At 42.2% G+C, this 1,046,713-nt stretch overlaps 3 protein-coding genes and 1 pseudogene across 7 annotated transcripts; 3 read left to right on the forward strand and 1 right to left on the reverse strand.

The window, feature by feature from the left end:
• Nucleotides 1-26,444: 26,444 nt before the first annotated feature.
• Nucleotides 26,445-77,237, reverse strand: LOC124553306. The gene is made up of 5 exons (XM_047127185.1): nucleotides 77,024-77,237; nucleotides 53,157-53,308; nucleotides 50,354-50,529; nucleotides 41,975-42,180; nucleotides 26,445-27,988 (listed from the first exon to the last, which is right to left on the reverse strand). The coding sequence occupies exons 1-5, from the start codon at nucleotides 77,235-77,237 to the stop codon at nucleotides 26,511-26,513; spliced, it is 2,226 nt and encodes a 741-aa protein (XP_046983141.1). The 3' UTR covers nucleotides 26,445-26,510.
• A 123,580-nt stretch (nucleotides 77,238-200,817) lies between these two features.
• Nucleotides 200,818-719,070, forward strand: LOC124553634. 3 transcript variants are annotated; one of them, XM_047127501.1, is made up of 26 exons: nucleotides 200,818-200,936; nucleotides 248,153-248,322; nucleotides 248,444-248,491; nucleotides 270,792-270,866; nucleotides 279,114-279,191; nucleotides 312,790-313,028; nucleotides 323,949-324,171; nucleotides 353,765-353,934; nucleotides 377,317-377,443; nucleotides 406,602-406,634; nucleotides 472,825-472,920; nucleotides 497,777-497,914; nucleotides 514,180-514,317; nucleotides 532,779-532,903; nucleotides 546,109-546,307; nucleotides 568,890-568,960; nucleotides 571,202-571,424; nucleotides 590,046-590,167; nucleotides 604,245-604,434; nucleotides 610,776-611,087; nucleotides 642,881-643,119; nucleotides 644,819-644,891; nucleotides 682,974-683,188; nucleotides 700,004-700,221; nucleotides 700,476-700,602; nucleotides 718,739-719,070. In XM_047127501.1, the coding sequence occupies exons 2-26, from the start codon at nucleotides 248,235-248,237 to the stop codon at nucleotides 718,895-718,897; spliced, it is 3,726 nt and encodes a 1,241-aa protein (XP_046983457.1). In that variant the 5' UTR covers nucleotides 200,818-200,936; nucleotides 248,153-248,234; the 3' UTR covers nucleotides 718,898-719,070. The 3 variants fall into 3 exon arrangements, with proteins under 3 accessions (XP_046983457.1, XP_046983459.1, XP_046983460.1); XM_047127503.1 differs by lacking the exon at nucleotides 406,602-406,634; XM_047127504.1 differs by lacking the exons at nucleotides 642,881-643,119; nucleotides 644,819-644,891.
• LOC124554308 lies at nucleotides 419,508-419,625 on the forward strand (annotated as a pseudogene).
• Nucleotides 719,071-810,804: 91,734 nt separating the features above from the next.
• On the forward strand, nucleotides 810,805-918,603 carry LOC124553873 (ankyrin-3-like). 3 transcript variants are annotated; one of them, XM_047127874.1, is made up of 8 exons: nucleotides 810,805-810,867; nucleotides 824,799-824,987; nucleotides 827,633-827,802; nucleotides 827,920-827,967; nucleotides 868,085-868,160; nucleotides 888,336-888,485; nucleotides 895,842-895,991; nucleotides 918,027-918,603. In XM_047127874.1, exons 3-8 carry the CDS (start codon nucleotides 827,712-827,714, stop codon nucleotides 918,460-918,462), a joined length of 951 nt encoding a protein of 316 aa, XP_046983830.1. In that variant the 5' UTR covers nucleotides 810,805-810,867; nucleotides 824,799-824,987; nucleotides 827,633-827,711; the 3' UTR covers nucleotides 918,463-918,603. The 3 variants fall into 3 exon arrangements, with proteins under 3 accessions (XP_046983830.1, XP_046983832.1, XP_046983831.1); XM_047127876.1 differs by lacking the exon at nucleotides 888,336-888,485; XM_047127875.1 differs by lacking the exon at nucleotides 824,799-824,987 and having other exon boundaries at nucleotides 810,807-810,867.
• Nucleotides 918,604-1,046,713: the final 128,110 nt, after the last annotated feature.

Consider the following 1,046,713-nt stretch of genomic DNA (forward strand, 5'->3'; position numbering starts at 1 on the left):
GATAGCAGAGTAGTCCGCTCATAATGTCGGTCATAGGTTCGATTTGTGTTCTGCGAAAAGCTAAAGACATCTTCTACATCTACATCTACATTTATACTCCGCAAGCCACCCAGCGGTGCCTGGTGGAGGGCACTTTACGTGCCACTGTCATTACCTCCCTTTCCTGTTCCAGTCGCGTATGGTTCGCGGGAAGAACGACTGCCGTAAAGCCTCTGTTCGCGCTCGAATCTCTCTAATTTTACATTCGTGATCTCCTCGGGAGGTATAAGTAGGGGGAAGCAATATCTTCGATACCTCATCCAGAAACGCACCCTCTCGAAACCTGGACAGCAAGCTACACCGCGATGCAGAGCGCCTCTCTTGCAGAGTCTGCCACTTGAGTTTGCTAAACATCTCCGTAACGCTATCACGCTTACCAAATAACCCTGTGACGCAACGCGCCGCTCTTCTTTGGACCTTCTCTATCTCCTCTGTCAACCCGACCTGGTACGGATCCCACACTGATGAGCAATACTCAAGTATACGTCGAACGAGTGTTTTGTAAGCCACCTCCTTTGTTGACGGACTACATTTTCTAAGGACTCCCCCAATGAATCTTAGCCTGGAACCCGCTTTACCAACAATTAATTTTATATGTTCATTGCACTTCAAATTGTTCTGCACACATAGTCCCAGATATTTTACAGAAGTAACTGCTATCAGTATTTGTTCTGCTATCATATAATAATTCAATAACTATGTATTCGCAATACATTACATTTGTCTATGCTATGAGTCAGTTGCCACTCCCTGCACCAAGTGCCTATCCGCTGCAAATCTTCCTCCATTTCGCTGCAGTTTTCTAATGCTGCAACTTCTCTGTATACTACAGCATCATCCGCGAAAAGCCGCATGGAAATTCCAACAGTATCTACTAGGTCATTTATGTATATTGTGAGAAGCAATGGTCCCATAACACTCCCCTGTGGCACGCCAGAGGTTACTTTAACGTCTGTAGACGTCTCTCCATTGAGAACAACATGCTGTGCTCTGTTTGCTATACAGGGTGATTCAAAAAGAATACCACAACTTTAAAAATGTGTATTTAATGAAAGAAACATAATATAACCTTCTGTTATACATCATTACAAAGAGTATTTAAAAAGGTTTTTTTTCACTCAAAAACAAGTTCAGAGATGTTCAATATGGCCCCCTCCAGACACATGAGCAATATCAACCCGATACTCCAACTCGTTCCACACTCTCTGTAGCATATCAGGTGTAACAGTTTGGATAGCTGCTGTTATTTCTCATTTCAAATCATCAATGGTGGCTGGGAGAGGTGGCCGAAACACCATATCCTTAACATACCCCCATAAGAAAAAATCGCAGGGGGTAAGATCAGGTCTTCTTGGAGGCCAGTGATGAAGTGCTCCGTCACGGGCTGCCTGGCGGCCGATCCATCGCCTCGGGTAGTTGACGTTCAGGTTTCATAACTAACCTTTATCGTAGGACTCTCCATACAGTTGATTGTGGAATTTGCAGCTCTCTGCTAGCTCTGAGAGTCGATTTTCCTGGGCTGCGAACAAATGCTTGCTGGATGCGTGCTGCATTTTCATCACTCGTTCTCGGCCGTCCAGAACTTTTCCCTTTGCACAAACACCCATTCTCTGTAAACTGTTTATACCAACGTTTAATACACCACCTACCAGGAGGTTTAACACCATACTTCGTTCTAAATGCACGCTGAACAACTGTCGTCGATTCACTTCTGCCGTACTCAATAACACAAAAAGCTTTCTGTTGAGCGGTCGCCATCTTAGCATCAACTGACGCTGACGCCTAGTCAACAGCGCCTCAAGCGAACAAATGTAGAACTAAATGAAACTTCCTTAATTCGTCGACAGATAGTGCTTAGCTCTGCCTTTTGTCGTTGCAGAGTTTTAAATTCCTAAAGTTGTGGTATTCTTTTTGAATCACCCTGTATACTCTTCAATCCAGCCACACAGCTGGTCTGATATTTCGTAGGCTCTTACTTTGTTTATCAGGCGACAGTGCGGAACTGTATCGAACGCCTTCCGGAGGTCAAGGAAAATGGCATCTACCTGGGTGCCTGCATCTAATATTTTCTGGGCCTCATGAACAGATAAGGAAACAATCAAGGAAAATGGCATCTACCTGGGAGCCTGCATCTAATATTTTCTGGGCCTCATGAACAAATAAAGCGAGTTGGGTCTCACACGATCGCTGTTTCCGGAATCCATGTTGATTCCTACAGAGGAGATTCTGGATTTTCAGAAACGACATACGTGAGCAAAAACATCTTCTAAAATTCTGCAACATATCGATGTCAGAGATATAGGCCTATAGGTTAGTGTATCTGCTCGACGACCCTTCCTGAATAATGGAACTACCTGTGCTCTTTTCCAATCATTTTGAATCTTACGTTCATCTAGAGACTTGCGGTACACAGCTGTTAGTAGGGGGCAAGTTGTTTCGCGTACTCTGTGTAGAATCGAATTGGTATCCCGTCAGGTGCAGTTTCCTCTGGTGAGTGATTTCAGTTGCTTTTCTATTCCTTGGACACTTATTTCGATGTCAGCCATTTTTTCGTTCGTGCGAGGATTTAGAGAAGGAACTGTAGTGCGGCCTTCCTCTGTGAAACAGCTTTGGAAAAAGGTGTTTAGTATTTCAGCTTTAAGCGTGTCATCCTGTGTTTCAATGCCATCATCATCACAGTCTGGATATGCCGTTTCGATCCAGTTACTGATTTAACGTCAAGTTTCGACAAATCCACTGATTCATTGCAACTCAGCATTTTGGAGTTTTACGATTGGCTCGTTGATACTATTCATGAAGCCTGAGATTTATACTATCTATTTTGATTCTGATAACTGTGTCGTTTTCGTTAAGTTTTTTGATCCACTACAGGTAGAAAGGTTGCTTGAACTTCATGGTTCTCAGGTTCCGTCTAAGCACTGAGATAGTTCCATAAGTATGGGGCTTCTTGCTAACGACGAACTGAATTATATGAATGTGTGAGTGTTAAATCTCCCGCCAGAAGCTGACAACAGATTACTTTTATCTCTTATAGCGATGCGAGGGGTATACGCTGCGAACGCTAGTCCACTCAATACAGATCGTAATGCTGTAGCAGGATCCGTTCAGCGGAGATGGTAGTCAAACAAAAACATTACTTTCGATTTACAGATCTGTGGCTACCTAACTCATGCAACGCATAAAGCGCAAGTAGGGACATGCTTCCACTGCAACGAAACTGAGATCTAGTTTTCAGAAGCAGGTATTTGTGTTGAAGGTCTCCTCCGAACAGCGTCGGAATCTGGTCTCGTTTCTACTGCTCGCAAGGTTGGTGCCACGCGTTCTCCGTGCGTAATTGAACAACACTAGGCCGCCTCACCAATACAGCACCGCCCTGAATTTGTTGTTAGCAAACTTTCAGTGTCCACAGTGCAAGATGAGACATGTCGTGTGCAGGACAGTGAGGAGTCGGACACATCTACCCCTCACACACCGCCCCCTCAAGTGAGTCTGATGGTTGCTGTACCCTATAGTGCTGACTCCTGCACTACTAACAGAGACGATGGTGCGGAAGTGGAAGCAGAGGTGGCTAGTGTCTCTCCTAGTATCCCTCCCACAGCGGCAGTAACTCCTGCAGAAATATGTAAATGTGGTGAGTTGCAATGATTAAACAGCAGAAAAGTGAAGTGCTCCTAAATTTTACTGTTCCGTTGACTTCACCTAATCAGGCGACGTCGGAATGGCCTTCGGTTGTTACTCCCACAGAGGGTATTGGTTTCCAGGAAGTCCTACCTGTCGACCAAGATGTAGTGCTGCATGTACCCTCTCTTGTGCGCTGATCATAATTTCAAGTCTCTAATTCTAATTGTTTTTCAGCTTCTTTGGTTAACGTTCAACAACGAAAAACGAATGGAACGCCGTTTCAGAAAACATCGTTCTTGTGCAACGCAGCTAGCTCTTTATTCGCACGATGTAATGTCCGCTATCGGCAGGGGTTCTCAAGTTGATTCCGTATTTCTAGATTTCCGGAAAGCTTTTGACACCGTTCCTCACAAGCGACTTCTAATCAAGCCGCGGGCCTATGGGGTATCGTCTCAGTTGTGCGACTGGATTCGTGATTTCCTGTCAGGAGGGTCGCAGTTCGTACTAATAGACGGCAAATCATCGAGTAAAACTGATATCAGGTGTTCCCCAGGGAAGCGTCCTGGGACCTCTGCTGTTCCTGATCTATATAAATGACCTGGGTGACAATCTGAGCAGTTCTCTTAGGGTGTTCGCAGATGATGCTGTAATTTACCGTCTAGTAGGGTCATCCGAAGACCTGTATCAGTTGCAAAGCGATTTAGAAAAGATTGCTGTATGGTGTGGCAGGTGGCAGTTGACGCTAAATAACGAAAAGTGTGAGGTGATCCACATGAGTTCCAAAAGAAATCCGTTGGAATTCGATTACTCGATAAATAGTACAATTCTCAAGGCTGTCAATTCAACTAAGTACCTGGGTGTTAATATTACAAACAACTTCAGTTGGAAAGACCACACAGGTAATATTGTGGGGAAGGCGAGCCAAAGGTTGCGTTTCATTGGCAGGACACTTAGAAGATGCAACAGGTCTACTAAAGAGACAGCTTACACTACACTCGTTCGTCCTTTGTTAGAATATTGCTGCGCGGTGTGGGATCCCTACCAGGTGTGATTGACGCAGGATATCGAAAGGGTGCAAAAAAGGGCAGCCGTTTCGTATTATGACGTAATAGGGGAGAGAGTGTGGCAGATATGATACGCGAGCTGGGATGGAAGTCATTAAAGCAAAGACGTCTTTCGTCACGGCGAGATCTATTTACGAAGTTTCAGTCACCAACTTTCTCTTCCGAATGCGAAAATATTTTGTTGAGCCCAACCTACATAGGTAGGAATGATCATCAAAATAAAATAAGAGAAATCAGAACTCGAACAGAAAGGTTTAGATGTTCGTTTTCCCCGCGCGCTGTTCGGGAGTGGAATGGTAGAGAGATAGTATGATTGTGGTTCGATGAACCCTCTTCCAAGCACTTAAATGTGAATTGCAGAGTAGACATGTAGATGTATATCGTGATACCAAGCGTTTCCCTCTTTGTCGTCTCAATACATACCTATGACACAAGAGTAACATAATGAGTCAGATGTTGTGGTCTATGTTGAAGAACGATAATTACAATGTGTCTGGAGAAACAGGGGCTATCAGTTTCTTATTGCGAAGAGGCAAAGTAGCTTCGACTATGACCAATCTTAACTGAACGGAAAGCTGCTAAGAACTGCCTCCAGAATGATATGTGGATAGCTGCAAAACTTTAATAGTAGCCGGTAGTTCCGACGTTTACACAGGTCCGAATGTCTCGTTCACCGAAATATTGATACTACCAGACCCGCTCTCCTACATGAAGTCCGTGTATTACACAGAAATTATAGTTTTTAATAGTACACGTTAGTTTTAGAGTAGTAATTGTCTTTGCCCTAATTGGGGCATGGTTTCCAAAGATTGGGTTCGCTCCAGTTTTATATTATTGAGAATTCAAGCACGAGCGACTGTGGACATCATATTCCGCATGAGCCGCTACTAATGATAGATTTTTCTTCTGTCGTCATCAAGTCTACTCCGATACTGCTTAAGTGCGTGGCCGGAAAGCATACGATGTCGCAGCACTCCTTCGTGGCGGAAGAAACAAATGGAACGAAAACGCTTTGGGAACAAATTTTGCGCGATTCGAATGCCGAGCAGAAAATAAAGTGAAGTACATCGCTACATTTGACGCTTCTAAACTACCATGTTCCTAACGATCGATTGAATGTACACCATTTAAACGTTTTAACCGCGTATTAGAGCCTGTCTCAGTGAGAAGGATGTAAGGAAACGTTCTGCCTACTGTAGGGATCGCGTATGTGGCGTTGCAGAGTCGGTCGTACTAAACACGACGCCAGCGTCCATGTTAAGACAATTCAATTGTGTATCACAAAAATGGTTCAAATGGCTCCTAGCACTATGGGACTTAACATCTGAGGTCATCAGTCCCATAGACTTAGAACTAGGTAAAACTAACTAACCTAAGTACATCACACACATCCATGTCCGAGGCAGGATTCGAACCTGCGACCGTAGCAGCAGCGCTCTTGCGGACTGAAGCGCCTGGAACCGCTCGGATGTATATCAGAGAAAAAGGTCTACCACGAAGTGTGTAGAATTGTATGCGTAAATTTCCGAAGGTACGTAACTTCATCTTCATACGTGTTTCCAGTCCTGGGTTCACAGCGGTGACTTGTCGGCACTGCTTAAGATACAAGTGCTTGCCGACCATCACAAACACCCGTCTAACAAACTCTTTACAGGCTGCCCAGTGACGAAGCATTGAGGAAAAGTTGACACTCTCTTTCAAAGGGAGAATTTCAAGCGAAATGACTGCTAAAACCCCGTGGCAAACGTCTTTCAAAATCCTAGCATTGGGCGACAGTGGCGTAGTCACATCTAAGACTCTACGAACGGCGACGATATTTGACAAGACATAATTTTAATTTTTAGACCACTATACGAGTGTCCTCTACAAGTTACGTTTCTTCACATCTTGCAAAAAATGGTTCAAATGGCTATGAGCACTATGGGACTTAACATCTGAGGTCATCAGTCCCCTAGAACTTAGAACTACTTAAACGTAACTAACCTAAGGATGACACACACATCCATGCCCGAGGCAGGATTCGAACCTGCGACCGTAGTGGTTGCGCGTTTGCAGATTGAAGCGCCGATAACCGCTCGGCCACCCCGGCCGGCGACATGTTACACTTCTTATCATGATACTGTGTCGGTATGTGTATTGGAATAAGCAGAAGTAATAGCATCTTATTCTTTGTGAACATCGTACATAATAAAGCGTTCCACACGTGTTGCAGAACAGATCACCAGAAAAGTATATGCTTCCTCCTAAACCGATATTTCGTCTTCTCCTCTTGTGGAAACGTACAGCTGAGTGAGTCACCGTCCACCATGAACGGGAGTTCATCGAATAACTAAAGGTTTGCTGTCGTTCCACCTAGCCAGCGAAAGAAGGATAGCCATCGCATTGGCACTGCGAGTTTTGGGGAACTTATGTTAACTCAGTTACTACATGGGTAACATTAAAACAACAAGGAGACCAGTTGTTGAAATCAGTACTTGATACCAGCTATAGATGAGATACGACTGTGTCGTAAAGAATTTGTTTAAACGTGAACACGGCAGGAAGAGTGAAATGCATCGCCTATATCCGTATGGTCCAAGGTATGAAACGTAGTGCGTGTATAGAGTTTTACACAGACCAATGAGCAGCATATAACGCATTCAATGGAGTGTAAACAAAAGCTTTGGTAGCCTTCGTTCCCGCGACCGGCGCTGCCCAGGAACACGAGGAAAGAATGTGGATGACGCAAGTTTGTTTATCTTATTTTCTACCGCCTTTTCAGTCAAATAATGTTTGACTCGAATGTCGTCTATCTCCTCACATCTGCAGTGTGTGAAGGTCCTCGACAGATAATTTTTTTTTATGTTGCCAGATAAGAATTGAATCTGTCGAAACAGGGAAACAACAGCTGGACACATTGTCACGAAATGAAAGTGTCCCACGCTGGGTTTAAATTACGCGTCGATACAAAGCGGATGACGTCATCAACATCTTGATTGCAGCGTCACACTCGATGGCTGGTGACAAAGTGTGTGTTATTCGTACAAATGTAATTAAGATTTCGCCTTGACTCGACAGGAATCTAAGTCTTTCTGTTATGAGTCTTCATAACCTGGGAATGTGAAAGCGCTACACCTCTTACCGCACAACTCGTGTGATCCAGGTGAGCATAACAATAATATCATACTCTTTAATCGGCGCGGATATAAATGTTTTGATGGTATCCATTGGCGATTTGTAATGGTTCAAATGGCTCTGAGCACTATGGGACTTAACAGCTATGGTCATCAGTCCCCTAGAACTTAGAACTACTTAAACCTAACTAACCTAAGGACAGCACACAACACCCAGCCATCACGAGGCAGAGAAAATCCCTGACCCCGCCGGGAATCGAACCCGGGAACCCGGGCGTGGGAAGCGAGAACGCTACCGCACGACCACGAGATGCGGGCTGGCGATTTGTACACATGCATTTTGGAATGTTTTCTCACACAATCTCCTCCTCCTCAGGAGTTTAGGTAAACATCAGCTGGAGATATGTGTAACAGAAGGCCAAGGCCATCCATGAATGTGTGGAGTGCGAAACGAAAGAGCACCGTCCGGACGCATTAAAATGGTGCAACTGGCCAGGAACTAGGAATATGATCCACACGTAGGAATGGGCAACCATCTTGTTAATGGCGGCTGTGGGCACATTTTAAAAAAAGTGTTCTCTCTTCATTTACCCATTGCCGCAGTGGTAACACCGGTTCCCGTGAGATCACCGAAGTTAAGCGCTGTCTACATCTACATCTACATCTACATTCATACTCCGCAAGCCACCTGACGGTGTGTGACGGAGGGTACCTTGAGTACCTCTATCGGTTCTCCCTTCCAGTCTCGTATTGTTCGTGGAAAGAGTCTCTGTGTGGGCTTTAATCTCTCTGATTTTATCCAACATGGTCTCTTCGCGAGATATACGTAGGAGGGAGCAATATACCGCTTGACTCCACGGTGAAGGTATGTTCTCGAAACTTCAACAAAAGTCTGTTCCGAGCCACTGAGCGTCTCTCCTGCAGAGTCTTCCACTGGAGTTTATCTATTATCTCCGTAACGCTTTCGCGATTACTAAATGATCCTGTAACGAAGCGCGCTGCTCTCCGTTGGATCTTCTCTATCTCTTCTGTCAACCCTATCTGGTACGGATCCCACACTGCTGAGCAGTATTCGAGCAGTGGGCGAACAAGCGTACTGTAACCTACTTCCTTTGTTTTCGGATTGCATTTCCTTAGGATTCTTCCAAAGAATCTCAGTCTGGCATCTGCTTTACCGACGATCAACTTTATATCATCATCCAATTTTAAATCATTCCTAATGCTTACTCCCAGATAATTTATGGAATTAACTGCTTCCAGTTGCTGACCTGCTAAATGATAAGGAGTCTTTCTTTCTATGTATTCGCAGCACATTACATTTGTCTACATTGAGATTCAATTGCCATTCCCTGCACCGTGCGTCAATTCGCTGCAGATCCCCCTGCATTTCAGTACAATTTTCCAATGTTACAACCTCTTGATATACCACAGAATCATCAGTAAAAAGCCTCAGTGAATTTCCTATGTCATCCACAAGGTCATTTATGTATATTGTGAATAGCAACGGTCCTACGACACTCCCCTGCGGCACACCTGAAATCACTCTTACTTCGGAAGACTTCTCTCCATTGAGAATGACATGCAGCGTTCTGTTATCTAGGAACTCTTCAATCCAATCACACAATTGGTCTGATGGTCCATATGCTCTTACTATGTTCATTAAACGACTGTGGGGAACTGTATTGAACGCCTTGTGGAAGTCAAGAAGCACCGCATCTACCTGGGAACCTGTGTCTATGGTCATCTGAGTCTCGTGGACGAATAGCGCGAGCTAGGTTTCACACGATCGTCTTTTTCGAAACCCATGCTGATTCCTACAGAGTAGATTTCTAGTCTCCAGAAAAGTCATTATACTCGAAAATAATACGTGTTCCAAAATTCTACAACTGATCGACGGTTATAGGTCTATAGTTCTGCACATCTGTTCGACGTCCCTTCTTGAAAACGGGGATGACCTATGCCCTTTTCCAATCCTTTGGAACGCTACGCTCTTCTAGAGACCTACGGTACACCGCTGCAAGACGGGGGGCAAGTTCCTTCGCGTACTCTGTGTAAAATCGAACTGGTATCCCATCAGGTCCAGCGGCCTTTCCTCTTTTGAGCGATTTTAATTGTTTCTTTACCCCTCTGTCGGGTGTGGCCGGCACTCGGATGGGTGACCATCCAGGCTGCCCTGCGCTGTTGCCATTTTTCTGGGTGCACTCAGCCTCGTGATGCCAATTGAGGAGGTACCCGACCGAATGGTAGCGGCTTCGGCCAAGAATACCATCATAACGACTGGGAGAGCGATGTGCTGACCCCACGCTCCTCCTATGCGCATCCTTCACTCAGGATGACACGGCGGTCGGATAGTACCGGTAGGCCCCTCGTGGCCTGAAGACAGTGTGCTTCATTTACCGCCTTCATTCGTGAGAGAGTTAAACTGTTAACATTTTGGGGCGCTTGCCGCAACAATCAGTCTGTAAGGCAGTGACAAAAGTGTGTGTCGCGTTATTATAGGCACCTTACGTGACCCTAAAGAGTCGGTAGTAATGAAAAGAAGGACTATGCATCGTTAGTCAATTGCCAAAGTAGTGAAAATGAAACAAAACGTTTAACTGCGTTGGTCAAATTTTTCCCATCATAGTAACGACGAAATACTTTTACAGCGTCTGTGATTTGAAAGCGACGTCTTATAGACTGTTAAAAACGGTGAAATTAACTCCTGTTTGTGTCTCGATATGTGTCTAAAATACATGGACAATAATCTATGTTTCCAAGTAATTCGTTTTTTCTCCCGAACAGAGGCAAACACTGTTCTACTTGTTAACAGTTTCGACTGTACTGAAAGGTGGTAAATTTCACCTCATGGCCTTCATCGAGGTGGGCTAGTAGACTTTAATACTTGCTGCGAGTTTCCGTGTATTAACTGAGCAGGCGAGGTGCCGGTACGACAGGCACGATGTGTACACGGGACACAACATTCATATGATGAAAATTTCGGAAACCGTTCTTCTCTAGTCATATTTGCATGTTAAACCTTAACCGGTTTTGCTGGTCCTAACAAACGCCCACGCTGCGAGATTCATAATTTTCAAACCCATGGTCTCTGCAGTGCCACCGTCATCACTACTGCGAATTTTTATCGGTGTTTTCCTAATGTGAAGAGTAGACATTAACAAATATTGGAGAGTATGGTTTTTCTACGGACACCAGCGAAATAGTAATGATGATGATGATGATGATGATGATGAGGTTCCAGATAAGGGGATGTTCAAAAGTATTATCCACGTCCGTTAAAGCGTTCGAAGGTGCTTTATTGCGCGACCGAAATTACGCTCGTTGTGGAAAAACGCCATGGCTGGTGTAAGAATGTTCCACCCAAACGTTTAGGTGTTTAGGGATGGCCAGAAAACTCCTGATCAGGTAAAGACACATTTCATACCGCTGTGCACAGTTAGGGGATGCTTTTGCCTCTGGCCACTGGTAGTGTGCGGGGGCCTTAGCCCGAAAGTGAGTTGGTGGCTGTGGTTATAGCTCTCAGTTCAAAAAAAAGAAGTGTCCAAATGTGCGTGAAATCTTATGGGACTTAAAACTGCTAAGGTCATCAGTCCCTAAGCTTACACACTACTTAACCTAAATTATCCTAAGGACAAACACACACACTCATGCCCGAGGGAGGACTCGGACCTCCGCCGGGACCAGCCGCACAGTCCTTGACTGTATCGCCCTAGACTGCTCTGCTAATCCCGGGCAGTTTTCAGTTCTCACAACTGTTTTTCTCACACACCGACATAGCTACATTAGACATTTGCCTGTCACACGTTACAATTCGCAGCCCCGAAGCGGAAGAGGGCTGCAAGTATGTGGACTTGAAGAGCAAAGACGTAGAATGTTAATAACGCTTGTTTAATTTACAGCTCTTCAACAACTTCCACTCAAGAAATCGGAATCATTACTTTTCAGCTGGTAGATGAATCTGAGTCACACTGGGAAACACGGAGATATGAAGTCTTCTTGGTGTCTTCTTATATACCTACGGCACAAGAACAGTAAAACGTGGAATCAAATAGCCATAATGTATTTCTCCTGGCCAGAATCTAAGTTTATCAAATATATTTACAATTTCAACTACACTGTCTCACATCCTCCAAGTATGTCAACAACTAGAATTTGATAGGCTACCAGCTGCAAGTTTCCAGGTTCATACTGAGGCACCGGTATGGACAATACAACAAACTCGGCGTTTACATGAGGCACAAAACTGGCAACATTAAAATACTGAGAAGCCTTTTTCCGTTGTACTGGTTACATGTCAGACCCGTATCGATTTTGTTATAAGGATGTTTCGAGCGCCTGTTAGTGTTACACGCTTGGAAAACAGTTGCTCCTGTCTACATGAACTTAGCAGTACTTCCGTAATATTTTTTTTTAGAGCGGCAGAGTATAATTTCCTGTTTGACTACAGTGGAAGCTTATGGTGGTGGAGCAGACTCCACAAGAAGAGGTGTCTAAAAATGAAAAACACATCAGTCGATGCTTTCGAAGCTGATTTATTAACGCCCTATCACTAACGCACACTGATTCCTGCGTTTCTGAAGAAATGAATTTTTTTATTTGTTTATTTATTTTTAAATTTCCGTAAGTCTCATCTTTGTTCTGATATATTCCTAGCACACTTTGAAAATGTAAAAGGCGCACATCTTTCCGAACAGTTTTAACTCTGCCGGTTATAGCTGCCAACTAAATAATTGAAAATCACCTTATATTGTGATTCAGCAAAAGGATCACGCGACTGTTGCAGACGACCTTTTGTCAAGTAGACTGTCCATTCTCCATTCTATTTGAATAATCTACAGCACAAACCGGTAACAGAGAGATGTGCGCAACCTACATCTACACATATTTCAAAACCGTGCCTCAGTAAAGCTCAGACGCGCATATTATGCTAGAATTATTGTTTACCATCTGAATCGTGAACGTCACACTAATAGACTAACGTACACAAACGTATCTAGTCCAGAAATGGTGTCTGTGAATGACGCATAGTACTACTTGTTGAGTGTGTCCTACGTGGGGTTACCAAAAGCGGATTCCATCCCACAAAACAGCCTCTGGCTGCTCATATAAAGACTTTATATCGACTCTAGAAATGAAGTTACCGATGAAAGACTTCCACCTCCACAATCGATATTCGCTCCCACGTAGCCGCCCAAACATTTTGAAAAATGCTTACGTTGTCACGTTCCTTCTTGCTTCCAAATACGTTGGTTAATGTGTACAATGTTATTTCATGCGGTGTGAAGCTATGCAATGGGCAGAAAGTTACTTATTGCTCGGCTTTTAACTGAAGAAACAGCACTTAATTTTTTATTACATCGAAAGATACAGAAACTGTTATAGTTTTGCCACATTACAGAAATTGATGTGATACGTAGCAGCCCTGCATCGCGTATCACTGGCTAATTTCTAAACTGCCGCAACCACAAGCAGCGTCTCACTTGGTGGCAAAGACTCTCGTTCATAGCCGGTGGCTGGAGACAGAGAAAATGGCAATTGAGTGGACAGGAATATGAACGTGCCCATACGAAGTCGCACGTTTTGCAACCATTCTGGCGTCGAATAATCCTTCACCAGCGACCAGTACACTTATTTGTAGAACGCTCGTAACCAGGTTAAAAAAAAATGGTTCAAATGGCTCTGAGCACTATGGGACTTAACATCTGAGGTCATCAGTCCCCTTGAACTTAGAACTACTTAAACCTAGCTAACCTAAGGACATCACACACATCCATGCCCGAGGCAGGGTTCGAACCTGCGACCGTAGCGGTCGCGCGGTTTCAGACTGAAGCGCTTAAAACCGCTCGGCCACACCGGCCGGCTCGTCATCAGTCTGTGTTGGTTGTGGGGCGTTAACAAATCGGCTTCGAACGTATTTTTCAGTTTTGGACACCCCTTCTTGTGCAGCGTGCTCCAATCCCGTAAGTTTCCACTGTCGTCTAACAGAGAATAACACTCTCCCGCCCTACAGGACTGTCAGTCACGCTACTATGGGATTACAAACGCCACCCCATAGAATCGGTATTAATGAAAGCAAAGGATGTGCACTGTTGGTCAATTGCCATAGCATTGAAAACGAGACAAAATTTTAGCTACATTACTCACATTGTTCTTATCATCGTCAGTAATGACGAAATATTTTTATATATAATTATAGCGGACAAAATTCAATCAAAAAATTAAAAAAAAAATTAAATTAGAGTGGAGTGGGGCACTATTTACAAGGGAACCTCCCCATCGCACCCCCCTCAGATTTAGTTATAAAAATTGAACACAGATCAATCGAGAAAACAGGAAGAAGTTGTGTGGAACTATGAAAAAAATAAGCAAAATATACAAACTGAGTAGTCCATGCGAAAGATAGGCAACATCAAGGACAGCGAGCGTGTACTTAGGAGCGCTGTGGTCCAGTGATTAGCGTGAGCAGCTGGGGATCGAGAAGTCGTTGGTTCATGTCTTCCCTCGAGTGAAAAGTTTGTTTATTTTCAGATAATGAACAAAGCTCAGGCACTCACACATAATCAACTTTGCTCTCCAGAATTCCAGGACATGTTCAGATTTGCTTGGACATATGCAATATTTTATGGTCTACACACGGAAAAATTTGAAAACGTTAAAAACATATGTTTTGACAGAGTACAGGGAAAACTGTGCGACTGTGAAACTGTTGCATTCGTTATGTTTTCATCACTTTTTTGGGAGTGATTATCACATCCACAAGAAAACATAAATCGGGCAAGGTAGAAGAATCTTTTTACCCATTCGCCAAGTGTACAAGTTAGGTGGGTTGACAACATACTCCTGTCATGTGACGCACATGCCGTCACCAGTGTCGTATAGAATATATCAGACGTGTTTTCCTGTGGAGGAATCGGATGACCTATGACCTTGCGATCAAATGTTTTCGGTTCCCATTGGAGAGGCACGCCCTTTCGTCTCGTAATCGCACCGTTTTGCGGTGCAGTCGCAAAACACAGACACTAAACTAATTACACAGAACAGAGACGTCAGTGAACGAACGGACAGATCATAACTTTGAGAAAATAAAGAAAGTAAATTTGTCACCCGAGGAAAGGGTTGAACCAAGGACCTCTCGTCTCGCAGCTGCTCACGTTAATGACGGGACCACGGCGCTCATGCGCGCACACTCTCCTTGGTGTTGCCTATCTTGCGCATGGACTACTCAGTTTGTATATTTTGCATATTTTTTCCATAGTTCCACACAACTTCTTCCTGTTTTCTCGATTGATCTGTGTTCAGTTTTTCAAGGCCTATCCACTGTGCCGACTTATAACTAACTCTGAGGGAGGTGCGATGGGGAGGTTCCCTTGTTAGTGTGCAAAATAGATGTGGACCTCAATCTGCCTCAGCTACTCCAGCAACCCTGTCACCATCAGTGAACAGGACTCTAGCAACGCTGTCGCTGCGACTGAACAAGATGCAAGCAACGCTGTCGATGTGACTCAAGGAGATCCAAGCAAGACCCTCATCATGAGTGGGCGATACTCTGGCAACGCTTGCGCTGCGATCGAAGAAGGAGCGAGAACCTTGAGTGATGAAACTTGTGGACCACCTCTCTCCATCTTTGAATTCATCAGAGAACTTCGGAAAATCGTTCGCTGACACCTGGCTTCCTCTCTACGAAGAGATGTACATCCTCATCGAGAAACATGTTCGCGTTTTTGTATGGCGTTCCAAGCCGAGAATCTTCTCCTTCGAGACTGACTGGAAGCAACTCGCTTGAAGAGAGCAACGCAAGTTGACTGTCTTGGTCAACAACATTCACGTCAAATATATCCAACGTTTGAAAGGTTACAGGAAATTATATAACATACGATGGAGCCTTTAATATTTTGTATCCAGCACGTACAGCAGGGTGCAATATTGCATTAAGCATGAATTGTCAGGTTATATCTACAGGCATGTCAGATTTGTAAACCTTTTCAGTATCCAGTGCTAGACGTTCTCCTGTCAGAAAGAATAAAATTAGTACTACTGAACCGTCAATTGCGAAGTCAGTACCCTCTTCAGTTGCTCATACCTCTGCTTTAAGTCTCTTGGTATTTGCAAGTAACTTGAACCATTTTTATGCTCTTTTAAATGTGTGTTTATTTCGTTGAAACTTATTGACACTCTGCCATACTCACAATATTCACTCAGTGAGTGTGTATGTATGCTTGAGTGTTTGCAGTATAGTATGATCTAGTTATCATATATGCAAATATCTGCCCGCATCTCGTGATCGTGCGGTAGCGTTCTCGCTTCCCACGCCTGGGTTCCCGGGTTCGATTTCCGGCGGGGTCAGGGATTTTCTCTGCCTCATGATGGCTGGGTGTTGTGTGCCGTCCTTAGGTTAGTTAGGTTTAAGTAGTTCTAAGTTCTAGGGGACTGATGACCGTAGCAGTTAAGTCCCATAGTGCTCAGAGCCATTTTTTTTTTTTTTGCAAATATCTGCATCATATTTATTTCCTGCTTCTGATGTTGCAATAAAAGACAAACACACATTGTAAAAAATTTTGTTTATTAACGTTTCTTATGTACTAAAAATAAAAAAAGTTGTTGACACATATCTTATTATTCATTCTGCCTTGCATCCCTGCAGTATTGTACAAACAGTTTTCTTATACCCTATAAATTCTGCTTGTATTTCATTGTGTTCAAACTAACATGACCAACGATATATTTTGGTTCTCCATATGTAAACAAAGTTCTGCAGACTTAATGTTTATAGGAGTTATGGTACCAGACTTCGGTACTTCAAGCATACATACATTTATGCGTTGTTCTAAATTATCTTGTATGTACATGTCATGTACATTTTTTACAACATCGTTAAATAACGCTTTCACATATAGTTGCCACCGACATTGTCTATTGCAATCCATATTGCACTTTATAGCGGATACAACTTCATAACATTTCAAAGTTTTAATTAAACACAGTGTGAAGAGACCTGTGATGATGATGATGACAACTTTAATACAGGAGTTGCCATATTGCTACAGATGTTCATGTCAGGAGGTAGTTGAGATGGATCGTAGTGTGTTTTCATTGACCTCTCAGTGTGCTTCATTGGCCTACATTGCTCTCTCTGCTCATCTCTGTAAATTGTCTTTTAGCATTACGACGAATATTCTCAGTTTCTACTATAACTTCACATTCACAAAGATATACTAATCTTACATTTGCATGCTGTTAACATGTATGTACTGGTAAAGTGTAGCATTCTGAAATGAACTGACAATATGAGATGACTGTATGTATCTCTCCGCAGTATAGATGACCTTGGAATCCTAAGACTTAAGGCAGTGGCATGTAAAAATTATACAGCACAACTGAAGGGCAGTTACAAATATTTTGAGCAGTGAAGACATAATGAGAATTACACTGTACAACGATTCTCATCAGTAAGTACTATTTCAATATTCATGGCCCAGTGCACCTCAGGATAAGAGACCAAGACCATGGGAGCAGCATAGTTGTTAAAATCATGCCTAATTATCTCTTGAAATTATGACATTCATCTCAGGATCCGGGAAACAGACCCAGGGTAATTGCATATCGTGATGATTAAACACGTAGATAATCGAATCAGCTCGTTTGAGGATAAAGAGATCTCTGAATTTGCGCAACTGGATCATCATCATGTGACGCCATGACAGGGTGGTGGGGCATGCACCCACCTCAGAGAGTGTTGCAACATGTGACCTTGTTGTTGTTACAACATAGAGGCTAGGGCAAATGGAATACTTATAAAGTGACACTGAATTGTCTGTTAAAAGGCACTGACCCACTGACCCCCTGCTTTAGATAAGCACATCTGCCTAGTCCAGTACTAATCCAGTTCATGATCCTCTCCTGACATCCAGGGAAATCGAATCCTTCTCTCTGCATGAAAGGGTCCCAGACTAGATGTTTGTTCACTACTGATGACTGCGCTTACTGAATTTTCCATGAATGATTGACAATGAAAGAGCATACAACAAGGTTTTTGCTGTGCACCGTCAGGTTTTCTTCGATTTCAAGCGTTGGCATTCTGGCTTTGCAATATCTCGATGAATGGGTAGGTGAGAATTCTTCTGAATGTTTTTCCAGACCTTTAGGAGAGCTGATCTTCTCACAGCTGGAGGTGGGATGACACTGAGAACAGGAAGTCATTGCATCTCGTAATGTCTGATTGAATTGCACACCTGTCTTCTTAGTGTGAGCACTATTGATCCTTGTCGTACGTAATCATCAGTAACGGATCACCTATGATAGGGTTAAAGCTATGGATATTAAAACACGAGCATTATCTCCCCATAAAGTACCACCAAACTTTTAAAGACTGTTGCCTCTCGTTTTGACTTTAGCTGCTACAATTGAAAGATGCTGCTTTTAAATTAAGAGTTCTATCTAGAGCTGGGTATTACGATGTAATGCAATACAGAAAGACTTGGCCTCTGAATCTGAGATCTGGAATGTAATATGACTGTCTTGTGCATAGATATAATGCAAATAAAACTGAGGATCTAGGTGGAGCCATCATTTCTTGAAGTATACATCCAAGACTTCCCTATCAGTGGATGAAGAGGTTTCAGCACCAGAAACGTTGTGCCTCTGGACCACCAAGCAAATGTCATCAGCATAAATCAGTATTCTTGAAGACGTTCTGGTAAGCTGTGGGCGTACCGACCAAAAAGTTGTAACCCCAGTGCAGACACTTGAAGTAAACCATCATCCAGTTTAAGTACCCTGCATCAGTCTTAGTCATAAAAGATGTGAAATTATCTATTGCTTAGAATGTTGTAAAGTAAGTCCTTCATTTTGGGGCATGAGATAACACTCGTGAAATCTTAAAGAAATCCTTCTCACCAAGCAGTGTCGCTAGCAGCTGATGGGCCCAAAAAGGCAGCTGCACTTACTAATTTCTGCTCATACACATTTTCGATATAAGTAACGAGAGAGAGTATCTCTTCATTATATTAATTTCTATTTTGAAGCTGGCCTATTGCCTTTATTTTTAAAGCAAGAGTGTGTTTTGTTCTCCCTATACGACCAGAGTTGCACTCTGTAACTTTGTTGGTGTAACCAACAGTCTATTGAAAATATGGCTCATTAGTGTACATGGTACATTTTCATTATTTCAGTTTGCTTATTTCTATGATATCTTAAAACAGTTTACTGTTCAGATTGACCTGCCAGGTACTTTCCATTTACTTATACAGGGTGGTCCGTTGATAGTGACTGGGCCAAATATCTCACGAAATAAGCATCAAACGAAAAAACTACAAAGGACGAAACTCGTCTAGCTTGAAGGGGGAAACCCGATCGCGCTATGGTTGGCCCGCTAGATAGCGCTGCCGTAGGTCAAACGGATATCAACTGGGTGTTTTTAAATACGAACCCCCATTTTTTATTACATATTCGGGTAGTAGGTAAAGAAATATGAATGTTTTAGTTGGACCACTTTCAGTCACGATCAATGGACCACCCTATATAGTTCCAAAATATGCTGTCAGGTGATGTCGTTCAAGCCTGCGTAATTCATAACCAAACAGTATTTGCCATGAGTGGCCAATTATCACTTCATACTACATGACTTTCATTGCGTAGAACTAACGTACGTAACTGTAGATATTTAAAGTCAGTTAAACCTAAGGAAATTTTCTGTTTCTTTTTCCTGTTACAGCCCCGATGTTGGTTGTTTCATAAGCAAAACTTGGAATGAAAAGTAAATCATTGCGGCTTTGCGATCAAGAATATTAAGAGATTGTAATTTTAATGTTTCATAAATACGTACGATTCCTAATTTCCAACATCTGATAAGACAGATCTTAGTAATATGTGATTATGATTACGATCATTCGTCGACTATTTCAAATTGGCTTTGTTAAAACATATCAGTTTATAAGTTGCTGACCCCAATTACAGTCACTGCATGCAGGCAAGAGGTAAAACTCAAAATCTTTAAGTTTAGTACAAGCAGCCTGAAACGTCCCCTTTGAACAATTATACATGACTGTGCTTAAACTGACACACAATATTTTGTTAGCGCAACGCAATCTGACTTTCAAAATTCCCTACAAAAGAATGGCCCTGACTAACATTAAATTATACCTTTCACAAATCACTTACCTCACAAAAATCTTCGCTGCTCAAGCTACTGCAATACAGCGAGCGCCACTACTGCCAGCTAAATAAAAGATTCATACTATGGAAGGCACTAACTACTAATAGGGATAGTTAGCAAATGAAAGATATTAATAGAGAACAAACAATGTATTTACCTTGATATCATCATATATAAATATAGCAGTTCATGACAAATTTCAAAACTCCGCCATCTCTCTCCCCACATCCACCACTGCTGGCGGCTCACCTCCAACTGCACAACGCTACGCGCTGTTCACATCCAGCTGCCTAACACTACAATGGCGAGTATTACAACAATGCAAAGCAGCCACAGACTGCACACAGCACAGCCAGTGATTTTCATACAGAGGTGGCGTTACCAATAAAAAAACCTAAACAGCCTACTTACAAGCCATCTGCCTTGCCAAACGTGTTACTCTTTGAACTGCAATGCGCTTAATGGTGTTGCCACGTTTATTTTTAAGCTTGGGCTCTTATTTCGTTTGGACACAGAGCATAATCCGGGTGGATTATGTAATTCTGTGAGATACAGTAAAGAACTTGAAAGAGCAGCTGGATCGAATGGACAGTGTCTTGCAAGGAGAATATAATGTGAGCATCAACAAAAGCTAAACGAGGATGATGAAGTATAATCAAATTAAATCAGGTGATGTTAAGAGAATTAGATTAGGCAATGAAGCACTGAAAGTAGTAGATACGCTTTGCTGTTTGGGCAGCGAAATAGCTGATGATTTCCAAAGTAGAGAGGATATAAAATGTAGACTAGCAATGGCAAGAAAGGTATTTCTGAGGAAGAAAAATTTATTAACTTCAAATATAGACTTAAGTTTTGGAAAGTCCCTACTGAAGCTATTTTTATGGAGTGTAACCATGTATATAAGCGAAACATGCGTGATAAACGGATTAGACATAAAGAGATTAAAGAGAATACCAGTTTTCGATAAAAGGTGATACAGAAGAATATTGTGGTTGGGTAGATCACGTAACTAATGAGGATATACTGAGTAGAATTCGAGGGACAAGAAATAAGTGGCATCAAATGACCAAATGGAGGGATCAGTCCTGAAAAGTCAAGAGATAACCAGTTTACACTACTGGCCATTAAAATTGCTTCACCACGAAGATGTCGTGCTACAGACGCGAAATTTAGCCGACAGGAAGAAGATACTGTGATATGCAAATGATTAGCTCTTCAGAGCATTCACACAAGGTTGGCGCCGGTGGCGACACCTACAGCGTGCTGACATGAGGAAAGTTTCCAACCGATTTCTCATACACAAACAGCAGTTGACCGACGTTGCCTGGTGAAACGTTGTTGTGATGCCTCGTGTAAGGAGGAGAAATGCGTACCATCACGTTTCCGACTTTGATAAAGGTCGGATCGTAGCCTATCGGGATTGCGGTTTATCGTATCGGGACACTGCTGTTCACGTTGGTCGAGATCCAATGACTGTTAGCAGAATATGGAATCGGTGTGTTCAGGAGGGTAATACGGAAAGCGGTATCACTAGCAGTCGAGATGACAGCCATGTTATCCGCATGGCTGTAACGGATCGTGCAGCCACGTCTCGATCCCAGAATCAACAGAGGAGGACGTTTGCAAGACAATAACCATCTGCACGAACATTTCGACGACGTTTCCAGCAGCATGGACTATCAGCTCGGAGCCCAAGGCTGCGGTTACCCTTCACGCTGCATCACAGACAGGAGCGCCTACGATGGTGTACTCAACGACGAACCTGGGTGCACGAATGGCAAAACGTCATTTTTTCGGATGAATCCAGGTTATGTTTACAGCATCATGACGATCTCATTCGTGTTTGGCGACATCGCGTGAACGCACATTGGAAGCGTGTTTTCGTCATGGCCATTCTGGCGTATGACCCGGCGTGATGGCATGGGGTGCCATTGGTTACACGTCTCGGTCACCTCTTGTTCGCATTGACAGGACTTTGAACAGTGGGCATTACATTTCAGATGTGTTACGACCCGTGGCTCTACGCTTCATTCGATCCCTGCGAAACACTACATGTAAGCATGATAATGCACGACCACATGTTGCAGGTCCTGTACGGGCCTTTCTGGGTACAGAAAATGTCCGACTGCTGCCCTGGCCAGCACATTCTCCAGATTTCACATGAATTGAAAACGTCTGGTCAATGGTGGCCGAGCAACTGGCTCGTCACAATACGCCAGTCACTACTCCTGATGAACTGTGGTATCGTGTTGAAGCTGCATGGGCAGCTGCACCTATACACGCCATCCAAGCTCTGTTTGACTCAATGCCCAGGCGTATCAAGGCCGTTATTACGGCCAGAGGTGATTGTTCTGGGTACTGATTTCTGAGGATCTATGCACCCAAATTGCGTCAAAATGTAATCACACGTCAGTTCTAGTATAATATATTCGTCCAATGTATACCCGGTTATCATCTGCATTTCTTCTTGGTGTATGAATTTTAATTGCCAGTAGTGTAGCCTTGAAGAGAAGTGTGGGGGGTGGAACTCGTAGAGGAGGAGCAAGTGCTGAATACTGTAAGCTCATTCAGAGGGATGTAGGGTGCAGTAGTTATTTGGTGATGAAGCAGCTTGCACGTGATATAGTAGAATGGAGAGCTGTCTTTAAAACTGGTCTTCAGACTTTCTGTTTTAAAACGCCTTATTTTTCACTTGGTGCATTTCTTCATTGTTTATAACCGACTGGCAGAATATGTCAGTTGTAGCTTCAAGGATGATGTGTGGGGAACACATATATATTTAAAGTATGGGTAGCTGAAGGTCCTAGGTTGTTGCTGAAAGATAGATGTCGTGCATCCAGTGTATTTCAATCTACTGAGCCTACGTCTAGCGTCTTTCCCTTTTTTTTTTTTTTTTGTTAGCTGTTTAGAGGGGCACTAGGAAAGTCATATGCTACGTAATGAGTTATACATAGCATCCTGTAGTTAGCCGATGTGATCTGTTTAGAGTGATTGCTTGTCAGTAGCCATGACTGCATGGCATGTTCAAGTTCCAGATGAAGGAATATGTCATGTGTAAACAATGACATTGCTTGATCATTGTGTGTATTCCTTGATTTTTTGGTCTATTTCGTTTCTTACACTGTTCAATCGTTCATGTAAGTGAATTGCAAGGGTTTTACATGGGCTTGTAGGGTGATCTTGGAAAGAGAGTAGAATATATATAGCTTGTTTCGTTTCTGTGCTTGCAAAATAATATGGTTTAGGTGCTAGAACAATGTTAAATGACTTTTTGTGGGGTTGGCTCTTAAAATCGAATTGCTTAGCGAAGATTCCTGCTTATTTGTGAAGGGGCTGACCTGTTCGTTAATTCTGCCGCATGTTGGGCCGTGACATCAGTATGCTGTGTCATCTGTGTGCAGGGCTGTTCTTTCATTCCTCGACCGACGTCGGGTGTGTTCCTTGTGTGTAGCAGTGGAGACGTGGCTCTTCGACTTGGCGTCTCTGCGGCTGGCGTAAAACTTGTCGAATGGTGATCACCGAGTAGGGCTTTTACTTACCTGTTCCCCATGACGTTTGTAATTGACTGCACAGTTTGGCGTGGGAAGTTGAAACGGAACGTTTCAAAGAGCAGTCCAGCATGGCATAACCTAAGCAACGTGTGTTCACTGTCCACCAGACAGCGTGCTGCCGTTGCATATGCTGTGTTTCTTTGAGTCTGTGTCGGTTTGCTGCCAAGTCCTAGGACCGGGTTACCTGTCTATGGTTGCTGCTGAATGCGGCTGGTTCTTCTGGGATTATGTTGCTCTATTCATTGATTTTTGTTTAGTCTGTCTCGATATGTTCCTCTATCATTGAGAGTATGGTAAACTATGACTTGGGTTTGTCTTTTGGCCTATCACGTTTGGAAATCACCTTCATTTTAGCTTGATTCTTTTTTAGAGCGATTGTTTTCAGTTTCACAGCCGGGATGAAGGAACGTTGCAATGTGTTTGAAGTAGGTGTCCTGTGAAAGGAGTAATTTATGTTTTTATCTTCTGGTGCCTCCAGTCCCTCGGCTACTTTTCTTCCATTTCAGATTCCTTAATCTTACGTAGAAATGGATGTTAAGCGATTGCATTCAGTTTTGGTGGTCTCGTTTCTTCGAGAGTTTTGTCGAATTTTGGATACTACCGATGATCGTGAATCTTTTTCTAGCACTTTGCTTAACTATCTTGAGGTTGTCACGAATGGATGACGTTCTCATCTGCTATTTAAGGCTGGCTGTTCACCGATGGTAATGCTACGGCTCGTTTGAATTTTCTTCCGAAAACGACTGGGATTGTGGGGAATAATTCTTGTGATTCCCTCGCCCATCACTTGGTGTTTTTTTTTCTTTGTTTTTTTTTTTTAACAAGATAGCGTGGTGAATGTTTACATTTTACTGCAGGTTGAATCCTATTGCAGCTAGGTGTTTTATATCAAAGATTGCAATGCACGTATTTCAGCTTCTACTATGGCCTCGTTTGGTTTGATCAAGTCGGTGACAGATATAGTTGTGTAGATTGATTTCTCTGTATGGGCATCAGGTGTCTGCTATGACAATAGTGCTAACTTCTTCTTCTCTTGCTATGTGTTCAAGGAGTTTGTTTTTCGCGCAGAAACCCAATGTGTTGACAAAGTAGAGAGTGGCAGCACCTTTCTAAGGCTTGTTCCTGGTGCCTCGTGCTGGGTTAGGTTTAGGCCTCCTTGTCCGTCTACTTGGCGATATAGATGTGGATCCGTGTTCGCCAAAGAACGTCGTAGGAACTTTTTACAAACTGTTGTTATTCTTCCACAGTTCTGTTTTTATAAATGCCTCTTTAAGTAATGTACTTCCCTGTTTAACAGTAGTACACGGAACACTGATTTTTAGCATCTGCTACAGTGCCCTTACAAACCTCTAGCTTAACAAATCACAATATTGTCTCACAAACGCAATAAGTATAATCTCATACAATTCTGTCGTTCCACACTTTGTTTTTACTTCAAGACCCATTTCACACTCACAGTTATTTATTAATTTTTTTACTACACCTGTTTAAGTCACTCTAAGCAATCGAACCACTAATAAGCTCAAAAAAACCATTTTCACATTCATCCACATACTACTTCAGCCATTGGCCTCCTCTTTTGATTATATAGAGATATGAATGTCTTTCGTCATGGTACTTACATTATAAATCATATAGAAGTACAAGTTTCACACATATAGAAAATTTCCTTGTCTCAGACAACATATGTTAATTAACACTATACATATATGACATTATATTCAAATATGCATCATTGCCACAGTAGATGGCACTGCTGAATGAGAATTCCTCTGACCACATGCTGTGTGCTTCTCGTATATAACAGGCTGTGTGCTTCACACAGTGTATCGAAACCAGCTATTTCTATTGCGAGCAAGCTGAGATGGTGTTTGTGTACGGCCAAGCAGATGGAAACGGTCGAGAGGCAGCACAGCTTTACCAAAACAAGTACCCTCACACAAGGCAAGCACATTACTCAACATTTCAAGCCATTTTTGAAAGTTTGTGCGAACATGTATCGTTTCAGGTAGACGAACGTGGAGTGTGGTTAGGGACTGTGCATACACCAGATCTGGAGGGCCATGTTCTACAGGATACTGAGACAAACCATAGCACAAGCTCCAGTCAAGCAGCCCGTCATTCAGATAGAGGCTGGCATGTGAGAATAGTGGGCCATTTTCCTCGATATTTGGCACGGATTCGTCTCAATATTCGGTGGAACCCATCCAGTCCTCCAGATCTGGTGTACCCACAGTCCGCCGCCTCATAGCATGTACATCTGTCTGAAAGGAGTCACGATCACACAAATGCCCAAAAATGACTTGAAATGTTGTGTGACGTGGTTCTTGTCTGTGACAGCACTTGCTTAGGTATAGCTGTGGTGCCTCTCGACCGTTTCAATCTTTTTGACCGTGCATCTCTGCTTGTTCCCGACATGACTACCGGACCATATGCTGCCACAGCACGTTGCGTCAATCACACATCCTGCTATATACAAAGCACCCAGGGCATGTGGTTAGAGAACTTTAATTTCCCAGCTCCAGCTACCGTGCTAACGGTTCATTTCTGGGCACATGTTCATAGGAACCTTTTTCCTACATTTCCCATTAGGAAACCGTCCCTGCAGTTTGTTGGTTTTATTAATGTCCAAAACCAACAAACTGCAGCGACAGATTCCTGATGCCGAATGGGGAACAAAAGGTCCTATGAACATGTGTGTAGTGGAATTACTTGTTTGGCAAAGCTGTGTGAATATATATATATTCCAAACAAGTAATCTCAGTGCATTAAAGCACATAGGCAGAGGCTGCCATTTACATGTAAGCATACAGTTATAAATGAAACAGACATTAGGAAATAGAAGTACTGCCTGTACAATATCACATGTAATTACATTTAATGTTGTCATATCAGGTAGATTACATTTTTCTTCCAGGCTTTAATGCAGTATACTGTCAAGACAGTTACTGCAGAAAAATACTGAAGGAGGCTACAGAGAGGATTCTACAACCAGAGACTGTTCATTGTTTCTCCTGGCCAGATTCCTCTCAGCTGCTGAACACAGCTCTACACCTGCAGGGATGCCAGTTGGGTTAAACCACGCCAGTACTCTGCTTTTCAGGACGGGGAGTGTCGTTTCGTTACAGACGAAACAGATGAACAGCACTGGTCCTTGCACCATTGTAGCTAGATGTACGTAATAGACAAACTGCGCTATCCCTTGAGCCTGGTGGAATCCAATTCTAATTACAATACCTATTCCACTTAAGATCACGGCCTTAACTGACATAAAAAGACATTCCTTCTTTGAGGCAAATTTATTGTTACTAACAATTTTGAGTTGCCGCATGGAATACCGAGCACATAGATACATGTATCCAACCACTCCAAGGCAAACCAAATTGAAAGCCACTGACAGTGAAATACCGACAAGGACTACTATACGACTGTGGATCAGGTAATATTTACTAATCTTTTCCAAAGCAACAGCTGCTGCACATACTATACTCCACGGTATTAACACATACAGCACTTGACGACGGAATAATTTGCTTACTTCAGCAGGTAGTAGGTGGCTAGGAAGCCTCAGATGGCGAACACAAGCATACATCTGGTAGCAGAATGAGTTCAGCCAGATACAGCTGAGAAGTGTGAGGGCGCTGTCTATCAGCACTGCTGTAGGTAAGTCAGGGACCCCTGCCATACGATACACGACCTCAGAACACAGGATCTGGATTATGCACGTGATCTGAAAGGACAAGAATATCTTTCCAGGCAAGTTACGTAACTGAGGAAGGTACATGTATACTAGAGCAGTCGAAAAGCGGAAAATAATATTTACTAGTATAAATGAGATTTCTAAAGGCTTTAAGCTCTCGATTTTGAAATCCTTGTATTTCAAGGTGGCGTTGTTTAAACTGTTTTTGTAGTTCAGTGTTTTTTCTGTTAGCTTTTGATACAGTATGGTGCCAGAACCAACGCTCGGTAGAAGTGGGTAATAAAAGGTCGTACAATCGTCGTAAGGCTTAACGGAGGAGAAATTGCGACACTTCAACAACAGAATAGCTCTGGAAACAGAGCAGATGGCATCTGTAGCGTTCGATTCCACACATGATTGATCGTCAGGACTATCGAAATAGCAGCGAGCATCATGCATGGACCGCATCATACTGAAGGGGACATCCTGACAAATGCCGAGCGAGTTGACTGCCATCCAGGCCAGAAGGCAGAGGTTGACATTCACCCTCTGTGTGTAGGCCAGGTAGCTGGTCACGGGCATGTGGGGCGACCTCTGCACCATGTCATCCCACAGCTGCACGCGGCACTGCTGGCGCTGCTTAAGGGCATCCACTGGCAGGTCTTCCAGCGGACACGTGGGGTGGTCCAGGGCGTTTGCCAACAGCTGCACGCAGTCAGTGTCCACGGAGAGTGTAACGTTGCTTCTGTCCTCTAGCTGCCACTCCTCATCTGCAAAAAAAAAAAAAAGTGACAGCAAGTAGGCGAGTCTAGAACCGCGCGACCGCTACAGTCGCAGGTTCGAATCCTGCCTCGGTCATGAATGTGTGTGATGTCTTTAGGTTAGTTAGGCTTACGCAGTTCTAGGGGACTGATGACCACAGAAGTTATGTCCCATTGTGATCAGAGCCATTGAGCAGTTGTAAAATTTGCTGATTTGAAGAGCGCAGTCGCCCTCCATTCCTGGCGGTGGCGCCACTGTGGCAGTCACAGCTTTGGTGTTCCCCTCTGGTGGGAAAGGGGAAAGGTTGCCTGTTCACGTGCATTTAAGGGGCGCTATGAGCTCTGTAGCGGACAGGCGATCATCATAGGCTGCACCACTCGCTCCTTCTGCCTCCATGATTTCTACCTCACCATTTATGGCCATCCTATCCACCTTACCCTCAAATACCTTGGCCTCACACTCAACCACCACCTAACCTGGACTCCCCATCTCCTTAGCATCCAAAACAAAGCTCACAATGGCATCCACCTCCTGAAACTCCTGTCCGGCCGGATGAGGGGTCTGCATCCTTCCACCATCCTTCACACTTCCAAATCCTTGATCCGCCCCATCCTCTGTTATGCCAGCGTAGCTTGGATTTCCACCCCTCCCCGGTTCTATAAAGCCCTCCAAATCTCTGAACGTCATGCGCTCCGCCTCGCCTTCCGCATCCGCCTTCAGTCCCCCACACGCATCCTCTACGACGTCGTCCCCTTCCCCCACCTTCTCCTTTTCCTTGAACACATCCGCGCACTATATATTGTCCACCACCTTGATCCCCCTCATCCCCTGGTGTCTCCCTTACTCTCCACCCCCAACCAGTTGCCACGCCTTTACCATTGCATCCCACCCTCTCTCCATCTCCACATCCTCCACTCCTTTCCCAACTTCCACTGTCTACCCCTCCTGGATGATGAGCTTCGCCCTGACATCTACCCTTCCTACCAACTCTAGCCCCATCTTCCTGCCTCCTCCTCAGGGCTCCCTCTCCTCCCCCTCCCTCCTCCTGAGCGGCTTCCCCTTCCTACTCCCCCTCCATCTCTTGTGCCTCCTTTCAATGTCTCTGTGCTGCCCTGTCTTCCCTCTTTATCTCCTGCCCCACATGTCTCCTGCCTCTTTGTGTACCCACTGATGCCCCTCCTGTCTTCATCCCGCCACTTCCCCTGCTGCCCCGTGCTCTCCCCTCATTCTCCATCCTTTCTGCCCTTTCCCTTGGCAGGTCCCGCCTGGCAGTTTTATTCTTCATCGTGTGCTTCAAGTGGGTTTCAAGTGTGTTGTTCCAGAGTGTTTTTACTACTGTGGCCGACTTATCGTGTGCATGTCCATTCAGTGTTTTCTCTGAGTTTTGAAGACTCGCCAACTGCGTTTTTTAACTTTCTGGTGCCTTTTAACTGTCCTCCATGAACGCCTCCATGTTAGTCTATTTTTTACCTCCATTTTCTCCCATTATTCTGTTTTAAGTTCCCCTTTCTCGCCTTATATATGTAACATTTTATTCTTATTTTAAGTTGTTATGTCATTTGGCTGAAGAGCGGCGGATTGTGCCGCAGACTGCCCTCCCCTGCCCATATGGGGCAAGGGAATGAAATCACAATAAAGAAAAAAAACTCAGTACCGCAGAGTTGGTCAGTCGAGGCGAGTCTAGTCAGTTGGTCAGCCGGCTCAGTGTGGGGCAGTCAGTGCCTGTCTGTCGCCCGGAGTGCTAGTATATGTTAGGCTGCCAGTCTGCTCAAGTTGGCTCAGGCAATGGGCATTGGCGGTTGGATCGATCGGTTGGTCAGTCGCGCACTGAGACACAAGATGACTTGTCCGTCTTGAGCGTCGGCGCATGTGAGGTCGCCTCGTGTGTCCAGTGGCCGCGCCGTATAGCGAGGCATAGCGGCTTCGCGGTCGACACGAGAGCAACAGGAGTCAACCCACGACATCGGTCTGGCTGGGGCGAGCTGCGACGCCGTGAGACGGGAGATCGGCGCGCCTTCCTGCATCTGTTGAAGCGGCTGGCAGCGGACGGTTAGGAAGAGCGATTTTGGGGTGCTGCACCAGGTCTTCACCAGAAATCGCAGTTATTAGAAGCTGAATGATTAGTGATATGTTGTTTCACTTACTTGTTAAATTCTATTTGTTTTGTTGGTCAGTCTCTCAACCCCAGCTTGCTCGTTTGTTTCTCGTCTGCATTTGTTAGGCAGTTAGTGTCGGTCTGTCTGTCTGTCGGTTTGCCATACGTTATTAGCTGCCTCTGTCATGTTTGTCGGATTCCGAATTCCTGAAATATGTTTTTATCTTGCCTATCATCTTGCGAGGCAGTATACGTGTAATCTAGAGCATGTTGCACACTTTATGTAAGTCTGAATTTCATGGGTTTTATTTAAATAGTCTTTTTTATAAAGTTGCCACCCTTCCACCGTAAGAGCCCTTTTAAAAACAAATTGCACTTTTGCTGGAAAATAATTTTTTAGTGTGAATGTTTGTACCATTTCCATCCCTCTTACGGGGTGCATACTTAATGTGTTTGTGTGAGTTTTTAAAATTTTTAGTTTAAAGTAATCTGGGGTGTTGCAGATGTGCACCACTGTAGTTTTTCAGAGGTCAAATTATTTGTCAGCTGACGACCTCAAGCAAAAGGAATAATTTGAACAAAATATTATTTTTAAACAATTGAGACAATCAGACCAAATAAAAGAAGGGAGTCATCAAAACACAGTGCTCCAAGTATCGACCTGAGAAAAGTCCCTACAGCTGCATAAGTGGTGAGACAGGCAGCCAAGAGTTATGCTCACATAACAGGATGGCAACTCAAACTACGGACAGTATAAACGCCGATCAATCCTCTTACCAAATCCACCTAATGTGTGACAATCAGTACAATGATGGAATAATTTAAGCAAGAGTGAACTGACAGACAGCACCACGTCTTCAGAATCCGGTGTTTAAAACACAGAAAGGCAGGAGGAAGCACTATAACCAAGGTAGCCAAAAGAAGCCACAGTCCACACCGCAATTAAGGAGGCTGTCGAACAGCACATCATGCCGTACAGCGTCGGAAAGACGAGGAAAAGTACACTGCCGCAAAAATATGCCAACATCCAGGGCAGGTAACTGGGGCGTTAGCGGCCACTAGGCAGTAAATTACCGCTGCTTGCACTTCACCAAATAATAACACAAAATTGAAAAACTAATAACAGGCAGTGGAAGATGGCTAATAGATTCTGCCAACTCGACACGCCCCACTTATTGCTGTCCGTCTCAGGGGATCCCTTCAAGCAGCAAAGGACAAACAAACGGCATGATCACAACATATTGGAGGTTTAACTACTGGATTAATGTTCATTCAACTCATTGTACTGGGTCCGGTGGACAACGAGGTTGTGGCCCTCGCGACTACAGCCCTTCAATCCGGCAATGCCTGCGTGCCACCAGTGGTACTGGCATGTTCTCGCGCTGCCAGGCCCCTCTGCAGCTTCCAACCCAGCTGAACTCCGACACACGATACCCAGAAATACTTGAGATCGCTCCAAAGATTGTAGCACAATACTCGCTATCGATAAACGCCGCTGCTGTCACTCATGGACAGACAAAGCGAGAGCAAACGTAGTATCGTCAGTGAATGCACTAAAAAAATGTGAAGTCACATTCCGAATACACAACGACAACCAGTGAATGGCACAAACGCGAGCCAGAGCACAGCTCTACACACTATTAAATATATAAACAAGTCAAATAAACATATATCAAAGGAATAGAAACCAAAGGTAGGCCAGTAACCTAATGTCTCTGTGCTTTCTAAAGCACAGTAAATATTTAACCAAATTCTCCATGAATAATGTATATCGAATATAAACAAAGACATAGACGAATAAATATATTTATAAGCATGGTGCTACCGTTTTTTCGTCTAACTGTGGAGTACTTATGGCCTGACACAGTTAATAGTAATTGGCCTCTTTGACTTATAACTCATGTACTATTCAAGTTACATGTCTACAATTCATACCAATTTAGGTTTGCACTCAAATACCGATCCGCTGGATACGTATTTTTACATCTAGGTACGTCAATATAGAACATACTGTTTTGACACAACAAGAAAGAGGATGCAGGCTGAATTCTCGTCTTTCTGATATTTCACTTTTGTCCCTGAACCTAGTGATCCCATCACGCAGATTTCAGAGTGATGGATGAGATTTGTCACCAGTTTGTTTCGCTAGCGCGAGAATGTCGAGGAAGGTGGTTTGCACTCATAGCTTTCTAAAGATACATCGATCGACAAAAGTGGATAAACCGTTTAGATTTTGGAAATTCGTTGTTGATTGTGACTTGTATAATTTCCAGTCAGATACTAAATTTTAAACTAACAAAGATATTGAAAATCTGATTACACCATCAGAATCGTCGTGCAAATAATGGTAATATACATGTTTCTTTTCAAGATATCATGATTCATCTGGGTATTATTAATTTCTACAACAGCTGTGAAATGTCTGCGGTTATGGTTTCGCAAAGTCCACCATCTTTGGCACTGCGGGCATACACATCTCCTTCATCGACACAAAGTACAGTCCTCACCACAGTGTCAACATGGAATTCCCAGCCACGCTGTCGGCCTGGACCACCTGCTGGGGCTACCCCTCTTGCCCCGGCTAACGTAGGGCACTACGCGGCCGCCGATGAGCCGTGGCAAACCAAGAGGCGCCCTCACAGCCACGCCAACTACGAACTTACACAATTTTCAGGTCGCCACAGCTCGCCTGTTACCTCACAGAGTAATATAATAAGATGCACGTACAGTCCAGAAAGGGTGTATGTATTACAAGGTGTTGGAGTGGGCTGGGAAGTAGGATTGACAAGTTGATGTGGGAAGAGGGAAGTGTTTGGAAAGTATTATGGTGGTCAGGACGCTGGAAGTGGGAACGTCTGTATACTGAAGAGATATAGACGCTAAGATTATAGCTGATTGGATGATAAGTGACACCATACTAGAATGGAACCAGAAGAAACAGCCAGCTGAAGTTTCATTGAAATACGATAAGCAAGGAAAGACGGTGGGTGTGATATGATGGTATAGGCCCAGCAGAAGCCCAGGTGTGCAGAGAATGGGGGAGAAAGTTTAAGGAACTTCAGAAGAGAGGGCAATCTAATCAGCTGGTAGAGATTGCATGTGAGAGGGGGAAGATGATACACAGTGCAAGGTGTAAGGAATGGTAAAATTTTGGGAGTTCTGACATCCGAGCTATATTGGTGGAAGTAAGGCTGAGACAGTCAATGGTTTTGGAAAAACGAAGGAAGAAACAAGATTAGGGGTTAACATCCTGTTGCTGACAGAACCATTAGAGACAGAGCATAAGCTATAACTGGGAAGAATGGGGAAGCAGGAAGGCGGCGTCCATCCAAAACGACCATCGTATCATTGACCTTAATCTTTTTAGGGACAACACAAACTAAATTTTGATCGAAAATCGAGTTTGGAACCAACAGCTTACCACAACATTGCCTCGTTCAGTGGGTCTTTCCAAGTGCGGAGGATGGTTGAATGATGGAATCCTCGCATATGTCCAGTGTGCTGTTTTCTTGAGTCTGTTGCAGGCTGGGGATGCGTGATTAGTCCAAGATATGAGAAAGAATGTGAGAGTCCTCTGCCTATGTACCAGAGAGAACTGGAGGAGCAGGTCTGCAGCCTAAGTGCAAACCCTTATCTTCCTCCATGTAATTGGGCACTGTACTTGCATTGTGAGAGAACTGTGACTCTAGTTTACCCGTTGAGTGGACGTGTCTGTAATGGACGCGTTAATAGCTTAAGGTCCACATCGGACAGACATGTTGTTGTGTCATGCTTTGAATACATCTGCATGAAACAGTCAATGAACAGAATGCATTATTGTTCTAAAGGCAGTACACTTATCTTGAGCTCCTTGTGGTTGTGACTATGTGAGCATATGTGGTATTAATTGGGGTTCAAACAAATTGAGCTGCTGAAAACACTTAGCAGCTCTGCAGATAATGAACACTGAACGTTTACTGCAGCTGTGACAAGTACGTGTCTATTGGTGGCCCTCGACAGTCTGTACCCACATTCCCAGTCCTGGCTTGACTGAGTGACGTTACACCGACACTGCCTTCTGAAAGCAGAAGTGCAACTTCGTCGCTTGTCTTCACTCGTCATGGAACTGTTGATACCCTCGTAGACAGAACAGAACTCAGGCTGTGGTGGTCGACTGACGATGACGTAGGCGATTATCGTCGAGACTACATGTGTCACCTTCAACAGTGTCATAGGCCCACATGCCATGATACACCAAGGAGAGGTAAATTAATGAAGAACACTGACGCAAGGCCTGGTGATGAGAAACTTTATACTTCCATCCCCAGTCTCATTACTGGGTAAATAATACTTTACTTTACTATACATGTTGCAAGGGTCTTATCGACCATACGCCTGCTCTATGAGCCTCTTCCACTTCTGACTGTCCAATGTGCTGTTTGTCCAGTTGCTGTTGGTGTTCACCCTAGTTGTGTCCTCCTGAATGTTATCCTGCCATATGATTCTGGGTCTCCCTCTTCCTCTCGTTCCATCTATTGTTCTGCTGAATGCCATTCTAGGTAGTCTATTCTCTGTCATTCTTGCTGTATGGCCTGCCCAATTCAACCCTCCTGAGCACTTCAACGATGTTACAATGTTTGTACAGCCCTGGTAAATAATGGCAATGGATATTTCTTCCGCCACCTGGACTCGAACCAGCTTACCTTCGAAACGAGTACCACCACATAGGCGTGTTTATGTGTGGTATGGTGGAAGTTAAGGTTCTTAACTCAACTGATTTTGAGGTATCAGAGGCTACTGCAACAGGTGATGTCATTAAGGTAGGTCCAGAGGGAACATAAGGATGCTTGGAAGGCTGGCTGGGGATAAAGAGGATGACATCGTCTGCATCATGGGTCTGACAGAGCAGCTGGAAGGTGCAGTTAAGCCTTGCAGAGGTTAAAGGGACGCATTACTTTAGGCAGATGAAGATACGCTGTTGAGTAAGATTTATAGTGGTGTGTCACACAAGGAGCTATACACTAAACACAATTCATTGGGACAATTGCCTCTGGCAGTTTCCTCCCACAGATCCGAATGGGGAATTGGTCTGGAATATTTCGCCAGTTGAGGTGCCATCATAGCACTTTTCAGTTAAAGGGCACAGGTCCTGTGTATACACATCAGTGGCTCCCATTACCTTCTGCATTCTCATGCCTTTGAGCATTGCTGACTTCAGGCCTTTAGGAGCAGGAGAAAAGAGTGCCCCGAAACATTGTCCACTCCTCCACCATCTCTGATGATTTTTATTCCAAATTTAAGCAGTAGCGAGGTTCTAACTCGGGTCCCAGAACGTTTTGATTAGTAATTCAAAGATGTTACCTCTAAATCATAGGTGAACCCTTGACTTGACTAGAGCTAGTAGAAAATAAGAGTTTTTTCTAAGATGTTGAATGTAATTAAGTCATGAGCAGCGTCTATTCTGAATTTCCTGGAATGTGTTGTTTCAGTGTCTTGTGTTGTAAATGCTATATTTAATTCGTTTTGTGGCGTTATGGACAGGTATTTTAAACTGGGGGCAAGAGATGTGGTAGTCTTATTTGTGTGATATCGTATGTACCGAATTGTCGAGCAGTCATTAGTTACATTGTTGTGGAGAACAGTGGTTCTAAACAGGATGTCTTTCATGTTAGAGATGCGACACAAGAAACTGTTGGGATGATGATGGTGAGGTGTACTGGATGGTGTGGAAAATTGTTATTCTGAATTCGATATCTTTGATGATAGGGATGCAATGTGTGGAGTTGTTGGGATGGGGATGATACGTTTGGTGTAGTGCCTGTACTTTGCATTTATTAGATCATGCAACCTGAGGCTGTGTGGATGATGCAGTTGTGTAAGGATTGTAGACTGTAATATCAGAAACTGTATCCGCCTTGATGCAAAACTACTTGTTATTCGTTTATTTCTTTATTATCCCAAACTAGTTCCAGCGGCAAATATCATCATCATCAGTGGGGTTTTCAAATCTAAAACATATAGAAAATAGGATGGTTATACAAACACAGTAAAACATTATTATGTTTTTACTATTCGTCTTTTGAAATATAGCTTTCTATGGATATTTTCATACTACCTTATTTATTGTATGTTACAGGATGTTTTAAGCAATTATTGGAGTTGTTTGTGACATGTTTTCTGTGCTCTTTTATTCTTTTTTTTCTGTTAAACGCACAACAAGATGTTTTCATCATGGCGGACTCAATTTCTGATATTACTGTTTTCCTATGCAAACACGGACCAAAGTGGCAGAGTTCCAAGATAAAATCAAGGATTGTACGTTTGGGCACAATTAGCATGGGTGGTTTTACGAAATTCCAGCATGCTGCAGTAACTTGGGTCACCAATTTCTGTTAATCAGTGATCGAAAAACCAGACCAATTTGCAAATTTTTACTTTTTCCTTTCTATGAGTCATCTGTATGTGCTGGAAATCTTTATTGCACATTTTTGACATCTTTTGGAAATGACATTTTCGCCTATGCTGTGACGATGTGAAAATGTGTCTTGCCCCGAAACTACTCATTGAAAGAACAAAAAGTAAGAATTTTCAACTTGGATTGGTTTTTTGTTCTACTTATGGGTGTCTTTTTTGTTTTTGTAATTGGGATAGGTTAGATGGTTCTTCTATACTGGACCAGATAGTTGTCACACTGGAAGTATTTTTGACATCTGTAGGCTTCTGTTTGTGATTTAATTGATTCTACACAATAGCAGTGATAGCACATCAAGGCTCTGTTATTGATGTGACGGTATATTGTGGGCGAGGATTCGGTGCAATTATGAGAATTGTTGTGCATAAGGATGGTTTTGGGTATTTGGATGCTGTGATGAGAATTTAATTCCTGCCTACATCTTCCACTGTCTGTCATGTTCACCAACCTGGTTGACAGCAGTGAAAATGAATGGAGTCGAAGAGAATGGGGTTGAGTGTTACTGAAGGGGACTGAAACAAGCATTGGCTCTAACGTGACACATAAGGATGTTTTGCGGGAGAATCCTTTGGATATCAGGGTTTGTGCAAATTGTAAAGAACAAATCATTCCTAAGAAATAGCTATTAGGTGTTACGACTTGCTATTACGTTTTCAGACTAGGCCCCCATGACTTAGGCCTAATGAGTATAGTGGGCCGGCGTGTGTGGCCGAGCGGTTCTAGGCGCTTCAGTCTGGAACCCCACGACCGCTACGGTCGCAGGTTCGAATCCTGCCTCGGACATGGGTGTGTGTGATGTCCTTAGGTTAGTTAGGTTTAAGTAGTTCTAAGTTCTAGGGGACTGATGACCTCAGACCCATACTGCTCAGAACCATTTGAACCACTTGAATTTAGGGGATGGGTGGGAATAAACAAAATAGCAAGTCATTGGAGAGGGATTTCGAGAAGAAGTGGGTGTGGAATGTGTGTACTTGAAATTACGAGACATTTCTCTTTTTTTGTAGTGTGGGAGGTTTATGAAGGATGAGGCTTTTGCTAGTTTTTGTGGCTGGGCTGTGATGTGAGGTAGTTCATGGGAGAATTTGTGGGAGAGAATGACGATCAGATGTGTTGCCAGAAGTAAGCATTTTTGTCAGTATCCAAAGGTTTAGTCCCCTCATAATTCCACAGTATTCAAAATATCTTTGTATCTGTGTATTAACTAAACTAACAATTAGTAAACAAAAATGATGGGTGATGAAAGTGAATATACTTATACTTTACCGAGCGAGGTGGCGCAGTGGTTAGCACACTGGACTAGGATTCGGGAGGACGACGGTGTTCCGTGATTTCCCTAAATCGTTCCAGGCTAATGCTGTCATGGTTCCTTTTAAAGGGCACGGCCGACTATCTTCCCCGTCCTTTCTTAATCCGATGAGACCGATGAGTTCGCTCTTTGGTCTCTTACTCCGGACAACTCATCCCAACCCCTAGACAAACTTGAGGCATGACATAACCGTGTAACGATCGCATCATCATGTTTCATGTGTAAGCTGAAGTAAATAACGCAGCTAAGGACTCAACCAGCACACCCTGAAGGGAGTGGACTCACCTAGTGAGTTCATGGAACAGTAATTAAGATAAATGTTGATGATGTTAGGACAGCAACCAGCCACAAATTTACTTTCAGGTCCTTTATTCAAAGGCTACCGTTACCGGTTTCGAATCGTTGTGATTCATCCTCAGACGGTTTACATGCTTTCTTTATGACATGTGGTGTGTTTTTTACGGATTAATTGTCGTGAAACGTCGGTTTCGAGTGTTTGTTTTCATAAAATTCGTCCAGCACATGTAAATGCATTCCCACTGCGTTCTTGTTGTTGCACACGTAAATTGTTCTCACTGAACACTTAAGATTTTTCACCTAGATGATTTCTACCACGCACCACATGTTTTGATACATACAAAGAAACACTTAAGATTTTTCACTGAGATGATTTCTACCACGCACCACATGTTTTGATACATACAAAGAGCTTTTACATCTGCTGGACGAATTTTATGAAAACAAACACTCGAAACCGACATTTCACGACAATTAATCTGTAAAAAACACACCACATGTCATAAAGAAAGCATGTAAACCGTCTGAGGATGAATCACAACGAGTCGAAACCGGTAACGGTAGCCTTTGAATAAAGGAACTGAAAGTAAATTTGTGGCTGGTTGCTGTCCAAACACCATCAACATTTGTCTTCAAACAACATCCACGGTCTCCATCATGTCATCATATAACAAAATTGCAGTAATTAAGATGGTTAGTAACTATGTATGCAGCAAGCATCATTCCTGGGACGGCTGTCTTCTGCACTTTGTGAGTGGTGAGTGCTTACAACACAGAAATGCAAATGTCGGCTATGACTTTGCTCTTTCAGAACTGCTGGAATCAGTAACGAATGTCCAAAGGAGTTACTACGCAAGCAAAAGGAAGCATGACAGGCAGTGAGACAGTATAATAATTAATCTTTCTGCACCGAAGGAAAAAAATGGAAAAAAGAAGACCACGATCGCCATGCAGTCACGCCGTAGTATTGAGCATTGAGACCCGGTCTGTTGAACAAAGAGTCAGGCCAGAATGTTTACGAAGTGGAGGTGTTGTCGCCAGTCGCTCTTAAGACTCCAATTGCATTTTCGTTCGATTGTCGCTCTCATCAGTCGTTTAAACCCTATTCGAGGGAAACTTCCTGCAGCATCGCAAGACGACGACGATGACCGACTGAGGGCTGGACCAAGTGTTCCTGAATTCAGGAACCTAGCAGTGCGAATTCGCAGTCCACACTTCGAGGCTGAGGTGTCGCGGTTCAGTGAGTGCTCCAGTTTTGGACAGCCGTACAATCTTCATAGACATGTGTAGTGTGAGCGTTAAGCCACCTGCCTAGGTGAATGTGGTATGCAGATATAGATTGCAGCTATTACGTAATGTGCACAAGTGTAACTAAAGCTTACTCCTCAGGCTACAACAAGATATGAATTCGTATTAGGTTCACTGTTTAACTATAGTGTTCAGAACTAATTATGGCCACGCGGGATTAGCCGAGCGGTCTGGGGCGCTGTAGCCATGGACTGTGCGGATGGTCCCGGGGGAGGTTCGAGTCCTCCCTCGGGCATGGGTGTGTGTGTTTGTCCTTAGGATAATTTAGTGTATAAGCTTAGGGACTGGAGAAAGCAGCTACGTCCCATATGATTTCACACACATTTGAACATTTTTTGAACAACTAATTATGCATGTTTATAACATTTGCTATGACAGAGTGTTCCATTAATGCTGTAGTAATAATACCACAGATATGACAGTTTCGGCATGTAATGCTAAATACGTACTTAAACACAGTTAGAGTCAGATTCAGCAACAACTGGAATCAGTTGTAACCCCTGTCGACCATCTGAGTTTCTTAAATAGTCGGTTTACTACCAATTAAACCCCCGCAAGTTCGATTGCCTGAATCGGCCGAGAGTCACACTGGGGGACACAATTAATTTTCCCATGGAGAGAGCAAAAGTTCGCTGTCTTCCCGTCCTCTCATTTAAATGGAGTTACTCCCTACCGAGAAAGAGGCTATCACGCAGCTACAAAGAGAGAAATGAACGGTTACAACTCCTTTCAAATGTGATTCACGATAGATAGATGGAACGATAGTAAGAGATAAAGTCCAGCAACGAGAATAAAATAGTAAATCAAAAGAATTGTTTAGCAGAAAAGTGCTATTGTTGAAAATAAAGAGTTTCCTCAGTCCTACTACAGCTCACAGTGTTAACATTCGTAGAATTAACATTAACAATCTATCTCGTCCAGTTAACTATTCAGTTACAAATCTAAGTATCATTCGTGACAGAAAATAAGTAAATAAGAACTGTATCATACCAGGCATAAATTTAGGACACTACACCAGTTACAGTATTGACAATAAATTAATTTATGTGTTGCCATTTTGTAACAGAAACCAATCGCCGTTTTTAAAACAAGCCTTATACTGGATCTGAAAAAAATTCCATGTACAGAAGTTTAGAGTGTGTAGGGAAGGTAAAAATGCAACGCCAGTGTCGCAGCCCCACTAATGTTCAGAGACGGTGTTCAACCTGCTGTGCAATGAATACCACTGGCAGACACTCCAGGCGTGCTGGTTGCCTGTTAGGCTGAGGCTGCAACCACTGTTGTTGTTGTTGTGGTCTTCACTCCTGAGACTGTTTTGATGCAACTCTCCATGCTACTCTATCCTGTGCAACCTTCTTCGTCTCCCAGTACCTAGTGCAGCCTACATCCTTCTGAATCTCCTTAGTGTGTTCATCTCTTGGTCTTCCTCTACGATTTCTACCCTTCACGCTGCCCTTCAGTACTAAATTGGTGATCCCTTGATGCCTCAGAACATCTCCTACCAACCGATCCCTTCTTCTAGTCCAGTTGTGCCACAAACTCCTCTTCTCCCCAATTCTATTCAAAACCTCCTCATCCGTTATGTGATCTACCCATCTAATCTTCAGCATTCTTCTGTAGCACCACATTTCGAAAGCTTCTATTCTCTTTTTGTCCAAGCTATTTATCGCCCACGTTTCACTTCCATACATGGCTACACTCCATACAAATACTTTCACAAACGGCTTCTTAACTCTTAAATCTATACTCGATGTTAACAAATTTCTCTTCTTCAGAAACGATTTCCTTGCCATTGCCAGTCTACATTTTATATCCTCTCTACCTTGACCATCATCAGTTATTTTGCTCCCCAAATAGCTTAACTCCTTTACTACTTTAAGTGTCTCATTTCCTAATCTAATTCCGTGAGCACCACCCGACTTAATTCGACTACATTCCATTATCCTCGTTTTGCTTTTGTTGATGTTCATTATATCCTCCTTTCAAGACTCAGTCCATTCCGTTCAACTGCTCTTCCAAGTCCTTTACTGCGTCTGACAGAATTAGAAAAGCACTATTTGTCAAAAATCCACTTGTTTCGAGTGTGTTATACAATCATTTGCATCCACCTAAGACTTTAGTAATATCTCTAAAACATCACATAGTTTCTGAACATCACTAGCGTCGGAACTTTCACGGACCACGAGCATGAAGAGGGTGCACCTGTGACATATGTGACACATAAAATTTGTTTTGTTTTAATCTTCTCTAAACACTCCAAAATTTTGTGTACGTAGTCTTTTTTACTCCTAGTATTATGTGAGACAATAAGACATCGAAATGAAGTTGTTAGCTTGTAGCAGGTCCACATGGAGAGTTGCCAACCAGTCCAAAAACTAAATTTGGAAAGAGCACCAGTGATTACCTTGCGTGGCATGCAAAACCGCGTAAGATGCAAAACTAAATATTCAGAATGGTATTTGAACCTCATTCCTCAAATAATTGGGCAGTGGGCAGCGCATAACCATGAAGTGGCCGGGTCCCGCCATCAGACTTACCTACAGTCTTGAAATCATCTTTGTACAGTGTATCGCTGTACGCAGCTGCAGCGTACCAGTAGCCACGATAGAAGGCGTACAGTGTGTCAGCGAGACTCAGCATGTTTGACGCCTCTGGCTGCCGATCCCTGCACACCGCACTGAAGTCGTGAAAGGAGAGGTTCCACGGCTGATAGCCCAGTAGACGTTCACTCAACAGCGGCCGCCTGTAACACACAAGCCGCGAGGTTAAAAGTTAAAAACCACACGTGTACAGGGTTTGCGAGAATGTAAAAGTGTCCAGAATGGATTTCCACTCACCAGTGGATCGGAAACTGCCTGGCAGATCAAAACTGTGTGCCTGATTGGGAGTCATACCTCGAAAGTTTACATTCTTTAAGGGGATACGGAATCGGATTTCGGGTTAAAAAATCGATTTTCGTTCTATTGACGTATTATATTCCATCAAATTTTCTCTTTAAAATGTCTTATCATACAAAGCTCTACTGGTATTATAACTATTTTATTTTGATAGATTTATGAATCGGGTATTGCGCTTTAGTTATACACGTCTCTCATGGCTGACCATAAACTTGTTGGCAGTACATTTATGTGACATGAATTCAAATATCCCGCTTTCCAGCGACTCCCTGTACTCTATTTGTGCGAAAATGTTTCCCTCTGGTTTCCTCAAGTTACTCTTTGTTTGTATACAGTGTGCTACGGTATATGAAAGTAGTTGTTGTCGAATTATTTTATATTTAGTGCTTCATTTTTCGCAGTGAAAATGTCTAGTGCTAGAGCAAAAGTGTTTAAAAAGCTTGTGAACTGGCAAAATAAATGAAATGATGATTCATTACCAAAGCGAAGCAGTTGTTCATCATCACTGTTGGAAAATGTCAGTCCACATACTACTGATTTGCCGAACGAACTTACTCCAAATGAAAACAGCACTTCCCGTAAAAAACTAAGAGATCTGGAAGAGAAATATACTTTACTTGATATAGGAAAAGAAGTTTTTGAACTCATTGACACGAGTATATTGTACGAAGCTCTTGAAAACAGTGTGTGCTGCAAAAAATGAGCCGACCGGAGTAGCCGTGCGGTTCTAGGCGCTTCAGTCTGGAACCGCGTGACCGCTACGGTCGCAGGTTCGAATCCTGCCTCGGGCATGGATGTTTGTGATGTCCTTAGGTTAGTTAGGTTTAATTAGTTCTAAGTTCTAGACAACTGATGACCTCTGAAGTAAAATCGCATAGTGCTCAGAGCCATTTGAACCATTTGCAAAAAATGTCAAGGAAACCTTTCTTTGAATGTAGAATCCAATGTTGGCCTCGTTGCCGAGTTTAATATGCAGTGTTTGTAAGTACAGCTGTAGGTTTCCAAGTTCTGTTTCAGTAACTGTAAATAATGGACACAAGAAAACTGAACTTTATAATGTAAATATTAAGTTAGTTTATGGACTACGAGTAATTGGTAATGGCAAAGCAGTTTGATGCTTTCAACTATGTACTATGATCTGCAATTGAAGATGTAGCACAGAAGTCAATGCAGGTAGCTGTGGAAGAAGCAGTGAAAGAAAATGATGGCAGTCGTGACCTCACAGTAGCTTTAGATGGCACATGGCAAAAAATTGGTCACATCTCCAACAATGGTGTTGTAACAGCAACTAGTGTTGACACAGGCAAGGTTATTGATGTTGCAATAATGTCTAAATACTGTAGATGCATAGACAGGCTGAAAAATGAACATAGTAATGACTGTGTTGCCAATTATTATGGTAGTAGTAGTGGCATGGAGGTTGCTGAGGTGAGAAAAAATTTTTGTCGGTCTTCAGAGTGGTATAATGTTCGCTACGTCAAGCATCTGGGAGGTGGTGATTGCAAAACATTCAAAGAAGTTTTGGAAAGCAAACCATATGGGAACAGTGTAAATACAAGCAAACTTGAGTGTATAGGACATGTGCAGAAGAGAATGGGTGCCAGGCTGACAATGTTAGAATCAGTTACAAAAGGGAAAAAACTAGATGATGGGAAAACCTTGCATGGCAAAGGAAGATTGACTGATTCCATAATAGATCACATTCAGATTTTCTATGGCTTTATAGTCAGGCAAAATACAGGCAGTCTTGAAGAAATGAGGAAATCTATATAGGCTTTGTATTTCCACACTGCATCCACAGAAGAGCATCCAGAACATGGTTTGTGTTGCAAGGGTGAAAAGAGTTGGTGTAAATACAATAGGGGACTAACAACTGGAGAGAAATACGTTCACCACCACGGTCTACCATTATCCACCATGGAAGAAATAAAGCCCTTTTTCAGAGATCTGGTTGACAAAAGTTTTCTGATGAAATGTCTTCATGGTAAAACGCAGAATTCCAGCGAGTGCTTGAATAATGTGATATGGCATCGTCTCCCCAAAACAGTTTTTGTCGGAATTAATACACTACATTTTGGTGTGTATGATGCTGTGGGAACCCTCAGTCTTGGTAATATAACTAAATACCAGCCCCTCAAAAATTGGGTTTGCATGTTGGTTCCTGCACAATACGGGCTATGTTGACTTTAGATCAGCACAAAGGCATGCTGACAATATAATCAAGACGTTAGTGAAAAAAACAAGTGAGGTGCAGAGGGGTGTCAAAAGAAGACTTGAAGATGATTATGAAGACTATGTATGGGTATTGACTATGGATCAGGAATTTTTTAATCTTCTTTCTCCATTTCACGTAATTTTGCTTTTTACTTCGTCTAGAAACATTATCTGAGGTACTGGTGAATCCAGAAGTGTGGAATTTTTATGACTTGGTCACATTGGTTTCTTTTACACACTTAAACAACGATTTTTTTAATTTGTTCATTTACAAAAGCCTTAGGGGCGATAGTCTAATAAAAAGTGATGGAAATAATTTATTTCAAAATAAATGTAAAATATTTCTGTAAGAAAATAATTTGACAATAAACTGTTGTTTCTGTATTATTATAACATATCAATGGACATACAGTAAAAATTTTATCTCTCTGTCTCCAGTAGTGTGTGAGAAAATGTTCCCTATAGTAGGCATATTTTAACATAGCGGGGAAGGCGATTCCGTATCCCCTTGTTAAAAGTTAGAAACCAGCCATGTACAGTGTGTGGCGAGAATGTAAAAGTATCCAGAATGGATTTCCACTCAGCAGTGGATCGGAAACTGCCTGGCAGACCAAAACTGTTTGCCTGACTATGAGTCAAACCTCAAACGTTTACATTCTTTAAAGGAAGCACAGAGACACTGCATACAAACCCAAAGCCATTGATATTTCAGTATTTTAGCACATCGAGGTTTCATCTCCAGATTTCAGAGCACTTGTGTGAGATACTGATTTTAACTATTTCTTGCAGATCATTCCGTCCGTTCTGAGCTGCTTTTAACTGGTTTCAGATGTAAATCAGACACATGAAACAGCAGAACTGTAGCGCCTGCCGCGGAATACGTCTTTTCTTTAAATAATAATTTCTAATGCATTGCAAGAGATTTAACATGTGATATTAGTGTTAAGGATATGAATCACTTGTTCTACATCTACATATACATCGACATGGATACTCTGCAAATCACATTTAAGTGCCTGGCAGAGGGTTCGTCGAACCACCTTCACAATTCTCTATTATTTCAATCTCGTATAGCGCGCGGAAAGAACGAGCACCTATATCTTTCCTAACGATCTCTGATATCCCTTATTTTATCGTGGTGGTCGCTCCTCCCTATATAGGTCGGTGTCAACAAAATATTTTCGCATTCGGAGGAGAAAGCTGGTGATTGGAATTTAGTGAGAAGATTCCGTCGCCTCAAAAAACGCCTTTCTTTTAATGATTTCGAGCCCAAAACCTGTATCATTTCTGTGACACACTCTGCCAAATTTCGCGATAATACAAAACGTGCTGCCTTTCTTTGAACTTTTTCGATGTACTCCGTCAGTTCTATCTGGTAAGTATCCCACACTGCGCAGCAGTATTCTAAAAGAGGACGGACAAGCGTATTGTAGGCAGTCTCCTTAGTACGTATGTCACATTTCCTATGTGTCCTGCCAATAAAATGCAGCCTTTGGTTAGCCTTCCCCACAACATTTTCTGTGTGTTCTTTCCAATTTAAGTTGTTCGTAATTGTAATACCTAGGTATTTAGTTGAATTTACGGCTTTTAGATTACACTGATTTATCGTGTAACTGAAGTTTAACGAGTTCCTTTTAGCACTCCTGTGGATGACCTCACACTTTTCATTATTTAGGGTCAACTGCCACTTTTCGGACCATTCGGATATCTTTTCTAAATCGTTTTGCAGTTTGTTTTGATGTTCTGCTGACTTAATTAGTAGATAAATTCGTCATAGCTGAAGGTAAGTTCTCCGGAGTTTTGTTGACTAAACTGTACACATAATAAAACTGAGACGTGAAATACAATACGCACTTATTAACTTCTCATCGTTGCGGTTCACAGTGATGCAGAGTATTTCGAAACGATCATGTCACCCAGTACAGAGCTTAGCACTTGTTTGATGTTACTGTATTTCCACAGTGAAAACTCGTATTTTAGAGACTGACTTGTTCACATATGGGAGGATTCTGAAGTCTTTCATGAGCTGAAGCAAAATCTTCCTCAATACCACTTGGAAATGCCCCAAAAGCCGAAACTGCAATGGGAAATTTTTACAGTTAATGGCGAATATGATGCCCTTAAAAAAATAGACATCGAGACAGCCAGTCACGAACCGAAAACCGCCTTCACAGCTTTACCTCCGCCAGTACCTCGTCTCCTGCATTCCAGCCGACACAGAAGATCCCCCGCACGCCTGTCGGGACCAGAACTGCCGGGAGAAAGGATACTGGAGTGACGAGTGGCCTCGGGAATTGCTTCCTGGATGAATTCTCACTCTGCAGTGCAGAACGCACTCACCTGAAACGTCGGGGATCCGATACACAGTTCTGCCAGGGAGTTTCGTGTCTGCATGAACTGGTATGACATCTGCGATAATTCTGCGTATTCTAATATTACGAAATTACCTGCATTGTAAACTACCTATAAATATGAACTGTAAATGTTAAAGAATAAATTGCACTGTAAAATTAGTTAAAAGAACAAACTGTATTGCAAAATTAGTTAAAAATATCATTGTTAAATGTTGAAGAACCAAAGAAAACTTGCACTATATAGCAATAAAAATGAAAAAAAATGCTTAAAAATACTATTCTTAAAACCTATGGCTGCAAAGGGCAAATAGCAAGCCCTCAAACAGCCCGCTCTGCCTCCTCAGAGCACAGAATGAAAAAAAAAAGTTTTCTCTGGCACATCTTTAGTCAAGGTACGACGGTAGTACCTGCTGTATACTTCGCGCATGGATCTTTTCACAGACGCACGAATCTCCACTAATCTTTGCACGTCGTCATTAGCGCGTCCTCTCTTTAACCGAGAACGCAACAGCCTTGGCTTCTTCAGTATATCCGAATTTCGTTATTAAACCACGGTCAGTCTTTCCCACCATTAATCCACTTGGTAGGCACATAATTTTCCGGAGCACGATTTCAAGTCTGTTTAAACTTTGCCCGTAATTCTGGAACTAAATGACTTAAGTTTATTGTCTAAGTGAGATGCTAGCAAGTGTTTATCCCCTCCTTCTAGGAGAAACACTCTCCTAGACTTCTTGAGTGATATATTGACCTTAGTAAAGAGTGTCGCTATGATAACATCACGATCACTAATCCCCAGCCGGCCGCTGTGGACGAGAGGTTCTAGGCACTTCAGTCTGGATCTACGCGACCGCTACGGTCGCAGGTTCGAATCTTGCCTCAGGCATGGATGTGTGTGATGTCCTTAGGTTAGTTAGGTTTAAGTAGTAAGGGACTGATGACCTCAGATGTTAAGTCCCATAGTGCTCTGAGCCATTTGAACCATTTGAACTAATCCCCATCTCTATACTGACGCCATCGATAAGGACCTGCTTGTTTGTAGCTACAAGGCCTAAGATACTTCCACTACATGCTCACTGCAGACGTATGTGCTCACCACAGTTTTCGGAAAACGTGTTCAAAAATACTTCGCAAGACTATCTGTACCACCTGCAATGAATCCATACCGTTCCGTTCTATACCTGGTAAGTTTAAGTCGCCACCAACTAGTGTCGCATGATCTGGGTATTTATGCACAGCTAACTATGAACCTTCTTTGAATGACTCTATATATGTCTCAGCGAGTCAGGTGGTCGGCAAAAACATCCAGCAACTAACATGGTTCCAGCCAGACCTGTTATGCGCGACCAGATAACGTCACTACCATCCACAAATTCAACCTCAGTAGAGACAATACTTTTTTGTCAGCTGCAATGAATCTTCCCCTCCTACGGCTTCTAATCTGTATTTCCGATAAAGATTGCAAGACTCGCTAAAAATCTCAGAGTTTTTTACTTCGGGTTTTAGACAGCTCTCAGTTCCAAGAATAATTTTAGGCTGAGAACTTCTCTGGAGGTCGGTAAATTCGGGAACGTTGTTACCAATACTTCGACAATTTACTGATAAAATTTTTCCAGCCCATGTGTCTTTACTTTGGAAGCGGTCTGATTTCCCTATAGGTGTACCAACTGTCGAGTGTTCATGAGAGGTACCTCAGACTACTGCATAGCCTAAAGTCCCCCATGTGCACTCCACAAGTACTCTGCTACCTGCGTCGCAGCTTCCTTTGTGTAGTGCACGCCTGTCTTACAACCTACTCATCTCCACTTTTTAATTCACCTTCCCCACAACTCCTACCTTCATGCCTACTGCCTGACATATTATAGACAGTTTTGTCCCTTCGCGCCATGTGCATGTGTCCATATACAGTGAACCAGCAACCCACGCACAGCGCTGATGACAGATGTGGAGGAGCGAACCAAAAATCGCCGCACAATAACCTATGTGGAGTAACAATACTGTTCCTCAAAAACAGCACCAGTCGGCTACAAATCATGTTCAGTCGTCCTGCTGACTATGTATTTTACCACTCTAACAGTTACCTGCACTACTGCCTGTCTCTGTTCAAATGGCTCTGAGCGCTATGGGACTCAACATCTGAGGTCATCAGTCCCCTAGAACTTACAACTACTTAAACCTAACTAACCTAAGGACATCACACACATCCATGCCCGAGGCAGCATTCGAACCTGCGACCGTAGCAGTCTCATGGTTCCAGACTGAAGAGCCTAGAACCGCACGGCCACACCGGTCGGCGCCTGTCTCTTTCTGACCCATCCCACAGCACATAATTTCCATGCTCACACTGGCCATTGCCTCTCCATACCTGTACATCCACATCAGTTCCCATGATGAACTTAACTACGGATGTCGGTTGAACACCTTCGTTTCAGACGACCTAGTCCACTTCCCAAACACACCCATCCCAAACTGACTCATCTGCCAGCCTCTTCAGATATAGCTGCAGAAGTCTTTCATCCAGTTGATAGCAATCACGACTCAGTTTAATTGTACATCGTAATCCATGTTTTGCTATCCCGCAATAAGCCACCAAAAATAATGCAAGAACACAGCCACAAGACCTGTGACGCCCACTGGCAGCTTACCTGTACCTACATTAGAAGCCACTTGTCACCTTCCGTACTACCAACATACCTCCTACACTACTCCCTTCTACAGCCCCATATGTCAACCACTTGAGAGACAATTCCGCTTCCCTTTCACTCGCAACTGACATTATTTACGCTCTATACCATGTACTGATTTAAACACGTCAACCACAGGGCAAAATATAAGAACCACGTATAAGAACCATGGCTGTCCGCTTCGTCCCCTCTGCTGACATCTCTCCACCTTCCCTCATCGCTGCTTAGATTTTTCCTCCGACTATTGAGATGAACATGACTTGTGGCCTCTTTTCCTCGCCGACTGGACGCCAATACATGGTCTACAGTAGCTTCTACACGGTATTAGCGTAATTTCTCTTGGCGACGACTTGTTTTTTGTCCCACATAATGTTAAGACACGCTCTGTTTCCATGTCAGGTTTCACATCACAAATTATGAAAACTTCGGAAGTACCTGCAACCATCAATACTTTCTCTAGTCAAAGCAGTAAAACCGTTCATTGTGCTGGTGTTCTCCGCTCGCCTGCTGCGTATTACGTGGCACATTTTGTGACAAAATACGAACCGAAGGACCGAAGGCTAAATGGAATCAAAAATCTTTGTAATTGACGAGTTTCTGTAACCAACTCCTTCACTTCTGTCTATAAGTCCTAGTTCTTTATTCCACCCAGAATTAAATGATCCCAGCAGTTTCTATAACAGTAATGAATACTTCCATGCACAAAAAAAATTAAGTAAACAGTAACAGGTCATGGTGAGATCGACAAACATTTGAGTGTACACTGGTACCTCAATATCAAGTGCCCGGGCCTGTCCTTATCTTCTTCCATCTTGTAGTGCTCTATCTGTTTGCTGGCGTATTGCGTGTCGTGTAGCAATCCGGTTAATTTCATGTGCAGCATGTCTTTCATACGCTCCACGCCCTTAATCCAACCGTGGAGTTGCTGATCACTCGTGTGGTTATCCTAAGACACAAAGAAAATCGATCAAATTACTTACATAATATTGACAAGAACAGCCTGTCTTAATTTACAGTTACATGTATCAATATTACATAACACTAAAGTTACTGCCAGCGCATGAGTGAAGTGGATTCAGTTGTGTACAGGCATTAAAACACTAATGCACAGCAGATGCACGGTGGGCTTTTATTAAATACACACATTTCTCAAACTATGGCATCAGATAAGAGACTTACAGATATTTCTTGATGGTTGACATTAGAAACGCCTGAATCAATGAATGTATACTCTCGTGACGACGTGTCCGGCTGAAATGTTCTGCGGCTGCCACCAGCGTCGAGTTACAACGTGTGGAGCCACATGGCCTGTATGGCACTATGAGGAAATTCTATTAAAACTTTTGAACGATTTTCGAAAATAGAATGGTCAGATCGTTGACTACTCCGTCAAAATCTCACTCGTTAGCAATGCTGTGAGGAACCTGAACACATGTTGCGACCGTTTACAAACACATTGATAGACATCAGCCACTCCATATCAGAAAAATTATTTGAATCAGTTGTGAACACATGAAATGTCAGTTTGACTCAAAATTTTGTAGCGTTGCTCCATTGCCTGGCTGCTCGCTTTTGTCGAAAATTTCCGTTTGTTGCTCGTCATCTAACACTATGTGGTCTATATCTGAACAAGTCTCGAATATTGCAGATTTAAAGGAATGTAGCACACGGTTTATTGCCCTTACGAGTTTCAGAGTGGAAAAATGAGCCTGTCCAAGTTGGTTGGTTTGTGGGATTAAAGGGACCAGACTGCTACGATCATCGGTCCCCCTGTCCCAGTTGTTCTAGCTGATGTTAACAGAGAAACCAACTTACAGAAGATGTCTCGAAATAACTGCGGTTGATGAAAGAGAATACTGTTGAATGATTAGGGTTCCATGTCTCAATCAGTAAAAATGGAACCCCCATAAAATAACTTAGTTGTCCGTCTGTCGATCTGACTCTTCAGTATCCTTCTTGCTAGAGCGGGTATACGTATCAAGTACTGATTCATGTCATGTATTAATGTCTATGGTCCCTTTGAGCTATCAAAATTTTAAGCTTATATGTCACTCCAATCAAAAGATACGGCCATTTATGTCACACACATTGATACTCGAAAACTGACTCGTCAAACCCTAAAAGGTAATTTCCGTTGGTCTAGAATCAGGAAATTTGGTAGGAAGCAATGTTTTACAGTACAAGTGAAGTCTGAGCAGTTGTATCGAAGTGTATAAATTATCCGACGTGTGTACAGGTTATGGTTCAAATGACTCTGAGCACTATGGGATTTAACATCTGTGGTCATCAGTCCCTTAGAACTGAGAACTACTTAAACCTAACTAACCTAAGGACATCACACACATCAATGCCCGAGGGAGCATTCGAACCTGAGACCGTAGCGGTCACGCGGTTCCAGACTGAAGCGCCTAGAACCGCACGGCCACACCGGCCGGCGTATACAGGTCAATTAGGAAATTCGAAGTCGACGATTCTCCATGTTGAGGAGAAGTAATTTTATACGGTCGATTTACGCAATTCCTATGGATGCCGATTGTTACTATGGCATAAATTATAGCATACCGTAGAATACTTACAGATTAGTACTGAACCAACATTAACGAACTTTGACTTGTCTGAAAATAATGCGCTTTGAATTATGACTGTTATCAATGTGGATGAGAAAGACTAATAACCTAATCTTCTTCAACTTCTGCTCATGGTCTTCCTATAAAACCACATCGTTTGCTTATTCTATGATTTTCGTGTCTCCTGCTGTTGACTCTTGGCGACGTATCCTTATGGTATTTTCGATGAAAGAATCCATATCTGTCCGGCTCCGGTAGCTGAGTGGTCAGCGTGACAGAATGTCAATCCTAAGGTCCTGGGTTCGATTCCCGGCTGGGTCGGAGATTGTCTCCGCTCAGGGAGTGGGTGTTGTATTGTCCTAATCATTATCATTTCATCCCCATCGACGCGCAAGTCGCCGAAGTGGCGTCAAACCGAAAGACTTGCACCAGGCGACCGGTCTACCCGACGGGAGGCCCTAGCCACACGACATCTCATTTTTTTTCAGTGCGTAAAACTGTATTTATCTACTACCTTATTAAACACTGCTATTTGCTGGCTATGTCATCTCCAACCCCTACCTTCCTGCTTCCATTAGGAGTAAAATTCCGAAGAAGCGAAGATGCTGGTGAAATAAAATGCCAGACAATAGATTCTAGACCAGTCTCTACTAAATATGAAGCTAACAAGCTTATGCTTTTAAACCAGGATCTGGTGCAAAATTTCCTAGATCTGAAGCAGCGAATAAATACCGAAAAAGGAAGATATAGACGATTTTCGTCGCTGTCCTCAACCATTCCGAGCTTAGCCTGCCTGTGTCATAGCCCCACAAAGCTCACAGAAGTAGAGGTCGGTTCAGAATTCTGGCAGAGGGTTATCTTTAGAACTGGAGAACCAAAGACTGTTTGAGTGTGAACCTGATAAATTGGGAAGCAGACTACGAGAACTGACCGGGCTGTATGTGTCACTTTGTCACCTATCGTACATATAACACAGTTTATAAGAGGAGGAAAAAACTCCACTTACCATACGTTCGAATGCGAGGGGAACCAACAGCTGCGAGGAGTGCGTCGCACCGAGTGAGAGCAGCTGCGCCACGTCTCGCCAGTAGTTGGAGAGGCGTTCCCGGAAAACAGCCGCCTGGACCTGCAGTTCTGCACAAGACGGTGGACGACACACTAGTGAACAAGCCAGTGGATTAGATTTCTGCAGACGCACAACTTTCACCTTCTGCCCTCACAGAGTGTATGCAAGTAGCGTTTACATTTTGAAACTAGATCAATATACAAAATCAGTAATCGTAAGAGTTACAGCATGGACACCTAGGCCAGATGTTACAGAGTTCCAGGGCAGCAGGAGCACCATCACCTAACGTACACTACTGGCCATTAAAATTGCTACACGAAGAAGAAATGCTGATGATAAACGGGTATTCATTGGACAAATATATTATACTAGAACTGACATGTGATTACATGTTCACACAATTTCGATGTATGGATCCTGAGAAATCTGTACCAAGAACAACCACCTCTGGCCATAATAACGTCCTTGATACGCCTGGGCATTGAGTCAAACAGAGTTCGGATGGCGTGTACGGGTACAGCTACCCATGCAGCTTCAACACTATACCACAGTTCGTCAAGAGTAGTGACTGGCGTATTGTGACAAGCCGGTTCTTCGGCCACCACTGACCAGACGTTTTCAATTGGTGAGAGATCTGGAGAATGTGCTGGCCAGGGCAGCAGTCGAACATTTTCTGTATCCAGAAAGGTCCGTGCAGGACTTGCATCATGCGGTCGTGCATTATCCTGCTGAAATGTAGGGTTTCGCAGGGATCGACTGAAGGGTAGAGCCGCGGGTTGTAACACATATGAAATGTAATGTCCACTGTACAAAGTGCCGTCAATGCGAACAAGAGGTGACCGAGACGAGTAACCAGTGGCACCCCATACCATCACGCCAGGTGATACGCCAGGATGGCGATGACGAACACACGCTTCCAACGTGCGTTCACCGCGATGTCGTCTAACACGGATACGACCATCATGATGATGTAAACACAACCTGGATTCATCCGAAAAAATGACGTTTTGCCGTTCGGGCACCCAGGTTCGCCGTCGAATACACCAACGCAGGCGCTCCTGTCTGTGATGCAGCGTCAAGGATAACCGCAGCCACGGTCTCCGAGCTGATAGTCCATGCTGCTGCTAACGTCGTCGAACTGATCGTGCAGATGGTTGTTGTCTTGAAAACGTCCCCATCTGTTGACTCATGGATCGAGACGTGGCTGCACGGTCCGTTACAGCCATGCAGATAAGATGCCTGTCATCTCGACTGCTAGTGATACGAGGCCGTTGGGATCCAGCACGGCGTTCCGTATTACCCTCCTGAACCCACCGATTCCATATTCTGCTAACAGTCATTTGATCTGGACCAACGCGAGCAGCAATGTCGCGATACGATAAACCGCTAACGCGATAGGCTACAACCCCACCTTTATCAAAGTCGGAAACGTGATGGTACGCATTTCTCCTACTTACACGAGGCATCACAACAACGTTTCACCAGGCAACGCCGGTCAACTGCTGTTTGTTTATGAGAAATCAGTTGGAAAGTTTCCTCATGTCAGCACGTTGTCGGTGTCGCCACCGGCGCCAACCTTCTGTGAGTGCTCTGAAAAGCTAATCATTTGCATATCACGGCATCTTCTTCCTGTCGGTTAAATTTCGCGTCTGTAACACTTCATGTTCGTGGTGTAGCAATTTTAATGGCCAGTGGTGTACATTCAGTGGTAAAGATTCTTGATACATTGCCTAAGGGTAGAAGTACCAACCTACTCGAAGAAATGGAAATATACAACTACTTCAAAAATCACCCACATGACTTGCTCAGCAATGAGATAGATTTAAGAAATAAAAGCTATTGAGATAATTTCCAGTCAGTTTTATGTGTTTATAACAGTAGGTAACCTAAATGTGGATGTGTGTTTAGCCTATTTGACGTTGACTTACTCACAAGCATAGGAAGTAAAGATTTGTACAGAACCATATTTACGCTGGTTTTACAATATGAGTAGTCCTTATGACTTTTCGTATGAGTTGAATGATTTGTATGAAAACAAGGAAGAATCATGTCCTCTCATACATGTTTTATATTTATGATGCCTTTATTTTAACATAAGCAATATAGTTTAGTAATTCAGCAAAAACTGTATGAGGTTTTTTGCAAGTGCAGTTGAGAAAGCCCTTCTCCCCCTAAACATTCTAAGGACCATGGAGATCTATGACTACAATTGTACTGGCATGGTACCTTACATATTAATAGTACATTTTACAGTTAGATGGTGGTACACGTAATGTTCTGTATTTTGTGGGAGGTATCCCATCACACACTTTTATCTCACTGTATTGTACTTCTTTTTTTTATTTGTCTGTGGATCAGTTCATGTACAAAACTTGTTGTGAATCTGATTTATGCCTTTGTGGTGTTAATCTGCTACAATGACTACACATACAAATGTGATTGTTACTGCCATGTTATTATGAGCATCCAAGTTACTGTAAGTCTTTGTGGGTACATACCATATGTGCTATTACACCCTATCATAATAAACAATTTTTTTATCTTATTCCCTTATGTCATCTGACTGTATTATAATACAGAATTCCAAACTCTGTTAACGAATGTAAACATGATATTGAAATACTCTGATATAAACGTTTACTGTGGGATGTACAATCACTAATGAGAGCAAAGAAAAAACTACCTGTGAATATATTCCTCCACCAACTGCCTCAGTTGCCTTGTAAACAGTGTACATGAACAGTGATTTGATGAGATTCATCTTAATGATGTTAACGTCGGTAACAATAAATCTACCTGATGCCATTTCTGTGATCCTTATGCTCATTTAATGCTGATGTACTCTCAGAGTTAAAATACTCAACGTACAGACACAACGATGAGGCATATACACGTCAGAAGGTTCTTAAATTTTGACATCTACTGAGACACAATGTAACATGTATTGTTCCTAGCATTTCTTGATGTAACTGCAGTATGGATGGCATGATAGTGCCATTCTATACACGCCCTATGTCCCTTATTTTCAGCTTTTGCTGTAAAGCACTATATAATGGGCACAAGATCAAAATTGCAGTTGTGGAAATAAATAATTTTTACAGTTAATTTCAGCTATGTTGTCTTTTAAAAAAATCATACTGCACTACTTTTATGCCTGTGTGATGATTTCGAATTTAGTTTATTGTCAGTACAGAAGAGATATACCTACAGATGGAAAATGATGTGAGTACACGATCGTAACTATGTGTGTTTAAAGCTACTGGAGTTATTCAGGTGCACATCACAAAATAAAATGTCCAAAGAACACGCACTTTGAGTTTATGGGCATCCTTAATACTTTGTAAAAGATCGAATCTTCGCCATGAGGGACTTGATAGCATCGTACCGACACAGTGCACTGACATTTCGCAGCAGAGCAACAACTGCAGGACATGTAGCGACGGGTTGGAGTCGAGTGGTGAGAAGTTGGGGTCGAGACAACAGAGTGGTGAGAAGTTCACCAACCATCACAGACAGACTGATGGAATTTGGGTTGAGATCTGTGGTTAGCACTGACACCATACCACAGGCAGTATAGTGCAGAGCCAGAGTCAGCTGGGACACTGAGTGGCGTTCTGTGGTGTTCGGCGGCGGGTGTCGCTTTTGTCAGGTAGACGCTGCTTTGTCCTCAGTTGTCGGAGATCGCGGCAAACACCGGTCGTCGACGTGCCTGCCACTCCAGCCCATAAAAACAAACATAGCTTAGGAAGACTTGCGACCAAATCATGTGGAATTTCGAAATTTGTTGAGAGATTTGAAGCGAAGCTATTATCGCAGTTGGTTTGTAGACTGTATGGTTCTGGAGATATACAATCAGAATCTCAAGTAAAAGCCACTCTCACTATTTTGAATGTTGTAAAGACAGATAAATGTGAGGGCAATCGCACAATTACCTTAAGAGTTCTCACACTCAAATTGCTGACGAGAGTATATATATAAGAAGAAAAAGAAAATTAAGGAAGTGCTGGATGACGATCAATTTGGTTTTAGGAAAGGTAAAGGCATCAGAGAAGGGACTCTGTGTTGGCGATTGATGATTAAAATCTAGACACTGTCGTAGGATTTGTAAATATATAGAAATCGTACGATAATATAAAATGGTGCAAGATATCCGAAACTCTCCGGAAAATGGATGCAGCCTAGAGGGAAAGAAGGGTTATTGTTGTTGTGGTCTTCAGTCATGTGACTGCTTTGATGCAGCTCTCTGTGCTACTCTATCCTGTGCACGCTTCTTCATCTCTGAGTAACTTCTGCAACCTCGATCCTTCTGAATCTGCTTAGTGTATTCATCTCTTGGTCTCCGCTCTCTGTGCTACTCTATCCTGTGCACGCTTCTTCATCTCTGAGTAACTTCTGCAACCTCCATCCTTCTGAATCTGCTTAGTGTATTCATCTCTTGGTCTCCCTCTACGATTTCTACCCTCCACGGTGCCCTCCAGTACTAAATTGGTGATCCCTCGATGCCTCAGAACATGTCCTACCAACCGATCCCTTCTTCTAGTCAAGTTGTGCCACAAACTCCTCCCCAGTTCTATTCAATACGTCCTCATTAGTTATGTGATCTACCCATCTAATCTTCAGCATTCTTCTGTAGCACCACATTTCGAAAGCCTCTATTCTCTTCTTGTCCAAACTATTTATCGTCCACATTTCACTTCCATACATGGCTACACTCCATACAAATACTTACAGACGACTTCCTGACATTTAAATCTGTACTCGATGTTAACAAATTTTTCTTCTTCCGAAACGCTTTCCTTGCCATTGCCAGTCTACATTTTATATCCTCTCTACTTCGACCATCACCAGTTATTTTGCTCCCCAAATAGCAAAATTCCTTTACTACTTTCTCATTTCCTAATCTAATTCCCTCAGCATCACCCGAATTAACTCGACTACATTCCACTATCCTCGTTTTGCTTTTGTTGATGTTCATCTTATATCCTCCTTTCAAGACACTGTCCATTCCGTTCAACTGCTCTTCCAAGTCCTTTGCTGTCTCTGACAGAATTACAATGTCATCGACGAACCTCAAAGTTTTTATTTCTTCTCCATGGATTTTAGTACCTACTCCGAATCTTTCTTTTGTTTCCTTTACTGCTTGCTCTGTATACATATTGAATAACACGGAGAGAGGCTACAACCCTGTCTCACTCCCTTCCCAACCACTGCTTCCCTTTCGTGCCCCTCGACTCTTATAACTGCCACCTGGTTTCTGTACAAATTCTAAATAGCCTTTCGCTCCATGTATTTTACCCCTGCCAACTTTAGAATTTGAAAGAGAGTATTCCAGTCAACATTGTCAAAAGCTTTCTCTAAGTTTACAGATACTAGAAACGTAGGTTTGCCTTTCCTTAATCTTACTTCTAAGATAAGTCGTAAGGCCGGTATTGCCTCACGTGTTCCAATATTTCTACGGAATCCAAACTGATCATCCCTGAGGTCGGCTTCTATCAGTTTTTCCATTCGTCTGAAGGATAACGTGCATTATTTACATCAAACAAGGGAATAAAATAGGAAGACCAAGAACAAACAGCTCAAATTAGAAAATGTGAAATAGGTACATGTAATAATTCCTTCGATTCATTCTGTACATCGAAGAAGCAATGACGGAATTAAAAGAGGGGTCCAGAAGTGTAATTCAAATTCATGTTGAAAGTTTACCAGTGATAAGAATAGCTGATGACATTGCTGCTCTCAGTGACATTGCTGCTCTCAGTGGAAATAAGAGGTAATTGTAGGACCTGTTGAAGAGGCTAAAAGCTTTAATGAGCACACTCTATGAACTGAGACTAAACCAGAGAAAGACTAAATTAATGAAGTGTAGCAGAAATGATATTAATGTTAAACTTAGCTTTGAAATTGTAGACGAAGGTCTAGACGAACTGAAAGAATTATGCTACCTTGAGAACAAAGTAACTCATAACATACAAATTAAGGAGGGCATAAAAAGCAGACAAGAACATTCAGAGAGGACGTTCCTGGGTAAAAGAAGTCAACTAATACAAAATGTCGGTCTTATTTTGAGGACGAGTAACTGAGGAAGTATGGAGCGCAGGATTGTATGAAAGTTAATCAAGGACAGTAGGTAAAGCGGAACAGAAGAAAATCGAAGCGTTTGAAGTGTGGTGCTACAGAAGAATGTTGAAAATTAGATTGATGAGGCAAGAAACGATGAGATTCTCAGCAGAACCGTGAAGGATGGAACATACAGAGCACGTTCGTAGGAAGATGGGACAGCATTTTGTTCTTATCGTTCTCTCTTGGTTCTTGTATGTATCATATATTACCTGTCTTTCACTGAACAGTACTCTTACTTTTCACAGTATTTCGAACATCTTGCTCAATTTTACGTCACTGGATGCGTTTTCTAGGTCTACAGGTCTTATGAATGTGTCCATTTGATTTTAAAGTTTTGCTTCCCTCATCAATTACGTCAGACGCGCTGCTCTCTTGTGCTATTAGGCTTCTGACAGCCAAAATGATCGTCATCTATCGTATCGTCTATTTCCTTTTCCATTCCTCTGCATATATCATTCCTGTTGACAATTTCCGTAGATGAGGTTCTATGCTAATTGTGCGATGGGCCTCGCAAGTATCTGCTCATGCCTTCAGCATTGTGTCTAACGGTATATCGCCATTCTCGTATATTCTAAACGCCAACTTGAATAATTCTTGGTTGACACTTCCACCATTGATTTCGGAAGCTGCGAAGGTATGTTAGCTATCGATTCTACGTTCGAATGCTGTGTTAAGCTATGATTCTTATATGAGATCTCCAGTGTCTTCCATTGCCACTGTCATTTCTTCTTCACATTCTTTTTTTCTGTTTCCCAAGGTTTCTTTTCCGTTAGCGCCTTATATCTGTGTTTGTTTGTCCAACTTCTGTGATGCCCTTTTCATGGATGTCTATCCCTATTGGAGTGCCTATGTGGTATTCGTAAGAGTTGTATCTAGAGCCTAAGAGATATTAAGATGCATTTCATGATTGCTCTGCAGGTCAGTGCCCACCTCTTTCCGCATTTATTCTTCCAGAATTAAATTGACATCTCAGCTTATGTCTGCCCCTGGGTATGCCTCACAGTCGAATTTCTGTCTGACCTGTACGTAACCTAAAGCTGGAACTTTCCTGTTCCTCGATCCTTTTCTAAGGATACCTCCTGAGGGGAAGCAAGAGTTTTCAATAGCCGGTGACTGTTGCGAGTTAAAACAAAGAGCGACTGAGAGAGAGAAAGGGATTCCCCTCTCTTCCAGTCAGCTCTAAGGCCAAACCTGGTGTGCAGTCACAACTGTTTGTACTGTAGCTATAACGTTATGAAATTGCAGGACGTAATATTTTGGTATTTTTGTTATTATGTAATTTGTTAATAGAAAGGGCGTACAAATATGTAAAAGTAATGCATCCACAGTTGCAACAGCTGCTGCAAAAATCGATATTTTACACTGTTTTACATCTATGTCAGTTTAGAGATGCCGAGCTACAATTTTTGTTGTATGTGTATTCTGATATAAAGCATAACATATGGAATTTCTGTGATCAACGATAAAAACTTCTACAGTTGCAAAACATTACAACTGTAGTTGGTTTTATCACAAGGTGATGAATATCAACAGTTGTGCATGTCCCATCAAGGGAAACGTGTGTTCATATCTGTCTCCATTGTTATTGTTGTTGTTATTAGCAGTAGTAGTATAATTATCATTACTGCATGTTGCTCGTGTACTACACATGTTGTAATACTGACTCACTGAGATGTCAGGTTATATGTAAGAGAGTGCACGAATGTCTTAACCCTTAACTACTCTAGTGAAATGCTCATACACTAATACTCTAGTGGGGTCTCGGAGTACCCCAATAAGAAAAACGGAACTGTACTTTAAGGAAATTTTATTTTAAATTGCACTTTTATCACTGAATATTATAAAGATTTTTACATATTTTAGATATGATTACAAACCATTCTGGCACACTGAAAATCTGTGGTTGGGGCAAACATGTTTTGAGCATTTTTCACACACTATTTTTGTTTTCTTGTCCACATTTCTTGCGCACATGTAGCATCTTGCTTTCCTCAAGGGTTCTAGCTCTGAAGATGTTGAGGTAAGAGGAGTACCACCAAGTTTAACAACAACGTCTCTCAGTTCACGAGAAAGGGGTCGGACATCTCGGCGTTGTATATGGGGCTTTACTAAATCCATTCCAAGCTTCTGTAACAATTCTCTTCTTTTTAAATCATTTGTTTCATCAGGTTGTTTGGTGCACTGAAGCAAGACAGCAGCATTGACTCCTACTATGTTTGGAATGGCATAAAATACAGACATTGGCCATCTGCGTGTTCGACGTAATAGCGAATAGTTGGCGCACATTTGGTCCAGTGCGTCCACTCCTCCATTTGTCGCATTGTAATCAATGATCATTTCAGATTTTTTCTGTTAAGTACTAATTTTCTGATCGCAATGCATAGATGAAAGCAACACAACAGCTCGACCTTTCCAAGGAACATAAGAACAAATTGTCTTTCCTTCGTTATGCCCAAATAATGCAGATTCTACTGAGCGCTTTCTGTTTGGTTTGAATTCTTCTGGGATCTGCGGTTTATTTTGCTTTAGAGTGCCTAAGACAGTCAACTTTTTGGCTTCTAGTTGATCACAGAGATCAAGTGACATGAACCAATTGTCTACTGTCACATGTCTATTGCTTCCCTCAATTGGTGTTATTAATTCCAAAACATCCTGCGTTGGGATTGATAATGTACTTTTATTTGTCCCTTTTCCTGTGTAAACAAATGCATTGCTTAAATAGAATGTTCGTGAGTCACAAAGGCACATAATTTTGAGGCCGTATTTGGCTGGCTTCTTGGGCATATACATGTGAAATTTGCACCTACGACGAAAGGGTACTAACATTTCATCGATTGTCACGTACGCTCCTGGAGTATAATACTTTTGACATTTGTCTATAAACAGTTCCCACACATCTCTAATAGCTGCAAGTCTGTCATCAGCCATCCTAGCGTCTCTTCTAGCACAATCTAATCGGAAACAAGACAAAATGAATAAAAATCTCTGAACGCTCATAGTGGCTCGAAACACATCACGACCATTTCCATCATTAGCAAAACGTCCAACAACATTTTCGTGATTGGATTTCATCACTCCAGATAAATAAACCAGACCCAGAAATGCTCTCAGTTCTATCATATCTAGCGGCTTTATCAACGCTGGCTTAGGAGCTCTGTATTTTTTGTTTGACATGTTTGACATGTCATGTATCTTGACTTTTGTATTGGTGAGTATTAGTTGCTATGAATCTTCACTAATGAACAGTTCCCAAGCAGATAGGATGTCAGTTGAATCAATCGTTTTTCCTTCACGTTTACCACCTGGAAGATGACTAACTATATTGTGAGCACAAGTACGAGTTGTAGGAGGAGATTCTTTTGACCACAAGTAACACTGCTTTTTTCCAAAAAAATATTTGTCAGCTGAAGGTCTAATACACGCCTCTTCATCTTATTCTGGGGTTGGGATCGTGTAGTGGATCCCTGTACCCTCTGGAGCGCATGTGTATCAGCGGGCCACTCGCAGCACAGATGGCCTAAAAATCCAAAAAAATTAGGAAGAAAATGACAGCAACTTTCTGAATTGTCGCTTTTAGCAGATCAACTATGAACGGGAGTTTTAAAACTTTACGCGAAGTTTTGTGTACGTGCATTCTGGATCGCATCAGACCTCATAGTGATCTTTTAATTCAGGACCTCTGTCCCAGATTCATGCTGAGTATCCTGTGGACGCTCCCAAGACAACAGCCGTGTTCAGAGGGCTGCGTGGACACGCTCCTGGCTTGACGACCACTCAGGATCCCGACACGCCCACCAAACCATCCGATCACAGCCTCATAGGATATGTCTGGCACGAGCGTGTGGACAGCGGCGGTCTCAACGTCGCTGCGGTCTGGCGGCTCTACGGGACCTGTTGAGTGACGTCAGCTGAACACGACACAACTGGAGAGACTCGTGGACTCTCTTTGTCGGCCAACAGCCCCATATCGAGGCTAGAGGCGGTGTGGTGTAATGCTGTGTTAGTATGATCTCTGCTTATCTGACATCGACCGAAAGGTGTCCTCAACGTTCATGTTTGCTATTTGTGACCTTCCAAGTAAACATAACCAACTTGACCCTCTGTTTTAAGGAGGAAAGCGTACACTTCCAAGATCTCGACCCTAACAACTGAACCCCGACCCCTCTTAAAAAATGGCCATACTTCTGATAATATTCATTTTAGACTCCTTGAATGCACTGCTTTTAAACTTTTTGCACGTGCATGTTGCCTGTCACTGGCTCCGCCCCAATGCAACTGCCTAATGCACGAGTGCAGAGTACCATACAGTGGAGTGACATCCGGAGCCGTTATACTCGCTTGATATTCAAAGAGTAGGAGGAGGTGTGTGGAACTGGTCACGTCTGCCCCATGTGTTTCGAAACTTCGTTCTACAAGTGGAACACACGTTATTTAACATGAAAACAGGTAAGCAATATGAGCAGATAGTATGTCAATGCCATGCAGATATATGGACAACGCATTTTAAAAATCTTCTAGTACTGACACTCTGTAGCAGCTATACCAGGTGATCAAAAACACAGTATAAATTTGAAAACTTAATAAACCACTGAATAATGTATGTAGGGAGGTAAAAATTGACACACATGCTTGGAATGACATGGAGTTTTACGAGAACCAAAAAAAAAGTATGCTAGACGCGTGAAAGATCTCTTGCCCGCGCCGTTTGGTGATGATAGTGTTCACAGCCGCCACTTTCATCATGCTTGGCCTCCCAGGTCCCCAGACCTCAGTCCGTGCGATTATTGGTTATGGGGTTACCTGAAGTCGCAAGTGTATCGTGATCGACCGACATCTCTAGGGATGCTGATAGACAACATCCGACGCCAATGCCTCACCATAACTCCGCACATGCTTTACAGTGCTGTTCACAACATTATTCCTCAGCTACAGCTATTGTTGAGGAATGATGGTGGACATATTGAGCATTTCCTGTAAATAACATCATCTTTACCTTGTCTTACTTTGTTATGCTAATTATTGTTATTCTGATTAGATGAAGCGCCATCTGTCGGACATTCTTTGAACGGTTGTATTTTTTTTATTCTAATAAAACCCCATGTCATTCGAAGCATCTGTGTCAATTTGTACCTCTCTATCTACATTACTCCGTGATTTATTCGGTTTTCAAATTTATACTGACTTTTTGATCACCCAGTATATGAAACACACACACACACATTCATATACACATCTCTGTTATGGACAAAGTGGTATTTGACAATATTACATCTTCAAAGCAAGATTCTTAATCAGTGACTTCATGATTTTACATCTCTTTCCCATTGTACCAATGAAGTTGTTTGACGAAAGAGAATGTGGTGAAAGGGTAGCATGATTCTCATCCTTTCATTAACAAGTATGTAACGTCAGCCAACTATTCCTCTCTCCGTTTACCAGGTCTTCTCTATGATTGCTCCAACTAAATCTCAAGGTACAAATAATAGCAGAAAGAAACACTCGTACCGTTTCGTTTGACTCGTGTAAGAGTTAGTCGAAAAGCCACATGTTAACTATGCCAACCAGTCACAACTGTCTCTAGCTTTGATGTTTAAACATTGAAATTTGACCGTCACTATATACTGCTGCTGGAGGTGACACACTATCGCTTGCTGGTTTACCGAGTTAATAAACAGGAACCTGTTACTCACTGTACCGTACAGTAGTTCACGCTCCGACATTGGGCTGCCGTAGCGGACCAGAGCGTGAGACAATCAAGTGGTACACGGGCGTTAAAAAGCTATGTGTTCAGAAGGTCATAACTGCGTACTGTCGTTCTCATGGCCCAAATGTCCGCACGATATCGACAGATAGGGCTGATATCTTGCAAGTGTCAATAAATAACTGTTTCTTTAGTCCAGCGTGGTTATTATTTTATCGTAATGTTTTTATTTCTATGTACTTTAATTAGGACCCAGTTTTCAGCTGTGGCGCAACTCCGTCATCGTGTGTTGAGTAACTTAGACGAGATTTTTTTATAGAATTGCTTAATGAGCCAGTCGCGCTTTATTTAACAATAACGTAATTCCAAATAAAATACTCACAAAATTTGTACCAGTTCCTCCCCTTAAAATTAGGTCGATAGTAGTCCTCACATCTCACTCTGCCGACCATGGCCCTCGTGATGCTCGAAACAGCATGCAGTGACTGGGACACGACATGATGCCTTATACCAACCGTTTGCAGCGTTATCATGTTCCATTCCATTTTCTTCAACCTTTCAAAATAAAACCGAGTTAGCTGATGTAACATATGATGTTCTGAAACTTGACTGTATTTTGTAGAACACAAAAGTTAATACTAAACTCAACTTGCCCTTTCTCCAGCTTTTATGTTTCTCATTGATAGAGGTCGCCAGCCCATTAGAGAAGACTCAAGGTGTCACACGGGTACTCTGGCGTAAATTATGACCGGTATGCGAGTCTGGTGACATATTCTGGTGAACTGATCGTCTCTCATGAAATATGAGAATTTACATACAAGTATGCATCCAAAACTATGACAGGACAAGACCACTTTTAAAAACATGGATTTGGCGCTCCCCCACATCATGTCCCTCCATCTGTTCCTAGGCACCGTAGTCACAGGCAGCACTTCCAGTACAAGCCCAAGTTTTCGCCGGCTGCTGCGACCGAGCGGTTGTAGGGGCTTCAGTCTGGAACCGCGCGACCGCCACGGTCGCAGGTTCGAATACTGCCTCGGGCACAGATGTGTGTGATGTCCTTAGGTTAGTTAGTTAGGTTTAAGTAGTTGTACGGTCTAGGGGACTGATGACCTCAGATGTTAAATCCCATAGTGCTCAGAGCCGTTTGAATTTGAACCCACGTTTCCAATATGTAGCCATGTCTCCCTTGTGCCATTTGGATGAGGCTGAATCTTGAGTTTTCGTGACAGGGAAGGCCATACTGCAACAGTAGTCAGTTGGTCGACTCTGGAACACGCTATTTAGGACTGAATGCTTATTGGACTCTGTCTTAAGAATTACCATCTTGACATCTTTGATTGTGAGATTATGTAAGACGTCGTGGTCTCCTGACCTTCATTGCTTACATAATCCGCCCTCACAATCATATTCCGCACATCAAGACGCCTCATTCGAACCGAAACTGGATAACATAAAGTCAATGTTGTATGAATTCATGTAAACGACATGCAAATAACTAATAAATCGCAAGTGATCACTGTGCTTGAAATACTCGAGGCTGGCGTACACACACACACATTCCAGACACAATGGTGACAGGAGGTTTTAGTTCGGGAGAGGCAGACCACTCACCGGGACGCCAGTCCCTTCAGAAGACGAGCCAGCCTATCTACGTAGAACGGTAACCGCCCATAGAGTAGACAGCGTTTGTCCGAGTGAAAGGCAGAACGACCCCGTGTTTGGCTTAAAAGCAAATTCCGCTACATTGTGTGGGAGCGCCCAGCCTATGCATTCTTTACAAACATAGCATGCAGTTTAAGAGGTTTTCACAGGGAGACAGCGAACGCCAAACGCCGATGCTACAGATTTCGGGATTGGTCGCCTTAAACGAAACGTCATCCTCCCGTTTAAGAAGAGCAGTGCTGATTGGCAGACGATATTTCTGACGCCTTGAGCTGAAGGAGTAATGGAAGAGACCGAAAGATATACCCCTTCACGTCTGGCGTGGAGAGGGGCCGTTCCATTATCGCTCTTAGAGCGAGAACACGTAACGAGAGCGTGCGCGCTCGTACGTGTACTCAAAGAGCGAGGAACAAGTCTCGCCTCAGTACTTCACTGGGAGATCACCTCTGTCGAGCGCTACTCCATATTGAGTCCTTGCGATTAAGCGTTGTTCACTGTGTTGGCCGCCACACTTATTGTGTGGTGTGAACGGACTGAGTAATAGTTAAACGCCTGCGAGCGAATTTTGCACGACATCGTGGTGGACTGGTTATCAGGCCAGTGTACCACGCCAATAGACTAGGGGCGAATAGGAGTCCTTGACTTCATCAAGGTGTAGAGAGAGTCTAATTGGCGAAGGTCAATCCAGATAGAGCGAGAGTTATCTTATTTGTCAGCAGCGAGAGGCGCAGACAGCAGTCATCGCAGCTTACGGTATTGTGCGCTACAGCTCTTGCGAGCCCCATATTTCCTCCACAACAGTATACTTCACTGCATTTCACACGCGACAGCCTCGACCATACCTAGCAACATTCTAATGGATATTTACTCAAGTTGAGTAGGTGTGGCTCTCAGCCATTCCGCCAAATCAATACAATCTTAAACTTTGTATAGAAATCTCATTAGCGAATCCTATCCTTAAGAGGTAACTTCACATTCCGAAAAGAACCCGGAAATAAATTCAACTTATTTTGTTCATAACTAAAGGTCCCATTGTGATTTCTCAGAATTTTAGCAAAATATATAATAATTTTCGTTAGTTTCATGTTCTTCTTACACTAACTACCACTACTGCAGCACCCAAGTATTCCACTAGTTACGTAAGAAATTTTGTGAAATTTTGTGTCATTTCCTTACAGCGGACGACTCCAAAACATATTTATTGCTGAAAGTTGTCCAGGCATTTCTCTTGAGAACGTTAGGAGCGTCTGTCGGACTTCTTTAGTAGTGTGGGGGTGGAAATTGCATCTTGCAGGAACTACAGAGTATAGGGTACATCTCAGATTAATCCGTTGTGCAGAATGACAGAATAGCACCCACACGCTCACAATTAGCACGGACAAAACTGGACAGAACAGGCAGCCACTGATTGGGAGGTGTTGTAGCAATGCCATTAATAGTCAACATGGGCCCTTTGTGAGGCTTATAATATTTATGTATAATCATTACGTGTTATTTATGATTGTGTATAATGTTTATGTGTTATTTATGGTTATTCAAAGCAGAGATCCGGCAGAATAATACGAAAAAACTTATTACAGGTTAAGTGAACATTTTAGAGACTTTGACACGTTAAGCTATAATAATCGGAAGCGGCAGCAGTCGAACAAAGAGGCCGATGACCAGTGGAGTTTGCGCAGCAGCAGTCAGCGCTTTGACAGATCAACGATGGGAAATGCTTCCAAGGAGGCCGATGACCAGTGGAGTTTGCGCAGCAGCAGTCAGCGCTTTGACAGATCAACGATGGGAAATGCTTCCAAGGAGGGCGATGACCAGTGGCGTTTGCGCAGCACCAGTCAGCACTTTGACAGATCAACGATGGGAAATGCTTCCAAGGAGGGCGATGACCAGCGCTGTTTGCACATGAGCAGTCAATGCTCCAGGAACTGCCAGCATACTGAACTGACACACGTGACGTATCTGGCGTCCTCAGGGCAATGGCCGACCACGCCAGCATAGAGGCAAAACAACGATAGGCCGCTCATGTGCCGACATTGGTCACATGTCTGCCCAACATGGGAAGCATAAATTAACGACCGAAGGGTCAGTTGTCACCCTAGAAATTTCGCGACATTGGCGAAGACACCGAAGAAGTACCTCTGACAAACAGGCGTGATGGGGTCCTTCGAGGGGAGAAACAAGAGGCATATAAACGTTGCCTGGACGGATGGACTGGTGGTTAGTCAGCGGACAGACTTCGCTGCAACGTCGGAACCACTACGTTTCTCGATAGAACGAGATGTTAGCACCACGCCAATGGTTCAATGCAGAAGATGCCAACCTAAATTTTACTAGAAAGAGGTTCGTGCGGTACTTACGCAGGTGTCTGGTGAGGATGAAGGGACTGCGGCTTCACCAAATGTGAACCTAGAGGTTGAAGAACTCAGCCAAAAGACGCCCAAACTAGGGGGTTTCTGGTTCCTGTATTGCATACACCTACGTATTTCTATGAAATGACTGATTCCAAATGAGACTCAGTGGTATGGTAGTTGTAGGACAACTATTATCTGCTTCTACAGTCCTGGAAATGGAAAAAAGAACACATTGACACCGGTGTGTCAGACCCACTATACTTGCTCCGGACACTGTGAGAGGGCTGTACAAGCAATGATCACACGCACGGCACAGCGGACACACCAGGAACCGCGGTGTTGGCCGTCGAATGGCGCTAGCTGCGCAGCATTTGTGCACCGCCGCCGTCAGTGTCAGCCAGTTTGCCGTGGCATACGGAGCTCCATCGCAGTCTTTAACACTGGTAGCATGCCGCGACAGCGTGGACGTGAACCGTATGTGCAGTTGACGGACTTTGAGCGAGGGCGTACAGTGGGCATGCGGGAGGCCGGGTTGACGTACCGCCGAATTGCTCAACACGTGGGGCGTGAGGTCTCCACAGTACATCGATGTTGTCGCCAGTGGTCGGCGGAAGGTGCACGTGCCCGTCGACCTGGGACCGGACCGCAGCGACCCACGGATGCACGCCAAGACCGTAGGATCCTACGCAGTGCCGTAGGGGACCGCACCACCACTTCCCAGCAAATTAGGGACACTGTTGCTCCTGGGGTATCGGCGAGGACCATTCGCAACCGTCTCCATGAAGCTGGGCTACGGTCCCGCACACCGTTAGGCCGTCTTCCGCTCACGCCCCAACATCGTGCAGCCCGCCTCCAGTGGTGTCGCGACAGGCGTGAATGGAGGGACGAATGGAGACGTGTCGTCTTCAGCGATGAGAGTCGCTTCTGCCTTGGTGCCAATGATGGTCGTATGCGTGTTTGGCGCCGTGCAGGTGAGCGCCACAATCAGGACTGCATATGACCGAGGCACACAGGGCCAACACCCAGCATCATGGTGTGGGGAGCGATCTCCTACACTGGCCGTACACCACTGGTGATCGTCGAGGGGACACTGAATAGTGCACGGTACATCCAAACCGTCATCGAACCCATCGTTCTACCATTCCTAGACCGGCAAGGGAACTTGCTGTTTCAACAGGACAATGCACGTCCGCGTGTATCCCGTGCCACCCAACGTGCTCTAGAAGGTGTAAGTCAACTACCCTGGCCAGCAAGATCTCCGGATCTGTCCCCCATTGAGCATGTTTGGGACTGGATGAAGCGTCGTCTCACGCGGTCTGCACGTCCAGCACGAACGCTGGTCCAACTGAGGCGCCAGGTGGAAATGGCATGGCAAGCCGTTCCACAGGACTACATCCAGCATCTCTACGATCGTCTCCATGGGAGAATAGCAGCCTGTATTGCTGCGAAAGGTGGATATACACTGTACTAGTGCCGACATTGTGCATGCTCTGTTGCCTGTGTCTATGTGCCTGTGGTTCTGTCAGTGCGATCATGTGATGTATCTGACCCCAGGAATGTGTCAATAAAGTTTCCCCTTCCTGGGACAATGAATTCACGGTGTTCTTATTTCAATTTCCAGGAGTGTATTTGAACTACACAATTTTACATTTGCAAACAATTAAAGGAAGTTGCCAATCTGTACGGCAGTTTCACTCGCGAGTGGCTGCGCCAATGTATAAAGTCAGCCAACCCCAGATAACTCTGTATTGTACAATCCTCTGCAGAATAAATAAAAAAATTGCATTATTATTATAAAATTCAGAGTCGTATGTACACTACTGGCCATTAAAATTGCTACACCAAGAAGAATTGCATTGGACAGTATATTATACTAAATCTGACATGTGATTACATTTTCACGCAATTTGGGTGCATAGATCCTGAGAAATCAGTACCCAGAACAACAACCTCTGGCCGTAATAACGGCCTTGATACGCCTGGGCATTGAGTCAATAAGAGCTTGGTTGGCGTGTACAGGTACAGCTGCCAATGCAGCTTCGACACGATACCACAGTTCATCAAGGGTAGTGACTGGCGTATTGTGACGAGCCAGTTGCTCGGCCACCATTGATCACACGTTTTCAATTGGTGAGAAATCTGGAGAATGTGCTCGCCACGGCAGCAGCCAAACATTTTGTGTATCCAAAAAGGCCCATACAGGACCTGCAACATGCGGTCGTGCATTATCCTGCTGAAATATAGGGTTTCGCAGGGATCGAATGAAGGGTAGAGCCACGCGTCGTAACACATCTGAACTGTAACGTCCACTGTTCAAAGTGCCGTCAATGCGAACGAGAGGTGACCGAGACGTGTAACCAGTGGCACCCCATACCATCACACCGGGTGATACGCCAGTATGCCAGTGACGAACACACGCTTCCAATGTGCGTTCACTGCGATGTCGCCAATCGCCGATGCGACCATCGTGATGCTGTAAACAGAACCTGGATTCATCCGAAAAAATGACATTTTGCCATTCGTGCACCAAGGTTCGTCGTCGAGTACACCATCGCAGGCGCTCCTGTCTATGATGCAGCATCAAGGGTAACCGCAGCCACGGTCTCCGAGCTGATAGTCGATGCTGCTGCAAACGTCGTCGAACTGTTCGTGCAGATGGTTGCTGTCTTGATAACGTCCTCATCTGTTAACTCAGGGATCGACACGTGGCTGCACCATCCGTTACAGCCGTGCGGGTAAGATGCCTGTCATCTCGACTGTTAGTGATACGAGGCCGTTGGGATCCAGCACGGCCTTCCGTATTACCCTCCTGAACCCACCGATTCCATATTCTGCTAACAGTCATTGGATCTCGACCAACGCGAGCAGCAATGTCGCGATACGATAAATCGATTTCGCGTTAGGCTACAGTCCGACCTTTATTAAAGTCAGAAACGTGATGGTACGCATTTCTCTTCCCCAACACACACACACACGCATTTCTCCTCCTTATATGAGGCATCACAAGAACATTTCACCAGGCAACGCCGGTCGACTGCTGTTTGTGTGTGAGAAATCGGTTGGAAACTTTCCTCATATGTCAACACGTTGTAGGCGCCAGCCTTGTGTGAATGCTCTGAAAAGCTAATCATTTGCATATCACGGCATCTTCTTCCTGTGGGTTAAATTTCGCGTCTGTAGCACTTCATCTTCGTGGTGTAGCAATTTTAATGCCCAGTAGTGTAGCAGGTAATGTGGAGCTTTACTATTATCTGGTGATGCAGGGTATTGACTCTATAATTGCTTCTTTCGAAAGAGTAATTAATTTAGCCACTGACGGCGTTTACTGCTCACTTTTGAACTTATTTACAACTAACAACGACATCAAGCTACAGCTGGTGTCATCTCAAATGACACTGTACTTTTATTGATTCTTGATAGTACAGATGGGAAATAGGGATATGAATTCAATTTTAGTAAGGCAATCAGTCTCGATTGCAAAATGTTTTATTGGTGGTTACCGCTTTCAATGTTTGACTGTCAGCGTCAGACCATTCACTGACTCCTGTAGCGATATGCAGAGACAGCGACCGAGAGAGACATCCGCCACAAGGCACATTCATTTACTGCTCGGTGGAAAGAGTCAACAGAAGAGGTGGCGGCAGAAGGCATTAGCGTGCTGCCTCCTTGGGTCTCACTAATGTCTGCATATTGGCAGATATGGTTCAAAAGGCTCTGAGCACTATGCGACTTAACTTCTGAGGTCATCAGTCGCCTAGAACTGAGAACTAATTAAACCTATCAAACCTAAGGATATCACACACATCCATGCCCGAGGCACGATTCGAACCTGCGACCGTAGCGGTCACTCGGCTCCAGACTGTAGCGCCTAGAACCGCACGGCCACATCGGCTGGCTATTGGCAGATAGTCAGTCTCGGAAAACAGGAATAGTGGGTGACAGCACTGGGAAAAAATTTAAGGACACGAGGGGAGGAGTAGGTGTACAGTTCGTAGATATGACATCGAGTCGTGTACATACCTCGGTACAGAGCAGGAGTCGGTACAGTCGGCAGCGATCCGGCAGTGGAGCTTGTTGCGGAGTTTCCAGCATTGGTCCGACGTGAGGTTGCGGAGCTGCGCCAGGGCACCGGCGCACCCCTCCCCCTCCTCCCCCCCACCTGCTGGCGGCGACATTCCGGAGTCCCAGATGCGGTCTGCTAGGCGGACCACAGCTGACCACGCGCAGGGCGGCTGGTGCCGGTTCCCGCACCTCACGGCCACCCGGAACCGACCTGGAAAACTCTCTCCAGTCACCTCTAGGTCGGCACTCTGACTACTCACACGAGCTTCTGTTGAGTTGTCCGACCCCATGAGGCACGATACCTGGGAGTAGTCGTCGATGAGAGGTGGAATTATACATCACACATTGACACCGTTACACAAAGATCATTAGGAACGCTCAACAATCTAATAACGATTGGACACAAACGATTCCACCTGCCACCAGAACTAATAAAATTATACCATAATAGCATTTTGACATCAATCGTAGGCCATGGGTCAGAAGTCTGGGCCCACACGCTCACGAGGGTCATGCCTGCCATGGCTGTAAGAAGAGTGCAGCGAAATCTACATCTACATCTACATGATTACTCTGCAACGCACATTTATGTGCTTGGCAGAGAGTTCATCGAACCAGAATCATGCTATCTCTCTACCATTCCACTCCCGAACACCGCGCGGGTAAAACGAACACCTAAACCTTTCTGTTCGAGCTCTGATTTCTCTTATTTTATTTTGATGATCATTCCTACCTATGTAGGTTGGGCTCAACAAAATATTTTCACATTCGGAAGAGAAAGTTGGCGACTCGCCGCAACGAAAAACGTCTCTGCTTTTATGACTTCCATCCCAACTCGCGTATCATATCTGCCACACTCTCTCCCCTATTACGTGATAATACAAAACGAGCTGCCCTTTTTTGCATCCTTTCGATGTCCTCCGTCAATCCCACCTGGTAAGGATCTCACACTGCGCAGCAATATTCTAACACAGGACGAACGAGTGTAGTGTAAGCTGTCTCTTTAGTGGACTTGATGCGTCTTCTAAGTGTCCTACCAATGAAACGCAACCTTTGGCTCACCTTCCCCACAGTATTATCTATGTGGTCTTTCCAATTGAAGCTGTTGGTAATTTTAACACCCAGGTACTTAGTTGAATTGACAGCCTTGTGAATTGTACTATTTATCGAGTAATCGAATTCCAACGGATTTCTTTTGGAACTCGTGTGGATCACCTCACACTTTTCGTTATTTAGCGTCAACTGCCACCTGCCACACCATACAGTAATCTTTTCTAAATCGCTTTGCAACTGATACTGGTCTTCGGATGACCTTACTAGACAGTAAATTACAGCATCATCTGCGAACAACCTAAGAGAACTGCTCAGATTGTCATCCACGTAATTTATATAGATCCGGAACAGCAGAGGTCCCAGGACGCTTCCCTGGGGAACACCTGATATCACTTCAGTTTTACTCGATGATTTGCCGTCTAGTACTACGAATTGCGACCATCCTGACAGGAAATCACGAATCCAGTCGCACAACTGAGACGATACCCCATAGACCCGCAGCTTGATTAGAAGTCGCTTGAGGGGAACGGTGTCAAAAGCTTTCCGGAAATCTAGAAATACGGAATCAAGCTTGAGATCCCCTGCCGATAGCGGCCACTACTTCGTGCGAATAAAGAGCTAGGTTCGTTGCACAAGAACGATGTTTTCTGAAACCATGCTGATTACCTATCAATAGATCGTTCCCTTCGAGGTGATTCATAATGTTTGAATACAGTATATGCTCCAAAACCCTACTGCAAACCGACGTCAATGATATGAGTCTGTAGTTCGATGGATTACTCCTACTACCCTTGTTAAACATTGGTGCGACCTGCGCATTTTTCCAATCTGTAGGTACAGATCTATCGGTGAGCGAGCGGTTGTATATGATTGCTAAGTAGGCAGCGTAATCTGAAAGGAACCTAATCGGTATACAATCTGGACCTGAAGACTTGCCCATATCAAGCGATTTGATTTGCTTCGCAACCCCTAAGGTATCTACTCCTGAGATCAGTAGGGGCATAGAGAACAACTCCGGGGCGAGCGCTAACGGTACTAATGAGGCTCTGTCCGCTCGATATAAATATCAGAGAACAAGCGACGTGGTACTGGGTCAAAAAGGGAAACAGGGATAAGATAATCTAACAAATTGGGATTCACGTGGGAAACAAAATGGAAATCAAACGCAGGGGGGAAGAGCTCTGGCAAGAACAGTGGGACAAGGAATAAACCGGTCGCAGAACAGATGAACTACTGCCCAATATCAGGGAGCGGCTGCAATTGAAATATTTCAAACCTTCAAGAGGACTGCTGCACTTTTAACGGGTCATTGACCATACCCGGCATACCTATGCCAGTTCGGGAAGCGGGCTACACCAGCGTGTGACTGTGGGGTCGCATCAGGCACCCCAGAACATGTGGTGTATGAGTGCCACCTCTTCGACGACGTAGCGCGACAATTACATCAGTTTCCCAACCATGACACGTACCACCTCCTCAGGCATGAGGACCACCACTCAATCTTGAACAAATTGGCAAACGAGACCTCACACAGGAGACCTCATACAGGAATTCCTAAGGAGCAACAATTAAGACTTCACATTACTACCGACTTGACTCCGTGCAGTTGTCCCGTTCCGCCGAGGCGTGGACATGGCCAGCCGCTTCACGGCTGGAATCCGCCATGTCTGGGTTAGGGGGAGGGTGCGCCTTTCTTACCGATTCAGACACTCACCAAATTCGACACTAGGTTAAATATTAGGTTAGATGTAGGATAAGCTAGGATAGCAACACTAGTACAGTACTACAGCGATCAACAACTCTGGGCCAGCCCGGAGCCAGGGGCATCTTCACCGGGATTTGCTCGGTGAACAGGGCCAACAATGCGGGTTTATACAACGCTGGCACACCTGTAACGCTGCAGGTGGAAGTAGATTAGCATAAGTAGGAATAATGTAACATAATCTAAACATAACAGTAGTGCCCATAGTGTGAGCAGAAGAGCTAACCATAGAATAAGCTGTAGTAATAACACTTGAATTGTATCAATTAGGACCGACTAACTGTTTAAGGTGGTGGGTTGTTTATGTATCATATATATTGAAGAATAAAGATTTTAAAAAATCCACACCATTACTAGGTGCCAGTGAAAGTGACACGCAAAGAGAGCAGCAGCAACGCTAGCGTGACATACTGTGAGGTGTGCTGCACACTCTTACAAGCAAATGGTCAGCAAGTCAGCTGACTGTCAGCACGGCGGCCACAACTGCGGCTCCCCCTGATGAGGAAGCGAGCAGAGCTGCGCCGACAGTACAGCACTTGATATTGGACAGTGTGCCGCCATCCTATATGAGCCCTCGTTCTGACTGCTAAGGACGACCCGTGCAGCGAAACACCGAGCAGCGTGGAGGGTGCAGCATTCTAGGTTCTCATTCTCGCCCATTTAATGGGCAGCCACTTGATGTACAATACGTAATCGGCTACACGGATCGCAGCTGTAACATTTTTGAGTCATCGTGACGGTTCGCTAGCGCTCTTTCAGACATCGTTTCCACAAAATAATTCGAGGTCAAATGTCACCAATGCTGTTTTGCCCCAGCGTGATGGTGTGCCCGAAAGAGGTGCTACCACAGGAAGCTGGAATGTACCTGGCTAGTTGCAGAGTCTAAAAATAATAGTTAAGTGTAACTCTTCAGGCTTTCCCGGCGAGATCGTGATATGTGTAATAACTGGGTCTACTGCCGGATGTTTGTGTCGCTCTGGCACAATATTTCGGCCTCGTAACTCGTTGCCTTCTTCAGGTGCTACCTGACACTGCCGTATTGGAGGATCTTGTCCAGTATTTATGCCCAGAGGGCGCTGGGCGCTCTGTTTGCCGTCCGCGCCCGCATGGCGCTGCTTGTAAGGTGCTGTCTCTTCCCCGGTGCTCCCTCGGACGTCCGCGCCCGGCTTGGTCGCCATCTGTGGTAGCTCTCTGAGGCCCGTCCTGTGTCGAGCGTTCCGTTCGCGGTCCACGCCCGCCTGGCGCTGCTCCTGAGGTGTTGGCACTTCCCTGGTGCTCCGACGCTCGTCCGCGCCCCACTCGTCCATCTGTGGTCGTGGCGGCTGTCAGAGGCTCTTCCCACGACAGGAGCTGCGTTCGCGGTCCGCGCCGGTTGGCGCTGCTCCTACGGTGTCACAACTTCTTGAGGAGTTTCTTGGTTCCTTTCGCTGGGCCCTGAGATGCTCCAGATCCGGACTACACGCCGAGCTGAGCTGGTAACCGCCGTCTCGGTTTATCAGATTGTCTGTGACCTTGATCTCGATCGCCTCCTTTATGACACCCTCCCAAAATCAGAGCGACACCAGTATCTGGCAGTAGACCCGATTATTCCACATGTGAATAGTTAAGTGATTTGATTGGCGAGATGGAGAATGAGACTTATGCACCACTGCACATAAATCTTTGCAGAACGCTAGGGGAGCGATGGTCTTACGTTGGTGTCGGAGCTGACAGTGCGGGTATGGACAGGAAACTCCAGGCTGGACGATACTCAGCTGGACTGTAGGCGGCAGGGCGCTCCAGACGCCACCCCTCGCTGCAGCGGCAGCTGGTGGGAGCCTCTCCTGGTGACTCCAGAGCTCCAGTCCAGCCTGTGCCGCGAACGACGACTCCACATATACCGTGCTCTCATCTCCTGGAGCGCCACACAGCCTGTCTCATCATAGTCTGCCTGCCAAAGATCGCGTCAGAGTCACAACAACTGCAGCCAGAAAACCTGGAATTCTCATTTATATAACCGGCATACCACTCTTTCGCTGGGATGCGCCTCTGAGCTGTATTTTCCCCTTAGTTGTCGCCGTGCTTACCTAGGCTATCTCGTCAGGTAAGTAGCAGACGCGCTGCCATTCGTTGTTGTGTACAAGTCTGAGGTAATAGTTGTATTTTTGTTCCTTTGTACTTGTGTGAGAACGTTCAACGCCCAAGGAGCAGGGAGGAAATAAATGTAATAGCGAAGTATTCCTTAAACATTGAGATCATTTCAGAAATAATCGACTTAAATTGTAGATCGATATGGTAGTGCGGTTTAGAAACGGTTCCTCGCCCCAAGTGAAGCAGCAATGAAAGCACTGAGTGGCAGAGAGTGGCTCTGCACTAAAAAGTGCCGATCTGTTCTCACCTGCCAGTAGGTTTCAAAAAATGGATCTGAGCACTATGGGACTTAACTTCTAAGGTCATCAGTCCCCTAGAACTTACAACTACTTAAACGTAACCAACCTAAGGACATCACACACATCCATGCCCGAGGCAGGATTCGAACCTGCGACGTAGCGGTCGCGCAGTTCCAGACTGTAGCGCCTAGAACCGCTCGGCCACCCCGGCCGGCCCAGTAGGTTTACGGGAGAGCTTCTGGACACCACGAAGGATGAAACCATAACTGGCGAGGGTGATTCAAGTCTTCTTGAGTAAATGCGTGAAAAACCTTCAGTGAGACTGCAGAAATAAGAAAAACAGAAGAAAGAGTAATGTCCCTGTAAAGAAACAGGTCCGCTTCGCAGAGGGGAGTCAAGATTATTTTACTTCGGCGATCAACTAATCTCGAAAGCAAGCACTCTGAAAGTTTCGTACCTGCCCCATAAGACTGGTTAATACTGATGACGCGTCTTGCACTCGGTGCTGCAAACGTAGAAACAGTGGCTTCTGATGAGACTGCGGTCAGCTAATACGACAAGGTTCACTCCTAATGAAATGCACACTATTTTTCTAAAAATACAGTTTTCATTCAGAATGTGTGAAAGTTTTACAGTGTGTAGATACATCCTTCCCGCTTGTTTTCAAATTAAGTTCAACCTGCTCCTCTGAGAGGCGCCGTCACAGCATGTCTTCAACATCGCTGCTACACTTGGCATTCGTCAGAAGCAACGTCCTGTCATAAAATTCCTGTGCTGTGAAAAGGAGACAGCGGCAAAGATCCACAAGAGGTAGAAAATGGAGATTCTGCTGTCGATTGCAGTATAGTTAGTCGGTGGGCAAGCGGGTTACGTGACGAAAGCGGGCACGGCAATATTGAGGACTGTCAAAAAAAATGGTTCAAATGGCTCTGAGCACTATGGGACTTAACTTCTGTGGTCATCAGTCCCCTAGAACCTAGAACTACTTAAACCTAACTAACCTAAGGACATCACACACATCCATGCCCGAGGCAGGATTCGAACTTGCGACCGTAGCAGTTGCCGGTTCCGGACTGAGCGCCTTAACCGCGAGACCACCGCGGCCGGCTGAGGACTGTCCTCGCAGCGGCAGGCCTCATGCTGCACACACTCCAGACAATGTGCAGAGAGTTAACGAATTGGTGAATGCTGACAGACGCATCACAGTGAACCCAATTGTCACGCTACGCTGGGATAGTGGAAGGAAGTGTTTGCAGAAAAGTGTTGGCGTTAAAAAAGGTTTTAGCCAGGTGGGTTCCTAGGATGTTGACAGTGGCTCACAAAGAGACGAGAAAAACTGTATGTAGCGAACTTTTGGAACAGTACGAGAATGGTGGAGATGAATTTCTTGGGAGAATTGTGGCAGGTGATGAAACATGGCTCCATCATTTTTCACCAGAGACGAAGAGGCAATCAGTGGAGTGGCATCATGCAAATTCAGCCAAGAAAAAAAATTCAAAACCGCACCTTCTGCTGGAAAAGTTAAGGCTACAGTGTTTTTCGATTCCGAAGGACTCTTACTTGTGGACATCATGGCAAGTGGAACCACCATAAATTCTGATGCAGATGTGACGACACTGAAGAAACTTCAAGCTCGACTGAGTCGTGTTCGACCACATCGGCAAAAGCAGGATGTTTTGCTGCTGCACGACAATGCACGCCCACATGTCAGTCAAGAAACCATGGAAGCGATCACAAAACTCGGATGGACAACACTGAAACACCCGCCTTATAGTCCTGACCTGGCTCCATGTAGCTATCATCTCTTTGGGAAACTGAAAGACTCTCTTCGTCGAACAAGGTTTGAAGATGATGACTCCTTTGTGCACGCTGCGAAACAGTGGCTCCAACAGGTTGGTCCAGAATTTTACCGTGCGGGTATACAGGCGCTGGTTCCAAGATGGTGTAAGGCAGTTGAGAGGGATGGAAATTACGTGGAGAAATGAAAATATTAAATTTCCTGGCAGATTAAAACTGTGTGCCCGTCCGAGACTCGAACTCGGAACCTTTGCCTTTCGCGGGCAAGGGCTCTACCAACTGAGCTAGCAAAGCACGACTCACGCCCCCTCCTCACAGCTTTACTTCTGCCAGTATCTCGTCTCCTACCTTCCACACTTTACAGAAGCTCTCCTGCGAACTAGCACTCCGGAAAGAAAGGATACTGCGGAGACATGGCTTAGCCGCAGCCTGGGGGATGTTTCCAGAATGCGATTTTCACTCTGCGGCGGAGTGTGCGCTGATATGAAACTTCCTGGCAGATTAAAATAGTGTGTCGGACCGCGACTCGAACTCGGGACCTTTGCCTTTCACGGGCAGGTGCTCTACCAACTGAGCTACCCAAGCACGACTCTCGTCCTGTAAACTTTGGAAGGTAGGAGACGAGATACTGGCAGAAGTAAAGCTGTGAGGACGGGGCGTGAGTCGTGGTTGGGAAGCTCAGTTGCTAGAGCACTTGCCCGCAAAAGGCAAAAGTCCCGAGTTCGAGTCTCGGTGCGGCACACAGTTTTAATCTGCCAGGAATTTCCATATCAGCGTACGCTCCGCTGCAGAGTGAAAATCTCATTATGAAAGTATTGTTCCTAAAGGATGTATCTGCACACTGTAAAACTTTCAAACATGTAGAATAGGATTTAGAAAAAAATAGTGTGCATTTCTTTTGGAGTAACCCTTGTATCAACTGAAAAATCGGGATGCCATTCCGGTATGCCTATTGTAATTAACCACTGTGAACGTTCGATTAATACACACATGATGCCAAAAACGTAATTAACTCGTACGGAGATAAGTCCACGCTCCTGATCCAACACAGAGACCTCGGCCTAGTCGTGTCTGAGGACCGAGTGACTCACTTTGGGCGCTCCGTAACCTGCGATGTACTTTTGTATGATGGGTGTTTCACGTCCATTCTAGCGAGAGCTTATCCCTGTCAACTGCGTAGCGATACTTGAAGTTTCCCGTACTCAAATAATGCCACAGTTATGGCCAATGACTGAGGGAGTTTCCCTGACAATTTCTGTAACGAAGAAAAACTACTGCAAGTATCTTTAAGCGAAAGTGCATTTATGACCGACTGGCGCGCCTCCTCCAGGTACTCCCCGACATGTGTGGCTGGCTGGAGGCAGGGCGGCTGGCTCCCCACGCACTGCACGACTCTCGCCGAGATCCGCTCGCGTTCTCCGACTGTGCGAACACACTCCCACCACAGCCCGAAACCTGTGCAGGTTAGGAAACTCTTGAGGCCCTAGAAAAGAGCTGGTTGTGCAAATCACAAATGCACGTAACTAACAACCGCCCTTCGATTCTGCCTCGTGTGGAATTACTTTATCAACACTATTGGTCATTAAAATTCCTACGGCACGAAAATGATGTGCTACAGACGCAAAATTTAACCGACAGGAAGGAGACGCTGTGATATGCAACCGATTAGTTTTTCAGAGCATTCACACAAGGTTGGCGCCGGTGGCGACGCCTACAACCAGCTGACATGAGGAAAGTTTCCAACCGACTTCTCATACACAAACAGCAGTTGACCAGCGTTGCCTGGTGGAACGCTGTTTTGATGCCTCGTGTCAGGAGGAGAAATGCTTGCCATCACGTTTCCGACTTTGATAAGGGTCGAATTGTAGCCTATCGCGATTGCAGTATACCGTATCGCGACATTGCTGCTTGCGTGGGTCCAAATCCAATGACTGTTAGCAGAGTATGTAATAGGTGGGTTCAGGAGGGTAAGACGGAACGCCGTGCTGGGTCCCAACGGCCTCGTATCACTAACAGTCGAGATAACAGGCATCTTATTCGCAAGGCTGTAACGAATCGTGCAGCCACGTCTAGATTCCTGAGTCAACAGATGGGGACGTTTGCAAGACAACAACCATCTGCACGAACAGTTCGACGACGTTTGCAGCAGAACGGACTATCAGCTCGGAGACCGTGGCTGCGGTTACCCTTCACGCTGCATCACAGACAGGAGCGCCTGCGATGGTGTACTCGACGACGATCCTGGGTGTACGAATGGCAAAACGTCATTTTTTCGGATGAATCCAGGTTCTGTTTATAGCATCATGATGGTCGCATCCGTGTTTGGCGACATCGCGGTGAACGCACATTGGAAGCGCGTATTCGTTGTCGCCATACTGGCGTATCACTTGGCGTGATGGTATGGGGTGCCATTGGTTACACGTCTCGGTCACCTCTCGTTCGCATTGACGGCACTTTGAACAGTGGACGTTACATTTGAGATGTGTTCTGACCCGTGGCTCTACCCTTCATTCAACCCCTGCGAATCCCTACTTTTCAGCAGGATAACGCACGACTGCTGGTTGCAGGTCCTGTACGGGCCTTTCTGGATACAGAAAATCTTCGACTGCTGCCCTGACCAGGACAATCTCCAGATCTCTCATCAATTGAAAACGTCTGGTGAATGGTGGCGGTGCAACTGGCTCGTCAGAATACGCCAGTCACTACTCTTGATGAACTGCGGTATCGTATTGAAGCTGCATGGGCATCTGTACCTGTACACGCCATCCAAGCTCTGTTTGACTCAATGCCCAGGCGTATCATGGCCGTTATTACGGCCAGAGGTGGTTGTTCTGAGTACTGATTTCTCAGGATCTGCGCATGCGAAATGCGTGAAAATGTAATCACTTGTCAGTTCTAGTATAATATATTTGTCCAATGAATACCCGTTTATCATCTGCAATTCTTCTTGGTGCAGCAATTTTAATGACCAGTCGTGTAATAAAACCTGCACGAAGGCGGCCGGACCTGCTCTGCAAGGGGCCTCCCGGCCAATGACGCAAAACCCTCATTTCCATTTCCATTTCAGTCCTTGGAAAAAATAGAAATTAAACAGCACCTTAGCTCAGCTTTGAAGCAAAATGCAGAAAGACAGAACAGCAACGTAAGGGAAAATCGCTAAGTTCTTTCCAGGGTAACTGGCTCTATTAACTTCTGCAGTGAGTCTCAACTTGCATTAGGTGTACGTAATGAAACAGTAGAATCTAACAATCCTAGAATACTGAGAGAGCGTGTGAATTACTCTTCCGCTATAGGGCGGTTGTGAAAGAGCACATGAGAAATACTGCCAATGGTGTAGAAAAGAATGTACTGGACGTTACGTTACATGTGTATCAGGACGAAAACAATTCAGAAGTAGCTAAGACAGATTTTGTGTCTGTGACAGCAGATGAAACTTCTAAATTTCTGTCGTTAGTAGTATTTTGCTTTCTGTTATTTACTGAAGAGCCGGTCGAAAGATTTTGGACATTTTTAAGGCAAGCGCATAACAATGCTTCCTCTTTGGCTGATTGAATTAAAGATGTACTAGCCGAAGTTGTGCAAGAAACGAATAGTAAACGTAAAATCTCAAATTTATAATGGCGCCTGCGACATGCGTGGCCATCGTACTGAATTCCAACCAACTGTAAGAGAAGAGCATAATTTCGTGTATTATGTGCATTGTTATGAGCACCTGCTGAACATTCTTGTCCAAGCGAGAACTCGAAACAAACAAATAAAACTCTTTTTCAGGACTACTGAAGAGGTAACAACAGCTGTCTGTCATCACCTCGAAAGTGGCTGTTCCATGTGCAACAGTGAAACGAAGAATCCCTCGTTTATCTACCACAAGACGGAACAAGAAGTGGAGATAACTCTTCACAGTTCACGAACATAAAGAGGACATTCTAGAAACGATAAACACACTGAAGATAACATCAACCAGACGAAAATTATGAATCAAACATATGGTCTGAAGTTAAAACTCCAACACCCAAAATTTTCCTTTCGGTTAGAGGTATTTTCTACAATACAGTAACTAGATGACAATCCCAGCAATGTACAGGTACTCATTTGGCAATTTTCTGATAGAAATGAAAACAAAAATGAACTCTCTTTTTCTGTAATGTCGAAAATATTGCATTTACATGTATTCGTGAAAACACTTTTGAAATTATGAAATGGTCGTACGAAATAATATGCATAATTTCCTGATGTGTAAGCACAGCTTATTCTCATGTCTAGACCGCGATATTGTAAGCGTCTCTATGGACGGATAATGTTTTCGCCTACAGCCATTTGCACTTCGCAGCTGAAAGCTCTAAGTGGACTCGACTGAATAAGTGTCTTAGTACTAAAGAATAAATATATTAGAACGTCATACATGATGATTTTACAATGATATGACTTCGTAGGTACATTCAGTGGCGTATGTCGGTAGTGAGTACAGAATGTGCTGCGAACAGAGGTAGTGGGGAAGAAGCAATAAATTTAAACGTCATGCACGATGAGGCAGTTCGTCGTGCATCTAATTGTTTATGACGTCATATGACCTGAACTATGGTATGAATAACTATGGTAGTTATTACCTCCACAGAAATTGAATGCTGACAGTAAGGGATATTTGTAGCAAGTTTGGTTGAAATCGTTACAGGACTGCGAGTAGAACATCCACACAGACACACACACATACATATATCCATTTTCGTAATATGTACGGTTGCCCTATGTGGATATCTAGTACAGCCAATTTCAAAAACCTACCACTGATTGCGTGTCAATAAAGCAAGCAGCAGCACAATTTGAAAACGAAATTTTGAAAATTAGAGACGATGTTGATGATACTACAGAGTAATCAGAGGTTTGAATTCTGCAGCCGCTTGCTGGCGTCTAATTTACTTAATCGGTATTTTTTTGTTTCAGTGAAAAATGAATGGCCTGAAAAAATCCTTTCTGCTGTCGCGTAGTCCTATCCATTTTTAAAGTAAAGCTAAGTTACAAACGTAACTACAAATCATTTATTCTCAAAATAATTTTCAAGAAATGAAAAGCGCAGTGGCCCCTATAAAGTTTTTCATCGAAAATAACCTGCAAGAACCTTTTGGCGACGTCATGAATGTGCCGAAATTAGCGGCTGGTAGCCCATGAGAACGTGTGAAGCTGAGAGGTGTAGCGGATCAAACAGTTTGTGAGAAGTACCACAGATGAAGATAGCCTGTCTGCTCTTGCCATGCTTGCGTCTCAAAACAAAAAAAAAACAAAAAACAAAAAAAAAGAAAAAAAAGTTGTTCAGAGGTTGCGAAATTTCGACAACAGAGACATGGATCAATCACGAAAAGCGAAACGGGGATTGACCTTTCCTATATGTCTACAGGCGATTAAACACCACGAACGTCGTCAGGCCTATTGTAAGGTAATTTTACAGGTACAGAAATATTTTAAATAATTTAGAAAATTAAATTATTCAAAAAGGTAAGCTGTACAGTGCAGAAAAGGGAGTCAACTTCACTGTGCTTGCGCAACGATCGAAGTTTGTGCCCACTTCGTATTTCATTCTCTTTCTCATCGATGTATCGCTGTACGTTAAATAGTTAAGAGCCGTTCGATATCGCTATATTCATTCTGAATTGTTTAGTATTGTAATGTCAGTCTGCATAATTATGTAAAAGACGTAACCACAGAAAATACGTAAAGCCTGCGATTATGACGAGGTGCGACAAAATTCTGCCTCGATGTGCTTTGGTTTCACAGAATCTACTCATTGTATTTGGCAACATGTTACTTCCATCAATTCTCACACATATGGAAAACGTTTTTGGCTTAATTAAGAAGTATAAACCACTCCGTCTACCGGCCACAAGTGGCCCATCGGGACCATCCGACCGCCGTGTCATCCTCAGAGGAGGATGCGGATAGGAGGGGCGTGGGCTCAGCACACCGCTCTCCCGCTCGTCACGATGGTTTTCTTGGATTGGAACCGCTACTATTCGGTCAAGTAGCTCCTCAATTGGCATCACGAGGCTGAGTGCACCCCGAAAAATGGAAGAATTATGAGCAAATTTTAAACACATTGTAAATCACGCATTGGACAAGTATGTGCAGAAAAAGTGGGTTGCGCACGGAAAAGACCCCCCGTGGTTTAACAGAATGCTCAGGAAACAAAGGTAGTTGCACTCACGGTACAAGAAAGATCGGGAGAATGAGGACAGACAAAATTTAGTAGAGATTCGTGCTGCTGTAAGAAGAGCGATGCATTAAGCATTCAACCACTACCACCCTCATACCTTAGCAAAAGATCTTGCTGAAAACCCAAGAAAATTCTGGTCACGTAAAATCGGTAAGCGGGTCAAAGGCTTCCATCCAGTCACTCACTGATCAGGCTGGCCTGGCAACGGAAGACAGCAGTACGAAAGCTGAAATTTTAAATTTAGCATTTGACAAATCTTTCACGCAGGAGGATCGTACAAACATACCGCCGTTTGAGTCTCGTACAGACTCCCGTATGGAGGACATAGTAATAGACATCACTCGGGTTGTGAAGCAGCTGAATGGGTTGAAAATAAATAAATCGCCAGGTCCTGATGGGACTCCAATTCGGTTTTACAGAGAGTACTCTACTGCATTGGCTCCTTACTTAGCTTGCATTTATCGCGAATCTCTCGCCCAACGTAAAGTCACAAGCGACTGGTAAAAAGCGCAGGTAACGCCTGTATATAAGAAGGGTAGAAGGACAGATCCTCAAAATTACAGACCAATATCCTTAACATCGGTTTGTTGCAGGATTCTCGAACATATTCTCCGAATATGATGAATTTCCTTGAGACAGAGAAGTTGCTGTCCATGCATCAGCACGGCTTTAGAAAGCATCGTTCCTGCGAAACGCAACTCGCCCTTTTTTCACATGATATCTTGCGAACCATGGATGAAGGGCATCACACGGATGCCATATTCCTTGACTTCCGGAAAGCGTTTGACTCGGTGCCCCACTGCAGACTCCTAACTAAGGTACGAGCATATGGGATTGGTTCCGAACTATGTGAGTGGCTCGAAGACTTCTTAAGTAATAGAACCCAGTACGTTGTCCTCGATGGTGAGTGTTCATCGGAGGTGAGGGTATCATCAGGAGTGCCCCATGGAAGTGTGGTAGGTCCGCTGTTGTTTTCTATCTACATATATGATATTTTGGGTAGGGTGGATAGCAATGTGCGGCTGTTTGCTGATGATGCTGTGGTGTACGGGAAGGTGTCGTCGTTAAGTGACTGTAGGAGGATACAAGATGACTTGGACAGGATTTGTGATTGGTGTAAAGAATGGCAGCTAACTCTAGATAGGTGTAAATTAATACAGATGAATAGGAAAGACAATCCTGTAATGTTTGAATACTCCATTTGTAGTGTAGCGCTTGACACAGTCACGTCGATCAAATATTTGGGTGTAACATTGCAGAGCGATATGAAGTGGGATAAGCATGTAATGGCAGTTGTGGGGAAGGCGGATAGTCGCCTTCGGTTCATTGGTAGAATTTTGGGAAGATGTGGTTCATCTGTAAAGGAGACCGCTTATAAAACACTAATACGACCTATTCTTGAGTACTGCTCGAGCGTTTGGGATCCCTATCAGGTCGGATTGAGGGAAGACATAGAAGCAATTCAGAGGCGGGCTGCTAGATTTGTTTACTGGTAGGTTTGAGCATCACGCGAGTGTTACGGAAATGCTTCAGGATCTCGGGTGGGAGTCTCTAGAGGAAAGGAGGCGTTCTTTTCGTGAATCGCTACTGAGCAAATTTATAGAACCAGCATTTGAGGCTGACTGCAGTACAATTTTACTGCCGCCAACTTACATTTCGCGGAAAGACAACAAAGATAAGAGAGATTAGGGCTCGTACAGAGGCATATAGGCAGTCATTTTTCCCTCGTTCTGTTTGGGAGTGGAACAGGGAGAGAAGATGCTAGTTGCGGTACGAAGTACCCTCCGCCACGCACCGTATGGTGGATTGCGGAATATGTATGTAGATGTAGAACAGCGCATGGCGTCCTGGAGTGTCACCCATCCAAGTGCCGACCACGCCCGACAGCGCTTTCGGGTATCTCACGGGAACCGGTGTATCCACTGCGGCAAGGCCGTTGCCTTCAATTAAGAAATATAGATGGTTAATTTACCGTGGTTCCAAATCGTACATTGTGAGATCTTCTCTCTCACGAAAGTACATTGCCCGAAAATGTTGAGAACGTAATGCAATTAGCCCCTGATAAACTGCCAGGGAGCAAACGTATCGTCTTAGATAACAGCATCCGTAAGCCAAGCCGCCTGTGAGTGTGTGAAAACTGCACTGTGCACAACGTCTCGTCAATCCGTGCTGCACGAAGAAGAACTTACCGGAATAGTCGCAGAAGCTCCACCACATCACAAGTTGACTGGCACTGAGTTCCGAGACTCTGCCGGAGTCATGAACGTTCTTGATGTGCCTGCAGACGCAGTCCATCACAGAGGTCCCGTTTGCTGCAAGCAGAGCCGCCAGCGTGGCAACTGCGCCCGCCGGATGCATTGTCTGCTGTCGACACTGGGGAGCAAACGGAGGCAGTGCGCTTCGCAGGGAGCGCGGGCTCAATATAACGACGAGCGAAGCGGAAGTCCGCCACAGGACGGCTGAACCACCGGAAGCGTGGCGACGCTCCTCTAGACCGCAGCCGTATTCCTGTCTGCCTAGTAGCAACAAACAAAACTCATCCAGTAAAGTAAAAGTGATATCTGGCCTTCCCCAAGGAAATGTTGTAGGCGTTCTGGTGTTTCTAATCCGTATAAATGATTTAGGAGGCAATCTGAGCAGCCATTGTTTGCAGATCGTGCTGTCTTCTACCATCTAGCAAAGTCATCAGAAGATCAAAACCCATTGGAAAATGATTTAGGGAAGGTATCGAAGCAGTACGTAAAGTGGCAGTTGCTTCTAAACAACGAAAAGAAGGAATCCATTTAATTTCTTTTACTCGATTTGTCACACAAATCCAAAGTGTGCCATTTCAGCTAAATGCCAGGAGCTTACAATTAGGGCCAACTTAAATAGGATCGATCAAACGGAAAATCTTGTACGGAAAACTGTGTTTTGCTTATAGGACACCTATAAAATGCAGCAAGTCCACTAAAGGGACTGTCACTTAGTGGTGATAGAAGCATCCACCGCCGCACACCGCCTGGTGGCATGCTGATTATTTGTGTGGATGTAGATATACATCTACATCTACATACATCTGGCGTAACTCACAATTGGAGCACGGTGGAAGTTGCCTTGCACCACTGCTAGTCATTTCCTTTCCTCTTATGCTCGTAAATACGAGGGAAAAACGGCTATCTATATACCTCCACAGACACCCTAACTTCTCTATTTCGCGCTCCTTACGTTGACGACAGTGAAATCTTTCTGCAGTCAGGTTCGAATGTCGGTTCTCTAAATTTCCGCCGACCGCGGTGGTCTCGCGGTTCTAGGCGCGCAGTCCGGAACCGTGCGACTGCTACGGTCGCAGGTTCGAATCCTGCCTGGGGCATGGATGTGTGTGATGTCCTTAGGTTAATTAGGTTTAAGTAGTTCTAAGTTCTAGGGGACTGATGACCACAGCTGTTAAGTCCCATAGTGCTCAGAGCCATTTGAACCATTTTTTCTAAATTTCCTCAATAGTGTTCCCTACAAATATCATCGCCTTCCCTATAGGGGGAACAACACCATTGGCCATTAAAATTGCTACACCACGAAGATGACGTGCTACAGACGTGAAACGTAACTGACAGGAAGAAGACGCTGTGATATGCAAATCATTAGCTTTTCACAGCATTCACACAAGGTTGTCGCCGGTGGCGACACCTACAACGTGCTGACATGAGGAAAGATTCCAGCCGATTTCTCGTACACAAACAGCAGTTGACCGGCGTTGCCTGGTGCAACATTGTTGTGATGCCTCGTGTAAGGAGGAGAAATGCGTACCATCACGTCTCCGACTTTGATAAAGGTCGGATTATAGCCTCTCGCGGTTGCAGTTTATCGTATCGCGACATTGCTGCTCGCGTTGGTCGAGATCCAATGACTGTTAGCAGAATATGGCATCAGAGGGTTCAAGAGGGTAATACGGAAGGCCGTGCTGGATCCCAACGGCCTCGTATCACTAGCAGTCGAGATGACAGGCATCTTATCTGCATGGCTGTAACGGACCGTGCAGCCACGTCTCGATCCATGAGTCAACAGATGGGGACGTTTTCAAGACAACAACCATCTGCACGATCAGTTCGACGACGTTAGCAGCACCATGGACTATCAGCTCGGAGACCGTGGCTGCGGTTACCCTTGGTGCTGCATCACAGACAGGAGCGCCTGCGATGGTGTTCTCAACGACGAACCTGGGTGCACGAATGGCAAAACGTCATTTTTTCGCATGAATCCAGGTTCTCTTTATAGCATCATGATGGTCGCATCCGTGTCTGGCGACATCGCGGTGAACGCACATTTGAAGCGTGTAATCGTCATCGCCATACTGGCGTATCACCCGGCGTGATGGTATGAGGTGCCATTGGTTACACGTCACGGTCACCTCTTGTTCACATTGACGGCACTTTTAACGGTGGACGTTACATTTTAGATGTTTGACGACACGTGGCTCTACCCTTCATTCGATACCTGTGAAACCATACATTTCAGCAGGATAATGCACGTCGGCATGTGGCAGGTCTTGTACGGGCCTTTCTGGATACACAAAATGTTCGACTGCTGCCGTGGCCAGCACATTATCCAGATCTCTCACCAATTGAAAACGTCTGGCCAATGGTGGCCGAGCATCTGTCTCGTCACAAAACGTCAGTCACTACTCTTGATGAACTGTGGTATCGTGTTGAAGCTGCATGGGCAGCTAGCTATACCTGTACACGCCATCCGAGCTCTGTTTGAGTCAATGCCCAGGCGTACCAAGGCCGTTATTACGGCAGAGGTGGTTGTTCTGGGTACTGATTTCTCAGGATCTATGCATCCAAATTGTGTGAAAATGGAATCACATTTCAGTTCTAGTATAATAAATTTGTCCAATGAATACCCGTTTATCATCTGCATGTTTCTTTGTGTAGTGATTTTAATGGCCAGTTGTGCATTTGGCTTCACAAACCATCTTCATAGCACTTGCGTGTTGTTCGAACCTACAGCTAACAAATGTGGCTGCACACCTCACAATTGTTTCGCTGTCTTCCTTTAATATAACCTGGTGCAGATCCAACACACTCGAGCAGCACTCAAGAATGGTTTGCACGACTGTCCTATATTCTGTCTTATACAGATGAACCGCACTTTTCTAAAATTGTCCCAAACGAAGTCGATTATTCACCTTCTTTGCTGCACCATTACACTCTGATTGCATTTCATATTGCTTTGCAACGTCACACCTTGTTATTTCATCGACGTGACTCTGTCAATCAGCACATTCCTAATGTTGTATACGAATATTTCTACATTTAGATCTAACTACCATTCATCTTGCCAACTAGACATTTTGTTTAAGTCTTCTTGTACCATTCTACAGTCACTCAACACTTACACCTCCCCATACACCACACAGGATCATCAGCTCGTCCTGTCTGTCAGATTATGTTTTGGGCAACTCCTGGCAATACCTTTGTGTCTCATGAACTCTGCTGTCGAGTACAACGTAAGGGGTTCTGTTATTAAGAAATTAGCCACGGCAAAGTAGGGTCCTGTCGAGTAGGTGTGCGGGAATGGTAAACACAGAGGGCGGCCTTAAGATTGCGGTTGACCCGTTCTGCAAAGGAAGCCTTTGGGTAATAGGGAGTGGTCGTTGTATGCTTAACGTCGTTAGTAAAACAGAAACCCTTGAAGATCTTAGACAAAAATGCGGGAGCAACATCGCTGACCAAACTCTTCGGAGGACCGAACTAGGAAATGATGCAGGACAGCTGCTGCACCGTAATTTCGGCCGTTATACCCCGAGTGGGTAGAAGCCAAGTAAAGCGGGAAAAGGCGTCGGCAGCTACAAGTATGTACCTATTTGGTCAATCGGTGCCGGGTAATGGTCCAATATAATCGATAAAAATGCGGTCGAGAGGATACCGCTCCCTAATCGACTGTACGAGGTGCATTCAAGTTCTAAGGCCTCCGATTTTTTTTTCTAATGAACTATTCACCCGCAATCGATGAAACTGGCGTTACTTCTCGACGTAATCGCTCTGCAGACGTACACATTTTTCACAACACTGACGCCATGATTCCGTGGCAGCGGCGAAGCCTTCTTTAGGAGTCTGTTTTGACCAGTGGAAAATAGCTAAGGCAATAGCAGCACGGCTGGTGAATGTGCGGCCACAGAGAGTGTCTTTCATTGTTGGAAAAAGCCAAAAGTCACTACGAGCCAGGTCAGGTGAGTAGGGAGCATGAGGAATCACTTCAAAGTTGTTATCACGAAGAAACTGTTACGTAATGTTAGGTCGATGTGCGAGTGCGTTGTCTTGGTGAAACAGCACACGCGCAGCCCTTCCCGGACGTTTTTGTTGCAGCGCAGAAAGGAATTTGTTCTTCAAAACATTTTCGTAGGATGCACCTGTTACCGTAGTGCCCTTAGAACGCAATGGGTAAGGATTACGCCCTCGCTGTCCCAGAACATGGACACCATCATTTTTTCAGCACTGGCGGTTACCCGAAATTTTTTTGGTGGCGGTGAATCTGTGTGCTTCCATTGAGCTGACTGGCGCTTTGTTTCTGGATTGAAAAATTGCATCCACGTCTCATCCATTGTCACAACCGACGAAAAGAAAGTCCCATTCGTGCTGTCGTTGCGCGTCAACATTGCTCGGCAACATGCCACACAGGCAGCCGTGTGGTCGTCCGTCAGCATTCGTGGCATCCACCTGGATGACACTTTTCGCATTTTCAGGTCGTCATGCAGGATTGTGTGCACAGAACCCACAGAAATGCCAACTCTGGAGGCGATGTGTTCAACAGTCATTCGGCGATCCCCCAAAACAATTCTCTCCACTTTCTCGATCGTGTCGTCAGACCGGCTTGTGCGAGCCCGAGGTTGTTTCGGTTTGTTGTCACACGATGTTCTGCCTTCATTAAACTGTCGCACCCACGAACGCACTTTCGACACATCCATAACTCCATCGCCACATGTCTGCTTCAACTGTCGATGAATTTCAATTGGTTTCACACCACGCAAATTCAGAAAACGACTGACTGCACGCTGTTCAAGTAAGGAAAACGTCGCCATTTTAAGTATTTAAAACAGTTTTCATTCTCGCCGCTAGCAGTAAAATTCCATCTGCCGTACGGTGCTGCCATCTCTGGGACGTATTGACAATGAACGCGGCCTCATTTTAAAACAATGCGCATGTTTCTATCTCTTTCCAATCCGGAGAAAAAAAATCGGAGGCCTTAGAGCTTGAATGCACCTCATAGTAGTCCCTTGCGCGGCCCCATAACGGGCTTAGTGCGCTTACACTGGATACAGTTACCCACAAATCGCCTGACATCGCGATACAGATTGGGCCAAAACATGTGTTCACGAATTCGGTTCAATGTCTTGTAGAACCACGAATATTCCCCGACTGCGGTATCATGAAAGTATCTGAGCACTATGCTAAGTAGTTTGACTTCACCATGGTTGTCTCCTCCTTTACACAAGAGGCCCCTACGAAGGCAATAACCAGGAAAGACATCGCTACCTGCCAACTGCTGCCGAATCGGTCCCCACCTAGGGTCCTGAGCCTGTTTGTCAGCTAAGTCGCAGAAGAGACCCGGTGTCTCAGAGAGAAGGAAATTGACCCCAACATCCAGTTCTACATGGCCCTCGCCTTCCCCACATTCTCCCGCGAACATGTGACTGAGACCGTCCGCCACTTCATTCTCACTGCCCTAATATTCCGCGCGTGCAAACAGAATGCGGAAATGCGGATCGCCCAGCGTGCGATAGAACCCGTCTTGCGGAGGCGGACCAACACCCAGCTGAGGGCTTGGTTGTCCGTTTCCAAAATGAATTCGTGATGTTCAAGATAAAATACGAATTTCTCCCATGCGAACACAACAGCCAGCGCCTCGCACTCATACACAGAGCAGTTGCGCTTAGCGCCGTTAAGGCGCCGAGACGCATAGGCGACTGGCTGCCTTTCCTGTAATAAAACCGCCGCAAAGCAGCATGGGAGACATCCGTTTGAACGATGAAGATGTGATTACAGTCAGGCATGGCCAGGACCGGTGGATTAGCAATCGCAGTTTTGAGAAGAATAAAGCTTCCTGCAGACGTAACCCCAAACGAACATGCTGTTCTTCTTGCGCAGTTCATTCAAGGCTGCCGCAACCTGAGAAAAATTGGGAATAAATTTTCTAAAGTAATTGGTCATTCCAATGAAAGGAGCCATTCCCTGCTTATCGCGGGGAGGAGGAAATTCCCTAATAGCTTTGGTACGCTGCTTGTCAATGTGCACCCCATCAGCCAGTACCATATGACCTAAAAAGGATACACGCAGGCGACATAAGGTAACCTTGGAGAGTTTCACTGTTAAGCCAGTCGAACGTAACCTATCAAAAACTAAACGCAGGTGCTGCAGGTGGTCCGCAAATGAACTACTGAAGATTACTAGGTCCCCTAGAACATTATCCAAGAGTCTGGACAAGACTGCCGTACCCGTAGCCAAACTGAAATGAACGCGGTTAAACTCGAGTAAATTCCAGTCTGTACAGAACGCAGTGGTTGGTTTGGAACCTTCCGTAAGAGGAATCAGATAGTAAGCCTGGTTCAAGTCCAGAACAGTAAAGGTGGTGGCACCTTGAAACCAAGTTAAACAATTATGGAGATCCGGCAACGGAACGGATTCTAACGTGACCTCTTGATTCAAGTTCCGATAATCGATCAACGCTCGATAGTCCCCAGTTTGACCCTTCGGGACAAGGAAAACGGGAAAAGCATAAGGAGAGTTGGAATACCTGATAACTCCGTCCTGCAACATGCGATCGATCTTAGCACGTAACAGCTTCATTTTAGGGGGTGAAAGGTGGTAATGCGCATGACGCACTGGGATATTATCAGTAAGCTGTATATGATAATTAATTACATGTGTCATCCCCAATTTCGTCGTGAGAACCTCAGGATAATCATCAAGTAAACGCCTTACTTGATAAGCCTGATTAGGATCCAAGTGCGATACATCAACCTGCTCCGTGTCCTCCGTAAGTGCCTGTACAGCAGCCCCACGGTTACAACCGCAAAAGGGGATTTTCCTATCGGACCGATACTTGAAATAAACATACCCCCTGAATAGTCTAACAGCAACTGGGTCACCCGGATAAAGTCACACCAGAGAATAGGCGGGGTACCCAGCCTCTCGGCTACAAGTAACGAAATCGGCCAAGAAAAGCCCTGAACAGATGACTTGACTCTCACCTCCGCCAAGACAGGCAACTTCCGCCCATTGGCAACCCAATATCTGTACTTGGCCGGGTGCAAATCAGAAAATCTCGAGATACCACTGCTTATCAAGTCGGGATCGCGAACTTCCGGAATCGAGCAGGGCGCAGACTGGTTCCTCACCCAGGCGCACCAGTACGTAAGGGAGGTGGGACATATGCGGGGGGGGGGGGGGGGGGGTACTTACAATGCGGCAATTAATCGGCCAATTCGTGCTCCGCCGTTGCTTCGCCTCTCCCTGATGCTGGCGTCATTTAGACACGCGTTCGCGGCGACACTGTCACACAAGATGGTCAGGAGCGCCACACCGGAAACAGCGTCGAGAAGAAGGCATGTCCCCCTGATAGGCAGCATCTGTGTTTCGACTCCAAGCGACGACCCTAAAGACATTTTGGAAACTAAGTTCTGACGCCACCCACCTACGAACGCTGAAGCATCCGTAGTATTAATAAGATCTTGTAACTGCTTGAAACTGCGCGGCTTTTCGGCAAAGACAAAGCGTACGCGATGCTGTGGGCGCATTCCCTCCACTATGTGCGCAAAGCAAGCCTGCTCTGAGACAGGTATCCCCAGGGCGACCACTGATATACGTATGCGCTCAAAATATCCATACAAACTCCTATCACTAGCCTCAACGCGCCAGTTACGTTCTAACGCCACCCTCACACGTTCCGACAGGCTCCTATCCACCACACGTTGTCTGAGTTCAACGAACCCTGATCCTGCAATACTTCTGCCATCAGGTAACTAGGCACACCTTTCGTTAACGGGTGCAAGGCGGCCGACAAAACAGAATGCGAGACCCGCAACGCGTCAGCATGAATTTGCAATTTAGCTGTCAGCCATAAAAAATGATTGGAACTGATCTCAATTTTCTACTGTTAATTCAGCAATCCCTTGCAACAAATCGTGGAGAGGACGAGGTAACTTAGAAAACTGGTTAGACAATACCATCCCCGGCTGTATCCTGTCCATACCACTGTCTGGCCCTGAACACTGACTACCCAGTCCCGGACCATCAACTCCACCTTCCAAGGACAACTCTAGAAGGCGTGAATGTAAGGCCTGTACTTCATCCTTTAAGTGATTAAGCAATCGGATGACAGAGGCGGATACCCCTACAGCTGTCAAATCTACCAGGCAATAGTTGTAATGGGCCAGATGGGCCTGTATTCTATACAACTGTTTAGGAGTAGAAGGATCGGTTTCAAAAAATCAAACAGTAGATGCCAACTCAGTAAGGGAAGTCGATAGACGAGGGAGAAACTAACTTTGATCAGAGAAGGCTTCCGTCGACAGCAACAAAGGAGAGTTGGACGCTGCGCGAAGTCGGGCGGATAGGTCAGACATGCTGCGCTCAATCGACAGATTCCGTACATGTGATTCGTGCAACAGGCATGCCCGGTCCAAATAAGCAATTCCTGGGCGGATCCGACTCGCCATGTGTGGCGTCAGGGTCTCCTTAGAGTTGACACGACTCCGCGGTGGTGGTTGTCCCACTCGGTATGACGTGGAACGGCGTCCGTCGCTCACGACAGCGCCACCCTGTAAAAATGGTTCAAATGGCTCTGAGCACTATGGGACTCAACTTCTGAGGTCATTAGTCCCCTATAACTTAGAACTACTTAACACTTTCAACACTGCCCTCTTTACACCCGGCACTTGGCTGTGAACTGGCATATTTAATGAATGTTTGAAATTAGATCCCAAAGAACAGGAAAATGAAAAGAATATGGTTCTTGCATCATTTAAAAGAAAAAAGTAAGAGCTTTACATGATAGTGAGTTTATTTTACAATATAAAATACAAATGGGTGTTATGATGAAAAAAGGAAACACAAAAATATCTTGGATAAAAACGTTTTACATGATCTCTCTCTTGAGTAATGGCATTATTACTGTATCTAAATTTAAAACAAAATATCACTTGACTGTCTAACTGCCGGTACCTGTAAACTACAGTATCTTAATAGTTCAGATGTAGTTAGCCTTCGTGTGAAAATCCCGGAAACACTGTGCGACGCAAAGGCCAATGCCACAGTCCTTGCACCACCATCTACTTCCCTCCTGATGCGTTTACCCGTCTCCTTCTTCCCCCTATCTGAACATACTTTGCAATACCTAGTAGTATTCACCTTGTTTGCAGTGGGTGGGACCTTCTCTGGAAAGTGTCTTGCAAATGTTCTCTCAATTTGTGAGGATGAAGCGGCTTGTTGCTCAAAAATATTTCCGCCCTTTTCAGCCAATTTCTTCCCCACTCTGTCAATAAAGCCTACTAGGAATACATTCTACCTAGTGTTCTCTTTATATAAAATAAAACTGTTGACAGTTGACACTATAAACAAGTGGAAAATTAGCTTTTACCACCACTCACAGTTTTTCGGGCAAATGGGCTCTTCACTTTATGAACAATTGAGACATATACATACCTGAATCGTCACTTGTACTTTCGTCTGAAGAGTACGAATCCTCTTTGTCAGAATCATCAATTTCAGATCCTTCATCTCCATAAAGAATATCTAAGATCTCTGCCTCCGTCAACTCGCTGCGCGATATTTTCACGATCGTAAACACCTGTGAATGAACTGCAGGTAACTTCGACTTTGCAGTGCTCACAGCCGCTCCCAGGATGAGATAGCCGATAAGTGCTTGCCTCTTGCGGAAGAAGAACGAAATACGTACACATTAGTTGACGAAAATGCTTCGGAGACGCGCTAAACGCACCGTGCTGTAAGTGTTAAACCTAAGGACATCACAAACATCCATGCCCGAGGCAGGATTCGAAGCTGCGTCCGCAGCGGTCTCGCGGTTCCAGACTGCAGCGCCTAGAACCGCTCGGCCACTACGGCCGGCCGCCACCCTGTAACTAGCAGAAAAACACAAACTCCTCGCGTGGTTTTCTTTTGTTGTGAGTCCGCGACCGACTTTTCAGCTCGTGCGAACCGGCTAACTGTAGTTCTTCTTTTTATTATGCCCGTTTAGCTACTGGTTGTTGAATATTAACAATATAAAGTCTTGAATACTCAATGCATCACCCAAGCCGTGGCCACATTATGGACTTGCTAGGATGATAAATTGCTATTCCGTCGTCAAAATGTCGCTACGTCGCGTGTTCAATAACTACATGACGTAATTCCAGAGATAACTTAGACGTAAGCAATGTCCAGAATGCGTCGTAATCTTGGGACAAATCGATGACTGTTCACTGTTAAATAACCATAAATGCACTTTTCACTTCATAATATTCTAATAATCAATTAATTTTCACTAACACACATGGTAATGTCTATTCAATTACGTAGGCTACACGAAGAATTAGAGTTTGAATTCAGTTTTCTTGTTCGTGGTACTTAATTGTCCCTACCCTCAGCACGCACACCGATTTGTCACTCGGGGAATTGCTTCCGTTTGCATCAGTAATCCTGTCGTTGACGACAACTCGGCGCAATTGTATGTTCTTCGTGTTTGCGTTTCTATGTTACCTACTGGAGACTAATAATTGTTTTTCTGTCGGCAATCTTTCTTTTGAATGTCCTTGAATGTTCGTGCTTATTCAGCATCACGAAGGCTAAGTCCCATCACATATCTCACACAATTTAATTTCGTCGCTGATCTCCATATCACGTTATCTTGCTAACGGCAAAGAAGACTTCGCTTTAGTATGACTTTTAAATAATGCTTCAGTCTATACCGCTGAACATTCAAACTTGCGATTAGCTTAAAACAATGTAGCAGCTCTTACATGCATGCTACTATCGCAATAGTACTAGAGAGCGACTCGATAGCAACTGAAGCGAACATTTCCATTTCCGAGTTACATTGTAGGCACATCCAACTTCCTTTTCGATGCGGCTACAACTCTCTTGTATGGTAAATGTTATCTTTGGCCAATTTACCGTCTGGGCTTTAACCTTAGTTATTAATTATTTTGCAATTCTTTCTTTGATGTTTTCGTTGCGTATCTTAGCAGGTTCTTTCATTCACTCGCTATTTCATGATAAATATTATTATTCACATGACATTCCTGTTGATCAAATTATCGTAAGTGTAAACTTTGTCGTCAGTAGCTGCCGTCACTGTCAGGATGTCTAATTTTCCTACTTCTTTTACAACAAAGGACCGTTTATTAGGGTTTCTGTAATGGGGGTGTTCTGGTCCCAGCTGGTCCCGGCGGAGGTTCGAGTCCTCCCTCGGACATGGGTGTGTGTGTTTGTGCTTAGGATAATTTAGGTTAAGCAGTGTGTAAGCTTAGGGACTGGTGACCTTCGCAGTTAAGTTACATAAGATTAAAAAAATTGGGGTGTTACACATGGTGACAAGGAAATCCTTAAAACACCAATCAAGCAGTAATACGGACCCAGAAAACTATTCAGAGAAGAAATAGGCAGAAGCGTAGCAACTATAATGTGATCAACCTAAACGCGTTCCAGCTGACCCCACGGAATGGTTGCTTGGTTACCATTGTGGTGTGGTCCCTAAGGACACAGAGAAATCACAATCTAAATCAGTTGTAGTAGCCACACACTTCCTTATTACACACGCGCATTGCTCATAATACATTCACAGTATCCATAATTACAACAAAGCTTGTCTTATAGAACAAAAAATCATTATATTAACAGAATGTTCCGTCGGTTCTTGGTAGAACAACATTGTTCTACAGTATTGCTTTTATTGCTAACCAGTTTTCGGCTTACAAGGCCATCTTCAGACATTTAAATGTCTGAAGATGACCTTGTAAGCCGAAAACCGGTTAGCAATAAAATCAATATTGTAGAAAAAATCTTTAAGATATCTTGCACACATCGTTTTCTTTCAACCACTTACATTAATTTAAACCATGTCCATGAACCAATAATCAATTCAATATGACTGACAAATAAGTCACACCTACTTTATCACTTACATGGAAATTCTTTTATCTATCATCCAAGTTCGGAGTTCAACAGACAGTAATGTTTTAAGACTTCTTTGGGCAACTTTTCATAACTTAAAGACAATTTTCATAAAAGCATCCTTCGTAGAACATAACTGACTTAACTAGCTCAGATAAAATTTCTGAGTTCAACAAACACCAATATATTTAAGGTTTACTAGTGAAACTTTTCATTAAATGAAACACTTTTCACAAAACCGTTATTAAGATAAATATGGCTGACATAACCAACCCAGAGTTGAACAGACAGTTCAACAAACACCAAAACTTTAAGGTTAACTGGACCACCTTTTCATTAACTAATACAGTGTTCATAAAATCCTGATTCATTAAATAGGACTAACATGACTAACTCACGTCAATGTTCTGAGTTCAATAAGCCCTCAAATCTTTTAAAGTTTACTTAGTCAACTCCTGATTAATTAGAACAATACTACTTGTATATACCAGGTTCGTATGATTTCATTACCTGACTGCAAGAAGATATTCGCAAGAAAACTTATCACTGGCCGATTCCATTCTACATGAGAATTAGTGATGGATGCGAGCACACCAAAGAATTTTAATCAATACAAGAAATCCACAGGACAGGAAATGAAACACAAAGGTACTTAATTTTGCACTGCGATTGACCTTCAGAAACCATAACTATCGACCGAAAGGGTGGAATTACAGGACAGTAACAACATAACCTGTGACGTGGGAGGAGTGGGGGGGGGGGGGGGGAGGGGGTGGCGGACATAGTCCACAAATGAAGCCAACATAATTAACCTCCGTGACTTACTTGGGCAATCACGGCTCTTAAAATTTGGTTACCCAATTCGTTAAAACCATCGCTAAAATAATGGCATAAAATTTAGAACAGAAAGAATAATCTCGGCGCACATTTAAAGGCCAGACTAAACTAATGACATAACAGGCAGAATGGGAAAAGTATTTCATCGAAACTGGGAACGCCAAACACAGGCATACGCACTACTTAGTTCTAGCTACGTGTTTAGCCATGACTCGAGTCTGTTTGGTCCGCGTCGTACACTTCCTTACCTGCCGTCAAAGCAACAAGTGACGACACCAAATTCAGTGATAAGCAACTGAAACTATTCCAAATAGTTTTCAGTTCACTGGAATATTTAGTTAAGATGAACACCACCCACCGAAGCAACTCGACGACTCCAATTCATACGGCCTGTGTAACCAACTCGACAGAACTTGTCCTTTCAACCTCGGGGAAATCTCAGTCACCACGGGCAGACGATTCGCACTGTAAAGGTTAAACTCGCAATAGCTGCTGGCCACGCTCCATCGTCGCGCCGACTCGGCTTCTCGCCTTGCAGCATACTAACAGAGTGCCACGTCACTCCACCTCACACCACGAAAAAGATAAAAGATTTTTGGTTAGTTAATGTTACGAAACGACCGGTTTTCGTAAGAAAGAAAGATTCTGTGGAGAGTCAATCAGGCAAAAAGGTAGATAGCTGAAGTGTAGTTACATTCATCGCTGACCCTAGAAGAAACATTTGGACTCAGTAACAAAATTATATGACTTTCATTTCTATATTTTAATTGAAGGTGAGTGGAGGAGAAAGGAAACTGTAGGGAAGGGAGCTTTGATGTCAGTTGCATGGAGATTTTATGCGGAGCCAGCGGCGACGAGCGAAAATGTGAAAATAGTTGTCTTTCTTACGTGAGGGGCAATACTTTGACGGTCCTGGCTTTCGTATGTATTCAATATGGTCTTCAGTAAGTTTCATGAATGAACAGCATCGATAAAATCCAGTGATATTCAAAAGTACGCGGCGTACAGCCACTTAAGTCTGACTCATACTACGTTCCAAAACGTAATAGATGACAGCTGTTCAGATACACTACTGGCCATTACAATTGCTACACCAGGAATATGACATGATGCAGACGCGAAATTTAAACGACAGGAAGAAGATGCTGTGATATGCAAACGATTAGCTTTTCAGAGCATTCACACAAGCTTGGTGCCCGTGGCGACACCTAAAACATGCTGACATCAAGAAAGTTTCCAACGGATTTCTCATACACAAAGAGCAGTTGACCGGCGTTGCCTGATGAAACGTTGTTGTGATGCCTCGTGTAAGGAGGAGAAATGCGTACCACCACGTTTCCGACTTTGATAAAGGTCGGATTGTAGCCCATCGCGATTGCGGTTTATCGTATCGCGACATTGGTGCTCGCGTCGGTCGAGATCCAATGACTGTTAGCAGAATATGGAATCGGTGGGTTCAGGGGGGAGGGGGGGGGGGGGGGTAATACGGAACGCCGTGCTGGATCCCAACGGCCTCGTATCACTAGCAGTCGAGATGACAGGCATCCTCTTCACATGGCTGTAACGGATCGCGCAGCCACGTCTCGATCCCTGAGATAACAGATGCGGACGTTTGCAAGACAACAACCGTCTGCACGAGCAGTTCGACGACGTTTGCAGCAGCACGGACTATCAGCTCGGAGACCGTGTCTGCGTTTACCCTTGACGCTGCGTCACAGATAGGAGCGCCTGCGATGGTGTACTCGACGACGAACATGGGTGCACGAATGGCAAAACGTCATTTTTTCGGATGAATCCAGGTTCTGTTTACAGCATAACGATGGTCGCATCCGTGTGTGGCGACATCGGGGTGAACGCCCATTGGAAGCGTGTATTCGTCGTCGCCATACTGGCGTATCACCCGGCGTGAGGGTATGGGGTGCCATCGGTTACACGTCTCGGTGACCTCCTGTTCACACTGACGATACTTTGAACCCAACATTTCAGCAGGATAATGTACGACCGCATGTTGCAGGTCTTGTACTGGCCTTTCTGGATACAGAAAATGTTCGACTGCTGCCCTGGCCAGCACATTCATTCTCCAGATCTCTCACAAACTGAAAACGTCTGGTCAATGGTGGCCGAACAACTGGCTCGTCACAATACGCGAGTCACTGCTCTTGGTGAACTGTGGTATCGTGTTGAAGCTGCACGGGCAGCTGTACCTGTACACGCCATCCGAGCTCTGTTTGACTCAATGCCCAGGCGTATCAAGGCCGTTATTACGGCCAGACGTGGTTGTTCTGGGTACTGATTTCTCAGGAACTATGCACCCAAATTGCGTGAATATGTAATCATATGTCAGTTCTAGTAAAATATAGTCGTCTAATTAATACCCATTCATCATCTGCATTTCTTCTTGGTGTTGCAACTGTAGTGGGCAGTAGTGTATTTAGTCCTAAGACGGACTTTATGCGTAAATCCAGTATTACTTTCGGGTCATAGTTTTACTGTGTAAGTGAAGGAATTGAGCTATTGTTGTGGATTATTGCTACCGAGTTATCAGACGAGTTGTGTGTATGCGTGCGCTAGAATGGCAGAAGCTGGAATCAAAGCAGCCACGGCTGCCGGAGCAGTTGACCGGCAGGCGTGACCGCCCTGCGAGCTGCTGCGGTCTCCCAGTGGCAGAGCGGTGAGCGCCGGGGCGCCGCTCCGCCCCCACACGGCGGCAGCAGAAGCCTGGTGTGGGTGCGGCCGGCACCTGGGTACTGCGCTGTGGCACTGCGGCTGCCCGCCCGCCCCAGCTAACGCAGTCTCGCAGGCGGAACAGTTTCACATCGAATTAACGTTGGTTTACTCGCATGAGTGACGTGAATAACACAGGGTTAAAACAAGCTACCAATGGTGGTGTACGCCGGAACGCTACATTCGGTGTAGACGATTTTGTGAAGTACAGACGTTAGCAGAGCCAGGATGGGCAAGGTGTAGGCACACTTTTTGGTCCAAGCCTTGTTGACACAAATTTATTGTTTAACAATAATTGGTTATACATGCACGTTAATACAATTAACAGTTTAAAAGGAAATTTAGGCAACGATTTTTTTTTTAAACGTTCTCTAGGAGAACATGCAGCCCCGCTCTGAAACATTACATAAAGGTACTCTTAGTACAAGGTATATTATATCCTACAATAGTGCAACATGTACAAATATTAACAATTACACCAGAAAAATATTGAACTGGTGATTTGTACTACATGTATATCAAACCTTGAAAAAATCCAATTTGGCAAGAGTGCAACAAATTCCCCACTACACTGAAATAAACACCCTTAGATGCTTACAGGTGTTCATATACGTCAACGGGGACAGATAAAAATGTGTGCCCAACCGGGACTCGAACCCGGGATCTCCTGTTACATGGCATACGCTCTATCCATCTCCTTTTTTCTTTTTTTTTTTTTGTCGTTGCGGACGCCGCAAGACATCCTCTTCAAGTTCGGTGGTTGATCTTTCCACTCAGTTTTTTTATGACAGAGCCCAACCGGCTCTCTGACCGAACACGCTGAGCTACCGTGCCGGCGCCCATCTGTGCCACCGAGGACACAGAGGAGAGCGCGACTGCACGGATTTATCTCTGGCACGCCTCCCGCGAAAGAACAGATACCATCTTAGTAAATATATAGTTAAGGCTCACCGGCCACTTGACAGTCTTCTTCTTCTGTGCGGATGCACAAACAGTGCCAGAACTCTTACGGGAATCGGCAACGCGCCGCGAGTAATGAGTATAATGGGCGGGGGCACTACGAATGTACTGCGGGGCAATACGTTGAGAACGTGGGTTTCGCGGGAGGCGTGCCACAGATAAATCCGTGCAGTCGCGCTTTCTTCTGTGCCCTCGGTGGCTCAGATGGATACAGCGTCTGCCATGTAAGCAGGAGAGCCCGAGTTCGAGTCGCGGTCGGGACACGCATTTTCATCTCTCCCCGTTGACGTATGTGAACACGTGTAAGCAGCTTTATTGTATTTTCATTCTACCGAGCTGCTTGGTCACCGATGGTATACCATCTTAGTAAATATAAATTGCCTACTGCCTGCTAAACAAATAAGAAAATAAATGTGGCAATGATTTTTTTTTTACCTCCTAATTTCACTTAAGCCTACGTAAACTCTACACAAATGTCAATGTCATGTGACATCAGTTCACATTTCGTGACAGTTATACAAAATTTCTAAATTATTTTATATCGGTTACGTACGCCACAAGACAGAAATAATATTAATGACTGGTGACATGAGTAAACACTGTCAAGTTTTCAATTTCACGACACTTGTGTTATCTAGCAAATTTTCATTTACATCCCCTCCCCCCGCGAAGTGTTCCAAAATCAATTCAGTCAGTCTCGAGAAGAAACACAATACACAAATATGGCAATATCAAGAAATAGATGGGTTTATCCCAAGCAATACTACAATACTATTACAAATAGGAAATTTGCAATTTAAACGCCGCACCAATTTTAACAAAGTCTAATGTAATAATAATTTGGACAGAACTTACATAAAATGATCGATGATATTGGATACCGTGCCATACACTATGAAACAAATTAAGAATTATGCACAGTAGGCACGTCACACATCATGATATTCTCTGAAGTATTTCAAATCACAAAATGTTGGCTACAAGTACCAACCCCATAATAAGGTAATGATCATGAAACATAATAAAAGTATATGAAAATTTCGGCCTGAGCCAGGTGACGAGAGCCGGCCGGAGTGGCCGTGCGGTTGTAGGCACTGCAGTCTGTAGCCGAGCGACCACTGCGGTCGCAGGTACGAACCCTGCCTCGGGCATGGATGTGTGTGATGTCCTTAGGTTACTTAGGTTTGAATAGGCGACTGATGACCTCAGAAGTTAAGTAGCATAGTGGTCAGAGCCATCTTTTGAACCAGGTGACGAGAACGTCACCAATGCAGTTTCCTGTGACACTCGAGTGCTAGGCCCAACAAAACAGCTGGTCATGGAGAACCACGCTGAACAAGCGGGCATTCCGTCCTCCCCACATGACCGCAAACAGCCGCACTCGTCGCAGTCCTTACTCGGCGGGCACCACTTGACTCCCCGCCGCTTCCGTCCTGTCGCCCCTATACCGACCACGCCGTCCCCACAAAACTGTTGCTTCGCGCACCAGCGCCTACAGCGCTCAGCGATCACGCTGCGGTGAAAACAAGTGAAATAATCTCGCGGGTAAGTCTAAAATGCTGAGCCGTGTCACGGTTCAGTTTTGTTCACTAGACTGTTTCGTAAACTTTGTGGCTCTAGGAACGTAATACAGTACCACGTTCGCTAGAAGTGTTGTTTGATGAGAACTAATACCTACCACAGCACGACACACGGAATATTCTGGAGTATAGTGAACACGGCTGCTTGTTAAATCACTGATCCTGTTTCAGCTGAAACAAAGAACAGCAGGTGCCCACTGTGATTTCTTAACAACACCAGTGGTTGTAAGCTACTCAGTTACTAATACCTTTACTGGACGTACGAGCACGGTGTGGGAGACTGATTTGCTCATTTTCCAATTAAATAAACTGCACCAACAGCCGTAAACTTTTTTTTTTTTGTCATCAGTCTACTGACTGGTTTGATGCGGCCCGCCACAAATTCCTTTCCTGTGCTAATCTCTTCATCTCAGAGTAACACTTGCAACCTACGTCCTCAATTATTTGCTTGACATATTCCAATCTCTTGACATATTCCAATCTCTGTCTTCCTCTACAGTTTTTGCCCTCTACAGCTCCCTCTAGCACCATGGAAGTCATTCCCTCATGTCTTAGCAGATGTCCTATCATCCTGTCCCTTCTCCTTATCAGTGTTTTTCACATATTCCTTTCCTCTCCGATTCTGCGTCGAACCCCCTCATTCCTTACCTTATCAGTCCACCTAATTTTCAAAATTAGTCTATAGCACCACATCTCAAATGCTTCGATTCTCTTCTGTTCCGGTTTTCCCACAGTCCATGTTTCACTACCATACAATGCTGTACTCCAGACGTACATCCTCAGAAATATCTTCTTCAAATTAAGGCCGGTATTTGACATTAGTAGACTTTTCTTGGCCAGAAATGCCTTTTTTGCCATAGCGAGTCTGCTTTTGATGTCCTCCTTGCTCCGTCCGTCATTGGTTATTTTACTGCCTAGGTAGCAGAATTCCTTAACTTCATTGACTTCGTGACCATCAATCCTGATGTTAAGTTAATCGCTGTTCTCATTTCTACTATTTCTCATTACCTTCGTCTTTCTCCGATGTACTCTCAAACCATACTGTGTACTCATTAGACTGTTCATTCCGTTCAGCAGATCATTTAATTCTTCTTCACTTTCACTCAGGATAGCAATGTCATCAGCGAATCGTATCATTGATATCCTTTCACCTTGTATTTTAATTCCACTCCTGAACCTTTCTTTTATTTACATCATTGCTTCCTCGATGTACAGATTGAAGATTAGGGGTGAAAGGCTACAGCCTTGCCTTACACCCTTCTCAATACGAGCACTTCGTTCTTGATCGTCCACTCTTATTATTCCCTCTTGGTTGTTGTTCATATTGTATATGACCCGTCTCTCCCTATAGCTTACCCCTACTTTTTTCAGAATCTCGAACAGCTTGCACCATTTTATATTGTCGAACGCTTTTTCCAGGTCGACAAATCCTATGAAAGTGTCTTGATTTTTCTTTAGCCTTGCTTCCATTATTAGCCGTAACGTCAGAATTGCCTCTCTCGTCCCTTTACTTTTCCTAAAGCCAAACTGATCGTCACCTAGCGCATTCTCAATTTTCTTTTCCATTCTTCTGTATATTATTCTTGTAAGCAGCTTCGATGCATGAGCTGTTAAGCTGATTGTGCGATAATTCTCGCACTTGTCAGCTCTTGCCGTCTTCGGAATTGTGTGGATGATGATTTTCCGAAAGTCAGATGGTATATCGCCAGACTCATGTATTCTACACACCAACGTGAATAGTCGTTTCGTTGCCACTTCCCCCAATGATTTTAGAAATTCTGATGGAATGTTATCTATCCCTTCTGCCTTATTTGACCGTAGGTCCTCCAAAGCTCATTTAAATTCCGATTCTAATACTGGATCCCCTATCTCTTCTAAATCGACTCCTGTTTCTTCTATCACATCAGACATTTTATGATATTCTATTTTACTCCGGAAGCAACCAGTTTCGGCAATTCATTTCGCCTCGTTCAGGCAAAGTGCGTACCAGACGATGTCTTCTGGCTATAATGGGCCAACAGAGATTAGCTCATTTATGACACAATTCAACTTCCACTGCTCCAAATTATTCTTTCTTTTAAGCAGAAAAGCTGTTTTAGAATGTGACGAGGATTACTTTGGTACAAGATAGATTCAGTACACTTTTAAATTGCGGACGTCTGTTACATCGTTTTTAATCCTTATGGTTGCAAGCGCAAACACTATAATGTCTTATTGCGGCATTTTCTGCATCGACAATTCGATCGCTCGACCTGTGTTGGCGACAAGTTTACACAGGTGTGGTGGCTTCCTACGCAGATAGTGTCTGATCTCATACATATTCCGGGTATTTAGTAAAATAATCATCAGTCTTCTTGTTATTGATAGAGAACATAAAAACGTATGTGAGTACGTAGTGTGCGTTCTTTCGGACATGTCCGAAACGAGGCACTATGTGGAATCCGCTTTTTTTTCCTTTATTGTATTTCGATCCCCCGAAGGGGGCGCGCTGGCAACAGTTTAGTACGCCACTGCTCAGCTTACAGAATTTTTAAAACATAAGAAGATAAGAAACAATAAAAACAGCCGAAAAAACGGTGACGTAAAATGTAAAACGGCGGAAAACTGTGATAGGTTAAAACACAAAATAAATGGTGGGCGATGATAATAAAATACACAGGAAGCAGACAGGGAAAATAGTAGATAGACAATTAAAAAACACGGCGATAGTCGGGATTCTGTTCGCAATCGATATAAAAATGACACCCTACAATAACATCATGTTCGTTCGCAACACTTCAGAAAAGATGTCCAACACTTAACAACCACTGGGGGAGGGGCGGGGACCTGGACAGATGACGGGAAAAAAATGCGGGAGGAGTGTAAAAATGAAAGGCGGGGGGGGGGGGGGGTGACAAAAGGAGAGGACAGAAGGGGGGAGCAGGGCAGATGCGAGAGGGAATGGGGAAAGGCAGAGGAAGGAAATGCAAAAGGACTCGGGGTAGAGAAGAGAGGCAGAGAGAGGGTATGTGGGGAAAAAACAGGATGGAGGGGGGGCGGCAGGGGAAGAGGGAGCCCAGGAAAAGGACAAAGGGAATGAGGTGGGGTGAGGATCAGAGCTGATAGGAGGGATAAATGGAGGAAGAGAGGGCATCGTCCAGGAGGGGGAGTTGATGGAAGCCACCCCCACCCACAGCAGAGGGTGGGAGTTGGAGAGGAGCAACCAGGGTATGAGAGCGATCAAGATGGTGGGAGATTTAGAGTATGCAGATATGTTCGAGGAATAGGAGCAGAGGGGGCAAAGGAATCAGGTCATAGAGGATCCATGTGGGGTACAGGTATACAGAAGGTGAGGCAGAGTGCATGGCGCTCGAGGATCTGGAAGGGACTTATAGAATTTGGGGGGGGGGGGACAGATACCCAGGCGGGACTGGCATAACAGAGGATGGGACGGATTAAGGATTTGTAGGTGTGAAGGATGGTAGAGGGGTTCAATCCCTATGTCCGGCCAGAGAGGAGTTTGAGGAGTCGGAGGCAGTTATGGTGGAATCCGCAGCTGTAATACAATGTATGTAAATTGAAGGTAGAAGGGGGAAAGAGAAAAGGTAAGGGAAGGGAACTTTCAGCATTGCAGAACGTCAGCAATCGTAAGTATCGAAATAATTATGAAAAATCTGCCTCGAATGTACAAACTACCTGGGTAACCACGCCTTCAGAACAAATATAAAACAGCTTACCTAAATAGGCATAGTCAAAGGCTAAAATCAATACCTACAGCGGCAAGACCCCATGAAGAATTTTTACATATGTACCAAGTTAATAATATTACTTACGTCAACACTGTGTGTGCTGCCTCGCCCCAGCCCACGTACGATGGTCACGGGCTCTCCACCGAACTGGGGCACCGCAGGCTTCTCACATGCGCGGCTGTCGAAATCACTGCGCATGCGCGCGGCCAGGAAACGCTCCTCTTATGCATGGGAGCGGGATTACAAAGTTAACACGGATCGGGACCTAACTGATTGCCAAAAGTTGTCGCAAAAATAGCAAATTGAGCAAATGATAAAAGCGATGATGCGGGAATTCAGACATATTTAATAGAAACGCACGACAAACTTTGTGCACGTATGGTAAATCAGCCACAAGCTAATATGGAGGCCCTAAAATTGGGTAGAGATTACAACTAAACTAAAAAGATAGCTATGCTAAGGACGTTATTATTAATGGATAAAGCCGCACTAATAATATCTGCAGCAGAAACAACCATAGGCGCTACGTCGCCATAATACTAAGCGGCTGACCAGGCCGTAATAAGAAGAAGTTAAAGATTTATATCTTAGCTCCATGATCTTATAATTACATAGAAGCCAACGAAGATACAAAAAACACCTTCTAAAAGCGCGCAGCAATAAGAAAATACAAATGGTGTTCTTCTTGGCTACCCAAACCCTCAACACAGTAGAAAGGAAAACGTACCAAAATGGGGGGGGGGGGGGCGTCGTTACCATACGTGAACAATAAACATCGTGCGCGTGCATCAACCAACTTCCACTTAATGCAACGTAATGTGAAAAATTAAGTAAGGGACCGAAACCTTCAAAGAAATTTCTGTTTTTTAATTGGAGCTGATCATTAAGGACATCGTCTTTGGCATACTGCAGGTGTTTAAGAGGGGAAGGGGCTATCTATATCAGCTACATCGGTCTTTAAGCGGAATCAGTGGCGACGAGTGAAAATGTGTGCCGGACTGCAATTCTAACCCATGATCTCCTGCTTACCAGCCATTTGTGTTGATCACTTTACAAAGCGGACCCTGTGTTTATCGCAACTGCACGGAGTATCTCTGCTGACCCAGCTCGCACCTAGCGCCATCTGTCCGCAGTCCCTGTCCATGTGCTCCATGCTCACTACTGTGAAGTTCCTGTAGCAGGTGAGAAGTGACTGTGTATCTGCACCCAAGAAGGCGGATTCGCTGCCCATCGACGCGAATCAGTTAGATGAATGTGTGATGTCCTCTTCAGCGACGATGTAGAACTAATCCAGACCCCCTGCGGAAATCTCCTTGCAGGAAGTGGACAGGAACTGAAAATACGTGGCTCTAGATGGGAGTGTGGTGAGCTGAGACACTCCGTGCAGGTTGTAACGGCGCTTCCTTTGGACGCAAAATTGAAAATATAAAGTAGTACCCAAAATTCAATAAAAGTCCCAAAATCCAAGATCCAAATTTCAAGTCCCACTGGAAAAGCATCACTTGAATAGCTGCAAGTATATAGAAAGGAAATCCAGTATAAGGTGACTTTACGTTTTAAAAAGGGAATCAAAACAAATAGAATCCATTAGTTTCAAATTACAATATTAGTAGATCGCAAAGTAGTGTACTTATAGATCACGGAATAGAACGAGTCAACTCAACGAATACTCCTTGTGAGTACTTTTTGAGGACACTGCGTAATACAGATGAAAAAACTCATACATTGTTAATGTGCTTCCAGCGCTTGCTGCATCAGGTCGTATCTCAACGAATGCTCTTGTACGTAGGCGCGACGAGATTGCTTTTGTGCACTTTTGGAAATTTTGCGATCGGCTAGGAATCATTAAACTTAAAATAGGCACATCAGCAACCTTGAGTATATCAGTACGTAAAGCCAACAGAGGAAAAGATCCGGACTTGCCTTAAATTGAATATCATACGGGGAAGGCTGAACTTTACCCCATAGTAATACACTGTTAGCAATTTACCGACATATGAAGTAATCATTGGTGTCGAATTGTGAGAAAGTTCCGTTAAAGTAGCAAAAGAAATCTGGATCTTGTTACAACTCTTTTACTGAAATTTACTTAACTAATTGGTTGGTTCAAATGGCTCTGAGCACTATGGGACTTAACATCTTAGGTCATCAGTGCCCTAGAACTTAGAACTACTTTAACCTAACTAACCTAAGTACATCACACACATCCATGCCTTAGGCAGGATTCGAACCTGCGACCGCAGCGGTCCCGCAGTTCCGGACTGCAGCGCCTAGAACCACATGGCTACGCGGCCGGCCGTAACTAATTCCCCCAGCTTAGGGAAAAGTTACTTCCTTAATACAATGACAGGACATGAACAGTATAGAATAAACCAGCAGAAAGTGGATTTACCGTGTGACATTTCTTGCAACCCATTACTCAATGTGTGTTTATGAAATACCTATTTGTGCGACGACATAGATTAATAACAGAGCGCAGCATGCATAAATATTCTTTGCGCGTTACACAGTTATTGTTCCGTTTCGAACTATTAAACTTACGTGAACTGATAACTTCAGGGGACAAACTACTGCCGCACATGGGCTGTAGCCATAATTAGTTCAAGGATAGCCATTGGTGTACAACTACGTGTAGCTGTGCTCGTACGCGTCGGGGAGCATATAATTACTTGAACTGGTCAGTATCATTGATACGCACCCGGCGTGAATACAGTGCAGCAGGACAAAATGGTTCAAATGGCTCTGATCACTATCAGACTTAACATCCAAGGTCATCAGCCCCCTAGACTTAGAACTACTTAAACTTAACTAACCTAAGGACATCACACACATCTATGCCCGAGGCAGGATTCGAACCTGCGACCGTAGCAGTCACGCAGTTCCGGACTGTAGCGCCTAGAATAGCTCGGCCACCGCGGCCGGAGCAGCAGGACAGATTTTTTTTTTATGTAATGTTCCACATAAGACAGGATTACTGCTAGTCGGTGGGAGAACGAATTTCATCAACGAACATTTCCAATATATCTTAAGAGGAGCAGTTACAAAGTGCGATGAACACTTGTGGCTAGGTGGCGCACTGGTCAACGTAACTGCACAGTGAACAGGAAGTAACACAGAATGAGATTTTCACTCTGCAGCGGAGTGTGCGCTGATATGAAACTTCCTGGCAGATTAAAACTGTGTGCCCGACCGAGACTCGAACTCGGGACCTTTGCCTTTCGCGGGCAAGTGCTCTACCATCTGAGCTACCGAAGCACGACTCACGCCCGGTACTCACAGCTTTACTTCTGCCAGTATCTCGTCTCCTACCTTCCAAACTTTACAGAAGCTCTCCTGCGAACCTTGCAGAACTAGCACTCCTGAAAGTTTGGAAGGCAGGAGACGAGATACTGGCAGAAGTAAAGCTGTGAGGAGCGGGCGTGAGTCGTGCTTTGGTAGCTCAGATGGTAGAGCACTTGCCCGCGAAAGGCAAAGGTCCCGAGTTCGAGTCTCGGTCGGGCACACAGTTTTAATCTGGCAGGAAGTTTCAGGAAGTAACAGGTGCACGTCCAAGTCGGGCAAACATTTTTCGCTCGTCGCCGCTGATTCCGCATAAGGTGTCGATGCAACTGACAACAACGCTCTCTTCCCTATCGTTTCCTTTCTCCTCCACCCACCTTCAGTTAATATATAGAAATATGTATTCCCACCATACTGTCAATGGAACCACGACCAATACAATACTGAAAATATTTAGCCTACTTTAGTCTTTAGTAGCAGTTTATTTATATAGCTACAGTTTCCCTTCTATTCCCAAGTTGGTGTTATGTGTCAAATACAAAAGTCCGACCCACTTACGAGGCTGAGTCAAATGAAAACCTTAAATATTTTTTCAAACATTATTTATTGTGCAGAAGTGGTACAGAGCTGTATCACTTTTCAACATAACCTCCCGCACGCTCAATGCAAGTCCTCCAGCGCTTACGAAGTGCATAAATTCCTGTAGAAAAAAATTCTTTTGGTAGTCCGCGTAACCACTCACGCACTGCGTGGCGTACCTCTTCATCTGAACGGAACTTGCTTTCCTCCCATTGCGTCTTTCAGTGGTCCAAACATATGGAAATCACTTGAGGCAAGTTCTGGGTTGCTCGGTCTCTTCGTTTCCGCTTGTTGGAAGTGAACCCAGGTTTCGGCCGCAGTAACGATTCTTGCAAGGAAGCCATCACCTTCAAAGCGCCGAAGAAGTTCTTCACAAGCATCAACACGTCGTTCTCTCATTTCAGGAGTCAGCTGCCGTGGCACCCATCTTGCACACACTTTGTGAAACTGGAGCGCATCATGCACAATGTGATGTGCTGACCTATGGCTAATCTGTAAACACGCTGCAATGTCATTCAGTGTCACTCGGCGGTTTTCCTTCACTATGGCTTCAACTGCTGCAATGTTCTGAGGAGTCACAACTCGTTGTGCCTGACCTGGACGAGGAGCATCTTCCACTGAAGTCACATCGTTTGCGAACTTCCTACTCCATTCGTAGACTTGCTGCTGTGACAAACATGCATCACCCTAATGAACCGTCATTCGTAGATAAATTTCAATAGGTTTCACACCTTCACCATGCAAAAACCGAATACCAGAACGCTGTTCTTTCCCGGTGCAAGTCACAAGTGGGGCGGCCATCTTTATACTGATACTGCGACGGTACGTATGCATCTGCACTATGCTGCCACCTACAGGCCATTCTGCACGTTGTTTCTAGCACACTTACCAACTTACAGGATAATGGCGCGAAATTTCGATTTGTTATTACAAATTTAAGGTTTTCATTTAACTCACCATCATACTTGGGCAGCGAGTGTCACGACTGCATGCCAGAGGAGGGCCTGAGGATGGTAACTGTGTACCGCAACTGGTAGCAGGGAGGCAAAATAAATAAACTGCGGCTACAGACTAAAACAAACATTTTCAGAACAAAAATAAGTATTCATTTTCAGCTTCTCGTACCAGTCCACCATAATATTATTTCAGCTAGGTGTGAGGACGGTTTCGTGGGCTTGTTGTTAGTAGGTGCATAATCGGGTTAATAGTTTACGTGCAACCGATCTGAAAGCATCGACAGTGCAATGGGTTTTCCTTAGCCACCACTGTACTTGTTTACTGTAACGTCACTGCACGTTTGCGATTAAAGCCAAGTGCAGTAATATCGTGGATGAGTAATATAAAGTTTGTCGTCCACCCTCTGTCGTGTTGAAGTGTTAGGCAACACAAAACTGTACCATAAATCGGCATGAATGGCATATCTGCCTGTTCTTTCTAGACAACAGGCCAGTAAGGGACAAACACACCAGCTATGGAAATTTTTTATGTATTGTTTCTACAGCGAGTGGAATCAGACACGACCAAGAGACACTGGCAGACTAGCTGCGGACGTCGATGGTGACTCGCTGAAAACCACAGAAAGAGAATAACATTGATGGACAACACGGCAGAATTACAAGTCCAAGGAGCGAATCAAGTCGAGAGCCAAGACGTAGCAATACCAGGAATCAAGCAACTCTGAGTACACGGAACCATACGAGAGTCATAGATGAGGTCAGGGCCTTTTCTTATGGTTATGACAAAGTGCTACCCACTTGGTGGCTGCACCAACTTTGTGCATCGTTAAAGAGTAAGTTTATCCGTATTGCAACCCTCATAAGGGTCTTTATAGTAAGTAGGTGAAATGTGAGTTGGTAGTTACTGTTAGACCTCAACAATCGCCTAAGGCACCCACACCCAGTGCCTACGCTCAGGTGCTACTGATACAACATATTCTAAATGACGTGATGTGAGTCATAGGGCTTCTGTTTTGTGAATGAGCTTGCGTGTGTGTTGGACGATGTTTTCATGGATGGCTGGTCTGTTACGCTGTTCATGTAGTGACACCCCAAGAATTGTTCAAAGACATGAATTTTGCAAAATCAAGTTGGTTTTTAAATTATGTGTTTGTCCTCCACCTGGAACTACTATAGAAAACAGCTGGGAGGATTGTTTCCCTGTAAAGGCCAAGTATCCTATTGACACTCATATTTTATCTGGGAAGTAGGGGGTGTAGTTGGCAGGTGAGTTGTGAAATCTTGATCCTTTTATCCTATACATGTTTCAAAAGTGACTTATTGTTGGATGTGAACCCAAGGTACTCAAATGGTTGCTCCATGGGATTTCCTGATGGTGAAGAATGAGACTGTCTCTCAAATACTGACGGCATTGGGCAAAATTCACCGCTGTCGTTTTGTATGCAGTGATAGTAATTGTATTTTTCTTCGCCCAGTCTTGTACAATCATGAGTTGACGTTGTAGGTGAAGGATGACCAAACTGACTCTCCAGTAACTAGTCACAAGGTGTTGTCTTCCATGAATTGGGTTAGCACCAGCAGAGGTAACAGCGGAATGTCGTTGACATGGATGACAAAGAGTAGTAAAGACAACACAGAACCTTCAGAGATGCTGTCTCAACAGTGGCTCTGAGCACTATGGGTCTTAACTGCTGAGGTCACAAGTCTCCTAGAACTTAGAACTACTTAAACCTAACTAACATAAGAACATGACACACACCCATGCCCGAGGCAGGATTCGAACCTGCGACCAGAGCGGTCACGCGGTTCCAGACTGTAGCGCCTAGAACCGCTCCGCCACACCGGCCAGTAGGGATGCTGTCTGTTGCGATTCAGAGGCTACAATGCTGTCCTCGATTTTCACTAGTATACGTCTATTTTTGCCTATGCACAAAAAGCTGTCAATAAATTTGAAGCTGTAGTCTGGGAGTAGCCACAAGTTCACCAGTTTGGATAATGATTTGCCTTGCCAGGTTTGATGGTACGTCTTTTCGACATAAAAAAACTGCTGGCGTATAATTGGAAAAATTAAGGTTGTACGCAGCGAATTCTGACACCTAGATGAGTTGCATTTTTGCTGACAGTGGAGGCTGAAATGTTATGTGGTCTGGACATACAACATCGTTGTCGAGGATTCGTTGCCGAATTCTCTTCAATAGTAGCCATTCGAGCCTTTTGGAGAGGGTCGAGAGTAACTTATTGCACTGTAACTTTCCAGGTGTGTGGAGTCCTTCCCCGGATTTGGGATTGGGACGGCGCAGGCAATCTTCCATGGAGTCGAGAAATATCCCTGCAGCATAAAGATACTGTAGATACGCGTTAAGAGTACAGCTGGCTTTCCCTGACAGTATTGTGACCGACAACTCCATCTGGATCTGGGGATCAGTGATTCCCAGGGTGAGTGATGATTTGTCATTCTTCTCCTGGGGTAGTAACGTCTGGTTCTAGCTGTTGAACTTCCTCTCGAACTGTATGAGCTTGAGCCACAAAGTCGTCACCATCATCCTGGTCTGAAGTGTTTCGAGCCTCATATGTTGCTGGAAAAACTTCTGCCTTAGCCAGAGGACCCTAGCATTGATCGTTTGGGTCACAGATGGCTAGTTTCAGTGGTTGACATCGATTTAACGATCAGACAAGGCGCCACTCATTGCAAGAATGAAGTATGAAGGTCTCTATTTTGTCTTCGCACACTACCTGCCTATGTTCAATAGCTCAAAAGTGGAATTCACGTGCCAATCTCTTCATTTCTCTGTGAACTTCAGGGTTGCAATATCTTTTCCACCCCCTGCGAGCTCTGTTTTTGTGAGACTTGAGATCCTGCACCAGTGGGGAAAAGTTTTCATACCGGCTTAACGTATGAGTCATTCTGACTGATGCCTGTCAAAGAGCTCTCTTGTTCTTGCCAGTCAGGGTTGAGATGGTATCATCGATGGGTGACAGGGTTGATACATCTTCAGTTGGTCGAACATTGTTGTTCAGCCAAGAACTGAACTAATGCCAGTTGCTGTGTGGCAGAAGTGGTCTGGTGCCCCGCTAATGCAGCCACGGACAGGATTCTGGTCGGATGCTGAGCTGGAGACGAGTATTTATATCCTTGAGCATGCCTATGTCAAGGACATCCGGACTGTTGTTATGACTTGCTGATATGTGTGTTGGATCTTCAGGTCCAAGAGCGTTTGTCTCCTAGCTTTCCTCTAAGTCATACAGCCCCTCGGCTTAAGGGTTGTTATTTCAGGAATTCTAGGCTTAGTGTTTAGCACTAAGGTCCCCACACGGATATTTAACGCCATTCCCTCAAGGAGAATAAGCAGTGGGAGAATGAGTGGATGTGTCTTATCTTCTTTTTTGCTGATGAAGATGACCTTCCCCACCCCCCACCCCCCCACCCCTCGCCGCACACTTGGCCATTGGTCATATGACTGGGTAGAACGCAGGTGTTTGTGCATCAGAAAGGCGATTCCACTTTGTATCTGTCAATGAGATCCTCCAATTCTGGTTTCTTGTCGCTGACTCCATTGACACTGAGTATGCAAAGTGTAAGATTTTTCTTCTGTGTCGATCTATGGCCATTCGTGAGAGGCAAATATTTTCATGGTTCCTTCCACCAGGGTGATAAGTTTGCATGTCATGTCTAGGGTACTTTTAAATTTTTGGAATGTTTCCTTGAGGATGGCGAAAATGCTCCTTTGTCAGAGAGCAGTAACGATATGGAAATGTTGGAAAACATCTGTGCTAGTTTCATAAAGCCCGAAGTCTCTTGTCAGGCAGGTGTTGTGAAGTTCGTTGCATTGGTGGCCGCTCTAGCAGGCTCTGCAGCAACTGTCCTCTTCTGTAGTGGAGGGTAGTGAAAGTAATGAGTGTGTGAAAGTAATGCTGACAGTGTTTGAATTCAAAAAATCCACGGGTGTACTGGCGGTCTACAGTGTCCAACAGGCACAATATTTCGGTGATCATACATGTCGCCATCATCAGGTGAACTGACGGACTGAGCTCCTGTGAACGTGCCGGCAAGGAGATCCGTACGCTATGGCTGCTCAGAGGAACTGGGTTCGGTTGTGGCAGCGGCCGATTTAAATACCCTCCGCCCACGGTGCGCTCCATCCGCCGTCCACGCCCCGCGCCCCGCGCCCCGCGCCCCGCGCCGCGGTCGCGCGGTGGAACAGATTGCAACGGCGTCTGAGATGACGTCGGAGTGATGTCTCTGTCCGCCGTGGTCGTCACAAGTATACGTTTGCTCGATTTACTCTCGATTAACCCAATCGCGGGTTCCCAAGCCTTGCTAAGATTATAGCCACAGTCACGGTTTATCAGGTCGTCATTGGTGCGAATTTCGATGGCCTCTCTAACAACGCTGTCCCAGTATCTCGACGTTTGTACCAGAATCCTCGCGCGTTCATACTCCATAGCGTGATTTTCTGACAAACAATGTTCAGCGACCGCCGACTTGCTCGGATACATCAGTCGAGTGTGTCTCTGATGTTCACGGCATCGATCCTCGACGGTACGCATCGTCTGACCAATATACGACTTGCCACATTGACACGGAATCTGGTACACGCCGGCCTTCTTCCAACCGAGGTCATCTTTGGCGCTCCCCACCAGTGCACGAGTTTTATTCGGAGGACAAAACACAGTTCCGACCCGGTGTTTCTACAAAATGCGGGCGATTTTCCCTGAGAGTGCGCCTGTGTATGGAGTAAACGCAGTGCCTACCTCCTCCCTCGCGATTTCATCCATCTCCACAGGTTGTGCTGTAGTGGTTGGGCGGAGAGCACGTTGAATCTGCCACTCTGAGTACCCATTTTTTTCTAAATACAGTTCTCAGATGTTCCAATTCCTGAGGTAGACTCTCTGCGTCAGATATAGTGCGCGCCCTATGTACTAGAGTTTTAAGTACCCCATTCCTCTGTGAAGGGTGGTGGCAGCTGTCTGCGTGCAAATACAGATCAGTGTGCGTTGTCTTCCGATACACTCCATGATCTAGGGTGCCGTCAGCCCTTCTCTTGACCAAGACGTCAAGGAAAGGTAATTTACTCTCCGTTTCAGTCTCCATAGTGAATTTGATGTTGGGGTGTATGGAGTTTAGATGTGTAAGGAAGTCAAGGAGTTTATCCATAACATGTGGCCAGATGACGAACGTGTCGTCCACGCAACGGAAAAAGCAAGTAGGGTTACATTCGGATGACGACAGGGTTTCCTCCTCGAAGTTCTCCATGTACAAATTCGCTACCACCGGTGAGAGTGGGCTACCCATGGCGACTCCCTCCGTTTGTTCGTAGTATTCTCCATTAAAAAGAAAATACGTGGAGGTCAAGACATGCCTAAAGAGTTCAGTGGTCTTCTCGTCAAACTTGTCACTAATCAATTCTAGTGACTCTCTCAGGGGTACCCTCGTAAACAAGGAAACGACGTCAAAACTCACCATGATATCTGACTCATCCAACCTGAAGCTATCAAGGCGTTTAACAAAAATCCGTAATTCCGTCATCTCAGACGCCGTCTCAATCTGTTCCACTGCGCGATCGTGGCGCGGGGCGCGGACGGCGGATGGAGCGCGCCGCGGGCGGAGGGTATTTAAATCGGCCGCCGCCGCGACCGAACCCAGTTCCCCCTGAGCAGCCATAGCGTACGGATCTGCGCGCCGGCACATTCACAGGAGCTCAGTCCATCAGTTCACTTGATGATGGCGACATGTATGACTGCCGAAATATTGTGCCCATTGGACACTGTAGACTGGCAGTACACCCGTGGATATTTTGATTATCAAATACGCCAGGAGAAACTAAAGAATCACAGTGTTTGAACTGTTGCGATCCTTATTTTTTCCAGAGAGTTTGTTTGCACTTCAGCGTCTAACAAATGAAGAACATTGCAGATTGAGTCACTGGTTGGTCCTGCAGGAAGAGTGACACAATACATTGGTTTGGCCATTAGTTTGTCAGTGGTTTCATCCCTCGACTTGAATTGTTGAAATCCTAGTCCTCAGAGGTCCAGTTCGACCTCTTTTGCTGATATCTCAGCTCGCAGATATTTGATTACCTGCAAGACATCTGGCAGTAGCCTATGTGTGAAAAAGCTATTTTTGCTCCCGGAAGAACCAGAGACCGCTATCCTAGTTAAAAGGCGACAGTGACTGATACTTTATGTTATCACCTTTATTTATCGTTTTGATCGTTCCTGTGACATGCTTCCTCAGTTCAGCATTTAAAGTCATGTAACGTTCAGTGTACTGGATCCTTATATACGTTGAAACTATTCGCAATATGAACAACTATCAACTGTAGAGAGGAATGACAACAATGAAAATTTGTGCCGGACCAGGACTCCAGATGTCCTGCATATCGCGAACGGTCGCCTTACCATTTGGTTGGCTCATCGCCAGACACAAACTTTCATGTGTCGTCATCCACGTGTCTACATTCTGTACTTGTACATCCGTTACGTATATTCTCGTTCAGGCAGGGCACTTTATTTGAACATCGCTTGTCCAGTGTTGGAGAATAAATACAATATTCCAGTGCCTGTGTTATCCTGAATATGACGCAAAGCTCCTTTGGACTTGCATGCAGGCATATTGATGATGTATTGAAGTCTGAATCTGATAATGAGTCGTGGACCGATAGCCAAATGATAAGGTGACCCTTCGCGACAAGCGGGAAATTCGTGTTCGAGTCCCAGTCTGGCACAATTTTTCATTGTTGTCATTCCACTCTACAGTTGATGGTTGTCCGTATTCGAACTGCGAATACATTTAATGTATTTCATAATGGCTGTAGGCACCACAGTGCCTGTACAACGCACTGCAACATCGTATGATATGGATTGTGACAGGCAGTTGAAAGGTATGAATCTTTCGAAGGTCCTGGGGCAGATGTTTGAGTGTTCGCATTGGAGTCAGGTGGAGTAGTAACTTCCATTTGTTCAGCCTCATTGTGTAGCAGCTCATATGCGTTCGACACTGGGGGAGGAGTCTGTCGCTTGTCGATGTCTTCTCCTGAGTGTGAATTCTTTCGTTTACGGTATCTGCGCTTCTGGTGCACCATTTGAAACAATTGCTTATCATCATCCCTTCCACTAGGATCGATGTCGATTTCCAGGTGGCGGGACGTGTCCGAGGCTGATGTAAATCCAGCACAGCGTCCTTCCCAGAAGAGGCGTCGTAGTCATGATCAGAAGCCAGTTTGTCTGGCAGCTCTGACGAGTTGGTCTCGTCGACGTCGGTTTTCATTGATGATATGGTTGTCGTTGGCGTGGGCGACCTGTGGTTGGCGCTTATCGACGGCCAGCGCGATGTTAATGGGGGTGGGGTGAATCGTGTTCTTGCAGAATAATGGTTGTACACGTTGAGCTCTGTCAGTTCCAAATATTGATCATTGTCTAGGAGGACACGGGCATGTCATCCACGACCAGGGCGCAGGCCCTCTGCCATTTTCTCTTCTTGTCTTCCTATAATGTACAGTGTCCAAAGCCTGTGTCATCAACATCTGTGGTCCTCGAGTCAAAGTCTGATCCATCATAAGTGAAGTGTCCAATGGCACAGCTGATGGAACAAGCACCACCAAACAGTGATCACCCCTCTCCTGAAACAGTTGCTTATCATAGTTGTTTCCATCAGTGTCGATGTCGATTTCCAGGCAGTCAGACATGTCGAAGTCGGCTACATTGGCCACGTGCACACTTCAGTTTAATTTCATTCCCCGTGCCCATACGGGCAGAGGAGGGCTGTCAATGACGCAGTTGGCCACTCTTCAAATGAGAGAGAAATATCGATAAAAAAGATGAAATAAAACATATACAAAGACGAAAAAAGGAAAACATGAGAACATAAGGAGGGGGATACAATGGCAGGTAAAACATGCATTTACACAGAAACTAATTGGGAGAGACAGTTAAAAATATCCACATAAAGATAAAAGCACTCATGACAAAAACTAAAAACTGCTGAGAGGGACATGCCAAGGGAGGGGAGTCTGGAGAGAAGGGAAGAGAGGCGAAAGGAGGGGACAGAAGGGTAGGGGGGGCTGGTGAGGATGGGATGAAAAGAAATGGAGTTGGGAGATGCACAAAGTGGTAGGTGACATGTGTGCTGGGAGAGGGTGGGGGAGAGCACGCCAGGAGGGAGCTCAGAAATGCAGAAGAGGTGCACTAGAAAGGGTATTGGATGGAGGAGAGGAAGGTGGGTTTAGAGTTGATAGGAGGGGTTGATAACAATGCAGAGCTTATCATCTGGAAGGTTTAGGCCCTGGAAAGTACATTGGCATAAGAGGTGGAGGGTGTGGAGATGGAAAGAGGGTGTGATGCAATGGTAAAAGCACAGCAATGGGCACGGGATAGTGAGGATTGAGGACGCTAAGAGGTGGGAAGGTTTGTGGATGATGTACAGGATGGGGATATGTTTGAGGAAAAGGAGAAGATGTGAGAAGGAGATGATGGCACATAGGATTTGAGTGGTGGACAGGAGGTGGACACAGAATGTGAGGAGGAGTGCATGGCATTTGAGTATTTGGAGGGATTTACAGAATCTGGGTGCGGTGTATATCCAGATGACGCTGGCATAGCAAAGGATGGGATGGATCAAGGATTTGTAGGTGCGAGGGATGGTGGAACGATGCAGTCCCCATGTTAGACCAGACAGGAGTTTCAAGAGGTGGAGTCTGTTGTAGGATTTATGTTGCATCATAAAGAGATGACGGTCGAGGGTGATGGCAAAGTGTTTCAGGGTAGGATTTAGGTGGATATGATGAGCATAAATGGTAGGGTAAAAATCGTCCGGCCAGAAGGAGGGGATTATACGACCTATGAGGATTTCCTGGGTCCTGGAAGGGTTGATATGAAGGAGCCACTGGTTTCAGCAAGTTGTGAAGTGATTGAGGTTGGTTTGAATCGTACGTTGGGACCTTTGAAGGGTAGGAGGGACAGGAAGGAGGTAATATCAGCAAATTGGAGGAGATGAGCAGGCAGGGGAGTTTGGGGCATATCTGCGGTATACAAGAGATAGAGGAGAGGGGAAACCATCGATTATAGGGGCATGCCTGGACAAAATTTATGGGATTTGGTACTGTGGATAGTGACATAGGAGAGTCGACAGGAGAGGAGGGAAGCAACAAGACGAACGGAATTGATAGGAAGAGTGTAGGTCCTGAGTTTAAAGAGGATCTGGGGATGCCAGGCATGGTCATAGGCGTTCTGGAGGTCGAGGGAAACGAACATAGTAGAACGATGGGAGTTAAGTTGGAGGGAAAGAAAGTTGGCAAGGTTAAGGAGCTGCTCGTCGGTGGAGAAGGAAGGCCAGAAGGCACAGTGGGTAAGGGGAAGGATGTGTTGATGAATATGGATGGACTTTAAAACCTCACTAAACATGGAGGTGAGGCAGATGGGATGATAGGAAGAGGTGTCAGAGGTTGTTCGTTGGGCTTAGGGAACAGCAGGATGTGGGAAGTCTTCCACAAGTTGGGGCAAAGGCCAGTGGATAGGGTGTTATACAAGGTAGGAAGGACAAAGGACGAAGGGGATTCTTTGAGTTGGGAGAGGTGACACAGTCGTGGCCAGGGGTGGTGCTGTGTATGTAGCAGAATATGAGTTTGAAGTCGTGTGATGTAGTGGGAGTGTTTAAATCTGAGGTGGTAACTCGTCCAAATACTGGAAACTGGGGGCGAGTGGCAGGACAGATGTATTGGTGCGTTCAAGGACTGCTGGAAAGAGGGAGTAATCAAAGTGGGGATTGTCTTCAGAATGGATAAGATGTTGGAGAGGGTGGAAGCAAAATGGTTTGCCCTACTGAGGTTGTCAGGTAAGGAGTAGTCGTCATGGAGAAGGGGGTGATATGGGGTGGGGTGACTACCAGTAAGGTGGTTGAAGGCAGACCAGTACTTAGAGGAGTTGACGGGAGGGGTGACTAGAGTTATTCACGTGTCTGGCACCAGTCCTGGGGTTTTATTGCTGTTAAGATGTTACATATGTGTCATTGTAATTGCCAGTGGCAGAGTGTATCCTGGTCATGGGTTCAGAGGAAGAAGTGATAGAGCCTGTGGGATTTGAGATAGCATGTGTAGGAAGAGTAGGGCGGTGAGTATGAATAAGTTTAGTAGGAATGTGGGCCTCCATGGAGCTAGTGATGGTCTTATGGAGAAAGGAAAAAGTGTGGTTGATGTCAGAGGAATGTTGAAAGATAAGTGGGTGGCTTTCGACTGAGGAGACAATGGATTCCCATAGGTATCCCAGTCTGTTTGGCGGTAGCCCTGGATGGACTTCAGAGGGGCAGCAGGGTGCAAGGCTGGAGGTGGGCAATGGATTGGGGAGATGGGGAGACGGACTGGGAGGTGGTCGCTACAAATGGGGCTGAGTATATCAGCGGTGATATGACCAAGGAGATTAGGGGAAGTAAGGATGACATCAGAGGTGGAGTTACTTTCAGGACGAGTGTGCTGTTAAAGGGGAACAAGCTTACCTAGGATGGGGGCAAGGAACTGATGCCGCCACCAAAAGTGGCAGGGTCACGGATGTGGATGTTGAGGTCTGTGGCAATCACATAGGTGGAAAAGGTATGGTCGACATCCGAGATTAATACATAGGGGAGAGGGGCTCCTGTACGGACATAGACAGTGCCACAGGTGATGGTGAAGGAGGGAAAAACGACGTGAGTGTGATGTGTTTGGTTGGGTCATCGAGCAGGGGTTGTGGTTGGACAGGGATATACTGGAGGAGGCCAGTAGCTACCCTACCTCGCGCTAGCGGAAGAGGATTGTCTGGGCAGTGGAAATAGGATGAGGTGCTTTTGACAATATTGACTCTAACAAGGGAATTTCAATTATCTACAACTCGCACATAAATCAGAAACAAGACTGAAGTTACAACAGTCGAATGAGATGAAGGGCGTGAGGCAGAATTGTAGCCCCCCGCCGTGCTATTGAGTCTGTACATTAAGCAAAATGTAAAGGAGTAGGAAGAGAAGAACAGTGAGGAAATGAAAGTTCAGCGATAAGAAGTAAAATCTTGAAGGTTTGCATATGACGCTGTAATTCCGCCAGGGGCACCAAAACTCATTGGACATCAGTTGAACGGAATAGATACTGTAATATCTTGAAAAAAATTTATAAATGATTTTCAACCGAACAAAAAAAAGGATAATAGAATGGAACCGAATTAAATCAGGTGTTGCTGAGGCACAGCAGAATAACTGGCGATGGACAAATTGGAGAGGTTGTGAAATTAAGTCAGTAGCAAGAAATGAGTTTCTGAAAAAGAGAAAAGCGGTTCTGGAAAGATGTTTAACAGCGAATGTATACAGAAATATTACGAACATTTCCGGAAGGCAATTTTGTTGAACGGTGGTTCAGGCAAGAAGAGAAGCTTTTTAGAGCTGGCGCTGCAGAATGCTGCTGAATATTAGATGAGTAGATCGAGTTATTAATGAGGAGGTACTGAATCTCAGTGAGCAAAACAGAAACTTAAGAGTTGAGTTGTCTGAAACAAGGGTTGGGTTTAGAGGTCATACAGAGACATCGACGAATCTTAGAGTTTCTAAAGGAGGGAATTACTGAAGGTTAAAATTGTAGGAGGTACCAACGCTCGATTGCCGTAAGAAGGCTGAAATGCCTGTCATGGCAGGGCTCTACACAGACGAAGTAGATGTGCCTGGAGGAGATTTCCATCAGACCAGTCTCCCTGTCACTACTGCGCTGTTGGCCACTAGAAAGTGTGTCGGGGGACAGCTCATCTACAAATCTACATCTGCATCAACATGACTCCTCTCTAGTTCACTGTTAAGTGGCTGGCAGAGGGATCGTTGAACCACCTCCAGCCTATTTCTGTACAGTTTCACTCTCGAAAATTGTGCAGGAGAAATGACACTTACATCTTCCCTTGCTAGCTCCGATTTCCTTTGCTTTATTACACTCATCATTTCTACCGATGTAGGTAGACACCCACAAAATATATCGCAACCGGAGGACAAAGTTGATGGCTGAAATTTCGTGAGAAGTTATCACTATGCCGGCTGTAGTGGTCGAGTGGTTCATGGCGCTTCAGTCTGGAACCACGCGACTGCTACAGTTGCTGGTTCGAATCCTGCCTTGGGCATGGATGTGTGTGATGTCCTTAGGTTGGTTACGTTTAAGTAGTTCTAAGTTCTAGGGGACTGATGACCTCAGATGTTAAGTCGCATAGAGTTCAGAGCCATTTGAACCATTTGTTCTCACCATAACTGATACCATCTTTGTTTAAATTATTATCAACCCAACTCGCTGATCATATCCTTGACACTCTCTCTCCTATTTCGCGACTGAACAAAATGAACTGCCCTTCATTGAACTTTTTCGATGTCTTCCAGCAACTCAGTCGGGTAAGGGTCCCATACCTCACAATAAAACTTACGAACACGACGGACAACATTTGTGAATGCATTGTCTTCAGTGGCTTTTTTGCACCTTCTAAGCATTCTGTCTATAAAACGCAGTCTTGGGTTCGCCTTCCCCACAACATTTTCTGTAAGATCCTTCATATTCTAATAGCTCATAACTGTAATTCCTATGTATTTAGTTGAATTGGCAGTCTTTAGATTTGTGTGATCCATCGTGAATCCGGTTTGTAAAGGATTCCTTTTACTATTAATGTCGATTGTTTGAGTCATTTGCCACTTTTTGGCTAAATAATTTGGCATTTGGCAATTGGTTTTGCTGTTATCTTGTGGAGACACTCTAAGAGGGCTGCTCAAATTGTCTCCTAAATCGTTTATACAGATTAGGAACAGCACATGAACAATTCCCCTTCGTACGCCAAAAGTCATTTCTGTTTTACTCTACGACTTTCCATTAGTACGTCCTGTGACCTTTCGGACAGGAAATGACGAATCCAGTCGTACAAGTGGTACTAAACTCCATACGTACGCCATATAATTAGAAGCCGATTCTGTGGAATGGTATAAAAAACCTCCTGAAAATCTAGAAAGAAAACAGTTTAAGATCCATTGTCGATAGCACTCATTACTTTGAATGACTAAAGAGCTAGTTCTGTTTCAAAAGAACGATATTTTCTGAATCGGTCTGAATATGTCGTAATAGATTCGAGATAATTCATAATATTCGAAACCAGCGTATGTCTCCAATCTTACTGCAAATCTAAGTTACTGGTATGGGACAGCATCTGAGTGAATTCCTCTTATTTCCTTTCAAAATCAAATGGGTCTATGAACTATGGGACTTAACTCCTGAGGTCATCAGTCCCCTAGAACTTAGAACAACTTAAACCTAACTAACCTAAGAATGAAACTTCCTGGCAGATAAAACTATGTGCCCGACCGAGACTCCAACTCGGGACCTTTGCCTTTCGCGGGCAAGTGCTCTACTATCTGAGCTACCGAAGCACGACTCAAGCCCGCTCCTCACAGCTTTACTTCTGCCAGTATCTCGTCTCCTACCGTACAAACTTTACAGAAGCTCTCCTGCGAACCTTGCTGAACTAGCACTCCTGAAAGTTTGGAAGGCAGGAGACGAGATACTGGCAGAAGTAAAGCTGTGAGGAGCGGGCGTGAGTCGTGCTTTGGTAGCTCAGATGGTAGAGACCTTGCCCGCGAAAGGCAAAGGTCCCGAGTTCGAGTCTCGATCGGGCACACAGTTTTAATCTGCCAGGAAGTTTCATATCAGCGCACACTCCGCTGCAGAGTGAAAGTCTCATTCTGGAAACATCCCCCAGGCTGTGGCCAAGGCATGTCTCCGCAGTATCCTTTCTTTCAGGAGTTCTGGTTCTGCAAGGTTCGCAGGAGAGCTTCTGTAAAGTTTGGAAGGTAGGAGACGAGATACTGGCAGAAGTAAAGCTGTGAGGAGCGGGCGTGAGTCGTGCTTCGGTAGCTCAGATGGTAGAGCACTGGCCCGCGAAAGGCAAAGGTCCCAAGTTCGAGTCTCGGTCGGGCACACAGTTTTAATCTGCTAGGAAGTTTCATATCAGCGCACACTCCGCTGCAGAGTGAAAATCTCATTTTGGTAACCTAAGAGTATCAGACACATCCATGCCCGAGACAGGATTCGAACCTGCGACCGTAGTAGCAGCGTGGTTCCGGACTGAAGTGCCTAGAACCGCTCGGCCACAAGGGCCAGCCCTATTTCCATTCTTGACTGTAGGTGTGATATGTGGAACTTTCCACTCCTTAGGTGCGGACATTCGGTTAGCGGTTGTAGATGATTTCTAAATATGGAGATATTATATCACGATACTCGTTAGGGGTCCTCATTGGTAAACAATTTGGCCGAAAATTTGCCTGTATTAAGTGGTCTAATTTGCTCCTCCACATAGAGGGTATCTGTTATTAGTTCGAAATCTGTAACATTTAGCGTGTTTAGTAACTTCATTTTAGCGGTGCTTTGGCGAGTAACATTACGACTGCCATGGTACAGAGAAGGTACTAATGGCGTCTTGTCGCTGGTGTACTTTACATTTGACCAAATCTGTTTGGGTTTTCTGCCAGATGTGGAGCATCTCGCATTGAAGTCCCCGCCAAATTTTGATTTTCTATAAAACATCGATAATCTTGGTGATACTGCGTCGTTTCAAGTTAGAACGTCCCCTTAGAAAAATTAATGAATTATTGTGCTGGTAAACCCCTTGCGTTATTTGATTTTCAAACAGGTGAGCAAAACTGAACATACTCAGACATTTCTCTCTTTACTTGTTCTGATCATCACTAAACTGACACACAATATTTGTAGCGCAACGCGATCTGACTTTCAACAATCCCTACAAAAGAATGGCCCTGACTAACAATAACCTATACCTTTCATGAATCACTTATCTCACAAAAATATTCCTTACTCGTACTACTTCAATACAGTGAGGGCCAATACCGCCAGCTAAATAAGAGATTCTAACTACTGAAGGCACTAACTACTAATAGGCATAGTTAGCAAATGAAAGATTTTGATAGAGAACATACAATGTATTTACCTTTTTTTCATGACATCCAGTCTTACAAACTTACTCTCTCTGATGGACACACGTCCAGATCATCTGCTCTCAAAACTCCGCCATCTCTCTCCCCACATCCACCACTGCTGGCGGCTCACCTCCAACTGCGCAACGCTACGCGCTGTTAACAGCCAACTGCCCAACGCTACAATAGCGAATATTCCAACAATGAGTCCAGCCAGCCACAGACAGCACACAGCACAGCCAGTGATTTTCATACAGAGCGCTACGTGGCGTTACCAATATAAAAACCTAAACAGCCTACTTACAAAGTTTGCAATGCTTGTTTTCGTTTGTTCTTCAACAGTGACCTGTTTTGTGCGCCATAGGAGAATAGTGCCGTGTTTTATTAATACGTTTGATATAAATCTCTCGATTAGAGGGAAACTACGATCGCAGGGACGCGATTTATCGCCTCCAAGCGGTATTTGCGTAAGTAGACTACTGCGGATGCTCGTCAGGAATACTCCACGCGTCTACTTGTGTATATGAAAAGTGCGTCATATCCTCGCTGTAAAAGGATACGGTTAGCGGTCAGTTAACATCCCGTTTGCGGTCTGAGCCGCTTCCCGCTTCTGACAGTCCGGCTGTGGAATTACAATGACTTAAGGTGTGAGAGGCCAGCGAGCGACACACACCGAGTCCATACGGGCCAACCCAAAATTACTGTAGCGATGATATACGTGACTGTAGCTGAAGCTTACTGGTACGTCGATAACCATTACAGAGAATGTAAGACAAACTTCAGAATTTACATCGTTCTGCAAGAGCAGCGAATCGGATGTCGCTGCACAGTTTTGAATCGGCACCTGCCAAACCGATGAATTCGTCGTCCTTGCCATGGCGGCATTGCGTTCTCTGCCACCTAGACAATCAGGCCACACACCCATGCCTTTCTTTTCGTGGGGTGTTGCCAAATACCTTGCGTATGCGCCTCGTTAGCCGAAAACCATTACAGAACACAAATTACACATTTCTGATGCGTCGGTTACTCCACATACGCTTCTGAATTTATGACATGAAATGGCTTGTCGCTTACATGTTCTGCATGTCACCCAGGGATTCATGTAAAATACCTACAAAGAATCTAAAATAAATTTGCTCTGTTTCGAATAGCTACACCCACTGGTAATCGCTTCATTCAGTTTTAACTGTATATCTACAAATAACTAATTTATAAATAGTATATAAGAATATGCAGAAAGACTAAGGAGATGATTAATAGGATTCAGTAGATGTGTAGACATCTGAGTAGGTAATCTTACCTCGTGATTATAAGTGCACGGGAGAGCCAGAGGAACTGTTATACACTCATGTCGTTTGTGGACTAAGGAAAATATTCGGAAGTGTAGACTAAAGTACTCCAATGCCACCTCCACCTCCGCTGTTTAGCAATAAGACCTTTCCCACAGCGGCGTGATGTGCTCACCTCAGTCATGCAAACAGACATACTGTACATGCAACAACATGGAAGGGGCATCTATGCATCAGACAGACCAACATGTGGTTCCCGAAGAGGGTCAGCAGACTTTTCTTTAGTTAGATGACTGTCGGAAGGTCTGGCCTTGCAACATTAGCCCACATTCCCTCCCTGTGTTGGTGTTATGGGTGGATGGTGACAAGTGCAACATCTGAAATGTGATACAGAATAATGCTGAAGATAAGATGGGTGTACCGTATAGTTAATGGAGATGCACGCAATCGAACTGATGAAGAAAAATAGTGGTACAATCTCAGCAACAGAAAGAATCAATTGGCAAGATTCATCCTCAGTTATCAGGGAATCGTCAATTGAGTAATTGAAGGAATTGTATGGTCGTAGAGAAAAATTGGAAATTGGTTGGAGGTATAAGAAATTCTTTACGTCATTAGCCACACCTGAAAGCATTACCTACAGATATTAGCACCCATAGGTTTAATCCTGTGCACAAGTTAATTTGCGACAAATTGTTAATGATTTTCAGGCCTGTTCATTACAAAGAACAACTCAAACGTCTCCTAACAAGAGCTAAACAAACCAAGGAGCGTGACTAAAGTTATTGTTAAAAGTTTTTGCGTTGGACGAGAGCTTTTCTTCGGTCAATACGATATTGCAGTGCCTCTGTTCTTCAGAAGTATAATACACTCTTCTTTCAAATATGCATTGTGTGTCTCAAGGAACATTGCATCGTATTTCTAAACAGCACAGGCTTTGCAATATCGTGTTTATCCGCCGACAGCGGACAAACCACATTCAATTAACATATCTCCCCAGTACAGGAATATACATAATGTATGTACTAGTCAAGGGGTTGTAGAGATGTGAGTAGTAGGGCAACCTGTGTGTCACCCCAAGTACCGTTATCCAAGATGGCGGCATCACCCCACGCTGGGCGTCAACCCAGGGGTGTCGTCACCCCAAGTACTGTTGCTCAAGATGGCGGCCGTGACGTCAGCTGATGGCGCGATTGATGCCAGATGATGACGCGAGTAATGTTATTCAAGAAGGTGGGGAAGCGTCACACCCCCTCGGGGCAAGGTTGAATTTTTTTTTGGGGGGGGGGCGGAAATATAGGTCAATTGGGCTACCTCTACTAACCTAAGAAAATGGAGGGAAAGAAAGAGCACTTGGGCTATCTCTACTGGCAGGTAAGAAAGGGCACTTGAGCTACCTCCAGTAAAGTAAGTCACCCGATGGCCGCCACTTCCTAGGAACTGATGGGAAGTTTGAATTTCAGCAGGTAAACAAAGGGCACTTGTGCTAACTCTACCAATCCAAGAAAATAGCAGGAAAGGAAGGGCACTTGAGCTACCTCCAGTAACGTAAGTCACCTGATCGCCACCTCTTCCTAGGAATTGGTGGCAGGTTTGAATTTTGGCAGCGAAGGAAAGGGCACTTGGGCTACCTCTAATAACCTATGAAAATGGCGGGAAAGAAAGGGCAACTGAGCTACCTCCACTAACCTAAGTGACCTCTTATTTATTTTATTTATTTATTTATTTATTGTTCCGTGGGACCACATTTAGGAGAAGTCTCCATGGTCATGGAACGAGTCAATACATGAAATTATAACACGATTGTAGAAACACATAAAATGAAACAAGTCGTTAGTTTAAATAAAGAAAATCAAGAATGTAACACTGGAATTTGCTTAATTTTTTATCTCTTCCAGGAGCTCCTCGACAGAATAGAAGGAGTGAGCCATGAGGAAACTCTTCAGTTTAGACTTAAAAGTGTTTGGGCTACTGCTAAGATTTTTGAGTTCTTGTGGTAGCTTATTGAAAATGGATGCAGCAGAATACTGCACTCCTTTCTGCACAAGAGTCAAGGAAGTGCATTCCACATGCAGATTTGATTTCTGCCTAGTATTAACTGAGTGAAAGCTGCTAACTCTTGGGAATAAGCTAATATTGCTAACAACAAACGACATTAAAGAAAATACATACTGTGAGGGCAATGTCAAAATTCCCAGACTATTGAATAGGGGTCGACAAGAGGTTTTCGAACTTACACCATACATAGCTCGAACAGCCCGTTTTTGAGCCAAAAATACCCTTTTTGAATCAGAAGAATTACCCCAAAAAATAATACCATATGACATAAGCGTATGAAAATATGCGAAGTATACTACTTTTCGTGCTGAAATGTCACTTATTTCAGATACTGTTCTAATGGTAAATAAAGTGGCATTTAGTTTCTGAACAAGATCCTGAACATGGGCTTTCCACAACAGCTTACTATCTATCCGTACGCCTAGGAACTTGAACTGTTCCGTCTCGCTTATAACATGCCCATTCTGTCTGATTAAAACGTCAGTTCTTGTTGAATTGTGGGTTAGAAACTGTAAAAACTGAGTCTTACTGTGATTTAGCATCAAATTATTTTCCACAAGCCACGAACTTACTTCATGAACTACATTATTTGATAATGTTTCAATATTACACACAAGATCCTTCACTACCAAGGTGGTGTCATCAGCAAACAGAAATATTTTTGAATCACCTGTAATACTAGAAGGCATATCATTTACATAAATAAGGAACAGCAGTGGCCCCAGCACCGACCCTTGGGGAACGCCCCATTTAACAGTGCCCCATTGGGACTGAACATCATTACCACTCTCAATATTGCGGAGGATTACCTTCTGCTTTCTGTTCTTAAAGTAGGAGGCGAACCAATTGTAAGCTACTCCCCTTACTCCATAATGTTCCAACTTCTGCAGTAATATTTTGTGGTCAACACAGTCAAAAGCCTTCGTTAAATCAAAGAAAACACCTAACGTTCTCAACCTTTTATTTAATCCGTCCAAAACCTCACAGAGAAAAGAGAATATAGCATTTTCAGTTGTTAAGCCATTTCTAAAACCAAACTGTACATTTGACAGCAAATTATGTGAATTTAAATGCTGCAGTAACCTTGTATATACAAGCCTCTCGATAACTTTAGCAAACACCGATGGCATAGAAATAGGTCTATAATTGTCAACATTATCCCTGTCTCCCTTTTTATAAAGTGGCTTCACTACCGAGTACTTTAATCGGTCAGGAAACCGACCACTGCTAAAGGAAAAGTTACAGATATGGCTAAGTACTGAGCTAATATACGTGGAACAATACTTCAGTATTCTGCTAGATACCCCGTCATATCCATGAGAGTTCTTGGTCTTTAGTGATTTAATTATTAACTCAATCTCCCTCTTGTCAGTATCATGGAGGAGCATTTCAGGTAACAGTCTCGGAACACTTTTTTCTAAGAGCGCTATATGATTCCCTGTTGGGACTAGGTTTCTATTTAGTTCACCTGCTATATTCAGAAAGTGATTATTAAGTACTGTACATATATGCGACTTATCAGCAACACGGACATCCCCACTACGCACTGATTCTATATCCTCGACCTGTCTCTGCAGACCAGCCACTTCCTTTACGACTGACCATATGGTTTTAATTTTATCCTGAGACTTAGCTATTCTATCTGCATACCACATACTTTTTGCCTTCCTAATAACTTTTTTAAGCACCTTACAATACTGTTTGTAATGGGCTGCTGCATTTAGATTTTGACTGTTTCTAACGTTTTGATATAATTGCCACTTTGTTCTACAAGATATTCTTATCCCTTTAGTCAGCCACCCAGGCTGCCTGTTTGTGCTAGTACCCTGTTTTAAACGTTCTAACGGAAAGCAACTTTCAAAGAGCACGAGAAAAGTCTTGAGGAAAGCATTATATTTATCGTCTACTGTATCAGCACTATAAACATCTTGCCAATCTTGTTCCTTGATAAGGTTTACAAAAGTCTTTACAGCAACTGGATCAGCTTTCCTAAAAAGTTGGTAACTATATTTAACATGTGTTGAAGCACAAAAATCTTTTAGACTTAAAATTTGTGCATCATGATCTGAAAGGCCATTCACCTTTTTGCTAACAGAATGCCCTTCTAATAATGACGAATGAACAAAAATATTGTCTATGGTTGTTCTACTGTTCCCTTGCACTCTCGTTGGAAAGAATACGGTTTGCATAAGATTATATGAATTAAGGAGGTCTACCAGCATCCTTTTCCTTGCACAATCACTTATACAATTAATATTGAAGTCACCACATATAACTAACTTTTTGTATTTCCTATAAAGTGAACCAAGAACCTCCTCTAGCTTTAGCAAAAATGTTGTGAAATTGGAGTCTGGGGATCTATAAATAACAACAGTAAGAAGTTTAGCTCCACTAAATTTAACCACACCTGCACAACATTCAAACACCTTTTCAGTGCAGTACTTTGAAACATCAATTGACTCAAATGGGATACCGTTTTTCACATACATGGCTACTCCCCCACACCGCAAAGAGCTCCTAGAAAAGCTGCCAGCCAACCTGTATCCTGGTAAAGGAAGCCTCTGAATTATCTCCTTATTTAAGAAGTGTTCAGATATACCAATAATTTCAGAGTCAACATCTATAAGCAGTTCACTAACTTTATCTCGAATACCTTGTATATTTTGATGAAATATACTAATTCCCTCATTAATCGGATACCCAAGCTTTGTAGAAAGTGGTTTCTTTGTTAGAGAGACTTCCCTTAAGCAGGAATACCTATCAGCTGACTTCAATCTAAAAAAGGTACAGCTCTAACACCCACAACTACCGGAATTTTCCCATGAGTGATCCCACCACCCCCACCTATGCTGTCACCTATAAGTTTTGCCAACCTCCCCTTCCCATACCTGTTGAGGTGCAGGCCATGTCTAGTGAAACCCGTCCTACTGATAGACTCCACCGACACCACTGAAATGTGACTCATGCCTTCGCGGCCGGCCGAAGTGGCCGTGCGGTTAAAGGCGCTGCAGTCTGGAACCGCAAGACCGCTACGGTCGCAGGTTCGAATCCTGCCTCGGGCATGGATGTTAATTGGGGTGTAAGGTACAGTGAAGCGACTCTAACAGCCTCTCCTGTACAAATGTCAACCTCACCTACCCGAGTTGCAGCTAAGGATTGCTGCACGGTACACCCTGTTATTGCTAACGAGGCTCTGACGACCGAGTGTTTCCCGGGATAAGGAAACGCCCCCTATCAAGTGCCAACGGTCTCAAAGAGAGCGGATGAGCGGATAGAGGCAGGGCACTCTCTTGTCCTTGGAGTGAGAAATTGCTCCTAAAGGCGGAAGAACTTCACAGTCAACGGCATAGGATGGAGAAGGCAACGGGAAACCACTCCATTAAAGATCACTCAAGATATCCCAAGAATCAGTAGCGCACCATGCCAGAATCTTCTGTTAAACATAAATCCGGAGTAATAGTCCCCCAATCGGATCTCCGGGTGGGGACAATGGAAGGTCAGGCAAAGTTGAAGAATACACTAAAAATAGCAACATGGAATGTAAGAACACTCCTCCAATGCGGGAAATTAGAGAACCTCAAACTAGAGATGGACAGAATGGGAACAGACATAATAGGAATATCTGAGATGCGATGGCCTGAACCAGGAGACTTCAGATCAGGAAATTATCGTATCATTCATACAGGTACTAACCAAGGAACAACTGGAATCGGTGGAGTTGGAATAATTCTAAAAGGAAAACTCGGGAATCTAGTCACAGGATATGTGCAATTTAACTCTAGGATAATACTAGTCAAAATTGGAACCAAACCAAAGAACACGGTAATAGTACAAGTCTATATGCCGACATCGGCAGAAGAAGACGATGTAATAGAAACAGTGTATGAAGACATCAACAAAGTTATAAATTATGTTAAAGGTGAAGAGAACTTAATTATAATGGGAGATTGGAATGCTAGTGTTGGAGAAGAGAAAGTTGACGGAATTGTAGGGAAATATGGTCTAGGAGATAGAAACGAAAGAGGAAGCCGGCTAATTGAATTTTGTGCCAAAAACAAGTTGGTCATAGCGAACTCCCTTTTCAACCACCATAAAAGAAGAAGGTACACGTGGAAAGCCCCAGGAGATACTAGAAGACACCAAATCGACTATATATTAGTAAAATCGCGTTTTAAAAACCAAATCAAGGATTGCAGAAGCTACCCGTCTGCGGATATTAATAGTGATCACAACCTTGTAATGATGAAATGCTTACTCAAACTCAAGCGATTAGAGAGAAAAACGAACAAAGTATGGAACAGAGATAACCTAAAGTCTGAAGAACTAGTGATCCCTTATGCACGGAAAACTGATGAGATGGCATCAAACATTATTCCCGGGAGTACTAACGAGGAGTGGAAACAAATCAAAGAAGGCATACATAAAGCAGCAGAAGAATTTATTGGGAAAGCCAAACCTGTAAACAGGAAAGAGTGGATAACACCTGAAATAATTTGTCTAATGGAAGAAAGAAGACTATACAAAAATGCCTCTGACGAGCAAAGCGAAAACAAATATAGAAAGCTTAGAAACCAAATAAACAGAGAATCTAGGAAAGCAAAAGAAAATTACCTCAACAGCATTTGTAAAGAGGTGGAGGAAAACATGGTTAAAGGAAAAACTGACTTGGCCTACAGAACAATAAAACAAAACTTTGCTAAACGGAAAGTAAAATCTTCAGGAACTATAAAGAACAAAGAGGGCAAGGTACTATTTGGATATGACACGCTGAAGAGATGGCAAGAATACATTGAAGAGCTATATCAAGGAGACCCTCTAACAGATAATATGATAGAATTAAGCGAAGAAGTAGAGAAAGAAGAACTAGGGGACACAATTCTGAAAGATGAATTTGAAAAAGCACTAAAAGAACTACCAGATAAGAAAGCGGCAGGTGTTGATGATATACCTTCTGAACTAATTAAGAAATCAGGAGACAAAATGAAAGCTACATTACTGCAACTCATACAGAAAATATACAAAACAGGTGAAGTTCCTGAAGACTATCAGAAATGCATCATATTCCCCATACCTAAGAAAGCATCTACTATGGACTGTGAAAACCATCGAACACTCAGTCTTCTTTCACACGCATCAAAAATTCTAATAAGAATAATTTTGAAAAGAGTTGAAAACCAATTGAATAGCACTCTAAGTGAAGACCAATTCGGTTTTAGAAGCGGTGTAGGGACGAGGGAAGCAATCTTATCTTTAAGACTAATAATTGAGAAACAAATTTCCAAAAACAAACAAGTATTTATAGCCTTCGTAGACCTCGAAAAGGCATTTGACAATGTTGTATGGCCAGAAATGTTTAGAATTCTGAAGAAGGCTGGTCTGAAATATAATGATAGAAGGATAATCTTTAAAATATACCAAAATGAAACAGCCTTAGTTAAGAAGGAAAACAAAGAAGAAACAGCAAGAATAAGGAAAGGAGTGAGACAGGGATGCCCACTATCTCCAGTAATTTTCAACGCATATATCCAAGAAGCAATAGACAAAATAAGAGAGAATATTGAAGTAGGAATAAAACTTAACGGAATGAAAATAGATATGTTGCGATATGCAGATGATATCGCCATAATTACAGAAAGGAAAGAAGATTTAGAAGCCGCACTCAATGAAATGGAAAACACCTTAAAAGAACAGTATGGAATGAAAATAAATAAGAAAAAGACTAAAGTGATGGTGAGTGGCGCCCTGAACTACAATGAACCCATACGAATAACAATAAAGGGAGAGAAACTAGGGCAGGTTACAGAATTTAACTACTTAGGTAGCAAAATAACAGCAGATGGAAGGAGCAAAAGTGACATTAAAAACAGAATACAACTTGCCAAAATAGCATTCAATGGAAAAAGAAACTTACTGACGAGTAGAAATGTTAGTTTAGACGTAAGAAAGAGAGTCATGAAAACCTATGTGTGGAGTACAGCCCTTTACGGATGTGAAACTTGGACTAGTGGAAAAGAAGAAAAGAGAAGATTAGAGGCATTCGAAATGTGGTGCTACCGGAGAATGGAAAAAATCAGCTGGCGAGACAAGGCTACAAACGAAGATGTCCTCAGAAGAGTGAAAGAAAACAGATCTCTTTGGCGAAATATACAGAAAAGAAGAATAACCTTCATAGGTCACATTTTACGGCATAACAATTTCATTAAGAGAATATTAGAAGGAATCATTGAAGGAAGAACTCGCCGAGGACGACCTAGATTAAGCTACATTCAACAAGTAATAAATGACATCGGGTGCCAGACCTATGCAGATATGAAGAAGAAAGTTGACAAAAGAACGGAATGGCGTGCTGCTGCCAACCAACCTGTGGGTTGATAACCGAAGAAGAAGAGAAGCCTTCTGTCATCAGCGCACCCCCAAGTCTCATGTTATTACGCCTGACGGCTATATTAAGATGAGGCCGATCGTGACGCTGAAACAGTTCCACGAAATGCACATTCGTGTTGCCAGTCTGAGTGGCTATCTTTTCCAGGTCACCATCTATGTCATACTTCCCATCCCTATCAATACTATTACCAGCCCCACCCACAATCACTACCTGATCCTCTTTAGTAAAATCCCTACATAACCCCCCTATGTTAAAAGTCACCTGAGCCAATCCTGCATTAGGCTTCACAATGCTGGTGACCTGGTACTCACTCCCCAAAACTTCCTGCAACTGCTGGCCTACACCTCTACCATGAGAACTACCTAACAGCAGAACCTTCTTCTTTCTCTTAGACTTTGCAACTGTCCTAGCCACCGTAACTGCTGAGGTCTGCTGCATACTTCCTACATCTACAGCTACTAGAGATTCCTCTCCACTAGACTCTGACAGTTGGTCATATCTATTACAAACACCAATAGTAAAGCTGTCTGAAAATCTCCTTCTCCTAGCAGATCTCTTGCCAACAGCCAGCTCCCATTCCCCAACCCCCTTCTCCCTCCTCATCCTATCTAGCTCCTCCTGTGCGTTTTTCAACTGCACCTGAAGGGCACAGATCTTACGCTCCTGCTCCTCTATCAACTTACTCTTGCTACATAACCTGCAGTTCCAGGAGAGGATCTCACCAGAAAGCCCACTGGCTTCCCCACTGCATTCCCCCCAGTGAAAATACTTCGAACAAGTCTCACACCGCAATCCACTACTCACGAACCTACGGCAAAGCCCACACTTCTCACTCATGGTAAAATTTTACAATTATTGAAACAAGAAAACAACTTTATCTAAGTTCCGCTACTACAATAAGAAGATGTTAAAAACTGACTACAATTATCACAAACTTGCTCTACAAGGGAAGTAACTACTATTATTGAAAGTATTAATCAACAACAAATGAGAATATAACAAAATACTAACACAGAAAGAAAATCAAACGTCTAATGACAGTAACGAAACTGAAAGCAGTTCGCAAAAATTTCTTCTGAAGTTATTTCACCGGAAAACACCAAGAACACCGGTTGAAGACCACTAAAGTTCCTAAATAAAATACTATACACAAACAATTAATTAGTACTTAGCTTTCGATGCGCCGCTACAGCTGCAACTGGTCAGCGCGGAATGTAAACACGGGTAAGAGGTTTAGTTGCTCGATACGAAACACTCACAAATATCAGGCCACAACACACGAAATGCAGAGGTGAATGAAGAAACCACTAATAAGTCACTTATATAGTAAATATTATCACAAAAACAGTTAAAATATATATCTGAAAACTAAAAATAGATGAAAACTTAGAGAGCGATCTCACACGCAGTCACGCGCTTATGACGTCCTAGGAACTAGACATAAGTCTTTATTTAAACAATTAGAACCAGTACAAAAATAAGTGTGTTCACCATCAAATTGGAAAATGGGCTCGAATTTAGCTCTAACAGCTTACTCCATCAGCTGAGGGGAGTTAGTATCGTGTTTCCCCCACTACAGGCTGCTCATGTTGTCATTCAATTCTAATGTAATTTGTTTCAATTTCTTCAAATTTGCTACAATTTATATAAATTTGTTTAAATTTATTATCTACCAACAGCAACAGCAGCTTAGGTCGATGTTACCACCACCACAAGAGGCTTAGATATCAGTTGGCAGTGTTCAATTAGCGAGATGCTGGTATCAGACAAGGTGGGTTTTAATAGCTGTATTACATGTGCCCATTCAGCTGAGGAATGGAAGGGACCATTAATGCTTGAACATATGATGACGAAGAATACGGTACTGCAAATAAATGCTTTCCATTAAAGATGCATTACTCAATGCACTGAAACATTTGTCTCTGCTTGAATTGTCTGTCATTTCTAAAACCTACGTATGAGCTTTCACCACACAAGAGACAACTGCCTCCCGAATGAGATTTTCAGCCAGCCGGAATGGCCATGCGGTTCTAGGCGCTACAGTCTGGAACTGCGAGAACGCTACGGTCACAGGTTCGAATCCTGCCTCGGGCATGGATGTGTGTGATGTCCTTAGGTTAGTTAGGTTTAAGTAGTTCTAAGTTCTAGGTGGTGGCTTTTTTTTTTTTTTTTTATTTTTTTTAGATTTTCACTGTGCAGCAGAGTGTGCGCTGATATGAAACTTCCTAGCAGATTAAAACTGTGTGCCCGACCGAGACTCGAACTCAGGACCTTTGCCTATCACGGGCAACTGCTCTACCATCTGAGCTACCGAAGCACGACTCACGCCCAGTCCTCACAGCTTGTTTGGAAGGTAGGAGACGAGAAACTGGCAGAAGTAGAGCTGTGAGGACCAGGCGCGAGTCTTGCGGCGGTAGCTCAGATGGTAGAGAACTTGCCCACGAAAGGCCAAGGTCCCGAGTTCGAGTCTCAGTTGGGCACACAGTTTTAATCTGCCAGGAAGTTTCAACTGCCTCCCATCCACCAGACCAAAGAACTGACCTGGTTCACCAGTAGAGGGCACCTCGATAGGTCACGTGATCGTGCAGTTCAATCCATAGGAGAATGATGACGTCACGTATTTTTCTCAGCTGCAAGCCTGCCCCTGCGGTCTGAAGGGGGAATACACGTCGGAAATGGAAGCAGCCTGCTCTGGGCTGCTGGAGAGAGGAGTGAGTGTACTTCATTTATTTCTTTAAGAATTTTTTAAGTACGGATATCACCTAGTTTATTTATCACCCTCAAAGCCGTCTGAAGTGGGAAAATTTATGTCAAAAAGGAATCTGCCAGTTATTGGCTGCTAGAGAGAGGAACGAGTTTACTTTACTTGTTTGTTCCACAATTTCTTTAGCCACGGATTTCAGCTAATTTATTTATTATGTTGATGGAAAACACACTCCCTTGTGTGCTCTGAGTCATAATATACAGTTTACAGGCTTGGAAACTACTCCTAAATAACGCATTATCTGATGTGCAGACACGCAAACAATTCCTAAATTACCCAAACAATCCACTACACATCATACAAAGGCCAAACTACTCCTAGATCACCGAAATAAATCACGCAAATACCCAAAAACAATTCAGTGCGCACAGAAAAACGCAACTATTGAATGGAAAGCCTAAATGCACCCCCCCCCCCTTTCAACACATGGAAACTGTCCAAATGACAGAGGAACGTTAGGTTAGTCTACTTTATTTACTTTGCTCGGCACAATGGCTCAATTATCCATCCTAATTACTTAATTAATCACACAGATCGGTCCCAATTTCACAACTATATGGATAGCGCTACACAAGAACGGCTTCAAATCGCAAAAACTGACAACTAGTATTATCCTGTTGGGAAAACAAATTATACCACTCGAAACGAGCGACTGAAACACTCAAACTCTACCCTGCACCTACAACCTAGGGTGAAAACCGTTCAACTGACTAGATCCAGGTGTGAGACAAGAGATGAGTTTAAAAAAACTGTATTACCTGCTAGCATATGAGTTCACTACACATGTCTACTAAAAATCGCCCAACCGAAAGATATACATGCTATCACAGTTGAAGGAAAAAATGCATCACAATACTGGGGCCAGTCCTTGTCCTAAAAGACTGCCTTCTCATCGCTGTACAATCACAAAGTATGTCATTCGAGCTACTACGAGGACCGTCTCGTGGTCCTATATGTCCCCATGCTGGCCAGCGTGTGAAAGCCACGTGGACCGTCCCAGCCAACCGCAGTCTGAATCGATACACCAATGCAATAACAGTATGTCGTCCCTCTCCCCCCTCCGAATGCATTTTTCTCACCTGAAAGCATACTCGCGCTTCTGCCCCTAATAGCTACGTGGCACCAAACGCCTATCGTTCTGAGACTTTCTTTGACGTCACGTAGGACGCCTCAGCAGGGGACTCGTTCGCCGTTCTGCGGCCGATAATTTACTTAACATCATTTCGACCCTATAATAAAGCCACTACTAAAAGCATTTTCCACCATAATAAATGTCCTCTCTCCACGAGAATAGACAAAGTGAATTTCGCTTAGTTTTATGAGCAAAATCGCTAAAGATTTTCCATGTCTGTGAAGACATTTAGGTGTAAACCTATATTTCCACTCGCGAATACAGATATCGGTGATTCAGCAGATTCAAAATCACCCCTATAAGTACAATGTCAAGTAAGGTCTTTCTCATATCAAGATTCGTGCACCACAATGGATCTTCTCTCAACTAGATAAATAAGTCAAATGCGAAGAAGCAGTCAACATAATAACCAAGTATAATACTTGGTCAATAACTGATTGCCTGCGATACGAAGTAATACTGACCGAATATCATCCACGGGTGGACGTGTCTAATGAGTGAGTGCAGGCTTTCTCGACGAATTTCATATATGAAGTCTTCACAGGTTGTGAGCCAAGTAGCAACTTTTCGATGGAATTCGTCTCCATCATCTTCGCCTGAAGATGATTGAGACACATTCCATCGAAACGTTGCTACGAGACGACGAAGCTACTCGGCTGACTTCACGTGAAGACTTGATATACACTCCTGGAAATGGAAAAAAGAACACATTGACACCGGTGTGTCAGACCCACCATACTTGCTCCAGACACTGCGAGAGGGCTGTACAAGCAATGATCACACGCACGGCACAGCGGACACACCAGGAACCGCGGTGTTGGCCGTCGAATGGCGCTAGCTGCGCAGCATTTGTGCACCGCCGCCGTCAGTGTCGGCCAGTTTGCCGTGGCATACGGAGCTCCATCGCAGTCTTTAACACTGGTAGCATGCCGCGACAGCGTGGACGTGAACCGTATGTGCAGTTGACGGACTTTGAGCGAGGGCGTATAGTGGGCATGCGGGAGGCCGGGTGGACGTACCGCCGAATTGCTCAACACGTGGGGCGTGAGGTCTCCACAGTACATCGATGTTGTCGCCAGTGGTCGGCGGAAGGTGCACGTGCCCGTCGACCTGGGACCGGACCGCAGCGACGCACAGATGCACGCCAAGACCGTAGGATCCTACGCAGTGCCGTAGGGGACCGCACCGCCACTTCCCAGCAAATTACGGACACTGTTGCTCCTGGGGTATCGGCGAGGACCATTCGCAACCGTCTCCATGAAGCTGGGCTACGGTCCCGCACACCGTTAGGCCGTATCCGCTCACGCCCCAACATCGTGCAGCCCGCCTTCAGTGGTGTCGCGACAGGCGTGAATGGAGGGACGAATGGAGACGTGTCGTCTTCAGCGATGAGAGTAGCTTCTGCCATGGTGCCAATGATGGTCGTATGCGTGTTTGGCGCCGTGCAGGTGAGCGCCACAATCAGGACTGCATACGACCGAGGCACACAGGGCCAACACCCGGCATCATGGTGTGGGGAGCGATCTCCTACACTGGCCGTACACCACTGGTGATCGTCGAGGGGACACTGAATAATGCACGGTACATCCAAACCGTCATCGAACCCATCGTTCTACCATTCTAGACCGGCAAGGGAACTTGCTGTTCCAACAGGACAATGCACGTCCGCATGTATCCCGTGCCACCCAACGTGCTCTAGAAGGTGTAAGTCAACTACCCTGGCCAGCAAGATCTCCGGATCTGTCCCCCATTGAGCATGTTTGGGACTGGATGAAGCGTCGTCTCACGCGGTCTGCACGTCCAGCACGAACGCTGGTCCAACTGAGGCGCCAGGTGGAAATGGCATGGCAAGCCGTTCCACAGGACTACATCCAGCATCTCTACGATCGTTTCCATGGGAGAATAGCAGCCTGCATTGCTGCGAAAGGTGGATATACACTGTACTAGTGCCGACATTGTGCATGCTCTGTTGCCTGTGTCTATGTGCCTGTGGTTCTGTCAGTGTGATCATGTGATGTATCTGACCCCAGGAATGTGTCAATTAAGTTTCCCCTTCCTGGGACAATGAATTCACGGTGTTCTTATTTCAATTTCCAGGAGTGTATGTCTAGTAAGATTTCTTGCGATTCGTAACACTGTGTCCTAGAAAGAGAGGCGTAATCGTCTTACAGACAGCGAGATGTTGAAAAAACAACCATCACAAGCGGTCTTTGTTCGACACGTGCATACAAGTATGCACGTGAAAAGCTATACCCACTTAAAAGTTCGAGGTATGGCATTACCTCTGAAACAGGTGTGTTTCTGTCCAAACAAATACCGTATCATTGCGTGGCGGATCCACATTCGAACGCTAACTCGGGTGTAATGTAGGTCCTGGGAGCCATCCGCGATACATGCATACACACAGACATACAGAAAACAGAGCAAGCGCTTTCCAAATGTCGAGGTGACTGGATACAATCGAGTACGGTTTAACACTAAGCAACCCAATCAGTGCATTTGGGCTTGGTGTTGGCAGCTGTGCTACATTTAAAAGCAATTTTAGAACCAAGAACGAGAGGTTATGTCATGATTCAATGGGTAGAACTGACATAAATTAGATATAATTGCGAGAAATCATGATGGAACAGGTATAAATTGACAATATACATCGAAATGCGGGGAAATTGAGCAAGTACTTGCGTAACTTCTGGTTGGCGCTGAACAGTTTGTACTTTGGAAGAAGCGTGCGGTAGCAAGAGGAATCCGAGAAAACGTCCACATGGAAGCAAAGGGAATAAGGGAAGCAGTCATTTTTTTCCGTTGAGGCAGCATTATACTGCATGTCTATTATGGTATCAGTGATACACGCGAATTGACTACTGCATTCGACGCTTTTCAGGAAGATAGGGAAACATTACATGCATCTGCAGTCGCGTGACATAGCCTGCGTTCGCCTTGTATACAGCCACTTCTTCTGTACATGATTTAAAGCACTGTCTACTTGAGATCGTTAACGGAAAACCTATCGTTTATCCGAGGACTTCCATATCATATGTGATGAAACATGACACATTCCTCTAAACAAACTATGATTTATGTAATGTACTCCATCCCCTGTCGCATCTTGGGTGTAAAATCGAGACTTCAGTTTCATAACTAAGTTAGCGATATGTGCTTGTGAGGCACTGCAATCCTCATGTATACATCTGCTTGACAGATGTGCTGTTTACAGAGTTAGTGAGGGAATGGCTTGTAATTTTCACATCTCGGACACTACTGCTATGTGTTTATCTATTTCCTTGTAAGAGGTATTCCGCGTTACTAGAGGTCATATTATACAGGGTGTCCGAAAACACTTTCCCTGATTACATAAATTGATAACTCACTCTAGAAGTAAGATACAAATATGAAAATTGTGTCGAACAGTTTACAACTATCAAAGTTTTTTTCCGTTTTAGGTTCGTAGTACGTAAGTAGTGGATGAGATGCAGTGCCCAAGAAGCCATGTTAACCAATCAGGAGAGGGCACAGGTGTGTCCTATGGTACCATGAGACACGATCGCCAACCACAGTGCAGAGACACTATCAGACAACATTTGGAAGGAATCCAACTGACGTCAAGAGCATTAAAGCCTTGTATGAGAAGTTCAAGAACACAGGATCGGTTGCTGACCTTCCGAGGTCTGGTCGACCAAGAACCTCAGCAGACAGGGCGGAAGCTGTAAGGCAGTCTTTTCCGCAAAGTCCGAAGAAATCGGTGCGCAGGACCTCATGTGAGTTACAGATGCCAAAAAGCTCTCTCCATGAATTTTAGACAAACGTTTATTGTTTAGTGCATACACTTCTCTTGTATTGTTTGTATGTGCAGCTTTCATGTTAGTTTACAGTCGAAGGTTAATCCTGTCTAGTTTAGTGAGTTAGTAATTTGGACAGTATGGTTTCATCAGGCACTAGCGACGGGAGTGAAAAGTGCTGGTTTGTCTTCTACAATTGCCTGTGTCTTGGAATGAGTGTATTCAAGTTGTCTCCAGATGCATGTGGTTATAAAAAAGGCTCTGAGCACTATGGGACTTAACATCTGAGGTCATCAGTCCCCTAGACTTAGAACTACTTAAACCTAACTAACCTAACGTCATCACACACATCAATGCCCGAGGCAGGACTCGAACTTGCGACCGTAGCAGTCGCGCGGTTCCGGACTGAAGCGCCTAGAACCGCTCGGCCACCGCGGCCGGCCATGTGGTTTAGTTGGGATCGCCAACACATAGGAGGAAATGGACAGGGTGTTTGAACACACCTGCCCCTAACGTTTCCATAAAGAGTACATCTCGTTGTCAATGAAGGTTGCTTCAATTATAACTTCTCTTCCATCGGCTATGTTCTGCAACTTTCCCAATAACTCAATAACAGTAAAGTGGTCTCTGCATCTCTTTCCCTTCTCTCTCTCTCTCTCTGTGTGTGTGTGTGTGTGTGTGTGTGTGTGTGTGTGTGTGTGTGCACAGGATGAGCAACTAGTGCCTGTACACCTAGTACCCAATGCCAATTGATTTTACTTGTTTTTACACAAATGACTTAGTTGTGATGGCAGAATCGATTGAAAGTTTGCAAAGTAATATTTCAGAGTTGGGTCATAAATGTAATGACTATGATATGAAGATTAGCATCTCCAAAACGAAAGTAATGTCAATGGGAAAGAGGTATAAACGGATTGAGTGCTAAATAGGAGGAACAAAGTTAGAACAGGTGTACGGTTTCAAGCACTTAGGATGCATATTCTCACAGGATGGCAACATAGTGAAAGAACTGGAAGCGAGGTGTAGCAAAGCTAATGCTGTGAGCACTCAGCTACGATATACTCTCTTCTGCAAGAAGGAAGTCAGTACCAACACTAAGTTCTCTGCGCACCTTTCAATCTTTCGACCAACTTTGTTGTATGGGAGCGAAAGCTGGGTGGATTCAGGTTACCATATCAATAAGGTTGAGGTTACGGATATGAAAGTAGCTAGCATGATTGCAGGTACTAGTAGATGGGAACAATGGCAGGAGGGTGTCCACAATGAGGAAATCAAAGAAAAACTGGGAATGAACTCTATAGATGTAGCAGTCAGGGCGAAGAGGCTAACATTGGTGCCTCTCCTGACGCTAAGCCTATTACTTCAAAATCATTCTTAACCGAATCCAGGTACCTTCTCCTTGGTCTACCCCGACTCCTCCTACCCTCTACTGCTGAACCCATGAGTCTCTTCGGTAACCTTGCTTCTCCCATGTGTGTAACATGATCCCACCATCTAAGCCTGTTCGCCCTGACTGCTGCATGTATAGAGTTCATTCCCAATGTTAGCACTGAATAGAGGATCATGGAGGAATTTTATAAGGGTGACTATGCTCCACACTGAACGCTGAAAGGCATAATCAGTCTTAAATGATGATGATGATGATAGCACAAATACTTACTTATGTATTTAATCTCCAGTATATCGGCATGTTCCCCATGATGATGTAACCACGCTTACATACACCTCCAGGTGCTTCGCAACACATTTTAGAGCATAACCACTGTTACAGTACAAAATGCATCCTCACACGTATTGTGTATTTCTTCGTTTGTAGCATAACGAAATCAAGATACATGCGCCTTAATGACACTTCACACAGTGCTGTCACGACTTCTTGGTGGCTACTTTCAAGGAAGATGGTGTTGCTGGCGAACGACAACCTGTCCAACCAACTGAGCAAATGTTGCATTTTCGCTTGTATTCGGAACACTTGCACGTGGTTAGCAACACTACCCTGCAATAGCTCTGTACTCGCCTACACCATTTGCAGGAGGCTATTATAGCAGCCACGGGGGTTACACACCTGGCCCACTGTTTTCGCAGCCGCTACGATTATGTAGGCACGCTGCTGTCAACTTTTTCTTGACAAATTGCTAGTTCATGTTCCAACTAAAATTTGATTACTCAAGATATCTCCAGCACATTCCTCGCTCCATAATACCCCATCTGGGGTAACCTTCAACACAACAAGTTATATATTGAGGGTGTTCACATATTGGGCAACAAAGTCCTACCATTCAACAGGCTCAGATCCCCAGCACCCTATCACTGCGCTCTGCTACCATTGGTGTGGTAATACGTAGTTCATAAATCCAATGAATGTGCTCTAAGTTATAATAAAAATCATATTTTAGCTTTAAATTTGTAAAACTAGTATGAATAACTAAACAAACTCACCAGTCAGCAAAGTTTGCGCCTGGCTTTGACGGTACAATACTCGTTGATCATATCTTCATAGTTCAGACGGTTATCAGTAAGGACGTCGGCTTCCATATGAAAAATGGACAAGGCGTTCAATCTCTCCTCAGACAACGTAGAACGTAGGTACGTTTTCACTTTTTTAAGAGCAGAAAACGAGCGTTCTGCTGAAAAATTTGTAAGTGCCATACACAGAAATATTCTAAAAGCAATGTCAACATTCGAAAACACAGACTGTAACCTCTCTTTTCTTAGAAATTTATTCATTTCAACTGGTGTACCACTAATCTCAAAAGATTTCAAAAGTTCCCCTGAAATGTACACATTCGCTAGGTAAGGAAGGCTCTAAGCCTATGTCATATGACGCTTTTGCTGCACGTTCAGCATTATCGTCAGGTGAACTGTGTGGTATCACCGCCAAACACCACACTTGTTAGGTGGTAGCTTTAAATCGGCCGCTGTCCATTAGTACATGTCGGACCCGCGTGTCGCCACTGTCAGTGATCGCAGACCGAGCGCCACCACACGGCAGGTCTCGAGAGACTTACTAGCACTCGCCCCAGTTGTACGGACGACTTAGCTAGCGATGCAGCACTGACGAAGCCTCGTTTATTTGCAGAGAAGATAGTTAGACTAGCCTTCAGCTAAGTCAATGGCTACGACCTAGCAAGGCGCCATAGCAATTGATAGTTATCGTATGAAGCATGTCTCATCAAGAACGATGTATAGAAATGATGGATTAAAGTTAAGTATTCCAGAAGCTACGTACTTTTCTTTATAGCATTCATTACGTATCCTGTTTCAGACCTCACGCAATCCTGCGTGAGCTTATAGCGTGTATTTCGGCCTTCTCTAGCAATATAACAAACTGTCCTTAAGGTTATTGAAAACTGTGGAGTCCTCACTAATTCGGCACACAAGCTGTCGAGTACTGGGAGAAATGTTTAAACTCTAAATGTTTCCCTTCCAGTCAGAAAAACTTCTTCAGAGTCCGCTTCTTCGTCATCATAAAGTTTGCGTTTCCATGATCTTTTATATATCGGTCACAATTTCCATAGATTTATTTTCTTAATAGTCGAACATGCCACGAATAGATGCAACAAATCCTACAAGTGATTCATATAATTTATGCACTATTTTAGTATCAATATTTACACTTCGCAATTTCAGATTTACAGTATCAAAACCTCTGGAGTATGTCCTTCCAAACTGTCATCATGAATACTGTTCCTAGTATGCTGAGCTGATTCAATGAAGCTGAAGCCTCATTTCGCACAAACCGTTTTTCAAACATATTATTGGCAATATGTGTGAGGGCATCGATAACGCCCTCCCAGTTTTCATATAGTCTTACACACGCTTCCTCTCTTGCTGCCCAACGTGTTTCTGATAAACTTTTTATCGTTTTGCTTCCTGGTTTCATGAAAGAAAGAAATTTATCCTAGCGCTGTGTTGAAGCAGAGAAAAAAATTATAAAGATTTTGCACGACATTGAAAAATGAACATGCTTCCCGAAAACAGCTTGCAGCACTAGTGTCGACTACATTCAAAGAATGTGCTGAACAAGGCACATAATGCGCATTCGGATTTCGTTCATTAATGCGTGCCTGCAAACCAGTGTAGGTTCCTGATATATTGCTTGCTTTGTCATATGACTGGCGTCTACAGTCAGTAATATCAGTGGAATTTGTAGACAGGAATACAGTACGGTCTCAGCTAAGTTTTCGAACTTGTTTCCCAGGTTTGGTAAAAATAAAAAGCAGCTTTCGAAAGGTTCACATATCTTAATATGAAAGATGTCTCAGTAGAATCTACTATTATACAGAAATATTTGTCCTGTTTTATTTCACTTATGATAATTCTTTTTATTCGTTCAGAGAGAAGATCTATTATTTCATCGAGGTTGTCGAAGAAAGAAAACTGGTATGTCATTGTCCTGGATTTCCATATCATTCAATGTGCTCTGCGAGAAAACGATCAAACTCGGTTATAAGTTAAAGAGACATCATAATTGACCATTATGTAATCAATGTAATCTTTCAACGTGTCCACATAGGGGAAGTTCGAAAATGGTTCAAATGGCTCTGAGCACTATGGGACTTAACTTCTGAGGTCATCAGTCCCCTAGAACCTAGAACTACTTAAACCTAACTAATCTAAGGACATCACACACATCCAATGTCTGAGGCAGGATTCGAACCTGCGAGAGCAGCGGTTGCGCGGTTCCAGACTGTAGCCATAGGGGAAGTCCACGACATGTTAGCTTCTTCACTACTGCAAACACCCTTTTCAACACACCGAGCCAGGTCATTTTTTCTGTCTCAACATATGACTGGAAATGGTTGTCTATTGTTCCAAGTGACTTTTTTCTTGTCAAGAGTGACAACTCAGAATTTTTGTGTTTAAGTAAATTCTCATGATGAGATAAAATATTAAAATTGTTTTTTCCTATCTGCAATACCATTAGTAGCAATCACGGCCTTACCTCTGAACAGTTTACACGGTGCACAGAAAACAGCACTGGTGCTGCAGGAGTATACTAGAAAACCGTGCAAAGTTGATTCACCATTTAAAAGTCTATGGTAAAATACATTATCGCCTATTGATATTCTTGAATTAAAATAATTACTGTTACAATTTCGATTGTCGCCACGTTGTAAAGAAATGTCTATTGTTGATTCATTGACACAGCATTCTGCAGGATTATCACTAACAAGGATACTCTATTTCTTTTTGTAATGTTTGACTCGACACTTACTTTTTAGTGAAACTCTAAATCTGGAACAATTTGCTTTTCTTCATTTTCAACTTTTGTTTCGTCAGTATTTACTTCTTTTACAACAGCTGGAGTGCCAGAAATATCATCTGTACTACTTGAAGTCGAACCAGAAAAATGTTTTGCGAAAAATTTATCTACTGTGCCAAGCGTTTTTAGAATATTGGTTTCTCGTTCTCGCCTTTCCTTCGATAATTTCCGAAATGCCGCCACACTTAATTTTGCACATTTGCTTTTTTCGCTGCTATTCATGTTAAGGCACTTACAAAACTATTAACCAACAGTCAAATAAAAGAAAACATTCTGTAAAAGGAGAGAAAGACAGTATCCAGTTCCAATCCTACTACACGGCACAGGAGCACAAAACGTTTTAGTTCAAACACGTTACACGAGCACAAAGATTTTCCCTTTAAACAAGGAGTGATGAACTGACCAATTCGGATTACTCGACGTAACTGTGCTATGAAAGAACGACAATGCAGAATAATTTAATTTCATTGTCGCCTGTTTCTCTGTTGTCAGTGAACAGTAGAAGTACAACTGCTGGCAGGAATTCGTCTCGTAAAGGAAACTGGGGAGCCCCTTTTTTTGGCTTCTGTTGCCCGCGTCGTCGGAATTTTAGCTTTGACACAAATATGTTCTGAATATTCTTGACACTGTCTTTCAAATTTAAACAGCAGAAAATTTTTGCAATTTCTTGCAGTGAGGAGTTCTGGATCGACTCTTATCCCACTTATTCTTGTAACATTTTAGCAGTTTTTGTGGGCAGAGAAGACAGACTAATAAGTTTAAGCAGTCTTGTTGGTAGTTGATGTGGAGTGTTGTTATTTGTGTGAACACTGCTGTTGTGTCTACACGTAAATGCGCCTTTTGTTTCAACATGAAATAAAAATCTCCTTTCTTCGAAGAAATAAACCTTAGTTAAGAAGTTTAATATAAAATTTGCAATGCGATTAACTATTCTACATCTACATCTGCATGGATACTCTGCAAATCACATTTAAGTGCCTGGCATAGGGTTCATCGAACCACCTTCACAATTCTCTATTATTCTAATCTCGAATCTCGTATAGCGCACGGAAAGAACGGTCACTTATATCTTTCCGTACGAGCTCTGATCTCCCTTATTTTATCGTGGTGATCGTTTCCCCCTATGTAGGTCGGTGTCAAAAAAATATTTTCGCATTTGGAGGAGAAAGATGGTGATTGGAATTTCGTCAGAAGATTCCGTCGCAAAGAAAAACGCCGTTCTTTTAATGATGTCCAGCCAAAATTCTGTATCATTTCTGTGACACTCTCTCCCATATTTCGCGAAAATAAAAAATGTGCTACCCTTCCTTGAACTTTTTCGATGTACGCCACCAGTCCTATCTGGTAAGGACCCCACGTCGCCCAGCAGTATTCTAAAAGAGGATGGACAAGCATAGTGTAGGCAGTCTCCTTAGTAGATCTGTTACATTTTCTAAGTGTCCTGTCAATAAAACACAGTCTTTGGCTAGCCTTCCGCACAACATTTTCAGTGTGTTCCTTCCAATTTAAGTTGTTCATAATTGTAATCCCTAGGTATTTAGTCGAATTTACGGCTGATTTATCGTGTAACCGAAGTTTAACGAATTCCTTTTAGCACTCATGTGGATGACCTCACACTTTCCGTTATTTAGGGTCAACTGCCAATTTTCGCACAGTGTGGTACCTTTGATATCTTGCAGGCTGCAGCAGAATAAATGAGACAAACGAAGGTTGGTTTCTTCTTCTTTTTCGCGAGAATAAGTAACTAAGTAAATGAACAAACAAAATTTTTAAACTGTTGTGAAGTGTATTTCACACATTATTAGATATTCTGCTCCAGGTTGTTTCGTATAAACATGTGCTTTAAAATGTAAAACATACCCTGTATCAACATCTTTTGTTAAACAGGTGTCATTAAATCAGAGATCAGATATGAAGACCACAGAGCTTTCACATTAATTACAGTAATGGAGGGTTGACTTGATACTTCCCCGTAATTTCTACAAGAAATTTAAGTAGAGTCTGGTTTCACATACTGAGGCCAACAAATGTTGCAGTATTTAAGAAACCGTTGATTAGTTTATCACAGCTTTTTAGAGGTCCAGGTATTTTCACGGGGAAAATATGGTAGGGTTAAGTAGAAGCCGACAACATTATCGGAAAAACAACGTTTCAAACATTGTTTTGTAGATAGCCAACCTGACACATTACTTCAGAATATTTTGGACAATCATGAATATCATACCAGACAGAAACCCAATGTTGAATTTCCATTCAGTCACCTAGTAAGCTATGTATTCTTCCAAGCTTGTATTGTCGAATTTCGTTCTTAAGGCTAACGCCACACTAGGCGATTTTCTCCGCTGAAGGTCAACGTTTTTTGTCGCGCCGGAAATGGAACTCCATGCTGCAAACGGTAGGTACCACACTGGACTGCATTTGTTGCTCTGTTAAGTTCCATTGGGCGACTGTCGCTGTCGAATGGGCTCGGGCATATTTTCGGCACGGCAAAAATCGTCGGCATTCCTGCCACACTAGACTGTTACCGCCAGTCGCCACAGCAGCCACAAGGATACTGCACTCAGTTCTGTTTCCTCTGTGTGTGGCAATGTCCGAAACTTCTGTAAATGTCGTTCCAATCGATCTTTTGGACAATGGCCTGAAAATAATTGAGGTGGAGAAATATACCTGTCTCTACAACATATAATCGCAAGATTATAAAGATCGTCTGCTGAAGACAGAAGCATGGAAGAAAGGTGTGTGCAGATGTTGTTGGAGTTCAGAAGTGGAAGTCGCTATCACTGGATGTACAAAATGCAATAGGTAAGGTGATATACCTACATTCTTGTATATAGATGCATGCATAGTTTCATGACAATCGGCGTAACTTTCGCCTAGACAACTACTGAAAAAGTAATTTAATTTTAATTTTCCTTTCTCCCTCTAATAGTTTGACATACATACAAACCTGATGCACGAAAACGATATAATTAATTGTGTTCAAACTTTGCATGATTTACTATAATCTTTTAGAGGTATTTTCAGACTATTTCCAGTATTTTAGAAAAGAAAAATGAATACTCTGAATTTTTACAAATTTTTCTTACTGATACCTTGATCCAGTATTACTTAAGGGAAAAAAACAGTTATGAGGATACAATTGAAAAAAAATCTAAAACTTTAGGTTTTATGGAATAACTTATTTCAAAAGTTACAAGGGAAACTACAAAGGGTTGTTTGAAAGAACGGTGTTCTTGTGACCACATTCGTAGTATTATGTATTTAATGCATAAGCCAAATTGTGTAACATGACAATGTGAACATGAAATGTATCAGCTATTAATGCAACGACATCCTCATCTGCAGTCGTCTTGTTATCTTTGCTGACAATATATGCATTTTTTCCAAGGAACCGATCCTTCCACAGAGCAGAAGTAATTGCTAAACGTATCTCTAATGTCACAACCACAGTTGTTACCTCTTAGTCATACGTTCTCCACAGGTTCCAGAGAACAGGTTAAGGTACTTCAGACCGATAGCCATCATGCTCCAGCACAAAGTTATGTAGCACACGACAAGTTTTTATAATACTTTTAGCCAAGTTAATATTAACATATATGGCCCTGTGGGAAATTCGCCACTTGTTAGCAAGGATGCCAAACGAGAATTCTACTACACGCCTTGCTCTACTCAGTCTATAATTAAACACTATCCTGGAGAATGTGAGTGATTTTCTTGCAAAAGGCCGCATCAAGTGTTTATCAAGAGCACATTTTCATTGTTTGGTTCATTAGTCAAAGGTTTGGCATCTGGAAAGGGTAACCTTTCATTATAAAGTGCTCTTCTGAAGTTAGTTCCTTTAAAAATATTTGATCACCATCGTGTCCATATCCTCCTATACCAATATATCGGAAGCAGTAGTACTATCCGCAAGTGCCATAAGCACAACGCAATGAATCTGTTTATGACAAAAAATTCACTTCCACTATTCCAAGGCTTCACCAACAGCATGTGCTTACCGTCAGTGGCACCAATGGAGTGAGGAAAAATTGTAGTTTTGTCAAAATTCAGAGCTATTTCTTGTAAATCCATTTTCGTAGGCATTGAAATGTACTTTGGTTGTAAGCAGTTCCAAATTTCTCTGCATGTATCTTCAATTGTAGATGCAGTAGTTGAGCGTCCTAGTAAAAACTTAAAGTGCAGAGACCCCATGGAGCATCCCGTTCCAAGATACCTGCCATAAATAAGTAGAGTATAAAACACAATATCAGGTTGGTGGAAATTAATTAATTTCAATGAACAGGTGAAAGAATAACCATTTTTAACGTCCCTAGAGGAAAAGAAGTACAAAAACGGTGGAAAAACATGTGTGATGCATACAGTCGCAGTCTGAAAGAATTAAAAAATGGAAAGAGTGGTAGCACAATGACTACAAAAAAAACATATGTCTACTACAGACAAATGTTTTTCCTGCAAGAAGCCATGGAATTGAGGCAGTAAGTAAAAACGTTCTCCTGCAATTTTGTAACAATTAAAGGTATTTCCAATGGATATGGTAGTTAATTACCTACTCAATACCGACTTAATATGTGCTTATCACACACATTTGCACAGTACAAAGTGGCACGTGGGTTTTTCCAAAAAAGTTTCTTTTAATTTCAGGACGTACGGAAATATGATTGATGCCTCTATTCTTGAGGATGATGAAGTGGAACAGCATCATGAAGACAGCTCACCGCCACCTAACACTGCTGCTAAGCCTTCCACTGCCAAAGCCACTAAAAGAAAACTTCAGGACCCATTTGAAAGATAGCCGATAAAAGTTTTGACAGATAGTTCAACTTGTGCTGTGCCACAAAAGAATCCTGATGAGTTGTTTTTCACATCTCTTTTCCCTTACTTGAAAGAAATGACTACCGACGATACTTTTAAATAAAAAACATTACTATTAATAAAATCTTACAGCCAAAAGACTGTAGAGAGCAGCACTACAGCTGACTCCTTCATAAATACTGAACTGTCAGTACGTTGACACTGACTATCACACAAAGCCCTACTCCTGAGAGTCCAGTCACTTACTTTTCACCAGTTACTGGACTCCCGTATGAAGACTCGATCTTGTCATTTGAAGAACATTACAAGTGATCAGGCAGCTGACATGGACTTGTAATATAAGCTCTTTCAATGAAAATGAGCGTTTGGGGTCATTGGCTGGGAGGCCCCTCGCGGGGCCGGTCTGGCCGCATTGGTGCAGCTCTTATTACATTCGACGCCACATTGGGCGAACTGCGCGCCGGATGGGAATGAAATGATGATGAAGACAACACAACACCCAGTCCCTGAGCAGAGGAAACCCTCAACCCAGCCGGGAATCGAACTCGGGCCCCTAGGACGGTAATCCGTCATGCTGACCACTCAGCTATTGGGGCAGACACGCTTTCATTGTAACCTAGTTTATGTTAATGTTATGTTAAGTGTATGTTCTTGTCCATAAATAACTTACTCCATTTAATTAAAAAAAGGTACCTCAGTGTTACTGCAAGTTTTTCTTCCGCACCAACATAGTCATGTAACTTGGTATCCTGTTTTTCTAAGTTAGTTTCTATATTCGAGAGCGGTAAGTCGAAGTATGCTACAGACATGCGGTAATAATCAAAGAATTTCTCCGCATAACTCCTAAGTTTCTTGTGTAACAACACAAACTTTCCTTTACTTGGACGATTGATAATAATTGTATTAATCCCCCATTTTAGTTGGCAGTTACGCCTTCTGCGACATCAGAACTACATATCTACATCTACATCTACATCCATACTCCGCGAGCCACCCAACACATATATGCCTATCAATTTATTTCATATAACGTTGAGAGTGAAAATTAAAACAAATTAGGAAGGAATATAGCCTTATTTCTGGATTTCTGAATGCTGAACTATTGTATTTCACTTTGCGAATGAAATTTAAAACAAAAAATTAGTAAGAAATATGAGGTTTTTCTTCTTCACCTCGCTAAAAATTTTCAGAAGTATTCGGACCCCCTCTAAAATTACTTGTCAACCCCTACACTACAGCTTCAATCCTACACGTGTCCCTTTTTCAACACAGAGAGAAGTGGACACCCTGAGCTAAATGTTACTCCACTATTGGTCCATGGTGAGTCATCACGATCTAACTACCATAGAGTGCAGGCACAGGGTGTGTACAAGTTGCTCTAAACGTTTTGTCAGCTTGGACGGGGGTGGTGGGGGGTGGGGGGTGGGGGGATGGAACAGAAGATTGCCGATGTCTGCCCCTTACCAATCCCACAATACTGATGCCGTCACTCGTCCGCAAAATATCAGACTGGTGAGGGACCACTCCCATCTTGCATCTGCTGCAAGTGAGTATAGGAAGTGTCAGCGAATTAGCAGCGTTCAGACATGCACCTCGCAGATTAATCAGCGATTAATGGTACCGAAACTCATCATGAAAATCAAGCACAGCGAGCCATTGTCATTACTGAATATAGAAGTCTAGCTATGCGTTAATATTTTTACTACATACAACCTTTTGTAACAGACTGTTGGGGAATAGATATAAATTTTGTAGTTTCTGCAATATGTTCAAAAGTAAAATGGCACTGTTTATGAACATTATTGACTTCATAAATATGAAAATTTGTTTTATCCTCCTCAACTTAATTAATAAACTAATTAAAGATTGCTTACCGAACTATCAGTTTAATAAGTCATGCTTGCAAAATACTAGCACACATATCTTACAGATGAATAGAACAACTGCCAGAAGCCGATCTTGGGGAAGATCCGTTTAGGTTCCGGAGAAATGTGGGAATATGTGAGGCAAAACTGGCTTAACGACTTACCTTAGAAGATGGGTTAAACGTTCATTTAAAGTATTTGTGGATTTAGCGAAATCTTTTGACAATGTTGACCAGAATGCTCTTTTTGAAATACTGAAGGTAGCAGTGGTAAAATACAGCTTGTACAGAAACCATGCAGCAGTTATAAAGAGCCGAAGGGCATGCAAGGGAAGTAGTGGTTGAGAGAGAAGTAGACGGGATTGTAGCCTATCCCCAGTGTTGTTCAACGTGAACATTGAACAAGAAGTAAACAAAACCAAAGAAAAATTCGGAGTCAGAATTAATGCCCAGAGAGAAGAAAAACAAACCTTGAGATTTTCCAATGACATTATAATACTGTGAGAGATAGCAAAGGACTTGGAAGAGCAGTTGCACGGCAAGAGCAGCCTCAGGAAAGGAGGATATAAGACGAACATCAACAATAATTAAAAGAGGACAACGGAATGTATTCGAATTAAATCAGCAGATGCTGAGAGAATTAGATTAGGAAATGAGGCACTTAATGTAGTAGATGCGTTTTGCTATTTGGTCGGCAAACTAACTTATGATGGTTGAAGTAGAGAGGATATAAAATGTAGAGTGGCAAGAAAAGCGTTTGTGAAGAAGAAAAATTTGTTAATATCTAGTGTAGATATAAGTGTCGGGGTGCTGCCAAGTACAGAAGTGAAACAGTTTAGGCAGGAAGAGAATGGAAGCTTTTGAAAGGTAGAGAAGAATCCTGAAGAATCGATAGGTAGATCACATAACTAATGAGGAGGTACCAAAGAGAACTGGGGATAAAACAAACTTGTGGCACAAAAAGACTAGAAGACTGGATCAGTTGGTAGGACCAATTTGGAGACATTAAGGGATCACGAATTTAGGACTGGAGCGAAGTGTGGGGGGTAAAAATCGAAGAGGCAGACCAAGAGATAAATTCAGTAAGCAGACTGAGAGGTATGTAGGTTGCGGTAATTACTAGGAAACGAAAAGGCTCGAATGGGATAGACTAGCACTGAGAGCTCCGTCAAACCACTCTTCAGACTGAAGATCTCAACAACGAGAGGTATATAGGTTGCAGTAGTTACTAGGAAGCGAAAAGGCTCGAATGGGACAGACTAGCATGGAGAGCTGCGTCAAACCACTCATCAGACTGAAGATCTCAACAACGAGTGGTTACTAATTTATCACTGATTCGTATAAAACAATGATTTATGGCGTAAAGTTCGTTAAACAGTGTTTGTAAAATGTATATCCATTGTTACATTCGTAGTTGCAGTAGAGAGACTCTCATAATTGCATTATACTGCATCAAGGAGGGTTCCAGCTATGAAAGGAAACGGTACCCGAGACTAACACTGCTGGTTGTCAGGCTGTATGGCGGGCGAGCATCAGGTTGGTATCGCACCGCTGGTCCAGGTCTTCTCTAGTCTCGTCTTCGCTGGTCGTTGGGGCTCAGTTCGTAGTGGGACTCACCACTGAAGACAATTCTGCTCTGGTCAATGACATTCCAGGCCGAAGGCGTGTCTTGAGACGCCACGGACAGTGCTGGGATACCAACCTGTCTGTCACCCACCATACAACATGACAGCAAGGATTGATTGTCTGGGGTGCCATCTCTTTTCATAGATTTGTCATCATGGACAACCTTACAACACTGCAGTACGTCGACTGTATACTATGCCCCAGTTTGTTGCTATTCATGGCAAGCCATCCTGGGCCTACATTTCAGTAAGACAGTGCCCACCCACATCTGGCGACAATTTCTACTGCTTGTCTTCGTGCTTAACAAACCCAGCGTCGGCCAGCGAGGTCACCATGGCTCTCCCCAATTGAGCAGTACATGGACAGCGTCCACCAACCAGCTCAGAATATTGACTATCCATCGAGTCACTTGAACAGAATCAATCAGGGGGACATCCAACAACAATATTAATCGATGTCAAGCCGAATAACTGCTTGAATAAGGGCCAGAAGTGGACCAACGCATCATGTACGTCATATCTACCGATCTCTGTCCCATTTGGCTAATTCCTTGCGATGCATCGTTTTTCTGTTTTAATGGTATACATTTGTTTCGTGTTATCTGCCAAACTCCTTGCTTCTGACAGTTTCCATAGAAAATGTGCAGGAAACACTTACCACAGCATGTTTTTGTGTGATTGTGTATGCTTTTGATGAGTAGATACTGAAGTGCACGTAATACACTTTGCAACTTTAAAATATTATTTATTGTGCAGAAGTGGTACAAAGCTGTATCACTTTTCAACTTATTCTCCCCCACGCTCAATGCAAGTCCTCCAGTGCTTACAAAGTGCATAAATTCCTTTACAAAAAAATTATTTTAGTACTCCACACAACCACTCACGCACCGCGTGGCGTACCTCTTCATCAGAACAGAACTTCTTTCCTCCCATTGCGTCTCTGAGTGGTCCAAACATATGGAAATCATTTGGGGCAAGGTCTGGTGAGTATGGTGGATGAGGAAGACACTCAAAATGCAGGTCTGTGATTGTTGCAAGTGTTGTACGGGCAGTGTGGATCCTTGCATTGTCATGTGCAAAAGGACACCTCCTGACAGCAATCCACGTCGCTTGATTGCTGGTAGCAGATGATTTTTTAGGAGATCTGTGTATGATGCACTGGTGACAGTGGTCCCTCTAGGCATGTAATGCTCCAAAATGACGCCTTTTTCGTCCCAAAAGAGAGTCAGCATAACCTTCCCTGCTGATGGTCCTGTTCGAATCTTTTCTGGTTTTGGTGATAAGGAATGGCGCCATTCCTTGCTCACTCTCTTCGTTTCCGGTTGATGGAAGTGAACCCAGGTTTTGTCCCCAATAACGATTCTTGCAAGGAAGCCATCACCTTCTCTTTCAAAGCGCCGAAGAAGTTCTCCACAACCATCAACACGTCGTTCTCTCATTTCAGGAGTCAGCTGCTATGGCACCCATCTTGCAGACACTTTGTGAAACTGGAGCACATCATGCACAGTGCAGTGTGCTGACCCGTGACTAATCTGTAAACATGCTGCAATGTCATTCAGTGTCACTCGGTCGGTTTCCTTGACTATGGCTTTCAACTGCTGCAATGTTCTGTGGAGTCACAACTCGTTGTGCCTTCCACTGAAGTCACACCATTTACAAACTTCCTAGTCCATTCGTATACTTGCTGCTGTGACAAACACGCATCACCGTACAGAACCTTCATTCGTCGATGAATTTCAATAGGTTTCACACCTTCACTACGCAAAAACCGAATAACAGACCGCTGTTCTACCCTGGTGCAAGTCGCAAGGGAGGCGGCCATCTTTATACTGATACTGCGACAGTATGTATGCATCTGCACTATGCCATCACCTACAGGCCATTCTGCACGCTGTTTGTAGCACGCTTACCAACTTACAGGATAACGGCGAGAAATTTCGATTTGTTATTACAAATTTAAGGTTTTGATTTGACTCACCCTCATTAATATATAATGGAATCAAGTCTTCAAAATACGAGACCGTTTGCTATAGAGTGCGTCAGATATGAGGGGGTGGAAAGAACTAAGAGAGGTGCGTCAAAGCTTTGTTGTTGTCTAGATACTCGTCTGCTGTGCTCTCTGTTCTTGGCAGCTCTACAAGACAGATTGTGTCAGAGTGTCTAGGCACTTTTTCGATGCCCACCAGTCACAGTGTAGCACTTGTGCCCACAGACCAGCACGGCCAGTGGCCGGCTCCTCTGGCCTGCCGCCACACCGCACCCTGCAGCTGCTCTGTCCTCAGCTCACAGCACCGCCCTCATCCGCATCCGGCGCCAGTGACTCGCTTCGGAGAACTGGCCCACTCTACAGCAGAAGTGACTCTGGCTCGTGGCTGTCGAGGCGATTGTTTTACTCACCGCGTACTGGCCACGCTGATCCTTCTGTGAGGCCCAGCATCCTCTCACTGCCAGCAACTCCGTACCTATCCTGCGTACCACCACAGCTGCTACACAATATCACTGGTCGTCTACTGCGATCCAACTTCTGTGCCTCTTTATCCATCCAAGTGTCTTCTGCCAAATGTATTTCCCACTCGACCTCTATAATTCATGTGACCTTTTGCTTCCTGACTCCTTCTCACCTTCATGGAGCTCTGTGTGTCCCTCACTGCTAGATATTCCATGTTTGTCACAGAGACATTAATTAATTGCTAAGAGGCTGCCCCCCTTTGCACATGCGACATATTCGGAGATGAGGAAGCATTAACCTCTCAAGTTATTCCAGCATAGTGTTGTCCACATAACATCGCTATATCGAGCACCAGATGTTGATCAATTTTGTGCACTGAAGTTCACCAATTGTAATAAATCCTCACCCAACACTTGGGAATAACAACAGTGGGTTGCAGCTTTACCGTCCTTAGCATCTACAGTTTATCTCAGATGAGACAAACCAAATGCAACGCTGCTTATACTGTGCAGATGTCATTAATCCCAGTCAACATTAGTCAATTGTTGCAACATAACTAAGTGTGGGCAAGTGTATAACCTTAAATATAACAGTGGCTCACTTAAGGGGATTGCGCATGCATTGGTGCTTTTAAACCCTAATGCAAATATAGATCAATCATTATCCAAGATGTTAGCGAATATAAACATAAATACGTAAACAATAAATATACAGCGGCGATGGAAGAGCATACAATATGAAATAATAGCGTGGGATTATAATGTGGGCTTCAGGTGATGGCTTAAGCTATTGACCATACGTTTATTGCAATGTACACACAAACTTAAACGATGGTCTCACATTAATTGATAATTTATACCATCAGTGGTTCAGGATAGCAAAGAAAATGTAGATGCCTAGAAGAAGCATAGCTTTCACAGACAATAGCGAGTGCAGAATAAGTACTTAGAGTTGCGCAATAAAATCATGAAAACCTACAGCCAAAATCTAAAAGCTGAACTTGGTACAGCCTAATGAATAAGCACAGCAAAATGTAGTGTATATTAACACTGTTATCCCGACTAAAATCGTTCACGTTCATTCCACCGATGAAATTACTCAATGTAACAAATCTGCTACAGTTCACATCTGTCTAACAAGTGTTTAAACACTAACAAATTGATTGCAGTTCTAAAATATACAATCACTGAAACTAGGATTGAGATTCTACATTCAACAGCATTCACTAATCCGAAATATTCAGAATTCTGAACTCACAGACAGTGAAATATTCCTCATCCGAAATATCACACTTAAGCTCATTAGACCTCTGTGCACGAAAATTAGACAATTTCAGATTTATACAGTTCATGACATATATTAAATACTATTTGTTAATTTTCAGTCTCATCTGAAAATAATTACTGTAAAATTAGAAGTAACAATTAGTCAATTAACTTCATTCATTACATCCAGATCTGCAGTGAAACAAGTCAAAACAATTTCTTTGCATACCTTGATACTGCAGTCCTACACTAGTCAAAATAAATGTAGATCTCACTAAATAGACACAGAAATGAACGTGATCAATTGCTGAGATTCTCATGCTGACGTTAATATTTTGTGTTCATATCCAGAAATATTGCTTTAGGTATCTCTCTGCATGTTATACTCAACAAATTGTTTGTAATACTTTACTTACTTTTTTCATTAATATAGTGACATGATCTGCTCATTTCTGGTATCAGGAGCTTTAAAATAACGTATCAAATATACATATTGCATACTTGCATAAGTAGTTATATATTTTATAAACGACTAGCAAACTGGAAACGCTTCACAATCGCTAAATGTGTATCGGAATGGGACATTTTCTCCCCCTCTCTGTCCATTCCCTTCTCGATGTACATACTCCACGTACTGTCTATCCATTCACCCGTACCCTCCACTCTGACCTTGAGCCTTATGTATGTTTATTCCCATCGAAACCTTGATTGGAACTGAATCACTTAAAATGAATGCGTCCATCGCTTGGAATACTTGTTGTAGAGAGTATGAGAGACCCATGCAGCTGTTGGATCTGTGGAGATTGTAGCTTCAGTAACATTGTTTTGCACAGTTTTCATCAGCAGATGGTTAGGATTTCGAAGTTTTGGACGATTCAGATATGGTAGTAGTATTCTAATCATAAGCCATAACTACAGCTTTCCCACTTTCTGTTAAAACCAACTGCAAGGAGGAAACAAAACAACACATAGTTACATATAAAATTTTTGTTTAAAACTGTACATAAGGAACAAGACTATATCAGACAAATAATTTTCTAATGTATTAAGTACCCAGCTATCATACTTAAACCTGACTGTGAGAAACAAAGTTTACCATACGGCACAGCACTGTCTTTCTTGCCGTTGGTTGTAATAGAAGCCCTGCACATTGTTGTTTAATGAAATATGTAGCCTACGTCTGTATGAATGTTTATTAGGGTATTGTGTAAGAATTGGAAGAAAACAAGTCAAGAACCTTTCGAGACAGTTTTTAACAACTTTTTCCCTGTATATAGTACATACAATTTATATAACATACACATTGAAAAACTATGTCGTCTGTGTCTGTCCAAACGTTAATTATAGTATCATGTAAAACTTAGAACTTAACTGGTCAAGAACTTTTTGAGGTTTCTGGTAGCAAGATCAAATTACATCTGGTCATTATGTAGTAGTACTAGCTTAGTGCCCACTGCTTTGCTACTGTTCACCATATTGTCTCCATAGATTTTATTTTGTTTTATTTCATTTTTTGTTTTTCTTTAATCGAATATTTATGTTCTTCAAAAACTGCAAAAACCTTCTAAACTCTAATTAAGGCCACACAAGCTTGGTCTTTACCAAATGAACATCTGACATAAAAGCGAATCTGCTAGATAGATAAGGCTTTTGTTAATCATGCCCTCTGCATTCTTGTTGTGATTTTTCCATAGAAATTTTCATCCCCTAACACAAATTACGTTTTATATAGCTGAGAAATAAAATACCAGTTTTCATAGATTTAATTTCAAAAATTTTTGTATTAAGAATTATTTTCTTAAAACTTTTCATCCCCTATTTCAACCTATTATGGGTTGAATTTCCAAAAACAGTTAAACATGCATTATTTTATTTCCAATAGAGAAGTCACATACCAGTTTCTATTGATTTAGCTTTGACAATGAGATATTTTCATTAAACATTTCACCCTATTTCACCCATCGGGGGGCAGGATTTCCAAAAACAGTTAAATGTGTATTTTTGTTTCTAACAGAGTCCGAATGCAAATTTCCACACTTGTAGCTGTAAAAATGGCTTAAAAATTTCCTAAAGGATTTCATCCCTTATCCTCCCTTAGAGGACGAATTTCTAAAAGCAATGCCATGTTTGTTTTTTATTTGTAACTCAAATGCAATTTTTCGTAAATGTAGTTCTAAAAATGCTGTGGAAGTTCTCAAATAATGATTTCTTTTTGAAAAAAAGTTTCACCCACTATTTCGTCCCTGTAAGAGTTAAATTTCCAAAATTTCTGGGACACATATTTCTATTTCACCCCATTAGGGGAAGCATTACGGAAAATCCCTCTTAAACGACCTCTACGGTATATGACCAAGACCCTCTCCAAATTTCAAGTTTTTATCCATAGCGGTTTGGACTGGGTGATGATGTAGGACATTGACTTTTGTGTATATACACAAACACACATATGAATATATATGTTAATAACTTGGTTAACGATATTTTTATAAGTGTGGTATAATCGCGAGCGAGTTCACCTGAGCATCACAAATAGAAGCTGCCTCCAGCATCCCCATTGTATGTCTGTAAGCATCTCTGGTGTTTTCGGAGGATATATCAGTCGTTTTTTCTTATTTCATAGCCTCAGTCACCCGGCTGCCGTAACTCGCTCAGCGGGCATCTCACCCACGTCGCAGCATTCCCGCACCACACCTTCACATGCGGCCAGCCACGAACTACTCAACCAAATACTCATCATTCATATATCTATTAGCCAACCAGTTGCTTGCAGTGGCATGAGGTGAACATGAATTCACAAATCGACAATATCCATGGTTCAAACTTACCAGTAGTATAAACTGTATGTCTCACTGGGAGTGGAATCGAGAACCGTTGACTAACATGGACAACTGTTCTGCTCATGGAGCTATCCGAGCATGAAACACAACCTGCCCTCACACCTTCACTTCCGCGTTTCTCCCTCCTACCGGCACCTTCCAAAAGTTCTCTGCAGGTCCCCTAAATACTTTTTACACAATAATTCCAGGAGTGAAGGCTGGTGTGAGTTGCACCTGGAACGATCACTCAGTAGCCTACAATAGGCAATGCTTCTGGGTTTGAGTCCCAGTACCATACACGGTTTCAGTCTTCCAGGAAGTTTCAGATCAGCTCACATTCTGCTGCAATGAGGAGTTACAAATTTAATCAAAACTCTTATTTTCCGTCTTTCCTTCGTGGGGAAACGCAGCCGTATGGAATTTTTTGTAAGAACTGTCCGCCATTTGACTTTTAATTGTTCATTTATTTACAAGACCGTCGTTTCGGTTTTGCTGCCATTCTCTAGTGTATGCTGAAATGTCAAAATGTGTCTGACCTGTCTGTGATGATGACATATCACAGACAGGTCAGAACACATTTTAACATTTCAACATGCATTTATGAACAGCAACAAAGCCGGAACTCTGATTGCGTAAATAAATGAACAATTAACAGTCAAATGGCCGAAGTTTCTTACAAAAAATTCTGATTCCTCTGTCTTTTGCCAAGAATAAGTACCTGGGGCACATACATAACTTTGAACACTTACTGGAGACGTGATCTAGCAAAACTCTTAATTGTCAGATGATGAAAAGAACAGTCACTAAATACGGAACTATACTGTATGGGGCTGAAAAATGTAGTTCGAATAGTCACATTCGTCTGAATTTTTTAGTCAATGGTATACGTTGTTTACAGTGCCTTACTTTACTTTACTTTTTCGTGTCCGGAGATTTGTTTCAAAGCCTTTCAGCCCAATGTCGGGCCAAGTCCAATGTTTCACTCTTCTCAAGCCATAGTTCGTCAAGGGTGCACCTTGTGGGGCAGATGGAACACTGTAGAAGGTGTTCCATATCCTGAACTTCACCACAGTCGCATTTGTGGTCTCCTTCGTCCTTGGAGCCCCATTTGACTAGGTTTGCTTTAACTGGTGCTACGCCTGTTCTGATGTGGTTCAGTGTTCTCCAAATCTTCCAGCTTGATGTACTGCCGCTGGGTATTTCTCGTGAGGCAGGGTAGTCCTTCGGAGGCTCGTCCAATTCACTAGTGAGAAATCTCTTGCGGGATTTAAGTCTGCTATGTCCACATGAAGAACCATGCAGCGGGAGGCGCTCGTCGAAAATCTGTTTAAATTTTTTCTGTATGTTCGTGCACAATTCTTCGGGATTCAGGAGATGAGAATCCACCTCCTTTGTATATTTTCCCAAGTGGAGCGAGTTTCATGCATCCTGTTGTTAGCCTGCATGTTTCATTACGGACTGTTGTGACTTTTCTGGCATGTGTGGATCGAGACAATACAGGACATGCATATTCTACCGTGGAGAAGCAAAGTGCTTGAGCAGTTGTTCGTAATAGAGTCGGACTAGCTCCCCATTTACTATTCGTCAGTTTTCTTAAAATATTGTTCCTGGCAGCAACTTTTTGGCAGGTTTTTTCACAGTGATATCTGTACGTCACTGATCTACCCAGCACGACACCAATGTATGTTGGTTTGTCCTTATGGTCCAGTTTGTTGCCATTCCAGGTGACGTTCAGCTTCCTGTTTGCCTGTTTTGTGCGGAGGTGGAAAGCGTTAACCTGTGTCTTAGATGGATTTGGTTTGACGGAGTTCTCTTTATAGTATTCAGACATTACGTGTAGCGAGCTTTCCAATTTCCCTTCTACTTCCTCGAAGCTATTTCCTCGCGCTGTAATGGCCAGATCATCGGCATACAAGAAATGGGTAGTAGGTTCCGGTGTTGGTTGATCATTGGTGTATAGGTTAAATAGTAGGGGGGCCAGCATACTGCACTGGGCGAGACCGTTCTTTTGTCGACGCCATCGGCTATTTTTTCCATCCAGCGTTACATAGAACTGTCTGTTTTGCAGCAGAGATTCAATGAGTTTTGTGAACTGATGATCCTTAAATGTACAGTACAGTTTTTCCATGAGCTTTCTGTGGTTGACGGTGTCGTATTCAGAACTTAAGTCCACCAATACTACACCGGTTATTTGTTTGTTTTCAAACACTTCCGCTATGTGTTCTGTGAGTGCTAGGATTTGACTGGTGCATGATTTCCCGGGTCTGAATCCAGCCTGTTGGGGAATGAGCTTCTGGTCTGCAATATTTGCTATGCGGTTTAGGATTATTCGTTCGTACAGTTTGTACAGATGGCACACGAGTGCTATTGGGCGGTAGTTCTTCGGTTGACCTGCGTCTTTCCCAGGTTTTAGTAGCGCCACTAACTTTGATTTCCTCCACATCTTTGGGATCTTACACGTTTTTAATCAATGATTAAAGAGCTGCAGGATCCATTGCTTGACACTAGGTCCGAGCTGTTTGATCTGTTGCACGCATATATAGTCGACTCCCGCTGCTTTCCCGTTTCTCATTGAGTTCCTTCCATGACTAAGACTTTTCATGGTAAACGGTATTTCGAACATGCTTGACACTTGACTCTGAATTCTGCTGATTTTTATTTTCTGACATTTCTTGTTGGGTTTTCAATTTAATAGGAGCTGATGGGCAATTTGATTGGGTGTTACTGAAGAGCATTGTTTAGCTGTCCCATAGTCACAATTAAGTTTTTTTATTAAGTTCCAAGCGACTTTGCTACTGTGGGTCATATCCATTCTTTCCAGAGTTTCGACCGATTTCCTTTGTCTTGATTCACTAATCATTTCCAACAGTGTTTCTCCACATTGGACTACTTCTCCACTAAAGGGGTCCTGTGCGTAAAGCATTTTGTACTCCCTCAGGATGTTCTTTGATTCGTCAGAGAGACCTGGAATGAAATGCTCTCTGCAGCCTCGAGGTATGTGTCTTCGAGAAATCTTTTGGAGGGTCTCTACGAAAGTTTGATAATTTTCTTGAATTGGGTGTAGATTTATTTATTTCTGCATCCAGTTCCGCAGCATATTCTGTCCATTTAGCTTTTTTAAAGTTGAGGCGTCTGCGGAATAGTATTTTCGTTGTTCTCAAAGCAGTGTATATTTGGATTCCAATAGGTCGGTGTTGTGTTTTAGAAGGAGGTGCGTATGCAGATTTTAAGCAACGGTCTTCCACGTTTGCGCTTACAAAACAAATATCAGGGTTGTAATCGCGCTTCCTGATTTTGCTGCTTATCGAGCATGGTAGCTTGGGATCATGGATAAGGGATAAGTTATTCATTTCCGCCCACTTCTCTAATTTATGTCCGTTGTCGTCTGTATGTTTGTAGCCCCATGATGTGCTGTGGCAGTTGAAGTCTCCTACGATGAACTGTGTTGTCTGGTTGTTGAGGTTTGGCGGCAAAGTCAAGTTGAACTTCTCTCCGGGCGCCTTGTATACTAACGTTGTCCCAAAGACACAATTAAGTTTTTTTATTAAGTTCCAAGTGACTTTGCTACTGTGGGTCATATCCATTCTTTCCAGAGTTTCGACCGATTTCCTTTGTCTTGATTCACTAATCATTTCCATTAGTGTTTCTCCACATTGGAATACTTCTTCACTAAAGGGGTCCTGTTCGTAAAGCATTTTGTACTCCCCCAGGATGTTCTTTGATTCGTCAGAGAGACCTGGGATGAGATGCTCTGTGCAGCCTCGAGGTATGAGTCTTCGAGCAACCTTTTGGAGGGTCTCTACGAAAGTTTGATATTATTCTTGAATTAGGTGTAGATTTTTTATTTCTGCATCCAGTTCCACAGCATACTCTGTCCATTTAGCTTTTTTAAAGTTGAGGCGTCTGCGGAATGGTATTTTCGTTGTTCTCAAAGCAGTGTATTTTTGGATTCCAATAGGTCGGTGTTGTGTTTTAGGAAGAGTTGCGTATGCATTTTTTAAGCATCGGTTTCCCAGTTTTGCGCTTACAAAACAAACATGAGGGTTCTATTCGCGCTTCCTGATTTTGCTGCTTATTGAGCATGGTAGCTTGGGATCATGGATAAGGGATAAGTTATTCATTTCCGCCCACTGCCCTAATTTATGTCCGTTGTCGTCTGTATAATTGTAGCCCCATGATGTGCTGTGGCAGTTGAAGTCTCCTAAGATGAACTGTGTTTTCTGGCTATTGAAGTTTGGCGGCAAAGTGAAGTTGAACATCTCTCCGGGCGGCTTGTAAACTAACGTTGACCCAAAGTCACAATTAAGTTTTTTTTATTAAGTTCCAAGCGACTTTGCTACTGTGGGTCATATCCATTCTTTCCTTTGTCTTGATTCACTAATCATTTCCGTTGGTGTTTCTCCACATTGGAATACTTCTTCACTAAAGGGGTCCTGTTCGTAAAGCATTTCGTACTCCCTCAGTATGTTCTTTGATTCGTCAGAGATACCTTGGATGAAATGCTCTCTGCAGCCTCGAGGTATGTGTCTTCGAGAAATCTTTTGGAGGGTCTCTACGAAAGTTTGATATTTTTCTTGAATTTGGTGTAGATTTTTTATTTCTGCATCCAGTTCCGCAGCATATTCTGTCCATTTAGCTTTTTTAAAGTTGAGGCGTCTGCGGAATGGTATTTTCGTTGTTCTCAAAGCAGTGTATATTTGGATTCCAATAGGTCGGTGTTGTGTTTTAGGAAGAGGTGCGTATGCAGTTTTTAAGCAACGGTCTTCCACGTTTGCGCTTACAAAACAAATATCAAGGATGTAATCGCGCTTCCTGATTTTGCTGCTTATCGAGCATGGTAGCTTGGGATCATGGATAAGGGGTAAGTTATTCATTTCCGCCCACTGCTCTAATTTATGTCCGTTGTCGTCTGTATGTTTGTAGTCCCATGATGTGCTGTGGCAGTTGAAGTCTCCTAAGATGAACTGTATTTTTTGGTTGCTGAAGTTTGGCGGCAAAGTCAAGTTGAACTTCTCTGCAGGCGTCTTGTATACTAACGTTGTCCCAAAGTCACAATTTAGTTTTTTTTATTAAGTTCCAAGCGACTTTACTACTGTGGGTCATATCCATTCTTTCCTTTGTCTTGATTCACTAATCATTTCCATTAGTGTTTTTCCACATTGGAATACTTCTTCACTAAAGGGGTCCTGTTCGTAAAGCATTTCGTACTCCCTCAGAATGTTCTTTGACTCGTCAGAGAGACCTGGGATGAAATGCTCTCTGCAGCCTCGAGGTATGTGTCTTCGAGAAATCTTTTGGAGGGTCTCTACGAAAGTTTGATAATTTTCTTGAATTTGGTGTAGATTTTTTATTTCTGCATCCAGTTCCACAGCATATTCTGTCCAATTAGCTTTTTTAAAGTTGAGGCGTCTGCGGAATGGTATTTTCGTTGTTCTCAAAGCAGTGTATTTTTGGTTTCCAATAGGTCATTGTTGTGTTTTAGGAAGAGTTGCGTATGCAGTTTCTATGCATCGGTTTCCCACGTTTGCGCTTACAAAACAAACATGAGGGTTGAATTCGTGCTTCCTGATTTTGCTGCTTATTGAGCGTGGTAGCTTGGGATCATGGATAAGGGGTAAGTTATTCATTTCCGCCCACTGCTCTAATTTATGTCCGTTGTCATCTGTATGTTTGTAGCCCCATGACGTGCTGTGGCAGTTGAAGTCTCCTAAGATGAACTGTGTTTTCTGGTTGTTGAAGTTTGGCGGCAAAGTCAAGTTGAGCTTCTCTCCGGGCGGCTAGTATACTAACGTTGTCCCAAAGTAACAATTAAGTTTTTTTATTAAGTTCCACGTGACTTTGCGACTGTGGGTCATATCCATTCTTTCCAGAGTTTCGACCGATTTCCTTTGTCTTGATTCATTAATCATTTCCATTAGTGTTTCTCCACATTGGAATACTTCTTCACTAAAGGGGTCCTGTTCGTAAAGCATTTTGTACTCCCTCAGGACGTTCTTTGATTCGTCAGGGAGACCTGGGATGAAATGCTCTCTGCAGTCTCGAGGTATGTGTCTTCGAGAAATCTTTTGGAGGGTCTTTACGAAGGTTTGATAATTTTTTTGAATTTGGTGTAGATTTTTTATTTCTGCATCCAGTTCCACAGCATATTCTGTCCATTTAGCTTTTTTAAAGTTGAGGCGTCTGCGGAATGGTATTTTCGTTGTTCTCAAAGCAGTGTATATTTGGATTCCAATAGGTCGGTGTTGTGTTTTACGAAGAGGTGCGTATGCAGTTTTTAAGCATCGGTCTCCCACGTTTGCGCATACAAAACAAAAATGAGGGTTGTATTCGCGCTTCCTGATTTTGCTGCTTATTGAGCATGGTAGCTTAGGATCACGAATAAGGGATAAGTTATTCATTTCCGCCCACTGCTCTAATTTATGTCCGTTGTCGTCTGTATGTTTGTAGGCCCATGATGTGCTGTGGCAGTTGAAGTCTCCTAAGATGAACTGTGTTTTCTGGTTGTTGAAGTTTGGTGGCAAAGTCAAGTTGAACTTCTTTCCGGGCGTCTTGTATACCGACGTTGTGGTGAAGGTGCTACACTCGACAGTCAGTAATTCTATGTTATTGTATGTAGTTAGTTGATATTATGGCCATCTCAGGCTTTGTGAAGACAGCGCTGCCATATTTAGGATGTTGATTTTCTATGGCTAATTTCATTCTTTCTATTTCTGCTCTTATTTCCCCTTCTTTCTTGTGTGTTTCTTGTATACACTGTATGTCCCATTTGTGTGTGCGGCAAAGTTGAGATATGATTTGTTGTTCGTTTTTGGTGATACCCTCTACGTTTAGGCTCTGAGAAGGTCCCATTCTTTTTGCTTTTCCGGTGTTGGAAGGATTGGCCGTTGTCGTTTATTGCAACGTTTCCGGGGGACGCCGCCATTATCTGACAGATGATTCTCGGACTCTTATCTCAGATAGTGCACGCGTGGTGCCTCCTTTATTGTCCCAAATGTGTGGTGCCAAAATGTGTGTTGTAGTGACTGGGAGTGTACATGAATAATTAACCTTAAAACTCTACATATTTAAGTATGCATCAGCACATACACAATCTGCGGCTGAATCCTGAATCACTTTTACTCTAAACACTATGTCGCAGTTTCTAACCTATAGCTCACTGACTATATACATACGCTTGTTCTTTAGTGGAATGTACAGTCTGAGTGTATTAAATAACCACTCCCATTCGATAACTATGGGTTGGAGATGTATACCTATTGCATATAACAGACTTGGAGGTAGCATCTGAGATTTTTTTTTTTTTTTTGTTCTACTGCAGTACAGCTATTTTACAAATAGTTTACTTCAATTTGCAAACCGGGACCTGATTAACAGAAGAAATTTACAGCCAACCAATAGTGAATATCATGCAGTTTCTGGAGACGAATACTTCAATCAGTTATTGCTACAGCTTCCCTTGACTGTGTTACCTTGTTCCTCCTCCTGCTAGGGAGTCGGTATGTCAAACATGCACATATTAGCAGTATAATGTCTCACATGGCTGTACTACTTCAATAGTTTCCTTTCTGCCCTCTGCACAAATTTGGAGTCTATTTACACTATTCTTTTCATCTCTTCATTTCTTGCTCTGTCCATAATTGTCATTTTGCAATGTACTGTACATAACTTCTATTCCATGGAACCTTAATTTTTCTTTTTGTCAATGTCCACACTTCAGTCCGAAAACACTTGTATACTCGCTTCTGTGTAACTTTACGGAAATTGCCAGTTTCTACTTTCATGTTTTTAACAATTCTCGAGATTATAACAGTAATTTAATTATGCGACCTGATTTTAGGCCATTTAATACCTATTTCATCACTATCTAGACAGCATGAGACACTTAGACTTTTGGGAAGATTCTTTGAAGCTGCAGTGTATCTGTCTACTATTTCTTATACAACAGCCCACTGCTTCAAATTTTAGTGCACTGCCTTGGTGGCTAGTGTTTGCAATCATTATTATGCAGGCAAGATGCCAGACAGTAAACAAGGCATGTTGCAACGCTTTTAGCAGGCCAGTGTGCTGCAAGGAAAGTGTAACTGGATCCAACAGGGAACTAACATGGGCTTGTTTCAAAGGAAGGCAAGCTTTCCACAAAATTCTCTCAGGTAAATCCAGAAAACAAATATTCGAGACAAAATTTGCAATCCTTTAGCTCTGTGTTTCTCTTAGCCGAACAGTGACTGTGATTCTAATGAGAGGGACATTATGCCACATATGGAAGCATTACAGACAGCAGTTTACTATGGCCCAGTTGTGGAAGGCATTAATCATTACTGATAAGGGTTACAATCAGCTACTGTTCAGGTGGGTTTCTGAACATTTCTGTATCTACATCTATACGCTGAAGATCACTGAAGTACATGGCAATGGATGCTTTCCACACTACTGTACAGTAAACTCTATTCCTGTGCCATTTGTGAATGAAGTGAGAGAAGAGAACGTAATTGCTTCTGTGTGCATTGTAATTAGTCAAAATTTGTCCGCTCAACCCTTCACTTAGAGGGTTTTGGTATACTCTTGCATTCCTCAACTAATACTATTTTCCAGTGCTTTGAAGTGTTATTTACAGAACAGTTGGCGTCTGTCTGCAGGTGTCTGACATTTCAGGTTGTACGGTATTTCTAATATGCTCTCTCGTGGATCAAAGGAACCATTAATCCTTTCCTTATTTCTCTACGTTTACGATGTCTTGTTAGCTGTTATTTGGCATTGATGTGAGGCATTAGAACACTATTCAAAAAAATAAAAAAAGACAAGTATATCTGAGTAACTGTCCAGCGTCTTATCATATACCATTTCATGACAGATAAGAATCTCATCTATTATTATTGATACTTTCAGCCAAGTCATTAATATCCATCAACTCACGTCCAGTGAATAGGAGTGAAGTTAGTTCTACTTCTACTGATGACATTCCATCCAAGACAATATGCTACTTTCTCCCTACCAAGAAAACCTCATCCAGTCACAAATTTTATTTGATATTGCACTTTCGTTAGTAGATGTTGCTGTGGCAATAAGTCACAGACTTCATACAATAAGTCACAATACTTCATGCACCTCACTCCCTTGATCAACGACTTTCAGGTGTCATATGAAAAAAGTGCAAGTTGAATTTCACATGCCTGACCTTTTCAAAATCCACGTTGGCTAGCTTTGGATGTGGCCATTCTTTTTGAGGTATTCAGTGATTATATGGAAGCATATTAAAATATTTGCTGTTCTGGTTTGTTTCCGTATTGCGGGTAAAGGACAAAAAAACAACTCAAGTTGGAAGCATTAAATGCTGTGCTAGGGACATACAAACTGTGTTTCACGCACAGAAAATCTGAACCATCTGCATCAAAATAATTTTGTAGTATCTTTTAAACCCAAACTTCTACCAAGGTTCGATGATGAAATAGTATGTGAAAGACATTAGTTGTACAGCTATTGAGGTATGAAAGTCCCGCTATCTGCAGCTGTGGTTGCTTGCTTCGATGTGGAATAGCTTATCTTGCACAAAAATTTAGGGAAATTATTCTGTTGCGATATTGAATGAAAATGAGAAGATAAGATATATATACACTCCTGGAAATGGAAAAAAGAACACATTGACACCGGTGTGTGAGACCCACCATACTTGCTCCGGACACTGCGAGAGGGCTGTACAAGCAATGATCACACGCACGGCACAGCGGACACACCAGGAACCGCGGTGTTGGCCGTCGAATGGCGCTAGCTGCGCAGCATTTGTGCACCGCCGCCGTCAGTGTCAGCCAGTTTGCCGTGGCATACGGAGCTCCATCGCAGTCTTTAACACTGGTAGCATGCCGCGACAGCGTGGACGTGAACCGTATGTGCAGTTGACGGACTTTGAGCGAGGATGTATAGTGGGCATGCGGGAGGCCGGGTGGACGTACCGCTGAATTGCTCAACACGTGGGGCGTGAGGTCTCCACAGTACATCGATGTTGTCGCCAGTGGTCGGCGGAAGGTGCACGTGCCCGTCGACCTGGGACCGGACCGCAGCGACGCACGGATGCACGCCAAGACCGCAAGATCCTACGCAGTGCCGTAGGGGACCGCACCGCCACTTCCCAGCAAATTAGGGACATTGTTGCTCCTGGGGTATCGGCGAGGACCATTCGCAACCGTCTCCACGAAGCTGGGCTACGGTCCCGCACACCGTTAGGCCGTCTTCCGCTCACGCCCCAACATCGTGCAGCCCGCCTCCAGTGGTGTCGCGACAGGCGTGAATGGAGGGACGAATGGAGACGTGTCGTCTTCAGCGATGAGAGTCGCTTCTCGCCGTGCAGGTGAGCGCCACAATCAGAACTGCATACGACCGAGGCACACAGGGCCAACACCCGGCATCATGGTGTGGGGAGCGATCTCCTACACTGGCCGTACACCACTGGTGATCGTCAAGGGGACACTGAATAGTACACGGTACATCCAAACCGTCATCGAACCCATCGTTCTACCATTCCTAGACCGGCAAGGGAACTTGCTGTTCCAACAGGACAATGCACGTCCGCATGTATCCCGTGCCACCCAACGTGCTCTAGAAGGTGTAAGTCAACTACCCTGGCCAGCAAGATCTCCGGATCTGTCCCCCATTGAGCATGTTTGGGACTGGATGAAGCGTCGTCTCACGCGGTCTGCACGTCCACCACGAACGCTGGTCCAACTGAGGCGCCAGGTGGAAATGGCATGGCAAGCCGTTCCACAGGACTACATCCAGCACATCTACGATCGTCTCCATGGGAGAATAGCAGCCTGCATTACTGCGAAAGGTGGATATACACTGTACTAGTGCCGACATTGTGCATGCTCTGTTGCCTTTGTCTATGTGCCTGTGGTTCTGTCAGTGTGATCATGTGATGTATCTGACCCCAGAAATGTGTCAATAAAGTTTCCCCTTCCTGGGACAATGAATTCACGGTGTTCTTATTTCAATTTCCAGGAGTGTATTATCATAAGAGGAACTAATTTTATTGAATTATTTTATTTGCGACACTAAAGACTACTGAAGGTATGTTTGCGCAATGCTAGTTGTAAGATTATTGTAAAAAGTCAGTCCCATTTGAACGTTTGTAAAATCACATCATTACCAACAATAAATATTTGAAGCGTTTTCAGAATATAATTAATTTTTGCCAGCAATGTTGCATTACTGATTATAATCCATCCCAAAAACCATCAACTTAAAACTTTGCAAAAATTTTATGGTTGTCAAGAAAAAGTGTAACTATTACTTACGTAACTTCAGTCTAATTAATTAAAGAATAACGTCAGCTTTGGTAATAAATACAGCCACTTATTATGACAGCCCACCAGCAGCTAATAGAGTATAGTAAAACAGTAAATATATTCATGTCGCAGTTCGGTATAGCAGTCAGATGGCGATACAGTAACAGTAAAAAAAAAAAAAAAAGGTGAGGAACAGTTTCGGGTTATTGCAGATAACGACTGAGGGCCACGACGACGACACATTCTATGTTTCGTCGAAATAATCAGAAAATCACTTTTAATAAGCAGCAATTAAATTTGTATGCAAAGACTCAGAAAGAGAATAAATTTCAAAGGAAAGATTTCATCTGTTATTATTAAGCAAGAGATAGAAAACCTAAGGATATGTTTCATAGTTTATTGTAAAAGGGTAGGTTGCGTAACAAAAGAGACATAGAGGAGATGGTTATTGCGTAACAACAAAAGAGGTATAGAGGAGACGGGAATGTTTAACCAGTCAGGAGGATATTTTGTAAATTGTTCATTGTGTTTTATTCAGCATTGATCTGAAGGTTATAATAAAATTACTGTGATTCAGTAGAGCCTTTACTTTCAGTAGTTGATCCTGAATTTACCCTTTTGCGTTATTTTATTTGTGTGTATGTGTTTGATGTCATTAAACACTCATTCAGGACCATTCATGTTCGGAAGTAAAAACAGGTGTGATTCATCATCAACGCTACCACCGCAGATTAATTAGGGGTGACAGGGCCACATTTAAATCTAGCGTTATCCATTTTTGCGTATGGTTCCACTCCCAATTTCTCTGTAAGCTGTTTGTCAGGGGCGAACACACGCAAAACGCCGAAAAGCAACGGGTGGGGTGTTACAACACAGTTCAATCCAAGTAGAGAAACCTCTACCATTGTGATATCTGGCGATCCACCAGTGACTTGGGTTCGTGTCGCTGCTCGTAGTGTCGACAAGGCGAAGGGCAGCGAGTGGAGTGCTTGGGGAGAGCGGATCTGATTACTTTCCTCGACTTCTTAACACTATTTACTGCGTTCAACTTGTTACAGTTTATTGAGTTCAACCAGCGGTAATTTTTCTTGGCTGGTGGCCGCTAACGCTCCAGTTAGCTGCCCTGGGCGTTAGTGTACGTAACGGCAGTGTACGTTTCCTCGCCTTTCCACTGCTGTCCGGCGAGGCGTGTAGTTTTGACAGCTTTCTTGATTGTAGCTCGGTGGGTGATTCTTCTACTCTGGTGGTAGTGCTCCCTTCCTTGTTCCGGGTGCTCTAAACACAGTATTCGGGGGACGTAGTGCGGACCGCCGATTCCGGCTTTGGTGTATTGTTCAAATGTTTCAAATGGCTCTGAGCACTATGTGACTTAACTTCTGAGGTCATCAGTGCCCTGGAACTTAGAACTACTTAAACCTAACTAACCTAACGACATCATAAGCATCCATGCCCGAAGCAGGAACCGAACCTGCGACCGTAGCGGTCGCGCTGTTCCAGACTGTAGCGCCTAGAAACGCTCGGTCACTCCGGCGACTTAACGTTTTTGGACAGCAGATAATGGCCGCGGTAGGGCAGACGTGAAATATAGCCTGTGAATAGCGAGAAAAGCATTTCTTAAAAACAGAAAATTGTTAACGTCTACGTAAACTTAAGTGCTAGGAAGACCTTTTTGAAAGTGTTTATTCAGAGTGTAGCCTTTCATGGAATCGGAGCATAGATGATAAGCAGTTCAGACGAGGAGAGAATAGAAGCTTTTGATATGAGGTTCTGCATAAGAATGGTAAAAGTTAGGTAGATTGACTAAAACATTAGGGCGTACTAAATGAAAGAGGGGAAAAACGAAATTCGTAGCACAGTTTAACTAAAAGAAGAGCTGCGTTAATAGAACACATTCCGGTGCATCAACAACTGGCCAGTTTTGTAATTGAAGGAAGATTAGGGGTAAAAATTATAGAGGGAAAGGAAGGCCTGAGTGCAGTGGGTCGAGGTTGCAGTGGTTATAGGGAGATGAAGAGGCTTGCACAGGACACACTACACTATGTGATCAAAAGTATCCGGATACCTGGCTGAAAATGACTTACAGGTTTGTGGCTCCCTCTATCGGTAATGCTCCGATATTATGTTTGCCCTTAGCCCCCCCCCCTCCCCCCACCTCCCCCCCCATCAACCATGGACCTTGCCGTTGGTGGGGAGGCTTGCGTGCCTCAGTGATACAGATAGTTGTACCGTAGGTGCAACCACAACGGAGGGGTATCTGTTGAGAGGCCAGACAAACGTGTGGTTCCTGAAGAGGGGCAGCAGCCTTTTCAGTAGTTGCAAGGGCGACAGTCTGGATGATTGACTGATCTGGCCTTGTAACAATAACCAAAACGGCCTTGCTGTGCCGGTGCTGCGAACGGCTGAAAGCAAGGGGAAACTACTACCGTAATTTTTCCCGAGAGCATGCAGCTTTACTGTATGATTACATGATGATGGCATCCTCTTGGGTAAAATATTCCGGAGGTAAAATAGTCCCCCATTCGGATCTCCGGGCGGGGACTACACAAGAGGATGTCGTTATCAGGAGAAAGAAAACTGGCGTTCTACGGATCGGAGCGTGGAATGTCAGATCCCTTAATCGGGCAGGTAGGTTAGAAAATTTAAAAAGGGAAATGGATAGGTTGAAGTTAGATATAGTGGGAATTAGTGAAGTTCGGTGGCAGGAGGAACAAGACTTCTGGTCAGGTGACTACAGGGTTATAAACACAAATTCAAATAGGGGGAATGCAGGAGTAGGTTTAATAATGAATAGGAAAATAGGAATGCGGGTAAGTTACTACAAACAGCATAGTGAACGCATTATTGTGGCCAAGATAGATACGAAGCCCACACCTACTACAGTAGTACAAGTTTATATGCCAACTAGCTCTGCAGATGACGAAGAAATGTATGATGAAATAAAAGAAATTATTCAGATTGTGAAGGGAGACGAAAATTTAATAGTCATGGGTGACTGGAATTCGAGTGTAGGAAAACGGAGAGAAGGAAACATAGTAGGTGAATATGGATTGGGGGACAGAAATGAAAGAGGAAGCCGCCTGGTTGAATTTTGCACAGAGCACAACATAATCATAACTAACACTTGGTTTAAGAATCATGAAAGAAGGTTGTATACATGGAAGAACCCTGGAGATACTAAAAGGTATCAGATAGATTATATAATGGTAAGACAGAGATTTAGGAACCAGGTTTTAAATTGTAAGACATTTCCAGGGGCCGATGTGGACTCTGACCACAATCTATTGGTTATGACCTGTAGATTAAAACTGAAGAAACTGCAAAAAGGTGGGAATTTAAGGAGATGGGACCTGGATAAACTGAAAGAACCAGAGGTTGTACAGAGATTCAGGGAGAGCATAAGGGAGCAATTGACAGGAATGGGGGAAATAAATACAGTAGAAGAAGAATGGGTAGCTTTGAGGGATGAAGTAGTGAAGGCAGCAGAGGATCAAGTAGGTAAAAAGACGAGGGCTAGTAGAAACCCTTGGGTAACAGAAGAGATATTGAATTTAATTGATGAAAGGAGAAAATATAAAAATGCAGTAAGTGAAACAGGCAAAAAGGAATACAAACGTCTCAAAAATGAGATCGACAGGAAGTGCAAAATGGCTAAGCAGGGATGGCTAGAGGACAAATGTAAGGATGTAGAGGCCTATCTCACTAGGGGTAAGATAGATACCGCCTACAGGAAAATTAAAGAGACCTTTGGAGATAAGAGAACAACTGGTATGAATATCAAGAGCTCAGATGGAAATCCAGTTCTAAGCAAAGAAGGGAAAGCGGAAAGGTGGAAGGAGTATATAGAGGGTCTATACAAGGGCGATGTACTTGAGGACAATATTATGGAAATGGAAGAGGATGTAGATGAAGATGAAATGGGAGATACGATACTGCGTGAAGAGTTTGACAGAGCACTGAAAGACCTGAGTCGAAATAAGGCCCCCGGAGTAGACAATATTCCATTGGAACTACTGACGGCCGTGGGAGAGCCAGTCATGACAAAACTCTACCATCAGCTGAGCAGGATGTATGAAACAGGCGAAATACCCTCAGACTTCAAGAAGAATATAATAATTCCAATCCCAAGGAAAGCAGGTGTTGACAGATGTGAAAATTACCGAACTATCAGCTTAATAAGTCACAGCTGCAAAATACTAACACGAATTCTTTACAGACGAATGGAAAAACTAGTAGAAGCCAACCTCGGGGAAGATCAGTTTGGATTCCGTAGAAACACTGGAAGACGTGAGGCAATACTGACCTTACGACTTATTTTAGAAGAAAGATTAAGGAAAGGAAAACCTACGTTTCTAGCATTTGTAGACTTAGAGAAAGCTTTTGACAATGTTGACTGGAATACTCTCTTTCAAATTCTGAAGGTGGCAGGGGTAAAATACAGGGAGCGAAAGGCTATTTAGAATTTGTACAGAAACCAGATGGCACTTATAAGAGTCGAGGGACATGAAAGGGAAGCAGTGGTTGGGAAGGGAGTCAGACAGGGTTGTAGCCTCTCCCCGATGTTGTTCAATCTGTATATTGAGCAAGCAGTAAAGGAAACAAAAGAAAAATTCGGGGTAGGTATTAAAATTCATGGAGAAGAAATAAAAACTTTGAGGTTCGCCGATGACATTGTAATTCTGTCAGAGACAGCAAAGGACTTGGAGGAGCAGTTGAATGGAATGGACAGTGTCTTGAAAGGAGGATATAAGATGAACATCAACAAAAGCAAAACAAGGATAATGGAATGTAGTCTAATTAAGTCGGGTGATGCTGAGGGAATTAGATTAGGAAATGAGGCACTTAAAGAAGTACAGGAGTTTTGCTATTTGGGAAGCAAAATAACTGATGATGGTCGAAGTAGAGAGGATATAAAATGTAGGCTGGCAATGGCAAGGAAAGCGTTTCTGAAGAAGAGAAATTTGTTAACATCCAGTATTGATTTAAGTGTCAGGAAGTCATTTCTGAAAGTATTCGTATGGAGTGTAGCCATGTATGGAAGTGAAACATGGACGATAAATAGTTTGGACAAGAAGAGAATAGAAGCCTTCGAAATGTGGTGCTACAGAAGAATGCTGAAGATTAGATGGGTAGATCACATAACTAATGAGGAAGTATTGAATAGGATTGGGGAGAAGAGAAGTTTGTGGCACAACTTGACCAGAAGAAGGGATCGATTGGTAGGACATGTTCTGAGGCATCAAGGGATCACGAATTTAGTATTGGAGGGCAGCGTGGAGGGTAAAAATCGTAGAGGGAGACCAAGAGATGAATATACTAAGCAGATTCAGAAGGATGTAGGTTGCAGTAGGTACTGGGAGATGAAAAAGCTTGCACAGGATAGAGTTTCGTGGAGAGCTGCATCAAACCAGTCTCAGGACTGAAGACCACAACAACAACAACAACAGCCTTGATGACAGCTTCCACTCTTGTAGGCATACGTTCAATTAAGTGCTGGAAGGTTTCTAGGAGAATGACAGCCCATTCTTCACGGAGTGCAGCACTGAGGAGAGGTATCGATGTCGGTCGGTGAGACCTGGCACGAAGTCGGAGTTCGAAAACATTCCAAAGGTGTTCTATAGGATTGAGGTAAGGACTCTGTGCTGGCCAGCCCATTACAGGGATGTTATTGTCATGCAACCACTGCACCGCAGGCAGCGAACAGGTGCTCGATCGTGTTGAAAGATGCAATGTAATATTTCTTGCATGGATCCTGATGCATTTTGGAATTCCTGTATGATGATCTGGATAGATGTCTGCCTATTACACATCACCGCTCTCTTCAATTGTCGGCGGTCTCTGTAAGTCAACGGACGAGGTCGGCTTCTACGCTTTTGTACTGAACGTGTCCACGTTTACACTTCACTATCACATCGGAAAGAGTGGACTTAGGGATGTTTGGAAGTGTGGAAACCTCCCGTACATTCATATGACACAAGTGACGGCCAACAATCACCTGACCACCTTCGAAGTCTGTGTCTTCCGCGGTGCGCCCCATTCTGCTCTCTCACGATGACTACTGAGGTCGCTGACGTAGAGTACCTGGCAGTAGGTGGCAGCACAATGCACCTAATATGAAAAACGTATGTTTTTGGGGGTGTCCTGCTACTTTTTATAACATAGTGCATATTTTAAGGAGCTTACTCTAGAATATTTTCAGGAACAACATGAACAAAGGAAAACTTTGTGCGGGTGAATTTATGGAATATAACAGGATGGGCTTTCCAAGGTTTAAAGAACAGAACAAAATGGATATTTCGCAACTACTGTAGTAGCTGTTGTTGTTGTTGTGGTCTTCAGTCCTGAGACTGGTATGATGCGGCTCTCCATGGCACTCTATCCTGTGCAAGCTTCTTCATCTCCCAGTACCTACTGCAGCCTACATCCTTCTGAATCTGCTCAATGTATTCATCTCTTGGTCTCCCTCCACGATTTTTACCCTCTGCGCTGCCTTCCAATACTAAACTGGTGATCCCTCGATGTCTCAGAACATGCCCTACCAACCGATCCCTTCTTCTAGTCAAGTTGTGCCACAAACTCTTCTTCTCCCCAATTCTATTCAATACCTCCTCATTAGTTATGTGATCTAATCTTCAGCATTCTTCTGTAGCACCACATTTCGAAAGCTTCTACTCTCTTCTTGCCTAAACTATTTATCGTCCATGTTTCACTTCCATACATGGCTACACTCCACACAAATACTTTCAGAAACGACTTACTGACATTTAAATCTATACTCGATGTTAACAAATTTTTCTTCTTCAGAAACACTTTCCTTGCCATTGCCATTCTACATTTTATATCCTCTCTACTTCAGCAATCATCAGTTATTTTGCTCCACAAATAACAAAATTCCTATACTACTTTAAGTGTCTCATTTCCTAATCTAATTCCCTGAGCATCACCCGATTTAATTCGACTACATTCCATTATCCTCGTTTTGCTTTTGTTGATGTTCATCTTATACCCTCCTTTCAAGACACTGTCCATTCCGTTCAACTGCTCTTCCAAGTCCTTTGCTGTCTCTGACAGAATTACAATGTCATCGGCGAGCCTCAAAGTTTTTATTTCTTCTCCATGTGTTTTAATACCTACTCCGAACTCTTCTTTTGTTTCCTTTATTGCTCGCTCAATATATAGATTGAATAACATCGGGGTTAGGCTACAACCCTGTCTGACTCCCTTCCCAACCACTGCTTCCCTTTAATACCCATCGACTCTTATAACTGCCATCTGCTTTTTGTACAAATTGTAAATAACCTTTCGCTCCCTTTAGTAGCTAGTTATTGCAATATTTTTGGGAAAAATATGTCCAAAATGTTGATTAAAGTTCGTTTTCTTGAGGAAGTAATTTATATGCATTATCAAGTCATCTTCTTAGTAGTTTCTTTCTCTTACTCGTACATTTTCTCAGTACTGCAACTCTAACCAATGTTCATACAAAATGGTTTGATTGGTCATCATCTGTGGCAGTAGCAGCAGCACTGTTACATACAGGCCATTCCACCAAACCTTGACAGAAATACCTGTATTCACACTTAGTATCATCAGGTAGACGTTGAATGTCTTACAGTTTGTTCCTGCTACTAGCCACTCGTCCTGTGTAAGCCTTTTGAAAGTTAAAAGCAACACACACTTCCAGATGTAAAAGATCGGATTATGTCACAACACCTATTTGTAACTTAATGCGTTCAAAATGCATACAAAATCATGGTTGAACCCTGACTTCCTGGCATTGTGGAACATGCCTGTGTTTTGATTTGTACGAGAACAAATATCGTATGTTGGCCACCACATGAAGGCGTTGCACATGTCTTAAGTTTCTGTTAGCTTGATGGTGTGTGAAATCAAAGAACCCCTTGTTTTACTTTCCTTTTTCGATACCCTGATAAAATACTCTTTGAAGAGGAAATTTAGTGTGAGTTTCGTAATTCTGATTGTACCAAGTATACCTCCACAAAATAAGTGGTTTCGTGTAATATATTAAATTTCATAAAATTTATTATTTCATTTGTTTACTTGTATGTTATGTTCGTCCATTATATGCTAGCATTACTTTGCATGCACTAATTAAGCCATAATTAAGAAAAATATGGTTGGCATTGTTGTTTTGTACTATTTTGTATAATGTGATGTATATCTTACGTAAAAATCTTCTATATTGTATCCGCCAGTCTGGGCGTAAAATACGAAAGGCTTTGTATATAGTCATTCATAAGAACTTTGAGCTATGAATTGTTAATATTATAAATTTGCGCTATAGTTTTGTTAACTTCATTGTTAAGACCACATAAACAAGGGGAGCAGAAAGCTCAGTTGGAGACGGTTCACAGACGCGACCACTGTGCTGCATGTCAGTGTAATAATATGATTGTTGTACTACAGTGGTTTTGGTGACTGTGTAGTCTGTTGTGTGGAGAGGGTTCACACAGAGAAGAATTTGTTCGCCTTTTCATTAAGAAACCACTATAAAACGATTTGGAAACTGTTCTAGCAGTAAACATATGTATCTGTCTCAAAGGTTTGATTCAGTCGAAGAGGCCAGAGTGATCAGTAACAAAGACACCCCCATGATCACACGTTATTGATGTCAATGGAACGTAAGTATAAAAACAAACTTTTCAGATTCTCTGTTTAATTAAACAACCTTTCAATGATTATTTTTTTCTTGTATTTACGACACAATTCCAGTCGCCCCCTGTCAAATTCGTTACATGAGCCTACGATTTTTGGAAGCATTGATTTCACACTACTGTTTCGCCATCCACTCTCTCTGAGCTCTTCTGGTACTTGTTTCACCCTGGAACGTTTCCTGTCACACACATATTACGAATGTTGACGAATAGGAAAACACTGCTCCACTCTATCAAAATGTTTTGTGTTGACCAAATATTGGCCTGCTGGAATCTTTCAGTGATTCATATTTTGCCCAACCGAAACCACTGGAAACAAACAAAGATCTTTGACATTTTCTGATACATATAAAACCGGAATGAGCACACTTCATCTGCCTCTTTCGTCGCAATGCCTTCATGGTATACATGCATTACAGCCTCATAATTTATCATGTTATGCGTACAATTTAGCACTATCATTCAACAAATGACCTCAACTGAGAAAAGCGAAGCGTAACACATAGTGGATTAGGTATTCTATTAGTCGGTACGCGAAGATGATCACCAATGAAAGGGGATTATTCCAAGAGTAAAGCTCGTTGAAAAATGACGTTGCAATCACGAGGTTGCAAGAAAAACATTTACGATACCCTACCGGGAAGAAAGCTCTTTTCACGCAGAAAGGTGTATCTACAGTTAAGGGCCAAAGAAACTGGTACACAGGACTAATATCGCGTAGGGCGCCCACGAACACGCAGAAATGCCACATCAAGTAGTATCAATGTCTGAAGTAGTGCTGGAGGGAACTGACTCCATGAACCCTACAGGGCTGTCCATAAATCCGTAAGAGTACGGGGGGCCGAAGATCTCTCCTGAACAGCATGTAGCAACGCATTCCAGATACGCCCAATAATGTTCATTTCTGGGGATTCTGGTGACCAGTAGAAGCGTTTAAACACAGAAGAGTGTTCCTGGAGCCACTCTGTGGCAATTCTGGACGTGTAGGGTGTCGCATTGTCCTGCTGGAATTGTCCAAGTCCGTCGGAATGCACAATGGACATGAATGGATGCAGGTGATCAAACAGGATTGTTATATACGTGTCACCCGTCAGATTCGTATCTAGACGTATCAGGGGTCCTATATCACTCCAACTGCACACAACCCGGCACAGCCTCACTATTCCAGAATGAAGTAAGTGCAAAATGAGTAGCGCAATCGTGACGTAAACGACAATGGGTTAGTTATAAATTGCTGTCAACCTTTATATCAGAGATGAGAGGGAGAGAATCTCCTTGGTTTGAAGCAAATAAGCTTCCTGAAAATAGGTAACAGAACTGCGATAGGCAGAAAAGATTGGTTAGTTTCTATCAAATTTATTCTCAAATGTACTTATGTGAGCTGTTGGACCATAAACCGCTTAGTAAGATTCAGTCTATTTATTCAGACCTGCTACGTCAAAGCTAATTGCCAGTACATATAAGAAACATTTACAAAACAATCACTTGTTCTTGATTAGCACTGAAATCTCTCTAAGTAACTGAGACAAAGACTGAGAGGCTCTGTTCAACACTATTTCAATGAAACCTGAAAGTCCTACTTGACCTGCAGCTCCTGATTGTCCTCCAAAGTCTATCACCATCTTCTCGTAGTTGAAGTCTTTATCAGCTGTATCAGCTGCTGTGGGACTACTCGGTCCCGCTTGCGTCACGCTGTGGAATCTCCAAACTGCTGGCACTGGCTCTGAATCTGTATCTGAATCTCTGCTGGCCGGAGTGGCCCAGCGGTTCTAGGCGCTACAGTCTGGAACCGCGCGACCGCTACTATCGCAGGTTCGAATCCTGCCTCTGGCATTGATGTGTGTGATGTCCTTAGGTTAGTTAGGTTTAGGTAGTTCTAAGTTCTAGGGGACTGATGACCTCAGGAGTTAAGTCCCATAGTGCTCAGAGCCATTTGAATCATTTCGAAACACCTGAATCTCTGCTTCTAGCTATTCCGCTGCCTGGCCTTTTATTTCGTTTCTCATGTACTTGGGTGCACATGAGTTAATTTGTTTCACACGACCCTTTCATTTCTAAGTTATCGGATTGCACAAGAATGCCTATGGTTCCACACGACAATCTCGTTTCTAATTGGTCGGCTTGTGCAAGAATGCCTTCGGTTCCACGCGACACTTTGTTTCTAGCTGCACACAGCTTAATTTGGTTCCACATGCGACTTTTCTGCACATGACTGACACTCGCTCTTGCTGTATTATCGCCCTGGTGTTTGCGTCCTCAATTGTGAAAGTTTGATTCATGTTGCTTCTTCTGGCAGGAAGTCAAACACTAAGTTATTTGATCAAGAAACCATACATGGCAGCCCCCGCCACTTATCTTGACCATATGTCCTTGTGGACTATTTCTTAATGTCGGCTGGCTGTTTGCCTATGGAGCCTGGACTCTTACTATGGTCACAAAAGCAAGAATAGAAATTAAAATATTCTATGGTCCCAACACCCCACACCATTGCAGGGCCTCCACCTGCCTAAAGATTCCCCTGCTGACATGCAGGGTCCATGGATTCATGAGGTTGTCTCCATAGCCGACAAGTGCATCCGCTTGACACAACTGGATATGAGACTCGTCCGACCAGGCAACTGGTTTCCAGTCATCAAAAGTCCAATGTCTGTGTTGACTGGCCCTGGATAGGCGTAGAGCTTTGTGTCGTGCAGTCATCAAGGGTACACGAGTGGGCTTTCGGCTCCGAAAGCCCATATCGATGATGTTTTGTTTAATGGTTCGCAGGCTGACACTTGTTGATGGTTCACCACTGAAATCTGCGAAAGGATTGCAGTTGTGTCACGTCGAGTAATTCTCTTCCGCCGTCGTTGGTCCCGTTCTTGCTGCATATTTCTCAGACGGCAGCGACATCGGAGATATGATGTTTTAACGGATTCCTGATATTGACAGTAGACTCGTTAAATGGTCGTACGGGAAAATCCCCATTTAACGCTACCTCGAAAATGCTGTGTGGCGTCTGTCGTGCGCCGACTATGACACCACGTTCAAGCTCACTGAAACCTTGATAAACTGCCATTGTAGCAGCAGTAAGCGATCTAGCAACTGCGCCAAACACTTGTGTTATGTATAAGTTGAAACGTCCCCTTAGAAAAATTATTGAATTACTGAGCTCATAAACCTCTTACATTATTTGATTTTCAAACAGCTGAGTAAAACTGAACGTACTCAGACATTTCGCTCTTTACCTATTCTGATCAACACTAAACTGACACACAATATTTTTAGCGCAACGCAATGTGACTTTCAAAATCCCTACAAAAGAATGGCCCTGACTAACATTAACCTATACCTTTCACAAATCACTTACCTCACAAAAATCTTTTGTTACTCGAACTACTGCAATACAGCGAGCGCCACTACTGCCCGCTAAATAAAAGATTCAAACTACTGAAGGCACTAGCTACTGATAGGCATAGTTAGCAAATGAAAGATTTTGATAGAGAACAATGTATTTACCTTAATAGTGTTCAAAAGTCATAATATATATAGCAGTTAATGACATCCATTCTTACAAATGTACTGTATCTGATGGACACACGTCCAGATCATCCGCTCTCAATAATCCGCCATCTCACTTCCCCACATTCACCACTGCTGGCGGCTCACCTCCAACTTCGCAACGCTACGCGCTGTTAACAGCCAACAGCCCAACACTACAAAATTACAACAATGCCACTGAGCCACAGACTATGCACAGCACAGCCAGTGATTTTCATACAGAGCGTTACGTGGCGTTACCAATATAAAAACCTAAACAGCCTAATTACAATGTTTCCGACTGCAGCGACGTATTCTGCCTGTTTACATATCCATGTATTTGAATAGCATGCCTGTACCAGTTCTTTGGCGTTACAGTGTATGTGTATGGAACTTGGTACCGTTCTTAAATAATGTTGTCAAAACTTCGGGTAAGACCCTTCCAAAAATGACTATATCAATTCGAGCCTGATGCTTCGTAAAGGACCATTCTCGCAGCAGGAAATAGGACTGCGGCTCTTGAACAGGCCAGAATAGAGAGATACAGGCCACAAGTCGCAGTTTCGCCTCTTGACTGCCAAGTATGCAGTGGACACTCGCGTCTTCCAAGTAGTCGCCAGGGCCGTCAGTAGACGTTGCTTGTTTGACGAACGATTAGTCAGCCCCTGACTGCGCCTCTACTTGCTAGCAAAATCGATCGATTACACAACCATAAAAATATCTGACGTTATCTGAACACAGCAGGTGAAACGAAGCAACCAAAATCCCTCTCCTTGGAGCCGGCCAGAGTGACAGAGAGGTTCTAGGCGCTTCAGTCTGGAACCGTGCGACCAGTACGGTCGCAGGTTCGAATTCTGCCTCGGGCATGGATGTGTGTGATGTCCTTAGGTTAGTTAGGTTTAAGTAATTCTAAGTTCTAGGGGACTGATGACCTCAGAAGTTAAGTGCCATAGTGCTCAGAGCCATTTGAACCATTTCAGCCTCTCTTTGGATCTGATAATCAGTTGCGTGGCATACCTGAATAAACCTGTGGACGCTGTTCTTCGTCCATTCAGGACTATCGTCAGTTCTAGAGCGGCGTTGATGGTGTGAGTATCCTGTCTCCTGAGTACGGCTAATTTTTTTTCCGTGCGCGTGTCTCAGAGCAGGGGAGAGAAAGGGCTCCTAAATGAACGCTGCGCAGTTGGTATGCAACTGGCCACTGTGGAGTCGGGTCGGTAGCAGCGATGGCGTTTATCGCTTTTTTGGTTATATCGGCTTCTTTAGACGCAGGTTTAACGTGAGCGTTAAAACCGCTCAAAACAAGCGGTTTCGGAAACAATTGATTTTCAGTTTTTTATTGCTAGTATTTCTTGTAATAATCGTCGAAATAGGAAAATGACTGAAACGTCTCTGTATGTCCATTATTTTAGCGATGGTCGCGGGACTCGGCTGTTCGATTGAGGATGTCGAATTAAATACCTTTCAGGCATTAACTTTCAACCTTATTTTATTAAGCAACCAGTTTCGGCGCTTTATTACGCCATCTTCAGGCTGCTGACCGACGTGTAGGAATAATCTACTTCGCTTGTGGTCGAAGCAGGGGCGGAAATACTGGTATTAGTAGATATCTACTTGCTACAGTGACCACTTCAAACATCACCTGCCGACTGTTATGTAAACCAATCTATCTAACCAATTTATCTAACAGTCGGTGGGCGATGTTTGAAGTGGTCACCGCAGCAAGTAGATATCTACTAAAACCAGTATTGCTGGCCGCTGGTTCGATCACAAGCGAGATAGATTACTCCTACACGTCGGTCAGGGGCCTGAAGATGGCGCGACCGCTACGGTCACAGGTTGGAATCCTGCCTCAGGCATGGATGTGTGTGATGTTCTCAGGTTAGTTAGATTTAAATAGTTCTAAGTTCTTGGGGACTGATCACCTCAGAAGTTATGTCCCATAGTGCTCAGAACCTTTTGAACCATTTGAAACTGAAGATGGCGTAATAAAGCGCCGAAACTGGTTGCCTAATAAAATAAGGTTGAAACTTGACGGCTGAAAGGTGTTCACTTTGACATCCTCAAAGATTTACACGTTTTGACACTCTCAGTTTCAAGGTATATAGAATCAAAACGTTAAATTAAATAGACAAATGGAAGAGAACTTAGTCTGAGCGCTGTTTGCTGGTTTTCTCGATAAGTAGTAAGTCGTTGAATACTGCAAAAAGTCACTGCTGCTCACCTACCGATTGTAATTTTTTCAAACTCTGCTCAAAAATCGTGTTGTAATCGAGGATCACAGTAGTATCTGGCCATTACGAATAGTCGGTGCAAAAGGGTGGATACTGTGGTTGGATGACCCTATTTTTCTTGTTAATTTCTCCAGTTCGAAGGGTACAAGTACATAAAGGCATATTATGAAGGTACAGAGCTACTTCCTATTTTTATTGTAAATTATGAATAACTCATTATTTACTTTTGAATACATTGAGGGAGTGAACAGTGATGAAAGTGTTACAAATATTTACTATCAAAAACAATCGTGATCACAATTTATTTATTTATTTATTATTCAGTGAGTAAGAATATTCTTCTGCTGGAGAACCACTAGTAGTGATTCTCCGGCAGAAGGAGGTCCTTACTCATTGGTCTGAAGATGGCGACAGTAGTGGTCGAAACCAGTCACCATAATAAATAAATTGTGATTAAGACTGTTTTTGATAGTAAATAAATCATTAAGTTTCAAGTTTTCTCCTCATGTGATGACTCAAAATTGTTTTGCTTTGTTTTAGGGCGCAACTAGCGTCATACGCGCCCATGTCAGAAGTGTAGAACACGAAGACGAAGAGAGGACTTAAAAACGACGGAAGAGAAGACAGCTAAAAACAGGGGCGTGGAGAGAGATCAATAAAACGCGCTATAGAGCAACGCTGGTATTGAACCAAAGATTAAATGGCCGTCGCCATATTGGTACGACGGATAAAATGTAAAACAGCCCACGCGTCGTTCGCCAAAACAGCCGATAACTCAGACGGTAAACAAACTGGAAGGTAAGTCGTAAAAAATGGGCATCCCTTCATAGTTTCCCCCACTCTTAATCTTATAAAGAGGGGGATGGGTGGTGGGGATGGGAGATTTCCCGACAAACGGGCCGACTTGGAGCAGGAAAGGCACCACATGACATTTTGGTTCTCAGTGTCTATACTTCTAGAAATAAATTTATGAAACTTTGTCAGCATGAACAGGAAGGATTTCGAGTCACACTCATAGCAGTGGAAGTTCCAAAAAATTTTTTTGCATGTGAAACTTCATTATTTTTTCACTTACTATTGGCTGCATTTGTTGCTGTAGGTACACTTTTCTTCATAAGTAAGAGAGATTCTTCGATGGTTTTTGAACTGCATACAAACCATACTTACAGGTATATGGAAGACTAGGATATCCCAAAACTGTGGTAAAAACTGAGATAAACTACTGGCCATCAAAATTTCTACACCAAGAAAAAATGCACATGATTAACGGCTATTCATTGGACAAATATATTATACTAGAACTGACATGTGATTACATTTTCACACAATTTGGGTGTATAGATCCTGAGAAATCAGTACCCAAAACAACCACCTCTGGTCGTAATAACGGCCTTGATACGTCTGGGCAGTGGGTCGAACAGAGCTTGGATGGCGTGTACAGGTACAGCTGCCCATGCAGCTTCAACACGATACCACAGTTCATCAAGAGTAGTGACTGGCGTATTGGGACAAGCCAGTTGTTCGGCCACCATTGACCAGATGTTTACAATTGGTAACAGATCTGGAGAAAATGGTGGTCAGGGCAGCAGTCGAACATTTTCTGTATCCAGAAAGACCCGTACTGGACCTACAACACGCGGTCGTGCATTATCCTGCTGAAATGTAAGGTTTCGCAGGGATCGAATGAAGGGTAAGGCCACGGGTCATAATACATCTGACAACTAACGTCCACTGGTCAAAGTGCCGTCAATGCGAACAAGAGGTGACTGAGACGTGTAACCAATGGCGCCCCATGCCATCACGCCGGGCGATACGCCAGTATGGCGATGAGGAATACCCACTTCCAATGCGTGTTCCCCGCGATGTCACCAAACACGGATGCGACCATGACGATGCTCTAAACAGGTTCGTCGTCGAGTATACCATCGCAGGCGCTCCTGTTTGTGGTGCTGCTTGAAGGGTAACCACAGCCACGGTCTCCAAGCTGATAGTCCATGCTGCTGCAAACGTCGTCGAACTATTCGTGCAGATGGCTGTTGTCTTGCAAACGTCCCCATCTGTTGACTCAGGAATCGAGACGTGGCTGCACGATCCGTTACAGCCATGCGGATAAGATGGCTGTTATCTCGACTGCTAGTGGTACGAGGCCGATCGGCTACAATCCGATCTTTATCAAAGTTGGAAACGTGATGGTATGCATTTCTCCTCCTTACACGAGGCATCACAACAACGTTTCACCAGGTGACGCCGGTCAACTGCTGTTTGTGTATGAGAAATCGGGTGGAAACTTTCCGAACGTCAGCTCGTTGTAGGTGTCGCCATCGGCGCCAACCTTGTGTCAATGCTCTGAGAAGGTGATCATTTGCATATCACAGCATCTTCTTCCTGTCAGTTAAATTTCGCGTCTGTCTCACGTCATCCCCGTGGTGTAGCAATTTTAATGGACAGTAGTGTTATTGACAGTAAAATTTTAATTTCTTGTAAATGAAGTTTAAATTCTAACACGTCATTCATCTTTTCATAAATTAAGGACATTGTACAGCGTTGTACTCGACTGATACCGCGCTCCGTGAAAAACTTCCAGACTATGGATGGAGCCATTCTCTAATGCAATTAATATCCCACGGCGACAGCGTGAAACCAGCCGAGGCCCACGAGGTAGACAGGCCGTGGCGGGTACGTCACGGCCCGCGACACTGCACGTCTTACGAATGCTGGGAGCCGTCTCCAGCGGCGAGCGAATTATGAAACACATCAATGAAATTCTGCATCAGCTCGGTTCCGAGGAACCTGTACAGAAAGTAGGAATAGAGATCAACATAAATATCATTTCCACCATTTATGTTGCTCATGGAAAGCACACGTTGCATGTTGTGCCACCATGCAGCGAGACCTTCAGAGGTAGTGGTCCAGATACCTCTAATACCCAGTAGCACTTCCTCTTGCATTGATGCATGCCTGGATTCGTCGTGGCACGCTGCCCACAAGTTCATCAAGGCACTGTTGGTCCAGCTTGTCCCACTCCTCAACGGCGATTCGCCGTAGGTCCCTCAGAGTAGTTGGCGGGTCACGACGTCCATTAACAGCCCTTTTCCATCTATCCCAGATATGTTCGATAGGGTTCATGACTGGAAAACGTGCTGGCCACTCTAGTAGAGCGATGTCGCTATTCTCAAAGAAGATGTGCACGATGGGGACGCGAATTGTCGTCCATGCTGCCGATACGGTTATACTGCCGGTCGGAGGATGACATTCACGTACCATACAGCCGTTACGGCGCCTTCCATGATCGCCCGTGGCGTACGTCGGTCCCGCATAATGCCATCCCAAAACAGTACTGAACCTCCACCTCGCTGCACACGCGTTCTACCTGACCGAGTTGCCTCCAAACACGTCTCCGACGATTGTCTGGTTGAAGACGTATGCGACACTCATCGGTGAAGAGAACGTGATGCCAATCCTGAGCGGTCCACTGGTCATGTTTTGGGCCCATCTGTACCGCACTGCGTGGCGTCGTGGTCGCAAAGACGGACCTCGCCATGGAAACCAGGAGTGAAGTTGCGCATCATGCAGACTATTCGGGACAGTTTAAGTCGGAACACGACGTCATTCTGCTGCACGAAAACCATTATTCAACATGGTGGCGTTGCTGTCATTGTTCCTCCGAGCCATAATCCGTAGGCAGGTGTAATCCACTGCAGTAGTAGCCCTTGTGTGACCTGAGCGAGGCGTGGTATCGACAGTTCCTGTCTCTCTGTATCTCCAAACAACATCTCTTTCAGGATGTCATTTTCACTCTGCAGCGACTGCGCGCTGATATGAAACTTCATGGCAGATTAAAACTGTGTGCCGGACCGAGACACGAACTCGGGACCTTTGCCTTTCGCGGGCAAGTGCTCTGCGAAGTTTGGAAGGTAGGAAACGAGGTATTGGCGGAATTAAAGCTGTGAGGACAGGTCGGGAGTCGTTCTTGGGTAGCTCAGTTGGTAGAGCACTTGCCCGCAAAAGGCAAAGGTCCCCATTTCGAGTCTCGGTCCGGCACACAGTTTTAATCTGCCAGGAAGTTTAATATCGCTTTGGTTCACTCCGACACGCCAAGACACTTCCCTTCTGCTTGGAACTGATCGACTGTCGGACTCCCTCTAGTAGGCGCTGCTCACGCATGGTTTTTTTACATCTTTGGGCGGCTTTAGAGACATCTCTGAACAGTCAAACGAATTGAGTCTCTGATACAACATCCACAGTCAACGTCTATCTTGAGGAGTTCTGGGAACCGGTGTGATGCAAAACTTTTTCTGATGAGTGTATTTCTGACGAGTTTAAGAGTTCTTGACTGTTGAAATGCACGCAAGTCCTCGATGGCACTCGACAAAATTAGGACCTTTAGAGGGTGCCGAGCGTTTGCGAAGAATGGCGAACAACCCCACTAGTGTGACGTGACAAGTTTGTGGCAGGGCCTGCATTTCTCGTTCACCCCGCAAACTACCATACTGACCAGGTATGAAGAACATGTGTCTCGCCTAACAGACCGTGCCACGCGGTAACAGGTACATTAACGTCTTAGTAATGCCGTACCGCTTCTTATGCCATGTGTTCTTTGCTCGTTTCTCTCTGCAATAGCACTAACCGCTTTTCCCATTGTCTACAACAACGCAATATTTCGAAGCAATAAATATTTTACGAAAGCAAATGACTCGTACTTTTTTTAAAAAAAGTTCATTTCAAAACTAAACACTTTAGCAGTGCTGCTGCGGCTAATTCATATTTTGTTTTTTACCAAATTATTAGTGTTATTGTTCTGGTCTTCAGCCCAAAGACTGGTTTGATGCAGCTCTGCATGCTACCCTATCCTGTACAAGCCTCTTAATCTCCGAGTAACTACTGCAAAAACACCATCTCTCTCAATCTGCTTACTGTATTCATCTCTTGGTCTCGCTCTACGTTTTTATCCTCCACGCTGCCCTCCGCTACTAAACTGGTGAATCCTTGATGCCTCAGAACGTGTCCTATCAACCAATCCCTTCTTCTACTCACGTTTTTGCCACAAATTCCTCTTCTCCCCAATTGTATTAAATATTTCTGCAGTAGTTGCATAGTCTACACATGTAATCTGTAGCATCCTTTTGTAGCACCACATTACATATGCTTCCATTCTCTTCTCGCCTGAACTCTTTATCGTCCTTAATTCACTTCCATATATCGTTACTCTCCATACAAATACTTTCAGAAAAGGTATCCATACACTTAAATCTATACTCCATGTTAACAAATTTCTCTTCTTCAGAAACACTTTCCTTACCATTGCCAGTCTACATTTTATATCCTCTCTACTTCGACCATCCTCAGCTATTTTGCTCCCCAAATAGCAAAACTCATCTACTACTGTAAGTGTCTCATTTCCTAATCTAGTTCCCTCAGCATCACCTGATTTAATTCGACTACATTCCATTACCCTCCTTTCGCTTTTGTCAATGTTCATCTCATATCCTCCTTTCAAGACACTGTCCATTTCGTTCAACTGTTCTTCCGAGTCCTTTGCTGTCTCTGATAGAATGACCATGTCATCGGTAACGCTCAAGGTTTTTTTACTTCTTCTCTCTAGATTTTAATTTCTACTCAAAATTTTTCTTTTTTTCCCTGTACTATTTGTTCAATGTAAATACTGAATAACATCAGGCATGGGTTACAACCCTGTCTGTCTCCCTTTCCATCCATTGCTTCCCTTTCGAGTCCCCCGACTGTTCTAGTTTCTGTACAAATTGTAAACAGCCTTTCGCTCCCTGAATTTCACACCTACCGCCTTCAGGATTTGAAAGAGAGTATTCCAGTCAGCATTGTCAAAAGCTTTCTCTAAGTCCACAACATAGGTTTTCTTTTCCTGAGCCTCGCTTTTAAGATAAGTCGAAGAGTCAGCATTGCCTCCAGTGTTCCTACATTTCTCCAGAATCCAAACTAATCTTCCCAAAGTTAAAATTTTAGCAGTTTTTCCATTCTTCTGTAAAGGATTTGTGGTAGTATTTTGCAAGCACGATTGTTGTTGATGTTGTGGTCTTCAGTCCTGAGACAGGTTTGTTGCAGCTCTCCATGCTACTTTATCCTGTGCAAGCTTCTTCATTTTACCCTCCACGCTGCCCTCCAATACTAAATTTGCGATCCCTTGATGCCTCAGAACATGTCCTACCAACCGGTTCCTTCTTCTGGTCAAGTTGTACCACAAACTTCTCTTCTCCTCAATCCTATTCAATACTTCCTCATTAGTCATGTGATCTACCCATCTAATCTTCAGCATTCTTCTGTAGCACCACATTTCGAAAGCTTCTATTCTCTTCTTGTCTAAACTATTTATCGTCCATGTTTCACTTCCATACATGGCTACACTCCATACAAATACTTTCAGAAATGAATTCCTGGCACTTCAATCTATACTCGATGTTAACAAATTTCTCTTCTTCAGAAACGCTTTCCTTGCCATTGCCAGTCTACATTTTATATCCTCTCTACTTCGACCATCATCAGTTATTTTGCTCCCCAAATAGCAAAACTCCTTTACTACTTTAAGTGTCTCATTTCCTAATCTAATTCCCTCAGCATCACCCGACTTAATTAGACTACATTCCATTATCCTCGTTTTGCTTTTGTTGATGTTCATCTTATATCCTCCTTTCAAGACACTGTCCATTCCATTCAACTGCTCTTCCAAGTCCTTTGCTGTCTCTGACAGAATTACAATGTCATCGGCGAACCTCAAAGTTTTTTATTTCTTCTCCATGGATTTTAATACCTACTCCGAATTTTTCTTTTGTTTCCTTTACTGCTTGCTGAATATACAGATCGAATAACATCGGGGAGAGGCTACAACCCTTTCTCACTCCCTTCCCAACCACTGCTTCCCTTTCATGTCCCTCAACTCTTATAACTGCCATCTGGTTTCTGTACAAATTCTAAATAGCCTTTCACTCCCTGTATTTTACCCCTGCCACCTTTAGAATTTGAAAGAGAGTATTCCAGTCAACAATGTCAAAAGCTTTCTCTAAGTCTACAAATGCTAGAAACGTAGGTTTGACTTTTCTTAATCTTTCTTCTAAGATAAGTCGTAAGGTCAGTATTGCCTCACGTGTTCCAGTGTTCCTACGGAATCCAAACTGATCTTGCCCGAGGTCGGCTTCTACTAGTTTTTCCATTCGTCTGTAAAGAATTCGTGTTAGTATTTTGCAGCTGAAGCTTAGTAAAAAATTTTAAAAAAATGCTCCTGTTATAACCGAGACTAAAGAAATACCGAAATTACCGGTTATTCGGAACTGAAATCCTGCTATCAGTTTAAACCGGGCGGTGTTTCCCATCCCTAGTCGGTTGACGAGGCAAGCTGAGAATATGCAGTATGGAAATCGCCTTAGTTATGACGTACCGTCTGGCCTCTGTGGGTTTCGGTGTTGGGCAAGGATACTACGAACGTGCGTGTGTGTGCGCGTGCGTGTGTGTGTGTGTGTGTGTGTGTGTGACTGTGTGTGTGTGCCGGGGGAGTGGGGAGGGGGTGGGCGAGGGGTCTGCAGGAGAGGACAGAGAGAGGACAGAGTGGGTGGAAGGTCGGCAGCTCAGCGGCTGATAGCCTGAGGATAAGAGGCCAAGCCGGCGGGCGCCCACTGTGCACGGTGTTTGCGGCGAGCAACGGAGCAGGACCCATGTCGTAAGTCTCTACGTGTTCAAAATTTTTGGGAACATTGTTGCACGAAACACAGGTCTAAATTTATAATCTGTTTAGCAAACACAGCTGTGGTCGCATGCGGTAACTTCTTATTAGTAGATGATTAGTTTCGATCTGCTACATAGAACATCATCAGATCTACGAGGCAGCTCAAAAAGTAAGGTGATTTTTCAAATTGAGCGGGCAGCGTACATTCGTTTTTTGTTGTTTTAATATTGGTACACATGTCCTGAACATATATATTCACAGACTCAAGTGTACAGCATTCATCGTTTGTTTTTGACAGACAGAAAAGTCAGATGTGTTGTAGTAAGCTCGGCGATTTTGGATTAATATACAAAATGGAGCAACGAATTTGCATTAAATTTTGTGTGAAAAATAGTATCAAGTGCTCTGAAACACTTGAAATGTTTCTCTAAGAAAAAAAAATTTTTGCGAACGGTTCATGCTCTTCCAGCGTGGCGGAAAAGGTGCCAATGTCGAACGCCGCTCTGGACGCCCCAGCGCATGAAAAACAGATCGACGCAGTGAAGAAAATCGCTTTGGAAAATCGTCGAATTACCGTAAGAGAAGTGGGTGAGGATGTTGGCGTATCTGTCGGCTCGTGTCGGGCAATTTTTTCAGATGGTTTGTTTGGGCACGAGACGTGTGTTGCGAAGTTTGTTCCAAAACTTCTCAATTTTGATCAAGAGAATTGTCAAATGAGCATCGCTCAGGAGTTTTTGAATGACCTCAGTGATGATCCCGATTTGCTCAAAATGGTCGTAAGTGGTGACGAAACATGGGTTTATGGTTATGACGTCGAACCAAAGCAGAATCACCCCAATGGAGAGTCAAGACTGAAAAAACTCTACCAAGGTCGATCAAATGTCAAAGTTTTTCTCACAGTTCTTTTTTAATTACGGTGGCGTAGTGCATCATTAATTTTTCCCTGAAGGTCGTACGGTCAATAAGGGGTATTACCTTGACGTTACGTGCTGTTTGCGAGAGGCAAGAAGCAAAAAACTTCGGAATTGTGGAAACACAATTCATGGTTTTTGCATCACAAGAATGCATCTGCTCGTTCATAGTTGCTTGCGAGAGATTTTTTGGCCAGAAACAACACGACAATCGTGCCTCGGCCACCATATTCAAGGAGTTTTGCCCCCTGCGACGTTTTCCTCTCCCCATAGCTGAAGAGACCTAGGAAAGGACGAAGATTTTCAACGACTAATGAAATAAATACTACAAGGCTAATGACGAATATTTTTTCTCTTCCTTTGGCATGGTAGGGATTACCAAATTTCTGCTTCACGTTAGACTGCAGCGTGTTGAAGTGTAGAACGCCGTTCTGAATCCAGTACCAGAGGCACAGTCCAGATAGTCAGTATTTCTAAGTCTTCCCTATTAACCGTGCAACTCATGAGTCACCTTACAGCGATTTTTAGTGTCAGAGGCCAAAGCCACTAAAGAGTAAATGTGTTGGTAGGTGAGTGTAAGAATTCCAAGGTCCTAGAAAGACTTCTACAATTTTGCTTTGCTTCGCTGAATAACCACATTATCTATGTTTTTAATGTGCTTCCGCAGGACGTAATGAGGATGGAAACATTCAAAATAATCTAACATTCTTGTCTTTACATCAACAGACTTGGAGATGTTTCTGAGGGCAATACGTGCAAAACTGGACGTCTTGATATGTATAGATCTTATAATTACATTTACTCCGAGGCATTTAAGTCTCATCTTGATCTACGATAATGTTGGAAACAGAAGAAATGAATCTAGATTAGTGCCGTGATCGGGATTCGATCCCGAGTCTTCTTGCTTACTAGACACAGGTGTTGCCCACTGCGCCACCACAGCACTGTAGAGCTATGGTCATCATTTCTGCGTAGTAAGCAGAAGATCCAGGTTCGAAAGACGGCCGCGGCACAAATTTTAAATCATTACTTCAGCTTTCAAAATATTCCTGATTTGTGTATCTACCTATTGATTCTGTTTTAACCTGGTGTCCATTTGAACCATAAGGAATTTTACAAACTGTCTTTCAGTTAGCTAGTGCGTATGGAAACTGAAGAACTGAATCAATATTAGTGCCGCGATCGGGATTCGACCCCGAGTTTTCTTGCTTGCCGGCCTGAGTGGCGAGGCGGTTCTAGGCGCTACAGTCCGGAACCGCGCGACCGCTATGGTCGCTGATTCGAATCGTGCCTCGGGCATGGATGTTTGTGATGTCCTTAGGTTAGTTAGGTTTAAGTAGTTCTAGGTTCTAGGGGACTGATGACCACAGCAGTTGAGTCCCATGGTGCTCAGAGACATTTGAACTAGTTTTTTTTCTTCTTGCTTACTGGACAGAGATGTTGACCACTGCGCCACCACAGTACTGTTGAGCTATCGTCATCATTTCTGCGTAGTAAGCAGAAGATCTGGGTTCGAAACACGGCCGGGGCACAAATTTTAATTCATTTCTTCAGCTTCCAAAATATTCTTCATTTGTGTATCTACGTCCCGATTCTGTTTTAACCGGGTGTCCATTTGAACCATAAGGAATTTTACAAACTGTCTTTCACTTAGTTAGTGCGTATGGAAACTGAAGAACTGAATCAACATTAGTGCCGCGATCGGGATTCGACCCCGAGTTTTCTTGCTTGCTGGCCTGAGTGGCGAGGCGGTTCTAGGCGCTACAGTCCGGAACCGCGCGACCGCTATGGTTGCTGGTTCGAATCGTGCCTCGGGCATGAATGTTTGTGATGTCCTTAGGTTAGTTAGGTTTAAGTAGTTCTAAGTTCTAGGGGACTGATGACCGCAGCAGTTGAGTCCCATAGTGCTCAGAGACATCTGAACCAGTTTTTTTTTCTTCTTGCTTACTAGACAGAGATGTTGACCACTGCGCCACCACAGTACTGTAGAGCTATCGTCATCATTTCTGTGTAGTAAGCGGATGATCTGGGTTCGAAACACGGCCGGGGCACAAATTTTAATTCATTTCTTCAGCTTCCAAAATATTCTTGATTTGTGTATCTACGTCCTGATTCTGTTTTATCCTGGTGTCCATTTGAACCATAAGGAATTTTACAAACTGTCTTTCAGTTATCTAGTGCGTATGGAAACTGAAGAACTTAATCAACATTAGTGCCGCGATCGGGATTCGACCCCGAGTTTTCTTGCTTGCCGGCCTGAGTGGCGAGGCGGTTCTAGGCGCTACATTCTGGAACCGCGCGACCGCTATGGTCGCTGGTTCGAATCGTGCCTCGGGCATGGATGTTTGTGATGTCCTTAGTTATGTTTAAGTAGTTCTAAGTTCTAGGGGACTGATGACCACAGCAGTTGTGTCCCATAGTGCTCAGAGACATTTGAACCAGTTTTTTTTTCTTCTTGCTTACTAGACAGAGATGTTGACCACTGTGTCACCACAGTACAGTAGACCTATGGTCATCATTTCTGCCTAGTAAGTAGAAGATCAAGGTTCGAAACACGGCCGCGGCACAGATTTTAATTCATTTCTTCAGCTTAAAAATATTCTTGATTTGTGTATCTACATATTGATTCCGTGTTAACCTGGTGTCCATTTGAACCATAAGGAATTTAGCAAACTGTCCTTCACGTAGCTAGTGCGTATGGAAACTGAAGAAATAAATCTAGATTCGTGCCCTGATCGGTTCGATCTCGAGTCTTCTTGCTTGCCGGCCGGAGTGGCGAAGCGGTTCTAGGCGCTACAGCCTGGAACCGCGCGACCGCTATGGTCGCAGGTTCGGATCCTGCCTCGGGCATGGATGTTTGTGATGTCCTTAGGTTAGTTAGGTTTAATTAGTTCTAAGTTCTAGGGGACCGATGATCTCAGATGGTAAGTCCGAGATGTAAGTGCTCAGAGCCATTTGAACCATTTTTGAACCCTTTTTGATATCACGTAGTACGTATCAAGACTTAAACAGTCAAGCGTGAACCGCGTGTAGAGCTGTTCAGTTGTGATTAGAGCTTGTCTCGCAAGGCTGAGTGCAGTGCTCGTGCCACCTGCAAACACTTAAGTTCTTTGATCAGCACTTTAAAGTCAATGCAAGACGATTCACGTAGTCAAACAACAAGAGTGCTACCGATCGTTGTTGGAGCTCATACGAAGTGTTCCCCACCTTTATGAGGTGAGTCTCATGCTTGCACCACACTAAGATTTGTGTTGCGAAGGCCAGATTCCATCTATGGTAGACGGATGCCGTTAATGACACCATCACTCATTAGACTGACAAGTAGGATTCTGTGGTGTGCGCAAACGGATTTGTGCAAGGTCACCAAATATGTCAATAGGATAATTTTTCCTGCTTAGCTGAGAAAATACTAAATTTTTGATGTATTGTTTCCTTCGTGAGCCACCGGCATTTCCGCAGTTGTAACATCGGTTCCCTCGGATCACAGAAGAGCTGTCGGGCTGGGCTAGCACTTGGATGGGTGACCATCCGTCTGCCGAACGCTGTTGGTAAGCGGGGTGCACTCGGCCCTTGTGAGACGAAGTGGGGAGCTACTTGACTGAGAAGTTGCGGCTCTGGTCTCGGAAAGTGACATACGGATGGGAGAGCGGTGTGCTGACTACATGCCCCTCCATATCCGCATCCGGTGACGCCTGTGCGTTGAGGATGTCACGGCGGCCGGTCGGTACCGTTGGGTCTGCGTTGCCTGTCGACTGATCTTACGTTTACGCTTTCTTTGTGAAGAAGTCTTTACGAAAGCTAATCTATAGGTCTCAGTACCCATTGACAGCAACTTTCTCAGGGATTTTGAAAAGACAGGATCGAGTGAAACACGTCTGCAATTAAACATACTCTGAAACTTCCTGGCAGATTGAAACTGTGTGCCGGGCCCAGACTCGAACTTGGGACCTCTTCCTTCCGCGGGCAAGTGCTCTGCAAGCTGAGCCACCCAAGCACAACTCACGCCCCGTCCTCACAGCTTTGCTTCTGCCAGTATCTCGTCTCGTACCTTCGAAACTTTACAGAAGCTCTCCTCATTCTGGAAACATATTCTGCTTATCCTCAGTTTCATAGATCACTGTTCATTGATTACGTAATTTTCTTAAGAGTAATCCTGTAAAGTCGGGACAAGACTTAAATGTTCTTCTGTAAGCCACACCATAAGCAACGTGATTTCCACTTTTCAGTCATCTGATAATTTTTTATTTTAAATGAATGTCTGTCAGTGATTCGTGTATACCTGCTGAAATAAATCTATTGCGTGTGTGTTGGGTTTGTTGCCACTGTGAGGAAATTATCAGTGTCGTCATACGGCAGAAGACGACACGGTAGCGGGCGGGTATCGCATGGTAATCAAGTCTTTGTCGTAGGCTTGTTTATTTTGGTAAGTGTCCATTATAAATAGGTGTCACTAGCATGTTCTGTAATTACTAAAGAGCTTCTCCTAATATTCGAGTCCAACGCATTGCGGAACTGCGCTTCGCGTTCTCCATACATTCCACCCGCCACCCGCAGAGTTATTAGCATCAGCCGTCCATACCTGTGCCCTTCCAGCCCCCCGCCCCATCCTCCTCAACTAGTGGCGCCGTTGGTAGCAGCAGCTACAGCTGTGAGCCACGGCACACAGCGGCGACGAAAAGTGACTCACTATCAGTAGGAGACAAGAAAGGACTCAAAATAGAATGGCTGCACGTCGATAAACTGAAGGACCGCAACAGCTCCGCACGATTATTTAACGCTATAGCCGGAACGTGTAGGCGCACTGCCAAGCATGTGTTGCGCAAAGACTGGAGAGTAATTCAGTACTTGGGTGTTGTTAATGTTGTTGTTGTTGTTGGCTCAGTCCACAGCTGGGTTCAAATGGTTCAAATGGCTCTGAGCACTATGAGACTTGACGTCTGAGGTCAGCAGTCCCCTAGAACTTAGAACTACTTAAACCTAACTAACCTAAGGACATCACGCACATCCATGCCCGAGGCAGGATTCAAACCTGCAACCGTAGCGGTCGCGATGTTCCAGACTGAAGCGCCTAGAACCGCTTGGCCACACTGGCCGGCAAATACCGGTATCCTAGTTCTAAATTACCGGTATTTCTTTGCTCTCTGTTGTCACAGATGTTGTTTATTTTTCTACTAATAACCGAGAAATAAAACCGAAATATTAATTAACCATAGCAGTCGTGATAAAAATGTTCCATTCGAATAAGCTTTTTTTTCCTTTTAAGGTGAAATTTTTAGACGTAAAATTTCCTTTCGTGTGAGTCAAGTAAGACGTAGCACCCCTACACATAGCGACATGCGGTTTTCGAGATATGTTAGAGCATAGAGTGGCAAGTATGTTTTTATTTGGTTCATATTTTTAGCGCTGGTGTCAACTGAGATATAGAAGAAAGAACTTTTTTTAAAAAAATAACGTCTACTTTAAATTGTTCATGTTGAACAGCAACAAGCCACAAACTGGAATGAGATTTTCACTGTGCAGCGGACTGTGCGCTGATATGAAACGTTGTTGTCAGTTCAGAACAAAAAGTGAGCTGTTAGGTCCTGAGTGACCCTTGCAAACTCATAGATTCACTGCAGGAAAAATGATTCGGACAAAGATTGTGACAAAAAAGTTCTATGACAGACCATGTCTCGATCACACTATCCTCCACACCACCCTTTGTCTCTGTCTGTCTGTCTCTCTCCCTCCCTCTCTCTCGCCACCCTCCCCCTCTCTCTGTATCTCTCTCACTCCCTCCCTCTCCCCACCCTCCCCCCTCTCACTCTCTCTCTGTCTCTCTACCTCCCTCTCTCTTACGCCCTCCCCCCTCTCTGTCTGCCTCTCTCTGTCTCTCTCCCTCCCTCTCTCTCCCCCCTTCCCACCTTTCTGTCTGCCTCTCTCTCTGTCCCTCCTCCCTCTTCCCGCCCTCCCCCTTCTCTCTCTCTCTCTCTCTCTCTCTCTCTCTCTCTCTCTCTCTCTCTCTCCCTGCTCTCCCCCCTCTCTCCCTCTGTCTGTCGGTCTCTCTCCCTCCCTTTCTCTCTCCACCCTCACCCACCCTCTCTCTCTCTCTATCTGTGTCCCTCTGTGTCTCTCCCTCCCTCTCTCTCCCTGCCCCTCCCCCCTCTCTCTCTACCTTCTCATTCTGTTAGTATAAAAGGAAGACGGCCATAACAGTAACGCATTGAGAATTCCGAATACTGTAAGGCCCTGGAAACTCATGGATGACATAGATATGACCATAAATACATACCTCTTACAGTAGCACTGCGGCGAATGTGCCATATAGGAGGGAGCCCTGTGTCACGTTTCAATCCTAATTCCCTTTCCAAATTTCGCTTTCCTTTCCTTTCGTCTTTGCTCAATGTACAGTCTGAGTAACACTGGCGATAGACTGCAATATGGTCCCACCCTGTTCTCAACAACTGACTCCATATTCTGTACTTCGACTCTTATAGCTGCAGTATCGTTTCTGTAAAACTTCTAACTAAACTTTCGCTCCATGTACTTTATCTTGGTTACCTCAAGAATTACAAAGCCCATTTTCCAGTCAACATTCTCAATAGCTACCTCTAAATTTACTAATACTGCAGAACTATTTCGTCAATTTTGTACAATGATGTGCAGGGAAGTACACTACTGGCCTTTAAAATTGCTACACCAAGAAGAAATGGAGGTGATAAACGGGTATTAATTGGACAAATATATTATACTAGAACTGAGCTGTGATTACATATTCACACAATTTGGGTGCATAGATCATGAGAAATCAGTACCCAGAACAGCGACCTCTGGCAGTAATAACGACCTTGATAAGCCTAGGCATTGAGTCAAACAGAGCTTGGATGGTGTGTACAGGTACAGCTGCCCATGCAGCTTCAACGTGATACCACAGTTCATCAAGAGTAGTGACAGCCGTATTGTGACGAGCCACCACTGACCAGACGTTTTCAGTTGGTTAGAGATCTGGAGAATGAGCTGGTCAGGGCAGCAGTCGAACATTTTCTGTATCCTAAAACGCCCGTACAGGACCGGGAACATGCGGTCGTGCATTATCCTGATGAAATGTACCGTTTCGCAGGGATCGAATGAAGGGTAGAGCAACGGGTCGTAACACATCTGAATGTAACGTCCACTGTTCAAAGTGCCGTCAGTGCGAACATGAGGTGACCGAGACGTGTAGCCAATAGCGCCCCATACCATCGAGCAAGGTGATACGCCAGAATAGCGCTGACGAATACACGTTTCCAATGTGCGTTCACCGCGATGTCGCCAAACACGGATGCGACCATCACGATGTTGTAAACAGCATCTGGATTCATCCGAAAAGACGTTTTGCTATTCGTGCACGCAGGTTCGTCGTCGAGTACACCATCGCTTGCGCTCCTGACTGTGATACAGCTTCAAGGGTAACCGGAGCCATGGTCTCCGAGCTGATAGTCCGTGCTGCTGCAAACGTCGTCGATCTATTCGTGCAGATGGTTGTTGTCTTGCAAACGTCCCCGTCTGTTGATTCAGGGATCGAGACGTGGCTGCACGATCCGTTACAGCCATGCGAATAAGATGCCTGTCATCTCGACTGCTAGCTATACGAGACCGTTGGGTTCCATTACGGCGTTCCGTATTATCCTCCTGAACCCACCGAATCCATGTTCTGCTAACAGTCATTGGATCTCGACCAACGCGATACGATAAACCGCAATCGCGATAGGCGGAAACGTGATGGTACGCGTTTCTCCTCCTTACACCAGCATCACAACAACGTTTCACCGGGCAACTCCTGAGGTCATCAGTCCCCTAGAACTTGGAACTAATTAAACCTAACCAACCTAAGGACATCACACACATCCATGCCCGAGGCAGGATTCGAACGTGCGACCGTAGTGGTCGCGCGGTTCCAGACTGTATAGAACCGCTCGGCCACTCCGGCCGGCTCCAGGCATCATAAGTCAAATGTCGGTGTTGATATGCCCAGGCGTGCCGTAAAGCTTTGTGTTGTGCAGTCATCAAGAGTAAACGAGTGGGCCTTAAGTTTCGAATGCCCGTATCGATGATGTTTCGTTGAATGGTTCGCACCATGGCACTCGTTGATGGCCATGCATTCAAATCTGCAGCAATTTGCGGAAGAGTTACACTTGTGTCACGTTGAACGATTCTCTCCAGTCGCCATTGGTGCCGTTCTTGCAGGATCTATTTCCGGCCGCAGTGATATCGGATAACTGATATCCACTGTATACTCGTAAAATGGTCGACGGGAAAATCGCTACCTCGGAGATGCTGTGTCCCATCGCTCGTGCGCCGACTGTAACATCACTTTCAAACTCAGTTAAATCTTGATAGCCATTGTAGCAGCAGTAACCGCTGTAACACTTGCGCCAGACACTTTTTGTCTTATACAGGCGTTGCCGACCGCATCGACGTATTCTGCCTGTTTACGTATCTGTGTATTCGAATACGCATGCCTATACCAGTTTCCTTGGCGTTTCAGTGTCGATACTTGAAGTTCCACTTTCAAAACCCTGTACAAGGAGAACCACTGCTCAGATTGATGTCTAATCTGAACATTATATTACTGATGCAGCGGGAAACATAATGCAACAACAGTGATAACGAAAACTGTACCAATAAACGGCACTGTATGTCTCTTAAGAGGGATCGGACGATTTGGAGCAGGAGAGGCACCACATTACATTTTAATTTCCAGTGTCTATATTTTAGAAATTAATTCATAAAACTTTGTCGGCATGACCAGGAGGGACTCACTCTCATAGCAGTGGAAGTTCAAAAACATAATAGAATACATTATTTTTTACATGTGCAATTCATTTTTTCACTTAGTATTGGCTGCATTTGTTGCTATCGGCACATTTTTCATCATAAGTAAGAGAGATTCTTCGATGAAAATTGCACAGCGTACAAACCATACTTACAGGTGTATGAAACTCTAGAATTTATTTGATTTATGAAAAAGTGAATGAGCTGTTACATTTTAAACTTCATCTTTAGAAAAAACTCAAACTTTATAGTTAATTGTCTCAGTGTTTACCACAGTTTTTAATAGGTTGGAAAAAATCTAGAATTTCATACACCTGTAAGTATAGTTTGTATCACGTGCAAACTTCATCGAAGAATCTCTCTTACTTATTTACAAAAGCGTACGTATTGCAACAAATGCAGCCAATAGTAAGTGAAAAAAGTGAAGAAATTGCATATGTAAAAAATAATTTATTCTGTTACGTTTTTGAACTTCCACTGCTATGAGTGTGAATCCTGAATCTTTCCTGGTGACAAAGTTTTATGAATTTATTTCTAAAAGTATATCCAGTGGAAATTAAACTGCCCTGCGTGGCGTCTCCATGTCCGACCGTTTCATGTCCTACCCCCTTAACGGAAATTGGGTCGGCGACAACTTATAGATTGTGATTCTTCAGTTTCTCCCGACGTATTTGTTGCTCGAGCAGTCCACGGGTATACTGCCGGTTCATAGTGTCCAACGGGCACAATATTTCGCGACCGCCGCCGCGCGCCCTCAGGAGCTCAGTTCGTCAGCGCACCTGACGATGGCGGCGTGTCTGATTGCCGAAATATTGAGCCCGTTGGACATTATGAACCGGCAGTAACCGGTGGACTGCTCGAACCTATAGATTAATCACAGCAAGACGGCACAGTTGAAGTTGCATACTGCACCATCTACGCCAATCAATGTGCATGACAGACAACTGCTGTTTCACTGTTAGTTCGGTAGCGTCATCCACCAAGGCGAGGTCGTACCGCATCGGATGGGAAATATGCATTTGTAATTCTCCCGACAACTACACATAAAGCCAAATGGGATCGGTTTCTAACTGTCGTGAGACTGGCGCAAGATGTCATCAGTACGGTGTCCACCGCCTTCTACCACAAATAGGATTCGAGAAGCAACACGTTACACAACAGTTCGCAGTGTCTCAGGGGGGGTCACGTTCAGAAAGCATTGCGCAATGGCTGCCTCATTTCAGCTACAATCGTAATTGGAGCACTGAGCACAACATCTTCCAGATAACCCCACAGCCAGAAGTCACACGCATAAGGAGTTGGTGATCTTGACGGCCAGTGTGCATGGAAAGTGACGACTGATAATTCTAGCATTTCAGAAATTCGTCTGCAGCAGACGCTTCACTGGCTGCACAGTGCGCAGAGGAGCGCCATCTTGCGTAAAACTGACACTCCTCATTCCCATATTATACGCTTGTTAATTTAAACTGAAGAGGCAAAGAAACTGGTACGACTGGCTAATATCGTGTAGGACCCCGGCAAGCACGGAGAAGTGCCGCAACACGACGTGGCACGGACTCGACTAATGTCTGAAGTTGTGCTAGAGACAACTGACACCAGTACATAAATCTGTAAAAGGGGGGGGGGGGAATCCCTTATGAAAACAGTACGTTGGAAGGCTTGCCAGATATGCTCAATAATGTCAATGTCTGGGGAGTTTGTTGGCCTGCGGTAATGTTTAGACTCAGAAGAATGTTCCTGCTACAATTCTGGACGTGCGGGGTGTCGCATTGTCCTGCTGGAAATTCCCAAGTCCGTAGTAATGACAGTAGACATGAACAGATGCACGTGATCAGACAGGATGCTTACGTACGTGTCACTTGTCAGAGTCGTACCTAGACGTAACAGGGGTTCCATATCACTCCAACTGCACACGCCCCACACCATTACAGAGCCTCCACCATCTTCAAGAGTCCCCTGCTGACATGCAGGGTCCATGGATTCGTGGGGTTGTCTCCGTTCTCGTACGCGACCATCCACTAGATATAATTTGAAACGAGCAACATGTTTCCAGTCAGCAACAGTCCAGTGTCGGTGTTGAGGGGCACAGGCGGGGCAGAAAGCTTTGTGTCCGGAAGGACATATCGATGATGTCCTAGTAATTGGAAATGGGTTTCGTCTGGCCACAGAATGTTGCATGCAATGCATTATCCATCTCTATGCGAGCAAGAGATTTCAGAACGAAAGTTTGTCTTGAAACATGGCGCGGCTTAATAACCCAGAAGATTTTAACTTCAGTGACAACAGCCACGAAAGCCTGCATACTTACATGAAAGTTTGTCTTGCTGGCAGTTCAAATGGTGAGAATACTGAACATAAAGAATTGCAACATGTGTAACGGTAGACAAAAATGTTCTTCCTTTTTTTCCAAATTAACCGATTTGCACACACATTCCGATAACCTGATTAATGTTCTCAGTATGTGGTGTGACCACCTCTGGCAGCAATACAGGCCTGACAACGACTGGGGATGCAGTGAATGACGTTGTCGGTCTCATGTTGAGGCAGTAACGCCCATTCTTCCTGCAGAGCCACTCGGAAGTCTTGGAGAGTGGTTGGTGGATGACAACGTGGTGCGATCCGCCTCTCTAGCGCATCGCAGGCATGCTCTGTGGGATTCAAATCAGGAGAGTAAGGAGGCCCGCGTCATGTGTGCGATATCTGGGATTTCCAAAGAAACATCAACCACCTGTGCTCTCAGAGGTCGAACATTATCGCCCTTCAATACGAAGTGTGGGCCCACAGCACCTCGCAAGAGCCTCACGATACCTGGTAGCAGTTAAAACTTGCTGATTCACCTGTACAATTTCATGAAGAGGCGGTCGAGCGTCCCACACCATTGGGGATCCTATCTTTCCATGAGGTCCCAAGATGACCTCACAGTTAAAACTTCCTGATTCTCCAGTACAATTTCGAGTAGAGCTGATCCCGTGGTCAACATAATCCTTGTCCGCACCATTAGGAATCCTCTCTGATATCGGTATTTTCCCACAATGTTTCGGTTCCAAATTCGTCTTCCACGTTCCCTCCAGATGCCAATCCGTTGAGAACCACTCTCCACACTAAATCGGGACACATCTGAGAAAAGGACATTGGCCCACTGTTTGACCATGCAGGTGGCATTTTGACGGTTCCACTCTAGACGTTCCCTCCTGTGAAGACACGCCGGAGGTACACACACAGCAGGTCTCTGACAGTAAAGGCCACTCTGCCGAAGCCTCCGGTACACCGTTTGGCTCGCTGCAACACGTCCAGTGGATGCTGCGAGGTCAGACGCCAGTTGCCGTGCAGTACTGAGGATACCACCGTGCCCTTACAGTCAAATAACGGTCCTCTCTTTTTGATATCTCACGTGGACTGCCCTGCGTGGTCTTCAGGATACAGTCTCGGTCTCTATTACCTGTCGCCACATCCGAGAAACAACAGAACTACTGACTTGAACCCATCGGGCCAAATCAGTTTGCGGCTGTCCCGCTTCCACTCTTCCTACGTCCCTCCACCGCCGAGAGTCTGGTAGGCGCCTTCTCTGTGCCATTCTGCGCCGGCTGTGCCTGTGTACACAGTGAGTGTGGGTGGAGGGGGGGGGGGGGCTACCCGGCAAGCACTACCTTGTTTGGTAGGTGCCCTGATGCCATCCTTGACGTGGTTTTCCGAAGACCGAAATGCCGTCTTCCTGGCAGAACACGATCGTATGGAGATCTGTTGACAATTTGTATGGTTATCGAATTTGGTACATGACTGGGAAATAGCGGTTTGTTGCATTAATTCTGGACACCAGTGTACTTGAAACCTAAAGGTTGGCTACAGGCGACGCTACTGTGAATATGAATCGAAATGAAAAAATACCAGGCGCCTCCAAACGGAACCACATCGCCTGAAAGGGTTAACGCTCTGGTCTAATAATTAATAGCCAGGTTAGCGGGCTGTAAAATAAAGGATTTAACAAATAATTAGCTTAAGGTTAAATATGTTGACTAAGACAATAGAACTACATTATATCTTATAAAAGTTTGATGAAGTTACCCAGGTATCACCGAACGGTGGCCTCACATGTCTCTGCGTGGTGGGAGCTGTTAACAAATAATTATAAATACTGACAAACTTTAGTAGCGGAGCTTAAATTCCGTGTTGGTTTCCCGAAGCATCAACTACGAAAAGGCATGTGCAAACGTTTAAAGTCCAGATACAGTGTTCCTTCGCTGAACACTATGCGAAACACTCCCCATTACTCATTATCTAGCGCCACAGCGAACATCATCGTCAGCAAAATAATCTGAGTTCACTGCTGTCTTGATGCTTACAACCGCGACGTTCCAACAAGTGCTTAAGAATCGTCATATTCCAAGTCCCGCACGCAGTTGTAGCACACTTAGTACAAAGTCCTGCGTCCAGAAAAATTTTGAGTAATGGCACATTTACACAATCATACTATTATAATATAGTCTGGAACATTCAGAACCAGTGAAATCTTTAGTGGTGCTGTGACATTTCATCTACATCATACTAATGGTGTGTGGCGGAGGGTACCTTCGGTACCACTGTCTCGTCGCTCCAACCCTGTACCACTTGCGAATAGTGCGTGGCAAGAATGATTGTCGCTAAGCCTCTGTATTCCCTCCAATTTCTCGTATTTTCTCCTCGTACTCAATACGCGAGGTATATGGGAGGTGAAGTAATACGTTGCCTGACTCTTCCTGAAAAGTGCTGTCCCAAAATTTCAATAGTAAGTCTCTCCGTGATGCACAACGTCTCTCTTGTAACGTCTGCCAGTGGAGTTTGCTTCGCATATCCGTAACGCTCTCTCGCTAGCTAAACGAATCCGTGACGAAACGCGCCGCTCTTCGTTGGATCTTCTCTATCTTCTCTACTATCTGATAGGGATCCCATGTAGAAGAACAGTGCTCAAGAATCGGGTGAATAAGCAACTTATAAGCCACTTCTATCGAGGATGAGTTACATTTCCTTAAGATTCTACCGACGAATCTGAGTACGATGTCTGCTCTTCCCACTATCTGTTTTACATGGTCATTCCACTTAAGGTCGCTCTGGATAGTTACGCCTAGATATTTTACGGCAGACGCTGTCTCCAGCTGTTTGTCATCAATTGAGTGGCAGTACAGTAGTGGATTTCTTTTCCTATGTATGCGCAATATGTTACACTTATTTATGTTCAGGATCAACTGCCAGAACCTGCACCATTCATCAGTTCTCTGCAGGTCGTTCTACAATTTCCTAGTACCTTGTGGCGGTGCTACTTTGGTACAGACAACTGCATCATCAGTGAATAGCCTCATAGAGCAGCCGACGCCTTCTACTAGAGCATTTATACACATTGTAAACAGCAACGGTCCTGTGGTACTCCTAGAGCCTAGCACGTAGAACGGCTCGGCCACAGCTGCCGGCCACCTCTTACTGTACCACTTATCTGCATTTACCATTACATCTGTCGCTTTCGTTCCGTTAAGAGCGACGTTTTGAGTTCTATCTGCACGAAAGTCTTGAGCCCAATCGCAAGTCTGCTCCTATACTCCGTAAGCTCGTATTTCTTTCATTAAACGCCAATGCGGGACGGTGTCAAATGCCTCACTGAAATCAAGGAACACGGCATCAACCTGAGTGCCGTTGTCCACTGTGCTGTGGATCTCGTGGAGGAACAGACCGAGCTGAGTTTCGCCGGATCTCTGATTGCGAAATCCATGTTGATTTTTATAGAGGAGAGATTCATTTTCCAAAAGATCATAATTCTTGAGCATAAAACATGTTCTATAGTTCAACAGATTGATGTCAACCATATAGGTCTATAATTGAGTGGATCTGTCTTACGGTCTTTCTTACAAACGGGAATGATCTGCCCTTTTTTCCAGTCGTTAGGTACCTTTCGTTGCTCAAGCGATCTACGATAAATTACTGCTGGATGGGGACCAACTTCTTTCGCATAATCTTTACAAAACCTAGTAAGTATCGTCTGGTACTCAATCCATTCCCCTACTAACCGATCGTAGCTGCTTTTCAGTACTAGGATCGGTTATCTCAATATCTGCCATTTAGACGTTGATACGACGATTAAAACGGAGGACAGTGTTACGATCCTCCGGGGTGAAATGACTTCGGATGACCGAATTCAGTATTTCCTGCTTTTCTCTGTTATCTTCCGTTTCGATGCCGGTGTAGTCGCTGAGACAATGAACAGACGATGTTGACCCACTTTCTGATTTTACATACGACCAAAATCTCTTAGGGTTTTTACTCACATCGTTTGATAATAGCATACTTTCAAAATCATTGAACGCTTCCCTAATTGCTCTCTTAACACTCAGTTTCGCTTCGTTCAGCTTTTGTTTGTAAGCTAGATTTTTACTTCTCCTGAATCTGAGATGAAGTGGTCTTTGTTTACGGAGCGCAAAATACTTACATTCGTCGTATTAGATATTTATAGGGATAATAGGCGAAGATACAATGGTTATCAGATTTGCATCTCGAGCTGTCATCCATTCGGAATGTGGAGATATGCGAAAGAACAGACACCATTGGTGATCTTTCAGCTGTGGAAGAATGAAGGTCCGCAGCTCGTGGTCGTGCGGTAGCGTTCTCGCTTCCCACGCCCGGGTTCCCGGCGTGGTCAGGGATTTTCTCAGGCTCGTGATGACTGGGTGTTGTGTAATGTCCTTAGGCTAGTTAGGTTTAAGTAGTTCTAAGTTCTAGGGGACTGATGACCATAGAAGTTAAGTCCCATAGTGCTCAGAGCCATTTGAACCATTTTGAAGGATGAAATTACAATGAAATCCAGACCAGTGATAAAAATCAACGGGGACAGCTGAAAATGTGTGTCTCCACTGAGACTCGAACTCGGAATCTTCTGCTTACATGGAAAACGCTGTATCCGACTTAGCCATCGAGGACACAAAGTGTACTGTTTAATATTGTACTGCCTATTTATGTCCACAAACGTTCGTAATAGTCACCATAAAATTATGATCTGTGTCACAATGAGCTCGTCTCACCACCACGAGGTATCACTGTAGCGTGTTTAGGAAACTGGAAGACGCAAATTCGAGTCAGCGATCAGCAACCGCGTAACCATATTGCTTTGGATTCGCCCGACCGTATTTCCCCCTCCCAGTGTGTTGCCAATACCTGCTGGCCCGACCTTACCTCCCTAAACAGCATTAACTGAAACTTATCAGCGAACATGCTTTCTACACCTCAGTGATCCGTGAGAAATGAAAAAAAAATAACTCACAACAAATAGCATCCCACATTTTGTCCTGCAATGGTTCAAAAATGGCTCTGAGCACTATGGGACTTCACTGCTGTTGTCATCAGTCCCCTACAACTTAGAACCTAACGTAGGGACACCACACACATCCATTCCCGAGGCAGGATTCGAACCTGCGACCGTATCGGTCAAGCGGTTCCAGACTGTAGCGCCTAGAACCGCTCGGCCACCCGGCCTGCTCACGCAATGGAGCACTGAACATTTTCACTTCGTATATCTCATCCTTCTTTCTAGCCAGTTGATATTTTAAAAATATTAGGGGTCCGATAATTGGATATTTAAAACACTGTCGTCATCGTCTCACGACATGTCGACGAAAGTATCGATATATCGAAGGGCGGCCGGAGTGGCCGAGTGGTTCTAGGCGCTACAGTCTGGAACCGCGCGACCGCTACGGTCGCAGGTTCGAATCCTGCCTCGGGCATGGATGTGTGTGATGTTCTTAGGTTAGTTAGGTTTAAGTAGTTCTAAGTTCTAGGGGACTGATGACCACAGAAGTTAAGTCCCATAGTGCTCAGAGCCATTTGATATATCGAAGGATAAAATATATACGCACTGGCCTGTAAAAATATCGGCTGCACATTGCTAAGGCCGGTATTATACTATCAAATTTCTTTGACAAAGATTTGATCAAAGATTTGATCCAATATTCCGTCCAATATATTTGACAAAGATCTTTGACGTAGCGCTAGAAGGGGTATTACACTGTCATCAAATTTTTCGTCAAAGTTCAAGATGGCTAACAACAACTTGTTATTAACCGCAGAAGTGGGAGGAGCACACCACAGAACTGCAGAAAAGCCTTAACAAATCTGTATTTCCAATTCGAGTGTTAGCAGACATAGGCAACATAAAAATGCAAAAGCTTGCATACTTTGCCTACTTTCATTCCATAATGTCTATGGGATAATATTTTGAGGTAAATCTTGAAGTCAAACAAAAGTTTTCAGAGTCCAAAAGCGTGTAATACGTATTATTTGTGGAGTAAATTGACGGACGTCCTACAGAAACCTCTTCAAAGAACTGGATATAATAACTATTGCCACTCAGTATATATACTTCTTAATGAAATTCGTCGTAAATAATATATCTCCTATCCCAACAAACAACTCAGTTCATACATAAAATACCAGGAACAAAAACGATCTGCAAAAGGACTTACAAGCACTTACTTTAGTTCAAAAAGGGGTCCACTACTCAGGAACACTCATCTTCAATAATTTGCCAGGAAACATTAAAAATTTAGTTAGAAATAAAGATCAGTTTAAAGGAGCGTGAAAGACTTACTACTGGCCAACTCCTTCTACTCCATTCGCGAAATTTTTAATAGAAACAAATGATGTATTGTATTTATTCATACTATTAGTATTGTTATTTCAGCTTAAAAAAAATCGACATGTCCCACATCCACGAGGATCTCCTCAGCACGGATCTATGGAACGAAAAACTAATCTAATCTGGGTGAAGCCGTGGGTTTTACGACGACACGATAAAAGCATTCCACAAAACTTGTTACGTGAGTTTACAGTGGAAGACGTCAAGTCGTACATCAATTACTTAAGAATGGATGAGCATACATTTCTGTATGTGCTCAATGAAGTGTATCCTCATATCGCAAAGCACAATATTCACTTAAGAACTGCTACATCTTCAGAAGAAAAGCTCACTGTAACACTCCGATTCCTTGCTACAGGAGAGGGGTATTTTAGGTTACGTTAGGTTAGGTTAGGTCAGGTCAGGTCAGGGCTCAAATCTTCTTAATCTGTTTTTGTATTCAGGTTGCCTCACGTTGTAAAGCGCCTCATCAGCTTCAGACATCTCTATTAATTTTGGAGTTGTCGGCACACACCGATTGTATTTACCGGCAATGGTTGCAAAAACACTACAGACGACAGAACGCTGCAGCGATGCTAGCGCTCCATGTGGTAACATGTCACATTGCAGTGAACAGAAGACAAGCGGTTTCTTTGATCAAATATACAGCGAGGCCCTAGATTTGATCAAATATTGGACGACATTTGACAAAGTCCCTATTACACTATCAAATATCTTTGACAAAGATATTGGACAAAGATATTGGACAAAGAAATTTGATAGTGTAATACCGGCCTAAGATACTGCGGGTTTAATGATTTGTTATTATTTATTCTGTACATCAAGAAGCTAGCAGCTCGTTTATCCTCCTTAGAGCAGAAATTGAAAGGGAAACGATACACGTACACGCTTGGCGATCACCACTTTCCTAACAATGGTAAGTGCAGATAAGAGGTACAGTAAGAGGGGGCCGGCGGCTGTGGCCGAGCCGTTCTAGGTGCTTCAGTCCGAAACCGCGCGACCGCTACGGACGCCTCGGGCATGGATGTGTATGATGTCCTTAGGTTAGTTAGGTTTAAGTAGTTCTATGTTGTAGGGGACTGATGACCTCAGGAGTTAAGTCCCACAGTGCTCAGATCCGTTTGAACCATTTTTTGAATAAGAGGTGTCCGATGGGTACGTTGTTCGGTTTCGTCACATATCGGATTTGTCCGGAGCGCTCCATGTCGACTTCACCGTATTCTCATTTCTGTAGTGTCAAAACTGCAATTTATGTTGGTAGCGCCGAGCGCCGATTAAGTCAGCATTTTCGCTTCGCAGGCCTCTGCCCACAGCAAAGACCAGTCTCGTCATTCAGATGTTTGTTCGTCATTTTCAGCAACTGTTTCAGAATAATGCCGATGTGAAGAAACAGCACACTAGTTGCATTAAAAAAAATTTTAATTAATGGAACTGGTGTGCAATTTCTTCACATTGGGGAGCTTGTTGTTTCGTTCAATCTGTAACTCCACAGTACAATCGGACTTCTTCTTTTGTGCCGTATATACTTGCTTCACACACTCAAAGACAAATACTGGACGTGATGGAAGTGCAAAAAATAGAAAGATTCCTTTACACACTGAAAGTAAAATTAGGTTCTACTATAATTTCAAAAGAACTACTTCAAATATTTACCGAAAATTGTGAAAATTACGATATAAAATGAAAATTTCGGACTCTACATTACAGTTGCGATATGGATATATCGGAAGAAAGAATATCGCCGATATGTAACGATATTTTCTGGAACGTGTCGATATATCGATATTTTATCATCAGACCTGCTTGCTATTAATAATGTATTTTCACCTTGAGAAGTAGCAGCGCAGTTCTAGCTGAAAGATAGTGTAACTTGTATCCCTGTCGATCATAAAATTGTGAAAACGTGCTGCTCATTATTATGACAACATGCTGCTCATTATTTTTTGAGTCACATTGCGATAGTTTATCTCAAGGACGGACCCACACACACACACACACAAACACACACAGGTGTAAACAACAACTGTTTTGCAACGTACCACCGTACTACAGCTGAAGCCGAAACGAACAAATTGGTACAGAACACTTGCCGTCTATGAAGCCAGAAAATAACGTCGAGTCATAATTATTCTCGGTCATAATGGCTATATTTGAGAACCGTGTCTGTGTGAGATGATTGTTTATTTCTAATTTATGCTACCGGTCACTTTTTTATTTTTTGTTTTATGTTTAATCCAACATAATACAACGCGATTCGAACATGTTCTGTTCATCTTCAGGCATTTATACATACATACAGAGAAATGTTACTTAAAAATAAACAGTCGTAAATTACCAGAATGAGATTTTCACTCTGCAGCTGAGTGTGCGCTGATATGAAACTTGCTGGCAGATTAAAACTGTGTGCCCGACCGAGACTCGAGCTCGGGACCGTTGCCTTTCGCGGGCAAGTGCTCTACCATCTGAGCTACCGAAGCACGACTCACGCCCGCTACTCACAGCTTTTCTTCTGCCAGTATCTCGTCTCCTACCTTACAAACTTTACAGAAGCTCTCCTGCGAAACTTGCAGAACTAGCACTCCTGAAAGAAAGGATATTGCGGAGACATGGCTTAGCCACAGCCTAGGGGATGTTTTCAGAATGAGATTTTCACTCTGCAGCGGAGTGTGCGCTAATATATGAAACTTCCCGGCAGATTAAAACTGTGTGCCCGACCGAGACTCGAACTCGGGACCTTTGCCTTTCGCGGGCAAGTGCTCTACCAACTGAGCTACCGAAGCACGACTCACACCTGTTACTCACAGCTTTACTTCTGCCAGAATCTCGTCTCTTACCTTCCAAACTTTACTGGCAGAAGTAAAGCTGTGAGTACCGGACGTGAGTTGTGCTTCGGTAGCTCAGATGGTAGAGCACTTGCCCGCGAAAGGTAAAGGTCCCGAGTTCGAGTCTCGGTGGGGCACACAGTTTTAATCTGCCAGGAAGTTTCAGTCTTAAATTAGATTAATCTAGAACTCTTTGTCCATTGTTTGTTTGTTGCTGTAGCGGCTGGTGCGGCATTTTTGGGGGGGGGGGGGCAGTGGATGTTTTCTGCTGGTTTTCTTCGTTGTGGTTGACTATGTCCACGTAAAACTACAGCAGTTCACCATCCATATGTCACCATGTCTGCATGGAGAGGCCCTGCAAAGTCACGACTGCTCCGCTCCACGAGCTTCGAGAAGCCACAGCGGCTGCCGCAAGTACCCAGACTGCGCCCATCAGCCTTCGTGATGGGGGATATCCGCGGAGTAATGAAGCGACTTAAATCACTTAATAAAAGCAAGTCTTCTGGCCCAGACTGTATACCAATTAGGTTCCTTTGGGAGCATTAGCTCCATACTTAACAATGATATGCAACCGTTCGCTCGGCGGAAGATCCGTGCCCAAAGACTGGAAAGATGCACAGGACACACCAGTGATCGAGAAAGGTAGTAGGAGGAACCAACTAAATTACAGGCCTATATCGTTAACGTCGATATGCAGCAGGATTGTAGAACATATATTGTGTTCGAACATTATGAATTACCTCGACGAAAACGGTCTATTGACACACAGTCAACATGTGTTTAGTAAACATCGTTGTTGTGAAACACAACAAGCTCTTTAATTAAAAGGAAGGTCAGCGTTGGCCGTAATATTGATGTTTTATCGATAGCAGAATGTTACGGCCAACGCTGACCTTCCTTTTAATTTAACATATATGGTCGTTGTGCACACAGCACTCCATGGAGTCGCCAATCAACGACTAGCTCTCTATTCACATGAAGTGCTGAGGGCTATTGACAAGGTATTTCAGATCGATTACGTACTTCTGGATTTCCGGAAGGCTTTTGACGCTGTACCACACAAGCGGCCTCAAGTGAAATTGCGTGCTTATAGAATATCGTCTCAGCTATGTGACTGGATCTGTGATTTCCTGTCAGAGAAGTCACAGTTCGTTGTAATTGACGGAAAGTCATCGAGTAAAAGAGATTTCTGGCGTTCCCCGAGGTAGTGTTATAGGCCCCTATCTATGTAAATGATTTGCGAGACAATCTGAACAGCCGTCTTCGGTTGTTTGCATATGACGCTCTCGTTTATCCACTAATAAAGTCATCAGAAGATCAAAACAAACTGCAAAACGATTTATAAGAAATATCGGAATGGTGCGAAAAGTGGCAGTTGACCTTAAATAACGAAAAATGTGAGGTCATCCACATGAGTGCTAAAAAGAACTCATTAAACATCGGTTACACGGTAAATGAGTCTAACCTAAAAGCCGTAAATTCAACTAAATACCTAGGTATTACAATTACGAACAATTTAAATTGGAAGGAACACATAGAAAATGTTGTGGGGAAGGCTAATCAAAGACTGTGTTTTATTGGCAGGACACATAGAAAATGTAACAGACCTACTAAGAAGACTGCCTACACTACGCTTGTCCGCCCTCTTTTAGAATACTGCTGCGCGGTGTGGGATCCTTACCAGGTAGGACTGACTAACTACATCGAAAAAGTTCAAAGAAAGGCAGCACGTTTTGTATTATCGCGAAATATGGAAGATAGTGTCACTGAAATGATACAGGATTTGGGATGGACATCATTAAAAGAAAAGCGTTTTTCGTTGCGACAGAACCTTCTCACGAAATTCCAATCACCAACTTACTCCACCGAATGCGAAAATATTTTCTTGACATCGAATTACATAGGGAGGAACGATCATCAAGATAAAATAAGGGAAATCAGAGCTCCTACGCAAAGATATACGTGTTCATTCTTCCCGTGCGCTGTACGAGATTGGAATAATAGAGAATTGTGAAGCTGGTTCGATGAACCCTCTGCCAGGCACTTAAACGCAGAGTATCCACGTAAATGTAGATGCAAATTGTACAGCCAAAGACTTCTCGAGGCTCCACCACCCCGTCCACATCACAGGCGTGCTCGTGTATGATTGGGTGGAGCACACGAACGTTGGACACGAAACCGCCGGAGCAAAAACGCTGATCATAGACGAAATGCGAATACGCTTGCAGCCTGACGACATATGGAGACGAACGGGGTTACGCAACGATCCCTCAGTGGCTATGGGACGTCACCAACAGCTCAGTGGCTGAGTCGTATTCTGGGCATGTATCTTGAACGGCTGCCGCACACCACTCCTTCCTATTGAAGGCCACGTGACTGCTGCAGTGTGTGAAAACAACATACTGCGACCCGCAGTCAGTGGACCTACAGAGACTGCAGGGGGGGGGGGGGGGGTTCTATCTACAGGATTACAACGCTCGACCTCATCGGGGTCGCAGTGTGTGTCGGAAGCTGACAGGAAGTGGGATTGGCCAGCATGCTCACCGGATCTGAGTTGCATAGACCAAGGATGGAGCTTGCTCTAAAGAGCCATTTCTAGTCCTCAACGACTGAAGCTCTCATGAATGCTGAAACAATATGTGTCAAAACGCCCGCAATGAGTTGGTACTGAGCATGCTTCTTCGCTATCAAGAGAGCCCGAGGGTTCGTGGAGGAACTAAATGTTACTCAACAGCGCGCTAAACATATTTTTGGTTTCTTGGTGTTGTGGGACATTCCTACTCTTTTGTATGAGGGTGAGTGAAATAAATATTATTTATTGTCCAGAAGTGGTACAAAGCTGTATCACTATTCAACATAATATCGCCCCACGCTCAATGCAAGTCCTCCAGCGCTTACAAAGTGCATAAATTTCTTTAGAAAAAAATTCTTTTGGTAGTCTGTCCAACCACTCGTGCACCGCGAGGCGTACCTCTTCATCAGAACGGAACCTCTTTCGTCCCATTGCGTCTTTGAGTGGTCAAAACATATGGGAATCACTTGGGTAAAGGACTTTTCGGACCGTGATCTAGCGTCTTTGATTCATAATCAAAACGTTTTCGGTCCCGGGTTCGATCACCGCCACTGCCTAAATTTTCATAAATAATCAGCATTGGAGGCCGAATACTTCCGGCATAAGAGGTCAGCCTCATTCTGCCAACGGCCTTGTCAAAGAGGGCGGAGGAGCGGATAGAGGTTCAGGGCACTATCTTGTAATAGCGGTGGGAAATTGCCCCTAAAGGCGGAAGAATCAGCAATGATCAACGACATGAGGATGCAGAAGGCAATGGAAACCACTGCATTAAAGACACGTAACGTGTATCCACAGGACATGTGGCCTGTAATATAAGAAGTGTCATGATGATCTCTCCATTGGCAAAAGATTCCCGAATAGTCCCTCATTCGGATCTCCGGGGAGGGACTGCCAAGGGGGAGGTTACCATGAGAAAAAGATTGAATAATCAACGAAAGGATAACGTTCTACGAGTCGGGGCGTGGAATTTCAGAAGCTTGAACGTGGTAGGGAAACTAGAAAATCTAAAAAGGGAAATGCAAAGGTTCAATCTAGATATAGTAGGGGTCAGTGAAGAGAAGTGGAAGGAAGACAAGGATTTCTGGTCAAATGAGTATCGGGTAATATCAACAGCAGCAGAAAATGGTATAACAGGTGTAGGATTCGTTATGAATAGGAAGGTAGGACAGAGGGTGTGTTACTGTGAACAGTTCAATGACCGGGTTGTTCTCATCAGAATCGACAGCAGACCAACACCGACAACGATAGTTCAGGTATACATGCCGACGTCGCAAGCTGAAGATAAACAGATAGAGAAAGTGTATGAGGATATTGAAAGGGTAATGCAGTATGTAAAGGGGGACGAAAATCTAATAGTCATGGGCGACTGGAATGCAGTTGTAGGGGAACGAGTAGAAGATAAGGTTACAGGAGAATATGAGCTTGGGAATAGGAATGAAAGAGGAGAAAGACTAATTGAGTTCTGTAACAAGTTTCAGCTAGTAATAGCGAATACCCTGTTCAAGAATCACAAGAGGAGGAGGTATACTTGGAAAAGGTCGGGAGATACAGCAAGATTTCAATTAGATTACATCATGGTCAGACAGAGATTCAGAAATCAGATACTGCATTGTAAGGCGTACCCAGGAGCAGATATAGACTCAGATCACAATATAGTAGTGATGAAGAGTACGCGGAGGTTCAAGACATTAGTCAGGAAGAATCAATACGCAAAGAAGTGGGATACAGAAGTACTAAGGAATGACGAGATACGTTTGAAGTTCTCTAACGCTATAGATACGGCAATAAGGAATAGCGCAGTAAGCAGTACAGTTGACAAGGAATGGACATCTCTAAAACGGGCCATCACAGAAGTTGAGAAGGAAAACATAGGTACAAAGAAGGTAACTGCGAAGAAACCATGGGTAACAGAAGAAATACTTCAGTCGATTGATGAAAGGAGGAAGTACAAACACGTTCCGGGAAAATCTGGAATACAGAAATACAAGTCGCTGAGGAATGAAATAAATAGGAAGTGCAGGGAAGCTGAGACGAAATGGCTGCAGGAAAAATGTGAAGACATCGAAAAAGATATGATTGTCGGAAGGACAGACTCAGCATACAGGAAAGTCAAAACAACCTTTGGTGACATTAAAAGCAACGGTGGAAACATTAAGAGTGCAACGGGAATTCCACTGTTAAATGCAGAGGAGAGAGCAGATAGGTGGAAAGAAAACAATGAAAGCCTCTATGAGGGTGAAGATTTGTCTGATAGAAGAAGAAACAGGAGTCGATTTAGAAGAGATAGGGGATCCAGTATTAGAATCGGACTTTAAAGGGAGCTTTGGAGGACTTACGGTCAAATAAGGCAGAGGGGATAGATACAATTCCATCAGAATTCCTAAAATCATTGGGGGAAGTGGAACAAAACGACTATTCACGTTGGTGTGTAGAATATATGAGTCTGGCGATTTACCATCTGACTTTCGGAAAAGCATCATCCACACAATTCCGAAGACGGCAAGAGCTGACAAGTGCGAGAATTATCGCACAATCAGCTACACAGCTCATGTATCGAAGCTGCTTACAAGAATAATATACAGAAGAATGGAAAAAGAAAATTGAGAATGCGCTAGGTGACGATCAGTTTGGCTTTAGGAAAAGTAAAGGGACGAGAGAGGCAATTCTGACGTTACGGCTAATTATGGCAGCAAGGCTAAAGAAAAATCAAGACACTCCCATAGGATTTGTCGACCTGGAAAAAGCGTTCGACAATATAAAATGGTGCAAGCTGTTCGAGACTCTGAAAAAAGGAAGGGTAAACTATAGCGAGTGACGGGTCATATACAATATGTACAACAACCAAGAGGGAATAATAAGAGTGGACGATCAAGAACGAAGTGCTCGTATTAAGAAGGGTGTAAGACAAGGCTATAACCTTTCGCCCCTACTCTTCAATCTGTACATCGAGGAAGCAATGATGGAAATAAAAGAAAGGTTCTGGAGTGGAATTAAAATACAAGGTGAAAGGATACATCGAGGAAGCAATGATGGAAATAAAAGAAAAGTTCAGGAGTGGAATTAAAATACAAGGTGAAAGGATATCAACGAAACGATTCGCTGATGACATTGCTATCCTGAGTGAAAGTGAAGAAGAATTAAATGATCTGCTGAACGGAATGAACAGTCTAATGAGTACACAGCATGGTTTGAGAGTAAATCGGAGAAAGACGAAGATAATGAGAAGTAGTAGAAATGAGAACAGTGAGAAACTTAACAACAGGATTGATGGTAACGAAGTCAATGAAGTTATGGAATTCTGCTACCTAGGCAGTAAAATAACCAATGACGGACGGAGCAAGGAGGACATCAAAAACAGACTCGCTATGGCAAAAAAGGCATTTCTGGCCAAGAGAAGTCTACTAATATCAAATACCGGCCTTAATTTGAGGAAGATATTTCTGAGGATGTACGTCTGGAGTACAGCATTCTATGGTGGTGAAACATGGACTGTGGAAAAACCGGAAGAGAAGAGAATCGAAGCGTTTGAGATGTGGTGCTATAGACGAATGTTGAAAATTAGGTGGACTGATAAGGTAAGGAATGAGGAGGTTCTCCCCAGAATCGGAGAGGAAAGGAATATGAGGAAAACACTGATAAGGAGCAGGGAGAAGATGATAGGACATCTGCTAAGACTTGAGGAAATGACTTCCATGGTACTAGAAGATGTAGAGGGCAAAAACTGTAGAGGAAGACAGAGATTGGAATACGTCAAGCAAATAATTGAGGACGTAGGTTGCTACTCTGAGATGAGATGAAGAGGTTAGCACAGGAAAGGAATTTGTCGCGCATCAAACCAGTCTTGTGAGTACGGTGGACGAGGAAGACACTCAAAATTCAGGTCTGTGATTGTTGCAACTGTTGACTGGTTTGATGCGGGCCGCTACGAATTCCTTTCCTGTGCTAACCTCTTCATCTCAGAGTAGCACTTGCAACCTACGTCCTCAATTGTTTGCTTCACGTATTCCAATCTCTGTCTTCCTCTACAGTTTTTGCCCTCTACAGCTCCCTCTAGTACCATGGAAGTCATTCCTTCATGTCTTAGCAGATGTCCTATTATTCTGTCCCTTCTCCTTATCAGTATTTTCCTCTCCGATTCTGCGTAGAACCTCCTAATTCCTTACCTTATCAGTCCACCTAATTTCCAACATTCGTCTATAGCACCACATCTCAAATACTTCGATTCTCTTGTGTTCCGGTTTTCCCACAGTCCACAGTCCATCATAACGACCGGGAGAGCGGTGTGCTACTCCAGACGTACATCCTCAGAAATTTCTTCCTAAAATTATGGCCGGCATTTGATATTAGTAGACTTCTCTTGGCCAGAAATGCCTTTTTTGCCATAGCGAGTCTGCTTTTGATGTCCTCCTTGCTCCGTCCGTCATTGGTTATTTTACTGCCTAGGTAGCAAATTCCTTAACTTCATTGACTTCGTGACCATCAATCCTGATGTTAAATTTCTCGCTGTTCTTAATGCTACTACTTCTCATTATCTTAGTCTTTCACCGATTTACTCTCAAACCATACTGTGTACTGATTAGACTGTTCATTCCGTTCAGCACGTCATTTAATTCTTCTTCACTTTCACTCAGGATAGCGATGTCATCAGCGAATCGTATCGTTGATATCCTTTCACCTTGTATTTTAATTCCACTCCTGAACCTTTCTTTTATTTCCATCATTGCTTCCTCGATGTACAGTTTGAAGAGTAGGGGTGAAAGGCTATAGCCTTGTTTTACACCCTTCTTAATACGAGCACTTCGTTCTTGATCGTCCACTCTTATTATTCCCTCTTGGTTGTTGTACATATTATATATGACCTGTCTCTTCCTATAGCTTACCCCTACTTTTTTCAGAGTCTCGGACAGCTTGCACCATTTTATATTGTCGAACGCTTTTTCCAGATCGACAAATCCTATGAGAATGTCTTGATTTTTCTTTAGCCTTGCTTCCATAATAACCCGTAACGTCAGAATTGCCTCCCTCGTCCCTTTACTTTTTCCAAAGCCAAACTGATCGTCACCTAGCGCATTCGCAATTTTGTTTTCCATTCTTCTGTATATTATTCTTGTAAGCAGCTTCGATGTATGAGCTGTTAAGCTGATTGTGCGATAATTCTCGCACTTGTCAGCTCTTGCCGTCTTCGGAAATGTGTGGATGATGCTTTTCCGAATGATGGTATATCGCCAGACTCATATATTCTACACACCAACGTGAATAGTCGTTTTGTTGCTACTTCCCCCAATGATTTTAGAAATTCTGATGGAATGTTATCTATCCCCTCTGCCTTATTTGACCGTAAGTCCTCCAAAGCTCTCTTTAAAGTCCGATTCTAATACTGGATCCCCTATCTCTTCTAAATCGACTCCTGTTTCTTCTTCTATCAGACAAATATACACCCTCATAGAGGCTTTCAATGTTTTCTTTCCACCTATCTGCTCTCTCCTCTGCATTTAACAGTGGAATTCCCGTTGCACTCTTAATGTTACCACCATTGCTTTTAATGTCACCAAAGGTTGTTTTGGCTTTCCTGTATGCTGAGTCTGTCCTTCCGACAATCATATCTTTTTCGATGTCTTCACATTTTTCCTGCAGCCATTTCGTCTCAGCTTCCCTGCACTTCCTATTTATTTCATTCCTCATCGACTTGTATTTCTGTATTCCAGATTTTCCCGGAACGTGTTTGTACTGCCTCCTTTCATCAATCGACTGAAGTATTTCTTCTGTTACCCATGGTTTCTTCGCAGTTACCTTCTTTGTACCTATGTTTTTCTTCTCAACTTCTGTGATGGCCCTTTTTAGAGGTGTCCATTCCTTTTCAACTGTACTGCCTACTGCGCTATTCCTCGCCTTGCATTATCATGTTGCAAAAAGACATCTGCTGACAGCAGTCCACGTCGCATTGATTTAATTGCAAGCCGTAGATGATTTTTTAGGAGATCTGTATATGGTGCACTGGTGACATTGGTCCCTCTAGGCACGTAATGCTCCAAAATGACGCCTTTTTCTTCCCCTAAAGAGAGTCAGCATTACCTTCCCTGCCGATGGTTCTGTTCGAAAACTTTGGTTTTGGTGATGGGGAATGGCGCCATTCCTTGCTCGCTCTCTTCGTTTCCGGTTGCTGGAAGTGGAAGCAGGTTTCGTCCCCAGTAACGATTCTTGCGAGGAAGCCATCACTTCCTCGTTCAAAGCGCCGAAAAAGTTCTTCACAAGCATCCCCACGTCGTTCTCTCATTTCAGGAGTCAGCTGCCGTGGCACCCATCTTGCAGACACTTTGTGAAACTGGAGCACATCATACACAGTGTGGTGTGCTGACCCATGACGAATCTGTAAATCTGCTGCAATGCCATTCAGTGTCACTCAGAGGTTTACCTTCACTATGGCTTCAACTGGTGCAATGTTCCGTGGAGTCACAACTCTCTGTGCCTGGACGAGGAGCATCTTCCATTGAAGTCACACCACTTGCGAACTTCCTACTCCAGTCGTAGACTTGCTGCTGTGACAAATTGCATCACCGTACTGAACCTTCATTCGTCGATGAATTTCAATAGGTTTCACACCTTTACTATGCAAAAACAGAATAACAGAACGCTGTTCCTCCCTTGTGCAAGGCGCAAGTGGGGCGGCCATCTTTATACTGATACTGCGACGGTATGTGCGAATCTACACTATGCTGCCACTTACAGGCCATTCTGCACGCTGTTTGTAGCACAATTACCAACTTACAGGATAAGGGCGTCAAACTTCGATTTGTTATTACAAATTTAAGGTTTTCATTTGACTCAACCGTCGTATTTTAAAATGCTGTTCCTATTTGATTTCACGATCACACAATATAGTTTTCGTTTCCGAAATATTCTGAGTTACCGAACAATACATGTAAGACATCTACCTCATTTCTAGATAACGAGAACCAATAACATATTTAGCTTTTTTTGGTGGGTGTACTACGATTAAAAAACGGTCGATTTATACCAATTGTAATTGAAAGAACTACAATAAATTTATTAGCAAGTGATTATCTAAGATAATCTAAGGAGTTAGTTAAAATGTGTGATATTAGAGTGTCAATCTAAAATAACTAAACAGACTTAACTCACACAAGCACTCGCAAATGTACGGTTAGTTTATGGCAACGGCCTTGCCCCAGTAGATACACCGGTTCCCGTGATATCAACGAAGTTAAGCGCTGTTGGGCGTGGTCGGCTCTTGGATGGGTGACCATCGGCCGCCATGCGCTGTTGCCATTTTTCGGGGTGCACTCAGCCTCGTGATGCCAATTGAGGAGGTACTCGACCGAATAGCAGCGGCTTCGGTCAAAGAATACCATCATAACGACCGGGAGAACGGTGTGCTGACCCCACGCCCCTCCTATCCGCATCCTCCTCCGAGGATGACACGACGGTCGGATGGTCCCGGTAGGCCACTAGTGGCCTGAAGACGGAGTGCTAACTACGATTACAAAACGATCTCAACGTAACTCACACAAGCACGCTCAAATATCAACAGGAAAGCGTCGGTAGGAAATCGTGCGTCGGTAAGACGATCAACGCGCCAAGCGTACAGCAACTTCCTCACTCATATCTTAGCGAAAGGTCGTGCCGAGAAGCAGAGAAAATTCTGGTCGTGAGTGAAGTCACCAGCCAGATCGAAGGCTAATGACGACCAGTTCGCGCTAGCGACGGAAGACAGCAGAAGGAAAGCTGAAGTTTTGAATTCCTCGTTTTAGAAATCATTCACGCAGCACGATGGCAAAAACTCAACCGATGTCTGACTGTCACACTGATTGGAGCCTGGATGATATATGATCAGGCATTCGTGGCGTAGAGAAGCAACTGAAAGAGTTGAGCACAAATAAGTCGCCAAGTCCAGACGGAATCCCGTTTCGTTTTCAACAAGCGTATTCTGCGCCATTGGCCTCTGACTTAGCTTGCGTTTATCGTGAACCATTCCGCTAGCTCAAAGTCAGAAGCGAATAGAAAAAAGCACAACTAACTCCTCTACACGGGTCGGTCCACGTAAACGTTTCAGTGCAAACATCTCAGGAACAATAGTAGATACTCAAAAACGACATCCGCGGCTATGAATGTAACACAAGGGCTCTACACTACTGGCCATTAAAATTGCTACACCAAGAAGAAATGCAGATGATAAACGGGTTATCATTAGGACAAATATATTATACTAGAACTGATATGTGATTACATTTTCACGCAATTTGGGTGCATAGATCCTGAGAAATCAGTACCCAGAACAACCACCTCTGGCCGTCATAACGGCCTTGATACGCCTGGGCATTGAGTCAAACAGAGCTTGGATGGCGTGTACAGGTAAAGCTGCCCATGCAGCTTCAACACGATACCACAGTTCATCAAGAGTAGTGACTGACGTATTGTGACGAGCCAGGTGCTCGGCCACCATTGACCAGACGTTTTCACTTTGTGAGAGATCTGGAGAATGTGCTGGCCAGGGCAGCTGTCGAACATTTTCCGTATCCAGAAAGGCCCGTACTGGACCTGTAACATGCAGTCGTGCATTATCCTGCTGGAATGTAGGGTTTCGCAGGGATCGAATGAAGGGTAGGGCCACGGGTCGTAACACATCTGAAATGTAACGTCCACTGTTCAAAGTGCCGTCAGTGCGAACAAGAGGTGACCGAGACGTGTAACCAATGGCACCCCGTACCATCACGCCGGGTGATACGCCAATATGGCCATGACGAATATACGCTTGCAAAGGGGCGTTCACCGCGATGTAGCCAAACACGGATGCGACCATCATGATGCTGTACACAGAACCTGGATTCATCCGAAAAAATTACGTTTTTCCATTCGTGCACCCAGGTTCGTCGTCGAGTACACCATCGCAGACGCTCCTGCCTGTGATGAAGGTTCAAGGGTAACTGCAGCCACGGTCTCCGAGCTGATAGTCCATGCTGCTGCAAACGTCGTCGAACTGATCGTGCAGTTCTTTGTTGTCTTGCAAACGTCCCCATTTGTTGACTCAGGGATCGAGATGTGGCTACACGATCCGTGTGGATAAGATGCCTGTCATCTCGACTGCTAGTGATACGAGGGCGTTGGGATCCAGCACGGCGTTCCTTATTACCCTCTTGAACCCGGTGATTCCATATTCTGCTAACAGTCATTGGATCTCGACCAACGCGAGCGGCAATGTCACGATACGATAAACAGTAATCGCGATAGGCTACAATCCGACCTTTATCAAAGTCGGAAACATGATGGTACGCATTTCTCCTCCTTACACGAGGCATCACAACAACGTTTCACCAGGCAACAACGGGCAAATGCTGTTTGTGTATGAGAAATCGGTCGGGAACTTACCTCATGTCAGCACGTTGTAGGTGTCGCCACCGGCGCCAACCTTGTGTGAATGCTCTGAAAAGCTAATCATTTGCATATCACAGCATCTGATTCGTGTCGGTTAAATTTCGCGTCTGTCTCACGTCATCTTCGTGGTGTAGCAATCTTAATGGCCAGTGGTGTAAATACTATGAGACATCCTAAAACGTAAGCAAATATTATTTTCGACACACACTTGTGCTTTTTACACTGAAGCGCCAAAGAAACTGATATAGGCATGCGTATTCAAATACAGAGATATGTAAACAGGCAGAATCTGGTGCTGCGGTCGGTAATGCCTATATGAGACAAGTGTCTGTCGCAGTTGTTATATAGGTTACTGCCGCTACAGTGGCAGGTTAACCAGATTCAAGAGAATTTAAACGTGGTGTTATAGTCGGCGCACGAGCGATGAGACACAGCAATGGCTGGTTCAGATGGTTCTGAGCACTATGGGACTTAACAGCTGAGGTCATCAGTCCCCTAGAACTTAGAACTACTTAAACCTAACTAACCTAAGGACAGCACACACATCCATGCCCGAGGCAGGATTCGAACCTGCGACCGTAGCAGTCGCGCCGCTCCGGACTCCACGCCTAGAACCGCTCGGCCACCGCGGCCAGCTGAGACACAGCATCTCCGAGGCCGTGGTGGAGTTGGCAATTTCCTGTACGACCATTCATGAGTGTACCGTGAATATCAGGAATCCGGTAAAACATCAAATCTCCGACATCGGTGAGCCCGGAAAAAGATCCTGCAAGAACGGCACCAACGACGACTGAGGGGCAGCGTGACAGAAGTGCAACTGTTCCGCAAATCGCTGCAGATTTCAATGCTGGGCCACCGGCATGTGTCAACGTGCGAACCATTCAACGAAGCATCATCGATACGGGGTTTCAGAGCCGAAGGCCCACTCGTGTGTCCTTGATGGCTGCATGGGGGGGGGGGGGGGGGGGAGTGAGGGGGCGTACACGATATTAGGTTGGTTGGTTGGTTTGGGGGAAGAGACCAAACAGCGAGGTCATCGGTCTCATCGGGTTAGGGAAGGACGGAGAAGGAAGTCGACCGTGCCCTTTCAAAGGAACCATCCCGGCATTTGCCTGGAGTGATTTAGGGAAATCACGGAAAACCTAAATCAGGATGGCCGGACGCGGGATTGAACCGTCGTCCTCCCGAATGCGAGTCCAGTGTGCTAGCCACTGCGCCACCTAGCTCGGTACACGATATTAGGCAGCTGTACCAGTCTTCTTTTTTTTTTTTTTTTTGCTGTTCAGTGTAAATAGAAACCCCGTTTTATTTCTTAGGCAATCAACAACAGGAGAAATGACAAATACGATGGCGTCGATTGCATAGCAGTATGTCAATTACACCACGAGAAAGTGCTGTCTGAAATTTGTGCTTGAAATGAACGAAACTCGCCGATGTTCCACTTCCCGAGAGGCAAGCGTGAACCGTATGTTGTTCGCAATCACTGTTTGATTGACGTACTACCATGGAACAGACCCTGTACTTATTGCTATTTACACCGTTATTAAGTGGACTGGAAACTATACGATGTCGAGTCACACACAATGAAAAATAAGGGAACGGTTTACTCGTTCGTGGTTCGTTAATGTTTGCTATGGTACTATGACATAAGGTTAACGAACTACCGAATTTCACCGGTCAGAGTTAACATAATCATTGGCTGACCGAGGATGTAACAGAGAGGTTGAATGTAGTTGGACATCAGTTACACACTGGTACGTGACACGTGCAGCACATGTTACTGAATGTTTTTAATGATTACGCTACAGCTGGGCTTCTGCACATGGTGAAACGGTTAAATAAATGTGGAGTATTTCTCACAAAACACACGTCTTCTCGGAAACACAAAAAAAGTACGCGGGTATGCTGTCACATTTCTCACAGCAGACACGTTACGACGTATGTTAGAAGAGATCGCCATTTTCATGCCAACACCGCTATGCACGCCCTAACACTGATCGACTCACTGGTTTCTGTGTTTGAGGCGTTCTTGCAGCACATGCAGCGGTAATACGACCTTTCATGTCGTCCATTGTTGTTTGAACCCTCCGATACAACACATTTTTCACACGTTCCCAGATAAAATGGTTCATGGGGATGAGATTGTGTGTCGGCGCTGGAAATCTCTCAACACGATTGCTCCACACTAGCCGTCGAATTGGGAATTTTTAGTTTAGTGTACTGTCGGGTACTGTTTCGCAGTATGCACGTTCATAAATAACACACTGAAGTGGAAACCGTTATGTACGTCAATCACATCGCAATTACTAGCAACGTTGCGTTCGCGCTTGCATCTCGGGACGTCTAACATCGGCGGGGTCAGTTTATTTCAAGCGTCAACTTTGCTTTACAGTTTCTGAGCACGTAATTGACGTATTACGTTGCAACCAGTGCCATTCTTTTCGACTGACTAACAAATCATATTCGGTATACATTTCAAAATCAGAACTTTGTGATGAAAATAATATTTGCTTACCTTTTAGAACGTCTCATTGTATTTACTTTCATGACTCCCTGCCTTACATTCATAGCAGCGAAAGCCGATTTCCATTATGTACGGTAGTTCTAGAGATACCTGCGTAGATACGTTAAAGTGGGCCACCCTGTGTAAGAAGGGTAAAAGAACGGACCCGCATAGCTATAGACCAATACAGTTAACATCGGTTTTCAGTAGAATTCTTGAACACATTCTGAGTTCGAATATAATACATCTCCTTGACTTAAAAAAGCTTCTGCCAACACATCACCATGGATTTTTAGGAAACACTGCTCATGTGAAATCATACTTGCCCTTTTCTCACGTGATATCCTACAAGCCATGCATGGAGGGCAGCAACATGTAGCTTCCATACTCCCAGATTTCCGAAAAGCATTTGACACGGTGCCACACTGCAGACTGTCGAAGGCCCGACCACACGGGTTAGCTTCGCAGATGGGCGAGTGGCTCGAAGACTTCCTGTGTAACAGAAGCCAGTATGTCGTCCTCGACGGCAGGTGTTGACCAGAGGCAAGGGTATCGTCAAGAGCGCTCCAGCAAAGTGTGAAAGGACTGATCTTATTCTGTAAATAGAAGATCCAAAGAAACTGGTACAGTTGACTAATATCGTAGAGGACCATGCGAGGATGCAGAAGTGACGCAACACGATGTGGCGTAGACTCGACCAATGTCTGAAGTAGTGCTGGAGCGAACTGACACTATGAAACCTACAGTGCTGTCCATAAGTCCGTAACAGTACGAGGGGGGTGAAGAATTCCTCTGAACGGCACGTCGCAATGCATGCCAGATGTACTCAATAATTATCGTGTCATGGGAGTTTGGTGGCCAGCGCAAGTGTTTAAACTCAGAAGAGAGTTCCTGCAGCCACACTGCAGCATTTCTGAACGTGTAGGGTGTCCTGCTGGAGTTTCCCAAGTTCTTCGGAATGCACAATGGACATGAATGTGTAAGTAGGCTGTTTAGACTTTTATGTTGGTAACGCCACGTAGCGCTCTGTATGAAAATCACTGGTTGTGCTGTGTGAAGTCTGTGGCTGGTTTGCATTGTTGTAGTATTTGCTATTGCAATGTTGGGCAGCTGGATGTGAACAGCGCGTAGCGTTGTGCAGTTGTAGGTGAGCCGCCAGCAGTGGTGGATGTGGGGAGAGAGACGGCAGAGTTTTGAGAGCGGACGATCTGGACGTGTGTCCGCCAGAAAAAGGAAATTCGTAAGACTGGATGTCACGAACTGATATATATATATATATATATATATATATATATATATATATATATATATATATATATATATTGTTGTTGTGGTCTTCAGTCCCCAGACTGGTTTGATGCAGCTCTCCATGCTACTCTATCCTGTGCAAGCTTCTTCATCTCCCAGTACCTACTGCAACCTACATCCTTCTGAATCTGCTTAGTGTATTCATCTCTTGGCCTCCCTCTACGATTTTTACCCTCCACGCTGCCCTCCAATGCTAAATTTGTGATCCCTTGATGCCTCAAAACATGTCCTACCAACCGATCCCTTCTTCTAGTCAAGTTGTGGCACAAACTTCTCTTCTCCCCAATCTTATTCAATACCTCCTCATTAGTTACGTGATCTACCCGCCTTATCTTCAGCATTCTTCTGTAGCACCACATTTAGAAAACTTCTATTCTCTTCTTGTCCAAACTGGTTATCGTCCATGTTTCACTTCCATACATGGCTACACTCCATACAAATACTACCAGAAACGCCTTCATGACACTTAAATCTATACTCGATATTAACAAATTTCTCTTCTTCAGAAACGATTTCCTTGCCATTGCCAGTCTACATTTTATATCCTCTCTACTTCGACCATCATCAGTTATTTTACTCCCTAAATAGCAAAACTCCTTTACTACTTTAAGTGTCTCATTTCCTAATCTAATTCCCTCAGCATCACCCGATTTAATTTCACTACATTGCATCATCCTCGTTTTGCTTTTGTTGATGTTCATCTTATATCCTCCTTTCAAGACACTGTCCATTCCGTTCAATTGCTCTTCCAAGTCATTTGCTGTCTCTGACAGAATTACAATGTCATCGGTGAACCTCAAAGTTTTTACTTCTTCTCCATGAATTTTAATACCTACTCCGAATTTTTCTTTTGTTTCCTTTTCTGCTTGCTCAATATTGATTAACATCGGGGAGAGACTACAACCCTGTCTCACTCCTTTCCCAACCACTGCTTCCCTTTCATGCCCCTCGACTCGTATAACTGCCATCTGGTTTCTGTACAAATTGTAAACAGCCTTTCGCTCCCTGTATTTTACCCCTGCCACCTTTAGAATTTGAAAGAGTATTCCAGTCAACATTGTCAAAAGCTTTCTCTAAGTCTAAAAATGCTAGGAACATAGGTTTGCCTTTTGTTAGTCTCTCTTCTAAGATAAGTCGTAAGGTTAGTATTGCCTCACGCGTTCCAACATTTCTACGGAATCCAAACTGATCTTCCCCGAGGTCCGCTTCTACCAGTTTTTCCATTCGTCTGTAAAGAATTCGCGTTAGTATTTTGCAGCTGTGACTTATTAAACTGATAGTTCGGTAATTTTCACATCTGTCAACACCTGCTTTCTTTGGGATTGGAATTATTATATTCTTGTTGAAGTCTGAGGGTATTTCGCCTGTCTCATACATCTTGCTCACCAGATGGTAGAGTTTTGTCATGACTGGCTCTCCCAAGGCCATCAGTAGTTCTAATGGAATGTTGTCTACTCCCGGGGCCTCGTTTCGACTCAGGTCTTTCAGTGCTCAGCAAACTCTTCACGCAGCATCTTATCTCCCATTTGATCTTCATCTACATCCTCTTCCATATCCATAATATTGTCTTCAAGTACATCGCCCTTGTATAAACCCTCTGTATACTCCTTCCACCTTTCTGCATTCCCTTCCTTGCTTAGAACTGGGTTGCCATCTGAGCTCTTGATATTCATACAAGTGGTTCTCTTCTCTCCAAAGGTCTCTTTAATTTTCCTGTAGGCACTATCTATCTTACCCCTAGTGAGACAAGCCTCTACATCCTTACATTTGTCCTCTAGCCATCCCTGCTTAGCCATTTTGCACTTCCTGTCGATCTCATTTTTGAGACGTTTGTATTCCTTTTCGCCTGCTTCATTTACTGCATTTTTATATTTTGTCCTTTCATCAATGAAATTCAATATTTCTTCTGTTACCCAAGGATTTCTATTAGCCCTCGTCTTTTTACCTACTTGATCCTCTGCTGCCTTCACTACTTCATCCCTCAGAGCTACCCATTCTTCTTCTACTGTATTTCTTTCCCCCATTCCTGTCAATTGTTCCCTTATGCTCTCCCTGAAACTCTCTACAACCTCTGGTTCTTTCAGTTCATCCAGGTCCCATCTCCTTAAATTCCCACCTTTTTGCAGTTTCTTCAGTTTTAATCTGCAGTTCATAACCAATAGATTGTGGTCAGAATCCACATCTGCCCCTGGAAATGTCTTACAATTTAAAACCTGGTTCCTAAATCTCTGTCTTACCATTATATAATCTATCTGATACCTGTTAGTAGCTCCAGGATTCTTCCAGGTATACCACCTTCTTTTATGATTCTTGAACCAAGTGTTAGCTATGATTAAGTTATGCTCTGTGCAAAATTCTACAATGCGGCTTCCTCTTTCATTTCTTCCTCCCAATCCATATTCACCTACTATGTTTCCTTCTCTCCCTTTTCCAACTGACGAATTCCAGTCACCCATGACTATTAAATTTTCGTCTCCCTTCGCTACCTGAATAATTTCTTTTATCTCGTCATACATTTCATCAATTTCTTCATCATCTGCAGAGCTAGTTGGCATACAAACTTGTACTACTGTAGTGGGCATGGGCTTTGTATCTATCTTAGTCACAATAATGCGTTCACTATGCTTTTTGTAGTAGCTAACGCGCTAACCTACTCCTATATATATATATATATATATATATATATATATATATATCCCCTGCATGAACCATGGACCTTGCCGTTGGTGGGGAGGCTTGCGTGCCTCAGCGATACAGATGGCCGTACCGTAGGTGCAACCACAATGGAGGGGTATCTGTTGAGAGGCCAGACAAACATGTGGTTCCTGAAGAGGGGCAGCAGCCTTTTCAGTAGTTGCAGGGGCAACAGTCTGGATGATTGACTGATCTGGCCTTGTAACATTAACCAAAACGGCCTTGCTGTGCAGGTACTGCGAATGGCTGAAAGCAAGGGGAAACTACAGCCGTAATTTTTCCTGAGGACATGCAGCTTTACTGTATGATTAAATGATGATGGCGTCCTCTTGGGTAAAATATTCTGGAGGTAAAATAGTCCCCCATTTGAGCTCTTTATATATATATATATATATATATATATATATATATATATATATATATATATATATTACGACTTTTGAACATTATTAAGGTAAATACATTCTTTGTTCTCCGTTAAAATCTTTCATTTGCTAACTATGCCTATCAGTAGTTAGTCCCTTCAGTAGTTAGAATCGTTTATTTAGCAGGCAGTAGTGGCGCTCGCTGTACTTCAGTAGTTCGGTAACGAAGATTTTTGTGAGGTAAGTGAATCATGACAGGTATAGGTTATTGTTAGTCAGGGCCATTCTTTTGTAGGGATTATTGGAAGTCAGATTGCGTTGCGTTGAAAATATTGTGTGTCAGTTTAGTGATGATCAGAATAAGTAAAGAGAGAAATGTCTGAGTACGTTCGGTTTCGCTCAACTGTTTGAAAATCAAATAACGTAAGAGGTTTACCAGCATCAGCATTAATTTCTCTAAGGGGACGTTTCAAATGGATGTAGGTGATCAGACAGAATGCTTACGTACGTGTCACCTGTCTAGACGTATCAGGGGTAGCATATCACTCCAACTGCAGACGTATCACACCATTATAGAGCCTCCACCACATCTTTAACAGTCGCCTGCTGACAAGCAACGTCCACTCATGAGGTCACCCCCATTCCCGTACACGGCCATCCACTCGCTATAATTTGAAACGAGACTCGTCCGACCAGGCAACACGTTTCCAATCATCGACAGTCCAATGACGGCGTTAACGCACCCAGGCGAGGCGTGAAGCTTTGTGTCGTGCAGTCATCAACGGTACGTGAGTGGGCCTTCAGCTCCGAAAGCCAGTATCGATGATGTTTCGTTAAATGGTTCGCTCGCTGACACATGTTGATGGCCCAGCATTGAAATTAGAGCGATTTAGTGAAGAGTTGCACTTCTGTCACGTTTAACGATTCTCTTCCGTCGTCGTTCTTGCAGGATCTTTTTCCGGCTGCAGCGATGTCGGAGATTTGATGTTTTACCGGATTCCTGACATTCACGGTACACTCTTGAAATGGTCGCCGGGGAAAACCCACACTTCATCGCTGCCTCAGAGATGCTGTCTCCCATAGCTCGTGCGCAGACTATAACACCACGTTCAAACTCACCTAAAGTCTTGAAAACCTGCCATTGTAGCAGTTGGAACCGATCTAACAACTGCGCCAGACACTTGTCTTATATACGCGTTGCCGACCGCAGCGCCGTATTCTACCTGTTATCTCTGTATTTGAATACGCATTCGTAAAATACTTTATTTGGCGCTTCAGTGTACAATATGGCAATAGAGATTAACAATAGAGAAATACTACATAGACTTGAAACAATAAATGTACGTACATTTTAGGCCCAGTAACCAGAAGGTGTGTGTGTGAAATCTTATGGGTCTGCTAAGGTCATCAGTCCCTAAGCTTACACACTACTTAACCTAAATTATCCTAAGGACAAACACACCCACCCATACGCGAGGGAGGACTCGAACCTCCGCCGGGACAAGCAGCACAGTCCACGACTGCAGCGCCTAGACCGCTCGGCTAATCCCAGTAACCAGAATAATTACTTTCATTTGGATTTCCAGTTTCTTCAGTAAAATGTATTCATAATTTTGACTTGGCCACTTATTTTAATCTGCGACTCGTCTTACAGAATAACACTGTATCTTGAGCCAATTGTAACACTTTGAAAATTATCTCTATGAAAAAGCCTTCAATACAATATGTGCATTGTCACTCATTTGATGGGAAATAAGATAAGTAAAGAAGTTGTTAATTAAGCACATCGAAAGGCCAATTATTGTATCTGATGTGATGGTCAAAAATGAAACATGCTCAAAGTATAAGCCCTTCCCCCTATATATGAGTATATACATAGCGTTCAGCACTTCACTGAGATTGAGGATGTGAACAAGGAGTTGATGCATAATTTGGTTTAAATGTTTCATGTTTCTCAGATCATTGAATTCTTGGGAGAAAATATTTTGCTAATTTTCCTTCGGAGCTGTTCTTTATTAATAACGAGCTAATTCACAGAATTCCAGCGAACTGCAAAAGAAGTGATGATTTATTTTCGTCCAACTTCTTAACCTGATTTTCTGACTTTTTAGTAGCACTTAGATTTGTCTTGCTAACATGTTAAATATTTGCTTCTTTTACCATAGCATGGTAAATTGTAAATAACTCAGCTTCACCAATGTGCTGATGAAGTTCAAATTGTGATAGTGTCTTGATCATAGTCCGTTATTAATCAAACAACTAAGAACAAGATAGATCAATGGCTTGTAAGAAGCTCATTGTCAGTATACAAAATGAAATTTCTTCGTTTTTTGCAAACCCACACAATTTCTCGTTTAATCAGCTAGAAATAGTCCCTGAAAATTACATTAAAGCTCTGAGGAGGTCTGTATTTACTTATGTCTACATATATGAAAGTTTCCTATTTCCATGATACTTATATTGATATCTTGAACTGTTTATGAAGTGTAAGTTTTATGAGTAACCGAATAATTTTACGATTAGTTCACTTGTGCTGTATTGTGCCGCATGTGGGTAATATTGAGTGTGCTACATAAAATCCATTTTCTACATCTACATCCATACTCCGCAAGCCACCTGACGGTGTGTGGTGGAGGGTACCTTGAGTACCCCTATCGGTTCTCCCTTCTATTCCAGTCTCGTATTGTTCGTGGAAAGAAGGATTGTCGGTATGCTTCTGTGTGGGCTCTAATCTCTCGGATTTTATGCTCATGGTCTCTTCGCGAGATATACGTAGGAGGGAGCAATATACTGTTTGACTCTTCGGTGAAGATATGTTCTCGAAACTTCAGCAAAAGCCCGTACCGAGCTACTGAGCGTCTCTCCTGCAGAGTCTTCCACTGGAGTTTATCTATCATCTCCGTAACGCTTTCGCGATCACTAAATGATCCTGTAACGAAGCGCGCTGTTCTCTGTTGCATCTTCTCGATCTCTTCTATCAACCCTATCTGGTACGGATCCCACACTGCTGAGCAGCATTCAAGCAGTGAGCGAACAAGCGTACTGTAACCTACTTCCTTTGTTTTCTCGAGATCAGCAATAGATGTAGACCGGCTCCAAAGTCTAAAGAAAAATTTAGTATACATAGCATTTTATGACCTAATGTGCACCAATGTAAACTCATACCATGCCCTATCTCTCATTACAGACTATTCGAATTTCATACCAACGACTACTTAACTAAGAAGTATCACAATAATTATGGCCACTAACAAAAGGATAGGCAGTTCACCGCGAAGCTGACATATGAGGCTACAAGTAAAGAAAATATCAACAATTTCTTTCCACACAATTTCGGTAAAAGTGTTTGAGGAAAAATGCAGAGCAACTGGCGCGCGTGCTACACATTGCTGGTGGTATAGTACTGCGGCACTGACTGCCTGGTTAACCACCGACCTATGTGGGCACCTGTCGGGGCATATAGCTATGCTGGACAGCATAGCTAGTCCGCACCCGAGTTACGTACTGTCTTTGCGCTCCCACACTAAGACTCGATTAGCTACAGTTGGCGTCTTTGCTGCCGGCAAATGCCGCTGCTGAAGACAAGACAAGACCACCATCCCTCTCTCCCTTTGCGCGAAGGACCTGCTCATGATGTCATACAGAGCAGTTTCATTCGAGAAAGTTGATATTTACAGCAGTGTAAAATAATATGTGGATGACACCCAGTTATAAATTCTTTTCTTGAGTCATCAATTTTCTGACTGGTTTGACTTGGCCCGCCACGAATTCCTCTCCTGTGCCAACCTCTTTATCTCCGAGTAGCACTTGCAACCTACTCCCTCAGTTATTTGCTATATGTACTCCAATCTCTGTCTTCCTGTACAGTTTTTGCCCTCTACAGCTCCGTCTAGTACCATGGAAGTCAATCCCTCATGTCTTAACAGACGTCCTATCATCCTGTCCCTTCTCCCTGTCACTTTTCCACATATTCCTTTCCTCTCCGATTCTGTGCAGATCCTCCTCATTTCTTAACTTATCAGTCTACCTAATTTTGAACATTCGTCTGTAGCACCACATCTCAAATGCTTCTATTCTATTCCGTTCCGTTGTATCTACAGTCCATGTTTCACTACCATACAATGCTGTACCCCAACGTACATTCTCAGAAATATCTTCCTCAAATTAAGGCCTATGTTTGATGCCAGTAGATTTCTCTTGGCCAGGAATGCCATTTTCGCCATTACCAGTCTTCTTTCTATGTCCTCCTTGCTCCATCCGTCATTGGTTTTTTCGCCGCCGAGGTAGTAGAATTCCTTAACTTCATCTACTTTGTGACCATCAAACCTGATGTTAAGTTTCTCCCTGTCCTCATTTCTGCTATTTATCATTACATTCGCCTTTCTATAATTTCATTCCATATTCTGTACCCATTAGACTGTTTATCCCATTCTGCAGGGCATGTAATCCTCCTTCACTTTCACTGAGGATAGCAATGTCACAAGCCAGTCGTGTCATTGATATCCTTTCACTTTGATTTCAATTCCTCTCCTGAACCTTTCTTTTATTTCCATCATTGCTTTTTCGATGCACAGATTGAACATTAGGGGCGAAAGACCACACACTTTTTAATCCATGCATTTCGTTCTTGGTCGTCCACTCTTATTGTTCTCTCTTGGCTCTTGTACATACTGTATATTACCCGTTCTCTTGCTACAGCTTGCCCCTATTTTTATCAGAATTTCTATCATTTTTCACTATTTACATTGTCGAACGCTTTTTCCAGGTCTACAACTCCTATGAACTTGTCTTGATTTTTCTTCAAGATTGCTTCCATTAACAACACCAATGTCAGAATCGCCTCTCTCGTGCCGTTACCTTTCCTAAAGTCAAAGTGATTGTCATCTAATGCATCGTCACGTTTCTTCTCCATTCTTCTGTATATTATTCTTGTCAGTAACTTGGATGCATGTGTTGTTAAGCTGGTTATGCGATAATTCTCGTACTTGCCAGCTCTTGCGGTCTTCGGAATTGTGTGGAAGATATTTTTCCGAAAGTCAGATGGTATATCGCTAGACTCATACATTCTACACACCAACGTGAATACTCGGTTTCTTCCCACATCCCCCAATGATTTTAGAAATTTTAACGGAATGTTATCGGTCCCTTCCGCCTTATTTGATCTTAAGTCTCCCAAAGCTCTCTTAAATTCTGATTCTAATACTGCATCCCATACCTCTTCTAAATCGACTCCTATTTCTTCTTCAAACACATCAGTCAAATCTTCCCTGTCATAGAGTCCTTCATGTTCCCTTTCCATCTATCCGTTCGCTCCTCTGCAATTGACAGTAGAATTCCCATTACACTCTTAATGTTAGCACCCTTGGTTTTAATTTCAGTGAAGGTTGTTTCAAATTTCTTACATGCTGAGTCAGTCCTTCCGACAATCATTTCTTTTTCGATTTCTTCACATTTTTCATTCACCTATTTCGTTGTAGCTCCCCTGCACTTCCTATTTATTTCATTCCTCGGCGACTTGTATTTCTGTATTTCTGACTTTCCCTGATCATCATTCATAGATAAACTGATGTACTTTTTCTGTTACCATGGTTTCTTTACAGTTACCTTCTTAGTACCTGTATTTTTCTTTCCAACTTCTGTGATTGCCCCTTTTAGATATCCCATTCCTTTTCAACTGTATTGCCAATTGAGCCATTCCTTATTGCTGCATCAACAGCCTTAGAGAACTTCAAGTGTATCTCGTTATTTCTCAGTAGTTCCGTATGCCACTTCTTTGCGTATTGATTCGTCCTGACTAATCTCTTAAATTTCAGCCTACTTTTCATCACTGCTACTGTGTGATCTGAGTCTATATCAGCTCTTGGGTACACCGTACAATTCAGTATCTGATTTCGGAATTTATATCTTACTATGATGTAGTGTAACTGAAATATTTCCGTATCACACAGCCTTTCCCAAGTATACCTTCTCCTCTTGCGATTCTTGACAAGAGTATTCGCTATTACTAGCTGAAATTTATTACAGAACGCAAGTAGTCTTTCTCTGACTCCTGTTCCCAAGCCTAGAGTCTCCTGTAACCTTTTTCTCTACTCCTTCCCCGGCAGCTGCATTCCAGTCCCCCATGCCTATTACAGTTATATCTCCCTTTGTGTACTGTATTACCCTTTCAATAACCTCGTATACTTTCTCTGTCTCTTCATCTTGAGCTTGCGACATCGGCATGTTTACTGTCGATTTTGATAATAAGAATCCTGTCACTGAACTGTTCACAATAACACACTGTCTGCCCTACATTCCTAGTCATAACGAATTCTACTCCCGTTACACCACTTTCTACTGCTATTGATAACACCATTTACTCATCTGACCAGAAATCTTTGTCTTCTTTCCATTTCACTTCACTGACTCCTACTACATCTAGAATGAGGCTTTCCATTTCCCTTTTCAAATTTTCTAGCTTCCCTGCTACGTTCAAGCTTCTGACATTCCACGCCCCGACTCGTAGAACACTGTCCTTTCGTTGACTATTCAATCTTTTTCTCCTGGTCACCTCCACCGTGGCAGTCCCCTCCCAGAGATCCGAACGGTGGACTCTTCCGGAATCTTTTACCAACGGAAAGATCATCATGACACTTTTTCAATTGCAGTCCACATGTCCTGTAGATTAAATTTATGTCTCTCTGATGGATTAGTTTCCATTGCTTTCTGCACCCTCACGCCGTTGATCCTTGCCGATTCTTCCGCGTTAGGGGCAGTTTCGCACCCCAAAGAGTAAGTGAATGCCCTGAATCTCTGTCCGCTCCTCTGCTCTCTTTGACATGGCCGTTGGCAGAATGAGGGTGACTACTTATAACGGAAGTCAGGGCCGCCAATGTTAATTATTAACCAAGGTTTAAGCGGTGGCGGGCTTTGAACCTGGGACTGCATACTGTTTGGTTACTAGTCAAAGACTGCAGCCCTAGATCACAGGTGCACAGGGATTTTCTAGAGAGCCCTTCCTCACATTTGATCAGAAGGAAATAGAATTATGATATCTTAAATGGTTCCAGAGGTAAACCGCTTGGGTAGGACTGTGCGCTATCAATCTTATACAATGATGCAACCCAAGTTGGACGAAAACACTTATTTTCCCTAGCTAATTTGCTACACACCTAGCTAAAAGAAAACTAATGTTAGAACTTTATTTATTCATAAAATTACAGGTTGTTCAGCAGTGTGCAGATGTGGTGAAGATATTTTGAAGGAAAAGTTCTTTACTTGGGTCGACATCCTTGTGCCTGCATAATGTTCTGCAGAAGCGCTAATTTTGTCATCTGCGTTTTCTTAGCAGTAGGCACAGCTACTGAATTCAGCGCCGCTGATCCCGTTACAGGTAAATACATTAGTTTTTTATGTTATGTATGTCTTGGAATGATAGTGAATAACAATTTTATACCAAGTAATGAAATACATGTGCAGTTTTTCTTAGAGATAAGCACGATTTTCTTTTTCAGGATCCGATGGCGATGTCACTGTCTACCGTTTAAGAACTGACAGCCCGGGTAAGTATTTTTAGAGACATTTCATGGTTCCACTAATTCATTTGGCGTGAGCTAATTTACCTCATTGTGGTAGTCCCATTTCTTGATTTGATACCTGCTTTGAGTAACGGTGTCATCACGTGGTTATTATGAATGAACTCTATAACATGATTGAGTCTTAATGAAGAATTGTGCTTGGTGTTAGAGTGTATTAGTTGGAATGCCATTTATTTATCTCTAGCACACATGTTCTACAGTGCCTTACAGGTATCACTGTAGCATTTTTTCGAAACCTGGCAATACTTTTACGTCACCGATTTACGAATGTATAGCTAGCCGCAATGTTGTGCTCCACATTTTTCGTCATTTTTGTGAGGTTCTCGTATACTGCCGATGCAGTGGCACTAGTCCAAAAGGTGCCACGAAACCAGCTACGCACAAAATTTGTGCCCTTTGTCCTTGTGTTTACTTACACCTGCACTGAGCAGCCAAAATATTACGGCCACTGCTCTCCGCGTCGCAGGATGCCGGCTGGTGGCGTTGCGAACGCGTGGCGCGGTGACCATCCTGTGCAGGTGGAGCAGATGGGGACGGGGGGGGGGGGGGGGGTGGGGGGGGGGTGCCATAGCGAAGTCGTGTACTGCAAATGGGGAAATACACTGAGGTGGGCGAATCTGACGAAGGGCAGATTACTGTTACTCACAGCCTGAGAACGAGTATCCCGAAAATGGCGAAGCTGGTCGAATGTTCACGTGCTACTGTCGTTTGTGAGATCCCCTGCTGCCCCCACAGGACAGGACAGATAGTTTACTTTGCGGAAAGGGGCCAAAATGAGTGGCTGTCAGCTACACTGGAACGTACTACTTTATTTATTTGACAAACGTTACAAGAGTAAAGAAAACATTAAAATCAGAGCAAGCCAAACATTAATTTAAGAATCTAATTCCCAGCTAAATGCGCCATTCAATCTCACTTTCAACTTTAATTTAAAACCAGCTGAAGGCCAATCAGTTAAGACTCAAAAACAAAAATTTGAATTTTAATAGGGAGAAAGCCTCATCTTAAAACATTTCTCTAAATTAGGATGAAGTGCCAAACACTCTAACACCTTAAGCACAACTTCAATTTAAAATCGGCTAAAAGCCATACATAAACAACAACGAAGACAAATAAGAAAAGTCAGCACATCGAACGGCGCTCGCTTAGGTGAGACAGGCAGTCGGCCCAACAATACTCAATCCGGCGGCAACCCAAGCGACAGATAGTCAACGGACCAAGCGACAGGATAACTTCTGCTCCACCCGACCAGCACACAACAGGGCGTTCAATGGAACAACGCAGAAGGTATCGGCGCCCACAACGAATTACACATTCAGCTGTGAAACTACACTCCGTGCTGGACAGCCACAACACAACGAGGAAAATACACTGCCTGAATTTACGTCAACGGCTGAGGGCAGGTAACCAGAACGTTATCGGCCATGAATTTCGCCTCACACTCCGAGCGCGTTTGGACGCCGCCAGTGGCCCCGGCCAGACACGCGCCACGGAGACTTCCTCGCTGCTCCACCCCAACCGACCATCTGTCTGCACATGGCACAGCTGGAAACTATCAGCGCGAGGCCAAAGATAGTACAAGGGTGCGAATATCGATACACATTGCTGCTGCCACTCGTGGAGAGAGAGATTAACAGCATAATCGCGATAACCGTAGGAGACTAATCACAGAATAGCAACCAAGGTTCAATGCAAGCATAACACGAGCCAGCCACATCTCAGTCAGCATCTATGGAAAGACACAGAAAGACAGTAATACTACCACTACACGCTAGAGACAGTAATACTACCACTACACGCTAAATGGTCGGACGTCAACGACTCTTCACAGTATGTGCGGTTAGGAGGCTTGTGTGCTCTGCGAAGTAGGATAGATGGTGATCTGTTGCATCTCTGCCGAAAGAGCACAATGCTGGTGCACGTACAAGTATTTCGGAGTACACAGTTCATCGTAGAATGTTGAACATGGAATTCTTTGGCAGACCACCCCTAAGTGTTAACATGTTGACCCAATGACATCGTCAGTTTCAGTGACTGTGGGCACGGGACCAATCGGATTCGACTGTCAATCATTGGGATTTTGTGGGCTCTTTGGTCGAATCACAATTTTGCTGCAGTAGATCGATCGTCGTCTCCACAAAACGCCGTCATCGAGGTGAACGATGGCTCGAAAAGTGCAGTGCGGCACGGACATAGGCTGGTGGGGGCAGCAGTATGCTGTGAGTGAGATTCTACTGCGCTCGCTTGGGACCTGTGTTAATAAAGGAAGACACTCTGATGGCTGTGAACCATCTGCATCCCTTCACGTTTGCTGTCCTCCCTGATGGCGCTATCATCTATCAGCAGCATAGCTCTTCGTGTCTCAGAGTTTATTTGAGGAGCATTATAGTGAACAGACGTTGATGTCTCTGCGACCACAACTGGCCTGATGTAAACCTTATCAAAGCCATCTGGCCGGCCTTTTGTGGCCGAGTGGTTCTAGGCGCTACGGTTGCAGGTTCGAATTCTGCCTCGGGCATGGACATGTGTGATGTCCTTAGGTTAGTTAGGTTTAAGTAGTTCTAGACGACTGATGACCTCAGAAAAGTCCCATAGTGCTCAGAGCCATTTGAACCAAGCCCATCTGGGATCCTATCCGGCTCCATCACTGGTTACCCGAATCACCCGCCCATTATGTACCCATATTACATGACCTGTGCATAGACATCTAATGTCACATACCTCCACAAACCTACCAACTAACTTTCGGATCACTGACCTCAGAATCAGTGACATATTTCGTTCCAAAGACGGGCAAGCTAAGCAATCTCTGTTGGTCCGTCATGGCCACGCAACATTGGCTGATAAGTACTTTTCAATGTCAATAATCATCATCAACAACCGTATACATTGAGATATTTTATCTATTATGAAAGCAATCAGTTTCGGCAATTCATTTTTCCATCTTCAGGCCCCATAGGCTTTTATTCAAATAAACGAACTGATCTTATAGCGCCATAAAACACTGCATATCGTGAATTCCAATCGTTATACAAGTATTTCATATTGAGACATCACAGCAACTGAGATGGGCTCAGTTGCTGTCACGTGTTCGTACGAAGTATTTGTATAACGCTTTGGCAGCCCTGGGGGAACAGGATGAAGCATAGTACAGATCGTGGCACATGTTCCAACAAAGGATGGCTGTCGACTGGCTTCCGAAGTCGTACTTAGATGATTCGAGCGTCTGGTACAGGAAGTTGGGAAGACCAACCTCGCTCATGGAGATCTCCCCTCGTTCAGTGTCCACAAGCGGAAACCAGCTTTGGTGCTCAAAACCTCGACCACTCTTGAGCTACACCACTGCACGGAGCTGTGACTCGGTGTCTTCCACCAGAGGGAGGGATGAACTTGGTAAAAGGACACCTGCGGCTCACCTGGAAACACTTGTCAGGAATATTAGCAGCGCATTGTGATAGGCAATCGTTGCCAATTCTGGCTCGCGCTTTATAAAGAAATGAAGCTTCTTTTCTCCACGATTAAGCATTCACAAAGACCCCGTGTCTGAAATGGGGCTTAAGCCACACGTAACTTCTCAGTCTGTTCATTTCCCAGGATATCCATTTCTTAGGACTCACAAACCAAATAGACCAATATGAATGTTTTAGTTGGACCACTTCTTTCGCTTTGCGATAGATGGCGTTGTAATAGTCACAAACGTATAAGTACGTGGTATCACGTAACATTCCGCCAATGTGGACGGTGTTTGCTTCGTGATACATTACCCGTGTTAAAATGGACTGTTTACCAATTGCAGAAAAGGTAGATATCGGGTTGATGTATGACTATTGTGATCAAAATGCCCAACGGGCGTGTGCTATGTATGCTGCTCGGTATCCTAGACGACGTCATCCAAGTGTCCGGACCGTCGGCTGGATAGTTACGTTATTTAAGGAAACAGGAAGTGTCCAGTCTCATGTGAAACGTCAACCATGACCTGCAGCAAATGATGATGCCCAAGTAGGTGTTTTAGCTGCTGTCGCGGCTAATCCGCACATCAGTAGCTAACAAATTGCGCGAGAATCGGGAATCTCAAAAACGTCGTTGTTGAGAATGCTATATCAACATCAATTGCACCCGTACCATATTTATATGTGCAAGGAATCGCATGGCGACGACTTCGCACAATTCTGCCACTGAGCACAAGAGAAATTACGGAACGATGACAGATTTTTTGCACGCCTTCTATTTAGCGACGAAGCGTCATTCACCAATAGCGGTAACGTAAATCGGCATAATATGCACTATTGGGCAACGGAAAATCCACGATGGCTGCGACAAGTGGAACATCAGCGACCTTGTCGGGTTAATGTATGGTGCGGCATTATGGGAGGAAGGATAATTGGCCCCCATTTTATCGATGTCAATCTAAATGGTGCAATGTATGCTGATTTCCTACGTAATGTTCTACTGATGTTACTACAAGATGTTTCACTGCATGACAGAATGGCGATGTACATGCAACATGATGGATGTCCGGCACATAGCTCGCGTGCGGTTGAAGCGGTACTGAATAGCATATTTCATGACAGGTGGATTGGTCGTCGTAGCACTATACCATTGCCCTCACGTTCACCGGATCTGACGCTCCTGGATTTCTTTCTCTGGGGAAAGTTGAAGGAAATTTGCTATCGTGATCCACCGACAACGCCTGACAACATGCGTCAGCGCATTGTCAATGGATGTGCGAACATTACGGAAGGCGAACTACTCGCTGTTGAGAGGAATGTCGTTACACGTATTGCCAAACGCATTGAGGTTGGCGGACATCATTTTGAGCATTTATTGCATTAATGTGGTATTTACAGATTATTACACTGTAACAGCATGCGTTCTGAGAAATGATAAGTTCACAAAGGTACATGTATCACGTTGGAGCAACCGAAATAAAATGTTCAAACGTACCTACGTCCTGCATTTTAATCCAAAAACACCTTCCTGTTACCAACCGTTAGTCTAAAATTGTGAGCCATATGTTTGTGACTATTAAAGCGCCATCAATCTCAAAGCGAAAAAAGTGGTCCACCTAAAACATTCATACTTCTTTACGTACTAGACGAATATGTAATAAAAATGGGGGTTACTATTTAGAAAAAAAACGTAGTTGATACCCGTTTGACCATCTAGTGAGCCAACCATAGCGCCGTCTGGTTTGCCCCTTCAAGCTAGACAAGTCTCGTTCTGTGTCGTTTTTTCGTTCGACGCTTATTTCGTGAGATATTTGGCCCGGCCACGATCAATGGACCACCCTGTATATAATGCGGAGTGCACTCATACCTTGTGAAGCCAAATGAGGAGCTACTTGACTGACCACATGCATCTCCCTCCCCCCCCCCCCGCCCCCCGTGTCGGCATCCGGTGACTCCTATGGGCTGAGGATGACATGGCTGTCGGTCAGTACTCTTGGACTTTCAAAACCTGTTTGGGTGATGTTTGTTGTATATGTTGATCATCTTACTGTTCTCTACAGTTGTAAAGAATTGGTGTATAGACCATTGATAATGAACAGTAACAAAACCTTAATTTACAGATACTTTCAACGTTTGGTGTATGACATAAAAAAAATGAACGAGTTTCAAGTCGAAGGGACATCATTTGTGATTTTTATGAGTAATTAAAGTCTCATTATATTTTAATATGCGCTTTATTATGAAGTGTCAGCGCTCACATATGTGTATTGTGATCTGTAACATGAAGCCTTCAGTGATGGATACCTATGCCCCAGCTTCACCTCTGCATGAAGTGAAGATGTGCCAGGAACTATACGAAGCTGTGATTCCACATAACCTGTGGGTCCCCTGTCCCCAGTAGGATTACTGACTACTGGTGCAGGTTAAGGGCGTGCAAGTCACAGAGGTGGCGTCCAGCTGAAAGAACTGGCAAACACGCTTCTTTGTCATCAGTCTACTGACTGGTTTCATGCGGCCCGCCACGAATTCCTTTCCTGTGCTTTCATCTCACAGTAGCACTTGCAACCTACGTCCTCAATTATTTGCTTGACGTATTCCAATCTCTGTCTTCCTCTACAGTTTTTGCCCTCTACAGCTCCCTCTAGTACCATGGAAGTCATTCCCTCATGTTTTAGCAGATGTCCTATCACCCTGTCCCTTCTCCTTATCAGTGATTTCCACATATTCCTTTCCTCTCCAATTCTTCGTAGAACCTCCTCATTCCTTACCTTATCAGTCCACCTAATTTTCAACATTCGTCTATAGCACCACATCTCAAATGCTTCGATTCTCTCCTGTTCCGGTTATCCCACAGTCCATGTTTCACTACCATACAATGCTGTACTCCAGACGTACATCCTCAGAAATTTCTCCCTCAAATTACGGCCGGTATTTGATATTAGTAGACTTCTCTTCGCCGGAAACGCCTTTTTTGACACAGCGAGTCTGCTTTTGATGTCCTCCTTGCTCCGTCCGTCCTTGGTTATTTTACTGCCTAGGTAGCAGAACTTAACTTCAGTGACTTCGTGACCATCAATCCTGATGTTAAGTTTCTCGCTGTTCTCATTTCTACTACTTCTCATTACCTTCGTCTTTCTCCGATTTACTCTCAGACCATACTGTGTACTCATTAGACCATTCCATTTAGCAGATCATTTAATTCTTATTCACTTTCACTCAGGATAGCAATGTCATCAGCGAATCGTATCATTGATATCCTTCCACCTTGTATTTTAATTCCACTCCTGAACCTTTCTTTTATTTCCATTATTGCTTCCTCGATGTACAGATTGAAGAGTAGGGTACGGGCGAAAGGCTACAGCCTTGTCTTACACCCTTCTTAATACGAGCACTTCGTTCTTGATCGTCCACTCTTATTATTTCCTCTTGGTTGTTGTACATATTGTATATGACCCGTCTCTCCCTATAGCTTACGCCTACTTTTTTCAGAATCTCGAACAGCTTGCACCATTTTATATTGTCGTACGCTTTTTCCAGGTCGACTAATCCTATGAGAGTGTCTTGATTTTTCTTTATGCTTGCTTCCATTATTAGCCGTAACGTCAGAATTGCCTTTCTAGTCCCTTTACTTTTCCTATAGCCAAACTGATCGTCACCTAGCGCATTCTCAATTTCCTTTTCTATTCTTCTGTATATTATTCTTGTAAGCAGCTTCGATGCATGAGCTGTTAAGCTGATTGTGCTATAATTCTCGCATTTGTCAGCTCTTGCCGTCTTCGTAATTGTGTGGATGATTCTTTTATGAAAGCATATGGTATATCACCAGACTCATATATTCTACACACCAACGTGAATAGTCGTTTTGTTGCCACTTCCCCCAATGATTTTAGAAATTCTGATGGAATGTTATCTATCCCTTCTGCCTTATTTGACCGTAAGTCCTCCAAAGCTCTTTTAAATTCCGATTCTAATACTGGATCCCCTATCTCTTCTAAATCGACTCCTGTTTCTTCTTCTATCTCATCAGACAAATCTTCATCCTCATAGAGGCTTTCAATGTATTCTTTCCGCCTATTTGCTCTCTCCTCTGCATTTAACATCGGAATTCCCGTTGCACTCTTAATGTTACCACCGTTGCTTTTAATGTCACCAAAGGTTGTTTTGACTTTCCTGTATGCTGAGTCTGTCCTTCCGACAATCATATCTTATTCGATGTCTTCACATTTTTCCTGCAGCCATTTCGTCTTAGCTTTCCTGCACTTCCTATTTATTTCATTTCTCAGCGACTTGTATTTCTATATTCCTGATTTTCCCGGAACATGTTTGTACTTCCTCCTTTCATCAATCAACTGAAGTATTTCTTCTGTTACCCATGGTTTCTTCGCAGCTACCTTCTTTGTACCTATGTTTTCCTTCTCAACTTCTGTGGTGGCCCTTTTTAGAGATGTCCATTCCTCTTCAACTGTACTGCCTACTGCGCTATTCCTAATTGCTGTTTCTATAGCGTTAGAGAACTTCAAACGTATCTCGTCATTCCTTAGTACTTCCGTATCCCACTTCTTTGCGTATTGACTCTTCCTGACTAATGTCTTGAACTTCAGCCTACTCTTCATCACTACTATATTGTGATCTGAGTCTATATCTGCTCCTGGGTACGCCTTACAATCCAGTATCTGATTTCGGAATCTCTGTCTGACCATGGTGTAATCTAATTGAAATCTTCCAGTATCTCCCGGCCTTTTCCAAGTATACCTCCTCCTCTTGTGATTCTTGAACAGGGTATTCGCTATTACTAGCTGAAACTTGTTACAGAACTCAATTAGTCTTTCTCTTCTTTCATTCCTTATCCCAAGCCCATATTCTCCTGTAACCTTTTCTTCTACTCCTTCCACTACAACTGTATTCCAGTCACCCATGACTATTAGATTTTCGTCCCCCTTTACATACTGCATTACCCTTTCAATATCCTCATACACTTTCTCTATCTGTTCATCTTCAGCTTGCGACGTCGGCATGTATACCTGAACTATCGTTGTCGGTGTTGGTCTGCTGTCGATTCTGAGTAGAACAACCCGGTCACTGAACTGTTCACAGTAACACACCCTCTGCCCTACCTTCCTATTCATAACGAATCCTACACCTGTTATACCATTTTCTGCTGTTGTTGATATTACCCGATACTCATCTGACCAGAAATCCTTGTCTTCCTTCCAATCACTTCACTGACCCCTACTATATCTAGATTGAGCCTTTGCATTTCCCTTTTCAGATTTTCTAGTTTCCCTACAACGTTCAAGCTTCTGAAATTCCTCGCCCCGACTCGTAGAACGTTATCCTTTCGTTGATTATTCAATCTTTTTGTCAAGGTAACCTCCCGCTTGGCAGTCCCCTCCCGGAGATCCGAATGGGGGCTATTCCAGAATCTTTTGCCAATGGAGAGATCTGCACTGAAGCACCAGGGAAACTGGTATAGGTATCCGTATGGAAATACAGAGATATGTAAATAGGCAGTATACGGCGCTGCGGTCGGCAACGCCTGTATAAGACTACAAAGGTCTGGCGGAATTGCTAGTTCGGTTACGGCTGCTACAACAACAGCTTATCAAGATTTAAGTGAAATTGAACTTGGTGCTATAGTCGGTGCACGAGTGATGGGACAAGGCATCTCTGAGGGGGGTGGGGGGGGGAGGGGTTTCCCGAACTTCCATTTCACACCGCTGCTGCCGAGAAATGATCCTGCAAGAACGGGGCCAACGACGACTGCAGAGAATCTTTCAGCGTGACAGAAGTGTAATACGTCCCCAGATTGCTGCAGATTCCAACGCTGGGCCATCAACAAGTGTCAGCGTGGGACCATTCGACGAAACATCATCGATGTAAGCTTTCGCAGCAGAAACCGCACTTCGTGTGCCCTTGATTACTGCACGACATAAGGCTTTACGCCTCGTACGGGCCTGTCAACACCGACATTCGACTATTGATGATTCGAAACATGTTGCCTGATCGGACGAGTTTCGTTTAACATTGTATCGAGCGGATTGACGAGACAACCTCTTTAATCCTTGTACCCAGCATGTCACCAGGGGACTGTTCAAGCTGGTGGAGGCTCTGTAATGGTGTGGGGCGTGTGCAGTTGGAGAGATATGGGACCCGTGATACGTCTAGATGCGACTGTGACAGGTGACACGTACATAAGGATCCTGCCTAATCATCTGCATCCCTTCGTGTCCATTGTGCATTCCGACGGACTTGGGTAATTACAGCTGGACAGTGCGATATCCCACACGTCCAGAATTGCTACACAGAGGTTCCGCTGGCCACCCAACTCCCCATATATGAATAATATTGAGCATATGTTGAATGCCTTGCAACGTGATGTTCAGAAGAGATCACCACCCTTTCGTACTCTTACGGATTTGTGGGTAGCCGTGCAGTATTCATGGTGTCAATTCGCTCCAGCACTACTTCAGACATTAGTCGAGTCGATGCCGCATTGTGTTGTGGCACTTTTGTCTGCTCGTGGGCTCTACACGATATTAGGCATGTGTACCAGTTTCTTTAGCTGTTCAGTGCATTGTTGGCTTCTAATGAGATTCTAGTATTGATTGTTAACTCGAACTCCACAACTGGTACCGCCATATATAAAGGGTGAGCTCTAATTTTAAAAATTTATAACAGAATAAACGTTTGACATAATAAGTTACATTTGATGCTGTTACATAGGTTAGTGTTACTAGTTGTTGTGACCAATAGATGGCGCTGTCTATTAGGTCTGCTAGTTGCTGGCGAAATGGCGTCGAAGCAGGAGAAAGGGCAATGTGTGCTTTGGTTTCAAGAGACGAAATCGTCCATCAGTGCTCAGCATAAATTTCGAGCTTCTTATGGACGCACGCCTCCTGACGTTAAATCAAGAAAGCTTTGGAATGCAAAGTTTAGCGAAACAGGCAGCGCTGAAGATCGCTCTCGAAGTGGCAGACCTCCCCACCACCCCGCTCTCCAGACATTACACCCCTTGACTTATTTTTCTGGGGCTATATCAAGGACAGAGTCTTCGTCATACCAGTTTCTGACATCGACGAACTGAAGGCTAGGATACAAGCTGCTTTGGGTACTGTGACAGAACACATGTTACGAAACTCCTGGTGGTAACTGGAATACCGCCTCGACATTCTCCAAGCTACCAAGGGAACACACGTTTAGGTTCACTGACATATGTGACCTCAAAAAACCTAGTAGCACTAACCTATGTAACGGCATCAAATTTAAGTTATTACATCAAACGGTTATTCTGTAATAAATTGTTATAATCAGGGCAAGACTCTGTGCCGACCCTATATTTCATTGGGGCACTCATTTGCTAGTAGGTGGAGGTTGTCATGTAACTTTAATCCATGACTGGCGTAGCTTAAATTGATCGGTACACATAGATAGTAATGGTTTTCCTTCATGCCACGTGCATGCTCCATTTGCAACAGAGAATACAGTTGCATTCGGTTTCCACTCAGTCCTTTGTTGACCAGCTTGAGTGGTAATAGAAGACAGAAAAACGAAATCCGAACTTTTAAATTTCACGTACAAGAAATCGTTCACACAGGAGAATTGTACGAACATACCGTCATTTGAGTATGGATATAGACTCCTGTATAGACGGCATAGCTATAAGCATGTTTGGTACAGAGAAAGAGGTAAAAGATTTGAAAGCAAATAAATCACCACCTCCCGATGGAGTCCGAGTTAGATTATGCAATAAGTACTCTACGGTGTTGGCCCCGTACCTAGCTTGCATTTATCGTGAATCCCTCACGCAGCACAAAGTCTCAAACCACTGGAAAAGAGCGCAGGAGGGTAAAAGAAGGGAACCGCAAAATTAACGTCGATTTCCTGCAGAATCCTTTAACATATTTTCAGTTCGAGTACAATAAAGCTTCTTGAGACTGAGGAGCCCGTATCGACGAATCAGCGTGATTTCAGAAAGCCTCACTCGTGCGAAATTCAGCTTGTGCGTTTCTCACATGACATACTGCGAAATATGGACGAGGGGCAAGCCGGTTCCATATTTCTATATTTCCGGAAAACATTTGACGTGGTGCTCCGTTGCAGGCTGTTAACGAAGGTACGAGCGTATGGAAGTTCACACATACGTGGGTGGCTTGAAGACGTCTTAAGTAATAAAACCCAGTACATCATCATCGGAGGAAAAGGTTCTCCAGAGACAAGGGTATCGTCAGCAGTGACCCAGGGAAGTGTGACAGTACCGCTGTTGTTCTCTGCATACATACACTACTGGCCAATAAAATTGCTACACCAAGAAGAAATGCAGATGAAAAACGGGTATCCGTTGGACAAATGTATTATACTAGAACTAACATGTGATTACATTTTCTCGCAATTTGGGTGCATAGATCCTGAGAAATCAGTATCCAGAACAACCACTGTGCCAGTAATAACGCCCTTGATACGCCTGGGCATTGAGTCAAACAGGGCTCGGACGACGTGTGCAGGTACAGCTGCCCATGCAGCTTCAACACGATACCACAGTTCATCAAGAGTAGTGACTGCCGTATTGTGACGAGCCACCATTGACCAGACGTTTTCAGTTGGTGAGAGATCTGGAGAATGAACTGGTCAGGGCAGCAGTCGAACATTTTCTGTATCCAGAAAGGCCCGTACAGGACCTGCAACTTGCGGTCGTGCATTATCCTGATGAAATGTACCGTTTCGCAGGGATCGAATGAAGGGTAAAGCAACGGGTCGTAACACATCTGAATGTATCGTCCACTGTTCAAAGTGCCGTCAATGCGAACATGAGGTGACCGAGACGTGTAACCAATGGCACCCCATACCATCGAGCAAGGTGATACGCCAGAATGGCGATGACGACTACACGCTTCCAATGTGCGTAAGATGCCTGTCATCTCGACCGCTAGTGATATGAGTCCGTTGGGATCCAGCACTGCGTTCCGTATTACCCTCCTGAACCCACCGATTCCATATTCTGCTAACAGTCATTGGATCCCGACCAACGCGAGCAGAAATGTCGCGATACGATAAACCGTAATCGTGATAGGCTACAATCCGACTTTTATCAAAGTCGGAAACGTCATGGTACGCGTCTCTCCTCCTTACTCGAGGCATGAAGTATGAGAAATCGGTTGGAAACTTTCCTCACGTCAGGACGTTGTAGGTGTCGCCACCGGCGCCTACCTTGTGTGAATGCTCTGAAAAGCTTATCATTTGCATGTCACAGCATACTATTCGTGTCGGTTAAATTTCGCGTCTATCGCACGTCATATCCGTGGTGTAGCAATTTTAATGGCCAGTAGTGGAAATGATGGAAATGATTTAGCGGACAAGGTGGGCACCAATTTGCGGTTGTTTGCTAATGATGCCGTGGTCTACAGGAAGGTGCGAAGATGAATGACTTTAGGAAGATACAACTTAGAGAAAATTTCCAGTTGGTATGGCAGCTAGCTCTAAATGTGGAAAACTTAAGTTAATGTTGGTAAGTAGGAAGAAAATCCCGTACTGCTCAGTTACAGTATTACTAGTGTCCTGCTTGACACCGTCAAGTTGTTTAAATGTCTGGGCCTAACGTTGCAAAGTGATGTGAAATGGTGCAATCATGTGAGAAGTGTGGTAGGGAAGGTGGATGGTCGACTTCGGTTTATTGGGTGACTTTTAGGAAGGAGTGGTTCACCTGTAAAGGAGACCGCGTATGGGACGCTTGTGCGACCTATTCTTGAGTACTGCTCGAGTGTTTGGGATCCGTACCAGGTCAGACTGGAGGAACCACATCGAAGTAATTCAGAGGAGGGCTGCTAGATTCGTTGCCGGTAGATCTGAACAAAATGTAAGTGTTACGGAGATGCTTCGGAAACTCAAATGTCAATCGCTGGAGGGAAAGCGCCGTTGTTTTCGGGAAACCCTATTAATAAACTTTAGAGAGTCGGCATTTGAAGCTGGCTGCCGAACTACACTCCTGGAAATGGAAAAAAGAACACATTGACACCGGTGTGTCAGACCCACCATACTTGCTCCGGACACTGCGAGAGGGCTGTACAAGCAATGATCACACGCACGGCACAGCGGACACACCAGGAACCGCGGTGTTGGCCGTCGAATGGCGCTAGCTGCGCAGCATTTGTGCACCGCCGCCGTCAGTGTCAGCCAGTTTGCCGTGGCATACGGAGCTCCATCGCAGTCTTTAACACTGGTAGCATGCCGCGACAGCGTGGACGTGAACCGTATGTGCAGTTGACGGACTTTGAGCGAGGGCGTATTGTGCGCATGCGGGAGGCCGGGTGGACGTACCGCCGAATTGCTCAACACGTGGGGCGTGAGGTCTCCACAGTACATCGATGTTGTCGCCAGTGGTCGGCGGAAGGTGCACGTGCCCGTCGACCTGGGACCGGACCGCAGCGACGCACGGATGCACGCCAAGACCGTAGGATCCTACGCAGTGCCGTAGGGGACCGCACCGCCACTTCCCAGCAAATTAGGGACACTGTTGCTCCTGGGGTATCGGCGAGGACCATTCGGAACCGTCTCCATGAAGCTGGGCTACGGTCCCGCACACCGTTAGGCCGTCTTCCGCTCACGCCCCAACATCGTGCAGCCCGCCTCCAGTGGTGTCGCGACAGGCGTGAATGGAGGGACGAATGGAGACGTGTCGTCTTCAGCGATGAGAGTCGCTTCTGCCTTGGTGCCAATGATGGTCGTATGCGTGTTTGGCGCCGTGCAGGTGAGCGCCACAATCAGGACTGCATACGACCGAGGCACACAGGGCCAACACCCGGCATCATGGTGTGGGGAGCGATCTCCTACACTGGCCGTACACCAATGGTGATCGTCGAGGGGACACTGAATAGTGCATGGTACATCCAAACGGTCATCGAACCCATCGTTCTACCATTCCTAGACCGGCAAGGGAACTTGCTGTTCCAACAGGACAATGCACGTCCGCATGTATCCCGTGCCACCCAACGTGCTGTAGAAGGTGTAAGTCAACTACCCTGGCCAGCAAGATCTCCGGATCTGTCCCCCATTGAGCATGTTTGGGACTGGATGAAGCGTCGTCTCACGCGGTGTGCACGTCCAGCACGAACGCTGGTCCAACTGAGGCGCCAGGTGGAAATGGCATGGCAAGCCGTTCCACAGAACTACATCCAGCATCTCTACGATCGTCTCCATGGGAGAATAGCAGCCTGCATTGCTGCGAAAGGTGGATATACACTGTACTAGTGCCGACGTTGTGCATGCTTTGTTGCCTGTGTCTATGTGCCTGTGGTTCTGTCAGTGTGATCATGTGATGTATCTGACCCCAGGAATGTGTCAATAAAGTTTCCCCTTCCTGGGACAATGAATTCACGGTGTTCTTATTTCAATTTCCAGGAGTGTATTTGTGTGGCCAGGGTACCGTCGCACAGACGATAGCACATCGCTGTACAGCCACCTCCAGCGTGTAATATTATTTGGGAACCAGTACACTGAATGCACCAGTTGCTCTCTGGACTATACACTATACTGTGATTATTTAATGTAGGCAGGTAGGTAGGTAGGGAGATGTAGGTAATCCAGGATGAGAATTTTCACTCTGCAGCGGAGTGTGCGCTGATATGAAACTTCCTGGCAGATTAAAACTGTGCACACAGTTTTAATCTGTCAGGAAGTTTCAGATGTAGGTAATGCTCGTTTTGAAATGCAGTAGCCCCTTTCGCCATATGCTCTGGAATAGCCGTCCACTGCGCTGGGGAAACAAACCACCTCCTCGCCAGACTCTCTGTGCCCACACGGCGGTCACACTTGTGTGATGTCCTGTAGACAGCTGCCTGGCGTACCAGCTGGCAGCAGGCTTTCTGTTTAGGGATCTGCACCAGCTGACTTCCTGTGATCCACCACTGCCTCACCAGGACTGCAGCAACACGCGGTGCAGTGACATGCCTGTTGACCTGCCATCTCATGGCGTAAGCACAAAAAGATGCCAGGAAGGACTGTCTCACAGCAGGGAAGGCAAAGCGCGCCATTCGACATCGTACAGTCTCCCCCCTCGAAATTCCTGCCCCCCTACAGTTCGGCTTTAGAAGCCGTTTAACAACTGAAAACGCTGTATTCTCTTTTCTCTCTGAGACAGTACATGGATTAAACAAGAGGTTTCAAACGCTGGGCGTATCTTTTGATTTGACTGAGGCGTTTGTGTTGATCACAAAATATTGCTCTAGAAGTTTTATCATTACGGAATTTGGGGAGTAGTTCACAGTTGGTTCAACTCTTACTTCAACAGCAGAGAATAGTGTTGAGAATGGCTGTGCTGTAGGGTCTGAGTGGGGTAAGGTCATATGGGGAGGGCCCAGGGATCAGACTTGGGGCCGCTCCTGTTCCTTGTTTATATAAATGTTATGCCCTCCAGTATTACAGGTAACTCTAAAATATTTCTGCTTGCTGATGACACTAGCTTGGCAATAGAGGATGTTGTGTGCAACATTGGCTCGGTTTAAAATAGTACAGTTCGTGACATAAGTTCATGGTTCGTAGAAAATAAACTAACGCTATATCACTGTAAGATTCAGTTTTTACTGTTTCTAACACACAATTCAACAAAAGCCGACGTTTTAATTTCACAGAATGGGGATATGATTAACAAAACTGAACAGTTCAAATTTCTGGCTGTTCAGATATATTCTAAATTGTCACGGAAAGCCCACGTTCAGGATCTTTGTTCTGACACTCAATGCTTCCATTTTTACTATTCCAACGTTATCTGAAGTAAGTGATTGTATAAAACGAAAATTAGTCTACTTAGCTTATTTTCATTCTGTTACGTCGTATGGTATTATATTTTGGGGTAACTCTTCCCATTCTAAAAGAATATTTTTGTCTCAGAAACGGGCGGTTCGGGCAATAAGTGGTGTTAGTTCGCAACCTCTTGTCGACCCCTTTTCACTAGTCTGGGTATTTTGAATATATATATTCTGTACTGTCATTCCCTATTAACAATATCAGCCCATTCACAAGCATAAGCAGCTTTCGCTCAGTTAATACTCGGCATAAATCCAACCTGCATTTGCGTCGGACTTCCTTAACTCTTGTGTAGAAAGGTGTGCAGTATACTGCTGCATCCATTTTTAGTAAGCTACCGCAAGAATTGAAATATCTTTGCAAAAATCTTTGCAATGTGGTTTCAAATAGGTGTTATCGTGTATATATATTTTATACTTGGCTTATGTTTCAATGTACTGCGATCTTTGTAATCAATAAACTCATCTTTTTAGATTTGTTGTGGATTCACTTAAGTTAACAGACTTGTAGCTTGTATAATTCCTCTCTTTTTAGAGAAAATGTTTTCATTTCTCCTGCTTTTGGCGTAACACCTTGAAGTGAGATACACTATGTGATCAAAAGTATCCGGACACCCGCAAAAACATATGTTTTCATGTTAGGTGCATTGTACTGCCACCTACTGACAGGTACTCCTTATCAGCAACCTCAGCAGTCATTAGACATCGCGAGAGAGCGGAATGGGACGCTCCACAGAACTCACGGTCTTCGGACGTGGTCAGGTGATTGGGTCTCCCTTGTGCCCCACGTCTGTACGCGAGATTTCCACACTCCTAAGGATCCATAGATCGACTGTTTCCGATGTGATAGTGAAGTGGAAACGTGAAGGGACACGTACAGCCCAAAAGCGTACTGGTCGACCTCATCTGTTGACTGATGGAGACCACCGGCAGTTGAAGAGGGTGGTAATGCGTAATAGGCAGACATCATTCCTGACCATCACACGGAATTCCGAACTGCATCAGGATCCTCTGCAAGTACTGTGACAGTTAGGCATTCTGGCGTCCCTGCACTCGAACCGCGTGCTCATACTGTGGACGCCGTAAGGCTGCTACTGCCACAGCTCTCGCAGTCGAGTTGAGACACGGTGCACAATGACGCAGGTCCCCGTTGGCGAACGGGAGACACAAATGCGAACTCGTACGATGGACGCATCTTCTGATTTAAGCTTGAATGATTCATTGCCCGGATATGCAGTAGTTGTTAAATCTTATCTCATCCGCATCGTACACACCACCAATTGCGAGGAAACATTGTAATTATCGTTCTTCTCGTACGTTGTTGGCTCGTTCAAAAATGGTTCAAATGTCTCTGAGCACTATGGGACTCAACTGCTGTGGTCATAAGTCCCCTAGAACTTAGAACTACTTAAACCTAACTAACCTAGGGACATCACACACAACCATGCCCGAGGCAGGATTCGAACCTGCGACCGTAGCGGTCGTGCCGTTCCAGACTGTAGCGCCTTTAACCGCTCGGCCACTTCGGCCGGCTGTTGGCTCGTTGCTATGGAGTTCTTGAACCTGTATGAAGCGATATCCACAGATACTATTTGATCACGTCTGAGTGAACCTACGCCGTAGTGTTAAAAAAAATGTTCAAAAGTTCTCTTTTCAATTAATGAAGTAGGTATTTTGATATTCAGATTAAATTGTCCCTGCTGAACAGTCGTTCGTTAACCATCATCGATTACATCACTTAATAATGTAGTCCACGCTTGATATTTCACTTGGAACGAACAGTTTATTGTTCCTTGTCCACTAAATACTGTATAACTTTCGCACCACACTCACACGCAGTTGGTTGGTAAAGTCAGTTCTGTTAAAATTAAGTTTCTTGACAATTACGATCTTCGAGAAGTCGTGTAATTGTGTCCTACTCGAGACTAATCGAGTGTAGTCCTTTGATATACTATCCAGTCTTCTTTTAGTTCCAATATTCACTAGTTTCGTCAATAAAGTTCAATTAACCCGCTATGCACGGTTAAACGCGTCTATCAGTTCCTGTCTCTGCTTATAAAATCAGTTTCCGAAGTTCGTGAATCACGTCACGCAAGAAACACTTCTGAACGCAAAACAATCTCGTCGCCTTCCGTACTCTCAATAACTAAAACAAGAATTGTTCTCGCACGTCCTTACAGGACGAGAGCCAGCAAGCGACTTCTTCTGTGAAAGAGTATTGTAACCACATTGAATTTCTTCGTTTGCGCTTAAAACTCTCTTCCACATAAAAGTTATCTCTGACTAACATCACCTTGGACTTAGCTTTCAAGATATTAATTGCAATTATCACTTGCATATTTGTCCATTAATTAAATCTGAGGTTTCCTCCTCCTCTTTTCATGAGAAAAACTCTCAGTGATGTATAATGTTGTTGTTATCAAAACTTCTTGGTGTTAGCTTATCGGCAAAGATGACGTATTTGCCAATATAACTCTTCCCTACTTCATATTATTATATTCTGTCTTAATTGACCTTAAGGGAGTCGTTGGGGTGCTATAGCGGGAGGTGAGAAAACTTGGATTTCATGGTCGAGCGGCTGCTCATAAGCCACCCATCACGCTGATAAATGCCAAACGACGCCTCGTTCGGGTTCACGAGCGTAAACATTAAATATGGAACACTGGAAAAACGTTATGTGGAGTGACGAATCACGGTACACAATGTGGCGATCCGATGGCAAGGTGTCGGTATGGCGTATGGCCGGTGAACGTCATATGCCAGAGTGTGTAACGCCGACAGTAAAATTCGGCGTCGGTAGTGTTATGGTGTGGTCGTGTTTTTCATGGAGGGGGCTTGCACCCCTTGTTGGTTTGCGTGGCACTATCGCAGCACAGGACTACACTGATGTTTTAAGCACATTCTTGCCTCCTCCAACTGTTAAACAGCAATTCGGGGATGGCGATTGCATCTTTCAAAACGATCGAGCACCTGTTCATAATGCGCGGCCTGTGGCGGAGTTGTTACACGACAATAACATCCCTGTAATGGACTGGCCTGCACAGAGTCCTGATCTGAATCCTATAGAACACCTTTGGGATGTTTTGGAACGCCGACTTCGTGCCAGGTCTCGCCGACCGACATCAATACCTCTCCTCAGTGCAGCACTCCGTGAAGAATGGGCTGCCATTCCCCAAGAAACCTTCCAGCACCTGATTGGACGTATGCCTGCGAGAGTGCAAGCGTTCATCAAGGCTAAGGGTGAGCTAACACCATACTGAATTCCCGCATTACCGATGGAGGGTACCACGAACTTGTAAGTAATTTTCAGCCAGGTGCCCGGATACTTTTGATTACATAGTGTATATCTCCTATTGATCTCAAACCTCTTATTTGCATGTTTTGGTCCTCTTAGATACATAGATACATAGATACATAGATACATAGATAAGTTACCTTATGATTATATGAAATTGTACGCCAATTGTAATCATGTTCCATTAAGAAATGTAGGTCTTTGTGGTATCTGTATATAGACGTTGTGCTAGGGGCAATGTTCTTGGCCTGGATGTGATACGGTTTGTCACCAAATACGTAATATCTGGTATTTGTGTAATTATCTTTAACTTTTTTATCGTTCATCTGTGGTCACGAAACTAACACTGATATAGAGTCTTATTGTATTCTACAGTAATGATATCTATGACCAATATTTGTTGTATGTAATCTGACTGGGTTCATCTCCTTACCCTGTTATCTTTAAATAGGTAGAAGTATAATGATTAGATTGTTTTTAGACATGGATTGGTTTAATATCCACAACTTCATGGTTCTTATGCGCAATGTATGTTGGCAGCCTTAGACTAGTTTGGCAGTCAACTTGAAATACCAGTTCCCTAAATTTTCTCAATAGTGTAGATGTCAATGTTATGCCATGATCGTTACTGTTCTGTATATCCAATACAGTTAATAATGATGATGTGTAACCTGATGCCTAGGTGGTTTTTAGCACTTAATTGTACCACACTGAGTAGAAAATTAGTTTTTTTCTGCTGCTGTGTGTTAATATAGGAATTATTTGTTGTTAATCGATTACTATCATCCTATGAAGCATTTATGTTTTTTCTTACATCTCTCCTCTTCGTGATCTTTATATACTCACCTGCTGACTGTCATCTGTTGTTCAAGAATAGCACTTACAGTATGAGGTATAGGTAATTTTAGCGCTGTCACGAAAAAATTACATTTTGAAGTTTGTCATTACGTTACACAGAACTATATAACTGATCGTCTTGAAACGATATACGCAATTGCACAGCACTGTTTGTTTTGATTTAAAACGTTAGATACAGTCTCTTTTCAAAAATATCAGTTAAGTAAAAAAAAAAGGGGTGTTGTAAGTGAAGTACCATCGGAAATTAGTTGTTGCTCTTTAGACTAACATTACTGCTTTTATTACATAATTTCTTTTGCGCTCTGAACCAGGTGTACACATTTGTTGTTGTAATAATTTCTGGTTTCACTTATATGTGGTTCCGCTTCTATCTTACCACAGATTTTACTATAAATTCCAGTATTAATATTCCTCTCTTTTTTTTTACTCTCAGTCAACGATGTCGGTAAAGATGTTCTGTTCCTTCACTTTACCACTGCAGCAAAAGTATGTTATTGTGTTACCTATGCAGTACAAATGTACTTTCTCTGATATAACTTGACTCCTGACGCATTCTTCCAGTAATTGTTCGTCTTGTTTTTCCTGTGACGTCTGTCTGTTTGACATGAGATATGACTGTCAGTATTCTAACACAAATTATGTCAGGTGTTTGTACAATATCACTCGATAATTTTAATATTGTTCAGCTTCAGTGGAGTATGGGATACTTTTAAGTAATCTGTATTACGCAGTAAGTACAAAAATGAATTTTGCAACCGTATATTTGTTGAGTTTTGTAATTTGTGTAGGAATTGTACATTCCTAAATCATTAATGTTGATGTTGATAGGCATTCTGGAGGGTGGTTATTACCAAAACCGGTAGACAGCTGGTATTTAAAATGCATTTTATAAAACACTATATCGCTGTTGAACCTCACCTTATGGAAACATTATGAAACATAAATTAATTGGCACCCCAGTAAAGATCTATAAATATAATTCAAACACAATGGAGCCCACACCAACTGACTTTGTCTTGTCCATTGGTCCCAGCTGTGGCCATGATGTGCCTGCTGGCCTGCCCTCGCATGGCACCAGTGGAACAAGCTACCGACCATGACTTGCTGGCCACAGGAAAGACAGAACTTGCCACTCAACACTGCACACTACTTTCGTAAATCTGCAATTCCAGACCACGAAATATGTAAAATACATTACTTAAATGAAATTCAATAAAGTGAACAACCACAACAGAATTAGATGCACATATTATTAATGTTAGTCCAGTGATAATAACACAGGAAATCAAGCAATCTTGCGAACCTTGCAGAACTAGCACTCCTGAAAGAAAGGATATTGCGAAGACGTGGCTTAGCCACAGCCTGGGGGATGTATGCACAACGAGGTTTTCACTGTGCAGTGGACTGGACGCCGATATGGAACTTCCTGGCAGATTAAAACTGTATGCCGGATCGAGACTCGAACTCGGGACCTTTGTCTTTCGCTGGCAAGTGCTCTACCAACTGACGAAATCAGTAAAAATTTTCCATATTTTTCCAGAAATATAACGGGAGTCACAAATGTGATACATTGTTAATGAAACACACATTGACAATAAATTAAAAGAAAATAATTTTCTGTTTTTATGATGATGAAGCTGTAAGAATCACGTTTCGCACACACTGGAAGTAAAAAATTACATCAGAAGTTTCAAAATACAAAAAAGTGTTTGAGACATTACAAAAGCTAAGCTGCTGAAAACAAATATTCGTTTCATTTTCAAATGTCTGTGTACCTAGTGGCTCTGAGTACCAAAAATTTTTGGATATTTTTTAAATAAGAAAATATCTTCTATGATAAATTTCAGGGGATTTTTTTTTAATTTCAGGGGAAACGCTGCAAGATGATCATGCGGCAAGAATGGCAGCAAATATTGGAGAATTAATAATGCCACATGACCATGGTAAGTTAAACATCTCACCATCATCCACAGCTAAGCATGGCACATTGCATGGATCTTTAGCCCAGTAGCTTTTGCATTTTATGTCAATGGCTGTATACAGGTCACGTGTTGTAAGGATAAGAAGCGACAGTACATAAATTTTTTTTAATTTCAAAATCGGCCTATTTTTAGATTTAATAGCGTTCCAAACTGGAAGGAAATGTTAGTGTTTCACCTGATAAGAAGTGCAATGCAATAGAAACACAGAAGACACATAAATAGGACTGTGAAACAATAGATAGACCTAAAGCAGTCCCATATGCTGTAAAAGGTAAGAACAAACACAATGGTGGCAATGACATTAGATGGCTACTGCTGTTGGTGTTTAGCACTATACAAAACTACTAGTTACATCAAGTACCACACACACTTGTCCATTAGTTCGTAACATGTTGTGCCTCCTGTCATTGAGAAGCTATAAAGAAAATTATACTAAAGTTTTCCTCTGTAACATCAAAGTCACCTAGTTAAATAGTGTCTTTCATCATCTAGTTTTTGGTCCTTTGTATCTTAGTCTCGTCACAATCTTACATAAAAGAAGAGAAATACAGTTAGATCACTAAAATTCGCAGAGCAGCAGATGGGCAGCTCAGTTCTTAGCTTATGTGACTGCAACTCCCAGTACTGTGAACAATAAAATGAAAGTAGGTAGCACCACATGCATGTATGGTAAACACAGATTCTTCCATCAGGGAGGAAAGAGGAACTGATTGGGGTAGAGGATGGACAGGAGATACGTCAATCTGAATCTGCCTGAAGAAGGACACATTGTATGAAAACGAACAGTACGAAAGACTAAATAAAATGCATCAGATAGTTAGGATCTTAAATACAAACCTTCAGTGACCAATGTAGGACCTTCATTTCAAGTACCATGGATGGTATATTAGAATACAGACTTTTCTGGTGTATATAGTTGATGAAAAGCTGTCGTCTTTCCAGCTGAATGGTACTGTTCTCCAGAAATGTTTCCCACTGTAATGGTGCAATATATTACTGTTGGATCTCATTACTGACATGTGACAAAACGTGTGGAGATAATAGGCTATCATTCTGTTAATTAGACTGACATCCCTGAAGTAGCATACATTCATAATTGTTACTATAGTTGCATTTATTATTAAAGTAATTGTCACATAATGCTATGTACTATATGTTTGTGAATATTGCAATAGCTATTACTATTGTTATTAGTGTTATTATTGAGAATCGCTCATTTACTAATCATAATGAAATATTAACTTTCAAAGAATATCTCACAAGACACATGAGAGGACCTGAAGATCCTACCTAATCTTACCAAGAGAAAAAAATGAGTACCTAAAGAAACCTCAAGGAATGCACTCCAAACAAAATTAGTACTTTTTTAACTCAGTAGAATGAAAACTAAAAGCTTCCACATAACGTGAAATAAAGACCTTTCCGGTTTGCAATGAGTTTGAGCATATGCTTTTTCTAGATATCCATATTGAGTACTTACTAATTCACAAACATCTACACACAGTACTGAGTTTGAAGAACTTCAGTTGTACAATAAGCATATAATATTATAGCTGGGTAATAATTTACTCTATGACATTAGTCCATTACTACAGGGACTGCATCTTTGTATACCGTACCTACTTAGATATTCTGTGTTTACTGACCTTCTTGATGTCACCTACTTCATTTGTTTCACCGGATCACTTTATTTCCACGCTGTACATCGAGGAAGAGTCACTTGTTTAGCTATTTCCAAAATTAAGTAGAAAGATAACTTTGCATATGCATGAGTAAAATCGAATGTGATGATGTTTGAATTACATCTGAACAATTCACAGTTCCAAATGCTATTTATGACTGATATACGTCTTTTCATCTTTGAGATGCTATGGAGAGACAACCCTTCATCTCCTAATTTGGTCAGCAATTGTTACTAGTAAAATCTAATCTTTGCTCTATGCTTACCATGTGAAATGTAAATTTCTCTAATTAGCACCCTGTATAGTAATGTTTCTCTGCTGGACTGTCCATTCTACAGGAGACAGGGACAGAGCCATTCAGAAATGAGTCTAAAGATTGGTGGCTAGCTGCAAGTGAGAAGGAACTTTCGGTCATGTTCAGAGTGACACAGACGCTGCACTATCGTACTTACCCTCCGACACCGTGCAGGTGAATTTCGGGTACAATGTCCCATCTGTACTGGTACATACGTAATGGCTGTACGAGTATAGGCTGCAGAGGCGTGCTTAACGCCATACGGAAGTTCGGGTCTCGCTGCGAGTCGTGCACGGATGGCCGAATCGCAAGGCGGCTGCTGGTGATTAGCGAGAAACCTGGGTTTGAGTCCCGGTCCGGCACAAATTTCCATGTCATCGTTTCATTCTACTACAGCTGGTGGTTGTTTATACATTTAATATATTATTTCGAAGACAATGACGATTTTAAGGAACAGTTACAGAGAGTAATAAATGACAGCAAAGGACTTCAATTCAAAAGTGTGCCAAAAGTGAAAGAATAAATTCGAATTTTGGATAAGGGAATAGAAGTGAAGATCAGTCAGTACGGAATTTGCGAATAAGAAGAACGAGACTGTCCTCAAGGCGTTATTCCAAAAGAAAACGATTAAAAAAGTGGCTTTTTAAGGTAGCGAGGTATGCTAAAAGAAAATTGATTACATTTTGTTAAACAGTCATTCAGTGTTTGTAAAGTGAAAAGAAAATTGAAGTACAAAATTGCGAAGCAATGAAGTTTTTAGGCCAGCAACCAAACGTGTCGACAGCAGAATGATTTTCTCACTCTGCAGAGGAGTGTGCACTGCTTTGCGACTTCCCAGTAGATTAAGTTGTACGACGGACTGGGACGTAGAACCCAGATCGTTTTCTGTTATCAACTAAATAAAGTGGACACGACTGACGATGCGTACTCACAGCTCAAGGCAAGGATCCGGGTTTCACCCCCAGTGTGGCAGAAGTACATGATCTGCTAGCATGATTCATGAATGTGGAATAAGGGAGAAATTATTTAGTAAATGTATCTGTGACAACACCAAAACCTGTACAGGTAAAGAAAGCAGCAGTAAATAACACCTCATATGGAACACAGTAACTACTAAAGAGAAGAATTAAGGCACAAGCAAATGAAGGTTTATGACATGAATAAGAATTGTAGAAAGAGATATTGAAAACAATGACATTAAGAAGTAATGATAGATGTGATATATGAATCCATTCATGGTTTGAAGAATGGAAACATGTCTGGGGAATGGTATTTCAATAGAAATAAAGAAACCTGAAAGAAAAACTGAATTAACCAAGCAAGTTTATTTACAGAATGTCCACACAGCAAGAGAATTCTAAAAAAAATTTTTGCAAAACCGTAACTGTTCTTTTACACAGTTAAAGGAGGTAGAAACACCTAAGAAACCAAGTACTCAGTAGCCTCTTCCTCATAAGGTAGTAAATGTTCACAAAAATTGTAGCCAACAACAGTGAAAGCCCTCAAACATCAATCCATCACGCCATGTTACCAGCAATAGTAAGCTTAGCTTTATTTGTCAGCTTAAACATGTACCACCTCTTCAGTTAACCATTTAACTGTTCATGCAACCTGCTTTCACACTTCACTAATTACCCATTTAACTATTCATGGAAAGCCTTTACAATAAGGATATGCAATGTCTGCTGTGAATAATCAGACAGTATGTCTAGTGAACAGGTTTATTTCTTAGCAGCAAATTTCTAACAATATTTAGGAGTCCACATTATTTGAAAATTAACATGTGGTGAAGGAGGAGGAAGACTTAAGCAGCAGAGTATCATACATCGCTGGCCGGTGTGGCCGTGGGGTTCTAGGCGCTTCAGTCTGGAACCGCGTGACCGCTACGGTCGCAGGTTCGAATCCTGCCTCGGGCATGGATGTGTGTGATGTCAGGTTAGTTAGGTTAAATTAGTTCTAGGGGACTGATGACCACAAATGTTAAGTCCCATAGTGCTCAGAGCCATTTTTGACATACCTCACAAATATTGCTAAGGCTATCTTTTGTGGTTCATGGAAGCATTGTTATCGTGTTTTGTGCAGCATCTCCTTATTTGTATAGGTGTCTTGATATATTACGAATCTATTACAGTGTAACCTTATCGAAAACAGGCTACTCACTGTGCATAGAGTACATAGATACAGTACTAAAGAAGTTAAGTTGGATGGTCTGAGAGGAAAGGAGTTTTTTTTATTTTTTTATGTAGCTGCTTTCCTCTTTCGAAAAATTACTGGTGTGAGTAGGCTGGAAATACTCGTAGTTATAGTCTGTTGTTGTCATAGTTTATTTATGTTCCTGCAGTTGCTGGTACTGGTAGTTCATGAATGAATTGACTCACCCAGCAACTCTGATGGTTGCACATTATAATGCAACACACAGATCAGAATGTGAAGATCAATGTAAAGTGTGTGTGTGGGGGGGGGGGGGGGGGTGGCGGGAGGGGGAGGGCGGGTAGTAAAAGAAAACGTCAGCGAGTCATTGACTAGATTGAAATAGAGAGGAAAAAGAGAGGAAATGTCTGTCCCTGTCAAAATTATTTGTTTTACTTTCTTGAAATATGGGTCCACAGCTTCTACAATTTTTTAATGATGTTATCTTACTTTCAACTCTTGGAATTTTGTTTTCATGCTTGTAGTTACCGCATTAAGCTATCCTGAAGAAACGATTTTCGCATATAGGTTTATGTTTGATAGGGGTGTGCGTATTATGTCGTTACCTCTACGTGTCATAAGCCTACATGTCAAAATATTCTATTTGGAAATGGCTTAATGCCGAACGATTGCAATTGTTGGTGTTGTTGTTGTTGTTGACTTCAGTTCAGAGACTGGTTTGATGCAGCTTTCCATGCCACTGTTTAGTGTGCAAACTTCTTCATCTCCGAGTACCTACTGCAAGCTACGTCCTTCTGAATCTGCTTACTGTATTCATCTCTTGCTCTCCTTCTACGACTTTTTACCTCCACACTTCCCTCCAGTACTAAATTGCGGATCCCTTGATGCCTCAGAACGTGTCCTACCAACCGATCCCTTCTTCTAGTCAAGTTGTGCCACAAATTCCTCTTCTCCCCAATTCTACTCAATACCTCTTCATTAGTCACGTGATTACCCATCTAACCTTCAGCATTCTTCTATAGCACCACATTTGGGAAACTTCTGATCCCTTCTTGTCTAATCTACTTGTGGTCCATGTTTCACTTCGAAGCAGGCTACACTCCATACAAATACTTTCATAAAGAATTTCCAACACTTAAATCTGTACTCGATCTTCACAACTATCTCTTCGTCAGAAACGCTTTCCTTGCCATACTCTGTCTGTATTTTATATCATCTCTACTTCGACCATCATCAGTTATTTGGCTCCCCAAAGTAGCAAAACTCATCTACTACTTGAAGTGTCCCATTTCCTAATCTAATTCCCTCACAATCACCTGATTTAATTCGACTACATCCCATTATCCTCGTTTTCCTCTTGTTGATGTTCATCTTGTATCCCCCGTTCAAGACACAGTCCATGCCGTTCAACTGCTCCTCCAAGTCCTTTGCTGTCTCTGACAGAATTACAGTGTCATCGGAAAAACTCAAAGTTCTTATTTCTTCTCCATGGATTTTATACCTTCTCCAAATTTTTCTTTTGTTTCCTTTACTGCTTGCTCAATATACAGATTGAATAGCATCGGGGAGAGGCTACAACCCTGTCTCACTACCTTCTCAACCACTGCTTCCCTTCCATGCCCTTCGACTTTTATGAATGCCACCTGGTTTCTGTACAAAATGTAAATAGCTTTTTGCTATCTGTATTTGGATCCTGCCACCTTCAGAATTTGAAAGAATGTATACCAGTCAACATTGTCAAAATCTTTCTCTGCTAGAAATGTAGGTTGCCTTTCGTTAATCTATCTTCTAAGATAAGTCGTAGGGACAATACTGCCACCCATGGTCCAACGTTTCTACGGGATCCAAGTTGATCATTCCTGAGGTTGGCTTCTACCAGTTTTTCCAATTATCTATACAGAATTCGTGTTAGTATTACACAGCCGTGACTTATTATGCTGATATTTGGCTAATTTTCACATCTGTCAACATCTGCTTTCTTGGGGATCGGAATTATTATATTCTTTTTGAAGACTGAGGGTATTTTACTTGTCTCTAATGGATTGTTGTCTACTTCTGGTGCCTTGTTTTGACTTAGATCTTTCAGTGCTGTGTAAAATTCTTCATGTAGTTTCACCTCTTCCATTTCATCTTGATCTATGTCCTCTTCAATTTTCATAATATTGCCCTTAGGTAGAGTTCACTTCTATATACTCGTTCCACCTTTCTGCATTTCCTTCTTTGCTTAGGGCTAGTTGTCAATCTGAGTTCTTGATATTCATACAGGTGGTTAACCTTTCTCCAAAGGTCTTTTTAATTTTACTGTAGGCAGTATCTATTTACCCCTAGAGATATGTGCCTCTACATCCTTGCATTTGTCCTCTAGCCGTACCAGCTTAGCCATTTTGCACTTCCTGCTGATCTCATTTTTGGAACGTTTATATTTCTCTTCGCCTGCTTCATTTACTGCAGTTTTGTATTTTCTCCTTTCATCAATTAAATTCAGTATCTCTTCGGTTATCTGAGGATTTAATCTAGCCTTTGCCTCTTTACCTACTTGATCCTCTGCTAACTTCACTATATCATCTCTCAAAACTACCTATTCTTTTTCTACTACATTTATTTCCCCTGTTCTTGTCAATCTTTCCGTAATTCTCTCTCTGAAATTCTCTACAAGCTCCGGTACTTTCAGTTTATCCAGGGCCCATCTACTTATATATTACCTTTCTGCTGTTTTTTCAGTTTTAATCTGTAGTTCAAACCAATAAATTGTGGTCAGACTCCACATCTGCACCTGGAAATGTCTTACAATTTGAAACCTGGTTCCTAAAGCTCTGTCTAACAGTAATATAACCGATCTGAATCTTTCCAGTGTCTCCAGGCCTCTTCCACGTGTACAGCCTTCTTTCATGATTCTTCAAACAAGTGTTAGCAACGATTAGGTTATGCTTTGTGCAAAATTCTACCAGGCGGCTTCCTCTTTCATTCCTTACCGACCAGTCCATATTCACCTACTACTTTTCCTTCTCCTTTTTCTCCTATAAAATTTTCGTCTTCCTTAACTATATGAATAATTTCTTTTATCGCATATATATTTCTTGAATCTCTTCATCTGCGGAGCTACTTGGCGTCTAAACTTGTACTGCTGTGGTAGGCGTGGGCTTCATGCCTGTCTTGGCTACAATTATACGTCACTGTGCTGTTCATAGTAGCTTATCCTGTTCCTACTATTTTTATTCAGTACTAAACCTACTCTTGCACCAGCCCTATTTGATTTTCTATTTATGACTTGTACTCACTTGACCAGTAGTCTTGTTCCTCCTGCCACCAATATTCACTAATTCCACTATATATGATTTTAACCTACCCATTTCCCTTTTTAAATTGTCTAACCTAACTGCTGATTAAGGGATCTAACATTCCACGTGCCAGTTTTCTTTCTCCTGGTAACGATGTCCTGCTGAGTAGCCCCTGACCAGAGATCTGAATGGGGAACTATTTTACCTCTGAGATATTTTACCCAAGATGAGACCATCATCATTTAACCATACAGTAAAGCTGCATGCTCTTGGGAAAAATTACAGCTGTAGTTGCCTTCAGCCGTTCGCAGTACCAGCACAGCAATGCCGTTTCGGTTGCTGTTACAAGGCCAAATCAGTCAATAATCTACACTCTTGCCCCTGCAACTACTCAAAAGGCTGCTGCCCCTATTCAAGAACCCCACGTTTGTCCGGCCTCTCAACTGATACACCTCCATTGTGGTTGCACCTATGGCACGGATATCTGTATCGCTGAGGCAAGCAAGCCTCCCCACCAACAGAAAGGTCCATCGTTCACTGTAATTACAAAAACAAGATTCTAAGAGGTGAAAGTACGGTGACATTGGCTTACATATATTTTCCTGATATTTAACCGACTGTATCTGTACAATCAGACAGATCTAATACATGGAATATTTATTCTAGTTTAGTTCATCATCAATTGTTTCTTTTGCTTTTGCGTCAGTACTTCAGTAACTCTAATTTATTTCTTTTTCAAGAAAATGTGGAGAAAAGACAAGCATAACGAGAATATAATTCATTACTTTTTCCAATGTTGCAGAGCGACAATTTCTTCAGACTACAGAGCAGTACAATTTTGAGAGAAAAACTGTTGCGGTACCTTACTATGCTTACCAAGGCAAGTATCTGTCTTTTCTGTACTTGGTGGAATATGTTGTGCGTTTTACATCTGATCCACTCTATTCGTCTTCTTATCATTATTGTCAATAAAGATTGGTTCACCAACGAGTAGAAGTTTGCTAATAAAACAAGTGACAATCACAAAGTAGATAGCTGTATTATAAACGAGTAGGGTACGTTAATGAAGACATACATTTCTGCTGTTTCAAATTTGTCTTATATCGATACGAGTGATTTTATTTTATTATTTGATAAATCATTCCAGTTCCTGTTTAACAAAGAACTTGATTTGCATCAGTGGTTTTCCAATAAATGGGGGAGATAAGAAAAAAAGAAAGTATTTGAAGATAACATAGTCATAATTAAGAGTGATGTGGCGTGTAATGTGAATGATTTGCCAAATTGTAAAAGGATGAGGTTTACGAAAAACTGTCACTCTCAACATAAACATAACACACACACTTTTCCTGAGAACGTTTACAAGCAAAACTTTTTTATCACAAGACAATCAATCAATAATACCAAACGCCTTACATCTTAAGACAGAAGAAGTTGACAGGCTTCTTGCAAGTACAAATTCAAGCCTCACATATACATATAAGCGATATTTCCCTTCTCTGTCATGTAGAACCACGTTTTGAGGAGATTCTGTATGTGCACAAAGGATATTCGTATCCCAGAAAAACATGATGAGGATTATCTGTTCTGACTTGACATACTTATGTAGGTCATTCCGAGCATATCTTGAAATTGTGACTAAATCATTCCTGTACATCCATTTCTACATGTGCCTAATGAGTAACAGTTAAATGTTATTATACAGGAATTGTAAAATTTAGCGAATATGATAGAGGGAAGAGCGTTACCCTCGAACATCACTTCCTCACTCACTGCACAGAAGTCCGGGTCTTTATTCTGTACACTTTCAATGGAGCTGAGAAATGCTTTTCTAATGTCAGATGAGAGGCCAATGGCTTCTCTTCTTCATTCTGTAGAGGATATAACTGCAGGAGTATAGATACTTGCACTGTATTGTACTCCTAATAAATACACTGAAGAGCCAAAGAAATTGGTATACTTGCATAATATCGTGTAGGGCCCCCTCGAGCACAAAAGAGTGCCACTACACCATATGGCATGGACTTGACTAATGTCTGAAGTAGTGCTGGAGGGAACTGACTGCAGGGCTCTCCAAAAATCCGTAAGAGTACGAGGGGCTGGAGATCTCTTCTGAACAGCACGTTGCAAGGCGTCCCGGATATGCTCAATAATGTTCATGTCTGGGGAGTTTGGTGGCCAGAATAAAGTTCCGGGAGCCCCTCGGTAGCAATTTTGGATGTGTAGGGTGTCGCATTGTCCTGCTGAAATTGACCAAGTCCGAGGGAATGCACAATGGATATGAATGGATCCAGGTGATCACAACAGTATGCATACGCATGTGTCACCTGTTAGAGTCGTATCTAGATGTATCAGGGGTCCCATATCACCCTAACTGCAAATGTCCCACACCATTGCAGGACCTCCACCAGCTTGAACAGTCCACTGCTGATATGCAGGGTCCATGGATTCGTGAGGTTGTCTCCATACCCATACAGGTCCATCTGCTCCATAAAATTTGAAACGAGACTCGTCTGACAAGGCAACATGCTTCCAGTCATCAACAGTACAGTACAGTCATCAAGGGTACACGAGAGGGCCTTTAGCTCCGAAAGCCCATATCGATGACGTTTCGTCGAATGGTTCACACACTGACGTTTACTGATAGCACAGCACTGAAATTTGAAGCAATCTGCGGAAGGGTTGCACTTCTGTCATAAGTCCCGTTCTTGCAGGACCTTTTCCCGGAAGGCAGCCGTATAGAAATTTGATGTTTTGCCAGATTCCTGATATTCAAGGTACACACGTGAAATAGACGTACTGGAAAATCCCTCCTTCATCACTATCGCGAAGATGCTGTGTCCCACCACCTGTGCACCGACTATAACATCACACTGAAACTCAAATAAATCTTAATAACCTGCCATGGTAGCAGCAGTAACCGAACTAACAACTGCTTCAGCCGCTTGTTCTCTTATATAGGTGTTTCCGACCGTAGCGCCGTATTCGATCTGTTTACATATCTTTGTTTTTGAATACGCATGTCTATACCAGTTTCTCTGGCGCTTCAGTGTATATGGTACTGAAAACGTTTTTTATTTCGTTTTTTGAACTAAGCGAACTAGGAAAATGTCAAGAGATTACCAGCATCTCTGGTTGAGGGTCAAGTTAACACAGTGACTTCTGTATAAATGCGATGCTGTGAGAAGTGGGTTTGGTTCTGTGACAGTCGCTGGACATGATGATAGAAAATTCTGTATCTCAAACACTGCTGAATGTGGCTAATTGGCGAATATCTACACACACAACAAATATATTCTGAATCTTGTACTGAAGCTGTGTGCTGCACTCTTGAAATAAAATCTCATGTGTAACTGTCCCAGAAAAATAAAAAATCTACTTATCCCTGGAATATTTTTGTAAGCCATCGGTGAGTTTTGTCTTTGTGGTAATAGAAGTTTACCCCAATCTGTGATCCACAACTTCCCACAAATTCTTTAGTAGTTTCGTAACTGGACTACTCCGAGACCTTAACAAAGATTTTGTACAGTTGTCCACCAAAACTGACCGGTTAAGGAACAGAAGGAATTATAGTAGGTGAATATGGACTGGGGGAAAGGGATAAAAGAGGAAGCCACCGGGTAAAATTTTGTGCAGAGGTTAATTTAATCATTTCTAACACGCCGTTCGAGATTCATGAAAGAAGGCTGTATATGGGGAAGAGGCCTGGAAACATTCGAAGGTTTCAGATTTTTTACACAGGGTGTTCCATTGATACTGACTGGGCCCAATATCTCACGAACGAGTAGTTCGTCTTCCGTAATGTTCGCACATGCATTGACAATGCGCTGACGCACGTTGTCAGACGTTGTCGGTGGATCACGATATCAAATATCCTTCAACTTCCCACACAGAAAGAAATCTGGGGACGTCGGATCCGGTGAACGGGCGGGGGGTATGGTGCTTCGACGATCAATCCACCTGTCACGAATTATGGTATTCAATGCCGCTACAACCGCACGCGACCTATGTGCCGGACATCCATCATGTTTAGAAGTACATCGCCATTCTGTCATGCAGCGAAACATCTTGTAGTAACATCGGTAGAACAAAAAGGAAATCAGCATACATTGCACCATTTAGATTGCCATCGATAAAATGAGGGCCAATTGTCCTTCCTCCCATAATGCCGCACCATACATTAACCGGCCAAGGTCGCTGATGTTCCACTTGTCGCAGCCATCGTGGATTTTCCGTTGCACAATAGTGCATATTGTGCCGGTTTATGTTACTGCTGTTCCTGAAAGCCGCTTCGCAGAACGCGTGCAAAAAATCAGTCATCGTCCCGTAATTTCTCTTGTGCCCAGAGGCACAACTGTACACGATGTTCAAAGTCGTCGCCATGCAATTTCTGGTGCATAGAGATTCGGATGTAATCGATGTTGATGTAGCATTCTCAACACCGACGTTATTGAGATTCCCCGATTCCCGCACAATTTGTCTGCTACTGATGCGCGGATTAGCCGCGACAGCAGCTAAAACACCTACTTGGGCATCATCATTTGTTGCAGCTCGTGGTCGACGTTTCACATGTGGCTGAACACTTCCTGTTTCCTTAAATAACGTAACTATCCAGCGAACGGTCCGGACACGTGGATGATGTCGTCCAGGATACCGAGCAGCATACATAGCACACGCCCGTTGGGCATTTTGATCACAATAGTCATATATCAACAAGCTATCGACCTTTTCCGCAATTGGTAATCTGTCCATTTTAACACAGGTAATGTATCACCAAGCAAATACCGTCCGCACTGGCGGAATGTTACGTGATACCACGTACTTATACGTTTGTCACTATTACCGTAGCATCTATCACAAAGCGAAAAAAGTAGTCCAACTAAAACATTCATATTTCTTTACGTACAACACGAATATGAAATAAAAACGGGGGTTTCTGTTTAAAAAAACGCAGTTGATATCCGTTTGACCTATGGCAGCGCCATCTAGCGGGCCAACCATAGCGCCATCTGGTTTCCCCCTTCAAGCTAGACGAGTTTCGTTCTTTGTAGTTTTTTTGTTTGATGCTTATTTCGTGAGATATTTGGCCTGGTCACTGTCAATGGAACATCCTGTATATTGGTAAGACAGAGATTTTGGATCCAGGTTATTAATTTTAAGGCATTTCCAGGGGCAGCTGTGCACTTTGACCACAATTTACTGGTTATGAACTGTAGATTAAAACTGAAGAAACTGCAAAAAGGTGGGAATTTAAAGAGAAGGGACCTGGATAAACTGAAACAACCGAAGATTTACTGACCTTCTGAGGGAGCATTAGGGAACGATTGACAAGAACAGGGGAAAGGAATACAGTAAAAGAGAAAAGGGTATCTTTAAGAGACGAAATAGGGAAAGCAGCAGGGGATCAAGTAGATAAAAAGACGAGAGCTAGTAGAAATCCTTGCTAATGCAAGGGATATTGAATTTAATTGATGAAAGGAGAAAATATAAGAACCCAATAAATGAAGCAGGCGAAAGGGAACACAAACGTCTAAAAAATGAAACAGCAGGAACTGCAAAATGGCTAAGCGGGAGTGGATAGAGGAGAAATGTAAGAATTTATAAGCATGTGTCACTAGAGGAAAATAGATGGCGCCTACTGAAAAATTAAAGAGACCTTTGGAGAAAAGGGAACCACCTGTATGAATATCAAGAGCTCACATCGAAGTCCAGAGAAAAGCAAAGATGGGAAAACTGAAAGTTGGAAACAAAATATAGGGAGTTTATACAAGGGAAATGTATTTGAGGGCAATGCTATAGAATGAAAGAGGACGTAGATGAAGATCAGATGGGAGATATCATACTGAGAGAATATTTGATAGGGCAATGAAAGACCTAAGTCGGTAAAAGTTCTTGGGAGTAGTCGACATTCAGTCAGAAACACTGATATCCTTAGGAGAACCAACTATGACGAAACTCTTCCATCTGGCGTGCAAGATGTATAAGACAGGTGACATACACCACCCTTCAAGATAAATATAACAATTCCCGTTCCAAAGAAAGCAGGTGCTAACAGCTGTGAATACTAGCGAACAGATAGTTTAATAAGTCGTGACTGCAGAACACTAACACCTACTCTTTACAGAAGAACGGAAAAACCGTTAGATGCCGATGTGCATTTATAGCGTTTGAAGACTTCGAGAAAGCTTTTGACAGTGTTGACTGGACTACACTCTTTGAGATGCTGCAGGTAAGAGGAGCAAAATACAGGGAGAGAAATTTCCAGAATGAGATTTTCACTCTGCAGCGGAGTGTGCGCTGATATTAAACTTCCAGGCAGATTAAAACTGTGTGCCCGACCGATACTCGAACTCGGGACCTTTGCCTTTCGCGGGCAAGTGCTCTACCATCTGAGCTACCGAAGCACGACTCACGCCCGGTCTCACAGCTTTACTTCTGCCAGTATCTCGTCTCCTACCTTCCAAACTTCACAGAAGCTCTCCTGCGAACCTTGCAGAACTAGCACTCCTGAAAGAAAGGATATTGCGGAGACATGGCTTAGCCACAGCCTGGGGGATGTTTCCAGAATGAGATTTTGACTCTGCACCGGAGTGTGCGCTGATATGAAACTTCCTGGCAGGGAGAGAAAGTCTGTTTACCAACCAGTACAGAAACCAGATGGAAGTTACAAGAGTAGAGGCGCATGAAAGGAAAACAGTGATTGAGAAGGGAGTGAGATGGGGTTGCAGCCTGTACCCAATGTTATTCTATCTGTACATTGATCATACAGTAAAGAGAACCATAGAAATATTTGGAGCAGACATTAAAGTCCAGGGAGAAGAAATAGTAAACTATGAAGCTTACAAATGACATTATAATTCTCTCAGAGACAGCAAAAGACTTTGAAGAGCAGAATGGACAGTGTCTTGAAAGGAGGGTATCAGATAATATCAACAAAAGCAAACAAGGATAATGGAATGTAGTCAAACTGAAATACTTGATGCCGGAGGAATCACATTAGGAAACGAGACAATTACAGAACGATACACTTAAGGTAGCAGATGAATTCTGCTAGTTGAGCAGCAGAATGACTGATGATGGCCGAAGTAGAGAAAATGTAAAATGTAGGCTGGCAATGGTAAGAAAAGCATTTCTGAAGAAGAGAAATTTGTTAATATCGAACATAGATTTAAGTGTTTGAAGCCTTTTCTGAAAGTATTTGAATGGAGTGTAGCCATGTATGGGGTTGAAACGTGGACGACAAACAGTATACACATAAAGAGAATAGAAGCTTTTCCAATGTGGTGCTAGAGAAGAATGCTGAAGATTAAATGGTAGATCACCTAAGTAATGGAAAGGTACCGAATAGAACTGGGAAGGGAAAAAGAATACATTAAGCAGATTCAGAAGGATGTAGGTGCAGTAGTTACTTGGAGATGAAGAGGCTTGCACATGATACAGTAGCATGGAGAGCTGCCACAGACCAGTCTTTGGACTGAGGACAACAACAGCAATAACAACAACAACAACAACAACAACAATTCAGCTTTAATATGTTGGTCGCCATCATGCTTTGAAAGCAAAGTCTTCACCAGGAAACCAGTCCTTGAACTTTTTACAGAAATTGATTGCTGTTGATTTATGGAAATGTCAACAATATAAAGAGATCGTATACAAAGGGCGTACATTAGGTTCTACACTGAAACAGAAGCTGCATGTTTGATGAATTCAGCACAAAGTAACAAAGAAAATGTTTCCTGATTTCAGCGACATATGACAACGAAAATTCCTTATCTATGGGACTTGTCATATGTTGGCTGCTTTCTTGACATCTGAAAGTCAATCAAGTATTAATGTAGTATTACGGTTGGCTAAAAAGAATTGAGTTTACAACTTCTAGATGGTAGCTTCAAAGAATGCTGGAACTCAGTCCTGTTTCACGTGATGTGTCCCAAAACAAATATGTATTTTTATGAAAAACTATGTGTCAACAAATTTTAAGAAGATGGAGTATTCAGAATTTAAATGGTTCTTACCTTGATGTAGACACTCGCAAATTGATTTTGAAGATCATCAGCCTTGCTGGGTCTTTTCTCAGCCACTGCAGGAGTTAACTAGCTTTCCTCCTTGGCTGATGGTGTAGAAGATCTGCAGCAGTTTTCTGAAGGCATTGGAGATAAAAATGTGTACTCTGTAGAAGTCTTTAACATTCTTAAAGTCTTGAATCTTAGCACTCTTTCTGTTTTTGGCAACTCGGATATGTTTCCATTCAGTTCTTTGACTGAGTTTGCTTTCTGTCCACATCCTCCTTGTCGAGCAGAATGATAATTTTGACCACAATTTAATGTGTGTCTAATGTGGTTTACTCCTTTTTGTCAGATTTTGCAGCCTTTTAGCTATTTCCCTGTGTAAATTCTGTTTTACTTGTTGTAAGATCTTTTCAAGTGTAACGTTTTTAGATGGAAGGTCACTTTGTCTGCCCATAACCACAAAATGAAACAATCGAGAAATAATATGTATACACTATACTGATAAAACCGCTTTGAAGTTTCTGTGTAAAGATGCAGCAGTATTGAAACTTACCTTTTTTAATAATCGAAAATAAGCAGCTTATGCTGTGTTACCGACCCTGTTTTGCGGATAAGCGATAACTTTAGTACACCTAGACTGTGTTATGAAAATTGTTTCTACTGTAGAAAATCTGTAGACTTCAAAATTTTCTTAAAATTATAGTTACATTGCAGTTAATAATTTATAGCATTTCTTTACATGACTAAAACAGAGAATATAGAGATACAGTAAATAACTGTTTGACCGTAAACACTTACAGAAATATTGTAACCAATATATACGAAGACAAAAGCATGGAAATTCACATTATTAAGTTCCTCGTTTATAAATGGTTAACGTTATCATCTGAAGGGCGTCAGAAACTAACAAATTGCACGTTTTAAGTTCATTGACGTATCCATTGAGTCAATCTCGACTACGGCAATAAAATTTATGTATGAACAAGAAAATCTGATTTGAAGACATTACACATGATTCGGCGCCTAAATTCATACTTCGCGGAACACAATTAAGAGCATGGCCGAGGGTACTTTCATTGTACTACATATTAGGTTTCTTCCCGTTTTACACGAATTTGGAGCATTGGAAAAGTACTCTTTGGAACACCGTCCTTGGAAAACCTTTTGTTTGGAGCCCAAAAAAAGGCCCTGTCGATTCTCCGATGGTCTTTACTGCAGGTTTCTGGACCTACGATCTGCAGTGGAGGGCTTTAGGATTGCTCTTGTGCGGTCAACACACGGATAGGAAGTACTCGGGTAGCTGAGTACTTGGACAGCTCGCAGGAATTTTTATTTTTAGGACGAGCCATCAGTTCTCAAAGTGGGGACGAAAACTACAGAGAGTAATAGAGGGGGGACCGACTTACATTGAAATATTTATATTTCATATTGTCTAAGGAAAAAAAAAAGATTTCCAGTGAACATATATTGCTACTGACAGGTAGTCATTACTATGAATAAAGGCGGGAAACTCCCCCATCGTTAATCTGCTGTCTTATTTGGCAAGAACTGATCAGTAGTTCCTGTCAGCAGGAAAGCTCGTAACTTAGATCACAATAAGCAGTTCACAATGTTACAGCCACTACTTTGCTATGCCGACTACAAGAACAGATTGTTAATCACAGCCGCTGTGACTGTCCACTCGATTTCAGGCAGGCTTCCGAAATCAGTTCAAAGGTAGTAAATCAGTTACAAGTAGAATTCTAGTATTTGTGCAATGGAAATACACTGAAGAGACAAAGAAACTGGTACGCCTGCCTAATATCGTGTAGGACCCTGGCGATCACGCAGAAGTGACGCAACACCACGTGGTATGGACTCGACTAATTTCTGAAGTAGTGCTGGAGGGAACTGACACCATGAATACTGCAGGGCTGTCCATAAATCCGTACTAGGGTTGGAGGTCACTTCTGAACTGCATGTTGAAAGGCGTCCCAGATATTGTTAGTAATTTGGTGGCCAGCGAAAGCGTTTAAACTCAGAAGAGTGTTCCTGGAGCCACACTGCAGCAATTCTTGACTTTTGAGTTCTCGCACTGTCCTTCTGGATTTGCCCAAGTCCGTCGGAAGGCACAACGGACATGAATGGATGCACGTGATCAGACAGGATGCGTACGCACGTGTCACCAGTCAGAGTCGTACCTAGGCGTATCAGGGGTCCCATATCACGCCAACTGCACACGCTCCACATCATTACGGAGCCTCCACCACCTCGAAGAGTCCCCTGCTGACATGCAGGGTCCACGGATGTGTGCATACTCGTGCACGTCCATCCGCCCGATACAGTTATATACGACACTCGTCCGACCAGCCATCAACAGTCCAATGTCCCAGGTGAGGTGTAAAGTTTTGTGTCATGCAGTCATCAAGGGTACACGAGTGGGCCTTCAGCACCATATCGATGATGTTTCGTTGAATGATTCGCACGCTGACACTTGTAGATGCCCCAGCACTGAATTCTGCAACAATTTGCAGAAGGGTTCTACTTCTGTCACGTAGAACGATTCTCTTCAGTCGTCGTTTGCTACATTCTTGCACGATCTTTTTCCGGCTGCAGGGATGTCAGAGATCTGATGTTTTACCGGATTCCTTATATTGATGGTACACTCGTGAAATGGTCATAAGGGAAAATGCCCCTTTGATCTCTATCTCTGAGATTCTGTGCTCCATCGCACGTGCGCCGACTATAACACCACGTTCAAACTCACTTGTGATAACCTGCCATTGTAGAAGCGATAACTGAGATAACAAGTGCGCCTGGCACTTGTTGTCTCATACAGGCGTTGCCGACTGTAACGCCGTATTCTGGCTGTTTACATATCTCTGTATTTGAATACTGACGGCTACTCCTGTTTCTTTGGCGCTTCAGTGTAATATTAGTGGTATGCTGTCCGACACAGTCAATCGGTTAAAAGTCTAAGAGTAGCCTTCCGAGGAAATGTGAGTGAAGACATGAGGTTATAAGTAGGGAAAGTGAATGGCTTACTACTGTTTACTTGGTAAATTGTAGGGAAGTGTAGCTCACCTACATAGGAGATGACTAGTGCGAGCACCAGTGCGGCCAATTCTACAAATGAACCGAAGACGACTATCCTCCTTCCCCCAAACCTGTCATTACATGCTTGTCCCACTTCATATCGCTCTCCAATGTTACGCCCAAATATTTGTCTCTCTACCGTTCCATTCTCGAACGGCAAGCGGGAAAAAGGACCACTTAAATTTTTCCGTGCAAGCTCTGATTCCTCTTATTTTATCGTGATCATCATTTTTCCCTATGTAGGTGAGTGCCAACAGAATGTTTTCGCAATAGGAGGAGAAAACTGGTGATTGAAATTTCATGAGAAGATCCTGTCGCAACGAGAAACGCCTTTTGAATGAGATTTTCACTCTGCAGCGGAGTGTGCACTGTAAAGCTCTCCTGTAAAGTTTGAGAGGTAGGAGACGAGGTACTGGCAGAAGTAAAGCTGTGAGGACGGGGCGTGAGTCGTGCTTTGGGAGCTCAGTTGGTAGAGCACTTGCCCACGAAAGGCAAAGGTCCCGAGTTCGAGTCACGGTCCGGCACACAGTTTTAATCTGCCACGAAGTTTCAAAAACGCGTTTCTTTTAATCATTGCCACTCCAATTCACGTGTCATGTCTGTGACACTATCTCCACTATTTTGCGATAATACAAAAGGAGCTGCCCTTCGTTGTATTTTTTCGATGTTATCCGTCAGTCCCACCTTATGCGGATCCCATACCGCACAGCAGTACTCCAGAATAGGGCGGACAAGGGTGGTGTGAGCAGTCTCTTTGGTAGACCCGTTGCACCTTCCAAGTGTTCTGCCAATGAATCCCAGTCTTCGGTTTGCTCTACATACAGTATTATCTATGTGATAGTTTCAATTTAGGTTATTTGTAATTGTAATCCCTAAGTATTTAGTAGCTGGGGTGTTTGGGAACCCATCAGTTCAGATTAAAGGAAGACATCGAAGCAATTGAGAACTACGCTGCTACAAGCGTTAGCATAAGGTTCAATTATCACGTGAGTAGTTCGGGTCAGCTTCGTGAACTAAAATGGGAATCCCTGGAAAGAAGACGAGGTACATTTCGCGAACCACTATCGAGAAAATTTACAGAACGGGCACTTACGGCTGACTGCAGAACGATTCTTCTGCTGACACGGTACGTTTCGCTAAAGGACAAGATACGAGAAATTTGTGCTCATACTGTGTCATATGGACGGTTGTTTCTGCCACATTCAATTTCCGAGTTCAACAGGAAAGGAGATGACCAGTATTGGTTCAACGTACCATCGGTCACACGCTGTATGGTGGTCTCCAGATAATGTGTGTAGACGTCAAACTGTTGTGTAGCTACCTTCCTTTATTTGTACCGTTGATGTTGACCTGTAAGTTGATCGTTTGAGGATTTGTCATTCCTACCCGTGCTGAGAGGGTAAGCCTGGTCTCGTGAACTGTAAATTCTTCCCCGATGCGACCCTGCTAGTCGGCAGGCTGGCCAGCACGGTGAAGCTCCATTCGTGAAGACAGCGGCTCAAATCCCCCTGCCGCACGTTCCATGTTTAGTTTTTCCAGGATTTCCCTAAAGTCGCTCTAGGGTCATCTTTGTTGCAGAAGCAACGAAAAAAGCATGCCAAATGTAAAAGAACGCAAAATCCCCAATACTGGCAAAGTTTTACAGAAGTTCGAAACATGGCACGTACTTCAATGAGAGATGCTTTTAATAATTTTCACAACGGAAGTCTGTCTCAAAATCTGGCAGAAAACCCAAAGAGATTCTGGTCATACATAAAGCACACCAGTGGCAAGGCACAATCAATACCTTCACTGCGCGATAACAACGGTGAAGTCACTGATGACAATGGCACGATTTTCCGAAACTCCTTCACCAAAGAAGATGAAGAAAATATTCATGAATTCCAATCAATAACAACTGCCAAGATGAGAAACATAGAAGTAGATATCCTCGTTGTAAAGAAGCAGCTTAAATCACTTAAAAAAAGGCAAGGCCTCCGGTCCAGACTGTATACCAGTCAGGTTCCTCTCAGAGTATGCAGATAAAATAGCTCCGTATTTTGCAATTTTATACAACCACTCGCTCACAGAAAGATACGTACCTAAAGACTGGAAAATTGCTCAAGTCACACCAATACCCAAAAAAAGAAGGAGGAGTAATCCGCTGAATTACAGGCCTATATCACTAACGTCGATCTGCAGTAGGGGTTTAGAACATATACGGTATTCGAACATTATGAAGTTCCTCGAAGAAAGCGATTTATTGACATATAGTCAACACAGATTCACAAAATATCGTTGTTGTGAAAAGAAACTAGCTCTTTATACTCATGAAGTAATAAGTGCTATCGACAGGGGATGTCAAATTGATTCCATATTTTTAGATTTCCAGAAGGCTTTCGACATCGTTCCTCACAAGCGTCTTCTAACGAAACTGCGTGCCTATGGTGTATCGCCTCGGTTTTGGGACTGGATTCGTGATTTCCTGTCAGAAAGCACACAGTTCGTAGTAACAGACGGAAAGTCATCGAATAAAACAGAAGTAATATCCGGCGTCCTCCAAGGAAGTGTTATAGGCCCTCTATTGTTTCTGATCTATATTAACGACACAGGAGGCAATCTGAGTAGCCCTCTTAGATTGTTTGCAGATGAATCTGTCATTTACCGTCTTGTAAAGTCATCAGATGATCAAAACGACTTCCAAATGATTTAGATAAGATATCTGTATCGTGCGAAAAGTGGCAATTGACCCTGAATAAGGAAAAGTGCGAAGTCATTCACATGATGTACTAAAAGAAATCAGCTAAATTTCGATTACGCGATAACTCACACAAATCTGAAGGCTGTAAATTCTACTAAATACTTAGGGATTACAATTACAAATAACCTAAATGGGAACGATCACATAGATAATATTGTGGGTAGAGCAAACCGAAGACTGCGATACATTGGCAGAACACTTAGAAGGTGCGACAGGTCTACCAAAGAGACTGCTTACACTACGCTTGTCCGCCCTATTCTGGAGTACTGCTGTGCGATGTGGGATCCGAATAAGGTGGGACTGACGGATGACATCGGAAAAGTACAAAGAAGGGGAGCTCGTTTTGTACTATCGCGAAATAGGGGAGATAGTGTCATAGACATGATACATGAATTGCAGTGGCAATTATTAAAGCAAAGGCGTTTTGCTTTGCGACGGGATCTTCTCATGAAATTTCAATCACCAGTTTTCTCCTCCGATTGAGAAAACATTCTGTTGGCACCCACCTACATAGGGAGAAATGATCATCACGATAAAATAAGTGAAATCAGGGCTCGCACGGAAAAATGTAAGTGCTCGTTTTTCCCGCATGCCGTTCGAGAGTGGAACGGTAGACAGCACGAAGGTGGTTCATTGAACCCTCTGCCAGGCACTTTATTGTGAACAGCAGAGTAATCACGTAGATGTAGATGTAGGTGTAGGGAGCTACCGGTGTGGTTCGTTTGAAAGGGCACGGACGATTTCGTTCCTCTTCTTTTCACAATCCGAGCTTGCGCTCCATCTCTAATGAGCTCCCTGTTGACTGGACCTTAAACTATGATATTCCTTCTTTCTTAAGGTTCTGCAGCTCATTCGGTAGAAATGGAAACCTTGTAGGATCACTTTGTCCGTCTGTCTATCTTCCTGCTTGGCTCTTAAGAACCCTTTTTCTCTGGAACAGGTAGACGTATCAAGTCTCTCCATGGTATAAAAGATTTAAGCTTCTACAATGCAGCGTCAAAGCCATTCGTATAGGCACGCCTATTCAAATACAGAGGTACGTAAAGAGCCAGAACACTGCGCTGTGGTCGGGAACGTCTATCTAAGACAACAAGTGTCAGGCGCAGATCCGTTAAATAATCACCATGGTTTCAGAAAACATCGTTCCTGTGCCACGCAGCTAGCTCTTTATTCGCACGAAGTAATGGCCGCTATCGACAGAGGATCTCAGGTTGATTCTGTATTTCTAGATTTCCGGAAAGCTTTTGACACCGTTCCTCACAAGCGACTTCTAATGAAGCTGCGGGCCGATGCGGTATCGTCTCTGTTGTGCGACTGGATTCGTGATTTCCTGGCAGGAGGGTCGCAGTTCGTAGTAATAGACGGAAAATCATAGAGTAAAACTGAAGTGATATCAGGTGTTCCCCAGGGAAGCGTCCTGGGTCCTCTGCTGTTCCTGATCTATATAAATGACCTCGGTGACAATCTGAGCAGTTCTCTTAGGTTGTTCGCAGCTGTTGCTGTAATTTACCGTCTAGTAAGGTCATCCGAAGACCAATATCACTTGCAAAGCGATTTAGAAAATATTTCTGTATGGTGTGGCAGGTGGCAGTTGACGCTAAATAACGAAAAGTGTGAGGTGATCCACATGAGTTCCAAAATAAATCCGTTGGAAATCGATTACTCGATAAATAGTACAATTCTCGAGGATGTCAATTCAACTAGGTACCTGGGTGTTAAAATTACAAACAACTTCAGTTGGAAAGACCACATAGATAATATTGTGGGGAAGGCGAGCCAAAGGTTGCGTTTCATTGGCAGGACACTTAAAAGATGCAACAAGTCCACAGCTTGCACTACACTCCTTCGTCCTCTGTTGGAATGTTGCTGCGCCGTGTGGGATCCTTACCAGCTGGGATTGACGGAGGACATCGAAAGGGTGCAAAAAAGGGCAGCTCGTTTTGTATTATCACGTAATAGGGAAGAGAGTGTGGCAGATATGATACGCGAGTTGGGATGGAAGTCATTAAAGCAAAGACGTTTTTCGTCGCGGCGAGATCTATTTACGAAATTTCAGTCACCAACTTTCACTTCCGAATGCAAAAGTATTTTGTTGAGCCCAACCTACATAGGTAGGAATGATCATCAAAATAAAATAAGAGAAATTAGAGCTCGAACAGAAAGGTTTAGGTGTTCATTTTTCCCACGCGCTGTTCGGGAGTGGAATGGTAGAGAGATAGTATGATTATGGTTCGATGAACCCTCTGCCAAGCACTTAAATGTGAATTGGAGAGTAATCATGTGATGTATATGTAGATGTAGATAGTGTCATATGCGGCGCAACAGCGATGGGACTCATCTCCGACGTAACGATGGAGTGGCGATTTTCCCGTACGACCATTTCACGAGTGTACTGTCAATATCAGGTATCGGCTAAAACATCAAATCTCCGACATTGCAGCGGCTTGAGAAAGATACTACAAGTGAGGGACCAACGCCGACTGAAGAGAATTGTTCTACGTGACGAAAGTGCAAGCCATCCGCAAACTGGTGCAGATTTCAGTGCTGGTCCATCAACACGCGACAGTGTGCGAACCATTCGACGAAACATCACCGATATGGGCCTTCGGAGCCGAAGGTCCACTCGTGTATCGTCGGTGACTGCACGACACAGAGCCTGGGCCCGTCAACACCGACATTGGATTGTTGATGACTGGAAATGTGTTGTCTGGTCGGACGAATCTCGTTTCAAATTGTATCGAGCGCATGGCCGTGTATGAATTTGGAGATAATCTCACGGCTCCATAGACCCTGCATATCAGCAGGGAACTGTTCAAGCTGGCGGAGGCTGTTATTGTGTGGGGCGTTCTGGCGTTGGGAACTTGCTTATACTGTATAAGAAATAGTAGTAAATAATAACAGTGATGCTGTCACTATTTGTTGGTGATATTTACAGGCAAAATGCAGCCTAACACCAGATTGCGTACTTACGGCTATCCTGTGTGCTGGTTTTTCAGTACGACTTGAAAAGAGAGCGAGATTATTAATTGATCACCGATGCGTCTGTTCTCGATTGTGTTCAGGAGACGTACGGATTGATTACGCGAATAATTCACCTTTTGACCCGGATTGCCTTCACGCAATCAGAATCTTCGATGAAAATGCCTAAGGGACCTACTTGAATATAAAAATTGAAATGAAAGCACATTAGTGGAATTTCGTAAGAGAAAGATTAACACATTGGAAGTTGTGATGCTTAGCATCTTTACAAACTACAGCTCGTTGGCTGTCCTTTTCTTTAATGACAAATATCACACATGCTAAGTAGCTGAAATCCAATAATATTACAGCGAGTGCAGTTCGAGTGGTATGGGACTCCTGATAAGTCTAGATACGACTCCGACAGGTGACACGTACATAAATGTCCTGTCTTATCACCTGCATTCATCCATGACCATTGCGCTTTCCGACGTAGTTGGGCAACTCCAGCAGGACAATGCGACACCTCATATGCCCAGAATTCCTACAGAGTGGCTGTAGGAACACTCTGAGCGCGTGCAGCTGGAGTGACGTGGGGCGTTTGATATGTCTAGATACGACTCTGACAGGTGACACGTACGTAAGGATCCTGTGTAATCACCTGCATCCATTCATGTCCATTGTGCATTATGACTAACTTGGGCATTTCCAACAGGACGATGCGACACCCCACACGTCCAGAATTGCTACAGAGTGGCTCCAGGAACACTCCTCTGAATTTAAACACTTCCGCTGGCAACCAAACTCCTCAGACATGAACATTATTGAGCAAATTTGGGATACCTTGTGACGTGCTCTTCAGAGGAGATATCCACCCCCACATACTCTTACGGATTTGTGGACCGCCCTGCAGGAATCATGGTGCAGTTCCCTTTAGCACTACTTCAGACAGTTAAGTACATGCCACCTTGTGTAGCAGCACTTCTTTGTGCTCGCAGGGGCAGGTATACCAGTTTCTTTTGCTTTTCAGTGTAAGTCAGTTAAATCCAAAGGTGTGGCCATGTATGTCACATTTGAAAATACTCTCTCATCAAAACCTATAGGGAAGAACTTCAAATTGACCTAGAATCATAAAATTTGGCAAGAATTAAGGGTTCACAGCACAAGTAAGAGAAAAAAATTGAAAATATTAATGTGCAATTCTATCACACGAAAAAAGTATTTTTTTTTTTCATTTCTTTACCGTCTGTCTGTCAGTTAAGATTCCTTTTCCTCAGGAATAGGCAGATCTATGAAGTTGAAATGTATGTCACGTACTAAGGTCAACGGTTTCTTTGCAATGTAAAATAATTAGGCTTTAAAGTCAATGCATTCAAAACATGAGGCCATTTATCTGCCAGATGTTGATATATTGCCAGTATCGTTAACGATAAAGGGCGAAAATTGTCGAAAATCTAGGTTCGCGGGATGGATAAACTACCTATGTACATAATTAAGTTCGTACAGAATGGTCAGTTCTCGAGTCCTACTGGTCGGTTTCGACTGAGGTACTGTGACGAGACACCTGGGATTTAGGGAAAACAGTATATCGCAAAACTAAGTATGCTGAACATTACCGCTACAGAGCAAGGCAAAGTGGAATACCACCATAGCACTAACTCAGATAAAATAAAAAATACAAATAAAAAACTTTACTGATTGGCCATGTTGTTAAATACATATTTAATATTATCATAATGCAACATAACGTTTTTACTCTAATATCTAAGCTATATACTATATCTTTTATTTTATTTATTTAACTTGGTCTGATTAGAGCCATCAGGCCCTCTTTCACATCGGACCAGGATTTCACAAATACAGTGCCTTTATTACATCATAGTAACCAAGAAATAATAATTTTAATATGAGATAAGGTCTGAGTGTCTGAAGTAGCAAGGCTGAATAAATTACGCTACCTGTGAACTAATGAAAGTACTGTCAGTACTTGTAATGCTACAGCTACTGCGACCAACAGTGATGATAGTAGTAATAACAATAATGACAATGACAGTAATGATAGTGGCAGGTATAAGAAGAATTTTTAGTTGTTTGAAATAGACGTTTTCTGATACAACGAGTTATGGGTTAAGAATACTGCGAATTGGAGTACGTAAGGGGGCAGTGGTAATCCTTGTTGTTGTTTGAGTCAAAATGTCAGTAACTGTCGACTGAAGCTGGAGTTGTTGCTCAGTTCTCTAATATAATGGGGGAATTCAATCCAAAGCCGAGTTGCTGCTACTGAGAAGGACTCGAGAACGTGGGTGAACGATGGAGTGGGACGGAAGGGATTTTGCCCTGGTGGGAATGGGTGTTTCTGACGTGTTGTTCAGATGGTTAAGATCGAGGAGAAGCAGGGGAGAACAGCGTACGTTGATCAGCCAATAGAGAGGACAGAGAGTACGGAAATCTGTGCGCTTCTCTGCACGCAGCCAAGGCAACTGCGCATCTACCGTAATGGGGAAAAATGTCCAAAGAGTCGATCGTCATCAATAGAATGAACACAAGCAATCATAACCAGTTCCAGCGGCCACGAGCTTTCTTGACAAAGACCTTGCAGTTATCAATAAGTGAAGTATAGCAGTTTCTACAAGTTTCTTTTTCGCATTAAGAGGAAAGAGTTTCTTATGCTTGGAGAGATGCTGACGTCTTCTTTCACATGGTATGTCCAGTTTAGATTTTCATCTATTATTACCCATAGACTCTTGCTGAAGGAAATAAGTTGATATTTGTCACATTTAGGGTTAAAGATGCTACGTATTACCGAGATTTCAGGCTGATGAACCTAGAATGACTAACCAGCGCTGCTTGGGTTTTAGATGAGTTGAGACTTAACGCTATATCCAGCACCCATTTTGCAAGTGCGCACAGGTTGGTACTAAAATTCCTGATAGCTGTCTTCAGGTTTATTGGTTTTGCACTAATATACCACTGGAGGTAACCACAGTGGGTGTGGTATTACCTGTAGGACAAAAGTGAGGACACATCATTTATGTACAATGAAAAGAGTGAAGGACCTATTACGAAACCGTGGGGGACACCTGATAGTACCTGCCTCGGTTATGAATTTATTGTGCTGGGCGCGTCGGATTGCTGAGGAGCGTCAGATATGAGCAAAACCATGGCAATGCACTTGGCGAGGAATTTAGGCTGCTCAGCTCGACAAGTGAAATGTAATAGTGGGCAGTGTGCAAGTTTTTGCTGAAGTCTAAGAAGCACATCACAGCCGCCTCTTGTTCATCCATGGCAAGCTTCAGCTCAACTGTTGTATTAAGGCAGATGTTGTGCTGCAGTGTTTCTGGAGGCCTGATTGTCATTCGTCTTGTAGGTTGTCTGCAGTTAAGCAGTTTGTTAGCTGGTCGTAGACGATATATTCTAACACCTTGTTCAGTGCAGGAATTGTGCAAGTATGTTGTATTCAGAGGTTGCTGTAGCAGCATCTTTTTTAGGTAACGGCTTAACTAGTTCCTGTTTCCGGGCCTGAGGGAAACCACTTTCGGTTGAGGAGTGGTTGAAGATATCTGTTATGATGGGCAGCAGATGTCCAATAATAAGTTTCACCATTTGGACTGCGACGCCATCGTATCCAGTAGGTGCTGATCTGATACTCATGATGACCTTTTCTTATGGCGTTTGTTTGCTACATACACAAATTTTCGTGGCTACAGTCGTTTTCTTGGATGAAATAATCAACGACTCTTTGTTTCGTCTGTGGTTCAGCTATTACTGTAGGTAATATAAAGTGCCATTCTGTTCGCTGGGACAAACCTACACGTATTACTTTGCCCTTACCAAGACCACGCAGGTTTTTCCGTAAGACAGCTGGTCTAATGCTGTTGTCGGTTAATGTTAATGTACTGGGATGTCTTAAGTTTTGTATGTCTCACAACTTGACTGACTCTGTTCCCCTTCTGCTTGTACGTAATACGAGTTTCAGGCTTGGCTGCAGTTCATACGACCGACGTGCAGTCGTCTCTTTGTGGTAAGAGTTTACTGTGCCTTCTCCATAATGCTGTGCGTAAAATTTCACATTGTGTGTGTGCGTGAGCTATCACAGTACGATATCTTAACCCCAAAAAGACGACACATTGCGAGGGAGGCACCACACACATGCAAACAGCACGCAAAACACTTCTGTAAATATTTTCACTTGACAGTGAGAATAAATTCTCGAAACGCATTGTTCTACGCACGAAAAAATACGTACCCGATGTATTGTTTCATTATTGAAATGAAGAACATTCGAGCTAAGCGAAGACAGCAGAAGTATACACTAGCGTTACGGGTGGTCATATGACGAAACACGCCAAAAAAGCGTTCGAGTAAGACAGGAGAAACTCGTTAAACAGAACTAGAAGAATCTGTGTGTAACAGTGCTGAAAGTCAGACTAACAGGAGCCCACCCAGATAGGCGCGTGGTCTTACGCGCTGCTTCCCGAGTGGGCCAGCCTGTGGAGGGTTTCTAAACCCTAGTCGGTGTCGTGAATGTTTTATGAAATAAACTGTGTCGTCGGATACTTACATATCCCACACTCTTATCGAATTTTCTACACAAGCATTTGAACATTAATATAAAGTAATGAATACTTGCTGTTCCCATTGCTATTTAGCCTTTATTGCCATCAAAACAGCTTTGCAAAATCAAAACATAACAATGGCCTTTTTAAAAGTTGATACCTCTGTAGCTCGCCAGTTCAAATTGCGAAGTATCTGTTAGTTATGGAAGAAAATTAAAACTAACTTTTTGCAAAGTATATGTTAATAACCGAAAAAAATTTAAAGCATGACATTGGAAATTAAGAGCACTTCAGTTATGTGCATTAGTGTCCAAAATATCAAACATAACAAAGGTTAATCAGGTAAGGTTCAATTTAACGTAATTCCACTAACCCTGAACTTACGCAAATATTCATTTAGTCACACACTCAAAAGGTATTGAGTGCCTCCAGCATGCACAAATATGTCGTTTGCAGTTCATACAGAGCAGTTCAGTTTTCTTATCCGATGATCGAGGAAACAGGAAACGCATCTTCCGTTTCACTGGACCAACGTTTTGCACTTAAGAATGCTATGGCTTATTGAGAATACGTCCAATAGAAACTAGGTAGTCTTGCATTGAGTAACCTTTCATTTAGGTGCATCTGACACAGTTGCCTTGAAAGGTCCTTTCGGAAATCGAATCATGAGAGAGGTTTATTGTCCCTGAGGCCTGAATAAAGTACATGTGAATTTACATCAGCAGTGTTAACCATACCAAAAAACAACATTGCCATTGGCCAACGACAGGTGCGCCTGTTAGTTGATAAGGTCATACATCTTTTTTATCTAATCCGTCAACACCTCCTTTTGTTTGTATTATTGCAGCCTTGCTTGTCTCATCATCCGTGCTTTTAGAGTGCTGCATACATGAAATTAATTCCACTGCTTCATTTTTATCGGGCACATACCAAACCAGGGTCTTGTCTCTAGTAAACCCATATTTGGACGAGCCCTGTTTACGATTCTTTTGTGGCAAGAATCCTAATGGAAATTCCGTGTCATTTTTCTTCAGAGTGGTTACGTAAGTTAGCTTCCGTTTTCTTTTCTTTTTCTTCAACTCGTCAACTACTTCTATTGAGCTGAAGTAATTGTCAGCTGTGATATTTCTTCAAGTACCCTGGACAGGTTTACACTCCGTGATGATATCAGTAATTTCTTCTCCTCAGATGACAAACCCATTCTGTGGCTGCCTTTGCCAGTGTATTGTAGGCGTTTAGGAGGTACTGTGTTCTGGGATCACATAAGATCATGGTTTTGAGGCCATATTTTTCAGGTTCCGATGCCATATAGACTTTATTTCTGCATCTTCCATGAAATCCTAGCAACATTTCATCAATACAGGTTGTTTCTCCTATGCAGTAGCAGTCTTGACAGTTTCTGACAAGTGAATTAAATAGATATGATATTGCAGCTGCAGGTTCGGTTTTCAGTCTGTCATTCCCAGTTCAAGAGTCATCGAATCAAAGGCAGATTAGCAGAATTAACATCCGTTTCTATGACATTGTGCAGCGAAATATATCGCGACTGGTACCAACGGTAGCAAAGAGGGGTTCAAGAGTCTCTTTACTGGATCTGAAAATTGCAGTTGTGGTTGTTGTTGTGGTCTTCAGTCCTGAGATTGGTTTGATGCAGTTCTCCATGTTACTCTATCCTGTGCAAGCTTCTTCATCTCCCAATACCTACTGCAACTTACATCATTCTGAATCTGCTTAGTGTATTCATCTCTTTGTCTCCCTCTATGATTTTTACCCTTCACGCTGCCCTCCAATGCTAAATGTGTGATCCCTTGATGCCTCAAAACATGTCCTACCAACCGATCCCTTCTTCTAGTCAAGTTGTGCCACAAACTTTTCTTCTCCCCAATCCATTTCAGTACCTCCTCATTAGCTACGTGATCTACCCACCTTATGTTCAGCATTCTTCTGTAGCACCACATTTCGAAAGCTTCTATTCTCTTCTTGTCCAAACTAGTTATCGTCCATGTTTCACTTCCATACATGGCTACACTCCATACAAATACTTTCAGAAACGACTTCCCGACACTTAAATCTATACTCGATGTTAACAAATTTCTATTCTTCAGAAACGATTTCCTTGCCATTGCCAGTCTACATTTTATATCCTCTCTACTTCGACTATCATCAGTTATTTTACTCCCTAAATAGCAAAAGTTCTTTACTACTTTAAGTGTCTCATTTCCTAATCTAATTCCCTCAGCATCACCCGATTTAATTTGACTACATTCCATAATCCTCGTTTTGCTTTTGTTGATGTTCATCTTATATCCTCCTTTCAAGACATTGTCCATTCCGTTCAACTGCTCTTCCACGTCCTTTGCTGTCTCTGACAGAATTACAATGTCATCGGCGAACCTCAAAGTTTTTACTTCTTTTCCATGAATTTTAATACCTACTCCGAATTTTTCTTTACTTTCCTTTACTGCTTGCTCAATATACAGATTGAATAACATTACAGTACTGCAGTATAGTGCAGTAATACAATAAAGGCCTTCATTTCTATCAGTGAAACATCTCTGAATTCTGTTCTGGTTTCATCAACATATCGACTTCTATATTGCTTGATTTTCTCATTTGTGTGTGTTACAACTTCAGTTACCATGACCTGTGAAAAGAAAGGGCATTGCCATACCTGCAGTAGGTTACAAGAATGGCCAAAACGTTGTGCATTCCCTTTGAGTCCAGTAAGTTGTACTGTAATATTACGAGCAGGCGTTCGAATATTTTTCTTCGGTTCCACTGTTGACCACTTACAGCGGTTGCGTCCATACAAAGTGTTCTGTTTTGTTCCTTGTCTAACTCATTCACACCCACCTGCTATTTCCAGTTCTGATTCAGTGTCGTGTTCACTGTTGGATTGAGGACCACTTTCGTTGGCAGCTTCAGCAACACTGTATTCAATATCTTCCAAAAAATTTGTGTGAAATATTGTGGGACTTAACTGCTAAGGTCATCAGTCCCTAAGCTTACACACTACTTAACCTAAATTATCCTAAGGACAACACACACACCCATGCCCGAGGGGGGACTCGAACGTCCGCCAGGACCAGCTGCATAGTCCGTGACTGCTGCGCCTTAGTCGTCTCGTCTATATCTTCCAACTCATGTAACCACTGAGTGATAAAAGTCTGAAAAACGGGGATATCCCACTCTGGCCTTGTTAGCCATACTGAGTGATATTTCTGTAAGAAATGTCAGTTTATAAATTGTTTAAAATTACTGAGCTCGTAAATAAAACTGTGTCGTGGGGTCACGTCATACCCCAAGAAAGTTATTCTACTTACCAAGTCAAAATAACAGCAGCTCGCAACAAAAACTGGTCACTACAATTTCTCATAACAACCTGAACGAAAGCTACGTATGAACGGAAGTGTGCAGTACGTAAAATTCTGACGTTACAGGCATTGGAATTTTGGGGGGTGGGGTATCCTCATACCCCACAACAACGATTGAGGGATGAAGCGGTTTTCCATCTATCTTGGCGAATGCGGGCTGGTTCTATTCTGCCTCAATTACACTATGCTGGCGATTACCACGCAAACACCGTTTCCATGAACGTGTACACCCTAATTATTCTACCACGCAATCATTTGTGGTTACACTCGTCTGGTATGAGACGCTCCCGGGGGAGTCTATTGAGGGCCGAACCGCACAATAACCCTGGGTTCGATGCGGGGCGGCGGGGGTTGGGTGGGCTGCTGTGACCTGTTGTGGGGTTGTGAACCCCACGAAGCCCCTCCGAAGCCTCTCCGAAGCCTCTCCGTCGTTTCTAGGTCCCGGTTTATACTAATACAAAAAATGCAAGAAAAGATAAATGGGACAAAAACACAATGTATTATTAATGGTTCTAATTATGAGTAACGATAGTAATATGATAAATTGCTGAATAAAAATGGAAATAAGGCAGTAACTTAATCATCTGAATGAGTCCTGTCGGAATTGTGAAATAACGCACTATGTTGGCACTGGAAGTTCGAGAACTGGACAGAAAATCTATGATTAGTACTAAAGAAAATGATAATACCACCTCATTTGATGGGGTCCCTGAAATAATTGCTGGCGTGGTTGTCCATGGACTGGAATACCATCTTCCATGCAGAACACGATCGTAAAGACATCTCTTGGCAGTTTGTACAATGATATCTTGAAGCAGACAAGGGAAGGGAAAATAGCGGTTTCTAGCTTTAATTTTGGACACCAGTGTATTTACAGACTATGGTCGGTGCCATTCTGTAATACTTAAACAATGTGTGTACACCAGTGGCAGTGAGTAGCTACCGGGTGGACGAGGTGCACATTATAAAAGGTATACAGGGTGAGTCACCTAACGTTACCGCTGGATATATTTCGTAAACCACATCAAATACTGACGAACCGATTCCACAGACCGAACGTGAGGAGAGGGGCTAGTGTAACTGTTTAATACAAACCATACAAAAATGCACAGAAGTACGTTTTTTAACACAAACCTACGTTTTTTTTAATGGAACCACGTTAGTTTTGTTAGCACATCTGAACATATAAACAAATACGTAATCAGTGCCGTTTGTTGCATTGTAAAATGTTAATTACATCCGGAGATATTGTAACCTAAAGTTGACGCTTGAGTACCACTCCTCCGCTGTTCGATCGTGTGTATCGGAGAGCACCAAATCATGTAGGGATCCGAAGGGAACGGTGATGGACCTTAGGTACAGAAGAGACTGGAACAGCACATTACGTCTACATGCTAACACCTTTTTAGTGGTCTTTTTCACTGACGCACATGTACATTACCATGAGGGGTGAGGTACACGTACACACGTGGTTTCTGTTTTCAATTACCGAGTGGAATAGAGTGTGTCCCGACATGTCGGGCCAATAGATGTTCAATGTGGTGGCCATCATGTACCGTGTGTACCGTGATGTGCCTACAACCCCAGAGGATATGAAACAACGTATTGTGGCAGCCTGCGGCGACATTACACCAGATGTACTGCTGCGTGTACGACATTCTTTAAGCCAGAGATTGCAATTGTGTGCAGCAAATTTAGGTTACAATATCTCCGGATGTAATTAACATTTTACAATGCAACAAACGGCACTGATTACGTATTTGTTTATATGTTCAGATGTGCTAACCAAACTAACGGGTTTCCATTTAAAAAAACGTAGGATTGTGTTAAAAAACATACAACCGTTAATTTTTGTATGGTTTGTATTAAACAATTACACTAGCCCCTCTCCTCACGTTCGGTCTGTGGAATCGGTTCGTCCGTATTTGATGTGGTTTACGAAATATATCCAGCGGTAATGTTAGGTGACTCACCCTGTATAGTATGCCATGGTACTGGGACATTGCTGTCTCTGCAGTGCTGAACCACTTCTTGTGACATGTGTCTTTGCCTCGTTTCTGTTGGCATTGTTAATAGAATAGCACTCATCGCATTCCCCATTTCATATTTCAAACCGAAGCAAATTTTCCGAAATAAAATTACGCGTTTCCTTAAATAATTTTAGCACTGGTGCTATGGCTGGTTGATATTTCCGTTTCTTTTTACTGTGTATGTGACTAAAGCCTTAGGCCTAGAAAGGATGTACATATTTAGTTCCATTGTCATTAAACAGCTGCACTCATTTCACTTCAGGCCGGCCGAAGTGGCCGTGCGGTTAAAGGCGCTGCAGTCTGGAACCGCAAGACCGCTACGGTCGCAGGTTCGAATCCTGCCTCGGGCATGGATGTTTGTGATGTCCTTAGGTTAGTTAGGTTTAACTAGTTCTAAGTTCTAGGGGACTAATGACCTCAGCAGTTGAGTCCCATAGTGCTCAGAGCCATTTGAACCATTCATTTCACTTCCGATTTTCTTGTCTATGAATGAGCACGAGGGGTTCATAAAATAAGACAATGTGTTTTTATTACACATGTCGAATGGTATTTGAGATGAAAATCGTAGGTGTTGCTTATGATATAGTTGTGATAATCTGTGCAAAGATCGGTTCACTGTCTCATACATACATCCATCACTATCGGCTATCTATGACTAATGACTATAATCTCAGACAGTGAATTTTCTGTATATCCTGCCGACTAGTGGGTACCAGTGCGATCATGAAGCGAGTGTACAGTCTCTCTCATCTGCCTGTCAACATAACCCACCTACGGTGTACCCCGCCTAGCAGTCCACATTCTGACGACCGAGTACTGGCTGTATAATAACAACAACATTGAGTAGAAAGGAAGTACTGCACGGTACCCACCTACGCCAGCTATCGGCTGTACCTGATAAAGTTCAGAGAATGCTGCCTCATAACCAGTCTTGACTGTGATGGCTCAGTACCCCATTCAGGGACTCAACCATCACTGATAGTGTCCAATCTAGCTTCAGAAACAGAACGGATTAGCAGGATACAGCACAGGCAAGAGACAGGGACAAAACCGTTTAATGAAGCTTAGAAACTCGCCACCTGTAACGTTAGGGGACTTGCTCTTAAGGAAGCAGAATTAGCTAAACATTTGAGGGAAAAGGATTTTGTGGCGATTGAAGACACAGATAAGAAATCCGAAATTAATATGTCGATGACGATATTATCATCTATAGCGGAGTAAAACAAGAACAAAGAACAAGTAAAGGTGTTGTCATCTGTTGTTGTTCTTGTGGTCTTCAGTCCTGAGACTGGTTTGATATAGCTCTCCATGCTACTCTATCCTGTGCAAGATTCTTCATCTCCCAGTGCTTACTGCAACCTACATCCTTCTGTATCTGCTTAGTGTATCCATCCCTTGGTCTCCCTCTACGATTTTTACCCTCCACGCTGCCCTTCATTGCTAAATTTGTGATCCCTTGATGTCTCAGAACATGTCCTACCAACTGGTCCCTTCTTCTTGTCAAGTTGTGCCACAAACTCCTCCCCAATTCTATTCAATAACTCTTCATTAGTTATGTGATCTACCCATCTAATCTTCAGCATTCTTCTGCAGCACCACATCTCGAAAGCTTCTATTCTCTTCTTGTGCAGACTATTTATCGTCCATGTTTCACTTCCATACATGGTTACACTCCACACAAATACTTTCAGAAACGACTTCCTGATACTTAAATCTATACTCGATATTAGCAAATTTCTCTTCTTCAGAAACGCCTTCCCAGCCATTGCCAGTCTACATTTTATACCCTCTCTACTTCGAGCATCATCAGTGATTTTTCTCCCCAAATAGCAAAACTCCTTCACTATCTTAAGTGTCTTATTTCCTAATCTAATTCCCTCAGCATCACCCGACTTAATTTGACTACATTCCATTACCATTGTTTCCCTTTTGTTGACGTTCATCTTATATCCTCCTTTCAAAACCCTGTCCATTCCGTTCAACTGCTCTTCCAAGTCCTTTGTTTTCTCTGACAGAATTACAATGTCATCGGCGAACCTCAAGGTTTTTATTTCTTCTCCATGGATTTTAATACCTACTCCGAATTTTTCTTTTGTTTCCTTTCCTGTTTGCTCGATATACAGATTGAATAACATCAGGGAGAGGCTACAATCCTGTCTCACACCCTTCCCAACCACTGCTTCCCTTTCATGCCCCTCGACCCTTATAAATGCCATCTAGTTTCTGTACAAATTGTAAATAGCCTTTCGCTCCCTGCCACCGTAGGTTTGCCCTTCCTTAATCTTTCTTCTAACATAAGTCGTAAGGTCAGTATTGCCTCACGTGTTCCAACATTTCTACGGAATCCAAACTGATCCTCCCCGAGGTTGGCTTCTACCAATTTTTCCATTCGTCTGTAAAGAATTCGCGTCAGTATTTTGCAGCTGTGACTTATTTAATTGATAGTTCGGTAATTTTCACATCTGTCAACACCTACTTTCTTTCGGATTGCAATTATTATATTATTGCCATCTATGGTAATAGAAAATGGGATAATAGAAAACTAGACTATGAATATCTAAATGAATGTATTGCTGTAAAAAAGATTTAAAGATGCCCTGGAAGAAAGAAAATTGACGATTCCCGTTCAAAGACAATTACGAATGACATTAAACAGGTATAATAAAAATTACGTTTTACTCAAAGCGGATCTCATTGATAGAATTGGAAATATACAAGTTTAAAAATAGGTGGCACATTTGAAGAAAATGTATGTAGTGAAAACGGCAAAATGCTAAGAGATTTTCCTTCGTTTCATTGCTTCAAAATTCCAATAGCTACTTTAGGGGAAATGATGTACACAAATACACCTGTTCAGCAGGACGATGTTGGCATATTACGTATAATATAAGAACAAATAAGGGGTTACAAGTACAGAGTAGACATACGGAGGCTAGTGAAGAGTGGATACTGGATCAATCATACCACTTCTTACTTCTGTCAGTAACTGACATCTACACAAGAAGGAGAAAACTACAAAAATCAATTTAGGACCTAAAGGAAGAACAAGTTTTTAAGGAGTGCCTTGTAGAAGATAACAGCATAAGAGATGTCTAACAATAATGACATTAGCAAATTTGGTATCGGTAGAAGACTTGGAAAACGCAAAAAACTTAGAAACAGCTATATCTAGGTTTGGGAAAAAAAGGGATACAAAGGAAACGTTGACAAGTGAGGATTTGGAAAGAAGACATGGAAACAGCAGTTAAAGAAAAACTAGAAGCTTTCAATACCAACATAAATAGTCTGTCAGTAAAGGGCTGAATGGCCTTTCAGACCATGATGCACGAATTTTAACATTAAAATGCTCTGCTACTCAAATAAATGTCACATATATTTATAAGCTATGTATGAAAGTTAATACAACAGCCTTTTGAATCCTGTCAAGGAACAAGAGTGGCAGGAAATTTATAGTGCCAATAACATAGATGATAAATATAATGCATTTCTTAACACAGTTCTCATGCTCTTTGAGAGTTCCTTTCCATTAGAAAGTTCTAAACAGGGTACTAGCAGTAATGGGCAGCCTAAGTGGTTGACTATTAGGATAAGTATATCATGTAGAAAAAAGTGGGATTATATAAAAATGTTGGAAGTAGTCACAATCAAGCTACAGTTGTAAGGTGCTTAAAAACGTTATTAGAAAGGCTATGAGTATGTGGTATCAAATAGAATAACTAATTCACAGGATAACATTAAAACCATATGGTCAGCAGCGCAAGGTCGACAATATAAAATCAATTTGTAGTAACAATATTTATGTTACTGATACAACAAATGCATGTACAGTATTTAACAATCATTTTCTGAGCATTCTGGCGAATTAAATAAAAATTTAGTTTCCACAGGGAATCATATAACTTTCTTTGCAAATGCCTTTCTGAGATTGATGTCTGAAATACTCCTCTGTGCTAAAGACAAGGGTGAGATTGAGTGAATAATGAAAACACTTAAGACTCTCATGGATATGATGGAGTGCCCAGCAGAAAATTGAAGTACTGTACTGCACGTTAGCCCTGTATTTAGCCATATTTGTGATTTTTCCTTCCGTAATGGTCAGTTTCCTGAACGATTAAAGTACTCAGTAGTAAATCCGCCTTATAAAAAGGGATAAAGGGACAATGTAGACAATTTTAGACCTATTTCTATGCCATCGGCGTTTGCTAAAGCTATTTTAAATCACATAATCTACTATCAAATGTACAGTTTTAGAGGCCGTTAAACAACTCAAAATGCTATATTCTCTTTTCTCTGTGAAGTACTGGGTAGGTTAAACAAAAGATCTCGACCGCTAGGCATATTTTTTATTTAACTAAGGTTTTTGATTGTGTTGATCACAAAATATTGCTCCAGAAGTTGTACCATTAGGTAAGACAGGGAGTAGCTCAAAATTGGTTCACCTCTTGCTTTAGCAACAGACAGCCAAACGTTATTATTCATAATCCTGAGAATGGCTGTGATGTGTGGTCTGAGTAGGGTGCATTCAAGTGGGGGGTTGCCCCAGGGATCAGTGTTATGGCCACTCCTGTTACTCATTTATATAAATAATTTGCCCTCTAATATTACGGGTAACTAAACTATTTCTGTTTGCTGATGACACTAGCTTGGTAGTAAAGGATGTTATCTGCAACATAATGCAGTTCATGGCCTAAGTTAATGGTTTGTGGCAAATAAACTAACGCAATATCACAGTAAGACGCAGGCTTTACAGTTTCTATCACACAATTCAACAAAATCAGACATTTTAATGTCACAGCATGCTTATATGATTAGTGAATCTGAACAGTTCAGATAAATAGTAAATCGTCGTGGAAAGTCCACGCTCAGGATCTTATTCAAACGGTATCTGAAGTGAGTGATCGTTCGAAACTAAAATTAATCTACTTTGCTTATTTTAATTCGCTTATGTCGTATGGCATTGTATTTGGGGTAGTTCTTCCCATTCTAAAAGGATATTTTTGGCTCAGAAACGGGCGGTTCGGGCAATAAGTGGTGTAAGTTTACGAACTGTTGTCGACCCCTGATCACGAGTATGGGTATTTTGAAACTACATCATTGGACCACCCAGTATATATATATATATATAGGATGGTCCAATGATAGTGACGGCCAAATATCTCACGAAATACGCATCAAACGAAAAAACTACAAAGAACGAAATATGTAGTAAAAAATGGGTGTTCCTACTTAAAAGAAACGCAGTTGATATCCGTTTGACCTATGGCAGCGTCATCTAGCGGGCCAACCATAGCACCATCTGTTTCAAACCTGCGTTTTGATCGGTTGCATCGGACTTCCTTATCTCTTGTGTAGAAAAGTGTGCAGTATACTGATGCATCCACTTTCAGTACGCTACCAGATTCAAAATCCTTAGCAGTAATCCAAGCGCTTTCAAATCGAAACTGAAGAGTTTCCTCATGGGTCACTCCTTCTATTCTGTCGAGGAGTTCTTTGAAAAATGAAGCTGATTCTGGTTGTGTAGTTGATTGCATTTACTTAAACTTATGGATTGACGTTTTTCGGGTTCATAAACATTTTATTTTTATCTGTTATTACTATTGTGTTGTAATTCCGTATACTGAAAAGTTCCATGACCTTGGATATTTGCTCCTCAATTTGGTCCTACGGAATAATAAATAACATCACTTCAAAAGCATTCTTGGGAACGCTCTATTAGCAATATAGAGAATGATTTAGAAGGTAAACAATGCTTACAGGCCGGCCGGAGTGGCCGAGCGGTTCTAGGTGTTTCAGTGTGGAACCGTGGGACCGCTACAGTTGCAGGTTCGAATCCTGCTTTGGGCATGGTTGTGTGTGATGTCCTTAGCTTAGTTAGGTTTAAGTAGTACTAAGTTCTAGAGGACTGATGATCTCAGATGCTAAGTCCCATAGTGCTCAGACCGTTGGAACCAATGGGGGGCGCTACGAACTTGTAAGTCATTTTCAACCAGGTGTCCAGATACTTTTGATCACATGGTGTATCACCCTATTCCATCGACTTAAAGTAGGTATTTCGCTACAGTATAAGATTTTAAGTATGTATCCTTAGCGTTTGGGCTGGGGAAGATGAATCAGTGTGTCAGTTACGCAGGACTTTGCTTTTTGTATATAGAGATGACTTAGTTCTGATTGTAGAGAATTGAGACAACGTTCTGGTGGAGTTGTGTAAGTTGCACCAGATGGCTTCAGGTTACAACGTAAAAATCTATGTAGATAAAACGAAAGGTAGGTCGTTGTAGCGCATACAAGCAGTAAGATCAAAAATGCTCTTGAATAACAAAATGTTGGAGGTAATAAGAAATTTTAGATATCTGGACTGTGATATCACATATGAACAAAGGTATGAAGTGAAATAAAAATTAAATTTTATTTCATATGAGAATCGTGGTATAAAACTTTCAGAATAAAGCCAAGAAAGAATCCTAGGTGATGCTTATCGAAACATAATAGTACCAACCAGTACACGGGGAAGTGCAGCTTGGACAACAACAATACACCAAGAAACAAGAATACAGGCTCCAGAAACGAGCATTCTGAGAAGAATGGAAGGATGTTCAACGGAAGAATATAAATAGAATGAAGATATACGACAATTTTTAGGAATGTATAACCTAAAAGAAAAAATAAATCAAAGGAGGAGAAAATGGAAGGAACATTTATGCCATAGGAATTAAGAAAACATGAGGTACAGATTACCAGTTAGAAATTCACTGGCGGAAGGAATTTAGGGAAACTGTACAAGAGATGGAGTACTGTAACAAGCAATTTGCCTAATACGTTCAGTGAGGATATGCTAGGGATCCTGCCCTCTAGGTTAAAAACAGAAACATCAACTTGGCGTATTCGTGTGACAGCTACACAAACCTGAAGCTCAATTGCAATTTTCTTTGTTGTTGTATCTCTCTTTCTCTCTCTATCATTTTTTCTCTGATAGTTTATATATTGGGTTAAAGAGAAAAGGGTATTTCTGTATGCCCGTGTAGTCCATTTTGATCATCGATCCTAATATACAATTTTACCATAGAAAACAGGCTCCAATGAACAAAACGTACTAATGTTCATTACCCAAGTCGCCTGTCAGATTATACCTATCACATGTGCGTCAAGTTGGAAAGAAAAATTGTGTCTCCTTACAAATTATTTTGATGGAACTCTCGTCATTTGTGACTGTTGTTTTCATAGAATCGATTTGCTTCTCTGTGGTCGGTTTACTTTCTAAAACATCGGTTCAGAATTGTATGAAGTGCTGGAATGGTAGACGTAATAACGTAACACGTTTTATGAGTGAAGTTATTAATTCAATCACAGAAGCAATATTTGAGAGACTGTAGCAAGAAATATACGTTTCAGTCTGTTGATGGCCCAAACGTCCACTTCGAATCTGTAATATAGGCTGCAAGGTAAATTTCCGGATACTGTGCTTTCATTCATTTTGTTTTCTCTGATCTACGGCTTTACTACTTCCCATATTACGAATGAAGAACGATTTGGAAGAGAACTCATGTTCTGAGCTCTGTCAAAGTTAAAGCTGCCACTCTGATTTGTAATTGTTTAGTACAACATTCATTTTAAAAGGGAATATTGATAATATACATTTGGAAATATTTTAATATATTTCTTAGAAATTTATGCTATTATTATAAATTTTCCAGGTGACGTTACTTACCCTATTTCAGAATTTATGGTTTTTGTTTCAGCAATGCCTCACGATGATCGCTGTATAGAAAATAATGGTAACTGCTCACAGAAATGTGAAACCGTGGAATATGAAACAGTTTGCTCTTGTAATGAAGGATACACTCTCACAAGCCCCACTATCTGCACTGAGATTCCAGGATGTGACTTTGTTTTGTCAGGAACTTCAGGAGAGTTTACTATCCGTAACAGTTATTGTCGGTGGCTGATAAAAGCACCAAAGGGTCATATTGTAGAAATCGTAAGTAACAAATTATATCTTTGACTTGGAAATGTTACAGTATTGGGATACAAACTGACTTGTATTAAGTGTAAAATTTAGTTGAACTTGCTCACGCAGTGGAAAATAAACTAAATTAATGACTGAGTAAATCTCTAACAAGGGAACCTCCCCATCGCACCCCCCTCAGATTTAGTTATAAGTTGGCACAGTGGATAGGCCTTGATAAACTGAACACAGATCAATCGAGAAAACAGGAAGAAGTTGCGTGGAACTATGAAAAAATAAGCAAAATATATATATATATATATATATATATATATATATATATATATATAGTCCATGTGCAAGATAGGCAACGTCTAGGACAATCTGCGTTCAGGAGCGCAGTGGTCCCGTGGATAGCGTGAGCAACTGTGGAACGAGAGGTTCCTGGTTCAAATCTTCCCAAGAGTGAAAATTTTTCTTTCTTTATTTTCGCAAAGTTATGATTTGTCCGTTCGTTCATTGACGTCTCTGTTCACTGTAATAAGTTTAGTGTCTGTGTTTTGCGACCGCACCGCAAACCCGTGCGATTAGTAGCCGAAAGGACGTGCCTGTCCAATGGAAACCGAAAACATTTGATTGCAAGGTCATAGGTCAACCGATTTCTCCACAGGAAAACACGTCTGATATATTCTATACGACACTGGTGATGGCATGTGCGTCACATGACAGGAATATGTTGTCGACCCACCTAACTTGTACACTTGGTGAATGGGTAAAAAGATTCGTCTACCTTGCCCAATTTAGGTTTTCTTGTGGATGTGATAATCACTTCCAAAAAAGTGTGAAAACATAAGAGTTTGTCACATAAACTGCAACAAATGAATGCACCAGTTTCACAGTCGCACAGTTTTGTCTGTGCTCTGTCACAACATATGTTTTTAACGTTTTCAAATTTTTCCGTGTGTAAACCGTCAAATCCTGCATATGTCCAAGCAAATCTGAACATGTCCTGGAATTTTGAAGAGCGAAGTTGATTATATGTGAGTGCCTGAACTTTGATAATTGTCTGAAAATAAAAATAAAAATTTTCTCCCGAGGGAAGACTTGAACCAACGACCTATCGCTCCACAGCTGCACAAATTAACCACGGGACAACCTATCTTACACATGGACTACTCAGTTTGTATATTTTGCTTATTTTTTCATAGTTCCATACAACTTCTTCCTGTTTTCTCGATTGATGTGTGTTCAGTTTTTCAAGGCCTATCCACTGTGCCAACTTATAACTAATTCTGAGGGGGGTGCGATGGGGAGGTTCCCTTGTAAGTAAGTCGGTGATTTATTAGAATTTTGCCTAGGAGCAATATTAACGTTGTGCTACAACTATATTAAATTGATTGCTACAGTTTATATTTTTAAACCTGGAAAATATAAGCAATACACAGCCAGTTTTTTAAATTTTTGCTATTGTTACATTCACTTTGTAGTGGATTTGAACCTTATTGATAATTGTACCCCATTACAAAAATTCGGTTTCACCTGGATCCCTACGAATCTTGAAGGTAACTGAAAACGTATTTTGTTAAGCGTCCTGCTAAAAGTGTGGCTCGATAGCTAAGCAGGTAAGTGTCAGACTACAAAATCAGAGGCTTGCCATTTAACCATCAGTCGATTTTTCTGTTACCTATTTCATGTTTCACCCATTGTATTTTTTGTTAATGCGGAAACAGGCAAGTAGCACAAGGTTTCAGTACCCACATCGAACTGTAGGTCCCCCAGCACCAATTCTTTGGGTCTGGGGAGGCAAGGGGTGCCAGCCCTAGGAGGTCTGTCCCTAATGATACACTGCTGACGTCTAGATGGACGTTGCTTCATTTGCGTCCTTCAAATCATTCGATTATTTAGATAGAAGGATTGAAAACGTTTGTGCATGGGCTGCCTGTTCATCATGAATGTAAATAAATGCAACATTTTACACATATCCAGGAAAAAAATTTGCAGTTCTGCATAATTATTGATAAGAAGTTATTCTTCTATAAACTGTGTGGGAGTTACCATCCGAAGCGATCTTAAGCGGGGTGACCAGATAACACAAATAGCACGAAAAGGAGATAGTAGATTGAGGGCGACTCTGAGGGAAATGTAACTCTTCCACACAAGACGAACTTGTTCGACCGATTCCTGAGCGCAGTTTATCTATCTCCTATCATTACCTACTAGGACTGATAGAAGAGAGAGAGACACAGTGAGAGAGAGAGAGAGAGTGAGTGGGAGAGTGAGGGGGGAGAGGGGGGAGAAGAGAGGGAGGGAGGGGTTATTTTGTCGGTGCGAGAGCGTTGCAGACATACTCAACTAATTCCAGTGGCAGGCGCCACATGAGAGGAATTGTGCGTCACTGTGAGAACTACTGTGCGTTCCGGGAGGAGTCGGAAAACGTATTACCTCCTCCGACATACGTCTCGTGAAACTACCACAACGAGAAAATTCGAGAAATTATAGCTAATACAGAGGCTTACTGACAATCATTTTTCCAACGAGCCATTCACGAATGGAACCAGGAAGAGGGGATCAGTTAGTGGTACCAGAAGTACGCTCTGCCACTGAAAGTCATTTGGCTTACAGCCTATTTATGTGGATGTATATAATTACCTGCACGAAATTTCTATTATATTTTCAGTATCTGAGCTACAACATAGGTGTTACACTTTCTTTAATATTTCTTCAAAGTAGTATCCGATTAACATAGTACGCTCGTTTTAAGCAGATGTCTTCTTAAACTCAATTTTAGCTCTTCTTGGTCTTCCTTTGGTAAAGTGAGCTACCATAGTTTAATCTTGGAAGTCCTTAAAATTGCGAAGCTTCTTTTTCGCTCCACAAGTGCATGAAACGCCATTAACCTGCAATAGACTTCTACAAAATAAATTTCCTTTCATTTTTCATGCCATTTACTTGATAAATGTTCTATAACAGCCCTATTGAAAGTTCAGAATGTAAAATCCCTACTGCCTTACATTTCTAATTAATAAAACAATACCACACTGTACTACACGATACCATTCCTGCTGAGCTCATGCCTCCCACATATGTACCCTCCAAATCTCATTTAGCATAGTGCAGTTTATTAAGCAACTGAGTAAACTAATGCTGTCTTTTTCTACAGTTCCTCGATTTCTTTCTCTATTATCTATCCCTTTTACCCACCTAACTTCAACTCCCTCTCTAGCAGACATAGCACTTCTCCACACCCAGTTGTTTGTCTTTGCAGGTTTGACTTGATTCTTAAATGGTTTTCAGGTTCATTCTCTTCTCAGCATTCCTTTTTCTAAATAACTAGAATATTTTTGGCTCCAGCACCAAAGTTATTCACTTTTTTCTGAAATATTTAAATTTACTTTGCATTTACTCTGTCGAATTCTTAATCTATTCCTTTAATCCCTTTGTGAGTCTGTGAGTGCTATTTTGTCATTCCGCGCAACGGATTAATCAGAGATGTACCCTTTACACTTTGGCTCCTGCAAGATGCCATTTCCACCCCCACACTACTACAGAAGTCAGACAGACGCTCCTAACGTTCTAAATAGAAATGCCTGAAAAACTTTTAGCAATAAAAATCTTCTGGAGTCGTCCACTGGAAGGAAATGACACAAAAAATTCACAACATTTCTTACGTAACTAGTGGGATACTTTGGTACTGGAGTAGTGCTAGTTAGTGTAAGAAAAACATGAAACTAACGAAATTTATTATTTATTTTGAAAAAATTCTGAGAAATCACAATGGCACTTTTATTTATGAACTGAACAAGTTATTTTGGTGTTCTTTTCAGAATGTGAAGTTACCCCTTAAGGATAGGATTTACTAATGAAATTTTTATACAAAGTTTAAGATTGTTATTGACTTGGCAGAATGGCTGAGAGTCGCGCCTACTCAACTTGAATAATTATTTGGTAGAGTGTTGTTAGTTACGGTTGATGCTGTGACGTGTGAAATGCAGTGAAGTGTACTGTTGTGGAGGAAATATGGGGCTCGCAAGAGCTGTAGCACACAATACCGTAAGCTGCGATGACTGCTGTCTGCGCCGCTCGTTGCTGACAAATAAGGTAACTCTCGTTCTATCTGGATTGACCTTCGCCAATCAAACTCTCCCTACGCCTTGATGAAGTCAAGGACTCCTATTCGCCCCTAGTCTACCTATTGGCGTGGTACACTGGTCAGATAAACAGTCCACCACGATGCCACTCAAAAATTCGCTCGCAGGCATTTAACTGTAACTCTGTCTGTTGACACTGCACAATAAGTGTGGCGGCCAATACAGTAAACTACGCTTAATCGCAAGGACTCAATATAGAGTCGCACTCCGATTAGCTCTCGAGAAAGGTGCTCTCCCAGTGAAGTACTGAGGAGAGACTTGTTCCTCACTTTTTGAGTACACGTACGAGCGTATACACTCTCGTTACGTGTTCTCGTTCCACGAGCTACAACGGAACGGCCCCTCTCCACACCAGACGTGAAGGGGTATATCTTTTTGTCTCTTCCATTACTCCTTCAGCTCAAGGCGTCAGAAATATCGTCTGTCAATCAGCATTACTCTTCTAAAACGGGAGAATGACGTTTCGTTAAAGGCGACCAATCCGGAAATCTGCAGCATCGGCGTTTGGCGTTTGCTGTCTCCCTGTGAAAACCTCTGAAACTGCATGCTATGTTTGTAAAGAATGTGTAGGTTGGGCATTCCCACACAATGTAGCGGAATTTGCTTTTAAGGCGAACACGGGGTCGTTCTCCCCTTTCACTCGGGCAAATGCTGTCCGCTCCACGGGTGGTCATCGGCCGTAATAGATAAGCTGAATCGTCCTCTGAAGTGACTGGCCTCCCAGGCGCGGTCTGCCTCTCCCGAACTAAAAGCTCCAGTGACCGTCATGTCTGGAATGTGTGTGCGTACGCAAGCCTCGAGTATTTCAATCTCATTGCGCATTTGCGATTTACTAGTTATTTGCATATCGTTTACATGAATTCATACAACATTGACTTTAACTTATCGAGTTTGGGTTCGAATGAAGCATCTTGATGTGCGGAATATGATTGCGAGGGCGGAATATGTAAGCAATGAAGGTCAGGACACCACGACGTCTTACACTTTGTGCAGTGTCACTAATTACCCGAATCTCTCCTTTAATGTCGTTGATGCTATCTGCTTGTGCTTTTATCCCTTGTTCCAATAAATTTTCTGTCTGTCAAATGTACTCAGTGAAACAGAAGAATTTATAATCCTTTGCTATTAATGCAGTATTGTGCGCTCATTTCATAATTATCTTTTATTTCAGTTCTTTGCATTTCTTTCTCATAAAATTATTGTAATTACTTTGCATTTGGGTCATGTTTCTTATCAGCTACTTCGCTCTCCCCAATATTTCCAGAACATAACTATCATTGCAATGAATCTTCCACACACTCAAGGCATGAGCCAACTCATTGAGTCTGCTTTGTAACATTGCTGTTTATTCTACACTGCGTCCTGCGTTTCTGATTGTGTTAGTTATCTGACCAGTCTACTTTTATCCATTTAGATAATTGTAATAATTTCGAAAAATGTGAAATGGTATTTTCGTCCCTAAAATTGAATTTATTTCAGGGACATCTGAAGAGTTTGAACAGTTGTTTATCACAGTCTTACACACAGCAAAAAAAGTTTTGCATCACCTCGGGTCCGAGAGTTCCGGATCCTATACAGAAAATTGGAACAGAGATCTACATAAACATCATTTCCACCATTATTATTGCTCATGAAAACCACACATTGCATGTTGTACCACCATACAGCGAGACCTTCAGAGGCGGTGATCCACACTGCTGTACACACCGGTACCTCTAATACCCAGTTGCACCTCCTCTTGCATTGATGCGTGCCTGTATTCATTGTGGCATATTATCCACAAGTTCATCAAGGCACTGTTGGTCCAGATTGTCACACTCCTTAACGGTGATTCGGCGTAGGTCCCTCAGAGTGGTTGGCGGGTCACGTCGTCCATAAACATACCTTTTCAATCTATCCCAGGCATGTACAATAGGGTTCATGTCCGGAGAACATGCTAGCCACTCTGGTCGAGCGATGTCGTTATCCTGAAGGAACTCATTCACAGGCTGTGCACGATGGGGGCGCGAATTCTCGTCCATGCAGACGTATGCCTCACTAATCTGCTGCTGAAAATAGTGTACTATCAGTCGGAGGATGGTACTCACGTATCGTACATCCGTTACGGCGCCTTCCGTGACCAACAGCTGCGTACGTCGGCCCCACATAATGCCACACCAAAACGGCACAGAACCTCCACTTGCCGCATTCACTGGACAGTGTGTCTAAGGCGTTCAGCCTGACCGCGTTGCCTCAAAACACGTCTCTAACGATTGTCTGCTTGAAGGTATATGCGACACTCGCGGTGAAAGGAACGTGATGCCAATCCTGAGCGGTTCATTCGGCATGTTGTTGGGCCCATCTGTACCGCGCTGCATGGTGTCGTGGTGCAAAGATGGACTTCGCCATGGACGTCGGTGGTGAAGTTGCGCACCATGCAGCCTATTGCTCGCAGTTTGAGTCTTAACAGGACGTCCTGTGGCTGCATAAATAGCATTATTCAACATGGTGGCGATGCTGTTAGTGTTCGTGCGAGCTGTAATTCGTAGGTAGTGGTCATCCACTGCAGTGGACTAAGCGAGGCATGTCATGGACAGCTCCTGTCTCTCTGTATCTCTTCCATGTCCGAACAAGATCGCTTCGGTTCACTCCGAGACGCCTGGACCCTTTCCTTGCTGAGAGCCCTTCCTAGCACAAAGTAACAATGCAGACGCGATCGAACCGCGGTATTGACCGTCTAGGCACGGTTGAACTACAGACAACACGGGCCGTGTACCTCCTTCCTGGTGGAACGACTGTCGGACCCCCTCCGTCTAATAGGCGCTACTCATGCATGGTTGTTTACATCTCTGGGCGGGTTTAGTGAGAGCTCTGAACAGTCACAGGGGTTTCTGTCTGAGATACAATATCCACAGTCAAAGTCTGTCTTCAGGAGTTCTGGGAACCGGGGTGATGCAAAAACTTTTCTTTATGTGTGTATGTAAACGTTCGATATGTGTCTGTAGGAATTAATATCAGTCTCCAGATAGCAGGAAACAGGTTTTAAATGTGGGACGCGCATCACCCTCGTTATGTGAATAATGTGACAAGAACCGTAATACGGAAGCGTAGGGTGGTTCATCAATGTGTCTCACCTGTTTACTGTTCTTTTGGCATTGTATTCGCAGACATCTGAAAGCGGCCAAGCGTCGAGACTGGCCAGTAATGGAAACATGTACATAGTGCAATAAAGGTACTTTGCATAATAAAACTGGTAGCCTGTTGTACTTCTACATCTACATCTACATACATACTCCGCAATCCACCATACAGTGCGTGGCGGAGGGTACCTCGTACCACAACTAGCATCTTCCAGTCCCAAACACAACGAGGGAAAAATGACTGCATATATGCCTCTGTACGAGCCCTAATCTCTCTTATCTTATCTTTGTGGTCTTTCCGCGAAATGTAAGTTGGTGGTAGTAAAATTGTACTGCAGTCAGCCGGAGATGCTGGTTCTCTAAATTTCGTCAGTAGCGATTCACGAAAAGAACGCCTCCATTCCTCCAGAGACTCCCACCCGAGTTCCTGAAGCATTTCCGTAACGCGTGATGATTTAACCTACCAGTAACAAATCTAGCTGCCCGCCTCTGAATTGCTTCTATGTCCTCCCTCAGTCCGACCTGATAGGGATCCCAAATGCTGAGCAGTACTCAAGAATAGGTAGTATCAGTGTTTTATAAGCGGTCTCCTTTACAGATGAGCCACATCTTCCCAAAATTCAACCAATGAACCGAAGACGACTATCCTCCTTCCCCACAACTGCCATTACATGCTTGGCCCACTTCCTATCGCTCTGCAATGTTACGCCCAAATACTTAATCGACGTACTGTGCCAAGCGCTACACTACTAATGGAATATTCAAACATCACTGTATTCTTTTTCCTATTCATCTGCATTCATTTACATTTATCTATATTTAGAGTTAGCTGCCATTCTTTACACCAATCACAAATCCTGTCCAAGTCATCTTGTATCCTCCTACAGTCACTCAACTACGACACCTTCCCATACATCACAGCATCGTCAGCAAACAGCCGCACATTGCTATCCACCCTATCCAAAAGGTCATTTATGTAGATAGAAAACAACAGCGGACCTACCACACTTCCCTGTGTGGGAACTACCTAGAAGTAGTTCCACCATTTAGAAGTTGTATATAACACTACAGTCCATGCAAGTACTTTCAGACAATGGTCTTGTAAATTTTAGTACATTAAAAATCATATAGATAAATTTCTTGTATTTAAGAAAATGGGCAGAATAACAGTAAGTAACTGATTTTTAGTACAGTCTACGACAGATCTAGCATTCACTTCTTCTGCCTTGTTACACAATATTGGAAGTCACTGACGTTGATGCAATTTAGGGAAAACAATCATTGAATCAATAAATTAATAACTAACGATATCTGGGGCATAATATCAATAAGAGGAGCAAATTGAAAAGGTAGGAGAAATGGTATGCAAAGCTAATTGCTGTGAGTCTGTTACGTTAAATATACATCCCTCCACAAAAAAAAAAATGCGAATAAAGGTTGTACATAGCGCCAATGTTCAAATGTGTGTGAATTCTCAAAGGACAAAACTGCTGGGCTCAACAGTCCCTAAGCTTACACACTAACTTAAACTAACTTATGCCAAGAACAACAGAGACACCCATGCCCGAGGGAGGACTCGAACCTCCGGCGGGAGCGGCCGCGCTGTCCGTGACATGGCGGCTGAGACCGCGCGGCCACTCCGCGCGGCGGGCAGTTTCATTTTTGTAAATAAAAGTGAAGTGTACATGACTCTACTTCGATGGTTGAAAATTAACTATTGTCATCCACTGATATATGTCTTGACGCTATCAAAGTTAGGCACCGAATCCCCATTCACCATGCCAGAGAGAGCCATGCCAGAGAGAGCCTTCATTGTTAATTGTAGGAATTATTTTTTGTTCATCTCTTAGCATATTATAATTTGGGAAAGTAATATTTGAAAGCATTAAAGCGTAGTCCCCTCTGGAAATGAAAACATCGACAGTAAACTGTAGAGTTCTAATGAATGCAGAAGAACACTTCCGTACACTACGACACGTGTCCACACTAACACATACCTGTCTGTTGTGTAAGATAAGGAGATTAATGTTGTTAAACTTGTAACGAGGTAATGCTTACGCGCCGTACAGTTTTGTTTCACTCTCAACAGAAAGGAAACTGAACCAGGGGGTGTCGTTTCTGTTGGAGCATTTGGCAGCACTGGGGACAGGCAAGACTAAAATACATCTTACTCGACCTAAGCTGTAGCTGAAATTCTGAAAGGTGATCCCATTTTTATGACGTACGCACTTCTATATCGTTCATTGATGCAAATATAGAGTATGACGCGCAATAAAAAATATAAACAAATACAAGTAGCGACATAACGGTAGTAAGGCATGCGGCGTATGTACCCTTTGTGTTTCATTTTTGTTGGGAAGGGTATATACCTCCACCAAGTCACTGAAGCGAAAAGCGTTGAGACTTTACATTGTAAATGTTGTACAGCGACTGAAATGAGAAGTGTTATACCATGAAGCACCTGTCCAGTTCGATCAAACTTTTTGGAGATGTTCACCACGTAACAGTATTAAGTGAGCAAACCTATTGTACCACTCAGGACTGATGCCCATTATCAATATCAGTACCAGGTATAATCCCTACAGGCACGAATAAATTTTGTTTTCGATGTGGAGTGAAAGAACAGCCGTATCTATAGACCACGCTTATTCATTTCATGAACATTGCTGATGACATACAGGGATGGTAGTGTGTGTGGATTTCGCTTTCATCCCAGACATGTACCACGTGAGCCACACAGGGGACAGAGCAGGCCAGTCTAGCATCCGTAAATTCTTCAAGCTATGAGAGACGTGAACCGTATTCTGGGATCTTGCGTTATCCTGCTGGAATTTGCAATTTGGTAACCAGGTTATGAAGGGTGTGACATTACGGTTTTCTAGCCTTACTCCACTAATTACGAATTCAATTCTGCTGCCATATCCACCAGCCTCCCCCCCTCCCCCACACAGCATGTCTCAAGGGGCAGGCTGTATCAAAATTAAATACCTTACTTTGGTTCAGATATGCACACCTTCTCATGGGTGAGTCCTTCTTCAGTCCTTTAGCAAAGGTGTTTAGCTGGGAAGTTTACAAGTGATTGCCGATAATTTCTGGTACTATATAAATTATATAAAACGACCATCCCAGTATGTTCTGTCTGGACACGTCAGGTGCTTATCCTCGCGTGTTAATGAAGAATTTAAATGTTTCGATAAGTGCCTTGTGTTCTGTTACTGGTCTGTTTAATTCCTATCAAACTTGCGTACTGTCGATGGATAATTTAAGTTGTCTAGGAAAAATGGTGCAAAGGCAGTTGCGTAAGTCTGCAGGAATTTATTTAATATAAGGAGGCAGAAGACTTTTGCAGCCAGTCATATACCAAAAGCAGTTGGACTGGACTTCCAGCATTAGGTTGACATTAGCGTTATCCTTGGAAGCCGAAAAGCAAAAACGAATGCTTAGCAATATCAGAAAAGGGAAGTCTTGTGTTCTTTCATTTAAAGAGTTTTGCTGGCTTTAAGCCAAAAATGATAATGTAGATAACTCCTCTTTAACATACGTTTAGTCATTAAAATGTGAAATAATAATACACTGTTGGTATCTAAATTTTTATATTTCTCTATGAATGATTTGTTCCTTTTGCCTCTGTTTGCATCCTTTAAAGTGATATCCTAAGTAATTTTTGTGGGCATTTTCTTTTTCAGACATTGCACGAAACGAGTAATCATCATGAACGGTATCGCCTTAATTACGATACGGATTTTGGATATCTATATGACGGAGACACTACCGAAGCAAGTGTTATTAAGCGTCTCTATCCGAGTACGGAAGAAACTGTACTCAGAAGCTCTGGTCAAAACTTACTCATTACAAGTGGACAAAGTTGGAATTCATATTCCTTCAGACAACGTGTTTCATATACGACAGGTACGTAATTTACTGCATCTCAGCGACTGTAGACTGCTTAGGTACAATAATATCCTCAAACCGATACATTCTCTCGCTGAATGTGTATGCAGAGACTATTAACAACAAAATAAATCCTTACATTTTGTAGCAACGGATAGTGAGATCCTGTTCAAGAAACGAATAAAAATGGAATTACGTCTGTATAAATATGTTATCTTCCCATAAACTACACATGATGAACGTATGCTCTACTCATCAGTTTTCTTCCTCTTTACTTGAGTGCTGTAAGAAAAAGACAATAATCCCTGTTTACAAGCTAGGGTTTAGCATTCTTATAAGAACGAAAGAAACGTCGTTAATTGAAGTAAACAAATCAAACACGTCACATTCAAGACATGTAGGTGAGATCTACAAAGCTTAAAAAGTAGAAAAATACTTCCAAACATTGCTGTAGGAGGTGATGGGAGGTACATGAGATGAATGAGAGATTGAACAGCACTATAGAAAAATTTGCATTACCTCCATGTAACATCTATAACTGTGCTTTTGTGTTGAAATTTAAGCTCCCTTTATGTTTAGCAAGTATTTTATTTTTATGAACAGCCCATTCGTTTTCTCCAAAAATGGCCATTGATTCGGTTTCTAATCGTATGTTTGTCGCAAGTGAATTCAAACCATCCACCTCCCTCAAATATACTTCCACACATTGCTGTAGGAGGTGATGGGAGGTACATGAGATGAATGAGAGATTGAACAGCACTATAAAAAATTTGCATTACCTCCATGTAACATCTATAACTGTGCTTTTGTGTTGAAATTTAAGCTCCCTTTATGTTTAGCAAGTATTTTATTTTTATGAACAGCCCACTGCTTGCAAATAAATTCACTTGTTGAGTGCTACACTTCCCAGCCATAGATGTGTTCTTCTTGCAACCAAACGTAGTGCTGTCCTGAAATTTTTTGTATAAGTTTTACTGCCAACGTTACATACTTTTCCACTGGTTGGGAGGTATAGTGACCGTGATAGAGGACACTATTTACAGCACAACTGTTTATTATTCACCTACCTTCTAAACGAATGCAGTGTACTGCTTGCAAATAAATTCACTTGTTGAGTGCTACACTTCCCAGCCATAGATGTGTTCTTCTTGCAACCAAACGTAGTGCTGTCCTGAAATTTTTTGTATAAGTTTTACTGCCAACGTTACATATTTTTCCACTGGTTGGGAGGTATAGTGACCGTGATAGAGGACACTATTTACAGCACAACTGTTTATTATTCACCTACCTTCTAAACGAATGCAGTGTACTGCTTGCAAATAAATTCACTTGTTGAGTGCTACACTTCCCAGCCATAGATGTGTTCTTCTTGCAACCAAACGTAGTGCTGTCCTGAAATTTTTTGTATAAGTTTTACTGCCAACGTTACATACTTTTCCACTGGTTGGGAGGTATAGTGACCGTGATAGAGGACACTATTTACAGCACAACTGTTTATTATTCACCTACCTTCTAAACGAATGCAGTGTACTGCTTGCAAATAAATTCACTTGTTGAGTGCTACACTTCCCAGCCATAGATGTGTTCTTCTTGCAACCAAACGTAGTGCTGTCCTGAAATTTTTTGTATAAGTTTTACTGCCAACGTTACATACTTTTCCACTGGTTGGGAGGTACAGTGACCGTGATAGAGGACACTATTTACAGCACAACTGTTTATTATTCACCTACCTTCTAAACGAATGCAGTGTACTGCTTGCAAATAAATTCACTTGTTGAGTGCTACACTTCCCAGCCATAGATGTGTTCTTCTTGCAACCAAACGTAGTGCTGTCCTGAAATTTTTTGTATAAGTTTTACTGCCAACGTTACATACTTTTCCACTGGTTGGGAGGTATAGTGACCGTGATAGAGGACACTATTTACAGCACAACTGTTTATTATTCACCTACCTTCTAAACGAATGCAGTGTACTGCTTGCAAATAAATTCACTTGTTGAGTGCTACACTTCCCAGCCATAGATGTGTTCTTCTTGCAACCAAACGTAGTGCTGTCCTGAAATTTTTTGTATAAGTTTTACTGCCAACGTTACATACTTTTCCACTGGTTGGGAGGTATAGTGACCGTGATAGAGGACACTATTTACAGCACAACTGTTTATTATTCACCTACCTTCTAAACGAATGCAGTGTACTGCTTGCAAATAAATTCACTTGTTGAGTGCTACACTTCCCAGCCATAGATGTGTTCTTCTTGCAACCAAACGTAGTGGTGTCCTGAAATTTTTTGTATAAGTTTTACTGCCAACGTTACATACTTTTCCACTGGTTGGGAGGTATAGTGACCGTGATAGAGGACACTATTTACAGCACAACTGTTTATTATTCACCTACCTTCTAAACGAATGCAGTGTACTGCTTGCAAATAAATTCACTTGTTGAGTGCTACACTTCCCAGCCATAGATGTGTTCTTCTTGCAACCAAACGTAGTGCTGTCCTGAAATTTTTTGTATAAGTTTTACTGCCAACGTTACATACTTTTCCACTGGTTGGGAGGTATAGTGACCGTGATAGAGGACACTATTTACAGCACAACTGTTTATTATTCACCTACCTTCTAAACGAATGCAGTGTACTGCTTGCAAATAAATTCACTTGTTGAGTGCTACACTTCCCAGCCATAGATGTGTTCTTCTTGCAACCAAACGTAGTGCTGTCCTGAAATTTTTTGTATAAGTTTTACTGCCAACGTTACATACTTTTCCACAGGTTGGGAGGTATAGTGACCGTGATAGAGGACACTATTTACAGCACAACTGTTTATTATTCACCTACCTTCTAAACGAATGCAGTGTACTGCTTGCAAATAAATTCACTTGTTGAGTGCTACAGTTCCCAGCCATAGATGTGTTCTTCTTGCAACCAACCGTAGTGCTGTCCTGAAATTTTTTGTATAAGTTTTACTGCCAACGTTACATACTTTTCCACTGGTTGGGAGGTATAGTGACCGTGATAGAGGACACTATTTACAGCACAACTGTTTATTATTCACCTACCTTCTAAACGAATGCAGTGTACTGCTTGCAAATAAATTCACTTGTTGAGTGCTACACTTCCCAGCCATAGATGTGTTCTTCTTGCAACCAAACGTAGTGCTGTCCTGAAATTTTTTGTATAAGTTTTACTGCCAACGTTACATACTTTTCCACTGGTTGGGAGGTATAGTGACCGTGATAGAGGACACTATTTACAGCACAACTGTTTATTATTCACCTACCTTCTAAACGAATGCAGTGTACTGCTTGCAAATAAATTCACTTGCTGAGTGCTACACTTCCCAGCCATAGATGTGTTCTTCCTGCAACCAAACGTAGTGCTGTCCTGAAATTTTTTGTATAAGTTTTACTGCCAACGTTACATACTTTTCCACTGGTTGGGAGGTATAGTGACCGTGATAGAGGACACTATTTACAGCACAACTGTTTATTATTCACCTACCTTCTAAACGAATGCAGTGTACTGCTTGCAAATAAATTCACTTGTTGAGTGCTACACTTCCCAGCCATAGATGTGTTCTTCTTGCAACCAAACGTAGTGCTGTCCTGAAATTTTTTGTATAAGTTTTACTGCCAACGTTACATACTTTTCCACTGGTTGGGAGGTATAGTGACCGTGATAGAGGACACTATTTACAGCACAACTGTTTATTATTCACCTACCTTCTAAACGAATGCAGTGTACTGCTTGCAAATAAATTCACTTGTTGAGTGCTACACTTCCCAGCCATAGATGTGTTCTTCTTGCAACCAAACGTAGTGCTGTCCTGAAATTTTTTGTATAAGTTTTACTGCCAACGTTACATACTTTTCCACTGGTTGGGAGGTATAGTGACCGTGATAGAGGACACTATTTACAGCACAACTGTTTATTATTCACCTACCTTCTAAACGAATGCAGTTTACTGCTTGCAAATAAATTCACTTGTTGAGTGCTACACTTCCCAGCCATAGATGTGTTCTTCCTGCAACCAAACGTAGTGCTGTCCTGAAATTTTTTGTATAAGTTTTACTGCCAACGTTACATACTTTTCCACTGGTTGGGAGGTATAGTGACTGTGATAGAGGACACTATTTACAGCACAACTGTTTATTATTCACCTACCTTCTAAACGAATGCAGTGTACTGCTTGCAAATAAATTCACTTGTTGAGTGCTACACTTCCCAGCCATAGATGTGTTCTGCTTGCAACCAAACGTAGTGCTGTCCTGAAATTTTTTGTATAAGTTTTACTGCCAACGTTACATACTTTTCCACTGGTTGGGAGGTATAGTGACCGTGATAGAGGACACTATTTACAGCACAACTGTTTATTATTCACCTACCTTCTAAACGAATGCAGTGTACTGCTTGCAAATAAATTCACTTGTTGAGTGCTACACTTCCCAGCCATAGATGTGTTCTTCTTGCAACCAAACGTAGTGCTGTCCTGAAATTTTTTGTATAGGTTTTACTGCCAACGTTACATACTTTTCCACTGGTTGGGAGGTATAGTGACCGTGATAGAGGACACTATTTACAGCACAACTGTTTATTATTCACCTACCTTCTAAACGAATGGAGTGTACTGCTTGCAAATAAATTCACTTGTTGAGTGCTACACTTCCCAGCCATAGATGTGTTCTTCTTGCAACCAAACGTAGTGCTGTCCTGAAATTTTTTGTATAAGTTTTACTGCCAACGTTACATACTTTTCCACTGGTTGGGAGGTATAGTGACCGTGATAGAGGACACTATTTACAGCACAACTGTTTATTATTCACCTACCTTCTAAACGAATGCAGTGTACTGCTTGCAAATAAATTCACTTGTTGAGTGCTACACTTCCCAGCCATAGATGTGTTCTTCTTGCAACCAAACGTAGTGCTGTCCTTAAATTTTTTGTATAAGTTTTACTGCCAACGTTACATACTTTTCCACTGGTTGGGAGGTATAGTGACCGTGATAGAGGACACTATTTACAGCACAACTGTTTATTATTCACCTACCTTCTAAACGAATGCAGTGTACTGCTTGCAAATAAATTCACTTGTTGAGTGCTACACTTCCCAGCCATAGATGTGTTCTTCTTGCAACCAAACGTAGTGCTGTCCTGAAATTTTTTGTATAAGTTTTACTGCCAACGTTACATACTTTTCCACTGGTTGGGAGGTATAGTGACCGTGACAGAGGACACTATTTACAGCACAACTGTTTATTATTCACCTACCTTCTAAACGAATGCAGTGTACTGCTTGCAAATAAATTCACTTGTTGAGTGCTACACTTCCCAGCCATAGATGTGTTCTTCCTGCAACCAAACGTAGTGCTGTCCTGAAATTTTTTGTATAAGTTTTACTGCCAACGTTACATACTTTTCCACTGGTTGGGAGGTATAGTGACCGTGATAGAGGACACTATTTACAGCACAACTGTTTATTATTCACCTACCTTCTAAACGAATGCAGTGTACTGCTTGCAAATAAATTCACTTGTTGAGTGCTACACTTCCCAGCCATAGATGTGTTCTTCTTGCAACCAAACGTAGTGCTGTCCTGAAATTTTTTGTATAAGTTTTACTGCCAACGTTACATACTTTTCCACTGGTTGGGAGGTATAGTGACCGTGATAGAGGACACTATTTACAGCACAACTGTTTATTATTCACCTACCTTCTAAACGAATGCAGTGTACTGCTTGCAAATAAATTCACTTGTTGAGTGCTACACTTCCCAGCCATAGATGTGTTCTTCCTGCAACCAAACGTAGTGCTGTCCTTAAATTTTTTGTATAAGTTTTACTGCCAACGTTACATACTTTTCCACTGGTTGGGAGGTATAGTGACCGTGATAGAGGACACTATTTACAGCACAACTGTTTATTATTCACCTACCTTCTAAACGAATGCAGTGTACTGCTTGCTAATAAATTCACTTGTTGAGTGCTACACTTCCCAGCCATAGATGTGTTCTTCTTGCAACCAAACGTAGTGCTGTCCTGAAATTTTTTGTATAAGTTTTACTGCCAACGTTACATACTTTTCCACTGGTTGGGAGGTATAGTGACCGTGATAGAGGACACTATTTACAGCACAACTGTTTATTATTCACCTACCTTCTAAATGAATGCAGTGTACTGCTTGCAAATAAATTCACTTGTTGAGTGCTACACTTCCCAGCCATAGATGTGTTCTTCTTGCAACCAAACGTAGTGCTGTCCTGAAATTTTTTGTATAAGTTTTACTGCCAACGTTACATACTTTTCCACTGGTTGGGAGGTATAGTGACCGTGATAGAGGACACTATTTACAGCACAACTGTTTATTATTCACCTACCTTCTAAACGAATGCAGTGTACTGCTTGCAAATAAATTCACTTGTTGAGTGCTACACTTCCCAGCCATAGATGTGTTCTTCTTGCAACCAAACGTAGTGCTGTCCTGAAATTTTTTGTATAAGTTTTACTGCCAACGTTACATACTTTTCCACTGGTTGGGAGGTATAGTGACCGTGATAGAGGACACTATTTACAGCACAACTGTTTATTATTCACCTACCTTCTAAACGAATGCAGTGTACTGCTTGCAAATAAATTCACTTGTTGAGTGCTACACTTCCCAGCCATAGATGTGTTCTTCCTGCAACCAAACGTAGTGCTGTCCTTAAATTTTTTGTATAAGTTTTACTGCCAACGTTACATACTTTTCCACTGGTTGGGAGGTATAGTGACCATGATAGAGGACACTATTTACAGCACAACTGTTTATTATTCACCTACCTTCTAAACGAATGCAGTGTACTGCTTGCAAATAAATTCACTTGTTGAGTGCTACACTTCCCAGCCATAGATGTGTTCTTCTTGCAACCAAACGTAGTGCTGTCCTGAAATTTTTTGTATAAGTTTTACTGCCAACGTTACATACTTTTCCACTGGTTGGGAGGTATAGTGACCGTGATAGAGGACACTATTTACAGCACAACTGTTTATTATTCACCTACCTTCTAAACGAATGCAGTGTACTGCTTGCAAATAAATTCACTTGTTGAGTGCTACACTTCCCAGCCATAGATGTGTTCTTCCTGCAACCAAACGTAGTGCTGTCCTTAAATTTTTTGTATAAGTTTTACTGCCAACGTTACATACTTTTCCACTGGTTGGGAGGTATAGTGACCGTGATAGAGGACACTATTTACAGCACAACTGTTTATTATTCACCTACCTTCTAAACGAATGCAGTGTACTGCTTGCTAATAAATTCACTTGTTGAGTGCTACACTTCCCAGCCATAGATGTGTTCTTCTTGCAACCAAACGTAGTGCTGTCCTGAAATTTTTTGTATAAGTTTTACTGCCAACGTTACATACTTTTCCACTGGTTGGGAGGTATAGTGACCGTGATAGAGGACACTATTTACAGCACAACTGTTTATTATTCACCTACCTTCTAAATGAATGCAGTGTACTGCTTGCAAATAAATTCACTTGTTGAGTGCTACACTTCCCAGCCATAGATGTGTTCTTCTTGCAACCAAACGTAGTGCTGTCCTGAAATTTTTTGTATAAGTTTTACTGCCAACGTTACATACTTTTCCACTGGTTGGGAGGTATAGTGACCGTGATAGAGGACACTATTTACAGCACAACTGTTTATTATTCACCTACCTTCTAAACGAATGCAGTGTACTGCTTGCAAATAAATTCACTTGTTGAGTGCTACACTTCCCAGCCATAGATGTGTTCTTCTTGCAACCAAACGTAGTGCTGTCCTGAAATTTTTTGTATAAGTTTTACTGCCAACGTTACATACTTTTCCACTGGTTGGGAGGTATAGTGACCGTGATAGAGGACACTATTTACAGCACAACTGTTTATTATTCACCTACCTTCTAAACGAATGCAGTGTACGAGGGTGGTTTGAAAAGTTGTCGGAACGGAATAGAAAAAAGTACTTACATCACTGAAACTATTTTTTTTTCAATGTACTGTCCTTTTACATTAATGCACTTGGTCCAACGATGTTCCAGTGCCTTGAACCCATCTCGAAAATGAGTTTCCTCCAGGTCTGAAAAATAGTTGTCAACTCAGGCTATCAATTCTTCGTTTGAAGTGAACCTTCATCCACCAAAAAAAAATTTCAGTTTTGAGAAGAGATGGAACTCTGACGGAGCCGTATCTGGTGAATAAGCCTGGTGTGGCAACATTTCATACCTTAGTTCGTGTAATTTTGCCATGGCGACGGCACATGTGTGCGGGCACGCATTAACTTGATGGAAGATGACTTTGTTCCTCGCTAAACCTGGCCTTTTTCGCTTATTTTTTGTTGCAATTTGTCCGTTAGGTTAGCGTAGTATTCTCCAGTAATTGTTTGCCCAGTGGGAAGACAATCTACAAACAGAATCCCTTTTGCATCCAAGAACACTGAAGCCGTGACCTTTCCTGCTGAAGGAATTGTCTTTGCTTTCTTTGGTGGCAGAGAATCAGCATGTTTCCACTGCTTTGACTGTTGTTTTGTCTCTGGGGTATAGTGGTGCACCCAGGTTTCATCTGTGGTCACAGAACGGGGCAGAAATTCTTCTTCGTTCTCCTAAAGCGGGACAAACGTTGCTCCGATATGTTCATTCTTGTGCGTTTCTGATCCAGCGTTAACAGTCGTGGCATCCATCTTGTAGGTAATTTTTTTCATTTCCAATTATTCAGATAAAATGTGATATACCTGAGCCGTGTGTCGGCTCTCAACATATATCGCGCTGTAAAGATTGTTCTGAGTCCTTCCATTCCATCGTTAATTGAGTCTTTCATATTTATCGTTATGCTGCGTACGATTCTGTTGAGATTCCCCTCTGGCCGCGTGTCCGGTCTTATCGATCTTCGAGTCGTTGCTTCCTGTTAGCCTTGTGTAAGGCGATTAGATCGTTGGGGGGATGGCCGGTTGGTTGCCTAGCGGTGACGAGTCAAAAATTGTTCAAATGGCTCTGAGCACTATGGGACTTAACATCAATGGTCATCAGTCCCCTAGAACTACTTAAACCTAACTAACCTAAGGACATCACACACATCCATGCCCGAGGCAGGATTCGAACCTGCGACCGTAGCAGTCGCACGACTCTGGACTGAGCGCCTAGAACCGCTAGATCACCGCGGCCGGCTGGTGACGAGTCAGTCGGTCGGGTTTTTAAAATCGGGAATTAGAGAATGTCGTAGTTGAGACCGCGGCGTGGCGTGGCCGTTGAGAGTTGGCTGTTGTTCCGAGAAGCCGCGTGGTCTATACTGGCGGTGCGAGACGAGTGGGACGAGTTGACGGGACAAGACTGTAAGCTCTTGCTGCGAACACCCGGGGGCCACGGCTGTGGTTCCGAATCACTACTTGGTGGGAGTGGCAACGGACGTCTTTAAATTTTCCGTCTGGAGGCGGGAATGACGGACTAGTAACTCGCCTAACCTGAGGGGTGGTATTTCGCCACCGTGGGTGCAGAGAAGACGAGGGCTGCGGTGACAGAGCGCGTGGCTGCGTGACTGTGCCCGGTTGGGTTCGCTGGCGACGTGGACACGGTCGGATGTGAGGAACCTTTGCATCGGAGTTCACCCGCTGTTTCTCTGCTAAACTGCAAGTTAAGTTGGTTAAAGGTTTAAATGTTAATTGAAGAATTTTGGTTTGTGCAACCAGCGTCTCTCCTGCCTTGTGGCCTCCTGCGTTCGGGTTTCCTGTCCCTGTCGCCGGTGTAACTATAGACAGTGATCTTTTGGCTTCTTATTAGTAGTGCTTGCGAGGAAGTGTATTTTTGGGCAGGGATTGTGGTTCCTGATTTGATTCCTCCTCCTCCCCTGGCCTCCCGTGAGGTCGATGTGACTGCTGAATGTGAGGCGTTGTGGTTCTGTTAGTCCGCTTCTAGCCTGAGCATTCTTCGGGAGACAATTGTGGCCGCCCTTACACCCGGTCGGTTAATTATTTCTATCCCAGGACATTTTGGTGGCAGGACGTGGTATTAATGTTGTTAGTTATTGTAAAATGTTAAATGGTCGTGTTTTACTCTGACTGTTTTTGGCCACTGTTTAGAAAGGTTAAGTTTCTCTTTTTGGTAGGTTTTTAAAATTACGTGGCATTAAAATTGGTAGTTATTGTAAAAGGTGAATGACTGTATCTTTACTTTGATTGTTTTAATCTACTTGGCATCCATTGAAAATGCGAGTTCTGCCTCCCTGTAAGCGAGCCCTTATAATTTAATATCTTGTTGTGCCAAAGTTTAAAAGAAGTTGGTTCCCTACATGTTCGGTAGCGAAATTGTATGCAAATTGGTGTTTTTTTTTGTTTCATTACTTGGAAAGTTATTTTTGTTATTAAATGCTTTATCAAAGTCTGTTTTAAGTAAAATGGCTTGGCTATTAACGGTAAAGTAAAGTTTTTAGTTTCATTACTTGGAAAATTTTGATTTGTTGTCAAATGTTTTAACAAAGTCGGATTTAAGTAAAATGGTTTGGCCGTTAACTGTAAAGTAAATTGTTTTGAAAAGGCAGTCATGCCTACTAGCTTTTTTGGATCTGTTACTGGTCAAGTGATAAGGAAATGACTTTTAATGGTTGAAGTAATCAATAAAGAAATTGTAAATTGTAACTCTACAATAACCAACTAATTTTGGCCCCGTTTCCCAACTGGGGGTTTTCCTTCATTTATCGTAACACCCGTCTCAATACCCTTTCAGATGACATCTGGCAGGTGTGAGCAATTTCACGCACCTTCAATCGGCGATCCTCCGTGACCATTTCGTGCACTTTTGCAATGTTTTCTGGAGTAGTGACACATGTTGACCGACCACTGCGCGGATCATCGTCTAAGCTCTCCCGACCAAATTTAAATTGATTTGTCTACTTGGCGACAGTTGAATATGAGGGAGTATTCTGGAAATCGGCACGAATGTCCTTGGCTTTCATACCTTTCTTGACAAAGTACTTAATCACGCTCGAATCTCGATTTTTTCCATCTTCGCAAATCACTACGCGGGAACATCAACAGAGCCACGTCACCGCCACAGCTGTCTTCCGTGGCACATGTTTACAGGCAGCAGTCCAGTGAATGTCACGTGAGCAACTCGTTGCGCTAGCGCTGACCTCTCGTGGTGTTTCCGAGAACTTTTCAAACCATCCTCGTATTTTATACACATATTCTGGTTATCTTATACGTTACACATAGGCAGGTAGGTAATCTTGGTGGAAGCCCTGCTACACGTGCAGATGTATAAAACAATGTTGTGTTGTACTGGCTGACACAAGATCTTAGTAAATGGCATTTGGGTGAACATTCGTGTTGTTCTGTACATACTGTACTAAATAGTGTTACGTTCTTCTACTGCAAATGAACACATTTCACTCATAGTGAATTAACAATGCTTCTATGTCCTTGTTATGTTACGTTACGTTATCCGGGAACCTAGAAACGACGGAGAGGCTCCGTCCCTGCTGCAGCCACAGTGGTCCACAACCCCACGACCACTACCGCAGTCCACTTCACTCCTCCGCCGCCCCTCACCGAACCCAGGGTTATTGTATTGTTCGATCCCCAGTGGACCCCCCAGGGAATGTCTCACACCAGACTAGTATAACCCCTATGTTTGCGTGGTAGAGTAATGGTGGTATACGCGTACGTGGAGAACGTGTTTGCGTAGCGATCGCCGACATAGTGTAGCTGAGGCGGAATAAGGGGAACCAGCCTCCATTCGCCGAGGCAGGTGGAAAACCACCTATAAACCATCCACAGACTGACCGGCTCACCGGACCTCGACACAAATCCGCCGGGCGGATAAAGATTTATTAAAATTCTTAACCAAGGTTCGGTATATATAAATATACCTTCATCAGAAGTAAAAAATCCTGAACAGGAGGACACTTTCATTAGCAAAACCTTAACATCGGAATTAAGAAAGAAAAAACACTAAAGCTTAAGTAACCGTCAAATTACCAGAGTAATGCTGGAACAAAATCTTTTAGTTACTTACTAAAATTACATCCTACAATGGAGATCAATAAAACAATTGTGCGAAAGCCGGCCGGTGTGGCCGAGCGGTTCTAGGCGCTTCAGTCTGGAACCGGGCGACCGCTACGGTCGCAGGTTCGAATCCTGCCTCGGGCATGGATGTGTGTGCTGTCTTTAGGTTAGTTAGGTTTAAGTAGTTCTAAGTTCTACGGGATTGATTACCTTAGATGTTAAGTCCCATAGTGCTCAGAGACATTTGAACCATTTTGAACTTTGACACGTGACACTTACGTAAGCATCCTGTCTGATGACCTGCGTCTGTTCATGTCCATTGTGCATTCCAACGAACTTGGGCAATTCCAGCAGGACAATGCAAAAGTGTGGCTCCAGGAGCACTCTTCTGAATTTAAACACTTCCGCTGCACACCCAACTCCGCAGGATGCCTTACAATGAGCTGTTCAGAAGAGAGCTCGATCCCCTCACACTCTTACGGATTTATGGGCAGTCCTGCAGGACTCATAGGTGTGAATTCACTCCAGGCTGTGGCTAAGCCATGTCTCCGCAATATCCTTTCTTTCAGGAGTGCTAGTTCTGCAAGGTTCGCAGGAGAGCTTCTGTAAAGTTTGGAAGGTGGGAGGCGGCGTACTGGCAGAAGTAAAGCTGTGAGGCGGGAGAGTGAGTCGTGCTTGGGTAGCTCACTTGGTAGAGCACTTGCCCTCGAAAGACAAGGGTCCCGAGTTCGAGTCTGGGCCCGCAACACAGTTTTAATCTGCCAGGAAGTTTCAAAAACGCCTTTATTTTAATCATTGCCACTCCAATTCACGTATCATGTCTGTGACACTATCTCCCCTGTTTAGCGATAATACAAAAGGAGCTGCCCTTCTTTGCACTTTTTCAATGTCATCCGTCAGTCCCACATGATGCGGATCCCACACCGCACAGCAGTACTCCAGAATTGGGCGGACAACCGTAGTGTTAGCAGTCTCTTTGGTAGACCTGTTGCACCTTCTAAGTGTTCTGCCAATGAATCACAGTCTTTGGTTTGCTCTACCCACAATATTATCTATGTGACCGTTCCAATTTAGGTTATTTGTAATAGTTATCCCTAAGTATTCAGTCGAATTACAGCCCTCAGATTTGTGTGACTTACCACATAATCGAAATTTAATTGATTTCTTTTAGTATTCATGTGAATAACTTCGCAGTTTTCTTTATTCAGGGCCAATAGGCACTTTTCGCACCGTACAGATATCTAAATCATTTTGCGCGTGGTTTTGATCATCTGATGACTGTACAAAACGGTAAATGACAGCATAATATGCAAACAATCTAAGACGGCTACTCAAACATCAGCCGAGTCCATGCCACGTCGGGTTGCAGCACTTATGTGTGCTCGCGGGCGCCCTACACGATATTAGGCAGTTGTACCAGTTTGTTTGGCTCTTCAGTGTATGTCCATAGTAATGCAGTGTCTTAGGTGGCGCGCTCACCTGACTGCATTTTATTTGATGATCACCTTTTTCAAAAACATAATCCGGTACAGCCATTCTGTCGGTGTGTCCCAGGCAAATATCAACACTTCTTTTTGTTGTTCCAACATAAACCTTACCGCAACTACATGGAATCCTTATGGAGGTAACGATCGCTATGTGTACCTTTCCTACCCTCCTATATATCTTCTGACCTGAGGTCCCCTCTTCAATGTTATTACTGTAAGATCCAAAAATTAAGCAGTCCATTACTCTATGTCTCCATAGTACACTGTGTGTTCGGATAAATACTATTTAAATGCAACAAGAAACCATTCAGTTCCTCTTCACAGTGAGTCCATATCACAAAAGTATCATCCACATACCGATACCACTTCAAAGAACTTTAACTGGCTGACTGCAGCGCCTGTTGTTCAAAAAATTTCATAAAATGATTGACAACAACCGGACTTAGAGGGCTTCCCATTGCCACTCCTTCAATACCTTGGTAGAACTCACTGTTATCCTGAAAATAAGTCGAGGATAGGGAGTGTCGAAACAAGGCTACTATACCAGTAGTAAACGTGTGAGCTGTGGAAGAAGGAGCTTCGTCAATCGAAACCATGGTGAACAGGGATACCACATCGAAACTGCAATGATTATGGGCTGATAGTAATCTCCTTCAGGTTTTGCATTAAATTTTTAATGTGATGATCAGTTTTTCCGACAAATAATTCTAACAATGCCTAGGAGCCAATGGTCGGCTCACTGCAGAAAATGTTGCCTGTAGCTGTCACCGAAACGTCAGGCGGAAGATTTTCTACCGTTCGATCACGGCCTCTTGGCCCGGAAGTCTTAATTAACGACGTAATGAAGTTCTTCAGACATGTTCAGGATATGTACGTGGAAAACTGTGGAGGAGAAGAAGAAAGGGGCAGTTATTCACACGAAAACTGTTGGAAAAAATGTTAAAAATCATTCAGCAGACAAGATCGCACAAAATGTTTTTCATTCGAGACTACCGATTTCAGGAGTCTTATCTGTCATCTCCATGTCTTAAACATTATTTGTATTGAAACATATTCATTTTGTGTTGATCGTCATGCACAAGAAGGTTCAACGTAAAATCAACGTCTTTCACTACAAAAAATGTTTAAGACCTGAAGATGAGAAGTAAGACTCCTGAAACCGGTTATCTTGAATAAAAAAATTTGTGCGTTCTTGGCGTTTGAATGGTTTTTAACAATTAAAACAGATCGCCCTTCGATACTCTCATTTTTGGAAAAATGTAGGAAGCCTGAATCCGAGGTTGAGTTTGAAACATTCTGCTGCCCTTATTACTTCTTTTCCGCGATGGAGAACTAGAGTTAGGTAATATACAGTAGCTCCAGACGTATACAGATGTCACACAACCTGTCAGTTCTCCCTTAGCTCACAGGCTTGAGAGAAAACACCAAATAACTTCTCAGACATACCACTAACACCGTAATAGTTCAGGTTATTTCATACGGAAATGTTACAGCGACGTTCAGTATGTGTAAACCGATATCTGTAGAAAACAAGGAAGACGGTACGTTGAAACTTCCTAGCAGATTAAAATTGTGTGCCAGACCGAGACTCGAACTCGGGACCTTTGCCTCTCGCGGGCAAGCGCTCTACCAACTGAGCTACGCAAGCACGACTCACGCCCAGTCCTCACAGCTTTACTTCAGCCAGTACCTCGTCTCCTACCTTCCAGACTTCAAGACTTCAAGACGGTATGTTATTACACAAAATCTGTGGGGCAAAAGTTTTTCACTTATGTTCATGCAGACAGAAGGAGTAGGATAACAGAACGCTGGTCGCGTAAAAAGGACATAGAGGCAGTCAGCTCCCCTTACTTGGAAGACTTGTGAAAAAACAACCAAGAGCCTGTGGTAGATGTTAATAACGTTGTGACAGTTCAACGTCACTGAAATGAAAAAGTTGCAGCGGCGGTCACCATATATAAGTGAAATTCTCTAAGGCAGAAGAAAACTTGACATTTCACTAACCAAACGTATCTGAGTACCCAACGTGGCCCGGGTAATACTTATTTCAGTTCTATTAGTCGATCTCCTTCCCCCCAATTCCTCTGACCATCTTCCCACCCTGTCTCTATCTCCTCCTCTTTCCTTGCTATATCGATCCCTTTATGACCCTCTGTTTGTGCCGTCAATGACATATTTTTGTAGATACATTCAACAGCATATGTGCATACTGTCTGATAAATACGTTACACATAGAGGTAATATCAAAGAAATTGTAAATTCAGACGTCGGTACTTCCTCACGCATCTATGTTTTTATGAAGTCATATGTCCTAACTTTGTGCCGTACAATGTCACAATTTAGCACGTATATTCGGTGCTATACGCAAACACTATCTGGAAAATGTGTCTCAAATATAGGTAGTAGTACAGCAGTAATCAATTAAAACGTCGTGCCTGATGCCGCAGTTTTACTGTGTGAGCGGCGAAAACGTAGTGAGAGGTACACTGTTTTCCTTTCGTCATTTCGTGGGGATTTTCGTACACGTTTGAAATTGTGTGTAAAATTTGTTGAAAATCGGTAAGTGATCCCGTACTAGACATTGCGTATAGTACCATAGTATACATTGTACAGGGGATGGGCAAAGTAATGTGAACACTTCACTTAGTTGGGCGATGGTTTATTAATAAGGGTTGGAGCCCCATTTGCCCTTAATAGAGATGTGATTCTTCTTGAAGTTCTGTCATATAATAATTGCATAGTCTCTAGTGGAATGTTGTGCCACTCTTCTATCATAACCTCTTGTAACAGCTGTAGTGACGAGGGGGGCGGAAATCTGCTCCATGGTCTGCTCACCAAAACCGCTCACAAGGGTTCCATAATGTTCAGGTCCGGGGACTGTGCTTTCCAGAGAAGACGCTGCTGTTCTGTTGCATGCTCGGCGATTCTACTGTCCTGGCTGTGTGAATGGGTGTATAGTTGTCCCGAAATATGGCATCATTGTTGAGGAACAAACTTTGAATCACGGGATACGACTTATCACCTAAAATGTTCACATAATCGTTGGCTGTAACACGGAGTTTGAGAGTAATGATGGGAACAGCAGAATGGAATGATATGGCAGCTCACAATACCACACTTCCACCTCCATGCTTAGCCGTTAGAATTAAGGAATCTGGAATGTAGACTTCTTTTGGTGTTCTCCAGACGTAAACACGGCCCAATGTCGGAAGAAACGAAAACGTTGACTGGTCGGACCATATGACGAGCTTCCACTGATCAGCGGTCCAGGATTTATGCTCCTGACACCATGTTTTATTCTTCTGGTCCAGTGAGTTATTAATAATAAATGTAAAAATCATGCACGATGCATCTTAGTGTCTACGACGTCATATGTCCTGAAATGGGTCGCGAATAGAATTACAGATAAATGATTAGTAACGTAAAACGTAATGCCTGATGCGGAAATGGAAACTTTTTTACTTTCGTCATTACGTGTGAGGGATCAGCGGGAATAACTTTCGTATATCGCCAAGAACTCTTGTTCTCAAACAATGGATGAATACAATCTGTGTATCTGCGCTTTGCGACCTACACTTATTTTTCTCTCGCCTTTGATGGGTATAGGTGGCTCTTACACTCACAGCGATTCTTTCCAGACAGTTAATGATACACTATGTGATGAAAAGTATCAAGACACCTGGGTGAAAACGACTTGCAAGTTCGTGGCGCCCTCCATCGGTAATGCTGGGGTTCAATATTGTGTTGGTCCACCCTTAGCCTTGTTGACAGCTTCCTCTCTCGCAGGCATACGTTCAGTCAGGTGCTGGGAAGTTTCTTGGGGAATGGCAGCCCATTCTTCACGGGGTGCTGCAATGAGAAAAGGTATCGATGTCGGTCGGTGAGGTCTGGCACGAAGTCGGCGTTCCAAAACATCCCAAAGGTGTTCTATAGGAATCAGGGAAGGACTCTGGCAGGCCAGTCCATTACAGGGGTGTTATTGTCGTGTAACCACTCCGCTACAGGCCGTGCATTATGAACAGGTGCTCGATCGTGTTGAAAGTTGCAATCGCCATCCCCTAATTTCTCTTCAACAGTGGGAAGCCAGAAGGTGCTTAAAAAAATCAATGTAGGCCTCTGCTGTGATAGTGTCAAGCAAAACAAGAAGGGGTGCAAGCCCCCTCCATGGAAAACACGTCCACACCATCGCCTACGAATTTTACTGTTGGCACTACACACGCTGGCACATGACGTTCACTGGCCATTCGCCATACCCACACCCTGCCACATTGTGTACCGTGATTTGTTACTCCACACAACGTTTTCCACTTCTCAATCGTCGGATGTTCACGCTCTTTACACTAAGGGAGGCGTCGTATGGCATTTACCGGCGTGATGTGTGGCTTATGAGTAGCCGCTAGATCATGAGATCCAAGTTTTCTCATCTCCCGCTTAACTGTCATAGTACTTGCAGTGGATCCTGATGCAGTTCAGAATTCGTGTTGATGTCGTGGATAGATGTCTGCCTATTACGCATTACAACCCTCTTCGACTGTCGGCGGTCTCTGTCAGTCAACTGACGAGGTCGGCCTGCTTGCTTTTGTGCTGTACGTGTCTCTTCACGTTTGCACTTGACTATCACATCAGAAAAAAGTGGACGTAGGGATGTTTAGGAGTGTCGAAATCTCAGGTACAGACGTATGACACAAGTGACACCCAATCACCTGACCACGTTCAAGGTCCGTGAGTGATGCGGAGCGCCCCATTTTTGCTCTCTCACGATCTGAAACGAGTACTGAGGTCGCTGATATGGAGTACCTGGCAGTAGGCGGCAGCACAACGCACCTAATATGAAAAAAGTGTGTTTTGTGGGTTGTCCGGATACTTTTGATCATCTAATGTATGTGTACCAAGTTTGGTTGAAATTGGTCCAGTGGTTCCGGAGAAGATGGGGAAAATGCACATACATACACATGTAGATAAATTTTTATAATATGTATGAATATCTTTCTTGTGACATGATTTTGCTGGAATACGGTGTCCCTAGCTACGGTAAAGTTACGAGTGAAAATTCCATAATAAGTCGTCTGGTAGTTTTAGAGATTAGAGTTCAGGTAGATAGACGGACAGGAAGGTCTTAGTAAAACTTGAAATCGCAATTTTTTTTCGTGATCTGATGATGAACTAAAGTCTGTACGGTGCCCAAAACTTTGCTGAAACGACTTAGGAAAATCACATGGAAATTTGTCTAGTAGTTTTGTAGATTAGTATGTTCAGAAACAAACAGATAGACACTACGGTTTTATAGATTTTTTAGTGGTATACAGGGTGAGTTATGTAAAACCGTAACACCCCATTTATAGCGGCTAGACAAGTCGAAACGCGGTTTTCGGCAAATGTGAGAGCGTCGAGGAGAAAGTATTTATTTTGGTCAATGTTTATAGCTTTGGTATCAACGGAGAATTAGAAGCAAGGACTTCTCTTTAAATATAACTAGATTCGGCATTTCCTGTCAGAAAGGTCACAGCTCATAAGAACTGACTGGAATTCCTCGAGGAGAACGGAAGCGATATCTGGCGTTTCCCAAATCACGATGTTCTTGGCGTATATAAATGAGTTAGCAGACTTTCTCAGCAACCGTCTTAGGTTACTTGCAAATGATAGTGCCACTTACTGTCTAGTAAAATCATCAGAAGATCAAAACTGACTTAAAAATGATATAGGCAAGATATCTATATGGTGCTAAATGTGGCAGTTGGCTCCAAAAAATAAAAGGCGTGATGTGGCCCAAGCGAGAATGAAAAGTAATCTACTAATCACAAAAATTTAAAGGCTATCAGTTCAGCTAAATACCTAGGAGTTACGTCTACTAACAACTTAAATCGAAAGTATCATGCAGACAGTGCTGTGGGGAAATCGAACGAAAGATTGCGTTTTATTGGCAGAACACTTAGAAGATTGAAAACAATCCAATAAAGAAGCTACCTGTAGAGGAAAGATGCCTAATATGAGACACACTTTTGTAAACCCATTTGAAAGACCTAAAAGTAAGTGCAATTGTATTTTTATGATGGTAATAATATCTTGCGTTATTTAATTTTTTCATCGAATTATCGTATTTGCAATCATAAACAATCTTTCAGTAATTAAATCTTCACAAACATGGCATTTCGTAGAAATGAGATCAAGGTTTGCTAATCTGAGGCAGTAACAGGATTTTGCTTTCATTATTTTATTACAGAATAATGACATATGAATATACAATTTTTAAATGTTCAATCATTTCTGTTATCCTTCACTCATTTCACACTACTTAGGTTTATATTTACGACATCTGGGGCAAACAAAATTGTCTTCTGTGACACGGCAATCTTCATGAGCCCAGCGATAACATTTCATGCACTGTGCCCATTTCTCCCAGTGTTTGCCTTCAGAGAAGCCCCCAGTACAGAACAGACACTCCGCATCATCATCAATGCTGTCTGAATCTGCACTGACATCAAGATGGACATCGGATGCGGAGTCACTAGACGATTCTTTTGCTTTAGGTTAACGATTTGAAGATTTTCCACTCTTCTCCCCAAATAACATTCTGGCTGTTTTCTTAGTTTCAACCTCTGATTTCTTCTGTTTAGATTCTTGAAATTGCTTCACATAAGGAGTCGACGTTATATTTGACTGTCTCCAGGTGGTTTTGCGATGTGTGGGAGAGGTCTGATGTCTGCCGGGCTGACAGCTTGACCATCACCATCAGTAGTTTCATTTTCGGTTTTGGCATCTCTTTCTTGAAGAGCGGCAGCATAGCGATGAATTGAAAATTCATGTTCTGCGAAGATGTTAGTGTTGCATGGGATGAGACCTGTTTTTCTGAAGGCATTCACAGATGCTTCCATTGCTGCTGCTCGGTTGTAAGTTGCCCCAAATAACCTGGCTGTTAATAATGGCGTGATAACATGACCTGGATTACTTGCCAACCACGTTACTATCTCTTGGGCATAGTAGGTTTTCAAAGGCCCCATAAATCCGACGTCAAGTGGCTGCATTTTATGCGTTGAGTGAGATGGAAAACATACAATATGAACATTGTTTTCGCGTGCTTTGTCAAACACATCGAGATTCTTTGTGTGGGAATAATGACCATCAAGAATCAAAATGTCAGGTCCATTTGAAGATGGCTCGCCGGCCGAAGTGGCCGTGCGGTTAAAGGCGCTGCAGTCTGGAACCGCAAGACCGCTACGGTCGCAGGTTCGAATCCTGCCTCGGGCATGGATGTTTGTGATGTCCTTAGGTTAGTTAGGTTTAACTAGTTCTAAGTTCTAGGGGACTAATGACCTCAGCAGTTGAGTCCCATAGTGCTCAGAGCCATTTTTTTTTTTGAAGATGGCTCGACATGACTCACAAAATGATCAAACCACTGAGTAAAAATGAGTGTGCATGCAGCCACTTGGATGACAAGCTGATATTGATCCTGCAGGTGCACCGTCCATCAATTCCTGCTTCATATTCTTCCTTGGGAAGACTATTAGTGGTGGAACGTAAGTGCCAGCTGCGTTCATACACGTTACAACTGTGGTGAGATCTCCCCTTTCTGCTGAAGTCAAGGCAGCAACTTGTCTCTTCCCTTTCCTAGTAATAAACTTGCTGTGTTTGTGCTGCAGTTTCGTCAACATTGAAGACTCGATGCTGGTTATGGTTGACTTCAGATAGCACAGATTCGTAAATATCAAAAAATCTCCCCACACTTTCTGGAGTTAAAGCTTTCACTCTTTCTGCTGCAAGACCCTGAGGAGTCTCCATTGATAAAATGGGAGGTCTGTTAAGGAAAACTCGGAACAATTTCTTTCCTGCTGAAGCCTTTTCTGAATTGAAGGGATTCTTCAGCCTATTTCTGACAGCTAACAGGAAGGCCATGCTTCGTATGTCCTTACATTTAAGAGCATAAAATCGCTCTTCCATTGCAAGGCAGTATTTCACTTGCCAACATTTTACTACAATAAATGATAAAATATTGTTATGTCGTGATAATATTGCGTACATTACATATAACAAATCGTGAGAGAACGACTCCCCCCAATATGCGATAGATATCGTAATATGCGACACTGTGGCGTATTTGGATCCCCATACTATCGCATATTAGGAATTTCGCCGTGTTACACAAAGAATCACGCACTTGCTAACAACGTTCGTTGGAAAATGAACCTAAATGTCAATTATTGTAGGTAATAGCGTCACAAATAACATCAATAAAAGAGTGCAGTAATATCCACTCACCATTAAGCTGAAATATTGTCTTAACACAGATGTCGCAAAAACTCCAAACACAAGAAATTTTGTATCAATCTCTAGGTACTGTGTCCGGCTCAACTAAGGCATCGTACTCGCTGTGTCGCCGTCTGGCACGCAGTAGACGTGTTTAAGAAACTCTCCGCCAGAGTGCAACCCCTAACATGAGCACAGTTGGGGTGTCTCATATTAGGGAACTATCGCATAGTAGGCACCTTTCCTCTACTACGCTTGTGCGTGCCCAGGGTACTACTGTGCGATATGGAATCCTTACCAGACGGGACTGACGGGGGACATCGAAAAAGTTCAAAGAAGTGCAGCTCGTTTCGTAGTACAGGGGAGGGAGTGTCACGGGCAAGATGAGTGGGCTCGGGTGTCAGTCATGAAAGCAAAGGTATTTTCGTCACGAGAAATTTCAGTCATCGACTCTCTGCAACGAACGCGAAAATATATTTTTGACTCACACCTACATTTGAAGAGACGGCCGTCGTAATAAAATAAGAGAAATCAGGTCTTCCTCGCAAATATTTAAGTGTTTGTTTTTTCCGCGCGCCGCTAGACGGTGGAACCGTGGAGGAATAGTCTGTAGGCCGTTCGATGTACTCCCTAGCAGAGTAGTCACGTAGATCTAAATGTGGATTTAGAGGTTCTAGCAAGGAATAGAACTGTACAATAAATATCCGAAGGAAACTGACTCGATTACCAAAACGAACTGATTTTAAAAAGGCACTTAGAAAGTACCGGTTGAGTAACGTATTCCGCACAGTAAAGAATTTATTGGCTTGTGCAGAGTAGAGGTATGGTAGAAATTGTGTAAGGTCCGTTTAAAAATGTTTGCGATTACATCGAATGAATGCCTGAAGTGGGAATGCATACTTTATTCGAATCGTCGTGTAGCGTGTTATAACTGGTGTGCTTACTCTGTGTTATTGTTTGAAAAAGCTTTATACGAACTGATTGGGCAATGCAGCTCACAATACCAATAATACAGTCACTGCAAAATACATTCAGCCCCTTAGGCACTGAATCACCTGGCCCTGTTCAAAACTCAATAACTTTTGTCTCTGCGCACATAACAAATAAACTGAACTGACTTACCTCTAAAGCAGCAACGGAGTAATGCGATATATTCTGATCCCTCATAAAAAAATTATAAATATGGTAGCTACAGGTTCAGCAGTGTGCAGTACTGGCCATGAAACCTTTAAATGCACATGAAATTCTTTTGGTTGCTAAATGAAAACATTTAAGGAATATCCAACGTCTTTAAAAAAACATATGACCTACCCAGGTGGTACTGATTGTGGTGAATGAATAACACAGATTTTTTTAGCAAAATTATATTGGAAGTTAAGTTTGTCTATTCAAAAACATCTGATTACTGAAGTTACATTACTGACAACTGATTCACAAACAATGAGATTTGAACAGCAAGTATCATCTAACGTCACTAATCCTATATAAATGCAAATTACACATAGCTCTGTTAACAAATCTTAACAACATTACGAAAGTGAAATATCTAACTAGCCTTCTTATAAAATGTTTACTTATACATTCTGGGGTCATTCAACAACTATAAATTATCAGCCAACTCATCTATACTAACGTGCTGGCAAAAACAAATATCACAATTATTTAAAATCTTTACCTTGCGTGCATGAAGACTTTTGCTTCCATGTTCAACAACACTAACAGTAATCTAACACTTGGTGGCTTCACAGAGCACACCACAGAAACTGCCTGCTCCATCGTCTTTCGCTCACAGACAGCTGCCTACAACTGTGTGCCAAGCGCTCTCTTACTCCAACACCACAGTCTCAGACCAGAAGCGGTATCTTTGGCTCTGCGGTCGGGCACAGTCGGCTATCCGATTTATAAAGCCTACAAGAGACGTACATCGTTTACAGTATCAGAGTTTCAGTTTAGTTTACATCAACATGCTTGTCATATTCGGGTGTCACATACATGTTTGCCCCAGTAGACTCCTTTCAAATTTGTAAATAATAATAATAACACATTGCCATTTCACGTAACACTTCGACTTACTCTTAAACCTCCGCAATGTGTGATACTAAGATTTTACCCTCTTCCTGAGCTTAATACCTCACTCATTATACAGGTAAATTTACCAAAACATCGTTCATATGACCTTATTTATGTATAATGATGCTGGACGTAGAATTTCAGCATGAAATGACGTGTAAAAAGTGTACTGTGATAGATTGTGAGGAGTGAGTGGACAGTGTAGCAACAATCTTTTCCTATGTGAAAAAAAATCTGTGCAAAAACGTACTCTGCACTAGGTATAACCTGAATGAGGTTACTGTGTTTCCAACAGTCTGACCTTTTATTTACAATTATGGAGGCTCTAATCTTCATCTGGTCCTCCTGGTTTATATTTTCCATGGTTTCCTTACTTTACTTCAGGCAAAAGAGGCGATAGTTCCCACTTTGTCCACTTCTTGTCACACTACACCTGTAGGTATATACTGTAAATGTCTGAACTATTAATTGTGTTACTGTTATTATTGTTAAATTGTAACCTGACCAGTCTCCTCCGAAAAATGATCCACGCATTACTGAACGTGCTAGTATTACTACCAATGCCTAGCACATATCTACCAACACTTGGGAGAGGTCACCAACTGCATCTTCCTGCGTGAAAGAGTGAGTGATTTGTAATGTTTCCTTTGGCATGGCACTGGAAGTCTTCTCTTGAATAGACTGTATTTTGAAAACCATTTACTGTGATTGTATACTAGTATGGCATCAGTATCGCCGGAATTATAAAACCGCACAGTTTCATTTTTCCTCCTCTCTTACACTCTCATGCTCATGAATTAAGGATAATGCTGATAAATGGTGAAACAACACTCTGGTGGGCGTTTTCGGCTCTACATCACTTCGCGGAATGACCGTGCGGTGCATTTGACTTCCGGTCGTCGCACGGTGACGCTGGAAGCAGTCCACATACGCAGAGGGGTGTTGGTACATGTCAGAGTACGGTGCAGCGAATAAGTGTGCATACGTTTTCAGACGTGCTAGTGGTGACTGTGTGTTGAAAATGACTCAAAGAACACATATAGATGACGTTGTGATGGACAGAATACTAGGGCGACTGGAGGCTGGTCAAACACAGCAGGTCGTAACACGCGCTCCCCGTGTGCCACCAAGTGTGATCTCAAGTTTATGGCAATGATTCCAGCAGACAGGAAACGTGTCCAGGCGCTACAGTACGGGACGTCCACAGTGTACAACACCACAAGAAGATCGATATCTCACGATCAGTGCCTGCAGACGGCCACGGAATACTGCAGGTAGCCTCGCTCGGGACCTTATCACAGACACTGGAACAGTTGTCTCCAGACATACAATCTACAGACTACTGAGCAGACACGATGTATTCGCCCGGAGACCGGCAAGGTGCTGTCCACTGACCCCTGGTCACAGGAGAGCCCGTAAAGTCAGGTGTCATTGGAACAGTGGTCCTAGGTTATGTTGACCGACGAGTCCTGGTATAGTCTAAACAGCGATTCTCGGCGGCTTTTTATCTGGCGTGAACCTGGAACCAGATACCAACCCCTTAATGTCCTAGAAAGGGACCTGTATGGAGGTCGTGGTTTGATGGTGTGGGGTGGGATTATGATTGATGCACGTGCACCCCTGCATGTCTGTGGCAGAGGAACTGTAACAGGTCTGGTCTATCGAGACGTCATTTTGCACCAGTATGTCCGCCTTTTCAGGGTGCAATGGGTCCCACCTTCCTCCTGATGGGTGATAACGCACAGGCCCACAGAGCTGCTATTGAAACGGAAGATATCAGGCGAATGGAGTGGCCTGCCTGTTCTCCAGACCAAAACCCCATCGAGCACGTCTGAGATGCTCTCGGTCGACGTCCTTGCACATCTTCAAACCGCTTGAACACTCCAGGAACTCCGAGAGGCACTGCTCGACCACCTGATCCAGAGTATGCCAACTCTTTGTGAGGCCTGTGTACGTGTGCATGGTGATCATATCCCATATTGATGTCGGGGTAAATGCGCAGGAAACAGTGGTGTTCGGTAGCGCATGTGTTTCGGAACGGTTTTCTCAACATATCACCAATACCGTGGACTTACAGATCTGTGTAGTGTGTGTTCCCTGTGTGCCTATGCTATTAGCGCCAGTTTTGTGTAGTGCCACGTCGTGTGGCGCCACATTCTGTAATTGTCCTTAATTTGTGAGCATGAGTGTATTTAAAGCGATGCCAAAAGTCGTACTTAGATGTCCATTTCCCTTGGAACATCCGTTCCAGTCCGTACCATTGCTCCTGGGTGAAGTACACAAGTATATTATTTGTATGTTTTTAGTGTGAATCAAGTTTAATTTTCGTGACAGCTGCCGTTCCACAGTTAGTTACGTAGAGCAGTGCCTTGTTTGCCATGCTCCAGTCGACCCCTCGCTGTGTGGCGTAGCTCGCGCGCCGTTACTACCGCAGCGTTCAGGTCTTATTGGGTTTCACTGTTTAGCCTGCCACAATTTCCCGTGCTCCCATGGCACGCTGTGTTGGAGGCGCCTGTAATTTCCAGACGTACCAATTCTCGACGCATCTGAGATCCGTAATTCACACACTGCCGCTCTCTAGCGGAATTATCCTCAGACCTTACAATTGTTAAAACACTTGGCTTCATATTCATTTTAAGTGACCTTGAACAAGACATGTAACTGACTGGATCCCAAACTCGTAGTCCTCTTAAAGGATCACAGGAAAACATTATTTTATCCTACTTAAGATTAGAACATTGTTCTAAAGGCTAAAAGAAACAAAACATTTGTAACAGGAAATAAGAACAATACATTCTAAAAGATGGTGGTCTTATTTGTATCCACTGGCAGTGTCCTTGATCACAACATAATACAGTCGATGACGAAAAAAAGAAAGAAAAAAAACGACAATGATGAACCACGAAGGAATTATCCGAGTGGAACGGAAACGGTAGATGCGATGTGAATGTACAGGCAAATAAGTGACTACATTTCCAGAAAAATAGGATGATTTATTCAAGAGAAAGAACTTCAAAAACTGATCGAGTCAATAAGGAATTGGTGAACATGTGGGCCTTATGAAACTAGGTATTTGTCCTGGCAATGACTGACAGGGTTGTTGGACGTCATTTTGAGGATATCATACCAAATTCTGTCCAATCAGCACCTTACATGGTAAAAATCCCCATGTGCTTTGAGGGCCGTGCCCTTAATGGCCCAAACGTTGTTAGTTGGGGAGAGATCCAGCGACCTTGGTAGCCAATGTAAGGTTTGGTAAGCACAACAACGAAAGGGGTCCTGCTATGACATAAAATGATGTCCCAGACCGTCAATTCTGGTTGTCGAGTCATATGGCCACTGTCTGGAGTGTATTCCAGGCGTGCTTTCACTAGTCATTAGGGCTCAGTTTGGAGAGGGACTCATCACTGAAGACAGTTATAGTCCAGTCAATGAGATTCCAGAGTGAATGTGCCCAAAGCCACTGCAAATGGGCTTGTTTGTGTACAAAGGTCATGCTAGTAGGCATAAGTGGTGCTGTGAGCTCAGCCCTCTTTCTGTCAGCCACCTATTAGTGGTCTTTGTGGTCACTGAGGCAGCAGGTGCACATTGGATCAATGACAATGTTAAATCTGGGGCTAAGACGAGTGCTCAGTCCTCTTGCTCTGTCAGCTCTCTAGGCCGACTGCTTGCTTTTTGATGCCGTGTTCTCTCGTGGTTCACCCATTTCTGCCAACATCATCGAATAGTGATATCACTCCTATTCAAATGTCAAACGATTCACCAAGCAGGTTCTTTGAGCGCAGCCATACATCCTCTCTCAAATGCTTACATCTCACGTATATTGTCCACACATCTGTCGGCAAGGCTTAATTACTGTCCAACTGAGTACACGAAATGAAATTCGTGAAGATCTTGTACCTTGGTATTAATAACGCCCCTGTTTGTTATGCTTGCCCACAGCACAATTAATCTACACTGCAGTGTCACATATCCATCCAACAGCCGCCAAAGTTTACTGTTTTGTATTTTTCATCAATGCATGTATGAATATAAATTTGTAAGCTATTTGCATAGCTCCCTTATGGTGCGTCACCTCTTATATTTGTCTTACAGTGAACAACAGTGGACAAAAAGTACTTTGCATTTATATTTTAATCTGTACTTTCATTCAGTTTGTTATTTTTATTGTAATTGTTTTGTCTTACAATGCAATCCATTCTAATGATTATTATTATTATTATTATTATTATTATTATTATTATTACTATTATTGTTTCAGTGATAAGATCAATAGGGCATGGGTGACATAGTTTAAAATTTGCTTATATATTTTTTTCTAGAAGTTGTCCCCATAATTTTAGTTCTTTTCTATGACATCTAATGGACAAACAAAATATGCAAAATATTGCAAGAATTTACTAGAATAACTGAATATACTAGTGACTAACTTAATGTGAAGTTGTCATGAAAACAACATTCTCATTGTTACACTGTTTCCAATACTTTACCAAAACGCCCTGCCTTCCCTTATTACAGTTATTCAACCAGTTCTGACATTTATTATTGTATCTTTCATAACTTATGATTCCCACTGTATTTACTTTAACATATTTCATTACTCACTATGTTGTGAACGCTTATATTAGGGAAAATCTGTTGTTACATGTGAGAAGCAGTTCATTTTTTGATAGATGTAGAGCAACTAATTATTTTTAAACCAGTCTCTACCAGCAGTAAACATTGATACTGTTCAAATTGTTTCATATTATTCTACTGAAAAGATCAGCTAATGAAACAACAACTCAATTTGCTTGAGTGCTTTGAAGGAATTTGTTTGTATGTGATCGTTTTTCTACAAAGAGACAGGTAAATTACCCAGCTCTTCACATAGATATAAATGGAAGAACTACTGTAAGGCAACCAAGGAAATCATTTGCATTGATGAGTATGGGCTCAAGTGAATTAGATATGTACAGTGTTTACTGCACCTGCAGACAGAAAATACTGAAGTTTAATATATCTATAGATGAATTCTTTTTGCCTCTAGTTTTCAGTTTCTGATGTTATTTGGTTTCTGTCATGCAATTTTGGGAAAATAAGTTACATCTCAAATACTCTATCTCACTAATTCTTTTAATTTCTTTGCAAAATTTTAATAACCTTTATGTAATTACCAACAGTTAGTGTAATCTCAAGACTCTTAAAGGGAGATACTCGGTGTTTATTAACTGAGACACATCACACTTTCATTCACTGCCTCTCATTCTTTTTCTGGCGAGTTTGAAACTAACTTCAACAAATTGGCATTTGCTGTGCTAGTAGTTTCAGTCAGTCAGAGCTCAATATTTACATCTCTAATTTAATGTTACATATGTCCTCTATCTGTCAATTCAGTCAGCTCATTTTTGCATCTACACTGCCTTAATATTACATTTCCAGTTGTTTTAGTTATATTTTTATAGCTCAAATAATATATATTTCTACAACACCTTCAATGTTGGAAAGTGTTCCCATTATCCAGAATGAGTGCTAGTTCTGCAAGTTTCGCAGGAGAGCTTCTGTAAAGTTTGGAAGGTAGGAGACGAGGTACTGGCAGAAGTAAAGCTGTGAGTACCGGGCGTGAGTCGTGCTTCGGTAGCTCAGATGGTAGAGCACTTGCCCGCGAAAGGCAAAGGTCCCGAGTTCGAGTCTCGGTCGGGCACACAGTTTTAATCTGCCAGGAAGTTTTTTGTTCCCATTATGTTTATATTTGAGTTGTTTGATGAAAGCTTGTAGAACATATGGAAAATGTTTAATAAACAAGTGCTGTATAATGACAGGTTTCAAATATTTAGAAATTGAAGCTGGTGAGAATGATGGCCATCTAACACTTCCTGTTTCTTCATTACCTGTCGGTGAAGATTGTTTGTCTCTGACATACAGTATACAACATGGTTCCCTGATGGTGAGCCTCAGTGACCAATTAATTAATCCACAGTTTACCTTCAAGGTATGTCAATGAACTCATTTCTTGCATAATGCAGGTCTCTTTTGTACTGTATTTATTTTATTTGAGTGAATCATTTAAGTTTGTAAATTAGAGAATCATATTTTATAATACTAGAATCTGCTATAAGTCTTGTAATAGTAGAGAAATAGTGAAACATAATTAACTTGACTATTTCTTCTTGCATCCTTCATATTCATGGTTCTGATATTGGACATGAACTTTCCAATCTCCTTTCATAGCTACCAACAAAATAATGACCTCATATTTCTTAAAACAACCTGACTGGTTGGAATTACCCACTTTCTCATAACTCAATCTTATGATTAGCTTCTCTCCTTTGTGAAAATTGGAGAATGTAACTATTTGAATATAGTCATAACTTGCAATGATGTGCCCTATAGATGATCAAAGTACACTCATAAGCCGCAAGAAATAATAATCACTTTGCACAGGAATTAGTTTTGTACACTACAAGAATCATCATCATCATCACATCCAAGTTATTAAATTTCTAAACACTTAAGAAAGAGATTGTGGATGTCTTTTGTTGTTAGCTATGGAAATCTCTCTGAAGAACAATTATTATTATTTATATTAAACATTTTGGTTTCCTACATTAACCTAAATTATTAATTAAATTCTTAGATTTAAACTTCATTTTTAAATATAACCTATTTTCAGAGGAAAATTTCTTTTATAGAAGTGGTCTGTGTAGAAACTTGTTCCAGTTAATAATACACTTTGAGTAGATACCACTACCTAAGAATAAAATTTACTATGCCCTGCACTGAGTACTGAACATAAGTATGTTAGTCTCCCTTAAGCAACCAATTAATAAAAGTCCAAATGATTAAACACCTATGTGAAATGCTGTGTCAAGTGTTATTATGGGGCACCTCATACTTCATGTATTCTTATGAATATGGCAACACTTTTAAAGCATATTCCAAAGTCTAAAAACTTTAGACAAGAAATTAAATGTAATACCAAAGCAAAATAGGCTTATTTATTAAAATTATAGTTTTCTCCAATGACCTCCAGCACTGATCTCACTCTGTATTTTTTCTTTGTGTTTTGTGAATTTATTTTTCATATTTTCTGCCTTCCTTTGGCCTATTCTTACAGATTTCTCCTACGTATTCTTCCTGTGCGATTTCCATTATTCTCTAAATTCAGTGGGAATGACAATAGCAAATTACAGCTTCCTTCAATTAATAAATGAATAAAAGTGATGCAAATGGCACTGCTCTCATTAGTATGTTCACTGCACTCATTCTTGGTATTACTCTTTGTGCTAACAAAACATTTGTATAAATTAGCCTACAGCAATCACTTATAAGCCAGTAATACATGTCACACGAAACTATGACAGTTATTCCAGAATATCAGAACTGTGTACGTGACCTTCTATACTTTCTACACATTCTAAATTTATATCGTACTGTTCACAGTGAGCACTACTAGCTGTATTTTGTCACATCTGAAGTCCTACAAACTATGCATCTTACTTCAAGTTCAAGCTAATCCCCTGACTGTTTTCTTGCCCCATAGAATGCAATCCTTAGGTGGATGAAGTTTTATCCATACATTCATTCAAATGTCATCTCAACTTTATACCAATCTGGGTGACTGAAAACATAAATTTGCAGTCAAAGAACTCACTGCCTTTCCCTTCTGTTTTAATATGCCTTGTTCAAACCATTCATAGGCCTCCCATTTTAGTAGATATCCTTAAGCTCTGTAACTCTGACTAACACTTAAGCCTTCGTCATGCTACATAACTAAACCTTTTTTATGTTTCATACACTCAAGATATATAAAAAGGCAATGAACAAAAATAATCAAAGTTCAACTGTTATTAAACAGTATACAACAACTCAATCCACTATCTTAAGACATAGGATGATATCCATCATGAAGATGATTCCAGATAACCATGGTTGTTCAGAAACATGTAACATGAAAGGTTATAACTAAATACAATTCTGGGTGACTGATATCTTAAATTCACAGCCAAAGAACTCATCACATTTTCCCTTCTGTGTTACATTGTTTTCTTCACGCCTTCTGCAGGCCTCCCTCTTTTGTGCATATCCTTGAGCTCTGTAAATGTGACTAACACTTCAGCCTCCATCATAGTACGCCAGTCAACCTATTTCCATGTTCCTTATATTCAAGATATTTGAAAACCCAATGAACAAATGTAATCAACATTAAGAGGTCACTGAACAGATTATAACAACTTAATTTACTGTCTTAAGACATGGCATGCACGTATCATATGTCATATACATCCTGAAGATAAATTCAGATAACCATGGTTCTTTAGGAAGAGTTAACATGAAAGCTTTCGCCATTCCTAAAGTTAAGAGACTGGTTTAGCAATCTCTGGAATCTGTCAATTGACTCTCTGATGTTGGCAAATTTCTAAGATTTCATTGTGAATGTGGGGTAGTGAAACTAAATTCAAAACAGAATACAGTCGTGATGCCTGCACCTAAAATCGCCTACTGAATAATAAAAAAATTGAAAAAGGTATTTCATTGCTGATACATCCACATAAACAAGAGGTGCGTTCCAAATGGAACAGGCTCCAGCTGGATGCCACCTGTTTTGTGTCAGTGGCAGACTTCTAAACACTCGCGACTCACGAGACGAATAGGGTCTCCCTCTAAGTGATTCTGACGCTGCAGATATTCGTACACTTGATAAAGCCTCCATTTTCGTTCAGATACGTTAGGAAATGACGTCTAGAGTAATGAATATTTGAATACTTGGGCTAAATTACCTAGTCAACTTAACTTCAGTATCAGCTAGAGATGACAATGTAGTGCTTGCACTCCATCAATAGATAGGACAGGGCTATCTCTAATAGACTTTTTGGGCAAACAAATATTTCCTTTGAATCCAAACATTAAAATTCACCTTCACCATTTCTTCACATCCAGCTGTTTATCAAAACAAGCAAGATATTACAATTAAAAATAATTATTAATTAAATACTACAAGTAAATTTTTCCCTTTTTTCTAGTCATTGGTGTAAACTTCAAGTTTGCTAGCTGTCTGAGAGTTCTGAAATAACCTCTGACACTCTGAAGCTGATCCAAAGAAAAAATCACTACTGTAGTATTATTGCATTTTTTTACCATGGAAGAGATGAAACAAAATAAAAATTTAGCTCTTTATCTTAGCTTTCTTCATAATACGATCTCCCAAATGTTTTTCACATTCACTTCATAACACTACTTCCATGTTGCAAAAGTTTTAACTAGTTTTGCAAAACTATGAGCACTCAGTTAGGTGGTGGATTGGCTAATTCTCTAGATTCATGTCAATGACGACTTACCCTCAAATCCTCATCGAGTCAAGGTAATTAGATATTCTGTGGTTTCACTTAAACGATTAAATCAGGTTCCTTGATTGTTTATTTGAAAAGGGTCAAATCAGTTTTTTATCTCCATTATTGTCCCACCTTAGCTGGTGCATCATCTTAAATGACCTCATTGTTAAGCATTTCGTTCACAGTTAATTAAACCTTAACCTTACCCACGAAACATAGTTACCACATGCTAGGATGTGAGACCAAATAAATTGATTACAGTCTTAATGCTAAAAGCTCTGAGTGAAACAATTATTTATGTTCCTTTTCTTACCCATAGGGTTCATTAAACATGGATAATGTGTGCTATGCCTGGAAGTCATAGCTTGCACCATTTTGCTTCTAGAGTCTTTTATTAAACTTACTGTCCTTTGAGCTAAATAGAAAAGATATATGCCAAAATCTAAATTGTATTGCTGCTAACTCAGCAGTAAATTTCGGTCCTTTCCTATGTGTGTGCCATTCTATTTTTGTTCTTCCAGTCACATAAACAAAAAGCTACATGCATCCTGATAGGAATGCCAACTTCACAGCATATTTTAGCTTCACGCAACGTTCTTTTAGAAGAGGACTGACTTATGCATTCATCTCTTTCTAACAATGGTAAAGAGATAGATATTAATGTATTTTTCCAGTAGTTAGAACCATCATTTGACAAGTCAACTTGAATTTCATCTTAATGGGTTTCATTTGACACTGCAGGTAGAATGACTACTATTGAAACGTAAGTCTACTGAGGTAATGCGAAGAAGTTCAGGAAAAAACAAAAAGTCAGGATCAGTGAGATGAAATTTGTTACACAGAATAAAGTAAAATTAGTGAGATGGAATGTGAGGGACTTGGGCAGCAATAAATGTGCCGGTAACTGCGTGAACAATGGAAGACTGATTTATTACCGCAGTAATAATAACATATACAAAAATTAACTGAAAAGATTAATATGATTACGTAGCGGACCACGGGACAGGAACACAATTAAGTGTAGCAGGATTAACACATTAGAAGTGGACATAGAAACAAGAGAGTTACAGTTTCGCAACCTTTCTGCAAGCAACGTTGTTGGTAGGCAGACGATAGATAAATTTCTTACTGAGGTGTAAGGGCGATGGGCCACAACCACACATAAAGTAAAATCCCTGTAACTCCAAAAGTTGAAGGTACGTGTTTCCCCTTTTTGTTTTTAAATTAGCCATGTTACAGACATGCAGCCTTAAAGGAAATCAGAACCGAATAGCTGCTTTAAATGTCCAATAACTGCAACATCTACATTTACTCGCACACTCTACACACTACTATGAAGTGCATGGCAGACGATATTTCTCCTTGTGCGACATATGTATGTTGTTGTACATTCCATTCACGGATGCAGACTGGAAAGAGTGACTCGCTGCTTAAAGTTCTTGTGTGCAATATATATTCAAGCCTCAACTGGTCTCCATTATGCTCTTTTGCGAGCCAAACAAGTGTACCATTCGTGCTGCCTTTAGTTTTATACAGACTGTATCTCAAGTTAGTTTTATTTTGAATGGGTCCTGCACAAATGACAGATATTATTGGATACATCTAACAAGTGAACCATAAGCAATTTCCTTTGAAGACTAGCTGCATTACCCTCACAAGCAGCTTGTAGTCAAGTTGCATGCTTATGGAATATCGTCTCAGTTATGTGATTGGATTTACTGGAACTGATTTCTGGTATTCCCCAAAGTAGTGTTGTAGATCTTATTTTGTTGCTGATCTACGTAAACAATTTAGGAGACATCTGAGCAGCCATCTTGGTTTCTTTGCAGATGATGCTGTCGCTTATCGTCTAGTAAAGTCATCAGAAGTCCAAAACGAATTGCGAAACGATTAGAAAAGATATGTGTATTGGGCGAGAATTGGCCGTAGATCCTAAATAATAAGTGAGAGGTCATCCACATGAGTACTAAGAGGAATCTGTTAACTTCGGTTGCACGACAAGCCAACCAAATCTAAAGGCAGTAAATTCAATTAAATACCTAGGAATAGCAATTACGAAAAACTTAAATTGGAAAGAACACATAGAAAATGTTGTGGAGAATGTAAACCAAAGAATGCATTTCATTGGCAGAACAGTTACATAACGTAACAGATATACTAAAGAGACTGCCTATAGTACACTTGTCCGTCCTCATTTGGAGTGCTGGTGCTAGGTGTGCAGTTCTTACTGGTTAGGATTTCCGGAGCACATCGAGAAAGTTCAAAGAAGAGCAGCCCGTTTCGTATTACTGAGAAATAGGGGAAAGAATGTCACTGACATGATGCCGGATTTAGTGTGGATGTCATTAAAACAAAGGCGTATTTCGTTGCGGCAGTATCGTCTCAGGAAATTTCAATCACAAACGTTCTCCTCTGACAGCGAAAATATTTTGTTACTTTGTTGAGCCGACCTACATGATGAGAAACGATCACTATGATAAAATGAGGGAAATCAGAGCTCACACAGAGAGATACAGGTGTTCGTTTTCTGGACGCACTGTTCGATATTGGAATAACAGATAATTTTTGTGAAGGTCTTCCTACACTCTCCATATAGCACGAGTATGTCGGCTTTTTCTGTATTTGGAAAATCCCACAGTCCACTCATGACCCTCTGCCTGACCTGTCACACAGTAACAGACACAAGCACACTGCAGGCAAACATAACGCTGTACCTAGCAACTATGCAGGTTGAATACCACGAACAAGTGTCGACGAGGGATACAAAACATGACGGCTTGCACTAGAATCCTATAACAAACACCTCTGACAATGTAATTTGCCCTGCTTTTTCTTTGTTAATGGCAATAAGCATCGTTTAATTTGTTTTGAAGAATTGTATGTTAGTAGAAACAATAGACTGGATTATTACAATCTTTTTATTAGCTATCAAGAGAAGCCCCAGATTTAGAATCCATTTTGTGAAACTACACATAATAGCACTTTCCATTTCTGCGATATATGAGGTTCAAGTATTAGGTCATTAACCCTGTATACATTATTGTGTGTGTGTTTGTGTGTGTGCGTGTGCGTGTGTGTGTGTGTGTGTGTACAGGATGGGGAAAATTAAAGTGGGCAGAAGAACAGATTTCCAGGATACGAATAAACACAGCGGAGGAAAGAAAATACGGTACTAAGATGACTACAGCATATGCTAAAAGTGACCGCCATCCACGTCCAGGCACTTTTGGACTCTGGTCACCAAGTTGCTGAAGGCGGATCAAAGCTAGAGTGCTGGAGTTGCTGCTGCCTCATCCGGAATATTTTGTAGTAGTTCTTGAAAACTATGAGGATTGTTGCGATACACCTTCGAATTGAGGGCTCCCCACACAAAGTAATTGCACACTGACATATAAAGTTGCCTGGATGGCTAGCTAGAGCTGGTCTATGCTAACAACTCTGTCATACGTGAAGATTGTGTGAATGTGTTCCAAGCATTGGTCAGCTGTGTCAGCAGTTGCTCCATGCTGTTGGAAGTAACTGTAGGTCTTTTCAGCCTCCGTTAATAATGGCTCAAATGGTTTCAAAATGTTCGTAATGTAAAGCGCCGAGGTCAGCGTCTGATGAAAGAAGGTGGGACCAATAACGTCACGTGCAGACACTGCACACTAAACGTCAACCATATGATCATGCAGTGGTGGTTCACGGAAGTTAAATGGATTCTCCGCTGCGCAGAACCTGTAATTCTGTGAGTTGACATAAGCACTGAGGTGAAAGTAAGCTTTATCCACATAAAGAACAGATCTATGTCCAGGCCATACATTATTAACTCGGTGAACAGCCACTCACAAAACTGCAGGTGATGAAGAGCATGTGCTGGTTTCAATGCAGAAAATAGTCACTCGGTAGCGATAGACGTGCGGATCCAGGTGGAGTACTCGCCCGCACGATAGAAGTAATGTGCCGGCCTCTTGTGACAGGTGTCAAGTTGATTTGGAAGGACTCGGAAACATTTTCTGGTGAACTACAGCCACATTTTCTGGTGTGTGGGCACGTTTCTGAATGTTTTATTTTTCTTTTACTTCTTGGAAACAGATCCGGTGTGACCCATTTTCGGAATAAGCGCTGTAGGGCATTCTTTGCTGGCACTACTTCTCAGCAAACACCAGACCACAACGTTTGCACGAAATCGTTGTCATGTAAGTTTCGATAACGAACACCGACGCTCCCCCGTGAGTACCATTGTCTCCCTTGCACTGCTCCAGCTTCATTGTGGCAAAAGAGATTATGCTTGCGACGGTAAACATAGAAATTTCATAAAAATACTACAGAGAATCAAACCGAATGAGATGTTGCATTCATTCTTTTTAGCTCAAACTAGAATTGCGAATTCCTTCCTGACTATCGTAGAGAAGTTGACATCTACATAGGGACATCTAGTGGCGATTTGATGTAGTCATTACCAGTAATTACAGCGATATATAATTTTAGTTTTACTGGAAGTGCTTAGTACAGGGCGACTCAAGAGAATAGGAAATTTTGGAACATGTTGTGGGCGTGCTGTGAGGCTGGCGACACCGAATTATCCACTACACGCTGCTCGCACTGTCTCGCCATTTAGTGGACAGTAAACTTGGGGCAGTGGGGCGGAGTGCGGCATGCCTCTGCGGTATTACAAGTATGGAACTGTGAATGCCGCGCATTGAGAATTTTGCCGTCTTCCCCCCCCCAGTGCTATTTTAAGTGACGGACTCTACACTGAAGAAGCAGTCCGCAGGGAGTCCGTGAACAGCTCACACCCGAGATAAAATCGGGGCCGTGCGAACTGCTTTCGTAACAAGCACTTTTCACTCTGTTCCGCATCATGCAAATTCCTCACAGCTGCATCGTTCCAGCGTCCAAAGAACACTAAAAGTGAAACTTCCTGGCAGATTGAAACTGTGTACCGGACCGAGACTCGAACTCGGTACCTTTGTCTTTCGCGGGCAAGTGCTCTACCAACTGAGCTACGCCCCGTTCTCACAGCTTTACATCTGCCAGTATCTCGCCTCCTACCTTCCAAACTTTACAGAAGCTCCCCCAGGCTGTGGCTGAGCCATGTCTCCGCAATATCCTTTCTTTCAGGAGTGCTAGTTCTGCAAGGTTCGCAGGAGAGCTTCTGTAATGTTTGGAAGGTAGGAGACGAGATACTGGCAGAAGTAAAGCTGTGAGAACCGGGCGTGAGTCGTGCTTGGGTAGCTCAGTTGGTAGAGCACTTGCCCGCGAAAGGCAAAGGTCCCGAGTTCGAGTCTCGATCCGGCACACCGTTTTAATCTGCCAGGAAGTTTCATATCAGCGCACACTCCGCTGCAGAGTGAAAATCTCATTCTGGAAACACTGAAAGTATACAAGCTGCAGATCGTAAGGCAACTTCAACGCTCTGCGGATGGGTACACAATATGCTGAACGCAAGTTAGCAAAAATGCACGATAGTTTCATTAACAACCTGCCAATTTTCGATAAAGTTCACTTCCACCTCAGTGGCTTTGTCAATGGAGACAATTTTCGCTAATGGTCTGAGCAAAACGCATGTAAGTCACACTTGAGGATATTGCACAGCTGCAGGGTTACCACATTGCGCGCCATATAATCGAGTGGCGTTATATGTCCCTACTTTTTGAAGATTATGATGGGTGCGCAAAATCTTGTGTCAGAGAATGAAACACCTACAGCCGTCCTTATGATTTCATTTACTGTATGGAAACCAGTTTCAACTGTTAAGTTCATGGCTGGAGAGTCAACATCACAGTTACAGATGGTGTGTGTAAACAGCTATAGATGTTGGCCGATGACGCTTGGTGTATATGGATGGTGTTAACCCCTTCAGCATCACCTCAGTCCTGAAGATGTTGGACTGAAGCACCGAAACTGGTGGCCAGACGATAGAAGACATCTTAAGGTCTACAGTAGGTGTTTCATTTTCTTACACACACTATGTGATCAAAAGTGCCCAGACACGTGGCTGAAAAAGTCTTACAAGTTCGTGGCGCCCACCATCGGTAATGCTGGAATTGTGTTGGCCCACCCTTAGCCTTGATGACAGCTTCCTCTCTCGCAGGCATACGTTTAATCAGATGCTGCAACGTTTCTAGGGGAATGGCAGCCCATTCTTCATGGAGTGCTGCACCAAAGAGAGGTATTGATGTCAGTCGGTGAGGCCTGGCACGAAAACATCCCAAAGGTGTTGTGTAGGATTAAGGTCAGGACTCTGTGCAGGCCAGTCCATTACAGGGATGTTATTGTTGTGTAACCACTCCGCCACAGGCCGTGCATTATGAACAGGTGCTCAATCATGTTGAAAGATGCAATCGCCATCCTTGAATTGCTCTTCAACAGTGGGATGCAAGATGGTATTTAAATCATCGTAGGCTTGTGTTGTAATAGTGGCACAATTAAGGGTGCAAAACCCCTCCATGAAAAACACGACCACACCGTAACACGACCGCCACCGAATTTTAATATTGGCACTAGCACTCTGGCAGATGACGTTCGCCGGTAATTCGCCATACCCACACCCTGCCATCGGATTGCCACGTTATGTACCGTGGTTCGTCACTCAACGTTTTTCCATTGTCAATCGTCCAATGTTTACGCTCCTTACACCAATAGAGGCGTCGTTTGGCATTTTCCTTCGCGATGTGTGGTTTATGAGCAGCTGCTCGACCATCAAATCCAAGTTTTCTCGCCTCCCGACTAAATGTCGTAGTAGTTTCAATGGACCCTGGTATAGTATAGTTTCGAATTCCTGTGTGATGGTCTGGATATATGTCTGCCTATTACACATTGCGACCCTCTTCAACTGTCGGTGGTCTCTATCAGCCAACAGACGAGCTCGACCTGCACACTTTTGTGCTGTACTTGTCCCTTCTCGTTTCCACTTCACTATCACAGTGGAAAGAGTGGACCTAGAGCTGTTTAGGAGTATGACACCCAATCACCTGACCACGTTGGAAGTTCGCGAGTTCTGCAGAGCGCCCGATTCTGTTCTTTCACAATGTCCAATGACTACTGAGCTCGCTGATATGGAGTACCTGGCAGTAGTTGGCAGCACAATGCACCTAATATGAAAAACGTATATTTTGGGAGGGGGCGGGGTCTGGATACTTTTAATTACATAGTGTATGTGTAGGACAGTTCATAATGGGAGGGATGGTACATGGTAAACAGTCACAGCAAAGAAAGCTTTAAAGAAACAGAGGTTACTGCATAATAGGTATAAAACAAACCATAGACCTACAAATAGCGAAATGCTTAATGAAATGCGTTTGGCTCTTAAAAGAGCAATGAATGACACTTTCAATGACTCTGGTACCAGAATATTCTCAAATGATCTTGTTCTGTTGTTATCTGTTGTGGCTGTGCCTTCTGTAACGTTTTGTGGTTCTGGCTGGATGAGGACTGGGTGGCCAGTTTCTTCTCTGTACAACACAAGATGCAAACGCGGTTGCCATACACTTTATTACAGGAATCGATTGAATACTTAACTTCAATAGCGTGTAGTCTGAATTTCTGTGGTTAACAGCAATCAGATAACATGTACCAATTCCTGAACCCTATCCGTGTCAGCATTTGAACTACACTGCTGGCCATTAAAATTGTTACACCAAGAAGAAATAAAGATGATAAATGGGTACTCATTGGACAAATATATTATACAACAACTGACATGTGATTACATTTTCGCGCAATTTGGGTGCATAGATCCTGAGAAATCAGTACCCATAACAACCACCTCTGGCCGTAATAACGGCCTCGATATGCCTGGGCATTAAGTCAAACAGAGTTTGGATGGGGCTTTCAGGTACAGTTGCCCATGCAGCTTCAACACGATACCACAGTTCGTCAAGAGTAGTGACTGGTGTATTGTGACGAGCCAGTTGCTCGGCCACCATTGACCAGACGTTTTCAATTGGTGAGAGATCTGGAGAATGTGCTGGCCGGGGCAGGAGTCGAACATTTTATGTATCCAGAAAGGCCCGTACAGGACGTGCAACATGCGGTCGTGCATTATCCTGTTGAAATGTAGGGTTTCTGAGGGATCGAATGGAGGGTAGGGCCACGGGTCGTAACAAATCTTAAATGTAACCTCCACTGTTCAAAGTGCCGTCAATGCGAACAAGAGGTGACTTTGACGTGTAACCAATGGCACCCCATTCCATCAAGCAATGTGATACGCCAATATGACGATGACGAATGCACGCTTCCAATGTGCGTTCACCGCGATGTCGCCAAACACGGATTGACCATCGTGATGCTGTAAACAGAACCTGGATTCATCAGAAAAAATGACGTTTTGCCATTCGTGCACCCAGGTTCGTCGTCGAGTACACCATCGCAGGTGCTCCTGTCTGTAATGCAGCGTCAATGGTAACCGCAGCAATGGTCTACGAGCTCATAGTCCGTGCTACTGCAATCGTCGTCGAACTGTTAGTACAGATGGTTGTCGTCTTGCTAACGTCCCCATCTGTTGACTCTGGGATCGAGACGTGGCTGCACGATCTGTTACAATCACGCGGATATGATGCCTGGCATCTCGACTGCTACTGATACGATGGCGTTGGCATCCAGCACGGCGTTCCGTATAACCCTCCTGAACCCACCGATTCCATATTCTCCTAACAGTCATTGGATCTCGACCAACGCGAGCAGCAATGTCACGATACGATAAACCGCAATCGCCATAGACTACGATCCGACCTTTATCAAAGTCGGAAACGATGGTACGCATTTCTCCTCCTTACACGAGGCATCACAACAACGTTTCACGAGGCTACGTCGGTCAACTGCTCTTTGTGTATGAGAAATCGGTTGGAAACTTTCCTCATGTCAGCACGTTGTAGGGGTCACCACCGGCGCCAACCTTGTGTGAATGCTCTGATAAGCTAGTCATTTGCATATCACAGCATCTTGTTCTTGTCGGTTAAATTTCGCGCCTGTAGCACGTCATCTTCGTGGTGTAGCAATTTTAATGGCCAGTAGTGTATATGCGATGACCTCACAGCTAACTAAGTTGATGACTATCACTGTGGACGACTGGAGCACAATGCGACGCACTTGGGTGCTGAGATTGAGAGCTTGAGACAGGTCGGTCGGAGGCAGCGGCCGATATGCACGCTGCCCAGGGGGCGTTATCAGCGTGGAGCCTGGGGGCGTGTCTTGGTCTTCTCGACCATAGGCGCGCCTAGTTCAGCAGTGCCTTCTATACAGGGTTTCCCAGTGCCGACCGGTGAGGTGGCGAAGGTGTACGGCAGCACAATATCTAAATACTGTTGGTTTGTTAGTCAGTTAGTTATGGTCCAGCTCCTAGCAAATGAGGCAGGAAATGAAATTGAGGGTAGTAAAGCAAAGGTTGAAATGCTTAATTCCGTTTTCAAATGTTCCTTCACGAAGGAAAACCCAATAGAATTTAGTCCTCACACGAGTAAAAACAAAGTGTCAGTGGCATTGAGAAACTGTTGGAATTGTTAAAACTAAACAAAACTCTTTGGCCCGATGGAATACCTGTCAGACTCTATAGAGACTGTGTAAGCCCCTCTTCCAACTAACCCCTCCAACAAAAAACCGTGCCCATCTCTTGGAAAGAGGCACAGATGACACCTGCCTACAAGACGGGTAGCAGAAGTGATCCACGAAACTACCGTCCAATATCCTGAGTTCAAACGTAATGAGGTATGTGGAACGGAATGATCTCCTCCATGTCAACCAGCATGGCCCCTGAAAACATCGGTAATGTGAAACCCAACTCGCATTTTTCCCTCGTGACATACAGAAAGCTTCGGATCAAGCCAATCAGGTAGGTGCGGTATTTCTCGATTCCGAAAAGCATTTGACTCAGTACCAGTTACGTCTATTGTCAGAAGTACGACAATGTGGCGTACAAGCGGTGTTTGTCAGTGTATCGAGGATTTTTTGTCGGGAGGATGCAGCTTGTTATCTCGGATGGAGACTCTCCGTCAGACGTGGAAGTAACCTCGAGTGTGCCCCAGGGAAGTGCGTTGCATCCCCTTCACTGCAATAATCACAACACATCGTCTTTATGACTTTTATCAATACGATTGTTTTTAATATCGCCGCATTAGTTTCGTAGGTTTTCACACTAATGTCATGGGGATGGCACAACACTCTGAAAACGTAGTAAAAAATTCTTTCCCAACTGATACACATAAAACAGACAGATGATCAACATACGTATTTTGTCACATTTGGTCACTGTACTAAAGTGTTTGTGTCAGGCCTTTCGCCTGATCCCGATACAGACGGCATCACAAGGGACTATGTTCCTTCGTAACAGACAGGCGAAGAATAAAAGTACGCAGCGATTTGTTGTTATAAATGAAGCACGCAAGACAGAACGAAGCTATTTACGTGAACAGTTAATGGTCGGTAGCAGTTGCGTTGTCTTAATGCCTCCCACTCTGTGCTACAATTTTTATTTCTGTGTTATAGTTTGTCAATGTGGTAACTATAAATGCGAAAAGGATCCCATCAACATCGTATCACTTAAGTTGCCCATGGGGAATTCTGAGATCCGTGCAATGGAAGGCTTTGGCAGAATCGTTGAGCACGCCACATGGAGCTAGAAGGAGCGCCGTGTTATGGTAGTTAAGAGCCTGATCTCACGTTTAGGACGTTTCAAACATTTTCGGTCGTGAGGATTTACGTTTTCATGTTTTCCCTGATTTGATTACGCCGGGATGATTCCTCTCTTAACGTTTTCATTTATTCGTTCTTGTCCTAGTCCTCATCTTCGGCAGAACGTTAAGGTCTAATATTCGGTAGTGCCCTCCAGACAAATTTTCTTGTTTATTCCTTGGCAGAACCTTGTTGTGAAGTCATTTATGACTTTCTCTGAAGAAACAAGGAAGATGTAGTTGTCCAAGAGGGTCAAAGAGTTCTTATCCTAAATCTTTCCTAATATTCTTTTCTTTGCTACTTTTCGAAAATTTATTCAAGAAACTGACAAAATCGTTGTTGTTGTTGTTGTTATAGTCCTCAGTCCGAAGACTGGTTTGATGCAGCTGTACATGCTACCGTAGCCTGTGCAATCTTCTGCATTTCTGCATAGCCACTGCAACTCACATCCATCTGGACCTGATTACTGTACTCGTCCCCCTGGCAGATTAAGTTTGGAAGGTAGGAGACGAGGTACTGGCAGAAGTAAAGCTGTGAGGATGGGGCGTGAGTCGTGCTCGGGTAGCTCAGTTGGTAGAGCATTTGCCCGCGAATGCAAAGGTCCCGAGTTCGAGTCTCGATCCGGCACACAGTTTTAATCTGCCAGGAAGTTTCATATCAGCGCACACTCCGCTGTAGAGTGAAAGTTTCATTCTAGAAGGTAAAAATCGTCTTCAACAAGCCATGTTTTGTTGGTATGAGCGTACTCGACGTGTACAGTCAATGTGCGACCTGTACCACAACATGATGAAGGTTAAATACGGAGAAAAAACTGAACTTAGTTACGAAGGCACTGGCAGCATCATCTAAAACAAAGAGTCTGAAGATTTCTACGATGAGATGAACTGATGATCGAAAAAGTTGACACAAGTGACTATCGAACAGAGAGTATTTACAGTGTACCGCCAGTGAACAAGAAAGTTGTAGGAAAGATGAAGGATCAGTGCAATGGAACAATAATGAAAGAATTTTTTTGTATGAGAGCAAAAATGTATGTTAGTAAAGTTGATAGCAAGAAAGAAAGAAAATTCGAAAGGAGTCAAAACATGTGTAATGAAGGATATAATGTGGCTTCAAGAGTGCAAAGATTGTTCATCGACGTTGAAAAATAAAGAACGATGAACCTGGTACGAAGATACGTGATAGAAGTGAAGTCGTCTCAAATTAGTGAATAAACAAGCGTTGATTCCTCACAACAATAAGATATAGACCTGAAAAATATAATAGATATACTCCCGTACGAGCACTACTTACCCAATTACGTTGTTGGTAATACTCATAAACTGCACGAATTTCGTCGTCATCGGGATTAAACAAATGAAAAACGTGTTAATCACTCAACTGATTATAAAGGCAGACACTTCATCTTTATCAGGGTAACACACGGTTACAAAACAAGAAAGGGCAGGTATTCTTACCTCACGTTTACCCATTTATGTAGAAAAAGATCTTGAAGCAATTCGACTTTAAACATACCAAGGCTTTTTTCTACATAAATGGTGGTGACATAAAGACGAATTCACGGTTATAAGGAGAAGTCACTCGATGACTTTCAACCACATATGTAAATGATGGAGAAACATTATAACACAGGCAAAGAATGTCATAAAATATCTAAAAAATAAAGAATCTCACCAACAAAGAACTCTGAGTGTTATATTCCGTGGGGGATGACGAAAGAGAAGAAAGCAACAAAAAATATATAGTAAGTGCCAAGAAATTAAACTTGTGACTGCGTTTTTATAAATCTATTAGCTATGGATAAACGTGCAAACAGATGTAAAATTTGTCATCGACAACATAGGAGTAACACTGACATAAATGTAATGTGTGTGTGTGTGTGGGTGAGGGGGGCCTGCAGACATGAAAAGGCATGAACTAACGGCAAAACACATAAGACTAATGGAAATGTAAGAGCCAGAGGAAGCAGTCTTAAGACTGGACAGAGTCGAAAGATTACTTCAGAAGTCACTTCGTACAGAAAATTCTTAAAAAATTTCACTGACAATTCTGTGTCGAGCGTCGTATATCAAATGTTATCTTGCCATATATGATTATATAGACATGTGCATCATTCGGAATTTTACCGTTGAACGTTGCACACAGCTTCATTGTCATATTTTGCGTTGCCAATGCAGTTATGATTACTGACATGTCTAAGACACAGATGGAATAATTTTGGACGAAACTGAATAGATTTAAGTTAAAGTCACCCCTCTCCTGTGTCGCACATTTCAAATCACGAAAAGCACCGTAAGCTTTCAGAATGTCGCCAGGTGGGTCGGGTTTCCACATTTATTGAGGAAAAACTTCGTTTCCCCTATTCGTCAGGTAGGCGTTCTGAAGCTGGACGTGATCGAACAGGGAAGAGTCAGCCAACTGATTATTTTTGCAATTAGTTTGGATCAGAACGAAAATTCGGTGAGGCATGCCAAACTCTTAGGAAATGTAGTAATTTGTGACATCTAGCTCGAAATTTCTTTTGCTGCTCAGTCCTGTCATCTCGACTGTCTGTGCTTCAAAGAAATAAATGGGAATTTTCAGATTTGAGGCCTTTCTTGTAGTAGTTTGAGCAAATATTCTGGTGCGCATCTTACTGCGGCAGCACGGATTGCCACACTCTCGACAACAATTTTGCCTACCTTTGGAAGCATACCTACTACTTCAACAACGGCGTCATTTCGATCAGACTAACGAAGAATGGCATCGCTGGCACCTCAACTTCATGTGAAACATACTGTTAGATCGCCTTCTTACGTCACTATCACTTCTTTATATATAAGCTTTGAAGAACCCACCAAGAACATCTTTCATACTCTCTATCTTCCCGTTGTTGAGGATGTGACCTTTCATAGCTGTCTCATCGGCAAGAGACGAAGTCAAGCGTGACGAGGCTGACTAGAAGAACGGATGATCCTTGTTGGGAGTATTTAGTTTGTCTTTCATCTTCTCGTTTCCTGGGGACGGACAGAACTGATAGCTCTCGATCTTGTTCCCTCTGAAACGCTCTACAACCTATGGTTCTTTCAATTTATTCAGGTCCAATCTCTTTAAATTCCTACCTTTTGCAGTTTCTTCAATTTCAGTCTATAGTTCATAAACAATAAATTGTGGTCAGGGCCACATCTGCCCCTGTAAATTTAAAACCTGTTTCCTCAATCTCTGTCTTACCTTTATACAATCTATCTGAAACCTTCCGGGCCGGCCGGGAAAGCCGAGCGGTTCTAGGCGCTACAATCTGGAACCACGCGACCGCTACGGTCGCAGGTTCGAGTCCTGCCTCGGGCATGGATGTGTGTGATGTCCTTAGGTTAATTATGTTTAAGTCGTTCTAAGTTCTAGGGGACTGATGACCTCACAAGCTAAGTCCCGTAGTGCTCAGAGCCATTTGAACCATTTTTGAACTTTCCAGTGTCTTCAGGCCTCTTGCATGTATACAGCCTTCCTTCATGATTTTTAAAACAAGTATTAGTAATGATTAAGTTATGCTCTGTGCAAAATTCTACCAGGCGGCTTCATCTTTCATTTCTTACTCCTAATCCACATTCACCTACTACTTCTCATTCTCTATCTTCTCCTATGACATTTTCCTCTCCCTTAACTATCTGAATAATTTCTTTTATCTCACATAAATTTCTTGAATCTGTTCATTATCTGCGGAGCTAGTTGCCATATAAACGTGTACTACTGTGGTAGGCGTGGGCTTCGGGTCTATCTTGGCTACACTAATGTGTTCACTATGCTTTTCGTTGTAGCTTATCCGCGTTCCTATATTTTTTATTCATTATTAAACCTACTCGTGCATTATCCTTACTTGATTTTGTTTCTATAAGCCTGCATTCACGTGACCAGAAGTCTTGTTCCTCCTGCCTCCGTACTTCACTAATTCCCAGCATATCTAACATTAACCCATTTACTTCCCTTTTTAAATTTTCTAACCTACCTGTCCGATTAAGGAATCTTACATTCCACGCTATGCTCTGTAGAACGCCAGTTCTGTTTCTGCTGATAACGACGTCCTCTGAGTAGTCTTCGCCTGGAGATCCGAATGGGGGCTATTTTACCTCCGGTATATTTTACCCACGAGGACAAAATCATCATTTAACAATACAGTAAAGCTGCATATTCTGGGGGAAAATTAGGGCTTGTTTCCCATTGCTTTCAGCCGTTCGCAGTGCCAGCACAGATATTGTGTTTTGGTTAGTGTTACAAAGCCTGATCAGTCAATCGTCCAGACTGTTGCCCCTGCAGCTACTGAAAAGGCTACTGGCCCTTTTGAGGAGCCCCACGTGTGTCAGGCATCTCAACATATACCCCTCCATTGCACTTATGGCACAGCTATCTGTATTGCTGAAGCACGCAAGCCTTCCCACCGACAGCAAGGTCCATGGTTCATGAGTGGTGGCCAAGAACATTTATTTGGTAAGAGAAATGGTTGACCTTTTCTTCCCAAGACTGAAGTTTGATCAAAGTGTTGACCATTCGTTCAAATGCTGATGAGAAAGTGGGTGAAGTCGTCATAAATATGTACACAGACAAAGCAGTCGAGTATATCTGGATGAATGATGTACATCAGTTACGAGATAGATTAATGAGTATCCATGGTGAGGAGATGGAAGGCAACAAATATTTTAACACTGAAAATATAGGTAGTAAAACAGATGTTGCGGAATAAATACAGTAACTTATTCATCAACATTCCCAGGAGTCAGATATTTGAACAATCTTCCGCATACATTCCGCTAAAGTGAAAAGTATGGTAAAGGCTTGGTGAAAACGATGATCAACGAACTTGCGTTCGAAAGGCATCTACCAGGACACATTTATTGTGGTCCAGGAACAACACTGGATGAAAGACTGGCTCAAGGAAACAAGGAATTAATCCGTTGTATGAAATAGGCAAAAGACGTGACGTAGTCTACAGATACCACAAAGGTCTAGATAAAACACGTAGAGCTGGCAAAGAACGGCAGTCGGCCCCAAAGGGACAAATGCAAGCGGAATATGCTTCATTTGGTTAAAAATTGCCTGCAATGACAATAAGAGGAATAGTGTATGGAAAAGGAAAACTAGCCATGGCTTGGATGACAACAGATGAGGTTCATAAAAATGGTTCATCTTTTTTGTCTGCGTAAATGAACAATTTCACGATTGACTACAGTGTTCTGCCGAGTGGGAAGACTAAACTCAGCAACTATCCGCTCTACAGCAATCACGAGTTTTTGACTGACTCGCAACGGACGAGGAAAGACAAGCAAAATACTGGTGTAAACCTACTCATAACTCTAGGCATACGTCTCGTAAAAAATTATTGGATATCTTATGAGAAAGAATTAAGGGTCAGGACTACCCTAACATAAAGGAGGATTTCTACCAATTTTACTTGCCGCACCAGGAGTAATTCGTTCACTGCCTGGTGGCGTTGTTGCCATTGCAAAACGTAATCACGACAAAACAAAAGAACGATGTAGTATTGGAAGAACAGAAGGGACACAACCATGCAATAGAGAATGAGGGAGCTACAAAGCTCAACCAAATTTTAACCTAGCAAAGTTGGCAAAACAGTTGAAAATCAGCCACTTTCGTGGTATTTGCATGATCGGTGAACTAACCAGTCAACCAAAAAGTGTTGTGTGTGGAGCGGTAAATTTAGATACTTCTGTTAACGTTGACACACACTTGGCGCGTTACCACAAAGACAACGAGAAGAAGTTTGTCTTCGATTTATTTGGTGCTAACACCAAGACAATTGGTTGACGACCTAGGTCAACATGAACTATACTACTATGTCGGGAGAATATTTCACTTTGATGAAGGTCTTCCTACAGTATGTAAGAGAAAGAAAAGTAAATTTGTCAAAAAAATTGTAGCCGCTAGAGAGGTAGTGAATGTTCGTGAAGAAACCACCAACGAACTACAGAAAACTTGGGAAAATTTTTTAAAAGAAGTAATGTCATCCAACTTTTCATATACGATTGATGGCTAGCTGACGTAATAGAAATGGACTCTGGTACTCTGAAATCCATTTAAAAAATTAACAAAAGACCCAAATGTTTATTGACTGTCATCAATGTCTTCTCAAATTTTGCATCGGCCATCGCATGTAACGACAAATATGTGGAGGATGCCTTCGGAAAAAAATGTGCAGACAGAAACGGTAAAAATTTTTACAACAAACAATTTTGAAAAGTGGCGAAGAAACGAGATATCAACCGGTACTCAACATTTTGAGAGACGAATGCATCTTTTGTCGAAGGATTTAACGGAACACCAATGGAAGAAAATGTGCAAAGAGTTTGCTGTTCAGGGTAACTACAAATCAATTGAACTGGTTGAAAAGTTGGTTGATGAGTACAATAACTGGATGCTTTCAACGGTAAAGATGGAGCGAACAGATGTAACGAAAGAAGATGAGAAGGAACTACTGAAGGCAGTTCATGTTGAAGATGCCAAGCCTAAATGTAAGGTGAGCAATAAAGTGAGAATCAGCAAATTTAAAAATTTTACAAAAGGGCTACAAAGTCAACTAGTTAACAAAATTTCTTATGGTTGATCGAGCTGTTTTCTCTAAGCCAGTTTCATACAAGCTGAATACCTTGGAGGGGAAGGAGGGAAAGAAATTTTTAATGAACATCAGCTATAGAAGATGAAGTTTCCACACGTATAGCCTGTTGAGAAACTCTTGAGGAAGAAGGATGACAAAGTGTATGTGAAATTCCTGGGTTTTTTATGACTAAACAAAGGTTGGGTGTGAACAGAAAATTTATTCTATAGAAAAATTTTTCTAAGTAAATGAAAGGCCTGGTACTTACGGAAAGAAGAAGTAGAAATGTGTTGGAATGATCAAGATGGATGGTTCGAGTTAATGCATGAACTTTCAACGGTAAAGATGAAGCCAACAGATGTAAGCAAAGGAAATGAGAAGGAACTACTGAAGGCAGTTCATGTTGAAGATGCCAAGCCTAAATGTAAGGTGAGGAATAAAGTGAGAATCAGCAAATTTAAAAATTTGAAGCGTTCTAGTTTCTTCAGAGCTCAGCGATATAACGTCCAGGTTTCGCAACCATGTAGCATGGTGGAAATGACTACAGCTTTGTACACCATCAGTTTGGTGTACAGTTTTAGGTCTTTATTCAGGATGACACGCTCTGTAAGGCGTCCAAATGCTACATGGGCAGCACGTAATCTGTACAGCGAAGTGAGCACAGGTAAAAGGCCACGAGGTGCCCCTCTCAAACGTTATAAGGATCGATCCGAGTAACTGGTCCACAATAGCAGAAGACCGAAGTCGCTGGCGCTCAGTTACCTCAAATGCTCTTCAAAACTTTGAGCTGGAACGTCGAAGAATGGAGGATGACAAACGCCGGAGACGTAAACTCCTCCAGGCTCAGCCACCTGTTCCACTCTAGGATTGGATTGCTAAGCCATCAACGACACTTCCACACCTGAACCGTGACAAAGGAAATCTCAGGAAAGAAATGCAAACCCGGATACGAGTATCAGCCGACGACGACGACGATGAACTTTTCAAGATTATGATTGGTAGAGAACTGCCATTGATGTTGAAAGAGAAAAAAAAGGAGTAGAAAAAGCTCAGCAGCCAATGATGATGAAGCTCGAAGTAATAAGCAAGATACAGCTTGACTATTTTTCCTCCATTAATGTGGTTTTCCTCATTTCTGTGAAAATTTCTATTTTTGGTAAAAAAAATGGTAATTTCATGCTGTTTTCGTGCCAGTTTTGCTCTTTGGCCTCTGATATTGTTGGTTTTGATTCCTCAGAAGGACACACAACAACTGTTTTAATCAATGCCAAGACGAATAACTACTTGCGGAAAGGCCAGATATGGACCAACGCGTTATTCACTAGCCCAGTTTGTAGAGCTCTTTCTCTTTTAAAATTGTAGTCATTTGTTTGTCTGTATTTGTACATGTGTCTACTAATTTCCGTCCTATGGGATTAATTCCTTCGTAAACCTTCTTTTTTGTTTTTAGCTTTTTAGTATATATTGAACAAATTAACTTATTTTCAGTCATAGACGGGCACTGCTACGGCATGTGTAGTTCTATCACTACTGTATACTTAAACAAGGTGGGAAATGGATCTTGAACCACTGAGTTGTTACCAAACAGCTCAAGGAAATCTCTGTGCAGTCAGCACTTGCTTCTAATAGTCTGCTAGAAAGACAATTGTAGCAACGTTCGTTAAGAGCAGGAATGCGGATAGATATGCATAGGTTGCCAGAGACAACTGTACAAGTAGCTTCAGAGCTGACGCGACCTTCCAGAAAATTCATTAACTTTATTACATATGTAATGAACTGGTGTTACACTATATTATGGTGCTAGCAGCATGTGTGTTCATAATGCACAGTCGAGTAGTAGTATTCTTTCATAGTCTGTGAGCGGAGACAAATAATTATTGAACATTAAAGGACATTAGAGCTTGTTATGAAGTTAAGGTACTGCTGCATGGGGATTTCTTATGTCCAGAAAAGCATTTACTCATAACAACAAAATATGCCAAGGAATGCAGTTCCTACAAGTTAGCCATAATGCAACAAAGAGCAGAATCTAGAAGTAGTACAGCATGAGATAAGGGAATAGACCTTTATTCAGTATGACTGGAAGAACATTTGTGAATGGAGAAATAGCCATATGATTATGATCGACGATTAACATGAAATATGTAGCATAAAAGACGTGCTTTCAGTTGGATGTATCGAATAATTACGTGAAGAACAGCGAAAAATAAAATACTGTGTGGCTAGGAGGAAGATAAAAAGTAATGTACACTGTAACCTCATGTTCAGTCTGTGCAGTGTCACTGAGTTGAAAAGATAATAGTAGAACACACTAAATTAAATACATCTATAAAAGTACAAGAAAGGCGTTTAAAAGTTTGTAATTATCTAATTATTTTAATTCCATTATTCACATACAGTAATGATCAGATTCTTAGGAAGAAAAAACTTTAATTTGTATTTGGAAACATTGTTGTTGCTAGAGATTAAATTTTTGTGGGTAAATATTATAGATGTGTCCTCCAACATTTCTTTGAGAGACAGTTGTATTTCCTAGATGCATCTTATGTGTTACTTATTTAGTCTTTTCTGCATTAATTCCTTAAGTTTTGTGCTCTCCATATTTCACTACTTCACAGTTGTTCTTGATGAGTACTCTGTTTGCTAGTAATAGTTTTCCTTCTTTTTTCTCTGCTTTAGTGTAATAGTTCTCCTTATGTAGAGGATTAATTACAATGTGCAAAATTCAGTTCAGAATTCGCATTCATTGTTACAGTATTGTGATTTTACAGTATTTATGCTCATAGGAGATCCTGTTTTATGTTGATAGCACCCTGACGGGAAGTGGCAAAGAGACATTTTCCGGATTCCGTATGACCAAGGAAATCATGAAGTAAAATTCAAGTTCTTCGGAAAAGGTACTAAGGTTTACAACCTTGGAAGGTGCCTTAACCTTGGTATGTACTTTCTATCTCATTACATAATTTTCAACATTTCTTTCAAAACATGTGTTAACTGCAAGTACCTACTGGTCCTACAGTTTGGAAAATTCTTTGGAACAGCGATACGAAAATAAATTGATATCATGCGGCTGCCAGACTGGTTCAAGCCTTTCTACTTGGCACCACTTTGAAGGCTTGTTATGTAGTCTAAAAGGCATCCCAATACTGACCTTTCCAGATCAGAAGTATCTGAGGTGGTCGCTGGGAACCGAACAGTTGGCCTCCACAGTACTGGCCACCAATGCAGGGGTTCTCATAGTTTTTCCCTCTGCACTCACCTTCTGAAACCAAAATTCTTCTTTTGTTCCCCTCCCGCCCCATTTTTCTTTCCTTCTTCAACACTTCTTATACTTGGCACAAAAATATCCCATGATATCCACTTAGTTCTGTTTGATTATTGTAACTATCTGTCACAATAATAATAATAACAATAATAATAATAATGATTATTATTATTATTATTATAACAGTAATGATTAATAGAGAATGTGCTTCGATGATATTAAATTTAAATATTTTTGAAATTATCATACATTTCTATTATTCTAAGGAACTGAAAGTTAACAAACCTTTTTTAAAAAAACTTAGTTCACAAATAAGTTAGTTGTTCACAGTTTGTTTCCATTTATCCATTTATATGGACCTTAATTCATTACGAATCCTTTCGTATTTGAAAGATACCAATGTGCAAATGAGATAGAACAATAATCAAATTTTAAATACTCATTTAGAAACTGTTTTATTCAGACTGATCATCTGGAAAGAAAATAAAAAAGTGCACAAATGCACATGGTTCAAAATTTGTAAAATTTTGACATTTGGACTTTTAGTGTGATGTGGCGCTTGAATTTGCGAATAAAGCAGATCCAGTCTTCGTTGGATGTTTGAAACAGTGACTCATAAGCCCCTTTACATCTGCAGCTGAGACTGAAATTCCATCTTCACTAATACGATCGTGGAAAATGTTGAATCTCACAAGTAAGTCGACATGAAGGGCTATCACACGTCCAATATACTTCTTGATGAATTGGGATATTCATTCCGAGTCTGCACACAAAACGTTTCGAGAGACTTCTATTTAAATTCATTTCGAAGAGTTCTATCACTTCAGAATTCCATTAACATCTCCTGTTCCACTGTTCATAAGTGGTCGATCGTATCGAAAGGCTTGTGGATCAAATTATACTCAAATGAAGAATTCGGATATATATCATGGAACTGCTGAGTAAGGCCACAACCATACCCTACACTAACGGTACTAATTTTCCCTACATCCACACTATTTTCCTCCGCGAACTCATTGAGACAAGAAAACATCTTGCAGTTACTGTTCTCAATACAGGTTTTTCAAAGTACAAGTTTTCCTTAAACGCAAGCACTTTCCCCCTTCGAAAGATGTTACTAATCTTGCCTCGCTGAAGTGATACACTATGGGATCAAAAGTATCCGGACACCCCCTAAAACATACGTTTTTCACATTAGGTGCATTGTGCTGCCAGCTACCGCCAGGTACTCCATATCAGCGAGGTCAGTAGTCATTAGACATCGTGAGACAGCAGAGTTGGGCGCCACACGGAACTCACAGACTTCGAACGTGTCAGGTGATTGGGTGTCACTTGTGTCATACGTCTGTACGTGAGATTTCCACACTCCTAAATATCTCTAGGTCCACTGTTTCCGATACAATAGTGAAGTGGAATTTTGGAAGGACACATACAGCACAAAAGCGTACAGGCCCATCTCGTCTGATGACTGACAGAGACCGCCGGCAGTTGAAGAGGGTCGTAATGTCTAATAGGCAGACATCTATCCAGACCAACACACAGTAATTCCAAACTGCATCAGAATCCACTGCAAGTACTATGGCAGTTAGGCGGGAGGTGAGAAAACTTGGATTTCACCGTCGAACGGCTGCTCATAAGCCACCCATCACGCCGGTAAAAGCCTCGCTCTGTGTAAAGAGCGTTTAGCATTGTACGATTGAACAGTGGTAAAATTTTGTGTGAAGTGACGAATCACGGTACACAAAGTGGCGATCCGATGGCAGGGTGTGGGTATCGCGAATGCCCGGTGAACGTCATCTGCCAGCGTGTGTAGTGCCTATAGTAAAATTCGGAGGCGGAGGTGTTATGGTGTGGTCGTGTTTTTCATGGAGGGGGCTTGTTCCCCTTGTTGTTTTGCGTGACACTGTCACACCATGGACCTACATTAATGTTTTAAACACCTTGTGGCTTCCCAACGTTGAAGAGCAATTCGGGGATGGCGACTGCATTTTTCAACACGATCGAGCACCTGATCATAATGCACGACCTTTGGCGGATTGGTTACACGACAATAACATCCCTGTAATGGTCTGGCCTGCACAGAGTCCATGCCTGAATGCTATACAACACCTCTGGGATGGTTTGTAATGCCAACTTCGTGCCAGACCTCACCGACCGACATCGATACCTGTACTCAGTGCAGCACTCCGTGAAGAATGGGCTGCCGTTCCCCAAGAAAGCTTCCAGTATCCAGCATTATCGACGTAGGGCGCCACGAACTTGAAAGTCAGCATTTTTGATTACATAGTGTACCTAGAGAAAATTCGGCTTCTCAAGACGTCGGTCAAGTAGTGTAACATTACAATCCATTTGTCGTTCTAAAACACAGTCGTGAGTGTAGGATTGCTGTTCAGTAGGAAAAATTCACCCTTGAGCTCCAGAACGCGACGAATCATTTTACCACATGACAGCCGAGGTACCTCAGAGTGCAGTAGAAGCGAAGCATGTATACAACCCATCTCCTCGCAAAGAATGGAAAACAGCTACTGTTTAAACCTTGTACTTTTACTAAAATTTGCAACACCGACAGTGTTGTTGAGCACTTTATTGACTTCCAGTCGTATTACTTCAGAAGCCAATGCTTTCTGGTGTGAATTTTACTGAAGCTAAAACAGCACATCCCCTTGCTACGAACCGCTTTCTTCGAGGGGTTGCCCAGAAAATAATGAAGCACATTTTTTTCTTTTTCTTTATTGAACACAATGAGAATTGCTCACGCGAAAGACCGTTGTTTGATGTATACACACGGTTTTTCCTCACAATCTCCATCCCGTTCTGTGGCCTTCCTCCAGCACTAAAAAGGACGTGTATGCACAGTCGGTAGAAGTCCTTGTCCTGGTGGCGGAGTCAGTGCTTCACTGTGTGAATCACCTCCTCATCGTCCTCAAAATGTCTTCCACGAGTGGTGTCCTTAATGGTCCAAACAAGTGGAAGTCCGAGTTGGCTAGGTCAGGTGTGCCAGGTGTGACAGCCGTGGATGGTCTCCCGCTTGAAATCGTGGAACTCCGGCGAACCGCCCTCTGGTGCAGATGCTCCATAAGCTTTGTATAAGCGTTTGTGAATATTCCCCATAAGTTCTTCCTCTGCAGTGAAGAATTCAGTGACGGCAGGTTGTTTGTATCGTACATGTCCTACGGACGCCATTTTTAAACTGACCTAGAATCACGATGTCTTAGGACTTTAATGGGAACCAGTACCTGTTTTTCAGGGCAAGTGACGGAAACTCCGCCCGCTCACTCAGGAGACTTCAAATGATAGATACGTAACGTTTCGCATTCGTAGCATTGTTTTCGGCTGAGGAAATATTGCGATGCATTACTTTCTGGGCAACGATCGTAGTTCCAGTAAATGCTGCCGCCCCATTGGTACATGTACGAATACAATTTGTCCAAGACAGATTGCAGTCAACAAAAAGGAATGGACGAAAAAGAAGTCCTCCCTTCTAGAGCTTTGAGAAATTGGAAGTTCTATCCCATTTCGGCCGGCCAGAGTGGCCGAGCGGTCCTAGGCACTACAGTCTGTAACATCGCGACCGCTACGGTAGCAGTTTCGAATCCTCCCTCGGGCATGGATGTGTGTGATGCCCTTAGGTTAGTTAGGTTTAAGTAGTTCTAAGTTCTAGGGGACTGATGACCTCAGAAGTTAACTCCCATAGTGCTCAGAGCCATTTTAACCATTTTTTTCTCTCGTATTTCACTTTCGTAACAGAAGCGTACAGTAGCAAGAAGCTGGGAAAGATTTCCCGTATCAGTACTGTCATCAAGTTGCAGGGCGAAATTTAGGCTTTCATGAAGACGTTCCAGCAACTGATTTGTCATGTCAGAGGCTGCTGTATCAAGACAATCACCATGTCGTCTGACTGTGGTATCAACTTCAGACTCTCGTCTAACCTTTCTCCTTGTATTTAGATGGCTGTGGGAAGAATTAATTTCTCGCCAATAATGTGTGGTGATTTGGATTTTGCAATCAAGTAGGATACCTGGATATATCTTCATAGGACTTTAATAGGAACTGGTACCTGGTTTTTGAGGAATATGACCTTTCCTTTTAGTTGTTGCTTATGACGTTAAAAAAATTCGATCGGTTTACTTAGATGATCTGACATTTTGTCTGCGGATAACTCTTTAATCGCGTAGGTCTTAGGCTATCGTTGACTAATCTCTCCAAACGAAGAACACATTGTGGTACTGGAAATGAGCGTTTCACGTCATTGGTCGGGAGGCACCTTACGGGGCAGGTCCGTCCGCCTCGGTGCAGGTCTTATTACACTCTACGCCACATTGGGCGACTTGCGCGCCGGATGGGGACGAAATGATGGTGAAGGCAACACCCAGTCCTTTAGCGCAGAATATTCCCGACCCAGCTGGGAATCGAACCCGAGCACGTAGGACGGATCTCCTTCACGCTGACCACTCAGCTATCGGACAACACGTTGTGGTCATACCTCACTGTTCAAAAGAAGAATGGTAAAGGTTGCTGTTACATAATCAACTTAATATTTACACATTTGCTTTTGCATTTATAACTAACATTCTGATAGGAACAGATGAAGATAAAAAAGAAGAATGTACTTTTGATTAAACTGGAACTTTCTCCCTTATGAGAATTGCATACTTTCGAATCACTTGCTACCACTGCAATGGTGGAATTTGTATCGCTTTGTTAACTACTGCCTGTACTAGAATCCAATTTTTCCGGGTATTCCTGCACAGATGTTCTGCTGATCAGTTCTTGTGCAACAAGACAGCAAATTAACGATTGGTGACCTTCCTATCCTGGTTGATGAGTATCTGATATATATATATATATATATATATATATATATATATATATATACATATATGTATATATATATATACACACATATATATATATATATATATATATATATATATATATATACACACACTCCTGGAAATGGAAAAAAGAACACATTGACACCGATGTGTCAGACCCACCATACTTGCTCCGGACACTGCGAGAGGGCTGTACAAGCAATGATCACACGCACGGCACAGCGGACACACCAGGAACCGCGGTGTTGTCCGTCGAATGGCGCTAGCTGAGCAGCATTTGTGCACCGCCACCGTCAGTGTCAGCCAGTTTTCCGTGGCATACGGAGCTCCATCGCAGCCTTTAACACTGGTAGCATGCCGCGACAGCGTGGACGTGAACCGTATGTGCAGTTGACGGACGTTGAGCGAGGGTGTATAGTGGGCATGCGGGAGGCCGGGTGGACGTACCGCCGAATTGCTCAACACGTGGGGCGTGAGGTCTCCACAGTACATCGATGTTGTCGCCAGTGGTCGGCGGAAGGTGCACGTGCCCGTCGACCTGGGACCGGACCGCAGCGACTCACGGATGCACGCCAAGACCGTAGGATCCTACGCAGTGCCGTAGGGGACCGCACCGCCACTTCCCAGCAAATTAGGGACACTGTTGCTCCTGGGGTATCGGCGAGGACCATTCGCAACCGTCTCCATGAAGCTCTGCTACGGTCCCGCACACCGTTAGGCCGTCTTCCGCTCACGCCCCAACATCGTGCAGCCCGCCTCCAGTGGTGTCGCGACAGGCGTGAATGGAGGGACGAATGGAGACGTGTCGTCTTCAGCGATGAGAGTCGCTTCTGCCTTGGTGCCAATGATGGTCGTATGCGTGTTTGGCGCCGTGCAGGTGAGCGCCACAATCAGGACTGCATACGACCGAGGCACACAGGGCCAACACCCGGCATCATGGTGCGGGGAGCGATCTCCTACACTGGCCGTACACCACTGGTGATCGTCGAGGGGACACTGAATAGTGCACGGTACATCCAAACCGTCATCGAACCCATCGTTCTACCATTCCTAGACCGGCAAGGGAACTTGCTGTTCCAACAGGACAATGCACGTCCGCATGTATCCCGTGCCACCCAACGTGCTCTAGAAGGTGTAAGTCAACTACCCTGGCCAGCAAGATCTCCGGATCTGTCCCCCATTGAGCATGTTTGGGACTGGATGAAGCGTCATCTCACGCGGTCTGCACGTCCAGCACGAACGCTGGTCCAACTGAGGCGCCAGGTGGAAATGGCATGGCAAGCCGTTCCACAGGACTACATCCAGCATCTCCACGATCGTCTCCATGGGAGAATAGCAGCCGGCATTGCTGCGAAAGGTGGATATACACTGTACTAGTGCCGACATTGTGCATGCTCTGTTGCCTGTGTCTATGTGCCTGTGGTTCTGTCAGTGTGATCATGTGATGTATCTGACCCCAGGAATGTGTCAATAAAGTTTCCCCTTCCTGGGACAATGAATTTACGGTGTTCTTATTTCAGTTTCCAGGAGTGTATATGGTGAGCAACAACCTGTGGTTGTTTCGTGATGATGCTGTGGTGTACAGGAAGGTGTCGAAAGTGAGTGACGAGTTAGACAAAGTTTCTAGTTGGTGTGATGAATGGCAGCTGGTTCTAAATATAGAAAAATATAAGTTAATTCGGATGAGTAGAAAAAACAAACCTTTAATGTTCAGATACAGAATTAATAGTGCCCTTCCTGACACAGTCACTTTGTGTAAATATGTGGGTTCAACGTTACAAAGTGATACGAAATGGAACGTGCATGTGAGAATTGTGGCAGGTCACATGGGCAGAAAATGCAGTGTTCGAAGAGTACTGTGATTTGGCGAACAAATTATTTCTGAAAATGTAAAAACCGCCACTCATGACCTTCCAAAAATTATACCATTTGAGGTAATTAACGTACATTTTAATCTGCCCAATGGAATGTATGTGATAGGGACCCGTGTCATTGAGAAACTACCATTATGGCATCATTTAAGACCAATGACGGGTTTGGTTCACCAATAATTAATGAGCCACATCATCCTTTAGTTGTTCCAATCCACGAGAAAGTTAAGAACTTGGAAGTAACCATATCTATTGAAATGACAATTTGAGTGACTTCAATGGCATCAGTATAAAAGCCGTTTTAGAAATGAAGTAATAAAATTTATTTCTCTATAAATGAGCAACTTACAAAACTACTATTTTTACTCATTGCCTGTGAGCTAGAGGACTAAAAATATTCCTAACTTAAAATATTCCTGACAAAGGTGTGGAGGTCAACATTCACATTTGTAATGGTTAGGTTCGTCTCCTTCGTGTCCAGTTGTAAATGAGTTTCCGAATTTTTCAAGCTGGTGGGACAGGATATCCAACGTATTATTAACAGTTGAATGAAACTGATAACGATGTAGCAAACTTTTTGACTTCGTGTCCATAAGAAAAGGAAATAATATTTTGTCTAGTATGGAGCATGCTTTTATGTTTTCATCAGTTTTGTTATGTTTGAGTTCGTGCCATGTCGATGAATTAGGTATGGAAGATCATATACTCATGAATGATAAAGTGAAAAGTAAAAAAAAAAAAAAAAAAAAAAAGTTTTTAAAGAAATTACAGGGGTATGTAATCTAACAGTAAGCTTCCCTTGGAGTTAAAGTGCAGACGGCGCTCGTCTTCGATGGAGTGATCGAAATGATGCAATGTTAAGATAAAAGAGGCATTACCAAAAGAAGATACAATTATAGTAGAAAACACGGAAATTCGTGTGCCTGTTGTCAAACACTATCCTAAATATCAAATTTAACTAAAACAAGAAAGGCTTAAAAATTCGAAAATTACCGTGCCATTCACTGAAGAACAAAATGTGCAGAGTACAAGATTGAGTTACAAGGGATGTTTTCAGTTAATGTTCAATTCAGTTAATGTCCAATTCTACACAGTTCCACATGATCTACTTTATGTTCGTTGTGTTTCAGACAAATCGTAAAAACAATCAACTCGTTGGCTTTGCATTGTCTGATCATCTCACGCTACAAATTATCCACGTGAAAACTGAAAAAAATGAAGTTTTTCCACAAGAGATGAGAAACTTAGGTCCATCAAACAAGTATCTGAAGGCTTACGACACATTTCGTGATTTTAAACGTGTTACACATCTGTAAGGCAATGTTAACGTAAACCTGTTGTTTCATAGAAAAGTACCCCATTTATGTGATCAACATGTCAGGTAAGAATTTTTTTTTTAATCAACAGTCTTCTGGCAGGTTTGCTGCGGCCCACCACGAATTTCTCTCGTACGGAAACCCCCTTATCTCAGAGTAGCACTTGCAACCTATGTCCTCAATTATTTGCTGTTTGTATTCCAGTCTCTCTCTTTCTCTACAGTTTTTACGACCTACAGCTCTCTCTACTACTGTGGAAGGCAGTCCGTGATGTCTTAACAGATGTCCCACTCTGTCCCTTCTTCTTGTTAGTGTTTTCCGTATACTTCTTTCCTCTCCAATTCTGCAGAGAACCTTCGCATTTCTTAGCTTACCTGTACACCTAATTTTCAACTCCCTTCTGTAGTGACACATCCTAAATGCTTCGATTCTCCTCTGTTCCGGTTTTCCCACAGTCCATGTTTCACTACCATACAACGGGGTGCTCCAAACCTACTTTCTTAGAGATTTATTCCCCATATTATGGCTTATGTTTGATGCTGCTAGACTTCCCTTGGCCAGGAAAGCCCTCTTTACCAGTACTATTCTGCTTTTTATATTCTCATTGCTCGTCTGGCATGGTTTATTTTGCTGCCTAGGTAGCAGAATTACTTAACTTCATCTATTTCACGGCCAGCAATCCTGGTGTTCAATTTATTGCTGTTGTCATTTCTGATACTTCTCGTTAGTTACATCTTACTTCGATTTACTCTCAATCCATATTCGGTACTCATTAGACTGTATATTCCATTGAGCAGATCCTGTAATTCCAGTCGATATCAATGTCATCAGTGAATCTTATCGTTGGTATCCTTTCACCGAGAATTTTAATTCCACTCTTGAACCTTCCTTATATTTCCATCATTTCTTCTTGCACGTGTAAATTTAACAGTAGAAGCGAAGGACTACAGCCCTGTCTTACACCCTTTTTAATTCTAGCAATTCACTCTTGGTATTCAACGATTACTACTCCGTCTTGGCTCTTGAAGTTGTTGTACATCACTGGTCACTCCCTGTAGCTTACCCCTGTTTTCCTCAGAATTTCGAACATCTTGCACCATTTTACATTGTCGAACACATTTTCCAGGTCGACAAATCCTATAAACTTATTCTGAATTGCCTTACTCTCGTTTCCATTATCAACCACAACGTCAAAAACGACCTCCCGGGTGCTTTTACCTTTCCTATGGCCATACTGATCGTCACTAACATATCCCATTTTTTCGTTTTTCTAAATATTGTTATTGTCAGCAACTTGGATGTATGAGCTGTTATGCTGATTATCCGATAATTGCCGTACTTGTGAGCTCTTGCAGTCTTTGGAATTGTGTGGATGATATTTTCCAGAAAGTCACACGGTACATCGTCAGACTTATAGACTCTACACACGAATGTGAATAGTCGTTTGGCTGCAACTTTGCCCAATAATTTTAGAAATTCTAAGGAAATGTTATCTATCATTTGTGCCTTATTTGATCGCAAGTCTTGCAAAGCTCTTTTAAATTCTCATTTTTTAATACTGGATTTCTTATCTCTTCTATACCGGCTCCTGTTTCTTCTTCTATAACATTAGAGAAGTTTCCCCCCTCAGAGAGGTCTTCAGTGCACTCTTCCCACCTATCCGCTCTCTTCTGTGCATTTAAGAGTGGAGTTCGCGTTGCACTCTTAATGTTACCGCCCTTGCTTTAATATGACCGCAGGTTGTTTTGACTTTCCTATATGCTGATTCAGTGCTTCCAACACTCATTCCTTTTCGATTGCTTCACTTTTTCGAGTAGTCATTCCGTCTTAGCTTCCTTGCTCTTCCCTTTCATCTCATTCCTCAGTGACTCGAATTTTTGTATATCTTAATTACCCTTAACATTTTTGTACTTCCTTCTTTCATCGAACTACTGAAGTATTTCATCTGTTAGCCATGGTTTCTTAGCAGTTACCTTCATGCTGCTTGTATATTTGCTTCCAACTTCTGTGATTGCCCTTTTTAGAGATGTCCATTCCTCTTCAACTGTACTGCCTATCGAGCTACTTCGTAATGCCGTGTCTATAGCCTCAGATAACTTCAAGCGTATCTTGTAGTTCCTTAGTACCTCCATACCCTACTTCTTTGAGCATTGATTCTTCCTGACTAGTCTCTTAAACTTCAGCCTACTGTTGATCACCACTACATTGTGATCTGATTCCATATCTGCTCCTGGGTACACCTTACAATCCGGTACCTGATTTTGGAATCTCTGTCTGACCATGATATAATCAAACTGAACTTTTCCTATACCTCCCAGCATTTTTCAAGTATAGCTCCTGCTCTTGTGATTCTTCATGGGACTATTCCCTACAACTAGCTAAAATTTATTACAGAACTGGTTTTTGTCCTCTTTCATTCCTAGTACCTAGCCTATATTCTCCCGCAGCCCTTTCCTCTAAACCTTCCCCTCCAAACATATTCCAGTCTCATGACTAACAGATTTTCATGTTGCTCTACATACTGAATTATCTGTTTAGTATCACCACATACTTTCTTTATCACTTCATTTTCAGCCTGCGACTTCAGCATGTATATCTGAACTGTCGATGTCAGTGTTACTTTGCTGTAAATTCTAGTGGGAACTACCATATCACTGAACTGTTTACAGTAAGACGCTCTCTGCGCTATCTTCATGTTCTTAAAAAATTTTACTCTCATTGTATCATTATCTGCTGCTGAAACTTCCTGGCAGATTAAGACTGTGTGCCCGACCGAGACTCCAACTCGGGACCTTTGCCTTTCGCGGGCAAGTGCTCTACCATCTGAGCTACCAAAGCACGACTCACGCCCGGTACTCACAGACGAGGTACTGGCAATATCCTTTCTTTCAGGAGTGTTAGTTCTGCAAGGTTCGCAGGAGAGCTTCTGTAAAGTTTGGAAGGTAGGAGACGAGGTACTGGCAGAAGTAAAGCTGTGAGTACCGGGCGTGAGTCGTGCTTCGGTAGCTCCGATGGTAGAGCACTTGCCCGCGAAAGGCAAAGGTCCCGAGTTCGAGTCTCGGTCGGGCACACAGTTTTAATCTGCCAGGAAGTTTCGTATCAGCGCACACTCCGCTGCAGAGTGAAAATCTCATTCTCGATTATCTGCTGCTGTTGATATTACGCTACACTCATCTGACCATAAATCGTTGTCTTCTTTCCATTTCACTTCACTGACCTCTACTATATATAGATCGAAACTTTGTAATGCCGTTTTCCGATTTTCTGGTTTCCCTACCAATTTCAAACTTCCGACACTCCACGTCCTGACTCGTAGAACGTTATGCTTTCGTTGTTTATTCAATCTTTTTCTCACGGTTACCTCTCCCTTGGCAGAGCCCTCCTGGAGATCAGAATGGAGAACTGTTTCGGAATCATTTGCCAATGGAGAGATCATCATGACACTTTGTCAGTTAGAGGGCACATGTCCTGTGGATACACGTTACGTGTCGTTAATGCTGTGGTTTCCCCTGCCTTCTGCATCCTCATGCTGTTGATCATTGCCGATTCTTTCGCCTTTAGGGGCAGTTTCGCGCCCCATGGGCAAGAGAGTGCTCTGAACTTCTGTCTGCTCCTCCTCAGAACACCAAAGACTGCTATGACACTGTGTGCCCCTTTCAGTGATTAAATTCGATATAATTCCAAATAATGCCCTCACCTACAAAATTATATACGGCAAGAAATATTTGACATATGACGCACAACACAGAGTTTCAAACGATAATTTTTAAACATTTCATGAAAGTTCAATTTTCTGTATTTTTGCACCTGCAGAAGAAAGTGCAACCTGCAGCCTGTTGAATCTGGATTTTTGGCCGTTAGTAGATGTTCTGTAAGACAACATGTAACAACTTCTGTGCCACAGATACTGATCACTTTATTTTCCAATATTCTGGATAATAGATCTTACACTTGCTTGCACCTTGCCCCTAGACGCTGGATCTGGATAAAAATTTCCAGAATCTTTAATTTCTTGACAGTTCATATATTTTTGTTGTATTATCCTCCTCTTTATTTTTCATGGATTCCAAGAGTTTCTTGTGTTAATTGTTCGAAAATTGCTTGTAGAGCTTTTTATAATATTGATATATAATATATATTCCACATACACAGAGCGCTCTGGTATTGGTGAGATACAAATTTTTTGATACTTTTTTATCACATTCTTTACTCATATATGAATGTTTATTTTTCGTGCGCCCATGTGAACGATAGTTGTCGATTGATTTCCCCACTTCACAAAGTTTACACTTCTTAGTGATAATCGCATCTATCTACACAGAAAGTATTTTAAAAATTTCTTTTTCAGTATAAAACCTTCTTTCTCCTTATTTGCTTGAAATTTTAAGATTTTTAAAAAATCGGTTTTTTTCCCAGACATGATGTAAAAACAGTGAAAAATGCTTGAAAAAATGGTTGTTTCTATGTTCCTTCATGCAACACTGCAAATGGACTTTCATTAGGAAATAGGGTGCTTTGAAAAAATCGCGTTTTTATACCATTTTTGCTTGATCTTTGTTCGATCCGAAATCGGCCTTTAGCTCCTACTGGGATGGCTGCCACGTCGTATTAAAGGAGGGCATCGAAGCAGTTCAGAAGTGGTCCGCTAGATTTGTTCCCGGTTGATTCGAACAACACAGAAGTATTTCGGAGCTGAAGTGGGAATCCGTGAAGGGAAGGCGACTTACGGTTCGACAACGCTAATGAGAAAATTCAGCTGAAGCTGACTGCTGAACTACTCTACTTCCTCCAGCATACTTTTCACGTAAGGAACACGAGTATAAGATAAATTATGGCTCACAGGGAGGCATATAGGTAATCGCTTTTTCCTCGCTATATTTGCGAGTAGAACAGGAAAGGAAACAACCAGTAGCGGTACAGAGCACACTCCGCCACGCACCGTACAATGGCTTGTGGAGTAAGTATGTGGATGTAGTTCACGTAGATGCATCGAATTAACGGGAATCCATGGAAGGAAGACGACGTAATTCTCATGAATAACCTGTTGAGAGATGGTTTTCAAAATCACAATGTCACAAAACCATAATGCTGTCGGTGAAATTGAGCTTTTCCTAGCACAAAAGAGTCGTACCTAGACTTCGTCAGCATCACTGTAAATTGCCATGTTACTAGAAAAATCTTTAATGCAGTGAGTTCATAACGATGTTAAGGGGCTGTATTTGTTTCAAGCATAAGTTTCCCCAGTTAACTTGTGTGTTAGAGAAATTGAAGCAAATCTGCACTGGGTCTACAGTTACAGAAACCTGCTGCTTGTAACGTTTAGTGTGTGTCTAATAATCCCCAGAAGGAAACTCTACAGCTGTCTACCAAAAGGGAGAAAATTTTTACTACAGAGTCCCGCTGCCCACTGCAGCACAGTTGTGACAGACAATGTAAATTGATAATAAACGAAATTTTATTCTTTCTATGTTAATCTCTAACAATATATACATATATTGTGTTATAATAACCAATTTAAATCTTAGCAGCTTAAGGCAGACTTGAAGCCGGCCCAGAAACATAAATAATTAAGCTCTTAGGGCGATACAACTCGTTTCATCCGATTGATGATCTCTCAAAGAGAGTAAAGAATTCTGGCGAACAGTCATCATCAGCGTATCATTGCCTCAGTGGCACACATTTCGTGACAGATCGCTGTTCTGAAACAGCGCCAGTGGTCATAACTCGAATATCTTTCAAGATTGGCAGTGGATAATGTGACAGGTCTTTATCAGTATGCCCATTCATATCATAAATCCATGGACTCTGTTGAGCGTAATACGACTACAGTGAAATTCTTCACAAAGAGTCACTTCAAAGAGAAATATGTGACCCATCAATCATGGAGGGCTCCATAAAATGCAACTTGTTGCACTTAGTGATGTCAAAGAAACCAGCTATATGTTACAGATCTACTTGAAGTTTTCCACCGTGTACTCCTTCACTTGTATGTGCTATTCCACGGACTACAAGCACGAAACCTCTTGCAACCACAACTGTCTGATCAGTACAAGCACAGCCATAGTCATTGTACCGAATTTCTATCCGCTTCTGAAGATAACTTAGTTGCTTATTTTTTATACGTTAAAATATCTCTGGTTCATACACTGAAGAGCCAAAGAAACTGGTACAACTGCCTAATACCACGTAGAGCCCCCGCGAGCACGCAGAAGCGCCGCAAAACGACGTGACATAGACTCGACTAGTGTCTGAAGTACTGCTGGAGGGATCTGACACCATGAATCCTGCAGGGCTGTTCATCAAACATACGTAAGAGTACGAGGGGCTGGACACCTCTTCTGAAAAGCACGTTACAAGCCATCCCAGATATGCTCAATAATCTTCATGTCTGGGGAGTTTGGTGGCCAGCGGAAGTCTTTGATCTCAGAATCCTCGAGCCACTCTAGCAATTCTTGACGTGTTGGGTGTCGCACTGTTCTGTTAGAATTGCCCAAGTCCGTTGGGATTCACAATGGACATGAATGGATGCAGATGATCAGAAAGGATGCTTACGTGCGTGTCACCCGTCAGAATCGTATCTAGACGTATGAGGGGTCCCATATTACTCCAAATGCCCACGCCCTACACCATTACACAGCCTCGACGAGCTTGGGCAGTGCCCTGCTGACATTCAGGGTTCATAGTTTCATGAGGTTGTCTCCATACCTGTACACATCCAACTGCTCGATACAATTTCAAACGGGACTCATCCGACCAGGCAACATGATTTCCAATCATCAACAGACGAATGTCGGTGTTGAAGGACCCAGGTGAGAGGTGCAGCTTTGTGTCATGCAGTCATCAAGGGTGTGCGAGAGGGCTTTCGTCTCCCATAACCCATATCGATAATGTTTTGTTGAATGGGTCACACACTGACACATATTGATGTTCCAGGAATTAAATCTGCAGCAATCGGCGTAAGGGTTGCATCTAAACGATTCTCTTCAGTCGTCGTAGGTTCCGTTTTAGTAGGATCTTTTCCCTGCCGTAGCGATGACGGAGATTTGATGTTCTACCGGATTGCTGATATTCACGGTACACTTGTGAAGTGGTCACACGCGAAAGTCCCCATTTCATCGCTACCTCGGAGATGCTGTGTCCCATCGCTCGTGCGCCGACTGTAACACTACGTTCAAACTCACTGAAATCTTCATAATCTGCCATTGTAGCAGCAGTAACCGATCTAACAACTGCTCCAGACACTGGTTGTCTTATACTGGCGTTGCCGACCGCCGCGCCGTAATCTGCCTGTTTACATATCTCTGTATTTGAATATGCATATCAGTTTCTTTGATCCTTCACTGTAGTTCTGTTTTATGCTATCAGTTTCTTTCTCATAGCTGTTTTCTTGCATTCCCCAAATCATTAAGTGCTAGTTGTTATTGTGTATCAGACAATCATTACCAAACCAAGTGCATTTTGTCTTGTCAACTCTGAGTATTGAATAGTCTCTACAGGGTTAACTGTCTAGCTAAGAGTTCCCTAGATCATATTCACAATAAATGTTAAGATGTCGAACATATCAATTTAACGGAGATAAAAAGTACGCTTCCTTGAAATGGCAAAATTCACAATAAATGTTATAGTGTGGAATATGTCAAATGAACAAATATACAACACATAGTTTTTTACACAAAGAAAATGACTACATTCTGTTCATGTATATATATATATATATATATATATATATATATATACATTTTTTCTTATATATATATATATATATATATATATATATATATAAGAAAAAATCTCCATGCATATATCCAAGAATTTCACTATGATACACAAGGATCTGCTAGGGAGAATACTCATATTCGTCACCTTTGCTCTTTGCTTTCTGACAAGTATTTTATTTCATTGGATAAAGTTCCAAAGAAATTTACAGCTCCAGATATCAATCCTTTCTGTACCAAAGTTAGACCATTCTTCCTTCTATTGTTAAACTTGTGAATATCTCAGTTACTCTCAAACCCAGATGAAGTATTGATAAAAAAATTCATACATGAATAAATATCGTGTGAGGCCATGGTTAATATTCCCTATGCTTAAAGAGATGCCTGTGGCATGTGCATATGTGTATTAAACAGATAATTCTCATTACTCTCCTTTGTGAACTGAATACTATTTGTCTACGGGAGGAGTTAACCAAGAATATTTTCCTACATTAAGCAAGCAGATAAGCAACATATCTTAATTTTCTAACTTCAGTATCACGGAAGTTTACTATTACTTGTATGGCAGATGAAGAGTGTATATCAAGAAATATAAATGTGTGGGAAATTGAAGAAAAATAATTTAGAAGCAAACTGTTTGAAAATATAGACTTCTAAACATAGCAACAGAGTTTTAATGAAAGTTTATTGGTTTTTAGTGTAACTTTTCACTATTTGTAACACCTAATAGTAGTTGTTAGGGTTTCAAAAATGGGAAAATTCATAGTTTTAAAATATATTGTCTTAATGACACACAGAAACGTAATGGAGGCCTGGTGATTAACATTCTATTACACTGTAAATCATTCAGAACCACACACAAAGAATAAAACTTTAATCAAAGTGCGTAATATTGGAGAAGTTTAAAAAACATGCAATTAAATGGAAATTCACTTTTTTCAATCGCCCTCTACACCATTATTATCTGTTGGCCAGCTGAATATTTCCTCATAAAATGTCTTAAATTCACGTGTAATATACTGCTTCATCTACTTGAAGTCTTGCATTTTTTTTTCTCTGCTACTGGAACTGTTCTTCAGGAACACGCAAATTCTGATGGTGGAGGAAGATATCCTCTCTTACACGCTATGATCAATATTACTGTATCCTTTCACATATCTGTATCTGTCACAGAAGTAAACAAAGTGGAACAGAGTGCTGATTCCACAGTTATCTCTTTCAGTTCTACACTTGGTCCTTGTTTCCTCAGAAAAGTGTTTTTCTTATTGTGTTTCATCCATCAGCACATGAAGTCTTCAATTATGGATGCTTTGACTTCTGTTATCATTGAGTTTGCCTACTTTTCTGTACTGTGAATAATGTACTTTATAATCTGACAGATAATTAAAATTCTGTCATAGCAACTAACCCATTCGCAGATAATCCCAAAATCTCAGCCACAACTAGAAAGCTGTGCCTTCTCATAGGGTAATATTGTTGTAGTTTTGCAAATGACCAGAATCTGTAAGTGATAGCAAGAAAGTGCACAGAGACTGGTTCCAGTTCTGTTCAACACAGTTGTCACAAAACAACCTAACATCTGTGATGCTTTTGACTACAGACTTAAGACAGCCAAACAGAAAAGAACAGACTTCACTAGGGCCTTTTTACCTTTTCCTTCCTGGTAAAAATAATATGCACTAAATCCTCTTTTTCTATCATGAATGCAAAAAAAAACATTAACTCTAAGTGTTTTTAAATAAAAGAGTTCCTGTTCTGGTACGTCCACCAAAGTGATTTTGGTATGTAATACAATGATAAGGATAATACTTTCATCTCCTTGTTTGTCCCACCTGACACTTTCTGCTTGAGATCTGAGTAAAATTTTCTACTTGTATGTTGATGTATCATCAATTCTGCAGTGGCTATTCGGTTTGCTACAACACTGAGAAATGTAGTTCTAAGTTTTAAATGCAGCTCTTCATAGGCCTTTGGCTTCCAAATCAGTAACTTGAATTGTTCCTAAAGAAGTTCCAGTAAAAGTCATAAGCTATTTTACTGTCTTCTTCAAGAACAATTTCCACATCATTTTCACTTTTAAGTCTGCACTAGGATAGTACACCTTGTAAGTAGTGTCATGACTTTCTCATAAGAGGAATGACTGGATGTATTCCTCATGAACAGAGCATTTGAGGCTATGTGTAACTCTTCTACCTCTCCTGTCATTTGGGGTTTTTCCATAGAGCTTAACTTATCTTATTCTTCATGCTTGTTTCTCACTACTGTAATGTTAAAAACCTCTTCATATAATAACCAACCTACTCATGATATACAAAGTAGTAGAAAGTACATTGTAGAGTTTAACTTTTTTCTTGGTCATCCCTGTTTGGCCTCTTGAGGATCTATTAATCCTTAAAAAAATATGTTTTTCTCTCAAGCTACTTTGAAACAATTCTTCTTACACCTGGATCAAATAAGTCAAGTTGATTACAGAATAATGAAATGGATATTTATTACAGCTGTTTTCTTTCTTTTGCTGATGATATTGGAGGTTATGTTTGTGATAATCAAACGTAATAGCGCGTTTGTTAAGTTTTAATTTTCATGAGTGTAATTTTAGTACCCTTCAATGAAGCAGATTTTGTTTTGTTACTAATGTAACTGGAAGAAATTCTTCCCCTTTTTCCTTATTCTACTTACAATTTCAGTATAACTTGCAATATCTGCATCACACAACATTTGTTAGGTAATAAAATTTTATAAGTAACAAACAATTGCTACTCGCTGTTCAGCTGTATCCATGCCCATTTTTTTTTCTTTTTTATTTTTTTTAGGGTGGTGCACGTTAGTGACTATTGCCTATTCAAAAATAATTATCAACTTAGTTTTCCTTTACTACCCAATCAATAGCATCACTGGTCTTCTTTTAAACAGTAATGATAGACCTACCTCTGTAGGACCTAAGAAGTGGAAAAACGATTGATTCAAATGTAGGTGAACCAAAACCTTGTAGCAAGTCTGATATATAGTTTTTCCATTTAAATTTTCGTTAATATCAACATATAAGAACCTAAAACTTTCTACACTGTTTATTACTTCTTAGCAGTACACTAGATTAACAGGAAGTGGTATATTTTCAACAGTGCTAAACTGGATTAGCTGTGTTTTTCAAAGTTTAAAGGTAGTCCAGTTGTGCAGGACCAGTCACCAACTTTCACAAGACCATCACTTATTATTTTCTCTACATATAATTCTTTTCTCCGCTTCTCAGCAATGTTTGTATGATCTGCAAGCTGGACTATTTCTTCCTCCTGATCCAAATACAATAATTAAAACACACAGTAGTGTGCCAATATTCGAACCATGTGGAACTCTCATTGTCGTATCTCTCCACGTGTGGCTTCTTTCTTTGTATTAATCAAAGAGGCTAGGGTGATTTTTGTTTCCTAAATAGGAGCTCAACAAGGCGTCTGTTAACTACTCCAGTACCATAAAATGTTATGATTCACACAATCAGACCTCTTTGACAAACCACAAAATCTCCTAAATGGTGATATATTTTATCATTTTAAGATAATTATTATGGGCTCAGTAAATGTATCATGGTCACTCTCAGTAGAGTGCTCTTTCTCAAATACAGTCTGTGATTGGCCAAATCTCCCATTACCATACAGGTATGTGACAACCAGGAAGTGAGTACATAACCTTCTCAAAACTTTTAGAAAATTGTATAAGGCATGACATTAAAGAGGATTATTGATATTTGTGGGGTCATCCTTCTTATAGAATGGTCTAATAATGAGATATTTTAACCTCCATGGAAAAAACCCACAAATACTTATGCTTGCATAAGTGACTAGAAACATTGTAGTGTCACATAATGTCTCCTTCCCGATTACTTCCCAACATCTACTAAGGATGATAATGATACTGGGTTTTAAGGAAACCCAGGGACAGAAAATTCTCGTGTCCCAATAGTTAGTATTGCTTGCTACTGGGCAACAAGGTTGGGGAAGGTGAGAATAGTTCTAAGTGAGAGAGTGTCTTTACTGAAGATGTTAAAATATCCTTATTACAAAAGGTGAGAGGTTTGAATAAGTATTGAAATTACAAACAGTATGAGTGTTTTACAGGTTCTGACTGTATTCAGGAAACAGTATTGACTCCTGATATACCAGCTCTAAGAGAACTATACTCACAAAGAGGACAAGTCTTTACACACAGGCGGTGACTAAGTAGTGCCGCTGTGTCTACTTAAAATGGAACTAACAGTACTAACTGCATTTGTCGTTGCACTATGTTTTAGGCCGGCTATGGATTCTTAATTATGTACGGGTGACCCTTGCAAGGACTCGGTCCCTTCTTCTGCCTCTTACATCTCTCCTTGTATGCATTTATATCATTCTCGTTTTTACACCTTGTAATGTCACCACTATACACGACCTTCATCACCCTGGCGCCTCTGGTCAGCGTTTTCTCCTGTATGCGTTTAGGAGCCTGTGATATTTTATGAAACCTCCCTTCGAGGTCTGGCTGTTGTTGGGCCTATGTGACCAGTTCCTCCAGTCTCGTAACTTTCCGTGAGTTATGCTTCGCACTGACAGGACTTGCCCTTTTCCCGTGGATACTACAAAATGAATTGCTGAACACTACCTAGCAAACAAACTTCCCTGATCGACACTGAAGAGCCTAACAAACTGGTACACCTGCCTAATATCGTGTAGGGCCCCAGCGAGCACGCAGATGTACCGCAACACGACGTAGCATGGACTCGACTAATCTCTGATGTAGTGCTGGAGAGGACGCAATAAATCCTACATTGGTGTCCACAAATCCGTTAGAGATAGAGGTAGCGTTAATGTCTTATGAAGAGTACGTTGCAAGGCATACCAGATATGCTCAATAATCTTCATGTCTGGGGAGTTTGGCGGCCAGCGGAAGTATTTATACTCGAAAGAATGTTCCCGGAGCCAGTCTGTAGCAATGTTGGAGCTGTCCCTAGTGTTGCATTGTCCAGCTGGAATTGCCCAAATCCGTCGGAATGCACAATGGACATGAATGGATACAGGTGATCAGACAGGATGCTTACGTACGTTTCACCTGTGAGAATCGTATCTAGACGTATCAGAGCTTCCACATCACTCCAACTGCACACGCCCCACGCCATTACAGAGCCTACACAAATTTGAACGGTCCGCTGCTGATATGCAGTGTCCATGTATTCATGAGGTTGTCTCCATACCCGTACACGCCCACTTGCTCGATACAATTTAAAACGAGAACGTCCATCCAACCAGCCAACATGTTTTCAGTGATGAACAGTCCAATGTCTGTGTTGACAGGGCCAGGCGAGGTGTAACGTTCTGTGTCGTGCAGTCATCAAGGGTGAACGAGGGGACCTACGGTTCCGAAAGCCCATATCGATGATGTATCGTTGAATGTTTCTTGCAATGACACTTCTTGATGCCCCAGCATTGATATCTGCAGCAATCTGCATATGGGTTGCACTTCTGCCATGTTGAACGATTGTCGTCAGTCGTCGTTGGTCGCGTTCTTGCAGAATCTTTTACCGGCCGCAGCGATGTCGGAGATTTGATGTTTCACCGGATTCCTTATTTGCACGCTACACTCGTAAAATTGTAGTAAGGAAAAATCCGCACTTCATCGCTACCTTGGAGTAGCTATGTCCCTTCCCTTGTGTACCGACTATAACACCACGTTCAAACTCACTTAAGTCTTGGTAACCTGGAACTGTAGCAGCAGTAACCGATCCAACAACGGCGCCACATACTTGTTGTCTTACATAGGCTTTGTTCACCGCAGCGCCGTATTCTGCCTGGTTACATATGTCTGTTTTTGAATGCGCATACCTACACTAGTTTCTTTGACACTTCAGTATTCTGTCAATGGGTATTTGTCATAGGTGTTCTCTACAAAGGCTGTTCCTGTCTCTAGAAACCAAATAAATACGCTACTGCAAAATACATTTCAAACCTTTTGCTTGTACGCATTTATGTTCCACCAAACATGACCTACATAGCTGTGTGTAACCTCACATAAATCAGTGTGGCGTGCTGTTCTGTGTTTTTTTTTGTGCTACGTTTACAGCTATTGCCTGCCGGAGAAGACCTGCTTTTCCCTCTCGACCAATTTGATCAGTATCCTGCCAAGCGCAGAATGCCTGTATTTTCGTGTCAGGCAATTTGACCAGTATCCTATCTTCATAACGTCCCAAATTTTATGAGAAGGCAATAAAACAGAATGAAATAACATATCCTAGCACAGTAGTTCACAATGTTTATTAATGATCACGTAATTCGACATAAAGGAAATGTTTGGTTGCGTAGGACTATACTTGATGTTCATGGGTTTATCAGAGTGTTGCATAGAGGGGGGGGGGGGAGGGGAGGACTAGACTTCTTTCACACTAATTAGTTAGTTGCCAACGGCCTTGCCGCAGTGGTAACACCGGTTCCCGTCAGATCACCGAAGTTAAGGGCTGTCGGGCTGGGCTAGCACTTGGATGGATGACCGTCCGGTCTGCCGAGCGCTCTTGGCAAGTGGGGTGCACTCAGCCCTTGTAAGGGAAACGGAGGAGCTACTTGACAGATAAGTAGCGACTCCGGTCTCGGAAACTGACATACGGCTGGGAGAGTGGTGTGCAGACCACATGCCACTTCATATCCGCATTCTGTGACGCCTGAGGGCTGAAGATGACACGGCGGCCGGTCGGTGCCGTTGGGACTTCATGGCCTGTTTGGGGGGAGTTTCGTTATTTTAGTTACTTAGCTCATTCTCGAGGTGTTCGTTACATATATAATAGGCTTCCTCTGTGGCGCTGCACAGGTATCTTAATTTTGCAACACGTACTCAGATGCAAATAATGTAGCTGCTACGTTTTCAATTTCCAGCTTTTACAGTACAAACATGGACATGCCTTAGGTTTTGTTAATTATGAAGTGTAAATACAGCGTTTTGCTACAACTTAAGCAATAACTCGGTGAGAAAACTACGTCCTCACATAGATCGCGTTTTGTACAAATTTACTCTCCGCACATTCTATAAATTATTCTTTCACGCCACGGGTAGTCAATCGGTGGACGAATAGGTAATCTTCTCTGGTGTGTGACAACAGATACGTCGTTCCAGAGTTTCAGCTACGAGCAGTTGGAGTCTGTTTATGAAGGTAGTCGCTGGCAGGCATATGAAGAGCATGGTCACGTTAACGTGTACTGATAATTAACGGAGGATCGTATGGAAACAGTGAGAGGTAAAAGCTGATCAAGGAATGTAAAATGGAAAGAAATGTATGTATATCCTGTACCCAAAATACACACATCAAAAAATTTCTACGTCACTCCGGTACCCAGAACTCCTGAAGATAGACGTTGACTGTGGTTATTGTATCACAGACACAGCCCCTTTGACTGTTCAGAGATGTCACTAAACTCGACAGGAGATGTAAACAACCACCCATGAGGATCTCGTGTTAGACGGAGGGGGTCTGACAGCCGTTCAGTTCCAGTCATTGCTCCAGGAAGGAGGCACACGGCTCGTGTTGTCTGTAGTTCAACCGTGCATAGATGGTCAATACCGCGGATGGATCGCGTCCGCGTTCTTACTTTATGCCAGGAAGGGCTCTGAAGTGTCCAGGCGTCTCGGAGTGAACCAAAGCGATGTTGTTCGGGCATGGAGGAGATACAGAGAGACAGGAACTGTCGATGACATGCCTCGCTCAGGCCGCCCAAGAGCTACTACTGCAGTGGATGACCGCTACGTATGGATTATGCATCGGACGAACCCTGACAGTAACGCCACCATGTTGAATAATGCTTTTCGTGCAGCCACAGAACGTCGTGTTACGACTCAAACTGTGTATAACAGGTTGCATGATGCGCAACTTCACTCCAGACGTCCATGCGAGGTCCATCCTTGCAACCAAGACACAATGCAGAGCAGTGCAGATAGGCCCAGCAACATGCCGAAAGGACCGCTCAGGATTGGCATCACGTGCTCTTCACCGATGAGTGTCGCATATACCTTCAACCAGACAATCGTTGGAGACATGTTTGGAGGCAACCCGGTGAGGCTGAAGGCCTTAGACATGCTGCCCAGTGTGTACAGCAAGGTGGAGGTTCCATGCCGTTTTGTTGTGGCATTATGTGGAGCCGACGTGCGCCGCTGGTGGTGATATAACAGGCCGTAACGGCAGTACGATACTTGACTGCCATCCTCCGACCGATAGTGCAACCATATCGGCAACGTATTCGCGAGGCATTCGACTTCATGGACGACAATTCGCGCCCCCATCGTGCACATCTTGTGAATGACGTCCTTCAGGAGAACGACATCGCTCGACTGGAGTGGCCAGTATGTTCTCTAGACATGAACACTATCGAACATGCCTGCGATAGATTGAAAAGGGCTGTTTACGGACGATGTGATCCACCAACCACTCTGTGGGGTCTACGCCGAATCGCCGTTGAGGAGCCGGATAATCCGGACCAACAGTGTCTTGATGAACTTGTGGGTACTTTGGAACGACAAATACAGGCATGCACCAATGCAAGGGGGCGTGCTACTGGGTATTAGTGGTACAGCAATCTGGACGACGACCTCCGAAGGTCTCGCTGAAAGGTGGTGCGACATGCAATGTGTAGATTTCATGACCAGTAAAGAGGGCGGAAATTACGTTTATGTTGATCTCTATTCCTATTTTCTGTACAGCTTCGCTAACTCTCGGGACCGAGGTGATGGAAAACTTCTTTGGTGTGTGTATAAAGTCTGAGTATGAAAATACGGACAGTATTCACGACCCAATAGAGATCAATGATTTCAACCGTTCCTCCCAGCATTATTCTTCAGTGCGATCAGATATTTGTTGGTAGTCCTCTACCTACACTTTAGAATGAAAAAGAATTTTCGTTAAACACTTTTATTTGTAAAGAAAGATAAATCATGTTTTGTGTATGTTTTATTAATTACACGAGTCATAAACACAATTGATACTGCTTATTTCTAACAGTCTTTTATTTTGTAATGTCATGAAACAATCAACAGTTCATCGCATGCGACTCCTGTAGCTCCTCCTCACAAAAGAAAGCTGGTTTTCCACCGTGAGTCCGCAGCTCGTGGTCGTGCGGGAGCGTTCTCGCTTCCCACGCCCGGGTTTCAGGGTTCGATTCCCGGCGGGGTCAGGGATTTTCTCTGCCTCGTGATGACTGGGTGTTGTGTGCTGTCCTTAGGTTAGTTAGGTTTAAGTAGTTCTAAGTTCTAGGGGACTGATGACCATAGATGTTAAGTCCCAAAGGGCTTAGAGCCATTTCAACCATTTTTTTTTCCACCGTGAGGGTGTACACATTGTTACAAAACACGTCCCCTCCGCACCAACCCCCTCCCTTGTGACACTTGGTTCAGGGACATACCGCACCCCCATTTAAAATCAACCGATTCAAAATGTCCGCACTTCCCTTTGCAAATCACTTAAATGTTGTAATCATTACTTCTGCAGTGGCAGAAATTAGAGAACTTCAGGTTTTCTATCTGACCACTGGCATGTATAGTTATAATAATAATAGCATGTAGGCTATTTGAAATTTTAGTAGCCATTACATTGTTAATTTGTGTTCTACTACAAAATAGTTCATTTATCTGTTGCGAACTAAATAATGAAGTCATTTATGGTCAATTTTGGGAAATAACTACACCTCAGACATGGAATTTACATGAAATATTAGAGCATATACACTACTGGCCATTACAATTGCTACACCAAAAAGAAATGCAAATGATAACTGGGTATTAATTGGACCATTATATTACACCAGAACTGACATGTGATTACATTTTCACGCAATTTGGGTGCATAGATCCTGAGAAATCAGTGCCCAGAACAACCACCTCTTGACGTAATAATGGCCTTGATACGCCTGGGCATTGAGTCAAACAGAGCTTGGATGACGTGAACAGTTACAGCTGCCCATGCAGCTTCAACACGATACCACAGTTCATCAAGAGTCGTGACTGGCGTATTGTGACGAGCCAGTTGTTCGGCCACCATTGACCAGACGTTTCCAATTGGTGAGAGATCTGGAGAATGTTCTGGCCAGGGCGGCAGTCGAACAGTTTCCGTATCCGAAAAGGCCCGTACAGGGCCTGCAACATGCGGTCGTGCATTATCCTTCTGAAATGTGGGGTTTCGCCGGGATCGAATGAAGGGTAGAGCCACGGGTCGTAACACATCGGAAATGTAACGTCCACTGTTCAAACTGCCGACAATGCCAACAAGAGTAGACCGAGATTTGTAACCAATGGCACCCCATACCATCACGCCGGGTGATACGCCGGTATGCCGATGACGAATACACGTTCCAATGTGCGTTCACAGCGATTTCACCAAACACGGATGCGACCATCATGATGCTGTACACAGAACTTGGATTCAACCGAAAAAATTACGTTTTTCCATTCGCGCACCCAGGTTCGTCGTCGAGTACACCATCTCAGGCGCTCCTGTCTGTGATGCAACGTCAAGGGTAACCGCAGCCACGGTCTCCGTGCTGATACTCCATGCTGCTGCAAACGTCGTCGAACTGTTCGTGCAGATGGTTGTTGTCTTGCAAACGTTCCCGTCTGTTCACTCAGTGATCGGGACGTGGCTGCACGATCCGTTACAGCCATGCGGATAAGATGCCTGTCATCTCGACTGCAAGTGATACGAGGCCGTTGGGATCCAGCACGGCGTTCCGTATTACCCTCCTGAACCCAACGATTCCATATTCTGCTAACGGTCACTGGATCTCGACGAACGCGAGCAGCAATGTCGCGATAGGATAAATCGCAATCGCGGTAGGCTACAATCCGACCTTTATCAAAGTCGGAAACGGGATGGTACGCATTTCTCCTCCTTACACGAATCATTACAACAACGTTTCACCAGGCAACGCCGGTCAATTACTGTTCGTGTATGAGAAAAAAAATGGTTCTGAGCACTATGGGACTCAACTGCTGAGGTCATTAGTCCCCTAGAACTTAGAACTAGTTAAACCTAACTAACCTAAGGACATCACAAACATCCATGCCCGAGGCAGGATTCGAACCTGCGACCGTAGCGGTCTTGCGGTTCCAGACTGCAGCGCCTTTAACCGCACGGCCACTTCGGCCGGTGTGTATGAGAAATCGGTTGGAAACTTTCCTCATGTCAGCGCGTTGTAGGTGTCGCCACCGACGCCAACCTTGTGTGAATGTTCCGAAAAGCCAATCGTTTGCATATCACAGCATCTTCTTCCTGTCGGTTAAATTTCGCGTCTGTAGCACGTCATATTCGTGCTGTAGCATTTTTAATGGTCAATAGTGTATGATTTTATGTCTAAATTTTAGTGTCGTAGCCTCGTGGGTGAACAGTGTGAGTAAGAAGTTGTTCCTACATTCGTTTGCACAATCTTTAACTTCCACCACACCATGTCACGTGATAATGCTAGTGCTGTATTACAGTATTACGAAATAGTGATTATAGTAATGAAGTTTAAAAAGTAATTTCCTGCTTTTTGCCGAAACATAAAGGAATCATTTTGTTTTGATGCCTGAGAAAATTCCTTTTGCATCTGAGTTTTTGAACCACTGTTGTGTGTGAAGGCTTTAGCCTAATCTTCAAAAATGGCCCTAAGCACTATGGGACTTAACATCTGAGGTCATCAGTCCCCTAGAACTTAGATCTACTTAAACCTAACTAACCTAAGGACATCACATACATCCATGCCCGAGACAGGATTCGAACCTGCGACCGCAGCGGTCGCGCAGTTCCGGACTGTTGCGCCTAGAACCGCACGGCCACTGCTGCCGGCTTGCGTAATCTACCTTGAAACATTTGATAATCATTCTTTTTAGGTTGACTGTGCTTCCAACTTCCTATTAATTCACTAGGACCAAATGAATGAATCAATTGGTAGTAAAAAGTCCAAGCAGTAATCAAAGCCAGATACAAACTTCAACATTATTATAAGCATAACTTACAATGTGACATCTGATGAGGAAATGTGACAACAGGCTACAGAAGACAGCAGTACAATGAAGAGGATGGAATGTCTTCTTATAATTATTTGTTTATTTTTCCATAGAAAACTGAGGCATAATTCGTCTGTTATGACTATGGCCTCACCTAGGTTGATACCATCAAAGATATGTTATTTACGCGTGTTATGCTCGGCAATTTCGACTTTTATGATTCAATACGTAAACCCTCAACCTGCTCACTTTCAGTTTCACCCACGATGCTTTCCATGAGCTAGTTGGATCAGTGGTCTTCACTCCATTTTGTTTGTTGGATGTACCTAGCTGTTTGTTTCAAACTTCATTTCGGAGATGTTCCAGCAGAACGGACCCTCATAGTCCTCATAAATACACATCTTCATCATTTATGTGTTCTTTCGCGTGTGTGCCACTTATTGATGAAAATGTATATTTTCAACAACCCTATGCGTTCTTTATGCTGTACCATTTGCCAAATGAAGTTCAAAACAAACAGATGGCTACATTTAGTAAACAAACCTTTCCCACCTGAAGATGAAGACGTAATCCATCAAAATGCGTCATGTGAGAAAATAAAAATGACTGGTGGAGATAGTTGTTTTAATTTATAAACAACAGAAGTTTCCAAGTCACACTGCAACATGGACAACATATGATCTTGCCATGTTTGTAATCCAGTTTCGTGAATCATATTTCGCCTCATTAAGGCTTGCTTCCTTCATCTGAAAGCTATGTTACCATGTAGTATCAAGTAATTTTAATTTAAAAAGTGATCAAAGGTCTAAAAAAGATATTTGCCATGATATTTTAAGTTGACTGTTGTGTATGGAAACTGCCAGTATATGCAACTCAGGCTCACAAAGTGACGATTAATGTGATACTTAATGGGCTAGAATGTAATGAAAACACAATTAAAGTTTATTATATTATTGCAGTCAATGAAAGTAAAATGATTGTACAACATTTTTAACAAGGAGATGCGGAATTATCGATATACGCCTTAATTCCTTATGAAACACGGTCTGTATCTTGAAGTAAGTTCTTTTACACACAAGTTAATAAATTTAAGGTTTCTTTTCTTTCCAGAACGCGTTGCAGTTGGTGCCCAAGGACCTCTAGGTGAGTAGTTTCGGTTGAATACAAATAGCAAGATTATCATTCATTATATTAAAAATGAGTTCGGTATTTAATGATATTATTTAGAGTTGCAATAAACAGAAGCTACCATACATGACGGAAAGTAGTCTTAGATTCAATATATGGATTATATATCGCATATGACTTACTTTTGCTTGTTCTATGAGGTGTAAAGCAAAATGTAAGGCACATAATCCTTCACTGTCAATTACAGTGTCATAATGCCTTAGTTTTACAGTCTTTAATACTGCTTTCTGTAGGATCTGTTTGGTACGATTCAGTAGGCTACTGATATTTATTATTCACAATAGGAGCATGAGGAACAAAATAACTGAAAAATTATTTATTTTTCAGTTTTGATTTCTCTTTCCTTTGTGCTTAAATAGTCTTTGTCCCACCTCCTTGTTCTCACCGAGCGAGGTGACGCAGTGGTTAGCACACTGGACTCACGTTCGGGAGGAGGACGGTTCAATCCCACGTCCGGCCATCCTGATTTAGGTTTTCCGTGATTTCCCTAAATCACTCCAGGCAAATGCCGGGATGGTTCCTCTGAAAGGGCACGCCCGACTTCCCTCCCCTTCCTTCCCCAATCCGATGAGACCGATGACCACGCTGTCTGGTCTCCTTCCCCAAGCAACCAACCAACCAACCTAGTTCTCATACTATACTACAGAAATTATATTTTAATATTCCTTCAAGAATATTCCTTCAAGCCCCCTAATGAACCATGGACCTTGCCATTGGTGGGGAGGCTTGCGTGCCTCAGAGATACAGATAGCCTTACCGTAGGTGCAACGACAATGGAGGGGTACCTGTTGAGAGGCCAGACAAACGTGTGGTCCCTGAAGAGCGGCAGCAGCCTCTTCAATAGTTTCAGGGGCAACGATCTGGATGATTGACTGATCTGGCCTTGTAACACTAACCAAAAAGGTCATGCTGTGCTGGTATTGCGAACAGCTGAAAGCAAGGGGAAACTACAGCCATAATTTTTCCCAATAGCATGCAGCTTGACTGTATGGTTAAATGATGATGGCGTCCTCTTGGGTAAAATATTTCGGAGATGAAATAGTTCCCCATTAGGATCTCTGGGAGGGGAATGCTCAGGAGGACGTCGTTATCAAAGGAAAGAAAATTAACGTTCTACAGATCGGAGTGTGGAATGTCACTTCCCTTAATTGGGCAGGTAGGTTAGAAAATTTAAAAAGGGAAATGGATAGGTCGAAGTTTGATATAGTGGGACTTAGTGAAGTTCGGTGGCAGGAGGAACCAGATTTCTGGTCAGAAGAATACAGGGTTGTAAATACAAAATGAAATAGGGGTAACACAAGAGTACGTTTGATAATGAATAAAAAATAGGGGTGCGGGTAAGCTACTACAAACAGCATAGTGAACGAATTGTTGTGGCCCAGATTGATACGAAGCCCACGCCTACCGCAGTAGTACAAGTTTAAATGCCAACTAGCTCCGCAGATGAAAAAGAGATCGATGAAATGTATGACGAGATAAAGGAAATTATTGAGATAGTGAAGGGAGCCAAAATTTAATAGTCATGGATGACTGGAATTCGACAGTAGTAGAAGGAACACAGGGAAACGTAGTAAGTGAATATGAAATGGGGGTACGGAATGAAAGAGGAAGCAACCTCGTTAAATTTTGCACAGGGCGTAGCTTAATCATAGCTAACACTTGGTTGAAGGATCATGAAAGAAGGTTGTATACATGGAAGAGGCCTGGAGATCCTGGAAGGTTTCAGATACATTATATAATGCTAAGACAGACTTTTAGGAAACAGGTTTTAAACTGTCAGACATTTTCAGGGGCGGATGTGCACTTTGACCAAAATCTATTGATTATGAACTGTAGATTAAAACTGAATAAACTGAAAGAAGGTGGGAATTTAAGGAGATGGGACCTGAATGAACTGACAGAACCAGAGGTTGTAGAGTGTTACAGAGAGATCATTAGGGATCCATTGACAAGAATGGCGGAAAGAAATACAGCAGAATAAGATGAAATAGTGAAGGTAGCAGAGGATCAGGTAAGTAAAAAGACGAGGGCTAGTAGAAATCCATGAGTAACAGATGATATATTGAATGTAATTGATGAAATGAGAAAATATAAAAATGCTGTAAACGGTGCAGGAAAAAAGGAAAACAAAGTTGTCAAAAATGAGATCGACAGGAAGTGCAAAATGGCTAATCGAGGATGGCTAGAGGACAAATGTAAGGACGTAGAGGAAATTTCACTAGTGGTAAGATGGATACTACCTACAGGTAAATTAAAGAGACCTTTGGAGAAAAGAGAAACACTTATATGAATATTCCCCCCATGAACCATGGACCTTGGCGTTGGTGGGGAGGCTTGCGTGCCTCAGCGATACAGATAGCCGTACCCTAGGTGCAACCACAACGGAGGGGTATCTGTTGAGAGGCCAGACAAACGTGTGGTTCCTGAAGAGGGGCAGCAGCTTTTTCAGTAGTTGCAAGGGCAACAGTCTGGATGATTGACTGATCTGGCCTTGTAACAATAACCAAAACAGCCTTGCTGTGCTGGTACTGCGAACGGCTGAAAGCAAGGGGAAACTACAGCCGTAATTTTTCCCGAGGGCATGCAGCTTTACTGTATGATTACATGATGATGGCGTCCTCTTGGGTAAAATATTCCGGAGGTAAAATAGTCCCCGATTCGGATCTCCGGGCGGGGACTACTCAAGAGGATGTCGTTATCAGGAGAAATAAAACTGGCGTTCTACGGATCGAAGCGTGGAATGTCAGATCCCTTAATCGGGCAGGTAGGTTAGAAAATTTAAAAAGGGAAATGGATAGGTTGAAGTTAGATATAGTGGGAATTAGTGAAGTTCGGTGGCAGGAGGAACAAGACTTCTGGTCAGGTGACTACAGGGTTATACACACAAAATCAAATAGGGGTAATGCAGGAGTAGGTTTAATAATGAATAGGAAAATAGGAATGCAGGTAAGCTACTACAAACAGCATAGTGAACGCATTATTGTGGCCAAGATAGATACGAAACCCACACCTACTACAGTAGTACAAGTTTATATGCCAACTAGCTCTGCAGATGACGAAGAAATTGAAGAAATGTATGATGAAATAAAAGAAATTATTCAGATTGTGAAGGGAGACGAAAATTTAATAGTCATGGATGACTGAAATTCGAGTGTAGGAAAAGGGAGAGAAGGAAACATAGTAGGTGAATATGGATTGGGGGACAGAAATGAAAGAGGAAGCCGCCTGGTAGAATTTTGCACAGAGCACAACATAATCATAACAAACACTTGGTTTAAGAATCATGAAAGAAGGTTGTATACATGGAAGAACACTGGAGATACTAAAAGGTATCAGATAGATTATATAATGTTAAGACAGAGATTTAGGAACCAGGTTTTAAATTGTAAGACATTTCCAGGGGCAGATGTGGACTCTGACCACAATCTATTGGTTATGGCCTGTAGATTAAAACTGAAGAAACTGCAAAAAGGTGGGAATTTAAGGAGATGGGACCTGGATAAACTAAAAGAACCAGAGGTTGTACAGAGATTCAGGGAGAGCATAAGGGAGCAATTGACAGGAATGGGGGAAATAAATACAGTAGAAGAAGAATGGGTAGCTTTGAGGGATGAAGTAGTGAAGGCAGCAGAGGATCAAGTAGGTAAAAAGACGAGGGCTAGTAGAAATCCTTGGGTAACAGAAGAAATATTGAATTTAATTGCTGAAAGGAGAAAATATAAAAATGCAGTAAGTGAAACAGGCAAAAAGGAATACAAACGTCTCAAAAATGGGATCGACAGGAAGTGCAAAATGGCTAAGCAGGGATGGCTAGAGGACAAATGTAAGGATGTAGAGGCCTATCTCACTAGGGGTAAGATAGATACCGCCTACAGGAAAATTAAAGAGACCTTTGGAGATAAGAGAACGACTTGTATGAATATCAAGAGCTCAGATGGAAACCCAGTTCTAAGCAAAGAAGGGAAAGCAGAAAGGTGGAAGGAGTATATAGAGGGTCTATACAAGGGCGATGTACTTGAGGACAATATTATGGAAATGGAAGAGGATGTAGATGAAGATGAAATGGGAGATATGATACTGCGTGAAGAGTTTGACAGAGCACTGAAAGACCTGAGTCGAAACAAGGCCCCCGGAGTAGACAATATTCCATTGGAACTACTGACGGCCGTGGGAGAGCCAGTCCTGACAAAACTCTACCATCTGGTGAGCAAGATGTATGAAACAGGCAAAATACCCTCAGACTTCAAGAAGAATATAATAATTCCAATCCCAAAGAAAGCAGGTGTTGACACATGTGAAAATTACCGAACTATCAGCTTAATAAGTCACAGCTGCAAAATACTAACACGAATTCTTTACAGACGAATGGAAAAACTAGTAGAAGCCAACCTCGGGGAAGATCATTTTGGATTCCGTAGAAACACTGGAACACGTGAGGCAATACTGACCTTACGACTTATCTTAGAAGAAAGATTAAGGAAAGGCAAACCTACGTTTCTCGCATTTGTAGACTTAGAGAAAGCTTTTGACAATGTTGACTGGAATACTCTCTTTCAAATTCTAAAGGTGGCAGGGGTAAAATACAGGGAGCGAAAGGCTATTTACAATTTGTACAGAAACCAGATGGCAGTTATAAGAGTCAAGGGACATGAAAGGGAAGCAGTGGTTGGGAAGGGAGTAAGACAGGGTTGTAGCCTCTCCCCGATGTTGTTCAATCTGTATATTGAGCAAGCAGTAAAGGAAACAAAAGAAAAATTCGGAGTAGGTATTAAAATTCATGGAGAAGAAATAAAAATTTTGAGGTTCGCCGATGACATTGTAATTCTGTCAGAGACAGCAAAGGACTTGGAAGAGCAGTTGAATGGAATGGACAGTGTCTTGAAAGGAGGATATAAGATGAACATCAACAAAAGCAAAACAAGGATAATGGAATGTAGTCTAATTAAGTCGGGTGATGCTGAGGGAATTAGATTTATTAAATGAGGCACTTAAAGTAGTAAAGGAGTTTTGCTATTCGGGGAGCAAAATAACTGATGATGGTCGAAGTAGAGAGGATATAAAATGTAGGCTGGCAATGGCAAGGAAAGCGTTTCTGAAGAAGAGAAATTTGTTAACATCGAGTACTGATTTAAGTGTCAGGAAGTTATTTCTGAAAGTATTTGTATGGAGTGTAGCCACGTGTGGAAGTGAAACATGGACGATAAATAGTTTGCACAAGAAGAGAATAGAAGCTTTCGAAATGTGGTGCTACAGAAGAATGCTGAAGATTAGATGGGTAGATCACATAACTAATGAGGAAGTATTGAATAGGATTGGGGAGAAGAGAAGTTTATGGCACAACTTGACCAGAAGAAGGGATCGGTTGGTAGGACATGTTCTGAGGCATCAAGGGATCACCAATTTAGTATTGGAGGGCAGCGTGGATGGTAAAAATCGTAGAGGGAGGCCAAGAGATGAATACACTAAGCAGATTCAGAAGGATGTATGTTGCAGTAGGTACTGGGAGATGAAAAAGCTTGCACAGGATAGAGTAGCATGGAGAGCTGCATCAAACCAGTCTCAGGACTGAAGACCACAACACAACAACATATATGAATATCAAGAGCTCAAATGGAAACCCAGTTCTAAGCAAAGAGGGGAAAGCAGAAAGGTGGAAGGAGTATATAGAGGATCTATACAACGGCGATGTACTTGAGGACAATATTATGGAAGTGGAAGAGAGTGTAGATGAAGATGAAATGGGAGATGTGATATTGCGTGAAGAATTCGACAGAGCACTGAAAGACCTAAGTCGAAACAAGGCCCAGCGAGTACAACTACTGATAGCCCTGAGAGAGCCAGCCTTGACGAAACTCTACCATCTGGTGAGCAACATGTATGATACAGGTAAAATACCCTTGGACTTCAAGAAGAATATAATAATTCCAATCCCAAAGAAATCGGGTGTTGACAGATGTCAAAATTACCGATCTATCACTGTAATAAGTCACAACTGCAAAATACCAACACGAATTCTTTACAGACGATTGGAAAAACTGGTAGAAGCTGACATCAGGGAAGATCAGTTGGAACACGTGAGGCAATACTAATCCTAAGAGTTATGTTACAAGATAGATTAAGGAACGGCAGACCTACGTTTCTAGCATTTGTAGACTTAGAGAAAGCTTTTCACAATGTTGACTGGAATACTCTCTTTCATATTCTGAAAGTGGCAGGGGTAAAATACAGGAGGCGGAAGGCTATTTACAATTTCTACAGAAACCAGATGGCAGTTATAAGTCTGGAGGGGCATGAAAGGGAAGCAGTGGTTGGGAAGGGAGTGAGAAAGTGTTGTTGCCTATCCCCGATGTTATTCAATCTGTATAGTGAACAAGCAGTAAAGGGAACAAAAGAAAAATTTGGGGTAGGAATTAAAATCCATGGAGAAGAAACAAAATCTTTGAGGTTTGGCGATGACATTCTAGTTCTGTCAGAGACAGCAAAGGACGTGGAAGAGCAGTTCAACGGAATGGACAGTGTCTTGAAAGGATGATATAAGATGAATATCAACAAAAGCAAAACAACGATAATGGAATGTAGTCGAATAAAATCGGGTGATGCTAAGAGGATCAGATTAGGAAATGAGACACTTAAAGCAGTAAAAGAGGTTTGCTATTAGGGGAGCAAAATAACTGATAATGTTGGAAGTAAAGAAGATATAAAATGTAGACTGGCAATGGCAAGGAAAGCGTTTCTGAAGAAGAGAGATTTGTCAATATCGAGTATAGATTTAAGTGTCAGGAAATTGTTTCTGAAAGTATTTGTATGGAGTGTACGGGAGTGAAACATGGGTGATAAATAATTTAGACAAGAAGAGAATAGAAGGTTTCGAAATGTGGTGCTGCGGAAGAATGCTGAAGATCAGATGAGTAGATCACATAACTAATGAGGAGGTATTGAACAAAATTGGGGAGAAGAGGAGTTTGTGGCGCAACTTGACAAAAAGAGGGGACCGATAGCAGGACATGTTCTGAGGCATCAAGGGATCACAAATTTAGCATTGGAGGGCAGCGTGGAGGGTAAAAATCGTAGAGGGAGACCAAGAGATGAATAGACTAAACAGGTTCAGAAGGATGTAGGTTGCAGTAGGTACTGGGACATGAAGAAGCTTGGACGGGATATAGCATGGAGAGCAGTATCAAACCAGTCTCTGGTCTGAAGACAACAACAACAATATTCCTTCAGATTCCGATACGAAATTAATGTTGCAACTGCTTGTTAACATCAGTCGTCAAGTCCTGTAATCATATGGACGTACTCCGACTGTATTTTTATTACATAGTCGTGCATTTTCATTACGTTGCTACTCTATGGGAAGAATTCAACAGTGTCAGATAGTCATGAAATGCATCACATTAGATGAATATGTTAAACAAAATTAGTAAAATTTCGACTTTCTCGATTGATCAATTGATATTGGGTCTGTCAGGAAATCGGTATTGTGTAAATATATCTTCCTGGCAGTAGCTCGACTCTTTGAGGCAATTGCTTCTACGCACTACTGGTACGGGGCAACTGCCATTATCCATACGTTTGCGCACTCCTTATGGAGGCCAAGACGAAGTCGTAAATCCATGAGAGAGTAGCTTCCAGATGAATGAAGATAGGGTATTCAGAGCCCCCTACCAGAAATCAAAGTGCATGGTCGCTGGTGCTGCGATTTTGCTTTGGCCGTCTACATTGATTCTTCATCACACTGTCACTGGAATCTCTTCTGCAGCCCATGTGTTCGACGCTCAGTACTGACAAAGTAGGTGGCGACCTTATCAATAAGGACTCGGGATTCCTACCATGTATTGCTTCCTGTTGTTAGGCTCCATCGACAGAAACAAAAATCTCCACTTATAAGGCAGCACTAACGTAGCTACCAATTTGGTTGAGCTCCCGGCCATAGTGATACATGGCAGCATCACTGGCTATGCATCCCTTGTGTGGAAAGCCACTCCTCAGTTCCCAGTGAGGGGCTGTGGACACACAACACTCATCTCCATGGGAGTCACTTTCTCGTCCTTGCTGGACTTCCAGGCATGACTAATAAAGGAGCGTTATAGCGTTGACATTATCAATTACTGGTTATTAGCGGTCACATGAAGATATCGAGTAGCTGTCCCAATCAAATGTTGCTCAACTTACTCCACGTCATCATTACTGACAGATAGAGTTTTTCTGTATCATAAATGTCACAGTTACTATCTGGGACCTCATATGGCATATCTTACCCACTCCCTTCTTCTGACCGGTTTCATGCGGCTCGCCACTAATTCGTCTCCTGTGCTAACCTCTTCATCTCAGAGTAACACTTGCAACTTACATCCTCAATTATTTGCTGGATGTATTGCAATCTCTGTCTTCCTCTACAGTTTTTGCCCTCTACAGCTCCCTCTAGTACCATGGAAGTCATTCCCTCATGTCTTAACACATGTCCTATCATACTGTCCCTTCTCCTTGTTAAAGTTTTCAACATATTCCTCTCCTCTCCGATTCTGCACAGAACCTCCTCTTTCCTTACCTTATCGGTCCACCTAAGTTTCAACATTCCTCTGTAGCACTACACCTCAAATGCTTTGATTCTCCTCTTTTCCGGTTTTCCCACAGTCCATGGAAATGAAATGAGCTTTTGGCGTCATTGGCCGTGAGGCCCCTTACAGGGCAGGTTCGGCCACGTTGGTACAGGTCTTATTACATTTGACGCCACATTGGGCGACCTGCGCGCCGGATGGGGATGAAATGATGGTACAGACAACACAACACTCAGTCCCTGAGCAGAGAAAATCCCAGACCCAGCCGGAAATCAAACCCGGGCCCATAGGACGGCAATCCGTCGCGCTGACCCCACAGTCCAAGTTTCACTACCATTCAATGCTGAACTCAAGACGTACATTCTCAGAAATTTCTTTCACAAATTGAGGCCGATATTTGATATTAGTAGATATCTCTTGGCCAGGAATGTTCTTTTTGCCACTGCTTGTCCGCTTTTTATGTCCTCCTTGCTCTGTCCGTCATTGGTCCTTTTTCTGCCTAGGTAGCAGAATACCTTAACTTCATCTACGTCGTGCCCATCAATCCTAATGCTAAGTTTCTAGCTTTGCTCATTTATACTATATCTCATTGCCTTCATCTTTCTTCGATTTTCTCTCAATCCATACTCTGAACTCATTAGATTGTTCATTCCGTTCAGCAGATCATGAAATTCTTCTTCACTTACACTCAGCACAGCAATGTCATCAACGAATCGCATCATTGATATTCTTCCACCTTGAATTATAATTCCACTCCTAAACCTTTCTTTTACTTCCATCGTTGTTTCCTCGCTGTACAGATTGAACAGTTGGGGCGAAAGACTACATCCTTCTCTTACACTCTTTTTAATATGAACAATTTGTTTTTGGTCATCCACACTTATTATTCCCTCTTGGCTGTTGTACATATTGTATATGATCCTTCTCTCCCTATTGTTTCGAACATCTTGCACCATTTTACATTGTCGAAAGCTTTTTCCAGGTCGACAAATCCTATGAACGTGTCTTGATTTTTCTTTAGTCTTGCTTCCATTATTAACCGTAACGTCAGAACTGCCTCTCTCGTGCCTTTACCTTTCCTAAAGTCAAACTGATCGTCATCTAGCGCATCCTCAGTTTTCTTTTCCATTCTTCTGTATATTATTCCTGTAAGCAACTTGTATGCCTGAGCTGTTAAGCTAATTGTGCAGAAACTCTCGCACATGTCAGCTCTTGCCGTCTTCGGAATTGTGTGGATGACGCTTTTCCGAAAGTCAGATGGTATGTCGCCAGACTCATACATTCTACACACCAACGTGAATAGTAATTTTATTGCCACTTCCTCCAAAGATTTTAGAAATTCTGATGGAATGTTGTCTATCCCTTCTGCCTTATTTGATCTCCAAAGTTCTATTATATTCTCATTCTAATACTCGATCCCCTATCTCTTCTATATCGATTCCTGTTTCTTCTTCTATCACATCAGATAAATTTTCTCTCTCGTAGAATCTTTCAATGTATTCTTTCCACCTATCCGCTCTCTCCTCTGCGTTTAACAGTGGAATTCCCGTTGCACTCTTAATGTTATCACACTTGCTTTTAATGTCACCTAAGCTTGTTTTGACTTTCCTGTATGCTAAGTCTGTTCTTGCGACAATCATATCAATTGTAGTATTTATTCTGTTACTCGTGGTTTCTTTGCAGTTAACTTCTTTGTACCTATGTTTCCTTTCCCAACTTCTGTGATGGCCCTTTTTAGAGATGTCCATTCCTCTTCAACTGCACTGTCTATTCATCAATTTCTTATTGCTGAATCTATAGCATTAGAAAGCTTCAACCATATCTCGTCTTTCCATAGTACTTCCGTATTCCACTTTTTTGCGTATTGATTCTTCCTGACTAATGTCTTAAACTTCAGCCTACTGTTCATCATTACTATAATTGTGATCTCCTTGATACGCCTTACAATCCAGTATCTGATTTCTGAATCTCTATGTGGCCATGATGTAATCTAACTGAAATGTTCCTGTATCACCCAACCTTTTCCAAGTATACCTCCTCCTCTTGTGACTCTTGAACAGAGTATTCGCTGTTACTAGCTGAAACTTGTTGCAGAACTCTACTAGTCTTACTCCTCTCTCATTCCTTGTCCCGAGCCCATATTCTCCTGTAAACCTTTTCTTCTACTCCTACCAGTCCTACTGCATTCTGCTCTCCCATGACTATTAGCTTTTCATATCCCTTTACATACTGTATTGCCCTTTAGCCGAGCCGTCTGAGGCGCTGCAGTCATGGACTGTGCGGCTCGTCTCGGCGGAGGTTCGAGTCCTCCCTCGGGTATGGGTGTGTGTGTGTTTGTCCTTAGGATAATTTAGGTTACGTAGTGTGTAAGCTTAGGGACTGATGACCTTAACAGTTAAGTCCCTTAAGATTTCACACACATTTGAACATTTTTTGCCCTTTCAATATCCTCATACACTTTTTCTGTCTCTTCATCTTCAGCTTGCGACGTCTGCATGTATACCTGAACTATCGTTGGTGTTGGTTTTCTGTCGATTCTGATAAGAACAACCCTATCACTGAACTGTTCACCAGAAATCCTTGTCTTGTTTCCACTTCACCCCACTGACCGCTACTATATCTAGATTCACCCTTTACATTTCCCTTTTCAGATTTTATAGGTTCCCTACCACGTTCAAGCTCCAAACATTCCACGCCCCATCTCGCAGAACGTTATCCTTTCGTTGATTATTCAGTCTTTTCCTCACGGTAACCTCCGACTTGGCAGTCCTGTCCCGGAGATCCAATTGGAAGACTATTTCGGAATGTTTTGCCAATGGAGAGATCATTATTACACTTCTTCAATTACAGGCCACATGTCCTGTGGATACACGTTACGTTCCATTGCCTTGTGCATCCTCATGTCGTTGATCATTGCTGATTCTAACGCCTATAGGGGCAGTTTCCGACCCCTAGGACAAGAGAGTGCCCTGAACCTCTGTCCACTCCTCCGCCCTCTTTGATAGGGCCCTTGGCAGAATGAGGGGTGACTTCTTATGCCGGAAGTCCTCGGCCGCCAATGCTGATAATTAATCAAAACTTAAGCAGCGGCGGGATTCGAACCCAGGACCGAAGACATTTCAATTTTGAATTATAGTCGCTGTCGCTAGACCACAGGTACTAAGTATCCCTTACAGTGCACACTTACGAGTTTCATGTAGCTACTGTGTATCCTTGGTATGGGCTAGAAGCCAAAGGTAAACTCATTTTGTTGCTACATGCCTTATGTTGAAACACCATTGTTTTACCTTGAACAGATACTGAATACCTTATGGGGTGACAACTTCTTTCCATATAGAACAGGTTTTAATTACACAAATCTAAAGGCTGTAAATTCAACTAAATACTTAGAGATTACAATTATGAACTGGAACGATCACATTCCTAATGTTATGAGTAAAGCAGATCAAAGAGAGCGATTTATTGGTGGAACGGTTAGAAAATACGAGCTGTCGACTAAAGCGACTGCGTACGGCACGCTTGTCCACCGTCTTGTGGAGTATTGTTGTGTGATGTAGGTTCCACATCAGATGGGACTGACGGAGGACATCGAAAAAGTTCCAAGGAGAGTGTCTCGTTTTTCACTGTCGCGAAATAGGGGAGAGAGTGCAACGGACATGATGCGTGAGTTAGGGAGGCAGTCATTAAAACAAAGGCGGTTTTCATTGCGGCAGAATCTTTAAAAAAAAATGGTTCAAATGCTATGGGACTTGACTGCTCAGGTCCTCAGTCCCCTAGAACTTAGAACTACTTAAACCTAACTAACCTAAGGTCATCACACACATCCATGCCCGAGACGAGATTCGAACCAGCGACTGTAGCGGTGGCGCGGTTCCAGACTGTAGCGCCTAGAACCACTCGGCCACTTCGGCCGGCTTTGAAATTCCAATCACCAACATTCTCCCCCGAATGCGAAAATATTATGTCGGCTCCCACTTACATTGCGAGGAACGATCACCCTGATAAAATAGAAATGAGAGCTCCCACAGACAGGTTTAAGTGCTCGCTTTCGGGCGCGCTGTTAGAGAGTAGAACCGTAGAAAAATAGGTTGAAGGAGGTTCGATTACCCTCTGCCACACACTTAATTGTGAATTGCAGAGTAATCATGTAGACGTAGATGAACCTGGAACCGCAATAAAACCTTGGATAATGTTTGTTGTTTGCTGTACTGTCTTGTATACTTTGTCCTTGATCTCTGAGAACTTATTGGTGTGAAGGTATTGTTTGTACGGCAACGGCCTTGCCGCAGTGGATACGCCGGTTCCCGTCAGCTCACCGAAGTTAAGCACTGTGGGGCGTGGCCGGCACTTGGATGGGTGACCATCTCGGCCGCCATGCGCTGTTGCCATTTTTCGGAGTGCACTCAACCTCGTGATCCTAATTGAGGAGCTAATCGACCGAATAGTAGTGGCTCCAGTCAAAGAAAACCATCGTAACGACCGGGAGAGCGGTGTGCTGACCACACGCCCCTCCTATCCGCATCCTCAGCTGTGGATGACACGGCGGTCGGGTGGTACCGATGGGCCATTTGTGGTCTGATGACGGAGTGCTTTTTTTTTATTGTTTGTACGATCCTTGAAATAAATTTTTCATATTTTTCTTGACTCCTGATGGTACAACGTTTACCTAAAATGCCGTTAATTTCATACAGCTGCTGATAATGCAAACTATACAAGCACAAGTACATGTAGTGAGACAAGAGCAGCCATCAGATAAAAAAAATGAGGTGGTAATTTGTAAAGAGTTGCAGGAGTGTAGGTACCAAGAACGGAGATAGGAAGACTGATAGAGGAAAATGCCAGCAGAGAGCGTTTAATATGTTCAGTGCTTGTGAGAATAAACTGCTTATTGAAAGTTACAAGTTGGTGCTGAGCGTAGGGAAGAAATAACAAGATTTATGAGAAACTTCAAATTCTTCTTGTTCTATGATGGTACAACATTCTCATGGTACACACAGTCCTTTTTTTTTTGTATTTATGGCACGTGAAGTTCAGAACTGCAATATACATCTCCCAGAGGAGTTCGATGCAACTCCCAAAATTCTCGAGAAAACCAACTCAAATGTTTTCGAAACATGTTAAATTGCTGAAATAATGTACATGTTTTTCTACGAGCTGTTTGGCTTTGTGGTATCGTCTCGCTCGTCTTGTCGGCTGCGTGTTTGTGAGGAGGCGGCGGCAGTGAGCTCGATTCCAGGTGTAACCAGATTTTCAAACAAACGTGAATCTTCTACGAACATTTCCGTGAAGCGTAGACTACACAGCGCTCATGAGACTGGTCATCACTAAATTAAGTCAAGTTGCGGTCATTATTCTTTCCTTTTTTCCGTTCAGTTCTAATATTTAAGTAATTTAAGTATAAAATTCATCAAATATATTCTAATTAATATGTGTATACGTCACTTTTGTGAAAAAGTCCCGCTTCTCATTTCAAATATACAGACTGAATACTAATAAAAGTGACAAACTGAAAGGACCGATTCATGACTGAAAATAGAGGAAAAAGGGGCGATGTATGTTGTGGTTATTCTTGTTGTTGTTGTGGTCTTCAGTCCTGAGACGTGTTTGATGCAGCTCTCCATGGTACTCTATCCTGTGCAAGCTTCTTCATCTCCCAGTACCTGCTGAAACCTACATGCTTCTGAATCTGCTTAGTGTATTCATCTCTTGGTTCCCCTCTACGATTTTTACCCTCCACGCTGCCCTCCAATACCAAATTGGTGATCCCTTCATGCCTCAGAACATGTCCTGCCAATCGATCCCTTATTCTAGTCAAGTTGTGCCGCAAACTCCTCTTCTCCCCAATCCCATTCAATACCTCCTCATTAGTTATGTCATCTATCCATCTAATCTTCTTCACTTTCAGAAACGACTTCCTGATACTTAAATCTATACTCGTTGTTAACAAATTCCTCTTATTCAGAAACGCTTTCCCTGCCATTACCAGTCTACATTTTATATCCTCTTTACTTCGATCATCATCAGTTATTTTGCTCCCCAAATAGCAAAACTCTTTTACTACTTTAAGTTAAGTTTCCTAATCTAATTCCCTCAGCGTCAACACACTTAATTCGACTACATTCCATTATCCCCGTTTTGCTTTTGTTGATGTTCATCTTATATCCTCCTTTCAAGACACTGTCCATTCCATTCAACTGCTCTTCGAAGTCCTTTGGTGTCCTTCACAGAATTACAATGTCATCAGCGAACCTCAAAGATTTTATTTCTTCTCCATAGATTTTAATACCTACTCTGAATTTTTCTTTTGTTTCCTTTACTGCTTGCCTATGTATATGCATCCAGAAATGGCGCTGATGAATTAAGTTCCTCTAACCACGTGCCGTGTGTTGCTTGTGTGATGCGGGCTGTGTGATTGATGCACCCCATTGCAAGCACCAAAATGGTCCGGTATTCACTTTGGGAACAAGCCTAGATGGTGTTGTGTACGACCCAGCGGATGAAAACGATCAAGAGGCTGCACAGCTATACCAAAACAAGTATCCTCACAGACACCAACCACATCACACAACTTTTCAGGCCCTTTTTGGGCATTAGTTTGATAATGAGTCCTTTCAGACAGACGAACGTCTAGGGAGATGGCGGACTGTGCATATGTCAGAATTGGGGGATACAGTTCTACAGGATGCAAGCTCCAGGCAAGTGGCTGGCCAACATGGTGTCAGCCAAAGTACGATTATGTGTTCCCTGTGTTACAGCTGCTGCTATCTGTACCACTTGTTACTAGTGCCAGGATTATCTGTGGCGGATTTCTCTCTACAGGAATGACTTTTTCGATGATTTTCGCACCTGACCATCAAAGATGGCATCATTCCTCTTTCCCGGCGAAGCAACCTTTACCAGAACTGCCATCATCAAAATGGTTCAAATGGCTCTGAGCACTATGGGACGTAATTTCTGTGGTCATCAGTCCCCTAGAACTTAGAACTACTTAAACCTAACTAACCTAAGGAGATCACACACATCCATGCCCGAGGCAGGATTCGAACCTGCGACCGTAGCGGTCGCGCGGTTCTAGACTGTAACGCCTAGAACCGCATGGCTACTCCGGCCGGCTGCCATCATAAATCTGCATAGTCGTCACCTGTGGCTACAGAAAATTCTCAAGGAATAGTTGAGGCTTCCCATCAGTTTCGGTTCAGCATCAATGTGTGGGCGAGGATTCTTGACGACCACATACTTGGACCGGTTATTATTCCTCAACTCCTCGCTGGAGGAACGTACTTCCCCTTCCTGTTGAATACTCCGCCTGGACTGCTTGAGAATGTGCCTTTAGCAATACGACAGGTTAGATGCTTTCTCCACGAGGAAGCTACACTCCAGTTCCACATTACAGTTCGCTGATGCCTCAACAAAATCTTCCCGAGTCGCTGGATATGACGCACATGACCTGAAGTATGTCCTGCTAGACAACCGGACTTAAACCTCCTGAATGTTTACCTCTGAGATCATCTGAAACGCACTGTGTATGATGAACCAGTTATTGATGTGCAGACCCCTTAACAACGTGTTCACGACGCCTGTGACGCTTTTCGGAGAGCGGGTGGAATGTGTGAAAGAGTGAAAGAGTGCGTCACCCGTGATGCGACGTGTGAAGGCGTTCATCGCATCCCACGGAGGGCGCTTTGAACATTCTGCTGTGACGTGCATGTGATGCATCTCTGTACTATGTTGCCTGCCTGAGTCTGGTATGTCTCTGGTGTTCTTTACACCTGATGTCCACAGTTCAGCTGGTCTGGCCAATGTATGACATCCCACACTGGCATGGTATGTTGTAAATACCTGGCTTGCATAGCCCCAGGTCATCTTTTACATTGCCCAGCGTAGCCCCAATTTTGGTGGGTGGGCAAAATATGCTCTTGATGTCATATTTCTGGAGAATCCTGCTGATCTTGGCAGAGATAGGTCCAGCATATGGCAGGTATGCCATCTTCTTTGCCTCTTCTGATTCTTCTTCTGGATCCTTTGGCCGGTTGGCAGGTTGAAGTGCCTTCTGGATATCTCTAGAGGAGTACCCATTCCTGCTGAACACTGATCGTAAGTGTTCTATTTCTGTCTAAATCAGCCATAGCAGAGCATTGTCTCGAACTTGGTCATTCAATGGATTACAATGACACCAAGATTGTGACACAGACCTCAAGATTTTGGGACAGTGTCATTAAAGAAGCCATTTAGATTAAGGTCACAGACAATCTAATCAACCGTGACTCGGGATACTAAATCAGCACTGCCTGAAATCCAGCGCTTGAGCTTGTGAAAACTCAACGCAGGACACTCCGGGATTCTACAAGAAATAGAAGTGGAGACCGAGAGAACAGCCGTGAGACGAGGTGTTGGACATTAGAGACCAGATCTGACACACCCCAAATCATGAACTCGACTTCAGAAGACGGCCAGGCCGGGTGCGGACGGCGGAGGGAACGCCAGCGACCAGAGAGGAACAATGTAGCCGCGTCTGGCGGGCGCGGACGTCAGACGGAACACACGACGCGGCGCGAACCGATTAGGGAGCGCCCAGCTCGAAACACATGTGGAAATCATAGTAACAGTCAGGAGATAGAGTACCCAACATCTCAGATCGGGTCTGATACATCTCAGATGACAACCACATCCGTTGAGGACGGCCAGAACGGGCGCCGACGGCAGTCAGAACATCCGCCACTGGAGGGGTCCATTGAAGCCGAGTCTGGCGGGCGCGGACCACAGATGGAACAATCGACCCGGCGCGGACCGATTAAGGAACGCCCAGCTCCTCCCAGGCATAAATACTGGACTCGATCGACCCAAGGACCAGTCTCAGGGAGCACCTGAAGTAGACAGCGAGGCACGCTGTTGAAATATCGTGCGAGAACGACGCGAACATCCGGCTGGATTCCCGAATATCCAAGATGTCAACAGATCGCCGGGAAAGCATGAAGAATTACATTATTCCAAAGAGTTTACAAAGCAAAAGCGTTTACAAACTTCCTTTACCAATTACAATCTTCACTAAAATACATAATTATTTTGTAAATCAACCTAGAAATAAATTTAATAATCACTGTTGGTTTGTGCAATTAATAATATTAATTTTAAGTATACCACGAATTTTGTAATTTCAATTATTTTTAAAAGAAGACTAATTTTATCTGTTAGTACACATCGATTGTAACACATTAATTTCTTTTTTTATACGTTTCAGCCTGAAATATAATACATTGTATACAAAATCTTATGAATTCTTTTAATGAAACAGCTGAGATAATCTTAAACTATGCGAGAAACGACAGTATACATGATATCGGTTATCTCTATATAAAAAAAGATAATCTCAGAGGAAGGCCATTCATTATAATATCCAGGACATTATGAACACCTAGCAAATAGCCATCACGTCCACCTCTGACACCGGTAACAGCGGCGACGCATCGTGCCATGAGAGCAGTGAGGCCTTGATGGGGCATTGTAAGGAGTTAACACCACATCTCCACACAGAGGTCACCTAATTCCCACAATTTGCAGGGAGGGAAGTGAAGACCTCTTACTCTACACTGAATCACATCCCAGATATGTTCTGGCGAGTTTGGGGAGCCATCACGTCAATTGGGACTCACAAATTTGTTCCTCGAACCTCTCCATCATGCTGCTGGTCTAGTGACATGGCGCATTATCTTGCTCAAAAATACCGCTGCCGTCGGGAAACACGTTCATCTTGAAGGTTTGTACGTCGTCTGCAACCACTGTACGATGTTCCTTGGCCTATGTAATGCCTTGCACGAGGTCCACTGGACCCACGGGTGGTCACGTGACTGTTCTCCAGAGTATAATGGAGTCTCTGCCAGTTCTTCTTCCTCCCATATTACAGGTGTCAAGGAGGTGTTCCCCTGGGGGACGACAGCCGTGTACTACAAGTCTCTAGAGGAACGGAAGGTTCCAAGTGATTGGAAAAGGTCGTCGAGCAGATGCGCAAAACTATACGCCTATATCTCTGACATCGATCTGTTGTAGAATTTTAGAACATGTTTTTTGCTCGCGTATCATGTCATTTCTGGAAACCCAGAATCTACTCTGTAGGAAACAACATGGATTCCGGAAACAGCGATCGTGTGAGACCCAACTCGCGTTATTTGTTCATGAGACCCAGAAAATATTAGATACAGGCTCCCAGGTAGATGCTATTTTCCTTGACTTCCGGAAGGCGTTCGATACAGTTCCGCACTGTCGCCTGATAAACAAAGTAAGAGCCTATGGAATATTAGACCAGCTGCGTGGCTGGATTGAAGAGTTTTTAGCAAACAGAACACAGCATGTTGTTCTGAATGGAGAGACGTCTACAGGGGAGTGTTATGGGACCATTGCTTTTCACAATATATATAAAAGACCTAGTAGATAGTGTCGGAAGTTCCATGCTGCTTTTCATGGATGATGCTGTAGTATGCAGAGATGTTTCAGCATTAGAAAATTGCAGCGAAGTGCAGGAACATCTGCAGCGGATAGGCACTTGGTGCACGGATTGGCAACTGACCCTTAACAGAGACAAATGTAATGTATTGCGAATACATAGAAAGAAGGATCCTTTATTGTATGATTATATGATGGCTGAACAAACACTGGTAGCAGTTACTTCTGTAAAACATCTGGGAGTATGCGTACGGAACGATTTGAAGTGGAATGATCATATAAAATTAATTGTTGGTAAGACGGGTGCTAGGTTGAGATTCATTGGGAGAGTCCTTTGAAAATGTAGTCCATCAACAAAGGAGGTGGCTTACAAAGCACTCGTTCGACCTATACTTGAATATTGCTAATCAGTGTGGGATCCGTACCAGGTCGGGTTGACAGAGGAGATAGAGAAGATCCAAAGAAGAGCGGCGCGTTTCGTCACAGGGTTATTTGGTAAGCGTGATAGCGTTACGGAGATGTTTAATAAACTCAAGTGGCAGACTCTGCAAGAGAGGCGCTCTGCATCGCGGTGTAGCTTGCTCGCCAGGTTTCGAGAGGGTGCGTTTCTGGATGAGGTATCGAATATATTGCTTCCCCCTACTTATACCTCCCAAGGAGATCACGAATGTAAAATTAGAGAGATTAGAGTGCGCACGGATGCTTTCCGGCAGTCGTTCTTCCCGCGAACCGTACGCGACTGGATCAGGAAAGGGAGGTAATGACAGGGACACGTAAAGTGCCCTCCGCCACACACCGTCGGGTGGCTTGCGGAGTATAAATGTAGATGTAGATGTAGATTCGCGCTCTCCCACCTTCACGATGAAGAAGATACCGGGATTAATCGGACCGTGCAAAGCTCTGCTGCTGCACCAATGTCCAGGGCCGATGATGAAGCGCTCATTTCAGTCGCAGTCACCAATGTCACGGTGTTAACATTGCCACATGCGAGGGTCGTCGGCTGCGGAGGCACATCGTTAGGAGTGTTCGGACCACTGTGAGTTCGTACACGATTGTATTCTGCCCAGCATTAAAGTTCGATGTTAGTTCCTCCAACAGTTCGCCGCCTGCACAGCCCGCAGCGCCCTACATCTGAAATAAGGTGGGGTCACCCAACCCCATGACGTCTGGACGTGGCTTCAGCTTGGCTGCGCCGCGTGTTGAAGACGCTCGCCACGGCATTGCTAGAACACACGACAAATCGTCCAGTTTCCGATATATAGCCTACTCGTGCGCACCCTGTGGGCTGTCACAAAAAAATGGCTCTGAGCACTATGGGACTCAACTTCTGAGGTCATTGGTCCCCTAGAACTTAGAACTAGTTAAACTTAACTAACCTAAGGACATCACACACATCGATGCCAGAGGCAGGATTCGAACCGGCGACCGTAGCGGTCTCGCGGTTCCAGACTGCAGCTCCTAGAACCGCACGGCCAATTCGGCCGGCGGGCGTTCACAATCTGCTCTCGGTCAGACTTGGTGAGATCGTGCACCATCACTATTCTACACACTCTAACAACCCTACCATGATAAAGGTCAAAAATTAATTATGATTGTAGTGTTGCTCACGCTGCTAAATATTGCATTTTCGGGCAACAACAAAGTTATATTATGTGGCAGGTATCATTAGAGCACAGTTAATAAAGTCATTTCGTGAAATAATGGACAAACTAGGCACTCATCTTTTCGTGTTTCCCACGCTGGTCTCGTTGTGAACTCGTGGCTCAATCGTCGAAGATCTAGGTAGTGATGATTCCAAGCTCGGATGCAAAGAGGCCTGGGAGTTATTCTGCGATATTCAAAAGTTTTATAGATGTGTTTCATAAACCATTCTTGAAGATTGAACTTTTGCAATTCAAGACAATGGTGATGTAAAGAAAGTAATCAGCACTGCGAATTTAAGTTACACTTCTTTTTTACTACTTTTGTTGCAACATCACTTCACAATATAAAACATACTTGAAAATATCTTCCTCACTGTTAAAGCACGCATTTCATAAACTGACTACAATTTGCGTCCTTTGAACATGACGGCCAAGACTTGACTCTCTAATAACCGCTTACGCGCCCAAAAATCAGAGTTACAAGTACGTGAAAGATCATACTGACGAAAGAAGGAATGCACATAAGAATAATATCATTGCAATATAAACATATCGATGTATCAAAGTACCTCTACATTAATGAAATCAAATCTGAATGTTGTCACAGAAATATCTTAACTATTTTACAGAAACACAGTAGAATATTGCTGGTATCGAGAGGTTGAGGTGAGGTGCCGTAACGGTTACGTAATTCAAGTGGCATTACAAAACGGAGAGCCAGCTCACTGATACTACACTACGGGCCATTAAAAATGCTACACTATGAAGATGTGCTACAGACGCAAAATTAAACCGAAAGGAATAAGATGCTGTGATCTGCAAATGATTAGCTTTCCAGAGCATTCACACAAGTTTGGCGCCGGTGGCGACACCTATAACGTGCTGACATGAGGAAAGTTTCCAACCGATTTCTCATACACAAACAGTAGTTCACCGGCGTTGCCTAGTGAAACGTTGTTGTGATGCCTCGTTTAAGGAGGATAAATGCATACCATCACGTTTCCTACTTTGATAAAGGTCGGATTGTATCCTATCGCAATTGCGGTTTATCGTATCGCGACATTGCTGCTCGCGTTGGTCGAGATCCAATGACTGCTAGCTGAATATGGAATCGGTGGGTTCAGGAGGGTAATACGGAACGCTAGATGCCAACGGCCTCGTATCACTAGCAGTCGAGATGACAGTCATCTTATCTGTATGGCTGTATCGGATCGTGCAGCCACGTCTCGATCCCTGAGTCAACAGATGGGGACGTTTGCACGACAACAACCATCTGCACGAACAGTTCGACAACGTTTGCAGCAGCAAGGACTATCAGCTCGGAGACCATGGCTGCGGTTACCCTTGACGCTGCATCACAGACAGAAGCGGCTGTACTCGACGACGAACCTGGGTGCACGAATGGCAAAACGTAAGTTTTTCGGATAAATCTAGTTTCTGTTTACAGCATCACGATGGTCGCATCCGCTTTTGGCGACATCGCGGTGAACACACACTGGAAGCGTGTATTCGTCATCGCCCTGGCCAGCACATTCTCCAGATCTCTCACCAACTGAAAACGTCTGGTCAATGGCTCAACACAATACGCCAATCACTAGTCTTGATGAACTGTGGTATCGCGTTGAAGCTTCGTGAGCAGTTGTACCTGTACACGCCATCCAAGCTCTGTTTCACTCAATGCCCACGTGTATCAAGGCCGTTATTACGGCCAGAGGTGGTTGTTCTGGGTAATGATTTCTCAGGATCTATGCACCCAAATTGCGTGAAAATGTAATCACATGTCAGTTCTAGTATAACATATTTGTCCAATGAATACCCGTTTATCATCTGCATTTCTTCTTGGTGTAGCAATTTTAATGACCAGTAGTGGAGATAATATTACAGATAATAATGATAATGCAATTTATACTAGTCTGCACTCACGGGAATTTCTTAGCCGGTTTTGGTGCAGGTCGGAGCGAGAGAGCAGAGGTTTGAAATGCGTTGAGTCGGTTCACGATTGTGCTCAAGGGGAATAATGTCTGTTTACGCAAAGGCGGCTTGAGGCTGAGATTTAACCCGGATAATCTTCACGCAGTCTGATTCTTCGATACAAATACCGTACCTAAGGGACCTATTTCAACGTTACCAAAAATAAAAAATGAAACTGATAGACGAATGTGTGTTTTCGGAATGGCTATGAAATATGAGATTGAATATATTAGTAGCCTCTCGAAAACAACCCAGATCCCGCTATAATGAGCAGACCTGTAACATAGTTAGCACTCACCAAAAGGACATTGAGTTACTTAAAGAAAAGAATAGAAAGAAAAAGATTTCATTATAACTCATCAATATATTCTAAAAGAATCCGCACCACCGAACGTGAACAGATATATAAGGAACATAAAACATACATTTGATATTTCTTTCACACATTGCGTGGTACAACAATGTCTTGTTTTGTCTGTCCATTATTTTCTTGCAATTAGATGTCCTTGCTTGCGTGTGAGTATTTCATTCCGTCACACGCCTTTTCGAAACCTTTGTTCAAAGATTTACATTTTTTCGTAGGTACACAAAATATATTATAACTTGTAGCGATGCTACACTGCACTTATTCACATGTCTGCAATGAAACAGTGTCTCTAGAACTATACATAACAAATGATAGATTTTTATCATTCATATGTTTCATATGTTTCGCATCTGCGCGACTTTGTGTGGACGCACATTACAAAAATATGACATTTTACCAACTACAGCTCGATGGCTGTTCTTCTCTTTTGTGACAAATATTTTATATACCGACCATCGGAAACCCAATAATATTACAATATATCGAATAACATCAGCGAAAGGCTATAATCGTGTCTCTCTCCCTTCTAACCTACAGCTTTCCTTTCATGTTCTTCGGCTCTTGCAACTGCAGTCTGGTTTCTGTATGAGTTGTGAATAATCTTTTGCTCGCTATACTTCACCCCGATACCTTCAGAAAAATACTACTTTTGAACCATTTATCATATGATGGTAACGTCATTTGTGTGTTTTAGAAAACGAATAGACCCAAAACTGATTACGGTGTGATTCCACATGGTATCTTACACTAGTCCCCCATACCGCCCTCCCCCCCCCCCCCTCCCACACACACACACACACCCAGGACACTTTCATCAATAATGTCAATATTGCCCTCTGATCTCTGTTATGAAAGAAAATTCCAACAAAGCAATGGTCCAACAACGCGAAAGGGATTTCGTTATACCACAACGATTTATTTTGGGAATCAGAAACTAATACAATAATATTTCTTGAAGTAATCATTTGTGAAGTTTCCTCCGAAGAGGAAGAAGAACTAAACGCAGTTAATCAATCCTGTTCAGATAAACGAGCCAGTTTTTCATCGTAGGCAACTTTCTCAAAAACTTCTGATCATACAGACTGCAGTGCTTCAGTGCACGGTGTAAGCACGGTAGCCTCTCCTACATAGTCTCGCTCACTTTATCTAATACTAGTACTGATTCTTATACTAATAAATCTAGTGACCAGGTATTTACGGGATGGATGACTTCCATTTTCATGTGCCTTCCAGCTATGATTTTTTAGTTTCTCTGTTGCACTTTCCCGTGATTCGAGCGAACCTGTAACCATTTAAACTTTCATTATTTGATTACGTTCAGTATCCTTAGTTAGTCCTATTTTCTATGTGTATCACATACTTCAGCAGTATTATAGGGTACGTCACTTGAATGTTTTCTAAGCAGTCGCCTTTGCAGACATTGCATTATGATAGTATCATGCCATGTGTCACGTGCTCTAGCTAGGACTGCGCCTACGGACCATTAAATTTCATATCTCCACAAACTGTCACCACCACATATCTGTATGAGTTGACTGACTCCATTGGTGAGCCAGTGATATTATGCGCACAGGATACTACATCTTTTCGTTTTGTAAAGTACATAATGTTACATTTCTGAACATTTCATATAGGTTGCTAATCTGCCCACCACTTAGAAATCTGGTTACCTTCTAAGTGAATATTAGTACAGCTTTCTTCAGAAAGCACATCGTTGCCTATAAATGTATCTGCATCTGAAAAAGTTCTGATATTACATTGTGTGTTAGGTCATTACTGTGCAACATGAGCACCAAAGATCCCTGAGGTTACTTCTATGTCTGCTGATTATTCTCCATCCACGACAACATGGTGCACTCTTCCTTCGAAGAAGACTAAAACTCAGCCAAAACATTCTCTTCATACTACATGTGATACTATTTCCGATCATAGTCGTGGGTGTCGAACTAAGTCATGAAATATTGCATCTATTTACTTTAGCTGAGGGTAGTCTTATTAACTCAGCACACTATTGTAATTCTCTACCAAAGTGACCATCAATACCAGCTGAATTAGTACATTCCAGTGAAGTGAAAAAACTCTGGCTGAGTCAGATATGGTCTGCATTTCTGCATATTATGGTACAGTCAGCTGGGATATCGTACAAGGTAGATTCAGTTGACTGTGGGAAAGAGTTTTCGTCGTTCACACAGACAGACCTGTTTCCTTGCGGATATGTCAGAGGTGTCACATATGTGTATTTGTAGAGTGTAGGTGAATGTAAAGGCTGTGTGTACAATGGTTGGTTGGTTGGTTCGTTCGTTTGGGGCAGGGGACCAAATAGCGAGATCATCGGTCCCGTCGGATTAGGAAAGGATGCGGAGCGAGGTTGGCTGTGCTCTTTCAAAGGAAACATTCTGGCATTTGCCTGAGTCGGTTTAGGGAAACCTAAATCAGGATGATCGGACGTGTGTACAGTGTAGTGTTATATTTGTGTTGTATGATGATGAACAGAGAAGGAAGACGGAGAAAACTGGTGCTGCCATATAGCCTACTCAGATAGCATGAAGGGTTCTGTCAAGGTTAAAATCCCCATCCAAATAATGGATCATCATCAATAATGTCAGACACTCAAACTTCACGACACATTGTAGAGAGGTTCAGAATTTAATTCAGGACTGTGATCAAGAACTTTACGCCACCACTTCTCTTTCCTTTGCTGTCCAAATACTGGCATCGAAAATTTCGTCCACTACCAGGATTCTAACCCCCCTTCGTTCTAGTCGAATGGCACCACAAAAGCGTGTGTTAGGAAATTCAGCCATGGCTGTCTTTCAATTCTATAGTATTAGAGTCTAAACTGATATTTAGTTTTTTTAAATATTTCTTTGATTGTCCAGAACCAACATGGAGCTTTCTCATCACCTGAATCACAAGAGCTCCCGAAGGGCTCCTCTTCCCTTCTCTGAGAGTTTTGTAGCTTCAGTTTTGGAGCTATCACCAGCCTTCCACTCTGTTAATGGGAAATAATCACACAAATGTATTGCACTAGATTTCTCCTCTTCCATGTTGTTTCAACTCTATACAAATATTAGAGAACCCTTATACTTTGCTTCGCTACCACGGTATTGCCATTGCGTGAATTAACTGTGGGCAGGAACGTGACCGCCACTATCGGAGACCAGCCAGATGCCAGTGCTGAAGTTATGCCTCCGTCGGTTGAGAAGCAGACCACCGAGACACTGAATGATGTCGAACGTGACTGAGAGCATGTCACAGGTCACTATGCCACGCTCTGCGACGAACTTCCAAACGCTTCTCCCCGATAACTGGTAGAGGCAATATAAGTCTCCTTCCTGCTAGTTACCAGGGTCCATTGGCGATAACAGGGAAACATTTTCGTCGCTGTGTCCATACGAGCGAGCCAATGACCTCAGTGTGTGCAGACGACCAGCGAAACTCCATCTGGGCAGGCGGCATCGAGTAGCTTGCCAGAAACGTCAAGAGCGGCCGCAACTGTAGTGAGAGGTCAACAGCAGTCCACTGCCTGTTGTGTAGTTAGAACCCAAAGCGCCACTGCTAAGTTCAGAACTTCCACTGTAAACCTCCCCTCCAAACTCAAAATACTTTGGAGCCAGTAAGGTCGTGGCAGGCTTACCAGTGCGGCGGTTCTTCTACGTGCCTCACTGGGTATGTTTAAGTGAGAAAATTCTATCAGCTCCTGTACACTAACATGCAACAATGTCAGTTCTACTACTCTGATTAGGTGAAAAAAAGTTTGAGGCTCACCATAAAAATCCCTGGTTATTGAAACTGAGTTGGCACGATATGTTTACTCTAAACTAAACTCCGCCCGAACAGGCCATGAAGGCCCAACGGTACCGACCGGCCGCCGTGTCATCCTCAGCACATAAGGGCCACTGGATGCAGATATAGAGGGGCGCGTGGTCAGCACACTGCTCTCCCGGCTGTATGCTCAATTTACGAGACCGGAGCCGCTACCTCTCAGCCAAGTAGCTCCTCAGTTTGCCTCACAAGGGCTGAATACACCCCTCTTGCCAACAGCCCTAGGCAGACCGTATGGTCATCTATCCAAGTGCTGACCCAGCCCGACAGCGCTTAACTTTGGTGACCTTATGGAAATTGGTACTACCACCATGGTCAGGCCGTTGGCTTATGAAAGGCTTACAGGGACCATAAAATACGCGATTCTACTGCTCTAAAAAATAATGTTCCGCCACTCTGTCTGTGTAACAAGAGGTAAAAGAGTACTCCACATTAATTCTAAGAATAAATAGTCCTGTCAATCTCTTATAACTTCAGAAAAGAAGCCACTGGACTCAACTGAAAATGCGCTGTTCACTCACATTAGGGTGACCACCCGTCACAAGCATGAATAACCACCTCTTGTAGCGTGGACCGCTGTGAGGCGTGCAGGAAGAGTGTCAGCAACATTCCAGAAGGTACCGACAGGGATCTGGAACCAGGTCGACTCCAGTTCCGTAGCTTGCTAAGTCAATCGGTTGAGAATCCATGGCGCGAACATCTAGATCGACGTCGTCCGACAGACTCGCGGTTGGATTTAAATCCAGAGGGGTTTCTTTTTTTTTTTTAATTTGTGGTATGTTTCTATTGGACCAAGCTCTATGTCGGCGATTGCTGCGGCCAACAAGTTCTCCACGTACGCGTACACCAACATTCCTCTACCACGCAAACATAGGGGCTACACTCGTCTGGTGTGAGACGTTTCCTGCGGGATCCACCGGGGGCCGAACCGCACAATAACCCTGGGTTCGGTGTGGAGCGGCGGAGGGGTGAAGTGGACTGCGGTAGTCGTCGTGGGGTTGTGCACCACTGCGGCATGCGCGGGTACGGAGCCTCTCCGTCGTTTCTAGGTCCCCAGTTAACATACAATACAATGAGACCAAGCTGCTGAGGTCATTGGTCCCTAGGCTTGGGCACTACTTAATCTAAGTTAAACTAACTTACGCTAACGACAACACACACACACACACACACACACACACACACACACACACACACACACACGACCGAGGGAGGACTCAACTCTCCGACGGGGGGGTTCTTGTATGTCCATCCTATTAGCAAGACGTCTCTCGGACGACGGCCGTTTACTATCGTGATAAGTAAATAAAAACACCTAGAGCCGTCCTTATGATTTTCTTATGTTTTTTCGCTACAAGTTTCAACGCTTCAGTGCGTCATCTTCAGGCTGTTTTTGATGCGATACGGGTTGATATGATCTCCTGGCGTACCACATCTGTTGCCAGCATTACTGGATACGCAGATAATGTGTCAGCACTCCAACCAGTAATGCTGACAACAGATGTGGTATGCAAGGAGATCATATCAACCCGTATCGCATCAAAAACAGCCTGAAGATGACGCACTGAGGCGTTGAAATTGGTAGCGACAAAATATAAGAAAATGATAAGGACGGCTCTAGGTGTTTTCATTTACATTTCATACTGGTGGAGTTGCACGAACCGTGGCAATGCGCCTGAGACAGCGCGGCTACCCCGCGCAGCTAAATCCGGCGTCTTTGGTGGCCAGGGCCGTATGGTAAACACACCCGGCTGCTCTCCGACCATGCCTGTAGACTGTGAGCTGTGTGAGACGTTACATGGTCCTGTTGCTAGGTGCCATCGTGTAGAGGGAAAATAAATTGCATGTAGGGGAGGACATGGTACCCAAGCATATGTGCATATATGTGTTGTGTTTTGCAGCACTATGAGATCACTCAGGGGAATTCCACATAAATATTCCCCAGACCATATCTCTCCATTCCTTCAGCCTGAAGCCTTCTGATGATTGTTTCAATGTGCTTGCTTTAAGGAATTTCACACCATACACAGTGAAGGCTATAAACCTACCACTACTACTGCAATTTGGTATGCTTTTACCTAAACAATGGAAACCCCCTTTCTATGTTGCACGTAGAACCCTCTTACCAAAATTTAGTTTAATTTCCAAATAAAGTACACTATGGGAGGATGGTCCTGTTTATAGGAAAAGCTAATCAATAGATACCCTTTTCGCAGGATTTGACCGTGTGTTTTGTCTAATGGACAAGAGACTATTCACTTCTTCTCCTAAGATATTACCCAGCAGACAGAAATGCAGTTTTAATAATATTATTCTGAAGCTAGGACAATTCAGTTCCAAGTTCATTTAGTGGTTTAAAACATGTACTAATAATCCAGGCAATGAAACAGTGAAGTATTGGAAAAGCAGAAGTACGAATTTTTCCAACTTTTTTGCTACTGTTTAATTTGTTTCTTCAGATAAATAAAACTCCACTTAAACGATGTTGGACTACACCCTTATACATTACGTTTTTAAAAAAGGAAAAGCGCAGTAGATAACTTCGGAGAAGCTAAAACAATTTGGACAGGGGGGACCTTTAGGAAAGCATTTTCCGTAATCATAAAACTTAAATACTAAAATACTAAAGCACACACATTTTATACCGATTATTTCACTTCAAGAAAACCTCTTTCTTACTGGAATTTACTTTCAAAAGTTATTACGCTTTGAACTAATTCTGTATAGTCATTTAACAGATTATAGTAAATTGGCTTCACTCTGATAGAATTTTACGTAAGCAAACTTTTACTATAACACTTTTCAACGGTTAACAAATCTTTTTTATTATTTACACAAAAACAATTTAAATGGTGCCTCTTTATATTAACCTGGCACTTCATAAGTCAGGGAAACAGGATACTCCGATTAATCATACAACAGGAAGCAACCATATACAGGTGTATGATTAGGATGAAATAACAGGGTGAGTCGGCCAGGGTGGCCGAGCGGTTCTAGGCGCTCCAGTCTGGAATCGCGCGACCACTACGATCGCAGGTTCGAATCCTGCCTCGGGCATGGGTGTGTGTGATGTCCTTAGGTTAGTTAGGTATAAGTAGTTCTAAGTTCTAGGGGACTGATGACCTCAGAAGTCAAGTCCCATAGTGCTCAGAGCCATTTGAACTTACTTCCCGCGCTTCCTCTAGGCAGCGCGCCAATTCGCCCTCACCACCTTTTCCACTCCCCAGAGTCACTTTCGTTTCAGACAGAAGCCCACTGACTTCTGTATAACACCTATTTCTTACATTGCTCTTAAGCGTGACCATTTCGTTAATTGTCAAATTTACATCAACATGAACAATGTATGTACACGAATATTTTCAAATACAAAAGGTCAACAGAAAATTATTGAATGTAATAAACAATTTACAAAGCATTTTACACAAATAACTCAAAGTACTACAACTTCCGGTATAGTACGAGGCGTGTCTTTTAAGTAAGTTCCGTTTTGAAATTAAAAAATACGTGCTAAGATATCTCAATAATTTTATTTTTACATGAAAGGCTGGACCTTAATCTACGCACTGACGCCATTACAATCTGTTCCTCCTTGTTTACGTTGTGTACTGAGTGTTTAAGATGCCTCCGATAATCGTGAATCCCACTGACTGTGAAGTACAGGCTGTTATAAGATTTCTTTGTACGAAACGCCTTAAAGCGATCGATATTCATCATGAGACCTGTGTAGTTTACTGAGAAAACATTATGAGTGATGGAATGGTAAGAAAATGGGTGAGAGAATTTAATGATGGCCGCACAAATTTGCATGATGAACAACTGAGTGGGCGTCCTTCGATCTTTAATGAAAGTTTGGTGCAGGAAGTGGACAATAAGGTGAGATAAGGTAGACGTTTTACGGTTTTCTCCTTTTGGAATGACTTTCCTAACGTTTCTCATAGTGTTTTGTATGGCATGAATTGTATGGCTTGAATTACCAACAATTGTGTGCACGTTGGGTACCGAAAATGTAGAAGAAGAATGTGCACAAAACCAAACGTTAAGACAGTACATTGACTTTCCTCGAGCGGTACCACAACGACGGTGATGATTTCTTAAGCCAAATTGTTACGGCCGATAAAACATGGTTGGCCTATGTCACACCAGAATCAAAGTAACAGTCGATGGAAGTTGAGCAAGGGCATCGTTTTTCTGCAAGACAATGCCAGTCCGCACGTGGCGAATCAGACCAAAGACTTCATCACATCTTTTCGATGGGAAACTCTAGATCATCCTCTGTACAGCCCCGATCTTGCGCCCAGTGACTACCATCTGTTCCTCCACTTGAAACACCTGGGCGGTCAGTGTGTTCGAGACGATGACGAAGTCAAAACATTGGTGATGCTGTGGTATTCAAAAACTGGTACAACGTTATGACAAGTGCCTCAGTATTGACGGAAATTATGTGGAAAAGTAGATTAAGGTACAGGCTTTCATGTAATAATAAAATTATAGCGATATCTTAGTATGTCTTTTTTTAAATTTAAAAACGGTACTTACTTAAAAAAACACCTCGTACACTACATTAGCCGGCCGCGGTGGTCTAGCGGTTCTAGGCGCGTAGTCCGGAACCGCGCGACTGCTACGGTCGCAGGTTCGAATCCTGCCTCGTGCATGGATGTGTGTGATGTCCTTAGGTTAGTTAGTTCTACGTTCTAGGGGACTGATGACCTCAGATGTTAAGTCCCATAGTGCTCAGAGCCATTTTTGAACACTACATTACATATACAGAAAACATGCATAACGTGATCAAAAGTATCCGGACACCCCCAAAAACATAGGTTTTTCATATTGTGTGCATTGTGATGCCACCTACTGCCGGGTGCTCCATATCAACGACCTCAGATGTCATTAGACATCGTGAGAGAGCAGAGTGGGGCGCTCCATCGAACTCACAGACTTCGAACGTGGTCAGGTGATTGGATGTCACTTGTGTCATATGTATGTACGCGAGATTTCCACACTCCTAAACATCACTTGGTCCACTGTTTCTGATGTGACAGTGAAGTGGGACAGTGAATGGACACGTACAGCACAAAAGCGTACAGGCCGACGTCATCTGTTGACTGATGGAGACCGCCAACATTTGAAGATGGTCGTAATGTGTAATAGGCAGTCATGTATCCACACCATCACACAGGAATTCGAAAGTGCATCAGGATCCACAGCAAGTACTATGACAGTTAGGCGGGAGGTGAGAAAACTTGGATCTCATGGTCGGGCGGATGCTCATAAGCCACAAATCACGCCGGTAAATGCCGAACGACGGATCGCTTGGTGTAAAGAGCGTAAACATTGGACGATTGAACATTAGAAAAACGTTGTGTGGAGTGACGAATAACTGGGATTATTGGTAGTTGGGATCTCCAACGTTATCCACGTTATGGGGGCCCCTTAACGACGTGGCTGACTAGAAGGGTAAGAAAACTAATGTGCACTCCATGTACATACTAGGTGGAGTCACTCCAGATGTGGAAACGGTCCTCCCGGGTGCTATGAAGAGCACAGGGTGCAGCAAACTGCAGGTGGTTGCTCACGTCGGTACCAATGATGTGTGGATCAGAAGAGATTCTCTCTGGTTTCGAGCGGCTAACAGAAGTGGTAAAGGCTGCCGGTCTTGCTTGCAAGATGAAAGCAGAGCTGACCATTTGCAGCATAGTGTACAGGACCGACTGCGCACCTCTGGTACAGAGTCGAGTGGAGGGTCTGAATCAGAGGCTCAGACGATTCTGCGACCGTATGGGCTGCAGATTCCTCGACTTGGGCCAAATGGTGGTTGGGTTTTGGGTTCCGCTGAATAGGTCAGGTGTCCACTATACGCAGGAGGCGGCTACACGGGTAGCAGGGGCTGTGTGGCGTGGACTGGGCGGTTTTTTAGGTTAGAGTGTCTCGGGAAAACACAAGAAGGGCTGCAGTGACAAAGGGTGCAGGCTAAAAACACGAAAAACGCAGATACACGAACCATTGGTATAACAGTTGTAAATGGTCGTAGCTGTGTTTGGAAAGTACCAGAGCTCCAAGCGCTAGTAGAAAGCACTGATGCTCAAATCGTTACAGGCATTGAAAGCTGGCTAAAGCCGGATACAAGCTCAGTCGAAATTTTTGCGAAGAACCTAACAGTCTTCCGAAAGGATAGGCTAAACACGGTTGGCGGGCGGTGGTGTGTTTGTTGCTGTCAGAAGTAGTTAACTTGTCGCGATACTGAAGTAGATACTTCCTGTGAGTTAGTATGGGCAGAGGTCATTGTTGGCAACCGGAATAAAATAATCATTGGATCCTTTTACCGACCTCCCAATTCAGATGATACAGTTGCTGAAAGGTTCAAAGAAAACTTGAGTTCGATTTCAAACACGTACCCGACCATATGATAATAGTTGGTAGTGACATTAATTTACCCTCGATATGTTGGCGAAAATACATGTATAACTCTGGAGGCACGCATAAAATATCATCCGAAATTGTGCTAAACCCTTCTCTGAAAATTATTTCGAACAGTTAGTTCATGAGCCTATGCGATTAGTAAACGGTTGTGAAAACACACTTGAACTCTTGTCAGCAAATAACACAGGGTTGTCGTAGAGAGAGTGAATATTGCAATACCCAAATCATTGAAAAATAAGCGAAAAATATATCTATTCAAAAAAGCATATAAAAATTCACTTGTCGTCTTAATGACAAACAATCTGCACTCATTCCAAATTAATAATATAAGTTTACACCAGATGTGGCTTACATTGAAAGAAATAGTATCGCAGCAATTGAGAGATTTGTACCAAATAAATTAACGAAAGACGGAGCTGATCCTCCTTGGTACACGAAACAGGTTAGAACACTGTTGCAGAAACAACGACGCAAACATGCCAAATTTAAACAGATACAAAATCCCAAAGATTGGGGATCTTTTACAGAAGCTCGAAATTTAGCACGGACTTTAATGCGAAATGCCTACAACAGTTTCTACAACGAAAGTTTGTCTCGAAACCTGGCAGAAAATAGAAAGAGATTCTAGCGGCAAGAAACAATCAATGCCTTTTCTGCGCGATAGCAATAGAGATACTATCGAAAACAGTGCTGCCAAAGCAGAGTTACTAAACACAGCCTTCCGAAATACCTTCACAAAAGGAGACGAGGCAAATACTCCAGAATTCGAATCGAGAACAGCTGCCAACATTAGTAACATAGAAGTAAATACCCTCGGAGTAGTGAAGCAACTGAAACGTCCCCTTTTGAACAATTACAAATGACTGTGCTTAAACTGACACACAATATTTTGTTAGCGCAACGCAATCTGAATTTCAATAATGCCTACAAAAGAATGGGCCCTGACTAACATTAAACTATACCTTTCACAAATCACTTACCTCACAAAAATCTTCGCTACTCAAGCTACTGCAATACAGCGAGCGCCACTACTGCCAGCTAAATAAAAGATTCAAACTACTGAAGGCACTAACTACTGATAGGGATAGTTAGCAAATGAAAGATATGAATAGAGAACAAACAATGTATTTACCTTGATATCATTATATATAAATATAGCAGTTCATGACAAATTTCAAAACTCCGCCATCTCTCTCCCCACATCCACCTTTGCTGGCGGCTCACCTCCAACTGTGCAACGCTACGTGCTGTTCACAGCCAGCTGCCTAACACTACAATGGCGAGTATTACAACAATGCAAAGCAGCCATGGACTGCACACAGCACAGCCAGTGATTTTCATACCAATAAAAAAACCTAAACAGCCTACTTACATAGCCCCCATGCTCCCCACAAAAAAATTTTACAAATTGGTTTGGGCAGTGGCCAATACAGATTTGAAAAAATTTTTCATAATTACAATAACAAAGAAATCAAATGCACACACTTACTGATACAATGTTGGTCAAAAGCTCAAATTTTCTCACAGTCCATACAGACAGTCCTGATCGTTCATCACGGTAAAATAGTAGTGTTTTTCTCAAAGTCTGAGCAGTAGAAGAAAATGCACATGGAAGTAGTGGATTTCCATGCAATCTTGAAGAAGTAGTGTTGTCCTTCCAACGGAACGACAGTGCTGACTCTTGACATGCAGACAGGTAATGAGCCACAACAGAGCAAACCCACAGCAGAGTCAATCGAAGTTTTGAAGAGTATTGGTACGTAGGTCATCACAGAGTAGACCCACTGTAGTCCTGGTAGAGATTACAGTATTGGTGGGCCACCAGAGGTGCAGACCCACTGCAGTCCTTGTAGAAATAATGGTATTGATGGATCATCAAACATGTAGACCCACTGTAGTCCTTGTAGAGATAATGGTACTGGTGGGTCATCAAAGATGCAGACCCACTGTAGTCCTTGTAGAGACGCCAGCAGCCATCTGTTGCGACTGTGCAGGTGCACAATCACCATATAATCAGGTGTACAGACATAAAAATATTTCTCGTCATTTCATTAGGCATTTCAGTAAATCATAAATTAAGAGCTCCACAGTGTAATCATATGTTATCAAGTTCGACCGTGTCATTATTCTGATGCTTTCTACAAAGGAACGTCAATAGCGAGGATAATGGCCTCCCTTTTTTTTCTATCACCTAATGGCTTTTTCTCAAGGCGGCTGGCACATCTGGCCGCTCAGAACGAATTACGTGCAGGTGGTCACTTAACTATCTTACAGAAATATTTACGACAGCATTTTCCGCTACTGTGACAGTCTCATATACAAAATTTCACGGGTCGAGAATTTGCGTTGCAAACGTGTAGAAACAAAATCCTGTAAATCTAACAGTGTCCAAAAATTTTCGCCAGCATTGTGATACATTCACGCATTTACACACATTTCATAACTTTAAAGTACGATTCTTGGTATCCAACATCCTTTTCCACAAATCAGAGTCCCTAAACACTACTCATTATTCTTTACCTTATTACACATATACATATTCATTGACACTTCTTCAATATTTCATCATGAGAAATACGTAGCATAATAAACATTCCTCAACAACATAATACACATCGTCGTCGTAATAATAACATCATAACACCTCAGTCAAATCTCTAAAACGTCGTAGCTTTCTGCAATAATTTCAAACCCTAAAAAATATTCTCTGCTCATTTCAATAATGTCATCTACCTCAAACGTACTTTAAAAATCATGATCCCATACCAAATATCTCAAAGCTCTCATAGTATCACAATGGTTCCGAAAAAATATGAACAGTTCACAAAGTACAGACAAAATACAATTTCGTAAGTGTGAAGTTACCCAACTGTGTAATTGCGTAAACATCTGTCACTGACGTAGTAAAAAAAAGTTTATCTCTCAGTTAAATGATCAGATAGCTGTGAAATTCTGTCTTAGAGAAATATGGTACCGATGTGTAAAGTTGTATAAGCAAATACCATATTAGCTAGGGCTCCTTGTGCTTGCCAAACACATGGTACACAAAGTAGGTGTGTACCCCCCTGAGGATTAATGTAATTATACCCTAAGGTGTTACAGATTACAGCAATGAAATTAAATGTATCACTGAAAACCTTAGTATCATTGTACTTCAAATATCTTTAAAAATAAATGTTTTAAGTACAAAATTAATCACTCAAATGCGTGTCCTGTAGCGCTAAATGTGCGTCTTGCTGTAACATAATTCTGTGGAAGTGTCGTACTTATCGTCCTCCGAAAGATAAGTTCTGCAGAAGTCAATGTACTTACCTCATGATAAACAAAAGTGAAATGCTTTATGTACAGATATCTTAGTTATTACGCTTATTGCCATGATGAAGAAAGTACTGTGCTGTAACGTATTGTTGTGCTATGGAAAAGGCAGTCTCATTGTAGCTATACCACAAAAGTTACTACTAAAACATGTTTTACTTTCCAGAATAAAACAGAAAACTGGGCAGATATAAAACAGAAACACTGCAAAAGCAACATTGTAAATTTCACTCATTAGTAGCGTCGTGATAAAATCGTGTAGTTGTCACATAAACTAACCACTGTGTCGTCTGGTATCTCACAGAAAGTACTTTAAATCCAGAATGTATTTTCAAGTAAACCAAAATGTTGCATTAAAATCTCATTAGCAGTACTGGTAAATGTTCTAAGTATGTAAGCCTTATAGTCGTTCCATAATCGTGCAACTAACAAGCAAGAACGTACACACACAATAACGCTGTGACGTCTGTTCACTATAACAATGCATTCGTCATTTCTGTTTAAATAAGTTCTCTTGGTTCTTGATTGGATATTTAACTTCAAACATTGTAGTATGTTAACAGATTCTAAGTCTGACAAAGCATATTAGTAATGTGAAGCGAAAAATTTTATGACAAAGACTAAGTTAAAAAGCAGATTATCTTTCAACAAACGGTTTTACATGTGAAATGTGGTGTAAACCTTTACTCTTCCTAGAACGCAGAGTTTCAACTTCAACGCAATTATCATGTGGTATACGTCGGTAAAGAATACTGGAATTTTTCTCAAGGTTAGCGTCTATGTTATTTTTCTCTGAGCCAGCCGACGCACGCGGATGCCTGCGGTGCGAGTCATTGTCTGTTTCTTTGTTGGCGCGCGTCGTTATTGGGATTAGGAGACGTAACTTCTACAAATTCACCTTGCCGAGAGGGCCCAGCTCTGTTAGAATCCCGCCAGTTCTGATGAAATTCACTTCTGTCGTTTTGTCGGTACTTTACATAGTTTCTTGTTTGTCGGTCATGTGGTGGAGAATTTCTCCCTGAATCGTAACTCTGCGCCGAACTGTTGCGCCTGAAGTTATTCTGCCTCCCTTGATAATAATTGTTCTGGTTCCCATATTGTCTGTTTCTCTGATTGTCTCTGTGATAGTCATTACTACGGAAATGCGATCTTTCTCTGTAACTATTGTTACTCTGCCAGTGGTTGTCATATGGGTGGTGTCTGTTTTGGTCACGATTTGCGTTGTAAGAATAGGCTTGTCGTGTCCAGTTATTGCTTCTGTCGTCACGGAATTGTGACGGATGTGACCTGTAGTGATTGTTTTCCTGTTTTCGCATCCCGCGACTGTCTGTGTCAATTTCTAATTCCTGTAAGAGTCCTTGAAAAGCTTCAATGTCGTCTTTGCAACGTCCTGCTAAAATAATATGTCGTAAATGTTCAGGCAATTTCATTAAGCAAATGCGGATGAGTTCTGAAGGGCTGTATGGGTTTGAAAGATATTGATTCTTATGCAGCATGTCTTCAAAATATTTGACAAGACTGGAAAATTCAGATTGTTCAAAGTGTTTCATCATCATGATGCTATGTTTTACTCGGTCTTGTGTAGCTTGAGACCAATATGCTGAGAGGAAGGCATGATAAAAATCTCCTTCACTGTGACAATCGTGAATGACCGATCGCATTCTTATAGCTGGTTCATTCTCCAAGTAGCCACACATAAATTCTAATCTGTGTTCTAACGACGAGTTGGGAGGAAAACAATGAGAGAATTGATGGAGCCATGCTTGTGGATGAATGTCGTTGCCAGAATTCTTAAATGTTTTGAATTTACGTGTAGTAATGAACAGCTTATAGTCAAAATCATCATGTCGGCGAGTCGCATATCGGTCATTGTTAGGTCGTGTCGGTCGTTCCATCTCAAAATTCGGTGCACATTGAAAATTTCTTTCATAACTTCCGAAATGCCCTGTGTTATTATTTTGCGGCTTTTCCGTATTTCTAAGTCCCTCTTCCCGTGATGGAGCGCGAGTGTCCTCTGAAATACGTAATTCTTGTACTACTTGTGCCAACTGATCTTGCACTTCCCGGATTTCTCTTTTGTACTGTGTATTGATTTGATTTTGATTTTGTTTGAATTTTCTAATTTCTACATACTCTTCAGTGTCAGTGAAGGCTACAGGTGTTGTGTCATTCAGATCATCATCTACCTTTGTAGATAAGATAGTGAACTGATCTGAAAGTTCGACTACTTTATCCGATAGTGAAATTATTTCCTCTGTATGTTTTTCTGAAACAGGTATCAGAGTATCTACTGTGTCCTTTAAGTTTTCCTGAGTTTTTGCAAGTTGCGTAACCAAATCGGTAGATGCAACTGAGTCAATTTTAGCTTGCAAGGTGTCGTGATTTTCATGAACAATGGTTTGCAGTTCTTTTATGGCTGCTTCGTGATTCTGTAATACATTTTCATGCCGCGAAAAAATGGGTTGAAAATGCTCACAAATTTGTGTTTTTATGTCATTACAGACTTTTTGACATTTCGATTCAATGTTATGTAACTCACTAGTTAAATCTTCACGTGTTTGTTCAAGTGTGGTGTCTAACTTTTGAAGATTTTGTCCCATTGCGTCTAACTGTTGCTGTGTTTGTCTCTGGGGTTGTTCCACTGTGTCTAACTTTTCAAGCTTTTGTCCCATTTGTTGCATTAATTGTAATAACAATGCACTGGTGTCTGAAACATGTTCCTCAGTGCTTTTCGGCAACATTCACATTTTGACAAGCGGAAAATGTGTCTTGATTCATTTGAGAAAACGGTGAGGACGCAAAACCTGAATCTACAGTATTTGCAAAATTGTGTCCTGTCATTTCGGATTCCTGAGGCGAGCTGTTGCCGACCGATCGATCGATAATGCTTCCCTCTTCACTAATTGTTTCACTGTCCACGCCATTGTTTGCCGCCAGCTCAATTTCCCTATGCACAATTACCAAATTACTACTTTGAACATCAGTTAATTCATTACTCTGTGGCGCTAACACCCTGCTTTCATTTTCTGTCATTTCTCAGTTTACTTTGGAGCCTAGTATTACGTTTTTCACACGCCATTATTGTCACAGTATTTCACACGACAACACAGAAAAACACAATTTGAAGATCAAAAATAAGAGAACACATTAACATAGCACTGAAAATAATATCTAGTTAATTGCAAGCGCAGCAGCGAAATACTTGGTGCAAATCTACATGCATGCCACACCTGTCTTACTGTACAACAATGAAAGACTGCAACTACAAAGGAGATTTTCTCTACAATTACGCGCTAGCAATAAACAAAATCTACACTAATTACCCAAACTACAAAGAAAAAATCAGAAGATTCCAGTGAGGTATCCTCGGCTAAGGGTCAACATATGAAACGTCCCCATTTGAACAATTACAAATGACTGTGCTTAAACTGACACACAATATTTTGTTAGCGCAACACAATCTGACTTTCAATAATGCCTACAAAAGAATGGGCCCTGACTAACAATAAACTATACCTTTCACAAATCACTTACCTCACAAAAATCTTCGCTACTCAAGCTACTGCAATACAGCGAGCGCCACTACTGCCAGCTAAATAAAAGATTCAAACTACTGAAGGCACTAACTACTGATAGGGATAGTTATCAAATGAAAGATATTAATAGAGAACAAACAATGTATTTACCTTGATATCATTATATATAAATATAGCAGTTCATGACAAATTTCAAAACTCCGCCATCTCTCTCCCCACATCCACCACTGCTGGCGGCTCACCTCCAACTGCGCAACGCTACGCGCTGTTCACAGCCAGCTGCCTAACAGTACAATGGCGAGTATTACAACAATGCAAAGCAGCCACGGACTGCACACAGCACAGCCAGTGATTTTCATACAGAGGTGGCGTTACCAATAAAAAAATCTAAACAGCCTACTTACACAACTTAAATCACTTAATATAGCCATGTCTTCTGGTCCAGACTGTATCCCAATTAGGTTCTATTCGGAGTATGCTGATGCATTAGCTCCATACTTTACAATTATATACAACCGTTTGCTCGACGAAAGATCCGTACCCAAATACTGGAAAGTAGCACAGGTCACACCAATATTCAAGAAAGTTACTAAGAGTAATCCACTAAATTACAGGCACATATCGTTAACGTCGATATGCAGCAGGATTTTAGAACATATGTTGTGTTCGAACTTTATGAATTACGGTCTATTGACACAGAGTCAACATGGGTTTAGAAAACATCGTTCGTGTGAAACACAACTAGCTCTTTATTCACATGAAGTGTTGAGTGCTATTGACAGGGGATTTCATATCGATTACGTATTTCTGTATTTCCGGAGGGCTTTTCACACTGTACCACACAAGCGGCTTGAAGTGAAATTCCATGCCTATGGAATATGGTCTCCGTTATGTGACTGGATTTGCGGTTTCCTGTCAGAGAGGTCAAGGTTCATAGTAATTAACGGAAAGTCATCGAGTAAACTATAAGTGATTTCTGGCGTTCCCCAAGGTAGCGTCATAGGCCCTTTGCTGTTCCTTATCTATACAAACGATTTGGCAGACAATCTGAGCAGCCGTCTTCGATTGTTTGCAGATGACGCTGTTGCTTATCGACTAATAAAGTCATCAAAAGATCAGAACGATTTAGAAGAAATATCGGAATGGTGCGAAAAGTGGCAGTTGACCCCAAATAACGAAAAGTGTGAGGTCATTCATATGAGTACAAAAAGGATATCGTTAAACTTCGGTTACACGAAAAATCAGTCTAATCTAAAAGCCCTAAATTCAACTAAATGCCTAGGTATTACAATTGCGAAAAACTTAAGTTGGAAAGAGCATATAGAAAATATTGTGGGGAAGGCTAACAAGAGACTGCGTTTTAATGGCAGGACACTTAGAAAATGTAACAGACCTACTAAGGAGACTGCCTACACTACGCTTGTTCGTCCTCTTTTAGAATACTGCTGCACGCTATGGGATCCTTACCAGATAGGACCGACGGAGTACATCGAAAAAGTTCAAACAAAAGCAGCACGTTTTGTATTATCGCGGAATATGGGAGAGAGTGCCACAGATATGATACAGGATTTGGGCTGGAAATCATTAAAAGAAAGACGGTTTTCGTTGCGACGGAATCTTCTCACGAAATTCCAATCTCCAACTTTGTCCTCCGAATGCGCAAATATTTTGTTGACACTGACCTAGATAGGGAGGAACGATCACCACAATAAAATAAGGCATATCGGAGCTCGTACGGAAAGATATAGGTGTTCATTCTTTCCGCGCGCTATACGAGATTGGAATAATGGAGAATTGTGAAGGTGGTTCGATGAACCCTCTGCCAGGCACTTAAGTGTGATTTGCAGAGTATCCATGTAGATGTAGATTTAGATGTAGACAATGCAGGATGTGGGTATTGCGAATGCTCGGTGAACGTCATCTGCCAGCGTGTATTGTGCCAACAGTAAAATTCGGAGGCCTTGGCGGTATGGTGTGGTCGTGTTTTTCATGGACCCATTGTTGTTTCATGTGTCACTATCACAGGACGAGCCTATATTAATGTCTTAAGCATCCCCACTGTTGAAGAGCAATTTGGGGATGGCGATTACATCTTTCAACACGATCGAGCACCTGTTCATAATTTTCGGCCTGTGGCGGAGTGGTTACATGATAATAACATCCTGTAATGGACTGGCCTGGTTTCAGCGACCAACATCGATACCTTTCCTCAGTGCAGCACTGCGTGAAGAATGGGCCGCCATTCCCCTAAAGACCTTCCAGCACCTGACTGGAACGTATGCCCACGAGAGTGGAAGCTGCCATCAAGGTTCAGGGTGGGCCAACACCATACTGGATTCCAGCATTACCGATGGAAGGCGCCACGAACGTAGAAGCCATTTTCAGCCAGGTGGCCGGATGGTTTTGATCACATACTGTACATAAGGCCATCTGAAAGTTATTTAACTTAATAAACAATTTACATTGTATTTTACATACATAACTCAAAGAACTTCGATCTCCAGTATAGTACACTTTATTTTACATATACAGAAAACATAGTAGCAAAAAGCGAAGATTTTGAACAAAAAATATAAAGACCTAAGTGAACCATAAAGAAATAATGTTATATGGCCATGTGCCCGATGGCGTGATTTAACTGAAACGATCACCTTTCGCCACCCAGTGAACATCTGAGTTGCCATATTGGAGTGCTAAATCTATTCTTTTTATGCGACGAACAGCAGAAAGCATGGTTCCATGATCCTACAGATCAACGTTCGCTAAATGGTCATTGAGGAGACGCCATTGGTAGACCCTTGCTTCATCTGGGTGGTCAGTTGGGCAGTCGTTAACACGTCTGTCCGCCCGCGCACATCTCTGGAGCCGTCGTTCATCCCTGTCCTCGGTCTGCAGCTCCTGGTCTAGCGGCTAGCGTTGATACCTCTGGATCACAAGGTCCTGAGTTCGATTCCCTGCCGGATTGGTGATTTTCTGTACCTGTCGACTGGGTGTTTGGTCTTCACATTTCATCATCATCATCACTCGTGACTGTGACTGGATTGGACTGTGAAGAAAATTGGACTGTGAAGAAACTGGGACTTTGTACGGGCGCAGATGACTGCGCAGTTGAGTGCCCCACTAACCAAGCATCATCATCATATTCATCATCATCATCATCATCATCATCATCATCATCACCCCTGTCATCTATGGCCTGTATTGCAGCATAGTTGCCTCGTCACCTGTTTAAGATAGCACCATTCTGTCATACACATTGTGCTTGAAAACATAACGGCGCACGAGCTGTTTAAAAAGTTGACCATATCGGAAACGCTTCGACCCTTGGTCCAAAGGCCAATGGTCATGCCGTTTTGGACGTCAGATGACTCTCTCCGTTTCCGCATTGGAACAACAACAGCACTTTTTCCATGTGCTGCTGATGTGCTTCACTGGTAGTGCCGTCACTTGTCGTCTGAGAGTGGTTGTCGCATGTTGGCGTCGGTTATAGGTGGTGCTCTCAGTAATGTGATTGCACTTCGTCTTGAGGCAACGAGTGGCCTAACGGGACCATCGGACCGCCGTGTCATCCTCAGTGGAGGATGTGGATAGGAGGAGTGTGGGGTCATCACACCACTCTCCCAGTCGTTATGGTGGTATTCTTGACTGAAGCCGCTACTACTCGGCCGAGTAGCTCCGCAATTGGCATCACGAGGCTGAGTGCACCCCGAAAACTGGCAACAGCGCATGGCGGCCTGGATGGTCACACATCCAAGTGTCGACCACGCCCGACAGCGCTTAATTTCGGTGATCTCACGGGAACCGGTGTATCCACTGCGGCAAGGCCGTTGCATTAATGTGATTTGGAGAAGTAAATTCGTAACACTACCAGACAAATTTTTCATCTCGTAAAATGAAATGCGTGAATTTCTGGACTAACTTTCTCCACATATTCTTCCAATTCTGCTCCTTGTTAAGTATTTTCTGACAGTTATTGGGTATTATCCTATTTAATAGTCTATCTACTCAAAAAATGTAGTTCGAGTTGAAGCTTCCAGGCAGATTCTAACTGTGTGCCCGATCGAGACTCGAACTCGGCACTTTTGCCTTTCACAGGGAAGTTCAAATGGCTCTGAGCACTATGGGACTCAACTTCTGAGGTCAGCAGTCCCCTAGAACATAGAACTACTTAAACCTAACTAACCTAAGGCCATCACACACATCCATGCCCGAGGCAGGATTCGAACCTGCGTCCATAGCAGTCGTTCGGTTCCAGATTGTAGCGCCTAGAACCACTCGGCAGCGGGGAAGTACTCTGCCAAGTGGTAGAACCAGGGAGTTTCATATCAGCGCACACTCCGCTGCAGAGTGAAAATCTCATGCTGGTAATATCTCCCAGGCTGTGGCTAAGCCATGCCTCCACAATATCCTTTCTTCCAGTAGTTCTGCAAGGTTCGCAGAAGAGCTTCTGTGAAGTTTGGAAGGTAGGAGACGAGGTACTGGCCGAATGGAAGCTGTGAGGACGGGTTGTGAGTCGTGCTTAGGTAGCTCAGTTGGTAAAACATGTGCCCGAAAAAGGCAAAGGTCCCGAGTGCGAGTTTCCGTCCGGCACGCGTTTTTAATCTGCCAGGAAATTTCAGAGCACACTTCGCTGCAGACTGAAAAACTCATTCTGGTAACTCGAGTTGTTTTAATCCCGGTGGTGAGGGAGAGGAGTGGGAGGACAAATATAATTGTCTAATTACATTGTTTAAGATTCGCTGATCTTATTCACCTGTAATGTATTGATTTAAAGTGGAAAACTGGGATGAAGTGTTAAAGGTGCTTGCTGAGCGAGGAGATAGGAGTTGAAAGGGGGTGTGTAATCATTTAGTAGTTGTTTTTGGACATTTTGCTACGTGTTGAGTGTCTGAGTGACCACACAGCATCACAACATCGATGACTGAGTACCTGTATGGAGGATGCATGGGCGCTGGAGCCGATCGGACAATAAGCAGGACAGGACATAGTCTGCAGATACTCTCATTGTGCTAGAACAATATTTTTTCCTTTGGGAATATGTGGTAAGTTCTACGGGACCAAACAGCTGAGGTCATCGGTCCCTAAACTTACACACTATTTAATGTAACTGAAATCTGGTTTCACAGGACAGAGGGGATCAGGTTTTGGAAAGGGGACAAGATCAGTGACTTTTAGTTACACAAGAACACACAACTTTATTCCTCTAAAACACAATGCACAGTTTTCCCTTTAAAACCACAAGGATCAATTCACGGCTGAGGGCCCAAGTAATTTCTCAATAATATAGTTTGAATAATCTCTTTTAAAACACAAGGATTTGGAGAAACGACTGAAGACGTTACTTAAGTCAGATTAAAATATCCTTAAATATTTCCTTTTTAGGGACAAGAATTAAGACAAATGGCTGAAGGCATTACTTAAATAAGATTAAAATATGTTTTTGGCTAAAGGTCATAATAATATTTCAGGTCAGTAAAGGAAATTCATAAAAGGCAAGCATTTAAAAATTTCGGCTGAAAGCCACATTAAGGAAAATTTAAATTAATTCCTCGGCTGAAAGTCCAATAATATTTCAACATAATAGAAGGGAACCCTTAAGACAAGCATTTACACAGTACAACAGAAAACCAACTTAAGAAAACTGGAAATATCTTGACGGCTGAAGGCCAAAACAATTATTCAAAATAGTTAAAGACAAACCTTAACATAAGCATTTACACACTACAGCTGAAGGCCATTTTAAGCTTTCAAGACAATTAAAGAGAAACCTTACAGACAGGAATTTTCACATTTCGGACTGAAAGCCACAGATTTTAAAACGAACGCGGCTCAAGGCCTAAATACAGAGGAAACAAGAATTTTAAATGAAACACAGCTGAAGGTGTAATCTTAAAATACTTCACATGAGTTTTGGCTGAAGGCCATATACTGAACACATCACAGACAAAATTAAAACACAACTGAAGACCTGGCACAGTACTTGCGACAAAAGAAAATCACAATCACCAACAGCAGAACAGTGGTTCTCATAAGTGTTTCAAGGGTTGGCCTGAGGAGGAAACTCTAACAACAATTTAGGCGAGACAGGCAGCCAAGCGTAACCCTAAATAATCGGGTAGCAGCACGGCCTAGGGACGGCTGAAGAACCAACCGACAACCCAGTCAATTCCCTTCACTCCGTGGAGACATCTTCGCTGCAGCCGACCAACTGGCTACTCCAGTACGCAGTCAGCATTCATCTGGTCAGCGGAAATCACAGAAGCTACACACAGTTCCACATAAACACTTGCACCAAGAACTCCGACAATCCTGAAACCAGTCACCCTGGAGCTACAAGGAGCAATGACAAGTGACACACTCACAGTTTCCATAAGCGGTCGGCGAGCAAATTCACGTCGTCCGATGAGACGACCAACCGAACGACCAACCAAGGTCGTTCCCAGTCAGGTTATGAGTATGGGGACGAGTCTTGGCTATCCGAAGCTGACTGCAGCTTCAACCCGACTCAACTCGATGTCCGTTCGGAACTCGAAGACACGGCGACCCGGGTACACTGGCTCGGACCCACCCATGCAGAGGTAACCCTTGCCCATTGGCCACGACATCTCCGCAGAAGGAAAGAACCGACCCACGTCCGGCAAGATGGCCAACTGACGAGCCCCAGAAACGGTCAAAAGACCAAATACTCGTCGCCCGATGAGACGACCGACCGAACGACCAACCGACGGTCGCTCCCACTCCAGTCTCCCTCCGTCGGACAGTTCGTGTGTGTCGCCAGCGGTCGGCGAGCACTGGCTGTCCCCACCTCACTGGCGCTCCGTCCCCGACTGAACTCCAGGCACACGACGACCCGGAAATACTAGCGGTCGCTCCAGAGATAGTACGACAGAGCACTTGTCGATAAGCGCTGCTGATGCCACTGACGGGCAAGTAAGCCAGCAACCTAGTGACGCCAGTAAATCGAATAAAAATAAAACGAGGCGACAGAACCATAAAGACAAGATGACGAGCAATAAACGGCACGACCGCGAGCCGCCCACGGCTCAGTAACTTAAACTAGATTACGCTAAGGACAACACACACACCCATGTCCTATGGAGGACTCGAAGCTCTGACGGGGGTGCCACGCGAACCGTAACGAGGCGCCCAACACCGCTCGGCTACCCCGCGCAGCAAAACAAAATTCGATGAAACCCTTGCAGGCGACATTCGTGTTCTGTGCTCAGTACTGATTGATTTCATTCCTTTCGTTGCGACATTTTAGTATAAGTCCTGACTATATTGAAATTTAAAATGGAATACTTTCCAGTTAAAATTCAAGGTGTGACAAATGTGTTGTCATTGGAAGTATGTTCTGCTATGGGATTAACTGTTTTTCACTTATTTTGTGAGCGGATGTGTGTGCCATTGCTATATCCTTATTTTCATTTCAGTGCACGACAGGCTTCCTTTTCCGTTTGGTGATGCTATGTGACATTGGGAGAATTGTACACTCTTGGAATTGCCACAAAGTACTATTCGACTTCATTACACGGCCAGGGCAGCGAAGCAGTAATGTCGTAGGAAGCTGGTCGGGAAACACTGTCACACGGTATATTTTAGGGGCCCAGTACGCCTTTTCTACTGGCTCAGTGTCAATAATCAGGGGTTTTTACATTGCGTCCCTTGTACTATTGACTCTGCTGAGCTAGTTTAGCTAGCAGATATTACCTGGGCCCTTCAGCCCCAAAGCTGACTGCTGGAATTTTCGCAGTTGAAGCCAGTCAGTGAAGTAGCAGAAATGACGCAAACTTAGGTAAAACAAGATGTATCTGTAGACAGGAGATATCCTGAACCATCAAATCCTCGTCAGTTAGGTACTGGAAGGAAGAGAATTGCTAAAAACCGATGAAGGCTTGAGTGCAGGTGCACAGAAAACGCAAGCATGGAGAGCTGCTTTAAATCAGGTTCCGTAATGCGGAGCACCACAGCAAAGTCGGTTAACGTGATTAACATTTTAATGTCAAAAATTGAGTTTATTTTCCATAACGTAACTAAACCCCACCATCAAACAATGCTACGTACGTGTTTGATCAATGCAGATTGTCGTACTCTATGCTCAACCTCACTATAGGGGTATCTGTTGAGAGGCCAGACAAACGTGTGGTTCCTGAAGAGGGGCAGCAGCCTTTTCAGTAGTTGCAGGGGCAACAGTCTGGATGATTGACTGATCTGGCTTTGTAACATCAGCTGAAACGGCCTTGCTGTGCTGGTACTGCGGACGGCTGAAAGCAAGCGGAAACTACGACCGCAATTTTTCCTGAGGACATGCAGCTTTACTCTTTGGTTAAATGACGATGTTGTCCTGTTGGATAAGATATTCTGCAGGTAAATTAGTCCCCCTTCACATCTTTGGGGTGGGACTATTCAGGAGGATTTCATCATGACGGAAAACAAAACTCGCAATCTCCAGGTCAGAGCAGGGAGTGTTAGATCCCTTAGTTGTGCAAGTAAGCTAGATAATTAAGAAAGGGAAATGTTTAGGCTGAAGTTAGATGAGGTGGCAGGATTTCGGTGGCAGGATGAACAGCACTTCTTGTTGGGTGAGCGCAGTGCCATAAATACAGAATCAGATTGGGGCGATGTGGGAGAGTTAGTGCAGGACTATGTCTAATAATGCATGAGAAAATTTGAATTCGGGTAAACTAGTACGAACAGCATAGCGAACGCATTATCGTAGCCAAGATAGACATCAAGTCAACGCCCACCGCTATAGTACTAGTTTATAAGCCAACTAGCTCCGCAGACGAAGAGATACAATGAATGTATAACGAGATAAAAGAAATTATTTAGACAGTCCGGGGACAGCAAAATTTAGTTGTGATTGGGATCTGGAATTCGGTAGTAGGAAAACGAAGAAAAACAAAAGTAGTAAGAGGATATGGAGTGGGGTAAAGGAATGAAAGATGAGGCCGCCGGGTAGAATTTAACACAGAGAATAATTGGTTTAAGAGTCATGAAAGAAGGTTGTATACGTGGAAGAGATCTGGAGACATCAAAAGGTTCCAGACTGATTATAAAAGGATAAGACTGAGGCTTCAGACCCAGGAATTAAACAGTAGGCCTTTTCCAGCAGTGCATGTGGACTCTGACCACAGTTTATTGAGTTGTAGAATAAAACTGAAGAAATTGCAAAAAGGAATGAAATTACAGTTTATTGAGTTGTAGAATAAAACTGAAGAAATTGCAAAAAGGAATGAAATTAAGGAGTTAGAGCCCGAACAAGTTGAAAGAATCAGAGGTTGTTGAACATTGACCAACGATTTACTGAAACAGGGGTAAGGAATATAGTATGAGACGAATGGTTGGCTTTGAGAAATGAAATAGTGAAGGCAGCAAAGGTTCAAATTGGTTAAACGACAAGGCCTAGTAAATATCTTTGGATATCCAGGAGACTCAGTAATGAAGCAGGCGAAAGGAAATACAAACGTCAGAAAAATGAGATTGGTGGAAAATGCAAAGTCGTTTGGGGGGTCAAGGTAAGGATGTAGAAGCACAAATAACTAGGGGAAAGATGCACACACCAAAACAAGTTTTGCATCACCCCAGTTCCCAGAATTCCTGAAGATAGACGTCGACTGTGGGTAATGTATCACAGACACAGTCCCTTTCCTCTACACATTTCCCTACAACTGCATTCCAATTCCACGACTTTTAGATTTTCATGTCCCTTTACATGCTGAATTTCTCGTTCAATATCCTCATATACTTTCTCCAACTCTTCTTATTCAGCTTGGGGCGTCTGTTTGTATATCAGAACTATCATTGCCAGTGTTGGTTTGCTGCCTTTCTGATCACTGAACAGTTCGCAGTAACTCACCTTCCTATTCATAACGAATCCAAGTCCTGTTATAGATTTTCAGCTGCTGTTGAGATTATCCTGCACTATCTGACTAGAAATCTTTGTCTCTCTTCCATTTCACTTCACTGACCCTTTTTGAACCTTAGCATTTCCCTTTTCAGATTTCCTAATTCCCCTAGCATTTTCGAATTTTGACATTTCCAGTTTCGTAGAACGTTAACCTTTCGTTGGTTATTCATTCTCCCCATTGGCAGTCCCCTACCAGAGATCCGAATGCGGGAGTAGTGCGAAAACCTTTGCCAATGGAGAAATCATCATGACACTTTTTCAATTACAGGCAACATGTCTTGTGGATATACTTTATGTATCATCAATGCAGTGATTTCCATTGCCTGCTGCTCCATTATGCCGCTGGTCGCTGCTGAGTCTTCCGTCTCTAAGGGCTGTTTCACACATCAAGGGCAAGAGAGTGCCTTGAACTTCTGTCCGCTCCTCCGCGCCGTTTCACAAGGCTGTCGGCTGAATGGGAGTGACTTCTCATGCCGGAAGTCTTCAGCGGCCGTTACTGATTACTTTTATTCAACATTTAAGCAGTGGAATGGTTAGAACCGAGAAGCGACGACCCTTTGATAACTAATCAAAGATGCTATCCCTAGACAGCGGCACGAGACACCTATGTCTTACAGAATTCAAGTACAGTCGCCGTTTGAATACTGCAGTATTTACTTTCCCTCATTCCGCCAGAACGTGTTTCCAGTTAAGCTCCAATTACGGCAGATCGCTCTCCTTTCGTTTCGGCTTCAATGTCGTACCATGAGATATACACTGAATCACTCCTAGGAGTCATCGAGTGTGTCTGTTTTTCGTCTGCAGTTTTCGACACTTCTTGACCTATTTCGTCTTGTAAATACACAGAAACGGAAACGAAGTAATGTGTCTAGAATATGTTGAAGTGCAGGGGGGGAGGCAGTTTTATTTCCACATTTCTTGAAAGATACAGAAAATCCATACAAAGAAAGAATGCCACGTACCACCCTTATTCACCTCTTCTGTCGACTGTTTCAGAGTGGTACAGATTCGTTACCAGATCAGACTGACGAATGATATCTAAAATAATTTCAAAAAAGGGTGAGTCGTTCTCGCATTTCTGCGAAATGAATGAGGTAATCTCAGGCCTACACACCATTCACCGATCGATCTGCTATTAGGCAGGAGGAAACTCGGACAGTCCATTTCCATAGTTGTAAATCAGAGCTTAAAAACCATTTTCTTAGAAGCGGAGAGAGATGTAAACTATTCTGTCAGACGTTAGGTAATCGCACATATCCATTCTGTAAAAAAAAATCTCGATTTTTAACCCAATCCATAAGCTAACAGTCATTTATAAAGCACCATTTCAACATTAACCAGTTTAGCTTTAGATGGGTTTCTTACATTCCCGCTGCATGCTTACGAATTTCTCAGAGATGCCCCTATTACACTGTAATATCTCTTTATATTCGATGAATTATTCAGATACAATTCTACCCTTGAATGACGTTTACTAATTTTCTATCTTCATACTCGCAGAATCCATGCGAAAAGTAGTTCATACAATAGCTATGCCATGAGCGCATAAGTATTCTTTGTAGTACTCTCTCTGGTGGTTGTTAAAAAAAAAAGAAAGGGGGCTTCCGAGATGGTCTTCGTGCCGATTAGCCTGTGCTTGGTTTGGAAGAACTGTAATCTGATTATTGAGATTTATTACAGAAGATAACTGATATGAACTGTACGATTAAATGGAAATATATATAGATGGCTCCTTCAAGTAAATGGTGTGTATTTTAAATTTGAGAATTAATGATATTTATCGATATATTGCGTAGTTGTTAATCAGAAGGGACTTCCGAAAGACTGGATACGAACCTGCACTTAATAATCCAAGAGCTCCATTACTTCTTCGGAAGGTTAAACTTCATCAAAGCCAAATATCCGCTTGATATGAGGTTTCCCGACTGATTATACAACGCTCACAAAATTACGAGGCATTTTATTTGTACAGATTAGCAGACTGCCGCAAAGCACGAGCCTGCAGAGAAGAAGAATCATCGCCTGATTTCATTCTAACAAGTAAAATTTCAGAATCATTTTGAGTGACTGAGCTATGACTGTATTTCCTATCATGAATGATTGATTACTCGAACGAATTGAGAGCTACATAATCACGTAGATAGGAAAAAAAATTACAACACTACTGATATATGGCATCATCCTTGCATGCAACATACAGTCATACATTAAGAAACCGAGCACTTGCTACCGCCAATTCCGATTACATCTGCTGCGCATTTATTTTTCTTAAAGTAGTACGCCACATGGCCACAGACAGCAGTCAGGTATTTTTCTCCATCTGCAGTGTGATGTGACATTACATGTTGTCCTTTTATTAATGTGCTATCATACACTACTGGCCATTAAAATTTCTACACCTTGAAGATGACGTGATACAGACAGGAAATTTAACCAACAGGAAGAAGATGCTGTGATATGCAAATGATTAGCTTTTCAGAGCATTCACAAAAGTTGGCACCGGTGGCAACACCTACAACGTGCTTACACGAGGAAAGTTTCCAACCGATTACTCATACACAAACACCAGCTGACTGGCGTTGCCTGGTGAAACGTTGTTGTGATGCCTCGTGTAAGGAGGAGAAATGCGTACCATCGCACCATCGCATTTCCGAGTTTGATAAAGGTCGGATTGTGGCCTATCGCGATTGCGGTTTATCGTATCGCGACATTGCTGCTCGCGTTGGTCGAGATCCAATGACTGTTAGTAGAATATGGAATCGGTGGGTTCAGGAGGGAAATACGGAACGCCGTGCTGGATCCCAACGGCCATCTATCACTAGCAGTGGAGATGACGGGCAACTTGCCCGCACGGCTGTAACGGATCGTGCAACCACGTCTCGATCACTGAGTCAACAGATGAGGACGTTTGCGAGACAACAACCATCTGCACGAACATTTCGACGATGTTTGCAGCAGCATGGACTATCAGCTCGAAGACCGTGGCTGTGGTTACCCTTGACGCTGCATCACAGACAGGAGCGCCTGCGATGCTGTACTCGACGACGAACCTGGGTGAACGAATGACGAAAGGTCATTTTTTCGGATGAATCCGGTTTCTGTTTACAGCATCACGATGGTCGCATCCGCGTTTGGCGACATCGCGGTGAACGCATATTGGAAGCGTGTATTCGTCATCGGCATACTGGCGTATCACCCGGCGTGATGGTATGGGGTGCCATTGGTTACACGTCTCAGTCACCTCTTGTTCGCATTGACGGCGGTTTGAACAGTGGACGTTACATTTCCGATGTGTTACGACCCGTGGCTCTACCCTTCATTCGATCCCTGCGAACATTACATTTCAGCAGGATAATGCACGACCGCATGTTGCAGGTCCTGTACGGGCCATTCTGGAAACAGAAAATGTTCGACTGCTGCCCTGGCTAACACATTCTCCAGATCTCTCACTAAGTGAAAACGTCTGGTGAATGGTAGCCGAGCAACTGACTCGTCAAAATACGCCAATCACTACTCTTGATGAACTGTGGTATCGTGTTGAAGCTGCATGGGCAGCTGTACGTGTACAAGCCATCCAAGCTCTGTCTGACTCAATGCCCAGGCGTATCAAAGCCGTTATTACGGCCAGAGGTGGTTGTTCTGGGTATGATTTCTTAGGATCTATTCACCCAAATTGCGTGAAAATGTAATCACATGTCAGTTCTAGTATATTTGTCCAATGAATACCCGTTTATCATCTGCATTTCTTCTTGGTGTGGCAATTTTAAAGGACAGTAGTGTATTTTGATCTAGTCACAATTTTTTTTTATTGGCGGTCATGGTTTGTAGCGGTAACTTACGTCAAAGCACGTATGACATGTGATACATCTTTGATAATTTTTCTGCCGTTCATGACGGTTTAGAAGCGAAACCGATAGCAGAATAAATAAGATAATTACAGACAGCGTAGTGTTATGCATTCTGTAAAAGGTGACCGATTGATGTGCCGCACTGCACTGCGACATGGGAGCAGAGCCCCATACAGGGCTTGGGATGGTGCTGGACACATGCATGCGCTGGACTGGCAATTGCAAGCATACTGCTAGGAGGGAGCCGGCCGCGGTGGTCTCGCGGTTCTAGGCGCGCAGTCCGGAACCGTGCGACTGCTACGGTCGCAGGTTCGAATCCTGCCTCGGGCATGGATGTGTGTGATGTCCTTAGGTTAGTTAGGTTTAAGTAGTTCTAAGTTCTAGGGGACTAATGACCACAGCAGTTGAGTCCTATAGTGCTCAGAGCCATTTGAACCATTTTTTGCTAGGAGGGATGCGATTTCATGCGTGTGGCCCTCTACAGTACATAGGCGTACATCCGTCAGACCTTTTCCTGTAACCGAAGTATGTATGGAGGGATTTTGCTCATAAATGGGCCATCGCTTATCTCTCCCTGTGCGGCAGGTGGGTAAGATGCATGCGGGAGAGTGGGGTGGGCCACCGCAGCCGCCAGTCAGGATTATGCTAGCTCTGTAACCGCAACGTCTTGTTTATCCACATGCGGGGGTTTGAATGTAGTTTAAGGGGTTTGGGTTGGGTTGTTTGGAGACCAAACTGCGGCTTCATCGGTCTCATCGGACTAGGGAAGGACGAGGAAGGAAGTCGGTTGTGGCCTTTCAAAGGAGCCATCCCGGCATTTGCCTTGAACGATATAGGGAAATCACGAAAACTTGAATCAGGATAGGGGGGGGGGGGGGGGGCAAGCCGCCTTCGACACGTACTGCAGTGGCGACGCTCCACCCAGCACCTCCTTAGCTTGTGTGTGTATGGACCCGAGTGAGAGAGGTCCTCTCACATTTCTTTTTTTCAGTTTTATGGAGAAGTGGCATCACTCTTTCCATGGCCTCTCTGATATCAGGACTAACACTTTAGAGAATGTAGTGTTGTGTGGTAGGAAACACTGTGCGAAGTATGTAAAGTTACAATCTTTTGTACAGTGCAAAGAGCTCCTATGCTTACCCTAGTGACAGTGGCACAAGTGCGGAGCATATTAGAGAGAGATATATGGATAACTTTCTCTGGAGAAATGTTCCAGCCGTTATACACTGAAGCGACAAAGAAACTGGTGTAGGCATGCGTACTCAAAGATATGTAAACAGGCACAATATGGCGCTGCGGTCGACAACACCTATACAAGACAACAAATTTCTGGCGTAGTTGTTAGATCTGCTACTGCAGCTGCAATGGCAGTTTATCAACATTTAAATGAGTTTGAACGTGGTCTTATAGTCGGCGCAGGAGCGATGGGACACAGCATCTTCGAGGTAGCGATGAAATAGGTATTTTACCGTACGACAATTTCACGAGTGTACCGTGAATATCTGGAATCCCGTCAAACCTCAAATCTCCGACATCGCTCCGGTCGAAAAATGATCCTGCAAGAATGGGTCCAACGGCGGCAGAAGAAATCTTTCAACGTGACGGAAGTGCAACCGCCAGCCGGAGTGGCCGTGCGGTTCTGGGCGCTACAGTCTGGAGCCGAGCGACCGCTCCGGTCGCAGGTTCGAATCCTGCTTCGGGCATGGATGTGTGTGATGTCCTTAGGTTAGTTAGGTTTAATTAGTTCTAGGCGACTGATAACCTCAGAAGTTAAGTCGCATAGTGCTCAGAGCCGTTTGGAAGTTCAACTCTTCCGTAAACTGCATCAGATTTCAATGATGGGCCATCAACCAGTGACAATGTGCATACCATTCGACGAAACATCACCGATGTGGGCTATCAGAGTCGAAGGCCCACTCGTGTATACTCGTTGCTGTCTTTCCACCTATTGGTTGATATCGTCGCTATTAGCCATCGAATCTGGTGCCTCCACGCATGCGCAATTCCTGCCTAAGACTGGCATAAATAGAGAGCTCTGGTCCTGCTTTAACAGTGTGTTCGACGCACCTGAAGATGTCGGCCAGTTGCACTGATGAAATATTGTGGAGTTTTCACTATGACATACGACGTCCGAGAACCATATATACGTACCTACATTCTGTATTTTAATTTGAAAAACCTACCTCTTACCAACTGTTCGTCTAAAATTGTGAGCCATATATTTGTGACTATTACAGCGCCATCTATCACAAACCGAAAAAAGTGGTCCAACTAAAACATTCATATATCTTTACGTACTACACGAATATGTAATAAAAATGGGGTTTCCTATTTGAAAAAACGAAGTTGATATCCGTGTGGCCTATGGCAGTGCCATCTAGCGGGCCAACCATAGCGCCATCTGGTTTCCCCTTTCAAGCTAAACGAGTTGCGTTCTTTGTAGTTTTTTCGTTTGACGCTTATTTCATGAGATATTTTGCCCAGTCACGATCAGTGGACCACCTAGTAACTTAAAAATTTGAGGGACAATAGTTGCATGGGACAATGGGGGCCACAATATGACGTTGCTTTTTTGTTCCTAGGTGTGGTCGCGTCAGAGATATGCAGGTCGACTTTGTTTTTTTAAATAGGATGCTATAGTTTGATACTTACTTTCTGACAGTGGCTATCGAGACGAATCCAATGATGTGTAACAGTAAGGTCTTTGATGGTCAACGAAGGTCACAAAGGTGGCATGAACGTCTATTTACAGAAGGTGTTCGAAGTGATGACCACTGGTATCAACGCAATGCTGCAATCTTCGTATCATCGATTGAGTGGCATTCCTTATCACTTCGGCACTTATCGAAGCACATGCTCTGAGAATTCTTTCTCGTACGGCGTATCCATCTAACGTCCATTGACCTGTAAACATCATTCGACGGTTTCGCAATACAACACTAATAGCAAGATTAGTATCGTTGAATCAAGCGAATGTGAATTATGTATTCCTTCGAAGAACAAGTCGATATGCTTCTCATTTACAGCGAATGCCAAGCGAAATTCAGAGAGAGCTAGAGACTTATACGATGAGAAATATTCTCAACATACTCACCTACATGTCATACACTTAAATGTGTATGTGAAAAATTCAGAACAACTGGATCTTTAAAGCATCGGAAACAAATCCCACAAAGGAAATTTACTAACGAGGAAACGGAAATTGGTACTCTTGCCACTGTAATTCGAGATCCTTGTGTTAGATCACGTCAAATCGCAGGGAGCTTGAGCCAGAGTAGTGTTGTTCGTGTTCTGCATCGCCATAAATGTCATCCTTACCGTATCAGTCTCCACCAAGAATTAACTCGTACGGATTGTATGCGCCGCATTGAATTCTGGCGATGGGCTCTACTTCATATTCAGAGGGATGACACATTTATTAATTTGATTTTATTTTCTGACGAGGTTACATTCACGAACCGAGGGAATGTTAATTTGCATAACATTCATTATTAAGAAACTGAATATCCTCGTTGGCTGCTGCAGGTTGGTCACCAAAAACCGTGGTCGGTGAATGCATGGTACGGAATTCTGGAGGACAGAATTATAGACCCCTATTTCATCGAAGGAAATGTTAATGGTAGAAAGTACACCACTTTCCTGCAAGAAATATTAGGTCTGTTATTGAAAGAACTACCTTAAGGAACAAGGAAGAGAATTTGGTATCAACACGATGGGTGTCGGGCACATTTTTCGCTGATAGCTAAAAATGAGCTGCAGGGACAATTACCAAGTCGTAGCACTGGACGCGGAGGAGATGTGTCGTGGCCGGCTCGTTCGCCAGACCTGACGCCTCTGGATTGTTTCTTGCAGGGATTCGTAAAAGACATTGTTTATAAAGACATTCCAACTATACCTGAAGATATGCGAGAGAGAATTATCAGAGCATATTTTTCCATAAGCCCCAATGTCGTAAGGAATACCACTCAGTCCATGACAAGAAGATTGCAGCACTGCATTGATACCAATCACCATCACTTCGAACACCTTCTGTAAATGGACGTTCACACCACGTTTGTGACCTTCGTTGACCTTGAAAGATGTTACTGTTACATATCATTGGATTCGTCTCGATAGCCTCTATGCTCTTCCAGAAAATAAGTACCAAACTACAGCACCTTATTTAAAAAACAAAATTGACCTTCATATTTCTGAAGCGACCCCATCTAGCAAGAAAAAACCAACGTCATATAATGGCCCCCGTTTCCCTATGCAGCATTTGTCCCACAATTTTTTCAGCTCCTATTATACTTTCGGAGTTATACTTCGTGGCAATAGTTAGTGACTCACCCTCTATGTTTTGACCATCCAGTCTTCTACTTTTCTGCATAAATTGGCTTTCCACATGAGCTAACATTCATACAAGTCCTTCTCTTCACTCTAGAGATCTCTTTAATATTCCAGTAGGTGGCACCTATATTTTTCACAATCGCACATGCTTGTACAGGCTCGCATTTCTTGTCTAACCACGTCTGCTTTAAAATTTTGCGCTTCTTATTAGTTTCACTTCATTTACGCCTGCATAGTGCATTTTCTGCACGTTATATTGTCTCCTTTCGTCATTTACGTTCAATAACTCGCGCGTTTTTCAAAAATTTCCTCTTGCCCTTCAGTATTTATCTCGCAAAACTACCAGTTCGTCAATCGATGCATTTGTATCTCATGTTTTAGTCAATCGTTTCTTAATGCTCCCTTTGAAGATCTGAAACAACCGTGGACCATTCTGTTAGTCCAAATCCCATGTCCTTAATTTCGGAAATTTCTGCGATTTCCCGAGTTTCTGTCAGCAGTTCAAAACCAATAAATTGTGGCCAGAGTTCATACTTGCCCCTACGGATGTTTTTCGGCTTAAAGTTCGTTTCGAATTATCTGTCTGAAACATTCGTGTATCCAGATCTCTTCCATGTATACGCTTTCCTTTGTGATTCTTAAAACCAAATATTAGAAGTAATTAAATTATGTTCCGTGCAAAATCCTACCAGCTATCTACCTATTTCACTGCAGTCCCGCAATCAGTGTTCTCCTATTTGTCCTTCTCGTCCTTTTGCTGCTGTCGAATTCAAATTCACTATCACAATTTTTATTTTCGTCTCCCTTAACTATCTGCATTGCACTTATGTCTCATACCAGAATCACTCACAGCATATTCGTAAACAGCTATGATTATATTACTTCAGCGCTAAACTTGGTCATTTTCAAAGCGTTTTCTATTCCTTGCTGAAGTTCATCTTCTGTGCCAGGGCTGGACACAGTCAGTGAAATCATTGGGCTAGCAGGACAGACCGGATGAGGTCATACTTGTGGAAAGGGATAGAAATAAGTTACTGTGAGTTGCACTTAACATATAAACTTTATTTCTTAAAACATTCACACCGGCAAGAATCAAAAACTCTCAAGGTTTTAACGAAAGACCTCCTTTGATTTAATTTAGATCGGCTGAAGGCCACATCGAAAATCCAAGACACAAGGCCTAAGCAAGGAATTGAGGTACAGGAGTTCTTCTGGAGGTTTCACTTATTTAGAAAAAAAAATTATCCTCAATATTAATAGGCTCAAAATCATAGCTTAATTTTTTCCCGTAGAACTCGGTTGAAGGCCTCACATTAATCAAGAACAGTGTTACAGCTTAAGGTGAAGACAAAGATTTTCTATGTTTACTCTAAATAGGCTGAAAACTTGGCTGAAGGCCGCATATCAACAAAATAGTTCAACGGGTTCTAGTAAGAAGAGCTTGCAATTTGAAAAGGCTGAAGGCGTTCTCTTAAAATATTTCGTGTAAAACTCGGCTGAAGCCCTCATTCTAAAGAATAACAACCTTATGACTTAAGGGCAAGACAAGGATCTTGAATTTTTAATTTAAGAGAGATTATTACTCGGCTGAAGGCCACACACCATGCAGCAAACAATTTTACGGCTTAAGGCCTAAAGGGAAGAGCTTCTAAATTTCAACTAAAATAGGCTAAAGGCTTTATCCTAAAATGCTTCACATAAAACTCGGCTGAAGGCAACATACGAAACCCAAACAATCTCATGGCTTAAAGCCAAGACAAAGATATTTCCAGTTTTTAATTTAACCAGGAAAACTCGCTGGAGGCCACATACAAACTAGAAATTATTTCTTACGGCTCAAATCATAGACAAAAGTTTTCACCTTTTGATTGAAAAATGCTGAAAACTCGACTAAAGGCCACATACCAACTTGAAACAAATTTACGGCTTAATTTTCAATTTTAATTTACAATGGCTGAAACTCGGCTGAAGGCCACACAGAGTACTTAAGACTAAAAAGGAAATCATTATGTAACACATAAGGAGCGGCGCTCAGAAAGTTCCAAGGGTCGGCGTGTGATGGCGACACTATCGCACGTTTAGGTTGAGACAGGCAGCCAGACCGACAACCTCTTAATTGGAAGGCAACCCAACCGAAAGCCAGCGAACCAATCAACAAGATCAGTTCTGATCCATCCCACCAGCAAAACGACAACACGATGTCAATAGCACAACGTTCTGGATACTGGTGACCAATCCAGCCAAGTCAGAATAAACGCCCAAAACTACCAACACACCTCAGCTGTCTAACTACACGCTGTGCTGGACAGCATCAACCCGACGAGGAAAATTCACTGCCACAAACTATGTCAACGACCAGGGCAGGTCCACGTAACGTCAACGGCCACTAGGCAGAAGATACCACTGGTGCTCTTCATTAATGAAGGAATGAATTAAATTAAGTTAAACACGACACAGGAAGATGGCTGCAGTTCTATCTGACTTCAATGTACAGACGTTGTTGCTCGTAGGTTCAATGGTTCAAATGGCTCTGAGCACTATGAGACTCAACTGCTGTGGTCATCAGTCCCCTAGAACTTAGAACTACTTAAACCGAACTAACCTAAGGACATCACACACACCTATGCCCGAGGCAGGATTCGAACCTGCGACCGTAGCAGCGCGGCTCCGGACTGGAGCGCCTAGAACCGCACGGCCAACGCGGCCGGCTTTGCTCGTAGGAATCTCCCAGAATGTGACAACCAGGATCACACGAAGAGATATGATAGCAGGATTGCTTGATAGTAGGTTAAGTGAGCGCTCAGCTTTAGTGTAGTGTTGGCAGAAGAGCCAACACCGTGTTGCTAGAGGAGGCCGAAATGCATGCGTCTAAACTCACGTAGGATGGCGTGAGGAACAGTTAAAGGAGTTGAGACTAGTAAAATATGTAAGTAGCTTCTGGAGTACTTAACTTTAATCCATAATTGGTGAACATCGCTCTTGAAGGTACATGTATTACAATCAATAGTCACTGGTAATGGCGCCTTGCTAGGTCGTAGCAAATGACGTAGCTGAAGGCTATGCTAACTATCGTCTCGGCAAATGAGAGCGTAATTTGTCAGTGAACCATCGCTAGCATAGTCGGCTGTATAACTCGGGCGAGTGCTAGGAAGTCTCTCTAGACCTGCGTGTGGCGGCGATCGGTCTGCAATCACTGACAGTGGCGACACGCGGGTCCGACGTATACTAACGGACCGCGGCCGATTTAAAGGCTACCACCTAGCAAGTGTGGTGTCTGGCGGTGACACCACATTTAGTGCCCAGGATTTGTGGGCGACGAATTTCGTAACCCTCTCAAGAAGCGATGCACAACTCCAACCGCGCGTGCACGCAGCCAGCGGCTCCGGCCTGACTATCCGCCACAGAGACTTCCTCGGTGCTCTGCCCCAACTGACCGACTGCTACACTCATAAAATATTTCGGCCACACCAAAGATAGTACAGCTGTACTAGTACCGACTCACGCTGCTGCTGCCACTCACAGAGAGAAGACAGCAACGTCATGGCGGTAACCGAGGAAGAAATAAGACACTACTGGACTGCAAAGAATGATAAAAGAAAAAAGAAAACAAAGTATGAGGCGAGCCAGCCGCGGTGCAGTTAACAACGAGGCATGTGATGAGCAGTCTTCTCTACTGTCACACTGAATATGAGATCATCAGTGTAGGACCACGTTGTCTAATCAACCTTTCACTTGCAAACTTCAGATCTCAGTCTATTGAGGCACTTTCTGTAGGAGATTGGTCCTGGTGAACACACTTGACCTGCACATCGTGCAGCGCCCGCTGAAGGTAAGGAATCTATCACGTGGTACTCTCTGATACTTCGGGATCTCACAGCACTATTTGAGCCTAGTGTATGAACCAAATTAAAGTTGCCATCGCCATCATTGTCACGTATGCAATTCGGCTATGGCGAGTGCATCTTCTAACACGATCGAGCACCTGTTCATAATGCATGGCCTGTAGCGGAGTGGTTACACGAGAATAACATCCCTGCAATGGACTGACCTGCACAGAGTCCTGACCTTAATGCTATAGAACACATTTGGGATGTTTTGGAACGCCTAATTCGTGCCAGGAATCACCGACCGACGTCCATACAGCTGCTCAGTGCAGCATTCCGTGAAGAATGGGCTGCCATTCCCCAAGAAACGTTGCAACACCTGATTGAACATATTCCTGCGAGAGTGGAAGCGGTCATCAAGGCTAGGGGTGGGCTAACACAAAATTGAATTCCACCATTACCAATGGACGGCGCCACGAACTTGTAAGTCATTTTCAGCCAGGTGTCTGGATACTTTGAAATGTCCCCTTAGAGAAATTGATATTTTAGTGTGCTGAGCGAAACTGAACGTACTCAGACATTACTCTCTTTACTTATTCTGATCAACACTAAACTGACACACAATATTTATTTTATTTTATTTCATTTATTTATTTATGTTTTTTAGCGCAACGCAGTCTGCTTTTCAATAATCCCAGCAAAAGAATGGCCCTGACAAACAATAACCCATACCTTTAATGAATCAATTACCTCACAAAACTCTTGCTTACTCAAACTAGTGCAATACAGCGAGCGCCAATACTGCCAGCTAAATAAAAAATTCTAACTACTGAAGTCACTAACTACTGATAGGCATAGTTAGCAAATGAAAGATTTTGATGGACAACAAACAATGTGTTTACCTTAATAGTGCTCAAAAAGGCATTATTACTCCGCCATCTCTCTCCTCACATCCACCACTGCTGGCGGCTCACCTCCAACTGCGCAACGCTACGCACTGTTCGCATCTAACTGCCCAATACTACAATAGCAAATTCCAACAGTGCCAACCAGCCACAGACAGCACATAGCACAGTCAGTGATTTTCATACAGAGCGCTACGTGGCGTTACCAACGAAAAAACCTAAACGGCCTACTTACATAACACCCATGCTCCGCACAAATAATTTTACAAATTGTTTTAGGCAGTGGCCAGGACTGACTTGAATAATTTTTTTCACAATTACAACAACAAAGATATCAAATGTATACGAAACGTCCCCTTAGAAAAATTTATGAATAACTGTGCTAGGGTACCCCTTACGTTATTTGATTTTCAAACAGCTGAGCACAACTGAACGTACTCAGATATTTCGCTCTTTACTTATCCTAATCAACACTAAACTGACAAATATTTTTAGCGCAACGCAATCTGACTTTCAATAATCCCTACAAAAGAATGGCTCTGACTAACAATAACCTATACCTTTCATGAATCACTTACCTCACAAAAATCTTCGTTACTCGAACTATTGCAATACAGCGAGCGCCAATACTGCCAGCTAAGTGAAAAATTCTAACTACTGAAGTCACTAACTACTGATAGGCATAGTTAGCAAATGAAAGATGTTGATAGAGAACAATGTATTTACCTTAATAGTGTTCAAAAGTCATGATATATATATCAGTTCATGACATCCAGTCTTACAAAATCACTCTCTCTGATGGACACACGTCCAGATCATCCGCTCTCAAAACTCCGCCATCTCTCTCCCCACATCCACCACTGCTGGCGGCTCACCTCTAACTGCGCAACGCTACGCGCTGTTCACATGAACTTTCTTATTGTTCCATTATTGTCGACGGAAAATATATTGGGAATAGACTTTTTGAATGAATACAAAGCAATCTTAAACATTCACGATGCTGAAATAAGTTTAGAGAAACAAAGTAAGTCAATAGCTTTGAAATTTGAAGATTGGCTCTCAAACCATGACGAGGAAATTAATCGGCTTTACCTTCTGTTAGACAACAGTTCGGAATTTTCGACGGAACTTGACACTAACAATCACTCTGCAAGTATTCACAGGGATGATATCGACGGCGTGTTTGATACTAATGAGTTAATTCAGAATAAAATTCAAACAATTGAGAATTGTAATGACACTGATAGGCAGGACCTTTTTGGGATTTTACAAGCACATTCCGCAGTTTTTACTCACATAACAGGAAGAATCAGGGGATTTCAATACCAATTTCGTGTTCGTGAGCATACTAAATTTTGTGTTACACCATACGTAATTCAGGCACATTATAGGGACTGTGTTAGAACAGAAATACAATCTATGCTTGACGAGGGAATTATTGAGCCTGCAGTAAGCTCATACAACGATCAATTACATGTTTGTTGAGAAGAAAAATGGATCGATCAGGCTTGTCTTAGATTCGAGACAAATCGATACTATCATCATTCCTGAAACAGACAGGCCGCAAACTTTGGAAGAACTTCTTCAAAATTTTAATGGTGTAAAGGTATTGTCTTCCATTGATCTCAGATCCAGCTATTATCAGATCGAACTTCATCCAGAATGTAGAAAATACACAGCTTTTCTTTGTTTAGGCGTTTGTTATCAATTTCGGAAACTTCCTTTTTGTTTGAACATTTCTTTGGCAGCTTTCATTCGTGGGCTAAATTCCATATTACCTGAGTTCTTAAAACGTTACATTACCTTATATGTGGACGATATTCTGATAGCAGAAGCCTCATGGGAACAACATAATCGCATCCTCAACAGCGTGTTACATATTTTTGCAGAATCTGGAATTACAGTTTATTTGGAAAAGTCTGAATTCGGTGGAACAAAGGTAAAGTTTTTGGTACATATTATTTCTTCTGAAGGGATTCAGCTGGCCCTGGAAAGTTAGAAGCAATCAGAGCCATTCCAGTTCCATCCACAAAAAAAACAAGTCCGCAGTTTTCTAGTTATCGTAAATTTTTACCGTCGTTTACTGAACATGCAAATTCTAGTTACACCAAAACTTTGTTCTCTCACTGGAAAAAATACTATTTGGAAATGGGACGAATAGGCACAATTGGAATTCAGTTCTTTGAAAGAATCTCTACTTAACGTCCCAATATTAGCTCATCCAGATTTGTCACAAGCATGGATACTTCTAAAGTCGGTGCCCATTTATTTCAAAAAGCCATAGAAAATTACGCTACTGTTCAGAAAACCATTGCTTTTGCTAGACGAGTGCTAACAAAATCTGAAAAAAATTATTCCATTACTGAATCAGAAGCTTTAGCTATCGTTTGGGCATTGAACAAATTCCGTTTCTTTCTTTCTGGTAAGCACGTAAAAGTATACAGTGATCACCGTGCACTACAATTTATTATGTCTTCAAAATTAAATCACGACAGGCTAAAACGTTGGGCATTGTTTCTGCAAGAATTCCGCTTCACAATAGTCTACATTTCCAGCAAGGAGAACATTGCTGCGGACGCACTGTCACGCGCACCGGCTGGGCTTGACAAAAGTAACACAGAAGGCAACCTCGAGGAAAATTTCAGTATTCTTTACATTCAGAAAGTCGCCTTTGAAAACTTCATCACCATATCTTTAAAGGACATTGTTCATGAACAAGATAATAATCCGATTTTGACAGACATTAAAAGTAAATGGCATGAAAAGACACACAGATTCAGCATTATTATCTGGTTAGAAACAACATACTCTTTAAACGCTGCACTATTGATGACAAGCTATGGGTACTTAGCATTCCTGACGATTTTGTTAATAAGCTCATTTGGTACATTCATTTCAGCTACGCACATTTTGCTCCACGAAAATGTTATATTCTTCGGACGACTTGTTATTTTAACAATATGGAAAAGAGAATTCGAAGAGTCTTGTCTATTTGTAAACTTTGTCAAAAGGCTAAACCATCTACTATCTCACGTCGTGCTCCGTTGTTTCCTATAACCTACACAGCCTACTTACAAGTTTTGATCATATAGTGTAAGTCTTCCTGAGTGGGACATGTTGCCAAACTGATTGAAACCCTTTCTCGCTCCACGAGGTTTCTGTACGATATTTGCCAAGTAACACCTTAAATTTTTTGGAACCACTATCTTCGAAATCAGTTAAAAGTACCAAATGTAAGTAGTTTTGTAATCTTTCCACAGGGCCAGTGGAAAGCTGCCGCAACGGTGGTGTGTGGAGCGTTGCAACCGGGTCATGCACCTGCCCACAAGGATTTACTGGCGTCTACTGTGAGGAAGGTAGGTATTTTTTAAAATTATTCTTAGTGTATCATTTCACTGATAATCCGAGTGTGTGTTTGTGACTGTGTGTGTGTACGTATCTTATAATTACATTATTCTGTGAGTAAATGGTACGATTTTAGAGTTTTTATCAAGTGCTGACTGACTTTGTGAAGCCCATAATTAAGTACAGTATGCTTGCTGCGTGTTGGCTACTTACTTTCAGCTGTTATACTTTAATTTTCAGTTAGACATTCTGGCGACCAAGCGTGCGAGATGGTAGACTAGTATGTTGTACGTAAATCTAACATACTCAACAATGTCAGGCATACCTACTGCAAGACTACTAACAGTTTTTACACAGTTGCACCACTTTCTTTCTTTTTGCATTTCTTGTTTCATCAGTGGAAGTTTCCTGCTGTCTTAACATACGTATGAGTGCTACCTTCAAGTTCTTACCTCTACAGGGTGTTTGAAAATTCCTCTCACAAAATTCAAGGGCTTGTATAGGGCAGTGACTACATAATATTTTGAACAGGAACCCACGTCTGGGAAGGTATCGTTTCCGTTCTAAGACGGTATAAATTTAAATGTTTAAATCAGCCATTTCTGCATGAGGAACTGAATTAGGCGTGATGTGATACAGTTAATGCCTGAGAATTAGAAAGGAAACATAAGGAAACATCCATTATCACTTAAGTACATTTGTCTGTGTAACACTTACACATTACATGTTAACATTATACAAAAACAAACAAAAAAACCCAGCACACTGTAAATACACTACAGTACTGATGCATTACAACAGCAGCTCGATGTGGCGACCAGCAACGTTGTTACAGACACTGCCCACAGCACCGTCTACCCTGCTGCATACCAGCACAACCAGCTCTTCCACTTTTCTGTTCCCCTCAGCAGATGCAGACACCATACACATATGTACTGAAACTGTCGTAGAACGCAAACGGTACGTTTCCGGACATGGGCTGTCATTCAAAATGCAGCGTCATTCTAAATGATGGACCCATTTTCAGAGCTTCCCATTTATTCAAGTACAAATCCAAAATGAACAGGTCCGATACCAATGAAAAGAGGAACTTCCAAGGGATTCTTTCATTATGTTTGCTATCAGTATAATAGATTTAATAATTCTCAACAATTTTTAATTAATTAGTTTTTAATAATTATATAATAATTAGAAATGTGATAAATGCTATAAACGTTCAATGTGGCCACCATTGGCTGTAAGGTAACCAAACTCGTCCCACACACGCTTAAGCGTATCTGCTGTTGCTGAGTGCACGGCAGCTGTGGTCCGGTTCCACACATCGTTCAAAGTGGTCTGTACAGGCGGGATGTAAACAGCTTCCTTCACATAACCTCGTAAGAAATAGTCGCAGGCTGTGAGATCAGGAGATCTCGGTGGCCAGAAGTGCAGAGCCAGGTCATCGAGTACCCTGCGACCGATCCAACACTGAGAAAGAGAGTCGTTCAGAAAGCCTCGTACATCACGGTGCCAATGCGGTGGAGCTCCATTTTATTGGAAAATGAAGTCCTCGGAATCTTGCACAACTTGAGAGAACAGCAATTGTTCCAACGTGTCCCAGTATGTGCTTGCCATTACAGTTCTTTCTGCAAACAAAAATGGTCTGTAAACCTTTGTACTGGCTAAGGCACAGAACACTTCAGTCTCTTTGTTGTTGCAATGGTGAATGTGGATTTTTCCAAACCCCATATGCGAACATTGTGCCTGTTGACTTTTCCTCTAAGGTGGAACGTCGTTCTGTCTCTAGAAATTACTGCCCTACTGCCGCGCGAACTCTACCAGCCGCTTCTGAAACCATCACCACCCGCCTACCGCCGCCTGTCAGAACGTTTGAAACTTTCTCTTTCCATTGGTATAAAGCTTGTGTGGGAATTGGTACTGTCAATAGTGACCAATAATGGGCAATTACAAAGCCAGGATACGGTATGTCAGATGCAGTTAACGGTAAGAGTATAAGCCGAAGTTAGTAAAGGAGACCAGATGCCATACACAGTCCTAGTCTTTCTCCAAGTCGCAGGAGACCTACATTGCCGATTTTTTGAAGTTGAGTGGAGGAGAAATGAGTGGGGTACAGGAGTTTGTGATCAGAGGATATGGCAGGATGCAAGCCCGATTAGTTCCGGTGTTCAGGTGTTTACAGGTGGGTCAGAAGATGGATTTAGAGACACTGCTGGACAGTCAAATCAGGCTGAAAGGGGGTTTGTGCTGCTTGTAGAACAGTGAGATTTTGAGGGTTTTTTACAGTTCAAGACGGTAACCTGCAGAGACCATCATGTTGTAAATGGATGTAAGTGTGGAGAGAAAAGGGAGGGGCATTGTTTTAGGTGTCAAAAGGTCATGTGTTGAGGACCAACAATGACTTGTTTTATGTCATGCGAAATAATAGGTACATTCAGTTCTGATTGTGATATGTTGTTGAAGTAGTGGAAACAGGGAGCCAGGGGTGAGGCAATAGTATTTGTGCATTCACAGATTGCAGGAAATGGTGAGTAATCAATATGTGAGTCATCATAAATGAAGAAGATGTTGGAGATATAGGTTGCAACGTGATCAGCTTTGTTTAGGTTGTCAGGTATTGGTTGATGTTGTAGAAGAGTGGACAGTGAGTCAATGGAATGTTTTCCAAACTTGGGAGCGTTAATGGGGAGTGTACCACTGAATCTGGTAGAATTCTGGGGCCAGTGCCGATATTCTTTGAATTTAATAAGTTATGTGTCCTCGGAATCTTTCAAGACGGCATACATGAACAAAACGTCCTCGGTTTTCCAGCCGCGTCAATTCGAATAAAATCCTCGAGCTTTCGATGGCCATCTCCGCCATCGTCTTTAGGAGTTCACTGACCACCGTGGCTGCTACGGTTTCTCGCTTGTAAAGGCATTATGACATCATCAGGAGCCAATCAGATCGATCCAATGTGACGCGCGCGCTTATGTCGACCAGGGCAGCTGGGGGAGCTTTTGCCCGAAGCAGCTTCGGTGACGTCAGGTGGCGCCAGGGGCAGGCGCCACGTTTGAAAATGCCGCTCTCGCGCCGCGCATCTGTGTCTGCTTTCTTCGATGTGCAACGCCCGCCCTCATGCCCTGCTGAGTGTATATCCCTGGTCTCTGTCGAAATTGTTGTTGTTTAAACGAATATCGACCGCTTCCTTTATAACGCAGTCCCAATATGTAGACGCATGAACCAACACTTTTCTATTTTTGAAATGTATTTTATGTCCATTTCCTAGGGAATGCTCCGCTATGGCCGACTTGTCAAGCTCCCTTTGTTACTAGTGTGTTTCTGTACATGACAATGGTGTGGTATCCTAGTTACGAGTCCCTAGGAAGGAATGGTATGAGTGATGGGATTGTTGGAGGAATAGTATAGCTTATAGGGTGACAAGGATACATGATATCTGTGGGAATGTTGGCTGATATAGCATCTGAAAAGAACTGTAAGAAGGGTGGGGTGGGATCAATATAATCTGGTAGGTGGCAGGTTCTGTGTGGCTTCCAATATGCATATCTGTGAATTCCTGGTAGACGTTTCCGTTGATGTGGCAGTATTCTTCGATAACACTGCGACAGAGGTTGGGATCTGGTGCTTGGACTAGAGGCAGTGTGTAAGCGATGGTGAGCTGAACAGGTAGGTGGTCACTTTCAAATGGATTGGGGACTGCTGCAGTGAGGCGTCCAAGGAGGTTGAGAGGAGACAACTAGAGTAGTGTCCTAAGGGTAGGTGCACTGGGGAGTCGAGAGAATGTCCCCTTGGACGCGGTGTGTAACCGAATGCTGCAATCAAGCAGAGGATCTACTGCAGATGTTGAGTCAGTAGCAATCACACAGGTTTGAGACGTTTGGTCAATATGGATGAAGAAGTCACAGGAAATGGGGTGAGTAGGTGGATTTATGTAGTGTTACAGATAACTGTTAAGGTTTTGAAGAAGATAGTAAGGATAAGATATTCAGTGGGAGTATTTCATAAGGGCTGTGGTCAAACAGGGTTTTTCTTCTGGTGACCGATTGCAACTTCACCTTTTGCCACTAGAATGCGATTATCTGAACGTCCACAGTACACAGAAAGATTCGGATGGTCTGACAGGATTTGTATAAGGATTCATTAAATAGGAAGCCATGGATTTTGTATTGGGATGGAGAGTGTATGAAGGGGACTTTCCTTTTTAGAGGAGAATGTTTGTTATGGAATAGATAACTTGGATGGTGAATACAATGAGTTTAAACTAAGATGTCGAGGTGGATGGTTGTGGAGGTAAGTGAATTGGGTGCTGAGATGGAGAGATTACTGTGAGAAATGTCGTGAAGGGTATGTGGGGTAGATGTTTTGGAGCACAATCATCATGAATTTCATGACACTTCAGGCATGAGGGGTTTGGTAAGTTCGGACGTGGCTTTGCATTTCACGGAATAGGAGGGATAGGTGTTGTTTCATGTGCTGTACGAGGTGCATTCAAGTTCTAAGGCCTCCGAATTTTTTTCTAATTAACTTCTCACCCGAAATCGATGAAACTGGCGTTACTTCTCGACGTAATCGCCCTGCAGACGTACACATTTTTCACAACGCTGACGCCATGATTCCGTGGCAGCGGCGAAGGCTTCTTTAGGAGTCTGTTTTGACCACTGGAAAATCGCTGAGGCAATAGCAGCACAGCTGGTGAATGTGCGGCCACGGAGAGTGTCTTTCATTGTTGGAAAAAGCCAAAAGTCACTAGGAGCCAGGTCAGGTGAGTAGGGAGCATGAGGAATCACTTCAAAGTTGTTATCACGAAGAAACTGTTGCGTAACGTTAGCTCGATGTATGGGTGCGTTTTCTTGGTGAAACAGCACATGCGCAGCCCTTCCTGGACGTTTTTGTTGCAGTGCAGGAAGAAATTTGTTCTTCAAAACATTTTCGTAGGATGCACTTGTTACCGTAGTGCCGTTTGGAACGCAATGGGTAAGGATTACGCCCTCGCTGTCCCAGAACATGGACACCATCATTTTTTTAGCACTGGCGGTTACCTGAAATTTTTTTGCTGGCGGTGAATCTGTGTGCTTCCATTGAGCTGACTGGCGCTTTGTTTCTGGATTGAAAAATGGCATCCACGTCTCATCCATTGCCACAACCGACGAAAAGAAAGTCCCATTCGTGCTGTCGTTGCGCGTCAACATTGCTTGGCAACATGCCACACAGGCAGCCATGTGGTCGTCTGTCAGCGTTCGTGGCGCCCACCTGGATGTCACTATTCTCATTTTCAGGTCGTCATGCAGGATTGTGTGCACAGAACCCACAGAAATGCCAACTCTGGAGGCGATCTGTTCAACAGTCATTCGGCGATCCCCCAAAACAATTCTCTCCACTTTGTCGATCATGTCGTGAGACCGGCTTGTGTGAGCCCGAGGTTGTTTCGGTTTATTGTCACACGATGTTCAGCCTTCATTAAACTGTCGCACCCACGAATGCACTTTCGACACATCCATAACTCCATCACCACTTGTCTCCTTCAACTGTCGATGAATTTCAATTGGTTTCACACCACACAAATTCAGAAAACGAACGATTGCACGCTGTTCAAGTAAGGAAAACGTCGCTGTTTTAAGTATTTAAAACAGTTCTCATTCTCACCGCTGGCGGAAAATTATATCTGCCGTACGGTGCTGCCATCTCTGGGACGTATTGACAATGAACGCGGCCTCATTTTAAAACAATCCGCATGTTTGTATCTCTTTCCAGTCCGGAGAAAAAAATCGGAGACCTTAGAGCTTGAATGCACCTCGTAGTTAGAGGGGAAGCTATGTTAAGGCATAGCTGAAACAAGTTAGACGCTTTTCCGGTGGACAGGTAATGTAACAGCAACAGAGAGGGCTGCATTACGGTCTCTCGGAGATGATCCTGTCATTGTCATTTTACTTTCGGACAAAGGCAATGCCACGTTTGTCTTAAACAAACAGGATTAGGTACCAAAGATGCAATGTTTATTATCTGACAGCGTATTGCAGGATCGATGGTGACTCCACAAAAAGTGTTGAGAGCAATATGTACAGACTGCTGAAGAAAAATGGTTTGTCGTGGGACACCTTCAAGAGTCCTAACGACTATAGTGCTATTCCCCCTAGGTCATATGGTCTTCCGAAAGTACACAAGGAACGAGATCCTTTCCGTCATATAGTGAGCAATATCGGCGCTCCGACATATCGTGTAGCAAAGCATCTTGCTTCTCTGTTGAGCCCACAATTTGGTCGGTGTGAACATCATATCAGGAACCCAGCTGATTTTTTACGTCATTTGGAGGGAATGCGGTTGAATGACTGATATTTTAGTAAGTTTTGAAGTGGACTCTCTCTTTCTCTCGTGTTCCTCTGTGTGATTCGCCGTGGTTAATTGAGGTTAGGTTTGGTGTTGAATTAACTAACCTTTTTCGACAAGTGTTGACATCCACTACTGTTTTTATTCAATGACCAGTATTACGAGCAGACAGATGAAGTTTCCATGGGTAGCCCGTTGTCTCCTCTGACTGCAAATTTGTTTACAGAAGACTTCAAGGAATGTGCATTGGAGTCCGCGCCTTTGAAACACGCCCACTTCTACAGATATGTTGATAATACTTTTGTTGTTTGGCCTCATGGTAGGGAGAATTTGAATGCCCTTTTAGCCCTTCTGAACTCGATCCACCCGAACATTCACTTTACGATGGAGGTGGTAGAGGATGGTTGCCTTCCCTTTCTTGACGTTAGGAGGAATGGTTGAGGGACCAATGCGACATGCAGTCTACCGGAAACGTACTCTCACTGACTCGTATTTACAGGCTAATAGTTGTCACCATACTGCCCAGCGTGAAGGGGTACTCCGTACCTTGGTACACAGGCCACATACCATTCCCGACACTTGGAGTTTGCCAGCTGAGCTGGCCCAGCGTGAAACTACATTTCGTCCAAATGGTTATAGTGAAAGACAGATTGAAGGTGCGTTGTGCTATCGACCGGCTGTGCATCGGGTGACTGATGATAATACTCAGTCGACACCTAAGTCTACTGCCTTTCTCCCTTTCGCAGGAAGCACTTCCATCAAGATCGGTCGTATTTTGCGGAAATACGATGTGAAATGTGTTTTTCCGACTTCCATCTAAAATAAGAGTGCTTTAAGGTTCTGTTAAGGCGGGTGTGTATTGCATTCCTTGTAGCTGTTGCATGGAATACTTTGGTCGGGCTATCAGGACAGTGGAGGAACGATGTACCGAGCATAAACGGCACACACGGTTACAGCAGCCAGGTGGATCTGCTACTGCCGTACATTGTTTTGATACTGGTCATCCTCTGCTATATAACAACACCGAAATATTGTCGTACACGTCCAGCTATTGGGGCTGTGTTATTAAAGAGACTGCTGAGGTTAAATTAACGAGCAATCATGTAAACCGCGATAGATGCGTTTGTTGAAACTCTGCTTGGAATCGTGTTCTCTCCCTCGTCAAAAAACAGAAGAACAGAGTCAACGCTACCTCGCTTGCCAGTTCGTAGTCTTTCACTATCGATACCTCTGGTTATCTTTGGTGGCAATGTCTGTGTGTTATCTCTCCTGAATCACTCCAAGAACAGAGGTTTAAAATTTGTTTGTACATCGCCTGTCGGTTTCAGTTTGTGCCTTCAAAATGGCGGGGTGTAGTCTACTCCCGTCGAAATATCGGCGGTCGCTGTAAATTGTACCTGGCTGAATTCCCGTAAGTTGTTTGAAAATTTTATACGCCAGGAGAAACTCAGATCCCGAAGAGAAATTTCCATTTAGAGCACTTTGTGAAGCACACACCGGTAGCAAGCGAGTGCCTTGATGACAAGTATGATTTACGACACACGCTTTCTTCCCCTACTTTTGTCGAATGGTTCGTTAAACTATCGGTTGTGTATTCTACTGCATTCTACTAGGAGGGATTTGAAAATTTAGCTTGGCCTTAATACGATCGATGGAACTGACAATACAAGTAACAGAAAAAGATATCGTTGAGTATGTGAGGCGAAATTGGTCAAAAAGTGACATTTCCCGATTTTTATCTCTTAATAATATTTGCTCTCTCAAGAATAATTAGCCGCTTCATATAACGATTAATTCCAATAGGAAGTATAGTTTTTATTATTTCAGAGTTAATAGTGCAAGTGTAAAAGTACTCTATCTCCGGAACTACTCACTCCAAAAGATTGTGGTTTACAGGTATTTATTCCTTGAATTCATGTTCACGTTAAGAGGTTGGATGCAGTGTGTAAAATGAAACAGCGACATTACACATGCATTTTGTGGAGACTCCAACTGGCAAAAAGGAAGGCTTACAGACGAAAACATTGATGAACTCCAGCAATATTGTGGAATGGCAATAAGAAACAGAACATGTGACCTACAAGGGATGAACAGAGCAGTGTGGGCTACATTCTTCCTCAAATCATCCCCTGAAGATACACCCATACATGGTCTGTGCCCACCTCGTGCTGATTCATGGTGCAAGTACCGCAAAACTAAGGCAGCTGGTACGGAGGAACACTTCTGGCACAAAAATAGCGTACCATTTACAGTGATGAAAGCTAGACAGTTAACTCATCGTGAAGTTCTTTCCAAATATCTCTATGGTCGAACGCAAAACGCGAATGAGTCTTTCAATAACGTCATTTTGACCCGCATACAAAAAAAGTCTTTGTAGGAATGACGACTCTACGCTTGGGTGTTTGTGACGCTGTGATAACGTTTAACGGTGATAATAAGAGAAGAATTAGGGTACTACAGCAACTCGCTATCATTCCCGACCTTCCAACGGATGGACTTAGAATCATGAAAGCCCTGCCTGAGTGAAACTGTAGTAGAAAAAATTTCCGATCCCTAATTGTCGAAGGTTCTGAAAAAATGGGTCATCAATATTGCATGTTTAACGCTGTATGTATGGGAGGTACACTCTCCCATTAACACTATCAAGACATGCATGTTAAACGTCATTTAATTACACGTCGAAGTATTATGGAGAGATACAGAGACAGGCGGCTGGGGTAAAATACAGGAAGCAAAAGGCTATTTACAATTTGTACAGAAACCAGATGTCAGTTATAAGAGTCGAGGTATATGAAAGGGAAGCAGTGGTTGGGAAGGGATGAGACAGGGTTGTAGCCTATCCTCGAAGTTATTCAATCTGTATGTTGAGCAAGCAGTGAAGTAAACAAATGAAAAAATCGGAGTAGGTGTTAAATCCATGGAGAAGAAATAAAAACTATGAGTTTCGCCGATGGCATTGTACTTCAGTGAAGGACAGCAAAATACTTCGAAGAGCGGTTGAATGGAATGGATAGTGTCTTGAAAAAGGATGTAAGATGAACATCAACAAAGGCAAAACGAGGATAATGGAAAGTAGCCGAATTAAGCTGGGTGATGCTGAGGGAATTAGATTAGGAAATGAGACACTTAAAGTTTGGGGAGCAAAATAACTGATGATGGTCGAAGTAGAGAAGATATAAAATGTAGACTGGCAATGGCAAGGAAAACGTTTCTGAAGAAGAGAAATTTGTTAACATCGAGTATAGATTTAAGTGTTAGGATGTCGTTTGTATAGAGTGTAGCCATGTATGCAAGTGAAACGTGGACGATAAAAAGAGTTTAGACAAGAAGAGAACAAAAACTTCCCAAATGTGGTGCTACAGAAGAATGCAGAAGATTAGATGGGTAGATCACATAACTAATGAGGAGGTATTGAATAGAAATGGGGAGAAGAGGAGTTTGCGGCACAACTTGACAAGAAGAAGGGACCAGTTGGTAGGACATGTTCTGAGACATCAAGGGATCACAAATTTAGCAATGGAGGGCAGCGTGGAGGGTGAAATCGTAGAGGGAGACCAAGAGATGGATACACTAAGCAGATTCAGAAGGATGTAGGTTGCAGTAAGCACTGGGAGTTGAAGAATCTTGCACAGGATAGAGTGGCATGGAGGGCTGCATCAAACCAGTCTCAGGACTGAAGACCACAACAATAACTGAAAGGGTACAATACTGTCCGACATTGAAAATAGGTACAACTTACTTCATTATTTTTGTCAGAACAACATTTTTTTTTGTAAAGCTAACTCAATTTCAATTAATACAGCAAAGCCGGATACCAGTGTGGGAAAGAATGACAATTTATTTATTTAATTGATCACATGTGCACTCCCACAAAGTAAATCCCTACATCCAGTTTGGTGAGATCTGTGAAATGAATGAATGTATGGTCGTCTGCTAACCGCATGGTGATGAGTTTACCAATCGATTATCATCGACTATTTAGCCGTTCCTGGCAGATTCCTTTTAACAGACATGCATGTCAAGCTTTGTACCTCCCTATCCATCCTCTGTAAAAACATTGTCATTTGCTACTTTCGACGCGCTCACCTCGTTCGCCTGAGAAACCGTAGCTTCCCTAAGGGTAGCTGCACTTTCGCTGCATACCTGACCTAGTCCCGGCTTGCCCGCGTCATCGGGAAAAGCCCCCGATTGCGAACAAAGCCCGCCGCTCAAAGGATCACCTAGCAGCGGTCCACTGAACAATTTAGCCCCTTCTGAGTGTTTGTCGTTCTCTCTCACTAGCCCATGATCAGCAGTTACTTCCTGCAGCACTGCTACGTTCACCCCAGAATCGCTATTCTCCATGGTGACTACACTTTTCGACTGCAACCTAGTTACCACGGACATTACGCAAAAAAATTATACAATGATCTTCCAGCCCTGGGCGATATAGCAATTAACTACATAAAAAAATAAAAGATCCTCACCAATGCAGAAAGAAATTACAAACAGAAAAAAGTTTTATTTCTTAGCGCTATCACAACACATTCCATAAAAAAAATCTTAACAGCAAACCCTAACAGCAAAATATCCTGGCAAAATATATCCTGGCAAAATATATCCTGGCAGGGTCGAAATTATGAGAGGCACCTACATGCCTTGCTCATACTGTGGCATCAAGCAGTCAGGCCTGCAAGATGAGTGGTCTGCCAAGCGAGTGGATTCATTCTTATTTATCGAGTAACATGAACTCTAGTACTCACACTTAAGTTACAAGTTATCCTCCTATATGAATAATACGCAACGGAAACACGCTTCTGACTATCAGTAATTTACAGAACTCTGACTGTACACTACGCACTGGTAATACCACATTTTCTTTTTGTCTTTTATTTAACGGGTTTTATCGACACGTGGCCACCGCACTGAATATGAATGGCGCACACATTATAAATTCGGGACATTATTACAACATACAATTCGAAGGAAAAGTCACCAATATTTTTCTTTTCACTATCTTATTTATTCCGATAAATTCTCTAACCTAAACACACAAATTCTATAACCTACAACAATAACACATGAGAAATTCCGCCCAGTGGGCATGGCTTTACAATGGTGAATCTCTATATTATGGTCTCTTAATTATTTTTAACGCTACAGTGCACTTTCTGGATAGGATGGTGGATCTTTTATTATACCTCACACTTCGACTCTCACAATCATCATCACGAAACTTTCCTCCAGACCGAGCGGTACCGAAGGAACAAGCATAACCCACTAATCTTTTGAACCTACCTCGCTACTCTCCCATGCAAACCACACATACCCAAATTACATGACATACACCACACTACAACATGAAATACTACACAGAATAGTCACAACATTATCACTTTCAGCTTTCCCACTTCAATCAGTATTTATCCCAGTTTCACACGACACTGCCCCACTTCATAATTCCACTTTCCTACTACGAACTCTGGAGATATTTGCACGTCTTCCTGTGCAATGCAAGCCAAGTGGCGTTGCTGGATAGACGGCCGACTCACCTTGATTCTCTCTCAGAGTTTAAATCTAGCGTCACACGGAATCATATCATGCAAAGTAATATTAAGAACATCACACACGCGAGTCCTCAACTGATACCATGGACGAGTACTTCCCTTTATCCTTTGTCTCATACACAGATTGAGACTCACACAGTACTCACCACGTGGAAGTACTCGTCTCTAATTTCAAGTCCTGCACACGCCATTTCTTAAATATTTCAACTTATGGTACACACGCTATTTCTTAAATATTTCAACTTATTGTACACACGCTAGTAATTCAGCTTAACTTAAGCACACGGAAGTATTTCAACTTATTGCTACACGTGGTTTCATTGTGACCGTTGGCCACTTCCGAAGATTACTACAATCCCTTTAATATTACCTGCCTGACATTTAATTCTCCCCACAAAAGTTCCTGAAATAGAGAAATTATTATTTCAAACTACTCTTAAATATTCCACATGCATACCATGTCTCCACTTTTTCGTCATTACGGAGCACAACTAAAACAGGTCTTAACAGCACAAGATCCAGCGGCAGAGTGCTGAAACATGGCCGTTCTCGAGGACCTCTCCCATCTCTGTCGAGGTGGGGGAAGCACCTTGCTATCGTATTGGTCAGCCACATTTCAGGCGCTCAAAGCTCTGGTACATTTCATCTCTTTGGTCCCACCAAAGGTGGCCAAACGATCGTCTCAAAGATGATCATATATTCACATTCACTATCTGCGGTTGGCAGACGACCATACATTCATTCATTTCACAGATCTCACCAAACTGGATGTAGGGATTTACTTTGTGGGAGTGCACATGTGATCAATTAAATAAATAAATTCTCATTCTTTCCCACACTGGTATCCGGCTTCGCTGTATTAATTGAAATTGAGTTAGCTTTACAAAAAAAATATGTTGTTCTGACAAAAATAATGAAGTATGTTGTACCCATTTTCAATGTCGGGCGGTACTGTACCCTTTCACAACAACAACACAGAGACAGGAATTCGAAAGTGAAAGTAAAGTAACTTGATTTCCGTTCACTGTGGGCGGTGGAAAGTGAAGATAAAGTTGAGTTTGGCACCACTCTACCAGTCTTGTACATGAGCCTTCTACAAGCCCATAAACGCTGTACTCTGTACAACATCACTCGCAGACTTCTGCTACTAGGGTTGGCGGTTATTGCTGAGACAACTAGTTTTCGCTGAAATTGTTTTTTTTTTTTTTTCAAATGCCAGTTTAACCTGTTGAACCCCTGCAACACAACCAGTTTCTCAAATAGCCGATTTTCGATTTTTTTTGTTCTCATTATTTCGTGTAATAAATCTAGAAATCGAAGAAAGACTGAAGAATTTTGTCTCAATGACGCTCAAGGTACAAAGGCAAAATGTTAAATCAAATCGGAAAAAAGACTTACTTGATCTGCTATTCTTCTATCACAAAAAATCACCGGTATTCTGCTACTGGTTCTATTTTTTGAAAGTATTCTCTTACTGATTATAATTTTTTGAAACTCTTCTCAAGAATCATATCACTATTTGGGAATTACGAACAGTCAGTGCTGAAGGGCGGAAACTGGGGAGAAAGCCTCTATGGGAGTGTTAATTTGTCCACTGTCATGGGCTACAAGCAGGTGGAGGCATGTTGTAAAGACACAGGCAGCAGATCAGCTACTTTCTATTTCCACTGTATACTATGAGTGAATTGTTGATAACTTTTTAATTTATTAGTGTAACCGCAATTTCCTTCCTCTTTTATTATTTCATAGAAATGGCAGGCAAATCTCTAATCTCCCAAAGCAAATGAAACATTGCACTTGACTCCTACATACATTGTAAATATAAAAATACTTCCAGACTAGGGTTGGTGGCATTCTACAATACTATGGATGTACGCCGACAACTGCGAGAAACTACCGTACAGACCTGGTCAAGTACGTGGGGGAAGGGGTGGGGGAGGGGGAGCGGGGGTGGCGGCTTTGTTAAAGAGGCTCTTAAGAAGGTAACGTTTTTCATTTTACTCTGAAAATTCATTTATTTATTTAGTTTATGTAATAATTCCTTTGAGAGGTATTCATACTAATGGTACTTGGCCTCTTAAACTACGCAAGAAAAACTTTTGTTAAAAAAAATGGTTCAAATGGCTCTGACTTAACTTCTGAGGTCATCAGTCACCTAGAACTTAGAACTACTTAAACCTAACTAACCTAAGGACATCACGCACATCCATTCCCGAGGCAGGATTCGAACCTGCGACCGGAGCGGTCGCTCGGCACTAGACGGTAGCGCCTAGAACCGCACGGCCACTCCGGTCGGCTTTTGTTAAAAAAGTATTAGATTTGGCTATAGGATAACTTCAAACGAATAAAATTTTGAATCAGTGTATTGCTTCTTCGCTAACAAAGCGCAGTTCACAAGGGAAAGGCCTCAGACACGGCCCACTGATTCGGCTCAAATTTTGCAAGTCGCTTGTGTACAACCTAAAACGAGGGAAGGACTAAGATATTTTGGCAGAACAGTCCGCCCGCCTCCCATCTCTTCCAACGCCTCTGCCCCTCCCCCCTCCCATTATTGTGAAAATCACCCCTAAAGGTTGTGACGAGCAATCGACTCAAAATTGGCGGGATCGATAAGCCGGCACAGTAGCTCAGGGTGTTCGATGAGAGGCTGGCTCCTCTGTGTAATAAGAGCTGAGTGAAGGGATCAACGGATGTCATGTGACGTCCGCTACGATCAAATACAACGAACAATAATGTTTCCTGTTTATGTCGATGTAACTAGTTTTTGTTTGTTGTGCCATATCTTTCAGTTGCATAATCGACCAGAGCTGAAACATATAGTTGGGAGCCTAACACAGACGACGGCAAGCGGGAAGTTACCGACGCTGCGTTTTCGTTTGTAAAAGTGTTGCAAGACAAATGTATTATCAATGGACTTCCCGAAGCAGGCAGTTCTGTCTCGCGGCGTTCCAGGTTGATAGGAGCGGCTATCGAGCGATATTTGGATCTGACGAACGAAATGACTTTTGTTGGTACTGATGAACTATACCATGAAGGCGAAGCAGAAGGTGATTTCAGTGGAAGCTATCACAACTAGTGAATCGCAAACTGGTCATAACACTTTGGAAATGTCCACGTCGCAGGCAATCTGTGCTTCACCTGTTCCCGATAAGTATTACGAACCGGTTACTAAACGGCTGAAGTACGGCACTATAACCTCTTGAAGCAAATGTAAAGGCTCTAGCGCTAGCCAGGAATCATCCAAATTGGAACTTACAAACACTGCAAAAGAACAGACCAACAACAGCCCTGAAAAGGAAGAAGGACCTAAAATTGTGGGAAAATGATATTGTTAAATGAGGGACAAGATACGACGAATGTCAGGCGATAAATAAGTGGACATAACAACCGATTTGTCGAATATCGTCGTCGTAACGAGAATCTAACAACGGGAATAATCCAGGAGTGGGCATCAGGTTCAGCGCCTCAGTATGCGACCGACAAGGATTTTACGTTTGCTGCATCATTATCTTGGGCAAGAAAGTTCAAATCGGAATAAAAAATCGTCAACGACGCGTCTCTAAACACGTCTCCCACAAGGAGGTAGAAAATATATAAGATATACAGAAAGTGGAGGATCTTTTGATCACGGCGTCACTTATGACCGGTTTTAATCGAGATTACGTGATCAACAGCAATCAAACAGGATGCAAGTATCGGGTGAACATTCGACGCACGTTATCGTATAAGGGCGAAGAACGAATCCTTGTCGCATATGGTTGTAAAGAAAAAAGACTAACGCATTCGTACACAGCATCTGAAAAAGTATTGCCTCAGGTTTTCCAGTGTTTACAAGAAACAAAGGTCTGACAAATTTATTTGCCTACCTTTTTATCATTTCCTATTGATTCACTTAGCTTATTAACCCTCCTATCCCTGTCAATTGATATATGGAAATATACAAACGAGAAGGATAACATCCGCTACGTTTCCTTGAGATTCGAACCCGGATTCTCCGCTTCCCACACAGTTACCTTAGCCGTTGCACTATTTTTTCTAATCATCTAATTTTGTTCGTTGCCTTTGTTCGGGGTCCCATGTCCATGTCACCCGTTATAGTTCGTTGTTGATGGATTCACTCTTTTTTTTCTTTTTTTTTATGACAGAGGGCAGCTAAACCTCCGATCGAACACACTGAGCTACTGTGCCGACCAGGTTTTCTTAAAATCGGGCAGGTGCTGAGCCAAAATTTCTTAGAGTACCGTACTTCGTTTTAGGTTGTACACAAGCGACCTGAGCCGAATTGGTTGGCCGTGTCTAAGGCCTTCCCCTAGTCAGTCTTCTAATATAACTTTCACTTTCGAAGAGCAGGAGAGTCTTAATGTTAGGCTGAATAACTTATAAAGTCAAATGGGATCAAATTTCTTTTAACAATAGCTGTCTTTCGCTAGTACAATCTCATATTCAAATTTACAAGTTATCTAAAACAAAGTTAGAGTTTCTTCAGCACATCATAGTATCCAAAGTTCCTAAATTCAAACGAAAATTTTATTAATATCTTTCACTTCATTAAAATGGTCAATTTCCTTGAATGATCAAGACTTTCTTTTAAATTATTATTTCAAATGTCAACTTGAAACTATAGCAATCATATTTATTTACAAACTAAAACGTAGTACACAGATTCAGCGAGCTAAAGTTTTGGGAACTTAACGTTGAGTCATGTGTTACTTTGAACTACATTCTAATGTATGAAATGTGATAAATCAGTTTGTATTTATCCATGATAACAGTCTCGGCTACTAATAACTTACGCTATGATGTACAACATACGTTGTCGTTTGTATGACGTTTATTTACACATATGTTGAAGTTGTGACGTCTGGTCTCACTGCTGGAAGGATATTACGAATGATACATTTCACAGTAGAATGTCACCCTTGTAGTAAAACTTAGACATAATATTGGGTGCAGAAAAATTATGTCAGGAAATTTTAGCCCTGGATAGCTGATGCCCGTAGGAATCAAAATTACTTATGTTGTATAGGTCGACAACGGACAACTTTTAAACTACGGAAACTTTGCGCCAAGCGCTCCAATTGGCCCCAGGGTTGCCGTGTTGCCGGATGCTCTGGACAGCACATGACCACGAATGTGTGTGTATCACGTTGGGACAGTGATGGGGCCATGGACGTTTGTATGTGTGAACCGACAGCCACACCGTTGCCCGTCAACCGACGAATGTCAACAGGGCACTCCAACGGCCAATCAGAACACCTAGTTTCCGTAGTTTAAAAATTGTGCGTTGTCGACCTACGCAACATAAGTAATTCTTATTCTTACTGGCATCAGGTATCCAGGGTTAATATCTTGTGACACAACTTTCGTCCACACTGTATATGGGCGTCCCACAAGTGAGGCAAGTTTATGCACAGATGCATAGTAGAAAATGACGATTCATAGGCCGGCCGGAGTCGCCGAGCGGCTCTAGGAGCTACCGTCGCAGGTTTGAATCCTGCCTCGGGCATGAATGCGTGTGATGTCCTTATGTTGGTTAGGTGTAAATAGTTCTAAGTTCTAAGGGACTGATGCTCTCAGAAGTTAAGTCCGATAGTGCTCAGAGCCATTTGAACCATTTGACATTTGAAAGCCGCCTTCGAATAAACAAGAGTCATTCTATAATTAAAGAGACAAATTCTTCTGGAGAAAAATCTATTAGCAGGGAAAGCTTGGTACTTTTATGGCCTTAAATTGGCATCACTGGGTTGAGCCCTCATCAGCTGATGTATAACATTGTTTTGTTTATAACCTGGAAAAATACATTTCAACATGGCTAGTCGGCTTGATACTCCACATTAGTTGAAGAACGTTCTGTTATTCGTATTTTACTTGCTGAAGGCGAGAAACCAGTGAATATATACTGTAGAATGTCTAACGTTTATGGTGAAGGTGGTATGAATCGTCCAAAGTTTTACAAGTGGATAGGGCAGTTAAAAATGGTCACGACTCAGTGACTGACGAAGGCCGTTGTGGCCGACCAGTGGCAGTTTCAAGTCTGTCACTTGGAAGTCGAACTGATGACATTATTCGCACCGACCGCCGTGTGACCGTGGAAATGATAGTTGATAAGGTTCAAGTTAGTGCTGGTACAGTTCATAACATTATCTGTAACAATATGAAGTACCGCAAAACATGTGCAAGATGGATCCCAAAGGAGCTGACGCCGCTACACAAGGAAACAAAGCTGGGGGTGTGTGCAGAGCTAAAGGAACGTTATTAAAGAGAAGGTGAGCACTTTATCAACAAAATTTTAACTTGTGATGAAACTTGGGTTCACTATTATGAGCCGGAACCAAAAAGACAAAACACGGAATGCGAGCACACCAACTTACCTGTCAAGAAAAAATTAAAAATCCAAACATCAGCAGGAAAAGTCATGTTGACGGTGTTTTGGGATGCTGAAAGTCCTGTTTTTGTGATTATCTCGGAGAGCACCGTACAATGAGCAGCTAGTTCTACTCGGATTTGCTTTTAAACCAGCCAACTAAGAGAGAGAGGCATCGTGGATCCCAGAAGAGAGGTGTGAATCTCCAGCAAGACAAAGCGCGTCCTCATATTGCTCAACTAACCCCTGAAACCATCGAAAAAATGGGCTGGGAAGTACTGCCTCATCCCCTTTACAGTCCTGAGTTAGCCCCTAGTGATGTCCACTTGTTTGGTGCACTGAAGGTGGCCTTACGTCGGAAGAGGTTCCAGGGCAACGAGGACGTGGGAAAGTTTGTGGGAAATTGGTTGAAACATCAAGATAAAGAGTTCTTTGCAGCTCGAATAAAAGAGCTTGTAACCCGTTGGAACAAGTGCATAAATGTTCAAGGGGAGTATGTTGAAAAGCAGAAAATGTATAGCTTTGTAAAAATTAATGCTTTTTCTACAGACTAATTTGTCTCTTTAATTATTGAATGACCCTCGTAAAGAAGATTTTGAGCCTCAAAAGTCTCCGAACAGATGTTCAGCTCGCCCTCGACGCATCTCTTTTTGTTTAAGCAGAGAGGCTGCATCTTTAAGGGAACTAGAATCTATCAGTAAAGAAAGGAATTCGGAAGGAATTGACTGTGGCCTATAGTAAGGGACCACGCCGGTTCCTGTCTAAGTTGAAAATGGCAAACCACAGAAAACCATTTTCAAGATTGCTGGTGGATGCATTCGGCCCACGCCGGCTCCTGAATCTACGGACTGCTAGCTACATGCCTCAAGGTGCAGAACTACTCTGGTCGGTGGCGAATTGGGAAAAACTGGTTGCCGCACATTGTTTTCAAATAAAATAAGGTGGATCACAACAAAAGATGTAATTCAGAAATTGCATATTTCTCCTTCAGTTGTGCAAGTTCTGTCATTTGATTGGGCATAAATGCATGCATATTTGAAGATTTGATTGTGCAAGAAATTCTTGTACAGTTATTATAGTATTACAAGAGCGTAAATAGATTTGAACTAAAGTGTGCGGGATGCAGATCGCCCACTACGAAAATATTCTGGAAACGAACGAACTATAGAGTGTGCTGTCATCACACATCCCTTCCCCAAAAGCTCCGTATCGGAACCGGTTTTCATAATTTTAGTACCGCCTGGGTGATAAGACTGATCAATATTTTACCATTTGGGCTGGTAATGATAGAAATATGAGCAATATTTTTAAAGAAATGTAACAATCGCCGTTTGGGCGACGTTTTTGCTGAGCCGTGACGTTTCCGAGCAACAAAGGCAGATCCAAGTGTATTTTTACGAACTGACTTTAATATTATTTGTAGTGCTGTTTATCGCTCTACTGAATATTGAAATACTGCATACACAGACTGCCACCAGTCTCCAAATAACGTGTCGTGCGCTAACATTAAACTGCTGTAGATACTTAATTAGGCTATTACGGTAGTGCATACCAGTGGCGGGTACAGAACATCCTAAAATGGGGGCGCTAAAGATACCTTGAGGTACATTTACTATTACCCTAATAAAAATTAATCAAGTCGCATGTAAAGTTAAATCAAGTTTTTTTTTACATTGATTCTATACATATACAAGAGAATGCCATCTTATGTTATTAAAAAGTTACAACTGTGGTTCTCTTCCTTAAATGATGAATTCTATGCTCCTATTCTTGCTGGCATATTGGTTAATTACATTGTCAGTAGAACAGAAAGTCAGGCAATTTACATGTCTGGAACTTTTATTGTCGATTCCGTTCTAGTTCATTCGATAGAGTTCCTATGTAGTAACAATGGGTTTTTAAGAATTTTCTCTAAAGTCACTGTTACCGGAGGTATACGCATCTATAATTTCGCATACACGCCGCGCCGGATTAGCCGAGCGGTCTGAGGCGCTGCAGTCATGGGCTGTGCAGCTGGTCCCGGCGGAGGTTCGAGTCCTCCCTTGGGCATGGGTGTGTGTGTTTGTCCTTAGGAAAATTTAGGTTAAGTAGTCTGTATGCTTAGGGACTGATGACCTTAGCAGTTAAGTCCCATAAGGTTTCACACACATTTGAATATTTTTCCCATACCTAACTCGTGTTACGTTATTAGTAAAAATACCGTTACGAGTCTCGCAGCAATATTTTTACTGAGCAATTACTATCTGTCTATATCCGGATCGCGCTCCAGCTACTGCCGGGTCTGGGCGCTGACGAGTCCTCTCCATTAGGCTCTGTCCTCCCACCACTTTTCTTCCTCCACTTGCTACCAGGTCACACCTCTCCTTTCCAGAGATATTCTCACTCCCGCTTTCCACCGTGTTCTTGGGCGCCCTCTAGGTCTTTTCCCATCCATCTTTAGTTCTTCCATAATTTTGGGGAGTCTCTGTCCATGCATCCTCCTAACATGCCCATACTATCTTAATCTCTTTTTTTTCAGTTTCTTCTCTCATACTTTCTTCTTTAAGGTCCTTTGTAATCTCTACATTCTTTACTCTGTCCATTCTTGTTTTTCCCTTAACTGCTCTTAAAAATTTCATTTCCGCTGCTTGCAGTCTGCTCCAGCCCCTTTTTGTCATTGTCCATGTTTCTCAACCATAGGTGACAATAGGGAAGTAATAATTGTTATACATAAGGAGTTTTGCTTTTTCTGAAACTTGCTTTTCCAAATCGGGTGTTTTATTGTTTGGTAGAAATTGCTTCCGTTCTGTAATCTCCTATTCATTTCGTTAGTTATTCTTACATCCCTAGATATTTCACTCCCTAAATAAGTGATACTTTCTACCACTTTGAGGGGATCTCCATTCAAGATAATATTTCCGTTGATCCCTTTCTCTCTTCCAAAAACCATTACTTCACTCTTATCATTATTTACCTTTAATCCATACCTTTTCATTATTTCCTTCGACACATCAAGTTGTAACTATAAATCTACCTCTTTATCACCCCATATTACCATAGCATCTGTAAAAATCACCTTTCCGCCTCTTTCTTTTACTATATCTTTAACTGCCCTACTCCTTCTCTCAGTCACAACATTAAAAAGTGCAGGAGATAGAATACTTCCTTGCTTAAGTCCTTGTCTTATTTCGAAGCATTCAGAGTTCCCCAATGGTATTCTAATTCTACAATTGTGTCCCCTCTACATTCTCTTTATTACATTAATGTATCCAGCATCTATATCTATCTTTTTCATTTCTTCCCAGAGTCTTTCCCTGTTAACTGACTCATATGCCTTTTCTATGTCTATAAAAACCATTATCACCTCTTTGTAATACTCCCAAGTTTTTTTCCATCAGTTGACAGATAGAAAATATCTGGTCGATCGTGCTTCTTCCTTTCATAAACCCATGCTGTTCTTCACTCAGCTCCTTTTCTATCTTTTCATTTATTCGATTTAGCAAGCTTCTTTCAAAAATCTTGGCTGTGTGACTCATAAGGGTTATTCGTCTGTAGCTTTTTCAAAGTCTTTTATTGGCGTTTTTGAAGATGGGAACAATGTCTCCGCTTCTCCAATCGTCGGGTATTGTACTATTTCTCCACACACTTCAAATTACTATGAACTACTATAATTAATACCTCACAATCAACTGATCACTCTCACTCTTGACTAATGTTCACACTAGCACTTGCTACAACTAGGACTTTTTACTTATTCATTCTTCAGTCTTCATATTTCTGCTTCAGAATGTAAACCAGCTTCCTGTTGGGCGAATAGTCCGTATTCATAACGTAACGTATCGAACGTTCTCTGTACAAGAAAACAATAGAATATTCGCGACTTTTCTCGAAGAAGTGCCAGGTAGAATAACGTATCGAGATCACTAGAACGGCCGCGACTTTTCTCGTAGGTATGTGTTAGCTATCTATGAGCCAGACGGAAACGTATAAAATACGATGACGCGGACGCGCGTGCTACACAAGAAAGTATTACTACTCGATAAGTCGATTCAGTCGAGTCGACTGCCGAAAGAAACGAACGAATAACGTGCGGGTAGGCTGACGGGGGCAGCGAGGGTGGTAATGCTGGCGGCCCCGCAAGAAGGGGAGGGAGGGGGTGGATTCGCGCCCCGCACGCCCCCCATGTGTATCCGCCACTGGTGCATGCGTATTTTAACTTACCATAATGCGAGTGGACGAATCAGAATTGCCTTTCGTCTTCTTTCTTGTTACAAACTTATTCAGAGTTGGAAACTATCAGAACAGCACACAACACAAAAAGCAATGAACAGCACCACTTACATTAAATTCAAGTACAAGGAAGAACTGAGCTGATTAACAAATAAGCATTTGAACTCGAATAAGGCGAACAATGTATAACAGTTGGTCTTGGCTAAAGTAGGGGTAGGCGACAGCCGACAGTGGTGTCGACAAACCGTTAGTTTAAATCGGTATTGGCAAATTGTAATGTAGCGACCAAAAAGTTCCTGTTCGGACGCTCTACAGTCCAAAATTGGCATGCCACTCAAGTAAAATCGCCTGGACCCTCAGGTAATGACCCCATCGATGCTCCATGTTGAAGACACTCTCTTGGCAAAATCCCGTGTCCTTCTGCGTGAACACCTGCGTTGTTGCCCGCTCACTTCCTCGCCTGACAAAAATCATCGCCCCTTTAAGGCTTTTCTTAAGCGACTATAAGAGTGAAAACTGAAGATGATTTATATGACGATCACTTTGGCTTTAGGAAAGGCACCTGAGAGGCAATTATGACGTTGTGGTTGATAATGGAAGCAAGACTAAAGAAAAATCAAGACACGTTCATAGGATTTGTAGACCCGTAAAAAGCGTACGACAGTGAAAAATGGTGCAAGATGTTCGAAATTCTGATGATAATAGGTAAGGTATAGGGAGAGACCAGTAACATGCAATATGTACAAGAGCCAAGAGGGAATAATAAGAGTGGACGACCAAGAGTGAAGTCCTCCGATTAAAAACGATATAAGACAGGGATGTAATCTTCGCTACTGTTCTATCTGTACATCGAAGAAGCAATGGTGGAAGTAAAAGAATGGTTCAAGAGTGTAATTATAATTCAAGGTGCAAGGGTATCAGTGATACGATTCGTATAACATTGTTATGCTGAATGGAATGAACAGTCTGATGAGTACAGGGTAGGTGTTGCGAGTAAATCGAAGAAAGACGAAAGTGATGAGAAGTAGCAGAAATGAGAACAGCACAGGCTTAACATGACGATTAATGGTCACGAAGTATATGAAGTTAGGGAATTCTGCTACCTAGGGAGCAAAATTACCAACGACAGATGGAGCAAGGAGAACATCAAAAGCAGCTGCTCACAAGCCACACATCACGCCGGTAAATGCCAAACGGTGACTCACTCGGTGTAAGGAGCATAAACATTGGACAATTGAACAGTGGAAAAAGGTTGTGTGGAAAGACGCATCACGGTACGCAATGTGGAGATCCGATGTCAGAGTGTGGGTACGGCGAATGACCGGTGAACGTCATCTGCCAGCGTGTGTAGTGCCGACAGTAAAATTCGGAGAAGGTGGTGTTATGGTGTGGTCGTGCTTTTCATGGCTTGCTCCCCTTGTTGTTTTGCGTGGCACTATCACAGCACACTGATGTTTTAAGCACCTTATTGCTTCCCACTGTTGAAGACTAATTCATGGATGGCGACTGCATCTTTCAACACGATCAGGCACCTTTTAGTAATTCACGGCCTGTGGCGGAGTGGTTATACGGTAATAACATCCCTGTAATGGACTGGCCTGCACAGAGCCCTGACCTGAATCCTTTAGTATACCTTTGGGATGTTTTGGAACGCCGACTTCTTGCCATGCCTCACCGACCGACATCGATACCTCTCAGCGCAACACTCTGTGAAGAATCGGCTGCCATTCCCCACGAAACCTTCCAGCAGCTGACTGAACGTATGCCTGCGAGAGTGGAAGCTGTCATGAAGGCTAAGGGTGGCCCAACACCGTATTGAATTCCTCCATTGCCGATGCAGGGCGCCACGAACTTGTAAGTCATTTTCAGCCAGGTGTCCAGATACTTTTGATCACATAGTGTATATGTGAATATTAGCTGCAAAATTTGTCGCGAATACAGTTAGTAGTAAATAATTAAGAAATTAAGACGTCATGCCTGCTACGCCAATTTTTTTTTTTTTTTTTTTTTTTTTTTGCATGTACAGCGAAAATGCAGTAAGCGATAAAGCTTTTCCCTTTTACCATTTTGTGTGCGGGTTTCGGTGATAAATAGTTTCACGAAGGTTTTAAATAACGTGTAAAGTTCGTTAGAGGTTGCTATGTGCTTTCATTCTCAAATACTGAATCAATAAATTTTGGCTATACACACGATGTGACGTACACCTCTTTCTCACCTTCACATCAACCCCTTTGATAGGCAGGTGTCGCTTGCACCCACAGCGCTTCCTTGCAGACAGCAAGTGATATGTGTACAAAGTTCTGTTGAAATCGATGCTGGGGTTTAGGAGGAGATGTGAAAAATACTTGCTTACATACATACATTTTTGTAATACGTATGGATTACTTAGACTTGTGGATATAAATTAATTTTTGTATTTTGTCCTAGGTTGCGGACCAAACAGATATGGAGACAATTGTTCAAAACGCTGCTCATTTCTGAGTAGTGCATGTGAAGGGATGGTATTTTGCACTAAAGAATTGTGTTCATGTGCACCAGGCTTGCAAGGAGCGAAGTGTGATAGACGTAAGTACTGTGTTAAGCTTTATTTCACACGTTAATCCGTGTCTGTATTTAGGAGTCAATGAGCCAATAGGTTATCCTGACTTACGACTCTGTTTCTAACTGATTGTTTCTATTCATGCTGTTGACAGATTTTGAGATTTATGTATAATTTCACGTGAGACTTGCTTTCCACAAACAAATTTAAAGTGTAGAAGCTGCTGCAGAGTATTAATACCCTATCTGTATCAGTGTACTGCAGATAGCAAGACACAGTTGAGTTTGATCGAGCTGGTAGACAGAAAATCTGTAAAATTTGTAATGGCTTTGTTCTCATAGCTACTCCGTATCCAAGTTAAGCACTGTTTGCACGCCGTCTGGACTGATGCTGGCAAACGTGAAAGCAGGCATGTGTTCACATGTGCACACAGACACAAAGACATACACACACACACACACACACACACACATACATACACAGGTGATGCTCCTATAAAGACACATTGTCACATTCATTTACTCTAAGTAGCTGGCAGAAACTGGTTGTGCAGCTTGCTTCTACATCTACGTGATTACTCTGCTATTCACAATGAAGTGCCTGGCAGGAGGTTCAATGCACCACATTCAAGCTGTCTCTCTACCGTTCTACTCTCGAGCGGCACGCAGGAAAAACGACCACTTAACTTTTTCTGTGCGAGCCCTGATTTCTCTTATTTTATAGTGATGATCATTTCTCCCTATGTAGATGGGTGCCAGCAGAATGTTTTCGCAATCGCAGAGGAAAATTTGGTTTTGGTGATTCAGATTTGATGAGAATACCCCGTCGCAACGAAAAATGCCTTTGTTTTAATGATTGCCACTTCAGTCGATGTCATCCGTCAGTCCCACCTGATGCGGATCCCACACTGCACAGCAGTACTCCAGAATAGGGCGGACAAGCGTGGTGTAAGCAGTCTCTTTAGAAGACCTGTTCCACCTTCTAAGTGTTCTGCCAATGAATCGCAGCCTTTGGTTCGTTCAAGCCACAACAATATCTATGAGATCGTTCCAATTTAGGTTATTTGTAATTTTAATCCCTAAGTATTTAGTGGAATGTACAGCCTTCAGTTTTGTGTGACTTATAGAGTAATCGAAATTTAGAAGATTTATTATAGTACTAAATTCACACTTTTCTTGAGTCAGGGTCGATTGTCACTTTTCACACCTTACAGATATATAAATCATTTTGCAAGTCGTTTCGGTCATCTGATGACTTTACAGGACGGTAGATGACAGCATCATTTGAAATATAAGAGGGATACTCAGATTGCGTCCTATGTCGTTAGTATCGATCAGGAACAATAGAGGGCCTATAACACTTCCTGGGGAACGCCGGATATTACTTCTGCTTTACTCGATGACTTTCCGTCTATTACTACAAACTGTGACCTTTCTGACAGGAAATCACGAATCCAGTCGCACAACCAAGGCGATACTCCGTAGGCACGCAGATTGGTTAGAAGACGCTTATGAGGAACGGTGTCGAAAGCCTTCTGCAAGTCTAAAAACATGGAATCAATTTGACATCCCCTGTCGATAGACTCATAACTTCATGAATTAAAGAGCTAGTTGTGTTTCACAAGAAAGATGTTTTATGAATCCGTGCTGACAATGTCTCAAAAAATCGTTTTCTTTGAGGTAATTCACGATGTTCGAAAACAGTATATGATCCAAAACCCCTACTGGAAATCGATGTTAGTGATAAGGGCCTGTAATTCAGAGGATTATTCCCACTTCCCTTTTTGAGTATTGGTGTGGCTTGAGAAGTTTTCCAGTCTGTAGGTACGGATCTTTCTATGAGCGAGAGGTTCCATATAAATGGAGCTATCGTATCAGCACACTCTGAGAGGAACCGAACTGGCAATCAATCGGGACCTGAGGACTTGACCTTATCAAGCGATTTAAGCTGTTTTGCTACACGGAGGATATCTACTTCTATGTTTCTCGTCTCGGCAGTTGTCCTTCAGTGGAATTCAGGATAATTTACTTCGTCTCCTTTGGTGAAGGAGTTGACTACAATTGATATGATTTACCCTAACTGACATACTACGTGATCATGAACACGTGATATAGACACTTTCTCAGTAGTGACAAAATCCGCTGCTCAGGGCAAGAACTCCCCAAGTTTGCGGAACTGATTCAGGAACCATCATGGTTTGTGACCAGCCAATCGGCTGTGGCACCTGTCTGTCTCCAAGACTTGCGCATTTTGCTACAAGGTGACTTACATACCCCAAAAAAGGTTTGGGACGTATGGTCTTGGGAGAACAAACAAGGGCCATCGTATCCTCTGCCTGTTCTTTGCATCATTATGACAACATTTAGTAGCGGCAGCTCGGTCCTTCGTCTCGCCGAAGATACATGCAGGCCTTTTGAGTACTGTAGAGAAACCAGTTGTCGCATGTAACGAGATTGCAGAATCTTGTATCGTCCGTTTTTTTGAGAGACAATTACAGACTAATCAGGGACCCCAGTTGGTTCTGTGTGAACATCTGCTGCACGATAATGGCTGCATCATCAGCACGACCAGTAGTTGGTGTCACGAAATGCAATTCGTGTTACACGCTCAATTGTTCATTCAATATTGTGGCAGGCGTATTATACCTCCAGCATAATTCATTAATTCATAAGTGTAAATCAACACAATATGGCCAAGTGGGTTGCTATTTCTTCGAGTAATTTCATAATCATACAAAAAACTGTTGTTTACATCTCCCTTTACGAACTGAATTACCCTTTCAGCATCCTGTATACTTTCTCTATCTCTTCATCTTCAGCTTCTGACGCTGGCAAGTATACTTGAACTATCGTTGTCGGTGTTGGTTTGCTGTCGATTCTGATAAGAACGACCGTATCACTGAACTGTTCACAGTAACACCCTCTCTGCCGTACCTTCCTCTACATAACGAATCGCACTCCCGTTATACCACTTTCTACTCCTGTTGATATTACTCCATACTCATCAGACCAGAAATCCTTGTCTTCTTTACATTTCACTTCACGGACCACTTTGTTATTTATTATTCAGCGTATGGCTAATACAGACATAACATGAGATTAAATTACATAAACGTATGTACATATTGACACACTTAAGTTTATGTTTACAACTGAATATCCAGTCCTTCCATCCAGCGCACTGCATCTGGAGTTGCTAGCACGAAGTCCTCTTTGGCGCTGTGATAGGCTCGAATCCTACATTCACTGACAATGTGGTGAACAGTCACAGGCTGGAACAGGCAGCTTCTTCCACTTAAAGAGAGCATCCCTGCAATGGCCATGCCGGTACGGATTCTGTTAGGAGTAGTCCTGGTCTTGCGTGGTAGGTCGAATCCACTTGGAAGTTTAGTACCTGAGAAGATGTTATGCAGGGGCACCTCTGTCACTGCGTCCCACCGACCTTTCCATTCGTCAGGAGGCTTGAAATCCTTAACAACCATGTCAGCAGCATCGCACAGAGTTGGATGGCGTGATTTCAGTCTCTTACGATTTAAAAGTGGTAGGTCGCTATGCACAGGTTGGTTAGAATTCCTGGAGATCCTGTGAAATTCTCATAAGGGCAGTACATCTGCGTAAATCAGGAGGCATTATAACAGTTAACAGTGGAAGCCAATAAACTGGAGTAGATCTGACTTCACCATATATTATGTGCACTGTCATATTCAGCTAAGTATCAACAAGCCTTGTATGATGACTGTTCGTCCAAACAGGTGCACAATACCCAGCACTTGAGTACACCAAGCCCAGAGCTGAAGATCGCAGGGTGGTTGCTGAAGATCCCCAGATAGTTCTGCATAGCTTAAGGAGGATGTTGTTTTGAGTCCTCAACTTTTGAGCTAAGTTAAGAAGGTGTTGTTTGAAGCATACTGTACGATCCAGGATGACACCAAGATATTTTGGGTTCCAATTATGACGAAGAGTTCTGCCTCTTAAACTTAGTTCCAGTTTTACGCTCGCCAACCGATTATTTAGATGGAAGCAACACACTTCTGTCCTACTCATACTGGGTTGAAGTCTCCAGATTTTGAAGTAATTGTCTAATGCAGACAGGTCGTTGGTTAGAATCTCTTCTGTTGTCTTCATTTCCTCGTGTTTTACGGGTAGAGCCTGGTCATCGGCATAGAAGTATTTTCTGGACGAAGTGTCACATAGATCAGATAGGTATAGGTTGAACAGTAATGGTGAGAGAACTGATCCTTGAGGCAAACAGTTGTTCAGCTTCCTCTCCTTAATTATGTTGCTTCCAGTGATTATCTGGAACTTCCAATCGCTTAGCATGTTGTTAAGCAGTCGAGCCATTGTTCTGCAGGGTATAATACGGAGAAATTTGTAGATAAGGCCTTCCCCCCACACAGTGTCGAAGGCAGCAGTTAGATCAACAAACGCCACAGATGTTTTCTGCTTCATTTGGTATCCTGACTCTATGAAGAATGTGAGAGACAATACTTGGTGGGCAGCAGCAGGTCTGAAGCCTGCCTGATCAACTGGAACATTCTCTCTGACCACTACTATACCTAGATTGAGCCTTTGCATTTCCCTTTTCAGATTTTCTAGTTTCCCTACCACGTTCAAGCTTCTGACATTCCACACCCCGACTCATAGAAGGTTACCCTTCCGTTGCTTATTCTATCTTTTTCTAATGGTTACCCCCTTCTTGGCGATCCGATTGGGGAACGATTCCAGAATCTTTTGCTAGTGGACAGATCCTCATGACACTTTTTTGATAAGGTTATGTGTCCTTAATGCAGTGGTTTCTGTTGCCTTCTGCATCCTCATACCGTCGATAATTGTTGATCCTTCATTAGGTGTAATTTCCCAACCAACGATAAGAGACTGCCTGAACCTGTGTTCGCTACTCCTCCGTCTTTAACAAACCCTTGGAAGAATGAGGGTGTCTTCTTATGATTGAAGTCTTCGGCCCCCAATGTTGATCATTAACCTAAGTTTATGTAGTGGCTGGTTTCGAACACGGGACCGAGGATATTTTGATTACGAATCAAAGACTCTACTCCTAGACCACGGGGGTATAACGTTGGGAAAAACCGGCTCAGTGTAACCAGTAAGCGATGAGGTAGCTGATAATTTCTTTTCCCTGCTTCTGAAATGGCCACTACTGCCACATCTTGCCAGTGGAATTCACTGCTCCTAGCTTTCATAGGTCTTATGATCATTACATCACGAGACGCAGACAGCACTAGACACAGGCACTGAACTAAATGCCGAGTTCTTTGACTTCCGGAAGCCGTTCGGTACAGTTCTGCACTTCTGAGTAATGATGCAAATACAAGAGTCTGGAATATCATAACCAACTGTGTGACTGGATTGAAAAGTTTCATGCAAACATATCACAAATGTCATTCTGAATGGAGAGAAGTCTTCAGATTTGGAAGAAGGTTTGGGCTTGCACCAAGGGAGTGCTATCGGATCATTACTTTTGACAATTTCATTACTGGCCATTAAAATTGCTACACCATGAAGACGACGTGCTACAGACGTGAAATTTAACCGACAGGAAGAAGATGCTGTGATATGCAAATGATTGGCTGTTCAGAGCATTCATACAAGGTTGGCACCGGTGGCGACAGCTACAACGAGCTGACATGAGGAAAGTTTGTACCGATTTCTCTTACATAAACAGCAGTTGACCGGCGTTGCCTGGTGAAACGTTGTTGTGAAGCCTCGTGTAAGGAGGAGAAATGCGTACCATCACGTTTCCGACTTTGATAAAGGTCGGATTGTATCCTATCGCGATTGCGGTTTAACGGATCGCGACATTGCTGCTCGCGTTGGTCGAGATCCAATGACTGTTAGCAGAATAAGGAATTGGAGGGTTCAGGAGGGCAATATGGACGGCCGTGATGGATCCTAACGGCTTCGTATCACTAGCAGTCGAGATCAGGAATCTTATCCGCATGGCTGTAACGTCTCGTTCCCTGAGTCAACAGACGGGGACGTTTGCAAGACAACAACCATCTGCACGAACAGTTCGACGACGTTTGCAGCAGCACGGACTATCAGCTCGGACCCGTGGCTGCGGTTACCGTTGACGTTGCATCACAGACATGAGCGCCTGCGATGGTGTATTCAACGACGAACCTGGGTGCTCGAATGTCACCAAACGTCATTTTTTCGGATGAATCCAGGTTCTGTTTACAGCATTATGATGGTCGCATCCGCGTTTGGCGACATCGCGGTGAACGCACATTGGAAGCGTGTATTTGTCATCACCATACTGGCGTATCAAACGGCGTGCTGGTATGGGGTGCCATTGTTTACACGTCTCGGTCACCTCTTGTTGGCATTGACGGCACTTTGAACAGTAGGCGTTACATTTCAGAAGTGTTACAACACGTGTCTCTACTCTTCATTCGATTCCTGCGAAACCCTACATTTCAGCAGGATAATGCACGACCGCATGTTGCAGTTCCTGTACGGGCCTTTCTGGGTACAGAAAATGTTCGAGTGCTCTCCTGGCCAGCATATTTTCCAGATATCTCACCAATTGAAAACGTCTGGTCAATGGTGGCTTAGCAACTGGCTCGTCACAATACGCCAGTCACTACTCTTGATGGACTGTGGTATCGTATTGAAGCTGCATCTGCAGATGTACCTTTACATGCCATCCAAGCTCTGTTTGACTCAATGTCCAGGCGTATCAAGGCCGTTATTGTAGCCAGAGGTGGTTCTTGTGCGTACTGACTTCTCAGGATCTCTGCACCCAAATTGCATGAAAATGTAGTCACATGTCAGTTCTATTATAATACATTTGTCCAATGAGTAGCCGTTTATATCTGCATTTCGTCTTGGTGTAGCAATTTTAATGGCCAGTAATGTATATGCAAGGGAATGTTGGAAAGTAAGGTCTCTGGGTTTTTTATGTGAAACCTCTTAAGGCTCTTTGTTATTTAAAACATTATTAACATCTTACATCTTCATTCTTCATGTCTACATGTTTCTGAAAATGTTACCCGGTAGTTTCACACATTTCTCCCAAACAGGGACGAGTTTCACTGTAGAATGTTACACCTTGTTGACGGAACCGCTAGCCCACCTCTAAATCCGCCGCTTCATCACTATCGAAGCGAAGTCGTCGATGGTGTCCTTTATGTTTTGTAAACAGATGAGAATCATAGAGGGCCAAATCAGGACTGTACGGGGGATCGTGGACGACAGTGGAGCCGAGGCGCTTGGCTTCTACAGACGTCCCAGCTCTCTAGTGTGTTCGGGCATTGTAATGTTGAAAGGGAGAGTGCTCCCCGCGTGGACGAAATGTTCTGCGGTTGCAAACGCGATTGCAGCTCGCTGTTCCTCACGCACCGTCATGAAATGGTCGCGTGGCGTTGATGGCCGGGAGGCCCCATCAGGGGGAGTTCGGCCGTCGGGATGCAAGTCTTATTTCAGGCGAAGCCGCATTGGGCGAGTTGCGCGTCGGTGATATCAGATGATGACGAGCGCAACGCAACACCCAGTCCACAGGCTGGGAAAACCTCCAACCCAGCTGAGAATCGAATCCGGGACAGCTGCGTCGTAGGCAGACACGTTACCACTCAGCCAGGCAGTCGGTCACGCACCGATACAGTAACGTCACACACCGCCATGTCACACCCTACAATTCGGATCCCTCTAGCGGCACAGGCTTCCAACTTGCGTCAGCGGAGGAGGAATTCGACCGAGTCACACGCATTATAGGTCACAACTCAACCGATATTGAGAGCAGAATAAAGAATTCGCAAGCCCACCTTGTGTAAATTACCTAGCAGATGACTTCAGAAGTTCCATTAGGTTTTTCGCGGTGATGCTGTTCCAAGCAGAGAAATCACGACACTCGAAAAATCTGACAAAATGCAGGATGACCTGCAGACAACTGGCACTAGCTGCAGAATGTGGCAGGTGACCACCAACATAAACAAATGTAACGTATCCAGAATGAGATTTTCTCTCTGCAGCGGAGTGTGCGCTGATGAGAAACTTCCTGGCAGATTACAACTGTTTGCCGGACCGAGACTCGAACTCGGGACCTACCTTCCGGAGGCAAGTGCTCGTGCCCGCGAAAGGCAAAGGTCCCGACTTCGAGTCTCGGTCTGGCACACAGTTTTAATATGCCAGGAAGTTTCAAATGTAACGCACTGCGGATGCCTAGGAAGAACAACCATTGGAAGGTGTTACTTCCATAAAATATCTAGAGTGCGCATATGACGATACTGATCTTACAACTTATCTTAGGAGACAGGCTACGGAAAGCAAACCTACGTTCTGGCATTTGACTGCAATACTCTCTTTCAAATTTGAAGGTGGCAGAGGCAAAGTACAGGGAGCGAAAGGCTATTTACAATCTGTACAGAAACCAGATGGCAGTTATAAGGGTCAAGGGCACAAAGGGGAATGAGTGGTTGAGAAAGAAGTCAGACAGGTTTGTAGCCTATATTCCATTTAATTCAATCTGTATATTGGGCAAGCAGTGAAGAAAACAAAATAAAAATTTCGAGCAGAAATTAAAATCCATGGGAAGAAATAAAAACTTTGAGGTTTGCCGACGACATTGTAAATTTGTCAGGGATAGCAAAGGACCTGGAAGAAGAAATGAACGAAATGAAAAGTGTTTCGATAGGAGGATATAATATGAACGTCAACAAAAGCAGAGCGAGTATAATGTAATGTAGGAAATGAGATACTCAAAGTAGAAGATGAGTTTTGCTATTTGGGGAGTAAAATAACTGATGACTGTCGAAGCAGAGAGGATATAAAATGTAGACTGGCCACAGAATGAGAAGTTTCAGAAGTAGAGAAATTTGTTAACATCGAATATAGATTTAAGTGCAGGAAGTCTTTTCTGAAAGTATTTGTATGGAATGTAGCCGTATATGGAAGTGAAACATGGACGATGAATAGGACAAGAAGAGAATAGAAGCCTTCGAAATGTGATGCTACAGAGGAATGCTGAAGATTAGATGGGTAGAGGTACTGATTCGAATTGGGGAGAATAATTTGTGGCACAACTTGACTAGAAGAAGGCATCGGTTAGTACGATATGTTCTGAGGCATTAATTTAGTACTGGAGGGCAGTGTGGAGGGTAAAAATCATAGAGGGAGACCAAGAGATGAATGTATTCAGACTGAGAAATATGTAGGGAACAGCAGCTATTCGGAGATGAAGAAGGTTGCACAGGATAAGGTAGCATGGAGAGCTGCATCTGGACTGAAGACCACAATAACAACACGCGTCGAAGCGATTTGAAGCGGAACCAGTACTTAAATTTACTCAGATGTAAGACACATGTTAGACTGAGATTCATTGGAAAAATGTGGAGGATGTGTAGTGCATCAACATAGGAAGTGGTTAACAAATCCATCATTCCATCAAAACTTGAATACTGCTCATCAGTGTGGGACCCGTACAGTATAGGATGGATAGTGAAATACAGAAGATACAAAGAACAGCAGCACTTTATGTTATAGATCCATTTAGTATGGGCGGAATCTACTGTTAAAGTTCCAAGAGCATACATGCCTAGTAGATCAGTGTGGCCGTGCCCTCCGTTCAGTACTACCTGAAAAAATGCATCTTAAAACAATTATTCAGCAGTTAAGCGTCCACAACCATGTTAAACCACTCATTGTCTACTACGTAAAAGTTAACAGACTCCTACAGGTTAAATTCTGATCTGTGTCTTAATCATCCTATTCCTCCTATCGATCTACAGTCCTTCATGACAAACAAATTTGCATTTATTTTACCGTACGAAGTAATCCCTTAGATTTTATCTGACACTTTTCCTATCTTTCTGTCATCTCTGGAGTAAGTGAAAAAGTACAATTGTGCAGTTTTCGTATGCTTTGGCTCTTGACCTGTATTTGCTGCGATAGATCTCTTCACTATGATGCTCACGGTAGTTCACCTGCATCCCTGGATTTCTTGTTCATTATTGCACATGTTTAATTTTGTGTTGACGAGTTGTCCATTGCCTGATCAGAAATTCTGTTCTAAATGGTGCTCATTGTCTCTTCATTCCCATTCTGAAATTCTGTAACCTACTAACACAATTAAGGGCTAGAACACTCCATACTATAACTCATAAAATGACAAACAGACACTTAAATAATTACAAATCCAGAATACTACACTTGTGTCCAGAATGAAATCAATAAACAGAAATTTTTGCAAGGTTGCGCTTATTTTGCCACAAAACAGTATAGACAGATGATACAGTACAAACAATGTACACAATAGTTCAAATGGTTCAAATGGCTCTGAGCACTATGAGACTTAACTGCTGCGGTCATCAGTCCCCTAGAACTTAGAACTACTTAAACCTACCTAACCTAAGGACATCACACACATACATGTCCGAGGGAGGATTCGAACCTGCGACCGTAACGGTCGCGCGGTTCCAGACTGCAGCGCCTAGAACCACTCGGCCACTCCGGCCGGCAATGTACAGAATAGAAAACATAAACAACTGCAACGTGCACAACAGTAGACAAAGATGTTCTTCACTTTTTTGTAACCGAACACATTTCCACACACATTCTGATACCCGTTTAATATGCCCACTATAGGGTGTGGCCAACTCTGGCAGCAATACAGGGCTGACAATGACGTAGCGTGCTGTGGATAACGTCATCGGTGTCATGTTGAGGCAAACCGCCCATGTGGAGCAGCTCGCAAGCTTGGAGAATTGTTGGTGGGTGCTGACTCGTTGCAACCCGTCTCCTTAGCGAATCCCAGACAGATTGCGTGGGATTCAAGTTGGGAGAGCGAGCAGGCCACACAATGCTTGCAGTATCTTCTGTTTCCAAGAAAATATCAACCACTCGTGCTCTATGAAGTCGAGCATTGTCTTCCATCAGTTGATATCTGGGTCCACAGCACCTCGCTTTTGAGCTCCAAAGACCTCATCACAATAACTAACAGCAGTTAAATCTTACTGATTCACCCACACAATTTCATAAAGAGGTGTTGGAGTGATCAACATAATCCCTGACCACACAATTATAGATCTTCCTCGACATCGGTCTCTTTCCACCATGTTCAGGCGTCGAAATCGTGTTCCATATTCCCTTCAGATGCGAATCCTACGAGAACCACTCTCCAGACCAAATCTGGAGGCATCTTTCACAAGAACATTGGCCCACTGTTCGACTGTGGAGGCATTTTGATGACTCCAGATGAGTCACAGGTAGACATACAGCAAGTCTCAGACATTAAAGGCCACTCTGCCGAAGCCTTCAGTACACCGCTTGCCTTTGATACAACACCTCCAGTGGATGCTGCGAGGTCAGATGCCAGTTGCTGCACAGTACTGAGGTGGTACCGTCGCGCCCTTACAGCCAAATTACGGTCCTCTCTTTCTGATGTCACTCGTGGTCGGCCCTGCCACGGCTGTCGCGGTAATAGTTTCGGTCTCTATAAATTGTCGCCACATCCGAGAAACAACAGATCGATTCACGTTAAGCCATCGGGCCACATCGATTTGCGACTGTTCAGCTTCCATTGTTCCTACGACCCTCCACCGAAGAGGGCCTGGTAGGCGTCTTCTGCGTGCCATACTACACGGTCTGTGACTGTGTATACAGTGAGTGTGAATGTGGGGCTATCCGGCAAACACTGCTCCATTTGATAGGTCCCCTGACGTCATAGTGGGCACGTTTGTCTGTTGACCGAAATGACATCTGGTAGTAGCAGTACCTTTATTCATCTGTAGATCTCATTTTACAAGGATATACGACATGTCAAAGTATTTACAAGTTTAGATCAATTTAAATAAGCTAATTCGTATACACATATATTTAAAGACTTCTAGTTAGAGACCATCATTAGATTTACTCCTGGTATACAATCCTTTTTTATAAATAATTTATTAAATAATGTAATGCTGCACTGTTCACTCATATCTCACTATTAGTCACTGGTCACTGCACACACTATACAAACATTGTTTCATAACACTTGACTCACTACACACACACACACATACACACACACACACACACACACACACACACACACACACACACACACACACACACACACACACACACTTGTGATCTCTGGGGCATTTTCTGTACAGCAACTTCCCATTTGCTATCCTGAAAAACTGAGTCAGCATCCCTCCATAATGAGTGAGATGTTGAGCTCATTAAGAGTTAGAGGTATTAGTATTGTGCTACACATAGCTTGGGGGTCAGTATTTCTAGAAAGGAAAAAGAATGAAGAAAACATAAATTGAAGGTGTTATGTGGAATTTTGGATATTTTATAATCATTATTATCATTATTTATTTGTATAACATTTTTTACCAAACCCCTATTCTGTTTTAGCTAAATAATTCTTCAATGTATGAAATGTATTGTGTAACAGGTACTTTTTAGCTGCCTTTTTAATTAAGTGTATTTTTGCAGTTTCTTTAATCGCTTTTGGTAATTTATTGTACAGTTTTATTCCTTGGCAGAAATGCTGTTTTGAGTTTTATGTTTATTTTTTCTTTGTAAATGAAGCCTATCTCTTGTTGCATGGTCATGGACAGAGCTGTTTGTGCAGTGATTACCAATGTTATATTTGATATGTACAACTGACTGGTAAATCTATTCACATGGAGCAGTTAAAATCCCCAGTGTTTTGAACAGATCTTTACAATGAGCTCGACTAGTATTTTTAGTTATTATTCTTATGACTCTTTTCAGGACTTTGAAAATTGTGTTCATATTTTTTGCATTTGTTCCCCAAAAAAGAATTCCATAGCTAAGAACAATATGTAACTAAAAGACACTGCATGTCACACACTGACGATAGGAGTCTAAGGGCATAGCATGTTGATGACATTCTGTTTGCAAGTACCTTTGTGTGTTCACACCACTTCAACTGAGAATCAATATTCATTCCTAGAAATTTTGCATTTGTTATGCAGTCTATAGAGGGGCCATCTACATTTCATTGTAATTTTTCCTCTTCAAACTGAAATTCATGGCATTAGTTTTCTTGATGCTCAATGTTACTTTATTGCTTATTCACCTGTCATAAGCTTCCTTGAGAGTTTCATTTGCTATCTCTGCAAGGAGTTCTCTTGTTTTCTCATTGGCTGTAATATTTCTGTCATCAGCAAAGACAATTTTTCCACCAAGAGTAAGACTATTGGGAAAATCATTGATGTATATCAGGAACAGTATTGGACCTACTATGCTACCTGCAGAACTCCTATATTAATATATTTTGGTTCTGTTAAGCGTTTTACTAATTGGTTGGATCAATTAGAAGTATATGTTATCTCTACTCTTTGTACCCTATCTGTTAGGTATCAGCGAAACCAGTCAATAGCTACCCCTTTTATTCCTAATGCTTCTAATTTAATTAATATAATCTTTGGATCGACAGCATCAAACGCCTTAGAAACATTCAAAAATATTACTGTGACACAGTAATCTTTATCAAGAGCAAAAGTACAACTTTTGTGAATTATACTATGGCTGACTCCATATTTTTGCCACTTCGGAAACCAAACTGTGATTCTCTCAAACGGTTGTGTTTATTCACTTAATTAATTAATGAATCTTTCATAATTGCTTCTATTATTTTAGAGAATGATGACAGCAGCGAAATGGGCCGGTAATTTTCTATATATTCCGCATTACCTTTCTTAAGCAAAGGTACAACTCTTGCCTGTTTTAACTGCTCTGGAAATGTTCCTGATGTGAAGGATTCATTTATTATATTTGTTAAGGGGCCTTATATTATGCCTATGCATTATTTCAGTACACACTTTGGTACTTCATGTAAGCCTAGTAACTTTTTATTTTATAGTTTTTGAACAGTTTTATTGACGTCATTCTCTGTGGTTAAAGTAACGTCATTGTATTTAGTGCAACATTATTTACAGGTTTTATATTTTTTTGAGGAATTTTTGCCGTAACTTCTCTGCAATACTTAGAAAATGCTCTCTTACATAGTTCTTCTGTGGAGAACACGATAGTATGGGCATCTCTTGATAGTATGTAAACTTCCTGGCCGAATAAAACTGTGTGCCGGACCGAGACTCGAACTCGGGACCTTCGCCTTTCGCGGGCAAGTGCTCCAGCAGCTGAGCTACCCAAGCGCGACTCACGACCCGTCCTTACAGCTTCAATGCTGCCAGTACCTCGTCCCCAAGGTACCTGCAGAACAGAAGCTGTGAGGTCTCAGAAGTTTTGCCTTTTGCGGGAAGTGCTCTACCACCTGAGCTGCCCAACCACGACTCACGACCTGTCCTCACCTTGGGGACGAGGTACTGGCAGAATTGGTCGTGAGTCGTGCTTGGGTAGCTCAGTTGGTAGAGCCCTTGCCCGCAAAAGGCAAAGGTTCCGACTTCGAGTCTCAGTCGCGCACACAACTTTAAGCTGCCAGGAAGTTTCATATCGAAGCACACTCCGCTGCAGAGTGAAAACCACATTCTGGAGTTTGTATGATTATACTGTGAATTAGGCAGAGGATTGGCAAATAGGTGTTTGTTGCTTTAATTTTGGACATCAGCGTAGCTGCTTGTGCTATGGAAAAGAAACTCAATTTTCCACATTAAAACCTTATTTGCATCAACTGACGTCGTTGTCGCGGTACTCACTGCTCATACTGGTCTAAAACACCTGTTCGCGCTAGTGAGCTGTGCGCTAGCCCCTTCATCTCTGCTCAGCTACCGCAGCCTATGTCCATTTACACCTGCACTCAAGCTCTGACTTCCATCCTCAGTTTTTGTCTATTCACTTCCTTCCATTACCAAACTCACGTTTCATGGATGTATCCAGATCAATCCTACCCATCAATTCACTCTTTTACTCAAGTTTGCGCCGGTTGTGCTATTTGACTGAATGAGTGGGTTCAACTGAGAAAATTCTAACCATCAGTTGTCAGCGCTGATATTCTGTAAAAATATCGGTTTGGTCAAACTGGCTCAGGTGAGGCTACCATATTAGCACTCACTCAGTCTTCAGGCCACCGTGTCATCCTGAGCTGAGGATGCGGATAGGAGGGGCGTCTGCTCAGCACACCGCTCTCCCGATCATTGTGATGGTTTTCTTTGACCGGAGCCGCTACTATTCGGTCGAGTACCTCCTCAGTTGGCATCACGAGGCTGAGTGCACCCCGAAAAACGGCAACAGCGCGTGGCGGCCCGGATGGTCACCCCGCCCGACAGTGCTTAACTTCGGTGATCTGACGGGAACCGGTATATCCACTGCCGCAAAGCCGTTGCCCAACCACATTAGGGACGAGTCATAAAACCAGTGATTATTGAAGCAGCCACTACAAATGGCATACTGGGAACCTAAAGCATATTGTCTGGTTGCTTCCTGCAGCAATAGTACTCTGCTGCCATGGCCGCGTAATAAAATCAAGGAGTTCTCAGCTTTAATTATGAGAGTAAATAGTTCTCCCAAACTCACGTAGCATCATTAAACAGAAAAGAAAACCCGCTTTGTACTCAACTGAAATAAGTTCATCGCATTAGCATACGAATCCCCTCATCAAATAAGAGAAATACAGTGAGTTTCTGAACGCAATATTTTGTTTACATTCTGTCAAAAGCAAAACATTCGCTGCTTCTTACCTTTTAATTAGAAATCATTAACTCCGATATTGTCAGCAATTTTCGTGGCCAGGCACGATGAAAATAATTACGTCAGTCAGTGTGGACCATAGAAGGGCGACTGGCCTGTTGTTCTGGCACGACACCTGCACTTGTGACGTCTCTCCAGACCTGCTGATTGTTTTCTGATGTTCACCAACCAACCGATCAGTCCACGCAGGTATTCAGTCGCTGGCTTTGTGAAGCTCTGTGGTACCTCATAAATTCACCTTCTACAAAATTTTTGAAAACAAATTGCAAAAATTATTTGCCCCTCTAGGACCCTTATTCCCTCACTCACCTGGCACATTTAACACATAATCCTACCTTTCCACTGCAAGTTACTTCTTCAGGAGTGAATTAAATATGTCAAACTGTGGCAATAAACCACATGAATCCCCTCATCCTTAAACTATGTGCTAATCTAGATGCAATCTGATGTCATACGATGTGCCTTCTGTCATACAGGCAATAGTTTCACAACTACTGTGAAACTATTGCTGGAACTGGCTGACCATAAACAAATATCATGCTATTAATCTATAGTGCCGTAAAATATGACCGCATTTTTTTCTGTTTTTGATATTTGGTGAAGAACTGTTTTCTGGCCTACAGACGTCAATCCAAACAATAACTGTTTTTAAAATTATATATGTGTTCTAGCATGTGATTTGGGGATGTATGGAGCATCTTGCCGGCAGAAGTGTGGGAAATGCAAATATGGTGAAACCTGTGATCGGTACACTGGAATGTGTCGCTCTGGATGCTCCGCTGGATTCTATCCACCGTATTGTAAACAGAGTAAGTATAAATGTCAAAACACCGGTTTCTGCACCTGTCGAATGGACCGTTCCGTACGGCATAACTATGACTTTTTATTGTGATGTTTCACACTTCAGTCTAGCTAATGGTTTCCTTTCACCATGATAGTAGTTCTAGAAATTAGTAAAAAGCTAATGTATTTAACACGAAAAGAGATTGTATTTACTAATGACGGAATAATTAGTTATCGTCCTCACTACATTTTCCTTAGGTTGTTTCCTGTTAAAACTGCCACTAAATGTGCGATGCAGTTGTCAGTATAAGTTAGATCTTGCATCATAAATGAATAAGCATTACAGGATTTTTCTGTATGTCCATGACGTCATTACACTTTGTGCTCCTGCCTCTTAGTCTTTGTGTTATTACTCCCTCATCCTGGCTGTACTTTTTTGGCATTATGTAAGATTCATTGCGGCCACAAAGCCTTGAGCTAACCTTGATTACTGTTAAACGGTTGCAAAGTTTCACAAATGGCCCTTAGCAATTTTGTCAGTTTCACAACGGCGACAACGGAAAATTTCATGGGTGATACTCGTACATATTTCATAACTGCTTTGAAAATATGCATGAGAACTTCTACATGTTAATGCTCAGAAACATTTAGTTTGTGTCTAGAGACTACATAACACAACCCTACTACAGATGGGCTATCATATCTGAAAATATTGCATTGAGTATTCAATTTTGAGTGACCACGTCTAGATTGAACACGACAGGAAGTGCTGTACACTCCAGGTTTTAGTACTGCCCTCTTGTATATGAATATCTGTGGGCATATATTGATTATGACAGCAAATTTCCATTAGGTTTCCTGCCTGTAGGCCAGTGTTGTTCAGTTTTATTCCTACTTTCAGTCTGTGTTCATACAGTTCCTCACTACAATACCGTAGAATGTGGGACAAAAGTGGGCAACTTCTACATAAAGTCGTAACTGAGCATGGATGGTAGGATTACCTCCTCTGCAGGTGTACAAAAAAATTATATTTCAGAATTTTGACGGACACAGTACGGCGTGAAATGAAATTCGTAGTTATGTTCTCTTCCTTCTCATATTCGTAGAATAACGTTTCCCACAAAAAAAATTTTAATGATGCCTAACGCAAAAACCAGTACTGAAAATACTTCAGCGACTTGCGGGTCCATTTTTTTTTGTAGGATTATTAATTACGAACATATTTGACCTGATTAATTTCGTAGAAATACACAGATGGCAAAGTATTGTAGTAGCTGACAGTTCAATGTATTGAGTATCACAAAATAAAAAAAAGACTCCTTCAAACCCTTTACTCCTTTTTATGGGAGAAATAATTATAAATTTTAGTAACAAAACCTTGTAAATCAAAAAGCTGAACTTTATCAAATGTAAACATAGATGCATTAGGAATTTTATTAGTTGAGAAACTTGCTGGGATTAAAATATTATGTTCGTTTTTTGAGAGAGTAAATGCTGAATGCTTATTCACAAAATTGATACGTGTGCCATCAACATAATATGAAGGAATGTTGTTGAGGCTTCAATTTTGCATTGTTAATCTGCCTTCAGTTTGATCGAAAATAGCATTTGCAGAGACAGGATTGTCACTATGGTAGTCGACCAGCACATGTACACCTTTACTGGAACAGGAATACCTAATAATAACTGGGAACATTTTAGTGTGTCCATGATTAGGGGCCTCGCTTGCTGTTGTGTAAAACATATTTCTGTCCTTAATATATTGAGTTACTGAGAAGGTTGCAAGGGAATTGGTAACTACTGTTGTAGCTTTTCCTCTTTCCAAAGAAATGTTCCTAGACAGTTCTACATCTGGAAATATCGTAGGGACCAATCTTGAGCTACGAACGTAGTAACGGAAGGCACATTGTGTAGAAATTGTGATACACGTTGGTCAATTCAGAAGCTGTAACTTTATCCTAATGCATTCTGTTTTCAGAATTAGACTCAAAAAAAGAAGTTATTCTCTTGTTCTTGATTGAGATGCTCACAGTCTCTTCGTGTTCTTGACCATTTGCATGTTTACTTATGTCATTAAAGGCTGCATGACCAACACTAAATGTGTTAGTGCACATTTTACACATTGCTTTGAATCAGTTCTTGGACATGATGGCAAGAATGGTGCATTCATTTCCCACTTGAAATTGTATACACATAAATGCCTTTTAGTTCTACAAGTACTTCCCGATTTTCCCCTCCTTTTTGCCACTGTCTCCTTGTGAACCGTATTATCTTTCTGAAATTTCCATTTTCATTGACAATCAAAGATTATAACATACGAGGGCCGTTCAGAAAGTAACCTCCGGTTGATTTAAAAAAATACACCAAGTTAAATAAAAATATTTTAATACATACATCTTACAACTACATCTTTGCACAATGTTTCTACATAGTCTCCATAGCGATTGAGGCACTTATCGTATCTCTTCAGAAGCTTTGAAATTCCTTCTGCATAAAAATCATCCGCTTGTGCCTGGAGCCAGCCTGTGACCGCATCTTTGAGCCCTTCGTCGTCATCAAACTTCCCGATTTTCCCCTCCTTTTTGCCACTGTCTCCTTGTGAACCGTATTATCTTTCTGAAATTTCCATTTTCATTGTTAATCAAAGATTATAACATACGAGTATTAAATTAATGTGTGTGGCATAGACTAGAAGTACAATAACTGAATGAACAATCGAAAAGCTGAGATGACTAACATAAGACGACTAATTATCTGCAATCTGGATACATAAGTGAAAAGAATGAAAAAAAAAGTCTACAATACATTTTGCGGACATACCCCGGCCCATGCCTGCTCGGGGCAATATATCAAAATGTGGAACTGTCCCGCAAAATTCAGGACGAGTGGTCTCTGTAATTGATGGTGAATTTCATATAAGAAGTAGCTTGTTATTAATTCCCTGCCCTTTTTACCTATAACTGTGCCTTTTCATGCACTCCTATCAGTTATTTTCTCGTTAAAGTGCATGAAGACTTTCTGTTCTGTTGTTTATTGTTCTTAATATTTACCTTTGCCTAGAACTTTTTTAAAAATTTCTCTTGTAGACAAATGCAGTGTACAGCAAAAAGAAGTGCATCTCTTACATAGTGTTGGGGGCAACTTCCTCCAGCTGTTGATGGAGTGCTCAAAACGGTTCAGAATATGCAAATAGTCAAATATGCAAGTTATTTTTATACATATTGAGTGACTGTATGCGCCCAGTAAGACAACTGATATACGCATGATGCTCTGTGTACCAGTAATTTGTATAACATATCAAAAGCTTCACTCAGGTAAAATTCACTCATATCAGTTCTACATTTAATTTTTGCTTCCTTAGTGCCAGCCTCAGACTCGTTGAAGGCTATCTTAACAGTTTATTACATATACATATATCACGTGTTTACAAGCATTAAATAATAAAATAGCGCCAGCGGGTATTTTCTGCAACCTCTGTAAGAAGTGGATCGTGGTATTCTCCGAGATGAGATGATATTTTATGGGGCTGATGATGAATCCAACCAACGGCTAATGTCATATCTAACCAAAGTAATGCAATAAGTTGTGTGTAGTAATTCAAACAATATAGTCCCAGGAATCATTCCAATTGGAGAGAAATCCAGTATGGGGTACCCCAAGGTTCAATCTTACGTTCAGCACTGTTCCTCATACATTAAAACGCTCTTCCGTCTAATGCAGAACACGCAGAATAAGTTCTTTTGGCAAATGTCACTAGTATTGTAATCACTCTGAGCTTACACGCAGAAACAGGAGAAATGGTAAACGGCGTTCTTAACTAGTTTTTTGCAAATGGTCTCACCCTCAGTTTTAAAAAGACACAACACATTCAGTTATGCACATCTAGAGGTACTGCAACAATGATGAGTGTAACAGATGATGAGAACTTAAATTGAAACAAACATATTTCGGAACTGGTTAAACAACTTAGTTCAGCGACATTTGCGCTTAGTTCAGTGGAAATCTTGGGGAGACACAAATCAGTATGTAGAAATATTTTGCATATTTTCATTCAATGTCACGTGAAATGATGTTCTGGGATAAGTCATATTTGAGGAAGTAAGTCAACATTGCACAAAAACGTGTTGTAAGAATAATATGTGGTGCTCACCTACAATCATCTTGTAGATATCTGTTTAAAACGTTGGGCATTCTGACTACTGCTTGACATTATATTTATTCCCTCGTGATGTTTGTTGCAAATAAATCACTATTGTTCAAAAAGGACAAAAAGGTGCTTAATTACAATTCCGAGATGGAAAAAAGACGTTCATTATTCCACATTAAGATTGTCTTTAGCACAAAAAGCTGTGCACAATTCTGCAATAAAGTTTTTTACTCTTCCCATTCGGATCTCCGGGCGGGGACTACTCAATGTAAGGATGTAGAGGCTTATCTCACTAGGGGTAAGATAGATACTGCCTACAGAAAACTTAAAGAGACTTTTGGAGATAAGAGAACCACTTGTATGAACATCAAGAGCTCAGATGGAAACCCAGTTCTAAGCAAAGAAGGGTAAGCAGAAAGGTGGAAGGAGTATATAGAGGGTTTATACAACGGCGATGTACTTGAGGACAATATTATGGAAATGGAAGACGATGTAGATGAAGATGAAATGGGAGATACGATACTGCGTGAAGAGTTTGACAGGGCACTGAAAGACCTGAGTCGAAACAAGTCCCCCGGAGTAGACAACATTCCATTTGAACTACTGACGGCCTTGGGAGAGCCAGTCTTGACAAAACTCTACCATCAGGTGAGCAAGATGTATGAAACAGGCGAAATACTCTCAGACTTCAAGAAGAATATAATAATTCCAATCCATAAGAAAGCAGGTGTTGACAGATGTGAGAATTACAGAACAATCAGTTTAATAAGTCACAGCTGCAAAATACTAACACGAATTCTTTACAGACGAATGAAACAGGCGAAATACTCTCAGACTTCAAGAAGAATATAATAATTCCAATCCATAAGAAACCAGGTGTTGACAGATGTGAGAATTACAGAACAATCAGTTTAATAAGTCACAGCTGCAAAATACTAACACGAATTCTTTACAGAGGAATGGAAAAACTAGTAGAAGCCGACCTCGGGGAAGATCAGTTTGGATTCCGTAGAAATGCCGGAACACGTGAGGCAATACTGACCTTACGACTTATCTTAGAAGAAAGATTAAGGAAAGGCAAACCTATGTTTCTAGCATTTGTAGACTTACAGAAAGCTTTTGACAATGTTGACTGGAATACTCTCTTTCAAATTCTGAAGGTGGCAGGGGTAAAGTACAGGGAGCGAAAGGTTATTTACAATTTGTACAGAAACCAGATGGCAGTTATAAGAGTCGAGGGACATGAAAGGGAAGCAGTGGTTGGGAAGGGAGTAAGACAGGGTTGTAGCCTCTCCCCGATGTTATTCAATCTGTATATTGAGCAAGCAGTAAACGAAACAAAAGAAAAATTCGGAGTAGGTATTAAAATCCATGGAGATGAAATAAAACTTTGAGGTTCGCCGATGACATTGTAATCCTGTCAGAGACAGCAAAGGACTTGGAAGAGCAGTTGAACGGAATGGATGGTGTCTTGAAGGGAGGATATAAGATGAACATCAACAAAAGCAAAATGAGGATAATGGAATGTAGTCAAATTAAATCGGGTGATGCTGAGGGAATTAGATTAGGAAATGAGACACTTAAAGTAGTAAAGGTGTTTTGCTATTTGGGGAGCAAAATAACTGATGATGGTCGAAGTAGAGAGGATATAAAATGTAGACTGGCAATGGCACGGAAAGCGTTTCTGAAGAAGAGAAATTAGTTGACATCGAGTATAGATTTCAGTGTCAGGAAGTCATTTCTGAAAGTATTTGTATGGAGTGTAGCCATGTATGGAAGTGAAACATGGACGGTAAATAGTTTGGACAAGAAGAGAATAGAAGCTTTCGAAATGTGGTGCTGCAGAAGAATGCTGAAGATTAGATGGGTAGATCACATAACTAATGAGGAGGTATTGAATAGGATTGGGGAGAAGAGGAGTTTGTGGCACAACTTAACCAGAAGAAGGGATCGGTTGGTAGGACATGTTCTGAGGCATCAAGGGATCACCAATTTAGTGTTGGAGGGCAGCGTGGAGGGTAAAAATCGTAGGGGGAGACCAAGAGATGAATACACTAAGCAGATTCAGAAGGATGTAGGTTGCAGTAGGTACTGGGAGAAGAAGAAGCTTGCACAGGATAGAGTAGCATGGAGAGCTGCATCAAACCAGTCTCAGGACTGAAGACCACAACAACAACAACATTTCCTGCATTTTTATATTTTCTCCTTTCCTCAATTAAATTCAATAACTCTTCTGTCAGCCAAGGATTTCTATTAGCCCTCGTCTTTTTACCTACTTTATCCTTTGTTACCTTCACAATTTCGTCTCTAAAAACTACCCATTCTTTTTCTACTGTATTTCTTTCCATTATTCTTGTCAATCTTTCCCTAATACTCTATCTGAAGCTCTCTACAACCTCTGGTTCATTATCCAGGTTCCATCTCCTCAAATTCCCACCTTTTTTGCAATTTCTTCAGTTTTTATCTACAGTTCGTAACCAATAGATTATGCTCAGAGTCCACATCTGCCCCTGGAAATGTCTTACAGTTAAAAACCGGGTTCCTGATGTCTGACTCGGCTTCTACAATGGCAGCTTATAAGGATTTTAGAGGGTTTGAACGTGGTGTTATACACGGCACACGAGCGATGGAACACAATATCTCCGAGGTAGGAACGAAATGGGGCTTTTCCGTACGACCATTTCACGAGTGTACCGTGAATCTCAGGAATACGGTAAAACATCAAATCTCTGATATCGCTGCAGCTGGAAAATGATCCTACAAGATCAGAACCAACTACGACTGAAGTGATTCGCTCAAGTGCAACCCGTTCGCAAATTGCTGCAGATTTCAATGATGGACCATCAGCAAGTGTCAGTGTGCGAACCATTCAACGAAACATCACCAATACGGGCTTTCGGATCAGAAGGCCCACTCGTGTACCCTCGATGGCTGCAAGACACAGAGCTTTACGCCTCGTCTGGGGCCGTCAATACCGACATTGGACAGTTGATGACTGGAAACATGTTGCATGGTCGGACGAATCGCGTTTAAAATTGTATCGAGTGGATGGACGCGTACAGGTATGGAGACAACCTCATGAATCCATGGACAGTGCAAGTCAGCAGGGGACTGCTCAGGGTGGTGGAGCCACTGTAATGCTTGGAGATTTTGCAGTTGGAATCATACGGGAACCCTGATACGTCTAGATACGACTCTGACAAGTGACACGTGCGTACGCATCCTGTCTGATCAGCTGCGTCCGATCATGTCCGTTGTGCTCTTCGACTGCCTTGGGCAAGTCCAGCAGGACAATGCGACACCCTACACGTCGAACATTGCTACAGAGTGGCTACAGGAGCACTCTTCTGAGTTTAAACACTTCCGCTGGTCACCAAACGCCCTAGGCATTAACATTATTAAGCGCATCTGGGATGCCTTGCAACGTGCTATTCAAAAGTGATCTCCACCCCTTTGTAGTCCTACAGATTTGTGGACATCCCTGCAGAATTCTCGGTGTCACTTTCCTCCAGCACTATTCCAGACATATGTCGAGTTGTTGCTACGTCGTGTTGGGCACTTCTTCATGCTCACAGAGGCCCTGAAAAATATTGGGCAGATGTAGCAATTCGTCTGGCTCTTCAGTGTATACATGTCACCAAGTGAAGTGCATTAGGAAAGACCTCCTATCTGCAGTCGCTTGCTGTCCCTGACCGTGGTTGCTGGGATACTTGTTCCATTATACAGGAGTCATACAAAAGTATGGCATCAGCGCGAGAAATGTAGGCTTGAAAATTAATGCCGATGCTACCTGAGCCTGCTGCGCATTGTCCTCAGTTCACCACAAATGTCAGTCGCGCTCTGGTCCGGATACTGCATACTGAGTGCACTATATCGGAGGTAAGTGAATTCAGAAGTGGGCAAACTGTTTGTGCTCGTGTGGTGGGTGTTTGCATAAGTGAGGTAGCCGAAGTGCAACGTGTTTGAAGAGACACCTATCGAACGTGTATACGGCATACAGAGAAAGAGCAACTGAGTCATCCGCCAAGTCACAACGTGGACGATAGTGAAACGCGCGCTACACCTGATGGGCCGAGCAGGTGATTAGAATTGTGCAAAGGGCCAAATAAGGTGTCGGTCAGTTTCACATCAAAATTGTAATTTAATAACACCTTTCAAATAAAATGGCACATAGTCAATCGTTTACAACTACACATTTCAAAATCCAATTCTTTCATGCCTGAAGGTCTCCAGCAAGAAATCTTAGAAAGCAACAAGATAAATTTAAATTAACTGAAGACATGCAGTTAAAATTGCAAATAAAATATATATCACAGCTACTCGGACAGCCTCAAGGCAAATGTATATACGACAAACAAATACAAAGTGCAATACAAATGGCTGAAGACCACAATTAAATGTCAAAATTTTTAAATATATCACCATAACCTTTCAAGGCAGAAGGAAGCAATGTTTTCGCTTAAGGGGAAATTTTGAGATTAAGGCTTTAAGCATTTCTAACTTCTGACTGGATTTCGTCCGCCATCTCAAGGATACAACGCAGACTGCCGAGAATGACAAATGGCGGCGGGTCGCCGACGATTTGGGCAGCCGTATCGTGGTATTCCGTGTGCCCCGTGACTACCGGGTGCCAAGGGTCATATGACCATTTCGCTTGATCAGATCCGCCCCTCGGTACAATATTAGGTCCCCAGTGGGCCTCTGTCCACACAGGTCGCATCCTCCAGGACTGGTTTTGTGAGCCCGAGCATAAAATATCGCGTCTCCTCTGGTCACCTCGCCACAGTCACGAGGTCGTAATAGTACTGAGCCTCTGTGGTGTGCTTTGGGAAGAAGGAACGTGATTACTATCCACCTCAGTCACTGTTACATCTACATCTACGTGATTACTCTGCTGTTCACAAAAAAGTGCCTGGAAGAGGGTTCAATGAACTACCTTCTAGCTGCCTCTCTACTGTTTATTTATTTATTTATTTATTTATTGTTCCGTGGGACCACATTTAGGAGAAGTCTCCATGGTCATGGAACGAGTCAATACATGAAATTATAACACGATTGTAGAAACAGATAAAAATAAATATAAGAAACAAATTCAGGCGACAAGTCGTTAGTTTAAATAAAGAAAATCAAGAATGTAACACTGGAATTTGCTTAATTTTTTAGCTCTTCCAGGAGCTCCCCGACAGAATAGAAGGAGTGAGCCATGAGGAAACTCTTCAGGTTAGACTTAAAAGTGTTTGGGCTACTGCTAAGATTTTTGAGTTCTTGTGGTAGCTTATTGAAAATGGATGCAGCAGAATACTGCACTCCTTTCTGCACAAGAGTCAAGGAAGTGCATTCCACATGCAGATTTGATTTCTGCCTAGTATTAACTGAGTGAAAGCTGCTAACTCTTGGGAATAAACTAATATTGCTAACAACAAACGACATTAAAGAAAATACATACTGTGAGGGCAATGTCAAAATTCCCAGACTATTGAATAGGGGTCGACAAGAGGTTTTCGAACTTACACCATACATAGCTCGAACAGCCCGTTTTTGAGCCAAAAATACCCTTTTTGAATCAGAAGAATTACCCCAGAAAATAATACCATATGACATAAGTGTATGAAAATATGCGAAGTATACTACTTTTCGTGTTGAAATGTCACTTATTTCAGATACTGTTCTAATGGTAAATAAAGCGGCATTTAGTTTCTGAGCAAGATCCTGAACATGGGCTTTCCACAACAGCTTACTATCTATCCATACGCCTAGGAACTTGAACTGTTCCGTCTCGCTTATAACATGCCCATTCTGTCTGATTAAAATGTCAGTTCTTGTTGAATTGTGGGTTAGAAACTGCAAAAACTGAGTCTTATTGTGATTTAGCATCAAATTATTTTCCACAAGCCACGAACTTATATCATGAACTACATTATTTGATAATGTTCCACTCTAGAGCGGTGCGCGTGGAAAACGAGCTCTTTAATTTTTCTGTGCGAGCCCTGATTTCTCTTATTTTCTCGTGGTGATCATTTCTCCCTATGTAGGTGCGCGCCAACAGAATATTTACGCAATCAGAAGAGAAAACTGGTGATTGAAATTGTTTCACTGATCGCCTCTCCAATTCACTCTCCTATTTGGCGACAATAGAAAACGAGCTGGCTTTTTTGAACTTTTACGATGGCATCCGTCAGTGCCACCCAATGCGCATCTCACACCACACAGTGATACTGCAGGATAGGGTGGACAAGCGTGGTGTAAGCAGTCTCTTTAGTTGACCTGTGGCACCTTTTAAGTGTTCTACCAGTGAATTTCAGTGTTTAGTTTGCACTACCCACAACGTTATCTACACTATTGGCCATTAAAACTGCTACATCAAGAAGAAATGCAGATGATAAAAAGGTATCCATTGGATAAATATATTATACTATAACTGACATGTGATTACATTTCCATGCAATTTGGGTGCATAGATCCTGAGAAATCAGCACCCAGAACAACCACCTCTGGCCTTAATAACGGCCTTCATACGCCTCAGCATTGAGTCAAACAGAGGTTGGATGGCGTGTACAGGTACAGCTGCCCATGCAGCTCCGACACGCTACCACAGTTCATCAAGAATAGTGTCTGGCGTATTGTGAGAAGCCAGTTGCTCGGCCACCATTGACCAGACGTTTTTAGTTGATGAGAGATCTGGAGAATGTGCTTTCTGTATCCAGAAAGGCATGTACAACAAGCATTATCCTGCTGAAATATAGGGTTTCGCAGGGATCGAATGAAGGGTAGAGCCATGGGTCGTAACACATCTGAAATGTAACGTCCACTGTTCAAAGTGCCCTCAATGCGAACAAATAGTGGCAGAGACGTCTAACCAATGGCACCCCATACCATCTCGCCGGATGACGAATACACGCTACCAATGTGCGTTCACTGCGATGTCGCCAAATACGGATGCGACCATCATGATGCTGTAAACTGAACCTGGGTTCGTCCGAAAAAATGACGTTTTGCCATTCGTGCACCTAGGTTCGTCGTTGAGTACACCATCGCAGGCGCTCCTGTCTGTGACGCAGCGTCAACGGTAACCGCAGCCACGGTCTCCTAGCTGATAGTCCATGCTGCTGCAAACATCGTCGAACTGTTCGTGCAGATGACCGTTGTCTTGCAAACGTCCCCATCTGTTGACTCATGGATCGAGACGTGGCTGCACAATCCGTTACAGCCATGCGGATAAGTTGCCTGTCATCTCGACTGCTAGTGATACGAGGTCGTTGGGATTCAGCACGGCGTTCCGTATTACCCTCCTGAACCCACCGATTCCATATTCTGCTAACAGTCATTGGATCTCGACGAAAGCGAGCAGCAATGTCGCTATACGATAAACCGCCATCGCGAAAGGCTGCAATCCGACCTTTATCAAAGTTGGAAACGTGATGGTACGCATTTCGCCTCCTTACAAGAGGCATCACAACAACGTTTCACCAGGCAACGCCGGTCAACTGTTGTTTGTGTATGAGAAATCGGTTGGAAACTTTCCTCATGTCAGCACGTTGTAGATGTCGCCACCGGCGCCAATCTTGTGTGAATACTCTGAAAAGCTATTCATTTGCATATCTCAGCATCTTCTTCCAGTCGGTTAAATTTCGCATCTGTAGCCCATCATCTTCGTGTTGTAGCAATTTTAATGAGCAGTAGTGTATGTGATCGTTCAAATTTGGGTTATTTGAAATTGTAATCCCTAAGTATTTAGTTCAGTTTACACCCTTCAGATTTGTGTGTGTTATCGCGTAATCAAAATTTAGCGAATTTCTTTTAGTACTCATGTGAATACCGTCACACGTTTCTTTATTCAGGATCAATTGCCACTTTCCGCACAATTCAGATGTTGTTGTTGTTGTGGTCTTCAGTCCTGAGACTGGTTTGATGCAGCTCTCCTTGTTACTCTATCCTGTGCGCGACTCTTCATCTCCAAGTACTTACTGCAACCTACATCTTTCTGAATCTGCTTAGCGTATACATCTCTTGGTCTCCCTCTACGATTTTTACCCTCCACGCCGCCCTCCAATACTAAATTTGTGATCCCTTGATGCCACAGAACATGTCCTACCAACCGGTCCCTTATTTTTGTCAAGTTGTGCCACAAATTCCTCTTCTCCCCAATTCTATTCAGTACCTCCTCATTAGTTATGTGATCTACCCATCTAATCTTCAGCATTTTTCTGTATCATATCTAAATAATTTTCCAATTCATTTTGATGATCTGATGACTTTACAAGACGGTAAATGACAGCGTCATTTGCTATCAATCTAAGAGGGCTGCTCAGATTGTCTCCTATACTGTTCATATAGATCAGGAACAACACAGGGCCTATTGCTTGGGGAATACCAAATGTTACTTCTGTTTTACTCGATGACTTTCAGTCTGTTACTGTGAACTGTGACTCTGTTGACAGTAAATCACGAATCCAATCTCATAAATGGGGCGATATTCCATAGACACGCAATATACCAGAACTTGCCATTATTTTGCACGGAGAATGGTGTAAGATCCTCTCGAATACCGGCCGGGACATTTACTTACCCATTCCATGACGCCTGGAAGCTGTTTTGAATGACAACGGTTATTCTACAACTTACTAGGTACGGTAGTGCGCTTAAATCGGAGTATTGAGTGTGTCTACGAATATGGCCCACTCTATGTCGAATGTGCGGGTAGTCTGTTTGTAAGGAGATAATTCGCAAAAAGTTGGTAGGTGAGGATCAAGTCACGGTCGTGGCTTGTATTTTCAGCACTCATTTCAGGTGTATTTCTAACCTTTTTCATCTTCAGTGAATATTTGCGCATCTATTTCAGCGAGACACGTGTAAAGGAGAAAACAAGCAGCGTGCTTGTGGAAAAGAACTGTGTCCAGCTGTGTGAGCGGTATGGTGGTGTTACTGGCACACATCGTCAGGCGCAATAGTGGGCACACCTGTTGATTAATGTTATTCGACTCACATCAGCAACGATGTAGCGTGCCCAAACTCAGTTTGCGCATCTGTCATGCAACAGGTTCTGACTCTGTACCAAAGTGTTAGCACACGCACAACCTTTGAATTCCGTCACTAGCCTGGGAAGACGCTCGTTGTCCATAAAATAATACGCGCGAAGTGGCCTCGCGGTTAGAGACACCGTGTCACGGATTGCGAGAACCCTCCCACCGGAGGTACGAGGTTCGAGTCCTCCCTTAGGCATGGATGTGTGTGTTGTTCTTTGCATAAGTTAGGAAATTGCAAATTTGTTGTGACCTCTATGGGAACAAGTTGCTGAGATCACCGGTCCCTAGGCTTACGCATTACTTAACCTAACTTAAACCAACTTACGCTAAGAACAACACACACACCCACGACCGAGGGAGGACTCGAACCTCCGATGGGGGAAGCCGGGCGAACCGTAACAAGGTACCTAAAACCGCACGGCAATCTTGCGTCGCCATGAGTTAGTGTAAGATAGTTTCAGCACCGTGTAAGTCTAGCGACCATTGACCTCTGCAGTTTGGTCCCCTAGGAATTCATGCAGACACACTCACAAATCCATAAAATAAGTAACAAACGAGTCTGATAAAAACAGGCAAGATTAGGTGGCGGTAAGTGTAGGCACATTTTGCGGGATGTGCCTGAAGTAAGCCAAAGACACTAAATTTTGTTATACTCAAAGCATGTATTGGTCTTCTAAATTTTATATTTCTTGCTTTATCCATAAATCGGAAGTTTCCAAGGGTATACCAACGCATATACTTGCCCCATCGAGAGACGTAAGTGTACGTGTGTGAATACTCTTGACACCTTGAGGGAAAAAAGTTCTGAAATAACGTTTAATTTGCGAGAATTGACGTTAGAACATCGTTTCGAAAGACACGACGTTTTATTACATAATAGACATTCAAAAATCAACATATACGTGTAAATATGGAGTAATACATGAGCTCAGATAGAAATATCTAGTAGAAAAACGTGAATAAATGGTAGACATCGTTGAGCAATATCAACAGTATAATAATGCACTATAGCTACTCAGATCCTCTTGACATCCAACTGCATGTCTGAATCTACTTGAGCTAGACTGCGGTACTTGCGAAAGTTTCTGCATGATGTCATGCTTATGAGAAAAGACTTCTTCCGGTCTCTCGATTAAATGAAATGTTATAGGGATCCTTAACAAAAAGGAAGAAACTTCACATTGCGCTTGATTATTGACCTCTGTGATTTTGGTCACATAAAGTCTGTATGAAGGAGTCTTTCCCAAACACTTTGGAAACAAGAAAATCACCTTTTTGTATATGCGTATTCACTGTGGACGTGCCACTATCATCTATTTCAGGTTCTGTCGAAAAATGCTAGTAGAGTTGATTTCAAACCATTCCCAGATCGGTTCCTTGCTTTTTCGATCTGAGTAATAGGTATGATATCTGACGGTTTTGTGTGACTACTTGAAGAAGATGATGTTCTAAATTGAGGACTCACTGGTAGATATGAAGGAGTCTATGAAGTAGAGGCGTGTGGTGAGGACAGTAGGTGCTTGAGGGCCATGTACACTTGCCCTAGACTTTGATTTACCATATGTTTAATTTCTGAAAACTTGTAAATATTCAACCTGAGCTAATCCCCTCCCCCCCGTCCCCCCGTATTTCTACATCTACATCTACATTTATACTCCGCAAGCCACCCAACGGTGTGTGGCGGAGGGCACTTTACGTGCCACTGTCATTACCTCCCTTTCCTGTTCCAGTCGCGCATGGTTCGCGGGAAGAGCGACTGTCTGAAAGCCTCCGTGCGCGTTCGAATCTCTCTAATTTTACATTCGTGATCTCCTCGGGAGGTATAAGTAGGGGGAAGCAATATATTAGATACCTCATCCAGAAACGCACCCTCTCGAAACCTGGCGAGCAAGCTACACCGCGATGCAGAGCGCCTCTCTTGCAGAGTCTGCCACTCGAGTTTGCTAAACATCTCCGTAACGCTATCACTCTTACCAAATAACCCTGCGACGAAACGCGCCGCTATTCTTTGGATCTTCTCTATCTCCTCCGTCAACCCGATCTGGTACGGATCCCACACTGATGAGCAATACTTAAGTATAGGTCGAACGAGTGTTTTGTAAGCCACCTCCATTGTTGATGGACTACATTTTCTAAGGACTCTCCCAATGAATCTCAACCTGGTACCCGCCTTACCAACAATTAATTTTTTATGATTTAGTGAATAGTAACTTCATAAGGTCTTAGTACTAAATTAACAAGGTGAAATAAATTCAATCAGCATGCAAAAATCACAAAGTTGTGTAAAAATTACAGTGACAATGTGAAACACAGAGCATATCTTACCTTACGACAAGCATTTGTTGATTCTCGCTCAGACATTGAGCTTCTTCGCCTTACAGCACTGCGGAACTAGTAATGCTGCAACCTAGACGTTGGTAACCGAGATTTGACAGTCCGTACATTTCTCCCCACCTACTCTGTACTGTTGAAGCTCCATATCTTCTAACGAAATTGGCTTCTATCAACTTCAGTTTCAAATGAAAGCTGCAAGTAGAGCGCACTAGAATTCTTGGAGTCTTCACGGAAGCCATCAACAGAAAGTAATTTTTTCCGAATTTTTTGACGAACGAGCAACCGCCATAGGATGTCAAACAAAAAGTAATGCTGATACATGGGAGTTTATACGGAGTGGGATAAATACAAGTGTACTGGAGAACAATATTTCAGGGTACAGAGAAACACAGCAAAGGAAATGCAGAACTGACCTGACTATGGCAGATATTGAAAGTGACCACCAATCTTCTCTTGGCACTTTTTGGCGCTGATCGCCAATTTGCTGAAGGCGGAACTTGGACTGCTGGAAATGCTGCAGTCTCATCAGAAACATTGTGCTACAGTTCTTGAAAACCATGAGGGTATTTGTGATACATCTTAGGCCTGTGGCTTTCCCACACTAAGTAATCGAATACTGGCTGATCAGGTGACCAACTACAACAGCGGCCCAACTGAACTCTGCTAACAGTTATGTCAGGCGTGAAGACATAGTTTCAACGTGCTCAAAGGTTCGGCCAGATGTATGGGGAGTTGCTTGATCCGGTCGGAAGTAGCTGTAGGTCTTTTCCTCCTCCCTTAACGCTGCCACAAATGGTTTCAAAATGTTGATGAGACAAGATGGGTCCAATAAAGCGGTGTGCAGACACTGCACACTAAACCCCATATTTCTGATCATGCAATGGTGTTTTGTGGACATCATGCAGTTTCTCAGCTGCCGAGAACCAATGATTGTGTCAGCTGACATAACCACTCAGGTGACACCAGGCTTCATCAGACATAAATAACAGATCCATGTCAAGTCACTCCCTGTTATCACAGTAAAATCAATCGCAAAACTGGAGGCGCTGTGGAGCATCTGCCGGTTTTAATGCATGAACAACACACACTTGCTAGGGATACATGTGGAGGACGTACCGGTGGGTTATCTGACCACATGATCAATTTGATGTGTGGGTCTCCTGCGACAGGTGTTGCGCTGATTTGGTAGGATTCTAAAACATTTTCTGGAGGACCACAGCCACATTTTATGGTGTGTGACACGTTTCAGAATGTATTTTGATTTTTTTTTCGGAACCATTTCTGACGCCGTTTTCGGAATAAGCGTTGCATGACACTCATTGCAGGCTCTTTGACACCATTAAATTTGTCAACGAACAACTGACCACACCTTTTCCACGACTTTGCTGTCACATAACTTTTCACAATGAACACCAACTGCTCCACTGTGAGTACCATCATCCCCTTTGCACTACTCCACTCACACTGACATAGCCCACACTATGCTCTGAACTGGTGTCGATCACGTGGCAGGTGTAGACATGGTGTGCACCTCACATGGTGTTGTTATATGCGTACATTCACTTCCAACTTGTACGGGTCACTTTTGTTTGCCCCACCCTATAGTGTTGTAACGCTGATAGCACTTAGAACCACGCCTCACAGAAAGTCATGAGTGACTATCTACCACAAAACTAAGTACACACACAGTAACCTAATGTGTGTAGCCCTACTTACGAGTAACGATGTGATACATGATGTAGTAACACGACATAAGCGTTGGTGATACGATCTAAATACGTCAATATCTGTAGTTACTCTCACAGTTAATAATATAACTTTTGAGCATGAATCAGTCACTTTCCACACGACTGTGCATGGTTATACTTTGCATCATAAGCTTAGTGTACCACTGAAGTTCAGTTGCCATCAGGTACATGCCTGACCTCAGCCAACACCCATTACATTCTCTTTCCAACGAGCAGACAATACTCCATTTTGTAACTTTTTTTTAAAGTGTGACGTAAGATACAGCACCTTTCCTAGTATTTATAATAAAACTCCTTGTATGAGTCATAACAGCAACAAGCACTTATATTCACTCGGAGCCCTTCTTATGATAATTTCAGAATCAATATGTGTCAGTATGTTTCAATATGTGTCACACATCTTGTTGTATTTTATTTTAATTTTTTTTTTTTGTGGAAGGACGATATCTTTTCCCCATCCCACAGTACAGGGACCTGCTGCTGCCTAGGGCTGTCTTCCCTCCAAACTACATCTTAATTTTTAGTTTCGACAGAAGTATTCCCAGACCCAGCTTCCAGAACATTGGAGACGCCTTTCTTTCGCCCCTCTCTGTGACCTAACTTCTGCCGATTTCTTAGGCTTGCATCTGCCTCAGCCAAGCATCGCCACCTTGTACGGCATGAGTCGAACACTGCTGATGCTTCTGTCCTTGAATTCTGATGCTCTTCTCGATTAAAATCAAATAACGCAGCCGAATCTAAATTTGGATTTAGATGTGTTTCGCATCAATGAACTGCAATATTCCAGCTGTTTATTTTACAAGCTCTTCTGCGCCAATTTATGATTCCCCTCACTACATATCATTATGTTCAGAAACGTGTACAGGACAATAGTATGTCACTGGCATCTCTCACACCCCTGTTACTATTTTAGCCATTATGTAACTTTCTATTCCTCTATTATCACCAAATACCCTTTGTAGTAAATAATTAACAAAAACGAAAATGAAGGCACACGTTCAGATATTGGTGATCCTTTTAAAGATCGTAAGTTCGTAAAAGGTATTTGAAACTGAGAATATCTGATATTTCAAAATAAGTCTCTTGTCTAAAATCACCCAGAATGATATTTCTAATGAGTCATAAACTGGCCTGTAAGAGTCAGTGCCCTACTTCACTTGGATTAAAAGTAGTCATTCACTTATAAACCAATTCGAAGCCTCTGATTAATTTGTTATTGTGTTTTCTGTTTCCAGCCTACAAAGTATTAAAGTATGTGCCACATATTGTGGAAGTGACTTACAATTCATTGAAGATAAGAATACCATTGAGAGACGTACAAGGAGAAGGGGAGCCCATCTTATATCAGGTGCAATACAAGGTGAGCCTGAAAATGAATTTTTTGACATAAAAAGTTGTGTATTTATAGAATCAAATTATTTGAAGACTTGATGATGCTTGATTTAGTTTATATTGATGAACAGGCATATGAAAATCTTAAACTGCATCAAAATCATTATCACCAACAGCAGCAATTTGACGTCCATGGCTGGATATAAGCTGCCTATATGATTTTCTGTTAGTTACAGTCATCAGCTACTCACATCAACATTGACCCTATGTGTTTCCTGTAGTTGTCAGACCACCTTCCATCTGGACACCATTTCCTTCTTTTTGTACAGCTTCGTACACAGGAAAAACTTGCTGCAACTCCCATCTGTACAGCAAAATAGGGAGGATAGAAGCAATTTTCAACTTAAAAAAATGATAATTTCTAAAATAAATACGAAAATCAAAATTATATGGAATTATAGGTCTCGTGCCTCACATTAAACATATTATTAGACTTGAGACCTAGCTCATGCTTTCATAACATTAAAAAATGAAAAACTTGCTGTTCACACAACAGAGAGGGGTAGGTAGAAACAACTTATTTCATTTTTTGTGTGAACAGGTCATGACAAAATCTGTTTTAGATCTCGAACAACAAGGATCAAAACTTATCTGGTTCAGAAAAGCCTCAGTTAATCCAAGAAATAAAAATATCCAATGAATTATATTTTCCAAAGAAAAATTGTAATATCTCTGATTAATATACTGTTCAAATGTTCATATGTGTGTGAAATCATATGGGACTAAACTGCTAAGGTCACTAGTCTCTAAGCTTACACACTACTTAACCTAAATCATCCTAAGGGCAAACACACAGACCCATGTCCGAGGGAGGACTCGAACCTCCGCCGAGACCAGCCGCACAGTCCATGACTGCAGCGCCTGAGACCGCTCGGCTAATCCCGCATGGCTTACTTTACTGTGATATTAAATTTATAACAGTGATTTGTTTATTAATACACGAAGTCGCTGACATCATGTTTAAGAACTATGTGTTACCTTAACCATGGTTAACACTTGGTTCAAGAGTCATGAAAGAAGGTTGTATACATGGAAGAACCCTGGAGATACTAAAAGGTTTCAGATAGATTATATAATGGCAAGACAGAGATTTAGGAACCAGATTTCAAATTGTAAGACATTTCTAGGGGCAGCTGTGGACTCTGTCCACAATCTATTGGTTATGAACTGTAGATTAAAACTGAAGAAACTGCAAAAAGGTGGGAATTTAAGGAGATGGGACCTGGATAGACTGAAAGAACCAGTGGTTGTACACAGTTTCAGGGAGAGCATAAGGGTGTAGTTGACAGGAATGGGGGAAAGATATACAGTAAAAGAAGAATGGGTAGCTTTGAGGAATGAAATAGTGAAGGCAACAGAGGATCAAGTAGGTAAAAAGACGAGGGCTAGTAGAAATCCTTGGGTAACAAAAGAGATACTGAATTTAATTGATGAAAGAAGAAAATACAAAAATGCAGTAAGTGAAGCAGGCAAAGAGGAATGCAAACGTCTCAAAAATGCGGTCGACAGGAAGTGCAAAATGGCTATGCAAGGATGGCTAGAGGACAAATGTAAGGATGTAGAGGCTTATCTCACTAGGGGTAATATAGATACTGCCTACAGGAAAATTAGAGAGACCTTTGGAGAAAAGAGAACCATTTGCATGAATATCAAGAGCTCAGATGAAAACCCAGTTCTAAGCAAAGAAGGGAAAGCAGAAAGGTGGAAGGAGTATATAGACGGTCTATATAGGGGCGATGTTCTTGAGGACAATGTTATGGAAATGGAAGAGGAGGTAGATGAAGATGAAATGCGTGAAGAGTTTGACAGAGCACTGAAAGACCTAAGTCGAAACAAGGCCCTGGGAGCAGACAAGATTCCATTATAACTACTGACGGGCTTGGGAGAGCCAGTCCTGACAAAACTCTACCATCTGGTGAGCAAAATGTATGAGACAGGCGAAATACCCTCAGACTTCAAGAAGAATACACTAATTCCAATCCCAAAGAAAGCAGGTGTTGACAGATGTGAAAATTACCGAACTATCAGTTTAATAAGTCACAGCTGCAAAATACTAACGTGAATTCTTTACAGACGAATGGAAAAAGATCAATTTGGATTCAGTAGAAATGTTGGAACACGTGACGCAATACTGACCCTACGACTTATTTTAGAAGAAAGATTAAGGAAAGGCAAACCTACGTTTCTAGCATTTGTAGACTTAGAGAAACCTTTTGCCAATGTTGACTGGAATACTCTCTTTCAAATTCTGAAGGTGGCAGCGGTAAAATACGGGGAGCGAAAGGCTATTTACAATTTGTACAGAAATCAGATGGCAGTTATAAGAGTCGAGGGGCATGAAAGGGAAGCAGTGGTTGGGAAAGCAGCGAGACAGGGTTCTAACCTCTCCCTGATGCTATTCAATCTGTATATTGAGCAAGCAGTAAAGGAAACAAAAGAAAAGTTCGGATTAGGTATTAAAATCCATGGAGAAGAAATAAAAACTTTGAGGTTCTCCGATGACATTGTAATTCTGTCAGAGACAGAAAAGGACTTGGAAGAACAGTTGAACGGACTGGACAGTGTCTAGAAAGTAGGGTATAATATGAACATCAACAAAAGCAAAGCGAAGGTAGTGGAATGTAGTCGAATTAAGTCGGGTGATGCTGAGGGAATTAGATTAGCAAATGAGACACTTAAAGTATTAAAGGAGTTTTGCTATTTGGGGAGAAAAATAACTGATGATGGTCGAAGTAGTGAGGATATAAAATGTGGACTGGCAATGGCGAGGTAAGCGTTTCTGAAGAAGAGAAATTTGTTAACATCGAGTATAGATTTAAGTGTCATGAAGCCGTTCATGAAAGTATTTGTATGGAGTGTAGCCATGTATGGAAGTGATATATGGACGATAAATAGTTTTGACAAAAAGAGAATAGAAGCTTTCGAAATGAGGTGCTACAGAAGAATGCTGAAGATTAGATGGGTAGATCACATAACTAATGAGGAGGTATTGAATAGTATTGGGGAGAAGAGGAGTTTGTGGCACAACTTGATTAGAAAGGGGATCAGTTGGTAGGACATGTTCTGAGGCATGAAGGGATCACCAATTTAGTACTGGAGGGCAGCGTGGAGGGTAAAAATCGTAGAGGGAGACCAAGAGATGAATACACAATGCAAATTCAAAAGGATGTGGGCTGCAGTAGGTACTGGGAGATGAAGAAGTTTGCACAGGATAGTGTAGCATGGAGAGCTGCATCAGACCAGTCTCAGGACTGAAGACCACAACAACAACAAACTTGGTTTGTTTGTTAATACACTAAGCCACTGGCATTTAAGAACGATGTCTTTGAAGCTACAAGTTGTATTATAAGAAGTAACAAGCAGCTTTCAAACAATACCTCCATGACTAAAAAGTGACTCATTTGCTCTTGAAATAAACATGTTTAATCAGCCTTGTGTTTTCAGAAAGGAACAGAAACGTAACCTGTGGCCTGTAAATAACGATTTTACTTCCACATCCTTCAATCACAGCATAATCTCTTGGGCTGCAGACAGTGGCATGTGGTTTTTCGTTTCCACCCAATTCTTGGTCTTGTTATGAAGAAAGGAGAAAGGCTGACGATTACTGTTTCTATTCACCTGCACCTCCCCCCCGTCACCTAAATTCCGAAGCATTACACTCCATTTCAAATTACCAAAAATGCAACTTACGTTAACTTATACATTAATAGTAAACTTTTAGTTAGTGACATGGGGTAGCAAACTTGCTTATCATGTAGTTTAGCTAAAAACACAATTTTATTGGCAATTATAATTAAAGCTACAAGTAACCAAATTTCACACCACGTCCGTTGTTTGTCATAGAGTGAACAAAACATTTACTGTCAGTGTTGCTAACTTTGAAATCCATTTTCGTATTATATTACTACATTACCAACGTAAACACACAAAACATTCAATGATATTCCCATTTGTCTTCTGTCACTATAGCATAGAACTCTTTTGGAAGTTTCGTTTCTCTTCATCAAATTGTTTCTGTTCATCTCATTTTATGGCATGTCTTCTCCATCACTGTTTCATTTTCACTGTCATTATAATTACTTAATCAGAACTCTGTTTTTCCCAGACCTATATGTTTGTTTTCCTGTCTCTCCTTGCTGCAAATATTTGAGAGGCTTCTCCACACTGTTTCTTAAACTTCCCTCAGTTCATGAACAGTTTTGAGATGAAAAGTCCGTGTCACATTACTGTAAGTCAGGAATGGCAGCTCAGAGTGTAGCCTTACTTTTTCAGACACATTATTTGGTTAGTTTTCGATTTTGTTTCATTTATTAAAAGCATTCCCAGTCGATTAACTCCCACCATTTATTTCTTTTTCTGTGCATCATGTCATTCCTCAAAGTACAAAAGTTGATAAACTTGTTCTATGACTTTATCGCAAGTTTGTATGATTTTCTTCTGGTTGTATTGATCGCATATTATTTTGATCTGGTTGTAACTAGTATGAAGGTGTTCTTTCAAAGTTTTTTTAATTTGTTGCTGAAGTTTGTCTACAATAAAGACGAAGTGAAGTTGGTTGAGTTACGTTCCAGTAATGCAATTTCTTCCTGAATTTCCCAATGCTGAGATAGATAGCTTTCTCTTAAAGTGCTGTAAATAACTTTTATGATACGTAAGCTCCTTGTCAGACCCCTCTTTAGTCTCTGAATTTTCTACTTATTGAATGGAACATGTATACCCTGATCATGTATGTCCTTCAGTATCAACATCTTACTTCATCATCCATGTAGAATCAATATAATTTCTAAATAAGAACGTTAATTGATAATAATAGGACAAAATTATTACAAAACCTCTATATCAGACACAGGTCAACTATACGATACTGGTATGTATTTGTTCACAGTACAGTCTGGCTTCAACTGCCGAAGACAGTGGTCATGTGTGTATAAGTTCCATTTCTCTCTCTCTCTCTCTCTCTCCCTGTGTGTGTGTGTGTGTGTGTGTGTGGGCGCGCGCGCGCGCGCGTGTGTGTGTGTGTGTGTGTGTGTGTGTGTGTGTGTGTATGTTTTGTCTATTTTCGACAAAGGCCTTGTTAACTGAAAGATATCTTTGACTCAGCATCTCTGCAATATGGTGAGTAGCATCTATACTTTTCATAATATTGTTAGTTACAATGTAGGACTATTTGTTTAATTATATGGTCTCTTGTCTGCTTGGAAAGTAATGTGATGCTTTTTTATACAGTACTCTAATTTCTTGTTGAACAGGAGCCAGTTTTATCTGTATTTTATTTATACATGTGAATCATAAATTTATAACTTTGAATTTGAATTTCACATGAGAACATACAGGTCTTCTGTATTTGTTGGTTTTCAATTCCAGTAATTTTCTTAATGAAACACATAATAATTGTTCGAAATATTTTTGAATTTTTTTTATTGCTGACTGTCTTGCAGAATCTTTGAAGTAAGTGTTCATTTCCTGCGTAAGAAACAGACGACTGAGCTGTGCAACTGGTAATGCAATGTAGGATTCATCATAGGGCTTCGTATCAGATCTTGAAATATTGAAACAGATAAAACGATTTATGGGCTCCTCGGCTAGGGCTGTCATCCCCTGCATAGACCCCACAGGAAATACAAGGTCCATTTCACTTGATGGACAACTACCAGCAACTCCTATTATGCACTGCCAATTTTCTAGTAGGACTGACTCATAAGTGTACAAAGGGCTGCACCAAGTACTGCATTACATCAAGTCACTAACGGAAGAATTATTTGTCTTATAAATTGGCAAAGGAACAATAAAAATGAGTACCAGATGATGAGGCTCTTGTGGTTACTGTACCAATGGCAGTGCCTGGGCACCGAACCAAAAATCATATTTACTTGGGCGTTACTAGTACTGCCAAACCCTATTCAGATTGAAGAGTATTTTGAGAACATGGTAGCAACATCAGCATAACGTTCTATGATGCATAAAACCAAGGTATTGTATGTTGTGCCTGTATGAGATCACTCAATTTTTCAAGGACATCAACACACTCATCTACATCTACGTCATTACTCTGCAATTCATAATTATGTGCCTGGTAGAGGGTTTATCGAACCACCTTTAAGCTACTTCTCTACAGTTCCGCTCTGGAACAGCACGTCCGTAAAACGAACACAGAATATTTCCATGTGAGCTTTGATTGCTATGTTACTAGTAAGAGGATAAAACCACTAACCAGGATAGAAGCTATCAGGAACTCTCCTATTACTGAAGATAAAAATGAGCTCAAACTATTTTTCAAGTTTTGTGAGCTTTATAGGAAACTGTATAAAGTCAAACAATTAATGGTTCTCATTTGTCAAATTGTAGTGCTACTGAACCTTTTCCTTGCTCTTGCAGGTTGATTGGGGCAACAAACATACGACTGAAGTTTCACCAAATTATTTTGATCGTTATAATATAATTTAATAAACACTTATAATAAAAAAGTTCAAATGTGTGTGAAATCTGCTTAGGTCATCAGTCCCTAAGCTTACACACTACTTGATCTAAATTATCCTAAGGACAAACACACACACCTATGTCCGAGGGAGGACTCGAACCTCCGCCAGGACCAGCCGCACAGTCCATGACTGCAGCGCCTGAGACAGGTCAGTTAATCCCGCGCGCCCACATAATCATAATGAATTTAAAAACCTTCAAAGTTCAAACCCTGAAGGAAAGTCTTCTTTTAGTATAAATATCATCATCAATAAACTACAACTGCATCGTTAACTAACGCCTTCTCCTCGCTGACTTTCCAAAACAGCCGACCTTAATGTACAATGAAAGCAATCCCTCATTGACTAAAACAAAATGACTTACCATAACGAAATATTTACAATTTTTAAAACTGAATGCTCAATCAAAACTATTCTAACAGCTTCTATTAAGATGGCCAAATTAAATTTGACGGTTGTATTGCTAACTAACACCAACCACTAGCTGGCTCAGGTCAACTGACAACCGAAAACTTTCTTTTGTCTAAACAATACTTCATCACTCATACCAACATTTGGTTTAACCAGTTAATCTACTGTCAGTTAACAGTCAGTAATTCCTGTCTCAGCTAAGATAACACTCAAAACAAGTCACATTTCAAACCGAGTATTGGATTAACCCATTGGAAATAACCTTAACATAGAACAATTACGAAACGAGCAGGTAACTTAGCTGGCCCACTGCAACTTCCCTTTTTCTGTTGCCATGTATGGAGAGCCGGACAGCCTTAGTACCACTGCGATTTACATATCAGTCTGGCAGCTCACCTTCCTTACCCATACATTCACACAAGACTGCAAACTGTTCCAAGGATTCCTGGAAGGCAACGGTGGCCTGGATTCCATACGGAGCAGCACAGAATTTCATGCCACTTGCAGCAACCTTCACAAGCTGTAAACAGACACCATACGGGGCGAGTGTTCTAATCTTCACCTCACTGGTCGCGTCGCAGTTCACAGTCTTCGCCAGCCAGTGTGTGCCACGACTAACAGTACGAAAGCAATACTTTGCCCACCAGGTGTACACACAACGTCCTACATGACAACACACTCTCTCTGTTAACGCTCGGGTCAGGTAAAGACCTTGTACCATTATTGTAGTGCCAATCTTCAATGACAGTGCCATAAGAAATAAATATACAGCATACTTACAGAGGTCTGAAAGCTTTCAAAAACAGTAAGAGAGAATTTGTTGAAAGTATGCTGTTAATCTACCCAACCTAAATTTGCAACTTTATTAATTCACTGACAGTAAAGAGCATGAGAGAGACAACGAATTTTGAGAAGCTAAGTGAAAGTTGAAAAAAAAAAATCTGAAGCACATGTAACAGAAAAATCCGAACACCTCTAAACCGTTTCAGAAAACGAATCATGCATTGTTCACAGGGTGCTTAAGAAATTCGTGTTTTTGTTGTGCGTCTTAAAATAGCGGTATGTACTGACTATAAAGCTAACATTTGTAGACTCAGAGAAAGCTTTTGACAATGTTTAATGAAATACTCTCTATCAAATTCTGACTGTGGCAGGGGTCAAATACAAGGGGCGAAAGGCTATGGCAGTGATAATAGTCAAGAGACATGAACGGGAAGCAGTCGTTGAGAAAGGAGTGAGGAAGGGTTGCACCCTATCCCCGGTGTTATTCAGTCTGTATACTCAACAAGCAGAAAAGGAAACAAAAGATAAATTCGGTGTAGGAATTAAGATCCATGGAGAAGAAATCTGTATTAATCTTTATCAGGTGCCAAAGAAGCAAAGCGATTTGGAGCAACTCATCGCTATTACCACCCTCCTGGGTCATACGAAGATCTTTCTTCCTGGCTCATTGTAATTCTGTATGAGATAAATAGCCTACTTTGTCACATTTGTTTAAAATTTACCTCCACACATATTGGTTGTTTGTTGCGTTACAAACGCTCCAAGACTTTTATTAAGGAATTAAATTGCTTGTGTATCTACCTACTGGTTTTCCTCTAAATTTACAAAAAGCAGCCTCCAGCTACAATTTCATTGAGGTACTTATTACTTCTTTTATTATTTGGACTGAAATAAACGTAATTATTGAACAGTGTCACTACGCATTCCACAAGTGGTATTCATGAAAGACTGTTGGGCCAAAACAGCACTGATCATTGGACTATTACCTTCTATCCTTCTTGACATATATCATTTTAAAGAATACATTAAATTTACCTTCACAAACAACTGCTTCACACTATCAGTCACTGATGATAATTTTTTTATATTTCTTTACATCCGAGTTGTGTTGGTACTTTGTTGAATGATCTTGTTTTGAGTGCAACTTCCACAACGTTCCACACAAGCGACTTCTAATCAGATCAGTTTCCAATGGAGTATCGTCTCAGTTGGGAACTGGATTCGTGATTTCCTGACAGAAAGCTCACATTTCGTCATAACAGAAAGCTACCGAGTAAAACGGAAGTAATATCAGGCTACATCTACATCTATACTCCGCGAGCCACCTTACGGTGTGTGGCGGAGGGTACTTATTGTACCACTATCTGATCCCCCCTTCCCTGTTCCATTCACGAATTGTGCGTGGGAAGAACGACTGCTTGTAAGTCTCCGTATTTGCTCTAATTTCTCGGATCTTTTCGTTGTGATCATTACGCGAGATATATGTGGGCGGTAGTAATATGTTGCCCATCTCTTCCCGGAATGTGCTCTCTCGTAATTTCGATAATAAACCTCTCCGTATTGCGTAACGCCTTTCTTGAAGTGTCCGCCACTGGAGCTTGTTCAGCATCTCCGTAACGCTCTCGCGCTGACTAAATGTCCCCATGACGAATCGCGCTGCTTTTCGCTGGATCATGTCTATCTCTTCTATTAATCCAACCTGGTAAGGGTCCCATACTGATGAGCAATACTCAAGAATCGGACGAACAAGCGTTTTGTAAGCTACTTCTTTCGTCGATGAGTCACATTTTCTTAGAATTCTTCCTATGAATCTCAACCTGGCGCCTGCTTTTCCCACTATTTGTTTTATGTGATCATTCCACTTCAGATCGCTCCGGATAGTAACTCCTAAGTATTTTACGGTCGTTACCGCTTCCAATGATTTACCACCTATGGTATAATCGTACTGGAATGGATTTCTGCCCCTATGTATGCGCATTATATTCCATTTATCTACGTTTAGGGAAAGCTGCCAGCTGTCGCACCATGCATTAATCCTCTGCAGGTCCTCCTGGAGTACGTACGAGTCTTCTGATGTTGCTACTTTCTTGTAGACAACCGTGTCATCTGCAAATAGCCTCACGGAGCTACCGATGTTGTCAACTAAGTCATTTATGTATATTGTAAACAATAAAGGTCCTATCACGCTTCCCTGCGGTACTCCCGAAATTACCTCAACATCTGCAGATTTTGAACCGTTAAGAATGACATGTTGTGTTCTTTCTTCTAGGAAATCCTGAATCCAATCACAAACCTGGTCCGATATTCCGTAAGCTCGTATTTTTTTCACTAAACATAAGTGCGGAACCGTATCAAATGCCTTCCTGAAGTCCAGGAATACGGCATCAATCTGCTCGCCAGTGTCTACGGCACTGTGAATTTCTTGGGCAAATAGGGCGAGCTGAGTTTCACATGATCTCTGTTTGCGGAATCCATGTTGGTTATGATGAAGGAGATTTGTATTATCTAAGAACGTCATAATACGAGAACACAAAACATGTTCCATTATTCTACAACAGATTGACGTAAGCGAAATAGGCCTATAATTATTCGCATCTGATTTATGACCCTTCTTGAAAATGGGAACGATCTGCGCTTCCTTCCAGTCGCTAGGTACTTTACGTTCTTCCAGCGATCTACGATAAATTGCTGATGGAAAGGAGGCAAGTTCTTTAGCATAATCACTGTAGAATCTTAAGGGTATCTCGTCTGGTCCGGATGCTTTTCCGCTACTAAGTGATAGCAGTTGTTTTTCAATTCCGATATCGTTTATTTCAATATTTTCCATTTTGGCGTCCGTGCGACGGCTGAAGTCAGGTACCGTGTTACGATTTTCCGCAGTGAAACAGTTTCGGAACACTGAATTCAGTATTTCTGCCTTTCTTCGGTCGTCCTCTGTTTCGGTGCCATCGTGGTCAACGAGTGACTGAATAGGGGATTTAGATCCGCTTACCGATTTTACATATGACCAAAACTTTTTAGGGTTCTTGTTTAGATTGTTAGCCAATGTTTTATGTTCGAATTCGTTGAATGCTTCTCTCATTGCTCTCTTTACGCTCTTTTTCGCTTCGTTCAGCTTTTCCTTATCAGCTATGATTCGACTACTCTTAAACCTATGATGAAGCTTTCTTTGTTTCCGTAGTACCTTTCGTACATGATTGTTATACCACGGTGGATCTTTCCCCTCGCTTTGGACCTTAGTCGGTACGAACTTATCTAAGGCGTACTGGACGATGTTTCTGAATTTTTTCCATTTTTGTTCCACATCCTCTTCCTCAGAAATGAACGTTTGATGGTGGTCACTCAGATATTCTGCGATTTGTGCCCTATCACTCTTGTTAAGCAAATATATTTTCCTTCCTTTCTTGGCATTTCTTATTACACTTGTAGTCATTGATGCAACCACTGACTTATGATCACTGATACCCTCTTCTACATTCACGGAGTCGAAAAGTTCCGGTCTATTTGTTGCTATGAGGTCTAAAACGTTAGCTTCACGAGTTGGTTCTCTAACTATCTGCTCGAAGTAATTCTCGGACAAGGCAGTCAGCATAATGTCACAATAGTCTCTGTCCCTGGCTCCAGTTCTGATTGTGTGACTATCCCATTCTATACCTGGTAGATTGAAGTCTCCCCCTATTACAATAGTATGATCACGAAACTTCTTCACGACGTTCTGCAGGTTCTCTCTGAGGCGCTCAACTACTACGGTTGCTGATGCAGGTGGTCTATAGAAGCATCCGACTATCATATCTGAACCACCTTTGATACTTAACTTAACCCAGATTATTTCACATTCGCATTCGCTAATAACTTCACTGGATATTATTGAATTCTTTACTGCTATAAATACTCCTCCACCATTGGCGTTTATCCTATCCTTGCGGTATATATTCCATTCTGTGTCTAGGATTTCGTTACTGTTCACTTCCGGTTTTAACCAACTTTCCGTTCCTAATACTATACGCGCACTATTTCCTTCAATAAGAGATACTAATTCAGGAACCTTGCCCTGGATACTCCTGCAGTTTACCAATATTACGTTAACTTTTCCTGTTTTTGGTCTCTGAGGACGGACGTTCTTTATCAACGATGATAATGTCCTCTCTGGTAAGCCGTCAGGTATTTTATCGTTTCGCCCAAGGGGGGGGTCCCTCTAACCCAGGGAAGTGTTATAGGTCTCCATTAACGTTCCTTATATACATAAGCGATTTAGGCCACAATTTCAGCAGCCTCCTTAGATTGTTTGCAGACAATGCTGGCATTTACAGTCTTCTAAAGTCATCAGATGATCAAAATGGTTTAGACAAAATATCAGTATGGTGCAGAAAGTGGTATTTCGTTGGTTGGTTGGTTGGTTGATTTTTGGAAGAGGGGAGCAGACAGCGAGGTCATCGCTCCCATCGGATGAAGAAAGGATGGGGAAGGAAGTCGGCCATGCCCTGTTAGAGGTACCATCGATGCACTTGCCTGAAGCGATTAAGGGAAATCACGAAAAACCTAAATCAGGATGGCCGGACGCGGGTCTGAACTGTCGTCCTCCCGAAAGCGAGTGCAGTGTGCTGACCACTGCTCCATCTTGCCCGGTGTGGCGTTTGACTTTAAAGAATGAAAAGTGTGAAGACATCCGTATGACTAGTAAAAGGAATCCGCTAAATTTTGAATACACGATAAATAACACAAATCTAAAGGCTGTAAACTCAACTAAATACTTAGGTGTTACAATTATGAACAACTTAAATTGGAACGATCACATAGTTAATGTGTTGGGGCAGAAAAACCAAAGACTGTGATACATTGGCAGAACACTTAGAACACTTAATAGATCTATTAAAGAGATGGTTTACATTACGCTTGTCGACCATCTGGAGTATCGCTGTGTACTGTGAGATCGACATCATATAATATTGACGAAGGACATCGAGAAAGTTCAATGCAGGGCAGCACGTTTTGTGTTAACGCGAAACAGAGTGCCACGGATATGACACAGGAATTGGGGTGGCAGTCATTAAAACAAGAGGCGTTCTTCGCTCCAGTAGGACCTTCTCATGAAATTTCAATCACTATCTTTGTCTCCAGAGTCTGAGAATAGTTAGTTGTCACCCATCTACATAAGGAGGAACGATAATCATAATAAAAGGAGAGCAATCACACGGAAAGAATTATGCGTTGGTTTTCAGAGGCATTGTTAGAGAGTGAAACGGTAGAGAAGTAGCTTGAATATGGTTGGATTAACCCTCTGCCAGGCACTTCACTGTGAATTGCAGAGTAACAATGTAGATGTGGATGCAGATGTAATCATATTGCCAGCTAAGTACACATTATTCTGTCATCATGGCCAAATATACAATGATGACACAAGTAAGCGTAATAAGCATTTGAAATTCTGAATTTGAAGTGTGAACGAAATTAATTTGCACTGTATAATTCTTGACTTAGAAATTTTATATTATTCTTCTTGCAGGAAGAGGAACAAAATGTTTGGTCAAAGTTATCTCCAAGATTAATTCCTAATGAAACAGAACTTGGAATCATGACCGAATTTGAAATCATGGGGTTATTCCCTGGGAAAGTTTATGAAACCAGAGTTATTCTCATTGATAAGGATGGTGGTAGTTACCAAGATGATGTGCCAAAAAATAAAGCAAGAACTAAGTGCACAGGTAAGTTTCAAGGGAAAAACTTTCCTTTTTTCTATAAACACGTATTTTGTCTGAAGAAATCTCAACCTGAATTCACAGACATCATATTGTTCCCCGATATTAGACAGAGTAATCATTTAACGTAACAGGGCATCTGATTCTTCTTTACATGCTGAACAATAACAAATATATTTTTTCTTCATTTATTAAGAGATATTGCTTGCACTAATCTGTACTATGCGTTTTACCATAAGAAACACCAAAGGCATGAACGATACCCATGTATAGAATCCGTACAGTTTAATAACGTGTGGGGTCGATTATACTGATGTTGAAATTGAAGAAACATTTCTCCTAATTCGCAGAGCAGAGCCTTGGTCAGTGATGAATCCTCCCCTCTGGCGTGGACTATAATCCAGGGACATTACAATTTATTTACACTCATGTTCAGAAAAAACAGCAGACACGTCGAACGACTAGAGACAGAACGTTCGTATTCCCAGGACATGTACATATTATGGTCTGTAGAAATGATTAGCATTTTAGTCACTTCAGTTCAGCATGTATCCACCATGGGCACTGATAACTTGTTCCATGCGTGATGGCATCAACACGTATATGGCGCAAAATAGGGTCCTATGGTATAGCCATCCATGCTGCATTCACCTGGTTCGTCTGTGGTGGTTGGCATTGCACCATATCCCAAAAAATGGTTCAAATGGCTCTGAGCACTATGGGACCTAACATCTGAGGTCATCAGTCCCCTAGAACTTAGAACTACTTAAACCTAACTAACCTAAGGACATCACTCACATTCATGCCCGTGGCAGGATTCGAACCTGCGACCGTAGCGGTCGCGCGGTTCCAGACGGAAGTGCCTAGAACCGCTCAGCCACAGTGGCCGGTTACCATATTCCACACATTTTCGATGGGCGACTGGTAATCTTGCGAGCTAGACCAAAAGGCTGAACTCCTGTGACACCACGAAGGCACATTTCCTGTTGTAACATGTGGTCGTGCATTGTCTTGCTGAAAAATGGAGTCTGGACTGTTGTGCAGAGAGGGTATGGCTACGTAATTCACGTCAGTCACAAGGGTCACAGTGCCACGGACACACACCAATAGTGATTTGTCGCTGTACACAGTAGCCCTCCACACCGTAAGGTCTCCAGTTGGCTCTCTATGTATTGTGCGAATGCATTCACAGTGATCCTCCCCCTGTCTGTAGCGAACCAAAATGCGGCCAATCATACTCAAACAAGCAGAACCTGGATTCGTCCAAAAACGCTATCTGAGTTCATTCCAGTCTCCAGTGACGCTGTTCTATACAAAACTCGTCTCAGGGTTGTTTCTGCACATTCGTCACACACAGGCAGCGAAGTCATGATGCGCACGTAACCAATGTCGAAATAAACGGCGACGGGCTGTCACTCCCGATAGCGTACGATATGTTACACTGTTCCACCTTTGCGTCAGAGGCAAGGACGCATATCTGTCCTGCAATGCCATTTGGATGAGGTGTCGATCTTCTCAGGGCTGGTCTCGGTAGTGCGACTGACCCATCTCGTCGTGTTATACTGAAGTGCCAAAGAAACTGGTATAGGCATGCATATTCGAATAGAGAGAAATGTAAATAGACCGAATACGGCGCTGCAGTCGGCAATGCCAATACAAGGCAACAAGTGCCTGGCGCAGTTGTTAGAGCGGTTACTGCTGCTACAATGGCAGGTTACCAGGATTTAAGTGAGTTGGGACGTGATGTAGTGGTCGGCGCACGAGCAATGGGACACAGCATCTCCGAGGTGGTGATGAAGTGGGAATTTTCGTGTACGACCATCTCACAAGTGTACCGTGAATATCAGGAATCCAGTAAAACATCAGATCTCCGACATCGCTGCGGCCGGAAAAATATCCTGCTAGAACGGGACCCATGACGACTAAAGAGAATCGTTCAACGTGACAGAAGTGCAACCCATCCGCAAATTACTGCACATTTCAATGCTGGGCCAGCAACAGGTGTCAACGTGCAAACCATTCAATCGATATGGGCTTTTGGAGCCGAAGGTCTTCTCGTGTAACCATGATGACTGCATGACAGATGGTTTTACACGTCATCTGGGCCAGTCAACATCCAAATTCCACTGTTGATGACTGGAAACATGTTGTGTGGTTATACCAGTCTCGTTTCAAGGTTTCGAGTGAATGGGCGTGTACGGGTATGGAGACGCCATGAATCCAAGGCCCTGCTGGTTGACATGGGACTGTTCAAGCTGGTGAATGCTATGTAATGTGTGAGGCACGTGCAGTTGGAGTGATATGGGATCCCTGATACGTCTAGATATGACTCTGACAGGTGACACGTATGTGAGCATCCTGTCTGATTACCTGTATCCATTCATTTCCACTGTGTATTCCGAACAACTTGGGCAATTCCAGCAGGACAATGCGATACCTCACACGTCGGGAATATTGGCTCCAGGAACACTCTTCTGAATTTAAACACTTCCGGTGGCCACCAGACACCCCAGACATGAATATTATTGACCATATCTGGGATGTCTTGAAACATACTGTTCAGAAGAGATCTCTGCCCCCCTCCCCCCATACTCATATGGAATTATGGACAGTCCTACAGGATACACTGTGTCAGTTCCATCCAGCACTATTTCAGACATTAGTCATGTCCTTGCCACGTCGTATTCTGGCACTCCTGAATGCTCGTGGTGGCCCTTCACGTTGTTAGGCAGGTATACCAGGTCCTTTGGCTCTTCAGTGTAGTAGACCATGTATAGAGAGTACCTTACCGTGAAAAGCAGCAACGTATTATAAGGAAAAAGCCCAATAGAAAAATTTCTCTTAAGGATCAGTCACAATATAAAATAACAATCAGCAACTTATGGTAGTATGAAGCAACATCGTGTACTGACACTGTCCCCTATCAATGAAGCCAAAATGCAAACGATGTGATTAAATATGGAAGCTAGACTGATCAGCCAAAACATTATGACCAACTCTCTAATAGCTTGTATGTCCACCTCTGGCATGGATAACAGCTGCGACACTTGGGCGTGTAGAAGCAGTGGGGCCATGGAGGGAGTTGCTGCACACCTGTGCACACAAATCACCTAATTCACGTAATCCTGGGGAGGTGAACGCTGGGCACTATCGCCACATTCAATCGCATCCTAGATGTGTTCGATCGAGTTTAGGCAAGTTGGGGGGAAGGGGGGGGGCGAGCACATCAATTGGAACTCGCCATAGTGTTCCTCGAATGACTCCCATCATACTCCTGGCCATGATCGGCATGAAGGGGCATAAGTCTGCACGCAGTGTACGATACTCCTTAGGCGCCATGTTTCCTTGCGCAAGCTCCACTGAACCCATTGATTCCCATAACAATTCTCCCCAGAGCATAATGGAGCCATCGCCAGTTTATCTGTATCCCACAGTACAGATGTCGAGGAGCTGTTCCCCTGGAAGATGACAGAATCTGCGCTCTCCTATTGGTAAAGTGAAGAAGGTATCAGCTTTCATCGTACCGTGCAATGCTCTGACCATGCGTCAACATCCAGTGTAGGTGGTCGTGAGCCCATTTCAATCATTAACATTGGCACATGTAGGGTTCGTCAGCTGTGGACGTCCATCGTTGGAAGTGTTCGATGCACTGTGTGTTGAGACACACTTGTACTCTGCCCAGCTTTAAGGGGCTCCAGATCGCCCTATACTTCCAACGTTAAAATAACGCTTATAAATTACATCTTTCCTCACAAAGTATTTGAGGTAGGTAGTTGAACTTTTTACACATTATTTATTGGAATATGGGCTACTACTTAACACAGGGATTTTACAAAATTTTAGTTCAGTTATTAAAGACGATTTTTTTTCAATTGTAATGAAAATTCACAACATTTTTTTGCAATTTTTTATTTATATATTAAAAAATATACAGTTTTTTGGAAAAAGGCTGTGTTAAATTATGCAGAAGGTACTGTGTAACATTTACTGAGAGTTTGAAACAAATATGTTTCGAAGATCCTTAGAAAACATGTAATTACTATGAGAAAATAAAAGTTTTGGGAATCGAGCGACAAAGATTGGATTAACTTTTTAGTGCATTCCAGGTCCATATGATGGATTATCTTCATCCTCTGCAAACTCCTCCTCCAGCTTCCTCTTGTTCCTCCTCCTGTTTACTCTTGCTTGTATTTCTAGACTCTTTACAGCCCTGTCTGCAGCCCGAAGGCGTTCCTTGCCTAAAGCAAGCATCGCTCGTTGTTGTGTTCGTAGATTTCGCTACCATTTTCTTCAGTTGCAGTTACTGCAACACTGTTCCAAAAAGTGGTCATGTATGAACACTTATCACATTTCAGTTGTATTTCACTAGCAAGTCCTACGTGCTTCATTATGGAGAGTTCCAGACCAACTTCACCACAATGAATACATCTTACACAGTTTGAAAAAATTCCTTTGAGAACCGACATATCAAATATTTCATTCACATCCGATTCGCCCATGAAATATTCAGAGTTTTCACTCATTGAACCAAGCTTCTTATGTGAAGTATTTTCTTTCCCACTTTGACTGCTATGGGCAAGTGTACTTGAGAGGTTAGGTTCACTCACTTGGTTATCGTCTTTATTGTTTACAGTAATAACACATACCTTTGGCTTTCCAACATTTCTCCTTTTCTTAAAAGCCTTCAGAGGATTTCTAATACCTTTACTTTTACTCATTATCATACTTCAACAAAGCAGAGACTCAAGAAACAGAATTAATCACGAATATTTTCGAGATAACGACAGAGTAAATAATCATGAAACAATCGACAATCACACCAGCGATATATATTGAACCATCACAGGTTAGCCACAACACATACTTTATCTCACATCACTAAAATGTACCTGATGAACACGGACGTTAATAATAACACCATTTGACAGCAGTTTAACAGCGCCACAGTGGGTCACGCCCATGTAGAACACATTTCAAAAAAAATTTAAAAATAGTTGTAGTCTTCGGAATTGAATAAATTATATATCAATTAAAAGGTAATAGTCTGCAGATTCAGAAAACGCAAAAAAGTAAAAATTGGACTTTTCATGATTTTGAGCCTTTCCGGAGCCCCTTAACATCTGATGAACACCCGACAAGGTGTGAAGTTTCCAAAATGCTCGTGCCGAGTCTTTCACAGTCTGACCTAGGTCAAGCTCAGACACATTGTGTCTCTTCCTTATTCTACACACAGAAAACACACTCACTCCATACGTGTGTCTGACTAGCAATAATTCAAAAAAATGGCTCTGAGTACTATGGGACTCAACTTCTGTGGTCATTAGTCCCCTAGAACTAACCTAAGGACATCACACACATCCATGCCCGAGGCAGGATTCGAACCTGCGACCGTAGCAGTCGCACGGTTCCGGACTGCGCGCCTAGAACCGCGAGACCACCGCGGCCGGCTACTAGCAATAATTCTTCGCTAGGTGATGTTCCCGTCGCCTGGACGGGTTTATATCCATAGTGGGTCGGTGGTCGTAATGTTGCGGCTGGTCTGTGTACCTGGCACTGTGTTCGCAAGCTCCCCTGCAGCTGGTTCATAACATCAGGTTTCGGCCATCACCAGCGCAGGTCGCTCGCAGTGCACGTGGGTGCCGGCTGTGCTGGTCCGGCTGCCCCGCCGGCAACTGCTACCAGCATCGTTGGTCTGGCGCGACAGCCGCAGCTCGATACTAGCGTGATGGTTCGAGTAGATGAAAGGCGTTGACCGCAGATACCAGAAGACGCAGTAAGGGTGACGAGCTGCATGCGCAATAGTGAGCTGCGCCACTGACGTCAGAGTGAACCCAACCAGCGCTCAGTAGCTCGCAGTTGCCAGAGCGTATTCTGTCGTAATTGCGTTTACGAGCGAAAACAAAAGTGTTTCCGGCACTGTGAAGTGTCGTTACTGACTGGCGACAGAGTGTAGAGTTATGCCACAGTTGAGAATGCTCATATCTGCTCAGTGCTTTTACTGATTAGTATTATGAAAGGGATTTGAATATTTGTTCGAATCGCAAGTTGAAGATTGATGCTGTTGCAACTCTAAATCCTGCTCACTTCGGCACTGATTTAGAGAGTAGTAATGAGCCAAATAATGTTTGAAGTATTTGGGCACAAAAACGAAGCCAAGGTACAAAAGTAGAAGATATTTTTACAGGTAAGTATATTACCAATTAATGAAGAAATTATTACTAGACTAAACGTTAACCGTGAAAACAAAAACTGTTGTGAATGCAAAAACATTTCCTTATGCCAACAATTAGAAGCTATAGAAACAGAAGTAAAAAACCTTATGCAAAAGAACTGAGATTTGCAGCATCGTATCTGTCGATTTAGTGATCAGTAACTGAAATGAAAACATGTTCAAAAAGTGATTCAGGGCTCTATTTCTGACTGCCAACAATATATGATTGTGAAATTTCTGTGCACTAATTCGTCATTTGAAGATATTCCAAAGGTTGCAACTTTACATTGCCCTCCTTATAAAGATTTCTCTTTGTTTTAATGTGTTTCATATGGACACGCACTTTCATTAGAATGAGTGCTATCAGCAAGAAAAAACTTCAAACTGAAACTGAACAAAGACAGAAAACGAAGAAAGTAAAAAAAGTTGTATCATAACTTTCCAGAGAGCCTGTTAATACAGTTAAAGAGTTTAGACTGACATAGGAGGTTTCTCCATACTACAGGGCTACGGGGTCTTAGGTTTTGTGAGCGTCTTCCCACAAGTAAAAAAGCAATTCCATCCGAGACGGTGAAACAGGTTGACATCCTTTCGAAGCTTTACTCTACCATTTCATCAACCATAGAAAAAAATGCTGTAACTAATATAAAGCTTATTGATAATAAAAATTATAATAATATACCAAACTCTGGAAAATCTCGATTACATTCATACCCGAGTATGAGTTAAACATATGCGCGCTGTGTGCCTATTATCTTCAGTGCAGTGTGGTGTGGCGGGGGAGGGGGCCTGGATCCACAGTGACATCACAGCTCACAGCCCGGCTGTGCATAACCCCTACCTAAGGTTGTTGTCATCCATTCCGTTATGCGATGTATCGGGACCATCACCGATATGAACCTTCTTGTCCCGACATCCCAACGATACCCAATTTTTGTCCCAATTTTGAAAAATTCTGTAACGAACTTGGCTCAAGCACTGAAGTAACTCCATATGTTAGCGCAACATGTAAATGCAGTTTCAGTTAGTTTAATTTACGTCAACAAGTTTATGTTAACAAGGTCGTCTCACATATAGCGTTGCATGTTGCGTATCCCGTGTCGACGATGCAAACACCTTCTAGATCCAGCGCCATCATTCGAGAACTATTTAAGCAGCGTCACGCCGAGGAATCGGGCACTTCCTAATTGAACAGCGATCTGATAAGGCAATTCCTTCTAAAGGTGATACGAATAACTAGTGGAAGTTAGTAATGTCTGAAGTGTTTGCTGAGGGTATATCGGGCGTGAGCTGGCCGGTGTGGCCGAGCGGTTCTAGGCGCTTCAGTCTGCAACCGCGAAACCGCTACGGTCGCAGGTCCGAATCCTGCCTCGAGCATGGATGTGTGTGACGTCCCTAGGTTAGTTAGGTTTAAGTAGTTCTAAGTTCTAGAGGACTGATGACCTCGGATGTTAAGTCCCATAGTGCTCAGAGGCATTTGAACCATATCGGGCGTGAAGTGTAGAGTGACATGTACTTCAATGAGTAAAGCGTTACTGTCGACTTTTTATCGTGAATAAACTTATCATATCTTACGAAAAAGCTGAGATTGAATAGAGAAAGTGACTCTTTCGGGATGATTACACAAAAGAGTGGTAATTTGTCGAGAATGGACGTAAGTATCAGAAAGCGTTGTGTGATATTTGTAGCTGTTTCATCTCAGTAACTGACGGAGGTAAGGCCTCATGTGAGCCATCAGATCTGTACGAAGGATCATACAAATAGATTCGCGGTAGCATCGACATAAAAGCCTACTTCTAAATTCATGACTGAAGAAGATTTTGAGGAAGAATTACTCGTGGCTGCTGCAGAGCTAACAACAGATTATAAAGCTGTCAAGCATCATCAATCCTTCAGTTCACTTGAGTGTACCGTAAGACTGAATGCCGCAATGTATCTTGACTCCAAAGTCACCGCAAAGCAGTCTACAACCAGGACCAAAGCTACGGCGGTTGTTACAAATATTCTCGCACCATACTCCATCTCCGAATGCATAAGACAATTGCGATATATTACGGCATAGGCACCGACGCATAGAAGCACAATGCTGAAACGATGTTTCCTGTAGGTGTTGAATACTTTACTGAAACTGACGGAATCCAATAGAACCTGTTGAACTTTGATTTGCTGCATAACTTATCATCGTAGACTATTGCAAAGTTTTGCCCAGACATCTTGAGGCAACTGGAGATTCTATTACATAAATTAATCGCTTTTTGTGGAGTTAGTACCAATACCAACTTCGGAGGGTTTCATCGAATGAGTTTCACCAAATTAGAGAAGAACCAAGAAAAAATGTAGTAGGAATTGGATGCCCTGCTCATATTCTCCACAAGCGTTGCTGCAGCATTATCTATCGCCATTGCAATAATCGTCATGAAAATATTTATTTGTTTCTCAGTATAAACGATAAGGACGGAGAAGCTGAAAGAGTTCTGCTTATATGTTCATGTCAATCATCACACTCTTCTATCTCACTCAAAAACAAGTTGGCTGTCGTTAACGCCCGCAGTTGACAGCTTTGAATGCCATAAAAACAATTTTTTAGAATAAAGTCCTTACAACTGAAATAAGAAATATATTAATCGACAGTCAAAGATATCGGAATGAAAGGGAATCCGCCGATTTTCATGACATGCAAACCAAGATGACTCTGAATCAATTAAAGAACGAGAACCGTAACCAAGAAATAATTAATTTGATTTAGAAATTTGAGGAAGAGACAATGGCTTTCTACACCGTATCATTTGGTTATTTAGAGAAGTGGGCTATTGCTTCTAATAAACATCAAGTACGTGATAGGATGACGCTATCTGAAACCCCAAATTCCGTGATGATTGATAAAACTGTTATATACCTGACTAAAAGTGGTCTGAAGGTCTCAGGCGACAATTATTTTCAGAAATATATGTATCTGAAGAGCTTTTTAGAAACTAAGCGTGACTCGGAAGAATGAAATTCTGGATACTCTGAGGACGAAAGGTGGATTTACTTTCTAAAGGAAACCGAAATTCCTGAATGCAAATACCAACTGCTAAAATTATGCTAGTATTAGTTTTCCGTTCCCGCACACGGCACCAGTGTGGGAAGAGTATTCTCGCTGATGCCAGCCCACTCGACTGATGAAAGAAATCGGATGCTGCGAGGGACTGTGGAATCAGTGGCAGTCTAACTACAAGCTGACTTGTAGGGAGTTTTACAAACACGTAATACGAAAAACTATTTGCTGAAAAAGATGAGATCTTCCGAAAAATATGGTGGACCAATCACTTCTGCCGCAACACGTTCCATGTAATTGTGTTCTAAATGCCGGCCGCTGTGGCCGTGCGGTTCTAGGCGCTGCAGTCCGGAACCGCGGGACTACTACGGTCGCAGGTTCGAATCCTGCCTCGGGCATGGATGTATGTGATGTCCTTAGGTTATTTAGGTTTAAGTAGTTTTAAGTTCTAGGGGACTGATGACCAAAGATGTTAAGTGCCATAGTGCTCAGAGCCATTTGAACCATTTTTTTTGGTGTTCTAAATGGAAAGTAATTATATTAAATAAATATTTGCTCCATTTCCATACCGCCTTCTCAGATTGTCCCTCCGATATTCCAGCTAGATATGTCAGTCCTACCCCTACTGTGTATTGTAGTATCCTTGGTGTTGAGCACGCGTTACTGTCGTTGCAGCACGGACAAGCATCCACGGTAGTGGAACCCTTTCGTAACAGTGTAAGACCTTTTTTTAATATTTTTTCAGCCAATATTTGTAGTTCGTACTGTAGTGATCCCATTTATTTAGGACAATTGCGCGCTTATTTAATATAAACTGAATGTAGATGGATAATTGAGAGGAACATGATGTTCATAAGGTTTCCTTCATTCCAAATCCTTGCATCTGGCTTACGTGTGATGGAAAAACCTCTGTTGAAAAAACCCCACCTGTGATTGGTTGCCTCTTGTCCGCCTTATATATGTCATATTATTTCAGTGGTCCTGACACTGTTGCATTGTGATCTTCGACTTTTGTTGATGCAGAATATTTCCGTCTAATTGTATAGTAGATGGAAACCTTGAAATTCTTGTCGATGCAGGGAACATTGTTTTCTTCTATAGGAGTTGACTGAAGTAAATTTGCTCAGTAAATTGTTCTTTCTGTATCAGGCTGCTACATCATTCCAAATACTTGTAGGTGTTCTCGGTTTGTTGACTTTTCGGTGATTTACAAAGGATTCTGTTGGGTTGAATACGATATTGCTTCGAGAATAACGCAGGGAGAAAATGTATATTTTAATTTCGGAAAACTAAACGATGTAGCATTGTAGTGCAAGACTGATTTTCTAAATCCATTGTTAAGTAGTCTGTTTAGCCCGAATATGGTGAATTCTTCTTTTATTCCGTCCAGCATGTTCTTGGTTTTAAGTGTTCCGTGAAGGGAGTTTGTTGGGAGGTGAAAGCGTTGATCTGCAGCTATTCGAAGCGTTCTCCGGTAAGCAGATAGATTTTGTTTTTCGTCTGATTAGATGAGATAATCCATGATTGAGATACTTATTCGAGAATGAGTCGGACAAATATTTTGAAGGTCAACTGGTGCTCCAATTTCTTTAATCTTTTCAGTCATGTTTTTGTGTCAATTCAAGATTTCGCATAGATTATTCCAAGATATTTGTCTTTTGGTTGTGGAGTAATTTTTTGTTCGCCGGCCACTGTGGCCGAGCGGTTCTAGGCGCTTCAGTCTGGTACCGCGCGACCGCTACGGTCGCAGGTTCGAATCCTTCGGGCAAGGATGTGTGTGATGTCCTTAGGTTAGTTAGGTTTAAGTAGTTCTAAGTTCTAGCCGACTGCTGACCTCAGATGTTAATCCCCATAGTGCTCAGAGCCATTTGAACCATTTTGAACCATTAATTTTTTTTTCGCGAAGTCGAACAATGAGATTTTGGGAGACCTGTTGCTGGCAATTAGTAAGTTTTCTATTTCTGAATAGGATAAGTTGACTTTTTGTCGGATTCTTCATTTACCGAATCATGGATTGGGTTCGGTTGTTTGGAGAAAGAGACCAAACAGCTAAGTCATCGATCTCATTGGATTAGGGAAGGACTGGGAAGGAAGTCGGCCTTGTCCTTTCAAAGGAACCATCCTTGCACTTGCCTGGAGCGATTTAGGGAAATCACGGAAAACCTAAATCAGGATGGCCGGACGCGGGAATGAACCGTCGCCCTCTGGAATGCGAGTCAAGTGTACTAACCACTGCGCCATCTCGCTCGGTTTACCGAATCATGTTTCGAATTTGTTTCTTCACTGACTGCACTGTAGCTGGCCCCATATCACCAGTAAGCAATATCTTGATTGCATCACCTGGGTCTTGGGATGTCAGCTTCACATGTCGGTTATAACAACGGGGTGATGAGGGGACCCTGGGGGACTCCCGATTTATGAAATACGATGATTTTTGAGCCTCAACTACTACCCATCTATTTCCAATGAGGTTACCTCTTAATTGTACTATTTCAGGTATGAAGTCGTATGCTATACCTTGTCAATGGAGATTTCCATGTCTATACGGAAGGCAGCTGTCACATCTGCTAAGTTGCAGGCTTCTCCTGCTTTGTTAGTTACTCTTAACAGTGGATGAGCGGCACAGTGACTGTTTCTGAAGTGAACTTCTTCATATGGTATAGTGCTGTTCTCTCCTGTTGTTGCCTGATAGTTATTGCTTCAAAAGGTTTGTCAGTTATTGGGAGCAATAGGACGTCAGTATGAGATGGGGTTGCTTTTGGGTTTTCCAGATTTCGAAATCATTGTACATTTAAGCGCAAAAGAAACTGGTATAGACTTGGGTATTTATATACAGAGATATGTAAACAGGCAGAATATGGCGCTGCAGTCGGCAACGCCTATATAAGACAACAAGTGTCTGGCGCAGTTGTTAGATCGGTTATTGTGGCAGGTTATCAAGATTTTAGTGACTTTGCACTTGGCATTATATTCGGCGCACGAGCGTTGGGACACAGCATATCCGAAGTAGCGATGAAGTAGGGATTTTTCCGTGCAATCCTTTCACGAGTGTACCGTGAATATCAGGAATCCGGATATCGACATCGCTGCGTCCGGAAAAAGATCCTGCAAGTACGGCACCAACGACCGCTGGGTAGAATTGTTCAGCGTGACAGAAGTGCAACCCTTCCGCAGATTGCTGCAGATTTCAATGCTTTGCCATCAGCAAGCGTCACCTTGCAAACCATTTAACGAAACATCATCGATAGCTGCTTTCGGAACCGAAGGCGCACTCGTGTACCCTTGATCACGACACAAAGCTGGGCCCATGAACACCGACATTGCACTGTTGATGACTGGAAACGTGTTTCGTGGTCGGACGAGTCTCGTTTCAAATTGTATCGAGCGGATGGATGTGTGCGGGTATGGAGACAATGTCGTGAATCCATGGACACTGCATGTCAGCAGGGGACTGTTCAAGATGGTCGATGCTCTGTAATGGTGTGGGGCATGTGCAGTTGGAGTGATATGGGACCCCTGATGTCTAAATATGACTCTGACATGTGACACATACGTAAGCATCCTGTCTGATCACCTGCATCCATTCGTGTCCACTGTGCATTCCAACACACTTGGGCAGTTGCAACAGGACAATGCGACATCGCACACGTTCAGGAGTGCGGCAGAGTGGCTCCAGGAACACTCTTCTGAGTTTAAACACTTTTGCTGGTCGCCAAACAACCCAGACATGAACATTATTGAGCATATCTGGGATGCCTTGGAAACGTGCTGTTCTGGAGAGGCCTCCTCCACCCCGTCGTATTCTTATGGATTTACGGACAGCCCTGCAGGGTTCATGGTGTCAGTTCCCTCCAGCACTACTTCAGACATTAGTCGAGGCCATGCCACGTCATGTTGCGCCACTTCTGCGTGCTTGCGGGTGCCCTACACAGTATTAAGCAGGTGTACCTGTGTCTTTGGCTTTTGAGTGTAATATGCCCAAATGATGTTGTTGTCTTCTGCAAGCTATTTTATTTTGTTAGTTATGGCTTCAAAACGTTTGTCAGCTATTGGAGGTAAAACGATATCAGTATCAGCTGGGATTTCTTTAGGGCTTTTGCAGGTTTCGGCATCATTTTAATATGCCAATTTTTCCGTTAAATAAATGTGTATTTTTTATTGTTGCGTTATATACATGTTTCGATGCGCAGAGAAAAATCTTCGACTTATGCTCTGTGACCGCGGAATAGAATGCAACCATTGTATTATCATCACTCTTATCTTGACGCGAAAGACAGCGGGCGCTGTATCGTGTTAGTCTGATTGGGAATTTGAGGATATTGTTGCGGTAGCTATTACAGTCTGTCGATGTTAATGTGCCTGTTGTGCGACGTTAATTGTGTCAAACTGATGATATTTTGCAAACAAACGAATGCAATAGCTACGTCAATGCAGTAGTTTAAGCTTAAAAGTGAAGAATATTTCTTGTCACGCAAAAGTGATCTGCCTGATATTGTAGACGCCGAATATGGCTATAGGAGTTTCAGAAAATTATTTTTGGATGCTCCCTGGTGAATACGGAGACACGGCCAGTACAACGGTAAGAGCGTCAACGCGTGATGATTTCTGTGAATTTCGTACGTGATGAGTTGGACACCCACCTTTCACTTGTGCACTGCGTTGTACTGTTACAGGCTCTAAGGTTCTACAAGTGAAATTAAAGAGTCTCAGTTCTTAGGTTATCGTAAATCGTAACAGTTTTGTAGCTGCGTGCTGGAAGCTCTCGACAATCGCTGCTGCTTCAGCTATCTTCAGGTTTTATTTACAATTTCTACCGCGAGCGATAATGAATACACTTCAAAGTCGAAGCTAAACCAAGCTACCGCTAAATAAAAACGGAATATAAATAAACCAAAAACCGATAATCACAAACTTGACAGGAAAGATAAATTCAGGATTTTTATATGACTTCGCCGACGGTAATAAAGTGTGGATGACTTGTCTGTGCCTGAATGCTTGCCACTGCAGTTGGTTCATTTAACGCAAGATTATTGGTTTTCCTCTTGTATTGCTTAAGGGGACGTTTACTATCTTTGCCACGAATAAAGCATGTTCTTTGAGAATTTTATTCTTGGGATGTGCTATAGATATGAATGTCAAATATGGTCAAAGTGGTCATTGATATTTCCTCTACAAACTGAAATTTTTTCGACTGGAAATGTCGAAGAGCAACGGCGAAAGTGCCGTCGGAACTAAACAAAATTTCGATGTAGATCCCCACACGCGGTATGTCACAGGTGAGCCGGCTCATCTGAAAACAAAATTGAGTTGATGTTAGCGAAGTTCATAGGATTCTTTACGAGTTGTACCTCTCTTAAGTTATTTGGACCATAGGAAACAAAATGGCGGCCATTTGAAAAAAATAGGGTTTTTAATCGATTTTCGACTTCGTCAACCAAGTAAAAATATTTGTAGTTGATGGATCGGAATAAAACGGGTACAACCCCTAGACAATTTAGTTAGCTTCGTGGGATGTAAAGAATCATGCTAATCGGTTCAGTAGATTTGAAGTTACCATACCGCTCAATAAAAAAAAAAAGTCATTTCGAGAAAAACGCGTTTGAAGTTTGACTACATATAAATGCAATATTATGCTACGTACGTTCAATCTGTTATTCCGGGTTCATAAGCTAGTCCATCCTCTCCCTCATAGAGGGCGTTCTGCTCTATCTGGGCCATCCTGCACTGCTCCAGAGCCGCTCGTACGGCCGGTGACAAGCGGTTTTCGACCACTCGAATCCGGTGGTCGTCCGAATGCTTGGCGAACTGCGTCGAATAGAGTTCCAGGGTGACGTCCGTCGTTGTCGTGGTCTGCAGAATTGCTGAACACCCTTCGTTGAAGCTGCTCACTGCCAGGAGAGTCGCAGTCTCCACAGTCTTCGCACCAGAATGCAAATGATTGGGGGCTAACTTCCAAACACACGCGTTCAAACTTTCATTTGAATTTCGTGTGTTTCCTCCCAAGCACCAGTACAATAACTCGTCCTCTGTAAGGGCCTCGTAGATCGGGTGAATCACTATTTGAACTTCTTTGGAGAGCGGCTGGTGGTGTTGATATTCTTGCAGATATCGAGTAGCCCCTGCAATGCGCCACTTGCACCAGCTAGTTTCCCCAGCCGGACAATTTCGGTGTTGTGGGCGGTCATCCGTCGAACACTTTTATAAATACGTTGCCCAAATGGCCTTCTTCATCTGTTCCACCGAAATGGAATGCCGTCGGATTGCCACGCCTTAGCACGTCGTAAGCTCCTTGATCACTTTATAAGCTGCAATCATGGACAAGCACATAGAATAATTTTTCGGGGCTACAAAGTCGAAATTCCCGAAAAAAACTGATGCATGAAAAAGGCCGATTTCAGGCAGGTGCATTTTTTTTTTGTTCAACCACGAATAACAAACTTTTCTGTTCCGTATTCGGAAAAACCTTTTCAGAGGTGGATTCTAAACTCTTTCATGGATCCAAAAATACAATTAAAACAAAAGATTTTTTGAACCAAAAGATAATAAACCTCTCCTTAAATATGTGTCGAAAGTAGGAGGAATTAAACCAGTGTTTGTATTCGGAGTATACGCTGATGATCCCCAGCACTACCATCACCGACCTATTATCGATATAAACCCACCCAGGCAACAGCAGTGTCACCTGGCGAGGAATGACTGCTGGTCAGACTCACGCACGTCGCATGTGGTACCAGTGAGCGTGCTGCCCGTGGGTAGAATGGGGAAGGAGTGCGACGTTACTGGGTTTGAACGTGCTAAGACTGATATGGCCCGGACGCTCGGCACGAGCATTTCGGAAACTGTACGACTGGTCGGGTGTTCGAGGGGTGCTGTGGTGAGTGTCTTCAAAACGTGATGAAGTCGAGGGGAAACGACATATAGACGTCGTGGGGTTGGGCAGCCACCCCTCGTTACAGATGTCGGCTTCGTAGGCTGAACAGGATAGAGGAACAGCACACGTGGCGAACTATGGTGGAACAAACATCTCACTTTACTGCTGGGCAGCGTGCAAGTGTGTCTGAAGACACAGTGAGTGCATCGAACACGCCCAACGATGGGCCTCGGCAGCCGACGACGCGTGCATGCGCCAATATTAGCACCGCAACATCGGCAACTAAGGCTGGAATGGGCAGGTGGCCATGGGCACTTGACGCTGGCACAGTGGCTGAGTGTTCCACGGTCTGATGAATTCCGATACTTTCTTCATCGTGACGGAGGCCGCGAATTCGTAGTCTTGCAGGAGGACTGCTCTTTGACCCCTGTACTGCAGGACTGAGACAAGCTGGCGGCGGCTCCATTATGCTCCGGGGAACATTCACGTGTTCATGTGGCCGTCCGTGGGTCCAGTGGAGCTCGTGCAAGGCACTATCACGGCCAGGGAGATCGTACGCTTGTTGCAGCCCACGCAAATCCCCTCATGATGTTCATGTTTCCCGACGGCCGGGGAATTTTTCAACAAGATAATGCGCCATGTGGCAAGGCGACGAGTGTGATGGAGTGGTTCGAGGAACACAGCGGCGAGATCCGATTGAGGTGCTGGTCACCCAACTCGATCTGAACCACATCGAAAACATCTGTTACTGGAACTGATTGACTTGTGTGTGCAGATGTGGTGCCAACCGCCTCCAGCGACCTATCAAGTCCTCATTACTTCTGTTATCTGTGTCAACGGTGAACCTAGCGGCTATTAGGGAGGTGCTCATGTTCCGGCTGATCAGTCCTCCTTGCAGGATCCTTTTCCGGCCTCAGCGATGTCGAGGATTTGATGTTTTACTCATTCCTGATATTCACGGTACACTCGTGAAATGGTGGTACGGGAAGATCCCGACTTCGTCGCAATCTGTGTCCCGTCGCTCGTGCGCCGACTATTACAACACGTCCCAACCCACTTAAATCTTGATAGGCTGCCATTGTAGCAACAGTAACCGATCCCACAACTGAGCCAGACACTTGTTGCCTTATATAGACGTTGCCGACCGCAGCGCCCTATTCTGCCTTGTTACATATCTCTGTATTTGGATACACATGCCTATAGGGTAAGGTGGGGTAAATCCAACCTAGTAATTTCTTGTGGCTATAAAACGCTTTTTTCCGGGGTTCGATCTTAACTTTACATACGTTAAATTATAGGTAATATAAAGGAGCAACTGTTTGCAAAATATTTTTGTTATACCACCAACAGCTTTTGAGATACCAGTATTTTAAGAAACGTCCATTTTTCCATTTGCAAAAATGGTGAGTTAAATCCGATCCCCTATTTGTTTGGCTGATTTTGCACAGAAATAGTTCTAAATCAACGGTTTTTTTTGGGAAATAATTATAAGCAATTATGTTTTTTACATAAATGAACAAAATGTATCCAAAAAAATAACAATGTTTAGAGTACAAAATGTACTGAAAGTTAAATAAATGTAAATTTCAATTGAAAAAAGACGATTTCATCGCACGGCGGTGCAACAGCAATGTCGATCTCGGAACGTTAAAATCACGAGCAACAGCTCCTAAAGACATTCCCATTTGCATTGCAGCAACTGCTCGGCCAAAATCGTTTTGATTGCGTTTTGCCGTTTTTCGTTTGCAATTTCGTACAATTTTCCTAAAAATAAACAAAATTCACTTTGTTTCCATAAATAAACAATTCCATACAAATAAACGATAAAAAATATGCGCTCGGATTTACCCCACCATGCCATTTTTCATTTAACACACATAGAAACAATTTACACGAAATTTCCAACAAAAACGATACATACACTGAATAGGTCACTAAATACACTACAAAATCACTAACCATTTGTTTTGCGATCGTTTTATTTAATAAGGTGAATCTAGTGTTGCAATTTTCAAAAAAAATTAAATTGAAACAATCGAAAACACACTTGTTGCCTTTTAAGTGTCTAAATTTCAAATGCGACGAAGCTGTCAAGGTGACATTTTCGTTATTTCGAATGCTCTGTATGGTAACACTAATGCGAAATCGCTCCGCTTTGCCGTTTCTCACAAATAGAGGGCGGACGGATTTACCCACACAGTCGTATTTACCGCACCTTACCCTACCAGTTTATCTGACGCTTCACTGTATTTACATTAATGGTTTACAAGCCACGATACAGACTGTAGCAGAGGTTACATTATGTGGCCAGTATCACTTCTCTCGTCCCGTTTTCCTATTCTACCGATGAAAGTCTCAGGAGTAATGAAGGGTCACCAAGGAAAGTAGTAAATTACTTTCTTGTACAAGCCAGTGTTTTGTTTTGCACAAATCGCCTAAATATATGTTTTGGGAAAATGAGAAAATTGTCATTCATTTCTGTAGTGTCAGGTTTCGAAGATTTTGGTTGCACATATTGATGAAAACTTGAACTGGGGAAACGCCGAAATAGTTGAACGAACTGTTTGAATTAATTTGTAGCATGAAGTAATTACAATCATTAGGCACATAGAAGTCACGTGTTGTTCATTTTCTGTGACTGATATTAAAGTGGATAATATTTTATAATGGCTCCTCGCACAGATCAGAATTACTCCCAGAACAAATTAATGAAAGTAACTGCTGCAGAATTCGAGTGAATTTAAATTTTGCAGTCTGTGTTGTCAAAATCGTTGTTGTAAAACAATTAGTCAGTCTACCCAAGGAAATAAAATGCCTGATACACAGAAAAAGTGTATTTAAATGCTGATGAATGCCGTATCTTCTAAACAATTACTTATAACGTACACATGATATCTTGAAATATGTAGCTGTATGAATACATTCGTTTTTGTAATACGCGTGTACTACTTTTGTTCCATTGGCATGCCGAATATGTTGTTCCACATGGCCTTGATTTTTTTTGCGGTTTTCCGAATAAAGTATTTGTTTTCGTTGATAAAAGGAAGGGGACTTAAAAAAAATTTGCATAGTTGTACAAGTCTTACTGTAGATAACAATTAAAAAGTATTGTTGAGGATTTTCATTAAAATGTTTTTGTCAAAACAAAAAAGAATAACTGAATAATTCGAAATTGGTTTTTTTGGCATTTAGTATGAAGTTGGCAGCACAGCACTGGCAGTGCCAGCTCGCTGTGTGTTTGTTCATCAGAAGACATCTGTGTGCTGGTCCTCTGCAGTGGGGTACCTGGGCAAGCAAGAACTCTGGATGTTTCGCAGTGAACATTCCCCATTGCTTCTCGAGGAAGTGAAGCTGTAATGTGCTTGGTTCAAATGGCTCTGAGCACTGTGGGACTTAACAGCTGAGGTCATCAGTCCCCTAGAACTTACAACTACTTAAACCTAACTAACATAAGGACATCACACACATCCATGCCCGAGGCAGGATTCGAACCGGCGACCGTAGCGGTCGCGCGGTTCCGGACTGTAGCGCCTAGAACCGCTCGGCTGTAATGTGCTTCTCAAAGCTGAAGTAGAGGCGTTAGAGGTACTAACCGTAGGCTTCGACCAGTGACTTAGTAGTGACGGATGTCTCACAATAGTTTCTTGGTGAGCTTTTGGAACTGCATTTCCGTATAGCGCTATTTGCACTCATAATCTTCGATGGTTTCGAGCCAAATTATGTTTTCAATCCGTGCTGTGCATGGGAAACAAAATACTGTCTCCTGTATTTCGTAGGGAATTACAATACTCTGTCAATTTATCAGTCTTTTTTCTTCACGAATACCTTTTTGTTCGTACTATTTATCGTGCTCCCCACTGTATATGACGGGCTTCTTTTACAGTACTCGATTCGCATCCATTCTGAAAAATAGTTGAAGTTGTTGTTGTGATACTTTGTTCGATTTACTATTGGTACGTACATAATAATACTATGCATGTATCGCAGTCTCCACTTGAGCTATATAGCTAAGATTTGTATTCTGATGCTATTTAAGATTTAATTAAGATAAATAAATTTTTTACTTCCGGTAAACCTTTCGGAGCATACGGTCATGGTCCACGGAACTCTCCTGTTTCTAATTTTCGTAGGCCGTGGCAAACGCCACTCGTATTCTAACGGGCTCGAGATATCCTAATATGCTGCAGCGTTCGGTACAGTATCGAACAATCACTTGACAATTGACTAGTGCGGCGCAAGTGCAAGATATACGCAAGAAACTACAGACTAGCACAACAATAAGATGTGGCTCTGCTTAAAATTAGACAATTTCGTGAAACACTGGAGGAAGCTGCTTCAAATCCTACCACTGCACAAACTCCTATTCTGTGTATACAAATTTAGAATATGAGTTCCCATAAAGTATCGCTATGTAATGATGTATATACATTTAATCTGATCTTAAGCGAAGGTAACAGACATTGTCTCCCAGAAAATATTACTTGAGTGAACCCAGTATAATATTTTATTTGTTTATGAGAAGCGGTAATTATATGTTTTAAATTAGTAATTGAGTCCCTGTTCACATATTACAATAGCACATGAAAACTTTACCAGATTTTAGTCGGTTTGAACACAAGTCGGCAACATTCAGATGTAACAGTTTAGACCATTGGTCAGTAATTAAATGCCGAACACACGAATTTTGTAGTAAAAATGTGACACTAATTTTCCTCGCGAGAGTGAATTACAGCGGCGAGATCTGTCTTGGAGATGTTACACTAGATCTCACTAGATGGGGGGGTAGTGGAGGGGGATAGGCGAAAGCTCAAGAATTGGACAGTATCATAGTCGATATTTTTATTTATTTGTTGCCGTTGTCACGCATTTTCATTTTACTCGATGTTTCACAGTCATTTTTATTACTAAAATCCACAGCGCATTAAAAACGCTAAGTCATGTTGTGATAGAGACGTGTTCAAACACAGCCCTAACGTTTCGTCCAGAACTGCGCTGGAGGCTTTGTGCCTCCGGTGAGTTTTGCCGACTGGCTGGTCGGACGTCTAAGAGCGACATATGTGGTGTAGGAAAGGGGCACGATCGGAGTTACACATGATAAGCGGAGACGATCTTTGTCAAAGACAAACCGTAACTGTCGATTGTCGTTCTGCCAAAGATAAAAAATGGTTTAGTGATTCTGCAGAGCTACTGTCCATTAGTCGCTAAGTTATATGGTCTGTTTTTTCCTATTGAAATTACCCCTACGTTTATACATTTAGATGGCCGTGGATAATAGTTTATCGCCGTACATAATATTTTAGTTTCAGAAGACTTCGCTTGGTCACTTCCTGGCTGAAGAGCATGCTCTGCTACAGCCGATTTGTCTATTTCCCCTACTCGGAAAAGACTTTTGTGTTCCTTAACCCGCGTCTCTCGGTCTTTACAATTATAAACTTTCCAACATGTACGCGGCATTTCTATATGCCAATGCTAACAGAGAAGCGCGTTTATCTTCACAGAACTTTTCTTTGTTGGTCTAAAAACCGGTCTAATTTCATGTTTCTGTAAAATCTTTCCGATCTGATGTGTTAGAGTTTTAGTAAAAGTTCAGAAGATGCCCAACGCACTTCTGGACGATACGTTAGGTAAAGGAGGTTTTTGTGTACGACGACCTCATATCGCGAAAGGTTTACCGGCAGCAATATCAATTGGCCATGAAAGCCTTCATTCTATCAACGAATTTTTAGTTCATTCGGTGGGTCGCGATGCCTATTACAGCTGCTGAACTTGTCTTTACGATTTGTGATTTGCTTTATTTACAAGAAATGTTTACCTTTTTGTATGTGATCCAGCATAATAGTTGTAACTTGAACTACAATTTCCAGATGCAGTAAATTCTCGTAATCAAAACGGTATTTGTAGCTAATGTTTCAAAACATCGACAATGATATGACGCTGTACTCGTCTTGTAGTTTACGCCGTTTGTCACTTGTTTACTGCGTCACTGCGCTAGCCGGTTATTAACATTCCAAATTCTTCTTCATTCCACTTCTAACGGCAGACGTAGTTTACTCCTTGTTACATTTTTGGAGTGGATGTCACATTTAAAATTTTACAAAGGAAGCAATGTCCAGGTGTTTGTCAGTGGCATTATTTATCGCACAGCTCTCTTCAACATTCTCTTTGTACAATGCTAGCTTCTGAGCCCTACTTTCAATACTATACCGTTAGTCAATTCAGGATTCCACACTTTACTGCTGTTTGACAATAAAAGTTACTGCATTCACCACTGTCTTCGTATTCTAATAGGCATTTGACACGACTACAGTTTCAAAATTTTAATCTCTTTTTTTCTATCCCTTTAGAGTTACACATCACAATAACAATTACTGTATTCTTCGTTATAATGATGTTCTTATGAACAGTGTGTAGTCACAAACTTGTAATTTTTATTCATGCTTCTTTTTAATTTTTTTTTTTCCTTTTATAGATCCCGTACGAGGTGACTACAAATTTTCTGCAAGAGATGTAGATCAAACTAGTGTTCTCTTGGAATGGTCTGTAAGTATACAACTATCATCTGTTGAATAAACAACAACTTATATTAGTGAAGACAAACTTCTTTACCAAGACCGCTAATAATAACATTTATTCCAGACAACTGGTTTCGGTAATCAAAGTTAAGATCTTCAGCTGTCGACAAACAGGTCATTGTAAATAATGGCAGTAAAAGTACTCTTTCTCATGAACTAGTAGATACATGACAGACCAAAAACATGTATCCGCATGTCAGAATTAGGACAGCTAAATGCATAGTTATTCATCACATATATCTCTCTTGTGTCACTCAGAACAGGGTACATCATAGAAGCCAAGTGTACACGTGTGCTGCCACGCACAAAATTCTTCCTATCGTTGCCTCCTGCTTACAAAGTTTTCTCTGCTGTGCAAAATAAAATTTGTTTTAAACCTCTGAAAAACAAATGTAGTAAGTGTCATTACATTCATGTCAGAGGGTCGTTAAATTAATGTATAATGTTAATGCTCTAAACAGAATAAGAAATACAAGGCGTCATTTAAAAAAGTCATACTGCTGTTCATATCTTCGAAAAAAAAAAAAAAACAGCTACAACGAAGGCAATCTTGCTGATCGATGTCCCCTGACGGCTAAAGAAAATTTGCTTGTAGCATTTTGTAATTTGCATCTGGACAAAAAGTTATTTAGGGTGGTCAAGTTAAATGGGACACCCTGTATATATATAATTTTTGTTATATTTATGAATTATAGTCATTTTAATTGCTTTGTAGCTTTCAAAGAACACAGTTTCATCCATGATTATCACTTAATACAGATTTATGATGCTTTTCATAGTGTACCAGGTGTAGAAGTATGAAACCGGAATTTCCCTATAGAAGGTGCTAGCTGTCAGTGTAGATCCTGTGAGAACGTGTCTGCAAATCTATCTGCTTCGTGTAATGGCTGACGACGAATGTCAAAACACAGTAACTCACGTTCCACAAATCGGTGTCTGTGTCAAGCCCGTCAAGATGTCGAGTTTTGTGCCTACGAACTACGATCTGCAGACAGCATTTGAAGAAAACTGCTGCAGAATAGCATCGAATGCTTGTCAAAGCTTTCGGCGAACGTGATCTTGGAAAAGCTCAGTGTTCGGAGTGGTTCAAAAAATTCAAAAGTGGTGATCTTGATGTGAGAAGCGACGAGTATGGGAAACAACCGTGAAAGTTCAAAGAAAATGAATTGCAGGGTCTTATTGGATTAAGATGATACTCAAACAGAAACTTGCGGAATAACCGAATGTGAAGCAGAAAGCCGTTTCTCTTCGGCTGAAAGCTATGGGGAAAGTGCAGAAAGTGGGAAAATGGGTTCCGCATTAATTGAATGAAAGCAAACAATTCGAAAATAACTTGCGAAATTTCGTTCGGTACATTCAAAATAGTCGTTTCTCCATCGAATAGTGACAGGTGATGAAAAATGGATATATTTTGAGAATCCTAAGCGTCGTAAATCATGGGTTAATCCAGGCAAACCATCAACATCCACTGCAAGACCAAATCACTTTGGAAAGAAGACAATGCTCTGTGTTTGGTGCTATCAGAAGGCTGTCGTCTTTTATGAGTAGCTAAAACCTCGTGAGACCGTTAACACTGATCGCTACCAACAGCAAATGGATGTTTTAATTCGAGCATTACCTGAAAAACGACCGGAATATGGAAAAAGGCAACACAAAGCCATATTGCTCCATGATGATGCCCCATCACACAACAGCAAAACGAGTCAGGGAAACGATCGAGGCGTTCAGTTGGGAAGTACTAGGGCATGCGGCTTTCTCTCTAGACTTGGCTCCGTCCTATTATCATCTTTTTGCATCACTGAGGCTGGGAGACTCTCTCACTGAACAACTCATCAAGTCGTATGAAAATGTACGAAAAAGGTTCGCTGACTGGTTCGCTTCAAAAATGAGCTGTTTCTTTGGCATGGCATTCATAGCCTGCCGGACAGGTTGGAGAAATGTATAAATAGCAATGGAGAATCTTTTGAATAAAATATTGTTTATCAGTTTTAATTAGAAGAAATTTAATTACTGCAACCAAGTTCCAGTTTCATACTTCTGCACTTGGCAGTTAGAACATCAGTAATCAATTTTTTTATTCCCATATCTCCTGTTTACTTCTGCCTTGATGTCCTTTCCCATTTCTTGATTTTGTGCACGTTATCACTCGTTAGAGACTTTGTGAATGTTTGACTGCATCTCATATTAAGATATTTTAATTTGTGAACAGTATGAACATGAGAAGACATCATTGCTATGTGAAATAGCGGAATTTGAGCTATCAGTTCTCTCTGGAAGTGAGCATCTTAAATATCTCGTAACTGAGAAAAATGGCAGCAAGCGACTATCAAATATTATTCCCGACACGAGCTATCGCGTCCAGCTGACTGGGAAAACTGTGACTGGCAAGAAGACTCTACCTGTAGAGATTACACTTCACACCCTGCCTGCTGGTAAGGAAGACGCCTTTGTGTTTTCCCTGTGCGATTTGTACTACTCTAAGACTAGGTTATGTTGTGTGGAATGGTGTTACTTATTTAACAAGTTTTACAATAGAAAGGACAGAAGTATGGCTAAGAAATACAGATATGGTGGAGAGACTGTGAATGGCGAGGAAAGTAATCCCTATACCACAGGCCGAGTGAGCAAGAGATGCACTCATGAAAGACGCTGCTCCATGTTTAAATTCCAGTCCAGCATTCTGTGTTAATCCACAGAGGGATTTCGTAATTGTTCAGGGCACTCTATTGTGGGGTAAATGTATTTTTCTAATCTTTAAGCCATATCAATGACAGTACCACACCTTAAATGAAATTGCTAAGTGCTTATGATAGCTCAGAAAAGATGAATGTAATATAAAAAAAGGATGGCTTAAGTATGATAATTTCCTATCTCTTGACTTAATAACAAGACTTAAATGGATGAGTTCACTCAGAATGCAAATTTATGTGTATTGAATGTTGTTTACGATAGTGAAAATTACATAAAGAAAATAATACGAAATCTAACACAGCACTCGTTCTTTTCTATAGAGGAAGTATTTGCCAAACATTATTTCAACTGCAGTCTATTTGACAGTGTTTTTGATTGATGTAAATACTTATTATAGGAAAGAAGGTCTGCTTTCCAGACAAAGTTGTCACTTTATGAAGTATACCAGCATTATTAATGCGTATACTTTATTCAATCGAACTGCAAATTTGCAACTCATACATTCAAGCATTTAAGTGAAATTCATGTCATCATGAGTAATTTAGAACGATTTTTGTACTGAGGAATCACAGATTAGAAAGAAACAATAAACATCCCTATCGTGTATAAAACAGCCTCAAACGTCTGATTATGTTACAAACGAGTTAATGTGTTAAATATCACATCTAAGTGTGGAAAATGTTAGGAAAAGTTTCAAATTGAGTTTAAAGTTTATTGAGAATCACTAAGTGCTCTCATTCTTAGGTACTGGATGAAAAATCCAGGGTATTTTCACACTATCATTTACACTGCCCCAAGACAAACACACTGTAAAACTTGTCTTAATTCATTAAACTTTTAACGTGAGACTGTACCTGTTAAGTAATGGACTATGACAACATTTTAAATTTTTAAATTGGATCAACAATTATGTGAAATACTGAACATTTAATTTTTGTTGCCCCTTGAAGCCATTATGCAGGCAACTTTCAACTGGTGCTATGTTCTAGGATAGTCGCTCAGTAATGCAGACAATATACAGGGTGGTCCATTGATCGTGACCAGGCCAAATATCTCACGAAATAAGCGTTAAACGAAAAAACTACAACGAACGAAACTTGTCTAGCTTGAAGGGGGAAACCAGGAAAACAGATGGTGCTATGGTTGACCCGCTAGATGGCGCTGCCATAGGTCAAACGGGTATCAACTGCGTTTTTTTAAAGTAGGAACCCCCATTTTTTTTACATATTCGTGTAATACGTAAAGAAATATGAATGTTTTAGTTCACTTTTTTCGCTTTGTGTTAGATGGCGCTGTAATTGTCACAAACATAAGGCTCACAATTTTAGACGAACAGCTGGTAACATGTAGGTTTTTTAAATTAAAATACAGAACGTTTGAACATTTTATTTCGGTTGTTCCAATGTGATACATGTACCTTTGTGAACTTATCATTTCTGAGAAAGCATGCTGTTACAGCTTGATTACCTGTAAATACCACATTAATGCAATAAATGCTCAAAATGATGTCCGTCAACCCCAGTGCATTTGGCAATACGTGTAGCGACATTCCTCTCAACAGCGAGTAGTTCGCCTTCCGTAATGTTCACACATGCATTGACAATGCGCCCACGCATGTTGTATATGTTCTACGTATGTGAGCCTTATAGTCGTTACATAATCGTGCAACTAACAAGCAAGAATGTACAAATAACAACACTGTGTCGTCTGTTCACTATAACAATGCATTCGTAATTTCTGTTTTAACATTGTTCCCCAGGTTCTAGACTGGATAGCTAACTTCAAAACATTGTTGCACGTTAACAGTTTCTAAGTGTGACAAATTGTACCAGTAGCACAAAGTGAAAAATTTTATAGCAAAGACTAAGTTAAAAATCAGATTCTTTCAATAAATGGTTTTACATGTGAAATGTGGTGCTATCTTTTACCCTTTCTAGTGCACAGAGTTTCAACTTCAAAGCAATTATCATGTTGTATACTTCGGCAAGGAATGCTAAAATTTTTCTCGTGGTTAACATCTATGTTATTTTTCTCTGAGCCAGCCGGCGCACGTGGCTGCCTGTGGTGTGAGTCATTGTCTGTCTCTTTGTTGGCGCGCGTCGTTATTGGGATTTGGAGACCTAACTTCTACAAATTCACCTTGTCGAGAGGGCCCTGCACTGTTTGAGTCCCGCCAGTTCCGATGAAACTCAGGTCTGTCGTTATGTCGGTAGTTTCCATAGTTTCTTTTTTGTCGGTCATGTGCAGAATTTCTCCCGGAATCGTAACTGCGCGATGGGCCGTTGCGTCTGACGTTATTCTGTCTCCCTTCATAATAAATATTTTGGTTCCCATATTGCCTGTTTCTCTGATTGTCTCTGTGATAGTCATTACTATGGAAATGCGATCTTTCTCTGCAACTATTAGTACTCTGGCAGTGGTTGTCATATGGGTGGTGTCTGTTTTGGTCACGATTTGCGTTGTAAGAATAGCCTTGTCGTGTCCAGTTATTGTTTCGGTCGTCACCGAATTGTGGCGGATGTGACCTGTAATGGTTGTTTTCCTGTATTCTGGACCCGCGATTGTCAGTTTCTGTTTCCAATTCTTGAAACAGTCCCTGAAAACCTTCAATGTCGTCTTTTCAACACCCTGCCAAAAGAATATGTCGTAAATGTTCAGGCAATTTTACTAAGCAAATGCGGATGAGTTCTGAGGGGCTGTATGGGTTTGACAGGTACTGATTCTTGTGCAATATGTCTTCAAAATATTTGACAAGACTGGAAAATTCAGATTGTTCAAAGTGTCTCATCATCATGGTGCTATGTTTTACGCGATCTTGAGTAGCTTGAGACCCATATGCTGGGAGGAGGTCATGATAAAATTCTCCTTCACTGTGACAATCTTGAATGACTGATCGCATTCTTACAACCGGTTCATTCTCTAAATAGCCGCACATAAATTCTAATCTGTGCTCTAATGACCAGTTGGGAGGAAAACAATGAGAGAATTGATGAAGCCACGCTTGTGGATGAATGTCGTTGCCAGAATTCTTAAATGTTTTAAATGTACGTGTAGTAATGAACAGCTTATAGTCAAAATCATCATGTCGGCGAGTCGCATATCGGTCATTGTTACGTCGTTTCGGCGGTTCCATTTCAAAATTCGGTGCACCTTGCCAACTTCTTTCATAACTTCCGAAGTGCCCTGTGTCATTATTTTGCGGCTGTTCCGTATTTTTAAGTCCCTCTTCCCGTATTGGAGCGCGAGTGTCCTCTGAAATATGTAATTCTTGTATTACCTGTGTCAACTGATCTTGTAATTGCCGGATTTATCTTTGGTGTTGCGTATTAATTTGATTCTGATTTTGTTTGAATTTCGTAACTTGTTCGTATTCTTCTGTATCTTTAAAGACTACCGGTCTTGTGTCATTCAGATTATCATTTACCTTTGTAGGTGAATTATTTAGCTGATCCGAAAGTTCGACTACTTTCTCTGATAATGAACTAATTTCCTCTATGTGTCTTTCTGAACCAACTTTCAGAGTATCTACTGTGTCCTGAGTTTTTGCAAGTAGCGCAACCGAATCGGTAGAGGCAACTGAGTCAATTTTAGCCCGAAAAGTCTCATGATTTTCATGCAGTCTCATGATTTGTTTGCAGTTCTTTTATGGCTCCTTCGTGATTCTGTAATGCATTTTCATGCCGCGAAAAAATAGGTTTAAAATGCTCACAAATTTGTGCTTTTACGTCATTACAGACTTTTTGACATTTCGATTCTATGTTATGTAACTCAGTAGTTAAATCTTCACGTGTATGTTCAAGTGTGGTGTCTAACTTTTGAAGATTTTGTTCCATTGTGTCTAACTTTTGAAGATTTTGTTCCATTGTGTCTAACTTTCGAAGATTTTGTTCCATTGCGTCTAACTTGTGAAGCTTTTGCTGTGTTTGTCTCTGATTTTGTTCCGTCGTGTCTAACTTTTGAAGATTTTGTTCCATTGTGTCTAACTTTTGAAGCTTTTGTCCCATTTGTTGTATTAATTGTAATAACAATGCACTGGTGTCGGAAACATGTTCCTCAGTGCTTTTCGGCAGTGAATTTGCACCGGCAACATTCACATTTTGACTAGCAGAAAATGTGTCTTGACTTATTTGACAAAACGGTGAGGACCCAAAACCTGAATCTACAATATTTGCGAGATTGTGTCCTGTCATTTCGAATTCCTGAGGCGAGCTGTTGCCGACCAATCGATCGATAATGCTTCCCTGTTCACTAATTGTTTCACTGTCTACACCATTATTTGTAGCCTGCTCCATTTCCCTATGTGCAGTTACCAAATTACTATTTAGAACATTAGTTAATTCATTACACGGTGGCGCTAACACACTGCTTTCGTCTTCACTGTCATTTCTCAGTTTACTTTGGAGCCTAGTATTACGGTTTTCACACGCCATTATTGTCACAATATTTCACAAGATAACACAGAAAAGCACAATTTGAAGAGCAAAATAAGAAAACACATTAACATAGCATTGAAAATAATATCTCGTTAATTGCAAGCGCAGCTGCGAAATACTTGGTACAAATCTACAGGCATGACACAACTGTTTTACTGTACAACTATGAAAAACTACAACTACAAAGGAAATTCTCTCTATACTTACGCGCTAGCAATAAACAATAGCTACAGTAATTACAGAAACTACAAGGAAAAATCAGAAGTTCCAGTGAGGTATCCTCGGCTAATGGTCGACATATGAAACGTCCCCTTAGAAAAATTAATGAATTACTGTGCCGATAAACGTCTTACATTATTTGATTTTCAAACAGCTGAGCAGAACTGAACATACTCAGACATTTCGCTCTTTACCTATTCTGATCAACACTAAACTGGCACACAATATTTTTAGCGCAATGCAATCTGACTTTCAATAATCCCTACAAAAGAATGGCCCTGACCAATATTAACCTATACCTTTCACAAATCACTTACCTCACATAAATATTCGTTACTCGAACTACTGCAATGCAGCGAGCGCCACTATTGCCACCTAAATAAAAGATTCTAACAACTGAAGCCACTAACTACTGATAGGCATAGTTAGCAAAAGAAAGATTTTGATAGAGAACAAGCAATGTATGCACCTTAATAGTGTTCAAAAGTCATAATATATATAGCAATTCATGGCATCCAGTCTTACAAATTTACTGTCTCTGATGGACACACGTCCAGATCCTTCGCAATCAAAACTCCGTCATTTCTCTCACCACATTCACCACTGCTGGTGGCTCACCTCCAACTGCGCAACGCTATGCGCTGTTCGCATCTAACTGCCCAACACTACAATACAAAATTCCAACAATGCAAACCAGCCACAGACTCCACACAGCACAGTCAGTGATTTTCATATAGAGCGCTATGTGGCGTTACCAACATAAAAACCTAAACAGCCTACTTACAAGGGGTATTTATCACAGGTCTACCTGAAACTACTGAAATGAGACAAGGTCTTCACAAGAAATTTGTCCTGTATTGTCATTTTAAGAGTAAAAAGTCCACCTAAACACTCAATTCTTCGCCAAAAATAACTATCTGCCTATTGTTAGGATTATCGCATTCACGTATATATCACACCCATTTAATAGTAGCCACCATAAGTACAGATTTCTCTACCTGTTACGACTATTAAAGAGTCAATCAGCGGTAAGAAAGTTCAACGGTGTGTATCATTTCCAATATAGACTTTCAATAATGCACAGTTCACCAATATCTGAAGCTGAGAATTACGGTTACATACCACGCCAAGTGGAATTTTTAAGCTCATCGAAAGAAAGTCGCAAAAATCTCTTATCTTCTGTAAAAGCTTTTTTGCCACCCGATAACCATCATTTTATGAACCACTCTGCTTGTTAACGGCGATTTTCCGAAAAGTGAATAAACTGGGATAAGTCTCATGTACAGGGTGAACATTAATAAAACCGACAAACTGGAAGGACGGATTCCTGACTGGTAATGGGGGAAAAAAGGTCCTATGAACATGTGTCCGGGAACGCGTCGTTGCTACGGTAGCTGGCGCTGACGAATGACAGTTCCACTGACCACGTGCCACGTGTTGCTGGTACCCGTATGTCGCAGGCTGTGTGACTGCAGCGTGGTCTGGTATTCATGCCGGGAACAAGCACAGATTGTGATTCTATAGGGTAAAGTAGATGGGAATCGTAGAGAGGGAGCTATGCCAAAACAGTAATCCTCACAGACACCAACCATATCACATAACATTTCAAGCCCTTTTTGGGCGTTTGTTTGATCACAGGTCCAATGGGACAGATGAACGTGGAGGACTGTGCGTACAACGGATTTGGAGGACCGGCTTCTACAGGCTATTGACACGAACCCTACTACAATCTCCTGGCTAGTGTCCCACCAACACAGTGTAAGTCGAAGTACAGTTATGTGTACCCTGCATGACAACGGCTACTGTCCCTGTCACCTGCAACGAGTGCTAGGATTATCAGAGGCTGATTTCCCTCTACTGGCAATTATTTTATGGATATTTCTCGCGCAAGACCATCTGAGTTATGGGATTTCTGGCATCGGTCGTCTTTCCCGATGAAGCAACCTTTACCAGAACTGCCATCATCAGTCTGCATAATCGTCGACTTTGGACTACAGACAGTCCTCGGGGGACGGTTGAGGCACCCCATCAGCATCGGTTCAGCAGCAACGTGCGGGTGGGGATTCTTGGCGACCACATTTTTGGACCGGTTATTATTCCACAACGCCTCGACGGAGGAACGTAATAGGACTTCTTCCAGAATAGTCTGCCTAGGCTGTTTGAGGGTGTGCCTTAGGCAATACGATAGGTTATGTGGGTTTTGCATGACGGAGCACAAACCCACTTCTGCATTACACTTTGTCGACACCTCAAGAACATTTTCTTCGGACATTGGATAGGACACAGTGGCCCTGTAGCATGGCGTGGCTGGATCAGCTGACGTAAACACCATGGATTTTTACGTCTAGGGGCATCTGAAAAGCATTGTGTGTGCTGAATTAGTTCCTGACGTGCTGATCCTTCAGCACTGTGTCCGTCGCGACGCCTCTAACACTATTAGGAGAGAGGCTGGAACGTGCGAAAGAGTGCAGCAGTCCATGATGCGACCTGTGATCGCGTGCATTGCATCCTATGGACGACACTTCAAACATCTCTCGTGACACGGATGCGGTGCAGCTCTGTATTGTGTTCCACGACGATTTGTTGCCGTAGCACGCACACCGTCCATTTCCAGACACATGTTCACAGGACACTTTTTCCTCCATTTCCAATTAGGAACCCATAGCTGCCTGTGTCGTTTTTATTAATGACCACTCTGTACATTTGTCTTAACGCCATAAGTAAAGATTTTGGTTCTACGAACTACTTGGCCATAAACACATCATACCATGTATGTTATTCCCTGCTGGATTACACGACAAGATTCACACGCTCATTCATCACAAATCACAGTAAATTTCAAGGTTCAAATGTGACATACCATCACTCACTCTGACAGAGTGACAGATCAAAATAATGATGTGGACACATTACTTTTTGAAAGCTCGAAACAATACATAACTTACACTCTTCAACAAAATACTGCTTAATTAACTATTTGTTGACTAAGTACGCATTTTTAAAAATAAGTATCGTAGTGTCTGAATGTTGACTGTTATGGGAAGTTGTAAATTTTATTTTTTAGACAATTTTAAATTTCTCCCAAATTATTTCAAGTAAGAAACTGAGAATGCTACAACACTAGTCGGGAAGACTATAAAATATCACATACAGGGTGTTTAACAAGGCAGTATAAATTTGAAAACTTAATAAACCACGGAATAATGTAGATAGAGGGGTAAAAATTGACACACATGCTTGGAATGACATGGGGTTTTATTAGAACAAAAAAAAAAAAAAACAGCCAAACTGCTACCGTGACGGGTGAGAGGTACGCCGATATGTTACAGAATCGCATCATTCCCAGCCTGGCTGATAAAAACCTGCTGGAACGTACGATGTTTATGCAGGATGGCGTTCCACCCTATATTGCTAGACGCGTGAAAGATCTCTTGCGCGCGTCGTTTAGTGATGATCGTGTGCTCAGCCGCCACTTCTGTCATGCTTGGCCTCCCAGGTCCCCAGACCCCAGTCTGTGAGATTATTGGCTTTGGGGTTACCTGAAGTCGCAAGTGTATCGTGATAGACCGACATCTCTAGGGATGCTGAAAGACAACATCCGACGCCAATGCCTCATCATAACTCCGGACATGCTTTACAGTGCTGTTCATAACATTATTCCTCGACTACAGCTATTATTGAGGAATGATTGTGGACATATTGAGTATTTCCTGTAAAGAACATCATCTTTGCTTTGTCTTACGTTGTTATGCTAATTATTGCTCTTATGATCAGATGAAGCGCCATCTGTCGGACATTTTTTGAACGTTTGTAATTTTTGGTTCTAATAAAACCACATGTCATTCCAAGCATGTGTGTCAATTTGTACCTCTCTATCTACTTTATTCCGTGATTTAATCAGTTTTCAAATTTATACTGACTTTTTGACCACCCGGTAGATCGGAGTATGGGAAATGAGTATTATTTTACAGGTCGGTGTGTAATTTTCCCACACGTGGAAGCATGTGAACACGACAGCTTGGAAAGAGGAAGGCAGCGTAGAAAAGACATAAGGCCCGCTTTTTAGTGCTCTGTAGGGAGCCCAGGCTACTGAGGAGACCTCTCCCCCTGTCCTAAGTGCCAATGCAAATCACCACACAATTCACTTCCTGCTTTTCTTAAATGTTTGTAGCAAAATTGAAGAACTATGTAAACGGCAGACAAAACTGAACGTCTGAAACTACAAAAATCATACATAAAGTCTACATCTATGTCTACATGGACACTCTGCAAATGACATTTAAGTGCCTGGCAGAGGGTTCATCGAACCTTCTTCACAATTCTCTACTATCTCGTATAGCGCGCGGAAAGAATGAACACATATATCTTTCCGTATGAGCTTTGATCTTCCTTATTTTATCGTGATGATCGTTCCGCCCTATGTAGGTCGGTGTCGACAAAATATTTTCGCATTGGGAGGGGAAAATTGGGGCTTGGAGTTTCGTGAGAAGATTCCATCTTTTAATGATTTCTACCCCAAATCCTGTATCATTTCTGTGACACTCTCTCTCATATTTCGCGATAATACAAAACGTGCTGCCTTTCTTTGAACTTTTTCGATGTACTCCGTAAGTCTTATCTGGTAAGTATCCCACACCGCGCAGTAGTATTCCAAAAGAGGACGGACAAGGGTAGTATAGGCAGTCTCCTTAGTACGTCTGTTACATTTTCTGAGTGTCCTGCCAATAAAACGCAGCCTTTGGTTAGTCTTCCCCACAACATTTTGTTTGTGTTCTTTCCAATTTAAGTTGTTCGTAATTGTAATACCTAAGTCTTTAGTTGAATTTACGGCTTTTGGATTAGACTGATTTATCGCGTAACCGAAGTTTTAGCACTCATGTGGATGACCTCATACTTTTCGTTATTTAGGGTCAACTGCCACTTTTCGCACCATTCAGATATTTCTTTCTAAATCGTCTTGCAGTTTGTTTTGATCTTCTGATGACTTTATTAGTCGATAAACGATAGCGTCACCTCCAAACAACCGAAGACGGCTGCTCAGATTGTCTCCCAAATCGTTTATGTAGATAAGGAACAGCAAAGAGACTATAACACTACCTTGGGGAACGCCTAAAATCACTTCTGTTTCACTCGATGATTTTCCGTCAGTTACTACGAACTGTGACCTGTGACAGGAAATCGGAAATCCAGTCACATAACTGAGACGATATTCGATAAGCCCGCAATTTTACTACGAGCCACTTGTGTGGTAGAGTGTCAAAAGCCTTCTGGAAATCCAGTAATACGGAATCGATCTGAAATCCCTTGTCTTTAGCACTTAGCACTTCATGTGAATAAAGAGCTAGTTGTGTTTCACATGAACGATGTTTTCTAAACCCATGTTGACTGTGTGTCAATAGACCGTATTCTTCGAGGTAATTCATAATGTTCGAAGACAATATATGTTCAAAAATCCTGCTGCATATCGACGTTAACGATATGGGCCTGTAATTTAGTGGATTACTCCTACTACCTTTCATGAATATTGGTGTGACCTGTGCAACTTTCCAGTCTTTGGGTACGGATCTTTCGTCGAGTGAACGGTTGTATATCATTGTTAAGTATGGAGCTAATGCATCAGCATACTCCAAAGGGAATCTAATTGGTGTACAGTCTGGACCAGAAGACTTGCTTTTATTGATTCTTTTATTAAGTTTCGAATCAATATCTATATTCCCATATCTTACAGCTCTACAAACTAGACAAGCAACGTAGTTCAAAAATATTTTCGAAATATCAATATTTTACAAATTCATACTCTTTTTGAAAACTGTTAAATCTGTTTACGAAAACATCTTTTACTGAAACAAAACTTACTTCCTAACAACAAACTTTTGCATAGGTGAGTTAAAAGCATCACTTTTAAACTGAATTTCCCACATAGTGTTTGGATGACGTTTAGTCCATTATTACTTAACGCTGTTTCTCTTTTCTGAAATTCCCTGGGACCTGAAATGGGGATTTATTTGCTCTTCGTCCAGCGTCAGTTTTTTCGCCCTTCCAAAATATTTCACAATCTTTAGAATTTGATCTGTAGCAGTTGAAATAATTTTGTTATGCCATCTAATGGGTAACGTGCCACCGAAATCCATTATGGTCTGCTCTGGTTACTATTTATTACTAACATAAAACAAATACGTTGCCCACTAAAGCAAAAAATTAATTAAATTTTATCCACTGGTGACTGAACTTCTGTCCAGTGTACAAAATATTTTGCAACTCCATTTACTTTTGTCTGCCAATGCCCTTGCCATAGTGGTAACGCCGGTTGCCGTCAGATCACCGAAGTTAAGCGCTGTCGGGCTGGGCTAGCACTTGGATGGGTGACCTCCCTGTCTGTCGAGCGCTGTTTGCAAGCAGGGTACACTCAGCACTTGTGAGGCAAACTGAGGAGCTACTTGACTGAGAAGTGGCGCCTCCAGTCTCCGAAACTGACATACGGCCCAGAGAGCGGTGTGCTGACCACATGCCCCTCCATATCCCCATCTGGTGACGCCTATGGGCTCAGGATGACACGGCGGTCGGTCGGTACCGTTGGGCCTTCATGGCCAGTATGGGAGCAGTTTCGTTTTCTATTTACTTTTGTCTGCCAAAATACTCATTGGGAAACCACTCTTAAATTATTTCTAAGTATCACATTGTTCAGTAGCAGTAATTTCCCAAGTTCCTGCTTCCCCTTAAATTTTAAGTAATAAAACTTATCTTTTCTATCAATAAATAATGTAGCAACGAGAACAGTAAATTTTTGACAATGTAACGCAACTGGATATCTAAAAAATCTACTTACCACGCGACAGCATAACACACACACCTAAAAGAAGGTCATAATTAGGCAAGCTTTCGGAGCCAGTGGCTCCTTCTTCAGGCAGAAGGGTTGAAAGGGAAAGAAGAGGGGTCTCAAAATAATTTCAAAAAATTTTTCGATTAACACTACCAGCAGGATAAAATTAAAAAAAGAACTGTCTAATTGTTATATAAGCGACTTCAGATGACTCAGTTGCAAAATTACATTCACCATCATCAGCGATTATTCAGCTGTTCTTTTCTATGTCAGACAATCTACAATCATGCTCATACAAACTACCCTCTACATTATTAACTGCATGAGACAGCTGATGTAGGATAGCTTCTATTTCATTCAGTCATACACACACACATTCTTTTCAAACTGTACTTATTTACCTTTTCTTGGCGATTCTACTATAGTAACCTTTTTCATTACTTTTTACACATCACCATTTAATGTATGTGACCTTCATTTTCTATCTCGAACTATTCAGTTAATTCCCTCTCTTAATTCGATTTTTACATCCTCTGCGGACCTCTCACATTTTGTCTCAACATGAAAAATCCTTTCCTCAGATTTCTTACCAAACTTATGTAAATGTATACCAAAATTTGCTTTACCTTAGACTCCTGGAATTCAATATGTCCATTAACTTCATATTTGAAACTACTGAGTCACTAGGTAAACAACTTATATTACTGTACCGCTGATCATTTTTCTGACTGCTGTTACTGGATTGTTGCTCAGTTTTGTGACTAATATTACCAGACTGTTGATCAATCTTATTGTTCTTTCCTCTAGCTAAATTATTTTACTATATTGTTCATTTATTGCGATTATTAGTTTCAAAAACATTTCCTGAGCACTCTCAGGTTTATATTCCTCATGTGTCGAACTGTATGGCATCATTATGGTCTTTGAACAGAGTCGTGAGGCTTCTCCCAGTTTTTCCTGTATGCTAAGAGGGGCAACTTTAGAAACTCAGCTATACAAGATCTATAAGATCTATGACATCACCTATGCTACAGGACTTCCCCCATTGCGTCCAACTCTGGGATGCTATTCCAATTCAGGAGAGCCCTGGCAATAGTGATTATGTAAGGGGGAAAAGAAACTGCAGATATGGAGTTGGTGTTGGGTAGGGCAAACCATCTGAGTAATTCGTGCAGCAATGTTGACCACAGTGTTGTGGTGGTGTAAAGGTTAGCGTGTCTGCCTAGAAGACCGGGGTTCAGGTCCTGACTGTCGCAAAAATTTTAATTCATTTCTCCTGCTTCCACCATTATCGTAGATAAAGATGAGACTTTAATGTCTCGGGGAAAATTTAATTATAAGATCTGTAAGACATAATTAAAAGTGGCATCAAGGACAAATCACAAAATATATGCGATTTTGGTGAAGTTCAGGACAAAGAACATCTTCTACAATGTTGTAACCGTTCGACATATGTAACCCTTGATGGACTGCGTCTAGGCAATAATGATGCACTTAACATGGCCAATACTAGGCTGAAAAACTGCAAAAGTAATTTTTCCAGTCTCTAAATAGTAAAAGGTACATGTGCCAGTGTGTAAATATCTATTCACAATTGTTTAAAATGTAGCCTACACAGATAAGATTGCTACAAAATGTGTCTCAGACACATTTAGTGACAACCGGTGCCATTCTACTGATCAGGCGTGCACAAACACAAACAAGTGCAAATCAGAATCGTTCCATACTGGCTAAAATGATCACCTTTAACAGTGACCTGATAAATTTACACACCTTGTCTGACCTGCAGGGGAAAATATGATCTACAGAACGAGTTGTTCCTTTCAGCTCTCAAAATCATGAATGGAATGTGTATGTGCTACTGAAACATACCTGAACTGCTTTGATGTCAATGATGAGATTCTACAGTTATGATTTTGGACACATAAACAACAAAAACTAAAGAAAGACTATATTTCATCGAGTTTTCAAGTAGACCTGAAAATTAATTGGTGTAATACTGACATGTAACCAAAAATTTGGAGAAGCTGGTGGAGGCTCTGTAGTGTTTGATGGCGAATGCAGTTGGACTGATATGGGACCACTGACACGTCTAGACACGACTCTGACAGTTGACACATACGTAAGCATCCTGTCTGATCTCCTGCATCCATTCGTGTCCATTGTGCATTCCGACGGATTTGGGCAATTCCAGTTTGACAATGCCACACCCCACACGTTCAAAATTGCTACATTGTGGCTCCAGGAACGCCCTTCTGAGTTTAAACACGTTCACTGGCCGCCAAACTCGCCAGATATGAACATTATTGAGCGTATCGGGGATGCCTCGCAACGTGCTGTTCAGTAGAGATCTCCACCTCCTCGTACGTCTACGGATTTATGGACAGCCCTGCAGGATTCATGGTGTCTGTTCCCACCAGCACTACTTCACAGTCCTAGGGCACGTTGTGTTGCAGCACTTTTGCGTGATCGTGGAGGTCCTACATGATATTAGGCAGGTGTACCTGTTTCTTTGTCTCTTCTGTTCACTAGAGCACTGTTTACGACGAACAATCGGGTTATTGATCATGTCGTTCACTGATGCTAGCTACCACCACATACGATGAATTACTGGAGTACTGCTTGTCTGGGAGTTAATTAGAGATGGGTGCTAACAAAAAGGTCGACGTGGACAATGCGTTCCTTAGAAGCTGCTGTTGGCTACAGAAGGGCTGGGTTGGGATTAGTGGTGTTCTGCAGAGCCAGATATTTAGTACCCTGAGGGGGAGGGGAAATTAGGGAGGTGGCAGTTTACAACGCTGACGCAACAGAAATCCTGTACAGTGGACGGTGCAGGTGGGAGGTTGCCGTCTGGTGATCCGAAAAATAATTTCAGAATATTGTACCTGGTGAGAGCGTTGGGGTCGGAACAATACGAAAACACACACTTTTTATGTGAAGGAATGTGCAGGGTCACAGGCAACAGTCATCAGCGGATATGGGAAGTATCTTCTCATGGGAAGTGATGAGGCACACTTCCCATCAAAAAGCAGCAAATTCCAGAAGATCTTTTGAATGGAGTATGAGCTACAGGCGACTGGTTGGCAGATTCATGCCCTTGTTGTGGCAATGTTTCTGTAACGGCCGCTGGGATTCGTCGTGTGAGCGCAGGTATAGACGCCAAGTTCCCAGAGAAAGAGGGCATATGGCGTGAACTCACTTTCCTGTGTAGACTGATCGAAGATACTTCCCTCTGGGGATCAACCTATAATCTTCACAGGTAAGAGCTGCAGCGGAGGACCTGGGGACTACATTTTGAGACGTTCTGCTTGTGACACAAGGAGGTGTGAAGACGTTCCTTTGTGAACAGAGTTGTTATTCATTTTAGTAGAGTGATGAATCTTTACCTTTCTGCGAAGTCTGACACACATTGAAATGCATCTTTACGAAAGAATGCTTGGGTCGGATTTCTGTTTCGCGCTGGTGAGGAAACAGAAATCTTGAGTTGTGTTATGTCTTGCACTGACGAAATTTGATCCTTGGACGTTTGTGGACAGCGTATAGCATCCACTGTCCAGGCAGAGAATTACATGTACGCCATGTACCTCTTCTGCACCGCAGCTACATGAGCAAATCGTTGCGGCAGTGTAAATGCCGTTGGTTCTTCAGTAGGTGACGCACGCTCCTGAGTTGCGCCCGCAGTTAGTGGTCTAGTGGCGAGGATTGCTGCCTCTGGATCACGGGGTCCCAGGCTCGATTCCCAGCTGGGTTGTGGATTTTCTCTGCCTGGGGTCTGGGTGTCTGTGTTGTACTCATCATTTCATCATCATCATCATCATTCGTGACAGTCGCTAGATTGGGCTTTATAAAAATTTGTACTTCGTACAGGCGCTGATGCCAGTGCAGTTGAGCGCCCCACAAACCAAACAGCGACATCATCATCAGCTCCTGAGTTAGGCTGTTAGGGAAACACTCACAGTAAATGGATTGAGTTCTATTTGCTTGTCAACTGAGCTTTTTCCGAAAGTGTCTGTCAAGGTGCACGTCTTCCGTTTCTCACCGCTAATCAGTAACAGGCAACTTTGTGTCCATCTAATAAAGCGGGACATGGTCCCAGGAAAGTGAAAAATATGTTCCGCCAATCTAGAAATTACATTTAGGGCGGGATCTACCATATTTACAGAATTTTTGAACTCTATATATTTCTCGACAATAAATCATTTATGGTATCCAAGTTGTGATTCATTATAGTAGCATCCCAATAGCAGTAATTGGTTTGATTGCTAAAATGAAGCAAAGTAAAACCACAATACCAAGCATCATTTTACGCAAGTCTGTAGGCGTAGATTGTCAATAGCAGGGCCGTTTTGATCATTTGTATACGTGAGAATTCTATTGCGGGTACAACATTAGGCTACAACACATACACACGCTATATGTTAGAAACACCATAGGGGTTTACCCTGTAAGTGATCAAAATTAACTTGATGTTTCATTATCAGTGACTATGATATGTCAGAGTTTGTTCGCACTAGTCTGAAAAATAAGGATATATTGTTAACATTAGTACCTGAATGTACTTGTGATATTGTGTTTGATGGGTTACAAAATCTCTGCTGCACTAATTTACCAGTCGCTGTAATATAATACGAACTGAAATCGCAGGCAACTCTTCTAATATCAGTGACCTATATTTCATTGCTACAATAATACAATATTTTTGTCACCTACTCTCAATTCTACAAGTCTGCACATCTTTCCACATTGTTATTGATTTACAGAATTAGTTCAAAACATACTTGTTTGGTCCGTTTTTTCCTGTTTTATGATGCAACTCAGCACTGACTTCATCATCGTCATCATCTTAGGCATTTCGTGTCCAATGACGGATAGAGGCCTCCCCAAGACTTCTCCAAGAAATAGAGTTTATACTTATATGCGTGCTTGCTTGACCTGTGTGTTTTCTCTTATCTATCCTTCTTCCATTAGGATAATTTCTCTATTTTCTTGTTTCTTGGAATCCAACAAAGACCTTTGTTGATCTGTTTAGTACTCATCTAGCTACTATGTGTCTTGTTCAGCTCCATTTCAATTTATATGCACAATCATCACAATCCTATCTACTCCTTCAGTAAGTTTTCTTATTCACTTGCTTATTTTCTTCACTCTTCTACTAACATCCAACAGACAGGGCAATTGCTGCTGTGGTGTACTAAGTTTCCTTAATCGTTTTGAATTAAATGTCTTTGTTTCATTGTCTTAGCTCAAAATTGGTTACACAAATTGACTATAAATTTTTCATTTCAGACTTATCACAGTATCATTTCTTAAAACCGTATTTGCCTGAACCACATGTATCCAGTCACATGTATCCAGTCACCAAAAATCCAACTTCAATGTTGACAGGCCCAGGCGGGGCGTTAAGCTCTGTGTCGTGCAGTCATCAAGGGTACACGAGTGGGCCTTCAGCTCTGAAAGCCCATATCAATGATCTTTCGTTGAATGGTTCGCAGGCTGACACTTGTTGATGGCCCAGTACTGAAATTTGCAGCAATCTGCGGAAGAGTCACACTTCTGTCACGTTGAATGATTCTCATTATTCATCGTTGGTGACGTTCTCACCTGATCTTTTTCCGGACGCAGCGATGTCGGAGATTTGATGTTTTACCGTATTCCTGATATTCACAGTACACTCATCAAATTGTCGTATGGGAAAATTGCCACATCATCGCTACCTCGGAGATCCTGTGTCCCATCACTCGTGCGCCGACTACGACGTGACGTTCAAGCTCACTAAAATCTTGATATCTTGCCATTATAATGACAGTAGCCGGTCTAACAACCGCGCCAGACACTTGTTCTCTTATATAGGCGTTGCCGACCACATCCCCACATATTATCTGTTACAAGTCCTTGTATTCGAATATGCATGCCTATACCAGTTTCTTTGGTGCTTCAGTGTATGTGCCGATAAGTATACTGAATAAAGAAATAATAATGCTGAGAATTGAAGTTCGCAAAAGGCAAAGCATAGGGTGATAGCTACAGCCACCTCATGGAAAAAGGCGTCGATCATGTAAGAAAAAATCCATAAAGTAATTACATATGCATATATAACTGTTGCCTAACTACATGTTTTTAAAAGAAATCTGTTTACATCTTTCTATAAAATTGCTTCCACTTACACATAATGCATGCACTTATGTAAATTACATACACAAGTTTATCAGTATCATGTGAGCACAGATTGCAATTTAAATTGTGATTACCAATAAATGATATACTTTCAGATTTTTTTATGAACACATAAAAACATTATATGCAGTTCCTCGTTTAAAATATGTCTACTGAAAAAGATTTGTCTCAGCTAATAAAGTAATAAATATCAGACCATGTTCAGTGGGATGTCCAGATAATTAATGCCTCACAACGTTCTTTGGTTATGTAGTAATATCCCAGAAAACGTTACTATACGTATATTACAAGTTTTTGAGATTGAGTGATGTCTATAATACATATTATGTAGTGTGTGTGACGTTTCCAAATGAGTTGTTGTTGTTATTCTTCCTTTTTTTGTACTGAACTGTAGACCTAATCGTAGTAGAAACTTAAATGACAGTAAAAAGCTGAAGGGTAAACCTATAACTGTATCAGATATCAAGCAACACGTAACAAACACATATGCAATTGGAAATGCTCGTAAAATATTTTTGTGTGAAATATAATTTCGTGTGATGAGATTATAATGTATGATTGGCTAATAATGAATCATTTGTTTTTTATAATTATAACAGAGAGTGCATACAGTTATCAACAAGAAAAGATTCACAATCAACAAATCGTTATATATACTTTCTGACCTTACTCTTTTCTTCTTACTGGATTGCTTTATAAGGATTATTCTGTTCCAGCCCCAGGAAGTGTGAGAGCTGTGAATGTAGTGCCTTTGGTGTCTGGCAGACAGCTGAATGTTACATGGCAGCCTCCGCTAAATTCACAAGACAAGTCACTACGATACAAAGTCACATATCAGGTATGTAAAAAAAACTACCAGTTATTTGATGTAACACGAATGAAAATAATGACTGAAGAATAATCATGGCTAGGGTTCCACACTACCATTCACCAAATTAATATCACACTCATCTAATAGAAGGGGACATTAAACTTTTGTAATGCTGTTCTTTACTCTTATTAAATGGTCACTTTGCCAACAGAGATCTATTCGTCCATTTGTCGCTACCTCAATAAAATATTTGTGACTTTCCTTTCTTCTGTTGTTAAAGAGAGGAATATAACTCGTTTCGTAATGTTTTGTGCAACCTCCTCATCGACTGGTCCTCCTGAGAAAATTTTCCACTTAAACCTTAACAGAAAACAAATAAAATTTTATTTATGAAGAAATGTGCAATAAATGTGACTGCTTGGTTAGAGTTACCTATTTGATTAGGAGGCTGTGAAATAACGGTAGGCGTGAGGTGCTGACGGATTTAAAACAGTGGAGACAGGCCATGTATCATGCTTGAGTGACCCACTTGGTAGACTTGCCCATGAAAGGCTAAAGTTCTGGGCTTTGAGTATGGTCTGGCACACAGTTTTAAACTGTCAGGAAGTTTCAAATCAGTGCACATTCCACAGAAGAGGGAAAATTCATTCTGTATACTAAAGTGTTGATTTGTGATACCAATAAATTATAAGAAACTCGATTCAGAGGTGCTTCATTAGAGGCTTTCTATGGTGCACAATGGTATGATGTAGTTCTAAAAAGTATTTAATATGTGTTGAATATAACATTTAATTTGTTTTGTGTCACACAAACATTACTTAAAAGCTGTGTTCAGACTGTGAATGCAGACATTTCGGTTTTAAAAACTGAAGACAAAAATAGTATCGTAACAATACGAGGTTGCAAATGAAAGATGGTATTTATTAAAAAAACCTAACAAATGTAAGACAGCAATAGTAATTAAAAGTGATATAGATAGTTAGTATATCCAAAGGCCACACATATTGACGAATTCCTTTCCTGTGCTAACCTCTTCATCTCAGAGTAGCACTTGCAGCCTACGTCCTCAATAATTTGCTTGACGTATTCCAATCTCTGTCTTCCTCTACAGTTTTTGCCCTCTACAGCTCCCTCTAGTACCATGGAAGTCATTCCCTTATGTCTTAGCAGATGTCCTATCATCCTGTCCCTTCTTCTTATCAGTGTTTTCCACATATTCCTTTCCTCTCCGATTCTGCGTAGAACCTCCTCATTCCTTACCTTATCAGTCCACCTAATTTTCAACATTCGTCTATAGCACCGCATCTCAAATGCTTCGATTCTCTTCTGTTCCGGTTTTCACACAGTCCATGTTTCACTACCATACAATGCTGTACTCCAGACGTACATCCACAGAAATTTCTTCCTTTGATATTAGTAGACTTCTATTGGCCAGAAATGCCTTTTTTGCCATAGCGAGTCTGCTTTTGATGTCCTCCTTGCTCCGTCCGTCATTGGTTATTTTACTGCCTAGGTAGCAGAATTCCTTAACTTCATTGACTTCGTGACCATCAATCCTGATGTTAAGTTTCTCGCTGTTCTCATTTCTACTACTTCTCATTACCTTCGTCTTTCTCCGATTTACTCTCAAACCGTACTGTGTACTCATTAGACTGTTCATTCCGTTCAGCAGATCATATAGTTCTTTCTCACTTTCACTCAGGATAGCAATGTCATCAGCGAATCGTATCATTGATATCCTTTCACCTTGTATTTTAATTCCACTCCTGAACCTTTCTTTTATTTCCATCATTGCTTCCTTGATGTACAGATTGAAGAGTAGGGGCGAAAGGCTACAGCCTTGTCTTACACTCTTCCTAATGCGAGCACTTCGTTCTTGATCGTCCACTCTTATTATTCCCTCTTGGTTGTTGTACATATTGTATATGACCCGTCTCTCCCTATAGCTTACCCCTACTTTTTTCAGAATCTCGAACAGCTTGCACCATTTTATATTGTCGAACGCTTTTTCCTGGTCGACGAATCCTATGAAAATGTCTTGTATTTTCTTTAGCCTTGCTTCCATTACTAGCCGTAACGTCAGAATAGCCTCTCTCGTCCCTTTACTTTTCCTAAAGCCAAACTGATCGCCACCTAGCGCATTCTCAATTTTCTTTTCCATTCTTCTGTATATTATTCTTGTAAGCAGCTTCGATGCATGAGCTGTTAAGCTGGTTGTGCGATAATTCTCGCACTTGTCAGCTCTTGCCGTCTTCGGAATTGTGTGGATGATGCTTTTCCGAAAGTCATATATCCTACACACCAACGTGAATAGTCGTTTTGTTGCCACTTCCCGCAATATTTATAGAAATTCTGATGGTATGTTATCTATCCCTTCTGCCTTATTTCATCGTAAGTCCTCCAAAGCTCTCTTAAATTCCGATTCTAATACTGGATCCCCTATCTCTTCTAAATCGACTCCTGTTTCTTCTTCTATCACATCAGACAAATCTTCACCCTCATAGAGGCTTTCAATGTATTCTTTCCACCTATCTGCTCTGTCCTCTGCATTTAACAGTGGAATTCCCGTTGCACTCTTAATGTTAGCACCGTTGCTTCTAATGTCACCAAAGGTTGTTTTGACTTTCCTGTATGCTGAGTCTGTCCTTCCGACAATAATATATTTTTCGATGTCTTCACATTTTTCCTGCAGCCATTTCGTCTTAGCTTCCCTGCACTTCCTATTTATTTCATTCCTCAGCGACTTGTATTTCTGTATTCCTGATTATCCCGGAACATGTTTGTACTTCCTCCTTTCATCAATCACCTGAAGTATTTCTTCTGTTACCCATGGTTTCAACGCAGCTACCTTCTTTGTACCTATGTTTTCCTTCCAAACTTCTGTGATGGCCCTTTTTAGAGATGTCCATTCCTCTTCAACTGTACTGCCTACTGCGCTATTCCTTATTGGTGTATCTATAGCGTTAGAGAACTTCAAACGTATCTCGTCATTCCTTAGTACTTCCGTATCCCACTTCTTTGCGTATTGATTCTTCGTGACTAATGTCGTGAACTTCAGCCTACTCTTCATCACTAATATATTGTGATCTGAGTCTATATCTGCTCCTGGGTACGCCTTACAATCCAGTATCTGATTTCGGAATCTCTGTCTGACCATGATGTAATCTAATTGAAATCTTCCCGTATATCTCCCGGCTTTTTCCAAGTATACCTCCTCCTCTTGTGATTCTTGAACAGGGTATTCGCTACTACTAGCTGAAACTTGTTACAGAACTCAATTAGTCTTTCTCCTCTTTCATTCCGTGTCCCAAGCCCATATACTCCAGTAACCATCTCTTCTACTCCTTCCCCTACAACTGCATTCCAGTCGCCCATGAATATTAGATTTTAGTCCCCCTTTACATACTGCATTACCCTTTCAATATCCTCGTACACTTTCTCTATCTGTTCATCTTCAGCTTGCGACGTCGGCATGTATACCTGAACTATCGTTGTCGGTGTTGGTCTGCTGTCAATTCTGATTAGAACAACCTGGTCACTGAACTGTTCACAGTAACACACCCTCTGCTCTACCTTCCTATTCATAACTAATCCTACACCTGTTATACCATTTTCTGCTGCTGTTGATATTACCCGATACTCATCTGACCAGAAATCCTTTTCTTCCTTCCACTTCACTTCACTGACCCCTACTATATCTAGATTGAGCCTTTGCATTTCCCTTTTCAGATTTTTTAGTTTCCCTACCACGTTCTAGCTTCTGACATTCCACGCCCCGACTCGTAGAACATTATCCTTTCGTTGATTATTCAATCTTTTTCTCATGGTAACCTCCCCCTTGGCAGTCCCCTCCCAGACTTCCGAATGGGGGACTATTCCGGAATCTTTTGCCAATGGAGAGATCATCATGATACTTCTTCAATTACAGGCCACATGTCCTGTGGATACACGTTACATGTCTTTAATTCAGTAGTTTCCATTGCCTTCTGCATCCTCATGTCGTTGATCATTGCTGATTCTACCGCCTTTAGGGGCAATTTCCCACCCCTAGGACAAGAGAGTGCCTTGAACCTCTATCCACTCCTCCGCCCTCTTTGACAAGGCCGTTGGCAGAATGAGGCTGACTTCTTATGCCGGAAGTCTTGGCGATTATTTATCAAAATTGAGGCAGTGGCAGGGATCGAACCTGGGACAGAAGACGTTTTGATTATGAATCAAAGACGCTACCCCTAGACCACGGATCACTGATTCTATTAATGCATGGAATGATTATGTATTTATTAGACACAGCAAGCATGAAATCAAAGAATGCTCACACTACGAAGCTTCTAGATAAATGGGAAGTTACTGACATTAAGACGAACATGTATATGCCTCAGCATTAAGGATGACATCATTTTTCTGAATTTTTGAGATGATGATGCATTCTAGAATCGTATCGGACCTTAGCAACAATAACATGACTATGTGAATCACATATTATCCTAGATAAATTGATGTTTCATAGGCTTAATGTAGTCCGGTGATGGCAAAGAAAGTGTTTCTGAAGAAATTTGTTATCATCGAGTATAGATTTAAGTGTCAGGAAGTCTCTTCTGAAAGTATTTGTGTGGAATGTAGCCATGCATGGAAGTGAAACATGGACGATAAACAGTTTAGACTAGAAGAGAATAGAAGCTTCCAAATTGTGGTGCTACAGAAGAATGATGAAGATTAGATGGGTAGATCACATAACTAATGAGGAGTTACTGAATAAAATTCGGGAGAAGAGAAATTCGTGGCACAACTTGACTAGGAGAAGGGGTCGGTTGGTAGGACATGTTCTGAGGCACAAAGGGATCAGCAGTTTGATACTGGAGTGAAGCATGGAGGGTAAAAATCGTACAGGGGGACCGAGATATGAATACACTAAGTAAATTCAGAAGGATGCAGGTGGCAGTAGGTACTGGGAGATGGAGAAGCTTGCACATGATAGAGCAGCATGGAAAGATGCATCAGACCAGTATTTGGTCTGAAAACCACAACAACAGCAACATAGGCTTAATGATATAGCCAGCCAATGCTAATGTCATATCTAACAGAGACAAAGCAGAAGTTTGTACTTAGTAATTCAACCAATATAATTTGGGGACATATTTCTGACTAGGTAGAAATCACGTATGAGGTTCCCCAAGGTTCAGTCTTTGGTCCATAACTGTTATACATATATGTAAACGATCTTCCTCCTCAAGAATGAAATTTCACTCCACAATGGTGTGTGGGCTGATATGAAACTTCCTGGCAGGTTAAAACTGTATACCAGACTGAGACTGTCTTTCGCAGACAGGTCAGAGCACTTACCCACAAAAGGCAAAGGTCTCGAATTTGAGTCTTGGTTTGGCACGCAGTTTTAATCTGCCAGGAAGTTTCAGATCTTCACAATAAGTAGAACTGGCTCTTTCTGTAGATGACACTAGTATTTTGATCAATCCAAGAATACATACAGAAATGGAAGAAATGTTTAAGCAGGTTCTTAAAAATATCATCTACTGTCTTCCTGTGAATGGTCTCACCCTCAGTTTTAAAGGGAAGACATATTCCGTTTTGCAGATCTGAGGTTACAATACCAAAGATGAGAGTAACACATGGGAGGATATAATAAACAAGGTGGAAATTTCAATATTCTTAGGTGTCAATATTGATGTGAATTCAAATTGGGAAAAGCACATTTTGGAAATCCTAAAACAACGTAGATCACCCATATTTGCACCTGGGATTATTGTAAATCCTGGGGAGCCACATATCAGTAAACTGACAACTTCTGTGTATTTTCGGAAAAACGTGCTTTAAGAACAATATGTAGTACTAATTCTCGAATGTCTTGTAGACATCTGTTTAAGGAGTAGGGCATTCTGACTGCTACTTCAAGGTATATTTATTCCCTCACGACTTCTGGTGTAAATAATTCACTACACTTCAAAAGGAACAATGCTGATCATAATTAAAACACCAGATGAAAAAAGACATTACTCCTCATTAAGGATGTCTTTAGGACAATAACGGGGTGTGTCATGTTGCAACAAAAATTTTTATCACTTACCTAGTGATATAAAATGTCTGATAGACAGCAAAATAAAATTGAAAACGAACTGAGAAAGTTTCTCCTTGACAACTCTATCTATTCTGTTGAAGAATTTCTATTACTGTAATGTGGGTAGGAATTACTGACTCATATCCATATTCCTTTTTTTTTCTTTTTGTAAAAAAGAAAAAACTTAATACTGTTCATAATGTAACCACATATACAAATTAATTTGTGATGTGAATGTACCCCCAAATGATTTGTTCCACATCATTACAGTCTATCATGCAAAATGCTCCACAGAACACATAACTGACTAACTAACTAATTAACTTGAAAGGGCGAAGCCCAAATTATTGAGGCAGCATGATCAGCAATACATGCCCATGACGTGAATTAGGATTTGTGGCTGAAGCGGTGAAATATCCAGTCTTTACCTAAATGAGAATGGAATGAGTTCAAGAATTGGGAAAGGTCTCACAGCATTTTTGTTTTCATGTAAAATGGGTCTTACTAAGTTGAGAAATTTTGAATGTGCCTTCAAGTACTGACTGAACATTCCATATGAAGCAAGGTCGACCATAAGTCAAAGAAATTAATGTTTATTGGATATGACTGTGACACTTTTATACAGGATCCATTTATCTGAGACATTGTTGTCTCTTATAAAAAATAGTTCACAAAAGAACTCAAGGTCAATCGCAACTCACTGAAGTTAAGATTTTAATGAGACAAACAAGGAGCAAATTACTACATACTTAAGGAAACCAGTTGTCTGGTGAGTCTCTCCATGATGTTCCTGAACATTGCACTGAACATTCTGATTATGTCACTCAAAATATATTCTCCTCACTGAAACTAAATTGATGAAGCACTAGCATGCCTGTCAGGTATTAAGGCTATGAACTGGATCTTGTGCAACACAGTAAAAATGCAAGCTTTAGAGTGGTAGGAGAAGTTGTTGACATTTCTACCTCAAATGCCTCAAAAAATGTCATAACACAATGCATAATGAAGTAGGAAATCTAAGAGTTTCATTAAGTGTGCAATGAATGTAAAATGTGTGTCTGGATGTTGCATCAAAACCTAGACAGTCATTACAAACTCCAACTAGTTTAAAGATCTTTCGAGCTGGAGGACAATCTGGACAGTTTAGTAACTTCCAATCCTGTAGCATGTAATAAATAACTTGGACTAGTTCTTTGGCTAGCAGTCACAAATAAATCGAAAACGGGAACTTCTGATTTTAAGACAACGTTTTTATACGTTTACCTGCAGATAGTAATTTACATGAATCAACCTAATAGATTTATGAACAGTAAAAATAGAATTTGCAATCTGAAGAACAGTTCATATGGCATAAGACAAACTCCAAAACTGTGAAATGGGAAAGTCTCAAATTTTTTGATGACATTGTGAAATTTAAATACTTATGCTGATGATCGTTGTATCTATTACCATGAAGCCTTTTGTTTGTTGATAGTTGATTAGTTATTGAGAGATTATCAGTCAGTACCACTGAAGTGTTGAACAAGTTGAAGCAAAAGTTTGAAATTACATTTAACAGCACATTTCAGTCATATCTGCGAATAGAAATTAAAGTAATGTCATAGAAAGGTTTTGTAATCAATTTAAATATACGAATATAGGACTAAGAGTCAGAGGTCAACATTTTAATACCAATATAGAACACTGAATGGTGACAGATAAAGAAAATATTGCTTATGAAGAGCCATCAAAATCCAATAAACCATATCAAAGAGCTATAGGCAGTCTGTGGTGCCTCCCAATAATATCTCATCTGAATATCAGTTTTGCTGTTCAATAGCTTAATACGTTGAATACTCATAATAAATCCATGTTGATTCACTGGAAAATTAGCGATAAATATTTTTACTAGCACTATTAACTAAAAAGTTTGTCATAATCTGTAATGGAGCTTCACACAGCTAGCCCCTGCTGATTCTAAATGGAGGAAGTAAAAGGTCTGGCATATTATCTGATGGAGGATCAACACAGCTTGACTAGGCATATTCTGATTATCAAAGTGAAAATCCTGTCTGATGTAATAGAGAGTCTGAAGACTAAGGATAATGTGATCCTGATAATAAACAAAATAATAAATTAATGATGATTAACTGAAACCCTCAGCTGCCGACAGGTGTTGTTGATTTACCTCGATGTGGTCAGCTGAAAATGTGTGCCCCGACTGGGACTCGAACATGGGATCTCCTGCTTACATGGCAGATGCTCTATCCATCTGAGCCACCGAGGACACAGATGAATAAGCGCGACTGCAGGGACATCCCCAGCAAATATATCAACTGAATGCCCATGGATTTCCCACCATGCAATGGGGACGCACTACCTGGTATGCATAAAAGCAAAGCCTTGTTAAAAGTTTGACAGCTTAAGCAAAATGTTGAGTCACTGCCTCATTGATCAGTGATGTATGTTGTAGATTATGTCTTCAAGAAGACTTCGAATTTCAAGCTTGAATCAAACAGGCTGTCACGTAAATGTTGAATACAGAGTAACTCGTAAGAAGTTCATGTTCTACAGATTAAATCCAATATAGAACATTGTATGGTGACAAGAGGCCAGAAGCATAGCGAATTTGCAGGAAAGTTCATTTAGTGACACATTGAAAATACTGTCAAATTAAGAGATGTTAGAAACTCCCATCAGCTTGCTGATGTGGCTACTGTTTACGCCTGGGACTTATAAACTAATTGGAGAAGTAGAAAGAAAAATATTTAAAGAGGAATGTTGAGAGTTAATTATTCATCTTTGCTCTTTTTTTTGTGTATTGTGCGTAATGTTTGCAAGTTTATTCTTGGTCTCCTCATGGTACTGGAGTAAATACTTTTTGATTTGTCACATTGTCAGTCCGGTTAAGTATGTTGCATGGAAGAGTTATCAAGTTTCGTTCTTCGATAAAATTGTGCAAATAGTTACTTGTTACTAAAGTAATCAATTCATGAGAAACAATGCAAGTGATCTTTCTTGGGAACATCAGAATTTTCTTCTGGTTGTGGGCTCATCATGTTAAAGTACATTACTTAGAAAGTGAACTTGCCGAGAAAGTCTCAATTCAATAACAGAAATAAGAATTTGAAGGCAATATATGATACACAAGGAATGTGAAAATGATGTCTCCATTTGTAACTAGAATTCTGTGTACTTGAAACACTTCGTTTGCCAGCAGCCCACAGTGCAGTAAAAGAATCAGAAGATTGTCAACATTTACCCCCAGCCCATAATGTAGAATAGACATAGAAAGAAACTCAGCATTTCCAGCTAGCACACACCGCATAAATTGTATACGAAACGTTATATAAAATTCATAGGCTTATATGAGAGAAGACATGAGGTTCCACAATAATAAAGAAAGTTCCACCTTTTATGATTGATTTTGTTTCCTGGTCAGATACATGCCAGAAGAGAATGCCATAAAGGAGTTATCACAGATAACCAATGTACTGCATCAGTTATACAATAATGTTAATATGAACTACCATCAAGAAAGAGAGATAAAAAAATTTTATCTATATAAACAGAGTGTGTAGTTGATCGCTAGTAAGCTTGCAAATTTTGAGCAGTTATTTACAAATGACTTGAGTAATATAAATGCTATATGCATTAGTAAACAATTAGTAAAATCAGTGCAAATTAGCTACCTGAGTAAACCAACCTACACATTAGCTGTGTGTTATTGCACAGAAAGTCATAAAGGTGAAAATAATGCCGATTTACAAAAAAACTATGTATTACATTGAAAATGCGGTTAGTTATGATATTTAAATCAAGACAAAGATTGCGATTTATCTGCTATCAAAATTTTAGACTTCAAAACAATTATTGCTTGCGTTCCCCAAGTAGCAACGTTAAAAAATTTGTGAAATGTCCTGAAATACTGTTAACATTAAAAAATGTGCTGTGGCTACGTTAATTGATGATATTAAAACAACAAGGGAAGTTACAGAATTTCTACTGCTTCACTGATCTTACTAATTTTCAAAGCAACAGTAACATTTCTCACAATGTGGGAAAACTGTTCCAAAACAACTTTAGACAAGATGCTTACAAACAGTTTTTTGCAGTCCATGGATCCTGTGTATGCAGAATACAAAGACCAATTATGCCCAAGGAATGTACCTTCAAATGTTTCCATTTTAAATACAACAAGAAATATATAAAAATCGTAAAAATTTCAGCGAAAGTATAAGAACTTTGAGCCATTTACAATCAGTACAAAGTGGGGAGTATGTAATGTAGATGATAGTGGCTACATACTGAGACCTCTCTTAAATAAATTCTGGCGTTATTTCCGTATTACTTTCCTTCTTACTCAGAAGCACATCAGATCAAATGAATCTAAAAGGAAGTCACAGATAAGAACAGGAATTAACATTTCGTATGGAAATGTTTAACCTTACCATGTTCCCAGAGAGGTACATTAAGAAATTTGTCAAAAATACACAAAACGTATATCACACAATTCTAATGAATAGTCAGTGACTGCTATGAAATAGTATCTACAAATAAAGTGAATGTAATATGGTATGCGATAAGTTACTATGTCAGTACTGTAGAGTAATTACAGCTGGCCAGTGTGGCTGAGCGGTTCTAGGCGCGTGACCGCTACGTTCGCAGGTTCGAATCCTGCCTCAGGCATGGATATGTGTGTGATGTCCTTAGGTTAGTTAGGTTTAAGTAGTTCTAAGGTCTAGCGCTCTGATGACCTCAGCTGTTAAGTCCCATAGTGCTCAGAGCCATTTGAAGTAACTTCTACAAAATGTCAGCAACACCTCAGACAATACACAAAGTATAATAAAATCTCCCTTAGCCTCCATATTCTATAAAAAAAATAATGATAGTGGAATTATATTAAGCACCAGTCCAAGCAACTGTTCATCATCTGAAATTGATGAAATGGTTGAGTTTTCCATAAAGAACCACTCTAATATAATATGTTAAATTAATCTCTAATGACAGGTACATTTTCTTCCTGCAAGTAGCAAGAATTATTGCACTAAGAGAAATGTGAAAAAGAATGCTCAAAGTTGAAGACCTATATCATTCGTTAAGTACAGTTTTGTACACTTCACTGAAGATTATTCAATCGAGAATTGACTGATTTTTTGGAGAAAAATCAAATTATAGCAGATTCTCTCCGTGGGTTCAGGAAGAATAAATCCACACATATTACCATATAGGGCGAACATTACTAAAACCGACAGACTGTAGGGACGAATTTTCCAACTGGAAATGGAGTTAAAAATATCCTGTGAACATGTGTCCAGAAATGGACAGTGTTAATGAAATGACAACAGATCGTCCTGAACCACAGTACAGAGATGTATCGTAACCTTGTCACAAGAATTTTCAAAGTGGCCTCCGTGGGACTGCCTGTGATAGGGATGTTAATGGTTGTCATGCAGTACACACTGTGGCTTACATCATGTTGGTGGACCACTTCCCTGGAACTTGTTCTAGGAATCGTCTCAATATGCTGTAGAAGCCAGTCCTCCAAATCTGGTGTCTGGAAGGACCCATTGTCACACAAATATTCGAAAAGGACCTCAAGTGATGTGTAATGAGGTGTATGTCTGTGAGGGTACTTGTTTAGTTGTAGCTGTGCTGCCTCTAGGCCGTTTCCATCTGTTGGTTGTAAACAAACTCGATCTCGCCTTGTTTTCCGACATGAATACCGGTCCATTCTGCTCCTTTCATTGCGCTGCGTCAATCACACAGCCTACAACACAAAAGGAACACACGGAACGTGGTCAGAGGAACTGCCATTTGTCAGCGCCATCTACGATAGCAATGATGCCTTTCTTGACACATGTAAAAAGGACTTTTCTCCCCTTTTTCCAGTCAGGAATACGTCCCTACAGTTTGTCGGCTTTATTAACGTTCACCCTGTATATGAACCCATACAGCATCCCACAGGTGTTACTAACACAAAAGGAACACTGTTGGGATTTTACTAAATTTATTAAACGCATACGGTGCCACTGATCACAAAATGTTGTTAATGAACCCACTGTACTATGTCATCAGATACAGCCCTGTGTGCCGAGTCAAGTTATATATTAAAAACAGGAGACCAAAAATAGGAACGAAACACCTCAAAGAAGAGAATGTTGCAAGCTTCTAATGTAAATACGGAGATATTTCATAAGGTGTACCATAAGTTTCAATGTTGGACCCAGCCTCGTTTTGTTTACATAAATGACTTACTATTGAACATCGAATGTTCATCATTACTCTTGTCTCTTCTTAGCTGTTTCTTCCTGCTCAGTTTATTAGAAGTACCAATTTTCTTAAACAAAAAGCTCCAATAAAACCAGTATACAGTTGGTAGATGGAAGAAGTATCTTCCATTGTGGCGAACCCGATCATGAGCTTCAAGAGGCTAGAAGTGAAGGTACAGTGGAGCTGGGTAGAATTAACCTCATAATCAATATATAAACTGTGATTTAGGAACTAGGATAACTGTTCATATAATATAATTTGGGCTATTGATTGACGCAACAAGGTGACTCTGATCTGTCTGAATTGATTCCATGAGGTGGTTTTGGTAGAAGGGGAAAATTATCAGGACAGTCACCAACTTCAAAAAATGCAGTTTGCTAGGAGTCACAAAGTCTGAAGTCAGAGGCCGCAGTCTGCCATTGTTCCAGTTACATGAAGTGAGATGCCATAGACTATGTGCCCATGACAGGGTCAGCAAAAAGCGTAACAGCAAAGACCACATGCAACTGCAACCTGAAAGGTGATGGTTAATGTAATATTTTTATAAAATCTCTTTTATTGCAGTAGTCACCAGATATTGCTTACATCAAATATTGTTTTCAGCATTCCACCTGTCTCTTCTTTCCATGTAGCCTTCTGCTCAATTTTCTAGAAATAACTACATTTTCTTCCATCAAAACCATTATCACCTCACATAAAATTAAATAAAGTTTTCTTCTCTGTTACTGAGGTTCATCCGCCAAGTAATGCCTAATTTGATCAATCAAAATGTTACTACTGCTAGATTCAAGCTACTCATCTCATGACTGTCACTGAACATGTACAATAATGCTATTCATCATCTGATGTCATACTCAACTACTGCCACCGAATGTAAATAAAGTTATTCCAAATTGATACTGTGTACCACAAAATTCTTCATGCAATTTCTCAGTTTTGTTCTATGACATTTATCATTGTGATAAAGAAGATGTTAAGCTATCAATGACAGATCAAAAGCAAAACTCACAGTAGCAGTGTTCTTGTTATTAGTATGTGAAAACCGAATAGTAGCGGCTCCGGTCAAAGAAAACCATCATAACGACTGGGAGAGCGGTGTGCTGACCACGCGCCCCTCCTATCCCCATCCTCAACTGAGGATGACACGGCGGTCGGAGGGTCCCGGTGGACCACTTGTGGCTTGAAGACGGAGTTTTTTTTTATTCTTTGTAGACACATACACTATACAATAATATACTAGAGTATTATTCTAAATAAAGGTGTAGTGATTTAGATTTTAACAGCTGCCTCTGTTTTGTTAATGCGTCCCTTGACTTATTCTCTGAATGTAGTCTTTTATGTTGGCTTCTATGAAATATGAGGAACGAAACAAAAACAACCTGATTAAGTGTACCTATCTAACGGATGTGGACAGTTTCATATGGATATAACAGTTTCTATGTCGATTTAAGGTTTACATCATCTGCCAGTAACATTCAAGTATTTTCTCCTGCTGTTGTTGTTAAAGTCTGGAAATTTTTCTCAACCCTGCTTATGTTAAGAGGCGTCACTCACATCTATGGTCTCAAAGTTCACTGCAGCAGTCACTCCTATCAAACTACAACGTTCTTACATAAACTGAGGTTCAAAATTAACTATGACACATTGTACCTCTGTTGAAAATAGAGTGTGTAATGTTCAAAATTAATGGAGCTGTAAGCAACATAATATTTATTTAGTATGTATAAACAAACTTTTATTGTACAATTTGGTGCATAACAAGATTTCATTCACCGTTTTCAGTGTGCTTATCTACTGGCATGTGAAGGCATTGACTGCGCCAGATCGTCTGGAGTTGTTGAAGTATCAACAACTTCAGCTGTACTTGATCACCTGCAGCCACATGCTCTGTACCAAATAGAAATAACTTCATTATCCCCTGCTGGTCTCACATCGTGGAGTTATGCTATCAATGCTTCAACAGCACATGCAGGTATGAAGAGGTTTGAATTTTAGGTATAATTAATGGAGTCATAAATACAGTCAGAGCATCAAATGTAATATCTTTTTAATGGAAAATTTCTAAATTTTGTATTTCCTAAATAACATTTCTCAGACCAACCAGCATTAGTGTTTCATTTTATTATATTAGACAGTTTAATGCAAATATTTACATCCATATTATAACAAGTGTGACAGAGGAAACCTTTCATTGTAACGGGTATAACTGCAGATATTTGATATTTTTGGTATGTGATACCTTAATGTGGTCAGACATGAGTGTGTTGATTGTTATTTCTGTGTGTCGAACAGTCGTCCCACAAACACGTCACAAACTCTAGGACCTAACGCTTTCTGCACGATCGCAGCTGCACTATGAAGTGGACTACACCTGTCAGTATAGACTATCCGTTTTGCGTCCGACTGTCCAGGCTTGGACGCCTGACCTATTGTCTAGGGAAGAATGAGCATTAATGGATTGCTCTTGCCACATGTAGTTGGAGCTACTACACAAACACAAAACAGACGACTTGTAATGACTGTAACGGTTAGTATCCCAGTGACGAAAATACTGATGTAACGTGGTTTAGCGCACTGTCCTCAGCCACCAATAGAAATATATGCCCCTATACCTGCCACACCATGTATAGTCTACAAGCTTTGTGATTAATCAGGAGAACGGAAAAAGGAATATGAAAAATCGAAGTGGACAGACTCATTGTTGTCCACAGACGCTGGAATGGGGCTAGGAGAGAGGAAATGGAGATACTTGCATTCATGGAAGATGGAACACAATGCAGAACTCTCATGTATTTGTAGTAATTATTGTAATTCTAGAAAGTCACAGGTTTAGACTGTTCTGATATTACATTGTTGAAAGTGATCGGAAATCCTGCAGTCATAGCATCTGCTGTGTAGTTTACATTCTTTGTTTGTCATGCTGTTTCCAATAAATTGTTTCATTCGCTTTGTTTAAAGGGTGGTTTAGGTAGCACCCTGTAGTGAAGAAAGAAGCGAATTTTTGAACACCACTAGTAAAGTGCATTTTGTAATATTATATCCTCCGCATCCCCAAACACACCCCTATCCAACTGTTGAACACCCAGGAGCACAATCTTCGACAGCGCTTTCCTTCCTCACCGGTACAGCACGTACGTGACTCTTGTATACCTGACCTATATATGTCACAAGCAGGACATTTCACCCCACGTCAAAATGCAAATGTCGGTCAGCTTCGAAATACACCTTTATTCTGTGCACAGACCAGACTGTGGACGATTGTAGCAGAAGCGAAACACGTGGCATGTTTATGCAGTAGATTAGTTTGGTTTTACTTCTACAGTGTACCCCAGTTCATTAGTCAGAAATGTCGTTTCCTGCACTAGAAGAGACACGAAACAGCATGAAATTTTGGCCAGGTCATAGAAAGGGTCATCTCAAGGCTTTTACAGATTTTTGAACTCGATAGTGGTGCAACATCACTCAACACGCAGAGATAAAATTTTAAAAAATTCTTCAACACAAAATCAATATAAGAGGATTATATATTTTCTTATTATTCAGTTTTCTACTATTTTTTTGGACTTTCTCTTGAGTTCATTATTTCTAGCTTTGAGCTACACTGAAAAGCCGAAGACACTGATACAGCTGCCTTATGTCGCGTAGAACCCCCATCAGCGCGCAGAAGTGCCGCAACACGACCTGGCTCGCACTGGACTAATGTCTGAAGTAGCGCCAGAGGGACCTGACACCATGAATCCTGCAGGGCTGTCCAAAAATCCGTAAGAGTACGAGGGGGTGGAGATCTCTTCTGAACAGCATGTTGCACGGCAGCCCAGATATGCCCAATAATGATCGTATCTGGGATGTTTGGTGTAAAGCGGAAGTGTTTAAACTCAAAAGAGTGTTCCTAGAGCCACTCTGTAGCAAATATGGACGAGTGGGGTGTCGTATTGTCTTGCAGGAATTGCCCAAGTCCGTCGGAATGCACAATGGACATGAATGGATGCAGATGACCAGACAGGATGCTTACGTACGTTTCACCTGTCAGAGTCATATCTAGACGTATGAGGAGTACCATATCACTCCAACTTCACATGCCCCACATCATTACAGAACCTACACCAGTTTCAAAGTCCTCTGCTGACATGTAGGGTCCATGGATTCATGCTGTTGTCTTCATACCCGTAATTCAGACAAGACTCGTCCGACTTGGCAACATGTTTCCAGTCATCAACAGTCCAATCTCGGTGATGACGGGCACAGGCGAGACGAAATCCTTTGTGTCGTGCAGACATGAACGGTACACAAGTGGGACTTCGGCTCCAAAATCTCATATTGATGATGTTTCGTCGAATGGTTCTCATGCTGACATTTGTTGATGTTCCAACACTGAAAACTGCAGCAATTTCTGGAAGGGTTGCCCGTTGTCACGTTGGACGATTCTCTTGAGTCGTCGTTGCAGGATCTATTTCCGGCCGCAGCGATTTAGCAGATTTGATGTGTTATCGGATTCCTGATATTCACGGTACACTCTTGAAATGGTCCTACAGGAAAAATCCCCACTTCATCGCTACCTCGGAGACGCTGTGTCCCATCACTCGAGTGTCGACTATAACGCCATGTTCAGTCACTTAAATCCTGATAACCACCCACTGCAGGAGCAGTAACCGATCTGACAACTGCGCCAGGCACTTGTTGGCTTATATAGGCGTTGCCGACCGCAGTGTCGTATTCTGCCTGTTTTCACGTCTCTATATTTGAATACACATGCCTGTACCAGTTTCTTTGGCGCTTCAGTGTACCTGCAGTCAGCTATCGCTGATTATACGCTGTCTGCTGACAACATTTTATAAGCTATCATAATTGCTCATGCTGGGCGTAATATTCGAATCGTTCGTTTTTTCGTTCATTCATCGTGGTCCCTAAATCAAATGAAGAAGGAGTTTGTTGAGTAATGTGGAACTAGTCAAGGTGTACATGTCAGGATGGCAGGGACAAGACTATAGTGTCCTGAAAATGTCCTTGAGTTCAATAATCAGGGCTCCACTCACAGTATACGTGAAGTGTCGGTGTGAAGTAGTTCTTGAATTAACGTTGTGCGTTACAGAACTCCCTGTCATAGTCTTGCTCCAGATACAGTGGAATGAAGACACTAATGTGGGGGGTCAGTGATGCTGTTATTGCTTTTAATGATGGCATCATTGGTAGGATGAAAGTGGTACAGCATATGGGAATTAATCCTGGAGCAAACTGCCTCAGAGAACTTGAACAGATGGATAAGGTTCGCACTGATAAAGCAGAATATGCACCACAGTTGGCCACTAAGGAATCCAGAAAGAAGAAAAGAAGATGAAACTTGGAAAAAGATCAAGAGGACGATATACAGTATGGTGCATGGTGCTTCTGAGCGACTAAAAATAAAAAGATAAAGCATATATCAAGTGAGTTACAGTATTTTCAAACTTTATAAGCCATTCCTGAAGAATTACATTTTGTGTTGCATTTTCCCTTAAATCTCAGAAACCATTTCGAGTAGAATATTGAAATTTTCAGGGAGTAATAGCAGATATATCCTGAGTCTACTGAACTTAAAGAAGAACATAATGCTATGTAAAATTAAATTTATTTAGGATAATAAACAAAAAAGTACACAAAATTTTAACTGTGTAATTAAAAACTGTATTTCCGAAAGCAGTGGCTGAAAAGCAATTGTTGAAGTTGAGTAGACTCAGAACATACAGTTTAATGTCCTGTGAAAGTTTCACGTCAATGGCTACAGTGCTTCCTGAAATACAGGGAAGCCAAGTCACTAAATTTAACAGTGTCGGGATAGCACGTTGTTACTGCCCTTAAATAATGCGAAAATAATTACGAAATTTTATTAAAGGAAACTGAATGTATTCCGCAGTAAGAATATTTGTCACTTTAAAATGACAAATACAGGGGGTGGTTGTGTAAGAGAACAATATGAGGTAGAGAATTCTGGGGTCAGAGAAGCCAGCTTAAGGGCATAATGGGAATAAAAACACATTACTGTATACTTTTTTATTTACATTAGTCACAGTTAACTGGAAATACCATCATTGACACAATGAACATATCATTTGTCTTGTATCTTACAAAATGTGCAGAAACTGATGGCCGTCAACCTCAATTCAAGCATGACATCGGCGAACAAATATCCTTGGGGTGTTTCGAATCACATCACAGGTAACTACAATTCTGGCAACTAATTCCACCCCTGTTTCCACTGGGGTCTCATCACAATAGGAAATAATCAGCGGTATTCAGGTCAGGTGACCTCGCCGGCCATGGAATACGACCTCCTGCAATGAGATGGTTGCCGGCATCCACACTGAAGTGAGGCGGTGCGCCGTCATGTTGTGTCCACATCCTCCCACGAACCACCAATCGTATGTTCTCCAACAACTCAGGTGGACCTCTGCACGAAACTCAAGTACGGGTGGCCATTAATGGGACCAGATGAAATTAATCTGGAAAACAGTAATGGTTGACAAAGCGGCAGACAAGTCTGCTTCCACATCTCCTTAAGCTGGCTTCTCCGATCCCAGGTTACCAATCTCAAATTGTTCAGTAGAGGATCCTCAGTGTCCTGTTAAATTGCTGCACGCTCTCCTAGCAACACCCTGTAGCCGATTGTTTACCTAAGATTGGAAGATTAAAAAGAGTTTTTCCTGAGTGTAACATAAGAAATTACATTTACAGTGCTACGTTTAACCTGAGCTTTTTTCCACTTAAGAGCTAAAGAACGTTTTCTAAGTTGCCCCAACATACTGAAAAAATTTTCACAGATAAGATAATTACTTTTGGAGGGTTTACTGAACACACTAATTTTGCTGGGAGGTTTTATTTCAGGTTACAGGCGATGAAAGGTTTGCTATCGCATTTATTTGTTAAAATTTACCTCAGATTCATTTCGTCGAAAGTGAATTCACTTAAGGGGACCTGGACGCGAACGGGGTGCATTTCTTTAGCCCGTTCTCAGTGCACATTACTCTTGATCTACAGTGCGGAGGAAGTTGTGGTTTTTTTACCGACAATGAATGAAATTAATTCAAGCTGTAAAGGGAAACTTATTGAAATATCTGTTATAGTTTAAGAATTACAGTATTTGGTCTAACGCATCCTTTTATAATACACATTCCCACTCTGGTACCATTTTTTGGTCCATCATCAGTCTAATAGCATTCAAACTGTGGCGGGCTACTGTCAACATTCATAGGAACACATTATGCCTCTCGTTTTGTAGTCTGGAGTGTATCTGAGGAATTAGAAAAATCCTTATTATATCACATTACTATTTTGTCAAAAAGATACCGCTAAAATTAGATACAGAATGACAAACATAGATCATTTCTGCGATATGTTAGGCATAATTCAAAGGTAATATCCCAGTCTTTACTTGAGAGAAATTTGGTGAACATGGATAAAATGACTATGAAGTTATATGTACCTAATGTTCTGAAAATGTAGTTACGAGAAAATGAGAAAAGAATGTTCACAACGGTTTTGACTCATCGTATGGCTATTTCAGAACATTCCAGGAGCATAATCTTGCTCGCCAGCTGCTTCTTTATCCTCTGTAGACTTCTTCAGGAGCCTTTTGCTTACTCTGGACTCCTTAGTGGTGGCTTCCACAGTCCTTTCAGCTTCAACTAGTCACTGACGATCTATAGTAGTCAGAGCAGCTATTATATTATTTCCCAGCTGCATGCGTAATTTGTCCACTACTTTTGTCCTGCTGATTACACCATCATTGAAACAGATGACAGCATCCATCACACCCACTTTGAGTACTGTCCATCCAACAAACACTGTTTTTGATACTCGTTGCCACACACAGCTGTTGAAACTGAGGTTTTGTGTACGGCCATGTAGACATTTACTAAGTGATTTTGTGTCTGCAAGGTCCCTGTATGTTGGCTTTATTCTTTCTGCAGGGTCCCTGTATGTTGGCCTTATTCTTTCTATGACCGTGGCAGGCAAGGAATGTTTATGGTGATATTCCTTGCCTATTGCATCAACGTGGCTGATTTGCAGACATTTGTTCATAGAGCGTTTAAGACCAAATCAACAACTGAAATGTAGATTTAAAAAAATACGTTTTTTGAAACGGGATAAAATTGTCTTTCAATTGGCGACAAAAAATGTTTTCGAAAATTTTAGTCATTTCAGGTCCAGGTCCCCTTCAAACATGTGTCGAATGCTTAAGCAGCACTTCATTATAAGCTACATTACCATTGTAGAATACAGTACTAATTTTCACTGGTTGTCTGAGCGTTGTTGTTTTAAGTTCTTCGCCTGTTTCAGCACCGCGTGTGAAACCATCTGCTGCTGAAAACCCGATACTTGCCGTAACGAATACAAGCGTTTCGGTAAATTGGAAGCCCCCTGAAGACTGCTCTGCTCTTAATGGCTATATTTACGGCTACTCTTATTCGCTCGTCGAGAATAGCACGGCAGACGTAATGCGACAGGGGACAGTTCCCGAAAACATCCAGAGTGTCAACTTCTCAGGCCTCACGCCCAGCCACTGCTACGAGGCCTACGTTAGCGTTGTGACCTCGGGCGGAGTTGGTCTCTCAGATCTGCTGATAATTCCATTCTGTACCACCAGCACAGGTGAGTGGACTATTGCTTAAGAGTAATTAGGAGAGTGGTAGTAGCAGTAGTAATGAATGAGTGAAGCAATACGTCATGACCAAAATGTATAGTTTCATATGCACCACATTGCTATCTTAGATTCATATCCACGTATCACTATAGATCCCGTAGTTACTCTTAATTACAAAAGAGTGTAAACACGTTAACCAGTGGTTTCATAACTTCAGTTCCTGAACTTTTTGTTGAGGTATAAGATTTCAACAAATTAAAAATTACTGTCAAAAACATACATTCTGATCAGTGAACAATTAGGCTGCTACGTGACCTGTGTGTGGACACTAGATTCGCCATACAAGTGGGTGGTATCGGGGGAGGGATGGGAAAACCAACGCCTATGTACGGTGAAGCGAGCTTATCTTGCAAATTTCGTGCCTTACGATACTAAACTGAAGAATCTTCAACTAACTGTGATTATTGATTGTGTAGAGTGTTGTTCTCTTCATCTGGGTACTAGTTTTTAGCGTATGAGATTCTCACACTATGACTAGAGTCATTCTTCCTTATGGAGAGAGTAATTAACTCTTAGTCATTGCTCCTCACAGAATCAAGTTTATTCAAATCAGTATTCATTCATCCTTTCAATGCGTTTCCCTGGTGATGGCCTTAAATGTTACACTGTGCTGAAAGGAAGCTCAGTGGAACTGCTTTATTACCGTTGTCTGAATAGCGTTGGTCCCAGTTGCATTCCAGAACAGTATTCTGATGATAAACTTATAATTTCGTTCTTGAATTTGCCGTTATATTATGTCCTGAAACGATTATTACGGAAGAGATATTTCAGTAGTATCTATAGCGAAGAGCCAATGAAACGGGTACACCTGCCTAATATCGTGTAGGGCCCCCGCGAGCACAAAGAAGTGCCGCAACCCTACATGGCACGGACTCGACTAATGTCTGAAGTAGTGCTGGAGGGAATTTACGCCACGAATCCTGCAGGTCTGTCCATAAATCAGTACGATTACTAGGGGGTGGAGTTCTCTTCTGAACAGCATCTTGCAAGGCACCACAGACATGTTCAATAATGTTCATTTCTGGGGAGTTTGGTGGCCAGCGGGGTGTCCCTGGAGCCACTGTGTAGCAATTCTGGACGTGTGGGGTGTCGCATTGTCCTGATGGCACTGCCCAAGTTCGTCGGAATGCACAATGGACATAAATGGATGCAAGTGATAGAGAGGATCCTTACGTAAGTACCAGGTGTCAGAGATGTATCTGGACGTATCGAGGGTCCTATACGGCTCCAGCTGCACACGCCCCACACCATTACAGAGCCTCCACCAGCTTCGATAGTCCCCTGCTGACATGCAGGGTCCATGAATTCATGATTTTGTCTCCAGACTCGAACGTGTCCATCTGCTCAATACCATTTGAAACGAGACTCGTCCGACCAGGCAACATGTTTCCAGTCGTCAACAGTCCATTGAAATCTGCAGAAATTTGACGAATAGTTGCAATTCTGTCAGGCTGAGAATTTCTCTTCAGTCGTCGTTGGTCTCGATCTTGCAGGATCTTTTTGCTGCCGCAGTGACATCGGAGATTTGATGTTCCGCCGGATTCCTGATATGCACGGTACACTCGTGAAATGGTCGTACGGGAAAAATCACCACTTCATCGCTACCTCGGAGATTACGTGTCCCATCGCTCGTGCACCGACTTAATACAATGTCCAAACTCACTTCAACCTTGACAACCTGCCAGTGTAGCAGCAGAAACCGATCTAACAACTGTGCCAGACACTTGTCGTCTTACGTAAGCGTTGCCGACGGTAGCGCCGTATCCTTGCTGTTTACATATCTCTGTACTGTCCGCTCCGATAGCTGAGTGGACAGTTTGCCATCCTACGGGCCCAGGGTTGATTCCAGCTGGGTCGGGGATTTCCTCCGCTCAGGGACTGGGTGTTGTGCTGTCTTCAACATCATTTCATCCCCATCCTGCGCGCATGTCTCCCATTGTGGCGTCGATATACACTACTGTCCATTAAAATTGATACGCCACAAAAATGATGTGCTACAAACGCGAAATTTAACCGACAGGAAGAAGATGTGTGATATGCAAATGATTAACTTTTCAGAGCATTCACACAAGGTTGGTGCCGGTGGCGACACCTACAGCGTGCTGACATGAAGAAAGTTTCCAACCGATATCTCATACCCAAACAGCAGTATACCGGCGCTGCCTGGTGAAACGTTGTTGTGATGCCTCGTGTATGGAGGCGAAATGCGTACCATCACGTTTGCGACTTTAATAAAGGTCGGATTGCTGACTATCGCGATTGCGCTTTATCGTATCGCGACATTGCTGCTCGCGTTGGTCGAGATCCAATGACTTTTAGCAGAATCATTGGGTTGAGGAGGGTAATATGGAACGCCGTGCTGGATCCCAACGGCCTCGTATCACTAGCAGTCGAGATGACAGGCATCTTATCCGCATGGCTGTAACGGATTGTGCAGCCACGTCTCGATCCCAGATGGGGACGTTTGCAAGACAACAACCATCTGCACGAACAGTTCGACGACATTAGCAGTGGCAGGGACTATCAGCTCGGAGACCGCGGCTGCTGTTACCCTTGACGCTGCATCACAGACAGGAGCGTTGTAAGGCGCTGCAGTCGTGGACTGTGGTGGTCCTGGCGGAGGTTCGAGTCCTCCCTTGGGCTTGGGTGCGTGTGATTGTCCTTAGGATTATTTAGGTTACGTAGTGTGTAAGCTTAGGGACTGATGCCTTAGCATTTAAGTCCCATAAGATTTCCCACACATTTGAACATTTGAACAGACAGGAGCGCCTGCGATGGTGTGTACTCAACGACGGACCTGGGTGCACGAATGGCAAAACGTCATTTTTTCGGATGAATCCGGGTTCTGTTTACAGCATCATGATGGTCGCATCAGTGTTTGACGACATCGCGGTGAACGCACATAGGAAGTGTCATCGCCATGCTGGCGTATGACCCAGCGTGATGGTATGGGGTGCCATTGGTTACACTTCTCGGTCACCTCTTGTTCGCACTGACGGCACTTTGAACACTGGACGTTACATTTCAGATGTGTTACGACCCATGGCTCTACCCTTTATTCGATCCCTGCGAAACCCTACATTTCAGCAGGATAATGCACGACCGCGAGTTGCTGGTCCTGTACGGGCCTTTCTGGATACAGAAAATGTTCGACTGCTGCCCTGGCCAGCACATTCTCCAGATCTCTCACCAACTGAAAACGTCTGGTCAATGGTGGCCGAGCAACTGGCTCGTCACAATACGCCAGTCACTACTCTCGATGAACTGTGGTACCGTGTTGAAACTGCATGGGCAGCTGGACCTGCACACGCCATTCAAGCTCTGTTTAACTCGAGGCCCAGGCGTATCAAGGCCGTTATTACGGCCAGAGGTGGTTGTTCTGGGTACTGATTTCTCAGGATCTATGAACCGAAATTGCGTGAAAGTGTAATCGCATGTCAGTTTTAGTATAATATATTTGTCCAATCATCTACATTTCTTCTTGGTGTAGCAGTGTAATAAGACCTGCACCAAGGCGGCCGGACCTGCCCCGCAAGGGGCATCCCAGCCAATGACGCCAAACGCTCATTTCATTTCATTCCTCTGTATTTGAATACGCATCTCTGTACTAGCTTCTTTGGCACTTCAGTGTACAATATAATGATAAACTATGAGCTTTATGTCAGTGCATTGACGGATGGTAAAATTACCTCTATAACATATTTTCACTAACGTGATTGCTGTTATCGCATTACCTGGTGGTATAATAGGGTCGTCATCGTTGTCTTCTATTTTCTGCTTTTAAAATTGATTTTCACAAAATGTAATCTTATAAAATTTTGGACCAGGACGTTTTTGAAGCATCATGTGGTTTGCAGAAAGTAGATTCTCTTAACGAAACAACCATCTCCTCATTTGCATGGTGACTTGGCCTTGCACAAAATTTCAGATTCCTCTGTTTCTGGATGCCATGTACTCCCTGTGATGTCTGGCATGCGAGTTAAATAAAGTGTCATATTACAGCGCTCAAGTAAAGTTTATCAGGGTGTGTACATGAGTTCTTCATACTTCCAGATTTACACAACAGTCGTAATAAGAGTTTCCAAGAAAATTGTGGAAATGGCTCTGAGCACTGTGGGACTTCACTGCTGAGGTCATCAGTCTCCTAGAACTTAGAACTACTTAAACCTAACTATCCTAAGGACATCACACGCATCCATGCCCGAGGTAGGATTCGAACCTGCGACCGTTGCACTAGCGCGGTTCCAGACTGTAGCGCCTAGAACCGCTCGACCACACTGGCCGGTTAAGAGTTTCCATGCTCTCTTTGACCCACATATGGAGGTTTTAAGAACCCACCACTTCTACACTAACGATGTAGCCCTTGTAGGAATCTAGTTGCCACATAAAAATGTCAGGCACTGACCAGTGAATTGGAAAATGTACTCTGCCATCATTCACTTGAACAAATCTCCTGCTAACAGTTCAAAGCTGTGCACATCCAGTTCTATGCCAAAACGTAAACACTTCCAGACACCTTGTCACTGAAAACGAATTATTAACATTAATTAGATCGTGTCCTGTCTGTCTCCTGTATCCACATCTTGTGTCACATGCAGTTAGCCGAAATACAACAATCCCCAGAGCTCCACATCAGAGTATGGGAACACGATAGTGAATTCTTGCAAACTTCCATACTGGAAGAATAAGCGTGTCTGTCACTGAGAACCTTTAACCTCCAACTGAAGAAACGTGTTACACTTTCAAATATCATCCCTGTGGCAGAGGACTAATGACTCGCTTGCTATTGCTACATTGGCTGCCGGATTGCCTATTTATACTGCACAAGCTGCGAGCTCCCTGCTAGTGCCTAAATATTTTAAGCATAGAGACCATTCAGCTGGACAGTCTTGGCAGGCAGGTGACTGGCTTTGATTCTGATGAAGGCATATGATATCCCCACTGCTCATCCCATTCTCGTGCTAGCAACAATACTACAGCATGTCTGAGAGAACAGATACAATTTTTACCCAGCAGCAGGTATGAATTAACACAAAGAAATTACAGACATTCCATGCAAGTGAGCATTCATTTAAAGCCACGGGAAAAGCTGAAAATTTGTGTCGGACCAGTATTTCAGCAGAGGTTACCGGCTCACTGGGCATATGTCCTGACCAGTATGCCATCCAGACACAGTGGTCATCACAACTTATTCACACATTACTAATGTTGTGTCCCTCATTACTCGTGGAAGTTCGCTGATTCCCATAAGACTTCGATCATGGTGTGCATTTGCACTGAAGGTACCATGAACCATCATCGCCTTAACTGCATACATGTGGTGTCTATTGTTTAGGACATGTCCAAAAGGGGAATAACATTTTGATCTAGCAAACACTGTGAATTAAGGCACTATGAATTAAGACACAAAGGGATTGCAGACTTTCGCTGTGAGGATGCATTGATTTAATGATGAAAGTTGAAAATTAGAGCTGGATGTGGATTTGAACCCTTGTCTTCTGCATACTAGGCAGATGCTCTGACTGCTAAGCCAACTAGACACAGTGGTCATCACATCTTCATGGCCTACATCAGCACACTTCTATCACACCCAAATTCTCAACTTATCCACACACTACATGTAGTGCTCCTTGCCCATCGTCATTACTCATGGAATTCACACTGAAAAGAACGTTGGTCGTCCTTGTTTTAGTTCTATATATGTAGTATCTGTTGACTCATACCTGTTGCGAGTAATCAGGACAATGGGCCAAGGGGCACTACATTAGTAGTGCATGTGTGGATAAGTTGGGAATGTGGATCTGACAGGAAGTGTGCTAGGGTAGTCCGTGCACTTGTGATGAGCACAGTGTCCGAAAGGCTCAGTGGTCAGAACATTTGCCTAGTAAGCAGGAGGTCAAGGTTTGAATCCCTGTCTGAGGCAAGTTTCCAACTTTCGCCATCGATTTAAATCAGTGCCCATCAAATCCAATATCTCTAATTCCTTTGTGTCTTAACTCTACAATAATGTTTGGCTTCTGACACCACTCCATTCATCATCAGCAGCCATCTTGTATGTACTGCTGGAGAAAGGCCTCCTCTACACTCTGTAATGTATTAAAGTCTCGTCCATTACTAGTCCCTACCTCATGTTATTTGGCACTGGCAGCAGTACATAAAGTTTAAGTAAGCCTTCTGCAGTTCTGTCACAATTATCAGCTGACATCACGAGTCTCCCAATGGAGTCAATGTAAATAAGTCATGCCAGCCTAGCCGTTCAACTCCCAGCTGCAGAAAAGTGTGAACATATCTCGACCGTAGGCTCTAGAAGGAAGCAGATGTGGTACCTAGTCTCTCCAGCAGCAGGGGTCTTACCCTAAGGCATAGCCAGGTATTGGACCTGATTCAAACAAACCTAAAAGCACTGCTTTAGTTAAAATAAATAATGACCAAAATTTATAATGCCACTTATTGAACTTTTTACTACTATCAATGCCGAGAAAGAGATTAACGACAGTAATAGTGGTTTCAGAAACCTAATGGCTTAAGCCAATGACTGCGATTACAGCAATATATGTTGTTATTGTCCACTTACTTGGCATCTACATGAACATCTACATGATTACTCTGCTATTGACAATAAAGTGCCTGGATGAGGGTTCAATGACCTTGCCATGATCAGCGCTCAAACAGTTTTTAAGTTCCTTACCTCTAAGTAGATTTCACGTCGGAACTTTATCCTCAGAGTAACAGATGAGCTTGCTGCCCTCTACAAACTGCAGACAGGCACTCGATACCGGCGCTGGCCAATATGGAAAAGGCGTTGTCAAATTCATGACTTTATCCTCAGAGTCGCAGATGAGCTTGCTGTCTCTTACAAACTGCAGACAGAAGTTAATCTCCCCGTTAAGGCACTCCATACCGGCACTGGCCAATATGAAAGTAGAAGATCCTGTCAAATTCAGATTTCCTGCAAACAACAAAAGGGAAATAAAATATCAAGCTTACGCTTCAAGTACAACAAGTATGCGTGAAAAAGCTGCCGAGCAAAACCTCTTGTCGAATGTCTGAATCCAACCTTAGGCAATTCCGTCAACTCCTTGTTCTTAAATATTTCCAAATAGTTATACTTATAGGTTGAAGATATTTGTTCTATTGCTTTAGTTCTCTGATAGCAGTAAGCAAGAAAACATGCAGAGCATTTTATCACCTGCTACATTTTAGAATCTTTCACAAATATTTGGTACTTACCTTATTTTTCTATAAAAATAAAAATACTATTAATACTCACGCAAACAATATGATTTTATAAAGAAAAACACTATAGCATTGTTTTACTTGCTGGTTTTAACGACGATTGGTGAAAGATTGTGGAATTTCTTCTATAACACTTAAAATTAAAAAAAATGTTTACTTCTGGAAATTTATGTTTGACAGTGTACTATTCATTTTAGAGACGTATTGTCAACATGAAGACTCTCGAAACACCCGCAAATACTAAAGAAACGATGTTTCTCTACAGTGGATCGAAAATTATCCACATGGTACTACTAGGGATACGGCGAAGTCCGGTACTTCTAGTGTTAAATTTAACCCTAGAAGTACTCCTTATTGACTCTAAAAGCGTGTGCCGCTTGAAATTTTCTCGCTGCCTCTCCGCCAGTGACAGGCTTCCTTGGGTCTACTCGCCCCTCGCCTGGCATTGTTCACGACCCGAAAGCTACTTAAGGTGTCTGTCTTCTGTCGGCCTGCTTAGCTGGATGGTAACGTGCTCGCCTCCCACGCAAGTGGGCCCGGGTTCGAATCCTGGTTGGGTTGGAGGCTTTCTCCGCTCGGGGACTGGGTGTTGTGTCGTCCTCATCATCATTGCATCCTCATCACCGGTGCGCAAGTCGCGCATTGTGGCATCGACTGCAGTAAGACTTGCACTCGGCGGCAGAACGTCCCCGAATAGGGAATTCCCGGCCAATGTCGCCATACACTCATTTTCATTTCGGCCCCCTGACACCTTACTGCACAACATTAGTAAACTCCACGAAAATTTTCTTCTAGCAATGTATTGTAACCAAAAACCTTCGTTTGTTAAGGTGGCATTATTTACACAAGTGGTAACGTGGGGTTCAGTGGATTCCCAAGACATGTTAATAAGTAGGTTACTTAACACACAATAATGTCAAGGGAACAGCATAAATTATGAAATTGCCTCAGTTAATGCTTATTTGAACAAATGATGCATTCCATTAAATTAGAAAACAGGTAATACCTACAGTTACACTTAGGCAGTATAAACTGAGCATTCAATGATTCAACAGTCCTCTACTGACAGTTCTTTACAATTACCATTTATACACTGATCACAGACAGTAAGCAAATATTTCATGCAGACACGTTTTCCTCACTGATGGCAAGTAAATCGAGTTTCTACATCCTTATTCCTAGGACAGATGATGCACCTTCTTTTCGCAGCTGAGGCTTCTTGTGCTGGTTCGTCATTGAGAACTGATGTTGATTAACTCATTTTTGCTGCCATTTGGCGAATTTCGCTGGGTAAGCAATCCGTTATTGCCCTTTTCTTTAGCTGGTTTTGCACCAAGCTGAATCCCGTTTCCCAAAGAAAATCCTTCCCTGTAATTTTTTTTTCAGCGTAATTGCTTCTAAAAATTGCAATGCTATTGATTCCATATAGATCAATTATGCAAAATAATATTGTCATCTACTGCACTTCCTCACAGTTGAGTATGTGGCACACGACTTCCCAATTATATCAACCCCCTACGCCCCCATTTTTCTGTCGTTGTAAAATGTGTCTATGTTTGGTTCCTTGTTTACACTCGACTTAGAGTCTATTGACGTATCTTCAAGGTGCAGAGAAGAAATTGACAGTACATTTGTATTCTTATTTGGGGCATAGGGGAGCGAAGTGAAATCATTTTGAAAGTCAAACATTGTGGATTTCACATCTCTCTTCTTAGCCATAAATTGGGGAGGAGCCCCTCGCTTTTGTTTTCAGCGCACCGACATACAGGGTAACAATTATTATACTACAAAGTTCGCCAGAGAAAATGTATACACACTTTGTCAGGTTCTACCGAGATATCGATATTGTCGTTCGATTTGAGTTACGAATGTAGTATAGTCTTCGCCTCAACAGATGTTAGTACTCTCATCTCGGTATTGAGAAAACAAGATGGCTGGTGCATGCTTGACATTAGAGCAACGAAAATGTATTTTGAATTCGCCGAAGTGACGTCAAATCGAAAGACTTGCACCTGGCGAGCGGTGTACACAACCAGAGGCTGTAGTCACACATTTATATTTTTTAGTGGTTTTTCAAGTTTGATAACGCCGTTGAAGTGCAACGTCAATGGAGGCGGGAGTTTGAAACAGAACCGCCCACCCGCCTAAGAATTAAACGCATCATTGACAAGTTTCAATTGCGTGGAACGATTTTGTGATATTCAGAAAGGAAAATCAGGAAGACAACGTACAGCTACAAGTCCTGGGCGCTCGTAAAGAAACGTTTGTTAATTCTCCATGGAAGTCTGCTACCCAATGTGCACAAGTGTACGAAGAATTCTGAAAGCTGCAAAGTGGAAAGTTTACATTCCACGATTATTGCAGCCGATTAATGATAACGATCCTGATGGCCGAGTGCAATTTTGCGAATCGTATCAGCAAATGATAAATGATGACGAACAATCTGTGACGAAGGTAATGTGGAGTGATAAGCACAGTTTAAACATAATGGAACCGTGAATCGGCATAAAGTGTGTACTGGTCACCGGAAAAATTCGCTGTTTATGTGGATCAAGCGGTCAATTCACCAGGGGTTCCTGTGTAGTGTGAACGTAGGTGCTTAGTAGGACCCTTTTTCTTTGGTGCTGCTGTCACTGGAAGAGGGTATCTGGAACTGTTACGCACATCAATTTTGCCAGATTTACGTGCACTTTATGGAGCTGATGACGAGGTCTTCTGCCAACAGGACGGGGCGCCACAACGCTACCTCCTAGCAGTACGAGCTTTCGTGGGTGACTATTTTCTGGGGCTTTGGACTGGACGAAGAGGGCCCATTGATTTACCACCGTGGTCACGAGATCTATCACCTTCGGACTTTTACGTGTGGGGAACTGGGAAAGATAACCTCTATCGACGTAAGTCACGCACGCTGGAGGAACTTCGTCAGGAGGTTACAGCGACATGTGCAGTTAGTTACAAACTACGGCGTGCACGCATTTTATTCTACATGTAAATGTCACTACATGTATTCGGATTTAGGTTATGACATGTCTGATAGGCCTGCCATCATTGGCGATGATGTGGCGCAAACGAATAGCAAAATCCTGCGTCGGAACATCGACGCTGTCGAAGACCTCGTGAATGGCTGTTTTCAGCTCGGCAATGGTTTTGGGGTTATTGTTGTACACCTTGTCTTTAATATAGCCCCACAGATAGAGTCTCACCTATTCAGATCCGCAGAATATGGCGACCAATCGAGGCCGATTCCAGTGCCCTTTGGGTACCCCAGAGCCAGAATGCAGTCCCCACAGTGCTCCTCCAGGACAACCAACTGTCTTCTGATTCGATAGGGCTGAGCTCCGTCTTGCATGAACCACATCTGGTCGATATCAGGGTCACGTTGGATAATGGGGATTAAATCACCTTCCAAAACCGTCACGTACCGTTTAGTGTTCATGGTGCCATCGAGGACTATCGCATCGATTATTCTGTGACTGGAGACTGCACACAACACAGTTACTTGTTGGATGAAGAGACCTCTCGATCGTCTCACTCCCCCAAATGCGCCAATTTTGCTTATTGACGAACCCATCTGAATGAATGTGGCCGACAACAACAAGTAGCGTGCGCAAGCGCGTTCTAATTCCCATCATGCCCCGCGGTCACTCATGCAGTTTGAACGTCCTAACGCAATCCGTTCAGACATTATGACGATTTCATTTCATACTGTTATCCTATATGTTAGGTTTTTCTCGAACAATCTTAGGATACGAGGAAGATTAGAAGGCTAGTTCTCTCCAGTTATGTTCCTACCTATGTCACTCTACCAGTCTTGTAACCATATCATTTCCAGAGGTGGACAACTTGTATGGGCCATTATGTTCATTTCCAATGTAAATTTCCATGGAAATAGTGTACATCTGTTAGAGTGAAGACTTTGAGGCCATTTTCGTCAGATTAATCGGAAAATACTGTCGAAAGCTACAGCGACTTCTGAATGGAACAAGATGCTCATCTAATGTCAGATACCCAGAAGGTTTGTAATTGACTCTGCATCTGCGTATGAAATGTTCAAATATAAATCGAATTGGTGCCAGGTTTACATGCTGTTTACGTTGTGGTCGAGTGTCCGCCATCGAACCGCATGTACCTCAAAAGAAACTAGAAACGATTACAAGTGATTGTTGTTAGGAAATGTTGACTAAAATCAAAAGTCCAGTGATGGCTTGTAGTCCAGTATCATCAATCAAATACGCAGTCCTGTCATTTTTATTCTTTTGCTTGTCTTTGTCAATTTTTATGTTTGTACTAATAACTGTGGTATCTAATAGCGCAGACAAACAGTCACTGGGAGATTTACAAGTCTTTGCGATCCCTTTACTCCGGGAACATGAGTTCTGGCATTGCTCATTCTAGCTTTTACTCCCTGATTGGCAGGAATCTTCCTCCATATTGTGCCCTTGTTGTGATCTATGAAAAAAGTAGACAGATCTAAATCTGCACCATATGAATCAGCAGATTGCTCACTCGTGGTATTATGCTCATATTCGATACAGTAGTCTGACACAGTATCAGAAGACAATCCATCTACAGAGGTATCTTCATCAGAAACCTCCTCCATGGAGCAACTGGAAGCGTCTTATTCCATCGTGTGTTACAAAAATAAAATCAATTAATGAGAATTCCAAATTCAAAAGTTTCAGACCGACACGAAAGCCTGAGTATGCGAATTTACACCTGCTTGTTGGCACTGTCTTGCAATGGAAGTGTTGACATGTGGGTCTAGGAACTCCTAAGGCACTAAATAACTGCCAAACGCTACCAACAATGAGCAACACAAGGATGGAAAACTAGTGATGGGAAGTAAACAGATGTGAGAGAGCATTGATAGACGTCAGGCAATGTTGCCAACTTTGTTCGTATAAATTTTAATAAGCTAAACGTGCTGGAGATCTGCCGGACCGCATGTTAAGAATTAAAGGTTAAAGTAGCTTGAGCTTTTCTGTTGGCCTAGTATTTCCTCATTTTCCCATCGGACCATTTCCTGACATCAGTGAGCGTAACTTATGTAAGGAATGACCTGGTTTCAATAGCTAAATCATAGCCACTAATGTCAGTTACTAAGTCTTCCTTACAGTGAAGTTCAGCAAGGTCTTCCTCAATTTTGTTTCACCCACAGGGATTTTGTGCCTTTAATCTTTTTGGCTATTTAGAAGTCGTTATAGGAGTGTATGTGGAGATTAATTCTGTACACGTGGCCATAGCAAACTAGTCGCCTTTGTCTGATTCCACTGGTGAGGTAGAGAACACGATTAGGTCCATGCAGTCGTCTTACATCAGACATGATCCAAGGCCCCACAATCTTTTGCTTGAACAGCCTTTGTGGTAATTCGACAACTCTTACTGGCGTCTTTCTGCTCAGAGACAGGCAGCTTGCTGCATAGGAGACTGACGCTCTGACTGCTGTCTTACCGTGTCTCAGTTTGGTATTCGTCGACAGATGTTTGAAGGCGTACGTTTTTTCAACAAGCATAGTCCCTTCTATCTAGTTCACTTTCCTTTGTTCGAAGACTAAAGCTTCGCTGAGATCACTTGTCCATCCTCCAGAGTAATCTGCGGTTTCGACTCTAGATATGTTTGCTAGTGTTGGCTCTTGTCTTTACTGTGTGTCTTTAGCGTTGCTATTGAATTTTCTATTTCCAATGCTGATCAGTATACCTATTTTCTCTGTTATCAAATGCAGTGCTTGGAACTGCACAGAACCCTCCTGCATGTCATTTGCCTATATATTCATTATTGAACATTTCCAAACTTTGTCTATGTTCTCTTACCTGCTGAAATAATGGGAGTGTATAATACATCAGTCAGTTCGTTCACAGTATATTGATTATTACTTCAGGAGTGGATGTGTAGTAGCTGGTACTGTTCCATGACATTTACCCGCCAGGTCAGCCGAGGGCGCAAACGCGCTGCTTCCTGGACTCAGGTGGGCGCGCGAACCCCGGATCGAATCCACCCGGCTGATAAACGACGAAGGCCAGTGTGCCGGCCAGCCTGTATGTGGTTTTTAGGCGATTTTCCACATTCCCTAGGAGAATACCAGGCTGGACCCCACGGTCCGCCTCAGTTACACAACTCGGAGACAAAAAACGTTTGAACTATTTTGTGGCTTACACTAGACACAGACAGTTGGGGTACACTAATTCCATCCAGAGGGGTACGGGGTGGCGAGAGGAAGGACACCCGGCCAACCTCTTACACTAACATCGCCAAATCCATAATCTCATGGTCGACCCACGCTGCAGTGGGACTAAGCCCCAAAGAAAATGATGATAATGATGATGATGATGATGACTGTTTCATGATGCTTCTGAGGACGTAGATGAAGATGAAATTGGAGATATGATGTTGCATGAAGAATTTGGCAAAGCACTGAAAGACCTAAATCGAAACAAGGGCCGGGGAGTAGACAGCAGTCCATTAGAATTACTGATAGGCTTGGGAGAAATAGCCCTCACAAAAGTCTACCATCTGGTGATTTATGAGACAAGCAAAATACCATCAGTCTTCAAGAAGAATATAATAATTCCAATCCCAAAGAAATCAAGAGTTGACACGTGTGAAAATTACCGAACTACAAGGCATGGTTGCAAAACACTAACACGAATTCTGTACAGACGAATGGAAAAACTGGTAGAAGCCGACCACGAGGACGATCTGTTTATATTCCGTAGAAATTTTGGGACACGTGGCGCTATACTGACCCTAGACTTATCTTAGCAGATAGAATAAGGAAAGACATTTGTAGACATAGAGAAAGCTTTTGACAATGGTGCCCAGTATACTCTCTTTCAAATTCTGAAGGTGGTAGGGGTCAAATACAGGGAGCAAAAGGCTATTTACAATTTGTACAGTAACCAGGTGGCAGTTTTAAGAGTCGTCGGCCAGGAAAGGGAAGTAGTGGTTGGGAAGGGAGTGAGACAGGGTTGTAGCCTATCCCCGATGTTATTCAGTCTGTGTATTGAGCAAGGAGTAACCGAAACAAAAGAAAAATTTTGAGTAGGAATTAAAATCCATTGAGAAGAAGTGTATACTTTGAGGTTTGCCGATGACACTGTAATTTTTTCAGTGACAGGAAAGAACTTGGTAGAGCAGTTGAACGGAATGGACAATGTCTTGAAAGGAGGATAGAAGATGAACATGAGCAAAGGAAAACGAGGATAATGGAATGCAGTCTAATTAAATCAGGTGATGCTGAAGGAATTAGATTAGGAAATGAGACACTTAAAGTAGTAAATGAGTATTACTATTTGGGAAGCAAAATAACTGATGATAGTTGAAGTAGAGAGGATATAAAATGTAGACTGGCAATTGCAAGGAAAGCGTTTCTGAAGAAGAGAAATTTGTTAACATCGAGTATAGATTTAAGTGTCAGGAAGTCGTTTCTGAAAGTATTTGTATGGAGTGTATCCATGTATGGAAGTGAAACGTGTACGATAAATAGTTTAGACAAGAAGAGATTAGAAGCTTTCGAAATGTGGTGCTACAGAAGAATGCTGAAGAATAGAAGGGTAGATCATGTAACTAATGACGAGGTACTGAATAGAATTGGGGAGAAGAGGAATTTGTGGCAGAAGAAGGGATCGGTTGGTAGGACGTATTCTGAGGCATCAAGGGATCACCAGTTTAGCATTTGAGGGCAGCGTAGAGGGTAAAAATCGTAGAGGGAGACCAAGAGATGAATACACAAAACAGATTCAGAAGGATGTAGGCTGCAGTACGTACTGGGAGATGAAGAAGCTTGCACAGGATAAAGCTGCATCAGACCAGTTTCTGGACTGAAGACCACAACAATAACACACTATTTTATGAAGGAACTGTGCCCAACGATATACTTATTTCAATCAAGTGTGTGACGTAAATAGACTTAAAAGGGAAATCGTACCAATGTTTGTGGACATACCGCCAAATTGTGTCGGTGAAATTGTTAACATTTATACAGGACATTCGGAAATTCCGTTTACGAACTCCTAGGACTTGTAGAGGGGGAGTGAATACATAACATTTGTAATAGGAACCCATGTCCGGAAACGTAATGCAACGTCGCTACAGAGCATAAAAGTCATAGGCGCCGGCGCTTGTAAATGTATGTATGTACAGGGTGATTCCGTGATGACGCTAAAAGATTCCTAGGATGATGGAGAAGGACAGAAGTGTTAATTTGAAGTAAGGATCCCTGTACCGGATGCAAACGTGTCGAGATTTACAAGCGAAAACCGTTCTGTTATCCCTGTCAGTGGAGTTCATGTACTGGTACAGTTGTTGCTGAGATAGTAGGGCACGTAACTGTCACACATGGAGGTATGGACCAAAATCAAGGAAAAACTGTACAGCAAACAAGGGCTCCTAAATGCTTAACTTAAGAGCTATGAGCACATATTCAATAGAGGAGATGTGTTTCACACTAGTGAAGAAGAGCAAGTGCTCACAACAAACGAGGTATGCGTGTTTGAGGAAACGTTTACTAGACACTTTTTCCGTGTTTTGGTCCATACTATCACGTCTGAAAGTTTCCTACCCTAAAATCTTAGAAACAACAAACACAACAGTAGCGATACATGTATTCCACTGTAAGAGCTATCAGAATTATTGTTTTCACTTATAACTTTAGACTCATTCACTTCCGGTACGGGGACTCTTACATGATATTGATACATTTATCCTCCTCTATCATCCTAGGAAGTTTGTAACATTATCACGTAATCACGACAAATGTAAATACACTGACAGGCGTCAGTTACTGTAGCTTTGACGCTGTGTTGCGTCGCTGGATGAAATTTGCGGACATGGGATCCTATTCAGAATATCACTTAGTCACTCCCATCTACATGTCCGAGCAGTTTGAAACGGAAATTTCCGAACACCCTGTATACTCTGAACCCCGCTGTATGAGACTTCACCTTCTTATATTGCCATTACGTTAATTTCTGCTTGTTGTAGAATGGTTTAAACTGCTAGCCTCATAACTTTGATCTCTTATAGTTACTGGGAGTAAAGGAAAAATGAACAAAGGCTTAATATGAAATAATAAATGAGTACTCAATGATATTATGAAAAACCAAAAGTTGCTCATGGTGCGTTATGTTGCTTACTCATATACATTATGTGATCAAACGCATCCGAACACACCCAAAAACATACTATTTTCACATCAGGTGCATTGTGCTGCTACCTACTGCCAGGTACTCCGTATCAGCGACCTCAGTAGTTATTAGAGATCGTCAGAGAGCAGAATGGGGCGCTCCGTGGAACTCACGAACTTCAAACATGGTCAGGTGATTGGGTGCCACTTGCGTCGTACGTAAGTACGTGAGATTTCCACACTCCTAAACATCCCTAGGCCAACTGTTTCCGATGTGATAGTGAAGAGGAAACGTGAAGGGACACGTACAGCACAAAAGCGTACAGGTCGACCTCGTCTGTTGACTGACAGAGACTGCTGACAGTTGAACAGGAATTTCAAATTGTATTAGGATCCACTGCAAGTACTATGTTAGGCGGGATGTGAGAAAACTTGGATTTAATGGTCGAGCGGCTGCTCATAAGCCACACATCACGCTAGTAAATGCCAAACGACGCCTCGCTTGGTGTAAGGAGAGGAATCATTGGAAGAATTAAACAGTGGAAAAACGCTGTGTGACGTGACGAATGACGGTACACAATGTGGCGATCCCACGGCAATTACATATTTCAACACGGTCGAGCACCTGTTCATAACGGACGGCCTGTGGCCGAGTGGTTACTCGACAGTAACTTCCCTGTAATGAACTGGCCTGTAGAGTCCTGACCTGAATCCTATGGAACACCTTTGGGATGTTTTGGAACGCTAACTTTGTGACAGGTCTCACCGACAGACATCGATACCTCTCCTCAATGCAGCACTCCGTGAAGAATGAGCTGCCATTCCCAAGAAACCTTCCAGCACCTTGACTGAGAGAGTGGAAGCTGTCTTCAAGGCTAAGGGTGGGACAACAGCATACTGAATTCCAGCATTACCGATGGAGGGCACCACGAACCTGTGAGTCATTTTCAGCCAGGTGTCCGCATACTTTTGATCTCATACTGTATCTTCTGTGAGCATCCACAGGAGTACTCATTTTACAGAAGTCTGACGGCCGTAGTATCGGCACATAACACCGTTACATAGTAAGAAAGAAATTAGCTTGTAACTCACTACATACAAAGATTTCCTTTTAGATATTATCCACGGTCTCTGGGCTTGTACGCTCATATTGTCTCTGATCGCTTGTAACAGACAAAATAAGGTGGCCACCAGCAAGGACAAAGCTGAAGTTCGTAGGAAGCCATCATTTTCTCCTCCTCTTGTTGACGCATTGCCCGTGTTGGCCACCTTCTGCACAGCCACACGTATTATGGACAGTGGTCGTACGAAATGCTCAAGGTGATTCTATTGGACTCAATGCTTGAGTTTAGCTCATCCAGAGTAGTGCGACTTACCTGCTGGGACTACATGTGTGGTGGAGTGGTTGGCGCTGTTAGCTACTATTGTACACGCACTGGGTTTCATTCCCTCTGATCATGGATGGCTGAATTTTCCAGAGATGAGTCGGACCGGAACGGGACACACTCACTCACATGTGAGTAGATGAGAAGGTTCTCAATTAAATGAAAACCGGCAGTTACCTACAATGCTAACACCTGCCTGGGATTACATTTTCGTTTGTGACAATGAAAGTAGGTGCGATATTACTCATTTAAATGATCAACATCGACTAGATCATCCAAGTTAGAAGCAGGAACATTATTTTCTTTAGATTTCCGATGTTTGTCTGACAACATTGTCACCATAGGGTGTCATTCACTCTGCAATGAACTTTACGATAAATAAATCGTCTGTGAAGCCACTACCGTGTGCCGCACGGCAAACCAAATATCGACCTTCTATGCTATGGTGGGCGATGCCACTGCAAGTGGTTATCAAGGCGTACCTTCGGTCCCACGTGGCGGATAACCCTTTCCAGATTCCATAGTGGCTTATGTGAACTGTGGACGGAAGTATATGGCAGAGTATGTGGCAAAGCTGTGCGGCACATTTAGGAGCATTCAGATATTAATGGTTGTCTATGAATATTTCCCTCCACACCTCAGTATCCGCTGTTTTTAAATTCGTCACACAGTTTTGATTGTTACAGGCAGCGCCTGCAACAAACAAGAACCCAGGTTTAAGTCCTTCTCTAGCATGTAATCCTAATTTGAGGTTTTAAACAATTATTAAGGTCTTCAAATTGCGTGACGTAATCCTTATTAGTCAAAGTCACATAATGCTTCACTTGATTTTGATACCACAACTACTACGTGAAACAGAACATTTTTCCTATTCTTTTTTGTGTAGTATGAAACATACTAGGAAAGGAAAACAGGAAACGCAAAAATATACCACACTGCGCCGGAATTACCTATAAATGTAAAGGCAGCTGAACTCGGTTTGTGGTAGCATCAGAAAAACTCGATCCTCCGAAGAATGTCAGCCATTCCTAGCGGAATTTTCGCCCTATTTCACTGTTTGTATGAATCGCAAAGGTTTTATGCGGACGTGGATTTGATGCACTCAGCAGCGGAGTTGTTAGCCCTCTTGCTACAATATTCCGTGACAAATATGCTTAAAATAAACAAACTCATAAAGAAAAAAAATGCTTGAAACCAGATTCCAACTTTATCACATTCATTCATCCAATAAATTAGGTGACATAGATTGTAGGGTTATTTGTTTCATTAATGTTAAAGTGCGTTGTTTCAAACATAATCTATAGCCTTAATGCTACAGTTACAGATTAGAAAAATGTTACTGGGTGATAAGTTATTCAAATGCACTGTGACGACCCGACAAATGTTAGAACACAGTTCATTCTTACTTAAGTCAAACATTTGACAAAAGCTTGAAAATGTTACCACATTCTTCCAATCGTCTGCTAAAACCGGGGAGATCCAGGTTCGAACACCATCTCAAGTTTACTTACGGTGTCCTCGACGGATATGACGAAAAGAGTGTAAGAAAATCTCAATGCCTAACTTTATTTACGCCTGGCAATAGCGTAAATAGAGCACTTATTTGGGGGAGCAGACACAAGAAAGAATGATGATAATATGAGGGACCTGAATCTATACTTTCATAAAATCGTTCTCTGAACTCTGATTATTTAACAGCACGCGACTCACTGCCTTGTCAATATAGCATTACGGGAGACGATTTTAAAGTCTGTTGCAAAATTGATGTCAATGTGATGCATCCATAGAGACAAAAACATAAATGTAATCTCAGGGATTATATCTCTTGTCATCACATTAAAATATTGCTGCAGGATAGCTTTACCGTAGGGAAATTATGAAAAGAAACCTTTGAGTTAAATAAAGTATTTCCTTTTTAAACGAAATGATCTGTTTTGCTGAGAAGCGGCCAATTATACTGAAAAAAAATGGTTCAAATGGCTCTGAGCACTATGGGAATTAACTTCTGAGGTCATCAGCCCCCTAGTACTTAGAACTACTTAAACCTAACTAACCTAAGGACATCACACACATCCATGCCCGAGGTAGGATTCGAACCTGTGACCGTAGCAGTCGCGCGGCTCCGGACTGTAGCGCCTAGAACCGAATTATACTGAGCTGAAAGTTTTTGGTTTTTACTTTAATATGAAATATATTAATTTATGCACTTTCTTTTTCTTTTTTTACTAATTATGATTTTCAGTCTATTAAAGTGTCCGATGATGACGGAACGCTATGAAATTATAATGAAATTATTCCTACGTAAGACGTCTACCAAGAATGGTCTATTGTTCGGCCGTTCTTCTCGTTTATCCAGCGTAATAAAAAATTTGAAAAATAAACCTAATTTTTACTTCTGCATGAAGGCCACGATATACATGAAAGAAAAATGCGCAATTAGCATAAATTACAATATATTCTTTAAAACTAACAACTTACAATGCGAAATGGCCGCTGTAGCGTTCGTTTTCTTCAAGGCTAGATCAGAGAGTTTGTGTAATAACGCTGGTTTGTTCCACCAGCGAGTAAAAGAACAATTATGTTGCTATGCACATTCTATACAGTTATCTTATCGAGAATTTTGCTTCGTTATTATTTCATTTCATTACGAATTACCATTCAGCCTATTAATTACACGCGCATTTTCAGAGTCTCCATGTGATATTTTCAATCATATACAGTTTTACAATTTTATTTTACTTCGTTTTGCGCTCGACTTGTCGTCGCACGATTTAATATTTTGTACCACGTATGGGTACAGACATAGGAGCTAGTATATTAGTCGCAGCCATCTCGAATGTATGGAATGTATGTGTCTAAAATATTAGGACACAGAGATCTGGTAGTGGTAGCCATTGTGCCTACATGTCTAAAAACAGTAAACAATTTTATTCTCACAGCACTCACTTTGTAAATGTGGGTAATAACACCACATGACAAAGAAATACTTTAAATGAAAGGATGAGAACAGTCACATTATAGATCCAATATTACCAATTCCTGACAGAGGTTTCTTCCTAATTTTAAACCATATACTCATATGGGCCACATAGGGATATTCCAAAGGATTTTAAAACCATGAAATTTCAGAAAGTAAATGTAATGTTAAAAATTTAAAAAAGAGATTTCAACAGAAGCACAAGAAATCAATTGTAGTCCGCAGTCAGAACTCTTTTAAGGGGACATTGTACATGAAATTTGAGAAATTTGACATTTTCTGTTTTCTACTCCATAATGTACTTTGGACTTTACCGAATATTTTGGTGTATAATACATTAAAATCAGACACTTGTGGGACCTTCAAATAATATTTTGAATGTTGACATGTGTCAAATTTCGCAGCTGCATATATACTGCCACAGTTGAGCAGTCATATCTTGAGACCTACACAGTCTAGAAGGCTGTGAATTGCTTCGTTTTGTGTCTACTGCTCCATCTCAGGAGTTGGCATTGCGAATAAATCATTCCTCTGTTTCTGGTATTATTTTTTATTTTTAAGTAGTGTAATTATCGGTTATTTCTGCAGTAAGGTAACGTCAATTGCTTTTATTTGTAAATAAAATGACTTAGCTTAAAAGTAACTTGAAGAAACGTAAATTTGCGGGTAACAGATATGTGAGACCTGCATTTTCTTTTGAAGTACTTGAAAACACGTGTGCTAGCAGTGAAGGCAACCACGATAATGTTTCTGAAGTGACCACGCTCCCTACTGCATAGAAAAGGAAAGTAACTTTAGAAACGAGTTGGGTGGATGCATTTCACACTTAGTTCTGTAAGATAAAGTGTAACTGTGTTTGTGGTGTGTGTGTAGGACATGTTACGGAAAGGATGGGAACATGGCTGCATAAACCAAAAACCAAGCTAGATAACACAAAACTGTCTGATGACAAGACAATAAAATGTGCTGGAAGACTAACGGACAAAGTAATTGATGAATTACAGGAATATTATGAGAAGGCCATTAGAAATAACTGTGAGAATTTAGAGAAGATGAAAAGCGCTGTGTGGAGCACTTTCATTCATTGACTGTCAACCTATGAGAAGACATCTCATGCTTTGTATCTACCAAAAACTTGGTGTAAATATAGGCAAGCTGGATTTTATGGCACACTGAATGAATTTACACATAAACATTCTCTTCCTTCAGCAGTAATGGAGGCAATCAAACCTATTTACAGAGATTTGGCAAACCCTGAGCTACTAAAGAAATGTTTCCATGGGAAGACCCAAACTGTGAATGAGTCCCTCAACAATGTTGTGTGGCACCGTGTGCCTAAAAATGTATTTGTTGGCCTTATGACGCTAAAGTTAGCAGTGTCTGATGCTGTAATAACTTTTGATAGAGGAAACTACGAAAGACTTAAGGTTCTGGAGAAGTTGGGGTTAAGATTTGGACAGAACACAGCTAAAGGACTGTGGGAACTGGATGAGCTTCTTGTACATGAAGCAGAGATAGCTACTCAGCAAATGACAAAAGAAGCAATAAATAAAAAGGAGCAGGCAAGCAATGGGCTGTTGTGACACTGAAGAAGACAGAGAATATGGGCCAGGGCAATTGTAGTGCATAAAAGATGCAGAAATGTAAGTCTGTGTAAACCTCAATATCTCTGAACTACTTCCAATAAATTACCCATTTTCTAAAAAGTACTGATGGTAGACACATGAAATTTTCACAGCATGCCAAGTGTGAGATTCAAAAACAGATGGAGCAAGAATAATTAAAAATTCTGAGTTGTTTTGTTTCTATGTTCATTTATTTACAAAATTCTGTCAAAAATTGAGTGTTTAGAAAAAAAGATAACATGTCCCACAATACAATTTTCGTAATAATTCTAGTTCAGTGTATCTAGAAATTTGCATTCAATAATTATCGAAAATCGTAAGTTGGTGTCTTAAAAAGTTTCCAAGATAATGGGTCACAAAATTCGATAATTTAACATTGGCAGCATAGGACATACAATGTCTCTTTAAAAGAAAACTGGCCCAGTAAGGAACAAGCCACAGGACAAGCAGGTTTTCTTGAAGGGAAAGGAACTTGTGAACAGATCCTCAAATAAGACAATAGAAAAATCGCGAGAGTTCTGTGTTCCTGTTTTCATCTGCTTCCTTGACTATAGGAGAGCCTTGACTGTGTTGTTCGGGAAAAGCTGTGACAGGTGCTCACAGAGTTTGGTGTCCCACTCCACTTGATGGCACTGATCAAAGGTCTATACAATAATCACTTTGCAGTTGTAAAGACAAGTGCTGACGCGTCGGATTCCTTCAAAGTACCGAAATGTGTGTGACAGGGTTGTGTCCTATCCCCAGATCTGTACAACATCTATGCAGAAAATGTCATTAGGAAAGCTCTTGATGATTGGACCAAAGGCATCTCAATTGGTGAGAAAACTATCAGTGACCTTCGTTTTGCTGATGTCATTGTGCTTTTAGCCAACAGCGAAGATGAACTTGCTGTGCTACTAACAAGATTAAAGGACATTAGTTTAGCATATGGATTAGACATCAACCTCAGCAAGTCCAAACTCATGATAATTGATCGAGAAGAATAGATCCAGCTCACAGGCTGATTAAAGTAACTGGAAATCGTACATTCCTTCACCCATCTTGGTTCAACCATCTGCAGCACTGGAAGTTGTGAAGTTGAGATAAGAAGACGGATCACACTAGGTTGAGTGGCTATGAAGAAGCTCACCAAGATTTGGCAGAGCAGAGCAATAACAAATAGGACAAAGATCCAACTAGTTGAACACTCGTGTTTTCTGTCTTCTTTTATGGTTGCAAAACATGGACACTCAAGGCCAGAGACAAACAGTGCATCGACGTGTTTGAGCTTTGGTGCTGGTGTAGGATGCTACACATAAAGTGGACCGAAAGAAGAACAAATGTATCCATTATTGAACAACCCGATATCTCCAGACGCCTTTCTTTTCGAGTCACCGAAAAAATTCTCCAGTTCTTTGGCCATATTGTGCGAAGAGATGAAGAAAATCTAGAGAAAATAATTTTCTAACTAAAGATCGAGGGCACGAGACCAAGAGAAAGAGCAGTGAGCAGATGGATAGATGTTCAGCAGGCAGTAAGGACGCTGGCAACCGTCCGAGATGGAGACGCTTGGTTCACGAGTCATGACACTCAGCAATGAGCACAACGAATTACAATGATGAAGGAACAAGAAAGGTGTTTAAGAGATCACCCATATTTTCTTTTTTCTTTTTAAGGTCTTCAGTAAATTAGATCATCATCATCTCAACTGAGGCACGTATAGGATGACCAACAAAATAATTACCAAAGACATTTTTTAAAAAAATACCATGTATGTACTGGTCCACAAGAGGACACACACAAGTGGGAATGCTAGTGACCCCTAGTTTACACTTTCATTTGTATACAGACAAAGCAAACACACTTTCTAAAACAGAGCAAGAATCATTTGTCTTGCACTTGTGTTATTATTACAGAGTACCAGACAACTACTGAGCATTTCTCTCTTAATAAAATAAGATCCATGAGTTACTACAACAAATTTCGATTTAAGTTTCTCAGAACTCGGATAAGAGGTGCTGCCAAACAAAGTTTACAAACGGGCGCAAGCACATATCAGTGAACATCGTAACTGAAGCAGTCTTAGATTCCAGAAAAACAATATATATGTGGTGCTTATTGAACACAAAAGCTTAATGCAGGTAAAGACCGATTGAGAAGGGCCCCTCATATGACAAATCACTGTCCCCAGGAATAGACAACCCGATGTCGCAATGTTAGAGAGACCCCCAAACACAAGGTGGTAGAAAGAGGCTCGCCATTTCCAACCGGCACCCCTAAGAATGCAGCAGTGAAAATGATGGGCGACAACAGGTGGACAGGCAGTCTCACTAGCACAAGCCGCTGGCACAGGGGGAGGAACAGCCATAAGGGATGCCCCCTCACGTGAAGCTCTGTCTCACTTTGTCCATGTTCAGGACAGCGACCATCTCTTCCACACATTTCTCTGCACTTTGCCAGTGTTGCCGTGTTCCACTGCCCAGCTTGTTCCTCATCCATCCCAAAACTCCCCGCATGTTGTGCTGTGCCAGTACTTAACACCTTTTGAGGGCCAAAGATGCTCTCTCTTCCCATATCTTCAATCAGAGATTGGCATGGGTAAAGTAATACTGCATGAAGACTGCTGGAATAGTTGGTTTTACCAGTCTGGCGACTCATTTGATAACAAAAAAGTGAGGGTATACCGCAAGTATTGGGATATAACCTTTTGGTGGGGACCATATACTGAACCTCAGTATTTTGAATACACGCTTTCGTGTCTGCTATATTGTAATCCATTTCGCTTTGTTGCAGAAAAATGTCAGCAGCATAGGCAGAGCAACGACTCTTTGGTGTGCTGGGAATACAAGTGTGATTTTAAAAGTTCTCAGAACAGAATAGAAAAAAATGTATTCTCCTTGTACGTTAATGCACTTGTCCAACTATGTTCGAGAGCCTTGATCCCATCTCGAAAATGACTTTCCTCAAGGCCTGCAAAATAGTTCTCAACTCCAGCTTTCAGTTTTTCGTTTGAAGTGAATCTTCGTCCACTAAGAAAAATTTTCAGTTTTGGGAAGAGATGGTAGTTTGACAGAGCCATATTAGGTGAATAAGGCGGCTGTGGCAACAATTCATACCTAAATTCGTGCAATTTTGCCATGGCGACGGCACATGTATGCGTGCGTGCATTGTCTTGATGGAAGATGACTTTCTTCCTTGCTAAACGTGGACTTTTTACGCATATCGTTTGTTACAATTTGTCCAGGAGATTAGCGTAATATTCTCCAGTAATTGTTAGCCCACTAGATCGTAATCTACAATCAGAATCCCCTTCGCACCCCAGAACACAGATGTCATGACCTTTCCCGCTAGAGGAATTGTCTAGGCTGTCTTGGTGGCGGAGAATCAGCATGTTTCCACTGCTTTGACTGTTGGTTTCTCTCTGGGTTATGGTAGTGAACCCAAGTTTCATCTTTGGTCACAAAAAGTCGCAAAAAGTTTTGTTCGTTTCTCCTAAAACGGTCCAAACATCGTTCCGATATGTCCGTTCTCAAGCGTTTTTGATCCAACGTCAAGAGTCATGGCACCCATCTCCCAGATAATTTTTTTCATTTCTAATTCTTCAGTTAAAATGTGATATAACCTTTCAGATGACATCTGTCAAGAGTGAGCAATTTCACACACTTACAATCGGCGATGCTCCTTGAGTATTTTGTGCAATTTTGCTATGATTTTTGAAGTAGTGATATATTTTGGACAACCACTGCACGGATCACCATCTAAGCTCTCCCGACCAGATTTGATTTCATTTCTCCACTTGGCAACAGTTGAATATGAAGGAGCAGACTCGTCCAGTGTATATTCGAAATCGACATGAATGTCCTTTGCTTTCATACCTTTTTTTACGAAGTACTCAATCACTTCTCGAATCTCGATTTTTTCCATCTTTGCAAATCATTGCTCAGGAACAACAACAGAGCCACGTCACCGCCAGAGCTCTCTTCCAAGAGCACTGACGTGGCACGTGTTTACAGGCAGCAGTCCAATGAATACCACGTGAACCGCTCATGGTGATTCCGAGAACTTTCCATACCACCCTCGTATTTTCCTGCCAGTTATATACATTGTATAGATATGAGGATATTGAGGGAGTCGGATATGACGAGCCATTCTTGAGGATGAATACATCCCATCTCATGTCTTGCCTTCAAGAGTGTATGCAATTCTACGTCGAGTATAGTAGATTTGTTTGGTAATCGAAAACTGAGGACATGCTCTAGGAATACAAATGAGCAACAGAGAGGTTTCTCCTTCTTGTTCATATCCGTCAGTATCACCGCACAGTTACTCTGCTAATTCGAAAAGTCGTAAAAAAAGACTGAAAATCACACCCAACTTTGCTGTACTTTAGTGCTCAATTTCTTAACTTCTAGGTTTTAGGACGCGCCCCATTCTACCACTCCCCCCCCCCCCCCCTACCCCGGCCCCTGCCGGCCAAAGAGCGAGATTTGTGATAAGTTTTTCAAGGAGAAATCATTTTATAGAAAGTACTGGTCTGAAGTTCAGGTTTTTAAACCATAATATCTTATAATCAAAAACATAACACCACAAAGTTCCAGTATAAACAACAGCTGCCACCGCCTGCCACCATACCAGTGTCACTTTGCTCCATAGTCCTCCTTCATACGTATTGGCACAAGTCGGTAGTCTTCATGACTATGACACCATGTTTTCAAATGCTGCGAGCCGCCACGTTCGAACAGTTGCTTTGTGGCTACTCTATGAACGTGTGTTCAGTATCAATCAACAAGGCATTTAGCGGGTAATGACGATGAAGATATTCCTGCTCCATCTGGGTCTCGTACAATTCTGATTTCCCACGTCTTCACGAAACGTGAGTTCCGTGTGCATTTTGTACCGTAGCAGCTGATCGTTGCATCGCGGCTGAGTTGATAACACTGCCAGATAAAGATAAAACATCCCCCTTCCCCCCTCCTCGCCCTGAGGCTGCCGTAATCTTCCTCCTCTCCTTTCCTCTCCTACCCACATCATGTTACACTGCCATGGGGAAAGACTATACAGTATGTAAAACTTTCACGGTAGTGAGTGAAAAAGAAGTCACAAGTTTTATTTACACAGGTAATAAATAAATTCGCTTCTAAATGTAAAATGTTACTAATAGGATAAAAATATCTATGACTTCTTGTCGAACTCGTAAAATAATTAAGTAGTTTCTATGTTACTAGCCTAAGAGAAAGGTCTTTACTATTAAATTAACACGAGACTCTACGTGTAAATATTGAACTGAAAAACCACTATTGTTGTTTGTAATTTTTGGCGGCCTTGATACAACTCTACTTCGTGGCGCTACTGACGGGGCCAAGCAGCAGGTCGCCGCATATGAACAATCGGCACGTAGCTTCAGCACAGTTGTAACAATGGCGGCAGCATCAAAGCAGGTCGCGGCGGCACTAAAACCGTTCACACGAACAGCAGCACACGTTGCCAGTGGTGGCGTGCTAATCCCTGCCTTTTGAACGCTCGGGCGCGCAGAGACCCGCTTGTCGGTGGTGTGTAGAGAGGCCTTCTGCACTTACAAACTCAGTTCCGTCTCTTTCTTTCTGCATCTACTGATTATTTCTCTGTAATCAAACTAAAACATAAAGCGCGCTTGAAAATGCTAGTGAAACTGGCTAAGGATTGTAATTTGGAAAGTAATTCTGAATCTATATGGAACGTACGCCTCACTGCTGTTGTGACGCTGCCCGACGCCAAAACATTGTATTCAACTATTGCCAGTACTTTCTACCAAATTACTCAATAAACATTACCTTTTGTTCTGCTCGCGCTATTGAATACACATTATTGTAAACACAGAACACAGGCTATTATGACCCCACAGAAATTAGTTTAAATAAAATTACTTCTATAACAAAACTGTAATGTAGTTAAGTTACAATAAGCCTGACCATAGAATACGCACCATCGGGTATTGTTTCTAAACGAAAACAATAGTTGTGGAAAAATGCCATGCAATTTAAATATTTCAATATCTTGCTTCCTGCAGTGATCATAACCAAGGAAATGCTTCCTCTGTCTATAGCACAGATTCACACAAAAATTATTTACTCAAATATATACAGAAATTAGTTACTGGAAAACAATTATGGAAATTCAAGGATCGTGGGATTTTGTTGTTAGCAACAGCAATTAAAGAAAGATCTGATAAAAAAATGACCAATTTGATTCAGAACTAACCATTAAACTGGGAAATTCTGTGACGATATACATTACGTTATAATAATCAGAAAATCATAAACTCGTCATACAGATGACAGATTTGTTCTGTGCTGTAAGTCTATACTGTCTTTTAACTGAGAAAAACATATTTCATGAGTAGTCGCTGCAAACTGAATATTTATTTATTGAACCACAAACAGTCAAAAGGGATCTGTTATCATAAATGTTAACACGTTTGCTGCAACCTGACTGAAAAAAGTTTTACACCTATAATACATCTTGTAGAAAATTCAATCAACGCATTTCGCATTGGGAGAGAATTATTACAAAAATAAACATGCACTTGAATTAAAATCAGCTTCACAGCGAAGTCGACTATTTCAATCCAGGTCACACTTACAACAATCATCCATCTTTGTAGAATATTTTACAAAAATATCAAAGCTTCTTGAGTTACATTATAGCTCTGTTAAAATTACTTTTTCATTTCCAATAACATACTGTGTATATAAAAAATGCCTTGTACTTTAAACCATTATTTAACAATTTTACTTCAGTGGGCTACATGAAGTTGTTACACTGTTTGAAGCACCAGTGCAGAACTTTAAGAATTCCACATCTCAGTAGATTTTTGGCTCGATTTGTCATTCTACAATTAAAATGCTAATGACCAATAAACTAAATCGGTCAGATTGAGTATCGACCTGTTAACTCATTTATGATGAACTACAAATGTTACCAAAACAAGAATATCACATTAATAATAAGTCGTATTCAGCGCTAATTTTGAGATTACAATTTTGTAGTCTGAAATATGAATTTAATTGCCCTTCACTCGTAAAATAACAAGTCCTGTCAACATGCAGTATATATCTTTGACCTAAGGGTATATAACTTTGTTTAAATTCTTCCCTTTAAATTATATTACACTTTCAACATAGCATATTAACTTAAAATCACAAACATCTGTTATTCTGACAAGAGTCAGTGGCATATGACCAGTCAATTTATGCAGAATATATACGTTGTACATATATCGTTAAAAAGTACCTTTTTAGGACATTTTGAATTTTAACTGAGCTCATAGTTTTACCTGAGTTCTTACTCAGTGGCTCAAACGAAGGAAAAAAGTATGCATTGCGAAATTATTTCAAACACAATCAATCACAAACACGATATTGTCTTCATTATACACTTTATCACTTCGTGCTTTTGACTGTGTAGCAAGTGAAGAATGATATCCCTTCGCCAGGCAAGACTTTACATGATGCCCAGGCTCATATCTAGCTAGAGGTGGTCCCAGACATATGATGCATAATAAACTACAAACAGTGCTGATGTAGAGTGAAGATCTCAGTGGTGTCATAAATAAGTTCATTGCAGAAAAGCCACGTTCACACTCCGCACTCGACACTGCAATGCTGTTTATTACCGATAAGAATTTTTGGAACGTTGGTGGCTGTACAAGAATAGTTGGTGTTTCTTCGCTTAGTACTGGTTTTAGAACATGTTTGTACTCCCTGAAGTCCTTTATTATTTCACAAGGGCTATTAATCTTAAATCTTTCACATATTCGAGAAACCCCATTTTCTCCGTAAGTGATCGATATGTTTTGAGGCCAGAATTTGGGGTGAATGATCTTCGTGTCATTCATAACAACATCGTAGCTTTCAGATGCATTCAGTGTTGACAACAGCCTGGTTGACAAATTATTTGTCAAGCTGCGAAAAAACTGTTTATCAGAAATCTTATATAAAGTTCGACACATTGAAAGTTCATATTTTCCAGTGCAATGTTAGATACATTTGCATGTTGTCACATTGCATCAACCCGACTTTGATAACACTTTTATTAAAAGTCGTTGTGAGCTTGAACAAGGTTTACACTTGATCTTTGAAGCTGTAGCGATAGATCGACCAACTCTTCTGAGGCATCATACATTACAGCTAGGTTGGAAACAAAAGATGTATATGACAATGTATTACAAAGCCCCATGTTTTGAGTCCTGTTTCTCGTCCTCTGATGCTTCTAAAAACTGATGTAATCTTTCCGTACAGCTTTTACTGCCAATAAACTGGAGGCCACCCAACGAGTGTCAGGCACACGACTGATTTATAAAATTTCTTGCTCCAAACCTCTAACAACAACTGCCAGCTCAATGCTGTTTTACGGAGAGGAGATGAGAATGTTTCTAACTTTATCCATTAATATTTTAAAGTGATTAATTCCCACCACTTCTTCTATTGTGATGAATGTTTGGAAACATTTCCATCACCTGCTTTGTGAGGCTAGACTTTTTTCCTAACATGACAGAATCTCCATCGCAAGTCAAAGCGATTAAGTGGTATTTCAAAATGTCATAGCCTAGACCTAGTATTCTGCTTTAAAAGTTCTTTCAAGATACCAGATGCTGTGGTGTCATTTAGCTCAAAAAGCGTCATGGGGTTTTCCATTCCTTTAAACAAGGTTCTAAAGTATACAATCAAAGTGTTTATGTTTGAAAGAGAAGTGGCTTCATCCAATGAAGTGAAAATTGGGAGTCATTCTTTATTAAATTTCTTATTAGATATGATGTCATGTGGTCAGAAATATGAAGCATTAAAATAGAGCAAGCAACATTGGAATGTAGTATTCGGCACATATCCAAACCATTTTTAATGTGGAGATCAATTTCTGTCTCAAACTCATAAAACAGTCTATTTAACTTCGCTTGCTTATAAGCTGTGTGAAATACGCACTCAGTAACAACTTGTTGTTCCTTTACAATGGAAGAAACTAGGTAATGAATGATATGTTTCTCTGTGTTAGTCTGGATTTTGTTCGCTATACCATGAGCTTCAGATGTGCGATGATGAAATAGTTTTTTCCTAAGAGACGTTAGTTAATCTTTTTTATTTGTCCCATATGAGCTTGCAGTTCCTAAAACCGATTGCTCACTCAGTTTTAACCCTTTCGTTTTGTCAGCACCTGGTGTAGATACACTTCCACAAACTTGACTACCTAGCTTTTCCTTAATAATTAACCACAGGTTTTTAGCTTTATAATCGTTACATCGTTCGATAGACCAACAATCTGGCTTTTCATCAACATAACAATTATGTTTTGAGGCATGGAGTGCATGAGATTCGAAGTATAGAAGTTCACGGTATTAGCAGAGCTCTATTATTTTCACACAGTTGATTTTATTCTCCTCTTCCAGCTCCTGATGCAGTGCAATCCCTCAATGTCTACAAGAGAGGTCGCAGAATGGTTGGCTTGAGATGGTCACCACCAGTCAACACGTATGGGGATATTGAATCGTTTATTATCACTTATTCTAAAGAAGGCAGCGGCCATAAAAAGAAACTTATAACAGAACCAACATATTGTGGTGCTTGGGTTGATCTTTACTGTTATACTGTTTCTGGTCTATCACCAGGAAAGAAATACCACTTTGAGGTAATAAGACTGTACTATTATTATGGACTCAGCCAAACATAAGTTCATCTTTAAAAAGAGTTTGACAAAACATCTTTAGTAAATTGTCCAACATTATTGCAACACTTCTTTTTCTCTCTCACAGCTGTACCTATTACTACAAGTAAAAACTGTGAAACCAAAGTCTGCTGCTGATAACACAAAATTTATAACTAATATTCGATATTATATTCAAACTTACCCGTTAATACATTTCTGAAATTAATCAATAAATTGTGATTTTCATATATGAAATTTATAATCTGCAAAGCAGAAATTTAACAGACAATAGTGGTTTCCTAGCAGATGCATCAGTGATGTTTTTCATTTTACCATCATGCATTTAAGTATAAGGGACCTCCTTTGCAGCATTTAATAATTTCTTTAGATCACTTCAGTAAACAATGCTTGTGATCTGATTTTTAATTATCAACAAGTTCGTATCTGTATTTTGCATAAATATTTCTTAAGATTTTTTCAATATTTACACAATAAAAATAACGCACACACACACACACACACACACACACACACATAGTATAAACTAGTTACTCATATGTCAGAGTTTAGTAGATAAGAAACAGTTCTCTTGTGATGGAGATCACAATTTATAGTAAAAGCTGACAGTCAATTTATTTTAAAAGCTGACAGTCGAGAGTTTTGTATTAAGTTATTACAAAGAGACATAATGCACATTCTTAATTATATGACAAACTTCATATATTTTGTTCATCAGAAACAGACATGTACTCGATGTCATTTGAAAATAGGGTAATATGAGGTCAAAATCACTCATGATATCCAATGAAATTCTGTTACAACTGTGGTTATATTCTTCCATTACCTAGTCACATTTCAAATCTGTGTTATCACACGACCAATAATTTTTTGTTTCTTTTGCGTTGAAAATACTGACGTGTTCAGTTCTCATAAGTGAGAAAAATTGATGTTTGTATTATTAAGTGCTTGTCATGTGTTCTCACTATTCAGAAAATTCTATTAAACACAAATATTTTCTTGAACAACTAATATATTTGTGATTGCAATGGGTCATTTTCTCATCTTTTAGATCCAAGTAAATGTTGCTCCCATTTATTTATACGATGAAATACTTCAAGACAGGCACATCAGTACACTCGTTTTGATATATGAAAGTTTTGTGAATTAGGATGAAATTGATATTGAAAGCATAGAGCACATAAATATTCAACCTAATGGACTCACCACTGTGTATAGTTTTGTTCATTCTGCAATTGTTTTGTACTAGTACGTAGAACACATCAGAATCATAGCCAAAAGGGTCAAACGTACTCCATCTTGACTGTCTCTTGTTACTGGAGGAATTTGAATTGAAAAAGTGTTCTGTACACCTCTGAGCGTGTGTGAGTGTATATGTATATGTACGCTTTCTTGCGAGATGAAACAACCGAGTGTAGGATATGAATGACAGGTTCAGACGCTTCTGCGACTGTGTAGGCTGCAGATTTCTCTACTGCCGCCATATGGTGGTTGTGTTTCGGATTCCGCTGAATAGTGACAGGAAGATAGGGAGAGAGATGGAGTAAGAGAGAGAGAGAGAGATAGAGAGAGAGAGAGAGAATATGTATACCTCTGCTACAGTTACTACATTTCAAATTTCAGGTCTCATTTTTATAACAAGAAAATTTTCTATTATATTTAGGTCCAGGCACGTAATAAAGAAGTGAGCATCGATGGAGAACCTACTGCAGTGGAAGCTGTCACTTTAGAAGGGGGTATGACGATTTATTGCCACACTACTGCAATACTTTTAATGACATTTATGATAATGTTGCTAATTATAGATAAATATTGAGAGCCTCTATTTTAGAATATACATCTGAATTGAAGTTAAGCATACTGCTACTCTTTATGTGACATTTCTCATATGATGTATCAGTCCGACAGCAGCAATCGGCCCAGACAGAAGCAGCAACAGGGAAGTAACCAATTCTGTGACTTTTACGAGTTCCTAACGAGTAGCGAATTGTATAATTTCATCTGTGTTATTTGATAGTTCAGTTTCTTGAGTTTGTGCATGTTAATTTAATACCTAATATACACAGTTCTTGCAGTGGAAAGTAAACCGATCTTGTGACATATTATAAGTTCCTAATCAAGAACGAATTATTTAGTCTTACCAGAGTCTTCAGTATTTCGGTTTTTGAATCTCTGTATATTATTGTAATTTATTGGGCACAGTTCTTGAGTTTTGGTCAGGGTCTGCAGTAGAGTTCGGCAGCACGTGTCGCTATTGAGTTTGCCTGTATAGTGTAGTTTTCCATGGTCTGTAGTATGGACAGGGACTGTGACTGTTGTGTGCAGATGCTAGTCAGATTGGTGGCACTTCACTCTCGGCCCCAGGCAGTAATGGCTTTGGTAACACAGCTTGAATCTGAAGCGGATGTGTACCATTGTTACGGCTAGGCTGCGGGAATCCAACTGATTTCCAGCACATGCAAGTCCTCCGATCGGTCCTCACTGTTGCCTAGTCCAGCTACTGCTCGCACTGAGGTTCTCCTCTCACCAGTGGTCGAGTGAGGGGTCACCTCAGGCCGTGGCAATTGGTGAAAGACTCCCAGAGGGCCGCATGTAAGGCCTCCCTGGTCAGTCTAAAGACAGGTCTCTGTGGTTAACACTGTCGCTCAACCAGATGCAGTCACCTATCCTGTTTCGAAGGAAAGCTCTCAGCCTGCACGATCTGGACATTCACAGTGGGTGGGATTACTGATAGTTGGGAATTTCAGTGTTAGGAGCGTTCTCGGGCCCCTTAGGGACATGGCTGCCAAGAAGGGAAGGAAGCCAATGTGCACTCCGTGTGCACTACAGGTGTAGTCATTCCAGAAGTGGAACAGGTCCTTCCGGATGCCATGAAGAGCACAGGGTGCAGCCAATTGCAGCTGGTGGCTCACATTGGTCCCAGTGATGTGTCTCGCTTTGGATCGAAACAGAGTCTCTCTGATTTCGAGCAGCTAACAGAAGTTATAAAATCCGCCCAGCTCTCTTGCGAGATGAAAGCATGGCTGAGCGGAGGGTATGAATCAGAGGCTCACACGGTTTTGCGACCATGTCGGCTGCAGATTCCTCGACTGCCACCACCTGGTGGTGGTGTTTCGAACTCTGCTGAATAGATCGCATGTCCATTGTACATAGGAGGTGGCTACATGGGTAGCATGGGCTGTGTGGCGTGGACTGGGTGGTTTTTCAGGTTAGAGGGTCTCGAGAAAACGCAAAAAGGCTTCAGTCCCAAAAGGTGCAGGCGGAACACAGGAAGATCGTAGGTACAGGAACCAACAGTATATCAGTTGTAAATTGTCGTACCTGTGTTGCGATAGTATCGGAGCTCCAGATGCTAATACAAAGCACTGATGCTCCAATCGTTATGGCCACTGAAACCTGGAAAAAGCCGGAGATAAGATCAGCCGAAAGTTTTACGAAGAACCTAATGGTGTTCCGTAAGAATGGGCTAAACACAGTTGGCGGTGGCGTGTTTGTTGCTGTTTGAAGTAGTTTATCTTGTCACACAATTGAAGTAGATAGTTCCTGTGACTTTAAAGTCAGTGCCGCCATTAGACTGTTGTTTATTTACAGTGTTACGTTTACATGTACACAATCATGATTTTTGGCTTCAAAGTGCCGTTATCAAGTGTTTTCTGAAAGCAGTTTAGACAGTAACAGTGAAATACATAACAAGTGATATAACCGTATAACAATCCAAATTTGTAATGCTTACTTACAAGCGTTATAAATTGCCTAAGATGGCATAGTGTTATATTAAAATACACTATTAGACACGCTGGCTAAGAGTCGATATTTCTGGCAGACCCAACTGCTTTGTTTCATTACTGAGTACACCATCTTGACTTAATGACAGTTGGCTAAGTGTCAAATTGTCTAGTTCAAAGAAATTCCTGTTACAAGCAGGTGACCCCTTTTTTTTAGTTTTTGGACTCAGTGTCCCGTAGGATAGGAAAGGTTAGGAACAATTTATTTTCTTTGGTGGCTGTTACATCTTTGCAGTACCTGTTTATCTTAGTATACAATAAAGTTCCCTGCTCATAAACAATAACAAACTTCGCAATAATATTTGCTGCATCCATAAATATAAAAGTCCAGCTAGCCATTGAAGTTGTTTAAAGTACATTTCGGTAGGTAAATATACAGCTTTTTACGTGAAATTAACACGTGGCCAACTATAAGTTGTGTAATTTTGACTCAATTCAGAATTACACAATACAGTGCAATTACTTATTCTATTCACTCATTAATTAACCAGTGAGGTTTGAGGCGATATTTATGGAGTACATATCATTAGGCATGTAAATCCTGTTACATGTGTCAGAACATTACTTAGGAATAAGTGCAAATAACACAGGAGTCCCAAAACTAAAAGAAAATGGTCACCTGCTTGTAACAGGAATATCTTTGACCAAGACAATTTGACACTTAGCCAACTGTCATTCAATCAAGATGGAGTACTCAGTAATGAAAATAGGCTCTATCAGAAATATCGTCTCTTAGACAATGTGTCTAATAATGTATTTTAATACGACAATATGCCATCTTTGGCAGTTTATAACACTTGTAAGTAAGCATTACAAATAAGGATTGTTATACAGTTGTATCACTTGTTATGTATTTCACTGTTATTGTCTAACCTACTTTCAGAAAACACTTGAAAGTGGTACTTTGAAGTCGAAATCTTGATTGTGTAAGTGTAAATGTAACACTGTAAATAAACAACCGTTTAACGGCTGTACTGACTTTAAAGAAATACATTTTGACTGTGGCCCCACATTATTAAAAATAAAGAAGAAGAAAGTTCCTTTGAGTTAGTATGGGCAGAGGTCGTTATTGGCAACCGGAATAAAATAATAATGGGTACCCTTTTCCGACTTCCCGATTGAGATGATTCAATCACTGAACAGTTAAAAAAAACGTGAGTTTGATATCAATGGTTCAAATGGCTCTGAGCACTATGGGACTTAACTGCTGTGGTCATCAGTCCCCTAGAACTTAGAACTACTTAAACCTAACTAACCTATGGACATCACATTCATCCATGCCCGAGACAGGATTCGAACCTGCGACCGTAGCGATCACGCGGTTCCAGACTGTAGCACCTAGAAGCGCATGGCCACTCCGGCCGGCTGATATCAAACATGTACCCGACTCACACAGTTATAGTTGGTGGTGATTTGTAATTCCCGTCGATATGTTGGCGAAAATACATGTTTATACTCGAAGGTACGCATAAAACATCATCTGAAATTATGCTAAACGCATTTTCTGTAAATTGTTTCGAGCAGTTAGTTCATGAGCCCACGCCAATGCAAAGCGGTTGTGAAATCACACTTAACCTCTTAGCAACAAATAATTCTGAGCTAATAACAAGCATCAAAACGGATACACTGATTATGAACACAGGGTTGTTGTGGAGAGATTGAATATTGTAACCCCGACGTCCTCCAAAAATGAACGAAAAATTTACCTGTTCAAAAAAAGCAGATAAAAATTCACTTGACGTCTTCCCAAGAGACAATCTTCACTCCTTCCAAATTAATGATATAAGTGTAGACCAGATGTGGCTTGAATTCAAAGAAAAGATATCGGCAGCATTGAGAGATTTATACCACGTAATTCAACAAAAGACGGAGCTTAACCTCCTTGGTACACAAAACAGGTCAGAACGCTGTCGCAGAAATAATGAAAAAACATGCCAACTTTAAGCGGACCAAAAATTTCCAACAGTGGCGACCTATTACAGAGCTCGGAATTTAGCCTGGACTTTAACGGGAGATGCTTATAATACTTTCCACAACGAAACTTTTTCTCGAAACATGGTAGAAAATTCAAAGAGGTTCTAGTCGTATGTGAAGTATGCTAGCGGCAAGATACAATCAGTACCTTCAATGCGCAATAGCAATGGAAATACTGTCGGCGACAGTGCTGCCAAAACAGAGATACTAAACACAGCTTTCCGAAATTACTTCACCGAAGAAAACATATATTCCAGAATTCGAATCAATAAAAGTTGCCAACATGAGTAACCTAGAAATAGATATCCTCAGAATAGTGCACCAACTTAAATCACTTAACAAAAGCAAGTCTTCCGGTCCAAACTGTTTACCAGTTATGTTTCCTTCATGATATACTGACACAAGAGCTCCACTCTTAACAATCATATACAACCGTTCGCTCGACGAAAGATCCGTACCCAAAAGCTGTAAATTGGCACAGGTCACACCAGTAGTCGAGAATTGTAGTGGGAGTAATCCACTAAACTACAGGCCGTATCATTAACGTCGTTACGCAGAAGGGTTTTGGAACATGTATTGAAATTGCGTGCTTACGGAATATCGTCACAGTTATGCGACTAGATTCTCGATTTCCTGTCAGAGAGGTCACAGCTCATAGTAATTGACGCAAAGTCATCGAGTAAAACAAAAGTAATTTATGGCGTTCCCCAACTTAGTGTTAGAGGCCCTTTGCCAATCCTTATCTATATAAACGATTTGAGAGACACTCTGAGCAGCCGTCTTAGGTTGTTTGCAGATGATGCTGATGTTTATCGACTAATAAAATGATCAGAAGATCAAAACAAATTGCAAAACAATGTAGAAAATATATCTGCACAGCGCAAAAATTTACAATTGATCCTAAATAATGAAAAGTGTGAGGCAATCTACGTGGGAGCTAAAAGGAATCCGTTAACCTTCGGCAGTCCAATCTAAAGGCCGTAAATTCAAGCAAATACCTATGAACTCCAATTACGATCAACTTAAATAGGAAGGAACACACATAAAATATTGCGGGGGAGGCTCACCAAAGACTCTGTTTCATTGCTAGAAAAATGAGAAGGTGCAACTGACGGAGTACATCGAGAAACTTCTAAGAAGGGCAGCACGATTCGTATTATCGAGAAATAGGGGAGAGAGTGTCACTGAAATGATACAGGATATGGGCTGGACGTCATTGAAACAGAGGCGTTTTTCGTTCCAGAGGAATCTTTCCACGAAATTTCAGTCACCAACATTCTCCCCCGAATGCGAAAATATCTTGTTGACGCCGACCTACATCGGGAGAAGCGATCATCGTCATAAAAAAGGGAAATCAGAGCTCTCACGGAAAGACATAGATGTACATTTATTCCGTATACAGTTCGAAATTGGAATAATAGGGAATATTTGTGAAGGTGGTTCGATTAACCCTCTGCCAGGCACATACATGTGATTTGCAGAGTATCCATGTAGATGCAGATGTAGATGTAGAAGTGGAGGAAATAATCTGTGTAGACATATTAATTCCTGCAACATAATTTTCTATCACACAGCCAATATTGGCTTTCGGTCCTATTCCTCACACACTGCCTTCTGAACATCTTCGTGAAATGTCAAAAACCGAGGTGAACCATACCAGTAGCCCAGGTCAGATAATCTCTCTTTCATTTAAACAATGCCTACCATCTGCCTCCACACACATGCTCTGCAGACCACTGTGAAGTGCGAGATAGAGGGTGCATAGTGTTGTACCACTTATGAGGGCCTCTTCCAGGCCTCTAATAGGAATTAGCATACACTGCAAAAAACAATAATTTCTTAAATGCCGCTTCTCGCTGTCAGGTATCGGCGCGGAGGAGCAGGAACTGAACTGTAATGTTTCACGTCACTCGTTACTACATTAAATACTAGTGTGATAAAACGTTTCGAAAACAAAAGTTACATAAAAAATATTTGTTTCACATGAACACTTATTTATGATGACAAATGATTAGTAAGCGCATCAGATTTTCTCTTAATCATTTACGTAGTATTCTGAGTACTTTTCTCAGATATAAAGGTCACATATTACGCCATTCGTCACGCTATCTTCAACTCCCCTAAGCATAATCCAAAGATGTCCAAAGACACAGTCATAACGTTATACATCCTCACAAAACCTTGTTACAAATTTTGGAAAACTAAGGAATAAAAGAAAATCCCTTCAGGTCAGGAATATATAAATCCCACAGATTGGTAATGGACATGATGCTAAAGGTTTACCGACACTCATGCTCCATTATTACAATATACTTTTTGTACGAATTTCCGTTTGTAACATTTATATAAGTGCATATAACATTTATATAAGTGCATCAAATAGATCAATATAGCCGGCCACGGTGGCTATGCGGTTCTAGGCGCTGCAGTCCGGAACCGCGAGACTGCTACGGTCGCAGGTTCGAATCCTGCCTCGGGCATGGGTGTGTGTGATGTCCTTAGGTTAGTTAGGTTTAAGTAGTTCTACGTTCTAGGGGACTGATGACCTAAGATGTTAAGTCCCATAGTGCTCAGACCCATTTGAACCATTTTTGAAGATCAATATAGTAGAAGCAAATTAGAGTCGTTTTATCAAGAAATAGTAACAGTTAATGAATACACGCTTAATTAATAGGATATAAGTACAGTTGAATATTAGTTTGATGGCAAGGAAATTTCACAGACATCTCAAACAACTTTCTCTTACTGCGGAAGGTACCATACGATTATACACACATCAAAAAAACTTTCGCATCACCCCAGTTCCCAGAATTCCTGAATACAGACGTTGACTGCAGGCATTGTATCACAGATACAGTCCCTTTTACTGTTCAGAGATGTTACTAAACACACCCAAAGAAGTAAACTACCATGCATGAGAAGCGCCTATTAGACGGAGGGGGTCCAACAGCCAATCAGTTCCAGTCATTCCACCAGGCAGGAGGTACATGGCTCGTGTTTTCTGAAGTTCAACCATGCCTAGATGGTTAATACCTAGGTTCGATCACGTCCGCATTGTTACTTTGACCCAGGAAGGGCTCTCAACAAGGGAAGTGTCCAAGCGTCTCGGAGTGAACCAAAGCGATGTTGTTCGGACATGAAGGACATACAGAGAGACAGGAACTGTCGGTGACATGCCTCACTCAGGCCACTCAAGGGCTCCTACTCAGTGGATGACCGCTCCCTACGGATTATGCCTCGGAGCAACGCAGCAACCTGCAATCGGTACTGAATATTTCACAGCCGCCACGGAGCGTACTATTGTTTTGAGAAATAATAGCTCTGTTGTTATTTTCTAGTCAGTTATTAGTCTATTGAATAATGCTCTTCATGCAGCCACAGGACGTCGTGCACAATGGGTTGCATGATGCACAACTTCACTGCTGACGTCCAAGGCGAGGTCCCTCTTTGAACGACGACCCCACGCAGTGCGGTACAGACGGGCCCAACAACATGCCGAATAGACCGCTCAGGACTGTCGTCACGTTCTCTTCACCGATGAGTGTCGCCTATGTCTTCAACCAGACAATCGTCGGACATGTGTTAGGAGGCAATCCTGTCACGCTGAAGGCCTTAGGCACACTGTCCAGAAAGTGCAGCAATGTGAAGGTTCCCTGCTATTTTGGGGTGGCAATATGTGGGGCTGACTTACGCCGCTGGTGATCATGGAAGCCGCCGTAACGGGCTGTACGATATGTGAATGGCATCCTCCGACTGGTAGTGCAACCGTTTCGACAGCATACTGGCGAGGCATTCGAGTTCATGGACGACAATTCGCGAGCCCATCGTACACATCTTGTGAATGACTTCCTTCAGGATAACGACATCGCCCGACTATAGTGGTCAGCATGTTCTTCAGACATCAACCCTGTCGATTATACTTGGGAAAGACTGAAAAGAGCTGTTTATGGACGATGTGGCCCACCACCCACTCTGAGGGATTTACGCCGAATCGCCTATAAGGAATGGGAAAATTTGGACCAACAACGCCTTGATGAACTTGTGAATACAGGCATGCATTAATGCAAGAGGACGTGCTACAGGGTATTAGAGGTACCGGTGTGTACAGCAGTCTGTCTGGACCACCACCTCTGAAGGCCTTTCTGTACAGTGGTACAACATCCAATCTGTGGCTTTCATGCGCAAAACGAAGGGCGGAAATGAAGTTTATGTTGGTCTCTATTCCAATTTTCTGTGCAGGTTCCGGAATTCAGGGAACCGAGGTGACGCAAAACTTGTTTTGATATGTGTGTATTCGCAAACAGATCGTGCTGAATTTAAGTGTTCATGAAATTCTCTCTCAATGTTCCTACCTTATAGTTTCTTCCCTTCTTCATTTGTTTAATTTCTCACTTTAATATACTGTGAGTTGTCAGCTGAGAATTTAGCATAACCCACAGATGCTATGAGACTGGAACCCAGTGACCTGTACAGTGAACCGACAGTTGCCCATGAGATCATGTGAAATTAAAAAGCAAAGTCGCGCCATGTTTAACTAATAGACTATTTGAATTAAACAGAGATGGCCTAACTGATCATCAAATATGTGTATCTCAGCTCACGTAGAAATATTGAGCAAGGTTTCTGTTACTAAACGGAACTAAAAGTCACTACAACAATCTGATTTGTTTCTAGGTATATCACTTTGTTTATAGTCACTGAAATACCAATACAAATAATTATAAAAGTGCAAAATGATGCAAAAACATGTATGACAGATATGGGCACACGTTGGTGAATTTGAGTTGGAAAGATATGAAAATTGCAGACTTAATTGATAGCCTGAAGACAAGAGCCATAAAATTACAAATGTGCACTGATTCTCTCAGTTAAGCACATACCAGAAGCAGCTACTTGGTGCTAATAATTAATTCAGAAGAACAAAACTTTCACTTGAAACAACTAACTTTGCAGTCCCTCCGTCATGATATACACATGTTGGGCCCGTGCCTACAACTTTGCTGCTACTTGGGTGCAGGAGATGCCTGCAGATGACGCTGAAAGTTTCTTAAGTCCAGCTACAGCCTCAGTGATGAGCTGCTACACAAATTGTAGCTGCCCTGTCAGTGCCAGAATCCCAGAGCCAGTCGCAGTGTACATTCCGAGTTCCGACCAACGAAAAGTTTATAACAACTGCAGCAACTTTCCTCCTTGTAACGAAACTGGTGTGGTTAACCAGTTCTGTTCAGGACACTCCTATAGTGGTGCAGCAGACAGAAGTGCACTCGTGTTATATGCTTGTTTACGTGTTTCGTCCAATAGAAACGCCCACATGCCAGACTCATGAGTCTCCGCCGCTACTACAGAATTAACTGTTGCGAGCCAATCATAGGCTTCCTTACAACATTTAAACATCAACATTTAAACATCTGTGACGTCGTTTGACCCCCAATGTGTGTCTCCCACACTGAGTGCGTCGTGTTCTACTCCTGCACTCATAGACCTTAAACGTTGTACATCTACATCTGCATTTATACTCCGCAAGCCACCCAACGATGTGTGGCGGAGGGCACTTTACGTGCCACCGTCATACCTCCCTTTTTTGTTCCAGTCGCGTATGGTTCGCGGGAAGAACGACTGTCTGAAAGCCTCCGTACGCGCTCTAATCTCTCTAATTTTGCATTCGTGATCTCCTCGGGAGGTATAAGTAGGGGGAAGCAATTATTCGATACCTCATCCAGAAACGCACCCTCTCGAAACCTGGCGAGCAAGCTACACCGCGATGCAGAGCGCCTCTCTTGCAGAGTCTGCCACTTGAGTTTGCTAAACATCTCCGTAACGCTATCACGGTTACCAAATAACACTGTGACGAAATGCGCCGCTCTTCTTCGGATCTTCTCTATCTCCTCCGTCAGACCGATCTGGTACGGATCCCACACTGATGAGCAATACTCGAGTATAGGTCGAACGAGTGTTTTGTAAGCCACCTCCTTTGTTGATGGACTACATTTTCTAAGGACTCTCCCAATGAATCTCAACCTGGCACCCGCCTTACCAACAATTAATTTTATATGACAATTCCACTTCAAATCGTTCCACACACATACTCCCAGATATTTTATAGAAGTAACTGCTACCAGTGTTTGTTCCGCTATCATATAATCATACAATAAAGGATCCTTCTTTCTATGTATTCGCAATACATTACATTTGTCTATGTTAAGGGTCAGTTGCCACTCCCTGCACCAAGTGCCTATCCGCTGCATTTCGCTACACTTTTCTAATGCTGCAACTTCTCTGTATACTACAGCATCATCCGCGAAAAGCCGCATGGAACTGTATCTACTAGGTCATTTATATATATTGTCAAAAGCAATGGTCCCATAACACTCCCCTGTGGCACGCCAGAGGTTACTTTAACGACTGCAGACGTCTCCCCATTGATAACAACATGCTGTGTTGTGTTTGCTAGAAACTGTTCAATCCAGCCACACAGCTGGTCTGATATTCCGTAGGCTCTTACTTTGTTTATCAGGCGACAGTGCGGAAGTGTATCGAACGCCTTCCGGAAGTCAAGGAAAATAGCATCTACCTGGGAACCTGCATCTAATATTTTCTGGGTCTCATGGACAAATAAAGCGAGTTAGGTCTCACACGATCGCTGTTTCCGAAATCCATGTTGATTACTACAGAGTAGATTCTGGGTTTCCAAAAACGACATGATACGCGAGCAAAAAACATGTTCTAAAATTCTACAACAGATCGACGTCAGAGATATACGTCTACAGTTTTGCGCATCTGCTCGACGTCCCTTCTTGAAGACTGGGACTACCTGTGCTCTTTTCCAATCATTTGGAACCTTCCGTTCCTCTAGAGACTTGCGGTACACGGCTGTCAGAAGGGGGGCAAGTTCTTTCGCGTACTCAGTGTAGAATCGAATTGGTATCCCGTCAGGTCCAGTGGACTTTCCTCTGTTGAGTGATTCCAGTTGCTTTTCTATTCCTCGGACACTTATTTCTATGTCAGCCATTTTTTCGTTTGTGCGAGGATTTAGAGAAGGAACTGCAGTGCGGTCTTCCTCTGTGAAACAGCTTTGGAAAAAGGTGTTTAGTATTTCAGCTTTACGCGTGTCATCCTCTGTTTCAATGCCATCATCATCCCGGAGTGTCTGGATATGCTGTTTCGAGCCACTTACTGATTTAACGTAAGACCAGAACTTCCTAGGATTTTCTGTCAAGTCGGTACATAGAATTTTTCTTTAGAAATCACTGAACGCTTCACGCATAGCCCTCCTTACGCTAACGTTGACATCGTTTAGTTTCTGTTTGTCTGAGAGGTTTTGGCTGCGTTTACACTTGGAGTGAAGCTCTCTTTGCTTTCGCAGTACTTTCCTAACTTTGTTGTTGAACCATGGTGGGTTTTTCCCGTGCCTCACAGTTTTACTCGGCATGTACCTGTCTAAAACGCATTTTACGATTACCTTGAACTTTTTCCATAAACACTCAACATTGTCAGTGTCGGAACAGAAATTTTCGTTTTGATCTGTTAGGTAGTCTTAAATCTGCTTTCTATTACTCTTGCTAAACAGATAAACCTTCCTCCCTTTTTTTATATTCCTATTAACTTCCATATTCAGGGATGCTGTAGGCACTCCCTCTTGGTCTGCCGTTCCCACGGCGACTGCACGGAGCTTTCGTGTCTGTTGAGAAAACACCACTCTGTTCCTGGCGTATATCTGACCGACAACTTGCTGTCACCAGAAACATTTTTATTGTCTGCGCTCACCCCAGATTTCTTCTTCATTCATTGAATCCCCAAGTTGCAGGAAAACTCTAAAACGACCCGTTGCCATACATAATTACGGGAGATTACGACTTAGACATGCAATCATTGCCATTAGATTACTTCCATAAAGCGTTCATAATTTAAATAGATTGGCTCTCCTCATTGGAATAATTGTTTATTAATAAGGTTACAGAGCAGCTTTGTAAAAACTGTTGCATATCATCTCCCTTCCCTCGTTTATCAAGTGGGTTACAATGCTTTTGCAACATCCTGAAGAACTGATATTTCCTTAAGAATGTCATACACTGAAGGATGCCTTGTTGCACAAATCCACTCATTCTGCAGGTCAATTGAATGAAAATTTATGAGAAATTCACATTTACTATATTTTGATCCTGATCATTCTTACTTTTAGACATTACACTTATCTTATATGGATATGGTGTCTGTTCTTTCAGCCATGTCCGAAAGAACAAACACCAGATCCATATAAGTATATAGTTCTGGAAATTCACCTTCTTCTTCTTCTGTGCGAACGCACACATATTACTTCAACTCTTACGGGACTAGGTAAGAGTGCCTTCCACAAGTAATAATTGTGTGGGGTAGGGATACTATGAATGTAGTGTGTGGACATATAAGGTGAGAATGTGGGTCTCACAGAGGCGTGCGCAAGGTAGTCCCTGCAGCCGCACTATCCTTTGTGCCCTCGGAGCCTCTGATGGGTAGAGTGTCTGCAATGTAAGCAGGAGGTACTGGGTTCGAGTCCCTGTTGGTGAACACATTTCCACCTGTCTCCGTTGATAAACAGGGTGTTAATTTTAAGTTGACAAACCAGAATAGCTCGAAAAATGAGTTTCACACGAAAATAATGTGTACAATCTAAAGTTGATTATTTTCGAGGGGGCCATCTGCTGGTGCTAAAATTAGCCCGCTACCCCAGCGCATGGGGATGGGGCGAGAGGCAACTTTAAAATTTCAAATAGTAATCCCCATTTTTCATTGCAGAATCACATTCTACGTAAATAACTATGTACATTTTGTCTGGACCATTTGTTTTGATACTTGGTAGCTGGCGCTGTAATAAAAAAATAATCCATGTTCTCATTTTTGCGTGTTTATAAATGTCAAACCAAGTATTTGGGTCACCATTTGTAAAACTGTAACTCCTCTCTCTCAAACTCTACCCTTCTGAGAGAAAGGGAGAGTTCTTGTTCTAGCGAGTAACAAGTATTTTTTATTTATCCGTAACATTTGACACACAAAAAAGAGAACATGGATTTTTTTGAATTACAGCGCGAACTACCGAGAATCAAAACAAATGTTTAAGACAAAATGTACTTAGTTTATTTATGAATAATGTGATTCTACAATAAAAAATGAGGGTTCCCACTTGAAATTTTAAAGTTGCCTCCCGCCCCAAGCCCATGGTGGCTGGGATGGCGGGCTAATTTTAGCACCAGCAGATGTCCCCCTCGAAAATAATCAACTTTGGATTCTACACATTTTGTGTGTGAAGTTTATTTTTCGATTTATTCTACTTTGGCAACTTAAAATTTACACCCTGTGTATCAACGCCCATCAGCAGCTGAAGTTATTAATGTATAATTATAATTTCATTATAGTTATCAACATTATTCATAATAAACACACTATATATCAAACACACTTAAATAGAGAGTATCCTTTGAACATACATGCACATAGAATACAACATTTGTCTTAAAAAATATTGGAAAATTCATCTATAAAATCATTTCTGAGACTGTGTGACAAAATTTGAGTGCAAGTTTGTAAAACATTGTAGCTAGAGTGATATTTTGACCACACAAAATGTAACGCTAACATGTTCAACATAGATTACAATTATTTCCAGATAAAAGAAAGATGCAGTAAACTATGGTAAGGCTATAGAGCTGTACAACTTGCAAAACCGCTGACAGTGCACCTCAAAATTTCTCCGTTGTGTAGGCATTTCGTATAAACCCGTTTCTAAGTGTCTCAGAATGAGCCTCTAGGCCAGTTGCTGTAAATACATTCATAGAGAAGCACATATACGCTCACGCAAAAAAATTAAATATGTCCCTGTAAAGAAAGAAAATCATCAAGGAAAAATCAAATGATAAGCTGCATTATATCAGAGCAGAAATACATGCACTGTTCAACACACGGATAGCTTTGACTCAAAGTTAGATACGAGAAACAACGAGATTATGGATCGAATAATGTTCACAGAGTTTTGTGGAAGCACGACACCCCAGATCACGTAAGAAACAGATTGCCCAATCGCTTGGTCTAGCAGGCAACCCTTGTCAGGGAACGGCCACCAGGCGGCAGCAGCGTCACACCGTTACTTGTGGAATCAACCACTAGATGGCACTCAGTTCTGTGAAATATGTGGCAACATCGGCCGAACGCGTGCAGCTTTCCACTATTTGGCGTCTGTGAAGTACAGCTGTTTCTGACATACCGGTGGTGGTGGATCGAGTCGTCATGCCGAGGGCCTGCGAGTATATCAACTGTGGAAGGAGTAGACCGACAAATCCTGAACTGAAAATGTTCAGATTCCCGTTCAAAATAAAGAAAGGTTATGCGAGTGGATTTTAAATTCAGGTAAATCTATAAATTAGTTACGAGTAAGAATTAATAAAGATCCCTAAGCATTCGATCCTATCTAAATTTTGTCGATCTTATATTCTGATATAACGTGGCAGCCCTTCCTGTACAAGAATCATATCATATAATTTTTAAATGAAATCTTTGCTGCGATTTGGACTTTTTTTTAACTGTTTATTCACTTCACTATCGTAATTTTGGCTGTAGAGGCATTTTTGTGTGCAATGTGAAAACTGAAACCAATATAAGATATGGATAACAAAACGCAAAGCATAGTGTGGTAGCATTTGGTAAACAATTTAAGAAGCATTACCTTACAAGACATTTCCCTTGGTACTTGAACATGGCTCTAGAACTGAGATCGCAACAGTGAAATAAATGAATAATAGACGTTATCTAACTGATAGGTCATCAGTCCCTCTATATTCTGGTATATACTAGAGCGAACGAAGTGAACGAGTGTAAAACCTCGTTTACACTGCTGCAAATGAGTATTCATAGATAATTCGCCAATGTTCAGTTCCATTCGTTTATACATGTGAACAAACGTTTATACTGGAATGAAGGGAGGAGGATAGAAGAGAACGAGCATAGCATGCAAACTATAGACACTGCCTATTTTAATTTCTTTTTATCTGTGCGCTAATAATCCTCACACAGCTTTCACTCGAAGACAACACTGTTTATAGTAACATGTCTGCGCGAGAGCAGATTGTGTATTACTTTTCATTCCGAATATGATTGTGAGAAATATCCCTACAGTAGAAATAAACTTGGTTTGTGGAATTACAGGAACTAATCTACATTCTTCGATTGAAAACTCGGGAAAAACCATAGCCGATCATGGTCTACAGTCAGCTGAGTGACGAATGCATTTCGCGCGCAGCGCTCTAGCCGAACACAAATCAGCGTCATTCACGTCACCGAAGATACAGCGTTGCAATTCCGCGACATGGACAGGTCAGTTAGCATTGTAGCGTCGCCTGCGACATCTGTTGACCGACGGGAAAACTATTTTTACGGTTGCCTGTTCCGCCGTAAGGACGGTCAATCTGTTTCTTACGTGATCTGGGACGACACGATTCATGAAATTCTATTAACGTTTCCTTTGGTTCACTAGTCAGAGAATACATTTTTAGTCATAGGACTATGTAATGATATTGTTCATGTCCGTAGCCTACATGCAATAAACATTGTTCTTCTCTCAACCTCTTTCAGTGTACACCCTTGTATTGTCAATGACTGCCAGACCTGTTGCATGATCAGAATCCTAATTACGCCACTAAACACACGTAAATTGTTTTTACGCTTGTTTCGTGAGCAGTGATGCTGCAGTGAGTTGCCTTAATGTTCATTATCTCATGCAGAAGCGAATAGAATAAAATTATTAATGTTTAAAACGTGTATGCAATCATACTTCTGTCGCTTGTAGAGCATATTATGCGTACAACAATGTAAAAGTGCAAGGTAAATGTTACACACGATATTCATTGTTTATTGAAGCGGTATAATCTTGTGTAGGTAACTCAACTGACTTCTCAAATGTTCCCACTGGACCTTGTTGTCAGATGTCAGTATGCATGTTCCAAGAAGGATTACTGTATGGTGATTTGTTTTCATATAATTGCCAATTAGCGTCACTGGGTACAAATACCTTTTGTACTCAGCCAATTACTGCTTCTGTTCGGCCGTGATGTGATGTGGCACACACCGTCAGGGTTGGACGTCCTTGACAACTGCAACACAGCAATCTATAGCTGGAGTCAAAAAAACGATGTTGGTCCAGTTTAGACTTGTTCTGCGGACCTCCATCACGCATTCTCCGACAGCCAAAGAGCGTTTAGTAATATTTTGTGCGCTCTGCTCCGAATGCTGTACCTAATGCGAGCGTTAAACATGATAGTAGCAAGTCGTTTTGCGGATTTTTATTCCACTTCTTGCGGATTGTCATCGTTGAAGGTGGTGTTTAAGTGATACATTCCACAGCAGTAAAGCAGAGACATAATTAGCAGGATATACGCTTTCTTCAAAGAGAAAGCACGCGCATGCGCGCACCGCAACTGTCGCTTGGAATCGTCAACAACCCAATCCTCGTGCGTGCCCCGACATGGGCGAACCCGCATCGTTCGTGGATCGAACTACTATAGTACATCGAGATAGAATCTACCTCAGCCGCTTCGTGTTCCAGCATTGGCAGGTGAGCTCAGGTCGCCTTTTCGCCTTTAGCTGGACGGTGAGCTGTGCTATCATCTTGTTCGCATTCCGTCGCTGGTGTGACGTTTGTCCCTAAGCAACGCTGCATTGTTCCACATTATAAATACAAGACGCAAAATGAACAAAATGTTCATGACTCTTTACATCATTTATCGGTCAAGAAAATTGTTTAATACAGTTGGGTGGTGAACCTCATTTAACGTGCTGTATAACTATTCGCTTGTAGCGACAGTGTTCACTTGCCGTCAATGCAGTGAAGTGCGGCGTGTGGTGCGCTGGAGCGTGCTTTTGGTAACGTCATGGCTGCGAGTGGCCTTCCCGTGCCAGCCACCGGGGCCGCTGCAAACGTCCTCGATTATTTCACAGCCGCCACGGAGTGTACATATTGTTTTGAGAAATAACATTTTCTAGTCAGTTATTAGTCTCATGAAGTTACGCCGAGTAAAAGTAACGTTCTTCTCCGAGATACATTTATCTTTGTAAGATTACTTATCCGATCTACACAACTGGCCTTAAAATTGCTACACCAAGAAGAAATGCAGATGATAAAGGGGGATGCATCGGACAAATATATTAGACTAGAACTGACATCTGATGACATTTTCACGCAATTTGGCGGCATATGTCCTGAGAAATCAGTACCCAGAACAACCACCTCTGGCTGTAATAACGGCCATGATACGCCTGGGCATTGGGTCAAATAGAGCTTGGATGGCGTGTACAGGTACAACTGCCTATGCAGCTTCAACACGATACCACAGTTCATCAAGAGTAGAGACTGGCGTATTGTGACGAGCCAGTTGCTCGGCCACCATTGACCAGACGTTTTCAGTTGGTGAGAGATCTGGAGAATGTGCTGGCCAGGGCAGCAGTCGAACATTTTCTGTACCCAGAAAGGCCCGTACAGGACCTGCATCACGCGGTCGTGCATTATCCTGCTGAAATGTAGGATTTCGCAGGGATCCAATGAAGGGTAGAGCCACGGGTCGTAACACATCTGAAATGTAACGTCCACTGTTCAGAGTGCCATCAATGTGAACAAGAGGCGACCCAGACGCGTAACCAATGGCACCCCATACCATCACGCCGGGCCATACGCCAGCATGGCAATGACGAATACACGCTTCCTATTTGCGTTCACCGCGATGTCGCCAGACATGGATTCGACCATCGTGATGCTGTAAACAGAACCGGGATTCATCCGAAAAAATTACGTTTTGCCATTCGTGCACCCAGGTTCGTCGTCGAGTACACCATCGCAGGCGCTCCTGTCTGTGATGCAGCGTCAAGGGTAACTGCAGCCACGGTCTCCGAGCTGATAGTCCGTGCTGCTGCAAACGTCGTCGAACTGTTCGAGCAGGTGATTGTCGTCTTGCAAACGTTCCCGTCTGTTGACTCAGTGATCGAGACGTGGCTGCACTATCCGTTACAGCCGTGCGGATAAGATGCCTGTCATCTCGACTGCTAGTGATACGAGGCCGTTGGGATCCAGCACGGCGTTCCGTATGACCCTTCTGAACCCACCGATTCCATATTCTGCTAACAGTCATTGGATCTCGACCAACGCGAGCAGCAATGTCGCGATACGATAAACCGCAATCGCGTTAGCCTACAATCCGACCTTTATCAAAGTCGGAAATGTGATGGTACGCATTTCTGCTCCTTACACGACGCATCACAACAACGTTTCACCAGGCAACGCCGGCCAACTGCTGTTTGTGTATGAGAAGTCGGTTGGAAACTTTCCTCATGTCAGCACGTTGTAGGTGTCGCCACCGGCGCCAACCTTGTGTGAATGCTCTGAAAAGCTAATCATTTGCATATCACAGCATCTTCTTCCTGTCAGTTAAATTTCGTCGCGTCTGTAGCACATCCTCTTCGTGGTGTAGCAATTTTAACTGCCAGTAGTGTATATTCGCTAATTGATACCTCATTCCTGCGGCGTACGCAAATAAACTTTTGTCCTGCAAGATCATAGCGATAATTTCTTGCGCCTTCAGTCTATTAACAAACCGGTCGTCATTGACACATCAGTAACGGATAAAGGTTCTTTAACCGGTTAAAAATGAATAATCTCAACTGATTGATATATACGATCGGATTGTTGCATACTAACTACTTATTCTAATACTGGAAGTGCTTGAGTATATAGCATTAGTCATGTTGTTAGTTTTTATCGCACGTAATTCCATTTTCTCTTGAGGTTTGTGTCATCTTGGTCATGCAATGAATGTAATATGTAGGCATGAACAGTTAGACTAACTACGGTGCACGCAGCATATTTGTTTGTATATTCCTTTCTTTGAGCAGACACCCTATTAACTTTTGCGATTACACTCGTCAGTCCTGTTCTTGGAATTGTGAATGCACAATGGTGGTTATAGTAAATGATGATAGTTGTATACAACCCAAACATACATCACACAGGGAAGAAAGACAGACGAATACGCAACACTCTATAACTATCCTCAAGTCACTAAGTATATATTTCGTAAACCTGTCCATGTGCCTGTGAACTCGCAACATTACCTTTCACTCTCTTCAAATTTTATTACTCTTTACTTATTCGTTTCCTCCGCGGGCTGTAAGTCTCTTTTTCCATTACATTTATACACTGAAGCGGCAAAGAAACTGTTATACGCATGCGTATTCAAATACAGAGATATATGAACAGGCAGAATAGGGCGCTGTGGTCGGCATTGCCTGCATAAGACAACAAGTGTCTGGCGCAGTTGTTAGATCAGACTCACTTAAATCTCGATAACCTTCCACTGTAGCACCAGGAACCGAACGTCGGCGCACGAGCGATGGGACACAGGTAGCGACGAAATGGGGATTCTCCAGTACGATCATTTCAGGACTGTACCGCGAATATTAGGAATCCGCTAAAACATAAGATCTCCTACAGCGCTGCGGCCAGAAAAAGATCCTCCATGAATGGGACCAACGACGACTGAACACCGTCGTTCAACGTGACAGAAGTGTAATCCTTCCGCAAATTCCTGCATATTTCAGTGCTGCGCCATCAACAAATGTCAGCGTGGGAAGCATTCAACGAAACATCACCAATAGGGGCTTTCGGAGCCGAAGACTCACTCGTGTACCTTCGATGACTGCACGACACAAAGCTTTACGCCTCGCCTGGTCCCATCAACATTGACATTGGACTGTTGATGAGTGGAAACATGTTGCGTGGTCGGACGAGGTCTCGTTTTAGATTGTATCTAACAGATGGACGTGTACGGGTATGGAGACAATCCAATGAATCCACGGACCTTACATGTCAGTAGGGTGGAGGCTCTGTAATGGTATGGGATGTATGCAGTTGGAGTGGTATGGTGCCCCTGATACGTCTAGGTACGACTCTGACAGGTGACACGTACGTAAGCGTCCTGTCTGATCACCACCATCCATTCATGTCCATTGCGCATTCCGACGAACTTGGGCAATTCCAGCACGACAATGCGACGTCCCACATGTCCAGAACTGCTACAGGAATAATGGTGTGAGATCTCTCCAGCACCACTTCAGCCATTAGACCAGCCCATGCCACGTCGTGCTGCGTGCTCGCGCTGGCTCTACACGATATTAAGCAGGTGTACCAATTTCTTTGGCTCTTCAGTGTAATTTAAGAAACGGATTTCCTCCATACGTCAGTTGCACTTCCTGTGAACAGTATGATGAGAACACAAACGAACCCGGCACCCTCCGTTAATCGGACTCAACAGAGGTGCACCAGAAGCGGCGCGTCTGTACCCTAACTCTCCCCGTTAACGGCTCAGTGCATCCCGCTGTTGGCTCTCTTACGAAATCAAGTGCCACTGTCCATCGGGGGCGGAAAATACACACGTCTCGACGCTTTCTCGCTACCAGCAATCGTGGCGCGAAATATCCCGCTACCGCCGCCTATCCATTCTGATAGGTCAAATTCACCCACTAGCTCGTCCGACGCTTTCATCCTTCTCGCCTTTCAGCACCCAAGCCTTAATTTATCAAAATTTCTCTCCTATTCAGACATGGATTAGTTTTCCTTTCCTATGCTTCAAGCCCACCTTCTTGTATGTTCTTTTTGTACGTTCTCATACGTTCTTTACTCCATAAATCTTTTGATGTGGGAAATGGCTCGTCGTCCCTTCGATTTTCGGTTCTCGATGCATTCAGTGTCCACAATGTTGTCGTGAATAATTCAGCTTATCGGATATGGTCCGCAGAAGATACAGAAAAATTTGGCTTATGAACTACCTTCTGAACGTTGTTTTCCTGGTCTCTCTACATACATACCCCGGAAGACACCGTACTGTGTGTGGTGGAGGGCGTCCTGTCTACTTGTCACTTCCGGCGATACTTGAATCGTTCCGCAGTCAGCTTGAAACGGCGGTGACTCCGAAACGCATGTTGCTCGACACCCATTTTTTATTTATATTTTATTTTTTCCTGGCTGGTTTGACGCTGCCCGCCACGAATTGCTCTCCTGTGCCAACCTCTTCATCTCAGAGTAGCTCTTGCAACCTTCGTCCTCAAATATTTGCTATACAGGATGGTCCATTGAACGTGACCGGGCCAAATATCTCCCGAAATAAGCAACAAATGAAGAAACTACAAAGTACGAAACTTGTCTAGCTTGAAGGGGGAAACCAGATGGCGCTATGGTTGGCCCGCTAGATGGCGCTGCCATAGGTCAAACAAATATCAACTACGTTTTTGAAAATAGTAACCCCCATTATTATTACATATTCGTGTAGTACGTAAAGTAATATGAATGTTTTAGTTGGACCACTTTTTTCGCTTTGTGATAGATGGCGCTGTAATAGTCACAAACATACGGTTCACAATTTTAGACGAACAGTTGCTAACAGATAGGTTCTTTAAATTAAAATACAGAACGTAGGTACGATTGAACATTTTATTTCGGTTGTTCCAATGTGATATATGTACATTTGTGAACTTATCATTTCTGAGAACGCATGCTGTTACTGCGTGATTACCTGAAAATACCACATTAATGCAATAAATGCTCAAAATGATGACTTCAATGCATTTGGCAATACGTGTAACGACATTCCTCTCAACAGCGAGTAGTTCGCCTTCCGTAATGTTCGCACGTACATTGAAAATTCGCTGACGCATGTTGTCAGGCGTTGTCGGTGTATCACGATATAGCAAATATCCTTCAACTTTCCGCACAGAAAGATATCCGGGGACGTTAGATCCGGTGAACGTGCGGGCCATGGTATGGTGCTTCGACGACCAATCCACCTGTCATGAAATATGCTGTTCAATACCGCTTCAACCGCACGCGAGCTATGTGCCGGACATCCATCATGTTGGAAGTACATCGCCATTCTGTTATGCAGTCAAACATCTTGTAGTAACATCGGTAGAACATTACGTAGCAAACCAGCATACATTGCACCATTTAGATTGCCATCGATAAAATGGGGGCCAATTATCTTACCTCCCATAATGTCGCGCCATACATTAACCCGACAAGGTCGCTGATGTTCCAATGTCGCAGCCATCGTGGATTTTTCGTTGCCCAATAGTGCATATTATGCAGGTTTACGTTACAGCTGTTGGTGAATGACGCTTCGTCGCTAAATAGAACGCGTGCAAAAAATCTGTCATCGTCCCGTAATATCTCTTGCGCCCAGTGGCAGAACTGTACACGACGTTCAAAGTTGTCGCCATGCAATTCCTGGTGCATAGAAATATGGTAAGGGCGCAATCGATGTTGATGTAGCATTCTCAACACCGACGATATTGAGATTCCCCGATTCCCGCGCAATTTGTCTGCTACTGATGTGCGGATTAGCCGCGACAGCAGCTAAAACACCTACTTGGGCATCATCATTTGTTGCAGGTCGTGGATGATGTTTCACATGTGGCTGAACACTTCCTGTTTCCTTAAATAACGTAACTATCCGGCGAACGGTCCGAACACTTGGATGATGTCGTCCAGGACACCGAGCAGCATACATACCACACTCCCGTTGGGCATTTGGATCACAATAGCCATACATCAACACGATATCGACCTTTTCTGCAATTAATAAACGGTCCATTTTAACACGGGTAATGTATCACGAAGCAAATACCATCCGCAGTGGCTGAATGTTACGTGCTACTACGTAATTATACGTTTGTGAGTATTACAGCGCCATCTATCACAAAGCGAAATAACTGGTCCCAGTAAAACATTCATATTTCTTTACGTACTACACGAATATGTAATAAAAATGGGGGCTACTATTTAGAAAAAAAAAAACGGGGTTGATATCCGTTTGACCTATGGCAGTGCCATCTAGCGGGCCAACCATAGCGCCATCTGGTTTCACCCTTCAAGCTAGACGAGTTTCGTTCTTTGCAGTTTTTTCGTTTCATGCTTATTTCGAGAGATATTTGGCCTGGTCACTATCAATGAACCACCCTGTATGTACTCCAATCTCTGTCATCGTGTACAGTTCCTGCCCTCTACAGCGGCCTCTGGTACCATGGAAATCATTCACTCATCTCGTAACAAATGTCATATCATCCTGTCCCTTCTCCTCATCAGTGTTTTACACAAATTCCTGTCCTCTCAGATTCCGTGCAGAACCTCCTCATTCCTCACCTTATCAGTCCACCTAATTTTCAACGTTCGTCTGTAGCACTACATTTCAAATGTTTCGATTCTCTTCCGTTCCGGTTTAGCCACAGTCCATGTTTCACTATCATACAATGCTGCACTCTGGAGGTACATTCTCCGAAATTTCTTCCTCAAATTAAGGCCTATGATTGATACTATTAGTCTTCTCTTGGCCAAGAGTGCCCATTTCGCCATTGCGAGTCTGCTTTGATGTCCTCCTTACTCCTACCGTCATTGGTAATTTTACTGCCTAGGTAACCGAATTCCTTAACTTCATGTATTTCTTCACCATCAATTTCTGCTACTCCTCATTACTTTCGTCTTTCTTCGATTTACTGTAAATTCATATTCTGTACTCATTAGATTGTTCATTCCATTCAGAAGATCACGTAATTCTTCTTCATTTCACTCAAGATAGCGATGTCATCAGCGAATCGTAGCATTGATATCCTTTCACCCTGAATTTTAGTTCCACTCCAAAGCCTTTCTTTTATTTCAATCATTGCTTCTTCGATGTACATATTGAACAGTAGAAGCAGAAGACTACGTCTCTCTCTTACACCCTTTTTAATCCGAGCACTTCATTCTTAGTCAAAATGGCTCTGAGCACTATGGTACTTAACATCTGAGGTCATCAGTCGCCTAGAACGTAGAACTACTTAAACCTATCTAACCTAAGGACATCACACATATCCATGCCTGAGGCAGCATTCGAACCTGCGACCGTAGCGGTCCAGACTGAAGCGCCTAGAACTGCTCGACCACCCCGGCCGGCTCGTTCTCAGTTGTCCACTCTAATTATTCCCTCTTGACTCTTGTACATGTTGTATATTACCCGCCTCTCCCTACCATCATGTTGGAAGTACATCGCCATTCTGTTATGCAGTCAAACATCTTGTAGTAACATCGGTAGAACATTACGTAGCAAACCAGCATACATTGCACCATTTAGATTGCCATCGATAAAATGGGGGCAATTATCCTTCCTCCCATAATGCCGCACCGTACATTAACCCGCCAAGGTCGCTGATGTTCTTCTTGTCGCAGCCATCGTGGGTTTTCCGTTGCCCAAAAGTGGATATTATGCCGGTTTACGTTACCGCTGTTGGTGAATGACGCTTCGTCGCTAAACAGAACGCGTGTAAAAAATCTGTAATTTTCCCGTAATTTATCTTGCGCCCAGTGGCAGAACTGTACACGACGTGCAAAGTCGTCGCCATGCAATTCCAGGTGTGTAGAAATATGGTACAGGTGCAATCGATTTTGATGTATTATTGAGATTCCCGATTCTTTTCTCGTAATTTCTAACATCTTGCGCCATTTTACATTGTCGAAGGCTTTTTCGAGGTCGACATATCCTATGGAGGTGTCTTCTTTTTTCTTTAGTCTTGCTTCCGTTATCAACCGCAACGACAGAACTCCTTCTATCGTTCCTTTACCTTTTCTAAAGCCAAACTGGCTGTAATATAACAATTTTCTTTTCAATTCTTCTGTATATTATTCTTGTCAGCAAGTTGGATGCATGAGCTGTTAAGCTGCTTGTGCCATAATTCTCACAGTTTGCAGCTCTATCAGTCTTCGAAATTGTGTGGATACTATTTTTCCGGAAGTCAGATGGTATGTCGCAATACTCATACATTCTACACACCAACGTGAGTTTTGTCCCCCAACGGTTTCAAAAATTCTGAGGCAATGTTATCTACCCTTTCTGCGTTATTTGATCTTCAGTCCTCCAATGCTCTTTTAAATTCTGATTCTAATACTGGATCCCCTATCTCTTCTAAATCGACTCCTGTTTATTCTTCTATCACACCACACAAATCTTCCGCCTGATACCTTTCAATGTATTCTTTCCACCTATCCGCTCTCTTCTCTGCATTTAACAGTGGAATTTCCGTTGCACTCTTAATTTTGCCACCCTTCCTTTTAATGTCGACTATAGTTGTTTTCACTTCCCTGTATGCTGAGTCTGTCCTTCGGACAGTCATTTCTTTTGCGATTTGTTCACATTTTTCATGTAGCCATTTCGTCTTAGCCTGCCTGCACTGCCCATTTATTTCGTTCCTCAACGACTTGTATTGCTGAGCTTCCCGGAACATTTCTGTACTTCCTCCATTGATCGTTCAACTGAAGTATTTCGTCTGTTACCCATGGTTTCTTCGAAGTTACCTTCTATGTACCTATGTTTATGTTTCCAACTTCTGTGATGGCACTATTTAGAGATGTCCATTCCTCTTCAATTGTACTGCGTACTGACCTATTCCTTATTGCTGTGTCTATTCCCTTAGAGGACTTCAAGTGTATCTTGACATCCTTAGTACTTCAGTATCCCACTTCTTTGCGTATTGATTCTTCCTGACCAATGTCTTGAACTTCAGCCTGCTCTTCATCTCTGTTACATTGTGATCTGAGCCTATATCTGTCCCTGGGATGCCTTACAGTCCAGTATCTGGTTTAGGAATCTCTGTCTGACCATGCTGTAATCTAGCTGAAATCTTCCCGTGTCACTCGGCTGGAACAGAGTATTCGCTATTACTAGCTGAAATTTATTACAGAACTCGATTAGTCTTTCTCCTCTCTCATTCCTTGTCCAAAGCCCATACTCTCCTGTAACCTTTTTTTCTTTTCCTTCCCCTACAACTGCATTCCAGTCCTCAACGACTATTAGATTTTCATATCCCTTTACGAACTGTGTTGGCCTTTCGTTATTCTCATATACTTATTCTATTTCTTCATCTTCACCTTGCGACATCGGCATGTATATCTGAACTATCGTTATGGGTGTTGGTTTGCTGTCGATTCTGATAAGAACAACCCTATCACTGAACCGTTCACAGTAATACAATCTCTAACCTACAATCATATACATAACGAATCCTATCCCAGTTGTAGCATTTTCTGCTGCTGTTGATATTACCCTATATTCATCTGACCAGAAATCCTTGTCTTCTTTCCATTTCACTTCACTGATCCCTGCAGTATCTAGATTGAGCCTTTGCGTTTACCTAGCGGTAACAAATCTAGCAACCCGCCTCTGAATTGCTTCCACGTCTTCCTGTAATCCGATTTTCTACGGGTCCCCAACACTCGAGCAGTACTCAAGAGCAGGTCGCACTAGCGTTCTGTATGCGGTCTGTGCACGTACTTTAGTTCTAACGATTCCCATCCCATTCGGAAAATTCTCCCGTGGTGCGTCGTCGCTATGTCTAATGGTGCGGCTTACGTTTAAGAGGGATTAATCTTCCTCGTCCCTCCTTTCTCATTATCCTGGCGTCGCCTGACCTGCTCCCTGAAGCGCTGTGAAACTATACATTTAATTCGTGGTAATATACAAATGTGGACGTTCACATAGGAAGGTCTAGACACTAAGACTAAAAGAAAGACACACCACGAAGAAATTGTCCGAATGTGACGGAAATCGCTACATGTGATGTAAACAACTGGCCATTAAAATTGCTACACCACAAAGGTGACGTGCTACAGACGCGAAATTTTACCGACAGGAAGAAGATGCTGTGATATGCAAATGATTAGCTTTTCAGAGCATTCACATAAGGTTGGAGCCGGTAGCGACACCTACAACGTGCTGACATGAGGGAAGTTTCCAACCGATTTCTCATACACAGCCGGCCGTGGTGGCCGAGCCGTTCTAGGCGCTTCAGTCCGGAACCGCGTGACTGCCACGGTTGCAGGTTCGAATCCTGCCTCGGACATGGTTGTGTGGATGTTTTTAGGTTACTTAGGTTTAAGTAGTTCTAAGTTCTAGGGGACTGATGACCTCAGATGTTAAGTCCCATAGTGCTCAGAGCCATTTGAACCATTTTCTCATACACAAACAGCAGTTGACCGGCGTTGCCTGGTGAAATGTTGTTGTGATGCGTACCACGGCCTGTGGTGTTCATACGACAATAACATCCCTGTAAGGGACTAGCCTGCATAGAGTCCTGACCTGAATCCTGTAGAATACCTCTGGGACGTTTTGGAACGCCGACTTCGTGCCAGGCCTCACCGACCATCATCGATACCTCTCCAGAGTGCAGCAGTCCGTGAAGAATGGACTGCCATTCCCCAAGAAACCTTCCAACACCTGACTGATCGTGTGAGAGTGGAAACTGTCATCAAGGCTAAGGGTGGGCCAACACCACATTGAATTCCCGCACTATCAATGGAGGGCGCCGCGAACTTGTAAGTCATTTTCAGCTAGGTGTCCGGATACTTTTGATTACATAGTGTATGATTACCTTACTGGTACTCTTGCCTTTATGTAGAAGCCACCATGGAAGAAACTGGATCCTCGCTGAGTAAGTGACAAACATACCACACTCTGTATGACCAGTGTAGGATCCAGTGCGTTAGTGAAATGACAACATCTGTTACTCTGTATACAGATTTATAGCGCTCCTCGAAGTAATCTATAGCTGAAGGACAAGAGACAACATCATTATTTTATAACGTAGAGAAAAGGCAGTTGTTAAACTGTGTTCCAAGATGTTTCATTTGGTTCCGAATTAGAACACTGTGAAGCATTCGTGCTAATGACAACAATCACCGATTTTAGTGTATTGCCACCTCAACGTGTTCTATACAGTAGCTGCACGGGTTGAGCAAGACTCCTGGCTTCTCTCCAGATCAACACTAGAACGGCGGGGTTTCTGACATTCCTAAAACGGCGGAAAGGGGTCATTTTGACCCCACATGAAATATTTTCATATTTGGCTTAAACAAGTACTTTTCTTAGTGTTTGTTAATCAATACTTTATTTCTAGTAATCACAAAAATTATTTACAATTATAAATAATAATTACTAATTCATTTGAACAACAATGTAGCATACAAATTTATTGTTCCTATTGCTAACAAGTTTCTTAACTACAGATTTTGATTTATTAACTATTCGTAGAACCTTCTAGACACGTTTAGTATATTTGGTCCATCTTACTCTCACATACGTTTCACAAACTGCTCTGTTTTACTTTTCACTTAAGTCGTTTTTAAGCTACTAGAAGCACTTAGCACAGGTTTTACGTGCACATTTTCCGCACACGACTTTGTGGCACTTTACACAGTTTTTGCTGGTCCTGTTGCCTTTGCAGAGGCTGGTTTGCCACTTCCTCCACTTTCTAGGTGATTTCAGTTCCGTATACTGTTCCTTTGCCTAATGTTCTTGCTCTTTCGTTCCCTTGAGTTCACTTGCCAGGACAAGTATGAACGTCTTCCTTTTCATTTCCTTGTTCGTTATTACGTTATAGATAACATATGCATTTATTGCCCCCATGTCCTGTATGTTGTAGAAGACATGCATTGTCCATCTTCTACGTGCAACCTTTGTGGTATATTTATGAGTCATTTGATCAACCACGTCCATCCTGTACTTTGTTGCATTGTAGAACTTCGCGGTTTCAATTTTTTTCTTTCACTCCTTGCTTATTGCTACTTCAGCAAGCAGCGTACTGAAGAGAATGACATTTTTATTCGTTTTCCCTTGGTATACAGTCAAGGTATGGTCTGTGTTGCCAGTATTGGCAGTACTGTGGTGGAGTGTATTTCAGCATTCGATTTCCTTACTTCATCGGGTATTTCATGGCAGATCTTGTTCATTGTACCAACTACAGAAGTTTTCTTTTCTTAGAGTTCTTCAGCAAGTTGAAGAGACGTAAGGAAGTTGTCTCTGGTCACAATTCTTCCTTGATTTACAAATGACTCCATAAGATGCAGAACGACATACTCTCTAAATGGTTGGTTGTCTCTATGCGTGTCCTCTTTGCCAAGGTATGGGAAAGCTTTAAATATATACTTTGCCGTTATATCAACAGCCAACCATAATTTGAGGCCATATTTGTCTGGTTTGTTGGACATGAGTTGAGTAAACCTGCATCTTGCTTTGCTTGGTCAATGGGTGGTAAGCGTTAATACTGTTTTCAATTAACTTCCCCCAAATTTCAGATACAAGAGCGAATTTGTTGGTTGCAAGGCTTTCAGTCCGGGCAGAATTTTCATCAAAACGGAGAATTCTGAGAAGCTCCTGAAATCAGTCCTTGGCGGCATCATGTCCTTGATAAAAACAGGCCCCCAAGATTGTGACCAGAGGTCATCCACAGATATATCTTTTGTGCACAATACACCCCAAACATACATGATAGCTATCTGTTTCTCCAATTCCTCAAGGATACAGTCCAGGCATTTTTTTAGTACTTTTCGAGCATTTGATTGTGTGTAGTTCTCTATGAGATGTAGCATTGCTTCATCAAAAATCAGACGGAGGGCACTGATGACAGAGCTCTCTACTCATTGGCAAGCATAACCAGGGGACCTCCTCTCTCCTTCAGAACGTTCACAGTTGACCGCCTTCCAGTGGATGAATAATTTCCAATCTCCTACACAGTTCCATTACTTGCAATCATCTTTGTAGACGCTTCCAACTGTACCTTATGTGGTGAAAGGAGGTGATGATTGACGTATATCAGCATCTGAATCCCCTTCCACTAATCGCCCCTAGTTCACGATGTCTTTCTCTTCATTTGTGTCAGGTACAATATCATCATCTTCATCGGTGAAGCCAATTTCCGATTCAACTTTGGAATTCTCTAAGAGATGTAACACTTCTCCATCAGAAAGTCCACGCTGACGATACATGTTCGAAAACGTGTTTCACAGGCAAAGACTGCCTGAGTGACACAACATAAGCTGTGGCCGACTGGAATGTACACGTGCCAAGTTGCAACAATGAGGGACAACTTCTCTGCCTTACAGCTCACTGTTTCCACTGTATTGTTGGATAATTTACTTATATACAGGATGTAAATTACAGTACATTCAAATTGACCCCTTCGGCCGTTCTAGGTATACTGAATGAAATGACGATAAAAATTAAAATATTTTGTAAATACTGAAACATCTTCAAAATGAGGAGAAAGAATTTAGAGGAAGTCATATAATTTCATTAACGAAGTAAACAAATTGGAATATTACCATGAACAAAACCGTATGACAGCGATCATTTTGGCCCCTTCCGCCGTTCTAGCGTTAGTTAGAGTCATTCTGCAAGTAAAACAGTGCTTCACATGTGAAGATGACAGTACTCCACTATTTCTTACGTCAACGTAGTCTTGGGAGCTGGGTGGGAAAACTATAGGCCCTCCCAGTACCTTATGATCTTATTGAACTCATCGCCAGTGTAAGGGGCTGGTTCAGTTGTCTTGTTCGGTCCTCTGTCGTATGGACGCTGGCAGCTGCTATGCTCTAGACGTACGCCTGTATACTGCAAGCAAATGTACCATGTGTTTCAGAGGGTGCACAGTGCACCAGAACCACGTTCCATTTCTTTGTCCATTCACAGATGTCTGGGAAGAAATACTGTCGGAAAATCTCAGTACGTTCTCCACTTAGACTAAACGGCTCAGCATCGGAAGTGTAAGCAAGAGGAACTAATACATCTCTCAATAGAATCAGTTCAGGGTTCCTACGATGCAAGCGCTCACCAAACAATACTGTGCTCTTATTGGAATCTTCTGTTCGTCTTCGCATAATCCAAGAGGTGAGGTTTCCAAATGGTTCAAATGGCTCTGAACACTATGGAACTTAACTTCTAAGGTCGTCAGTCCCCTAGAACTTAGAACTACTTAAACCTAAGTAACCTAAGGACATCACACACATCCACGCCCGAGGCAGGATTCTAACCTACGACCGTAGCGGTCGAGTGGTTCCAGACTGTAGCGTTAGAACCGCTCGGCCACCCCGGCCGGCTCAGGTTTCCAAACAGATAAAAATTCTTCAAAATTGGTGAATCCAGGTTCTGAAGGCAGCCTCATTCGTCGATGCATTACGCTTCCGTAGCTTGTGGTGATAAGTATCTGACTAGCATCTACGTTATCCACATCTATATTCTTATGCCAGCGCTATATTACATTGCTCTGGGCTTATGTTCATAGATACTTGATGTTTCTGACACGTGGGTCATTTACTGCGACCCCAGAACTTATCGTGTCTTTTCATCTATTTAAGTACATAGTCTTGTGTGTTTCTGTGTTGAATGTCAGCTGGCGGCTTCCAAACAGAGCGCTGATCACCTTCAAATCTCGCTGCATTTCATGAGATTTTTCTAATGATGTGATTTCCTCGCTTACAACAGCATATTCCTTGAGTATTCTCAGAGAGTTAAGTGTTCCTGCTAGCACTAAGATGGACGCCTATATCGCTAACACAATCGGTAACGGATCTATCACACTTCTTCAGGGCATACAGAATGTTACTTCTGCTTCTCACGTTATTTCTCCATTAAAGACTGCGTATAGCCTACTATATTCTGTTCAGTAGAAAGCCAGTGGCACAGTTCTTCCAATATTCAATCAGCGTACTTTTTATTGACTATGCTTCGGTTAATAACCGTCCCAAATTTTAGCACAAGAGTTTGCTGCTCTTAAAAAATGTCATTACTCATAGGTACAAAATACCCTGTGTCACAGTTTGACAGCAGTGAGAGAAGGCAGCAATGAGGGGCATTTTTTTCTGGGGTCACACGAGATTGTCTGTAGCCGTAGTGCCTTACACTAGGTTATTGATAGAGGACAGCTAAGTTTCTCCGTATTGTCAGTATAGAGTAAAATGGGTCCATGTGACATGCGTCTGTATTTCCTCAATCAAATGTTTTCAGTAACTTTTCAAAGCCACTTCATTTCTATATTCATGTGCTGGTCATGTGACATTCTTCAGTATGACAGCTTTGAAAGACGTAAGTTCGTATTTAAATGACAATTTTTTCTATTTTATTTTGGTGACACCTCGATCAGTAGGCATATCAATAGATATTCATTCGTTTAGTGCTCAAAACTATTTAGGTATTTTGATAATATGGGGCACAGCACCTTGATTTCAAATTCATTAAATGCTTCTAAAATTACTGCATATTTTTCTCTTTGGTAGACTATATCGTACAGCGAGCGCTCTTTGATTCTATAGGAATAAAGTTACAAATATAGAAAGTAGAAAGATAGCACTCTTTGTCAAAACTTGGTTTCTTAATGAAACAACACAAGCACTTGGGCCCCATAACAACAGTATACATTCCATACACTGGTAACACACCAAAGGAGGTCAGTCAGAAGAATATAATAAGTTTTTTCTGTCCGTCTTTCAAGATCTCAACCTGAGGAGATATATTGTGAACAAAAGCGTCATACACAAAGACACTAAAGCTGACAACAGCCGGGAGAACAGTGTGCTCTTCCTCATCAACATCCAGTGACACCTTTCGGTGGAGCATAGTGTAACAGTCGGTTGGTGCCGTTCGACCTTCCAAGGCTTGTATAGAAAACTCTGTGTTCAACTCAGCTGGAACATGGTTCTCAAGGATAATTGATTTTACTTCAACAAGGCGTGGGGACCCACACTTTAGACATGAAAGTCTCAAAACTGTAACATCAATGACACAGTCTGAGGCTGAAACATATCATGATGAACGACAAAGTGGCTACATGCACGTATGTGCTTTGTGACATCCTGACCGACTGTTCTACCGGCTGTTGTCAGTTCTTGTGACCTGGTTTCCAGTAGCCCCTCACTTGGTGTGCACCCCATTCCTGTCCTCCCAGCAATGAAAAATCTCTTACAGTACTGGGATCAAACCTGGGTCCTCTACATCGCTGTTGATGTAGACATATGAGTACACAGATATGGATACTAGCATTAAAAGAGGTTTTGGGCAGAGATTTAGGTTTAGAATGGTTTCTTATCCTTAGCGTCAGTTGTATCACCTCACTGCAGAAGAAACATAGACAGAAAAATAAAGTGATAACTTTAACAAATTATCACTGTAAATCGTAAGCATCATAACATCGTCGCACCACAGCCCCTTTTACTTGGTTTTGAAAACTTGACCAGGTTAGCAGAAAATGTCACCAAGGGCTGACGTAAGAAGCCGTAGACAAGTGATTTAGATGCGACCCAGCGAGGCATACTTACACAAGAAGCCAACAGTAGCCTATACTGATATATCAAGAGGTGCTGCCTGGCCCTCACACTGGGGCAAGGTATTACATATCTGACCATAAAGTCCACAGCAGGTGCTGAAGCCCACTGACGCAGCAAAAGCACAGGAGCAGACGGTGACAGTGCTGACATTGATTGGGACAGTGGGTCACTTCTGTGGCCTAAGTGATGGTTTGGCAAAACAGTGGTGGGTGTGAACCAACGCACGTTGCACCACTTTCAGCTATACAGCGACTGTCACCACCTGCAGGTAGTTACGAGAGGTACTCCAGCTGTTGCTGCTATTAGACACCACCTTTGCTACCTGTGGAACTATATGCAGGACTTGGGCCTGATGCCGCTCGGTGGCCAACTGCTACCTTCTAGCCAGGGGATTTCCTTTCAGTCGGCTTCAACTGACTTCAGTGTGTCTACTGGGTGGCTCATGTTTGTCACCTGGGCTAAGTCACCACCTGAGTTGTGTGAGTACATCCTGATATTGTAGGCTCACCCCTGCAAACCACTTCCACTGCACCCTCCTCAGGGGTCCTTGGTTCAACTCTGCATGTTCAACTACTTCCCAATGTGACTCACATCTGCAGACCCTGCCATAGCGACGTCCCGATTACCTATCTGGAGTGCCGGCAATATAACTTAGCCTCAGCTGCCGCCTCAGCTCGATGTGGACATGCTAAATAGTGTCAGTTCCACGAGGCTGCGTGCTGAGATCAGCACACGTCTCTTACTGGGACCAGCCTGTGACTTGCGGTACACTGTACTTCCGCCAAGAGTTAAACAAACTTGTGTAATTGCTGTTTTTATGACTTTCTGTTTCCATGAACCTGCTGTCTTGATAATCGACATTCAGCACTGTCACACTCCTTTCTTCCAGGAATGTGAGTTCTGCGAGGTTCGCAGGACAACTGCTGTGAAGTTTGGAAGGTAAGACCCTGAGGTACTGGCAGAATTGAAGCTGACTCCTGCTTGGGTAACTCACTTGGTAGAATACTTGCCCACGAAAGACAAAGAAAACGAGTTCGCGTCTCGGTCCGGCACACAGTTTAAATCTGACAAGAAGTTTCATAGGAGGTTTAGGAGGTTGTGTTGCTCAGACTCGTCCAATGCAGGCCAGTGGAGTTCGTCTACCTCGGTGTAAGACAATCCATCATAGGTCGTTGCGTGAGTTAGTCACTCAGTATCTTTGATGAGGAGGACTGCCAAGGTTCCCTGCGTCTCCTTGGGCGGATTCCAACTGCCATCTCGTCCATTAGCAGTGGTGTGTGCAGAACAGACAAGACAATTTGCTTTTGCTGTAAATCCACAAACATGACAACTCTACCAGGGCACCCATACTCTACAGCAGCGATTCACAAGCGGTCAGTCCCTTCCTCTAGGGGGCTGTCGTAACTCTAGATGGGCAGTGCGAGCTTATTGACAACAAAAATATCAACTCAAAAATTTATTAACTTATTATAAGGGGTGGAAGCAAAATATGTTCTGACATAATAAAAATAGAAATGCACATCACATTAATACACACCTTGGAGAAAACGGCGGACAAGTTCATGGCGCCTCCATCGGTAATGCTGTAATTCAGTATGGTGTTGGCCCACCCTTAGCCTCTATGACAGCTTCCACTCTCGCAGGCATACGATCAATCAGATGCTGGAAGGTTTCTTGGAGAATGGCAGCTCATTCTTCAAGGAGTGCTGCACTGAGGAGAGGTATCGATATCGGTCGGTGAGGGCTGGCACGAAGTTGGCGTTCCAAAACGTCCCAGAGGTGTTCTATAGGATTCAGATCAGGACTCTGTGCAGGCCAGTCCATTACAGGGATGTTATTGTCGTGTAACCGCTCCGCCAAAGGCCGTGCATTATGAACAGATGCCTCATTGTGTTGAAACATGCAGTCGCCATCCCCGAATTACTCTTCAACATTGGGAAGCAAGAAGTTGCTTAAAACATCAATGTAGGCAGGTTCTGTGATCGTGCCACGCGAAAACAACAAGGGGTGCAAGCCCCCTCCATGAAAAACTCGACCACACCATAACACCACCGCCTCGGAATATTACTGTTGACACTACACACGCTGGCAGGTGACGTTCACCGGGCATTCGCCATACCCACACCCTGCCATCGGATCGCCACATTGTGCACCGTGATTCGTCACTCCACGCAGTGCTTTCCATTGTTCAGCAGTCCAATGTTTACGCTCGTTACACCAAGCGAGACGTCGTTCGGCATTTACCAGCGTGATGTGTGGCTCATGAGCAGCCGTTCGACCATGGAATCCAAGTTTTCTCACCTCCCGCCTAACTGTCATAGTACTTGCAGTGGATCCTGATGTAGTCTGGAATTCCTGTGTGATGGTCTGGATAGATGACAGCCTCTGTCAGTCAACAGACGAGGTCGGCCTGTGCGCTTTTCTGCTGTACGTGTCCCTTCACGTTTCCACTTCACTATCACGTCAAAGTCCGTGAGTTCCGTGGGGCGCCCCATTCTGTACTCTCACGATATCTAATGCTACTGAGGTCGTTAATATGTAGTACCTGGCAGTAGGTGGCATCACAATGCACCTAATTTGAAAAAAAATATGTTTTGGGGGATTTCCGGATGCCTTTCATCACATAGTGTATAATGCACTTATAAATGGTTTTGTGTCAGTTTTACACAGTGCATTAAAGAATTAACTTCTAAGCACCACATTCAAAATACGTTTAGTAGTTACTAATGACTCGCATAGGCCTGGTTCTGTCAGAGACAGCAAAGGACTTGGAAAGCAGTGGAACGGAATGGACAGTGTCTTGAGAGGAGGATATAAGATGAACATCAACAAAAGCAAAACGAGGATAATGGAATGTAGTCAAATTAAATCGGGTGATGCTGAGGGGATTAGATTAGGAAATGAGACACTTCAAGTAGTAAAGGAGTTTTGCTATTTAGGGAGTAAAATAACTGATGATGGCCGAAGTAGAGAGGATATAAAATGTAGACTGGCAATGGCAAGGAAATCGTTTCTGAAGAAGAGAAATTTGTTAACATCGAGTATAGATTTAAGTGTCAGGAAGTCGTTTCTGAAAGTATTTGTACGGAGTGTAGCCATGTATGGAAGTGAAACATGGACGATAACCAGTTTGGACAAGAAGAGAATAGAAGCTTTCGAAATGTGGTGCTACAGAAGAATGCTGAAGATAAGGTGGGTAGATCACGTAACTAATGAGGAGGTATTGAATAGGATTGGGAAGAAGAGAAGTTTGTGGCACAACTTGACTAGAAGAAGGGATCGGTTGGTAGGACATGTTTTGAGGCATCAAGGGATCACAAATTTAGCATTGGAGGTCAGCGTGGAGGGTAAAAATCGTAGAGGGAGACCAAGAGATCAATACACTAAGCAGATTCAGAAGGATGTAGGTTGCAGTAGGTACTGGGAGATGAAGAAGCTTGCACAGGATAGAGTAGCATGGAGAGCTGCATCAAACCAGTCTCAGGACTGAAGACCACAACAACAACAACAGGCCTGGCTTGCGCAGCAGAGTCTTTCGAAGGCAGCAGCCGTGATACTTAGCCTCTGCACTACGCACTGCCCTGACGTAATCCAGCCACTTTCCATGCACTGCTTGTAAGGCAAGGAGGAACGGAGGTCCATCGATTCTGGGTTTGTTAACGTAGTGGATCAGCGCTGCTAAATAGCAGTGAATTTACATATCCTTGCTAATATGTAGGGTTCGTGCCTTTGTGACTTCCGTGTAAAATACTCAAAATACATTGTGTATCGTTATCTTCTGAGGAAGAAGGGTGGGGGAGGGGGATGAAAGTTGCCACCGAAAATTGGTTCAGGATCACTGAAAAGTTGAGAAATGCTCCTCTACAGGTCTGTTTCCTTTGCTCTCTCCAGCGCTTATTGGGCATGTAACTCATGTATAAATAGTAGGACTTACCCATAATTTGTTCTGAATACATTTGATATTCTGAATATAGTTTGTATTTTACACTGATGGCGTGAATCAGGTCCTAGACTTTCAGGTCTCTGTATAACTAGTAATTATTCTTAAATGTTTTCTTAAAATTCGATACATGCGGTTTCTGGAGAGAAGCATGTTTCATTGGGCCACTCAACCTTCTTAAATTCCTTCTCTTCTTTTTCTTCTTTTACCTGGCCTTATCTGGTGTCCCTTGGATGGGTCCCTCCCCCCTCCCCTATAACGGTGGGTTCTGTAACCCTCCCATCTACTTCTAGCGTTATCCCATGTGAAAGTGTAAGAACAGGTTTTGAAATGTTTGTGAATCATATGTTCGGGACGTGCCTGCCAACCCAGTGTTCACGTAATCGGACGTCGGAAACCGCCTAAAAGCCACCACATCCAGATAGGCTAGCACACTAGCCCTCGCCGTTTATCTGCTGGGCGAATTCGGTATGGGACCAGCGTGCCTCTGCGAATCCTGGAAACAGTGTACTAAGTTCTGCTGTCTGGACGTGTGCTTAACCGTCTGAATGAGTCACTTTTACCTGAATTATACGATTCTCATTAAATACTTTGGCATGACAATAGAATTCAACTTCTCAAGAGTCTGCGACATTGCACTGAGATACCAGTCTTCATGAGCTTTGCATTTACTTTTTAAACTGAATTTTACATGCTGTGTTGCTCCTTCATCTCGGGTAACTATATTAGATTTGCATTATGCTTCCTGGAGTCGTTAATCTTCAATAAAATTTCCCATTTAAAAAATGGACCACCTAATTTTTGTAATAGCCCGCCTTTACTTTAACCAGATTCGTTGGACTAGATGTATTCAGTTCCTAATTTTTGTTAGCAGATTTAACGTCAGTGAAAAAAATTAAATACTTTTTTCATTGTAATTCTTTCTATTTTTCAGCTTCCACCCCACCAGTAAATCTGAGAATAATCAACGCAACAGAGAACAGCATGTTGGTGGAGTGGGGCATGCCTGATAACATCAATGGACAGCTGAGGTCTTTTATCATAATTGTTGAACAGATTGACACACAAGTTAATTCTAATGAATGTTGTGATGATATCCCATTGCAAGATTATCGTGTATCTTCAGAGGAACCTTCTTACCAATATGAGGTATATGGACGAATGTTACAACCTATTTCATATGGTCTCTTAAAGGAATGCTAACTAAAATAATTGACGAATACTTTAGGAATAGGGAATTGCCTCTTACTAACTACTAACTAGCTACTAACATACTCAAGTAAGAAAATAAAATTTCAGGATACAAAAGACGCAATCTCAGATCACTTGGTCAATAGGAAATGACAGTGTAGAGAGGGTAGAGTCCCTCAAACCGTTAGGTGAAAACAACATCACGTGAGCTAGTTCTCAGTACTGGACGACTTTTGTTATTTATTTGTCTATCGGTTACATCCCAAACAAAGCCACAAAGTTTCAAGCGCTCCTAAAGAGCAGTGGAACTCACGTAACGCTAGGTATAGAAAGCTTTCTCAACTTTACAGCAATGCTATTTGTAGAGTAAATCTAATCGTATATCCAAAAGATCATCTAATAGAAAATGGATATAATGCATCCATCACAGTAGATAAAAAATGCTTGTCCTTTGAGACAGACATTGAAGCTGCATTTGAGACTGTTTGTGCAAAACACAGTACGATCAGTCGGCGCAGGCGGACAGATGGATCCTTCTACAGACAACTAGACATCCTCATGTGAAGCCAAAACGTTAAATGAAAAACCCACGACACAAGAATGCATGTTCCCCAGTCACTTTCTCATCACTGATGGACTATTTTGTCATCCAACATTTGATGACGATGATTTCAATAAGTGGACATCCTAATAAACCTAGGTGATTAATTTGAAAGTTACTTAGAACACATACTTTGGTAGCGCTTCATGATGGAAATGTATGAGGGTCGTTTGAAAAGTTCTCGGAATATATCATCATGTGGAGCCAAAACGTTTAATGAAAAATCCATGTCACAGGAATGCATGTTCCCCAGTCATATTCTCATCACTGAAGGACTCTTATGTCATTCAACATTTGATTAGGATGATTTCCATAAGTAGCAATCCTAATATACCTAGGTGATTAATTTGAAAGTTACTTAGAACACATGCTTTGATAGCACCTCATAATGGAAATGGAAGAGGATCGTTTGAAAAGTTCTGGGAATATATCCTCATACGTAGCCAAAATGTTGAATGAAAAACCCACGTCACTAGAATGTATGTTCCCCAGTCATACTCTCATCACTGAAGGACTCTTTTGTTATCCAACATTTGGTTAGGATGATTTCAATAAGTGGACATCCTAATAACCTAGGTGATTAATTTCAAAGTGATTTAGAACACATACTTTGTTAGCGCCTCATGATGAAAATGGAGGAGGATCGTTTGAAAAGTTCTAGGAATGTATCCTCACATGTAACCAAAACGTTTAATGAAAAACCCACGTCACTAGAATGTATGTTCCCCTTTCATACTCTCATCACTGAAGGACTCTTTTGTTATCCAACATTTGGTTAGGATGATTTCAATAAGTGAACATCCTAATAACCTAGGAGATTAACTTGAAAGTTACTTAGAACACATACATTGGTAGTGCCTCATGATGGAAATGTATGAGGACCATTTGAAAAGTTCTAGGAATATATCCTCATATGTAGCCAAAACGTTTAATGAAAATTCCATGTCACAGGAATGTATGTTCACCAGCCATATTCTCATCACTGAAGGACTCTTTTGTTGCCCAACATTTGGTTAGGATGATTTCAATAAGTGGACATCCTAATAACCTAGGCGATTTATTTGAAAGTTACTTAGAACACATACTTTGGTAGCGCCTCATGATGGAAATGGAAGAAGAGCATTTAAAAGGTTCTCGGAATATATCCTCATATGTAGCTAAAACGTTTAATGGAAAACATACGTAACTAGAATGTATGTTTCCCAGTCATACTCTCATCACTGAAGGACTCTTTTACTATCCAACATTTGGTTAGGATGATTTCAATAAGTGGACATCCTAATAACCTAGGTGATTAATTTCAAAGTTACTTAGAACACATACTTTGGTAGCGCCTCATGATGAAAATGGAAGAGGAGCGTTTGATAGGTTCTAGGAATATATCCTCATATGTAACTAAAACTTTTAATGGAAAACATATGTAATTAGAATGTATGTTCCCCAGTCATACTCTCATCTCTGATGGACTCTTCTGTTATCCAACGTTCGGTTAGGATGATTTCAATAAGTGGACATCCTAATACCCTAGGTGATTAATTTCAAAGTTACTTAGAACACATACTTTGGTAGCGCCTCATGATGAAAATGGAAGAGGATCGTTTGAAAAGTTCTAGGAATATATCCTCATATGTAGCCAAAACGTTTAATGAATAACCCACGTCACTAGAACGTATGTTCCCCAGTCATACTCTCGTCACTGAAGGACTCTATTGTTATCCAACATTTGGTTAGGATGATTTCAATAAGTGGACATGCTAATAACCTAGAAGATTCATTTGAAAGTTACTTAGAAAATATACTTTGGTAGCGCTTCATGATGGAAATGGAAGGGGATCGTTCGGAAAGTTCTAGGAATATATCCTAATATGTAGCCAACACGTTTAATGAAAAACCCACGTCACTAGAATGTATGTTCCCCAGTCATACTCTCAACACTGAAGAACTCTTTTGCTATCCAACATTTGGTTAGGATGGTTTCAATAAGTGGACATCCTTATAAACCTAGGTGGTTAATATGAAAGTTACTTAGAACACATGCTTTGGTAGCGCCTCAAGGTGGAATATATCCTCATATGTAGCCAAAACGTTTATTGAAGAAACCCACGTCACTAGAATGTATGTTCCCCTGTCATACTCTCATCACTGGCGAACTCTTTTGTTATCCAACATTTGGTTAGGATGATTTCAATAAGGGGACATCCTAATAACCTAGGTGATTAATTTGATAGTTACTTAGAACACATACTTTGGTTGTGCCTCATGGTTGAATAAATCCTCATATGTAGCCAAAACCTTCAATGAAAAACCCACGTCGCTCGAACGTATTTTCCCCGGTCATACTCTCATCGCTGAAGGACTCTTTTGTTATCCTAAATTTGGTTAGGATGATTTCAATAAGTGGACATGCTAATAACCTAGAAGATTAATTTGAAAGTTACTTGAACACATACTTTAATAGCGCCTCATGGTGGAAATGGAAGAGGATCGTTTGAAAAGTTCTAGGAATATATCCTCATATGTAGCCAAGACGTTCAACAGAAAACATACGTAACTAGAATGTATGTTCCCCAGTCGTACCCTCATCACTGAAGGACTCTTGTTATCCAACATTTGGTTAGGATGATTTCAATAAGTGGACATCCTAATAACCTAGGTGTTTAATTTGAAAGTAACTTAGAACACATACTTTGGTAGCGTCTCATGATGGAAATGGAAGAGGATCGTTTGAAAAGTTCCAGGAATATACCCTCATATGTAGCTAAAACGTTTAATGAATAACCCACGTCACTAGAACATATGTTCCCCAGTCATACTCTCATCACTGAAGGACTCTTTTGTTATCTAAAATTTGGTTAGGATGATTTCAATAAGTGGACATGCTAATAACCTAGAAGATTAATTTGAAAGTTACTTAGAACACATACATTGGTAGCACCACATGATGGAAATGGAAGAGGATCGTTCGAAAAGTTCTAGGAATACATCCTCATATGTAACCAAAACGTTTAATTAAAATCCCCCTCACTAGAATGTATGTTCCCCAGTCATACTCTCATCACTGAAGGACTCTTTTGTTATCCAACATTTGTTTAGGATGATTTCAATAAGTGGACATCCTAATAACCTAGGTGATTAATATGAAAGTTACTTGGAACACATACTTTGGTAGCGCCTCATAATGGAAATGGAAGAGGATCGTTTGAAAAGTTCTAGGAATATATCCTCATATGTAGCCGAAACGTTTAATGGAAAATATACGCAACTAGAATGTATGTTCCCCAGTCATATTCTCATCACTGAAGGACTATTTTGCTATCCAACATTTGTTTAGGATGTTTATAATAAGTGGACATCCTAATAACCTAGGTGATTAATTTGAAAATTACTTAGAACACATACTTTGGTAGCGCCTCATGATGGAAATGGAAGAGGATCGTTTGAAAAGTTCTAGGAATATATTCTCATATGTAGCCAAAACGTTTAATGAAAAACATACGTAACTAGAATGTATGTTCCCCAGTCATATTCTCATCACTGAAGGACTATTTTGTTATCCAACATTTGGTTTGGATGATTTCAATAAGTGGACATCCTAATAACCTAGGTGATTAATTTGAAAGTTACTTAGAACACATACTTTGGTAGCGCCTCATGATGGAAGTGGAAGAGGATCGTTTGAAACGTTCTAGGAATATATCCTCATATGTAGCCAAAACGTTTAATGGAAAACCCACGTCACTAGAACGTGTGTTCTTCAGTCAAACTCTCATCACTGAAGGACTCTTTTGCTATCCAACATTTGGTTAGGATGATTTCAATAAGTGGACATTCTAATAACCTAAGTGATTAATTTGACAGTTACTTAGATCACATATTTTGTTAGCGCCTCATGATGGAAATGGAAGAGGATCGTTACAAAAGTTCTAGGAATATATCCTCATATGTAGCCAAAACGTTTAATGAAAAACATATGTAACTAGAATGCATGTTCCCCAGTCATATTCCCATCACTGAAGGATTATTTTGTCATCCAACATTTGGTTAGGATGATTTCAATAAGTGGACATGCTAATAACCTAGAAGATTAATTTGAATGTTACTTAGAACACATACTTTGGTAGCGCCTCATGATGGAAATGGAAGAGGATCGTTCGAAAAGTTCTAGGAATATATCCTCATGTGTAGCCAAAACGTTTAATGAAAAACCCACTTCACTAGCATATATTTTCCCCAGTAATGCTCTCATCACTGAAGGACTCTTTTGTCATCCAACATTTGGTTAGGATAATTTCAATAAGTGGACATCTTAATAACCTAGGTGATTTATTTGAAAGTTACTTAGAACACATACTTTTGTAGCGCCTCATGATGAAAATGTATGAGGGTGGTTTGTGAAGTTCTTGGAATCATCACGAGAGGTCAGCGCTGGCACAGCGAGTTGTTCACGTGATATTCATTGGACTGTAGCCTGTAAACACGTGCCACATCAGTGCTCTCGAAAGAGATGTGTGGCGGTGAAGTGGCACTGTTGTTGTTCTCACGTAGTGATTTGCGAAGATGGTAAAATCGAAATTCGAGCAGTGATTAAGTACTTCGTAAAGAAAGGTATGAAAGCAAAGAGCATTCATGCTGGTTTACAGAATACATTGGGGGACTCTGCTCCTTTACACTGAACTGCTTCCAGGTGGAGAAATGCATTTAAAAATTTTCGGTAGAGCTTCGATGATGATCCGCACAGTGGTCGGCCAAGATGTGTCAATATACCAGAAATCAATGCAAAAGTGCACTAAATATTCACGGAGGACCGCCGTTTGAAAGTGCGAGAAACTGCTCTTGCTTGTCAGACATCATCTGAAAGAGTATATCCCATTTTAACTGAAGAATTAGAAGTAAGAAAGTTATCTGCAAGATGGGTGCCGCGAATCTTGACGCTGGATCAAAAACGCGTGAGAATGGACATATATGAGCAATGTTCGGACAGTTTCAGGAGAAACGAACAAGATTTTTTGGACCGGTTTGTGAATACAGATTAAACTTGGATGCACTACTAAACCCCAGAGACAAAACAACAGTCAAAGCAGTGGAAACATGCTGATTCTCCTCCACCAAAGAAAGCAAAGACAATTCCTTTGGTGGGAAAGGTCATGGCATCAGTGTTCTGGGATGCGAAGGGGATTCTGTTTGTATATTAACTCCCAACTGTGCAACCAATTACTGTAAATTACTATGATAACCTCCTGGGAAAATTGCAACAAAATATAAGCGATAAAAGGTCACGTTTAGCAAGGAAGAGTGTCATCTTCCATCGAGACAACGCGCCCGCACATATGTGCCGTCATCATGAAAAAATTACCCGAACTAAGGTACGAATTGTTGCCACACCCGCCTTATTCACCTGATATGGTTCCGTCAGACTTCCATCTCTTCCCAAAACTGCAAAACTTTCTTGGTGGACAAAGGTTCACTTTGACCGAAGAACTGATAGCCAGAGTTGACATCTATTTTGCAGGCCTGGAGGAAACTCATTTTAGAGATGGGAACAAGGCACTGGCACATCGCTGGACCAAGTGAATTAATCTACAAAAAGACTACATTCAAAAGTAAAATAGTTTCAGTGATGTAAGTATTTTTTTCCTAATCCGTTCTGAGAGCTTTTCAAACCCCCCTCCTATTACCTCTAATGGCAACAAGTAGAGCAGACCATTTAGATGATTTCTGTCTTGAGACTAGTGCCAGTGACTGTTAGGTAGTTCGTAATTAGAGAGGTCAACTAAGAGATACAAGAAGATTTATATATTTAGTAAAGTAGATCTACATCTACATCTACTTTTATACTCCGCAAGCCACCCAACGGTGTGTGGCGGAGGGCACTTTACGTGCCACTGTCATTACCTACCTTTCCTGTTCCAGTCGCGTATGGTTCGCGGGAAGAACGACTGTCTGAAAGCCTCCGTGCGCGCTCTAATCTCTCTAATTCTACATTCGTGATCTCCTCGGGAGGTATAAGTAGGGGGAAGCAATATTTTCGATACCTCATCCAGAAACGCACCCTCTCGAAACCTGGCGAGCAAGCTACACCGCGATGCAGAGCGCCTCTCTTGCAGAGTCTACCACTTGAGTTTATTAAACATCTCCGTAACGCTATCACGGTTACCAAATAACCCTGTGACGAAACGCGCCGCTCTTCTTTGGATCCTCTCTATCTCCTCCGTCAGACCGATCTGGTATGGATCCCACACTGATGAGCAATACTCAAGTATAGGTCGAACGAGTGTTTTGTAAGCCACCTCCTTTGTTGATGGACTACATTTTCTAAGCACTCTCCCAATGAATCTCAACCTGGTACCCGCCTTACCAACAATTAATTTTATATGATCATTCCACTTCAAATCGTTCCGCACGCATACTCCCAGATATTGTACAGAAGTAACTGCTACCAGTGTTTGTTCCGCTATCATATAATCATACAATAAAGGATCCTTCTTTCTATGTATTCGCAATACATTACATTTGTCTATGTTAAGGGTCAGTTGCCACTCCCTGCACCAAGTGCCTATCCGCTGCAGATCTTCCTGCATTTCGCTACAATTTTCTAATGCTGCAACTTCTCTGTATACTACAGCATCATCCGCGAAAAGCCGCATGGAACTTCCGACACTATCTACTAGGTCATTTATATATATTGTGAAAAGCAATGGTCCCATAACACTCACCTGTGGCACGCCAGAGGTTACTTTAACGTCTGTAGACGTCTCTCCATTGATAACAACATGCTGTGTTCTGTTTGCTAAAAACTCTTCAATCCAGCCACACAGCTGGTCTGATATTCCGTAGGCTCTTACTTTGTTTATCAGGCGACAGTGCGGAACTGTAGAGGCTTATCTCACTAGGGGTAAGACAGATACTGCGTATAGGAAAATTAAAAAGACCTTTGAAGAAAAGAGAATGACTTGCATGAATATCAAGAGGTCAGATGGAAACCCAGTTCTACGCAAAGAATGGAAAGCAGAAAGGTGGAAGGAGTATATAGAGGGTCTATACAAGGGCGATGTTCTTGAGGACAATATTATGGAAATGGAAGAGGATGTAGATGAAGATGAAATGGGAGATACGATACTGCGTGAAGAGTTTGACAGAGCACTGAAAGACCTGAGTCGAAACAAGTCCCCCAGAGTAGACAACATTCCATTAGAACTACTGACAGCCTTGGGAGAGCCAGTCCTGACAAACCTCTACCATCTGGTGAGCAAGATGTATGAGACAAGCGAAATACCTTCAGACTTCAAGAAGAATGCAATAATTCCAATCCCAAAGAAAGCAGGTGTTCACAGATGTAAAAATTACCGAACTATCAGTTTTATAAGTCACAGCTGCAAAATACTAACGCGAATTCTTTACAGACGAATGGAAAAACTGATAGAAGCCGACCTCGGGGAAGATCAGATTGGATTCCATAGAAATGTTGGAACACGTGAGGCAATACTGAGCCTGCGACTTATCTTAAAAGAAAGATTAAGGAAAGACAAACCTACGTTTCTATTATTTGTAGACTTAGAGAAAGCTTTTGACAATGTTGATTGGAATACTCACTTTCAAATTCTGAAGGTGGCAGGGGTAAAATACAGGGAGCGAAAGGCTACTTACAGATTGTACAGAAGGCAGATGGCAGTTATAAGAGTCGAGGGGTATGAAAGGGAAGCAGTGGTTGGGAAGGGAGTGAGACAGGGTTGTAGCCTATACCCAATGTTATTCAATCTGTATATTGAGCAAGCAATAAAGGAATCAAAAGAAAAGTATGAAGTAGGAATTAAAATCCATGGAGAAGAAATAAAAATTTTGAGGTTCGCTGATGACATTGTAATTCTGTCAGAGTCAGCAAAGGACTTGGAAGAGCAGCTGAGCGAAATGGACAGTGTCTTGAAAGGAGGGTATAAGATGAACGTCAACAAAAGGAAAACTAGGATAATGGAATGTAGTCAAATTAAGTTGGGTGATGCTGAGGGAATTAGATTAGGAAATGAGACACTTAAAGTAGTAAAGGAGTTTTGCTATTTGGGGAGCAAAATAACTGATCATGGTTGAAGTAGAGAGGATATAAAATGTAGAATAGCTATGGCAAGGAAAGCGTCTCTGAAGAAGAAAAATTTGTTAACATCGAGTGTAGAGTTAAATGCCAGGAAGTCGTTTCTGAAAGTATTTGTATGGAGTGTAGCCATGTATGGAAGTGAAACGTGGACGATAAATAGTTTAGACAAGAAGAGAATAGAAGCTTTCGAAATGTGGTGCTACAGAAGAATGCTGATGATTAGATGGTTAGATCACATAACTAATGAGGAGGTATTGAATAGAGTTGGGGAGAAGAGGAGCTTGTGGCACAACTTGACTAGAAGAAGGGATCGGTTGGTAGGACATGTTCTGAGACATCGAGGGATCACCAGTTTAGTATTGCAGGGCAGCGTGGAGGGTAAAAATCGTAGAGGGAGACCAAGAAATGGATACACTAAGAAGATTCAGAAGGATGTAGGCTGCAGTAGTTGGAGATGAAGAAGCTTGCACAGGATAGAGTAGCATGGAGAGCTGCATCAAACCAGTCTCAGGACTGAAGACCACAACAACAACAACCTTAGAATGATAAACTGTGTACTGGTGACTGCAAAAAAATGGATAGATTATTGTGAGGCACTACGGGATAATAAATTGTGATGGCTCTGACAAAATTGACAGATTATTGCATGGTACTACGGGAAAACGCGTTTGACATCGTCTAATAGGAGAAGAAATTTGATAACTTGTAACTTAATCGTACTTTATGGCATTTCGACATTTCCTACACTTATCCATTTATCCGAATACTCTTTATCTATAAGATATCTGTACTTGCCAGGAAGGAAATTTTACCATTGGTCTGTCAAATTCACATACGGAAGAAATTGCACTCGTAGAGTGGATCCGGTAACAGTTGATGAAATATGTATAGAAGCAGTAAGAGTATTAGCTCCTAAAAGTAACATAAGTGTGGGCGAGAAGAATGCTCCTAAACACCTTGATGAGGACAACAGTATTATCATTCTCCCTCCTGACAACGGCAATGAAACAGTTTTGGAATTTGGCCCACTATCACAGTAAGGTTATTGATTTATTATTTCTTCAGACATACAGGAAGTGGATTAATTGACCTAGTGATTGCCCGCGAAAGGCAAAGGTCCCGAGTTCGAGTCTCGGTCGGGCACACAGTTTTAATCTGCCAGGAAGTTTCATATCAGCGCACACTCCGCTGCAGAGTGAAAATCTCATTCTGTAGAAATGATTCGTTTTCGTGAGCATGTCAATGGTTTTAATCCAAATATTCAATTCAGTGTGGAGTAGGAGGTAGATGGATGGGTTCTGGACAGAAGATGGAATCATGGCTCACACTGTAAAATGAAATTGTATGTCCATCGACCGTTCCTACCCTGGGATTGAAACCATCATCCACGACAAAAAGCGATGTTTTACAGAAACGTCGGTGGATAGAGCGAGGAACATCTGTGAACCAGATCTGCTGGAAACATCATTTTAGTATCTCACCAATGCATTCCTAAATAACGAATATCCGTATGCAGAAATAACAAAGACGTTAGGATAGACATGAGAAGGTCATAACGAAGTACAGGTGTCTGCGTAGTTCAAGGTTTTCCTGACGTTCGTAAAATACATTACTGACGGCACAGGAAAGATGGTGAGTAAATGAAATATCGCTGTAATCTGCAAATCCATCCGGAAGATACAGGAACACCTTAATTCGGCCAAGGGTGCTCCCAAACCGCTGAAAAAAGCCGGAGTTTGCAGGATACTGCGCAGTTGTGGAGACGTATACTTTGGCACAACTAAAAGATCGGTCATAAAGCAGCTACAACCTCACCTAAGCAATTGTAGAAGGGGAGAAACTGTCATAGCAGCTCTTATGGAACATGCTTTGTGACAAGGAGACCACGGGACTCGTTTTGGTAACACCCAAGCACTGGCAGCCACAAGCAAATATTATGAAACACCGTAAAGAAACCCCATAGAAATCACTAGACATGCGAATAATTTTCAGCAGTAAGATGCCGCTGTGAAACTAAACGCTCCCTTGATTCCGGTGCAGAAGAAGATGCTTACCATGGGGTGCTAGTAACAACGGACACTGGCCGAATACAGATGGGGTATTCAAAACATATAACGTCATGAGTCTGCCTGGGAGCAAATGGAGACGAAATTTTGCATCAATTAGTAGTGAGGACAAGCCTCGTGTTGATATTTCCTAAGAAACTTTCATCCCCCTAACCTGTTTCTTTACATCCAACTGACAAGTCAAATACCAGTTTTCATAGATTTAGCTATAAATATTTGTTAATACTATAAATATTTTCATCCCCCAAGGGAATGAATTTACTAAAACAGTGAAACACGTTACTTTATATATACAACACAAAATCCATTTTCAAATTTTCATAATTTCGCTTTGAAAACGTTTTCATAATGAAATAATATCACAAAACATTACATCCTCTATTTCACTCCCTTGGAGGGTCAAATTTCCAAAAACACTGATTCACGTACTTTTTTCAAATGGTTCAAATGGCTCTGAGCACTATGGGACTCAACTGCTGAGGTCATTAGTCCCCTAGAACTTAGAACTAGTTAAACCTAACTAACCTAAGGACATCACAAACATCCATGCCCGAGGCAGGATTCGAACCTGCGACCGTAGCGGTCTTGCGGTTCCAGATTGCAGCGCCTTTAACCGCACGGCCACTTCGGCCGGCTTACTTTTTTCATTTTTAACTGAAAGATCAAATACCACTTTTCATACCAGTTGCTTTACACATGTTTTAATAGTTCCTTACTTATTATTCATATGCAAAACAACTTTCGCCCCTATTTTACCCCCTTGCCATTTAATTTCCAAAAATTCTGAAGTTAGTACTTTTTAATTCTCTCTGGGAAAATAAATCATAGCTCGATCTTTAAAATTGCCTTAATGGCGACACATTTTCAAAAAGTTTTTCCTTCCCTGTTTCACCCATATAGGGGTTAAATTTCCAAAAACAGTGAATTCCTATTTCTCTCATTTGTAACTGAGAAGTCAAACAGCAGTTTTCCTACATTTTGGTTTAAAATGCTTTCACAACGAAATATTTTCATAAAACATTTCACCTCCCTATTTCACCCTCTTAGGGACTCAATTTCCAAAAACAGTGACATGCATATTTTTTTGTTTCTAACAGAGGAGCCAAACACAGGTTTTCATAGAATTAGCTACAAGAATGTTAGCATAATAAGATATTTCCACTATCATCCCTTATTCCACCCACATACCAGTTGAATTTCCTAAAACAGTGATACATGTAGTTTTTTGTCTACCCAAGAAGTCAAATGCAAATTTTCATGAATTTAGCTTGGAGAGTGTGTCCATAATGAAATATTTCATGAAACTCTTTGGTTGCTATTTCAAACCCTATAGGGGTCAAAATTCCAGAAACACTTTTTTACTTGTAACCACGATGTTAAATACCAGTGTGCATAGATGTAGCTTTAAAAACACTTTAGTAGTTCATTTACAACTATTTATTTTCAAAAAGTAATTCACCTAGCATTTCAACCCCATATGTGGTTACATTTTCAATAATGCTAACAAACGTATTTCTTTATTTCTGACCAAGAAACCGAATACCAGTTTTCATAGATCTGGCCTCAAAATTGCGTTAATAGAAAATATTTTCAAAAACATATCTGTCCCTTTTTCACTCCCTTAGTAGTGGAAATTCGAAAAATACCTTCTTAAGCGATGTCTACAGTAAAAAATCATAATCCTCTATAAATTTCAAGTTTCTATCGTTAGAGGCTTGGTCTGTTCGATAATGAGTCAGTGAGTGAGTGGGCCAGACGAAACATGGCCCTTTATATACAGAGGTTAGACGAATATTATTACAGTAACTGTGATCAGTTTGTGACCTCTCATTATAAAAGTGACACATTACCACATAAACTGTTGACAGAAGTCATGAGTGCGATAGTGTCTGATTTTACAGTATGATGTAGTTGCATTTAAATTACATTAAAAATGTCCAGACAAGAAAATGAACCCTCGTGCCCTCTAGATACTTGTTTTTAGATCAAAAAGTCTTACATTTTATATTCACACTCCCACAGCAATTTAATACAACTTTTGTTAATGACCTTCTACATACATATTCATTTAAAGTAAATCTAATCATTAAATCTAAACAATCATTAACTGGTGCGATTAGATGAGGAACTATGATGGCCTTCTTATTACCTGTAGCTTGTGAAGGATTTATGATTCTCGCACATATGCGTATTTGACTTTTATGAAATAGTCTGTAACTTTTGAGAGACATAGAGAATTTGGAACGTGGCCTGTTGTAGTCTGTGCTGACATTGTCACTTTTTGTTAAATATTTCATATGCTGTGATTACTTCAGTGGTTTAAGTGTTATTAATTTCTGTTGTACTGTGCAGTATTCATAATTAACTGTTGTACTTGCTTATCATTGAATCATGCATTAAGTTAGAATGAGCTCACCTAACAGCTGCAATTTTTATGCTGTATTTGCTTTTATGTTAGCTTCTTAATGAGGCCTGTACCGTAGTTCCCATGGAAAAGCAATATCCATCTTATGTTTTCGTTCACTGTAGTCGCCATTGTGTGTGCTCCAACCGCTTCACCAGTGCCTGTTTGGACCCACCCGTAAAATTCCCACATCCAGCAGCACTCTGTGCTAGTGTAGCCAGCCCTTCTCAGCCACCAACTAAACACATAGTTAACGCCGCCTCTGTTAGCTGAAGGCTCCATGAGGCAACTACCCATAATGTCACAATTCTGAACTACGAAAACCGCGTTCCTGATGCAGCTGCCCCATTCCTCAGTATATTATGTGACAAATTACACGAAATAAATGAAAACAAGTAGTTTAGAAGCACTGTAAGTGTTTAGTGGCAATGTAACTTAGTTTAAGAGAGAATATACACTCGGAATACATAGTGAAGATCGAAAATGCTAATACAAGTAAAGAGTTTCCTTAAGTGAATAACTTCGTAAATTTTTAATACGTTTGGTGTCTATGGAAATTGTGTTTATCTTTAATATTGAATGATAAATTAGTCTCAAGTATATTTAGGGCGTACATTTCATACTTTACAACTTTCCTATGTATAGAAAGTTGTTAGATGCTAAATAACTTCCTCTGTGAATTATCAGAGTGATCAATGAATACAGTATAACTAATGAAAATAAAAAGTTACTAATTGTTTAGGGATAAAGGAGACGACTCAGCGAAAGGAAGAAGTGCTGTGTCATCGATAGTGACACAAACAAGAGCTTGGCTAGTTTCTTGAATGCACTTCCTTTTTCTAGATGAAGGAAAAAAACATGCACACAAATACACATACACACACTCACTCACCTGCACATGCCTCTGCCTCTACATTGTGCTCAGCCGACAGCCAGCTCTTCACTGGCCCACGATGAGTGGACTGTGCCGAGTTAGAGGTGTGCAGTAGGGTGGAGTGAGGGATGGAGAGAGTCCAGAGGCACGGAGTGGTCGAGGGAGTGCCAAGCGACTTGTGGGAGAGTGGAAAGGAGTCTGTAAGATACCTAGGGGTGCAGGTAGAGGGCCAGGTGGCAGAAGGCTGAGCATACACTTTCATGGACTAGGCAGAGAGATAACAGTACACAATCAGCTGATGTGGGGACAAATTTGGTGGAGGTAATGGGACACAGGGTGGTGTATACTCTCTCTCTCTCTCTCTCTCTCTCTCTCTGTCTCACACACACACACACACACACACACACACACCACACACACACACACACACACACACACACACACACACAACTATGCAATTCAGTAAAGCTAGTGGTGATGGAGAGGATCCAGATGGCATGGGTTGTGAAGAAGCCATTGAAATCCCATATGTTGTGCTCTGCTGCATGTTGTGCCTCTGGGTGGTGTACCTCGTTTTTGGCACCAGTTTGGCGGCGGCCAGTCATTCTGGTTGACAGCTGGTTGTTTGTTATACCAATGTAAAACGCTGTGCAGTAGTTGTAGCAGAGTTTGTATGTAACATGGCTGCTTTCACAAGTGGTCTGACCTCTCATGGGCTGGGATAAACCTCTGACAGTACTGTACTAAGCTGTACTCAGTGAGTGGATTAACCAGGTCTTGCATCTGGACCTTTCACAGCGGTATAATCCTTGTGGCAGGGGACTAGGGATGGGAGTGGCAAAGGGATGGGCTAGGATTTTGTGGAGATTGCGTAGGTGGAGGAAAACCACTTTGGGAAGCCACTCAGCCGGACCTACTCCAGTCCCATCACAGACTTATCCTACCCTATCAGAGCCTGTACCACCTGTGAAAGCAGCTATGTTGTATACCAGCTCTGTTGCAGACACTACACAGTGTTTTACATTGGTCTGATAACACAGCAGCTGTCAAATAGAATGAATGGCCACCACCAAATTGTCTGCAAAAACTGGCTGGACCACCCAGTGCTACAACATGCGAGGTTTCAATGACAACTTCAAAACCCATGCCATCTGGATCCTCCCCACCACCACCAGATTCTCTGAGCTGTGAAGATGGGAGCTATCCTTACAGCACATTCTTCGATCCTGCAATCTTCTGGTCGAAAGGAAAGGTAACTCGGTGCCCCTCCACCCCCACACAGTAGTGTGTGTGTGTGTGTGTGTAAGTGTGGGTGTTTGTGCGTATGCCCTCCCCCACCCAGTACCACTACATCAACTAAATGTGTGCTGTTATCTCACTCCCTAGTCTATGAAATCATGTTGCCAGCATCGTGACACCAGCTGTCTTACCTGCACCCCTAGGTAGCCCACAGACGTCTCCCCACTCTCCCACAAGCCGCTAGATGCTTCCCCAAACTCCCTCCCAGCCTCCCACTTGTCTCCACCCCTCACCCATCCACATACCCCCACCACACCCCAATATACTTACTGTTGGCCAGTAAAGAGCTGGCAGTCGATTGAGCATAATGTAGGGAGACATCTGTGCACATTTGTGTTGTGCACTCATGTGGATGTTTTCCCTAGAGCTAGAAAAAGGAAGTGCATTCTTAAAGCCATCACAGCTCTGTACCCTTTGTTTGTGTGCTTATCGACAATGCAGCACTTCTGCCATTCGGTGAGTTGTCTGCTCGATTCCTAAGTAATTCATAATTTTCAAGCAAAACTTCCTGGACATTACAATTAAAATTCAAAACAGATAGTGTTTCTCTTCTGTTCTTTAAAGAAACAGTCAAATATGTTTGTTTTGCGTAGCCAATCAAACGTTTTTTATGGTGTACATGTAAGGGCAAAGCACAGTCTCGATACTAACCAGCTACTAATGTAAACAGGCACTAAATAGTTTTTTCAGATTATTATTCCAAAGAAAATAGATGGATATAATGAAAAAGATTATCATGATCATAATCACAGTCTTACAGATCCAGAAAACTCATAGCTTGTAGTGTACATTAACTTTCTATATGTGGTACCTGTAGGCCGATAAAAAATATATTTTAGTTTCACAAATTTATTTTGATATTCTTCAGTGGATCATACAGACAGACAAGTCTTTTCATTTCTAATTAGTGTTTTTGAGGAATATAACTTCATATATTTCTATAATATATAATTTTCTTCCATGTAAAATTTTGTTATGGAAATATAGAAACATTTCACTTTCTAGTCCATATGCTATTCTTTGCGTGAGTTTTTAATTTTACATATTTGCCCATAACTTAATGTAAAAATGTGCCACCAAATAATGTTTCACTTTAAAGCAAGGTACCATTTTTTTCTGACGTGGCTCCTTCAGTTCTGCACTTTAAATACAAAAATTATATACATCTGACACTAACAGTTCTTTATTAATGTGACTTTTCTCCGCTTATTCCGCTCTCTCCTTTTGTTTCTGTCTCCGGTCATCGTATATTCGTATCTGGTGCGAAGAACACGAGAGCAACAATGAAGATGTTCTGTGTTCAGATTTATCTTCTCCAGGCCTCGTTGTAAACTTATTCATTGATATCCTATGCAGTGTTGTGTGTGCACAACAAAACAGCATAATACTCCATTTGGAATGGTTTCTATCATATTATTTTCATTCAAATGTATTCGTTCTCAGATTACAGGTTTGTCAGCTGCCAGGACATACTCCGTGGCCGTTTCTGCGAAGACGGTGTCTCTGGGTGAAGAATCGCGGATAATAGGCCACACTTATCCTCCAAAAGCAATTTTGCCACAGAATGCACTCACAGTAGTTAACACAGAAAGTGGTAGCTACAGCCCTGATGTAGTTACCTTGCAGATTCATGCTGCTGACAGGATTAATGGTGTCAACAGGTAACAAGAAAAGAATAATTTATGGATTGTTTTCTGCACTAGATGATGCCATAGTTCTTCTGACATGAAGCATAATGTTTTCACACATGAAAACTGAATTAAACATAATAATGCAGCTTATAAAGTATTACACAGACTGTAGTTTTCAATATAATGCTAAAATCGTATGGTTGAGAATGCATAATGTTTGGTAACTCTCGTATTTCTAATGTAATATGAGAAATGTAACTTTGGATTTCCCTTACTCCCTACAGGACATACATCCTCCTGTACCTGACCAGAGACTCAAGTACACAGCAGCCATTGGAAGACAACGACTTAGCTACTTTATTGCAGTCAAGATTTAATGAAAATTATCATCTCATATCAGAGTATACACAGGTAAGTGATTTTCCCTTTGCCTTCTGTTATGAATGGCTGCCCATGTTTGAATTATACACACTAGGCAGAATTTCCAAAATACATTTCCAAAGAACGTCTTTACTTCTCAAGTCTTTCTGAAATATATGAAAAAAGTAATAAAGAAAGGTTGCACCATCACTGATAATGAAAGGAAGAGAAGTGTCAAATACATAACAAAACATAATTACTTAAAAGTCGGTTTTAAAAGCTACATTTGTGAACATGATGGTAAGTTTAACATTTCTGAAACCAATCTACCCAGATAAAGACAGTCACATGTGATGTGTCAGTGGTATTTTGATATAGATGAGTTAGTTAAATTCCTAGTAGTTTCTAGATACATGCTGGCCTGGTAGAGATAGGTGCACATGTTGCAACATATTGCTGTGAATCCATGTCTATGTCAAGTCCTAAACTTCTCTGTGATGTGTCCTGTAGAAACGTATGTGACACTGAGTATGGAAATCTGCTTGTCACCTGAGAACTTTGAATTCAGTGCTCTTCTTGGTGTCATTTTATAGAAGTAGTTTTATACTTCAACAGTATCTTATTCTCTCCCTTTTATTGAATCTCCCCTATAACACTAAAGTAAATTTATACTGCACGAGCACACATTACATCCATCAGCACTGTATTCTGTGGTAAATTACTAGTGATTAGAAATGTCAGAGCACCAACATCTTACAAGAAATAGGGCAGAACCAAATGTAGTCTATGATACGTTAGAAAAGAAACTAGGTTTCTCAGAAAGCTTCTGAAAAACATATAGTTGCAAGCAGAACTTAAACAAACGTCTACATCTTAAAAGTTTTCAGCAGTAACAAGAATTTGGCGGGCAGTTGGAACTCAGTTATTATAAAATATCAGCTATCCTTTTGTATCAAAATAATTGAAATATAACTATGGAAATAGTTACTTACACTGATAAATTACAGTTTTTAAACTCTGCCTGTTTGAAGACTTGACATCATGGCTGCAGACATGTTACATGTTAATGGATATAGGTAAGCTCTGTGGAGCAGACATGTGGAACGAAAAACTCACCAATATTTAAAAACACACTTTGCTGGAAACCTTAGGAAAGGAAGTCATACTGAATGCTTTACAACAGCCACTATGTCCATATTGTGCACATCTTATGTAGAAAACTTGAACCCATTATGTAACCACCTTGAAGATATCAGTAAAAATGAGTGACTGCTGATAATTTTAATACACAGTCACTAAAAAGTCTCCCCAATAAGACTTCATTGAAATCAGTAATATTATGAGTTGTACTTCTAGTGTAAACTTTTGAAGGAGGACACTCAAAAATATCCCCTAATAGAATCTTTATAGACATATCATTCCACTGTCTATGTAGTTCTATATTATTTGCCTTCATTTCAGCCATTTTTTAGACCAAAGACTGCACTGCTTCCCACGTGGTAACCCCCTATGTTTCTCATTCTGGCACTGTGGAATATCTATGTAACAAATACAACAGAAAAACGAAATAGGAACAACAATGATATCAACAACCACAACAACAAAAACATAGGCAACTGCAATGTTAAAACATTACTTCTATATCTTATGTGTAATACTGAGAAATCTTGTCTCAGTTTACTGTTTCACATAAGGAACAAATTTTTGTCATATTTAACACTTAACTGATGCTAGCTCTGTGCACAGTGCACTCTGTCCCATTAAGTTGTACTGTGTGCGTCTTACGGGACTCATGCTAGTGTAATCATCAACATTTTTCCAAAACTGTAACAAATCGACAGGTTCCTCTGGCTTAACGAAGTGTGCCATACAGTGCTGCCATTTGCCAGTCATAACGCTTGCATGGGGAACATGAGAAAAATACAGTAATACAGTGCAGTCAATCCAGTCAGCCTTATCTAATTCGATGCTGTATGCTGCAGCTGGAGACGAGGTCTTTGATTCAGCTGTAGGAGTGACAACAAGGCTTCTGACTCAATTTTCTAAGGTCAATCGTGATTGAGCTTCAGGGAGGATGGTGGGTCCAGGCTCCTAGTGGTCAGGAAGGCCTTCAGCTCTCCACCTGGGACTTGGCTGCGGCGGTGTGGTGCGTAGGTACTAGGTTGTTGCCCAACAGTTTGCCAGTGGCAGCCATACCATCGGTATATTTATTCCACCCCCAGAAACCGACGCTCGTGGTGCTGCTTGGTTGCAGTGAGCACTCCCGAGCTGCAGGCTGGCCTCGTTTGGTGAAATGTGGCTAAGTCCGTAAGTGTGCTGCCATCATGGCTGGCGTTCAGTGTTGTCCCGTCTAGCACACATTAGGTTAAGGTACACAGTCTGACAGTGGGGTCCGACTGACTTGGGTCCTGGGTTCGGCAGCACAGGGCTGCCAGTAAAGGAGGCTGCTACAGCTGGAATTTGTACACAGCTTAGTGAGATGTTGTAGCGAAACAAGGGCTGTATCGTTTGAGAGATGCAGAGGCGAGTGATTGCGCCGGGACTCACCACAATTCACTGCGAGTACCGCCACGTCACCATAAAGCGTCTGCGCGTAGCACACAAGTATTGCGTCATAATTAAGAACGAAATTAAAAGTTAAAACTGCCGTTTTCAAACTTTTTTCAAGATATATGTTAATGTAATCATGTTTTAAATGCCAAGTGTGTGGGTGAAAAGATCAGTAGTTTTCATAAATATACCGTTTTAAGAAAAAATTAAATGGCGCTAAACAATAAAGCTATGAAGCAAGAAATTGGTCATAATTAATTGGTGCAAGTCTAAATTTGATTAAATAAAAATTGTGGTCAGAATCCACGTTTTTAAGAAAAATTGAAGGCGCTAAATATTATACTTAGAAATGTACAAATTTGGGTAAGGTTTGAGTTCAACTTAAAGATAATAATTACGTGACCACATTAAGCTACTGCTAATAGTTTTCGAATAATTTAATGAAAACTAAATTCGTAACTAAAACATACCCGTTTGTAGTAGATTAAGTATCTGTAATTGTAATGCTAGAAAATTTTGTTTATTGCACATGATAAAACCTATTAAATAATGAAGATATAACAAATTTCAGGGCCGTACTGTTAATAACAACCAGTACAAGGTCTCTTAAGTTTATAGTTCATAGGGAAGGATCTGCTGTCAGTTGCCGGCCAGAGTGGCCGTGCGGTTCTAGGTGCTGCAGTCTGGAACTGAACGACCGCTACGGTCGCAGGTTCGAATCCTGCCTCGGGCATGGATGTGTGTGATGTCCTTAGGTTAGTTAGGTTTTATTAATTCTTTCTAGGCGACTGATGACCTCAGAAGTTAAGTCGCATAGTGCTCAGAGCCATTTGAACCATTTTTTTGCTGTCAGTTCCGCTCTAAAACTTCTAGAAGGCGACGTTTTTAAGCAATCGAGCTGAAACTTTCTCTGTAATTTCAATCAACGTGCCTACATGCAGGCAAATATGAAGATGTTCTAAATCAATTCATAATTACATTAATAAAGATTATGTGTCAGAGAAAGCGGCCGTTTAGTAACTGCTGCCGTGTGCATAGGGCGGATGACAGCAGGTGTTCCCTTGGCCGTCCGCTGCGCCACGTATATAAATACAGCCTGACAGGCTTCACTTCGCACCCAGCCACTGTACGATCCATGTCACTCGAATGCCGTATTGCGCGCTGTTGTAAAACGCTGATTTTCTGTAATAACTCGCGAGGACTGTACACCGTCCTGGATCGCTTAGATTGTCGCCAATGTAATTGTTAGTGTGCCGTCCGTGATATTTACAAATTCGCGTGGCAAATGGGGAAATTATCTTCCACTTTTGTGGCGAGCATTTAATTTAATTAAGTATCAGTAGTCAGGGCGAAAGACAATATGGTAGCAATTTACCATAGAGCTCGCCTCTGAAATGCTAATAGTGCTGTTTAGGAAACAAAGATCTACTGTCAGTATGAACATAATGGCATTGACAATGTTATGTGTGTGAAACTTTACCAACTATAAGTATAAACTAGAACTCTAAAATTTCATTTATGATGATAGTCCTGATCCCGCTTAGCAAAAAGAGAATAGAAACATTTCTTTCAGTGGGCTGGACAAGAATGTGGATGTGCAGGCTGGAAACTATGGTCAGTATGTTCTCCATCGCTTTCTAGCTGACCACAAAAATAGTTGCCAGGCTCTCGTAAAAAGGCGTCGAATCAGTTTATATAATTCCCATAATTACCCGCCGCCCCGCAATGTGTACTGACGTGTGCTCAGCCACATCGATTGTGGAAAATGACTGAAGCTGTATATGGCTACTCACAGGTGATGTGCTTGTATATCTGAAAGTTGTACTCGCAGAAAATTTCGTGAAATGTACAACCGTGATGAAAAATAACAGGAAACAGAAACAGCCACGAAATTACTTGGATTTTGCATACAGGGTGATCTTAAATTGAACACCCGCACAAAACGTGGGCCAGGAAGATTCTTTGAAAGATCACAAGCAAAATTATTTGATCTGTGGAAGAGGTAATTTACAAAAAGGTTGAGCGGTCAGGTCCATATTGACGCAAATGTTGAATAGTTTTGTTCTTTCTTCACTGTCAGCTCACAATTATTTTTAGCGTTGATGACAATGTAGTCTTGTCAGAGAGGTTTGATTTCTACATTCTTAGTTTTCACACTTCATTGTTAGCATTCCCATTGTGTTTGTGACAGCCTGTATTATAGGTAGTGGTTCAACAACAGAAATGTAGCATACTGATGTTAAGTAAGTACTGTTTTATGAAGAAGTTCTTTGTTTTTCCGGGTGAAACTGTTTGCAGTAGATCTAAATATGTATATTGGGGGTTTGGTTTGAAAGAAGTTGTTATCCATCAATTTACATTCTGTTTATAAACTGAGTTTTCAGTCAGGTCCATGTGCACAGACTGGGCAGGTGGCAGCGTCAAAAATGATTTCGCTTCTTATCTCTCTTTTGTTTCGTAACAAAGGTATCGCGGAATGTTTGCAACCAGGTCTGACTGAGCAGGATGTCCTAGACATCCTGTCCCCCCAGACAGTTGGAACGTACATAGTCCCCCTGATCTAGCAGTTCCGACGGATGGGGACTCAGATGATGATGATGACAATGAAGGGGGAAAACCAGACATTCTCAACCATCGGCAACTCCAGGCCAAAGCTTAAATTAAGTCTGATAGATTCAAAAACAGAAGCAGATTTGAGAAATTCGGAAATAAGCAGAAAACCTGTATTTATACTTATGGTGCATTAACTTCTAAACTGGAACTTTTTCCTGACTGAAGCTCTTGCATATGTGTTGACAAGTGTAGTGGGGAGTTACTTTCTGATGATGATCTCATACAATTCCTAGTCGAAGGGTCAAACACCCGCACACTTTCTAAGAACTTCCCGAATCCTCACACAGCGTCTCAGGAAATAATGTGTTTCCTCGGCATCGTCATTCTAAATAGTTGTAACCCTCTCGTCAGTAAGCGGCTACACAGCGTTTCCAGTGTGGACACAAGGTACGAGCTTGTATGGAATTCGATGAGAAGGACAAATACTCAGATACCTACACTGTAGTGAAAGTAATAAATTTGCTGGAAAGGTCAAGTTGTGGTAAAACAGATCCTTTACTGACAGAGTAAGAGACAAATGTAATAAACTCTTTGTTTCTCAACATCAGCCTTGTGAGGAATCGATGATAAAATATTGTGAGAGACCCACTTGCTAGCAACTTATCAGGCGGAAACGATTTGAATACAAATTTTCGTTTGGTCCGCCACTTCTGGATGTTTTGTAAATTCTTCTTTTTATCAAGAAAAGTCGCCTAATGCAAAAGCAGAACAGTTTGGTAATGCTGCCACCTCACTCATTTAGATGTAGAAAATTTAACACTGGAAGTAAGGCTAGTGCCACAGAATTTCTTCTGGGGATTTGATGTTCTGACTTTCCCAGCAGAACAAGTTTATGGAGGGACGGGAACTATTAGAAAAAAACAGAGTTCTCAAATCTTGCCTCATTTCTCCAAAGGAAGAGCTAGCTAACGAAATGCAAATGGGATTTTTAAATCTTCATCTTACAAGGATGATGGCGTTATTGTAACAGAATGGGTGGAAAATTCAGCAGTTGCTGAAGCATCGACTTCTCATAGAGTGGAACATGTGTTATATTTAAAATGATACTCTGCACATGGGAAGAAGACCATTTCAGCACAACGTCCTCAAATTATGGCAGCCTATCATAATTATATGGGCGAGTGGGTATGATCCATGCTTCTAGATGCAGAATAAATACTGGGCAGGGAAAAGATACTGGCTTTTATTTTCTTGGCCGATTGACATACCGATAGATAATACCTGGCAGCTGATGGAAAGAACAGGAGCTGGGGCTGCTCAGCTTGAATTCAGAAGAGAGAATTTCAATGTCACAAAAAAAATTAAAATATGCATCTAAGTGCCAAAGATCACATATAGCTTTAATGCATTACTTACGTGTATCATAAGTCAATAAATTGCATAAAAGTAAAGTATTGTATTCTGAAAAATGCGAGCCTTTAAGGATTATAAAAGAAGAGAAAAATCGAAAGAAGATCGAAAGTCCAGTTGAAAAACATTAGAAGCTCACGAAAACGTTCATCATCTTCACTGGCACACGTTATGAGGCATATAAACGTTTACTGATGAAATTCTGAGAGGATATATTTGAAAAAGAATCTGGCAACGTATTGCTTCCTCACATACATAGCTCATGAAATTACCATCATCAGAAAATCAAGGAAATCTGAACCTATGCGGAAACATACCGACATCCATTCTTCTGTATACCGTTCGGGAAGGAATCAGGAAAAGGGAAGCACGACAGTGGCATAGAAAGTTTCTCTGATCATGCACCAAATGGAGGCTTGTTGACTGCAGCTATTGCTTGACAAGTTCTGGGATAAGGTTGCAGGTAACTGTATGATGTTCTAATGTACACAGTTTCCCACTGATGACAAGATGGCAAAATAAATTCCGTTTGCGTTTCTTTGTTGAACATTTTGCTGACGAAACATAATTCTCCATCTATATAGCCCAATCTTCTTTATTTAATCAATCCCACAAGTGCAGTGTTTCTTGCTTTCTAAAAGTAATTTACACTACTGGCTATTAAAATTGCTACACCAAGAAGAAATTCCGATGATAAACGGGTATTCATTGGAGAAATATATTATACTAGAACTGACATGTGATTACCTTTTCACGCAATTTGGGTGCATAGATCCTGAGAAATCAGTACTAAGAACAACCACCTCCAGCTGTAATAACGACCTTGATACGCCTTGGCATTGAGTCAAACAGAGTTCGGATGGCGTGTACAGGTACAGCTGCCAATGCAGCTTCAACACGATACCACACGTCATCAAGAGTAGTGACTGGCGTATTGTGATGAGCCAGTTGCTCGGCCACCATTGACCAGACGTTTTCAGTTGGTGAGAGATCTGGAGAATGTGCTAGCCAGGGCAGCAGTCGAACACTTTCTGTATCCAGAAAGGCCCGTGCAGGACCTGCAACATGTGGTCGTGCATTATCCTGCTGAACTGTAGGGTTTTGCAGGGATCGAATGAATGGTAGAGCCACGGGTAGTAACACATCTGAAATGTAACGTCCACTGTTCAAAGTGCCGTCAATGAGAACAAGAGGTGAGCGAGACGTGTAACCAAAAGCACCCCATACCATCACGCCGGGTGATACGCCAGTATCGCGATGACGAATACACGCTTCCAAAGTGCGTTCACCGCGATGTCGCCAAACACGGATGCGACCATCGCAATGCTGTAAACAGAGCCTGGATTCATCCGAAAAAATGACGTTTTGTCATTCGTGCACCCAGGTTCTTCGTCGAGTACACCATCGCCGGCGCTCCTGTCTGTGATACAGCGTCAAGGGTAACCACAGCCGTGGTCTCCATGCTGATAGTCCATGCTGCTGCAAACGTCGTCGAACTGTTCGTGCAAATGGTTGTTGTCTTGAAAACGTCCCTATCTGTTGACTCAGGGACCGAGACGTAGCTGCACGATCCGTTACTGCCATGCGGATAAGATGCCTGCCATCTCGACTGCTAGTGATGCGAGGCCGCTGGGCTCCAGCACGGCGTTCCGTATTACCCTCCTGAACCCACCGATTCCGTAATCTCCTAACAGTCATTGGGTCTCGACCAACGCGAGCAGCAATGTCGCGATAGGCTACAATCCGACCTTTATCAAAGTCGGAAACGTGATGGTACGCATTTCTCCTCCTTACACGAGGCATCACAACAACGTTTCACCAGGCAACAGCGATCAACTGCTGTTTGTGTATGTGAAATCGGTTGGAAGATTTTATCATGTCAGCACGTTGTAGGCGTCGCCACCGTCGCCAACCTTGTGTGAATGCTCTGAAAATCTAATAATTTGCATATCACAGCATCTTCTACCTATCGGTTAAATTTCGCGTCTGTAGCACGTCATCTTCGTGGTGTAACAATTTTAATGGCCGCTACTGTTACATGTACACACGGTCAGTATGCAGAAAACCGACAAAGAGACTGGAGATAGAAGGAGAAATGTCCTAGGAACATGTGTCCAGAAACTGACGGTGTTCGTGCAACGACAACAAATTGTCCGAAAACACAGTGCAGAGCTGCATCGTATCCACGTCACAACAGATCTTGAAAGTGGTTCTAACGCCATGCACGCATTCACACGTCGAATAATGGATTGCTGTACCGTTTCACACGTGCCAGCCTCTCACCGAACTGCGACATACGCACTGTGAACATTCTGTTGAAGGGACTGCACATCAGGAACCGGTGCAGCATACACGACGCTTTTCAGATGGCCCCAGTGATAAAAAAAAAACCTGTCGGCTTTAAGTCCAGTGATCTAGCAGGCGGTGCTGCAGGGTCTCTGTGTCCTATCCAGAGTCCGGTGACGATGCTGTTGGGGTGTCGGTGAGCTGTAATGCGGACATGCGGTAGTGTTTTGTCACGCAGAAACCACATAACCTGTCATGTTGCCAAAGGCACATTTCGAAGAAGCCCAGGTACATTCCTCCATCGAGGCGTTGTGGAATAATAACTGGCCCAAGTATGTGTTCGCCTAGAATTCCTGTCAACACGCTCAAGCTGAACCGATGCTGATGGGATGACTATTATGCAGGTTGATGATGGCAGTTCTGCTAAAGGTTGCTTCATCAGTAAAGAGGACTGATGACTGAAATCCAGTAATGGTGACGATCTGGTGCAAAAACCACTGGGAAAGTCCTTCCTGTAGAGGGAAATCCATGCTGATAATCGTTCTACTTGTCGTTGGTCTACGTCTACATCTACATTTCGCAAGCCACACAACGGTGTGTGGCGGAGGGCACTTTACGTGCCACTGTCGTTACCTCCCTTTCCTGTTCCAGTCGCGTATGGTTCGCGGGAAGAACGACTACCGGAAAGCCTCCGTCCGCGCTCGAATCTCTGTAATTTTACATTCGTGATCTCCTTGGAAGGTATGAATAGAGGGAAGCAATATATTCGATACCTCATCCAGAAATGCACCCTCTCGAAACCTGGACAGCAAGCTAAACTGCAATGCAGAGCGCCTCTCTTGCAGAGTCTGCCACTCGAGTTTGCTAAACATCTCCGTAACGCTATCACGCTTTCCAAATAACCCTGTGAAGAAACGCACCGCTCTTCTTTGGATCTTCCCTATTTCCTCTGTCAACCCGACCTAGTACGGATCCCACACTGATGAGCAATACTCAAGTAGAGGTGCAACGAGTGTTTTGTAAGCCACCTCCTTTGTTGATGGACTACATTTTCTGAGGACTTTCCCAATGAATCTTAACCTGGCACCAGCCTTACCAACAATTAACTTTATATAATCATTCCACTTCAAATCGTTCCGTACGCATCCTCCCAGATATTTTACAGAAGTAACTGCTACCAGTGTTTGTTCCGCTATCATATAGTCATACAATAAAGGATCCTTCTTTCTACGTATTCGCAATACGTTACATTTGTCTACGTTAAGGGTCAGTTGCCACTCCATGCACCAAATGCTTATCCGCTGCAGATCGTCCTGCATTTCACTGCAATTTTCTAACGCTGCAACTTCTCTGTATACTACAGCATCATCAGCGAAAAGCCGCATTGAACTTACGACACTATCTACTAGGTCGTTTATATATACTGTGAAAAGCAATAGTCCCATAACACTCCCCTGTGGCATGCCAGAGGTTGCTTTGACGTCTGTAGACGTCTCTCCATTGAGAAGATGCTGTGTTCTGTTTGTTAAAAACTCTTCAATCCAGCCACACAGCGGGTCTGATATTCCGTAGGCTAGGTGATGGGGACAGTAGCGGTTGTCATTGAGGAAACCATGTTGTTGGGCCACTTGCCTGGAGCTTGTGCTAGAGTTCATCTCAATATCTTGTAGAACCCGGTCCTCCAAATCTGGTGTATGCACAGTTTGCCGCCTCCCAGCATATTCGTCTGTCTGAAAGGTCCTATGATCACACAAACGCTTAAAAGGCGCTTAAAATGTTGGTGCCTGCGAGGGTACTTGTTTTGGTACAGCTGTGCTGCCTGTCGACTGTTTTCACCTGATTTGCCATACACACACACACCATCTCGGCCTGTTCCTGATATCAGTACCGGACCATCCTGGTGCTTACAGTGCCTTGCGTCAATCGGACAGTCTGCAACGCACAAGGAAGACAATTCCCATGGTCAGAGCAACTGCCATTCGTTAGCGCCGTGTACCATGGCAACATAGGCTTTCCGGTCTCATGCTCATAGGATATTTTTCCTCTTTTCGAATCAGGCATCCATACTTGCCGGCTGTAGTTTTTATTAATGTTACCCTGTAGTGGAATGTCCTCTTTTCTTTAAAATCAAGATGTGAAAATCGTTGATAAATATAACACCACCAAAGCACAAAAGTTGTCAGACATTACAAGAAGACATTTTTTCCAAGTCTGGTAACTTGGTCTAGTGATATCTTTTTGTATAATGTACAACGACAGGACAAAACACCATGACTGTTGCTCAGCGTGATAGTGGATAGCGGCTGGCGGCTTTCTTAGTACTTTTTGCAGTTAGAAAACATACCGTTTATAAGTGGAGCTGGGAAGAATAAGCAATCGTCGAGTGATGATGTGGGCCATAGATATGGGAAATCCACTGACGTAAGTGACTTTGCCATATCAAAGATTGTCATGACCAGTAGCTGGGCAACGAGCAGCATCTCAGAAATGAGGAAGCTACTGGGGTGGGTCACGCGTTTGCGAATCTACAGATATTGGTTGAAGGAAAGAGAAAGCTTGATGTTGGAAGTGCACGCCACTGAGATTGGAGGGTCGCCCACTCTGAAAATCATCTTACATGGTGATCAGTAGCAGATCTGACAACAGAGGGCAATGCTGGTGAAGGTGCAAACTGATCAGCACACTCTGCTGAACAAGGGGTTTTGCTGGGAACGACCTCTAAATGTTATCACGTTGACCCAACAATATCATTCATTATATTTCATGTGCGAGTGAGATCATCGACATTGGACCTCAGATAAATGGAGACGTGTCATCTGGACAACTGAGTCACGTATCTTCTCATACTAACTGGACCGTCAGGCCAAGATAAGCTATTAGCCAGATTGCAGCTGCTTGAAGGGTGCACAGCACCACAGATGCAGGTCATTTGGGGCTATATTATGCTATGCAGAACACACAGCTGGGATTGCACAGGAGGTGTGCTAGTAATCAAAGGCACTATGACAGCTATGGACTATGAGAACATTACTGTAGGCCACCTGCTGCCCTTGCCACTCGACATCATACACAATCGCGATGACAATAAGTCAAGCACTGCATTACACTAGATTACTATTCTAAGATTACAATAAGATCAGTCCATTATACCACACATATCCACATACACCTTGGAAGATGAGCTATGACTGTGCAGTTTGTGGATCGACTTAGTAGAGCCCACTCAGCAAGTGCTGGGAATTCTGAATGGATGTATGCAGTCTGCCAGGAACAGAACTAATGATGAGAGAATTGGATTAACTTGCTGGTTGTTCATTAATTCACCACCAAGTGGACTCAGGATGGCAGAGTAATCATTAAGACAGCAGCTGGAAAGAAGACAGTCACAAACATGACAGAACTGAATAGTATTAAGTGAAGCTACTCGAGCCAAAAGTGCAAACTTAACACCATTTGCAATTGTAACAGCCCCAATACTCAGATATAGTCTTGTAATTTTATTAATTTTTTAATTATACCCATATTTGTACCTTCAACTAATTGTTTTTGTAACTGTATTAACTTTTCACTATTTTTTTGTGTCTGTAGCTCTAACCATTACTTAATTTTAGTTACTGCTAATTCTTTTTTCATTTTCTCAGTTTATTCTCTTCCATTCTGAAATAGTTCTATGCAATTATTAGTCTCTCCTTTAGTTCATTAATCACCCATCTCTTCGGTTTAAATTGTTCATAACAAAAATCACTATCAGTATCACTTTAGCAAATTTCAATCTAATTGTAGCTTCCTACGATAATCACTACCAGTATCACTTTAGTAAATTTCAATTTAATTATAGCTTCCTACGGTAATCTATTAATTACTAAGCTTACTTCTCTCTGCTGGCAGCATCGGCCTCTTAAATCACTCCCTTCTCCCTTATTTCCACCCTAAGCTGTTTCAAATATGCTAATTACATTTCTCCTCGTACGACAGAGGATACACAGTGACACACAGCCGTCACTATTTTGGTCATATTCTCCTTGCACAGAATACCACTAATCCATTTTCTATACTCCCGCAACCTCAGGAAATCTTTAGCAGGCGCCTTTCTTTCGGCACTCGCGGTGTCACAAACAGGGCGTGCAAAATCTCGGACACCCCTGTGTTATGTCACTTGGCGAAAGCAGCGGCCAGTGCCCCTCGCGGCAGGTAGTGCCTAACAAAGGGACAAACCAGTCTGCCACCCTACTCCAGGCTGCTCGGCGGAACGCGTCAGAGCTTTTAGCAGCTCACTGCAACATCCAGTCTTTACCTGCGCATTACGAAGAACTTAGCCTCCTCTTCAACCAACTAAACTACCACGTAATCCTCTTATCCGAAACGTGGTTGAAACCACACATATCCTCTGCATCTTTTCACCTCCCAGGGTACACATTTCTTAGGGCAGTCAGATCAAAAAAGCGAGGTGGCGGGGTCGGCGCGTATATACGAACAGATCTCAAAGCGAAAGTCTTATGTACGTCAAACCCTGCTGAAGAAAAAGAGGCTGAATTCATGTTCATTGAAATAAATATACAAAGTCGGAAATTCTTGTCTGGCGTCGTGTACAAGCCGCCAAAAATAAGCTCAATGAGTTCCTTCCAGTCGGAATTACATTCACTTCAGTGTCAATACGAACATGTCATCGTAATGGGTGACTTGAACATAGACCTCCTAAGAGACACTCCCTCCGCAACAAACCTAAGAAAACTGTTTAGTTGCAATAGCATGAACATTCTTCCATTACAACCTACACACCATACGGCGCACATTCATACTCTTATAGACGTAATCGCAACGAAACAGACTGACAAAGTAAGAGATGTTGGTCAAACATCGGCCCCTGGCCTCTGAGCACATGATGTAATATTCCTGGCCTACTCTGTGCAGCCCCCAAGGATCAAATCGCGTTACATAACTTGTAGGATAATGAAACGTATTGACCTTGACGCTCTAACAGCCGATTGCTCAGAAATCTCATGGCATCAAATAATCAGAAAACCCACAATCGATGGCAAAATTAATGAACTTGGTGATAAACTCACTGCCCTCTATGACAAACATGCACCTGTGCGCACAATCCGTGTAAGAAAATCTCCTGCTCCATGGCTGACAGCTGAATTACGTCAAATGATGACTAATAGGGATGCTGCCCACAGGCGTTTCAAGGCAGATCCGAAACCCGAGCGTTTCGAAGAATATAGAAAGCTACGGAACAGAGTGAAACAATGTATTCGCAATGCTAAAATCAGGCACGCTCGCTCCCTTGTATGCAGCGATCTGACGCCCACGACTCTATGGAAGAATCTCCGTAGCTTGGGGGTCGGAAAGGCAAAATCGGAAACTACTTTTCATGTGTCAGCTAACGAATTAAATGAATTCTTCTCTGCACCTCTGAATACCAGCACAGCTGATAATTACCGTCCACAAGAATCCCCAAACAGGATAACTAACAACGATACCTTCCATCTAAAACATGTAACAACAAATACAGCAAGAAAAGCAATAATGAGAATCTCTTCTGATGCAATAGGCAACGACAGTATCGGTATAACCATGATTAAGAGTGTTGCCGATATCTTAGTACCTGTCTTAACTGACATATTTAATTTTTCCCTCGTGAACGGAATATATCCCACTGCATGGAAAAGAAGCCTAATTCGACCCATCCCTAAGATCGAATACCCGCAACTGCCTAGTGATTACCGACCAATTAGCATACTGCCTACTGTTTCCAAAGCACTTGAATATATTGTTCATGACCAACTCACTGAACACTTGCATGAATTCAGCCTATATGACAAATTTCAATCCGGTTTCTGTAAACATCACAGCACAAGCACTGCTCTAATTAAAGTAACTGATGACCTGAAATATGCCATCGACAATCGAAAGGCAACAATATTGACACTACTGGACTTCAGCAAAGCTTTTGACACTGTTAACTTTGACATATAGCTCAGAAAAATGCAACAGCTTAATTTCTCTGATGGTGCAATGAGATGGTTTGAAAACTACTTAAAAGACAGACAGCAATGTGTTGTCTGCGTAAATGAAAAATCTTCCTGGAAACATGTTTCCTCGGGAGTGCCACAAGGATCAGTCTTAGGACCACTTTTGTTTTCTTTATATGTCAACGATATTTCGTCGGTTCTGTCCTCCTGTATATACCATTTCTATGCCAAGGACCTCCAGCTCTACCTAAGCATCAGACCTGAAGATGTAAACACTGCAATCGCTCAGATGAATGATGATCTGTCTTCAGTAGTGAGATGGGCGAAAAACCTGGGGCTTAAACTAAATGCAAAAAAGACGCAAGTAATCTTAATAGCCCATCAGAAATTAATAAGTTCAGATTTCCGCGAACGGCTACCTCCTATTCTGCTCGACGGTACTCCAATACCATATCAGAAAACAGTGAAGAACTTGGGTGTAACTTTGGATGAGCATCTCAACTGGGCGGAGAATACAGTCGCAGTGTGCCGAAAGACGTCGGCTTGTCTCTATGCTCTCAAAAAGTTTCCGAACATATTTCCACAGGACTTGAAACGCCAGCTCGTGCAAGCACTCGTTCTACCGAACCTCCACTATTGTGATGTGATTCAACAAGGCAAGAGTAGTGAAAACAAAGGACGGCTAGAGCTAACCATGAATGCCTGTGTGCGTTACACCTGCAACATTCGCCGATATGATCATGTTAGTGCTTCATACTCCGAGCTAGGGTGGCTGCGGCCGGACAAATTGCGTGACTACCACACTCTATGTCTACTCCACCGACTCCTCGTCGCGCAAGCACCCCAGTACCTTGCTTCAGAGATTAAAAACCTGTCATGTCATCACAATCGAAACACGAGGTCACTCTTATTTGGTATCCTAACTGTGCCCACTCACAAAACAAAAACTTTTGCAAACTCCTTCTCAGTTGCCGCTGTCCGCCTCTGGAACAAACTGCCCCTTACCTTGCGCTAAATTTGATCTCCTGCTGCTTTTAAGAAGAAGTTGAAGCATTTCCTTCTATCATCCTCACAAATTTCTCCACAAAATTAATGTACAAGGACAATCCCCTCATCTGTCAAATAGCAAAGCTAGCGTCTCCTATCTTGCTCCTGAGATACCTTCCTCTTCATCTTTCTCTATTAGCCACGCAATCTTCTTTTCCTTTATATTTCCTTAATTATGTTTCATCATGTCTCTATTCTTCTCCTCCCTTCACCATGAGTCTCCCTCATATTCCCTGCTGCCGGCACTCCTATCTAAAATCTGTCTCTTCAATAATGTCTAATTATAACAGTACTTGTGACCTAAGAATATAAACTCTATATGTATTTATTTTTCCAGGTGTACCTTTCAAATTGTTTATTTCACTTTTTGTACTAGATGTAGTTTAACATGCCTACTAAAACATATGAATGTAAAATAAGTAGAATGCCTGGTTAGATGTAAGAGAGGGCCTGATGGCCCTAATCTTGCCAGGTTAAATAAATCAATAAATAAAATAAATAAATAAATATATCGCAGTTACATGGCTTTACAATAAGCTCTCAACGATAGATAGCAGCCAGGTACCACATTTACCTTTCACACGAACGCTACGAAAGTCACAGACCACATCACACGTAGAAATTACACTCTCCTCAGTCTTTGTTTATAGCAACGTATTTTTACATAAAGACTCACTTAACAAATAACTATCTACTTAATAAACTTAAAATATCTCCACTATATAAACCCGAGCATACTGAAGTTATTTTGTCTATTCGCATAAGGGAGTTGGACACGAAATGTTGGGGAGATACAGCCTGACCACAAAATGAAAAGTGAGAGCTGCTGATGGTGCGGGAAGCCGACGTTCCTGGAAGAATGCTTCAGCCGCCGTGCAGGCTGGCAAGAATCAATTGTTCCTCTAGACTGTAGAACAGTATACAGAGACTTACGGAGAGACTGTCTATATGCGTTAGTTGCGTTGTTACTGTTAGTAACTCATATCTGTATTCTATGCGATATGCGTTTGTTGCGTTAGTACTGTTAGTAACTCTTATCTGTATTGCACGTCGATTAACACATTTTGTGGGAGGTAAGCAAGCTCACACATGTCTGCGCACTGCATTGCCTGTTATTCATAAGGTGTACTGTGGTGAGTATGCATAATCTTCTGAAACATCCTGCAGTTGCTTCTTGTGACGTAGTGGGATAATGGCATGGGGAATAATCACATCGCACTTCAGTTTGCAGTCCAATGATGGATGGTACTGTCTGACCACACTGCGCTTCCACCCACCCTCCACCCACACCCTCTCCACTCTGTTGCATCCCCAGAACAAAATCTATCCCTCAGTGTGGCTCTTCTGCACGTGTATATGGTACACAGTCTAATATTTCTTATTAATCCATTTCATTATAGAGCACTCACTAACTTTATTCCTTTCTAAAACTATTTTTGATAATTTGTGGTTCCTTCATCATCGAGACAGCAGGAACGATAAGCCCTAGACAAAAACTGAATGGGACCTCTTTTGCAGGATATTTAACATAATGTAATTTTGTACTGAGAAGGATTTTCACTTCAAGAAAAACATAAAAAAAGTTAACTCCACCAACCCCAATGCTCATTTTTAGTATGATGTTCATGACACTCTACCCTTACCACTGTACAAAAATTTGCGACTACAAGAATTTTTCCAATATTCCTCCATTTTTGGTCTTCTTTCACTGAGTGGATGATAGCGATTATACTTTGACGTATTGAGCACCAAAATTAACCTGAGTTGCACCTGTGCAACACATCTGGGACGCTATAGGGCATCAACTCTACACACACAAACCAGCGGCTCATGGTTACACCGTCTACATGACGTGTGGCAAGGCGTCTGCAAACCTACCAACGAATTCCTGAATTCATGCCACACAGCTCTAGTGTTCTTCAAAGGTGGACAAACGTGATGTCAATCAGCTGATCACAGTTTTTTGCTTTATCAGCTTGTTATTGTAACATAAATTAAGTACAGTAAAACACACACTCCATTTCAAGAACGTGGAAAACGCATGAGTAGAAACTCAATATCACACACTTCACACTTTTCTTTCTTCAGTGTGTCATATAATTCGTGAGAAAACTGATAATTTTAGTTTAATTTTCCTTGCCTCATAATAACATAATGAGGAGTATATATTTTTTGTTATCAATTATTCCGCTATAAATAAAAAAACCAAGAATTATTGGGATACTTTAAGTATTTAATTTAAAAGTTTGTTTTTATACTTACATACTTTTACCATTGTCACTTATTTTGGTACTCTACAGACACTAGAAAATCTCCAAAACAGTTCACACGTGAAATAAATTTAAGTGTCTTTGCTTATATTTCAGGAAGAAGTAGAGAATCAATCTGTTGTCACATTCCATTTAAAAGAAATGGGATTTGTATCAACAGAAATTCAATTCCAGAAATATGCCCTTATATTGATTCAAGAATACATGGGAAACCGAAGTATGGACATTTTTATAACAGAGGAAACGGAAGTTTAAATGGAAGAGAGAAGAATTTAGCATCAGTGTTATAAGTCAAAAACATATTCTTGCTATATCGATGAAACTATAACATTTATATGTATCTTTAATTTGTGGATTAAAATAGTTGTTAAACAATCTTTCACCTTCATCCTATTATTCTTACAGAAAATAAAATTTTTGAGAGAATTGCCCTTTTATTATTCATTCATCCTTGGAATCCTGCTCACAGCACACTACATTTGAATGGTTTCAGTGGTCAAGGGTATCACACAATAAAAACAGCCAACACAGTAGTGATATTCATAATAAGGAACATGAATGTAATGAATTTATGATTCTAAGTAAATCCACGTTGAAAATGTCAATATATGAAACTAAAAAGTGGAGTTCATCCAGCAATTAGACCTCAACAACACACTGAACATAAAAGGACGTCCACCAGGTGAATTCTACAGGCAGTAGAAGGCTGTGTTCATACATTTGGGGCAAAATTCTCTTCACAGCAGGACTGGGAAGGAACATATCAATGCAACAAGAAATGTGACTGAACACTTATGTTTGCAAATGGTGGCGAGAGATACAGTAACCAAGCAGATATAATAACACAAAATAATCTGCATAATTGAGGAACTTTGTAATACATCAAGATCATTGTCACAGATGCATTTAAATTGTCAATAAATATCCCAGTAGATATAATTTGCATTACAATAGCTATGCACTATAACCACTAGTGACGCTGCAACAGATGGCGATATGGCACGGCTGTCAAAGTACTGGATGTGCTACCCATTGGTGACAAGTGATGATAGGTTAGGCCTTAAATGCGGGACAACAGCGTGAGCAAGTGGTGGCACAACAGTCCAGTGATACACGCACGGCCAGTAGTGTGCCAGCAATTTTTGTGGTAGCAAAGCATGTGTACTGTGCATTGGATGGTCGGTAGCTCGGATGTGGCTGAGATTTGAGGCACGCTGGTGAGCAGCCTCTGAAGCCAAGGCCCTCTGTTGATACCCAGAAGTTAGTTGGTGTTACCCTGAGGTTTGACTGCTCTAGTTCAGGTCTTGGCAGCATCAGATGTAGGAGAGGTCTGTATGCCAGTGGCTAGCAAATGTAGCAGTTGGTTGAGGTTGGGTCACCCACTTCAGGTTATTGGCTGACCTGGAGTACTTTTTGGCATTAGCAGCAGTCAAAGACAATGCCCTGCTAATACTGGGCTGTCAATGTTTGTGACCAGTTTCCCAGCCTTTTTTGTGACTGATCCCACCTCAGACCATATATGGACTGAGGCAGGGTAATATAAGGTCACGGTATGAGGTTATTCAGCTCGCTAGTGCAGCTGCCTCAGCAGTATTCTGATCTGGCAGTACGATTCTGCAAGTAGCGAGCTGGTCTGCCCAGCTACAGGCATGGACTGACAGACGGTGCAACTCTCTTCCTCTCTCAGAAGATCCAGTCCACTAGATCTCAGGCTGTTGCTAAATTTGTAAATTCGTTAGATCATACAGCCTGTAGTTGGGGACACTAACGTCTACTTAAGTCGTAGTGGTGACCGACTCACTCAGTATCTGCTGCATTTGGGGTATGGTGGATGATTCTCTGCTGTAGACGGACAGAGACTTTACAGGTAAGGACCAGGATTACCTGAAGACGAGATTCCTGTCGTCGTGACTCAGTGCTGGTATCTTCTGAATGTGTTGAAACGTTTGCTCTGTGTTAGTTTGTCCCTTCTGTGCAATTATAATCTCATTCAGGGCGCTGGTAGCAACCGATTGACAAACACCTTCCCCTTTCACTGTCTCTGTTGTAGATACGAGGGTAATCCCAAAAGCAAGGTTTCCTATTTTTTTATAAGTACATAGACCTGTTTATTTGTACAGTGCTTTACATAAGTTAACAGCTTGATCATTTAGCTATTTTTCGACATAATCACCATGTCTGTCGATGCATTTTTGTAGACGCTGTGGCAGTTTTTGTATGCCCATGTCATACCAGGTCGCCGTCATGCTGTGCAGAAAGTTATGGACCCCTTCTTTCACCTCGTCGTCGGAGCTGAAACGCTTTCCGGCCAGATGTTCTTTTAACCTAGGGAACAGGTGATAGTCACTGGGGGCCAAGCGAGAACTGTAGGGTGGGTGGGTGATTATGTTCCACTGAAACTGTTACAGGACGAACATTGTAATGGAGAATGTGTACTCCCTTGTTCAACATTCCTCTTCTCCAGTTCTGAATTTCCCGTTTGAGTTTTTTCAGTGTCAGCGTTAATTGTGGGCCCAGCGTTTCAGCCACAGCGTCTACAAAAATGCATCGACAGAAATGGTGATTATGTCGAAAAATAGCCATATTTTCAAGCAGTAAACTGATGTAAACCATTGTTGAAATAAATAGGTCTATGTACTTATAAGAAAATAGGTGACCTTACTTTTGGGATTACCCTCGCATTTGCGGTAACTGTACCCAGATGACATACATAGTATACTCAGTGAAATCCTGCGCTCTGAAAATAGGATTGTGTGGCGAGGAAGGCCATCGGCATTCCTCCGCACCTGTCCCTCGTAGAAATAACTTCATCTCACACATCTGAGACAGTCTGGATCTCCCTGGCGGGTATACCGGGCGTCTCATTTATCTTGATCACCCTAAATAACAGTTTATCCAGATGCTAATTACAAAATGTTTCAAGCAAATGTTCTTTATCCGTCGGGGGGACATCAATCAGCGTGATTGCCTTCGTTGTAGCTTTGTTTTTTACAAAGATACGAACAACGGTATGACTGTTTTAAATAGCACCCTTAATTTTTTATTCGGTAATTCATTTTCTCTTCTAAAGACCTATTCAAAAATGTATCACAATGTACCATTCACTGCAACGCAACATTATTGATTAAATAACACAATACTGACGTTGACGCTCCCAGTGCTTAGTGCAGATACTCGGCGTAATGGAACACATCCATGTGCTGACGTTGACAGAGGAAAAATGTAAACATTAGTAGAATGCACACCCATCATTCCATCAACCACCATCAGTTGAAGAGTTGCGTGAGTAGAATGTACACCAACGAAGAGAAGGTAGAAATGGGGAATGTAAGTTAGCAGAACAGTAATTCCAATACTGTTTTCTTATGTACGGGTACATTTAGTATAGTAGTTTAGTCCTGTTAAATACTGTTCTTTAGAGTTGGTATCAGTAAAGGCTGTCCTTCCTACAAACTGCATGGATATAACGTTTCTTTTATTGTTGTTGTAGTTGTTGAAAGTAGGCGAACTGCTACGCAGGCAGCGGAACTGTACAGAGAGCCGTATCCTGACAAGAACCCATCTTCCCGACGGATGTTTTCTCGTCTTGTTCTACGCTTCAGGAAACGGGAAGTTTAACCCACGACAGCGGAATCGTCCACTCGCACAGACGAAGCTGCAGAAGTTCCTGTTCTCGCTTCTGTTGCTATGAATCCTCATGTGTGCACAAGACTGCTTGAAGACGAGATTGGCATTCCTAAAACCAGTCGTACAAGTCACCAGTTCCATCCTTACCATGTACACCTACATCAAGAATTGCATGGGAATGATTTACAAAATTGTGTACATTCTGTCAGTAGGCACAGCAGCAAATCCTCGCCAACTTCTTCTCCAATGTTCTGTTTAACGATGATGTTCCTTCTCAAACAGAGGACAGGTAAACACAAGGAAACCGCATTATTGGTCCAGCGACAACCCATGATGGCTTAGACAGGTGGAACATCTGCGTCAACGGAGGGTTAACGACTGTTCTGGGACGCTTGATACTACAATTATTGGTGCTTATTTCACCAATTGTAGTCCAAACGGCACAGCGTATGCCAACTTCCTCCACCAAATTCTTCCTCCTCTTCTGGATGAAGTGCCGCTAAGAACCAGAATGCTTATGTGGTATCAACACAATGGATGTCCAGCACATAATGCCTTGCGCGCGCGTCGCGTTCTGAAGCGAAGGTATCCTGCAAGATGGATTGGTCGAGGTGAATCAATTACTTGGCCTCCTAGGTCTCCTGATTTACATCCTCTGGACTTTTTTCTTTGGAGATGCATTAAAGACGTTGTCTATCGCGATATTACAACAGTTCCAGAGGACATGCAGGAACGTATCGTGCTTGCTTGTAATTCTCTTCAGGAGGCAACAATGGAAGCAGTAAATAATTCTTTCATTCAACAAGTTCACCAGTGTATTGTTGTCCAGGGTCACCCCTTTGAGCATCTTTGGATGGTCTACTCCAGGGCAGTGGTACAGCGGAGTTAGTCAATTTTGTGTCATGTTTCTACTTGGTTTGCATTTATTTTCCGACAGCTCCAGCAAGTAGACGAGTTTCTAATCACGGACTCAATGTCAATGTTGTGTTATGTAATTAATAGCGTTGTGTTTCAGTGAATGGATTCAGTGAATCATACCGCTGTTCATACCTCTGTAAAAAAAACAAAGCTCCAACGTAGGAAATCATGCTGATTGATGTTCCACTGAGGTCTAAAGAACATTTGCTTGAAACATTTTGTAATTTTCATCTGGACAACAGTTATTTAGAGTGTTCAAGGTAAATGGGAACCCTGCATAGTAATTTACTCGACTTTACATCGTCGCATTCCGTCTGCTGATAACTTCAATTAGCTGAAACCATTTGCGTTTTTACAGGATTGGGAGGAGTCCCTTATTTGTTCGACTTTCTCTTATAACATATTTCATTTCTCCTTCAATTTTTGGCCATTCCATTAATGTAATTATATAGTTATTTAGACTTACTTTTCCTTTTAAATGTTTTTCTGTCAGCAAAGTGTGTCTTAAATTACAGTCAGTTTCCTCCAAGCTTGAACTAAATAACCATCTGAACCGTGGTTAAAAAAAAAAAATGCTGTTTGAAGAGCGCTCTGCAGCGCGTTGTGTGAAGCAGTCGCCCTCCATTTCTGGCGGTGGCGCCGGTTTGGTGTCTCCCTGTAGTGGGAAAGCGGAAAGGTTGCCTGTTCACGTGCATTTAATGGGTGCTATGAGCTCGGAAGAGGGGTCAGTCGAAGTGAGGCTAAGTCAGTCTCGCGTCAGCAGATGCTGGTCTGTCTCCCATTTGCATTTGTGCGGCGGTTAATGTCTGTCTGTCGTCGGAGTGCTTGTACGTCTGTCGTTTGGATCAAACTTTAAAGCCAGAAAATTAGAGTCTTGCCACTCCGTCAGTAACAGAACTCAGCGAGTGGTCGCCCGGTCGGGGCTGAGTTCCTGCGTCTGAGTCTGGCGTTAGGCCGCCAGTCTGCTCGAGTTGCTCGGGCAACGGTCATTGGCGGTTGGATCGGTCGGTTGGTCGGTCGCGCACTGAGACACGAGGTGACTTGTCCGCCTTGAGCGTCGGTGAATGTGAGGTCGGCACGTGAGTCCAGTGGGCCATGCCGTATAGAAAGGGGGAGTGGCTTCGCGGTTCACACGAGAGCAACAGGAGCGAAACCACGATATCGGGCTGGCCGCGGCAAGCTGCGACACCGTGAGATGGGAGATCGGCGCGCCTTCCTGCGTCCGTTGAAGTGGCTGGCAGCGGATGGTTCGGGAGAGCGTTGGGGGTGCTGCGCAATGTCTTCGGCAGAAATCGCAGTTTATTAGAAGTTACGTGATTGGAGATATGTTGTTTCATTTACTTCTTAAATTCTACTTGTTTTCTTAGTGCGGTCACCAGCCGCTTTGTTTTGGGGTCGTCCCACCATTCTTCTCTGTTTGCCCACCCATGGGAAGGTGGTTATTTGTGAATTGGGTGGTCCGTTTTTCCCTTGTGGAATTGGGGAGGTTTAGAGTAATCTGCGGTTCGGGTTGTTTAGTAAACGGTTTCATTTTTTGTCACTGTTGACAAGAAGGGAGAAAATCATGTGAATAGAAGTTTTCCCGCTAACGTCAGTGAAATACTTCTGGCATTATGTTACATCAAGCTGTAAACTGAAATAAGTTACCAGTAAAGGTTTTGTAGCCATATCCATTAGTCTCCTGTTACTGGAAATAGCTCGAAATATGAGACTTTCTTTGTACATGATTTTAGTGTGAGACTCTTAACTGGAAGTTCATTGAAGCATAGACTTTTTTTGTATAGTTGGAAATCCGTCCATCCAGACAGGATAGAGCCATAGGTCATCCACATTGTCGAAGTTCGGATGACCAGCAATACTGGAGGAATTATTTCGACACTCGGTAAATGCCATAAACATCCACGACACATTTCTTTTACATAAAAACGCAGATTACATATTATTTTACAAAAATTTTGAATAGATATCAAAAACAAAACAGTGATTTTTATAGAATATCTTGAGCCAAAGTATTAGGTCGTTTACGTCCAGCATGATCACTTGAGCAGTTCACCTGCATTAGTTTATCCAAAGTCGTTTCTGCCTGGGTTTGAAACCAACCATTATTGCGGCCAATTGCGTTTTGTCTCTGTATTCTTCCCAAGGACATGATTAGCTAATCCGTCATCACATTCATCATTACAACGAAATGAATACCCCTAGCTGCATACAGGCGTCGATATAAGTAAACAGGGACAGTTGAAAATGTGTGCCCCGACAGGGACTCGAACTCGGGATCTCCTGCTTACAAGGCAGACGCTCTATCTACCTGAGCCACTGAGGACAAAGAGGATAGTGCGACTGCAAGGACTTACCTCTGACACGCCTGCCGTGAGACCCACATTCGCAACTTATTACCCTGCACTAAATGCATAGTGCCCCTGCCCATTATACTCATTACTCGCGGCTTTACTGCCGATTTTCGTAAGAGTTCGGGCACTGACTTCGCATCAGCACAGAAGAAGATGGTCAAATGGCCAGTGAGCCTTCACTACATATGTATGAAGATGGCATCGGACGTGTCCGAAAGAACAGATGCCATCTTCATATATACATTAGTCATTGCCTGTAGACTAACAACCGGCGGTAATTTCGTCAGATGAAATCATAGCGTAGTCAGGCTCGCTGCCATTTCACTGCCAGTCATTCACGTCTTTAACACCTGTGGATGGGAATACTGGAATGTCTAGAAATACTGCAACGAACCACGACGATCCGACACTGCTAGCAGTCTCTTTATCCAGTGTAAAAACTGGAACAGTGGACTCACAGAAGTTCGGTGATAGATTATCCTTCCGCCGTGACACCACTGAAATTCCATCACGAAATTCAGCGGCAATGTCTTTCAAGAATACTTCTCTAACCGTCGTTCGCAATGGATCTAACATTTTGTTCATAGGCTCTTCCATCTTCATTCTCTTTGAGAAAATTTTTACTCACAAGGAGCAGTACAGTGTTCACTTGTTAAGTGACTCCATGCCAGGATCTCTATATTATCGTTGGCTGAATTTAGATAATGACTCTCATCGACATTTGTTTCCGTTATCGTTCTAGAGTATTGAATACAGTTACAGTACTTAAAAAAGAAAGATGTCCATTCCAGATGAACTAGCGATACAGATTGATGATTGCTAGATAGACGAGGTTCCACTGTACTTCATGCTATATCAGCCGCGGCAGTCTGGACACCTGTCACAGCTCCTGCCTGATGTGAGGCTCCCCGCCAGCCGCTGCTGCTGTGTGGGTTGCGTCGTGCAGAGATGAGGCGCTGAGGATGCGTTGCCAGGCAGATACACAACTGGCAGATATACAGATGACCGCCTCTCAGCTGCGGAGTGTGCAGAGCGACAAGGAGATGGGAAGGGAAAGGGAAGGCCAAGGCCAAGGCAAGGCAAGGCACAGGGACGAGAAGTAGGGGAAGACAAGGCAAGGGAAGGGCATGGCAGGCAAGGGAAGGGGAAGGCAAGGCAAGGGAAGGCAAGGCAAGCGAAGGAGAAGGCAATGCAAGAGAAGGGGAAGGCAAGGCAAGGGAAGGGGAAGGCAAGGCAACAGAAGGAGAAGCCAAGGCGAGGGAAGGGGAAGGCAAGGCAAGGGAAAGGGAGGAAAGGCAAGGGGAAGGCAAGGGAGGGCGAAGGCAAGGGAAGGGGAAGGCAAGGCAAGGGAAGGGGAAGGCAAGGCAAGGAAAGGGGAAGGCAAGGGAAGGGGAATGCAAGGCAAGGGAAGGGGAACACAAGGGAAGGGAAGGGGAAGGCAAGGCAAGGGAAGGGGAAGGCAAGGCAAGGCATGGGGAAGGGGAGGCAAGGCAAGGGGAAGGCAATGCAAGGCATAGGGAAGGAAAGGCAAGGGATGGGGAAGAGAAGGCAAGGGAAGCGGAAGGCATGGGGTAGGGGAAGGTATGGGGAAGAAGAAGGCGTGGGGGAGTGGAAGGGAAGGGAAAAAAAGGGAAGGGGAGTAGAGGAAAGGGAAGGGATTGGCTCTAGTAGGGCAAGACTTTCTTGAGCTGTCACTTTGGCCCCAAGTGCTCTGCTTAATAGTGAATGACATATCGTTATTACTACTCATCTCATTTGTGTGAGAACCGATTTTTCTGGAATTTTTTAAAAATTTTATTCATATTATTGTACGAGGATTTATATCTTCATATTTGTATTGATTCTATAAGTGTCATAGAAACTGGTGATGGGACGATTTAGTCACTCTCTCTTTTAATTACTTTTTTCGTTTATGTTAATTTGAAAGTAAGCTTACAGACTGTTGCTGAGGGTATATCTGCCAGTGCTACCTGCACCTCCCTTCCCTGCTCCATAGCAGACTGGCGAGTAGGAAGAATGATTGTCGGTAAACCTCCTAATTACCATTCTTCTCCTTGCGGCGATTTTGCGAAATGTATATGGGATGAAGCAATATGGCTCGCTGGAATATACTTTCTAGGTATTTCTCTGATATGAACAATGCCTGTCTTGTAGTGTCTGCTGCTAATGCTTGTTGTGCAACTCCGTAATGCTCTCGCGCCGATTAAACTATCCAGTGCCGATCTTCGTCGGATCTCCTCTTTCTTTCCTGATAGTGCAACTTGGTAACGCTCCCACACTGATCAGAAATACGCAACATTTGGCCAAACAACTGTCCTGTGAGCTACATCTCTTGTGGATGTTCGGTGACAACTTTATAGGATCGTACAGAGCATTGCAGAATTCTTTCGACGCCAGCTGCCTCCTCTAGTTGTACAGGATCCTTAATTCTTGAGCAACACCGCACAATAGGCCACTCTATCTCTGTGACGAATAAAACCAGGATGTGTAGTACACACTGTTTCTCTCTCACGAACTCTCTTTCTTGCTTGCAACTTACACAAAGGCCTACCTTTCTCCTGTATTTAGTGCACGACTTTAGCTTCCCCCCCCCCCCCCCCCTCTTGTCATCTGACCCTCTATTGTGGGGCCTCTCCACACCCGACATGGCCAGGTGATCATCACAAAAGTCTCTACCGTCGCCGCTAAGAAAGGATTTCCTTGATGTGGACCTGCCATGTTGTCCTTACATCTTCCTCTGCGACACAGTTGATGAGATCTATTGAAACGAATCGTTAGTGCAAAGGAAAGAAAGCGCCGCCACAAGCCGTGAAAAAAAAAGGAATGAATGGTGTTACGATTGCTGGTGGATTATGCGGTCACACAACGACAGTCCACTCATGGTGCCAGAATGTGTCACTAGTGGGCAAGTTACCATCGTTCCTGGCCACCAACGATCTCTTCTTCTTCTGTAACATACTGAAGTCATCAGAGACGTGAATCTCATTATAAAATCAGCACATCAGTGAAGATTATTGCTTCTTTCAGTTGTAGCTTATGTGCTATCAGCTTCCGTTTGGCAGCCTGGTTTTAGGCTGTATAATTGGAGCTGGCGTGACAAGTCATATGGGCTGAAATTCTGGGACTCCTAGAGGTCTCGTTGTCCGTTCTTCCTGGCTTTGAACTTGCAGCAGGCAGTAGGTTTGTAAGCGGTCTACTGTCCTGTGAACTATTGCACTACGTGAAATGCAGCGAACTGAAGTGAAGTGAAGTGCAGTGAAGTGAAGCAAAGTGCTGTGCAGTGAAGTGAAGCAAAGTACAATACAGTGCAGTTCAGTGCAGTGAAGCAAAGTGAAGGGAAGCAAAGTGAAGTGAAGCAAAGTGAAGTAAAGTGCGACCCAGTGCTGTGCAGTGAGTCGCAACGCTGCAAAGCACGGCGCAGTGCGATGAAGTGAAGTAAAGTGACGTGAAGTGATGTGACGTGATGGGACGTGATTGGACGGGGCGGGACAGGACAGGATGGGTCGGGATTCGACGGGACAGGACGGGTTGTGTTGGGAAGGGATGGGGGTGGGATGGGATGGGAGGGGAAGGGAAGGGAAGGACTATGTCCTGATATACTGAATCTATGCTTTGTTATGCAAGTATTAATATGTCTATTATCAATTTAATCACACAATCTGATTTCGAAATTATCGAAAGAAATAACAACAGTAGAACACACTTACGAGAAGAACACGCGATGCCAGCCACCGTGACACGACTTAGGCTGAGGTTATTATGCTTCACAATGTATACAGAGTGGTCCATTGATCGTGACCGGGCCAAATATCTCACGAAATAAGCGTCAAACGAAAAAACTACAAAGAACAAAACTTGTCTAGCTTGAGGGGGGAAACCAGATGGGGCTATGGTTGGCCCGCTAGATGTCACTGTCATATGTCAAACGGATATCAATTGCGTTTTTTAAAAATAGGAACCCCATTTTTTATTACATACTTGTGTAGTACGTAAAGAAATATGAATGTTTTAGTTGGACCACTGTTTTCTCTTTGTGGTAGGTGGCGCTGTAATAGTCACAAACATATGGCTCACAATTTTAGACGAACATTTGCTAACGGGTAGGAATTTTAAATTAAAATACAGAACGTACGTATATTTGAATATTTTATTTCGGTTGTTCCAACGTGAACTTATCATTTCCGAGAACGTATGCTGTTACAGCGTGATTACCTGTAAATACCACATTAATGCAATAAATGCTCAAAATGATGTCCGTTAACCTGAATGCATTTGGCAATACGAGTAACGACATACCTCTCAACAGGGATAGTTCGCCTTCCGTAATGTTCGCACATGCATTGACAATGCTCTGACGCTTGCTGTCAGACGTTGTCGGTGGATCACGATAGCAAATATCCTTCAACTTTCCCCACAGAAAGAAATCCGGGGACGTCAGATATGGTGAACGTGCGGGCCATGGTACGGTGCTACGAGGACCAGTCCACCTGTCATGAAATATGTTATTGAGTACCACTTCAACCGCACGTGAGCTATGTGCTGGACATCCATAATGTTGGAAGTACATCGCCCTTCTGTCATGCAGTTAAACATCTTGTAGTAACATCGGTAGAACATTATATAGAAAATCAGCATACATTGCACTACTTATATTGCCATCGATAAAATGGGGTCAATTATCCTTCCTCCCACAATGACGCAGCATACATTAATCCGCCAAGGTCGCTGATGTTCCACTTGTCGCAGCCATCGTGGATTTTCCGTTGCCCAATAGTGCATATTATGCCAGTTTACGTTACTGCTGTTGGTGAATGACTCTTCGTCGCTAGATAGAACGCGTGCAAAAAATCTGTCATCGTCCCGTAATTTCTCTTGTTGCCAGTGGAAAAACTGTACACGACGTTCAAAGTCGTCGCCACGTAATTACTGGTGCATAGAAATATGGTACGGGTGTAATGGATGTTGATGTAGCATTCTCAACACCGACGTTTTAGAGATTCCCGATTCTTTCACAATTTGTCTGCTACTGATGTGCGGATTAGCTGCGGCAGCAGCTAAAACACCTACTTGGGCGTCATCATTTGTTGCAGGTCGTGGTTACGTTCCGCATGTGGCTGAATACTTCCTGTTTCCTTAAATAACGTAACTATCCGGCGAACGGTCCGGACACTTGGATGAGGTCGCCCAGGATACCGAGCAGCATTGGGCATTTAGATCACAATAGCGATACATCAACACGATATCGAACTTATCCGTAATTGGTAAACGGTCCATTTTAACACTGGTAGTGTATCACGAAGCAAATACCGTTCGTACTGGCGGAATGTTAGGTGATACCACTTACTTATACGTTTGTGACTATTACAGAGCCATCTATCACAAAGCGAAAAAAGTCGTCCAACTAAAACATTCATATTTCTTTACGTACTACACGAATATGTAATAAAAATTGGAGTTCCTATTCAAAAAAAAACAATTGATATCCGTTTGACAAATGACAGTGGCATCTAGCGGGCCAACCATAGCGCCATCTGGTTTCCTCCTTCAAGCTAGACAAGTGTCGTTCTTTGTAGTTTTTTCGTTTGACGCTTATTTCGTGAGATATTTGTCTGGTCACGATCAATGGACCACCCTGTATAAATTACATCGAAAACTGTGACCGGCGTTTCCTTAGTATATAGGCAACAGATAAGCGGAGACATGTGCACGTTTATTTTGACTCCTCTTCCACTGAACTAATATTCTGGAAAATCTGGCTAAGCCACTTGTCCTTTTTTCCTCGTTAGTATAACCCACCCAACTGGAAAGTGACAGCGACAGCTTGTAAGACTGAAGATTAAATGATATCATCAATCCTCCAAAACCTCTATCAGACCTACATAATATACTATCACACCCAAAAATACCCAAAAGACTTGGATTGCGTTTCGCCTGATTTATAAACAGCCCACAAAATGTAGCTTTCTTGCAGGTCATTTGATCTATCTGCAGTATTGAGTCAAATGGGAGGGGGGGGGGGGGGGTGACCCAGGGAACAGTGTTGGGGCCACTCCTGTTCCTTACTTATATAAAAGATATTCCCTCTAGTATTAAGGGTAACTAAAATATTTCGTTTACCTCGTGACACTAGCTTGGTAGTAAAGAATGTTGTGTGCAACACTGGCTCGGTTTCTAGCAGTGCAGTTCATGACATAAGTTCTTGGATTATAGAAAATAAACTAAAGCTAAATCACAGTGAAACTCAGTTTTTACAGTTCCCAACACACGATTCAACAAACACGACTTTTTAATTTCACACATTGGGCATATGATTAGTGAAACTAAATAGTTCTAATTTATAGGAGTTCAGATACATAGTAAACTGTCGTGGAAAGCCCAGGGGCTTGTTCAAAGACTTAATTCTGACATTTTTACTATTCGAATAGTATCTGAACTAAGTGAATTAGTTTACATTGCTTATTTTCATTCACTTATGTCGTATGGTATTATATTTTGGGGTAACTCTTCCCACACTAAAAGTATATTTTTGGCTTAGTTATCGGCGGTTCGGGGAATAAGTGGTGTAAATTCGCTAACCTCTTGTTGAGTCCTGTTCAGTGATCTGGGTATGTTGACATTGGCTTCTCAGAATATATATATATTCCTTACTGTCGTTTCGCATTAACAGTACCAGCTTATTCCACAGAATAAGCAGCTTTCACTCAGTTAATACTCGGAAGAAATCTACCTGCATTTTGTTCGGACTTCCTTAAATCTTGTGCAGAAAGGTGTACAGTATACAGCTGCATCCATTTTCAATAAGCTACCATAAGAATTGAAATATCTTAGCAATAACCCACGCGGCTTTAAATTCAAACTAAAGAGTTTCCTCATGTGTTACTCCTTCTATTCTGTCGAGGAGTTCCTTAAAAAATTAAGCTGATTCTTATGTGGTATTGCTGATTGCGTTTACTTGAACTTATGGCTTGACCTTTCTTGGGATCATAAACATTTTATTTTTATCTGTTATTACTTTTATGTTGTAATTTCATGTTCTTACACGTTCCATGACCTTGGAGATTTGCTCCTCTACTGGGTTCTCCGGAACTTGGCGTGTAAATAAATAATTAAATAAGTAAATAAGTAAATACAGACCTTTGACTATACAAAAATGATACCAGAAGAGATCTTTAGAGAACACTGTTCTTTAAGATAAAATCTCCACGTGTAAATGAACACCGCGATGTAGCAAATACTAGCAAACGAGTCATTCAAGATGAGACGTCCTTAACGCCTAACGAGTCATTTTATTACAGAAAGCGGTGCGCCTGCTTAGCTGCGTGGTAACGTGCTTGCTTCCCATTCAGCGTGTCCGGGTTCGATTCCCAGCTGTGTTAGAGATTTTCTTCGCTCGTGGACTGGCTGTTGTGTTGTTCTCATCGTCATTTCATCCTCATCACCGGCACGCAAGTCGCCCAGTGTGGCGTCGACTGATATAAAGCTTGCACTCAGGGGCCGAACTTCCTCGGATGGAACCTCCCAGCCAACAATGCCACACGATTTTTTAATTTCATTGCAGTAAGTGACATTTCAAAATCATTACCACACTCATTAGAATTTGAGTTTACCAACTCTGCCATGCAAATCATTCCAGCAATCTCTAGGCAAAATTAAATTTTCTTAGAACAAGTAATTTTGAGACAATATTTGGACTTCCCAACTTTTCTGACAATTCGAAGAAATTTTGCTCTTAGAAATCTTTTCTCACACATCTGAAACGTCGTTAAAGAAACGCGATTAATCCCGGAGAGCTCTCTTTGGAAACGTTTAACTTTAGTTGCATTTTTCTTGTACTCATGGCAGAGCTATTATTTTTCCATATGTCTGAACTTTAAACAACATCACGAACTTTTTTGTTCTGGATCTAGATTGAAACCCATTACCCATAGATACTGTAACCAACCAAGACCTTCGTGCCTGACTGCAACTCTATCACAGGAACGCTCCTCATTGGTGACCAGGCATTAAGAGACATACAGTTTCCACCTGTATCAGTTAGTAAGTCTGAACTTGAAACTTTCTGTGTTCTCCCTGGAGTCCTGTCAAGATCCTTATCTACCTGTGAACCAACCACGAAGAAGATGTAATATAATTTCAAATGACAAAGTTTTCATTTGTTTAAAACGAAATGCCATGATGTAAATTTTGGGATGCGGGCTCGAACCCAGTTCAAAATCAGACTGATAACAATATAAAATTAGAGGTTAGATATCGGAATTTTTCACTAGTTGCGAGATATTCGAATTTGAAATAATGATACAACTTTTTTGCTTGACCAAGAATTGAACACAGCATCAACCGCCATTGTTTTCTATCCATGAATTGTTTGCTAACAGAGAATGGGATGCAGGGAAGTGTGACTAGAAATAACAACCCCTATCGATATTGTTGACAAAACATGAAGATACATTAAAAATGAATGTTATTTACACTTGTGTTTTGGTGTGTATATGTTTGGGCTTGATATGAAACCACGAATATATTTATGCTGGACCGGGGTTAGAACCTGTGGGTTGGACGGCATGAGAGAGGAGATCCGTATTCGAATCCCAGTCTGGCATCAAACTTTCAATGCCACAAGTAAGAATAAAGTAACAGCCCTAGGACCTGAGGTGACCACTGGCTCGTTAATAAAATAAAGTGTCTAGTGTAAGCAAGCTCACTGACGACAGAGTTTCTGTTTACAGCGACTTGCGCCTCTGCTATGGCCCAAAGTAAACCGGTTCTCCGTCAGTTGGTAACGAAGAGATGTGACGTTCATAATGAGGATGTAGAACGATGGTGCAACGTGACGTTCTCCTCTTGGCATTACTAGACGTGAAGAAAACCCGTTCTTGTGTTTTTAAAGCGAAAGACGCAAGTGACAATGGAACCCATACCTCCAAACTTAGGTACTAAAAGCATTCCTGCAGACCATCTAACCCCACAGGTGTTAAGTGGATGACTGTGTCATAACGTATGACGCATATAGGTAAGAAATTAGACGCGGAGGAAAGGTCCAGTTCTTTATTAACTGGTTTTTCATCTTTAGGTTTCTGACACGTAAATTATAGTAGTCTCGTGTCAACGGGATGTAAAATCTCTTTTAGCCATTATAGCCAAGATTCGAAGCCATTTTGAAATTTTCACGGTTTCGAGAAATTTCTTAGGTCGAGAAATACCATTGCAGAGTGTCAAGTTCCCAATAACTTCAGTTTATGGTGTCATCATCTCTACTGAGTTCTTCATTCTGCTGATACTACAAGCACGCTTGAAGGAAGCATTTAATGGTTCTTGGTCACTTCAAGAAGCAATTGCCTGTGAAAAGATAAATATTTAATTCGCAGAAAATGGTTGCGGCGTTTTGTGGAAAGTGGACCGTAACAAATAGTTATTTAGTTCTTTCCATGTCTACGGAATATTTTTAAGTTACCGGATATCTCCAGTTATTCTTAGATTACATAAATCTAAATTAACTGACGAAGACGTTACTTGATAATTGAAATAGGGATGCACTACTTCATAAACTTGTGCTTAGCAACGACGCTTGTAAAATACTAAAACTGGCGGGCGATAAACACAACTTCCAAAGCCAGAGAATGTTAATGTCTTCAGATAAGTCTCGCTGTCATTCTCTCCTGATGATTTGGTTGACGTCACCTGTTTCAAGTAGTACAAGGAAGAAAATAGTGCTGAAGATCAACTGTTTTCGTTGCAATAAACCCGTATTACGTCATCCAAGTTCACACTGTCGGCGAGTTACTCTAACTGTAGTGTCCACTTGAACAGTGTATTAAAGTATTTCAACGTTTTCGGGTCCCACTCACAGGCCTTACACTTCATCACCAACTAGAAATTCCAAGTCTGTGTCCGAGTGAGGTGGCGCAGTGGTTAACAAACTGGACTCGCATTCAGGAGGACGACGGCTCAATCCCGCGTCGGGCCGTCCTGATTTTGGTTTTCCTTGATTTCCCTAAACCACTCCAGGCAAATGTCAGGATGGTTCCTTTGAAAGGGCATGGCCGACTTCCCTCCCTAATCCGATGAGACCGATGACCTTGCTGTTTGGTCTTCTCCCCAAAACAACCCAACCCAACCCTTTGTGTAGCAAAAACTGTTTACAACTGCTCTTCCTAACCAGTAAATACGCAGTTGACTTATTGGGCTTTGTAACAACAGCGCAACATCAACCTAGAGTCTAAGCAATGCATAAAACTTGTAGACTTTATAAAAGTCACATGACCCCCCCCCCCCCCCCTGAAATGTTTCATCTCGTTTCTCCTTTCAGTGTGAAAGATTAGTTTTCTGGTCAGTGGGCTTTTTCCTTTTTAACCGGCGAAATGCGGCAGTGTTGTAAGTGAAGGAATTTAGTTTTATCTTAAAACATCTTAAGCAGCAACGTTCACAGATTTACACCATAACAACAGCTTACTCTCCGGGTAGGAAAAGGTTTACAAACAATATCTGCACAATCTGGGCCATTTCGATCTTTTCGTCTGATAACCCATCATTTTTGTTTGCCTTAGAGGTATCACGTTGTGTTCCTGAAGCTGTGGAAATCATTAGATCAACCTGAGATGAAGATCTAGGAATACCGCACTGCTAATACTACAAAACGATTAACAATCTAAGGCTGAGTTCATCCTCAAACCAAGGTTTATTTATGACAGGGAATGGGGTACACCGTTTCTCATAGCCTTCTCCACTGAGCACTGGGAGCCACATACACGAGTATTTAAAATACTGTGGGTACTTTGAACGTTGTGATTAACGTTGTCCTCCCATACTAACAATTCTTTGTTTACAACAGAAGCAGTAGAATTCGAGCCTGGTAACAAGAGGCTACCAACTCGCCACTTTAACCTACGCCGTTGTCCTCTGACTTCAAGGAGGCGCTGTTGCCAAGTTCCGTGATGTTACACGAGAGGTATCACAGTTGACTAAAATACGATAACCATAGCAGTGTGACTGAAAATTTTACCTTTATTCATTGAAAACCGTGTCATTGTTGTTACTACACATGACGTTTGCATACAAAATACATTACACAATATTGTAAACAATACTCACAAGGAACTTATTTTCTTTCCTATGATTTGTTTTTCGTTTGTAACCTACCTCTGTCGTTAATCATCTGTAATCAAGTGTCAACAAGGACAGCAACTCGTGTAGCCAGTTTGAGGACAGTTTCAGGTAGCCAATGACAGGGAGAAATTACAGTTTACTTTCAGCCTAAAACAAATTTTTCTGTCGTGACTTTGCTCCTAGACATTAGCTGTAATTGCCACGAAGAGAGCTAGTTATTTTAGTTCTTCTGCAGATTGTTTTGACCACCGTTTTTTCGGCTACATTACACATTATAAGGGTGTGTTTAGGCTAGGCCACAGTTGTAAATTCAGTTTAGTCGTTTGAAATCAGCTGTCCACAGAGCATCTTTCATTTCCATCAAACCTTGCAGCAGCCAATTCCAACATGGCTCTGTGTTACACATTAACAGTGTTTGTGGAGTTACCTGCTGTGTTTGTGTGTCGCCTAGAAGGGAGCAGCTGCCGGCTGCCGACGTGGCAACACTGTAGCGGCAAGTGGCAGGTGTTCAGCTGTCAAGTCACTTTACTCAGACAATAGTGCCGTAACACAGAGCGTGCTCCTATCCAATCTGTGGTGGAAACTGACAACAAATTACACTGTAATAAGTCACTGCTCCAACAACCACAACACTTAAAGAGGCAGTCCATTGCTATGGAGGCAGCGAGAAAAGAATTAAGTTGCACAAAAAATGGAACGGTTAACAGAAACACGATCGGCATCCAGTCAGGTAATGTAAAAGCCTAACTGCTCGCAAAGCTTAATGGGAGGGGGGAGGGGGAGGACGTCAAGAGAGCTGACTTGGAGCAGGAGAGGCACCACAGGACATTTTAATATCCACTGTCTATACTTTTACAAATAAATTCATAAAACTTTGTCAGAATGACCAAGAAGGAACCAAGAGACTAAATTCTCTGCAAACAATTGTGTAAGTGAATTCGCACTGACAGCCTTCTGCTACCAAAGTGAAGCAAGCACTACTCACCATCGTCAAGCTGTGCCGCGAAGAGACAAATGATTAAACAGTTGACGTAGTGTGCTGGTATCGACGGGATGCTAGAAAACACATACACAATTCATAAAAAAACTCGTAATTATGAAAATGTAGTGCTTGCATAAATGTTGGCCGGTAAACTCCGCCATCGACGACAGTGCGACATGCTTCAGGCAGTATCGAATGCGTGCTGTAAATCTAAAATTGTTACCGTGTGCGAGTGACTAAATGAAGACGCAATAAGACACTCGTCTGCGCACTGTAGGTCTTAGGTTAGTGAAATGCATGAACCGTAAAAAACGAGCTCTTATGGCAGTGAACATACAAACTTTTATTCGTGCTACGAGGATGGTTTGAAAAGTTCTCTGAATGGAATAGAAAAAAAGTACTTACAGCACTAAAACTTTTTTATTTTTCAATATAGTCTCCTTGTAGATTAGTGCACTTGATCCAACCATGTTCCAGTGTCTTTATCCCATCTCAAACATGAGTTTCCTCTAGGGCTGTAAAATAGTTGTCAACTCCAGCTATGAATTCTTTCTTTGAAGTGAATCTTCGTCCACCAGGAAAAATTCTCAGTATTGGGAAGAGATGGAAGTCTGACAGAGGCATATCAGATGAATAAGGCGGTTGTGGCAACAATTCGTGCCTTAGTTCCTGTAATTTTGCCTTGGCGGCGGCACATGTGTGCGGGCGCGCATTGTCTTGATGGAATATGACTTTCTTCCTTGCTAAACATGGCCTTTTTTCGCGTATCTTTTGTTGCAATTTGTCCAGCAGGTTAGCGGTAATTGTTTCTCCAGTGGAGAGATAATCTACAAACATAATCCCCTTCGCATCGCAGAACATTGATGGCATGACCCTTCCCGCCGAAGGAATTGTCTTTGCTTTCTTTGCTGGCGGAGAATCAGCATCTTTCCACTGCTTTTATTGTTGTTTTGTCTCTGGGATACAGTAGTTCCACCCAAGTGTCATCTGTGGTCACAAACTGGTGCAAAAATTCTTGTTCGTCTCTCCTAAAATATGCCAAACGTTGTTTCGATATGTTCATTCTTGTGCGTTTTTGATCCAGCGTCAAGAGTCAGGGCACCCATTTTTCAGATAATATGTTCATTTCTAATTCTTCAGTTAAAATGTGATATACCCTTTCAGATGACATCTGGGAATCGTGAGCAATTTCATGCACTTTCAGTTGACTATCCTCCGTGACCATTTTGTGCACTATTGCAATGTTTCCTGGAGCAGTGACACATGTTGGCCGGCCACTGCGCGGACCGTCATGTAAGCTCTCCCGGCCAGATTTAGATTCATTTGTCCACTTGGCAACAGTTGCATATGAAGGAGCAGAGTCCCCCAGTGTATTCTGGAAATCTGCAAAAATGTCCTTTTCCTTCACACGTTTCCTTACCAAGTACTTAACCACTGCTCGAATCTCTTCGCAAATTACCACGCGGGAACAACAACAGAGCCACGTCATGTCCACAGCTCTCTTCCAAGAGCACTGACGTGGCACGTGTTTACAGGCAACAGTCCAATGAGTGTCACGTGAGTAACTCGTTGCGCTAGCGCTGACCTCTCGTGATGATTCCGAGAACTTTTCAAACCACCCTCGTATGCACTGTAACTGGCCACGGACAAACACCTTTCCAAATTTAGAAAAATGAACAAGTTTATGGATACTTCTAAAATATAATGGTCCATAATCTAACTTCGAGTGCACTTTACACAGATAACCAGTCAGCCAGGAAGTGCACCGTGTGCAGCTTAGCTTTTGCAGCAACTACTGAAAAACTGATACCGCTATTTTATCCTTTCCATGAACAATCTCGGGCGCTGCTGAACGAATTGGCGGCACTGCAGCCATTCGTTTCTCGCAAAGGCTGCCGTGAAAGTCAGATGCCACAGCAAGCTCACACCTGAGCCAGTGACACGCTGGCCAGATGCAGATGTAAGCATTCTATCAGAGGAGGGTGGGTCGTCTGCAGCGCCTTAACGCCACTACCATGTCTCTCGTCGCGGAGCAGCAAAACGCAACAACATACCTTGGTAATTCTATTTACCAGCAAGAACAACGAGTCTACATAGCGTTATATAAGCCCATACAGTCGAAATTATACTGCTCTACACATAAAGCCGCCGAAAACCAAGACAACGACAAACATTCGTAATTCACATCTAACAGGAGCACAATGTGTCCACATACACTATGTGATCAGAAGTAGCCGGCACCTGGTTGAAAATGACTTACAAGTTCATTGCGCCCTCCATCGCTAATGCTGTAATTCTATATGGTGTTGCCCCACCCTTAGCCTTCGTGACATCTTCCACTCTCGCAGCCATATGTTCAATAATTCGGGAGAACGACGGTTCAATCCCGTCTCCGGCCATCCTGATTTAGGTTTTCCGTGATTTCCCTAAATCGTTTCAGGCGAATGCCGGGATGGTTCCTTTGAAACGGCACGGCCGATTTCCTTCCCAATCCTTCCCTAACCCGAGCTTGCGCTCCGTCTCTAATGACCTCGTTGTCGACGGGACGTTAAACACTAACCACCACCACGTTCAATCAGGTGCTGGAAGGTTTCTTGGGGAATGGCTGCCCATTCTTCACAGAGTGCTACAATGAGTACAGGTATCAACGACGGTCGGTGAGGCCTGGCACGAAGTCGGCATTCCAAAACATCCCAAAGGGTTTTCTACAGGATTCAGGCTAGGACTCTGTGCAGGCCAGTCCATTACAGGGATTTTACTGTCGTGTAGCCACTCCGCCACAGGCCGTGCATTATGAACAGGTGTTCGATCGTGTTGAAGATGCAACCATCCCCGAATAGCTCTTCAACAGTGGGAAGTAAGAAGGTGCTTAAAACATCTATGTAGGCCTGTGCTGCGATAGTGCCAGTGAAAACGACAAGGGGTGCAAGCCCCTTCGATGGAAAACACGACCACACCATAACACCACCGCCTCCTAATTTTACTGTTGGCACTACACACACTGGCAGATGACGTTCACTGGGCATTCGCTATACCCACTCCTTACCATCTGACCGTCACATTGTGTGCAGTGATTCGCCACTCCATACAACGTTTTTCCAATGTTAAATCATCCAATGTTAATGCTTCTTACAAAAAGTGGGTCTTCGTTTGACACTTACTGTCATGACGTGTGGCTTATGAACAGCCACTCGACCATGAGATCCAAGTTATCCCACCTCCCGCCTAACTGTCGTAGTAGTTGCAGTGGATCCTGATGCAGTTTGGAATTCCTGTGTATGTCTGGGTAGATGTCTGCCTATTACACATCACGACCCTCTCCAACTGTCAGTCAAAAGACGAGTTCGGCCTGTACGCTTTTGTGCTGTACGTGTCCACTCACGTTTCCACTTTGCTGTCACATAGGAAACAGTGGACCTAGGGATATTTAGGATTGTGGATATCTCGCGTACAGACATATGACACAAGTGGCACCCAATCACCTGACCACTTTCGCAGTCCGTGAGTTCCGCGGGGCGCGCCATTCTGCTCTGTCACGAAGTCTAATGACTACTGAGGTCGCTGTTATGGAGTACCTGGCAGTAGGTGTCGGCACAGTGCTCCTAATATGAAAAACATATGTTTTGTGGGTGTCCGGATACTTTTGATCACATAGTCAATCACCGGGTGTGTAAACCGTTCTCCTGGAATAAAAACCCGAAACTTCCTGTGGTTGACAATGCTTTCTCCAAAAAGCACGTCTGCAAATGTCGGTTCTGAGCCGGCAAAATCGTAATGTATAATGTCATTCGACGTGTTAACAACTCTTTCGATCTGCTTTTTGACGTCGGTTATTTGAACGCACTATTGTGGTAATCTTCTGCTAACGTTTTCCATATTTAGACAAGTTCTATGCGAATAGTTTCGCCAGCAGTTCCTGGCTCGGACACAACTTACTCGCTTACGACTGGCACCGCAGCACGTGTTTCTTATTTCGGTATTCAGGAAATCCATTCCTAAAATCCTCTGTCATATTTTTCTCCCTGAGCAGTTAGGTGTTGTCACCTTCTGACTGTGCTCAAGCAAGAACTCATTTACCTCGCTAGTGAGGCTCGATACATTAGTCTCTTTTTAGAATTGTTTGTCCTTTATTCTTGTGATATCATCTGACAATTTATTTACGATACCAGGTATCTCGCGCTACGTCTTAGTCAAATTTGAAATATATGTTTTGACCTCATCCAATGGCGTAGCGATCTGTGTATTTATATCTTCCACTACGACATCGAACTTTGATCCAATATTTTGCAGTGATGTTTCGCGATTGCGATATTGTGCTATTCAAATTTTCACATTGTTCTCTGACTTTGTTATCAGTTTCGTCAGATTGTTGTTTAAGTTTATTTTTGATTTCTTCTGATTCTTTCGCAATAACTAAACTTTGTTGCTGAAAATATTCATATTGTTCTTTGGCAACAGCTAAACTTTGTTACTTGACAAATTGCGTGGAACTCGCATAATTTGAGCTATCAAATCGTCTCATGGGGAAACTGACTCTATTGTCGGTATGACCTGTTCGCAAATTTGCGATTCTAATTCCACTTCCTCAAACACGGGATTTTCATTTTCTTCTCCAAATTTTGACATAACTGTATCAAAATCTGCCTTATGTTGAGGTGGCTCGACGGGATTGTCCCCACCGACTGGAGTCTGGTTTTGTTTTTCCTGATTTGCATCCATGCCTTCACACTTTCTAATTTTTGTCATAATCACACAATAAACCACAAGAGTTCAAAATTATTTGCACAAATCAAAAGAATTTTACGCTTATAAAAACAACAACCAAATACACGAACACTGAAGAAAATTAATTTACCGCTACGAACGACGAGATGGATTCTATAATGAGACAGCAGAATGGCTAAGTACCCATCTTGCCGACATGCTGTGCAAAAGCCGCCACTGTGGCTAATTCTGTTACAGCAATACTTCATAAAAAATCTTGTACAAGAACGAGACGAAAATAATTCTTTACAAATTTGTATTTAGTGAGCCACATAATAAATAAGCGAATTATGAAAGAAGTTGCCGAAATGCAAAGGCGGGCTACCAATGCCGCCGTCCGTTATCTTTTCTACAGCACGGCGTGTCAGGCCTGGAATGATTTCCTCGTTTCTCTGGTACGAGCTGGTTAACATTAAATTTCCATCCGTACGAGTATTTCTAGATGTGTATATTAGTTCGGCTCCCCACAGACTGGATACACGGAAAAAGAACGAACGTATGTAATTCATGTACACTACGTGATCTAAAGTATCCGGACACCTCAAAACACGTACGTTTCTCATATTGGGTGCATTGTGCTTCCTCCTACTGCCAGGTACTCCATATCAACAACCTCAGCGGAGAGAGCAGAATGGGTCACGTCGTGCAACTCACGCACTTCGAACGTGGTCAGGCGATTGGGTGTCACTCGTGTCATACATCTGTACGCGAGATTTCCACACTCTTAAATATCCCTAGATCCACTGTTTCCGATCTGATAGTGACTTGGAAACGTGATGGGGCACGTACAGCACAAAAGGGTACAAGCCGAATTCGTCTGTTGACTGACAGGCACCGCCGACAGCTGAAGAAGGTCGTAATGCGTAACAGACAGACATCTATCCAGACCATCACCCAGGGATTCCAAACAGCATCAGGATCCACTGATAGTGTTATGACAGTTAGGCGGGAGGTGATAAAACTTGGATTTTATGATCGAGTGGCTGCTCATGAGCCACACATCACGTCGATAAATGGCAAAAACGCCTCGCTTGGTGTAAGGAGCGTAAAAATTGGACAATCGCAAAACGTTGTGTGTGGCGACGAATCACGGTACACGATGTGGCGATCCGATGGCAGGGTGTGAGTGTGGGGAATGCGCAGTGAACGTCATCTGGCAGCGTGTGTACTGCCAACAGTAAAATTCAGAGCGGTGGTGCTATGATGTGGTCGTATTTTTCTTGGATGCAATAGCCATCTCGAATTGCTCTTCAACTTTGGGAAGCAAGACGGTGATAAAAAAATTAATGTAGGCCTGTACTGTGATAGTGCCACGCAAAACAACAAGGGATGCAAGCCGCCTCCGTGAAAAACACGACCACACCACACACCATCGCAAATGACGTTCACCCGGCATTCGCCATACCCACACCCTGCCATCGGATCGCCATATCGTGTACTGTGATTAGTCACTCCACACGACGTTTTCTACTGTTCAATCGTCCAGCTTTTACGCTCCTTACACCAAGTGAGGCGTCGTTTGACCTTTACAAGCGTGACGTGTGGCATATGAGCAGCCACTCGACCATAAAACACCAGTTTTCTCACCTTCTACCTGTCATAGTACTTGCAGTGGACCCTGAAGCAGTTTGGAATTCCTGTGTGTTGATCTGGATAGTTGTCTGCCTATTGCACATTACAACCCTCTTCAACTGTCGGCAATCTCTGTCACTCAACAGACGAGGTCGCCATGTGAGCTTTTGTGCAGTACGTGTCCCTTCACGTTTCCACTTCACCATTACATCGGAATCACTAGACCGAGGGATGTTTGGAAGTGTGAAAATCTCGCGTACAGACGTCTGACACAAGTGACACCCAATGTCCTGATCACGCTCAAAGTGCGTGAGTTCTGTGGAGTGCCCCATTCTGCTCTCTCACGATGCCTAATGACTACTGAGGTCGCTCATTTGGAGCGTACCCGGCAGTAGGTGGCAGCACAATGCAACTACTATGATAAACGTATTTTTCGGGGGTGTTCGGATACTTTTCTTCACATAGTGCATTACATCCAGGTGACACCGAACACAGTCGTGGAGGAAAATTTGGAAAATTGTGGTAAGTTCCTATTGGACCTAACTGCTGAGGTCATCGGTCACTAGTCTTACACGCTAAGGACAACACACACACACACACACACACACCCAAGCCCAAGGGAGGCTTGAAACCTCTGACGTGACCCGGACCACAGCGAGGCACCTCAGCATGCACTGCCACCCCGCGCGCCTGCCTGGTGGATGTTGTATACTTATGCTTCAATGCAGTTCTTCACAGAGGACAGTGCGTCACACATAGACACAACGTAATCCGTGGACTATCAGGTCCAACAACCGCTGTTTTTCGTATTTGCTTGATTCGCCAACTCAAAACAAAAATGCTGTAGATCAATTGCCGGCCGGAGTGGCCGTGCGGTTCTAGGCGCTACAGTCTGGAACCGCGAGACCGCTACGGTCGCAGGTTCGAATCCTGCCTCGGGCATGGATGTGTGTGATGTCCTTAGGTTAGTTAGGTTTAAGTAGTTCTAAGTTCTAGGGGATTGATGACCTAAGAAGTTGAGCCCCATAGTGCTCAGAGCCATTTTTATGTACATCAATTTGTCACAACAACCAACATTTCGAGACAGACAGAGACAGAGAGAGAGAGAGCTCATAACGTATATTAGCCAACGCCACCGCAATCTGCAAAATGTAGTACCTAAATAAACTTTGGAACCAAAACTGAGGTACAGATCGATAAGGGAGACCGCAATCCTCTAAAAATACCTTTAAGAAGCTCTTTTGCTTCTCCACTACCAGTTTAGGGTGGTTATTCCCGTCCTCTGGTGTTTCAGTGAGGTATCGGAATCGTCAGCAGAAAGCCATCAGCTACGGGAGCTTGTCCTGATGAACTGTGTATAGCGCCTCTTTTGCCGTTATCCATATTTGGGAGGAAGCACTAAATGTTCAAACTTGAACAGGCCGCACACTGAGCACACACGGAAATTCCCTACTATATTACTTAACAGACACATTAGTGGTTGCTGATAAGTTGTTACTTTTTATTTGTGGCTGATTTACTACAGAGATCATCATCAGTTCTATATTCCTTGGTGGTAGTAGCGATGGAGCATAACCGCCCCTGCTGGCGTTGAGAACACGCAAGCGATCCCTGCTACCACTTAGGAATATAGATATGACGATGACCTATGAAATGGATCGAAATCGGTCATCCACAAATGAAAAGTAACAACTTACATGCGACCACGGCTGTGATTGCTAAATAAATTATAAGATTGGTTTTCCCTAGAACAATGTAAAAATTCCCTAGTCTAAAAAAAATGGCTCTGAGCACTATGGGACTTAACTTCTGAGGTCATCAGTCCCCTAGAAGTTAGAACTACTTAACCCTAACTAACCTAAGGACATCACATACATCCATGCCCGAGACAGGATTCGAACCTGCGACCGTAGCGGTCGCGCGGTTCCAGACTGTAGCGCCTAGAACCGCTAGGCCACAGTCCGGCCGGCTAAATCCCTAGTCTGTATGTTGACAATTGCAGCCACGCGCTTTACACAGGGTGTTTCCGTGTATAAGTTTATAAATTGTACTGAAACAAGTGCAGCATCAGGAGGTGGACATAATGGAAAAATACGTCCAAATCACTAAAATAAACCGTGCAAAATTACATAAACGGCTGGTTGCCATCACCCTGAATAACTTTAACTGAATAACAGGCACTGAAAACATTTCCACTCTGCAGCGAAAAGTGCGTTGGTCTCAAGATCTTGCAGATGCCACAGACATCTTTAATTCGTAAGGAAGTTTAGAGGCGTGTAGTTTCATTGACTCACAGTATTTTTCTTAAAGAAAGCGCTTTTTAAACGTTCTGTTTTTAAAATGATGAGAAATAAAAAGCTGAGTAGTTAATTTTCAGAAGTTAAATCAAACTGCAAGTCAGTGGTGTGGTGGGTAGTGTGTGAACCTAACAATATTTTCTTATATTCCATTCAGTCTCGGGCAATAGACATTATGACGTATTCGAAAAATGGACATCTCCTCTACACAAATTAACATGAATTCCACAAACAGAGTTTCTAAGAAACTCAGCTCGCTCTGTTCCTCCATGAGATCCACAGCGCAGTGGAGGATGGCGCTCAGGCTGATCCAGTGTTCCTTAATTTCAGTGAGGCGTTTGACACCGTCGCGCACTGCCGTTTAATGAAAGCAATACCGAACTTCCTGGCAGACTAAAAGTGTGTGCCGGACCGAGACTCGAACTCGAGACATTTGCCTTTCTCTGGCAAGTGCTCTACCATCTGAGCTACCCAAGCACAACTCACGACCCGTAGAGGACTTGCCTGCGAAAGGCAAAGGTCCCGAGTTCGAGTCTCAGTCCAGCACACAGTTTTAATCTGCCAGGAAGTTTCATACCAGTGCAAATACCGCTGCAGAGTGAAAATTTCAAAGAAATACGAGCTTACAGCGTCTCGGAGCAGACCTGCGACTTGATTCCAGACTTTGTTCCAGACGGAACTCAACATGTCGTATGCTCTTAAAGGCTATTCGCAGATGGTACAGTTGTGTATACCAAAGTTGCAACGTCAGAAGATAGCATGAGTTTGAAGAACGACCTGTAGATAACTAATGAATGGTGCAGACTCTGGCTGTTGACTGAGACGCATACAAATTTAACTTATTGCGCATATATACGAAAAGAAATTCATTACTGTACAGCTACCCTGTTGATGGCAACAGGTGGAGACATCGTCTGCCGTAAAATATCTAGGAGTAACTATCCAGAGGGACCTTAAGTGGAATGACCGTATAAAACGGATAGTGGGAAAAGCAGACGCCAGACTCAGATTGACCGGAAGAATCTTAAGGAAATGTTACTCATCCACGAAAGAAGTGGCTTGTAAGGCGCCTGTTCGTCCGATTCTTGAGTATTGTTTATCTATCTGGGATCCCTATCAGGTAGGATTGACAGAGGAGACAGAGAAGATCCAATGAAGAACGGCGAGTTTTGTCACGGGATCGTTTAGCTGGCCATAGGCATCACTGGCAGACATTACAAGAGAGGCGTTGTGCATCACGGAGAAATTTACTATTGAAATTTCGGGACAGTACTTTTGAGGATTCGGAAATTTATTACTTGCCCCTACATACATCTCGCGTATTGACCACGAGGAGAAAATTTGAGAAATACAGCCAATACAGGGGCTTAACGACAACCATTCTTCACACGCAGTATTCGCGAGTGGAACAGAGTTGGAGGGATCGGACACACACCATTAGATGGCCTGCGGAGTACAATGTAGACGTAGATTGTATATATGCCCCATCTTGATTAGACGCCTCGGTCTACACAGCAAGTTCACACCTGTTTTGCCCATCGCCACGTTCCTTTCTCTGTTCTTTCTGTGTTGGGGTTCTCTCTCTCTCTCTTTGCCCTCCTCATCACTCCCCCCCCCCCCTCCCGGCCCATACTCAGCCACTCTGCCGTGGCCACCGCGGCTCCGTCCGCTTCCCACGCCGCCGCTGGCGTCCAGACGAGTCGTAACGAGCTCCACTTGAGTCGCAGCGAGTCGCGGCGTGCCAGTCTGCGGCTCTGACACGCCCGCCGCTGCCTCGCCAGCCACCTGTGTGCGCATCACTGCTCTGCTATTCACGCCTAAGTGCTGGTAGACGTCCCACAGAACCACTCTTGCACTATTTCTGTACCACTCTGGAGCGGCGCGCGGGAAAAAATGAACCTTTAAATCTTTCCGTGCACGTTCTGAATTCTCGTATTTCATTTCTCTCTATCTAGGTTTCCTCAAAACATTCTCGCATTTGCAACAGAAATTTGGAGAGAAATCTCTCGTTACAACGCCGCTACGCTCTCCCGCGTTTAGTGAAAATAAAGAAAGCAGCAGCCATTCTTCTAACTTTCTCGACGCCTCCTCCGTCAATCCCGTCTTGTAAGGACGCATACCGCACGACAGCATTGTTGCAGAGGATGTACGAGGGTACTGTAGGCTCTTTAGTGCATTTGTTGTAAGAGGATCATTCAATAATTAAAGAGAAAAATTGGTATAAAGAAAAAGCGTTTATTTTTACAAAACAATACTTTTTCTACATTTCAACATATTCCCCTTGAACAGTTATGCACTTGTTCCAACAGGCTACAACGGTTTTTATTCAAGCTGCAACGACCTCTTTATCCTGATGTTACAACCAATTTCCCACAAACTTTTTAACGTCCTCGTTGTCCTGGAACATTTTCCCACGTAATGCCTACTTCAGTGCACCAAACAAATGGAAATCGCTATGTGCTAAATCAGGAGAGTAAGGGGGATTAGGCAGTACTTCGCAGCCCATTTTGTCGAAGGTTTCACGGGTTAGTTGAGCGTTGTCTTGCTGCAGAATCACACCTCTCCTCTGAGATCCACGACGTCTGTCTCTCATGGCTGGCTTCACCTTGTTTAAAAGCAAATCCAAGTAGTATTGGCTGTTCACTGTACGCTTCTCTTAGAGATAATCACAAAAAACTGGACCTTCACCATACCAAGATACCGTCACTATGACTTTTCTTGCTGATGGTTGGGTTCTGAATTTTTTCTTGACAGGTGCGTTGGTGGGCTTCCACTCCATGCTTTGTGTTTTTGATTGTAGCTCATAATAGTGAACCCAAGTTTCATCACAAGTTAAAATTTTGTTGAGAAAGTGACCACCTTCTCCGTCATAACGTTGCCTTAGCTCTGGGCACACTCTCAACCTTGTTTTCTTATGTAGCCATGCCAACTTCTTTGGGACCCATCTTGCACATGCTTTGCGGAACTTCAGCTTGTTACAGATAATGTCATGAACTGTACGTGTCCTAACTTGAACCTTATCAACTACCATTTCCACATTCACATTGCAGAACTAGCACTCCTGGACGAGAGGAAATTGCGGAGACACGGCTTAGCCACAGACTGGGGGATGTTTCGTGAGTGAAATTTTCACTCTGCAGCGGAATGTTCGCCGATAACAAACTTCCTGACAGACTAAAACTGTGTGCCAGACAGAGACACGATCTCGGGACCTTTGCTCTTCTGTGAAGCTCGGAAGGTAGGAGACGAGTTGTAAGGACAGGTCGTGAGTCTTGCTTGGGTATCTCAAATGGAGCCGGCGCGGTAGCTTCACATGTTCGGTAAGAGGGATAGCAGGTGCCCTCTGTAATAAAATTAAAAAAAGAAAAAAAACTGAGTTAACTATGAACTTGAAACAAGCGTCATAGGACGTTCGCCCCTAACAAATACAACGACTAATAACGATTCAAAAAAAAAAAAAGAAAAAGAAAAGAAAAACGATGGTAGAGCACTTGCCCGTGAAAGGTAAAGGTCCTGAGTTTGAGTCTCGGTCCGACACACAGTTTTAATCTGCCAGGAAGTTTCATATCAGCGCACACTCCGCTATATTATTGTGTAATGTAATAGACAGACATTCCATACTGTGACGTCTTGCCATATATATTTGCTCTCTATTTAACCCTCGGCCCACGTAACTGTTTCATTTCGATTTATTATGAATCCATCATGACGGCGATGCGAAAACGTTGCATAGTAATAAGTGAGCTGAATAGGTACGGAGAGGCGCTTCAGTGCATAGACACCTGCGCTCTGATTGCCGGATCTGACGAAACACTGTGGACTGGGCTTAAGTGTCTGCGCGCCTGCTGCGCTTAGACTTTGTCTCTGCAGTATCCATGGGAGCGATTATTAGGTGCGTCAAGAATATCCGTAGACTCCTGAAACTTTGCAAGTTGGCTAAGACGAGACCGTGTGCGTGTAGCTAATCTCGAGCGTCTACCGGTTGGTGATTTTCGGGATTACCTTGTCAGCCTGTTCTGGAGCCCTCATGTGTCTGTTCGTGCTCCCCTACTTTCTATACGTTCAGTGCCCCTGGTGAGTCTTTTTTTGAAATGGGTCAAGCACTCTCCAGCAACATTCTACAATGGATCTCATGTGTATGCCTAAGCAGGCCCCTTTCTCTGTTACACCAGTTTCCTGCGTCGAAGACTGGCTCTGGCTTCACTTACGACTGACCAGATTGTTCTACGTCGTATCCCTGTAGGTGACCACAACCAGCTATCTCAGTTTGCTGATTGTAAAAGTGACTCATTAGTATTACAGTAACAGCAAACTACGCTTCCTAATTGTCTGTGTTCGAAGTTTTACATTTGTGTAAACCTGAAGCACGTTCTTAATTTTTGCATTATCTTGAAAATGGCTCTGAACACTATGGGACTTAACAGCTGTGGTCATCAGTCCCCGAGAACTTAGAACTACTTAAACCTAACTAACCTAAGGACATCACACACATCCACGCCCGAGGCAGGATTCGAACCTGCGACCGTAGCAATCGCGCGGTTCCGGACTGCGCGCCTAGAACCACGAGACCACCGCGGCCGGCCATTATCTTGAAATCTTGCCGCTATGTAGTCGAATCATTGTCGAGTGTTTTTGAGACAGTTCTACCTTATGGATAAAAAACATGTGTAGCTTAAAATATTTACTGATTGAGGGAGGGGGTAGGACGTCAAACGGGCCGACTTGGAGCTGGAGAGGCACCACAGGACTATTTAATTTCCACTGTACTTACTTTTACAAATATATTCATAAAACTTTGTCAGCATGACGAGGAACAATTCAGAATTCACACTCATAGCAGTGGAAGTTCAAAAACGTAAGAAAATAATTTTTTTTGCATGTAAAATTTCATAATTTTTTCTCTTTGCATTGCTGCATTTGTTGCTATAGGTATAGTGTCCTTCATAAGTAAGTGAGATACTTCCATGAATTTTGCACGGCATACAAACCCTATTTATAGGTGTATGAAACTCCAGATTTTATTTGATTTGTGAAAAAATGAATGAGCTCATACATTTTATGCTTCATGTCTAGAAATAACTCAAATTTTGTAGTTAATCATTTGAATTTTTAGCACAGTAATTTATAGATTTGCTCCCTACGCAGTGCGACTGAGTGTACTGGTGTTTTCTTTTGAGTTCTTTGGCCAAGCTCAATCGCTTAAAATCCTGTTCCAGGACGTCACTGCTGCAGCGGCGCTGAGTCCGGGCCTCTCCCTGCCGGTATATCACTGGGCCCGGTCATCAAACAGAAACACTGTGTCTTCTGTACTCTGCGACTCAGTGTTCTGATGTTTTGTTTTGAGTTTGTAGTCGCATTTCCAATCGGTGTGAAACACACCAAAGATCAACGAATGTATCTTTTGTTGCGCTATGCAAATACAATCGTGTGTGGAATGTCGGCTCGAATTCATGCGAAAATTTCCCAGTGTGAGTGTCCCCAATGACTTGACGATACGCAGATTAGTGAAGAAATTTCAAGAGACTGAATCTGACTTACACAAACGAGGAGCCAAAGAACCAGGCATTTTAACCGAAAGTAAATTAGACGAGATAGGAGAGGCGTTGGAGAGGAGTCCGAGAAAATCTCCGCTGCGTTCGGCGCTTCCACTGGTTGTGTCGAGAGCATCTGCTCGCGGAACTGTGCACAAACTGAAACTCAGATCATACAAAATAACGGCAGTGCGTCAACCGAGGAAGTGTTGTTGCCCGACGTCGTTATGACACCTGGCTGTTACAGTCTGTGTACGATAGAAAAGCTGATACCAAGATGTTTTTCTTTTCCGATGAAACATGGCTGCACTTGTCTGGGTACGTAAATTCTTTGAACAGTCGACGTTGGAGCTCTGAAAATCCTGACGCAATACATCAGCCACCACTGCATGACGTGAAAACAGCAGTGTGATACGCAATTAGTGCAAGACGGATTATTGGCGCAAACGCTTTCCACGAAACAATACGTTCTGACTGGTACACTATGCGTCAAAAGTATCCGGATAATTTGTTGAAAATAACTTACAAGGTCATGGCGCCATCCATCTGTAATGCTGTGATTCGATATGGTGTTGCCCCACCTTCAGCCTTGATGACGGCTACCACTCTCGCAAGCATACGTTCGGTCAAGTGCTGAGAGGTTTCTTGGGGAAAGGCAGCCCATTCTTCACGGAGTGCTGCACTGAGGAGAGGTATCGATGTGGGTCAGTGAGCCCTGGCACCAAGGTGGCATTCCAGATCAGTCAAAGGTATTCTATAGAATTCAGGTCAGGCCTCTGTGCAGGTCAGTCCATTACAGGGATGTTATTGTCATGCAACCACTCCGCCACAGGCCGTGCATTACATACAGGTGCTCGATCGTGTTGTAAAATGCAATCGCCATCTCTGAATTGCTCTTCAACAATGGGAAGCAAGAAGGTGCTTAAAACATCAGTTTAGGCCTGTGCTTTGACAGTGCCACGCAAAACAACAAGGGGCGCAAGCCCCCTCCATGAATAACACGACCACACCATAACACAACCGAGTCCGAATTTTACTGTGGGCACTGCACACACTGGCAGATGATGTTCACTGGGCACTCGCCATACCCGCACCCTGCCATCGGATCGCCACATCGTGTACCGTGATTCGTCACTCCACACCACTTTTTCCACTGTTCAATCGTTCAATGTTTATTCTCCTTACAAAGAGCGAGACGTCGTTTGTCATTTGTCGGCGTGACGTCTGATTATGAGCAGCCGCTCGACCGTGATATCCAAATTATCTCACCTCCCACCTAACTGTCATAGCTGTGGATCTTAATGCAGTTTGGAATTCCTGTGTGATGGTCTGGATAGATGTCTGCCTGTTACACATTACCACCCTCTTCAACTGTTGTCGGTCTCTGGCAGTCAACAGACGAGGCCGGCCCGTACGCTTTTGTGCTGTACGTGTCCCTTCACGTTTCCACTTCACTATCACCTCGGAAACAATGGACCTAGGGATGTTTGGGACTGTGGAAATCTCGAGTACAGACGTATGACACATGTGACACCCAATCACCTGACCAGTACGAAGTCCGTGAGTTCCACGAAGCGCCCCATTCTGCTCTCTCACGATGGCTAATCATTACTGAGGTCGCTGATATGGAGTACGTGGCACTAGGTGGCAGCACAATGCACCTAATATTCAAAACGTATGATTTTGGCAGTGTCCAGATACTTTTGATCACATAGTGTATGTGAACGATACACTGCATCCTTTTTTTCGTGAACTAACACCTAACGAAGAGATTTACTGTTATTTAATGAAGGACAATGCAAGACCACTCATCGCCAATGCTTATATGACAGCAATGAGAGGTGGTTTTGACGATAGGTTGGTTGACTGGTCTCCTCGTTCTCCTGATCTAACACTGTGTGATTTTTATCTTTTGGGAGGCGTAAGCAACAAATCTCCACAAGCTCTAAGAGTTGGAAGACAGGGTTCGGCTAGCCACTTCCCAGGTTTCGGCAGCCGAAAGTCGCCAAGTGCTCGCTGAGGTGTTCGGGATATGTCGGCCTACTCTTACCACAGAGGGACGTCTTTTTAAGCATCTGCTGTAAATAAAGCTAAGCTTAAGCTAATCAGATGACAATGCTGTTTATGCTCAATTTTTCAAAATTTTTGCAGATGCTGATATTCAGGATCGAAGTTGTTCGGCAGCATCTGTAACGTCGGAAAGGAAACTGAACCCGATTTAACCTATGGGTGGACGGAGAGTATGCAGCTTTTTCCGATTACAGTGTCTGTGTGTGCAGAGAAAAAAAGCGCTTCAGCAACGCAGCGAAAGAAGAAGTTCTTAGGCGAGCACCTTAGCGGACACCGAAGACTGGCACAGGACCGAAAAAGTAATCAACCTTTCCCTTTAAGTGAGTCCGGGCGCATTTTAAAGAAACGGGGGAATTTCAAAATTTGGCTGGTTTGTTTAGAACTGAGAAAAACCGGCGTGGTACTGTATGTGTGCTATCGAGAGGGGATGTCAGATTGATTCCATATTTTTAGTTTTCCAGAAGGCTTTCGACACCGTTCCTCACAAGCGTCTTCTAGACAAACTGAGTGCCTATGGAATATCGCCTCGGTTGTGGGATTGGATTCGTGATTTCCTGTCAGAAAGATCACAGTTTGAAGTAGTAGACGGAAAGTGATCGAGTAAAACAGAAGTAATGGCTCTGAGCACTATGGGACTTAACTGCTGAGATCATAAGTCCCCTAGAACATAGAACTACTTAAGCCTAACTAACCTAAGGACATCACACACATCCATGCCCGAAGCAGGATTCAAACCTGCGACCGTATCGGTCGCGTGGTTCCAGACTGTAGCGCCTAGAACCACTTGGCCACTCTGGCCGGCAAAACAAAATTAATATTCGGCGTTCCCCTAGGGAAGTGCTGTAAGCCCTCTATCGTTGCTGATCTATATTAACGACATATCAGTAGCCCTCTTACATTGTTTGCAGATAATGCTGTCATTTACAGTCCTGTAACGTCATCAGATGACCAAAAAGACTTGCAAAATTAATTAGATAAGATATCTGTATGGTGCGAAAAGTGGCAATTGACCCTGACTAAAGAAAAGTGTGAAGCTATTCACATGAGTACTGAAACAAATCCCCTAGATTTCGATTACGCGATAAGTCACACAAAACCTGTAGGCTGTAAATACAACTAAATACTTAGGGATTACGATTACAAATAACCTGAATTGGAACAATCACATAGATAGTGTTGTGAGTAGAGCAAACCAAAGACTACGATTCATTGGCAGGACACTTAAAAGGTGCAACAGGTCTACTAAAGAGGTTGCTTACAACATGCTTGTCCTCCCTATTCTGAAGTATTGCTGGTCGGTGTGGGATACGCATCAGATGGGACTGACGGATGACATCGTTAAAGTTCGAAGAAGGGGAGCACGTTTTGTATTATCAAGAAACAGGGGAGATAGTGACACACACATGACACGTGAATTTGAGTGGTAGTCACTAAAAGAAAGGCGCTTTTCCGTGCGACGGAATCTTCTCATGAAATTTCAAACACCATTTTTCTCCTCTGATTGCGAAAAGATTTAGTTGGCACCCACCGACATAGGGATAAATGACCGTGACGATAAAAAAAAAGAATCACGGCTCGCACAGAAAAATTTAAGTGCTCGTTTTTGACGCGCGCCTTTCGAGAGTGGAACAGCTTGAAAGTGGTTCATTGAACCCTCTGCCAGGCGCTTTATTATGAATAGCATAGTAATCACGTAGATTCAGATGTATATGTGTCAAATTGGCTCTAGGATACGGCTGGTCTTATAAAGAGGCTAGAAAGAGATAAAAGTGAATGGACGTGAAAGTAGCGCTCATGGCAAATAGTTGTACTGGTAACTAGAATGGCGCACGATGGAAAATGCGGTACTAAGCAATTCAGACATTGTCAACCTATTAGACCAAAATATTGTCAGAGAAGAGCAGCACCGGGCCAAAATGTCGCATTGCGTAATCGAAGCAGTTTCTCCTGTGGCAGAAACAGGTTTAGTTTCGAATCTGTTTTTCTTCTTGTTGCGGCACTTTATTATCTGTCTTAAATGCCCTCTCATAACTCGATCAAAATTCTCAAGACGCCCAAAAACTTGTCACTTCGACGATCACCAAGAGATCGTCGCAACGATAATTCTTTAGGCGTCTTAACAAATTTTTTGAAATACCTGGAGACTTTGTTCGACAGACTATTTAAACGTAGGTGAAACGTAATAAATAACTTCCTTTTATGGTACAGGCGACTTCCGATGAAGTGAAAAAAGAGTAAAATTTTTTTATATTGCGGTACATTGACTTTTCTAAAGAAAATCAATACAGGGTTATAGACTATTTCCTCGACTTCGTTGACTGTGACAAGAAGACTACTCAGTGAGTCCCTAAGATGATACATTAAAAGAAACTACGTTGGCAATTTTTGCTCCTTTTGGCGCTCATTCATTAAATCTACGTAGCATCCACGCTGAGGAGAGCTGTATGGATGTAGTCACTTTTTTCAGAACTGTTTCATAAACATAATTTCTTTTCATTCTAGTCCCCAAATGGTAAAGTTTTAAAAGAGAACAGTGGAGCGTTCTTTATGGCACGTCAGCAACGAGATGGTCTACATCTACATATACTCCGCAAGCCGCCACACGATGCGTGATGGAGGGCACTTCGTACCACTGCTAGTACCACCAGCACGACTGCAACGACGGTAGACGTTGTAAGTCAGGACGAACGGATCCTGTGCGTTCATTTGCTAAGCATTTTCCAAGATTCCAAAGGTCGGTTGAAATTGTTTTTATCTTTGACTGGGGAGGCACATACTGAACTAGAGAGCATACAGAAGTACTGGGAATCATTTCAATGTGTCTCGGAGTCTTCGATGCTACACAAATTATTAGCTGCAATAAAAATAAGTAACGTTGCACTTCACGGAAAGGAAGCCACGGTAGACGTAACAAGGGCCAATATTAAGACGCTCTTCCGAGGATTTCAAGAGCTGACAAGTGCGAGAACTATCGCACAATCGCCTTAACAGCTCATGCATCCAAAGTTGGTGAAGAAAATAATGTGCAGAAGGATGGAACAGAAAACTCAGGATGCGTTAGATGAAGTTCAGTTTTGATTTAGGAAAGGTAAAGCCAGCAGAGAGGCAATTCGGACGCTGCGCTTGATAATGGAAGCAAGACTGAAGGAAAATCAAGACAGGTTTATAGGATTTGTCGACCTGGAAAAAGCGTTTGACAATGTAAAATGGTGCCAGATCTTAGAAATTCTGAGGAAAACAGGGACAAGCTATAGGGCGAGTCGGGTAATATACAATGTGTACAAGAAGCATGAGGGAATAATAAGAGTGGACGTGCAACAACGAAATGGTCGGATTAAAGAGTGTGTAAGACAGGAATGTAGCCTTCCGCCCCTACTGTTCAATATGTACATCGAAGAAGCAATTATGGAAACAAAAGAAAGGTTCAGGAGTGGAATTAAAATTCAAGGTGAAAGGATATCAGTGATTGCTATCCGGAGTAAAAGTGAAGAAAAGTCACATGATCTTCTGAATGGAATGGTCCATCTAACGAGTACAGAATGTGAACTGAGAGTAAATCGAAGAAAGACGATAGTAATGAGAAGTAGCAGAAATGAAATCAGCGAGAAACTTTACATCACCACTGATGGTCACGAAGTACTTAAGGTTAAAGAATTCTGCTTCGTAGGCGACAAAATAACCCGTGATGGACAGAGCAAGGAGGACATCAGAAGCACTGTTTTAAGGGCATTCTCGCCCAGAGAAGTCTACTAGCATCAAACGTAGTCCATAATTTGAGGAATAAATTTCTGAGAATATACGTTTGGAGCACAGTATTATATGGTAGTGTAACAAAGACTGTGAGAAAACTGGAATAGAAGAGAATCTAAGCATTTGATATGTGGTGCTACAGACAAACGTTGAAAATTAGGTGGACTGGAAAGTTAAGGAATGATGAGGTACTGAGCAGAATCGGAGAGGAAAGAAATATGTGCAAAACACTGATAAGGAGAAAGGACAGGATGATAGGACAACTATTAAGACGTGAGAGAATGACTTGCATGGTACTAGAGGGAGCTGTATAGCGCAAAAACTGGAGAGGAAGACGGAGATGGAACACATCAACCAAGTAATTGAGGACGTATGTTGCAAGTGCTACTCTGAGATGAAGAGGTTGGCACAGGAGAGATATTCGTGGAAGACGGATGACTCAAAAAGCAAAATGAAAGAATTAAATAAATAGCGAAACACTTCGGATGTTATTTATGCAGAAAGTTGCAAGATAGCGGAAAATATTGTAATATCGGTTGACTTCAATGTAATGATTCACGGCACAGAGAAACGGAAAGGCAAAAGAAAATGCTTTGTAGTTGAGACACCAGATGAAGATCAAAAATTAACCCCAAAGGTCAGTTTTAAACTAGATGTTTTCAACGTTTTCCTAGACACAGTTACAGGAAACTTAGCTATAAGGTATGCTGCCATAGAGAACACGATGGACACACGTGGTTTTTTATAAAACTGCATACGCTTGGCCGAGTCTGCTCTGTTAGTGTATGTACAACACATGACATCCTTGTACAGCGTAGACAGTAATCAGCAGGATATGGAAAGATATTATACAGATAGAAAAGCTTTGCGCAACTAATTTTATGCCTGATCCACTTGTCCCTCTCCGCCTGCTCAATGCACTTCACAGGCGCACTTTTAATAACATATTTCTCAATATAATGGCACTCTTACACATTTTCTGCATTTTGTCTCTTACTGATGCCCAGGCAGAACGATCATTTAGTATTCTCGCAAGAGTTGAGAATTGTTTGACAATTATAATGTTGTCAAAAAAATTGCTTTTGGAATTAGCCAGGTATAGTCGCAATAGGGTCACAGTATACTCATTATGTTGTAATGGGATTATGAAAGAGATCGCGTTTTAAAAAGCTGGAAAGAAGGTATAGATTTGTGAAGTATCGAATGAACGTTAACTCCGAGCACTAAAAACGCTGCGTAAAAAGGAGGGTTGTTTGACTTTTTTACATTAAAGTTCTCCGATTTTATTCAAAAAACCAATGTTTCAAATACACTCCTGGAAATGGAAAAAAGAACACATTGACACCGGTGTGTCAGACCCACCATACTTGCTCCGTACACTGCGAGAGGGCTGTACAAGCAATGATCACACGCACGGCACAGCGGACACACCAGGAACCACGGTGTTGGCCGTCGGATGGCGCTAGCTGCGCAGCATTTGTGCACCGCCGCCGTCAGTGTCAGCCAGTTTGCCGTGGCATACGGAGCTCCATCGCAGTCTTTAACACTGGTAGCATGCCGCGACAGCGTGGACGTGAACCGTATGTGCAGTTGACGGACTTTGAGCGAGGGCGTATAGTGGGCATGCGGGAGGCCGGGTGGACGTACCGCTGAATTGCTCAACACGTGGGGCGTGAGGTCTCCACAGTACATCGATGTTGTCGCCAGTGGTCGGCGGAAGGTGCACGTGCCCGTCGATCTGGGACCGGACCGCAGCGACGCACGGATGCACGCCAAGACCGTAGGATCCTATGCAGTGCAGTAGGGGACCGCACCGCCACTTCCCAGCAAATTAGGGACACTGTTGCTCCTGGGGTATCGGCGAGGACCATTCGCAACCGTCTCCATGAAGCTGGGCTACGGTCCCGCACACCGTCAGGACGTCTTCCGCTCACGCCCCAACATCGTGCAGCCCGCCTCCAGTGGTGTCGCGACAGGCGTGAATGGAGGGACGAATGGAGACGTGTCGTCTTCAGCGATGAGAGTCGCTTCTGCCTTGGTGCCAATGATGGTCGTATGCGTGTTTGGCGCCGTGCAGGTGAGCGCCACAATCAGGACTGCATACGACCGAGGCACACAGGGCCAAAACCCGGCATCATGGTGTGGGGAGCGATCTCCTACACTGGCCGTACACCACTGGTGATCGTCGAGGGGACACTGAATAGTGCACGGTACATCCAAACCGTCATCGAACCCATCGTTCTACCATTCCTAGACAGGCAAGGGAACTTGCTGTTCCAACAGGACAACGCACGTCCGCATGTATCCCGTGCCACCCAACGTGCTCTAGAAGGTGTAAGTCAACTACCCTGGCCAGCAAGATCTCCGGATCTGTCCCCCACTGAGCATGTTTGGGACTGGATGAAGCGTCGTCTCACGCGGTCTGCACGTCCAGCACGAACGCTGGTCCAACTGAGGCGCCAGGTGGAAATGGCATGGCAAGCCGTTCCACAGGACTACATCCAGCATCTCTACGATCGTCTACATGGGAGAATAGCAGCCTGCATTGCTGCGAAAGGTGGATATACACTGTACTAGTGTCGACATTGTGCATGCTCTGTGGCCTGTGTCTATGTGCCTGTGGTTCTGTCAGTGTGATCATGTGATGTATCTGACCCCAGGAATGTGTCAATAAAGTTTCCCCTTCCTGGGGCAATGAATTCACGGTGTTCTTATTTCAATTTCCAGGAGTGTAAAAATATTAAGGTATAGTCTTAAGAATGTCTGCCCAGTGCCAGAAAATCCTAGTGCCGACCCTGTCTGTATTTAATAGCCGATAAAACAGATATTATTAGAAACGTTTCTGCCAGTAACAGAACGGAACTCAACAAAGAGGAAGGCAAAAAAAGGGAAACAGGGGAAATATACATAACAGGTCAAAAAATATTTAGAAAAGCGTTTACAGGAATCGCTAGATCATTTTCCGTCTGTTGTAAATGTTTTAAACATTTAACCTCTTGAAGTTTATGCAAATGGAATCCTTCAGGATGTTACCTAGATGTTAATCTATGCGCCCCTACTGTATGTCCACACTTCTTTAAAACGAGATCCCAGGGCTGTTTTACCACTGGATTAGTATGTTCGCTAAAGTGCCTGTCTACATCCACATCTACATCTACATCCATACTCCGCAAGCCACGTGACAGTGTGTGGCGGAGGGTACATTGAGTACCTCTATCGGTTCTCCCTTCTATTCCAGTCTCGTATTGTTCGTGGAAAGAAGGATTGTCGGTATGCCTCTGTGTGGGCTCTAATCTCTCTGATTTTATCCTCATGGTCTCTTCGCGAGATGTACGTAGGAGGGAACAATACACTGCTTGACTCCTCGGTGAAGGTATGTTCTCGAAACTTCAACAAAAGCCCGTACAGAGCTACATCGACATCTACAACTACATCTACATTTATATTCCACAAGCCTCCCAACGGTGTGTGGCGGAGGGCACTTTACGTGCCACTGTCATTACCTCCCTTTCCTGTTCCAGTCGCGTATGGTTCGCGGGATAAACGACTGTCTGAAAGCCTCCGTGCGCGCTCTAATCTCTCTAATTTTAGATTCGTGATCTCCTCGGGAGGTACAAGTAGGGGGAAGCAATATATTCGATACCTCATCCAGAAACGCACCCTCTCGAAACCTGGCGAGCAAGCTACACCGCGATGCAGAGCGCCTCTCTTGCAGAGTCTGCCACTTGAGTTTGTTAAACATCTCCGCTCTCACGGTTACCAAATAACCCTGTGACGAAACGCGCCGCTCTTCTTTGGATCTTCTCTATTTCCTCCGTCAACCCGATCTGGTACAGAGCTCACACTGATGAGCAATACTCAAGTATAGGTCGAACGAGTGTTTTGTAAGCCACCTCCTTTGTTGATGGACTACATTTTCTAAGGACTCTCCCAATCAATCTCAACCTGGTTACCCGCCTTACCAACAATTAATTTTATATGATCATTCCACTTCAAATCGTTCCGCACGCATACTCCAAGATATTTTACAGAAGTAACTGCTACCAGTGTTTGTTCCGCTATCATATAATCATACAATAAGGGATCCTTCTTTCTATGTATTCGCAATACATTACATTTGTCTATGTTAAGGGTCAGTTGCCACTCCCTGCACCAAGTACCTATCCGCTGCAAATCTTCATTTCGCTACAATTTTCTAATGCTGCAACTTCTCTGTATATTACAGCATCATCCGCGAAAAGCCGCATGGAACTTCCGACACTATCTACTAGGTCATTTATATATATTGTGAAAAGCAATGGTCCCATAAGACTCCCCTGTGGCACGCCAGAGGTTACTTTAACGTCTGTAGACGTCTCTCCATTGAGAACAACATGCTGTGTTCTGTTTGCTAAAATCTCTTCGATCCAGCCACACACCTGGTCTGATATTCCGTAGGCTCTTACTTTGTTTATCAGGCGACAGTGCGGAACTGTATCGAACGCCTTCCGGAAGTCAAGAAAAATAGCATCTACCTGGGAGCCTGTATCTAATATTTTCTGGGTCTCATGAACAAATAAAGCGAGTTGGGTCTCACACGATCGCTGTTTCCGGAATCCATGTTGATTCCTACATAGTAGATTCTGGGTTTCCAAAAACGATATGATACTCGAGCAAAAAACATGTTCTAAAATTCTACAACAGATCGACGTCAGAGATATAGGTCTATTGTTTTGTGCATCTGCTCGACGACCCTTCTTGAAGACTGGGACTACGTGTGCTCTTTTCCAATCATTTGGAACCTTCCGTTCCTCTAGAGACTTGCGGTACGCGGCTGTTAGAAGGGGGGCAAGTTCTTTTGCGTACTCTGTGTAGAATCGAATTGGTATCCGTCAGGTCCAGTGGACTTTCCTCTGTTGAGTGATTCCAATTGCTTTGCTATTCCTTGGACACTTATTTCGATGTCAGCCATTTTTTCGTTTGTGAGAGGATTTAGAGAAGGAACTGCAGTGTGGTCCTCCTCTGTGAAACAGCTTTGGAAAAAGGTGTTTAGTATTTCAGCTTTACGCGTGTCATCCTCTGTTTCAATGCCATCACCATCCCGGAGTGTCTGGATATGCTGTTTCGAGCCACTTACTGATTTAACGTAAGACCAGAACTTCCTAGGATTTTCTGTCAAGTTGGTACATAGAATTTTACTTTCGAATTCACTGAACGCTTCACGCATAGCCCTCCTTACACTAACTTTGAGATCGTTTAGCTTCTGTTTGTCTGAGAGGTTTTGGCTGCGTTTAAACTTGCAGTGAAGCTCTCTTTGCTTTCGCTGAGCGTCTCTCTTGCAGAGTCTTTCACTATAGTTTATCTATCATCTCCGTAACGCTTTCGTTATTACTAAATGATCCTATAACGAAACGCGCTGCTCACCGTTGGATCTTCTCTCTCTCTTCTATCAACCCTAACTGGCACAGGTCCCACACTGGTGAGCAATATTCCAGCAGTGGGCAAACAAGTGTACTGTAACCTACTTCCCTTGTTTTCGGATTGCATTTTCTTAGGCTTCTTCCAATGAATCTCAGTCTGGCATCTGCTTTACCCACCATCAAGTTTAGATGATAATTCCATTTTAAATCACTCCTACTGCCTACTCCCATATAATTTATGGAATTAACTGCTTCCAGTTGCTGACCTGCTATGTTGTAGCTAAATGATAAGGGATATTTCTTTCTATGTATTCGCAGCACATTACACTTGTCTACATTAAGATTCAATTGCCATTTCCTGCACCATGCGTCAATTCGCTGCAAATCCTCCTGCATTTCAGTACAATTTTCCATTGTTACAACCTCTCGATATACCACAGCATCATCCGCAAAAAGCCTCAGTGAACTTCCGATGTCATCCACAAGGTCATATATGTATATTTGTAAGTAGGCTGTTTATGTTTTCTTTAAAAAATGGTTCAAATGGCTCTGAGCACTATGGGACTCAACTACTGTGGTCATAAGTCCCCTAGAACTTAGAACTACTTAAACCTAACTAACCTAAGGACATCACACACATCCGTGCCCGAGGTAGGATTCGAACCTGCGACCGTAGTGGTCGTGCGGTTCCAGACGGTAGCGCCTTTAACCGCTCGGCCACTCCGGCCGGCTATATGTTTTCTTATTGGCAACGTTACGTAGCGCTCTGTACGAAAATCACTGGCTGTGCTGTGTGCAGTCTGTGGCTAGTTTGCATTGTTGTCTGCCATTGTAGTGTTTGGCAGCGGCTGCTGGATGTGAACAGCGCGTAGCGTTGCGCAGTTTGAGGTGAGCCGCCAGCAGTGATGGTTGTGGGGAGAGAAATGGCGGAGGTTTGATATTTGTAAAAATGGATGTCATGAACTGCTGTATACATTATGACTGTTAAGGTAAATACATTGTTTGTTCTCTATTAAAATCTTTCAATTGCTAACTATGCCTATCAGTAGTTAGTGCCTTCTGTAGTTTGAATCTTTTATTTAGCTGGCAGTAGTTGCGCTCGCTGTATTCCAGTAGCTTGAGTAACGAAGATTTTTGTGAGGTAAGTGATTTGTGAAAGGTACTGGTTAATGTTAGTCAGGGCCATTCCTTTGTAGGGATTTCTGAAAGTCAGATTGCGTTGCGCTAAAAAATATTGTGTGTCAGGTTAAGCACAGTCTCGTATACAATTTTTCATAAGGGGTCGTTTCATATGTCGACCCTTAGCCGAGGATACCTCACTGGAATCTTCTGATTTTTTCTTGTAGTTTGTGTAATTAGTGTAGATTTTGTTTATTGCTAGCGCGTAATTGTAGAGAGAATCTCCTATGTAGTTGCTGCCTTTCATTGTTGTACAGTAAAACAGTTGTGGCATGCATGTAGATTTCCACCAAGTATTTCGCAGCTGCACTTGCAATTAACTAGATATTATTTTCAGTGCTATGTTAATGTGTTCTCTTATTTTTGCTCTTCAAATTGTGCTTTTCTGTGTTATCGTGTGAAATATTATGACAATAATGGCGTGTGAAAAAATAACACTAGGCTTCAAAGTAAACTGAGAAATAATAGTGACGAGGAGCGTAGCTTATCAGCACCACTAGGTAGTGAATTAACAGACATTCGAAGTAGTAATTTGGTAATTGTGCATAGAGAAATGGAGCAGGCGGCAAATAATGGTGTAGACAGTGAAACAGGTAGTGAACAAAAAAGCATTATCGATCGATCGGTTGGCAACAGCTCGCCTCAGGAATCCGAAATGACAGAACACAATATTGCAGATACTGTAGACTTAGGTTTTGGGTCCTCACCGTTTTCTCAAATGAGTCAATACACATTTTCTGCTTGTCAAAATGTAAATGTTGCCGGTGAAAATGCACTGCCAAAAAGCATAGAGAAACAGATTCCAGACACTAATACATAATTATTACAATTAATGCAGCAAATGGGACAAAATCTACAAAAGTTTGACACAATGGAACAAAATCTTCGGAAGTTAGACACCACACTTGAACACACTCGTGAAGATTTAACTACTGAGTTACATAACATTGAATCGAAATGTCAAAAAGTCTGTAATGACGTAAAAACACAAATTTGTGAGCATTTTCTACCTATTTTTTCGTGGCATGAAAATGCATTACAGAATGACGAAGCAGCCATAAAAGAACTGCAAACCATTGTTCATGAAAATCATGAGACCTTGTGGGCTAAAATTGACTCAGTTGCATCTACCGATTCGGTTACGCAACTTGCAAAAACTCAGGAAAGCTTAAAGGACACAGTAGATTCGATTTCAACACAAATGGTCACTCTGAAACTTGGTTCAGAAAAACACACTGAGGAAATGTGTTCACTATCGGAGAAAGTAGCCGAACTTTCGGATCAGGTCAATAACTTATCTACAAAGGTAGATGATGATCTGAATGACACAAGACCCGTAGCCTTCACTGACACAGAAGAGTATGAACAAATTAGAAAATTCAAACAAAATCAAAATCAAATCAATACACAGTACAAAAGAGAAATCCGGGAAGTACAAGATCAGTTGACACAGGTAATACAAGAATTACATATTTCAGAGGACACTCGCGCTCCAGTACGGGAAGAGGGACATAGAAATACGGAACAACCACAAAATAATAACACAGGACACTTCGGAAATTATGAAAGAAATTGGCAAGGCGCACTGGATTTTGAGATGGAACTGCCGAAACGAAGTAACAATGAGTGATGTGCGACTCGCAGACACGATGATTTCGACTATAAGCTGTTCATTACTACACGTAAATTCAAAACATTTAAGAATTCTGACAACGACATTCATCCACAAGCATGGCTTCATCAATTTTCTCATTGTTTTCCTCCCAACTGGTCATTGGTGCACAGGTTAGAATTTATGTGTGGCTACTTGGAGAATGAACCAGCTGTAAGAATGCGATCGGCCATTCACGATTGTCACAGTGAAGGAGAATTTTATCATGCCTTCCTCTCAGCGTATTGGTCTCAAGCTACACAAGACCGAGTAGAACATAGCATCATAATGATGAAACGTTTAGAACAACCTGAATTTTCCAGCCTTATGAAATATTGTGAAGACATGTTGCATAAGAATCAGTATCTTTCAAACCCATAAAGCCCCTCAGAACTCATCCGCATTTGCTTAATCAAACTGCCTGAACATTTACGACATATTATTTTAGCAGGACGTTGCAAAGACGACATTGAAGCTTTTCAGGGACTGTTACAAGAACTGGAAATTGACACTGACAATCGCGGAACGCGAAAACAGGAGTACAACAATTACAGGTCACATCTGTCACGATTCCGCGATGACAGAAATAGTAAATGGACAGGACAAGGCTATTCTTACAACGTAAATCGTGATCAAAACAGACGCCACCCGTATGACAACCGTTGGGAGAGTAGTAATAATTTCAGGGAAAGATCACCTCTCCGCAGTAATGACTATCACAGAGACAGACAATATGGGAACCAAAACTATTATTATCAAGGGAGACAGAATAACTTTAAACGCAACGGTCCAGCGTGCAGTTACGACTCAGGGAGAAATTATACACCATGTGACCGACAAGAAAGAAACTATGGAATCTACCGACATGACGACAGACGATTAGATCGTAACGACAGACCTGAATTGCATCAGAACTGGCGGGAATTAAACAGGGCAGGGCCCTCTCATCACGGTGAATTTGTAGAAGTTAGGTCTCCAAATCCCAATAACGACACGCGCCAACAAAGAGACAGTAGGCAATGACTCACACCGCTGGCAGCCACAAAACGTACTTACGAAACTGATGACACAGCCTTTTCCGTAGCACAACAGTACGTTACATTATAGTACTTTCTTGATCACGGTAAGGTATGTAATAACTACGATATCTACACGCAAAGCATTTCACTTTCGTTTATGATGAGGTAAGTACATTGACTTCAGCAGAACTTTGCCTACAGAGGACGATAACTACGACACTTCCACAGAATTATCCCACAGCAAGACTCACATTTAGCGCTACAGAACACGCATTTGAGAGATTAATTTTGTACTTAAACCATTTATTTTTCAAGATTTTTGAATTACTAAGAAAGTTTTCCATGATACATTTCATTCCATTGCTGTAATCTATAGCACTTGAGGGTATAATTACATTAATCCTCAGGGGGGTACACGCCTACTTTATGTACCATGTGTTTGGCAAGCACAAGGAGCCCTAGGTAATGTGATATTTGCTTATACAACTTTGCACATCGGTACCATATTTCTCTAACACATAAATTACACGGCTATCTGATTATTTAACTGAGAGAGACAAACATATATTTTCCTACGTCAGTGACAGATGTTTATGTAATTACACCGTTGAATAACGTCACACTTACGAAATTGTAGTTTGTCTGTACTTTGTGAACTGTTCATATTTTCTCGGAACCATTGTGATATTATGAGAGCTTTGAATGATATATTTGGTATGGGATCACGATTTTTAAAATACGATTGAGGTAGATGACACTATTGAAATGAGCAGAGAATTTTTTTTAGGTTTTGCAATTATTGGAGGAAGCTACGACGATTTTGAGAATTGACTGAGCTGTTATGTGTTATGATACTTTTACGACGACGATGTGTATTATGCTGTTGAGGTATGTTTATGATCAATAAGATGATGCTACCGTATATGAGGAATTTGATTATGCTACGTATTTCTTATGATGAAATATTGAAGAAGTGTCAACGAATATGTATATGTGTGTAACAAGGTAAAGAGTAATGAGTAGTGCTTAGGGACTCTGACATGTGAAAAAGGATGTTGGAAACCAAGAATCGTACTTTAAGAGTTATGAAATGTGTGTAAATGCGTGATTGTACCACAATGCCGACGTAAATTTTTTGGACACTGTTATATCAATAGGATTTTGTTTCTACACATTTGTAACGCAAATTCTCAACCTGTGAATTTTTTTATATGAGACTGCCACTGTAGCAGAAACTGCTGTCGTAAATATTTCAGTAAGAAAGGTAAGTGACCTTGACGTAATGTGTTTTGGGCGCCCAGCTGAGAGGTAGTCGTCTGACAAAAGAAAGCCATTAGGTGGAGAAAAAGAAAAGAGGCCATTATCCTCGCCATTGACATTCCTTTGTAGAAAGCATCACAAATACGACACGCTCAAACGTGAAAACATATCATTATACTGTGGAGCTCTTAATTTATGATATTTACTAAAATGCCTAATGAAACGATGAGAAACATTTCACGGCTATTGTCTTGCTAGTTGATAAAAATGCTTTATGGCTTGCTTTATGTATTTATTTACTTGTTTTGTTTAATATCAAGTTTCTAGCTGCAGCAGCATTGGTTAAAATTTTATAGATGTACTAATGTAAATATTTTATGCCTACAGATCCAGTAAAAAAAAATGTACTTAAAAAAAGAAAACAAAGGAGCACAAAAACATTTCACAGGAATTGCATACAGAATTTTCTTTTCAAGTACTTGGTAATTTATTTTGTAGAATAATTTGTGGTGCACCACTTTAATTACATAGACACTAAGATGTGACATAGGTATTAGACATGGCCATTTTTACTGTAAATTTTTTCTGCTTGAGCTTTGTCATGTTTAGATATAAATTATTGCATTTGTTGTGGCTGTTTGCCAGGCATAGTGCTACTAAATTTCACTTTGTATTACTCTGTTAAGCTAGTTTACTACTGATTTATTTTTCTTGTTGCTGCACATTGGCTCATATTAGTTGTAAATTTGCATTTTATCTGTTACTTTAGATTTACTGCTGCTTCCTTTGCAATTTTCCATTTTTTTGTCATTGCTGTTCATGTTAATATGTTGTGTGCTGCTGCATTGCCTCGTCACTTAGTTTAGCATCAGAGCTCAGTAGATTTAAGTTAGCTTAAGAGGGGATAGCCTATAAGAGAATGAGTTGCGATGAATTTGAAGAAATGTGCTGAGAGATTATACGAGAAAAATACAGAAAGCATGCTTGGATAGGATTTTTTTGGCTGGAGCAAATATCGAAATAAGACGAAAGATCTATGGAACGAAGTTTTGGGTTGGACTACAGTACCAAATGTTACACTGAAAACGAACCCTGTCCTATCCTTTTGTATTATCCCACTATGTGTTTGTGTACCCTTGTGTATTTGTTTTCTTCCTGTCTCTGTGTAGTTTCATAGAATTTTTTCTTCTTCTAATACTAAGCTACATTCACTATGATGAGGAGTACTGTTATCCTCAAATATAATTGGCATTAATAATATGTTATTTACCTTGTAAATATGCTTAGACATTATTTATTCTGTTTTGTTTTAATGCTCATGTGTAAAGTTGATGTTTCAAAAGTTATTCTGATCTTTTATGTATTTACTTATGTCATAATTCCTGTAACACTGATGTATATGTTATTTCAATTCTTTTGTAAAGCCTGTACTACAAATGTTATCTGTATTGTTATGTTTTAATGATGTGTTTTGTACCTTTGTTATTGAATTCTTGTGTTATAAAATTGTAATTGACACCAGTTCATCAACTTAAGTAACTTGTAAGTTCCATTTCACTGCACACATTTCTGTTGGTCATACTATATGGACACTATGTGAGAAGTAGGGACTGTTAGTGTTTGCACGTGTGTTAATTATTCAGCAAGGGACTGGATAACAGCATTGCTGGTTCTAAGGACAATTCCAAAAACTTTGTGAGTGCACAAGTGGTGGTTATGGACTTGCTATATTATCCGCAAGACCCTTCGATGGTGATTGTGCACCTGCACAGTCACAACGGATGGCTGCTGGCCATCTCTACAAGGACTACAGTGGGTCTGCATCTTTGATGACCCACCAATCCCATTATTTCTACCAGGACTACAGTGGGTCTGCACCTCTGGTGGCCCACCAATATCACAATCTCTACCATGACTACAGTGGGGTCTACTCTGTGATGACCTACCTACCAATATTCTTCATAACTTCGACTGAATCTGCTGTGGGTTTGCTCTGTTGTGGCCCGTTACCTGTCTGCATGTCAAGAGTCAGCATTGTCTTTCCGTTGGAAGGACAACACTACTTCTACTAGACTGCATGGAAATCCAGTACTTCTGTGTGCATTTCCATTTACTGCTCAGACTTTGTGCATAAAATGGTAATTAATACTGTGATGAATGATCAGGACTGTCTTTATGGGACTGTGAGAAAATCTTAGCTTTTGACCAACATTGTATCAATAAGTGTGTGCATTTGATATCTTTGTTATTGTAATTATGAAAAATTTTATCAAATCATTATTGGCCACTGCCCAAAACAATTTGTAAAATTTTTTGTGGCGAGCATGGGGGCTATGTAAGTAGGCTGTTTATGTTTTCTTATTGGCAACGTTACGTAGCACTCTGTACGAAAATCACTGGCTGTGCTGTGTGCAGTCTGTGGCTAGTTTGCATTGTTGTCTGCCATTGTAGTGTTTGGCAGCGGCAGCTGGATGTGAACAGCACGTAGCGTTGCGCAGTTGGAGGTGAGCCGCCAGCAGTGGTGGATGTGGGGAGAGATATGGCGGAGGTTTGATATTTGTAAAAATGGATGTCATGAACTGCTGTATACATTATGACTGTTAAGGTAAATACATTGTTTGTTCTCTATTAAAATCTTTCAATTGCTAACTATGCCTATCAGTAGTTAGTGCCTTCTGCAGTTTCAATCTTTTATTTAGCTGGCAGTAGTTGCGCTCGCTGTATTGCAGTAGCTTGAGTAACGAAGATTTTTGTGAGGTAAGTGATTTGTGAAAGGTACTGGTTAATGTTAGTCAGGGCCATTCCTTTGTAGGGACTCCTGAAAGTCAGATTGCGTTGCGCTAAAAAATATTGTGTGTCAGGTTAAGCACAGTATAAATTGTTCTAAGGGGACGTTTCATATTGTGAATAGCAAAACAGTCCTACGACACTCCCCTGCAGCACATCTGAAATCACTCTTACTTCGGAAGACTTCTCTCCATTGAGAATGACATGCTGCGTTCTGTTAACTAGGAACTCTTCAATCCAATTACACAATTGGTCTGATAGTCCATATGCTCTTACTTTGTTCATTAAACGACTGTGGGGAACTATATCGAACGTTTTGCGGAAGTCAAGAAGCACGGCATCTACCTGGGAACCCGTGTCTATGGCCCTCTGAGTCTCGTGGACGAATAGCGTGAGCTGGGTTTCACACGATCGTCTTTTTCGAAACCCATGCTGATTCCTACATAGTAGGTTTCTAGTTTCCAGAAAAGTCATTATGCTCGAACATAATACGTGTTCCAAAATTGTACAACTGATCGACGTTAGAGTTATAGGTCTATAGTTCTGCACATCTGTTGGACGTCCCTTCTTGGAAACGGGGATGACCTGTGCCCTTTTCCAATCCTTTGGAACGCTATGCTCTCCTAGGGACCTACGGTACACCGCTGCAAGAAGGAGGGCAAGTTCCTTCACGTACTCTGTGTAAAATCGAACTGCTATCCAATCAGGTCCAGCGGCCTTTCCTCTTTTGAGCGATTTTAATTGTTTCTCTATCCCTCTGTCGTCTATTTCGATATCTACCATTTTGTCATCTGTGCGACAATCAAGAGAAGGAACTACAGTGCAGTCTTCCTCTGTCAAACAGTTTTGGAAAAATACATTTAGTATTTCGGCCGGTAGTCTGTCATCCTCTGTCCAAAGTCTTACATAAGCCAGCAGAGCAGATCGTTTGATATTCGCTTTAGAGAACCTTGTCATACAAAAGGCTTCTTCTCACAATCAGTTTTACATTTTGGTAATCTTAGTCTTATATTTGTAATTTAAAATATACTAACTCTATACAATTGCCTATTCACTGCAGCTTTCAGTTCCAACAGTCGGAAGGCAGATATGTTTACTTTGTTAGTGCTTCTTTTTAGTTGGTGATTTGTTGTGTAACATGTACAAGTGCGTGTAGTTTTGTAGATAAATACTTCGATTTGCCATTTAGTTTGGTAACACCCCACTGTGTCTTTTCTCTGCGTTTAAACAAATTATCTAATAGCCACTTGGTTATAAGTCGAAACCAATAATTGTCCCATTTTTCTGTGTGTATTTCTCTGTTTCAATTGTTCTCGTCCCACGAAGCCCATCTTGACGGAAGTCGTTCCCGTTTTTAAGACAGGCCGTAAGACATATCCAAACAATTACAGACCTATACCGCTGACGTCAATCTGTTGTAGAATTATGGAACATGTTTTATGCTCAAGAATGACGACGTTTTGGGAAAACGCACATCTCCTCTATGGAAAATCAACATGGATTCCGGAAACTGAGATCCAGCGAAACTCAGCTCGCTCTGTTCCTCCATGATATCCACAGCGCAGTGGACAACGGCGCTCAGGTTGATGGCGTGTTTCTCGATTTCAGTGAGGCGTTTGACACCGTCTCGCATTGCCGTTTAATGATAGGAATATGAGCTTATGGAGTATCGGAGCAGACCTGAGATGGGATTCCAGACATTCTTCCAGACAGAAGTCAACACGTCGCTCTTAACTGAACTAAATGGACAGATTTAAAGGTAATATTCGGAGAACCACAGGGAAGGGTGATAGGACCGTTGCTGTATACAATATATATGAATGATCTAGCAGAAAGCGTCGGATGCTCTTTAAGTTTATTCGCAGATGATGCTGTTGTCCATACCAAAGTAGCAACACCAGAAAACAGTAAAAATTGTGCAGAACGACCTGCAGAGAATTGATGGATGGTGCAACCTCTAGCAGTTTGCACTGAAAGTTAATAAATGTAACACATTGCGCATACATAACAAAAGAAATCCACTACCGTACAGCTACACTATTGAGGGCAAAGAGGTGGAGATAACGTATGCAGTAAAATATCTACACGTAACTATCCTGGGCGACCTTAAGTGGAATGACCATATTAAACAATTTGGGGGGGGGGGGGAGGGAGAAGCAGACACCAGACTAAGATTCATAGGAGGAATCTTAAGGAAATGTAACTCATCCACGAAAGAAGTGGCTTATATGGCACTTGTTCGCTCGATTCCTCAGTAATGTTCATCTATCTGGGATCACTATCAGGTAGGACTGATAGAGGAGATAGAGAAGATCCAACGAAGAACGGCCTGTTTCGTCACGGGGTCGTTTAGCTTCCGAGAGAGCGTTACAGAGATGCTAAACAAACTCCACTGGCAGACATTACAAGAGAGGCGTCGCGCATCACAGAGGGTTTTGCTATTGACATTTGGAGGCCGCACTTCTCAGGATGAGTCGGACAACATATTACTTCCCCCCTCATTCATCTCACGTATTGACAATAAAGACAAAATTCAAGCCGACCGTAGTGGCCGAGAGGTTCTAGGCACCTCATTCTGGAACCGCGCGATCGCTGCCGTCGCAGGTTCGAATCCTGCCTCGGGCATGGATGTGTGTGACGTCCTTAGGTTAGTCAGGTTTAATTAGTTCTAAGTTCTAGGGGATGTTAAGTCCCATTGTGCTCAGAGCCATTTTTTTTAGAAAATTCGAGAAGTTAGAGGCAATACCGAGGCTTACCGACAATCATTCTTCCAACGCACTGTTAGCGAGTGGGTTGGGGGATGAAGTAGAGCTACCGAAAGTACCCTCCGCCATAGACCATTCACTAGGCGACTTGCGGAGTACGATGTAGGTGTATGTGTAGATGTAGATGTAAGTAGGCTGTTTAGCTTTTTATGTTGGTAACGCCACGTAACGCTCTGTATGAAAATCACTGGCTGTGATGTGTGCAGTCTGTGGCTGGAGGGCATTGTTGAAATAGTCGCTATTGTAGTGTTGGGCAGTTACCTGTTAACAGCGCGTAGCGTTGAGCAGTTGGAGGTGAGCCGCCAGCAGTGGTGGATGTGGGGAGAGAGATGGCGGAGTTTTGAGAGTGGACGATCTAGACGTGTGTCCGTCAGAAAAAGGAAATTTGTAAGACTAGATGTCATGAACTGATATGTATATGATGACTTTTGAACATTATCAAGGTTAATACATTGTTTGTTCTCTATCAAAATCTTTCACTCGCTAACCTTGCCTATCAGTAGTTAGTGCCTTCAGTAGTTAGAATCTTTTATTTAGCTGGCAGTATTGGCGCTCGCTGTATTGCAGTAGTTCGAGTAACGAAGATTTTTGTAACGTAAGTGAATCATGAAAGGTATAGATTATTGTTATTCAAACCCATTCTTTTGTAGGGATTATTGAAAGTCAGATTGCGTTGCGCTAAAAATATTGTGTGTCAGTTTAATGATGATCAGAACAAGTAAAGAGAAAACTGTCTGAGTACGTTGAGTTTTGCTCAGCTGTTTGTAAATCAAATAACATAAGAGGTTTACCAGCACAGTAATTCATAATTTTTCTAAAAAAATAAAATCACAACGGACAAGTCCACATACTGCACAACCCATACACTCATTTGCGTTCCGCCAGTATTGCCATTCAATGATAACAAGTGAGCTGGACCATGCGCTCTATGATTTGAAATCGTCGGACCAGTTGGCGAGAGATCCAGTTGTGAACTAGTGGCAGCGCCGAACAAGTGAAGAACGCTCTCGCTGCTCTCTGTTCATGTAATTCACTGCGATATTTACGGTTTCTACTAACTCTGTGCCACGCGATTAGCCGAGCGGTCTGAGGCACTGCAGTCATGGACTGTGCGGCTGGTCCCGGCGGAGGTTCGAGTCCTCCCTTGGGCATGGGTGTGTGTGTTTGTCCTTAGGATAATTTAGGTTAAATAGTGTTTAAGGTTAGGGACTGATGAACCTATCACTTAAGTCCCATAAGATTTCACACACATTTGAACATTTTTACTAACTCTGTATCATTTTTATAACGTTTCTGTTCAACAACTGACGAACTATCAACATCATCAACTTTCCCTCTCCTTCAATCGCATTCCTGAACTGATACGGAGTGACACCCTAACCGCTGAAGTAGAGCACAGCAAAACAGGCAGAGACTGATAACATCCAGCACATGTTGCAATAATTTAAATACACAAACTGTACTCAAGGAACACTAACGCTACTTAAAAAGTAATGATAAGGGGAAATAGCCTACTGACAGACACTGTCCCAACTAATACAAGAAAAAGCACTAAACGAACAGAACGTGGAAAACTCAAAATGAAGTAACAATGAGAACCACATACTGTACCACTCACGGATTAGACAAGCAAAGAACAAAATCACAGCTCCTCTCTACCGACAATGACACGAGGAAACGGACAGCACTAGATTAACGGAACCCCTAAAAGTTATGCGAGACAGCGAGTAATCCTAATCAGAAACTATTCCGGTCATTAACCAGTAAAATTCACCACTAATTCTTAAAAATAGCGACACCGACTTTAATTCTTTCCTTATTAAATCTAATAGTAAAGAGATTTATCTGCTTCGAAGGCTTCACGCACAAAAGTACAAAAACAGATCTCCCACCTAGGTTTCCACAAACTTCATTAAATTAGAGACACTGTACAGCCATAAATGGCCTGCAATACGCCGCTCTAATTGAGCTAAAGGGAAATCTTAGCGCCCTAAGAAAGGTACGAGGCAAAATATAGCAGGAGAAAAAGGAATAAAAACTTATTGCAGTTCCAAAACGGAAATAATTAGCTCTAGCTACAGTTCCCTTATTATTGCTTGACACAACATAAAAATATTGCAGCATACTATTACATCACTAACAAAAGGAAACATTTTAGACCAAATATGGGTTTTTATAGAGATCACAGACTGTGAAGAAGTTAAGAAACTAATCTTTGACAAGACAAATTCCACATGTATAAATGGCTACTGTTATTTCTTTACACAGTTACCACAGCAACTCATAGACTAACCGATCCACTGAACCACAGAATATCACATAATCACATATACCAGTTAGATTCTTGGACCACAATAAACAACAAGAAAAAAGTTCCCCACACGAGAAAAAATACGAGACCTTAGGTACATAAAAATAACGTTGACCTATTAATGCATACATTTAATAACAGCCCACTATACGGAAACTGACTTGAAAAAAGATACTGTATCTGCTTCATTTATTGATATAATTTCTTGTTTAAATGAAAGTTGAATATATTCAACATGTGTTGAGCATTTGTGATGTTATATAAACATAAAATGGGTCTAAACTTTGTGTGTGAGATCAATGTACTCGTATTTTCCTTCTCTTTCATTTCGTTAATCTGTATTGTAGTCAGTTAATCTTCAGTAGTTCATCACATGCCACCCTAGTAAACTACCCGATTCAAATTTAAATCATTACTGTGGTAGGAAAAATAAATAATTTTATGGAGATTCTCTTACAAAGGATTCAGTGAATCATCATTTGGAGAGACACATAGAAATCTTTGAATCCGCCTGAGCAGAACCAAAACCGTCCATCGCGCTACTACTTGTTACTTATTTTTCAGCTCATTATTCCAGCGCAAAGCAGCCTACAAGGAGCATTGTAGGTTAGTGGCACCTTGTCCTCCAGCCCCCAAAGTTATCTTAGGTTTTTACATATGTGGTTAGGTACCGAATAGGGAAACATATTATGGATTGTCTATATGCACTCAGCATCAATGTCAAATGATATAATTTACCTTTGTGTTAAAACATTCCAACATTGCATCTGGTTGAATTACTTAAGAACAACGAAAAATAATTTCATGCTATAAAATATTAATCAATAGGACCCACTAAAAGCACACAAAAGATAAAACTAACATTCTCAATAGAATTAATTTACTATTTTTGTTAACATAGTGAAGGAAGAAATGGCGTACTTCGGCGGTAGGCACGCCATTTGTCACCCCACGTCAAGGCAAAGGTGTACCTAGCGAAACCTAATCCCGACAGTAGGTTTAACAGAAATACGATTTGAGAAACGAAGTTCCTGCCAACGCTGTAACTGCGTGCAGCATGGCCAAGAGCCGGCAGGAGTGGCCGAGCGGTTCTAGGCGCTACAGTCTGGAACCGCGCGACCGCTACGGTCGCAGATACGAATCCTGCCTCGGGCATGGATGTTTGTGATGTCCTTAGATGAGATAGGTTTACGTAGTTCTAAGTTCTAGGGGACTGATGACCTCAGATGAGTCCCATAGTGCTCAGAGACATTTGAACCATGGCCAAGAAAAGAGAGCATGAGCTACTCGTTGTGCCGGAGCTGCTGTTCCACCAGCTCAGATCCTGGCTGGTTAGCTCAGCGTGATGGCTCAGAGGGCTGATTTCCGCCTGTAAAAAAAAAAAAAAAAAAAAAAAAAAAATACGACAACAATCAACCAAAGGTGGGGAGGGGGGCGGGGCGCAAGAAAAAAGGTGAGCAGAGACAATGGCGTGGGAAACGGATATGCAGACTTGCTAACGTTCGAGTAGCATTCGCGCCAGACATTTCTTCTTCTTCATTTCAGTTAAAGTATCAAACTGTATCCAGTTCACATCTTCAAAATGCGGTACCTTGCGTATTCCCTTGTGTTTCTGTAACCTTTGTTTAAACATCAGGAGATAACACGAACTTCTTACGGACCACTTTATTTTCTTCATGACTCAAATAAAGCAAATAAGGAATAACAGTGTACACATCAACATGGTCTGTACCCAGTAAGGTAGAGCAAGACACGATAGGTAGGTGACACTAGAGTGCACACCATGCAACACTCAATAATATTTACCATTCCTTACGTTTGACGCCCAGCCTTTACTGAGCCAGTACGTACACATGTGAGCAACATAGACTTTAGAGAAGATGTTCAAAGTGACCATCTAACAAGTTAAAATACTTCGCCACTCACTAGATCGTTCTTTGCTGTACCCTAAGCAACACACTTATATTCACCATCGGCAAAGCGGCATGCGTGCGAGCTATTAGGTCATGTACGTCCATGGGTGGAGTGCTATAAACTTATTTCTTTAAGTGTCCCCACGCACTAAAATATAATCGATTGAGACCCGAGGAACGTGGAAGTCAGAACATTGGGCCTGTGTGACCAAACTGTTTCCCTGGGAATTCTTCGTTTAAATAGTTATTTATATTCCTTGCAAAGTGTGCTGATACCAGAGCTGTCGCCGAACACCAAGTGGAACATTTTCTAATGCGTCAGGCAAAGTCTTATAAGGAAGCGTACAATACAGGGGCGCAATCAACTTGTCCTGCAATAGGTATGCGCCCAAAAGCACTCTTCTCGCGATTCCAGCTCACAGGTTCATGCCAAAGCGTGGCTGAAGGGCACATTCACACGCGGCACGTGCGTTGCGTTCCGGCCAGTAATGGCTGTTTCGGATGTTGGAAATATCTTCACAGGTGAAGATGCACTAAGTGAACAAAAGTTTCCAGACACCTCCAGAAACATACGTTTTTCATATTAGGTGCATTGTGCTGCCACCTACTGCGGGTGCTCCATAGCAGCGACCACAGTAATCGTTAGACATCTTGAGAGAGCCGAATGAGTAGCTCTGCAGAACTCACGGACTTGGAACGTGGTCAGGTGATCGGATGTCACTTGTATCACACGTCTGCACGCGAGATTCCCACACACCTATACATCCCTTGGTCCACTGCTTCCGATGTGATTGTGAAGTCAAAATGCGAAGGCACACGTACAGCACAAAACCGTACACGCCGACCTCCTCTGTTGGCTGACACAGACTGATGAAATGGCTCTGAGCACTATGGGACTTACATCTTAGGTCACCAGTCCCATAGAACTTAGAACTACTTAAACCTAACTAACCTAAGGACATCACACCCATCCATGCCCGAGGCAGCATTCGAACCTGCGACCGTAGCAGTCTCGCTGTTCTGGACTGAAGCACCTAGAACCGCACGGCCACCGCGGCTGGCAGAGACCGATGACAGTTGAAGGGGGTCCTAATGTGTAATAGGCAGACATCTATCCACACCATCACACAGGAATTGCAGACTGCATCCGGATCCACTGCAAGTACTATGACAGTCAGGCGGGAGGTGAGAAAACGGATTTCACGGTCTAGTGGCTGCTCATTAACCACACATCAGGTTGGTAAATGCCAAACGACGCCTCGCTGGCTGTAAGGAGCGTAAACATTGGACGATTTAACAGTGGGGAAACGTTGTGTGGAGTGACGAATCACGGTACACATCGTCGCCATCCCATAGTAGGTTATGGGTACAGCGTATGCCCGTTGAACTACGCAGCGTGCGTAGTGCCAAAAATAAAAATCGGAAGCGGTGATGTTATGGTGTGGTAGTGTTTTACATGGAGTGCGCTTGCTCCCCTTGTAGTTTTGCGTGGCATTCTCACAGCACAGGCCAGACACTGGACTCGCATTCGGGAGGACGACGGTTCAATCCCGCGTCCGGCCATCCTGATTTAGGTTTTCCGTGATTTCCCTAAATCACTCCAGGCAAATGCCGGGATGGTTCCTCTGAAAGGGCACGGCCGACTTCTTTCCCTAATCCGATGAGACCGATGACCACCCTGTCTGGTCTCCTTCCCCAAACAACTAACCAAACAACCTCACAGCACAGGCCTACATTGATGTTTTAAGATCCTCCTTGCTTCCCACTGGTCAATACGAATTAAGGAATGGTGATTGCATCTTTCAACAAGATCGAGCATATGTTCATAATGCACGGCCTGTGGAGCAGTGGCTACACGACAATAACATCCCTGTAATGGACTGGCCTGCACAGAGGCGTCACCTGAGTCCTGTAGAACACTTTTGGATTGTTTTGGAACGCCAGTTTCGTGCCAGGCCTCACCGACCAACATCGATACCTCTCCTCAGCGCAGCACTCCGTGAACAATGGGCTGGCATTCTCCAAGAAACCTATCAGAATGTCAATGAATGTACAACTGCGAGTGTGGAAGCTGTCATCACGGTTTAAAGGTGGACCAACAACATATTGATTTCCACTATTACCGATGGAGGGCGCCTCGAACTTCTGAGTCTTTTTCAGCCAGGTGTCCGGATATTTTTGATTAGATAGTGTAGATTCGTCAGTGTATACGATGTTATTTATAAAACACTCCTTATCTTCCATTTGTAAAAAAGTCATTCACAAAACTCTACTCATCAAATGCGGTTTTCTGGTCGCTTGTGTTGAGTTAACGTGTAGTGATATAGATGCGGTTCCTCATCGTGCAACACTTTGATGTATCTCGGGTAATTCCCAGCCATATCCTTGAGCCAATTTCGACACATCCACATCTACAACTAAATCTACGCTATTACTCTGTTATTCATAATAAAGTGCCTGGCCCAGGGTTCAATGAACCACCTTGAAGCTGTCTCTCTACCGTTCCACTCTCGAAAGGCGCTCGGCAAAAACGAGCACTTAAATATTTCTGTGCGAGCCCTGATTTCTCTTATTTTATCGTGATGATCATTTGTCCCTGTGTAGGTGGATGCCAACAGAATGTATTCACAATAGGAGCAGAAAACTGGTGATTGAAATTTGACGAGAAGATCCCGTCGCAACGAAAAACGCCTTTGTTTTAATGATTGCCACTCCAATTCACGTATCATGTCTGTGGCACTATCTCCCCTGTTTCGCGATAATACAAAACGAGCTGCTCTTCTTTGTACTTTTTCGATGTCAGCCATCAGTCCCACCTGATGCGGATCCCACACCGCACAGCAGTACTCCAGAAAATGGCGGACAAGCGTGGTGTAGGCAGTCTCTTTAGTAGACCTGTTGTACCTTTTATGTGTCCTGCCAATGAATTGCTGTCTTTGGTTTGCTCTATTCACACCATTATCTATGTGATCGTTCCAATTTAGGTTATTTGTAATTGTAATCCCTAAGTATTTAGCTGATTTCTTTTACTACTCATGTGACTAACTATATACTTTTCTTTATTCAGGGTCTATTGCCACTTTACGCATCCGACACATATCTTATCTAAATCATTTTGCAAGTCGTTTTGATCATCTGATGACTTTAGAAGACGTAAATGAAAGCATTATCTGCAAACAATCTATGGCGTCTACTCAGATGTCGTTATTATAGATCAGCAACAATAGAGGACGTATAACACTTCCCTGAGGAACACAGAATGTTACCTCTGTTTTACTCCGTGACTTTCCATCAATTACTACGAACTGTGATCTTTCTGACAGGAAATCCCACAACTGAGACGGCACTCCGTAGGCACGCAGTTTAGTTAGAAGGCGCTTGTGAGGAACGGTGTTGAAAGCCTTCTGGAAATCTAAAAATATGGAATCAATTCGATATCCCCTGTCGATGGCACTAATTACTTCATGAGTATAAAGAGCTAGTGGTGTTTCACAAGAACGATATTTTCTGAATCCGTGCTTATTGTGTGTCCATAAATCGTTTTCTCCGAGGTACTTTATAATGTTCGAATATATCTGTTCCAAAACCCTAGTGCAAAATGACGTTAGTGATATAGGCCTTTAATTCAGCGGATTACTCCTACTTCGCTTTTTGGGTATTGGTGTGACTTGAGCCATTTTGCAGTGTGTAGGTACGGATCTTTCTGTGAGCGAGTGGTTGTATATAACTGCTAAATATGGAGCTATTTTATCAGCATACTCTGAGAGGAACCTGACTGGTATACAGTATGGACCAGAGGCCTTTATTGATTTAAACTGCTTCGTTACACCGAGGATATCTACATCTATGTTTCTCATCTTGGCAGTTGTTCTTGATTGGAGTTCAGGAATATTTACTTCGTCTTCTTTGGTGAAGGAGTTTCCGAAAACCGTGTTTAATTACTCAGCTTTAGTGGAACTGTCATCGGCGACTGCACCGTTGTCATCGCGCAGTGAAGGTACTGATTGCGTCTTGCCACTGGTCTGCTTTATGTATAACCAGAATCTCTTTGGATTTTCTGCCATATTTCGAGACAGAATTTCGTTGTGGAAATTATTAAAAATGGTTCAAATGGCTCTGAGCACTATGGGAATCAACTGCTGAGGTCATTAGTCCCCTAGAACTTAGAACTAGTTAAACCTAACTAACCTAAGGACATCACAAACATCCATGCCGGAGGCAGGATTCGAACCTGCGACCGTAGCGGTCTTGCGGTTCCAGACTGCAGCGCCTTTAACCGCACGGCCACTTCGGCCGGCAGGAAATTATTAAAAGCATCTGGCATTGAAGTATGCGCTATATTTCGAACTTCCGTAAAACTTTGCCAATCTTGGGGATTTTGCGTTCTTTTAAATTTGGGATGCATTTTTCTTTGCTTCTGCAACAACGATCTGACCCGTTTAGTGTTCCATGGGGCATCAGTGCCATCACTTATTAATTTATGTGATATATATCTCTCCGTTTCTGTCAATACTATCTCTTTAAAGACATTCCACAGCTTTTCTACACTTATATGAGCAGATCGGAACGAGCAAAGACTGTCTCTTAAAATTGTGTTAACAGAATTTTTATCAGCTTTTTTAAACAGATATACTTTGGGTCGTGATTGGTGAACGGTTTCGAGAATTGCTTTCTCTGTCAGGAGAGCGTCTCTAGTCCTTCAACGACCTTATTACCGAAGGCCTTGCTCCGCGCTATTAAATACGTTCTTGTCGGGATGGCGCCTTTGAGGTCGCACTGCACCACACGCTCGAGCAGCAGGAGCAGCAGCAGCTTGGTTATCGGATATACCCAGCACCAAAAGCCTATCAACGTATTCAACCCGGGCGACACCCTACGTGGACTTGGCAGGACTAGTTAGTGTTGTGCACTGCGTGTTTAGTACACATATGCTAGGAGTTTAATGGATCCCACTGTCAAGTGATAGGCTATTGTCATGTGAAAAAGTGATGTCCTGCTTTTATATGACGAAAACTAGAGAACGGTTGTATAAAAAATAAAAAAAAGATGGAGTCTTACGAGAATTCGAAACATAGCTCCAGAGTAGCTGTGTGTTTGATGTCCCAGTCGACTGCACAGTGAGCTGCAGCGGCTGGTGCAGTTGTGCGGCGTGGAACACATTCCTCTATACATTCCGATAGGCTTCACGATGTGATAGCATTGCCAGTTCCTCTTTCTCGTACATGTCTTTTCAAAATGCGCCTGAGCCGATTTTGCTAGATAAACTTTTATGTTGAATCTGGTCGTGTGTACTGTCCTTAACACAGTATTACCTGACAAACAGGTTTCTCCTCATTTTGCTGAATTCGAAGTCCTTCGGCAGTTGTTATCTCTGCTGCTTCATCTCTTGTGTGGCCAGAATGTCCTGGATTACGCGACCTAAAGTTCCCCTTACTCATTTATCTGGACGCGCTCTCGGTCGAAACTCAGACACTTTGCGTCACGGCACCAAGTGTAGTGTCCTGCAGTCGGCAGGAAAGAACTAACAATCAACAATGAACACACTTCATTTAACTAAAATGCCTTCTTGGCGTACACTAATTTCCAAACTCGAGAACAACAAGAAACACAATAATTCTTGTGGTGGCAAAAGCTAGATAAAAGTTACAAGACAATGATAAATAATAACAGATTAAAACTGTGTGCCGGACTGAGACTCGAACTCGGGACCTTTGCCTTTCACAGGCAGCAGGCAGCTACTAAAGCTGTGAGGATGGAGCGTGAGTCGTGCTTGGGTAGCTCAGATAGTGGAGCACTTGCCCGCAAAAGGCAAAGGTCCCGAGATCGAGTCTCGGTCCAGCACACAGTTTTAATCTCCCAGGAAGTTTCATATCAGCGCACTCTCCGCTGCAGAGTGAGAAACTCATTCTGGAACCACAATACTACACAACACAATTCCCAAGTGCCGTTACGCCCCATAAGATATAAATTTCTACAGAAGACTACGGAAAGTGTCTACTGGGCTAGAGGCAGCATAGGTAATGGCCAGGGCTGTCCTAGCTGTCTGTCCACACTGCCGGTCCGACTATGCTGGCGTGCCGCGTCTGCCGTGTGTTACACTCAGTAACATTGCTTCCAACTGGTGGACCTCTGTCACATAATACTCACAAAGTAGTGACGTGTTTATGGGGAAAGTGATGACGTTTACATTCACTGGCTTTGTTTTGATATGAGCTGTAGAAGGGAGGGCGGCAGCCCATCTTGCTTGACTGTAGTGCCAGTCCCCTAACTGATAAGGGGCGACTGCGACACCTACAGATCCTTCGCCATCTTCTGTGTTGACGTCACTAGGTGTCCAGGACCCCATACGCCTGCAGCTTCATTCCAGCAAGCAGACATTCTGCAGTCCCTCGGATTTGATCCGACTCAGTTTTCATCTTTTCGGCAGCTCAGTCATTCAAATGAAAATGGTTAATAACACTGGTAAACTTTTTCTGTCGATTTTCCTAACCACTGTTACAATACTCATTTACGAAATCAGCCACTCGTTACGTAACTGATGCACCTAGCTGAAACAGCTTTACAACCACTAGAAGAATCAGGTTCACTGTTGACAAAACTATACAATATTTCATAAAAAGTGCTTCAGATTAATCTTAGCCTAACTTATTTTGGACGAAAATTTGACTCGATGTACAGCAGTAGTCTTGCCTAGCAACATCGTTGTACCCCACACAACATCTGCTTCAGGAAATATACTACTGCAGATTAAAATCAAAATATAAGGAAGAATGAACAGCAATTAACAAAGTGTTACAAAATTAAAATGTTCAAATGGATGTGAATTCCTAAGGGACCAAACTGCTGAGGTCATCGGTCCCTAGACTTACACACGACTTAAACTAACCTAATCTAAATTACGCTAAGAACCACACAGACACCCTTGCCTGAGGAGGGACTCGAACCTCCAGCGGGAGGGACCACGCAATCCGTGACAGGGCGCCTCAGACCACACAGCCACTCTACGCGGCAAAAGGATTACATTGTGTCCCTATACAGTGTGGTATGAAATGTACGTGATTAAACAAACCATGGCGTTTGCCTAGGTGGGGTGATTTGCGTTCCTCTAAGCCGCAAACGAATGTGAAGGATTATAAATGAAACAGTAATATCCCAAACAGTGATACAAAGATAGATGTGGGATAAGCGGCTGTGGAACTTCCACAGTTATGGACTGAAAAGTCTGATATATAGTTTTGTCAGTCTGAGGCACAATTCACAATTTCGGGAATCCAGAATAAAGCAACTTAATTCAATTACTTGTTGGCACAGTTTGAATCCCAAAATCTTGAAACCATACGGGATCTCATGACAAGTTACGAAAGCAACAAATATGCGTTAGCTAAAGAAAGACTGTTGGTGATTTTTCCGGAAAGTGAAGACCTTCAGATTAAGAAACTAGCTACCGAATTTATTGTTGGTGACATGAAACCCTGTAAATTTATTGGAAGAAAGAAAGGTTATGAAGGAACGAATGTTCCAGATAAAATTTTTTAAGACTTTGTGGCTAGGCAAACTTCGTGGTTGTGTACGAAATACAGGGTGTATGAGAAAGAATCATCAGATTTAAAAAAATCATAACTATTATGTTATTTGAGATATGTACGATGTGCATGAACAACATACTGCAGGAAAAATCAAGCTATCGAGTTTTACATGGTTCACGCACGGCAGCAGCTGTGTTTAAATGGCTCTAAGGACTATGGGACTTAACATCTTAGGCCATCAGTCCCTTAGACTTAGAACTACTATAATGTAACTAACCTAAGAACATCACGCACATCCATGCCCGAGGCAGGAGTCGAACCTGTGACCACAGCAGCAACGCGGACTGAAGTGCTTAGAACCGCTCGGCCTCAGCGACCGGCTAGCAGGGGTGTGCGCCTACTTCAGTTCTAGTAAAAACGGTGTCAGGACAACAGAAAGCGTTTCGTGTTCTACGTTTTGCGCAGTGCAGGTAAGTAATAACTGTTCAGGTTGGCCTTCGGACTAGGTATGGTGTGGATCCTCCTACAGCACAGAGCGTTAGACGATGGCACGAACAATTCCGAGAAACAGGTTGTCTGTGTAAAGAAAAATCGCCGGGCCGTCCCCGAGTGTCTGACGCGGACGTTGAACGCATCCTCCATAGTTTCACAAGGAGTCCGCAGAAAACCGTTCGCCGCGCGGCTCGACGTACCCCGATGTCCGTCTGGCGTGTGTTGAGTCAACGTTTACACATCAAACCATATATAATTCAGCTATTGCAAGCTCTTCGTGAAGGTGACAAACAACAACGTGTGGAGTTCTGTAATTTCCGTTTCGGCAAGATGGAGGATGACAGTTTTGTTCCACTCTTAGTGTTTAGTGACGAGGTAATATTGCGTTTAAAGCTGGAGGTGAAACATCATAATGTGGTAATATGAAGCTGTACAACATGAGAGGGACTCTGCAAAATTTTATGCGTTTTGTGAAGTTTCATGGGAATAGGTCTACGGTCAATTTTTCTTTGTCGAGAACATTATTACAGGAGAAACACATCCGTATATGATTGAGAACTGTCTTTTTTTTTCAATTGCAGACTCATTCAGACTACTTCATTTACCGGCAGGATGGGGCACCGCCACACTGGCATGTGGAAGTGCCGGAATTTTTAAATCAAAGGACTACTGAACGATGGATCGGTCGCACTGAACCAAATGATTCAGCCTTACGTTACTGTCCTCCAAGGTCACCGGATCTGACTGTATGTGATTATTTCTGGCGGGGGTGTATAAAAGACTCTTTTTATTATTTGCCTCCGTTACCAACAACAATGAATGAAGTGAGACATCGCATAACAGCAGCTGTGGACAGCTGTAACTAAAGACATACTCGCAGCAGTGTGGGAGTAATTTAAGTATGGTAGTAATTTGAATACTGCATTGACAATGCCGAGCATTTCAAGGGGGTCATATTGAACACCTGTGTAAAGATATTTAAAAAGTCTTCTGTGTTTCCCGTTCGTCGTAAAACAGAATTCATTGTATATGTTTATTAGTTTCAGAAATACAGACGTGCCAGATCGGATAATTCCTTTTGATACACCCTGTATTATATTAGTTTCCGAAGAAAATGTGGACAAACTAGCGCAAATGGCTGGTCTGATGATGGAAATGCGAAGCATCCAGGAACTTGAGTCATCTCCAACGAAGTGTTCCCTGCGTTGTGTGACTTCTGTGTATCAGTGAAAGATTTTCTGGTAAAGATCGATGAGCCTGAAGCTGAAGTTGTAAAATGCAGATCTAGGGATCGACAGTGTCAATCGCGACGACATTCTCGTAGCAGAGACCACAGCAATCAGAGGTACAACAGTTCAGGAGAGTACTGCTGTTTTGATTTTCGCAGTAGCTCGAACTGCAGACCTGAGGAGTGTGGTCGACCTCTCCAGTGGAAAAGTGAGGGAAACTCCAGTCGGCGGCCGAGTGTTCTGCCGTAGCGGTTTTACCAGCCGCCGAAATCGATTGATTGTTAGAGATAAAACGATAGGGTTGCGTGTTCTGCTTGACAGCGGTTCCGGCGATTACGTTATACCAACGTGTCCCAGGATGGGATTAAAAAGTCTGGCTACGAACTTTATGCTGCGGATGTATGATTGATCAAATCTTGACTAAGGTTTAAAATGCAGTTTGAAGTATCCTTTTATTGTAGGCAACACAAAAAGATGTATAATCGCTGGAGACATTTTTTATGAGTTTGGCTTTGACCTGGTGGGAAAATATTAGCTGCCAGCACTAATCAGTTGCACGTGGCTTAACAGCAGTATGCAGTTGGTTTGTCTGATTCCGTTACTTCACTCTATGGTAACTGTAGTACTGTGAACTACTTAAGAATTTCCTGATCTGACGAAACCCAGCTTTACACCGGGGAGGGGGGGAGGAGGAAATTAAGAATGATATTAATCATCATATCACAACCAGCTCTGGCCCGCCAGTGTGCTCAAAAGCCGGTAGGTTAGATCCACATAAACTAAATTTTGGTGAACTAGAATTCTAGTTCCTAATGAATCATAATTAACTGAAGAGGCCAAAAAATGGTATAGGCATGCATATTCAAACACAAACAGGCAGAATACGGAGCTGCGGTCGGCAAAAGACAGAAAGTGTCTTGCGCAGTTGCTAGATCGGTTACTGCTGCTACAACTGCAGTTTATCAACATTGAGTTTGAACGTGGTGTTATAGTCGGCTCAAGAGCGATGGGACACAGCATCTCCGATGTAGCGATGAAGTGGGGATTGTCCCATAGGACCATTTCACGAGTGTACCGTGAATATCAGGAATTCGGTAAAACATTAAATTTCCGACATCGCTGCGTCCTGGAAAAGATCCTGCAAGAACGGGACCAACGACGACTTAAGAGAATCGCTCAGCGTGTCAGAAGAGCAACCATTCCGCTAATTGCTGCAGATTTCAGTGCTGGGCCCTCAACAAGTGTCAGCTTGAGAACCATTCGACGAAACGTCATCGATATGGGTTTTCGGAGCCAAAGGCCCACTCGTGTACGCTTGATGACTGCACGACACAAGGCCTTACGCCTCACCTGGGACCGTCAACACCTATATTCGACTGTTGATGACTGAAAACATCTTGCCTGGTCGAACGAGTCTCTTTTGAAATTGTATCGATCGGACGGGCGTGTACAAGTATGGAGACAATCTCATGAATCCATTGACCGTGTATGTCAGCAGGGGACTGTTCGAGCTGGTGGAGGCTCTGTAATGGTGTGCGGCGTGTGCAGCTGGCGTGATATGGGACCCCTGATACATCTGGATACAACTCTGACAGGTGACACGAACGTAAGCATCCTGTCTGATCACCTGCATCCATTCATGTCCATTCTGCATTCCTACGGGCTTGGGCAATTCCAGCTGAACAGTGCAACACACCACAGGTCCAGATTTGCTACAGAACGGCTCCAGGAACGCTTTCGCTGTTGCTGTTCAGAAGAGATCTGCACCTCCTCGTACTCGTACGGGTTTATGGACAGCCCTGCAAGAATCATGCCGTCAGTTGCCTCCAGCACAACTTTGGACATTAGTCGAGTACAAGCCACGTTGTATTGCCGTACTTTTCAGCGTTCGCGAGCACCCTACACGATATTAGGAAGGTGTACCAGTTTCTTTGACTCTTCAGTTTATATTTCACCCTTCTAAATCCTAGTGAACTAGTTCGCGGCACAGTGTACCAAAGCTGGATGGTGTACATATTAATGACAGCTACCCAGTTTCTCCTGCAGATGATTTAAATTCCATCCCTATGGGCAAGACAACTCCAACTCTTCAAAGCGTTTTCCATACTCACCAGATGAAAGTGATAAGGAAAAGAGGGCTGTGACCACACCCTTTGGACTGTATGAGTTCAGTTTCATGCCATTTCGCCTCAGGAATGGAGCCGGTACCTTTCAGAGACTACGTAATGAATTTAGAAGATATTTAGATTTCAGTCTTGCTTATTTAGAGGCTATACTGATATCCTCTACTCCTGAGAAAAATACACTCAGCACATAACTATCCCGTTAGAACAATTGAACTATTTTGCTTCAATGATTTCTATTGCAAAATCTGCGTTCGGAGGGCAAGAAATTATCTTTTAGGTCTTGTGATTGATCCAGAAGGTACCAAACCAAACACAAAACGAGTACAAGTGGTAACTAATTTCTGATTTGTAGCAACTGTGTCACAAATACTTCTTTCCTTCACATATTCAATTTTTACCGGTGGCATTTTTAACATGTCGAAAAAAATCTAGCTGCTATATCAGGTGTACAAGTGTGAACCTGTAATCTCGTTCCATTAATTACACGTCTGTTGCTCGAATGTGATAAACAATATTTTATTCAAAATAATCTCCATTGCTGTTTATACATTTCTCCCACCTGTCCGGCAGGCTATAAATCACACGCCAAAAAAAATTAAATAAATAAATAAAATTTTTCGTGGACCAATGTGACTTTATGTTGCCTTTCTTCAGATTCCGCTCGTTTTCCACGTAATGTTCCATTGAAATCGACCATTTTCTGTTGGTGGCGATCAGTATTAACAGGTTCACGAGGTTTTAGCAGGTCTTAATAGATGACACCCTCCCGATCCCACCAAACACAGAGCATTGTCTTCTCTCCAAAGCGATTTGGTCTTGCAGTGGATATTGACGGTTTGCCTCGATTCACCCAGGATTTACGACGCTTAGGATCCATTTTTCATCACCGGTCGCTATTCGAAAAAAACTTTCTTTTGTACCTGGAGAGCAGCACTTCACAAGTCGACTACCGAGTTGCTTGCTGTCTTTCATCGCCTTCTCCCACATTCTGCACTCTTTCCATAGCTTTCAACCGAAAAGAGACCACCTTCTGCGTCACATTCAGTTGTTCCGAGAGTTCCTGTTGAGTCTGAGTATCGTCTTCAATCAATAAGACCTGCAATTCGTTTTCTTCGAACGTTTTCGGTGGTTTCCCGGGATCGTCGTTTCTCACGTCAACTTCACCACTTTTGAATAGTTCTAACCACTCGAAACACTGTGTTTCCGCAATAGCATGTTCGCCGAAAGCTTCGACAAGCGTCTCACGCTATTTTGCAGCAGTTTTCGTCAAATGAAAGCAAAAAACCAACGCTGTCGGGAAATCGTAGTTCGTAGGCACAAAAATAAACATGTTTATGAGTTTGAAACAGATACCGATGTACGGAACTTGGGTTACTGTGTGTTGACATTCGTCGTCAGCCGTTACAGAAAGCAGATGGCGCTGCAGACGCTGTCTCAAGGGCCCTCCACTGACTGATAGCGCCGTCTAAAGGGATATTCCGGTTTCATACTTCTACATCTGGTAAACGATTGCCTGAAGAATATCAATAAATACGACAAAAGAAGCATTCAGTCGCAGAGGATGCAATAAGGCAGTTCAAGAAGTGCCAAATCGTTTCTGCAAACGCAGTCGTTTCAGCATACCCTAGTATGGAGAGCGAATCATTTACAGATGCTCAAGGTCTTGCACGTGGTGTAGTGCTGCGACACGCAGAAGGTAAATGGGAAACTATTGGGTTCTACTCCAAAAAGTTCTCACCATCCCGGATGGAATATTCAACATACGGTAGGGAAATCATACAAATGGAATAAGATATATTAAATTCTTCCGTCAAAGACGTCCACTTGCAACGTATATCGACCATACTTCTTTGATGCATGCCTTTGGATAACGAAACGATAAGGCAACCGCTGTGCAGTTCCGCCTCCTACTGTTCGTACGACATTTTGCCGAAGAAAACAGACACATTTCTTGAAAACAATGTATTGTGACTGAAAACCTATCCAGACTGTAAGAAACAGTACCAACTGAGCAGTGTGTACTTCCATCTTTCCACAGCTCGTTTCCTGAGCGTCGTGTGGAGCCAATATTTTTGGTAATCGACAGTGTTTGGGCGCGATCGGGCTCTAGCATCTCGTTGTTGTCTTTTATTGCTTCGCTTCTATTTCGTTTTCCGCAATTGTTCAGGGTTGGTCTTTTAAGATGCCCTTTCGTTTAAACTCCCGCCCGTAGTGTACCCACTATCGATTGCGAGTTCTGTCTTTGGTGTACTTAGAAACCGTAGGTTGGTAACACGACCGACTCACGTGTTTACTGCAGCATCCTCTTTGGCCTGTACTATTTACAGGCGAGCGCGGTCACGCCGGGGGAGGTTGCCGCTCAGTGGCGTTCGTGTCTGCTCTGGAGACGTCGACGTCCTGCCTTCCGCCTACCGGTGTTGTTATCGAACCCGCAGTTCTACCCGGGGAGGAACGCCGGCCTGGTCGGGCCCCTCTGTCCGCTCTTCACTGGTTGTCCGCGGGAGGTGGATGGCTGTCTAATCATCGCCTGTGTCGACGAAGGCAAACAAACAGTAACCAGCATGGGGCGGTGGAGCCGCCGTTCGGCGAGGGTTTGAGTCCGGGAGCAGTTCGACTGGGTCGGTGTCTGCCGGGAGGACTGGGGACGGCTCATAATTGTGCATGGCAGTCCCGGACAAACGACGAAGTGTGCCGAAGGAAAGGAGAAAAGAAGTTAAGTGTGAATGTTTCAAGTTGATCTTCCTTTGGGATTGAGTTCATCCAGTCGTCTTTCCCGCCTTGTTGCCACCGCTGTGGCATTCCTCTGTTCTGTTCACTGGTGCAGTTCTGACAGTGCAGATTCCTCCACGCATCGTTGCTAACCGGTGTAGTGGTGTATTTTGGGTAGTTGTTTGTGTACGTTTGCAGTTCTATGTTTTGGTAGTTCATCCTCCCGCCCTTTGGTTGCAGAATTTCGGGTGGGGAGTTAGTTCCTTGTCTCCCAAGATCTAGTGCTGTATTATTAAGGTTAATTCTACTTCAGTCTACTGCTCTGTTAATCCCTGGGTCATATGTGTCCGCCATACTATTTGCGCTGTATCTATTCCAAGTGAGTAGCACTGACAGTAGTGGGGGTTGGGGTTCGAGTCCTGTCACGGAGCTGATAAGGGTTCACTTTGGTTTCGGCTTGTCAGTTGGAGGATGTTATCTTAGAGGTTTGTTAACATTGGCATGTCAGCGTTTCAAGCGCTACAAGGACCTAAAGAAGAACATTGTGCTGATTAGGGAATGTTGATAGACGTTCTTGTTTTCATTTTTATACCTGTACTTGTGAAGGCAACCGCCTTAAGTACGATCTGTTCTGAAGCTATGCTGGATGTTACGGTCTTGGGATTTTTGGTTTTGTTTGGATCCCGACTATTTGGGTGTCAGGAATATGGAACTGTGTTGATAATGTTTGGCTCGAACAGCGGATACGCCGCTAGTTTAGTACGTGTGTAGTCCCAGGGCGTCCTCGTGAAGGCGGGCCCGCTAGATTGCTATTGCGTCTCCTCAATGTGTAATTTCCACCTTACTAAAACCCCCTAGTTAAAAGGGAGGAAGGAAAAACGAACTTTAGAAGTACCTTCTATTTGCATTAACTATCTTACCTGTCGCTTAAGTAAATATCTGCTCAGTGATTAAGCTAATGGGAGCATCTATCCTAAAAGCAACCAGCGCACTTCTGTTATGGTGGCCCTCGTGCCTATTTTGGTCCGAAAGATTGTGTAAACAGGCTTACATGTTCCGTATCGAACTTCTGATGTTGTTTTTTGAGTGATGATGGATTATTAAAATTGATTATAGTGCAAACGTTTTTATTTTACCAACCGTGTTATAAGCTATTAATGTGATTGGCTGGAATGTAATACGAAAGTTTTAGGACCATAGGTCGTCCAGATAGAAATTTTGAAGCCATGCTGTGTTATGAATTCATGTATTTATGTTTTATATTGCAATGAGAATTTGAATTTGGTAAATCCCACGCTTTGTGATTAATAATTAAAGATTTAAGAGTGCGTTCACTTAGCGCTTACTTATGTGTTGTGCTATTATAATTTAAAAAAATTAAAATAGGTGTTTTAGCTTCTTAAATTAAAGCCTTTCCAATTCGAAAGTGGTGGCCCTCCCATTTTGGGCAGTTTTAAGCATCGAAGCAGGATTTACGTAATTGGTGTTACGTATTGTATGTTATGTATAAATTACTTGTGTGTGAAATCACGTCTGATATATCAGTTCCTTGGCCCTGTCCACACCTTGGTCGTAGTCTTTAATATTAAATGATCAGACCACCGTTCCACCAACTGATTACGATAAGATAGCAGATGCTCAAATGAGCTATGAAAAACTCGAGAAACTTCTCTCTAGTCCTCACACCTCAAGTTTAAACAGCAGGATACCCTAGTGAAGGATTATTACAGAGCGATGAATCAACAACTAACATTCGTCCAGTATGTGATCGATAGTATCCGGGCACCTGGCTGAAAGTGACTTAAAAGTTCGAGTACCTTCCATCTGTTGTTGTTGTGGTCTTCAGTCCTGAGACTGGTTTGATGCAGCTCTCCATGCTACTCTAGCCTGTGCAAGCTTTTTCATCTCCCAGTACCTACTGCAACCTGTATCCTTCTGAATCTGTTTAGTGTAATCATCTCTTGGTCTCCCTCTACGATTTTTATCATCCACACTGCCCTCCAATACTAAATTGGTGATCCCTCGATGCCTCAGAACATGTCCTACCAACCGATCCCTTCTTTTAGTTAAGCTGTGCCACAAACTTCTCTTCTCCCTAATCCTGTTCAATACCTCCTCATTAGTTATATGATCTACCCATCTAATCTTCAGCGTTCTTCTGTAGCCTTCCACCTATAATGCTGGAATTCAATGTGGTGTTGGCCCACCCTTAGCCTTAATGACAGCTTCCGCTCTATCTGGCATACCTTCAATCAGGTGCTGGAAGGTTTCTTAGGGAATGGCAGCCCATTCATCACGGAATTCTGCACTGAGAAGAAGTATCGATGTCGGTCGGTGAGGCCTGGCACGAAGTCTGCGTTCCAAAACAACCCAAAAGTGTTCTATAGGATTCAGGTCTGGGCTCTGTTCCGGCCAGTCCATCACAGGGATGTTATTGTCGTGTAACCACTACGCCACAGGCCGTGCATTATGGACACGTGCTCGATCGTGTTGAACGATGTACCGCCATCCCCGAATTGCTCTGTAACAGTGGGAAGCAAAAAGTTGCTTGAAACGTCAATGTAGGTCTGTGCTGTGAGAGTGGCACGCAAAACAACAAGGGGTGGTAGCTCCCTCCATGAAAAACACCACCGCCAGCCGCGGTAGGCGAGCGGTTCTGGGTGCTTCAGTCCGGAACCGCGCGACTGCTACGGTCGCAGGTTCGAATCCTGCCTCGGGCATGGATGTCTGTGATGTCCTTAGATTAGTTAGGTTTAAGTAGTTCTAAGTTCTAGGGGACTGATGACCTCAGATGTTAAGTCCCATAGAGCTCAGAGCCATTTGATTTTTGAAAAAGCCGGCCGTGGTGGCCGTGTGGTTCAAGGCCCTACAGTCTGGAACCGCGTGACCGCTACGGTCACAGGTTCGAATCCTGCCTCGGGCATGGATGTGTGTGATGTCTTTAGGTTAGTTAGGTTTATGTAGTTCTAAGTTCTAGGGGACTGATGACCTCAGATGTTAAGTCCCATAGTGCTCAGAGCCATTTGAACCATTTTTTGAACCATTTTTGAAAAACACCACCACACCATAACACCACAGCCTCCGAATTTTACTGTTGGCACTACACACGCCGGCAGATGAGGTTCACCGGACATTCGCCATTACCACACCCTTTCATCGGACCGCCACATGTTTGTCCACTCTTCAGTTGTCCATTGTTTTCGCTCGTTGTACTAAAAGTGGCGTTGTTTGGCATTTACAGGTGTGATGTGTGGCTTATGAGCAGCCGCCCGACCATGAAGTGCAAGTGTTCTCACCTCCCGCCTTTCTTCATAGTTCTTGCAGTAGATCCTGATCCAGATTTGAATTCCTTTGTTATCGTCTGGGTGGATGTGTGCCTTTTACGCAATACTACTCTTTTCAACCCTCGGCGGTCTCTGTCAGTCAACAGATGGGGCCGGCCTGTACGCTTTTGTGCTGTAGATGTCCGTTCACGTTTCCACTTCACTATCACATTGGAAACAGTGGACGTAGGGATATTTAGGAATGTGGAAATCTCGTGTAAAGACGTACGACACAAGTGACACCCAATCACCTGACCATGTTCGAAGCCTGTGAGTTCTGCAGAGTGCCCCATTTTGCTCTCTCACAATTTCTAATGACTACTGGGGTCGCTGACATATAGTACCTGGCAGTAGATTGCAGCACATTGCTCCTAATATGAAAAACGTATGTTTGTGGGGGTGTCCGGATACTTTCGATCACATAGTGTAACTCTCAGCAATTTAAAGTTTTTCAGTATTACCACTGGGTGACACACCCTAGTATTAAGTCTCCTTTTAAATAACACACTTGCTGATTTGTTTGTCAAACATCAAACAAGATGTCCAAAAATGGGCGAAATCGTACTAGAATGGATAGAACATAAGACTATAGAAGTTGACGGCAAGGTGCGATCAGCCATCGAGAGCGCGCAGAAGCAGGTAGTAGGACAGACACTGAGGAATAATTCTTTAAAAAAAAACTTTTGTTAAAGAATTTAAACGGATTAAATACAAAATAGGGGATGAATGCACCAAAGCGTGTCACTCGGCTATTAGTTTCACTTGGAACACATCGATATGATGGGCATACTGGCTCCCTCAGAAGAATTCATATACAGCTTAACGTGCACCAGCCGACCGAAGTGGCCGTGCGGTTCTAGGCGCTACAGTCCGGAGCCGAGCTACCGCTACGGTCGCAGGTTCGAATCCTGCCTCGTGCCTGTGTGTGATGTCCAAAGGCTAGTTAGGTTTAATTAGTTCTAAGTTCTAGGCGACTAATGACCTCAGAACTTAAGTCGCATAGTGCTCAGAGCCATTTGAACCATTTAACGTCCACCGAACGGTTCAGTGAAATGGACAGATGTTACTCCACTGTTTGATGTCCTAGCAGGAATAGTGGTACGAGTGTTTTATAACTTCTGGATCAGCACATAACTAAAACAGTGAGTGACCGAGCAGCACAATTTTAGTCAAAGCTATTCTCTTCATTTGCTAAAATTTGTGATAGTAAATTAAAGCAAACTACAGCATGTCATCCACAATCAGATGGGGAAATATAGAACACTCATCGAATGCTGAAGGCAGCTGCCAGAGCAGATGGTAAAAATAAATGGAATGACATGATTCCCACAATTCTCCTATGGCTGAGTTGGTGTTTGACAGACGAAAATAACTCAACAGCTGCTGAGATGCTACGTGGCATGACTCTGACAATTTCCAATTGAATTTCGTTGTAAGGTCGGGAAGCAAACAAGACATAGACCTACCACCATACACCTCTCAGTTACGATAAAATATCGATAAACAACGCCCTTCAAAATGTTCCCACGAGGTGAAGCAAGCAATACGCGTTAGTAAATATCTGTTTTTATTGTGGTCTTCAGTCCTGAGACTGGTTTGATGCAGCTCTCCATGCTACTCTATCCTGAGCAAGCTTCTTCATCTCCCAGTACCTACTGCAGCCTACATCCTCCTGAACCTGCATAGTGTATTCATTTCTTGGTCTCCCTCTACGATTTTTACCCTCCACGCTGCCCTCCAGTACTAAATTGCTGATCCCTTGTTGCCTCAGAACCTTCTTCTAGTCAAGTTGTGCCACAAACTCCTCTTCTCCCCAATTCTATTCAATACCTCCTCATTAGTTATGTGCTCTACCCATCTAATCTTCAGCATTCTTCTGTAGCACCACATTTCGAAAGCTTCTATTCTCTTCTTGTCTAAACTATTTATCGTCCATGTTTCACTTCCATACATGGCTACACTCCATACTTCGACCATCATCAGTTATTTTGCTCCTCAAACAGCAAAACTCCTTCACTACTTTAAGTTTCTCATTTCCTAATGTAATTCCCTCAGCATGACCCGTCTTAATTCGACTACATTCTATTATCCTCGTTTTGCTTTTGTTGATGTTCATCTTGTATCCTCCTTTCAAGACACTGTCCATTTCGTTCAATTACTCTTGCAAGTCCTTTGCTGTCTCTGACAGAATTACAATGTCATAGGCGAACCTCAAATTCTTGTCCATGGATTTTAATGCCTACTCCGAAATTTTCTTTTGTTTCCTTTACTGCTTGCTCAAAATACAGATAGAATAGTATCGGGGAGAGGCTACAACCCTGTCTTACTCCCTTCCCAACCACTGCTTCCCTTTCATGTCCCTCGACTCCTATAACTGCGATCTGTTTTCTGTACAAATTGTAAATAGCCTTTCGTTCCTTTTATTTTACCCCTGCCACCTTGAGAATTTGAAAGAGAGTATTCCAGCCAACATTGTCAAAAGCTTTCTCTAAGTCTACAAATGCTAGAAACGTAGGTTTGCCTTTCCTTAATCCTTCTTGTAAGATAAGTCGTAGGGTCAGTATTGTCTCACGCGTTCCAACATTTCTACGGAATCCAAACTTATCTTCCCCGAGGTCGGCTTCTACCAGTTTTTCCATTCGTCTGTAAAGAATTGGCGTTAGTATTTTGCAGCTGTGACTTATCTATTTGGGAGGAATGACATAGTTAAAGCCAATTTAGGGCCTCCCTACGAGGGCCAGTACGAAGTCCTGGAGCGAAAACAGGATACTTCGTTCTAAAAAGTCAGGATATGAAAGGGAACATCCCACCTAACTGAGTGAAATCTGGCTACGTTCTTGTGACGTCAAACGCCAGTGATCAACAGGATAACATGCGCAGCACATCATCTGTGAATGAGTTACATGCATCTCCAAGAGTCACCGAAGAAAGTTACCCGATTTGGTCGAATTGTGAAATTCCAAGACAAGTTCAAGTAATTGACTTACAAACTGAAAGTGAATGCTGTAGTGTTATGTTTATGCAATAACCTGCTGATTTGTAAACAGTTCTTCTTTGCGCTGATTTTATTTTTCTTTGAAAACAAATGATATTTTGAAATGCGCAGGCTACGGGGCCTAGGTGTCACTTGTTTACTTTGAGTGAGTAATATTAGCCTCGTAACAAATGGAAGTTTCCAAACAATATTTTCGAATCAAAAATACTGTTATTCTATGACGTTGTCAAGAGGAAGATACACGATCTGTTGATTTACACATGTGTGGATAAAAATGCTACGTTAAGGTCGCAAATGTTCTTTATTGATTACCCGTTTCGGCTCACTGACGAGCCGTCTTCAGATCAGTCTAAAATGTGGTTCAGTGTGTCACAATCATTACACATCTTCGTATTCCTAAAGCTAAGTGCTCAAAAATGAAAAATCGTTGTTGGTTATGTAAAATGACAACATTAAATGGCTAATCAAATATTGCTACAGTGCCCATATTGCCTCAGATGGTTTGGATAAATATATGCGTGGTGTGAAGAAACAAAAACCGCCAAGAAATGATGATGGGTCAACAGAAATAGCAAAACATTTATGCTAAAGAACGTAAGCACACAATGTCTATGGAGTAGATGACTCCCTATATACTGCAGCAATGGTATAATTGCTTAAATTTAAAAAGATCGATACAGTCGAACATAAACATTTATTAACGTACCAGCTGACTCTCCACAATTTGCTAGATATTCACAATGCTCCCTGCCGCCGTTGGATAAGCAGCTGCAGCAGCAAGTCGTATACTCCTAGCTCACTCATTTGTTACATAGTTTAATTCTTAAATTCTTTGCGTGTTTTTGGTACTTGCATTGTTTAATTCATAAATTTCGGGCATATTATAGTATTTGAGAGTTGTAGCATCGCGTTTTAGTACCTGAATAGTGTAAAATCGCGTAGTCTCCTTCCGCCGCCGAGCAGTGTGTCACCAGTGCGCAAGTAGCAGCATTACTGCACTTACTAGGCAATCTTGTATTTTAATAACCGTTTAAATTTTGTCGATTGGTTTGAGCTCTCTGTAGATTAGTTCAGACGTTCTTTGCACAACAGTTTTTAGCATTGATAGGGACTGCAACTGCTGTGTTCGGATGCAGGCTGAGTTGGCATCCCTTCGCTCCCAGCTTCAGGCAGTGTTGGCTTCGGTCACACAGCTTGAGGCTGTTGCCAATGGGCATCACTGTGGGGGTCCGGATGGGTGTTTGTCGGGGACGGCCAGCTCGTCCCACGCATCCCCCGATCGGACTAAGACTGTGATTGTCCGGGATACTGCCCACATTGAGGCTGATCCCTCACCTGTGGTAGAGTGGGAGGTCGTCTCAAGATGTGGCAGAGGGCGAAAGGCATTCCGGAGGGCTGAACGGAAGGCCTCTCCAGTTTGTCTGACGAACCGGTTTCAGGCCCTGTCTTGGGCTGATACTGATCTTTGGCCTGACATGGCTGCTTGTCCTGTTCCAGAGGTTGCCCCTCAGTCTGCAAGATCCGGGCGGTCGCAGAGGGTGGGCTTACTGGTAGTTGGGAGCTCCAACGTCAGGCGCGTAATGGGGCCCCTTAGGGAAAAGGCAGCAAGAGAGGGGAAGAAAACCAATGTGCACTCCGTGTGCTTACCGGGGGGAGTCATTCCAGATGTGGAAAGGGTCCTTCCAGATGCCATGAAGGGTACAGGGTGCACCCATCTGCAGGTGGTCGCTCATGTCGGCACCAATAATGTGTGTCGCTATGGATCAGAGGAAATCCTCTCTGGCTTCCGGCGGATATCTGATTTGGTGAAGACTGCCAGTCTCGCTAGCGGGATGAAAGCAGAGCTCACCATCTGCAGCATTGTCGACAGGACTGACTGCGAACCTTTGGTACAGAGCCGAGTGGAGGGTCTGAATCAGAGGCTGAGACGGTTCTGCGACCATGTGGGCTGCAGATTCCTCGACTTGCGCCATAGGGTGGTGGGGTTTCGGGTTCCGCTGGATAGGTCAGGAGTCCACTACACGCAACAAGCGGCTACACGGGTAGCAGGGGTTGTGTGGCGTGGGCTGGGCGGTTTTTTAGGTTAGATGGCCTTGGGCAAGTACAGTAAGGGCAACAGCCTCAATGGGTGCGGTGCGAAGTCAGGACATGCGAGGACCAAGCAGCCATCGGTATTGTAATTGTCAACTGTCGAAGCTGCGTTGGCAAAGTACCGGAACTTCAAGCGCTGATAGAAAGCACCGAAGCTGAAATCGTTATAGGTACAGAAAGCTGGCTGAAGCCAGAGATAAATTCTGCCGAAATTTTTACAAAGGTACAGACGGTGTTTAGAAAGGATAGATTGCATGCAACCGGTGGTGGATTGTTCGTCGCTGTTAGTAGTAGTTTATCCTGTAGTGAAGTAGGAGTGGATGGTTCCTGTGAATTATTATGGGTGGAGGTTACACTCGACAACCGAGCTGGGTTAGTAATTGGCTCCTTTTACCGACCTCCCGACTCAGCAGCATTAGTGGCAGAACAACTGAGAGAAAATTTGGAATACGTTTCACATAAATTTTCTCAGCATGTTATAGTCTTAGGTGGAGATTTCAATTTACCAGATATAGACTGGGACACTCAGATGTTTAGGGCGGGTGGTAAGGACAGAACATCGAGTGACATTATACTTAGTGCACTATCCGAAAATTACCTCGAGCAGTTAATCAGAGAACCGACTCGTAGAGATAACATCTTGGACCTACTGATAACAAACAGACCCGAACTTTTCGACTCTGTAAGTGAAGAACAGGGACTCAGTGATCATAAGGCCGTTGCAGCATCCCTGAATACGGGTTAATAGGAATGTAAAAAAAGGGAGGAAGGTTTATCTGTTTAGCAAGGGTAATAGAAGGCAGATTTCAGACTACCTAACAGATCAAAACGAAAATTTCTGTTCCGACACTGACAATGTTGAGTGTTTATGGAAGAAGTTCAAGGCAATCGTAAAATGCGTTTTATACAGGTACGTGCCGAGTAAAACTGTGAGGCACGGGAAAAACCCACCGTGGTTCAACAACAAAGTTAGGAAACTACTGCGAAAGCAAAGAGAGCTTCACTCTAAGTTTAAACGCAGCCAAAACCTCTCAGACAAACAGAAGCTAAACGATGTCAAAGTTAGCGTAAGGAGGGCTATGCGTGAAGCGTTCAGTGAATTCGAAAGTAAAATTCTATGTACCGACTTGACAGAAAATCCTAGGAAGTTCTGGTCTTACGTTAAATCAGTAAGTGGCTCGAAACAGCATATCCAGACACTCCGAGATGATGATGGCACTGAAACAGAGGATGACACGCGTAAAGCTGAAATACTAAACACCTTTTTCCAAAGCTGTTTCACAGAGGAAGACCGCACTGCAGTTCCTTCTCTAAATCCTCGCACAAACGAAAAAATGGCTGACATCGAAATAAGTGTCCAAGGAATAGAAAAGCAACTGGAATCACTCGACAGAGGAAAGTCTACTGGACCTGACGGGATACCAATTCGATTCTACACTGAGTACGCGAAAGAACTTGCCCCCCTTCTAACAGCCATGTACCGCAAGTCTCTAGAGGAACGGAGGGTTCCAAATGATTGGAAAAGAGCACAGGTAGTCCCAGTCTTCAAGAAGGGTCGTCGAGCTGATGCGCAAAACCTATATCTCTGACGTCGATCTGTTGTAGAATTTTAGAACATGTTGTTTGCTCGAGTATCATGTCGTTTTTGGAAACCCAGAATCTACTATGTAGGAATCAACATGGATTCCGGAAACAGCGGTCGTGTGAGACCCAACTCACTTTATTTGTTCATGAGACCCAGAAAATATTAGACACAGGCTCCCAGGTAGATGCTATTTTTCTTGACTTCCGGAAGGCGTTCGATACAGTTCCGCACTGTCGCCTGATAAACAAAGTAAGAGCCTACGGAATATCAGACCAGCTGTGTGGCTGGATTGAAGAGTTTTTAGCAAACAGAACACAGCATGTTGTTATCAATGGAGAGACGTCTACAGACGTTAAAGTAACCTCTGGCGTGCCACAGGGGAATGTTATGGGACCATTGCTTTTCACAGTATATATAAATGACCTAGTAGATAGTGTCGGAAGTTCCATGCGGCTTTTCGCGGATGATGCTGTAGTATACAGAGAAGTTGCAGCATTAGAAAGTTGTAGCGAAATGCAGGAAGATCTGCAGCGGATAGGCACTTGGTGCAGGGAGTGTCAACTGTCCCTTAACATAGACAAATGTAATGTATTGCGAATACATAGAAAGAAGGATCCTTTATTGTTTGATTATATGATAGCGGAACAAACACTGGTAGCAGTTACTTCTGTAAAATATCTGGGAGTATGCGTGCGGAACGATTTGAAGTGGAATGATCATATAAAATTAATTGCTGGTAAGGCAGGTACCAGGTTGAGATTCATTAGGAGAGTCCTTAGAAAATGTAGTCCATCAACAAAGGAGGTGGCTTACAAAACACTCGTTCGACCTATACTTGAGTATTGCTCATCAGTGTGGGATCCGTACCAAATCGGGTTGACGGAGGAGATAGAGAAGATCCAAAGAAGAGCGGCGCGTTTCGTCACAGGGTTATTTGGTAACCGTGATAGCGTTACGGAGATGTTTAGTTTAGATTAGATTAGATTAGATTAGATTAGATTAATACTAGTTCGATGGATCATGAATACGATATTTCGTAATGATGTGGAACGAGTCGAATTTTCTAATACATGACATAATTAGGTTAATTTAACAACATACTTAAGTTAATATAACAACTTTATTTTTTGTGTTTTTTGTTTTTCTTTATTTTTTATTTTTATTTTTTTTATTTTTTAAATATTTTTTTTCTTAATTTATATCCAAAAATTCCTCTATGGAGTAGAAGGAGTTGTCATTCAGAAATTCTTTTAATTCCTTCTTAAATACTTGTTGGTTGTCTGTCAGACTTTTGATACTATTTGGTAAGCGACCAAAGACTTAAGTGCCAGTATAATTCACCCCTTTCTGTGCCAAAGTTAGATTTAATCTTGAATAGTGAAGATCATCCTTTCTCCTAGTATTGTAGTTATGCACACTGCTATTACTTTTGAATTGGGTTTGGTTGTTAATAACAAATTTCATAAGAGAGTATATATACTGAGAAGCTACTGTGAATATCCCTAGATCCTTAAATAAATGTCTGCAGGATGTCTTGGGTGGACTCCAGCTATTATTCTGATTACACGCTTTTGTGCAATAAATACTTTATTCCTCAGTGATGAATTACCCCAAAATATGATGCCATATGAAAGCAATGAGTGAAAATAGGCGTAGTAAGCTAATTTACTAAGATGTTTATCACCAAAATTTGCAATGACCCTTATTGCATAAGTAGCTGAACTCAAACGTTTCAGCAGATCATCAATGTGTTTCTTCCAATTTAATCTCTCAACAATGGACACACCTAAAAATTTGGAATATTCTACCTTAGCTATATGCTTCTGATTAAGGTCTATATTTATTAATGGCGTCATACCATTCCCTGTATGGAACTGTATGTACTGTGTCTTATCAAAATTCAGTGAGAGTCCGTTTACAAGAAACCAGTTAGTAATTTTCTGAAAGACAGTATTGACAATTTCATCAGTTAATTTTTGTTTGTCAGGTGTGATTACTATACTTGTATCGTCAGCAAAGAGAACTAACTTCGCTTCTTCATGAATATAGACTGGCAAGTCATTAATATATAATAAGAACAACAAAGGACCCAAGACTGACCCTTGTGGAACCCCATTCTTGATAGTTCCCCAGTTTGAGGAATGTGCTGATCTTTGCATGTTACGAGAACTACTTATTTCAACTTTCTGCACTCTTCCGGTTAGGTACGAATTAAACCATTTGTGCACTGTCCCACTCATGCCACAATACTTGAGCTTGTCTAGAAGAATTTCATGATTTACACAATCAAAAACCTTTGAGAGATCACAAAAAGTCCCAATGGGTGGTATTCGGTTATTCAGATCATTCAAATTTTGACTGGTGAAAGCATTTATGGCATTTTCTGTTGAAAAACCTTTCTGGAAACCAAGTGGCAGACTCTGCAAGAGAGGCGCTCTGCATCGCGGTGCAGCTTGCTGTCCAGGTTTCGAGAGAGTGCGTTTCTTGATGAGGTATCGAATATATTGCTTCCCCCTACTTATACCTCCCGAGGAGATCACGAATGTAAAATTAGAGAGATTAGAGCGCGCACAGAGTCTTTCAGACAGTCGTTCTTCCCGCGAACCATACGCGACTGGAACAGGAAAGGGAGGTAATGACAGTGGCACCTAAAGTGCCCTCCGCCACACACCGTTGGGTGACTTGCGGAGTATAAATGTAGATGTAGATGTAGATGAATGCATAGAAAAAGGAAAAGCCAACATTAAAGAAGCCAAAGCGCGGTAGCGTTCTCGCTTCCCGCGTCCGGGTTCGATTCCCGGCGGGCTGCCTCGTGATGACTGGGTGTTGTGTGATGTCCTTAGGTCACTTATGTTTAAGTAGTTCTAAGATCTGGGGGACTGATGACCATAGATGTTAAGTCCCATAGTGCTCAGAGCCAAAGAAGCCAAATAGCAAGCTGACTGTAGAAGTGAATGGAGGGCAGTGGAGCACTTGAAAGTCGTAGATTTAAACGTAGACTAATCTAATGACTGTGGGCTAACACTTCTTGGCGTTCACACATTTTACGAAAGTATCAGACTCGGTTTCAACGAAACCTGTACTGAGCACCCTTGAGAGTGAAGGAGAGGATCCAGTCAGTGTTAGTATAGTGAGGAATTTAGAAAAAAGATATCTGTATGGTGCGAAAATTGGTAATTGACTCTAACTAACGAAAAGGGCGAGTTCTTCCACATGAGTGCTAAAAGGAATCCGTTAAACTTCCGTCAGATCTAAAGACCCTAAATTCAACTAAATACCTAGGAATTACAATTACGAATAATTTAAATTGGAAAGAACACACAGAAAATATTGTGGGGAAGGCTGCGTTTTATTGATAGGACACTTAGAAACTGTACCAGACCTACTAAGGAGACTCCTACAATACGCTTGTCTACCCTCTTTTAGAATACTGCTGCGCGGTGTGGGATCCTTACCAGATAGGAGGGGCGATGTACATCGAAGAAGTTCAAAGAAGAGCAGCACGTTTTGTATTATAGCGAAATAGGGGAGGGAGTGTCTCTGAATTGATACAGAATTTGGGGTGGACATCATTAAAACAAAGGCGTTTTCCGTTGCGACGGTATCTTCTCACGAAACTCCAATCACCAGCTTTCTCCTCCGAATGCGAAAATATTTTTTTGTCACTGACCTACAAAGGGAGAAAGAATCATCATGATAAAATAAGGGAAATCAGAGCTTGTACGGGAGGATACAGGTGTTCGTTCTTTCCGCGCGCTATACGAGACTGGAACAACAGAGAATTGTGAAGGTGGCCAGGCACTTAAATTTCATTTGCAGAGTATCCATGTAGATGTAGATGTAGATGTAGATAGGACCATTCTAGCGCATCAGTTAGCGCTGCAGTTCATCAGGACAGCGGAAAACGCTGAATCGCAGAGAGCGAGAGATGCCAGTCAGGGAGGTCTGCACCACACAACCACCTGGACTGCCTTCAGCAACCACATGGGAAGCTGTCGTGTCCTGACAACGGCAAGACAGACAAATAAGTAATGCATGGAACGGAATATACCAAAACGACCTTCATATTATTGAAGAGTTGGTACTGCTTTCTTCTAGGCCAACTAAACGTCAACAACGAATGAAATCACCTTTCGAGCAAATTAGAGACTTGGTTTTAGAATCGATTGTAGTGGGACATAAATAATGTACAATCACAATATCGAAAAGAAAACAGTGTAAATCAAGAATGATATACTGAAACAGAGGACAGATGCAGGCGGGGAAATAATAGACAGACAGGAAAATAAACAAAAGTATCTGAGAATGGATGTTAGTGGAAAGCTGAATTACAACATTATTGATTGTAAATAAATTATACACAACTGCAACCAGTCACTTTTTCATTAATAATGCTTTATTACATTAACCGGTTTTCGAACCCTTTCAGGTTCATCTTCAGATGATTTCGGCAGAATCCGGGAAGTTACATCATTACTGGTAGTAGCATAATGCTGGGTGCTGGTTCTATGGCAGAGAGATGGGTCACTTCAATGTATCGCCATGACTATAACTTATCTTTCGATATCGATGTAAATTTAGTTTTTACTTACTGCGACGCCTATACTGTCGCAGTAAGTAAAAACTAAATTTACATCGATATCGAAAGATAAGTTATAGTCATGGCGATACATTGAAGTGACCCATCTCTCTGCCATAGAACCAGCACCCAGCATTATGCTACTACCAGTAATGATGTAACTTCCCGGATTCTGCCGAAATCATCTGAAGATGAACCTGAAAGGGTTCGAAAACCGGTTAATGTAATAAAGCATTATTAATGAAAAAGTGACTGGTTGCAGTTGTGTATAATTTATTTACATTAATATACAGTCACGGTTCTAAAATATCCGTAATGGATAAGCATAATTATTGATTGTGTAATGGAGGCGGAATAAAAGCGTAACTAGGTGAATAGTTGGCGCGTAGTCATAGGAATATAAGGGAAAAGTAGTAGAGGAAGTGGCGAAAATAGGATGGGTCATACGATATTCAGAGAAGAATTTGACTGAGCACAGAAAGACTTAAATGTAAACAAGGTCCCTGAAGTAGACACCATTCTCTCAGAGTTTTTGGGATCCTTGTGGGAGCAGACACGACCAAATTGTTCCACATGGTGTACAAGATCTATAACATCTATGAGAATGTAATAATTCCAGTACCACACAAGGCAAGTAAAGGTTTCAGTTTTACCAAAGCATCAGTGTGCTGTCATGGGTGTAAGATACTGACATGAATTGTTTGTAAAAGAATGGAAGAAAGTGAGAAGCGGACATCAGGGAAGATCAGTTTGGCTTCCAGAGGAATGTAGAAACGTATGATCAGTTGAATGGAATGGATGCAGTCTTGAGGAGAAATTTTAAAAAGATCACGAACAAAAAAGTAAAATAAGGGTAATGGAATATGGTCTAATTAAATCAAACGATGCTTAGGGTACTAGATTAGGAAATGAAACAGTAAAGGTTGTAGATGACTTTCTATTTGGGCTGCAAAATAAGTGATAACAGCCGAAGTAGAGAAGATCCAAATTCGTAATTGGAATAGCGTGAAAAGTACTTCTGGAAAAGAGACATTTGTGAAGCAGTTTCTGAAAGGTACTTTTCTGGAGTGTAACTTTGTATAGAAGTATATCGCGGGTTATGGGCAGTTCACACAAGAAAACATAGGTGCTATCATGTTTGGACGTGTCTTTAAAATCTGACCACACATTGCCTGAAGTTCCCCGATTTGTAGGTCTATGAATATGTGCTGTCCAATGTATCGATATGAAAAGAAATACAACAGCAGGTATGTCATAAAAATAGTTTTACCGCTAGGGCCAACGACAAAAGCCACAGCTTGTCAACTACAGATGGTTTCAAATCGATGAAGGAAAGCTTCCGTCACTGAATACATGGCCATATCGCAACGTGTCCGGGCGATATTTGCCAAGAGAAGCGTATGCAACGGAGTTGGGACCAAGCACCCTATTAGACTGTGGATCTTCAGCAGGCCAAACAACACAGAAACTGAGCTGTAGCTGGCTGGAGGTGTGTAATATGTTCCCACAAGTCACAGTTTCGCATCTTGTCTACTGGTGCCGAGGTGTCGAGGGCACAATGAGGCTTTAGTGCAAACCCACACGCCTCCATTGACCTCTGTGACGAAGTGCCATCAAACTGCGATCTTCTTATCAATCTTCCGAATTCAAGCCACTACTTACAGATATCGAATTTAATTGATGAAAGAAGAAAATATAAAACTGCAGTGAATGAAGCAGGCGAAAAGGAATGCAAACATCTCAAAAATGAGATCGACAGGAAGTACAAAACGGATGAGCAGGGATGGCTAGAAAACAAATGTAAGGGTGTAGAAGGATATATCACTAGAGGTAAGATAGATGTAAGATAGACACTGCCTACAAAAAAGTTAAAGCGACCTTCGGAGGAAAGAGAACCACTTGTATGAATATCAAGTGTTCAGATGGGAAACCAGTCCCAAGCAAAGAAAGGAAACAGAAAGTTGGAAGGAGTATATAGAGGGTCTACACAAGGGCAATGTACTAGAGGGCATTATTATGGAAATTTAAGAGGACATAGATGAAGATGAAATGGGAGGAGTGATAATGAAGAATTTGACAGTGCAGTGAAAGACCCAAGTAGAAACAAGGACCTAGGTGTAGATAAAATTCCATTAGAACAACTAATATCCTGGGGAGAGACAGCCACAACAAAACTCTTCCATCTGGTGAGGAAGATGTATGAGACAGGCGAAATACCTCCAGACTTCAGGAAGAATATAAGAATTCCAATCCCAAAGAAAGTAGGTGTTGACAGGTGCGAAAATTACCGTAGTAAGTCATGGCTGCAAAATACTGACACAAATTTTTTACACACATGAACGGCACAACTGGTAAAAGGCGACCTTGGGGAAGATCAGTTTGGATTTTGTGGAAATTCCGGAACACGCAAAGCAATACTGACTCTATAACTTACCTTCGAAGGTAGGTTAAGGAAAGGCAAACCTACGTTTCTATCATTTATAGGCATAGAAAGAGCTTTTGACAAAGTTGATTGGAATAGTCTCCTTCAAATTCTGAAGGTAGCAGGGGTAAAATACAGAGAGCTATTTACAATTTGGACAGAAATCAGATGACAGCTAAGAGAGTCGAGACGTATGAAAGAGGATAAATTGTTGAGAAGGGGGTGAAGCAGAGTTGTTGTCTATCCCTGATGTTATTCGACCTGTATATGGAGCAAGCAGTAAAGGAAAGATAAGAAAAATTTGGAGCATGGATTAAAATCCATAGAGAGCAAATAAAAGCTTTTAGGTCTGGCGATAATATTGTAATTCAGTCACAGACAGCAAAGGACCTGGAAGAGCAAATGAAGAGAATGGACAGTGTCTTGAAAGGAGGATATAAGATGAACATAAACGAAACCAAAACGAGGATAATGGAATGTAGTCGAATTAAATCCGGTCACACTGAGGGAATTAGATCAGGAAATGAAACACTTAAAGTAGAAACGTTTTGATGTTTGGGGAGCAAGATAACTGATGATGGTCGAAATAGAGACTATACAAAATGTAGACTGGCTGGGGAAGCGTTCCTGGAGAAGAGAGATTTGTTGGCGCCAAGCATACATGTAAGTGTCAGGAATGCTTGTCTGAAAGTATTTGTACGGAGTTTAGCCATGTTTGGAAGTGAAACATGGACAAGAAACAGTTAGACCATAAGAGAACAGAAACTTTTGAAATGTGGTGCTACAGAAGAAAAATGAAGAGTAGATAGGTAGATTACATAACTAATGAGCACGTACAAAATTAAATTGGGGAGAAGAATTTGTGGCTCAACTTGACTAGAGGAAGGGATCGGTTGGTACAACATGTTTTGAGGCGTGAAGGGATCACCAGTTTAGTACTGGAGGGAAGCGTACAAGGATGTGTGTTGCATTAAAGATGAAGAGGCTTGCACAGGATGGAGTAGCATGGAGAGCTGCATCAAACCAGTCTCTGGACTGAAGGCCACAACAACAACAGTTACAGAGGATTCAGTTCAGGATGGAAGTGGTTGTGTGAAGTTTCAAGGTGCTTCTTACTCGAGCCCACGTATTGAGGTTGCAGTGAACTTTAACCACGGCGTTTATTTAAACATTTTCGTTGTCAAAGTGTCGCCGTTTCTCTGCAGCTTTGTTGATTATTATGCTGTACACGCTGCCACCTTTAAAGATGACAACTGCTGTTAACACACACGTTCCTGATTTGACTCTCCTCACAGTTTTGTAGCTCTACAGGTCCAATTATCATTTATACGGCACGCCTCAGAAACGACGTGGACTCTATTCTTCACGAAAATGAGGGCACTGTCGAGACTAGAGGCGCGATATGAGCGTGACGTCACCTGAGGTTACGAGTTTTTTGTCCGGAGTGAGTATTTCAGAGGGGGAGGAGAGAATGACCAGCAGGATGAAGAGCTAGTCGGGTGCAAGCACGTGACCGTCATGGAGTCGGGTCAAGAGAGGCCGCGAGCTGAGAAAGAGGAGCGGCGCAGTTGTCGCGATTACGAAGGTGCCCCCTTGTCCCGATTACGAAGGTGCCCCCACGTCCTCCGTGTGAGGCGCTGCGCGGCAGTACTTGAGACGTCAAACGGCTGCAGATCTTTCGTTGTTGGGATCGGGCGTGGGTGTGTATGGGGGAAGGGGGCCAGGTGGGGAAGGAGGCGGAGGAGGGTGGTGACCACTGGCTCAGTGGGTGGGGGGGGGGGGGGGCGGCAGCCGGGCCCAGCCCAGCCGCGGCCAGGGCGCGAGGCCAGAAGAGAAGGCGGGAGCCGCCGCCGCCGCCCGCCACTGCTCCGCCAGCTGCGACGCCGCTGCACGCCTCCGGTGAGTCTCCGCCGCACTTCTGCCGCCGCCGTGCGACGCGTCGCGCCCCTCACTTAACTCAGCCTCCTAGTCTCCTGTCATCAGTGTTCCTCATTCTTAAAAGCCGCCACAGTGAAAATGCGCGGAAGTAAAGGAAGGACCGAGTCCTTTTTTCTGTCTCTCTTAACTTCGTAATCTTACTCTCCCACACATCAGTATTAAAATTATCTGTCTTTGCCCAAATTTCGAAAGCTTCGAGAGCTTTACCTATCTTTACCTATCTTTACCTATCTTTACCTATCTTCATTATCTCGTTTTTGTTGTAGATGGCTCAAAGTCTTATCTAGGGGTACATTCTTGCAACTGGAATTTCGATTTTGTAGATTGTTGATAGCTAAATAACCGATGAAGATTTGCCTGTATTATTCTTGGATTTTCTTCTTTGTCACATCTTTCAACATCACACCGTTTATACATTTTTTAGATTAGAAAAAAAAATAACGGGATTGTTGGTGACAAAAGACTTCTTCTTCCATCGGAGGCATGCTCACCAATCCATACATTCTGCGGTACTCACATTATTCCAAACAGTTTAAAAAAGCAAAAGAATTTACACACTTTCTTTACCAAAGAATGGCTACGGCCTTGCCGCAGTAGATACACCGGTTCTCGTGAGATCACCGAAGTCAAGCGCTGTCGGTCGCGGTCGGCACTTGGATGGGTGACCATCCAGGCCGCCATGCGCTGTTGGCATTTTTCGGGGTGCACTCCGCCTCGTGATGCCAATTGAGGAGCTACTCTACCGAATGGTAGCGGCTTCGATCAAGAACACCATCGTAACGACCGGGAGAGCGGTGTGCTGACCACACACCCCTCATATCCGTATACTCCACTGAGAATGACACGGCGGTCGGATGGTCCCGGTAGGCCACTCGTGGCCTGACGACGGAGTGTTGCACCAACGAATAATCCTCGCTAAAATATATAATTATTCTTTAAATCAATCTAGAAATAAATTTAACATCTAGTATTAGATTGTACATTTAATAATATTTAAGCATATCACAAATTTCGCAATTTCAGTTATTTTTAAAATAATATTGTAGCCTGACATAGACTACATCGTATACAAAATCATATGAATTCTTTTAATGAAACAGCTGAGATAATTTTAACCTATGCAAGAATCGATAGTACGCAAGGTGTCCGTTATCTATATATAAAAAAAAGGTAATGTTAGAGGACAGACTCATTATACGGTTATAATTGGATAGGCTTCTGAAGCCAGAGTCTGTCGACATAAACGTTTTCTAGGTGTGGTACCGCGTCATCATGGATGAAACTACTGCTGCTGGAGAGAAGCCAACGTTTCGGCCACTAGCAACGCTCTAGCTATGCCGTGTCCCTTATATTTTGTTGTTACTGTTCGCTGCGCATGCCATTACGTTATAATTTTAAAAAGTTAGTTCGTTTCATTGGTCACTTAAGGAAGAAGGAGAAGGAACTTTTCCCGCCACTGTGGCCGAACTGTTCTAGGAGCTTCAGTGTGGAACTGAGCGACCGCTAAGGTCGCACGTTAGAATCCTGCCTCGGGCATGGATGTGTGTGATGTCCTTAGGTTAGGTTAGGTTTAAGTAGTTCTAAGTTCCAGGGGACTGATAACCTCAGATGTTAAGTCCCATAGTGGTGAAAGCCATTTCAACCATTTAGAAGGAACTTTATCTTGATTGGTTATTGCGATGTTCCATGACCTGGAACGCAACAGCTCGTCTGATGCCTTCCTGTATTGGTTCACACGAGTTACGCACAATAGCAGATTACTCTTACAGCATAATTTTAACAGTGCCATTACTACCAATATTTACTGTCGTCGCATCTTGTATGTTTTCAAAGCTGTTGTCTGAACTAATTTTACCCTAGATTGAAACAGTATGAGCAGCGGAAACTTGCAGCAAGCTTCTTCCACAAAGTGGCAGTATATGTAAGCCCTATTTCCCAGTTGACCGACCTTCAGGCACTGAGGACTGATAAATGTTTTTGCTAAAACAAGAAAGAATATTGTGGACAGTTGGACGTAGAATTCATTACGTTATGTACAGTTATTTGAAAGACTGCACACAACCCGAAGGAGCTGACCGGTTAGCCAAAACGAAACAACCTAACCAGTTGGAAGTAAATCTCAGGCTATGGAATTTCAGGAACAACAAGACAGTCAATGAAAATGCCTCTGAACTTCAGCAGTGTACTGTTTAGTCGACAATGTTGTGCATTGCAGAAATGGCGGATAGAAAGAGCATTAGCACATTTTCCTTTGATGTACGTGACGCACTCAGTTCCACGTAACTCAGACGCTGGACAGGTAGAGGTGGTCCAGGTGCATGGTCACCTCGCTCTCCACATCTGACGACCCCCAAAAATTATTTTTAATTTTGTAAGGGCGTATCAAAAGCCTCGTGTACGTATCTCCAATTCCCGACGAAAAAACTGTGGCACCTGTTACAGTTTCTGCGCAGTCTTTGGAATCGCCCTGTGCTCTGGTAAAACCGATTGTAATTGTCGGCTACAATAAACGTATTCGGAAGTAGTGAAAGAACTGTAAGAGTTAAGCAAGATTATCTACGTGCCGCAATAATCTTACTGTCCACTTCCGCGGAATAAACACTTTATCTGCTTTAGGTGCAGTGCACCAGGAGACGTTACCCCAAATCAATGTGACAAGAGGCAAAATGAGTAAAGGTCCCTGCCTGTAGGTCAGTAGGGTGCGAGGTGCTTCTGAGAGCCGAAGATGTTCTCGATCAGTTTGTCTCTGTTCGTTGACAACTTTTTAATTTGTTACCGATTTGGACACCAAGGAATTTTACAGAAACTGTTTCATTTGGTTTGTGAGCATTAACGACTGATACTGCTGCAAGTAGGTCACTGTTGCTTGTTTGGAAACGCATAATGAGACTCACTGTGGTATTAAGACTCACAAACTGCCAGCTGTGAACCGGATATTCGGCTGTCATCCTTGTGTTATGGGGCTGAGTTTGGATTCTTGATTAGTGTGCTTGGGTCACGAGCTGTAGTTTTTTAACCGCACGCTAGAGTCTCTACAAGGTTATTCATGGAGATTAAGAGCGAGAGTGGGCCCAGCACCGGCCTTTGTCGGAACTCACACGTCGTGTTCCCCCTCAGTCAGAGGTTCGTTTCATGACTGTAACACCTTATGACTTCCGATACGAATGACAAACTCGACATATGGAAGAGGAATTAGACTTACAACACAGCTCAATAATAATGAAAAGTGAGAAATTTCACATGAGTACTAAAAGAAATCCACCAAATTTTGATTACATGATAAGTCACACAAATCTCAAGGGCGTAAATTCAACTAAATACTTAGCGATTACAAATACAAATAACCTGAATTGTTACGATCACATAGATAATATTATGGGTAGAGCAAACCAAAGACTGTGATTCAATGGCAGAACACTTCAAAGGCTGTATCAGGTCTACTAAAGAGACTACTTACACCAAGCTCATCCGCCCTATTTTGGAGTACTGCTGTGCGGTGTGGGATCCGCATCAGGTGGGACTGACGTATGACATCGATAAATTTCAAAGAAGGGCAGCTCGTTTTGTACTATCGCGAAACAGGGGAGATAGTGCCACAGACATGATACGTGAATTGGAGTGGCAGTCATTAAAAGAAAGGCGTTTTTCGTTGCGACGGGATGTTCTCATGAAATTTCAATCACCAGTTTTCTCCTCCGATAGCAAAAACATTCTGTTGCAACTCACCTACATAGGGAGAAATGATAATCACGATAAAATAAGAGAAATCAGGGCTCGCAGAGAAAAATTTAGGTGCTCGTTTTTCCCACTCGCCGTTCGAGAGTGCAACGATAGAGGGACAGCTTGAAGGTGGTTCATTGAACCCTTTGCCAGGCACTTTATTGTGAATATCAGATTAATTACGTAGATGTAGATGCCAAGTAGAACTTTGTGTTCCTCACGATCGGAGATTTTCACCCGGTCACGAAATACACCAACAAGATAAATTACCACATTAGCTAATGAATCACCTTACATCCCATTTTCTGTGGAGAAGTCCTCAAAGTGAAACAGTGAAGCAGTTAAAGAGTCCTGCTCAATTAAAAGCGTCACTACTCTTTCGTAGCCACTTTTTCGTAGAATTCTGAAAAGAGTGGAAGGAGTGAAACAGGCAAATAGTTAAAGATGGTCTGGCTATGTGTAATTTTATAGATCGCTAATCCTATAATACATTTAACTCTGTCAGGAAGTAAGCACCACTTCGTTGATTACATAAATAGCTAAGGGGTGATCCTATCAAATCAGCAGAAACTCCATCAGGCCATCATTATTATTAACCTTAAGTGATGTGATGAATCTATAAACACTCGGTCATATCCAACAGAATTTCTGTTTTTGGTGGTCTGATGACTTTGTGATCTCCCTAGTTTCTCCACATTTGAAACTAAAGTCCGTTGGCGGAAAAGCAGTGTCTTCTCAAATAAATCAAATGCGTCTGTACAGGGCTCGCTGCCACTGTGAGGAAGTAATCAGTGTTGGCATATGTCAGAGGATGACATGGTAGCAGGTCGGCATCTGACGGTAATCTGGTCCTTATTCTAGAGCTATCTATTTTAGTAGGTATCTTACCATAAGTAGTTGGAAGTGGTATATTGATAGTAAATAAACAATTCTTCATAATCTCCATCCACAAAATGAATGGGAATCCCCCCCCCCATTCCGTCATTTATCACAGACAACGGATACGCTCTTCATAACAGAAGTTATAAACGTAGCGCTATAGCATGATACATATAGACGACGAAAATTGGTTAATTAACTTTATAGACAAAATTGAAAACCGAGCCTGTGAATCTTTATAAAATGAAGGACTGGCTACACGAATATTTGGCGCTGTAGATGGAATATGTAACCACGCTGCCATGCTGACATATATAGGCAAATATTTTAATATGTTATTCTACAAGTAAAACTAAAGAAAAAATTTCACATGAACATAGTTACGGAGTTACGGCTAATAAAAGATTTTGCATGAAATCTATCAACTTCGCTAACATGGAGCCATCACAAAACTGTCCGAGGTTAAAATAAAGCACGATTTCCACTTATTTTGTTGTTATTGGTCTGGTGAATCTAATAAACATGTCCCAGACGTGAGCCTGCAGTGGTTTTCCAGAACATCCAGAGAAGACGCAATTTCGTAAAACTTTTAGTTTATTAACTACTTGGCCCAATTTGTTTTTTTAAATTCCAGATAATTGCACAAAGTTTTCAACAGAAGTTGTAGAAAATATAAATTTGGAAAAATGAAGGTAATAACGTTGAGTGAAACTATATGAATGTATCAGATAATCTGCTTGTATTAATACCGTAGCACACGTGAATTCATGTTAAACCGGAAAAAAACAAAAGCTCCGTGTTAACGAAGTTGTACAGTGTACATACAATTTCACAATAAATCCACAATAAATGCTCAAAAATGTCTACACCGAGTTCAATGCATTTAGCTGCGCGGGTATGAACGGATTTTGTTGCTCGTTTCAGGGAAGTGAACAAATTTACTTGTGTAATAGTCTTTGCTTCTCTGAATGTTCTGGAAAACCACTGCAGGCACACGTCTGGGACATGTTTCATTAGATTCACCAGACCAATATCAACAAAATATATGGAAATCGTGCTTTATTTTAACCTCATAGAGTTTTGCGATGGCTCCATATTAGTGAAGTTGCTAGATTTCAGGCAAAATCTTTTATTAGCCGTAACTCTGTAACTAAACACTTGCGGACCTATGTTTATATGAACTTTTTTGTTTGGTTTTACTTGTAGAGTAACATATTTAAGTATTTGCATATCTTCGTGAATCACCCTGTGTATCACTCCTCTGCCTGGGTGCAGCGCCTAAACGTGGCGCGTGCGGAATAACAGAGGCGCCGTGGGCGAACGCACGGCGTCCACTGCCGGCTGGCTCGCCTCTGTACTCACGGGCAAGTAAGCCAAGTTATGAGGCAGTGGACGGAAAAGATAAATTCCCGTGTGGCTAACAATGTTGTCTAACACCAAAGGATAACAGTACGAATCTGATAAATGTTTACTGACATTATGCAAGTATCAGTGAAAGCTGCCTCACATTAGTAAGCATGCAAATAAAATTTCTTAATATATAATAATGAATTAAACGCAGGAGTACAGCTTAAAAGTGGGGCATGTACATGCAGACTTCCTGTCTCAAAGTATTAACTACGAAAACCCTTGTGTACTCTTTCGAAAGTCCTGAAGCACATTTTCTTTACTATGTTGCTGTTGTTGTTGCCCTCAGTCCAGAGACTGGTTTGATGCAGGTCTCCATGCCAATTTATCCTGTCCAAGCTTCTTCATCTCCAGGTAGTTGCTGAAACGTACTTCCTTCTGGATCTACTTAGTGTATTCATCTCTTGGTCTCCCTATACGATTTTTACCGTCCAAGCTGCCATCCAGTACGAAATTTTTGTCCTACCAACCGATCCCTTCTTCTAGTCAAGTTTTGCCACAAATTACTCTCTTCCCTAATTCTGTTTGCAACCTCCTCATTAGTTAGGTGATATACCTATCTAATCTTCAGCATTCTTCTGTAGCACTACATTTCGAAAGCTTCCATTCTGTGCTTGTGTAAACTACTTATGGTCCATGTTTTACTTCCATATACTGCTGCACTCCACACAAATACTTTCAGAAAGGACAACCCAACAAATCTGTACTCAACGTTAGTAAATTTCTCTTCTCCATTAACGCTTTCCCTGCGATTGCCAGTCTACGTTTTATATCTTCTATACTTCAACTGTCGTCATTTTGCTCCCAAAATAGCGAAACTCATGTACTACTTTAAGTGTTTCATTCCCTAATCTAATTCCCTCAGCATCACCTGATTTAATTCGACTACTTTCCATTATCCTCGTTTTGCTTTTGTTGATGTTCATCTTATGTCCTCCATCCAAGACACTGTCCATCTGGTTCAACTGCTCTTCCAGGTCGTTTGCTGTCTCTGGCAGAATTACAATGTCATGCGCAAACCTCAAAGTTTTTATTCTTTTCCTGAACTTCAATTTCTACTCCAAATTTTTCTTTTGTTTCTTATACTGCTCGCTCAGTACACAGATCGAATAACATCGGGGATAGGCTACAACCCTTTCTCACTTCCTTCTCCACAATTGCTTCCCTTTCATGCCCCTCGACTCTTCCAACTGTCATCTGGTTTCTGTAGAAATTGTAAATAGCCTTTCGCTCCCTGTATTTGACTCCTGCCACCTTCAGAATTGAAAAGTCAACGTTGCCAAAAGCTTTCTCTAAATCTACAAATGCTAGAAACGTATATTTTCCTTTCCTTAATCTATTTTCTAAGATAACGTCGTAGGGTCAGCATTGCCTCACGTATTCCAACATTTCTACGGAATACAAACTGACCTTCCCTGAGGTCGGCTTCTACCAGTTTCTCCATTCCTCTGTAAAGAATTCGTGTTAGTATTTTGGAGGTGACTTATTAAACTAACAGTTCGGTAATTTTCACACCTATCAACACCTGCTTTCTTTGCGATTGAAAGTATTATATTCTTCTTGAAGTCTGAGGGTATTTCGCTTGTGTCATAAATGTTTCTCTCATAGATCTTGCTCACCAGATGGAAGACTTTTGTCATGGCTGGTACTCCCTAAGCTATTAGTAGTTCTAATGGAATGTTGTCTCCTCCTGGGGTCCTGTTTCTACTTAGGTCTTTCACTCCTCTGTCAAATTCTTCACCCAGTATCATATCTCCCATTTCATTTTCATCTACATCCTCTTCCATTTCCATAATATTGCCCTCCAGTACATCGCCATTGTATAAATCTCCTATATATTACTTCCACCATTCTGCTTTGCTTAGAACTTGTTTTCCATCTGAGGTCTTCCTTTACCATACGTGGTGCAAATATTAATCATTATTGTTTGCTAGCAATAAAATACTCCTTTCAGAGCATAACTAAGGTATTATCTTCCGCTTTAGAAGATCCTGTCAGAAAAGTGTTGAAGCACCTGCGTCAATCCTCATCCCGCCTTCCTCTTCAAAAATTTTAGCGCACGAACTCATTTCCGCTGCCATCCAGTACGAAATTTTTTATCCCTTGATACCTCAGTCCTCCTACCCAGTCATTCTTTGTAGCTATACCTACATACTCAGCGTCTTCCTCTGACTAGGCTCCTCTATCCTCCCATTGATTTACACTGCTTCCCACAGCCAGTGTCTCCTACATCACTTAGGAGACACAATTGTCTTTCGTTCCCACTGCCACAGTCTTCATCACACCTCAGTAGTTCGATAGATAGTAACTTTCATGCTCCATGGATCACTTTACACGATAAATCGTGATGATGTGGTACGACTCCTTTTACATTCATTCTGCAAATCAATTTGTACATCTCTTCGTACTCTAAACATCACCATATAATTCTTTTTTCCACTAAAATGAAAACAAGGAAATACAGATTGAGTTAGCAATACCTACCATTAACCTTTTACAGATTGCAAATTTAGACAGTCTGCACATTGAAGGGGGAGGCATGTTTATAGCGATAAAAAGTGCAATAGTATCGAAGGAAATTGATGGAGATCCGAAATGTGAAATAATTTGGGTGAAGGTCGCGGGAAAAGCAGGCTCAAACCTGGTAATTGTATGTCTCTATAGGCCTCCTGGCTCAGCAGCCCGTTGTGGCAGAAAACCTGAAGGAAAATTTGGAAAATATTTCGAGTAGACTTCCCGACCATGTTATAGTTTTGGGTGGAGATTTTAATTTACTGGGAGACTCAATCGTTTATACTGGGTGGCAGGGGCAAAGAATCCAGTGAAATTTTTTTTAAGTGCATTATCTGAAAACTACCTTGAGCAGTTAAACAGAGAACCGACTCGTGACGATAACATGCTAGACCTTCTGGTGACAGACATACTCGTACTATTTGAAACAGTTAGACAGAACAGGGAATCATCGATCATAAAGCGGTTACAGCATCGGTAATTTCAGTCGAAAATACAAATATTAAAAAAGGTAGGAAGATTTTTCTGTTTAGACAAAGTGACAAAAAGAAGATTTCAGAGAACCTGAAGGCCCAACACAAAAGTTTTATCTCAAGTACAGACAGTGTTGAGGATCAGTGGACAAATTTCAAAACCATCGTACAATATGCGTTAGATGAGTATGTGCCAAGCAAGATCGTAAGAGAAGGAAAAGAGCCACCGTGGTACAACAACCGAGTTAGAAAACTACTACGGAAACAAACGGAGCTTGACCACAAACATAAACATAGCCAAAGCTTTGCAGACAAAAAAAAAAATTACACGAAGCGAAATGTAGTGTGAGGAAGGCTATGCGAGAGGCGTTCAAAGACTTCGAAAGTACAGTTCTACGCACTGACTTGGTAGAAAATCCTAAGAAATTTTGGTCTTATGTCAAAGTGGTTGGTGGATAAAAACAAAATGTCCAGACACTCTGTGACGAAAATGGAACTGACACAGAGGATGACTGACTAAAGGCCGAAATCGTAAATATCTTTTTCCAAAGCTGTTTCTCAGAGGAAGGCTGCACTGTAGTTCCTTCTCTAGATTGTCGCACAGATGAAAAAATGGTAGATATCGAAATAGATAACAGAGGGATTAAAAACAATTATAATTGCTCAAAAGATGAATGGCCGCTGGGCCTGATGGGATACCAGTTCGATTTTACACAGAGTGCGCGAATGAACTTGACCCCCTTCTTGCAGCGGTGTACTGTAGAAGAGCGTAGCGTTCCAAAAGATTGCAAAAGGGCACAGGTCATCCCCGTTTTCAAGAAAGGACGTCGAACAGATGTGCAGAACTATAGACCTATATCTCTAACGTCGATCAGTTGTAGAATTTTGAAACACGTATTATGTTCGAGTATAATGACTTTTCTGGAGACTAGAAACCTACTATGTAGGAATCAGCATGGGTTTCGAACAAGACGATCGTGTGAAACCCAGCTTGCGCTATTCGTCCACGAGACTCAGAGGGCCATAGACATGGGTTCTCAGGTAGATGCCGTGTTTGTTGACTTCCGCAAGGCGTTTGATACAGTTTCCCACAGTCGTTTAATGAAGAACGTAAGAGCATATGGACTATCAGACCAATTGTGTGATTGGACTGAAGAGTTCCTAGATAACAGAACGCAGCATGTCATTCTCAATGGAGAGAAGTCTTCCGAAGTAAGAGTTATTTCAAGTGTGCCGCAGCGGAGTGTCGTAGGACTGTTGCAATTCACAATATATATAAATGACCTTGTGTATAACATAGGAAGTTTACTGAAGCTTTTTGTGGATGATGCTGCAGTATATCGACAGGTTGTAACAATGGAAAATTGTACTGAAATTCAGGAGGATCTGCAGCGAATTGACGCACGGTGCAGGGAATGGCAATTGAATCTCAATGTAGACGAGTGTAATGTGCTGCGAATACAAAGAAAGATAGATCCCTTATTATTTAGCTACAAAATAGCAGGTCAGCAACTGGAAGCAGTTAATTCCATATATTATCTGGGAGTGATTTAAAATGGAATGATAATATAAAGTTGATCCTGGGTAAAGCAGATGCCAGACTGAGATTCATTGCAAGAAGCCTAAGAAAATGCAATCCGAAAACAAAGGAAGTAGGTTACAGTAGGCTTGTTCGCCCACTGCCTGAATATTGCTCGGCAGTGTGGGACCCGTACCAGTTAGGGTTGATAGAAGAGAGAGACAAGATCCAACGGAGAGCAGCGCGCTTAATTACATGATCATTTAGTAATCGCGAAAGCGTTACGGAGATGATAGATAAACTCCAGTGGAAGACTCTGCAAGAGAGACACTCTATAGCTCTGTATGGGCTTTTGTTAAAGTTTCGAGAACATACCTTCACCGAAAAGTCAAGTAGTTTATTGCTCCCTCCTACGTATATCTGGCGTAGAGAACATGAGGATTAAATCAGAGAGATTAGAGCCACACAGAGGCATACCGACAATCTTTCTTTCCACGAACAATACGAGACTGGAATAGAAGGGAAAACCGATAGAGGTGCTCAAGGTACCCTCCGCCATACACCGTCAGTGGCTTGCGGAGTATGGATGTAGATATAGATGTAGGTGTAGAATTCTTCTACGGAATAGCAGGAGTCGTCAGGGAGAAACTTGTTCAATTTATTTTCAAATTTTATCTGTTAGACATTTTATATCACGGGGTAAGTCGTCAAAAATTTTTGTTGTAACGTGGTGCCCCCGTTTCACACCTTTTTTTCCTTTTGAATTGTAGAGGATTATTTACAACATACTTCATCAGGGAATAAATATACTGTGAAGCAGTAGTCAGAATGCCCAACTTCTTAAAGGCATGTCTAGAAGAAAATCACAGGTGAGCCCCACGTACGTGGTGGAATCCAAAATTTGCGGGACTGGTGCTGCCAACTGGAAAATAGCAGTAGTATATCTTTGCACAACTAGGTAGTGAGGGCTGCATATCTGATGAGTCAGCGTGCAGAGTGTCATTTAGGTGGGGGGACGTGTTGCGTGTCCACACTGATTTCCACAATACTTTTTGTTTGGTGTGTGGAGATTTTATGAAGGCACAGCGTGTTGAAGTGAGCACCTTCGTCAGACCGCATCTGATGATCCAACCCTCTTTTCACGGGTTGCCACAGTCGACGAGAGCTGTATTTACGGTTATGACCCAGAGACGAAGCAACAACCGTCCCTGTGGAAGAGCCCGGGCTCTCTAAGACCCAAAAAGGCGAGACAGGTGAAGAGCAAAGTGAAGAGCATGATCATCGTTTTCTCTGATAACAAGGGAATTGTGCACAAAGAATTCGACCCACCCAAACAAACAGTGAATTCTGAGTACTACTGTGACGTTTTGCGACGGCTCCGTGAAAACGTGCAGCGACGACGGCCCGAACTTTGGCGTCAAGGGAACTGGCTGCTGCATCGCGACAACGCGCTCTGTCGCACGTCCTTGCTCACCAGGACCTTCTTGGCCAAAAACAACATGGGGGTTATATTCCACCCACCGTACGCGCCAGATTTGGAACCTTGTGGCTTCGCGCTATTCCCAAAACTGAAACTCAAGCTGAAAGGCCGTCGGTTCGACACTCTTGAGAGGATTCAAGAAGCATTGCTGGCAGTGATAAACACCCTCAAAGAACAGGACTTCCAGAAAACGTTTCACCCATAGCAGAAGCGCTGGGACCGGTGTGTACGTGCGGATGGCAACTACTTGAGGGTGATGGTGACCGTTAGTCCAAAGGGAAAGTTTTCAACAGATGGCAGCACCAGTCCCGAAAGTTTTAGATAGCATCTCGAATTACTCTAGCACCATATTTCTGGGCAATGAAGATCTTTCTTAAAGATTAGTTACCCCAGAAAGTCATTGCATATGACTTTACAGAATGAATATAATCGAAATGTGTCAACTTACTGATGCCTCTCTCCGCAAAATTTGCCCTGATTCTAAGTGCGAATGTGCTCAAACTAAGTTGTTTTAGGAGTTCCAAAATGTGTTTTTTTTATTTAAATTCTCATCAATATGGACACCTAAGAATTTTAAAGTTTCCTCCCTATGTATTATTTCTTCAACGTGTGTTACACTTATCACTGATGCAGTTGCCCTAGAGGTGGAGAGCTGAATATGATGTGTCTTTGTGAAATTCAGGCTGACACCATTCGCTGATAACGAGTCAGTAATACTTTTGAGAACTTCGTTCACCATTTCTTTTATTTCTGTATGGATACTGGGAGTGATTACAATACTGGTGTCATATGCAAAAAGAGCTAATCTGCTTGTTTACATTAGTTGGTAGATCATTTATATATATGAGAAACCGTTGTGGACCTAAGATTGAGCCTTGGGGAACTCCATATGTGATTTCTCCCCAATCAGAATTGTGTCCCTTGATTCCGTTCGTTGAATTTCTGCATTCGTTTGGTTAGATATAACATGATCCCTTCGTTGGCTATGCCATCAATCCCATAAAACTTCAATTTATCTAGTAAGATACTATGATTCGCACAATCAAATGGCTTGGATAGTTCATAGAAAATACCTGTCTGTACTATTTTGTTATCTAATGCGTGTAATATCTGGTGTGTGAACATGGAAATGGCATTCTCAGTAGAGCAACCCTTATGGAACCCAAACTGTGATTTATTTGGGATATTATTGTTGCCAATGTGAGATATACGTTTTTAGAATACATCATCTTCCCAAAAATTTTGGAAAATGATGTCAACAGTGAAATAGGTCGGGATTTACTGACGTTTCTCTTATCAACTTTCTTAAAGAGCGGTTTAAATATGGCATATTTTAGTCTCTCTTGGAAAATGCATTGAATCAGTTATGTATTACATATTTCAAACAATACCAAACTTATTAAATGGGAACAAATCTTTAGTATTCTTTTGTAAACACCATCAAAAACAGAAGAGCTTTTATTCTTGAGAGAGTATATGAACCCCTTAATTAAGTTCAAATTTTCTGGAAGGTTGAACCTATCTTTTTCATTTCACTCACGTGTTTCAAATTTCAATTCAAAATGTACCCTTCCCTATACATAACCCTCCCCCTCCCACCCTGCCCCTTTCCAACGCTGTGTATGGTCTCCACTCGTCTGTATTTCTCATTTCCACTGTCTCCTCTCTGTTTTGCTTCCACTGTTTCTTTCTCCATCCATCTCTCCATCTGTCTTATTGCCGCAGTCTCTCACTGACCATCAATATCTCATTCTTCCCCACTGTTATCGCCTTCATAAATCTGTCTTTCTCTTTCCCTGCCATGTTCTGTCTTCCACCATCATTATATTCTTCCTCTATGTCCCTCACTGGCACTGCCTCCTCTCCCTTACGTGCGCAATATCTCTCTGCTACTCTGTTTCAGCGCAAAAACCCCGAGCATGTTCTCATGCCAAAGCGTTTGGTGAGGAACACAGGTTCATGCAGCTGGCTCCCCACTCCGCGTCAAAGTCTTTTAAAGGGGAACATATTCGCCTTTTTTCTGCTCTGACAGGCGCTTTCTCCTGCTGGTCTGTAATACGGTGTCCTGCTTATACAAAAGAGAATTCTGCAGGTCAGTACAATCTGGAAAGGTTATGTATGTACTTCCCCTCATTTATATAATTTAATGCATATAAGCCATAAATAAGTACTCTTAATATAAGGTTTAAACACAGTCTCTTGTTTTACATTTTTTGGGTGCTTTGCTTGATAACCACTGTTCATCGAAAATGCCCAGCTTATGATGTGTTAAAAAAGTAAAAATGTTACTAGAAATATTTTATTGAATTTGTTAACTTGATAGAAGTGGCAATCCCCCAATTGATACTTACCGTGCTCAAAAAATCATAGCTTGGCAGAGTTTGCTCAGGAACTGCACTTGAAAAAATCGTCTTTTTAAAAGCTACCTAAGGTACATCCTAGTGCACGACCGGCGCAAAAATAACCAACCCATTTGCTCAGTTTGCCTGGACTGGAGGAAGTGCGTAATGTTTAAATTTGGACCCTGTAGTGTAAGATGCGTACGGCCTTGCCGTGGTCGTAACACCGGTTCCCGTCAGATCATCGAAGTTAAGCGCTGTCGGACAGGGTTAGCAATTGGACGGGTGACCATCCGGTCTACCAAGCGCTGAGGGAAACTGAGAAGCCACTTGATCGACAAGTAGCGGAACCGGTCTCGTAAACTGACATGCGGCCGGGAGAGCGGTGTGCTGACTACGTGCTCTTCCATATCCGCATCCAGTGATGCCTGTGGTCTGAGGGTGACATGGCTGCCGATCGGTACTGTTGGGCCTTCATGGCCTCTTCGGACGGAGCTTTCATTTTTTTTTTTTTTTTGTACTGTAAGATAGCTACAGTATGCGCGTTCTTCCGACAGATATGCAAACGGTAGATAGGCCTAGGGCTACCTAAAACACTGGATCGATTGTGATTAACAGAACTCCGAGATACGACCTCCTGAAGGATCGCAGTTTCTCTCGCCGCTTTTTGGAACATACTGGCACCAACCACTGTCGCGCCCCGATCACCACCATGACCATCAGATACAGCAAACGATGCTGTCTTGAGTCTCATAATCAGAGAGCTGCAGTGCTTTAAAGTCCATGAGAGAAACTGCCTTCAGAATACAAGTCGTGCACAAAGTTAAAGCGTGAGCCTGAGCTCAGTTCCATTACACCAAGCCACACTTTCTGCACCCAGAGAATGTTCGTGTTGACTCTCGCGTTTACCTATCGGCCTAGATGCTAATTTCAGAATTACCTTTCGTGACATCACTGCAAAAATTTACCGAGAACGGCTGTTGCCGAAACCGGAACGACGAAACTCCTAAAAACGGAAACAGGCCAGTGGCACAAAGAGCGTACAGTATGCACACAGATTTTGGCGCTGAAATACCATCTGTGACGTCCCACACTACTGATGACCTCAGCAGTTAAGTCCCATAGTGCTCAGAGCCATTTGAACCTTTTTTTTTTTTTTTTTTTTTTTTTTTTTTTTTTTTTTTTTTTTTTTTTTTTTTTTTTGCATCGGGGTCCACTGTAAGTACTATCACAGGCGGAAGGTGAGAAAACTTGTATTTCGTGTCGAGCGGCTGCTCATAAGCCATACATCACGCCGGTAAATGCCAAACAATGCCTCGCTCGGTGTAAGGAGCGTAAACACTGGACGCTTGAACAATGGAAAAACGTTGTGTGGAATGCCGAATCAAGGTAGACAATGTGGCGATCTGATGGCAGAGTGTGGGTATGGCGAATGCCCAATGAACGTCATCTACCAGCGTGTGTAGTGCCAAGAGTAAAATTCTAAGGCGGTGATGTTATTATGTGGTCTTGTCTTTCATGGAGGAGGCTTGCACCCCATCTTGTTTTGCGTGGAACTATTACAGCACAGGCCTACATTGATGTTTTAAGTACCTTCGTGCATCCCACTGTTGAAGGGCAATTTGGGCATAATGATTGAATTTTTCAACATGATCGAGCTCCTATTCGCAATGGACGGCCTAGGGCTAATTGGTTACACAACAATAACATCCCTGTAATGGACTGGCCTGCACAGAGCCCTGACATGAATCCTATGGATTCTTTTTGGGATGTTTTGCAACGCCAACGGCGTGCCAGGCCTCACCTCTCCTCAGTGCAGCACTCCGTGAAGAATGGGCTGCCATTCCCCAAGAGACCTTCCAGCACCTGATTGAACGTATGCCTACTAGAGTGGAAGCTGCCACCAAGGCTAATGGTCGGCCAACACCATATTGATTACCAGCATTACCGGCGAAGGGCGCCGCGAACTTGTTAGTCATTTTCAGGCAGGTGTCGGATTACTTTTGATTACATAGCGTACAATAGTTTAAAATAATCTTACATCCATGACGATCATTTTGTGGCCTCTCGAGACATAAACTATGTACGGTGAAATAATAATTCGAGTCAGCACTCAGTTGCCGCTATGAAGTTCCCCAAGTACTTAGTTTCACCCAGCACCATGCTCGGGAAGTGCGTGCTGGCATGTCCTTATCGGCCCAAGGCTCGTTTAGCTGGCAAAAGCTGCTGCTATACTCAAGACACCCCCCCACCCCATCTCTTATATATACAGGACGAAGTTATATGAGTCTTGTAGAGTGATAAGGTTCCTAGTCGGAGTGAAACATTAATTTACACAAGTTAAAGTGTATTATACCATATAGAAAGAAAATTAACTCATTTATTCATAAAATTACAGGTTCTTCAGCAGTCTGAAAATCTTATGAAGATATTTTGAGGGAGTTTTTTATTTGACATAGCAACTTTATTCCGGCATTATGATCTACAGAACCAGTATTTGGCTAATCTACATTTTAATGGCGGTAGTCAGAGCTACCGACTTCAGTGACCCAGAGTCCAACACAACAGGTAACGTTTTATTGCAGTTGACGGAAGTCTCGGTATAGCAATGACCAATAATTTTATATTAGCTGATTAAATACATGTTCTATTTTTCCACTGAAATTTTATCAATTTATTTTTCAGAATACGTTCCAGAGGCCACAGTCGATCGTTTAAGAACTGACGATCCACGTAAGTACCGGAGCTACGTTCCCATTATTCGTAGATACGTCAAAAGGGGGACATATTAATTTCACGACGAACTCCGCTCTGTTTTTTCATATACAAACCCTTACGGAGCCGCAGCAGGAAATGGGGTTGTAGTTTACTACACCGAGTGGGGTTCCATTGGTCCTCTCTCGCCTCGTGGGTGGATAAATTGTTCACTGCATGTTGTAATCTTACTCTCCCACATATCTATATTAATTTTTCTTAGTGTTCTCATTAGTTTCAAAACTTCGAAAGACGTAAGATATGCAAAATAAAAACTTTTTACTTATCTTCATTTTCTCTTGTTGTTGACTCCAGTTTCTGCGTCTAGGGTACATTCTTGAGGCCGAAATTTTGCTCTTGCTTTGTTGGTTCGTGATGACTAAATAAAAGATGAAGATAACTTGAATTTTATTCTTTGTCGCATTTTTCAATATTACACTGTCTTCACAATTTCCACTTAATAATCCAAATTACGTTGTTAGTGCCGACCATAAAAGAAATACGTGTGCCTCCATCACACACATACCCACTACTCCTGAAATTCCGCGGTACTCATAATATTCCAAAGAGTTTACAAAGCAAAAGCGTCTACATACTTTCTTGTGAAAGGAATAATCATTAGTAAGTTATAACATTATTTTATAAATGAATCCAGAAATAAATTTAATAATTAGCGTTAGATTGTGCAATTAATAATATGAATTTTAGGTATGCCACATATTTAGTAATTTCAAATGTTTCTAAGAGAAAGGATAATTTTAACCGTACATGCAGAGTGTAACAAGTTAATATCTTTTTATGCATTCTTGCCTGACATCATATGAAATTCATTTAGTTAAATAGCTGAGATACTGTTCACCTATACAATTTACTTGGTATCGACTATTTCTATAAAAAAAGGTTGTGTTGGGAACGGGTGTTCCATTACCATAGACAAGTGGCATACGGGATCGCGATTTATTGAAGCAACAAACCAACTAAGTGATCGAACCAAAAGGAACAAAAACTACCAAGCAAACGCAAGAGATACGCGAAGATACGGCCGACCTTGTAGCGACGTATTATTTACTCAGATTCACTTGGCATAATCTTTGATAGCTTCCAGGATAATCAAACACTCTCTAAGCCAAAGGGGAGTAGACAATTTTAAACGGCAAGGCGACTGCGATTATCAAACTATATATCTATTAGAAAGCTTTGTAACGGATTCGCCATACACAAAGACATGTTGTTGTTGTGGAGGTCTTCAGTCCTGAGACTGGTTTGATGCAGCTCTCCATGCCACTCTATCCTGTGCAAGCTTCTTCATCTCCCAGTACGTACTGCAGCCTACATCCTTCTGAATCTGCTTAGTGTATTCATCTCTTGGTCTCCCTCTACGATTTTTACCCTCCACACTGCCCTCCAATACTAAATTGGTGATCCCTTGATGCCTCAGAACATGCCCTACCAACCGATCCCTTCTTCTAGTCAAGTTGTGCCACAAACTCCTCTTCTCCCCAATCCTATTCAGTACCTCCTCATTAGTTATGTGATCTACCCATCTAATCTTTAGCATGCTTCTGTAGCACCACATTTCGAAAGCTTCTATTCTCTTCTCGTCCATGTTTCACTTCCATGCATTTTAGCCTGACATCATATGAAATTCATTTAATTAAACAGCTGAGATACTGTTCAACTATACAAGTTACTTGGCATCGACTATTTCTATACAAAAAGTTATGTTAGGAACGGGTGTATTCCACTTTATTTCCTTACATACACCAAAGCAGGGATGGACCACGTGAATTTAGCACTGGAGCTGTGGACAGATAGCCTCTACATTAGAGTAAACCTACGATTATCCACTCATATGGAGATCACAGAGACACGGAAATTAACAACGCCTGTTCTCAATCGCCAGTAAATGCCAGGAATTATTGATTTGTTGAGGGTATTTTTGTTCTGTCGTTGCCATTACAAAGATGCGTGCATATAAATGGGTAGCGAAAACCATAAGAAATGTATAGTGCTGTAAAACATCTAAAAATAAGACCAAAATTATCAATATCTAACGCATAAAACCAACAATGTGTTAGCATACGGCATTTCCCGATGTAAGAGAGAAATCAACCGAAAATCACCGTAAGTACAAATCAATGTGTTCAGTTGCAACAACACAATAAAAATACTCTGATGAGTTATAATGCAACTATGGACATTATGGCCACAGAAATGAACAATTATAGATATGGTATGTGCCTAGTGGGATTGGATAGACATGTGGGCCTGAGGTCCTTCCAGTAACGCCAATTACAGTCAGCGTTGGAATGGCCAGTGACTGCGTGACATCCGAAACCACGCAAGGGAAAAAAAACCTTCAGCCCTGAATTTCGCACAAACGAAACAGGAACTACGGCTGGCCAGCTGCACTAGAAAGATAAATGGCGCGTAATTAGTAACCAGTTTCATAGCGTCCACGCCACTAATTACAAGATTACGCAACAAAGCGAATACATAATTCTAACCTCCACAAAAAACAAACTTCACGTGCAAAAGAGAAAACAAGTAAAATTAATCACTCTCCGTACACCTTAGAGTCCTCATCCTACCCTGTGCAAATATGACCTAACTTATAAAATCTTAACCTGACTTCGTGTCTAAGACCACACTCCAATGGAAATGAGTGTACCATCCGGCTGTCTGTGTCTGAGTGTGTCCGGCCAGAAATTTCGCAGACCCGTCCCGCACGCAGTGTCCAGAGTCATTTCTCTGTGGAGGGCCGACACCTCACCAGCCCCGGGCGCCTGTTCAGAAAGCGAGGCGCGCTCAGCCAACGAGGTTGGCCGGACAGAGCGAACAGCTGTCGCCCCTGGGCTCCCTCTGAGCGGCGAGGAGTCCCACACAGTTGTGCAAAGTTCTGCAGGGGGCTCCGCAGGGCCAATCAGGGCACTCGGTTTTAAGTACTGAAGGAAGGCTGCCTTCTGGCGTTGACTTGTTCACGCCAGCTATTCATACAGAAGACTTACGAACTTTCCCCCAGCTCCCAGAGGAAAATAGGGACCTTCTCTAACTGTACACTACGTCAACATGTCCTGAACTGTTGTAGGTAATTACATTGGAACATATTGTCTGGAATGGACTGAGGGTGCTGATTACTGAAGCAAAATAGGAAAATTGGAATAATAATAAATGTATAGCTGCAATAATCATCGGCACGGTCCAGACCAAATTCTACCTAACAGAAACGTTGAATAGTAGTAGTAAGTCAAGGGAAGATAAAAATAATTTAAAGAGGAGCGAGAATAATGGACTTGTCTTAAGAAAGTAATTTGGTGCTCAATTCCTGTCCGCAGCTCGTGGTCGTGCGGTAGCGTTCTCGCTTCCCGCGCCCGGGTTCCCGGGTTCGATTCCTGGCGGGGTCAGGGACTTTGTCTGCCTGGTGATGACTGGGTGTTGTGTGATGTCCTTAGGTTAGTTAGGTTTAAGTAGTTCTAAGTTCTAGGGGACTGATGACCATAGATGTTAAGTCCCATAGTGCTCAGAGCCATTTGAACCATTTTTGCTCAGTGCCGTTGAGCGACTGCGTGGTGCAGTAACTGCCTTGAGTCACTGTGTAACCAAAGCAGTTAGCATCGTTGTGACTCAGTAGTGTTCGTTTGCCTAATCCTCTTGAGAAATGCTATGAACTGTGAATCAGCGGTAAGTATGCCCAACTTTACAATAAACTACTTGCAGCATGAGGTCTTTGGCTATATTTTCCTCGAGAACCAAGATTACTCGAGAAAGAGAAGAGTTTGATTAAAATTACTTACATAACACATACGGCAACTGCAGAAGCAAAAGAGACAGCTTTATGAATGTCTATTCAATAACGATAGAAACACAAGTCATCAAGTTCCTTTGTAATCTGAGTTATATGATATTCGTGCTTTTTACCTCCTGTAACAGTTCATTACTATACCTAACTTTGGTTTCGTCTACGTTTTTATCGCTACAGAGAAACTGAAAGTAGTTTGATCTTACATGTGTCTACCGAAAGGACGCTAATGGCAAAGAAGTTAGGAAACAGGAAAGAAAGTTACTGGGGACCGTAACTGATCAATTTTCGTTTCCCTATTGGTGTCTCTGTAAGCATTAGTTTAATTTACACTCAGCACCTGTCAGCAGGTTGTTGTCATAAATCTAAAACAAAAGGTGACACACAACGCAACCCACAAATATGCAAGAACCTAATCTGACGGCACAGACACTCTCATTCAGTGAGAGGGGTTTCTAGGTCACTAGCTCATGATACACTAATGGTACAGTGCTGGGCGTTTACTGACAAAAGATTGGGACCGACAGAATGGTATTACTGGAATCTGAGATAGTTCTTGGGGACAAATACACTACGTGATCAAAAGGATCCGGATACCACCAAAAACCGACGTTTTTCATATTTGGTGCATTCTGCTGCCACCTATTGCCATGAACTCCATATCAGCGACCCCAGTAGTCGTTAGACACCGCGAGAGAGCAGAATGGGGCGCTCCGCGGAACTCGCGGACTTCGAACGTCGTCAAGGCGATCGAGTGTTACTTGTGTCATACGTCTGTCTGTACGCGAGATTTCCACACACCTAAACAGCCCTAGGTCCACTGTTTCCGATGTCCTAGTGAAGTGGAAACGTGAAGGGACACGTACAGCACAAAAGCGTACAGGCCGACGTCGTCTGTTGACTGACAGAGACCGCCGACAGTTGAAGAGGGTCGTAATGTGTAGTAGGCAGATGTCTAATCAGACCATCACACAGGAATTCCTAACTGCATCAGGATCTACTGCAAATACTACGTCAGTTAGGTATGAGCTGTTAAGCTGATTGTGCGATAATTCTCGTACTTGTCAGCTATTGCAGTCTTCTGAATAACGTCGATATTTTTCCGGAAGGCACATGGTCTGTCACCCAATTCATACATTCTACACACCAACGTGAATAGCCGTTTTGTTGCCACTTCCCCGAGTGATTTTAGAAATTCTGATGGAATGTTATCTATCCCCTCTCCCTTATTTGATTTTAAGTCCTCCAAAGCTCTTCTAAATTTGGATTCTAATACTGGATCCTCTATCTCTTCTAAATCGATTCCTGCTTCTTCTATCACAACAGGAAAATCTTTCCCCTCACAGAGGCCTTCGATGGACCATTTCCCCCTATCAGCTCTCTCCTCTGCATTTAACAGTGGAATTCCCGTTGCACTCTTAATGTTACCATCCTTACTTTTAATTTCACCGAATGTTGTTTTGACTTTCCTTCCGACAAACATTTCTTTTTCGATTTCTTCACATTTTTCATGCAAGCGTTTCATCTTACCTTCTCTGAACTTCCCATTTATTTCATTCCTCAGCGACTTGCATTTCTGTAGACCTGAATATTTTTGTACTGCCTTCTTTCATCGATTAGCTAAAGTATTTCTTCTGTTATCCAGGGTTTGTTTACAGTCATGTTCTTTGTGACTATGTTGTTCTTTCCAGCTTCTGTGATTGCACTTTTTAGAGGTGGCCATTGCTCTTCAACTTTACTGTTTACTTAGTTATTTCTTATTGCTGTATCTATAGCCTTAGAGATCTTTACGAGTGTCTCTTCATTCCTTCCTGCTTCTGTATCCCACTTCTTTCAGTATTGATTCTTCGTGACTAAGCTCTTAAGCTTCAGCTTGCTCTTCATCACTACTACATTCTGATATCTGCTCCTGCGTACTCCAGTATCTGATTTCGAAGTCTCTGTTTGACCATGATGTAATCTAACTGAAATCTTCCCGTATTACCCGACGTTTTCTAAGTAAATCTCCTTCTCTTGCGATTCTTGAACAGAGTATTCGTTATTACAAGCTGAAATTTGTTACAGAACTCAATTAGTTTTTCTCCTCTCAAATTCCTTGTCCCAAGCCCGTATTTCCCCGAAACCTTTCCTTGTGTTCCTTCTCCTACAACTGTATTCCAATTCCCCTCTGACTATTAGATATTCATCTCCCTGTATGTGCTGTATACCTTTTCAATATCCTCATATACTTATTGATCTTCAGCTTGTGACATCGGCGTCTATACCTGAACTATCGTCGTAAGTGCTGGTCTGCTGTCGGTTCTTATGAGAGGAACTCCATCACTGAAATGTCCACAGTAACACACTCTCTGCTCTACATTCCTACTCATAACGCTTTCTACTCCCGTTATATCATCTTCTGCTATTGCTGATATTATCCTATGCCCATCTCATCAGAAATCCTTGTCTTCTTTCCATTTCCATTCACTGATCCCTACTACATCCAGATTGAGCCGTGATATTTCCATTTTCAGATTTTCTAGCCTCCCTGCCACGTCAAGCTTTTGACATTTCATGCCCCGATTCGTAGATCACTATCATTTAGTTGGTAGTTTAGTCTTTATGTCGTGGTCACCTCCCACTTGGCAGTCCCCTCCCGGAGATCCGAGAGGGGAACTATTGCGGAATATTTTGTCAATGGAGAGACCATCGTGACACTTTTTCAATTGCAGGCCACTTGTCCTGTGGACACATGATAAGTGTCTTTAATGCTGTGGCTTCCATTCCTTCCTGCAACTTCATGCCGTTGATCATTGCGGATTCTTCCGCCCTTAGGGGTAGTTTCCCACGGCAAGGACAAGAGAGTGCCTCGATCCTCTGTCTGTTTCTCCGCCCTATTTAACAAGGCCGGCAGCAGAGTGAGGGTGCCTTCTTATGACGGAAGTTTCTGGCCTCGCATGCTGGCGAATTACACTTTACGAATTCCCCTGGGAGTATCATTCATTCTGTCTATACAGTTACAATTCACACGCTAGCTTCTACTTAGTCAATAGATTAAAAGTCATTCATTTATTAAATTACTTCGCATTCACACCCTCGTTCAGACGCATAGCTAAACACATTAGATCAGCAGTACTTAATGAAAGATACAACATTCGCAGATGATAAAGTTTCATTTCCAAAATACGCTGTTTATACTGCTTCAGATTTCATAACCTGTTTCATGCTGACACCATTCGTCCACAGCCGTTTCTACTTGGAAGAAACAGATTTGCTTTATCGTGTCATGGTAGAACTGTGACTCGCCATTTGTATGAACCTGTCTGCTCTCGTCTGACTGCTGTAGGTGCGATGCAAAGGTGCTACGCCTCAGTACGTCCTTATTTTGTTCAAGCTCAGCACGTATTGTGTACACTTCATATATTCAACAAACCCTGCAATTCTTCCTCATTTTCTCTGATAACAACGTCATCAGCGAACTTAATCTTTGATACCATGAATTTTAATCCTGCCCATCGACCCTTATTTTATTGCCGTAATTGCTTCACCGATGTACAGATTAAACAGTAGCGAAGACATACTGCATCCTAGCTGTACACTCTCCGTCCTTTTCCCATTGTCTTCTGTTCGTACAGCAACTGCTTGGTTCTTGTAAATACTATATGTTATACATCTTTCACTATATCTCAGACATAGTTTTACTAGTATTTGTAATATTTAGCAACACTTCACAATGCCGAAAGCTTTTTCTAGGTTGTAGAATCCTATGAAAGTACCCTGACTTTTTCATAACTCTGGCTTCCAATTCCATCTGCGATATTACACCTGCCATGTTGGCCCAACTGATCGCCATCTTGCACAGCCTCAATATCCTTTTCCATTTTTATGTATGCTATCCTTGTCAGAAGCTCGGATGCGTGAAATGTTAAAAGGATTACCCGACAGTTCTCGTATTTATCTGCTCTTGCTGCCTTCAAGATTGTGGTGACTGTTCAATGGCGTGACTTCAGTGTTACAGACTGTGTATACACACACACACACACACACACACACACACACACACACACACACACACTGGATCAGTCCGCAGCTCATGGTCTAGTGGTTAGCATTGTTGCCTCTGGATCATGGGGTCTCATGTTTGATTCCCGGCCAGGTTGTGGATTTTCTCTGCCTGAGGACTGAGTGTTTGTGTTGTCCTCATCATTTCTTTATCATCATCACCATTCGTGACAGTGGCTAGATTCGATTGTGTAAAACTTGCACTGTGTAAAAATTGGGACTTTGTATGGGCGCTGATCTTTGTGCAGTTGAGCGCCCCACAAACCAAACATCACCATTACACACACTGTATGAGAGGCATGCTATGCCTTCATACGTCTCCAGCAGAACAGGACGCCGGATAGGGCTGAGGTGAAGCATCCCCTCGTCGACTGGCGTGCCGTATGCCGATCGGTATGCGCTCACCATCTAGCCACTGATGTGAAATCTTCCTGGAACCTTATGCACAAGTGTGCCAATGAGGCCTTCAGACGATTCACCTTGCAGACACCCCCTTTTTTATCGCCTGTTTTTTTTTTTTTTGACGTGGACGAGCACCACCTGGTGTCCATATCAGTGATAGGTTTCTTGTTCTTGGTGCGAGAGGTGTTGTCCCCTGTTGCCCGTATGACTCCTGATCATACACCCCTAAAAGCCCTCCTCTCTCAGGACTTTTGATACTTTCCACAAACGAAGACAAATTCCGTGACGTGGATTTGTGGACCTGCAGTTTACTACTTGTTTGCTGATGGCAAGAAAAAGGTCCTCGGTTTTTGGAATTTCCATGTGCAGTTGCCCACAATCCCAAATACAGAAGACTCTCTTCTAATTATTGTTTGTAGTGTTTTACTTAACGCATCTCGGAGTTGGCGTGTTAGTGCAATGAGAAGTTCACCCATTTGCTTTCCACTCATAGTACCGGTTATTCTACGACCATTGTAATGTTTTCATCCGAGCTAGTACACATAGATCATCCCAACGAGTGTGAAGGACTGATGCTCCCTCCCCCTCGCGTTCTTTGTTTCCTGCTGCCCTTGGTCCTGTGACAACGTGTCTGCTTGGCGTGTCTCATACTCATATTCCTCGTTCTCCGCTCCTCCGTGATACCTGGATGACGGAACAGGACACAGCCTCCAGTCCATGTGTTGCAACCCCTGACCAGTTTGCCCCAACCCCTACCTTTAGAGGCTACATATGTTCCACTGGAAAAAAGGTAGGGTTGCCACTTTGACTAGTAGTTAAAATGTCCTGGAACCAGGGTTTGAGCGTCGCCACTGCTTAAATTATGAATGAACTCATCAGAACTTGAGGCTGAAGACTTCTGGGATGAGAAGTCACCCTGCCTGCCACCAGCACTGCCAAAGTAGGTGGAGGGGCGCATAAAACAGGTGCAGAGCGCCCTCTGGTCTTGGGGTGGGAAACTGCTCCTAAAAGGCGGAGGAATCAGCAATTATCAACGGTATGACAACGCAAAAGACAGCGGAAACCACCACATTAAAGACACGTAATTTGTATCCACATGACATGTGGACTGTAACTGTAAAAGCGTCATGATGATCTCTCCTGTGGCAAAAGATTTGCGACCGAACCGCCCAATCTTTCCATCAGTAAATGGTGTATGTTCTCAAGTGACTCCGTTGTTTTAACCCCTTCACTGACAGAATGACCCGCTTCCTACTTCCGTATGTATAAAGCCAATACGGACTTGTAGCTGTCACGCCTTTGCGCTTACTGCTACGTATTTTAACCGTAAATAGCTCAGCCCTAATGGTAAGAGTTAGTAGTGAATTCTGGCGTTATTAATCTTTGAAGACAGCACAGCTGCCACAAGCTCAGCTCACTTTTACTCCACTCCTACCCTCGCCATTACACCACATTAACTAGGTGCTACATGGACCTTGCTAAATTCACTTGCGTATACATTTTTGACCGTTACTCGCCAGTATTTACCTATTGGATTAGTACACTCCTAACCGGACTATTTCTCAAAGAGCTGTGATGATTGAACGGGTTCGATCCACGGCCTACAGTGCCCTACAGTTCACACGGTAACACTGCCTACCTGACCCACTTAACTTGGTAGTGAGCTTATGTATCCAGTCACCACTGCTAGCAGCAGTAGATAATCCTATCAGCACGACGAGAGCAGCAGACTTACCGTCGAATCCTCCTGAAAATACTTATAACTACGGTCGCCAGCTCTGAAGGAGCAAAAGAATAAATCAATTTTTTGGCTCGTTTCAAAGTGAAACGGCCTGAGTTGAATTTTAAACTTAATTCTGAATATTACTATTTCTGATCATTCTAGGTGATTCTACAAAGCAAATACTCTCTCAATTTCTGTGAGTTAGCTTGGTAATTACCACCAAGACAATTTAAGCAACTTAGGTTAACAAACTTCTACCCTTCAACTTATTTAATGATTTTGGGATATTACTCTTTGGACAATTGCTATAGAATTAGTTAAGTGACTTTACTTGAAAGGTTACTCAGAAAAATTTAAGTAACTCTAAATAGGCGACTCATTCTGGTGTGACCATTGCTCTTTTCTACATTCTTAAACGCTAAAGTATTCTACAACCAAAGGAATTGTAAATGAAAGAGGCGATGGTGGCCTCAGTCTGATTTCACTACACTATGTTTCAGGTTACTACACTTTACAATGAACAACATGCGTCGTAATTTTACTCCTTACTATATTCTGTCCTCTGCACTTGCACAAAAGAAAACTGGTATTCTCCTTTTACATGTATACAAAGTTCGACTTAACAATTTCAAGCAGTCTTGCCTTGGGTAGACGTGTCGGTGCTGGTGGTGAGATGCAGGTGACTAACGCAGCTCTTCACGCCTCAGGCCCTTAATGGCGGCTGGAACTACGAGCTGTAGCACTCGTATAAGCTACTGCACGTCCGCCATGAAATCTGGGCGCAGGAACTCTTACAATCAGCCCCAGTGGCATAGAGACGGCTTCGACAACCATTCGTCGCGTTCCACTCCACCAAACGGCGACGATATTCGCCTTTTCGCTGTTGCACAGTCACTTTTGCGTGAGCACAGTTATGCACGTCCGCTCACGTCAACACTCCCCAGGCCATTCCATTGTTCAGTCCCTGTGTCTCCAGCTACCTCTAGCTACGCTCGTATCACCAAGAGTGGGGGCGTTCCCCTACCACCTTTTCACCGAAATCATTTAGTATTTAAGAATATTTATATTTATTACCCTGGAGTTCATACCAGTCATAATAATTTACTACTAGCGCTTTATAACATTAAATCATACAGTAATAGCTTATAATTACCAAGAAAAAGAATACATTTGACTCCGATAGCTTAGCGCATTGTCTGAGACAGCGCTAATTCCCAGTTTCGCCAATAGATGGCATCAGGGTGCACTCCCTGGCAGTCTCACACCAGCGCGCCCGTTTCCGTCGCGCGGGCTCCATATTACTGTCAGCCCACCATCATTCCAATTCCGTAACACATGCCCCACTTCTTATTGAAGTATCTAACAGTGATAATTCAATAAGAAGGCTCTCCTATAATGAATCTGAAATTTTCGTTAAGCTTTTTACCAAGGGTTTTCCCTTTCTTACTGATACACCTCGGTACTTATATTACTTATTTAAAATTAAATACCAATTCCTTCTGTCTCTCCTGCTAAACATTACATAAATGATTTACATATATTCTTTACAATTTTCTTACATCTAAACACAGTACACTTTAAACATCTTTTTTACAAAAATTTTAAATACACTTCTTTTATCTCAGGCAAGTAAAACACACGTTATGCGCCTATTACTTTATAGCCCGTCCTTTTTGCTTTACCTCCTCGCTTTTCTACCTCTTCCACAACACTTATTTACACATCTATTAAGGCTTTCTTAGTAGCTCAGTCTTTCCCAGTCTGTTTATTCTCTACTTAAACTAGAAGTTTCATTAGAATACTGCAACATATTTTAGTGAACATTTACCTTTCACATAGAACAAAAGAAACAAAACTATTTACATATTGGTTTACTTTAATATTTATTTATATATTTATTTTCAATCTGGTAGAGTTCGGGGCTCATACCTTTTGAGATCCACTGTGTTTCTTACTCCCAGGCGTTTGCCTGTTAATGGGTACTCTAAATAATAAGCATTCACATTGGGTATGGACACTATTTTAAATTGTCCATTATATATATATTTAAATTTGCTGATCTCGTTATTAATTTCACTTGACTTTTCATGTGTTTTTACAAGAACGAGATCACCTATTTTGAATTTAGGATTCCTTACTTTTTCGTCATGACGACGAATTCTCGCATCTGCTTGTTTTCTCATCTTGTCTTTTACTAAGTTCTTTTTACTATCATAATCTAATTCAACTCTATCTGGAAATTCTAGAAGGTTTTCTACTAGACTTTTACTTCTCGTCTTTTTCAGGATTTCTTCTGGAGTAAATCCAGTGCTCTCGATTGTTAATGAATTCATGATTTCTTCGAATTCACTCACATACATGCCCCACTTCTTGTGGTTACTATGGCAGTATGTCCTAAATAACCGACCTATCTCACGCATATATCTTTCTGCTGGATTGCTTGATGGGTGATAAGCTGAGATATGTACCACTTCTACCTGTTTCTCAGTTATCCCATCCTTCCACATTTTTGAGCAAAACTGAACACCATTATCTGATAGTATTCTCTTTGGCTTCCCTACTTTCACAAAATAATCACACACCATTTTATCATACACAGCTCTGGCAGTAGCTTTTCTCAAGGGATATAGCTTTATATACTTTGAGAAAAGTTCAACTGCTACAAATATGTATACAAAACCCTACTTCATCAGGTTTTATTGATTGCATGGGCCCTTGATTACTTGCATTTGTTACTTTCGCCTTTTGGCATAGATCACAAGATCTTATCCTCTGTGCTACCCTTCGTGTCATGTTGTTAAAGGTAATGCATTCATCTAACTTATCGGTACACTTCCGTGCACCACAATGGCCATATGCCAAGAGAACATAATCTATCAGCACTTCAGTGTGTTGTTCTGGCCAACATACTCTCCACTTCCCTGGATTATTTAATCTTTGAAGATACAGTACACCTTTATGTATTTTATATGAAGCCCTTATGTTAGTTGCGTCCGGATTGTCAAACTTGACCTTTACCGACTTGAGTGCATCATCATCACTTTGATATCTTCGCATATTCCGACATATTTCCCTAATTTTTTCTCTTTCTTCCGCTTTTTTGAAGTAATTCACCTCAAAAACATCTTCCATATTCTTTACACTTTCTAGTATCTCACATCCTTCCGGTAATCTCGACAAAGCATCCGGTACTGCATGTTCTTTCCCTTTAACATACTTGATCTCTATATCAAATTGTTGTAAAAACAGCGCCCATCTGGTCAACCTGTTATGTAACAATCTGCAGTCCTTCAAAAATATTAAAGCTTTGTGGTCTGTATGGACCACAGTCTTATGCCCCCATAAGAAAAGTTGAAATTTCCTAAAACCCCATACTATAGCTAAAGCCTCCTTCTCTGAAACCGTATAGTTTCTTTCGTACTTAGACATGGTTCTACTCGCAAATGCTATTTGTCTATGAGTTTTTTCCCCATCTATCATTACCTCCTGAAATATGGATACTCCCAATCCATAATCTGAACTATCTGTTGCCATGTGGAATGGTTCACACAGGTCAGGGTGCCATAACTTTATGTTTTTAGCCAAATTGTCTTTTAGCTGGTTGAATGCTGTTTCACATTCCTCAGTCCACATATACACACTGTTCTTCTTAAGTAGGTTGTTCAGATGTGGGCTATCGAACACCTGATCATCCACATACTTACGATAAAAGGAACAAAGTCCTATAAACGACTTTAGTTGTTTTTTATTCTTGGAAGCCGGAAAATTTCTTATTGCTTTGACTTTATCGGGATCCTTTTCAATTCCCTCTGGTGTTACTATGTGACCTAAGAACTTTATTTCTTTCTTCACAAACTCGCATTTTTTCAGGTTCAGTGTCATTCCTCCTTTAATTATAGCTTTTAACACCCTGTCGCATAACTCCATGTGCCCTTCCCATGTCCTTGTAGCAATTAACAGATCATCTACATGAAGCGTGATTAGCGAACTAAGTTCACTCCCTAAAATTTTGTCTAAAGCCCGAATGAACACTGAAACGGAAGTATTTAGGCCAAATGGTACCACTGTGAAATGGTAGCATTTGCCATTGAATAAAAATGCCATGTACTTCCTAGACTCCTCACTTAATGGGATTTGCCAGTATCCTGCAGTTAGGTCTAAACTAGTCATGTACTTTACACCATTAAACTTCTGCAATAAATTATCTATGTTCTCTGGACGATCCAACTCCCTCTTCACTACTTTATTCAGAGTACGAGCATCTATCACTATTCGTACACTTCCATCCTTCTTACCTACTATCACCAGTGGGTTATTATATGGGCTAGAACTCCGTTCAATGACCCCACATGAAACCATTTTATCTATTTCCTTTTGAACTGCTTCTTTCTTAGACACGGGTACATTATATGGTGGTTTAAAGAAAGGTTCATGCTCCTCTACCTCCATGCAGTACTCATAATTTATCACTCGTCCCGGTTTGTCCGAAAATACTTCCTGATTTTCTTTCAGAATTTGCCATAGATCCTCCCTTTGGGCATCAGATAGTCCTTCCGTTTTATCCACTACATTTCGAAGGAGTGTCTCCTTATTTCCATCTTCAACTATCTGCCTCACCAGACACCAATCGAATTTTTGACCTATTCCTGAATCATGATCATCTCTAAATTCTACCCATCTCAGCTGGTTCTCTTCCATTACTCTAGATGATTCAAATGGTATTTCTAATACCGCACTATCAACTTTACAAACAATTATCCCTTTGTCACAATCTATAATTACTTTCTGTTTTATTAACCAGTCAATGCCTAAAATGATCTCGGCACTGAGCTCTGGAACTACTAAAAATGCATTCGAAAATAGCTTGTTTTTTATCTTAAATTCCATCATCACTTGATGTTTAACAGGTTTACTACATTTCCCTGTCGCCCCTATCACTTTAACACCTGTTACTGGCATCATGACTACTCCTTGTTGCTCTTTGATCATCTCAAAAAATGCCTGCAAAATAGCACTTATTTGAGCACCCGTATCCAACAATACATATAAATCGTACCCACATACATTAATGGGCAGGATTGTTTGCATCCTATTGTCCTCTTTCATACTTTCTTTATCTTCCCATAATAAATCCTTTTCCACCGCCAAGTCTTGCCATATTATTTTTCCGGTTTTTATACTGACCATTCCATCTGGAGGTTTCTTTCTCCTTTTCATCCTAAATTCTTTCACCACTTTTTCCAATAGTCCTTCGTCTAGGCTCTTTAATGCCATCTCGTTCTCATTCGAATCTGTCATGCCTGAACTCTCGGTTGCAGAATCGGAAACTTCCTCTACTTATTTTTCTCCCTGGATGCTTTCTGATGATTCTGACGATAATTCCTCCTCCTTAGAAATATTACCTTCTTCGGATTCAAATAATTCTCGCAAATTATAATCCATTTCTCTAATTTCACTTTGTTGGATAGTGCATTCGCCACTCTTACTTTCATTATTTTCCCCTACTAATGGAATTCCAGTCTCACTCAACTCATTTGCTTCAGTACTACAGGGATCACAACACTCTTTCTCTTGGTTAGATACACTTTCTCTAATTTCTTTAAAAGAATCTTCATCACAGTCATGTATTCTTGCTGTCACTAGGTACACATCATAATCGGTATGGCTCTCTAACACTGTCATATTCGGGTCCAAATTAATCACTTGAGTGGAAGATCATTCAAATTGTGCTGGCTGGCTTTTGAGCTGATGTACATATTCTGCATACGAGGTAATTTCTGAATCGGCATGCGTCTCTGCACTATGCCCCTTTTTCTTATTCACCCTTTCCTCTTTAATTACTTCTCGATGCGATTCGTCGACTATTCGTACGAACCTTTTACCATAAGTCACATCACTCCTACCTTGCCCCTGCCTCTCTGCACAGTTGCCATCCCTACCGACAAACAACGCCTCCTCTGACTCTTCCTTCATCAATTCGTCACTCTGACCTCGAATTGTACTTATTTCATTCACGTGAGCCTTCACATCCGACCGATATTCTTTTCCTACTTCATTTCCCTTAATAATTCCTCCCTGCTCTCTCTCCTCTGTTTGTATCCCTGCATTATACTTCGCAAAGTTTCGTTTATGTAACTGCTCTTCAGGCGAACGACGCACTATCCTACTATAGTACTGACTACTCCGATCTTCCCTATATTTGGGCCATTTCTTTCTTTCCGCGCGCGTTAGGCCCTTGACCTGCGCGGTATTTAGTTTTCCTGATTTTGATAATGCATCCCGTTTCCCTGATAGTGTCCTCTCCCTCGCTGAGAGTTACCTCCTCGACCTCTTCCTCCCATCATGTTAATTTGCGGTTCATTCCTACCACCTTTTACTATTCCATTCTGATTTCTGAAACCTCGAAACTCTCTAGTTTCACGCCACCTATCTTCCTTCTCGAGTTTTTCTAAAAATTTATCGAATGTTCGATGAGTGCCTCCTACATAACGCTTTGAATCGTCAGGTAGCTTTTTCCACAACTCCCACACTATCTCCGATTCTGATCTACGATCTTTAAGATACTCCAAACGCTTGAACCATCCTTCACAGTATTCTTTCATGAGCCCACGCCCATGTTCTGGCATTCTGGCGACAACGAATTCTCTCCACAACCTATCCCTCTGTTGTGTGCCCCAGAATTGCTCAAAGAACTTTTCTTTGAAGTCTGTAAACTTCAAATTGTCGATATCCAAATTCAATCCCCAACGTTTAGCATGACCTGCTAAAGCGTCTATTACTAAATTAATTTTTTCTTTTTCTGACATGTCTGTTGGTAAGACACGTTCACAATTTTTTATAAAATCCATTGGATGCCATCCACCTTGTTTCTTTTGAGGATCGTATTTTTCCTCCCTACTCAGTATTTCCGATTTTTGCATTACCAATGGGATACCACTACAGTTAAGAAACGTCTGATTCTGAACTTGCTGACTTAACAATTTTATCTCATTACGCAGTGTATTTTCCTGCTCCTGCACACAGGCATCAAAACTCAACATGGTATTGCGCAGTGTTTCAATATCAGCTGCCGTTTCTTTAACAATCTCTTTCTTTACAACTGGTACTATCACCTGTAATTTACTTTCAATTATCGGTTCTAATTTTTCACTAACCAAAGGTTCCACTGATTTCTCTATTTTCTGAATTTCGATATCAAATCTTTTCTCTATTTCTGTGACTTTTCTCTGAACATTTGTTATTTCAGCCCTAATGCTATTTACTGATTTGTTTACCTCAGTGATACGTTGGCTTTGCGTATTCAAAATATCTAAATTGGCTTTTATTTTACCAGATAGGTTTTCATCCAGTTGGGATATATGACTAGCCATTTCTGCTTTCAAACTAGCATTCCCTTCTCGAATTTGCGCCATCATACTATTTAACAAACTTGTTAATTCCATATCCTCTCCCTTGTGACTTGCATCCATAGATACATTGGGTTCACTTTTCACTACCTTTGGTTTCACTTCCCGTTGCTCCTGTTTTGTGGGTGTGGAATCATCTATAGGATTTTCCAACCCTACAACAGTATCTATGGTCCCTAATTCTGGGTCTGACCTTGTAATGTTTTCGTCTTGCTTGTTACTATTCGACTCCATCTTACGCTGCTGTATTTCGTGCCTAATTGAAATGTTGATTAAACCAAGTATTACTTGTTTAACTCCTACTATTGGACTTTCTTTTGCTGCTTTGCAGGTTGTCGTCTTGAACTTACCAATTGTGGTATATTTGTCTACAACAGAATTTAAAATTTAAAATTTTCTTGAAACTACAAGTTTATATAAAACACTTTTATTGCAGCCATTATTCTACAAACTTGGTAAGTCCTGTCACGGTCGCCACATGCGACCGAACCGCCGAATCTTTCCATCAGTAAATGGGGTATGTTCTCAAGTGACTCCGTTGTTTTAACCCCTTCACTGACAGAATGACCCGCTTCCTACTTCCGTATGTATAAAGCCAATACGGACTTGTAGCTGTCACGCCTTTGCGCTTACTGCTACGTATTTTAACCGTAAATAGCTCAGCCCTAATGGTAAGAGTTAGTAGTGAATTCTGGCGTTATTAATCTTTGAAGACAGCACAGCTGCCACAATCTCAGCTCACTTTTACTCCACTCCTACCCTCGCCATTACACCACATTAACTAGGTGCTACATGGACCTTGCTAAATTCACTTGCGTATACATTTTTGACCGTTACTCACCAGTATTTACCTATTGGATTAGTACACTCCTAACCGGACTATTTCTCAAAGAGCTGTGATGATTGAACGGGTTCGATCCACGGCCTACAGTGCCCTACAGTTCACACGGTAACACTGCCTACCTGACCCACTTAACTTGGTAGTGAGCTTATGTATCCAATCACCACTGCTAGCAGCAGTAGATAATCCTATCAGCACGACGAGAGCAGCAGACTTACCGTCGAATCCTCCTGAAAATACTTATAACTACGGTCGCCAGCTCTGAAGGAGCAAAAGAATAAATCAATTTTTTGGCTCGTTTCAAAGTGAAACGGCTTGAGTTGAATTTTAAACTTAATTCTGAATATTACTATTTCTGATCATTCTAGGTGATTCTACAAAGCAAATACTCTCTCAATTTCTGTGAGTTAGCTTGGTAATTACCACCAAGACAATTTAAGCAACTTAGGTTAACAAACTTCTACCCTTCAACTTATTTAATGATTTTGGGATATTACTCTTTGGACAATTGCTATAGAATTAGTTAAGTGACTTTACTTGAAAGGTTACTCAGAAAAATTTAAGTAACTCTAAATAGGCGACTCATTCTGGTGTGACCATTGCTCTTTTCTACATTCTTAAACGCTAAAGTATTCTACAACCAAAGGAATTGTAAATGAAAGAGGCGATGGTGGCCTCAGTCTGATTTCACTACACTATGTTTCAGGTTACTACACTTTACAATGAACAACTTGCGTCGTAATTTTACTCCTTACTATATTCTGTCCTCTGCACTTGCACAAAAGAAAACTGGTATTCACCTTTTACATGTATACAAAGTTCGACTTAACAATTTCAAGCAGTCTTGCCTTGGGTAGACGTGTCGGTGCTGGTGGTGAGATGCAGGTGGCTAACGCAGCTCTTCACGCCTCAGGCCCTTAATGGCGGCTGGAACTACGAGCTGTAGCACTCGTATAAGCTACTGCACGTCCGCCATGAAATCTGGGCGCAGGAACTCTTACAATCAGCCCCAGTGGCATAGAGACGGCTTCGACAACCATTCGTCGCGTTCCACTCCACCAAACGGCGACGATATTCGCCTTTTCGCTGTTGCACAGTCACTTTTGCGTGAGCACAGTTATGCACGTCCGCTCACGTCAACACTCCCCAGGCCATTCCATTGTTCAGTCCCTGTGTCTCCAGCTACCTCTAGCTACGCTCGTATCACCAAGAGTGGGGGCGTTCCCCTACCACCTTTTCACCGAAATCATTTAGTATTTAAGAATATTTATATTTATTACCCTGGAGTTCATACCAGTCATAATAATTTACTACTAGCGCTTTATAACATTAAATCATACAGTAATAGCTTATAATTACCAAGAAAAAGAATACATTTGACTCCGATAGCTTAGCGCATTGTCTGAGACAGCGCTAATTCCCAGTTTCGCCAATAGATGGCATCAGGGTGCACTCCCTGGCAGTCTCACACCAGCGCGCCCGTTTCCAACGCGCGGGCTCCAAATTACTGTCAGCCCACCATCATTTCAGTTCCGTTACAGATTCCACACTAGTCCCTCTATTCGAATCTTGATGAGGGGACTGCCAATGCGGAGGTGACCATGAGAAAAAGGTTGAATTACCCACTAAAAGTTAACATTCCAGGATTCGAGGTGTGGAGTGTCCGATGTCTGAACCTTGTAGGGAAGGTAGAATACCTGAAAAAGAAAATTAAAAGGCTCGGTTTAGATATTGTGAGGGTCAGTGAAGTGAAATAGAAAAACAACAGGGAATTCTGGTTTTTAGAGTGTAACGTAATGTCAACAGCAGCGGGAAAAGCAATAATGGGAGTAGGATTCGTTATGAATAGGATGGTAGATCAGCGAACGAGTCATTGTGAACAGTTGAGTGATGCAGTTGTTGTCGTTAGAATTGACAACAAACCAGCACCAATAATTCAGGTACACATGTCGACGTCGCAAGCAGAATAAGAAAAGACAGAGGAAGCATATAATAATAATAATAATAATAATAATAATGCTATTCATAAAAGGAGATAAAGTGTAATATTTAATGAGGGATTGGACTGCCGTTGTGGGGGACTAGTTGAAGAAGTGATTACAGGGGAATATTGGCTTGATAATATAAATGAGAGAGAAGAAGCTAGTAACTGTGAATACTCTTTTCAAGAATCACAAGAGGAAGATATGTACTTGGAGAAGGTTGGTAAACATAGGAAGATGACAGTTAGATTACAACATGGTCAGGCAGACATGTCTGTAGTCCGATACCGGCTTGTAAAGCATAGCCAGGTCGCTATTTAGCTATCATGATCAATAGGATGAAGCTTATAATACTACTCAGGAAGGAATAAATGCGCGAAAAAAGTGGGATACGAAAGTACTAAGGAGTGAAGACATACACTTAACATTCTCTGAGGCTATAGATTCTGCGACAATCAATAGCTCAGGTGACAGCTCAGTTGAACAGGAATGGACATCCCTATGAACAGCAGTCATAGAAGCTGGAAGGAAAAATTTAACCAGGAAGGGAACTGTGAAGAAACTATGGGTAACAGAAGAAATAATTCAGTTTATCGATCAAAGAAGGAATTACATAAATGATAAGTGAAACCTAGAAATACAGAAATATGAATCAGGAATGAAATAAATAGGAAGTGCAAGCAAGCTACTCGAAATGGCTCCAAGAAAAGTGTGAAGAAGTCGAGAAAGAAATGATTACCGGAAATACTGACACAGATTATACAAAAATCAACACAGTCTTCGATTGAATTAAAAACATTAAGAGTGCAATAGGAACTGCACTGTTAAGTGCAGAGGAGAAAGCGAATAAGTGGAAAGGGTACACTGAAGGCCTCTATGAGGGGGAGGAGTTTTCTTATGACGTGACAGAATAAGAGACCTGAGGCGATAGCGAAGAGGTGGGGTATCAATCGGACTTTTACAGAGCTCTGGACAACTTAAGGTCAAATAAGGCGGACGGTCAGTTTGGATTTAGGAAAGTTAAAGACAACAGAGAGGCAGTTCTGAGACTGTGGTTTGTAACGGAAGCAAGAGTGAAGAAAAATCGCGACATGTCGATAGGATTTGTCCACCTGGAAAAAGCATTCGATGGGTTACAATGGCGTAAAGTGTTCGAAATTCTAAGAAAGGTACGGATACATCATAGGGATAGGCGGATAATATTCAATATGAACATAAACCAAGAGTGAGGAATAAGAACAGAATCCCAAGAACGAAGCGATCTTATTAAAAAGGGGCTAACACTTTCGTCCCTACTACTCTTAAATATTTTTATGGAAGAAATAATGAGGGAAATAACACAAAAATTCAAGAACAGGATTAAAATTCAGTGCGAAACGGTATCAGTGATAATATTCGCTGATGACTTTTCTATCCTCCGTGAAAGTGATGAGACATTACAGGGGTGGTTGAATGGAATGAATAGTCTAGCGAGTACAAAATTAAGAACAAAATATGGGTTGAGAGAAAATAGAAGAAAGAGGAATATAATGAGAAATAGCAGAAATGAGAATAACGAGGAACTTAACACCAGAATTTGGGATCACGAAGTTACGGAATTATGCTAGTGGGCATCAACATAACGCATGGTGGACAAAGCAAGGAGGATAAACGCGACATTTCTGGCTTAGAGAAGTCTACTAGTATCAAAGACCGGCCTTAATCTGAGGAGAAATTTCTAAGAATACGAGGTGCGGCTAGAAAAAAACCGGACTGATGCTGGAAAAAACATTTATTTACAATTATTTAAAATTTCATGTTATCTCCTACAATGTACTCTCCTCCTCGGTCTCTACACCGCTCCATACGATTTTTCCACTGTTCATAGCAATGCTGCAATGCTGCAGTTCATTTTCGGTAAGTCCATACATTACTTCCGTCGCTTTTTCTTTTACTGCTTCAACAGTCTCAAATCTAGTTCCTTTCAAAGCTGACTTGACTTTAGGGAAAAGAAAAAAGTCACAGGGGGCCAAATCAGGTGAGTAGGGTGGATGATCTAAGATGGGAATGTTATGTTTTGCCAAAAACGTCTTCACTGACAACGCACTGTGCGCTGGGGCATTGTCTTGGTGAAGGATCCATGACTTTTTTCTCCACAAATCGTTCCGTTTTCTCCGTACTCGCTCATGTAGGGTAGCCAGGACGCTAATGTAGTAATGCTGATTCACTGTTTGTCCCTCTGGTACCCAATCAATGTGCACAATCCCTTTGATGTAAAAAAAAAAAACAATCATCATTGCCTTGAATTTCGATTTTGACATTCGTGTTTTTTTTTGTCGTGGAGAACCAGGAGTTTTCCAATGCATCGATTGGCGTTTAGTTTCGGGATCGTAAGTAAAAAACCACAATTCATCGCAAGTAATAACATTTTGTAAGAAGGTGGGATCACTTTCAATGTTTTCCAGGATGTCAGAACAAATCATTCTTCGACGTTCCTTCTGTTCAATTGTGAGACACTTTGGAACCATTTTTGAACACACTTTGTTCATGTTGAAACTTTCATGAAGAATCTGCCTAACACTTTCCTTGTCAAATCCTGTTAACTCAGACACTGCTCTGATTGTTAAACGGCGATCTTGTCGAACAAGTTTACCCATTTTTTCAATGTTTGCATCAGTTTTTGCTGACAATGGTCTGCCAGTGCGAGTGTCATCACTGGTGTCTTCGCGGCCATCTTTAAATCGTTTAAACCACTCAAACACTTGTGTTTGCGATAAACAATCATCGCTGTACACTTGTTGTAACATAACAAACGTTTCACTTGCAGATTTTCCTAGTTTGAAACAAAATTTGATGTTAACACGCTGTTCTTTCTGTACACTCAACATTTTCCGACGCACAGACAAAACGTCAACTACTTAAAACAGACGCCACGGGCAGACTGAGTGCAGGAGGCAGATGAAACTCGAGCAGTAGGCGGAGCGAGAGTCACGTGACAGGCCACGCGACTTTCAGCCCTATTGCATTCGTTTTATTGTTTCACCAGTACTAGTCCGGTTTTTTTCTAGCCACACCTCGTATATGTTAGGAGCACAGCATCTTATGATAGTGGAAGGTGGACTGTGAGGAAACCGGAACAGAAGCATTTCCGGTGTCGTGCTACAGAAGAATGTCAAACATTAGCAGGACTGATGAGGTAAAGAATGAGGAGGCTCCCTGCAGAATCGGCACGGAAAGAAATACATGGAAATCATTGACGAGAAGAAGTGACAGGAGGATGGGAAATGTTTTAAGACATAAGGGAATAACTTCCATGTTACTAGAGGAAGCTGTAGATGGTGAAAATTACATCCAACATATAATTGAGGTTGTAGGTTGCAGTTAGTAATCTGAGATAAAAAGGTTGGCACCGGAGTGGAATTCGTTGTCTATCACTTTTCATCAATCACAAGACTGGTGACGGAAGAAAAAGAAAAAAAAATGTTTCATTTGCTTAAGATTCAGCTACTATGACTTGCCAGTAAATAAGTGTAAATGAAGCTTTCTGAAGGGGAAGATGTCATTTGTCTATGAATTTCAGCTAATCAGATTTCAAGTCAATTTAAGCTAGGTATGCCTTTTGCGCAAACAGCAGTCAAAAGAAATGTCATTAAGTTCCACAAATAATATCTCAGAAAGTTGAGAGTGCAGAAAGGATTTATTCTTAATATGGCATTAGAATACTATTAAAAAAGGGTTGGGACGCTGTTGCCAGTCTAAACTTAAATGTTTAAATTAAAGGAATTTGTGCATCCATTTTGAAAAATTTATGGAGAGATTTCGGCAGCTGGGACAGCACACCGTACGTTGATGATTTACTTAGTATTTGCCAGCTGCACAGCGACGATAGGCTAGTGCGTGGAACGTCTGATTTCGTAGCACAGCATGTCCTTCAGGCAGCGTGCCCTGCAGAACTGGGCACGTACAAGCCTCTCGTTACACGGTGACGTCAGTCCTGCTACTCCCAAAGGAGGCAGGCAGTCCAAGAGGCAAAGGGATGGTGCGCACTGGCGGCGGTAGTGGTTAATGAAACGGGATTGACAGAACGTAGCGTTGTTTTTCTTGCTTTGTGGCTATTCTTTCACTCGGTTCTTATCCGTGACTTCTCATTGTCTCAATGCCAACAGTCGCATACGTAGTTATCTCATAAAAAGTCTCTCTCCTTTCTGTATATAACTTAAGTCATTCTGCTATATCCCCCAGGCTGTGGCTAAGCCATGTCTCCGCAATATCCTTTCTTTCAGGGGTGCTAGTTCTGCAAGGTTCGCAGGAGAGCTTCTGTAAAGTTTGGAAGGTAGGAGATGTGGTACTGCCAGAAGTAAAGCTATGAGTACCAGGCGTGAGTCGTGCTTCGGTAGCTCAGTTGGTAGAGCACTTGCCCGCGAAAGGCAAAGGTCCCGAGTTCGAGTCTCGGTCGGGCACACAGTTTTAATCTGCCAGGAAGTTTCATATCAGCGCACACTCCGCTGCAGAGTGAAAATCTCATTCTGGAATCATTCTGCTATAGTTTATCTGCATTAATAAATAATCCCACATTGAAAGAAAGCTAATTTACGTTGGATTCTCATAGTAGCTGGCTCGTTTCCGTTTCTGAAGTCTATTTCAACGCGAAAATTTCGTCGCTGATTGTCTCATTATCTATCGGCTGGTTTGGTCAGTACGTCTATTGATCGCCCTAAAGTGGAAAGCTCTTGTAATATTTCACTCGACACCCAGAATACCATGGAGATGTCACAAAATACAGGATGTTTCCATAAGAGCGTGTAAAAATGTAACAGTACATAGAGAATGCTTCACTGTACAATTTGAGGTAGGGAACATGGAGTTGGATAAACCAGCTAAAGGAGATGTGGAAATAAACTTCTCTATCGGTTTGTGTAGCATTCCTCTTTTCCACACTATTCACAACTAACATGAGTACAGATTTACATATACTGTGTTGTTTACTTACATATTCATTTATTATTTCCTTCAAGAAAACGAGGATGATCCTGATTACTAGGATGCATGATGCAGGTTTTATTTACTTAACTTATCCGTAAGGTGGCTCTGTTGTATCGTTTTTACATTGCCCCTTGGCTGTTCTTGAGGGGATGTGGGTACAACATGATGTTGCACTGCCCCACTCCAGTGTGGATGTCTGCAGCCCTCTCAACTGGTCACTGGACTGGAAGGTGAGGTCCTGTCTCATGGCCTGCGAGGTCACCGGACCTGAATCCCCCTTATTATTTCCAATTGGGACATCTAAAGTCACTTGCATATGAGACCTCAGTGGATACGGAGATGGATTATTGCCAGAATAGTAGCTGCCTGTGATGTGATTCGAGACACACCAGAGATATTTGTGAGCGTGCAACAGAATCTTGTTCGTCGATGTCATGCTTGCAAGCCCCAGTTCGCTACCGGAAACTGCTCAGTGGAGCATCCTGTTCGTCCTGTTAAACTTTTGCACACTCTTACAGAAACTTCCTCGATAACGAGGCCAAATGTTGATATCCAAGATCAATTTGTATAATGTCATTTGCGGCCCCATTCAGTCATTGCACGAGAAGTGAATTACGAAAAACGTAAATAAACTCTAACATTGTTGTATGTTCCGCAGTTCTGTTAGCTGTATGCTGGATTTTACAATAGAGAGATGGTCTATGTTTCCAAGCTACTGTGATTTATTAGCATAAAAGACTGTGACACTAACGATTGCATTTTCCTCAAATTTTCTTGGTATATATCATACAATCTAGCGCCCATTGCTAGTTTTAGCTTGGTTACACTCAGCAGTTGCTCATTATTCCAGTTCCCACTTTAGCGGCTGTCTCTGAACTATCGAAAAATACAAAATCTTCCAAGGATTTTACGAAAAACGAAGTGACCAATGCTGTGATGATAGTGTCTAGGATGACCGTTCACTCCTTTCCTCTCTTAATTCCCCTGCAAATGAACTGCTACGTGTATTAGCTGACGAATAGCATTGTGAGATGAAACTTACTTCTCCATATGGTCTGCTTGCTACAGACACAAGTATCCGTATACTATCATCAAATGTAGAAATGTGTGAATTTCCCAGCTACCAAACTGCTGAGATCATCGGTCCCTAGACTTACCCACTACTTAAACTAAAGTAAACTAACTTATGTAAGAACAACACACACACCCATGTCCGACGGAGGACTGAAACCTCCGGCTGCAGAGGCCGCGCGATCCATTACATGGCGCCTCAAACCACGCGGTCCTTCAACTGACAGTTTAACTACAGCCCCATCCTTCAGACTGTGTCTTATCAACATGTTTCTTCTTTCAGTTGTACCCAAAAAATCCTCTTTGATTCCATTCTGCTTTTCTTGCTGAATTATCCTATCTTCCTATTTAATCTTCAGCATCCTACTGTCCGCCCCCGGTAGCTGAGTGGTGGTAGCTCAGCGTGTTCGATCAGAGAGCCGGTTGGCCTCTGAAATATAAAAAAAAAATTGTGGAAGGATCAACCACCGAACTTGAACAGGATGTCTCGCGACGTCCGCAACGACCAAATACAACGATCAATAACGAACAAAATGAAAAAAAAGTGCTCAGCATGACAGAATGTCAGTCCTAAGGACCCGGCTTCGATTCCCGGCTTGGTCGGAGATTTTTCTCCTTTCAGGGACTGGGTGTTATGTAGTCCGAATCATCATCATTTCATCCCTATCGACGCCCAAGTCGCCGAAGTGGCGTCGAATCGAAACGGTCTATCCGACGGGAGGCCCTAGTCACACGACCTTTTTTTTTTTTTAGCGTCCTTCTGTACCATTAATTTGGAAAGTTCCTGTTCTCTTCGCGCGTGTACTGTTTACCATCCATATCTGACTTCCACTCTATTGAATATATATTCTGAAAAGAATACACATTAAGTTCGACGACCGTTCACATCTACGTACAGCCATCCAGACTTAGGTTTTCTGTGATTTACCGAAATGTCTCCTGAGAAATGCCACGATGGTTCCATGAAAGGGCACAGCCAGTTTCCTTCCCTGTCCTTCAAACAATCCGAGCTTGTGTTCCATCCATAATGACTTCACTGTCGACGAAATGTGGAACCATAATCTTCCTTTCTTCTCCCTGAAAATAATTCCTAACAGCTATATTTTCTACTTCTTGCGATTAGAGTTCACAGTCGTGTAGAATTTTTTAAAAGACAACATAGTCGTCTTTGGACGAAAAAGTTATTTAAGGTTGAACAACAAGTACGCTGATTTTGTTCTACCAAAGTTATTTATTTACACCACTCAAATTTAGACCTTACCTTCTGACATGTCGTATCAGTGTGTTAGGTCTTTCAATGTTGTTAACAACATCAACATGAATCCCATGAAATCACTATTTCAATGTGAAACTCAAAAGTCGAGAAAAATGGCCACACTACCAGCCACGTCTACGCGTCACTGCTGGCCGGGAGGGCACATCCGGGGAGGTTCGGCCGCCGAGTGCGAGTCTCTGTTCAGTCGACGCTACACGGGACGACTCACGTGCCGGTGGTGAGGATAACACAACACCCAGTCCACGAGCGGAGAAAATCTCCAACCCGGACGGGAATCGAACCTGGCCCCGCTGCATGGAAGGCAAGCACGTTACCACTGAGCTAAGCAGCGTACATCTACGTGGAGTGAACTGCAAGTGAGTGAGAATGGACAACATGCAATGACACGTGTTCGCGCATAGAGCAGCCCAGTTTTCTCATTATAGTCACATGCAATTCTACTTTTAATGAAATGAAAGAACTTTCATTAAGTGGACAGGCATCATTTAATCGTCATGATGTTTCAGAACGTGTGCTCAAACTACCACTGAAATCTTCAATCGATCTCATTACAAAGGATCGCGTTTATGGAAAGACGCTGTTGGATGCATTCTACTGAGTGGCGTAAGAGAGGGTTGCCATTAGCATACATTTTGACTTGGTTGATAGAAAACTCACCCACCAGATCATATTGGTCAAATCATCTCAGTAGGTGTACCAGTTGTCTACATTTATCCAGAATTCGGTTATTTTCCGTAATAGAATGGCGAACCTGTAACCGTCCTTATGATGTCATTTATTATATGATTACCAGTTTCGGTGCTTCATTACATTATCTTTTGGCCTTAACTGAAGCTGAGGGGCTTAACACCATTCGTATACAAGATTCATCAATGGGAAACATCTATAAACTGGATTTCGCAGACTACCTGCAACAGCGACGTTGTGTCTCCAACTATCAACTGCGAACATGACATCGTTCTTACAGGTAGTCATAAATGTATCCCACTGATGAATCGTATATGCCATTGGAGTTAACTCGCTCAGCGCCAGTTAAGGCCTGGAAACGATGTATTGGAGCACCGAAAGTAGTATTCATTTAATAAATAACATCGTAAGGATTGCTGTAGGTGTTCCATTTTATTGCATAAGTGAATGACCAAAGTCTCTAAAACCTCTAATCAGATGAACAGACATACAAAAACTAGGTTACTCTAGGTCGTTACCAAATTATGATATGTGTTCCATGTGACTCACTCAGCAAATAGTCCATCAAGCATGTCTGATGAGAAATACACGAAATGAAACCCAACACACTTAACTGCCGGACTATCAGATGCAATATCTGGTATCCACTCTGACACCGACGATCAGCTAAAGATGGAGGAAAAGCCATCACTATAAAATTAGGAAACAACGATGCTGAATTACATAAGAATGGAGATGTATCGTGTTTACCGTTCCTCACAAATACATACAAAATACACACCAAAATCGAACAATGCTATTCGGTGAAGTGGCTCAAGTGCATGTGCAGACGTGTCAAGAAAGGTGGCGATGGGATGGGATGGGAAATGCAACAGCATCCATCAGCGAAATTGGCCAATATCAGCTGGGGCTTGCGTCAGTAGCAATGAGACAGAATGACGTATTTTATTTTTTTAAATCCATGAACGACATCAAACAGTTGTTCATTTGGGAGTGGACCTTGGAAACGATGATCACGTGTACTTCACAAACAAAAAATACACGTTAAGTGCATTTTTCTCATTGTGAAGGGACGGTATGTTTCGTAAGACACTAATTTTCTTTGAATTGCCAACCTAATGCATTCAGGACACATCAGCAAACAAATTATAACTTGGCAAATTAGATAACGCAGTCGCGGGACACCCCAATTTGCACTGAATCGATGCATTAGGTCGTCTCTAAGAATGTTGTTAATTGCAATTATTGCTAAACAGGGGGCAACGGCCTTGCCACAGTGGATACACCAGTTCTCGTCAGATCACCGAAGTTGAGCGCTGTCAGGAGTGGCCGGCACTTGGGCGGGTGACCATCAGGGCCGTCACGCGCTGTTGCCATGGTAATTAAATCATTTAAAATTGCAGCATCTGTTTTGGATTTTGGCCAGATAGCCCATTTAGTACCGAAATATCAATTTTATATGCAAATGCATGAGTCATCACCATGCAGTATTAACAAATATTCTGCTATAGGTAAAGTACCACAATCATGTCTACCCACTATACGGGAAAAATGTAATGCAGCCTACAAAAAACCACTGTAAGCACTGCATCGTATAGTGAAACATCTGAGTGTAAATAAAGAGCTTTTAACTTGTGTACCCGCATTATTCTGTGGTGAGTTTTGACAAATTCTACCTGTTACACAGTGTTCATCGACAGCTGATAAACGGCATTATCACAAATTATCAGATTTATCGCACACCTGCTGAAACAGACTTTGAAGACCAATATGTGTGTACAACTTGATGCATGTACTGAACGTCTTGTAAACCAGTTGTTTGGTATATGGAATTGGACAATGGCAATTGATAAATCCACACATTGTGTCAGATTGTGAACAACCTTCTGTAAAATGACAGCAGCGAACAGACGAACTAATTCACCAATTTTTCCTAAATATTGCATAGATTTGCAAAAATCATCTACGGCTTATTGTCCATCAGCAGCCAAACATAATGAATCACTGCCATCAATTTCCAGATTCATAACGAAATGCCGGATGAAGCGACAATGCTTCAGTCCATTGATACTGTAGACAATCGAGACAAAGTTGTCAAATATTCAGCTGAATTCTTGATTTCACTTTATTTGCTGGGCATATCATAGTATGTATTAACATAGGGCTCCTTACCCAGGAATATGGCCAGATGCTGTACATAATTATATCCTACAGAAATTCAAAAAATTCGCAGAAGTTTAGAATGCTCATATGTAGAAGAAATTCAGCCCATTAGCTCGTCTTTGCTAACCACATAGACCATTGTTCATAGGTGTAGAAAATGAACAAAAGAGAAGAACCTTGAAGATATCCTTTAATTTTTGCCTATAGAGTAGCCTTGTTTGCGGCCTCCTGACACACACTGCGAGATCAATAATATCCGAACACCTGGCTGATAATGTCTTGCAAGTTCGTGGCGCCCTTCATGGCTAACGCTGGAATTCAATATGGTGTTGGCCTACCCTTAGCCTTGATGACATCGCCCACTCTCGCAGGCATACTTTCAAACATGTGCTGGAAGGTTTGTTGAGGAATGGCAGGCCATTTTTCACCGAGTGCTGCACTGAGGAGAGGTATCGATGTCGGTCGGTGAGTCCTGGCACGAAGTCGGCCTTCCAAAAGATCCCAAAGGTGTTCTATAGGATTCAGGTCAGGACTCTGTGCAGGTCAGTCCATTACAGGGACGTTATTGTCGTGTAACCACCTCACCACAAGCCGTGAATTATGATTGAAAGATGCATTCACCATTTCAGAACTTCTCTTCCACAGTGAGAAGTAAGAAGATAAATAAAACATCAATGTAGGCCTGCGCTGTGATAGTGCCAAGCAAAACAACAAGGGGTGCACGCCCCCTCCATGAAATACAAGACTACGCCATAACACCATCGCCTCCGAATTTTTCTCTTGGCACAACACACGCTGGCAGGTGACGTTCACCAGGGTTTAGACATACAAACACCGTGAACATCGGATCTCCACATTGTGTACCGTGATTCATCACTTCACACAACGTTTTTCATCTGTTCAGTCGTCCGATGTTTACGCTCCTTACACCGAGAGAGGGGTCGTTTGCCATTTACTGGGGTGATGTGTGGCTCATGAGCAGCCGCTCGACAATGAAACCCAAGTTTTCTCACCTCCCGTGTAACTGTCATAGCACTTGCAGTGGACCCTTATCGCAGTTTGGGATTCCTGTGCGACGGTCTGAACGGATGTCTGCCTGTTACACATTACGAACCTCTTCAGATGCTGGCGGTCTTTGTCAGCCACCAGACGAGGACTGCCTGTACGCTTTTGTGCTGTACGTCTCTCTTCACGTTTCCACTTCGCTATAATTTCGAAAAAAGTGAAACTAGGGGTGTTTTGGAGTGTGGAAATCTCGAATACAGACGTATGCTACAAGTGCCACCCAATCACCTCACCATGTTCGAAGTCCGTGAGTTCCGCGAAGCGCCGCATTCTGCTCTCTCACGATGTCTAATGACTACTGAGGTCACTGATATGGAGTACCTGGCAGTAGAGGACAGCAGAATGCACCTAATATGAAAAACGTATGTTTTTGGTGGTGTCTGGATACATTTGATCACACAGCGTAATTAAATTATGAGGTATATAATTCTCCTTCCATATCTCTGTAGGGATCAAACAGTTGTGACATGGAGTTGGGTGTTAAGGGTGCAGTATTGCTCGCTGTTGTTGGTCGGGAGCAGCGTTTAAGCTTTCTTGTAAGCATGATGGGCTGACAGTAATCGAACCAAGCGATCACGGGTGTAAGTGTACAGGCGCCTGGGGAAAGCCATAGCGAACGAGGCTGGGCCATCAGCCAGCAGCTTAAACGTGCAAGCGCCAAAGTTCATCACCCAGTAGCGAGAGGCAGACGAGAAAGCGTCACCTGCCCAAGCGCCCCCTGTTTGTGTTGTCACACCTGACACAAGCCTCGGCTCTTCAAATAGATGTGTCTGGTGCGGTGTTGTGTGTCTCCAGCCGACCACCAGTATTGAGAAGAGCGAACATGTAGCCGCACAAATTGGTGTGCTGCTACATACTTTCCCCTGTCGGCCATGTTGTTAGACGTCTGGGCAGCACCGTTACGAGACACCTGAGCTGGCTCGTTCCTGAAGGCCCTGCCGGCAGTCACATGTTTCTCCTCCCTCATTCCTTGTGTCGGCAATAGACGGCGCAACTTTATTCCATTAAGTCACAGCGGCTTGCACTGGCACATTTGCTTCTGCCCACCTGAAAATTGCTCCTCTGTCGTCACGAATTAGTGGGTGGATTCGTTCAAAAATGGCTCTGAGCACTATGGGACTTAACATCTATGGTCATCAGTCCCCTAGAACTTAGAACTACTTAAACCTAACTAACCTAAGGACATCACACAACACCCATGCCCGAGGCAGGATTCGAACCTGCGACCGCAGCAGTCCCGCAGTTCCGGACTGCAGCGCCAGAACCGCTAGACCACCGCGGCCGGCGGTGGATTCGTCTCTCCACCTCCAGTCTCTCCATGACTGGTCAACACTGCAGCCACTGATTATGTGTACTTGGAGTACAAAGAATGGGGAACAGTTACAAAGTGGACAGACGAGGGTCATTCAATAATTAAAGAGACAACTTGGGCCGGAGGAAAAAGCGTTTATTTTTAGAAAACGAAACGTTTCAGCATAACGTCCTTGAACATTTATGCACTTCTTCCAACGGGCTACAACCTTTTTTATTCCGGCTGCAAAGAAACCTTTATCTTGATGTTTGAAGCAACTTCCCACAAACTTTTTCACATCCTAATTTTCCTGGAATCTCTTTCCACGTAATGCCTCCTTCACAGCACCAAACAAATGGCAGTCACTAGGTGCTAAATCAAGACTGTAAGGGGGATGAGGCAGTGCTTCCCAGCCCATTTAGTCGATGGTGTCACGGATTACCTGAGCAAAATGAGGGTGTGCGTTGTCTTAATGGAGAATCACACCTCTCCTCTGAGATCCACGTCGTCTCTCTCTCATGGCTGGATTCACGATGTTTCAAATTCGAGTACTACTGGCCACTCATTGTACGCTTCGAGGTAATCACAAAAAACTGGACCTTCAGCATCCCAAAACACCGTCAACATGACTTTTCTTGCTGATGCTTGGGTTCTGGCTCATAGTAGTAAGCCCAAGTTTCATCACAAGTTAAAATTTGTTAAGGAAGTGCGCACCTCGCGTTTCATAACGTTCCTTTAGCTCTGTGCACTCTCAACCTTGTTTCCTAGCGTACCCGCGATGACTCCTTTGGGACCGATCTTGCACGTGTTTTGCGTTACTTCAGCTTGTTACAGATAATATTATGAACTGTACCTGTACTGTCTTGGACCTTATCAACTATTATTTCCACAGTCACGCGGCGGTCGGCACGAATAATGTCATCAGTTCGACTTTCAATTGAGGAGTTGAAACTGCAACTGGTGGGCCAGAGTGGTGTTCGTCAGTCACTGAGTCGCGACCATTTTTGAACTGCTCTATCGCCTTGTAAAAATTTGCATGATATCTAGAACCTTCAGCATAAACGTAAGACATTCTGTGGTATGTATTCAGGGGTTTCTCGCCTTCAGTAAGTTAAGAACGAATAACCGAACGTTGTTCAACTAATGTGGACGTCTCAAGCGAACTCTCCATCTTGAAATGTATTTTTGAGGTTATAAACAAAACAATGTTGAAACATTAGCTGATCTGGTTTCATCCTAGTGACGGCAAATTGTAGCCATAAAAGTACGAAACTTGTCCTACTAACAGTTGTTTTCCCAGACCAATGTGCCTGTTTCATTATTGAATCGCCTTTCATACATATGAATACTTTTGCTCATCTATTACAGAAATTTGATACGTACTACAACATGTATTAATGACACATCGTCTTAAAATGCTACAAAGTAATGAACTCCATAAAAGTCGTCATGGACTCCCTGAAAAAAAGTGAAGCTCCCAGAAGATATGAGATGTAAGAGCAATGTTAAGAATGTACACGACATCTGCAGGTATCTAAATGATTAGAGCTGCAGTTCTCTGTGACAAGTGGAATGGCCACTGAGCGTATTTCACTTGCTTCTGTTTTGTGTGGTTACAAGGCCTAGCTGGCTGCATCATGTGGATTAACGTGTAAGATGTTGATTGATCACTCTGACTGACATGGAGACGCTGTGTGCACATGTGGACCAGCATTATTAGTTACTGAGAGAGATGGAAAGGGCCTCAGTGTTGATCTCCATTTGGCCAGCTTATCTTATTGTGTATTATCCAGACTCGTGGAGCGTTCTGCTGGGACAGTGACCCACTCCATGGGAACCTAAGTGCAGGCATACCCATCATGAAAGGTTCGTTTGACCATGTCTGATCACCACAGTGGACGATTGCCATATTGTGCAACAAGTACATTGTAACTTCTTCGCATCTGCACCTGCCATCAGAGCAAACGTAATTGACTCTGCGACATTCTGTCATCCCTCATCATTGGCTGGAGACTAGCTGCAGCAAGACTACAGAATTAACGTCCGATGCATAGGATGCCATCAGCATGACAACACAAATGATTGAATCTGGAGTGGTGCTGCCATGGGGAAACATTTGCAGCTGGCTAGTGAATGGCATTGTGTGGTGTTTAGCAATTTATCACAGCTCTGTAAGAACCTGGAAACCATTGGTAGAGAGTACGGCAGCGACCTGGGTAGAGGTTTCATTATTCCAACGTTTTGGAGGCACATAGAGGTGTTACACATTGTGCCAACGTGTGTAGTGCTATTGCTCATGAATTTGGGTTATGACCGGTGGTGATTGTGAGTACTCTGCTCAATGGTACGTGACAGACATTCTGTCACCTCGTGTGTTACGTTTCACATGTCATATGTAACATGATGCCACTTTTAAACTAAACAATGCTCAGCCATACATGTGTCTCTGCGAAATGTCTGCAAGATGTGAGGCACTCTAGTGGCCAGCAAGGTCTGCAGATGTATGGAACCATTTCTAATGTGAACCTCATCCTATTGGCACTATCCTGGGGGTTTGGGCCAGATTGCCCCATGAGATGAAACAATGGCTAAATAACATCTTCGCCAACTGAGTCAGTGAGTGGATTCACACCAGAGGGAGTGCAAAACCACACAGATAAGTGGACTCAAGCTGTACAAGTTCTTTGTACATTTACTTTGGTGCTGTAGTAAGTGAAATGAAGTAATGGACCCTCTCAATGCATGAGAACTTCATTTGCATTTGCCCTCCACATCTCTGTGATTGACTGCCTCCGAAGGAAAACTGCAGTACAATATTACTAAAAATATTTTGTCGTAGTTCCTGCGGCACTACTACTCACAAAATGAGTGGGTTCATGCCCTCCAGGGTATACCAACCCCACTACACGAGAGCTGGTCAACATCTACCCACTTTAAGCATTTTTCACCATCATTATAATATCCTACAAGGTTCACAGTTTGTGTAGTATCTCACGTGCAATGAACACTACGTATTTGTGTGGATATATTTGAATGACCTATATCATTTCAGCAGCCTGGTGCTGAAAATTCATGGTTCAGGATGAAGTGGGTCAGTTGCTTACCCTTTCTTGTAGTATGGATGAGGGAATCCTGCCTATGAATCTTCAGGATTGATGACAATATTAGTTTTGTGTGGGGTAAGCGTTGGCAGAGATTTGTCACAATTCTGGAAGTGTCTTTCAGCAGTGTAATTTAATTATCCTTTCTCTCTTTTTTTATGTCCCAGATAAATAAAACTCTTTACAATAATTTATGGATGCATGATATTGATTATAGTACCACAACCATTAACTAGAGAGATCTGTGCATTCTTTTCTAAAGACAACCAAAGTAATATTAGGCACTCATTGTTAGTGTCAAAAATTTCTCAAAGTGTAAGCACCAATATTAAACAGGAAATCAGTTTTATGAATTTTTATGAGGCACTTTCCTAATTCAATAAATAATGTGTTCAGATGGGAACGCAGCATAGTTTTGGAACTATGCAGTGCTCTTTTTTTTTTCTTGAAGTTCATGACAGGTGTTTGTAAGAGCAGAAAGCGGGTGCATTCACACCTGATTGCAGCTGTAGTTATTGACTACAGAGAAAAGTGTGCAGTGAGTGATGCTGAGTGTCTCGCTTCTGATGTGAGACACTGTACATAAAGGATAAAATCACACTTCTTGTTAAATTATAATTGCTGTTAATGACTTAGTAAAGGGGAAAGCAACGTGCCAGAATGGAATGTGGCTTGTAGTAAAGAACAATATGGATGCTAGAGACATACATGTTAATATGAAGTGGCTTAAAGAGTTTGAAATACAGATGTATGATGCTCTGGAGCTGGTCAGGGAACTGAGAATGGTAAAGTGTAGCAATATTTGTTGTTAAGTTGCCTACCCTAGAATATGACAAGTCTTCAGTGTTCAGTCTGAAGATCTGACAACAGCAAATCTCAGTCTTCCCATCTTACTGCCCTTTTCTCCATTTCTATCTTGGAGTTGCAGGCGACATTTTTTATAGTTTGATCCATGTACTTCAGCTGTAGTCTTCCTCTGGTCCTTAGTTCGATCATATATCTGTGTGTTATCAGTTTTAGCAGCCTCTCATGTCTCAGTAGATAGCCCACAGCCTGAACTCCATTTCACAACAGCACTAGCAGAGAAACCCAGAGCTACCAAGGTGTTTGTTTACAGCTGTGCATATCGTGTATACCATGCAGTGCCTGAACCATTTGTCGTACAATGGCATAATTTGAGCGGAACATGTGAATATGGTGTGCGCAATGTGTTGCGAATGGAGTTAGTAGTAACAAACTACTAAATTCATGCATGGTGCGGCAGTTTTTCACGTATCTCGTTGTTTCTGATGTTATGTCTCCTAAGTTGTGTCATACACTGATATAATGTTTCAGTTACTTCCAGTGCTGTATGTGAATAGCGAGGCAACAAGGACATCAATCAAAGGAGAACAACAGGTTAATAACCTGTCAATCAAAGCAGAACAATAGGTTTGCCTCTGAGTGTATACCTGTCCCTGATGTAGGCAACCCGCAATGTGGAGCGAGGTCCTTGTTGCCCTACTACTTACGTGCATTCTGTCTGCGAGGTGTGTCACCAATACAGTGGTTAGTAAAGAAGCAATAAACTATAATTTCATACATCATGTGACATTTTTCCTGCTTTACAAATACGTTACGTAGTTTTACACACTTTTCACACTTTATTTTCTATTTATATTCAGTCACTGTATGAGTTTAGTTACTCACACTTCACTGTCGATGTGTATCGACTCACTGCCGAACGTTTGATGTTCCTCCCTGACGTTGAAACCCACCACAGGTCTAGCTTTATGTGTAGCCCCACCAGTGCCGAATTTGAGAACATACCAAAGCGCCTTCGAACGGTCAACAGTGTTCCAGAACATTCCATAACGTTCCAGAGTGTTATGGAATGTTCCACAGTGATCTGACTGGTTCCAGCATGTTCCCGAGCATTCTGAAATCTGCCATACTACTCCTGAAGATTCCAGAACATCTCGGATCATTGTGGAACATTCTGCAATGTTGTGCAATCGTCTCGAATACTCTCGAATGTTCTGTATCGTTCTTGAATACTCTCGAACGTTCAGGAATGTTCTAGAAATTTCTATATGGCGGAACGTCCCAGCCATTATATCTTCAAAACCTCGCCCTTGAGGTAAAAATGGGAGCCTCCTTCATGGATGGCGGATAGACGGCTACCACACCATATAACTCTCCTGATCGGTCCGAGACCCGTTTCTGAGTTTCAACGCCACGCACTTTGTACGTTTACTTTTATAATACATACTGATTACATAAAACCACCTCCTCTGATCTTCTTTTAATGTTACTGTATCAGTCCATTTTATTTTTAGGATACGCCTGCAACACCCCTGCTCAGACGAATCCGGTCCCTTCCTTTCCACAGTTGCCAGAGCTCTGGTCCCAGTGTGACACAATACCACACTCCAAATACAATTTTGCAGAAAACTGTTTCCGATTTGTTGGCCGCTACGTTTAAATACTTTCCTTCCTTTAAGTCATTGTTTTGTGGGCAGTTCTGCCAATTTGATCTTTGTTTTGCGCACCACTAGTGATCTCTTTGTCTAACTAAATAAACGAATCATTGCAATAGCCTGTCACGCACATGTACTCGAACGCAGGTTTGTCATCCATTGTCACAGACCATCACTTACTCATTTATTATCGTGTAGTAGTTCTTACTCGTAACTTTATTCTTTTTATTTAAGATACAGCCGAGATCTAGACCACTTTCGGATAAAACTTGTGTGTCATCAGCGTATCTGTTCTTTTCTTCTGTATTTCCACATTTACCTCTAACTGCTCGACTACTTTCTTAAGTGCCCCCACTTTGCATAGATTAAAAATAACTATTGAAGGTAAACGTTCTGGTAGGATTCCTGTGTAAATATATGGTGAACGTTAATAAAACCATCAAGTTGTAAGGACGGATCCCTGACTAGAAATGGAGGGTAAAAATCCTATTGACATATGTCCGGAAATGCATCGTTGTCACATTAGTTGGTGCTGACGAATGGAAGATGTCCCTCTGATTACGTGCTGTTGTATTCCCTGTGTGTTGCAGGCTGTGTTATTGACACAGCGTACTGTAAGCAGCAGAGTAGTCCGGCATCCACATCAGGAGCAAGACGAGATGGTGTTTGCGTATGGGTAAGCAAATAGAAACGGTGAAGAGGCATCACAGTTACACTGAAACAAGTACCCCCACAGACACCATCCACTTCACACAAGACTTAAAGCCCTTTCTGGGCGTTTGTCTGATTTCGCGTTTTAAATCATACTTCTCTTTAGGATGGATATTTTCAGAACTCTTCAAAACCTGTTGGCAGTTTTCCCCTTTCATACGTGTTACAGGTACGAGCATTTAAGAGATACGTGGTTCGCATTTCTCAAGCTATTGTAAGTTTGGCGGAAGTGTTGTGTGCCCCAGGGCTTGGTTGTTTCTCAGAATTTTTAGTTCTAGTAATTGTTCTAAATGAAAAGTGGTTTGTAATCTCATTTAGAGGATCAGCATGACCAAGTAAAGTGGACATAATAGACTCGACTGAGAATACATTCAGCAAGAAGAGAAATGTGATTGAAAAGTGATGTCAGTGAGAATTATCTTGTTGTCTGTAACATCTACAACACAGTGGTGGCACGATATCAGTTACAAAACGAAAGCAAGTATGTTATTTGAAAGGAAGTCGTATTCACTATGACTGGCTCTGACTTGTCGTCCTATGCCTGGTTGGGCATTGTCATATTGGACTGCCACACATGTGTATAGAATGAGTTGCAGCCTAACAATATCTGTTACATGGACATAATATTTTCGGGAAAGATATTCCAGATTTTAGTATCAGATGATTAGTACCCTATGTGAACCATTCCCTTCATGAAAACATTCTGTATTAGCAATTAAAGCAGAATAATACCGACTCTAGTCATAAAATTTTGTTGTTTTCTTAAGTAATTATTGACTTCAGGAGGATAGCTCAATAAAATACTGCAGCAGTTCGATCTGGTGTTTTTAGAATTATGCTAGACCTCTATTCAGGAAGACTTTCTGAGCAAGCAACAGTAGAAAGAAAGTCAGGGCTTTTTGTATAAACAAATAGGAAATTCCTTAAGTGATATTATTAAAGATTTCCAACTGTTTATATATAGAATCAATCTCGTGCCACAAGGATATTTCTGTAATTGCATTTTGATGGACAACATCTGCCAACTGTTGCTTGCTATAGATCTGCCTGTAGCTCACACAAGTGTGGACAGATCTGTGTACTGACAAAGAACTGCCCTGTGACGCCGTATTCCAGAATCGCCCCCGACGGCGTCACCTCAGGAGGTTACGGACACCGCGGCCATGGAACTGGAGCCAGCAACAGAAACCAGGTAGGCACGTGAGAAGGCACTCGCCTGTGTTGCCCAGTTCTAGGTGTGTGTGCTATTCTGAAGCCTGCAGTGTATGACACTCAGTTTCCTTAGGTCCGTCTGTGCTGTAAAATACACTATCATTCATGGCCATTTTCTGATAGCTCATAATGCTTCAAGTGACTTCTCATAATAGGCTTATCGAATGTCGAAATTGAAGTGTGTACATTACCAAATAAGTTAGCTAAGGAATGTCACATAAGAGCCGAGTTTCTCGTAGCTTCATAAATTCTTTCGACCCTACTTGCTGTCATGATTTCTGTTAAATTGCATAAATTCAAGGCACTCTTATATTGGTTCTCGCGGGAAGCCTGTGAGGAAAAGTGCACTGGCAGTGGTCACACAAGGAACCATTCCAGAAGTGGAACCAAAGATGTGCCGCTCAAAACAGAAACAGAGCAAACACAGTAACGTGTACAGTTAGCAGCTAGGGCTCACGAATGTGTAGCTCCACCCTCTGTGGCCCGTGTAGGGCACTGTAGACCATTTGTATGAAGACTAGAACTTATTGTTGTTTGCCATCTCTGATACCGCTGACAGTTTGATGTCTATCAATGGTATCCTGCTGTGCAGAGAGAGGACGAAGGTGAGGACAGGTCCTTCACCCAGTACCAGTGCCAGCAACTCAGCAGTGTGCTCTGTCAGGCTGCATAGAGGCCAGTAACGTACTTAAAATATCCTGCCATGCTGTAAACCGTCATGTGCGGAAGTCTTATTGTGTCTTATAAACTGGGCAGTCAGAATAATCACTATTCCCACATCATAACTACATTTCTGGTGTGTTGCTTATTTCTCTTTCACTCAGTAGGTGCATTTGTGCAATTTCATAAGCAAAATTCAGTTGTATTCTCCTACGAGTATTGGGGATTTAGGTATAGCTTTTTAGAGGTATATTAGGCTCCAGTGGCAAGCAGTGGTTGGGAAGGGAGCGAGACAGGATTGTAGCCTATCCTCCACGTTATTCAGTCTGTATATTTAGCAAGCAGTGAAACAAACAAATAAAAATTGGGAGTAGGAATTTAAATCCATGGAGAAGAAATAAAGTCTTTGAGGTTTGCCAGTTACATTGTAATTCAGTCACAGCAGAGGATATGGAAGACAGTTCAACGGAATGGACAGTGTCTTGAAAGGAGGATATAAGATGAACATTAACAAAAGCTAAACAATGATAATGGAATGTAGTCGAATTAAATCCGGTCACACTGAAGCAACTCCATAACACTTGCTTGTTGTTTGAGCCTACTGGTAAAAAATCTAGCAGACCGTTTCCGAACTGCTTCGACATCCCCCATCAATCTGACCTGGTGTGTATCCCAGAACTCGTACAATACTCAACAATGGGTCGCACTAGACTCCTCCTTTACACATGAACCACATTTTCCTAGAATTCTCCAAGTAAACCAAAGTCGACCATTCGCATTCCATACTACACTCTTTACATGCTCATTCGACTTCATATTTGTTACTTCTAGATATTTAATCGACGTAACCATGCCAAGCAGAACACTGCTACTACTATAATTGAACATTATGGGTTTGGCTGTCCTACTCATCTACACTGCTGGCCACCGTAAATGCAACACCCTGAAGGAAGCATCCGAATCAAGTGAAATTTACACCATGGGTTTGCAGCGATGAGATATGCAACTGATTATAATTTCAGCGCAGACGCACATCACGCGCGCCTGTGGCGCCACCTCATAGCGCCATTTAATGCTTGGCGATTTCGACGAGTATACGTTCGGCACGTGTGTTTACCTTGTGGTTGTTTCACAAGACGATCAGTTATGCCTCGTAGACAACAGCGGACATCTTTTGATCAAGTATCCGAGTTCGACAGAGGAAGGATAGTGGCTCACCAAGATTTTGGATTATCATACAGACAAATCGCTAGTCGTGTTGGACGAAACCAAACAACTGTAATGCGGATATGTGACCGTTGGATGCAGGAGGGTACTACGGACCGACGTAGTCGATCGCATTCACCTCGGTGCACCACTGCACGTCCTGATAGGCAAATTGTGCGCATGGCAGTAAACGGATCGCTCAGTGACATCCCGAACCATAGCACAGCACATTGCGCCTGTAACGCATCATCCAGTGTCTGCGCGTACCATTCGACGCCGTTTACAGCAGAGTGGTCAGTCCGCAAGACGTCCATTGCTTCGTCTACCATTGACGCAGAACCACAGACGTCTCCGTCGCCAATGGTGTGATGACAGACGGATGTGGACGGCAGAATGGAATGACGTTGTCTTTACTGACGAGGCACGCTTCTGTCTACAGCACCACGATGGTCGGATTCGAGTGTGGAGACACCGTGGAGAGAGGATGCTGGACAGCTGCATTATGCACCGCCACACTGGTCTTGCACCGGGTATTATGGTATGGGGCGGCATTGGATATTACTCTCGCACGCCTCTAGTACGCATTGCCGGTACTTTAAATAGCCGGCGCTACATATCCGAGGTGCTGGAGCCAGTTGTCCTTCCTTACTTTCAGGGCTCGGCCACAGCCATATTTCAACAGGATAATGCGCGACCACACGTGGCACGCATTGTCCAAAGGTTCTTCGTCAATAACCAGATTGAATTGCTTCCCTGGCAGGCTCGCTCTCCGGATCTTTCGCCGATAGAAAATATGTGGTCCATGGTTGCTCAACGAGTGACCCAGATTACATCCCCAGCTGCCACACCAGATGATCTTTGGCAACGTGTGGAAGCTGCTTGGGCTGCTGTACCCCAGGAACACATCCAACGTCTCTTTTACTCAATGCCGAGACGTGTGGCAGCGGTGATCTCCAACAATGGCGGCTACTCTGGCTACTGATTCTGGCAGGAACCACATGTCACAGACGTCTGTAAACGTAATCATTTGATACTTGGTCAACATGTTATCTACAAAATAAATTTTGTTGTGCTACCTCTTGTCTTTCTTGGTGCTGCATTTACGGTGGCCAGCAGTGTATATTAACTTACGTGTTTCTACATTTAGAGCCAGCTGCTATTCATCACACCACCTGGAAATTTTGTCTAAGTCATCCTGTCTCCTCCTACAGTCACTCAACGACGGCGCCTTCCCGTATGCCACATCATCGGCACCAAACAGCCGCAGACTGCTGTTTACCCTGTCTGCCAGATCTTTTATGTACATAGAAAATAACAGCGGCCTTATTGCGCTTCTCTGGTACACTCCTAACAATATCACAGCCTCAAACTCGCCGTCGGGGACAACGTACTGGGATCTGTTACTTAAAATATCTTCAGGTGACTCATATACCTAGGAACCCATTCTGTGTGCTTGTACTTTCGTTAACAGTCGGCACTGTGACATCGTGTCAAATGTTTTACGGATATCTGTTTCTATGGAATCCGCCCATTTCACGTCATCCATTGTTCGCACGATCTCGTGTAAGTGAGGGTAAGCCGAGTTTCACAAGAGCGATGCTTTCTAAAACCTTGCTGAATTATAGACAGAAGCTTCCCCCTCTCAAGGAAATTTACTGTATGCCAGCCGAGAACACGTTATGGATTCTTCAGCCAACTGATGTTAGTGTTAATGGTCGTAATTTTCAGAGTCCGTTCTTTTACACTTACGCTATATGATCAAAAGTATCCAGACACTTTGCTAAAAATCACTTACAAGTTCCGGGCACCCTCCATCGGTAATGCTGGAATTCAATATGGTGTTGTCCCACCCTTAGCCTTGATTACAGTTTCCACTCTCGGAGGCATACGTTGAATCAGGTCCTGGAAGGTTCCCTGAGGAATGGCAGCCCATTCTCCACGGAGTGCTGCACTGAGGAGAGGTATCGATGTCGGTCGGCGCAGCCTGGCACCAATTCGGCGTTCCAAAACGTGGCACAGGTGTTCTAAAGGATTCATGTCAGGACTTTGTGCAAGCCAGTCCATTACAGGGATGTTATTGTCGTGTAACCACTCCGCCACAGGGATCTGACATTCCATGCTCCGATCCATAGAACGCCAATTTTGTTTCTCCTGATAACGATATCCTCCTGAGTAGGTACCATCCAGAGATCCAAATGTGGGATTACTGGTCTTCGTAACAATTTACACAAGTAGATGCCATCATCGATCAAGCATACAGCAGAGCTGCATCGGGAAAAATTATGGCTGGAGTTTCCCCTTGCTTTCAGTCATTCACAGTACAAACACAGCAACGCCTTTTTAGTTGATATACCGTGGCCAGATTAGTCAGTCGTCCAGACTGTTTCCCCCTGCAATTACTTAAAAGCCTGCTGCCCCTCTTCAGGGACCACATGTTTGTGTGGCCTCTCAACAGATACCCTCTGTCATTGTTGCACCTATGTTACAGCTGTCTGTATCACTGAGGCACCAAGCCTCCCCACCAATGGCGAAGTACATGATTCGTGGAAGAGATGAATTACATTATTAGTCCATAACACAAATTTTTACTTTAGCACACAACCATCCAAACGTATAGACACAATTAATGAAACTTGTATAATATCGATTATGACATGGCCCATAGCTGAGCTCCTATGACACAGTAAATGAGCAAGACAGGTTCCACTGTATTCATACACTCATAAGGGTGGATGTATGAGAAAACAGGTGCCCACATACAAGCTACTGTAACATTAACTGTTTGAGACATAATCGAACTAAATTTTGCAGATGTCATTGTGAATTGTCTATAATCTGGATTTTGTTTCTAAATTTTTTGTGGAATGGGTTGGTCAGAACGTTGCTTGGTAGTTTCAGAGTACGTGTTATGGCATTAGGAATATTTTTAAAATGATATTATTGTTGTCCATTTGAAAATGTGGTAAGTCATTCTTAGTAATTAGATAAAAAAATCTATGTACTGTATTTTTAGTGTCATTCTTTGAACTCTCAGAATATTTTTAAGTTTACATGAAAGAGATACAGTAATTTTTATTTTGCAAGAATTTAAATGTATTTGAAAATAACGCACTTTGAAAAATTTTGTGCCACAAGAGCTGTGTTATAACATATATAAATTCTGTACTAAAGTTCATCTTCTTATCCATAACGGTTTAGCATAAAACGTTCCTTACGCACTGAAAAACGATAATTTCATGAAATGCAATGTTTATGTCAGAAACAAATATGTTAATGTTGACCATAACCATACATTTGGATAGTTTAGTCTTTATGTAGCTCTTTTCTTCTAGTATGATTCTTCTGGTGTTCCCTTCACTGATATTTGGACCCTAGCAGTACATACATTATCAATCGTCTTCAATATGTTTTTGGAGAAGCAACCTGCATCAGATCCTAGTCTGTCTCTGTGTTACCATCACTGAACGCGGAACAAGTATCATATTACGTAATTTTAACAATAGTAGATGAGCAAAATGTCATTGGGCAGCTCTTGTCAATGAGAGTAGGTTTCCAGTGTATGTTCCAGACAGCTTTCACCTTGAGTATCAGGTTACACTGATAAGGACTTCTGGTGTCAGGTTATACACTCAGGTTTCTCACTGCCCCACCCTCTCCACTCTGAGGAACCACCAGGAATTGATCAAAGGCACCCAGAGGCACCACTTAGCCAACTGTGTGAGTTATGTTTGAGATCGTGACATCACATGATCGTAGCCACACTCCTTATACAAATGGACTCGATACTAGGTCACATGACGTAAAATAGGTCTGAAATCTCTCTGTCAGTGGGAGCACAATGGACCAATAAGATTCGAGCTCTCCTCGTCCTCTCCCTTATCATCCTTTATAACTAGCTCAACTGTGTGTAGACCTCTGTCTCCATTCGATATCTGACCATCATGGTGGAGAGGTGCAGGTTTGTTACAAACAACAGCAAATCATCACTAAAAGTTTCCTGTATGTAGTTCAGCTGCAAGAGTCTAGTTAAAAGGGTCTGCAAATAATAACGATGGTATAACAAATTAACTGACAGCTTATCACGAAAACTTTTGTTTCTGTGTCGTACATGCAGTGTATTTTTGGGTTACAATCAATTGTTTGTTCTAGTTCATCAACAATATTTTCTTTATAACATATGTACACTCTTGGAAATGGAAAAAAGAACACATTGACACCGGTGTGTCAGACCCAGTGCTCCGGACACTGCGAGAGGGCTGTACAAGCAATGATCACACGCACGGCACAGCGGACACACCAGGAACCACGGTGTTGGCCGTCGAATGACGCTAGCTGCTCAGCATTTGTGCACCGCCACCGTCAGTGTCAGCCAGTTCGCCGTGGCATACGGAGCTCCATCGCAGTCTTTAACACTGGTAGCATGCCGCGACAGCGTGGACGTGAACCGTATGTGCAGTTGACGGACTTTGAGCGAGGGCGTATAGTGGGCTTGCGGGAGGCCGGGTGGACGTACCGCCGAATTGCTCAACACGTGGGGCGTGAGGTCTCCACAGTACATCGATGTTGTCGCCAGTGGTCGGCGGAAGGTGCACGTGCCCGTCGACCTGGGACCGGACCGCAGCGACGCACGGATGCACGCCAAGACTGTAGGATCCTACACAGTGTCGTAGGGGACCGCACCGCCATTTCCCAGCAAATTAGGGACACTGTTGCTCCTGGGGTATCGGCGAGGACCATTCGCAACCGTCTCCATGAAGCTGGGCTACGGTCCCGCACACCGTTAGGCCGTCTTCCGCTCACGCCCCAACATCGTGCAGCCCGCCTCCAGTGGTGTCGCGACAGGCGTGAATGGAGGGACGAATGGAGACGTGTCGTCTTCAGCGATGAGAGTCGCTTCTGCCTTGGTGCCAATGATGGTCGTATGCGTGTTTGGCGCCGTGCAGGTGAGCGCCACAATCAGGACTGCATACGACCGAGGCACACAGGGCCAACACCCGGCATCATGGTGTGGGGAGCGATCTCCTACACTGGCCGTACACCACTGGTGATCGTCGTGGGACACTGAATAGTACACGGTACATCCAAACCGTCATCGAACCCATCGTTCTACCATTCCTAGACCGGCAAGGGAACTTGCTGTTCCAACAGGACAATGCACGTCCGCATGTATCCCGTGCCACCCAACGTGCTCTAGAAGGTGTAAGTCAACTACCCTGGCCAGCAAGATCTCCGGATCTGTCCGCCATTGAGCATGTTTGGGACTGGATGAAGCGTCGTCTCACGCGGTCTGCACGTCCAGCACGAACGCTGGTCCAACTGAGGCGCCAGGTGGAAATGGCATGGCAAGCCGTTCCACAGGACTACATCCAGCATCTCTACGATCGTCTCCATGGGAGAATAGCAGCCTGCATTGCTGCGAAAGGTGGATATACACTGTACTAGTGCCGACATTGTGCATGCTCTGTTGCCTGTGTCTATGTGCCTGTGGTTCTGTCAGTGTGATCATGTGATCTATCTGACCCCAGGAATGTGTCAATAAAGTTTCCCCTTCCTGGGACAATGAATTCACGGTGTTCTTATTTCAATTTCCAGGAGTGTATATGGACACACAATTTTTATTTACAAAGTGCTATTTTTGATGACTTTTGGCTATCACCTGCATTAATGATAGAACTTGGATTTTACATTTTCCATATAATCAGTACATTCCATATATCCAGCATTTCTTTCAGTATATTTACATTTCAGTGAATCCGCTCTTTCTATGTACAATATATTTTCGGTGTACGATATATTTGGTATTTAGTTAATGGTTTCTGGTATGTTTACGCTGTATACAGGAGAAACATGGACAAGCACCAGCTGGTTAAGAAAAACAGGCACACACAAAGAAGCCACTCATTGTAATCTTCAGATGTGAGAGCCCTTGACACTTCATAATGCATACACAAAGCACACCTCTGGGTGCCTACGTGATAAGCATACATGCAGGATCCGAGCCCCATAAACTCCACGATCTACAAACGATTCGCCTCGTCTTCAGGAAGATAATCTTCTTGTTTTGTGGTGTTATTTCTAAAGAATTATTGTGCATGTATCCAGAAGTATCAAATTCTTCATGGCTGCACCTGTTAGCTTCATATGGATCACAGACTTTCACCAGTAGCGAAACGCTCTGTATCCAGATAAAGTAAGTTGGAACTGGAGAATTTTTGGTTAGCAAAGTCTTAGTGAACACGGGACTAGTGAAGTTTCGAGAGGTCCAGAACACATACCGATACAGACAGGCTTCGTGAAGAGCACTGAAATCTTGGTCATTTACTCAGTCCTCCACTGAAGATGGTGGTCCATTGAAAATTTGGCATGGTGACGTAACCTCTTAGGCTATCAGCTCACCAGCATACAAAATAAATTTCACAGTGTTTTCTAAAATTTTCCAAAGCTTTTCCAAAAACCGAATTATTCGTTAATTTGACTTTCTCAGAATCAGTTGCCATTGTGTTCCTTCAGCCAGGGATACTGCTTGAAGCAGATTCCTTGGCTGATACTAACAAACTCCATCCGATCCTGAGACATTGCTGGAACTTTCTATATGGAAAAATAGAAGGAATTTGTCCCCAGCGTTGTCAAAAGCTTCGGGATGGAGCCATTTCGTGGGACCAGGCTCTTCATACATAGCAAAAAGTCATTGTGCTCGTCATGACTACTGGTGGGATACTCCAGCTCTACCCTTAGACCATACCCCTCACCACCATCATCAGCTTCATGGATCTCATGCTTATTGACACATAGTCAGCACAGATTCGGAAAATATCGTTCTTGTGAAGCACAACTAGCTCTTTATACTCATGAAGTAATAAGTGCTAGCAACAGGGGATGTCAATTTGATTCCATATTTTTAGATTTCCAGAAGGCTTTTGACACGGTTCCTCACATGCGACTTGTAACCAAACTACCCAAACCGCATGCCTACGGAGTATCGCCTCAGTTGTGCGACTGGATTCCTGATTTCCTGTCAGAAAGGTCGCAGTTCGTAGTAATACACGGAAAGTCATCGAGTAAAAGAGAAGTCATATCCGGCGTTCCCCAAGGAAGTGTAATAGGCCCTCTATTGTTCTTGATCTATATTAACGACATAGGAGATTATCTGAGTAGCCGTCTTAGATTGTTTGCGTATGATGCTGTCATTTATGGTCTTGTAAAGTCATCAAATGATCAAAATGACCTGCAAAATGATTTAGATAAGATATCTGTATGATGCGAAAAGTGGCAATTGCCTGTAAATAAAGAAAAGTGTCAAGTTATTCACATGAACACTAAAAAAATCAACTAAATTTCGATAACGCGATAAGTCACACAAAACTGAGGGCTGTAAATTCAATTAAATACTTAGGAATTACAATTATAAATAACCGAAATTGGAACGATCACATTGATACTACTGTGGGAAGAGCAAACCAAAGACTGCGATTCGTTGGCACAGCACTTAGAAGGTGCAACAGGTCTACCAAAGAGACTGCTTACACTACGATTTTCCTCCCTATTCTCGAGTATTGCTGTGCGGTGTGGGATCCGCATCAGGTGGTACTGACGGATGACATCGAAAAACTACAAAGAAGGGCAGCTCGTTTTGTATTATCGCGAAATAGGGGAGATAGTGTCACAGACATGATACGTGAACTGGAGTGGCAATCATTAAAACAATGGCGTTTTTCGTTGCGACGGGATCTTCTAATGAAATTTCAATCACCAGTTATCTCCATCGAAAACATTCTATTGGTACCCACCTTCACAGGGAGACATGATCTTCACGATAAAATAAGAGAAATCAGGGCTCAAACAGAAAAATTTTAGTGCTCGTTTTTCCCGCGCGCCGTTAGAGAGTGGAACGTTTGAGGGACAGCTTGAAGGTGGTTCATTGAACCCTCTCCCAGGCACTTTATTGTGAAAACAGAGTAATCACGTAGATGTAGAAACTATCCATTTTCTGCTTGGACAGCCACTGGAACCCTTTAAATGGTATACTTCGTTACATGGATTGTTCATATAGATGCTTGAGATCCTGGTAAAGATTGTAACTTAAATTACCAGATGGCCTGTACTCCACCTCACTCATTTATGGGTTATTCACCCCTGTGAATACCATATTTTAAGAAGAGCAACATATCAGTATTGGTCACCAGAACAATGTTGACAAACATCTTCCTTAACATTGCATCCCACGAAAGCCCAGGTGCCATAAAGTGGAAGGCAGTATGCGTACATTTCAGAACTTCTTGAAGATGTCCATGAGCAGCATTCCGCATCAACTGGCATATTCGTTTAAATCAGTGACTCCAAACTCCAGCCAATTATTAACCTTGTACTCACACTCCACATCCGTTGTGATAATGCTTGTTAATTCACTAGAGAATGCGGCTGAGTTGGCAATGTGGTTTCATTGATTCTCTCCATTGGTGATACCACGTATCAGTACATCATGGGGGTCACAGCAACTGAATTGCAAGTTACTGTCTGACGCCAATACTGATCCTGTGGAATCTGGTGGACCCAGCCATCGCGGCCAGTGAGCTATGTGTTCATACGTCGAGCGCTCTCTGCGGCTGCAATACGGGATGGCTAGTGACAGCGGCTCAGCCTGCTCGCACTAGGAGCCTCTTCGTTAGGGATGCCACTCCGATTCCGCCAAGTCACAACTCCCAAATTACTGTTGTTGCTATTGTTCGAGCTGAACGCTATATCTTATTCCACCATTTGTAATGAGTCTTTGCATGTTTGGGGAAAACACAGTTAAGTAAATATTCTGTTTGCTGTGTTACTTGTACACTAACCACTTCTGCTCCCGTCCTACTTTGTTATGTCAATGGCTGACGTCTGCCTCTGTTGCCCACCTTACCTTACCGCTGTGCATGAAAGCATACAGAACGCCATCGAATTCAAGTATTTATGAGGAAAGCCACCCGTTGTGGCCGAGTGGTTGTAGGCACTTCAGTCTGGAACCGGTCACCGCTACGGTCGCAGGTTCGAATCCTGCCTCGGGCATGGATGTGTGTGATGTCCTTAGGTTAGTTAGATTTAAGTAGTTCTAAGGTCTAGGGAACTGGTGACCTCAGATGTTAAGTCCCATAGTGCTCAGAGCCATTTGAACCATTTATGCGGAAACCCACTCTTCTTCGTCACAAGGTGAAACTTCGATCATCTGGATCTGTGGCTCTGGTGATATGCTTATCCTTAAAATGCATTGTATCAGTATGTTTCTAAAGAGACCGATGCATGGAGTAAAGTGAATCCAGGAAGCAAAACATTATTCTTGGCATGATTCTCTTTGAAAATGAGATGTACTTTTCAATAGTGTCAGGAATGACATAGACCTTATCAGCTTTGAACGAGAAATCACCCAAGTACTGAACCAGAAAGTGGTTATCATACCCAATCAAATAGTGTAAAAAGATGGGTATTTGCCATGGCAACTGGTACTTCCAGATGCGTGTGTTGAATTTCCCTGTTAGGTGACAATGGCCACGATGAAGAGATACCTCTTCTCTATCAAACAGCAGCCCACAAATACAGCAATCAAATGACATACTACGGATCGTTCTACTCTGAGTTGGTCATGGGGGACGTTGTCACTATAGGCATAATCAGCTTTCCACATAAGTTCTTAGAGCTCAGCGAGCAACTATCTCGAAGGATTTTCCCCAACATACATTTGAATTTGTTGGGACTACAGTCATACATGCATGCAATGTATTATGCAGCTGCATATGGTACAAGCCATTCTATGAAGATGGTATGGAAGGCAGGGGGATCGCCTTCAGACTGTGTCACAGGAACTAAGAGGCACTCTAGAACAGTGTACATAACTAAGGGACATGGCTCCTGGTGGTGGTCGTTCTTACATTTTAAGAACTTTTTGTCTTCAGTAGGTTTTTCCACGTGTACCAGTTCATGGATTGAGGAGTCAATGAAGTGTCTTTCAAGATATTCACCCCTGGTGAATGACTTGAGACATCTATGGCAGAAATGTAGTGTACCACAGTGTTTCTACACGTGGGCAGAAACAAGTGTGGCATGTGTTTTATCCAAATTGCACTCGGAGATTAGAGAAAGGTCTCTGCATCTGGAACATTTACCTGTTAACTTGAAGAAGTAGTGTCGTCCCATTGCTTTAGTGTTCACTTAATTGTTATTCAAGGTCTGCTCATTTCTGGGTTATTATCTCCAAGGGTGCACACATGAATCGCATAATTGAAATTCTGGATGTCAAATTTTGGAATGTCCTACAGATTTAAAGAAAATGCTGTGGACACTATGATGGCAGGGGACATTATATCTTTTGTATGTATTCGAATGATATACATGACTAGGGTAATTTCTATTGTTGGCCATAAGCGACAATGTAAAGCAATATACATCCCCTTTGGCAGTATTCCAGACATAAAAGCACGCATTTTTAGCAGCTACATCTTTTGGAAAAGAGTTGTAACTGGACCTCCAATACTTGGAACAAAGCCATGTGAGTAAAAGTCTAGGTGGAGTACGCTGCTGGGTGCCTCACCAGACCCCCTTCCCTACATCTCAGGAAAAAGGTCCCTCATAACACTCTTATAAAAGTTCTGAACTACTCTGCGACCGACTCACCCCATGATACGATGACAGTTCACCTCCATATTTTGACGACGCTGCTCTCCTCAAAACCATTTCGTGTTTCAGGGAGTGCGTCAGCTTACATTACAGAACTGCCTTGCACTTAATGGCGGGATACTGTCGATGTATCCAGGGAGCTCTGTTTCCAAAACTATTTGACAAGCACGAAGGAAAGTGGCAGGATCTCGGGAGCTCACATTCAGATGGTCAGTTTCAGCAGATGAGATAATTTCCGAAATGTGCCAGTGATCATTGAGTAGTGAAGTACGCCAGTACTATCTACTCTCTAATCCTTAATAGCACAGATGTGAGTACTGCAGCTACTAGACGCGACTCGGTGTCACGGCGATCTCTGGTGGTGATGCTTGCGAGATGGGCAAGGTCATTGAGAGCGCTTTCAAGATAATTGCAAACAGGCCAGAATTGAACTGCTGTTCGACAGGCAGGTCTGGAACTTTGAGGGCCAGTGTTGCACCACAGATGTCACTTGTCCTGGAATGCCTCTGCCTCGTGGTCAGTCATAAGTACATCACCACAGTCATCAATGGGGCAGGCTGCTGATGCAATGACCAGCTGCTACTGATGCAGCTGTTCTTGCTGGTGCTGTGGGTACGTCATGGGCAGCTATGGAGCATGCTGGAACATCATGGGTCGATCAGCTGCTGTTTGACGCACATGTCCACCACACTACCTCTCCCACATATCACATACAAAGACAGAAGGAGGAACCAATATTAATTATCATACATAATTTCAGGAAAAAGAGTATATATGGATCTATACTGTTTCTACATACATTCAAAATTATTAGTGTCTCACAACAGGCCAGGCTGCATCATGGATGGCGGGAGAACTGCTGGAACACATATGGTGGGCAAGGCTGCTGCACAGCCAGATCCACCTGCACCATCGTCAGTGGGTCTGCTGCTGCTACATGTGCAAGTCTTCCACACAGCACCTCCTCCATACAATCCAACAAAAGTTGGTCAACCTCGACACATGCATCGAGTTCACCAGCAAACAGAGAATAGAACACCTAACATTAGTAATCAATGCATGCAGTTGTGTTTGTTGATAGAAGAAGAATGAGGACACCTACTTCATATATTCTCTATTTGATGGCCAACATTATGCTCCATGAGCTAATGTTGATGAAAAAGGTGAACAAATTCACCTGGTACTCATTGTTGAGTGCGCCTACAAGAAGACAAGAAAACATACCAACATACCATTAGCAGTGCAAGAATGCAATTTTTTTGTTGGGTGATAGGAGAACTTCTGCTCATATCTGTGGTATTCGAAGTTTGGTGTCATGGATTATGGGGTGGGCTCAGAAGGTGTCTCCTGCCTGTTGTTTTCATCACTAACGAGAATGGTACACTGAGTTGGAGTCAACCCAATTGTTACTGGACTCAGCTGTGAGATTTGATCCATCCCCAATTCCTTGATCTGACTCAAGATTTCTGCAAAAGGCAGAAATAAAAAGCGTATTGTTAGACATCTGTGCACATACACACATGGAGAGAGGGGAGAGAAACTCGTAATCACTTTCACATGAACCAGAATTTAAGCAGAAGCCTTCCTCACGAGTGCAAAGCTGCCTAACCAGATCCTGAAATGCAATGGCACTCAACATAGGCGACAGGATGCTCAGAACTGCAATGGGTGGAGGAGAAGGAAACTTGCCATCTGATAGGGAGTTATAAAAGAAGGTAACACACACATACACAGAGATGAGAGCTGAAATTACTTTGTATACCTATGTTGAAAGCAGCAACACAGTGCTTCATAATGCTGAAAAGGTCTAGGTTGAAGAAGAGCGGTTGTGACAGCAGTATGAAAGAATGAAAGGACAGTAACTGTTGAGAAGCACTAACCAGCTTGCTCAATACATTATGAGAGAAAGGAATGGAGGGATAGCGAGTTGAGAGCCACCCATGAGTAGCTCTGAGGAGATGACACCTGTCAAGTAGGTGAGTACCACCCATTCCAGGAACATATCACTGCCTCGTCGAATTGACTCCTACTTTCATAGGTATGGGTGACTCAGAATTTGTCTGCAGTATCCGACGAGCAAGAGAATAGTTTATTTTCCCACCACATTGTGGCAGCACTATCACGCTTGTGTCATGGGCGTAGCCTTCACACAGCACTGGTGGTGGTATGTTTCAGTAGGGGTGCACAGTATAACGCACTGTGTGAGCTACCTAGCACCCGGTGGCGAATAAAATACTCCACAGGTTGTAGAAGCAATGAGCAGTGGTCACAACCTGGCAACTGCATAGCAGCCACCACTAGTTGGAGAGTCTTATGCATGCAAGCAGCTAACATAGGTTAGTTCTGAGCTGGTCTGGGCCCCAGCCAAGAGCTGGCTACTACCTGAAGAGTACTGCCCACACACTACCATGATACTCCTGGTGGCCACCTTGATCCTGGGAGCCAGTCGCGTGACAGTCCCCTCACCCACCTGAGGCGCTGAATGCTTACATACAACATAGCTATGATGCCTAGGAAGAACATACGTTTTCCAGAAGAGGTGTGTACCTCAGATCATTTAACCCCGGATCTTTTGTGCCATTCCGCTGTGTAAAAACTTCCTGCAGTTTCTTCACCAGCGCCGTTCTTTAAGGTGTGTGTTCTAACATTTGTTCCCTGTGCTCTGGACACTGTAAAGGTCACCATTGAGCAGCTAGGAAAGTAAGACTTCTGAGACAAAATTTTGTATTTTGAAATAAGCACTATATCACCTACTATGGCTTTCTGACTGCGTGGATCCACCACCTTAATCCTCTTGTATGATATATTCAGAAGTCCACTATCACGTGGATGGACAGCTGTCTTCAGTTAGATTATACTCTCCAATAATTTGTTGGAGAGTGTCTAGACATGTGTGCAAGCCATCCACATATGGTTCTTAATGGTTAACTCCTCACAAACAGCCCATAAAGGCCCAATAATACCGACCGGCCACCGTGTCATCCTCTGCCCACATGCGTCACTGGATGTGGATACAGATGGGCATGTGGTCAGCACACCACTCTCCCAGCCGTTATCAGGTTATAATGCCAGAGCAACTACTTCTCAGTCAAGTCGCTCCTCAGTCAAGTAGCTGCTCAGCAGACCAGATGGTCACCCATCCAAGAGATAGCCCAACCTGACAGCGCTTTACTTCGTTGATCTTACGGGAACTGCGGTTGCCACTGAGGCAAGGCGCTTGTTTCTGTTCATACGCTCTCCAAACCTCGCTTTCATGTGGGAGAATGTTGAATAGTGGTTTATCCCTTATCGCTCCATTACCAGCTTGATGTCCTTATTGTAATATTCACCTGTGTGATCATTCTGCAGTTTGTGTGGACACCAATTCCTACAGTTCTGAAGCAATTGTTCAAACGCCTGCACCTCGTTACTCCCTCTCTTTGCCTTCAGAGGAGCTGCCCAGGAAAATTTGGAACATATCTGTGATCATTAAGATATATTTCAACCTGCATTCATTCATGAGTTTGCTGTTGCATCCACGAGATCGGCCTGTCATAGATTATCCAAATTATGTACTATAGCTCTTCTGCACTGGAAGATTCTGCGATAGCACTCGTGAAGTTTACGGATCACTGTCTCCACTATTATTGTTCAGCAATGCGACTTTCTCGTAGCTCTGAGATGATGGATATTCCATTCGTGTGCACTGTATTCGCTGCTGCTGATGCCGTCCGTAGTCGGAGCCGATACATGTTTTCGTTAGGATCATTGTAATACATATACTCTAGAGGTAATGTGTTCAGAATTTTATGCTGAATGTCAAAGGCATGCCCTACGTGAAATTCACTGCTTAACATTGGTCTATTAATGTTAATGTATATCCTATTGTTTCTGATTTTTAATGGTCTTTTTGGGGTGTTCGCTTTTGTACAGTAATCATACGTAATATGTCAGCAATAGTTTTCTTTCAGAAAATACTTTAAAAGGTTTGATGGTTTTAGGTCCACTAAACCAGATGTCCATTCACACACCCTTGTCTTTAAGGTGTTCTTCGTTAAGCTGATATGTAGCTTTCCCTAAATACAGGGATGATTTCGACTGCCCACACCTTCTTCCTCTTCCTCATCCTCTTCTTCTTCTTCTTCTTCTTCTCCTACTTCTCTTTCTTCTTCTACTACTACCACTACAACCATTCGCCACCACCACCAAGAACATTTAAATACTTCCGGTTACGGGTCTAAACGTTTCAGAGAGACACTTTTCACTATCCAGCTATCCCCAGAGACGCAATTTATGGCGAGTAGCTTTCAACACTTATAGGACCATGGGTTTCGTTGGTATCCTGTTGCCTACAGATCAAACTTCGAGACAGAATGCAACTTATTTACTGTGGGGTTCTGCCATTGGACTCAACTGTTGTAGCTGCTGCCTTGATAATGTCCTCCAATACCGCTAACCTTTTGCTGACTATTTGCTCACTTGAGTGGAGTCTGTCATTCGGCTGGGATTCCCCTTTCAGAGCTGCTGCCTTGATGCAGTTATCCTAATCTGACACTGAAGGTCTCGATTTTTCTGTTGATGAGCACACTGCAGCCATGCAAACTTGAACATAGCCTACAGTATAGCGACACGATTACAGCTTGGTACACTAGCTTTCATACAGAATCTCGTCGAAGTTTTGTCTATATCGCCACTCTTTAAGTTTCTTCAGTTTATCAATAATCAGAAAATCATATTGAGAGTTATCGTATCAATCCCAACATTTCAGCAAATGACATGTCGGGCCCTTCATGAGTTTAGTAAACGTACTTGAAATTCAGATTGTCCTACCTGAAAGGTTTGCAGTATCCCGGATCAAATGTTTTTGGACCCATGAGTATGTCTGGCTGAAATTCAGTATATCAACTAGCGTCTATGAGCAAAGAATAAATATTTTCTGATTTCATTCTGATTTCTCACTGCAATATGGTCAAATTTGAACACACTATTTGACTTCACTTTTTCAGGGGATGGACTAACGACTCTTGCGCTGAACGTTTGGTACATAGATTCCACCTTAAGCGATTCAACTGGTCATAGGTAGGCAACGCCAAACGTTTTCTGAACCATAACCAGAGCCTTTCTGATGATCAGGGCCACTGAGCATTTCCTGTGCATGCAAAGAGATAAACCAGGATTCACAACTCCCGAACAGGGTACACGCTGCTGTTGATGACGCAGACATGGAAAATCAATGTAATCCGGCGGCGTAGACGTCGTCCATGGTAGCTATTGGTTGAAAGCTGATGGAGTGAGTACCTCATGTGGTCACTCAACAGCAGGCAGCTTCGTTTCAGAGGCGCAACAGTCGTACTAGCCAAAGTGCCACCCAATGTGACAGCAGCAGCAGATGTGTGTGTGGGTGTTCTGAAACTTGGTGACGACTCTGAGTTGGTACACCAACACATTACCTGTAGATATTATGCTTGCAGTATTCAGAAGTGTTGGTCACAGTAGCACTTAATAAATTAAATAGAATATGTGTTGGTATTCCTAACCATCAACTTAACCACAGCCTCAGGCTTCACACACTAATGCATGGTAGGAGCCCATCTGCTTATCATAACATCAATGTCTCGTATAACGTTCAATTATCATAGCCTCCACTTCGTGTCAATCGTCAATTCATAGCCCAATTTTTCTACATTATTTGTCCGCCTCAATAGCTGAGGAGTCAGTGCGTCAGAATGACATGCTGAGGGGCCTGGGTTCGACTCCTGGCTTCGTCGGAGATTTCCTCCACTGAAGGACTAGATATTGTGTTGTCTTTATCATCAATATCATCTGATCCCAATCGACGCTCAAGTCGCCGAAGTGGCGTCAACTAAGAAGACTTACACCAGGCGACTGGTCCACGCAATGGGAGACCCTAGCCGCATGACATTTCACTGTATTAAGTAATGAAAAAAAAATCACACACACACACACACACACACACACACACTACACACTTTCTTCAGTGGTTATACTTCACATCTCAGACATTAGCGTCTATCTCCACTGCCAAAATTCACAGATTACTTTAAGGATTTCTTATGTGCAATCGTTGTTTCATATGCCCTTACTGAAATGTGCTTTGATAGTTGTATTGCATAACCTCTTCCTCATTAATTTCTACCATATTGACTCCTTCCCCCTCCAGGAAATCCCTCAATCACAGTCTGATAGTACAAGTACACTGAATACAATAATGAAACAGAATATTTAATTTCAGCAGAGTGACACCCTCTTGTCAGTTACCAGGCATACACAGCCTGAGCTTACCTTACTGAAGTTCCTCAAATACTCATTCGACTTAACAGTCATTTGATGCTCAATGTTCACCTGCTTAGTGAGAGTTCTCGTTGGGCAGCGTAAATCAATTCTGTATCTTTCTTTTTCATAAGAATAGCTTCATACAAGAAGTTCTCTGCCTTGTTTAACATCCGTGTCTCTAACAGCCAGGTGTCTAACACAGAACCCACATAGACCATCTGATGATCACAATATCACATTAACAATATCATGAGAAGGAAAGTAGCTACTCGCTATATAGCACAGATGCTGAGTCACAGATATACAATACAAAAACACTCTCTCAATTAAGGCTTTTGGCCATTGGCTTTCGTCAAGAACAGACACACATACACATACACACACAGTCACGCAAACGCAACTCACAAACACGACTGCAGTCTCACGCATCTGAGGCCACACTGGCAGCGGCAGCACCAGTGCATGATGGGAGTGGCGACTGGGTGGGGGAAAGGAGGAGGCCATGGGCAGGGAGACTGCCTGAGGCTGCAGTCGTGTTTGTGAGTTGTGTTAGCATGATTGTGTGTGTATGCATATGTGTGTCTATTGTTGACGAAAGCCAATGGCCGAAAGCTTTAATTGTGAGAGTCTTTTTGTAGTGCATATCTGAGGCTCAGCGTCTCTGCTATATGGCGAGTAGCTACTTTCTGTCTCATGAAAGTGTTACATTCCATCCCACATTTTCCATTATTTGATAGTATCACATGAAGTATATTTAAAGGCTACAGGCATTGTAATATTGCTCATATTGCAGATACGCATTCGAACTTTGCTGCCCAGTACTTGCTATATCAGTGGAGCATAAGTATAGACCTTTGCGTATACCGCTTATCTGTGGTTTATTTCGTACATACTATGGTCTAATACGGTAAGCTGGTGGTATGGGAAATTCAGGAGGAAAAATGTGTGAACTGATTACCTCAACGGTGTCCAACTGCTTAGCTCAGTGGTACCATGTATACCTACAATGCAGTGGGCCCAGGTTCAATTCCCGGCAGGTTTGGACATTTTTCCCACTCGTGGACTGGATCTTGTGTTGTCCTCGTCATCATTTCATCCTCATCACCAGCACACAAGTCACCAAATGTGGCGTCGGCTGAAATAAGACTTGCACTCAGCGGCTGAACTTCCCCAGATGGGGCCTCCCAGCCAAAAATATCATATAATCATTTCTTGTACCTCAATGGTACATCTTAGTGGAGCGACTATTGTCGTTCACACCATGTGTTGTATTTTTTTGTGTTTGGACAAGCCCTCAGTAGCACTGTGTATGGGAGGCTGCTACCTGCCCTCCACATGAGTACACCTCCACTCACTGCTTGTCTCTGTACAGTGTTCCAGCCACCCCAGAGAGCACGCTGGCAGCCAGCACTCTGCCGCACAGCGACCACGGCGACCACAGCAGGACTCCTATCGCAACTGCGCCGACGACAACCGCCCACAACACCCCTGCAGCTGGTGACACCACCGTCTCTCGCCTGCAGTGAGTTCTGTCTCCATACGTGCACGTTTTATACCTTCACATTGGAACTTGTTCAGTTTCAAGTTTGAGTGTCATACCTTTGATTCTCCATTTTCTCTTGATTCAGCATGTGGGCCATGACCAGTTATGAAAATGGATATTTCATTAGACTCAGTGAAATGTGGGTGTGGAAATTTCCTGTCAGATTATAGCTGTGTACCAGGTCGAGACTCGAACTCAGAAACTTTGTCTGTCGCGCGGGATTAGCCGTGCATTGTAAGGCTCTCCGGTCATGGACTGTGCAGCTGGTCCCAGCAGAGGTTCGAGTCCTCCCTCAGGCATGGGTGTGTGTTTGTCCTTAGGATAATTTAGATTAAGTAGTGTGTAAGCTGAGGGACTGATGACCTTAGCAGTTAAATCCCATAAGATTTCACACATTAAAAAAAAAAAGAAAAAGAAAAAAAAATTTTGTCTTTTGCTGACAAGAGCTCTATGGTCTGAGCTACCTGAGCACGACTCACAACCCGTCTTCATAGCTTTACTTCCGCCAGTACCTCGTCTCCTGCCTTCCAAACTTGACAGATGCTCTCCAGCATAACTTGCAAGACCAGCTAGCACTCCTGGAAGAAAGCGTATTGCAGAGGCATGGCTTAGCCACAGTCTGAAGGATGTTAATAAAATTTTCACTCTGCATTGGATTGCGCTCTGATATCAAACATCTAGGCAGATTAAAACTGTGATGCTACGTCCTTGTTGTCTGACATGGTCGATCTGATCCATGATGACGGCAATGCCTGCCCTGATGCCCCCATGCAGTTTGACACGGGGCCTCATTGCATTCTAATGGCCCAAAATCTGGATATTGTAGGATTCGAGTAGCCAGGCAAGTGAAGACTCGCAATAAAGCTTCTTTAAAATCCCTCAGTTGCGGATAATGCTGTTTCACGTGAATACTCGACATCGCCATCTCATTCAGAGTTCGCTCAAGAGAGGGCGCTGTTTATGCCACTATTCTACCTTATCCGGCCTGGAAACAATGCTAAAAATTGAACAACAGTAATACTCTCTCTCAGCCGTCTGCCACTCACATGATTATTTACATACCTGTTGATGGTGTGTATGTGTATGAAGTTATATTGACATCGCACCAAGTCTTCTTGATGCATCACTTTCATTTTTAATTTATTTGTGATTGTGTAGCATTGTTTTTTCAGGATAAAATTCAGCCATCAGTTGCAAATAAGTTTCATTATGGTTTACCAGTTCAGACAAATCATTTTTTTATCTTCAGAAGGCTACAAAATTAGTGATATTATAAATCGTTAGACCTTGACCCTACATTTATGAGAAGCATAAAAAGTATATTACAGAAAAATACTTCTTCAAAAATTTTGTGACTAAAGCTTTATCGCTTCATATTAATTTTGTACATGCTATGTAAGTACTGTTTCTTTCTTGTACTGCTAGTCAGTACTTACATTTATACAAAAACGATTTTCCCATAATGTTTGTACTTATGATATAGGCCAGTTTGAGTGTTTTACTTCTGATAAAGGCACTCTTGGTAGTGCCGGAATTAGGTCAAAAGACTTAATATTTGCGACCGATGGGTTTTATTGCTTTAATTTTACTTTGAAAACAGTCTCTGACCACGCAGCCATGTTTAAAACTTTAGTATTACAGAAACTTACTTAATGTCTTTTTAGCAGATGTCAATTTCTCCTTCATAGAAGCATACTGCCATGGTAAGTCTAGAAATGTGCATATTGTGTGTGATTATTTTAAACACATTTTATGCTTCACATAAATATATAGCCAAGTTCTAAAGATTTATGGTATCCTTAATTTTATACGCTTCAAAAGATGACAAATTAATTTATCGAAACCTGTAAACCACCATAAAATATATTTGCAACTGATGACTGAATTTTATGCTGGAAGGAAGTCACATTTTGTCTGACAGCGCATTACGAATTTTGAAATAGGAGCCTGGTAACAATTTACTTACTCATTTTTTTTGTTTCTACATCGCTCTTTGGATTCATAGAGTGAATAGCGTTCAGTTTCGACACTCAATGTCATACCTTTCCTTCAAAATTGAGTAACTGCCTTTTACTCTTTACATTTAAAACAAATTATTGCCTTGTTTGTTTTATATTATGCGAAATCTGTGCGTCATGGTTTGAAGGGATCATGTTTATTTGCTGCCTACCCACGTTGTCATGTGGTATTAAAGTACTATGATAAAGATGTAATGTGATATGCAGTTGTCGCTTTAAAGTGGCCTAATTAGCCAGTTCCTATGTTCTCAGAGCACTCGGATGTCCTTCACCACATTCTACGCAACCAGTAGTCCCAAGAAACGACGTCATATATGCTAATGTAGTCTCATAATACATCACTGTTTTAATGCTGAAAAAAATAGTGCACCATTTAAGAAGTTTCTAATTCGCTCAAGCTTTATTGTTGCAACAGTGCATATGGAGTATATGAAATGATTAGATTTAAAGGTCAATAACACAGATAGCCCTATGGTACCAGGTATCGACCAGCGTGAAACACCCACATTTCTACATGGTTTTAATCTCCACAGCACCAATGTAGGTGCTGACGTCCAGTTAATCGAACAGATAGCGAATACTGTCCTGGGATATGTTACGCCTCGCCAGCTCGACCTGTTCGCGTAGTACTGTCAGAGTTGTTAGTTGACGAGTCTCATAATTCATTTCGTGTCCCATCATATCCCACACTTGCTCAATAGGAGATTTGTCTGGGGACTACGCTGGCAGGGAAGTTGCTCCGTGTCTTACAGAGCGTTTCGGCGTAATATGAAGCGCCGGCACGTCGGCCAGGAACGTTATGGCAGAGAGGGCTGTTAGACGGCGTCAGCCAATAGCACGCTGACGGCCGTACGGCACTGATACAGGAGCGCCCTATACACGAGGAGAATACAAGCGCCGCTCCGCCTGGTCGCAGACCGAGTTGAAGTTGAGCCGACGTGCGAACACTACAGCAGTGACTTAAGAACTGTATTTGTTCACTTGCATTACGAACTGTGTATACTGAAGAGTTTGCTTATGTTCGTCTTTCGCCCCTTGCTTGTGAGACGTCAATATCTCGTAAGTTTTATAATGAATTCCCTTAATATGATTTCCTTCAATGATTGTCTAGTGATCCGAGGAAGCGGCTTTCCTAGCCACCCTAAACTGGATGAGTGGGCAGAACACAAAACTTAGCATGTTGAGATTTACAGGCAGCTTGATGGTGTGCATTGTCCTGTTGGAATAACACAACATATTCCTGATGCAAGAATGGAAAAAGAAAAGGTCTAACAACATTCTGCTAGTACTGAGTGCTGAGTAGCGCCCTTTTCAGAATTGCCTAAGGTGAACGAGAATTGCAGCATGTCACAACCTAGACCATAACATCTGCGCCATTCCATGTTCCAAATGATCCTTCGACAGCACAAGTCGAGTCATGCATGTCAATGGTGTTCACAAATGAAAGATGGACGAGAGTTGTGCATGTCGGCAGTCCCACTGCAAATAACCAGTTCACAACACTAAGTGTTGACACACATGGCCTCACAAGATCTCTTATCTGTAGTGTGTTAGCTGTATGATCCGCCACTGCTGCCCTTACAATACTATGATCCAGACAGGTGTCTGTGCCACATGGCCTTCCAAGACTTCATCTATGAGTGTCAGAATATTCAGCTGACTACTGATATCTGCATCGTATACAATTGATACCATATGGCCAACTTATGTGACAGTTCTCTGAAAGGACAATCCCGCCACTCAAAGCCCACAATTTGACCCAAATTCGCCCAGTTAGCTGCAGAGAGAACAAGTGTGTCTCTGTGGCATGATTGCCGGCTTGCTTAAAACGTTTGCACCACTCTGCGCCTTCTGGCTGGAGCATTCATTGCTATAGGGTACACTCAGATGGCACACTATTAGCTACGCCACAAAGCTATATACCGTCTGAAGACACTGAAACCATTAACAGTACATCCAATATCCACCATTTGGCACATACCATCATTCGATCAAAACCGACGTCGTCTTTCTAGGTGTCTGGCAGAATATGTCCTTTTCAGTTTTTATTTTTGGTTTCTTCATAATTTAGATGTATTTTTTTGTTTCCTTTAGATACCAGGCATGGAATAACACAAAGTGATATGTAGCAACTAAGATCTGACCATCTGTGTGTTCTACAGACCCATCTATGACACACAAGCTAAAACCATCATCTGATGAAAATACACTCCTGGAAATTGAAATAAGAACACCGTGAATTCATTGTCCCAGGAAGGGGAAACTTTATTGACACATTCCTGGGGTCAGATATATCACATGATCACACTGACAGAACCACAGGCACATAGACACAGGCAACAGAGCATGCACAATGTCGGCACTAGTACAGTGTATATCCACCTTTCGCAGCAATGCAGGCTGCTATTCTCCCATGGAGACGATCGTAGAGATGCTGGATGTAGTCCTGTGGAACGGCTTGCCATGCAATTTCCACCTGGCGCCTCAGTTGGACCAGCGTTCGTGCTGGACGTGCAGACCGCATGAGACGACGCTTCATCCAGTCCCAAACATGCTCAATGGGGGACAGATCCGGAGATCTTGCTGGCCAGGGTAGTTGACTTACACCTTCTAGAGCACGTTGGGTGGCACAGGATACATGCGGACGTGCATTGTCCTGTTGGAACAGCAAGTTCCCTTGCCGGTCTAGGAATGGTAGAACGGTGGGTTCGATGACGGTTTGGGTAGTTGACTCACACCTTCTAGAGCACGTTGGGTGGCACGGGATACATGCGGACGTGCATTGTCCTGTTGGAACAGCAAGTTCCCTTGCCGGTCTAGGAATGGTAGAACGATGGGTTCGATGACGGCTTGGATGTACCGTGCACTATTCAGTGTCCCCTCGACGATCACCAGTGGTGTACGGCCAGTGTACGGCTCCCCACACCATGATGCCGGGTGTTGGCCCTGTGTGCCTCGGTCGTATGCAGTTCTGATTGTGGCGCTCACCTGCACGGCGCCAAACACGCATACGGCCATCATTGGCACCAAGGCAGAAGCGACTCTCATCGCTGAAGACGACACGTCTCCATTCGTCCCTCCATTCACGCCTGTCGCGACACCACTGGAGGCGGGCTGCACGATGTTGGGGCGTGAGCGGAAGACGGCCTAACGGTGTGCGGGACCGTAGCCCAGCTTCATGGAGACGGTTGCGAATGGTCCTCGCCGATACCCCAGGAGCAACAGTGTCCCTAATTTGCTGGGAAGTGGCGGTGCGGTCCCCTACGGCACTGCGTAGAATCCTACAGTCTTAGCGTGCATCCGTGCGTCGCTGCGGTCCGGTCCCAGGTCGACGGGCACGTGCACCTTCCGCCGACCACTGGTGACAACATCGATGTACTGTGGAGACCTCACGCCCCACGTGTTGAGCAATTCGTCGGTACGTCCACCCGGCCTCCCGCATGCCCACTATACGCCCTCGCTCAAAGTCCGTCAACTGCACATACGGTTCACGTCCACCCTGTCGCGGCATGCTACCAGTGTTAAAGACTGCGATGGAGCTCCGTATGCCACGGCAAACTGGCTGACACTGACGGCGGCGGTGCACAAATGCTGCGCAGCTAGCGCCATTCGACTGCCAACACCGCGGTTCCTGGTGTGTCCGCTGTGCCGTGCGTGTGATCATTGCTTGTACAGCCCTCTCGCAGTGTCCGGAGCAAGTATGGTGGGTCTGACACACCGGTGTCAATGTGTTCTTTTTTCCATTTCCAGGAGTGTAGTACCACATTCAGTACATTTATCTCTGTCGTTCTAATTTCTGTACGTCTATTGGTGTTAGGTGTTCAGGGAGTATGGTTTCAATTAGTTGTATCTTTCAGTGTAATTGTTCTCTTGTACGTTATCTTCATTTCTGTTTAGTTTCGTACAATCTGTTCCTTCATATACTACACTATGTGATCAAACGTATCCGGACATCACCAGAAATATACATTTTTCATATTATATGCATTTTACTGCCACCTACAGCCAGGTACTCCATATCAGCGTCCTCAGTGGTAATTAGACATCGTCAGGGAGGAGAATAGGTCGCTCTGTGGAAGTCACAGAATTCGAAAATGGTCAGGTGACTGGGTGTCACATGGGTCATACGTCTGTACGCGAGATTTCCACACTGCTAAACATCCCTAGGTCTATTGTTTCCGATGTGATAGTGAAGTGGAAACGTGAAGGGTCATGTACAGCACAAAAGCGTACAGGCCGACCTCGTTTGCTGACTGACAGAGACCACCGACAGTTGAAGAGGGTCGTAATGTGTAACAAGTAGACATCTATCCAGACCATCACACACTAATTCCAAACTGCATCGGGATCCACTGTAAGTATTATGACAGTGAGAAAACTTGGATCTCATGGTCGAACCACACATTACGCCAGTAAATGCCACAAAGCTTGGTGTAAGGAGCGTAAACATTGGACGACTGAAAAGTGGAAAAACGTCGTGTGGAGTTACAAAAATCACGGTACACAATGTGGCGATCCGATGGCTGGGTGTGGGTATGGCGAATGCTCGATGAACGTCATCTACCAGACTTTATAGTGACGAAAGTAAAATTCGGAGTCGATGCTCTTATGGTGTGTTTGTATTTTTTTGGAGAGGGCTTGCACGCCTTGTTATTTTGCGTGGCAGTGTCACAACACAGGCCTACATTGATGTTTTTAGCACCATCTTGCTTCCCACTGTTGAAGAGCAATTCAGAGATTGCAATTGCATCTTTTAACACGATCTAACACCTGTTCATAATATACGGCCTGTGGCGGAGTTGTTACACTACAATATCTCTGTCATAGACTGGCCTGCACAAAGTCCTGACCTGAATCCTATAGAACACCTTTGGTATGTTGCGGAACGCCGACTTCGTGCCAGGCGTCACCGACCGACATCGATACCTCTCCTCAGTGCAGCACTCCATGAAGAATGGGTTGCCATTCCAGCAGCTGACAGAGCGTATGACTGCGAGAGTGGAAGCTGTCATCAAGGCTAAGGGTGGGCCAACACCATACTGAATTTCAGCATAACTGATGGAGGGCGCCACAAACTAGTAAGTCATTTTCGGTCAGGTGTCCGGATACTTCTGATCACATAATGTAAATTACTGGTGTGGGTAACTCAGGAGAAGCTGTGAATGAAGTGATTAGCTCAGTGCTAAGTCATTCTAGGTAATGATGCAGTTATTGTCGTTGTGTTGTAGATCCTTCACCAGTATTGTCTGTATTAAACTGTGCTCCAGCCTCCACGTGAACATGCTATCACGTGTCCACGTCATGTCCCTCTGTGCAGCACGCCAGCCACCGCAGACGGCGAGACCACGGCCACCGCCCAGCCACACGGCAACTGCAGCGAGCAGAACCGGACTGCTGCCACCGCTGCGCCGCTCCCGCCCCTCTGCGAGATCCCCCCACCTGATGACCCTGACGTCTCTCGCTTACGGTTAGTTCTGTCACCACACATGAATCAAGTACTATGGTAAAAGATTGAGATCTAACTTTACTGTATTTTTTTCCATGCAGCAGATGTTATAGTTCTGAGGAAAAGTTGATCTTTTCATGACTTATGACGTTCAAGTAGGCGTGGGTCAAAGTGATCCTGAGCATACTCTTTGGATTACAAGTGTGATTCACTCATTGCGGTTATATGGGAAGATGCTATAAAATAAAGTTCTTTTCCATAGACAATGAATGTACCGGTGTGAAAGAAGTAGTTTCTATTTCAGTTTATGTTTTTTTGTCTTCTAAATTAATTCTGTAGAGAATGGGTGTGGAATAGGGTTTTTACACATTGGATCTGCACGAGACATTGACTTTATTGGAACAAATAATGGAATTCTATTTCTGTGTTGGTCCTCAAAAATAAATAATGAAGGAATACACCAGTAAGCAGGAAACGACAGAAATTACTATGTAGTGGGGAATAAGGATATGTTATATTGTGGGGTGTCTGTTCAAATTTCGTATCAGTACTGTATATTTATCTTTAAACGGCTTCTTTGGACACTTCCACATGTAGTGAACATTGAAAATTTGTGGCACACTGAGATCTCTTGCTCATCACAAATAGTCATCTTAGTAAACAGGCCACCTCACCTCATGGCCACACCTAGCTCAGACTTCTACTGTCACTTAAACTTACACCTTTGTTTCCTAGACACTACAATCAGAAGTTCATCCACACCATAATGCGAATAGCAACACTACTACAGTTGAGTAGTGAGAGGATAGTGGTTAACCCTACTGTGAGAGATTTGTGTGAGAACCTCTGATGGTAGTGTTCGGAAAGCCTTCATGGACATATCAGCCTCGATGACAGACTGAGTCCATTTTGTAGGTGTGCTCCTGTGCAGTTGTGGTTAAGAGGTCTCCTCCTTACTATTAGGAAATTCAGACACACCCACTGCATGTGTTGATGAGTAGAGATGTGTGCAGCAGTGGACACTTCCCCAGTTCCGGAATATAGCGGGGATTTCCACGTGTACTGAGTACAGTTTCTTCACTCATCGTATTTGACTGTACGAAAAAATACCGATATTTGACTGTGAATTGATAGGATTGCCACACAACTTCACATCCATTGTTGTTAATGTTAAATTCAAATGCAGTACAACTGGCACTTGGATAGTACTAACATAGGTCCAGAAATGTGTGAGTGGACTTAAGAAAACATATTCCTTTCTGTACAGCGATTAAAGGATTTTGTACATTAATTAACTAAGATGGTCAGCCTCTTATGTGAGCAAGCCGTGGGTCCAATGTCCATTTAAAAGATTCATATGCATAGGTAGACAACAGAATTTAACAAATGCTATTGATAATCAACAAAGATGCAGGACACTTATGGGGAGATGGAATGATCCATATCCTGCATGTTAATTTTAGCAAATAGAAGGAACATTTTTTCTAAAAGAATTAAACATATTGGTCTGAAATTTGGACTACATGTTCAGTGAATATTTCTCTACAAATTTATAATGCTATGTTACGAAATATTTATTTGTTTTGGTTTTACAATTTTTTAAAAAGCAGATGCATATTTTTGTCTCTAAAATTTTACACTTTTTGTACTACAATTCTTGAATTATACAATATTTTTTTACAATTTGTTATAAAAATGAAGGAAAAGAAGCAAACAATATTCTGTATATATTTCACTGACATGCTTTCAGCAGTTTTTGAGAAAATGTTCTTCAAAGACGGAAATTTTAAAGTTACGAAAATGGCTTCCAAAGTTTTTTAATACATTCTTGCCCCATATGATGGATTACCAGCATCCTCGTCTTTTTTCAGTGTTAGTTTCCTTTTCAGTGTTCGTTTCCTCCGTTTTGCTGCATGCTTTTGTCTCTTCTTCCTGCACCTCTTAGTCTTTGTTCAGCAATTAGGCCCATTATCGAAATGGCTTTGTGTCCTGGTTGGAAACCTAAACGTTTCATCACATCACATTTGATAAAGTTTCGCCGGCCGGGGTGGCCGAGCGGTTATAGGCGCTTCAGTCTGGAACCGCGCGACCGCTACGGTCGCAGGTTCGAGTTCTGCCTCAGGCATGGATGTGCGTGATGTCCTTATGAAAGTTAGGTTTAAGTAGTTCTAAGTTCTAGGGGACTGATGACCTCGGAGGTTAAGTCCCGTAGTACTCAGAGCCATTTGAACCATTTGATAATGTTTCCTTCATTGTATGTTGCCACTGCATCATACACTCCAAAATGCAATGTTTTTATCTGTATAAACACTCTTTTGGGAATCCTAATCCAAATTAAATTATTTACACTTCCATTTGGATTTTGTGTTTTCGCATGTAAACACTTTTCCAATAAACTCGGCTGTGATAAATCTCTGAATATGGCCTTAATTACATCAATTCCACCATTTGGCAAACTGTTTTTATGGGTATATTCCTTTCCTGATTGGTACTTACACCATGAGTCATCACCTATGGGGCACAGTACCTGTTGTGGGTGCTCATTTGTTGATACAGTATCAAAAACAATAATGCCCACACTGCTCTCCTCATATGCTCAATGCTTCTTGTATTTTGCCTAATTGCACACCCATAGTCCCTCTTCCTCCAAGGGTCTTACCATCACTAAGCTTCTGGGATCCTAAAAGTTTACACAAGTGAGCCCCCATGCACTTCTGCACATGCCCTATGCACTCCTGTTTTTTAATGTGAATTTGATTGCCATAAGGTTTGAGTTCCTCTACAGCTCTATATCACTTACAGTCACCATCTCCTAGATACTTAGTGTATCGTACATTATACCACCCCTGTGATCTGGAAAAATTTGCTTTCACTCCCTCAACTTCCATCGTTTCACTCGTGCCATGGAAATTTGCTTCACAACTTTCGCTAAATTCGTCCTTGGTATTGGCCTTACATCTACAACGTTTTGAGGGAATAGCAACATCAGTTAGTTTGCAACAGTCTCTACTGGTAGCTGTCACAATACCATTTAGAGATTTATGACCTCTACGTTGCCATGAGCCATTTAAAGCAACAGTTAAATCTCTACAATTCCCATTATCTGTCACAGCTTCTTCAACTGCTTTCTTCGTTGTTGCTTCAGCAATATCTTCTGCAGAAGATCCCACCAATTCATTATAAAGTCCAAACTAGGTTGGCGGTTTTAGCAAGTTGATAATTCCACACAACATTGTCCCTGAAGCACTGCCCTTGACAATGCAACGCAAGCCATACACTAGCCTAACATTTACATCATACACCGTCTTTCCACTATTACCACTACAAGGAATACTGTTATAATTAGAAAACGAAACTTCTGCAGCACATTTGTTACACTTCAATAACAGTTTACATGCCAAGCCAATGTGTGAAGTTATTTTCAATTCCAGTCCTCTTTCTTTGCAAACTTGGCATAATATGTAATGTTTCAAAACATTAGAGAGCAAGGAAATGTTAATTATTTCATTCACGTCATTACTGTCACTTTAACAGTTTTCAATTTTTTTTTGCTGTCACGAAGTTTCTCGTAAGAAGTAGTTCTATCACATAAATTTGGAGTAGTCGGTGAAACAGTCTGAGCAGCATCTCCTTTCAATACGACAAAAGATTTCTTCTTCCACTCATTGTGCCTTTTCTTAAACACTCAGTTGCTGAAACAGGGCATATTGATATCCACAAACCAAATACGTAAAGCAGGTAAGAGCAAAATTCATGAAATACGCAAAAATGAACAGCTAAACAACACAAAGCAAACTCCACAAGTCAACACACACAGTATAGCGTTTATGTTTACTGATATTAGCAGTCACTTGTCACAGAGATAAAGACATACAACGTTGAAAACAAAACACTGTCTAATTCTGGAAAGATACCCTGCTTGTAGCAAGCGAGTGGTGCCGCCAGAGATGACACACCAAGTAGCTACAACCGTTTACGCAGTGCATCAACTTTGCAGCGATAAAAAACACACTTCGAATTCACTTAGAAGGGTAAACTTGATTTGTTTTATTCAGTAAATACCAAATAATTTTATAATGGAAGAAAACCACAAAACCTTAATTCTGTCATTTTCATCGATCTGGCTCTCCTTAAGTTGAAATTATAACAGCAGACGGAGTCTTATAGTAGCCAGTATTTTCCAAATATGCCGCATAAAATAAACTTGACACGTTTGAAACAACATCAGATGCATGGTAACAAGCGGCAAGAAGCCAGTATCGCAGAAGATATCGAAGAAAATGAACACAGCCAGGACTACTTTGTAAAAATGAAAAATGACAGAAACAGTTGAAAGTAAGATGTCACAGCAAAATGCATATCCTTAAACACAGTCACATATGTAAACAAAGTCTACATGCTGTCCAATACAAGACTTGAAAACGTCTAGCACATAGTAAAAGGGAACTTAGTAGAATCTCAGTAGACATTGTGACAGAAAACAAAGTGGGAAATAAATCTGATGATTGTAATTAGAAATAGGATATGGACATGGGAGAACTTAACAGCACACAAACCCCATTATAAAGACTGAGTGACACGTGCAGGAAGCAACCAAAACAGGTTATCAAGAACTGAAGAAAACGACAAGAGAACAATCAGAGGAGGAAGTAACACAGTTAGAGCAGAAAATACAAAGACGTAGGACAAAACATGAAAAACAGATTGCAGAGAAGGTCTTGTGTCGGGAATTACTAGACATGTATGATACTAATAAGGATAATATAAGTACATGGTGAAAAACATGAAGACATCCCACTTTGTGGGTAGCAGACGATTGTAGGGACCTATGAAGGCCTTATATACACATCACAGGACATGGAAGTCCTAAACCAACCAATTTAAAAATAAATAGCAAATACGAACTCTAAAAAACTGCGATTAAAGAGAAAAATTAAATATAATTTTATAACTATGAGTACAAACCAAGTAAAACTAAATCCCTAGTTGTGACATTGTGTGAAATTTAGATTATTTGGGTGGAAGAACAAATTTATTTACAGATGAACTGTGAAACATCGACAGTTTAAAAAAAATGTAATAGGGGTAGTGATACGGCAAAGGCCGTGAATATTTTTACAAATTTCAGAATGGAAAATAGAAAACATGGGAACGGCTTCTTTAGAGGATGCATTGTAACTATTTTTTTAGACCAAGCACCCTCATTAGGGGAGCAATATAACTGTGTTATTCATAGATACATTCAGAACCCAAACTTTAATTTTAATAAATACACTGATTTGGACATCATACTACTTCCATATCATTCTGCTTACACAACACAGCAAGAACACACACTCGTACACACACACATGTGTGGGTGCACAAAAACACACACACACATAATCACACACACACATACAAACACACACACACACACACACACACACACACACACACACACACACACACACACACACACACACACTTTACAATATACATACATATATTTTACTTCAATTTTTTTCATGATCCTCTGTTAAACATACAGATGGACATAGACCATATATTTTTAATAAGAGTCACACACACACACACACACACACACACACACAGACACATATATATATATATATATATATATATATATGTGTGTGTGTGTGTGTGTGTGTGTGTGTGTGTGTGTGTGTGTGTGTGTGTGTGTGTGTGTATCAGAGAATTTGTATATATGTCCAGGATATCCTTCAAAACCCCGTTTCCAATCCAACCTAATTTGGCACTGAAACAGCACACATCTGGAGTATTGACCCTGCGGGGCTTATAACCTCACACCCCCAATAACAACCAAGATATGGTTTAAGAGGTGTTTTTCCTGATCTCTGGCATACTGCCTGCCTTGCACGACAAGTATGTTGTATAGGGACGATTTCAGCCTGCCTTACTGACCTGCTTTGCAGTACAGTCTACTCGTAGGTGGCAGGGAACAGTTACCCTACATGACAGATATGTTTTATTGGAATGGTACAACTGATTTTATCGGTCTGTTTAACATAACAACCTACATGTCAAGCACAAAAATAGTTGTCAAGTCCTGACAAGTAGGCTACTGTAATATTTTCCTGTTTTATAGATGTGTTTTGCAGGGGGTATATGTATGGGTAGACTTGCTGGGGAAAGTTTCATGTGTACATAGGAGGGGAAGGATATGGAGAGGGCCAGTAGGAGAAAGACAGTGATGACGCTAATAGGGGATGGGCAAGGCAAAGGTCAGAAGTGGACATACAGGGAGAGGAATAGGAGTATGGGGACAGCGAGGGGCAAAAGGGGAACAGAGACAGTTGGAGCAACGGAAGATGGATGGAAATTGGAGGAGGAGGAGTCCGATGTGAAAAGTGACCTGTAGGAAATGAAGAGGATGAGGTGAGGAAGTGAAGGGAGGAAAAGATAGGAGAATGACTGGTGCATGGGGGAGGATGAGATAGAAATGGAAGGAGAAAATGGACAGAGAGAAGGAGCAGGACAGGATGGTCAGAGATTTGAGGAGGGAGATATAGGTGGAGGGGAGGGGGAGGAGATGACAGGAAAAAGTGTGGTGGAGGAGGAATAGGACAGAGAAAGAGAGAAAAAGATATGGACAGAGGCATGGGGAGAGAGACATGGTGGAAGAGACAGGCCAAAAGGGATGGGCAGGAAGGGGGAGTAGGATATGTAAAGACAGAGACAGCTGAGGTGGAAGCATGGGGTGGATGGAGAAATGGGGGAAGAAGAGGTGGACACAGAGAGGAAGGAGTAGATTTGTGCATTATATGTATCGAATGTTTATGCAAATGAAGACACTGGGTAAGGACAAGTATATACATGAAGGGGAAGTGTTGTTACCAAAAATCAGATTTGTTCAAAGTATTCTAATCAACATTTTCATGGAGGTAGGATACATATTTTCAGTTGCGATAATTTCAGTGCCATCTATCACAAAGCGAAAAAAGTGGTGCAGCTAAAATATTCATATGTCTTTACGTACTACACGAATATGTAATAAAAGATGGGGGTTCCTATTTTAAAAAACCCAGTTGATATCCGTTTGACCTATGGCAGCGTCACCTAGTAGGCCAACTATAGCGCCATCTGGTTCCCCATTCAAGCGAGACAAGTTTCGTTCTTTGTAGGTTTTCGTTTGACGCTTATTTCGTGAGATATTTGGCCTAGTCACGAACAATGGACCACCATATATATATATATATATATATATATATATATATATATATATCGGTTACCAGTCAATGAATGTTGGACTATGTATTGACTGATCCAGAGATGAGATTCTTCCTATACGTCAGTCAGGGGTCCTGAAGATGGTGCAATGTACTTTTTGCTCAAATAAAATAACTGAAAATTTAGACAGCTACATGTGTTTTGGTTTGACATTTTAAAACCACAGAATATTATTCAACGTCCCCTTGTGGCATATATCAACACTGAGATAACGTACAACACAATTTTGCACAATTATGTGGATTTTGTTACTTGTGACGAAATGTTGTTCTGTCTTCATTATAAATTTACTTCTCTTTTCTCAGTGATCCTGTAATCATTTTGCACCATTCTGATTAGTTCTTTTCATGCAGTGGAGGTTTCATAATGTTAAAGAGTGCTACCAAAATGAAAGACATAAGATAACGAAATTTCATGCAAAGTGTCAACTTGACGATGCACAGCAAACTGCGAAATTGGCCCAATAATTTGTGGATGAGATAAACTTATCGCATCGTTCAGCGAGGAAGTCGTTTTCAACTCTGACCACTCGGGATTTGGATATGTGTATGAAAGGAACCCTGGAAACTGGAAGTACCAAGGGTGTTGTATCAATATCAAATACCGTAACAGACTCTTATTCAGTTATGTCGACTGCTAATTTCGATGGTAGATACTCTGGAAAGTTATGTATTGTGCTGTCAGAAGTTGGAGGAGTTAAACCCCCTGCGATTCTTTCTCGTTCGCATGATATTGTAAGGGCAACACGGAAATTTACGTCACACCAAGCAAGAGAGGGAAAATGGGCGTAAGAGTACTACAACTATGGTATGAGCACTGCTATTATCCAATAACTGGTCAAAATAACTGGCTTTTGTGTGACCCCTGGTCTGCGTGTAAAAATCATACTCCTTTAGCGCGAAGTATCCACTCTGAAAAGTGTCTGACAATGCAAGATGAACAAATACAGCCTCTGGATGTTTGTTTTTTCTGAGCCTGTTAAACATATTATCACACTGTCTGCAGTATAGCCAATTCCACGATAAGCTCCTAGACACACTGTTTCACTTTCGGTCACATGTCATCATAGCCCATCAGATCTCATCACCAGGTTACACCAATATGATTCGATATGCATTCCTTGAGACTGGATACCCAGCTGAACATTCTTCACAGTTTGCAACTTCCATGGAGTTCGCCTTAAATCGTAATGATGTGAACCTCTGCGGTCACTGTGACACACCATTTTTCATTTGCTGCTAGTGGTGGAAGTTAATGGTTTGCTTTTAATATTTCTTGAATGTCGACTATTTCCATTTTGTGGAATACACACACCCTGTAAAAGGTTGGTGTCAGCACCTCCTGCTCAGTCAATTTCTGTCTCCCTCCTGATGCACATGATGTGGCATTATCAGCTAATATTTTTCCAGTCATTGTTAACACAACGCTTTCAAATGAGCCTTTCTAAAGATTGAATTTGCGAAGTCGCACTTGAGGGCTTCCTTGTAAGCTGCGGGCTTGTGGGACTATCCTTCCATCAGCTTCTCCCCATTGGCAATTTCTTCATGCTCCCATACTTGATAATATTCTCCATGACTGGAAATTCCAATGAGCACGCGCTAAGTGCTGCAGGCCATTTTCGAACTATATCAACGAGGGTTACTGTCCCTTCTCGAAATTCTGAAGTGCTGTTCTTTGTGGAAGTACTGGAAAGGACTGGGAAGTCCGTTAAGTCTGATGAAAAATATTCGCAGATTTTCTTTTTTTTAAATGGAACGGCTCTAAACGTAATGAGATTCAAATGGTGATCACAGCAATGAATGTCTGAAGTACAAGTAATTTTACAGCTTGTGTCCACTTATCCAGTCATACTCGCTGTGTGACAAGTAGGTCATGTCCGTGCACATGTTGGGAGCGAATGCTGCTCCGCATACTCCCAGCTTCACCTTCAACTACCAGGAGGGTCCAGTAGATTGTTGCCAAGAATTGCCTCCATACTCCACCCCCCCCCCCCCCACTCGACCACTCTGGAACGTCTGGGTCCACGTTTGAATACCCAGGGCAACCCAAGTCACTGACAGCATATTTTAGTTCCACAACACCGCTTTCGGTGCTCAGTGCGCGGACACTACAGACAGGATAAATGGCACACAACTTTTTTACTTGTGTAGAAAGCTCAAGAATCAATCGCAGTTAAACAGCAGTATCCCTTGGAGGTAGTGCAAACCTATGCAGAGGGTGTCCCTGATACCGAGTAGAGAGAAGGCTAAAGCAGCTCTGAAAAAGAATTTTAGACCTCGAAACTAAAGATGGGTGTGACGTTATGGGCCGTATCATTAGAGATACTTGCGATCATTAGGTCATTGCAACGCCAATGATAACTGAAGTTCATCAAAAAGATGTGGAGAGTACTTAACCTGGACAGATAATGAATTAGTACAATTGTTAGCATCCTGCTCAGATAATTAATAGAGATTTTTTAGTCCGTATTGAGCGGACATAGACAAATCAGAGCAAAGTATAGATTGACTGTAAATCGTACAAGGGAGGTAATGTTGTCTTCAGTCCTGAGACTGATTTGATGCAGCTCTCCATGCTACTCTATCCTGTGCAAGCTTCTTCATCTCTGAGTAACTACTGCAACCTACATCCTTCTGAATCTGCTCAGTGTATTCATCTCTTGGTCTCCCTCTACCATTTTTACCCTCCACGCTTCCCTCCAGTACTAAATTGCTGATCACTTGATGCCTCAGAACGTGTCCTACCAACGACCCCTTCTTCTAGTCAAGTTAAGCCACAAATTACTCTTCTCAGCATTAGTCACATGATCTACCCATCTAATCTTCAGCATTCATCTGTACCACCAGATTTCTAAAGCTACTACTCTCTTCTTGTCTGAACTATTTATCGTCCATGTTCCACTTCCGTACATGGCTACACTGCGCACAAATACTAGCAGAAAAGACTTCTTGACACTTAAATCTATACTCGACGTTCACAAATTTTTTTTCTTCAGAATCCCTTTCCTAGTAAATGCCAGGTCTACATTTTATATCTTCTCTACTTCGACCATCATTCATTTTGCTTCCCAAATAGCTAAACTCATCTACTACTTTAAGTGTCTCAATTCCAAGTCTAATTTCCTCACCACCCAGTGATTTAATCCGACTACTTTCCATTACCCTTGTTTTGCTTTTATTGATGTTCATCTTATATCCCCCTTTCTAGACACTCCATTCCGTTCAACTTATCTTCCTCGGTCCTTTGCTGTCTCTGATGGAATTACAATGTCATCGGCAAACTTCCAAGGTTTTATTTTTTCTCCATGGATTTTAATTCCTACTTCATATTGTTCTTTTGTTTCCTTTACTGCTTGCTCAAAATACAGATTGAATAACGTCAGGGATAGGCTACAACCCTGTCTCATTCCATTACCAACGACTGCTTCCCTTTCATGCCCCTCGACTCTTATAACTGTCATTTGGTTTCTGTACAAATCGTAAATGTGCCTATAAACGCAATAAGGATGTAAAAGCCCTACCATGGTTGAATAATAAAACTCGGAAAATGCTGAGGGATGGCAGAGTGATCAGAAAAGAGCTCAGCAATGTCCACAACCCAAAGTTAGTCGCAAATCATATATATGTCACAACATCGACGTACGAAGCACACAACAAACTCCACAGCCAGGCCTTAGCTAAATATCTAACACAGAACATGACTTAAGTTGGGAATAAGTGCAATCATTATATGGATCGAGGGTTTCAATCGAGTTACTCATTGACAAGTGCGATGTGCCAATAAATGAGAGGAAAATGAAAGCTGAAGTTTTAAATTTCGCGTACAGGATATCAGCCACACAGGAAGACCATATTAGATTATATTGACATATTGTCGTTTGACGGCGCTCAGATGCCCGTATGGAGGACGTAGCAATTGCCACCCCCACCGTACTGAATCATCTGAAAGAGTTGAAAACAAGTAAGTCGCCAGGTCTGGATGGAATTTTACAGCGAGTACATTTTATTGTCCCTTTAATTAACTAGCACTTAACGCCAATCGCTCTTCACCATCGAAGTCACGAGGGACTGGAATAAAGCACCGGTGACTCTTGTGTACAAGAAGGGTGAAAAGAGCCGACCAGTTGTGTTGACCTCCACTGCCAGTTTTCAGCAGAGACGAGGCTACAGTTAGGAGAGCCTCATGGAAGCGTGATGGGGCCGCTTTTGTATTCTTTATATGTAAGTGATCTGACAGCAGCAATCTGCGACTGTGTGTTGATGAGACTGTAGTGCATGGGAAAGTGTCATCGCATAATGCCTGTAGGATTATACAAGATGGCTTAGAAAGAATTTTTATTTGATGTGATGAATAACAGCTAGAAAATTGTGTGTCAATGCAAGAGGACAGTATTAATGGGGATGCTGTTTGAGAAAGGGTAGTGCTGAAACTGGTTGCTCAAATAAAGTAACTGAAAATTTAGACAGCTAAAGGTGTTTGGGTTTGACGTTTCAAAACCATAGAATGTTATTCAACGTCGATTAAATATCAAGGGACAATGTCGCAAAGTGATGCGAACTGAAATGAGAACATAGGGACGTTAGTAGGGATGGCGAATGTTTAGACCAGTTCCATGACCTGGGATTATTCGATAGTTTAATTTTGTTTCTGTCGCTTAGACGTGCGTTTAAAATTTGGTTGATTTTCTGAAAATATCCCTTATCGTTGATTACCAACCTGATTTCGTGAGATTTCTTCTGATGTACCCTTTCACGCCAGACACCTGGGGTCCTTTTTATGTTTCGAGACGTAGTTCCACGTCAGTTGCGTGTAACATTGCTGGGAGTAGTCATCTCTGTCGAAGTGGCATTTTTTGTGACAATTCTGCCATTAACACTGCCTCCGGACGCCTCATAAATTATAACGATGTTGATAATGTTTGTCGTCCATTAGTTAAATCCCATTTTGGTCATAGACCTAGCAGGTAATTGATACACATGAAATGTATTTGCAGTTGCGAATATGGACAACCATTAGATGTATGATGGAATGACGACAACGAAAATTTGTACCAGACTGCGACTCTAACCCGTATTTCCCGTTTATCGCCAGCGGTTGCCATTATGCTACCTAAGCAAGACCCAAAGGTCCACATGTCATTAACCATGTGTCAACAGCCTGCACTCCCACATCCCTTGTGTCTGGGTGGTTGTAATTAGTCTTTCCCTATTCAACTCGTTATAGCACAGAAACTAATGAACGTACGAGGACCAAACTTGGTAGCATCAATTTCAGGGACATGGAGAAGAGAAATAACGCAAAATCACCTGAATTAAAACACTTTCAATGTGCTGCTACGGTACAGCATACCATTACGTACTGGTACCATTATGTCTGCAAAAGGTGCTCAATATGGTGCCCATCAGTGCCCAGAAGAGTCTGAAAGCACAGTATTGCATTGTGAACAGCAAAGTGAAGCATGTTCATAGATATGGTGTCTACGGGTTTTGGAATGCTTGGCTTTAGATCAGCACAAGTCTAAAAGTTCCACTGGTAAACCCTGTCCTACAGGTAGCCCCGCAACCAGAAATTACAGGGAGTGAGATCAGGTGATCGTGCCGGCCAAGCATTCGGAAACGATAGCATGATAACTTGATCGTTTCCAAACGTGTTTCGGAGAAGCAGGTGAACTTCACGAGCGATGTGAGCTAGGGCACCATCTTGCGTGAAAACTGTTGAGTTCATAACATGATGGCGAGGCATATCACAGGAATGCTGGCCTGTGACACTGCATGTCTTTGGTCCTTGAGCGCCAATCTATTCAAAAAAGAAATGGGCCGATGATGAGCATGGCCATGAAGGCACACCAAACAGTGATGTGTTCACCATACAGAGGAACTTCATGCTCAGAGATTGGTTCAAAGCACCTTCCATATAGTGGACCACTGGATGTTCAACTTTCATGACACAAGACACGCACTGCCTGACGATTAGGAATGTGTGCAGCGTTGTCTGCCATGGGACCAGCGATTTCATCAACCACCTGTGGTGGTGTCGGCCTCTTCCCAGAGCGACGCCCAGTTCTCCAGTTGATACAAACTTCTTCATCATGCTCTGTACAGCAGGTGGAGAAAGAGGGCCCTTCCATAATCTTTTCAGCTAGCCATATTCTTCTGAGCTACACGTTCACTGCCTTGTCGTCTCTTTCTAGTAGATAGTTGTCTTTAACTCAATTACACAAATTCACAAAAGCTGTCATTTGTGTGAGGAGTGTTCAAATGAAAAGAAGAAAAAGGTTGTAATAACCAAACAGTTGAAATATGCATCTGCCACCTTGGGAAAACGTGGTGGTACCTGTAGGGGTGCGAATGTAACGTCATCTCCCCCCCCCCCATAAAAAATTCAAAGCTGTGCCGTCAGTTGCAAGGAGAAGTTGACAGTCTATTTCGATGTTCGTGGTCCGGTACTCACCGAATCCGTCGGACACGGAAAAGCCATTAATAGTGACGTGTACTGTGAGACACTACATATCCTACGCAAGTCCATCCAGAGCATACAGCCTGGGCTGCTGTAGGAGGGAGCGATTCAGCGCCACGGTAACGCAAGTCACACGTCATCAACGTCACACGAAATGTAATAGCCAAGGTCATGTGGCAGCAGCTTGGTCACCTACCCTACCCCTAGGTCATAGTCGGCCTGCGACTTCCAAGTGTTTGGTCCAATAAAAAAAGAAAAATTAAAACTGAAAGCGTTTCAGTTCTGACGATGTGTTGAAGGGCACAGCGTATGACTGGCTCCTGTCGCCGTTACAGGAAGTCCAGAACCAGGAAATCATTCGGCTCGTGAAACAATGGGACAGCGGGATACTTGTGCTTTAGTCTCTGGTGATTGCTTTTGAATAACGACTTCCATTATACTCATAATGTTGTTCAGTAACGTTTGTTTTCAATAACTTCATAGAGTGATGCAAGATACAAAATATATCTGCAAATTTCAGCAACCGGTCTGACATATTGCCACTGTAGTTCTAATGAGTTGGTATCTAGACAGTGTGATCAAAAGTAGCCGGGCACCTGGCTGAGAACGACTTACAAGTTCGTGGCGCCCTCCACCGGTAATGCTGGAATTCAATATGAAAGTTTCTTGCGGGATGGCAGCCCATTCTTCACGGAGTGCTACGCTGGTGAGATATATCGATGTCGGTCGGCGAGGCCTGGCACGAGGTCGGCGTTCCAAAATATCTGAAAGGTGTTCTATAGGATTCAAGTCAGGACTTTCTGCAGGCCAGTCCATTGCAAGGATGTTATTGTCGTCTAACAACTCTGCCACAGGCCGGACATTATGAACAGATGCTCGATTGTGTTGGAAGATGCAGATACCATCCCCGAATTGCTCTTCAACAGTGGAAAGCAAAAAGGTGCTTAAAACATCAATACAGGCCTGTGCTATGATAATGCCACGCAAAACAACAAGGGGGGCAAGTCCCTCCGAATTCTACTGTTGGCACTACACACGCTGGCAGATGACGTTCACCAGGCATTCGCCATACTCTCACCCTGCCATCGGATCGCCACATTCTGTACCGTGATTCTTCACTCGATACAATGTTTTTCCACTGTTCAATCGTCCTTGTTTACGCTCCTTACACCAGGCGAGGGGACGTTCTGCATTTAGTGGCATGATGTGTGGCCTATGAGCAGCCTCCCGATCGTGAAATCCAAGTTCTTTCACCTCCCGCTACTGTCATAGTACTTGCAGTGGATACTGATACAGCTTGGACGAGGTCGGCCTGTATGATTTTGTGCTGTACGTGTCCCTTCACGTTTCCACGTCACTATCAAATCGGAAACAGTAGACCTAGGGATGTTTATGAGTGTGGAAATATCGCGTACATACGTATTATACATGTGACATCAAATCACCTAACCACGTTCGAAGACCTTGACTTCTGCAGAGCGCCCCATTCTGCTCTCTCATGATGTCAAATGACTACTGAGGTCGCTGCAGGTGGCAGTACAATGCCCCTAATATGAGAAACGTAAGTTTTTGGGAGTGTCTGCGTGCTTTGTACCATATAGTGGACATGTACATCCATCTACATCTATATACATATTCCACTGGTAACCATACGGCGCAAAGCGATAGATACCATGTTCCAGTAGTATTAGTCATTTCATTTCCTGTGTGCTCACAAATGGAGCGAGGGAGAAATGATTGTACGCATCCATCCATAAGAGCCATAACTACTCGTAGCTTTCCTTCGTGATCCTTTTGCAATATGTACGTTGACATAACTACTCGTAGCTTTCATTCGTGATCCTTTCGCAATATGTACGTTGACAGTAGTAGAACCGATACATAGACAGGTGAAAAGAGTGGTTCTCTACGTTTCCTTAGTGTTTCGCGGAAAATGTGTCCTCTTCGCTTCAGGGATAGCCGTATGAGTTCTCGAAGCATCTCCACAATACTTGTGTGTTGATCGAAACTACCATTAACAAATCTAGCAACACACCTATGAATTGCTTGGATGACTTCCTTTAATAAGACCTGGTGGGCATCCAAAACACTCGAGCAGTATCGAAGAATTGGTTGAGCTAGTGTTCTATACACAGTCACCTTTATAAGTGAGAAACAGTTTCCTATAATACTGTCAGTAAACCGAAGTCGACCACTCGACATCCCTAATAACGTCCTTACGTTCTCGTTTCATATCGTATCAGTTTGCTACATTATGCCTAGATATTTAGTAGACGTTCCTTTGTCAAAAGACATTCTCACTTATATTATATTCATACATTAGAGGAATTTTTTCCTACTCATCTTCATTAACGCGTATTTTTCTAGCTGCCATTCATCACATCAAGCAAAAATTCTTTCTAACTCATCTTGTATTCTCCTACAGTCATCAAACGAGTACACTTTCCCGTACACTACAGCCTCATCAACAATTAGTCGCAGGTTGCTACTCTGTCAGATCATTCCCATATAAAGAGTGCAAAAGCAGTCCCATCACACTTCCATGAGTCTTCCCCAACGATACCCTTGTCCCTGATAAACATTGGCTGTCGTGACAGTGGTGTTCGTACTTACACTCTTTTTCCAAACTGAGAAACATGCTTTCACTTTATTGGGAGCATAAACATAAGAAAAAACTTGAAACAAGGAAGGACTATGACACAATAGTATCTGATAATGTCGAACTGGTATACTTCATGATCGCATGTATCACCAGTAGAATTAATTATTTAGCAGCAATTATTCCACTGTCCACCAAATTTGGGAACAGGACATGGGCAATGGTACTTCAGTTTGTGTGACGTGACGGTATTGGCTCAAACGGCTCTGAGCACTATGGGACTTAACATCTGAGGTCATCAGTCCCCTAGGATTAGAGCTACTTAAGCCTAACTAACCTATGAACATCACACACATACATACCCGAGGCAGGATTCGAACCTGCAACCGTAGCAGCACCGCAGTTCCGGACTGAAACGCAAAGAACCACTCGGCCACAGCGGCCAGCATGACGATATTTCCCAGACTGCCTGTAATAAAATAACTCTATCATGAACCCAAATACTGTTGCTAGTCACAGATGTTGGTGGTCAAAGAATGGTGCTCAATAACATGTAAAACAAGGAAACACTGCAAAACAACCATGGTACTACATCCAAATGTCATTTTATTCCACGCGCACCCCACATCTCGATCAATGTGGGCCAGATAAATCATAAAATAGATTGTATTCTACGGTACTGCATGGATACTAGGTGTTTACAAGAAATACTGTAAACAATATTATACTAAAAAAAATGGTTCAAATGGCTCTGAGCACTATGGGACTTAACATCTATGGTCATCAGTCCCCTAGGACTTAGAACTACTTAAACCTAACTAACCTAAGGACATCACACAACACACAGTCATCACGAGGCAGAGAAAATCCCTGTTACTACTGTAACATTTTCTTCTGAGAATGATGGAAACTAAGATAAAAATACAAGTGATAAACATCTTTCCAGAATCATAAAGTTAAAATTACATTATGTATAACAAACTTCTTTCCATACCTAATGTGGGTGGTATTTTTCTAACAAAATCATAAGTTTAAGCAGTGTCCTATTAATAACTGCACATACACCAATCCAAAATGTGTCAGAGTAGCAAGTAACATGTAGAGGCAGACAGTATTTTGGAGTATATCACTGCCATTAATGAAGTTCATATATATGTTGCGTAGAGGAAAATTGCAGAGTAGTTCCTGAGAAACTAATAGATTTCCATGTGGGAAGCGTAATATTTCGTCAGGATGACAAGTCGTTCTTTATACCTACTGACGTCAGTGCGAGGACCGCCATTCACCAGACAGACTGGCACACCGTGTCCTGTCACAGATCACTTGTATGTAGCAGGATGTTGTCCAGAGTTTGCACCTCAAGGGCACCTTTACAGCTTGACGTCACTGTTGGAACCAGCAACAACACTTACACATCGCAGAATCTCGTCCCACTGAAGACAACATGTGTTTTCCATGTTCAAATGGCCAAAAAACACTGAGGCACAGATGTGCATATGTAACTGCCCTAGGAGAATACAGGATTCGAGTAGCTCTGCCATCCACAAAATCTGTTGTACAGCAGCAGGAAAGTTCTTGCACTGGAAGTGATAGTGAGGCAACCAGCTGATAATAAAATGTGCACTAATAGAAAGAATATGGAGTGAGGTGACTCTTACAATGTCCCTAATCCTAATCAGCTTGCATCAGGTTCCTTACAATACGAGTAGTGACAGCCAAATGTCTGAATGTGGATAATCTAGGTTGTTCTGTAGTAAAGTGTACAAGTGCACTCCCTTCTATTTTGTTGGACTCTTTGAATCTCTAGACATGACTTTGACCGCTCTAAGTAGCATTATTCCGAGAATTCCTCATCAAACTGTGGGTATGTGTGAACCGATGCACAAACCAGGAGCTGGGAAAGGGAAGTACCTCGCCGAAGTCCAAGCTTAGTGTAGCACTGTGAGCATCAAAACCACAAATAAAAAAAAAATGTTCAAATGTGTGTGAAATCTTATCAGACTTAACTGTTAAGGTCATCAGTCCCTAAGCTTACACACTACTTGACCTAAATTATCCTAAGGACGAACACACAAACCCATGCCCGAGGGAGTACTCGAACCTCTGCCGGGACCAGCTGCACGCTCCATGACTGCAGCGCCTAAGACCGCTCGGCTATTCCCGCGTGGCTGAGAACCACATACTAGCTGTTAGCGATTTTATGGTAATTCAGAATTTTCATTTGCTACTTCTTCATTCCATAGGAGAGATCAAGGAGGGTCTCACACATCTGACAGAGTATTATGGTTTATTTTGAGTATGTGAACTCTATGATTTTGTTGTTTGCAGAAAAAGAGGGCAAGTGCTGCATCGACTGATGGAAATTGGTTTTATCAGCCGTAACATCTTACTTGGCGGAATGAGAGAAACTACTTGTTCTTAATTTTCTTTAACATATAAAAAATTTTGCTCCACATCTTAGCCACATTATAGTGATGCTGTCACATGCGAATGAAATGGTGTGCAGGCATACATCATCGTTGTGAGGTCAACAGTGTGTCAGGAGACTGGAGTTTATTTGCATCAATATTTCAGATTACCATGTACATCCACATCTACATTTATATATATACTCCGCTAACCACCAAGCGGTGTGTGCAGAGTGCACAATCCGCGCCAAAGTCATATCCCCCATCCCTCCCTTCTGTTCCACTCGCCGATCGCGCGACGGATAAACGACTGTCTGAACGCCTCTGTACAAGCCCTAATTACCCTTATCTTTGAATGGTGATTATTGAGGGATCTGAAAGTTGGTGGTAATAATATAACCTCTACATCCTCGGCGAAGATTGGATTTCGAAATTTAGTGAGCAGCCCCTTCCGTTTAGCACGTCATGTGTTTCACTTCAAACTTTCTATGAGATTTGTAACGCTCTAGCGGTGGCTAAATGTACCAGTTACGAATCTTGCCGCTCTTCTTTGGACCTTCTCAATCTCTTGAATAAGACGCAACTGATAAGGGTCCCATACTGACGAACAATACTCTAAGACTGGACGAACTAACGTATTGTAAGCCATTTCCTCTGTTGAAGGGCTGCATCGTTTCAGGATTCTACCAATAAACTGCAATCTAGGAATCGCCTTCACCATTCCTTGATAATTCCATTTGAGATCATTTCAAATAGTCACACCCAGATACTTGACGGATATTACCACTTCTGAAGACTGGGCATTTATTTTGTACTCGTACATTAATGGGGATTTTCGCCTTGTTATAAGCAGTAGATCACACCTATTAATACTGAGAGATAACTGCCAGTCATTACACCACACATTTATTTTTTGCAAATCCTGACTGATTTGTTCACAACTTTCGTGTGATACTACTTTCCTGTAAACTACAGCATCATCGGCAAACAGTCTAATGCCAATGTCAGTACCATCAACCAGATCGTTTATGTAAATAGTAGAAAGCAGCGCACTTTATGCAGCAAGTGACAGTAAGGAACTGAGTCGAACGCCTTTCGAAAGTCGAGAAATATGGCAACAACCTGGGAGCCGGTATGTAGAGCCTGCCGTATATCATGCACACAGAGGTCCAGCTGTGTCTCGCATGACCGCTGTTTCCTAAAACTGTGCTGGTTTCAGCAGGTGAGCTTCTCGGAGTCTAAAAAGTTCATTATGTGTGAACACAAAATATGTTCATGATTCTACAACAAATCGATGTCAGTGAAATTAGTCATTAATTATGTGCATTTGATTTTCTACCCTTCTTATTGATTACTATGACCTGAGCCTTCTTCCAGTACTGTGTAACACTCCTCTGTTGCAATTATGTCTGATAGAAGATGAATAAGAACGGTGCTATATTTGTAGCATAGTCTACATATAATCTTACAAGGATACTGTCTGGTCCAGTGCCTTCCTGGCGTCTAAGGATCTTAACTGTTTTACAATCCCATCTACACTAAACAATATGTCAGCCATCCTTGTGTTTTTTTGATAGTTGAAAGGGGGAAAGGTGCTGCAGTGATCTACCGAAACGAGTTTTTGAAAGCTAGGTTTAGAATTTTGGCCTTCTGTTTACCATCATCCATTACATTACCTGTACTGTCACCAAGAGAAGATATTGAATTATTTGTGGCTTCATAGATTTTACGTACGACCAAATGTTTTTGGGATTGTTTTTAGAATCTGCAGATGAAATATTTTCAAATTCGTTAAAATAATCTCTCATTGATCTTTTGACAGCTGCTTTCATTTCACATAATTTCTGTTGGTCAGTGGGGCAGTGACTACGTTAAAAACGACTGTGCAAAATTTGCTTTCTCAGCAACTTCCTAATTTGTTTGTTGCACCAAGGTGGAGCCTTTCCCTCCCCTACATATCTGCTAGGCACACACTTCTCTAGCACGTGGTGGACAGTACCTTTAAATTCTGACCAAAGATGCTCAATGTCTTTGTGTCCCACGGCGAAAGCTTGGAGCTGACAATGAAGATATTCATTAATGACACTTTTATTTGCAATCCCAAACAAGAAACCTCTACGCTGTTTCTTTACCTTTTTTGTAACTTCCACTGACATAGAAGCCACAACGACATTATGGTCGCTAACGCCTTCTTCTAGATTAACTTCAGGTCTGTAGATGAAGCATTAATTTTGTCTCATAAACTGCAGACTTCTCAGCTGCTTTCTGGTGCATTGCACCGACAAGAACATGGGTTAAGAATGTGTGTGTGTGTGTGTGTGTGTGTGTGTGTGTGTGTGAGTGAGAATCTGCATGTGTGCCTGTGTATCTGTGTGTGTGCTGAATGCATGTGTGCTTGCTCGTTACTGTGCAGTTGTGTTTATCTGTGCATGTGGACTCATGTGCATGTGCCATCAAATGTGTTTGTGTGTAGGGGCAGGGGAATCGAATTAGTGTCATAGCCATACCTGAAATATTTCGTCTAAAAGGTTTGCTGGTAAATTTTAGCTTTCTCTAATAGAATGAAGCCTTTCACGGCAGTTATTGTCATCACTTAACATTTCCGGTCTGAGATGCCGTGGTCCATACATAAGACTCTCCCCTAACGTTTCGCCTTCGACTGCGGAAGGCATCCACCGAGGACAATCGGCGAACTGCCAACTGGGCAGTTCGCCAATTGTTCTTGGAGGATGCCTTCCGCAGTCGAAGGCGAAACATCAGGGGAGAGTCTTAAGTACAGACCACAGCATCTCAGCCTGGAAATGTTAAGTGATGTAGCTTTCTCTGTTTGAAGGGGCTGTGTCAGTAAATTTTCTAGTAAATAGATTCAAAATTTTTTCTCCCACAATAGGAAATCTTATTTAAATACGGTAATAAGTGATTTTTTTAGTTGCAATTGCTAGTATTAGGATGATTTGCTGAGTGTAGAGGACAAGTAGAGTCTGCGTTAATCATCTCTTTCAGTGAAGTGCCAACACTGATTAACAATAGCATCCTGAGCTCATATGAATTCACAATCAGGAATCTATGTGGCAAAATGTAACATCTGAATTTGTGGAGTGATGGAATGTAAGACTTTCTTATGGTGAGTGAGTGAAGCTTTGTGAGGAGGATGCGATTGTATATCTGTACTTCAATGGAGAGGCACTTTTCCACTATTCTGTATTATATGATAGAGGGGGAAAATTTGAAGATTCATTAGTTTCCACTGTTCTGACATGTTTTTAGAACTAGTCGTTATAGTTTACCTCATAAACAGTGTATATATGGAGAAAAATACGAGAACTTCTCTCTTTCTTGCAGGACCCTTCCTGCAGACATGAACAGCAGGGGGCTGCTCCAGTCAGCTACACGGGGGTTAATGGAGGAAGTGCAGGTACTGCTTGGGGCTGGTGCTGATGTGGGGTACAGAGGATGGACCATGTGGACCGCTCTACATTATGCAGCGAAGCAGGGACATACTGATATTGTGAGGTGTCTGATCGGGAATGGGGCAGAAGTGGATGCCAGGACCGATGTGAGGCAGACGCCTCTACATTTGGCTGCATGGAAAGCCATGCGGCAGTGGTGCGGCTGCTGGCGGCGTCCTCGGCCGACGTCGATGCCAAGGATCAGTGGGGTAGGACGCCTCTGCACTGGGCGGCACCCTACGGCAACGCAGAGGCGGCGAAGGCGCTGCTGGATGCAGGGGCCGATAGGGACGCCAAGGAGGACGCAGGGAACACTGCGCTGGACTTAGCAAGAGTGAACAAGCGACAATGGATGGTAGAAATCCTATCTAGCATTCCAACAAACGACTGTGATGTGAACTAAATAAAGCTTTGATACATGATTTTTCCTTCTCTTTAAAATAAAATATGCAAAATGTTAAATAAGCAGACATTCTTTGTAACGGTATTTTCTATCTACATCTAACTACTCCACTAACATCAGAACAAGAGACCGATTCAGGTGGTGCAGTGGTTAGCACACTGGCCTCAAACTGGGAGGACGATGGTTCAATCCCATGTCCGGCCTTCCTGATTTAGGTTTTCTGTGATTTCCCTGAATCACTTCAGGCAAATTCTGGGATGGTTCCTTTGACATGGCACAGCCGACTTCCTTCCTCATCCTCCTCTAATCTGATGAGACCAATGACCTCGCTGTTTGGTCTCTTCTTTCAAATCAACCCAACCCAACTCAGACAAGATTAACAACGTAAGATATTTACAAAGTAATGCAAGTCGTCAGAAGCAAGATTCCATTCTTGAAAACAAGAGACTCCGAAAAATACACCAGGTCTCTACAACACATAATTACTGAAGAGTACTTGATAGGAGCAGCAAAGGTGCTATGTGAAACTGCTGTAAATTTCACAACATACATATTACTGCCATGTAAGCAGTACGCTTAGAAAGGAATTTTCCTGTGTCTGTACTGGGCAGATAGTCCAATAATTTGTGCCCATAGTTACAATGTCATATTATTAGAAGTATTCACACTACACTAATTCAGATGCCAGACAGAATTTATTGGTGTGCCTGCAGTACAGATAAACACATCAAAAAATGTATGCATCACCACAGCTCCAAGAGTTCCGTAACTAGTAAAGAAAATTGGAATAGAGATCAAAATAAACATCATTTCCGCCCATTTTATTGTTCATGAAAATGGCACATTGCATGTTGTACCATCATAGAGCGAGACGTTCGGAGGTGGTGGTCCAGACTGGTGTACATCCCAGTACCTCTCATACCCAGTCGCAAGTTCTGTTGCATTGATGCATGCATGTATTTGTCGTGGCAAAGCATCCACAAGTTCATCAAGGCACTGTTGGTCCTGATTGTCCCACTCCTCAATGGCCATTCATTGTAGATCCCTTAGAGTGGTTGATGGGTTACGTTGTCAATATACAGCTCTTTCCAATCTGTCCCAGGCATGCCCGATAAGGTTCATATCTGGAGAATACGCTGGCCACTCGATGTCGTTATACTGAAGGAAGTCGTTCACAAGATGTGCACGATGGGGGCGCAAATTTTCGTCCATGAAGACGAATGTCTCGCCAACGTGCTGCAAATATGAATGCACTATAGGTTGGGGATGGCATTCGCATATTGTACAGCTGTTACAGCGCCTTCCACGGCCACCTGTGGCATGTACGTCGGCCCCACATAATGCCACCCCAAAACAGTAGGGAACCTCCATCTTGCTGCACTTATTGGACAGAATGTCTAAAGCGTTCAGCCTGACCAGGTTGCTTCCTAACACCTCTCTGACGATTGTCTGGTTTAAGGCACATGCGACACTCATCGGTGAAAAGAACCTAATGCCAATCCTGAGTGGTCCATTTGGCATGTTGTTGGGCCCATCTGTACCGTGCTGTATGGTGTTGTGGTTACAAAGATAGACCTCGCCATGGATGTTGGGAGTGGAGTTGCGCATCATGCAGCCTATTGCGCACAACATGGTAGTGATGCTGTCAGGGTGTCTCCAAGCCATAATCCATAGGTAGCAGTCATCCACTGCAGCATGCTGTATATCCGCAATTTATTTTCTATCATTAATTTCCAAATGAAGTTTATTGTCAACATCCTTAACATTCTGAATGGTGCTGTGCGTCTCCAATCCAATCAGTGCAATACTCCACATCCAGTAATACAGATGATCGTTATTTTAAAGTCAGATTATATTCCCACTGAACCTCAACTGATGAGTGGATGTTTAACACACATCCTTATATATCCTTCTTGGTGAGAAGTAGTGGGAATATGATTCACAGATGCCCACACTGGTATTAATATCTTGGTATCGATGAAGACTGTAGAGCAAACGTCTTCTGTTTGTGAAGTATCTTTGCAATTCTTCTGATGGCTACACCTCTCCAAAATAGTATTAGTAGACATTATTTCTAATTTCTTAGCATATGCCACCCACTTGCATCCTGGGCCTGGTAATATCTACATTCACATTCCCACATTATCTTAAATTCCACATAGTTTTTGGTAAAATATACTGCATAAACACACCACAGAATCTAGGAACCCTGAATTTTTTCTTAACAAACCTCAGAAGATTTGAATTTCTAAGCACCCTGTCTGGTAGGATAGCTAATGAGCCTTATTTCAATTTATGAAGAGCCCTAATGCTTCCTTATATGGTTTCCGGTCTGGTCCATTTCTGATGGCTGCCACTTCCATCATGTAGTTATGTCTCATGGGGGTTCTGTGCGTTCTTTACTGTTCTGGCAATAGCTGCAGCACCACCAGCCAGTGAAATTAGCGCTGAGAGACCTGAGAGGACAGAAATGCAGGAATTAGGAAGGGGATAACACCTCCTGATGTATCAGTAGAACCCTGGTGCTCTAACCAGTCCTTTACGGTTCAGGGCTCTTTTCGCTGCACACATTGCTGGCAGGACACAGTTTTTGAACACATCTGCCCTAGCCTCTTCTTCTTCATCATAGTTTTCTTCTTCTTAAAGTTCAGAGCACGATGTGCAGCGTTCATAACTTGCTTGAAATTCACATCCATGCCCAACTTGCTTTTACCATGCATCGTTGTAGCCACTAAAAATTCTGTACTACAGTGTCCTAGAACAATATCTTTTCTCACACTTATTACCTTGGCTTGATAGGCTAACGTAAGGTCTGCAGCATGACGGCTTGGAAGACCTTTATCTCCTGCATATAAAGTGTCATGTTCCAAACACGCCTCAGCAAGGAGTTTAATCTCCTTATCACCATGAGGAAAACGTTTATGAGACTTTGTACCATCTCTGCTGTTGTCATACCACAGAACGTGTAATTCGACTCGTAGTTTGTCGAGAACACCACCATCTCCTATAATAAATATCCTTTTGAGCATATTACGCTGCTGTGCTGGTTGTCCTCTGTGCACCACATTATACAGCAAATCCTCATCGTCAGTCCATTCGTTTTCTGTTGCAGTAAAACTAAGGTATTTAACTAGTGCTTATTTCCTCAACTATTTGTGATGTGCACTTTGAGAAATACATGTGGTTCTGAGCTCTATTCCTCTGAGTAAAAGCATCCGTCAATTTCAGTGCCACTTCTATCCTTTAAGATGTAAGTCCTAGTATTTATCCTTTGCATTTTTTCGAATATCTCACTCGAGCAGTTTGGTAGGTAAGACTTCCCATTTGGTGTCTTATGTTTCGAGATAAATACCAAATCACTTCAACCAGCAGGTCCAGGGGCTAGAATAGGCTCGAGATATTCCTGCCTGTCGTAAGGGGCGACTAAAAGGAGTCACACACATTTTCGCCATATGTTCAGGTCCCATTCTATGGTTTGACCTTCCACTTTCCAAATTCCACAGAAGTGCGTATCATATGGGGGCACAAGTTATCTATAGTGCCCTTAGATTCTGTCTCCTGAATCTCTTGTCATCATGGCTTTGCATCTCTTCTTGAAACTGGGTGAGGACATTTTATGGGGTATGTCATCTATTTCCGTCGTCTCCTCTTCTCTTTCGACCCCATGACACTATAGGATTCCTCTGCGCCTAATATCCAGCACAGTAGCCAGTCTGTTGGGTTGGGGCCATCATGTACCCATTTGGTGGTGGTCCCATGAAAACACTGCTGATGCCTCAGCTGTAAACTCCCCATGTATGCCAAGGAGTATATGACTGTCTTCATGGGGCATCAGAACTCCCATCAACACCCATCATTCCAGGTGGCCTTTGCTATGGCTGGGTGGCACCTGTGGGGAGAGCCCTTGATCGACGATGGTGTCATCAGGATGGATGACTTGCAATGAAGCAGGCTAAGTCATCATTTGCTGGGGACTGAATGACCCCGTCAATCTCTAAAAATGGAAAGGTTGATTACAACACTGACAAGTATGACCCTAACTCGTTCCCCTCTCTAGGAACACCTTGGGAGCAACATAGTGCTTGAGAGTGACAGGATCAATATTCACCATGTTACTTAGGCAGCAAAACTGATGGGTACCCCTTTCTCGAAACGAAACCTCTGTTTTTATTGAGTACTTAGAGGATAAGTTTGTGAATGTGCCAGCACTGTCCAAAATGCACAATGGGTCTATTTTGTTCAGATGGCATCCCCAACCCACTCCCAGACGTTACTCGCCTCTGGAAAGCTGGGTGATATTCAGCTTTCAGTCACTCCCCACAAAAGCCTCAATATGGTGCCGGGAATTAATTTTCATCGCAACCTCCTGTTACAGTCTGATGAAAAGCTACATGCCAATTTAGAATGGTGGGGTGTCCATTTCGTCTGACACGTTTACAATGGGACAAAGACAATAGTGAGACGCCCTGCTAATCCTGCAGGACAGGACAGATAGTCTAAATTGTGGAAAGGGGCCAAAATAAGGGCTGTCAGCTACACTCAAACATACAACTTTATTATTTAATCAAACATTACAAGATTACCCCCCCCCCCCCAAAAAAAAAAAAAATACTCACAGCTTTTATCCTTGGGACTTAATTACCGGCTGGAAGCTACTTTAACTTAAAAATGTCTGAAGGCCAGTAATTTAAGACGCAACCATAATCAGAAATTTAACAGGCAAGCCTTGTCTTGAAATAGTTCTTTAGTTAGGCTGAAGCAAACAAATTAAATTCAAGTCGGCTGAAGGCTTAAGACTTAAAACTCCATAACATTATTTTTTTAGAGAATACCAAAGGACTTACGTGAAAAAGCTCTTTAATTTAGGCTTAAAGCCTTGAGAGCAAAAGAACTCAAACTCAAAATCGGCTGAAGGCCCAAGACTTAAAATTCAACAACATTAAAAGTTTTAGAATGCCAAAGGGCTTATGTGAAACAGTACTTTAAACTAGGTTGCAGGCCTTAAACGCACAAGTCAAACTAGAAATCGGCTGAAGGACCAAAACTTAAAATTCTGCAACATTAAAATTTTTAAAAACCAAAGGACTAACGTGAAACAACATTTTAAACTCGGCTGAAGGCCTTAAGAGAAAAACGACAACGAATCATACATGGAGCAGTCAAACTACACAGTGTACTGGACAACAACAACACAATGAGGAAACTACACTGCCAGAAATTTACGTCAACTGCTAGAGCAGGTAATCGGAACGTTAACGGTCACAAGGCAAAAGATTCCACTGCTGAACTTCAATTCAAATAACCAAATACAGTGATGCTCCACCGGAGGGTGAATAGAGTTTTCTGACTTGAAAACCATGTTGTTGCTCAAGGGAATACCCCAACAGCGACAACGAACTCCAAACGACACAATGTGAACAGTCTTAACTTGCTGGTAGGTTAAATCGAAACTCAACTTTCGTGTCCTGGGTCGATGATCCATGGTCCTCGTAGCAATGGGAAGAACGCCTCACACTACGACACTGCATAGAGACCGCCAGCAGGCCCGGCCAAACAACGCACCACCGAGAATTCCTGGCTGCTCCACGCCAACCGACCGACCGGTCGCACATCAGCCAGATGGAAAATATAAGCGCCAGGTCAAAGATAGTCCAAGGTGCGAACATAGATACACACTGTTGCTGCCACCCGCAGAAGGAGAGGATAACAGCATAACCGCAATAACTGCAGGGGACTAAACACAGAATCGCAACGGTGGTTTAATCCAGCACATAGCCTGAGCCAGCAACGACTCAATCTCACCCCCTCAAACTTAATGCAGGATGGGGGTAATTCAACCCCTGAGCTACCTGAACGTAACTTGGCTAAGGTGAACCTGATACTGCTTACCTGAACTGTTCTCCTTGACCAACAGGTTTACCTCGCCTAAAAAACACATGATAGTGCAAGGCCCCAGGAAACTAGGAGTTAATTTACTAAGATTCCCGCCACGCACCTGCCTCCCTGGTAAATAGCGGACATAAACATGATCCACTGACCTACCCTTAAAGGTATTTTTATTGCTATTATAATGCTCAGATTATTTACTATGGGCTCTGAGTGTATTGCACCTGGCCCAGTTCCAGTTTTCCTTGATAAAACGAGGACTAATATCGGCTGGAATAAGATCTTGAATTCCCCATAAGTTTGAAAAAGGGGAATTAACCAGATAGGAAAAGAACAAGGAGGAGGACGTATCTCGCAAGGCTTCATGACTGGCGGTTTTAAAGGCAAAACTAAGCAAGGGAAGACTGGAGTTCCTTTTACTTGGGGTTTTCTGATCATAAATAATCAATGTGGACTTGTGATTTCGGTTATCTCTCTCCGCGAAAGACCGATGGGGATAATATGGGGTGATAGTGATATGCCTGACACCGTTATGAAAACAGACAGCCTTGAAAGGAGATGAAAGAAAAGCAGGAGCATTATCGCTAACAAGCTGCTTGGGTGGGCCAAAAATATTGAAAATTTTAGTAAAATGATAAATAGTGGTGGCAGCGGTAACGTTATGGGTCGTGATGAGCCAAGTAAATCTGGAGAATGCATCGATAATAACTTGTACATATCAATGACCCGTCTTAGTACGAGGTAAAGGTCCTAAATAATCAATAAAGAGCTTGTGCGTAGGACACGATTCTCGTTCAGAACCCAACAAACCCGTTTGAGGAGCATTCTTGCGTTTGGCTACATTAGACCAGCGGCATTGAGATATCATCTCTCTTACATCCCGGTTCATGGAGGGCCAAGTTAAATGCTCCTTGATTTTTTGGAGAGTCTTATAAGTACCCAAATGGCCACCGACCAACGAATCATGAAAATAACGAAAAACCGGGTGCACCAAAGTTACAGGAAAACAGATCCTGCATAGCTTAGCCTCTCCCACCATCTTACAGAAAATACCACTCTTAACAACATACTCATCCAACAGCTCTCCTGACAACACATGTGGCTTAATGGGGGCCCAAACAGGGTCCTGATCCTGATGATGACCCATATCTTCAAACAAGGTAATTTCACCCAACACCATACAATGAAGACCGTCTCCTTCTTTCTGCTGGTTATTCTCACTAGATGTAGTTTCAGTGAACATCCAGCTGAGGAAATGCTTGCGTGATGCACTTCTATCGTCATTGTACCATCCACCCCCACTTTACCTCAATGACCAACTACTAGATGTAGTGGAGACTTACTGCTTTCTGGGACTCGTCTTCGACGCCCGCTTTAGTTGGCTTCCCCGTCTTCATCAGTTAAGGACAAGTGCTGGCGGCACCTTAATCTTATTCAATGCCTGAGCCACACCGACTGGGGTGCTGATCTTTGTACACTGCTACAGCTGTACCAAGCCGTCATACAGTCCGGTATTGATTATGAGAGCGTGGTATATGGTTCGGCTGCCCCCTCTACACTGAGTCTACTAGACCCCATCCACCACTATGGAGTTTGCCTCGCGACGGGTGCCTTCTGATCTAGTCCCGTGAACAGCCTACTTGTGGAAGCTGGCGTTCCTCCACTGCGCAAATTATACCGCCCACATACATAGTTCGCCTCGCTGTACAAATTACTGCCTTCTTTTCCCCAACACGGTGGTCCATCTCCTGCAATGGCAGCCTAGATCTGGGCTTATCTACTCCATGCTATCAAGAAGACAATGTATAGCCACTCACAGGTTATCTGTTGTCGTTGCCAGCTCCGCATTGGCCATATGTGGCTAATGCATGGTTACCTTCTCCATTGTGAGTACCCATCTTGGTGATGCTGTAGCTCCATTCTCACTGTCATGCACATCTTGCTGTCCAATTTTACCGCTCTGCGGCGGATTTTTAACCTTCCCAACACCCTACCTTTGGTGTTGGGTGACAATGCCTCAATGGCAGATTTTGTTTTACATTTTATTCATTACAGGGGTTTTTATCATACCATCTAAGGGTGGGCGTTTGACCTTCTCTCTGGGGTCTCCACCCTCCCTCCCTCCCTTTTAACTCTCTGTCAAACTTTCTTTGAATTAGTTTGTCTTGGTTTTTGTCTCTTCCATTTGTGTGTTCATCTCGCCTTGTCGTTTTTGGCTGGACATTTTAATGTGTTGCAGAGTGGCTAGCTCATCCCCTTTTTTTCATATGATCAGCCAGCCCAGACCATTTGCTCTATAGTTTTAATACAATCTTCTACTTTTCCTTGTGGTGTACTTTTTCCCCATTTTTTGTTTGTATCATACGTTTTCTTTTTAGTTATGGGTCCACATTCATTTTTCCCCTTTTACTTTCCCAAACGTACTTTGGGAGTTGTTTTACTCTGAGCCTTGTTTGTGTTTGGAACAAGGGACTGATGCCACTGTAGTTTGGTCCTTTCATCCCTCAAACCAACCAACTGACCAAATCAACCACATGACATTTTTACGTTGATCTAACGTTTTCATAGGACAGTACACCGTTTCCATGAGTCTGTTATCATCAACGCCAATTAGCCTCATTTATATTCTGCTATGTTTGGTTTGATTATACTATATGGTTATTTCTGGGAGAATATCCATTCATTTGTATGAACTGTGAAGATTAAAAAGCATACACATTTGAGCATTTTTAGCTCTGTTCAAAAATTCCACAGTACTCGCCAGTGAATGCTGACTAGCGATGTATTTCATACTGCTGAGTCACAGCCTTGAAATACCTGTTTTAAAACTCCACTGTGAACCGGTTTTGAGGTTATCCTGACATATATTCATCCCTTTTTTTGTTTGATGGGTAATGCTGAGGCGAATTTAGTGTATGTATCAATGCCCCATTAAAATACACTTCAATCCATTACTTGAAAGTAAATATACCCACATATCTACAAGATCAGCCTACCATAAGTTATCCAACGTTTAATCATAACATGCCCACAACGTTGGTTTGCATGCTGGTTTGTGCATTTCTTGAACTATTATTTGATTATACCTCTTATCTCTAAGCTCATTTGAATGAGCAGTTTTACCAGCAGCAGCTGATACCATGAGCAGTCATAGTCGATCTTACAGGTTTACTGCTATCTTCGTACTTCATATACCATATGTGTCGATTGCTGACTCTTTTATGCTGAATGTCAATACCATTGCCAATGCTGTATTGAGCATCACGTCTACGTTTTATAATAGTTCTATGTTTCGCATTGTGCTGGTTTCCGACTTCCCTATGTACACTCGTCAATTCCCTTATCTCACAATACATCTCCAGATCTTTGGGTGAATAATTTTCAGTGTTTTGTGGGATACAGAAAAGTAAGGTTCATTAGTCCATATGTTCTTTTAAATTCACTATTACATACCTGTAATGTTTTTACTTTTAAACCTGCAGGCTGCTTGTCCAACATATATGGTTTTTCTACACTGACATGGACTGTTTCGTCTATTCTAGTACTACTGTGACAGTTAATCAACCTGCAACTGTAACTTCCTTGTCTAGTATTGCTGAGAGTTAATCAATAGGTTCAGCAAATGGTTTAAAAGTTTCTCTCCACATTGGCTCTTGATCCAAATGTCCCAACTTTAGCTTTCATAACACATCTTGAGCAGGCTTCTACACACTGGTGACCTTGGTACTGGAGCAACAGGGTCATAGCCCCAAAGTACCTTTATCCAAGATGGCGACTGTGACATCATCCAAGATGTTGGCGATGATATCATCCAAGATGGTGGCGATGATATCATCCAAGATGGTGGCCATGACATCAGCTGATGATGCACATACCATTATCCATGACAGTGGATTTTGGCTGCAGGTTTGAATTTTGGCGGGAAGAAGGTCAATAGGGCAACCTCCACTAACCTAACCCACTCTTCCCCCCCCCCCTCCCCAGAAAAATGGTGCCAAGTTTGAACACCAACAGGATACTGCATCACACCCCGGCTTCGCTACCAAGCAAAGAAGATCGTGGGAAGATAGATCACTTGGCCTACCTCCACTTACCTAAGTCACCCAACCTCCACTTCCCCCTACAAACTAGTGCCAAGTTTGAATTCCAACTATCAAGTATGAAGCCATGGTTACAGTCCACAGCTCCATGTTTACAGGTAATATGATTATTGAAGTGCTCTCAGCTCGATATCTATATCTCATCAATCATACACAGTGTGCACACATACAAAACCTTACTCACTAATAGCTCAATGAGCTTTACCCAGCACTTCACAAGTGGAGGAGGGAAAGTAACTGACCAGAATCTACATATAAATAAATACAATGCCTTAAATCCTTTCCAGTAGCTCAACATAGATCTGGTGTTTTTCCCGCAAACTCCCAAGTGGGTGAAGGGTGGGGAAATGGGGAAGGGGGAGTAATGGTGGAGATGATGTCATTGGTGTGATGTTACCACGTCTATTCCCCATGGAGAGGAGGTGAGGAGACCAATTTGGGCAGCTGCCATCTTGAACAAATTTGACAACAATGAAGACTGTGGCAGCTTGAGCTTTCGTCTCCTACTCATAGCAATATAAGCAAAGAACAACGCAAAATCAAGCAAGGGAAAAATAATTACTAAAAAATTCAACACAAATAATTTCCTAAAGCATATATTAACTGTGTCTTCACTTCTCATTGAGCAACATTAAAGAGTGCTACACACTACTGTACACCACTGACAAAAAATAATACCCTACACAAGAGAGGGGAAGAGCTTTTCAGAGAACAGAAATTGTACTACCACAAGCAAAATTCAGAAACTGTACATGCTTACTGTTTTGTTTGTGAAGATGAAGAGGTGAGTCAGAGCCTAATATGGTTTCTAAATCACAGAACATCAGAACATCACAGATGCAAAGCCATTTCTTAGACTACACTAAAAAGAAAGAAAAAAAGAATGTCTGTATCTAACACGAGAAAAATCATGTCATAGTAATTAAATATAAGTGACATTCACCTCGCAATGTGCACAGTTCACCAGATCATACCATAAGTGCACTGACTTGAAATCAGAGCGGCAGAAAGATAATAACGTCAATCGTATTGTCTTGCTTCTGAATATAAAGGCCTATTGTTATTTAAATGAATGTAGAACCTGTGAATCTTGTTTTAGGCATGAAATTTACGTTGTTTCCAATGGATATTTCATCCATTAATGGATTAAACGTAGTGTAATCAATAAATTTTGCAGTTGTTTATGACATATCATCCATGTCTGCAGCTCGCTCCTTCATGTTAAAACGGAAATTGTAATGCAAATTTCAATCATTAGTTACTATTATAGGAGAATCAAAGTTTTAACTGAGATTCTCATAGGGAAATAAGAGAATCCTTAGTTTCAGAGATACAGAAAAGTCATAGAATTCGCCAGATCAGGACCAAAATAGTCCATCTCACGATTCCTTGTTACAGGAATAGAACAGCATCACCTTTCTCAACTTACTGTAGCAGTGTGAAACATTGTATGAGCAACATTACAGGTTTTATAGGTTAGTTGCCAACTGTCCACTTGCCTTCTAAGTTCTCTCAGTTGGTTTCATATGTAATGTCCGAATCATTGTGCGATATGCACTGCTGGTTAAAATGTATTACAGTAATTTTATTGCGAATTATAGTTTTCTCTTTCGGCGTGCTTTTTATGGGCCTTACCGATTAATCTTTTTGTACATGAATTTATATTCAGTTGCCCTTAAATATTTTGACATTGTATGTGACTCAGTTTCAAGTGTTTAAGGGCAACGCATCATAATTTTACTCACCAAAAGATTCATCCTTAATGCCTAGTAAAAGGACTGAAAAGAAAGTACTATGACTCCCAATGAAATTTATTTTCCGTTGTTTTGTATGTATATTGCTCAACGGAGTATCAGCTAACGAAATGGTTTCCGCCTCCACTTGCACACTTCAAAGACTCATGATTCACGTTTTGTCAGCTTTTTCGTCTCTGATGTGATGTAAAATTCCCTGTACATTTATATTAATCGCTACCTGACACTGGTTTGTATTCTCGGTTTAAACTCAGCCTGTGTCAGCTGCTATGTGTTACGAAATAACGGGTACCAGGTTGAGATTCATTAGGAGAGTGCTTAGAAAATGTAGTCCATCAACAAAGGAGGTGGCTTACAAAACACTTGTCCGATCTATACTTGAGTATTGCTCATCAGTGTGGGATCCGTACCAGATCGGGTTGACGGAGGAGATAGAGAAGATCCAAAGAAGAGCGGCGCGTTTCGTCACAGGGTTATTTGGTAACCGTGATAGCGTTACAGAGATGTTTAGCAAACTCAAGTGGCAGACTCTGCAAGAGAGGCGCTCTGCATCGTGGTGTAGCTTGCTCGCCAGGTTTCGAGAGGGTGCGTTTCTGGATGAGGTATAGAATATATTGCTTCCCCCTACTTATACCTCCCGAGGAGATCACGAATGTAAAATTAGAGAGATTAGAGCGCGTACGGAGGCTTTCAGATAGTCGTTCTTCCCGCGAACCACACGCGACTGGAACAGGAAAGGGAGGTAATGACAGTGGTACGTAAAGTGCCCTCCGCCACACACCGTTGGGTGGCTTGCGGAGTATAAATGTAGATGTAGATGTAGATGTAAAAATTGACCTCGCCTATCAAACGATCCGCGTAACTTTTGTATGAATGACTGTCGATGGTATACACCGTGTCTGTTAGAATAAATCTGAAACTCGTGCGTCGTTCGGTTTTGTTATTGGAGGATTTTGCAGCCCTGCACATTACGGAATTTCTCCTCTACAGCCTGCCCACGGAATTACCAGGGCCGCTTTTTTTTCTTTTTTTTCAACCTCCAATAGGCTACGAATAAAAGACAAGTTCACAGAAAACAATTACTTTTGTACCAAAATTTTTTTACACTTATGGTTACTTTTCAGCATAATCATCCAAAAGATTGAGACATCTATCGTACCCGTGTAAAAGCTTCGCCGCCAATGATTTCAAATGAGCATTGACGTTATTTTAAAGATCTTCTTTGGTTTGAAAGTGCTGCCCTCCTAGCCCAGTCTTCAGTTAAGGGAAAATGTGAAAGTCCTAGGTGCCAGGTCAGGACTGTACGGTGGATGATCGAAAATGTTCCACTGAAATAGTTCAAGGAGCCGTTGCGTTGAGTCAACAGTGTTTTGACGAGCGTTGTCATGTATCAACACAATTCCTGAAGTGAGCATTCCTCTTTGAAACTTCCTGGCAGATTAAAATTGTGTGCTGGACCCAGACTAGAACTCTCTGTGAGGACGGCGTGTGAGTTGTGCTTGGGTAGCTCAGATGGTAGAACACTTGCCCGTGAAAGGCAAAGGTCCCGAGTTCGAGTCTCGGTCAGGCACACTGTTTTAATCTGCCAGGAAGTTTCATATCAGCGCACACTCCGCTGTAGATTGAGGATCTCCTTCTAGCAATCCTCATTGTTTTTTTTTTTTTTTTTTTTGTTTAGCTCTCCGCAAACGTCATAAAGTTTCACAATAAGCAGCTGCACCTATGGTGGTTTCAGGCTGCATAAGCTCTATAGGCAACACACCTTTTTGGTCCCAAAACATGGTAGCAATAACGTTTCCGTTGTTAAACGTTTGTTTGAATATTTTGTGTTTGTTTGGTGAATTTGGATGCATCGCTTTTTATGATTGTCGCTTTTGGTTCTGGTGTGTCGTGTTGGATCCAAGTTTCATCTCCACTAAAAATTCATTTCAAAATCGTGTCTCCTTCATCGTGATAACAGTCAAGGAAATTCAAAGCTGACGCCCTTCGGTGACTTTTGTGGGCGTCAGTGAACATTTTAGGTATCCAACGAGCACAAAGTTTTTTGTAGCCTAAATGTTCAGTATCGATAGAGTGTATGGCAGATTTTGAAACTTCCACAATTTCGATAGACAAAGAAGTTATGCTGAACCTACGATTTTCTCTAACCATTCTGTCAACTCGTTCAGCAAGGTCGGCTGTAACGACAGACTTGCGTCCTTGGCCCCCTTCATCACGCACGTCGTTTCGGCCATCTTTAAGCTTTCGGCACCATTCACACATAACACAATCAGTCATGAAGTTATCACCATACACGCTGCTAATTCTCCGATGAATTACTGCTGCTCTGTTCCCTTGTGCTTGCAGAAACCGAATTACACTTCGTAATTCACACTTGGCGGGAGCAACAACGACGGCAGCCATGTTTACGTGGCTGTAGTACAACGCAGTCTGAAGCCCTTGAGGTCGGCAATGGCGGAGTGTGCAGTGCGAGAGTTGCGCCGTAGCCTACAGCGCATATCCACTTTCCACCGCTTGCGTAGCTTCTGTACTAAGCGATTGGAGGGTGAAAAAAAAGGGCCTTAGTACATAGAGTTCTCTCTTCCTGGCGGCGCAAGACTCTTTAGCTCCAGGTTTTATCAGTATCTTGTTCCTCCTTCAGTGTGCTGTCCACTAAAATAAAAACACTACGAAGAATGGCAGTTAACAAATTATTACTTATTGTCTGTATACAGTATGGTACAAAACATAAATGATCAAATCTGTAGGTTATATGGACCGTGGACTTCCCGGGGTGGAATGTCTTGCGTGCATCTACCATAGCCATACTGTACGTGGAACCACATTGTGGTAGTATATGTGAAGAGGTCAGACTAACATGTGGCTTCTAATTAGGCCAGAAGGCTTTTCAGTGGCTGCAGAGGCAACAGTCTGGATGGTTGGCTGGTCTTGCCTTGTAACATCAGCCAACATGGCCTTGCTGTGTTGCTACTGCGAATGTCTCAAAACGAGAAGAAACTATAGCAGCTGTTGTTTCCAGGAAGATGTACCTCTACTGCATGCTTAAATGGTGATGGTACAGTCTTAGTTAAAATATTACAAAGGTAAAGTAATCGCCCACACCAATCTCCAGACTGTGATTACTGAAAAGTGCGACGTAGTCAGAAGAACGAAACTGGCATTCTACAGGTAAGAGTGTGAAGTGTTAGTGCTCTTCAGTGGGTAGATATGTTAGAGAAATTGAAACGCTGGGTGTAGTGACAGAAGTGAAGATCAAGACTTCTAGTCAGGTCAGTATGGGATCAGCAGCACTAAATTAACGGAGTTAATGCAGGAACAGGTCTAATAATGAATAAGAAAATTAGAATGTAGGTAAGCTACTTCGAGCAGCAGAGCGAATGAATCATCGTGGACGAGGTATGTATCAATGTAACCAAAGGAGAAAAACTTCGTAAACCTGCTAGCTCAGCAGTTGGTGGAGAGACGTGGACAGTGTATGTTGAGATAAATTATTCAAGAGTTTAATATTGACGAAAATTTTGTTGTGATGCAGGCTGGAATTCTGTTATACGAAGAGAAAGAAAAATGGTAGGTGAACATGGACTGACCTGGTGGGTTATTGCTGTACGCATAATTTCATCCTTGGTAAGACTTACTAATACTGAAGAAACTCTGGGAAGGTGTGGACTTTCGCATATGGGTATTTGATAAATTTAAATACTATTGGTCGTGGAGATTTTTAATGAAGCATTAGGTAACTGTTGACTGAAATGAGAATGAATGAACTTTGTCAGGCTACACATATTTTGCTTTTATTCTTTGAAAGGTGCAATCAGAGGCAAGACTTTTTGATGATTCATTTGGATGTTTGAAAGGGTAAATCTCGTTTCACGAATTTCCTGCAAACGGCATATATATACTTACTTACTTACTTATCGCGAATGGACCCAGAAGGATCACGCAAAGCTTTCTGACGTCGTTTCTTCCATACTGCTTTCATTCGTTCTCCATGTTTTCTTCTTCTTTCTTCTGTCCATTTTGTTCCTGGTCTCTTTAGTGCTTCCTTCTCCGACAATACAATCCACTTTTCCACCTTATTTCTAAAAGTTTTTCTATCTTTGACATCTTTAAGTTCAATATTTGCTTTTTGTAAATCTAATTTTACTTGGCTAAACCATGGTGTTGTTGATTTGACTTTTTCTATGTAAGTGAGAATTCTGTTGGTTAGTCGTGTGGGGGGAAGTCTAGTGACATGTCCATAAAATTTTAATCTTCGCCTTCTTATGACTGCTGCCAGGTTTGACAGAGTTTCTGTGGTTCTTCTTGATTGTATCCGGTATCCTTCTTCTGTTAATTTTGGACCTAAAATCTTTCTCATAATTTTGCGTTCTTCTTTTAGTATTTTTTCTAAATCACATTTTGTGTGGAGTGTGAGCGTTTCACTAGCATATAGTGCTGCTGGCTTAATTACTGCGCAGTAGTGTCTGATTTTTGTGTTCGAGGAGATGCATTTTTTATTGTATATTTCATGTGTCATACCATATGCTCTCTTCATTTTCTGTTGTCTGATCTTCTGTGCAACTTTTTCTCCTCCGGTTGGCTCCAAAATTTCACCTAGGTATTTAAAATGTTTTACTCTATTTATTTTTCCATATTTTGTGTTCAAACTGTGTATATGGAATTTCGTACAGAAAAATTCTGTCTTTTGAAACGAAATTTGTAAACCTACTTTATCCGCGCATTCCTTAAGGAACTCTATTTGTTTGGTGGCGATTTCTTCATCATCTGCAAGTATGGCCAAGTCGTCTGCGAATGCTAAACAAGATATCTCCACGTTGTCTTTGGTTCTACCAAGATGGATTGGTTTCCAGTAGGATTGATTTTTTAATTCTTTTTCCCATTCCTTAATGACTTTATCCAGGACTATATTAAACAGAAGTGGAGATAGCCCGTCACCTTGACGTACTCCAGTTTTTATGAGAAAAGGTTCAGAGATTTCTCCCCTGAATTTAACTTTAGATACAGTGTCTGTCAGTGATATATATATATATATATATATATATATATATATATATATATATATATATATATATATATATAACACAAGTAAAATGACAAGAATCATTGCGTATTAAGCAACCACTGTTGTGTATTTGTAACAAGGTATAAGTATGAAATCTTATTCTAACACAAACAGATGTGGCATGACAAATATATGACGTTTTAACAGATGGCATATTTATAAAATCATAACCTTCTTATAACATAATTCATAAACAGAACAAATGAGTACGTTCGTTGTGGAGCATATTATTCTTTTGAATCCACACTGACACACTCACACACACGGCACAAGTTTCTTGCAGGAATGGAAGTGACATTAGCTCTGACTAAGAAGTTGAGGGATGGCTAATGGCTGAGAAGAGAGCAACGTCGATTACAGAGATGGCGCCACAGGCGCCCGCATCTTCTTGAGGCAGGATGGCTCTCACCTAAGAGCTCGTTGTTGACATCTTGTCCGACAGGCACAAGACCCCATCGGTGCATCTATGATTGGTGACCTTTCCCGGCTCAGCCACAGGTCATTGCTCCTTCGATAGACGTTTTAGGGCAAGGGAGGGACCGTGATCAGACAAGAGCCTATTTTTTGCTCAGGCCTTCAAAGCTGGTGTCATTACGCACGAAACGTTATCTGGGCTGTCGCTCCACCTGACGTCGCAAGCAACAAATATAGAAACCTTCTTGGACCTCTTCATTGCTGTCCCCGATCTGTACCGTGTACAGAGACCAGGACCGACCTCTTTATCGTACACAGAGGTGCTGGATGTCATCTCTCCTTGGCTGCTGAGTTGACCACTGCTCACACTCTCAGTTGTTACACTATCTTGGTATCAACAAGTATTTCTGGCATATCAGTGCTGCTGTTCTCTCTGTAGATGATTACATCCGGTTCTTTATTAACATGCACTGGGTGCGCTAATTCACGCTACTGCGCATAGCTGTCCACCTCTTACGTATTCAGGGGCATACGAGATGCGTCAGTGCGTCCTCGTAACGATCTTTTTTTTTAAGAGGTGGAGCCCCTCCACGCCCACACCGGCATGATGGCCAACACAAAAGGTCTACTGCCATCTCTGCATAAGGGTTAGTATTCACTAAAGTGAGGTGTCGCAGGATGTGGGTACTGCGATGTCTGCATACGTCTGGTTAGGATTATCCAATACGCGCTCATCTGGAGATAGATTGGTCGAAATCTGACGAAGGGTAGCGGTTTGAAGGGCAGAGGAAAAAAAGTGCCAAAGCAAGAGCCAAGGGAAAAAAACCTCTGCGAAAGTAAGGTCGGGCGGCAAGAGCAGTAGCGGTTGTCTTGCTGCCTGCGATAGGTTGTGTAAGGATAGGCTTTGTTAGTAGTGGGTATCATGCATGTCGATACCTTGACGTTGTGCGTTTGTGCTGCTCGGCGGCTGGCGCTGGTACAGAGTCCTCGTTCAGCGTCCTGCAACCTGCAACAGTTAGGTTTGTTATCGGTCTTGTGTCCGATAGGTCATATACCGGAGGTACAGTGTGAGGAAGTGTTGGCAGATTGTTCGTGCGTCTGTGGGCGAGCTCGTCGGTGTCCCTGCTGTGGCCTGTTGGTTGGCTCTAATAGCAGCTGTTTGCGTATGTTAGTTAACCATAGGTGGCTATGCCCTAGCTAGCAGTGTCTTTGGCCGCTTGTGTTTCCACCTGTGGTTGTGATCGTAGTTTCCCAGAGTGAGGATGAAAGGATTGTTTGAGTGTCTCGAGTTCCTGTATAGTCGTGTGGCGTGTTTCTTGAATACTTCCTTGAGGATATCAAGGCGGTATTCATGGTGAAGATCCACGGTGCGTGTGTAGCGTGGAGCATTGCTGATGATTCGTAGCACCTTGTTCTGTATGATCTGCAGGCGGCGCAGTCGTGTGGGAGCTGCATATCCCCAGACGGGAGCTGCGTACGTCATCAGAGGTCTAATCAGTGTCATGTATAAGGACCTCGACACCCTCCTATTCAGTGTGCTTGCCCTGTTGAGCATTGGGTAGAGCTGTTTGAGCCTCGCGTGCGCTCGGTTGGCAACGTATTCGATGTGTTCCCCCCATGTAAGTTTCCGGTCCAGCCAGACATCAAGGTACCTGACTTTCTCTCGGAAACGTATTGGGCGTGTATGTAGTGTTATCGGTCTACAGTGTTGGTGTTTGCGCAGTAGTTTCGGTCTGCGTGTGAACAGAACTGCTTCGCACTTGTCGACGTTTACTTTAATACGCCATCGCTCCAGCCAAGGCTCAGCTGTTCTGAGTGCTGTCTGTATTCGTGAGTTGATGTTCGACGGTTTCCAGTCTTGCGCGAGGATGGCTGTGTCATCCGCGTAGACGGCTAACGTCGTGTTTCGTGTCGCTGGGAAGTCATTAATGTACAGGTTAAACAAGATGGGCCCTAGGATGCTTCCTTGGGGTACTCCAGCTTGGATACCGTGTTGTGTTGATTGTTTATCCTGCACGTTAGTGTTGAAACATCTGTTAGTGAGATATGAGTGTATGAGACGCACGAGTCCGTCCGGGAAACCAGCTTCGCTTAGTTTGCGTATGAGTCCGTTGTGCCAGAGACGATCGAAAGCCTTTTCGATGTCTAGGAACACGGCCCCTGTGGCTTTGTTCATGTTGTAGCCGTGTGTTATATGTTCGACTACGCGGAGGAGTTGTTGTGTTGTCGAGTGGTGATTCCTAAAGCCGAATTGCTCCGGTCTTAGGGTGTCGTTGGCGATGCAATGCCTAGTGATACGTTTTAGTATTACCTTCTCAACAATCTTGCTGAGCGAGCACAGCAGACTGATAGGTCGGTTATTTTGTGGGAGGGAGTGGTCTTTCCCTGGCTTCCTGAACATCAGGACCTTGGCCGCCTTCCAAAAGTCAGGGAAGTGTTGGTGTGTCAGGATGGCATTCGTTAAGTGTGTGAGGTATTCTACGGCTTTATCCGTGAACTCCTGGAGGACACGGTTTTGAATGCCATCAGGCCCAGGGGCTTTTCTAGCATTGGTGTGCTTGATAGCCCATGTGACTTCATTTGTGCTAGCACGTCTTATTTCGTTGCGCGAGGGCTGGGCTACAAGTCGTGTAACCTCCTGGTCCGTTTCAAGTGTGAATGCTGGGTCTGAAGGAACCAGAATCGGCATGAAAGACGCTGCAAGTGTTGTGGCCATAAGCTCTGCCTTCTCCGTCGCGGAGTAGGCTGGGCCGTCTGGTCCTTGTAACGTGGGAATGTAATGTTTCTCCCTGGTGAAGTGTCTGGCTAGCTGCCACACGCCAGGACGTGTGGTATCCAGCCCAGCGAGTTTCTGTCCCCATTGTTCGTTTCTGAATGTTTGAATTTTATTCCGTATTATGCCCTGGAGTCTGTTGACGTGCAGTTTATAGAACGGGCGCCTGGTACGCTGCCAGTATCTTCTGAGGCGGTTCCTCATTGAGATAAGGCCCAGGATTTCCTGGGGCACGGCCGTCGAGTGTTGTCTTGGTGTTGTAAATGGACTGGCGTCAGTCATTGCGTCTTGGACGGCAGTTGTGAGAGCCTCCACAGCCTCATCAATTTGCTGTGTGTTGTTAATTTCGTGTGTGTCAGGAATGCGACTATCAAGCGTTTCCTTGAACAGTGTCCAATTCGCACGCTTGTAGTTGAGCATCCTGCGTGGTTCGATGTCCTACAGTGTCTCTTCCACGTGCAGTATTACAGGCATGTGGTCTGAGTCCAGATCGTTTTCAACCGTTAGGTTGAGTGTACATGTAATGCCCTTTATGAGGGCTATGTCTAACACGTCTGGCCTATGTCGGGCGGGTGTAGGCACGAACGTGGGAACGTCCGGTCCAAGTATAATGTAGTTTCGGCCTAGCGCGTGTTCGTACAGTTTCTTGCCGTTGGAGGTTCGTAATCGTGAGTTCCAATCAGGGTGTTTTGCGCTGAGGTCTCCAGCTGCTATTACCCGCGGTGCTATGTTGAGTACTGTGCTGATATCGCGTGTTACTATGTGATTAGGAGGATTGTATAGCGATACCAGTGTGGTGTTGGCTCCGTTGAACTTGACCCTGACGGCCGTAGCCTCTAGTCTCTCAAGTGCTGGGAGCTCGATGTTCGTGTGGTCTATGTCTCTGTGTATGATGATTGCCGTGCCGCCTCCCCTCCTGCCATCCGCTCGGTCGGTACGATAGACGCAATAACCTGGGAAGTTTAGTTGTTTGCGAGGCGTAAGCAGTGTTTCGTTCACAAGAGCGATTCGGATACCCTTTCGCTCCATGAACGCGGCCATCTCGGCTTTTTTGCTTGCGATCCCGTTGGCATTCCAAAACAGGATCTGTGTGATTGTGTTTAAGTCTGCGTTTCGGGGGTGGTGTGGTGTATTATCCATGTAGTAGTGTGAAAAGCGGTGTGATAGTGGCTTGGAAGCTAGTCCAGTTGAGCGTACCCGACATGAACTGCATGAAGAGTTGTGAGACACACCCCATAATCTTCGTGACTATTTCGGTGGTCGTGCGTCCGGGGAATAATGTTTCCATTATTGTCTGGAATGTTGTCGTAATGTTGGCCATGTCGGCCTTGCGAGTTATTGGTCGTGTTAGCGGCCGCTTGTTCCAGTGTTGGCGTTTGGTGAGGGCTGGCCTGCGAGTCGGTTGTTCGTGTGGCAGTTGTGGTCGCCTGTGTATTCTCTGTGGTGAGTGCGTGTGTAATGTGAGTTGTTGAGTTGGTGTCCGGGATGTGTTCGTGGGTGTTGGTGTTCTGTTGCCTGTGTGGTTGTTGTGGTGTGGTCGTGCTCCTCGTGCTGCGGCTGTTTCTCCTTCTCCTCCTCCTCTGCCGCTGTGGTTGTCCCTGTGTAGGTGCGTTTTCTGTAGCCTGTGGTGGGCTGCAGTTCGCAATCTCAGGGGTTAGGGCGGTGTTGTTGCCTGTTTCGTGTGGTGTGCCCGGTGCGGGAGTGGTGTCATTTGTTGTGCTTGTCTGTTGTGTGTCTGTTGCTGGGGGTGTTTGCTGAGCGTGTTCTGAGCTCTGGGGCTCCTCTGACCGTCCCGCGCTGCTGGGGCTGCCAGCGACCACTCCAGCGAAGGATATTCCACTTCTTACTGGGCGCGGGGGCGGTTTTGGAACTGTGATGGCAGTAGGTTTCGCATGTTTCGCGATTTTGCGCCTCAGAGCTGCTTTGTAAGCAATGCACCCTCTGTAGTTTGCCGGATGGGCAGCACCACAGTTGGCGCACTTGCGAAGTGCTGTATGGGGGAGTTTGCAGCGTTGGGTTGTGTGACCGCCAGCGCAGATGCGGCAGCGGGGTGTGAGACCGCATCTGATACCCGCGTGCGCATAGCGCTGGCAGTTGTGGCATTGTTGGGGGGTGCGCGGCGTGTTGTAAATTTCTACATTTACGACCATGTGAAGAAATAGTTTTAACTTCAGCAGGTCGCGGGCCAACTCCGCCATGTAGTTATGAGACGGTCTCGCTGTGCCGAACTCTGACATTCGGTTTACCCGAATGCACTCCCACCCGAGAGCAGAGAGTTCATTGTGTACTGTGTCGGTCGGGGTTCGTGAGTCTATCCCCTTTATCACGTACTGCTGTGTTTTTTCCAGGACAGTCCTGTACGTGAAGTGTTCTACCTTCCTTTCTTTGAGAAAGTCCAGTAGATTTGTGTAGTCTGCCTTGTTCGCCACGTACAGTGCGGCGTGTTCCCCGGTGAGCTTAGAGTAGTATGTTGTGGGGCTGTGCTGATTGTTAAATTCTTTGTTTAGGAGACTTAGGTCTCCGTAGTTGTGGATGATGACCGGTGGGAAGCCAGTCGCGGTGTTGTTTGTGTTCTGCGTAGCTGCTTGTATATTTGTGGTTGCTGCAGTCGCAGGGTTGTTTGTGTTGGTCCCTGTGTTGTTATTGTTGTTTGTTCTCGATGTAGATGGTGTTGGCAGCAGCGCTCGGCCGTTGCCTCGTGAGTTTGTGGGCTCACTTGTTTGCGTAGTTGGCTGCTGTTTGCGCCTTGGGCCGACCTGCTGCCACGGCCCGTCTTCATCAGTGTTTGTTGTGTCCTCTGTCGGCTCTGGATCCGGTTCCGTCGGTGCCTGGGCCGCCAGAGGTGAAATAGGGGGCATGTCCTTCTGTTGTTCAGCAGGTGCCTGTGTGTGTGGTGTGGGTGTTTCTGTTTGTGTGTTTTCACTGCCCATCAGCTCTGCGATCAGCTCCAGCTGTTCCGCGATCTGTTTATCCTTCAAGGCAACCTGCTCTTGGAAGGTAGACAGTGGGACGGAAATGATGGCGGGAGTAGCGGGCATTACCGCCTCTTGTGCTGCAGCTTTGCTGCGGGTGAGTGGTGGGGAGCACAGGAAAGATCGGACATCTTTGCTGTTTCGGGAGTATTTATTTATTTGGATAGGGAAGGATGGATGCACGACAATTTTGCTCTTTTTCAAGAAGCGGCAATATTTGCTTTTTAGCGAAAGCGCTGTGTATCGTGTTCCTACAGAAGAGGGGTGTCCCTACGACCTATCTGCGCGGAGTGCAATGCGCGGCGCAAGAGAGCGCGGGTTGAAGAGAGCGGCCTACAGTGCGCGGGGTTATCCGACGTGAACGGGCCCCTGACACTGAGATTACCCTACCAAAGAACGGGAGAGTCCCGCTGGGGAGATTTACAACCGAAGTTGCAGGAAGTTGTGCCGAAGCTCTTGACACTTAGCGCCCGAAAGCGTTAAGCGGCTTGCGCGGGTTCGTGCCGCTCAGTAGAGCGTCACTGGCAGCTACGCCAGTTGCAGCTTGTTAGAGACCACTCCGAGGAGCTATCAGCGGGCAGCTACGCCAGATGCAGAGAGCAGCGTTCCGCTCGGGTCGGCTGCTCGACTGCGATTGCGCTCGTAACGATCTATGGGACTGGCCCCCTTAAATACGTTCTCCAATGGCAGAGATACAACTACGGGGAACTTTTCTGTAATTTACGGAGTTCCTAATAAATCTTTTTTTTAGGGGTACACCAAGAAATACTTGTTTTTCCATTGTTTTATCATGTGTTTTTACAAAATACTCTACTGCACTTTACTTTCACCACATCGAGAGGCGAGATATCATTATTGATAAAGAAAACGCAAAATATCGGCACATATAAATTAGACATTCTACCACTAAGATCAGTATATACACAAACAAACAAGACACTTTAACAAAAATCCTTATTGTAAGCCTATATTTACTACAATTCCATGTACAAAGTCTGCAGTTCATCATTCCACAAATGCCTTTACATGTGCTATCGGATGCACTCCCAGCGATTTCCCTGTTTTTATGGATTTTACTTCCAATGCGTTGGCATGCGCTATTCTCCACACCCGCACAGGCCCACTATACGCGGCGAAGAATTTGTGGCGCAACTTCCTTTGCTTGTTTGACAGTCGGTGTGTCTTCATGAGTACCTTTTCCACAACTACAAATTGTCGTACGCGCGCCCCTTTATCCGCGCGTGCTTTGCGCTTCTTGCCTGCACGTCGTATATTTTGTAGGGCTTTCTACACGACATTCCCATGTCGCTGCCGTCTTTTTGGAGGAAACTCCACTAACAGACGGAGCCTGTCCGGCGGGTCCCGGATCTTTAGTACCGTGATTGGAGCTAACAGGGTGGTGCTGTGGGGTATCTGATTAATTACTTCCTGGATATCTTTGATGAAGATGCAGTACAATCTGCAAAGGTTAAGTAAATCCTTCATTGTTCTTTCGGAGGGATTAGAACTGGGGTGGAAGCGGGATATGAAAACAGGTTTAATTCCATGACTTTCAAGTGTTCTCTTCCATACCTCCGACCTGTACTGTGGCCCATTGTCTGACAAAATATACTCTATTGGCCCTACCTGTGCCAGGAAATCTCTACGTAGCGCCCTGCTCACCGTTGTCCCGGTTGCTCTTTTCAATGGTGTCAGGGTGACATACTTAGACGTTAATTCTAAGACCACCACGATGTATCTACAACCCCTTTGTGTGGTTGATAACGGACCCATCAAGTCCGTCGCCGCTGTTTGTCTTAATTTCTCCGGAATAATGGGGTACAGAGGTGGCTGCATGGCTACAGTAATTGTTTTCGCCTTATGACACTTCTTACATACCGCGAGAACCTTGCGTATTCGTCTCTCCATGTTTTTGAAGTGACAAACGCTTTTTAGTTTCAAAGCACTTCCTGGGTCCGAAGTGAGCATAACTGAGATGTGTATACCAGATGAGTTTGTTTATTACTTCCTCTGGCACACACACGACCCACAACGTCTCACCCGGATTTCTTCTGTAAAACAGGACACCCTTTCCTAACAGATAATGCTGCCTAAGCCTGGCTTGCGTTCTGTCTTTATAGTTTTCTTTTATTCCTCTCAGCACAGGATCTTTGTCTTGTTCTCGCCCAATATTACGCATTGTCACTGTGATATAATTTTCAAATGCCATTTTTCGTAGATAGAACAAGGAGAAATATTCTTGTTCCAGTTCTTCAGCCTGATAATCGCTTATCCCCAGAGGGGAACGGGAAGCGCATCCGCTATTACATTTTTGGGTCCCAGTACGTAGACTATTGTGAAATTGAAATCCTGGAGGACAGCAACCCATCTCGCAAGCCTCCAATGCGTTAATTTGGCAGTAAGTAAGAACTTCAGAGCTCTACGATCGGTATAGACATGTGTCTTACGTCCGAATAAAAAGTACTTGAACCTCTGGAACCCCAATGCTATCGTGAGGGCCTCCAGTTCGGTTACTGAGTAGTTTCTTTCGCTTTTACTCACCATCCGACTCCCGAACGCGATCGTTTTGTGTATCTTTACTCCATCTTCTTCATATTCTTGGAAGACCATTACGCCTATCCCAGTTTTCGCGCTATCCGTGGCCATACAGAAGTCATGCGCCACATCAGGACGTGACAGAATCGGAGCCTTTGCCAGAGCTGATTTTAGCATACTGAATTCGCTTTCTGCATCATTGTCCCATACCCACACCGCATTCTTTCCGGTTAATTGCCACAGTTGTGGTGTCGCCAATGCCTCTACATATATGAATTTATTGTAAAAATTCACTACACCGAGAAAGCCTCTCAGCTGTGTCCTTGTGGTTGGCGTTGCAAATTCTGCAATTGCCCTCATCTGCTCTGGGTCTGGCATAATTCCTTCCCCTGAGATGACATGACCCAAGAAATGTACTTGTCTTCCTCCAGAACAGGACTTTTTTATATTTACCGTCACCCCATGTTTTCTTAATTTGGAGATCACTTCTCCTAGAAGATTGTTGTGAGATTCCCATGTCTTTTCCGCAATGAGGATATCATCAACGTAACATGTTATTCTCTCCCTTAACCCCTCATCCAAATTTGTTCCTAATCCTCTTATAAATGCTGCAGACGAAATATTCAGGCCAAAAGGGAGTCTCTTAAATTGATAGCATCTACCAAATGCGATGAACGCCGTACATCTTCTACATTCTTGATCCGACTCGATTTGCCACAAGCTGGATTTCAAATCCAGACAGGGAGACACCGAAACTTCACGGAATTTCTGCAGCAACTCATCGAGCCTCTCGGGTCTGTCGGTTTCCGGAACTATGACCGTATTGATCTGACGGGAATCTAACACAAGTCGAATTGCCCCGTTCCTTTTGTCTACGATCCTGAGGGGGCTGTTGTATTGTGACTTTGCTGGCTCTATCACATCCTCCCTCTGCATTCGCTGGAGTTCGATAAAAACACGATCTCCGTACGACCACAGAATCGAGTACGGCGGTACTCGAAACGACTTGTGCCTCTTTACGTCAAATTTATATTGATAGCCCTTTATGGAGCCCGTCTTGGGGAGAAAAACTTCAATATTCGATCCTAGCACATTGTGTAACCCTTCTTTGTCTGCGTCTCTTACGACCTTTTGTGCCCTGCAATATCTCGCTTATTTCCTTATGTATTTCTACTAACTGTGCTTCTTTCCAAGTACTATCTCGATTGTCCTGTCCGCCGTCGGCTTCACCTGTTGACTCCTCCTGGTTTGGAAACGGTGGTCTGAGACAGCTCTTTTGTACCTGCCCTGGGATTGTCTGTTCATCGAAACGAAGACGGATTTTGCCACCCTCTCCTAATGTGACTTCTCCTCGACCCAAATCGATTATGGCTTTGTTCGTTGATAGGAAATCCATACCAATGATAATATCGGTGGACTGTTTAGGAATGACAAAAAGATTAGCGGTCAACTGATGTCCCTGACATTTGAATTCTAAACGTGTCTGGTGAGATATTTCTATACTCTTTCCAAGTAATGCACCCCTGACCTTCGTCTTTTGTGTGGCAAGAGTCGGTGGGTTCAGCACATTCTTACACGTCTTAAATACCTCTTCTGAGATCGCTGAAAGCTGCCTTCCACTATCAATTATAGCGCCCACCGTTAAGTCACCTATTTCGATTTTGACTACGGGGTATATTTCTTTATTTTGTTGCCCTTCCTTTTCTTCGAGGAGTAACTCGGTGACATCGTCGTATTCGATAATGTTTATGTTACTGACTAGTTCCGAGGTTACGGACGTTTTGCAACTCCTGTCCGCGCTCTGGTCTAGTCATTCGTAATCCTGCCCGTTAAGGTGGGATGGACCAGGCTTCGGAGGGCGGACTTCGACCTCTTTGTAGTTGTTATTTTGGTAACTATTATTCCTGTTCCTTCCCGATTACTGATTACCGCCCCAAGTCCTTTGTAATTTATTATGTTGCACCGGAGGGTGTCGCTCATCTTCCGTGTACCTTCTTTTCGAGTTTCCATTACTCTTATCTTGATTGTGGCCGTTGTAGTTCGGCACTGGCCTACTACCCCACTGAGGTCCATTATTGCGACGGTTGTTATTTTGTTCACGCTGTCGGCGTTTCTCCCACGCCTGTTCCTCTTGAAATGCTAATTCCAGTTCACGCAAAATGCCCGTAAATACCTCAGTATCGCTACCACAACGACCGGCAAGTGATTGTTGATACGAGATGGGAAGTTTCATGTAGCATAATCTGATGATTTCCGCACTGCTACATGGGTTGTCTAGGTACTGGTTCCTTTTTGTCATATTTTCTAAAAATTTGACCGGACTCCGGTACCCTGCCCCTTCCATATCTCTGGAAATCATAATTTCTTTTTTGATCCTTTCTTGGGTTTCTTTAGACCAATACTGGCCCAAGAAGGAATTTTTGAATTCTTCGAACGAGACGCTCGTCTTCGCTACATTTCTCATGTACTCAGCGGTCGCGCCCTCCATACGGGAGCACACAAAATCCAGCTGGTACATCAATGGCCAGTGTGGGGGCAAAGATAACTCGAATTGTCCCATAAAAGTTTTTGGATGCAAGCTATTACCTTCGTCCTTGTAGTGATGGAACCATCGGACTGATACAAAATGCTTGTAGTCAAACCGGTCATCATTCCAGTTATCATTTCGCCCGTTCTTACGATTCGTATGAACTTCGGGACGTGGACTAATTCGTTCCGACACGCTATCGTCATCTCCCCCCTCTATTTTCGACAGTTGTTCGGTACATCTAATCAGCTGACAGCGATTGTGCTCACTGGACTGCTGTGCGCTGTCCGTGTTTACCTCTGTCGTTGCCTCAGAGCTGTGAATCAAGGCGTGGCTGCCGTTGCTTATAGTGTCAACCTCGTCACACCGTGAAGCAGTTATCTGTGTTCCAACAAGTGGCGATTCAGTCGACGCAGTAATTACACCCTTCTCCTTTCCTGATGTCTCTGTAATGAGACGTTTTACCTCGTCCTCTAAATTTCTTTTTAATATCGCCATCTCCTCTTTCAACATCTCGTTAGGCCTTATGTCCAGTTGCTCTTGTTGCTTTTCTTCAGCGCGTTTTATCCGGTTCTGTAGCCTTGATAACATGACCTTTCCTACTTTTGCCGTGCTTTGCGTGGAGTCCCGAGTTTCTCTCGCTATTTTCCTTGCACCTTTCGCAATTAATCTGGCTTCAATTGCCATTCGTTTGATGATGGCAATCTCTTTCTCTATTTTGACGCCGAGATTCTTTACCTCCTCTTTTACTTCCCTATGAACTTCTGTGAGCCTATAGTTCAGCTCCGAATTCGCCTTTTTAATTTCGGCATTAAGGTTGGCGCTCTGCTCTTTCAGTTCCGTATTCGCCTTTTTCATTTCAGCATTAAGGTTGGCGCTCAGCTCTAAGTTCACAGTTTGCATCTGTTGCAACAGGTCCGTAATGATTTTGAGAGTAGCCGCATTTTGATCCTCGTCCTTTTGTGGTTGAAAATGCTACTTCTCCTCTGTTCTGAAGAACCCTTCCATATCTAGACAAGTACCGTCTTCGCACCCCTGTCGGATCACTCTGGCTTCTTAGGCTGGATCTTCCATACTTATGGATTAATCCAGTACTCCCTGCGTTCCCCGAACCCTCAGTATTACTGCCTGAATCAACGTCCTTGCTATTCAGCGGACTAAACCAGTCGTGAGACCCAGTGTCACGAAGTTGCAGCTCTCGTTCGTCACGCTCATCGGTAGAGCTATCCCTACTATCACCCATGTTCTCCCGAGTAACAATCTGATTATATTCTGCCGTTGTCTTGGCTTTTCCCCTCGTTATCATTTGCACTTTTATGTTACACGAAAACTCAAAACCAAGGTACCCCTTACTCTCAATAATTAGGTAATGCAAAACATATATCAGGACACAAACTGATGCACTGGGTGTGAGCAGTGACCCGACAAACGGTTGATGAAGCATTCCCCCAAAAAGGCTAGTACCAATGATTGTGTTCTGTGTGCTCAGCATCGGCTGATTACGGCACTGCACATCATAAGTACTCCAACAAATCACAAATACATTGCACAGGCACCTATAAATGTCAATTTGAAAGGACAGCACATGAAGAAGACAATGTAACTTATTGTAACTAATGCTACTCGTGTTTCAATTAAAATTTGCTAAGTAATGGATCATGTGGAAAAGTTTCCTTTTTCAAGACTACTTCCCAGCAAAACCCAAAGTATCGTATCCAGGCATGGGTCTGCCATATGTAACACAACACCTGTCACTTATCTGGTTTTGGTGTGTGCTCACCCCAGCTAATTGACTAACAGAGCAACAGAGAGTGCAAAACTGCCGCAATATCGGATAACGTAAAGAAAGTAATAAGGCCCTGTGACTCCTGATTGAACTGCAGTTGCAGTGTTGACATTAATTGATTCAGAATTGATCACTTTTAATTAAAAAGGGGTGCACATTGATGTTATATTCAGTAATTGAACACCAGATGCAAAGGTTGAACATAAAATTAATTAAGGAAATGACTTGGGATTTCAACTACTTGATTGAAAACAGATGCAGTCGATTAGCACAAATTTATTTTAACTCCCGACCTTCCATCATCACATTACATGACCCTCCTGTCAGGCAGTGGTAATAAATTGCATTTATGTGGAGTAAAGCGCGATAAATCAAAATTAATTCCTATCGAATGACTCAGGCGTAACGCAAAGTGCGAGAAGAATTCCCTAATACACGGCCCATGAAATCCTCATGGAAACTTTGCCAACGTGATCCAACAAATTAATGTGGCCTAATTCAAGCCAGAGCGGGTGCAATATCACCGAATTCAGCGTAGCGGGGAAGCGTCGTTGTGAGGACGTCGACTGGCGTCGTGGTGCTGCAAGACTGTGCTCGTCTGTTCACTCCTAGCTATCTTGCTGAGTACATAGCTGAACCAAAACTTTCTATCTCCAAGCTATTTGCTAACTGCAGAGATGCTCACTCTCTCTCTCAGGCAAGCTGAGTAAAGCACGCCACGTCCGCACTCTAGGCAAGCTGGGAAGGGAAGACCACTACAGAGACTTCACCCAGTCCACTCTTCGCCTCTGTTTCCCCTCCAGAAAAATCACTTATGCCAATTGCAGCGCAACTCGCGTTAATTATGCGTCGCTTCCCAGCGCCGACCAATGCCTGCTCTGGGAAGTGAACAAATGCCCACAAAATTTCCCTTCCACTCAACTTCTGCTATTTAGCTCCTCCCAGGCAAACCATCAAGGTCAGTGTCTGCACAAAACACCAATTTTTTCGGACTTCTGACTCCCAGAAGAGTACTTCAAATTCCTTGGTCCTACGTTCCTATCGGAGGAAGGCGTATTTCATTCTGTCGCTCTCCACCTGATTTACATCAGACTCTGCGGTCTGTGAATTCCGTGTGAAGTTGCTATAGTCATGAACATGCATATTTTGGCCTCTGTTGACCGCTCCACCGTAGCTTTGCGTTGCTTTCTTGCATGTTTCACTGAAAACGGGACGACGGACATTTATCAACAGGCGTAAAGTTTCCCCTCTGTTTCCCAGTACACCAGCATGGAGTCGGGGTCAACCACCCACTCAGTGTCACTCATCTTAAGGCAGCTGGAGGTTGCGCCCCATTATAGCTTTCTCAGAACTTGAGCCACCCTAAGCTGCCTATTGTTGCTTCCCTTCACTGCTCCCCAGCCGGCTACGGTCAACTCTCTATACTTCCCAGGGATAAACTAACCTCCAGTAAATCGAAGCATTTCCACAAAGTTTTCATGTTGTGTGAATTACTTTAAAACCATCACCCGACATTAATTATTCCAATACGTCAATACTACACCCTCTACAAGATGCATTGTGCCTTGTCAGTCATTTTTGTTCAGCCCTACTGTGTGCTCAACGTGAGTTAGGTGATCTTTAATGACTTCATGTAAGAGGCATAGTTCTTGCCATCTTACAATGCAAACAGTCCAACCAGCCTTCCAGGTTTTACCGTCTTACCAGAATTATACACTGAAATACGGTGCCCCAGTCTCGACCAAAATTTTGTTGTGTCTCCGGTATTTTTTGTCTACATTCAACTACCAGTCTCACTGTGTGGGCTACAAATCAGTACATATTCCTCTGATTAGTCAGAGAAGCCCAAATCTAACATGGTCGAGTGTGGGACGGCAGACCACTCACCGTTTGATCGTCCTGTGTGTGTGTGTGTGTGTGTGTGTGTGTGTGTGTGTGTGTGTGTGTGTGTGTGTCTGTGTGTGTGTGTTTCTTTACTGGCGTTGCCATGGGGCGCGTGACAAAGCTGTTCATTCAGTCATAAGTTTGGAGAGACGCAAGGTTTTTTAATGATCTTCTGCCATGTACTGATGGCCACTGCAACGTCCAAGACAACTGGCCATCTGAAAATGCCACCTGCTCTTGTTTCCTAAGTCGATCCCTTTTGCGGCAATTGTAAACAGTTCGTGGTCAATATATCGTTTAGCAACTGATGACATATGTGTTCAGTGAATAGGTTTGTAGTTTCCGTTCTGTGGGCTTTGTTGTGAATGTTAGTGAAACAATGGTGAGCATTCGGGTCTTCGGCCCAGTTATTTCCAAATTATGCACTATACTTGGACCACTGAGTCACCTGTGTTCATCAGTTTCTAAAAATGCCAGAACAACCACAAGCTGTAAGAAGTGTGTCAGAACTCTCCATTACATTGAAAGCAACATAGCCAACTTAACGCTATTCTTTGCGTCGTGTAAGACTGGAAATAAATAAGCACTCAAATATCGATAGTAACAATCTGAGGGCGAAACACGAGAGCGCGATTCTAAGAATTGTTGTGAGACGAGGTGTGTCTGCGGGAGTGGAAGTAGTGGTGTGGTTGGAGAGCTCGGAGACAGAAGGCGTGTCATGCTGCCCTTTCATTTACACAGGCAGGAGAGAATTAGATGGCTTAACTACGCTTGAAGATGGAATTCAGGGTAAAATTCACAAGCATAGCGTAAAGCATAATTGCAGGGTTAGGCTCCTGATTGTTAGACCGAGTTTACAATAATCCCACGTTTTTCTTGTGAGTTAAAAAGAAACCGCCTTATCCCCCAAATACTAATAATTATTCTCCACATCTAATTAATAAATATGCTGTGGTTATTAAATGTTAATGTAACTTTGAAATCGAAATAATTCGTTAATCTGGCACTCAGCCGTTATTGATATTTAGTTGTCATTGTCTGTTATTGGTCACGATGATTTCTAAAGTTTTTAGATAGACTTAATTTGTGAAATCCCTTCTTGCAAGTTATTTAGCAGTTAACAAAACCCAAGCAAACTCAGTTTTATTAAATTGATTCTTAGTGACAATGAGCTGCAGCCGCTGTTGCTGCGAATTTCTGTAAACCACATGGAAAAAGGCAGTCATCTAAAGGGGTGAGATCAAACTCAGGGCCCAAACAGAGACACTGACACACCTCAACATGTCATGTACTCTAATCCAGTAAATTCCGTTTCACAAGCCAGATCTGTATCACCAACAAATTCTTGTTCAAAATCACAGTCAGATAACTTAGGTATTCGTTGTTACAGGTTCATTTGTTATTGTACTTTTTCATATTCAAATACGCAGTCAGATAGCTCATCCAAATGTTATTAGTTTTACGTTTGTCATGTAACGATCTGTTGAGGGCTTAAATGACAGTGAAACCGACACTCATACAACACGCACACAGTGTTATGCAGGTTAGATACTGAATACTGATTCCTTAGGTTGCTTAGCGAGTCCATTTTCACAGCTGAACATAGACAATATCTGTTGTAGCTACGTTACACGTTAGTTGTAGGTACGTTACAAAGCACGCCCTCGATCAGTGGCGCCGGGGAACCTCGTGAGATCACACGTATGGGTGAAACGTGTTGTGAGGCACTTCATCTCAGTTTGTCTGTCTCTTAGTGTGTAACCACCAAACCTCCGATTCTTTAAAGAATCCACTTCCACGTATAAAACAGCTTTAAGCTTCCCATTACATTGCAAGTGAGTTAATATGTCAAATATCCGGGTGTAAGCAAGTAAGTGACAAAAAATTTAGAAAACATTTGAAATTATACTCAAGGTAGTTACGTCGCGTCATTATGAAACACTAGGTAAGACAGCCAGGGGAATTTGAGCGCTAAGTTAACCAAAAGCATGTTTTTCATGCATTTCGGTGTTTATGACGTCATACACTGAAGGGCCAAAGAAACTGGTACACCTGCCTAATATCGTGTAGCGCCCCCGCGAGCACACAAAGGTGCCGCAACACGACGTGGCATGGACCCCACTAATGTTTGAAGTATTGGTGGAGGGAGCTGATACCGTGAATCCTGCAGGGCTGTCCATAAATCCGTAAAAGTACCAGAGGGTTGAGATCTCTTCTGAACAGCACTTTCCAAGGCGTCCCAAATATGCTCAATGATGTTCACATCTGGGCAGTTTTGTGGCCAGCGGAACTGTTTAAACTCATAAGAGTGTTCCCGGAGCCAATCTATCAATTCTGGGCGTATGGGGTGTAGAATTGCCCTGCTGGAATTGCCCAAGTTCGTCGAGTGCACAATGGACATGAATGCATACATTGGATCAGACAGGATGCATACGTACATGTCATCTGTCAGAGCTGTGTCAAAACATATCGGGGTGGGGGGCGGGCTCCCATATCACTCCAATTGCAAACACCCCACACCATTACAGAGCATCCTCCACCAGCTTATACAGTCCCCCGCTGACATGAAGGTCCATGCATTCATGAGGTCGTCTCGATACGCGTACACATCCATCTGCTCATTACAATTTTAAAAGAGACTCGTCCGACCAGGCAACAGTTTTCAGTCATCAGCAGCCCAATGTTGGTGTCGATGGGATCAGGTGAGGCGTAATGGTTTGTGTTGTGCAGTCATCGAAGGTACACGAGTAGACCTTCAGCACCAAAAGCCCATATCGATGGTGTTTCGCTGAATGGTTCGCACGCTGATACTTGTTGATGCTCCAGCATTGATCTGCAGCAATTTGTCAAGAGTTGCACCTCTGTCACGTCAACGATTCTCTTCAGTCGTCATTGGTCAACGATTCTCTTCAGTCGTCATCCGTCCCGTTCTTGCAGGATCTTTTTTCCGGCCGCTGCGATATCGGAGATTTGACGTTTTACCAGATACCTGATATTCACAGTACACCTGTGAAATGGTCGTACGGGAAAATCCCCCCTTGATCACTACCTCAGAGATTCTGTGTCCCATCGTTCATGCGCCGACTATAACACGACGTTCAGACTCGCTTAAATCTTGATAACCTGCCGTTGTAGCAGCAGGAACCGATCTAAACAATTGCGCCAGACACTAGTTGTGTTATTTAGGCGTTGTCAACCTCAGCGCCGTATTCTGCCTGATTACATATCTCTGCATTTGAATACGCATGTCTATACCAGTTTCTTTGGCGCTTTAGTGTATCTCCACCGCATTGATGGGTAGGAGGATAGAAGTTTGCACGTTGATTGAGTGTTGCATTTGCGCTGCTAACAGAGTCGGTAATAGACCAAAAACATGGAAATAGTATCTCTGATGTTTGAGTGTTACTGCAGGAACAGCGAAAATTCAGTAAGCAATAAAGTTGTCTCCTTTTGTAAATTTGGCCGTGTTGCGGGAGGGAGGGAGGAGGGGGTCAGTCTCTGTAAAAAGAAGGTTTGAAATTATGTGTAAAGTTTGCTGGGAGTTGCTAAGTTGTGTTATTCTCAAATATTGGATGAAGAAAGTAGTGGCAGTTATACTGCCACAAAAGGACAATTGGTTTTTGACTGTAACACATTTCTGTGTTGAACTATTAAAATAAGTTTATATCACTTAATGGGTGTTGATAGCATTTTTAATTTTTAAATTCGCTCGGTAATCACACGAAGTTTTGAGGACCAAATTTTTTGTGCCTCTGGAAACCGTCTGGTAGGCCACCAGCAGATGGTTCTGCTTTCTGGGTTGGTCGCTCAGTGATAACAGGTGGCGCGCTGCCAGCGTGCGGCAGACTACGGAGGGTCCTGCGTGACGCAGCGGTGGAGGAACACTGAGGCAACGACAACGGCAGCCGGAAACTATCTGCGGACCCAGTGTTCGTAGCGTAGTTGCCAGTTGAAAACATCCGGATTCGAATAAACAGTGCCCAGTGACGGGAGCAGAAACGTGCTGAAAAATGTTTGCGATTATAAATACAAATGCAAAAAGAGTTGTTCACGTAGCTGGTGGACCTGACATCTAGTAGTAACAGTGATCATTCCAGTTAAATTTCTTTATTGATCCATAAATAATTATAGCAGTTACGTGAATATCGTCATGTCACACAGTAACTTAATGTAAGAGTAAGTTTTTCTTCGTATTAACCAGTGTTAACAACACACGTCAAGTATTCTTTTCTGTATTTTATTTATTCACTTATTTATTGTCTTCATAGCAGCACAGCCGAGCAAATGGGCAGAACCGCTGTTCCAGCTCGACACACACACACACACACAAGTAAACGCTGATACTGCGTCCCTCGACTGCGGGGATGGGAGGCAGAGCCGCGTCGGCCGCCGGAGACAGCGTTCCGCCCCTCCTCCCACCCCCACCCCCACCCCCAGGCAGGCGGCGCCACGTGACGTCGTCTGCTCCGCGTTACGGGGAGTCGAGTGCGCGACCCCTGGCGTCCCTGCCGGCGGACGACTTACCCTTTTCACTGTCATTCACCCCAGACTGAGCTCCTATTCTGGTCCCACGGCACCACGAACATCGATGTGTTACACCTTGTCGGAATCGTGGAAATATCTATTTTTGTTTTGTGCATGAATGTTACATCTTAGTTGAAACGGGAGCGGTACATAGGGTATTCCAAAGAGAACAATTTTAAAAAAAAATCATATTACTTATAGAGGTCATTGTAGTGTCAGTTTGTATGGAAATACATCAACTTTGCCTCGCGTATTTCGCTAGTGCTGAAAGGCACTGCTCTAGCGGCAGCTCCGTTAAAGATGGTTGCCTTCACTGGACCTGAGCGTCCTACCTGTGTGTTTTGGTTTGAAGAATCAAATTCGGCGACAACAGTTCAGTGTACTTTCCATACCAAGTACGCTAATGATTCTCCTAGTAGACCTTCAGTTTATGAATGGCATAAATGTGCTGTAGAAACAGGGTGCTCGGTAAGACATGTGAAATCATCAGGTCGTCCAAGCACATCTGACGACGTCGTTGAGCGAATGAGTAGACATTTTGCGAACTACGCTGCGAAATCGACCTGGCGCGCATATCGTGTACTGGAGATCCCACATACGACCGTTTGGCGCGAGTTGAGGAGCCATTTGGCTATGAAACCGTACAAGGAATAAAAGACACTGATAAAATTGCTCGCAGGAACTTCTGTGCAGGTATGTTAAATCGATTGTGTGAAGATGAACATTTCATGCCCAAAATCATCTTTCTAACGAGTGGACTTTTCAGTTGAGTGGAAAGATTAATACACATAACTGTAGGATGTGGGGCAGTGAAAATCCACATCAAACATTGCAACATGTTCGTGATTGACTTAAACTGAACGTTTATTGAGCCCTGAGCAACAACAAAGTGTATGGCCCAGTGAGACAACCATGAAAGGGGTAGTGTAACTGGATAACACAACAATTTTTGATACCACAGATTGATGAAAATGACCAAGAACGAAATTTTTACTACATGTAAGATGGTGTACCACCCCAGTACCTGGCTGACATCTGGGCTTTTTCAGCGTCCGCTTTCCAGGTCAATGGATTAGCTGTGGTGCGCCAATTTCATGGCCCCCACGTTCCCCAGACCTGACACCACTCGATTTTTTAAATGGGGATTCATCAAGGATATCGTGTTTGTAGCTCCTGTGCCGGCTTCTCTACCTGAACGTGGAGCAAGAAATTACGCAGCCACCGAGCAATTTACACCTGCAATGCTACAGCGAATTTGGGAAGAAATTGACTTCTGATGGGATGTGTGCGGAATAGCCAACGGAAGCTACATATACATCGTTAGTTTAAGGTAAGGAGACTTGACGTATTTCCTTAAAAAATGACACTAAACCCAGCTCTATACCTTCTCTCAATAAATTTATATGTATTTTTAAAGTTGTCAAGTCCTTCGTGAAACACCCTGTGTTTAAGAGACAGTGATTTCTCTAGCTTATTTTCACGAGTCGAAACTTCAAGGACGCATGAAAATCGGACCGTAATTAGGAGAAAAATTTCCTTTGCATGGTTTAAACATACAACTTTGTTCTATTTACATGCGAATTTTCGTTATTTTCTGATTACTTGTTGCACCGCTATAACATCAAACGCAAGACGCTGCGAGTGTTCTTACCTTTGTAGCTATTGCGACGGAGAAGGCACTGATGTTGGAAACGTCAACTTTTGCTGGTTGCGTCACATGTCTCTACCAACGAACACTCCTTGTGTTCGTTAGTCAAGAGCCCGTAGAGCAGCTGCGTCGGCAGCTGCAGTATCTGCGAAGCTGCGGTGGGGCGTGGTTGTCGCCCCGGCGCGCCGCCTCTGCTGTGGTGCGCCGTAGGCGGCTGCTCGCCAGCGGAGACCGCCGGCTTCCGTGGTCGCGTCCCAGTGCAGCGCGGCCGCGTTCAGCTCTCGCTGAGGGCAGGCGGGAATAATGCGGGGAACCGCAGGCAAGTGCTCCGTGTGCGAGCAGCTCACAGTAATCAACGTTTGTGTAGCACGTCTCGACAGTAAGCGGAAAAGTCGATTACGTCGCATAAATTTTGCACTAAAGAACGATAAATAAGACCGACCTTAATCACTTTATCTGCTGGCTGAGGTCTCGTTGCTGCTATTGCAGTCGTCTACGTGGCTCAGCAACGGTTCTCTTGCTACGTCAAGGCAGTGGGCTCTTTCTGCATAACTGTTTTCAAGTTTGTTTACGTGACTCAACTGAATTCCTCCAGACCCTCGGGGGGACACTTTCAACAGCGGAGCGACACAACTGCAAAGTATCACACATTTCAAAATTCTTATTCCCCTTTTGCACTTTGTTCTTGACAAATGCCCAAATAAGTTCACTGCCGTTCAGTTCACAGTCCGCCACAGGCAACCACAGAAGTTCAGTTTCCTTGTCCAGTGATCGCAACACCCTTCCTGCGCCCTTAAGCGCGGTCGCGCGTGCTCCAGTGGATAAATTCCTCATACGGTGTGACATTAGATGGGAGCTCTACATTACTCCTTTTCTTCCATTCAGTAACAGAAACCTTTCTCCATTTAGTAGGTGGATTTCCTGATACTGCATTTACCACTGTGTGATATGCAACCTGTTCTAAAACATTGTGTTCGGTAATTTTTCTAGAACGCCCCGAAACTACTCTTACTAGTGTCTAGAATTCTTTTCAAAATGATAATCTGCACGTCCCTTTCTGCTCATTAAAAATAAGCCAACATTTTCCACGAACTCATTTTCGTTCCCAATGTGGCACATTACAATCCGTCCAGAAACGGACAGGGTTTGAATTCCTCTGTTCCAGCCATTCCACACGAACAATTCCTCTGTGATAACCGTACACATTTTCTGTTGCCTAAGCCATTTTTTGTCCCTGCCAACAAATCTTTCTGGAATGACTTGCTCCACGCCAGCTCTCGTCAGTGTAATAAATAGTCCGTCCAATGTAGCCCATGTGTCTTAGTTCCCGCAATAACTCGTCTCTTCTTCCTGCTGCTTGGTTATTTTCCATCAGCACAGGTTTCTTGTTGAACTTTTTTGTATCTGAAACCCAATTGTCGAGTAGCACGCCAAAAGGTTGTCACACTGATATCAGGAAAATCCTCCTTCAACTTTTCGAACACGGCTGCCACTGCTGCAGACTGCTTTTCCACACAGGTGTCGTAGATTTTAATCCGTATGACTCCCTGTGTAAACTCGTCCAATACAAACTTCTGTCGCCTGCCAGAACTTTTTTGCTGATACGAGACACGAAGTTTCTCTATATTTTCTTGAAATTCGCTACACTGTACTCTCAGTAATACCATGGTTTCACACAAGTACAAAGCAGGTAATTATGTTACGGGCACTGTCTTACAAGAACACACAACAACGAATGGGAGCACGACTGTTTCTTATGTGATGCGAAGCCGAGATGTGAACAATGAAGTGGAAATAATTTGGAAATTTGTGGTAACTTCTATGGGACCAAACTGCTGAGGTCATCGGTCCCTAAGCTTACCCACTACTTAGTCTAACCTAAACTAACTTACGCTAAGCACAACACGCACACACCCATGACCTGGGGAGGACTCGAACCTCCGAGGGGACGAGCTGCCCGAGCCTTGGCAAGGCGCCTCAGACCGCGCGGAGGAAATATTATTCAGAGGGCCGGCAACATGGCAGACGCGAGCACGCAGTGCATAGAAACGCAAAATCAAATCCTCTAAACAAGTGGAGAACGGTTATATCAAACTGTGCAAAGGAAATGTTTCTCCTAGTTGCGGTCTGACTTCCATGACTCAAATTTGACACTCGCCAGGAAATAGTCTAAAAAGCATGCTTCCTCTTAAATATTATCGCATATACCAACCCCTTTCCCACTAAAGCGTAATATTCACACACCAAATAAAAGCAGACAGTTCCACTACACCGGCAAAGTAGAATATGTTGATGTTCGTCATGCGGCGTGAGCAGAATATGAGCTCTAAGTCAGGGGTCAATTACTATGAAAGGGACGATGCTGCTGGGAACAACCGAATGAGAACAACCGATTCAGTTGGAATACAATCGACTCATTCGCTTGTAGTTTTACATATCAGTTGAATTATTCATTCATTCTTTTGACTGAAATTAGTCTGTGGGTGCAACCGAATGAAAGGTTTCGGCACCCTTGTAGATTTTCATATTGACTGGATTACTCATTCTTCCAGAATGAAATTTCCACTCTGAAGTGGAGTTTGCCGTAATATGAAAAGTACTGGCAAATTAAAACTGTGTGCCGGACTGAGACTCGAACTGGGGATCGTTGCGTTTTGCGGGCAAGTGTCCTAGCAACAGATTCTTGCGTCGTCCTTGGGTAGCTCAATCTGCAGACAACCTACCTGTAAAAGGCAAAGGTCCCGATTTCGAGTCTCGGTCTGGCGCACCGTTTTCATCTGCCAGGAATTTCTTTTTTGAGAATATCTTTTCAAGTGGAAAGTCAGTAGTTTTTCAGTTGGTTGTAGCACTTATTCATTCCGTCAGCTGACACCATTCTTTAGCGTTTTCGCTGATTGAGCTATCCGTTTTCCTGAGTGAAACCAGCCTGCTGTGCTTTCGCTAGTTGAACTAAAGCAGTGCTCCATTATAGCGCCAGAGGGAAGCCCTACCCCCAAGAGCTAGCTGGCTGACTGGTTTGGGGGAGGAGACCGGCCGGCGAGGTCATCGGTCTCATCGGATTAGGGAAGGACGGGGAAGGAAGCCTGCCGTGTCCTTTGAAAGGAACCATCCTGGCATTTGCCTGGAGAGATTTAGGGAAATCACGGAAAACCTAAATCAGGATGGCCGGACGCGGGATTGAACCGTCGTCCCAAGAGGTAAGTGAAGACTCATCTCAGGGGGTATGTAGACGTCAAGAGAAAAAAATCTGTGTGTAATCTTATGGGACTTAACTGCTAAGGTTATCAGTCCGTATGCTTACACACTGCTTAACCTAAATTATCCTAAGGACAAACTCACTCACACCCACGCCCGAGGGAGGACTCGAACCTCCGCCGGGACGAGCAGCTCAGTCCATGACTGCAGCGCCTTAGTCCGTTCGGCTAATACCGCGCGGCGATCGCGTCAAGAGAAACATTACACACGTTCGTTTAATTATGTGCTGCGTGGATTAATTTTTCTTTTCATCGCTTAAAACTGATTCATATACTGTTGTGTATTAAGTTCCTCACAGCGCCATTAACGCGTAACTCATTAAGCTCAATTACTACTGGGGTAGGCCTGCCATCACTTGAATTGCCGACACCACACAAAAACTTCGAAAACCCCGGACATCTGGGTCAAATACGATTTTTGTCCCGGGCACACAGTCGCTGTAGACGATACGATGGCCGATATGCCCATATACGGCGGGGAGCGAGGACGTGAGAGAGGGATTGTTTCCTTCCTGGCGTTTCAGTGCTGCCAACGCCAGCGGTCGCGCGCCTCCTAGCGACCAGCAGATGCGAATCAAATCACACGCGAGAGCAACGCGGATCTGTGAAAGAGCGTTGTACAGACGTTAAAGAACGAGCGTAGAAGTCATTTGTAGAACCGAATATGAACGTAAATTTAGTCTCTTTTCATATAGGCCAACGAGTAGAAGGGAAGTGATGTTTACAATATTCGGTTACTTGGCGAGCGGGGCAGCGCAGCGGTGCATGCGATCGCCCATTGACGCCGGTCTCTAATCGTTTCACTAAAGAAGAGTGCTTCAAAATTATCCTTATATCCTCGATCACATAAATATTTCAGAAACAGAGAGAGAGAGAGAGAGAGAGAGAGAGAGAGAGAGAGAGAGAGGAGACAAACGTACGGCTTGTGGCATAATGTTGATAACACCGGAATTTCTAGTAGACGCTTGACACAGTTCAGTGTGTTAAGGTCACCTACTTTGTAGACAAATGCGGAACACATTAAAAATCTGATACATCAAAAATGTCTTAATAAAATGTTATAAATGCAAACCATCACTCTCACTTGTTACGAAAATACACTCCTGGAAATGGAAAAAAGAACACATTGACACCGGTGTGTCAGAGCCACCATACTTGCTCCGGACACTGCGAGAGGGCTGTACAAGCAATGATCACACGCACGGCACAGCGGACACACCAGGAACCGCGGTGTTGGCCGTCGAATGGCGCTAGCTGCGCAGCATTTGTGCACCGCCGCCGTCAGTGTCAGCCAGTTTGCCGTGGCATACGGACCTCCATCGCAGTATTTAACACTGGTAGCATGCCGCGACAGCGTGGACGTGAACCGTATGTGCAGTTGACGGACTTTGAGCGAGGGCGTATAGTGGGCATGCGGGAGGCCGGGTGGACGTACCGCCGAATTGCTCAACACGTGGTGCGTGAGGTCTCCACAGTACATCGATGTTGTCGCCAGTGGTCGGCGGAAGGTGCACGTGCCCGTCGACCTGGGACCGGACCACAGCGACGCACGGATGCACGCCAAGACCGTAGGATCCTACGCAGTGCCGTAGGGGACCGCACCGCCACTTCCCAGCAAATTAGAGACACTGTTGCTCCTGGGGTATCGGCGAGGACCATTCGCAACCGTCTCCATGAAGCTGGGCTACGGTCCCGCACACCGTTAGGCCGTCTTCCGCTCACGCCCCAACATCGTGCAGCCCACCTCCAGTGGTGTCGCGACAGGCGTGAATGGAGGGACGAATGGAGACGTGTCGTCTTCAGCGATGAGAGTCGCTTCTGCCTTGGTGCCAATGATGGTCGTATGCGTGTTTGGCGCCGTGCAGGTGAGCGCCACGATCAGGACTGCATACGACCGAGGCACACAGGGCCAACACCCGGCATCATGGTGTGGGGAGCGATCTCCTACACTGGCCGTACACCACTGGTGATCGTCGAGGGGACACTGAATAGTGCACGGTACATCCAAACCGTCATCGAACCCATCGTTCTACCATTCCTAGACTGGCAGGGGAACTTGCTGTTCCAACAGGACAATGCACGTCCACATGTATCCCGTGCCACCCAACGTGCTCTAGAAGGTGTAAGTCAACTACCCTGGCCAGCAAGATCTCCGGATCTGTCCCCCACTGGGCATGTTTGGGACTGGATGAAGCGTCGTCTCACGCGGTCTGCACGTCCAGCACAAACGCTGGTCCAACTGAGGCGCCAGGTGGAAATGGCATGGCAAGCCGTTCCACAGGACTACATCCAGCATCTCTACGATCGTCTCCATGGGAGAATAGCAGCCTGCATTGCTGCGAAAGGTGGATATACACTGTACTAGTACCGACATTGTGCATGCTCTGTTGCCTGTGTCTATGTGCCTGTGGTTCTGTCAGTGTGATCATGTGATGTATCTGACCCCAGGAATGTGTCAATAAAGTTTCCCCTTCCTGGGACAATGAATTCACGGTGTTCTTATTTCAATTTCCAGGAGTGTATATTCATTTGTATTTTATTACCACCTTCCAAGATGAAGGACAGCGACCAGACATACTGTATTTATCAGCGCTGTAAATTTTCTTCAGCATGTCTGTGTTCTTGAACAGTACACGGAAACATTTAACTCAAGTTGGGTGATAATTCACTCTAGTCACCGGCCATTATGGCCGAGCGGTTCTAGGCGCTTCAGTCCGGAATCCCGCTGCTGCTGCGGTTGCTGGTTCGAATCCTGCCTCGGGCATGGATGTGAGTGACGGTTTAAGTAGTTCTAAGTGTCGGGGACTGATGACCTCAGACGTTAAGTCCCATAGTGCTTAGAGCCATTTGAACCATCACTCTAGTCAACAACATTGCTTTCGTAGGTTCTGAAACGAAATGTTTACTCACTGCTCCATTCGTTACTTATTTGGAAAAATGCCCTTTCAGTAGCAAAATTCTGATATAGGTGTAATAAACATCTACTCTGCAATGAATCCTTTTGTAATCGTTAAAGCTGGAACAAACAGGTGTCCCAAAAATGGTTTAAATGGCTCTGAGCACTATGAGACTTAACTTCTGAGGTCATCAGTCCCCTAGAACTTCGAACTACTTAAACCTAACTAACTTAAGGACATCACACACATCCATGCCCAGTGCAGGATTCGAACCTGCGACCACAGCTGTCGTGCGGTTCCAGACTGAAGCGCCTAGAACCGCTCGGCCACACCGGCCGGCAAACAGGTGTCCCAAATGAATTTTGAAAAAATTCGTTGCAGATGGAAAAATCGTGACTGTCACGAAAAAACGGGCGGGTGAGGCGACCGGGTGAGGAGGCAGGAGGGGGGTGGGGGGGAGAAGGTGCCACATATCGTCACCTCAAATGCGTGAGCCGCCTGTAGCACACAGAATGGCCAGGTGGTGTTCCAGTTCAGCGTCCAGCCCAGAGTGCCACCGTCCACGTGTGCTGTTACTGCTCTGAAGTGAGCTCGCAGTTCCTGCAGGTCTCGCCCAAACAAAAGAAATTTAATAGGTTCTGCAGGACCTGGACGTCAGGTCTGGCCTGTTCCAAACCATACCACACTCTGTGCCAACAGCTGGAGGTGGCCAAAGGTTGGGGGGATGGGGTGCATAAGGAAAAAAAATCACCTTTAGGTGTGTGTGAACATTATGCAGCACCGGTATAACTATTCCCATTTCTCAATTATACATGATCAAAGTTGGGGAGATAATTTTGGAACATACTGTAAGTTTATAGTATAGTGTCTAACCACACTTGCCTCTGGGTTTTTAATGGACTAGAACGAATGAACTACCTAAGCACCAGTCCTCATTTGATGAATTTAACTAGGGTTTGTTACAATATATTTATTTCCAATTAATCGAACAGTTGTGTAAAAATCCCTACAGCATAAGCTCTAGATGTCCTCCAACCCGAGACCAATCCCAACAACCCCGATGTTGCAAAATTGTATCTATCCACTAAGCTAATTAACTGGGTTGTATGTGTGCTAATACTAACATTGTGCGAATACAGTAGTAGTAGTAGAGTGGATTTATGAGCCCAATTTTGATATCAAGTTGATATGCAAATAAATTAAATTGACCAATTAATCATGCTGCTCCTACCCACCCTGCCACTGACCACGCCTACCAACGCCTCCAGATGACATTGCATGTTTTTCCCAGCTGCATGTGTGCCCCAGCCCCTCCCCCTTCCCTCCCCCACACCTCCCCCCTACACCAACCTGCCCTATTGGCAGAAATTTTTAATTTTGGTGGGAATTTCGAATTTTGGCGGGAATTTCTTTGTTCCAGGGCTGTGCTGACAACCCACACCACCCCCACCTCAGAATTGATTGGAAAATAAAATTGGCAGTACCCATTCTAGGACTTGAACCCTTATCCTCTAGGGCGGAAAGCCCAAGTGTACCCCGTAACACAATTAAACCACCAGAGGCGCTTGGAATTGATGGGAAATTGAAAATGGCTGTGCCCTTTCTGCGACTCAGAACCTAATTCTACTGTATGGAAAGCTCAAGTATCCCCACCCCCCAACATATTGAACTGGTCCAGATGTGGGAAAGAAGAGGAAAGTTAGGTTAGTGTACTTTATTTATTTTCGTCAGGAATCTGACACAAAGATCGATTCTAATTATGCAATTAATCATAAAGATTGGGCCTAATTACACAGTTATATGCAAGTCAGCTTTATTTACCGCCAAAATTCAAACTTGATGTCAGTTCATAGGAAGAAGTGGCAGTCGGGTGACTTAGGTTAGTGGAGGTAGCCCGAGTGAGCTATCTTCCCGCGATTTTCTTTGCTTAGTAGGGATAACTGGTGTGTTGTGCATTCTCCTGTTGGAATTTGAACTTCCCGTCATTTTTTTGGACGGGGGGGCGGTGTTAGGAAAGTGGAGGTAGCCCAACTGACCTTCTTCCTGCCAAAATTCAAACTTCCGGCAAAAATCCGTCATATTGAATGACGTCATGGCCCCCATCTTGGATGACGTCTCACCGTCGTCTTGGATAATGGTACTTGGTGTGTAGAAACCCTTTTGTCCCAATACTGACACCCAGTCACCTTACCACGTTTGAAGTCCGTACGTTTATGCAGAGCACCTCACTCTGCTCTTTCACGACGTCTAATGACTACTGAGGTCACTGATATGGAGTACCTGGCAGTAGGTGGCAGCACAATGCACCTAATATGAAAAACGTATGTTTTTGGTGGTGTCCAGATACCTTTCATCACATAGTGTATCTGCTTTTTGTGCTAATCCTCCACTACAATGTGATTGATAATGGCAGATATGCACAGATAAGTCAAAAATTGTAATCATCTGCATAGTAGCATTTTACTCAACCTTCCAATACAATACAGCAGTGCTTCAGTGTGATGTGGACTCAAAAATTTTTCGCTAGGTTTCCAGTAGTATGTTGGGCTATATTTCTCCAAAAAATTCACATAATTACCATAAATCGTGGGGCAGTGATTTGTGAATACATAGCTGGTGCCCAGTAGCAGCCTAGATGTGTTTTATCAGCTTGTCATGAGGTGAATTGGGTGGCCAAGATATTCGTGTTTGTCTCAAACCGTTTTAGTGCAGTTCTCGCTATGAAATTTTGACAGTTATCCTCCTAGAAGACGCCATCACCATCAGGGAGGACTTCAAGGATTAAGCGGCACATTGGTTGCAGTAATGTTCGTGTATTTCACAGCTGTCACGGTACCTTCAGTTATAACTACATGTCCCATAGTAGTCCAGACAAATGTCACCCACAGCATAAACTGCCTCCATCTTCCTGCTTCCGTAGACTTACGCATATTGCAAGCAACCATTCATCTCATTAATGGTGTACCTCAGCTCCAGCATTGACCTGGTGTAACAAAGAGTGTTGCTTATCTGAAAAGGTGACACATTTCCATTGATTTGCAATCCAATTTTGGTGATGCGATTTTCATTGCTATTGTAATTGACAGTGTTGTTGGATCAACCTATGAGTATAAGGCCTTATATGCTTTGAGCACTCTCACTCAACAGTGTCAGCTGAATTGTGTGGTTTTAAACACTTGAGTCTGCACGATGTTGTTTCCATCATCATATTTACCACAGATTGCTGCTCAACTTACTGTACAGAGTGGGCAGACCTCTTATCTTAAAGTTCATTGAAAAGGTGTGAGTGTCTTAAACCTTCTCATCAACCTGTGGTTTCATCATCCATCAGCCCACTTCCTTAGAGGCTATTGTCAGCAATAGTAGCACATGAACAGTCGTCAGATTCACAACTTGTACGATGCTCAAACTCAGGCACCAGGCTGTAATAAGCTGCCATTTGTTTCATTTTATTTATCATGCTTGTTTACACTTCATATTAACACTCTACTGTCAAGCTAGGAGCTGTATTTCTTTTTGTGTGTTCCAAAGCTCTGTACATGGTGATTATGTAATGAAGATTGGTTTTATACTTCAAATCTTTTTTATTTCTTTAGTTTTTGATACTGTGTTAAAGCAGGACAAAAATAAATTGGAAAATACTACCTGATTTACAGTTAAATAGTAATTACAATTCTTTGTATAAAACACAAGGATATTTGAAAGAGCTTTGGGCATTATCACTACATGCTAAACATAATCAAGTGCACATTTTTAATGTAACAAGTAAATATAACAAATGATCTTTCTTTTAAGTAGCTTTTTTTTTATTTGTCTTCTTTTTGATTGTAACTATTGTGTAGATTAAACAGTGTATAGTTTTTGTGATTAAATGCGATGTGTTCAGAAATTTCTCACTATGATTGTATTATATTTCGAAATGTTTATTGTTCTGGTCAATTTTATGTTTCCTGTGTTTTTCTTGCTGATGTAAAACATGTAGTTCGTTACATTTTGTAATTTCGTCAACATGAGACACTTGTCGTCAAGTTATGGGCATTTTTTAGTTTTCAAATGCTTTCAGCTAGTGAAGTTAGAACGTTTTTATCATTATGGTTCTTGCAACACAATAATGTGTTTCTATCTGTAGTATTACAGTGGCTTTTAAATATATGAATATTGTTGATTTATTTGTTGTTTACGTATTCTCGTCCTTCATACACATATGATAAATTTTGGTCGTGACTGGCATTGAAAATGTATAGATTTTAAATCGTGTAATTTTCCTTATCATAATTTTGTTACAATGCTCAGTCTGGCTACTTATTTGCAGATTTCTGCCTAATTTCCTATTGTAGGATCTTTTATTTTAGTAATAATAGAACTGTATGTAGTTTTTTCAGTAACGATTTGCTGAAATGACAAATATAGTCATTGTTACTCAAGTAAGAACAGAACCTTTAATTCAGAAACTTACAATCGTACTCCTCATATTGAAGTGCAAATTTTGGTACATAACTCTTTTATTTTAACAGTCCTATTGCTCAATATGAGAATATGGAATTCCTCAACAGGATCAATGCAGTAAAATTTGGTAGCATATTCAAACAGGATTTTAAATGACAAAATGGACTTCCATTTCAACTGTATTACTTTTTCAAAATGGAATGCTATTTTTTGGTATTACTTAGATAACAAGGCTGCAACAAATATTATGAAATACTCATTAATGTCATTATCATCATTTTCATCATCATGTGGTGTTCTTGAGCATTTTATGACATTTCTGTTGAAACTTGGCTGTCAGATGCCATTAGTGCTGTAATAACCATTATCAAAACACTTTTCATGGACTTTCTAGCGTAATCTGTCATTGGAGTTGCAAAGGTTCACTGTGTGAGAATTACTTTGTAACTGAATGTTAAGTAACCAATTTCAAAAAAACGTTGTCTATTTCATAGTTATTTATTTCGTGAGAGCAACATACATCTACATCATACATGTTGCCTACCTAAATTTGCTAAGAAGAATCATTAGCAAAAGATAATAACTGCAATTTTTTTTTCGTAAGTCAGCTCATCACAACGCGGCACAACTGGCTGAAGTACTTCTGTTTAAAGGCAGCATAATCTGTATGATCGAACATCAGTCAAATTATCTTTTGACTAACATTATTGTTGACTTGAGTCCAAACTGAGTATAAGTTTAGATATTGGCCTTTGCAGAATTGCCGTTCTTTATGTTTGGATATACTTGAGTGAATGGAGTTTGTTGAAAGATGAGACTGGTTACATTTGAAGATGAAAATAACTATTCTTTATTAACATATAATATTGTGAAAATAATTTGTTCATTCATGTTATTCATTTGGATTCTGTGCATAAATGTTTGTTCTATGAAAATTATCTTGTGATTTAAGTTTATGAAGTAACCATTTGTTTAACATGGATAAATTAATTCCTTCATCCCTTCGTTAATTATCTGTCAGGAGTAACAGTAATTTAACTTTGGTGCCATGTGAGTTATCCCACCCATATATTAATCCCTGTAAATTTGTACAAAATGGAGCTATAGAGTTGCACATGTATGTAGTTTCATGTATTTGTTTCCAGTTCATTGCACATGAGAGAGTTGTGAGATTTAGAACTTTGTATGTACAGAAAGGAAGAGTACACCAGTATCCCACTGGGGCAGTTATGTAAGATAAATCTATTTAATTATCCTGTGATAAATTCGTTTTCTACAAATATTGATATAATGCGAGCTATTAGCCTCCTTAAGTACCCACAGTACAATCAATGGTCACTATCTCTTCAGAAAGAGTTAAGGCTTCACCTAAGGCAACAACTTCCCATAAAAAAGTATGTTTCATTTGGCTTGAATAACTATCCAGTCGGTCTGAATAACTGTCCAGTGAGAAAGAGATTATTCATTTGTTAGTGGAGAAAAAATGACAGTAGAAGGCTTTTGGTATAGTGATACTAAAAATGAAGCTTATCAAACACTCGATCTTGAATATAATTGACCATGTCTCGAACAACAACCACGGCATAAAATCTCTCCACGTTTCAAGGGGAAATATGCACAACTTGCTCAGTAGAGACCAGTGGCATAGTGTGGTTGTAAAGGTTGGGGAGGCTCTGCAGTTACTATAGGGAGACAAAATAGTACAATAATTTAAACAAATGAAAAAATGCATCAAATAAAACAACAACAGCCACTACTACTACTACTACTATCACTACTACTACCACCAATACCACTACCACCGGCACTAATAATAGTAATAATAATAATAATAATAATAATAACTAACTTGTTCAAGAAACGATGACAAATTTGTAGAACCCCAGCAGCAAGAGAAGAAGCACTTATATTTTCTTGTACGCAAGTGCAATGCGCCGGTCTTTTCTTTGCACGAATAAGTCTATAACTCAGTCTACAAAGATCTGATCACTGGATAGCTCTCCAGGTAGTGTCTTTTCTATGGCTAACGTGCTCAAAAACGACAGCCAGATGTTGGACATTTAATTGCTTAAATAATTCTTCACTCGATGTGCATTTTCAACTTCTGGTGGCATAATGAATAATTCTTCACTCGCTTAAGAGCACTCATGCTTCATTCACTGCTTGCTGTAGTTGCGGGTAGGGTCAAAGCCAAATCCAGGAACTTCGAAGATTCTTCATAAACAGTCTAAATCATTGTTGACAATGTACTTTAAGAGGATTCTTGGAGATAAGTGTTTTTTCTCATCATCATTTATGTTACACTGTTTACTTTCAAGTTGTTCTTGTTTGAAAAAAGAATACTGTTCTAATAATTGAAGCAGTTTCAAGTTTGGGAATTCTTTTTGATAGTTTGGGAAACACTTTTCATTTCATTCCATCTGAACAATTTGTAAATCCAGTATCTCGTAAGTTCGTGCCCTGAGAGATGTCTTTTGACTGTCACAGAATGATAAGTTGCCATTCAAACACAAGCTGCATTTAATGCATCCATTAGCGAATGTTTCCGTTCTTAATTGTCGTAAGTTTCCCAAAACAGTTTTTATTTCGCCGTGGCAAGCAGTTATACTGACAGATTTTTACTGAAGAACATTAAAGAGATGTTCAACATAAACCAAGCACCCTCGGTAGAAGCAAAGCAAGTAGACAAACGTAGGATCATCCCTCTGTCGTTTCATTCCCACAACACAGCTCAAAGATTCTGGGTCCCACTGATAGTCTGTATCATCAAATATACAATTAAAAACACTTTATAGTCCTGAGAAATGGCTAGATGTTCTTGAAACTGCCCTGGAACGAAAGTTCCGGCGAGTGTTGCTTGCAGTTGGCAGTTTAAATCCTTTCTCAGTTAGCAATACAGTTCGTTTTTATGATTTACTGAAAAACGAATGAAATGCAGTAAGTTCACTGACAAACATGCGTACCTGTCGGATGCTTTTGGAGGCATGTAAGAGCACCAAATTCAGCTGGTGTGCATAACAATGAATAAACAGCGCATAGAGCCAGAACTTCTTCACCAATTGTTGTTGTCCTCTTTCTCTGCCCGCCATTACTGAAGTGCCATCATATGTTTGACTAACCACTTTTCCTTCCACGTTCTATTCTTTCAATACTGCATGAATAATGTTTGACAAACCTTCAGCAGTTTTATCTCCAGAAACATTATAAAATCCAGCGAATCTTTCCCCAATTCTGTCTGCAATACAGTACCTGAATATTATACTCATTTGACTCTTGCATGACATGTCTAATGTTTCATCAGACTGAATAGAAATGAAATTGCAGTTCTGAATTTCAGATTTTATTTTCTCATTAACTTCCAAAGTTATCATTTCTATTACATCATTCTGTATATCTGGAGAAGTTCCTTTAAAGGTTGAAGATGATGACAGATGGTCTCGGATTAACTGTTCTCCTTGAGCTAGTAAATCCAACAATTCCAGATAGTTACCTTTGTTGCTGGAGGATTCGTCTTCTCGATGGCCGCAAAAGGCTACTTCTTGTTTACAAAGAAATACAATTGCCTGAATAAGACGGGCCAATACTCTCCTGCTGGATGCAGCTTGTTTGTTGTATTTTATTGCTGTCAGACGAGCGGCTTCAGAAATGGCGTGCTCAATTCTACTTTTGCCCAGTAACTGAAATGATTCTTTGTTCTGCAGGTGACGTTTTGATATCTGATGCTTTTGTGCTTTCCTGTCAAAGTTCTTTATTGTCCAAATGCCCTCATTGCATCATTCCTTTTCACCACCAAACAGAAGACATATATAACAATATAATCTGTTATTAACTGCATTCGCAGTTAGCCAAGCATACTTTTCGTACCAGGCTGTCTGAAAAGTGCGTTTTTGTTTTGCTTACCTTACAACTACACTGATATAGGAGTAGGTCATTTGTCATTCGATTCGCACTTTTTTGTCGTACGGATATGTAGAAAAAGGCGTTTTTAATAAAAATTCTATAAAGTGTTCAGTTGCTGGCTCACTCATGTTAGCGACACAACGAAATTATGCACAAAAATCACACAAGAATGACTATGTACGGAAACTGCGCGACTGTTCACTTCCGTGTTAAAAGCCAGCATAGAAGCGGCAAAGACGATCTCGATACCTGCTAGCAAATGCAGCGCTCCGGCCTTCGTGGAAGGGGAAGTGGAGGGGAGCCGAGAATGCCACTAACGCTCAAGGGCACACAGACGGGAAAGGGGAGGGAGGCGGAGACTGAGAGCAGTCGAGTCTCAAGCAGGCAGACACAGCAATACTCACGGTGCGGCGGCGCGGGCTACAAAACTGATGTCTTCGCACATTTAGAGCTCTTGGTAGAAAGTTGTTTATATTTTTGTTACAATTTACCATTGCATCTTTTTAAGCACGAATACAGGGGAGACTAAGTCTCAAAGTCTCCCTTCACGCTGCGCCACTGGCTAGAGACTCAGTTGGACATTCCATCTAATGAGAACAAGAGGACTTGATGGAAAATACCAGCACTCTGTAAGTGAAAACCTAGCAAACACCCAAATGGATGATGGATAGCAGCAGCTTCAGGTGGAGCGCCAAAATAAGGAAAACTATTGATATATCAGCATGGAATCTCATTCCTGGCAGTTTAGGAGCCGCTGCAGTTTACAGAACAGTGGATTGAGCGAAGGATAGGTTTGGCAGTTGTGTGAGGGATCATCGAAAGTCAAAGAGGTCTGTGGGTGTAGCTGTGTTAATTTACAGTGGGACCCTCAGAAGCATGGAACAGCCAGTCTCAAGAGCTACAGAGGAGGGGTAATCTGCTCTGTAGCAGAGATAAAACAAAAGAGAGGCAATTGTAGATGGCTTAAACCATTTCTGCCTTAGCAGAAATAAGTTATAAAAGAGTAAGACTCCCAAGTGTCTATGTGAAGATAGGTGTGGGAGGCACTTATGGCTTCCTGCACGCCTCTTCTAACTGATTATTCAAAGAATACCAGGCTATTCTATGTCTTTGTAAGATCTCTCTACTGCCCTTGGACTCTGATCCATCAAATCAACACATGTGATTCAAGGTACTTTGCGTTCCAATTGATCCACACTGAGAAAATCCTTTTGGATGTGGAACGTCTCATCAAACAAGAATACGCAATAAATATTTACAAAATAAGAAAAGGTATACTAATGTGTCATAGCTATTCTAGTTGGAAAGTTAATATTATGAATTAAGTTGAATGACAGTGCTACTGACTACAGTAAGTTCGTACTGGAAGAGTTTTCAAGGAAATCAGCATCAAATTTACCAGCAACCACAAATTCTTTCTTTTTTGTTATTAAATAGGCAGATAGGGCTTCAAAGTGATTTATGGACTGATTAAATTACCCGCCAGTACTCGGTATACACTTATTATTGATAATGATTTATTATGAAATTCTGTTTCTGTGGCACGTGCTTCCACATGCTGCTCTGGGCAAAATATATTATTGTCCATATTATTAAATGTATGGCAGATCCTGATGAAAATGGCAACTCGTCTATCCCCCATTTCTGCCCTATGAAGGTGAGAAGATAAGTAACGCTTAATACAGCTCTACTAATGGTCTTATGGTGTTCAGAGAGGGAGATTATATCAACTGGGTTGGATTTGCACGTAAGTAGTTCGTTAATTTTACCTCTTAGTCCTAGTATATTTTAATGCACTAAAAACAGTTGGCATTTCACACTGACTGAGATAAAACTGTGTGGAAATAAACTTTCTATTGAGTGATGAAAATTCTTAACCAACAACTGTGCTTGCTGATCCAATGTGCCAGAATTGTGCTGCTTAGTTTCTTTCTCATACTGAAGGTTCGTTTCAATCCTGACCTCCCTTAAAACTTGTCTCCTTTGTTCCTGCCTGTTCTAAAAAGGGTGCTGGTTCAACACCTGTAGACACTAGTATTTAACCCCTCATGGCAGTCCCCCCCCCCCTTAAAATTCCTGCTATTAGCCCAGACTCTTTACCCTTCCCTTTCCTGTTGTTGCCTAGGTCATGCCTAATCTAACCATACCTCCTGAGAGAATCAACCACACCAACATGTGAGCCTACCCCAACCAAAGTATCAGCTCCAACTCCAAATTAACTCTCGTGAGAGAAGAGTTCAAATGAGATCAGATATGGCATCTCAGAATCAACTTAGACTCCACACTGGTATGTCTCGAAGCAGATACAGCCTTTGTAGGTCACACTCTATATTGTACTGAGCATATGTCAGTACTGTTGCCTATCCCACCCACAATAACCACTGTGTCTTCCTTTGTAAGGTTTTTACGGAGTGAACCAAAGTCCTCCATCACTTGACCCAGAGCAGCAGTAGGTGTAAAGAAATTGGTGACCTGGTATTATGATCCTGATGCGCCCTGAATAACCCTATACCTCTGGCATGAGAACTACCTAACGACAAAACTTTCGAACTCTTTGCTAACTTCCCCACATTGTTACTGAGTTTTGTTCTGAAATTTTGTTGATTTATTAACAGATTGAAATACCTGCTGGTGCTCAGTATACACTTATTATTAAGAGTGATTTAATATGAAATTCTGCAGCTGTTGCACATGCTTACACATGCTGCTCTAGGCAAAATTTATGACTGTTAGTGAGTTTATCCTGTAGTGAAAATAAAGTAGATATTTCCTGTGAGCTCGTATGGACAGAGGTCATTCTTGGCAACCGGAGTAAAATAATAATTGGATCTTTTTACCGACCCCCAAATTCAGATGATACAATTGCTGAAAGGTTCAAACGAAACATAACTTTAATTTCAAACAAGTACACGAATCATTCGATTCCAGTTGGTAGTGACTTTAATTTACCCTCGTTACGTTGGCGGAAATACGTGTCTAAATCCGAAATTGTGCTAAATGCATTCTCTGAAAATTATTTCGAGCAGTTAGTTCATGAGCCCAATCGAAATTGTAAACCGCTGTGAAAACACACTTGACCTGTTAGCAACAAATAATCCTGAGCTAATAACAAAGATCAAAACGGATACAGGGATTGGTGAACATAGGGTTGTCGTAGCGAGACTGAATATTGTAACCACCAAATCCTCCAAAAATAGACGAAAAATATACCTATTCAAGAAAGCAGGTAAAAATTCACTACAGAAAGTCTTCTAGTCCAGTGAGTGGATAAGGTCAGGTTGCAAGGTGTCATTAAAGTGGATTAGGTTCTGGACTGGAAGAATTTCCGATCCTTTATGTGGACAGTACAATGAAGATTATTTTACATTTACAATGTTGATCCTTTTTATAGTAGCTAGGAGACAGGAAGTGTTTCCTGTGATGTTGCAAGTTGTACTATTTATTAACAAACCACTATCTGACAGCTCTAGTCTTATTGTGCCTCTGGACGAACCTTGCTCAATAGGCGATTTTATATATGGTGTGTATCCATTGTATTCCAGCTCTCTGGAAGATCAGTTGTGGCTCCAAGATATTCCTTGAACATCCCTCTGCTACCGCTCGGCCTAAAAAACAATCAAATCTCACATACCTTTGTGCTGATCTGGACCATCTGAGTCAGCCATATCACGGCCAGCTGTCTCTGACAATGATGGAGTTCATCTGCCACAATTTATGCATAACTTTTCCCTTCCTTGGATGTGAACATCAACTCTGCTGTTCTTGTTTGCATCCATTTGCCCAAGGTTCCCTACTTTACTGGTAATAATGGACTGTGAAAAACATCTACCTCGCATTCATACTTGCGATTGGAATTCGAATCGACAAATACACTTGAGTTTGGTCCGTTTTGATTTGTACCATTGCAGCGTACTAAATTAATGACAAGATTTGCTCAGTGGGTATGGTGATAAGCCATAACTCATTGACATTTCCTACCAGGCCTTTCACAAGCCAGCTAGTAATTGTTCAGGAGTTAACAGTGGAGGGCCTAACTACCATTGCACTGCTTGTTTATATCGGTTGGGGAGAAAGATATACACAGGAATTATAGGCATGTCACATCAAAAATTGTCTTCCCAGAAACGCACTTAGGTATAGATGCGCTCTAAGACATTAATAAATGTTAATCTCGTAGTTTTAGTGCGCAGCTTGGTAATTTACCTGGTCTCCCCAACGACGTACAACAATGGCGGCGTAGCTGCAGTGGCTATTCTTTTCTTGAGTTTACTTTCTCTCAGAAGAGTTGAATTTTAAAATGCAAGTCTTCGTCACATCAGGAGAAGGAAATTAAGACATCTCGCGGCAGTACAATGAGAAACTAATGACTCCCGTATATTAGAACTTTTACAAATCACTGAAACTCAGTTACATGTGTCTTTCTCACACCAACTCAGAAGACCAACAGAAAGCGAAACCGATATAAAAAGATTGTTCTTCAATTTTCCGTCAGCAGAGATGTAATCATATACAACTACGATATGTTTGCCATACGGAGAGGCCGCTAATAATTATTCACATACATAGGCAATTTTATTAACCTACACATGGTTTACGGCCACTTGCAACTCTCTCACTGCTACTCGAGCATGCCATATACCCTCAGCTAATGATCATACGATCCTTCCTATAGCTACTTTGATTTCCAACAAGTCCAACCGAGACTGTATGACGCTCAAATCTCGTGTGTCATGGTATTGGATGTTTTCACAAAACCTGTCAATTCTGCTGCTAGCTCTGTTAATGTTCGTTCTGTGCAGCATGCCCCCATTGTATGTTCGTCAGTTGTGTGTTGTGCCACATTCCACTATCCCCTTTGCCTGCCTCAGAAAATGAGACACTTTTCAGGTATAGTTAATATCAATGGTCCTATAGATCATCTTTAACAAACTATCCTCAGCATCCAACCATCCTCGCTTTCATTACCATAAGATATGCAGTATCAGGCACATCACTTAGTGCAACTGCCCATGCAAACATTCGAAGGAATGACTTTAACTCTTTTTACTCACCACACGCTTCCTCCAACACTCCCTTCTTTTCATCGTCGAGGTGTAGCTTTGAGAACGTCTCCTGCAACCTATGTACTTGATTCCTCACTTCCCATGCACTGAATGTAAATTTTAAAGTCCTGCTATGGCTAGTAAGGTTGACATCCTCATGTAGAAATGTACCCCCGCTTTTAGCTGTTGATTCTGCAGTACACCTACACCTTACCCACCGAAGAGGTGCAGCACTGACAGAACTACGATGCACATCATGGCTGTCTATGATCGTGACGCTACATGGGAATAAGGAAGCTACAGCCACTATCACTCCCGCTTGAGAAAGATCCAGTGCTTGCCACCCACTCGCATTTTACAGTATCAACTACATAAACATCCCCTACGTCGTCATACTCACATCTTATACAATAATTTACTTCAGTGGACTCCACCTCATGCAGCCTGCTAACAGAATAAGTCAACAAAAGGCCTCAATCTTTCTGCATTAACAAAATAAGAAAGCATGTTACATAAACAAAATACATCCATTAGTAGCACTTTCCCCGAATCCTACGCTTCCTTACACATACCCACAACCATGAACAAGCAAAGAATCTACGGTATAATTCAATAAACCGCTATTGAAGAACATATTCCTGCCATTAGTCACCTTAAATATTCACAAAAAATACAGTAACGAAGTTGTTCGTTACCACTGTAAACAAAAACGTATATTCATGAAAATAAAACGCAGGTAAACAAAATTCATCACAAGGAAGCCCTTAAAACAAATCGTATTAGTGTACTCCTCTTTGTTCGCTATTTTAATGCAAATGGCATTTCTCATGTGTTTTGCATGAGCATTTCCGGATTCTTATCGTTCCCCTTACTTTCTGCTTTCTTCTTACGGATCTGTGCTGCTACCTTGGGCAGTGACTCAAACTCAACTTTAAAAATTGAAGGTGATCCATCTGGATAATAGTTGGTCACACTGGCGGTTCAAATTTGACATCCAGTACTGATGTGATTTCAATTACTTGATGTGGCTCCTGGTACCATGTGACTAACTTCTTTGTTTTATCCCTTAGGCTACATGGGCTTATTGTACAACCTTTTGATTTACTCAGTATGTGGGAAATTACCCCTACACTGTGACACTGTTCCCTCACCTTTAAGGGATTTTGCTTTCCTTTTTTGGACCCTCTTTGACATATCCTTCAGTGTTTTGGTGAAGTTCCGTTACCAGTTGTCCATTTCTTTAACACATATGTGTTTATACAAGAAATGTTAACCCAGGATTGCCCAATATACTTCACCTACGTGAGGAAACTTCCTTACTCTCCTGGAGTTGTTGCACTCCAAACTGAAAATCTAATATCGTTGGTTTCATCATTATTTCCTATCCGATGTAACCTACAATATGATGGGTTCAACCACCTCTTACATAAGGGGTCCACTCACCACAGACACATGACCCCTGTGTCTGACAAGAACTTATGCTCTCTTCTATTCATTAAGCCATTTAAAAAACACTCTGACTCTGCTAACGTCTTCCTACCACTTAAACTTACTGAGAACGCTGTCCAGCATATTTGGAGTTCCCATATGTGTTTAACAACTGATTACCTCACTCTTTCCCACTTTGCTTCTTATTCATAGACATATTATCAGTGCCCAACTACTCCACTCCTCTTACATTGTCTCTGAATGTAGCACAAACAGCCATTTATATATCAGCAGAGAGGATATTTCTTTTATCCCACACTCTTGTCACTACATCTATCACTTCGAACCCCTTATGATGACAGCCAGATCTTTCTAGTTTTCTGTATGTACGCTCCTCGACATATTGGGTTGCAGACCCCATAGGAAGGCGCCCAGTACCTTATGCTCATCTTCCTGCAGAGGTTGGCAGCCTTGCATCAATCGAGACGTGCAGTTTTTGCACTGAAGATAAGTTATCTAGATTGTAATGACAGATGTTTTAGTACAGATTACTCACTAAATACGTGCCCTAGTGTGATTTTTAAGTTTGCTGATAAAGGTTTTACTTTTTATGTAATATTCCAGAAAACGCTAAAATATCGAGTTGTTATCGTACTATATTCCAGAAAAAGCAAAAATATCGAGTTGTTATCGTACTTTTTTCTACGTTTTGGTGCAGTAGACTGAAAAAATCACATTTCGTCCTAGAAATGTAAGTATAATGCGCCCATTATTATTAAGTGCATGTTTTTGAAAAGCTTCGTTAATCTTAAGTTGTTCGATTTAGAAGCTTTTGCACTACTAGTTTCTTCACACAGAGTATGCGTACTTTAAAGTTCCGTTACAAGATACATTCAGTTGTAAATAAGTTAATTAACATACAGTGCAGTTACTGAGCGCTGAAGTCGTGTTGTAAGCGGAAATAACAAAACCTTTTATTTTACATCATACACCTAGCGCCAATTTGTATGCCTAATTTTTGCGGTTCATAAATAACGAAAATTCATGGAGTGTAAAGCGAGTTAAGCTTTAGAACTGTGTTTTAAAACGTGGAAAGTATGGACGCTGCTGTAGGATAGTCAGAGAGGGATTGATACGTTTTGGTTGTGAGATGGAGTTTCAATTAAGTGATTGTAGTCGGCTACCTGAATGGGGAACTCAAAGAGGATCTCCCATGAAACTGTAGGCTCTCACAAAAAGGCAAGGAAATCTACCAACATGAGGCAATGATTTCTGAACTTGAAACTGAATCAGAAAACGCGAAATTGGGATTAGATAGGATGAAGGAAGGGTGGGAGGGGGGAGGGGAATCAGGGAAATGGGTAAGATAACAAGCAATAGGAGAAAGGGGAATAGCTTTTCTACTTTTTAATCTACATTCAACATTACACTATAAAATAAATTTGATTTCTTATCTGAAGTTGTAAGGGAAAAACCTCATCCAGTTTTAAGTCACTATAGGGTGCAGTAAAGAAACTAAGAGTAAGTCAGTACCAAAAGAGAACAGGAATAAAAGTGTGTTGTTGTTAAGTATTAGACATGGGAGGGATGTTTGCCAACTGTTAAAGGAAAGGACAAATAAGGAAAAGGGTGCCAGGTTAGAAGCATTTAGATGAGTTTGGAGCTGCCTGACGAAGGATAGTAATTACAGCCTCAAAGGTGACCTGGATGAAATAGGAGTAGCAACTGCACACTCAAATCTGAGTTTTTTGGAGGCTCTACAGCACCATGGCCAGGCATGGGTTGACACTGCTGTGAACAAGCTGTTGCTGGCTGAAATGAATCATCAGATGAGCACAGTGCCAGTTGCTACAGCTGGGAAATGGGGATGTACTAGAAATCTGACTAGGAGAGGGAAAGAAAGGTTAACTAAGGTTCTTGCAGAAAATGTATGAGTGCCCACCGTCTCACAAAGCAATATCCTTGTGGTTACTTGTGTCAGAGAGATATCGTTTTTATGTTAGAATCAGAATTCAGACACCCTGTTTTCAAACAAGTCAATATTGCATCAAAACTCCACAAAATACTTCAGGATGTACAGAAAAAAGGGTAGCTTATTTCCCCAAGATTCAATCTTAGATCCATTATTGTTCCTCACATACATACATCATTTTCCATCTAACATACAACAATCAGAATTAGTTCTTTTTTCTGTTAAAGCATACACACAGTGACAGATGAACGGTAAATGAGGTTCTTACAGTATCATTGGCTGGTTTTATCTCAATGCTCCTACCCCCAATTTTGAAAAGACACTAGAACTTAATTCTGGACATGTGGGGTACCACACTAATGACAAGTCTAGCACATGGTGAGGAAATAGTAAATAGGGTTGAGGCTTCAAAATATTTAGATGTCCATATTGATGCAAATTAAAACTGGGAAAAGGTAATATGGGAACTCCTAAAATGACTTAGACGCACCACATTTCCTCTTACAGTAATTGAAGATCTTGTGGAGAGGCAAATCAGTAAGCTGACATATTTTGTATATTTTAATTCAATAATGTCATATGGAATAATGTTCTGGGGTAACTCATCTTTAAGGAAGAAAATCTTAACCGCTCAAAAACGTGCTGTAAGCATAATATTTGGTGATCACCCATGATCATCATGTACAAAATGTAAATGCCATGTGGCTAGGGCCTCCCTTCGGGTAGACTGTTCACTTGGCGCAAGTCTTTCGAGTTGATGCCGCTTCAGTGACTTGCGTGTTGTTGGGGGTGAGACGATGATGATAAGGACAACACCCAGTCCCTGAGTGGAGAAAATCTCTGACCCAGCAGGGAATCGAACCCGGGCCGATAGGTATGACATTCCATGACGCTGATCACTCAGCTACCAGGGGTGGACGTCATCATGAAGATATATGGTGAAGGAGTTAGTCATTCTGACCACTGCTTCCCAGTATGTTTATTCCATCATGAAATCTATTGTAGTTCAAAAGTATCAATGATGTACGTAATTACAATACCAAAAGGAAAATTACATTCATTATTTCACATCAGGGTAGTCTTTAGCATAAAAAGGGGTACACAGTACTACAACTAAAATGTTTGATAATTCACCCAGCGGCATAAAATATGTGACAGATAAGTAAGTCAACTTTGAAAATAAACTGAAAAAGTTTCTCCTTGACAACCCATTTTCCTCCACTAAAGAATTTCTGTTATTGTACTGTGTGAAAGGTGATGGGTAGGAATTACCAACTCAAGTCTATATATTTAATGCTACTACTATGTCAGCTACTACTACTACTATTACTGCTACTGCTATTACTACAACTACCACTACTAGTACTACTACCACTACTAATACTACTGCTAATAATAATAATAGTAATAATAACAAAAAGCTTATAAATATTCAGTATGTATGCATATTTTCATATTAATTTGCTACATAAATGTAGAATGGTCCATTACACAACAGTACAAAATATCATGCAAATGATCTATGTGACGTAAAATTAAATAACTTATTTGTTTTGTTATTTCCTGTCAGATCATAGATATTAGCATTACTCTTCTTTATCCTCTGGACAAAAATTACCACTGAGTCATTTTGCCTCTGTGGACACCCCACTCAACTGTTCATGAAGGGATGTAGACCTATTTCGGTTCTTACAGTGAAGCAAAACACCTTCTTTCAGTTGTTCAAAGAAAAACACATTTCTTAAGTTTTCATAATACATCATGTAAGTCTTTGCTTCTTCCGCTAGTTTGGTCATCTGTAACACCTGCTCATCTCTCAAAAATTTAGCTTTGTGGTTACATCTGTTGTCTCATCTAAAACATTGCTAACAAAACTGGCATTAGCTGAATATAATGAAGGAGATGTCAAACTGGAGGAAGCACTATCTTCTTTCACGCCAGCTGATTCTGCATCTCTGTATTGTCTGATTTTAGCTGAGATACTTGATCTACAAAAGACTATGCAGACTGCTGTGCATCATAGGATGCACCTCATATGGAGGACACTGCTTCCACAAGATCATAACGACATATTCGCTGGTCTCGCCCTCGTGGGCAGGCAGCTGACAGCCTTGAGAAACATCCACCATGACGAGAGTGAGAGCTCAAGGGTGGACTGGTTCCACCAGCCAGTCACGCCCACCCAACATTCTACCATGCCCACTCCTTGCTCTATGTCAGACCCTCTCTATCAGTGATCTTGGGCATACAGTGAAGCACACACAGCTACCCCACCACTGATATCATCAGCCACACCCTCTCACTATACAGCATATAGTTTCCATGTGTCTTCTGCATCACTCACTGCTATGCATCCTGACTGTCGCCCACTGTAGATGTTCACACATTAACATCAATCTCACAGGCTGGGTTCATCTGGTTCCACATACGACTCTCACAGATCCACCCCAGGGGGTCGATGTTTTACCACATCACATACAGAACATAAAGGGGGAACTGACCACAACATGACGCCATTTCAACTGCTGTCATTTGCACAATACCCCTTCAATTATAGCTGGCAACTTACGGAGTCCCTTCCTAATGTGAGCTCAATGCAATAATGCCAGACTCTGTGATAGCACCTTTGCTTACACCGGCTTCAACAATGGCCCAAAAAGGTTGGTACTCAATATTCCTGGGTCAACATGGCCGCCAGCCAAACATGGATGGCCGACGCACGTTCTGAGTCTATCAAAGTTCGCATTTACTAACAAATTAGCGACTCACATCAAAGATACTGCTCCCTCAATGTAGCCTTTCACTTTGATTAGATCAAAGTCACTCTGGCCTGAATGACCTCCACATCTCAATATCCTTGTCATTGACACCGCAATCCTGTCTTTTCAATGGCATCACCAGCATCCCATGTGGATACACTGGTTGCTTCTCATGCGAGCCACACCTATACCACTACTTCAGTGCTCATCCCACGCCCACCACGACTTTGAGAAATGGTCCAGTCATGTGTCACACAAATGACAGGCATGGTAAACGACTGGACAAGTGCAGATGCAAAGTATCATTCCAGAAATGGTCGTGTCGAGTCTTGAGAAAGAGACTGCCACAGAATGACCGGTCATGTACATCTGAACGTACCACATCCTTAGTCCCTCACCTCTATTCTCGTTCTTCCTTCAGCGCTCTGCACTATAGGGCAGAGACTGTGTGGGGTCATCCACAGCGACATATGTCGTTGATGTGCTGTGAGTGCAATAATTGATAATTGACCAGAGATTTCAGTTTGTCCTTAGCATCTATGGTGTGTTTTTCCCGTGCATACAGTCACTCAACATGGTGTAAGTCTACCGTACCATGTTATACCTCATTTATATCATATCCATACCATACCTGATTTCCACCTAGTAAAACGTGTTACTAGAATCCCAGATTTTATTTTGTCCCACCATGTGTTTCTGTTACTCCCATCGTAAGCAAATTCTCTCAGTTAACTGTTTTTCCTGCTGTTACAAATTATGTGTGGTTGATATTTCCCGTATTTTGCGCTTTTGAACTCAAGGCCCCATAATCCCATAACTGATCTGCAATGAACAGCTAACAGTTTTTTTGACAACTCAGTCATCGTTGTGATGGTAAAATTACGTTCCTTTGGTTGTAACACTTGTTCATTTGTGTTATGTGAGAAACATAATGTCTTGTTTAAGTATGTAACTACAAGATAGCAATTTAATTTATGAACGGAAGGCAACCAGTAACTGTTAAACGATTTTGTTATATACTATAAGAAATTTGCCATAACTGTTTGTTCAAAACTAAATGCAACTTCTTACTTTAACACCTGGTTACTAAGTAAACCAATTTTTCAACTAAAAAATATTAGAATCGCAAGATTTTTCCGATATACGGTACACTACGTATTACCATTTCGTACTGCTGCACCACAGAAAAATTCGGCACATGAATTGTGAATCCTTAAAATTTTGTTCGTACTGTAATATAGTGCCAGTTAGGCGTCTGTTTTGCAGTCTTGCGGGATACGAACTGCCTTGTACTAAGGCTGTAGCAGCCACATATTTTACATTTAGATGTGTTGCTCATTGGCTCGTAATTTTTCAGAGAGTAGATGGGTGATGATACGTGGGGAAAAATAATTTATAAGCTTTATTGAATATATTAGTGGGTTATCTGTGTTTCTGGCGTACGAGATCTTTGAGAAAAGTAATGAGGATAACAACGTTGTTCTGCTTGTGTAGATCAGTGTGATCATCGTAACAGATGTTCAGTCAGACTTTCAGCTCCGTGCAGTCATCACGTGATTTTTGACATCGCTATTAGTGAAATTGTGTTCTCGTTGTGTTTCAAGAAAATGGAACAGCGAAATTGCAACAATACACCTTCAAATTCTGTGTTAAAATTGGGGACTCCGTTAGTGTGACCTCTCAGAAACTGAAACATGCTTATCAAGAGCAAAAGTTTTTCGCTGACGCAAATCGTTTTTGGAACGCTGAGAACATGTTGAAGATTACCCTCGCTCAGGGAGATTTTCGACTTGAAAAACTGACGAAGTTGTGTGTACTCTTGTGAGATTGGACCGACGTTTAACACTAAGGAAGATGGGTGAACTGCTCAGATACCTTCAGTGAATTTCAAATTCTGACCGAAGTTTCGCACACGCGAAAAGTTTGAGCCAAAATGGCGCCAAAAAAGCTACACATCTGAGCAGAAGTGCAATCGAAGAAACGTGTGCGTTGATATTCTTGAAGGGATTGCCAGTGACCATGAATGTTTCAGCTGTGTTATCACAGCTGATGAATTAGGAGCGACACAAACTAAGACATTTCAACCCAAAAAAATTCGAATGAACAGGTCACATAAAGAATTTGTTGCTCCAGGACAAATCAGCAACCAAATGCTTTACAAAAATGTCCTTGTAAGGCTTATAGAAAGGGTGAATCGAGTCAGACTGGACACTGAAGACTAATGAATGCCACATCATGACAATGTGCTATATCACACAGTCACTTCCATCACTGGTATTTTGACCTGAAAAGGCATTCCTATTGTTCCACACCCCTGATATTCACCTGATCTAAGCCCTTGTGACTTCTTTCTTTTGCCAAAATTGAAAAATGTCTTAAAAGGACGTCATTTTGAGACACTGTAGAACATTCAAAAGACTGTGATCAGCATATTAAATCAGCTGAAACCTTTCAATGTTCGTACCAAGACGCTACAGTGACTCTACCAGAGGGAACTCCTTTGAAGATACTATGAAGAGGACAATACTGATGCTTGAAAAAAAAAAATTTTGGTGCATAAAAAAATCAGTCTTAATACTTTTCTCAAGCACCTTGTAATTAGAGTAGAAGTAAATTTCGCAAACTGGTAGAAATAATGTGCTGCCGCTGCTACTACTGCAGAGTCTGTTGCTGCTGCAACAGGGCAAGTGCAGGTGTTAACAGAGGATGGTTTTCGCCAAAAGCAGGAACATGAGGACCTCCTTTCTAGATATGAGGCTCTGGAAGCCGGTTAGAGGATAATAAGGCAGAGTTTGGGATGACTTCTCCTTTTGATCCAGCAGTAGTCACACTTATTAATCCCTTTTGGGGAAAACAGTGGAAGATGTGTTGGTTTTTATTAATGATGTTCAAGCTGCTGCCGCAATGAGCGGTTGGTCAGAAAAAGTTACCCTCTGTATGGCTAACTTACGTTCAACAGGGAAGCCAAGGCGTGTGTGACATATCATGACATCCTCAGTAAAGCACAGTCATTTGAGCAGTTCTCTGCTGGACTGTGCCGGCGTTACCAAAAACAAAATAGCGGCCAGTTTTCTCCTGAGACGCTTAGGATTTTGAAACGTAATTAGGCAGTGGAACAATTTTCAGACAGAATTCTCAAAGTCAATGCTTAGACCTATGTTTCTATCCAGAATGCAGAGGCGAATAACGTGTTACTGCAGGAGGCAGAAAACAGGACGCTAGACGTTTTCTTGCGCAGAATTCCCGCAGAATTGCCACTAGGGGTTCATGTTGAGAATGTGAGTGATTTAACAGCAGCTCCTAGAATCGTCACGCAATTGCAGGATATTTTGGCATGAAGCAATGGGTAGATCGCTGCACATTCGCTTCTGAGGTCAAACGCTACAGGTGTGGACCTAAGGGACACATGCAGAAACAGTGTAAACAACCAGTGTTACTTGTATAGGAAAGTGGGCCACTGAGTGTCTGACTGTCGGAATAGAAAGAATGGGAAGCACTATTCAGAAAAGCAGCCATTGAACTCAAACAGGTATGCTTCAACTATCTGAAATTAGTTCTGATAGACCGTAAAGCCGCCCAGATAGAATGCTGCTTATTGAATGTAGATAGTGGTGTGCAACAGAGATTTATTGTAGACACAGGGGTTCATGTTTCCATCATCAGTCTGGACCTAGTGAGTAGGAGGAGACTGAGACCATCACAATAATTTTATCTTGGATAGGTGATAGTAGTCTTGAGTCTTTGGTTATGATGGTACTTGAGTTTACCATTGAGGAAAGTGTGTTTACAGAGCATATAGAAGGTTTGCCATGTGGCTGAAGGATATTCAGTGATCTTTCGACTGGATTTTCTCAACAAACGTCATACAAGGACTGATGTTTGTCAATGCACAGTTGATCTCAGTGAAACTTTGTTTCGGTTGGGTTATATAGTTGCAAACGAAGCCATGTTGCAAGGCTCACCTCTCTTGAAGGTGTTGCCAAGCAAAATGCAGACGAGTTCATTAGAGATTGATCAACAGGACAAAATACTGGCAAGTACAGGAAAGGAAGTGAGGGTTTCAATGGGTACAGATTTGCCTCGTGGGACTTCATACGTAGCTGAGCCAGTCTCAAGGAATAAAGATTTGGATGGTTCAACAGTTTTGTACGAGAACTCAAACAGGTAAGCTTTTGTATGAGAAGCAAAACGTGCATGAGGAGTGTTAATGGGACATGTATGGTTCCAGTTAGAATAGATTACTTTGGCAGAGGTGAAATAAGCCTAAAGAAAGTTATAGCTGTAGCAGTATTAGAGGAGGAAGATTTCTGTAGATCAAGTCTGGATGTAAACCACAAGCATAGAGTTGATCCAGCAGTGTCACGTGAAAGGTGGGTCACTTGATGGGCAGTGATTGCTGTGGAAGAAGTGCTGTTGATGTTTAGCGACTTGTTTCGTACAGATGGGTGATTACTAGCAGTTCCAGTAACTTAGCATCACATACCAGCATGGCATAGAACACCAATTTATAGCAAACCACATGGCACAGCGAGACATTTACAGTCGTTAATAGAGGAGTTCATTGAACAGCAACTACGTAATGGGACCACAGAACCTAGTGACAGTCTCTGAAGTGCAAATATCCTAATCTTCCGTCATAAATCATTGGTTGGAAAGAAGAAATATAAGTTTCGCTGTGGTTATCGGTTTATTAACGCATAGACCATTACAGATGCTTATCCAATCCCTAATATTAGAGAAACCTTGGATAATCTCGATCAGTATCTTTACTTACTACAATGGATCTCAAAAGTGGTCACCATCATTAGGAGTAGTACTTGAGGATAAGACAAAGACAGCATTTACCACATCATGTGGGCATTATCAGTATAAGCAGGTGGCATTTGGTTTAAAAATGTACGTGCTACTCTGCAGCGGTTATTAAAGGGTTAAGGCCTATGACCTGTATGGTCTATTAAGATGATATAATACTCATGTGAGACGATTGGAGGATGTTTTTAGTACATTACAGATAGCATATATGACACTGAGCATGGAAAAGAGGCATTTTGCTCAAACTCGAGTTAGCTATCTGTGTAAGGTGTTTAGTGAGTGTTTTCTGCAAGCTGATCCTCATCTTTCGGAAGCAATTCTGAATTTTCCAATAATGCAGGCGACCAAACAGGTACACTCATTCGTTGGCTTGTGCAACTACTACCGTAAATTTGTAAGTTCGTAAAATTAGCAGAATATTTGAACAGTTTATTCAAAAATGGTGTAAAGATTCGGTGAACACAGGAATGTCAGCAAGCATTCGAGAAACTGAGGAGTCATTGATTTCGGATTTCATGCTGGTTTTTCCAGATTTTGAAAACGAATTCATCCTCTCTTGTGACGCTTCTCAATGGGCAGTTCGCTATAATTTGTGTCAAATGAATGATGGGCCAGAACACCCAGTACCAGATGCTTTGAGAAAAGGAAGTGCTAGCAGTGGGTGTTGGACACTAATCCCAATACACCAAATGGAAAGAGAAGAACTTCTTAACCAGATATCATGGACTATATCAGGTCGTGGTGATGACCTCACCAGTTAACACGAAGATACAGTTTCCTACCAAAACATCTATTGTGCACTACAGTTGAGTGAAACCATTTAGGGGCTGTTACAGTATTAAATATTTCCATGGTTATCTGTATGATAGATTTAAAGTTGTGATTGCTCATCCATCATTGAAATGGTGGCTTGGTCTAGAAGATCCATCTATTCGTCTAACACGTTGGGCCCTCAGGCTTAGTTAGTTTTATTGCGAGGTTGTCCACAAGTCAAACACACAAATACAGACTTAATGAATCGAGGAGTAGCCATGTTGAGTACACTGAGCAAGAGGGTGTTGGAATGCCAACAAGCTGAAGCAGAAATCAAAGACTGTCAGGCTTTTAGATCACAGGCGCACTGTATCATACATGGGGATTTGTTATGCACAGCCACAAAACGTAGGACATGTATCATGGTCCTAGGAGGTGTGTTGCACGAGGTTCATGACTTTGTGTCCACAGGTCATAGCCGCTGATAGGTGTGTTGGCGAATAGTTTGGCGGAAAAATTGGAAGCATGGTATGAAGAGTATGTTGAAGAATGTTTACCATGTGCGCAGATATACGATATTTCGGATCAGAAAATCACTACACAGAGGTTACCAAAGGTGTCGAAGTCATTTTAATTGTTTGAGCTCGACATTTATGTGGCATGTAACAGAACACCTGCAGAGAGAATCGGAGTATGCTTACAATCATTGACCATGTTTCTCGCTTTATAGTAGTGATAGGAATTCCTCACCAACAGGAAGGTATTGTGCCATTGGCAATAGTTAATAATTGCATATTGAAGTTTGGAGTGCCTGATACCTTTGTCACAGATAGGGGTACGAACTTTGTTTCGTAAGTTGTGAGACACGTATGTCATGTGTAGCGTACTTGAGAGTTATTAGCCAGCTGTTGGACCAATGGTAGGACATAGAGCATTCATAAGACCATTTCGAAAATGCCAATATTTGACGTGAGTGGTAGGCACAACGTCTAGGATATCCGTCTTCCATACGTGGTTTGCATGTACAACTCAAAGGTTCATGCAGGAACAGGCTTGTCACCATTTGAGGTAGTGTACAGGACGAAGATGCTGTCCCCTTGTCACATTTTAAGTCTTAAATTAGGACCAAACTGCGAATCAATGAAGAAGTTTGAGAGAAGAATGTGGGAGGTATGAAGAAATGTACAAAAGGTGAACATAAATGCCCTGGTATGTCAGGAACAGCCAAATAGAAGCATGGGCAGACCACCACAGCATCGTACAGGGTAGTGGATATTGGTCACTAATCTCTATACACCAGAGGGAAACAGAAAAAGTTGTTGACCATATATCACGGACTATATTAGATCGTGGAGATCATCTCACCAATTTAATACAAAGGTACAGTTTCCTATCAAAACGTCCATTGTGCACTTCAGTTGGGTGAAACCATTTAAGGGTATGGTGGACGTGGTGCCACAATTAGGTGCCATGGAGCTAGTACACAGAAGTTCAGTAAGCAGAGGAAGGAACCTCTAGCAGCTAGACAGCACAAGACACAGAACGTGCCTTGTGCTTTGAAAAATAGCAGTTATTTATGTTGTTATATTCTCTGCAATTTTATGTGAGTGCCAGATTTATTCTTGTTATTTGTGTTATGGATATGCTTTGCACTGAGTTGTGTTCAGATGGATTTAATGTTTTCATGCCACTGGGTATTTTTCTTTTATTGTTGTAGGGTTCTTTTCTAGTTTCTATTACTGTTATTTCTTGTTTCTAGATGTAGTCAGTTCCTCGTTTCAGAAGAAGGGAAAGGATAAGGGATGATGGACGGTTCCTTTCCTCAGGTGATGACATCGTGAGGGCATCCTGGATGATGTCAATGGTCGTGGGTTGGCCATACTACATTGGAAGTGGAACAGAGCGCTTAACAATCGTTTAACCATTAGATCCATGTGTTGTTCTTTCGGCAATCGGGTATCTTGCTTACAAGCCATCAATGGACACTGAAATCAATAGTAGAGAGACGGGAAGTTAGGGATGAAATCCATAGTTTGGAAGATGCTTTTTCGGAATTATGTAAAGAGATTCAGGGAAATGACATTTACAGGAAAGTGCATGGGGAGTACCATGAGTTACAGTTTACCTACGATAAATTAAGGTCACAGTTATCACAGCTGGTGGATAGCGTACCACAGATCATCGTTCTGAGGAAATTAGTGGGTTGAATGTTGGAAGTAAATTATAAAAATCGGTGTTTGGGACAGAGGATGACGAGGACATTCAGACTTGGTCACATCCAGCAAATGGCGAGTTCTACAAAGGGTGTTGTAGAATGGCCAGCAACTCGGTTGTCTGTTTTAGAGCATGGTGTATTAAACAATACCAGGGTAGTATGGGGGTTAACTATGATATAGCAGTGAGACACAGAAGATTTTGAAAATCGATTTGTGGAAGGTACTGTGACAATTAAGTTTGTTGGATAACAAGTTAGCCATTGCAAGGTTGTTGCATGCATTAGCAGATTGGCTGGGTGATGGAAGGAGTGAGATGACCATATTGCAGAAAGCAATTCATCATGAAGTACATGAAGGCTAAGAACTGGTGTTCATTCCTGCACGATAGTTCACGTAAGAATTATGCCTAGCAGAGAAGGATATCTCAGCAGAATTAAAGTGTGTAGTAGAAATTACTGAAAGCAATTGAGCATCTTTTTCATGTGGGTAAGATAAGGCTAAGAAAGGATCGAGCAGGGGTATATACAGTGGTTCACTTACCTTTAGTAGGGATTGGTTCGAAATTTAAGTGTTACATCATTCATCTATATCAGCTAAAATGGGGTAATAGGGTAATGGATACAGATAAGGAGGTGGGACATATTGTCAATTTCGGGTAGTACTCATATGGTTACGTCGTTAGCAGCCTCTCAATGGAGTACTGTTGTCTGTCCAGGAAGACTAGTACAGACTGATATGCAGAAACATGAGGTTAGCATGTTTTCAGGGAAAATAAGTGAGACAGTTTGCAAGAAAGAAATCTTGCCCACATGGTCTTACTTCTAGGAGGTAGGCAGGCATTGGCTGTACTCGGTCTTCTCGCCAGAAACTCTATTGACAAACTGCTGTGGAAAAAGGGAAATCTGAGGGGATGAGAAAATTAGAGTTGGAGGGAAGCAGTATTATCATGAACAGTACAGCCTGAGAGATAATCAGGAAGGATTTCCACCTTATGGACATGCTCACTGGTAGGACTGTCATGAAACTGATCTAGAATATGGGGTATTGGCTGGAAAGGTCGCTAAAGATACTAACTAACAGAAATTACCGTACCTCAGTGCCATCCCCAACCCCAAACTTAGGTGTTCATTAGACAAATTTGTTGAATCACAACTGGGAAAAATTTCAGTGAAGTAGGCGTAACAATATGTTCAAAATTTACGAAGAAATCATAATCACGGGATTATATCGCTAAGTATTTCAGCTACCAGTTGTGGCATGTTTATTACTAGATATTTTCATATTTTATTTCTGTAATAAGTGCAGGCGAGTGCAGTCTACAGATCGATCAACCTATGATCTGCCAAACGATAGGTTAGCGAGGATAGGCTGAGGGAAGACTTGATGAACATAAAACTCTGTATTAAATAGTATAAGCATTCGATTAAGGGTTGTGGTATAATAAGGTCCTGGAGACCGCACTTAGTAAGCTCATGTTAATAGTGGGTAAGGGAGAAATCCATATGGGACAACTCATGGTTGGACCTGGGTGTTGCTGTTAGCATGGTACAGAGATTTTTTTGGGGTTACAAGTCAGTTTAACTAAAGACTTGACTTGGAAAATTTGGGACGAGTCTTTCAAAAAAGGGAAAGTATACTGTGTCCCAGAAAAATTAGGCATACAAATTGAGAATTTTTAAAGATTTATTCCTATTGTAGCCAGACATAGAGGCCAGCCCAGCTGATGTGCTAATCAAGTAAGCCACTGAACGGTATTGTTGACGAAACTCTTTGGGTGGATGAGGGTTTGTGACACCAGTCAGCAGTCGAGTGCATGGGACAGCTAACATGTAAGATAAGGAATGAAGTACACTTTGTAAATCAGGTGACTTTTGAGAAAATCACACATTGTGTGTTTAACTGGGCCTAGCAACCTGTGTTCAGACCAGAGCAAGAGAGAAAAAGCTGACAGTACTAATACTCATCCACCTCTCGTGAGTCTATATCATAAGCATAGCTATAAGCATATACACAATCGAGCTTAGGGGCTCAAAGCATCCAGTCATGCCATTATTCTCTCTGTATCATCAGATGGAGAGAATGATGGGCTTTTGAGTTTCAAAGGAATCATTGGTGATGAAGATTACCTGCCATCTTCTGCAGCCTCCTAGCCACCTAGACATCATTGGCCATTATCCTGGTTGCTCCCTCTGGGAGTGACTAGGGCATTGTTGCTCAGCATCAGGCATCTGGTGTCGGCTACTGCACTCAAGAGCATGACATGGGGACCACAAGTAAGTGTGGGGATATGTATCTGTCTAGACTCCAGAGGACCTGGGAGGGCCATACTCGTTCTTCACCAATGGAGCATACAAGACATCTACTGCTGGTGGACTGCTTGGTAATTGTGGTAGCTGCTGCCAATGACCCAGGACAATGAGCATCACTAGCAGACTGGAATGTCAGTGCATTCTGTGATCACCTACATTTGCCAGCACATAACATGGCCCTAAGGGCGGATGGAGTGCTGTATAAGGTTGCTTGAATAAACACATGTGAGTACTCCCATTGTCTCACTCTATGCCCTAGCGTAAATCTACCTTCTCCGTCACCATTTTTCTCATGCATCCTAATGTATAGTGGCCCGGAATTGGCCAGGTCGTTATGGTAGCATATGTTGTGGGCTGGTGAATCATGAAATCTAACTGCTTCGTGTTTTCACAAACATCCAAACTATTTTACAGCACCACAGAATGAGAAATTTTGAGTTTCATGACCACAAGTAATGTCAATAAAAGGCAGCTACGATAAAAAGTCAGTGACGCAACCACTCCGAAAATCATTGGTGTCGTTCGTGATTTCATTCGTGCAATTAAACACTGTGTAACCTTCACCATTTTTCTTTACATAATCTGTGATGCATAAATATTACACTAATAACTAACAAATACTATATGTGTGCATCAATAAATAAATCTAAAACATAAAAAAACGAAGCACCACGAACGGATTATCCGAATGGAACAGAAATCGGTAGATTTGATGTAAATGTACACAGACAAACAAATGATATCATCCACGGAAAAATTGGATGATTTATTCAAGAAAAAGATCTTCACAAATTGAGTGAGTCAGTAATGCGTTGGTCCACTCTAGCCATTATCCAAGCAGTTATTTCTCTTGACATTGATTGATAGATTTGTTGGATATCCTCCTGAAGGATGTCATGCCAAATTTTGTCCAATTGGTGCATTAGATCGTTAAAATACCGAGCTGGTTGTAGGGTCCTCCCATAGTACTCCAATCGATTTCAGCAGGGTGGAAATCCGGCCAAGAAAGAATTTGATAAGCACAAAGACCAGCAGTACAAATGCTCGTCGTGTACAGGTGAGCATTATCTTGCTAAAAAGTAAGCCCAGGATGGTTTGCGATGAAGCACAACAAAATGTGGCATAGAATATCGTCACATAGCGCTGTGCTGTAGGGATTCAGTGTATGACAACCTAAGAGCTTCTGCTACGAAAAGAAATGGATTCCCAGACAATTCCTGGATGTCGTCCAATATGGCGGGTGACAATCAGGCCGGTATCCCACTGCCATCCAGGGCATCTCCAGACACATCTTCACTGGTCACTGGGGCTCAGTTCGAAGCAAGACTCATCACTGAAGATGATTCTAATGAAGTCAGTGGTATTCCAGGCTGGAGACGTGGCCAGAGATATCCCAGATAGCTATAGGATACCAACCTGATTGTCGCCCACCATACAGCCCGACAACCAGGAGTGATGGTCTGGGGATGCCATTTCATTTCATAATAGGACTCCTGTGGTTGTCATCCACAGCACCCTTATATCACAGCTGTACATCGACGATACTGTATACCCTGTTTACTTCTCCTTCATGGCATTCCATCCTATGGTTACATTTCAGCAAAATATTGCCCGCCTGCTCACCGCAGCAGTTTCCATTGCTTGTCTTCCTGTATGCCAAATCCTATCTTAGGCAGCAAGGTCGCTGGATCTCTTCCCAACTGAGATCGTTTGGAGCATTATGGGCACAGCCTTCCAACCAGCTCAGCATTTTGACCGTCTGACACACCATCTGGACAGAGTTTGGACAATATCCCTCAGGAGGAGATTCAGCAACTCTGTAATCTGTCAATCATTGCCAAGCCTAGTAACTGCTTGCCTAAAGGCCATAGCTGGAACAACACGTTACTAACTTGCTCAATTTCTGAAGCTCTTCCTCTTGAATAAATCATGCAGTTTTTCTGAATCTGTAACCATTCGTTTGTCCCTACATGTATATCACATTTACCGATTTCCGACCCATTCAGACAATTCCTTCATGGCACTTTGCTTCCTTTGCCTTAGAGTGAATGTAATGTTTTATCTGTCCTTACAAGTCACCATACACTTCCAGTGCCAGACTCTTACCACCCCACTGGCGTCCACCTAGAGGTTCAAAATACCCTGTGCCTGCAGTAGCCTCAGAGAGTCTAGTTATTTTTACAAGGTCTGTGTTTGAACTGCTACTATAAGCTCCAACATTAATTTCCAAAGCTATTTATGTGGAAATTATGTCATGATCCCACTCATACACAGCATGTAGGATAATGCACAAACAGTACAGTTTGTTCTAGAATCTACATCGTTTTAGTTTCCATGAGTAAGAGAAGTGACATTTTTAAGGCACTTTCAAAATGTTTCTGCAGTGTTTCGTCACCTGACTACATTCTACACTGCAGCGAATCATTAAAAACTGCAAGTTCTCTCTTAGCTATTACCTGGTAACAGTAAACTTGTCGTGTTATTCAATATCAATACCAATCACTGCAGAGCCTAATCTGAATTAGTAACAGTTAACGTAAAATCAAAAACTGCATTTCAGTTGTTTTTTTCCCTTACAGACATATCTTCTAATGCACTTCAAGTTAGTGGGACTACTTTGTACTAATTTCACAAGGGTCGTACTGACAAGTTCTTCTACAATCTTAGTTTTGTGTGTCACTATTTTAAAAAATTACTTGACTTTTCTACTGCATTTTAACACCATTCAGATTCGTGAAACATTTGGAAACTGGTGGACTGACAGCTTTTAACTGTGCTATTTTGTGTCAGAAACGCACACACCATACAAAGTGAGCTCTTAATTGAGTCTATTGGAAATGTTCTCTTTATGCCCTCTACATTATTCTTCAAATTTTAATGTTCGTCGGGTTGCTGTAGATTCGATAAAATCTTATGCTTTATTTATTGTTTTTATATTTTTATTTAGCTATCAAGTCTGATCCAATAAGGGACCAGGGTTTCACACACACAGTATTTCTTTTACTCTACGTGACAGTTACCTAGCAAATAACACTAATTTTATATGATAAATAGTAATAAAATAGCGTAATAAATTAAAAATTATTTGAATTTATGCAGAAGAAATGTTTGCAAATAGTTCTGATTGAGAACTAGTAAAGCTAATACTAGAGTATACTACTTCTACCTCTTGCTACTACTACTAATAATGATGATGATAGTGATAGTACTAGATACACAAAGTATTTGTAGATATACAAAAGTAACAGTATCTGGCATAGTAAGTTCTGAGGGGGGTCAATTTAAGTAGGCTGCACCAACTAAGAGCACTGGGGAATGAGGCACATCTAGTTGGAATAGACAATGTAATGGCATACTAGGTGTGTACAGGGACAGAAGTCAAAATTATTGTTGCTTCAGTAGATGTGTCATTAACTGTCCTTTGAAACTGGAGATGTTATTCAGTTCTCTGGCAATAGCTGAATGACAGAATGGGACAAAAAGGATTTTGCTCTGATGGGCTGGAGTGTTGGGTTCTGCATATTTTTCAGGCAAGGTTAAGGAGAAGAGAGATAAGAAGGACAATGTACATTGACAAGGCGGTGAAGGAAACAGAACGTATGGGAATCACCTCATTTGTCTGCCTGCACCCAGGTTAGGTGTATATATAATGGTCCAATACGACTGAAGACTCAAACATCACAGCTATACCTAACACAGATGTAAATGCTATTGGTTACACAAGTGAAGTTTTACAAATAGGGGTATTATATATACAAATAACCATAAAAAATCAAAACCCCATTTTTTAGACAATACAGGAGGTTTCCAGAATGAGATTTTCACTCAGCAGCGGAGTGTGCGCTGATATGAAACTTCCTGGCAGATTAAAACTGTGTGCCTGACCGAGACTCGAACTCGGGACTTTGCCTTTCGCGGGCAAGTGCTCTGCCATCTGAGCTACTGAAGCACGACTCAGACACAGTCCTCACAGCTTTACTTCTGCCAGTATCTTGTCTCCTACCTTCCCAACTTTACAGAAGCTCTCCTGTGAACCTTGCAGAACTAGCACTCCTGAGAGAAAGGATACTCCGGAGACATGGCTTAGACACAGCCTGGGGGATGTTTCCAGAATGAGATTTTCACTCTGCAGGTTTGGAATGTAGGAGACGAGATACTGGCAGAAGTAAAGCATTGAGGACCAGGCGTGAGTCGTGCTTCGGTAACTCAGATGGCAGAGCACTTGCACGTGAAAGGCAAAGGTACCGAGTTCGAGTCTCGGTCGGGCACACAGATTTAATCTGCCAGGAAGTTTCAATAAGGAGGTAATTACACACATGTAAAACGACGTTTGTATACATAAATTCCAAACCATGAGCGCAAATTGAGAGGTATAAATTTAATATGGTGGCTGAAATTATATTTTCAACTACTTTAGAAGTATAAAGAATATAAAATGTAGATTATTAAAATTATTCTCAAACACCGCAAAACAACCATTACAACTTGTGTTTGTCTCACTCCTCTGACCCTATGTACATGGCGCTACACAAGACTTATGACTAAGTTCTGATTTAACAGAACCACTCCATTTATTTGGCCTGCTTTTAAGTGAAAAGGTGAGGATTTGATTTATTTAGCCATATCACTCGCTCTATTGACACATTTACATCTTTTGACCTCCACTAATGCCTGCTCCACTCGGTCAATGCTTGTGTAAAGTTTGGTTGATGTAAAAGCGTTCGAAAATCGTATATGTAGTTGTTAATTGAGTTGCAAAGCTGATTCAGATTAAGCTGTCTTTGTCTGCTTATTTTAGGTGTAAACAAATTATTTACTTCACTTTTTCGTATTTTATTTGAAGAGATGAAATAGAAATAACATGCAATAATAATTAAAATACTCAAATTAACAACAGAAAAAATAATTCAAATTTAAAATGAAGAATTTTCCTCTGATAATCTGAATGGAACAAACATTAGTGCCATTTGTTGACAGATTTTCTAACTGATGTACAGTTTGACACATGTTAAATACATCTGCTGTACAGTTTGACACATATAATATACATTAACTGTACTGTTTGAAAGGCAAAACAAACACCACATAAAAATAGTAATAACTTCTGAAATTTATTTTTGCACTTTATAAAACGCTACCCAGATTACATGGATGTAAGTTCGGTTGCATAATTTGCAGAGGCCAGAGCAAACGGTTTTTGTTAATTTCTCTACCAAATAATAACTGATTTTGAAAATTCAAAATCCTAACTTAATCTACATAACAAGAGATATCTGGAAGAAATATAATAAATAAATTAATTATCTTCTAATTGACATGTTACATTTTTCAGTTTTTATTTCCTCTAGCTATCAGGAAATACTTCATATAGGTAAGCAAATCACTTCATTTTACTCTTCTGTAACTTTTTTCAAATTTTTTATTCATTTATGTAATAAGAAATTTTCAACCATAATCCTGTGTTGTGACTCATATGTCAAATTCTTTTTGCTGCACATTACTATATACACAAATATGTCATTCGGAATTTTATCATTAAAGGTTGCACGCAGCCTCATTGTTGTTGTATGAGTAGTTAACACATTCATTCTCCTAGACAAATTTATGACATAGATAGGATAATTTTCGATAAAACTGAATGGGCTTACATTAACATCTTTATTCAGTTATGTAGTTCTCTTAAAACTGAGGAAAGCATATGCCTTTAGGTAATTATTTGGTGGAGCCAGGTTCCTCATTTCTTGAGCAAAGATTTCATTTCTTTTATTTTTGTGTCGATGTTCTGTAATTTAACATGTCCAAATAAAGAAGAGTCAACTAACCGCTTATTTTTCCATTTTGTCTGGAACACAACAAAAATTAAATAAGATGTATCAAATTCTGCAAAGTTATAGAAATTAGTAATATCTAACTGTAAATTTCTCTTTGCACCCATTCCAGGAATCTGTGATGTGTAGTTCAAAGAAAGATACGAGAATTTTCGGATTATTTTTTCTTGTTCTAGTTCAAGTGAATATTCTGTTCAACTTTCCATCGATTTCAAAACCCAGCATCTCCAGCAGTTGGACTCCAAGTTATAGTTATATATCCTTAAAATTTGCAATAATTCCAATGGATAAAGTGCTTCATTTTTCTTACTATTTATCTTTCCATTGTTAAGAACATAGTCTTCCATGGTTGACGCATTGGCTAAAGTTGAAGTCACTCAAATATGAGCCAATATGAAAATATATGGCTATTCCATTTTAGACAATATACTGTTTCCTTTCTTTATGCAAATAAAATCGAACAGTCTCACCATATAATTATCAACTGATTTTTTATTGGATTTTCCATCACAAAGTTGGATAATTTGACTTAGATCCACCAGGAACAGCTATAACAATTCTAAAGTTCATGTATAACTGTGCATGATTAGGATGTACCTAACCACATCCTATATTTATATTAATCGCAATGTTCTTATTGGGGAGATTTAAATTATTTTTACTCTTCTCATCCACAGTGAATGAGTTAAACTGATAACTCTCCATTTCATTTATGATTTATTAAGGATAAAATTTATTAAAACATTTCTACAATATTTGTTACTGTAGGACCATTAAAGTCAATTAAATTATTATTTTCATCAGCACCAGTTACGTCTAAATCTTGAATGGGATCAAAAATTGTAATATTTACAGGATAATGTGGTTCATGAATTACTGGTCCACAAATTCAGCATAAGGTTTCAATGAATAAATAATATTAGTTTCTGATTCATAATGATCAGTATGTTTAATGAACAATCAATTAGCCAAATTAAATTCATATTTATTAATTCAAATAGAATAATTGAAGGATATCGTTAGAAAGAGTCTCTTCATTAGTTCCAACAATTTCAATACTAAATCCTAATACTCTTCCAATACTGCCTTCTTTATCCACGTATAATTTCACATCAATCTAAGTAGTTACTCTGTTTAAAATTGCATCTGCCCTAATGTTTATATTAGGGTTGTTTGCGTTAATAAATTATAAGTTTTTTAAACTATACTGATGAACACGAATTTCTATTGTTTCTTCTTCAGTGTATAATGTAGTTTTTTATGTAATGTTAAGAGCAAAAAAGTTTTATAAGAACCAAGTAGTGCAACATTACTTTAGTTGTCTTGTATAGGTACAATCAGTCCTTTTTTGATAACAGATGATTTATCACTTAACTTAAATAATTAACTCAGTTACAATTACAAAATATATTAAATATATAAAACCCAATTTGGAACCAAAAATAAGTAGTAAAAGAGGAAATCAAAAAATAAACATGGTAAGCATTTACCTAATTGGTAGAGGGAGACCAAGAGAAGAATACACTAAGCAGATTCTGAAAGATGTCGGTTGCAGTAGATACTGGGAGATGAAGAAGCTTGCACTGGATAGAGTAGCATGGAGAGCTGCATCAAACCAGTCTCAGGACTGAAGACCACAACAACAACATGGAGAAGATTTTAAAAATAGAGAGAAACAAATAAATAGGAGTAAAGGAATGCTAGAGTAGTGAATATGAAGGTTTTGGATTAAAATATGTTAGCAGTTTTAAATGCATTAGAAGATTACAAGAAAAATTTGACAGATTTAAATTAACATATGAAGGTGCAGATGGATCAAGCAATCCTTTAACTGAAAAACAGGTTACTGTGGAAGATATTAATGAACTATTTACAGGTTGTATTTTAGAAAATTATGCAGATGTATTGATTCATTCAGGAGCATTATATTCTGGTAATAATACAAATAAAATAAAATCAAGTGAGGTGCTAAATATAAGAATTTGCGAAAGGAAATTGTCGAGCTTTATCTTTCAAATATTACCAGTAAACTTAGATTCCAGTACAGAAGAAAAAACAGTTGAACGATAAATTAAAGATAGACAGAAAAACCAATCAAATATGTTTGAATGGATGATGTCCATCAATTAATTGATAGATAAGCGGTAATTTATGGAGAACAATTAGCTGGAAATAAAAAGTATGACAGTGAAAAAGTAGGAATAGATGTGGTTGAAAATGGCTGGCAAGTATAAAAAATATTGATCCTGATAAATTTTTATCTATATAAATAAATAAATTCAGCTTTGATTATACTTTGCTGTCTAGTGGCAAAACTAAACCGAAATTAGTTAAAGTTAAACTAAATAATGAACAACTACATAATATTGATCAATTTTTAGCTGATGTTCAAAAAGAGAGATTAAAAAACTGGTGGAAATTTACTTATTACATTAGGTATTCCTGTTGTGAAAAAGATTATCAAATATTTTCATATTTTTTACAAATCCATTCCAATTATTTTCTATATGAATCGCGAGTCTAAATATTCTAAAACTCAATGAGTTCAAAGAAAGAGCTTCAGAGCTAGAAATTAATGGTTTGTCTACATTAGAAATGGAAAATATTATTCTATTGATTACTTATAATTTCGAAAATTTACGCTTTAAGGAATTATATAAATGGAATTCAACAACAGCTTCAACATACAGTAATAATATCATTGATTGCATTAAAAATGAAAATTCAACCAATGTGCTTCAATGGGATTAAGTATCATATTATTACAAATTACCAGAAAACTTTTTGAGAGAAGATGAAGATAAATTCAACTGATAAAATGCATTACAAATTTTCGCAACATTTTTAGCGAATTTCAAGATAAATCAAATTTAACTTCTTGATAAACTGAAAAAATTGTCTGTAGATCTTAAAAGGGATTTCAAGATAAATTAGATGGGGAAATTAAGTCATATCAAAAAGAAGTGCCACATGGGATTAGCCAAGTGGCCTAAGGCACTGCAGTCATGGACTGTGGGGATGGTTCCAGTGGAGGTTCAAGTCCTCCCTCAGGCATGGGTGTGTGTGTTTGTCATTAGAATAATATAGTTTAATTAGTGTGTAGGGTTAGGGACTGCTGATCTTAGCAGTTAAATTTCATAAGATTTCACACACATCTGAACATTTTTTGAAAAAGAATTGTCAGAAAACTACATAAGAGAATTTCCAGATAAATTGAACTGGATGATATATCAGATTTTCAGAGATTATCTGAAGGTCTTATAGGAGAATTTTTGGATAAATTAGATTGGCAAATTACATCACATAATCAAAAATTGTCTGAAAATTTTATGAGAGAAATTCTAGAAATATCGGAATGGAAACGTTATATAATGTCATGAAAAATCTCCAAAGATTTTATGAGCAGATTGTAAGATAAACTAAACTAGTATAATGTATCAACAAGACAAGGATTATCTGAAGATTTTATAACAGAATCTGAAGATAAAGTTGTTTGGGAACTTTTTTATCTGAATCTTTCTTACAAATCAATAAAAAATCCTTATTAAATAATGGATCAAGTTATTAAAAATAATGTAATTAATTTTGACAAAGCGAGAGCTAAATCTGTCTTTAGACTGGAGACTCCCAAAGCAGTCTTCTGTTTGTGTCTGAGTAAAGTTAATTAGTTCATAAATCAACTGTTATTGACTGTAATTATTAAAATAAGTCTGTCAACAAATAATTCTTATTGTTTCTTTCATTTGTTGATACAAAGTTATTGAATTAGCATTATAATTAAGTCTTAAAATTCTTCAAATTTAGGATGTTTACCTTCCATTCTGTACAAAAGCCTTTGTAAATTTTATTAACTAAATTTTGAATGTAATAAACGGGTTGGTATCGTTTGATTGCATCATACATTGTTAAAATTTTGGTTTTGTTCTTGTATGCATTATCACTAACATTCATTATAATTATAATACATATTTTAATTAAATTTATTATAGCAAAGTAAAATGAGTAAATGATACTAGTATATAGTTAGTAAAATTAAATGGCTTTATATGACAGTCCTTCAACTACTCAGCTGGTTGAGCATAAAAATTAAATCCTTTTTCTAAATCTTCTATTTTTTGTAGTATGGAAAGCATTTTTTATAGCAAACAATATGCTAAAGGAAAGGTAGTTCACCATAACAAGGATAACTGTTCCCTTCTTTTGCCTAGTTTTCAATATGCTTCTTATTCTGTTTCAGTCATCTTAGTGACTACTTTTTATAGGACCATTTTCACCCCTACCAAATTTTTTCCAAAATCATTTTTAGTTTTTTCTCTCTTCAATAATGTAATCCTGTGACCTTGATCTATATCTTCTCAAATTTTGCATTAGCAATTCAAACAATGTCATTGTATTTATTATATAATAGTTTTAATTAAAAGAATAAAAAATTTTCTAAATAAATGAAACTTCCAAACAGTAAAAATGTTGTGAAGTGGATGGGGCAACTGATAATATTTATTCACAGATGTATACAAAGGATAGGCATACACATATTTGTAAGGAATGTGATAAAATGCTCAAAAGAAATATATGCAAGAATAAGTAAGTTCTTCTTGAAGAGTTTATATCTAACTATAAGAAACTTTCAAGTGATAAATGTTCCAAAAATATTATTGTCAATGATAAAAGATGATGAACCTCAAAGGATTTAAAAGTTCTGCTTGTTTAAACTTTACTACATCTAGGAACAAGCTCTCTAATAGATGTAAAATTTGTCAACAAGAAGTTAAGAATAAAAGAACAATGGTGTGTAAATGTGGTTAACAAGTAATTAAAAGCATTTAATCCATTTGACAGCCAAATCAACTGAAGATGAAATTTAATTTTGCTAATCCCGTTTTTATGAAGTTAATGTTTCTTTGTACTACATAAAAGGAGTGATTTACAGACATCCAACTTTGTGATTATTGCAGAAGGAATAATTTGAGAGGATGTAGTAGTTTAGGGGAAGCTGATTTAGTCATATTTATTAATGAAAATCACATACCTAAAGTGGGCACTGCAATTAACGGCAATCTTTGGAAACATCTACCGTTTTATGAAGCTGGAAATGATGAAATTTTTCAAAATAAAGAATCGAAATCACTGAAATATTTCCAATTTATTATAATGAATTTGAGAAGCAAAGATAAAACAGCAATTAGAGATCTAGTTGATACAGCATTTAAAAGCAGATTGAAAACTATAAATTCTGAAAATGAGTCAATTGAGCCTAATCATTTCTTAAATGTGGCAGAACCAAAAATTATGAAAATAGTCAGAGAAAATTTTAAACTATTTAATGGTTTTCAAATAAATTTTAATTTATCTTGTGATGACAGACTGCAGGCAAATGATAACCTTTAGCAATGTGAACAACAAAAACAAACCAATGCTAGTATTGTCAAGAAGGATTTGATTAAAAAATCCGAGCATGTAAAGCGAGGTATTTTAATGAAATTATCTCATTTTCAAGCAAGCGGATCAGGATGGACATTAAATAGAGTTATTGGACTCAGATTAGGAATTAACACATATGTTCCACTGAGACAGTCCTCTTACATTGAATTACCAGAAAAAATAAAAGAAAAATAAGCTTGTCTTAATGTACATATGATGATCAAAAATGTTTTCTGTGGTCTATAAAATATGCATTATCTCCTGCAAATAAATATTCACAAAGGGTTACAAAATATAAAGAAGTTGGTCTTGATCTTGATCAAAACTAGAAAATTTTGAATTTCCTGTGGTGGTCACAACATTCCAAAACCTGAGAGTAGAAATAATGGATATATGAACATTTATTCATTTGACGGAAAATTCAAGATTACAAAAAGAAAGAAAGAAAAACATGTAAATTTATTATATTTGAAGAAGAATAGAAAGTTGGAAACTCATATTATTATTGGATTAAGGATTTAATTCAAACACATTTCAGCCCATGCCTCAAAACATAAAGAACCAAAATTTATTTGGAATATGTGCTTACCCAATTTCAGCAGTGAAGAAACAATTAGATAGAAACAAACCAAATTACTTAGTTAACAAACCAATACATGAAGAATTACCACAGAAAGAATCATTCAGCATTGGAATTAACTGAAGTTTCCAGTATTATCTATGGGGATTATGAGAGTATAAAATAAAAAAGATGGATAACTGTCAACCAAATCCAATAAACAAACTGAAGATTTCTATGAAGACACGGAATTGATGATTGATCATTTTGATACAAGTGACTATCGATCAGTAATATATACAATATGCCACAACTCAATAAGAAAGTTTAGGAACACAGAGAGATGAATGTAATTGATAAATAATAGAAGGATTTTGAAAACTGAAAGCAAAACTGTTAGCATATAAAGTTGGTGATAAGGAGAAGAAAAATCTAAAGAATTCAAGAAATATGTTGTTAAAACTAAAACAAGTTCAGAAGACTATAAAAACTGTTTATTCAACAACAGACAACAATACAAATGATGAATTTGACTGCAGCCAAAAATGAAATCTGCACAGTTGAGGTAAACGTTGAGCACTGAGTCCTCATGATGATAAAAATATGTTCTGGAAATTAGGATAGATACATTACAATACTGACATTCTTCATTATCATCATCTTCTGTATAGTTTTCATATTCATAAATATTATCTTCTTTAAAAAAGAAACCCCTTAATTCAGGTTTATTATTTCTCATTTCTGCTACGTGTTCAACCATATAAAGTGGTGTAGAGTTTTTGTTGTTGTTTTCTGAGTCTATGTATAACATAAAATTTAATTGCAAAAATATGAATAAAAATTTGTCTTCATAAATGGAGACTTAACTGAAGAAGCTCACAATAGAAAATTATGATACAGTGCCTTATGGAAACTGAAGTTGGTCTGTCACTTCTAATCTAAATTAAAAATACTTACTATATTTATATTACAAATGGTATAACTTTATTAGTAGATTTTTATTGTAATCTTTGACTTCTAAACCTCTATTGCTTGAGTGAGAAACTTTTAAAAATAGTAAATAAACTTTAATATAATTTTGTAATATTTTTGGTAAAATTTTTATTGGTAAATTATAATTTGCTACTTCTTTATGCTCATGAAAGAGAGAGAATCTGAATTTCCTATTTCTTTCCATATCTCTATATAACTTTCCTTATAACTATCAAATCTAATTTTGTATTCTCTTTCTCCAAAAATTTGCTTCAATATATTAGTACTGTTAGCGTGGTCCTGACTTCTCAAATGATCTATAATTGAAGGCGATTTAAAAGATTTTTTTTTACAAGTATTACACTCAACTTTTCTCTCTCCTGATTTATTATTTCTCTCAACAAAAATGTAAAATAGTAATTCATCCCATACATTATTCATGTTTGTAAGTTTAAAAATTGTAAAACTTATTAGATTTTTAATTTATAAAATGAATATTCTACCGTTTTAATAACGCAAGTTATTGCAATTTCTTTAAAAAGATGAGAGAGCTAAATGTAAATCAACTGTATTACTGTATGTTACAGTATATTTAAAAACTAGATATGGGGAGAAAATTTGTGTGAAGCTTAATAATGAGTTTGAGATCATTTTGCCTGATAGATACTCAAAATTTATGACTGGTTGAAGCTTCCAGTTCGTGATGATGGTATTATTAAACTGATGTATAAAGGATTGAAGAAGCTTAAAAATAATGCTAACGAGTTCCATGATCTGAAATTTTTATTCTATATCTGACTGTGCATTACTTTACTTTGAGTGTATTTGAAAGTATATTTTCAACTACCCTATTAAATTTATACCTGTCATTTTGCTCTCATATGATGGCATGAGCGGGTAAATTTCATTTTTGTGGTTATTTATGTATGAAAATGTCGTTTTCTGTGTGCATATTTGCCTCTTGCTTTATTTAAAAAAATAGGGACTTTTGATTTTTTACGTTATTTGTGTATAAAAGTACCTATTTGTAAGACTGTGCTTGTGTCCCAATGTAAATCTATTCAAAGGCGTTCATAGCCAGTAACAAGAGTCTTCAGCTCTTCTGTGAACGACCTTGCAGCAAAACATTGCTGTAATCAATTGGAAGCATAAGTGTTTATATGTGCTCCTTTTTGAGGTCTAAGGGGAGATGAGGACATGTATACACAGTGATGCCCTCTTGCACACTGCAGTTACGTGCTCAGATTTTTATGTTTTGTTGCTCCTAGAATCTTTGCTGAGGCAGAGATGTTGACATTTGTGACATTTAGGATTAAAGATGTAAAGCATTTCCGATTTTTCGTGTAATGAGCACCGGAGACAGTCAGGATCAAATGGTTTTCGTTTCGGTTGAAGTTTAACCTTATATTCATTCAGTGTCCATTTTGAAAGTGCACAGATGTCGATATTTAAATTCTCCAGAGCTATTTATAGTTTACTAGTTTTGCACTTAGTTATAACTGGAGGTCACCGCCATACATGTGGAATCCACAGCACAACAAAAGTGATGATACATCATTGACATGCAATGAAAAGAGTACAGACCCTAACGCCGAACAGTGCGGGGGGGGGGGGGGGGGGGAATACCTGTTATTGCCTATCACCATTGTCACATTATAGAGCTGGACACCAGATTTTGGGTGCGCAAGTAATCACTGCACTACACTGGTCCAGAAATTTATCGATGGCAACATCTTGAAAGGCTTTGCTGAAGTCTAATAAGCGCAAGGCAGTGCCTCTTGTCTATCTTTGATAAGCTTGATATCGTCTGTTCTTTACTAAGTGGGATGACAAGCTGCGATATTTGTGGAAACCTGATTGGTATTCGACTAGAAGGTTGTTTGTAATTATGTAGAGGGTTAGCTGGTTGCAGACTACATAGAGTGAGGTCTTGAACAGTGTTAGAAAGTTTCAGATCGGTCAGTAATGAGCGGGCACTGTGGCAGTGTACTTTTTAGGTAGTATCTTTACTAGTCCCTGTTACGAAGCCTCAGGTGAAACACATGTGGTTAAGGAGTGGTTGAAAATGCATAATGGGCAGTAGTGGTTAGCCATTTGGCGTGTGATACCATTGTATCCAGTGGATGCTGTTCTAATAAATATGATGGCATTTTTGATAATATTGTACAGAACATGCTTTACACAGAATTTTTCATTGCCACTGTCGTTTATCCCCATGAAGTAACCAGTAAGTAACATCTTCGTTTGGGGTCAGCAAATCGTCATTCTCGTTTTCTACAACGCAATTTTCAGCTTCCGAAATAGTGACTGGGAGACAACTATTCGTTTTGCCTAGCACTTAAAGCCAGTTGAGATACTGGCGAGGTCTATATTTTCTCCAACTGTACTAGGACTTTTAATCCAGATATTTGAGGTTTCATTATGCTTTTACACCTCACAACTCACAAAATTGTAAGTAAGCCACATTCAATGCAAAAGCGTACATTTAAAACTCATTGTAGACAATGGGAAAGCGAGATATACTTTTATTTACTGCCCACAACACTCTTGCAGCATACAGATTAGCTGAATTTCATGACAGTGCACTATAGAGACCTTCGTGCTCAAATGTGATGCTTATTTCCAGTAATAATTATAAAATTAAGTGAAGACAGCTGTAATTTGAATGATGATGTCTTCTTATGTCTACTGCAAAGTACTCATGAGCTGCCACACAGTACAAATGAAGAGCTCTTCAGCAGATGAAAAGAAATGTAACACAATATGCTACTTTCAGTGAGCGCCCAAGAGTTGTAGACCATTATTTGAATTTTGAAGAAGCATGCTTCTGTCGAGTATGTTTTCTTGTGCAACTGCTTTATTCCATAAATAGCCACTTGAGGTTTATGAATACGTGCATTCCATGTGATGTGGAAATTGGGGGATTGAGTTTTCCATTCCCTAGGAAGACATTTCCGAGACAGAACTCTCATCGCTGATGGCCTTTTCAGCGGATGGTGTACTCATATAGTCTAGTAGTTTCACCATCAGTAACTTAATCTTACTGTATTATAACTTATTAGTATCGCCCAGTGTTTATCTTCTTCCCTGGGAGCTATACAGTGTTCTTAAGCACTAAAATCTCTAATATTCTGGTCATAAAATATAAATTTAATTTTCCGTTTTTCATATTACTAACAAGTTCTACACTTCATTTAATTTTTTTAAAATCTCATGTCCTTAAGAAGATATTTCTTCATTTTACGCATATTTGTGCTTAACATCTGTTTACAATACAAGAATTCATTCTTTTAATGCTGGCAGTAACGAATGAACAGTGCACGTGCCTTGAGGGAAACCATAAGTACATGTTGTAAATAAATTCATGGTTTATCTGCTTAGCTTCGTTATAGCGTCACTTAATGTTGTTCACTTGTCCTTGATAATGCACTTGAGATTAACATATCGATATTGTACCAAATGGACCGTGTATTTGTGAAATACCATGTGGTGATCATTTGAATTCCTTTTTGAAACTAAAGGAAACATCTAAGTGCAAACACCAATTGTTTCAACAAATGCTAAAAGATTTCCTAACTACTAGCATTCGCTCACCTTCAAGAACCTCAGAATCCTATCATCCACTGTTATAGCCCTAAGACGGTTATCCAACATCTTTCGTACACAACATGAAGGACAATTTAAAATGAGAGATGGTGACATAGTCTATATTAAACTGAGTGAAAGTCCAAATCCTCACAAGCTGTTTATTGTGTCTTCACTGTATGACGACCGTTTCCATACCATGAAGGTATACCTTCAGGTCGTATCTGCACACAGAATGAAACTACAAAAGTAAATGTGCTAATAGCCAACATAACCTACCGAACAAAGTATACACTAAACTGATGTACTTGCTAAACTAATAGTTCATGTGCCACAAATTACAAGGTACAATTGCGCATAAAAACATGTCACTCCTTCGTAAAAACTTCGATGAAACACCAGATGGGCATCTGATCCAAACCATACAAGATCAGTAATACACTTCAAAATACATTGAAAAGACGGGCAGCTGATGATGAACTTCATATGGTAGGATGAAACCTATGAGCACAAAACTTTCTAGAATGAATGTAATGTAAATTAAAACACACCTCACAGTGTCAGTAGGGTATAAGGGAGGAGAAAACTGCCAACATCAAAATCCATGGGAGAAACAAACAATTAAAAGACACATAATCCTCAGAACTCGTCAACATACTAAAATATGCTGGCAAGCGTCAAATGAAACTACACATTACAGCACTAGCCACACACTGAATACTGTGAAGCCAAGCACACGCCATCCCATTGCATCTTGAAGACTGCGATGTCTAGTGGTAGAAACCAAAATTAAAAGGGCACATAGGCAGGACCTTGGAAATCACAACAACAAAAGGATCTCAGCATTAAATAACTATCCTCTACAGCACACAGAGAATATTACCCATTACACTTATGAGAAGTAACATACACTTAAAATTGCTTACAGCTAAAGAAACTCAACCACCTGGTTACAGCCACAATGCAACTGAAGCCCTAGTCCTGGATAGCAAAATGTATTAGACCAAAAAAAAATACAAAAAATATGTATAAAAATACATAAAAATATAAGGCATATAAAAGTATAAAAAAACAAAATATCTAAAATGTTGATGCTAGACCAGGTTAACGTAAAAATCGACCTCTACCCGTTTTTAGTTTATGGCTGCTGTAAAAATGGATGATTTTTGGCATAGCTGAAGTTAGACTACTAGAGGCTGAATGGTTATCAGTTTGAGTATCTTAAAATAAAGTAACACTAACTGACCGAGTGACACCCATAGCCACAGATATAAGGTTATCAGTTCAGCACTACATGAGAGATCTAAACATCTGCACTGGAAAGATAGTGAAGATATGGAAGCCTAATTAACACTCATAGATTTGTTCCATGTGATGGGTCCATTACTAGCGACGCCTATAACGCAACATAGGACACCAACAGGATGGAATACTCCAGAGCATAGGATGTCATACAGCATCCCAAAGCATGTACAACCATTGATGGAGGATTTCACGTGCCAGCAGTTAGCCAATGTAATCATTGAACACAATGATATCCCTGAGATGTGAGCATTGTCATCAAGCTCAAATATCGGGAGATGGTACCAAAAACTATAGATTCTATTGTGCGTGTGACTTCCTAAATGGAAGGACTGTCCGTGATGCATATACCATCCATAAAATTAGGCAACGTTCGACAATTTGGACCAATCTAGACACTTTTCAACCATGTGTTTCAAGAGGGGCTACAACCAACCTAAAGCAGTTCGAAAATATGGGCCAACAGCAGGCTTTTCATGGGGGCATTACCAGCGTCATAGGATGACATGGCTGGCTACATCAAACTAGTCAGAAGATTTAAGAAAAAAAAATGCCATTTGGCCTGAAGAATGTGAAGGCTAAAATCCTTAGACTCTTGGACGGAGTGTTTCAGGAACTGAAACCTAAAAAGAAGTGTGGTCTCCCTTGACGACAAGATTGTCTTTTTAAAGGATATCCAAGAAAATGAGTCAACTAGAAAAAGTTTTCAAAAGACTGCAGGTACCACATCTGACACTAAGTGCTCATTAGCGCCATTTCACTAGAATGGAAGTAAACTAGCTCAGTTATTTAATTAGTCAGGAAGGAGCAAAACCGGATCCACATCTCATATCAGCAGTCTGAGACTTTCTGGCACTGCATACTATGAAACAAGTACAGTCATTCTTAGGTCTCTGCAATTATTATAAAAAATTTTGACGAATTTTGCACAAACATCGAAGTCGCTGAATCGTGCATTGAGAAAGAAAAGACTCAAATTCGAATGGTCAGCAAAGTGTCAAGCAGCTTTTAAGAAATTGAAACATTCGTAGATATAAGTTATGTCTCGGTATTTTCTGAATTTGAGCAAGTGTTCATCCTGTCACGTGATGTGATCAATATAGCAATTTCGTTGAGTTTTGAGCTAAATTGTGAATAACAGGATACTTCCAGTGGCTTATGTGCCAAGGCAGTAGAATGAGGAGAATGTAAATATTCCACTACAGAGAAGGAAGTACTAGCTGTCATTTATGGCATTATCTACTTTCAGTGTTATTTATATGGACAAAGAGGTAAAGTATTTATGGATCATACTTGCCTTTAGTGATTGTTGAGAGTGATAGACACTTCCAGTATGTTGACACAATGGGTGAGGAAGCCAAGCAGATTCAGTTATAAAGTGGTGCACATACCATACATGGGAAAAAGCACACAAATGCAGACACACCGAGTAGGAAGATTGGAGCTATGCAAGCACTAGATGAAAGTCTGTTACAGTGGCAGAAGGCACAAGCAGCTGATGTAGACTGTCAGGCATTTAGTTCGCAGCCATAGTTTGATACGCCTGGAGGAAGGTTTGTTATGCAGTAGAAATACGAAATGCAGACCACTCATGGTGGTTCCCACATCACACAAACAAATTATTATGACAGGCACATGACCATGACTATCATGGTGGACATATGACATCAGACAGGTGTGAAACTGACAAGGTTTGGTGGACCACCAGAAAACAAGATGCTCTACAGTATATGAAAGACAGTGTGCCATGTGCACAAAGAGCAAAGATTGGTGGTACAGATAAAAACTTTTGAAATTCTGGGTTTGGATACCTGTGGATCATTTAATAGGACAGCAGCAGGAAATAAATATATTCTGACGATACTAGCCACTTTTCCAAGTTTGTAGCAATGGTTGTGATTTCAGATCAGTGAGCAAGCACATCACTAAACGGATAGTTACCACTTGGTTATAAACATTTGGCATTCCCAATGCTATAATTGCAGATCAAGGTACAAATTTTGTGTCAAATCTGTTGAAGCAGCTGTGTTGCCAGCTTCATATCAGAAAACTGTCCACTATCTCTTTCCATTCTCAACAAATGGACATACTGAGAGTTCATCGCATAGTTTTTAAAATTTGAGTCATTATGTAAATAATCAGCATGGTAAATGAGATATGTGTCTTCAACACGTCTTCTCTGTGTATAATTCCAAAGTACACACAGGAACAGGTCTTTCACCACTCGAGGTGGTATGTGGTAGGAAGATGCCATCTCCTTTAGAGATTTGGAAACCTAAACTAGGTTCTAATGAGGAATCGGTGGACAAGGTCGGGAAACAGTTAAGAGAGGTTTGGCAGAAGATCAAATGAACGAAAAGAAAGGCACTTGAACATCAAGAATGGATGGGGAAACTTACTGGAAAACTGCTGCCATATTGGATAGGCCAGTGGGTTTTAGTGACAAAACATTACACACCAAAGTGCGGAACAAAGAAGTTTTTAATTATCATTGTTTATATGAAGTGATAGAGTTGATATAACTCGTAAATGTGAAGATGCAACTTCTAACGAAAACATCTATTATTCGTGCTTGCCAAGTCAAACCCCTGAGTGGAGTGATAGATAATTTGTTACACATTCCATCACTGCAGGGGGTACAGAATAAAGTGTCCATGAGGGTAAAGAAGCCACTATTTTGAAATGATCAGGTTACATGCAGCACATCAAATACACTAAGACTGCATGATAGGTAAAGCGTATTTAATTTCTTTAGTCTGAATACGTATTTTTGTCTTCTTGTTTCTGAGAAACTGTAACTTATTACTGCATCAAATTCCGGTTGAATGGCTACAAAAATTCAGAGCATACACTGTACTACTAAAATGTATGTAGAGATAATTGTTGCTTGCTACTTCATTGTATTGTTACTGATCGTCATTCTACCATATTTCTAACATTACTTTACGAAGATTTCTTAATACTGTTGTATTTCAAGCTATTACATAATGAATGTATTATATACTTTTCCTAGTGGGCTAAGGCTTCCGCTTTGTTGTTTGTTAGTCATTTATGGATGAACAAAGGAGAAAATTCGAGGACAAATTTTTCTGGCTGGGGGGATTGTAGGCTGTATAATAATGATGTTTGATTTAAGGTTGTGTTTAATTATTATGTATCATGGTGTTATTTATGGTTGTACAAAGCAGGGATCCGGCAGAAAAATACGCTCTGATGATCTGTGCCAGAAGATGCTGACCCTGAGGGTCGTTGGTTCGATTCTGCGATGGAGCGTGCCACACCCTGTAGTAGCATTTTGTTACGAAAGCAGCGAGCGAATTCACAAGGAGATAACCGCGCCGCGACTGCAGAGTGTCCCGGGCATGACACTGATGGAAGAAGACGCCACCTGGCGCTCTGCTGCAACACGAGCCGTCGCCGTATCTGTGGTCACTGGAATCTGCATGCTACCACCCTGCGCCGCTCTGCTGTCGCAATGAATGGGGCGAGTCAGAACACATTATATTACTCTGTTTGTTTAAAGGGTCTCATGTCTCAATAAATGACTGATAGTGGAACCACCAATGTTTCACTTACACCTCACCCACTTAGTCAAGGAAAGAGCCCATCCACCGCCCACAAAGTGTCGCTTTCCCTCCCGCCATCCCCGACAAAATAATGACCTGTGCTCTCCTCTGTCACTGCTACTCAATATCTATTGTCACTACAGTAGTAAGGTTACGTAATTTAGCAGATATGAGCAGCCAACCATAATAAAAGATGATAAAAGTACACTACATGTATGAATATAATAGTTGTCACATGTTCATTATAACTGCTTATGTGCCGTGAAGAAAAAAAGAATGGAAGGAAGCATAGGCAGAGAAGGTAGGGTATGTTGAAAGGTGGCTACACTGAGCCACAGCGCCAGAGATTGCGCCAAAGAGTATTATTCAGCCGCCTCCACAGTGCCTGTCGTGGACTCGTAACGGTGAGTGCTTGTTAAGAACTCGTAGCAGAGAGCGTTTGTTGAGATGTTCTAGTAGGCAGTGCTTGCTGAGATGTGATATTGGAGAGTTCTGGATGAGATGTGGTAGTAGCGAGTCGGTGTGGAGATATTGTAATGATTAGAGTGCTTTTCATCAATATAAATTAAGGTAACAAACTACTTTTCTTTTTTTTCTCATTATTTCAATGTCCTGAATAATGCGTCATTACAGGTTCAGTCAACAAAGCATCTGGCTCGTGTTCTTGTATTAGAGTGTAATTCTGCTTTCCTTACGCAATTATAGTATTTCTATTTTTTAGTTACTTCAGTATAAATGGTATTTAAAATTTCTTGTCTTGTTGAAGAAGAACCGTGCCAGATGTGTACGTTGAGTCACATTCCCGCACACAGTACAATTACACTTGTCCTCTGGTTTAGTAGGTTTTATAGTTGCTGGGGACTTAATTAATTACCTATGTTAACGAAAATTTTCTTTCATTGTTTGTTGTTATTCTATGTAGTCAGATTGCGTACAAATACTAGTCAGGGCCAACCGTTTACGAGACACAGCGTAATCGGACATACAGCTACCAAAAATATTTGCATTGTATTTAATTAAGCCCCCATGCACGTGGCGACCGCTGCTTCGGATCGTCCCTTGGAATCTTCTGATTGTAAAAATAGTAGACAGTAGTATTGTTGTAGTAATTTGTAGTTTAGTAATTGTAGTCTATATTGCATGTGTAGATTTGGTAATTGTCATTCTTCTAACGGTATTTTTTTTCAGAATTTAATTTTGTTGTCTTGTATACGCGTTTGACAATTTAGTGCAATTATTTCAATTGATCGTTAATTGTGTTTGAGGGAAACATTTCGCGTGAATGGTATTGTTGGAGATAAGGAGTCATTGTGCGTAATTTTCGTACAGTGACGAGTTTTGTATGTTTTGTAAATGATTACACGATCGATGAAGAAGGCAAAAATGATGGATAGTGAGAATGACGAAATTGTTAACATGGCGAACTCGCCAACAGAGGAAAACGGTATGATGAATAATGAAGTGGAAAACAATGTAATAAGTCGGGAAAATAGTCCGGAACCATTTCAAAATTTTTCTCAATCAGAAAATTCACAGAATACGAGATTTACCATAGAAGATTCTGAAATAGTATCGAATACAGATAGACTTACAGCTATGACGAAGGAAGTTGGTTTTGTGGGAAATGTTAGGGTCGAAAGGAATTTTGAACTAGCTCATACGGAGCAGTTGATGGGTGCAATATTAAATCTGGGATCACGGTTAGACTCACTGGGATCACAGTTACGATCTGAATTAAAAACAGAGATGGGAACTTTACGATCTGAATTAAAAACTGATATGGGAACAATGGAAACACGGTTTGGATCTGAATTAAAAACAGAGATAGGAACAATTAAAACCGAGATGGGACCTTTGGGATCTGAATTAAAAACGGATATGGGAACACTGGAAACATGGTTAGACTCACGAATAGGGACATGTTTCAAAAATATGAAAGATGAGTTAAAGAAAGAAATCAGAGAAGAAGTTAAACCGATTTCGAATTCTCATAATAATAGATTAGTTGCAGTAGAGATTAGACAAAGGGAACAGGATAGAGAATTGGAGGAAAGAGATCGCGTGATAGTACAGAAATTTTCAGAGTTAAATTTACAACGTGCAAAAGATAAGGAAGAAATATTTGAGAGAATCGAGGAATCCGTACCAAGTGACAGATTAAATAACCTAACACAACAGTATGAACAGTTAACTACTAAATGTGTTAATACTGAAACCCAAGTCGCGACACTTACGGAAGACGTAAATAAACAGAAAGAACAAATAGGTGATTTATCAGAAAGAGTTGAGGAAATTTCAGACAAATTGACAAATCTTAGTTTAAATGGGGACAAAGATTCAGATGATACAGCACCATTGCCATTTGCAGAAACCGAAGAGTATCAGAACATAAATAAACATGTTGAAAATCAGGGAAAATTTAATGAACGCGTTAAAAGGGAAGTTGAGGCATTACGAAAGCAAGTAAAACTGATCGAAGGCGAAATTGTAGGAAAAGACAGCAAAAGAAATTTGGAATCACAGATAGCAGAGGGGTTTGAAAAAAATAATTTGTTTCATTTATGGGATGCAACAAGAGAGCGCCAGGAGCGCGAACTTGACAATAATCGACTTTGGGACTGGGACAGACGCGGTAGGTCTTTGTCGCCACGAGGAGAAAACTTTGACTATAAACACTTTTTGACTGTTCGGAAATTTAAGATCTTCCGCAATTCTAAGAATGACATACATCCATGTTCATGGTTAGATCAATTTATGTACGCACTCCCACCAAATTGGCCACTAAGTCACAAACTGGAATTTATGTGTGGATATCTAGAAAACGAACCGGCGACGCGGGTGCGCGCACTCATTAGAGATTGTAATCATCTGAATGATTTTTATCATGCATTTCTATCGGCATATTGGTACGAAAACGCGCAAGACAGAGTCAAACATAGTCTGATTATGCAGCGTAATTTTAAACAGTCTGAGTTCCGCACGCCGGCAGAATACTTTGAAGACATGATTCGAAAGAATCAGTTCCTGTCCAGCCCTTACAGCCCGACTGAATTAATCCGCATTTGTTTGACTAAGCTGCCACAATCCATAAGACAAATTGCTCTAGCTGGAAGATGTAAAGACGACATTGAGACTTTTAAGACTTTGTTGCAAGAACTTGAGTATGACAACGACGACGGGACTTCTTGTAACTTTTTCAGTAACAGTAATTACAATAGATTTTCAGAGAAAAGATATAGTGATCGGAACGGGCGTTATATGGGTAATTTTGAGAATGACAGACGTAACAGACAGGACAATAGATACCAGCCTTATGACAATAACAGACGTTCTAACAGAAATTACACAGACAATTATAATAACGGTAATTCGTACCGGAATGATCAATCATATGGAAACAGTAATCGGTATCATCAAGACAGAAATTATTCATACAATAATATAAATTCTTACTACTGAAATAATCAGGGTAGTAGATACAACAATAATTTCAGAAGTGACAGTCGAAATTACATAAGAAGTAGTTATGCAGACAGACAGGAAAACAGAAATTTTAATAACAGACACAACCAAGAATTTGCATCTAACAGACAGGAGGGACCTAATTGGCATCCTCCACGTGACAGAACTTCAGAGAGACAAGTGCAAATAGTAGAAATTGATCCGCGAAATGACGCAAATACTCAAAGACGTGACGCAAACAATCGACAATGACTTGCAGCTTCGGCTTCTGGCAGCAATATAGATGGTTCAGAAAGTAATGACACTACGACTTTACACTACGTACGCCTGGAAGACATGAGAGACATTTTGTTAGACGAAAAGGAAAATAATGTAGACGCGTTTTTACATCCCATTATTGAAGTATGTGTGGGTAAGAATAAGTTCACTGCAGTTTTAGATTCTGGGAGCCCACTGAATGTCATTAGTGAATCAGTTTTTCATATTTGTGTAAGAACTATTGCTTGTCCTATGTTACCTATTTCTAAAACTACAATTCGAGGAGCGATTTCTGGAAAAAGTGTGGAAGTCAAACAACAGACCAATTTAAATTTCATTTGTCAAGGATACGAATTTTCTGCTAATTTTATTATTGTTCCATTACTCAGTACACAAATTATATTAGGTATGGAGTTTCTTAACGCACATAAGGCAATTTTGAACTTTAAAGAAGGAAGAGTGAATTTGACTGTTGCCGGAATGCCGATATGTTTGAAATTTTTCGAGTGTTTAACAAGATCTGAGTCAGATACAAAATGTTTGAGGTTTCTTACTTCTGATGTTTTCGTTGAGCATTATGACGACAGTGTGTTTATTCATGACAATGACAATAGATACAGAGACGCGATGGATGATATAATTAATAACGAAGAATTAATTAATGAAAAGGTTAAGAAAGCTGAAGTGCCAGATGACGTTGCAAGAGAAGAGCTGCTCCACATTTTGACTTCACATGCTACAGTATTTAGTCATCACACAGGAACTATACAAGGCTTACAATATTTATTTAAAGTAAAAGAACACACACCATTTCGGGGGAAAACGTACGCTTTTCCTTTGGCTTACAGAGACAAGGTCAAGAATGAACTTCAATACATGTTAGATCAGGGCATTATTGAGCCTGCAGTCAGTCCTTATACCAGCCCATTACACGTTGTTCTTAAAAAGGATGGGTCAATTCATTTGGTTCTGGATTCCAGACAGATAAATAATATCATCATTCCTGAAACTGACCGTCCACAAAACATTTCGATAGAACTAAAGTTTTATCCACGATTGATATGCGCTCAAGTTTTTGGCAAATAGAACTCCACCCTGATTGTAGAAAATATACTGCGTTGTTAGCCTTTGGTAATTGTAACCAGTTTCGGAAATTACCGTTTGGACTTACTGTATCTTCAGCAGCATTCATTCGTAGCTTCAATGAAATTTTACCTGTTTATCTTCGTGACAACATTACTTCATATTTTGACGATATTCTTATCGCTAAACATTCTTGGAGTGAGAACAACAAAATTTTGGATTCATTGTTACGTATCTTTGCAAGAGTTGGCATTACAGTGAACTTGGAAAAATCTGAATTTGGTTGTTCTCAGGTGAAATTTCTCGGTCACATTATCTCTGCAGAAGGTATTCTCCCTGATCCAGAGAAATTAGACGCTATTCGTAATTATGCTGTTCCTACCACAAAACGTGATGTTCGTAGTTTCCTTGGTGTCTGTAATTTTCTTAGACGCTTTGTTAAATTGGACGATTTGGCCACACCTCGTTTATGTGAACTATCTGGAAAGAAATCTAATTGATGTTGGGATGAGGAAGCTCAGTCAGAATTTGAACAACTTCGTGATGCTTTAGTTTCTGCTCCACTTCTTTCACATCCGGATTTATCTAAAGATTTTTGTTTGGCGACGGACTCATCATACAAAGGCCTAGGTGCACATTTATTTCAAGAGATAGAAGAAGACGGCGCTGTAGTACAGAAAACTATTGCATTTGGAAGTCGTGTTCTCTCTAAATCAGAAAAGAATTATTCGATAACGGAACTTGAAGCTTTGGCGGTTGTTTGGGCTTGCACAAAATTTCGCACATTTTTGTTTGGCAGACATACTAAGGTTTATACCGATCATCGAGCTCTGGAATTTCTTATGTCGACAAAATTAACTCATGGCAGATTGTCACGATGGGCGTTGTACCTACAGGAATTTGATTTTAGTATTGTTTACATACAGGGTTCTTCAAATATTGTTGCTGATGCTTTATCACGTGCACCTATGGGTTTGAAACAAAGTGCTGAAGAGGACTGCAAGGAAAACAATTATTGTTTGATGTATATTCAAGGTGTTGCGTTTGAGAACTTTATTTCGTCTTCGCTCCAGGACATCGCTAAGGAGCAAAATAAGGATCCAATTTGGAAGGACATTAAGGAGAAGTGGAGGAGAAAGGAAAGCGTAGCGATTAGACAGCATTATTTAGTTCGCAATGACATTCTGTTTAAACGAAAATCGGTCGACAACTCTGTTTGGTTAGTATGTATTCCTGATGAGTGGGTTAATAAGCTGATTTGGTATACGCATTTCAGTTATGCGCACTTTGGTCCCAGAAAATGCTTTCATAAATTACGGGAAAATTGCTACTTCAGTAATATGGAAAAACGTATTCGATCTGTTCTGTCCAAATGCAAATTATGTCAAAAGGCTAAGCCGCCAACAATTTCTCACAGAACATCGTTGTTTCCTATCATTCCAGCAAAATTAAAGGACATGGCTGCAGTCGATTTGTTCGGTCCAGTGGTTCGTTCTACTAATGGTTTTGCGTACATTTTCGTAGCAGTGGAGTTGACATCAAAATATGTGTGTTTTACACCGTTACGCAAAGCAACAGCTCGTTCAGTATCTAACGCTTTCATCAAACATTTTCTTAAAGAAGTTGCTCATGTTGATAAGGTTATATCAGATAATGGATCACAGTTTCGTTCTAAAATTTGGCTTCGTACTCTACGGCGTCGTAAAATTAAACCAATTTTCATTTCAATTTTTCACCCTCAATCTAACGCTTCAGAGAGATGGATGAAGGAAATCAATAAATTGTGTAAATCAGACTAAGAACAGCCGACCAGTTGCAAAGGATAAAGTAATCTTTACCTAGGTTTCAATAGATATAAATCTATCTTCTTCAGAAGACGGCCTGGGGACAATGAACATCGTAATATATATTAAGGTATGAAACATGAGTCAAGAATAAAGTTTAACATATATTAGGAAAATATTGTATTACAAAATGTGAGAAAGATTCTTGGTACTTACAGTATTATAACAACATGAAGTGATATGTCCTTATCGTTTAGGCAAACATCTGCATAGTTACATTAATCATATAAAATATAGCCCTGACAACAGGGTTTGTCAAACAAATAAAATAGGTACATAGAAGTTGCAGAGCGCCTAAGCGACTGAGTAAAATCGGCCAGCATAGTAGCACAGCGGCCAGGGCAGGTGGCGCTCATGTCGCAAACTATGTGCCGATAGGCGTACTGAAGTAACATTTGAAACATCAATATTAAATGCGTTCTTAAATAGAGTGATAATAAATAAATTGGCAAGCATTTAACACTCCCGTTATGACATTGTGGGAGGTATAGGAACAATAACGTTGATACATACATCAAAAAGACAGGTGGCGCTTCCGCCGTGAGTTACATGCAGTGGTCTATATAGCCAAAATATAAAGTTATATTATCATATTAGTGAAGCCCATAGAACGTATATAAGTCAAACCATCAAGAACAATCAGTAATGGCTTTTAAGAAAATTACGAGACCTGGTCTACAATCCAGTTACTACGTAATATAGAATAAGAGAAAATTACATGAGGGCCGCTGTAGTGGCAGCCATACATCGTGAAAAGAACACATTATACAAACGATAGTAAACTGGAGGATTTGAAAGTGCATTATAGCTTCCTGAGGAAATAGACTACTGAGGTTACTAGCATTAATGTTATATATTACACAGTACGGGTTTAAAGCCATCGAAAAATTGTTTACAGGCAAGGTTCAACTGATCATTCAGAATATTGCCGTCTTTGAGCTCTAGATGTTTAAAAATAAATAACTCTTCCCACAGATCTAGTCTCCGTCCTTTGACCTGTCTATGTAGGATAACCGTGTCTTCTAACTGTTTAGGCGTATGGCCGGTTATCAAGAGGTGTTCAGCAAAGGTAGAGTTGCGAATATTCGTTCCTTTTTTACCTAACAGATGTTCTTTATATCGTGTTTTCACAGCTCTGCCAGTTTGACCAATATAATAAGAGGGGCAGTTATTACAGGTTAGCTTGTAAATACCTGAATTAGAAAACCAATCGCTGGCAATCTCTACTGACTGTACAAGATTTCTTTTTAAACTGTTATCTGTAGAAAAGGAGACGTTACAGTTATATTTTTTATTTAGAAGATGTTTAATCCTATACGATAAGTTACCCAGGAAAGGGATGGAAATAAATTTTTTAATTTCTGTGGTATCCGTGGGGAGAATATTTCTCAAAGTCGAACATTTTTGGGAGATTTTCTTATTGAGCAGGTAATCGATCATATTCTGGTTATACCCATTATTAACCGCAATCGCTTTGATGACGTTCAATTCCTTTTTTTGATCCGCAGGTGATAAAGGAGTGGTTACCATTCGGTGGCATCTTGTACAGTCAGTAGAGATTGCCAGCGATTGGTTTTCTAATTCAGGTATTTACAAGCTAACCTGTAATAACTGCCCCTCTTATTATATTGGTCAAACCGGCAGAGCTGTGAAAACACGATATAAAGAACATCTGTTAGGTAAAAAAGGAACGAATATTCGCAACTCTACCTTTGCTGAACACCTCTTGATAACCGGCCATACGCCTAAACAGTTAGAAGACACGGTTATCCTACATAGACAGGTCAAAGGACGGAGACTAGATCTGTGGGAAGAGCTATTTATTTTTAAACATCTAGAGTTCAAAGACGGCAATATTCTGAGTGATCAGTTGAACCTTGCCTGTAAACAATTTTTTCGAAGGCTTTAAACCCGTACTGTGTAATATATAACATTAATGCTAGTAACCTCAGTAGTCTATTTCCTCAGGAAGCTATAATGCACTTTCAAATCCTCCAGTTTACTATCGTTTATATAATGTGTTCTTCTCACGATGTATGGCTGCCACTACAGCGGCCCTCATGTAATTTTCTCTTATTCTATATTACGTAGTAACTGGATTGTAGACCAGGTCTCGTAATTTTCTTAAAAGCCATTACTGATTGTTCTTGATGGTTTGACTTATATACGTTCTATGGGCTTCACTAATATGGTAATATAACTTTATATTTTGTCTATATAGACCACTGCATGTAACTCACGGCGGAAGCGCCACCTGTCTTTTTGATGTATGTATCAACATTATTGTTCCTATACCTCCCACAATGTCATAACTGGAGTGTTAAATGCTTGCCAATTTATTTATTATCACTCTATTTAAGAACGCATTTAATATTGATGTTTCAAATGTTACTTCAGCACACCTATCGGCACATAGTTCGCGACATGAGCGCCACCTGCCCTGGCCGCTGTGCTACTACGCTGGCCGATTTTACTCAGTCGCTTAGGCGCTCTGCAACTTCTATGTACCTATTTTATTTGTTTGGCAAACCCTGTTGTCAGGGCTATATTTTATATGATTAATGTAACTATGCAGATGTTTGCCTAAACGATAAGGACATATCACTTCATGTTGTTATAATACTGTAAGTACCAAGAATCTTTCTCACATTTTGTAATACAATATTTTCCTAATATATGTTAAACTTTATTCTTGACTCATGTTTCATACCTTAATATATATTACGATGTTCATTGTCCCCAGGCCGTCTTCTGAAGAAGATAGATTTATATCTATTGAAACCTAGGTAAAGATTACTTTATCCTTTGCAACTGGTCGGCTGTTCTTAGTCTGATTTACGTGGAACCATTGCTGTAGCGCAGCTATGTTTAAAGTACTGAAATTCTTGCCTGCCGAGGTATCAAAAGCTGCATCCAGGTATATGGACATCAAATTAAAAATTGTGAAAGCAGGTATGGCTATTGACTTTAATCACCAGTGCCTAGAGAAAGACATTATCCCTGATTATGTGAAGGCGTATGTAAATTTTAAACAGTGTAACAGGGTGCCTTCTATTAAAAAGAAGCTAGTGCATTTAGTCATTTCCGAGAGCACAGTAAATTTGTACAAGAAAAAAGATGTCCTTAATAGTGAAGCCTACTGTATACACCTATTTTTAACTAAAGCCTTTAAAGATCTTTGTAATTTTCAAATTGACCACCTGTGGAATAGTATTAATGAATGGCTTTCTAATCGTAAAGAAATAATCTAGGCCAGACATGAAAGAAAGCTTTTAAAGTTTAGTAATAGGATCACAAGTAAAAGTGATAATACAGCAGACAATAGTGTTAAGCACCTATTTTACGATAGAGTACTAAATAAAACCAATATTTCTTTTACGCAGGCCGAAAAGACTTGTTTGTAAAGGCCTTAAATATAACTTGCCTGCTAAACTCGATAAATACCCAGTTATTTGTAATCTCATTGTAGATCTAAAAATTGGTTTAGAATCTCTGAAATTAGAGAAAACGGAGCAAGTCAAATGTGCCTACGAATGTAACAACATAATAGAAAAAGAAATTAAATTATCTCCTAATAAGCAATCGGGCGAATATAGTATAATAAAAAGCATTAATCATAAACTTAGAGAGCACGACGCATTAATCACTAAGAGTGACAAAGGGAACACCGTGGTCGTGGCTTATAAAAATGAATATATAGAGAAGACTGTAAAGTTTTTTGAGGAAAACGACATCACTGAGGTTACTGTAGATCCTACTACTGAACTGCAAAATGAAATCCGGCGTACTTTAACGAATTCCGTCAGCTTGTTCAACAAGTTCCAAAAGAAAGGGCTTATAAATATGAACCCTAAACCACCAGTGCTCAGAAGTTAGTTTAAACTGCATAAACAAAATCACCCGATCCGCCCTATAGTGAATGGTATAGGCAGTCCACATCACACACTTGCTAGGCGCCTCCATTTTAAAATTGAAGATGCTTTCACTTTTGAAAATAATTTTTCTGTAAAAAACAGTAAGGAATTAATTAACAATATTCAATCTATAAGTTGTACACCTGACACTAGACTGGTGTCCTTTGACATCGTCAGCCTTTACACAAATGTTCCGGTTGATGAAACCATAGACCTTGTAAAAGAGAATCTTCTTAAACATAAAAAATTAAGTGAAACTCAGATTGCCGAACTCATTGGTTTGCTCAAGGTCATTTTAAAATACAATTACTTCACATTTAACGGGAAAATGTATGTACAACCAGATGGTCTAGCAATGGGTAGCCCCCTCGCCGGTATTCTAGCAGAGGTTTTCGATAACGCCCTGGAAACAACGTTCTTCAATTCAAGTTCAGAATTACGCCACAAAATCCGCTATTATGCACGGTATGTTGATGACATTTTCATTGCTTTTGATGGCACTGATCATGAGTTGGAGCATATCTTTAACACTTTCAACAGTTTACATGAAAAAAATTCCCTTCACAAAAGAACTTCAAAATGATAAACGTGAACTTAATTTTCTCGATTTAACAATTTCTATAGAAGATAATTCCTTTCATTTTAATATCTTCCGCAAGGAAACATATTCTAATAATGTCATTCCTGCTGACTCAACCCATCCAAAAGCTCATAAATTGGCATTTTTCCATTCCGCCATTCACCGAATGGTAACCACTCCTTTATCACCTGCGGATCAAAAAAAGGAATTGAATGTCATCAAAGCGATTGCGGTTAATAATGGGTATAACCAGAATATGATCGATTACCTGCTCAATAAGAAAATCTCCCAAAAATGTTCGACTTTGAGAAATATTCTCCCCGCGGATACCACAGAAACTAAAAAATTTATTTCCATCCCTTTCCTGGGTAACTTATCGTATAGGATTAAACATCTTCTAAATAAAAAATATAACTGTAACGTCTCCTTTTCTACAGATAACAGTTTAAAAAGAAATCTTGTACAGTCAGTAGAGATTGCCAGCGATTGGTTTTCTAATTCAGGTATTTACAAGCTAACCTGTAATAACTGCCCCTCTTATTATATTGGTCAAACTGGCAGAGCTGTGAAAACACGATATAAAGAACATCTGTTAGGTAAAAAAGGAACGAATATTCGCAACTCTACCTTTGCTGAACACCTCTTGATAACCGGCCATACGCCTAAACAGTTAGAAGACACGGTTATCCTACATAGACAGGTCAAAGGACGGAGACTAGATCTGTGGGAAGAGCTATTTATTTTTAAACATCTAGAGCTCAAAGACGGCAATATTCTGAATGATCAGTTGAACCTTGCCTGTAAACAATTTTTCGAAGGCTTTAAACCCGTACTGTGTAATATATAACATTAATGCTAGTAACCTCAGTAGTCTATTTCCTCAGGAAGCTATAATGCACTTTCAAATCCTCCAGTTTACTATCGTTTATATAATGTGTTCTTTTCACGATGTATGGCTGCCACTACAGCGGCCCTCATGTAATTTTCTCTTATTCTATATTACGTAGTAACTGGATTGTAGACCAGGTCTCGTAATTTTCTTAAAAGCCATTACTGATTGTTCTTGATGGTTTGACTTATATACGTTCTATGGGCTTCACTAATATGGTAATATAACTTTATATTTTGGCTATATAGACCACTGCATGTAACTCACGGCGGAAGCGCCACCACCTGTCTTTTTGATGTATGTATCTACGTTATTGTTCCTATACCTCCCACAATGTCATAACGGGAGTGTTAAATGCTTGCCAATTTATTTATTATCACTCTATTTAAGAACGCATTTAATACTGATGTTTCGAATGTTACTTCAGTACGCCTATCGGCACATAGTTCGCGACATGAGCGCCACCTGCCCTGGCCGCTGTGCTACTACGCTGGCCGATTTTACTCAGTCGCTTAGGCGCTCTGCAACTTCTATGTACCTATTTTATTTGTTTGACAAACCCTGTTGTCAGGGCTATATTTTATATGATTAATGTAACTATGCAGATGTTTGCCTAAACGATAAGGACATATCACTTCATGTTGTTATAATACTGTAAGTACCAAGAATCTTTCTCACATCTTGTAATACAATATTTTCCTAATATATGTTAAACTTTATTCTTGACTCATGTTTCATACCTTAATATATATTACGATGTTCATTGTCCCCAGGCCGTCTTCTGAAGAAGATAGATTTATATCTATTGAAACCTAGGTAAAGATTACTTTATCCTTTGCAACTGGTCGGCTGTTCTTAGTCTGATTTACGTGGAACCATTGCTGTAGCGCAGCTATGTTTAAAGTACTGAATAAATTGTGTCGTCTTTATTGTCATCAGAATCACAGAACTTGGGATCAGTTTCTTCATGTTTTTCAAAACATTCTGAATGAACTTCCTAATGATTCAACTTCTTTACCGCCTATACTGATATTAAAAAACAAAGCACCGACAAATCGCATATCTGAAATCGTTCCTTTTCCGCCTTCACGGAAACTGCGGCATTCTGAAGTTGTGAACATGGCTCTGCAAAATATTGCATCTGCGGCTGCTAGAAGAGAGAAATCAGCTAAACATCCTGGTCGTTTAAAAACCTTGTCAGTTGGCCAAAAGGTGTTAATTAAGTCTCACCGTTTGTCTCACAAAGGAAAAGGCTTGTGTCGCAAATTTGTTCTGCTTTATAACGGTCCATATAGAATTCGCAAAATTATACATGATAACACTGTTGAAGTAGAAACTCTTAAATCACGACGCTCTAAGGGAATACATCATATATCCAACGTAAAAATTTTTGTGGAATGACATACTTTTGAGAAACTAACAGCTAGATGTAAACATGCGGAGAGTACAAGGATACCGCGCTGTGTTTTGGCGGCGGCATATACTCAAAGCAACAGTCAAGTCTGCGCGCCGCACAAGACAGTCGTTGACCGCAAACAATTACTTCCTACGTCACGCGCCTACAGCTGATTGAGCGCTCAGTGCGAATGCACTGACAGCCGTAAACAAATACACAGTCTAAGTTCTCCGACTAAATTCAGTATAAAGCTATAGTGACTTGATGAATTATGTTATTAACATTCAGTATTTTTCAGGATACGGTTCTATAAAATATTTAAGAACTTCAGGTAAATTCTGTGCGTGTCCGACGTTAAGACGACTTGCTATCGAGAAATTTTCAGGAAGAATGTAATTTCGAAGAAGAAACTAATAAACTAAAAAAAAGGTAACTGTTAATTGAGTTCATTTTTCAGGTAACATATTTCCACTTATGTACGTACTTTAGACGTAAATTGCTGCTCCCAATTACGTGATTCATACTTTGTGTTAAATTTCATGTTCAGTGAAATTACTTGTGAAGCGACGTGCTTGCGTACGTTAACAGATTTTGACAATGATTATTAATGAATTGGGTTGTAACTTGTGTATATTATGCATCGCTTGGCTGCACTGCTTTTTCACTGATGTCATATTTTTTAATTATGTGCCTGCTGTGCTTACTTATTTAAATTATAATTGTCACCTGATTAAGTGTGATGATGTGGTTAGGTATGTAAGTTATACTTTGTGATTTATCTGCTTGCGCCTTCATGTTTACTTATTAAGATGACATATGAACATTTATTTGCTTATGCTGATATGATGCTAATGACCTGTTTATTACGTAAGATATATGTTTACTGCTATGCGTATGGATTGCATACTTATACATTTCTGTTTGTTGTCATAACTACTCTTTAATTTGGTGTATAGAAATGCTGATATACTGTGTACGAACATAGAGTTTAGGTCACACTATGGTATTAATTATAGATTGTTCGCTTGGCAGAGCCTCGTTGTAGGATATGTGCTGCATCCACTTGTTGACATTCTGTTCACTACTGGTATATTTACTCGCTATTGCATGTTTTGCTTACGCTCAGCGCCTTATACTTTTAAGATAAGAAAATGAACTGCTATAATTCGACGAACGACATTAGTACAAGAAACTTCATAGAAGTCACATGAGTTGAGGTTTTATGGAAGCTGTATAAATGTATGCTAATAGGAAGGAAGCTAACGACATGACATACCAAAACTAGGTTTAGACCATTGACAGTTATTACACTGCATTTTTCGTCAGCAATTGAAATAGGAAGTGACACTTGACACAAGAAATACTCCACATGTTTGCTTCTGTTTGCCATAATTCTTGAAGTGGTGTACACACTGTGAAATATTATGATCATTCACACTCCATAATCGTACTTAATTACTGAGAAGTCATGTATGCATTTCTTTTGTTTATTATTCATAATGAGTAGAAGATTTGGGTCAGATGGATTACACAAAGGTTGTGTGTTGACAGTGTGTCTTCGGATTGTATAGGATGATGAGGTTTGCATTAGGATTTTATCTGTACTTGTACGAGGAGACTGACTAGAGGGAAGAGTTGTTATGGAAGTGAAATGATATTGACGATAAGGTTTATATGTGTCGACGTATTGAAGAGGTATTATTGAGGTATTGAGATTATTTGAAGTTGATGATTATTGGAGTTTTTGTGGACAAGAGGTAAGGTAAATGATATTGATGATAAGATTTATATGTATCGATGTAAGAGGTATTATTGAAGTATTGAGATTATGATGCTGATGATTATTGGAGTTTTGATGTATAAGAGGTGAAGTAAGTGAGGTGCATATTTTTTTTTGTTGGTCTATATGGAACAAGGAGGATGAAGATAGCAGACTAGAACACTAAAGTAGAAGGAAGATTGTCTACACACACTTTGTTAAAACACTAAGCAGTATACACTTTTTTTGAGAGAGGAAGTAATTGCATATCTTGGCTCACTGACAGTTGTTCAGCAACAGTACATTTGATCTGGCTTGGCAAACATTGATCTTGACATGATGACTATGACATTGACTTAACTATTATTGACTGTTATACATTGCTGCCACTACTTGATACACAAGATGAACATCAAATTTTGACAGAATTGCATTTACACAATTAACACTATTCAATTACACAGTAGTACTTAATGTGGATGAAAGATGAGTGAGTGTGTTTTGTGTGTTTTCCTTTCCTAATCCTACCCACCTACCTCCTAAATATTATTTTATTTGTTTGTTGTGGCTTGCACTGACACCCATAAATATTATAGGTTTACTGATATTTGAGTATTTGTAATAGTTAATATGACAATTGTCTGATATCATTTGTGTGTTTATTACAATTTGTATGTTTAGTGTAAGAGCATTGTAAAAGCATTTGTATGTGTATTCAAACTATTGTCCATGCTTGAACTGTCTGATTAGTGATGGTGAATATTATGAACTGTTACCTGCACTTTTCAACATAATGGGTGCCACTTAGGAATGATTAATTTCTGCTGATGAACTGTGTGATTAGGATAATGAATATTATGGACTGTTACTTGTACTTTTTCTACATGATTGGTGCCACTAGGACATGTTTAATTTCTGCTTATAAACTCTGATGAACAGTGTGATCAGTGATAGTGAATAATATGGACTGCTTTCTGCACCTGTTCAACATTACTGGGTGCCACTGATGGGCTGCTTCTACTGAAATAATGTCGCTTGTAGGTGTCTGCACCTGCTCAACTTTGCTGGGTGCCACTGATGGACTGCTTTTTACTGAAATAATGTGACTTGTTGCTGTGTGTACCTGTTCAACATTACTGGGTGCCACTGTTGAACTGCTTCTACTGAAATGATGTCACTTGTTGGTGTCTGCACCTGCTCAACATTACTGGGTGTCACTATTGGAACTGCTTCTACTGACATAATTTCACTTGTTGGTATCTGCACCTGTTCAACATTACTGGGTGCCACTGATGAACTGCTTCTACTGAAAAGATGTCACTTGTTGGTGTCTGCACCTGTTCAACATTGCTAGGTGCCACTAATGGAACTTCTTCTGCTGAGAAATGTGACTTGTTGCTGTGTGTACCTCTTCAACATTGCTGGGTGCCACAGATGAAACTGCTTCTACTGAAATAATGTCACTTGTTGCTGTCTGCACCTGCTCAACATTGCTGAGTGCCACTAATGGACTGATTCTACTGGAATAACGTCACTTGTTGGTGTCTGCACTTGTTCAACACTACTGGGTGTCACTGTTAGAACTGTTTCTACTGAAATGATGTTACTTCTTGCTGTCTTCACCTACTCAACATTGCTGGGTGCCATTGATGATTTGCTTCTACTGAAAAGATGTCACCTGTTGTCTTTTTTTGTATAAACTGATTTTTTGTGTATTGTGTGAACTCTTATGTAAAATCACATGTATGAAAAGAAGTTGTATAGCTTACTGTATTTTATATATTAGGTTACTGAAAGGTTCGTGCAAATCCAAAATTTTGACTAATTACGTGATATTTAGGTATTAATATTATCTTTTATTTTCGTATGTATTTTTGTGGACGAATTTGGTGGTATTTTCACCACCAATGCTGGCAAAAATACCATCAAATTCTGGCCTGTGGAGGAGGGGCATATGAAAGGTGGCTACACTGGGCCACAGCGCCAGTGATTGCGCCAAAGAGTATTATTCAGCCGCCTCCACAGTGCCAGTCGTGGACTCGTAGTGGTGAATGCTTGTTAAGAACTCGTAGCAGAGAGTGTTTGTTGAGATGTGCTAGTAGGCAGTGCTTGCTGAGATGTGATATTGGAGAGTTCTGGTTGAGATGTGGTAGTAGCGAGTCGGTGTGGAGATATTGTAATGATTAGAGTGCTTTTCATCTATATAAATTAAGGTAACAAACTACTTTTCTTTTTTTTCTCATTATTTCAATGTCCTGAATAATGCGTCATTACAGGTTCAGTCAACAAAGCATCTGGCTTGTGTTCTTGTATTAGAGTGTAATTCTGCTTTCCTTACGCAATTATAGTATTTCTATTTTTTAGTTACTTCAGTATAAATGGTATTTAAAATTTCTTGTCTTGTTGAAGAAGAACCGTGCCAGATGTGAACGTTGAGTCACACTCCTGCACACAGAACAATTACACTTGTCCTCTGGTTTAGTAGGTTTTATAGTTGCTGGGGACTTAATTAATTAACTGTGTTAACGAAAATTTTCTTTCATTGTTTGTTGTTATGCTATGCAGTCAGATTGCGTACAAATACTAGTCAGGGCCAACCGTTTACGAGACAGCGTAATCGGACATACAGCTACCAAAAATATTTGTATTGTATTTAATTAAGCCCCCATGCAATGTGTGTGGGAGAAACATTTGTCTGAAGAAATCAACGTTTCATCTGAGCAGAGAACTGCAAATACCGCAGTCAGCTATATGGTGCATTCTACAGGAAAGTCTGTGTGTAAAGGGGCATTAGAAAACGATCCGCCACATACAGCACTTGTGACAGCCATCTGGCAGCAGAACGGATGGAATTGAGAGGAACTGAGAGAATTAGCAGACACATTATCTGCACTCAGAAAGAGAGTGCAGTTCTAGACTCCTGTGAATTGTGCATGCACAAATTTGGACATGTACATTAGATGGCCACAACTTGCACATGCTCAGAAGGGAGTACTCTGAATATTAGTATGATTTCTGTTTGTTGTTGTTTATGGTCTGCTGTTGTTGACATATGTGGCCAGCAGTTATAGTGCATTTAAAATTAGTGGCGACTTTAGACGTTTGGCTGACAGGAGGGGAACGTGACATCCTTACCCAGTGCTGAGGTAACACCAGTGGCGAGCTGGCTTTACCTACCACACTGTTCTGTAGTCGTGAGGTTCTGTAGTGTTTGCACTGCATTAATAAGAACAATACAGTGTATCTGAACACGAGATTTTAAGCAAAAGTATCACCCAATAACACGTTCACTGGCTGTGAAGATAACGTTCTGCTGCAAAACATTCTTTGGAATTCGACAACAGTAATGGACGAAACACCACACTTCTCTGCTGAGATGCATAAAGTTCCAACAATGCAGGGGAGACAAGTGGATATTTTGCTCTGGGTTCAAACAGCTGTTCCTTAAGATAAAGCTGAACCTAGCATGTATAAGGCGAAGTTAGTGTAACTTGTAATGCTGTACAAGCCAAAATCTCGCACTACCAGGTCGACGAACTGGCTAATGGTAAAGGGAGTAGTTTAATCAAACTTCCTCCTTATCATGCACATTTAAATCCGACAGAGAACATGGGTTTAAGTGAAAAGTAATGCGACAAAAAACAACAAGAAGTTTATGTTCACTGAGGTTGAAATACTGACAAAAGAACCCACTTCAAGTGGTACATGGCAGGACTAGGCTTGAGGTGAGCCATAACAAGAAGATAGTTGAGGAGACGTTGATTCATGAAGAACTGTGATAACTTTTGGAAAATGTGTCTTCTCTTGTTGCCATATTAAAATATGCTTCTTTTGCCAAAACACAGCAGAGTTTAGAAATATTCATCTCATTAACATTCAAATATATACCAGTAACAGCGTCACAAAAAAGCCCTTTGCTTGCAAAAATGGATGTAGGAGATTTTTTATCTTGTGTATATAGTTGAGAATATGTAGAATACAAGTTTTCGATCTTCAATACCCTCAGGACAACCTTTTCTGCCAGAAAAAGCACGAAATTTTGCCACTTTTCCAGATTTTCTCCAATTAATCGAAAATTATGCATCCTACTGAAAATTTATCATTACAAAAATGAAAGCGCGTTCAATTATTCTTTGAATGACGGTTAAATGTCAAAATCTGTGCAGCCGTTTGGCTACAGTCAATTGTCAAATTTCGGTCATTTCTTCCCAACTTGGTTCGAAAGCCGGCTACAACGCCTTAGCTTAGAAAGAGCCCCTCAAAATTTAAAATATCAGGTTATGAAGGTTGTAGAGCATGAAACTTCATGTTACAAAAGCATCAAGTTTCTCAGTTTTCGACAATATTAATCGTCTTGGGGTTCAAACGGAACAACAGCATCTATTTTATAAGGGTTAAGTGTGCATGGGACTTTAATTTGCTAGCAGTGTGTAGTCATTCGAGTCAGGTATCTTTTAATTCAAGTTTCATCACTTCGTCAACAATATTTCGCTTTGCGTAGGAAAGTCTGCTAAGGTTCTCCCAATGGGCATCAATTTCCTAACCACAACAAAAGCAATGTTTATTAAAATCAAATACCTTCTCGTATGATCGAAAATTTGAAGCTGGCTGAAGTTGAAGTGCACAGTTCTTGTCGGAAGAAGCACAAGAATGCTAACATGATTAGATCGTCTTTGACAATATAAATAAACAAAAGGCCCTGCAAATTTACTCCCAAGAGATGCTCATATTGGAAGACTGAATGGATGCTGCTGAATTCAACAAATTTACATCTGAAGGCTACTTCACCTTTAGGAGAAGTGTTAAATTTTAGTGTGGCATATGGTCTGATATGACGATAGAGCAAACTTTAATGAGGACAATGAAAGCGAAAGGTGGCTCAATTCACGGATGGGGGTTTTCATATTCTTTGCTCTTAAAGTGGACTTCAGGGATGGAAACCTTACAGGAGATTTGTAAAAAAATTAAAACATTCTCCGGTATATAAGAAGGAACAAGCGAGCAACATGTAGATTCAAGAGCCTCACGCACAGATGGAAATGTAGCAGACAATGACAATCTGAATAATTGGTTGTTAGAACATCAATCTTTTCCAAAATATAATGTGATTATGTCAATAAACAGTGGAGTAATTCGTGATGAATGGGTGAATTTTCATGTGTTATTAGTAGAGGAAATCAAACGGATCACCGGAATGAAAAGAGAGAACTTGAAGAACATCTCATTTCAACACAGCAACAAGGGGCCTTACCACACTTGCGTCCTGCACTAGGGCACTCAAGATAGGGAAGAGGAGGATTTATACCATAAACTCATTAACATTGTTTTACAGACTATGTGTTACAAAGTAATCTGATAAAGATGTGAAGTTCTGTTCCTCATTTGAACTTTCCCCATCCCCCATGTCGTTGTTCACAGAAGATGGTCTCAATAACGATACCAAACCATATCGCTATGATGCATTCACACCTCTCCAACAGATGAAGTACCCAAAATAAAAATCCTTGCTGTGAATGAAGGTCACCTACTCCATAAGGTTGCTTGGCACATCAAAGAAAAGTTTGGAATCATCTGTATGAAATATTTTGAGGACGGAGATATTAAAATGGAACAGGCAGAAGAAGTTGCGGATTCATTAATTGTGAAAACGGCTATTTCCCAAGTTGCTGAGTCTGACAGTGTGGCAGTCGTGAGCGAGTACAGTCACTTGCTTGTTCTCCTAATGGGTCGACAAAACAACTACAACAACTTGTGCTTCCATAAGCAGGGAAGAAGGAAAGTAAGCTGGAGTGTGATACTCCAGTAATTCTTTCACTTTGTATCCTGAATCTGCTTTTTCAGTTATGCCTTACAAGACACGCTACCACATCTTCTTCTTTTTTTGGCGAATGAAACAGGAAATTAATAAGCCTTGTGGAGCAACAGCCACACATCAAAGTGCAAGGTGCTGAATTCGTTAACACCTTAGTCTCTCGAGAAGTTATAGCACAGGTAGGAGAACAGCTGACATTCGCACTGTTGTGGAGTTCCAACTGTGTAACTTTCTACGAGCTTTTTGTAGTCTTACAGAAAAATTCTCCCAAACTTGAAAGGCTACTGGCAGCATCGGACACAGCAAGACCCCACTCATTGCGATCCTACCATCAGGTGCAATCTTGGCTGGGGAAGAAAACTCATCCATGCCAGCTGAGCTGGAAGGAAAAGTTATCAGGCTTGTTTCCCATGGTGATGAGGAAAGATGTGGCAGCACTCACGGTACTGAAGATGGTTTCCTACACTTGCAAAACAGGATGCACAGCAATACGTGGATGTCACAAATATGGACAGAACTACTCCTCGACAAGAAAATACTGTTGTGGCTTATCTTGCGTGAATGCCCCAAAAATTGTGTTCGACGAGGGTGAGGAAGGGATCGAAGATAACTTACAGAACACGTAAGTGGTGAGGGTGACATAATGGATCCTGAAGATCGGACACTGGACTGGTAACTGCCGCAGTCTGGGAGACTCGATAGAATTGAGATTTGTCACAATATGAATCACTGTTATTTAAATTCTGCTTTCTTAAATACTCTCATGCCCTTTTATTTGTTCATTTGTACACACTTGTGTATTACTCGTACATAAACACATACTGGCCATTACTACGTACTTGGTTTTCATTTTAGCAACCCACTGCCACCAATAAAGTGATGGATAAAAATGAATAAAGATACACACGAATGAAGAAACGTGAAAAGATGTACATGAAAACATATATGTGCTCATTAGAGAGCCGTCTTCCCACTGGAAATTCATTTCATTGAATAACTTTGCTTGAAAAAAAAAAAAAAAGAGACCTTTGGTTTCAATAGTATGAACACTTTATAGTGACTAAAACTGCAAAACTAGATGCTTTCGTAACATGAAATTTCATGCTCTACAACTTTGATGACGTTTACCATTTGGAGTGGGCATTTTTGAGTTACAGGAGCTGAAGACGACTTTTTAGACCAATTGCTAAAAATGAACGAACTTTGACAACTTACTGCAGCCATATGGGTACACCGACATTGGCATTTACGTAATCATTCTATGTAAAATTTAATGCTCCTTCATTTTGGTAATAGTTAAATTCTGAGTAGGATGCATAGTGACCGAGTAATAAGGGAAAACCCGAGAAATGTAGCAAAAGTTTGTGGTTTTCTGTCCACAGAAATTGTCCTGAGGGTTTTGGAGGTCGAAAACGTGGATTCTACATGCTCTCAACTATATGCACAAGATGAAAATTCTATCTCAGATTTTGCAACCAAAAGCACCCCGTTACTGGACTAATACAATTGAAATTGCAGCAGAACAACTAAGTGCAAGTCAGGTCAATAGTTTACCTCAGTATAGAGATAAACTTGTAACTTCTTTGCTTGTACTGTTACAAAACCTACAGCAGTTCTCACTTCACAAGTTATCTATGGTTCTCAATAATTGCATTATTTAATTGAAAAACCTGAAGTCCCTCGAATGTCGAGGCAGAAATGGAAGTTTCACATATTAAACATATGCCAAAACGCTCTCGTGCTATCATTTGCAGAAATCTTGTTTCGGTATCACAGACCATTTATGAGGTACGAGGAAATTTTGAATATGTCGTTCTAGTTTCTCACTGACACACGAGTTCGTGATGGAGAGATTTAAATACATTCTATTTTATCGAGATTGGAAACAGACAGCGATATACTTCCAAGTTTAAAGAATGATTCAATATATTATATACATTTAATACACAGCAACATGCAATCTCACACGAACCAAACACAGATTCATAGCGGTACCTATTTTTCACTGCAAACTAAGAATTTCTTGAATAGTTTACCTACTAGCGAAATATCACAATAAATATAACCATTAACGAAATGCTAAATGGTTATTCATGAAGCGGGCGAATTAAGCTATGAGATGCGCGAGAATGAGCATTTACTACCGAATAGTTTCTTTAAAATCGTTTCAGAAAGATCGCAGATTGGCCGGCTTGAGCGGTGGTTAAGCGAGCCTGACTGGTTCTGCGCCGAGTAGGTCTGTACTGGCATTACACTGTGGTCACCTGCTAACCCGCCCAGCACACACTGGTAGACTGCACTTCCCTCCACTCGCTCTGTAGTGAAGTGTCGAGAGTCGCCACTTATTTTAAACGCACTTAAACTTCAGGTTCCATAGTGTAAATTTACCACAGTTTTCAGTGATTAAATTTTCATAAATGTAATAATTAAACAAAAGCGATATTTTGCCAACAAACTTTCTTTTAGACAAATTGTCGCAGGAAATCAGTCTTTGTACTGATTGTTTCGTATCCTACAAATAGAAAGAAATAGACAAGCATTTAGCGGTCTAAATCATGTGTTTGGTGAGGAAACGTGTCTGTATACAGTCATCGGCACATCGGCAAACGTTTAGTTCTGAGTAATTAAGTATATAACATTATATGTGTACTTTCGTTTTCTATATGCAGTGCCATAATTGCTGGAAGGTCACATTTGATTTGATTTCATCTTTTGCTGTATTTCAACATGCCAGGAAGAAGAAACTGGCAAGAGTAGGTGAGAGTGCTCGATTACAAAATGAGTAAAAAATGATTTAATGGACCCTTCTGGCTAGATGAAAGTGTCTAACATTACGGTATCAGTTGAGTGAATTACTTCTTGTATCATCGACAGCCGCTTGTCGAAATAAGCCGCCCATTCCCACGAAGTTCCAGAATTCCTGCAGATCTGTGTCAGTTCCTTCAGCAATAGGGAATACATGCCATCAACTTCCACCCTTTTTCCCAGCCTGGTTTGATCCCCACAATATCTGCCTTGTGGTCATCATTACACTGTCCTAACCCTATGAGTGACAAATACTGCCTGTCCAGTAGACCCAAAAACAACTGCATCCTCCAAGTGCATAATGATGTAACAGTGCAGTTCATACAAACATATTCTTGTGATTCCATATAACTTGAAACAGACAGTTAAGCCGATAATTCAGAACAGAAATAATATAGTTCGATGATAGTTACATAAGAGAACAACAGTTACATAATCAATAATAACAAGAAATAGAAACAATTACTTAATAAATAGAAACTTCTAGTTCTCAGACATTTTGAATTCGAATGAACGCCTTTACAAGAAATCAGACAGCCCACTTCAAGATTTGCACATAATTACCATCTAGTGTGAACGTCTGGACATACACCAGGACTACTCTGTCTGCATGATGTAATCAAGTGACAGTAACCAATGTGCAGTTCCAAACATGTACGCTTGGGACTCTGCTGCATAGGCCTAGGACTACATCTTAGGTACATCATGTAATACAGGCTTAAAACCATACCAGCTACAAGCGACGACTTCAAGTGACAACAAGTGGAAGACAGTTTTTGACAATGTTTATTTTCGGTGATGAAGCCAAGTTTTGTGTGTCTCGAAAGGTAAATCATACACATGAGATTATAGAAAAAATTCGTGGTTCACCTAACATTAACGTCTTTTGTGCCATGTCCTCTTCAAAAGTTTACAGACTACTTTTCTGCCTGGAGAAAACCGTGCCTGATTTCGTGTACCTACACACACTACAGCTGTGGCTTATGCCAGAAGTACAGCAAGCAAGTGAAGGGTTCATTTTGCAACTACAAAATGCTCCACCTTACCTTCTTTCAGACATTTATGATTATCTCAATGCCGAACTGCCTCAGTGTCGAAATGCACATGGTTCCCATTGTCACCCTCTTCTCCAGTAGCCCCCCCCCCCCCCCCCGCAGTCACCTGACTTAGCTTCATATGATTTCTTCTTATGGGGTTAAGTCAAAGATCACCACGTTCCTGCTTCCATTGCCACTTAATTTGGAAGAGTTGAAAGGAAGGACTAATATGGTCGCTGACAATGTAATTGGTAATGTAGATAGAAACTGCCTTGGACGGATTTAAAAGCACAGAGAACATGACATTATGGCATAAAACAGAAAATTCAGTTTCCAGTTCTTCAGAAGGATGAGAAATGCACTGAACTCTTCCTGGGACTGACATGAAAGAACGTAAAAAACCGATTTAAAGAAATGGATTGGGGTTGTATGCCACACAGTGATAAAAATTTCTATGTATTCCTATCTGATAGTAAATACATAGCAGATGATATGTATATCTGACACTGAAAAATTTCACACGAGTATTAGTCATGAGCAGCATGACACCAGTAAATGATGTACTCTAGAACTAGTCAACCTTAGAGTACTGCTAATTATTTTGAGCAGCTTGAGCTAATATGAAGAGACTAACACATTTTTATTCTTTCATTTTTCTACAGTGCGTTTGTGGAGAAAGACGTGTTGCCCTGAGTGGCACGTGGCAGAGACCAAGTGAACTAGTTGTGACATGTTTACCACAAGCAGCCAGAGATGCTAAACAGCACTATGAATTTTGAGTCAAAAGGTTCTAACATGTCCTTCACTCTTTATGTTAATGTAAACAGTGGTATAAATGTGCACTCTTGCCATACATTATGAATTTTAACAACTGAGAAGTATCAAAAGAGTGCTGTGTAGACAAGTTTCACAAGGTGCATTTTAGCTGTGTACGTTTTTACTTGCGACAATTCTGTTTGTTAGGAACTTTTTGTCAAACCTGTGTGGAATATGCAATCCGATCTGCACTCAAATGTGAACATTACATGAGTGATGAATGCACAATGGAACATGATGTAGACCCGAACAAGTTTTTAAAGATCTGAAGGTGACGATCTTAGCTGTTGAAACCAGTCAATAAGAAACTGTTTGGATCGAAATCTTGCCTATAGACTATTTCTATGAAGTACATAGATATCGCTGATTCTCATTTCTCATTATAAAAAAATTCAGAGAAATTATATGCCAGTTTAAGCTTAGGGAACAGATGTATAATGAGCAGGCTGGTGGAAATATGGGATGAAATATCACAAAGGTGCCATTAGAAAACAAATTTTGTGAACAAACAAAACAAAAATTTTGTACAGCTACTTGATATGTATTTACATAGAAATCAATAACTGGCTGTAGTACCTTTCCAATATAAGGAAACTTTTGAAAGTGGAGTCTTTTTAATTGACATTAGCAAATTAGAATAAAAAGTGATTGATGAACTTTTGTCATAGACTTTCTTCTACCAGCTTACAGTAGACGCTGAAGTTAACAAAACACACAGACTTGGAGAGGAACAAAGCACAAACTGAGTGTGACTTTACCTTCTGGATTCTTTGCTCGACTTTATTTCTAAACTAATTTATAGTAAAAATATGAAAATAAGCAGTTAAATATTCATCTAATGCACTTCGCACATTTCTTTAACACAATTATTTTCTTACAACATTATAATGTTTTCTGTCATTGCTAGCACTTTTTTAAAGAGGACATTTAAGCTTCATTTGTCTTCTTATTTCTTTTTTTCCTGATGATCGGAGTTCCATATGACTTTTCAATATAAATACTACATTACTTGTAACAATTATTAACAAAAGATTTACATGAAGTAATTGTATTTTGAATGCTATTTATCGCTTCCTGAAGCAAAATTAAATCAATCCAAGAATAACAATAACTACCAACTGATGAAACTGTTACTGTTATGCCACTTGCTGTGGCGTCACTTTGGTTGCAAGTCACTCCTGCACCCCACATCGGTTAAATAAGAGCAAATATTGAAGTTACTCTATAACGAATTTGGAATTATGCTTCGTGCAAGTGCACTTAAAGACACTCTAATACAATTCATTTGCATTGTTAAAAACTACACTTAATCTCTGTAATCTCGTTCATTTCCTATATTAAAGAGTATACTTAATCTGAAGTTATACTGTCACCAGAAACCTCCTTACTTCCTTCCTCAAATCCACTAGGACAGTGTCTAATGCTTCGTACTCTGTAATGGAGACATAGGGCATCTGTGTACACTCATATTTAAATCGCCACCACCTGGTGGCGAGCGTGCCACAGGGAATTGCACAAGCCTCTTTGTGGAAACAATAAGGTCACTGACCAACAATTAGGATATACATTAAAACAAGAAGTGCACTTTCATGCAAGCATATTCACATAACCATTACAAACGAAAACTTTTCATTGTTTGATATTTTTTGAATCTCTTCAGGGTGGTCTGTTTCCGCTATCATTTTACTCGAATTGTTTACAAATGAATCACTGTCATTATAAAGACTATTGTCATGGAAATTGTTGTTGTTCTGGTTTTCACTTTAAGATTTCTGTACAAGCTCTACACTGTCTACCTCAGAGAGGAATGTATATGAAGAATTAGCCATTTCACACCAACTTACTTGAACTTTGTAATTACAACTTTTCTCTCAACATTATGGCTATAGTTCGACACTGAGTTAACACAGATTTCCCTAAATAGGAAGCAGTCAGGTTCGAGAATGGGGCATGTAAGAGCTACAAAAAGCAGTATTTGGAATATCGGTCGCCACTGGCCATTGGAGTGGGAAAGATTGAGAGCATTGAAGCTGCCAACCCTAAAATCCGAATATACCGCCAATACTGTATTTAGTTTCACCATTTGTAGAAATGAGTGAGCTAATGTGAAAGTACAAATCACCTTCCATTAACTATCCAATAATACCTGCTTACTCAGACAGAAATCTTAACTGTGCATCATATAATTGGACAGCATAAACAATATAAATTAACACTGATGTGCCCACAACTGCAGTGGCCAAACGTTTCATTGCTAGCAACGCGAAATGTAGAAATAAAATATTACATTCCTGTTAATATACACATCATATAGTCACAGTCAGGGCACATGCTGTTTGGAATAAAAACACGCATGATGTTGTCAAAGTTACTTGGTGCTTACCAATAATGAAATAATTGTCCACATCTTCTTCTTTTTTTGGCTTAAGTATGGTAACATTATTATTGTGATCAAACTTTCACAACTGTCTCTCTGCATTTCAAAGAATATATAGGATATTTTTCAACATGCACACAAAATTAACTAATAATTTCTTTTAGTAGGCTATAATATAACTTATTTACAACCATAGAGTTGTAACATAATTTTTAGAAATAAGTCTGTATGGGTGCCAGTTAGACTGGCAGACACACCACTTCCAGTGGCTGTAACACAACAAACAGTACTAAAACCGACACTTTTTGTAGAGATCTTTGATATAGTCTATACTGAATCTGCATATTATCCTAATACACAGGTATAAATATCAAAGCTACCAATACTGCATACTAGCTTCAGAAGCACTGAAACCATAATGGCAAGTGCTCGATTTACTTCTGACACTAATTAGTGTGGGTGAATGAAAGTGGTGCAAAATAGTTAAAATGACTTTATCTTTTATGACATAACTAAAGGTGGCTTCAATTGAGTGATGCCACAGTAATTGGGGTGCTGCAATTTCAGCATGGTTACACAGTTTTCTATATGGCGTCTGTGTCAACTGAAATTATTGAGGCAGGTATTATGTAGTAGTATAGAGTGTGGCATTCGAATAATTAATTACACATGAAAGAAAATGCAAAAGATACCAAAACGGATTTCAGGCAGGAATAAAATGGAAATCACACATTCACCTTTAAAAGAATTGCCATTCAAACCTGAAATTTGTTTTATAAATCATTTCTGAATTACAAAAACAAATTTTGAGTACTTCTTGAATCATGTATCAAGCTCCTTTTAAAGATGAGGAACACAAATTTTGGACGCAAACCCAGTGTGCCTGAAACTACAGGTGATAGATACTGGCATGTCAGCGTTATAGTGCCTCTACACTAACCTCAAAAATACACTTTTGGGGTACTTACATGAGATGCTGGATGATGTTTACAGAAGTAGCAATCATAATAACATTTCTATCTGTGGGCCACTTTCTAATAACAAGAACAAATGTTGCATAGTTGTAGAGCTGCATATTGGACACCATTTAAAAATCCGATACTCATATTAAAGATGCATTATAAGTTCGAGTGAAACTGCAAATGACACTTCGATATTTGACATGTGGCATTTACCTGTCATCTCTCCAATATTTATATCATGTCCCCAAACACAAATTTTTAAATTCTTGCATGTTCTGTTCCATGTTGTGTACTATGACCAGAAGAAACAATTGAGAGCTAATATTTTTTCATCCTTGCACCCAATGTCAGTTAAAAATGACAAAACAATAATGTTACTCTATAATAAATTTTATAGTTATGCTTTGTTCAAGTGCACTATAATACAATTGAACATTGAATATCCATGTTCCTGTATTAAAAGCTAGAGTCAAGTTGAAAGTATGTTGCCAACAGTAACCTTCTTTACTTCCTTTCTGAAATTCACTGGATAGATGCTCAAATGTATGTCGCCAGTACTATGATCTGAATACATTTGCCAATGTTGTGTTGACATTCAACATTTGTAGAATTTAGTGAGCTGCAGTGAAACTACAAATCCCCTTCCACTAATTACACAATGACACATGCTTACACACAACCAGAACCTACCCATGTGCCTGATAGCACAGATATGATACATTTCCACCACATAGATTAACCATTTTTGCTCATATCTGCAGTCTCAGAAAACTTTAGCTATGAAGAACTTCGAAAGTAGGAAGTTGATGTATGCTCCTACTGAAATAATTTAACTAAAAACATACATATCATGTTGTAAGAATTGCTTGGTACTCACCTTGTACACAACCTACAGAATGATACCACACTTTATATCTTCTTGTTGTCTCAATGGCTAAGCAGAGTAATAACAGTATTTCTACCCAACTTTCTCAGATTATCACAACATATTTTAAAGAAAATACAATTTGTTTTTCTAACAAAAAAAGAAACAAGCAAACACCATCCAAACAGCCCTTGAAGGTTCAATAGTACTGACTGGCCGACATGTCAGCCTCAGTCTTTAGGCATCATCAGATGGGGATATGGAGGAGCACATGGTGCGTACACCACTCTCCCAGCCATTGTCAATTTCCGTGAGCAGCTTTTGTAGACACATAAAATAAAATAACAGGTTTCTAGAGTACAATTTTTTTCATGTAGTGCCAAACATTTTCAGCAAACAATCTTTTTAGGTGCCAGATAAATCTGTACACCCGCCACTCTTCGAAGATTTTAACGATTTGTTATGTTCATGGATTTAGGAATAGTGATTAATTCTTATTTCGGCTTTTGGCACAAATAAATGACAACTGTAGACAATTTCACGTGTACCTACATCAACATATATGCTCTGTAGGCCAGCCTGAAGTCATTGGTACAGGGTATGTCCAAATACCAGTTATTTGTGTTTCTTCCCATTTCATTCCCTTGGAACATGGGAAGCATGACTGTTTGAACGCCTCTGCATGTGCCGTAATTAATCTAATCTTTCGCTCACTATACCTATGTGATTGATACATAATGGGTTATACTATATTCGCATAGTCATCATTCAAAGTCGGTTCTCGATACTTTGTTAGTAATCTTTCTTAGGATAGTTTATGTCTGTCTTCAAATTCTGCAGTTCAGCTTCTTCAGCATCTCTGTGATGTTTTCACAAAGCTCAAACAAACCTGTGTCCATTTGTGCTGCCCTTCTCTGTATACTTTCAATATTCCCTGTTAGCCCTTTCTGGGACAGGTCACACACACTTGAACAATATGCTAGAACCAATCACATGACTGATTTGTAAGCAATTTCCTTTGTAGACTGATTGCACTTCCCCAGTATTCTACCAATAAACTGGAGTCTACCCTCTGCTTTTGCACCGACTGAGCCACCTCATATCCCTACAAAGGGTTATACCCAGGTATTTGTATAGCTCACCTCATTGGTATTATAGTAGTAGGATACTACACTTTTTCGTGTTGAAGTGCACAGTGTTATGTTTCTGATCATTTAAAGCAAGTTGTCAGTTATTACATGCCTTTGAAATCTTATCACGATCTGGCTGAAAATTTACACAGCTTTTTTCAGACAGTACTTCATTATGGATGACTGCACCATCTGCAAAAAGTCTGAAGTTACTGTTAATATTGTATGCAAGGTCATTAATATATGCTATGAACAGCAAGAGCCTAACACACTTCCCTGGGGCACATCTGAAGTTATTACTACATGTAACGACGACTCTCCATCCAAAATAACATGCTGCATCCTCCCTACCAAAATTCCTCAATCCTGTCACAAAGTTCAATTAATACTCCATATGAATGTACTTTCGATAACTGGCACAGGTGTGGTACTGAGTCAGATGCTTTTCGAAAATCAATAAATACTGCATCTACCTGACTGCCTTGATCCAAAGTTTTAGTATGTCATGTGAGAAAAGAATGAGTTGGGTTTCACATGACTGATATTTTCGGAATCCTTGCTGGCTGGCATGGAGGAAGTAATTCTGTTCGAGACACCTCATCATGTTTGGGCTCAGAGTATGTTCTAAGATCCTAAACCAAATGGATGTCAAGGATGCTGGACTGTAACTTTGTGGATTACTTCTACTGTCATCTTATAGATGGACGTGACCTGTGCTTTCTTCAAATTACTAGGCACCATGTTTTGTTTGAGGCGTCTGTGACAGATTTTAGTTAGAAGGGGGGCTAACTTAGCGTAAATTCGGTGTAGAATCTGACAGGGATTCCATTGGGCCCTCGAGCTTTACTCAAGTATAACGATTTCAGTGGTTTATCAGCACCACTGACACTAGTACTTACTTCCTACATCTTTTCAGTGTTATGAGGACCAAATTGGGACAGTTCTCCTGGGTTTTCTTTGAAATGGAAAATCTGAAAACAGAGTTAAGCATTTCAGATTTTGCTTTGCTACCCTCAGTTTCAGTTCCTGTTTCCTTCGCTAGGGACTGGACAGTAACTTTTGTGCCACTAACAGCCTTTACATACAACCAGAATTGCTTTGGGGTTTGTGAAATATCATTTGACAACAATGCCCGGCAATTCCTGCCCATCAGTACGTGAGGTCTGCCTGGTCTCGGTTTATCTATGTTTATTCTTTCATAGCTCCACGTCAGAGTCACAGCATCGATATTCGACGTGGGCAGCTGACAGAACATTTGACAATATTCTGCTGCGGCAGTCATTGAAAGCCTCACGCATTGACCTCTTGACAGACAAATTGCGTTTTATTCAGCAATTCTCTAGCTACAGCTCTATGCTTTGTTTTATATCTATGACACAGTAGTCTCTATTTCTTTAGCTGTTTCTTTACCGTAACTGTATACTGCAGACATTGCTTCCCATTATGAACTGTTCTACTGGGTACATATCTGTCCAGTGCATGCTCAACTATTCTTTTAAACCTGAGCCAGCATTCCTCTACATACTGCTGCCCAGTGCATAAATTTTCAGTTCCTCATTGAGATACGACACTACTAATTTTTTTATCTACTTTACTGAATACACACACAGATATATATATATATATATATATATATATATATATATATATATATGTGTGTGTGTGTGTGTGTGTGTGTGTGTGTGTGCTTGTTTCAGTTATTCTTTGTACTCTGTTAGTCATTTGCTGCCACAACCATATCAAGTTCACTGATGTGGACATCCTCAAAGAGGTCAGGCCTATTTGTTGCCGTTAGAAACAATATATTGTCATCATGAGTGAGGTTCCTAACTGTCTGTTCTAGTTAGTTTTCAGAGAAGGCAACGGGACCGATGACCTCACCTCCTCCCCCAAATTAACCAACAAACGACTTTAATTTTTTTCCTAGCAGATATGCAGCGCTGATTCCAAGAATGTTAGAACGACCTCCGTGGTAGGTTCCTTCTTCCACATTGATTGACTTTGACCACAGCAACAGATGACTGTAGAGTTTAGTAGTTCGTGTCATGCGTTTGTACGGTACTATGTTGCGTTTCCTGTGTAATATCTAAGTGATTTGATGGTGGAGACAGGAATTCTCGGAAAGACGCATATTGAGTATGGTACTAAGTCAATACTTAATTTTTATTATCATTACAGCTAACTGCCTCGAATGAAGTAGTTTGCCAATGCCTTGTAATGATGCTATAGTAACTGTTCGTATAGTTATTATATCGGTTTAATTTCATTTAAAGGGCACATTCGAATGATAAGTTCGTTCTAC

Source organism: Schistocerca americana, chromosome 11 (genome assembly GCF_021461395.2).
Source record: "Schistocerca americana isolate TAMUIC-IGC-003095 chromosome 11, iqSchAmer2.1, whole genome shotgun sequence".
Lineage (NCBI taxonomy): Eukaryota > Metazoa > Arthropoda > Insecta > Orthoptera > Acrididae > Schistocerca > Schistocerca americana.

Excerpts from the sequence above, each read along its gene's own strand:
- LOC124553634 (XM_047127501.1), top strand. The coding sequence starts at position 248,235 with ATGTTCTGCAGAAGCGCTAATTTTGTCATCTGCGTTTTCTTAGCAGTA. Across the intron at positions 406,635-472,824 it reads TGGTGCCCAAGGACCTCTAG|GGCCAGTGGAAAGCTGCCGC; the intron begins GTGAGTAGTTTC and ends ATCTTTCCACAG. Across the intron at positions 568,961-571,201 it reads GTGTTCTCTTGGAATGGTCT|TATGAACATGAGAAGACATC; the intron begins GTAAGTATACAA and ends ATTTGTGAACAG.
- LOC124553873 (XM_047127874.1), top strand. The coding sequence starts at position 827,712 with ATGATCTACAGAACCAGTATTTGGCTAATCTACATTTTAATGGCGGTA. Across the intron at positions 827,968-868,084 it reads TTTAAGAACTGACGATCCAC|AATCGCCCCCGACGGCGTCA; the intron begins GTAAGTACCGGA and ends GCCGTATTCCAG. Across the intron at positions 868,161-888,335 it reads GAGCCAGCAACAGAAACCAG|TGTTCCAGCCACCCCAGAGA; the intron begins GTAGGCACGTGA and ends GTCTCTGTACAG.
- LOC124553306 (XM_047127185.1), bottom strand. The coding sequence starts at position 77,237 with ATGGACGAGTGGGGCGCGGACGAGCGTCGGAGCACCAGGGAAGTGCCA. Across the intron at positions 53,309-77,023 it reads GCGCCATGCGGGCGCGGACG|TGTGTCGTCCACCGTCTTGT; the intron begins GCAAACAGAGCG and ends CTTGTTCACTAG. Across the intron at positions 50,530-53,156 it reads CCCTCGCATTCGAACGTATG|GATAACCACACGAGTGATCA; the intron begins GTAAGTGGAGTT and ends TTTGTGTCTTAG.